Source organism: Chlorocebus sabaeus, chromosome 3 (assembly GCF_047675955.1).
Source record: "Chlorocebus sabaeus isolate Y175 chromosome 3, mChlSab1.0.hap1, whole genome shotgun sequence".
Taxonomy (NCBI): Eukaryota; Metazoa; Chordata; class Mammalia; order Primates; family Cercopithecidae; genus Chlorocebus; species Chlorocebus sabaeus.
In genome coordinates, this window is record NC_132906.1 from 37,576,170 (window position 1) to 38,639,417 (window position 1,063,248).

The window sequence follows — 1,063,248 nt, forward strand, 5'->3', positions numbered from 1 at the left end:
CCAAGCTCTAAAACAAACCTAGCTGTGTTGAGATGTCCCTAACTAGTTGCAACACTCAGAGACACCATCGTCCTAGGGAAAGAGTGAAGGTTTTAAATCAAATCATCCTGGGTACAATTCCTAGTTGTACATATCGCTAGCCATTGTCTTTGGATGACTTGCTGGGCCTCCCTTTCCTCTTATTCATAGTAGGGTTAATAACAGCTATCCTGTAGAGATAAATATGTGAGAAGCACCTCACACAGGGCCTGATATGTGGTTGGCCATCTATGGAGAAGAGCCAACAACAGTGATGTGAGTCCTCTGTTAGCAGCACAATCTCCATGCAATGACACTCTCCTGGCTCAGGACCAGATACTCCCAATGTGACCCCAAAGTAAGCTAAAGAAAACAGTCAGCAGAACAATTCCCAGGTTTCTCTCTGCTCCAAACAGGGCAATTCAAGTCTCAGCACTACCTAATAAACAGCACAAACTTATAATAGAGTCAGGAGTGTTTGAGCACATAGGGAATGATGGAAGGACATCATAGATTAGAACTGTTAGTGGATCATACCTGTAATCCTTATGCTTTGAGGGGCCAAGGTAGGAGGATTGCTTGAGCCCAAGAGTTCCAGACCAGAGTAGGCAAGCTGGCAAGGCCCAGACCCTACAAAAAAAAAAAAAAAATGTATTTTAATTAGCCAGGCATGGTGGCATGCACCTGTAGTTCTAGCTACTTGGGAGGGTGAAGCAGGGGATTCCTTGAGCCCAGCAGTTCAAGAAGATAGTGAGAGATGATTGCACCACTGCACTCCAGCCTGGGTGACAAATCAAGATTCCACATCTAAAAAGTAAAAGTTAAAAAAAAAAATTGGGGCGGAGCAAGATGGCCGAATAGGAACAGCTCCAGTCTCCAACTCCCAGCGCGAGCGACACAGAAGACCGGCGATTTCTGCATTTTCAACTGAGGTACTGGGTTCATCTCACTGGGGAGTGCCAGACGATCGGTGCTGGTCAGCTGCTGCAGCCCGACCAGCGAGAGCTGAAGCAGGGCGAGGCATTGCCTCACCTGGAAAGCGCAAGGGGGAAGGGAATCCCTTTTCCTAGCCAGGGGAACTGAGACACAACACCTGGAAAATCGGGTAACTCCCACCCCAATACTGCGCTTTAAGCAGACAGGCACACCAGGAGATCATATCCCACACCTGGCCGGGAGTGTCCCACACCCACGGAGCCTCCCTCATTGCTAGCACAGCAGTCTGTGATCTACCGGCAAGGCAGCAGCGAGGCTGGGGGAGGGGCGCCTGCCATTGCTGAGGCTTAAGTAGGTAAACAAAGCTGCTGGGAAGCTCGAACTGGGTGGAGCTCACAGCAGCTCAAGGAAACCTGCCTGTCTCTGTAGACTCCACCTCTGGGGACAGGGCACAGTAAATAATAACAAACGCAGCAGCTCTGCAGACGCAAACGACTCTGTCTGACAGCTTTGAAGAGAGCAGTGGATCTCCCAACACGGAGGTTGAGATCTGAGAAGGGACAGACTCCCTGCTCAAGTGGGTCCCTGACCCCTGAGTAGCCTAACTGGGAGACATCCCCTACTAGGGGCAGTCTGACACCCCACACCTCACAGGGTGGAGTACACCCCTGAGAGGAAGATTCCAAAGCAAGAATCAGACAGGTACACTCGCTGTTCAGAAATATTCTATCTTCTGCAGCCTCTGCTGCTGATACCCAGGCAAACAGGGTCTGGAGTGGACCTCAAGCAATCTCCTACAGCTACAACCTACAGCTGAGGATCCTGACTGTTAGAAGGAAAGCTATCAAACAGGAAGGACACCTACACCAAAACCCCATCAGTACATCACCATCATCAAAGACCAGAGGCAGATAAAACCACAAAGATGGGGAAAAAGCAGGGCAGAAAAGCTGGAAATTCAAAAAATAAGAGCGCATCTACCCCGGCAAAGGAGCGCAGCTCATCGCCAGCAACGGATCAAAGCTGGACGGAGAATGACTTCGACGAGATGAGAGAAGAAGGCTTCAGTCCATCAAATTTCTCAGAGCTAAAGGAGGAATTACGTACCCAGCGCAAAGAAACTAAAAATCTTGAAAAAAAAGTGGAAGAATTGATGGCTAGAGTAATTAATGCAGAGAAGCTCACAAACGAAATGAAAGAGACGAAAACCATGGCACGAGAAATACGTGACAAATGCACAAGCTTCAGTAACCGTCTCGATCAACTGGAAGAAAGAATGTCAGCGATGGAGGATCAAATGAATGAAATGAAGCGAGAAGAGAAACCAAAAGAAAAAAGAAGAAAAAGAAATGAACAAAGCCTGCAAGAAGTATGGGATTATGTAAAAAGACCAAATCTACGTCTGATTGGGGTGCCTGAAAGTGAGGGGGAACATGGAACCAAGTTGGAAAACACTCTTCAGGATATCATCCAGGAGAACTTCCCCAACCTAGTAGGGCAGGCCAACATTCAAATCCAGGAAATACAGAGAACGCCACAAAGATACTCCTCGAGAAGAGCAACTCCAAGACACATAATTGCCAGATTCACCAAAGTTGAAATGAAGGAAAAAATCTTAAGGGCAGCCAGAGAGAAAGGTCGGGTTACCCACAAAGGGAAGCCCATCAGACTAACAGCAGATCTCTCGGCAGAAACTCTTCAAGCCAGAAGAGAGTGGGGGCCAATATTCAACATTCTTAAAGAAAAGAATTTTAAACCCAGAATTTTATATCCAGCCAAACTAAGTTTCATAAGTGAAGGAGAAATAAAATCCTTTACAGATAAGCAAATGCTTAGAGACTTTGTCACCACTAGGCCTGCCTTACAAGAGACCCTGAAGGAAGCACTAAACATGGAAAGGAACAACCGGTACCAGCCATTGCAAAAACATGCCAAAATGTAAAGACCATCAAGGCTAGGAAGAAACTGCATCAACTAACGAGCAAAATAACCAGTTAATATCATAATGGCAGGATCAAGTTCACACATAACAATCTTAACCTTAAATGTAAATGGACTAAATGCTCCAATTAAAAGACACAGACTGGCAAACTGGATAAAGAGTCAAGACCCATCAGTCTGCTGTATTCAGGAGACCCATCTCACATGCAGAGACATACATAGGCTCAAAATAAAGGGATGGAGGAAGATTTACCAAGCAAATGGAGAACAAAAAAAAGCGGGGGTTGCAATACTAGTCTCTGATAAAACAGACTTTAAATCATCAAAGATCAAAAGAGACAAAGAAGGCCATTACATAATGGTAAAGGGATCAATTCAACAGGAAGAGCTAACTATCCTAAATATATATGCACCCAATACAGGAGCACCCAGATTCATAAAGCAAGTCCTTAGAGACTTACAAAGAGACTTAGACTCCCATACAATAATAATGGGAGACTTCAACACTCCACTGTCAACATTAGACAGATCAACGAGACAGAAAGTTAACAAGGATATCCAGGAATTGAACTCATCTCTGCAGCAAGCAGACCTAATAGACATCTATGGAACTCTCCACCCCAAATCAACAGAATATACATTCTTCTCAGCACCACATCGTACTTACTCCAAAATTGACCACGTAATTGGAAGTAAAGCACTCCTCAGCAAATGTACAAGAACAGAAATTATAACAAACTGTCTCTCAGACCACAGTGCAATCAAACTAGAACTCAGGACTAAGAAACTCAATCAAAACCGCTCAACTACATGGAAACTGAACAACCTGCTCCTGAATGACTACTGGGTACATAACGAAATGAAGGCAGAAATAAAGATGTTCTTTGAAACCAATGAGAACAAAGATACAACATACCAGAATCTCTGGGACACATTTAAAGCAGTGTGTAGAGGGAAATTTATAGCACTAAATGCCCACAAGAGAAAGCAGGAAAGATCTAAAATTGACACTCTAACATCGCAATTAAAAGAACTAGAGAAGCAAGAGCAAACACATTCGAAAACCAGCAGAAGGCAAGAAATAACTAAGATCAGAGCAGAACTGAAGGAGATAGAGACACAAAAAACCCTCCAAAAAATCAATGAATCCAGGAGTTGGTTTTTTGAAAAGATCAACAAAATTGACAGACCACTAGCAAGACTAATAAAGAAGAAAAGAGAGAAGAATCAAATCGACGCAATTAAAAATGATAAAGGGGATATCACCACCGACCCCACAGAAATACAAACTACCATCAGAGAATACTATAAACACCTCTACGCAAATAAACTGGAAAATCTAGAAGAAATGGATAATTTCCTGGACACTTACACTCTTCCAAGACTAAACCAGGAAGAAGTTGAATCCCTGAATAGACCAATAGTAGGCTCTGAAATTGAGGCAATAATTAATAGCCTACCAACCAAAAAAAGTCCAGGACCAGATGGATTCACAGCTGAATTCTACCAGAGGTACAAGGAGGAGCTGGTACCATTCCTTCTGAAACTATTCCAATCAATAGAAAAAGAGGGAATCCTCCCTAACTCATTTTATGAGGCCAACATCATCCTGATACCAAAGCCTGGCAGAGACACAACAAAAAAAGAGAATTTTAGACCAATATCCCTGATGAACATCGATGCAAAAATCCTCAATAAAATACTGGCAAACCGGATTCAGCAGCACATCAAAAAGCTTATCCACCATGATCAAGTGGGCTTCATCCCTGGGATGCAAGGCTGGTTCAACATTCGCAAATCAATAAACATAATCCAGCATATAAACAGAACCAAAGACAAGAACCACATCATTATCTCAATAGATGCAGAAAAGGCTTTTGACAAAATTCAACAGCCCTTCATGCTAAAAACGCTCAATAAATTCGGTATTGATGGAACGTACCTCAAAATAATAAGAGCTATTTATGACAAACCCACAGCCAATATCATACTGAATGGGCAAAAACTGGAAAAATTCCCTTTGAAAACTGGCACAAGACAGGGATGCCATCTCTCACCACTCCTATTCAACATAGTGTTGGAAGTTCTGGCTAGGGCAATCAGGCAAGAGAAAGAAATCAAGGGGATTCAGTTAGGAAAAGAAGAAGTCAAATTGTCCCTGTTTGCAGACGACATGATTGTATATTTAGAAAACCCCATTGTCTCAGCCCAAAATCTCCTTAAGCTGATCAGCAACTTCAGCAAAGTCTCAGGATACAAAATTAATGTGCAAAAATCACAAGCATTCTTACATAGGCATGGGCAAAGACTTCATGTCTAAAACACCAAAAGCAACGGCAGCAAAAGCCAAAATTGACAAATGGGATCTCATCAAACTAAAGAGCTTCTGCACAGCAAAAGAAACTACCATCAGAGTGAGCAGGCAACCTACAGAATGGGAGAAAATTTTTGCAATCTACTCATCTGACAAAGGGCTAATATCCAGAACCTACAAAGAACTCAAACAAATTTACAAGAAAAAAACAAACAACCCCATCCAAAAGTGGGCAAAGGATATGAACAGACATTTCTCAAAAGAAGACATTCAAACAGCCAACAGACACATGAAAAAATGCTCATCATCACTGGCCATCAGAGAAATGCAAATCAAAACCACAATGAGATACCATCTCACACCAGTTAGAATGGCGATCATTCAAAAGTCAGGAAACAACAGGTGCTGGAGAGGATGTGGAGAAATAGGAACACTTTTACACTGTTGGTGGGATTGTAAACTAGTTCAACCATTATGGAAAACAGTATGGCGATTCCTCAAGGATCTAGAACTAGATGTACCATATGACCCAGCCATCCCATTACTGGGTATATACCCAAAGGATTATAAATTATGCTGCTATAAGGACACATGCACACGTATGTTTATTGCAGCACTATTCACAATAGCAAAGACTTGGAATCAACCCAAATGTCCATCAGTGACAGACTGGATTAAGAAAATGTGGCACATATACACCATGGAATACTATGCAGCCATAAAAAAGGATGAGTTTGTGTCCTTTGTAGGGACATGGATGCAGCTGGAAACCATCATTCTTAGCAAACTATCACAAGAACAGAAAACCAAACACCGCATGTTCTCACTCGTAGGTGGGAACTGAACAATGAGATCACTTGGACTCGGGAAGGGGAACATCACACACCGGGGCCTATCATGGGGAGGGGGGAGGGGGGAGGGATTGCATTGGGAGTTATACCTGATGTAAATGACGAGTTGATGGGTGCAGCACACCAACATGGCACAAGTATACATATGTAGCAAACCTGCACGTTGTGCACATGTACCCTACAACTTGAAGTTTAATAATAATAAATAAATTTAAAAAAAAAAAAAAATTTTTTTAATGAACTGTTTAAATAATGGAAAGATGAAGGGGAGACATGAAAGAACATAAAAATGGAGTGATAAGGGAGGCATAATGTCAGAAAAATAATACACATATATATACGCACCAGAAGGATCAAATGCCCCATAATAAAAGGAGATGACATGCAAAAAAATTTTTAAAGACCTTTGAATTTCACAAGACCATAGTACACCCAATAGCAGATGGAACGGAATTCCCAGATTGTCATAAGCCAGATTGAGAATGCCTAGAAGGGTTAAGCAAGGTTTTGGAGGGATTATTTTAGAGCAGTTTCTCCACCTTGGTTCCATTGACATTTTGTGCCAGATAATTGCTGTGGGGGCTGTCCTGTGCTTTGTAGATGTCTAGCTGCATCCCCAACCTCTAACCACTGGATGCCAGTAGCTCCTCTAGTCCACAAGGCATGACAGTAAAAAAATATCTCCAGACATTGCCCAGTGTCCTGGAGGGTAGGGGGAAATGCAGCAATACCACCCTCAGTTGAAAACTACCACTTTAGAATGCAGAGACCTGTGTTTTAAACCACAAGGAAAGAAATACATAAATAGTTTCAGTGTCTTGTCACGTCGAACTTTTCTGTTTCATACCAATATAGAGGGAAAAGTGTCAAAATTTCAAATGGTAAACAGAAGAAGAAAAATAGCAATGACTATCAACTAAGGGGATGGAAATCAGTAGTTCTTTATTGTTTTTCTGTTCTGCAATAGTGCAAGTGAAGATAACTTTGGGAGAAAGTTTTGGACTGTAATTTTATTTAATTTCAGGGCATGGATGTAGGGTAGGCAAGTCCCAAAATTGAGGCTTAGATCAGGATGATTGGTTCTTACCTTCACCCTGGAAAGAATTCAAGGGTGAGCAGGAGGTGTTAGATAGCAACTTTTACTGAAGCAGCAGTGTCCAGTAGCAGCAGAGGCACTGCTCCCTATGGAGCGGGGCTACCCCAGAGGCAGTGTGCCCAGAGTGGCGGCTCAGAGGCAGTTCTACAATCATATTTATACCTACTTGTAATTACATGCAAATTAAAGGGTGGATTATACAGAAATTTCTAGCTAGGAAAAGGGGGGTAACTTCCAGGTTGTTAGGTTGTTGCCATGGAAAGGGGATGTAACTTCTGGGTGTTGCCATGGCAATGGTAAACTGACGTGGCACACTGGTGGGAGTGTCTTATGGAAAGCTGCCTCCACCTCATCCCTGTTTTAGCCAGTTCTCAATTTGTTCCAGTGTCCAAGCCCCGCCTTCAGAGTCAAGTCCTGCCTCCTAGCACCAAATTAAGAATATACACTCTCTATACAAAAAAAAAAAAAAAAATGTAATAATTTGAGAACAAATGTCCAGCCAGGAGTTTTGAAAGAAATCAAAAGCTTTATAGTACTCTTACTGTATAGATAGAAAGAAGAAATGAATATGATAAGAAATTTTTATAGCTTTTGCTTGTCTTTTGGCTTTTTTAGACATGATGCATTTGGAGTCTTTCAGTTGATCCGACCACCCAGCTTTCTTTCGAAATGAAAGCTTTAGCATTCACTCATGAAATACTGCACCCCAGTTGCTCCTATTTTTAAACAGATTCTGCAGAGTTGATATTAGTATAGTTTAATGTTTTAGGCAGAAGTTCCAAAAACAAATAATTCAATCCCATATATTTACTTAGTCACGTATTAAAAGAAATATAATTTATAACAAACATCTGCTTTCCAGTCCTAGCATAACAGAAGGCAAAGAAAATTGGGTGTGAGCAGTGACATACACTCATGTGTATATGTAATTAAACCTTTTTAAAAAAAAAGCTGATGGTTTTTTTTCATACCAGTCCAACAATAAATAATACCTAAGTCAAAGTCAGGTCTTATAAAAGTGCTTTCTTAAATATAATGGGCTAATTCAGAAGGACACACATGTTAAGGTCTTTCAGTTTAGAAAGAGCTGTCTGTGCCAGGTACAGTGGTTCATGCCTGTAATCCCAGCACTGTGGGAGGATGAGGTGGGAGAATCACCTGAGGTCAGGAGTTTGAGGCCAGCCTAGCCAACATGGTGAAACCTCACCTCTACAAAAATACAAAAATTAGCCAGGCATGATGGCACATGCCTGTAATCCCAGCTACTCGGGAGGCTGAGGCAGGAGAATTTGCTTGAACCCGAGAGGCAGTGGTTGCAGTGAGCCAAGATTGTGCCATTACACTACAGCGTGGGTAACAGAGTGAGACTCCATCTCAAAAAATACAAAATAAAATGAAAGAAAGAAAGAAGAAAGGAAGAAAGGAAGGAAGGAAGGGAGGGAGGGAGGGAGGAAGAAAGAAAGCTCTCTGGGATAGATGTAGGTGACACTGCTGGAAAGCAAAACAACTGGTCAGTTCTGAGGGGTGGAAATTCAATAAAATGGATTATTTGGCATTGTGAACACACTTCTCTAAGAAAGATGATCGCATTTAATTCTCACTTTCCAATTGTTTGCCTTAAATTGCTTTGATAAGAACTTACAGGAAAATACTACAGAGATTGCTGTAGTAATTTATATACACCAAAATATCTAATGCTTATATTTTCTTCTGCTTCTTATAAAATATGTCCCTGAAGAAATAATGGATATTTGAAAAAGTAATTGCTGGATTTTCTGGAAAAGCCCCCAAAGATAAAGACTTTAATTTTTAAAAGAGCCATTAGGTTAGTATCAGTGAACTCTGGTATAGAGCATGTTCCAAGTGAGGTCATACTCTTGAGTTAATTCTAAAATAAGCTGTTTATTTTGGTTTGTTCCATGACTATAGGTTGTAACTTCATCTCAGGCCAATCAGATCAAAACTGCAGCTGTTAATTCAACAGAGACTACTCTCTAGCCTGAAGAGGTCAACTCTAACTCATGGCCATTACTGGAAAGTAACTCAAAGTGTTATCTTTTGGCTGAGAGACTCAGCCAAAAGATAACCTATTAATGTGGGGGGAAAAATCAACCAATATGTATTGTTTTGTAGTTAATCAATAATTCTGCCTTCATTTAAGGGATACAAACAATATGTTTGCCATTCTGAATCACAATAAACAAAGAAAAATTCTACAACTAACTCAAACTTAACCTGAGTACTAGTTACAAAGTATCTGCACCTCTCTATAAATCAGCGAGGCAAATCAAATTCACAGTTAAATTACAGCCAGCTTCAGTTACTGTTTTAAAACTTTTGATAAACAGTATTTGAAATACTGTTTGTTTGAACCATGACTCAGATTCTACGGTTTCAACCGGAAAAAAAAAGTTACAGTAGAAAGGTAGAACATCCATCCTCTACAAAATAATGTTCCAAATGATCAATACGACCTTTGGTTACAAGAACAATAATCAACATTTTGTTCCATACCATAAACACTCTTACCCAAATATGTGGCACTGGGAAAGAGTCTTAAAGCTAACAAGAGAAGTTGAAGTGAGACATTGTTTTTCATGCGCAACAATACATGTTTTTGATGCTGCAAAAGGATAATGATAAAAACAGAAAAGAAGCTCTTAGTGTTGTTTGGAAAACATCTTGCAGATGACTGCATCTGTGTTCGTTAATTAATTTTGCAAAAAAAAGAAAAGGTAACCATATTATCTCACCTTTGAGGTCTTGCAGTTGCCCATTCTTCACACTCCTTTTATGAAAATAAGATTAAATAACAAGAACACAGGCTCCTATTAGGGATTCCTTTTGAAAAGCAATCTTAGCATCCATACAGTTTAACCCAATTCCCTAACTTACTACATTTACATCTTTAATGTTTACCATAATTGATGTTTAAAATATTTAACTCAAAGCACTATAAGAATCTGAAAAGTCAATTTGTGTTTTATATGCCTTGTTTATTAAAGCATAAAATTAGAAAACATATTTTCAAAAGATTATTCAAAAACTATGATTGAAGCAAAGAAACAGAAGTTGGGATGATGGATGGGTAGTCAGATGGCTTGTGCTCAGCCATGCCAGAAAACTGAGCTGTAACCAAATATTTATAGTTCTGTTACAGAGCTCTTTTTAGTCAAGCTGCCCAAATGTGCTCTCTGTCAGCAGTTCTCCACCTTTGTGTATGTGTGTGTGTGTGTGTGGTGGGAGTAGTGGGGAGAGCAGGGACTAATGGAGAGGACATGTCAAAATGCCAAACAGCAGAGTTCTCCTCATGCAGATTCTGACTCTACAAGTCAGAGGGGGATCCAGGATTGACCTTTGAAATAGGTAACCTAGGTGATTCTCATGCAAGTGGTCCATGAACAATACATTGAGAAATATTGTAGCCTCTGCCTTAACTCTTGAGAAACCTCACTTTACACTCTAACTATTCTCTTCCCAACCACTCTCAGGCATGCACACACCTCATAAAAGGATCCTCCTTGCTTCTTACTGTTTCCTGGGAGTCTCTTTCCGGTCTCTCCTCCCAAATGTTCTCTTTGCCTCTCTTCCTGAATCATTTTATTCCACTGGACTACTTGATGCTTTGGACTGTTCTTTGCTTCTTGATACTGAGCTTACCTGACACAGAGACTGTAGTTCCCCTGCAAATGCAATTTTCTGCAGAGTACAGACAGTTCTGTTCTTCTTTCAGCATATATGCTATCAAAAGTGTGTGACATTATTATTTTTAAAATGGCATAGTGGTTTGACATAAAGAACCTTTTTGTTACCATGGGGTACTTTGGCTTTGGGGTGTATTTCTTTTCTCTATGCTGTATTTAAATGATGCACAGAGGTTTTCCAGTTGAGGAGTGGTGGTGTTTCCTGGTGTTGAGTTGGGATGTAAAGTCAGACCTAAATCTGCGTCTTGATGCTGCTTAGTTCTAACTTTGGATAGTAAGAAAGTCATCTGAGGCTGTGACCCTCGACTCTTCACCTATAAAGTTAATAAGATAATACCTCCCTCTTAGGACTTTAGCTGGAATTCAATGAAATACTATCAGTGGAAAGTCCTTTGGAAACTGTAATTTCCTACAGGAGTATTAGACTATTAGGTAAAGTTTTGAACATTTTTTGCCCAGCAAGAAGAAAACCCTGCTAATAGTCATTTTTACATCCCGCCTTCTATAAAATAAAATATAGAACTTCTAGCTTCTTTCTCATGAGGGGTTAAAAAATATAATCCCTTTATAGTAATTATGTTATTTAGACACCAATAATGCTAACACTTTAGTGATCTGAAAACCAACTGTTATGGATATTTTCTACTTTTCATCCCCTTCCCCACTTCATCTGCCCAACTTTCAAGCTCAGAAAGTGCCCACTAAAATCTACACCATATGGACTCCCTCACTGGCTGCCTTCTGGGTGGCGTTGGCCAACAGAGGCACCAGTGAGAGATGGATGACAGGAGGAGCAGTGACAGGGCATTTCATCTCCACTCATTCTGTTTTCAAATCACTTCCCTGGAAGTAACTATGTCCATCCACTAAGACAGCCGCATGTCCTGCACAGTCCCAGGGCTCACTGGGTTCCAGTACACTATTTCCTCTGCTCAGCCGTAGGTCCTAGGTGTGGTGACAGCTTCCTGTTTTCAGTCCCTGGGTAGAGCACCCCACCATCCTCTGTTTGATTCCAGCCTATGTCCCTGTAACTCCTTTTATTAAAGTCTTATCTGAACCATCTGGAATAAATTCTGTTTCCTGCCGGGGCCCTGATTGATATACCAATACAGGAGGCCAACAACACGCCTGGCAGTTTTGAAACAGGACATGAATTTAAGTTCACTTTTATGATCAGGGTTTTGTGTTATTGTAGATTATATTTCATTCTCTTATACTTTATCAAAAGTAGGCATTAATGCTAATATTGAATCTTTTGCCTGCGGCAACATGGTTAAAAAGATCATTGCCCTAAAGCTAAATAGAAACAAACAAATTCTCTCTCCTGAAAAACCTCTCTGAAGTTTTTTTTGTCACCATGGGGTACTTTGGCTTTGGGGTGTTTTTCTTTTCTCTATGCCTTATTTAAATGATGCATAGAGGTTTTCCAGTTGAGGAGTGGTATTGTTTCCTGTTGCTGAGTTGGGATGTAAAGTAATTTCATTTTTTAAAATATATGTTTATAAGTTTTTAATGTGAATTAAACTCCCTGAATATTTTTATGGAGAAAAAAATTAATGAAGAACTTATTAACATTGGAAAATAGGCTATCTCAATTACACAGTAACTTTTCCCCAGTGGTTTTCTTAATATTTATATATTAACATCACAACAGCTCAATACAATTTATACAATATGGAACCATTTATTGTGAAAAACGATCCATTAAAATAATATCGCCATCCTACAGCCAGACTATGCCATAAAGGCTCAGAGGGAGCCAAATGCAGGATTACATGATAGGCCAGAAGCTGGGTCATGGTCTACCAGGCCAGGTAAGTAATACGCATTGTGTAAAAGAGCCAAGTAAATAGTTAGAGAAACACGAAAGTCTCTGTAGAGTAAATGTGCACTCAGGCAATTATTAAAATATGGATTATGGAAGATTCTCTTTTCTCCTATTCTCTAGGCTTACCCTTTTAATAAGAACAAAAGTAAATCAAACGTGTGTGCACAAAGACACAGAATACATTCTAATAACTTCAGGGACTCTGTTTTAATCGACTAAAGGGATATATTTTGAGTAGAGAAATGATATCTTGAGACCCCTTCATTCTATCTGGGTGTTACAACTGATATGGGCCTGTGTCAGGCAAGTTAAGAACAATGCGTGCTATTCTGATGCCTGGATATTATAGGTGCAGCAATAACTAGCTTGCAGAGCCTCAAAGAGCAGAAACGATTTCCACCTTAATAACCCCTGTGGCATTTTTCAATTTTCCAGGCTGCCAGTCAAATGAATGCATGTCTGGGAAGCAGAGGAGACAAGAAAGGGAAAAGATTAACCTCTGAGATCCATGATATGAACTCCATTGGCTAAAATTGGTCATGTGTTAGAAAACAAACATGGGTAGTGATAGCCCTGTCTGAACACTGAGCACAAATGTTGGAACAAAGATTCTAGGAGAGAAACTGGGATCTTAGGGTCACCTGGCTGAAATAATCTTGGAATGTTAATCATTCTTATTTTCTTCGTTCTCTAAATTGAAAGTAACCCGGCAGTCTCCACCTGATGATCTTCACACTAATTAGCCCAAGATATGGTTCTTAAAAACCAGCATTGTCTTTTCAAATGAGAAAGGCTTGCAGAAAACACACACCTGCTACTACCTAACTGCTGGATCTCAACTGAACTAAACAAGCAGAACTCTTGATACTGCCCTTCCCTCATCCTTACGCTGCAGCCTTTCCCCAGGTTTCCTTTATCCATCGAGAAATTAGAACACTTTCCCCCAGAAGGTGAAGAACCTCTAATTACAGATGCCTCTAAAAAAGCTAAGATTATCGCTATTGCCAAAAGGGCAAAATGCAAATGATATGCAGAATGAATTTGCTCTGAAGAAGAAGGCATGATGCAGATGGCTCACCACACTTTAACTTGCTTCTTCCATTTCCAGGTATTGAACACTTTCAAATTTTCTTTCCAAATGTCTTTTGAGCCTCTGTTTTTCACCCAGTGCTCCTCCCTGAACCCTTGTGCAAATAATGGTCATTCCAAAAATAAGACAAAGGATCACTCATTTCTGGAAAAAGGGTCCTTGGAAGCAGAGGGAAAAACTGAGGTAGTCTGTTGATTTCTATTTGAAATCACCAGTCCTGGTTCTAGAGTTTGGGACAAAGCCACCATAATACTGCCAAGAGGCTGCTGTCTTCAAGGACTGCTTAACCTGATCTAACCCTTTTTAAATTAATTCATCTATGTATCTATTCATTTATTTATCCAAAGAATATGTATTATGTAGATATTATCTAAAGAATTCTATGATAGGTATGTAAGTGAAAGAAAAATGGGCTGGGGCACGGTGGCTCATGCCTGTAATCCCAACACTTTGGGAGGCTGAGGCGGGTGAATCACCTGAGGTCAGGAGTTCAAGACCAGCCTGGTCAACATGGTGAAACCCTGTCTCTACTAAAAATACAAAAATTACCCAGGCGTGGTGGGGCATGGCTGTAATCTCAGCTACTTGGGAAGCTGAGGCACGAGAATCACTTGAACCCTGGAGGCGGAGGTTGCAGTGAGCCGAGATCGCACTACTATACTCTAGCCTGGGCGACAGGGCAAGAAAGAAAAGATAAATGCAGTTTGTAAACATGTATCTTGCTAAAGAGAGTCTGTCCCCACCTTAACTCAACATATCTAGTCTGGAAACCTTGAGAGTGTCTGACCTGGCCTCCTTTACCCACCTGTGTACCCCTCCAATCCACTCTGTACACTGCCCCTAGGTTAGTGATATTTTCAAATGGAGCTCCTGCTGTGTCATTCACTATGTAAAACCATCACACCTTACTCCAAGATTAATGTCAACCTTCTTAAGATAGTGCTCAAAGCCTCTGGAAGTCTTAGATTGGTCTTAATCTTCAACCTTATCTTGTGCCATTTTTCTTTTCTACAGTGAATTTCTTTCATTCTGACCTTATCTTTTAAACATAAATTTACATTTAGAAGAATTTTAGATTTACAGAAAAATTGCATAGATAGTTCCCATATACCCTTCACCTAGGTTCAGTTTCTCTTAATGTTATCATCTTCCATTACTGTGAAATGTTTGTGAAAACTTAGAAACCAACATTAGAACATTAATTAGTAACTAAGCTCTGTACATTATTCAGATTTCATCAATGCTTCCATTAGTGTCCTTTTTCTGTTTCTGGATCTAAACACCCTGGCCTTCTTTTAAATCTTTATCCCACCACAGGGTCATTGTGCATGCCACTGCAATGCTTAAAACACTGTCTTTTACCCTCACTCCTTCCTCCTAACCCTCTTTGCTGTGTGGTTTCTACTCATTGTTCAGATCTCAGTCCAAAGGGCACTTCCTCAGAGGAGCCTCTCTGAGGTCCAGGTCTAGAACTGCTTCCTTTATTATATGCCTTCATGCAACCATGTACTCTTCCTTCACAGCACTTTTCTCAATCTGTAATTACACTCTCAGATATGGTTTGGCTGTGTCTCCACAAAATTCTCATCTCAAATCGTAATTCCCACGTGTCGAGGGAGGGACCTGGTGGAAGGGGATTGGATCATGGATACTATTCTCATGACAGTGAGCGAGCTCTCATAAGATCTGTGGATACGTGTCTGGCACTTCCCCCTTCTCTTTCTCTCTCTCCTGCCACCAGGTAAGATGTCCCTGTTTCCTCTTGGCCTTCTGCCATTATTGTAAGTTTCCTGAGGCCTCCCCGGCCATGTGGAACTGTGAGTCAATTAAAACTTTTTTATTTATAGATTACCCAGTCTCAGGTAGTATCTTTATAGCAGTGTGAGACAAACTAATACACTCTCTTGATGTGATAATTTAATTGTTGTCTCTGTTTACAAGTAGACTCCAAGGGCCATAAAAGCAGAAATCTTATCTGTGTTTGCCAAGCGTTCTATTCTCCCAAGACCTAGCATAATCTGTGACATAAAGTAGCCCATAAAGACAGACGTTGAATAAATGAATGAACAAATACATGAATGAATGAAAGATAAGAGAAGAATTAAGTGATAATAGGAGGAAGCATATTATAGAACATCAAAATAAGTGATGCAGACAATAAGCATCATAGGACTTCAAACAAGGAAAAGATCAAAGTGAGAGGCAAAATCATGTTAAAATTTCATGGAAATGGGAGTGGGAGTTTGCCTGGACATTTTATTCATGCAATTAACAATTACTGAGTACCTACTAAGTGTCAAACTCTCAAAGTGTTTTGTTGTAAACAAAATTATACAATCAGTTTGACGTGTAAAAACAACAATGGAGAAATAGGGAGGATAAAGCAGAAGGAACCTGGGAATTGAAAAAGTCATTAAGATAACAATCCACCTAAGAAATACTGAGACCTTGCGCTAAGGCAGACGTGTTGAAGACATGTAAACACTGGGAAGGCTAGCTGAACAAGGACGTGGAGATGCCAAATAATAGAACAAGAAATTCCCAGAAGGGGATACAGCAACAAGAAAAAGTTAAGAGTTAAACATTAGCATGGACATTTGGGAAGCAGTGAGAATACTTCCAGGTTAAAGTAAAGGGCTCCTGATGGAAGCAATGGAATAGAGACTTGAATAGATGAATTGTGCTTTTAAAAAGTCAAGGTGATTGGATTTTATTCTATTAGTGATGAGTCATTAAACAATAATGACATGATGAAAGTGAGATATAGCATAAGAGAATCTAGACAAAGAGAAAGTACATTGAGAAGTTGCTGCAGAAATCTAAGCACTTGCTTTATTTAGAGTGTTAGCATTAGAAACATAGAGGAGATGACATAGCTATGACACTTTTTAAAAGAACATTGACTTAAAATACCCAAGTTAGCATCCACTACAGTATGCTGTACAATATATTTTGTCCTTTATGCTTGCAGCTGACCTACTCTTCTTTATGGAGAAAACAACTTGGAAGATAGTAGATTTTTGAATATCCGTAAAGATTTGCTGAGAACCCTTTATATGATGAGTAAATGGAGCATACAAAAAGAAAGTACACATGATCCTCCTTTGAATTACCTTTTTCACTCCTATCAACTTCATCTAATCAGGAAAAATTAATATAGGCCATATACTTCTGCAGTCATCCTCCTCCAGGATGGCCTCCAGTGATCTCCACTTCCCGGCATTCGCACAGCGGGGCATCCCCTCCCACGCTGCACTGGGGTTGATCGGTGAGATGCATAACACACAGCAGAAATGAGAGTTTATCATTTCCCAGAGTAGGCTATAACACACTGCAGCTTCCATCTCGGCTTTCTCTCTTTTTCTCAGATAAGCCACTCCAGGGAAAGCAGCTGCTGTGTCATGAGCATATTCAGCAGCCTGTAGAGAGTCACATGTGGCGGGAAGGGAGGCCTCTGGACATCAGCCAGCGAGGAACTGGAGCCTGCCAACAACCACATGAGCGAGCTTGGAAAGGGATTCTCCAGCCCCAGTCAAGCCTTGATGGGACTGCAGCTGTTGCCAACAGCTTGACTGCTACCTTGTGAGAGACAGTGAGCCATAGCCACCCAGCTAAGCTACTCCCCGTTTTCTGCCCCTCAGAAACTGTGAGAGATAAAACATGTTTGTTGTTTCAAGCAGCTAAATTGGGGGGTAATTTGTTACACAGCAACAGATAACTAAAACAACTTTGTACTACTGAAGATTAAAAATTATCTAGGAAATTATGTCTCCATGTTTGTCCAAGCTGCCAAGAAGCACAAACTAAATATGATTCTTGATTTCAGTTGCCTTTCTCAGTCTGAAATTGCTGGTTTTTCCTCTTCCCCACTCCCTTTATTTTTTGATTCTCATACTTCATTTTCTATCCACTGACTTTGGTTTTGTTTTATCCTATTTACTCATTTATTGCAAAGCTGTTAAAGATTTTTTCTTTTTTTTTCTTTTTTTTTTTTAAGACAGAGTTTTGCTCTTGTTGCCCAGGCTGGTGTTCAATGGTGTGATCTCAGCTCACCACAACCTCCGCCTCCCGAGTTCAAGCAATTCTCCTGCCTCAGCCTCCTGAGTAGCTGGGATTACAGGCATGCGCTAGCATGCCTGGCTAATTTTGTATTTTTAGTAGAGACGGGATTTCTCCATGTTGGTCAGGCTGGTCTCGAACTCCCGGCCTCAGGTGATCCGCCCACCTCGGCCTCTCAAAGTGCTGGGATTACAGACCTGAACCACCACCTCCGGCCTTAAAGACCTTTTTAAAAATTAGGTGAGCGATAAAACAACAAAATAAAAACAGTAAACATGAGATAGGATTCCAGCCACCATCAGAGAGATCACAATCTCGGAGGGAAAAAAGAGCAAGCAATATGGCAGAGCCTGTTACTAGTGTTCAACTAACTAGCAATTGCTCTTAGAATTCAAAGAAATGGTACAACAGAAAAGTTGCGTTTTAGGTCAATTTCCTGTGAAGCAGACCTTGAGATAGGATGTGCATTATGAAAGTACTCTTAAAATAAACTGCTAAGGGAATGGGGAAAGCCAGAACAGAAGGGGGAAGAAGTCAAGCCAGGGTAATATCTCAACATCTCACAGAAGATTGCTTCAGCCTGATCCTCCATAGGATGTTTGCAGAATAAGTTAACACCTCAGAGATTGTCCTGGGGCAAAGGAAATGAGCTTCCAAGCTTCGCACCAGTCACCCATTGGTCACGATCCTCTCTGGGAAGCGAGCTCTTAGGCACTACAGCTCTCTGTGGGAGCCTCTGGACATGTAGACTAAGTGGCTGCAGTAGCCTGGGCAGTCCTTCAAAGAAAGTTTCAGGTGCTTGTGGTCAGAGGGAAGAGCACACTGAGCCCAAGAAAACACACAGAAGTGGTAAAGGGAGCTGAGGGCATCTAAGTAGAGCATCAAGGTCTGCTCTGTTGGAGAAAGTTCCATTGAAGGAGCTGACTCTTCACCTGTACTGAGCCTTAAAGGACAGGCAGAATTGGTATAGACATGGAGGAGAAAGTATTTTATAGAATCTACAATTCTAAGACTAATTCTAAAAGTAGCAGAATCCTCCAGGTGCTCTAGAATGATGGGAAGCTATAACCTAGGCTCTTAATTCTATTTCCAGTCCCAAGGAGGAATCCCGAGTTCATCTCTTATTTAAGTTATTAAACACAATAATTTGTCTTTAGATAAGGAATGATAGGAGGTTAAAAAAAAAATCACATGCTTCTCCCGAATTTTAGCAATGCTATTATTCATCCATTCTGGTTCTAAAATACAGACACTACATAAAACCCTGGCCTCAATCCTAAATAAAAAGGAAGCCTGGTGGGAAGAGGATGAGACCCACCTAAGTGTTTTATACTCCCTATTCTATTATCATCCTCCCTAGGTTGCAAAATTTGGAAACCATTTCAAATAAAAGCTATTTAATACTGTCTCTCTTTTTCTCTTTTTTTTAGTAGAATTTATCACCAACAAGCAAAGTGCAGTAATAGCTTTTCCTCCTATGCACGCTTTAGGATGTAGTCTAACTTTATCTGGAGTTGGGCATAAAGGCATAAATCATTAAGCCCCTGCTGGCCTGATCAAGAGCCTATCTTTCAGAAAAATCAAGTGTCTAGGGGCTGCCATTCAGAGAAACTCTATTTTCTGGCTCTCTATCAGGGTTGCAGACACCTCTCCCCAAGGATTCATCAACCGCCAAACAAAGAGGAAGGCAGGTCAATGACACCAAAATCTGCAGCTTCAGCAGCTTCTGAAGTTCCTGACCAAAAAAACGAGAGAGAGAGAGAGAGAGAGAGAGAGACAGTGTGGAAAAAAAAAAAATCTCAAAGGAACTTTAACAAACCATCTCAGAATTCATACTTTACATTCTGGAAAGGAGACTTTCAGAGTCCTACAACATACAAGCTTCTGGTGCTAAAATAATGAGCTACGAAGCAGGCACTTATCTTTATTGTTTTATAGCTAGTGCCTAGTTATGTGTGCTTTAAAAAATCATCTTGACAAAAGGGTTTCTTCATGAGATATATATATATATATATTTTTTTTTTTTTTTTTTGAGATGGAGTTTCACTCTTGTTGCCCAGGCTGGAGTGCAATGGCATGATCTCAGCTCACTGCAACCTCCACCTCCCAGGTTCAAGCAGTTCTCCTGCCTCAGCCTCCTGAGTAGCTGGGATTACAGGCATGTGCCACCACGCTCATCTAATTTTGTATTTTTAGTAGAGATGAGGTTTCACTATGTTGGTCACACTGGTTGCGAATTCCCAACCTCAGCTGATCCACCTGCCTTGGCCTCCCAAAGGGCTGGGATTACAGGCGTGAGCCACCACACCCAGCCTCATGAGATCATAACTTATATGTGGATAAACCAAACTAACATATTCCCATTTATAGAATACAGGCACTGCCTTCCAGTTGAATACTCATGTTTCAATTTGTCCTCGGGTGCTCTTGTACTTTGGCACCACCAATTTATACCACAAAATTATGGAATTCCAATCCACATCAGGAACCATTGCTTTTAGGATTGTTGTTTATTTTATAGGAAGGAAGTTGAGATTCAGAGAGGTTGAATAAACCTCTACTGGGCCACGCAAAGCCTATTGTAGAAGAAACTCAGTTGCCTGTCTTCCTATCCAAAGCTTTTCTAGTTATACCACAGTTCAACTAAAAAGGTAAGAGACAAATTTAAACTCCAATGATTCTTTGGAGGGCAAAACACAACACGATGAATCTCAGATAGATAAAAAGCAGAACTCTTTATTACTCACAGCTCCTAAAGAGAGAAGGCTGCCGGGCAGGGCCACACAGGAAGTTAGGCAGAGGAAGCATAACAGCAAGCTGGGACTATGAGAGGCAACTTAAGAGAGCTTCCTGTGAATCGGCTAATTTGAATAATTCCTGGGACTCATGCTCCAGGGCAGAGGACCTGCCCTAGTTGTTTGGTATTTGGCCCAGAGGTAATTAAGGCAGGTGCATAGTAGCATATGTAGCCTTGTGAGACAAGAACTAACTAGCCTTTAGCCATGGCCTTAAAACTGGGTATAAAACATCTCCCAGATTTTTTTTACAAATAGTTATTAATAGTGTTAGCCCTGTGCCAAACCATAAATACTCAAAGAAACAACTGTGAAAAGACAAATCAAAATAAAAACAATAAACCAGTATGGTTAATCAAAAGACCGGGAGTTGAGTGCTTCTGCCACTCATTTGCTCTGTGATTTCAGCCAAGTTAGCCAACTTCCCCTATACTTCAGGCTGTTTAGCTGTGAATCAGGAATTCACATAATTTACAGGACTATTGTGGAAATTTAATGTAATAATGCATATTAACAAACACACATATTTCATATGTTTATATAAAATATAAAGTTGTAAACAAAAGAATTTTCATCCCAATGATAGATTTCATACAAATATAACGATATCAAGATACTTTTAAAGGACTGCATTCTTATCACTACAGATATACACAGCCTTCTAGCTCTCACAGAGTATCTTTTTACTACCAAATAGACAGAGCTATAAATTGTGGATTCTTGATATAATAGATCAAGATAGCTCCTTCCCATGTATTAGGTTCTACTGCCTTAAAATAATAAACTGCCAAGACAATATCATGCATCATATTAGAGGCAGATTATTCAGTGAAAGTCCCAAGGAGAGGAACTTGCAGCTCACAGACACTAGGTTTCATTTTTTGTTATCTGATCCTTCTTCACCATATCCTAAGTTTTACCGAATAAGAAAAAATCTTAACTTACAATAATCAGAAAAAATATGATTCATAAAAATATTTCCAAATTCTTAGAAACACAAAACTTTAAAATTATCAGTGGTAAAAGTAATATAAAAATAAATCATTCTGGACTTAGAAGAACTACTTTTTGGGCAAAGATTTATAAGGGAGATCAAGACATGGGAGTCTGAATATAAAACATTCAGAATTCTCTTCCAGACACTCAGAAGTTCTCATTTCTCAGTTCATGTTTCTCAGAAAGCACAGTTCTTTTGATGTCAATAAGAGAGACTCAAATTGGCCTCAGCACTGATTTTTAATCATTAAAGTTTCTTCCCTCATCAGAAATGGGTGGTCTAGAGAAGACTCCCCAAGGAAGGAAGGGACCTATCAGTTACAGCCCTTACTAGGTTCTCATATGGTCCAAAAAGAGCTGTTCAGAAAGAACTCAAAAGTTTCCAAGAGACGGAACTCTTCTCTTGTAATCTTTCTCTGTGGAAACAAGACACAGGTAGACACAGGTGAATTATTCAACTACATGTTTTTCAAAGCATTATAGACAGAGAGAGAGAGAGAGAGTGTTTCTTTTTCTTTTTACTGAGACAGAGTCTTACTCTGTCTACCAGGCTGCAGTGCAGTGCCATCTCAGCTCACTGCAACCTCTGCCTCCCAAGTTCAAGCAATTCTCCTACCTCAGCCTCCCCAGTAGCTGGTATTACAGGCACCCATCACCACGCCTGGCTAATTTTTCTATTTTTAGTGGAGACGGGGTTTGGCCAAGTTGGCCAGACTAGTCTCGAACTCCTGACCTCTAGTGATCCACCCACCTCGGCCTCCCAAAGTGCTGGAATTACTGGGGTGAGTCACTGTGCCCAGCCTCTTATATTGTATATTTTTATTTTTGTTTATTTATTTATTGAGATGGAGTCTCGCTCTGTCGCCCAGGCTGGAGTGCAGTGGTGCGATCTCCGCGCACTGCAAGCTCCGCCTCCCGGATTCACGCCATTCTCCTGCCTCAGCCTCCCGAGTAGCTGGGACTACAGGCACCCGCCACCACGCCTGGCTAATTTTCTGAATTTTTAGTAGAGATGGGTTTTCACCGTGTTAGCCAGGATAGTTTCAATCTCCTGACCTTCTGATCCGCCCACCTCGGCCTCCCAAAGTCCTGGGATTACAGGCATGAGCCACCACGCCCAGCCTATTGTATATTTTTAAATGCTTTGTACTTTTGAAATGCTATAGCCTGCATAGTCCACTTTCAGAAGAGTATCACATATAATGAAGCCCAGCCCACACAGAAATTTCTTATCATTACTCACCAATCTCAGATATTTAGAGGGTCCATTTGCAAGTGCATATAAACTCTCACAGTGTGTTTTCTTGGACACTCTGTTACCTTAACATTCCTTGGAGCCTCTTGCTATCCTACTCCAAGTGCATCTGATCTCTTAGCACTATTCTGTGTACTAAGACCTCCCCTCTATCTCAGTGGCCAAAACTAGGTTGCATGTCCATCATAAATCAGTCACAAGTGAAGGGACTTAGACCACCACACTGGACTTAGACAAGTTAGAATGTACTGCTGAATCACATGGAGAGTGCCAGACACTGAATGTATCCAATTTTTTTTTTTTTTTTTTTTGAGATAGAGTCTCCTTCTGTCGCCCAGGCTGCAGTGAAGTGGCGCGATCTCAGCTCAGTGCAAGCTCCACCTCCCAGGTTCACGCCATTCTCCTGCCTCAGCCTCCCAAGTAGCTGGGACTACAGGCACCCACCACCACGCCCAGCTAATTTTTTTTTTTTTTTGTAATTTTAGTAGAGATGGGGTTTCACCATGTTAGCCAGGATGGTCTCGATCTCCTGACCTTGTGATCTACCCACCTTGGCCTCCCAAAGTGCTGGGATTACAGGCATAAGCCACCGCACCTGGCAAATGCATCCAATTCTAAAATAGCCATGGTATAGGAACTCAACAGGGTATGTTAGCATTGCCATTTCTTGAGAAGTATGTGTGCTTATCATTTTAAATACATTATCTTAGTCAATCGTCAAATACCTGTGAGGTAGTTATCACTATGCTTGTTCTACATATGAGAAAAAAATTGCAGAAAGGATCAGTCATATGCCCGAATGGATCAGTAATACAACTGATGTCACACCTCTTTCATGGTGGAACCAGACACCATGGCCAAGTTTGTCTGATTCTAAGACATTTGCCATTACCCAGTGTGCTGAACTTTGAAATGAAAACTCCAATAGCTATCCTATCTGTTGGATCACCACAATAAGTTGCTGTTTAATCATCAATTTTCCTTCCTAGGAAATTATTGGCAAATAACAAGTAAAAGATGCTGAGCTTAGACCTTTTCAGTTATTCCAAAACTAACTTCGTTAGATTTACCTATGTTGGGATTGTTCAACAAAACAGCCATTCAGAAAACCAGAAAGAATGGGAGGCTTGCCATGAAGTGCTGAGAACAATAGTTATTAGGAGGAGATACCAAAATATCACTGATTCGCTGGAGAAAATGTTCCTGTTCTGATCCTCACATGCTGATACTACAGATGGACCCAGCTTAGCTGAGGCACACTCTGTGCTTCAGCTGTTTACTTAAGCAGCACCAGGGTTCTCAGAAATAGTTGCTATGCCAACCAGCCCCAGGACTATATATACATTCATGACCAGGGCTTATTCTTAGGGCTTTGTTACCTCTCTTTCAAAAGTTTGAATCTCTTATTGCCAAATTGCTTGCATTCACACATTACAGCCTCTGAGAGTTGGGCAGCTTCCTTTTCTCCAGCACGTGAAAACCCCAAGTGGAGATTTGCAGGCTATGCTGAGCAACCTTATGACGTCAGAATTTTATAGTCAGGAACAAGACTGTTCTGTTTGCCCACGTCTCTAAAGATCTGGTGTCCAGGTGATAAAGATCAAGGCTGTTTGTCACCTATTACTAACTGTCACATGTGCACATTACCACAGAAGTTCTCAGAGGAGGAAGTAAAGTAGGCTTCTGGGTGCCATGATTGTCATGCTTTTTAAATTCCTTTACCACATTTTTAACGGGACACATTTCAGAATAGCATCAGCCAACAAATTTGGCCAATCAATCTACCTCTGGTCTTCTGCTAGAGCTGCATTTAAATAAACCTGCAGTGTGGAAAGCTGAGGAGAGAAAGCTCTTTAATTACCTTTTCTCCTGTTTATGTTACTTTGATGGCTTTTGTTCAAATGCATCTGAATTTTCAGTGTGCTTATTTTATAATTATTGGATGACTACATGCTGCACTGCCATTTCAATTAGATTTTGATGGCTGATAAAACTATTGTTGACAGGGAGTACGCAAATGAATTTGGGGAAACCAGATTAGTGATGTTTGTGTTGTTGCATTTAAATAAAACTAAGTGTCCTGGCAGCAATGTGATCGAATCTGAAAAGTTTTTTTTTTTTTATAAAGAATAAGCAGCCCTATGAGAAATCAGGTTTTCAACAGAGAAGCCGTTTCCTGTTGAGACATCATTTTAAATCCTCAAGTGTGCAGCCACTTCTTCAAACAGATTATAAAACCAAAAAACAATCATATAATCTCTTCTAACAAGAGGTTTTCAGCTAGACAGATTGCTTTAAAGGAGAATGAAGTAGAAAGAAAATCAAGATCTAAATACCGATAATACATGCTAAATCCATTTGAATGGATAAGGTAGAGAAAGCATGGTGATAAAGCTTAAGGGGTTAAGGCTTATGTTCACCCAAAAGATCAATTCCTAGGGAAGAAGAAAACTTGGAAATATTTCCATCTCCAATTAACAACTAAAATATGGCAGATGAGGCAGAGTGGAAACAGACAGGCTATTTCCCCAGGAACAGACCTTGCTCAAGCAGGGCTCAGGCTTGCTTTGTTATCGATGTAACAACTGTGTGAATGACAATGTTTAAGTGCTAAAATATTTGCAAAAGGGAATAGAAATCTGCTGTTTCTTCCAAGTCGTTAAAGCAAAGCCGGAGAGTTGAAACAAAACAGAATCATGCGTAGTTGGCAAACTGAACAGAAACTAACATCCACACAGCATGCCCTTCTGCCATGTACTCATTGCTATTCACGCACTATCACATCGCAACCACAATGCAACCTCCCGGCCTGGGAGATGTAGTACATACAGCTGGCCACTGGCAGAGCTGGGATGAAGACCCAGAACTTAGCCACTGCCTGTTCCCTTGACCATTTGGCGATAGTAGACTTTCCAGTTTGATTTCCTCTCATCCAGCATTTGAATTAGTCTACCCTTTGTTGCTCTTGACCCTCCTCAGCTGAATCTGAGGTCTTCACCAGGAAACCTCAGTCAGGGTTAGAAGTCAACAACAACTTGATGTTAAATGCCTTAACGAACAAAAATGGGTATCCCTGGCTATATTTCACATCTTCCTTTAATTTTATTTTTTAATTGACAAGTAATATCTGTACATAGCCACCAAACACAGTGATGTTTTGATACATGTAATGTATAGTGATCAAATCAGGGTAATCAGCATCTCCATCATCTCAAACGTTTATCATTTGTTTGTCTCGGGAAACTTTAATATCCTCCTTCTCGCTATTTGAAACTATATAATATGTTATTGCTAACTAGAGTCATCCTATAATGGTGTAGAACACTAGAACTTACTCCTATTTAGCTGTAATTTTGTTTCCTTTAATAAATCTCTCCCTATACTTTTCATCTTTAATTCAGATGTTTGTTGTACTAGAATAATTCCATCTAACAATCATATGGTGTTTCAGTATGCTAAGCACTTTTGTGAGCACTTTATAGATAGTAAATCTAACTTACTTGTCACAACAACCCAAAAAAAGTAAGTACTCTTATTTCCATCATCTCCATCTTACAGACAATGAACAAGAGGGAGGAGGGATCCCTCAGCTGTTAGGAGAAGAGCCAGATTCAGACCTAGGTAATTTTGTCCAGAGTCCACACTCCGGCCTGACAGTATTTACTGAGCCTATGAGGGTAACTGCGTGTGCTTACGACTGTGCTTCATGCACATCTAAGTGCTTGCATCTAATTGCACATTTCTGGTATATGGAGCAATAAAACAAAATTGCTTTTCTATTACCTGTTGTTTTTCATGATTATTACTAGTGGTAGTTGCTCAGATAAAAATTTGCTTCTAATTGTAGAAATTACTGGTATTTCTACATATATACCAAATGTATGAATAATATATTTATAGCATTTCCCAAGTAAATTACCTATATTCTCTTTCACTCTAAAGTAATCAGCTCTGTAAAAATCACATCTAGTTGTAAAAATTTCCGCATTTACTTCCCAAATGTGCACAGCATTTCATTTGGTCCTCACAGCAAGTTCATGAAGCCACGTAGGTGCTATTTTCTCAGAGTGAAAGACCAAGCAACCAGGCATGGGAACATCGAAGACAACAGACAATAGGATCAACTCTGAAAAATACAGGAGGAAGAAGGAAAATGATGGAAGCAATGACTAAAGGAAATCAAGCTGGCTTGCCCACACCAATGAGTGAGCAAGACAGACACACTGCTCAAGATCCTAGAGAGGCTTAGCAGAGGCCTATCAGCCAAGAAATCACAATTACTGGGTTATGAAGACCATACCATAGGCTACAAGGAGATGCCAAACCCTCTAACCTTAAGGAACTTACCATCAGAAAAAGGGACAAATGGCTGGGTGTGTTGGCTCATGTCTATAATCCCAGCATTTTGGGAGGCCAAGGTGGGTGGATCAGGAGGTCGGGAGTTCAAGACCAGCCTGGCCAACATGGTAAAACCCTGTCTCTACTAAAAATGCAAAAATTAGCTGGGCATGGTGGAAGGCACCTGTAGTCCCAGGTACTCAAGATGCTGTGGCAGGAGAATTGCTTGAACCCAAGAGGCAGAGGTTGCAGTGAGCCGAGATCATGCCATTGCACTCCAGCCTATGTGACAGAGAGAGACTCCATCTCAAAAAAAAAAAAGAAAAGAAAAAAAAGAAAGAAAAAGAAAAGGAAAAAGAAAAAGGGACAGATGCACATAAGTCATTGTAAATAAGAACAAGAGTTCGTGTTGGTCTACCTTATCTCCCAAAAAAGATCCTTGGAAAAAGTAACTGTCTTCTGATTTTTTTTATATCCTTCTGCTCCAGAAGATGGCTACTGGTAAAGAAGATACAAAACAACAGTGATTACTGGTTGATAAGAAACTATCAATATTAAAATTATTCTTGAGAAAAAAGTAAATATAGTAAATAGTACAATGCAGTCATTAGATAAGATTCTTGAAATGAATCAAAGGACTTTGTTTTGATGAGTAGAACAATGCTAAGGTTTGAGGACTTGTAATCCAGTTGCTGCTGGAAGTTAGAAGTAATGTTAAAAGTTTCCATTGTTTTAACTCAGGCCCAAGGTCTGAAATAGGAAAATTAGTTATGAAGTTTGAGAGTAGCATGTATAAAGTATAAGGGTTATAGAACGCAGAAAATACAAGAAGTTATAGAACCCAGAAAGTATAAGAAGTTAGTAAGAGGAAAGGCTATGCTATTTTTGTCACTTGTTCTGTAGCAAGGCAGTTGGAGAAAAGGAGACTTTGATAATGGTAAAAATTCTATGTTGTATTTTGAATATAAAGAAAACTGACTCTACCTGTTATGTTCTTAGTCGCATGTTTTTATGTTGGTGGTAGATATGGCTTATTAATTGACTCTCTGGCTTGACTCTTCCCCCACCCCACCCTAGTCCTGAATAAACATCACACACTTACAATAACTGAACAATACAAACCCAGATGGATTGCGTTAGTGTGTATGTGTGAGAGCTATTTGGGGAAAATAAGAAAGCTGGCTCTGATCAACATGTTACAATGGCACTAGGAGACATACCACCAAAAGTACCCAGAAGCCAGGCCAAGGAGTTATTTTGAGGGTGGGGCTAAAGTAGCTGCTTTCTCTACTTTTCATTTCAATTACAATCTACATAGTCTGTAGATAAATTATAATTCAGAACCTGAGAAAATGCAGTTACACATCTTATCAGAATTTTGTTTAGCACAGATGAACTTTAAAGCTTTCCTATTAAGTAGGTGCATGGCCTAGAGACAGTATGCCAATTTCCCTGGATGTCAATTTCTTCACTGTAAAGGATTGGGTTGAATTGAGAAGAGGTATGGCCTCCAAGGAGATCAGCTAAAACTGTGACTCTAGGCACTGTGTCATGCGTAAGTGGTCTGTAACGCACTGCAATACATTGATGTAATTCACTCAAGCTGCTCTTTCATCGTGTGATAAAGGGAGTCTGTCCAGGAAACAGTAGTACTCTTCAATAAAACCTGATTTTGCTGTGCTATTACTAACATTTTATTTCTTTATTTCTTTTTAAAAATGCATGCTTTTTCCTTTCCACCAAATATAGTAGTTTCTTCCTTTAAGAAGGAAGAAAGATTAATTTTCAGAAGGAAGAAACACAGCTTGTATCCTACTTCAAGTCAGTTTCATTTTTTAAGACTTGCATTCATTTAGCATGACATATTGATAATCAAACTGCAAAATGTCTAGGAAATATTCAATTCACTCCCTTACTCACCTCTCCTATCTACCTCTTCTCTCAGAGGAGATGAGACAAGGGTGAAGAGGAGAGAAAAGAGGAAAGAAGAGGAAAATCTTTTCCAGGTTTCAAATGATCACAATCAAAATAAAAGGCATGACAAACATTCTTCCCTTAAGCAGTCAGAGTTTGTAGTCTAGCCCTTCTTGAGTGCATGTTTCTTGCCCCCTCCTCCTCTGCACTGATTGCTCTGTCCACAATTTCACCTCCTGCTCCTCTCTAATCTCTCCACTCAGTTCTGTTTTCTTAGTGCTCTCTCTGCCCTCAGCATCTCTTCTGTGATTGCTCTGGCCTCCTTGGCTTCTCCAAGCTACCTCTGCTCCTCTGTTATCCCTCTCTTCTATTTCCTAACCCTTTCTCTGCCCTCCTCTGCTCTCTCAGCCCTTGTGATCCTATGATCACTCTCCTCCATTTTTCTCTGTGATTCCTCTGCCCTCTCTGACTTTCTCAGCTTTCTTTAGAAGTCAGAAAACCTCAAAAAGTTCAGAGATTAATTTCGGATTAGATAAGCACCCAAACTTGTGAGGGCTTACGCCAATTTTTACTGAAACTCTTTGGATCTAAAATCTCACTGGGAAGGTCGGCCTTAGAAAACTTTAAGTACTTGGAATTTTATCAAGAGAATAACTTCCCTTCAAACATTGGCCTTTCTGCTCTTTATTTTCCTAAGATGAAAAGAAGATGGTCATTATTATGAATCGTTTATCTTTTTTCACATGATGTGAGTTATGTATGATTAGAGAGCCTGGTACACTTGACACTGAGAAGGAAACTCAAACATTCATTCATTCATTCATTCATTCATTCAGTAATAATTTATTCATGACTACTATGTGCTGGAAACGCAGGAAACTGGACTTTACTTCAATCTCCATAAAATAATTACGTATTTGCTTTCCATAAATATACCTTACAGACCACATATCTTTTGTGCAACCTTAAATTAGACAGAAAATGACAAAAATGTTACTGCATAAATCTCCCTACCACCCTTGTTTCAACGTGTAGAATTTAATTTAAATATTAGATACTGTTATTTACTTCCTACAACTTTAAAATATGTATTTCTATTATTCCTATTACAGAGCAGCTCAGGTGCTTTTAAGTAAAAAACTTTCACTAACTTCCCCTTTCCAAGCAAGTACAATCACCAGTGTTATGAGTTCATGCCATAAACAATAAAGACAAATAAGATAACAAAGGGAATTATTTTTGTTTAGTTTTTCCACCCAATGTTTGAGACATTTATTTGTTTAGCTTTTGTTTTTTACATTTCTTGGGGAAATTGGAAAACTCAATCTGTATGGTCAACCTCAGGCATAATTCCATAATCTGAAAATACTTGAAATGTTGAGCCAGATCTTAAGCTCTATCTGCTTTCCTACTATTTGGTCATTTAGGTCAGTCCTAAAATGGTATTGCATAGGCCATGTCAAAAGATGTATTTTATTTGTCTGCAAAATATTTTTCTCTGCTTTTATCAGAGATGGGGGTCTCACTGTGTTGCCCAAGCTGGAATGCAGTGGCTATTCATAAGTGCAATTATAATGCACTACAGCCCCTACCCTCTTAGCCTCAAGCAATGTTCCTGCCTCAGCCTCCTGAGTAGCAGGGACAATAGGTATGCACCACTGCACCTGACTACCTGAAAAATACTTTAAAAGTCTAAATATGAATGTTCTAGGCAGGCTGGCAATCTACACCTTGCAACACTCTCTAGTAATATCAGTTGTCACATACTTGTACCACTGCACACATTTATATTACTCACCTAGTTCCAGAAGTATTTCAGTATCTGATTCCTAAGCTGAGTGTATCTCACCCAAGTGGGAGGTGAGATATGGAGAAACATGAACTTCCAATGATAACTGAAAACATTCTAACAATAAGTTTGTTGGAAATGTAGTAAGAAAATGAGAACATTGATTAAATTTCACTTTTGCAAACCTTCTTCTTATAGATGGATGCATAAAGTAAACTAAAGGAAAAAAGTCATTCTGTTTCTTAATAATTCCTAAGAAAGCCTTCTGTAGTTGTTAGGGATGAGAGAGCTTGCATACTTAAAGGAATTCACTCCTCTAATAGATACTAGCAAGAATATGCACTTTCTTTCAAGGATGAGGATGTTGTTATCCAGTGCTAAATTTGGTTCAGGGATGAGGAAAATAATACTTATAAACCGTCCCTTAAACAAAATTACAAAATTATTAGGCCATATTTTATGGTGTGGTGAGGTCAGGCCTGAGTACAAAAGGGTGGTGGCATAACAACAATTTGTCCATTTCCTTAATTCTGGCAGGATCCTACCTACATACAGAGTGCTACCAATAATTGCAAGCTTCAGAAGATCAAGGGGCCAGGGATAAGTTGTACCTAAATTTGATATGTGTGGCCACCTCACTTAAATCTGTATCAGGATCTTAAATTGCATATCTGTGTTGAAAAAAGGCAGAGTGCTATGTAGTAAAGGATTAACCTTGTCCATATTGAGGTTTGGTCTTTGCCCTCAGATCCTGAGAGGTAACCTTTAAGGCCTTGGAATGTTTTGTTGATAAGAGTGTCCTTGCTTACCTGGGGGACTTGGGCCATGCCAAATAGTCTAAGTTTACAATATGACCTAGAGTGGGGAGCCTTGGTCCATGTGATATTAGCTCAACCTCTGACGGGGCTAGAGCCTAAGCTAGGCCATGCAGGGGTCAACCATGTCTACATGACTAAGTTCCAATAAACTCTGGACAGCAAGAATCAGGTATGCTTGTATGGTTGGCAGTACTCCATGTACATTGCCATACATGTTGTTGAAATAAATAGACACTATCCAACACAAATCCATTGGGAGAGCCAAAGTGGAAGCCCCATGACTTTTCCACTGGACCCTGCCCCATGCTCCTCTTTCCTCTCCGATTTTAATCTGCATCGTTTTGCTGTAATAAACAGTAACTGATGTGGTTTGGCTCTGTGTCCCCACCCAAATCCCATTTTGAATTGTAATCTCCATGTGTTGAGGGAGGACCTGGTGGGATGTGATTGGATCATGGGGGTGGTTTCCCTCATGCTGTTTTTATGATAGTGAGGGAGTTCTCATAAGGTCTGATGTTTAAAGTGGCAGTTTCTGCCGGGCACAGTGGCTCACCCCTGTAATCCCAGCACTTTGGGAGGCCCAGGTGGGTGGATCACCTGAGGTCAGGAATTTGAGACCAGCCTGGACAACATGGTGAAACCCTGTCTCTACTAAAAATACAAAAATTAGCTGGGCTTGGTGGTGCACGCCTGGAATCCCAGCTACTCGGGAGGCTGAGGCAGGAGAATGGCTTGAACTCAGGAGGCGGAGGTTGCAGTGAGCCAAGATCACACTATTGCAGTCCAGCCTGGGTGGCAAGAGTGAAACGCTGTCTAAAACAATAAAAATAAAATAAAAATAAATAAAAGTGGCAGTTTCCCCTGTGCTCTTTCTCTATCTTGCCACCATGAGAAGAGATGCCTTGCTTCTCCTTTGCCTTTCATCATGACTGGAAGTTTCCTGAGGCCTCCCTAGCCATGAAGAACTGTGAGTCAGTTAAACCTCCTTTCTTTATAAATTACCCAGTTGCAGGTAGTATCTTCATAGCAGTGTGAAAACAGACTGATACAGTAACCATGAATATAACAACTTTTCTAGGTTCTTCAAGTCCTTCTAGTGAATTATCAAGCCTGAACAATAGGGATCTCTCAATCGGGGTCTCCGTGCAGGTCTTGGGGGAATCTCTGAATATGCATGCGATTTCAGAAATGAGAGTGGTCTTGGAAACTCCTGAAATTGCAAGTGGAAGTGCATGGAGGGATGGGGGAGAAACTGCAACTCTCCAGAAGTTCTACAGTGACTTCCTGAGGGTTCTATGCCTAAAGAAACCAACAGTTGTCTAAAAATAGAGCCTCCTCAGACTTTAGCTCTTATGCAGTTCACAGAGAGTGGTTTAGGGTATACAGGAAGGGTAGCCTGAGTTTTCAAGCAACTTCGCATGGGTACATCCCCATCTCTTCAGCCTGGGCCCTATCAACAGAAAGAAAGGAAAGCCAATCAACTCATCTTTCTTTTATTCTCAGCATCTGATTCAGATTTTTTTTTCTAAAGTTGCTGCTCAATATTATCTCATTAAGGAAAAAGATAATTATGATATTAACATCTTGCTTCCAAACACTTAGCGAAGTCACTAGCATTTAGCTTCACACTTAAAAGAAATGGGGACCAAAGTATGTGACACCTATTTTTCAAATGCAAATCTCCCAGTGATGCTGAAAACTCAGTTTCTATTCATTTCCCACTGCAAAGAACAGATGGCATTTTCAATGAATTGATCTCAAATTGCCTGTGGGACTGGAGGAAAAACACAGGTATGTGTATAGATCCACCTTAGAAAGCAACAAATTATATTTGGAAAAATGTACATCTAGGCTAATTCCACCCATGTCACTAAATACATGCTGCCAAATACTGGAGAAGCTTTTCCAGCTCCTATGACTTTCTATCTTTTTATAAGGTTCCAAGCCCTGAAGCAGGAACATAGGCTGCCCGATGGCACACACCCAGGTTTTCCTCTGTCCCAGTACGTCTTCCATACAATAATCACAGGGCCACAAATGGGGAGCATCCACAGACTCCAGGGTAGCCTACTGCTCCTATTCCTACTGCTTGCTGAAGAATTGCCAAATCCCTGACACTGTGCTGAGCTCCCCACATAGTTTACCTCCTTTAATCTTAACAACAGCCCTGGAGGGTAGAGGTTATTTTAGGTCTTTCCATTTTACAGAGATGAGGAATCCAGAGCTTAGACAGGTTAAAGAACCTGCCCAAGATGACAAAGCTAGCAACAATCAAACCCGCTTTTCAACCCAGCTCTGTCCATGTAAAAACATATTTTATTGCTACACATTCGGCATTCTGATTAATTATAGACTCTGATTACAACAATGTATCCTACATATCTTTAATGAATTGCTAATTTTTAAAGAATTAAAGTAGAGTAAAATACCCTTAAGACCAAAAGTACTAAAATTCCACAGAATATAATCAAATTTTTCTTGGATGCTTCAGATGATACTTTAAGCCCTTGTAATGTCTCAGGTGCATCATCCTGTGGAAGAGTGATTGCGCTAATAAAGTGTAGGTCAGAAGAATAACAGATAAATCACCTTCCACTTACATATAATCACTATCCTAATTCTCATAAATACTTTTGCAGAGTTCATGATGTAGTGATCTACTAACTTTTTTTCAATCCAAGTTAACAAATCTTTATCTAGTGCCTTCTTTGCGCCAAGCCCTGTGGTAAGCTCTGGACAGTAGTAATAAGTGTGATATAATGCCTGTCCTTAAGGAGGATACATTTTGACTTTGGAACAGTACATTATTTCCCTTGCAATAGAATTACCTTGTCAATATTTAATTGGCTGTAAGTGGAATATTAACAGCAGCAGATCTACATTTTTTAAAATTACAATTGGTATGTCCACTGATTTTGTAAAGTGAGTACTACTTTTCTCCTCTCTTTTATATTCTAAAATGAGCAATGGCTACCTTCCATGTCACTTTTTAAAACTCTTCCCCCATATACACACACACACAACACACAGTAACATATGCACGTGCGCGTGCAAACACACACACACAGTGAATAAAAGGTTGTTGTGGTTGGAGTATTATCCAGCATCCATCACTGTGCATATATTCACAGGGATCTTACAAAAAATCTCTCTGATGACTCTTGGGAGGGAAAGGAAGCAGGGAACAAAGGCGGAAGGAAGCAAGGAAAGGAGCGTAACCTTCCCTTTGGCAGATGTCTGGGAAAAGGAGACTCTTTATGAAATCACTGGATCAAAGGGAAGTAAGAAGTTTCCAGGCTGCCAGTCACAAAGCCACCAAAAACTCACTTTTAATGAAAAAAGAAACTGTTAACTCCTGCACTGTTGTAAAATACTTACCAAAGACACCTTCCCTGCTAAGTGCCATTCATTTCAAGAGTGAAATGCTGTAACAGAGAAAAATGCCCAGGGCAACTGGGAACCGGAGAAGGAGGGAAGTATGTGGTTCAACTGTCCCTGTAGGGGAGGGAAAGTGTCTCTTTCCTTGACAGCTTCCCCACTTAACTACTGTGCAGTCAGCCCTATTTGGCGCCAGTGAAAATTCAGCCTTCCAGCAGATTCCCTGCCATCTGCCTTATGACTAACAGTCTACAGTCACACACCTTGAATGCTTAAAAATCTGCGGTGCTCCCAGGGGCCGCCTTTTTGGGGCAATTAGAAGATCCATGGAAAGGAAATCTTTACTTTGTCACCTGGCTTAGGTTTCCACATTTGGTTGAAATTCTGGAAGAGAATATTTGGATAAATATGATTTCCTGATTTTTCTTCACCTTGGTGCTTTTTTAGTACCCATAGCCAGAAGCCATGGAAGCTGAGAGAATGACAAATGGCCATCACGAAGGCTTGAGTCTCCACAAATCAGCAGAGATGTTATCCAACTGACAAGAAAGAAAAAGGAGAAAGGAAAACAGAAACAAAATAAGCTCCATTTTTGGCCCTAGGACTCCACCAGGTATCTGCCAATTTATTCACACTGAAATATGAAGAGATTCCAGATGGAAACATATTCATTTTTTTGGTTATCTCTTAACTTTATTTGGATTTTAATGGTTACTACTGGAAAGTTTCCTTGTACAGGACTAAGAAGGAAGCTAAGACCATTGCTCAAAATCTATGGAAGGAAGTAGGGGAAGAGCATTTAATCATTTAGATCACTGGAGTACATGATGCAAAAAGCCAAGACCAGCTCTTCCAAAATGTATCCATCTTTCACAAGGAAAAAAAAGGTAAACAATTTAATATTTTTTCCCACAAAAAATGTGTGACTGACATGGAGTACCAAACAATGCCTTCCTTATCCACTTGGGTCCTAACTATGACCAAAGCTAAATAACTTAGTTACCAGTCTACTCCAGACCCTTCAGTAGTCTGAAAATTTAGGTAATCTCTTAACATCTTTATAGCCAGAAAATCTTATCAACAATAGTATAGACATTATAAATAGCATTTTTTTTCTTTTTTTTTTTTTTCAACAGCATCTCACTCCATTACTCATGCTGGAGTGCAGTGGTGTGGTCATAGCTCACTGCAGCCCTCAACCTCCCAGGCTTACTTGATCCTTGCACCTCAGCCTTCCAGAGTAGCTGGGACTATAGATCATGTGCCATCATGCCAGGCTAGTTTATGTTTGTTTGTTTGCTTGTTTTTTATTTTTTAATTTTTTTTTTTTTTTTTTTTTTTTTTTTTTTTTTTTTTTTTGGAGATGGAGTATTGCTTCTTGGCAATACTGAGGTACCCAGCTCTTGTTGCCCAGGCAACAAGAGCAATGGTGCGATCTGGGCTCACTGCAACCTCTGCTTCCGGGTTCAAATGATTCTCCTGCCTCAGCCTCTTGAATAGCTGGGATTACAGGTGCATGCCACCATGCCCAGTTGATTTTTGTGTGTGTGTATTTTTAGTACAGATGGGGTTTCACCATGTTGGCCAGGCTGGTCTCAAACTCCTGACCTCAGATGATCCACCAGCCTTGGCCTCCTAAAATGCTGGGATTACAGGTATGAGGCATCGTGACCAGCCAGTTTTTAAATTTTTTATAGCAACAGGGTTTCATTATGTTCCCCAGTCTGGTCTCGAATGCCTAAACTCAAGCAATCCACCCACCTCAGCCTCTCAAAGTGCTGAGATTATAGGCCACCATGCCTGGGCTAGAAATAGCTTTTTAAGGTCAAGAGAGTGTTGTCCTCCCCATGTAGCCGAGTACAAAGCTCGTACCACTCAGTGCACAACAGCCAGTAAGGGGAGAGACAAGCTGTTGGGGCAATGAAGATGACTTTGTTTCTGGGAGTCAACAAACCAAGAAGATGGCAGACTAATGTCCTAAAGAACTATCTTATGCTAATATGGATGTGGGGCTCCTTTTATGTTAAGGAAAGTGGTAAGCAGAAGGGGGTTGAGGTCAAAAGGTGACTGATGATTACAGACATCCAAGCAGCATCAAAGATAACATCTGGAGGGACCTGGGCAAGATGATTGAATAGAAACAACTCTGGTCTGCAGCTCCTAGAGAGATCAATGCAGAATTTCCAACTGAGGCACCCAGCTCATCTCATTGGGGCAAGTTAGATAGTGGGTGCAGGCCACAGAGGGCGAGCAGAAGCAGGGTGGGGCATCCCTTCAACCAGGAAGCACAAGGGGTCAATGAACTCCCTCCCCTAGCCAAGGGAAGTCTTGAGGGACTGTGCCATGAGTAACGGGGCATTCTGGCCCAGATACTGCATATTTCCCATGGTCTTCACAACCTGCAGACCAGGAGATTCTCTCAGGTGCCTACACCACCAGGGTCCTGGGTTTCAAGCCCAAAACTGGGCAGCTGTTTGGACAGACACTGAGCTAGCTGCAGGAGTTTTTACTTCATACCCCAGTGGTGCCTGGAATGCCAGCGAGACAGAACCATTTACTCTCCTGGAAAGGGGGCTGAAGCCAGAGAGCCAAGTGGTCTAGCTCAGCAGATCCCACCCCCACAGAGCCCAGCAAGCTAAGATCCACTGGCTTGAAATCTTGTTGCCAGCACAGCAGTCTGAAGTTGATTTGGGACTCTTGAGCTTGGTGGGGGAAGGGGCGTTCACCATTACTGAAGATTCAGTAGGCAGTTTTCCCCTCACAGTGTAAACAAAGCCACCAGGAAGTTCGAACTGGGCGGAGCCCACTGCAGCTTGGCCACTGGAGCCAGACTGCCTCTCTAGATTCCTTCTTTCTGGGCAGGGCATCTCTGAAAGAAAGACAGCAGCCCCAGTCAGGGGCTTACAGATCAAACTCCCATCTCCCTGGAATAGAACACCTGGGGGAAGGAGCAGCTGTGGACGGAGATTCAACAGGCTTAAATGTTCCTGCCTGCTGGCTTTGAAGAGTGCAGTGGATCTCCCAGCACAGTGCTTGAGCTCTGCTAAGGGACAGACTGTCTCCTCAAGTGGGTCGCTGACCCCCATGCCTCCTGACTGAAAGAAATGTCCGAGCGGGGGGTTGACAGACGCCTCATACAAGAGAGTTCTGGCTGGCATCTGGCAGGTGACCCTCTGGAATGAACCTTCCAGAGGAAGGAACAGGCAGCAATCTTTGCTGTTCTGCAGCCTCTAATGGTGATACCCAGGCAAACAGGATCTGGAGTGGACCTCCAGCAAACTCCAGCAGACCTGCAGAAGAGGGGCCTGATTATAGAAGGAAAACTAACAAACAGAAAGGATTAGCATCAATATCAACAAAAAGGACATCCACGCAAAAACTCCATCCAAAGGTCACCAACATCAAAGACCATAGGTAGATAAACCCACAAAGATGAGGAAAAACTGGTGCAAAAAGACTGAAAATTCCAAAAACCAGAACACCTCTTCTCCTCAGAAGGGTCACAACTCCTCTCCAGCAAGGAAACAAAACTGGTTTGAGAATGAGTTTGACAAATTGACAGAAGTAGGCTTCAGAAGGTGGGTAATAACAAACCCCTCTGAGCTAAAGGAGCAGGTTCTCATCCAATGCAAGGAAGCTAAGAACCTTGATAAAAGGTTTGAGGAATTGCTAACTAGAATAACTAGTTGAAAGAAGAACATAAATGACCTGATGGAGCTGAAAAATATAGCATGAGAACTTTGTGAACCATACACAAGTATCAATAGCAAAATTGATCAAGCAGAAGAAAGGATATCAGAGATTGAAGATCAACTTAATGAAATAAAGCATGAAGACAAGATTAGAGAAAAAAGAATGAAAAGGAATGAACAAAGCCTCCAAGAAATATGGAACTATGTGAAAAGACCAAACCTACGTTTGATTGGTGTACCTGAAAGTGATGGGGAGAATGAAAACAAGTTGGAAAACCCCCTTCAGGAGAACTTCCCCAGCTTAGCAAGACAGGCCAACATTCAAATTCAGGAAATAAAGAGAGCAGCACAAAGACATTCCTCGAGAAGAGCAACCCCGAGACACATAATCATCAGATACACCAAGGTTGAAATGAAGGAAAAAATATTAAGGTCAAAGAGAAAGACCAGGTTACCCACAAAGGGAAGCCCATCAGACTAACAGCAGATCTCTCTGTGGAAACCCTACAAGCCAGAAGAGAGTGGGGGCCAATATTCAACATTCTTAAAGAAAAGACTTTTCAACCTAGAATTTCATATCTAGCCAAACTAAGCTTCATAAGCGAAGGAGAAATAAAATCCTCTACAGATAAGCAAATGATGAGGGATTTTGTCACCACCAAGCCTGCCTTACAAGAGTTCCTGAAGGAAGCACTAAATACAGAAAGGATAAACTGGTACGAGCCACTGCAAAAACATTCCAAATTGTAAAAAACATCAATGCTAAGAAGAAACTTCATCAACTAACAGGCAAAATTACCAGCTAGAATCATAATGACCAGATCAAATTTACTCATAACAATATTAACCTTAAATGTAAATGAGCTATATGCCCCAATTAAAAGACACAGACTGGCAAATTGGATAAAGAGTCAAGACCCTGGTGTGCTGTATTCAGGAGACCCATCTCACGTGCAGAGACACACGTAGGCTCAAAATAAAGGGATGGAGCAATATTTACCAAGAAAATGCAAAGAAAAAAGCAGGAGTTGCAATCCTACTCTCAGATAAAACAGACTTTAAACCAACAAAGATCAAAAAAGACAAAGAAGGGCATTACATAATGGTAAAGGGATCAATGCAACAAGAAGACCTAACTATCCTAAATATATATGCACCCAAAACAGGAGCACCCAGATTCATAAAGCAAGTTCTTAGAGACCTACAAAGAGACTTAGACTCCCACACAATAATAGTGGGAGACTTTAACACCCCACTGTCAATATTAGACAGATCAACGAGACAGAAAATTAACAAGAATATTCAGGACTTGAACTCAGCTCTGGATGAAGTAAACCTAATAGACATCTACAGAACTCTCCACCCAGTGTCAACACAATATACATTCTTCTCAGCACCACATCACACTTATTCTAAAATTCACCAATTAATTGGAAGTAAAACATTCCTCAGCAAATATAAAAGAAGGGAAATCATCACAAACAGTCTCTCAGACCACAGTGCAATCAAATTAGAACTCAGGATTAAGAAACTCACTCAAAATCGCACAACTACATGGAAACTGAACAACCTGCTCCTGTATGATTATTGGGTAAATAACAAAATTAAGGCAGAAATAAATAAGCTCTTTGAAGCCAATGTACAAGTATCTCGGAGACATAGCTAAAGCAGTGTTTAAAAGGAAATTTATAGCACTAAATGCCAACGGGAGAAAGCGGGAAAGATCTACAATTGACATCCTAAGATCACAATTAAAAGAACTAGAGAAGCAAGAGCAAAAAATTCAAAAGCTAGCAGAAGACAAGAAATAACTAAGAACAGGGCAGAATTGAGGGAGATAGAGGCACAAAAAAACCCTTCAAAAAATCAGTGAATCCAGAAGCTGGTTTTTTGAAATGATTAACAAAATAGATAGACTGCTAGCCAGACTAACAAAGAAGAAAATAAAGAAGAATCAAATAGAAACTATAAAAAATGATAAAGGGGATATCACCACTGATCCCACAGAAATACAAACTATCATCAGAGAATACTATAAACACCTCTACACAAACTAGAAAATCTAGAAGAAATTAATAAATTCCTGGACATATACACTTCCCCCAGTACTAAACCAGGAAGAAATCTAATCCCTGAATAGACCAATAACAAGTTCTGAAATTGAGACAGTAATTAACAGTCTACCAACCAAAAAAGGCCCAGGACCAGATGGATTCACAGCCAAATTCTACCAGAGGTACAAAGAGGAGTTGGTACCATTCCTTCTGAAACTATTCCAAACAACGGAAAAAGAGGGGCTCCTCCCTAACTCATTTTATAAGGCCACCATCATCCTGATGCCAAAACCTGGCAGAGACACAACGAAAAAAGAAAATTTCAGCCCAATATCCCTGATGAACATTGATACGAAAATCCTCAATAAAATACTGGCAAACTGAATCCAGGAGCACACCAAAAAACTTATCCACCACGATCAAGTTGAGTTCATCGCTGGGGTGCAAGCCTGGTTCAACATACACAAATCAATAAATGTAATCCATCACATAAACAGAACCAATGACAAAAAATACATGATTATCTCAATAGATGCAGAAAAGGCCTTTGATAAAATTCAACACCCATTCATGCTAAAAACTCTCAATAAACTAGGTATTGATGGACATATCTCAAAATAATAAGAGCTATTTGTGACAAACCCATAGCCTATATCACACTGAACGGGCAAAAGCTGGAATCATTCCCTTTGGAATCTGGCACAAGACAAGGATGCCCTCTCTCACCACTCCTATTCAACATAGTATTGGAAGTTCTGGCCAGGGCTATCAGGCAAGAGAAAGAAATGAAGCGTATTCTAATAGAAAGAGAGGAAGTCAAATAGTCTCTGTTTGCAGATGCCATGATTTTATATTCAGAAAACCCCATCATCTCAGCCCAAAATCTCCCTAAGCTGATAAGCAACTTTAGCAAAGTCTCAGAATACAAAATCAACATGCAAAAATCACAAGCTATTCCTATACACTAATAATAGACAGAGAGCCAAATCATGAGTGAACTCCCATTCACAATTGCTACAAAGAGAATAAAATACCTAGGAATTCAACTTACAAGAGATATGAAGGACTTCTTCAAGGAGAACTACAAACCACTGATCAAGGAAATAAGAGAGGACACAAGCAAATGGAAAACATTCCATGTTCATGGATAGAAAGAATCAATATCATGAAAATGGCCATACCATCCAAAGTAATTGATAGATTCAATGATATCCCCATCAAGCTACCATTGACTTTCTTCACAGAATTTGAAAAACACTACTTTAAATTTCATATGGAACTAAAAAAGAGCCTGTATAGCCAAGACAATCCTAAGCAAAGAGAACAAAGCTGGAGGCATCATGCTACCTGACTTCAAACTATACTAAAAGGTTACAGTAACCAAAACAGCATGGTACTGGTACTAAAACAGATATGTAGACCAGTGGAACAGAACAGAGGCCTCAGAAATAATGCCACACATCTACAACCATCTGATTTTTGATAGACCTGACAAAAACAAGCAGTGGGGAAAAGGATTCCCTTATTTAATAAATGATGTTGGCAAAACTGGCTAGCTATATGCAGAAAACTGAAACTGGACCCCTTCCTTACACCTTATACAAAAAATTAACTGAAGATTAATTAAAGACTTAAACATAAGACGTAAAACCATAAAAACCCTAGAAGAAAACCTAGGCAATACCATTCAGGACATAGACATGGGCAAAGACTTCATGTCTAAAACACCAAAAGCTATGGCAACAAAAGCCAAAATTGACAAATGGGATCTAATTAAATTAAAGAGCTTCTGCACAGCAAAAGAGACTATCATCAGAGTGAATAGGCAACCTACAGAATGGGAGAAAATTTTGGCAATCTGCGCATCTGACAAAGGGCTAATATCCAGAATCTACAAAAAACTGAAACAAATTTATAAGAAAAAAAAGCAACCCCATCAAAAAGTGGGCAAAGGATATGAACAGACACTTCTCAAAAGAGGACATTAGGCTGGGTGTGGTGGCTCACCCCTGTAATCCCAGCACTTTGGAAGGCTGAGGGTTGGATCACGAGGTCAGGAGATCAAGACCATCCTGGCTAACATGGTGAAACCCCATCTCTACTAAAAACACAAAAAATTAGCCAGGCGTGGTTGTGGGTACTTATAGTCCCAGCTACTCAGGAGGCTGAGGCAGGAGAATGGCGTCAACCCAGAAGGCGGAGCTTGCAGTGAGCCTAGATCACGCCACTGCACTCCAGCCTGGGTGACAGAGTGAGACTCTGTCTCAAAAAAAAAAAAAAAAGACATTTATGCAGCCAACAAAATACGAAAAAATGGTTATTATCACTGGTCATTAGAGAAATGCAAATCAAAACCACAATGAGATATTATCTCATGCCAGTTAGAATGGCAATTATTAAAACGTCAGGAAACAACAGATGCTGGAGAGGATGTGGAGAAATAGGAATGATTTTACACTGTTGGTGTAAGTGTAAATTAGTTCAACCATTGTGGAACACAGTGTGGTGATTCCTCAAAGATCTAGAACCAGAAATATAATTTGACCCAGCAATCCCATTACTGGGGATATACCCAAAGGATTATGAATCACCTTACTATAAAGACACAGGCACACGTATGTTTATTGCAGCACTATTCACAATAGCAAAGACTTGGAACCAACTCAAATGCCCATCAAGGATAGACTGGATAAAGATGTGGCACGTATACACCATGGAATACTATGCAGTGATTAAAAAAAAGGATGAGTTCATGTCCTTTGTGGGGACATGGTGAAACTGGAAACCATAATTGTCAGCAAACTAACACAGGAACAGAAAACAAAACACTGAATGTTCTCATGCATAATTGGGAGTTGAATAATGAGAACACATGGACACAGGGAGGGAAACATCACATACCAAAGCCTGTTGGTGGGTGTGGAACTAGGGGAGGAATAGCATTAGGAGAAATACCTAATATAGATGACGGGGTTGATGGGTGCAGCAAACCACCATGGCCCGTGTATACCTATGTAACAAACCTGCACGTTCTGCACATGTATCCCAGAACTTAAAGTATTAAAAAAAAAAAAAAAAAAAAGGTAAACATCATTGTCCTTGGTCACATCACCATGCTCTTATAAATTTTTAACAACATTGTTACTTGTGTGTACACCCTCCTTATATTCTTGGGGATTAGTTTTGGGAAGGGACTATTATTCTTCCTTTGAAGTTCAGAGATAAGCCAAAGCAGTTAACCTAAAAGGCATCATGCAGTGGGGGTTAGGAGCAACACGGAGTTAGTCATGCTAGGCCTCCTTTTCACTTTTACACCCACGGGTTTCATTTTCTTCCTTATGCCCTGGTATTTTTTGTCTAGTTCCCCTTGTTGAATGATTTCTCTAGATGTGGATTAATAAGCTCTTTAAATCTCTTCAATTGAGGTCCACATTAATTGGATTTGAAGCTCTACCCATTTTCCTAGGTACACATTTAAAGAGGTCATCAGCTGAGATATAAATAATGTCCCTGAACAACTGTACTTTTTCAATGTAATATTTAAAAATATACTAAAGCTAAAACAAGTTTCCTAGTTAGAATAGGAAGTGACCTACTTTCAACAAAAAACATTCTCACTGTATTACACCTATGTTCTGAAGGCAGTTTAAAATTTTCTTAAAGACATTTAAAAATGCAATATAAGTTATTGTGTAATGTCCTAACATGAATTTCAAGCATTTCCATTCAAAGTTAAACTTAGATTGACTTTACAATCCATTACTCATCTTTCTTTTTTTTCCTGAGTTTTTTGGAAACAAGAAGTATTTCTCTATGTTGTAAATGAGAATCTTAGTAATATTAAGAATTTCTACTCTGTCAGAAATCAGGACCAAAAAGACTAAGTGGGGTAACTACTTTTTTTTAACTGAAAACTGAGTAAAAGATCTCAAGTGTATGACTTGTATGGATCACGTCTCCATTCAGAGTCCTAGAATAGCAAAATGGTGTTTTCCTAGAGTCTAGTTCCCTGTTGCATTTGCTGGGATCCTCTCATCAGAAGCTGGAAGTGAGTTCTACAAACAGGACTGATGTTTGAACTGAATAGATTTCTTCAGGGTAAAATTTTGCACCAGGGTTCCAATTGGAACCTAAGGCTGATTACTTGAATTTATAGACTTCCTGGCTGAATCCTAGCTTTCCTTATCACTGGATCAATGCTTTTTTTTACTAGATAATTGACTGTGGGAGCATTTCAGTGGATCTTCCTCTGACATCATCTTTCTATTGCTTTTGGGGAATCTCCAACAGCTTTGCTTTAGCAAACAGATCAAATGGCTGTAAGCATGGGCTCTGGAGCTATGCTACTTTGATTTATACCAGCACCACCTCTTACCAATGTCACCTAAGCAAGTTGCTAACCCTCCCAAAGCCTCAGTTTCCTCATATATTAAATGTAAATAATTACAATACCATATTTAAAGGGGTGGTTTGAGGATTAAATTAAGCAGTATATAAAAAATACTGTAACAATGTAATTAGCACTCAAACTGTGGGCTATTATAAGCTGTTATTTTTACATAGATAACACATATATAAATGCGTAAAGGTGTATATATATAGATAGATAGGTGTGTGTGTGTGTGTGTGTATACATATATATATATACAGTTTCTGGTTCACTGGTGTCTCACTAGGATTTTTTATTTAAGAGAAGCACGGTCATGCTAAGTTGCCCAGGCTGGAGTGCTGTGCCTATTTACAGGCGTGATCACAGCAAATGTACTATGATCGTGTACTACAGTGTACTCTGGCTTAGCACTTCTGTTGTCAAGCAATCTTGCTGCCTCAGCCTCTAGTGTGCTGGGACTATAGGCATGCCATTGCACCTGGCTCATCAGGATTTAACACAAAAAAATTATAGTATAATATAACACACTCTTGAAAATCCCCCTAAAGTGGTATGTCTTCTCTTGGGTACATAGTCTGGCAAAGACATAGTATGTGTAGCAAACACTGCGGATGCCCTGTTGATATTTTGTGTATTGGAGACCACTTACTGCATACAAACATCTGCCACTCTCTGCCTAAGGAGTTTTCATTTGGCTGTAGGAGTACCCTCAATTCATGGGCAGGGTCAGCTGGAAGTCTGGAGAGCTAATGCCCTCCAGAACCCCAACCAATGAAAACAAAGAAATCAGTAGATAAATGTCATCACTACCTTAACCATCAGTTGAAAGAAGTGAAATGTGTGCTCACTGTCTCCCAGAGTTCCTTCCAAGGGCAGAGCTCCAGAGTTCCTCAGACATAACTATCTCAGAACACATATTTTGTTGTCTTCCTTCCCTTTCCCGACTGAATTCTCTCTCTTTTGGTGTTTCCTGGGATGATCTCCCAAATAATACATTACATACACTTGAATCCTTGTCCCAGAGTCAGCTTCTGGGGAATCCAAATCACGACACTACCTCTCAATAAATCTACTATAGCCACATTTTTGTTCAATAAATCTGGAAACAAATTGTTCCTTTTTTGTTAAGGATCTAGTAAAGTAACTGACTTAGTTTAGAGGCCACAGAGTATGTATACATGTATGTCTGTATATGTATCTCCTTAGAATTGAAATCATAGGGGGACTCAAAATTGTGGTTCTGCCTTCCCGCTTCTATTTCTAGAAGTTTCATCATTCCTGTGAGAGATTTATTTAGAATGCAGATACTAGATCTTCCTCTTCTCTTCCTTTCTCATGATTATTTTCAGGTTGTGTGTCTTCTGGAGGAATACCACAGCAGTAAAACTTACTGCATCCTATCATGTGATGGTGTACAATTTTTATTTGTCCCATTATTAATGACATCAAGTTCAACCACTTGAATAAGGAGTATTGTCCATGCTTTTCCACAGTAATGTTACTATAGCATGTGAGGGAGGTATGTCAAAAATTTTAAAATACCCTGCTTCTCATCCAATTAATTAATATCTATATAAATAGGTATCTGTATAAATTGCCATTTCTATTTTATTCCATTTTTATTAAAATTTTTAAAAATTTTAAATTTATAAAAATTTTATTCAATTTTCATTCTTGAAAAATTTACCTGAAAATCCTGCAGCTAAGCTCAAGCAGAGTCGCCATCTTTGCGGGAGAGGAATGGAGGGTCATGGCAGCACATGGCATGTCGGAGCCTAAGAAGGGTGAGGAGAGCTGAGGGCTTGAGCACCTAGAATGGGCTGTCAGGACTTAAGTAGAACATATCCAGTGTGCAGATTGTGGTCGCTAAATACTGTTTGTAAATCAAAGGAACCAGCACCGATTTGCAAGTTGGGAACTAGAAAACTTCAAGATGGGCCTGGAACAACTTGGTGTGTCAAGACAAAAGAAAATGCTCAAAGAATGATGGGGATGAGTCAAAGATCATTTTGAAGTGGTTCCCCTGGTCAAATCTTGACAATTTAAGCATCAAATAAATAAGAATAGAAACGAATGATAATCATTGAATAAAATAGAAATGGCAATTAATATAGATATCTATATTGATAAAGATATTAACTAATTGCATGAAAAGCAGGGTATTTTAAAAATCTTGAAGTACCTCACCCACAAACTATAGAAACTTTACTGTGGAAATGCATAGAAGATACCACCTAATTCAAGTGATTAAACTTGATGTCATCAATAATGGGTCAAATCACAATTGCACACCATCACTTGGTAGAGTGCAATAAGAAGTTTTACTGCTGTGATATTCCTTCAGAAGACACACAACCTGAAAATAATCATAAGAAAAAGAAATCTATAAAACACAAAACTGAGCGATCTTCAGAAACGTTAAGGTGATAAAATTTTAGGAAGAACTAAGAAGTTTTTCTAGAGTGAAGAAGACGAACAGATGTGACAGCAAAATGCAACATATGACTTTCTCCTGGATTCTTCTTATAAAAGACATTTTGGGAAAACTTAAATGAGGTCTGAAGATTTGATGGTAGCAATGAACATCAACATTAATTTCCTAATTTTCATGAATTTGGTTGTAAATGGGGAAGTACTTGTATACAGGAAATACACGCAAAATTATCATATAAAAAGGTAAGCCACTTATTTTCAAACAGTGCAGAAAAATAGGTATATTTGCAGTACCCTTAAACTTTTTCTGTAAATTTGAATTTTTCAAATCAAAAAGTTTAAAATATATATAGGAACTGGTATCAGAGAAAATGCCTACAGATATTGATAATTAGCAATTGCTCAGTCGGGTGTAGTGGCTCATGCCTGTAATCCCAGTACTTTGGGAGGCTGAGGTGGTTGGATCGCTTGAGGTCAGGAGTTTGAGACCTGTGTGCCTGATCAACATGGTGAAACCCTGTCTCTACTAAAAATATAAAAATTAGCCTGGCATGGTGGTGTAGCTGGGAACTGTAGTCCCAGCTACTTGGGAGACTGAGGCAGGAGAATCGCTTGAACCCAGGAGGTGGAGGTTGAAGTGAGCCAAGATAGCGCCACTGCACTTCAGCCTGGATGACAGAGCCAGACTCCATTGCAAAAAAAAAAAGGAATTGCCCAAGGAAAAATCAGATAGCTACCAGAACCCCAGTCGACAAACTCTTGCAGAAAACATAGGTTCCATCAAGTTTTTAGTGCCTCACACCAAGGTATGAATGGTCAACCAATGGTCATCAAATTCCTGAGCAAGGCTTTCAAGATGCCAAAACAAACAAGGAAAGGACAAAATGATCCAGAACAAAAATATGCAGAAGAAAAAGACAGCAGTGCTTTATTTATGCATGTTTTAATTCTTTATTTATTTCAATAGGTTTTTTTGGGAATAGATGGTGTTTGGTTACGTGAATAAGTTCTTTAGAGGTGATTTCTGAGACTTTGGTGCACCCATCACCCAAGCAGTATACACTGATACCGCATTTTCTTTATCCATTCATTGATTGATGGGCATTTGGGCTGGTTCCATATTTTTGCAATTGCAAATTGTGCTGCTATAAACATGTGTGTGTAAGTATCTTTTTCGTATAATGGCTTCTTTTCCTCTGAAAAGATACCTAGTAGTGAAATTACTGGATCGAATGGTAGATAAACTTTTAGTTCTTTTGGGAATTTCTGCAGTTTTCCACAGTGGTGGTCCTGGTTTAATTTCCCACCAACAGTGTAAAAGTATTCCCTTTTCACTGCATCCATGCCAATATCTTTTTTTTTTTTTTTTTTTTGGTGATTGCCATTTTTGTAGGAGTGAGGTGGTATCACATTTTGGTTTAGATATGCTTTTCCCTGATAATTAGTGATGTTGAACATTTTTCCATATGCTTGTTGGCCATTTGTATATCTTCTTTTGAGGATTTCTATTTATGTCCTTTGCCCACTTTTTGATGGGATTGTTTGTTTTGTTCTTGCTGATTTGTTTGAGTTCTTTGTAGATTCTGGATAATAGTCCTTTGTTGGATGCATAGATTGTTGGATGTATAGATTTTTTCTCACTCTGTGAGTTGTGTGTTTACTCTGCTGATTATTTCTTTTGCTGTGCCGGAACTTTTCAGTTTAATTAAGTCCCATCTATTCGTCTTTGTTTTCATTGCATTTGCTTTTGGGTTCTGGCTTGAGCCAATGTCTACAAGGGTTTTCTGAGGTTATCTTCTAGAATCTTTATAGTTTCAGGTCTTAAATTTAAGTCTTTGATCCACCTTGAGTTGATTTTGTATAGGGTGAGAGATGAAGATCCAATTTCATTCTTCTACATGTGGCTTGCCAATTATCCCAGCACCATTTGTTAAATAGAGGGTCCTTTCCCCCACTTTGTTTTTGTTTGCTTTGTCAAAGATCAATTGGTTCTAAGTATCTGGCTTTATTTCTGGGTTCTCTATTCTGTTCCATTGGTCTATGTGCCTTTTTTATGACAGTACCATGCTGTTTTGGTGAGTATGGCCTTCAAACTCAGGTAACATAATGCCTTGTTTTGTCCATGTGGGCTCTTTTTTTATTCCATATGAATTTTTGGTTTGTTTTTTCTAGTTTTGTGAAGGATGATGGTCATATTTTGATGGGAATTACATTGAATTTATAGATTGCTGTTGGCAGTGTGGTCACTTTCACAATATTGATTCTACCCATCTATGAGCATGGGATGTGTTTCCATTTGCTTATCTTGTCTATATTTGTAGTTTTCCTTGTAGAGGTCTTTCACATCCTTGGTTAGGTATATTTCTTAGTATTTTTTCTTTGCAGCTAGTGTAAAAGGGGTTAAGTGCTTGATTTGATTCTGTTTGGTCACTGTTGTTGTATAGCAGACCTAATGATTTGTGTACATTAATTTTGTATCCTGAAATTTTGCTGAATTGATTTACGAGTTCTTGGAACTTTTTGATGATGGATCTTTCTTTTTTTCTTGGTTAATCTTGCTAATGGTCTATCAATTTTATTTATCTTTTCAAAGAACCAGCTTCTCATTTCATTTATCTTTTGTATTTTGTTTGTTTCAATTTAATTTTGTTGCATTCTGATCTTTATCATTATTTTTCTTCTTTCGTTTGGGTTTGGATTGTTCTTGTTTCTCCATTTCTGTGAGGTGTGACCTTAAATTGTCTCTTTATGTTCTTTCAGACTTTTTAATGTAGGCATTTAATGCTATGAAGTTCCCTCTTAGCACCGCTTTTGCTCTATCCCAGAGGTTTCCATAGGTTGTGTCACTATTTTTGTTCAGTTCAAAGAATGTTTAAATTTCCATCTTGATTTCATTGTTGACACATTGATTATTCAGGAGGTTATTTAATTTCCACGTATTTGCATTGTTTTATTTCCTTTTGGAGTTGATTTCCAATTTTATTCTACTGTGATCTGAGAGAGTACTTGATATAATTTAATTTTCTTAAATTTACTGAGACTTGTTTTGTGGCCTATCGTATGGTCTATCTTGGAGAATGTTCCATGTACTGATCAATGTATATTCTGTAATTGTTGGGTAGAATGTTCTGTAAATATCTGTTAAGTTCATTTGTTGTAGGGTATAGTTTAAGTCCATTGTTTCTTAGTTGACTTTCTGTCTTGATGAGCTGTCTACTGTTGTCAATGGACTATTAAAGTCACCCACTATTATTGTGTTGCCATCTACAGCATGGCTCTTAAGATTATTTCCTTTGTCTTGACTTTAGATAACTTGATGACTATATGCCTAGGCCATGATCTTTTTGCAATGAATTTCCCAGGTGTTCTTTGAGTTTCTTATATTTGGACATCTAGATCTCTAGCAAGGCTGGGGAAGTTTTCCTCTATTATTCCCTCAAATATGTTTTCTGAACTTTTAGATTTCTCTTCTTCCTCAGGAGCACTAATTACTCTTGGGGTTGGACATTTAACATAGTCCCAAACTTCTTAGAGGCTTTATTTTTTTTAATAATTCTTTTTCTAATGAATTGGGTTAATTTAAAAGACTTGTCTTTGAGCTCTTAAGTTCCTTCTTCTTCCTGTTTGATTCTATTGCTGAGATCTTCCAGTGCCTTTTGCGTTTCTGTGTGTCCTTAATTTCCAGAAGTTGTGATTGTTTTTTATTCATGCTATTTCACTAAAGAATTTTCCATTCATATCCTGTATCATGTTTTTTATTTAAGTTAGACTTCACTTTTCTGTAGTGTTCCCTTGATTAGCATAATAATCAACCTTCTGAATTCTTTTTATTGGAAATTCAGTGATTTCACCGTGGTTTTGATCCATTGCTGGTGAACTGGTATGATTTTTGGGGGGTGTTGAGGAACCTTGTTTTGTCACATTAACAGAATTGTTTTTCTGGTTTCTTCTTATTTGGGTAGACTATGTCAGAGGGAAGATCTGAGATTCAAGAGTTGTTGTTCAGATTCTTTTGTCCCATGGGAGTGGTCCCTTGATGTGGTGTTCTCACCCTTTCCCTAGGAATGAGGTTTCCTGAGAACCAAACTGTTGTGATTGTTTTGCTCTTCTGGGTCTAGCCACCCAGCAGAGCTAACAGGCTCTAGGCTAGTGCTGGGGAGTGTCTGCAAGGAGTCCTGTGATGTGAACCATCTTCAGGTCTTGCAGTCATGGATATCAGCACTTGATCCAGTGGAGGTAGCAGGGAAGTGAAGTGGACTCTGTGAGGAACCTTGGCTGTGTTTTTGTTTCATGTGCTGGTTTTGCGTTGGTTGACCTCCAGCCAGGAGGTAGCACTTTCAAGATCACATCAGCTGTGGTCCTATAGGAAGGATGCAAACTTGCCCTAGGGACACCTGGTTAAGCATTCAGGCTTCTCAGGCAGTGGGCAGGGTCATAGAGTGCCCAAGAGATTATGACCTTTGTCTTCAACTACCAAGGTGGGTACAGAAAATCAGGTGGGGGCAGGGTTACCCATGTCTGAGCTCAGTCTCTCCTTGGGCAGGGCTTGCTGCAGCTGCTGTGGGTGATGGAGGTGTGGTTCTCAGGCCAATGGAGTTATATTTTCAGGGGTATTATGGCTGCCTCTGCTAAGTCATACAGTTTGCCAGGGAAAGGCAGCAGTCACAGGCCTCACCTTGTTCCCACACAGCCCACAGGCCTAAAGGCCGGTCTCACCCACACCGTGCCCCCACAACAGCACCAAGTCTACTTCCTGGCAGCAGGTGACCATGGCTGAGAACTTGCTCCAGACCACCAGTCTCTCTGCTGAGAAAGCAAGCAGACTCACAGTTTTTCAGCATCTCAGGGAGCCTGAAGCAGTTATGTAGTTCCCTCAAAGGGTCTGTGGATTCTTTCTGCTTTACTGGTATGTTCCTATGGTAGTTCTTAGAGCAAAATTCATGATTTCAGTCTCTGCACGCTGCTCTGTCCATCTGAGCAGGAGCTGCAAGCTAGTCCTGCCTCCTATCTTCCATCTTAACCTGTATCCAACATTGGTATATTTATTAGACAATATTTGTGGAGCATGCACAGGGTTGCTACAAAGTCCTCACATGTAATCGTAGATGTTTTTTGAATGGGCACTTCCATTCTCAACACAAATTTTAATTTTCCCCATGTTCTTCTATACGTACTCTCCCATGTTGATAGTCGAAATTTACTAAAGCAATCCCTGGTAGCGATTTTTAAGAATTTGATGAAGCTGAAAGTCATGAGTCAAACCCAAGTAGCACTTTTGTTCTTAGGCCACGGAATCAGAAAAACTTGGGTTTCAATCATGATCTATCAACCATGTTAGATGTTCTTCTGCCCGCCTCCTGTTTCCACATCTGCAAAATGGCTACAATAATATCTACCTACTGTTTTAGTACTGCTGTGGAGATTAAATAAGATGAACTGTAACTTTGTCTAGCTCATAGAAAGAACTCATGAAATGATGCTGTTGATAGCATTATTATTTTTCACTAGCTTCTAGATTATCTCAAGATGTAAGTCTTCCTTTGGGAAGAGACCCTGAGCTCATTATTTGTCTCAATTATGTTCTGTCCCACAATGTCCATGACTGAGTGTCTTCTGGTCACTTCACTCTAGTCATGACATTCATCCTACCAACTAGTGACTATGCATGTCTTCCCAGTTATTAGACTGTTGTCTTAGCATCAAACTCATTTTTCTATATTTCCTTTGGTAATGCTGGTGCTGAGACTTATTTTTGTTTTGCCAGCGGTTCTGTTAGGCATTGTCACTAGGGAGCACCAGAGGGAGACAGCTAGGCTAAAGGCAAAGACCACAAACACTTCCTGTTTGCGTCTTGCTCCTGTCTTGGTTTTCTGTTCTTAGTTTCCTTTTCCTATGCCACTCTAGCAACCCTTACACCTGGAAGCACTGGTTTGTTCCAGTAGAATAGCTGATACCAGTTTGCAATTTTTCCAACACTTAAAGACCAGCCTCATCTCACCTCTCTGGTTCACCAGCTCTGCAGAGCCTCTCTTCCAAGTCACTAAGTGTTAATAATTTCAACCTCTTCCCTCATCCTCCAGGTCTAGGGTTATAGTGTTCTCTTTTTGCCTTTTCATTTCCTTAATTCCTAGTTAACAATTCTTTATTTTAAACTCCTTCTATTAAAATAACAGGTGTGTATTTTATGTCCTGGCTGGACTCTGACGGACACAGATGAGCTGTACATCCTCCTTAGACTCTTCTTTAGACTCTATGCCAAGATCCCCTGGGGATAATCTTATATCCTAAGCTAAGTCAGTTCTTCACCATCCCATTAGAGATAAGCATTTCTCAAATATTTTCAGTCTCTGTGATTATTCAGACTAACTTAGCTCTCTAAGAAACTCTTGTCACCACATCTAGCATTTTCTATTCATGTCTGCTGGCCCCTTAGAGAACAGACAGGTTTGCTCTACCTGATTGCCTCCAGCCATTTCCCTTTAAATCTTACCTCCCAGTGAGATCACCTGTAAAAGGCTCTTGACTCAAGCTAGGAACATAGCCAATTGTTGAAACTGAAGGTAGTAGAGAAAGGTAGACAAACCTGTGCTTCTCATGCCTATATCACTTATTTTGCCTCTCTTCCATTTCTCCCATCTCCAGGCCATTATAAAGAATCCATCAGTATTTTTCTCAAACATAATTTTCATCTTATCTCTCCCTTCCTCTAGAATGTACAATGATTCCCTATTGCCCATCAGATCAAGTCTAACCACTGACTTAGACCCTGGGTATCATTAGGATGGCTTCAACCAATTAAACTGACTACATTTTATAGTCTTAGACTGATTTTTCCATTTTGTAGCTCTTGCTTTAGTAACAAACTCAAATTCTTCCAGTTTTATCTGTGTATGTGTGTGTAGAAGGAACTAGTGGAACTAGTAACAGCCTATAGAAATAGACCTACTGGGAGAATAAGATGCCTGGGAAGCTGGTCAACGGTTTGGCCAGTCTCACAGCTAACATGCAGGAGTACAGTACACTAGGGATAGGTGAATGGGGAGCCAGAGACTCCATAAAACTTGACAAAAGCAAGAAGGAATCCTTTTAGAAATGAAAAAGCTTCTTGGACAGGCTTGAAGCACTCCTTCCCCCCAGTTACATGCTGTCAGGTTCCACCAGGCATCCTCAGAGGGATTTGAAGTCCAGGAAATCATCATTCTTCAACCCTGAGGGTTGCTGTACCTCCACAATAAAGGCAATCTGTGTACAATAAATAGTTATCTTTTACCTGCATTAAAGCTACTTATGTAGTTTGTCTATTTACGTCAGCTGAATATTGTAACCCTTTGACAGCCACAAATACCTGCCAGGTAAATTTCCACAGAAGGATATCTTTAAAAACGTTTATTACATAAACAACTATCTACTAATAAATGATTATTTTTCATAATTAAACAGCTATCATCTTTAGTTGATTCTATGGTCATTCCTCTGGTTTTATTATATGTTACCTACAAGGAAAATGGTCTGTGCCTAATTTATAGGACTTGAAAAGATGGTTCATGCTGTGTGATTTTGTATATGATTTATATGATTTTATATGATTCTATATGATTTATATGATTCTAAATAGCCAGATAAAAATAGAAAATTGAGCCAAATGTCTGCATTTTTTGCATGGTATCAAACATCTAGATATTTAAAAATACCTGGATCATTGACATATCTTATAGATCAGCTTAAGAAGAAAAGTTAAAATGTATAAAGCATATGCTTTTCATGTTCTTACTGAATTTTTACTCGGCTAATAATGATTTTGCTTAAATGTTATATTTTATGTTTGAGGGTTTTTTCCTTATAAAGATGACTTAGTACTAAATTATCCTTATTTTGATGTGCCTGTCATGACTTTTAAATATATTTACTGTCATTCATTTCATTTCAATGTTTCTTCTAAGTTACACTCTTGCCATTTACTCTATTTTAGCTCTATCATGATTAGGATATGGCATGATGCCTTTTTTTTTTTTTTTCCATTCTTTCTTCAGGATTTATGCCATAGCTAGATTTCTCACTTAATGGTAACTTCTCTGATTTCAAGAATCTACAAAAAATACTGAGGGCAAATACAGAGATAATCAAAAGAAAGCTTATGTTACCTGATGTCAAACACACAAAAAATGAAAATTTGATGACCCGGGTGTGGGGAAATTGTACTGTCTAATGAATTCATCAGTGGCATACTTTCTGAGCTTCACATGTGGCACATAACAAGATATTTTAAAATTCTTCTTTCCATAAAATGAAATATGTTTACTATGCATATAGTACTGGAATAAGTATTGTATCCTTACTGGAATGTGAAGAATATACTTCGCTTGATTAATCATCTGGGGGCAGTAAGCATGAGTAGCAAGGTACTTATTTTTGTATAAATGTTCTTTAACTCACATTACTGGCCAAACTTCACATTCAGCCTCCTATTATACCCTGCCTTAAAAAAAAAACTTGTCTTAGTCAGTTCAGCTGCTATACATATTTAAAAATATCACAGACTGAGCAGCTTAAACAACAAACATTTATTTCTCACAGTTTTGGAGGCTAGGAATTCCAAGATCAAGGTGCTGGCACTTCCGGTGCCTGGTGAGGGCTTGCTTCCTGGTTTGGAGATGGTTGTCTTCTCATTTTACACAGCAGAGAGTAAAGAAAGCAAGCAAGCTCCCTTAGGTCTCTTATGCACTAATTCCATCCTGAGATCTTCATCCTCGTAACCTAATTACCTCTCAAAGGTCCCATCTCCAACTACCATTTTGCTAAAGATTAAAGTTCTAACATGAATTTCAGGTGAGGACAGAAACATCCAATCCATAGCATAACTCTTACTTAAATAAGTATATACAATCAATAGCAGTTATTTCTGTTCTTATCTCCTTAGAACTTATCATACCTCATAGAACTGAATTTAAATACATTTCCTGATGACTAAATTGCAACGCATTCCAGAAATCCATCAAAACTTGCCTCCCCCAGGCATGCTCAAATGTTCTTAGAATAAAGTCCAAATCGTTTTTTTGTTTTGAGACAAAGTCTCACTCTTGTTGCCCAGGCTGGAGTGCAATGGCACGATCTCCGCTCACTGCAACCTCCGCCTCCCAGGTTCAAGCAATTCTCCTGCCTCAGCTTCTTGAGTAGCTGGGATTACAGGCACCCACCACCATACCCGACTAATTTTTTGTATTTTTAGTAGAGAGGGGGTTTCACTATGTTAGCCAGGCTGGTCTCAAACTCCTACCTTGTGATTCACCCACCTCAGTCTCCCAAAGTGCTGGGATTACAGGCATGAGCCACAGCATCCAGCTCAAACTCTTTTACCTTTACCAACAAGGCCCCGCCTGATCTGTGCCTTTAACCTCCTCTTTAACCTAATCTATTCCAGCTGTACCAGGCTTTATGTAACTTATTTTTCCAGCCTCATTTTTCCCTCAGGACTTGCATTTGCTGTTCTCTTTTCCTGGAAGTTTGTTGCCCCCAAGTCTTTGGCCAACTCATTAATCATGTCTTACTTCAAAGGCCACCTTCTCAGAGAGATCTTCCCTAAACATCCTAACTCCTCTCTATTCTACTGTGCTGGACCATAGCATTTATTTGTATCTGAAAACATTTACCTCTTGTCTCTGTCATGGGAAAAGCTGACCCCCTAAGTCTGGTCCTAAGAGTCTCTCCAGGTTCCTGGTTTGTTTTACCAGTTCTCTGCTGGGACTGGAGCCTGCCCTAAATCCTGAACTGTTTACCTTGGTTTTGATTCCCTGTTTTCCTCCCAACAGCCTACTCTGCCTTAGAACTGGATCCAGCTCTCTGTACTCTCATGCCTTTTTCTGAGAAAAGGGCCTTCCTAAAACTTCTCCTCTTTCTTTTTTTTTTTTTTTTTTAATTTATTATTATTATACTTTAAGTTGTAGGGTACATGTGCATAACGTGCAGGTTTGTTACATATGTATACTTGTGCCATGTTGGTGTGCTGCACCCATCAACTCATCATTTACATCAGGTATAACTCCCAGTGCAATCCCTCCCCCCTCCCCCCTCCCCATGATAGGCCCCGGTGTGTGATGTTCCCCTTCCCGAGTCCAAGTGATCTCATTGTTCAGTTCCCACATATCAGTGAGAACATGCGGTGTTTGGTTTTCTGTTCTTGTGATAGTTTGCTAAGAATGATGGTTTCCAGCTGCATCCATGTCCCTACAAAGGACACAAACTCATCCTTTTTTATGGCTGCATAGTATTCCATGGTGTATATGTGCCACATTTGCTTAATCCAATCTGTCACTGATGGACATTTGGGTTGATTCCAAGTCTTTGCTATTGTGAATAGTGCCGCAATAAACATACGTGTGCATGTGTCTTTATAGCAGCATAATTTATAATCCTTTGGGTATACACCCAGTAATGGGATGGCTGGGTCATATGGTACATCTAGTTCTAGATCCTTGAGGAATCGCCATACTGTTTTCCATAATGGTTGAACTAGTTTACAATCCCACCAACAGTGTAAAAGTGTTCCTATTTCTCCACATCCTCTCCAGCACCTGTTGTTTCCTGACTTTTTAATGATCGCCATTCTAACTGGTATGAGATGGTATCTCATTGTGGTTTTGATTTGCATTTCTCTGATGGCCAGTGATGATGAGCATTTTTTCATGTGTCTGTTGGCTGTATGAATGTCTTCTTTTGAGAAATGTCTGTTCATATCCTTTGCCCACTTTTTGATGGGGTTGTTTGTTTTTTTCTTGTAAATTTGTTTGAGTTCTTTGTAGGTTCTAGATATTAGCCCTTTGTCAGATGAGTAGATTGCAAAAATTTTCTCCCATTCTGTAGGTTGCCTGTTCACTCTGATGGTAGTTTCTTTTGCTGTGCAGAAGCTCTTTAGTTTAATGAGATCCCATTTGTCAATTTTGGCTTTTGCTGCCGTTGCTTTTGATGTTTTAGACATGAAGTCTTTGCCCATGCCTATGTCCTGAATGGTACTACCTAGGTTTTCCTCTAGGATTTCTCCTCTTTCAAACACTCTTGCTGTCAAAACTAAACCTACCAGGTTAGAATCTCTGGGTGGGACCTAGGAACTTGGATTAAACACTCATCTCCTTAAGAAACAGGATGAACATGAAAGCTGTTCTCGTACTTCTCTGGCATTCCTTGAGGAAGTAAGTTCTTTTGATTCTCCAGAAGTCCTTGAGGTTTTCAGGAACATCCTCTCTGGGAATAGGAAATTTCCTATTAATCCTATCCAGACACCAAAAGTATGATTCAAGAAGGTTAATGTAAGGGGTATATGGTACAGTGAGGTGGTTAGTTGCATGAGTCTGGCATCAACATCTTGGTTCAAATCCTAGCTATGCCATCTACTTACCATATGACCCTGGAGACATTACTGAAGATCTCTGGGCCTTAATCTCCTAAGTATACAATAAGGGTCATAAAAGAAAGAAATAATGTCATAATAAGGAAAAGTTGTTGTGAGGATTCAGTGAGATAATGTAAAGTGTTCAGATTCATGCCAGATCCATTCACACATTGCTTGTGGACGTGAAGAATGATACAACCCTATGGAGGGCAATTTGCAATACATACTAAAATGATACATGCACTTACCTTTGATACAGCACGGCACCCATACCACAGTTGCCTCTCCACAAGTACAGCAAAGGCATAAGATCATTTGCTAAGGCTTTATTTGTAATAGTAAATATTGGGAAAAACTTAAATGTGCAGCCACAGAAGATATATAGATAGACTGATAAATAATATTTTATATATGTGTGTATATATATATTTCCCATAGGCAAGAAAATATATATGTATATAGACACACATATATATACACACATATATACCTATGCATATGTATATACACCCATATATATATACCTATGTGTATATATACATTCATGTATAACATTTTTGCTTATTTTTAAAAAATAAAATATAGGAAGAACAAATCAGAAACTAATGAAAATGGTTTATCATAAATGGTGGATGGAAATTGGGAGAAAGAAACAGGAGCAAAACTTCTGAACAGACATTTTAAATGTAGTTTTGCCTTTTGAACCATGTAAATGTTTCACAATTCTAAATTTAAATTTATATTAGAAAGGACTTATCAAAAGCAAACTCTTAAAATTGAAATCAAACAGAAACAAATGAAACTAACTACATATCAAGTTGATAATATAACCACACACGAAAAAAGAGAAATAATTAAGTAGGTTTTGAACACAGTTGTCTGACTAAACATTCTTGGTGGAATTGTATCAAACAAATTCAAACTGTGGAACTTTCTCTAGGACATCAAAATATGAATGTTGCAAACAACAAAATGGCCAGGAAGAGCTGTTCTAGATGGACAGAGACTAAAGAGACAAGAGAAGCAAACACAATGTGTTATCCTTCCTTGGATCTTGGATTTAACAGAAGAATGACTATAAAAAACATTATTGGGACAACTATGGGAAATTTGAAATTGGACTGCATGTTACAATATACTATTGTATCAATGTTAAATACCTTGGATATGATAATGATAGGGTAATATCTTTGTTCTTAGGAGATGTATGTTCAAATGTTTTGAGAGAAAGTATCATGACTCTGCATGAAACTTACTTTCAAACTTTCAGCCAAAAAAAAAAAAAAAGAAAAAACGAGAGAGAAAGCAAATGTGAAAAATGTTTATTATACTGTAGGTTTGAAATTTTTTTAAATAAAATGTTGGGGAGATAACTCCCAAAAACAAGCAAACTAAAAAAGATCAGTTCTTTTTAGCTATTATTATCTCTGACTCCCCCAATCTGGGAGCCTATGAGAAGAAAACCAGGAATAAATATATATGGTTGATAAATAAAAAGGAAATCATGTTCTGGGATCTATTTTCAGCCACTGAAGCATGTCAGTTGATAACTTTACTTATTCATTTCCCACGGGATTTACCCAAACAAATAAAACTGCCTCCAACTTTAAAAAAAGGAAGTGATACTGTCTCCAAGCTTCCCTGGAAAGAAGCAGTTAAATCTTATCCTTATTTTACCTCCTTCTTATTTAGTGATGTGCCTTGGCAGAAACTCAAGGGGAGTACCGTGCCAGCCAGCCTCTGGAAAAAAGGCAGACAACACTACCTCCCACTTTTGTGAGTGATGCTGGGGAGCACGCCGCTGCTTCCAACCTGCCCATCTCAATTGTGGTGACAAAGCACCAGGCCAAGAGGCAGCTCCCTGGGTAGTCGAGTCTATATTATTTCAGATTTTAAATACTGAAAGCAAGACAGAAAGCCCTTCTCTCAGATCAGAGAGTGGGAAGTATAATTTGAAATAGATTAAGCTCACTTATCTAGGGGACATTTAAAGATCCATAAGCCCTTCCTTTTATACTTCTGATACACAATTGACCTAACAAAGCACCTTTAGACACTCCTAAATTATATACTTTTAAAAAATCTTTTTCCCAGATATATAATATTTGCTTCACAAAACGATGAAACGACAATTTGCCCCGGCCTTCTATTTTCCTTTTTTTCAATCCTTAAAAGCCTGTTTCATTTCTATTGCAGGATTGTGTCCAGGTATAGACAGACGCCCTTTGTAACTGGTTAAAAGCTACAGAAAAGCTCTATTGAAACAAAATGCTGCTCGTATCCCCGTCCATGCCAGGAGGAATAAATCACACAAAAGCACCTAAAGAAAACTGTTTTATAGTTACTACTATGTTACATTAGCTGACAAGGGAGAAATGATTACATTTACGGATTTTTTTTTTTCCTTTTATAGAGACAGAATCTATATGTAGTTGAAGAATTGTGTATTATCACTACTGGAATTTGAATTCAGCTAACGAGAGCTAATGGCAAAAGGAGGACTTCTTGCAAAACTGCTTCATCTTGGTCCTTAGATGAGCCATAAAACTAGGTTGCTTTGCTTCCCTTTGGGGCCACAGCACTGATTCTGCAAATGTATTTCAAGATTCCATTATTGCATCAATAAAAATATTAAAACATGCGTCTCTTAAAACACGCATCCTAGGCTAGTTATGGAATTGGAAGCTATTAATACAAAACTATCATTATAAAATGAATACCTTATATTTGCCTAGTATAGGTACCTCTGTGCTCAGATCACAGTCACATGCATAATCCCATTTACTTCTGGGAACTCTAGGAGATGGACTGTGGTCAGTCTTTCCATCATGTAGCTAAAGCAACTAAACAAGACATAATCATTCTCAATGCTGAAATTTATGTCCACTATTGATCAAAACTGAAAACCCTGACTTGAGAGAGAGAGAGTGAGAGAGCACTATTCAATTCTATTACTTACTAGCTGTGTGGTCCTGGGCAAATGACCAAACTTCTCTAAACTTCAGTTGCCTCAGCTGAAAAATAAAGAAAAGAATACCTACCTCATAAGAATGATGTCACGGCTAAATAATTTTTTAACTTGACATTAAAAATGATGTATATTGATTGAATCACTCATTTAGCAAATATTTTAGTGTTTTAGTAGTTGAGAAGAATGATAAAGATCTAAAAACAGCAAGCAATGTAACTGTACTATTTAAGTGATCATGTTGGCCTTACAGACTAGAAGGATGGCAGACATTTAAGTAAACCATTACAATGTAATTTTATATTAAGGAAAGCAGGCCAAGGCAATCATGTATAATTATGAAGATTTTACACTGTACAATCCAGGAGGCAATATTTATGTCACAGTGTATGTGAGAGAAAACACAGTTGGAGTTGTATAATCCATGACCTTAGAAGACATGGACACCAGCCCTTCTGGTAACAAAGGTGAATAAAGGCTTCATACAGGTGACATTTAGTTTAGTTCATTCCAGAAAAGGGAAAAAGTCCACAAGAATGAATGAAATGAATATGGAATTGCAAGATTACCATTGCCATATTGGATGGAATGTATATATGATAGAAAAATTATATTCAAAAGATAAAATGATGGGAGGCTGAGACGGGCAGATTACTTCAGCTCAGGAGTTCAAGAGCAGCCTAGGCAACATGGCAGAACCCTGTCTCTACCAAAAAAATAAAAATACAAGAATTAGCCAGGCATGGTGCCATGTGCTTATGGTCCCAGGTACTCAGGAGGCTGAGGTGGGAGGATCACTTGAGCCCAGGTGGTCGAGGTTGCAGTGAACCAAGACTGTGCCACTGCACTCCAGCCCAGGTGACACAGTGACAGGGGTCTCAAAAAAAGAAAAAGAGAAGATAAAAAGAGACCCCATGGTAAAGGGCCTTATAAATCATGCTAAATAATTTGCACTTTATTCTCAAAATGATAAAGTGCTTCAGAGGAAATATGTGGTTGCTCCCTCAGCACACCTCCTCTGCTTCCCACCAGCCTCCATTTTCCACTGGGAGATTTACATGGTTCTAGGAAATCATAAACAGTATAAACCTAAACACCCCAAAATCAAGCCTTACCTTAAGTCCCCCTATATTGAGATCTTCAATTATGTGAATGTTAGGAGCTGAATTGTTTCTCAAAAAACTCATATGTTGAATCCTTAACCACCAGTAGCTCAGAATGTGACTGTATTTGGAGACAGGATCCTTAAATAAGTGATTAAGCTACAATGAGGCTGTTAGAGGCGGCCCTAGTCCATTTCAATTGGTGACCATGTGAGGATACCACCATCCACAAGTCAAAGAGAGAGACCTCAGTAAAAACCAAACCTGCTGACTCCTTGACTTCCAGCCTCCAGAACTGTGAGAAAACAAATTTCGGTTGTTTAAGCCACCCAATCTGTGGTATTCTGTTATGGCAGCCCTAACAAACTAGTAAGTAAGCCAGTACAATTCTATTTATTATTTAAGCCAGTTTGGGATTTATTTTTTGTTACTTCCTATCAAAATATTTTTAACTGATGCAGGTTTCAATAAAAGACTCTAAGCAAAGGAATGACATAATTGTACGTACAAGTTAGAAAAAATATTACTGACAACGAATGGCTGGAAGAGGCCAGAAATCAGCAGAATAGTCTTATTGAATTCTGTTTATAAATATTAACTAAGTATTTGTATTTCTGAAGCACTGTGGTCAGTGCTAAGAAGACAATAATAAACAAGATAAGCATGTTTCTTGCCCTCATGAAGTTTAAGCTCTAATGAAACATAAAGATAAGTAGTCTATGTAACTGACACGCCTGAAGTACATTTTCACAAACTACAATGTGAATGGTGCCCTGGATAAGAAATATAATGGAGAAAACCCTCATACATTGTTGATGGGAATGTAAATTAGTACAACAACTATGAAGAACAGTTTGGAGGTTCCTCAAAAAACTAAAAATAGCACTACCATATGATCCAGCAGTCCCACTGCTGGGTATATCCCCAAAAGAAAGGAAATCAGAATTTTGAAGAGATATTTGCACTTCCATGATTGTTACAGCACTGTTCACAATAGCTAAGATTTGGAAGCAACTTAAGTGTCCATCAACAGATGCATGGATCAAGAAAATGTGGTACATATACACAATGGAGTACTATTCAGCCATAAAAAAAGAATGAGATCCTGTCCATTGCAACAACATGGATGAAACTGGAGATCACGATGTTAAGTGGAAAAAGCTGCACACAGAAAGACAAACATCACATGATCTCACTTATTTGTGGGATCCAAAAATAAAAATGATTGAACTCATGTACATAGAATGGTTAGTAGAGGCTGGGAAAAATAGTGGGTGGGTGGGATGAGAGGTAAGGATGATTAATGAATAAAAAAAGTCAGAAAGAATGAATAAGACCTACTATTTGATAGCACAACAGGGTGACTATAGTCAGTAATAACTTAATTATACATTTAAAATAAACTGAAAGAGTGTATTGAATTACTTATAACACAAAGGATAAATGCACAAAGGGATGGATACTCCATTCTCCATGACGTGCTTATTTCACATTCCATGCCTGTACCAAACATATCACATACCCCATACATATATACACCTACTATGTACCCACAAAAATTAAAAATTTAAAAATTTAAAGAAATATATAATGGGTGTTATGAACTGAATGTTTATCTCTCCCCTCAAAATTCATATGTTTGAACCCCAACCCTTAATGTAATTGTACTTGAAGATAGAGTCATTATGGAGGTAATTAAGGTTAAATGAGATCATAAGGGTGGGACCTGATCTTATAGTATTAGTGTCTTTATAAGAGGCACTAGAGAACTTACTCTGTTTCCACCATGTAAGAACACTGCAAGAAAGTGGCCATCTACAAGCCAGGGAGAAAATCTTCATCAGAAACCATCCCTGTTGGACCTTGATCTGGCATTTCTAGCCTTCAGAACTGTGAGAAAATAAATTTCTGTTCTGTAAGCCACCTGGTCTATGGTATTTTTTAATGGCAGCCCAGGCAGACTAATACAATGGGAAAATTGCAGAGTGTTATAGGAGCACCTAATCCAATCTTAGGGGTTCATAGAAGGAGTCCTAAGAGAAAAATGAAATGTAGTATTAGCTACAAAAATGAGTAAGTGTTATCAGGACAAAGAGAGAATTGGTGAAGGGGGTAGGGAAAGTTGTTGAATGAAAATGGTTTCCCAGACAAAGAGAAGAGCTCGTGTGAAAGAGAGCAAGACACATTTACAGTCCATACTGAATGGGTCATAAAGCTGGGGGACACCGTCTATGAAAAGATTAGCAGAGGCAGACTCACAAAGAGTCTTTTATAAACCTTGGTAGAGAGTTTGTATTTTACCCTGACATCAATACAAGTGCTAAAATATTCCTAAAATATTAAAATTAATAACTGAAATTATTTGTTCCCTATAAAATAATTTGCAAACAGTCTGGAAAGAAATTTTCACTTTTGCAGCTTTTCAAACATTTGCTCAGCACCACATGGTTGGCACTCAGTGACATTTGTTTAATAAATGACTGGTTTAGGCCTTTTCTGAGGATATTATGATTCACATCTTACCATCACAGTGATTCCAAATCAGAGGTTTTTTAAATGATCTCTTATTGACATGTTAAGACAGACTTTCTCTGTAGCAATCCTGGTAGTAATTCTACCCTAGAACCTAGGTTTCCATCTAGGTTGCCTCTTAAGACTCAGTCCTTGCATCTATTACCCTCAGATTAGCTAACACAGAGCTGGACTTGTGAAGATTGGGTTTAAATCATCCACTCTGACTCAAGAACAATTCTGCGTATTCTGGTAGTTCCTACAAACTGCTGATCCTTGGATGGGTATCAGCACTGCAGTTTTACATTTTTCATCCTTCCGGAAAACAATAGCTAAACATCAGAGCATGAAACAATGTTTTGTTCAGGGGTCTGTCAAGCGTGTCAGGTCAAAATCTCTGTTTGGCCTTCAAATTGTTTTGTGAGATCCCATAATAGCATTGCACCACATTTGGTCCTCAGGAAAACAGACTTGGAAAACAAGAGTTGATGGACCCTGACAGCCAGCTTCTGAGGTTTGTCCTTCCAGGCAGCCAGTCATGGGAGAGCGTTACACTTTGATCTCAAGATCTTTGCCCTGCCTCCCAAGTCCTCCCACAGCACTATACATTCACATCTGTTTAGAGCCCACTGCTTGCTGGACATACTTTAGTCTCAGCTTTTGAGGAAGATGGCTAGCTCTTAGAAATCTTTTAGATCTCTTAGAAACACTTTTGTATACTCTTCATTTATTTTGTGTGTATCTAGTGCACAGGAAAAAATTTGGTGTGATAAAATTAAGAACTGCGGCTATGGAATGAGTAATACCGTAATCCAAACCTAAGACTGACAAAGTAAGCAAATCCCCAACCCCAATCTGGCACCATTACTGATTGCAGCTGGCAGCAAGAAGTCATTTGGAGGAGAGATGCTTTTGTGATCAATAACCTTTGAACATCTTATATAGAAATACCAGGCTTGGAACTAAATAAGAGGCTTTCTGAGAAAGCAACCCTTCCAAATTGCTTCAGCAATAGAACTGTGTTTGCTATAGTTTGAATGTGTCCTCCCCAAAGCAGCAGTGTTAGAAGGTGTGTTACCAAAACACCAGGGGTTTGGTCTACATCCTAATGCTTGCTGCACAGAAAGCCAATCACTGAGAGAAGGAGTATTACCGGGGAAGAAAGTTTTAATTGGGTGCTGCACCCAAGGAGATGGGAGATGAGTCTTAAATTCATCTCCTCATCTCCCTTACCAACTAAAATCAAGGGTTTATATAGCAGGAAATAAATTTAATTACATGCAGGAAAACAGGAATTAAGGAGGGATAAGAAAGAGGAGTTGGTCAACAGGAAGCAGGTGGTTGGTTAGGCAATCATGATGGGTGAGAGGTCTGGTGTCTCATTGTTTAGATGCATAATCTGGTAAGTTTCAGTTCTTTGATACTATGTTGGAGGACTGATGGTTAACCAATGAGTTTCCTGAGAAAGGAACTCAGATAAGACAAGTGTAACTTTCTCAAGTTTTAAGACTAGGAGGGTCAGTTCCTATGTTTATTCAAAAGAAATCATAAATATCAGTTCTATGGGAGTTCTAAGGGACAACTGGGCCAGTTTTACCTGGAGCCTAAAAGGTGGTGTTTAGATCATGAGGGCTCCAACTTCATGAATAGTTTAATTCCAATTATAAAAATAGCTTGTGGCTGTGAGTTTGAGCTTTCTCTCTATCTCATCCTCTTACCTTCTGCCATGGAATGACACAGAAAAAAAAAACAAACAAACAAACAAAAAAAACCCTTACCAGATGTTGGCATCTTAATATTGGACTTCCCAGTCTCCAAAACTGTGAGAGAGAAATTTATTTTCTTTATAAATTATGTAGTCTGTGGTATTCTGTTACAGCAATGCAAAATAAATGAAGACAGTGTTATTCAAGCTAAAACTCTGGAGGAAGATCAAGAGTTTAGGTCTTCCTGAGACTTGGCAGAGTTTGGGGGTTTGTTTGTTTTCAAAGAGAGTATAGTTCTAAAGGACCAATTCACTTGAATTATTTTTTTTTCCAACTTTTATTTTAGGTTCACGATTACATGTACAGGTATGTTATATAGGTTAACTTGTGTCATGGGGTTTGTTGTGCAGATTATTTCATCACTCAGGTACTTATACCCAATAATTATTTTTTCTGCTCCTCTCCCTCCTTCTACCCTCTGTCCTCAAGTAGGCCCTAGTGTTTGTTGTTCCCTTCTTTGTGTCCATGTGTTCTCATAATTTAGCTCCCACTTATAAGTGAGAACATGAAGTATTTGATTTTCTGTTTCTGTATTAGTTTGCTATGACCTCCAGCTCCATCCATGTTCCCACAAAAGACATAATCTTTCTTTTCTATGGTTGCATAGTATTCCATGCTGTGTATGTACCACATTTTCTTTTTCCAGTCTATCATTGATGGGCTTTTGGGTTGTTTCCATGTCTGTGCTATTGAACAGTGCTGCAATGAACATTCACGTGCATGTGTCTTTATGGTAGAATGATTTATAGTCCTCTGGGTATATACCCAGTAATGGGATTGCTGGGGTGAATGGTAGTTCTGTTTACAACTCTGAGAAATCGCCACACTGCTTTCCACAATGGTTGAACTAATTTATATTCCCATCAACAGTATGTAAGCATTCCCTTTTATTTGCAATCTTGCCAAGATCCACTATTTTCTCCCTTTTTAATAATAGCCATTCTGAGAGCAGTGTGAGATGGTATCTCATTGTGGTTTTCATTTGCATTTCTCTAATGATCAGTAATGTTGAACTTACTTCATATACTTGTTGGCCACATGTATGTCTTCTTTTGAACAACATTTATTTATGTCCCTTGCCCACTTTTTAATGGGATTATTTCTTGTAACCTTGTTTATTTATAGGTGCTGGATATTAGACCTTTGTCAAATATATAGCTTGCAAATATTTTCTCCCATTCTGTAGGTTGCCTGTTTTCAGACCTCTATTTGCATAAAAATTAGACATCTTTAGTGGCTTTGACTAAGTCATCGGATCTACTTCATACACAAGTAATCTTGAATGCCTACCCTGCCAGAATAGCTCTTATCATTTCTAGCATTCTCTCCACTAGTATCCTGGCTGGTACTCCTCTTTCCTGTAGATCAGCTTTCAGCCCTCTGCTACCAACTAATAATAATGAAGTCTTTACTAATGGCCTCTCCATTCCTACCCTTGTCTGCTTGTTTGTCTTGAGTTAGGTTCATGGGGAAACCGATTCTGAGAAAGATTTGCATGCAGAATTACTGGGGAATGTAGTTAGGATCCACACATCCAAGGGACTGAAGAAAGCAGGTTTGGAGTAGAAGAAATTGAACTGAGATGTAGTCACAACAGAGGCCAATTGTACAGGGCCTTCTGAAGCTAACATATTTATTCATTGTTTCCAAATTAAGGCAATGTGGCCAGGACTTTATATTCCCAAATCAACAGATTACTGGCAAATGCTGCTCTAGGAAAAGGTTATAACCTTGAGGACAAGGCAGCTCCAGCAGGCAGAGGGCAATTTCTGGAGAGAGGCTTAGCTGTGAGCCCTCAGCAGCAACACTCCCAGAATCTGGGGAATAGGGGTCTTGAACCAGAAGACGAATGTGAGCAGTGCCCCAGAGAACCTTTTATATCCTCTCACCCCAATAATGTCAGGAAGAGTTTAGGGTGATGTAACCACCTTTTCTCCGCTCTCCATTTGGTTCAACATCCTTCTGTCATTCCTCCTTGCTGGCAAATTCCAGCAATGCGTTAGGGTCATACCCTGAGGGGACTCCTGCTTCTGCTCCTCCAAAAGTGTCATGCAAAGGCAAGCAGCTTAGGCCTAGGGTCTGGTGGTTTTAAATTTTGTATGTTTTTGATAGACTTAAATACATTTTGTAGTATTTTTAAAGGGGATTTTTAATACTCATTTCTAATTTCTCTTGCTAGTTTTTAATTGCAAATGCACAGTATTTCAGTTACATTTGGGTGAGATCAATTTTTGTCCACCATCCAAGAAGGCTTACAGCCATTGTTTCTATGAGAAAATGTATATTGAGTTCCAAACACTAAGCTCAAAAGAAGTTCTGGAACAGTGCCCGGGTGAGGACTGCCACACAGGTAATGGCTAAAATGAGCACGTTACAATTGTCAAACTCTTCAAACACATACAGAGAGAGTAAAAGCCCATTAAGAGCTGAAGTTGCTTTTTAACTGTGCCTTGCTTAAACTGATGCCTTAAGGCCAAAATATTGTTCTCATCAATTTGTTCCCAACAAATAAATCCAGTACCGCATACTCCAAAACAAGGTAGGCTGTTTCAAAAGATCACACATTTTAATGGAATCACACTTCATTTCTGGAACAAGCACATCTTGCCAAGCAGCTCAGCTGTCATTACAAACAGGATCTAGTCACTGCTCCCTCTATCCCTAGCATTATCCCTGTTTTACTGAAAAGGAAGCTGGCACGAGGTGCTTAAGTGACTTTAGCCACAAACTAGGGATCAGGACTGCAGCAGCTGGTGAAGGCACAGTCTTCCATAGCCTTCACACAGGTTCCTGGCTCCTTGCCCCAGCCTGGATTTCCTCCCAGCTGCAGGGCCTGAAATGTCCCTTTAAGTCTCCTTGGCTCCCTTCACCTGTGAAACAAGCTGAAAACAGCCTTTCCCAGGAAGATTCAGTGTTCATTCACTAACCAAAGAAGCAAAACCCACCACCCCTCAAGGCAGACACAGAACTCAACACAGTTTCTGAGGAGGGCCTTATTTTCCACCCCAAAGGGGGTCAGAATTTCCCAGGTTTGAGCCTCTCTTATTCTTTTGACAGCAATATTAATAATCGCCCCAGCTCTCCCCTGGCATAGCTGTACCACAAAGTAAAGCCCAGCGTAGGGGATATGCCCAGTGCAATAATGCTGGCTAAATAAGCACAGTTCATTACCTCCCAACAGTCAAGGAGTTTAAAATCCGTCAATTCATCCCACGTGAGGGAGATTATGTGATTTACATGTTAAAGTGCCCCTGTGGTTTGATTTGCATAGCAAAGACTTTGGGGGCCTGGAAACAAAGCATCAGTGTGCATGACAAGAGTACTATTAGCATAGTGCGTTCAGATTTTCAGACAGCCTGGCCAGGCAAACAATCCCGCACCCTCACCACAAGCGTGGAGTTTATAGGATCTGACAATTTTTCATCCACAGTCAGGAAAGAGGTTAGGGAGTTGGGGTATGGAATGAGGTTTACTAGAAATGCTGTCTTCTTAAGTACAATAATTAATCTTTCCTTAAAAGATTTCCCTCCTCCTATCACTTTTTTTTTTTACTTCTTCTTATATTCATTTCAAGGCAGAAATATTCTACCTGATAATTCTGGAAGAGCCCAGCTACAGCCATTTCTGAATGCTGGAAACTCAGGCAGTAGCTCCATCATTATCAGCCCACCCTCTGTGTAACCACACACACCACTGTAACCTTACTAAAACCTCCTGGGACGCATTAAGATCTCCCAACTAGAGCACTTTGGGCTCAAACTATTGGGTGGCGTCTGGCAAAATTACAAAATTAGTTGAACCCGGCCGGGCGCGGTGGCTCATGCCTGTAATCCCAGCACTTTGGGAAGCCGGGGCAGGCGGATCACAAGGTCATAAGATTGAGACCATCCTGGCTAACACGGCAAAACCCCATCTCTACTAAAAATACAAAAAAAAAAAAAAAAATTAGCCAGGCATGGTGGGGGCGCCTGTAGTCCCAGCTACTTGGGAGGCCAAGGTAAGAGAATGGTGCAAACCCAGGAGGTGGAGCTTGCTGTGAGCCGAGATCGCGCCACTGCACTCCAGCCTGGGCGACAGAGGAAGACTCCATTAAAAAAAAAAAAAAAAAAAATTTAGTTGAGCCCTTCCAGCTCTCTTCTGAATGGTTCTTCTGGCTATTTCTCTCACTCCTCTTGATTAACTTACAGTGGGAGATGAACCTAACATGAGCCTCAAGGAGCTGATGAGGTTGCAGGTCTTGCTTCTTATTGTGGGAAGTCAGGTGTCCAGCCTCAGGTGTCCAGGCTAGAGAAGGGAGGTTAATGGATGAGCACAGAATCAGAGCAAATTGTGTCCTCAGGGGCCCTTCTATTAGTCTCTACTTGCAGGTTGAAAACCCAAGAGATGGTTGGTGAGAGAAAAAGCAGGTTTGATCAGAGAGCCAGCAAACAGAGAAGATGGTGAACAAGTGTTCTAAAGTACCATCTTAAATTTCTCAATTTACCACAGGGGTTTTAAAGGAAAACTTGATATGGGAGGCATGTGGGAGTGGGGAGGGTGCGGGGTCTGTGTGTCTTGTTCCAATGGCTATCTCGGGTGAGAGATAGACATAGTTGGCATTATGTTGACTATGGCCCAATGGTCATGTACTAATTGTTCATGAGTCCTGTTAAGCGGGAGGATTCTGCAATCTGGGCTCTGTGCCTGGTTTATTTCAAGATTAGCCTCTGGAATTTCTTAAGCAAGAACACAGTTAGATAATCCTGCATTGCCAGAGGGGAGTATCTAGAAAGAGAAGAAATAAAGGGGTGAGAGTGGAGGGAAGAAAGACAAATAGTGGTTGATTAAAATATGTTTTTAAAACTAAGGTCGCTGTTTACAAATCAAGGGCACTGGGATGAATTGCTCTTCCACCATCATCAACTCCCTTGATTCCTCAAATGCCTATGATTGCTGAGGGTCTATGGTTATAAAAATGAATGAAACAGTGTTCTTGCCATCAAGGAGCTCCCAGGCTAGTAGGGGAAACAAAGATGTAATGTAGTGTGTTTAGTGCTACAATAGTGATATGGTTTAGCTGTGTCCCCACCCAAATCTCACCTTGAATTGTAATAATCCCCATGTGTCAAGGGTGGGACCAGGTGGAGATAATTGAATCATGGGGATGGTTTCCCCCATACCAATAGTTCTCATGGTAGTGAATAAGTCTCACAAGATCTGATGGTTTTATAAATGGGAGTTTCCCTGCACAAGCTCTCTTGCCTGTTGCCATGTGAGACGTAGCTTTGCTCTTCCTTCCTCTTTCGCTAGGACTGTGAGGCCTCCTCAGCTATGTTGAACTGTGAGTCCATTAAACCTCTTTTCTTTGTAAATTACCCAATCTCAGGTATGTCTTTATTAGCAGCATGAGAACAGACTAATACAAACAGTGTGCTGAGAGAATAAAGAAGAAGCACTAAGCCAGCAACCAGCTGAATGGAGAGCGGGAGAGAGCATCTCAGGGGAGGAGATGCCTAAGCCAGGACCAAAGGATCTATAGGGGAAAAGATGAAGTTGAACATCCTTATGCTAAATAGGACTGCATAGGGCCACCTTAACCAATTCTTACACATTGGTTTTGACTCTTTAGAGATACTTACCATTTCCTCCTTCATCCCTACTCCTCCCCCACAACAATTAGTTACTTCAGTTGTTATAATTGACCAAGTAAAGGCTTTTTGAGGAACACAGTGGCTCTCAAACACATTCTGTTTTTTTCCTGATTATTTGGCCCCACTGATATGACTCTATTCTGAGATCACGTATTCCTCTCAATCCACTTTCCCCTAAAGCTACTCTCCCTGCAACACACATACATACATACACACACACACACCCCAAAATGTATTTAGTTTGTATCCATTTTATCATTCATTCTTGTAACACTTATGTAACAGCACTGGTTAGGAAGCTTGGAGAGCTGGATTTAAGTCAGAGTCTCCCCTTGACCAAACTAATCAGGCTCCTCTTAACTTTCTCTTCAATAGGACATTTTAGGCTTTGGTATTAGTCTCTGCATTGTTCAACTTTAACAAGAATCTTACTAAGTCACTTCAACCAGAAGCTCCCATCCTTAGTATCTGATCACCTTTGATGTCTGATCAGGTTCTTCCTCCTGCATCATCCCTCAGATGATGGATGATCACCCTGGCCTGCCTTCAGCAAGAATCCTATCAGGTCAATTTTGGTAGAATTCCCTCTCCCTTACATCTGTTATTTCCTCTTAGTAATTTTCCATCCACTGACCCCCACCTTGCTCCTCCTTGGCTATAAATTCCCATTTTTCCTTGTGTTTAAAGTTGAGCCCAGACTCTCTCCCCTCCCACAAAATCTTATTTCAGTGGTCCCCATACCTATCGTGGTGGTCCTGAATAAAGTCTGCCTTAGCATTCTTTATTAGACTTGGTTATCTGCCTTAGACTTGGTTATCTGGGCAAGTCACTTAATTCCTCTGCAATCCAGTTTTTTCTAAGAAGGAAGAGAAAACCTCTAAGATTTCTTCCAATCCTAATGTAAGAGAAATTAACAGGGCAGTCTAGTGCACAGTAATGTCAGACAAACTGAACCACAGGAATGAGGAAGCTGAAGGCCAAGGTGAAAGTCCCAGAAACCCCACTTTATGTGCTTAGTCACCTGTCACTTTAAGAGTTTGTCACTTAGAGAGCCAGTTTCTAAGTCTTTAGAAGAAGGATATCAACAAATGTATCTCAGGGCTGTTGTGAGAGTTAAATATAGTGCTCTATGTGAAAAGCTCTCTGCAAATTATAAATGCAACACACTGTTACTAATGTGTTAACTCAGATGAGATTGAAATTCCAAGTACTAACAGCACGATACTGCAGAACATTCCTTTAATCTATTGATTTTCACTGTGGAGGTGGGAGAGATTTTGCCACCAGGAGTTCTTTGGCAATGTCTGGGAACATTTTTGATTGTCACAACTGAGGGAAGGGGAGAGGTACTACTGGCATCTACTGGATGACAGCCAGAGATGCTGCTAAATATCCTACAAGGCTCAGGACAGCTCCTCATGACAAAGAATTATCCTACTCAATAGTAAACCTAATACCCAAAAACCATCCTATGTCATGGCTCTCTGTTTTCCTGGGGAAAAAGACAGGTCCAGACAGTATGGACCACCAATACTAAGACTCCATGAATACCTAGACTCCCAAGAAAGTCCTATGGCTCTGTGACAAAGCTCCAACCGAAAACATTTCCTTCAGAGATTTTACCACCAAGTTCTTGGCTACAGGGATTTGGATGGAGGCTGTCCTGTGACCAAAAATTTCCATAAATGGATGTGAAGAAAGATCACAGAGCATGCTAGTAACACTAGAAAATTTGTGCTCTTTTTTTTTTGTTAGGACTGGGGGAGGAAATCCAAATCACTAACATATTCATTGTGTATAATTAGGCAATGGGAGTTATAGTGTATGAAGAGTAACATGATGCATCATTCATACTGTGGAGTTGAACTCATTGATTCTGTATGTATGCCATTCTCAAGCACAGAGAAAGCATGTAGTTACAGAAATCATTCTTTCCGAAAATCTACTAATCTAAAGGTCTGCTAGTTGGACTAGGCATGGTGACTCACTCCTGTAACCCAATGTTTTAGGAGACTGAGGCAGGAAGATGGCTTGAGGCCAGGAGTTTGAGACCAGGCTAGGCAACATAGCAAGGTCCTGTCTCTACAAAAAATAAAAAAAAATTTGTTGGGCATGGTAGTGCACACCGCAGTCCTAGTCACTCGGGAGGCTGAGGCAGGTGGATCATTTGAGCCCAGGAGTTTGGGGTTGCAATTGGACCACTACACTCTAGCCTGGTCTACAGAAAGAGACCCAAAGGTCAACTAGGTCCCAATGTAAGGGTTAACCTTACACTGGGATGTCTGCTATATAGCAATGTCTGCTATATTGCTCTATGTCCTTTAGTTTTTGTTTTTCTGGATTTTGCTTATCTGTTTGTTTTTTAGAGACAGAGTCTTGCTCTGTCACCCAGGCTGAAGGGCAGTGCATGATCATGGCTTACTGCAGCCTCAAACTCCTAGGCTCAAGTGATCCTCCCACATCAGCCTCCCAAGTAGCTGAGAATACAGACATGTGCCACCACACTCGATTTTTTGTTTGAATTTTTTTGTAGGGACAGGATCTTGCTATATTTCCCAAGCTGGTTTCAAACTCCTGGACACAAGTGATCCTCCTACCTCGGCCTCCCAAAATGTTGGAATTACAGGTATGAGCCACACACCTGGCATGTAATAGAAATTCCTTTTAGTTACTGTTTTTAAAAATATTTGATCACAGGCCAGGCGCAGTGGCTCACGCCTGTAATCCCAGCCCTTTGGGAGGCTGAGGCGGGCAGATCACAAGGTCAGAAGATGGAGACCATCCTGGCTAACACGGTGAAACCCCGTCTCTACTAAAAAAATACAAAAAATCAGCCAGGTGTGGTGGCGGGTGCCTGTAGTACCAGTTACTCGGGAGGCTGAGGCAGGGGAATGCCATAAACCTGGGAGGCAGAGGTTGCAGTGAGCCGAGGCTGTGCCACTGTACTCCAGCCTGGATGACAGAGTGAGACTCCGTCTCAAAGAAAGAAAGAAAGAAAAAGCATATATATATATATTCAGTTTCCAACTTGTTCAACACCTCACATGGAGAAAAATAATTTCTGAAATAAAAAATAAATATTGCTTTTTAAAGAAAATTAAAAATGGAGAAAACCCCTTAAAACATATTATATTATTTATCACCATAATCCCATGAGGAGGATGTTATAACAAATGAGGGAACAAAATCACAAGGGATAAGAAAACTTTGAAGGTAGGATTAGAGTTCACGACCTTTAAACTGTTGAAATTCACGCCGTAAATTCTGACAATGCAACAGTTGCCCCCTCTACACTTTCTTCTTAAACCTGAAGTTTTCCTATTCCGTGTTATGCCAATTTGTTCTCTAAAGGGCCTTTTGAATAGCAGTGACTTAGTAGGTGATTATATTCCAATACTTGACCATTTTGTCTTGATTTGTCATGTTCGTATCAGATTTCCAGCCTTGAGCCTGGTGTTAAGGTCTGTGAATCCTGACATCTCTGACCCGAGCTGAGAGTTCTTTCCTTTACCCTCTTGAAATGTTAGTAGGGGCACTGGCACTGACTCTCTCCGCTGAGATAAGAGCCTGGCAGTGAAATAGCGCAGTGGAGGTGAAACCCTTGTAAAACACAGAGCTAAGGCATAATAGTTTTAAGGTGAACAGAGGTCACTGCTCCTGAGAGCTCAGCGAGGTGGCACTGATAACACCTACAGAAACCCTGGTTTTGTAGTGCACTGGTAATTGTAGTCTCTTTGTGAAGAAATCACTGATTAAGGTTTATGCAGATAACATTCCAGATTTTTCCTGTGTCTGAGTATAAGCTTGGTACTTTTGAAAATGGCATGAAATCTGTCAAGTCACCAGGGTGCCATTTTTGAAATTACTACTACAATGAACTAAGTGGCACCTCACAGGATTTACCCCATGTTCAAAAATTGTTCTTCTAATTAAAGGATAAAACCATTTGATAAACTCCTAGGAGTAATTTAGGTTTTAGGCGAACCCAACTATTTCGGGCTTGCTTTTGTCCAAGTCCTTCCCCCTAGGACCCTAAATGAACTCTGAAAATTTTTAATTAACAGGTTTTTTTGTAAGAAGTCCTTAAAAGGTATTATTCTCCTTCCATCTCTGAAAATGCATGCACACATGCACACTTTGTAGAGTTCACTTTAAAGCTTTCTGGTTAAGGACGATCCCAGCTTCAAAAAGGGCTTGAAAGGGGTTTGAGGCAGTGAGAGTAAAAGAAAGAGGAGCAACACAGGAGGTGCCATCTCAAAACCTATAGATCATTTGTATTTAGGATGTGATCTGTAGGTTTAGACAGGAGTGGCTAACGGCAGAAGGAAGAAATACTTATTTTCTAAAGACTTGTATATATTTAATATGGAGGACAGTTCTTTCAGTAGTTGCCTGGATTAGAGAATGTTAAGTAAATGACCAAAATAAGTGGCCAAGTTAGGGTCACCTAAATTGGGTGACATTGCTTGCATGCTTGGCCTAGAAGAGCCTCAAAGCTTTCTAGGATATCAATCCTCTAGAATAACAAAGGACTAAAGGGGAAAAAGTCATCTGACTGACAACTGTTTATTCAGATATATTCCCAGGGGCTATGCATGCTTCAAGAAGTATAGACTAAACATTTGTTCTTTCACATAATGAGGAAATTAAGCCAGTCACACTGTCAGAGCAGCTGTGACCAAGGAAGCTCACCAAGACCTGGGCAGGCACTTACAAGATCCTCAGGCAATGTGCGTGCTGTCTGTTAAAAAGCACGGAGTTTGGGAAGACAGATGCACACATCTCCACAGTGTTTGTCTCAGGATGGAAAGGACACAATGTCTCTGTGACAAACGCAGTCCAGAACACATTGCCTCACTCTTGCTTGGGTTTTGTTGACAATAATTGCCAATATGCCATTTGACACAAAAGCACTTTAAAATTGAATTAAACAAGGCTAATAAACATAAAAAAGGCAAGGAGGTGTATAATTACTTCTGTTCTCTTTACTAGTATCTTATTCTACATAGTTCCCTTTGTTTCTGAAACCTCAAATTTTCATATGGATCAGAACACAGTTTTTGTGGGTTTTTTTCTTTTTTTTATTGTTAACTAAAGAATCCATTTAGGGGGGTGTAGGGCAAGGAGAGGGAGAACATTAGAACAAATCCCTAATGCATGCGGAGCTTAAAACCTAGATGATGGGTTGATAGGTGCAGAAAACCACCATGGCACATGCATACCTATGTAACAAACCTGCATGTTCTGACATGTATCCTGGAACTTAAATTTTTTTTAAAAAGAGAATCCATTTAAAGATAAATATTCTGAGATATGCTTAGTTTCCCCAGTTTCCACCCTGAAATGAAGTCTACGTTACACTTAGAGTCTCCTGCTGAAATGTTTAAGGTCAAACAATGTTTAATAAATTGTCAGTCTTATCTGAGAAAAGTCACCCCTCTACCCGTCTTTCCATTTACTACATTTTTCTATATGAGGAATGCCATATCTGAACAATCTATTTTAAAAAGAAACAAAACTCTGTGGGTGGCTGATCTTAGATTGTGCCCAAGGTTCATCTTTGTATCTGCCCTAATCTGTGTTGTCTTCCAGTCACAATGCTTTGCCAGCCCTTGAATGTAAGTCACTCACGTGGGAAACAGAAAATCCATCTTTCAATTGTCCCAGAAGGTTCTTTCTCAACATGAATGTTTCTGTGAGTTATTTATATCCCGTTGACTGTAACCCTATTACCTCGATTGGGAACAGATGTTGGTATGTTGTGAAAAACTAATATTCATCTCAAAAATTTCATTTAGATCATTGTACATGAACACCCAGAGATAAATGCAGGGCTGAGGTAATAGGATATAAGACCATGAAAAAATTCAGAAATAGCTTACTTTTGCTATGTGCTTTATCTTCTGGAAGTAGAAGCAACACACATTGCCAAAAATTGATTGGGAATTCATTAGAAAATTCCATGACCTAAATCAAATGATAAATTATGAGAAAATAATTTTTTTCCATACCTTGCAAGATTGTACTTCCCTGTTAATATGTTTTATTATACAGTGTTGCTATGGTTTGCATGCTCCCCTGCAAAGTTCGAGAGGTGGAAACTTAATTCCCAGTGAAACAGGGTTGAATGGTACAACTTGTCAGAGGTGATTAGGTCATCAAGGCTCTGCCCCCACTGAATGGATTAACACCCTTATTAGGAGAGTAGTTTGTCATCACAAGTTGGTTGTTATAAAAGCAAGTTTGACCCTCTCTTGCTCTTTCTGGCCTGCATTTGCTCTTTTGCCCTTCCACCTGTGCTATAGGATGATGCAACAAGAAGGCCCTCTTCAGATGTGGGATCCTTGACCTTGGACTTTCCAGCCTCCAAAATTGTAAGGAAAAAAATCTCTTTTATTTATGAATTACCCAGTCTGTAATATTCTGTTATAGTAACACAAAACCGACGAATGTACTTGTTATATACTTTCTTAATGGCTCTCCAAACTAATCAACATCATTTATTTTATACGTATTTTTAGTTCAAGTCTACTTATAAAGACACATACAGTCTTTGATATACTGCCCAATAGTAACTAACAAAACCAAATGCTTTGTGAAGTTAACCAAATAAAGGATAGATTTTAAGGTTATGATTAAAATGAATAATAATGCCTACCACATTTTGGCCACCGTGCAGAGATTGTCGAAGGGTTCCAGGACCAGTGCTGTGCTATCGGACTGTGATATTAGTTGTTCACCAAAGGCCATTCATTATTCAAGGCCAGGAAAGATTAATGAGGCCACAAAAGGAGCAGGGTATGACCTTATCCAAAAAAGGTGTTTGAATCTAGTATCAAAAACGTGAATGGCATTAGTTGTAAGACATCTGACAAGAGGAATTTTAAAACAAGCTTTAGTGTGAAGGGTCCTCAGGAGAGGCCAAAGATGAGCACTGGTTATCCTGGACAGGAGCCATTTGCTCCCAGAAACTCAGCAATATACCTCCAACCAGCCACTGGTAAGACTCCAGCTGGTTTACTCCACCACCATCTTGATGTTTGAACTCTTAAAAAAAAAAAAAAAAAAAAAAAGAAAGATTCTGAAGGTCAAGCATGGTAGCACATGCCTGCAATCCCAGCTACTAGGGAGGCTGAGGCAGGAGGATCATTTGAGGTTAGGAGTTTGAGACCAGCCTAGGCAACATAGCCAGATCCTGTCTCAAATAAATAAATAAATAAGATTTTGATCTTAGACTAAGTATAAAATCATCAAAGAGAAACTATTTATTACCAGGATTGCCCCAGTTTCACCGTGCTGTAATCAGTATGAGGTAGTGATAATTCAAAGACTGAAGGTATTTTTCCTCACCTGCTGTTGGTAGGGACTTTTCCAGTAAAAATACCCATGAAGAACATAGGTATCAGAGCCATACTTTTGTGGCACAGAATTAAATCATAGAAGTTAATTTTTTTAGAATTAAAAAGGGACCTAAGATATCTGATACAACTTCCTTGTTTTACAGATAAAAAATAAACTTGGAGAAGCCGAATGTTTTCTCAAACGACACACAGCAAGTTAATGGGAGGTTGGTAAGTTTGAGGTGGGGAGCTCTGAAATTGTGTTATCTAAATATGTGTCCCATCTTCACTATTGGGTGACTGTGTTACCATACGCATGTTCCTTACTTTATCTGGGTTTCAATTTATCTGAAAAATAGCTGCGATAATGAAAACAAATGCAGTAAAACATTAGTGTAAGCAGAGACTCATTAAAACATACAAATACTATATTAGTCCATTTTCACACTTCTATAAAGACATACCCAAGAATGGGTAATTTATAAAGAAAAGAGATTTAATTGACCCAAAGTTCCACATGACTGGGGAGGCCTCAGGAAACTTACAATCATAGTGGAAGGGGAAACACACACATCTTACATGGCAGCAGACAAGACAGCATGTGTAAGACACAAAGAGGGAAGAACCCCTTAGAAAACCTCAGATCTCATGAGAATTCATTCACTATCATGAGAACAGCAAGGGGGACTGCCCCCATATCCAATCACTTCCCACCAGGTCGCTCCCTAAACACCTGGGGATTACAATTCAACATGAGATTTGGGTGGGGACAGAAAGCCTAAACATATCAAACACTAAATTATTTATTTTTAACCTAAGACGTATACAGTTGACCCTTGAACAATGTGAGGTTAGGGGCACTGATTCCCCGACTCAGTTGAAAATCTTCATATGACTTTTGACTCCCCAAAACATAACTATTAATAGCCTACTGTTGACTAGAAGTTTTGCTGATAACATAAACAATTAACATGCATTGTGTATGTTATGTTTATTATATACTGTATTATTAAAATTAAGTAAGCTAGAGAAAATCAAATATTAAGAAAATCATAAGGAAGAGAAATATATTTACTATTTATTAAGTGGAAATGGATCATCATAAAGGACTTCATCATCATTGTCTTCACATTGAATAGAAATGAGGAGGAGGAGTAAGAGGAAGGTTTGGTCTTGCTGTCTCAGGGGTGGCAGAAGCAGAGCTGATGGAGGTAGAAGGGGAAGCCAGAGAGGGAGTCATACTTGGTGTAATTTTTATTGAAAACAGCCCATGTATAAGTGAACCCTGTGCAGTTCAAATGCATGTTGTTCAAGGGTCAGCTGTGTGTTGGTGTGTGTGTGTATGTGCATATAATTTACCCATTTTCATGTAGAGTTAAGGCCCTTTCTTTGAGTATGGGTCCTCTGATGTTGTTTCCATTCATCTTTCCTTTTTTGTTTTTTTTGAGACAGAGTTTCACTCTTATTGCCCAGGCTGGAGTGAAATGGTGTAATCTCAGCTCACCTCAACCTCCGCCTCCTGGGTTCAAGGGATTCTCCTGCCTCAGCCTCCCAAGTAGCTGGAATTACAGGTATGCACCACCACGCCCAGCTAATTTTGTATTTTTTTAAAATAGAGACGGGGTTTCTCCATGTTGGTCAGGCTGGTCTCGAACTCCCGACCTTATCTACCTGCATTGACCTCTCAAAGTGCTGGGATTACAGATGTGAGCCACCATGCCCGGCCTCCATTCTTTTTTCTTCATATAAACCATATCCATAAGCTTCCATCCCTTGAATTTGGAGAAATAAATACAATTAGGAGTCACTCTAAATACAGCATTCTTTTAGATTTTTATAATTTCCCATTTTGGTGGTGTTGTTTCACATTGTCTTTGTCTATTGAGGCTACTATAACAAAATATCATAAACAAGGTAGCTTATAAATGACAGAGATTTAGTTCTCATAGTTCTAGAAGCTGAGAAATCTGAGACCAAGAAGGCAGCCCATCAGATTCTATGCCTAATGAGGGCCATTCCCTGGTTCATAGATGTTGCCTTCTAGCTTTGTCCTCATGTAGTATGAGAGGCTGGGCTGCTCTCTGGGGCCTCTTTTATAAGGGTGCTAATCCCATTCATGAGGATTCTCTTCCATGACATAAACACATCCCAAAGACCCCATATCCTAACACCAGCACATTGGTGATTAGGTTTCCATGTATGAATTTTGAAGGGACACAAACATTTGGACCAAAGCATACCTCTACCTAATTCAACAGCATTAAAAACACAAATTATATTAATTGAATCCTTCCAATATAGTTAACTTAGTTTTTACAAAAGCAATCTTTATTCTATTAAAGTTCTTATTACGTTGAATTTTGTTATATTTAATGAAAATATGCAATTGCATTCAGAAGTGCAACTGATATAATCAAATTGGGTCCAAACACCCCTGACTCTCTTGACAACATCCATCTCAACTTGCAGGAGCAAAAGTGATCAGCTTCCTGGAGGTGGGCCCACTCCCTGGAGCTGTCAGGGTGCTATAAGTATGTCAGTGTGCTTTACAGACAGAATGAAGAAAGCCAAGTCATCTTTTAAATTCAAGTGGTTAAGGAAGTTTCTACTGAAAGTTTATAGAACAATGCCAACATATATAAAGCACTGAACAAATGTTAGCTATTAATATACAAGTTTAGAACTCATTTCTCCTGGCTTCTTGTCAGGAAATAAATAGACATTTGTAGATTGATACTGTTCTTTGTTCTATGTTCTTTTTGTGCATTGATATTCACAATTAACTTCTACCTCCTGTTAACTACATTAATAAAAATTTATCAGTGATTAAATTATATACCCTATGTTTGCTGCAACAGTAAAGACTGGGAATCAATTCTGGAATCTTGCTGGTCTCCATGATATAAGAAAAAATATTTTTATTCTTTAAATAGTTGATTTCTTTTTTCTCAAAATTAAAATGCATGTGTTTAAAAGTAAAGTACCATATTACACTGATCCTAAGATGCACATTTTTTTTCACATTTTAGTATCTTTGAAATCTGAATGCCTTCTTACTGTCTATGACATCTTATAATTGCAGTGGACCAGGTGGCAATCATAACACAGTGACACTGTCTGCACATTTACACTTCTAAAAAGTACCAACATCAAAATTCAGAAGTGACAGCAACTTGGGAAAAAAAAAAAAACCCACAGAATCAATAGTGTATCACTCTTTGGAGGAATACTGGATCACCAATGATCTCAATAGCACAGAGAACACTATTGTATGGAAAAATACAAGCACCGACAACACTGAGTTGAAGTAATTCAGGAGAATTTGACATTTTAGAAATACTTTATCCAATTCATTTCACTTATATTTTTAGTTTTCATTTATGCACAGGAATTATGCATGATTAAAAAATACTAATCCAAATAAATAGAAAAGAGCCCTTTCATTAATATTATATAAAGACTGCAATGATTTCCGATAATAGTGGAGTAACTGGTACCAAAGTAGTGCTCCTGTCATAAACAAGCAGTAGGTCAAATATAGGAGGCAACTGTGTTGAGACAGTGGACCACAAGCAGTACAAGAATGTGATCTCTGAGAAGAGGAACTCAGGATGTGAGTCTCACAACTGCCCAGTTGTCTGACTCGGGACAAATTCCTGACTAGTGAGTAGTGAGTTGCTGTACAAGCAGATGGTGCTAGTCCATCCCAACTGAGGAGGCAGAGATCGCAGCAGGAGCAGATGAAGCAACTGGAATCTACAGGGCAGGACTGCAGAGGAGGAAGCTGCACAGAGAGGGGACTCCAAAAGTTTGGAATGGGTCTTCTGCTAATGGCTGTGCTATGCATGGTCAGAGTGAGATTAAGAAGCTGCTTCAGGATGCAACATTGGAAAGAGATTAGTGATCAAGCTCTGCTTGTAAAAATGTTGTTAACACCTCGGATATCCTCTAGAGACACAAAAAAGGCTGCATCTTAGAAGTAAGAGCTGTGCCCTATTCCATGCCCACCCAACAAAGTAGAAAACAAAACCCCAGCAAGATCTGTAGGAAGACAGAGTTCAGAGGCTTAGTCCCACCAGGTTAGAGAGGTCTGGAAAACACCTTGGCTTTTCCAAATATCTGCCCGAACAAAGTATATCACTAAGGCTACAGTTACACAATGCAAGACGATCAGACCATCATTGAACTGCAGACTGGCAGTTTAAAACAAAAGAAGCCTTCTCCAGATTTAAGGAGTTCCCAATCCCCAGGCCTCAGACTGGTACCAGGATCTGCTTGGACAACAGCTCACTGCACTCTAGTCAGGAATTTGTCCCCAGTCAGACAGCTGGGCTCACATCCTGAGTTCCTTTTTCAAGGCTCACATTCTTGCACTGCTTGTGGTACACAGTTTCATCCCAAAATCATCCCCCGCCACCCCTTGTCCATGGAAAAATTGTCTTCCACGAAACCAACCCCTGGTGCCAAAAAGCTTGGGGACTGCTGCCGATAACATGCAGCCAAAGCAATTTTGAAACCAAAAAACAAGCTAGAATAATTATACCATCTGATTTCGAGACTTACTACAAAGTGACAGTTATCACTTTCTGATACTGTGTCACATTGAGACAACGTGATAATGATGTAATGACAGACAAAATAGAGTCCAAAATACCTCCACACATATATAGTCAATTGATTTTTGACAAAAGCCCCAAGGTAATGTGATAAAGAAACACATTCAGTTCATCAGATGGTGCTGAAACCACTAGATATCTGATGTGGAAGAAAATGAACTGTGATCTCTTTCTCACACCATACACAAAAATTAATTTTATATTCATCATATCTAAATTTAGAAATGAAAACAGTAAAATTCCCAGGAGAAAATATAGGCAAAAATCTTTGTAAACTTGATATAGCCAAAGATTTCTGAAACAGGATTGAAGAGGCACTAATCACAAAAGAAAAAAATGAGAAGTTGGACTTTATCAAAATGAAAATTCTCAGACAGGGCTAGGATTAGGATAAGGCAAACAAAGCCAGATTTGTGAAAGTACAGACTCAGTCTTTATCTTTAACATTTGATATTTTTTCCATTGTAACTTTTTACATTAAATTTGATTTGTTAAAATATTGCATTAAATTATTATCTATACGTATCTCTACCCTAGAGTCTGTGAGACCTTCTGGCTCTGTTTCGGTTCTTTCTTCCTACACTGTAGCCTGAAAATGCTCTCTAATCAATAAACTGGAGCAGTCATAGGGCTCCCTTGTGTTCCTTTTCTCAGGAATCACTGTTACATTGTACCTCTGGCACAGTAGCTAAATAACATTATTTCATAGGTGTTGTCCAGTTTTCTAGTTGTTTCAGGAAGGAGGGCACTTCTGGTCCCTGAACTTTACTATAACTGGAAGCAGAAGTACTTCTAAGAGTTTTGAAATGTATTTTTAACTCTAATATTTATATCTTTAAAGCTTAGTGACTATGGCACACTTTGCCATGTAGTCAATTTATACTGGTTTAAAATACATGGCTATCAAAATTTTTCTAACAATACCTCTTTAATCTACATTAAACTTTTGCAGGTGGTCTAATGGCCATTTCTTTTATCATGCTGCTTTTTTTTTTTTTAAAAAAAAAAAAAAAGGTCCAAAATATTTGGCAATGACTTGTAAGTTTGCTATGTGAAATACATTGGAATGAAGTTATAAAATGTGCAAGCGTGTGACACATGACTATCTATAACATGATTCATGATTAAACACACTGGAAATGGCTAGCGTCCTTGAATGATAATGAAATTATTTCCATTCCATTGATTTGTGGAGGGAGGTATATTTTCTTTGAATGAAGGAAACTAGAGAACTTTTGAGAGATTCAGTTTACTTGTTTCTGTTGCTACAGAAACCTTGAAAGATATTTTACCTGTACTTCTCAAGCCAGGAAAAAACTGTAAGGTCAAAGAGCTTAACTAGGCTCAGAGAGGGGAGGACAGTTGCCCTCAGACTGCAGGTCACTGACTTAGGATCAGGAGAGGGGGTGACAAGGGGGAGCAAGATGAATGCAGTGTCAAGTGCGTAACTATGGAGTGCGGAACAAAGAAACCAGCCACAGTAAAAGTGTAACCCAGCACCTACTTCTCTCCCTTAGTAGGCACTTGAATACTCTGTCTAGGGGAAGAGATTGTTTTCATTCTGTTGTGATCAGCAGCATGCATTTACTAAGAGAGAGCAATAATTGTATAACAAAAAATAATTTGTATTCATAAACTGTGTCCCTGGAGACATAAGACATTATTTAGATTGGTTTAGATTAAGAAAATTATCTTCTTACTTCCCCTTACTGACCAAACATAGAACTATGTTGAGCATCCTGTAGCATTGCTGCAACACGTGTTTATGCGAAAGAAACTGCCTTTAGATGAGGTATAAAGAGGTCCACTCATTCTTAAAATGATTCTGTTCTCTTCTCCCTGCTGAAGCTGCCAGCCACCTGCCAATTGTGATGTACTTTATGACATGGGCACAGGGAGCGAGACAAAGACCACCAATTAATTTCCTTCCCAACAAATGACAAAACATATCATGAAACAGAATCACTTAAACCAGTGGCCACTGGGTGTTGGCTTCTACCCCAGAAGCAACAGTCTTTTTCCTTTCTGATGACTGATTTAAACTTGGAAGGACTCAACTCCTGCACCCATGGCCACAGCTGTTTAAACTTGGTCTTTACAATGGGTTCCATGATAGAATGTGGATTTAGAAGAAAGGGTAGAGCTCATCTGATACAAACTTCCCAGTTTACGGAAGAGCTCACCAACATCCACCAAGGATAAGTGACTTGCACAAAATCACTATAATGAGTTAAAGCCCTATTACTCCCAAATTTTTCTAGTTATTTTAGTCAGTGAGAACTTTTTTTACTTGCCTTAACCAGACTATACAATATTATGGAAAACATATTTTTACCCAAATTATGAAACTAGTTTGCAAACATGTGCTTGGGTTTCTTTATAACCAGATTAAGATATTAAAAATCAAGAAAAGAGGACAGTCGCAGTGGCTCATGCTTGTAATCCCAGCACTTTGGGAGGCTGAGGCAGGCAGATCATGAGGTCAGGAGATTGAGACCATCCTGGCAAACACGGTGAAACCCCGTCTCTACTAAAAATACAAAAAAATTAGCCAGGCGTGGTGGCAGGCACCTGTAGTCCCAGCTACTTGGGAGGCTGAGAGAGGAGATTGGTGTAAATCCAGGAGGCGGAGCTTACAGTGAACCGAGATTGTGCCACTGCACTCCAGCCTGGGTGACAGAGTGACACTCTGCCTCAAAAAAAAAAAAAAAAAAAATCAAGAAAAGAGTGGGGAATAATTCTATTAAAATATCTGAATGCTTATAATGTACAAGGCTCTAATCTATGTTTTAAGGAGGATGCAAAACCCAATTTAGGAGAGCCTCAGGTATCAGCCATGTACTACTGCAGGAGCAAAATAAAACGAAAACGAAACTGAGCAGGAGAAACAAGTGATTTGATCTCAAAATTTTGTGGACTGACTGGGTAGTTGTTCTGCTGGTCTCACCTGGACTCAGTGGCTTCAGTAAGGAGCCTGGTTGGTGCTGAACGCTCTAACGCTGGGGCTATCACATATCTGGGGCCTAAGATGGGGTGTCTAAAGTGACAGAGATAGCCAAGCCTCTGGCAATTTAGTCTTTTATCCCAGGTTTCTTAATGTTATGGCAGAAGCATTCCAAAAAAACAAGAGCTAAAGCCACGAGTCCCCCTTGAGAACCCACAGCATCCAATTTACTTTGGTCTTTTTAAAATTGTTTCAGTAAATTTTGGGGGAACAGGTAGTGTTTAGTAACATGAATTCGTTCTTTAGTGGTGATTCCTGAGATGTTGGTGCACCCATCACCTGAGCAACGTACACTATACCCAATGTGTAGTCTTTTTATCCCTCACTCCCCTCCCAATCTTTCCTCGAGCCCCCCAAGTCCATGATATTATTTGTATGCCTTTGCATCCTCATAGCTTAGCTCCCACTTATAAATGTGAACATACAATGTTTTCCATTCCTGAGTAACTTCACTTAGAATAATGGTCTCTACCAAACTGCCTAAAGCATTCTACAAATTCAATGCAATTCCCATCAAAATATCACTATCATTCTTCACAGAACTAGAAAAAACAACCCTAAAATACATATAGAACCAAAAAAGAACCTGCATAACCAAAGCAAGGCTAAGTAAAAAGAATAAATCTGGTGGCTTCACACTACCTGATTTCAAACTATACTATAAGGCCATAATCACCAAAACAGCATGGTACTGGTATAAATATAGGCACATAGACCAGTGGAACAGAATAGAGAACCCAGAAAGAAACCAAATACTTACAGCCAGCTGATCTTCAACAAAGCAAACAAAAACATACAGTAGAAAAAGGACACCCTTTTCAACAAGTGATGCTGGGATAACTGGCTAGCCACATGTAAGAGAATGAAACTGAATCCTCATCTCTCACAGTATGCAAAAATCAACTCAAGATGGAATAAGACTTAAATCTCAGACCTGAAGGTGTAAACATTCTGGAAGATAACATTTGGAAAACCCTTCTAGACATTGGCTTAGGCAAGGATTTCATGACCAAGAACCCAAAAGCAAATGCAATAAAAACAAAGATAAATAACTGGGACTTAATTAAACTAAAGAGCTTTTGCATGCAAAAGGAACTATCAGCAGAGTAAGCAAACAATCCACAGAGTAGGAGAAAATCTTCACAATCTGTGCATCTGAAAAAGGACTAATATGCAGAATCTACGACAACCTCAAACAACTCAGCAAAACAAACAAACAAACAAACAAACAATCCCATCAAAAAATGGGCTAAGGACATGGATAGACAATTTGCAAAAGATATACAAATGGCCAACAAGCGTATGAAAAAATGCTCAACATCAGTAATGACCAGGGAAATGCAAATCAAAACCACAATGCAATACCACCTTACTCCTGCATGAATGGCCATAATCAAAAAATCAAAAAGCAGTAGATGTTGGAATGGATGCGGTGATCAGGGAACACTTCTATACTGCTGATGGGAGTGTAAACTAGTACAGTCACTATGGAAAACAGTGTGGAGACTCCTTAAAGAATTAAAAGTAGATGTACCATTTGACAAAGCAATCCTACTCCTTAAAGAATTAAAAGTAGATGTACCATTTGACAAAGCAATCCTACAGGGTATCTACCCAGAGGAAAAGAAGTCATTATACTAAAAAGATACTTGCACACGCATGTTTATAGCAGCACAATTCGCAATTGCAAAATCGTGGAACCAATCCAAATGCCAATCAATCAACTAGTGGATAAATTGTGATATATACAAATACACACACACACACACACACACACACAATGGAATACTACTCAGCCATAAAAAGGAATGAATTTCCGGCATTCGCAGCAACCTTGATGAGATTAGAGACTATTATTCTAAGTGAAGTAACTCAGGAATGAAAAACCAAACATCGTATGTTCTCACTGATATGCGGGAGCTAAGCTACGAGGACTCAAAGGGATAGGAATGATACAATGGACTTTGGGGACTTGAGAGGAAGGGTGGGAGGGAGGCTAGGAATAAAAGACTACAAATAGGGTGCAGTGTATACTGCTTGGGTGATGGGTACACCAAAATCTCACAAATCACCACTGAAGAACTTATTCATGTAATCAAGCAACACTCGTACTCCAATAACTTATGAAAAATAAAAAATAAAAGAATAAGGGTTTCCAATTCCATCCAGGATGTCTGTGCATGCCATTAGTTTGTTCCTTTTTATGGCTGAGTAGTTTTATGTGAGAGAGAGAGAAAGAGGAAGAGATATACTATATTTTCTTTTTTTGAAATGTTATTTCACTCTGTCATGCAGGCTGGAGGGCAGTGGCACGATCTCATCTCGCTGCAGCCTCCACCTCCTGGGTTCAAGCGGTTCTCCTGCCTCAACCTCCTGAGTAGCTGGGATTACAGGCAGCCGCCACCACACCCAATTAATTTTTGTATTTTTAGTAGAGACGGGGTTTTGTCATGTTGGCCAGGCTGTTCTCGAACTCCTGACCTCAGGTGATCTGCCAGCCTCGGTCTCCCAAAGTGCTGGGATATAGGCATGAGCCACTGTGCCTGGCCAATATTATGTTTTCTTTATCCACTCCATGATTGATGGGCATTTGGACTGGTTCCATATTTTTGCAACTGCAAGTTGTGCTTCTATAAATATGTATGTGCAAGTATCTTTTTATTTAATGATGTCTTTTGCTCTGGGTAGATACCTAAGAGTGGGATTGCTGGATCAAATGGTAGATCTCTTAGTTCTTTAAGGAATCTCCACACTGTTTTCCATAATGGTTGTACCAGTTTACATTCCCACCAATAATGTAAAAGTGTTCCCTTTTCACCACATCCACACTAACATCTACTATTTTTGGATTTTTTGATTACGCCCATTCTTGCAAGAGTGAGGTGGTATTGCATTGTGGTTTTGATTTGTATTTCCCTGACAACTAGTAATGTTGAGCTTTTTTCATATGTTTATTGGCCTTTTGTATATCTTCTTCTGAGAATTGTCTATTCATATCCTTAGCCCACTTTTCGATGGGATTGTTTTATTCTTGCTGATTTGTTTGAGTTCCTTGGAGATTCTGGAGAATAGTCCTTTGTTGAATGCATAGATTGTGAACATTTTCTCCCACTCTGTGGGTTGTCTGCTTATTCTACTGACTATTTCTTTTGCTGTGCAGCTTTTTAGGTTAACTAAATCCCACCTATTCATCTTTGTTTTTGTTGTGTTTGCTTTTGGATTCTTGGTCATAAAATCTTTGCCTAAGCCAGTGTCTAGAAGGTTCCTTCCAATGTTATCTTCTAGAGTCTTTATAGTTTCAAGTCTGTAAGACTTTGATTCACCTTGAGTTGAATTTTGTATAGGGTGAGAGATGAAGATACAGTTTCATTCTTCTATGTGTGTCTTGCCAGTTATCTCAGTACCATTTGTTAAACAGGGTGTCCTTTTTGCACTTTCTGTTTTTGTTCGCTTTGTCAAAGATCAGTTAGCTGTAAGCACTGGCTTTACCTCTGAGTTCTCCATTCTGTTTCATTGCTCTATATGCCTATTTTTATACCAGTACTGGTATAAAATGCTGTTTTGGTGACTATGGCCTTATAGTTTAGTTTGAAGTCAGGTAATGTGATGCCTATGAATTTGTTCTTTTTGTTTAGTCTTGATTTGGTTATGTAGGCTCTTTTTGGTTCCATATACATTGTAGGGAGTTTCTTCTAGTTCTGTGAAGAATGATGGTAGTATTTTGATGCAAATTGCATTGAATTTATAGATTGCTGTTGGCAGTATGATCATTTTCACAATATTGATTCTACCCATCCATGAGCATGGGATGTGTTTGCATTTGTTGGGTCATCTATGATTTATTTCAGCAGTGTTTTGTAGTTTTCCTTGTAGAGGCCTTTCACATCCTTGGTTAGGTATAATCCTAAGTTTTTTGTTGTTGTTGTTTGGGGTTTTTTTTTTTTTTTTTTTTTTTTTTTTTTGGTATTGTGAAAGGGGTTGAGTTCTTGATTTGATTCTTGGCTTGGTCGCTATTGGTGTATAGCAGAGCTACTGATTTGTGTACATTAATTTTGTACTGTGTAACTTTGCTGAATTACCAGTTCTAGGAGCTTTTTGGATGAAGCTTTAGGGTTTTCTAGGTATACAATCATGTCATCAGCAAATAACGACACTTTGACTTCCTCATTACTACTTTGGGTGCCTTTTACTTCTTTCTCTTATCTGATTGCTCTGACTAGGACTCCCAGAGTACCATGTTGAATAGAAGTGATGAAAGTGGGCATCCTTATCCTGCTCCAGTTCTCAGGGGGAATGCTTTCAAGTTTTCCCTGTTAAATATAATGTTGGCTGTGGGTTTGTAATAGATGGCTTTTATTACCTTAAGATATATCCCTTCTATGCCAATTTTGCTGAGGGTTTTAATCATAAAGGATCCTGAATTTTGTCAAATGCTTTCTCTGTGTCTATTGAGATGAACATGTGACTTTCATTTTTACATCTGTTTATGTCATGTATTATATTTATTGACTTACGTACGTTAAACCATCCCTGCATCCTTGATTTGAAACTCACTTGATCATGGTGGATTATCTTTTTGATATGTTGTGGGATTCTGTTAGCTATTATTTTGTTGAGGATTTTTGCACCTGTGTTAATCAGGGATATTGGTCTGTAGTTTTCTTTTTGGGGTATATCCTTCCCTGTTTTGGTATTAGGGTGATACTGGCTTTATAGAATGATTTAGGGAGGATTATCTCTTTCTCTATCTTTTGGAAGAGTGTCAATAGGATTGGTACCAATTCCTCTTTGAATATCTTATAGAATCAGCTGTGAATTCATCTGGTCCTGGACATTTTTTGTTGTTGTTGGTAACTTTTGAATTGCCATTTAAATCTTGCTACTTGTTATTGCTCTGTTCGGAGTTCTTATTTCTTCCTGTTTTAATCTAGGAGGGTTGTATTTTTTCAGGAAGTTATCCATCCCCTCTAGATTTTCTTGTTTATGTGTGTAAAGGTGTTCCTAGTATTCTTGAATGATCTTTTGTATTTTTATGGTATCAGTTGTAATATCTCCTGTGTCATTTCTAATTGAGCTTATTTGGATCTTCTCTCTTCTTTTCGTGTTTAAATTCGCTAATGGTCTATCAATTTTATCATTTAAATGTATCAGCTTTTAAATTATTTTATCTTTTGTATTTTTTGTTTCAATTTTATTTGGTTCTGCTCTGATCTTGGTTATATGTTCTTTTCTTCTTCTGTATTTGGGTTTAGTTTGTTCTTGTTTATCTAATTCCTTGAGGCATGACCTTAGGTGATTCTTTTTTCTTTGGCTTTGTTGGATTAGGTTAATTCGAAAGCACAAATGTTTATTTGTGCTCTTTCAGGCTTTTTGATGTAAGCATTTAATGCTATGAACTTTCCTCTTACCACCACTTTTGCTGTATCCAGCAAAATTTTGATAAGTTGTGTCACTATTATTGTTCAGTTCAAAGAATGTTTTATTTCATTGTTAACCCAAAAATTGTTCAGGAGCAGGTTATTTAATTTTCATGGCTTTGAGGGTTCCTTTTGCAGTTGATTTCTAATTTTATTCCATTGTGGTCTGAGACTACATGCTATAATTTTGATTTTCTTAAATTTGTTGAGACTTGCTTTGTGGGCTATCATATGGCCTATCTTGGAGAATGTTCCATGTGCTGATGAATAGAATGTATGCTCTGCAGTTTTGGGGCAGAATGTTTTGTAAATATCTGTTAAGTCCATTTGTTGTAGAATATAGTGAAAGTCCGTTGTTTCTTTGTTGACTTTCTATCTTGATGACCTGTCTTGTGCTATCAGTGGAGTATTGAAGTCCCCCACTATTATTATGTTGCTGTCTATCTCATCTCTTAAATCTAGTAGCAATTGTTTCATATATTGGGGAGCTCCAGCATTAGGTACATATATTTTTGAGATTGTGATATTTTCCTGTTGGACTACTCCTTTTATCATTATATAATGTCCCTCTGTCTTTTTTAACTACTGTTACTTTAAAGTGTGTTTTATCTGATATAATAGCTACTCCTGCTTGCATTTGGTGTCCATTTGCACAGAATATCATTTTCCACCCCTTTACCTTAAGTTTATACAAGTCCTTATGTATTAGGTGACTCTTTTAAAGACAGCAGATACTTTGTTGGTGAATTTTTATCCATTCTGACATTCTGTATCTTTTAAGTGGAGCATTTAGCCATTAACATTCAATATTAATATTGAGATGTTAGGTACTATTTTATTCATCATGCTATTTGTTGCCTGAATACCTGGTTTTGTTTTTGTTTTTTCTTCATTGTGTTATTGTTTTATAGGTCCTGTGAGATTTATGCTTTAAAGAGATTCTATTTTGCATGTTTCAAGGCTTTGTTTCAAGATTTAGAGCTTCTTTTAGCAGTTCTAGTGGTGCTTGCTTGGTAGTGGCAAATTCTCTCAGCATTTGTTTGTTTGAGGATTGTTATCTTTCCTCTATTTATGAAGCTTAGTTTTGCTGGATACAGAATTCTTGGTTGATAATTGTTTTGTTTAAGGAGGCTAAAGATAGGATCCCAATCCCTTCTAGCTTGTAGGGTTTCTGCTGATAAATCTGCTGTTATTCTGATAGATTTTCCTTTATAGGTTACCTGATGCTTTTGCCTCACAGTTCTCAAGATTCTTTCCTTTATCTTGACTTAGATAATCTGATGACTATACACCTAGACAATTGTCTTTTTGCAGTGAAGTTCCCAGGTATTCTTTGAGCTTCTTGTATTTGAAAGTCTAGATCTCTAGCAAGGCCAGGGAAGTTTTCCTTGATTATTCCTTCAAATTTGTTTTCCAAATTTTGGATTTCCCTTCTTCCTTGGTAACACCAAGTATTCTTAGATTTGGTCATTTAACATAATCCTAAGCTTCTTAGAGGCTTTGTTCATTTTTTAAAATTCTTTTTTCTTTGGCTTTGTTGGATTAATTTGAAAGCCTTGCTTTTGAGCACTGAAGTCCTTTCTTCTACTTGTTCAATTTTATTGCTAAGACTTTCCAGTGCAGTTTTTATTTCTGTAAATGTGTCCTTGATTTACAGAAGTGGTGATTTTTTTAATGCTATCTATAGAGACTTTTTACTTTCATGTCCTGTATCATTTCTGTTTAAGTTGGACTTCACCTTTCTTGGTTCCTTTTTGTTTGACTTAATAATCAACATTACAAATTCTTTTTCTGGCAATTTAGAGATTTCATCTTAGCTTGAATCCATTGCTAGTGAGCTAGTGTGATCTTTTGTGGGTGTTAAGAAAACTTGTTTTGTCATACTAGAATTGTTTTTCTGGATTATTCTCATTTAGATGGACAATGTCAGAGGGACAATCTGGTACTCAAGGGCTGCTTTACAGATTTTTTTGTCCCATGGGAGTGCTGCTTTGATGTGGTGCTCTCCCTTTTCCCCTATGGATGAGGCTTCCTGAGAGCTGAACTGTAGTGATTGATATTTTTCTTCTGGATCTAGCAACCCAGCAGAGCTACTGGGCTCTGAGCTGGTACTGGGGACTGACTACAAAGAGTCCTGTAATATGATCCGTCTTCAGTTCTCTCAGCTGTAGATATCAGCACCTACTCTGGTGGAGGCAGCAGGGGAATGAAATGGACTCTGTGATGGTTCTTGGTTGTATTTTCATTAAGTGTGATGGTTTTGTGTTAACTGGCCTCCAGCCAAGAGGAGGTGCTTTCGAGAACACATCAGCTATGATTGTATAGGGAAGATACATGCTTGCCCTAGGGTTGCCTTTGGATAAGTATTCAGGTTTCTCAGGCATTGGGCAGGGTCACAGAGCTCCCAAGAGATTATGTTCTTTGTCTTTGGTTACCAGGGTAGGTAGAGAAAGACCATCAGGTGGGGGCATGATTATGCATGTCTGAGCTCAGACTCTCCTTGGGCAGGGTTTGTTGTGGCCACTGTGGGAGACGGGGGTGTGGTTCTCAGACCAATGGAGTTATATTCCCAGGGGGACTATGGCTGTCTCTGCTGCATCACAAAGGTTGCCAAGGAAGGGGGTAAAGCCAGCAACCATAGGCCTTACCCACAGCCAGAAAGACCAGTCTCACTCCCACTGTGTGCCCCCAGCGGCACTGAGTTTATTTCCAGGCAGCCCTTCAGCAGGGCTGAATACTTGTCCCAGGCTGCAAGCCTCCCAGCTGAGAAAGCAAGCACACTCACAGTTCTTCAGCTGTCCCATGGAGCCTGCAGTGGCAATCTACCTCCTTCAAAGGTCTGTAGATTCTCTCAGCTTTCCTCTCCAAGAACTATCCTGTGGTAGTTCTTGGAGAAAAAGTTCACTATATGGGTCTCCACACACTGCTCTCTCCCTCCTAGTGGGAGCTGCAGGTTAGTCCTGCCTCTTATCCACCATTTTCCTCTTCTCTCCCGATCTACTACGGTCAATGAAAGTCAAAGTCCACCCTAGATGCAAGTATTGGGGGAAAAAAAAAGGCATCATCTCCTCAAGGAAAGAGCTGTGAAGAGTTCATGAACATCTTTAATCCACTGCTTACATCATTAATACCATAAAGCAAAGCATTATTGAATGCCAGTATATGCCAGCTAATGCCTTATATGCAACATCTAAGCATTTATTATAATTCTATGAATGACTATGAGTGAATATAAATGTCATTATTAGAGATGATGAAACTGTACTACATAAAAGGTTAAGTAACTTGCCAAAGGTCATACAGTCTGTGATGCTGAAGCAGATTCAGGTCCAATCAAACTATAAATCCCAATCTCTTGATCACCATACTTTATAAAACATACAGTAAGGCTATCATACAAGCTTTCTTTTGCTGTCATAACACTTTGCCACAAACTTAGTGAATTAAAACAATACAAATGTATTATCTCACAGTACTGTAGGTCAGAAGTTTGAAGTGGCTTGGCTTGTTTCTCCATTTCAGGTTTCACAAAGACTAAATCAAGGCTGAGTTATTATCTCAGAAGCCTGGGAATAATCTATGGCAAGTTCATCCAGTTTGCTGGAAAAATTAAGTTCCTTGCAATCAAACGCCTGAGGATTCATTCTCTTGTTGGCTGTCAGCTGGAGTCCACCCTTCGCTCCTGGAGGCCTACACCTCCCACTTATATATATAGTATTATAAGATATATTATATATATTTAATACTATAAGATATAATACATATTATATATATCATATATTTATTTATATCTCCAACCCAGTAACTGTGCCTCAAATTCTTCTCACACTTAGAATCTGTAACCTTCTTTTCTGCTGCACCTCTCCTGCCTCCTTTTCTGCCACACCTCTCTGACTGCAGTCAGAGAAGTTTCTCTGCTTTTAGGGGCTCATGTGATTAATTGGGAACACCCAGATAATCCAGGGTAGCCTCTTTCTCTTAAAGTTCGTAACCCTCTCTCTTAAGGTTTGCAGGTTACGCCTGCACATTCCCTGTTACCCTGTAATGGAGTACATCATAGGACGCAGGGATTAGGATGTGGACATTTTTGTAGGCCAGGTGATTACTAAGTATCCATGGAGGTAAAATTGAGTTGGATTTTAAGAGATATGTAAGGTATTACAAGGTCCTCCTTGTGTTGGGGAGGAAAAAGTATGAGCCTATGGGAGAAGCTGTCCAGAAAAGCAACAAGAATCACACACGTAGAGACACAGGAAAGTGTAAGACATTTGTGATAAGTGATGATGATTAGAATGATGAATTTGTGAGAACAATTAGAGGAATAGTATGTTAGAGTGCAGATAAGGTCAGCCAGTGGAGAGCCATAAGTGCCACATAGAGGAATTTGGGTTTTATTCTACAGGCTACAGGAAATCATTAGGTTTTTGAGTGAAAGACTGAAAAATTAAAATGATCCGCGGAAGTGAATTCAATCAGTGTACAGGAAAGATGGGAGTGAGGTGGGTGGAAGATAGCCAAGTAAATTATAATCAACCAGTTATACAATAAGGTTGATAGAGAGGAAGGGATACTGGTGAGAGATTCCAGGAAGAAAGAAACAGCTGGAGTATGGCTTGATTGAAGGTTGCACATGAAAGAGAATAACTGTGATCTTGGAAAAAGAGGGGTCGGGAGGAATGGGGTAAAATCTTCTACAAAGAGGAAGCCTGAGTCAGGTAAAGCAGTAAATGCAATTCAGTCTAGAGAGAACAGCTCTTCCCTAAAAAGGAACAGCTGGGGTCTCCATCCTGCTCAGCCTTCACGTGCCACCATCTTCCCATTTAAAGGTAAGAAATGGACTCCTCCACAAAGCAGACTCCCTGCTGGAATCCCCCTGACTTCAAAAGCCACATCTCCAGGCAGAGAAAAGCAGAGGCATTTTTTCCTTCTGAAAAGTTCCCTTTAATATTTGGAGTTATTTTCCAAACAGTGGTTTAATTAGTGTTTTTAATTTCTAAACTTAATGAAAAATTTATAGCTCCATGGTTGCTCTGAAACTTCTGTGTGATTGTGTGTTATTTTTTCGTTCTTCCTATTTTTTAATGCAAGATTTTATAGACTCAAAATCTTCTGAACTTTGGGGACATCTCTGCATCTCAGAATTGTTATATAATAATAATAAAGTCCCCAACTATACAAAAGTTTGGATTAAAAGATCACCCTTTAAGACATTTCTTAAACATTCTTTGGCAGGCCTGAGATTTACAGGGGGCAATCATCAAAGCAGCCATGTAAATGGGGACATATTGACAACTTTCCCCCTTAAAGGCAGACACAAACAGGATTTATATGCTTCAATCACAGCTCCCTTGGGAACTCAACAAGGGACTTATTTTGTTTCTCTTTTAATAGCTTCTCTTGGGTACTTTATGGACCAGTTCTCTCATCTCTAGTGTCTGATCTCAAGACATAAATTAATTTTAGATGCACCTTTTATCCATCTTGTCTGCTAAGGCAATATTCACCATTTGTTTTGGTTGCCATGGAGATAATTGACTTCCTGCAGTGGCAGGAGTCTTGTTTGGGGGTTTTAAAGGGGTTTGGGTCCAGGGATTCTTTAATTTTCACATTGTGAGGAAAGCCATTTCATCAATGGAACATTCGTATACATCTCCCACTTATAATTGGAATGATATTTTTTATCACCTTGTGAAACTTCCCCTTTTATTTTTCATCACTTCCTTCTTTATGGTTTAACCTCTGCTCTCCAAGGTGTTGACTGAAACCACAGCAAAGGGCAAGCATTCTATTTATTACTATTTTGTAGAATGGTTGGACACAGCATCTCAGCGGAATACTATCTGAAAAAACAGCTGAAGAATCTGAAAAAAAAATGGTGGATTATAGAACCCTATTCAGGTAGAGGAAGAGGCTATATTTTATCAAGGCAAGAAACACTTTGAATACCAATTCATAAAATCAATCTCCCAGTTACCAACTCAGGCTGCTGAAGATTGGGTCCCTCTGGAGTTTAGGTACCAGTTCTGATATTTACAAAGGTGATTGTTGGATTCTGCTATAAATTGTTAGAACAGGCAACCTGAAAGTCCATCTAAAGTACAGTGAGAAAAATTAAGAAAGAAATGTCAGCTTTAAGAATATCCTCTTTAAGATATACAAATAAGCAAATAACAAAATAACAAATATGAGATTTTACACACATTCCCGCCTACCTTCCGAATTTTTACTACAAATACAGGTCATGAACATCTCCAAAACAAATTATCTGAAGACTTTTAATGGCATTTAAAAACCTAACTACCACAAATACATCCTTTTTGTTGCATTTGATTTTTGAGAATCATATGAGTTATGGTATTTCTCTACATATATTTTACAACACCAAAAAAATCTTATGCCACTTTTCCACAGGGCTAATATGTTTGCTAAAATAATTTTTTATTGTAGTTCAAAAGCTATTACCAAAAGAAAAAAATTAAATCAATGATCAGAATGAGAATTCTTAGGAGCAATAGTAGTGAACAAAACTCTAAGAACCTACTTCAGTTCTTTTAAGTGCACAGCACAAAATCAATTTGCAATGACCCTGAGAATCAGCCTTCTTCACCACATGACAACAAAAGAAATGGAGGATGAAAACAAATTAAAGTAAGTTCTTAAAAGTCTTTTTTGCCTTCTAAAGATTTAAGGGTATCTTTGAGCTATGAAACTTTTAAAGGCAGCTCTTTGAATGCTTATCAATATTGTTGTATATTCTTACAGTAATGGCTTTTAGGCTGACCCTAGAAGCTCACAATTCACTTTCTGATTCCTGTTTCATTCTTATTATTTGTTTATTTCATAGTGTTTTTTTGAAGATGCATTATGAACATAGCACTGTGCTAGGCAATGGAGGGAAAGAAAAATACTTGATGCAATCTAGACAGGCACCAACATCAGGATAACACAAAGCACATAATTGGATGTACATGTTCAGAAGACAACAAAATGCAAGGGAACACAAATTGGAGGGAACTGCTTCATTACATGCCTCCCACATGTTAGCTCATTTAACACTGACAATACCTCCAGTTCACCGACAACAAAATCTACACTTTAAAAAGATGCTGATACAGGGCGGAGCCCGGATTTGACACTAGGAGTCTCTGATTCCTAACCTAAACACTAAACTACTAACCTGTAATGCTTCCCTAGTTTCAGTATTATAGTTTACTTCAATGATGACATTTTAGCTGGACCAGGCAGGATTTGAACATGTTTCAGAGGGAGACAGGCATTCCAGAGGAAGAAAAGGATACATGGAGGCTACCGCATGAGTCCCTGAGACAGGGAAAATAATAGCTAAGTCTTATATCTCTGAGGAGGAGAAGTCCTATTATCATTCCCACTGTATAAATCAGGAAAACGAGGCTCAGAGAGATCAAGCAACCAGCCTAAATGCGAGCAGCAGCTAGTAAATGGTAGCGCGAACCCAAGTGATCTGGCTCCGAAGCCTGTGTTCCTAACTTCTCCTGACCCCTGCAAGCACCACCCCTGCAGAGACTGCAAATGAAATTCAGGAGCGATGGGTGGGGCAGGGCCACACAATCAACACCTGACAAAGGTGTCTTGGGGTCAGGCTGACAAGCGCTGCCAATTGTCTTCTCAGGCTTTGAAGAGCCATGTTTTGGGGTTTGCTTTTGTTTTGTAACAGGGATAAGCTAAGCTCGGCTTTGTGTTTTAGAAAGATAAGCCTGGAGCAAAGAGGAGCGTGGATTGGAAGGGATGAAAGCTGGAGCCACTTTTCTTTCAATAAAAATATATTTACAAGTAACCATCCACACACACGCACAAAACTCACACACATACACTACACATAAACACACATATACCACGCATACCCCAAATATACACATGTGAATTACAACTTACACACATAGACATCAAATATGCACTACATACATTCATATACCAGATACATACGCACATATACACACCACTCACACATACACCACACATACACATACCACATGCACTCACACTCCATATACATATACCACACACGCGTATGTATATGCATACTCAAACATACCACACAATGCCACACACACACATGCATACATACTACATATCAACCACCCACATAACACTGCATACATACACTATACATACATACACACATACACATACTCACATACACATGCATTCCCTTGCCCGAATCATGAGGTAAATGAACTCAGAAACATAATGTTCACTAAGATTTCTTTATATCATTTATTTTCTGCCTCGCTGAACACAGACTAGACATTATCCAGAAACTTGAGCCTGCAGAAAGGAATGTTACACGTCTTCGTCTTCCACTTCTAATGACCCAACATTAGAAAGACTTTTTCTTTTCCAGATTCATTTGGATATTTCTGAGCTCAATAAGCCTGCCAGGGGAGCTAGCTTGAAAGCCTAAAAAGGGGCCTTTGGCAGCATTGTCTTCAACTCTGCAGATGCTGTCCTTGTCACTTATGCCTTAAATTAAGAAAAACAATACATTTTGCTTTCCCTGGTTTCATCTGGAAATGGTATGTGTTAAGCCCGGACAATGTCAGTGTCCAGGCGAAGACAGTGACTCTCACCTACCAGAGGTTACCACACAGCTCTACGTGGGCTTAATTATGCATTTGCCTTTATACAAATGTCTAATTTTCTACTTTTACTTTTTTCGTATCATAAATACACAACTATAATATTCTCTATTTATAAGAATAATATGCCTGTATCTAAACAAAATGAAAACATTTATTCTTTAGTGAAAATAACTGCTACCTGGATTGTAAATTATGTTCACATTATGGTTCGTCCTTGAAAATTATTTTTAAAGCGTCATGAAATTCTTGAAAGCAAAACAACATTTTTGAGCACACACAATTTAAGTTTCACTTAGGGACCGTGAAAAAATACATCCTTTAGAACACACATAGGGCATTTACAGGAAATGTGCTCCACGAGATACAGAGCCTCTGTTTGGTCTGAATGGAAGATCACATTTCATATTGTAAGGTCAAATTACATCAGTTTCTTTCCAGTAAAAAAAAAAAAAAAAGCATCATATTAGAATGTTAATATCTTTAAAACCTCCGAGACTCGATGTTGTGTTCTCTTGGGATAATTTACTGAAGATGAGACTGATGAGCTTCAGCAGCCGTTTGATACCCGGAGTTGTGCTTAGGAGAAAAGGATTTCCAGGATAAACCATTTGCAAGGAAAATTCAATCTAAGCTTCTTTATTTTCAGAACCTATGTTCAGGGTGGAAGAAAAAACCTCTAACATATACAAACACGGAGTTTTCAATCCTTGTAAGACTGGCTATTTTAAAGTGTTGGCATAATTTGGGACCTTGAATTTAGGACCTAATTCTTGACTATATGTTATAAAATAATTTCAGTAAAAAAAAAAAAAAAAAAAAGTGATGTTTTTCCATTTCCTTTCCGTCATCCTTTATCCCACTCTCTCTGTTGCCTCTGTGTTATTGTGTTTACAGAATTGCATGCAAAATATATCCACTAAGCATTTACTGAGCCCCCACTCTGCTAGGTGCACAGGGAGACATAAAATCGTAGGAGATTTCATGTTTGCCTTCAGTGAGCCTGAAATCCAGCAGGAAAGGTAAGACACTTATGGGGATACCTAAAAAACAAAAGCACAGTTGTGAGGATGAACAGGATGGGGCAAACTACTTTAGGAACGCAGAGCTAGAGTGGAGAATCACCAGACTGCAGGCGAAAGAAGGCATGTGCATAATTTCAACAGTGGGATATGAAATTCCCATTTCAGGGACATAAAGTTTAAGTGTGTTGAGGGACATTTTGGCTGCAGCAGCAGATGTTTGAGACCCTGTGTTAGAAATAGGAAGTGTTAATGACTACAGGTGGTTATCATACCAAAATGACAAACAACAATAACAACAACAACAACAACAAAACCATAAAAACCAGAGTGGCTTCTGCTAGGTTTGTTGGCATATTTTCAAACTGAAGAAGGTTGCTCATAAATTATCTTTCAGGTTGATTTTCTTTTTCTCTATATGCTAATGAAATGCTTTAATGAACATCTACACCTCCTCAGTGGAATTGGGAGTGAGTTATTTGTGAAAAACAGGTGAGGTTGTTGCTGAAGGACACACTGTGTTTCTGTTTGAGTGATGCAGCAGTGGACTCATAGACCTCCCAGTAGGTTTTGGACAATCGTTAACAACTCTCAAAGAAAGAGGGTTGTGGTCACTGGGAAGTTTTCCAAGTGGAATTTTAAGAAGGTCTTGGTCAGAGAGTCCTCAAGGCTCTTTCTGAGCACTCACACACATCCCTCCTTTTCCCATTGACACCCGCAACCTGAATTTTCTGCAGGGAATCACATCCATGTCTACAATGTGCAAGAATCAAAGTGGATCAGAGGCATCCTGCACTGCCCACACTTGTGGGGAAAGGCTCCGCTGTTAATATTTCTGCTGAAATCTGAGCAGCCTGGAGTCCTTAAGTTAAGTAAATACTGAAACAAACATGCCAGCCTACAAGGGAAAATAGCAGTCTCTGCCATTTGCAGAACACCTATCATGTTCAAGAGCCTTACATTCATTTTGTTCTCTAAATAATAATTATGTAGGGTTAGCTATTGTTGTTTCTTTTTCATAGGCCTCAAAAGTCTAAATAATCTGCCCAAGGCCACAGGCACAGCAAGACTTTTTTTGATCCCAAAGCATCACTCTATTTTGCTCTGGGATTGGAACTAGAACACACAAGTAAATTGTAAATTTCGATTTCAGCAACATAAAAACATGGCCATCAACTAGGTAGTAACTATATATTGGGCTAATCCTAAAACAAACAAAAAACCTTTGGGAAGCCCAGAGCATACTATTCCAGGTTAGAAGAGACAAAGGAAGGGATCCAGCCTAGGACATCATAACCTCATACAAACAATAAGATGCCCAGCCCATAGGGGCCACTATTATGAAGTATTACTTGTTGTCTCCAGGGACAGTAATTTCACAGGCGTGAAAACCATCTCAGAACCTAAACATGGGGCTGATGATTCCTCCACTCATGCATAGTGCCTACTAAAGTATACTGGATGAAAATCTGAACCCAAGCATATTATAAATTCAGGGCTTTTCTCTATGAGTAGTTAATCTAAAATCAGAGATTTCAAGTAAAATATGGACATTCAAAATGCAGTGCCATCCTTTAGGAAATAAATGTTACTTATTCAAAAATTATTAAAATCCCATGGACTTGAAATGGGCTGACACAAAGGTATAGCGATGAATAGAAAGGAAAGATGAAAAGATCTATCCTAAAGAATAATAATCTTACTCTCCTACTACTTGCAACTTCAAATAAAATACATCTTAGATTAGGCGAATTTCCCGGGATCTTATACAGAACCCCTTTTCATTCCTTTTTTTCTTCCCCTTGCAGGGGTCTCTGTGGAGTGGCTGTGTTCAGAAGTAAGAGAGGTGTCGAGGATTATGTGGAATAAAATATGATGACAAAGAAGAGGAAGCAATTCATTCATTTCATGAATATCTGAGTATCGACGTTGTTTACTGCTGGGGAACATAAGCAAAAACGGTCAACAATCTGGCTCTGTGAAGCTCATATTTTGGTGAGAGGAAAAGCTGACAAAAAGATATAATATAGAATGTGCACTAACAATAAGTAAGGAGAAAAATACAATAGAGGGAGATAAAAAGTGTCTGGGAGTGCAATTTTAAATGAGGTGATCGTTTAACATGGGAGCCCATGTCATCCATACAAAGTCTACAAATGATTGGAAATACCCTTACCCTGGTAGAGTAGGCCTAATCAGTTGGTGCATTAGTTTCCTGGGGCTGCTGTCACACAGTTCCACAAACTGGCTCCTTCAAACAGCTATTTTATTGTCTCACAGCTCCGGAGACCAGAAGTTTGAAGTAAAAGTGTCAGCAGGGACTTTTGAGGAGCTGTGGGAGATAATCAGTTGCATCTCCTTCTCCCAGCATCTGGTGATCTCAGGCTTTCCTTGACTTACAGTGTTTTCCCTTTCTTCCCTCTGTGCATGTCTGTGTCTGTGTCCAAATTTCCCCTTTTTATAAGGTCCTGAGACATACCAAATTACACCACACCCAACCCATGACCTCATCTTAACGTGATCATTGTAAAGACTCTATTTCCAAATAAAGTCACATTCACAGGTACTGGAGATTAGGACTTCAACATCTTTGGGGTGGGGGGAGCATAATTCAATCCGTAACAGTCGGTAAATAGGAAACACCAAAAAAAAATTTTTTTTAAGTCCTGACAATTTCACTTGGAGAGAGAAATCGTTAAAGGGGTTGATTGCTCTCATTAGAGAATGGTGGTGATGTTTGCTTCTATATTTAATAAAGGCTAATTTCAGCCCTACAAACATCCATAATGAATTATTTAATGCAAGCTGGCAAAAATATACCTATTGAACACAGATGTTGTCATCCATTACCATTGGCTTTGGCTATAAAATAAGAAAGGAATTAGTAATCTCTTGGGAACCAGAGCAACAGAAAATTAGACAGGCCAAGGTATCCTTAGCCCACCCAGAACAGCTCTGCATTCACTGGGCTGGTACCTGTGCTAGTAGCAGCGCAGAATGGGCTCAGCTCCCTGGTTTCTTAATAACCATATTTTCTTTTCACAAAGGGTAGAAAATATTATTAAGCTAAATTTTTCCCTTTGCCAACAAGTTAGGGGTAATGTGCACCATGTGGATCAAGTCGATCACATAAATTAGGGCTTTAAAGCATAATATGTGAGCATTTCCCAACTGAACATTACTTTTCTGTATAAATTAAAAATGTCTAAAAGGGGGTTTATTAGAAGGAGACTATCAAAGCTTTTTATGAACATGCTTTCTCTTTTGATCTATATAATTTTCAAAAAGTGTTAGACATATCATGATTTCTAGCACAACTGGAATTTTAAATCTAAGAATCAGAAGAAAAAAATGCAAATAGGAAAGACATGATTTTGAAGCCATGTCTATTTTGCTGCAATTAGTCATTAAGCAGAGGAAATGAATTTCGGTAAAAAGCCTGCTTTATCTAGCACTTTATCAACCAGAAAGCTCCAGAAAAAAGCATTTCTGATATCTCCCAACACAAATTCTCAATCTATTAACCACAGGACTACAAGAAGGTTGTTATTTGCTTTCTTACTGGTTTGGGGAGGAGAAAGAAAATTACATCTTTGCATCAGTGAGCTTTTTCAAACAATGGTGATTTACATGTCAATCTCTTGATTATTAAATATTATCTATGTGATTTTCAACTGCATCCAATAGAAAAAAAATTTAAATCGCAGATAATATCTTCAAAACACTAACTAATTTGAATTTCTATAAAGCCTTAGAGAAGACCAAAGTCCTTTCAAGGTATGCTTGTGGATCACTGAGCCAGAACATATCTGAAGTGGTCATTTATTTCTGAGCACTCTCTTCAAGCATGTCAATATTAAAATATCAAATATTGGGAGACTTTTTGGGTTCTGCTCTTAAAGAATCTTAATCCGCAAAGTTAATAGAGCTCCTGTGGACTTGAGAGATGACCAAATAGTAAAGTATTCATAAGGTGTCCAATTTGGTGGCCATGGAAAGTGGTAGAGGAATAATCCAAGCACCTTTCCTTATCTGAATGTGAACTAGGAAAAGGTGAGGTTCCTCTCCTTTTGGAGATTAGTCCATCAACTTACCAAGCCACAGAATATCTGAAAGATGCAAAGGCATATGTGTTGGTTTGCTTGTGTTGCCAAAACAAAATAGCACACACTAAGTGGCTTAAACAGCAGAATTTTATTTCTCACAGTTCTGGAGGCCAGAAGTTCAATATCAAGGTGCTAGCAGAGTTGGTTTCCTCTGAAGGCCATAAGGAAATGATCTTTTCCAGGCCTCTCCTCTTGGCTTGCAGATGGCCACCTTCTTGCTGTGTCCTCGCATGGTCTTGCTCTGTGCATGAGCATCCGTTATGTCTGTTTCCAATGTGTACCAGTATTTCCTAATCTCTTCTTCTAACAAGGACACCAGTCAGATTGGATAGAGTTTACCCTAATGCCCTCATTTTAACCCAATGACTTTTTTAAAGTCCCTGTCTCCAAACACAATTACATTCTGTGGATTAGGGTGTTGACACAAGAACTGGAGGGGAGGGGAGGACAATTCTGCCCATACCAGCAAGCAATGTGGGAACCATCGGTTGGGCTCAGTGGTAATGACTCTTCCATTCCTAAAGTTTTTCACATTCTTCCTGCTCAAAGGATGAATGGAGGCTTTGTCTTATTCAGCTGTGAAAGCTGCAACTCTGTTATTTGCCTGAATGGAGGAAAAAATAGCAAAACAATGTGGACTGCTAAGGTAGCCTAACCCCTCCTAAGGTTTCCGGTCTCGCCCTTCTACCCTGGGAATAGAGAGGAAATGACTACATACATCAATGCAGTGTGGATTATAAGTGTCAACACTTTAGAAATCTCAAGTTAGAACACGGGATCTACTAGCAGATTTCAAAGCCCTGCCTAGTACAGGGTCTAGAACAATTAGGAGCTATCTGAGTAGTACATGTCTTGGTATATTGGCTGCCATCATACCCCTTCTTGTTTGCACCTCTCATCAGTGACTCCTATAAGGGCAGGGATTTGCCACATGCACATGGTTTCCCCAGCTCCCAGCATGGTAGCAGACACACAGAAATCACTCAGAACCTGCAGAGGGAGCTTACCTTCTCCTTTAGACAAGCTCTAGAGTGTCTGGGCATGGTGACTCACACGTGTAATCCCAGCACTTTGGGTGGCCAAGGCAGGAGGATCACAAGGTCAGGAGATTGAGACCATCCTGGCTAATACGGTGAAACCCCATCTCTACTAAAAATACAAAAAAATTAGCCGGGTGTGGTGGTGGGCACCTGCAGTCCCAGCTACCCAGGAGGCTAAGGCAGGAGAATCACTTGAGGCAGAGGTCGCAGTGAGCCGAGATCGCACCACTGCACTCCAATCTGGGTGACAGAGTGAGACTCTGTCTCAAAAAAAAAAAAAAAAAAAAAAAGAAGTTCTAGAGCTAGGGCTAGCACAGTCATAGGTAAGATAAGTTGTAATTTCAAAAATTACTGCCTTTGGGTTTTCTGAGTAATGTGATTCAGATTTTTCTGCCCATTCTAGCTAAGAGAAGATGTTATCATAAATCATGGGTATTTCACTTTTTTCCTACTGCTGTATACACTCTAGTTACAATACTATTTTATGTAGCTGAAGGAGATAACTCTGAATATGAACAACCTTCCCTTAATACCATTTACTTTTGGTTTGATTCACATGCAGCCCAATCAGAGAAGAGCCTTCACAAGATGGCATCTGTCAGCAACAGCACATGTACTGAAATCTTGGTGCTTTTTATATTTTCACATAGTGCGGAGTAATTTTTGTTTCCTCTAATCAAATATCTGACATTATCCATTGTATTACATTTCTCAATAAAGTGATCCAAACACAAAGTGTCCTCCTAGATGGTGAATGAACAAGTGCTCATTTCCATTGTGTGACTGAAAGGAGATTGTGTCCAGGGGTATCTTTATTGTGGTCTATGCAAATGTAAAGTCTGTCTACTTGCACGGTTCGATTTCCTAGTGCAAGGACTCCTCTATCCTCTCATTTGCCAAGATTCCCAGGAAGGAAGCATATAACAATCATTAGAGATAGCGCCCAACTACAAGTGGAATCTCCATATCAGCATCCTCTAATATTGTTTTTTCTCTTCCTTCCCTCCCCAGCTTCCTGCAACTGAAGGTCATTCCTCTTTGTTAGAAGACTAAGGGTCCCTGACCTGATCTGTAGAGCACCAGGGTGGAGAAAGTGGAATAAGCAGCAAAATGAAACACTGGATGCTGTTTTCAAAAATTTTGTTCTCGTTCTTGCATTATAGATTATCTAAAGGGAAAATTTAACTCGACCAAAAAATTTGTTCAGCTCCATGAAGCTAAAGATGTTATAAACTGAGTCTTTCCTAAAGAGCACCAAACCTGAAATTTTTCCTGCTAGAGAGGAACTAATCTTCAAGGATACCTGTCTATTGCTAGACATTAAGAAGGGAGGTGAACTCTGTTCTCTCTTCATAAAACACACTTTTGTCTTTCCCCCTCACTCCTCCACTGAACCCACTATGTTTACAAGTACAAGCTCTGACTCTGGAGATGGAAAATCTGATACTGTCAGCACAAGTGGAACAAAATGAAAAGAGAAAAAAATCTACACCCATCTGGACTTCCATATGCTCTGTAGCCCAGAGGCTAATATAATTCCTTGAATGTTGGTTATAAAGCAATGTGATATGGATGACTGCTATGCACTGAGCTTATTTAGACAAGTGTTCTTTCTACTCAATAAACCTTTGAAAGGATTAAAGTACAATCACTCCCAATTATCTGTTCTTCCCTTTCTGAGTTTTCACTATATCCTCCAACTGATCCCTGTTTCTACCCCATTCTGATTCCCCATCCATGGGACCAAGTGACAGTGTAGTGAGAAGACATGGCATTCAGGGAATATCGAAAAGTTTAATGTGACAAGAGTGTTGGCTGCATGGTCAGGCAGCGGCTGCTGAGAGATCTACCTAAAGAGATAGGAGGCAGAGTGTGAATGGCCTTGCATGCTATCGTATGAATTTTACCTTCTGAGCATCAGGAAGCCTTGAGAATAACGTGATGGATTTTGTTTTAAAGAAATAATTCTGGTGACAGTATGAACAGTATGTACAAGAAGAAAAAAAAAAAAAAAAGTGGATGAGAGGGAGACTAAGTTGGTGAGATTGCCAAGGTCTGGCAGAGAGGCGATGAAGGCCAGACTCCAGACTCCTAGAGGGGTAGAGAGCAAGGACCCAGTTCAATTTTGTGGTTAGATTTATACAATGGGAAAACTGACTCCCTTCACTTCGAGGAAACAATGCAAGAGAAAACTCCCTGAGAAATCCCGTTCTGGATTTTTGCAGCCCCTTCTATATGAGGAACAATATTAAGGAGACTTGGAATGTGCCTGTTGAAGATTACTCTTTTAAAAAGGTCTTAAAATTATACCCCTGACTTCTTTATCTTATAGTACAATAGTCTTTAATATTTTAATTTCTCATCTTTACATAGAGGTTGCTTCCCTATTATTTTAAAAAGCCATAGTTATCTGCATCCTAATGTATTCCTATATGCTGAACATAAAAATGCCCCAATTTTTTTACTTTATTTTCCTAATGATGCCTCAGATTTCTGCCTCTGAAAGCTCCAGTAACAGACTTGACCCCCAGCCCTTTAGTACATCTCATAATGAAATTAAAACTAAGTGGATTTCAATGATTGAGTTTATATGTTTCCCAGTCCTCTTGCATAGACATCCTTTAAACTGCACAATGGTCTTTGTGCCAGTTATGGGAGAAAAAAAAAAAAAAAAAAGGAGGAGGGAGATTTTGCAAGATACTTTTTTCCCTAAAAATGTAGCTCTAATGTTAAAATCCAGTCAAAACTATTGTCATGTGCAAGAACTTAAAGGATCCATGCAGCATGCAGGATTAACAAATGAACACTATCATCATAATTTACAAAGATTGCACTGTGCTAACAAAAACTCTCCATTGATCCGTGCTCAAGATAATTGTGTGTTCCACAGATTTTTACCTGTAGAAAGGATGAGGTAGCTCAGTGGAGCACTGTTTTGTAGGTCAGCAGGTTCAAGGTCATCCTTTAGAAGTGGCTTCAGAAGAGCCCCAAGGTGTGATGTGAATTAGATATGTGTACCGACCTCAGTACAGCTTGGTGCCCTGGTGCTCTGGGACCCAAAGCCAGGGATACAGGAGAGTCAAGATGCTATGTATTTCAGATAGGTAGGAAGAGGAAATTGTGAAACTGTGAGACATGTTTGAAAGAATTAACAGTTCCTAAAGAGTGAGGGAAATAATCTAATATTCTCACTGAAGTTTCTTGGGAAGCTTGAACACAAATTTCCTTCACCAGAAAAGCAGATGTTTACGATTTGTGTTTTTCTCTTCGTTATGAAAATGATCAGAGGTTAAAAGAGAACTGCATGTGTTGGGCCACAATTTGGAGCATGCATGCCAGTGTAATGGGAGAGACGGCATCAGAAGCCCTCACCTGTTTTCATGATGGGCTGCGCAGACAGACAAGCTCTTGGGAAGCAAACAAGCTTGTCAGCTCACTAAGGAAGCGGCAGACCAGCTATCACTCTATTGCACAACACTTAGTTTTTAATTTTATTCCAAAGACAGGAAAGCAGAAGACCAATACCACCTCTCATTTCTCTCAAGTAGCGTAATAGAACTGAGATTCTCCTAGTCACAGAGAAAATGTAATCAGAGTAGCTGAAATAGGAGGAAAGAAAATATATCAGGGAGAAGTATATATATACCAGCCACTCACTCAGGGCCAGGTTTTCAATGGGCCTTCTTAATTGTGTCTGCAGTTTTTAACAGCAGCTTCCATTTTCACCAGTATGAACCCACATTTCAAAAGCAAATTGGATACCTGCATGAACAAGCAGGCAGTTAGGCAGCTAATTACTGTTTGCAATTCAATTACCTAATTACTGTGGGCAAGTGTAGGGTGTTTGTGCAAGCAAACAGTCCCACCCACAAATATTGCAGATTTGATTAAGAAGGCTTAGGTGCAAAGATCCATGTTCATTGCTAGTGCCTAATAGGCTCAATAATCTTCCCTCTGGGCCCAGGAAGGTCCTGGTTAAACACTTTTCTAGGATTGGAGTGGAGAAAGCCTTGCCTGAGCCAAACTCACGAGCCTCCCCCATGCCAGGCTGAAGGCTAATCTGGAACTTTGCCTTGCTACTAGAAGTGTGGTCTGTGGACCAGCAGCATGGGTTTCCTCTGGGAGTTTGTTTGGAAGGCAGAATCTTGGGCCCTACCCCAGACCTACTAAATTAGAATTTGCATCATGATAAGGTACCCAAGTGATTCATATGCACCTTTGTATTCAAAGACAAGCCTGGTCAAGATAGAAGGCTGCTCTTGGTGCCAACTTACACTAAGTAAGCTAAGTCCGTGTGGGGACTGCCCTTGGAAGCTGTCCTTGAAAATGAGAGCAAAGTTGGTATCCAAAAGATGACCACCAGTTACTCAGCCATAATGAGCAAACTGGATGCTTTAAAAGAAATCCCAAACAGTCAACCCTTCAGGAACAAATCCTAAAATGTTAATACTCAAAGTACCCAGCATGTGCCCTGAGAGAGAGCAGAGATGATGTGGCTGGGTACCTCCACAATCACATCTTTCACACATCATTCCAGGAACATTCTCCATCCACTTAGGATCTGTTTGATTTGTGATATTTATCTTTATCCGTGACTACATGTTCAGCGTCAAATTATTGTGTGAAAGTCCTCAACCAGAACTTTGAGTCCTATTAATCAGTTCAATCCGCCTCCACGGAATAACGGTATGCAAGGACTCTATTTTGTGGTCTCTGCCAATCTCTGCAGAGACAGACCACACTGATCCATTTACTCAAACATTACCAAGGGGATGGCTGAGCAGCCTTAGGGATAGGCATTATCTACTCCCAAATAGACTGCTTCAAGCACTTCATCAATCTTGTTCACTTTGCGTGGTGCCGGAACCTGAGAGGAGTGCCATTTTAGGCAAAATTGTGTCGTTTGTCTTCATGATGTAGAGGAAAAGTACTGTACAGGAAATGGAGCTCTGACCCCACCACTAACCAGCTATGTGACCTGGGGCAAGGCACTTAAGCCTCAATCTCCTCATCCCTAAAATGAGGGGACTGAATTGGACTCTTTCCTAATTCCCTTCCAGTTCCTACAATAATTTGTCATCATCCTTCCACACTTGGGCTCTTCGCTTCTAAGTCCATGTCCAGCAGCGAGGTACCTCCATAAAGTATATTTTTAGAACTTCTGATTTCAGGCAGTTCCCCAGTGTGGGACTTCTCAGCTCTCTCCTACCTACAGTTTTCTACTGTGAATCCCATCAGATTCAGAGCCTGCTTCAGCGAGCCATCCCTGCGGCAACCTTCCAGAAAGAAATGCCCTAAAGTACTAGCAGCTAATTTAAATGCATTAACCCTCCTGTGGAGTTTTTGGATTTGAATGGGAAAGTCTTTCCTTAGCACAGAGGACTCAATTTCGTTTTTTCTTTCTTTCAAGATGGAGTCTCACTCTGTCACCCAGGCTGTAGTGCAGTGGCACGATCTTAGCTCACTGCAACCCCTGCTTCCTGCGCTCCAGTGATTATCATGCTTCAGCCTCCCAAGTAGCTGGGACTACAGGTGCATGCCACCATGCCTGGCTAATTTTTGCATTTTTGGTAGAGATGGGGTTTCATCATGTTGGCCAGGATGGTCTCAAACTCCTGACCTCAAGTGATCCAACCGCCTTGGCCTCTTAAAATGCTGGGATTACAGGTGTGAGCCACCGTGCCCAGCCTCAATCTCTAATGATGAAATTTTAAGCTTGTTTTCCTAATGAGGGAACTATGGCATTTCTATAAATAGCCCACAAAGCACAATCCCACTCTTTTCATTTCAGCAACTGAGGCCCAGAGAGATTAACTCACTTGCCCAAGAAGATGCTGCTAGAATTAGAACTAATATTTCTCAAATCTCAACATTGCAAGCAGCTTCATCTCTTTTTATTCTTCTTATTTTGAAGGCTGCTGCAGTTTGAGGTAAGTGCTGACCAATCAACATGATGATTAACTTTGTCTCCCAAAAAGAGGCAAGGGCAGACCAGATCTCAGACAGCGGATGGATAGCACTTCAAGGTTTCTTCCATAAAGGAAAAGAGAAAGTATATTCCACAATAATGCTTTATAGCAGTTATCTAAACTAAAGTTAATGGGCTTTTTTTCCCTTTTCTTCTGAGACAAGGTTGGGCTCTGTTGCCCAGGCTAGAGTGTAGTGGCGTGATCATGGCTCACTGTAGCCTCAGTCTCCCGGGCTCAAGCAATCCTCACACCCCAACCTCCCAAGTAGCTGGACTACAGGCACGCACCACCATGACCAGTTAATTTTTGTATTTTTTGTAGGATGGGGTTTCATCATGTTGTCTGGGCTGGTCTAGAATTCCTAAGCTTGAGTGATCTGCCTGCCTCATCCTCCTAAAGTGCTGGGATTACAGGCATGAGCCACCATGCCTGGCCAAAAGTAAATGGGCTCTTAAATGCAACAACCCAAAGGGGAAAGACAATATTGCTGAAAGCACAGAGTTTACTGCAAGGGAAGAAGGACCAAGAGATACTATAAAGGAGATGCAATAAAACCTCAGGAGATCTAACTCAGTTTCTCACTGGGGTCAACAAGTCTTTGCCTTTGACTCAGATTGAACTAGATGATCTCTAGTTTCTCTCATATTCTGAAAGTTATTTGAAAAACTATGATAGGTGGGAATAATGAATCAAACCTAAAACAAAGGAATAAATTAAAAGTCCAACATGTGGATTCATATAAACTGAGCAAGAACAGGATGAGGTGAAGATAAGACTTAGCAACTGTATGATTAAATAACAATCACTGACTCCAATTAAAGTCTTATATGACTTGAAAGGGTTAATTTCAGTTCGAGCAGTATTTATATATGTTGACTTTAGCACAGAGCAAGGACAATTATTGTCCTGTCCTGTTTGGTTAGAACACACCTGGAGTGTTGCATTCCATTTTGAAGCCGTATTTAAGATGCATGTGGACAACGAGAAATATGCTTAGAAGAAAGTGACCAGAAGAATGAAGGGGATTTTGAACCTTGCCATGTGAGGAATGATAGGATGTGGAAGTTTAACCTAAGAAAAAAAAAAAAGCCCTCGAGTGACCTATGACTGTGTCATTTTTGGGAGCAGTTGGCACTATTCTGTGTAGTTCCAGAGAGCAGAGTCAGGGCCAGTGCGAAGGAGACACACAGAGGAGAGACTTCTGAGCAGTTAGGGGCATCCAAAGGCAGAACAGGTGACCTCAGGAGGTCACTCACTAGAGCAGTTCAAGCCCTTCTGTTTGTTCTTCTTTGGAAAAGATCCAAGCATCAGATGAGTGGATGAACAAGGTGACTTTTCCTATTTCTTCTATGAAATGGAGAGAAAAGCTGGACAAAAAGAGAAGACAGAGATGAGCAAATGCCAGGTATTTATTACTGCTCTAAATGAAACCATTCCTGTCTCAGGAACAGCAATAAATCATTCATTTTCACAGGGGATATTTTTAGTATACGTTGCTAACATGCATAGAAGGCAGTTCTTCAGAATTACAACTATTAAGGCACTCTCAATGTCCCTGATACAACAAGGCTATCACCTATTCAATTTATTTTTTGCTAATGAGATACAAATATCTTATGTTTACAACTAGGAAATTCTTTTTTTTCTATACCTAATATGTAAATCCTTTCTCTGTGCCTTATTTAAGGCTATCGCATCTCATTAACAAATTTTATTTTTACCTGACCAGTAAACACACATCACATTAATGACAATTCTTATCACTAAACTTCATTAGGACATGTGGTATCTTCACTTTGTATTCATTGCTGGTGTCTTTGCTGCTGGTGGTGTAACTATAATTTATTAAGATGTGATTGTCTTTAGTGTGACCATCTGTGTTATTAATACAAAAGCAAAATAAAATCTGCTCCTTTTATTCTTACTTCCACTGTCTTACCCCTCCAAAATCTAATCTTATTGTGACTTCCCTAAACAGTGTGAACAGTTTGCTGATTTTAAAAATCCCCATTTTGAAAGCATTTGAAACTCATCTTTCATTTATAGACATGGGGAAAATCACTAAAACTCTGACAACGCACATCATAATCAAATGTGCAGATGTCCACAACTATTAATTAGCAAAGGTGCTGAGTTTATCAGAGAAAAATGTCCCTCAGTAGTTTGTATCACTATATTCTGTTTTGAAATTGTACTATATTACCCCCAACAAAAGTCTGAAGACACAGGGAAAAAAGATATATCAATCTATAAAGGAAGAACTCTTTTTAATAATTAGAATAAGCTACTAAATCTTTTTCTACTTTTTGGGGAAAGGCAAAAAGGAAGCAGTGATTTTTGGACAGCTAAGGGACAAAATGAGGCCCCTGCACCCTTAGAGGTAAGGAAAAGAGCTGGTTAGGAAGTTGGAATGAGTACATAAGGGAGATGTGAAGACACCAGATGCTATTTTTACTTGACTTTTGGTTTTGTCCAGGTTATCGCGAACCTAACTGCCAAAGAAAAGAGTTAGGTCAGCTCATACCTGAGAAGGAAGTAGAAAGAACCTCAAATAAGAGAAGCCCTGGTCCATCCCAGACCAATGAGAATCTCTTTCCTTGTAAAGATCTCTGAAAAATCTGTAATGTCCCTCAACAGCTCTTTCCATAGCTGCCTAAGAAATATTTATTGATTGAATGACTGTTCCCAGGGAAGTCAGCCCATTCACTAACTTGCGATTTCAAACTTGTGTCTTCCAAGCGATCACTAGTATTTTTACCATGTATATCACCTGTTAGGAGCCTGGGGAGGCAGGCAGAAAGCCCACAACAAACAAGCCACATAACAAAGTTCATTCTCCTAAATCTCAGAAGCCAATGGCCTTCATTGGGACTCCTCCCACCAATCACAGGTCAGAGAAACAAGTCCTTAGTCCAGGTCAGCCTGTTCTAACAGCCCAGCAGCAGAGAGAAGAGCCCTAGGTTACAAAGAGCATGTCCATCCCTGAACCTTTGAAGATATTATAAAAGCATCAACAAAAGTAACTGGCATTGCTCTATGCTCTACTGATGGGGGGAACAGGGACATTCTTATATTTTGTATCTCATTTGATTCTTAAGACCAACCCATGAGTTAGCAAGGGTGATTATCATATCCACCAATTAGCAAATGAAGTCATCAAGGCAAAAGAAATTGAGACTTGCTTCACCGGTCAGTGTCATTCAACCCTGACCAGCCATTTAAAACCTTTAAGGTCATATGGATAGTAACAGAACTGGGATTACAATCCAGGTACTCAAAATGCTAATTTAATGTTCTTCAGCCAAGCCAATCACTCTCTTCTCAGTATTATCCAATTCTCTTGAAAAAAGAAAAGCTATTAGTTCCACATTAGTTCCAGGAACTGTTCTAGGTTCTGATGAATCAGTCAAGCCCACAAGAAATTTAGATACTAGACAGGTAAGTAAATAATTATATTATTTGTACTGTGGATTATAATAAAGGTTCTTAAAAGATGCTATGGGAACACAGTAGAAAAAATTTCGTTTCTCTGAAGATGTCAATGATAGGAATGTTTCAGCTAGTTCTCAAAACATGAGCAGGAGTTCTTCAAGTACAGAAAAGGCAAGAAATATCCTTGCAGAAAGAATAGGGCAAATCAAGTCACAGAAATATGACAAGTTAGAGACACTGAGTTGGGGCTGGGTTGTGAGGCAACTGGAGCTGTGAAAGAGTCCTCTAAAAACAAATAAAGACTGTTATCAATAACCTATTAAGAGCAGCCAGGTTACAGACACCATTCTACTGGCATGCTGACTAGAAATGAGAACAGCAAGCCCCCTTTTTGCTTATTCTAACCTGTGTTCGCCCAAGCTGACAACACTGTTCACCTCCCCTTCTACACTATCCAGGCGACATCAAATGTAATTGAACATCCATAGCAAGTTCTATGTTTGCAGTGAATGGAGTCATTCATTCTGGCTACAGGATCTTCATTACAATTGCATGAAGCTTTCACTGTGGGCCATATTGTGAGAGTATACACGGTGCTGGCACAAGGAGAACCGCCTGGTAGAGCCAGCTGCAAATGTCATGTCCAGCTTTTACGCACAAAGGAAATGAGAGCTTTAAAAAAATATATATCCAACGCCCATTACATTGTGATTCATCTTCTTCCCATCAGCACCAGGATGTCTCAGATTACATTGTCTGGCTCTCAGGAAAGAGAACTAGGACAAGGTTGAAGGGAAGAGTTGCCACTGTGGAGTCAGGGCCTCTCCTCTGAGGCTCCAGCTGCAGATAGCCACGTTTCCTGCTGACAGTCGAGCCAAGGTCTTCCCGAACGATGGCTGAAAAAGCCTTTATAAAACAGAATGTGAACCCTGGAGCCTACAGCTCCTGGTGGGAGTCGAAGAAGGGAACAGTAGGAGCTGCCTGTAATTTTCTTTCTCTGTGGCAGCAGAACAAGGGAAAGAAGTGTCACAAACATGAGGGAGAGGAAATGAGAGATCTTTATGCTGAGCCACTAAATTCACTGGAGGCTGAAAACCACAAAAGTAAGTTCACATAAAACACCACTTGGCATTTCACCTGGTATGTTTGAGAACTTTGGGTGCAAGGATTTTTAAATTATAACTGTCTCATCTGTAGACAGGAAGAAATGATCTTGTCTGAAAACTTGGGACGAAGCTATGGGACCCTGAGTGCCTACATCTTTGAGGGTCTAATTAGAGAAGCAATTCATCATAGAGATTTGACGTTAGAAAATTGATGGAGCTGGTAAAACAGTGTCTGCAAGGCCGTTGTATTTGCATTTGATGCTGGAGCTTGATGTCTGCTGGGCAGGCAGTCTGGAAGGAATGGGTGGATGTAAATCAAGTAGGGAGAACAAGGATAAGCTCAAACCGTGTCAGTTTCTCACTGTCTCCTGCAGGAGAAGATGGACTCTTCTTCACAGAGGTAAAATACACACCTGGGCCAGGAGTCAGAGAAGCTGAAAAAGGATGCAGGGGAAGGCACAGCAATTGCAGGTGTGGCCGCTGCCTTAAACACCAATGAAGTGAGCAAGCAGATATAAGGTATATGAGCCACAAAAGCACTTGGTGGCCCTGCCCCAATAGTCTAAGCATAAAAACAATATGACTGGCCGGGCGCGGTGGCTCAAGCCTGTAACCCCAGCACTTTGGGAGGCCAAGATGGGCGGATCACGAGGTCAGGAGATCAAGACCAGCCTGGCTAATACGGTGAAACCACGTCTCTACTAAAAAATACAAAAATTAGCCGGGCGTGGTGGTGGCGCCTGTAGTCCCAGCTACTCGGGAGGCTGAGGCAGGAGAATGGCAGGAACCCGGGAGGCGGAGCTTGCAGTGAGCCGAGATCCGGCCACTGCACTCCAGCCTTGGCGACAGAGCAAGACTCCGTCTCAAAAAAAAAAAATATGACTGCTGTTAACGTTTGTGCCCTCAAACCTTGCACAAAAATGTATCCTGTGGCACAGCTTAATTAGAAACAGATAGATAAGGGGGTTCTAGGAAATGCAACACAGCCCTGCCAGTTCAACATGTTACGAAGCCACCACATGCCTTCAGAATTAACTCATGACTTTAAATGGAAGGTAGATGGCATATAGATGTTATATTAGTTTCCAAGGGCTGCTATATCAAAGTAACAAAAACTGGGTAGCCTAAAACAAAAGAAATTTATTCTCTTATAGCATTAGAGGCTAGAAATCCAAAATCAAAGCATCAGCAAGGGCATGCTTCCTCCAAAGGCCCTTCAGAGCCTAAGGAAGAGTCCTTCCTTGCCTCTTCAAGTTTCTGGTGGTTGCCAGCAATCCTTGGCATTCTGTGACTTGTGGCAGCCTGGTCCACTCTCTGCCACTCTCTTTATATGGCCTTCTCCCCTATGACCCTGTGTATCTTCCCCTCTCTTATAAGTGCACAAGTCATACTAGATTTAGAGTCCACACTAATTCTGTATGACCTCATCATAATATAATTAATTATATCTGCAAAGACACTATTTCTGAAGTAAGTTATATTCTGAGGTTCTATATGGACATGAATTTTGTGGGGGACAGAATTCAATCCAATACAAGTGTTATAAGGGAAAATCTAGAACAGAAAATGAACAAAAATCTTAGAACAGAGGGTTCAAGCAAAGAATGTGGGCACTTATAAAAGGAGCGGCTTTGTTCCAAATAACTATGTGTTCAGGAGTGTAGTTATGATATCAGTTAGACCCTAAATTTGTTGACATTAGGTACAGAAATATCTATAAGACTCAAAGGCATGCGTTTACTGTTTTCTCATTTATCTCATTTATTTTTTCATGCAGCATACCATGTTGTTATTCAAAAGAGAAAATATAGGCTGAGAGAGAGATTAAATAATATGCCCAAACTATGCCATCAGAAAGTCGGCCGAGCATGGTGTCTCACGCCTGTAATCCCAGCACCCGGGGAAGCTGAGGCAGGTGGATCACATGAGCTCAGGAGTTCGAGAGCAACCTGATCAACATGGTAAAACCACGTCTCTACCAAAAAAAATACAAAAATTAGCCAGACATGGTGGTGCATGCCTGTAATCCCAGCTACTCTGCAGGTTGAGGCATGAGAATCGCTTGAACGCTGGAGGTGGTGGTTTCAGTGAGCCAAGATAATGCCACTGCACTCCAGCCTGGGCAACCCTGTCTCAAGGGGGAAAAAAAAAAAAAAAAAAGAAGAAAGTGGTGGAGCAAGGAACTGAACTCAGGAGTGTTAGATTCCACAGGGCATGTCCTTTTATTACCCTTATCATGTAACAATATAACACTTGCTAAAGTGAGTGTTAGCAAACTTCTTCAGGCCATCTCTTACTCATCCTTCAATGCTTATATTAAGTCTTCTCTGAAGACTCCCCTAACTGCCCAGGACAAAGTGAATTCCTCTGACTTCCCACATTGAGATCACAATTTCACTCTTGTCCTCATTCCATTGTATTATGTTATCTATTTGTACATCTGTTTCCTGTCTTATGTGTAGCTACTGTATCTTGTCACTGCAGCAGCCCCAGTACCTAGCCCAGTGCCTGGAACATAATAGGAACTCAAACCTTGACTGATTAAAGTCCTCCAAAGAAGGTGCTTCATTTTATAAAAATCTCTAGAGATGTTATGTCTGTATCCTTCCCCCATATACTATTCTCTGACTTTAGAGAATCCAAACTCTTCTTTATACCAAATAAAATACTGCTACTTCAATGCAAATTCTTATTTCTTTTCTCTTTTCTGAGGATGTATACAACTGGTTTTGAAAATTTCCAAAAAATATCAGGTAATTGTATGTGTCCATTTTTCTTTTCCTGGTTAAATAACTCAATTGATAATCTAACTTTATTTTTTTTTATTTTTTATTTTTGAGACAGGGTTTTGCTCTGTCACCCAGGCTAGAGTGCAGTGGTGTGATCTGGGCTCACTGCAACCTCCGCCTCCCAGACACACGTGATTGTTGTGCCTCTGCTTCTCGAGTAGCTAGAACTACAGGTGCCAGCCATCATGCCCAGCTAATTTTTGTCTTTGTAGTAGAAACGGGGTTTCACCATGTTGGCCAGGCTGATTTCGAACTCCTGACCTCAAGTGATCCACGTGCCTCAGCCTCCCAAAGTGCTGGGATTACAGGCGTAAGCCACCACGCCCAGCAATTTTATGCTATTTTTAAAAACCCTGTTAACTGTACTAATGAACACACTTAAATGTTTATCATTTTATTTTTGGTTTCAGGTCATCTCATAAACTAAAAAATCCACATGAACCCTAGCCATGCTTTCGATTCTATTTTTTTCCGTGTGTCTTCTCCATTTCCTGCTACCTTGTCTATAACTCTAGGAACCAGCATTTGCCTTCATTAGACTATCTCAGTACTCCAAGGAAACAGATCACCATGAAAACTATACCAAAGAGGAAAAACAGTCAAGGCAAGAGTAATTTGAGACCACCACCTGATTTGGGGCTCACTTACTCCCACAGGACTTTCAACAGCTAAGTTTTATTCCTGTTTTTCTAATAGTCTTTCATGTGCTCAGTCCTGTGTTACCCACAGTAGAGGCTACAACATCACAAAAGGCCAATGTATTTGAGTTCCATGGCCAGCTCTTGTTCCCTTAAATGTTTTAATCCATGCCCAGTGATGTCCTAGATTCTGGTTATTCAAAATGCAGTCCACAGACCAGCAGCAGCATTACCTAGGAGACTGTTCAAAATGCAGAATCTCTGGCCCGTCCTTAGACTTAGTGTCGCAGAATCCACATTATGACAAGTCTTATGGCTAATTCACATGTACATTAATTGTTGAGATGCACATCTCCAGATAATTGGAAACAGCTGTGAGACAGAGGAAATAGCCTTGGATTGGCATCAAAAGACCTAGGCTGGTTCTGTTCTATTTCTACTTGAGTGACCTTTGGAAAATCACTTTGCATTTCTGACCCTCAATTCCCTCAACAGTATATGAAAAGTGTAAAGTGATCCAAGAGTCACTTGCATCACATTCTTAAGTCCTACCCTGTAATTACTGAATCAGAATTTCTCAGAGGTTTACATTTTTAACAAGCTTCCCAGGTGATGCTTAGGCACATTTTCATTTGAATCACTATAGTCAATAAATATAAGGAACAGTCTTTTCTATGTCAACATCAGTGCTAGTGATGTGTGCATCAGTTCCAGTAATGCCAAAAAGAGGAGCAGTAATTGGAATAATCTCTAAGTTGACATCTGTATTATACTTTGTCTTCTCTCTTTAACCTCCATCATAGATGAAGAAGTTATAGCCTTTCCTTAAACTGAATCATAACAAGAGGATTGCTTTATAGGAGAACTACCAAGACTGGCAATCATTCTAAACTATTCATCCAAAACAAAGGAGCATGGTGCCTAGTGGGTTATTGTACTATCAGTGGCTATTCATTGCTCTTCTGATTTGTCTAAGAATACCAAAAAGGTTTCCAGGGAGATGTGGCTTTCCACTTCTCCTTCACAAGATGTTTCTACACCTGGCAGTTAAATGAAATGCTGAAAACCAAATGCTTTCTTCTTACTGCTGTGCAAGCTTTCTAGATCAAAGAAATCCCTTCAGCAGTCCTATAAAATTAAGTTAGGGAGCAAAATGATGGAATTCAACATTTAGTGAGCCTCTCCTCATGCTGGTCACTGTTCTAGTTATTCTATTGCTACTGATTCAGAAAGTTTCCACTGCAGTTCTAGCAGGCAAAGTTTATTTGTTGCATTTTCCAGATGATGAGAATTACTGTTGGACACATTACTTACTGTTTTATGCATAGGTTTTATTCTGGGGTCCATTTTGCTCATTAGAGTCTCAAAAAAAAAAAAAAATAAAAACCCTAAAAACTAATACGCTAAGAGTACCTAAGTTACAATTCACTTACCATTGAATCTCATTTATTATTCTTAACCTTATAGTATCGTGCAACTTAACTCATGAAATATTATTTAGTGTTTGTTTTGCTATTTTGGCTATTGATAGGTAGGGTGAGGGAAGACTATATATCACTAAATGATAATAGCCTGGGAAGACCGTCTCACATTTTTCATAGGCTATTAATAATAAGGTGAGTACAAATGTGTTCATATCATGTGAGATGGAATAAAAAATATGCTGTTAGGAAAGAGCCTGCAGAGTTTCCAAAGAAGGAAGCACTAGTGTCTGGCTGAAGGGACAGGCAAGGTATAGGAAAGAATCTCATTGTGCTGTGATGGAAAGTTGAGCACTGCAGGAAAAAGCTCACATAAGCAAAGGTAAGGAGGTTGGGAAGTTCAGGGTCTATTCAAACAAACAGTTAAGCCCCATTTGGTTGGTTTTGGTTGGTTGTGGCCAAAAAAATATGCAGGAGAAACCTGCAAAGGGGAGATGATATTATGGAGAGCCTTGAATGTGAAGCCGGGAAGCATGTCATATGTTCAGAAGGTTTGGGAACTAAAGAGTGTTTAGTTAGAGCTGCACTTTAAACTCACTCTAGCAGCACCATGTAGGGTGTTTGGAAGAGAAAAAGAGTCTGTGGACAGGGAAGAAAGCAATAGTCAAACCATTTTTTCCTTTTAAGTGCAAAGGGGTAGGGGTTGCCCCTCCAAAGCCAAGGCTCATTGTTCCCCACTTAGGACCTGAATATTCAGAATTATGGAGATTAATCATAGCTGTGACTGGTATGAGAGTTTGGGCTGGAGAAAGTGTTATAAGTAAACCCACCTTGTCACCTCGAAAACCAAGACAATAGATTGATTTACACTACTATTTCCACGCAGCCAAAAATATCACTATGGCAATCACCAAAAAGTCAATTCAAAGATGGGACAGTAAAGATTATGTGGACTTATGCCCTTCCCCTTGTTGCTAATGTTCCCCAACCACCTCTCATACAACCTATTGTTCCCCACTCCACATTCACAAAAAAAGAGTACCATCCCAAAATATGTATACTATCTATATGGAGTCCAACAAAATGGGTAACATCTTTGGGAGGATCCACTATTATTAATTTTGTTCTGTGTATAATTTGTGCTATTGGTTTATTGTTCATGTGTAAAATTGGAAAAAATATTCTTCAATCCAATTGTGATCAGTGCCAAGTTATGATTGCTATGGTTCATTTAAATTAGAGAAAAGGCGGAGATGTAGGGAGACACCCTGAAACTATTGCTATGGAATAAAAGATGAAATATTCCTAATTATTGTAAGTACGAAGTTGCATGCAGGATTGTGTAAAGACAATGCCAGGTTGGACTGCCCGAATGAGCCAATGGTGCATGATGTGCTTTCCCCTGCAGAAAGCCTATGAATGGATGTGCAGCCAGGGAGATTTCGCATCACCAAGATCCTATCCCAGAAAAGCAGATGTTCATAGCTCTGGGAATGGAATGTGACCCTTGTGGAGAGCCTGTAAATGGACACGAGGGGCGCCTGTTCATATGGATAAGATAGGGCTATAAATGCCCTCATCTTGCCACGGCTCTTCTAGGCCTCTTTAGGGTTAACGCATACTCATTTATGAGAATTTCTGGTCTAACCGGTTGTCTAGCTTCATGTCCTGTTTCTGTGGATTGTTTGTAACCAGCTCTTGCTGCGACTCTTACTGCTGATTAATATCTTGCTAATCATAGGTTATGGAAAGACTGTGTTTCTGTTTTAAGGCTCTATTAGAAATTACTGATGCACACACTATATTGTAAATTCTTCACTCTGTATACTGTACTTCTGCATACAGATGTTATATTAAAAGAATTACTTCATCCCCATGTGACCATCTCCCCTCATAGTCAAATGACCATAAATCCCTCACTAACCTACCCCCGCCATTACTAAACTTAATAATAAATGCTGGTGTATCCAGTGCATTGGCGGCACCGTGGGACCAGAAGGCAGTGAACCCCCTGGGCCTAGCTTTCACTATCTTGTGTGTGTCTATTATTTCTCGACCTGCCAATCCACTTGGGAACAAAGAAAGAGCCCCATTGCATTGTGAGCTGCTGGCCAGATCCCACAATAAGTCAAACCAAAGACCCTGAACAAGTGCAAGTGGAAAGGGGCAGTTGCCGTGAGAAACGTCCCTGGAGCAGAATGTATGCACCTTGCCAGGACACTGAGCAACAGCAGGAAGGAGGGAAGCACTCATATCAAGAAGGAATGCAGAGAGGAAGCCACCTGTGGCCCCTGATGTCACCCCAAACCGCATTTATACTCCAGCTTGGTTCCATTTCCTTAACCTCTCTAAATCTGTAAACTTATTTGTAACACAGGAAGAATAATCTTACAGGGCTGTTTTGAGATGTGACTGAGCAAACTTGTAAAATGCCTCATTCAGAGTGCTCCTGATACCTTGACTTCCTCCTCCTCCCTAAGTCTTCTTACTCAAATCGTGGTGGATGGATCAGCAGTGGCATCATGACCTGAAAACATGTTGGAAATGTAGATTCCCGGGCCCCACCCCAGACCCACTGAATCTGAATCTGCATTTGGATATTATCCCCCCAAATTTCTATACATTAAAACCTGAAAAGTATTACCCTATGTAATCATTCTAGAATGCTCCCCATCCAGGTCCCCTGGCTTCTCCCTGACTTCTAGCCCTAACACTACTTTTCCTTACCCCACTTCTCACCTTCAAGAAAAAAAGAAAGAAAGAGGAAAAAATGAAGGGAAAAAATGTAGTACAGCCTGGAAGAATGCCTTATGAGTATAATATAGAAAAACTAATTTTTTCTTTCAGTAAAATTGTCACAAGAAGGCATTTTTAAAATAGTTCTAAAATGTGAGTTACAGAAATGTTTGAAGAAAAATGATTTCCAAAGACACATTTAGTTGGCAGTTTCTTTGCTATGTTTGTGGGAGGTGGGGATAGCTCATTATTTTATCAGCACACCCATAGTCAAGCTTTTAAAATGATGGATAAAAGGAAAATGCAGTGCTCTAGTGACAGTAGTAATCCAATTTTATAAGGCAACAATCAGGACCTGTGGCTGAGAGAGAAGAACCTTTGATTTTGTGGATTAAGGATCAAACTCGGTTCTGAATGCCTTTGCATTTGGCCACCATTCAAACCAAAGCTTTTAGGCTCTTGACATTATGAAGCAACAACATAGTCACAGATCAAAGGATGGAGAATTCTCTGCATGTCGAGGTTAGCTTGGCCTCTGCCAACACAGGTATTCTCTGCATAACATCAGCAAGCACAGCACAGAGAAACTACTAAGTTTGTGAGCTGGCGGCTCAAGGCAGCAAAAACAGACATTCTGATTCCAAGCACAGAGAGGACAGCAGGATGATCTCTAAGGCCTATGCCTGCGAAGGGGCATTCATAAGGAAGGGAGAGCCACAAAACAAACAGCCCTGGATCAACATCTCAAAAGTTTATCCAACATAGACCTAGGTCTACCCACAACAGTCCTCAAAATACTTTTCAAAATCTTGCTGGGAATATCCTACTGAATCCACTAACCCTGATAAGAATCAGCAACTGACAGAATATCCTCTGATTTTATTTCAGTATAAATAAGTGAGAAATATGTAGATTAAAAAGTATATGCAGTTGATTGAATAGTACAAGTAACATAATTTTAGATTATTAGCGATAGCACCACTGTAACAGAGAATAAATAATAAGAATGGTGACAGTCTTAATAACTTCCCAGTGATACAGATAGGAGACAAGGAAATACCGGGTAGAAGAGGGAAGTTCTCCGTTAAAGACCCTACCTTCAGTCCTAGAAATATATGACCCTAGATGGGAATAGACATTCCTGTTTTCATGCCCAAATGTTGCCTTTTGGTTTGCCATGCCCCCACATTCTAAACCCATACAAACCCCAAATTCCAGGCTGCACAAGCAGATGAGTAGACAAACAGAGAAGCAGGAGAGCAGTAGAGAAGGAGAAAAGAGAAGGAGCATCTGAATGTCAAGAGGAGTTCGGCTGGGGATGTCAAAGAAAAAACTTACGGCTGGATGGCCAAACTCCAGGGGAGATCAACTTCCCACTCCACCTGCCTTTCAGCTTTCCATCCATCCCACTGAGAGCCACCTCCAACACTCAACAAAATCCTCATATTCATCCTTCAAGTCCATGTGTGACCTGATTCTTCCTGGACACCTGGACAAGGACCCAGGTACCAAGAGGGCACTGAGCTGGTTAACACTTAAGTTGTCCATGGATGGCAAGGCTAAAATAGCACTGTAACACATGCCCACTTGGGCTTCAGGAGTCGCAGGCTCCCACCCCTAGATGCTCCTGTGGGGCCGGAACCCAGGGGTGCCCACTCCAGTTCCTACACGTGCCTGTCCACATGCTCCCCGGCCTGTAGGGGGTTTGAGTGCCAACAGCAGCTGAACAGAGGAGCCACACCCCTGTCTCACACCCTCTGCAAGGGGGGTAAGGGAACTCTCCCATTTTACCAGTGAGTTCTTGAGTGAGTTACAAGCTACATTTTAAGTGCCCATAATGTTGTCAATGATGATAATGTAATAACTAATTTCCATTTATTGAGTAATTACTCTCTATGAGAGATTGTTATTACAAAATTTTGCCATAAGGGTGGTATATAAAATTTCCATCCTACAGATGAAACAGAGGCACAGAGAGGTTAAGTATCTTATCTGAAAATTGATGGGTGATAAAAGATGTACCTAGCCATCATATTTATATCTTTCAAACCACAAAGTCCTTTTCACTAATTAACGCTGCCTCTGCTAAGTCATCCTGCCTAACTGCATCTCAGCCATCTCATTTGTAAAATAAAGACGTTAGCTAGATCATCTCCCATGTCCTTTCTAGCCCTGATAATCTTTGATTCTCTGTGAGCTTAGGTTAGTTGTATAGAGTAATGTGATGATAAATGTTATGTGTCAATTTGACTAAGCTAAACTATGGTGCCCAGTTATTTAGTCAAATAGTAGTCTAGATGACGTGATCAAGGTATTTCTTTTTTTTTTTTTTTTTTTTTTTTTTTTTTTGAGACAGAGTCTTGCTGTGTCACCCAGGCTGGAGTGCAGTGGCGCAATCTCGGCTCACTGCAACCTCCACCTCCCGGGTTGAAGCCATTCTCCTGCCTCAGCCTCCAGAGTAGCTGGGACTACAAGCGTCCGCCACCACACCTGGCTAATTTTTTGTATTTTTTAAGTAGAGATGGGGTTTCACTGTGTTAGCCAGGATGGTCTCGATCTCCTGACCTCGTGATCCACCCACCTTGGCCTCCCAAAGTGCTGGGATTACAAGCATGAGTCACTGCACCCGGCTGTGATAAAGATATTTGTTAGATGTGATTCACATTTATATTCAGTTGACCTTAAGTAAAGGAGAATATCCTTGTTAATATGGGTGGGCCTCAGTCAAAGGACTTAAGAGCAAAAACTGAGGTTTCACAGAGAAAAAGCAATTTTGCCTCAGCTCTTAACTGAGATTCCAGTATGCCAACCCTACAGATGTTAGACTTACCAGCAGCAATTCCTTTAAATGTAGATATATATACATACTATTTGTACTGTTTCTCCAGAGAACCCTGACTGATAGAAGTATGAAGTGAAGTAAAATCATTTATAGATTTTGAGTATGGTGAATATGGTGTTTTGCAATCATTAGGCCTATATCAGAGCACTAAACACAATCAAAAGTAGGTATATTGAAGCAACCTCATTAAGATGGTGGAATAGGAAGACCCAGAGCCTCCTTTTTCCCATAAAAACACTTATTCCACAATACCTGACAAATTTTCTCTATGTAAAATCCAGAAATGAGCTAAGAGGCTCTTGCAACCCAGGTGAGTGTTAAACCAGCCCATATTGAAGGAAGAACTAAAAATGGTGGCATTATCTCACTATAGTTCCTCTCCTTTGATGGTGAAACTCCTATCTCCTGGCTTCTTCCTGAGGAGAGAAACAAAAGGCTGAACCATACCCTCCAATGTTGTGACTTTTGTCAGGGGACTTCAGAAGAGTCCGGTTTTGCTTTTGCTTGTCTGGAAGCACTGATGAAACCCAGCATGTTCTAGATGCCTGGGAAACACTGATAACAAAAGAGCTGTGTGGTGAGCTGTTGCTCCAGAAAACCCACAGTATAGCAGACAGTGGTTGATACAGCTCTGTGACCTCTCCTTTAGGGAGAAAGGGAAGAGTGAAACGTAAGTCTCATGTTCCAGCTTTTCAAGGAACTGGTTTCTGTCTAGCCTGCCTTGGGGTACTTAGGGGACCCAACATAGTCTTGATGCCACTGAGGACAAGAAAGAGTGAGGAGGCGTGTTTCAGTTTCAAAGAACACATGCTACAGCAGACAGTTATCAGAGGAAGCCAGAAAATATGAGCTTCCGAAAAGAAGAAGGAAGAAAGAAGACAACAAAGGAGTAGAAAAAGAAGAAACCACCAGCTGATCTCTCTGATTGGGAATCTACATGTACAAGTTCGGAGAAGACAAAAATGCAAAAAAAGATTTGAGAGGGTCCCAAAATCTCTAGCCAGGCTGATTGGTGAAGGTTGTTCCCTTTATGAAGCCAGTCCATAAAGAATGGAAGAGTTGCTATTTTTCAAATGTGGGATAACCACACAAAGTTATAAAACCAATGAAGAAACAAGGTGAAAAGTCCCAATTAAAGGAACAAAATAAATCTCCAGACACCAACCCTAAAGAAGTGGAGATATATAAATTACCTGACAGGAATTCAAAATAACTGTCAATAAAATGTTCAATAAGATTAAACAAAATGAGAATTTCAACAAAAATATACATTTGTTAAAGAGAGAAGCAAATAGAAAACTTGCAGCAGAAGAATGCAGTTACTGAAGAGAAAAATGTACTAGAAGAGTTCAACAGCAGTCTTGATCAGGTACAAAAAAAAATCAGTAAACTAAAAGACAGGTGATTTGAAATTATTCAGTAAGAGATTCAAAAAGAAAAAAGAATGACAAAGATTTAAAAGCCTAAGGAACTTATGAGATACCACCAAGCAGACCAACGAATACATTATAGGAGTTCCATAAGGAGAACAGAGAGAGATAAAGGAGCAGAAAACTTATGTAAAGAAACAATGGTTGGCAACTTCCTGAATCTGGAGAAGGAAATGGACATCCAGGTTTAAACATTACAATGAATTTCAAATAAGATGAATTCAAAGAAGTTAACACTGAGATACCTTATAATCAAATCGTCCAAATTCAGAAACAGAGAGAATTTCAAAAGCAGAAAGAGAAAAACAACTCATCACACAAAAATACACTCCATGAGACTATCAGCAGATTTTTCAGCAAAAACATCATAGGCCAGAAGGAAGTAGGGTTATATATTCAAAGTGCGGAAAGAAAACAAACTGACAATAAAATACACTATATACTGCAAAACTGTCCTTCAAAAATGGAGAGATGAAGACTTTCCCAGATAAGCAAAAGTTGTGGAAGTTCACACCACGAGACTTGCCTAATAAGAAACACTAAAGGGAATCCTTCAAATTTAAACAAAAAGATGCTAAACAACACCACAAATGTATATGAAAATATAAAGCATGCTGGTAAAGGCCAATATATAAACAAATATTGAATGTTGTAATACTGTAATAGTGGTGCATAAATGACTTTTGATTCTGGTGGAAGTTATAAGACAAAAGTATAAAAAATAACCATAACTATTAAAATATGCTAATGAGGACATAATATAAAAAAATTTGTTATATCAATATCACAAGTTTGGGGGGAAAGAGTGAAGTGCAGAGTTTTTGTATGTGATTAAACTTAATTTGTATCAGCTTTAACTAGATCATTGTAACTATGTTTTATGTAAGCCCTATGGTAACCACACAGAAAATACCTAGAAAAATACAGAAAACAAAATGAAAAACGTTATTACAAAAATATCAACAAAACACAAAATATTGTGAGAGGAAAAGAAAGACAAAAGAGCTATCAGACACATACAACGTAATAAAATGAGGTAGTATGTCTTTCTTTATAATTAATTACTTCACATGTAAATGCATCAAATTCCCCAATCAGAAAACATAAGGTGGCTTAATGAATAAAAATTAAACAAGATCCAACTATATGCTGTCTACAAAATACTCACTTTAGATTTAAAGACACAAATAGGCTGAAAGTAAAAGGATTTTTAAAACATTTTTTAAAAGGACATTTCATGCGAATTGTAACCAAAAGAGAGCACAGCTGGCCATATTTATCTAGGCAAAATATACTGTAAGTTGAAAGCTGTCACAAGAGACAAAGACATTATATAATGGCAAATTGTCAATTTACCAGGAAAATTTAAAAAAATTATAAATATGTAATGCAGCCAACATTACAGCACCTAAAATATGAAGCAAACATTGACATAATTGAAGGGAGAAATATACAATACCACAATAATAAGAGATGTCAATACCCCAATTTAGATAACAAATAGAACATCAAAACAGAAAAATCAATAAAGAAACACAGGACTTGAATAACACTAAGGAACAAATTGACCAAACATACATATACAGAACATTTCGCCCAACAGCAGTAGAATACACATCCTTCTCAAGCACACACAGAACATTCTCCAAGACAGAATCACACATTAGGTCAAGAAAGAAGTCTTAGCAAATGTAAGAACACTGAAATCATACCAAGTTTATTTTCCCGTCACAATGTAATGAAACTAGAAATCAAAAGCCGAAGTAAAACTGGAAAATTCACAAATATGTGGAAGTTAAACAACGCACTATTGAACAACCCACAGGTCGAAGAACAAAGTCAAAGGGGAAATTAGAAAATATCAAACAAATGAAAATGGAAACATAGCATTCCCAACACTTATGAGATGCAGCTAAAGCAAGACTAAGAGGGAAGTTTATAATAAATGTCTACACTAGAAATGAAGAAATAATTCAAATGAACAACATAATTCTATATCTCAAAGAAATAAAAAAAGAAAAACAAGCTAAGCACAAAGTTACCAGATGGAAGAAAACAATAAAGATCAGTGCAGAAATAAATAAAATAACAATAGAAACATAATAGAAAAAAAATCAATGAAACTAAGAGTTGTTTTTTGAAAAGACCAACAAAAGCAAGACAAACTTGAAGAGATGACCCGAATAAAATCAGAAGCCAAAAAGGGGACATAACAACTGATACCACAGACATCATTAGACTATTACAAACTACTATAGTCTAACAAATGGATAAATTCCTGGACACATACAACTTACCAAGATTGAATCATGAAGAAACAGAAAGCTTCAATAAACCAATAATAAATCATGAGATTAAAGCCTTAATAAAAAGTTGCTCGTCAAAGAAAAGCCCCGGTGGCTTTACTGTTGAATTCTCCCAAACATGTAAAGAACTAATACCGATTCTACTCACAGCCTTCAAAAACATTAAAGAGAAGGAACACTCTCAAACTCAATTTACGAGGCCAGCATTACTCAGATAAAGACATTACAAGAAAATAAAACTACAGGCCAATACTCTGATAAATGTTTATGCGAAAATCCTCCACAAAACACCAGCAAACAGAATTCAACAGCGCATTAAAGGCATCATATGCCATGACCAACTGGGATTTGTTCCAAGGATGCGAGGATGATTCAACTTACACAGATCAATAAATGTGATACATCGTAGCAACAGAATGAAGGACAAAAACCATATAATCATCTCAATAGACTCAGAAAAAACACTGATAAAATTCCATATTCCTTCATGAAAAAAAGCTCTTAACAAATTAGCCATAGAAGGAATATATTTCAACATAATGAAGACCATATATGACAAACCGTCAGTTAACATCATACTCAATGGTGAAAAACTGAAATTTTTCCCTCTACGATTAAGAACACAGCCAGGATAAGAAGAACACAGCCAGGATTCCTACTCTTGCCACTTCTTTTTAACAGAATAATTTGGCTAGTACTGGAAGTCCTGGCCAGAGCAATTAGGCAAAAGAGAGAAAAGGCAACCAAATCCAAAAGGAAGAAGTAAAATTATCTGTTTACAAGTGACATGATCTTATATATAGAAAATGCTAAGGATCCCACAAAATCTATTAAATAAATTAATTCATTAAGATTGCAGCTGGGCGCGGTGGCTCATGCATGTAATCCCAGCACTTTGGGAGGCCGAGACAGGCGGATCAGGAAGTCAGGAGATGGAGATCATCCTGGCTAACACACGGTGAAACCCTGTCTCTACTAAAAATACAAAAAAATTAGCTTGGCGTAGTGGCAGGCGCCTGTAATCCCAGCTACTCAGGAGGCTGGGACAGGAGAATGGCGTGAACCCGGGAGGCGGAGCTAGGAGTGAGCGGGAGCTAGGAGTGAGCCGACATCCCGCTACTGCACTCCAGCCTGGGTGACTAAGCGAGACTCTGTCTCAAAAAAAAAAAAAAAAAAAAAAAAAAAGATTCAACATCAACAGCTATGTTACTATATACTAACAATGTCCAACTCAAAAAGGAAATTAAGAAAATACTGTTTATAAAAGCATCAGAGAATAAAATATTTAGAAAGAAGCTTAACCAAGGAGAGAAAAAAACCTATATATTGAAAACTATAAAACATTGCTGAAAGAACTTAAAAAGATACAAATAGGGGGCCAGGCGCGGTGGCTCACGCCTGTAATCCCAGCACTTTGGGAGGCCGAGACGGGTGGATCATGAGGTCAGGAGATCGAGACCATCCTGGCTAACACAGTGAAACCCCGTCTCTACTAAAAATACGAAAAACTAGCCGGGCGAGGTGGCGGCGCCTGTAGTCCCAGCTACTCGGGAGGCTGAGGCAGGAGAATGGCAGGAACCCGGGGGCGGAGCTTGCAGTGAGCTGAGATCCGGCCACTGCACTCCAGCCTGGGCGACAGAGCGAGACTCTGTCTCAAAAAAAAAAAAAAAAAAAAAAAAAAAAACCAAAAAGATACAAATAAATTGGAAGACATCCCATGTTCATGAGTTAAAAGACAATATTGTTAAAATGTCCATACTACCCAAAGCTATCTGCAGATTCAGTGCAATGTGTATCAAAATCCCACTGGTACTTTTTACAGAAATAGAAACAATATTCCTAAAATTTATATGAAACCACAAACAATCCTGAAGAGCCAAAACAATCTTGAGGAAAAAAAAAAATAGCTAAAGGCCCCACACTTCCTTAATTTCAAAGCATTTTGCAAGTTACAGAAATTTAAATGATATAGTACTAGCACAAAGACAGACGTATAGACCAATGGAACAGAACAGAGCACAGAAATAGGACCACACTCACGTGGTCAACTGATCTTCAATAAGAACACAAAGAATTTACAATGGGGAAACGATTATTTCTTCTGTAAATGATGTCGGGAAAACTGGATATCCACATGCAAAAATAAACTGTACCTGTATCTTACACCATACACAAAACCAACTCAAAATGGTTTAAAGACTTAATGTAACACCTGCAACTATAAACTCCTAAAAGAAAACACAGAGAAGAAGATTTGTGACATTAGTCTTGGCAATGGTTTCTCGCAGGTGACACCAACACCACATGTGACGAAAGCAAAAATTGACAAGTGAGACCACATCAAATTTACAAAGCTTCTGTAAACTACGAAGCGAAGGAAACAATCAATAGAGTGAAATGGAAGCTTACGGAATAGGAGAAAATATTTGCAAACCACATATCTAACAAAGGGTTAATGTCCAAAATATATAAGGAACGCCAACAACTCAATAGCAAAAACCAGTCCTATTGTGTCCTTAATTGGTGGGTTCTTGGTCTCCCTAACTTCAAGAATAAAGCAGTGGACCCTCGTGGTGAGTGTTACAGTTCTTAAAGACAGTGCGTCCAGAGTTTGTTCCTTCGGACGTTCAGATGTGTCTGGAGCTTCTGCCTTGTGGTGGGTTCGTGATCTCACTGTCAGGAGCTAGGCCGCAGACCTTCGTGGTGAATGTTACAGATCTTAAAAGCAGCACGTCTGGAGTTGTTTGTTCTTCCCAGTGGGTTCGTGGTCTCAGTGGCTTCAAGAGTGAAACTGCAAACCTTCATGGTGACTGTTACAGCTCATAAAAGCAGTGTGGACCCAAAGAGTGTGCAGCAGCAAGATTTACTGCAAAGAACCAAAAAACAAACCTTCCACAGTGTGTAAGGTGACCCGAGCCAGTTGCCACTGCTTGCTCGAGCAGCCAGCTTTTATTCCCTTATCTGGCCCCACCCACATCCTGCTGATTGGTCCACTTTACAGAGAGCTGACTGGTCCGTTTTCACAGAGTGCTGATTGGTGCATTTACAATTCTTGAGCTAGACACAGAGTCACAGAGTACTAGTTAGCTAGATACAGAGTTAGCTAGATACAGAGTACCAATTGGTGTATTCACAAACCTTGAGCTAGACACAGAGTACTGATTGGTGTATTTACAAACCCTGAGCTAGACACAGAGTGCTGATTGGTGCGTTTACAATCCTTGAGCCAGACAGAGTGCTAGACGGAAAAGTTCTCCAAGTGGCCACTAGGTTAGCTAGATATGGAGTGCTGATTGGTGCACATAGGATCCTCTGGCTAGATATAAAAGTTCTCCAAGTCACCATCCAATTCAGGAGCCCAGCTGGCTTCACCCAGGGATCCTGCACTAGGGTTGCAGGCGGAGCTGCCTTTCAGTCCCCAGCTGCGCCTGCACTCCTTAGCCCTTGGGCTGTCCACGGGACCAGGCCCCACAGAGCAGGGGGCTGCGCCCCTCGGGGAGGCTCAGGCCTGCCAGGGAGCCCACCGCATGGGGAAGAGCTCAGATATGGTGGGCTGCAGGTCCCTAGCCCTGCCCTGCGGGGAGGGAGAATTTGAGTACAGCCCCAGCAGGCAGCACTGCTGGGGTACCCAGGGCAACCTCCCCAGCTGCTAGCCCGGGTGCTAAGCCCCTCACTGCTCTGGGCTGGTGGGCGCCTGCCAGCCGCTCTGTGGAGCCCGCGCCTGCCGGAACTCACACCAGCCCGTGAGCGCAGCCCCGGTTCCCGCCCGCGCTTCTCCCTCCACACCTCCCGGCAAGCAGAGGGAGGCGGCTGCAGTCTCAGCCATCCCAGAGAGGCGCTCCCACGATGCCGTGGCAGGCTGAAGGGCTCCTCAAGCGCCGCCAGAGTGGACTGCCGAGGAGGTGCTGAGAGTGAGGGCTACTAGCACATTGTCACCTCTCACTATTACAAAATAAGCAAAATAGTTGAATAGACGTTTCTCCAAAGACGACATACAAATAGCCAACAGGAATATGAAAAGGTGCTCAGCATCACCAGTCATCAAAGAAATGCAAAACTACAATGATATATCATCTCGCACCTATAAAAAAAATAAAATTTAGAAAAGAATATAGGCCGAGATAGGCAGATCACCTGAGGTGAGGAGTTCGATACCAGCCTAGCCAATGTGGTAAAACCCCATTTCTACCAAAAACGCAAAAATTAGCTGGGCGTGGCGGTGTGTGCCTGTAATCTCAGCTATGCAGGAGGCTGAGGCAGGAGAATCACTTGAACTCAGGAAGCGGAGGTTGCAGTGAGCCAAGATTGTGCCACTGCACTCCAGCCTGGGTGACAGAGCAAGGCTCTGTCTCAAAAATAATAATAAAAAAATAAAAAATTATATATATATATAAAATTGTGTGTATGTGTATATATATACGTGTGTATATATACGTGTGTATATATGTGTGTGTATATATATGGGTAAACAAGGATGTGGAAAAATTAATTGGAACCCTTATGCACTGTCAGGAATGTAAAATGGTGGAAGCCACTATGATGAAAATCTAAAAATAGAATTACTATATGATCTAGCTTTCTGAGTTTTAATCCCAAAGAACTGAAATCAGGATCTCAAAGAGATACCTGCAGTCCCATATTCCTTGCAGCGTTGTTCACAATAGCCAAGACGTACAAACAACCTAAATATTCATCAATGAATAAATGGACAAAAAAGTGACATATACATATAACTGAATTTTATTTGGCCTTAAGGAAAGAAATCTTGTCATGTACTACAACATGGATGAACCTTCAGGACATTATGCTAAGCAAAATAAGCCAGTCACAAAAAGACAAATACTGTATCATTCCACTTATATGAGGAGTCTAATTCATCAAAGCAGAAAATAGAATGGTGACTGTCAGGAGTTGGGGTGACAAGAAATGGGGAGCTGCTTTTCAATGGGCATAAAATTTCAATCATGCAAGATGAAAAATGTTCTAGAAGTCTGCTGAACAACATTGTGCTTATAATTAACAATATTGCCATGTATGCTTAAATATTTGCTAAGACAGATCTCATGTTATGTATTTTGTATCAAAATTAAGAGAAAGTACATATGTTAAAATTGAAAGTAAAAACCAAATAAGTGGAAATAATTACAGTAGTATAAATTTTGCTTCTAGACCTATGGCCAGCCACAGTTCAAAACTGCTTTTGGTTTTGTTTTTCAAAGTATATTCCATAATTTTCCATGGCAACTTCCTCCATTACCCTTAGGAAGTTTTTCTTTAAATGTGTCCTAACTCTGTCATTAAATACGGCATTTGTTTAAGTTTAATTTTTGTTTGTTTGTTTTTTGAGACAGTCTCACTCTGTCACCCAGGCTGGAGTGCAGTGGCTCCATCTCGGCTCACTGCAAGCTCCGCCTGCCAGGTTCACGCCATTCTCCTGTCTCAGCCTCCAGAGTAGCTGGGATTATAGGCACGCACCACCACCCCCGGCTACTTTTTTGTATTTTTAGTAGAGACGGAGTTTCACTGTGTTGACCAGGATGGTCCCAATCTCCTGACCTCGTGATCCACCCACCTCAGCCTCCCAAAGTGCTGGGATTACAGGCGTGACCTACCCTACCCGGCCAAGTTTAAATATTTTATTTGGTACTTGTCCATACCCCTGGGATTTGTGTGTGTGTGCTTTTCCTTCCTTATACCATAAATATTTTTTTAAAATGACTCTGAGACTTTCCATGGTATTGTCCAGCAGATTGATGATCTTTAAACTTCATTATGCACTTGAGGCTAGAAGTTCAAGACCAGCCTGGGAAACATGGCAAAATCCCATCTCTACTAAAAATACAAAAGTTAGCCCAGCATGGTGGTTTATGCCTATAATCCCAGGTATTCAGGAGGCTGAGGCAGGAGGATCACTTGAACCTAGGAGGGGAAGGTCACTGAGCCAAGGTCATACCACTGCTCTCCAGCCTGGACAACAGAGTGAGACCCTGTCTAAAACAAACAAACAAACAAACTTCATTTTAAAATAACCAATGCAGCCAGCAAGGTAGTTATCTCGTCTGATTTTATTTTCTTGGTTATACTTTTCACTTTGTTACATAGGCCTTGCCTTTCAAATGCCAGGAATGATATTCAATTTACCTCTTCTCTCCACATGTAACTATATATATTTAAATTTAAATTATTTAGAAGTACATAAAATCTAAATTTTAGTATCCTAGTCACATTAGCCATATTTGAAGCACTCAACAGCCACATGTGACTAGATTACTGTATTGGATAGCACAGATACAGAATATTTTTATCATTGCAGAAAGTTCTATTGGATGGCTCTGTTCTAGATCCTATCCTTACCCTCCAAAATCCCTACTCATAATTAGAATATTAGCAGAACACAGCCTCTAAAGAAATCTCACTTGTCTCATCTGAAAAGTGAGGATAACACTTTGTTGACTCAGGAAAGAGGACTGACCCACATTTCCCTTGAGGTTCCTTACCAGTATGATAGCCTCATTTCTGTGAATCCACTAAAACTTGACCCTTTGTCAGGAAGATGATAACTCCATTATAATAATGTTTCTCTGGAAAAAATCAAATTTGAATGACATCATCTCAATTCACAGCTTCTTTGCCAAGAATATAACCCACTTAAGTGTAGGAACTGCATTCTAGCTCCACAAATTCCTTATTAGGTCCAAAATGGCAGGTGGTACTTAAACCGTATCAGTTTTTTCACACCCCAGCAGGCCTTGAAATCACTGTGATAAGAGAATCAGCCTCTCTAAGAAGGGTCACAGCATGCCTATAAGAAGACATCTGGGAAGCAGAACATTTATTTTAAAATGCAAACTATGTAGTCCTGCAAGTAATTAATTGGGAACATAAGTTGTATTTGAACTAAAACGGAACCTTTGATTACACTTAATGTCAGCTGGATGATTAATGTATAAAGTGTTTGCTGTTTACTAAACAAAGGATTTGTCTTTTTTTACCATCTGAAAAATTTTGTCTAAAACACTTATTTTCAGAGATGTGATCATTTCTTTGGCACTTACTGGACTGTTAAATTGAATTCATGCTGTCCTTCCATGTTTCCCAGCCTACTCGGGAAGTATGAAAATGGGAACTGATGAGCAAGGCCTGGACATGTTTCCACATCTACTGTGTTCATGTTTGTTAATGCAAGTCAGCCCTGCACAGAGATCTACCACCTGGACCAAGAAAAATGGTGAGCAGTATACTTTGCTGCCTGGGCAGCTTTCACTCCATGTCTAAAACAGTTTCCTAAATTGGGATATTACTCATTTTTATCATAACCCTTGTGGAGATTAATGTATTATATCAGAAACCATCTAAAATACACAGATATAATTAAATGACCATAATTCCCAATGCAAAATGTAACAGGAAAGATTATCAAACCACTCTCCCCCTACCCTTCAAGTCTTAATCTTGGCTCTAGGTTTTCCTGAGCAGGAAAAATGAATTGGGGGAGAAGTGAGTGATTCTCTCCATCCTTGCACTAACTTTCCTAATCTTTAATTGTGCCAAGTCAACTTCGTTGTGTTATTCTTGGCTTCTTGCCTCATGAGGAACCAGAAGTTTGTAAGCCCATAGAGGAAGCAGTGTTTTTTACCCTGGGGCTCATCAACCTCCAGAAAATAAAAGCAAAATTATGTAAAAACCTGCATTTTTTTTTTCTTGGGAGAAGGCTAATAGTTTTCATTAGATTTTGAAAGAAGTCCATGATCCAGAAAAGACTAAAAAGTCTCAATTTTGATGGATTTGGAATAGAATCAAGTCACTGATGAAGTTACTGCCTCTGCCACTAGTCGGGGCAGTGAGTGGGTACAACACAGCAGCCAGAGTTCTGTAAAAAAGAACAGAACCTGTGTGCTGAAGTCAAGAGCCCTTCTCTCATTCCAGCTTTTAATAGTTGAGATGCGATCAATAAACACTGGTGATAGACTTTAAGTCCCGTGATATTGTGATTTATAATGAGAAATACATATTTGGTCTGTAATCTCATTTCTGACACACTGCTCCTAAAATCCTAGTAATTTCCTAAGTGATAAGAGCTTTGGGAGTATCTTTGGTTATAATATTTGGTCTTTTGTCCTGGGTTCCTAAACTAGCTCCAGAGTATCTCTTGTTATTCATACCAAGCCCGTTTCAACCACACCCAAGTTTATATTAATGAGGTGATTTTTCAAAAGCCCCTAGAAAATCACTGGATGGGGCTAGATGCTGGAGGAATTACTCATGTGATTAGAAGTTGGAACTTGACCCCCAACCTCCAAGGGGCAAGGAGTTGAAGCCTGAATTGATCATCATTGGTCAGTGATTTAATCAGTCATGCCTACAGAATGAAATGTCCATGAAAACTCAAAAGGACAGGGTTTAGAGAGCTTCTGGGTTGGTGATTAAGGAGGATGACATGCCCAGAGCGGGCATGGAAGCTCTGTGTCCCTTCCTTCATGCCTTGTCCTTTGCATCACTTCCATTTAGCTGTTCTTGAGTTAACTGGTAGATGTAAATAAATGTTTTCCTGAGTTTTGTGAGCCATTCTAGCAAATTGTCAAACCCAAGGAGGACATCACAGGAACCTCTGATTTACAGCCAGCCAGTCAGAAACACAGGTGAAAGGTGGCAACCTGGACCTGTCAGTGACCTGAAGTAGAAGCCGTCTTTTTTTTTTTTTTTTTTTTTTTTTGGAGACAGAGTCTCGCTGTGATGCCCAGGCTGGAGTGCAGTGGGATGATCTTCACTCACTGCAAGCTCTGCCTCCCAGGTTCACGCCATTCTCCTGCCTCAGCCTCCCAAGTAGCTGGGACTACAGGCGCACACCGCCGTGCCCAGCTAATATTTTGTATTTTTAGTAGAGATGGGGTTTCACCATGTTAGTCAGGATGGTCTCAATCACCTGACCTCGTGATCTGCCCACCTTGGCCTCCCAAAGTACTGGGATTACAGGTGTGAGCTACCACGCCCAGCCAGTCTTATGGGACTGATCCCTTAACCTGTGGGATTTGATGCTATCTCCAAGTAGATCGTGTGAGAATTGACTTGTAGGATACACAGTTGGTGTCCACAGAGAATTGGAGAATTGCCTGGTGTGGAAAACCCACACATCTGGTGTCAGAAGTAAAGTATTGAGGGTAGTAGAGAGTAGAGGAAAAAAACATTTTTCCTTTAGTTGGTGGAGAAAAGGAAATAGTTTTCTCTTACAGCCCTGAAAGATTGGCTGGTGACATGCCAGAGCTCTAATTGCAATAACATTCACCATTATTTGTTGATACACATTCTTCCATTTAATCTTAATAATCCTTCAAAGTGGTATGATTACCCCATTAAAAGATGAGAAAACCAAGGATCAAACTGGCTAACTTATTTGTTCAAGATGACAAAGTTACCACATTGCAGAATGAAAATTAGAGCCCAGGTCACTCTGATTCAAAAGCTTATTCATTAATGATGCCCAGCTCTATAGGAATATCTGTCCAGATTCCCGGAATGCACCTTCAATTCTATCATCCCACCTAAATCTGAAAAGGTGGCACATCTCATGATTCTTCCAGCTGGGCAAAGCAAGGCTAATTTTAGAAGTCTAATGAGAAAGGATTAAGGTACTTCCCGTTAGACAGTCAACACGAGTGGCTCTCATTAGCAACAATAAAAACCCAGCTTGTACGGTCCGCAAAAGTAGCAGCCTCCGCTTTCTTTTGTGATTCTCAGCTGGGTTGCCCCTTTAAGAAGCTTAGCCCACATAGTCACATTCATAGATCCTCTAAGTCAAAATCTTTTTTAAAAACACCCAGGAGCGATCCCTAACTACCAAGGAGTAAGACATCCTTTCAGGAAAGAACATTGAAGAGGTTTATCTGAATGTCAGCAAGTTTCACCTAGTCAAAAGAAATCCATCTAGAAAAGCGATTTTATACAATTTGTGAATTTTATTCAATTCAACTTTTATTTACAGTTGCTCTATGTAGGAATTGTGTAGAACACAGCAGAAGAGGGTAAGATGTACAGAATGAGATGTTCTCCACCGGAGGTTCACAGTTCATTGGTAGAGACAGATACACACCCAATATGTATAGTCCGGCAGACAGTACTAAGTTGGAAAATTGATTTCCAACAAAGTGCAAGAGGAGAACAAGAGAGGGAGACAGTGATTCTAATTGTTGGTCAGGGTAGAGACAAATGTGAGAAGAGCTTGTGGGGAGTGTGGGCTCTGTGGATAAAGGCAAGTAAGATGTGAATGAATACTAGCATCCCAAAAGCATAGAAGCAGAGGTTGTGCAGGTATCTGGAAAAACAATAATGTCCTGGGAAGGCCAGAGAGTAGAGTGACAGGCCCACCCTGTAGACCCATGCCACTCAAAGTGAGGTCAAAGCCAGAGCATCCTTGGAAACACTTAGAAACTTCAACATACAAAAAGCCTAGGTGCCACCCTGGACCAAATGCATCAGAATCTGCATTTTTACAAGATCCCTAGGTGACTCATATGCACATGAAGGTTTGAGAAACATTCCTGTGGACAATGGGGAGCCATTGGAGGTCCCTGGGAGAGAGAAGTAATCTGTTCTTAGATGTGCTTGGGAAATGCAACTTTAGGAAGCAGAGTAGAGGGCACACAGAATTACCAAATGAATGAGCAGTTATTCAACCAACAAAATCTTTTGAAAATATGAATGTTAAGTGTTACAGCTCTTTTAGAATTGGTCTAGCAGGTTTTCTGGTTTGTACTAGAAAAACCATAGAAAGTGAAAATTGAAAATAATATGAACAGTCATCTATTGGAATGATGATTAATAAATGATACTCCTGTACTCATCACTCCATCATATTTGACTGTAAGGTAATTAGGATATTAATTTTTAAGTGCAATTTATTCATCAGATGGGAGGATAAGGCAGTAAAGTCAGGTTGTGGCCAAAAATAACATATTTTTCACTTTAGTTCACTATCTGGAATCTATGTAACCATACTATTTTAGATTATTCAGATTTTTAAATACTCTCTGAAATCTGATGGCCAAGGACCCTGTAATCCCAGATAAGATTGATCAGGCAGGCCCACCGCCCTAATTCCAAAATACTCTCTAGCAACTCATACACCCTCCCCCATTCCCCCAAACACCCATTTTGAGATAGCCAGGATAATTTTCTTCATTTCCTGCCCAGACAGCTGTGGAATGTTGTAATTCATTGTTAGGCAGCTGCAGCAATCCTCCTTAGAAAAGAATACATCTTGTCAAGGATATGGTTATTCTCAAATTTTGAGTTTATTTTTTAAACAGTGATGTACCCACCAGATGTAGAAATAGTCAAGCCTGAGAAACCTCAAAGGGAGGCTGGATCTAACACACACATCCCTGCTGAGAGGTCAGTGCTACAAATACCCTCACCAGGTTGTCTGTAATCTCACTGCTTCAACAAACAGTCCAACCCACTCCTGTTGGAAAATCCTCTGGACTCCTGAAAATAACTCCTTCGAAACTGAGTAAACCTTAACCCTCTCCTACAAGCTGATAAGAAAATGCAGCATATCTAGAAGGTGAAAAGTAGCAGATTTTCATCCTCAATTATCTCCTCCCTCCACATCCATAAAAACAGCCCTGCTATCTTCTGATCTTTACTACAAAACTAGGAAGAAGAGAGCAAAACGAGATTAAAATCTCTCCACACTGTGTGAGTGCGAGTGCGTGTGCATGTGTGTGAGAGAGAGAGCGAGCGTGTGTGTGTGCGTGTGTAGCTATGTGGGAGGGAGACAGAGACAATCACATAAAAATTGAAAATTACCCCAGATGACAATAAAATAGACAAGACAGAAAACTCCAGGGAACAGCGATGATTAGAGTGAGTAGGAGTGTCGTGTGAAGGCTAAGAGGTTAGACTATTCAGATTACTTGGGAAATGTGGGATATTAGATCAAGGAAGATCCGTTACTATACCACATCCTATAATTTAGATACTGCAAATCACAAACAGGACAAATATGAAGGAAGCTTTCCTACTCTTAACATGGCTGCTTCTGCTTTCATAATAACCTCTCATTAGGTACAATTTTAATTTTTTGAGGCACCTTAGAGTTGACAAAATGGATCCAGAGGCAATTAAAGTCCCTCTAGTTTCTTTTGTGAAATTGGTGTTTAACAGCTATTTGGGGAGTTTCTCCCAATAAAAATCCCATTTTTTCCCCATTTCTATTTCAGAATTTCCAATAATCATTAAATTTTGTTTGACAAGTTCAAGTAAAGCTATTTTATCACTTCATAAAATCAGTCACAAAACTCTCTTCCAAGGTAGAGAGGAGACAGAGTCTTTGTCCATCAGCACAGCCTGGAGATCTACAGAAAGTAGGCAGCAAAGGTCAACTGGCCTCACTCAATCAACAAACCTCTCTGAGTACCTTTGCATAGCTACTACCTATCATGCACTTTGCTAGGCAGAGGCTACAAGAGGACAAATAAGGCATAAACTCTATCTCACAGAGCTGATGTATTTACGAGGGAGACAATTAAAGAAAGAATAATCATAACACAGATTTATTAATATAACAGGGGCAGCTACCTACTGAGGGTCAGGAATGGATTCCTGACCAATTAGAGGAAAATGTCCCTCCAAGAGTTCATTCTTAGAAGTTAATTCTGATGCAGGTTTTGGTAGACCAGGATATGCTTAGTCAGGGTTAACCAGCTCTAAGAGTTTATAGTTTGACTAAGGAATTTAAGTAGAACAATGATGGACACACACAAAACAAGTTATTATGGAACCACATTACCAAATTCAAAGGAGTTTGAAATCTGACATGAAGATGAACTCGTTGGCCCCCTTAGAAAATCCTCATGTACTAAGTACATTGTAGGCAATCTGTAGTTGGTTTACTGGGGAAGTCTTGCTAGTCAGGAATGCATCACCATCAAGCAGCTTAGAACAAGCAAGGACTCCAGAGCTGGACTGACTGCGTTTGAAGCCTGGTTCTCCCATTTACTAGATATTTGACTTTCAGCTCAACCTCTCTATATTACAGTTTCCTTATCTGAAAAATGGGGATAATAATCATATCTACCTCATAGGGTTGTTATGAGAAAGAAATAAGTTTATATTTCTATAGTATGTAGAATAGTGCTTGAACCTTCGTGCTTTGAACGGGTTAAGTAAATGTCAGTGTCACCAGGCCCCTAATTCAAAGTCTCTCAAGACAGGGTGGCTGAAGCATTTATTCTAGGTAATACCTACTTTTTCTAAGGATGAGATGACCTTCCTATGGGGGAAAAAAATGTCTGATGTAGCCTCCATCTCAACCAAAAAGACCTACAGTGACTGTTAGTTAATACTGAGTGTCAACCTGATTGGATCGAAAGATGCGAAGTATTGATCCTGGGTGTGTCTGTGAGGGTATTGCCACACAGACAGGCGGGAAAGGTGGGAAAGGCAGACCCACCCTTAATCTGGGTGGGCACAATCTAATCAGCTGTCAGTGCAGTTAGAAAGCAGGCAGAAAAATGTGAAGAGACCGGTCTAGCCTCCCAGCCTACATCTTTCCCCCATGCTGGATGTTTCCTGACCTCGAACATCAGACTCCAAATTCTTCAGCTCTGGGACTTGGACTGGTTTCCTTGCTCCTAAGCTTGCAGATGGCTTATTGTGGGACCTTGTGATTGTGTGAATTAATACAACTTAATAAACTCCTCTATATATATATCTCCTATTAGTTCTGTCCCTCTATAGAACCCTGACTAATACACTGACCATATTCAAATAAAAAATAGTTCTAGGGTCCCCTTCCCTCCAGATATGAATGGAATATGTTTTCCCAAAAGACTCTTGGCATAGTGGTACCCATCATCTCTTCTCCTGAATTAACAATAGATGTTCAAAAAACACAAGAGGCTCTCTCATATTAAAGGAGCAGAGATCCCAGGATGTGATAACAAATTAGCATTATAACTGACATATATCTTTTCATATGTCTCTTTTCGTAAATTCAGCCTCAAATTTAATTACACTGATTGGATTTTTTGTCTTATCTCAGATTATAAAATTAATTTTCGGAAATCTTCAGCTTTCCCTATTGTCCACAAAAGTTAGCAAACAACCCTCCTTCTCTAGAACATTAAAAAAAAAATTCCACTTAGGCATACACATTACGCCTAGACTGACAGACTTCTACAAAACTAATTTCCCCATCCTCTTATCAGAGGTCTGTACTGGAGCAGCAACCACATGGAAACTATTTGTAAGCTGCACAAGGCAAGTAAATGCCAGGAAGCAAAATTGCTGCCTTTAAGATTTTACACAGACATTCCAAGTCCCAGAGCAATTTATTTTCCAAACTTTTAATAATTAGTCATTTTCTTAAGCTTTAACAATAACAAGAAGAGATAGAGGACAAAATCTCCTTAGGAGGACATTAGGATAGTATTACCCTACTTCGTCAGGCAGCTTAGTAAGTGTCCCACTGAGAGGGTCAGGAGCTGCAGCCCCTCCCAGCCTCATTGCAGATAAAAACTCCACTGATAGGCACTTAAGTCCCTGACCTGCAAGTTAACACTCCCTGTTTTTCCAGAAGGCCGTTCTCCAAGTGCAGGCTGACAATTATGTCAAATGGGGCTAGGATCTGACCACCAGCCTCATTTTCAATTGTGAGTAAAATCAGGATTTGAAGCCAGGTCTCTGAAGATCAGACACAGTGACATGAACTTGGTCCCCTAATAAATCACAGCTGAAGTTAGCGTTCAGGAGAGCAAATGTTGTATGATGCTGCTGGCAAGATGAATTCCATTGCAGTTTCACTTGTCCCCCTCTGCCTTGGCTTAAAACTTTCAAAGAAGTTTAATCAGAGTTACCAGAACTCCATGTTTATCCCTCGTTTAAAAGCAATTTTTCGTTCTTTTAGGAAGTCATCTTACAGATGGTCTCAGGGGAAAAATTATATATTTTATATTTATTCTGAGGTCTGTGGGTTCTCAGAGGAGCAAAGTTTAGAGCAAAAGCCGTATGTGCATCTAAGAATTCTGAGTGAAGAAAGAATAAAAATGACATGCCAAGCCATTTTTGAAAGAACAAGAATTACATATCAAGTCACTTTTGAGGTATTTTTAACATTTTATGTTTTCTATCTAGAAATGCTGAAAATAAACAATAATGTCTGAAAATTATGATTTACCTTCTGAATTCAGCTTCAGTGGAGCAGGTGGTATTTAAGAAACCATCACCAGTAAGAATCAAAACATCACAGAAATATTGATGTTTTACCTCTATGCTCGTCTTAGCAATTTTTTAATGGGCCAAATGGTATAAATTCAGCATTTAAACCTGCGAAGTACAAATATTTTTTTTTTCTGATTCTTAATGCAAAGATGTGTACTCACAAAGAAAAATCAACTTATCAACCTTGTGTGTACATGACATTTTTCATTACCCCACTTGCTGAGGAGAAACACAATGTAATATTGCTGAATGAAGTGACATTTAGAGAATTGTTGATTTTTTTCATTTACCACCTTATTCACATTTTAAATTTTTATTTCAAATATTATAAGAACAAGACTTCCCTACATATTTAAAATCAAACTAGCAAAATTTCTTGCAAGGAAGCAAAATTGTCAGACTTAAATCATCCTTTTATGCCTGTTGTCAAAATGATGCATATAATGGCATCAAAAGCCTGAATAGTGGAAAACTTGGGCTCTCTGGGCAATATTTTACAAAGTTATTCAGGTTTTCACTTGCCATAAACTGATTTATTTGAACACAGAACTCATGCCTTCAGGACCTAGCCTATTCTTTGTTTCCTGACCACATTATTGTAACTGCAGAACCGGAAGTAGATAGTTTACAGTTTCTTATCAAAGAATCAGGTTTACTTCTAGAAAGGAATAGTTGGTCATTGATGGTTACATCTTCTATATTTAGAGTGTTCTCTTAGTCACATTCCGACAGGTGACAAGTGGGTTTTGTGGAAATAGACTGCCTTCCCTGCTGTTTTGCAGGGTGAGCACTTTCTCCTAAAGCAGCTTCATTATACTGAGTAAACCCATTGCTCAGCTTCCCTGAAGTGGGAAGACAACCAACACTCAACCCATTCCGACCTCAAGTGTTTTATGCTGTGGGAAAAATAACATCAGATCCAGTTAGCAGCAATGCCAGCCCCTGGCCGTTACTTAATTCTTTTTGTTGTTTTGTTTTTTTGAGATTGAGTCTTGCTCTGTCGCCCAGGCTGGTGTGCAGTGGCGAGATCTCGGCTCACTGCAAGCTCTGCCTCCCAGATTCACGCTATTCTCCTGCCTCAGCCTCCCGAGTAGCTGGGACTACAAGCGCCTGCCACAATGCCTGGCTAATTTTTTATATTTTTAGTAGAGACGGGGTTTTACCTGTGTCAGCCAGGATGGTCTCAATCTCCTGATCTCATGATCCACCCTCCTTGACCTCCCAAAATGCTGGGATTACAGGCGTAAGCCACCGCACTGGCCAATTTGTTTCTTAAAAAAAGTGTTGGTCATCGTCTTGCCATTTTCTAGTGGAAGAAACTAGAATCAGAGATACAGAGGATTAAGCGAACTTAGCATTCCGGAATTTGAATCTTAACGGTCTCCATCCAAAACCTGGAATCTTGTCACTGAGTCTTCCTGCTTCTGTTTCTGGCCACAAGCAAAATGTAGTGGGTAAGCTCTGAAGCCTGGGTTCACATCCCACCTCTGTTCCTTCCCAGCTGCAGAACTTGGTAAAAGGGTTGAACCACTGAATGAGATGAGTCTAGAGATGTGTGTGCCTCATAAGGTGTTTGTGAATATTAAAAAGTATGTGGAAAGTACTTCACTGCATCCCATGCTGTAAAGTGTTCAATAAATGTTGGCTGCTGCCATTATGTTATTATATTTTCATGGAAACTTCTAATCATCTTGGGTTTTAGTATCCAATTTCTTACTTAGGGATATGTCCTTACCCAGTTGGCCTTCGTGTATGGAAACTTCTATTTGTTTCTGGTAGTGAGTCAAAGCAAGATGGAAAACCTTTACATTAGAAACTTAGTGCAGATGGGTTTAAAACAGTATCATTCAGAACAACGAACACTCAAATAATAATAGTGGTCTTCATAATTGTAATAATAATAACAAAATTCCCATACCACTGTAAGGATTCACAGGCTAGAAACGGAAAAAATGCCTTCCACTGAAGGAGTGTTAAATTTTTCTTCAAAGTGCTACTATTCTGGATATGAGCAGAAGCAGCTTTGGGAATTTATTTAAATACAGAGTGCAAGGGAATTCATTAGCTGAACAAGGCCCTTCCAGCCTACACCTCCAAAGGCCACTAAGAACTTGCCTGTACATAAGAGATGTTTCCAAACATCATAGGTGTTGTTCCAAATGGTTGTTTTCTCATTTTCACTTGGATTCATGTTGTACAGTAAGACAGATTGAGATATATTTGAGGCCAAATTCACTAAGCATTTATTGACTGCCTTCTCTGTGGAAGGTACTTTTTGGGTAAAGAACTTGGGACTTCCATGATTTTGAATTATAAATGGCTCCAAGGAAAACTCACAATGATATCTCCAGTGTTTGCTCACTGAAATAGAATTGAATTTGCAAGGTGTGTTACTCCATTTTGCATTGCTATAAAGGAATAACTGAGGCTGGGTAATTTATAAAGAAGAGAGATTTATTTGGTGCATGGTTCTACAGGCTGTACAAGAAGCATAGTGCTGGTATCTGCTTCTGGTGCAACCTCAGGAAGCTTACAATCCTAGCAGAAGGCAAAGGGGGAGCAGATGTGTCACACAGTGAGAGAGGGAGCAAGAGGGAAGGGAGGAGGTGACAAGCTATTTAAACAACCAGCTCTCCCCTAATCTAATAGAGCAAGAACTCACTTATTGCCAAGAGGAGGGCACCAAGTCATTCATGAGGGATCTACCCCCATGACTCAGATACCTCCCACTAGGCCCACCTCCAACACTTGGGATCATATTTTAACATAAGACCTGGAGGGGACAAACATCCAAACTATATCACAAAGTACGTTGTATCAGCCAACTATTGCCATGTAATATGCCACTCCAAGCCAATATTCATGGATTCTCACACATGCATCAGTTGGCTAGCTTGGAATCAGTTGATCTGGGTGGTACTAAGCTGGACTTACCTCTGTGAAGGCTGGTATAGGGTTAATCCTTGTGTCTTTTATGCCTTAGAACTGGCTCTTCTTTTGTCAAACAGCAGATGTGCAAGCAGTCAAGGCCAACATCTGAGCACAGTTCAAGCAATTGTGCCAAAATCCAATGCAAACTACCTGGCTGAGACCAAGATCAAGTAATCAAGTAGCACTCCCCACTAGGGGGACAGGCCACAAAGTCCCACAGCAAGCGATGTGGATACCAGGCAGGATACAGTATTAGAGCCCATAAGTCAATTTTCATATATACTTTCTAGAAAATGGTTAAATCCTCATAACCACTTTGTGCCTAAAATTAGAGTGTCTATCATTAGGCATGGGCCTATCCCTCAGAAACTTTAGCAAAGTGTATTTCTCTAAGATTTCAAAAATTATCACACATAATTTAAGTACTACAAATTTCCCTATTAAAAATATGGCGATTACTTTTATATAACAATGAATCTTAACTGAAAATTAGACTTGTGTCTACATATTAGGCTTATGGAAAATTCCGTTTAAAGCAAGATTGGCAGAAACTAACTTGCCTGCTCTCTGCGGTTAGGGATTATTCTGAAATCTTTATTATGATTTGTCCAGTGCTTGACATAGGATAGATGCCTGAGAAAGATTTGTTTACTGAAAGACTGAAAACAGAATTACTGAACATCTCAGAGGCTGGCTCTTTGTTTATAATCCTTGCTTTTTATTAGTTGCCACTTGATCTGTTCTTAGCTTGTAGGTTTCCTCTGACTCATAGGGTCAAGACTTCCTACCCTATGTGCTTGGTTATTGCCCATGTCTGGGAAGATATTTTATCTGTGAAATGAGAATTTGCCACTCTTCCCAATATAGTTGGTCAGATATGGAATCTGTGTCTGTATTATTTTAAGGCTCCTTGGACCAGCATTTATATGCCTGTGCCGCTAACATGTTTGTGTGTTTGCTTGTTTTGTGTCTTTGTTTCAAAAAGAAAACAATGTACAGAGCATTACCTCCTCTCCTGTTCAGAACAGTCAACTCAGTTCCCTCTCTTTACCCTTTCTTCCTGTTACTATCTTACTTGAAAAGATGCACAACTAGAAATTGGGGTGGTCTTTTGTCTGGCATCAAACCATGACCTTACTTTCAAATTTTGCTATTTTCGATCTAAATGGCTGAGTTGTTAATTCAATTTATCAACCTCTCTTCTCCTCATTCCCCTTTCTACATATTTGACTCTTTATATATTTGACTTCTTATATATTTTCTTTTTATTTTTAATATTATTATTAATTTTTTTTGAGATGGAATCTCGCTCTGTCGCCCAGGCTGGAGTGCAATGGCATTATCTCAGCTCACTGCAACCTCTGCCTCCTGGGTTCAAGCGATTCTCCTGCCTCAGCTTCCCGAGTAGCTGGGATTACAGGCGCCTGCCACCATGCCCGGCTAATTCTTTGTATTTTTAGTAGAGACGGGGTTTCACTATGTTGGCCAGGCTGGTCTCTAACTCCTGACCTTGTGATCCACCTACCTTGGCCTCCCACAGTGCTGGGATTACAGGCGTGAGCCACCATGCCCAGCCTTATATATTATCAAGGAATTTTTAATAATCTTACTTCTGGAAAATAATTCATTCTTTCTGAATCTTTTAAAAATACACTGAAAATAATATAATTGCTTTTGAAAACAGCTTTATAAAAGTCTCCTCCCAGCCTCTCATAACAGATCTTGAGTGAAATCTGAAATTAGGTGAGGCCACCTTAACATGTTATAAGGAGCCATCAGAATATGGCAAGTCCCACATTGATTTAAGAGTCCCAGTCACAAGGAGTGTCTTCCATGCATTTGCAGAGTTAAAATGCAATAACCTTAGCCAGTTCATTAGTCATCCAGGGCTGTAATAATTATCATCATCACAACTAATGAAAATATCTGTTGTTAAAAGCTTGTAGCTACCAGGTATAGTGATGAGCACTTTCTACACACCATTTCCATTGATTCTGATAGCCACTCAGCGAACTAGAAAGTAAAGCTGATTTACAGGGGACATACCAAGGATTTGCACTGGTTATATATTCAGCCAGCTAGTTATGTAGAATGGAATAGTGGAGACATAAACCCAGGCTGACATCAGAGCCTAAGATGCTACAGTAGTTTTATGAACTACCCTTTTCAGCTGTTTTGTTGTTTTTTGCTTTGCTACATTAAAAGGATGGAATGCTAACATTTCTACTCACCTCCTAGAACATCTGAGGATTGAGACTTCAATTTGGATGCCAAGGGTTCTAAGTGTAATGGGCCATCCACTCTGCAAGAACAAAGAAAAAAACAATTTCAAGAGAGCTGAAGTTCCTCTAAGAGAGAAAGATTTCCCCAGAATGAAAGTAAGTCAGAAGAAAGCAACTGAGAAGGAGGAGGTGAACAGGGACAGAAGCCTTATCCCAGAAAGTCAGCTTAACAAAGGACAATTCTGAAGGGAATGGGTTAAAGGCAGTAAGTAAAAGTTTTAAACAGCAGTGACTCTGAAGCCAGCCTCCCTTGGATCAGACCCCAGTTTCACTATTTACTAGTTTTGTGACCCTTGACAAGTTACTTAATCTCTGTGCTACTCAACCGCTACCTCAGTTTTCCCTTCTATAAAGTAAGAATAATATTAACATCTACCTTATCTGGTTCTGAGGGTTAAATGAATTGATACCCATTAAGTCATTAGGATAGTGCCTGGTTCAGAGTGTTTAGTAGGTGTCAGTCCTTATTACACATATGGTATTTGACCTCTTTTGAATTGGGTGGGGCCATATCATTATCTGCCCAAAGCAGAAATATGTCCCATGACCTGCTCTCACATCTTGTGCTTGCTCCAGCAAATCATCCTATTGAGACTCAGAAAGGACTCATTCCAGAAGAATCCAACTGCGCCCCTGTAGCCTCCCAGCAGGAACAGCTTATGGCCATACTGCAAGAGTTCTGCTGTGCCCCTTTCATAATTCCAAGAACAGAAAGTCTATTTAACTCAGAAGCCAAATGATTTAACAACTGAAACCCCAGAGCCCCTTTCTTCTGGCCCCCACTTCTATTTCACTCAGTTCCCTCATCTGAAAAATAAAACCACCACCCACCTCACAGTATCATGATGAGCTCCTTTTTATTAAATGACAGAACAAATAAAAAGGAGCTAGCACAGTGCCTGACATACAGTAGATAGTTTAAAAATACAATTGTCTCTCGATATCTGTATGGATTGGTTCCAGAACCTCCCTCAGATCCCAAAATCAGCAATGCTAGAGTCCTTGATGTAAAAGGTGTAGGATTTGTAGGTGTCATCCTATGCATATCCTCCTATATAGTTCACATCATCTCTAGATTACTTATAATACCTAATACAATGTAAATGCTATATAAATAGTTGTATAGCGAATAATGACAAAAAATCTGTACATGGTCACTACTGATACATTTCTTTTCAAATATTTTTGACCTGCAGTTTCTTGAATCCATGGTGTGGAACCCATGGGTACAGAGGGCCGATTATATTCATTTCTTTCCTTCTTTCCTTAAGCTACAGACAGCCCTTACTAAACACTCTTAAGGGACTAATGGCTTAAGGTAAAAAGCCTAGTGGGAAGTGGGGAATTAGTTCTGTCATTAAGCCACTGCTGCCTATACCATATCTACTGATTTATTCTTTCCCCAAATGCGTGTTTTTCTTAATGTAGGTAGGTCAGAAAGAATGACTTCAATATAGGAATTAAATGAGTATAATAATAGTAATAATCACTAATAATATCTAGCTTCAGAAGTGTAGGAAAATTGGCCTCTGTTTCTTTAATAGAAAAGTCTATGGTTTTCTTTTTTGGTCCCTAGAAAACTGAATCATAATTTATTCCTGTGTGTTAAGAGGGGATCTGTTCTGCTAAAATCATTAGATTTATTTCAGTTCACACAACAGAAGGAGACATTCTGGAGGCTCTTTTTCATTGTTAAATGAGCACCTACGTGGTATTGTCACAGATGAAGGAGATAAAGGCACTTTGAGGAATAAAAGAGAAAAGGCACTAGCATAAAAATTAATCAGATTAAGTGCATTAGTAGATAGAGACCTGCAATCTGTTTTCTACACCCCCTGTGTGACAACATGATAAAGGTAATCAGGGAAACTCGTGGAGAGGGCCCACAGTTTAAAGACCACTATGCTAGAAACAAAGGCTTCCTTGAAGTACTCTTTATGATGCTACACCTAACTCTCAGCAGGACAGCTAATTTCTCACACCAATCAGTCCATTGCAAGAAATGCTGAGGTGGAAAAAAAATCCCTGCTGCACACTTTCCTGTCTTTCCCCAGATTCTAAATCTTCACACTGAAAATAATTTGCAAGCACAGGCATCTCTGGGATTCAGTAGGTTTTCCCTACCACCCCTCTTTGTTCTTTTAATCCTAGAGGGATGCTCCAAGCAGACAGGAAATGTGACCCAGAAGTGTGGCGACACATTTGTGTCTTGTTTTAGGAAGATGAGTGTTTCTCAGTCTCCTCTAGTTGAACTCACACATTCCATCTTTGGAGAAAGTTTTAAACATTTCTGGCTTATTCAGAGTCCTTTGTTCTTAGGACCAGTTTAGGAAGCTGCCTGCAGGGACACAATGGCCGTGGTGGGCACAGCACTTTGAATACATACCCCCAGGGATGGGAGTATGCTACTGATTTTCTTTTTCCTTTTTTTTTTTTTTTTTTTTTTGAGATGGAGTTTGGCTCTTGTTGCCCAGGTTGGATTGCAATGGCACAATCTCAGCTCACCACAACCTCTGCCTCCTGGGTGTCATGCGATTCTCCACCTCAGCCTCCCGAGTAGCTGAGATTACAGGCACCCGCTACCATGCCCGGCTAATTATATATTTTTAGTAGAGACAGGGTTTCTTCATGTTGATCAGGCTGGTCTTGAACTCCCAACTTCAGGTGATCCACCCGCCTTGACCTCTCAAAGTGCTGGGATTACAGGCATGAGCCACTGCACCCGGCCAGCTATGATATTTTCTTATCATGACTTCCCGGGCAGGATTTTTTGTTACCAGTCAGTAATATCAGTCCTAATCCAGGTCACACTTCAAGAATCCATTTAAATGATCCTACACTGACCAATAGCCCAATAGAATATAATCACATCAACTTCAAATTAGTTCTAATTTTTCCCTTTGAATATAAAATGTCATTTAAAGTCTTCCTAAGGAAATAAATGAAAAATATGTGGATATTCCACAAAAATATCTATATCTAGGCAGGCTTTACCTAAATGAAACCAGTCATAGAAAATGTACCCATATTAACCAATAATTATTGATTTACTTTTATTTATTAATAAATCATTTATTTCCTTATTGAAACAGGACTTACGGGTAAGGAAACCAGGGATGATTAAAGTAAAATGTCTTGGGTTCAAACTTACACCAAGAAGCCTAAACATGCTCAGAGATGCCATTAGTCAATATGGAAAATGTAGGCAATCCAGGAAAAACTTGTTGTCTTCCCACTCCAACCCTGAGCAGCCCTGTGGGCCAAGAGTTTGTTGAACAGAAGTAGGGGGAACTAAATTTCAGACCCCTTGTTCTACCTCAGCCAGGTGCATTTTTACATTTCACAAACAGTACAGTCACCGAAAGCAGCCCAAGCTGCATTCCACAACAGAGTGAGACAGCGGATCAGTAATGAGTCCTTGCTTAATAACAGAGACTGTCTTGCAGGAGGATCTTTGAAAAGGTGGCCTCTCCTTCATCCTTGTGCTTATTCAAGTGAAAGTGAAAGGTTTCCCTGTCATGACATAAAACTGAGCAAAAAATAATCACCATATCTCTTGCCAACTTTGTCTCCTTGACTCGGGGAGATTTTAAATATAGAACAAATGCTCTTGCATCAGTAGCAAACCAGCCCCTATGTCACTATTGGATTAATAATGCTTTAGGATACATATCTCTGATACTAAAGGCTCTAGCACACCAAATGCCCTGATACAAGAACACTTCCTACTGTAGGCATGGATATAGTAGTACATACTTAGTGTAATAGATGAGCAGTTATATTCTTTAGATATATAGAATAAATTTTATCTTTTCAAATGAAAATTCCAACACATTACTCTTCACAAGAAAAAAAAAAAAAGTCATGATCAGTTAAGACGTTAGAACCCACCCAAATAATTTCTTCTGAATCATCTCTCTATCTGCTCGACTTCTCCCCTGCCCCCATGCTCCCATTGTCTGTAGTTACCAACAAGTAAATATGAATGCTGAATCAAGAACGAAAGAAAAACAGAAACATATATTTATGTAAACTTGTATTGATTCAACCAGGAAGAAACCCCACAGCTTTCATGGCCTGAGTCGCAAATCATTGTGATCAGAAATGCTGATGTGCTAGGAATGCACAAGTATTTTTGCTTATTATCATGGCCCAGGCCTGTTGCAGAGCAAGAATTAAGCTGAAAAACAGTAAATATGGCTTTAAGCTTCCATTTATCAGGCAATATTTTGGGAAAGGGAGGACGCAGTGGCGATGAGTCCAGGCTTACATATTCAGCTATACACTCAGTCACTGAAAGATCCGCATTTGGGAAAATCAGAGGGAGGTCACACCACCTTTCCAAACAAGAGAAAACTCTGTTCTTCCCAAGATGACCGAAAATGTTCTAATTATTGGTTATTCCCTCTGGTCGGTGATGCAGCCAACAAGCACGTAGAGTTCAGTGAACCCACAAGCGCACAGCTGTTATCTTTGACTTATGGCCAAAACAAAAATTGGAATGGAATTTACTCAGACAAGTGTAAAGGCTTCTGTTTAAAACAGCTATTTTCCAAGCCAGATAAACAGCTTTGAAATGGAGAAGAAATGAATCCTTTTCTAGAATGTCTGAATCAAAGTGAGGTCAGCATCTTGAAGACAAGATGTTAACATAGATTACCCACACGGCTGCACCAGTCTCCCAAAGCATGAGACAGCCTCCACACCTCCAAGTTATCTGTACTTCTACCTTTTTTTTTTTTTTTTTTTTTTTTTTTGGGTCAAGTTGTTTTCGTGTTTTGGAAACAACTTTCTGCATTTGTGAAAGGTGGCTATGTTTAGTTAGTTAGTGATATAAAACATTAAGAACAGAGAATTGCTGTGCTGGAAGCTTCTGTGAGTGAGCAATTGCATAGGCAAGTGGCCTCTTTGGCCAGTAGCATCAGAGGCTCTTATGTGGCAGTTCGAGGGTGGAAAGAAACAGAGTGGTATTACTGTGGGCTTGAGTTAGTGATTCCGGCCTTTGAATTTCCACTAAGAAACATTAGCCAATACCCAATTTTTTATAGGTGGCAAAGGGACTGGTAAGAAATAGCTGGTAGGAGAAGCAGGGAAAAATCACCCTCCCTGTTCCCTACACAAATACTGTGTGCCTGTGCTAATCTGGCAATCCATCTTACAATCACCAAACAGTGCAGAGCAAGGAAGCAATTCGCACTGCAATAGTGCTCCTCAGAGCTTTTCATAGCTTGATGCCTATTGCAGCTGCTTATATTGTACCAGCAGGTGGGTATAAAATAGCAAATTCCGGAGCCTACAGAAGCCATGTCCCAGGGTAGGAGAGGAGATGATTTTTTTTCCAGTAGAGTGAATATGCATATCAATGTACCTGAATGGAGAGTTGGGTCCTGGTGAGCTGTCATCAGCAGCAAATCTGTCTGTACTTCCATCTCAAGTGGTCTATTTCAGCGATAACAAGGCTTATGTAGCGAGGGTTTGAAAAGCCTGCTTCTCTTGATTCCAGGGGGGTTACAGACTATGTCTGCAGTGCGGACAGCCTTGAGCCCATTATCAACATTCATTCATTCCCAAATTCTCTCTGCACTCATCATTTGCAGCAATAATAAAATCTCACCAGTTTGGAAGTCCTGGGTTTTCTAAAATAGTAAGCGCCAAGTATCTAGACAAGGTAAGAACAATTATAACTACGTGGCATTGTGGCCTGTTCTAAAATACTCTATCATGAAGGCAGTCAGCTGCTTAATTGGTGTCAACTTCATACCCAATGGGCAGGGATAGTTATCAGAAGCCCACTGAACAAATGGATGGGACGTTTCAAACCTACGAGCATCAAGCTTCTCCAAAAATAACAAGAAGTGACAGCTGAAGTCATGCTTAACAGAATTGGTTTAAAAATGTGAAATGGGTTTTTAAAACAGCACTGCCTTCATATTGGGTGAGAATGAGGCTTTGTATGAAATATTACAGGAGGGGAAACCCCTATTAAAGCTGAGACTCAGGCTTTGTTCTCAGTGTCTGACAACTGGATCTCTCTAGATAATACTTGAAAGGACTGAGAGGTGTGGCAGCGGATGGGTGGGAGGCCAAGGCTGTGTAAAACAACCCTCTAAGAAAGAGTTTCAGCGAGCTTCATAAGTGGCACCATTAGGACCCGTCTGTGTAACAATTCCTGGACTGTTGCTTATCTGGTCATTTGTTTTCATAAAATGAGCAAGGAGAATCATGCCTGCCGCCTTCCTTCCCTCCCTTAGACCATATGTTTCCTGCTGGTAGTTGTCTGGTTATTTTATTTTACCCTTTCACCACCTGATTCATAGCTTTCTTATAATCCTCTAACGCTGGGGTCAGAAAAATTTTTCTGTAAAAGGACAGATAGTAAATAGATTAAAAGTTTGCAGACCATACAGTTTCCGTCACAACTACTTAACACTGAGGTTATAGCATGACAGCAGCCACAGACAATACACAAATAAATAGGCATGGCTGAGCCCCAAGAAACGTTATCTACAAATATAGGTTGGGTGTCACATTTAGCCCATAGCCATAATTTGGGGATCTTTTCTCTAAGACACTGTATCTTAAACAAAGTCAGCTCTGGGAAATACTGTGGGTTTTATTTACTTTTCTACACTTTGATAACTCTCTGGTAGATTATTAGAGCCGGAGCTCCCTCATTTGTTCATATCTCCCACTCTCCGGGCCCCGGGAGAGTCTCCTCCCATACTGACTGTTATGGGCTGAATTGCATCCTCCCAAAATTCATATGCTGAAGGCCTAACGCTTAGTACTTCAGAATGTAACCATATTTGCAAATAAAGTCTTTAGAGGGATGATTAAGTTAAAAATAAGGCCATGACCCCTAATCCAACATAACCAGTGTCCTTATAAGAGGAGGAAGAGACATCAGAGATGCAAACATAGAGAAAAGACCATGTGAAGAGGCAGCAAGAGGGCAGCCATATGCGAGCCAAGGAGCTGGGCTTCAGAGGAAACCAACCCCATACACCTTGATCTTGGAGTTTCAGATGCTAGAACCGTGAGTAAACACATTTCTGTTGTTTAAGCCACCTAACCTGGGGTATTTTGTTATGGCAGCCCAGGGAAACTAATATACTGACACTGGGCCAATCATGTGACTTTCTTTGGCCAAGGGGCAGTAGCAAACATGATATAAGCAAAGACTTGGAAAGTATCTCTTGCTGCTCTTGAGAGCCCTGCCAGCAACTAAGTCTGGACTAATCTGCTAGATGGGGTGATAACATGGACAGTCAGCTCATCAAGTCAAACCTCAGATGCAGCTGCTTAGCTGACTGCCAGTCACCGCACATGCATGAGAGACTCCAACAGAGATCAGCAGAAGAGCCACACAGCTGAGACCAGTCCCAACTGCGGATCCACAGAACATTGCTATTGTTTTAAGCCACTAAGTTTTGAGGTAGTTTGTTACATACATGAGGCAACTGGTACACCACCTACCCACTTCCCATGTCTTCTCTACCCTAATACTCAGACTATCTTCTTTGTCTCTTGCTTACTTGGGCTGCTTCAAAGCCTCACTCCTTTATTCAACTCTCGCCTACCCTCTCCAACTAGCCGGTAGTTCAGTCTGGTGCCTCATCCACTCAAGACACCACTCTCTGCTGGGTGAGCGTATTCATTTTCTCTTGCTATGATAACAAATTATCATAAACTTTGCAACTTAAAACAGCATGCACATTTATTATCTCCAAGGTCTGTAGGTCAGAAGTTTGATATGGATCTCACCAGGTTAAAATCAAGGTGTCGGCAGAACTGTGTTCCTTCCTGGAGGCTCTGAATCAGTTTCCTTGCTATTCAGATTGTTGGTAGAATTTATTTTCTTTCTGCTGTAGGATGGAGAGCTCTGTTTTCTTGCTGGCTGTGAGCTAAGGGGTATTCCCAGCCTCCAAGGGCCACCCACATGTTTCAGCTGTTAGTTCCTTTCCTTGATCTTCAAAGCCAGCAAGGTAGGTCAAGTCCCTCTCATGTTTTGAATCTCTCCTGCCTCTTCATTTATCACATTTCTCTGACTCCAGTGAGGAAATTTCTCGCTTTTAAGTGTTTATGTGATTAGACTGGGCCCACCCTGATAATCCAGGATGATCTCCCCATCTCCAGATCCATAACTTTGATCACATCTGTAAAAAGCCCCTTTTGCCACATAACATAGCACATTCATAGGATCTGGGGATGAGGATGTGGATATTTTCAAAAAAGAAGGGATACATTATTCTGACTACAATAGTTGGCAACTTATGGCAATGAAATCAGAGACAGTCTGGCAGTGATGGCTCACTTCTGTAATCCCAGCATTTTGGGAGGCTGAGGCAAGAGGATCACTTGAGTTGAGGAATTTGAGACCAGCCTGGGTAACACAGACCCCTTGCTTTCAAAAGATTTTTTGAAAATAGCCAGGTGTGGTGGCATGTACCTGTAGTCCCAGCTGCTCAGGTAGCTGAGGCAGGAAGATCTCTTGAGCCCAAGTGGTCGAGGCTACAGTGAGTCGTGATCATGCCACTGTATTCCAGCCTGGGCAACAGAGTGAGATCCTATCTCAAAAAAAAAAAAAAAAGAAAGAAAAAAAAAAGGAAGAAATCAGAGATTCTAGTTCTCACCCACTCTCCATTACAATGGGGATTTTTAAAAAGCTAACTACAACCTCGATGTGGCCCAATCCCCTCCACAACCACTATACAGCAGCCCCAATAGTCTAAAATTGTTGCTCTTATTTACTGTGAAGTAGTCGTCACCCATCTGTCCCTGCATCTGTACAGCTCTTCTCCATACATAGTTGTAAATTAGGACATGTGGACTATGAGCACCTGAATATGAGGTTTTCAAGAATAGTGTCTAGAATCCTGTATGTCATTGTCTTGGGAAAATAAGCTCTAACAGGTAGTCATTTTTCTATCCCCGCCGCTTCAAGCTCTAAGAAGTTGCTAACATCTAATAGTGTGTACAGGGGAAGTGCCGGTGTTATAACGAGTATCATAAGTTTCTACTCCTATCTACATAGAATTTTGCAAACTGGTTTACTGTAGCCTATTAAAGCTACCAAGACCCATTCTATATCAGTTAGGATGCCTTCAGCTATAAGAAAAAGAAATTGATTTAAACTGGCATACACAATATGAAAAATTACTATTTCACATTACAAGAAGCACAGACATGGATCAGACTTCAGGGTTAGTTAACTCTGTGGCTCAGAAAAATAATCAAGGTCCCAGTTTCATTCTCTCTCTCCACGCTGACATTCTTGTGTCTCAAGTTGGGAGCAAAGTGTCTGTGGCTCTTTCTGGCATCACATCCAATTAAAACAACATCCAGAGGAAGAAGAGCGATTGTCTCTTCCTGTGCCTCTATCTTTGTTGTGAGGAAACGTTTTCCCACAAGTTCCCCTGGTAGACTTCCCTCTAGTTTCATTGGCAGAATTGACCTAATTTTAAAACAAGGCAAGGGAATGAGAACATGTCACTTCATCAAGGCCTTCCTTGATCCCTTGATCACCCTTTTAAAACGGCAAGTGCTCCTGACAACATCTCCCAGCATTCCCTTCTGCCCCTGCTGAGGCCGGGTTTTTCTCCTTAGTTTTTATCATCACACGATTTGCTTTGTTATTTGTACTTTTTCTTCCACACACACGAGAGTGTCAGTTTCATTGTGTTAGGGATCCAGGGTTGTTTTATTCACTTAAAACAGTATCTGTCACATAATAAGGGTCTCCTGATATTGTTACATAATTGAAAGAGTTATAACCCTCGAACTAATCAAGCCCTTGGTGCAAAAAGTAAGATCCAAAAAGTAAGTCATATGGCTGTGGTGGGGAGGATGAATTACAGAACAATATTGAGTTAATGTTATGAGAAGGTGTGGTGAGCAAATGCTAGATAGGCAACCTACATCCTCACACTTCACTTCATTTCCCACCATGACCATCACCAACATTGACAGATGGGCATGTCAAATCTTAGAGGGGCTTACAGGTCTCAGGTCATCTTTTCTTCCAAGGAGTCCTGGTCCAAACTAGATAGGTAGAAACTTCTTTTCAGAGATTCATTTATGCTATCATCATTTACGGTAGAAGGAATGATTACTAATCAAGTCCAGTAGTTTTATTTAATCTTTGCTATTCCAACAGTTTGTAATACTTTATATAATTTACTCTTAGAATTCTGAGGAAACAATTTACCTGAAGTTTACATGCTAACAAGAAGGGGGTTTCTCAGCCAGGCAGAGTGGCTCATGCCTGTAATCCCAACACTTTGGGAGGCTGAGGCTAGAAGATCACTTGAGGCCAGGAGTTCAAGACCAGCCTGGGAAACATAGACAGACCCCCATCTCTAAGAAAAATTTAAAAAATTAGCTGGGTGCGGAGGCATATACTTGTAGTCCCAGCTACTCAGAGGCTTAGACAGGAGGATTACCTCAGCCTCTGAGTAGCTGGAAGAAGGAAGGAAGGAAGGAAGGAAGGAAGGAAGGAAGGAAGGAAGGAAGGAAGGAAGGAAGGGAGGGAGGGAGGGAGGGAGGGAGGGAGGGAGGAAGGGAAGGAAGGAAAGGAAGGAAAAGGAAAGAAAGGAGAGGAGAGGAGAGGAGAGGAAAGGAAAGGAAGGGGTTTCTCCTGGTAATAACCAACTAAAGAAATTAATGGAAGCAGTAAAAGGGGCTAAGGAAAGCCATTAGACTGATATCAGGCTATTCAAAGCACCCCAGCTGGTTGGGAAAGGCAGCAAGCTTCATAATGAACATCAGACATTTATGGCATAACCCATAATATTTCCCAGCATATTCTGCTCTCAAGGTTTTTGAGAGCCTGAAGGTAGGGGATCATCATGTCTTTTAAGATCTCCTCCTAGACCCCTCCCTCAGAGAAGAACCAGTATGTTCACTGCAGAGAGACGTAGATCGGCTACCCCGTTGCTGTCAATCCTAGAAATCTCTTTCCATTCTCCTTCCAAAGACCTTTCCTTACCTTTGAGAAGAAAACAAGGGGAACATTTGGTCTGTTTATCCTGAATGCTTAGCATGGGAGGGTCTTGTTGCACACGTATTAGGTTGCTGCAAAAGTAATTGCAGTTTTGGGCATTACTTTCAATGGCAAAAACAACAATTACTTTTGCACCAACCTAATATGACCCAAACTGACCCAGGCTCCAGGGTCCTCTTCCCCTTGGAACCCACTTTGCCTAAGTAAGGCTTGCTTCCTTCAGAAGCCTCACTTCACTTAGTCATTGCCCTCACCATCCCCTACAGGCTTTGTTCCCCTGGGGGACTGATTCTGCTCCAACAAGCAACCAAAGAACAGCCTGAATGACTCCTGCCAGTTTCCATCTCTAGACCTCCAAACTCCTTCTTGGAATTCCTTATAGCCTCTGGGGTCTGCTCCTCTCAAAGAAGCTAACCCTCTTTAGGCACTCCCTGAGGAAACCCTCGTTATCATCTAATATTTCTATCATTTATTTTCTTGCTCAAGTTGTTCCAACTTTGGCACTCTTAAAAGTTACTCTGGGTTGGGGCTCGGCGGCTCACACCTTTAATCCCAGCACTTTGGGAGCCCGAGGAGGGTGGATCACAAGGTCAGGAGATTGAGACCATTCTGGCCAACATGTTGAAACCCCGTATCTACTAAAAATACAAAACTTATCTGGGCATGGTGGTGCATGCCTGTAATCCCAGCTACTCAGGAGGCTGAGGCAGGAGAATTGCTTGAACCAGGGAGGCGGAGCTTGCAGTGAGCTGAGATGGCGCCACCGCACTCCAGCCTGGTGACAGAGGGAGACTCAGTCTCAACAGAAACGACAAAAAAAGTTACTCTAGGTTGACACTTGTGTCTTTCCAGAAAGAGATCTTTCTTTTTTACACACTTCCTTACTCCATGAGATGATCCAGATTAATTTTGTATTTTCCCAGCCTACCCAGGAATTTATCACTTCTTTATGAAGCTCTGGTTTCCTTTATTGAAAAACAATGTTGAGAAACCAAGATCTGGGCATCAGGTGTATTCGTTGCTGTCGCAGTGTCATTGCTCGTAGGCCCTTTCAGCAGAGAGAGGTGGGAATGCGTATCTGTAGACTAACCTATGCGTACCCACATATCTATATTTTTGTACCTATCTATCTATATATAGATCAAAGTCCATGAGTTTATGCTGATACCTCTGATTCTAGTCCAGCACCATAGGTTTCATTTTAGCCTTACCCCTTTCCTTATCTGTAACATCTTTCTTCAATAGTGAAAGATCTGGCTTATTATCTACTTTCTGATTCTATTTATTATATAAGTAGATATATTTACTTGTTTATTCAACTCCAGTATATGCATAAAGTATTTCAGGATTTCTAACCCATGACCCCGTGAGAAACACATTTACTAACTAAAATACATTACTTGTATACAGTTATTTTTGTCGTCACAATATTTAGTCAAAATACCTTTTTCCAGAGTTTCCTAGGTTGTTCATTCTTAGGGCAGACACAACTAAACATACTTTTAAGGTCATACTTTTAGGTCCTGCTTTTAAATGTGCAGTCTAATTGAGTGGCAATTATATATTGTACCAGATCTTTGTCTTCCTTATCAGGTTAAAGCTCTTCATTAAATAAGAATAGGCTTGACTCTTGTGCATATTGTATTTATGCTATATTATTTTTCTATATACTACTTCGGATGCCTGAGATGAACATTATAAATTTCTTTTTATTATTCTAAATTTGTATTATCCCCTTAAGTGGTATATTGAATTGCTATAGTTCACAACCTCCAGCCATAAAATACAAAGCAATAAAATCTTCTAATTAATGCACACATATGCAAAGTTTATAATTAAATGCAAAGCTATAATTGGACCCAGTGCCCCATCTAACACAAAACAGCAATAGCAATGAACTAGAGGGAAAAAATAATAGCTGGAATACTCAGTCATTGAAGTTGAAATGGTTATTTACAATAACTTAAAGAAAAAACATTATTCCAGATTGTAGGGAGAAGAAATATCCATAAAACCAATAAGGAGAAAATCTCTCTCAATTTATCATTACACAGGCGGATAAGGTCTACTATGCTTGTAACACACTAAGGTGGGAGAAGACCATAGCAAATTTATGGATGTGGTAGCTGTGGAAATAAGCTCATCTGTTGACTATAATCTACCCACATGTACCCCTTTATACAGCCTCCCAAAGATATATATATATACACACATACACACACACGCACACACACATACACACATATACACACATACACATACATATCTCCATCGCTGGGAGCCTTAAATTCCCACTTCTACTTGATTTTTTCTTTTACAAATTTCCATATAAATATTATGACTCTTGCTGCAAATGGAGTTATTCTGTCTTTGACTACAAAGTATTTCTGATGATATCAACTGACCTGCAAATACACTTTTCATGAAAAACTTGTTTTTAAATTTTAAGATACTAATAATAATTTAGGAGTTCTGAATTTCATATGGAATGGAAAAAATCTGCATTATTGTGTTCTATTAGTTTTAGGACCTAATTAACCAAAGTTGCCCCTCCCCTAGTCTTCTTTTTTTTTTTTTTTTTTTTTTAATTTATTTATTATTATTAAACTTCAAGTTGTAGGGTACATGTGCACAACGTGCAGGTTTGCTACATATGTATACTTGTGCCATGTTGGTGTGCTGCACCCATCAACTCGTCATTTACATCAGGTATAACTCCCAATGCAATCCCTCCCCCCTCCCCCCTCCCCATGATAGGCCCCGGTGTGTGATGTTCCCCTTCCCGAGTCCAAGTGATCTCATTGTTCAGTTCCCACCTACGAGTGAGAACATGCAGTGTTTGGTTTTCTGTTCTTGTGATAGTTTGCTAAGAATGATGGTTTCCAGCTGCATCCATGTCCCTACAAAGGACACAAACTCATCCTTTTTTATGGCTGCATAGTATTCCATGGTGTATATGTGCCACATTTTCTTAATCCAATCTGTCACTGATGGACATTTGGGTTGATTCCAAGTCTTTGCTATTGTGAATAGTGCTGCAATAAACATACGTGTGCATGTGTCCTTATAGCAGCATAATTTATAATCCTTTGGGTATATACCCAGAAATGGGATGGCTGGGTCATATGGTACATCTAGTTCTAGATCCTTGAGGAATCGCCATACTGTTTTCCATAATGGTTGAACTAGTTTACAATCCCACCAACAGTGTAAAAGTGTTCCTATTTCTCCACATCCTCTCCAGCACCTGTTGTTTCCTGACTTTTGAATGATCGCCATTCTAACTGGTGTGAGATGGTATCTCATTGTGGTTTTGATTTGCATTTCTCTGATGGCCAGTGATGATGAGCATTTTTTCATGTGTCTGTTGGCTGTATGAATGTCTTCTTTTGAGAAATGTCTGTTCATATCCTTTGCCCACTTTTTGATGGGGTTGTTTGTTTTTTTCTTGTAAATTTGTTTGAGTTCTTTGTAGGTTCTGGATATTAGCCCTTTGTCAGATGAGTAGATTGCAAACATTTTCTCCCATTCTGTAGGTTGCCTGTTCACTCTGATGGTAGTTTCTTTTGCTGTGCAGAAGCTCTTTAGTTTGATGAGATCCCATTTGTCAATTTTGGCTTTTGCTGCCGTTGCTTTTGGTGTTTTAGACATGAAGTCTTTGCCCATGCCTATGTCCTGAATGGTACTACCTAGGTTTTCCTCTAGGATTTTTATGGTATTAGGTCTAACATTTAAGTCTCTAATCCATCTTGAATTAATTTTCGTATAAGGAGTAAGGAAAGGATCCAGTTTCAGCTTTCTACTTATGGCTAGTCAGTTTTCCCAGCACCATTTATTAAATAGGGAATCCTTTCCCCATTTCTTGTTTCTCTCAGGTTTGTCAAAGATCAGATGGCTGTAGATGTGTGGTATTATTTCTGAGGACTCTGTTCTGTTCCATTGGTCTATATCTCTGTTTTGGTACCAGTACCATGCTGTTTTGCTTACTGTAGCCTTGTAGTATAGTTTGAAGTCAGGTAGTGTGATGCCTCCAGCTTTGTTCTTTTGACTTAGAATTGTCTTGGAGATGCGGGCTCTTTTTTGGTTCCATATGAACTTTAAAGTAGTTTTTTCCAATTCTGTGAAGAAGCTCATTGGTAGCTTGATGGGGATGGCATTGAATCTATAAATTACCTTGGGCAGTATGGCCATTTTCATGATATTGATTCTTCCTATCCATGAGCATGGTATGTTCTTCCATTTGTTTGTGTCCTCTTTGATTTCACTGAGCAGTGGTTTGTAGTTCTCCTCGAAGAGGTCCTTTACATCCCTTGTAAGTTGGATTCCTAGGTATTTTATTCTCTTTGAAGCAATTGTGAATGGAAGTTCATTCCTGATTTGGCTCTCTGTTTGACTGTCACTGGTGTATAAGAATGCTTGTGATTTTTGCACATTAATTTTGTATCCTGAGACTTTGCTGAAGTTGCTGATCAGCTTAAGGAGATTTTGGGCTGAGACAATGGGGTTTTCTAAATATACAATCATGTCGTCTGCAAACAGGGACAATTTGACTTCTTCTTTTCCTAACTGAATCCCCTTGATCCAGATTCATAAAGCAAGTCCTTAGAGACTTACAAAGAGACTTAGACTCCCATACAATAATAATGGGAGACTTCAACACTCCACTGTCAACATTAGACAGATCAACGAGACAGAAAGTTAACAAGGATATCCAGGAATTGAACTCATCTCTGCAGCAAGCAGACCTAATAGACATCTATAGAACTCTCCATCCCAAATCAACAGAATATACATTCTTCTCAGCACCACATCGTACTTACTCCAAAATTGACCATGTAATTGGAAGTAAAGCACTCCTCAGCAAATGTGCAAGAACAGAAATTATAACAAACTGTCTCTCAGACCACAGTGCAATCAAATTAGAACTCAGGACTAAGAAACTCAATCAAAACCGCTCAACTACATGGAAACTGAACAACCTGCTCCTGAATGACTACTGGGTACATAACGAAATGAAGGCAGAAATAAAGATGTTCTTTGAAACCAATGAGAACAAAGATACAACATACCAGAATCTCTGGGACACATTTAAAGCAGTGTGTAGAGGGAAATTTATAGCACTAAATGCCCACAAGAGAAAGCAGGAAAGATCTAAAATTGACACTAACATCGCAATTAAAAGAACTAGAGAAGCAAGAGCAAACACATTCGAAAGCTAGCAGAAGGCAAGAAATAACTAAGATCAGAGCAGAACTGAAGGAGATAGAGACACAAAAAACCCTCCAAAAAATCAATGAATCCAGGAGTTGGTTTTTTGAAAAGATCAACAAAATTGACAGACCACTAGCAAGACTAATAAAGAAGAAAAGAGAGAAGAATCAAATCGACGCAATTAAAAATGATAAAGGGGATATCACCACCGACCCCACAGAAATACAAACTACCATCAGAGAATACTATAAACACCTCTACGCAAATAAACTGGAAAATCTAGAAGAAATGGATAATTTCCTGGACACTTACACTCTTCCAAGACTAAACCAGGAAGAAGTTGAATCCCTGAATAGACCAATAGTAGGCTCTGAAATTGAGGCAATAATTAATAGCCTACCAACCAAAAAAAGTCCAGGACCAGATGGATTCACAGCTGAATTCTACCAGAGGTACAAGGAGGAGCTGGTACCATTCCTTCTGAAACTATTCCAATCAATAGAAAAAGAGGGAATCCTCCCTAACTCATTTTATGAGGCCAACATCATCCTGATACCAAAGCCTGGCAGAGACACAACAAAAAAAGAGAATTTTAGACCAATATCCCTGATGAACATCGATGCAAAAATCCTCAATAAAATACTGGCAAACCGGATTCAGCAGCACATCAAAAAGCTTATCCACCATGATCAAGTGGGCTTCATCCCTGGGATGCAAGGCTGGTTCAACATTCGCAAATCAATAAACATAATCCAGCATATAAACAGAACCAAAGACAAGAACCACATCATTATCTCAATAGATGCAGAAAAGGCTTTTGACAAAATTCAACAGCCCTTCATGCTAAAAACGCTCAATAAATTCGGTATTGATGGAACGTACCTCAAAATAATAAGAGCTATTTATGACAAACCCACAGCCAATATCATACTGAATGGGCAAAAACTGGAAAAATTCCCTTTGAAAACTGGCACAAGACAGGGATGCCCTCTCTCACCACTCCTATTCAACATAGTGTTGGAAGTTCTGGCTAGGGCAATCAGGCAAGAGAAAGAAATCAAGGGGATTCAGTTAGGAAAAGAAGAAGTCAAATTGTCCCTGTTTGCAGACGACATGATTGTATATCTAGTCTTCTAATTGAGCACTAAATGTCACCAATATCCACACAGCATCTCCTCAAGGCAGAGCATAGCAATCATTCATCATTCCTCTATTTCTCTCTACCCTGGGACACGTTCAATCCATCAATAAATCCTATTAGTCCTAGCTCCAAAATGCAGCATGAGTTCATCTCCATTTTTCCGTCTCTACAGTCACAGCTCTAATCCAGCCCACTATACACTATTAGTGGACCACTGAGGTAGCCCCTAAACTCCTCTCCCAATATTCACTTTTCCTACTTTGCATCCATCCTCTGTGACTGCAGCCACTCAGTCATTTTTCACAAATATAAATTGAATCATCATACTGCTTTGTTTAAAGAATATTCGGCCGGGCACGGTGGCTCGCGCCTGTAATTCCAGCACTTTGGGAGGCCGAGGCAGGCGGATCACAAGGTCAGGAGATCGAGACCATCTGGCTAACATGGTGAAATCCTGTCTCTACTGAAAAATACAAAAAATTAGCCAGCTGTAGTGGTGAGCGCCTGTAGTCCTGGTTACTCGGGAGGCTGAGGCAGGAGAATGGCTTGAACCCGGAAGGCAGAGCTTGCAGTGAGCCTAGATCATGCCACTGCACTCCAGCCTGGGCGACAGAGCAAGACTCTGTCTCAAAAAAAAAAAAAAAAAAAAAAAAAAAAAGGTGTTCAAGGCCTCCCATTTTCTTGTTGGTAAAAGACCATGCTTGTTCTGGTCCCTTTTGGGGACTCATCTTGACCCACTCTGAACTCTGAACTCAAGCCCACAGCCATCCTTCAGCTCCTGGATCATTTCCTTTCTCCTCAGGGACTTTGCCTATTCCTCCCTCTTTGCTATACTGGCTTAATTCCTCACCATTGTTCATAACTCAATACAAAAGTCACCTCCACTAAGAAATCCTCCCTAGCCCCCATGTAAAAAGTCAGAGTACCTCTCATATATTCTGTAAATACAATGGACTTTTTCTTCACAGCACTAATTATAGTTGAAATTCTACATGTGTCTGGAAAATTATTTAATTACTATTTTTCTACCTCCACTAGACTACATGTGGGTTCTCTATAATGTCCTTTGCTCCTAAGAGCATCGGAGTTTGGCACTTAGTAGGTAATCAATATGTGTTTATTGAATGAATACTGGATAGAGAAAAGAAATAGCCTGAATATACGGAATTTTCACTTTTGCTTTCTTCATCAACCATCAACAGCAGGTGGAATAAAAATCCTGTCAGGGCACGTGAATCTCCTATTGTGATCCCTGAAGTTCTGCTGTGCTCAAGACAGATGGAAACCCTGCAGCAGCCTCGCAGAATGGCTCTCAGATATGACCCGCATATAAAGCAGAGAGCAGGATGATGCTCCAGAGCCGAGTGCCGGCAGCCTGTTGACATCCATAAAATACAAGGTTAGCTCCGGCTTTGGCCCTCTCAGGTCCAGTAAAACATGGCAAAAATGTAGAGAAGGGGTGAGCTGCTGTCTTGGAATTATTCCAGACAATTTGAATATATGACCAATGTTTAAATATATGACCGTTTTTCAGCTGCTCTGTATTATCTGCAAATGTGCTATCATCTTTTTAACCTCCAAGAGCAAGAGACTAAATGCTTTGACAGTGATTTTTCTTCTTTCTGGCATTTCCAGGTGACATATTTTAGTGAGACAAAAATAAGGGTAATGCTTTCTGACCCTCTCTTTTGTAGCTCCCACAAAGATATCACGTCTTGACCATATGGGATGTGGAAGGCAGAGAAGTGACCAACCTAGGGAGGAGAGATGGCCACCTCTGGGAAGGAGCCAAGAGGCCAAACGCTGGGCCCAGTGTATGCAGTGAATGCTCACCTACTCCAGAAAGGAGTCAGTATGCATGTGTCCAATCCCCAGGTGCTGGCTGAGCACCACAAAGGACTTACAGATGGCAGGAGTTCTGGGCATCAGCCATGGGCTGTGAAAGATGATAGAAGCAGCATCCAACTCTAAGAAAGGGGCCAGTAGTAAGCACGCAAGAAGAATCACTGTCCTTGGCCAAGTAAACCTGGTTTATGGAAAGGAGCAGGGGTAATTGAGAAACAGAGAGGACAAAAAGCCACCAGACTGACTCCCTGTCACTCATCACGCTCGTCTTTGAATTTTATTGAGATTCCATAAGTGTGTACGCTCTTAATGGGCTCATTTTTTGATCTTTGTCCCTGTGATGAATCTGCTAGGGACATCCCCAACCCTGGATCAATTCAACCACCTACATCTCTATTCACATACCTGGTCAGCTAATCAGGTAACTCAGGAGAAAATTATCCTAACTGAGCAGGATGGTCTAATTACTAAAATTAATGACCTACTTCGCCTCCATCTGAGTGTGCCCAGTGTACCCAGTCATCTTCCTCAAGATTCCATTTAAAAATACTGACATCTCAGTGGGTTCTTTCAACCTCTCCACTCCCATTATATTCCATTCTCACCACGACTCTCTGCCAACTGGACCTTCTATTTTGTGAAGAGAACCAAAATCTTAGGGTAAAAATAACTCAATCTCCTGCCCCTACCCTTTGACTTGAAAAGGTATCTGGACCTTTGCTTTCTTCCTTTTTTATTTTTATTTTTTTTAAGACAGAGTCTCACTCTGTCTCCCAGGCTGGAGTGCAGTGGCATGATCTCAGTTCACTGCACGTCCCACCTCCCAGGTTCACACCATTCTCCTGTCTCAGCCTCCTGGGTAGCTGGGACTACAGGCGCCCACCACCATGCCTGGCTAATTTTGTTTTTGCATTTTTAGTAGAGATGGGGTTTTACCATGTTAGCCAGGTTGGTCTCGATCTCCTGATCTCGCGATCCACCCGCCTCGGCCTCCCAAAGCACTAGGATTACAGGCATAAGTCACTGCACCTGACCTTCTTCCTTTCAACCTCAGAAAAAGTGGTGACTCTTCTGCTCCTCAAAGTTAAGCCCTCCACGTGCACTCTGAATTATACCCTGTCCAAGTCCTCAGCAAACTTGCTCCATCAATTACATCCTCCTTTCCTTTCCTCTATCTTCAACTTCTTTCTTGCACCAACTCTTAGCTACTCTTTCCACATTAAAAAAAGAAAAAAGTCGTACCTTTACTTTTTTCCTTCCCTATTTTCCCAGGTGACTTAAAAGGCTCTTCTATAACTCAAAAATGTCTCCTTTGTCACCTCCTATTCACCTGGCACAACTGAAACAGCCCTCACCAAGTCAACAACCACCTGCTCATGATGGAAACCAATGGACACTTTATGTCTCACTCACTGCATTTAACACCGTTGTCCACTTTTTCTTTCACTGGATCTTGTGACACCAGTCTCTTCTATCTTATTCTCTCTCTATTGCTTCATAGACTCTTTAACTGATATCTCTTCTTCTCTTCTTACAGTACCCTTATTACTTATAAAATCTCACCGACACCAGCTTTCACCAACCACATATATACAGAGGACTTTCAAGGAGCCAACCCTGATCTCCTTAGCTCCAGGCTACTCTGTGCAAAGAGTCTATTAATCATTTCTATGTGGGCATTCCAGAACGATCTCCAACTCATCACATCCCAAATTGAACTCATGCGCTTCCTCACAAAAATTCCTTATTTTATTGTTTTCGGTCTCTGATGATTACTCAATTCCCCCAAAGTCACCCAAACCCAGAGCTTAAGAATCAGTCTAGAATCTTGCCTATCCTTTGCCCTTCACACACAGTTGTTCACCAAATACGATTGATTTGTCCTCTTAAATAAGTCTTAACAGCTCGACTCAAGTCTATCTTCACTTTCACTGCTACAGTTAGGGCGCTCATCATTACTTTCCGAAACTGTAGTAAGGGACTCCACTCCTAATTTATCTCATCACCTCTGCTATACTCTTAAATTTGTCCTCCAGAGTTCTATGCTTTTATTTTTTAAAAGACAAATTTTGGGGAAAATAACAAAACTTCTACCATGTCACATAAGTTATTCCCAATCTGAAGAACATCATTACTTCCCCTCATAATCAGTACATTATAGGTAAGTTGATAATACTTATTGCATAATATTTCATGAGTTCATTATATGTAAAAGGTTTAGAAGAGGGTTCCATACAAAAGAGTACTCAAAAAATTATGTAATCGTCTAGTAAAAACTCAATAAATGTTCAATAAATAAATAACTGAGGTGCTCAGCAGAGGATTTGGTGATTTGCATCCCAGAGTTAAGGTGCCCAGAAAACCAAGTGTGGGCCCAGCAGACTTCAGATTCCAGTTTACTTGGGAAGAAATGTTTGACATGATATCAGTTAAGGCCTTCAGTGGCTTGAAGATTGAATTTCTGATTTCTACAACCCACATGAAAGTAGGCAGAGCAATTTGGGATAAAGAGTACATTAACCATGAGATCTTTCTTTCTTTCTTATTTTTACTTCTATTGGGAATGATTTGTTAGCATTTTCTTGTTTGCTTTTTCATTTTTTGAAATCTTTTAGAATAGACACATACAGGGTAAGATGAACTATATTTCACTCAGTGGAAACATGTTCTAACTGATGCTGCTGGTTAATGGATAAGATCTTTGCTTTTTCTGTCTGAAATCTTTAAGTATCGACACATATAGGATAAGAACTGTATTGCACTCAGTGGAAACTCAAGTTATAACTGATGTTCCCCAGGTAATTAATGATGAAAAAAATGATCAAATGATGACAATGAAGATGCTGATCAACAGTGTCTCTTCTCTAACCCACCTATATGACATACGTTTGACAAGAGAAATTTCCAGAACCTGGTAACCTTAAGGAGGGTTTACATGAAAATACAGTCATCTTGCAGAATCACAGGTGGCAGACCTTGTCTCTGTCAGAGGCACTGAAATTTATGCTGCAAAAGGATGTCTCTGTGCTCTTTCACAGCAACCTCTAAGACACGCCTGAACTTCCCTTAATGATCTGTCATTGTTATTTATCTAAACCAGGTTGACAAGCTATTTACGTTATTAGCCTCCTCTAACATTTGTGGACAGTGAGTTTCTCACATTCCAAACTTATTTCTTTCAGATCTAAAGGGGTCACTCCGATATACCTAGATTTGAGGGAGAAAAACAATAAAGGGCTAAAGGAGAAAACATTTGAGTAAAACCATGAGATAAAATGGCAAAATACTGTTCCCCCAAATCTTTCACTGGGGCAGGATACAGCCACTACTTTCATTCAACACAAAGACCACAAACCACTGCCAATAATGAAAGGCAAAAGAAAAGCCCCCCCCCTTTTTTTTTTTTAGACGGAGTCTCGCTCTGTCGCGCAGGCTGGAGTGCAGTGTCGCGATCTCGGCTCACTGCAGGCTCCGCCTCCCGGGTTCACGCCATTCTCCTGCCTCAGCCTCCCGAGTAGCTGGGACTACAGGCGCCCGCCACCACGCCCGGCTAATTTTTTGTATTTTTAGTAGAGACGGGGTTTCACCGTGTTAGCCAGGATGGTCTCGATCTCCTGACCTCGTGATCCGCCCATCTCGGCCTCCCAAAGTGCTGGGATTACGGGCCTGAGCCACTGCACCTAGCCAAAAGCACATTATTTTTTAAAAGAGATACTAGCTATTACATTTTAGACATTTTTATTCTTCTTACTACTTATCATTCTAGGATTCAGAAAAGATTTTCATAAAATTTACTTGTGTATGTAAACATGGTGCTAGTGCCTAGCACAGGGTAAGTATAACAAACATCATCATTGCTGTTGTTATTATTGTCATTATGATTATCAACTCCCATACTCCAGTGGGGATATGACCAGAGGACAGAGGCAACTGTTAGTATGTATTAGTATGTCTTCTATTTAGGGAGATTAGATAGATAGTTATGTATGTATGTTCACATATATATACATATACATGAATGACTTTTGCATTTATCACATCACCTTCACTTAGGATCCCTGTGACATGGGTAAGGTAATATAATTTTCTTTTTTTTTTTTTTTTTGAGATGGTGTCTCACTCTGTCACCCAGGCTGGAGTGCAGTGGTGCTATCTTGGCTCACTGCAACCTCCGCCTCCCAGGTTCAAGCGATTCTCCTGCCTTAGCCCCCCGAATAGCTGGGATTGCAGGCGCCCACCACCACGCCCAGCTAATTTTTGTATTTTTAGTAGAGACAGGGTTTTGCCATGTTGGCCAGGCTGATCTTGAACTCCTGACCTCGCGATCCACCCACTTTGGACTCCCAAAGTGCTGGGATAACAGGCATGAGCCACCATGCCTGGCCTCAGTGATATAATTATCTTAATTTTACATACAGAAAAGCTACACCAAATGAAGCAGATCAACTGTGCCACAGCAATCAATGGAAGATTTGTGCCTGAATTTCTGCCTTTCAGTCTCCTAGCTTTTTGCTCTTTCCTTTTGAGGTTGAGGGATTGAGATGCAAGGGAGGTCGGGGATGAAAGATAGTATTACAAGAAGATGTTCTCCAGGTTATCTGTGTCCCACAACATATGCAAGATATAGAGTTGTCCAGCAATTGATTTTGTTTGTGGCTGTGGCTTATAAAATTTGTCCCTTTAGTTTATTATCTTTGATAAATTAATTGTAAATAGGCATTAGCCTACATTCATGATTTATTGTTTGTTGCAGCAGCATGAAAAGTCAGAAAACTGCACTACAAGGGATCAAATTTTTCTTTGAATTTATAATACTTGTTCTAAAGGAGAAGAAGTGGGATTCTGACAAGCATGGGTTGATTTCCCATTATGTTTCCTAGCTTCTTGGCTCAATAAACTAGACCTTCAACAGTGCCAAACATACGTTGACTGCCCTGGATCACCCAAGGTATGCTGGAGGCCTTAGGAGACCATATGTTAGGCATCTGACATATGTTAAAAAAGAGCTGGTCATATTTCTGAAGCGGATTTCCATAATGGAACTTCAGCAGTGCTAGAATTAGCCCTGTAGCTCATCATGTTTAATTCATGCTTAATTACATTTGAATCCGTGAACTTTCCATGAAGTCTTTACAATTGCACTTCCATTGCAGTAGTCGTACTTGCTGAATTTTTCTGCTTTAAAGACAAATGTCAGTGCCTTGTGAAATTTCACAATTATGCTATTCACTGTCATTTTTCATCCAGCTATAAATCAACATAATTTGATGATAGCTGTACAATTATGAAAATACTATCAAGTAGACATCACCTATGTGAACCTAATGGTAACCATTTTTGTAATGAAGTCAGTTAAAGTTATGAAATTCCCAGCCAGCCTGAACTTAACAGAATATGAAGTCATTTAACTTAATTGAAAGTGTTAGTTGAGTTTTTCTATTTTGGCTATAGAAGTTCCACACAAATTGGAGCTGTTTAGGGAAGTACTGCCTCCATAGTTGTCTTTAACACAGAGCAGGCAAGATTACCAGATTTACAGTGGTATTCCATTCTCAGTCAACCTTCCTTTCTAAGTACCATTTGATTATCTCCTACTGCCATGTTTACATCAAGTGCTATAAAGCCGGGTATCAGAAAGTCATAGAATCATAGCTGAAAAGAATTTTACAGATTCTCTAATCCCTACATTCATTTAACAAATGAGAAACTCAGACTCAGACTGTCCAAAAAAATCACAGTTTTAGGGCAGCAGACTGGAACTGAAGCTCAGATTTCCTGACACCAAAGCCAGGGATAGTTTGGGGCAGGTACTGGAGCACATGTCAGTAAGGGTTATTGAGAGTCACAAGTAAAGCCTGAAGCTTTGCTCCTGCCTGAGAAATGCAATACCAAAGAGTAGAACTTTGTTTCCTTCTCCACCCAAATAGGTCATCGCCTCTAGTCTGGCTTTATGTCTGAAAACCTCACCATTGTAGGTCTTTCTCTAAATTTACACCATTGCATTCCTAGGAGAATACTGTTAAAATGGAAATCATATATTCTACAACAGGGGCTATCCCCTGAAATTGTCCAAGGAATCCTTCAGCATGATTACCAGGCTGGAAATCAGGGCCTAAATTGGTGGGACAGGGGACAGATCATATTTGATGGAGGTAACTGACAGAATGCATTGACAAGAAGGGACATTGGACATGGTTGAGAACAATGGTGAGTACCTGGAATCTGAAGGTCTGGATAGGAAACAAGCTTTGGAGGGGCAGAAGTGAGTGCTTATAATAGACTGGGAAATAAAAGAGACAAGGCTCTGACGAAGAGCACTGGAGTGGATGAGTAATACCCACACACTGGAAACCATGAATGACCAATCACCAGCGTTACCATCTCTGGAGAATTATATCTCCATTGAGTGTTTTCCTTTTTTAACCCCTTCTCACTCAGAAAAGGCAAGAAAACTTCTGTGTCTATCTTAAACACTCTTGCCTAAGGTTTTCTCTGGGTATGTATGGCCAAAAGGTGGTCGATCCTTTAACCAGAAAGTCCAGTTTAGAAAAGTCTCCCTGAGTTCAGACAGCAAGGAAAAACCTCCCAAACAAGTCATCATCTTCCCATCATTTTGCTACAAAGCTTCCTCAAGAATGTAGTAAGTTCTGAAGCCCACGAAGTATAGGAGAAGACGTACAGTGACCATCTGGCAACACTTCTGCCTTCTTCCCCTTTTCCCACCTTCAAACCTTGTGTGTGCTGTGCTGGACAAGGTGATTATGGTGACACTTAGGGGTTCTAAGCTAAGCAGGTCCCACTCTGCTTTAAACTGAGTAAATACATAATGGGGTGGGCAGTTCCCACTGAGAGGTAATGCCCTTTTGGGATAAGAAGATGTTATAGTTACAAGACACTTTCTGGTGTGTTTAAGTCAATCCACAGCAAGCCCCTATGCTGCATAAGTCAATAAGAGTAGAAAGAACATAGAAACACAAACCCTACTCTCACAAGCTTAGAGCTCCATGGAAGAGAGACAGCATCTCTGTAGAAAGATGGCCAACAATATCAAGATCAGAGGAAGGGAAGGGACGGGAAGAGAGAAATGGGTGGAAAAGGAAAATGTAAATGGGTGAAGGGCAAAGGATAGCACATACACCTTTAAGTAGACTGTAACAACAGTTATGTGAGCACTGTGTTCTCAGCACCATGCTATGATTTATATACCTTATCTTATTCGATGGCATTTATGACTTTAGATCTCCCGGAACAAACTGTAATAATTAGTGGATTCATACCTGTCTCCAAATACTTACCTATAGGAGAAGTAACTGAGCAAATGTACATCATTTATGGATGACAAAATTGGTGCCTGTGGTTTGATAACAGAAAGTCAGTGGCAGAAGCTCTGCCTTATAGGCCTTCCTTGAGAAACATTATCTGCTATTTTATCAGCTTTGCTTTGAGTGTCCCCTAATAACTGTCACAGCATCCTGGGTAGAGCAGATACCCAATATTCACTTCTTGGTTTGCTTCGGGTTATAATTTTTGGTGTCCTGAGGGACTCCCCATTTTTGTCATTAGTGAGTGTCCAAATCCTTACCCCTCAGTTTATCAGCAATTCAAATTTCCAAAATGCTTGAACAAACATAGCCAGAGAATACCTACTGTGAAACTTTGGCTGATGTATTCCCAACATGTAAACCGTGAACCTCTCCCTTCTTTACCTCCACACACCCACAAGCTCTTCCAAGTGCAAAGTCACCCAGAAGTACAAAAGGCACAAATGGAATTGAGAGATTCATGATGCAAAGACACAACGTGGCCCGGAAAGTGCTAGAGGGTGAGGGAACAACAGTGCTTGTCATGCTAAAGATATTTTCACCCAGGGCAGGCCAAACCTTTGTCTGCCAGCTTTGAAAATGCTGGCCACAATATGACTTCGGTTTGCCAGGATAAAAGAGATTCTATTGTGAAACACCCTCTGGGTTCAGGGAAATAATTATTAACTGTGGCTTCCATAGGCTAGGATTATGCCAGGTGGAAAAAACCACGTGCTTTGATCTGCTTGATCTGAAATGTGAAATTGGGCTTAAACACTTCCTAGTGCTCTAAATGCTTCTGGGAGAACTAAGATCTTATTGCCTTAGACCTTATGTTCTAAGCCCAGGCTTTTCTTTTACATTTCCACATTAATTAGAATTCTTTACAAGGGAGAGAATAATTGTTCTGGCTATTATGTACTATCAACAGGCCGTTTTTAAGCTTTTACCCAAAAATCAGTGATTAGACCTCAGTCGGCATGCCTTCTGGTTACCCTCACTTAGCCCTTCACACTTGCTGAGCAGGCAATAGTCGATCCTGTGGTTCTGAGATTGGAAAAGTATTAGGCCTCCTTCCACCTTTAATCTCTGTGCCTACAGAGCACTGAGGGGAGAAGACCATAGATGAGTGCTCCTCCTGGGACTAAAGCAGAGTATAACTCACTTATAGAAAAGAGACAGAGAAAGCCCTTCAGAGGCATACGGGAGGCAGGCCTGAAGCAACACAAGGTCACATTCAAAAACTAGGGCACAACCAGGCTGGCAACGTGGACTCTCAAGAATGAGGTGGGTTGGTTTGCACAAAGCAATAAAATGAGACCAGAGCCAGAAGAGCGAGAGGGCATCGGCCTCTCCAGATGGAGACTCTGGATGGTGCTGGATGCTGCTGTGTGTGCCGGCTTGACGGTGGCTTGTCACTGCCATTTATTTGCCATCAGGAGCACAGCCATCATGCATGGGAGGTTACTAAACCAAAGAGAAACACACATTCACTGCCTTAGTATGTCACTCTGCTTTGTCCAGTTTTTTTTTAAATTGTAAGGATTATTTTCCAAAAGTAAAGAGGATCTGTGTAACTCAGCACTCAAGGAATAGCAAACACTGTGTAATGAAGAGTCAGACTCCATTTTTGATGTTTGAATGCTGACAGCTTTTAAGCCCCACCACTCCTTCTTCCTCTCTGCCCCATGTCTGAGCACTATCTTAAGAAAGCCCAGGTGGTCCCTCTTTTGGCATCAAAAACAAGTCCAAATAACAGAAGCCACTGTCCATGCACAGAACTCTCACCCTGGCCACACCTCACTAATCACTGTAAAAATCTCCTTTCTCTGCCGCCTTAAGCTGTTTTCAGACCAGCTTTGGAGCTTTCCTTGCTCTCCATAGAGAGTCTCATTCTATGACTAATAAACCTTTGCACATTCTTGGTGCATGTATGTCATCTCAACCAAATTTGAGTTAGAGGTCCACCCCACCTCTGTGGATTGACCACAACACATTGTTTAAAATGCATACTGGCAATACTTGACCAGGAGACATCGAAGACATATTATTATTATTATTTGGTTTTAAGAAGCCTATATAGAAATAACCATTCTTGCTGCACTTTGTGCAAATAATCAGGCCAAGCATAAAGTTTATTCATAATTGGTTTTTACCAAAAATGAAAAATGGAGAGAAAAATTTTGCTCCAAAGCTTATCATATATTTGTCATTAATTCCTAGTCTCACGAATTGTTTTTAGGCTTTTTGCCTACATTTTAGACTAACCCTGCTTATTTCTGTGAAATCAAGCAGTGATCTCCTGCAGCTTGGATTTAAAAAAGGGGGGATGGGTGATGTAAAAATTTAAATCAATATGCTAGTTCTGGGCAATTATCCTGCAAATTCTGCCAGGTAATGAAAGTAAGTAGGATGCCCATAACCCAGAAATTTGTTTGGGAAAATAAAACCAAGGAACTTCAAAACCCCCAAAGGGAAATTTTATATCTTGGCAAGTAAAATTTTAGATGGAAATTATCTATATACTACACTTGTGGGAATTGCTATTCTCACTCTACTATTTGCAACAGAGTTATACACGGTAGCACCTTCTAACTGAAATATTGAACAGAGAGCATTCATTGCTGTATATTTTGCTTAATTATTATCCGTATAGCAGGGATAATAGTCACTAACAAAAAGGAAACACGAAAGTTTTGCTATCACTAAGTCTGCTGGAACTTTTTATTGGGTTTAGTAATGCACTTTTAAGTGAAACATGCTGCTTTTGGATCAACACTTCTAGGAAAGTAAAGGAAAATCTACAGGTACTTAAAACTCAAATCAAAATTATTAACAGGCTCAGGGAAAATGCCAGCTTGAGCCCCGGGTGGCTACAATCCCAAGACATATTCTTAAGCATAGAAAGCAATTTGCAAAATGACATGGGTTGTAAAATTTCATTTATGTAAAAATAAGTATTTTTTATATATGTATATATATAATGATCTGAAACCTGTTAACCAGGGCCACTCCTAGGGGAGTGCAGAATATGGAGGAGTTGAACATGTTTTAAACTAATTGAAAAACAGTTTTTACTCATCAAACAAGCAAAGACTTTTTTAAAAAATTATACTTTAAGTTCTAGGGTACATGTGCACAATGTGCAGGTTTGTTGCATATGTATACATGTGCCATGTTGGTGTGCTGCACCCATTCACTTGTCATTTACATTAGGTATAGCTCCTAATGCTATCTATCCCTCGCCCATCCCCCCCCCCACCCCACGATAGGCCCCAGCATGTGGTGTTCCCCACTCTGTTTCCAAGTGTTCTCATTGTTCAATTCCCACCTATGAGTGAAAACATGCAGTATTTGGTTTTCTGTCCTTGCGATAGTTTGCTCAGAATGGTTTTCAGCTTCATCCATGTTGCTACAAAGGACATGAACTCATCCTTTTTTATGGCTGCATAGTATTCCATGGTGTATAAGTGCCACATTTTCTTAATCCAGTCTATCATTGATGGACATTTGGGTTGGTTCCAAGTCTTTGCTATTGTGAATAGTGTTGCAATAAACATACATGTGCATATGTCTTTATAGTAACGTGATTTATAATCCTTTGGGTATATACCCAGTAATGGGATCGCTGGGTCAAATGGTATTTCTACTTCTAGATCCTTGAGGAATTGCCACACTGTCTTCCACAATGGTTGAACTAGTTTACACTCCCACCAACAGTGTGAAAGTTTTCCTATTTCTCCACATCCTCTCCAGAGCCTGTTGTTTCCTGACTTTTAATGATCGCCATTCTAACTGGTGTGAGATAGTATCTCATTGTGGTTTTGATCTGCATTTCTCTGATGACCAGTGATGATGAGTATTTTTTCATGTGTCTGTTGGTTGCATAAATGTCTTCTTTTGAAAAGTGTCTGTTCATATCCTTTGCCCACTTTTTGATAGGGTTGTTTGATTTTTTCTTGTAAATTTGTTTGAGTTCTTTGTAGATTCTGGATATTAGCCCTTTGTCAGATGGGTAGATTGCAAAAATTTCCTCCCATTCTGTAGGTTGCCCAAACAGGCAAAAACTTTTTAAAAGTGGATACCCCATATTGATGGGGATGTGAGGAAATGGGCATTCTCTGTACTACCAGTGAGCTTTGGAGAAAACTGAGTTATATATATAAATGGCTGCAAAAATGATCAAATCCTTTGACCCAGTAATTCCATTTCCAGTAATTAATCCTAAGAGAAAAAATTAGAGCTATGCTTAGCAATTTATATATAAGAATTACATTATTTTAAAGTTAATTTTTATTTCTATGAATGGAATACAAGTGCATGTTTGAAACACAAATTAGGTTATAAGGCTTACAACATAGCATAAGCCTCTAGTGAACGTAGCAGCCTTGACTCAAGGCTCCCCATTCCCATAAGCCCATTCCTCAGTTTCTACCTCCCTCCACTCTTTGATGTTTCTTCTAATATGTAACTCTATATTTTTAAATAATATGCTTACCTTGCTGCTTTTTGTTTTTCCAGTTTTAGATAAACTATCTTGATATTGTTGGGGCCGAGAGGTCCACTCTCCCCTCATCATCAACAGCACTCATCTTTACTTTCTGTCCTTTCCTGCTCCCAATTTTGTTGTATCACAACCTTCATTTAATTTTATTGTAGCAGTGTAAATATTGTATTAAGCCAAGAACTGTGCTATGATTACATGATTTCCTTTCCTGTACAATTTTTAAGTTAATAATTGTTATTTCTATGTAATTATCTCTCATATTTTCCTAATGTTTCCAGATGTTTAAATAGATCCTATAGTCAGTCCTCCCTCCCAAGAACTTCCTAGGACTTCCCTTTCTTCTTTCTCCTGTGTTAGATGAATATCCATTTTTCTTGGTCTTTATCTTTGCTCACTCCCTAGTTTGCTTAAGCACAACTTCCAGCAGCTTCCTAAAAAGAGGAACAAGGGAGATCCTTCTCTTTTTTTCCTTCACTATTTGCATGTCCGGGAAAACCTGTATTTCTTTTATAATTTCCTCATCTTTGTTTTTGATTTATCTCTCATTAACCTGATGTTGAACTTTTTAGATTGCTCTAATATCTTTCTCTTTCCTCGGTATTCTTTTTGTTCTATTTTCTCAGAGTTCCTCAACTTCATCCTCCAATCTTTGTATTGAATTGTTTATGTTACTACCATATTTCTCATTCTTCAGGGCTCTAATCCCTTGATTATTTCTTTTCATGGCACCTGTGTTTGTTTTATAGATGTAGTATCTTTTATTGTTCTGAAGATATTAAATATAGATTTTTGTTTTCTTCTTCACCTCTGTTTTTTATGGGTCCTTTTTTATTTGTTTGTTTGTTTTTTCCTTTAATGGTGGATGACTTGCTGAAATATATAGTGTTCCTTGGCTGTACATTCACATTTAAGGCTGGCAATTCCAAAGTTGATGATTGGAAGCTCAGTGTTCATGATTCTGACTCATCCATCAGTGGAAGTGTGGTGTGCAAGGCCATGATTTGTCCACCGATGAATGAATTTGGAAGATGTTTAGCTCTGAAGTAAACAAGGCTTGGTGAGAGAGCAAATGTTAGAATCTGGGGATCCCAACTCTAGAAGTGTTATATTTCTCCAAAAATTACCTAATTCCCTGCTGGAAGTGAGGGAACTTTGTGAATACACATCATACATCTGGCAATCAAAATTCCAAAAGTGGGATAGTGGGAGATCACTGATGATTTTAAAGATTGATGCGTATAGTTTCATTTAGTAGCCTGCTTTCAGCTCTGTGCCCTCCCTACTCCCTGCCTTCTACAGTACCATTGTAAGTACTATGATACCTAGTGTGACTAGGGGAAGGAAGACAGACAAATTGACACCAGGAACAGATGAAGTGTAGAAACTAAAGGAACTGTTAGATTACTGGAATGAAGTGTCGTACTCTTTAGAATAGATGGGGCTGGAGTCTTCTGCCAAGACCAGTATAGCTTATTGACACTTAAAGTTTCCTAAAGATGAATCCTACTCTTAGGACTAACTCTAGCCAACGTAAGGAGATAAAATGCTGTAAGCTGGATAAAAAGTACCAGGCAGCAGCCTCACATAGAGTGATATTGCTAAAATAAATCTTGCTGGTAGCTGGTCTGAAGCTCACTGTTCCTATGTATTGAATTTTAGCCTATTTTTATAGTCATACATTCCTATGAAGACACTTATTACAGACTGCAAAGACCTGATTATGAAAAGTAGCTACAGAAAATGAATTATGCAAAGGAAAGATCTTACATTCCTAATACAAATACTTGTTAACAAATATGCAGCAAAGAAACAATAGGCTAAAAACCAGCTACTATCTTAAAAATAAATGCTTATTATTCTAAGAAATGTATTGTTTACAAATAACCTGTATCATCTGGTAAATTTATGTGAACTTCAAGCAGATGAAAAGGGTTTAGTCCATGAGAGCTTTACCTTGTGTCATCACTGGGAGGGAATGAAGAAATGTCTCTCTACATTCTTTCTAGACTCTCAGTTCAAGTTAGGCTCATGTCAGAATTAAGAAAATTTCACTTCTCAAGCTACTTTGGTATAGTGCTGAAAGAAATAAAGTCAGTTGTCCATAAGGTGAGTTCAGAAATGGCTTTGACATGACCTAAAGGATTTGGGGTACCTATTACTAGTCATTCCTAGTTTAAGGATAGTGCTTTATTGCTGCAGATAGCTGAAAAACTGTTCTACTGAATTTCCCTTGCAATAGTCAGGGTTCTCCAGAGAAACAGAACCAATAGGAGATACACACACACATACACACACACACGGGAATGTATTACAAGAATTGTCTCACACGATTATGGTGGCTGAGCATCCCACAACTTGCCAACTGGAGAACTAGCAAAGCTGGTGAAGTAATTCAGTCCAAGTCTGGGGATGACGGTGCTAAGTCCCCAGTCCAATTAGCTTAAACAGAGAGAGAAAATGCACTCTTATTCTTCCTTTTTATTCTGTTTAGGCCCTCAGTGGATAGGATTATGCCCATCCACATTGGTAGGGGCAATCTTTACTCAGTCTACTGATACAAATTCTCCTTTCTTCTGAAAACATACTTATGGACATACCACAGAAATTATGTTTTACTATCTGGGCATCTCTTAGTCCAGTCAAGTTGACACATAAAATTTACCATCATATCTCTGTACATGTGAGAAGTTCTATAATGTACAACTCCAGGGAGGCAGACTTAGTACAAACTCCAATAGATACTACATAACAATTCAAATATTGATTAGATGTAATGCCACACATCTACTTATGCATATACCTATCCATATCTAACCATGCCTATATATTATAGTTAGAATAAGTGGTTAAATTATCTTATGGAATGCCTTTCAATCCTCAAGGTTATAAATAGGTACTCCTCCTGTGTGCCAACATGGTATCCTATACTTACTTTAAACTGTTAGTAATTATTTACCTATTTACACATCTGTCTTTCAATCTCTTAGTTCTGAAGGCAGGTATGAGTTGTGATAAATCATTATATACCCTATCTAATGCCTAGCACAGTGCTAGGTACATAGCAGATGCTCAATAAATATTTACTACATGAAGGAGTAGCTTACAATGTCTTTACTAAAAGCTCCTTAAAAATTTTTCCTCACTTCTGATTCCTGCTTCTAAACCACCTGGGGTAAATATAAAAGTGCAAAGGGAGTAGAAGAGTAGATGAGGGTCAAATTGTCAAAATAAATGAACTCTTTTCATGTACCTAAACCTATTTTTGGAACTCAAATATTGAAAACTATAACTATTTATTAAAATGTTTTGAAAGAAGTTGATACAATCACCTTAGCAAACAGTTTTTACACTTTTTTTTTTTTTATTATGTTTTCTGAGACAGAGTCTCGCTCTTTCCCCCAGGCTGGAGTGCAGTGGCATGATCTTGGCTCACTACAACCTCCACCTCCCGGGTTGGAGCAGTTCTCCTGCCTCAGCCTCCTGAGTAGCTGGGACTACAGGTGCACGCCACCACCCCTGGCTAATTTTTTGTATTTTTAGTAGAGACAGGGTTTCACTGTGTTGCTCAGACTGGTCTTGAACTCCTGAGCTCAGGCAATCCGCCCACCTTGGCCTCCCAAAGTGCTGGGATTACAGGTGAGCCACCGCGCCCAGCCTACAGTCTCTTAAAGTTTAATTAACGTAGCCTATGCACTAGCAATTCCATTCCTAAACTCTTGCATATGTGCACAAGTGACATGTACAAGAATATTTATTGCTGCTTGGTCCACAACACCAGATAAATGAAAACATCTAAGTGTCAACTGAGAAGAGAATGCTAAAATAATGGAATGGTAAGTGTTCTAAAATAAACTAGAGCTACACACAACAATAAGTCACTCTTAGAAACATGGGATGGTTCATTTTATGTGTCATCATGACTAAGCTATAAAGCCCAGATCTTTGGTCAAAACCTAGTCTAGATATTTCTGTGAAGCTATTTTTATATGAGATTAACATTTACAATCAGTAGACACTATGTAAAGCAGAGTCTCCCCACTCCATAATGTGGTTGGGCCTCATTTAATTAGTCGATAGTCTTAAGAGCAAAGATTGAGGTATCTCACAAAAGAAGAAATTCTTCCTCAAGACTGCAACATAGAAACACTGCCTGAATATGACTCCAAAAGCATAAACAACAAAAGCAATACTAGACAAGCGAGATTATATCAAGCTAAAAAACTCCTGTACTACAAAGGAAACATTCAACAGAGTAAAGAGACAACCTCTGCAATGGGAGAAATATTTGCAAACTACACATGAGATAAGGGGTTAATATCCAAAACATTTAAGGAGCTCAAATAACTAAATAGCAAGAAATCAAATAATGAGATTTTTTAAATGGGCAAAAGACCTGGATAAAAATTTCTCAAAAAAAGACACACAAATGGCCAATAGGTATATGAAAAATATTCAGTGGTATCTGTAATCATCAGGGAAATGCAAATTAAAACCACAATGAGATATAACCTTACACCTGTCAGAATAGCTATTATCAAAAAGATGAAAAAAGAAAGGTGTCGCTGAGGATGTAGAGAAAAAAGAAACCTGTATACTGTTGGTGGGAAGGTAAATGAGTGTGGCCATTAAAGCAGTTTGGAGGCTTCTCAAAAAATTGAAAATAGAACTACCACATAATCCAGCAATCCCACTAATGGATATGTATCCAAAGGAGATGAGATCAATATATCAAAGAGATTATCTTCACTCCCATGTTCATTGCCCCATTATTCAAAATAGCTTATTGAATCAACCTAACTATCCATCAATAGATGAATGAATAAACAAAATGTGGTATATGAACAGAATAGAATACTAGTCAGCCTTAAAAAAGAAGGAAATCTTGTCATTTGTGACAACATTGATGAAACTGGAGAACATTGGCCTGAGAGAAATAAACCAGGCACAGAAAGACAGATACCACATGATCTCACTTATATATGGAATTTTAAAAAGTCAAATACATAGAAGCAGAGAATGGAATGGTAGTTACTAGTGCCTGGTGGCGGAGGGCAGTGAATTGTGTGGATGTTGGTCAAAGAACACAAAATTTCAGTCAGACAGGAGGAATGAGTTCATGAGACCTATTGTACAACATGGACTATAGTTCATAATATTACGTGAAAATTGCTGGGCAAGTAGATTTTGAGTTTTCTCATTACAAATAAATAAGTGTGTGTGGTGATATATATATTAACTCAATTTAGCCATTTCACAATGTATACATATTTCAGAACATTGTGTTGTACACCATGAATATATATAATATTTGTTAATTTAAAACAAATAAAAAAGAAGAAAAAAGAAATCCAACCCTGCCTGAGTCCTCATTTCCAGCCTGCTGGCCTGGCCTAGACATTTCAGACTTGCCAGTTCTCACAACTGCATAAGCCAATTCCTTAAAATTTGTGTCTCTCTCTTTCTCTGCCCCCCCCCCCCACCCCCGCTTTCTCCTATTGACTCTGTCTGTGGAGTCTTGACAAAGACAAAACATAAACATTGGTGCAAAAAAGCATATAAAACTGAGTATAGTGGTACTGCTCTACCATAATTAGAAAGGTCAAAAAGGAGGGAAAACTAAATAATCTAATGTTAGGAATATATACATATGTGGAAAAATTATCTTAGGAAAGGATAAGCACAAATGCATAAATGCATATTATTGCTGTGCATGGAGTCAGGAGAAGAGGCTTCCATTTTACATGTGTTTGGTAAAGTTCTGCTTGTTAGGGTGATAGGTTCATGAGTAGTTTATTATTATGCTTTATATTCTACATGCATATTAAACATAGACTTTTTATAAAGCAAATATTTTATGGTTACAACTTTCTTTAATAAGAAATCTTATAGGCACCTATAAAGGAACATTGTACTGGGCTTTTTTTTTTTTTTTTTTGGCTTAGTGATGGCTTTTAACATAAAATATTTCTTCCTGGAAGTCTCTCTCTCTGTTCCTTTTTCTTTAGTAACACTCTTTCCTCTTTTATCCTTGTCCCACATGTATTTTTCACAGCTGCTAATCCATTAACCACTCTGACATATGGATTTAAATGCCCTTCTTATTACACTCTATAGGATCTAATTTCTCTGGGTCCAATTTTCCTAACTCTGTCTCATAACTGGTAGCTTTTTCTATAACCTTTATTTTCAACCCCCTCATCTGGTTGTAATGCCGTTCTCCTTTCTCTCATCTTGCCCAAACACTGAACTATGTCCCGGGAGAGTGCTGTATCCCCTGTTGTCTCCTTTGGCTTTGATTACTTCTCCTCTTAACCTTATTCTTTTGGTTAAGCAATTCTTCTGGCCAGTAGTTTGCATCTGTGCCCTTAAATTTCTTTCCTTCAATTCTCTCTTTGACCTTCTCTAATCTGGCTTTTACCCACTTCACTCCATTGAAATACAGAACTACCAATTACCTCCTCCTCAGGGGCTAAGCCTCCTGGCCTCTGTGCCAGCCTTAGCCTCCTTGACCTTACAGCTGCCTTTGATCTTGTCAAACACTCTCTCTGGGTCAACTGATGGCTCCCACAAGGGCCAGCTGAAGCAGCTGGCTGTCCAGGGCATATTGCATGCAGTAAGGTAGCTCCCAGCTAAAGGGGGGAGCCTTGAGATGAGAATCAGTTTTATCATTTGAATGCTGAATGAAGGATTGATCGAGTACGCTGAAGTACCTTGAGGAAAGAAAGAGCTGCCAATGATTAGAAAATGCAGACCTTCTTTCAAATAATTTTACAGCAATTTAACAAATAGCAGTATAAAATAAAAATTCTGTAGGAATTTGAATTGAGTCCAAAGTTCACTGTAAAAACTTGTCCCTTTTTTTTCTGAGTAGCACACTTGAGTTTTAGTTTTATAAGTAAATATATGAGCAGCGTATTTGGGGTTTCTGTTTGGTTGGTTTTTTTACTTAGATTTAGAAAGAGCTAGAAATAATATTTTCTTCTCTAAAATCACACTTAAAATTTTTTTCTCTCGACCCTTAAGGTATGTTATCACTTATTAAGACTGGATGTATTATTTATAGTACAATCTGAGTATCCATTATCTAAAATGATTGAGACCAGAAGCATTTCAAATTTTGAATTTTTTCAATTTTGGAATATTGCATATACATAATGAGATATTATGGGGATGGAAACCCAGTTTAAACATAAAATTCATTTATGTTTCATATATACCATATACACATAGCCTGAAGGTAATTTTATATCTTTTATTTTTATTTTTTCATTTTTTTTTGAGAGAATCTCACTCTGTCACCCAGGTTAGAGTGCAGTGGCACGATCTTGGCTCACTGCAACCTCTGCCGCCCAGGTTCAAGCGATTCTCCTGCCTCAGCCTCCTGAGTAGCTGGGATTACAGGCACCTGCCACCATGCCTGGCTAATTTTTGTATTTTTAGTAGAGATGGGGTTTCACCATATTGGTCAGGCTGGTCTTGAACTCCTGACCTCGTGATCCACCTGCCTCAGGCTCCCAAAGTGCTGGGATTACAGGTGTGAGCCACTGAGCCTGGCCTTTTTTTTCTTCTTCTTCTTTTTTTGGTAAAGATGGGATTTCACCAAGTTACTCAGGCAGGTCTTGAACTCCTGAGCTCAAGGGATCCACCAGCCTTGGCCTCCTAAAGGGCTGGGATTCCAGGTGTGAGCCACTGTGGCCAGTCTATATAATATTTTTAATAATTTTGTGCATGAAACAAAATTTTGACTGCATTTTGTCTGTGACCCATCACGTGAGGTCATGTGTGAAATTTTGCACTTGTAGCATAAAGTCGGTGTTCAAAAAGTTTTGGATTTTGGAGGATTTCAGATTTTAGATTTTTGGATTAGGGATGCTCAACCTCAGTGGTGGTTTGAATTTGCATGCATTGATAGTCTGCCCTTGGACTTTCAAGATAGCTTCTCACAACGTATCTCCAAATCACAACTGCTGATTTATTTCTTTTTCTTTTTCCTTTTTTTGAGATAGAGTCTCACTCTGTTGCCAGGTGGGAGTGCCGTGGCACAATCTCGGCTCACTGCAACCTCGCCTTCAGGGTTCAAGTAATTCTCCTGCCTCAGCCTCCTGAGTAGTTGGAACCACAGGCACACGCCACCATGCCCAGCTAATTTTTGTATTTTTAGTAGAGATGGGGTTTCACCATGTTGACCAGGATGGTCTCGATTTCTTGACCTCGTGATCCACCTGCCTCAGCCTCCCAAAGTGCTGGGATTATAGGCGTGAGCCACCATGCCCGGCCGATTTATCTTTCTAACTTTATACAGTTTACTTTAACAGGACCCTTTGCTCTCCCTTATGCCTTTGTTTTCCCTCTTTGGTAGCTCAGTTCCTACAGTTTTTGTCTGCATTTTTTTTTTCCCTCTGACTGAAAGACTTCTTCACCCTCTAATTTCCACTGGTCAAAATTCCTCTCATTATTTGACTAGCATTAGTACTCAGTTTGTACTTTCCCTGACCTTATTTTGTTTTATGTACTTGTCATATTAGTTTTTTAACTTTGTATTTCGAAATACTTTCAAACTCACAGAAAAGTTACAAAAATTATAGTGAACATAAATACCCCTTGCACAGATACATTCACATTTGCAATATTTGTTGTACCTTTTCTTTTCTCTGTGTATTACGTATATTTCCTTCCTGAACTTCTTTTGAATAAGTTGCATATGTCACGCCCTTTTATTCCTTAATATTTTAGTGTGTATTTCCTAAGAATAAGGCTATTCATTAATGTAACTGTGGAGATTTAACAATGACATATACCTTTTAAGAAAGCAGTCTATATTCTAACTTTGTTCATTGTTCTACTAAAGTCCTTTATGATATTTACTTTTACTTCCAATGCAGAATCCAGTCTAAGATCACATGTTGTATATAGATTGCATTTATTCTAAGTAATGTCATGTATCACTGCAACTAGTAGGCTATCTGGGATTAGTCATCTTAAGAACATATAAATATCCTGCTCTTCATCACACCCTTCTCCATAGATTTAGTGTCCATTGATGATTCTTGCCTGAACCAATGTTTACTACGATAATTGCAAAATGGTGAATTTCCAACTTCACTATCCTATCCATATTTATGTGTCTAAAATAACCTATAAGGAAGGGCCCTCTTGTTTCCCATTTTTATTTACTATCTAATTCTTTTCAGTATAGACTCATAGATTTCTATTTTTTTTTTTTTCTTTTCTTTGAGACAGAGTCTTGCTCTGTTGCCCAGGCTGGAGTGCAGTGGTGCAATCTTAGCTCACTGCAAGCTCCCCTTCCGGATTCATGCCATTCTCCTGCCTCAGCGTCCCGAGTAGCTGGGACTACAGGTGCCTGCCACCACGCCCAGCTAATTTTTTTGTATTTTTAGTAGAGACGGGGTTTCACTGTGTTAGCCAGGACAGTCTCGATCTTCTGACCTCGTGATCTGCCTGCTTCAGCCTCCCAAAGTGCTGGGATTAGAGGCGTGAGCCACCGCGCCCAGCCAATTTCTATTTTCTTTAATGAGTTATGTCCTTATTTACATTTATAATTAAAATCGTTCTGTATTTGGCCAGTGAAAACCTCTTCAAACTGGCTTCTAGATCCTTTCAATATGTCCACAAATTTTTTAATTACTTCCTTACTTTCTGGTATAACAGAATGGACCTTCCCTGCCCCAGTCCTGAAAGTAGCCATTTATTTATTTGCATCACACACATTATTATAAAACCTGCCATATGCCAGGCACTCTGCTGGGCTCCACAAACATGGTGATGGGCCATAGTAGACACTGTGCTTTTCCTAATGGAAGTAGATGAGACAGACATTAATCTCTTTCTTTCTCCATGCCTCACACTCATTTACCCTGTTGTTGTGAAGTACACAAATTTCTCACCAATTGAATTGAAAAGTATTGGAATGAGTCTTAAGTTACCTTCTAATAATCTCTAAATTTCTCTCTTGTCTAAATCTAGGGCACTGTGACCTTGCATTCTATAAGAAATAACTCTCAGTCAAAGGCCATCTTTGGCCAGCAGAGAAGGTTGTTGTAGAGAGCTTCTGTCCTAGGATTGGAGCCCACTTCTGTGTCTCCTGCTCACCTGCTCCAGGGCCCACTGCAAGGCACGATGCTAGGTAGAAGAAGACACATAATGTTGGCTATCAGGAACACAGGGCATTGAATCGAAACTTTGAGGAGGAGAAAATAATGCTCAAGTCAGCGATCTGGGTTACTCAAGACTAGTATTGTTGAAAACGACAGGTTCCCCAGGTCCCATATTGCATGATTCTCCATCTTGCTACATGTGCTACAGTCACATAGACTTTCTTTCCACCCCTTGAAAAAGCCAAGCTCCACCCCACTCCACCACAGCCAAGAGTCTCTGCGCTCTCGTCCACACTGTGCTCATCTTTCACATTTATAACAGCTATTTCTGACCATTCCAACAAGACCCTTGCTCACCTTGTTCATTCCTTTAACATTACCTTTAGAGTCAGCAATACAGAACCTTGAAGAACATAACAGGGAGCTTGGATTTTTATTCAAAGGCAATAGACTTTGAAAAAACAGAACCATCATAACATTTAAGATAATCGACTATAGATGTACCCTCTCACTTGAGCTGAGAAACTTAACAACCTAGAAGAAAATGTTAGTACTCTCACCTCTATAATCTAGAAGGCTTGCTTGCAATCTGAAAAACTAGAAATGAACAAATCATTGCACACACATTCAAAATAAATGAAATGTCCCATGGTGAGGCTTTAAGCAGAACCTCCTGTCTTATTTAGGGATGCTACTTCCTGCTTTGGTCATGCTGTTTGAAAGTTATTAGTGCGACTGGTAGGTACACCTCAGGGACTTTTGAGAATGTAATTTACAACATTTAATATAGATGAAATGTGAATGCTTTTCATACCCAGTTGTGCATAGCTGAATGCATAAGGGTGGAGTGCTGAAAAAGTGTATTTGTGCTAGCAGTGCTATATCATAAAGACCTTTCTTTATCTCCAAAACCCCACCATCTTCTCTTATTATCTGGAAAGTAGTGGGGGACAGCAAAATGTTCCAGAAGAAATGGTATCTTTGGAGACTTTTAATCATCTAAAATTTGGGAGTTTGAGATCTTTAAAAATTGTTATCAATTAATCTGGAAATTGAACAGTAAAATAATCAAATTGTGATTGCTTTAGTCACCTACAGATAAAAACATCTATTGCTAAGATTTGAGGGATTTGCTCTTTAAAACATTAGATGAAAAAAAGACTTACATAGAATTTTGCATTATTTCAATTATAAAAGCAATACACAAAATAAGCTGATATCTTAAATTGCAAAAATAATGAAATAAGATACATTTGCTATAACCTCACCATCCAAATGTACTAGCAACTATTATCATTTTGATATGTGAATGGAGAATTAGGGTCAGACCGTAAAGAGAATTCTACAGTCTGACTTTTGTCCTTAATTTCTATTCTGAGCATTTCACCTTGTCATTAAATAATCTTCAAAGTCATAATTTTTAGTGCCCACATGTAATTTCAGCCTGGGCATACACCTGATTTATTTAACAACTTCCTTGTCTTTGCAAATGTACTTTGTTTCCAATTTTTACTTATAATGAATAAGGTTGTAGATTTCTGGTTTTAAAAATGTCAGACTGATCACACACACTTTAGCCCTCTGCTTCCACAAACCCTGCTAAAATACCAGAAAGGGGGCATTAATCCATAAGGAAAAAAGATAGTGTAAAGGAGATCTCAGCAAATTAAAGATTTCAGTGTATATTTGGAAGATAAAAATAGAGGAGACCTCAGCAAGTTAGAGATTTTAACACATGTTTTGGAAGACAAAGAATAGAGAGGAGTAACTGACTTAGCAGAAGGCTGCAGAGGGGTTCCAATGAGAAGCCAACAAATTGGTACTAATGAACACTGAGAGGCACAGCTCTTCAAAATATGTTGCTATTTCTTCCCTATAAACAACCCTTCTAAATATCTCTCTGCAATACCTAGTCAGGAGTGACAATGCATTTCTAACCTTGATCAAATTACGAATCCATAAGCTCTCACAGGGCCATGTGTGAAGTCAAGTAGTCAGAAGAAGGGACTGAGTCAAGTAGTCAGAAGAAGGAAGACAGTTGTTGGTCACTGGTGGTTTGGGGAGGACGTTTATTTACAATGCACGGTTGAAAACAGGGAGTAGGTGCATCTTGCACTTTCATCTTCTCCCACTCCTTATCCCTCACTATGCAATTTCTGATGAGTTCTCACTTTGATTTATAAGGCCACAACTTGCCTTTTCAGAATAAACACATATTCCAGTCTACAACTCTCTGGAATTTCATTCACTAGACCCCAGCTGTAAGCCCATTGCCCTTTTTATTGTGTGCAATGTAGATTCTATATATCTCATGTTATTCAGTGCATATATTGAAAATGTTTGAACATATAATTTATTAAGTCACGGCAGGAACTGTAAGTCTTTTTATATGACTTCCAAAGTAGCCCACCTTATACCAGCAAGTTTAATAAAAACTTCTGATGGACAAAATAAGTAGCTCTTATTATATTCAAATCTGGGTGCTTTGGTTTTTTGTTTTTTTTGGTTTTTTTGGTTTTTTTTTTTTGACACTTTTCCCTGGTGTAGGTAACACCAGACTTGAAGACTTCCTACCTCCATGCTATCATAGCTCTTCTATTACTGCATTTATCACTTCACATTGTAACTATTTGTTCACAGAACTGTCTCATACACTATCCTATGAGATCGCTGGGGTCAAAAACCATATTTTTATTCCTTCAACACACATTTTTTGCACCTGCTACATATCACACAGTATAATAGGAAGAAGAAATACAATGATGACCAAGATAAAGTAAACATGGCTTATTTAGGCAAATGCAGTGTGGTCTGAGCCCCAGACTCATGTGTTAGTTGGCTGTTGCCACAGTAATGCTATATAACCATCCCAAAGGTCAGCATTCATTCTCATGCCCATGGGTCTGCAGGTTCTCTATACTTTGCTTGATCTAGGCTAGGCTCCAGTGGGAGGTTCTACTTCAGACTGAAGTTTGTCTGGGCATGGTTCCTCACTGTGAGTTGGGTTCAGGTCGAAGACACTTTTGTGTTAATTCTGGGGCACAGGCTTCTCAGAGCATGTTCTCTGCCTGGTGAATCACTAGAGCACAAAATGTCAAATACATTATAAGCCTCTGCCCCATGATGTCCATTAACTTTCCATTGGCCAAAGCAAGTCCCACGTGCTCAATGTCAATAGTGCAGGAAAGGCCCATTGTAGGAAAGTACTGCAAAGTCATATGATAAAAGATATAGATGTATAATTCTAATACATCTATATTGTATTGTCAATATAGATAGGTTAGTGTCAAGAATTGCAAAAGATAGGCCAGGCACAGTGGTTGACACCTATAATCCCAGCACTTTGGGAGGCTGAAGCGGGCAGATTGCTCGAGCTCAGAAGTGCGAGACCAGCCTGGGCAACATAGTGAAACCCCATTTCTACTAAAAACACAAAAATTAGCCAGGCATGGTGTGCATGCCTGTAGTCCCAGCTACTCAGGAGGCTCAAAAGGTCAAGGTTGCAGTGAGCCAAGATCACTCTACTGTACTCCAACAGAGTGAGATCCTAAGAAAAAAAAAAAATTGCAAAAGATGATTCAACCTGCTGCAGATTACTTTTTTTGGTTACAAAATACAGAGTACATTGTACTCTGTAATGTTCCTCTTTAAATACTCTTTGCATTTACAAAGAACTGGCTCAGTATTCATTGCGCTAGTCTTCTGTAAGCTTTATAAACATAGTGATCCTGTATATTTTATTCACTAATTATTCACCAAGTTATCCTTGACACATAGCAGATGCTCAATAAATTAATATTGCATTAAATTGAATTGGTGTTATGACAGGGAAATGCAGAGATCTCATAGATAATACAGAATAGAGTTTCTTAGTATCACCTGCTCCTTAGAATCAGCTGGGTCCAGTGTGCTGGCTCTGAAAACTAAAAATTAAAGGAAAAAGAATCACCTGGAGAACTTTCACAACTCTCTACGCCTGTGCCTCACCCAGGACAATTAAAGCAGAACTTCCTGGTCTAAGTTACGAAAAGTGGAGCCTAGGCCTTGTGTATTGCAAATGCATACCAGGCGATACTGATATACAGCCAGGCATGAGAATCACTGACCTGGGGAAAACTTACTCAGATTTAGGCAGTCAGGGAAGACTTCCTGAAGGAAGTAGTAGCTAAGCAGAGGCTATATGTGAACTGATAAGTAGCTACTGGGCCCAGCAGGGGCTGAGGATAGGTGGGAGAGGTTTGTAACTGAGGAAGTTGACTGTGCAGATGCACTGAGATAAGAGCGAGCTCCTTGCCCTGATGTCAAGATCACAGTATGCTAAGCGGGGTAGAACCTAACAAATGTTACTCTAGGCAGAATTCTTAGATAAAACGACCAGAAAAGCTTAGGATTTGAGGGGAAAACTTCCCGACCAGGAGGCAGAGATTTCTCAGGAAAGGCTCTGCCTAGCCTAACTTCCCCTGGCAGCTTGCCAGAGTGAAGCTTTTGTTTAGCACAGCTTTTGCCCGAGTTTATTTTTGTAGCTGCTGCTGTTATGCTGAACTCTTTCCAGCTATTCTTTGTTTATGTAACTCTCTAGGCAGCCATCTAATTTCTAGGATATGACAATCTTTCCACATAACATTTTTGTTCATGACTGCTGACTTATATTTTAATATTAAGCAGGCAGAGCTTTTTTTTTTTTTTCAAATATCAATATAAGAAATATTTATACCAAAAACATTTCCGCTTTTTAAATATCTGGTCTTCAAGCTGCACTTCATGTAACTCAATATTCTCCTCATACAGTTCCATATGAATTCATTTCAGATTCTTTTATCAGCAAAAGTTTGTTGTTCTTGTCAAAATGACTTACTTTCTTACATTTGATAATGACAAATATTTATCCATCATGTTTTACTTCTTGTCTAATTTTCCAGGAAACTCAGAGCTAAAATTGCAGAATTCAATATTAGCCCAGGTTGGAGAGCGTCATTCTCTTTCCTAACAGATTTTAATTCTTTTGTCTTTTGCACCTCTATGTGTGGCTTCTACAGTACTCTACCTTAAATACTTTGTTGAAGCAAGATTGCAGATTACCAGGTAAATTACTCAGGCTTCTTATTAGTTGCTACGGCAAATACAAAGGCATATGACTCATTCACTGCCCAGGAATTTTCAATCCACTATATATTCAGAGACAAATTTTCTCTACAAATAAATGTGTTAATGAAAGGCTTACGATTTTTAGGCCTCAAATTATCTCTGCAATAGGCCTAAAACTAAATGTGTGTTTTCTTGTAGTCTATCTTAGATAACTATTTATTAAAATTTCTCCATGTGCTGAATATTCTTTTCTAGAAAGACGTATGTACAGATATACACACATGTGCAAAGGTAGACCCAGTTAATATTACCAACATAACATTGTGAAGGCTGACAAATATGAAATTTTTATTTGTAGCAGTTCCATTTGGAAGGTACATGGCACTAACAATAAAATAGTAAATCCATAAATAATTGCTGTCTGATGACTTTTTGCAGCTTTCCAGAGAAAATGGCATCAATTGAAATTAAGTAATTTTGAACCCTCTCATTTTGCAAGAGAGAACAAAATCTAAGAAAACTAAGTATTCTAAGGAAGATATGACTACAGAATTAAATAAAACAGGGACTTTCCAAAGATAATTAGGCCATTCCAGATCCCAACATAAGGAGTATCTTCCCATCCACCTCCTTCCAATAAGAATCACAATTTTTAAAAACCCTTTAAAAAGTATTTCTTGTCACAGTTCTACCTTCTGAATCCAATTAGTAATTTTATCACTTCATTTTATTAACATCTATTAATCTTGAAAAACATAGTACTGGCATTCTATTAATCTCTTTCTGGTCTCTACAAGGGAGAAAGCTTCTTATTTCTATTTACTAGTGTGAAAGAAAAAGATTTAAAGCAAGACACTTAGCATAGAAAACTCATAAACTTCCACCTAAATAAGCAGTTACAGAAGAGCAGATGCATCTAGATTGCATTGGTAAACAGTGTTCTGTTATAGACCAATCAATACAGTTAATGCTAATTGTAATGTACTTTTGTCAAAATAGCACTTTGTCTTAATTTCTGATTTATGGCATTTTCCATAAAGTACTTCTGAAAATCTAGAGCTTATTGCAATCAGTACCTACTAATGGGAGACTGACAGGATTGAAATAACATTCTAACCTGAGTATTCAGATATCAGGTTCAATATTCCTGTTGATTCAGAAAGAGCTAATATTTACTAAGCCATCCCCCACCTGCCCCAGACTTCCTGTAACAGCATAAAATACCAGTTAGTCAAGACCAACAGGTCTTGACCCCAGCCACATTTATAGAAAATACCAGAAGCACTTTTCTCAAGAGATAATATCCTTTACAACTGCCTATAGAAATATTTACAATGCATTGTGGAGTGCATTGATCATTTTGTTCAATAAATTGTGCATTTATAAAATAGAACAAAAATTAAAATTCAGTTTTACTATTACAAGTGAATGGTTCTGTGGTTGTTCCTTATATGTCAGGTCCAGTCCTTGGGACAACAGAAGAACTATAGGATCTATCTCATATTGTTCTAAAGAAATTGGAAAGTTTCAGAGCTTCCTGCTTCACCTATAGTAGAAGAATCCTGCTAGATCCTTCTACTACCCAGTATCATGTCAGACTACTGCAAGGCACCAGCTTGTGCTGGGCAGATTTTTCTTTCTCCAGTCTTTTCCTTCTCTCACTCCCTCGCACTCTCTCTCTTCTTCTCCTGATCCTTTCCCACTCCCCTTCCCTTCTTCCTTCCCTCGCTGGCTCCCTTTCTTATTCTATTTATAAAGTATCTGGTTCTCATTTACCTCTATAAACATTTTTGGCTAGATAATTCACATCCTTTGAGGGGATTTAAAAAAACTTAGCAAAATGCCAGGTTCTGTACTAAGACATTTATGGAGGAGAATCTAATAATTCTCTATAGCTGTCCTTCCCAGCATGGTATGAAAATGCATTCAGTAGTTTAATTTTCTTTTCTTTTCCTTCTTGTTGCCAGAATTATTTATTGCTGAAAATTGAGGAATTGTATTATAGTTATTATTTCTTTTGATTGGTTTAAAATTTTAGTTTGATAGAAATCTTAAAGAAAAAAAAAACTCACAAAGTTGAAATGTGGTTTGGAAAAGCAGCAGAGGGATTTGAAGAGAACAGATCTGATGAAAAAGAAAAATGTTTTAGCATTTTCAACCATCCAGAGTCGAATCATTGAAAATCAGGAAGTCTCAGAAGGAAACTGCAACAAAGTAAAAAGGTTTATGAAAGAATACATAGCTATTTTGAGAGTTGTGTTGGAAAGGATAAGGTGATATTTTTTATCTGAGGCTATAATGAAAAGACCAGAATTACAGGTGCAATGCCTCTGTGGGAATCAAATTTTTTCCATGACAACAAACGAGATTTCCATCTTGGCTAAACATCTTGAAAAGATGTGGAAATACAGAACTGATCATACAGAGTTGATTCCATCACCATTTGTGGATAAACAATATGTAACAAAGGACCAGTGTTACAATGTTAATTGAAAACAGTCCCCACAAAATAATCTGAATGATGACTAGAGCTGAAAGTTTCCCAGGCTATGACTATAGACAAATGACAACTGACATGAAATAAGCAGAATACAGCACAACCTTTTTTTTTTTTTTTTCCTCCGATACAGAGTCTCACTCTGTTTTCCAGGCTAGAGTGCAGTGGTACAATCTCGACTCACTGCAACCTCCCCCTTCCGAGTTCAAGTGATTCTCCTGCCTTAGCCTCCTTAGTAGCTGGGACTACAGGCGTGGGCCACCACTCCAAAATTTTTGTATATTTAGGAGAGATGGGGTTTCACCACGTTGGCCATGGTTGATCTCGAACTGCTGGTCTCAAGTGATCCACCCACCTTGGCCTCCCAAAGTGCTGGGATTACAGACATGAGTCACCGCACCTGATCATTTACAGCACAATCTATTAATCCTTACTATCTGTGGAGATTGTTCTACCATCCATTCTATAGCCATGAGTACTGTCAACAGCCAAAGTGAATATGAACAGACAGTATCTTCTGTTGAGGGAAACACACAGGGACTACAGGTGAGCTTTACCTCCTCTGCTCTTCCACTAACTAGTCAGTTGATGTTGAGGAAGCCTGATAAGCTCCCTGTCTCTTTGCTTCTTGTTTTCAAGTAGGAATAACAATTCTGCCTTCTCTACTGCCTTACTGGGGTGTTATTGAATATCAAATGATATGAAAGAAGTAGAAAGAACTTTAGAAATATTGGAAGCACTTATAAACATACAGCATTATTAGTATTTGTTGATCAAAGTTGCCAGAGTTTATTCTCACATTTGCTCAAGGCTCAGCTTTTATAGCAAAATATGCCATTGATAGTAGGTTTATTGTCTTCCAAACTTTATATCAACACATTCTTACTTTAAAAAGAGCAAATTGAGACAGTTGTTGCAAAGGGGTACTTCTCTTTTGTTCTTTTCTTACCGTAAGTGCAAAAGTCCTATGTAGAGTTTAATTGTGAATTTTTGTGGGTACATAGTAGGTGTATGTATTTATGGGGTACATGAGATACTTTAACACAGCCATGCAGCACATAATAATCATATCAGGGGAAATGGGGTAAACATCCCATCAAGCATTTTTCTTTTCTGTTACAATCCAATTATACTGTTTTAGCTATTTTAAAATATACAATTAAATTATTATCCACAAGTCACCCTGTTGTGCTATCAAATACTAGGTTTTACTCATTCTATGTTTTTGTACTCATTAACCATCCCTACTTCCCCCCAGCCAACTGCCAATAACCCTTCCCAGCCTCTGGTAATCATTCTTCTACTCTATATCTCCATGAGTTCAATCGCTTTTATTTTGATGTTCCCACAAATAAATGGGAGTTTGATTATATATATACATATATATATATATATATATATATATATATGTATATATTTTTTTTTTTTTGGAGACAGAGTCTGGCTCTATCGCCCAGGCTGCAGTACAATGACACAATCTCAGCTCACTGCAACCTCCGCCTCCTGGGTTCAAGTGATTCTCCTGCCTCAGAGTCCCGAATAGCTGGGGACTACAGATGTGTGTTACCACACCTGGATAATTTTTGTATTTTTAGTAGAGACGGGGTTTCACCATTTTGGTCAGGATGGTTTCAATCTCTTGACCTCGTGATCCTCCAGCCTCGGCCTCCCAAACTGCTAGGATTACAGGTGTGAGCCACAGTGCCCAGCCTATAAAATGCTTTCAGGTAGTCTTCTTAGGGTATAATCTTCTTAGTATTCTACAACCTTCTTGTACTTAAATACGGATATCTTTCTCTAGGTTTGGAAAGTCCTCTACTATCTAACGTTTGACCCCTATCTCTTTCTCTACCTCTTTTTAAAGTCCAATAACTCTTAAATTTGCCCTTTCAAGTCTATTTTCTAGACCCAGTAGGCATGCTTTATTGTTTTTTCTTTTTTCTTTTGTCCCCTCTGTGTATTTTTAAATGGCCTGTCTTCAAGTTCACTAGTTCTTCTGCTTGATCAATTTTGCTCTTAAGAGACTAATGCATTCTTCAGAATGTCAATTGCATTTTATGAACTTTAGAATTTCTGCTTCTTTTTAATTATTTCAATCTATTTGTTAAAATTATCTGCTAGAAATCTGAATTCTCTTTCTGTGTTATGTTAAATTTGAGTTTCTTCAATACAACTATTTTGAATTATCTGTCTGAAAAGTCACATATTTCTGTTTCTCCATAACTGGTCCCTGGTGCCTTGTTTAGTTCTTTTGGTGAGGTCATCTGGATAGTCTGGATACTTACAGATGTTCATAGGTGTCTTAGCAAGAAACAATTAGGTATTTATTGTAGTCTTTGCAGTCTGGGCTTGTTCGTGCCCATCCTTCTTGAGGAGACTTTGTAAATATTCAAGGGAACTTTGGCCCCAAGACCAATAATGCTATAGTTCTTGCAGACTCATAGAGGTACTATGTGGTCTTGGATAAGATTCAGAATAATTCTCTGGATTACTAGAGACTCTGGTTCTTTTCCCTTTCTCCCAAACAACTGAAGTCTCTTTCTCTGTGCTAAGCCACCTGGAACTGGGAATGGGGACACAAGCACCACTGTGGCCACCACCACTGGAACTTCAGTGGTTCAGACCTGAAGCCAGCACAGCACTGGGTCTCGTCCAAGACCTACTGTAACCACTACCTCGCTACTACCTATGTCTACTCAAGTCCTGAGGGCTCTACGATCAGCAGGTGGTAAAGCCAACCAGGTTTGTTTCCCTCCATTCAGAGTAGTGAGTTCCCCTTGGCCCAGGGAAGGTCCAGAAATGCTGTTCGGAGCCAGGGATTGAAGTCAAAAACCTTAGAAATGCATTTGATGTTCTATTCTACTGTGGCTAAGCCAGCACTCAGAACACAGTACAAAGTCCTTTCCCCTCTTCTCTCCCTTTTCTACAGGCCAAGGATCCTCTCCCTGTGGCGACCACTGCCACCGGCCCACAGGGGAGGTTCACCAGACCACCACTGATACTCACTTATGGCCTAAGAGCTCTTCAGCTTGTAGTGAATGCTGCCAGACCTGGGACTCACCCTTCAGAGCAGTGGGCTTCCCTCTGGTCAAGGGTGGGTCCAGAAATGCTGTCGAGGGGCCTAGACCTAGACTTGGGAACCCCAACAGCCTGTTTGGTGCTCTATCCAACTGTGGTTGAGCTGGTACTTAAAGTGTAAGACAAAGTCTCCTTTATCTTTCCCTCTGCTTTTCTCAAACAGAAGGGGCCTTTCACCCTAGCCACCACAGCTGGGAACGTGCTGGGTCACATCTGAAGCCAGCACATCTCAGAGTCTCACTTAAGGCCCACGGCACACTCCCTGGGTATTGCTGATTATTTAGGGCCCAAGAGCTCTTTAGGCAGCAGGCTCCCTTTTGGTCGAGGGAGTGTTTCAAAATGTTGTTCATGAGCTAAGGTCTGGAATGGGGACCTCATGACGCAGTGCCCTATGGTGGCTGAGCTGGAATCTAACATCCGAGACAAAGTCCTCTTCACTATTTGCTCTCCTCTCCTAAAGCAGAAGGGAGGAGTCACTTTCATTTGCTGCAAGCTGCACTGCCTAGAGTTGGGGGAGGGGTGGCACAAGAACTTCCTTAGCCTCCTCATCTGGTATCTCCCTAGGTCACATGCCACATGGCTAGGTCACATGCCACTAGGTGTTGCCTAGGAATCAGTGTGTCCTAGACTGCCTTTCAAGTTTACCTGGGACCCAAGGCCACTTTGGCCCATGGTAGTGAGGCTTGCTAAGAAACTCAAGTTCCAGCCACTGGGATAGGGGATTCCCCTCTGGCTAGATCTGGTCCAAATGCTCCCTCCGTGTGTGGGCACCAGCTGAGCATAGTAGGGCTCTGTTCTCTGCTGTGACAGGGCAGCACTGTGTTCAACGCAAAGTGCCCCAGTCACTGTGCTTTCCCTCCCCCAAGTGCACAGACTCTGTCTCCACACCACATGGCCACTGCCAGAGGATGGCAGAGGCATGACATTATTGATTCAAGACTTTCCTACCCTCTTTAATGCCTCTTTCAGCAAGAAGAGTTAAAACCAGGTACTGTGATTGCTCACCTGATTTTTGGTTCTTGTGATGGTGCTTTTTTATGCCTAGTTGTTAAAATTTAGTGTTCCTGCTGCGGGGGATGAAGAGCAAAGGCTTCTATTCAGCCATTTTGCTCCACCATCTCCTATTGGACAGATGTTTATTTTCAGTATTCAGCAGACTTTGGAAAGAAGTTCAAATTCAGAGGCAACTTTTAAATCCCCTTCGCAAGTATTTCATTGGTGATGTTAACACAATGTTAATACGACCTGCATCGATAAAGTCTTGATATTTCGTTATATTCATGTCATATGCACATTGCAGTTTGAGAAAGAGAAAGCAATACTTCCTGGGAAAAGCCAGCTGGTGTGGCTTCCTGAAAAAAGTCACCTTGGAGTAGTTACCAAGGGTATGGTCTTAAATATGGAGATTGGAAAGTCAATAGTCAATACATCTAGAGTTAATCAGGCACAAGGAAATAACTCACACACCAACCCAACTCACAAGTCTGACATTAAGGAATCTAGAATGCCAATGTATTCACTTATGATAAAAAAAAAATATATAATGCTCCATTGATGGATCTGGGCAGGCCAAGGCTCACTGGAAAGTTGCTTGATGGATATAGAATTAGAAGCTTATTGCCTGAGCCAAATGGCTGCTGTGGTCAAGTCACCAGAGACCTGAGGAATATGTGTGCCGCACAGGCCAGGTCCTTGGGCCCACAGCTCAGGAAAGCCAGTCTTCTGGACATAGCTAGAGATGGAAAGTTTATATTTTTCCACTGTGCCCTGCCATACTGTTGATCAATCAGCTTTAAGACTTTATTTCCTTTTTCCTTTTGCCATAAAAATACTTTTCCTTCAAGTTTGAGCCTGGATGGAAGATATTCTGCCTTTTTAAGATAATCATATATCTTTGCTCTGATATATTGTTTGTTTTATAGAAACACTTGGTGGATAATTGATTTTTTATGTCCAGATTATTGGGCTGCCCCTCATTGTTGGCCCAGGTAACATCGGCAACAATTCTTCCTCACATCTCCTGAACTTTTTCTACACTCTTAAACTTCTGGGTCTTTGAGCATGGTTTGGGTTGGAATGTTCACCATAATCAATAAACTCCTGTGATACTTCAGTGCACCTCTAAAAGTTCATTCCTCTGTGCATAATGGGTAGGCACAGGCTGGTGTTCACAGAAAAAGAGCTAATTCGCCAAACTCAGTTACACTGTAGGGCTTAAGTCACTTTGCTTGGGTAGCCTTTCTCTCCGATGGAGAAAAAGAGAGTAGAGCATCCTGTTTATTTTGCAAGAGAGACAACATTGATATAAATTCCCAAGGAACCATTCTAGTTCCCTGGTACCACAGTAGCCGAGGGGCCTCCTCTTGGCTAGGAGGATTTAATTACACCAAATTTTAAAAGTTGCATTTTATCAAATAAAAATGTTATGTCGGGGCCGGGCGCGGTGGCTCAAGCCTATAATCCCAGCACTTTGGGAGGCCGAGACGGGCAGATCACGAGGTCAGGAGATCGAGACCATCCTGGCTAACACGGTGAAACCCGTCTCTACTGAAAAATACAAAACAACTAGCCGGGCGAGGTGGCGGGCGCCTGTAGTCCCAGCTACTCGGGAGGCTGAGGCAGGAGAATGGCATAAACCCGGGAGGCAGAGCTTGCAGTGAGCTGAGATCTGGCCACTGCACTCCAGCCTGGGCAACAGAGTAAGACTCAAAAAAAAAAAAGTTATGTCACTGATTATTGTAACACCTTGAGATTCAAGAAGCTACTCCAACCCAGCCACAGTGAGCTACATTTGTAATTGCAGCTGGCATTTACTGAGAGCTTTCTATGTGCAAAGAAGTGTATTAAGCATTTTGCATGCATTTTTTCATTTATTCCTCACAATGAACTTACGATGTAGGTGGTTTTAATTATCCCCATTTTATAGTTGAGGAGACTCATGATAAGAACAGACACATGCTGGCCGGGAACGTTGGCTCACGCCTGTAATCCCAGCACTTTGGGAAACTGAGGCAGGCAGATCATGAGGTCAGGAGATCAAGACCATCCTGCCTAACATGGTGAAACCCCATCTCTACTAAAAATACAAAAAAAAATTAGCCAGGTGCGGTGGCAGGCACCTGTAGTCCCAGCTACTCAGGAGGTTGAGGCAGGAGAATGGTGTAAACCCAGGAAGGTGGAGCTTGCCATGAGCAAGATCGCACCACTGCACTCCAGCCTGGGTGACAGAACGAGACTCCAACTCAAAAAAAAAAAAAAAAAAAAAGAACAGACGCATGCTAAGAGGCAGAGCCAGGACGTAAACCTACTGGTGAAATCTGAAACAGTATAGTGACAAAGGAGTCTTCCATGACCAACAGGTTTTGTTTTTCACATGGTACTGGTCTCTACAGTATACCTAATCCTCATTGCAAAGATGGGTCTAGATGTTCTACAATTGCTAAGCATTTTGGCAAGATCTGTGTAAATAAAAAGTTAGGAAACATAGAAACGTAGACTGTTGATACAGAAATTGTGCCAGGCACTCCCTGGATCTGCTGTGGTTCCCAATAGATGGCTTTCTCAGCTGCCGCAGAACCATAAATGAAGCGCTGGGATCTACTGTTCAATGCTTTGAGCCCTGTGAGGATAGTGTTACACAACTGGAAAGTAGTAAGATTTGAACTGTAAAAAAACAAAGCCATAATTTAAATGTCTTATGTTTTTAGAAAACTCATAGTTTCCTCATAATTTCCAGAATATTAGATGTTTGCTGGTTGTATATACAGTGATGCATCACTTGACTAGGGGTGTATGTTCTGAGAAATGAATCATTAGGTGGTTTTGTCATTGTGTGAACATTATAGAGTGTACTTACACAAGCCTAAATGATATGGTCTACTATATACCTAGGTTATATGGCATAGCCTATTGTTCCTAGGCTACAAACCTGTACAGCATGTAGTGTACTAAATACTGTAGGCAATTGTACACAATGGTATTTGTGTATCTAAGCATATCTAAATATAAAAAAAAAAACAATAAAATACAGTTGTCTTATGGGATCATCACGGTATATGTGGCCTGTCATTGTCCAAAACATCATTATACAGTGTATGACTATATTCATATTTTAGCCCATGTAGGGCTCATGTAGCAACACAGTTGTACCCCTGAGAGCCCCAAAGAGAGAAACTTCTACCTAACCCAATCTCAGAGTTAGAGACAGCAAAATTTTTTTTCTTTCTAGAAAACAAATAGTTTCCATCATAAATGGACCATAATCCCTGGAGGTATTACCATATCTTCATTCACACTATTTGATGAGCCAGAGGAAGGTATTGTGTAGGCTATCACTAGCTCCCACTGGGGGACTCAGCCAGCTGTAATATCTAAACACAACTACTGTTCACAGTGTCCTTCTGTCTACTCAAAAACATGTATTTGGCACCTACCATATGCTGGCTACTTTGCTATCAACCCTCAGTGTTTTATGTTTTACAAATATATCCAAGCACTAAAAATCATTTGTCCAGTGTAAAAATTTTAGACCTATGTTTTAATATGTATATGACTTGTCACTTAGTCAAATGAGTGCTCTGATATGTAATTTGAACAGGGGAAGTATGCCTTTTAGAATCAGAGGACACTCAATCTTTGAAACTGGTTGTTTTTTCTCTCCCTTCCTTGTCTGTCCTTTCCCCAAATCTATCTCCAAGACACCTTCTCTCATCCCCTACACACAAACACACACTTAATCATAAACAAATCTGTAGTGTAGCTACTCACATGGCTACTTCATCATGAAGATCGATCACTTCACAGCACCTTATGGTGATAATAGGATCTTACCCCCTCACCCTTTGATTAATACTTGTTCAACATCTTTCACACATGCCTACCCAAGAAACTCTTTCCAGGGGAGGAAACAAAATTACACCCTCTTTAACAATGATCCAGCAGAGAAAATGAGATTGCCCAACACATTATAACTTCCATTCAGCAGAGCCACATGCTCCCTCTTGAGAAAGGATGGAAAATGAGCTGCCAGCTAAAAACTCCTAAAGAATGTCACAATTACAACTTTTCACTGGTGCTCCCAGTGACAGTACTTCTGACCTAAGACAACTGAGACACACAGATGTACTCCTAAGTCTGCTCATTAGCCTAATGAGGATGGAGTCAGGCAAAGAGTTAATTTGACTAGTTTAATCAGCATGCCCTTCGATGTGTCTACTGGGAGAACACCAAAGTGACGGAGACAAACACAGAAACAGAGGAAAGGGGATTTACTGAGCTGTACTTGTGATTAGGCAGAGTCACAGTTTGAAAACATAATGGAATCAAAGCTGGAAAGAACCTTAATGATTACTTAAGCCAATCACATCATTTTATAAGGTCTAGGGGAGGTTAAAAAAATCATTATAAACATAAAATGTATTGTAAAATGAGTAATAAATGAAAAATCATTTATAAATTGTAAACCGCTACTATGTATGCACATTGTTTCCCCAAAACAACATAGAATTTAAACAGTAGATACATTGTTATGTATTTTCATAAAACAAATATTATACATAAGTCTCTTCTCCTCCCAAACCTCTGATTCTTTAGCTGTGTCAACACACTTCAGATTAACTCACCTGATACAGGTATAATTTAAAATTATTATTTAAAAAATTATTCAAACTTTTTCTGCACTTGCAGACTCTAGAAAAATAAAGCATTAATGGGTGCTATTTGAGGATGAATATAAATTTTGGTTTTACCAAAATTAAGGATTTTTAGTTAATACTTATGTGAATGATTTATGTTTTGGATAAATGGTTTTTGATTTCTTAGAAATTCCACCTTAAAATGAGTAACATAAAATATCTATTTAATATTGGCAGTACTTCTGACAGCATGCCTTGATCTTACAATTAGAGATTAGGGCACAATTACCCCCTCAGATTCAGTAATTCTAAGAGAGTTGATTGAGGGGTTTTCTGGACAACGGTATGTCATTTGCATTGATTATTTCATTATATTAATTTTCTCATCACTTTTCCTTTTCTTTTTATTTTTTTTTCATTTGAACATTATTAAGGAAGTTTTTTCAACAGGCTCAAGCCTAAGGGGATATAATAGAAAATGAATGGGGTTTTTCCTGTTAAAGACAAGCAAGCAAGCAAGGAAGGAAGGGAGGGAGAGTGGGGGGAGGAAGGAAGGCAGGGAGGGAGGGAGGGAGGTAGAGGAAGAAAGAGAGAGAGAGATAGAGAGAAAGAGAGAGAGAAAGAGAAAGAAAGAAAAGAAAAGAAAAGGCTTATGGGGATACTAAGCCTTATAGCTATAAATTGATCCTGTTCTTTTTTCCTTGATGGTAGTTTGTAGAATTAAAGCAGTATGTGAAAACTTATAGTTTGAGATTGAGTCTTTTAAGAAATGGATCTTTTGTAATGTCCCTTCTATTTGAATGATATTGCCAGTATTGCAACACTCAGACCAGACAGGGCATAATATTTCCTTTCTGTAAGTTTCCTTAAAAATAATTCTTCTCTATTTTCAATTACTAACGGAGATCTAATTATGTCTACTAGGTCTAAAGTTTATGCTCTTGCAGGAGACAGACATTAAATAAATTAACAAATAAATATGAGTATAAAATACAAGTGCAATAACGGAGAAGAATGGTGTTCTAGGATAGAGAAAAAAAAAAAAAGATAAACCAGTTTGTACATGTCATCAGGGAAGGCCTCTCTGAGAATTGCAAAGAGCAGAGACAAGTTAGGTGAGAAGAGAGACCAGACAAGAGTAACAGTATGCAAAAGATCCTGAAGCAGGAAAGACCCTGATGAGTTCGAGGACTATCAGTCAAGGTCAGCATAGCTGGAATAAAGGAAAACACGGCCCAGGATGAGGCTGGAGAGGTGGCCAGTGTCCATATGGGAGAAGGTTGAAGAGTGAATGGGGAACTTGATACAGAATGGTAATGGATGGAAAGCAGGATTGAATTCCTCTGCCCCCTTCCAAATACCCATTATAAAATAACAGAGTAATTTTTTATGAAAGGCATAAATCTCCAAGAACAAAGAGAGATGCAGGTGAAACAAAAGAATCCTTAGAGTTTGAAAAGCTTGTCAAAAGTGGTTTTATCCAATCCGACAAAAACCACAGTGCACAAAGCTAAGAAGTTACCCAGTTTACCGATTTACCTGGTGAAATAGGGGAAGGACGAGGCTAAAAACAAAAGGACTGGTTAAAAACACCATTCAAGAAGCACTTAAACTGTACCAGTCAGGAAGGAACGTAATACAGAGAATTAGCCGCCTAATTACAAAGACTGGAGAAGCACAGGTCAGGGAAAGCCATGGCTACTCCTGAGATTTGTCAGCTATCAGAGAGTCAGGAAGTTGCAAGAGCTTCAGAAAGTGTCAGAGATGGCTATAGCTATCTGAAGCATCAGAGCAGGGGATTTGCAAAGAAACACCCTGAGGCTGCTGTAAAATTTCATTTTTGCTGAAATCTGCAAAATTGCCTACTGCTGCTGATGGCAATAATATAGTTTGTGCCTTTCTTATGCTTTCCAAATCTTGAGGTGTACCTCTCATTGTCAGACTTCAATCCAGAATATGACAGGCAAATGACTCTGGGAACACAGTTCCTGGTCTTCCAGCCCCTGAAATATGAGAGGAGACAGAAGAGGCATGATGGCAGGGGAGCAGGGGGATTCATGGAGCTGTGTTGCCATCTGTCAGTCCAGCAGAGAGCACTTCCTGGACCCCATTCCTCATCTGTCCAACTGCGTAATTGCCCCTCCCTGGTGCAGGATGATGAGGTATAAAACAGATGATCTCTAGACTAGAACACTAAACTCAGTTGATGGTGGGGGATACAGTTCTTAAAACAGGGCAGTTAAGAGAAAATAAACATATTAAATGTTTGGACCTTCTAGCTCTCTTCCCCCATCAACTCCTGCAGGTATTAGCCAGGTTTTTACCTTCTGGGCCAGATACTGGAAGAGCTTTCCCTAGAGAATCTGACCAACCCAAGAGAAAAGACCTGAGAAATACTGATATCTTTCTCCAAAAAAGACCATGTCAAATCACTATATAGAGAAGCTCACAGTGGCAAACAAACTCATGGATATACATCTTTAAACAACTAGTTATTGCCGCATGTTAGATATAAACCAACTATCACCAACATTTGAGAAAGGCAACAGATATGAATATCAGAGCCCTAAACAAACAAACAAGCAAAACTCATGGAATACAGACGCTATACGGGAAAGAGGAAAAACTCAAAAAGGAAAACTACTATTAACTATCCTCAGAGAGGAAAAGGAATATATTAAAACACAAATAGGATGCTGTTTAGGGGCTAGTGTAGGGGGGAATTAAATGTGACAGCAGAACCAGAAATCTTAATAGAAACTTTAGAACATAGTTACAAAAATATTTCAGAAATTAAAGTAAAAAGACAAGTTAAAAAAGTATTTTGAGAGAATAAAATAGAAGATGTTTCAAATAATAGAAACCATAAAAAGAAAGAAATGAGGAAAGTATAAGAGGAGGAGGAGAAAGTATAGTGGAAATAATTCAAGATAATATACCAGAAATGAAGGATATTGCACTCAACACAATACAAAAACATAGACCCATATCAAGCTACATTAAAACAGTGAGGACAAAAAGAAAATCTCACAAACTTCTAAGAAAACAAACCCAGCATTTACGTAAGAGATTGAAAACCTTTTATGTATCAAAAAAAAAAAAAAAAAAGACGACAACAGATTATAACTATTTTAGGCTTTTGGGGCCAGTCTGTCAAAACTACCCAGCTCTGCTCGTGTAGCATGAAAGACAACAATAGAAAGCATGCAAATAAATGAGCTTGGTTGTGTTCCAATAAAGCTTTATTAACAAAAAGAGACATTGTGCTAGATTTGTCCTGTGGGCAGTAGTTCGCTAACCTCTGACTTATATAAAGAATCAAGAATCAGAATGGCGCCAGACTTTAAATAAACTGAAGACTAGATGACTTGCTCAATGTTGATAAAATTCTGAAGGAAACTTATCTTATCATTCTATCCCCAGCCATATTATCAAATAAACATGAGGGGTGACTATCTCCCTTTATCTCCCATTGGCCTTTTCTAAGGAAGCTAACCAAGAGTGGTCTTCATCAAAATCAGAAAATAAAATAAAATAAAAACATGGGATCATAAAACTAGGAATTACTTTTAATTTCCTGGATCTACAGATTATTTCAAAGCAAAAGACAAAGTCTACAAGTCACTCAGTATAGGCCAGGCGCGGTGGCTCATGCCTGTAATCCCAGCACTTCAGGAGGCCAAGGCGTGCAGATCACAAGGTCAGGAGATCGAGACCATCCCGGCTAACTCAGTGAAACCCCATCTCTACTAAAAATACAAAAAACTGGCTGGACGTGGTGGCACGCACCTGTAGTCCTAGCTACTCAGGAGGCTGAGGCAGGAAAACCACTTGAACCCAGGAGGTGGTGGTTGCAGTGAGCTGAGATTGCGCCACTGCACTCCAGCCTGGGCGACAGAGTGAGGCTCCGTCTCAAAAAAACAAACAAAAAATCCCTAGGAATTAGGTTCCGTTTCTTGGATCTACAGATTATGTCGAAGCAAAATACAAAGTCTACAAGTCACTCAGTACAGAGGACAAGTGCTCTAGATTGAAGCAGATCATTTGGCTCTGGTAGAAACTGCTTCAAGAAGATAAAATTGTAGCAACATCAGCAAGATGGCCATGTAGAATTCCCTAGAGTTTGTCCTTCTAGCAAAGATAGCCAAAAACAGCAAATAAGCAACTAGATTTTAATGAAAATAGCAAAAGGAAAGTGCCACAGTACACCAAAGTAGTAACAGAAACTCTGATGAGCACAGAAACTCAGAATAACCACACAGAGAACAAAAGAAAACACCTGGGCCTCCACCATCCCATCCCCCAGCTGGGAACCAGAAGGAACTTCTCCCTGCAGGAAAAAGGTAAGCAAGCGAGTCCCAGCAGTCCCATCAATACCGGGAACACCTGCAGTCCTCTCCACTGGCGTTCCCTGCAGTCCTCACAAACACTAAGCCCAGCTAAGAGAGTTACCTGGAGTCTACATAGCTGTGTTCCTTCAGAGAAGGAGCCAGCACTGTGCCCCACTCCCTGTGACCACCCACCTGGCTACTCTGCTATGCCATCTTGGAACTGAAACTGCTACTGGAGTATGTCCTGCTCTGGGGGCAAGTGCTCACGGCACCCCTTAATCCCTGAGGCTAAGCTGCCATTGAACCAGCCCCACTCAGTGGCCCAACAATTCCAAACTGAGCTACAAGCAGCTGTTACACCCATCCCTGTGTGACAGCTAGGGGTGGAGCCACTCTACCTACCTCTCTCAGAGTGCCCAGGTGCAGCCTGCCCACTCAGGCTAAAGCTGAAGCTGCACACTCCTTCCTAGGGAAATGGTGCCTTGGCAGAGCTACTCCATCTACCCATCTCAGTTGCTGCTGCACCTTGCTCTTGGGAACTGGTGCTAAAGCTGCCCACTCTCTCTGAAAGAAACAGTGCCTTGGCAGAACAACTCCATCTACCTCTCCCACTTGCCCCTAGGGTGCTAAGCTGAAGCTGCACATTGCCTCCTGGAGATATGGTGCCTTGGCAGAGCTGCTTCAAATACCTCTCCTAGTCACTGCTGCACCCTGCACTCCTGTGCTGGGGCTGAAACAATATCAGTCATCCTGGGGAAATGGTGCCTTGGCTACCCAGAGCACAGAAACTCAGAATAATCACACAGAGAATGCAAGGACCTTTCTGTGCCTGAGCTGAAGCAACACCCTGCCCTCCTGAGAAAGCAGCGCCTTCACTGCCCAGAGCAGTCACACCTTCCCAGTGCCTAAATTGATGCAGTGTCTTAAATCCCAGAGAAACAGTGCCCGGGCCATTTAGAATAGTCATGCCTTCTGGGCCTGAGCTGAAGAGGCACATTTTCCCCTGGGGAGGCAGTGCTTTGACCAAACTGAGCAGCTGCACATCCACGGCTGAACTGACATAGTACTGTGTGTTCTAAGGAAACAGATGTAGCTAAGCCAAGACACCCCACCCTACAGGTCAAACAGCTCTAATATCCTGCTCCCCTGGAGCTGGACTAGTTCTCTAGAGTCTGAACTGCTGAGACACCCCTCTCCCCAGAGTGGACTCATCACTATGTTATTCCATGCCACCCAGCACCCAAACAAGAGGTGGGTTCCACCATTCTAGGATACTTATACCTGGATGCACAGTCTGAAATACAGCCAAGGCCTGCCATCCCAAGGGCTAAAGGCATGACTACACAGTGTTTCGTCCTCTGGGACACAAATTGCCACTGAGCCCTATTGGCTCATGTTCCCAAATTGCAGCTATACTCTGGTCTCTGAGCTCAAACATCCAGAGCACCCCTTCTTACTCAGAGTTAGACCAGTCCTGTGCTCCGTCTCCCAAGGGTAGAATCACAAATGGGCCCCTGGGCCCAAGCTGCTAGGGGGTGCCTCAGAGTCACAGGTCCTGGCTGTGGGCAACCTATATCCAACACTGCCACAGAGAGAAAAACTATGCCCCAAGACTCTGGTGCCACAGTATGTGAGACCCTAAGCCTAGGACCCCAGTCCCACAGATGCTCTGGACATATGCACCCAGAGCCCAGAACCACTGCAGCTGCCTGTAGGACATGTCAGACTTGACATCAAGAAGGAAAGTTTCAGCTTATCGTAGAGAAAATGAGAATAGGAAGACCCCAGAAACCCTTGCTCCTGAGGACCTTAACAACCTATACCATTCTACAGCTTCCAAATTCTACAGCCTAGGCCAAGTACCTAAAGTTACTGCTGATGTCAAACACAACTAAAGAAGCTGCATGGAGATTGTACCGCTATATATCTGGAAGCAGATTTAACACATCCTTTTCAAACAGCACACTAACACCCATCTGCAGGTGGAAGTCTTTCCTTATGAAAGCCACTCTAGAAGTTTGAAAAAGGTAATTATTCTTTTGTTTGTTTTTTGAGACGGAGTCTCACTCTGTCACCCAGGCAGGGGTGCAGTGGCGTGATCTCGGCTCACTGCAAGTTCCAATTCCCAGGTTCACACCATTCTCCTGCCTTAGCCTCCTGAGCAGCTGGGACTACAGGCACGTGCCACCACGCCTGGTTAATTTTTTGGTATTTTTAGTAGAGATGGAGTTTCACCGTGTTAGCCAGGATGGTCTCGATTTCCTGACCTCGTGATCCGTCTTACTTAATAGTAAGACACAAAACTATAAAACGATAAAACTACTAGAAGAAAACATAGGGAAAACACTTTAGAGCATTGGTCTGGGCAAAGGTTTTTTGGATAAAATCTCAAAAACACAGGCAACAAAGGTAAAAATAGATAAATGAGATTATATCAAACTTTAAAACTTCTGCGCAGCAAAGGAAACAGTCAACAGAGTGAAGAGACAACCAGCAAAATGGGAGAAAATATCTGCAAACTATTCATCCCACAAGGAATTAATGTCCAGAATATACAAGGAACTAAAACAATTCAATAGCAAAAAACAAACAAAAAACCCACGAATAATTAAATTTTAAAATGGGCAAACGAGCTAAATAGACATCTCTCAAAAGAAGACATACAAATGGCCTACAGGTATATGAAGGAAATGTTTAATATTACTAATCATCAAGGAAATGCAAATCAAAACCACAATGAGATAGCATCTGGCTCCAGTTAGAATGGCTATTATCAAAAAGACCAAAAAAATAATAACAACAACAAATGCTGGCAAGGATGTGGAGAAAGGGAAACTCTTATTTGCTGTTGGTGGGAAGGTACATTAATGCAGCTGTTAAGGAAAACAGCATGGAGATTCCTTCCTCAAAAACTAAAAATAGGACTATCATATGATCCAATAATCCTACTATTGGATATGCATCCAAAGGAAAGGAAATCTGTATGTTGAAGAGATATCTGCACTCCCATGTTTATTGCAGCACTATTCATCATAGCCAAGATATGGAAACAACCTAACTGTCCCTCAAAAAAATGAGTGGATAAAGAAAATGTGGTATATTGTGTTAAGGGAAATAAGCCATGCATAGAAAGACAATATCACATGTTCTCATTCATATGTGGATGCTAAAGAAAGTTGATCTCATAGAAGTAGAGCGTAGAATAGTAGTTATGAGAGGATGGGAAGGGTAATGAGGAGGAGGAGACAGCCAGAGGTTAGTTAGTAAATACAGGATTACAACTGGAGAAGTTGTTTTTGTTTTTTGTTTTGAGACAGAATCTTACTCTGTCACCCAAGCTGGAATGCAGTGGTACAATCTCAGCTCACTGCAACCTCCACCTCTCGGGTTCAAGCAATTCTTCTGCCTCAACCTCCCTGGTACCTGGGATTAGAGGTGCCTGCCACCACGCCCAGCTGGTTTTTGTATTTTTAGTAGAGATGGGGTTTCACCATGTTGGCCAGGCTGATCTTGAACTCCTGACCTCAGGTGATCTGCCCTCCTCGGCCTCCAAAAGTGCTGGGATTACAAGCGTGAGCCACCATGCCTGGCCTACAGCTGGATAAGTTTTAATATTCTATAGCACTGTAGAGTGACTCTAATGAACAATTTATTATATATTTTCAAATAGCTAGAAGAGCAGAGTTTGAATGTTCTGAACCTACAAAAAAAGATAAATATTTGAGGTGATAGATAAGGTAATTGCCCTGATTTGATCATTGCCCATTTTATACATGTATCAAAACATCACACTGTACCCCATAAATATCTATAATTATGTGTCACTTAAAGATAATCATAAAAGCTTTTTAAGTCTTGTAAAAAATAAAAAGATAAAAATGAGAATATCAGTTGTGTTTATATGGATCAGAGAATACTTACACAACTAGGGAAGGTTCTTCGTGTGTAGTAATTTTAAGCATATGAAAAAACTATGGAAATTTTAAAAAGCAGTTATTAACTTCAGCAATAGCAAAAAGTTGTGTATGAAAAAATAGGCTGGGCACAGTGGCTCACACCTGTAATCCCAGCACTTTGGGAGGCCAAGGTGGGCAGATCATGAGGTAAGGAGATTGAGACCATCCCGGCTAACATGGTGAAACCCCATCTCTACTAAAAAATACAAAAAATTAGCCGGATGTGGTGGCAGGCGCCTGTAGTCCCAGCTACTGGGGAGGCTAAGGCAGGAGAATGGTGTGAACCCGGGAGGCAGAGCTTGCAGTGAGCTGAGATCATGCCACTGCACTCCAACCTGGGTGACAGAGCGAGACTCCACCTCAAAAAGAAAAAAAAGATAATAATCATTGATCTTTGTATGACTCAAATCTGATAGTGTTCTCAGAGTCTTAATAAAACTACATATTGATCTAATCAAAATTATAATAAACTTATATTGAAAAGGTGGAAAGAAGAATGACAGTGCTGGCCTGTGGTGGTGAAGAGTATTTGTGAGAAAGACAGCTAAAGCTTTGTTTTCCATATGATAATAGATAAAGCCTAAATGTAAACATAAATGATTGCTATATGTATTTAGAGCTTTAGAGGCAAATTGCAAAGTCAGCTACAAAAGTTGAATATGATTATTCTGGAGGTTGTGAGGTGGTTTTAACAAGCCTTGTACAAAAGGCATGAACAGACACTTCTCAAAAGAAGACATACAGGTGGCCAACAAACATATGAAAAAATGCACAACATCACTAGTCAGCAAGAGAAGCAAATCAAAACCACAATATGACACCATCTCACACCAGTTAAAATGGCCATTATTAAAAAGTCAGAAAACAAGAGATGCTGGCAAGGTTGTAGAATAAAGGGAGTGCACTGTTGCTGAGAATGCAAACTAGTTCAGCCACTGTGAAAAGCAGTTTGGAGATTTCTCAAAAACTAAAAATAGAACTATCATTTGACCCAGAAATCCCATTACTGGGTATGTACCCAAAGGAAAATAAATCATTTTACCAAAAACACACATGCACTCATATGTTCATTGCCACATTATTCACAATAGCAAAGACACAGAATCAACCTATGTGCCCATCAATAGTGAATTGCATACAGAAAATGTGGTACATATACACCATGGAACACTACACAGTCATAAAAAAGAAAGAAATCATGTCCTTTGCAATAGCATGGATGCAGCTAGAGGCCATTATCCTAAGGGAACTAATGCAAAAACAGAAACCCAAATATTGCATGTTTTCACTTATAAGTGAGACATAAATCTTGGGTTCACATGGACATAAAGATGTGAATAATAGACACTGAGGACTCCAAAAGGAGGGAAGAAAGGAGGGAAGAAAGGAGGAAGACAAGGGCTGAAAAACTTTCTATTGGGTACTATGTTTACTACCTGCATGACGGGATCAATAGAATCCAAAACCTCAGCACCATGCAATGTACCCTTGTTTTTTGTTTGTTTAATTCAGGGAACCTTTTATTTTTTCCATAAGTTATTGGGGTACAAGTGGTATTTGGTTACATGAGTAAGTTCTTTAGTGGTGATTTGTGAGATTTTGGTGCACCATCACCCGAGCAATATACACTGCACCATATTTGTAGTCTTTTATCCCTCGCCCCACTCCCAGTCTTCCCCACAAATCCCCAAAATCCATTGTATCATTCTTGTGGCTTTGTGTCCTTACAGCTTAGCTCCCTTTGTGTCCTTATAGCTCAGCAAGAACATACAATGTTTGGTTTTCCATTCCTGAATTACTTCATTTAGAATAATAGTGTCCAATCTCATCCAGATCACTGCAAATGCTGTTAATTCATTTCGTTTTACAGTTGACCAGTATTCCATTGTATATATATATCACAGTTTCTTTATCCACTCACTGATTGATGGGCATTTGTGTTGGTTCCATGATTTTGCAGTTATGAATTGTGCTGCTATATAAATGCATGTGCAAGTGTCTTTTTCAAATAACTACTTTTCCTCTGGGTAGATACCCAGTAGTGGGATTCCTATATCAAATGATAGATCTATTTTTAGTTCTTTAAGGAATCTCCACACTTTTCCATAGTGGTTGTACTGGTTTACATTCCCACCAGTGTAAAAGTGTCCCCTGATCACCACATCCACGCCAACATCTACTGTTTTTTGGTTTTTTGATTATGGCCATTCTTGCTGGAGTAATGTGGTATCGCATGGTGGTTTTGATTTGCATTTCCCTGATCATTAGTGATGTTGAGCATTTTTTCATATGCTTGTTGGCCATTTGTATATCTTCTTTTGAGAATTGTCTATTCATGTCCTTAGCCCACTTTTTGATGGGATTGGTTTTTTCTTACTGATTTGAGTTTATCGTAGATTCTGGATATTAGTCCTTTGTCAGATGTATAGATTGTGAAGATTTTCTCCCACTCTGTGGATTGTCTGTTTACCCTGCTGTTTCTTTTGCCATGCAAAAGCTTTTCAGTTTAATTAAGTCCCCAGCTATTTATTCTTGTTTTTATTGCATTTGCTTTTGGGTTCTTGGTCATGAAATCCTTGCATAAGCCAATGTCTGAAAGGGTTTTTCCAGTGTTACCTTCCAGAATTTTTATAGTTTCAGGTCTTAGGTTTAAGTCCTTAATCCATCTTGAGTTGATTTCTGTATAAGGTGAGAGATGAGGATCCAGTTTCATTCTCCTACATGTGGCTAGCCAATTATCCCAGCACCGTTTGTTGAAAAGCATGTTCTTTCCCCTGCTTTATGTTTTTGTTTGCTTTGTTGAAGATCAGTTGGCTATAAGTATTTGGGTTTATTTCTAGGTTCTCTATTCTGTTCCATTAGTCTATGTGTCTATTTTTATACCAGTCTCATGCTCTTTTGGTGACTTTGAAATCAGGTAGTGGGATGCCTCCAGATTTTTTTATTTTTGCTTAGTCTTGCTTTGGCTACGCTGACTCTTTTTTAGTTCCACATAAATTTTAGAATTGTTTTTTCTAATTCTGTGAAGAATGATGGTGGCATTTTGATGGGGATTGCATTGAATTTGTAGATTGCTTTTGCCAGTACGGTCATTTTCACAGTATTGATTCTACCCATCCATGAGCATGGGATGTGTTTCCATTTTGACTCCGTGATTAAGTATATTCCTAAGTTTTGTTTTGTCACAGCTATTGTAAAAGAGGTTGAGTTCTTGATTTGATTCTCTGCTTTGTCACTGTTGGTGTATAGAAGAGATACTGATTTGTGTACATTAATCTGTATCCAGAAACTTTGCTGAATTATTTTATTAGTTCTAGGACCTTTCGGAGAAGTCTTTAGGGTTTTCAAGATAAACAATCATATCATCAGCAAACAGTGACCATTTGACTTCCTCTTTGCCAGTCTGGATGCCCTTTCTTTCTTTCTCTTGTCTGATTGCTCTGGCTAGGACTTTCAGCACTATGTTGAAGAGGACTGGTGAGAGTGGGTGTCCTTGTCTTGTTCCAGTTCTCAGAGGGAATGCTTTCAACTTTTCCCCATTTAGTATTATGTTGGCTCTGAATTTGTCATAGATGGCTTTTATTACATTGAGGTATGTCCCTTGTATGCTAATTTTGCTGAGAGTTTTAATCATAAATGATGCTGGATTTTGTCAAATGCTTTTCCTGCATCTTCTGAGATGATCATGTGATTTTTGTTTTTAATTCTGTTTATGTGGTGTATCATATTTATTGACTTGCATATGTTAAACCATCCCTGCATCCCTGGTATGAAACTTACTTCATCATGGTGGATTATCTTTTCGATATGTTGTTGGATTCGGTTAGCTGGTATTTTGTTAAGGATTTTAGCATCTATATTCATCAAGGATATTGGTCCGTAGTTTTCTTTCTTGGTCATGTCCTTTCCTTGTTTTGGTATTAGGGTCATGCTGGCTTCATAGAATAAATTAGGGAGGATTCCTTCTTTCTCTGTCTTGTGGTATAGTGTCAACAGGATTGGTACCAATTCTTATTTGAATGTCTGGTAGAATTCTGCTGTGAATCTATCTGGTCCTGGACTTCTTTTATTGGTAATTTTTAAGTTACTATTTGAATCTCACTGCTTATTATTGGTCTGTTCAGGTTATCTAATTCTTCCTGATTTAAGCTAGGAGGATTGTACTTTTCCAGGAATTTATCCATGTCTTCTAGGTTTTCTAGTTTATTTGCATAAAGGTGTTCATAGTAGTCTTGAATGGTCTTTTGTATTTCAGTGGTGTCAGTTGTAATATCTCCTCTTTCTTGTCTTAGTGAGGTCATTTTGATTTTCTCTCTTCCTTTTTTGGTTAATCTTGCTAATGGTCTATCAATTTCATCTTTTCAAGGAACCAGCTTTTTGTTTCATTTATCTTTTGTATATTTTTGTTTCAATTTTATTTAGTTCTACTCTGATCTTGGTTATTTTCTTTCTTCTGCTGGGTTTGGGTTTGGTTTGTTCTTGTTTCTCTACTTCTTTGAGGTGTGACCTTAGAGAATGTGTTTGTGCCCTTTCAGTCTTTTTGACGTAGGCATTTAGGGCTATGAACTTTCCTCTTAGCACTGCCTTTGCTGTATCCCAGAGGTTTTGGTGGGTTGTATCATTATTGTCATTCTGTTCAAAGAATTTTTTAATATTCATCTTGATTTTGTTTTTGACTCAATGTTCTTTCAGGAGCAGGTCACTTAATTTTTATGTATTTGCATTGTTTTGAGGGTTCCTTTTGGATTTGATTTCCAGTTTTATTCCAGTGGCCTGAGAGAGTGCTTGATACAATTTCAATTTTCTTAAATTTACTGAGACTCATTTTATGGCCTATAATATAGCCTATCTTGACACAGTTCCATGCATTGTTGAATAGAATGTGTGCTCTGTGGTTGTTGGATGAAATGGTCTCTATATATCTGTTAAATCCATTTGATCCAAGGTATAAGTTTAAATTCATTCCTTCTTTGTTGACTTTCTGTCTTGATGACCTATCTAGTGCTGTCGGTGCAATAGTGAAGGCCTCCGCTATTATTGTGTCACTGTCTATATAAGTTCTTAGGTCTATCAGTAATTGTTTTATAAATTTAGGAGCTTGAGTGTTAGGTGCATGTATGTTTAGGAGTGTGATATTTTCCTGTTGGACAAGGCCTTTTACCATTATATAATGTCCCCCTTTGTGTCTTTTAACTGCCGTTGTTTTAAAGTTTGTTTTGTCTGATATAAGAATAGCTACCCCTGCTCGTGTTTGGTGTCCATTTGCATGAAATGCCTTTTTCTATCCCTTTAAGTTTATGTGAGTGCTTACGTCCTAGGTAAATCTCCTGAAGGCAGCAGATGGTTGGTGAGTTCTCATCCATTCTGTGGTTCTGTATCTTTTCAGTGGAGCATTTAGGCCATTTACATTCAATGTTCACATTGAGATGTGAGGTACAGTTGCATTCATCATGCTACTTGTTGCCTGAGACCTTTGGTTTTTTGTTATTTGTTTTTACTTTTTAACTTGCATTTTTGTTTTTTAGGTCTTGTGTGATTTATGCTTTAAAGAGGTTCTGTTTTTATGTGTTTCCAGGATTTGTTTCAAGATTTAGAGCTCATTTTAGCAGTTCTTATAGTGGTGGTTTGGTAGTGGCGAATTCTCTCGGCATTTGTTTATCTGAGAAAGACTATCTTTCCTTCATATATGATGCTTAGTTTTGCTGGATACAAAATTCTTGGCTGATAATTGCTTTGTTTGAGGAGGCTGAAGGTATGACCCCAATCCCTTCTAGCTTATAGGGTTTCTGCTGAGAAATCTGCTGTTAATCTGATTGGTTTCCCTTTATAGGTTACCTGGTGCTTCTGTTTCACAGCTTTTAAAATTCTTTCCTTTGTCTTAACTTTGGAAAACCTGATGACAATGTGCCTAGGCAATGATTGTTTTGTGATTAATTTCCCAGGTGTTCTTCATGCTTCTTGTATCTGGATTATCTAGGTCTATAGCAAGGCTGGGAATTTTTCCTAGACTATTCCCCCAAATATACTTTCCAAACTTTTAGAATTCTCTTCTTCCTCAGGAACACCAATTATTCTTAGGTTTGGTTGTTTAACATAATCCCAGATTTCTTGGAGACTTTGTTCATATTTTCTTGTTCTTTTTTGTCTTTGTTGGATTGGGTTAATTAGAAGACCTTGTCTTCAAGATCTGAATTTCTTTCTTCTACTTATTCAATTCTATTGCTGGGACTTTCCAGAGCATTTTGCATTTCTCTAAGTATGTCCAATGTTTCCTGAATTTTTGATTTTTTTTAAGATATGTTTCCTTGAATATTTCTCCCTTCACTTCTTGCATCATTTTTTGGATTTCCTAGCATTGGACTTTGCCTTTCTCTGGTGCCTCCCTGATTAGCTTAATAACCACCCTCCTGAATTCTTTTTCAGGTAAATCAGGGATTTCTTGGTTTGGATCCATTGCTGGTAAAATTAGTGTAATTCTTTGGGGGGTGTTAAAGAATCTTGTTTTTTCATATTACCAGGGTTGGTTTTCTGGTTCCTTCTCGTTTGGGTAGACTCTGTCAGAGGGAAGGTCTAGGGCTGAAGGCTGTTGTTAAGATTCTTTTGTCCCCCAGAGTGTTCCCTTGATATAGTACTCTCTTCCCTTTTCCTATGGATGTGGCTTCCAGTCAGCTGAATTGCAGTGATTGTTGTCTCTCTCTTGAGTCTAGCCACCCAGCAAGTCTACCCAGCTCCAGGCTGGTACTAGGGGTTGTCTGCACAGAGTCCTGTGATGTGAACCATCTATGGGTCTCTCAGCCATGGATGCCAGCACCTGTTCCGGCGGAGGCTGCAGGGGTGTGCAATGGACTCGGTGAGGGTTCTTAGCTTTGGTGGTTTAATGGTCAATTTTTGTGCTGGTTGGCCTCCTGCCGGGAGGTGGCGCTTTCCAGAGAGCATCAGTTATGATAGTTTGAATAGGGACCACTGGTGGGCAGGGCCCTAGAACTCCCAAGATTATATGTCCTTTGTCTTCCACAATGAGGGTGGGTAGTGAAGGACCATCAGCTGGGGGCAGGGCTAGGCGTGTCTGAGCTCAGACTCTCCTTGGGCAGGTCTTGCTGCGGCTGCTGTCGGGGACACGGGTGAGAGTCACAGGTTGCTGGAGCTGTATATGTGGAAGGATTATGGCTGCCTCTGCTGAGTCATGCAGGTTGTCAGGGAAGCGGGGGAAAGCCAGCAGTCACAGGCCTCAGCCAGCTCCCATGCAAACTGAAGGGCTGCTCTCACTCCCTCCGTACACCTGCCCCCAAAAGTCCCAAGTCTGTTTCCAAGCTGGGGGTTAGCTGGGCTTGAAAACTTGCCCCAGACTACCCACCTTCCAGCTGTGAAAGAAAAGGTCTTGGGTTCTTCCCCTGCCTGTGGAGTCTGCACACTGGATTTGCGCCCTCCCCCGAGTTCTAGCCAGGAGGCTTCTTACTCTGTTCAAATTGTTACACAGTTCAACTAGAGATTTCCGTCTCCTGTGGATTTTTATCCCTCACTCCTCTGGTCACCTTCTCAATTGATCCCTGTGGTGCCAGGCAGGAATGGCCTCCTTGGGGACCCAGTGAGCTCCAAGGGCTTTTCTGCTGCTTCATGTACCCCTGTATTTTGCTCAGCTCTCTAAATTGACTCAGTTCCAGATAAGGTCAGAAACTTCTCCTGCAAACAGACCTTCAGTTTCTCCAGTGGGGGTGTGTGTTTGGAAAAGGAGGCTGTCCCTTTCCCACTTCTGCAGTTGTGGTACTCACAGTATTTGGGTGTCTCCCGGGTCCTGCAGGAGCAGACCGCTTCCTTAAGAGGGTCTGTGAGTCCTCTCGGGATTGCTGGTTTGTTCTTGCAGTTGATCTGGAGCCAAAATTCACAGTGCAAGCCTCTGTATGCTGCTCTGTCCAGAGCTGCAATCTAGTCCTGCCTCCCATTCACCATGATTCAATATACCCTTGCAACAAACAAACCTGCACATGTGCCCCTTAAATCTCATAAATTTTTTTAAAGAAAACAAGCCTTGTAGAACAACTTGACTTTTTAAACTATGTGCATATATAAAACTTTGATTTTTAAAAACACTTCAAGAGTAACAAATAGTTTTCCATCACCATGAAAATAACCACTGGCATATTTAATCAATGGATTGTGTGTGTAGCTTTTTTTTTTTTTTTTTTTTTTTTTTGGTGAGACAGTCTTCCTCTGTCACCCAGGCTGGAGTGCAGTGGCACAGTCTCAGCTCACTGCAATCTTCACTCTGGGTTCAAGTGATTCTCCTGCCTCAGCCTTCTGAGTAGCTGAGATTACAGGCACGTGCCACCACGCCCAGCTAATTTTTTTATTTTTAGTAGAGACAGGGTTTCACCATGTTGGTCAGGTTGGTCTCAAACTCCTGACCTTGTGATCCGCCCACCTCAGCCTCCCAAAGTGCTGGGATTACAGGTGTGAGCCACCATGCCTGGCTGATTGTATAGCTCTTAAAGTAATAAAATGGAGCTTTCATGTTTCAAGATGGAAAAATCCCAATAACAATGCTGAACAAAACAACAAAACAAGCAAATTGAAAAAGATATGTAGAGTATGGCTGACTCTATTAAAAAAACATGAAATACAATATTATATTTCTACGAAAATATGTACTAAATAATAAAATCTTGCATGGGAAAAATAACCAATTCAGAATGTAGTTGCCTCTTGGAGAGAGGACAATGAGTAGGCTCTGAAGTGTTTCCATGATAGAATGTTTTATTTCTCTAAATATGATTTCTCCTAAGCAAATGAGGTGAAGTAATACAGTTACATAAAGCAGGAAGGAAAAGTTAAAGAGGCAAGAAAGAGAAAAATAAACATGAAAAACAATAAAAACTTTTAAATCAAAGATATCTTCTGGCCAGGCATGGTGGCTCATGCCTGTAATCCCAGTACTTTGGGAAGCCGAGGTAGGAGGATCATGAGGTCAGGAGATCGAGACCATCCTGGCTAACATGGTGAAACCCCGTCTCTATAAAAAAATACAAAAAAAAAAAATTAGCCAGGTGTAGTGGCATGGCACCTGTAATTCCATCTACTCAGGAGGCTGAGGCAGGAGAATTGCTTGAATCCAGCAGGTGGAGGTTGCAGTTAACTGAGATCATGCCACTGCACTCCAGCCTGGGCAACAGAGCAAGACTCTGTCTCAAAAAAAAAAAAAAAAAAAAGATATTTTCCTTTTTTTCAATCTATCCATGTAGGCTCTTTTTTTCACTTCTCCCTCTCTGTTTTGTTTTTTCCATCAGCATTCATGTTCTTGCAGTGACTGTTCCTACCTGCAGTTAAAGTCCTGTTCAGTCAAACTGCCTGGAAGGGTTTGTTATACATGAGGCCTCCATTTTCTTGCCTCCCATCCACTTTTTCTTTTAAAGATTTTTTTTAAAACTAACAAAGCTTCAATAGGATAAATTCAGAGTCAAATATGATGTTATCAATTATAATTATTTCCTACCTCCACCCACCATGCAGTCACGTCTTCGGAGAGGCGAAGCTATAATTAACTGCACTGTGAGATTTGAAGGACAATTTTATATTGAACATAATGAAAAGTCAGGAAGTAACTATTTCCAAGATTGGTTTAGTCATGCAACGCAATACCATCAGGAGCCAGGCTGCTTCTACACTAGCATCCTCAGATCACTGACTTGGTCCTCACATTTGCCCCCGTGAAGTAGTCCCACGGAAGTTGCCACAGCCCCCAATATCTACGTGAAGAAAAGAGTTGTTTCCTGCCATGCATCTCTCTTTTATTATAGAGGAGCTTTCTTCTGGGTTGCAGACTACTGATTTCTTTTATGCTCATATGGCAGAGAGAGCGAGAGAGAGAGAGAGAGAGAGAGAGAACTAGCTCTCTGGGTTCTCTTTTTTAAGGGCACCAATCCCATTCACAGGGCTCGGCCTTCATGACCTAATTCCCTCCCAGAGACACATCTCTTAATGCCATTACACTGGGGGTTAGAATTGTAACATATGAGTTTGGGGATGACGCAAACATTCCATCCATTGCATGTATGGAGTGCAGGTATGCACTCCTCCAGGTCACATTCACCAGGCTGGGTCACGTACTCATGCTATCAATGCAAGGGAGAATAGAACAAGGAAAGGTGGGATTTTCCATCTCTAGACTGGGAGGCAGGTTCTGCTAGTAAGTTTAAGTGGGGGTGTGGAATGGCTGTTGGATAGGCAAACTTATTAACAGTGCCTACCACTCACCTTGTGTACCACAGAATATCCACTACAATACCTAGAAGAAGGCACAGCAGTGACCAGTAGACAGAACCATACTCCACAGAAGTGGCTTCAATGCCTACCAGAGGTAGCATTGCCCAGAAGGAAAGGCAGTACCAAATGGAAGCATCAGTGGTTCCTGGTAGACACAGTGGTGCCCAACAGACAGCAGAGTCAAGCACAGGGAGGAACTATAGCTGCACTGTCCAATACGGTAGCCATTGTCCACAGGTGGCTATTTAAACTAAAACTAAAATTAAACAAAATTTAACATTCAGTTCTTTGGTCACACTAACCACATTTCAAGTGAGCCACTTGTGGCTAATGGCTGCCCTCTTGGACAAGAACAGTTCCATTTTTACAGAAAGTTTAGTAGACAGCACTGGGCTATAGCAAGGGAAGAACTTCTTAAATGACAAATCCACATGTGTAAAAATAAGATTAAATTATAGCTTATCTGCAGCATCTTCAAGGAAGCCTGGAGCTATGGTACAAACCCTGGGCCAAAATAGGGATGAAATGTACTAGCTAATGATTTATAATGTACTGTTTAAAGCCTGGAATTCCCCCACTAGGTACCAGCTTGTCTACATTTTTTGGTGAAAATGTATGGATTGATGGTCCTCACCTGATTTACCTGGTCACTGAGCCCAATGTTAGCTGTTTGATCAGAAAAATCAAAGACAACCCAGTAAAGTTGTTCCTCACCTTGCTTGAGACAGATATCTCTTTCTCATATTGGTGGATCACGATCCTGAGATAGAGCATAGTCTGTGCAACTGAGAGAGGACCAATACCGGGCTCAGGTGTTCCTGGCTGTCATAATGTTGCTATATGCTTTCTTGCTCCTGGTTTTGTGTATACTTTGCCTGTAATAAATCTTTCATAAGTATACCTTGTTAGAGTCCTGTGAGTTCTTTCAATTACCTGACCTCAAGTAATTGCAGCACACCATGGTGGCCAATCAGGACTGGTCATTAACACATATGAAACACCTGCAGGCACTGCTAGGCCTAACTAGGCTGAACTTGACAAAGCTCTGAACGTCCTGCTCTATCAGGTAGAAGCAAAAACACCATGAGACACTTATGAGTTTGTTGTTCCTGTTCACTCTTACATGTTGAAAGAGAGTTTTAAATGAAGTGATACAGTTTGACATGAATATAAGAGATTATCTGTATTCAATCCATGGAAAAATGAGATGATTGCTTAAACTTCAATTTTCTCTTTTGTAAAAGGGAAAATATTACAGTTCATATTATAGGTCTGTTTAAGGGTTAATTTAGTACATGCAAAAAGCAATCAAGCAAGTATTAAGTTATCCATAAATGTGAACTCTTGTTGTTACTATCCCCAAATAAAGATTTCTGTTAAATATGAATGCTTATAACAAAGCTTGGTAGTGTATTGCCTTAAAGATCTTATTGTCTGTCTTAGATTTTTAAATTTTTCTTCAGTAACAATGTCTCAAGTACCTTTCAATTTTACATTTATTTTATTTTCCCTTAAATGATATTTTATATAAATACACACTGTATCTAAATAGAGTACTGCACCTTCCAACCCTAAATATAGTAAATATTTTCATTTGCTCTATTGATGAGCTTAGTTTTATTGAAAATTCTATATTTTTATTCTATGCACAGCATTTGCTCAGTGGGAAAATTATGAATATAATTGTTAGGCCACTAACTCAAATTTATTTCCCTGGTGGATCATGGTTTCCAACCCCAACAGAAAGAGCTTTCCAGGAGTTTTCTGGTAAAGACCTCTCTCTTTAGTGAGATCTCTCAGCTAGTAAATGATAGAATTGGGCTCAAATCCAATCAGACCCAGAAATAAATGTTGAAGTTGTGATAATATATAGAATGAGGGGTTCCCTCTCTTGGCTTTGGAGTCCCCCTCCCTCTTTCTCTGTACAGGGGAACTTCTTCCTTCTCCCTTCATTCATGCCCCTTCTTGCCTATTAAACTCTCTGCTTGCCTATTAAACTCTCTGCTCCTTAAAACAAAAAACAGAACAACAAAGGAGTATTCAGAATGATACAGTACGTTTTTGGAGAACATGTCCTTTTTGATGGAATAACAGATTGTGAAGAGATATAGAAAATTTTGTAATTAAACTAATTTATAGGACAATGCTTCAAGAGAGGCAAAAGAGTATAAGATATTCTTCCTACCATTGCAGAACTTAGACATTGTATTCAAGGTTCTTTTAAGTCACATGAACAAAAACCCATTCAAGATAACTCAGATGCTTTATTGTAAGACTGTTTCAAAGAAAGAAAAGGAAGTATTCCTGAGCCAAGTAAACTAGAATTGCAAAGTGAAACAGTGTTAGGGATTGAGGCAGGCACTTAATCTTTCCTGCTCAGGACGAATTCTCTCATCTCAACCTTCCATGGATTATTTGCTCTGAATTCCTTTCTGCTTCACCCAGTTTCCTCTGCTGGCATATCTGAAAATAGCCCAACGCAGCCTGACTCTTAACTCTGGAGTCCATCACTTTATGCTACCCGCATATATCTCTCTCTTTTCTGTCAGGCAGTGTCCCCCTCATCATTGCAGTCAGCTGCATTGTTTGCCCTTGGCCAAGAAATTTATCAGTTGTCAATTGGCTTGGCAGGAGGTTTGTGAGCACATGGAGTCTAGATTTGACCCCTATAAAACCGTGATATTAGGAGGTAGAGATTTATGGGATGTAATTAGGTCATGAGGGTAGAACCCTCAAAAACGGGATTAGCCAGGTGCGGTGGCTCACGCCTGTAATCCCAGCACTTTGGGAGGCCGAGAAGGGCGGATCACGAGGTCAGGAGATCAAAACCATCCTGGTAACATGGTGAAACCCCGTCTCTACTGAAAATACAAAAAAAAAAAAAAAAAAAAGCCGGGCGTGGTGGTGGGCGCCTGTAGTCCCAGCTATTTGGGAGGCTGAGACAGGAGAATGGCGTGAACCCGGGAGGCAGAGCTTGCAGTGAGCCAAGATCGCGTCACTGTACTCCAGCCTGGGCGACAGAGCAAGACTCCGTCTAAAAAAAAAAAAAAATGGGATTAGTGCCCTTATAAAAGGAAGCCGGAGAACTCCTTTACCCTCTCTCTACCATGTGAGGATGCAACCAGAAGTTGGCAGTCTGCAACTAGGAAGAGGGTTCTCACCAGAACCCACCATGCTAGCACTCTGCTCTCGGACTTCTAGTCCCCAGAACAGTGATACATTTCTGTTGTTTATGAGCCACCCAGTCGATGGCACTTTGTTATAGCCACCTGTATGGACTAAGACAATACATGTGTAAAAGTTCAAGCACCATGCAAAGGTAGTCATTCACAGCTATTCTAAGGTATCACATGAGATATATTGTATGTTGCCCAATGCACATAGTAAAAACAGAAGTCCTCCCACAATTCCATGGTATCAGATATCTAAGTGAACTGTAAGCACTGGGAAGTCTAAATAGAGAAAGAGACTGTTAAGCGGTATCTTTGAGAATGACACAGTTTGACTATGTGACAAAATGTTAAAGAACATGAAGATAAGCAATGTTTAGATACGGTTAAAAAGTAGAATAGGGTATTTCAACTCCAGCAGTGTTCATATACAGGTGTGATAAAAAATACTGTTGTGAAAGGTACATTGTGGGCTAATTGAGGAGGGCCCTGAAGTGCATATTAGAGAAGACAAATTTGATTCTAGAAGCAAGTTTAGATAAAACTTGATTTTAAAATATTTTCTTTTTGGAGTACATGTGGGAAAGTTTTGTTATTAGAGCTCTTTGAAGATGGGTCTTGGGTGGTCCACGGTTAGAAAAAAAGAGTAGAGTGATACAGCATATTCTCCATCTAAGATGCCATCCCTAGAAAAATATAAAAAATGAAGACCAATATTTATGTACCAAATATTTATGGTAGCACTACAAATAAAATGAAAATGTGAAAGTGATTTAAATGCCTCACAACATGAGATTTATTAATAAATTATGTATACCCAGATATCATACCATTCAAAAAAATGTTTCCAAAGAATACTCAGTGATGTGGGGAGAAAAAGGGGAGGTGGAGCTGCTCATTATATTTTAAATGCAAAATTCAAGCATAAAGCTATATGTTCACGTATATGGTATTGCTTAAAACTTGAACATCAAATCTTTCTTTTGAAACTTTTGGATTCAATCCCTGCACTTCTTAAACAGAATATACTAACATCATTATTTATATTTTTGAGAAAGATTTATTATAACAAAGATTGGTATTTGTGTTATATGCTAAGGCAAATGCTAAGCTGCTGTAACAAAGAGACAAAAAAAAGACAACAGCTTAAATAAGACAAGATTTAGTTCTCTCTCATTTAATCATTTGGCTAATCTAGGCTCACTGAGTAGCTCTATCTCACAAGGTCATTCAGGGAACCATGTTTCTTTTATCTTGGTGCCTGACCTTTCTCTGCGTTTTTGTTTTGGTTTTTGGTTTTTGTTTTTTTTAATCTATGATCAAAGCTAAGTTGGTGCCATGCCCATGTTCTAGCCCACAGGAAGTGGAAAAGAGAGCAGCAAATTCAAGCACTTTTATTTTTAAGGATGTGTAGCAAACGTTGCTCACATCACTCTGCTCATATCTCATTAGCCAAAATTTGGTCACATTGTCATACAACTGTATGGCAGGCAAGAAATATAGTAGGCAGAGGGGCAGTGTGCTCTATGACTTAAAGGAAGAAGGAGAGAAGGGATGGCTGGGGACAATAATCTCTTCGACACCTACTAGAACATAATTGGTCCTCAAAGATCCTTTATTAACTGTTCCCAAAATATCTAAGTATGCTTTTTGTCCTTATGTTAGTATTGGAAACACTGGTGATTAGTAAACCAGTCACTGCTTTAGTTTACTAGTAATTGAGCAACCAGATAGTCAAATTACAGCAGAATAAATCTCAGACCAGAATAAATACAGATAAATAAATACAGAATAAATCTCAGACCACAAACTTAGGTGGAAATAAATAATTACATTCTTTTTTATCTTCAAATATTTTCAATCTGACCCCAAGCCCTGTGTCATCTGGATGGCAAGAAAGTCAATCTTTGGAATTACTGGACAATTTTATCGTAAGGTTGCTTTTTTTTTTTTTTTTTTTAAGAAAATTAATTTCAACACACAGTGAAAACATGACAAGAGGCAGCATGTAGCCAAGTCTCTGCTAAAGAGATGGGCTGTCTCTCAGAAGACGCTTATGAGGGCCTGAAACTCAAACAAACAGGAGAAGATCTCAATAGTTTAGATCAGAGTAAACTTTCTCTACATCTTTGTCTTTTTCTTGAAGATGAAGAAATATTGTAGCAACTTTCTAAAATGCTCTGGTTGACATCTTTATTAAGGATCTTGCAGAGACAGCAAATGGTACCTAAATGAGTTTGCAGATGATGCTAAATTCAGAGCTGTTGCTAATATCAGTAAAGACAACAGAGTAATAAACTCATGATCGTTAAAAATACAAGGAAAAAAGGGGGAAAGATAGGACATGTCTGAAAGTGGCACAGAACATGTACATTTCGTGATGTTATATGAAAGCTATCATCCCACCCTTAACCCACTCCCCAAAAAAGAGACCTATTTTAGGGTAAATATGAAGATACTGCTTCATGGGAGAGAAGAAATTTTTCCTTCCTCCTGACTCTGTGGAACAGCATGTGTAACTTGGCACCGAGTATTCAACCTGGAAAAGTCTGAGACTACAGAACAGATCTGAACTGAGAATCACCAAGGGTGATGCAAATAAAAAGGTTAATAGGGATAAATATTTATAATTTCAATACAAAAGAAACATCTGCAATTATTTAATAGGTACAAACACTATGAAGAAGAGCAATTATTTAGCTTCAGAAAAAGCTCACACCTAGAAATAATGTTATGTATGACATTATTTCAAAAATATCAGGAATTTTCTCTCCAGCCACAAAAGCTATTAGCTCTAAGCAGTAGATGCAAATAACATTTTTCCAGAACCTTCCTTTCTGTGGGGAAGAGGAAAAGTAGTGAAAAGAATTGTAAAGTAATTTAAGAGAAAGGATTAGCCCACCAGGGAGCAAAAAGCCAGGGGTAGCAGAGATCTGGAGCTTAGTAGCACCAACAGATTCCTCTGAGAGCCTTGATTTGAGGAGCTGTGTCTCCAAGCTTACAAAGCCAAGGAAACATATTTATTAGAAGCATAAAGGGGAGGGACTCTGAGTTCCTAAATATCAGTATAGAAGCAAGCTAGCTTCGCCCCACACATAGAAAATTAAAAACAAATATACAGTGCTGAGATTATCCCCAGCAATATCTTAGAATTCAAATTATGAGGATTAGGCAGTTCATGGGGTCACAGAGAAGTGAAAATTGGACTTCCATATTTAAGATGCTCCTTCCCTTAATCTGCACAGCACCAAGTATGTTGAAAATTTATCCCCAGCTTATGGTTTGTATACTAGAAAAAGTGAGATTGAGTTGGACAACAAGCTTCCCCACCATCCTGGGTTCCCTGCCAGAAGCCCTGTCCCTGTCTCGACCCACGAGAAGCATCCAGAATGCCTGGAGAGAGATACCCCTGAAGACAGCCAGAGACTAAGGAGGGAGGGTGGAGTGACGTTCCTAGTCCTAGAAACTCTACTGTGTAACTCAGCCAAAGGAGACACCAAATCAAAGTTGCTGTTCAGCAGCAGCATGCTAGAAGAGCTTTGTTCCACAGGTATCCTGGACACAAACTCCCAACCAGCCCTCTTACACTACCAAGATATCCCCTTTGGGATCTTCCTCACTCAGGATAGGCAGCACTCTGATTGTTTGCTAGAATAGAGGCAAACCTTTGTTGAAGGTGCCATCTAGTACTGAAAAAGAGGCAGTGACATAGCAGGAAAAAAAAAAAAAAAGAAAACAGGACAACCAGGTAGATTACAAAGGAAATCCAGGCAAATATATCTAATTTAAAAAAAAAAAAAAAAAAAACAAGCTAGACAGAGAAGACTGGAATAAATAACCAATCTTTCAATGCAAAGACATAGACATACATCCACAAGAAACAACAACAAACAGGGAATCATGACCTTCCAACGGACATAGCAAGGACCCTGTGACTGACCTCAATATGTGAGCTCTCCAACCAAAAATTCATAATAGTAGTTTTAAGGAAATTCAACGTTCTCCAGAATAACCCAAAAAACCAATTCAGAAATTCATCAGAGAAATTTAACAAAGATGCTGAGATAATTCTTAAAAACCAAACAGAAACGTAAAAACTGAGAAATACGTGTGCTGAACTAAATTCATTAGAGGCTCTCAATGACAGAATGCATCAAGCAGAGGAAAGAATCAATGAGTTCAAAGACAGATTATTTGAAAATACGTAGTCATAGGAGTAAAAGAAAGAAGGAATAAAAAGGAACAAAGATGACCTACGAGATATAGAAAATTACCTCAAAAGACCAAATCTAAGAATTATTGGTGTTTAAGAGATTTGAGCAAGAGCAAGGAGTAGAAAGTCTGTTCAAAGTAGTAACAAAAAAACTTTCCAAAAGTTGAGAAGGATATAAATATTCAGATACAAAGAAGTCAGATTATACCAAACAAATTCAACCCAAATAAGACCAGCCCAAAGTACTTAATAATCAAACTCTTAAAGGCCAAAGACAAAGAGAGGATGCTAAAAGCAGCAAGAGAAAAGACATAAATAACAATAAAAAAGCAGCAATTTGTCTGGCACACTTTTAAACAGAAACCATACAGCCCAGGAGAGAGTGGGACAACATTTTCGAAGTGCTGAAAGAAAACTGCCATCCAAGAATACTACATTTAGCAAAGCTATTCTTCAAATCTGAAGGAGAAATAGTCTTTTCTAGACAAACAAAAACAGAATTCACTACCAGACTTGACTTACAAAAAATGCTAAAGAAAGTTCTTCAACCTGAAATAAGAAAACACTAATGTGCACACACACACACAAATTGAAGATATAAAACCCACTGGTAAAATTAAGTACATGGACAAACCTAGAATACTCAAATACTGTAATTATGATGTGTAATCCACTCATAATTCTAGTATGAAGCTGCCAAAAGACAAATCTATCAAAAATAATAGCTACAGCAATCTGTTAAGAGATAGGCAACAAAAAATATATATATAATGAGACAAAAAATATATATATAAAATGAGAATCAATAGTCAAACTGTGTGGGGACAGATTTGAAATGTAGAATTTTTCTTTTTTTTGTTTCTGTTCTTTGCTTTATGGTCTAAGATAAGCTGTCATCTCTTTAAAATAATAGATATATGTAGATATGTATATTATATATACACATACACACATATTTATTTTTATTTATGCACACATATATGTTGTTTGGGGGAAGACTTGTGGTAACCACAATGCAAAAACCTATAATAGATTTGCTAAAAATAAAGGGCAACAAATTGAAACATACTACCAGAGAAAATCAGCCACAAAGAAAGAGTAAGAAAGGAAGGAGGAGTTACAAAACAACCAGAAAACAAGCAAAAAAATGGCAATAGTAAATCATTACTTATCAGCAATAATACTGAATGTAAATGAACTCAGTTCTCCAATTAAAAAGACAGAGTGGCTGAATGGATAAAAAATAAGAGCCAACTACATGCTGCCTACAAGAAACCCACTTCACCTGTAAAGACACATATAAACTGAAAGGGAAGAGGTGGAAAAAGATATTTCATACAACTGGAAACCAAAAAAGAGCGGGAATAGTTATACTTATCAGATCAAAGAGACTACAAATCAAAGACTGTAAAAACAGATAAAAAAGGTTACTATATAATGATAAAAAGGTCTATTCAGCAAAAGGATGTAACAATTATAAATATCTAAGCACCAAACACCAAAGCTTCCAAGTGTAAAACACAAACATTAATATATTTAAAGGGAGAGAGACACTGCAATACAATAATGGGTAGGGGACTTCAACCCCCACTCTCAGTAATGGACAGATCATCCAGACAGAAAATCAACAAAGAAGTATTTGAGTTAAGCTACACACTAGACCAAATAGTCCTAAATGACATTTACAGAACATTTACCCAACTGCTGCAGAATACACATTCTTTTCAACAGCACATGGAGTATTTTCCAGAATAGACCATATCTTAGCCCACAAAACAAGTCTCAACAAATTCAAGAAAATAGAAATCGTATCAAGTTTTCTGACCACAAAAGAATAACACTAGAAATCAATAACAAGAGAACCTTGGAAACTATACAAACACATAGAAATTAACATGTGTTAATTTCCCCTGAACAAACAATGGGTCATGAAGAAATTAAGAAGAAAATTTTGTCTTTTTTCCTTTTTTTTAAAAAGTAGAAACAAGGTCTCACATTGTTGCCCAGCTTATTCTTGAAATCCTGGGTTCAAGTTATCCTCCTGCCTCAGCCTCCCAAAGTGCTGGGATTATGAGAAAGAGCCACCATGCCCAACTGAGAAGAAAATTTAAAAATTTATTGAAACAAATGGAAATGGAAATAAAATATATCAAAACATATGGGATACAACAAAAGCAGTACTAACAGGAAAGTTTATAGCAATAAACATCTCTATAAAAAAGTAGGAATACTCCAAATAAACAACCTAACAATGTATACACCTCAAGGAACTAGAAAAGCAAGGAAAAATAAATTAGTAAAAGGAAAGAAATAATAAAGACTAGAGCAGAAATAAATGAAATTGAGACTAAAAACACAATAAAGAATATCAACAAAACAAAAATTTGGATTTTTGAAAAGATAAACAGAATGAACAAACCTATAGTTAGCCTAAGGAAAAAAGAAAGAAGACCCAACTAAACAAAATTAAAATGAAAGGAGACATAACAACTGAGACCACAGAAATATGAAGAATTTTAAGAGACTACTATGAAAAAATATACACCAACAAATGGAAAATAAATGGATAAGTTCCTGGACACATACATTGAAGACTGAACCTTGAAGAAATGGAAAACCTCAACAAACCAACAATGAGTAATGAGATTAAGCAGTAATAAAAAGTCTCCCATTGAAGAAAACTCCAGGACCTGATGGCTTCACTGCTGAATTCTACTAAATATTTAAAGAAGAACTAATACCAATTGTACTCAAACTCTTCAAAAGAATTAAAGAGGAGAGAATAATTTTAAACCCATTCTTTGAGGCCAGCATTACTCTTCTAGCAAACCAAGGAAGGACATAACACAAAAAGAAAACTGCAAGAGAATATCCTTGATGAAAATGGATGCAAAAAATCCTCGATAAAATAGTGGTAAGTTGAATTCATAAACACATTAAAAAGACAATCAAGTGGGATTCCTCCAAGGGATGCAAAGATGGTTTGATACATGAAAATCAATAAATGTGATACATCACATTAACAAAATCAAGAACAAAAATCACATGGTTATTCTAATAGATACTGGAAAAGTATTCAATAAAATTTAACACCCTTTATGGTTAAAAAAAAAAATACTCATCAAACTGGGTATAGAAAAAGCATACCTCAAAATAATAATAACCACATGTAACAAACCAAAAGCTAACATTGTCTGATTGGGGAAAAACGTAAAACCTTTTATCTAAGAACAAGACAAAGGTGCCTACTTTCACCAGTTTTATTCAACGTGATACTAGAAATCCTGGCCAAAGCAATTAGGCAAATGAAAGAAAGAAAAGGTATCCAAATTGGAAAAGAAGAAGTCAAATTAGCCTTGTTCACACAAAACATAATCTTAGAAAAATCTAAAACCTCTATCCAAAAAATTGTTTTAACTCATAATCAAATTCAGTAAAGTTGCAGGATACAAAATCAACATACAAAAACCAGTAGCATTTTTATACGCCAATAGTGAACAATCTGAAGAGAAATCAAGGAAGCAATCCCATGTACAATAACTACACAGAAAATAAAATATGTAGGAATCAGTTAGCCAAAAAATGAAAGATTTTATACAAAAATACCTACAAAACACTGATGAAAGAAATTAAATAGTACACAAAAAAATGGAAAGATATTCCATGTTCGTGGACTGTTAAAATGGCAATACTACCCAAAGCAATTCACAGATTTAATGCAATTCCTATCAAAATATAATTTCTTCATAGAATTAGAAAAAAGAAAATCCTAACATTCATGTGGAACCACAAAAGATCCCAAATAGCCAAAGCAACCCTGAGCAAAAAGAACAAAGTTAAAGGTATCATAATATCTAATTTCAAAGTATTATTACAACATTATAGTAACCAAATCAGCATGCTACTGGCATAAAAACAGACACACAGACCTCTGCCAGCATAGAGAACCCAATATAAGTCCACGCATTTATAGCCAACTCATTTTTGACAAAGGCTCCAAGAACATACATTAGGGGAAGGACTGTCTCTTCAATAAATGGTGCTGGAAAAACTGGATATCTCTATGCAGAAGAATGAAACTATATGTGTGTCTCTCACCATATATAAAAATTAAATCAAAATGGATTAAGGACATATCTAAGACCTGAAACTATGAAAGTACTAGAAGAAAACATCTGGAAATCACTGCAAGACATTGATCTGGGCAGAGATTTTTTTGTGTGTAAAAGACCTCAAAAGCACAGGCAACCAAAGCAAAGATAGACACGTAGGATTATATCAAGCTAAAAAGCTTCTGAAGAGCAAAGGAAATAATAAAGAGGCAACCCATGGAATGGGAGAAAATATTTGTAAACTATTCATCTGACAAGAGATTAATAACCAGAATAAACAAGGAGTTTAAACTCAATAGCAAACACACACACACACACACACACACACACACACACACACAGAGAGAGAGAGAGAGAGAGAGAGAGAGAGAGAGAAATATTCTGGTTTTAAAATAGGTTAAAAAAACCTGAATAGACATTTCTTGAAAGAAAGCATACAAATGGCCAGCAGGCACATGGGGAAAAAAATGTTCAACATCACTAATTATCAGAGAAATGTAAATCAAAACCACAATGAGATGTTATCTCACTCCAGGTAATATGACTTTAAAAAAAAAAAAAAAAAAAGAATTGATGCTGGCCAGGACGTAGAGAAAAGGGAATCCTTGTATACTGTTAGTAGGAATTTAAATTAGTACAGCCACTATGGAAAACAGTATAGGGATTTTTCCAAAAACTAAAAGTAGAACTACTATATGATTACTACGGAATATTTACTCAAAAAAAAGAAATCAGTGTATCAAAAGGGCATCTGCACTCACATGTCTATTGCAGCACTATTAATAATTGCAAAGATATAGAATCAACCTAAATGTCTATCAATGGATGAAAAGATACAGAAAGTGTGTGTGTGTGTGTATATATATATGTGTGTGTGTATATATATGAATATATATATAAAAATATATACTCAGTGTAATACTATTTGGTGATAAAAAGAAGGAAATCATGCCATTTGCAACAACATGGGTGGAACTGGAGGTCATTCTATTAAGTGAAATAAGCCAGGAACAGAAAAACAAATGTTACACGTTCTCACTCATATGTGAGAGCTAAAAAAGAAAGAAAAAAATGGATCTCATGAAAATAGACAGTAAATTAGTGGTTACCAGAGGCCAAGAAGAGTAGGAGGAGATGAAAAAGAAAGGAAATAAAGGTTTTTTAATTAAATAAATAAATAAAAGAAGGAAAAAAGCAAGAAAGAGAAATAATGCTTTTCAGAATTCGTCCCTCCAGTCTTGGAAAGGATGAGCAGAAAAGACTCCAGTCATATATTATAGGAAATACTTAGAAGATATCTCGATGTCCTCTAAGATTTAATGCTCCTGTGACAATAAGTAGCTGATCCATCACAGTAGCAGGTGTACTGGGGATAAACCAATTTGTCTAGTGAATATTGATACATTCTGACAACAATGAACTTATGCTGTTGCAACATACTCTCAATTGTGACAAGTTCTCCTCCCATCCCTTCTGGGTAGTTAAAATAATTACATGATAGAAGTGCTAAAGGAAAAAACTGTTTCTCTACTCACAACACTTCTGACACCAAATGTGTAGATTTTCTGCGCCAAGAAATTCTCCAGTTGTCTGTGGACACAAAATGGTGTCCTACAATGTAATTCGATTCTGACATTAAAACCAATTTAGCACAAACCCCATACATCAAGAGCTCAGTCCCTTAAGATTGCTCCCCACCTTAAGATGTCAGTCACAAATAGTTGATCCACAGGTTACTCACGCTTCTGTATGACTTGGTTACAAATCTGGGGTTCCCACATCCTGTTGTGAGGTTCAATAATTTGCTATAATGGTTCACAGAACTCACAGAAACACTTTGATTACATTTACCAAGCATTATATTGGTATCCTTTATAAAGGATATTATAAAGCTTACAAATGAGCAGCCAGATGAAGAGGTCCATCGGGCAAGGTCCAGAGGGATCCTGAGTGCATGAGCTTCTATCCCCTTGGAATGCAGGGTGAGTACTCCAACATCTATGTGTCCACCAACCCAGAGGCTCTCTTAACCTTGTCATTTAGGACTTTTATGGAGGAGTTATTACTTAGGCATGATTAATTAAATTATTGTCCTTTGGTGATTAACTCAATCTCCCAGGAGGTTGCAGGATGGGGCTAAAAGTTCCAGCCCTCTATTACATGGTTGGTACCTCTGGCAACCAGCCCCCATCCTGAAGCTATCTAGGGGCCCATCCAGAGCCACTTGATTCACGTAAACTCAGGTATGGCTGAGAGGGGCTTATTATGAATAACATAACAAATGTCCACTCGAGGACTTGGCTGCCACTCACATACACATACTTCTTCCATGCTTATAATTAAGCAGCAACAGATTTAGCAACTATGCAATGCAAAATACTGCCACCAAATATACCCCTTATAGAAGACATCTGTAAAAGGGAGATAAATCGTTAACTGCCACTGCCTCCAGGCCCAAATCCAAGAGCTCTGAAAGGTCTATTCCTCCTCTACATCTTTCACAATTCCATCTGGACAGTCTTTCAGTTTTGCACTATTTTGTAAACTTTACTCACTGTAAATAAAATTTGAAAGGCAACAGGAAAGCAGGGAAAGTTAATATACGTAAATTTATACATGAAACAGTAAGTAAGAAAATATGAATAAGAACAATAGTACTTGTCTCTGAATTAGTGACAAAGTTACAGTATTTTAAATTTTCTTTCTCTTCTATCCATTCCATGTTCCCAATCTAAGCAGCCAGTACCTCAGCTGGTCAAGGTTCTTTACATGGTGGGATTCTCCAAATCTTACTCATAGGATATACAGTCCTTGGTAATCTTGCCTGTAGATGGTTACTGTAGTTTTATCTTTATCGCTGAATAAGGAAAAACTAGGAGACATCACTGAGATTCCCTGGGTTACATGAAGAATTCTTCCTGTCTGTCTCCATGTATAAAAGTATTATCAATTTTTCATTGATAATAAGGATCCATCACTTCAGTTAACATGGAATTCTAAACGTTGCCTGTTTTCCAGAAGCAAGAGGAATGCTAGATGGTGTTCTCAACTCATCTCAATCTCAACTTCCATCATTGTTGCGTTTATTGACAGAAACACTTTTCTCTTCGTTACTAACGCACTTAAACAAGGAGATTCCAAAGACATAGAGAAAACAAAGGCTATTGGAGTAATTTGGTTATAGAGCTAGCTTGAGCTTCTACCTCCACGGGAAGATTTATTTTAAGTCAGCTGTTTTCAACCCGGAAGTGGGCCCTCACCAGAACTGGACCATGCTGGCACCATGATCTCAGACTTCCAGCCCCCAGAACTGTGAGAAACAAATTTCCGTTCTTGATAAGCCACCCAGTTTCTAATATTTTGTTCTAGCTGCTGGAGCCAAGACTTATGACAGTGAGATGCACCACTCTCACTTCCGCATCTTAGTTTCATTAAACCCTGTGTTGTGGCTATCAAAGAAACAGCACCAGGTATTGGTCACTGGCTCACATCAAACCTACATCTTAAACAGTACATGGGCTGCACAAGGAGCTGTCTCCCAGCCAGAAGTGTAACTGAGTCTTAAATGGACCATTCCACTGTGCTATTAGTCCAGCTGCTTCTAGACGGTGGGGTACACAGTAAGACCAGTGAATCCCATGGCATGAGCACATTGGCTCATGTATTTTGCTTTGAAATAAATCCTTTGCTCCATAAACTCTGGCCCCAGCTCAGACCTTACGAAAGGCAATTATCCTTCATTTTCCAACTGAGTAGTATCCCCTGGGATATTGCCTCCATACAGTCCTTCTTTACCCTTTTCCAGACATGTTGGTGTCAAAGGACATGATTTTTTTTTCAATTAATTAATTTATATTTATTTATTTTGGAGATGGAGTCTCGCTCTGTCACCCAGGCTGGAGTGAAGTGGTGCAATCTCAGCTCACTGCAAGCTCTGCCTTCCGGGTTCATGCTATTCTCCTGCCTCAGCCTCCCGAGTAGCTGGGACTACAGGCACCCCCCAATATGCCTGGCTAATTTTTTTGTATTTTTAGTAGAGACGGGGTTTCTCTGTGTTAGCCAGGATGGTCTTGATCTCCTGACCTTGTGATCCGCCCCTCTCAGCCTCCCAAAGTGCTGAGACTACAGGCGTGAGCCACTGCACCCGGCCCAAAGGACATAATTCTTAAACTTCTTCAGAATCACGTAACAATCACAAGCAAGACATTGCATCCCACCAACTTTGGTTCTGAGAGACCAAAGTTATATAGCAGTCTCTAATTCATTCATTCATTCATTCATTCATTCACTCTCTCTCTCTCTCCTTTTAGCCCTTTTCTTCTCATGTTCTTTTTTATTCTTTTCTTCTTTTTCTTCTAATTCTTTCTTCTCCTTCTTCATCTTGCACTCTTCATTTTTGTAGTTCTAACCTCTATTTCCTTCTCCAAATGGAATGAAGCCCAATCCCTACTTAAGTTTCCCAAAGCAACCTTTTTCCTGATTAACTTTCAGGCCTACTATGTCATAGAAAACTTGGCACATGCAAGAAAAAAATAACCTTGAGAATATTACATTAAGCTATTCTTTCTAGCATAAAAAAATCAATCTTTGTCATTTGTCTTTAAGAGTTCAAGCTTTGATCTTTCGCTGCAAAGATGTATGAAGTATCAGGGGAAGTATTTGCAAATTTCCCCATACAATCTTTATAAACTTTCTCAGTTTCAGCCTCTTTCTAAGATCATTTATCTTTCAAAATAAAAATCTTCTTTCAGAGCCATAGCCTTATTAGGTAGTTGTATTTTAACCAAGCATTTGATAGGCTTTTTGTCTGTCTGCATACCTCTTTATTTGCTTTATTTTGTTAAACTGTTTATTTTCAAGAACAGATTTAAGTGTACATTTTAACCCCTTTGTATATTTTCTTATATCTATTGTGATGATTATTCTTGGTTTACCCTTATTTAGCTTCTGTTGACAACTCATATTTTATGACATTAAGCTTTAGTAATAAATTTGTGATAAAAGTAATCATTTCTATAATCTGACATGTTTCAAAAACTTTGAAGCAGAGGCTTAAATGTTTCTATGGACTGTCAAAGATCTGTTTTTACTAATAACATGGTTTCATTGAAAAAATAAAGAATGGCTTTAAATGTCAGCAAAGATTTTTTGAGTCATAAATGGAAATGCACAAAAGAGAAACAATTTATTGCAAATAGTATGTGATGAGAAATGATCAAAAATGGAAGAAAATTTTAATAAAAAAAGAATGTTTTGAATATACTTTCACACACACGTACTTTTCTCTAAGGTAATGGTTCTTAATATCTTTAGGGTCTTGGACTCCTTTGATAATCTAAATAAAGCTATAGACTTTCTTCCTAAAATGAAACATAGTGACATACAGAGCCCATGGACCCCAAGGTAAGAACCCATCTCTAAGGAATAATATTAGACAATTAATCCAAGACAAAATGCCTTCTTACTCCTTTTCTGCCCACAGTTCAAAATTCCACTTGTTGCAAGTTAGTGTTTGTCCTGAAGTAGAAGTAAGGCCAGTATCCCCTGGGGTTTGACCTTCTATCCATTACAACACAGCAGAGAAAGAAAGAATAAGTAATGAATGAATGCATGGAAGCCCAATTCACCATTGGTGGGACTATATCAAACACTGTGTGGGCCTGATTAAAGTCATTCTGGGCAGAAGAGACAGCCTGAGGCGAGGGAAGAGGTGTGAAGTGCGATGCAGTCTGTGGCAAATTACAAGTGTGAAGGGGCAGTGCAAGAGACTGGACCCTTCCACAGGTGGCGAGGCAGGGTGATGAACGTAATGATGGCCCGACTGTGGAGAAAGTGTTTTTGAACAGTAACTGGTCAGCTTCGAATGCCTGGCCCTCCTAGAGGCAGATCACCTTGGCCCCCCTAGAGGCAGAAACACCATCAGGAGGTGGTTGCAGAAGTAAAAGACAAAGGTGACGAGAGACTGAAATGAGGTAGTGGGGGTTGACATAGCAAAAAGAGAAACAAAACAAAAATTTAAAACCTTGAAAAACATTAGGATATAAAAAGAAAATAGAAATGAAAACAGCAATCTATCACCCTCGCTAGGAGTATTTATATTTCACAGAGGAGGGCCTTGGGTGGTTTTGTGGTGCTGCGGACATAGCACATAGCAGTGTGAGGGGAAAACATCTTTTCTTTCCACTAAGGAACTATAGCTCAGGTTGACATCCAAGACTGAAGCTTGGAGGCAGGATTTTTTTTTTTTTGGTGGTGTTTTATTTTGTTTTAGAGATGAAGTCTCACTCTGTCACTCAGGCTGGAGTGCAGTGGTGCAATCTCAGCTCACTGCAAACTCCACCTCCTGGGTTCACACCATTCTACTGCCTAAGCCTCCCGAGTACCTGGGACTACAGGCTCCTGCCACCATGCCTGTCTAAATTGTTTGTATTTTTAGTAGAGACGGGGTTTCACCGTGTTAGCCAGGATGGTCTCGATCTCCTGACCTCGTAATCCACCCACCTCGGCCTCCCAAAGTGCGGGATTACAGGTGTGAGCCACCCCCCCAACTGCAAAGAGGTTTTTATACCAATAAACTTTCTTATAATCTAAATCATACACACACACACACACACACACAAATTGAGCCCCAGAAACAAAGTGGCTAGAGAAAGTCTCGTGAGTGGTCAAAGAATCCTATTCGTGCCGTGCACACAACGTCTGTTTGGATGGGATTCTTGCACTTCATGGAATAGACATACTCTTGCATCGAGTACATTTTCTTTGATTTTCAAAATACATCTTTTTATATTGAAAAAAGTACTCCTGTAAGTGCTTACACTAGTAAAATCACAGCTTATGATTCATATGCCTGATTCAGCTTCACTGAATTTTGACTATTTATAGCTGATATATTTTAGGGGCATTTTCTAATTCTTGGTGAATTCTCTCTTCCCATCTTCCTCAGGTCACTGGCAAATAAAATAAAGAACCAAAAAGAAAAAGGAAGAAAACAGACTATGTATATAAAAGTAATCTAAACTGGTGTTAATTTTTGATGCTTCTATCAGGGTTATTCCTCACTTGCCTTTTCTCATCAAGCCCAGAAGAGGTGATGTCAAGGAGTGGCTACAGACAGGGTTTTTGCTCCACCGCCCACCCCCAATAATTTCTGTTAGTGCTTCCCTGAAGTAATCCATCTACAAGTACAGTGTAAAAATGCAAGTAAAATCAGGTGATTTTTTTTTTTTTTTTTTTTTTTTTTTTTTTTTTTTTTTTTTTTTTTGCAAACCCAATTACAAGTCTTCCTGGTCCCCACCTCTGACTAGCTTCTATTCCTAAGCCCCTTCTACTAGGTTGAACCATATTGAACAACCCTTTTTATATGTCAAGCACAGTTGACTGTCCCCAATTTCACATGGTTCAAGTTAATATGCAGAAATTCTGGATTCACTGTTACACAGAATGTGTCCCTTCTGAGATCATAGGGAAGAAAAACATTCTAAGCCATTCTTTCAGCCTATGCCACCTGTTATACACCTCTGTGACTCCCCAACTTTTTCTACTCTGCTTGAGGATTCTCCCTCCTATAAAGCTTGTGTTGGCTTTGGTGAGAAGTAACAAGGAATTCTGAAAAAGGTAGGGGCTTTCGTGGACAAAAAACAAAAGAAAGCCACCTAGAGTCTAGCTTGTATCAGAATTAGTGCAGGGATGTGGGCTCCTCCTATAGCATCCTAGGACCCCCTACCAAGGGCTGCTGTGGTCTTGCTTTGCTGAGGACACAATGCCACCACATGCGAGTGTGAGAAGATAAGGCATTTTTCTCATACTAGACCTTGGGTTGATATCCAAGACACTGTTCTGGCCCCTAGAGAAAGATTCCCTCCCTCCTGCATAGAGGAGAGACGAGGAAGAATATGGATTTTACAAAATGTGGCCAACAAGAGAAAACTAAAGAGTACAAACTCTGGAGACACTGCTGGAAAAATTCATGTCTGTCTTTAATAATCGATAGCTTATGCTGGCTATCATCACAAGCACTGTACGCCTGCAGACTGTGATACAATCAAGCTTTCATTTATATTTATGTGGCCAGGAGGACTCTGTATTCAATGATTTTAAAAGATGCATGGACTCTGTGCCGTTTAATTCTGATATATTGGTCTATTATCTATAAGAGGCCATTGGCTAAATTGTACTATTCACATGAGGGTCCATGATGAAAATTTATCAGAATAATAGAGAAATATTCAGATTTAGTTTTTCCTCAATAGTAAAATTTGAAGACTATAAGCACATCGTGCTTCCAAATGACCATCAGAACTAGATTTAGGAGGACCTCATTCTACAACAAATGCATTATTAAAATAGTTTGTTATGCTGCATTAAAAGGGAAGCAGCTTGACAATTAACAGAGCAGGAAAGATTGGATCCTCAGAATTGCAGCCAATAAAACTGTTGTCTTAGGGAGTCAAATTCAGCAAGGTTGGAGGAAGCCTCTAACAGCGAAGGAAACTGGCATTTCTAGGTGGCCTGTCACTAGCAGAGTCATCTAAGGTTTTATTTTGTTTCAATAACAAAATGTTTATTTAACTTCTGTCACTGCTAACTCAATCTAGACAGGTCACCTCAGTTTCTAAGCCCTTTCATTCATTCAGCATCTATGGGTGAGTTTCCCAGTGTGATAGGTACTCTGATAGGTATGGATTGTCAGAAAGGATACTCACGGTCACTGGCCTGAGGAACCTGACAGTCTGGAGAGAAAATACATAGATCTACTGATTGGTACAACACAATCATTTAGCGATCCTCTTGAAGGAGGCAAGGACAGGCAGGAAATCCCTAATTCTCAGTGGGAATTTCAATAGTATTGAACAAAGGTGTTCTATGGACTGTAAGTCACGCCCTCATCTCAACATCATCACTGTAATGGTGTTCTGTTAAGGAGCAGGGTATGTATCTGCCATTATCTCAAGTAACAGGTTTGCAGTAAATCATTCTTGTGTGATCAGTGGTATGGATTTTCAGGATGCTGGTCTTGCTCAGCAAATATTATTGACGTATTGGAAGCAACAAAGAGGGGTTTAAAATGCATTAGACTTGGGGTCAGAAGACCTGGGACCTAGTTCCAGCTCTGCCACTCCCTGCCAGTGGGATGCTGGAAAAAATCATTCCACTTCCAAGGATCTCAGATATCCTCAGCTGTGCAATGTCAATAGAATATTAAAAGTGACTAGACGTATACATTTCTATGTCTCAATGTGGAACTGAGCCTTTTCCCACTCCCTCTAACTAAATAACTTTAAACGAAGGCAGTTATGGAGAATGTTGACTTTGTCTCAGAGCCAGATTTAGAATTGTGCCCTTAAAACCACATGATAATGCTGATGGAGATTTGTTGTGTTTGTACGTTGGTTTTGGGAACTACATATCCATCCATTTGATAGTTATGTATGGAGCACATATTTTGGGGGCTCAGAAACAATGGAAAAAAGACAGAGTCCTTTCTTTCCCCTTCAGCAATAAGCATAAAAATGTTCCCAGAATTTAGGTCAAGAAGGTCAAGTATCTTCTAGCAGGATGCATAGCTTGCAGCCAGTATCACAAAATACCGTATCTGAAATGATCTTAGAGATCATTTACAAAAAACTCATTTTTCATTAGGGGAAAGTGAGACCTAGAGGCATCTTGCTTCCCCAAGTCACTCAGGCTGCTAGTGATATTCTTCCTTTATTCAACAAATATTTGAGCTCCAGACATCTTTGCTAGGTAATAAAAAATCAGTAAACAAAGTACTTACAAATCTCACAGTCTAATGCTTGCCACGGATAAACATGACTTGGTAGGTGTTATGATCTGGAAACCCATTTTAGAGGAATGTCACAGAAGGTTTTCTTGAAGGAATCAAATCTAGGCTAAGCTCTAAAGGATAAGTAGAAGGCATAGAGCTAGGACTGTGAAGCCTAATTTAGACTTCAACCCTTTTCTACAAGCCAAGACTATAGGAACTACTTTGGGGTTTGCTGCTCAGTAGAAAGTAGAGGATATTCCTGGAGGAGACTTATCGGCTCTCACCTTGTTTGACACAAACTGTCAGCTAGCTCCTAAGAACCTTCTGTCTGTGTTCACTCTGACCCTTTGATTTGATGGTTGGGGTGAGAATAATACAGTGGAAAGGGTATGTCCTGCGGAGCTGAGTAGATCTGGGTCAATCTCAGCTTCAACAGTGACTACAGCTGTGGCCCATGGGCAGCGCACTGCCCTCTCTGAACCTCCCGGCTGCAAAGCGAGAGAGATACCTCCTTAATAAAGTTGTTGAGTCTTTAATCAAATAATGAATATAAAACAGCCACAGTCTCAGCAGCCAGGCCAGATAAAGAGCCCACAGAGAGTAGCTCTGAAGGGTCAGGAAACTGCAAACACCTGAAATTACAGGCTTCTTGTCAGGGGTGACTAATAGATTTTGCAAAGGAAACAATAAATTCAAGGTCTCTAAACACTGAGAAACTATCTTCTGTTCTGCTCCTCTGCTTCCTCATTATCAATTAAAATTATTATAAACTTTCTTAGTGCTTTATCAAAAGTCTATTAAAAGATATCTCTATAAAGCCTCCATCCCAAGCTCATCACTCCATTGGACTTACTGAGAAAAGATCCAGGAAATAAAACTCAAATGTACAGATTCACTGGTTAGAATCAATTCCTTCAGCCATAACCTGTGAAAAGCAGCACAATTTCTGCTGCTTTGTTCTGGCATAAATTAATTATGGTTTATTCAAATAAATTTTTAATAAAGAACCTAACAAAATTGTAAATATAGGCCCCAGGCATGTTTTAAACAAAAGTACAAGTATTCCATCCTACCTCCTGCTTCAGGGGGGTTCATCCAGAGTGTACAGACACACTGCTCCCCAAAGCAATCCTCTTTGACAAGACACAGAACAAAGCAGGTAAAGATGACATCCGGGCACACAGATCATGCATACTCAATACGTAGTTTCTCTTCAGGAAGCAGAGTTCTGTCTATCACAGTTTCCATCTTCAGAGGACCACCAAAAGCTCTTGGTTGCCTGGTTTGTGCTGCATGTAACTTCCTTTTCACAGCTCCTTCAAATGTTTTGTTAACCATCTCATAAAACTTTGCACAGGAGGGAAGTGTTAATTTGCAAACTAAACACATTGGACCTGATTGGCAATAGCAAGTAGGTATTTGTAAGTCTGGAAGGCTGATAAAATGCCTGTGATTTCTGACATATGAAATTATTTCCACTCTGGCTTTTCAGAAACACGTATATTAATGGTAATATCAATTCAGTCTTTCCTACTCAGGGATGTTGCATCATCAGCTTTCAGGCTCAGATTTTTACAGTCTTAATGATTCCTAACAAATAGGTCTTAATTTCAATTGCAAAAATCCTATAGGGTTTCTTTAACTGCTAGAAAAGCAACCTGAAAGTTGTTTTGCCTCCTATCTTCACAAATGCTAATGTGATCAACAAAAGTTGAAGTAGTCACACGAGAAAGAGAGTGTAGCGCAGTATTTTTCACCCTGAGAAAGCTTCATTGTTTGATTTAATTAATCCGGTTAGTGTACCCTTACAGCTAATGTAAAAACCTATCTTGATGGGTGATTACCCCCATGTAACTTTAATGAAGAGAGTCACAATTTCAGAAATCAACAAGAGTGCACAGAAAGGGAATATTTGGTTATTCTAACCAATGTGGAAAATGGCAACTCTAAGTTTTCAAGCTCAGCTGGTATTCTGGTATAATTCACAACTTGCATGTTAGTGCTATCACTGAGCACATATCACCTCAGTGCTCCTAAGTGTTCTTTTGTTCCCTCTCATTGCTCTAGCATGTGGACCCCAGGGTCCACATGCTAGAGCAATAATCGGTACAGTGATGATCAAACTGCGGTACTCACAGCCCTGGCATTACAGAATGATTTCCCAAGGGGTAAAAGAATTCCTATAATTGTCAGAAAATCAATTTCCAGATTCCCAAATTCCATTTACACCTTCTCTTAAATAAGATTTACCTGAGTATACAATGTGTTCACCAATAGCCCTTTTTTCCAACTTTACCAAAAATGAGCCATTGCTTCACTCTCAGTGAAAAATTATCAGGTGCCAAAAAAAAAAAAACAAATGGTGGAGTCTTCCTTTCATGGCTACGCAAGACAGTGTAAGGTCTTAGGGCTTCCCATCATTCCTTGTCTTTTATGTACACTTTCCTGAAAAGGATGAAGCTGAGCATTAAAGAGAAATTAGCCCTTTGGGCAAAAACTAAAGAGAAATTTGGATCCCTGTTTGGATGTTCTAAATTCAGGTATACAATAAAGTGGGGTTAATGATAATAAAAATAAAAATGAAATAAAGTGGGAGTGATGACAATTTTTGTTTAATGACGTTACCTCTTCTATTCTCCTATTTCAAAGAATTCATTATTCACAAGGACAAATCTGTTGACAGCAAGGTAAAAAGGGCATCTGTGGGAAATATTGAACACTAAAAAATAGTTCTTTTTCATATACTTAAATGTAAGCACTTCTTTTACAGCTATTCTTAATGCTCATTCCTAAGACACGTTATTAGCTGGAGAAAAAGCAGTTTCCATCATCCAAAGAAAAGCACCTTCCGTTAGCCAAAACAGTACGGGTTAGTGATGCAGATCTTTTAAATGTAAGTGGAATGTTTTCTGGGACTCCAAATTGTTTAAGATAGATTTGATAAAACTCACAGATAAACTTCTATGTAATTACTTTTCAGATTTGGTGTGTGTTATACGTTAAAGTGTTTATTTTAAACTTCATCTTATGAAAAGTTTAACATGTCCCCCTCTTATTAATAAAATATAAAATTATGCTAACTGCCAGGCCAATTCATTTTTAGCAGTTTACATACCTTTCTCTTTTGTTTCATCTGTGGAACTTTTATTATAGTGTCAAACTAAAAAAAATGGTGTTATGTATTCTGTTTATACCCGAATTTTTTTTAATTATATGTAAAAACCAAACACCAAAATATGAAACGCACATACCACATATGCACACACTGCGAAAGGACTACCCGAGACTGGGTAATTTACAAAGGAAAGAGGTTTAATTGACTCACAGTTCCACATGGCTGGGGAGGCCTCAGAAACCTTACAGTAATGGCAGAAGGGGAAACAAACCCATCCTTCTTCACATGGTAACAAGGAAGAAGTGCCAAACAAAAAGGGGAAAAGCCCCTTATAAAACCATCAGGTTTCTGTATTTTTAAGTAGAGCTAGGGTTTCACCATATTGGCCAGGCTGGTCTCAAACTCCTGACCTCAAGTGATCCACCTGCCTTGGCCACCCAAATTGCTGGGATTACAGCCACACATCTGTAATCCCAGCTACTCAGGAGGCTGAGGCAGGAGACTGGGAAACCAAGGTTGCAGTGAGCCGAGATCGCACCACTGCACTCCGGCCTGGGTGACAGAGTGAGACTCTGACTCAAAGAAAGAAAAGAGAGGGGACATTCCAAGATGGCCAATAGGAACAGCCCCAGTCTGCAGCTCCCAGCATGATCAGCACAGAAGATGGTGATTTCTGCATTTCCACCTGAGGTACCTGGTTCATCTCATTGGGACTGGTTGGACAGTGGGTGCAGCCCACAGAGAGTGAGCTAAAGCAGGGTGGGGCATTGCTTGCACCGGGAGGTGCAAGGGGTTGGGATTTCCGTTTCCTACCCAAGAGAAGCCGTGACAGACTACCTGGAAAAATGGGGCACTCCCGCCCAAATACTGTGCTTTTCCCAAGGTCTTAGCAACCGGCAGACAACGTGATTCTCTCCTGTGCCTGGCTCAGCGGGTCCCACACCCGTGGAGCCTTGCTCACTGCTAGCACAGCAGTCTGAGATTGATCTGCAAGGTGGCAGCCTGGCTGGGGGAGAGGCGTCCACCATTGCTGAGGCTTGACTAGGTGAACAAAGCAGCCAGGAAGCTCAAACTGGGCAGAGCCCATCGCAGGTCAACAAGGCCTACTGCCTCTAGACTCCACCTCTGTGGGCAAGGCAAACCTGAACAAAAGGCAGCAACTTCTACAGACTTAAACATCCCTGACTGACAGCTCTGAAGAGAGCAATGGTTCTCCCAGCACAGAGTTCGAGTGGGTCCCTCCTCAAGTGGGTCCCTGACCCCCGTGTAGCCTAACTGGGAGACACCTCCCAGTAGGGGCAACAGACACCTCATATAGGCAGCTGCCTCTCTGGGACAAAGCTTCCAAAGGAAGGATCAGGCAGTAATATTTACTGTTCTGCAGTATTTGTTGTTCTGCAGTCACCGCTGGTGATACCCAGGCAAACAGAGTCTGGAGTGGACCTCCAGCAAACTCCAACAAACCTGGAGCTGAGGGACCTGACTGTTAGAAGGAAAACTAATAAAGAGAAAGGAATAGCATCAACATCAACAAAAAGGTCATCTACACCAAAACCCCATCTGTAGGTCACCAACATCAGAGACCAAAAGTAGATAAAATCACAAAGATGGGGAGAAACCAGAGCAGAAAAGCTGAAAATTCTAAAAATCAGAGCACCTGTCCTCCTCCAAAGTATCATAGCTCCTCACCAGCAATGGAACAAAGCTGGACAGAGAATGACTTTGACAAGTTGACAGAAGTAGGCTTCAGAAGGTGGGTAATAACAAACTTCTCTGAGCTAAAGGAGGATGTTCAAACCCATCGCAAGGAAGCTAAAAACCTTGAAAAAAGATTAGATGAATGGCTAACTAGAATAAACAGGGTAGAGAAGACCTTAAAGGACCTGATGGAGCTGAAAACCATGGCACAAGAACTTCATGACACATGCACAAGCTTCAAATAGCCAATTCGATCAAGTGGAAGAAAGGGTATCAGTGATTAAAGATCAAATTAATGAAAAAGTGAGAAGAGAAGTTTAGAGAAAAAGAGTAAAAAGAAATGAACAAAGCCTCCAAGAAATATGGGATTATGTGAAAAGACCAAATCCACATTTCACTGGTGTACCTGAAAGTGATGGGGAGAATGGAACCAAGTTAGAAAACACTCTACAGGATATTATCCAGGAGAACTTCCCCAACCTAGCAAGGCAGGCTAACATTCAAATTCAGGAATTACAGAGAACACCACAAAGATACTCCTTGAGAAGAGCAACCCCAAGACACATAACGGTCAGATGCACCAAGGTTGAAATGGAGGAAAAAATGTTAATGGCAGCCAGAGAAAAGTCGAGTTACCCACAAAGGGAAGCCCATCAGACTAACAGTAGATCTCTCAGCAGAAACTCTACAAGCCAGAAGAGAGTGGGGGCCAATATTCAACATTCTTAAAAAAAATAATTTTCAACACAGAATTTCACATCCAGCCAAACTAAGCTTCATAAGTGAAGGAGAAATAAAATCCTTTATAGACAAGCAAATGATGAGAGTTGTTGTCACCACCAGGCCTGCCTTACAAGAACTCCTGAAGGAAGTACTAAACATGGAAAGAAACAACCGTTACCACTCATGGCAAAAACACACCAAACTGTAAAGACCATCGATGTTATGAAGAAACTGCATCAATTAACAGGCAAAATTACCAGCTAACATCATAATGACAGGATCAAATTCACACATAATATTAACCTTAAATGTAAATGGACTAAATACCCCAGTTAAAAGACACAGACTGGCAAATTGGATAAAGAGTCAAGATCCATCAGTGTGCTGTATTCAGGAGACCCATCTCACATGCAAAGACGCACATAGGCTCAAAATAAAGGGAAGATCTACCAAGCAAATGGAAAGCAGAAAAAAGCAGGGGTTGCAATCCCTGCACTCAGAGACTACTCTGATAAAACAGATTTTAAACCAACAAAGATCAAAAGAGACAAGGCCATTACATAATTGTAAAGGGATCAATTCAACAAGAAGACCTAACTATCCTAAATATATATGCACCCAATACAGGAGCACCCAGATTCATAAAGCAAGTCCTTAGATACCTACAAAGACACTTAGACTCCCACAGAATAATAATGGGAGACTTTAGCACGTCACTGTCAATATTAGATCAATGAGACAGAAGGTTAACAAGGATATCCAGGACCTGAACCCAGCTCTGCACCAAGCAGACCTAATATACATCTACAGAACTCTGCACCCTAAATCAACAGAATATACATTCTTCTCAGCGCCATGTCACACTTATTCTAAAATTGACCACATACATGGAAATAAAGCACTCTTCAGGCAATGTAAAATAATAGAAAGTATAACAAACTGTCTCTCAGACCACAGTGCAATCAAATTAGAACTCAGGATTAAGAAACTCACTCAAAACCACACAACTGCATGGAAACTGAACAACTTGCTCCTGAATGACTACTAGGTAAATAACAAAATGAAAGCAGAAATAAAGATGTTCTTTGAAACCAATGAGAACAAAGACACAACGTACTAGAATCTCTGGGACGCATTTAAAGTAGTGTGTAGCGGGAAATTTACAGCACTAAATGCCCACGAGAGAAAGCAGGGAAGATCTAATATCTACACCCTAACATCACCATTAAAAGAACTAGAGAAGCAAGAGCAAACATATTCAAAAGCTAGTGGAAGGCAAGAAAGAACTAAGATCAGAGCAGAACTGAAAGAGATAGAGACACAAAGTGCTCCAAAAAAATCAATGAATCCAGGAACTGGTTTTTGGGGAAAAAAAAAAAAAGAAGAATCAACAAAGTTGATACACTGCTAGTAAGACTAATAAAGAAGAGAGAAGAATCAAATAGATGCAATAAAAAGTGAAACAGGGGATATCACCACCGACCCCACAGAAACACAAACTACGATCAGAGAATACTATAAACACCTCTACGCAAATAAACCAGAAAATCTAGAAGAAATGGATAAATTCCTGGACACATACACCCTCCCAAGACTAAACCAGGAAGAAGTTGAATCTCCGAATAGATCAATAACAGGCTCTGAAATTGAGGCAATAATTAATAGCTTACCAACCAAAAAAAGTACAGGACCAGATGGATTCACAGCCAAATTCTACCAGAGGCACAAAATGGAGCTGGTACCATTCCTTCTGAAACTGTTCCAAACAATAGAAAAAGAGGGAATCCTCCCTAACTCATTTTATGAGGCCAACATCGTCCTGTTACCAAAGCCTGGCAGAGACACAACAAAAAAAGAGAATTTTAGACCAATATCTCCGATGGACATTGATGCAAAAATCCTCAATAAAATACTGGCAAACTGAATCCAGCAGCACATCAAAAAGTTTATCCACTGCAATCAAGTTGGCTTCATCCCTGGGATACAAGGCTGGTTCAACATATGCAAATCAATAAATGTAATCCATCACATAAACAGAACCACAACAAAAACCACATGATTATCTCAATAGATGCAGAAAAGGCCTTTGACAAAATTCAACAGCCTTCCATGCTAAACACTCTCAATAAACTAGGTATTGATGGAATGTATCTCAAAACAATAAGAGCTATTTATGACGAGCCCATAGCCAATATCATACTGAATGGGCAAAAACTGGAAGCATTCCCTTTGAAAACAGTCGCAAGACAAAGATGCCTTCTCTCACCACTCCTATTCAACATAGTGTTGGAAGTTCTGGCTAGGGCAATCAGGCAAGAGAAAGAAATAAAGGGTATTCAATTAGGAAAAGAGGAAGTCAAATTGTCCCTGCTTGCAGATGACATGATTGTATGTTTAGAAAACCACATCATCTCAGCCCAAAATCTCCTTAAACTGATAAGCAACTTCAGCAAAGTTTCAGGTTACAAAATCAATGTGTAAAAATCACAAGCATTCCTATACACCAATGACAGACAAACAGAGCCAAATCATGAGTGAAGTCCCATTCACAATTGCTACAAAGAGAATAAAATACCTAAGAATCCAACTTACAAGGGATGTGAAGGACCTCTTCAAGGAGATCTACAAACCACTGCTCAATGAAATAAAAAGCACACAAACAAATGGAAGAATATTCCGTGCTCATGGATAGGAAGAATCAATATCATGAAAATGGCCATACTGCCCAAAGTAATTTATAGATTCAATGCCATCCCCATCAAGCTACCAATGGCTTTCTTCACAGAATTGGGAAAAATTACTTTAAAGTTCATATGGAACCAAAAAAGAGTCTACATTGCTAAGACAATCCTAAGCAAAAAGAACAAAGCTCGAGGCATCATGCTACCTGACTTCAAACTATATTACAAGGTTACAGTAACTAAAAGAGCATGGTACTGGTACCAAAACAGAGATATAGACCAATGGAACAAAACAGAGGCCTCAGAAATAACACCATACACCTACAACCATCTGATCTTTGAAAAAAGATCAAGAAATGACAAAAACAAGAAATGAGGAAAGCATTCCCTATTTAACAAATGGTGCTGGGAAGACTGGCTAGCCATATGTAGAAAGCTGAAAGTGGATCCCTTCCTTATACCTTATACAAAAATTAATTCAAGATGGATTCAAGACTTAAATGTTTGACCCAAAACCATAAAAACCCTAAAAGAAAACCTAGGCAATACAATTCAGGACATAGGCATGGGCAAGGACTTCATGACTAAAACACCAAAAGCAATGGCAACAAAAGCCCAAGTAGACAAATGGTATCTAATTAAACTAAAGAGCTTCTTCACAGCAAAAGAAACTACCATCAGAGTGAACAGGCAACCTACAGAATGGGAGAAAAATTTTGCAATCTACCCATCTGACAAAGGGCTAATATCCAGAATTTACAAAGAACTCAAACAAATTTAAAAGAAAAAAAAAACAACCCCATCAAAAAGTGGGCAAAGGATATGAACAGACACTTCTCAAAAGAAGAAGTTTATGCAACCAACAGACACACGAAAAAATGCTCATCATCACTGGTCATCAGAGAAATGCAAATCAAAACCACAATGAGATACTATCTCACACCTGTTAGAATGGCAATCATTAAGAAGTCAGGAAACAACAGATGCTTGAGAGGATGTGGAGAAATAGGAACACTTTTATGCTGTTGGTGGGAGTGTACATTAGTTCAACCATTGTGGAAGACAGTGTGGCGATTCCTCAAGGATCTAGAACTAGAATTACCATTTGACCCAGCGATCCCATTACTGGGTATATACCCAAAGGATTATAAATCATGCTACTATAAAGACATATGCACACGTATGTTTATTGCAACACTATTCACAATAGCAAAGACTTGGAACCAACCCAAATGTCCATCAATGATAGACTAAAAAAATGTGGCACATATACACCATGGAATACTATGCAGCTATAAAAAAGGATGAGTTCATGTCCTTTGCAGGGACATAGATGAAGCTGGAAACCATCATTCTCAGCAAACTATCACAAGGACAGAAAACCAACCACTGCATGTTCTCACTCATAGGTGGGAATTGAACAATGAGATCACTTGGACACAGGGCAGGGAACATTACACATGGGGGCCTGTCATCGGGTGGGGGACTGGGGGAGGGATAGCATTAGGAGAAACACCTAATGTAAATGATGAGTTGATGGGTGCGGCAAACCAACATGGCACATGTATACCTATGCAGTGAATGTGTACTTTGTGCACATATACCCTAGAACTTTAAGTATAATTAAAAAAAAAAGAAGAAGAAGAAGAAAAAGAAAAAGAAAAAAACCATCAGATTTCATAAGAACTCACTCACTATCATAAGAACACCAGCATGGGGATGACTGCCCCCATGATTCAATTACCTCCCACCAGGTCCCTCCCATGACACATGGAGGTTACAGAAACTACAATTCAAGATGAGATTTGGGTGGGGACATAGAAAAACCATATCAAACCCATTTGGTAACTTATAATTTTACCTACATATTACATTACATTTTTAGAAAATTAAGTAATGAGAAAGTATGTATTGAATTATCTTGTTTTTATATCATTGTACGAAAGGGATAAATTAGTTATATTAGATCTGAAGCATTTTAATCTTGATTTAAGTTTCTTTCTTTCTCGCTTTCTCTCTTTTTTTTTTTTTTTTTTTGAGACGGAGTCTCGCTCTGTTGCCCAGGCTGGAGTACAGTGGCATGATCTCAGCTCACTGCATCCTTCGACTCCCTGGTTCAAGCTATTGTACTGCCTCAGCCTCCTGAGTAGCTGGGACTACAGGCACACGCCACCAGGCCCATCTAATTGTTGTATTTTTTAGTTGAGACAGAGTTTCACCATGTTGGCCAGGATGGTCTCAATCTCCTGACCTCATGATCCACCTGCCTTGGCCTCCCAAAGTGTTGGGATTACAAGCATGAGCCACCACGCCCAGCCATGGTAACCATTTTATAAGATGCACTCTATAATTTCTTTCTTTAGAGTTTCTATTGTATACCTTAAAACATGCTTATTGACACATGCTTGTTTAATTTAATTCAAAAACTAAGTCAGAGTTATTTTTGCTTCTAGGACAAGAGTAAACATACATATCTATCTTCCACCTGCTAAGTACAGCTGTAAACTCTGGACACTATATAAAAATAAGCAAGAAGACTGAAAGGTGGAGAGAAGAAGGCAGGCTAGTGTGGGACCCTGGGCTCCAAGAAACACCTAGCAAAGAGTTTCCTGGTTTTTCTGTTTGCTTTGTATACATACCCTATACAGGGTGATAGAGGATCTAGTAATCCAGAAACATCAATGGTGGAGATTTACAAAGTCTCCCTAATAGTCTGCTCTCTGTAGCCAAAAAACCAGGAAAGGGCTGCCCAGTAAGACAAAAACTTTTGGATAATGACTTCCTTACTCTGGCCATACAAAGTGGAAAAAGCTAAGGCCATGCTTCCATCAGGTACAAAGGCCAAATAGGAAGATCAGAAATCCATCTCATCAGAAGTCTATAACAAAGTGTGCCTCTTTACTGCTGGGATGGTGTCAGAGAAGCACGAGTGGGGAGCCAGAGCTTCCACCAACAGCTAGTGGTAACTAGAGCTCCCTCTACCACCCATGGTGTCAGAGGAGGCCACATGGGGAGCCTGACCTCCCAGCCCTGCCCAGCAGTAATGAGGTACCCTCCCCCCCAGGGTATTAATGGAACTTAGACATCTGCCCCAACCTGACATCAACTGGGTGGCACGACCATCATGGTGTCAAAAGATATCTGCTTTTGACAAGATTTAAATAAAATCCAGAGTCCCATGATTCTCAAAATGTCCAGGAAAAATTTAAAAATCATACCAAGAGCTTAACTTGAATGAATGAATGAATGAAGATCATCAACACTCCTCCCACATAAGTGGTAGAGATGGTGACAGTATCTGACAAAAATTCTAAAGTAGCTGTGAGAAAAAATGTTTCAATGAGCAATTATGAACATGGTTTAAACAAAGTAAAAAAAGTTTCAGCTAAGAAAAAGAAGATAAAAAGAACAAAATGGAAATTTTAAGACTAAAAATACAGTAGCTGAAATAAAGAGCTCAGTTGGTGAGCTCAACTGCACAGTTCACAGTCAGTGAACTGAAAGACAGAGCAATAGAAATTACCCAATCAGAACAATAGACGAAAAAAAAAATAAACTGAAAAAATAAAGAGAGCCTTAGGAGTTTATCAGGCTATAATTAAAAATCTAACATTTATGTATTAGTCCATTTTCACACTACTGATAAAGACATATCTGAGACTGGCTAATTTACAAAGAAAAAGAGGTTTAATGGACTCATAGCTCCATGTGGCTGGGGAGGCCTCACAATTATGGTGGAAGGTGAAAGACACATCTTACTCAGTGGCAGACAAGAGAGAATGAAGCCAAACAAAAAGGGAAACCCCTTAGAAAACATATTCACTACCACGAGAACAGTATGGGGGAAACCACTCCCATGATTCAATTATCTTCCACCAGGTCCCTCCCATAATCTGTGGAAATTATGGGAACTACAATTCAAGATGAGATTTGGGTTGGGACACAGCCAAACCATATCAATTTATATCATTAGGATCCCAAGATGAGAGAAGAGAGCAGTACTAAAAAGATATTTAAAGAAAATAATGGCTGAAAATTTTCCAAATCTAGAAAATAATGTAAGCCTACAGACACAAAAAACTGAGCAAATCTCAAACAGATTAAACCCAAAGACACCCATGCCAAGACATTATAATTAAGCTTCTGAAAACCAATGAAAGAAAAAAATTGAAAGCAGTGAGAAAGAAACATCTTACCTATAAAGGAAAAAAAATTGATAGCACATTTTATTATCAGAAAACCTGGAGGCAGAAAGAAATGGTAAAACATTTTTCATGTGCTTAAAGAAAATTGCTGTCAACCCAGAATCTTATATCCAGCAAAAATATCATTCAGAATGAAAGGGAAATTAAGACATTTTTAAAAGAAGGGAAACTAAGAAGTTTTCATCAGGAGTTCTACCTTAAAAGAATAGTTAATGTCATTTCCTAAGAAGGAATGAAGAAAAAACAATGGACGGAATCAAAATATGAGTAAATACGATAGATCTTAGCTCCTCTAAGTTTTCTAAATTAAGTTTGATGTTTCAAGCCATACTAATAACATTCTCTTTAGTTTTCAGTGTACCTAGAGGAAATGTTTAAGATGATTATATTAGAAATGTGGAAGGATAAAAGGGAAGTAAGGTTTCTATATTTCATGCAAACTGGTAAAATGTCAATACCAATAGACTGTGATAAGTTACATAACATCTAGAATAACCACACACACACACATAAACTACACAAAGATATATACTCAAAATCACTTTAGATAAATCAAAATAAAATTCTAAAATGTTTCAGTAATGCACAGGGAGGCAATAAAGAAAAAGAGACAAAAATGAGAAAAGGAAAAGAAAACAGAGGAAATAAACGGAAAACAAAAATAAAATGACAGACTTAAGCCAGAGATGATTGTTAGGGAGAATTTTGGGTGTGACCACAAAAGGGTATCATAAGGAAGATCTCTGAGTCTTCTGTGCCCTCAATAACATTGTGGTGATAGAACAGTTCTGTATCTTAATTGTGGTATGGTCACAGGAATATATACATATAATAAAAATGTGTGGAACTATACACCACATTATGCCCATGTCAATTTCCTGGTTTTGATATGTAAGGTGTAACTATTGGAGGAAACTCAGTGAGTGATGTGTGTATGAGACCTTGCTCTATTGTTTTTGCAGTTTTCTGTGAATCTATCATTATCTCAAAATAAGTTTTAAAATTTCTTTCCAAAAAATGAAGTCAGACATTTGGTTGGCTGGCTTAACAACATGTCCTTGCTTTCTAATTAGGCTCTGTATTGATCATTAATGAGCTAAATTTTCTACTCTAGGTAAAAAACTGTTTAAGCCACATGATAAAATGAAAGTATTATATCAAACATACTATCCTGGCAAAAGTATAATAAAATCAACAATGTTTTATTTTCCCTGTCTTTTCTGAATGTATATAGGGCTTGGGTAAATAGGATGCCCCTAAATTTTAAAAATATGTAAAATTGTTTATCGTTTTATAAGTCTTGATAGCATCTTTTTAGTATACTATACTTTCCTGAAATTGGAAACTCAAGTCCAAGCAGACAAAAGTAAGTTATATAATTTTTCAAGTTTAATGAATAACTTAATTATATATTTTTAAATGAATGATAGTATTAAATTATTGTCATATTTGGATATTGTTGGATACTTTAAGAAAATGATGTAGCAGTTTTATATTTAAATGTCAGCATTTATAAAACACCAGAAACTACGTCTTTCCCAATTAAAGTTACGAAGAATCCTCGAGGTCAATTAAAATATGTGTGGTTGGGCAAATTTAAAAAAAAAAGTTTGAAGACCATATACATAAGCCCAGCATCTTTCAGAACTACTCCCTTCGTCTTTCCAGCTGGTCCGAAACTACTCTGGGTCAGACCATTTATCACTCACACATGGCTACATAGCCACTCACACTAGGTTCCTAGGTTCGGCTCCTCTCCTATTTGTACTTCTGTCACAGTCATTATGAACCCTCCCCAGAGCCAGTCTCAGGTATTCTGAGTGTGAGGAAAGTAGACTCTATGCTAATCTCAACAAAGACTGAATGAGTGGGGGTTAGCCACAGAGGTTTTGTGTCTGGAGCACCATTTATCTGGGACTCTTTGATTCATCTGATCTTTTAAATGCTGGTTTTGCCAGCTTCTGATCTCCTTTACATATTTTGTTTAGCTCACTTTGAAAAAGACTTATAAAAGTCTTTTACATACAGATACTGATTTGTGCAAGATTATATATCTATCTATATCTACAGATACAGATATATGATATCACCTGGCTTTTAAGAAGCTTACAACTAATAGATTTCAAATAAGTAACATACTGAAGGAAAGATACAAAATAGAATATGCAGAATTACTGTATTTTATCAAATCTAAGATACCATAGATGCCGCATAATTCTATGTACCATTAAGAAAGAAAAGCCACTGTTCCTTAAACACAATACATTTTTATAACAGGATCTTTATGTTATACTTATTGAAAGAACTTATAAAATTTATTCGGATGTAGATTTTTATATTATATATACATTAAAAGGAAAATAAATTGGCTAACATGTTCCTGAAACTTCATATTCAGAGTTTTATTTTTTAACATCACTTTTTGAGTCAGAGCTCTTCATGTCTATGTCTTTCCACAAAGTATAGTTTTCTGTGCCCTCAACAATAATGGTGAGGCAACAATTCTTGAAAGAGTGCTCTACTTATGTTTCTAGGACTTACTTTCAAGTTGCTGATACTCTTTCTACGAGTATCTGCAAGTTATGATGACAACTCTTTCTTGACTTTATGGAGAAGTTGTCAACAAAAGACTTTCAAATAATTAAGACTCATAATCCTTCTTTGAATGGCTCTCTTAAAGTTTGTTGACAATGAGAGTTTGCAGTTTTTCAGTCATGCTTCCATGAATAATAACCAGCTTTGAGTATGTGCATGAAACAACAACCATGTTGTAACTGCTTCCCGGCTACCAGTGATCATAAAATATCAGTAATGATAAAGACATCCTGATTTCAGAACTAAGATGTGGAGAAAAAAATCGTGTGTGTTTTGGATTTGATATGATAGTATAAAGGAAAGAATGGTTACGTTTTTCTGGGATTATTGGGCATGGTTTCTGAGAAAAAGTCACACCTGACCACATTTGGTTTTCTGTTTGTGTATTTAATTGTTGAACAAGCATTCAACAGGTATAAAAGGGGAATACATGGAGACATAAAGCAACAGGGTAAACTGGGGATTGAAGCAGTGGTGAGAACTTAAGATGAGTCTGGATATCTAGACAAATATCAAAAGGGTCTATATGTTAAAACAAGAAGCGTAGACTCTGTTGGGCAAGCTACTATTGAGCTACCAAGATGTTAAATGAGTGTTAGGATCTGATTCAGAGAGGCTTAAGATGGATGACTAGAAGCATTTCATACCCACCTCCTTCACTTAGAAAAAACAAAAATAGATAGCCACATTTTGAATACATTATCTAAGAGAATGCTAGAATTGAACAGAGCAGTGACAGGGCACACCAAAAGTGGGGAAGGAGAAGGAAGAGGCAATCTGCTGGGACAGAACTGGCTGGGAGCAGGGAGTAACTTCTTCCCAATGCAGGGAAGGATGAGTGAGGGACTTCCACTAGCCCACAGTCCCACTGTGGGATTGTGCAATCCATGCCACAGGAGAACCCCTTGACCCTCCCAAGCCCTGAAACTAACATGGGAAGCTGCTGGAAGATGATGGGGGAGAACTGCTCTGAGATGGAGCTCCTGCTGGCTCCTACACCCTTTCTGTGAGCTAAGTAGCTACAGCGAGGTGACATTTTCAAACCTCACAGGCTGAATGCTGTCCTGGGCCCAGTGGCAGTGGGACTGAAGTGTTATGAAGTCAGGCTGTCACTGCTGGGACTGGGAAGCCAGCTGGGAATACTGCCATGGCCAGGGCTAAGAAGCAAGCATGGCACAGGCTACAGCTGCCAGTGCTAGAAAGGGAACACTGCCAGGACTGCTACCGGAATGCGAACATAGAGGTGCTACTGGGACTTGGTCACAAGCTGGGTGTTTGCTCCTGCAGCCAGGGCAGGAACATGAGCTAGGCTTGAGCTATGGCCATCAGGGCCAGAGGGTGAGCCCTACCAAAAATGGGGTACAGGAAGGACATATATTTTTAACCCACCAGCTTATGCTGTGAGCGATGATGATGGCACAACCTATTCCAGTGGTAAAGTCTCACCATAGTTGCTACTGCCCCTCACCTGAGCACTCCACCTGGAACCCAAGGATCACCCCACTCTGTCCACCACGGCTAGTGCTGGTTCTCACCATTGGGTAACCTGAACACTAGCCAACCTAGCCCAGCTTCACCCCCTAGCTCTAAGAAAGAGCACATAGCCCAGGTTCCCAGGGATTGCTCAACACAATCCACCACCTTAGGCAACTGAGCATGCAACCAAACCATAACAAACAATAAGAGAAAAATAAAGAAACAACAAATATATAAAACAAATTTATGATATGACAGAAACAAAGCCTTACATATTAATAATAACCTTGAATGTAAATGGATTAAATTCTCTACTAGAAAGATATAGGATGGCTGAATGGATTTTTAAAAAATGATCCAACTATATACTATTTACAAGAAACTCCCCTTATGAGTAAAGTCACATAAACTGAAAGGAAAGAAATGAAAAAAGATATTCTACACAATCAAAAGCAAAAAGTGGGCAGGAGTCACTATACTATATCAGATAAAACAGACTTTAGGTCAAGAAAAGTAGGAAAAGAAAAAAAAGGTCATTATATAATCATTTTAAAAATCTATCCAGCAAGAGGATACACAATTTTAAATATATATGCATCCAACACTGCAATACCCAGATTCATAAAGCAAATATTCTTAGATCTAAAGAGAGAGATAGATTGCAATACAATAATGGTGGGGAACTTCATCTGGGCCCAGTGTTTCACGCCAGCAACCCCAGCCACTTGGAAGGCTAAAAGTGTTCATCAGTAGTTGAATGGATAAAGAAAATGTGGTAAAGGAATGAAATCACATGATTGCAGCAACATGGATGGAACCGGAGGTCATTATCTTAAGTGAAAGAAGCCAGACAGAAAAAGACAAATATCGCATGTCTCACTTATGTGTGGGAGTTAAAATATTTGATCACATGGAAGTAGAAAGGAGAAATATACATAATAGAAACTAGAAAGAGAGTATGGGAGAAGAGGGAAGATGAAGACAAGCAGACTAAAAGGTATAAACATTAAGTAAGATTTAATAAATAAATTCAATATTTGATAGTAGAAAACATATTGTACTTGGCCTGGCGTGGTGGCTCACGCCTGTAATCCCAGCACTTTGGGAGGCTGAGGTGGGCAGATCACGAGGTCAGGAGATACAGACCATCCTGGCTAACATGGTGAAACCCCGTCTCTACTAAAAATACAAAAAAGTTAGCCGGGCGTGGTGGCAGGCGCCTATAGTCCCAGCTACTCAGGAGGCTCAGGCAGGAGAATGGCATGAACCCAGAAGGCAGAGCTTGCAGTGAGCTGAGATCGCTCCACTGCACTCCTGCCTGGGTGACAGAGCGAGACTTCGCTTCAAAATTTAAAAAAAAAAATGTATATTACTCATATGATGGACACTCTAAATACCCTGACGTGATCACCACACATTATATACATGTAGTAAAATTACTCATGTACACTAGAAGTTTGTACAAATAAAAAAAAATTTATTCAAGAAAAATTACTCTCATCCAGCAAAAGAGAAGTTTAAGGAATGTAAACCTGCAAGGAAGCTACTAGCAGCAATAGTACAGAGATTACGTAAGTAAATACTCTCAGAAGTCCTCAAGAGAATGAAAGCAGCATCTATAGCATCCACATCCATGGTGCCATGAAGACCAGGCTTCCACTGTGTTCTTACTAGATGATAGTTGTGGCTTTTTGCCTCTGACCTTTCACACCTCAACCAAATCTATAACACAAGGGGTAAAAAAATCCTGCAGATTCAGATTCCTTCAATTCACCCTAGGCATGCATTGAACCCTTTTAACCAAGTAGAGAGTTTTATCAGTACTCTCAGGTGGGACTGTAACACAAAGGAACTAGATAAAATAATTGTTCTTCACAAAATATAGTGGAAAGACATTAAGCAGAAGGAAAGGAAAAGTTTGGAAAGGGAGGGAAAGGAAGGGAAAGGAAGGGAAAAAGAAAGACAAGGAAAGGAAAGGAGAGGAGAGGACAGAAGACGAGGGAGGGAGGAAGGAAGGAGAATCATCACTTGAAATAGGAGAGCCCATTTTCACTTTGAAAGTCTACAAAGTATACACAATAGTATAGCATTCAGCCCTAAGCAAGAGTGAAATCATGTATTTTGCAACAACGTGGATGGAATTGAAGGCCATTACCTTCAGTGAAACAACTCAGACGCAGAAAAACAAGTTCCACAAACTCTCACTTATAAGTGGGAGCTAAATGTAGACACGTGGACGTAGAGTGTGGAATGCTAGCCAATGGAGACCTGGAGAGGTGAGGGGATGAGAGGTAGGTAGATGATGAAAAACTACTTAATAGGTACAATGTATGTTATTCTGTTGATAGATATACTAAAATCCCTGACTTCACCACTATGCAATCTATCCATGTAACAAAATTACACATGTAACTTGTAAATTTATATAAAAATAGATTCTTTTTTCTTTTTTAAAAAAGAAAGCTTAAAAGGGCTTCCATAGATGAAACACAAAAACATCTAAAAGAACTTGTTCCCACAGGGTGAAGTTCTGTTAAATTTCTTATGCTTCCTCCTACCTCTTTATCTCATCTTTAGTCACTTATTTGGATTAGAATTAAGATATATTGGCTGGGCATGGTGGCTCAAGCCTGTAATCCCAGCACATTGGGAGGTTGAGGAGGGTGGATCACGAGGTCAGGAGTTTAAGACCAGCCTGGCCAGCATGGTGAAACTCCATCTCTACTAAAAATACAAAAAATTATCTGGGCATGGTGGCGCATGCCTGTAGCCCCAGCTATTTGGGAGGCTGAGGCAGGAGAATTGCTTGAACCCAGCAGGCGGAGGTTGCAGTGAGTCGAGATCACGCCACTGCACTCCAGCCTGGGAGAGAGAGTGAAAAAGAAGAAAAAAAAAATTAATGGTTTATTTCATTATCTCCCCCACCTTTATGCTACATACAATTTTACATGTTATACTCTTATATTATTTCATATGTTCCTGAGGCACCATTCAATTTTTTCAATCTATTTTCTATTATTCTGATTGGATTATTCTTAATCAGTCTTCCAGGAAGTCTTACTTTCTACTGTCATCTACATTCTGCTGTTAAGTTCATTCAGTGATTTTTAATTTCAGATATTTTATATATTTCAGTTCTAGAATGTCTAAATGTTTCTTCTACATTGCTGCTATTTTCTGCTGAATTTTTAAAAATATTTTCATTCGTTGCAAATATATTTTTCTTTGTGTCCTCAAGGATAGTTAAATAAGTTGCTTTAAATCTTTACTCACTATTTTTAACATCTCACTTATCTCAGTGTTTGTCTTTTCTCTTAAGAATGGCTTTTTCTGGTTCTTTGAATGTCAAATAAGTTGAGATTTTTATCTCAGACATTGTGAATATTGAGAGACTGGGTTCTTTTACATTCTTCTGAAAATTGTACATTTGCTGTTTTAGCAAGCATTGATTTGGTTGGATTCAAACTGCAAACACAGACTCTTGGGAAGCACCTTCAAGTTCAGTTCAGTTCTTTAACCTGTAGCTGGAGTCTATCACACATGTTGATGGTTTGGCAGCTAGACAAAGATGTGGGCAGAGTTTGTAACAGAACTTGGGTGCTTTCTCTGTCCCTAGCTCTCCAGAATTTCCCTTTCACTTGCCCTAACTCTGTTATTTGGTTCTTCAGACCAGAAAAACCGAGAATTTCCTTTCAGAGTTATAGTGACATCTTGGTATCAACTTTGACCGACCCTCAGACAGAATGTTGTTAAAAAAAAAAACAAAAAAAACAAAAAAAAAACTGGTAACTCATATCTTTTTAAGTGTCAGCTCTTCTCCAGAATCAACCTGCTTTTGTTCTCTCCCCAGTGAGTTTAGGTCATTGGTGTTTTATCTTGTCCAGAATTTGCGGTTTTTATTAGCAGGAGGGTGAGATTTAGTGGGAGCTACTCAGTCATACAGGAAGGGAAAATTCAACATTCCTGATTATGATTTATAATCACTTACTGAGTCTTTGCTCTGCACAGGAACTGTGCTTTTTATACATTATCTCATTTAGTCCTGCAGGAGTCCCAGTGAGAAGTAACTGTTATTATTTACATTTTACAGATAAGGAAATAGAAGCGAAGAAAGGCCCCAGGTTACATTCCAATAACAAAATCAAACCTAGTGTTTTAAAGTCCAAAGTCCATACTCTTAACTTACTGCTTTAAGACATAAAATTAGCTCTGACTTCCAAAAGGTGCCCTAAGGCACCAAAAACTGCCCTAGGCAGGCTTCTTAATCAGAAGCCAACTTTAAACTAGTTGATGTAGGCTTAGAAATTCATTTCCTTATTACTTAAAGTAGTGTTTCCCTAACTTGCCTTATAATACAGATCACCTGAGGGGAATCTCTGGCTACAGATAACAGACTTTGTGAATCAGTCCCCAGGGGCAGGGGCTGAAAATCTGAATATTTAACAGGTTCTCCAGCTGACTCTAATGTTTCTCCAGTTTGAAAATACTTAGTTTAAAAAAAAAAAAAATGAGCACCTGGCACCCACACACTATTTGCAACTCTGTGTTTCCTGGGATAAATAATGATAGTAATAAGAAATGCTAATTATCACCTAGAGCTTACCTCAGGCCAGGCAGGCACTATTCTAAGTATTTTGTATGTATTATCTCCTTTAATCCAACAAACCTACAAGTAGTTACTGTTTTTATAAGGAGACTAAGGTACCAGCTGCCTACAATCATACCAGTAAGTAGTGAACCACAGTTTAATTCTGCTATTTAATTCCATGACCACTCTTTCTATCACAACACTATTCTATCTACACTTGTCCAATCTGCCACAACCACACCTGAAGAGAAGTTTGGGTAAACATATGGCCATGATATAAAACTTCCAAAAGGCCCAAGAATAAAATTAACTTAGCCTGGAAAGAGCATCTCTTCACTGCCAGAACCCACTGAAGCTTTGGATTATGCTCTGGGCAGTTCAAAAGATCCTGCTACTTTGATTACTTTCAGCGGGAAGATTGGAGAAGCGTGGGAAAGAGCCCTGGAGAGCTCAGCCAACATATTCACAACATGCACCTAATCATTTTCATATCTCTTCCATAGCCGTCCACGTGCTAGCCTCCCATGTATAAACATATGAGTTTATAGTCTAAGAAAGGAGGAAGACAATCAACAATAATGCAAACCATTCCAGACTGACCTAGTGACTGTATGCACAACTCTTAAGGTCTTTTATCGTGTCTGCCAAAGAAGTTTGAAGTGGAGAGGATCAGCTGGTTCCTTACAATAGGTTAGACTAAAAGCAATCTGAGTTGCTAATTAGATGTTTATCAATTAAAATTTTATTAGCAAAGACGATATCAAATAAACTATTTATATGACTTCCGTGGACTGGAGAAGGCTTCTGTTGTCTTTCTTTTCAGATGATCTGACCACCAATTTTGTATGAAAGGCTCATTCTAGAACAATGCAAGATTCCAGAGGTAGGATTCTGCCACCTTTATCTGAAAGAATCTAGAGTTCTAGAAACCAAGCCCTTGAAGTGCAGCCCCTAAGGATGCATATAGTTACAGAACCTGTTGAATTCTTATATCCTATTCATGTTATTTTAAAAACAATCAACGTATATTTAATATATTTCACAATTGACAGGTCATTTCGAATATTACTCACATTAAGCAACAGGCTGTTTTACACTAATAAAAGCCTATTTCTGACAGGTTGTGTGCTAATTAGAAAGCATCTGTTGTTGATGGAGATACGGATAACAGGAAGACCTGTGATAGCTGCCTCTGGAGTGTGGTCCTTGCTGATAGAATGTTATTTGACACCCTGGGCTACACTTTCTTAATTGGTAGACTAACTGACTGACCACTTCTTGACTGTGCTTTCTAGATAATGCTAAAGAACTTTGAAAGTAATTACAGATATTGTAACAACAGCAGCTAAAAAAGTAGCAACCATGGTAAGTGCTATATGGGAAGCCCATGACAGGGTTTTTGATAGAGAGGAAACAGTTTTCTGTTTCCAGAGACCCAAGACTGGTTGTGGGAGTCATGAGTCAGGAATCACCTTTCCTACTTTTCCTTTTCCTGCAGTCCTCCTGCCTCAGTTGTCTGGAAGTATAACTAGGGAAGAATGGAAAACATTTAGGGAGGCATTAGCCAGGAGTAGAGAATTAGAATTGTCTAGTGCATTTCGGCTGCTACAAAATACCTTAGTCTGGTTAATTTATAAATAGCAAAATTTATTTCTTACAGTTGTAGAGGCTGGGAAGTCCAAGATATAGCCACCAGCAGATTCAGGGTCCAGTGAGGGCTTGCTCTCCACTTCAAAGACGGTGCCTTGTTGCTGCCTTTCACTTCACCAATGGTCTTTTCTCCTAAGAGTGGGTTTTATTTTAATAAATAAATGGTGAAGTGAAAGGCAACTCCAACCTCTTTTATAAGGGCATTAATACCATATATCTAATTCTTCAGGACTTAACATCCTCCTGATGGCCCACCCCCATCACCGCCACTCTTCATACTATCACATTGGGGATTAAGTTTCAACATGAGTTTTGCAGGACACCAACATTTCATAGCAGAAATCATGATAGTTAGAGGGGACAGATAGCATCAGTGCCAGAGAGTAACATGAAAGCGTCCTATGAACACTCAACTTGTAACTTCCCCAATCACCAGCAGAGCTGGTACAGTAGCCTCAGCAGTCCTTAGACACATGGATTTGTTCTTCACAGAATACACACCATTCTGAGTCCATTTCCCACCAACCAACTCTAAACTGTTGAAACTACTGTCTCCACCATTTCTCCTTAACAACTTCCTTTCTACTCAGCCTGATCTAACACTTTTCTAGAGACTGTTAGATCTCTGGAAAGGCAAAAACTGGTCATTTATATTTTTCAACACACCCTTTCCTCTGCTTCCTAGTTCCAAAATGATGTCAACTAGTGATTCTGTTCATTTTTACGTTTCTGCTATATTTTTCTTTTTTTCAGATGGGGTCTCACTTGTTGCCCAGGCTGGAGTACAGTGGCACAATCTTGGCCTCACTGCAACCTCGATCTCCCGGACACAAGTGATCTCCCACCTCAGTCTCCTGAGTAACTGGGACTACAGGCACACTGCACCACACCTGGCTGGTTTTTGTTGTTGTTTTTTCTTTAGTAGACATGAGGTCTCACCATGTTGCCAGGCTGGTCTCAAATTCCTGAGCTCAAGCAATCCTCCCGCCTCAGCCTTCCTAAGTGTCAGGATTACAAGCATGAGCCACTGCACTCGGCCTCTATTTTTCTTTTTATAATTAAAAAAAGCTCTGTTTTATTCTACTTGCCTATTATAAAAAGAGCTCAAGTGACATGTAAAAAAATAAGTAAAAATCACCTTAACTCCTACAATCCAGAGTGCCACTGTTAGCAAACTAACTTTTATATGTCTTATTAATACAAATACATGTAAATTTGTATAATTTTACATAAATGGGACCATCTTATCCATGTTACTTTTATCATATCATGGTTCTTTAACACATTTTTAAATTTTAACACAATTAAAAAAATTTTTTAACATATTTAACAACTTTTAAATCGTGGCTTACTTCCACAGTCATGCATTCTAGTAGAATCATAAACATCTGTACACACACACGGGGGATTTGTTGTCATTGTTTTGAATGAAAACTTGTATATATTCTTCACTTTATCTTGCTTTTATCACTTAGTAATAAACATTGTAAATTTCTCCAAGCCAATGGTTCACATTTCATTCATTTTTTAATGTCAGCATAATGTTCCATAATACAGATAGCTGGAGTTTATTCATTCTCTGCATAATAGGGATTCATTTTTTTTTTTTTTTTTTTTTTTTTTTTTTTGTCCCTACAAACCAGGTATGAGTACTTATCTTCTTACATATATTCTCAATATGCCAGGCACTTTTATCCCTTTGACTATTTCTAGGAGTAGGATTGCTATGTTGAACACTGTGTATATTTTTTATCCTAATGAATTTTGCCAAATCATGTGCCAAAAAACCTTTCAGAATTTGCACATCTGTTTGCCAAGTGGAAGAGTGCTCTTTTCCTCAGATTTTTACCAGTGGGAGGTGTGATCACTCTTTAATTTTTTGTCATTCTAATGGGAGAAATCCTCTCTCTCATTGCTAGTTCAATGAGTCTTTTCATGACCACTAGTAAAGTTTAATCCTTTTATATGTTTATTTTCCACTTGGATTCCCTTTTCTGTAAAACGTCTATTTATATCTTTCGTCTATTTAACAAGATCTTTTTATTTTGCTTTGTAGGCGGTTATTGCATATTGTAAGTTTAGTCTATCATATATGTGTTGCACTTATTTTTCCTAATAAATCATTTGTGTCTTGATTTTGTATTTGCTATCAGCAATTGTTTAAATGTTTGATTTGTATATAGTCAAGCATGCCTATCTTTTTCTTTGTGGCTTCTGGGTTTCTTCTATTTGCTTTAAGAATGATCACTATTACAAATGAAACTGCAACGAACATTTTAGACTACACCTCCAATTGTTTCCTTGGACTGAATTCCTAAAAGTTAAACTAGCAAATTAATGAGTTAGAACATTTTTAAGATTCTTAATGATGTTGCCAAATTTTTCTCAAGATAGACTGTGGTTGTGTAGCAGAGTGTATTAGTCCAATTTCACACCGCTATAAAGATACTACCCGAGACCGGGTAATTTATAAAGGAGAGAGGTTTAATTGACTCACAGTTCCACATGGCTGGGGAGGTCTCAGGAAAGTTACAATCACAGCCGAAGGTGAAGCGGAAGGGAAAGCAAGGCACCTTCTTCACGGGGTGGCAGGAGAGAGAAGAGTACATGGAGGAACTTGCCAAACACTTATAAAACCATCAGATCTCCTGAGAATTCACTATCACGAGAACAACACGGGGGAACCGCCCCCACAACTCAGCTGCTTCCCACCAGGTCACTTCCTAAACACCTGGGGATTACAGTTCAAGATGAGACTTGGGTGGAGACACAAAGCCTAACCATATCACAGAGTGTATGAGGGCCTATTGTACAGCACCCTCCCCAGTTTTCAGTATTCTTATACTTATCTCTTCACTGACTCTACTTGATAAGACGATCTCTAATCATCATCATCCCTCCATGTGCTCACATCACTTGCTAGATCCTGAACGTCTTGACATCAGACTGGTGGTTCACATTTTTTCTAAGGTAGCACTCTTTGTGGAATATCTTTAATAACTCTTGGAGCAAAACGAATTTCGTTTTTCTTTGGGGCAGGTTTTACTACTATTGATTACAAACTATACCTCACTATAGCCGCTAACTTTATCTTCCAAGACAGACAGCTTTTATCCCTTATAGTTTAGAATACAGATGGATATAAACTACATTGATAAGGGTGTCTTCTTCACAAAAGATGACAACAGTAAGCTGGAAGAAGCTTAAAGTCTTCATTGCTTCTGAAACCCTGCTTTCCAAGGACATCTGAAAGCACAGTGTCCACAAGAGTTTATCTATCCCAATGATTCTCAAACTTCACATCTACCAGAATCACCTGAGGGCTTGTTAAAAGACCTAGTGCTGAGTTCCAATCCCAGAGTATCTTATTCAGCAGGTCTGGGGCAAGGTTCAAGGATTTGCATTTCTAACAAGTTTCCAGGTGATATTAATGATGCTGGTTCATTGGCAACACTTGAGACCCTCTCATCTGCCCAAAGCCCACCTACTTTGGTAATAGAGACAAGTATTAAATAGGCCTCACGATGAAGTTCTATTACCTCTCCGTGAAGTATCCCTCTTGTCTTGGTTCTGTCCTCTGTGACAGCAAAGAACATCTGATCAGCAGCTTCTTCATTATAACCTCTCATATCCTTGAAAACAAATGTTGTTCTCCTTATTCTCCTCTTCACCTATCTGAAGTCCTGATTCCCTTAGCCTTTCCTGATGATAACATATCCAACCTGCTCATCATTTTTTTTGAGATGGAGTCTCTCCCTCGCCCAGGTTGGAGTACAGTGGCGCAATCTCGGCTCACTGCAACCTCTGCCTCCCAGGTTCAAGCAATTTTCCTGCCTCAGCCTCCCAAGTAGCTGGGACTACAGGCGCCCGCCACGCCTGGCTAATTTTTTGTATTTTTTTTTTTTCTTTCTTTCTTTCTTTTGAGACAGAGTCTGGCTCTGTCGCCCAGGCTGGAGTGCAGTGGTGCGATCTCGGCTCACTGCAAGCTCCGCCTCCCGGGTTCACGCCATTCTCCTGCCTCAGCCTCCTGAGTATCTGGAACTACAGGCACGTCCGGCCACGCCCGGCTAATTTTTTGTATTTTTAGTAGAGACGGGGTTTCACCGTGTTAGCCAGGATGGTCTCGATCTCCTGACCTCATGATCTGTCTGCCTCGGCCTCCCAAAGTGCTGGGATTACAGGCGTGAGCAACAGCGCCCTGCCCGTGCTCATTTTTATTGCTCTTAGGTGAAGTCCATTTTGAGTTTCTAGTCCATTTTGAGTTTCTACCCCACCCCATCCCCATCTCCGTTAATTTGAACATATATGAGGGAAAAAGAATATGCTCAGATAAATCTTACATGCATAACTTTCTGAGCTACCCAGTGTCTCTGGCAAAGATATTTTAAGTAGCTTCATGCAAGTTGGTGCTCTGTTTTTTTTTTTTTTTAAGTTGTGTATTTCAAGATGATAGTGTTCTTATGTCAAAGATTATAATGTTACACAAAGGGTGGAAAATATTGACCACTTTCTTCATATTTATTAAAACATAACAGCTGCATCTTTAGGTACAAAAATAGCCATTCATAGACTTATTCCACAAATATTTATTAAACATTTAGAATGTACAGGTACTGTGAATACCATATCTAGTGGATCTGGCATTGACTTTAGGTCAAGTCAACTTACCTAGGTGCCTCTTCACAGTCTGAGAATATCAGGAATGTTTCCATAACTCCACCTACAGTATGGGTGAAGAAATACAGTTTAACAACCCAAACATGATTTTGGCCTCTTCCAAATCCACCGTGTTCACCTAGAAATAGAGTCAACTTTACATTCTGCAAAGAAGCAATAATATTCTCTATAATTCAAATTGGCACATTAAAGATAATCATTTCTGTTTGTCTTTGGGGGTTTTCTAAAGCAGGCATATTCTGTTTAATGCTGTCATAAGTAGCACTGATGAGTCCAAAAAGTTTGTGTCTGAAGCATTTCCTCCCCACCAAAAAAAGCTACTTGATGATATTCCCCATGACCAGAGTACACCATTATGTACTCTGAGAGACAAAAATACGCATGGGAGACTGCGCTGTGCATTCTTGGTGCTATGTTAAGAGTTGTTCCTGCTGGTGACCAGTCAGGTAGCACTCAGGTTATTCTGTGTTGTTGTGCTCTGCCTGTGTATTGTTTAATCCTTTTTACTAGTTATTCTGAGATGAATTGGGCTTGAACTTCTGATATCCAACAAAGTGTGTGCAAATAACAGTACTGGACCTGTCTCAAATAAATGACAACAATAAAACCATCCCAAAAGATGGGAAAATGCAAATTTTATGATAACTCTAGTCTCGTTCAAGGAAACAACAATGGAAAAGAGAGTACAAATCTTCAGGTAATTAGGGATTGGTGGAAGGTCTTTGGCTTAACAATAGGAATCAGACATCACTAGCTAAGGTCAGTCAGTGGCTTCAGAAGATTTGAAGGAAAAGAGGATTGATTTCCAAGTAGCCACTGTATCTCTCCAGCCCTGGGGGTCCATCTTCATTCCTCCAAGCCCACATGGGTGCCACAACCCTGGCTACACAGAGCCTGGGTGCAAGATCAGCTAATTATCTTAGAGGCTGTGTTAATACTGTCCATTCTGGTATCAGTTCCATTCCTTTCAGGAACACATGGGATACACTCCATGAGGAAGTGAGGCAGGAAGTGAACTTAGTGGCATGTGGTTGAACTTCATACCCTCCAAGCTACTTTGGAAACTTGTTGCAAAAATTCCAAATCAGGTACCAGTGCATTTAATTCAACAGTATGTTAAAATAATAATCCACTATCATCAAGCATAATTTGTTACAGAAAATTTGCTAAGGTACATAAAAAGGTTAAGGTACATAAAAACATAAAAAGTCAATTAAGTAGGAAATATTATAGGATAGTCTCAGTATATGCTGAAAAGGAATTTGATAAAAATTTATTTCCATTCTTAATTTTAAGGTCTCTAACAATTAGGAATAGAAGACTGTTTTTCTATAATGATGAATGTCTATCTCAACCCAAAAGGTCATATCATATTTATATTAGGCTGTTCTTGCATTGCTTTAAAGAAACACGTGAGACTGTAATTTATAAAGGTAATTTGTAAAGAAAAGAGGTTTAATTGACTCACAGTTCTGCAGGCTTTACAGGAAGCATGGTGCTGGCATCAGCTTGGCTTCTAGGGAGGCCTTAGGAAGCTTACGATCATGGCAGAGGGTGACAGGGGAGCAGGCCTGTCACATGGCAAAAGAGGGAGCAATGGAGGGAAGGGGGCCACACATTTTAAACAACCAGATCTCGTGTGAACTCAGAGCAAAAGCTCACTCATCACCAAGGAGATGGTCCCAAGCCACTCATGAGGGATCTGCCCCCGTGATTCAAACGTCCCACCAGACCCCATCTCCAATCCTGGGGATTACAATTCAACGTGAGATCTGAGTGGGAATAAATGTACAAACTATATCAACATTTAGTGGTAAAATACCATAAGCATTTCTATTGAGCTCTAAATAAAAAGGATGCCTACTACAACAATTATGCAAAGTCCATTTCTTCTTTAAAAATATATATTAAGATGACATTGGCAAGACAGTTGACCAGAGGCACCTGGCACTCATCCCCTCTACAAGAAAGGATCAAGATAACACATAAGCAGCTGAGATTTGGCTAGAGTATTGAAGGGAGAGCACTGGAGTTCAGCAGGGAAATAGAGAGGAATCTGTGCTAATTGCAAGCCCATTGCAAGAACCTGGCCCCTGTAGCCCTAGCTCTCATGCCTGGGTTGACCTAGAGTCAGAAGGGACATCCGTTTGTGGGGAAAGTAAGCAGAAGTACCCTATCAGTCCCCATTGCCACCACAAACCCTGTAGTCTTTACTACAGGAGAATCCAAGAATGCTCACAAGCTCTGAGCCCAGTTTGGAGAATTTCCAAGAATTCGAGCAGCTGTATTGTTCCACATTAGGAGTACAAGGTGTGTACTCTCTATCCCCTACCAAACCCCTGTGAGCCAAGCTGCCACAGCATGGCCCCATCTAGAGACCAGAGCCACTTCTGGAGTGCACCCTGCTCCAGGGGCCAGTAGCCACTGTACATCTCCAGCACTGGGGTTCCATCTTCATTATACCAAGCTCACATGAGTGACTGAACTCCACAACCCCAGCTGTGTGAAGCCTGGGCCCAGGATCAGCTGTGTCTTTGGTCCTGCACAACCAGGATACCAACTCCCACTGCCTGCACTTCCAGTCTCAGAAACAGTCTGGCAGTCCTACCCAGAACAAATCCAACCTTGGGCTGGCCAAACTGCTGCACACCCTCCCTTAAGAGAGAGGTCCACAACCACCAAGCAGTTGACACCCTCCCAGGCCAGCATAGTGGATATGCTTTGACACCTAGGTCTGAGAAACAGACCTGGGGCACTCTCCTCTTGCAGACATACCTCTGACCTGACCAATGGCTTATGCCGGCCTTCCATGCCTGAGAAATAGCCCCACGTCTTCCACTGCCATGAACAGGTCCCTAGCTTACCCAACAGCCCTGTGCCTACACTCGGGGTCTGAGAAACAGTCTTGTGGGCCACCTTTGGCAAACACACCCCTAGGCTGCCCATGCAGGCTTGTGGATCTGAGAAAGAGCCCAGCACACCCACTCCTAGTGGAAACACCCCTAGCCCTGAAGGAGACACACACGCCTACTCTGGGTTTGAGAAAAAAACTCAGGAGCCATCCCCAGTGAAAACACCCCAGGCCAGCCAAGCAGCTGCACACTGGCACCTAAGTTCCGAGAAAAAGACATAATGGGCCCACCCCCAACAGACACACCTTTAGGTTGGGTGAGCAGATGAACAGCAGTACCCAAGGCCAGAGAAACAGCCAGGCAGTCCCACCCCAGGCAGTCATGCCTCCAAGCTGGCTGAGGAGTTGCATGCCTGAGCCTCTGGCCAGAGTAATAGCCCTGTGACCCCAACCTAAGCAAGCCAGACTTCAAGTTGGCTGACCCATCATGTGTGCACAAATGCCTTTGACTGGAGAAACACTTTAGGAAACCAACCCCCAGCAAAGCTATGCCTCCACTGCCACAATACACCGCCTATGCCACTAAGACACTCACAAATATTACTAGCATGGATTATAGCTGAAAAAATTGCACAAAGACTATACTACTGCATCTACCTATAATGAAACTACCCTGCCCAACTGGCATGCCAAAATCCACCCATAAAAATAAGTGTTTCCCTAGAAAACCTATCCCATAAAATTATTTTTATGTATTTATTTATTTATTTTTTGAGAGAATGTCACTCTGTCACCCAGGCTGGAGTGCAATGAAAAAATCTCAGCTCACTGCAGCCTCCACCTCCCAGGTTTAGGTGATTCTTCTGCCTCAGCCTCTCAAGTAACTGGGATTACAGGTGTGCACCACCATACCTGGCTAATTTTGTATTTTTAGTAGAGATGGGGTTTCACCATGTTGCCCAGGCTAGTCTTGAACTCCTGACCTCAAGTGATTCATCTGTCTCGGCCTCCCAAAGTGCTGAGATTACAGGCATGAGCCACCACACCTGGTCCTACCCCATAAAATTAGAAGAGGTGACTCTTCTATCAGATGCATAGAAATCAACATATTAACACATCAAACATAAAAAATCAAGAAAACATGACCCCTCTCCAAAGGAACACAATAATTCTTTAGTAATAGACCTCAATCATAAGAAATTATATAAAATGTCAGGAAAATAATTTAAAATAATGATCTTAAGGAGACTCACGGAGATATAAGCGAATACAGACAGACATTTAATGACATCAGAAAAATAACTTATTGAGTGAGACATTCAACAGAGATAGATATCATTAAAAAAGAATGAATCAGATATTTTAGAACTGAGAATTCTTGAAGGAAATAAAAAATACAATCAAGAGCTTCAACAACAGACTAGAACAAGCAGAACAAAGACTTTCTGAACTCAAAGGCATCCTTTGAAATAACAGGCAGAGAAAGAAGAAGAAGAGAAGAAGAAGAAGAAGTATTTTAAAAATTTAAAAAATAAAGCCTACAGGATTTATGGGACACCATTAAGTGAACAAATATTTGCATTATGGGTGTTCCAGAAGAAGAAGAAAAGGAAAACATGTATAAAATATATTTAATTTAAAAATAGCTGAAAACTTCCTAAGTCTTGGGAGAGAGATGGACATCCGATTCAGGAAGCTCAAATGTCCCCACATAGATTTAACTCACAAAGGTCCTCTCCAAGACACACTTTAGTCAAATTGTCAAAAGTCAAAGACAAAGAATTCTAAAAACAACAAAAGAAAGGCATCAAGTCACATATATGGGACTCTCCACCAGACCAACACCAGATTTTTCAGAAGAAACCTTACAGACCAGGAGAGAATAGAATGACATATTCAAGGCACTGAAAGAAAAATACTGCCAGCCAGGAATATACTCAGAAAAGGTATTCTTCAGAGACGAAGAGAAACAAAGTCTTTCAGAGAAGCATAAACTAAGCATTAGACTGGTGTTACAAAAATGCTCAAGGGAAATCTTACGTCTGGAGGTGAAAAGACAATAACCACCATCATGAAAACATGCAAAGTTATAAAAATCAATGGCAGAGCTGATACCTAAAGGAGAAAGAGAAAGGAATCAAACATTTTAACTAAAGAAAAATACCCAACAGCCAACACAAACATTAAGAAAGTAGATAAGGAACAAAGGGTATGCAAAGTAACCAGAACACAATCAATAAAATAAAATAGAACAATCAAAATGAGTAAGCTCCCACCTATCAATAATTACCTTGGATATATATGGACTAAATTCTCCAATTAAAAGGTAAAGACTGGCTGAATAAAAATAAAATAAAATAAAATAAAAAACCTAACTATATACTGCCTAAGGAAACTCACCTCACCTGTAAAGATAGACATACACTGACAGTGAAAGGATGGAAAAAAAAAAATTCCACAAAAACAGGAACTGAAAGCAAGCAGGAGTAGCTATACTTAGATAAAACAGATTTCAGGTCAAAGCTGTTAAAAGAGACAAAGAAGGACATTATGTAATAGTAAAGAGATCAATTCATCAAGAAGATATAACAACTGTAAATTCATGCATCTAACACTGGAACACACAGATATATAAAGCAAATGTTAGATCTGAAGGGAGAGATAGGCCCCCAATGTAATAAGAGTTGAGGACTTCAACACCCTACTGTCAGCATTAGACAGAGATCATGTGGACAGAAAATGAACAAAGAAACATAAGTTTTAAACTGCACCATAGAACAAATGGACCTAACAGACATTTATAGAATATTTCATCCAACAGTTGCAGAACGTTTTATAAGCACCTGGAACATTCTCCAGGATTGGCCATAGGTTAGTACACAAAACAAGTCCCAACAAATTTTAAAATCAAAATCATATCAGGTATCTTACCTGACCACAATGAAATAAAACTAGAAATAAATAATAGAGAAACTTTGGAAATTATACCAACAAAAAAATTAAATGACATGCTCCTGAATAACCAGTGGGTAAAGGAAGAAATTAAGGAGAAAATTGCAAAATTCCTTGAAGCAAATAAAAATTGAAACACAACATACCAAATGCTTTGGAAAAGAGAAGAAGCATTTTTTGTTTGTTTTTGAAACACAGTTTCGCTCTTGCCACCCAGGCTGGAGTGCAGTGGCGCCATCTTCCCTCACTGCAAACTCTGCCTCCTGGGTTCAAGTCATTCTCCTACCTCAACCTCCTGAGTAGCTGGGATTACAGGCACGTGCCACTATGCCCAGCTAATTTGTGTATTTTTAGTAGAGACAGGATTTCACCATGTTAGCCAGGATGGTCTCAATCTCTTGGCTTTGTGATCCACACGCTTCAGCCTCCCGATGGGCTGGGATTACAGGCGTGAGCCACCGCGCCCGGCTGAAAAAGCAGTTTTAAGAAGCAAGTTTACAGAAATAAATTCCTATACTAAAAAAGTAAAAGATTTCAAATAAACAAACTAATGATCGATCTCAAGGAACTAAAAAAGCAGAAACAAATCAAACGCCAAATTAGGAAAAGCAAAGGAATAATGAAGATTAAAGCAAAAATAAATGAATTTGAGGTTCCCCCAAAATAAAAAAGATCAAGTAAATAAAAAGTTAGCTTTTCAAAAGATAAACAAAATTGGCAAACCACTCAGTGGACTGTAAAAAAAAGAAAGAAGACCCAAATAAATAAAATCATAAGTCAAAAAGGAGACATCACAATGGATACTACATAAATACAAAGGATCATTAGAAATTATTGTAAACAACCATATGCCAATAAATAAAAAGCCTAGAGGAAATGGAAACATCCCTGGAAATATATAAACTACCAAGATGGATTCAAGAAGAAATAGAAAGCCTGAACAGACCAATAACAAATACCAAGATTGAATCAGTAATAAAAGTCTATCACCAAAAAAAAAAAAAAAAAAAAGTCCAGGACCAGATGACTTTACTGTTTAATTCTAACAAACTTTTAAAGAATTAATATCAATTATTCTCAAAGTATTTCAAAAAAGTGAAGAGGATTAAATTCTTCCTAACTTATTCTATGAGGTCAGTATCATCATGGTACCAACACTAGACAAAGACACAACAAAATCTATAGAACAATATCCCAGGTCAATATAGACACAAAAATTCTCAGCAAAATACCAGCAAAAAACACATCAAAAATATTATTCACCATAATCAAATGGAATTTATTCCAGGGATGCAAAAATGATTCAACATACCCAAATCAATAAATGTGACACATCACATGAACAGAATCAAGGACAAAAGCCATATAATCATCTCAATCGATGCTGAAAGCATTTCATACAATGTAACCTTCCTTCATCATAAAATCTCTCAATAAGTTAGGTATAGAAGGAAAGTACAGCAACACAATAAAGGCACAACTAATGTCTGAGCAAATAGGGGAAGGCTAAAAGCTTTTTCTCTAAGAATTGGAACAAGCAAGACAAAGATGCCCACTATGACCACTCTTACTCAACATAGTACTAAAAGTCCTAACTAGACCAATTAGACAAGAGAAAGAAATAAGGAGCATCCATATTGGAAAAGAGGAAATCAAATCATCTCTGTTTGCTGGCAACATGATCATATATAGATAAACCTAAAGACTCTCCCAAAACTCTCAGAACTGCTAAATTAATTCAGTAAAGTTGCAGGATACAAAATCAACATACAAAAATCAGTAGCATTTCCACACATAATGAACTAGTTGAAAATAAACCAGGAGGGTAATCCTATTTTTTATGATCACTATAACATAAAATACCTAGTGGCCGGGTACAGTGGCTCATGCCTATAATCCCAGCACTTTGGGAGGCCGAGGCAGGTGGGTCATGAGGTCAGGAGATCGAGACCATCCTGGCTAACATGGTGAAACCCCATCTCTACTAAAAACACAAAAAATTAGCTGGGCGTGGTGGCGGGCGCCTGTAGTCCCAGCTACTTGGGAGGCTGAGGCAGGAGAATGGCATGAACCTGGGAGATGGAGGTTGCAGTGAGCCGAGATCGCACCATTGCACTCCAGCCTGGGCAACAGAGCAAGACTCCACCTCAAAAAAAACAAACAAAACAAAAAAACAAACAAAAAAATCCAAAAAACCTAGGAACAAATTTAACCGAGGAGATGAAAGACCTCTATAAGGAAAACTACAAAACATGGATAACATGGATGAAATAAATTGAGAGGATACAAACAAATGAAAATACATCCGATGTTCATGGATCTGAAGAATTAATATTGTCAAAATAACTGGCCAGACATGGTGGCTCATGCCTGTAATCCCAGCACTTTGGGAGGCTGAGGTGGGTGGATCACCTGAGGTCAGGAGTTCGAGACCAGTCTGACCAATATGGAGAAACCTCATCCCTACTAAAAACACAAAATTAGCCAGGTGTGGTGGCACATGCCTGTAATCCCAGCTACTGGGGAGACTGAGGCAGGAGAATCACTTGAACCCAGGAGGCAGAGGTTGTGGTGAGCCGAGATGGCGCCATTGCACTACAGCCTGCGCAAGAAGAGTGAAACTCTGTCTCAAAAAAAAAAACACCATACTACCTCTATTAGTCTGTTTTAACGCTGCTCATACAGACATACCCGAGACTGGAAAGAAAAGGAGGTTTAATTGAGATTTGGGTGAGGACACAGCCAAACCATATCACTACCCAAAGTAGTCTACATATTCAATGCACTTCCTATTTTTTTTTTTTTTTTTTTGAGGCGGAGTTTCGCTCTGTCGCCCAGGCTGGAGTGCAGTGGCCGGATCTCAGCTCACTGCAAGCTCCGCCTCCCGGGTTCACGCCATTCTCCTGCCTCAGCCTCCCGAGTAGCTGGGACTACAGGCGCCCGCCACCTCGCCCGGCTAGATTTTTGTATTTTTTTAGTAGAGACGGGGTTTCACCGGGTTAGCCAGGATGGTCTCGATCTCCTGACCTCGTGATCCGCCCGTCTCGGCCTCCCTATTAAAATATCAATGACATTCTTCACATAAATAGAAAAAATAACCCTAAATAATCCTAAAATTTGTATGGAACCATATAAAAACTCAAATAGTCAAAGTAATCATGAGCAAAAAAATCAAAGCTGGAGATATTACACTACCAGCCTTCAAAAGATAATATTAAGTGAGGTAATACAACAGCATGGTACTGGCACAAAAACAGACACACAGATCAGTGGAATGGAATAGAGAACTCAGAAATTAGCCCTCATAGATACAGCCAACTGATTTTTCACAAAGATGCCAATAACATACACTGGGGAAAGGATGGTCTTTTCAATAATGGTGCTGGAGAAACGAGATATTCATATGCAGAAGAATAAAACTACATTCCTGCCTCTCACCCTAAACAAAAATAAACTCAAATGGATTAAAAACCTAAATGTAAGACCCAAAACAACAAAACTACTAGATGACAACATAGGGGAAAAGTTTCAGGACATTATTCTGGAAAAAGACTTCCTGAATATGACCTCAAAAGCACAGGCAAAAAAAGCAAAAATAATCAAATGGTATTATATCAAACTTAAAAGCTTCTACAAAGTAAAGGATAAACAATTAACAGAGTGAATGGACAATCTGCAATGGGAGAAAAGATTTGTAAACTATTTATCCAACAGGAGATTAATATCCTGAATATACAAGGAAATCAAACATTTCAACAGCAAAAAAAAAAAAAAAAAAAAAAAAAAAAAGTCTGATTGAAAATTGGGCAGATAGTCTGAACACACATTTCTTGAAAGAAGCCATACAAATGGCCAATAAATATATGAAAATATACTCAACATTACTAATTATCAGGAAAATGCAAATCAAAACCACAATGAGGTATTACCTGACTCAAGTTAGGATGGCTACTATCAAAAAGTCAAAAAAATCACAAGTGCTGGTGAAGATGTGGAGAAAAGAGAACACTTACACACTGTATCTGGGAATGTAAACTAGTACAACCACTATAGAAAATAGTATGAAGCTTTCTCAAAAAAAAAAAAACTACAAACAGAACTACCATATTATCCAGCAATCTCACTACTAAGCATTTATTCTAAAGACAGGAAATTAGTGAGTATATTGAAGAGACATCAGCACCTCTATGTTTTTGCCAGTACAATTCACATAGCCAAGATATGAAATCAACCCAAATGTTCAACAACAGATGAATGGAAAAGGAAAATGTGGTATATGTACACAACAGGATACTATTCTGCAATAAAAAAGAAAGAAATCATGTCATTTGTACAACCTAGATGGAACTGGAGGACATTATGTTAAGTGATACTAGCAAGGAACAGAAAGTTAAACACTGCATGTTTTCACTTTTATGTGGAAGCTGAAAAAAAGTTTTGAACTCATAGAAGTAAAAAGTAGAATAGAGGCTGGACAGAGTAGGGGGAAGTGGAGGATTGGGAGATGTTTGTTAAAAAAGACAAAATTGCAACTAGATAGGATGAAGTTCTAGCCTTCTGTAGCACTGCAAGATGACTGTAGTTAACAATAAATATGATATGTAGTTTCAAATAGCTGCAAGGATGATAACGAATGTACCCAACACAAATAAATGATGAGATGATGATATGCTAATTACCTTGATCTGATCATTATATATTATACATTACACATTGTATGTATTGAAACATCACTATCATAAATATGTACAACTATTATGTGAGACATATATATATATAAAGTTCACACACATTTTCATAGGCACTGGGAGTATAATAAACAAAATAAAGTTTATTGTTGTGAAAGTTCTGACTAAACAAAAATACATAAAAATATAACCACTTGTTTAGGGTGAGAGGCCAGGAGCGGTGGCTCACGCCTGTAATCCCAGCACTTTGGGAGGCCGAGGCGGGAGGATCACGAGGTCAGGAGATCAAGACCATCCTGGCTAACACGGTGAAACCCCATCTCTACTAAAAATACAAAAATTAGCCGGGCGCGGTAGCGGGCGCCTGTAGTCTCAGCTACTCGGGAGGCTGAGGCGGGAGAATGGCGTGAACCAGGGAGGCGGAGCTTGCAGGGAGCTGAGATCGCGCCAATGCACTCCAGCCTGGGCGACAAAGGGAGGCTCTGTCTCAAAAAAAAAAATACATATATATATATATGAAAGAGAAAGAAAATAATCACTACTTACAAATAATGTTATTGTTTATGCAGAAAATATCAGATAATAAACTGAAAATATTCTAGAATTAATGAGATTAAAAATATAAATGTTCCTGTCTTAGTCTTTTTAGGTTCAATAATAAACAGCCATAGGTTGGGTGACTAATAAACTAACCATAGGAATTTATTTCTCATAGTTCTGGAGGCTGGAAGTCTGAGGTCTGGAAGACCATGCCAGCACAGTCAAGTTGTGATGATGGTCAGTGTCTTTGTTCGTAGATAGCAATCTTCTCACTGTGTCCTCACACGACAGAAAGCAGAAAGGCCAGAGAGCTCCCCGGGGCCTCTAGCATAAGGGCACTAATTTTAAAAGGGTTTCCTTCTGGTGACCCAGTCATCTCCCAACAGCCCCATCTCCTAATACCATTCCCTTGGGGGTTCGACTTCAACATAGAAATTTTGAGGGGACTCAAACATTCAGTTTATAGCAGTCTCCAAATTAAAGTTAGGAGGAAATATTATTCATGAAGGCAGTAAAATGATAAAATAGCCAGACACCTTACCAAGGAATATGCAATACCAAACTGAAATAAATTATAAGAAAGATCCTAAAGAATATATAACAAAATGCAGAGTCATACTAACTAAAAAGTATACAATGTCAATTCCTCCCAAAATAACATATAAAACTTGAATGCAATTTCAATTAAAATAGCAATGAAATGTTTTTAACTTTACAGAAATGATTCTAAATTTAATCTGAAAAGTAATAAAAGGAAAGAAACCAAGAAAATTTTGAAAAAGATAAATAATAAAGGTCTTTCTTTACAACATATTTGAAAATCTTCAGAGCCATAGTAATAATTTTTTTTTAAGTATCTGATGCTAGAAAATGTCTCAGGTAGAGCAACAGAATCACAAATTTAAAGAATAAGAAATGAATTATTCAATAAATAGCTTAGGTAAAATGGGTAATTCGGAAATAATCCATTCAGAACCTAACTTTACAGATGGATTTTAAAAATTAAACACAAAAATAAAAACATGCTTCTCAAAATGTTAAATAAAGAATTATCCTAAGACCCAACGACTCTACTTCTAGGTATATACTCAAAATAATTAAAAGAAGGGATTCAAACCAGTATTTATACACACATGTTTACAGCAGCACTGTTCATAATAGCCAAAAGGTGGAACTACCCCTTTTCCACCCCATTTCCACAAAGGTGGAAACGTCTGTCAATGGATGAATGAGTAAACAAAATGCGGTATGTCATACAATGGAATATTATTCACTTAAAAGATTGGAGTACTTGTGTCAGCTACAATGCGGATGAACCTCAAAAACATACTAAGTGAAAGAAATTATACCAAAAAGTCACATATCATGTGACTCCATTTATATAAAATATCCAGAATAACTAAATCCAAAAAGATAGAAAGCAGATTATTGGTTGCTGGGGTTTGCGGGGAATAGGTAATAGGGAATGAATGCTTTATGAATTTTTGTTCTCCCTTGGAGGTGATTAAATGTTTTGAAACTAAGTAAAGGTGATGGTTGTGCAACATTGTCAATATACTAAATGCCACTTTAAAATGGTTAATTTATGTTATATGAATTTGACATCAGTAAAAATATAAATAAATACAATTACAAAAGAGAATGCAGGTGTACATTTCCCTAAAATCTGGATTTGGAGGAGCTTTCAAAATATAAACTCATGAAAGTAACCAGAGGAAAGGATGCATACAGTTGATGGGTGAATGTATTTAAAATTTGGTGAGTCAAATAAAACAGAAAAACTGTGCTATATAGACATGATTCTCGAGAAATACAAGAGTTATCATGTTCCCTAGCCTGCCCTTTACCATTCATAACTCTTTCCTGCTTCCCTAACCACTCGGGAAAAATCAGCACCTCTTGTTAGTCTGATCTAGAATACCAGCTTAAAGAATATCAGCCATATTTATAAAATTGCTGTTTCACACCTTACCAACAGCATGAAATAAACTTCAGTACAGGGTTTATGAAGACACGATTTATGCCCACAAAGTGTTAGATTTTTAAAAGGAGCAGATCATAGTAAGATTTGTCCTAAATTTCAGTTTGGCTAAACTATAAACAGATTTTATTAGATATTTATTTAGATGCTCTGTACAGATTGCTTTGTTTAATTTTGAAATTAAGTTTCCAGGTTTGCTGTGGAGCTTTAAATACCTGAATTCTAGAAAGGCAGCAGCTTTGAACCTTTGTACTTCTCTTTAAAAAAGCTAATTAGGAAATTAAATCCAAAAGGACTGAATCCTTAAAATGTTGGCTTTGTAATGCTGATGGGAACAATTCAGCTCACCTGCTATTTTGGTGCCATCTCCCGATTAGTCATTGGAAGGAGATATTCAAAGAAATGTAAGAAGATTAAAAAAATAATTTAGGAGCTCCACCACCTTTGTTAATATTAGAAACTTTATTGCTTGGAAAATTAAATCTGAACAGAGAAGTATTTTAGATTTTCTTATCACTCCTGGCTAAACGTTTCCTTAATTTATTATGCGCTTGATCAGTCGGTAAACTTTTGGGATAATTCCCATCATGTTGTCAGCTGGAGCTTGAGAGCCTGACCATTTTCTCTGTGGGTGCCCTGGCGCCCTGTGGGCTCAAACCACAGCTGGAGTCCACTGAGAAAAAAAACACTAAAGCTTTTTCTACCTGCAAAGGTGTTTCCAGCTTACCAGGAGTTGTAAGGCTCAGCGACATTCAAAATTTTTCTTTTCTTCAGTAGAAAGTTTCATTTACTGCTGTAACCCTCGACCTCTTCAAATGAGTTTAAAATACCTTCTTACACTGAGGTAATTTTTTGTCTTTTGCCTTAAATGTACCCAGGATCCTGTGAAATCCTACCAATACACAGACAGAACATGGTTTGTATGGCTCAGATGACAGCTTCCTGAAACTCACCTGTCAGCCTTTCCATTTAGACTTCCTTTTATCAAATATCAATTGTGTGAAGCATGTTTCTGGCTAATTTAATCTTCAAAAACAAAGAAACTGATTTTTTTTTTTTTTTTTTTTTTTTTCCTTCAAGACATGTTTTTACGGGCCTACCTTGTACCCAACCCTTTCCTGGGCACAGATAAGAAAACACAGACTCAGATCCCAATGTGCTTACAGTTTAGCAGGAGAGACAGTTGTGTAAACAAGGAATTTAAATTATATATTGTAGATGCCGTAGGAAAGAACAGTATTTTTTTCCCTCATCCCTCTCTAGATTTATGGCTGATACACCAACAGCAAAAGACAGGTTAACTAGAGAAAAACCTACAAATGTATTTAATACAAATTTTACATGACACATGAGCCTTCAGAAATGAAGATCTAAAGAAAAGGGAAGATCTATGTATTTTTGTACTAAGTTTGAGGAAGAGTAGACAGTCATGGAAAAGTATGATTGAACACAGTGGGTGTGAGCTCATGGTAGTAAACTGGGGGAAACTTAGCAAAGCCTGTTTGTTCAGATTCTTCTTGGCATCTCTCTTTCTCTCTCTCTGAGGATAAGCATATTTCTTTCCTGTGGGTCTACAGATAGTACTTCTCCAGTGAGGGTCTTAAGCCATGTCAGAGGCAAGTCAGAGAACTCTTTCACTGCCTGCTTCAGGGGAGAAGGGCAGAGAGACCTTCCTGCTTCTGCTGTTTTCTCCAATGCCAACGTGTCATATTTTGGGATAGTGTGTCCTGAACCCCATCAATGCCAAGAGAGAAGCAAACCAGGGGAAGAACAAGGCCCCTGAAAGAGAGAGGCTGAATTCTGCCTCAAGGTGTGGGAGTCAGGGACAAGCCTGGTCTTGAAATGTGAATGGCATGTCTGCTAGTGGATGAAGATAGAAGAATGGAAGAGAAGAATGCGCTCCTGACCACTGTTGCTAGTCTCCAAAGACTGTCACCGTCAATTCCTGCCGCTCGTGTACGTGCACGATGCTGTTCACATCAAGTGTCAGAGGATTTCCCCTGCCCTTGAATATGGGCTGATCTTACTGACTCACTTTTAATAGTAGAATGTGACAGAAATATGCCATGTGATTTCCAAGGTTAGGTTAGAAAACGCTGTGCCACTTTTACCTAGTCTGTCTGGAATGCCTGCTCTTAGAATCTAGACTCCATGTTATGAGGAAGTCCAGGTCACATGGAGAGGCCCTTGTGAGCCCCCAGCTCCCAGACCATGGACAGCAACAATTGCCAGACATATGAATGAGGAAACCTTTGAGATGCCTCCAGCCCCAGCCACCAGCCGACTGCAACCTCATGAGAGAATACAAGCAAGAACCACGTAGATGCATCAAATGTCTAACACCATGAAGATAGGAAGAATAAATCACCACAAAACATTGTGACTGTTGTTCTAAGCTGCAATGTTTTGGAATGATTTACCATACAGTAACAGACAACTAGAACGCAGACACAGGAGGAAGCCTATGTAACAGCACAGAGATGCTAAGCAACAGCTAGACCTTGGATGTTGCAGGTTCACTGAGATTGAGGAAAGCAATAGAAGGAAAGAATGGCCAAGCAGCAGGATCAGGGGCAGGATGTGACTGATCACTGAGGCCATACCCAGGAGTGAGGATCCCACCCTATAGTCAATAGGGAAACGATAGAAGACGTCTTGTGGGGAGGGGAGGCTAAAATAATCAGATCTGAGAAAACCCCCCTGACCGCAGAGGGTAGAAGGTTTGGGAATGTAGAGAATACTGCCTTCATCTCAGTGTCCTCATGGGAACCCTGAACTAAGGCGAAGTGCAGTAAAGGTAAGAGGTGGGGAATAGAGAATAGATTTAAACATGCTAAGAAAAGCAATCTGTTGGATTTGGTGACTGTCTGGATTTGGGATTGAGAGGAAGGAGGAACCAAAGAAATCTCATTCACTCACTAAACTCTGATGGAGGGCCTACTATTAATAAGTACCAATGTGCTTCTAGGCTTTGAGGACAAAGCAGTAAATAAGACATTCTGGGCCATCATGAGCTTATATTCTAGTGAGAGAGAAAGATAATGAATGGATTTAAGGGAATTTAAGGCTTAATTAATTTCTAGTTGGTGCCCTTCCTATTAATCTGTCCCCTCATTTATCATGCAGAATACAGGAGACATGGACAACTTCCCATAAGGTAAAACAAATTCCTTAGTTTTGTATTCTGAAAATGATGGACTGAGGCAGATTATCTAGCCCGAGAGTTCAGTTTTTAAAGGCTTGCTTTTCAATACTGTTAGACTGAACAGGAAATGCAGACGTATGGGGTAAAAGGAGGGCCTCGGGCTATGTATTGTGTCTTTGGTACCACAGACTAGTGGCAGAGAGTAAAAAGAAGAATAAAAAAATATATTTCAGTCAAGGAGGAAGTGGTTCTCATTCATTTTTCTACAAACATTTGTTAATTCAACAAATATCCACTGTACTGACCACTAGGAACGTTACAGTGAAAAAGAGAAAAAAAAACCCTCAGTTTATGAGGCCTACATTGCACTAGTTAAAACAGATAATAAACAGGTAAAGAAACAAATTAATACCAGTACATTAACTTCCTATTGCTGCTGTCACAGATGACCATAAGCTGAGTGACTTAAAATACCGTAAGTATATTTTCTTACAGTTCTGGAGGTCAGAAGTCTAAAAGAGAATGTAATGGGTTAAGTCAAGGTGTCAGTGGCACAGTGTTCCTTCTGAGAATCCATTTCCTTGCCTCTTCCAGTTTCCAGAGGCCATGTGCCTTCATGGGCTCCTGGCTCCCTTCCTGCCATGGCCCTACTCTGACCTGTGCTTCTGTAGGTATAGCTCCTTCTAGGACTCTGATCTTCCTACCTTCCTCTTGCAAGGGCTCCTGTTCCACTCAGATAATCTAGGACAATCTTCACATCTCAATATCCTTAATTTAAACACATCTGCAAAATCTCTTTTGCCATGATGGGTTCTGGCGATTAGAATATGGACATTTAGTGGTGGGGGTGGGGTGGGGTTGGCATTATCCGGCTGATGGCAATGAGGAAAGTAAAGCTGGGTAAGCAGATAGAAGGTGTCCCTAGAGAGAAAAGAAATAAAAAATGAGGTCAAGGAGGGGGTCTATAAGACATGGTAGGGACTTGGGATTTTATTCTCAGTTTATTGGGAAAATTTCAGAGAATCTACAGCCCAAGTTGTAGCATGATTTAATTTATAGCTTTGAAGGTTCACTTTTGATGCAGTGTGGAGAATATTTTCAAAAAATTGTATTCCAAAGAGGAACAGAAAAAAGGGGCTGAAGGGCAATGTGTGGTCAAAGGAGGTGTTTTTGTTGCTGCGTTTTTGTTTTATTTTTTACATTGGAGATATTTCAGCAAGTCTGTCTGCTGATGGGAATAGAGCATACAGCGAAGAGGATAACACAGGAATAAAAGGGGTTAGAAGTAGAAGTACAGCGCTTGGCTAAGCCAGAGCACAACAGGATCCAGTGTACACATGGAGGGGTTGATCTTGACAGGAACAGAAATCACTCTGCCTTTGTTAACAAGGGTGAAGGTGGAACAAAAGAGAAGGGACAGACAGAGAGACCAGCGTGTTCTACCTATTCCCCTGATGGAATACAAAGCAAGGGTATTGCTGTGTATGTGTGTGGTTGTGGGGTGTTGATGATTACAAGAGAGAGGAATAAGTGTGAAATATTTATTTAAGAGAGTGGGAGAATGTGTTGACACGGGAAATGTTGAAGATTTCCTGAGCAATGTGGAAAGCCCCTTGAGGACTGTAGTCGTTAGTTTAAAACCAGCAGGGTTGTGTGCCTGTTTTTCTCAGCCATGATCAGCTGCTTGGGAGCAGTAATGGAGAGTGTGAAATGGTAGATTTAATAGGGATTGGGATTTTAAATGTGAACATGATGGAGAGAGAAGGGGAGAAGTGATTCATGGGTCAATGCAAGGGAGCAATTATAAATATGGACCACAGAGTCTAAGCTGGGTAAAGAATGGAAGTGAGAACATGGACCGTGATAGAAAGTAAAAAGCGGTAGAGCCAATGGATAGAAAATTCCAATGTGGTAAAACGAAACAAAACAAAACCATTGGTACGAAAGTATTAGAGCAAGTGAGCTAGAAAAATAGGAGGAGGTGATCAAAGTGGGGTGCTTTAGACTGAGATTTTGGAGACGTCTGTGTTGGTAACAAAGCATACCATGGGTTTGGATAACTAAGGTGCAATGGAAGACAAAGTCATTGAAGGCAAGGACAAGGTGGACAAATTATCTACATAGATATTAAAGACACAAAGAATGATAACAGAGTGATAGGGAAATTTCCAGCAAGCCAAGCCTAAGTTCTTCAACTAATAAAGGTAGAAAACTGGAAGGATAGTAAGTGATTATTAAAAGGAGGAGTATCAAGTATGACAGTCAGAGACATTTGTAGGGGAGAGAAGCAGGAAGAATAATAGTCTAGAAGTGATGATGAACATGTGGTACATGGGATGGTGGGAGAAAAACAGGCATCACTGGAGAGAGTTGACATGGGAAGCATTGTCTCAAGGGAAAGTCAGGTATCTGCAAGAGCAAAATGGAAGGAATATTGAGGTTGAGGATTTAAGAATTTTTGCTCATGGCATTCTGTGAGTTCCAGAGAACCCAGCTGCAAGGTCTAGGGACTCAGGGAGGAGTAGGGGCTTGGGTCAGAAGAGGGCTGCATGGAGCCATTACAGAGATAGTTCCTTGGATGGGGTGTGGGCTTTTTTATGTGTGGAAACTGAGGTAGGAAGTAATATAGTGTATCAGGGATTAATCCTGATGTCCTCTTAAGGCACAACCAGCAAACATTTTCTGTAAAGAGCCTGATTATAAACACTTTAGCTTTGTGATCATACGGTCCCTGTTATGAACACTCAGTTCTGCCACTGTAGAGCAAAAGCAGCCATAGATAAGACATCAATAAATGGGTGTGACTGAGTCCCAATAAAACTGTATTTGGAAAATTAAGCAGTTTACTGACCCCGCCTTAGATGAAACTGGCTGATCAGTTCTGGGGACTGTTATCTTAGGGAATTGCAGGGATAAAGCGAGTGAAGTAGTTTGGAGCAGGATGGCTAAAGTACTCATCAGGAGTACCTGTCATGCCAGGGCCCCTCATCCTGCAGTTGAGTGGGCCCTCAGTGCTGCTCTCAGTAGCATTTGGATCTCTGTGGGTCACTCACATCCTGTTGTGGCCTCCTGGGTTTCAGCTAGAACAACTGGTGAATGGTGGGGTCATTCTGCAAGACAAAAATGAGGAGGGAGGGCCATTGAGGGTCAGGAGATAGAGGATTAATTTCATTTATAACATTGATTTTGAAGTGTCTGTGAGACATCCAAGTAGGAACGACCAGGAACGAGTTGGATTGGGATTTTGAGATGGGAAGGTGTCTAGACATGTCTAGGTATCTAGGTGTCTTGGTGCCTAGATGTCTAGGTGGGACATAGGTTGCTGTCTAGATGTCTAGATGCCTAGGTGGGTGAAGGTGTTGTCCATCGATAGGGGAATTGAAGCCTCACTCTGGTTCCAGTTGGAGCTGATCTCCCTGGGAACAACATTTAATAGGTAGGCAGAGAGATTCAGATACAGAAATCTTCACTGAGTCCTTCGGTTTTAAATCAAACTTATGTTTTCCAAATTCCAGCCCTCTCTTATGCTGGGTGAGTCCTGAGATTCTGGAGAGTATGAGACAGAAAGTTTCCAGCGTGCACATATCAGATAAATGCACTATTTGCTTGAGGCTGTATTACCACAAATCAAGTGCATGAAGAAAATCTTGAGTTTTCGTCTGAAAGTTTTCAGTAAAGCAAGACTGATTCATGAGTCATGCATTGATCCTCCTTCTCCTTTTTTGATGGTTCATTTTTCTGCCCATCTTCACCTCTATAAAAGAAAAAAAGATGAAATAAAGAGGTGATACATACATTATTTGACATTACTACCAATTAACAGCTTCCATCCAGGGAAGGACTAGAAGCTGTTGTGTAGATGGATGTTTTCAGGTTTTCTCCTAACGTGCTTTGGGAAGTCAGAAAGTCAGAATTAGGTAGTGGAAAAGTGATTTGCTCTTGGAATCAGAAGACTTGCATTTGAGAGGTGGTTTTGGCCTGAACAGAAAGCATGACCTTGGGCACCTCACTTAACTTCTCTGCATTCCAATGGTCTCACTTGTAAAACACCAACCATGAGCCAAGCGTAGGCCAGAGACCTTACATACTCCTTATTTCACTTAATAATTCCTACCTAAAACAGGATGCTGTGAGAGTCAAATGAGAAGATGGATATAAAAGCACTGCGAAAACCACAAAGCAATATATCAGCGTAGGTCATTGTATACCACTAGTCATTGTTTTCAGTGGCCCTAACTGCCTTAAAAATGGACTAGATTTGCCCATGCCCAAAAGTCTAATTTTTGGCTCAGTTTTCTTTGTGTGCTGCTGTTTTTGTGTGAGTTAAGAAACCAAATCAGCAACTTGTCCTTTATATTTTATAGTAAAATTGCCAAACTCAGAAAAGGGAAGATAAAATTCTAAAATGCTTAGATGACACGAGTTGCAATCCTCTTATAAAATTTTAGTGACTTTCTTAAACTCACAGTCTGCTGCTCTTTCTAAAGCTCCCCTAGCAAAGTAAAGGGTTTGGAAGAGGAATCCATGGGGGTGCTCTTTTCTGGACAGAGGAGGCACTGCCATTAGACGATGATGGCATTCTTGCGTTATAATTTACACCTGCATTTCATGCACTTTATTCACTGCCAATAATTATTGAATAATTACTGTGTTCTCCTACTGAGGCCTCTCTTTGTACTCCCACTTCTTCCTAGGGTTTCAGCTAGATTGTTGCCTTTTGAAAGCTTCTTTCTTTCTGAAATGAAGGCAGGTGGTTTATAATTCTTATTTTTGAGCCAAGCATTTAAATCAGAAAGCTGTGTACCCAGTAGCCTGTCCTGTCTCCCTGGTTTCTGCGTGCACTGTTTGCTGGAAGGAGAGCAGGAAGTGGTTTGTCCTAGAAAGTCACTTTTGCTTAAAGACCTTAAAATTCATGTGTTTGTGACTCCCATGTTACCTATTTTCATGTAGCATCTTCCAAATTTGCTAAGCTGATTTGAATTGAGATAAATTAGATCATTTGCAGCCCAACTTGCCTGCCAAATTCAAATTGGCACTTGAACCACTTTATCTATGTTTAGGGGTTTATTGGAAGACAAAATCATCAAGACTTAGCTACATTGAAGGAGTTTGTTTTATTTTCCTATATGAGAAAACAAGTTAATTCCTGCCTTTTTTTCCTCTTCTCTGAAAAAAAAAAAAAATCCTCAATTACCTAGTCTATCTTAGTATCCATCTCTAGGTCAGAAGAATAAACCTAAAGTACAAGACATAATCTGATTGCTTTACCTAGGTGCTCTTCTGACTATAAGATCATGCTGGTGCCACAGCGCCCAAGGAAAATTTTGTTAAGACTGGAATCTTTACTCATTATTGCTTTCCATTAAAAACTTACAATTAATCATGGAAGAAACTTAAATTTCTGTCACTCCTGGAAGAGTGCTTATTCTGAATCCCAAAGTGTTTATTTTGTCACATACTTTATAACCATGACAAACCTCAATAAATGATGGTTGAATAACCAAGCCTTCTTTAAGCCTGATTATTGAAATAGAGACAAAAGCCATTCTGGAGTCCAGACCTTGCAAATAGTATCAGCCTGCTTTGTGTTTTTACTCAACCTTAGAACTTGCACCCAAAATGACCATAGCCCTAGTATTACAGAACAATTAAATATGTATTATTATAAGGCAAGCGCCATGGAATAAATGCGGATGTTGCTGAAATTGGCGGTGTAATGTAACACACAGCACTGGCTTGAGAAAAGTGTTTTACACCCATTTCTTAGTCCTCAAACAAGTTATCCATGAAGTTGGTGGGCAGAAGGCAGGAAATAATATGATCCTTTGCATTATAGCAAAGGAACTGAGCGACTTGAAATTGGTTTGGAGATCTAAACTAGACATTCAGAACATCATTTCGTTCCCAGGGGCCTCCTCAGTATGAGAAGTTTCCAAATGATTTTCTCATAAGAAAATGGATGATGATAAATAAAGTCATAGGAATGTTTGAAACTTCATTTTGTTGTGTTGTAAATAACATATTCCTTGAATTATATCTCTTCATAGTACATAGGTCACCTCACCCAGCTATGTCTATTGTGAAAAACTCAGATTTGGGAGAGGACAGATTGGCATTCCCTGATGTCCCTATTGTTATAAAATGTTTGATAAAGCTGAAGTCTGACTCCAAGTATTTTTTAGACATTGGTCTATTTATTCATGTAATAAATTATTACTGAACATCTGCCACCTGCTACACACTGCACTAGGTCCTGATAATAAAACAAAGCACAGTCTCTGCCCTCCTTTGACACCTCTGCAGCTGCTGAAAGTAAAATTAGAATCAAAAGCCAAGAGATGAGATTCATTAGATATAGAAATGACTGACCTCAAGAAATAATCTGTGCAGGTTGGCTGAGAAAATGTTAAGACACATAACTGATAAACAATTATGCATGTGTTAAATTGGAGCTATTATCTAATCCAGATAAAATGAATAGACATGTAGAGATAATGAACTGAATTCACTCCCTCATATATCACACGTATTGTATGTGTACCTTTCCCTGCCCTCACAGAACATATAGTACCGATTTACCAGTTTCAGTCTGTCTTTCCCAGCTGTAAAAATGTCACCACATCGATTCAATTGCATAAACCAAATTGTAGGAGTCATCTTTGATTCTTCTCCTTCCCTCAACCTCAAACCCCTACCCTCACTCTCAGTCCTCTCAGACCTACACACAATCCAGTAACAAATTTTGCCCACTCCAAAACACACCGTGAATCTTCCCTTTTTTCACAGTCTCTACAGTTACTTCTCTGGTGTAGCACTGTCATTTATCATGTGGCCCACGGGGAAGAAGTCCTGACAGGTCCCCCTGCTTCCGTTCTTCTTGTCCAAGCCCAACACACACACATCCCTTCCTGACTCAGCATCCAGAGTGTAATTCTCGTAAAAGCTAAACCAGACTGTGCCACTTACCAGCATCAAGTGGCTTCCCGTGCATGTGGAATCAAATCCAAGCTCCTCTTCCTGACCTATAAAGGCGTATGTGATGTAGCCCCTGTTTCTCTCTCCCGCCTCAACTCCCACTATTGTTGCCTTCGTCCAGACATGCTGACCTTTCTGTGCCTCCCATTCACCAACTTCCTTCCCAGCTCTGGGCCTTTGATCTTCCAGAAGACTGGTCCTTCTGATCTTCACAGAGCTGGTTTCCTCATCATTCGGATCACAAAGAAGGGTCACCTGCTCAGACATCTTCTTTGACCTTCCACTCAATTTCACATCACTACCACTGTAATTTTCAGCATACCACTTATCAACGTCTGTGATTGACCCTCTTTTTTTGGCTTATTTGATTCTTGTTTCTCTACCACCACTAGAACAGAAACTCTTTGTCATCTTGTCTGCTACTGTATCCCTGGGGCCTAGAATTTTGCCTGATACGCATTTGATGCGCAATAAATATACGTGGAATGAATGGATGAATGATGATAGTAGAAGAGGAGGGGGTAATGAGCACTGGAGGGAGAGGAGGTGAGGAGAAAAGGAGAGACTGGGGAATGAAAAGATATGGAGAAGTGTTGGCAGAGTGAGAGCCAGAGAGACAGTAAGGGAAATTAACTGGCTTTGAGATTGAGACTTCAAGGACGGAAAAAGTTAAATGCAGCAGGAGTATAAAGTGGGGTGAGGAAGAGGGTGGAGAGGTGAGGTTGGAGAGGCCGGCAGCGGGCAGATTATCAAGAACTTCGAAATCCAAGAAAAACAGTTTGTGCTTTATTCTACGGAAACCAATTAAAGGTTTTAAGCAGGGGAGTGACAGGATCAGATTTGTGTTTTAGAAAGATCACTGTGGCTGGGATGTAAAGAATGAATTAGAAGACAGAAGACAGAAGAAAAATTATGTTAACAGAAAGGAATGGTCAATGTGGCAGCTTAAACAAAGGGGAGTCGGAAAGCAGGGATTTGGCAGTGTTTTTCCAACACTGTCAGGGAAGAGGCAGTAAATCTGAGAATCTGAGCATCCCAGTGACTACAGAGGAAGTATATAATGGCCGGTAAGAGTCTGGGCTTGGAGTCAGACAGACCTGGGTGTAACCTCAAATCTATCACTCTGTAGCTTATGTGATCTAGAACAAGCGATCAATTCTAAGCCACAATGTCCTCTGCTGTAAAATAGGAGTAATAATTGCCAGACTGTAAACTACTTAGTTCTCTGCTTGCTATGTTTGAGTGCTAAATAAATATTAGTTTTATTGTGATACTCCTAGGTTGCCCTGTGATGGGCTTAGAAAACTCTAACAGGTCACTCCATGACCTGGACAAACTAGACCTCACAGCATCTACCTTCTTTTGATATATGTCTCTACAAATCAGGAAACTCTGATTATTAACTTGGCCTCTTAGAGAGCTGCTTTATGAGTATCTTGGCCACCAAGCATATTTCTAAATGAATAGTAAGGAGATAACACTGTGTTTACATATAGTTTCTGTTGAGTTAGGTTAGCTTGAGTCAGGGCCCTAAACTTATATTCATTTCTAAGAAGAACCAAACTCTGAGATGTGCTTTGTGTTCTGAGGACAAAGTTCACGCCCTGGATCAGTGACTGCACCAAGAAGACCCACCCCTCGGAGAGTGAGCAACGGACTGTCCTGACAATGGGATTTTGTCTCTCAACATCAGCCATTCCACTTGTGTCACGTAGAAGCACATGCCTTAAATCTGATCACTCTTCTACATGATAACATTTTCATACTTGAAAATTTCCTGTTTTTCTTTTACTTTCCTACTTCCAATCTTTCCTTGAGCACAGATATCCAGATGGAATAAGAAATAACTAGGGTTGTTTTTCAGTTCCCAGCTTCAAATGGATCAGGAGTGATGCCCGCTTATACATTTGATGTGTTTTTCTTTGAATCTGCCTTTGTGGAAAAGGGTTGTATCTGTTAGAGACTTAATATTTTTAGAAATTTAATAGGCTCATTTAGAGGTAAATATTTTAAACAGGCCACCCATGCATTGCATTAACTGCACCTTGCTGTGACATTATCACAAAGGCTTCAAACCTCAGGGACTGAGAAACCTTTTAACACTCTGTTTAGTAAACGTTAAACCCTCAGTTGATGATCTGAGTTCACTCTCCCTTAGTATAGATCAGGCTGCTGAGGCGGGTGATATTTCAGTCATTTGAATGTCAGTCTAAAAGCACGCACATCACTGCTGCACATCATCAGAGCCTCGGGTCATTTACACTTGTGGTTGTTTTACTTCAGAGTCCAGAGCCTTCCCCGAGCTGCTGTCATTCTGACCCTGAGGCCGCCCTTCACAGCCTCCTGACTCCACTCCCAACATCCCCTTTCAAGCTGACACAGAGCAAAGGCTGACCTTGTCCCATCAACCACTTACCCACACAGACCCAATTAATCTTTGGTTGCCAGTAAATCCAGCACACTTCCCTCCTTGCATACTACAGAATTTCACAGAGGGGATGCTTTGGGCTTCGTTTGCTTCCCTATGAGATGAGCTGTGGCTGAAACACAGACAGCTGCCCTATAGAATGATCTGAGGGCCCTGACGACCAAAGGTGTCTCCTTGTCAGAGTGTCAGGGTGTGAGAACTCACTCCTAGCCCCTTTCCATTACTCCTGAGGACTTCTTTCCAAGAATAAAGAATTCCTAGAAAAATTAACCAATTGCCTCTCACAAGGCAGTGGTGTTCTAAGACAGAGTTCATACAGAGATAAGGGGAAAGGAAAGGAAAAGGGAACTGATGATGAGATTCTGGGTGTTTTGAGACATTTGAGGGCACTGGGTCCCTGCAAGTAGTAAGACTCTAAGTGAGGATGTAACATGACCCTAGAGTCAAACAAACCATCTGGGTTTGTTCAAGGTCATTAAACTATATGACCCACCATGTAGATGCATTGTAATAAATACAAATACCACTCACTGCCAAATTTACTTTGGCCAGACTTGGCTTCAGTCAAGAACACAAAAACACAAATCAGTGGCTACTTCAACAGATGGAGGGTGGGGGTCTAGGGTGAGACTCATAACCTCCACTTTGGGCATTTAGAATAATCAAGATGCATCCAGATCACTGTAGGAAGGTAACTGCTGTCTACATGGGATACTTGGGTCAGCAGTGGCCTCAGTTTGATGGGCTTCTTATCTGTGAATAGAGTGCAGACTGGAATTTGGAGTGTGGGGTTTGATAAGGAAGAGGGCATTCACTGCCTGTGGAGTGAGAAACTTGAGGGGTGGGGAAAGTTAGTGGTCCAGCATACTTTCTGACACTGGTAACAGCTTCCTATTACACCATCTCGGTAGCTCAGGCGACTGCTGTCCACTTTAGCGAAAGTTTGGAAATATATTTGGGTCCTGTGGTAGGCAGAATAATGCTCCCTCCGTAGATGTCTGTGTCCTAATCCTATGAATATGTTAAGTTATGTGGTAAAGGAGAGTAAAGGTTGCAGATAAAATTAAGGTTGCTGATCAGCTCACCTGGAGGTGGGTGAGGTTGTCCTGGATCATCTCGTTTGGCCAAATGTAATCACAAAAATCTTTAAAAGTGGAGGAGGGAAGCAGTACAGAAGGCCGGAGTGATGACATAAGAAAGTCTTGACCCTCTCTTGCTGACTCTGAAGATGGAGGAAGAGAGTTACCTCCCAGCAAGGGATGCAGGTGGCCTCTAGAAGCTGAAAAAGGCAAGGAAACGGAGTGACCCCTGGAGACTACAGAGGGAACGCAGCCCCGCCGATACCTTGACTTTGGTCCAGTGAGACCCATGTTGGATTTGTAACCTACGGAACTGTCAGATAACAAATCTGTGTTGTTTTAAGCCACAAAGTTTGTGAGAATGTGTTATAGCAGCCATCGGAAACTAATACAGGTCCCTTCTGAGAGGAGATGCAGGATTCGTTCCACCAGCCGATTTGTCCAAAGCCGCCAATCATATTCTCAGTCCCTGAAGAGAGCAACTTCTCATCTTTAACCACAGCCTAAAAGCTTCCTAAGTTCCACTTCTTCCCGTGGCATAGAGAGTTTAAGCCAGATCCCCTGTGACCACAGGCATTCAGAAGTTCTAGATGGGCAGAGTGCGAAATGAAGGACATCCATTATTGGAAGTCAACGTGAAACTTACCTCAGAACTTTTCAGACTACTGCTTCAAAAGAAGAAATCCACATTAAGGAGGCTGTTAAGGATCTGACTAGGCAGCTTTAGAAAAAAAGATTCAGAGACAAAATGTGTCCTGTATCTCAAGTTTACCTTTATTGTTCCAAAGAATAGCAGGGATCTTAGAAGACTGTCATCTTAAAGCACAATGTGTCGAGTTAAAGATGGAGTGGCAATATTAATGGAATTGCCTTGCTTTAGTAGGTTTAAGGCAAATCCTTAACATTATTTTCCTGCCGTTTTCTAAATTAAATTTATAAGAAATATTATGTATCCTGCTGTGCAAAGTGAAAGCTGTATTCTTGTAAAGGGCTTATAATCATATTAAAAAGCTGGAGGGTGAAGTTTGTTCATGCCATCAAAGTCACAAAGTAAAAATAGAGTCTTATATTGTGCATTTTTATAATGGTAATACCTTTTGGGGTATATAACACCACAAAGTGCTTCACTGATATTGTTTCGTTAATCCTCAGAACATCCCCGGTAGGGAGACATATTTTTATCTCCACTTTGCATGTGGGAAAACTGAGGCACAGTGAGTGTCAGCAATGTGCCTCGGTCTGCCAGTAGGTGGGCAGCATAGCTTGCACAGAAACTCCAGGATCGTAGCCCGAAGACTATCCACACCATTCATCAGATGGCAGTCATCTTTCTAATCTACCTTTCTGCAGGTACAGAAATAGCTCCAGGAGGACTTTGGCATCTCTCAAATTTTATCTTCACGTTCCTCAAGAAAAATATCCTATAAATAGATTTTCTGTTAATTCCACTACATCTGCTTAAAATACTTATCAACAGTCGGTAGGAGGTAACAGCACAAGGCTCAGAGTGGGGGCATTTTTGTGAAGTTAGAGGGAAATGTGGATGATCTGGGGAAAGCCAAGGGAGACAGTTTGGGGAGCTGGAGTGGGACTGTGTATTTGGTAAACCAGAAGCTCCCCACAGGAGCCTGCTCACCAAAAGCACACGGTTCCCCTCTGACCAGGGAATTCCAGGACTTTCAGGAAGTTCTATTCCTGGGCGCAGAGATTATTTCTCTTTTTCTGTAGACTTAGATTTTACTTTGGTTCTTAAGCTTCTGCTTTATGTGCTTTAAACCAGCTGGTGCACGCCAGGTTTGAGCATCTTGATAGGAACACTCAGTAACTGAACTTAGTGTTTAGTTCCCTTGCTCTGGGCCATGGAGAGCAGGTGGTCCAAATTCTCCTCCTCTGCTGTTTTCCTCAGTGATGTTTCCCTGAGTGACACAGAAACCAGAGGCTTGAGCACCTTGCAAATAATATAGGTAAACACAGGAATGTATTGAGAACCTGCTAGGTATAGGCATGAGACCCATGTCTAGGTCTCAATGTGTCACTCCTCGGGCCTCATTGGAATTGTGCTGTCCCTTTTCACAGCACAGGAGAAAAAGTCATTTGCTTAAGGTCGTATCATGAGTAAGTTGGTGTGGTGCAGCTGGGATTTAGCCCCAAGTCTGATGGGACTTGACCATCTGCTTTTAACTACTACCCTAAGATCCCAATCCTGTGACAAATGGACTTTGCCAACCAGAAATTATCCTTCCAGCACAGTGATGAGCTCAGGGTTGTTTGCTGTTTGCATGTATCTTTGGTATCCCGTTATCTAACATGATAAGCACACCCATATTCCTTAGTTTTAGGGCTTCTTACCCTCAACACCTTTCAATAAAAATATTAGTGACAAGGTTTCTAATTTTTCTTCCTGAGAACTGATTTTAAAACAGACAGTGGGCCGGGTGCAGTGGCTCACGCCTGTAATCTCAGCACTTTAGGAGGCCAAGGCAGGAGCATCACCTGAGGTCAGGAGTTTGAGACCAGCCTGGTCAACATGGTGAAACCCCCTGTCTACCAGAAATACAAAAATTAGCTGGGTGTGGTGGCACACACCTGTAATCCCAGCTAATCGGGAGGCTGAGGCAGGAGAATCACTTGAACCCAGGAGGCAGAGGTTGCAGTGAGCCGAGATCATGCCATTGCACTCCAGCCTGGGCAACAGAGTGAGACTATGTCTCAAAAAAATGAACAAACAAAAAACTGATAGTGAAGTTATTTGGATAGCTAGTATTTTCTGTTCCTTTCCTTCCTATACCTATACTCTGTATTTGTGTAACTAGCGTGTTTCAAAAGCTCAGTCGTTGAATGGTTTATTTACATAACTATTCAATTGACTAATGATATTGTTTGGATCTTTGTCCACAATCAAAATCTCATGTTCATTTATAATCCCCATTGTTGGAGGTGGGGTGTAGTAGAAGGTGATTGGATCATGGGTGCAGATTTTGCCCTTTGGTGAGGTTCTCACGATAGGGTTCTCATGAGATCTGGTTGTCTAAAAGTGTATGGCACCCCACCACCCACCCCTGCTCTTTTCTTCCTGCTCCAGCCATGTAAGACATGCCTGGTTCCTTTTCACATTCTTCCATGATTGTAAGCTTCCTGAGGCCTCCCCAGAAGCCAAGCAGAAGCTGCTATGCTTCATGTACAGCCTGCAGAACCATGAGCCAATTAAACCTCTTTATTAATTACTCAGTGTCAGGTATTTCTTTACAGCAGTATGAGGATGAACTAATACAACTAACTACACAAAAGCTGGTCCTAAAGAAAAGATTCCATTCCCAGGTTAAGAGACACAGTGGAGAGATAAAGGGCTTATTCTGTCTGTCCTCACCTGGACAGCATAGATGATCTTACATATTGTTGGTGTTACACAGAGTATCTGGAACCAACTTCTTTAACATCTTCTCCATTTCTGGGTTGAGTTTTTTTTCCCAGACCTGCCAGCATGCCCACTATGCAGAGCCCCAGCCATACCCCTTACTTCAGTTGGATACTCTAGGGTAATATCATCTTGAGATTCTTAACCTAATTATACCTGCAAAAATAGTCTTTCCAAATAAGGCCACATTCACAAGTTCCTGGTGTTAGAACATGGTCGTATCTTTTTGGGAGCCATCATTCTACAAATTACATTAGCCATAGCATCTCTGACCAACAGTGTATGATCACAGCTCAAATTTGTAATGACTGGCAATTTCTTCTCTCACGTGACAGTTGATTCCATTTTTTGCTAAACTCTAATTTCATAAATGATAATCTTCATGTTATGCCCAAATCAGCATGTATGTAATTTTCCCCCATCAGTCCTACTTCTGCCTATGGAAATACTGAGGGATAAATTCAGTTCTTTTGCAATAAGACTAATGAATAGAGCTGAAAATAAAACGTTAAGGGTCAGAGAAATGTGGAGGTTTGTGAAAGCAGGGTAATCTGGACAACTAATTCAACATAATTCATCAATTCTTTATTGTGTGTTTACTTTGTGCAATATACTGTGGTGAATGGTGTAGAAGACTTTCAGATGGAGAAGAGAGTTCAGGACCTCCACATAGCAGGGCAACAGGACATGTTCACATATAACTACAATGCACAATATTATGCAAATAACTATAATACAAGGTAGAAGGTGGTGAAGGTCATGAAAGAGGGTTAACAAAGTGCAGTGAGAGTTAGATGAGAGGATATTCTTTGTCATTCCTTCTATTCTGTCTCCACAGAGAAGCCAAAATGAGTTAAAAATAAACTGCACAGGCTCAAAGCAGGCTCTTCCAGGCTCAAAACTATACAATAGATCTATGTGGGGAAAAGAAAAGAAAAGAAAAGAAAAAATCCCACTCCTGGTATGACCTTCAAAACCCCTACTCACCTTTCAGCCTTGCCTGGTCCACACTTCTTCTTGCTCTCCACACAGGAACCAGCCACAGGGGCCCCTGTGTTCAGGTCCTCAGAATTGCCATGTTCTGTTTTGCCCCAGGGCCTTCTCCCAGCCACTCCCTGAGACTGGAATACTGTCACCCCAATCCTTTGCTCTTAGCCTTAAGGAGGACTCTCTTGATTGCTGATTTAAATTAGATTCTCTGTCATATTATCTAATAGCACCTTGACTTTATCTTCATACCACTGATCACAGTTTGCAATCACACACTTAGGTATGTGACTATTCATTTGATGTGAATCTTTACCATTGGATGGTAAGCTTCAGTAGGCCACTATTTCACACAACATCCATATGGTGTATCAGAGTACCTGGAAAATAGATGTACAAGTGGGTTTAGCTGAGTTCTAATAAAATCTTATTTGTAAGAACATGTGCTGGGCTGGATTTGGCTCTTGGGTTGTAGGTTGCTGACGCCTGGTCTAGGGAATACTGAGAGGGCTATAAGTGGAGGCCGGTGTAGTACCCTTACTCCTAAGCTGTGGAGTTTTAATAATTCACTAGCTAGTTCATAGGAAGTCACAGCAGATTGAAAGGTATGTGAGTAAAGACGTAAAAGAAGGTGTGTGAGTAAAATTATTTTTAGTATTTCTATTAGTTCTTTTTCACACTGCTATAATGAACTGCCTGGGACTGGGTAATTTATAAAGGAAATAGGTTTAATCGACTCAGAGTTACGCATGACTGGGGAGGCCTCAGGAAACTTACAATCATGGCAGAAGGCAAAAAGGAAGCAAACTTGGACCTCCTCACATGGTGGCAAGAGACAGAAGAGCAAGCAGGGAAATGACTAGACCCTTATAAAACCATCATATGTCATGAGGACTCACTATTATGAGAACAGCATGGGGAAAATCACCCCTGAGATTCAGTCACCTCCCATCAGGTTCCTCCCTCAACACGTGGGGAGTATGGGATTATAACTCAAGATGAGATTTGGGTGGGGACACAGCCAAACCATGTCAGTATTCTTAATCTAGGAACACCTCTGATGAACAGAATCAGAAGAGATTAGAGGCACAGAGAGGAACAGTTAGGAGCCTCTTCCAACACTCAAGATAAGAGACGACGAATTTCACCTTAAAAGACTGAAAGTGGGCAGATGAGGAATACTGCAAAATTATCTCCAAGGTTTTATCTTGAGTATTAGATAATGGCACACGGCTAATAGGAGAGAAACAAGGATGTTAGGAGAAAGATTGCTTTGGTGTTGAGGGGAAATGGCCAACTGAGCTTATGTGTCCAGTTTAAGGTGTTAGGAGGACATGCAGTGGGGTAGCTAACAGACTAGAGCAAATGTGGGACTTAAGCAAGGGACAGGTGCTGTAGATGCAGATTCGGGTGAAGGGTTGAGAGACAGGAGAGAGGGAAGGTGTGGTGCCCAAGGACAGACCCTGGTGATAATCTTCAGGTAGACACTGAGTGAAGAAAGGAAAAGGTACTAAGTGACCCAGGACTGCAGAAAGCCATAGAAGGCAGACAAGGAAGGTTTTAAGAAGGAAAAGTGAAATCAGCCCCAAGCAAATCCATCTCCAGAAAGCAAACAAAGTACATATCTGTTTCTGAAATTATCAAAATACATCAACAGCCTGGTGCACTAACCAGAAATTATGTAATAAAATCAGCCAGGGTGAGTCTAGCCTTAGGGTTGGCGCTGCCCCCTTCTATTCAAGAGCCTGCATCATGAAGAACGTGACACAGAAGAGACAGACCTATTTGCTTTCTTTATCCAAGACAGGCTTGCATACTTCGAATGACCTGAACAAATTCAATAATCTGTTCATTTGCTAGAGTCTCTTCTCGAGACTCCATTGATGGGTGATTTATCAGAGCAGCCAGGGCAGGCGAGGGGCATTCTCTGCGTTTGCTTTGAAGCCCCGATGCCAAAGCACATTATCAGGTCTGAAGGTCATTGTTTCCATAGAAAACAATGACTTGTGGTTAATACCACCCTGTTGGCATATAACAAGGGAGATGACTAGTGATAATATGAGGACTGAGAGTTCACTGCAGCCTACATCTGTCCTTCAGCTGCATACTACATCTGGCCTTCCATAGCATCCTGTCTGCTTGCCTGATATTCTCACGCTGCCCTTCCGTCCTGGGAAGGATGGGATGTGTCTGTTCTTTAGAGTGAAGGCTCTGAATCCTCCTTGACTCTAGGTATAACCTGGAGGGAAAATGCCCACCCAGCAGAGGATGGACAAAGGCTGATTTCACTGGGTTTTTATTTGCCACTGTTTGGGTCAAAGGCATTTGACCGCAGCTGCTTGTGGTTAGGCTGCTGGAGAAATTAGCAGAAGGAGGAGAGTGATGATCCCAGACAACCTTTCCTGGAAAAAGCCCAGTTTGTTCTCACCTGCTGAGTTCTGCATTCCTGTCAGGTGCTCTGGAATTTAAACTACTGTTTATTAGTTTCTGTGGATTCTCTTTGTGGAAAGATTTATTGTTCTTGCATTTCTTGGGTGCAAAATGTCTATAAAAACTTCTGAGGCATCTTTGGGGATTTTACAATCAGGAAGTAGAAAATTATATTTCAAAGCTGAAGCTAATGAGAGATCATCCTGTAATAGGTGAGATATAAGGCTCTGTGTCTGTGGAGGGAAGGGATGAAGGAAACAGGCAATTTGACGGCTGCTGTTCTCTGTTACCAGAAAAAATTTCAACTTTACAACCTGACAAGGAAGGTTTGCAGCCTAGAACACATCAAACCTCAAATGAAAAACAAGTGTTACCCATGCAGGTAACCAAGCATTTTCACAAAGTCATCTGGCTTCAGGATAATGAGTCCATTATTTCTCTGGAATGACTTTCAATAGAATTTCTCTGAATACCTTTCAAATTTTAACAGCACTCAGGGTTGCACGCGGAAAAGCTACCAGGCTGTAAGTGGAGCTGTGCCAGTCATTCTCCATTTGCACCTCAGGTCTGTTTTCTGGCCTTCTCTATGTGGCAGGAGGTTGCTCTCTAGAAAGAGCTTCACTAATCTCCCCATTCTCTGGATTCTGGTTGGGTTTGTGTAATGGGGGCACCACTAGGAGACCACAGGGCAAGATGTAAAAGCACTCAGGGTACCAATTTCCTCAGTCCCCTTGCTAGTCCCTACCTGCCCTGCGGAGGTTCCTGCCAGATGGCCCCTCTGGCCTCCAGGAGCAGGGACTCTACCTTTGCCCCTTCAGGTTCAGGGGTGCTCAGGGCTTCCCCAACCCTTGTTGGTGCTACCATACCTGCCCATACCCCTGTAAGTCATCCCTTTATTAGCCTCTTTTCAGTGAAACCCTTTAAGGGTGTCATGTGTTTCCTGTGCCCTCTCTGATGGAGACAACAGTCATATTTTCATAAGGTACTATTTGTAAAATAATATAAAAGTGAGTATGGGAACAACTGTGTCCAACAAGCAAACATTTTGATAGCTGTATTAGGAAACTTGATAGAATAATTCTAAATTTCTTATAGAAGAAAAATTTCTATGAATATAGTCAGGAAAAATCTGGCATTTTTTTTTTTAAATTTTCTGAGCTGTTTTTTGTTTGGTTTGTTTGTTTGGAGACAGGATCTTTTTCTGTTGCCCAGGCTAGGGTGCAGTGGTGCACTCATAGCTCACCGTAACTTCAAACTCCTGGGCTAAAACTTACTGTAACCTCAAACCCCTGACTCAGTCTCCCCAGTGCTAGGAATCAAGAACACACCACCAGACTTGGCTAATTTTTTTTTATTATTATTTGTAGAGAAAAGATCTTGCTGTGTTGACCAGGCTGGTCTTAAATTCCTGACCTCAAATGATCATCCTGCCTTGGCCTCCCAAAGTGCTGGGATTACAGGCTTGAGCCATCATGCCTAGCCTAAAGCTTTTAACTTAGCAGATATTAAAATTGACTACAAATCTTCCCTAACTGAAACAAAGTAACACTAGTACAGGAATAGAAGATAGGTCAGTTAAAGAAAATAGAGGGCTGATATGGTTTAGCTGTGTCCCCACCCAAATCTCAACTTGAATTGTGTCTCCCAGAATTCCCACAAGTTGTGGGAGGGACCCAGGGGGAGGTAATTGAATCATGGGGGCAAATCTTTCCTGTGCTATTCTTGTGATAGTGAATAAGTCTCAGGTGATCTGATGGGTTTATCAGGGGTTTCCACTTTTGCTTCCTCCTCATTCTCTCTTGCCCCTGCCATGTAAGAAGTTCCTTTCACTGTCTGCCATGATTCTGAGGCCTCCCCAGCCATGTGGAAATGTAAGTCCAATGAAACCTCTTTTTCTTCCCAGTCTTTGGTATGTCTTTGTCAGCAGCGTGCATATGGACTAATACAGTAAATTGGTACCAGCAGAGTGGGGCATTGCTGAAAAGATACCCGAAAATGTGGGATTGCCTTTGGAATTGGGTAACAGGTAGAGGTTGGAACAGTTTGGAGGGCTCAGAAGAAGACAGGAAAATGTGGGAAAGTTTGGAACCTCCTAGAAACTTGTTGAATGGCTTTGACAAACATGCTGATAGTGATATGAACAATGAGGTCCAGGTTGAGGTGGTCTCAGATGGAGATGAGGAACTTGTTAGGAACTGGAGCAAAGGTGATTCTTGTTATGCTTTTGCAAAGAGACTGGCAACATTTTCTCCCTGCCATAGAGATATGTGGAACTTTGAACTTGGGGGAGATGATTTAGGGTATTTGGTAGAAGAAATTTCTAAGCAGCAAAGCATTCAAAAGTTGACTTGGGTGCTGTTAAAAGCATTCCATTTTTAAAGTGAAACAGAGCATGAAAGTTCAGAAAATTTGCAGCCTGATGATGCAGTAAAAAAGAAAAACCCATTTTTTGAGGAGAAATTCAAGCCAGCTGCAGAAACTTGTATAAGTAGCAAGGAGCCTAATGTTAATCCCTAAGACCATGGGGAAGATATCTCCAGGCCATGTCAGAGACCTTCACAGCAGCTCCTCCCATCACAGGCCCTGAGACCCAGGAGAAAACACTGGTTTTGTGGGTCAGGCACAGGGTCCTCGTGCTGTGAGCAGCCTGGGGACTTGGTGCCCTGTGTCTCAGCTGCTCTAGCCATGGCTGAAAGGGGCCAATGTACAGTTCGGGCTGTGGCTTCAGAGGGTGGAAGCCCAAGCCTTGGCAGCTTCCATGTGGTGTTGAGCCTGTGGGAGCATAGAAGTCAATAATTGAGGTTTGGGAACCTCTGCTTAGATTTTGGATATGTGGAAATGACTGGATGCCCAGGCAGAAGTTTGCTGCAGGGATGGGACCCTCATGGAGAACCTCTGCTAGGGCAGTACAGAAGTGAAATGTGGGGTCACAGCCCCCACACAGAGTCCCTAATGGAGCACCGCCTAGTGGAGCTATGAGAAGAGGGCCACCATCCTCCAGACTCCCCAATGGTAGATTCACCAACAGCTTGTATTGTGCACCTGGAAAAGTTGTAGACACTCAACGCCACTCCATGAAAGCAGCTGGAAGAGAGGTTGTACCCTGCAAAGCCACAGGGACAGAGCTGCTCAAGACCATGGGAACCCAACTCTTTGATCAGCTGACCTGGATGTGAGACCTGGTATCAAAGGAGACCATCTTGGAGCCCTAAAACTTGACTGCCCTGCTGGATTTCAGACTTGCATGGCCTTGTAACCCCCTTTTTTTTAGCCAATTTCTCCCATTTGGAATGGCAGTATTTACCTAGTACCTGTACCCCCATTGTCTCTAGGAAGTAACTAACTTGCTTTTGATATTACAGGCTCATAGGCGGAAGAGACTCGGCTTGTCTCAGATGAGACTTTGTACTGTGGACTTTTGCGTTAATGCTGAAATTAATTATGACTTTGGGTGGGCATGATTGGTTTTGAAATGTGAGGACATGAGATTTTGAGGAGCCAGCGGCAGAATGATATGGTTTGGCTGTGTCCCCACCCAAATCTCAACTTGAATTGTATCTCCCAGAATTCCCACATGTTGTGGGAGGGACCCAGGGGGAGGTAATTGAATCATGGGGGCCAGTCTTTCCTGTGCTATTCTCATAATAGTAAATAAGTCTCATGAGATCTGATGGGTTTATCAGGGGTTTCCACTTTTGTTTCCTCCTCATTCTCTGTTGCCACCACCACGTAAGAAGCATCTTTTACTGTCTACCATGATTCTGAGGCCTACCCAGCCATATGGAACAGTAAGCCCAATGAAACCTCTTTTTCTTCCCAGTCTTAGGTATGTCTTTCTCAGCAACATGAAGTGGACTAATACAAGGACCTAGAAATCCACACCAGAATAGATGGGTGTACTATATAGGAATATAGTTCATAAAAATCATAGTATTTCTAACCATTAGGGAAAATAATGATCATTTAATAAAGTACATTAGGGAACTGGCCAGCCATTTGTAAAAAATAAGTTGGATCCACAACCTCATTACTTATATCACAATAAGTAGCCAAGGAATCAAATATTTTAATGGGAAAAAAGCCAAACTAGAAAAACACATACTTAAATATTTTTATAATCTTGGAATAAGTGTGTATAATTCTAAGTATATGAAAATAAATAATACAGAACATTATTAATTTTTCTTTTAGAAAATACAAAATTCTATATATTTTTTAGAAGATGACATTATGAGGAAAAAAACTGACAAAACTAGTTATTGGCTTTATTGTGATAAAATAGCCTGAACAATTTTCCTGCTGAAAACAACTAAAAGTTAAGCTAAAAAAATAAAATAAAATTAAGTTATTTAAATACATTGCTGAGCTGGACAGAAATAAAGGAATCTGCAGAGGTCAAAAGTGAAATTAAAGCAGGAGCCTGTGAGCTGAGTGAGCACGGAAACAGTTTCCATTCTCAGGGCATTGCCACCACACCTGCTCTTTATGGTGGTTGCTCAGGGAGAAGGGGACACAATGAAGCAAGGGCCTGGCCCTTTACTGTTGGGGCAAATGAGAAACACACCTTGTTGGATAGAAGGGGAAAGCTAGGAAAAGTGTCTAAGACCACCTTGGCACTGAGCAGACAGAAGGGAAACCTTCTCTGAGGATGTGTCAGGCCTCATGGGGCCAGAGTTCTCATTATCTGATGCAGTTAGTACAAGAAACTTTAAGCTAGCAGTGGCCCCAGGTAACCGGCAGAAACAAGTGCAGATCTTCTCTGAGGACATGCAAATTCAACCCAGGCCTAAAGAACTCTCAGAAATAATGGTGCCAAAGAAAATGAGCATGCAGTCAAAAAGGAAAGAAACAAGGTACTAGATGCAAGAGCCAGCAGATATAAGCTGGCAATATCTTTAGATACTAGAGTTATCAGACACAAAGTATAAAATAACACATTTAGTATGTGTAAGTAAATGTGTGTATGAGAAACAGAAAGATGAGAAAGGAATGCGAGACTATCAGAAGCAAACAAGCAGATTTGGAAAAGAAGTAAGTAGAGTTCTAAAATTGAACCATATAATAATTAATATCAAATATTCAGTGGGTGGGTTAAACGGATGATTAAACACAGATGGAAAGAAGTTAGTATCCTGAAAGATAGTTTAGAAGACATTATCCAGAGTACCACATAGAACATCAAATATAATTTTTTTTTTTTTTTGAGATGGCATCTCACTCTGTTTCCCAGACTGAAGTGCAGCGGCACTGAGAGGTGACAACGTGCTAGTAACCCTTGCTCTCGGCACCTCCTTGGCCTTGATGTCTACTCTGGTGGTGCTTGAGGAGCCCTTCAGCCCGCCATGGCACTGTGGGAGCCCCTCTCTGGGCTGACCAAGGCTGGAGCTTGCTCCCTCTGCTTGTGGGAGATGTGGAGGGAAGGCGCAGGCGGGAACTGGGGCTGTGCATGGTGCTCACAGGCCAGCATGAGTTCTGGGTGGGTGTAGGTTCCGGGGGCCCTGCACATGGAGCAGCCAGCCAGCACTGCTGGCCCCAGGCAGTGAGGGGCTTAGCACTCGGACCAACAGCTGCGGAGGGTGCGCCAGGTCCCCCAGCACTGCAGGCCTTCCCCTGCTATGCTCAAATTCTTGCCAGGCCTCAGCCACCTCCCTGCAGGGCAGGGCTTGGGAGCTGCAGCCCGCCATGCCTGAGAACCCCCCCACCCGGGGGGACTCCTGCAGGGCCGGCTGGAGCCCCCTGGATGGGCAGTGCCCCCTGCTCCACAGTGCCCAGTCCCATCGACCACCCAAGGGCTGAGAAGTGTGGGCATGTGGTGTGGGACTGACGGGCAGCTCCACCCACAGCCCCTCAGCAGCATCCACTAGGCCAAGCCAGCTGGGCTCCTGAGTCGGGTGGGGACTTGGAGAACTTTTATGTCTAGCTGGAGGATTGTATATGCACCAATCAGCACTCTGTGTCTAGCTCGGGGTTTGTGGATGCACCAATCAGCAGTCTGTATCTAGCTAATCTGGTGGGGACTTGGAGAACTTTTATGTCTAGCTGGAGGATTCTAAATGCACCAATCAGCACCCTGTGTCTATCTCAAGGCTTGTAAATGTACCCATCAGTGCTCTGTGTCTAGCTAATCTAGTGGGGACTTCCAGAACTTTTGTGTCTAGCTAAAGGATTGTAAATGCACCAATCAGCACTCTGTGTCTAGCTCAGGGATTGTAAACACACCAATCAGCACCCTGTCAAAACGGACCAATCAACTCTCTGTAAAATGGACCAATCAGCAGAATGTGGGCAGGGCCAGATAAGCGACCAAAAGCAGGCTGCTGGTGCTAGCAGTGGCAACCCACTAGGGTTCTGTTCCACCCTGTGGAAGCTTTGTTCTTTCGCTCTTCTCAATAAATCTTGTGCCTGCTCACCCTTTGGGTCTGCCTCGCCTGTAAGAGCTGTAGCACTCAGCGGAAAGGTCTGCAGCTTCATTTCTGAAGCCAGAAAGACCCTAACCCACTGGAAGGAACGAACAATTCCAGATGCACCGCCTGTAAGAGCTGTAACACTCACCACAAAGGTCTGCAGCGTCACTCCTGAAGCCAGTGAGACTACGAACCCACCAGAAGAAAGAAACTCCAGACACATCTGGACATCTGAAGGAACAAACTCTGGACACACTGTCTTTAAGAACTGTAACACTCACCATGAGGGTCTGCGGCTTCATTCTTGAGGTCAGCGAGATCAAGAACTCACCAATTCCGGGCACAGCACAACTTTGGCTAACTGCAACCTCTGAATCCCAGGTTCAAGTGATCCTCCTGCCTCAGCCAACTGAGTAGCTGGGATTATAAGCATGCGCCACCACTCTCAGATAATTTTTGTATTTTTAGTAGAGGTGGGGTTTTGTCATGTGGCCCAAGCTGGTTTCAAATTCCTGACCTCAAATGATCTGCCCGCCTCTGTCTCCCAAATTATTTGGATTACTGACGTGAGCCCCTGCACCTGGCTCACATAGAATATTTTAAAGCAGAGTTACGAGACATAGAAGATAGGCAAACTCTTATATGTATCTAATAGAAGTGCCAAAGGTTATAGAACAGAAAAGCAATATTTGATGAGATAATAGCCAGAATTTTTCAGAATTATGGAGATACATCAGAGCTCAAATTCAGGAAATTCAATCAATCTTAGGAAGAATAAATAGAAACAAAACATACCTAGATATGTCATGGTGAAGCTGCAGAATCCGAAAGATAATGATATTTGAAAGCAGTTAGAGAGAAAAGGGAGATTACTTTTAAAGAACAGCAGTTAGACTGACAACTGATGTCTCAACAGCCATAGTGCAACGCATGGAATAATATCATCATTGTGGTGAAAGAAAATCTGCAAACATAAAATCTTTCAAGAATGAGAGCGAAATAAAGAAAATCTCTCAGTCAAACAAAAACCGAGAGAGTTTACCACCAATAGAGTTTTACTAAGGCAATTTTTGAAAGTAGGTGCAAGATAGTTCCAGAAAGGTTTGGGATGAAGAAAAAAATGTGTAAAACAGCAGTAAGAATGTCAAATATATTGAGCTAAAGAGAGATTGAAGTAAAATATTGGACAATTTAAGCATATAGTTTTGGAGGGCCTAATTGGTGTTATTTATTTAGAGCTTGCATTATTTGGAAGAATAGTAATAAAAACAGTTAACGTTAGATTTTTTAAAGCTAGACTATCAAAATAGCTAGGGAAACCACTAAAAGAAAAATGCATAATTTCTAAACTTCTAGAGGAAAGTAATGCAGTGAGAATAGTTGGAAGAGAGACCAAAACGCATTGTTTGAGAGTGTGTGTATATATACACATACACACATACATATGTATACATACATATATATAACACACACATATATATGGAAATATTACAAAAGTAAGACACAGTGAACACAAAATTGAGAAAGTCTGTGGAGGCAGAACACAAACTGTGGCACTCTACATGGTCTCCCTTAGTCTGGGGTCAGCGAAGTTGGCCACAGGATACACTCAAGGGTGCCTCTAAATGCCAAGAGTGGAGTGCACAGAGGGAACCCGAGAACGAGTTCTCAGCAGCACCTTTGGTAGCCGAAGGGTCTATGGTGAAGATGGAGAAAAACATAGATTAAGATCCCACATTCCCTTCCTGATTTCTCTGGCACGATTTCAGCTTGGGAGAATTGTACGATCCCGTGAAGGAGAGGATGGGGTCCCAGATGTGATGAGGGGGATTTTCCCCTGGCCAATGAGGTGACAGCTCAGGTCACAACATCTGACTTACGTGAATTAAGGAATCAGATATTTCATTGTCTGAGAACAAAACAAAACAAAACACCTCACTCACTAAATGTGGTGATGATCTTTGGTGAAATTTCAGGTGACTTTTAGTTTCTTTATATTTTCATTTATAATGTTAACATAAAATACCCCAGATATGTATAACACTAAACTCATCTGATTGTAAGATGTAACAAGGGGACTTTTCTGTGTCTTGAAAAGACCAGTGTTTGTAATTCCCTAGAAGTTGCCCTGAAAACATTATTTTGGTTGTAGTTTTTAATGTTCTAATTGAATTTCCTACGGCGGCTGTGCTTTAGAAACTGTAAAGCCCATATCTGCTCTCATTGTCATCATCTTCTCCCATGTGGAAGTTAGTATTTTGGCAATCATTCTGCCCTCAAGAGATCATTTTATCAAAACAGAAATCTGTAACTCATGCTGTTGCGTAAGACTAAGTCACCTTCTAACAGAGGATTTCCACATTGTCGGACTTCTATAATTATTAATATGTGTAAATAATATATTTAAAGGCAGAAAATCAGATCAGAGAAATGGCTGTGGTAGAGACTGTTGTTTTGCCCAATGGTTTCCCCTCCTTTGGGCACACAGCTAGATTAGCATTCTCAGCCTTCCCTATCATGAGGTGATGACTAAGTTCTCTTCAATGGAATGTGAGCACAAGTGCTGTCTGCTACTCCTAGGCCTGGCCATCAAAAACTCCCACATCCCCTCCTCCAAACTCTTTTTTCCTTCAGGCTGGCTACCCCTCACCTGACTCACCTCCCCAGCGACGGCAACCACAAAGCCACATGCTGAAATGGCAAAGTTACCATCAGCCTGGGGCTCTGAATGACTGTGTGGAGCATGCTACTCCCACCCCCGCTGCCACCTCAAACCTCTCTAGACCACGTGAGCTCAGGAGATTAGCTGCTGTCAGGCTTTGAGTCTTTGGGTCTGCTTGTTTTCACTATCTTGCCTACCCTAAAGAAAACAGTGGGACATTCTCGAGAGTGGCTCGTAATGGCTTGAGAATGAAATTTTTTTCTCTAATGACTTTATTTGTAACAGTGCTCTTCAGAGGATTCCTCAAACACTGTGTGGTGTTTCACCCATGAATGTCAGATTTACTTCATTAGTTAATTTGACCTCCTGGGTACAAAACTGTTCATCTTTTCACTCAGTGTGAAACAGAGGCACACTCTGTGGGGTACATCTCAGATGCCAAAAGTTACACAGAGCAGTGTTTTCCACTACATCTATTTGGTTTGTTACAATTACGGGTGGGAATGTGATGTGGAAGCTGAAACTGCAGTTTTCAAAGTGGAAAAATAGCAGAAGCCTCCTATTTAGAGAAAACCAAAGGTTTAAAGTGATGTTTATAACTAAAACTCAATACTCCAGTAGTCCTCCCTGATCCTCAGTTTCCTTTCCACTGTTCAGTTACCTGCAGTACAGCACAATAAGATATTTTCAGAGAGAAAGACCACATTCACATAATTTTATTACAGTTTACTGTTATAATCATTCTATTTTCTTAGTTATTGCTGTTACTCTTTTACTGTACCTAATTTATAAACTAGACTTTATCATAGATGGGTATGTATAGGAAAGACATTTTTTATATAGGGCTTGGTACCATCCTTGGTCTCAGGCATCCACTGGAGGTCTTGGAATGTATGCCTGCGGATAAGGGGAGGCTCCTGTAACGTGTGCTGTTCTGGAAGAGGCTGCAGACATTTCAGGAGAGTTGTCTCCTCCAGAATGAGCCTGCTGTTTTGACTGTTCTTCATTAGCCTATCTCAGATGGCACTCAAATGTAGCGGAGTCATTTACACATATCCCACAAATCTGACTCTAGAAGCCTTGAGAAATTATATGAATATTGACTAAAGATTTCTGCAAGGAGTGCTGTGAGACTTTATACCCGGGACACACAGAAAAATGTTTTAAAGTTCCACTTCACCCGTCCATCTCTACCAGTTCCCTACAGTGGTTGCTCAAACATCTCTCCCATGGCCGTCTCTTTGCTTTCCTCCACTTTCCTCTCCCTCTTCTTTTGCTAGCTCCTCTGTTCTTTTCAAGGCAAATCCTGCTACAGTTCCTTCAGATACTCCACGCCTTGTTCAATACACTGAGATAGAAGGAAAGGTCCAGGGAAAGGAACAGAGGTTGGAAAAAGGTTGTGAATTCCTAAGTATGAGTCTTTTTGTTTCTGTCATAATGATATTGAAGTTTTATGAGATTGTATTAATCATAAGATTCTTTTCTATGCTCTTTCCACTTTTCAAGGAAAAGCTGTTAGTTCCCCCAACAGCACTGTAGCTCTTCACTGAATGAACTGGGAAAGTGTGCGGAAGGGCAAGGCCCAGAAATTGGGGGTGCGGCTTTGATCTCTACAGATATCAGTTGTAATTCTTGGTTACCATTTTTTTGGGAGCAGATGCTTCAGTCCACTGACAAACACTTGAGAAATGACTGAAGAGCCTTTAGGGATGCAAAGATTTACTATTAAATGTTCTGTTTGTTTCCATTTTTACCCAGGATTCTAATGCTATGGAATTCATAAAAGAGCAGTTCTGGAAGGCTTGCTTGTCCTTTAGATAATGCTGGAGGACAAGTACTTCTTCAGGTTGTTCGCTTGGAGCTTTCCCTGAAGCAACCAAACTGGAGCACCCACCCTGTGCCCTGCAGTCACTGTAGCTGTCCCTCAGCCTTGCTTCACAAAGAGGAATGATGGTGATTACCTGGCACTGCCATTTTGTCGTGTCATTGGACGGGGAGGCCTGTGTTAGGAGCTGCCAGGAGCCATTGTGAGCAGGCGAGTTTGAGATATCTGACCACAATGAGGGCCCTAAGTTCTCCAAGAGGGTGGCTGAGACTCCTAGTCCTGGATGATCTGCTTCCTGTCTCTTACTGGGGATGAGAACCCTGAACTAGAACTGAGAATTCTAGGGACACGCATTTCCTTTGGCCTGAACCCTCTGATGGCCAACACCCACCTGGCACCTCACTCCTGGGGCCTCTGCCTCACACTTCTGTGTAGGGGTCTCTGACAGCTTCACGTTACCTACCATCATTTCCTCTGTGACCTTTACAGTTGTCAAATGAGCTTATGGTCTTTTTTTTTTTTTTTCTTCCTCTAGTCCTTTGCCCCTGGAGTGAAATAAAGCTGCACATTAATCAACTTGGGTCTAGACACTTCGCTTTGAGAGTCTTTTGTAGTTCTTTGCTGTCTAATATAACACACATTTAGAAGCATGGCCACCCTGCCCTTTCGGAATCCATTGTATTCTGAAAGCCGGCATGACATAAGCTTGTTTAGATGAAAGGGCCAAGCCTGTTTTGGTAGCTTCTGTTTGTCTTGCTTGACTTTGGTGAGATCATATTAAAGTTTCATGCTTTCTGGGTGTGTAAAATTGATGTAGCATAAATTAGTTGGCTGATCTATGCATTTTTCCTCTATTGTTTGAAAATTACTGTCTCCGGGAAGCTCCCTAGTGGATACAACCTTGCCTGCATGGATCTTAGACAAAACACCACTGTTCATAGTTGTCATAAAAGTATGTATCTATGAAGGAAAAAAGGGATCTCTGAAAAATCAGACAAAATGGCTATTTTTACATATTCTTTTTTTTCTTCCCATCATTTCTAAAGAATGTACGTCCCATGGTGATGTGGATGATCTAATGGCATTTTGTACCAGCAATGTTAAAAATTGGTGTGACAGACTTCATCTCAAACTGTATGGTAACATTCTAAAATCACACATGAAAGCATATATTGAAATGTATACTTGAAAAAAATATACTTGTATCATGTAGGAAGGTGATGTGCTTGCCTTAAATACCAAGATAATTTAGTGTAGAGAAATCTTTGGAATAATTAATATAACAGATGTTCACCTTGTAATACCTTAAAAATAGAAATCTTAATGCATTTAAAATTAATTAAAGGTTGAAGCCTTCTAACTTAATTATATATATTTTTATGAAGATGAAACAAAATTTAAGGAAGTTTGATACCATAAGTAATTATTAGTTGTTTTCATTTTGTAGTTGGCTTGGTAAAATTTATACAGCCCTTTCTCCCAAAAATAAATTCTAATGACTTTTTTAAAAAGTATGAACTTTTATGCTATAGAAGATGCAATATGCTTAGCTTACCCTCAATCTCAGACCTATTTTGTGCCCCAAATGAAAATTTCATGCTGTTTCCCTCTTACAAACTGTTATACATGTTGTTCCTTCTACCTGGAACTCTTCCACTCCTTCCCACCTCTGTCTAGTCCTGCACATCCTCTTAACTTCAACTTAAGTCGCTACACAGGAGGGCTTCCCTGATCCCCCTTTCAGCTCTGTTAGCCTTCCATTATATTCTCCCCCTAAACCTATACTTCTTATACCAAACACAGTTATCCTATGTTTGTCTTTTCTGTTAGATTATGCACCCCTCTAGGGCAGGGACCATATAGTTAATTCTTGAACAATACGGGTTTGAACTATGTGGGTCCACTTACACACACAGATTTTCTTCTGCCTCTGCTGCCCCTGAGACAGCAAGGCCAACCCCTCTTCTTCCTCCTTCTTAGCCTACTCTAGGTGAAGACAATGAAGATGAAGACCTTTATGATGATCCACTTCCATTTAATGAATAGTAAATTTAGTTTCTCTTCCTTATGATTTTCTTTTCTTTTCTTTTTTTCTTTTTTTTGAGACAGAGTCTCGCTCTGTCACACAGGCTGGAGTACAGTGGCGCGATCTTGGTTCACTGCAACCTCCGCCTTCCGGGTTCATGCCGTTCTCCTGCCTCAGCCTCCCGAGTAGCTGGGACTACAGGTGCCCACCACCACGCCTCGCTAATTTTTTGTATTTTTAGTAGAGATGGGGTTTCACCACGTTGGCCAGGATGGTCTCAATCTCTTGACCTCGTGATCCACTCACCTCGGCCTCCCAAAGTGCTGGGATTACAGGCGTGAGCCATTTGCCCGGCCTCCTTATGATTTTCTTAATACAGTTTTCTTTTCTCAGCTTTCGTTAAGAACACAGTATGTAGGCAGGGCGGAGTGGCTCACCTCTGTAACCCCAGCACTTTGGGAGGCTGAGGTGGGTGGATCACTTGAGGTCAGGAGTTCGAGACCAGTCTGACTAACATGGTGAAACCTTGTCTCTACTAAAAATACAAAAATTAGCTGGGCATGGTTGTGCATGCCTGTAATCCCAGCTACTTGGGAGGCTGAGGTAGGAGAATTGTTTGAACCCAGGAGGCGGAGGTTTCAGTGAGCTGAGATTGAGCTGTTGCACTCCAGCCTGGGCCACAAGAGTGAAACTCTGTCTCAAAAAAAAAAAAAAAAAAAAAACCAAAAAAAACCCAAAAACACCCCCAGTATATAATACATATAACACACAAAATACTGTTAATTGATTATTAATGTTTCCAGCAAGCATTCCAGTCAATAGTAGGCTATTAGTAGTTAAGTTTTTAGGGAGTCAAAAATTATCTGTGGATTTTTGACAGCATAGGGGGTCAGTGGCCCTAACCCCTGCATTGTTCAAAGGTCAGCTGTATTTGCTTGTTGCACTTTACATTCCCGGTATTTAGCACAGTCCCTGGCATTACTGAATGAATGGGTCTATGTTAGGGATAGACATCTGAACAGCTTATGACAGACTCTTGCTTCTAATTGCTATTGTGTATACATACATGTGATTTAATAAAAGGATGAGTTTTTAAAGAATAAACCAAGAAAATTCCCTAATGAATCCCTTGGTCTTCTTTGATTCAACAAATAGTTGATTAGTTTTTTTTTTTTTTTTTTTTTTTTTTTACAGATGAAGTAAATTTTATTGAGCTTTATGTCAGGTGTCATACAGGACCATGAATACTCTTGTTCTTAGTAAGCAAATCAGATAATGGGTACATACGGTACTAGATCAGTGTGCAAAGGATGTCAGGAACTTTTAACTTTTAACTTTGTTTCCATATAATTATGACAAAAATATAATATAAGGATTAAACTGTGGAAACAAATAGGATGAACAGATAGAAGACTTACACGGGAATGCTTTAGCAATAGCAGGAGCATATTTGCTTTTTAAGTTGTCTTTAAAGACTCAATTATTTGTTTGTCAGTATTGCTGGTTATGGACTAGAAAAGGCATTATCTATAGGAGGACCACACCAACTTTAGTTCATCTACAATAAATCTCTTACCTTCAGTATGAATGGAATATAAATTGCCTGTTATCCAATGTTCAGTATGAATGGAACAAAAATTGCCTCTTATCCAAATGATGAAAGTCAGAAATTTCTCAAAATATGATATTCCAAAACACACAGCTTACTACTGATCCAAGGTGTGAGAAATGCTGTCATGAGTGGACTTGTCTCCTTAGAACTTCACACATTTGGAATTTTAAAAACCCCACTTGAAAGTACTCTATTTTTTAGATACTATTAAAAGGCCTATCTTAAACAAAGTGATTGTTTTGGCAAAAAACCAGGCTTGTGAAAGTTTCTATTTATGTATTGTGCTTCTATTTCTCCCTAAATTCAGAAAAAAAAAGGAAGAAAAGGAAAAAGGAAGCAAAAAATGATGAGCATTGGTACTTTGCAGAGAGGCTAACGGTTTGGGAAGCACTCACGTCCTGTACAAACCAGACTCGCAGAAATCTCCAAGTCTTCCAAACGCAAAGGGTCTGACCAGCTGTTCGTCTGTGCAGAAGCAGCACTCCTGGGGGAGCAGTGCACGGGAGGGCGCCACTCTCAGAGGACCCAGAATTCCTGTCAGCTGATGGTAGTTTGAACAACTCTGGCAGCAAACATTCACGTTTAAACTTACCTTAAGTTTATATATGTGATTATCTCACAACACTACACTAAAAGATAAACAGAGATGACAGAAACTCAAATGAGAAATTTCTCCGTTGTCGTCTTTGGTACATAGGTTTTCTGAAGATTCCTAGCACTCTGGAACAATGAAGCTGAAGGGAGAGTTGTCCACAAGGGCAGCCGCACAACTGCGTGCAAGGCATGGCAGAGGCAGCGTGTTCAGTGCTAACTGCCAGTGTTGTTCCATGGGGCAGTTCAGAGAAGGGCAGGGAAACAGTGATGTTCTAAGATCACAGAGTCTAGAGTTTGGGAACGCTGACATTTTTACCCTGTTCGCTTCGTACTAGCTGTGTGACCATGGGTTAGTTACTTAACTTCTTTACACATGAGTTTCCTCATTGTTAAAATGCAGCCCCAATAGCAATTTCTTCCCATAAGGTTGTAATATACATAAAGTAAGATAATATGCATAACATGTTTAGAACAGTGCCTGGCGTGTGAGTGCACAAGCTGCATCAGTGAGTGGTTGGATTCCTCACTGCATTTCCGCATGCTGGGAGTGAGCTGCTTTACCGCTCAGACTGAGCAGTGTGGCAGCCCAGGTCCTTGGCAGGTGCTCCTTCCCACTAGGCTTTTTGCCTGTACAGACCACTCCTTTCGAGGGCAGTGCTGATTTATTTTACAGGACCTGGTGCAGGCACATGAATAAACCAAGACAGTTATTATGTCCCTCAAGGAGATAAGCAAACGGAATATGTGATGGCATGAGGAAGGTGATAAGCCCCAAGGCTAGGGTGCCCACTTATGATTCCATAAAATCACAGAACACTGATTCCAAGCAAGATAAAGTCCTTCAGAGCTCATATATGCCAGCCTCCTCCCTGAGTAATAGATTCCTTTATTATCTCCCAACCAAACCGAGACTAGCCTCTGCTTGCTGAGGTAGCTTGTTGAGAGGCTGTGTGATGAAGGAGGGAGTGGGAAGAGCCAGGAGACAGGCGCTCCAGCTGGGGCAGGTCACTCCCCCCTCAGGAGAAGACCAAGGGGTTCCAACGAGATGACATCCAATGTTCCTTCTAAGAACTTGCTCAAATTCTAAGACTCAATGACTTTATAACTGGAGAGCAGCCTCTGTCATCATTGGGCAGCTCTACAGTTAAAATGCTTTCGCATACACACTATACTCTATTTTTATCTGTTGGCTTTAGCTCTGTCCTCTGGAGACACAGAAAGTCAGTTCATTATCTTCTCCATGTGAGTTCCTGAAGGATTTGCCGGCAGCTCTCCTGTCTTCTTTGAGTCCTGCCTCCCTCTGAACTTGTGATGTGTATAGCATCCAGCCCTCACTGCCGAGGACTCCTGCTTCATGTCCCCTTCAGCAAACTCCTCTTAACTCATGCTTCTTATTCTGCCCTTCTCTTCACTCTCCATATGTGTGCATGGTCTCTGTCCTCACCCGCACCCTCCAGTCAGTGCACCTGTCAGCCAGTTGGTGAGTGTGACTTCTGAAGGCAGTTGCTGTTTAGCATTATGCAGCTTATAGCAAAGGAACCACATGTCCACATCAAACCCAAGGTCCAACTCACTCTAGTAGAGCTGACAACACTGTACAGTTCAGGTAAGGCCTCTTGTCTCGTTTCTGAGGTTTAGGAAAGGCCAAAATGCCCATGCAATCCTCCTAGGTGTGTGGGATATAATTCTAGGACTGAATCGATGGTTGTTATTCTGCAAGATACCTGAAGATGAAAGGTGGCTGCATTGTTCCTCAGGAATGAACCTTGGTCCCCTTCATTATCTGCTGTCCTATCAGAGGACACACTCAATGGCTTTTTCTCAAAATGAGAGGCACGTGGTAGCTGTGGAGGATGAAAACTGTTGTCTGTTAGCTTGGATATCTATTTCTTGCTGCCTTTTTCTAACTCTCCACTTCTCCACTCAGAGCAAGCTTTTTGAAAGACCCATCTTGTCTCAACTCCACAAAGAATGGAGGAACTTTTGTCTGTGCTTTGGCCTCATCATTAAGGGGAAGTAACTTCCTTTGAAGCCCAGGGTGGTGGTAACAAGGATATCCGGACCGAAAGAACGCCAAGAGGTAGGTGCGATTCAGGGCTCAGTTAAATAAGTGAGCATAGGTTGCCTTGGTTTGTTGCTTCCCAATTCTCCATTAGTAGACTTTTAACCCTTATAGGTCAGATGTAAGTTAAAATGCAAATATTCCCTTGGAAGGGTAACATTTTGCTGTTACCATCCACCTAAAGAACAGAAAGGAGGCTCAGTTAACAGAGAAAGAGAAGCCATAAGAGTAGCAAAGGTGTAGCTTCTCAGGAAGACGGGAGCTGATCAAAATCTAACTTTGCCTTCCTTGTGCTGTATCTGGGCCAGGCCTAGAGAACGGTCACCCTGAGTGACTCTCTGTGAACAGGGCATTTGGTCTCTGCAGGCTTGCCATCCCCGTGTGCTTCTAACATCCTCATGCTTAATAGTGTCCTTGAAGTGTGCCTGTTCTTCTTATATAAGTGTGCTTTCTTTGGCTAATCAGACAGAAGTTGTTAAGCATCTCTAGAGAGTATGAGAAAAGCTATTACAATATCAAAAAAAACCTCCTTTTCCAGGTGGATTCACAAGGAAGTGCCTGAGAGGCAGCTTTCCCCATTGACTGCCAGCATAAAGGAACTAATCCCTGAGAAGCTGGGTGGCGAATTGGTGGACTTGGTGAATAGACAATGTTTCCTCTAAGATCCCAGGCCCCAGAAGTTATTAAGGGATGAGGCTGGACACTTCTTGATGAGGTACCTTAATCTCGAAGAGACCTTCAGTATTCATTTCATAATGGGAGATACAACATTTAATCTAAGGGAGGCAGTAAATATTTTGCAGAAAATGTATGGCATGATTTCCAGAACATTTTAACCAACGTCCTTATAAAGATTTAAAAAAAAAAAAAAAAAAAGATTTGTTTTCTTCCGGTCAGCAATTCTTTATTTTGGGGAGAGGCTGTGGAAGGAGGAGAGGGTAACGGATACAAGCTATAACTCAGGAAGGTGACACAAGGAAGGTCAGGCTGGACAGAATGATGTGTGAGATCATGTTAGAAATATCACCAGATTCCTTGGGGAGTTGTAAAGGTGCCTTAATTCTTGTCCTTGCCAAACATCCTATAACAGTACTACAAGATTTTATTTATGATCACAGTCAAATTGGACTCTTATGCCTGGGTAGGCCACAGGTGTGGAATGTCAGTCATGGCTCTTACACTCATCAGAATGGCTCTCGTTAGGTCATTAAGGAAAGGAAAGGTTTCAAGATGAGGCCCTCCAGAGAAAATGTCATTTTCTTCAGGCTGGAGAGATACCTGTTTGCTTTTATTAGGCACCTAGTTGGTTTTGCATAGAAAGAGCCATGTGTTTGTGCCTGAAATAAGGGAAGGAAAGAAATATCCCATTTTAAAATCAAAATTGATTTTGATTTCATCCCTGATGAATTGGGTACTTTAGTTATGAAGTCTAAGCTTTTGTTGCCTAATTTTGTAGTCTTTTAATAGAGAATACTTCACACAGATTAAGCCTTGAAAGGAAATAATTACCAAATATGTAAATAGACATTTCTATATACTAATATCTGCACCTAACTATATTTGCCTTTATGGCTATTAAGTGTATTAAATTAGATACACATTAAATATTTATAGTCAATCTTCTATTTTTTTGATGCATAGATGAATATTCTCCACCAGAACCAGTCATGTCTGTGAGAAAGCAGATACTTTAGGTAGAACTCCACTGGAATATACATATCTGAAGACTAAGTCCCACTCTCAAGAAACCAGAACATTTGTTTTAATCTGTTTAATCTAATTATTTTATTATAGCCTCCTATAATAGGCCTTATGTTTGACCTTCAATCACACAAACTCAGATTATACATAAAATATTAAGATTAGATAGATTCTGATTGGACATTCATCTTTAAAATAAATGCTAGTAACCCTGAGTTAGAAAATAAGGAGAAAAAATAAATTTTTGCTAATGAGGTTATAGTCCAAATATAACATGAGATAAAAATGTCAAGATAAAAATAGAAAATCTTAATCTTTAAATACTGTTAAAAAGTAGCTAAGTAACACAACAGAAACTTACTAAAATACTTTAAAAAGCTGTTGTAAATGAAAATGAGTAATTTGTCCTGAAGAGATAATCCAGATATTTGGTTTCCAATTCTGTCATTAGAATGCCTTTTCAACAATTAGATTTCAAATAAGAAATCTATAATAATGTAGATCCATAGGAACACGGTGAATGTTGATAATATCAATTGCAAGAAGGCAATATCTGGAGCTTTTAAAACACTTTTTGTCCAATGGTGGGGTTTCAAAATGGATAGAAGAATAACATCTATCATTTTAGAGGTTTTCTGAAAGAAACCAAGGTTCCTTTTAAATTCTTCCTTCTTGGAGATGCCTAAAGGGAGCCTATTGTTGAAGTAAAATACGACACTCAAATATAACTAGCCGAATAGGAGACAAAGAGGCCTCTATAGTTGAATCCTAATTAGAGGACATTTTGTTCTACTTCAAGCCCTATCCCCCATTCTAGCTTTAACCTTCTTCTTAGATCCAATTTAAAAGGCAAAGGTCTGCTTAGGAATAATGAACTTTCATGGATCAAGGTTCCATTATTTTCATTTTATGGAAGATCTGGATTCAGTTCTGAAATACTATCCGGTCTCTGTGGGTCTTTGGGAACTCCACGTGTTTTGCTAAACAGCAGCTCTTCGGCAAAACGATTGAACAATAGGGCCCTAGGACATATTTTAAGAACACTCATGCCTGGTTACCATTTAAGAATTCACCAGACAAAAATGATTACCAGGTCACTGCCAGCTATAATTCTTACATTTCAACATTTTAAATAATTTATATGAAAGGCAAAGAAAGTACATGTCACTTTTTTGGTTTTCAATCAAACTAGCAGTTTACATATTCGGACCTATTACTTTCCAAAAGTCACACAGTCCCTACAAGTTTGCCACACAGCTTATCACCAAAAATATTTCCAGTCTACATGTGTTTACATATCAAAGAAAGCTTAATTAATCAGAGGAAATCTAGCACAAATGTATGTTATAGCCTAAATAATTTAGTTTCTAGCTAAATGCAGATCTATTTCAGATTATCATATTTTAAAATAAAAATGAATCACCCAGGAAATGATCACTTATGGGTAAACTAGTAGTTTAATGTCATTAATAGTTCTTGTTTTTGAATAAATAGTATGTTAACAATTAAAAGACTTTTGGAGCAACTTGTTGTAAATTGTGTTTTTTAGATTTACCAGAAAATTTTGATATGAATTATTGAAATACCCACTTCCACATATAAAAACTAGGTGTCTTTGATATATTTTGTTTAAATATGCAAATAGGTTAATAATAAAAGAGATACAAGCTCATGTAATGAGATTACTTCCATTATTTTTAAGTTACTTTAAATATTTGTTGGGGAAAACTTGTTAGCAGTGGGTCATTGATCTAGGACAACACAATGACCACCCAGTTGTCTGTGTTCTAGCCAAATTCTCTATACTAACATGAGAAAGGGCACAATCATCTTTCTGGGATCAGGGGTTTATTACTCTGTTCTCATGCTGTTAATAAAGATATAACCAAAACTGGGTAATTTATAAAGGAAAGAGGTTTAATGGACTCACAGTTCCACATGGCCTCACAATCATGGCAGAAGAGCAAGGGATGTCTTACATGGCGACAGGCAAGAGAGAGCTTGTGCAGGGGAACTCCCCTTTATAAACCATCAGATCTCATGAGACTTATTCACTATCACGAGAACAGCATGGGAAAGACCTCCCACCAGGTCCCTCCCATGACACATGGGAATTATGGGAGCTACAATTCAAGATGAGATTTGGGTGGGGACACAGCCAAACCATATCATGGGGTTTGTCACTGGCCTGGATGGAACATCCTTGTCAAGACACACACACACACACACACACACACACACACACACACACACACACACAACTTAGAGAAAGAGAGACAGTCAAAATAAAGAGCGAGAAGAAGGAGAGCACAAGGTTTATTATGAGGGATTGGACCAGGTGATTTTGGAAGCTGAGATGTCCCACCATCTGCCACCTGCCAGCTGAAGGTGTAATGCCAGTCCAGGCGCAAAGGCCTGAGAAGCAGAAAAGCCCGTGATGTAAATCCTAGTCTGAGTTCAAAGGTCCAAGAACCAGGAAGGCCGATGAGCAAGGGCAGGAGATGATATCCCAACTCAAGTAGAGTGTGCAAAGTTGCCCTTCCTCTACTTTCTGTTCTATTCTGGCCCTCAGGAGACTGGATGATGCCCACCTACAGTGGTAGGGCTATCTTCTTTATTCAGTCTATGGATGCAAATGCACATCTCTTCCAGAAACACCCTTACAGGTACACCCAGAAATAAAGCCGTACTGCTTGTTTGGAGCATCCTTTGGCCCAGTCAAGTTGACACATAAAATTAATCATTGGCCGGGCACGGTGGCTCATGTCTGTAATCCCAGCACTTTGGGAGGCTGAGGCGGGCAGAACACAAGGTTAGGAGATTGAGACCATTCTGGCTAACAAGGTGAAACCCCATCTCTACTAAAAATACAAAAAAATTAGCTGGATGTGGCGGCAGGCGCCTGTAGTCCCAGATGCTCGGGAGGCTGAGGGAGGAGAATGGTGTGAACCCAGGAGGTGGAGCTTGCAGTGAGCAGAGATGGCACCACTGCACTCCAGCCTGGGCGACAGACTCCATCTCAAAAAAAAAAAAAAAAAAAAAATCATACTGGCTCATTCAAATGAAGAAACTGCTTATTCAAAAAAATAAACTTGTACCTTAATGCCTGCCCTCAAATTTAATGTCATTGCTATGGTTTGGCTAAGGAAATATTATGCATTTAAAAACCCTAATCATACCTCTAGCCCATTGCTGAAGGAGCATCTACCAAGTAAAGTAACTCCAAATGATCTGTTCCTTGAGTTGGTACTCACCTTTATCAGTGGTTTAGAGGTTTCCTTTCCATAGCTATGGTCCCTTTTGGAGCCAGCTGCTGTCATCAAGGGAGAGGGAGTGTTGGCTGCTCACCTGTGGGTGGCCAGCTGCTTCTGATACTCTGCTAGCCTTGGGCTCCTGGCCCTCTTGCTTGAAAGTTGTCCTCAGCCCCTGCAGACAGATGCTCTGGAGCTTGACTGCTCCTTTACTGGACTTTCCTGCCTTCCTCTGCCCCGGGAGTCTCTGTCATCTTTACTTTCCTTTACTTGCCAAGCTTCTTCTTCCCTGTGGCTGCTCCCTGGTCCTAAGTTTCCAGAATGTTTACCTGCTTCCTGGTGTGTCCAAACTATCCAGTTGAATTTAAGTTTTCTTTCTGAAAAACCCAAGTCTGCAAAATCACATTAAGAACTGATAGAGTTCTTTCATTTAAATTCTTTCCTAAACAAAACAATCCTGCCTTGCTGTTAGGGGTGCTGTCAGCTTAAATGTGTAAATGTCCTTCACCTTTCTTGATTTTTAAGGTTTGTTTTCAGAAAAACAGGAATTGCAACTGGAGGGCAAAATGCAGACTTTAGCAATACATACAGCTTCACGTTTACTCCTACACGGGCTATAGAGAATACTCTATTCTCCAATGTCTATAAACAGGGCCTGGTTCATAGTTCTAATTAATTAACTTTATTAACTTGGAGCTGAAAGGAGGTGGCAACTTAAGGAAATAAAAAGCAATAGACCTTGCCTGACTAGTTCCATATAACTGCTTTTTAACTGAAGGTAAAAGAACAGTCACTTACTTATTACATGTAATAAAGCAAAATAGATGCTTAGACAGACTGCATAGCACAGGCTATTCCCAGCTTATCCACAGAATATGTTTTCAAAAAAAGAGACAAAAGAAAGCATTTTTTTTCATTTAGTGCAAGTAGCAAGTTTATTTTCTTTGATATAGAATTAACAGAGCAATGATGCCCAAATGAGGTAATATTACATTTGCATAGGAAAACTTTCCTTGACACACTTATTTAGATCTTTGTTAAAGTTATTGATTGTCAGATCAGAGAAATTGCAATTCCAAGTTTATTCATAAAATAAAAAAATGTTGTTACTTTGGAAATTTCAAAATGGCAATTTTATCTCAGAGTCATAATTACAAGGGGAAAATACTCTCTTAGCTAAGACCAAGAGTTTCGGCAGCACTGCAATACTGTTTATATCCACGTTACACAAAAGCACATGCATTTGGCAAAGAGAGTGCATATGTTCTTATTGCATCTTTTTTTGTTATGTGCTGTATTGCTTTATGGTCCCCTAGAGGGTCTACTTAACACAAATTCAACAATGATGATAATGAGGTCACCAGTCATTTCCTTACATATATAGCCCTAATGTATTCAATTACATGTTTTTGATGTTGTGCTGGTAGTATATAGATCCCAATTAGGGAGAAACCTGGGCCTATATAAACAATATATGTGGAATATACATGGATATGTAAAGACTTGAGGTTGATGACCTGACATCCGTTAATGGATTAAAAATAGTAAAGTAAAAATTCCAGTGGCTTAGAAAGATGGTATTTTCTTAAGGACACACTGCTGAACACATGGCCACCTACCTGCTCTCTAAAGCAATATGTATAATTTAACCACCAAATATAGAACAGAGGAATACCAGGAGACAAAAAAAAAAAAAAAGCATTAAAGCCCATTACAATCTTGAATAAACCAAAACCTCCAGTACACAGAAAAAGCATTGCAATCATATATTTAGCTTTATTTTTCTAATATATGTCATAATTTAAAACTATATAAAGTCACTTACATAAAAGCAATTTTTTCAAGTGTTATAGTTTAGAGCATGGCTTTATATTTGGCTTAATCATTTTTTTTAAACCAGTTTAACTTATAAAGCTCGTAATCTTGCCAGCAGGGCTTCAACTTCGGGAACTGATTCATTTTTAGAAAAAGAGCCAAGAAGTTCTGTTTCCTTTTTTCTGTTGCTTTCTACATTACAGGCTTCCTTCTTCTCAACTGCCTTGATCCTCCCGGTAGACGTATGAGTGTCTAGATTATAATTAAGCTCCTTGGCGACTGGAGTCCTTGTTGAGTTGCAATTGATATTGTAGTGTGAACGTGACCCTTCTGTCAACTGCACTTTCTGATTTTCTACAGTAAGGAAAAAAGAAACATAAAACTTATCACCATGAAAACCAAGGACTGTGCACATTATAAAACACATTTAAAGTAATTATTCTCAATAAATAAGTAGTCTTCTTACATAGACTGAACAAAGAAACATTTAACAGAGTAAGACAGGTTTAAAGTAATCACACAGGGTTTTAAGAATAAACTAAAATATAACAGCCAACCATTTCATTAGCACTAATGCCCATTTCCTTCTTCCTTTATGCTTGACATGCCTGTCACGTGGTTATTATCAGGGCCTGGTCCCATATTCTTTCAGGTCTCTGTTCAAACACTACCTAAAAAGAGAGGCCTTCTCTAGCCACCCATCCAAAATAGCATTTGCCCTTTGCAATGCTCTATCCTTCCCTGTCATGTTTTCCTTCACAGGACTGATGATGGCTGGACACATCATATATTTGCTCACTTGTCCATTGTCTGTCTTACTAGAATGTGTGCTCCAAGACAGTAGGGACATTATTTTAACTACTGCTGTAACTTTAGGGCCTAAAATGGCCCTGGTGCAAACTAGGTCCTCAATAAATATTTGTTGGATAAATAATTTCCACACTCTGTGACACAAGATAAACATTAGCTTGAACAATAATGAGATTAATTTCCTTTTTGAAAGAAATCAAGAAGAAAAGTTTCTATTAAGAATTTAAGGGTCAGGTGTGGTGGCTCACGCCTGTAATCCCAGCATTTTGGGAGGCCGAGATGGGTGGATCACAAGGTCAGGAAATCGAGACCATCCTGGCTAACACGGTGAAACCCCATCTCTAACTAAAAATACAAAAAAAATTATCCAGGCATGGTGGCAGGCACTTATAGTCCCAGCTACTCAGGAGGCTGATACAGGATACTGGCATGAACCCAGGAGGTGGAGCTCGCAGTGAGCCAAGATCGCGCCACTGCACTCCAGCTTGGGCCACAGAGTGAGACTCCGTCTAAAAAAAAAAAAAGAATTTAAAAAGTCAATTATTTTCCTTTAAAGAAATAATGAACTTGGCTAGGCGCAGTGGCTCACACCTGTAATCCCATCACTTTGGGAGGCCAAGGCAGGTGGATCACCTTTAGATCAGGAGTTCAAGACCAGCCTGACCAACATGGAGAAACCCCATCTCTACTAAAAATACAAAATTAGCTGGACGTGGTGGCGCATGCCTGTAATACCAGCTACTCGAGAGGCTGAGGCAGGAGAATCACTTGAACCTGGGAGGTGGAGGTTGTGGTGAGCCAAGATCGTGTCATTATACTCCAGCCTGGGCAACGAGAGAACAAGAGTGAAACTCCGTCTCAAAAAAGAAAAAAAAAAAAGAAATAATGAACTTGGCAAGCAAACAAATAAAACTTCCTAGCAAACCAGAATGTTATATGTAATTGTCAAGTATATACACATCTATACATATATGCATGTACATATATACATATACACATACATCCTTTTATTGGTAAGTGATGATAATGGTGACTTATAAAAAACAGACAACCTCAATATTCATGTAACCTTGAACGGGACTTGAAAATGGCTTCAACAAACCTGACATGACATTTAAAGTTTTTTGGTTATTCTCTGAGAGATGTTCCATTGTCCCAATAGTAATGACTTTGGAGCACAAGCAGTCACTCATGACAGTGTGTTTTATGTGAGTGCTGAAAATTCCAACTGAAAACAGCTTGTACATTAAAAGGTGGCTGCTGAAGATATTTACTGCACTGTCATTTCCTGACCGGGGGCTTCCAGTGATGGATGAGGATTTTACACACTTTCTTGGACAATCTCAACAAATTTTAGAAGTATGATCACCTTTTAGCTGCTGGAAGAAAATAAATACACTTTTTCTTTCACCTTCTATATCAGGTGGGCAATTGTTACTCAAAAATCAAAATCTAATAGAGCAGTGATTTTCTCTTAAAGGAGTGTATGCTCTGTAGCTTATAATGTACATATTGTGTTTGCTGGAAAGAGCACAGTAGATGTGGTATTCCTGCAGTTCCTATGACCACATCCTTTTCTTTTCTAGCACCCACACTTCTGTCCCAAAGAATGCTTGAAAACTGCATTTGTAGCTAAATGTAGAATGTTGGCCAGCTTACTGCTCCTTCCCCAAAATGTTCCTATCTTTGCTTATTTGATTTCTTGCAAACCACTCCATCATGATGGTATCTCCAACAAACCAGTTTATTCTGCTATTGGACAACTCTAGTTAAATGTCTAATGGCAAAGAAATTAAATTAGCCAAAATATGGGTCTGGAATATGAAATGTGTATGTGTGTATGTGCGTGCGCATATATGCACTCCAAGAAAGTAGAAACATTGTTTTAAATATTGCTATAGCTTTAGTGCCTACAATGTCGCTGGTGCACAGTAGGTGCTCAATAAATATGTGTTGGGTAAAGAAATTATTTCCACAATCTATGACACAAGATAAGCATTAGTTTGAATAGTAATGCCATTAATTTCTTTCTTGAATGAAAGCAAGAAGGAAAGTTTATAATCAGAATTTTTAAAGTCAGTGGTTTTCCTTCAGAGAAATACTGAACTTGGTAGGCAAATTATTACAACTTTATATATATATATATACATGCACACACGCACAAACACACATACACACAAAACTCATACACACATACCATCTTATGAATAGCCTGTATTTATATAGTACTTTTATATATAAAGCATTTGTTGAACTTCAAACATTACCACCCTCAGCATATAGATTGAGGGGTAAAAGCGAAAGAAGGTTAAGTCATTTGCTTAGACTTAGTTACTGAGTAAATCAGTGGTTGATGCCAAATGCTGTCTCTAGAGATACCGAGGCTGTCTTCAAGAAATCCGAAAACCTTTTTGTCAAAGGAAAGTGCTAAGTAATTCAAAGCTAAGTTTCATAATAATGGTGTCCTGTACTTATACTTCAAAATGCCTTCTGACACACTGAATTCTCGCAACAGTTTTGTAAAGCAGATAGTACACCCATGTAAACTACCTTAACACAGTATGTGCAAGGTCACACACATCCTCCATTTCTTTCCTGGTCTCACTTAGATTCATGACTATGAACTTCAAAAGCACGACCTTTAACCCACTACAATTCCCTAGTCCATTCACTCTTCCATTCTCCTGGACAACTATTTCACACCTTCCCCACTCTTCCAAACTTCCAACACGTCCTCCCTCTTTCTCATTTAACTCATTCATAGAGGCGATCAGAAGGAGCCCCTGCACGTGTCTCACCTCTTCCCCAACACCTATTATCTGCCTACTGTACACACTTACATCTGCCCCTCCTCTTAGGATGAATCAACCTTCCAAGCTCCCCTCTGAGGACAGCCCTCAAGGTGAGTGATGGATGTGATTTTTGCTTGTCTATTCAAGGACATCCCTCTGGCTGCTTTGCCCTCTCTCTGCTGCATTGTAAAGGTTTCTTTCTCCAGGTGCTCATTCCCCTCAGCAGAGAAGCTCTAATAATCATAAATTTAGGAGGTGGGGGGGATCTCTATTTGTCTCCACATCCTGCTCCAGCTATCTAAATTCTTGGCTCCCTTTATAGCAAAATACCTTGAAAGAATTGTCCATACTTACTCTCTCAATTTCTCTCTCCCTATTTTTCTCTTGAACCCACTCCAATCATGCTTTTGACCCTTTACTCTTCTCAAACAGTTCTTGTCAAGGTCGCTAATGAACTGCATGCTGCCAAAAACAAGGACTGCATATCTATTTGAATGTCTTAGTACTCCTTGATCTATACCAGATCCAAGCATTGCCTGAGTTTTTCTTTTAGTGTTTGGTCTTTGAACTTCTTTGGAGACTTAGGTAAATAATATTGGACAGGCCAAGGCAGGCAAAACCATTTCTATCCTTCTGAGAAAACTCAAAATAGCTGTGGGCTTGCTTTAGGGACAAAATGATAAGAGAAAAACTACGATGGTATTTATCTCCTCTGTGGTTTCAGGTGAGGAATGTTTCATGAGAAGCAACAGACAAAACAGTATAAAAAGGACAGGCCATTCCTAAGACCACTGAAGAAATAGAAAAGTGCACAAGAGTTTTTTAAAGGATGTTTATAGCTTTGTTAGAAATTCCTAGTTAGCAACTCTTCACTCCCAGCCCTCACATTCGCTCTCAGCACCCCAACAGCCCCCATTCTGGTCCTCACCTTCTTTTTGCTTTGTCTCCAGCCATGGGAGACCAAAACTGTAGAACTGAGCAAGTCAGATCTTAAACTGCAAAGCAGGTAAACGAAGCTGGACAGAAGGTTGCCTATCCCACTATAATTAGAGATAGTGCAGGAAGAGGAAGTGCTCAAGTTGGAAGTTCACTTTGTTTAAGCCTGGCTTTGTTGCCAGGCTGGGGATAAGCTATCTACCCGCCTCAGCCTCACAAAGTGCTGGGATTACAGGTGTGAGCCACTGTGCCCGCTGACCCCAGAAATTCACTTTTACACAGAAATCTTATTATAATGTGTCAAGGCCAGGTGTCTTCTGTTATTACCATTATTTTAGAAGTTTGTTGTTGGTAGCTTTGTGTGGGCTGGAGACCTAAATTCCATGCAAAAACATGTGCTGTTTCTAAATGGTTGATGTGCAAACAACAGAGTGATCCCACAACCCTGTAAGTTGGAGAAAAATCTATACTCGATCTAGGTGCTCAGAAGCATAAATAAATTGTAATTTGAGGCAGGTGGGCCCATTCTTCTCATATGAAGTTAGTTACAAATGCAAGATGATACCTAGGACATATGGACTCAATGAATGGTAAGGCTGGGGTATCAATAAAAAGACAAGCATTTCTTTTTTTCAACTCAAACCTTCACCATACACACTTTTAAATGGAAACTAAAAATATTAAGGCAAAGTGGGATGATTAATTCTTCAAGGCGAGGAGTTTCTTTTATTATTTTACAAATTGAATCATAGGCCTTTTTTTTTTTTTTTTTTTCTGTTTAAGATACTACAATTGATCTCTATGTACAATATATCTAGGACTACTGCCAATATTCAGGGCCACTGTTGATTGTAGTACTGATAGGCAAAGAACCAGCTGCTATTCTTAGTACCAATTCACTATGAAAATGCAATCCACACATCTTGTATTTGTGTTTCTGTGGAAATAAACACGATGAGAATACATGCTATTTTCCTTTAAGATAGGAATACTTACTCATTTCAATGCAATTCTTCATAGGATTCTTACTATAAGAATTAAATCTATAGACCACCACAGGTTTTTCTTTGAAACAGAACTAAAAGTTGAACGTTGTTGGAGAGTTGAATGCCTCTTAAATACTGATACCCACTGGACTTAAAAATGAGAATAAAGGCCTTAAGCTATATCTAGTGTTGGGTCCCACATGACCTTTGGCAGAGCATAGATTTGGATGACAAAGAAAGCTTAAAAAAACTCAATCATCCTGTGCTAACATTTCCACTGTTTCTCGAGAAACACAAAAGACACAGGAAACTAGGAAAGTTGCTGACAAAAAAATTATATATATATATATTTTTTCATATATATATGAATATATGCAACTTGGCATCTAAATGAGGAAATATTTCAACCAATAGTTGTTATGCTTCTTGAGCTAAGAAGGTAAGGCTAACTAAGACCCTGGCAGATGGCCCTTGGGGAAGACTTCTCTGCTGCAGGAAATATCAGTTATGGTTCAGAAAGAGGCATTATTCCTTTTAAGTCAGTATTGATCCCCCCTCACATTGTGGTTCTAATGGGCACTGGCTTCTTTGGAGTGCCAACTCTCAGATGAAATATAAAATTGAGCTCCTGTCTTTTGTGGTCAATGGTGAGTCTGTGGCAGCTTTGACAGGAAGAAGAATGTAGAACTCTGGTGTCTATAAATTGACTGCATCTATTCTGTGTTCCTGAAATTTGGTCTCTCCTCACAATTCTTTACCTTTTGCTTCTAACTATTACTTTGACCTACTAAGTAGCTGTTTTGTTTCACCCCAGCAATGGCTTTACTTTGGTGAAGGAAAAAGAATCACCCATAAATACAATTTTAAAGCACCACTGGGTCTACATGATAGTAAAGTGTGTGACAAATATATGTTTTTAATCTATGCAGTAACGGAAGTTAGTGGTGGCCGCCAGCAGCCCATATCCCTGTGGTTTTCCTTACTGTTGATTTACTGATGCTATAAATAATTGTCTTTCCTTGCTTTCATTTTGCTGTTTATCTTATGTATTGAAAATATATAAAAGTAATTCAAAGAGCAAAAGGTTATTTTGCATATAGTTAAAATCTTTTAGGGGTGCCAGAAACACTTATTAAAACCAATTAAGTAAAAACAAACAACTAAACAAAACAATACTCTCCCTACCTAAACACAGTAGGCAAAGCAGAAGATAATGATATCTTTGAATAGAGGAGACAATTGATGAAGAACATTCTTTGCAGAAACTCATATGTAAACTTCTATTCATTCTTGTTCTGTATCACTATCCTTTAAATAAAATTCAAAGACAGCACTGCCATTTCACAGTTTTCTATGCTGAGTTTTTCTAATTGAGTGTAGGGCTAGAAGGAAGTTCAAGATGACACAGGCTCTGTGCACACGACACCCAGGATAGGTTCAGCCTTTTAGGAGAACAGTAAAGTAAACTCTTCTGTTTGACTGCTTATCTTCCTGATTTGTAATATGCTACCTGAGTTGGATACTTTTCTCCATATCTGCTTTCTTCTTTTTCATCTCTCCCCTCGATTCTTAGCAATTCTAATTTGGCTTCCCTCCATACCTGTCCATTGAAATTGCTTCTTACAATATTACCCAAAGCATCAAAATTCCTAAACTCAATTGCATTTACTCATGCCTCTTTTTCCTCTTACATTTGCAATGTTTTGGAATGTGTGTAATAAAGAATTCAGCTGGTCTTTGTCCCAGTCCCTGGGAAGTGGCCTCTAAAGCCTTGGAATTTTTAAATCATGTTGGGCCCCTAGATAGTTTATAGTAATGAATGACTCAGGATGGGGGTTACCCAAGTCAGAAAGACCAATCATGTGATTAGAGGGTTGGGGTTTTGAGCCAAATGATTATCAGCCTGATTTCTGTGCAGGAGATGGGTACAGGAGCTTCAGCTCAATCATGTGGGTGATGATTCAACTAATTGTGCCTAAGTAACAAAGCCTCAGTGCAAACTCAAGACACTGATATTCAGGTGAGTTTTTTGGTTGGTAATCCCCTGTGCATCCTTACACATCAATGTGCAGGGAGGGTGATGCATCTCTGAGGACAATAGGGGCTTCATGTGTCTCTCCTTTGGCTACTTCTGATTTGTATTCTTTTGCTATAATAAAGCTGTAACAGTAAGTATAGTACTTTCCTGAATTCTGTCATTCTAGCAGATTATTGAATTTGAGAGGGTAGTAGGAAGCACTGAATTTGTAGTCAAGTGATCAAAGTGAGGATAACCTAGGGACCCTCAAATCTGCAGCTGGTACTGAAGTGAAGGCAATCTTTTAGAGGACTGTTACCTGTGAAATCTGGCTTAACTTCATGTAGCTGGTGTTAGAAGTCAATGTAGATGTTATTTGTGACTTTGAACATTATTATGGAATAATATAGATATGATCATATTATCTTTATATATGGTTATTCTATAGTTTGCAAACACTTTCCCTGTATATCCACTTATGTGATTCTTATAACAGCCCTGTGAGATAGGTAATATGGGTATATTTACCTTGTTTGACATAAAATTGAGAAAGCAGAGATAACTTTCAGGCAGAGCCAGAGATAAAACTAAGTCCTCAGACTCCTGGTTAATGTGCTCTATCATGATATGGCCCTTGACTGTGCTTGCTCTTCTACTTTTTGATGATTCATTTTAAATCTTTTTTTGGTAATTTGTTCTACCTTCCCAACCTCTACCAAACAATCATAACTCTCAATGTGGCCATTTCTCACAGTTACATCCTTGGCCCACTTTTCTGCCCTTTCTACCTTCTCTCCATCAAGATCTCACAGCTTCAATCATTTCCTCTAGGAAGAAGACTCATATCTGCATTTCCAGCCCTGACAACAGAGCTCCAATACTGTATCCACCATGGCCTCCCTAAACATTCCTACATATGCCCTACTACTACTTCAAATAACACATTCTCAAACCATGCTTTCATGCTCTTCATTCTAACAGACTGAAACCAACCATAGCATCTGTTTATCAGTCATGCTCTCAGTTATTGACAGCTGTCTCAGACTACTATACACTTGTGGTCACCTGGAGGTGGCTTGGCAGATATTAAATAAATATTTCTAAAGTATGTAGTGGCTTGTCAGCTAATAGATGCCAGGTCGGAAGTAATTTCGTCAGTTGATCTGGTGGTTCATGAGGGAGACGGAAGAGAAATAATACAGGGGTATGGTTTGACAGTATACTTATTAAACACATATGACATACCTGATAAACCTTTTACATGCTATCTTTTTTTGTTTTGTTTTTAGAGACAGGGTCTGGCTCTGTCGCTTGCTTAGGCTGGAGTGCCGTGGTGCCATGATGGCTCCTTGTAGCCTTGAACTCATGGGCTCAAGGTATCCTCCTGTCTTGGCCTTCGGAGTAGCTAGGGGTACAGGCAAGCATCACCATGTCTGGCAACTTAAAAAGTTTAAAAATTGAGGCGGGGTCTTGCTATGTTCACCTAGAACTCCTAGTCCCAAGTGAGTCTCCTGCCTCAGTTTCCCAAAGTGCTGGAATTACAGGTGTGAGCCACTGTGCCTGCGCTGTACATGCTATTTTAAAACTTTTACAACAATCCCAAAGTGCAGGTATCAACAAGCCCATTTTATAGATAAGGAAATTGAGGTTTAGAGAAGTCCATGAACTGCCAAGGCCACATAGGCTTTGCTATTTGCCTCTGGCAAATTGAGTCCAGATCATTGGCCCTCATGGCTTCAGGGACACATGATTAGGCCATGGCAAACAGACATGCTGTGAAATGGAAAGAACACTTCCCCAGGATGAGGAGGCTGGGGAGAGGTTGATTCCGAGTGCTAATAACTTGGGAGCTGTGTTAGAAACTAACTAGCTAACTATTTTAAAATGCTTTAGGACTAGAACATATTTCTGAAGCCATTTCTAAGTCTCATCACATAGTGTGCTTTTAAGTGTATTCCTTTATTTCTTATACTTCTTCAACATTTATTAGACATTTTGAATGTACAGGTATTTCTTCTGAATAACTTATGCTATTTCTGTTTCATTTCATTTTGATTCGCAGAGTCATGCAAAGTAGAATCAAATGGAAAGACCCCTTGTTACTTGGTGGAACCACCTAGCCAATGCTTGAATTACATTTAGTTAGCATCCTATCGCCTCAGTTTGAAGACCTTGAGTCATTGCCTCACAATCTCATCAGGCAATATATTCTACCTTTGGTCAGCTCTAATAATTACATGTTTTACCTTAGATTTATCCAGTGTTTGTTTCTCTGAAATCTTAGTCACTGGCTCTGTTGATGTCTTCCATTAGAGCTGTATTAAATCCAATTCCTCTTCCACCCACCAGCTCTTCAGATACTATATTTTCTCAATCTTTTCTTCTCCAAGCCAAACAGCTATAGTTTCTTCAACTGTTCCTTCAGTGATCATGAGTTGAAATTATGGTTAAATCAGTTTATTAGTTAATTTAATGAGGGTGTAGCCCACCATCCTAGGTGCGAAGTTTTTGAAACATTTAAGATCCTGTCATTTCTATAATGAACATGCAAAACAATATTCGCTTAGTAATTCAAAATTCTGGGGAAAACCTGAAGCCAATTAGGGTGTCCAGTACTGTAAAACAATACGATTATATGTTCATAGACTCTTAAAAAATTTCCATGTAGACTTAATACTTCAGGTTGATTTTTGGTATGCATTTAATAAGAATCTGCTTAAAATAATGTTTTTATTCATTAGAAAATTCAATCCTGGGATACATTTGTGTTTATAACCATTTTATAATAAAATAATTTTATGTATGACTATATACATAGAAACGTTCCTTTACGGCTGGGCATGGTGGCTCATGCCTGTAATTCTAGCACTTTGGGAGGCCAAGGTGGGCGGATCACCTGAGGTCATGAGTTCGAGACCAGCCTTAATATGGAGAAACCCTGTCTCTACTAAAAATACAAGATTAGCTGGGCGTGGTAGTGCATGCCTGTAATCCCAGCTACTCGGGTGGCTGAGGCAGGAGAATTGCTTGAACCTGGGAGGTGGAGGTTGCAGCGAGCCGAGATAGTGCTATTGCACTCTAGCCTGGGCAAGAAGAGCGAAACTCTGTCTCAAAAAAAAAAAAAAAGAAAAGAAATGTTCCTTTACTTCTCTCTGGCCTATTACTACATATATACTACATTAGCCATGTCTAAACATATGTTCAAGTAGTAAGAAATCTAATTCATATCCATCTAACTGTGACCTAACTTGCTAGAACATAAGCTCCATGAAGGCAGGTATCTTTGTTTTATTCACTGGTGTATTCCCAAGCCCTAGCACAGTGCCTATCTCATAACAAGGGCTTGATAATTTATTTATTGAGTGACTAAACCTAAGCATGGCATGATTTTATCATTTTGTTTCACTTAATGTTTTAAACTAAACCTTAAAAAAAAAAAAAAACAAAACACTTTGGGGTAATACTACCCAGATACAGCTGATGACATATCATTTTTGGTTTATTGTACATTTTTTATGCTTTTGGGTCCCTTGAGGACTCCACATTGAGTCTAGAATGGAACTGTCCAATAGAAATTTAATGAGAATGACAAAAATGGGCTATACATGCAAGGTAAAAATGTCTAGAAGCCACATTAAACATTGAAAAAAAATCAGGTGAAATTAGTTTTAATAATGTGTTGTATTTAACCCAATGTCAAATATTCTCACTTTGACATAGATATAGCAAAAATATATTAATGATATCTTTGGCATTTTTTTGTACTAAGTCTTCACAATCAAATGTGTATTTCATACTTATAGCAGATCTCTATCCAGACCAGCTACATTTCAGGAGCTTAAGAGCCACACCTGGGCCAGGCGCGGTGGCTCAGGCCTGAAATCCCAGCACTTTGGGAGGCTGAGGAGGGTGGATCATGAGGTCAGGAGATCGAGACCATCCTAGCTAACATGGTGAAACCCCGTCTCTACTGAAAAAAAAAATACAAAAAAAATTAGCCGGGTGTGGTGGCTGGTGCCTGTAGTCCCAGCTACTTGGGAGGCTGAGGCAGGAGAATGGCGTGAACCCGGGAGGCGGAGCTTGCAGTGAGCCGAGATTGCGCCACTGCACTCCAGCCTGGGTGACAGAGCGAGACTCCATCTCAAGAAAAAAAAAAAAACAAAAAAAACAAGGGAGCCACACTTGGCTATTGTCTACCATATTAGACAGCACAGATCTAGAACCTGGAGTTTTTCACAGTGCTATTACCTATACATTATTTTGAGTTGAATATGTATATATTATAAACAATCAAGTGAAAATGAATTGTTCCAATATTTAGCACTTCATTGTGATTTTGTTTCATATAAAGAGGAAGGAGCAGTTATACATTTCTAGGTAATTTTGATTTAGGTAGCTTCTGTGAATGGCAAAATAGACAAAGGCTAAAGATTAAAAATATACTCACAAAATTTGAATGCTAATAATGACAAGCCTACTGTTGCTACCGTCTATGTTTTGGCATCTGTTTATCCAGCCATCTAGGCATGGGGAGACTGGGTTACCGTTCAGAGACTCTTCTACTTTTACTTACTAGTTCTGTACATGTTTTAGTAAATAAATGAAAATTAGGAGGATCTAATTTATTAAATCTAATTCTCCTTCCTTTCAAAATGAGATTGACCTTTATTCCATGCTATTCTCCTATTCATATTGGATCAAGACCTATGTGGGGGTTAGGTTCAAGTGTTGCCACTATGAGAAACTGATAGACTGGCCTCTTTTTATTGTTCTATTCATAGCATAGCAGCATTATCTTGTACTAGATTGACGGTACCAAGCTTCATTATGAAATCTGAAATGATTTCTAAGATTTTAGTTTCATGTATTTCTAGAAAATGAGTGAAAAAGAGAAATCTGGCATGAGTCATAGACATTACCCTTAAAAGAGTACTCAGGCTAGTACACTACTGCCTCCTACTGTCAGTTTGAGGAAAGTGAGAGAGCCCTACTCATCCTTATTTCTATTTACAGATTTACAGACAAGTGGCCTTCTTCCTTCAAAGGACAATTTTGTGCAGATAACCTAGGAAGAAATATTGATGTTCTCTGAATTTCTCTGAAGTCTTCCCTGCTTAGACTGCTAGATCTGTGAAAAAATGTCCAGCAAACACCGTGAGCATGGATCTTTTCCCATTCCAAAAAAGAAATTGGTTTTAAAGGTAATTCAGAAAACATCTGTTCGTTTAAATTCTATTTCACATTATTTTGTTGTTAAATTTTTCATTTTTCTCTTCTTCCCACTTCCCCTACAGGACCTCACATCACGTCTCTAAGAAAAAGACAAGAGAAACAAAAATCTATATTATTTTTAAATCTTTCAGAAGCCTCCTCCTAAATAAAAATATTAAAAAGTATGACGTGAGTTAACATAGTAGGAAACATAACAATTCATTAAATACAGAGAAACGTTTAAAAGCTGTAAGTTATCTAAAATATGAAGGGAGTACATGACTACATGACAACTTAGGATAAATAGAAACTACTTATTTCTATAACTAGCATATTTGGATCAATGATTTGGGTGCTGGTTGTAGAGTCTCCTGCACTCAAACGGCAAGTTCAATTCTGATGGTTTTTGCCGAGTCGAAGAATATGAACCTTTATTTTAAAGGTGAGATTTTTGATCAGCAAAATAAGTCAGTCAAAGAGGACCTTTCTCAGAAGCTGCTCCCTTTTAATGAGGAAAATAGTAAAAGGAATAGGTCAATGTCACTTCAGTTATTTTTTTGCAAATAAAACACCAAGTTTGATTCCTATGAAATCCCAGGCTGCACTGAGGTCTCTGTAAAATTGATTTCAGTAAACAACTCATTTTTAACACAGCATTGGCAGAGCTTGTGCTTTCTGAGACTGTGGACACACAATCAGATTGGGCCACACAATCCCCCTCTTCCCGTTTACTGCCGTAGATTCTTGCCTCAGGCTTCTCTTGTCCACAGGGACTGTTTCCTCAAAGACCTGCTTCCAGTCTGCTTTCTCGGGGTTTTGGGCTTTGGAGCACCTCCTGTCTCTATGGTAACACAAAACACAAAGACTAGAAATGTACCATACAGAGGGCAGAAAAGAAAGAAATTAGAGTACAGTACCCTTGGTAAGCTAAAGAAGGTGCTGACGGCAGGTAAATGGACAAGGAGGACAAGATACAGTAACTGTTAGTTGTTCCATTTCACAAACATCCTCTTAAACAAGCTACAAGTGTTAGCATAGAAGCCTTAAAGTATGTGGAACTTTATAATCCATATGGTATTTGAAATTTAAAAAAATATTGGAGACCCATATTGGCCATAACTACTTGGCAATTCATTAAGTTACTGAGAGAAATAAGAATTCTCAGTGGAGACACAATGCACAAAAAGAATAAATTACATCAAGTATTACGGTATGGTTTATGTTAAAGACAAATATGTTACTATCGCATGGCAGAATGTTCTCTTTTTTATTTTGCAACTCTGAATACAAATTTTTCTACTTTCTTTCAATTTGGGGCATCATAGTAAATGTAGCATCTATAAGTTCAATGGTTCAAAATAATCAGGTTTATGTCCTCAAATTGTTGGTCAATTCCGTTTGGTTTCTTGGTCATAAGCAGCACCCTGAACTCAGAAGGGTTGTCTCAAAAACATGGTGGAGTATATGAGGAACAGTAATGCTGTAAATTTAAACCCCCAAATATTTGAGAAACACATACCTACACATTAGGAAAGATATATTATTCATATAGATATCTAATAAAAACATACATTGTCATACATAGGTATCCTATCAGGATTTTAAAAATATTTCATGCAAGCCTGTGACATGTTGTTGAATATCAACATTGAGAGCTTGTTATGAACTTTACAATGTCTATTAAAAAAAAGCTGTAGAGATTGCTTGGCTGCTGGGCCTCAGGGCAGGATCTGCTAACACATTGCAAGCATTTAAACTCATAGATTAACGAAGTTGGTTTTGACCTCTGTTCCTTGAGGTAGTACCCCAACAATTAGACCAGCAGAACTTCAGGGACACTAATCGTACACTTACTTGTAGAATTCTATTATTAGGATCTAAGAAGACTTATTTCCTTAGTCTTTTTTTTTTTTTTTTTTAACTCAATCAACAAAAATGCAGCTATAAGCTATAGCCACTAGAGGTCAGACATCTACACCTGTCACCAATCATTAAATTTGATGGGGCGTTGTAGTACCCTGTGTAACTTTCGTTGACTTAAAAAATATAGAACACAGTACACTCATTTAAAACTATTATGGTATAATAATAATAATATGTTTACTAATTAATTATTCTATTTCTAAAGGTCTTAGATTTTGCAATGGTACTACTTTTCTCTATTGGCTTTCATTTTATTTGGAAGAGGAAGGAAAACATCGCAATAATGGAATCTAGAAACCTTTGCAATTAATGGAATCTCATGATATGAAAAGACCGCTCTCTGGAGTAGAACACGGAAGCAATGTGCTCTGTAGTTTTACCAAACCCATTTGGTAGTACAACTTTTACGAACTCTCCAATCTGAATAATTTTATTTATCTAATGTAGTCTCTTGCTTATTTTCTCCTGGTTTTTACAAACCTTATTGTACACAGTTATAGCTTTACTTATTAAAGATTATTATAATGGGGGGTGTTATTCCTTATCTTTCCAATGAGGTTTATTAAGTGACATATCACAAATACTTTGTTAAAAAAACAATAAAATGCCGGGCTCAGTGGCTCATGCCTGTAATCCCAACCCTTTCTTTGGGAGGCAGAGATGGTAGGATTGCTTGAGCCCAGGACTTGAAGATCAGCCTGGGCAACATAGTAAGACTCCATCTCTACAAAAAATTAAGAGAAATAATTAGCCAGGGCATGGTGGCACACACCTGTAGTCCTAGCTACTTGGAAGGCTGAGGTGGGAGGATCACTCAAGTCTGGGAGGTTGAGGCTGCAGTGAGCCATGACTGCACCACTGCAGTCCAGTCTGGGCAACAGAGTGAGAGCCTCTCTCAAAAACAAAGATTTAAAAAATAGTAAAATTTTCCACTATAACACAATCCACAAATAAGGAACTCAAATTTAGTTATAATAAAATTATGTTCACTTTCTCCCCAACTTATTAAGAAAATAACTGTTTTAAGGTTTTTTTCCCCCCCCATTTCAGGCTATGTGTTACAAGACTCATTATAACAACAATACTAGTATGTTACAGCACTTATTAAGTGCCAGGTTTGCACAAGCTGCTTTACAAAAATCATTATATAGCCTTAGAAAGTATAATTTTTATACTCTCCAATTCACAATGAGGAAGGAGGCTTTGTGGGATTAAGAAACCTGTCCCAGTTAAGAGGCAAGTTAGGGTGGAGCTGATTCAAGCTCAAGTAATCCAATTCAGCTCCTGGCTCCAAACTATAGCACTTTAATAACATTTTTAAACTATAAATGCTGTAAAAGAAGCAGGAACTATTTATATATCAGTACAACAAACCAAAAAGAAACTATGAGACACTTCATTTTTACTGATATTGCTTCAGAGAAATATCCTAAAAATCTAGTTAGCTCTCTAAAGAGAACCAGGAATATTAATTTCCAGGTTTTCTGCTTATATGGTACAGAGTACTGTCCATACTTACCTTTGATGTATATCTACTTACAAAAGCAGCAAAATCTATGGCCCAGGTTCACTAGTACATTAGAAAATATTAGAATGTAGTTATTTTGATGTTGTTATACATAAATTCTCACATTTAAACAAATACTACCCAATTTATACGAAGGGTCTAGAGTCATAAAATTATTTTCCAGTTGTTTTGTTTTTTTTTTAACAAAAATGAACTAACCACAAAAATCTGGCTCTATTATTTATTTAATAATTATTTATTGACAGGGTCTTGTCTGTCACCCAGGTTGGGGTACAGTGGCACCATTATAGCTAACTGTAGCCTCAAAATCCTGGGCTCAAGTGATTCTCCCCCCTCATCCTTCTGAGTAGCTGGGATTACAGGTGTGAGCCTCCATGCCTGGCTTCAATCTATTTTAAAGGTTAAAGTTTTAACACATAGTTTTCTCTCACTAGCAATCTATGCTTTAGGACACTATTCTTCTATTAGGAAATAGTATAATTTCTTAAAATGCCTTTAAATTTTTTAGCTGTACTTATGCAGCAAACTCTATATAAAATACTGCATTAAACTCTGTATATAACACTGCATAAACACTCTATATAATAGGGAATACTCTATTCCCTAGTCTGAATCATTGTCTATAATAATCTTTGATCCCTCAAATCTCAATCAAATATGACCTCCTGATTTTCCAAAACATAGAGATGCCAACTTGTATTTCTCTCCGTTTTGTATCCTAGTTAGCCTGGTGTTGTAGTTTTTTGTGCCCCTGCCACATACTCAAGTCTAGTGATAAAACCAAAAACTATTCGAAGTAGAGTCTATGTACTTCCCATTCTTTATGTTAAAAGCAGTACTTTAATGCAGATGTGTCAATTTCATCATAAGATCCTACATTCAAGAGGACAATGTTTCATAATTCTTTGGTGTACTGCAAAACACAAGATAAAGAATATGCTTTCTTTCATTTAGTCAAAAGTATGAACAGTGGGCCATGCTGTTTCACGTTTCAGGAATATAGCAGAGAATAAACAGACACAGTCCCTGCCTTCAGGAAGCCTACAATCTAACCACATTCATATAGCTATATTAACAGAGATTTGCGTATTACCTTCCCTATGTAACAAGTAGAAACAGTAAGAACACAGCTTGGATTGTATTGAGTAGTGAGTCAAACCTCTCATTTTTTTTCAAAGCAGTATTGAATCTGGAATCTGTTACGACTTTTAGCAAAATTAGGGTCCATTTTGTCTTAAATACTAAATACAAACATTTAAGTCCTGTGGTTGTGTTAGATTCCAAAAGAAAATACACAGAGCTGGGGGTGGGGTATCATCTGTAGCAGTAGATGATGAATGAAGGGAACATAAGCCATGTGAAGGTACTAGACACTAATTAGAGGAAATCTTCTAATCCGAACAAACGAACTAGGATGTTTAGGGGACTCATTGAAAGACAAGAGGCAGGAAATAAAAAGGAAGCTACATAGAAATGCAGGCATGAAGTGATCAAATCTGGAACAGTTTATAAAGGGTGCATTGGGAAGAATCTGAAGAGCAACATATGAAAAAGGAAATGGATTTATAAACAGAAGTCTGAGTTTGAGACACGTCTGTCCCAGATGTCAATAAAAATGGTGGCTTCCTCTAACGTTCTTTCACTGAGGTTAACCTCTTTTTACTCTCCTTGTTGTCAATGCTATACTAAAAAGGGAGAATAAAATGAATTCATCATTCCACCTGGGCCTCTCCTAAGAGATTAGTATTCCAGTTTCCCATTCTCTTCACAGTCAGTCTGAAAGTAGGTCTTAATCCAAATGGTGATGATGGTAATGCTACCACTTACATAATGTGCCTGCGTGTGTGCCAGACATGAGGAGGAACTTGAATAACATTTCTCCTGTGAATTCTGACATACTCAGTGAAGTTGTTAATATTCCCATCCTGCAGGGGGCGGGGGAAAAACAAGGCCAAGGGGCCAGCTGTTACCTGTGAGACTCTGACAATGTTCTTGGTTTGCTGCTGTCGCTTTCTTCTGGGCCTTCTGAAAAGAACTCTGAATATCTCAGGCAAATTAAAAACCCATTTGTGGGAAGCAAGGTTGGGAAGCATCTGTTGTTTCCACAGATTTGGAGCTTACTGCCTGAGCTTTCTGCCACGGAAAAACCTTTTTGTTTATCAAGCTGTACGCTTATTGATTTGTTTGTTCTATGGATTTACATGAAAGAGAACCAAAACAATTTTCCCCGGCTCATCTGGTTAGCTGCAAACTGTACATTTGTGACAGCTTAGATCAGAGGGTGTTGTATTATGGGGTTAGTTTATATATAAAAGGAAAAATTGCAAAGGTTTCTTCTTGGCTCCATCATTTACTTTTTATATCTTGGAACAATGCTCTTCATCTCTTTAGATTTCAGCACGTTTCTTTGTTTACTGGGGATGATTAAACAAGCTAAACCTACAAAGGATTTTTATGACAAAAACAACATATGCAAAAGCTCTTTGAAAAGTACAGATCATCATACTCATCACAAGTCTTGAAAGTGGCTGGGTTTGGGCCTCTTTTCTGATGGTTACAGCAGATAGATTAGTAACAGACACTAACTAAAGATAGATAACTCTGGGTTAAAATAGTCATAGAAGCTTTGGGAATAATTGATCAACATATGTCTTTCAATGTTGTATAAAGAAAGAACTTTCATATCTAAGACTTTCAATGTAATCTATCTCATCAGCAAACTGGTTTATGCTTACACGTAGTATCATTAAATTCATGGTTACAATGATAAATCCTATGATGTGGATTTATGTGCTAACTTGCTGGGGATAAGGTGGGTGGATATCCAAATTCAGAATAATATATCCTATAAGAATGGCAGCTGTAATACATATGAATTACAGCTCTTTGTCATTAAAATAACCTGACAGCTTTCTCTTGCAGCATGGTAACAGTAATACACTTAATATCAAGTTTGAGGATTTCAGGGCACCTAGAGTTATCAAGGTAAGAAAGAATTTATGGAAAGTTTATTGGGGAGTGTAGGGGTGAAGGGTAGGAAGGAGGTTTTCTTAGAGAAACATTTCACATTTTCTTAAATATTGGTGCTTTTTAAACTGACTTCCTTCTACTCTTACCTTCAAATATCTTGAAATATACTTTCAAATATATTGAAATATCTGTGACATTTGTTCTGAGTAGTAACGAATGCATTATGCTCATGAATAAATAAGAATGAGAAACAGACTAAGAAAAACAATTGACATCTCTTATTTAATTACACTGAAGACCTCTCATTCTTATATTCTTGCCTTTTCCAAGTTCTTGCTGGCTATTAAATATAGGTCTCAAAGAAGCAGGTATGTGGACACATTAGCCCACAGAGCATCCACTGAATCCTCCTTTGAGGTGGTTATTGCTTATCTCCATTCACCAACAAAAACATTGGGCCCAGAAGTTAAGTGGATCACTTTAGTGACAGAGCAAGGAAAAGACAGAACCAGAATGAAAACCTGAAAGTCTCAGTTTCAAGGGGTACTCTGTCATCTTCTAGATCATGGATTAGTTGTTCTGTTGAAAGGGTGGACTCTCTTGTAATACAAAGAGATGGTAAATAGAGATGGAAAAGTGGTATCACTGTTGGTTGTGTGGGAAAAAAATAATACACTGGAGCTGCAGGAGATCTAAGCAGCTACAGGCTTAAAGATTTTGTAGTAACAGTTTGAGTAAGAAAAAATAAAGTTCTATTGATCATAAATTTTGTTTTTATGTGGAAGATATGTGGGGACTGCTAGAATTATTTTGAAATTCCTGTGTTTCTCTTTTATTTGGTTTTAATCTGAGATCAACTAAAATCTATAGTCCAAGTTAACACTGCAGTAGTTAAAAGTTGGCAATCCCCAAACTAAATGTGCCACTGCATGTGACTCTGTGTATCTAGACTCAGCTTCATCAGTCACAAAATACTTTGTGATCTCTAAGATCCTTTTTGATTTGAAAGGTATTTGATTCTATAAGCACATAAAATGACATTGAAAATAATGTTATAAATATTTGTTAGTGGAATCTGCTATAGGAGAAAGAAGTAGATAAATCCCAGAAAATGTGGCGCTCAGTCATTCATCTCTTTTTCTGAAACAAAGGGAACTGGAAGAATTCTAGCTTCAGATAATATGATTACAGGCTAGTTCTAAGCTGTAAATTTGCCAGTTACTACAGGCATTATTTAGTACCTTAGAGATGTCACGTACACCTTTTATCTTATACTGTAAGAATAAAATCACAAAGGATATCTATTCACATCAATGTTCTACTCAAAAGAGTAAAAAAATTCAGCTCACAGGTGGCTGTCAGGCAAGAGTACTCAGAGGTTTGAAAAGAACAAATAAGAAAGCACTTTGGGCTCTTCAGGAAAAAAAAGTACTGCTCTTTAATAAACTCAAGGATCTTTTCCCATTGAGATAATGTATAAAATGTGTTCACTGACAAAAACAAGGTATTCATTTTTAACATACTTATGTTTTATACACATTTACTTTGTTGTAGCAAATATAATCTCTGAGTTATTTTGGCCTAGAGGTATAGAAAGTTTTGCCGGAGAATAGGTAGCCTTTTGCCTGGCTTGAGTCAGAGGTTTATCAATTTACACAACCAGGGTAAGCACATTCTAAAGCAGACCCTATCATCACACATCCTCAGGCAAAACCATGTGCACCAAAGCATTATAGAAATAGCCTTTTGAAGTAAAACAGAGCACTAGGACAACAATGAAAAACATTGCAAAGACCAGAACCTTTCATGATCTTTGACAAGTCATGGTATATAAAACAGTAACGACTTCACAGCCATGGAGGTGCTGGGGGTTCATGTAAAAGCACCATTCATTTCTCTTTGTCTGCTCTTAGTTGAGCTTCCCTGTAAAGACTGAGTCTAGACCAAGAGGCAATATTAAAAACAAAAGGTTAGAGATCATCATGGGACATTAATTATGCAAAAGAAGGCAAACTGAATTTAATCAGAAGCAGTAGACTCGGTGCAGGAAGAATTTTCTCTTTTTGACAGAAGCAGTTAGGAAAACATTTATGGTAATACCACAGCATCTGCTGATTACAGTCAAAGCTGCAGGACACCAGCGTTAAATCACTGAGCCATCCTGACAGCTCCTGGGTACTCCAGTCACATCCAACAGCAATTTACAGTGAAATTCATCCAAGTCTAAAAATCAGCCAACATGCCTCAACCAGAGCAAAATAACTTAGTTTGGACTTTTAAAAAACAATTATAAGAGGGAATTATAGCTGATAAAACTTTTGATGGAGTATAAGTATTTGTCTCCAACAAATACAGTTTTAAAGAAAACATACCCATTTTTAGATCTATGAATATGCTTTGTGATCAGTCAGATTTTGGAATTTATAGGAAGAAAGGATTTTATGAGGCTAAGAATACAGGAAGTAGAGTTTTAACCCATTTGACAAGAAGTCAGGACAAATCTGATATCCCCTCTTAGTGTCTTAAAATGATATATTGAAAAAACTCAGAGAATGTTAGGATAAATTTTAAACAATTATAACTTGGTGGCTAAGCAAATATGGATAAAATAAAAAGTTCAGAGAGACAATGAACCACAATGTAGTGTAACATAAGGATGATTATTCCATGAACTGCCCATAGAAGTACAGGCAGGACAACCACATGCCATTATTACCCACTGGGAATTGCTGAGATAGTAATTAAAATAATGAAATCCTATAGATATTAACAACTAAAACTTTCATACTTAGGTGTTTCAGAGGGTTTTCTTGTGGTCAAAAACATATTGGTGTTTAAATTTAAATCTTTGAACAACACAAGAACCCAGAGAACAAAAGATTGCACCGAAGCCTTCAGAGATTAGCATTCACAAAAGTAAATGTCTCATATTTTATCCAAAATCAACACCAAAGATTTTCTTCCCCCAGTTGCTTTGGGAGTTCAGCTAAATATTATTCATAACATGAGAGATTAAAAGAAGAAGGAAACAAAAACTTTAAAATGGCTATTTTTGAAGGAAGTCATTGAAATTGTGGTCAGAAGGGATGGCTCTATTGTTGTCTTTTTCTCAGCTTGATAAATTGCTTCAAAATAAGTTGGTCAAGCTAATCACTAGCACAATATTCATCTGCAATTTTAAAACCTGAATTTCTTTATTCTTTTCCCAAACACATTAAAATGTCTCTAGACTTCTATTTATAGATATGACCTATTGATGGTAAAAGTGCACCTGAATAATCAAAACCACTGACAAAAAAAAATGATAACTGAAAAGGTCAAAAAGTAGATCAATTGAACATTTCAACCTCACAAATAAGTCCAAACATAAATGAATAATGAACCCATAAATGTTTATTGAGCACCTATATGCATAAGACACAGAGCCAGGAACCACCAAGAAGTTTAAGATACTGTCATTGGTCTGAAAGGGACCAGGGACAAAAGAGGAGCTTCTGTTGACTCATTTTTAGTGTCATTCAAGTGTCAAATGAATTGTGCACATAATAAACACAACAGAATTTTGGTGGCATGAGGTCCACCTAGAGATAGTTTAAGTGATACCATGCTTCCTAAGGGCAGGGTCTCATTTCAGTTTGGAAGTAACAATGGGATTAGATACATTAGAAGCAACTTGCAGGGAACTTTACCTAAAGCAAAAATCTATTAAAAATGCTACCAAGTACCCATTTAGTAGATGGTTAGGATTCAAGACAGGCCATGTTCATGCAGATGAATATATGAAGACAATGGAAAAACCTAACATGGGTTACCTAATACTAACATTTTTAGTATCAAATTATGTTGGAAATTTCACATAGAAGATGTTTATGTAATAGTTTCACCAAAAAGCAATCAACTACATAGACTTAGACTGGGTTTCATCTTTATTATGTACTAGTCAACCCCCAGGCACAGAAAGAAAGCAATGATTGAGGGAGAGATAACTGTGAATCTCTCGTTATAGAAAGTTAAAGATTGCAAGAATTTAGCACCTTCTTTCTTCTGCTGCAGGAAAGTCTCTTGAAAGGCCACAAGATTTCTGAGGAAGCTTAAATACAGGGCAGAAAGTAAAGAAGGCCTGGACTACATGGAGAGAGAGGCATTCTAATCAGTCAGAGAGAAGAGTTTGAGCCTCAAGTATTTTGTTTGGAGTACAGCGGCCTCCTGCTGTCCACACCCTGTCTCTTTCTTCACCCACACAAGAGGAAGGAAGGAATGAGCTGGGAAAATGGGAAGTGCAGGTGGTATGATAAAACAGATGAAGGATTGAAAATGCATTGCACTAAAATAAAAAACAAACAGAGTCGTCATCAGCAAACAGATGGCTCCTAATAGAGAATAAAATTTGATTAGACAGTTTGCTGGAGTATATATCTGCTGCACCAGAATCAAGGAGAAATTTTTAGGCAAATCATGAAGGAAAACTTTCTTCTTCATGGAAGAAAGCAAAAATCTGAGTAAGAAATGAGAAGATTGCTATTCTGCAGGTTTGGATGGAGATATTATTTGATGGAAGTTGGTTTCCATGCTGATTTTGATGGCAGACGTCGGAGAACAAACTGGTTTTAGGGTGGAAAGATTCGGCAGACGCTGGGGGACAAGTTGGTTTTAGGGTGGACAGATTTGGCAGATTAAGAAAAAAACTGTATTAAGCAGTGTGTGTGTGTGTGTGTGTGTGTGTGTGTGTATGCTATGCAAGTGATGCTTTAAGTAAGCTGATCACAGAAGAGAAAACTGAAGAAATTCAGACCCTATAATTATGACCCTTCCAGGACATTTTTTTATGCCATGAAAGTTGCTACTCTATCCAAATAATGTTAAATACAGATATTCAGATTAAAAGAACTGGAAGGTCATCTAATTTGCACAATGTCACTTTACCCAAGAGGAAACCAAGGCCCAGAGATATTAACTCATGTGTTTTCAATTTGGTCATGGCAGAGAAAGGACAACATGGTGGTTACCCAGCTCCCAGGTAATGGGGTTGGGCAATTGAAGTTGAAACATCAACTCTGCTTCTTTATTTTTCACTCCATTAAAAGTCCAAAATTCAATATAATTTCATTTGTCTGTGAGCACTTTATGTGATGATACACTTTGCATTTTTATAGGGCTTTATGTGTTTCAATGCATTCTTATATACATTACTTTACCTTTTCTTCAGGGTGAGCAGGCAAGAACTACCAAGTTGGCTGGACAGATGCAGAAACTCAGGCATAGTAAAGTTAAACAATTTATAAGGCAAATTAGTGAAAGAGCTTGGCCTATGTTCAGCTGTCCTGCTCTTGTCACTAGATCATATTACACTTGCTGGTTGGTATAATTTGCCCTAGATTGCATTTTCTATACAGAAGAGGAACAGTATTTACTTAATGTAATGAAAACATTGCACATTTGTAACAGTGTTGTTTTCTGCTATTTTTCATTACAATTGCATAGTGTTACAGCTACATTAAGGGTTAAATAGACTCTTGAGGGCTAGCCTGGGAACCTAACCACCATTTAGAACATTCTTTCTATGGGAAATTGCTTTGTGAATTCCAAAACTACTGATTTAAAAATTAACTTTGGGAATATACCGGTTTCAAAGTAGAAGGTTGTTGGTCGGACATTTCATGTAATCGGTTGCTTAATTCATGCAATTGTAGCCAACAATAATGGATTGCCTACTATGCATCTACCAGTCGCTGTGTTGAGGCCAGGAATGCCAGGATGAATAAGATCTTAGGCCTTGAGGCACTCATATCTATCAGAGTGAAACAAATTATTAAAACAAATAAATTATAAATAAGTGCTAAAATAGAGCTATGAAGAAAAACACTGCAGAAGCAGAGAGGACAGAGGAACTAAGCCTCCAAGGGATTTACTATGAAAGTACATTTGTGTTGGGTCTTGACATGTAAGTAGGAGTCTGTCAAATAAAGAATAGTAGGGCATTGCAGGTAGAGAAAGGAGTAAATACAAAATGCTGGGAGGTAAAAGGGTTTGGTGTTTAGGGAAAATGATGGCAGCAACACACAGGAAGGCAGGATGGTTGTTAATTATCAGTTGCTTTTTAGTCATTAAAAATTTAAGTAATTTCTGGAGAAAAAACTAATAGGAATCAAAATTAGTATATAAGCAAGGTTAGTCCATATCGGGACCTCTTCAATTATCTTATCTTTCTGGATTTTCCAAAGGAAAGGGGATGACTAGATTGAGAAAATTACACAGACCCTGCCCTGCATAAAAGATAAGAATTTTTGCTTACTTATTTCATTAGTCTTGTTTTTTATTCCCATGGGTCATACTGTCAACCTTCAGCAACGTTTTGCTCAACTATGAGACCAGATCAAAGATTATAAAAGCTTACTTAATGATATCTAAGTGTTTTAGGAAATATGGTAAAAGATCAGTGGTTAAAATAAAACCTGGCACATTTGAATCATTTCCTTATGCTTGCTTCTGTTAAATTAATATACTTTATATCAGCAAAATTAAAATCTTTTTGACCATAAGAAAAGGTCTCACTGTGAAAAAATGATTAAGGAATATTCAGAATAAAACTCAACCTGAAATTGCAGTCTGTATATTAATCAATTTTAGTTAAAGCATGTAGAATGAATAAAATAAGCAAAAGACAGGAAGCAAAGCTAGAGAAAGGGAAAGAAGTAAACAAGGAGGAAAGAATGTTTTAACTCAAGTATATTTAAAATGTGTGAGAAACTTTTTTATATTCAAGTACATAATCCATTTGCAGAGGGCTGACTGAGGGTGTTTATGACTATGTAAACTGTATTTCTTTCATGTACAACATAAACAAAAGGATACAGTCCACTGATCCTTTGTAAACATTAGTTAAAAATAATTCTGACTCTTCAGTGTGAAGCTTATGCAATGTACATGTTAGGACTCAAATACTTCATTCAGTCTAAGACAAGTCAAAAGGATTTTAAAAAGCCAAGTACAGAATTTAGAATGTAGAAGACCCCATGTATAGTTCACAGTATTCTCTGTTCTATGGTTTTGATAAAAATAATACAATAAAACTTATTTTTTTTTCAATTACTTGGTACAGATTACTCATAGTTTTGAGAAATTCTTGTTTTTTTTTCTTTTAGAAAAGAATACAAACTTTTACTCCTGATAGCTTTGCTATTTTTCTGAGTACCTAAGAATATATCTATGAAATCTGATGAGGCAAAAGGAAGGTTGAGGTTTAAAATTTGAGGGCTAATAAGAGGTATGAATGGTAAATAAATAATTATGAATTTTGAGCCAAAGAGGTCATGTAAATCATTTCTAGTTGTATCCCCTTTTCCAGACCTTTTACATCCCCCTACTTCCCCAACTGACACCCCCCCACCAAATAAGGTCTATATTCTTGGCTGTGTCTGGAATTCTTGGTAAGGCTCACCACTATAATCTATCTTCTGGACACTAAAGAATGCTGAAGCCCAAGCCTTCCTCCATTTTCCTGTTTGAAGGTGACAATGTTATAGTCATAGAACTTTAGTTTTCCTTTTAATGACAAGGAAACAGGCTCAGAATGGTCAAAGACATGCCCCAAATGACACAGTGAAATAGTCAGGGTACACTCTTTTGCCATGCAGAAATTGACCGACTACCACCACTTCCATCAGCCACAACCTACTCTATTAGGCCTCTGAAAATTCAGCCTGGTGCTCCTCCTTTATTACACCAAACAGCCTCTCCTTGATTTCATGTTTTCCAGGCTGTGTATTGCTCCCTGGGAGTTATTTTGGGTCTAATTTACCTGTCAAAAGTGTGAAATACTGATTATAATAAAATCTTTCCTCTGACTCCAACTCTTTCTTTAATCACAGAGCTTACATTCTATTGGGAGAGGCAGGCATTAAACAAATAATCAAACAAATATGTAATTATAACTTGTAAGTACAATGAAGGAAAAGTAAAGGGTGCAATTATGAAGTGTAACAAGGGACCTGATTTAAGTTTTAGAGGGAAGGCAGTCACAGGAAAATTACTATGAGAAAATTATATTTGAGACCAGAACAAGAAAGAGTTAGCAAGACAGGTTTACTGGAAGAATGGCATTCCAGGTAGAGGGAACAGCTTGAAGGACTCCAGTGGAAGGCACTTATGACTGGAATGTAGTGACCAAAGAGAAGAGTGACTGGACTGAGATGGGAGAGGTAGCCTGGGCCTGTGGGTGAGGGTGTTCTGGGACATTGTGTGAACTGAGATTTTATTCAAAGAACTACGGGAAGCCACTAAAAGATGTTAGGCAGGAGTATGTGCTGGCCAGATGTGCTTTTATAAGCTCTCTGATGTCATGGAACTCAGTTCTTTGTCTGATTCTGATTGTCAAAACTCAGGCTTAAAAGTGTGTGACATTATTCCAAGGAATTAGGAAAATTATCAGTGCAAATCCCTCTCTGTTACTTGCAAAGACAATTTAAAGCAAATGCTCCTTGGATGGTCTTTATATAGTATCAGAATTATCTGCAACCTCACATGAAAACTCACTGCAGAACAAAAACAGCATATTTCCCAATCTTAGAAAAAAGTAACAAAGTTTATGCAAAATTCATGAAGCACGTGATGGAGTATCTCAAAAATAGTAAAAATGATAATGTTTTTAATAAAAAGAAAAAGAAAATTATTGTAAAATTATATGACAAATTTGAGTTTCTTACTTGCAGAATAAACTTGAAATTTTCCTTTATATAGGGAATTATATATTTAAATCTGAATTTTAAATGATCCTTATAATCCTCATTTAGAAAGCAAGGCCAAAAGTGAATTTTCCAGGAAATAGTTTCTGAAATAAATTATGAAATGATGACATGTTTAGTATCCAACCTTCTAAATTCAACATAAAGAAAAATCCTTAGCAATATCCTAAAATGTGATTCTTAAATAAGTGACTTCATTCCTGTGATTTCTAATTGTTCTTATGGTGCTATATATAAACCAAAGTCACCAAATACTACCCCTTCAATTTGTCTACCATTATAAGAAAGGACAGATATGAAAGATATTAAATACTTTTGTCTTTGAAATATTAAGAACCAATAGTTAGCCTCAGTGACACCAAGAAAAATAATTGTAGAATGGACTTAGTCAAGGTAAAATGAAATAGGAGACTGGCAAAAACTCAGATAATTGTGTATGACTCCAACCATCACAGGATACTCAAGATTTATTTGCTAAAGAATAAAAATCTTGTCTCAGGCCAAGGTTTATTCCAAGAGTAAGTGTATGAGGTTTATACACTGATTTTGGTCTAGTTTACTATAAAATAAGTTATTTTACTCTTCATTTGTTGCACAGTTGTTGAAAAATTTAAAGCTTTTCATTCAAAGGTTAGATAATACATTACAGGAAAGCATAATTTCATGGTTTCTAAAATTAAATTTGTGTATTAGTTGGGTACTTCAACAACTTAAGAAAAGTCACTGAAAATGTTATAAACTAGCTAATTTTTATAGCTTCTAAAATGCTTGATTGTTAAAATAAACAACGCTCTTGGGATGCCTACATTTCTGCTTAATAAAGTAAATTAGCCTTTATACAGTTTCTTAGTGAACATATGACTTTAGTAAATGCTTCCTTTGTTCCTGGTTCTTGGGAAAATATTATTGAAAACACAAACAAAGTAAAAAAAATGTTACAGTTGTAGAATGAAACAAAGTTGTTCAGTCATCGGAAACATCTGGTACTGAAAGTGGATTTCTTAATTATTGAGAGGGCCCTAAAATATAAATATTCACAGGTTCAAAAGAGTGCTGCCAAATAGGTTATCAAGCAAAAAATACGCAACCACCTGGAGAACAAAATCCATCTGTCTGACTGAACCTAGTTGAAAATAATTTTTTAGACTTGTTAGTAAAACCCTCATGTAAAATTTATTTGATTGAATAATTTACTAAGAATATTTCCATAAGCATCATAAAGTGCTACAGTCTATAAAAATGAATATACTAATCATCTTTCTCACTTTGAACCACTGCCATAGCTTCTAGTGCATATATTTTGTAGGTTACTAGTTAGGCTTCATTTGTACCTGTGATCTCAACTTGAACAAAGGATTCCCATCAATAAAGTGTGGCCATCGCATTAAAGGCCCACTTTACAGGGAAAAAGGAGAGAGTCTAACATTCCTGGTTGTAGCTGATATTTACTTGAAGGCAAGCAGCATAAATGTCTTTAAAGATGTGCACCCTGGTGCTCTTATCTTCCCCAATGCTGGAACTCAGGTGATGGGGAAAGTTAGAATGAGGAATGCCAGGAGGAATAATACTAAATCTATATTCTCTCTCCTGGAACTTTTGTGCTTGAAAAGAACCTGCTCTTACAATCCAGATGGTTCCCCCCTTCAAATAGAAGTAAAAAGGAGAATGCATTAAATGAGATAACACAACGCATGAAAGCACAAAGCACAGTACCTCACATTGAAAAGTCACTAGACAAATATTAGTACTATTAAATGGCCATTGGTCTCCTCTCCTAAGTATCAGAAAACTGTAAAAGCAACATTCTTAACAAAGAAGAGAGATCTGCAGTCAGGTAAATGATCTGCTAATAAGTGAAATGTCAATATACAACAAAGCTGGATTAATGGTTTTAATACTGAAACGTGCATTCTACCCTTTCTGAAGACTAAAACATGTACTTAAGAAGTTAGTACTAAAACTTTTACCAGCATAAGAGTATTCCAACAAAAAAAATTAAGTACCAGAATAAAATGACCCTTATCTAAATAAGAATGACAATTTAAGCTGAGTCAAGCAATTAAAAAGATATGCACTGGTACCCTTTCTTCTAATCTAATAATATAAAAAAAGGTCTTTACAAAATTATTTGTTCTACCACCAAAACCTCTTATGTGGTCATCTTTAAAAATAAAACAGTAGAATTAGAACTAGAATTAAGTTAACATACACCCTTATATTGCAAACAAAGGAAAATAACAACTTACTAAATCCTCAAATGAAAGGACTGAAAGGTTGAGAGGTAAGGATGCAGCTCTTATATTTCATTAAAAAGGATTTCCATTTTACTGCACCCAATTCCATTCACTAGCTTCTATTCAGATAAGATGGTTCTGTTGATGTTACGCTTTTAGGCAGAGATCAATCAAGATAATCCACTGAAAATCAAAATGGCATGTTATTGAAATTAACAATCACTTTTTAGAAATAGCTCAATGGATTTCATATTATCTGGATTGATTTTTGAACATTAAACAACAGATGGTTATTAATAGTACAATATTAGAATATAAAATTTAGGGCAATATGAAAACCCATCAGTTGCTATGATTACAGTATAAGAACATGTGGAGTTATTTCTTTGAGACAATGCCATGTTCTCTTACATCACAAACCTGTTACCATGACAGGGAGGATGAATGCCTGCTATATAGCGCTACGCATCCCATTACGGTGGGTTCATTCATATTTATACAGTCTGTGATGTTCATGCAATCACTTTAGATCTCACTGTTATTTCAAACAAATCCATAACTGAGCAAAAGGCAGGATGTTGACAGGCATTAATGTGGGTTTTACGCTGTTTACAATTGCTTTCTAATCTACTAAATGGCTGTGAAAATGGATGCACTGTTAAAAGTGTTTTTATACGCTAGTACAGACAAAGTTGGTTTGCAGTAATTTCTGTAATGCTAAACTGAATTTTCTATGGTGCTTTTTGTTTCCTTATTTGTATGTGTTAAGTAGGTTCCCGATTTTATGTAAATCATTAATAAAGAAACCAAAAACATCTTCTCATTTTATTGACATGTATTTGCTTCTGCTTGCAGAAAGTAAAAGTAAACTTGTAATTCTATCCTAGTTAGTTGTAAAATAAACTTTTAATTGCATTTCAAATGAATTAGCGAATCATATTCCCAATAGATTTGGATTATCCAATTCTAAAACTCTGAATCATTTAACTTGAGTAGGAACTTGACTAACACGTGGTATATTGAGGGCTATATACCCTAATGATTGTAAAAATTCAGAAATTCCAATTTGAAATATTAGTAATAACACTTCCTCAAACTACTCCACATGCTGACAATTGGATAGGTAAGAGAGTAGAAAGGTTTTTAGAAGAGGGGATTCAACTCATATACCAACATCTGTGATTATTTCATGAAATTTATTTAAATATCACTACAAATATACTCTATGTGAATGATCATTAGTCATCACAGCTACCAGGAAACTGCACTGCCTCTTCAGCTCTGACAGAAGTATTATTAGAGATATGTGACAGATCTAAGAATCATTACTCCCTGTGAAGACCACCATTGTAACAAACTGGAATCTGAGGATGAGAGGTTGGGTTTTCACTTCAACACAAGCTATGAGAAAAAGATTACCTACTGATAAAAGGAAAGGATCAATGTTCAGGATGTTTAAAAACAACTTTAAATCATTCAACTAATTATCAGCTACTTGATTATTGTGCTAATGTCTTATATTTCCCAGAAAAGGGTTAGATATAGTGAATAATTATGCTTTTATTTTAAGATGTTAATCGTGTTTGAAAATAATAGTTGCTTTTACAAACAATTTTGTTCAGAAGTAAATAATGCTCCTGGCATTTTTTTACATTATCTTAAATTATGGTAGTTAAAGAAAGTTATGTATTGGTAAAAATAAAACACTCAAGAAAGTCCAATAAAGTGCATATGCCCAAATGTGCGTAAACTAAAGAATGCTTATTGTTCAACAAAAATACGGGTAGCATCCTTCCAATGATCTGTCTTCCTTCTCCTCATACTTACCAATACATTTCATGCTTTTGTCATTTTTCTCTCAACAAGTTATCACACTGACATTTATAAAGTACACCATGAAGAAAATTAAATAATTGCTTGTCTGACTACAATTTCACTCTGAGCTTAAAATGAGATTTTAAGTCTTTTCCTTGTGGTAAACTGATCTTCTCAAGGACTTAAAATAACTTAAAATGATGTCTTTGTAGTTGAGGGAACACAAGCCTATTTTATAGACTCAAACAACTAATGAAAGAAAAAAAATAAATGAAGTAACAATAGACCTTGCATGACAACCTGCTACATTTGAAAATCAGAGCTAGCAAACACAACAGTTGCTGAAGCAACCTGAATATAGAAATCCTATTTAACAATACTTAACAAAGCAAAAATCCCTTTCATCTATCTTTTTAAAATCTCTCTTGCATAAATATTAGAGCAAATGTGCAAAAAGAGTTGCTAAATTAGTGCATGAAAAAGTATTATCAAAAGGAATAGCACAATAAGCCATATTCCTGCTTCCTTAAAAAATAGGAAGTAAGCAATATTCTTATTTCCTTAAATCAGCTTGAAGTAATTATTTCCTGTGAAGAACACAAATACTGGATGGCAAGGATTAACAGACCTAAAAGAATTAGGATGGCATGGTGCAGTGGTCTCCAACGGCAGCTTACATGTGTTCACTGAGGCAAAAAGAGAAAATAATGATTCTGGAAGTTAAATTTATACAAATTTAAAATTATGTCCTCTCTCCTTTTTGGTATTAAAACATGCTCACTAAGAGTAAAATATTAGTGATTGCAAAGGATAATCTTTAATACCCATTTATTAATTCAACAGATACTGAACTACTAATATGGGTCAAGCTCTGTTCTAGGAATAGTAGACAACAAAGTTGAAAAGGTCCCTGGCTCTCATGGAGCTTATATTCTAGGAGTAAGGCAGGAGGCAGCTCGCAAGAGACACACAGGTAAACACATATGTTATAGGGTGGTCAGTATATTGGAGAAAAAGGAAGGGTCAACATGCTGAGGTTTGTGGTTGCTATTTTACAAAGAATGCTCCGTGTAGGCCTCTCTCATAAAGGGATAATGGAGCAGAGATCTGTACGAATAGATGGAGTGAGCATACATGTATTTTGAAGATGTTCCAGACAGGAGCAGCAAGTACAAAGACTGATGTGTTCTGGGAATAGCAAGATGGCTGGAACAGCTGAAGGGGAGTGAGCCAGGGCCAGAGTAGCAGAAATGAGGTCAGAGAGATGATGGGGACAGATGGTTTGGCCCTTGGTCTCTTACTTCACTGGACGGTTTTGAGAAGAGTTATCTCATCCAACCTGCATTTAAGCAAGCTCACCCTGGCTGTTGTGTTCAGAACAGACTGGTGGAGGACAGGATGGAAGCAAGGAGGCCAGTGAAGGGGGCAAGTCCAATAATCCAGGTGAGAGTGATGTAATTAATTTGTTCTCCTATTTAAGAGATCCAGAGAAAATGGGATATGTCAATTCAATAACAATTATTTTAATGACTTACTAATTTATTTCTCTGTGTCCCACTCTTTTCAGAAACACTTTGAGGCACAGAATGGTCTTAAATCCAGGTTTTATCAGAAAGTGATTTCAGTAATTCACTCCATCTTCATTTATAGCTGGATTTTCTCCAGGGCTTCCTTACGGGACTTTGAACAGTTTGGAATCAGAGCCCACTGGGGAAAGTCCGTGCAGTGACCTCCTATGGGCTGTTGGAGCTGAATTAGAATGATAGGCTTACTTGGATTTTCTAATCTTTAAGTCAGGTGGAAAGAGCTATTATTTTTCTTCCAAACTTGAGTATACAGCTCATTCACTTCTCTTACCCTGGTGACACCCACCCTTGCTGCTCCAACTGCACACACACTCTCCTTTGGTCAGCCTTAAATGTGAACACTTCCCTGAGGGAGAGAGCTGGAGGTCATCTGTCTCCGTGGCTTAAACACAGGCTTCAGCTTCAAATTTTATACGTCTGTGCTAAATATATTTCTGAACTGCAAATCTCGGTTTCTATTTGTGTATAGTGTATCTCACTCTTGTTCAAATTCCTCACATCTGAATGGACATTGTTTTTCTTCTGAAAGAAAAAACTTGCTTCTCTTTACATTCCCCATTTTAGTTACTGGTACCACCATTTTCCCATTTAGCCCATTATTTCTACCATGGAGAAAGATGAATGGGGAGGAAAGAGCAATTCTAATAATAGTGCATCTCCCTATAGTATAGCACCTAATTGCCCCCTCTCCTTTTATCTAGCAATTACTCAGCTGGAAACCTTTGTAATAGTAGCCAAATATTTCTCTGGTGGAGACTTCCTGTTTGGAGAACTCTGGAATAGAGGGATGAATGTGTGCTTGCAGGGTGAATACACAGACACACACAAATTCCTTTATTAGGCCACAATGATATTTTTTTCTGACAAGTGTCCCGAAGAATGTAACATTGTAGGATGCGGCAGAGAGAGAGAGCTCACCAAATATTCTATGTACTTTCCTTCCTTTCCTGTATCTTTCTGCAATTAGGTTGAGGCCGTGTGACAATCTGTGGTTCATGAGTATGACGTAACTTGTGGTATATTTAGGGTGAGGAAGTTAAGAGTCAAAGTATCTCCTTCATCCCTCTTTCCATGGTGCAAAGACCATGATCTTCCAGAGGATAAAGCCAGTTGATGGGGAGAAGTTGTCTGACCCACACTGGACTTCATATGGGAAAGAAATAAACCTTTATTGTGTTAAGCCCTTGAGATTCTAGAGTTCATCTGCTATAACAGTCTTCATGTTGAAAAATAAAGATTGCTCGGTTATCCTTGTTAAATCAACCATAAATGTTAAAGAGTAGATTATTTTAGTACTTCTGGCATTTGGAAATTTATCAAAAATCATTTTCGTTAATAGTTCCTTTTACTATTTTCTTTGAGATAATTAGTTCAGCAGTTTATTTACTTAGTAAAATAAGTTACTCAGATCGAGTTTCAAGGATATTCATTTTTTATTTTAGTATTTGAAGATGTGGTATATCAGCCTTTACTAACACCATTTTTCTCTTTCTGTACGTATATATACATTGCATGTATGTATATTTTATAATGTTCTCTCCCAGTCTTTGCCTCCAAGTCTAAAAAATTACACATTTAGAAACTGATCTTATCCTTCTGTTAATTTTAGTTGCATGCATTTCATTGTACCTACCTTGAGGTACATCAAAATCACAGATACTGAATGTTCACAACATGATATAACAAAGATCTTGGCCTTTGACATTTTTGGTAATTTTGATGGAAGGTAATCATTGTATGTTAATTAGATGCTCTCTCATAAGCCATCTCTGAAATCCTTGGTTCCCTCCACAGTCTGAATCCAGTGCCTCTCTAGAGACATACACAGCATTTTGGCATAGAGGTGGTAAACAGTGATCACATTGCTGCATAAATGCTTGCTTATCTAGCTCCTTCCAAATTGTAACCTAGGTCAGTTTGAGGTCAGAGGCCAAGTGTGTCTTTATCTCTCTGTATTCCCAGCACTTCACGTAGGTCATAGTTCATAGCTGAAGCTCAATAAATATTTGTTTGTTCACTGAATAAATGAACTGAGGAAAATTATTTCTGAAATGTTTAGCTCATTCAAGACCATGGCTTCCTATTGTGGGAGTTGTGAGCTTTTTTCCCTAGGGAAAAAGTTCTTAACTATTCTCAAAGGAACTAGGAAATCTTTCAAAAAGGCTAAAAGCCATTGCTTGAAGATCACATACACACATACATAAACATACTAACTTAATGGCCATACACACATCACTGCATTCTTACCACTCCATATTCATCTGCCCACCCGCACAGATCTGCAAGGTCTTCCCTGGGAAGCTCTCCAACTTATTGATTCTTTCCTACTAGAAAGTTTAGCGTTCCTTAAAACCTCTGATATTTGACTGAGTACTGCCTTTCTCCAGATTATTTGTAAAAGTGTTAAGTAAGCCTAGAGCTAATATCAATCCCTAAAGAAACCTATTCCTTAAACTTCTCAACCTTTTCTTCTTACTGTTTGTTTTCCTTTCCTAAGATAGTTCCTTTACCAAAAGTAAACCTCTCATCCAACCTCAACGAATAAAGATTTGTTGTTATTTATTTTACCATCTTGGCCATAGTAATTGTATTTTTCTTACCTTTAATTAGGAAGATGATATATAACAGCCAGGCATACTCAGTATTAAAATCTGCATTTGTGAGATGAAGAAATGCCCTAGCTTTCTAACTAGATGCCTTCTCATTACCTAACTTATAATGAAGACTGAGCCACTTGTCATAAAAAAAATTATGCTTAACTTACAAATTGAATGTGGTTATTTTCAGTCTTTAAAGAAGAAAACAAAATGTGAGAAATCTGAAAATGAAGCATTATATTGGTCTTGCTAGATATTATATTCACAATGTAGAAAAGCTGTTTATTTAAAATACTTTATGCTGACAGAGCTTGATTAGGGTAAAAGGACTTCTGAAAATCAGCTTTAGAACACACGCACAGAAACCTTCCCTGACCTTTCACACTGCACTTACAAAGGCATTACATGACTTTACCATTCAGTCTCTCTTAGGAAGTATTTTTATTTTCTTATTAACAGCGGTAGAAAAACCAAAGCTAATATTTAAGTCTTGAGATCCCCCCTCCTTAAGATGAAGTGAGTACACAAAACATGAAAATATACAGATATATTCTTTATCTGTATATCTGTATATCAAGAAGTGTATCAAGGCTTTATGGCCTCCTTTTGCTTCTCTGACCTAATCTCCTAGTTAATCCCTCTACAATATACCTACCTTCTTGCTGCATACCAGCACACTTCTGCCTTGAGTCTGTCTTTAAACTCCTTCCTGCACTCATGTGCAAAGCTCATTCACTTCCTCATCTCCTTTATGTCTATCCTCAAACACTACCCTGTGGGGAAGCCTGCCTAACATCAGGCCTTATTCCATTTAAATGGAATCTCTCCATTTAAAACTGTATGCCCTCATGCTTGCCACTACCAATATTTGGCACTCTCTATCCCTTTTCCTAATCTTTTAAAAAAATTAAATATGGCTCTCCTTTCTTTTCTCTTTCTTTCTGGGAGTCTCCTTACATACATGTAAATCTGAGCTGTCCAATATAGCCATAGTCAATTGTGACGACAGAGCACTTGAAATGGCTAGCCCAACTTGAGATGTGGTGAAGTGAAAATGCACACTGGGGGGGGCGGAGCAAGATGGCCGAATAGGAACAGCTCCAGTCGCCAACTCCCAGCGCAAGCGACACAGAAGACCGGTGATTTCTGCATTTTCAACTGAGGTACTGGGTTCATCTCACTAGGGAGTGCTGGACAATCAGTGCTGATCAGCTGCTGCAGCCCGACCAGCTAGAGCTGAAGCAGGGCGAGGCATTGCCTCACCTGGGAAGCACAAGGGGAAAGGGAATCCCTTTTCCTAGCCAGGGGAACTGAGACACACAACACCTGGAAAATCGGGTAACTCCCACCCCAATACTGCGCTTTAAGCAAACAGGCACACCAGGAGATTATATCCCACACCTGGATGGGAGGGTCCCACGTCCACGGAGCCTCCCTCATTGCTAGCACAGCAGTTTGTGATCTCGCTGCAAGGCAGCAGCGAGGCTGGGGGAGGGGCGCCTGCCATTGCTGAGGCTTAAGTAGGTAAACAAAGCTGCTGGGAAGCTCCAACTGGGTGGAGCTCACAGCAGCTCAAGAAAACCTGCCTGTCTATGTAGACTCCACCTCTGGGGACAGGGCATAGTAAACAAAAGCAGCAGAAACCTCTGCAGACGCAAACGACTCTGTCTGACAGCTTTGAAGAGAGCAGTGGATCTCCCAACACGGAGGTTGAGATCTGAGAAGGGACAGACTGCCTGCTCAAGTGGGTCCCTGACCCCTGAGTAGCCTAACTGGGAGACATCCCCCACTAGGGGCAGTCTGACACCCCACACCTCACAGGGTGGAGTACACCCCTGAGAGGAAGCCTCCAAAGCAAGAATCAGACAGGTACACTCACGGTTCAGCAATATTCTATCTTCTGCAGCCTCTGCTGCTGACACCCAGGCAAAAAGGGTCTGGAGTGGACCTCAAGCAATCTCCAACAGACCTACAGCTGAGGGTCCTCACTGTTAGAAGGAAAACTATCAAACAGGAAGGACACCTACACCAAAACCCCATCAGTACGTCACCATCATCATCAAAGACCAGAGGCAGATAAAACCACAAAGATGGGGAAAAAGCAGGGCAGAAAAGCTGGAAATTCAAAAAATAAGAGCGCATCTCCCCCGGCAAAGGAGCGCAGCTCATCGCCAGCAACGGATCAAAGCTGGACGGAGAATGACTTTGACGAGATGAGAGAAGAAGGCTTCAGTCCATCAAACTTCTCAGAGCTAAAGGAGGAATTACGTACCCAGCGCAAAGAAACTAAAAATCTTGAAAAAAAAGTGGAAGAATTGATGGCTAGAGTAATTAATGCAGAGAAGGTCATAAACAAAATGAAAGAGATGAAAACCATGACACGAGAAATACGTGACAAATGCACAAGCTTCAGTAACCGACTCGATCAACTGGAAGAAAGAGTATCAGCGATTGAGGATCAAATGAACGAAATGAAGTGAGAAGAGAAACCAAAAGGAAAAAGAAGAAAAGGAAATGAACAAAGCCTGCAAGAAGTATGGGATTATGTAAAAAGACCAAATCTACGTCTGATTGGGGTGCCTGAAAGTGAGGGGGAAAATGGAACCAAGTTGGAAAACACTCTTCAGGATATCATCCAGGAGAACTTCCCCAACCTAGTAGGGCAGGCCAACATTCAAATCCAGGAAATACAGAGAACGCCACAAAGATACTCCTCGAGAAGAGCAACTCCAAGACACATAATTGCCAGATTCACCAAAGTTGAAATGAAGGAAAAAATCTTAAGGGCAGCCAGAGAGAAAGGTCGGGTTACCCACAAAGGGAAGACCATCAGACTAACAGCAGATCTCTCGGCAGAAACTCTACAAGCCAGAAGAGAGTGGGGGCCAATATTCAACATTCTTAAAGAAAAGAATTTTAAACCCAGAATTTCATATCCAGCCAAATTAAGTTTCATAAGTGAAGGAGAAATAAAATCCTTTACAGATATGCAAATGCTTAGAGATTTTGTCACCACCAGGCCTGCCCTACGAGAGACCCTGAAGGAAGCGCTAAACATGGAAAGGAACAACCGGTACCAGCCATTGCAAAAACATGCCAAAATGTAAAGACCATCGAGGCTAGGAAGAAACTGCATCAACTAACGAGTAAAATAACCAGTTAATATCATAATGGCAGGATCAAGTTCACACATAACAATATTAACCTTAAGTGTAAATGGACTAAATGCTCCAATTAAAAGACAAAGACTGGCAAACTGGATAAAGAGTCAAGACCCATCAGTCTGCTGTATTCAGGAGACCCATCTCACACACAGAGACATACATAGGCTCAAAATAAAGGGATGGAGGAAGATCTACCAAGCAAATGGAGAACAAAAAAAAGCAGGGGTTGCAATACTAGTCTCTGATAAAACAGACTTTAAACCATCAAAGATCAAAAGAGACAAAGAAGGCCATTACATAATGGTAAAAGGATCAATTCAACAGGAAGAGCTAACTATCCTAAATATATATGCACCCAATACAGGAGCACCCAGATTCATAAAGCAAGTCCTTAGAGACTTACAAAGAGACTTAGACTCCCATACAATAATAATGGGAGACTTCAACACTCCACTGTCAACATTAGACAGATCAACGAGACAGAAAGTTAACAAGGATATCCAGGAATTGAACTCATCTCTGCAGCAAGCAGACCTAATAGACATCTATAGAACTCTCCACCCCAAATCAACAGAATATACATTCTTCTCAGCACCACATCGCACTTATTCCAAAATTGACCACTTAATTGGAAGTAAAGCACTCCTCAGCAAATGTACAAGAACAGAAATTGTAACAGTCTCTCAGACCACAGTGCAATCAAACTAGAACTCAGGACTAAGAAACTCAATCAAAACCGCTCAACTACATGGAAACTGAACAACCTGCTCCTGAATGACTACTGGGTACATAACGAAATGAAGGCAGAAATAAAGATGTTCTTTGAAACCAATGAGAACAAAGATACAACATACCAGAATCTCTGGGACACATTTAAAGCAGTGTGTAGAGGGAAATTTATAGCACTAAATGCCCACAAGAGAAAGCAGGAAAGATCTAAAATTGACACTCTAACATCACAATTAAAACAACTAGAGAAGCAAGAGCAAACGCATTCAAAAGCTAGCAGAAGGCAAGAAATAACTAAGATCAGAGCAGAACTGAAGGAGATAGAGACACAAAAAACCCTCCAAAAAATCAATGAATCCAGGAGTTGGTTTTTTGAAAAGATCAACAAAATTGACAGACCGCTAGCAAGACTAATAAAGAAGAAAAGAGAGAAGAATCAAATAGACGCAATAAAAAAATGAGAAAGGGGATATCACCACCGACCCCACAGAAATACAAACTACCATCAGAGAATACTATAAACACCTCTATGCAAATAAACTAGAAAATCTAGAAGAAATGGATAATTTCCTGGACACTTACACTCTTCCAAGACTAAACCAGGAAGAAGTTGAATCCCTGAATAGACCAATAGCAGGCTCTGAAATTGAGGCAATAATTAATAGCCTACCAACCAAAAAAAGTCCAGGACCAGATGGATTCACAGCTGAATTCTACCAGAGGTACAAGGAGGAGCTGGTACCATTCTTTCTGAAACTATTCCAATCAATAGAAAAAGAGGGAATCCTCTCTAACTCATTTTATGAGGCCAACATCATCCTGATACCAAAGCCTGGCAGAGACACAACAAAAAAAGAGAATTTTAGACCAATATCCCTGATGAACATCGCTGCAAAAATCCTCAATAAAATACTGGCAAACCGGATTCAGCAACACATCAAAAAGCTTATTCACCATGATGAAGTGGGCTTCATCCCTGGGATGCAAGGCTGGTTCAACATTCGCAAATCAATAAACATAATCCAGCATATAAACAGAACCAAAGACAAGAACCACATCATTATCTCAATAGATGCAGAAAAGGCTTTTGACAAAATTCAACAGCCCTTCATGCTAAAAACGCTCAATAAATTCGGTATTGATGGAACGTACCTCAAAATAATAAGACCTATTTATGACAAACCCACAGCCAATATCATACTGAATGGGCAAAAACTGGAAAAATTCCCTTTGAAAACTGGCACAAGACAGGGATGCCCTCTCTCACCACTCCTATTCAACATAGTGTTGGAAGTTCTGGCTAGGGCAATCAGGCAAGAGAAAGAAATCAAGGGGATTCAGTTAGGAAAAGAAGAAGTCAAATTGTCCCTCTTTGCAGATGACATGATTGTATATTTAGAAAATCCCATTGTCTCAGTCCAAAATCTCCTTAAGCTGATAAGCAACTTCAGCAAAGTCTCAGGATACAAAATTAATGTGCAAAAATCACAAGCATTCTTATATACCAGTAACAGACAAACAGAGAGCCAAATCAGGAATGAACTTCCATTCACAATTGCTTCAAAGAGAATAAAATACCTAGGAATCCAACTTACAAGGGATGTAAAGGACCTCTTCAAGGAGAACTACAAACCACTGCTCAGTGAAATAAAAGAGGACACAAACAAATGGAAGAACATACCATGCTCATGGATAGGAAGAATCAATATCGTGAAAATGGCCATACTACCCAAGGTTATTTATAGATTCAATGCCATCCCCATCAAGCTACCAACGAGTTTCTTCACAGAATTGGAAAAAACTGCTTTAAAGTTCATATGGAACCAAAAAAGAGCCCGCATCTCCAAGACAATTCTAAGTCAAAAGAACAAAGCTGGAGGCATCATGCTACCTGACTTCAAACTATACTACAAAGCTACAGTAACCAGAACAGCATGGTACTGGTACCAAAACAGAGATATAGACCAATGGAACAGAACAGAGTCCTCAGAAATGATACCACACATCTACAGCCATCTGATCTTTGACAAACCTGAGAGAAACAAGAAATGGGGAAAGGATTCCCTATTTAATAAATGGTGCTGGGAAAATTGGCTAGCCATAAGTAGAAAGCTGAAACTGGATCCTTTCCTTACTCCTTATACGAAAATTAATTCAAGATGGATTAGAGACTTAAATGTTAGACCTAATACCATAAAAACCCTAGAGGAAAACCTAGGTAGTACCATTCAGGACATAGGCATGGGGAAAGACTTCATGTCTAAAACACCAAAAGCAACGGCAGCAAAAGCCAAAATTGACAAATGGGATCTCATTAAACTAAAGAGCTTCTGCACAGCAAAAGAAACTACCATCAGAGTGAACAGGCAACCTACAGAATGGGAGAAAATGTTTGCAATCTACTCATCTGACAAAGGGCTAATATCCAGAACCTACAAAGAACTCAAACAAATGTACAAGAAAAAAACAAACAACCCCATCAAAAAGTGGGCAAAGGGTATGAACAGACATTTCTCAAAAGAAGACATTCATACAGCCAACAGACACATGAAAAAATGCTCATCATCACTGGCCATCAGAGAAATGCAAATCAAAACCACAATGAGATACCATCTCACACCAGTTAGAATGGCGATCATTCAAAAGTCAGGAAACAACAGGTGCTGGAGAGGATGTGGAGAAATAGGAACACTTTTACACTGTTGGTGGGATTGTAAACTAGTTCAACCATTACGGAAAACAGTATGGCGATTCCTCAAGGATCTAGAACTAGATGTACCATATGACCCAGCCATCCCATTACTGGGTATATACCCAAAGGATTCTAAATCATGCTGCTATAAAGACACATGCACACGTATGTTTATTGCGGCACTATTCACAATAGCAAAGACTTGGAATCAACCCAAATGTCCATCAGTGACAGACTGGATTAAGAAAATGTGGCACATATACACCATGGAATACTATGCAGCCATAAAAAAGGATGAGTTTGTGTCCTTTGTAGGGACATGGATGCAGCTGGAAACCATCATTCTTAGCAAACTATCGCAAGAACAGAAAACCAAACACCGCATGTTCTCACTCATAGGTGGGAACTGAACAATGAGATCAGTTGGACTCGGGAAGGGGAACATCACACACCGGGGCCTATCATGGGGAGGGGGGAGGGGGGAGGGATTGCACTGGGAGTTATACCTGATGTAAATGACGAGTTGATGGGTGCAGCACAGCAACAGGGCACAAGTATACATATGTAACAAACCTGCACGTTATGCACATGTACCCTAGAACTTAAAGTATAATAATAAAAAATTAAAAAATTAAAAAAAAAATAAGTAAAATGCACATTGATTTTGAAGACTTTGCATGACTAAAAGAAAGCAGAGTATCTGATTAAAATTTTCATATTAATTACATGTTGAAATAATACTTTGAATATATTGGGTAAAATAAATTATTAAAATTAACTTCATCTGTTTAACATATGTGTTCCACCCTAGGAGTCGATTGGAGAATGCAGTATTAGACTTTTTTGCTGTATTGCATGTTCATTATCCTTTTTTCTATATACAGCATCTTTTTTCGCTCTCTGCTTCTGCTGGATAATTTCTGAGAGTCTTCTCGTTCGCCTATCCTGTTTTCCGCTTGTCTAAACTGCTATTTCACCCAGCACTAAGTTCTTAATTTTACATTTTGTATTTTTCGGTTCTAGAAATTCCATTAGATTCTTTTGATAGATTCTTATTATCGGGTGAAGCACTCCCTCTTTTTATGTATTTTCTCTTCCTCTAGTTTCTGAAATATATTCATTTCAAAGTTCCTGTCTAGTAACTCCAGTACTTGGATCTTCTAAATAACTGTTTCTTATATGCATGTTTATGTGTGTGTGTGTCCAAATGTCCTATCTCTTAGCATGTCTAGCAGTGTTTTATTGAAATCTGGACATTGTGTATATATTAAAAAAACAAAATATAAAAAGAAAACAAAAACCTAGGAGGCCCCAGATGATGTTGTCTTCTGAGGATTCACTTTCTTCTCCTGGAAAGAAAAGGTAAATGTCTTACTAACCTCCATCTAGTCAGGGACTGAGCTAACCCCAGGCTAAGTTGCAGTTTTACTAAGATTGGGCCTATTTTGATTTGCTCTGTTTCCTAGGGCATAGGCTTCCAGGGTTTTCGACTGATTGTCTGGCAGGTTATCATTTCCTCATTGTCTGGCAGGTTATCATTTCCTCAGCAAAAAGAGGTCTTCTTAGACTTTGTCTCTTGTGCAACCCCTCACCATCCACAGCTTCAGAATTCAGTAAATCTTATGAGGGGGAAATGGACTCTGTGCTGAGGCCCTTCAAGTTTCCATTTTGCCAGTCCAGCCTCACACAACTGCCAAAACGTGGTTGGATTCTTGGCCCAAAGCAGAAGCCCTCTGCCTGGGGCCAAACCCAGATTGTCAATCTCTCGCCTTGGCAGCTGCAAGTATCTTCCTACAGGCAGGTAGTCTTTGCTCCAAAATTTAAGTAGCTGTGGTCCTCACTGTTTCCACAGCTCTTGGATGATCTTTGTTTCCTCTGGTATGCTGGTTGCTCTTGGCTGGAATGTTGATCTGCCACCATCTTCACTCCCACACAGAAGCAGAAGCTTGCTGTGCTATTTTTTTTCTTAGTACTCTTTACCATCGAAAAAGCTATGTACAGTCATGTGCTGCAGAATGACACTTCAGTCAATGAAGGACTGCATGTATGATGGTGATCCCATAAGATGATACTGCATTTTTACTGTATCTTTTTTTATGTGTAGATATGGTTAGATACAAAAATACTTACCATTGTGTTATAATCGGCTACAGTATTCAGCATAGTAACATGTTGTGTAGGTTTGCAGCCTAGGAGCAACAGGTTATACCAACAGTCTAGGTGTGTAATAGGCTATCCCTTCTAGGTCTGTGTAGGTACACTCTATTATGTTCGCATAACAATGAAATCGCCTGACAATGTATTTCATCATTAAGTGCCGTCTGACTATATTTTATTTATGTAGTTTATCATCATCTTCCTTCAGCAGAATGTAACTTCCAGGAGGGCTAGGGTTTGACTATTCTTTTCACAGCTGCACCCTCAAAAATGTGAAAAGAATTAATTCCATAGCCATTACAATGGTAAGATAGGAGAAACCTGAATGAAAGTGATTATTAAATAAAAATGAACTGATTTGTCTTCCCAGTCTGACAGCCAAGAAAACAGAATTTTTTTTTTTACCATAATTTACTAAGTTCTTACTGTGTGCCAAACAGTGTGTGAGAGGTTTGCATTCAAAAATGATTATAGTATAATCCTCACTCCAAAGAAACAGACCAGCAAAAAAAAATAGGGATTAAAAACAAAATAACCACCTACTTTCTTGACTCATGACAAGAGAGCAGCCATGAAATTTTAAACACATGAAGACCCTAATTAACCACAAACTCCTTCGAAAATTTCTGTGGGAAGTTATACTCTTATTACTCCCACAGTACCACTCGGATTCTACTCAGAACAATCTGCCAATTTTTCTATAATTGCCTTCAGGGTCTGCAGCATCTTTGTTTTCAATGGTGGCAAACATTTTTCCCCTTGAAAGTAGATTTGACTTTAGAAAGAGTCAGAAGCCCTTTGGAGTGAGGCCTGATAAAAAAGGAACCTCATAAAATCACTTCAGATCAGTGAGGGACAACTATAAAGTAAGCGGGACTTCTTGTGTTTTTTATAAACTGGCTCTGAAGTCAACTTCAAGAAACTTGAAAATACAGAAGCATGAAAATATTGTTGAAGTAAGTACTTTAGTGTTTTCTTTCATTATTTTAGTCCTGTGGTTGAACATACAATTTTTAAAGTATACAATACCCACTGAAAGTTGCTAAGAATGAAAGAATGCAGGGATGAACAATTAGTATATCGGGAATATAGGGAAGTATATTATTAATTGTTATGGTAAATGAGACTATTGAGATTTCTCAAATCCTGTATTTCATGGCTTAAAATGCACAACTTTCCTGTGCTAATATTACTAAGCAGGTTTTTAATAATGAGTAGTTCTATTTTGTGTTTCATGATGTTTGAACTATGTATATAATACTTCGGTTTTCCTTATTTACTGTTGTTATCCACTAGGACTATGTAGACGTTTCTCAGTATCCACGGGGGATTGTTCTAGGACCTCCCAAGGATAATAAAATCCAAAGATGCTCCAGTCCTTGATATAAAATGGCACAGTACTTGCAAATAACTTATGCACATCCTCCTGTATACTTTAAATCACCTCTAGATTTACTTCTAATACCTAATGCAATGTAAATGCTATATAAATAGTTGTTATATTTTTTAAGGAATAATAGCAAGAAAAAAAGTCTGCACATGTTTAGTACAGATGCAATTTTTGAGTATTTCTTATCTGTGGTTGGTTGCAGCCATGGATGTTGAACCCCTGGATACGGAGGGTCAACTGTATATCTTTTACATCATATAATTTTTGAATCACCCTCTAACATGAATTTGAGAACACGTAAAATAACAAACAACTGTGAAGAGAAAAGTAACTTGTTCCCATTTTCAGTTGAGGAGCTAGTAGGTCAAACAGGGAAGAAGAAAGAAAGGAGAAATATTAAGAATACAAAATAAAATACAAACTAATACAAACTACGAAATTGAAAGCTGGCTGCTCGTAATGGTGATTAAGTTACTCTAATATATTGCTTAATGTATACTTCGTAAAAGTTCTGACATTTTAATTTACAAACTACTATAGAACTCCAAATGATAAGACACTTTAAAGTGTCCATAACCCATACATAAGCTACCACTTTAAGAGACTATTTCTTTTATCTAGCTCCTGAACGAAACAAGCTTTGACTGTGAATGGTCTGCTATTAATAAGAGGAAATAAAGTAGCCTCTGAGAGGCCAACTTTCTTTTGTCTCCTTTTTTTTCTCTCCTGTTAGTCATTCTCAGATTACTATTAATAATTCTGATTGGCTATATTTGCATTTGTGGACAATCAAGATAGCCAAATTGATTTCTTCAAATGGAAAGTACTAACAAAAATATGTTGCTATTTTATAGTAATAACACATATTTTCCATGGAAATAGTTTGATTGGGTAGAATTGACACATGCATATAAATGCAAGGAAATAATTATGATTATATTATTAGCAGTTATTGTGGCAATAATTTCAGAAAATGGTTATATCCATCTGTCTGAGAAAACAGACTTTAACAAAATGAAGTCATATTCATTACATGAAAGAAGTGATTAGAACCTAGTAGTAAAGCCAGCTAAATGTGTTTCTACTAAGCTCCAAGTTTAAGTTTTAATGCATTTTTAAATGTTTCTGGTCTCAAAACATTGAACAGCTGACAATTTCCCCCAAGAGAACAATACCTTGAGGTGAAAAGCAATTAGAATATGGATTGACCAGCAATCAGTAATCATTACTTGGTACATTGAATGTAGTACGCTGGCACCTGGTAAAGTAATTTAGAAACTAGTTAAGTATCTGGAAAACAGAGGTTTCTCAAGTTAAATGTGAAAGCTCACAGAAATAAAATGGACTTTCTCACAGTTACAATGTATCAGGAAGAAAACTGCAGAATAAGGTTTTAGAAAGTTAAATGGGTGAACATATTAAAGGGAATTGGAATCAAAGGGATTGAAGTAGAAAATCTGGTATTTCTGGGAGTTTAAATTCCCCAAAGTTTATAACTTCGAAGAGCTGATGATACATTTCATATCAAGGTTTAATATTTCTATGAAGGTGGTTTAAATATACTGTATGATTCAAAAAAAGCTTTTATTAAATTATTAAACTGCAAGGTAAGAGATGAAAATAAATTACTAAGTCAGTGAAACAAGAACTTCTACAAACTCCCTTCACTGCTGACATCTTTCCACCTACATCACTTTGCCAGTAGGCTCTACCTTCCCTCCCATTTCTACCGATGAACTGTCCATGCTCCAATAAGGTTAACTCCTCCACTTGCAACCTAGACTTCATAATCTCTCATTCAAGGACAATGCTCCAACAATTTACTCATCTTTTTCTAACATACCAATTTCTCCCTACTTAATTTGATTATTCTAACAAACAAACATACTATTTCTTTCATCTTAAAAAAAAAAAACCTTCCCTTGATCCTAATTCCTCTTCAAACTACTAATTCATTTCTTTCCTTCCTTTCATTTGATTACTTTTTTAGAGACAGCGTCTGGCTCTGCCACCCAAGCTGGTGTGCAGCAGCATCACCATAGCTCACTGTAGTCTTGAACTCTGGGGCTCAAGTGATCCTCCTGCCTCAGCCTCCCAAGTAGCTGAGACAACAGGTGAGAGCCATCATGCCTAGCTAACTTAAAAAAAAAAAGTTTTAGAGATGGAGTCTCACTGTATTGCCCAGGTTAGTCTTGAACTCCTCCAACCTCATCCTCTCTTTCCTTTTACAGCAAACTCCCTTGAAAGGGTCACCTATAATCGCAGTTTCTAATTTCTCTTATTCTCTCTTGAACTCATTCCAATCAGATATTTGTCCCTACCACAGCACTAAAATTCCGCTTCTTCTTGAGGTCACAGTAGCCTCCACATTACCAAAACCAATCATCGTTTTACAATTTTGACCTTACTTGACTTTTCAGCAGACTGGACACAGTTGTCATTCTCTGCTACTTGAAATTCTTTCTTCCTTTGGCTTCCAGGACTTCACCCTTGCTTGGTTTTCCTTCTCAGTGTTTTGTGTTTCCTCCTCCTCCTCCTGAGCCCCAATGTCAGTATGTTCCAGGGCTGTCCTTGAATATTAACTCTCTTATATCTACACTTAATTTCAAAGCAATCTACTCCAGTCATATTGTTTAAATACCATTTACCTACTGGCAATCCCCCAGTTTATATTTCCACAGCTCTGACCTATCTCTGGAATGCATTTTCTGAATGCTTTAAATAAGACATACTGCTTTTATGGTACTAATAAATATTTTTAAAAAACATCCTATTTATTCTGGATTTTAAAAAGACCATATAGACTAAAAATCCTTTACTAAAAGACCTTTATTCCCATGTATAATTTTTAAAAAAGTTACCAGGTATGAGGACTACAAAGATGAATAAAGAAACTTAAAAATCATCTGTCCTCTCAACACGTAGAGATAACTACTTTCATACACACATAAACTCTTTAAAAAGCAGATCTATGCCCATTTGGAACAAAATCATACCTGAGAAAAAGTTTTTAAATGAATACATAATCTTTTGTATTCTTTCAGATGAATAACTTTTATTTCTGGGTGAGCCTATAATTTTATAGAATCATTAGTTTAACATGATTTACTTTTATTAAGTTGGTCCTCTTTCAAAACAACAGATTGACTACAGCTAAGATAGAAAAGTGCTAAAAAGTAATACTATGGTGTATCTGCAAAGATCTTTAAAAAAACCCAACTTCATTTTGATTATTTCAAATGTACTCTCTACATTTAAAGTTAGTTAAAAAATGGCACAACAAATTATAAAGCTGAAAAAGACATACCATTTAAAATATGGGAGTAGATTAGGGATATATTAATAAAATGGTGACTCATCTCTCTTATTGTTAAGCAATCATGGGAGAAGGAATAATAAAGAACTTGTTCAATTAACAATCTGGTTTAAAATGGCTCTGCCAACAGAATGGCTTGCCAGTTGTGTGAGCATGGGAAAATCTGAGTCTTCATTTATTTGTAAACAGAAGATAATGCTGTACTGGCTCTCATCTTAACATTGTTGTGATTAAGTGAGATAATATACATAAATATCCTAGCAGAGTATCAGGCCTTTTCAACAAAAGTTGGCTATTACTGCCTTTGTATTAATTTCTTAAACTGATTTACTACCTTCTTTTTCAAAACAGGTTTACTCACAAAAGCTATTCAAATAAACAAGTAAAAAATAATTAAAGAGAAAATTCACAGAGCTCTGAATTCAGCTTGAAAGTTTTTAAGCTACACAATTTATTATACAGAACAAAACTATACTTTGAGATGAGTTTCTTCTGTCAAAAAGACAAAATACTCAGAGGATTTAACTGAATGACTATAATGCACCCTGGCCAAGAAGCGAGGCTTTATCTTGCTCTTTAAAGTACATGCAAGTGAGCACTGTTCTTGTCATTTTAATATAGACTTTCCACCCTTAAATTGACTTTATGAAATAGTTAGATAATTGTTGTGTACTTTTAAGTCACTTTGCCAGTGTTCTTGAACTGTGAAAGTAATTCAGTACTAAACTCATGAAATATACTCCCCAAGGTCCAAGTTTAAGCGAGCATAGTGATTTGTTTCCTAACAATGGAGCCCAACCACATTTAAAAACTCCTTTGTACTGGACAGTCCTTGAAGCTTTGAGTGACTTTCTTATCCACAGCCCTTCTGAGCATCCTGCAGCTAACAGCAGGTTTTTTTTTTCCTATAATCTACTACCGCCATCCCCACAACTGTCATGATCAAGAACTATTTACTTTCATTTCTACCACACCATTCTCACTGACTCAATGACTTCTTTTGTTACTACCACAACAAATGCTATTGCTCTTACTACCATCACCATTACCACACCACCACCACCTCTCTTACTAACACCGCCAGTACCATCGTTGCCACCACCGCCATCACCACCACTACCCTATCTCACCAACACCACTAATGATAAGCTAGAAGTAAACTAAGTCCTTTACTTGAATTACTTCATTTAGTCCTCAGAACAATTCAAGATATGCTGTATTCATTATGTTGATGAGGAAGTCAAGGCACAGAGAACTTAATAATTTTTGGCATATGTTCCTATATTAGGTGAATGGGAAAGCCAGAATTCAGATCGAAGTTTGAATAACTCCAAGGCTTAGCATATCATTTGGCACAGAGTTAACACTAAGAAAAATGTGTTGCACAAATAAATAAAATTTGTCATGCTTTGGGTAACAGGGCTCAATGGACAAAGGATGGTATCTGATCCATAGGCAGCGTGAACTTGGCATGAGGCAACCTGGCAGAAGAATGCCTTATGAGACATTCTATACTAGATATCCAACTCACCCTGTAAGCTCCTCTTTTTGGGACAATAAAACACAAAGAGAAAGTTACAAATAGAATAGGATCACTGAAATCAAGGACCAGAGAGAAGACAATATGTTAGAACCACAAAGTCAAGAAAACCATGTAAATATTAGCCAAAAAGGTAACAGCATTATATCCAGCTGGTAATGACAAGAGAAACAGAGGCAGACAGAGGCAGAAGATACATCATTAAGATGACACTGCACTCTTTGGGCAACGGCAATATCCTGAACAACTTTCCAGTTTTCCAAGTGGTTGGTTAGGTAGCTGCTGACATGGTCTTTTAAACTTTTTGTCTGGCTTCTCTTTCTCTAATAAAGCAGTGGTCCTTTTCTCTGAAACAAGAGACTCATCTGTCTGTTCAAGTCAGTAACTCAATAGCCATATGTTTTATTCCCCATATACAATCACATACAATGTTGTGTATTTTCTCTCTATTCCCACTGGTTGAACTCTGGCCCAAGCCACCACTATCTCTTATCTGGATTATAGCAATTCCCTCTGACCTAGTCTCCAGTCATCGACTCTGGCCCCTCAATCTGTTCTCCATATAGCTGGCTCTCACACATATCTTCTGCACCTAGCTCAGACGTATTCAGCTCTCACTTAAACACTACTTCTTTTGGGGAGGCTCACCTTCCGAGTAGGTTGATCTTCCTGTTATTGACTTGTCATTCTCCATTTTCCTTTCTTAACACTACCACACTTACAGTTACTTGTTCACTTTAATAAGTCTTCCCTTCTAGATGGCAGTTTCCATGAAAACAATCCTGTGTCTATTTTCTTTAATGCTATGCACCAGAGGCAACCTTTTTGGCGCCAGGGACTGGTTTCATGGAAGACAATTTTTCCACAGGAGTGAGGGGGAAGGATAGTTTCAGGATGAAACCATTCCACCTCATATCATCAGGCATTAGTTAGATTTTCATAAGGAGTACACAAATACATACCTCGCATGTGCAGTTCACAGTAGGGTTCATGCTCCTATGAGAATCTAATGCTGCCGCTGATCTGACAGGAGGCGGAGCTCAGTGGGTAATGCTCACTTGCCTGCTGCTCACCTCCTGAGGTGCGGCCCAGTTCCTAACATGCCGCTAACCAGGTCTTATCTGTGGCCTGGGGGTTGGGGACCCCTGTACACCAAATACAGTGCTACAGTACCTGGCACATAAGAAGTGAAACATATTTTCTCAAAAAATACATCATTTGTAGTAATCTGAAGGTCTCTCTCTCTCTCTCTCTTTTTTTTTTTTTTAGATGGGGTTTCACTATTTTCCCCAGGCTGGTATTAAGCAATCCTCCCACTTTGGCCTCTGGAGTAGCTGGGACTACAAGCATGTGCTGCTGCATCTGGCACAGTCTGTTTTCTGAAACCTAAAAAAAACTCTCAATAAATGATCTCAAATGTGTTTGTAAACATCTTACAATTAAAAGAACTAAAATTCAGTCCACCTCCACTGAGGACTGACATTATACAGGTACCATGCAGAGTGATCTGGGATGGGGAAGTAGTATTCAAAGGGAAGTTCTCAACAATTTAAGCAGTGGAGTGACAGGATCAGATCTGTGTTTTAGGAAGAAAAATTTGGCAGCAGTGTGGGGGACTAAAGTGTGTTAATACTTGAGGAAGGGGAGCTGTTAGGGAGCTATTAAATTACTATAGGAAAGAGGTTTTTTTGATGGCAGAGCCAGCCACCTACATGGCCATGTAACCTAGTTCTGGCTACTAAAGCTTAAAAAAGAAAGTCTGTTAAAGGACTTCCAAGAACAATTCTCCCTCATAAAAACAGAGACTCAAAAGAAGACGGCCTGTCCCAAGATCCATATATCTTTGGGCACAGCTTTGTGTGGATCTGATGCCAGTTATTCTGTAAGCATGAGTTGCTGAGCCACGGATAACAGCCATGGAGAGCAAAAAGGAAAGTTAAGAGTCTGAATCAGGGCTGGCATCATGGCTCATGCCTGTAATTCCAGTGTTTTGGGAGGCTGAGGCAGGAGGGTTCCTTAATGACAGGAGTTAGAGACCAGCCTGGGTAATACAAAACCTGTTTTCAAAAATTAGCTAGGCATGGTGGTGCACACCTGTAGTCCCAGCTACTTGGGAGGTGAAGGTGGAAGGATCTTATGAGCTCAGGAGCTTGAGGCTGCAATGGGCTATGATCACACCACTGCCTGCTAGCCTGGGCAACAGAGTGAGACCTTGTCTAAATTAGAAATAAGTTTTAATGATAAGGAAACAAACTTCAGGTGTTAAACCTCAGTTTATAACTTTACCTTTTTCCTGTCCCCCTTCCTCTAATAAGATGCCACATCCTCAACTTTACCTTCCCAATGCTTCTTCCATCCATCCTGTCTGTATCAGTTAGGATGTTCCCAAAAGTGGCAGATTGCTTATTACAAGGTGTATTTATTGTCTCACTTAACAAGAAATCCTAAGTTTTGACGTTTTGGTGCTGCTAACTGGGGCCTCAGGGAGCTGGCTGGTGGTGTGAAGACTGTGCAACTCCATTTTCTAGTGTGAATCATACAGCTCAATTTTATAAGAAAATTGTTTTTGAGAACAAAAATAAGTATTCTACCTGTACAAACAAACAAACAAAAAATCACCAATCCATATTCTCCCTCTCCCAAGAACAAGAAGGGAGAGGGAGAAGAATGAAGAGGGGCAGTACTGACATAGTTTTTCTCTTTTAACCAGCTTCTCATAAATTGAGATGCTTATTATAAGCTAGCAAGTAGGATAGACCCTGTTTTCCCCACTTATCTATCTAGATGCAGCATACGGTTGTACTCCTCTCTTTCATTCATTTAATATTTGTTACCATTTATGATGTAACCATCTATTATCTAGATGGTAATGAGAACACATCATTATCTCTGCCCTCCAAGAATAATTCAGAATTCACCTCAAGAAGACATCACAAATTATCTGCTTAGCAAAGTTCCCAGCACATGGTAGATGATCAAATATTTGCTTAATGCATCTGTTCTGTAGCATTACACTTTTTAGAGGGTTCTAAAGAAAACTTGTGAAGATAAAAGCTTCAGGATATGGCATCTGATTAGAGGAGGGGATGAGGAAAGAGATGACTAGAAGGCATAATTTTAAGCTTTGAAAGTTCCTTATAGACACATAACACGCATGCCTCTATTTCTTCCATAACATCCTTGACAAGCAACAATCCTTATTTTGCTTGAATATTACAACTTGTAAGGAAGTCATGCTGTCCTAAGAGAGGTCAGTGTATCACTGTACAGTCCTGACCATTAAAATGTTCTTTGAAGTTAAAAAAAAAAAAATCTGTTCCCCCGTTCAGAGGGGAGAGGAAATTTCCATCGTTTGTCCCAATTATAGCACTTGAAGAAAGTGGTTGTGGTTTAATGGAATTAACAGTGACCTGGTGACACAAGACCAGGTATAACTTTGAACAAGGCGCACAATCTTGCTGAGATTCATTTTTTTCTTTCTCTAAGATGAGGATAATCTTCACCTGCCACACTTATTGTCAGAAATAAGTGAGATTATGTAAGTGAAAGTACACAGTGCCTGCTTGCAGATAAAACATTTTTTTAAGGTATGCAAGAAGATAATGATACCACTGAGCACTTCTAAGGATAACCCTTTACAGAAAGATGAAAGTTAAAAAAAATTTTTAAGTGGACATACCACATTAATGTTAAATATATTTAAAGTCTTAATGCACAAAAATGTCACTTAATAGACAACTGCAGCTACATATTATAAGCAGTTGGCTATGGACATGCTAATCTTTTGATGACTATTTTTAAGTTAAAATGCATTAATATTCATGATTCTGCCTTTCTTACATTCACAGGAATAATGCTGGGCTTGTATATCCAGGAAACATTTTTTTAAAAAGAGATGACAAAGAAGAGGTATCGGCAACAAAAATACAGGTACCTCTCATGGAGACGTGCTCTGTGCCAGGCAATACACTAAACCCTTTATATGCTGAATAGAAACTCTTTTGAAGTAGACATTATTATCACCTCCATTTTACAAATATGAAAGTGAATGTAACATTGCTTAAATAATTCAAAGATCACATTATAAGCAGCTGAGGCTGGATTTGAAATCTGTTCTTTGGTGTTAGACTCCCTTTATTTGCTTCCTTAATACATATAATGGGTGGGTCTGACACAATTACTGTGTTTAAAGTATATCACTCACTAAATTCTGCTTTAAATGAGATTATCAACAGGGTAATACCTGACTCTTTGGTAGCATACATTATTACATCAGCTCTCTTTTGTGATGATTCTGTAACTACAATGGCAGATGGACCTATTAAAAAAATAAAAGTAGTAAGAATAAAAAAACTCACTTAATTTTTTAAAAATTTCATGTACTGTGTTAAGTATCACAAAATGCAACAGAAACAAAGAACAGTATAGTGTCAAGCATGTACATACTGTCTTAAAAACACTGACAAAATATATTCAAAAGATCTGCAATGCAGCAGTCCAGGAGGGTTGACATTAGAAAAAAAATATTAAGCCCAGTAAGTTAATGATACCTTAGAACTACTCTGAGTTTGTAAAGGAATTAAAAAAATCATTAAAATGTTAAGAATTTATAATACGTCAGTTAAATTTTTAATTAAGAATGGTATCTATACATACTGATTAAGCTTTAGGTACTTTTTCCATACTTCAAGTATTTTGAAGTATCTTCTCGGGGCCTACTTAACAGTGTGCAGATGGAGTAGCCATCAGCCAACTAGTTACCTTCAGTGCCATCCAGTGATCCATGGTGGCAGGAACTTCTGGTCCCTGTTGCTTCCTCTACTTTCAAGTCTTGCATTAATTTGCCACCCAACAGCCCACTCTTCCTGGTCCAACCAAGGCCAGTTAGTACAGTCTGACCACTCACTCAGACCATTTGGGATAAATCTTACTTTCTAGCCACTTGCCTCCTATTCGGTTACAAATGATTTTACAACACAAATACTGTATTTAAAGAACTTTTAAAAACTCCATAAATGATTAGATTTTGTTTTCAGTTATCTGTGCAAAATACTGGTTGGCTTTCCCACATAACTGTAAATCCACCTCAGCATTGTTAGGTGGCAACCAAGAAAATTATAGGTATAGGAGGATAAATCTTCTGAAATGCTACCCTTGGAGTTCCATTCTACCCCACTCAAAAAACAAACAAAAAAACCCCAAACCAAACCAAACCAAACCAAACAAACAAACAAACGAAAAAAAACAAAAACAAAACAAAAAAAAAACAAAGAAAAAGAAAAAAGAGACAGACTGTTAAAATGGACAATCTTATTTGTCATCAATTGTACTGAACTTTTTATTTCTAATCACCTATACAGAAATCACTAAACATACAACCTGTAATTTTAACAATACAATGACAGAAAAATTCAAATTACTGAGCTGGTACTGTATATATTAGGCACTAGCCAAGTCCTTTTACATTATTTATTCCGTTTCAGACTTATCACAGCCTCTCATGGTTGGAATTGTTATTCCAGTTTTACAGGTGAGAAAACAGTCTTAAAGGCACAAGGTCAGACCCTTGGCCACCTCCCTGATACCATGCTGCTGGTGGTGAGGAAAAAGCTCACACTTAACTTTCCTTTCTTTAAAAAGAATATCACAGAACATAAGCCACCCTAATAAGGTCCTAAGTATTTAGAGGAATTACTATGGACAGTTCTTGTCATTACAAAGCTAAATTCTTGTTCTGAAGTCTCCTTGAATAGCTCAAAAAGAAAACCAGATGTTTAGCACTTGACAATTCGTTCAAATTTTCAGAAACAGCAATAGTGTTTTACTCAAGGCAAATCATTCTAAATTATAAACACCAAAATGTCACTGGACTAAATGAAACACACTCTCTGATCCTATTCATAGCTACTGAATATAAAGAACTTAATGAATTAGGTTAATGTGCCTGTTAAGATGATACAAAGTAGAAAGGGGATCACCAAAAGCAAGTTTCCAAAGTCAAATTGTAATGTCGTCTAATAATAGATCTTGTAAAGAAACATTAATATTAACACATGTACTATACAACATATATAATTGAGACATTTTCAATGGTGGAATGTTGAAATAGAAAAATGTAATACTTCTTTTTTTAAAGTAATTGTTATTTGTTGAATCCTTTTGGTAGGTTGTATTCCAAGAAAGTAATATCTTGAACTAGTTTTCAATCATCACAAAGGTTGGAGAATATCTTTCTGTATATTTTATTATTTCTCAGAGATGTAACAGATACTTCAAATTAATATATTTTAATGACAATGCCACCTCAAAATGTACCCCCCCCCCACCTAACTGATAACTTGAAGAAAATATATTCAGAATATAACCTGAAAACAAACACAGTATAATGATGATGGATAGTCCATTTCTTTCCTTGAGATTTAGCTCATGGTATGCCTCTGATAAGGAAATGCATGTTTCTAAAAAGCACTCAGTTTTCTTTAGAAACAAACCAAAACAAAACAAAACAGTAGACTGCTCTTTTTCTTCTCACATACCATATAAAGCCTTCCTTCCAGAATATTTTTCCCTTTGAAATTAAGCCATAAAATAAAATGTCTTGCTTGAAAATCAATATATTAGTGAATGGGGACAGACATATTTGTGTGATTTGAGTTCAACTGTAGAACATATAATGAAGACAGCCACATTTTTACTTAGAGAAGATATCTATCAAATACAATACTAGCATTAGTTCTGTTTCCTATTTCTAGGTAAAATTTTACATAAGAAATAAAACACTGATTTAATGAAGAATGGATTAATTTGAAAGCTATGATACTTAAAACTTATGGAGAGAGGTTGGCTCTAAGCAAAAAGGTGAATTAAATGAAGCCTGCTTTGGATGTTGTTTTCCTTGGTTAGGCCATGAGCAGCTACTGGAGAAACATTCCAGGCAATGGGTTCTCTCATGTTGCTCATGGCCTATCTACTAAAGACATTCCTTCATGTGAAGTACCCTGCGACCTGAATTTGTGTCTATACCTCTCCTTCTTGGTGTTGGAGAAAGCTCTTTAAAGAGCTATGCTTACTGGCTGTTACTGTCTTCTTTTTCCTCTCTGAATAAGGAAATGATAGATGGCACTCTAGTGGTGAAATTGGACTGAGAGGCAGACTTGGGAATTAGAAGCTAAAGGATAAAGAGGGTAGGCTTTAAGACAGAGGGAGCCCAAGTCCATACAAGCATCAGACTACCTTTGAATTTCTCCGTTTAAATGAAGTATAAAAGTCAATGATAATTTGAGGATTCTCTCCTATGCACTTGAACTTAATCCTAAACAATTGAGGAGGAGAAACTGGATAGTTGCGAAGGGGAAACTGTACACTTGGAGAACAATGGGCTATGTTCTGAAGAAATGTGTCCTTGCGATTTTGCTGTCATGGGAACATTATAGTCTATACTTACATAATTGATATAGCCTACTATACCCCTAGGCTATAATGTAACACGATTATAAGTATTTGTGTATCTAAGTGTATCTAAACACAGAAAAGGTACAGTAAAAAAAAAAATAAAGATAAAAATGGTACACCTGTATAGGACAGCTCCATTATAATCTTATTGGGCCACCACTGTATATTGGGTCTGTCATTGACCTAAATGTCATTATGCGGTATATGACTATATTTTCTTTTCAAAACTTGAATTTTGAACCATATTTATTACTTAGTCCAAAACTAAATTCTAAAAACCGTAAAAACATTATGCTCAAAATATTAGAAATTATTAAAATATTTTTATTTTGTGAAAAAGTTCTAAAAAATTGAACATAAAATATTTATTTTAATAAACATGGGCAATGTGATATAAGTTATAATCATTTCTTTTGCAAAACTGAGAATTTTATCAGGACGGGAAACATCGTGTTCATCTTTGCAACTAGAACTTCCAGTCGGTATTCTGCATGTGGCTGGTGCTTGTAAACGACGGTTGAGCAAATAAAATGCTGTAAAATATATCCCCATTGCAGAGAGCTGTCCTCTGTGTGTGCCTGACAGTTATCTATAAAACTGAATATATGAGGAAGATTTTAGGCAAACACAGAAAAAAAAAAAGATTAGAATTTTTGAGAAGAAGCTTAGCAGAACACAGTTATTGGCAGTCATTTAAGCTAGTAAGCAAACATTATAAGCCCATTTATTTATCTGCCCCAATAACTCATTTTCCTCTGCAAGTATTCACTGACTATCTGGCATATGTAATAATCCCCAAGTGAAAGTTTAAAAGTATATATGTAGGGTGGGGTGGAGAGCTGCCGTTAAAGGAGCACTGTAGGAATTTAGCCTAATTTCCATGATTTTTGTTTTTCTAATATTTGTATTCTATTAAAACAACCCAAAGAATACAACTAAATGCACACTTGGCTAAATTTTCATACTGTAAAATTCCGCAAATAACTCGCTAACCATTACACAAATCAAGAATTTTGATTGATAGTTTACATATATAACACATATTTTTTTGGGTAGTTCTATTACAAAAATCACCCATCTTCCCAAAAGGGATTGTTAACAATTATAACCAGCTTATATGAAAATTTGATTAGAACAGCTCAAATGGAATTGGCAAGTAAGGACTTTTCACTGAGCAAATGCATAAAATTTTCAAAAGATTGATAGGGATATGTAACTTAATTTGTCGGTTTCATTTTTCATGTCTTGGTAATAAATGTTATTTTGATAAATAAAGATGATTTTGTTGCATTTATTGCATGGTGATTTTTATACAAGCATGGTTCTTCAAGTAACATAAGAGGAAGAACCATATTTCAGTACTCAAGCTGTTAACTCATGTTTCTTTTAAAGTTATTTGTCAATGTCTCTTCATCTGCATAAGAACTAGGTGAATTGACAGCATGAGTTTCTCTATGTTCTAAATCATAAAAAATCCCAAGGAAAAGCAATGAGTGTAATAGCCCTCTAAATATTTGTGGATTGTCACTAATTCTACTCTATTTGCCTTTCACCACTGACTTAGGATCCTTTTCATTTTATGTTCATCTGACAAAATAACGGTAACGACAGTGGGCAAGAGGTTGTACCATACACAGAACAAAATGTGGGTGGATTTGACTTTGTCCCATTTGACACCAATCCAGACATGACAGTAGGCGAAAGAGGGAAGGAATTCCAGTCCCATTGGGTTGCTTGTGTCCAGAGGAACAAGAGCAAAACTAATCAAGGACAATAATAGGGAGTTTTGAAAGCAGCTTCTGGGCACCACCAAAGTAATGGTCAGAATGGTACTGGCTGCTTGTGCTCTTTCAGAAGCAGGGCTTTACCTGGCAGCAAAAGCAAGATAAAAGCTTTTGAATAAAGATATAACCATATGAAGCAGCTTTTACACTTTATATAAAGCTGCTGTCAAAATATTGTCCATAAAACATCTAATTATCCCTGTCAAAGGTTCTGCATTCAGAGCCCTTAGGAATTCAAAGCCACAAAAAAAGCTTGCCACTCTTCAAGAATTGGTATACGTCCTTATAGAAGGAAATAATGATGATTTAACCTACAGAGGTCCTTCGGAAACATTTTTCAAAAGGAGTCTGAGAGCCTTATGACATGGCCTTTATTGATTTTTCCCTTTTGTAGGGTTCAAAGGAATTAATAAAATGTGATTATTACTTGTGAACAGGTAATGGGTCCTAGTTATGGTGGACTGACATTCAACATCCATTTTTAACCATCTACTAGAGTGTCTTCCTGTACTGCAGTGGCTGAAAGCTAAAAACCACATCAGAGATCCCATGAAGTTTGGATGTGATTTGGTTTGGCCAGTCTTCAAACTGTTCAAAATTAGGATGTTGGAAGTAAGGTAGAGGCCACGTTTTTGTGGGTTTTGCTTGCAAGTGTGACTGTGGAAGCATTTGGTTTTCTCTCATAGCACCAGCAGCATTCCCTGTATCTAGTCACTAGCTGTGTAGTACTAAAAGGCAGAAAGACAACTCTCTGTTATGCTGGTGTGGATTGTAACAGGCACCGCAAGGTTCTGTATCTGGCAGTAACAGTGGTGGCTTCCTGATCATGGGGACTTCCTGTTAGGGAGTGGCAGTGAGGTTCTGGAGCCAGCAACTACCCAATTCAGCAGGCAGTTTCTGTATCATAGAGCAGGGAGCAAATGCCATGGTAGCCTGTGTTAGGGCTTTACATGTAGCTCATCAAAGCTTGATCTAAATTGTTTCTTCAGTCCTCTTAATAACCCCGAATCCACTTACAATATCATGATTAAATACTTCACTGCTTAAACTGGATTCTAGTCTCTGAGCCAGAATCCTGACCTATACGGTATGCCAGCACATATATACCCCTTACAAGAAATGGATTTCCTATTTTGGAGTGATGAGGAAGAGGTTCTAAAAGTCTATAGGAAAAATAACTCTCCAGAATGTTCAGGGACTAATGGGTGTGAACTCCTTCCCCCACTCTGAATGAAGATGTGTTCTTGGTGACACTGAGATATATTCCAGGACCAGGAGAGCTCAATGTTTAAAGTATTTGCTTGAGCTGAGGTGTCCAGATTGTTAGTGTACTTCTAGAATGTAAACCCCAAGTATAAAAGGACAGTAGTACAGTAAGAACTAAGCTTCTTAGAGTCAGTGAGACCCTATTTTCTAGCAACAGTGTCCTGGTAGCTGCAGGTGCCCATTCATTTCTAGAGGCAATGGGTTCTGAGACATGCTACATCTGTTCCTGTTATGCAGTCATCCAACTTTCCATAAGATGTTATACCACTGGCTAATGAAAGTGGAAACCTAATTTAACTATATCCTGTGTGTGTGTGTGTGCGCGCGCACGCGCGCGCGTGTGTGTGTGTGGTCTTTCCCCACCAATCCACAGCTCACTTGAAGTATTCAAGTCTCCTGGTAAAAGTTTTTTTGTTTTATTGTACTCTGTCTAGATTCTTCGTTAAGTGTCACTGATAGAAAATGATAGTCTTTCTTTTCTTTTTTTTGAGACAAAGTCTCACACTGTTGCCTGGGCTGGTGTACAGTGGCGCGATCTCGGCTCGCTGTAATCTCCGCCTCCTGGGTTCAAGCAATTCTCCTGCCTCAGCCTCCCTAGTAGCTGGGATTACAGGTGCGCACCACCATGCCCCGCTAATTTTTTTGTGTATTTTTAGTAGAGATGGGGTTTCACTATGTTGGTCAGGCTGGTCTCGAACTCCTGACCTTGTGATCTGCCTGCCTCTGCCTCTCAAAGTGCTGGGATTACAGGTGTGAGCCACCGCATCCAGCCAGAAAATTAGATGGTCTTTCTATCTGTTCACCTCAATGTGTTAAAAGTTAAAGAAAAAAAAAAGAATATGATTGGCTGTTACTATGAGTCCTCAGTTTTTGTGATAAAGGAATAGTTCTCTATTAGACACTGTGAGGGGCTTCAACAGCAAGTGTGGGTAGGGTTGCGAGATTTAGCAAAATAAAACAATATAAAAAATGAGTACACTTAGTGAAATATGAATTTTAGATAAACAATGAACAACTTTCTAGTATATGTATACCCTATGCAATATTTAGGACATATTTATATTAAAAATTATTCATTGTTTACCTGAAATTCAAATTTAACTGACATTTCTGTGTTTTACCTGGTCCCTAGTTGTAGAAAAACTCTCGCGTGAACTATCACTGCAGAATGATCTTATTCCACACCAGCTTGGGAGCCTGAGACTGTCTAAAGAATTTAAGACACGCATTTTCAGACAGAAAGAATGAGCTCAGTATGGGTAATCTATGGCCTTATAAATCATGAGGAACAAATGGTACATGAAACTCTTGGTTGGCCTTACTCTTGGCATTTCTTGGGTTTTATTTCCTTGAGCCTAAATTCAAGTATGCATTTGCCTAGAGGATGCAGCCCAAGTTTCGGCACTCTATAACCAGCTCTATTTCCTCTTTTTCCCCTGGCTGGTAGGAAGCTCAAAAATGAATCACAGTATTAACTTTTCACTTCTTCATCCTTAAAAAGATAAGCTACCTGAAATCCTTTCAAAAGGGGATGGGCCATAAATTGCTGATTGAGTCAAATGAGCTGGCTTTCCTATATGGTAGTCACAGATAGTGAAATAAATAGTTCTGAAAATTACACATAATATAAATCACCTTTCTAATTTTTACATCTTTGGGGAATAGAAAATACTTTGTTTACTTTAATTCTCCTATAAGTTCAAAATTTGGCTATACGAATTGAAAATAGGATTGTATCTTGCACTGTTGTTGCTGTGATGAATATGCCCCAGAACAGAAAAGTTATTCTAGAGTTTCAACTTTTATTTACCAAGGCCTGTATTCTATAATACATAGAACAGAGCTGTATCAAGCAATTCAGTTTTTAGTTGTTAAAATTGTTCTACTGCTAAAATCTGAGAAGTGAAAATGTGGCTAAACTTTGAAATGTAATATATGTCTGGGAAATAAAATAATTTGCAGCATAGCTAAGTTTTGCTCAAGTCTGGAGAGAGAACATGAAAAATTTTCAGACTAGCAATTTGCTGACTAGAAAATGACTATATTTTCAATCAGCCTAATATGGCAGTAGTTTTTCATAGGCAAAGAAAAGCTAAGGAAGACTTACAGTCTGTAGATATTCAGCATAGCTTGGCAAAATTTAGCTGCTAGTTTCTTATCCTTGTTATATGTTTCCATATGGGACTTCTTATTATCAAGAAGAAATAATAGAAGTAAACAGAAGCAAGAGGAAAAGTCCAGACTGGCATGCATTAACTGCTTGTCAACTATGGTTTTCCTAATGAATTGTCCTGTTGCTCTGTATCTCAATGATTATAGTACAACAGCTTTCATTAGTCACTGCAAATAAGACTTAGTGCCACCTTATTTACATTCTATTGCAAATAATTAGCATTTCATATTGGATTCGTCCAAGTCACTTCTGAACTTGCAGCAAGACTATTTGACATCATCCAATACTTGATTCCATACTGAACAGGCTTGAAAACAGATTCTGTGCTTTTTAGTTACAACAGTGTCACCAATGAATTCTACCATAGCTTAAATTCCTGCCAATATTGTAGCTAGGGATATCAAAATGCTGCAGTAATTAGACCTTGCAAGCCTGACTTCCCTAGTGGTAGAACTGTCACAGAAGGGGAGGAATTGATATTCAAAGTTTATAATAACCCAAACCTCTACAATTATTGCTAGAACACGAATGCTACCGTTTTAAACAGCAGAAAGCAACTTAAGAAAAAAGCCTTATTACAAAGGTAAAAGAGACAGGGGAAAAATAGCATCATATGCTTTGATGACCAATGCCTTTCCTCTGCTAAAAATTTATAATTACTTATTAAAATTCAAACCTGATTATTAACTTGGTGGGGAAATACTTCTCTTGAAAACATAGCTGCCATATTTAACAGAATATAAAAAGCCTATTCCATTCTATGAATTAAAATTTCACTTTACAAGTACATTATTCTAGAACTATATAGATTTGCATATATTATTTCATATAACCAAATTTATAGAAAGCATTTTATATAAAACCACTTATTTCTATTTCTATATAATTAATATGTTCATATGTCTGTGTATGTCCATGTGTGTTTTTGTGTGTGTCTGGACCTACATATGTCATCTTTTTTAGGTAACTGATGTATTCTCTGGAATGCACATACAATAAAACAAGGATCACTGAATCAAATAATGCTGAATTTGTGTGAATGTGTTATTCACAGATAGAACCAGTTAATCTGAATATAAAACTTTGGGAAAGGGCAGTCATCAGTCCCAAGCAATGGGTAAGTCTATTTGCCTGCTCTTATCTGATTTTCCCAGGCTATGTTCCATACAATGTATACCTCCTGTTATCTACCTCAGGACCTTATTTTCATGGGATAATTGAGCATCTTGGTCCAGTTAACCAACTCAAGAATCCCCCAATCCTTTATGTATTTCTTCCATTTGTACTTAGTCATGGATCCAGCCTGAAAGTCTCAGTCCTCAATGCTTGGCCAAGAGGGGTTCAGATGGCTGATGTAGTGACCCTTCACTCATAAAAGAAGTGATCTGTGGGACCATTCTGTCTCAACATTTTAGTTTTCAACTGATAGCTTAACTGTCCTCATTAGACATTTAAGAAAAACGAGTAATTGAGTGTGAAAATGCAATATAATAAAACATTAGCCTTAGGATCAAAGATGTAAATACAAACATATTAAAAATAAAACTGTATAAGATTATTGATTAAGAGGTCCTGGTGAATGGAGTAGAAATTAGATGTTAGAAATCAAGAATAATAATAAAATGTACTCATTTATAAAGCCTTTTCATATAAATTATCTTTTCTGTTTATAGAGATTTAAAAACTTCAAAGAAATAGAAATGGCTCTCTTTTTACATTAATGTTTTGTTCCTTATCATGTCTTTCAATGGGGCAGTGAATTAGTTCTATCTGAAGAAACCCCTTCAAAAACAAAGCAACCCTCTGAGGATTTCTTGCAAGGTTACTGTGACCTACAGTTAACAAAGTAGGTGTTTACTCTCCCCTGACAACAGCTGGTGGTCAAATCCAGGCTATAGTTCCTTAGTGGTACAGGTGGTTGTTTAGGAAACTGGGATGATAATTAGGTCCAATATCCCTGAGGTCACACAGAGCAAAAGAAAACAATTGTTTGTTATTCAGGGAAGAAGACTTAGAACTTCTCTGGGCTGATCCACAATCTGTCTTCTTCCCAAATGTCTGCCTAAAATGAAACTGGGAATTTGGAAACTTTTCCATAGGAGTCATTATCAGCATCCATCCTTCTTTCTCAAATAAAAAATATGGATAAATGTATGGGCTTGAATCCCACCTCTGCCATTTACTAGTTATTTAACTTTGAGCAAGTTTACTTAACCTCTCTGTGTCTAAAGTTCCTCGCCTATGTGCATGGTATGTGTATACATATATATAAGCCCTGGGCGTTATGGGATTTTGGGGATGAAGTTGGCACATATAATGGCAAAACACTGCCTACCTAGAGTAGGAGCTATATAAGCATTGGCTCTTATTTCTATGGTTAGGAATATGTGATGTAGAGAAAATAAATAAACCATCATGAACTTGTGAACTTGAAAAGGAAATTTCTTGTCTAGTCTGTTATTAAAAAGGCCAGGCTGCGGCTTCATACAGCAGGTCTACCACCATACACAATTTGACATGCAGCCCTAATACCCCTATTTTGGTTTCAGATACTCTCTTCCACTAAAGAAGGTGAGTGTGGAGAGTAATTGATTCTAAGTCCTGCAGCAGAGTTAAAAAAAAAAAAAAAAAAAAAAAAAAAAAAAAAAAAAAAAGTCAAATGGGCCTGGGACATCTTGTTGTCAACTTTTAAAGATAAATGTAAAAATGCCTAGGGTAGTCTTAAAAGTACACTGAAACTTAAAGAAAGTCCTTACTAGACCAGTCTGACAGGGCATCAAAAAGAAAATAAAGGAGAAAGTCCTACATGAGTTGAAATATATTCTCCTGGTTTCTTGTTTGTTGCTTCATGTTTTAGTATCTGGTAAGGCTAGACACCCCCACTGGTTACTCTTTTTATTTTTAATTCTTACTTTCTCTAGTTTTTGCTTATTTGCTTTTCCATTTGAATTTAAGAATTAACTTATCTGTTCCTAAGAAAACTTCTATAGATAATTTTTATTATAAATGATGTAATGTTGACTGATATCTATATGAATTAATACATAAAGAATTCCTGGAATTAAGAAAAAGAACTAATAACCCAATAAAAATGGGAAAAGATATTTAAGGTATAAGGATATAAAGAGATTTAAATTACATAAAAAAGAAAAGATAGAAGAGATAGTGGTTACATTGACACTGTAGAAAGAAGTTGTGTGTATAAAGGACACAGGAGTAAAATTTTTGTAAATTTTCCATTTTTAGGTATAATGATGTATTACCTATTAAAAATAAAGTTATAAAATGAATATAATCATGGTTAACTGGAACAAGTTGAATTATTCATAAACACTAATCATGGCACGTAGAAAAGGAAAATTAATATGTAGAATGTGAAGTAATATAAAAACAGGTGACTATAATAGGATATATTTAACTTTTACCAATACACAGGAAAGTATTGATATTTAATGGAAAAAAATGTACTTATGTAGACGAATTTTTCTCTATGTATGAAGTAGAAAAGTGTATACACGGGGAACTCTAAGTAAGAAACATGGTTTTACAAAGGTAGGATATATTATAAGAAGAAGTAGGAAGCTCCAAAGAAGGGCTATGAAAGGATGGATAAATCAGTCTCTTGAGAGGACAGCTGACTGTGCACCACTAACCCTCCTAGCTACTGGGAGCTGATATCTCTGAATAACTTCACTAATTACAATGGGATGCTCAGAAGGCACAAGAATGTTCCTGGTGAAGTACACTGGAACTGCCTGTGACCAAGACATTCATGTGGCAAAGAAGAGAGGCATCAGAATTCCTGGCAAGGTGTGAAAATGTCCACCAGTGGAATGTATATAAAAAGCTTGACTATAGTCAGTGGACTGGCTCAAAGAAACCACAGAGCCAGCACTCATCTTGGCAGAAGCAAGATCCTAGGTATGTATCAGTCAGGCAGTTACTTATGACATTTCCCCTTGGCTGGTCTGAAATCATATTCTGTCTCTTTTTTAGTCCAGTAAGATTACAGTAACTGTGAGCAGGCATGGAGATAAGTTGGAATAATGACCAGAAAGAACTCTAATACAGAAGCAAACAGTAATTAAATAGATTAGAAAGATATCATTCAATAATTTGTACTACAGTTACTCCTGGCAGTTGTGTGTGGGGGTGAGGAGGGGTGCGGGTGGGGCATGGGGTAGGGAGGAGAACAAAAAACAATTTACCATAATGCGGTAGCGTGAGATCTTTGTGGTAGTGAAATCTGTATCTTGATTGTGATGTTAGTTATTTATACATGTGATAAATTGCAAAGACCTATATACAAATATACAACACACATACAAAAACAAATGCATGTAAAACTTGTAAAGTCTGAATAAGGCCTGTAGAATGTACCAATGTCAATTTGCCAATTTCCTGGTTATGTACCAGATATTATTATTGGGGGAAAACTGGGTCCAGGGAATCTTTCTCTACTATTTTTGTGACTTCCAGTGAATATATCATTATTATTATTATTATTATTATTTTTTGAGACAGGGTCTTGTTCTGTTGACCAGGCTGGAGTGTGGTGGTGTGATCTTGGCTCACTGTAGCTGTGACTTCTGGGGCTCAAGTGATCTTCCCACTTCAGCAAATTGAAATTTATACAAAATACTATGAATCAAAATAAAATTCAGATGGATCACAGAATTAAGTATAGTTCTAAAAAAATCAGAGGACAACAGTTTAGTTAGGCTCTTGAGTTGAAAGCTATTACAGTATTTGGTTTTATCTGGTCAGCTACTTAAAAAAGCAGGGAGCCCTAAATCTTAAATGTGACATTTCACATAAAAATGTAGATTTCTGATTTTTCTGTGAGAAATAGCAAAACTAGTCTTAGACATCATGTGGCTGAGCTGGGCAGCAACTGACCTCTTCAGACAGGACACGCTCTTCAATCCGCCTCAGGCGTCTGCCTGGCATGCCTATTTCCATTATATGCCTGGTTTCTGGCAATCTTTTTTAGCTTTTATTTCTACTCTACCAGTAGAATAATTTTACACCTTTATGTTTCATAAATCCGGAAGTGCCTGAAAAAAATCATAAAGGAAAAGTGTAGCATTTGACTACACAAGGGCAAACAAAACAAAAGGAAATACAATAAACTGAGAAGAGTCTATAGCTGTTCAGTTATTTTCATTAAAAAAGGAGAGACTGTAGGGTGGAAATGCATCACAGAAAAGTAAGTCTGCTATTTTTTTGTTGCTCGTACATTTAGCTATTCCAAAAAAAAAAAATAACTTAACAACAACAACAACAACAGGAAAGTAAATATAGGCTTAGTTAAAGGTAAAATGAAATTGGTATAAAAACTATAGTAGTAGTTGAGAATGTGAGCTCTGGAACCTGACATTTGAGATTTGAGGCCACTCTGCCTTGCCCTCAAAACACTCTGCTTTTGTTATATTGGCAAGTTAATTCCCTTCCTTGCATCTTCCATTTGCCACCTATGAAGCAGAGATAGTATTACCGTCTACTTCATAGGATGTTGAGATGATCACATAAGTGTGCATGTGAAACATTTAGCATAGTTCCCGGCACCTATCAGTGCCTAATAAAAATGAGAGAGTATTATTGCTGTCAGCATATAATCCCAAATCCTTACCTTACCTGTATGGTCCCAGCCTACCTCGCTAATTTCTCTAACTGCTTGCCATTCCCCATTATTCCCTTCTTGTCAACATCACTCTTCTACTGGTTCTTCTAAAAAGCTCAGATGTTTCCTGCCTCCTTCCATTCACTGTTGCTCCTTACCTGCAAACTTCTGGGACCTCCCTTCACTGTAGCTTGAATGTGATTAAGAAAGGCTTCTGCTGCTTATCATATATTCTCATTTGTTTCACTGACAGCGTAATAAGCTGCTACTTTATTTATTTACTTGCTGTTGCAGAAGAAGGTGGACCCTGTAAAGTCTACAAGGGCATGAACAGCTAGAGCAATCCAGCATCTAAAACAGATGCTCCCTGGAGCTGCACAATGAACCTCTATGGAATGAATTTCTTAGCATTAAACTATAAGACATTGGGGAAAAAACTGTCGATTTTATGTCCAACAGCAAATAAAACTTCAAGCTTAAATGTTTAATTCTGATTAATGTTCTATAAAGTTCACAGAAAATCCAATTATATAATTATATTAAGAAAGAATATTTGAGACTCAGAGTCAAGCAATAGCACAACAAAAAAGAATGCCATTCTGATAAATATTAAGCAATCTAATTAGACAGATACCATACCTACTTCTCTATAACATTTTGACCTGTAAATTGTGCCTTCTCACCATAAAGGTAGTTCTGTAATTACACTGATCACCACAGTTAAAAAGCTTAGAAACAGAATGAGTGAGTAAATCAACGTTAAGAGACATAATTGCCATATTCAAAGATCATACGAGTTTGCTTGTTATCTACAGTTCAATATAGTTATTAAAAAATAAAAAAGGAATATAGCAAGAAGAACCAAAAAGTAAAGTTGCTTAGCTTTTCACAGCTGAAAAATGTTTGTACCTAAAGTTAGAAAGATTTCTTGTTTATTTTCTGCTGGTTTCACTTGAATTTGAAGATTTTTAACATCTAGATGTCTTTACTGACCATCTTTCTCTACCCTGGTGTCTTATGTCACTGAAAATACTTAAAAGCCTATTATTATGAGAATTGATCCACTGTGCTAAACTATGCTGAATCTTTGTGGGATATTAGTTTAGGGATTAGATTAGAACAACATCAGCATAGTATTCTTAATATAGCCAAAGCGAATTAATCTCTTATTCTGACCCTCATTGTTCCATAAGATTTGGTTTGTCATGTTTTCTTATTTGTACAAAATGCTATTTTTTAACATCTTCCTAAAAAAGTCCTCTTGTGAAAAAAAAAGTTTATTGTTTTCCATTCCTTCAAGATTTAGCTCAAATTATATTTAGTATCTCAAGTCTTTTTTTGAGTCTATCTATATTCTTCTCACTAGTGTTATAACCCCCTTAATACCAACTTAAAACAAATAGAATTGCAAATAACAAATATAATTTACAGACTGAATTATAAATAGGACAAAACAATTAAATATGCTTAATTGTTTTGTCCTATTTATAATTCAGTCTGTAAATTCCTTGAGGGCCTGGAGCTTAATTTTTGGTACTTTTTTTTTTTTTGAGACAGAGTCTCACTCCCATTGCCCAGGTTGGAGTGCAGTGGCGATCACAGCTTACTGCAGCCTCGAATTCCCGGGCTAAGGTGATCCTCCCACCTCAGTCTCTCATGTAGCTGGGACTACAGGTGCATTCCACCCCGGCCTGCTAGTTTTTTGTATTTTTAGTAGAGACAGGGTTTCACCACATTGCCCAAGCTAGTCTCAAACTCCTGGGCTCAAGAACTCTGCCCACTTACGCCTCCCAAAGTGCTGGGATTATGGGTGTGAGTCACTGTGCTGGCCTGAAATATATATATTTTAAATATAACTATTAAGCAAGATTAATACCAAAAGTTTATTTCTTGAAGTATCTAACATTACCTGTAAGTAATCCCATAATACAGAATCTCTAAACAAAAATTTAACAACACAGAAGACTCCTATTATTTAATTCAATTTCTAAAGCGAGTCACTAAAACTTTGAAAGAGAAAATTTTACATTCTGAAATCTGTGACTTTTATATTTAGTAAGAAAAATGACATTTTCTTTCAGGTTATTCCAGATATGATGTCATGTTTTAAATAGAGTGTTTATAAAATATTTTAATAAAACTTCTTGAAAAACAGAATTTTTTTTACTATTAAGCAATGTCATCACAAAAATGAAATAAAAACTTAATGCAGTATTATAAGCAAATATTAGTAGCACTGAATATTAATTACATATAGAAGACTGGCTTTACAGATATAAAAATAAAAAATTATTGGAAAAGTTATTAGTTGTAGACTAAAACCACTACACTTTAGATATTTTGTGAAGTTAAATAAACACCTGGCATTTGAAGGAAAAGAAAACAACACTGATCTAATCTGAAGAACATTTTGAAAATCTGTTAACACTTTACTATGCAATCTTCAATGTCAAAAAATATTTAATAAAAAATCCAGATACATTTGACATCATATTAGGTGGCATGCTAAATTAAATGGGAAAGAATGATTTTGCAGGTATCTCGCACAGTATGAGCAGAACAAAGGTAATTCAAAAGACCATAAGGCATTTATATGAGGGGGAGAAGAGAAGGGAATGAAAGTAACATATATCAAGTGTCTATTTTCTATAAGATGATAACAGATGCTTTACAGACATGATTTCATTGGCTCCTCAAATCCATAAGGTAGATATACATATGTCTGATGAAAAGTACCTCTCAAGTTTTAGGTTTACTTAATCAGTAAAATCAGACAATTAGAACATTATTTTTAAACTTCAGTTCTCCATCCACCAAAACTGGCATTATATATTCCATTTTTTTAGTGGAAAAAGTAGAAAATAATGGATTAGAAAAGAAAATAGAATACATCACCTGTAGTACAAGTAAGAGTTGTGAAATTTTTGTTTTCAGTTTTTAGTAGAGGTGTGTGTGTGTATGTGTATTTGTATGTAGTGGGTCTTAGTATATTATGTTTTTCTAAACGTGAGTTTCAGTTAAAAAAGTTTGAAAGCCACTAGGATAGATGATGTTAAGGTTTCTTCATTATCTACATTCTTTAATTTCTAAGGCACTCATTTAGATGTTAACTTTTCTTCTTACATCATCGCTCACTAAGAACTATCACTGAATTATAGACAATTTTATCCAAAGGAGACTATTAAAAAGTGTTTAATAGATAAGCACATTAATGAATATGAAAATGTTCACAATTGAGTAAAACTTGCAAGAAATATATATCTAACCATTTCTTTTCCTCAAAACAAGCAACAAAGTCAGAACTGAATTTCCACAAAATCTTTCAATCTAAAACACCCATAATCTGAGTATAAAGACTGAAAACAAAATAACGAAAAGTGATATTGAAAAACTAGTGTGTAACTTGTGTCCTATCATCTTATCCTGAAGTTTAAAATAAAATGAGTGTGTAACTTGTGTCCTATCATCTTATCCTGAAGTTTAAAATAAAACTACCAAATTTCAGATTTCTGGAAAAAGTCCTGATAAAAGAAAAATATATAACTTTGAAGCATTCTCTACAAGTAAAATTTGCAGAATAATATCTAAGATATGAAGGTTTAGTTGTACTAAAGTCTTCTGTACCGCCAGTACTATCGCCCTTTAGGTTTCTGATCCATGCTTGTGTAGGAAACAAAAATCCCAAGGAAATAGTCACTCCCAATCTCTTTCCACTATCAGCCTCGACAGTTCAAGCACTGTTCAGTGAGGACAGACATGTGGTATGGAATACGACACTTCCCTCTTCAGCACCCATCACCACAGACATCACTAAATGAGCACCATGTTCTTTCCAGTTCCAACCCAGTGCTCAAAGAAGTGAATACCAACCAATGAGTTGTTGAGAGGAGACAGTTTCTGATTTGGCCCAGGCCAGAATCTATGGCAAGATTAGTATGGAAACCAACTTGTCATCACATATACACACCCTATACATTCCCAGTGTTCATGCCCAATTGGCTAATACATACATGCCTTCAGAAATCTGGTTGATTTAAGATTGTAATTAGGCATGATATCATCAGGAATTCTAACCTTTTATTGTGTTTAGTTCCTAAAGTTACCTGACTTGATGAAACTCTTTATTTACATTCTTCAAACTGAGGAGTAAGGTCATATATAAAAGGTAGATATTTGGTTCTTATTATCTTCCTTTTTTGGCTCCCCTTTTAAACTCATGTTCCCATCAAACAGCTTAGTAGGAATGATACATAATATGTGACATTCTGCATTATAACATATGAGTAACATTTATGGATAACAGAGTATTGAGGGTGAAAAAAGATATGAAAAGTTGGTTTCACCCAACAAAAAGCACCTAAAGCCTAACTATGAAAAATAAAAGCTTATTTTTTCCTTTTTTCTCATCAATTTCATCTCATATCAAAAGTTAAAATTTATGAATTATTGAATTGATGAGTAGATTTGCCCCTTTAAATCATTTAACTTTGCCTCTGAGGAGTCATGTCACTTCCTCTTCATGTCAATGTCATGCATGGCTGAGTTGCTACAATCCGCTTTGGCCACTAAAGCTCAAGTCATTCGGAGCCATCAAATCAATTATAACAGCCGCTGCTGTCTTACACCGACAACCAGTGATTGATAACAAAACCTGTCTGCTTTCAGTTCTCATCTGACAGCAACAACCCAGTCCCTGCCTTCTCTTCCTGGCATTTGTCATAAATCAATAGCAATTCCACCACGCAGAAAGGTGCGGGCGGCTCTCTCTTCAGTCCATCTGGTCTCATTTCATTTTCAAATAAAAAAATATATATAACTATTAAGCAAGATTAATGCAAAAAGTTTATTTCTTGAAGTATCTAACATTACCTGTAAGTAATCCCATAATACAGAAACTCTAAACAAAAATTTAACAACACAGAAGACTCCTATTATTTAATTCAATTTCTAAAGCGAGTCACTAAAACTTTGAAAAAGAAAATTTTACATTCTGAAATCTGTGACTTTTATATTTAGTAAGGAAAATGACATTTTCTTTCAGGTTATTCCAGATATGATGCCATGTTTTAAATAGAATGTTTATAAAATATTTTAATAAAGCTTCTTGAAAAACAGAATTTTTTTTTTTACTATTAAGCAATGTCATTACAAAAATGAAATAAAAACTTAATGCAGTATTATAAGCAAATATTAGGTAGCACTGAATATTAATTGCATATAGAAGACTGGCTTTACAGATGTAAAAATAAAAAATTATTGGAAAAGTTATTAGTTGCAGACTAAACCACTACACTTTAGATACTTTGTGAAGTTAAATAAATACCTGGTCATTTGAAGGAAAAGAAAACAACACTGATCTAATTTGCAGAATTTGAAGAACATTTGGAAAATCTGTTAACACTTTATTATGCAATCTTCAATGTCAAAAAATATTTAATAAAAAATCCGGATACATTCGACATCATATTAGGTGGCATGCTAAATTAAATGGGAAAGAATGATTTTGCAGGTATCTCGCACAGTACGAGCAGAACAAAGGTAACTCAAAAGACCATAAGGCATTTATATGGGGAGGAGAAGAGAAGGGAATGAAAGTAACATATATCAAGTGTCTATCTATAAGATGATAACAGATGCCTTACAGACATGATTTCATTGGCTCCTCAAACCCATAAGTTAGATATTTTTTTTCCCAACTTACAAAAATAAAGGCATAGGATCCTGTCAAAGAGACTGAATTTGAATTCAGTTCTGCCTAATTTCTTTTGTTGTTGTTGTTGTTTGTTTTAATTTCTATTTTAAGTTCAGGGGTACATGTGCAGATGTGCAAGTTTGTTACATAGGTAAATATTTGTGATGGGGTTTGTTGCACAGATTATTTCATTACCCAGGCATTAACCCTAGTATCCATTAGTTATTTTTCCTGATCCTCTCTCCTGCCACCCTAAACCCTCCGACAGGCCCCAGTTTGTGTTGTTCCACCCTATGCGCCCATGTGTTCTCATCATTTAGATCTCGCTTATAAGTGAGAACATGCAGTATTGGGTTTTCTGTTCCTGTGTTAGTTTGCTAAGGATAATGGCCTCAAGCTCCATTCATGTCCCTGCAAAGGACATGCTTGTGTTCTTTTTTTATGGCTGCATAGTATTCCCTGGTGTACATGTTCCACATTTTGTTTATCCAATCTATCATTGACGGCCACGGGTTAATTCCATGTTTTTGTTATTGTGATTTAGTGCTGCAGTGAACATACCTGTGCATGTGTCTTTACAACAGAATGATTTATATTTCCTTGGATATATACCCAGTAATGGGATTGCTGGATCGAATGGCATTTCTGTTTTGAGGTCTTTGAGGAGTCGCCACGCTGTCTTCCACACGGTTGAACTAATTTACACTCCCACCAACTGTGTATAAGTGCTCCTTTTTCTCCACAACTTCACCAGCATCTGTTATTTTTTGGCTTTTTAATAATAGCTATTCTGACTGGCATGAGGAAGTACCTCACCATCATTTTGAGACTTACATGCTTGTTGGCTGCATGTATGTACTTCTTTTGAGAAATGTCATTAAAATGGCCATACTACCCAAAGCAAAAAATAGATTCAATGCTATTCGCATTAAACTACCATTGACATTCTTCACAGAACCAGAAAAAAAAATTTTAATTCATGTGGAACCCAAAAAGAGCTCCAATAGCCAAGGCAATCCTAAGCAAACACAACAAAGCTGGAGGCATCATGCTAGCCAACTTCAAACTATACAACAGGGCCACAGTAACCAAAACAGCATGGTACTGGTACAAAAACAGAAACACAGTCTGAAGCAACAGAAGAGAGAAGTAAGACTGCACACTTACAACTATCTGATCTTTGATAAACCTGACAAAACAAGCAATAGGAAAAGAATTCCCTATTCAATAAATGGTGCTGGGATAACTGGCTCACCACATGCAGAAAATTGAAACTGGACCCCTTCCTTACACTATACAAAAAAAATTAACACAAGATGGATTAAAGACTTAAGTGTAAAACCAAAAACCATAAAAACCCTAGAAGACAACCTAGGCAATACCATTCAGGACGTAGGCACGGGCAAAGATTTCATGATGAAGACGCCAAAAGCAATTGCAACAAAAACAATTGACAAATGGAATCTAATTAAACTAAAGAGCTTCTGCACAGCCAAAGAAACTACCAACAGAGTAAACAGACAACCTACAAAATGGGAGAAAATATTTGCAAACTATGCATTTGAAAAAGGTCTAATATCCAGCATCTATAAGGAAATTAAATTTACAAAAGAAAAAATAAACAACGCCATTAAAAAGTGGGCAAAGGACATGAACAGTTCTGCTTAATTGTAATGCCTATATTCTTTGCATACTCATCTCTCATTTTATTCACCTCTTATTGAGAATCTACTGTATATTCTATGTTAAGCTAAGCATCAGACATAGAAAAATGAACAAAACTTAGGTATTGGGACTATTGTTAAACAAAATCAGTATAAAACCAGGGAAGTTTTATGTTGGCCACAGAGCATAAAAAAGATAGTATCATAGTGAGTAAGGCAGCAATAGTTTTACTAGCTCCAAACCCCAACATACGTGGACTTACAAAGCCTGATTTAAATCTTGATTTAGGCCAAGAGCTGTAAGGCCTGGAGTAACTTATTCTCTTAACCTCACCTTTTTCTCATCTGTAAAAAATGGATTTACCGCAAAAAGGTTATTCTGAATTCCAAATGAATGAACCTATACAACAGAACACTGGCCATCATAGTAGTTGCTCATTATACACAAACTCTTACTTTCAAATACATTCTATGCTTAGTTGCCATCATCAGAAATATACAAGGCCTATCTTCTTCATTTAAAATATAAAATTAGGCCAGCCACAGTGGTTCATGGCTATAATCCCAGCATTTTGCGATTATAAAGCTGGTAGATCACTTGAGGTCCGGAGTTCGAGACCAGCCTGGCCAACATGGTGAAAACTTGTCTTTACTAAAAATACAAAAATTAGCCGGGCGTGATGGTGGGCACCTGTAATCCCAGCTACTTGAGAGGCTGAGGCAGGAGAATTGTGTGAACCTGGCAGGGGAGGTTGCAGTCAGCTGAGATCACGCCACTGCACTCCAGCCTGGGCAACAGAGAGAGAATCCATCTCAAAAAATAAATAAAATAAAATAAAATATAAAATTACCTGATGTATAGAATTATCTGACCAGAACTGGTGTCCATGACAACAATGGCCTGGGGTCATCTTAGGAGAGATCCTGCTCAAGAAGGTGGCCTGCCAAAGCAAGGGGACCACAGAGGCAAGAGGGTGGGGGTGAATGGGGAATGGGTGGGATCAGAAGTGGCTGGCTGAAGGAGTAGAAAAGACTCAGCACAGGAGCCTCCAGGGACACAGTGAGCTCTGTGGACTGACCAGACCCAAAGCATGCCAACTTGCTAAAGCAGTACCTAAATTGCTTAAGAATTGTCTTACTCCTTTAATTTTCTTCTCCCTCCTTGTACTGGGGAAGAGAGGGGCTGTTATGACAGGCAGGCCCCCACCAAGATGGATTTACCCTACTGTCAAATACTAAGACTACTAAGAAGAGGATATGCACAAGGGAATATATTCCTCAACTGATGAAAACCTATAATCCCACTAATCCATGAAGGTATCTTTAAGTGGCACCACTTTAAAAATCTACTCCTTCACATAACAGCTTGCAACACCCATAAGGGAATTCTTTAGATCAAGTCAGTTCTGAATCTGTTCCAGTAACAGTTACAGACTGACTTGAAATGTATCTTTTCAAATTTTGGAAAGTCAGTTTGACCACTGTACATATTTACCTATATGGCTCCTTGTATACTGAGATATTTTCCCTAACACATCATCTGCCCATAACTTGACTATGTTTACAACCAATGGCTTTCTCACTTTTGGAAGCTTTGCTTTCTTTTATCCCCCTTTTTGAATTTTTCCTTTTACAGAATAGTAGCAATACAATTACGTGTATTAAGAACATTTCAGGGCTGACATTTAAACGCTCTCCTTACTGGCCTCCCATCTCTCCTGATCATGTTTCTAAAGAACTATCCCTCATGCTTAGGTCCAAAGTATCAAAATTAACAACTGTTAGTAGAGGGATTAGTACAGGGATTTGAAGGTTTGAATTTGCATTTTGTTAAGAATGTGATCCTTTAAAATAATGTGCTGTATAAAATAAACTGACTACGTTTCATCTATTGAATTGCAATTCGAATCTTGAATGTATTTGGCATCCTAATACTGAACTGTTGGAGCTTGCATGGTATAATACAAAAACCGTATCAAATATAAGAGTCAGAAATTTTTAACTCCATATGTAACACTGTGAGCTGGTGCCTTAACTCCTCTAAGTATTCATTTGTCAATTGGGAACACTAATATTAACATGTGCCCTTACAATACCCTTTTGAGTATCAATGATTACAACACCAGTACTAGTAGCATCAGAAGTACAATGGTCTCTGTGGTCTTTCAGGTCTACTTGAGTATTACTCAGGAACAGGCATTCTGTGAACTGCTTTTACATACAGAACTTATTTAGTAACCACGGACATCTACTAAATATGTTTATTTTATTGATTTTAAATAGAGAAAACTGAGACAGAGAGAGGTTAAACATCAAGTAAATATCAAAACTGAGATTTGAATCCAAATCTGCTTATCCCAACGTACATCCTCTTTATCACAGCGCTACAGAGACTCCTGCAAAGCACTACACAAATATAATGGAGGACCCTGAAAAATACACAAGAGTATAAAGTCAACCCTCCGAATCCACAAATTCAACCAACTGTGATTAAAAAATATTCAGAAAAAAAAGTTCTAGAAAGTTCCAACAAGCAAAATTTGGATTTGCTGTGCACCGACAACTTGAATCCACATGAAGTGACGTGTAGGCACTGTATTTGGTATGATAAATAATCTAGAGGATGTGCCTAGGTTATATGTAGATACTATGCCATGTTTGTAGGAGATTTGAACCACTCTCCTATAAACACTAAAGGATGACTATACTTGCATGCCAATAATGAAACTTCAGCAGACATACACCATTCACATTTTTGATGTGTATACATCCATTTACCTACTTATTCGAGGTTATGGTACAGAATCATTTCAGACTATTCTTTGTTTTCTTAAAAATACACCCCATCTAAGAACCATTAAGGAATATTTTAAGCACAGCATTTAAGAAATACCTATTTTCGAGTCAGAAAGATCTGAGTTCCAATTCACCTCTACCATATTATACCTATGAGACTGTATACTAATGATTTCATCTCTTTCTCTTTACCTTGGAGATGAGAATAATGTGACTTGTTTTCCAGAACTGTTGTGAGAGTTAAATAAGATAATAGATAGTACCTGTCACATACAGAGTGCTCAGTAAGTGATGTCTGAGAATATTAATTACAGTGATAGCACTGGTGACATTTAATTAGCCTGTTTGCAGGGATTTCTCAGATGTTAAGTCTAACACCAAGCACGAAGCTCTTCTATAGTTTGTAAAATTAGCAAACAATGTACTTTTAAGCAATAAATAAAAATGCCACAGAAGGAAGCAAAAGCAAACTTAATTTTAACTTAGGTATCCTGAGAAAAATTTCAACAAGTTATATATAAAGGGTCAAGTAACATACAGCAAGCTGGAATTAGGTAACTTATCTACCTTTCTGTAACAAGTTAGAATCACTTGATCTATATTAGAGAAAAAATATATTTACTTCCCCCTTCATATTTTTCACACTTTTATAAAGGAATAGGGGTCAGGAAATGAGGAAATAAATAAGAAGAGATGAACAAAGAAGGTGTAGCCCCAAAGCATGAAGGCCATTTTCTCAAAGATGGTTGGTGAACAGCTCAAGGAATCTATACCCAAGGCTGGGAAGAGAAAAGAAACAATAAGGATGATGAGCACATAGAGGTGAGGGTAAGTGGTGACCTGGAATTGTAGGAAAGCAGGGTGACTAGTTATTTGTTGTGCCTCACTCTAGCTGTTAACGGGTTATTTTTATAGCTTGACCCACTGTTACTCCTGACAAGACAAACATGATCAACTAAAAGAAAACTTTAAAATAAAGCAGGTGTTTTCTGAAAGAAAATGAATGAGTATAAGGGATGGAGTAGTTAGGAAAGAAGAAATACAAAGGGAAGCTTTTTTCTTGAATTTCCTTTCATTATACGGATACTTTGAAAAGTGTATCTATAGAGAACAAACACATAAACAAAAAAATCTGAGTGAATATCTATAGAGGGGAAAGAAAAATTATACTATTATATAATTGTATAATTGTATAATAGTACTATTGTACTACATATGTGAGTTTCTCATATTCCACCTAATGAAAATATTACAGATTTAAGTGTATTTCAGAGAGACAAAAAAAGAAGACAAAACTAAAGTATTGTTAGCAATAAGAAAGTTGGGGGGCAGGCGCAGTGGCTCATGCCTGTGATCCTAGCACTTTGGGAGGCTGAGAAGGTGGAATCACTTGAGCCTAGGAGTTCATGACCAGCCTGGGCAACATAGTGAGATCCTGTTTCAAAAAAAAAAAAAAAATTAGGCAGGAGCTGAGGTGGAAGGACTGCTTGAGCCTAGGAGGTAGGGGCTGCAGTAAGCCGTGATTGCACCACTGACTTCCAGGCTGGGCAACAAAGCAAGAAAAAAAAGAAAAGAAAAGAAAAGAAAAGAGAAAAAAGAGGGTTACAAAATACAACTTTTAATGAGATATTCCACTCTATAATTCTAAACAACTGATATCATCTTAAATAAATTCAAAATGATGTAGGGGGTAAAATATTTCCTAACCATTGCATGGTTCATGACTGAGACCCCTATAACAAAAGACAGACTAACAAGAGAAAAGCATATTGTATTAGTCTTTTCTCATGCTGCTAATAAAGACATACTCAAGACTGGGTAATTTATAAAGGAAAGAGGTTTAATGGACTCACAGTTCCACATGGCTGGGGAGGCCTCCCAATCATGGCAGAAGAAGAAGGAAGAGCAAAGGGGCTTCTTACATGGCCCCTTAAGAGAGCTTGTGCAGGGGAACTCCCATTCATAAAACCATCAGATCTCATGAGACTTATTCACTATCATGAGAACAGTATGAGGGAAATCACCCCCATGATTCAATTATCTCTACCTGGCCCCACCCTAGACACGTGGGGATTATTACAATTCAAGGTGAGATTTGGGAGACATAGCCAAATCACATCACATACATATTTATTTAATATAAGTTTTACATGACAGGTGAAACTTCAGAAATGAAGACCCAAAGAAACAGGAAAATTTGCATATTTTTATATTTAGGTTTGACAAAAAGCAGACAGTCATGCAGATAAACTGTGGGGAACTTATGAAGGACTGTTTGTTTATATTCTTCCTGATGTATCTGTGCATCCTTCTGGGTAATAGGGAAGATTTTTCTGGTTCTTATGACTAACTTTAGAGTCAATCCACAGATGAGTAGTAATCTAAAAGGGCTGGTTTCTGATGTAACCATGGATGCTGCTAAAAGAAGAAAAGAGAAAAGAAAGAAAAGAAGGAAAGAAAAAAGAAAAAAGAGAAAAAAGAAGAAGGAAGGAAGGAAAAAGGAAAGGAAAGGAAGAAAGGAAGGAAGAAAGGGAGAAAGAATGAAAAGAAATAAAAGGAAAAGAAAAGAAGCAGATCAAGACATGTCTCTTCTACAGAGTAGGTCCTGTTTTTACTTTTTATGCTTATATTTTATGTTGATATTTAAGTAGCTTTGATAATTCATCCTTCATAAGTTGACATGACTCAACAGAAATAAAGAAATGGTAGACTTTGGGGTACGCATTTTCAAAGAGAACATCACATTTTGAATCTTAATGAAATGTTGGAAAATGAAATAAAGAGGTAACATTCCTAGAAGGTGAAATAATTGTACAGAGTTGAAAAGTGTGGATCACACTGGGAACTATCAGTGGCTCAAGTATAGCCAGGCAGTGGAATCTGGTGATGGAGAGGGATGAAATCAGCCTAGGAGGCACGAACAAAATCACGTGGGGAATTCACATTCTAAACTACTGGAACTTACACAGAGAGTCCAAGAAAATATTTGTATTTTTTGATGATCTCTTTGGCAGTGATAGTATGAAGGAATGAAATGGATAAGAGGACAACTGGAGGAAGGGAGAATGATTGGGATGTTACCACAACAAAGCAGTCTGGAAATGAAGATGGCCTGAGATGAAGCAGTGGCACTTAAAGAGATGGAAGGCCAGACTTTAGCAACCTTAAGGAGATACAATAAATTGTGCTTGGTGACAAATGTGGCGTGTATGTAGTAGTGGTCGTGAGTAAGGCAAAGGAGGAAGTTTCCAGCATGGGGGAGCAAGTTGGGTTGGAGTTTGGGAGGTGAGATAAGAGGACAGAGATGTACCTTGTTGGGGGTGGATGAGAACACCCAAGAAGAGAGTGCTCTCACCCTGGTCTCATCCCTTACAGGTCTGTGTGAGAGCCCAAACTAAGAACTGCCAAGCAAAAGTGCAAATATTCCTTTTCTGAACATTTTAAAGAAAAAGTGGCATATTATCTTTCTCTAATGACCCTTCACAGATCTACTGAAGGGTCTCTTCTAGCCCTTTTGATTCTATGACAACTGCCTTTTTCAGAGTTACATGGGATGCTTGGGGAATTGATGGGATATTTGTAAAGCATTTTCATTTCCTTTAAAGTTTTTATTTACAATCCATTTACATACATTTAAATGCAGCAAGAAAAGCATATTTAAATTCAGTTTCCTTTGAAATTGCCAAGGGACCGCAACAGGGAGAATAAAAAAAGCACTTTAATAGAGGAAAAAAGTCTACACCCCACAGGCATCACTGTCCCTTTCTTGTCTCAAAATACACACATATACACACATAATCAAGTAAAATGTTGGCAAATCATGCTATTCTTACATTAAATTTGTTAGGATCAACTTTTTATTTTGGGGGTTAAGTTTCTATATTTCTAAACAACTATATGGGTACTGGTCATATACATTCATTTTGAGAAAAATATATTGAACTGTGCCCTATGACTTGTGCATTTTCTGCATGTATATAATATTTCAGTAAAATAATAACAATAACAATCACTAAAAATAAAACCCCAAATTTTAATGATAGTTATGAATTAATCTGATACCAGATGATGACATGATATGCAATTATTGCACAGATAATATTGGTTAATTATCTGAAAACTGTGACTCAAGGACAGATGACATTATGAGTAGAAATAATGTCCACCAAGTTCAGTTAATATGTACTATGTGTTGGGGTGCTGGGTATTCTTTTAGGCATTAGGGAATCAGTGATGAAGAAGATGGCCTCTGCCCTCCAGAAGGGCACACTCTATTATAAGCTTGTCCAACTCGCGGTCCAGGATGGCTTTGAATGCGGCCCAACACAAATTTGTAAACTTTCTTAAAACATTATGAGAGTTTTGTGTGTGATTTTTTTTTTTTTTTTTTTTTTTTTTTTTTTTTTTAAGCTCATCAGCTATCGTTAGTGTTAGTGTATTTTATGTATGGGCCAAGACAATTCTTCTTCCAATGCGGCCCAGGGAAGCCAAAATATTGGAGACTCCTTCTCTATTAGGAAAGACAACTATAACCACCACTAACCAAGTTTAAACAGAGGTATAACTTATTACTGTAGCACAGAGCAGCCCTGGTTAGCTTTCTTTGGTCAGGTGTGGAGCAAGAGTGGGCCTTGAAGGTGACATCTGAAAGAGTTTTGGAACCAACAGTGCACCTGGACAAGGGAGAAAAAAATTCCAATCAGGGTGACTGACCAAAGATGTGAAGGCAAAAGCACTTTAAGAGGATAGAGATGTACCATGTTGGGGATGCCTGAGGGAAGAGTCCCCGAGTAGATGAGAACACTCAGGGAGAGAATGCTCTCACCCTGGACGCACCCCTTATAGGTCTGCATGACAGTACAAATAGCTAGAGTAGAGTTTACGGATAACCTTAAGACTTGGAGACTTTTTGTTTCAAGAAGGTTTCTTGCTATAGTTGCTTTCATAGGAACAACTTTCGCCTGCCAGAAAGGAAGAATTAAAAAACTTGGTTATTTGTTTGCTTTGCTTTTTCCTCTAGCTTTAACACACAGCCTGAGGTTTGTCAGCACGTTTAACAAGAACCAAGCAAGAACGTGAAAGAGAAGGCAAAAGAGAAGGGAGATGGGACTAAAAAACAACACAGCAGGGGCCAGTACTATTTCGAGTGTGAATACTGAATTGTTTAACCTAGAGGTTAATTATCTTTTAAAAACAGAATACTAAAGTTTTAGTAATTTCTTCTGGTATATCTGGAGAATGACATTTCCAGTAGGGGATCAGCAAAATATCTTGGAAGAGGTATTTCAGACAAGTGTACCAAGGTTGTTGAGTTTTCTCATGATTTTAGTGGGTAGAGAAAGACAATTGACTAAAAAAAAAAATGACTAGTGTGTGTAATAGAGATATTCCTTGCACAACTGAGAATTACCTGAAAGCCAATGGTTGCCAGTTCTCAAGAATATGTAACATATGAGGTAAGGTTGCACATGCAAACACAGATTAAGTTAAACAGTCATTCATAATGCTCTGGTTAATCAGAAGCCCAGAGTTCACTGAAAAAATGTATTGCTATTAGCTAGAGAAGGCAGGCTGGAGAGGAGCAGCCTACCCAGCATTGTTCTCAGCTCCAGTGAACTGTCACTAGCAAACTGATTAAAAAAAAAAAAAAAAAAAAAAAAAGAATGCATATACAATCAATGCATACTTTGGGGATATGTAAAAATTATTTCTTAAACAAAGAAATATTCTAATAGTTTCACCCAACTACTCTGCTCTGCTTGTTTGGCAGTTTTCACTAATGTTAAAAATACGTTTCAAGCTCTGAGTAAATATTCTGGAATGATACGGATTGAAAGTGAATATTTCTAATCACTAAGTTCATGCAATAATTGTTTTCTTTTTGCACTCTCAGGCTGTTCTTTTTAAACATTGTTTACATCTTAAAAACAGCAATGCTGTCCATGTTGTATATTACATTTATTTGATGTTTATTTTCAGTCAGTAATAATATTACTTATTTCGCATGATTTTATTGTATATATCTTTTATATTCAGGTAGCTTTAAAAATATTTTATTTTTAGTGAAAAACAAAACATCAAACAAGGACCAACAAGAAAAATATAAGCCAGCAGGGTTTTTGTTTGTTTGTTTTGAGACAGAGTCTTGCTCTGTTGCCCAGGCTGGAATGTAGTGGTAGGATCTTAGCTCACAGCAACCTCTGCCTCCCAGGTTCAACCGATTCTTGAGATTACAGGTGTGTGCCACCACATCTGGCTTTTATTTTTATTTTTTATTTTTTTTTAGTAGAGATTGGGTTTCACCATGTTGGCCAGGTTGGTCTTGAAACTCCTGACCTCAAGTGATCTGCCCACCTCGGCCTCCCAAAGTGCTGAGATTACAGATGTGAGCCACTGCAACCAGCACCAGCTGGGTTTTGAATAGTCACCCTCAAGATTTTAACCCTGTTTTCACATTGGAACTTGACGTTGAAAGGTGAGAGTTATTCCAGATCATTATCTCCAAAATCCTCCCTTTCTGATCAGAGACCTTTCAGCTACACAACAAGTTTTTGAGGAATTTGTTTAAAAACAGTTCCTAGGCACCCATGCCCAGAAATTCTGATTCAGTAAGTCTGGAATGAAGTTCATAAAACTATTTTTTAAAGAAGCTGCCCAGTTGCTTATGACACATAGCAAGGTTTGGAACCACTGACAGCATATTTCTCATTATGTATAATTTATAATTTAAATAGTGATAGTTTCTGGCTTGACTCATCATTTTCCTACAATGATTGACAAAGAGAAAAAAGAATTTAAGTCTTAAAAAGTAAAAACTTGAACTACTATTACCCACAAGTTATAAAATCATAATGAGATGCAAAAAATTATGAATATATAATTACTCAGAAACATTCATTTTTGACTAGTTATCTTAGAAGCAAATTGCTTAATGCTGCATACAATAAAAATAATTCAGATAACATCACTAAGCTGCAAAGAAGGCATATTTGGCTGAAAATGATTGAGAAAATAACCATAATAGCAAACCAAACTACAAAATACAAATATACTAAAAAATAACTGATTGCCAAGTACCAATATGAAAAAAAAAATCAGTATTATTCGGGATGATCACTGAAACATGTGCACTTAGGGAAGGATTTTCCAGACAATGTCCTAGTAAGGCTTGACTCTGGCATAAATCAAGAGGGAATGAATATTTAATAAATATTTATGTGATTTACAGATTTTGCATCTAGGTATTTTAAATCAGCCTGTTTACACCCATATGTTGCTAGAATGGCTCATCAGCCTTCCTGGGAGGAAGGTGAGTGGATCTTCAGGAGATGTAGCTCCTTCAAGTTTCCTTTATTTAAAAGGAGGGACAAGGCATGAGTGGTTTAAGTAAGGGTTAAAAAATGAATTTTAAAATTCAGGCCACTCATTCCCCCATTCTCCCATTGGAGTGTATTTTCAAGCCATCAGGTCCTGCCTTGGCCACTGGGACCTAAGAAATGTCAAGCTGGAAAGAGAGGGCCATCTAACCTTATGAGCACTCAGGCAAGATCTCCTCTTGGGCTTGAGTTACATCCTACTATAGAGGCACTGTCTCCTCAAGATGGCAATGTGTCAAATTTTAATGACATCTATGACTGCATTCTTCTCACTTCAGGAAGTGACTGTCCTGTTGTCCACACAAGAATGAGGGGAGAGCCATTTTGGTTCCTGGATTTCTTTTCCACCTAGTCAACTCTTCCTTCCTAGGTAATAGTTATAAATGCCACTACAATCAAGTGGCCTGATTCTAAACGCCTGCAGACTCTATGCCTTCTACTGTAAGTTATTTGAGAATGCTATGTCTTGGCCCAAATGAGCTTAGCTAGCCAGAGCATGCTGCACCACTAAAAGCAAAGGTCTACAAACCATGCAATAAGATAAGTGGCTGCAGGTTTTTACACTGGAAGACTATGGAACAGAGTGTCAGCAGTGGCTCTGATTCTGCCCCCAGAACAACATTGGTAGAGTTCCCAGTACCAAAAGAGCTGCTTTCCTGATAAGTTTAAATATTATATACTTGTAGAAAACTTCTTGATATTAGAGCACTCCTCAACCTACATTCCAGTTTTAGGCCCTTCAGATCTTTGGTCATTAGGGAAAAGAACTTTGGCAGAGTGAGGGTGGAATATCTACTCTTATTTCTCCAGAAGGCTGCTGTGGCTTGATCATTACGGAAATCTTTCCTACCAGTTCTCATGCAATACGTTGCAAGGTTTTGTGAAAACACAAATATTCTCTGTCAAGAAAAAAATGGATGTGCAGCCTCATTATAAAGACCTTTTAGACTTCACTTGTTCGCAGAATCCTATAGGAGACCTATCCACGTTTCTGGTTGTTAATAGTCTGAAACAAAGTATCATGATTGATCCACTCCTTTAAAATTCCAGTAAAATAATAAATCATTAAATTAGAATCCTCCTAACTTGATTTTTCTATTTGTAAACACCTTAAGAGGCAGGCTTTACTTTCATTGCTGCAAGTGTTATTTACAAATCCATTTTTCTTCAATCAGTTGCTATGATATAAATGTATGCAACCTGTAAAAAATTAAATTGCTTCCTTACACCTGAATATTCAACCAACCTCTAGATGTCTGTAATTGTATGAAAGAAGGTATAACCATATCTAAGCATTTTATATTAGAAGGGGCCAGAAGCTAGAAGCCACGGTTGGTGGTAATCTGACAGCATCTCAATCTCTGTTGACTGAGGAATTAAGAGTATTTCTGACATTTTAGAGCTCTTTTATCACACTGAGCACGCAGTGTTTCAACATTAAAGCCAGGTCAGGTGCGGTGGCTCACGCCTACAATCCCAGCACTTTGGGAGGCTGAGGTTTGTGGATTACTTGAGGTCAGGAGTTCGAGACCAGTCTGGCCAACATGGTGAAGCCCCTTCTCTACTGAGAGTGAGACAGTTAGCCAGGTGTGGTGGCATGCACCTATAGTCCCAGCTACTTGGGAGGCTGAGGCAGCAGAATCGCTTGTGCCTAGGAGGCAGAGGTTGAAGTGAGTCGAGATAGTGCCACTGCACTCCAGCCTGGGTGACTGAGTGAGACTCTGTCTCAAAAAAAAAAAAAAAAAAAAAAAAAAACAAAAGTAAAGACAAATATTTTAAAGTAGATGATTTAATAAAATAACCTTTTATTATATCCAATAGGGCTTATTAAAGAGTATCTCACATATATAATTTACAATTTTATATGCAAGATACCTTGCATACACAATTCACAAACAAGAAGTATATAATATTTTTAAAATAGTATTTGTTACACAGTTCATAGGTATTTCTTCAAAGAAAAAACAGGTCTTAGAAAATTTCAAAAAATAAATTTCAAATTTTTTCTCCTTAGAATTTATGGATTGGTATCTGTTTTAATGAAACTAATTTGTCAAGGGTTTGATGCACATGAATGACATATTAGGATCACCATCATCAGAAACTAATTTATTTCAGGGCCCTTCATGATACTCTGTTAGCTATCTCCCTGGAAAGAGCAGGACAAGTGATACAAACATTAAACATACATGGAGTTCTTTCAAGGAAAAGAAAACCACATTGAGTTGAAACCTTTCTTCCCTCCTGGTCAATAAAAAGAGGAATCTGTGGTAATGACTGGGTCATTGTTATTACTGATTTTGACTCTCTCAATACAAAAAACCATAAAGCAATAGTAAGAAATAGCTTGATATAACGAGCCTACAGTATTAGTTCTCCTGAATTTTAAGAACATTTCAGCTAGGATGCACTATCAGTCTACTCAATTAAGAGGCACATACGTTAAATTTATACCTAAAAAACTACTTTGAAATTTATTGCTGTTTACACAATAGCTGGTTTTAAAAACTTCATGAACTTAACCATTTTTATGGGTCAATACACTTTCAAAGGGAGGATATAATAACATAAATAGTACCTCACATGTTTCTTCTTACCATGATAATACGTTTTTTCATCTCCAAGTACCTATAGCAATTAGGTTTTACAACAATTACTACTTTCCAGGTTTAAGAACATTTTATCAAATTAAACTAGCATGAAAGATCATGCAATTGGTAGGTATCACTCTGCCTTTTATTTTTCAAAAGGGGTCTGCTCTCGTTTATGTTGAGTTGATTTTCAGCTTCAAGTCACTTTTGGCAGTTAAATCATAAGTCTCTAAAAATAAGGGATTATAAAGAGAGGAGGGAGCTACCAGTACAAACCGAATCTAATACCTGTGTGAATTACAATTGGTTGGTTCCAACCAAATGAATATTTTTGCCGTAGGCCACGGTAATGCAGTTTCAGATTGAAATAAAAGGAATAACCACTGATCTGTCTCCTACAGCCTCTGGGCATTCCAATACTGAGCTCAGGTCTGTATAAACAGTTGTTATGATATGCCTAGCACCTACCTCTGAGGGACTGGTGTCAAATTAATCTCCATGTCATCAGTACCTTCTCAACAGGTTTTAAACAGTCTTCTCTTTCCCTCTAAGTCCCAGATCAACAGTTGTCAGGGTCTGAGTCAAGCTGTGCTTCTGCCCACATAGTGGCACTGTCAGCACTGTCGGCTGCTCAAATGATTTTTTAAGCAGAGCAGCCGGTTGCCTTCAGCAGCAATGCTTTTGGGGGCACTGCGTGCTGTTCACCCAGAGTCTCTGGCTGCTCTACAACTGTGCTAGTTAAGGGATCGACAGAAGGAACAACAAATGGCTACAATTAGCATTCGCCCTGCTCCCGCAAAAGAATTTCATTGCTATGGCAACGGGAGTTGCCCAGACAACATAGGGCTTTGGCTGAGAACAGTGTACTGCGTTATACCAAGTATGGAACAAAATAGCCATAGATCAGGCTCCCGCTTCACGGCGCAAAGATCTCTGCCATCATCTTTAAGTTTAATTAACAAGAACTGATTTCTTTTCTTAATTCTGGGAGCCAAGGTTCTGGCTGTTAATAGCCTGAAACAAATATCATTATCGATCCATTCCTTTAAAATACCAGTAAAATAATTAATCATTAAATTAAAATCCTCCTAATTTGATTTTTCTATTTGTAAACACCTTAAGAGTCAGCGTTTACTTTCATTGCTACAAGTGTTATTTACAAATCCATTTTTTCTTCAATCAACTGCTATGACACAAATGTATACAATCTGTAAAAAATTAACTTGTTTCTTTACACCTGGATATTCAACCTCTAGATGTCTGTAATTGTATGAAGGAAGGAGTAACCATATCTAAGCATTTTATATTAGGAGCTACAACCTTGCATGTCTTCTAAATAATTTTACATCAAACAGGAGAATATCTATTACACTGTTTTTGAAGTAAACTTTTAAAGCAGGACACTGAAAACATCTTGAAATTGGTGTGATAACAGTACTATAAGTAAAATGGAAAAATTAATCAAATGACATAAAAGTGGGTTACCTCAGCCACTATTAAATACCTCTGCAGTCAAGCTTCATAAATTGGATCAGTGCCACTCATAGTCATGTAAAACATTCTATGGATCTTATCCAGTAACACTTCTTAATGAGCCAAGAAGCAGAATATATTCAAGCAACACAGGACAATGGGGCTAGTTGGTATAACCTGGCAGATGACAGTGGTCTAAAATTTTCAAAACTCAAATATTTCCAGAATACAGTCTCTTTCCCAGCCAACATCCTTGTTAGTACAGAACTAAATATTATCATCAGTAATAACAGTTAACATTTTATTGAGTGCATAGTGCTTTGCATGGCTTGTTTAATTTAGTTTTCACAAATACTCTATAAGGTAGGAATAATTTAGATAAGGAAACCGAGGTGCAAAGAGATTCAGTAACTACCAGCATATAAACAGCAAAGCTAGGATTCAAAACTAAGTAGACCTCTATAGGGTTTTCTTTACTTCAGGTACATTATTAGTATTGTACCACAATAAGCAATAATGTAGTCAATTTTTTTTTTTTTTTTTTTGGAGACACAGTCTTCCTCTATCACCTAGGCTGGAGAGCAGTGGTGCTATCACGGCTCACTGCAACCTCAACCTCCCAGGCTCAAGCAATCCTCCCATCTCAACCTTCCCAGTAGCTGGGACTACAGGCGCACACCACCACACCCAGATAATTTTTGTATTTAGAGATGGGGTTTTGTCATGTTGCGTAGGGCTGGTCTCCAACTCCTGGGCTCAAGAATCCCCACGTCTTGGCCTCCCAAAGTGCTGGGATTACAGACGTAAGCCACTGCACCTAGCTAATGTAGTCATTTTAAAGGTTCAGTCTCTTTTAGAACAAGGGTAAGTACAAATTCTATAATGGGAAAGGTCTAAACAAAAAACTCTTAGCATGTAAGAATAATACTTAATTTAACCATTCAAATTTCTTAAATAATTATCTGGGGATGTGGGTAAGTGGGGAATGGAGAGAATGAAACACATTAGCTAGTTCTGGTTTTGGTATAAAATGTCTGAATATATACATGTAAAGTGTCTGAACAGAAATTATCTCCCTTAAGAACACATTTAGACATTTATTTTCATTTTATAAAAGATTATTTTTAAAAGTAAACTCTTTATTAGCAGTAAGTAGCTACTAATGAAAATTACAAATATTTTACTGTCTGGCAGAAATGATTCTGCTTTCTAGCTTTTTAAATACTATCTGGATAGTTCAGATCATACTGTATTATTTAGTTCTGAGGTTAATACCAAACAAGTTGGGTTAAAGAACAAAAACAGAAATAATTTCAAGGTTAAAAATGATTTTTATAATAGACAAACTGGACGAAGCCTAACTTTTGTCCAATCTGTTAGTAAAGGGCAAATATTAGAAAACTTTTCAAGAAATTCGATACCTGAGGCTTCTACTCTCTCATGAACCACAGATATTTATGTAATTCTAATTTATGAGATTAAGAGTGTTTATAAATCACTAAACTTCAGACAAAATGCAGTTGAAAGATTTTCGTGACTCCAAATAATACAGTAATACAAATCTGAAAATATAAGTTTTTGTTATACTGATATTTTTTGGACTCAAAACTATTGCATGGGGGAAAACTACTTTGCTTTGAACATGTTTGAGCAGTAGCAGTATTGAGATTTTTGAGAAAGAAAAGCAAAGATCCTCTGGTGACACTGCCTAATGGCTGGTATTTTCTGAGCAATATCTATATTTTAATTATTGATCATAATTATACTTGTCACTTACAATGAAATAAACACATTTAAACAGGTATATTCAAAGAAACTCCAGAATAGGTGTGTCTTCCATCCAATTTGTTATAAATATATTTCTTATGCTTATGGATGTTTTAGGATAACAGAAACAAAATTGTAAAAGTGCCAGCACTATATTAAGATCAAACAAAGTATGGTATCTGAAAGCACTCTGAAAACTGTAAAGTGCTATAAAAATGTGTGTTTCACAAAAACAGCATTAGCTTTTATGGGCTCAAAGAGATCACCCTTGGCATTTACTTATTTTAAGGAAATCAAAGAACAAAAGAAGATAAAGTATATAAATTCTATGCCCTTCTAACCCACGCCTTCTAATCTATCTCTATTTCTAAAACCCTCATCTAGGCCATCTCCAGCCTCCTCCTTCTGAGACACCTTCACGTTTTAGCTATTTAACTAATTTAAATACATGCTAAACTGAAGAGAAATCCCTCAGCTGATTTTTCCCATTTAATATGTCACAAAACAGGGAGTAAATACAACATCTGTATCCAACTTATCTTTCTGCTCTCTCCTTCTGATATTTTTGAGTGCATCTTCTGTTCCAGAAAAAGTAATCTCCTGATTCCATTCAAAGAAAGGCAATTTATTGAAGTGATTTAGAGAATGGAATTTGCTGTCACAGATCTGGGTTTAATTCTTGCCTCTGTCATTTATCAGCTTTATGATTTTGGGCAAGTTACTTAACCTTTCTAAGCCTCAGTTTGAGACAATGCAAATAATACACTCAATAGTTTCTGACATGTAGTAAGTGGTCAAACACTAGCTACTTTATTCTTTTTGGAATCTTATCTTTCTAAAATAGATTCTCACTTCTCTCACCTCTTGTGTCTGGGGCAATCTATTCCCTCCGCTCTGCCATTTAGCAGTAACCAACCTGTAGACAGAATTTCTGAGTTTGTATCTTGACTCTGCCACTTAATAGCTATAATGAGCTGCAAAAGCACCCTTTCCAATTATAAATATAGCAAATTGAGAATGAAAATCGAAACTGTTTGCTTACAGAAAAAGAAGCTCTAGTTTGTAAAAATGGAAGGTTCCACATTAGCTTAATTAGTCACTGAAGAAGGTAGATCTGAGACTAATCATCCTTTTGTCACTTGGATTATTATCAGTCTTGTCAAACCTAACCTAAAATACTTTCTACTATCAATTTCTCATTTGGCTCTTAATTTACTTGAACTCTTGCTATGTGCTAGGTTGTGTTGTACTGAGAAGTTTTCAGGCATTACTGGATTTTAAGCCTCACAAAGAACCAAGGCTAGAATGATTATAATCCCATTTTACTGACCAAAAAACCTGAGGCACAAGAAGCAAGTGACTTGCTAAAGGTTACACAGCTAGTAAAGTGGCAGCCTACATACTTAATCTCTCTTCCATACAGGTATAGTAAAGATCATTACAGACTTATGAACAGACCTATGAACTATTCGTTCCATGTTTAGTTTTTCTGTTTAAATGCTTATATGTTCTGTATTGCTCATACAGCTTATGTTATACACATATTCTCCTTAGAGTTCAAACTACATGGTGTCAGATTCAGTACTTATTTTCAATTATTTAGAAGTCACAGAACTTGTTTCAATACCACACAACTTCTAAGCACTAAATAAACGTTCATTGATAATGAAGAAAATGTGCACAGCCAGGGCAAGGTCAAGGTAGCATCACCCACATGCTGGAAATAATTTGCAATAAAATTATAAAATATTAAAACTTAATGAGCACAGTCTCAATTAGGAAATTGAAAATCTGCTCATTAAACTTGCAGATGATACTTAGTTGGGCAGGGGTTAAATGCTTTAGAAGACATAGAATTTAAAATGACCTTGATAGATTAGAGAAATAGTTCATCAAAAACAGGATGAAGTTCAATTAAGGGAAGAACAAAATGGTATACTCAAGAACCAAAAACATACCACACAGATTAAAGAAAGAGAATGAGTGGCTAGCCACATCAATGAGTGGTAGCCACAAAAGAAGCCACAAATGATACAATCTGCTACTTGTTGACAAAAGGGGCTATTTTTTTATCTTTACCTATCAGTGGCTTACAATTTTGTTTTGTACATTGAAATCACAAAGATAGTTTCAAAAAAATACAGTGCTCAGACCCTATCTTAGACCAATTAAATCAGAATATGTGGAGATAAGGCTCCATATTGGAGCCAACAGAAAAATTCTCTAGGTATTTCTAATGTGGCCAAGGTTCAGAATACATATGAATATACAGGATAATATACAGGATATGATATAGAATTAATCATATCCTGTATAGCCATATAATGAGCCTTATAAAAAATAATAGCTATTATTATGTATGATCAGACACTGAAATATATGGCTCACAAAAAGACTAATAAAAATATAATATTAATCAATGATGATTCCAAATACTCAAAATGTATAAAGGTGATCTAGATCTTGTGGTTCTCAAAGTGTGGTTCTTAAAGGAGTAGCATTTGGGAATTGAGAAATGCAAATTCTCATGCCTACCATAAACCTACTGAATTAGTAACTCTGGGTTGAGCCCAGAAACCTGTATTTTGACAAGACCACAGGTAATTCTGGTGCATGCTGAAATTTGAGAACCAAAGCTATAAGCTAAGAAGCCAACTTTCTTTTCTTATAGCATCTGTTTTCTCTTATAATTACATAATTATTATGTGCCTTTTTTTTGTAAGCCATTTCAAATTCTTCCTAGAAATAAGTAGGGTATATAAACTAACTTTTTAAAAGTTATAATCTACTAATACTTTCACTATTGATATACCTTTTATTAAACAGATACATGTGGTAAATTTAGTAAAAAGGAAGGAAGGGAGGAAGAAAGGAAAGAAGGAAGGAAGGAAGGAAGGAGGGAAGGAAGGCAGGCAGGCAGGCAGGCAGGCAGGCAGGCAGTGGGGGAAATCTGCTAAAGTTGCTGTTAAAATTGCATGGAAGAGAACTTAATTCATTGGTTGGCTCAGTTGGCATTATGTAGACTAAGGTTAGTCACAGTTATTTTTATAGATCCATTAATCTGCTACCTAATTACCCAAAACCCTTGGGGAAGGAGGTGTGAACCCATCTGAGGTTCCAGCTATTTCTTGCCACTGGGATTTAGGTCTGTCTGATTTTCATTCACCTATTTCCAACCCATTACTCCAGTACATCAGAGTTAATAGTATTTATTATCAGTAATGATAAAAACGTACAAATAAAACCTACTCAATGGCAGCACTGAAAAATCATCACAAACAGTAATGATAATAATTTATCCTAATAGAGAAATAACACAGAGGACAGACTTGAATAAGCACTTCACATAACAGGATATCCACAAAAGCAAATAAGCCTATGAAAAGGTACTCATATTACTCATAGAAGAAATGCAAATCAAAACCACACCGAGATACCCTACCGGAATTACTAAAACTCTTATACCTGGCTTATGGAAGTATAAACTGGTGCAACTATTTTGGAAAACTGTTGGACAGTATTTACTAAAGCTGAATATATGCATATCCAACAAAACATCAATTACACTCTTAGGTGTATGTCTGATAGAAGCAAAAGACATACACAATAAGAACATTCTTAGCCATGTTATTTGTAATAGTTCAAATCTAGATACAACATAAATATCCACTGATAAAAGGGAAAAAAGTCATGATATGCCCTTATAGTGGAATACTAAACAATTGTAAGAATAAATGAATTACAGCTTCATACAACAACATGGATACAAAGTGTACAATGCTATTTTTGGAAAGAACAAGGTAAAGCTAGTTTATGCTCAGAGTCAGGACATGTATGGAATGTGAGGTAATGACTGGCCACGGGGCTACTGTGTTTCTAATTAAATTCTGTTTCTTGATCTGGGTGCTAGTTATAGAGACAAGCTCATTTAATCAACATTCATCAAGCCATATACTTAGGATGGTTTACTTTTCCATATGTATGTGATTCTACCATATAAAGTTTACATTTAAAATGAAGGAAGAAGCTAGGGAGTATATGGTAAGTTTAAATAAAATTTAAAAAACCTTCCTAAATCTCAATACACAATGCCAAGCAATTTAGTGAAGAGGGGGCTTCAGCTTCACAGAGGTAATAATTTTCTCTCTCTCTCTCTCTCTCTTTTTTTTTTAAGAGACAGGGTCTGCTCTGTCCCCTACGTTGGAGTGCAGTGGTGGGATCATGGCTCACTGCAGCCTCAACCTTTTGGGCTTGACTGATCCACCTCCCAGGCTCCTGAGTAGGTGGGACCATGGATGCATGCCACCAGAACTGGCTAATTTTGAATTTTTTTTTTTTTTGTAGAAACAGTATCTCACTAGTTGCTCAGGCTAGTCTCGAACTCCTGGGCTCAAGCTATCCTCCTGCCTCAGCCTCCCAAAGTGCTAGGTTACAGGCATGAGATACCACATCTGGATCAGTTATAGTCTTTTATTTCTGATTTTGAAATAGTGCTTGGCATTTTTTGAAAGAAAAATACCTTTTTAACATGGTTAAAGAAGACCTTAGTGCAAAAATACAAAGAGATTATAGATAGAACTGGAGATTTGTTTAGAAGGGTGTGTGGTGAACCATACAGGCCTACAACACAAAAAAGCAAACTTTGGAAAACACATAAGGATGGGCCTGGGGCACAGAAACTACCACAAGGAGAGTGGTATCAGCAGGATATGAAAACTAATCACAAATAACTTAATTATTCTCAAAACCCCTTTTCTAGTTATGAAAACAGTATGTAGAAGACAGAGTTAATTTCTAGGAAATATCACATTTCTACAACATAGTACCTAGAGTTACTAACTTGTATTATTTCATCCCATCACTAAATACATTTCTTTCTCACCCTCAGCAGATCCAGACTTCTTATATTTAGGCAAGGAAAGGGAACAGGGATCAGTAAATGAAGAGAAAGTAAGTTAACAGAATGAAAAGTAATAGGCGGTGTTCAGCTTCCAGTAAGTGAGTAGCAGAGAGACCAGTGTTTAAAAAGTGATGAAAGTGGCTGGGCGCTGTGGCTTTGGGAGGCAGAGGTGGGTGGATCATGAGGTCAGGAGTTCGAGACCAGCCTGGCCAACATGGTGAAACCCCATTTCTACTAAAAATACAAAAAAAGTAGCCAGGTGTGGTGGTGTGTGCCTGTAATCCCAGCTACTTGGGAGGCTGAGGCAAGGAGAATTGCTTGAACCTGGGAGGTGGAGGTTGTAGTGAGCCGAGATCACGCCACTGCACTCCAGTCCAGGAGACAGTGCAAGACTCCGTCTCAAAACAAACCAAATAAACAAACAAACAAAAAACAAAAAGTGATGAAAGCCTTGAGACTTATTAGAGAGGCTGCTATTGTCAAAGGCTGCAAGTGTAGAAACAGGTCCTGGGAGATGTCTCAGGCAAGACTTTTCTCTGCCCTATAAGACTGTCAGAGATTTTCCTTAATCCACTATGCCCTTCACATTTTTCTTCTGGCATATTAAAAAATACAGCATACATCATCACTCTCATTTGAGAAGCTGCTTGATAACAGATAACAAAGAATTTTAAAAGATCTTTTACTTTCTATTTTCTCCTCCTTTAGTGCATGGGGAAAACTAAGAAAAAGTTATGACATATTCTTTCCATCCAGTGATAAAATAGCACTTTGGATTTAATAAAACTCTGTTCATGGTTTATCAAATATCAACTTAAAAACTCTTCAGAGTAACTATATTAACAAGATGTGAGTAATAAAAGAGCTGATAATAAAAGTTTTTTAGTTGTCTCTTATATTTGTAGACTTGAAGTTATATAGATTGAGTTACTGGCTCGTCAGAGCTAAAATACAACAAGATGTTTTAACATTTTTAAATGCTAAATCCTAAGAGTATTTACTAGTTCATTTTTCAGTATGAATATGTTGGTAAATGTGTACTTTGTTGTTATTTGCATATCATATTAGCATTGTTATGCTGCATACATGCTTTAACGGAGGAAAGTATGCAAATGTAATTTAATAGGCCTAATTATCTTATCTGAAAATAAAAAAGGTTGTCAGACTTTTCTTAACCTTAAGGTGGCAATACGAACTAGGTGAGGGTACATAAAGTCAATATATGAGGTAAATGAGTGATGCTCTATTGTTTTCTTTGATATATCTCAGTGTTCCTTTGTTTCATTATTCTTCTAGAAATTGGAATAAGACAGCTCTTCTGACTAATTAACCCAAAGAGGTTTGACTAATAGAAGGAGACGGCAAGCATGATTACTTAAATGATCATGTACATAGCACTTAATGATCATTCTCATTTATTCCAATATTAGTGCTAATAAATGGTAAAACTGTTTAGGCCAAATGCCGTCACATCACAATAATGTACATCATGGCTAACACTAATAATTTCTAATTTGCTTGGGAATCAATAACACATTATAGCATTTTTAATGCATGTCAATTCCTGCTTCAAAAAATTCATAAACCCTTTAAAAGTAGAAAAATATTTAGTATTTATCTCTTTACCTAGACGAAATAACAAGCTGACCAACCATCATTTCCCCTCCAAACCACAGTTCCAGCTATGCTAACTATATCCCTGGCTTTCATGAGATCAGTGTAATATATGAAAAGTCACTTCTTTACAAAAAAGCCAATGATTATAACTAACATCAGTGTTTCAAAATGCTAATTTCATCCTACCCTCTTGCTTACTAAGGAGTCAGTGCATACACATTATCTACCAGAGTTTTACACACTACCAGAAGGGTACCTTTGCTCTAAAAAGCAAAAAAAAAAAAAAAAAAAAAAAAAAGTACAGTGGTACTTGATTTTTCTCTATTGCTCATTTCTATCATTTTTTGTTTTTCTTTTTTTGCACATTAAGAATGACAAGGGAAGAAAATAATTCAGAAATGTACTGCAAAATCACTGGCCAATGTTATCTATAGAACACAAAAGAAAAGGTTGGAAGGGTGTTCATTTTATATGCAAAAGCACATTTATTATCCTGAGCTAGTGGCACCACCATTATTGACTCCTATCATCCCTGTCACTCCTTAGGAATGCATATTGAAGAGCACTTTAATTTCTGGATCACATAAAAATGATAAGCTGAGAGTTAGAACAGAGAAAATTCCCCTTTAGGTTTATATACAGTATTGGAAGAGAGAAAGTGAAGGGGAATAATGCAAAATAAAAGTACAACCAGTGTATTTTAGGAGAAAAGGAGATAGATAACTAAATGAAAGAAGAGATTTCGGCTTCTGGTTATGTCTTAATAGAGATAAACTTAGAAGCTCAAACAGCTGCTAGATGGAAGCTCCAGTTCCTTACAATTTAGGTTTCTCCAAAGGGCTGCTCACAACATGGTGTCTCCCATAGCCAAAGAAGAGAGAGAGAGAACAGAGCACCCAAGATGAAAGCTTCAGCATCTTTTTTTTTTTTTTTTGAGATGGAGTCTTGCTCTGTTGCCCGACTGGAGTGCAGTGGCACAATCTCAACTCACTGCAACCTCCGCCTCCTGAGTTCAAGCGATTTCCCTGCCTCAGCCTCCCGAGTAGCTGGGACTACAGGCGCATGTGACCATGCCCGGCTAATTTTTTGTATTTTAGTAGAGACGGGGTTTCACCATGTTGGCCAGGATGGTCTCAATCTCCTGACCCGCCTTAGCCTCCGAAAGTGCTGGGATTACAGGCGTGAGTCACTGTGCCTGGCCGCATCTTTTATAATCCAAGCTTGTTAGTGAGATATCATTTCTGCCATATTTAATTGGAACAATGTTTGAGGGGGGAGTGGATTATATAAAGGTGTGAAAACAAAGAGGCAGAGATCACTGGGTACCATTTTAAAGTCTGGTTACAATGTTTCTATTATTATGGCAAAGTAAAATAGTATCTAGGACTATGCCAAACAGTGTACCATAATCATATATCATGTCTTTTTTTCTAAAATTAATAATTATCTTTTTTTTTTAGTGTCTATCATTAAGGTTTTCTAAAATTATCCCCAAAGCTTTTGAATACAATTGTACAAATGATCATTCAGATTAACTGTAAGTTTCACATTTTCCCCTGATCTTCCCTGCTATGCTTTGAATGGCTGTCCCCTCCCAAACTCATGTTGAAATTTAATTGCCATTGCAGTAGTATTGTGACATGAGAACTTTACAAAGTAATTAGGCCATGAGGCGTCTCTTAATTAATGGATTGATGCCATTATTGTGAGAATAGGTTCCTTACAAAGGATGATGAGTCCAGACCTGTTTGGTCTCCCTTAGCCCATCACCACGGGAAGATGCAGTAAGAAGGCCCTCACTAGATGCCACAGCCTCAATCTTGAACTTCCCAGCCTCCAGAGCTGTGAGCCAATAAACTTCTGTTCATAATAACTTACCCAGTCTGTGTAATCCGTTAAAACATTAATAAATAGACAAAACAATCTCCAAGAACCTTCTATCTTTATGCTTTTTCAAATATTGTACTAATTTTTTTCTGCTACCTTGTTTTCCATATCCAAGAGATCCTTGTTTCCTAATTCTTTTTCATACATACATCTTTATATATGTGTATACACATGCGTATAGATACATACACACAAGTGTATACACATATGTATATATACATATATGTGAATATATGTATATATGTGTACACATGTATATACATATATGTGTGTACACACACACATATGTGTATGCATGTATCCTCTTCCTTTCATCATTGAAATAGTCTTTTAGGCTGTGCACGGTGGCTCATACCTGAATCCCAGCACTTTGGGAGGCTCAGGAGGGAGAATCATTTGAACTTAGGAGTTTAAGACCAACCTGGGCATCACAGTGAGATTCTGTCTTCACAAAAAATAAAACAATTAGCTGGGCATGGTGGTACATTCCTGTAGTCCCAGCTACTCAGGAGGCTGATGTGGAAGGATGGCTTGAGTCTGGGAGATCAAGGCTGCAGTGAGTTATGATCATGCCACTGCACTTCAGCCTAGGCAACAGAGAGAAACCGTCACCAAAAAAAAAAAAAAAAAAAAATTGTCTTTGATATGTCTGAAATTATAATTGTGGTGTTTTGCTTGAAATTTTTCTTTTGTTCTTCGTATTTTCTCTTTTTATTAAGAGCTCCTTTGTTTTTCCTTTTTTCTCCATGTTAAATGTTTTCCTCAAATGTTAGCTAATGAATTCCTGGCCCAAATTAATATTTAAGAGTAAACATTTTGTGTGAATAAGTAAGTTGGTCAGCTAATGGGTTTCTCTGTGTAATTCTCTTGCTCTGAGCTAGTACTGTGGGGAGGAGCAGACTAGTATCAGAAAGCCTGTTCTCTAGACTGTTTATTATATCCAGAGATGTATTCTGTCATCTGCTTGGAACATAAACTTGGCTTCTGTATGCTAAGAACTAAGTGGCAGAAGGGAGTCAGAAGAGGCTTTTTCCATTCATTTCCACTTTTTTCTCTTTAGGTCATCTTGTGTTTACATAATCTCTGTTTGCAGTAGAAATCTCACTCCTGTTTCATATTCCCATTCTAGATTCCTGAGTGCAATTGTTTGAAATGATAAATCTCTGATCTCCTGGAAGGGTGGGGGAAAGGGAAGTGAGTTGATGCAGTACAGCATAATGGTTAAAATTCTGGACTTCGGAGTCAGACTGTCTAGATGGTGGCTGAACTGCTCCTTTTCCAGTCCCATTTTTCAGTTGTATGGCTCACTAGTTCTGTCAGCAGTTCCTGGCTCCAACAATTCCTGAGCTCTCAGAGCACTGGGAGGGATGGATCAGTCCATTTGCCACTGAGGCCCTGTGGTGTTGTGGGTTGAACTGTGTCCCCTCAAAAAGAAATGTTGAAATCTTAACCCCTAGCACCTGTGAATGTCAACTGTATTTGGAAATAGGATCTTTAAGATGTTATCAGGCAAACTCAGGGTCATACTAGATTAGGTTGAGTCCTCATCCAATGACTGGTGTCCCTATAAGGCGGCCACATGACAAGTTAAAGGACACATGAGGAGAACACTATGTGATGATGGAGACACACACTGGAGTGATGCAGCAACAAACCAAGGAACACCAAGGACCGCCAGCAACGCCCAGGGCTAGGAGACAGGCATGGAACAGATTCTCCCACAGAACTGCCAGAAGGAACCAGCATTGCCAACATCTTATTTCAGACTTCCAGCCTCCAGAATTGTAAGGCAATAAATTTTTGTTTTCAGCCTTCCAATTTGTGAAAATTTGCTATGGTAGCCCTAGGAAAATAATACGTCAGGATTCCAGCTTTACCCTCACATCATCATCTTTTCCATCTTTCCTGTCTCTATATATTGTTGTTCCAGATTAAAGATATCTTGATGCTACAGGTACTGGAAATTGTTTTTGTGACTCTTTCTCTTGGTGGCTCTGTGGTGACTGACTCCCAAGGACAAAAGGAGGTAAAAAATATCTTTATTATTCTATTTTAAAAGCAAAATTTTCCACAGTCTTAATTTTCAACTTTTTTCTGCTAAACTAGTTCATATTACTTCATGTATTTTAAGTACAGTCCAAGACATAGTCACAGCAAGAAAATTAATTTCAATGTCTCCAATTACTAAACCCATTCTATGTACCATTCTCGCTGAAGGATTTACAATAACTTTCTATTGGCAAATGTATCACGGAAGGAAAGTGAAGAAGGGGAAGGAATGAGGAAGTGCCAGCATAGTTTGAATTTATTGAGTAGCTACTCAATTCCAGGCACTACATCACAAATCTGGGCACCTTCACACACTTTCATTTAGTCTTCCTAACAGCCTATGAAACACATAGTGTAATTTCTCTTCTTATAGCTGAGGAAAAGAAAATGTAAAGACAAACAACCTGCCACAGTCACCCTGATAGTAAGTCAAGAATTTAAACCAAGACCTGTTTGAACTCAAAGCCCAAACCTGACTCTGAACTGTTTTTCAAGGTCAAACTCCTCTGCCAGACCATTCACTTGTAGAAACAGTGTTTGAAAATCTGGCTAGTTTTATGCGTTCACAAATAGTTACTGAATAAGAATGACTACTGCTATTTTTTTTTAAAGTGCCTACTATGTGTAAGATATTTTGCAAATTATTTATTTTTAATACTGACAGCAATTTTAAAAGGTGGTTTCTGTATCTGTGGCTACTTGGAACTGACCTTTAAGGAGGGCAAATAAAGTAAAATATAAATCCAATGGTATCTTATAAATAAATACCAAGTGTTGTTTTCTTAGAAAAGATTTCAGACACAAAATGCAGTTGGCACATGCCTGGAAGAAATTCAGCTACAGTATGGTCCCCCATCCCTGCCCTAACGCCTGCTACAGATGGAATACAACAGCAAAAACACTGGTGAACCACACATGGTTATAATCCAAAAGAGTTTTCATTATTTTCCTATAACTACTACACTTTTCAAAACACAAAATATCTCATCCTCTCAGAAAATCTGATGACTGCTTGGCTGGTGCTCTATAGCACACCCAGTCTGCCTACTGCCTAACTGAGCATTGTGGTCACACGAAGAGATTACTTTTTAGAACCTTTAGGCTACTGGGGACAATCTGCCCTTTTTCACAGGGCCTGGGAGGCACTTTGGCTACTTTTCTTCCCGTGGATTTCACACACTGTACTATCACTACGTAAGTAATCATCTCCCTCTGCAATTAATGTAAAACTTATTTTGTGTCTCCCTGATCACTTTCCTCTGACATTCCTTAGAGGAGATGCATCATCCCCCATTGACCTTGCCTCCTTCCCCCAGCCAGAGACTATGACTTTAAGGAAGAGACCTTATCTCCTAATTCTCAGAGAAAACAGGTGTTATCAGGTAGGAGTTCCGAATTTTCCCTCAATTGCTGTCTGCCACCACTTCTGTTCAAACATCCTTCCTTTGTAACTGTCCGGGTGCTCTGCACCTATGCTCTCACATCCCATTCCCCAGGAACCTAACCTAAGCTACTGCTCCCCTAAGTCTTAACCCCACACCTCCAGAGCTATTAACACTTCCTTTCAGAATACAAAGACAGGAAAGCCTTTGTCATATGAATGGCAAATAAACATAATACGCTCATTCAATCACAAGCCATTTGGTCCAGCTATTTCCCTACTTTTTCTTTTCTTCATATCTAGGCTTTAAAAAAAAAAAGAAAGAAAGAAAGAAGAAAGAAAGAAAGAAAAAACAGCTCCACTCCTCCTCCAGCCAAGGCTACCTGGCTTCAGTTTCTACCAATACCGCGTTTCTCAAGGTAAGCAGTGATACCTGGGTCCTTCGAACCAATCTGTGCTCAGGTGTTAATCCATCCTTTTTCTACCTGGTCTTTCTGAACATGTGGCTTTGGTGACTATTCTTTTTTTTTTCCACACTAATTTTTTTTTTATATACTTTAAAATCTAGGGTACATGTGCACAATGTGCAGGTTTGTTACACAATGTGCAGGTTTGTTACACAGGTTTGTTACATGTGCCGTGTTGGTGTGCAGCACCCATTAACTTGTCATTTACATTAGGTATATCTCCTAACACTATCCCTTTCCCAACTTCTGTGTCACTGGTGGCTCCTAGGGGAGAACGCTCCTCCTCTGGCTCCTCTTTTTCTTTCTTGCTCCTTCCAAATTGTATGACCCAGATAAGCCCTGCACTCCTTCCAGCTTGGGAGATCCAGTAAGACCAAAGACTATCCCAAGTACAGATGATGTCATTTCTTCTGTATGCTCAGTGAACCTCCACAGTAGCACCACCTCGTTGGACTGTAATTGTTTAGGCTAAACAATTTATTTGTCTCTAAAACTATAGATTCACCAAGCATTTGATATGCCCATGAAAGTTTAGTTCTCAAATGGCAAACAAGTATTAATATCATAGAAATGGCTTTCCTTTTAAGTAATGCAAAATTACACAACACATAGAAACAGAGACAATGTATAACAAATCAGTAATCAAATGACAAAATCAGTAATTCTTTAATTCTCTTTTAAAAGGGATTTTTATTTTGGGAGAAATTTGATGAAATCAATATATCCTTTCACCAGTTTTTTTTAAAAGTCCAAGCACAAAATTTAAAACAAAAGTTCAGAGTTCAAGGAGCTTCTAAAGTCTGTCCATTGATTCCTTATAAACTTAGTCTCTGAACTTCTGCTACGAGGAAAGGGAGAGATTCAGAATGGGCAAACAATTTAAAAAGATCATAATAATTAGAGTCCACTATGGAACACAAGCAGAACAAGAGACATATTAATCATAACAACCATTTCAGGGAAGTCAAGGACATTACTTTCCTTATACAATACAGTTCTTTATCTCCTTCTCACTAAATTTATTCCAGCCTTCAGCATACATTTGTGAATGCTCATTAAATGAAAGACATTTGCTATTTCTTGCATAAATGTCCCTTTAAAACAACTTGAAGTCTTCACTACTTGAGACTTTTCTAACCTGTTCATGCTTAAGAGTCTGTTTGATAATGACTATGCCAAAAGGTTGTCCTGCCCTGACTATAAATTAGATAAGAAGAGCCTTTCCTGTCTACCCACAGGGCATCCTTACCTAGGCGGGAGCCCTGCTGAGTCTGTTCTGCCTTTTGCTTGACTACATGGTAAATATTAGAGACTGATGTTTGAATAAGTTGTGAAATCATCCAAATTATTTTACATTCCTGGCCTAGAAAAATCTCCTTAAAAAATATTTAAGTCTTTTGACAGCTACAGGTAGCATGTGATTCTGCATGAAAGCCCAAGTGTAAGGGTGTCAAAAACAATTAGTATTTTAATAGCTCCCTTTCTTAGGTTATTTGGCAGGCATAAGTTCATCAAGAAAAGAACAAAAAATACTCTCAAGAAAATAGGCCAATGACATTTAGAAAATCAAGTAATTTTAATATATTGTTCCTTATGCTCTTTCTACTTCAAAATAAGATACAGTGAAAATAAATGAAAATGGTAGTTGTCAACATTTACTACTTTGATAGAGTTGTCAACATTCACTCATTCACTACTTCGATAGAGTTGTCCTCATTGTTTCCAAAGAAGATTTAAGGCAGTTAGTGCTCAGTAGACACCAATGGAAACCTTAGAAATTTCCTAATTCTGCCACAAGACAAACTCTTGCTGTTTGAGAAAAGGCAGGTCAAGAAACAAGGCGACCCAAGATAGAGTGGATTGGGGATGGGGGAGAGGTGGCTCTATATGGAGTTTTGATATATCAACAATGAAGCCTGTCTTGTGTGCCTCCCTTAGAAAAATATGCTAATTTAAAGATATCTAACCAGCTTCACATTTAACTCTGACTTCAAATCTTAGAGTGGCAGAGCAGCTGTGCCTGGAGGCAATACAATCTTATTTCTATAAAAATCTCTCAAAGTGCCATATATAAGTGGAAGAGTAAAAATAGATAATCAAATCCAAATTAAGGCTATTAAGAATTGATTTAGTGTAAAGATAATATAGCAAGATTTTGTTTAGGTTATGGATGCTCTCTAAAAATGCATAATACTTGTTTGCCTAAAATTTTGATTATGTTTTATCTTATTTTGTCACAGTTAAATAGTTTTATCATTAGGGGTTTTAATTGCATATAGTTTATAGAATTCTTTCTGATTACTCTCTATCCATTTAACTGGAAAAAAAATCCCACTGTACCACTTATGAAAAGACAACCACCTAATGAGGATGCAAACAAACTGCAGGCAGATGCAGCATAAGGTGTGGTTCAACAATTCACATCTGTGGAGCCTTTGTCACAGAAGTTTTACAGAGAGTTTACGGAGCGTACAGAGGAAGGGAAGTCCCTAGGAGAGTAGGAATAAATGTATCCTGAAAAACACTAGTCACTCAGTGGTATACCAGAGGTTACAAAGAAAACAATCAAGAAAAGAAAAACAAATGAGAAAATCAAAGTCTTCTTTCAACCTTCATTGTATAGGCTCCACCACTGCATAATTCCTCCCAACTTCTTGATCTCTTTTCTGCTTCTCCTTCACTTCATTACTCACCTGACACCATTCCTAAGGTTCAGGCCTTAACTTGCCATTCTTTTGTTTTAAAGATTCTCCTTTAGATAACTCACTTGCTTATGAATTATTAGCAATTATCTGTGAAGGTGTCTTAACCTAGAGCTCTAGGCTGGGCTTCTTTCCTTTTGACTTTTTTTGTCTTCCCCTCTTTGACTTTTCCACCATCCCTAGCAGCTGATTCATATTGGCACAGAGTTTGCCATGAAGTCCTTTCAATCCCTCCTTCTCACTTACACTTTAGTTCCATACAAACTATGGGGACCTATCATTTTCATGCTCAAAAACCTCAACAGTCCAAATTTCTTGGCATGGTGTCAGACTCGCAATATACTTCTTCCCCATCTGGTACTTTATTTTAAACTGGCCAGCTGATTTCTCAACACTCAAACCCCATAGTATGATATTTATTAAAATGCAGTAACAAATATTTTAATTATCTTGATTTAAAAGAAGGAATTTTACTATTTTCTGTAGACTACAGAAAATCTTTAAGTTTGGACTGTGTTGAATAAAGAAAATAGATAATGCCCTGTACTCATCAACAAATACGTTCTTTTGTTTTAATGTTGCCACACTTTGCTTGACTACGTGACAGATATTTAATAAGTAGCCCTCCACTTCTAAGAAGTGAGTAACCCAATCAAAATCGAACCTCCCCTACATCTGATCCAACAACTCTTTGAAGCTATGCATAGACCAAACAATCAAATATCTCCTTTTGATGATAGATAACTTAAAGGGAGGAGATGGGAAGTGGTTAACTGTCTTCACAGCTGGAACTTTAGCAACTGGCACATCAAATTCCACTTATTTGGGTGACATTAAGAGATTTGATTTTTCTCCTTAATATATACATTAATAGTTCCATTCAAGTATAAACATAAACATGTCTGTTCATTCAACACATTCTTATAAACACTTATATGCCTGATACCAATCCAGCTAAGTATTGGGGTTACAGCAGTCAACAAGACAGATATGCTCCTTTATGCCTTATTTCCACTCTGATGAAACTCATGAGTAGTGTGACAGACATTGAATAAAAACATCTTCAGGACAGTATGTATTATAAAATGGGAAGACTAGGGTGTCACCAGAATGTACAGTTCTACAAGGTTCAGACTGGGGTTCAGAAAGGACCTCCTGAAAAAGTGCATACATGCTACTGCTGCTGCTGCTGCTGCTAGGCTCACTCTTGTCCTTGGGTTTTGGCCTCATTTCTATTCATCCTTCAAGTCTCAGCTTGCATTTCAGATCCTTTCTAGAAGCCAACTCTAAACTGTCCTCATGAAGTCTGGATCAGTCTTTCTGACTTTCTTGCCAAAATTTTTTGTGTTACCTCTAACCTGGCATTTACCACAAGTAGGGCAATTATTACTAGTCTGTCTTTCAACTAGATAGTGCATTCTTAGAAGGTATCTATAAATCTTAAGTGCCTAGCAACTGCTTAATAAATTTTGCTTAATAAATAAAGATTAGCACATACTTAATTTCTGCCTGTGGCTTTACAGCCAAAGCAAAAGAGAACAGGTACAACTTGTAACTAAAGTGTTTTTGGTAGATGTTTGGACCACATCACAAAGGCTGGATGATTCAGTGCATGAGACGTCTGCTTCTGAAGTTCACTGAAGTTAGAATGATTGAGGTCAGTTTGCTAAAATACATATAGGGACATTTTAGCCCCAACAACCAGGAGGATACTTCAGCAGATTTTTTTTTTTTTTCTATTCTGAGATAAAAGATGCTCTCTATATATAAAAAGAAACCTAAGAAGTCTGAGACTATAGCTTTGATTTAAGAAAGCACAGACAATACACAGACAGCAAAAGATATACAGACAATAAAAAATTAAAACTGCAGCTAATAAACTCAAATTTGGGCTTTGGATATCTATTTTTTACCCAAGTCTTCTACAATATTTCTAACAGAGCATAGGTTTATTAAAATTAACATAAATGTTTTAATACTGACTTTATTAAAAGAAATAAAAAGTGGTCATAATTAATTCTAGATTATTTTCATAATCTAAACCTCAGACTAGGAAAACAGTGCTATCTAGTGGTTAAATTTGGGAAGAAGAGATGAGGCACACCAGAGGCTGGAGAACATCTGAGAGGCTGTGTCTCAATTGATCAACTTTATGTTACAAGCTAAAAGAAGTACGCACATAAGTCATTAGCTCATGGATGGGAAGTGAATTAGACATGGATTCAAGCAGTTATGTTAAGAGTATGGCATGGCAAAGAAATTAACAACTTAGACTCTGAAGTCAGACAGGCATGCATTCAAAATTTGACTACATGCCCTTAAACAAGTTATTAGACCTGCTTAATATTTGACTGGTTTCAACTATGAAATGGAGATAAAAATATTGACTCTCTGAGAGAAATATTTGAGAAGGTTAAAAGGGTAATATGCATAAGACATTCATCATAGTGCTTGGCATTTAGTAAGCCAAATATCTCAGTCAACATTAGCTTATTAATAATATTATTATTATTTTACATAGCCTATAAATGAATTTCAAATAGCTGTAGAAAATCTTTTATATCTTTAAAAATAAGTTATGAGATCAATATCAACAATATATACTTGTAGAAAATATAAATATTATACATCAATTTTCTTTTCAGTATATAAAAGCAAATTTAAAAATAAGTTCAATCTTACATTTCAATCACATAGTTCAGTCGTAGGGTTAGTATTTTCAATGAAAACAAAGTAGTTTTTAGAAATAGATTACACAATGAACTCCAAAATGTCATCCCATAGTAAAAACAATCACTAGACTTTTTTCAATGAAGACATTTTCCTTAACCAAATCCTGCATTTTTCAACATCTAGTCCAATAAATCTACATACACACAATTCTTAAGATAAATTTGGTCATTTGGATTTCTTTCTACTTGGTTAGAAATATGAAGGGAAAACACAACAGAAATATGAATAGAAAATAATTTCTAAAAATGTAGGAACCCATCACATTTATATTAGAACAGAGAGTTTGATCTTTTTGATATATCTTGTTTGGCTTGCTGTATAATCTACTAGCTTAATTATCACAACAGCCTTAGAACTTAAGCCAGTACATATTAGCTTTATAAAAATGCAATGCTCATCTGCTATATATATAATAAACAGAAACATCACAATTTATAAGTAATTGCATCTGAGACATTATATCCCAGACATTTTACTAATATTATAGTCACAAGGCTGAGTTCTCCAAGACCAGTGTACAAAGTTATCTGAACTAATTTTGCCCCAAATAGTATCTAAAAATATATATTTTAAGTTAACTGTAGAATGGTATATGCATATCATTAATCATATCACAATCATTGTGTTTGGCTGTGGCTCTTTGTTAATGACTTAAAATGGGGGCTGAGTTGATTATCTTGTTAATAATAATAAAAAATAACTGAAGTACATATACAAAATCAAGAAAGAAATACAATAGGAATTGGAACTATATTCTGGTCACAGCTGTGTCACTAACCAGCTCTGTACTCTTAGGAAGTTTTCAGCCTCTCTGGGTTTCCATTTATTCATAGATAATACAAAATAATCCTAAGATCAGGATAGTTCTCCTCTCTACAGGTTTTGCCATTGTAAAATATGTCACAATGGCTCTAAATCATAACCCTAAATTTAGGAATTACTTAATTATTCACAGTGAACTTCTCTGACTTATTCCAACTCTTCCTGTTTGTATTGCTATACAAGAGAAAGGCAAGACAAAACACAAAAAAGATCTATTTAAGAGACTGCAGTATATTTTTACCTTTACTGTCATTTTTTAAGCACCTACTATATATACTTTACCTTAAGCAGTAAGGATCCACATACCTATTAAAAGATAATTACATCCATGTCTTTTTCTTATTTACCTCATAATTATTTTAGGCTTCCCTAGAAATTGGCACAGGTTTTTCTCTCAGTCACATGTTAATAATTCTACTTAACTCATCTGCAGCCATCGTACAAAATCTGTCAAGTTTTTTTACATTTATAAATCTGGCAAACATTAGTGACAATCTCATTCTGAAAAACAGCACTCACAATCAATGAATGTGTTTTGACTGTGGAAGGTAGGCAGGACCCAAGGACATAACACAGAGGGAAAAGAACCAAAGCAAATAAAACCCAATCAACATGAAATGGTACCCTGAACAGAGCAGAGAGTTCTATGAGGTTGGGCATGGAGGACTGGTTAGAGATTTTTGAGAGGAGTCCATCTTAGATGAATATCAGAGACTAAGTTAATTCACCTTCTCTAGTGATTTTATCACATCCTTCCACAATAATACCACATGAAGCTCATCTACGTTTATGATTTTGCCAAAATGCCAGTTAAGGTATTTCTAACTACACTGGTGAATGTGGGAGATTAAAACAGATGACAGATTCAATACTTCAAATTGTATCTTGACTTATAGTAAGTCCACTATTTTAAAAAGTGTTATGAAAAAGAGTGCCTTGGATAACACTGATGAGCAATGATTGAACGTTAACTTCAGATAATTATAATAATAAAAAATTCACTAAAGACCTGATAGAAGAACTTAAGACACAACCTCAAGGCAATAATATAAGGATGAAAAATACGAGTACACAATCTCATAGCAAATATGTACATGCACACATTTTTACTATTTTAGTTATATTGAAACTTGAGAATTTCACAGCAGTCTACTAAAATCACAGATCAATAGGATAAAAGTAGATAAGAAGAACGTGCAATTTATAAATACGGTTTATTACCATGGTTACAAACTTTCAGAACAGGCCTCTGAGACATTGGACTGAGACTCTGCCGAACATCTGTTAAAAAATATATAAAATAAACTTAATATAGAGGTCTACGCATCTCAAGAAGGAAAACAGTATTAGATATACTTTTTTCCAAGGTTAAGTATTTCTGGCAGCAAAGTAATGCTTCAATACCCTGAAATACTTGAAGCAATAATGTTATGACTTTTACTTCCCATTTAATTATGCTACTGTAAACTCCACTGGGATAAGGTACATATGGTTCTTTAGATGAGACTTGTCACACTAATCAGGATTTTCTAGGTTCAGTGCATTGATTTGTTAATGTGCTACTGACATCGGCCAACTGGAATGCATCTCTCTCTGACATTTGTCTGTGCAAGGGATTAAGCAAACTTAGGAAACTTCTGAACAGTTGTTGCCCACGGCACTGCATTCTTGACACATGACTTTAAAAGAATGAGAAAAACAGGTTCTTTCTCTGTGATAGCTCCCTAGAAAGTAGCATGAAACAAATATAGGGTTCACCTTTCGGCATCGGTGTCCTTTTTCTTCTGTCGCGGAAGGCAGCCCCGGACTGCAAGGCCTCCAGCAGATTATCCATCACTCCTGTCTCATCACCCTCTGTGAAAAGAGATGCAGGGAATTCCATCAGCCCTCAGGGTTACCATAGCAATGTCAAAGCTCCACAGAAACTGGTGATGGTGATGGTAGGGAGAAAAAAGATCAGATGCCGGGACTAAGCTAGCAATTTCAAAATAAGACAGGACTTTAACTCTCTCATAAATCAACTATCTTTTAATGAGAAGGGCCTCATTAGTCCTATGTTACTGTGCACTAAAGAGGACCGAGTTCCACTGATTCACTTCAGAGCACTGCTTTTATAGTCCAACAGCATAATTACCTTAAATGGAATGTGGTTCTAGTCATGTTTGAGTCTTCAGTTATCATAAATCACATTTCCTTTGTAGAAATGAGCTATTTTCAAGGCATCATCCTATATTCTAAAGTCAACTAGGTATAGGAGAGTGTTTTTTTTTTCTTTTTTCTTTTTTTTTTGAGACGCAGTCTCGCTCTGTTGCCCAGGCTGGAGTGCAGTGGTGCAATCTCTGCTCACTGTAAGCTCCACCTCCCAGGTTCACACTGTTCTCCTGCTCAGCCTCCTGAGTAGCTAGGACTACAGGTGCCCGCCACCACGCCCAGATAATTTTTCAAATTTTTAGTAGAGATGAGGTTTCACCATGTTAGTCAGAATGGTCTCAATCTCCTGACCCCATGATCTGCCTGCCTCAGACTCCCAAAGTGCTGGGATTACAGGCGTGAGTCACCACGCAAGGCCCGGAGAGCGTTTTTGTTGTTACTGATATTCTGCTGTCTAAACTTATCAAATTATATTTCCATGCTAACTTTTGTGAACATGCTTCCAACAATTGATTTTTCATATCAGAAGATAATCATCCCCTGACTTGAGGTGACACAGAACAATCACTACAAAATTTTACAGAATGTATAAATTTATCTTCTATAATGAAAAATAAATCAAAAGAGGCTCTCTAAAAAGGACTGCATTCCATTAAGATTACTTTAAATTGATATCTTGTATATAATTAACGAAAGACATGGATATAGAGCCAATTATCTCTACAAAGAACAGATTATGCCTGTAATATTTTTAAGTATTTATAGTTATCAGTGTTAAATAGTATTCAAAGAAAGCAGGAGAAAAAGTTTCAAAGGAACTACTGGCCCAAACCAAATTCAAGGGAACACTAAGGATTTTTTGTCTGACCAGACAAGGTAACTTGCAGGTATTCTTTATGAAATTGTATGGCCGGTATACTGCTACATTTAAAATAATGGAAAGCTATTTTCCTTCGAACTTTTTATTTATTTTTTCCATTTTCATACACAATTCCTTTACAAAGATGAAAAGTGAATGCAGTAGAATACAAATAACATACTCATTTACAGTTTATAAACAGATATATAAATATAAATATGTATCAGCCACTTTTCCATCTGCTGCTGTTTCATATTTTTAGAACAGTACTAAACCTTGTAGGTGTTATCAAAAAAGGTGGGTGATAAATAGAATATTTGGAAGTTGTTAATTTACAGTAAATGTAATTCTAAGTGATTTGATGGCTATTTTAACTAAAATACATTAAATATTTCAGACAGTTAAATAAGTAGCTATTTGAAAATTTATATTCAAATTCAACTATATTTTTTCCTTAAAAACTGCAGGCAATGTCAAATATTTACGGTAGTAAAAGAAAAAGAAAACATTTCTAAATCTAAAATTAAAATTTTAAATCTTTTTCAAGCAGTCATGAGATTGAAAAAAAATCCTAGTACTGAAATCAAATAGAAACAAATAAACATGTTTTCAAATTGATAGCATTAATTATAAAGGAGGGGAAAAAAGAATAAACCCAAGTAACTTTTGAATACTTTAACAGCATAAAGTTTAAGGGGAAAATCTATAAAGAAAATGTGAACTTTCTTCTTAAATTTGTTGTTGGTAGTGGTATTGATGTAGTGATTCTGAGACTATTGTGTGTGTATAAAGGGTAGAGCAGATGTGTAAATGTGCTGATGTGCTCACTGTGGGAAAGAAAATGGAAATATGGAATTGGAGAAAAAGAACCATGAAGGGTTGGATTGGATTTATAGGTATTAATGTAAACTCAAGGCTTAAAAAAACAAAACAAACAAACAAAACCCTTTTCCTGTAACACTATAGTAGTATCAATGAACATTTGGATCTTGGTTTCTAGCTACCATTACTAGCCCTAAAATCTTGGTTTCCAATTACCTCTCTCTCCCTCAGATCTTGGTTTCTACATACCATTACTCCCTAAAAGGAATGACAATGCTTACAGAAATGGCTGATTCTAGAACTGAGGCCAAGAAAAGTGTGAAATGAGTCAGAAACATATTGTTGTGACAGAAAATAAGAAAGTGCTCAAAAATAGATAGTGATATGTTGAAAAGACAGAGAAGCCAGATTGAAACATTGCCTTGGCCAAATTTAGGACAACTGAATATCAAATAAATAATGATGGGAATGGGATTCTTGCACATTGGGGAAAAAAGAATCATGCATCCATAGTGATACTAAAAATTACATAGTAATAAAAATGTAGGAAGGAGAGTTCCTCTTTAAAGAAAAGCATCAACTAATAGATGTCAAAGACATGAGGGGAAATACAAAATTCACCACAATTCACGTAGTAAGAAATGATTCAGGCAGGAGTCATCAATGGCTTCAAAAACTATTGTGTGTAAGGATGTGGAGGAACAGGATATAGAGAAATTTGGTAGATACCACCTTATCCAAATAATCAAATTTGACATTACCAATAATGTGGAATATGCTGATAGCAATTGCCTCCTGAAGTGATGCACAACTTATCTCTGTGTAGCACTTTGCACAAAAATATTGAACTTGAATCTGAATGTGAGGCAACAATCATACAAATCCAAAGTGAGGGACATTCTGTGACACAATTGGCCTAGGATCTAAAAATGTATCAATATCATGAAAGATAAAGAGAGGAAGAAACAGAGAAAGAGAGAAGAAAAGGCTAGAGAACTATTCTGGATTAAAGGAGACTAAAGAGACATGACAACTAAGTATAGAGGAGTCCCTGATTAGCTCCTGAATTGGAAGAAGTTATACATGACGTTATTGGGATAACTGGAGAAATTTTAATATAACTGGATATCAGATAATTACATTGTACCAATGTTAAGTTATCAGAGTGTGATAATTGTATTATGGTTCACTAGAATAATCTCATTGTTCTTAGACTCACAGCTTTAGGCTCACAAAGCAACTTACACAGTCTCATGTTTATTACTTCATGCCTTTGAATATGCTATTGTATCTACACAGAACATCTGACTCACTGTCTTCACCAAGCTAGCTCTTACCCTTCCTTCAAAACAGAGAACTGAGAATCCTTTCCTAACCCATGTGACCTAACTAGGTGCCCCTCTGTGTCCCAGTGGTCTGTAATACATATAACAATAAATTTTTTACAATGTTATATTGTTTATGTGACTGTTTCTACCACTAAATCGTGAGCTCACTGAGGGCAGGGATTATAGATTTCATTTATCTTCAACACCTGGCAAAATGCAACTATTACATAGAGAGTGTTCAACAAATATATGCTGGCTAAATTAGCTAAATATATGTTGACTAACTTAACTAAGATGGTCAGCTGGAAGGGTTGGTTATGCAGGAGAATAAAGGTCATAGATGGACAGGGGTCTAGGGAAGAGATGGGAGTACATTCCCGCCACCATTCTAAACAACACAGCTTTCTTTCTTCCTTTTCCCTTGTCTCATACATCTATGTAGTTGTCAAATATTATAGATTGAAACTCCCCATTATCTCCTGAACTAATCTGCTGTTCCTTTTCTAACTACACTTTATGTTGGTAGAACAGAATTGAATTATTTTTTACCTGGAATACTGCATGAGGTGCCTAGTCACCTTGCTTCCAGTTTATCCCTAATTCAGCCCATGCATTGCTGACAAGGAAGTCCAACAGCAGAAATGATCTTCAGTTCCCCCAGTCACAAAGTTTCAGTATATCTCAGTTCTTACAATATAAAGTCCCAACTCTTTTTTTCATTTTTATTTTTAATTTTCTTTTTTTCACTCAAATGGATTCTGACAAAGTCCAAACTCTTATTCTTACCCCAACAATGACTTCAATTGTGTTTCTAATCTTACCTCTTACTTCCAACCATCACAACCTATTATTTGGCTAAAGGCAACTGCCTGTGATTCTCTACAAACATTCTTTCTCTTGTCCATCACTGTCCACCTGGAACCTCTACCCCTGCTGTCATCCCCCAAAGCAGATGGCTATTTTTGGCCTTCACTCTCACATGCATAAGGGGAAGAATATAATAATGAAGTAAAACAACCTGCATTCTAGTCTAAGCTTTCAACTAACTACCTGTGAGACACTAGACTATTATTTACATAATCATTCCTGACATATGCAATACAGACAATACCTGTCTAGGGTTAATGAGGGAATCAAATGAGAAAATACAAATGAAAGCACTTGGTAAATTGCTAAGTGTTATAAAAATATAGGGAAACAAATTCACAGATAAAATCCATAGTAAATTATAGGACATGTATGAAATGCCCGCTTATTATTAAATGTTTCAAGAACTGCTTTAGATATATTACAAATGAAGGAAGTCTTTTTTTTTTTTTTGAGATGGAGTCTTGCTTGTCACCCAGACTGCAGTGCAGTGGTATGACCTCAGCTCACTGCAACCTCTGCCTCCTGGGTTCAAGTGATTCTCCAGTCTCAGCCTCCCAAGTAGCTGGGATTACAGGTGTGCACCACCACGCCCAGCTAATTTTTGCATTTTTACTAGAGACAGGGTTTCACCATGTTGGCCAGGCTGGTCTCGAACTCCTGACCTCAGGTGATCTGCCATTTTTCAAACATGTGAGTGTCTATACATGCCGTCTTAGAAAGAGACTGCAAGATGTGCTTTTGCAAAACCAAAACAAGAGGGGTAGAAGAGTAAGAAAGAGGAAAACATGGCATCCAGAAAAGGACAAGGGACAAGAAAGCAAAGTGGCAAAAGGAATTCCCAGGATGTCCCAGTCTCAGAGCAGCCAGTTCAGATCACACGGATCACATGGGAAGCACTAGGCTTCCCAAAGTGCTGGGATTACAGGCATAAGTCAACACGCACGGCCGAAGGAAGTCTTTTAGAGTGTATTCTATTATGTTCTTCATTAGGTATAACATCATTTCTAAGAAAAACTCTGACTTGAAGTACAAACAGACTCTTGAAATAAACCAAAGTGTAATATGGGGACATATGAAGAAGATGTTCTTCCAAATGTTAAAAATGCATTTAGAACATTCAACCAACACATGTTCACCTGGCATATGGTACTGTGTGCCAGGATGTTACTAGGCACTAAAGATACCTAAGACCGATGCATATGGTACTGTGTGCCAGGATGTTACTAGGCACCAAGATACCTAGGCCCCAAGGGTAAACACGAAAGCATTTCTGCTCTCATAAGCAAAAAAAGTGTATATATGAGTTACTGGAGATGTACAGCTTCCTAGTGAATGATGACTTGAAGAATAAGCAGGAGTTACTCATGTTAGGGATTGGGGAGGGAATAGCATTCTTGGCAAAAGGAATAACAGGTACGAAGGCAAAAAGTATGAATAAAAACAAAAAATGAGGTGTGGTAAGGTGTTTAAATGATTTATATTTACAATATTCTAACACAGACCAGAGAAGTTAAAATTAGTCAGTTTTTCTTGTGGAGCAGAATTCAATTTCTCCAGCTATAATTTATATTAAAAATATTTATAGTTTCTCCCCTGCTGAGAAAACTCTTAAATAGACTAACTGCAAAAGTCAAAGCTTTCTATATCTGAATAATGTATCATCTTAATTTGTAAATGATATTTTTAAAAACTGCACAGTGTCAAAGGAAATGGAGAAGGGAGAGTTAAGGACATTTCTAAAGTGGAATCAATAGGTCTTAGGAACCGAAAGAGGGCGGAGCTGCTAAGGACATGTCTGAGATCTCTGCAGCCTATGGCTGGTGGAAAAGAAAATATGAAATTTAAATATTTTTGATTTTGATGGCGAACAAAGATTGGAAAATATAATGAGTTTCCTTTTGTACATGTTAATGGAAGGTGCTAGCAAGGACCTCCAGATAACTTCTGGAAGACAGCTGGAAATTGTGGCCTCAAATTCAGACAAAAACGTGGGTAGTATTTTTGGAAGTAATTTCCATATTGTAAAAAATACTCATTCAGCACTTTGGAAAAGTAAATGCCTGAATAAAGAGAGGTGGCATCTTGGAAACCACCTAAATTTAAAGGACAGGAGAAAAAAGTCAGTGATCCAGTAGGAACTCTCTTTCCTTATTCTATTTTCTTCAGCCAAGGTACAGCACTGAAATTTTAGATAACTAAGGATGCAAAGAAGATCCTAAAAGTTCTAGAATGCTGAAAGCAAGTAAACAAATGAAAACAGGTCAAATACATAGGAAGGAAATAAGACTAGGACTGGATTTCTCAATGGTAACCTTGAATTGCAAAAGATAGGCAAGAAACGGTTCCCAAATTCTGAAGTGAAATTATTTCCAGTGAAGAAACGATTATGTTGTTAATTGGACGAGGATAGGAAATGGACATTTTTCAAACATGCGAGTGTCTATACATGCCGTCTTAGAAAGAGACTGCAAGATGTGCTTTTGCAAAACCAAAACAAGAGGGATAAAAGAGTAAGAAAGAGGAAAACATGGCATCCAGAAAAGGACAAGGGACAAGAAAGCAAAGTGGCAAAAGGAATTCCCAGGATGTCCCAGTCTCAGAGCAGCCAGTTCAGATCACACGGATCACATGGGAGGAAACTGGGCCATGGGACAGAGTAATGGCCATGGAACTGATAGCAAATCTATTGTGTCAGACCATTTGCAAAACCTAGATTGTCCCATAGGAAATGCTGCAGTCTGAATATGTTAGACTTGATCTCCAACGTAATTGTATTAAAAGGTAGGATCTTTATGGGGTGATTAGGTCATGAGGGCAGAAATCTCATGAATGGGATTAGTGGCCTTATAAAAGAGTTCGAGGAAGCTGTTAGTTCTTCCCACCACGTGAGGACACAGCAGCAAGACATCATGTATGGAGCAGAGAGTGAGCCATCACCAGGCGTAGAATTTGCTGGCCTCATGATCTTGTATTTTCCAGCCTTCAGAACTGCAAGAAATAAATTTCTGTTGTTTATAAATTACGCAGTCTAGGGTGTTTTTGTTATAACAGCAGGAACAAACTAAGACAGAAAACAAGGATTACTAAAATGTAGGGTAAAGAAAAAAAAAAAACTTAAAAGTTAAAAAAAAGAAGAAAAATAAAGAAAATGAGGTATATTTACATACTGCCAATATTATAAACACTGGCCATTCTGTTGACCATCAACTGCGATATAATTATAATGAAAGACAATGGGGTAAAGGAAGAGGGGTACACAAGGTGGATTAGTGGTGAGAGGGCATTAGGGAACTAAATCAGGAACTCAGTAATGTCTAAAATAAAAAATTGATACATAACAGTTTATGTTATTATCTAGAAATAGGGAACATATAAATATCAGAAGAAATAACTAAGAATTAAAAGTGATTGCCTCTGGGAAGTTGGGAGAAGGTTGAGAGGAGTGAGGGAGAAAATATTTTATCACGCTATGAGCCTATTATATTTAATTGAGGAATTTGCAGACATTGATAATACAAGAAAGTTAAAAATTTTCTTGAAAGGGAAAGAAGATGACTGAGGAAGAGAATGTGAAGGAAGAGGCTGATTCCTGACCTAAAGGTGCTTACCTCTGAGAAGGGGAGGAAGACAGGTAAAAATGGTACAACACGATAGGATGAATATTACGACAGAGATATTCAGCATGTGGTACAGGGTGGTGGGCATGTAGCATGGGACAGAGAGAGAAGGAATAGCAGTCACAGAAGACTCAGAATACCTGAGACTTAAAGAACCGATTTAAGAGTGCCAGAGCTGCCAAAAGAGACAAGACACAGCTAAAGCTGTCAGTAAAGCTGTACAAGGCCGGGATTCTTGAAGAATGTGCAAGGGATATGAGTAGGAAGAGATAACAGGGGTAATGCTGCGAGGTGAAGGTGAAGAGAGAGCCAGGGCCGACTCACCAAGGTCTGAATATACCATGCTATGGAGTTTAGACTTTAAAGGAGTCATGAAGTCATTTTAAGCTAGGAAGTAACATGGTCAAATTTCTACTTCAGAAAGAATATTTTGACAAGAGACAAGACTAAAGGCAAAAAACAAACAAAAAACAAACCTGAGAGGCATGTTTAGTGATTTAAATCTAGACAAAATGTGACTGATTGCAGGGCCCAAGTAAGTTACAGAAGTGGTGAAAATAGAAAAGAGAAAGGAGGAGACATAGAGAAATCTTGGTCTGTGTGGATGTGAATATTATAAAGAAATAAAGTTAAGGTTGATTTCCAGGAATTTGGCTCAGCCGGTTGTATATATATTGATATCATTTGCCAAGTACAGAACTGTCTTTGTTTGGTGGTAGAATTAGTTGGATCTAGTTGAATTTTGGATATGTTAAGTTGAAATGTTCATGAGATATACAAATACAAAGTGATTCAAGGTGTCTAGAGGGCTGATAGAGTCACAGGTTTAAAACTTGGTAAAGAGGAATTGGTTATACTAATACATTCAACTTAGAAGCATAGGTCATACCTGAAACTATAGAAAACAGTACAAGCATGGTAAAGTGGTAGAGAACAGAAGTTTTGAATTCATCCATTTGGATTCAAACCAATGGCTCCCCAACTAACAATCAGTGTTACTGGGCATATTACTTAGTCTCTAAAACCCTCATCTATTCCCCCTCAATGTTGAAAGGGCAAGAAAAACAGCACCTATTTCACAAAATATTGGGAGGATTAAAAGAGATAAATCACGTACAATGCTCAGTAGAGTGCCTGGCACATATTAAGAGCTTACGAACAGCGAATCTTTGTTATTTTACTTACTTATATTATGGTGAGCTTGAGCTCTCTTAGGGAGACAGTGTGTAGTGACAAGAAAGGAGAGCTGAGGGTAATGCACAAGGCAAACTAATAAGAAAAGGTGCTTTTAAGAGGAAATGACTATTATCAACCTGTGACCATTTTCCATTGTGTTTACTTTGTGTGTGCTTTTATATCTCCTCCTTTTACTCCCCATTGTCTCCTGACATACTTTCCTAAAGTCAAACAACTATATATATAATAATTATTATTATTTATTTAGAGGCGAAGTCTTGCTCTGTTGCCCAGGCTGGAGTGCAGTGGTACAATCTCAACTCACTACAAACTCCGCCTCCCGGGTTCAAGCGATTCTTCTGTCTCAGCCTCTTGAGTAGCTGGGACTATAGGCGCACGCCACCGCAGCAGGCCAATTTTTTGTATTTTTAGTAGACATGGGGTTTCATCATGTTAGCCAGGATGGTCTCAATCTCCTGACCTCATGATCTGCCTGCCTGAGACTCCCAGAGTGCTGGGATTACAAGCGTGAGCCACCGCTCCTAGCCTATATTACTATTATTTTTTGCAGACCGCTCTGTCACCCAGGCTGGAGTGAAGTGGTGCGATCTCAGCTCATGGCAACCTCTGCCTCCCAGGTTCAAGTGATTCTCATGCTTCAGCCTCCAGAGTAGTGGGATTATAGGCATGTGCCACAATGCCTGGCTAATTTTTTGTATTTTTAGTAGAGATGGGGTTTCACCATGTTGCCCAGGCTGGTCTTGAACTCCTGAGCTCAGGCAATCTGCCTGCTTTGGCCTCCCAAAGTGTTGGGATTACAGGCATGAGCCACCACACCCAGAGACATTTTCTAATACTTCAGTAGTCGTAAGTGACATAAAGATTACAACCTGGAATTTGGAATGGGACTAGGGAAGGAAAGCTCAGTTTCCCCAAAGGCTGAAAGTGTGCAGTTGATATACAAAATTCACAGGCTTATAGTTTAACCCAATTCTAGAAGAAAAAACACACATGCACACACACACACACACATAGCTGCCCTAACATTATTATATGAATTATTCCTCTATGATTCTGGTTATAGAGATTTTTGGGAAAAAGATTATACGGCTTCTCTTGGTAACCCAGTTCAGTCTTTAACCAGCTAGAACAAAACTCAAAATACTACTTAAACCAGACAGCAAAAAGACAGGAATAACTTCAAACAAAGTCTTTGAACTTGTCTTAATCCAGATGTGAAACTGAAAATTTATTTGAGTCAAGGGAGTTAGAAAGCCAATTTTCACTGGGATTTAACTGATAAAATGATAATCAGAACAGTTCTCTTTCATACTGTAATTAAGTGACTGGCTCAACCATAAGAAGTGGAATTTTACGGGAAAAAACTCCAATAGGTTAATATTTCTGGGTTTTTTTTTCCCCCCTTATTCTTCATGATTTGTACGAATTTCATTAAATATATTTCTAAGTTAGAAGAAAAAATTAGAATATTTCACAAAAAAGGAAGTTTTTTTTTTTTTTTTTTTTCCTTAAAATAGAGCACCTAAGAGCAAAGTTAAAGAGTGAAACTCCTGGACTTGAATCTTGCTTCTTACTTTTATCAGCTGTGTGCTCCTTAAAGACCACCCCATCTCCTTGTGCCTCCTCATACCTATAAGATGAGGATAATAATAGTATTTATCCTCAAAAACTACTGGAAGATTAAGCAAGGTATAAAGACCTCAGCAAAGTGTCCCCCATATGTAAGGCCTAAAAAATATCAGCTATTCATATTTTTAATATTTTGGTGGCTGGGCTCGGTGGCTCAAGCCTGTAATCCCAGCACTTTGGGAGGCCGAGACGGGTGGATCACGAGGTCAAGAGATCGAGACCATCCTGGATAATACGGTGAAACCCCGTCTCTACTAAAAAATACAAAAAAAACCTAGCCGGGCAAGGTGGCGGGCGCCTGTAGTCCCAGCTACTTGGGAGGCTGAGGCTGGAGAATGGCGTAAGCCCGGGAGGCGGAGCTTGCAGTGAGCTGAGATCCGGCCACCGCACTCCAGCCTGGGCTACAGAGCGAGACTCCGTCTAAAAAAAAAAAAAAAAAAAAAAAAAAAAAAAAAATTATATATATATATATATATATTTTGGTGACTATTCTTGTACACTAATATAGCAAATATTGCTGATTAGTCAGTGCAACACATTCATTCCCTACCTTCTCCTTCCTTCCTACAGAGGCTAGGAAAGCTATAATTTCTCTCTGTGGCTCCCTTGCAGCTAAGCTGGAGGTGGCCATGTGATGCATTTCTGTCTAATAAGGCATAGGTGTACATAAAGTATAGTATTTCTAGAAATAAAAGATGTATATGTTAATAATCACTCTTTCTCTTCCTATCTTAAATATGGCCTGGAATTATGGCAGCTATGACTGCTATCATATGTTACCACTTCCTTCTTCGTATCTTGAATAGGCTTGGATCTGTAGCATCCATCTTATGAGTACAGACCATAAGATTATTCTTTTAGTTGTTCTGGATAAAACATACGGCTTGCTAGAGCCCAGGAGGCAGAGGTTACGGTGAGCCGAGATCACGTCACTGCACTACAGCCTGGGTGACATAGTAAGACCCTCTCTAAAAGAAATCCCATGACCAACAACAAAAAATAAGGCTACATTTTCAAAGTTTAAGTGAAAAATATTTTGCAGCTACATTAGAATGTGTAAACTATAATTACTATACAATTTATTACATTGTATCCAAATTTGAATCTAAATAATTTCATGTCTTACACTAAACAGCATTATAGAGACGAGATTTATGAAATAAAGGATTATTATTATACAAACTCTCCAGCTTACAAAAAACCTATCCTTGGATGTCATGAATAAACTATGATTGAATTTTAACTATATACACAACCAGCAAAAATGGTAATATAAATATACTATAACATATTGTATCATATTGTTATTAAGTCTTAATTTCCAAATTTCTTATGATTTAGATTCGGTTGTAAGAAAGTAATTCAGAATAAAAAAGTTACTTATCTGCTCATTGTCTACCCAAATAAAAAGGGTACAATCATTTTTGGAATATAAACATACTAAGGCACAAGATTTAAGAGTAACCATATAATGGATGAATTTGTCATTACAAAATAAGGAGATATATCACATTTAAAAAAAAAAACAAAAAACTTCAATACATAAGACAGCATTTCCCAAAGTGTGCACCACAGAACACTAGTCCTATAAGAAGCTCTGTGTATATGTGTTTAGGGAGAGGAGGCAGAGAAGGTGGCTCTGTGGTCAAATAAGTTTGGATAATAATGTGCAACAGAGGCTGGGTGCTGTGGCTCATGCCTGTAATCCCAGCAATTTGGGAGACTAAGGCAGGAGGATTGCTTGAACCCAAAAGTTCAAGACTAGCCTGGGCAACATAGTGAGACCTTGTCCCTTAAAAAAAAAGCCAGTATGGTGGTGCATGCCTGTAGTCCCAGCTACTCGAGGGGCTGATGTGAGGGGATCACTCAAGCCCAGGAAGTTGAGGCTGCAGTGACCATAGTTGAGCCACTGCATTGCAGCCTGGGTGACAAAGTGAGACCTTGTCTCAATAATAATAATAATAATGCGTAACATGTACTACTCTTGGTAATTTATATCAAATACACATGACAAGTCAATTCATGATAAAGGTGGCATTTCAAATCAGTAGAAGATTTAAAAAATTGTGTTCAATAACTACTGTGGTAGCAACAGCCTATTTGGATCTCACCTTGTTATTTATACCAAAAAAAATTCCAAGTGGATCAAACATTTCAACATTAAAAGATTAAAGTGTAAAACTATAGCAGAGAATATGGAAAAGTATAAAATTTCAATAGCTCTGGAATGGGAAGATATTCCTAAGAAAATCCAAAAGTTATATAAATATGTAAAAATCAAATAGGACAGGTACAGTGGCTCATGCCTGTACCCTCAGCACTTTGTGAGGCCAAGAAGAGAGAATCACTTGAGCCTAGGAATTTGAAACCAGACTGGACAACATAGTGAGACTTTGTTTCTATTAAAAATAATAAAAAATCAAATAACAAAGTGTACACATAAACAATGAAAGGATAAGCTGGAAAAAAAAAAACATTTGAAACATGGGCATTCCCCAGGTCTGATTTTCTTAAAATAAAGAATGCTTATAACTCAGTAAGAAACAGACCAAGAAATGGGCAAATACTATTCAGGGAACCCATCTTCTATGATCTGAATCTTTGTGTCCCTACCAACCACAAATTTATATGTTGAAATCCTAATCCCAAGGTGATGGTATTAGGAGAAAGGGCTTTGGGAGGTGAGGAGATCATAAGGGCAGAGCCTTTGTTAAGATTAGAGCTTTTATAGAAGGGATTCTAGAGAGCTGCCTTTGTCCCTTCCACAACGTGAGGACACAGTTAGGAGGTTACAGGCCCTCAGTGAACACCGAATCTGCTAGCATCTTGATTTAGGATTTTCCAGCCTCCACAACTGTGATAAATAAACTTCTGTTCATCCTAAGCTACTCAGTTTGTGATATTTTTTATAGTGGACTGAATGGACTAAGACACCATAACAAAAATAAACTATGTTTTAGATTTGATATAATCCTCAACCTTATTCATAATTAAAGATATTCCAAATACATCAGTGAGAGATTATTTTCATCTAACAGCATAGCAACAATAAAAAATTACGATAAATCAGTATTGGTGAAGGGTTGGGCAACAGGTCACTTCACACATTTGTTGCTGAAAATATAAAACTAATACAATCACTTCAGAATATAATTTAGTAATTTTTATTAGAAATAAAATTGTGGCCATCTGTGGTGGCTCATGCCTGTAATTCTAGCACTGTGGAAGGTCAAGCTGGGTGAATCGCTTGAGGCCAGGAGTTTGAGATCAGCCTGGGCAACACAGTGAGACCTCTCCTCTAAAAAAATTTGTTTTAAAAGAAAAAAGATTGCACATATCACATAATGAAATAATTTTTCTCTGAGAAAGTTATTCTACATGTATAACTTACATGTGTGGAAAAACATATGTAAAAGGATGTCTGTTATACTGTTGTTTATTGTAACAGGAGACTAGAAACAAACCAAAGGTCCATCTACAAGAGACTGACTAAATAAACTATGACATCCATATACCAGAATATTTTGTACTGTGAAAAAATGAGGCATATCTAAATTATTGATATGGACCATCTCCAAAATATAGTAAGTGAAATAAGCCAAGTCCTTATTTTATCAATGAGGACATTGAATGAAGACCTTTCTATGACCGCTTATGGCTATTAGCTGCAGAGCCAGCAATAGGTTTTATGACTTCCAGCAGCTTAGCAATTATTCCACCACATGGTGCTGAAGAAAGGCACTACTTAATCATTCTTCCAGTAGCAAATGATTGTTAAAATATATTGCATGTAAGTATTCAAGTGACCCACTCTGGTAAGCTTGTTCACTCTGACCTATTCTAAAATTACTAAAGAAAGCAAAATTTAAAAACTGGCATTGACTCCCTGGCAAAAAAAAGAATGCTACCACAGTCGACCTTGTGTGTTACTTAGGATCTAGGGGGCTGAACAGATGCCTTCAGTTGCAAAAGCACAGAATGTCAGGGGGAAAAAAATGTATCTATTTAAATACATATGTAGATGTGAGGCGATAATGACATTTAACAAAATGTGACTATCACACAGAGCGAACACCCACGATCTTTTAATCACAGAGTAACCCAGGGAGGAAAAGGTTAATTACATGGCACACCACCTCCACTTCTGGGTAGAAGTTTCACTTGTCACCCACGAGAGCTTCACTTTATTCTGAGTTAAGTGTGACAAGCTTAAGCTTGACAAATGCTTACTTCTCATTGAAAATATATTAGGATTTGTTTTAGTATTTTCTTATTAGTGAAGAATTGACTTTTCAATGGCTTTTTTCCTTATGAAGTTTTTGAATAAAGAATGAAATGATTTCAGATAATGAAAATGCTTAATTCAACAAGAATTTTAAAAAGAAGGGGAATAATATCGGTAATCTCACAGGAATTTTCTTTCAGGAGAAGCCAGGATAAATGGACTTGAGACCATGAGGAGCCAGTAAGTGGTGCCTGGAACACCGTACGATGCCCAGAGGGGCCCAGCAGTCATGCTCTGACAGCAGCATATGGTGCACACTGGAAGAAGGGGAAAATAAGGTCAGGAAGGCAGGCTGTGGGAGCTTGGATTTGAGGCTGAAGAACTGCCATCAAATGTTTCTGAAAGGTGTGAAATAATCAAAACTGTACTCCATGATGATTAAAGCTGGCATAGTGTGAAGGTGTCAAGCCTGGGTGACTGGGAAAATGGTGGTATCATTAACCCAAAATAAGAACATGAAAATCAGGTTTTATGTAGAACATGACAAGTTAGGTTTTAGATGAATTGATTTTAAGGTACTGGCAGAATATTCTGTTTTGTTCAGGAAGTAGAATATAAAACTATAAAGTCTATAATTTAATTCAATTCTACAAAGATACACTAAGGACTAAGTGTCAGGCACTGAACTAGCCCCAGCCCCTGTTCCCATGAGACTTAAACATAAGAGCAAGTTCAACACATAATTAGTGACTACCTATATGACGAACGTTACACAAAATAAATCAGGGTGCTATGAAATTGCTTAGTACTGAGGCGGTGGAGGTGAAGACTTATAGCTATGGTTGCCTAGTGATGATTTCAGGGGTTATTCTTTGATACCTGGATTTGTACTTAAATTTCTGAAGATATATTTTATTTGTACCTTAAAGCACAGAACCATATAGATATCACAGTAAACTGTGGAAATCTGTGTATTCTCATTTTGAGCTTTAAGGGTTAAAGCCCACCTCACTGCTGCCAACCTTGCACAAAGTAATTTTTACCAGACTCAAGTTCTTGGTTCATTTCTAACATAAACTTTGTGTTCAAAGTACTGTAGGTATTCATTAACTTTCTGTTTCATTTTAAAGGAGAAATGCAGATTTATTCTGCCCAAATATAATGTCCTTCCTTATTTCTTCCACAATGAGATGTAGAAATCATCCCATTAGTGTTAAATACAGAGGAAATTTCAAAATCCTATTCAGAATAACAGCAACATAGTTATGAAAAAGAGGAAGTCAGCAAGGAGAATAAGGCAAATCTGAATGAGTGAAAATTGGGGGAGAAAAAGAATTGACATATGCTTTCAGAAGAAAGCAAGTAAGAGAAAAATGAAAAGAGGAGACAACTGAACTTTCAATGAACTCATTAACAATTGTAAAAAAACTGAAGGCAAAAATGTGCTATAGTCTCAAGAGAACAATGAAAGACTCCCTCCCCCTGCCCCACAACTATAAAAAGCTGACACAATGAATACACCAGCCTCACCATAAAAGCTGATATTAGGTAACTTTGAGAACATTTTATTTTACTTTTATTTATTTATTTTTTTGAAAGAGATGAGGTCTGTCTCTGTTGCCCCAGGCTAGAGAGTGCAGTGGCACAGTCATAGCTCACCATAATAATCTCAAATTCCTGGGCTCAAAGGATCCTCCTGCTACAGCCTCCTGAGTACCTGGAACCAATGCCCAAGTAATTTAAAAAAATTTTTGTTTTATAAAGACAGGGTCTCACTATATTGCTCGGGATGGTCTCAAGCTCCTGGCCTCATGCAATCCTCCCACCTCAGCCTACCAAAGTGTTGGGATTACGGGTGTGAGTCATCATTACTGGCCAAGAACAGTTTTATTTAGGAAATAAGAGATACATAAAATAAAGAATAAAAAACTTAAACATGAATTAAGATACACTAGGAACTATCACTTTGATTGAATGTCTCTGTGCTAGGGTCTGTGTGGAACATTTTACCTAGATTTTCTAATTTAATTCTCACTCCCCTCTTTCAAAGTAGCTATTACCTGATCCATTTTAAAGTTACGGAACTTGGAACTCATAAAGGTAAAGTAAGGTGCCCAAAGCCCTGCCACAGGGTGGTAGCAGAGGGGAGATTTGATATCTTTCTGATTCTAAAGCTCATTCTTTCCACTACAGACTTTTCTTGAAAGAGGTGTTACATGAAAATTTGTAACTATTCAGATCCTTGGGTTTACTGACTTATATTTAAAGGTGTTTTAGGAAATGCCTTAAGGCACAAAGGGATAGTAGCTTTCAGAGCAGGAAACTGGAATAGGTAAGCACAAACTCGTTTCCCCAAATTCAATGGGAGCCTTTTCCCAGAACCTGACAATGAGAGAGATGCAGGTCATTCACAGATGCTCCTTCCTCACAGAGACAGACCAGAAACACTCCTCCTCCTGAGACCAGGAGTATCTGAAAATATTAAAATTACTTCAGTCTGCCATGGCCTCCTGACTCCTCCTTACAACCTAGCCACTGGGGATTGCTGTAGTTGGGCTAAAACTTTGAAGGCAGCTAAACCACCATCACCATCATTCTTAGACAACAATGTCCTTCTGATCTTTATTTCTTCCAGCATTATTAACATGAACAACCTCTCTACTACCTCAATTTCTTCAGCATACACTCCTTTCACCTTGTTCTCTTAATTGAAAATGGGTTCCACTTGGAAACTGGACAGATGATCTCCGCTGACCCCTTCTGGTAGATGTTGCTTGTTCCCCTCCTATCTTACATGCTTAAAGTCTGCAGGGCACAGGTGGAGGACATGGGAATGTCTGCTTTCTCCTTGATCAAAGCTATGTCAGGCTGTCACTTCTTTTCCTACATGTAAAAAGCACCCGCCTTTGAGACACATGTCATTCAGTTACACTGCTGCCATCCCTCTGGGTCACTGTCATCTAATCATGCACAAGTCTACCCTCTCATTCAGAATAAACTGTCAGTCTTCTTCATCAAGCCAGGCTCTGCCATTATCTTGTGAGAATTCAGTTTAATGTTAATATCTAATCCAACACCAGGTCCCAAGAGTTCCTTGACCTCCTTCTCTCCAGGGAGCAATCCCTTTTACTTCCCATCACCAACTTCCTTGGCCATAATCAAAATCTTGTCACTACCCAGAGCTGTTTTACTTCTAATAAGTTAAATTCATACAACCATTTTCTGACCTATGTCCTTTTCCTTTTCCTCTCTCTCTTTTCCTGTCATCTATCCATGAAAATCTCCAATGCCCTGGCCCCATTGTCTTCATAGCCTTGACTATCTAGCTTAGACTCTGTGGTGCATCACTTTGACCATGGTTCACATGCTGGTATCTTACTTCCCTCCTTCATTCTCCTACTTTTTCAGACTCCCACTAAAATGTAAATAAGCCTCAAAGTCCATCTTCTTGGCATTACTCCAGATGCTGAGTAGTCCTGGTGAGAAACAATATGACAGGATCCAGACTAGTACATACGCCCAACTGCTACCTCAACTAGATTCTTACTGCTATTCAGCACTCCTCTGTGTTTCATCAGGAGGATCTCCCACTCCCTGAGAGAGTTTACATGCTTACACACTTCACTCAAGCCTCACAACCAACCACTGCCCTTCCTCTGCAAAGGCCTTCCTTTTAGATAGAAAACAGGAACCACTTGATGAAAGCCTCCTTAACTTCCCTCCATCAAACCTACAAATGTATCCGCACTTAGGCCCAACCTTTCCTCCTTTCTACCTATCACAATGGCAGAGCATGTGGATTTCCAAGACAATTTCCTCCACCTGTGCTAGTATCTTGTTGCTCTCCACCGCTCCTGCCGCCCTCAGAAGTTTACTCCATTGATTATCATTCTCTTCCAATTGCCCTCCTTTCTCATTCCTTACAGTCTGCATTTAAACAAATTAAAACACCTGCTTTGCCCTCCCCTTTGACTTCCAAATCCCGTGTAGTTACTATCCTTTCTTACTCATATTTCAGTCTCATCTCCCATATTCATTCATTAACTCTTTACGCTCTTCTTTGAGCAAAAGTCAATGGGATGGCTGTTAGTTCATTACATGATTTTTTAGCAGCATTTGATTGTGTGGACTACCCCTTCCTTTTTAAAACAGTCTCTTCCTTGGGCTTCATGATACCAGACTTTCTTGGTCTTCCTACCTCCATGGTGACTCCCTTTTCAAGGTCCCCTTCTGGATCTTCTTGTTCTGCTCATTCTTACACCATTCCTCGAATTTTCCATTGGTGTTTTATTCATTCCATGGCTTCATTTACTGGAAACTTCCAAGTTTTTATCACCAGCAACAAGCGCTATTCCTGAGTTCCAACTAGGGTGACCAACCATCCCGACTTGCAAGACTAAGGGGTTTCCTGGAACACAGGACTTTCAGGGATAAAACTGGGAGAATTACGCAATCTGGGATGAGTTGGTCATACTAGCCCCTTCCTGCTCACTAGACATGGTAACCTGGATGTCCCACAGATACCTCAAATATAATACAGACTGTTCCCAACTTACAATTTTTTGACTTTATAATGATACAAAGCAATACACATTCAATAGAAACTGTACTTGACTACCCATACAACCATTGTTTTTCACATTCTGTATTCAACAAATTACATGAGATATTCAAAACTTAATTATAAAATAGGTTCTGTGTTATATGATTTTGCCCAACTGTGGGCTACTGTAAGTGTTCTGGAATGTTTTAGGTAGGCTAGGCTAAGCTATGATGTTTGGTAGGCTTAGGTGTATTAAATGCAGTTTTGACTTTCTGAATTATGATGGGTTTATCTGGACATAAGCCCATCATAAGTCGAGGTGCATCGGTATATACAAACTTGAATTACCATTTTCCCCAAACCTCTACCTCTTATTGTGTCCCTTATCTCAGTGAATGGCGCCACCTACTCATGTCAAAACACTATGAGTGCTTTTTGACAACTGTTGAAAGTAAATATAATAGAAGGGTTTCTGTATCTCCAAGCACTGAGTTTCCAGTCACATTTCTTATTAGGGCAATATTCAATAGGATTTTTTATTTTTTATTTTATTTTTTTTTTTGAGACGGAGTCTCGCTCTGTCGCCCAGGCTGGAGTGCAGTGGCATGACCTTGGCTCACTGCAAGCTCTGCCTCCTGGGTTCACGCCATTCTCCTGACTCAGTCCCCCAACAATAGGATTCTTATATAGCCTGTCAGCAATTTTAAATCTTTAGTGAAAAAAAAAAAAAAAAAAAAAAAACAATTAAAAAACATACCATTTATTTGAAAAGTTACAGATCTGTTGCATAGTGCCAGTGGTGCAAGATTTTTTTTCTTCAATGCTACATTCTTCTGTTCAAGTGCTTGATGCTAATTTTGATCACTATCTAATCCACTATAAATATCATTTATTGATTTATTTTTATAGAGGCAGGGTCTCATTGTATTGCCCAGACGGGTCTCAAACTCCTGGCCTCAAGAGATCCTCCCACTTCAGCCTCCCAAAGTGCTGGGATTACAGGCACGAGCTACCACACCTAGCCTAGTATAAGTATTCTTCTTTAAACATTTTAGAATATTTCTAACATGCTGTTTAGGAATGATTAATTTTTTTCCCAATAAGCTGAAAGACAGACATGTTCCTCAAGTAATGAAACTCTGGAAAACAATTTGTATTAACCTGTGAATGCCTCAGTCTGCAAGACACAGTACATGCTTTGTAGGTCTTTAGGAAACAAAATGGTTGTCCTTCATAGTTCATTCTGTAAATGGCCTGTGGGCTGCAGTTAGCTCCACACGTCTCCTCACTCTGTGTGGGCTCCATCAAATATTGCCTTTAAATTTGCCTGGACAACTGCACAAGGGAGAATGAATGAAAGCTTCAGATTAAGAATGTACGAGAAGCACAAGACCCAAGACTTCAGGCCAAAGGAAGTAAGACAAAAAAGTGACTTCATGGTGCTCTGGGTTATTATGTTTATATTTATTCATCCTCATTCAGCATGAGACAGTAGATGGGCTGATGATATAATGAAAAATTAAGACTAAATTTCAGGAAGAACTATCTGAAAAGAAATTATTATTACTACAGGGCCTGGCCACCAAGGAAAATGGCATCCTGTCCCTTCTCTTGAATTTAAGGAGATGCTTCTGTCCCAGGGAATTTAGGTATATCATTCTCTTTTTTTTTCGAGCAGAGTCTCACTCTGTCGTCTAGGCTGGTATGCAGTGGGCTGATCTCGGCTCACTGCAAGCTCCGCCTCCAGGGTTCACACCATTCTCCTGCCTCAGCCTCCCGAGCAGCTGGGACTACAGGTGCCCGCCACCACGCCCAGCTAATTTTTCATATTTTTAGTAGAGACAGGGTTTCATTGTGCTAGCCAGGATGGTCTCGATCTCCTGACCTCGTGATCTGCCTGCCTCAGTCTCCCAAAGTGTTGGGATTACAGGCATGAGCCACTGCACCCGGCCAGGTATATCACTCTTGAACTGGGTGGCTTGCTGTGGTTTCACAACTTAGTTTGTTACTAGACAGACAGTTACAAACATATTCTCCATTGTTCAATGTATTTATCTAAGCTCATGCTTACCATTTCCACCCTCTTACCAGCCATCTTGTGACCACATTTGTACATATTAGTGCTTTCATCAGGGGGTAAGTGCATCAATAAGAGGAGAAGTTGAAATTAGATTAGTTAATTTGCTACTTCATTAACAGCTGTGGTAAAAAGTCCAAGGAGAAAAAAGATTGAAACTAGCTAAAATGAGAGGTTTGTATTATAAGTGAATGTAAATTATCTATGTCCCCTATTCCTGCGGATAACTGAGAGTCAGCTGTGCACACATCTGTGGGTGTTTATAAACATTTACCATCTGTGAGAAGCTTATGGGGTGTAAATGGTGGGCTAATTAGGGAAATGCTAGTCATTTCTAATGACAATTGTTATGGATAAAAATTTTATCCAGGTTAAATTGATCTCAGAACCTTGAGCACTAGAAGCCACTCTACCTTTTATGACAAGACTAAGCAGTTACACTATGCTGAACATGTCACACATTAAGGATGCATCATAACTAGATCAGACTGCTAGTTTATGCATGTTAATTAGGTCTGTTCTTAATAGATTGAAGTGTGGATTATTTGTCAGAGAAAATGAGAAAGTGTCAATCTGTTGAAAGGTCAACCATTTCTATAATATATGACATTTTTATTTCTATTCTACACACATAGTAAGTACCTTCCATTCAGAAAATTAAGAGCATAGACAGAAAACTACAGATTCTAGTTTTCTAGAGACAGGAAACCAGATAAATGAAGAGTTGTCCATATACACACACATATGTGCATACAGATATATTTCCCTAACTTCCCCATATCAGTAACTTTTTCTAAGCATATCTTTTACTGATCCATATTGTGGACAAACATTCTAAATAGGTAATTTTAAACTAAATTCATCCTATAACCAAAGGGAAAAAAACCATACTGTATAAGAAGAGAGTCATCTTTACTGTGTAATAAAAAGTGTCTTAAAGTAGAGTTTATGTTGTAAAAGAGGACAGTGTCATAGAACAAGTGAGTGGAAGAGTAGGCAAAACTTGATTCCTTGGTTTCTAATAAAGTTTGTTATTAATTTACAGAATACAGATGGAATTGTCCAAATTAGAAGGAATCTTATTTTGCAGATAAAGAGAATTATGGTCTGAAGATAACCGGCCTGCTATTACTTAGCCACTGGTGGAGCAGGGACTAGAATACTGGTAACCGAACTCCTAAGTTTGAGCACGAAACATTTCATGACACCACTATTCACAGAGAATAGCAATATTGTATATAATGTCAATAATTTTGTAAATGAAAAAAAAAAACACCCTATGTAAAATGTCACTCCTTCCCACACTTCCTATCCCCCCATCCCTACTTTATTTTGTTCTCTTCATAAGTTGTGGACTCCTAATGCTGTATTTATCTTAAATGTTGTCTGTCTCCTGCCAGAATACATATCCATGAGGGTCGGGACACTTGCTTGTTTTATTTTCTGCTGTAACCCTAGTGCCTAGGATAGTATCATGACATAATATGTGATAAATAAATATTTGTTGAAGAAAAGTTTTGATAGAAATAGTTTTTTTTTTCACCATCACACTAATAATTCTACCAATGATCGAAGTATTTCTTTTTTTTTTTTTTTTTTTGAGACGGAGTCTCGCTCTGTCGCCCAGGCTGGAGTGCAGTGGCCGGATCTCAGCTCACTGCAAGCTCCACCTCCCGGGTTTACGCCATTCTCCTGCCTCAGCCTCCCGAGTAGCTGGGACTACAGACGCTCGCCACCTCGCCCGGCTATTTTTTTGTATTTTTTACTAGAGACGGGGTTTCACCGGGTTAGCCAGGATGGTCTCGATCTCCTGACCTCGTGATCCGCCCGTCTCGGCCTCCCAAAGCGCTGGGATTACAGGCTTGAGCCACCGCGCCCGGCCATGATCGAAGTATTTCAATGCCCATTTTTATAATTCCTTTTGTCAGAAATTTAATGGTCACAAAAGCAAATCATACAGGAGCCTTGGGAATGTCTTTCAGAATGTTAGATAAGGTGTAATTAGTACCTAACAAAAAAACAATGACTAAAGACTGACTACAACAATATCACATGCCAGCAAAATAAATGAATGCAAACTTCAATAATGAGAATCCTAGAGCCTTGGAACTGAATGTCTGGGCTATTTTTAGATGAAGGGGAAGGAGTGGGACTGACCTGTTTTCCTTCAAGGGGATAATGGGACACATTCTCTCCCTGACCCTACCTGAACCCCATGCCTCAGATTCTCCAGAAAAGGGCCACCTCCAGCTTATCCTCGTGAGCTAAACACGATTTATTTTCACAGGTTCTTGGTTAATCTAGTTATAAAAACTTGCACAGTTGTCTTTATTAGCAAATTTGTTTTTATTCTCCTCTATGAAAGAAGTTAATAGTTACGTGCAGATGTTGTTTCTTACCCTATGCCAGGCCCATTCAGGTAAAAAACATTCCCAAGATTAAAAAGCCTTTAAATTGGAGATGTAAAATCTATGTGTTCTAAAGCTGGTACGAGCAGCATCATCTACCTGTTCATGAAGTATTTTCCCTGTCTTCTCACACTCAATCCACTAGAAAGCCCTACTGATTCTGCCTCTAAACTGCCTTTCAAATCCATCTTGTCTTCTCTTTCTTAGTGCATCCCAGTTAAGGTCTTCTGCATTTATCTCTTGCAAAATTGCAACAGAGTCCTAATTGGTCTCATTCCTCCTAGTCCCAACACCCTCTGATCCATCTGTGTTTTTGCTACAGAGCCATTTCTCTAAAAGCAAATCATATCACTGCTCTGTTTAATGCTCTTGAAATATGCCTACGAAAAAAACCAAGAAGAAAAAAAAAAAAGCATAGCATGCTCTCTTGACTTCCAATTTAGCCTCCTTTCTGCCCACAGTTCTACCCAAAGATCATTCAGGTCTGCTACGTTACTTGCTAGTCGATATATAAATGTCACACCTCTGTATCTGAATTTACTTAGCCCACTGGATGCCCAGGCACAGAAACTCTGGCCCTTTATTTCACTGTGTTCATTTGGTATCCACCTAATTCAAGATTCCACATTTCAAAGGAACAACAAAGGTAGTCTTTTCTGCATTTATTGCTCAGATGTCAATCCTTTCTCCCACCCCAATATGCGAGCCAAAGGATAATTCTTAGTACAGGAACTAACCATGTAGCAGAAAATGCACACCTTCTCAGGCTATGAACAGAAAAGATGTCCCCATCTGGTGGAAGAGAAATTGGAAGTGAGATTACATGCAGTGCAGTAGCCCTGCGCATTCATTCCGGGAGGAAGTGGTGCATGTTGGGCAGACTTTCCTAGGAAATCACAGGGCGTTGAGTCCAAAAGTGGAGGTGTCTTGAGTCCAACATGCAGAATTGTTGAGAATGGGCTAAGGAAACAAGACTAGGGTACAAGAAGGCTGCAGAAGAACCACAAGAAGCTGAGTACTGTGGTTGAAGCACAGTAATTTCCTATGCGCCCTGCCTGGGAAGGAAAAAAATGTTCACAAAGAAAGAGTGCAAGCGCAAGAGAAGAATGTTTCCAAGAATCATTAACATAAGGAAGCCAAGGAGGGAACTATTTGGTTACCATTCAAAGGCAAACCAGTCATCACCTTTACCACAAGCAGACAGGAGGAATGATGCCAAAGCAGGAAGGCTGTTATGGACCTAGATGCCAACTGAACCAGAAAGAGGGCACATGCACAGAAGGGTGCCCCAACTGGCTTCCTTCATCCAAGGAAGAAGGGAGATAAGAAGAGATCATGGAAGGGAATTTCAAACACAAATAACAACTCTCTACTGAAATTACTGGAAATATGCACGCGTGCGCGCGCGCGCACACACACACACGCAGAGACAGAGAATTGACTACATTGTTAACCATCAGGTAGGTTGATGGCTCAGTCATAAATTAAACTGCATTTATAGAAATAGTTATATCTTTGCATATCTGAACTTGCTGTCATAACTATGAAATTCCCCGTTTGTTACCAAAACTGTAAGAGCACATAAAACAAACTTGACATATGTCATATCTTGTCCTAGGATTGTGCCAATCTATTTTATGTGGGTCTGCATAAATAGAACATGTACAGTTGAGGAGTTTTTGTCCCACAAATATGAATTCCATAAATATTTTTAAAGTGCTTATTAAACACCTGCTATGAAAAGAAATTAGAAGCAACAGCTCACTGTAAAAGATTTTTTTAAAAACATGGCTAATTTTGTATAAAAGTGTTATTTTTGAAAGATTTATTATTTGAGAAATAATGGCATGTTTGATCTTTATAAAAAAGCAAATTTTTCATAGCAAAATCAAAATATTAACTGAAGTATCATTTAAAATAACTATAGTAAATGTTTCATATCATGTCCCTCCTTTCTTATACTTCATTAAAGATTAATACTGAGTATCTAATTAACGAAATGAGATAAACCCTTACTTCAAAAAGACTTCTTTTTGAAGAAGTTTCTAGGAGGAATACACCAAATTGTCAAAACTTCTGTTTCAGAATCAGGTGACCTCAAATTGGAGCAGGCTAAAAACATGCACACAAATGCATGTGTAAACATACACATGCATCCTCCCCCATATAGAAACCCCCATTAGTTAAGTTGTAATACATCCAGATGGAAAATTTTATTTCTAAGGGTTCCTCAGTTTCTAAAAATGGTAAACACCATGAGATATATTTTCCCCTTCTTTTCTTACCTTTCCCTTTTTATAGCTGATAAAAGATGACCGAGTTCACATCCTACTTATATCAAAGTGCAATGTTTTAGGAATAGGACAGTATCAAGCATAAAATGGAAATTATCTCATAGGAAGATACGAACAACAACACTTCTTCCCAAGATTTCCCCATCACATGAGTGTAACAATTCTGAACAAAGCTTGACATCATTTGGGTTCTTCTAATATTTTCTAGGCAGAGAAGAACGTTTCTTTAATTTCTCACAATGCCTCCAAATGTAACATTATGACATTTTATGCTTGATCTCAGCAGATATCATGACTTAGGAAACAGCATTTCCTCAGATTGCAATGCTATTTACCTTAATGGTAGAATCAATTATCATACAGTATAATCCAAACCACATGTTTCCTCATACCAAATTCCTTCAGAATCCCATGGAAAGGGTCTCTGAAAGTTTGTCTATGGGTAGTGGGAGCAGAACTAGCATCTTTGCTCAAGGGTGGAAGGTATTTCCAATGATCATAAACAATATTTTTGTCTACCAAAGCCAAAATCACAGAGTACAATTAACAGTCACAGCAAAATGATAAAATAAGCTGTTTATAGTTAATAAATTTACTTTTTATTTAATAAAAATATCCCATGCATTCAAGAAATAATGAATGACTACTAATAAAAGGCACTGTCCCTTTTTTGAGAGAAGTACAGAGCATTACTGTTCCATATCAAACCTTAAAATAAATAATAAAGGATAAAGGTTTTAAAAAAGTACTTTTCTTCACACGTGAATCCAGCAGAAAGTACAATCTAATTAGCATTGAGAACATCCACTGCAAATCAGAGATCATAATTGCAATTCAGCACTAACAGAATCATCACTTCTGAAATATATCTGAAATGCAGCAGAAAGACTGCCTTTTTCTTAGTTCTTGGCCTTTGAATTAAAATAATCTTTTGTTCCCCAAGCAAACAATCTTCTTGACTTTGTAACACTTGAAGGCTACTTTGCAGTTAAAAAGAGGGACTGTCACACATTTAGAATCTTCAAACTAATTGCCAGTCACAGAATCAGAGTTGGAATGACTTTGGAGGGAATCTATCCAGTTTCCTAAAGCAGTGATCCTTTACACAACACTCATGAAAGCTAGTAATAGAACCTCAGATTCAGCACTAATTTTACAAGAGTTCCTGCCTGAATAGCACTAATAGTTTAAAAATAAACATTCAAAGGATTCTATTGAACTGAAATTACTGTCACTTATACCCATTAATGATAATTATTATTGGAAGTTCTATGATGGCAATTCACTCTAGTCAGGCAATGGTCTCCAAGAATTGTTTGCTCTAAAAACAGTCAGTCATCTATTTTCTGTTACTACGCTAGTCTGTCATATTCTTTCCGCCCTGGGGCATTCTAGTCTGTGTTAAGGCTGCCCTCAATGTTAACTCTGTTACTATCATATTACTTATAGTTCTCTTGAAAAACATTGGATATATGAGGAAGGAAGCTATCCAGGAAACAATATTTTAAAATCCTATTACAAAATAAAGTCTAATTTCATCTAAACACTAATGCCTATTTATACCATTTACAAGTAACATATCAATATTCAATTTCTTTGCTTAATTTTCCCAGTCTGCCCTAACGTATATTTATTCATCATCAAATGCCAAATACTACTGAATTTTTTTTTTTCCTCTCTTTGAGATAATCACTTTAGACTTTGAGCAACCTTCATGACCAAGTTCAACACCAATGAATAGATTTCCTTCAACTTTAAGGATTTAATGTCAGAATGACCAAAAATACAAAGAAGAGAGCCTATTAATAAAAAAAGAAAAACCTGGCTCCACCTATGACCTTTTGACACACTGATATTTTCCTCTTGAAAGATATACAAACAATACCATAGAAATATTGGGGTCTATAAGCTGGGCTAAAAGGATAAGAAGCACAATGGTTGTGCTAGATCAGTTACTGAAACAATCAGCAGCCCAGATGCTTGCTAGCATTTCAAAAGTTCAACTGCATGACTTTTCACTTCAAATAGATCTAAAAATCACACAATTCTCTGCAGCGAGAGATATGCTTAACGATGACGTTTTCCCTGACAATTATCATTAATTTTATCAATATATCAATTTTAATTTATCAATTATTTATAAATTTATAAATATATCAATTTTATCAAAATAACAATAACTCATTATTTTTTTCAACACAGACTGGTCATTTTGCAAATGCATGCTTTTGGCTATAGGAAGACAAGAAAAAAGTTTTTTTTTTACTTTATGGTTTTTTTTTTACTCTGTCTCTTAAAATAAAAAAATAGAGTCTACGAATTATTGATCTATATTATGAATCAGCAAAATTTTTCTGTAAAGGGCCAGCTAGCAAATATTTTAGGTTTTGTGGGATATATGGTTTATGTTGATTAGTGGAGACAGCTAAGGAGTATTGAATGTTACAGACACAGAAGATGCAATGCTGTGATTGAGTTCTCAATTATAATACAATAAATGTGGCTGATATTATCAAAGTTACAGTTTTCCACATTGTGATAAGGACTGATTGGTATGATTTTTTTGTCCTAGAATATGAACAGGGTGAAGTTATGAATAAGCGATGTTAATATAAAGATTTCTTGGGTAAAATTCTTAGAGGTAGACCATGCTACACCTTAAAAACTTAAATTATTTTGCCTCAGATAAAGTTTATGAAAATCGGCATTTAATCTTTTATTCCCAAAAAAGTTAAACAACAAAAAGTTGAGAATATAGTAAATATCATATTATAATAATATGAAAAACATTTTGAAAATGATTTTAAAATATTGGATGAGCAATAAACTAATTAGTATGATGATGTGCCACAAAAATATTTAACAAGAGTGGCACTAATAACCCTCAAGAAAGTTTAAAAAGAAAGAAAGAAAAAGACAAAAGAAAAAAATAATCACTTTCAAATTAAGTTATGCTGGAAGTCTGAGAACCTCCTCCTCTTTTCCGGGTCTTGTTGGAAGGGGACAGAGGATGGTGTGTGAGCCTTGTATAGCTGCATGGAGAAGACGGAAATTAGTGCACAAAATGGTTGAACTCTGAATGAGTTTTCATAATTTAAGCTATGTTATTCCAGTGAAAGAGATGTCCGCACATAAGTGAAAAGCTGCATAGCTAACTGACAGAGAGACTCTTGGAAAAATTTCCCACCAGACATTGCTTGATACTATGTATGGAACAGAATTTCAGTTTCTTAATACCATCAGGAGGAAAAAATTGTAACATGGTGCAGTTGGTGGACATGGAAGAATGTCTCAGGGCACACATCCTGAGTAAAGCACATAAAATGTTTGTGCTACTTCTAAAACCTACTATATTATAAATTCTCTGTTTCCTTAACTTCTATTCTGAGTCAAACAATGAAAGTACTGGACACATTTCTACCTTCCTCAGAAAAGTTGACCTCTGGCAACTATGTTGGGTCAGAACTATTCAGAATATTGAAGAATCCCTCCTTTGACTGTGACAATCCTCCCAGAAGTTCCAAACACAAAGGGAGAGACCACCTGGCTTAAAACCACTAATTGATTATGTTACCAAAGACACAGCTGACCCTCTCACAGATTTCCATAGAAAATAATTCTCAATCTTCTTATATAGGTATAGTCTAGTGACAGTTAGCATTACTAATAATCATTTTGGGCCCTTTTCTTCTGTACCACGGTTAAATCAACAGTGGTAAAATACAATAGCACAATAGTTAAAAACATGACCTCATGAGAAGACTTCAATACTGGCTTCATGGCTTGCTAAATCTGTGATCATGTGCAAGTAAATTAAACTTTTTGATATATAAAATAGTCTCATGATTTATAAGTATTACATGTAATAATAAATATAGGCTGGCAAATAATATCTGATCAATAAATGCTAGCAGCAGTAGTAGTAGTAGTAGTTGTTGTTGTTATTACAATGTCTGTTCTATAAATGATGGAGTAAAGAAAAGATAAATACATCCAAGCCAATGCAATTCCATTTATTCTACCCTTCTATATTGAGAAAGTATTAAAACTATTGGCTTATTTATATGCACCAATTGCCAATAACACTAGAAAACTGAAAGCATTACTGCACAAAACTAGAATATGGGCAATGATGGAAAGTAATCTAAGTTTTATGATATCTGTAGAAGACAGGGTAATTGTTAAAGCCTTTATGAAAGCAAGTACAAACATTAATTGCATATCTGTTGAGATTGGCAGAGACATTCCCAAGTAGTATTTATGTAATATGCATTTCCTCGAAAATAGAGGCCTAATTGCTTAGTTATTCTAAATTGCAGAATGGAAAACAAAGGAGCAGTTTTGGCCATGTGGGTAAACAACAGATTTCTAAAAGCTAATTATCTCTTTATTTAATAGACTGAAGTTGCACCAAATGAGACATTTACGTCTAATAAATAATAGACAAATTGTAACCTAAAGGCTAAAATATAGGAGCTGCTCATACAGTTTTTATTGCTCCATTAAATAAGCTCTTATTTACTTCCCCCACAAAACGTAATTACACAACACTGGGTCCATTTCAAGGCCATTTTGATCTGCTATTTAAAAATGATGTGAATCAACTTGCATACTCAGGAAGTCTTAGAGTATAATGTTTGAATTCTATTCTCAAATGCCCTATTTGTGTCCATGATTAAGAAACAGAAATGGAATTTAGAGAAAGTTGTGCATAATCACATAAAATTATTACTACTACTTGCCTTACTAGAAATGATTACACATAAGAACAGTTATGCATTTTAAATTAATAAACACTAGTGTCTACGCTTGGTAGTCTTCATGTCAGATGAATACTGTAGGTATTTCTTAAATTAAAATAGTTCAAACTCAAGGATCAACCTTAGACGCTTATTCAAAATTCATATATTGATTAAAAAAAGACATTGTGAAAATGTAACTTGCTTGTTTATGTAATACCAAAACATTCAACAGAAATAACCAAAACTGTGTATGTGAATATTTAAGAGACCTTCACGCTCATCATTTAAAAAAAAATGAGAAAACAGAAACGAAAAACATCATGTTTCAACATCATAATAGACTGCTTTCTTAGTTTTGAGGCTCAAAAGGATTTTTAATGCTTCATTTTTCTTCTTGGAGAAATTTAGTCCACTATTTTTACCTTTATTTTCATTCTATTAACAAAAATCACATTCTGAAATGATAGTGATAATAAATAATAGTAGATTTGGAAATAGTTGCCTGTTCTCTTGCCAACGGCAAGTAATGATTTACTGTGAGTAAGAAAGAACAGGAATTTAATTTACTCTGCTACCTCAGATAGTGATATAAGAATTTCAACACCTGTGAAAAAATTCAGTTCTTATTTGCATGGAGGAAATACTAAAGCCACGAAAATATATGGAAGGAAGCTCTCTGTGGGTTTATGGCAGAGTTATGTGAAGATTTTTCTCTTCTTCTACCATCCAGGGATATGTGTCTTACATACGAAAATAAACTAAAACAAAAAGTTCTTGGCTCAGTGAGGTAACAAAACTAAATTCAATAATTCACCCTTCCACATTCTTTCAAGGCTGAGAAAGTCAGGCTAAAAATTTTTACAAAGATTTGAGCAGTACCACGTTCTGTACTAAAATATAACACCTGTGGAGAAAAATTACATAAAGTTTCAACTGATCCTCACAATGTTTAAAATATACACCATATTAGCACATATAGAATAGCTTATAAGCTTGGTTATCCGAAAACCACATACACTGATTATATAAATCTTAATCAACTTCTGAGGATTTTTATTAAACAATATTTAAATTAGAAAGTTTGATATATACTAATAGTCTCCTTAGTTCTCTGAGACCAAATTTTGTTACTGCCACCAGCCTAAGCAGTCTCCATCTCATTATCGTTCTTATTTTAGTTCCTATAAATTATTATCTGATATTATTTTGTATTTGGTTATTTGAAGCATTCATTAGAATTTTAAACTTCATTACAACAGGAACCTTTTTATTCTTATTTATCACTGTAATCTCAACATATAGAAAAAAACTTGATGAATAAAAGAACAATAAAAAGTGGCCTTGCTGTATTTCATTTTTTACCAATAAAATAATAATAGAAATGATAACATATTTTTATAATAGTATAGTGTCTTTATTGAAGATCATATTTGTCAAATATCACATAAGGATAAAATTCAATGTATCAATTTAAAAGTATAAAAAACTGATATTTTACATGTTTTCAGTAATTAAGTGCTAAATTAGATACACTACTTTAGTAACCTCCATTTCATAAAGCCTTCAAATGTTATAAAAATCATGACTTGACAAAAAGCATATTCCACATATAATATGGAAAAAAGGTGATTGTATATTTGTGATGTTTTTAAAAATGAAAAAGTTATCAATAAGTAAGCATGTAATAATATATTTGTTATATGATTATACGACTCACTTGGTAATAACAGTTACTTTAAGAAATCAAATACTTGGTTCTTCTACGTTAATAATTGCGTTGATTTTAAAGGAAAACTAAGGACCATTCAGAATCATCATAATTTATTGGGATTTTAGAAGAGGTCTTTCACTTTGGTGAGAAAATTATGTGTTTACAAATATTATGAAATTTGGGCTATTATCCCTAGATTATTTTAAATCCCGCAGTCTAAAAAAAAAAAAAGTCAAAGTTGACTTGCAAAAATTTCAAATGTTTTTAAAAGACAAAGTCTCACAGTAGCTTCTTAAATCATAGCTGTTTCAGCATCTTGTATCAAATGAGTTTTATTACATCTATAGCATATTCATAGGTATGATATAGATACAGCATATATCTGTATTTTACAAATATATTTAAAATTATTTTAATATCATTTATATAAATCAAAGTTACTCAGACTATGCTCTGCAGAGGGCACTCCTGAAAAATGTTAAAATGTATGATGCATATGCACCTCAGCAAATTAGAGGTTTGGAAAGTCCTATTGGGTGAGGATTTTACATTTACTTGAGGCCCACCTATGACAATTTGCAGACCATGTTTAGGAAGAGATAGTACAGAAAAAGTCTAATAAAATAATCCAACAGGTCAAATAAGATGGGCTCTATGATTAACGAAAGATATAATAAAATCTTTCTGTAAATCTATTGTTAAAATTAAAAACATTCAAGCCTATTTTAAAATTAAGAAAAGAAGGTAATGTCATCAACATAAAGTTACCGATTTTAAAGCAACATAAAACAGCTATTAAACACAATTGATAGCTAAATATTAGAATGGTTTTGGTAAAATTCAGAAACAGATCCTAGTATATTAAAACCTATCTATCAAATATATGAATAATTAAGGAAGAATTATAAATAAGTGGAGTAGAGTCATATTATAAATAATCAAAACTAGAAAAGAAATGAAGTTGATATGAAATCACTGAAAGGATGATTTTATAAACTTAAAGGTGATAGAAAAAAATAACAAAGGCAAATATTAAAACATCATAGAATGAAAATAAAATAGTTTTATATATGTCAAGATATAGAAATAAAAAAGCCACATTGGAAAGAGATATTTAAAATGTAAATATGAATACATACTGAGCTAACTTGTACAAATCAATAAAAGAAAGATAACAATTCACGACAGAGGAACGAAAACTGAACTATAAACCCTTTTAAAAGTCCAACTTTAGTAATACTCAAAGAAATGCAAATTAAGATAATAAAACATAAATTTAAAATCTATAAATTTGGAAAAATCTTTAAAAAATAAGAATATTCAACCAAGGCACAATCATAACTCAATGTTGAAAGTTGAGAAAATTAAAGTTATGCTTCTGAAAATCAATTTGTAAGTATGCATCAAAAGTCTTAAAAATATCCTTTTCTATTCTATGTCCAATAAAATAATTATTTTCTATTTATGAATAAAAAGATTAATCACATTGAAAAATCAGCAATAACTATTGTTCCATGACTTCATTACTGACTAATGCAAGTTAAATTATATATGGCACATCCAGTGGAATCAATCATATAGATATTAAAAATTATAAGGATTACAAGTTATTAATAACATGAAACATTCAAAAGTTCAGCAATATAAAGTGTGACACTGAACTGCATAGCTACTATTAGAAAGCAGAAAAATTTAAAACTGAAAGAACAGTGTGTAGAAATGTTTACAGTGATTCTTTGGATAGGAAGATTATGGGTAACAGTCTTTTGATCTACTTTTTTTTTTAGGTGTTTTCTATAATGTAAATAAATTTGAAAAATAAACTCATTCTTAAAAATGAAAATTTCCTTACGGAGACACAAATTTAAATTAAAACATTACTGAGATTACACTGGAAGTTTTATTAGAATTTCTGTGCCCTATCAAGTTTCAATCTTTCAAACTGGTATAAGAGAGAATGACTGAGACACTCTGTGTGATCAGACTCTGGGCAAAATCCACAAACAATGCATCCAATCTGCCATCTAGCAACTCATCTAGATAACTTTAGCCAATGCTAAAAGAGCTAATGTTCAGGCTGGGAGTGGTGGTTCATGCCTGTAATCCCAGCACTTTGGGAGGCTGAGGCAGGTAGATCACCTGAGGTCAGGAGTTAAAGACCAGCCTGGCCAACATCGTGAAACTCTGTCTCTACTAAAAATACAAAATTAGCTGGGCATGGTGGCAGGCCCCTGTAATCCCAGTCACTCGGGAGGCTGAGGCAAGAGAATCCCTTGAACCCAGGAGGTGGAAGTTGCAGTGAGCCAAGAACGCGCCATTGCACTCAAGGCTGGGCAAGAAGAGCAAAACTCCATCTCAAAAACAAATAAATAAATAAATAAAGGGTTAATGTTCAAACACCATAATCTTCTGTAAGTTAGGAAATAATATATTAATTTAAAATTCTTTCCAGAAGCATATTTTAAAAATAAATACTAAATCTTTCTGATCTCCATTTTCATTCATACTTAAAAATAATTCTGAGAATATTCCCTGAATTTCAAATATAAACAAGAAATTGTGCTTAGATGATGTTTCTTCCCAGGAAGAAACAAGTGCAATACATTAAGGTACTCCGTTCACTTTAGTAAGCACAAAATATACCTGTTAAGTGAAAGTAAAGAAGGCAAAGTAGGCATCTCTGTCTATTCCTGGGGAAACCTGAGGTGAATTTGCAACCCTGAATTGTAAACTATGGTGATTTAGCAGTGAAGCGGATGGATTTTAATTAAAGCCTTGTTCAATCCTTACTGACTTGGAAGTAGAAAAGCCAAATTTTTCAGGGAATGAAAATATAACTACATTTTACATAATTCTTTTGCTTCTAAATAAGTGGTATCTTTTAGCTTCTTGAAATACATATATACATATGTTTCTGTAAAATTTCAGTACCAGACTCTAAAAGATACTTTGAAACATATTGACAACAATTTTGTCATGTTTACAGGGGGAAAAAAAGTATCCCAAATGTTCAGACTGCTTTTTTCTTTTTGTTGTTTTTTTGAAACAAAATCTCACTGTCTCCCAGACTGCAGTGCAGTGGCAAGATCAAGGCATACTGCAGCCTCAACCTTCCAGACTCAGGCGATCCTCCTACCTCAACCTCCTGAGTGGCTGGGACCACAGATTGGAATACACATAAATTCCATACATTGCAGTTGGCTAATATTTCACTTAAGTCTCTTTCTTTTAAACAATGTTTATCCTCCATCACTTTTTTTCCCTCCCTTGGGATATTCTGTTGAAGAAATCAGGTTACATGTCCTATAGAATTCTCCACAGTCATTTTCTGATAGTTACTTTATTAACTGACATACATTATTAAAGATTGCTCATTGAGTTAGTAATGAAAGAAACGTGAATACGCTGGAAGCAAAACAGCATAACAGAGGACCAAATCACCTATGACCATTAGAATGAAGACACTACACTACTTGTTAGTAAATGGAAGGGAGAAAAGACCAAAAAGAAACAATTGTTCTGCGGTTTAATTACAGAAACAAGTGATTGTATTTTCCTTTTTCACTAAGTTCATTAATATGCTAATAAAGCAGCCAGTATAAATCTTAAGTATACATAGAATAAATAGCAAATGTGATAGTACTCACCAGTCTTCACTTCTAACAAACGCTTTTTCTTTTGTTGGCGTTCAAGTCTTTCTCTCTCTGCTAATTCTTTAGCTATTCTGGCACGTTTTTCTTTTTCCTCTGCTTCTCTTTTTTTGATGTTCTCCTTTATTGCTTGCTATTACAAAAATTTTTGAAAAATGATCAATTTTAACCAGTGATTCACCCCACAAAATGGAAAATTATCTATTTGAAAATATACTTAAGGTAGAGACATGATTATCTTTTAGATAATGGTGAGTTATGTTAGTAATACATTCTTCTAAAAGGTATGCACAGAAACCCTTGTTAAATATGTTATGTATCTATAAATACGACTGTTATTAAACTTAAACCTGCATCTTTAAAACATCTACATCTTGATGGAATTAACTAACTAAAAGGGAGATGGGAGACAGAAACTGAAAATAAAACAAGCATTTAATTCACAAATCAAAACTTTTCCCATATACATTTCCAAAAGTGTCTAGTAACTGAATTAGGGTTTTCCATATCTTCTTTGCAAAGCAAATTATCAAGTACAAGACAAATTATCAAATTAGAGACATGATAAAAGAAGTGAAATCTTGTAGTGGCTACTTTTTATTATAATCATATATGAATTTTTCTCATATAGAGAGAAATATCGTAAAGATAACTAAAGAAATGTTTGTCATTTCTAAGCCAGGTCCTCTGGCTATTGATCAAAACTAATAATAACATGCTAATCATAAGAAGATCTCAATAGATATGTGATTATTTGTTTAATTTCTTATTTCTTAAGTGTTACACACATCAAGAAATGCCCCTCATGTGGCATTAAGGGGAATTAGCAGGTAAATATGGGGTTTTCAAGTGCCAACAAAGAGAGTAACATTATATTAAACACCAATGAAACCAAACAGGTTAACACACTGGAAGTTTATCACCACTGGTACTAAATAGAAAAGTGTGTAATTAAACTATAACAAGTAGGTGGTTTATGTTGTTTTGGGGGAAGGCTTTTATTTCTTTACTGTGGCATTCTTTATTTTAACCCTAGAGTTAGCACAAGTTCTTCATTAAAAATCAAATAATAAAGTTTAATATTTTTGACCAACAACAAAAAGAAACAAAAAGCATAGAGTAGAGGGGATAGTAGCTCATGTATGCATGCATCCATCCATCCATCCATCCATCCAATTAATACTTACTGAGAAACTACTAAATAGTATTGTTGTAAAGTGGAGGAGAAAGAAAAAGAGAGAGGAAAGGAAGGTAGAGAGGGGAGAAGGAAGAGTGCATAAGAGAGGACACTAAAATAAGTTTACATTCTATATTGTAGGGTATCGTAGGAGGCAGAGATAAACAATAAATAACAACAACAAAATAAGAGTGCTGTGATAGCATTCCTGAGAGGTTACTTTACATTAGGTAGAGAGATAAGGTCTCACTCTGACTTGATTCAAGTTGAATCTTGAATGTCAAGGAGCTAGGTAAGTGACGATCTAGAACACATCAAGCAGAGGGAACTGCTAATGTAAAGGCTGCTGGTGGGTTTAGGAGACAGAAAGAAAGCCAGTATAAAGGTATAAGATGAGGTCAGGGAGGTATGCTGAGGCTTGATCCCTCAGGTCTTCTAGGCCAAGATAGAGAGGCTGGATTTTCTTTTAATGCTTCTGGAAAATGACTAGAGATTTTCAAGCAGACAAGTGCAAAACTACATACACTGAGATACAAGCACCAACAAAGCACCTTTGTTTTGAACTGTCTTTTCAAAGATATTTGCATAATGAACAGTATTTGAAGACAGATGTAGTATCTCCCTCCTAAGCTAAGGGGTTTGTTACTGCCCAGAATGATAAACTGGAGCAAAGGCTGGACAGTCTACTACCTATTATAAAAGACTGCATTCCCTAAATTCAGGATTTCCCTCCAATGACACAAACCACTATGGATGCAAGTGTCATCTGTCCGTTTCACATAGCCCTGTGGGAGTACGGGTTCAGAAACCTAAAAAAAAAAATTGTTTAATCTGGCTATTGTTATTGTGTGAGTGGCAAAGAATTCTTTGTCTCTGACCCCAAATGAATGAAATGGTGTCAAGTTAACTTGTTAGCCTGTTAGTAGGTAAACTCTCAAACTCTTCACAGTTCTTGACATATATAAATGATAGTTATTATTGCTAAGCTATAAAATACCAGCTGCAATACTAGATACTTTATTATGTGATCCCTTTAATTCTCAAATTGGATTCTGCATTCTCTAATTTGGCCCAGAGTGGTTAAATACTTGTTTACTGCAATAAAAGTAGTAAGAGGCAGTAAGTTGCAAGATTTGAAAGCTAGCTACAGTCAGTGGTTTTCTACCATATTGCTTCGTATTATGGTCATGTATATTAAGAAGCAGCTAATGAGACAAAAGTTGTAATAAAAATCAACATAAGAGGCTGGGCATGGTGGCTCATGCCTGTAATCCCAGCTCTTTGGGAGGCCAAGGCAGGTGGATCACGAGGTCAGGAGATTGAGACCATACTGGGCAACATGGTGAAACCCCACCTCTACTAAAAATACAAAAATTAGCTGGGCATGGTGGCACACACCTGTAGTCCTAGCTACTTGGGAGGCTGAAGCAGGAGAATCACTTGAACCTGGGAGGCGGGAGGCGGAGGTTTCAGTGAGCCAAGATCACACCACCACACTCTAGCCTGGCAACAGAGCAAGACTCCATCACACACGTGCGCGCACACACACACACACACACACACATCAATATGAGAATGGTAGGAGAAGACAATCATGGGTTCAAAGACAAGTGTGTATATTTGTATGTGTGTGTGCATGTATACTCATGTATCTATGTATCTATAAGGGAGATGGGATAAGAAGATAGGTTGTGATAGAGAAAGGATAAGCAAATATTCAGGAATCAAAATTGTATTTCTTGCTTGAGAGAAATTAACAAGAGGAACCTACAATAAATAAATAATATATCATGTAGCTTATTTATGAGTCTAATTAAGGTATAACATTTTCTGATGTGAATTTTCTACTCTAACGACTGAATACATTTAAATGTGAGTACATAATAGGCCATCTGCTATCAGATACAATTGCCACACCCTTTTAGCATTCCCATGGGTAATAAAAAGTCAAAATTACTTTTCTAAGACCTATAAAAACAATGTTTACATTTAGAAATAAGGTCTGAAGAGGTACTTAAACCTATTTTGTTTTATGAAAAATGCACTATTGATTTTCATTTAAAAACCTACTTCATTTAAAACATAGCATATTCTGATATTATAACTATTAGAAGAATTTTAGCTGAAAAAAATACCAATAGAGAACACAGAAATAGGTGTTCAGTCTGAGCCTAATATCCCAGTTCAAACAGTAATTTGAGATTTTCTTTTATTCTAAATGTTAAGAAGTAAAAGTAGCTTAAAACAGAAAAGCTTAATAATTAAAAGAGAACAATATCATTTTGGATGTGACTGCCTCTCAGTGACTTCCATCCTAAATTTGAATTAAGAAAGAAAAGTTAAGGGTTAGCCAGACATAAAGATAATTGGCTATAAGACAAAAATTTTTTAAAAATATCAATCATCTTTTCTTGACCTTGTTTATTTAGTCAACTGGCAAATAAACTGCACTGCCACCAACTACTTTCAGCTACACTTTGCCTAAAGAAATTCTTTGAGTGTTACTTGCCAGATAGAGTTTGGTGCAACCCCCTTACCCTCGATGTAGAATGATAATCACCATTCTATTCTCCATTTCTGTAAGTTGGACTTTTTCATATACCACACGTAAGCGAGATGATATTATGGTATTTGTTTCTCAGTGAATGGCTTATTTCACTTAACATAATGTCTTCTGGTTTCATCTATGTTGTTGCAAATGACAGAATTTCCATTTTTTCGTTTAAGGCTGAATAGTATTCCATTGTGTATATAAACCACATTTTAAAAATCCAATCATTCATTGTTGGAATCAACATTTTTGAACAGTATGAGGTGGAGATCCAATTCATTTTTGCCCATCCTTTATCCATTAATAAGCAAAGTCACTTCTTTTGGATTTCAATTGGCACATGTGTGTTGATTTACGGCTCTTTTAGTCCATTTGATCAATATATCCATGTCTTCAAGAATAATACTCTATTTTAATTATTATGGCTTACATCTTATTTTTCTTACTAAGGAATGTCTTCTATGTCCTTGGGCCTTTGCTCTTCCATCTATATTTTAGAATAGACTTGTTAAGTTTTGTTGAAAAGGACTATAAGGATTTTTAACTGGTATCTTCACAATTTTGAGTCTTATATCTGTGAACAGCATGTGGCTTTTTATTAACTTGGATCTTTAAAAAAGCCTTTAGAAAAAAAACTCATTTTCTCCATTCAGGTCTTGGACATTTTTGTTAGATTTACTCTCTACACCTTACATTTCTTTTGCTATTGCAAATGGTGCCTTCTTTAAAAATTATGATTTCTATTGTTTTATAACATATAAAAAGGTAATTTTTACTTTATGTAGAGATGGGGGTCTTGATAATATTGTCTAAGCTGGTCTTGAACTCCTGGGTTCAAGTGATCCTCTCACCTTAGCCTCCCAATGTGCTGGGATTACAGGGATAAGCCACCTCACCCAGCCTAAAAAATGTAATTTTTATATATACTACTGATAATTTTTATTATTTCTGATAAGTTTTTCTATAGGATTTGTTTTTGCTATTCTTAGAGTGCTATAATGTCAGCTTGATTTTCTCCCTTTTCAATCTTTACATTTTCAACTCCTACTTGTCTTATCTTACTATACTGACTAGGAGTTAGATTCCAAGTATTAGGTTAAAGGGTTTCCTTTGACTCCTTTTCGACTTCGGAGTAGGGTGAAGGGTTAAATTAGTTCATGGTTCTTGTTTTGAAATCTGAGTAGGATTTTCTGACTTGACTGAGAGAAATTTCACAATTTTTTTTTCCATTAGACTCAATATAGTGAATTATATTTATGAATATTCTAATATTAAGCCATAATTTCACTTCTGGGATAAACTCAACTTGGACAGGAAGAATTTATCATTTCGAACATTTAGTCATAAAATACATTTTTGTATTCCATCTGTTTGAGATAATCATTTCATTAAAATTTGGTAACATGTATCTGAAAAACTTCTAAGTCAAGTATTTATTTTGAAGATTAAAAGTCATTAAAATAAAAATTAGTTATAGAACTATTCGTGCTTTCTATTTCTTTTAAAGTAATTTCAGTAAGTTATTTTTTTCTAGGAACTTACCCATTTCATTCACCTTTTCCAATACTATCCTACAAATTTTTATAGAAAGCTCTTCTCTTTTTACTATTTTCTGTATCTTTAGTTACATTCCTTTTTACATTCTCAATATTATTTCTTTTCTCTTTTTTCGTGATCAATCTTTTTAGCAATATATCGAATTAACTTGTCTTTTCAGAATAACCTCATTTTTGCCTGTTAAGTTTATGTTACTTTTTCTTTCATTTAATCTTTCATATCCCTCCTTCTGTATTCTCTAGGATCATATAAATCCTTTTTAAATTTCTAAAGTCAGATGCTTATATCTTTAAGTCTTTCTGATAAAAGCTTTTTTATTGACACATAATACATGTACATATTTCGGGGGTGCATATGATAATCTGATATATTTATATAATGTGCAAAGATCAAATTAGGGTAAATGGAACATCCATAACCTTAAATATTTATCTTTTCTTTATGTAGGAACATTTGACTTGTTCTCTTAAGCACATATGGTACAAATTTCTTTATACTACTTTTACTGCATCCAGAAAATTCTAAAGTGGGGTGTTTTCAATATTGTTCAAGTATAATTGTTTTCCATAATTTCATTTTGACATATGGCTTTTTAAATGTGTTTTTAGAATTTTCAAAATAGAGGTTTTAAAATTTCATCCTTTTAATTGTATTTCTAATTTCATGTCATTGTGGTCAGTAAATAAATAAAAAGGACACTGAAAAATGTATTGAGATTTATTTCATGGTCTCTGTACATAACCAATTTTATAAAAGTTCAACTTGTACATGAAAAAATGTGTATTCTTTAATTATCGAGTTTGAATTCTATATACACTAATCAAATCAAGTCTGTTAATTGTTTAACCCTTGTCTTTAATGATACTTTTCTGCTTATCAGTTAAGTTAGAGAACTTCGTTGAAATTTCCTAACATAATCCTAAATCTGTCAACTTATCCATACAGTTTATTAATTTTTACAATGTCATTTTGAGGCTATGTTATTAAGCACATGCCATTTTTAAATTGTTGTATCTTTCAGGTGAATTAAGCTTTTTGTTGTCATGAAGTAATTAATGTCTTGAGTCAACTGTACCTATTAACATAGTTTTCCTCTTTCTTTTGATTAATATTTGTCTTATATTTCATTAACTGTCCTGTTACTTCAAACATTTCTATATCCATAGGTTACAGGGGGGTCTCTTATAAAGAGCATAAAACTAGATTTTATTTTTATATGATATTACAGTCCTTTAAAAAAATTATTGTGATTTATAAAATGTTTGTTTCCATCTATTTGTCTAGCTTTAGCTATGCAATTACTTTTATTTTTTCTGATTTTTTTTTTTTTTTGGTGTGTCTTTCATAGTCTATTTCTCTCACTACAGTTTAGAATTTATACTTGATATTTCTATCCTTTCACTGGTTATCCTTGTATTTTTATTACACAAATTAGCAACTTAACTAGACCTAAAGTTAATTAATATCTGTATCTCCCTTTCTCCCTTGAATAAAATAAAGAAAACCCAAATTTTAAATCTCTCTCACTCAATTTATAAATTTATATAACATTGTTTTATTGTGTACTTTCTTTACATTTGTTTTCATAATAGCTATGGCTTCTTATCTTTCAAATCTTTTTCTTCTTCTTCTTTTTTTTTTTTTTTAATTTGTTGCTTCTTAAAATACAACCTTTAAAGCAGAAGCTAGCAAACTACAGTCCTTAGATTGACCATGTATTTTGTAAATAAAGTTTTACTGGTACATAGCCACAGCTATTTATTTATGTATTGGGCATAGCTGCTTTTGCACTGTTACACGAGAGTTGCAACAGAGACTGTATTGCCTGCAAACCTGAAATATTTACTATCTGGCTACTTAAGAAAATGTTTGCAAGTCTCTTAAAAAAAATCTTTTAACATAAAGATGTTGATGAAAAACACTCTTGTTTTCTGTTTATCTACAAATAGTAGATAATTCCACCTGTGCTCTATAAAGATCTTTTGCTGTATACCCTAATTAGAAGAACATTTATGTTTGTGCATCACTTAAAGATCTCACTCTCCTTAGCCTTCCATTTTTGCAGAAAAGTAATCTGTATCTAATTGTTGTTGCGTTGGGGGTCATATCTTTTCTCTCTGGCTGCAAATCTTTTTGACTTTAGTGTTCTGCAGCTTCATTATTTATTTGAAGTGAGTCTCATTTTATTTATCTGGCTTTGTATAAGTTGTATTTCCTATTCTATGGATTCCTGATCTGGAAAATTCTTAGCCACCATTTTGAATATCGTCTTTCATTCTTTTTGAGTCTATTCTTCTGGGACTTTATACAAGTGGTAGGCCTTCTCATCCTGTTCTCCATGTTTCTTAAGAAGTATTTTACACTTCTAATTATACCGTCTCCCTGGTTTGCACTCTGGACAATTTATTCAGAGGTATTGTGCAATTCACCATTTCTATCCTTAAGTGAACACAACCTGCTCTTTAATCCACTGAATGTTTAATTTCAACCATCACACTTTCATTTCCATACATTCTATTTGTTTTTGTCAAAATTGCTCATTTTTAGTGTTCTCCTGTTGCTTTTTCTCTTTTTAAAACTTTAATGTTAAATTTCCTTAAATATTTCATATATTGATACTAAATATCTGGCGTCTTGGAGGCCTATATGTATTAACGTTTTCTGATCATTTCACCACACAATCCCTTGTTTCTTTGTATGTTTGGTGGTTACGATTGAGTGTTCTCACTTAATTGAACTTAATTTGTGAGAATCTTGAGGATCTAAATTGTAATGGTCCTCTGGCACAGATTTGAATTTGCTTCTGTAAATAGCCAGGGATCATTTCTAACCTGAATAACTTTAATTCGCTTTTGTCACAGGCTTATTGTAAACGTTTTATTCATTGTATTCACCGAGTTGTAGTCTTGTTTTTCACTCCCCAGGGCAAGCCTAGTTTTCCCCTTTGCTCACCTGTGCTTATTGTTCAGGTTTCAACTTCATGCTTTCTCTTTAACTACTTTTGCCTTGGAGATTTCCCTAATTTTCTCACAGGACAGCCACGTTTTTAAAATAGTTTGTTGTATTTTGGTGGCATGGATTTTTAAGAGTCCCTAGTAAATTGTATTGTGATAAGCAAAGTCCTCAAAAGTATACTGTTTTATAGGGTTGAACAACACAGAGATCTTATTTTTTAAAAATGTTCATATAATGCAGCAGCTCTTATTCACTATGTATTTTGGGGGATACTTTATACATGTGTATCTCATGACCCAAAGGTTATAAACCAAAAAAAAAGGGTAATTGTACAGCCATATCATATGAGTCCTGAACAAGCACTCAAAAAAAAAGACTGTGGAACTGAAGATCAAGAATGTCTTCAAGAATACATTAAGTATGACATTTCACCACTTTTAGAAGTTGTAAAAAAAAAAAATCGATCTGAGCTTATTGCTGCATATTATAAAGACAGTATAATGATAAGGGGGTAGAAATTGAAATTATATTGTTTGGTTTAAATAAGCACCTAGCACTAAATAGCTGTGTGACTATGTCTCAGTTTCCTCTACTGTAACATGGACAAAATAGTACCGGCAATATAAGGATATTTTAAGAAATAAATGAGATAAAACATGTAAATAGCTTATATCATTGCTTCACACATAAATTTTAGCCCTATATAAATGTTAACAAGTATTATTTCTTTATAATAACATCAATAATTTTTTTATTATTACAATATCATTAATGAAATGCCTCAAACACATTTATCTAGCAACAATTCAAGAAAAAACATTTTCTGGCTTATATCAATTATATATGCTTCCATCAAACATATGGGGGAGTGCCAATTTTCATAGTTCCTATGAGAATATGAATGCTTTCTATTCAGAGATGTTGGAATACGATGGTACACTGAGTTGATCAGGAGTAAAATGGTTGCATCCAATACAAGCTGTATCACTTGGCAGGGAAGCTATAGTGGCGAATTAAATATGGAAGGCAAGATGTAGTTCTCAACCTCAAGTCTGGCTATTATACCTCTAAAGACTTAAGTTACATATATATGCACATTGTTTTTAATATTCTAAATCTAATGTTCATTATGATATTTCATTCTGGAAAATAAGAGTTAGCTCTCCTGTGTTTTCTCCACAAAAGTACTGCTTTCACTTGAAATTAGACATTCCTAAAAAATTAACTTAAAACACTTCCCAATAATACAATTAACATTTGTTTTATATTTTTCCCTAAAAGTACAATTTAAAATATCAATGTGTATTTTCCCCTCCTTCCAAAAAAAGCATCATAAACAGCCTATATTCCAAATATGCCTTTACTTGACAGGTATATCAGTCTAATTTTATGTTATAAAATAAAATTTTAATAAAACATGAAATATAAAAATGATAGCATTAAATACAAGTAGGCTGCCATAGATTCTGACTTTTTGATCGTACTTCATCTCTATTTGAGTCTTAGTCCATTTAAATAGATTCACCTATCCAACTCAACATTTTTCAACATGATATCCTGTATATTTTTGTGACATACAAAACTAGGAGATTTAATTATTTGAAAAAAAAGTTGAAAAGCTTATGAATGTCTTCTTGTTCAGAGTTCTATTTCATTCAACATTAATGGATACTCAAGCTACACAAGTCAGGGATCTCTTTAGCACAGATTTCACTCAACTCAAAAATCTTTACTTTTTCCTAAGTATTCAACTAAATGAGATTAGATTAGACAAATCTAACTTAAATCTCCATGTTTTCCAGGGGAGTGACTGTTAGGTACTATGAAAACAAGACTAATTTTCTCAAGGTAAACAAGCACATGCAGGTCTCACACATTCCCACTAAACACCTTGCTTAGGGTTATTTAACTTTAAGAAAAGGCAATGCTTCACCATACTTAATTACTACTTTCTAGAAACTCCAGATGACTTCAGCTTTAGGAATAAGTGGAAAATATTTTAATTTGGAAAAAAATCCTTAAAAATACATTTCTGTATTCTCATACATATTCCTGTAGAGGAACAGGAAAAAAATTTAAAACATTAATACTAGTCACCAAAGTCTGTAAGAATATAGAAATTATGTGATCTACTTTTCAGTTTTCCATTAAAATTATTTTCTTTGGTAACTAAATGTAAAACTGTAAAAATTTTCCCAAAGTGCCAAAAACAAACAATAAATTATAGCTACTTTGTGGAAAATAAGTTTATTGTAATAATTACAAGGTAGATGTTTTAGAAAAAAATCTTGAATGACAGTAAAATTAATCAAATAATTCTTCTAGTATTACCAAATCCAATTAAAAAACTGCTATCAATGAAAACAGGAGAACATGATATACTGTGCTCTGGCACAAACAATTCATCATCTTAACATTCAATATGCGTTGCTATTAGTTGAACTTTTATGACCGTGAAACTTATGAAAATGGGAAACTATCCTTTGAGGAACAAACTAGAATATCCCAAAGGATGTGCAGGTGCTGATTATTAAACTGTCTCAGCTTAAGTTGCTATTTATTGTGAAATTGGTCTCAGGCAAAAACAACAAATTACTTATTAACCCATCAGGGATGTAACATTACTGGTCCTTCTTCATTTTGCTATGAGTTTCTTTGCAATTCCTTCCACACTTCTCAAAATTTTCAAGTAAATGAGATACTTCAACCTATTCACATTTCTTTAATAGATAAAGTATAAGATGTTTGTAATAAGGTTTTTCCCAGAGTATAATTTGATTTCCCATTGTGTGTTCTGTTCCCTTTTGTTCGGAAGTACTATACAATAAAAATATTATTTCTATCTCCCAATTACGAGGCTAAATACAAGCACAGCTAGCTATGCACAAGATGGCAGCCATAGTGTGCTTAAAGGTAGGCTTGCTGATAAGGCAGCAGTTTTTTGAGTTGCTGCTAATCACCTATTCAAGACAAACATCCAACTAAAGTCCCACTAGTCTCATGTGAACCTAATTTATTTATCTATTTATTTATTTTATTTTTATTGATTTTATTTTTTTTGAGACAAAGTCTCGCACTGTCGCCAGGCTAGAGTGCAGTGGTGCAATCTCGGCTCACTGAAATCTCTGCCTCCTGGGTTCAAGTGATTCCCCTGCCTCAGCCTCCCGAGTAGCTGGGATTACAGGAGCGCACCACCATGCCTGGCAAATTTTTCTGTGTGTATTTTAGTAGAGACGGGGTTTCACCATGTTGTCCAGGATGGTCTCTATCTCCTGACCTCATGATCCACACACTTGGCCTCCCAAAGTGCTGGGATTAGGGGCCTGAGCCACGACGCCCGGCCACATAAACCTAATTATGTTTAAAATATAACATAAAAAATAGCCTTAAGTTAACATGTATCCTCTCTATCTCTCCCTCTCCTCTTGTCTCTATGTGAGGGTGTATGAGAATAATCTAGAAAAGGCCACTGCATCTGATGTACAAAGAACATACCATTTTATTCAATTTTGTTTGTGGTATTCTAGGTTAATGTCACCTTTTTAATTACATGAGTTAATATATCTTATTATTAGGTATTAGTTATTAAGTTGATTTCTTTTCCCTACACTATCAATCTATTTTTATTCTCACTACCGTGTTAGAATAATCTAGGCATTACCTTTTGCTACATTATTTCAGGGAACAAACAAAATACTTAAAATGTGGAAAAGAAATAAAAATTAGCAGTCACTTACTCATACAGAACCTGGCAGTCAAATCCAGTTATTATCCCATTTAGCAACGCATAGTAAGAATAAATCTTACCAAGAAAGAAAGAAAAGTAAGCCAATTAGTAAGGTCTGTTTTTATTGTGAAGAACTTAAAGATTAGGAGAACCTATCAGAATTAAATTATTTTTCAAAGTTGCAAACTCAAAATATTCAGCACCTGAAATTGATCTAATTCCTTAATAAACAGATACTAAAGGATAATAAGAAAAACAGTCTTATAGTTAGCATATTTATTTTGTTCTAGGTTTGGAGCATTATAGCTCCAAGTTTGATCTCAGAATAACAAAGGTGCTAATGAAGACATAAGTCTTATGTGAAAAGACTCCAAATACAATTTTCAAGTTGTAAGCCCACCAAATTAAGCAAGGATAGAAGATGCTTCCTATTATAATTGCACAAGCTGGCTCAACACTCAACCACAGGACTTGTACATGATTTTCCTTCCTCTAACACATATAATAAGTCAATCTACAAGATTTAGGAGCACACAGGAAATGCTTAGTGCTTTGACATTCCTTTTGATGATCTAGTTGGTCCACACAGTAGTCAGCACAAATGGCATTTAGAGTTGACAAGGATCAAATTTGTGTAATCTAAATGATTTGGCAAAATGAGTTTTGTTCTGGCTGTCCTCCTTATCAAAAACAATTTTACACTAAAAATATCCTCTGACTGGATGATTTCATTTTTGTTTGGCACTTCACTACTTTAGTCTGAGAATTCAGTAGAATAATAAATTATACTTGATCAACAGATGCAGCAAGATTAACTGAGTTATAATTGATTTTATATTTGTTCACAAGATAGATTTCAATTTTATAAGCTAAAAATTGACTTAAAGTCGGCAAACAGCACGAATGACAAATTTTTACCTAAATGAAACATAACTTTAACAAAACTGTAGAAATACTCTAAAGCCAGAGCTATACATGCAAAATAGGTGCTATTTATTTCACAGTATTCTATATGGGAGCATAAAAATAAAAAAGGATAAAATACAGTATTGATCCTGTTATAATGAGATTGAAAATGTAAAATTACTAGACTTCTATTATTTGTACATGGCTAACTTGTTTTGAAGGTATATGTATGTTATGTGATTTGATCTTCAAAAAGTAACATCCCTAAGAGATGCATGCTGTTATTATCAGAAAACTGAGGCTCAGTAAGGTTAAGTAATTTGCCTACACTCATATCACTAATAATCTACAGAGATGGGACTCAACTCCAATGTGCTCTGATGCCAGGACTTGCATCTCAACCACTGCTGTATTCCCACTAGAATGGCAAACAGCAAAACATCACTATTAATAACAAATGAATTGGCTGAGGCCTATCATAGGCGGGTTTCATCAATCATGCAAGATTTGAAGAAAACAGGACTAACCATGTCTCTTTTTGATTGTCATCACAGGCAATTCAGATGGGAGTTATATATAGGAAATTAAGTTACGGGAGAAAGACACTGGATTTTATGAACTGGAAAATAATAACTATAAAGTTTGGCACATATGTCTATACCCATATACAAAAAAAGAGAATACCAATATAATGCTTCTCCATTTTTTGTATGCAAAAATGATCTTTTTTTAAGGCAGGGATTTTTTTTGTTGCCCTCTAAATCCTAAACTCAAGGTGGGGTTTCCAGATATTCAACGTCTTAGAAACTAGGATTAAGAAAGGAGTGTAGTGGCCTTTTTCAGTACTTTAAAATCCCAACAGGAAATGTTCATGTGCTCAAAAATAAGTCACAGAAATAAAAAAAAAGTATTCTCTATGAGAATAGGTGATACTGCAAACTCAGAGAGTCCACATAATAGCTACATATGTCTAACTAAAACAGAAAAACGACACATTTTTAAGAAGTATAATTTGGTAGAAAAATTATTTTGAAATAGGTTACCTGTAAGGAGATCTGTAACAAAGGAGTGTGAAGAGGATGAAAGCATTAGGAAGAATTTCTTTAAGATGAGATGTTAAGCAAAACAAATAAGATGTCAGATGAAATTTGCTTAAGTAGCTAAGAGCGCTGTACCGTGCTAATAATTCTGGATAAAGAAAGAGAATAGTAAAAGAACTTTCAGTAAAGTTGGGTTAATGGATTAATTACTACGGGCTTCCACTCGTACTAATTAGGAGAAGCATCACCTGGATAACAGAGCACTAAGGAAGAGACCTTGTAGTTTGGGGTATGTGAGAAAAAGCAATTAGATCAAAATCCTCTAATACGAATGGAAAGTGGGAACAGTACATACATTATGCTTCAAAGCCACAGTGACCAATGAAAGGCAGAAAAACTAGGTTTAAACTCCAAGGACAAACATGAACATGCTACAGCTGTTGGACAGATTAAGGAGGATGAGGCTGCTCACAAGATTCAACAAAAATTCCATGAGCTCAATTCATCCTGTAGAAGCATGATATCATTTGCTAATAACAAATAGATTGGTTAATAGCATGTAATGAATCTAAAACCAGTCACAAATAGAAAACAATGATTATTACTATACAACACTACATGAATAAAGGTATGAACTTCACTTGGTATAAAGCTTGATGCCTGACACACTATCGATTTACTCAGCATATAGTATGAGGTCAGATATTTCCACCTAGTACCTCCAATCTGAACTTTTATCTTCACTCAAGTCTTACAGTAAATAAAAATCTATTACGGAAAGATGCTGACCCTCTACCCTTCACCTATCCTTCATCCCAGCAACCTGGCTTTACATTAATAGTCCTCTAATTTTAAGAGAACACATTTCATGCTTTGAAATAGAAGCAGATCTGAAAACATTCTTCTATCATGAACCCATCAGTGTAAATAGACAATTATTATGCCCAAGAAGTATGAAAATAAAGTATGCCCCTGTGCTGATTCTCTCTAGTAAGTTATCAAAAACACTCTTAAAAATTACAACCTTGGCTTTTCTTGCAAACTCTCTGAGCAGCAATGTACCTGAAGCTGTTAAAGAACAGGCCTTGGAGTCAGGCAGGCTTTCATTCAGTCTTAGCCCTACCAAGTCTGAAGCTTCTCTGCAAAGACATGGAGCTTCTCCACCCTGCAGTTCTCTCACCTGTCACATTCTGGACCTCAAAAAACACTGTAAAGATGAGGTGAGACGCTTCATGCAAAGCACCGGACACTGGATCTAGTAAGAAGCAACTATTCAAACCATGGTAGTTGTTTTGGTTTTGTTCTGTTGATCATGGTAACAAACACAAAGCTAAACAAAATTACAATGCAAACTTACTCCCTATTTCTTGGGAAATTGATCAGTAGTTCGAAACAGAACCATTCCCAATAAGCATATTATCTATAGTAGACTGTTTAAAAAAATTAATTCCCAGTTGAGAATTCTTAAGTAGAAGAGGAGTGACTGAAACTGCTGTCAAAGTAAACAGCTGTTCCTCAGAGAAGCTACAAGATTTTGAAACTTTTCCCCCTTGGTCTACATGACTTGAGGCAGCAGTCTGGAACAGATGTTCCTTCTTTAGCTATTGTAACAAGGCTCTCATAGAGCAAACAAAAAAAATGAACCCGAAGGGCTGTATCTATACAAATTAGTCATAAGATCCCAGAAACACTGAGGAGAGACTGTATGAGTTAGTCAAATGTATAGCAGAAAGCTTTTAAACCCAGCCTTTAACTGCTTAAGTTTAAATCCCAAGACAATCTTAAATTATACATATTTTAGATCAATTATTCACAAACCAAATGATTGTTCCAAAAAATGGCCACTTTTTCTTTTTTTTTTTCTATTGGGAGAGGGGTTAGGTTTCAAGTTAGTTCTGTTTGACACAGCAATAGCAGTTATGCATTTTATAGATGTTAACACAGGTCAGTCATATATAGTATAGACGCTGGAGTCAGACAGCCTGGGGAAGCATCTTAGCTCCTTGCCAGCTATGTAATGATGGACAAGTCAGGATCTCTCTATACCTGTTTCCTCATCTGAAAAATGGGAATAATAACAGTACACATGCTACATCTGTTTGCTACCATAAGGATTAAATGAGTAAATATAGCTTCAGATGCATGGTTAGCTCTATATATGTTAGCTATTAAATCACCCATTGATCATCTGTTACTCAACAAATTTATCTATTATATGCCATGAATTGCACTAGAGATACAAAGATAAATATGACAGACACAGATCTTATTAAAGGAAGAAATGTCTGAACAGAGATTAGAGGGATGGGTATGATAATTTAGCCAGGCAGAGTATGGAAAAAGTGCTCCAGGCGTAGGAAACACTTAAGTACAGTGGCCTGAACTTGAGAGAAAACATTCCATGGAAAACTGCCAATGTGGGGAGTAGGTATGAAGTGAAGACAGTGGTTCCAACCCCTGATATGTAATACAAAAATAAGCCTTCACCTTATAATAAAACTTGCTCATTCATGACCAGAAGTATAACTAAATGCCAGAGGATAAACAATGGAAACATTTTAACAGTACTTTTTAAGAATAAAATTTTTGCCTATGATTGTGGAGTTCCAGAACAAGATCTTCAACAAATAAAACTCTACATCTTTCTTTAGCTACAGATCTAATATTTCCATACTGACTCACTCATATTAACCTGGTTTTCAAAGTTGAATAATACGGAATTAAAGAGCAACCCAAGAGCTCAGAAGACTCTGACAAAATGAGACATTTATTTGTCAGGAGTTTTTGCCAATATTACCACTCCAGACTTCAAAGAGATATATTTTGTTTAAAATTTAAGCAGTATAATCATATTTATCCCAAAAAAAGAAAGAAAAATAGAAGAGAATGAAGTACCTGTAGAAAATCTCACCACCTTGTTACAATCACTTCCCTTCCAGCCTTCATGCTTATTTATCTCCTAAATAAAATTTCTTCTATATACTATTGTTTAGATTTAATAATTTTTTATTAAATCTAGTGTTAACAATTTTAATTTAGTGCAGTGTACACATGAATGTGTGTGTGGTAGTAGTGACTTCTAGGACCCATAAGAACTCTGAAACAAAGTATAGCTGTCACTCTGTTACCCACTTTTTGGAACCCTTTTCTCATTCAAACACTTTCTCTCTCTGCCCACTACTTGCCCACATGAAATGCCAAGTAACCCATAGAATGCCAAAACCCTCTAATCCTTTTAGATCTATGAACATCTATTAAATGCATGACTGCTATTGCTGTGTCAAACTGGACTAGCTTGAAACCTAACCCCTCTCCCAATAGAAAAAAAGAAAAAGTGGTCATTTTTTTGGAACAATAATTCGGTTTGTAAATAATCGATCTAAAATATGTATACTTTACATAGTTGGGATCTGGATTCAAATCCCAACTGGATCCCTTACAATCAATATGGCATTGATCTCATTAGGAAACCCTCCAAACGTCAGTGTTATAATTTGTGAAATGGAACATAAACTGTAGAATACAAGAGGCAGCGTGACATAATGTTTAAGAGTTAGGGCCCTTAAAGAAGGCTTTAAAGAAGATTTTATGGGTTTAAATTCTAGTTCGACCATTTTATAGCAGTATAACACTGAGCTGGATATGTTCCATCTCTGTGCCTCAGCTCCTTTATCTGCCATAGAAGAACTGTGTGGCTTGTCTGACATACTATATGTAAGGCATTTAGAAGAACACCTGGCTTACAGAAAATACTCAGAATAGAAGTATATTATTACTTCATATATCCATTTTATACTTGATGCACAATTGTGTCAGAGGTCCCCAAGACACCCTCATGTTTGATAATTTGCTGGAAAGGCTCATAGAACTCAGAAAAGCCATTATATTAACTGTGATGGTTTATTACAAACACTATTAAAAGAAAAAATGTGCAAAGGGCAGACTTCAGGAGAAACCAGGTCCAAGTTTCCCATTGCCCTCTCTCAGTGGAGTCCAACAGACAATGCTTCATCTTCCCCAAAACAATATGTGACAATATGTACAAAGTATTGCAAACCTGGGAAGCTTCCGTGAGTCTTGGTGTCAAGGATTTTATTATTGAGAGTCAGTCACTTAAGCATAGACTGCCTGGAAGACTAATCTTAGTTATTCTATCTCCAGCTCAGTAAGAGTTCAAATGGAGACAGTGTGGCCCAGGGTCCCAGGTAAACAAAACAGGTGTTCACCATAAATCACATTGTTAGCATATCTACATAGGTTGGCCCAAGATCCCAGCTATATAAAATGCCCTTATCAGGCAGGATATTTCTAGGTCTCTTAGTAGTCAGTCAGGGGCCAGTGTTCTCTGGAATATAAAGGTTTTGAGCACTCCAAGCCTACTGAATTAACCGTTTACTGCATAATTTATTGAGCAACTACCATGTGCCAGGACCTATGATAAACATTAACTATATATTATATCATTTAATACTTAAAACATTTTCATGGGGAAGGAATTCACATTACTTTTTTAAAACAAATGGGGACACTGAAGGTCAAGGTTAAATAAGTCTTCATAGACACATAACTCATATAAAATTCAAATCTAGCTCTCTTAGACAGCAAAGTCTTTACTAGTCCCACTAAGCCATATTGCTTCACAAAACATTGCAAAATTTAAAATAATATATTGCAAAGTATGTGACACATACAGGTATATCATAAATATATTTATTAACCAAATTCATTTCTGACAGTGAAAACTAATTTACAGATTGCTTTGAATTTGTGGAGAAAATAAATTAGAACTGTGACCAAATGTGTATTTCTTGTAAACTAGTTTTTCTTTAACATACTATTTTTATTAAAAGGTTATCTAATCCTAACTAAATAATTATAACCAAGTCCAACAACCTCAGCAATAAAGTTTTCCTGAGATTAAAAAGAACCAGTTCTTTAAATTCAACCTTCTTTTGCTTCACACCTCAAAACTTTTTAATCGCCACAAACAATTGCTAAAATACAGAAATGACTTACCCATCTATTAAGAATAACCATTTTTCACTGTAGAAATATATCACCAGTTTCCCTAGGGAGGCAAAAATGCCTCCTCACTTTAATATATGTGTAGTTCTTTTCTTCCCCCCATCTAATCAGCTAATATTTTTGAAAAGATATTTTTAATGCCTAAATGAAAGGATTCCACATCAAAGGCCTGACCTCCCTATTAAAGTATCGAAAGGAAGCCCTATGAATGTAAAACCTATTCAAAGGCAAATTGCGTGTAGCTTATTGTACAATGCATTAAGAAAAGGAAAAAAAGCCTTATAAAAGCTGCATGGAATTTGGTAAAATTATATCACAAAAATACAAATTGATCTTAAGTATAAAGAAACAAATTCATAGCCAAAAACTTATTACAGAATTGCTCTGTAATCAGTCAGCAAGGGAGTCTTTATGAAGAACTTGAGAATTTGTCACTTTTTCAATCAAAATGTCTGATTACAGCTTAATGTTGGAAAGGTCAAAAGGAGAACAAACCGTACATTTTTCAATAGATTTTTAAATCTGAAATTTTATAGTTGACTTTGAAAATCAGAAAAGATAGGTTTTCCTACAGCAACAAGAGTAGAACGACGTAATGAGATAATAAATAGCACAGTATAAATAAAAAAAACTTTTTAAAAAACAATTTTTTTTTACCATACCATGAATGTGGTTCTGAAGTTATTCAGGTCAGTAAGAAAGTCTTCCACGGACACCTTCTTCACATCAATGGCATAGTATTCCATTATACTCTGGTATAACTTTTCCATGTTTTCGTGTAACTTCGAAACTGTCTCATATTGTTCTTTTGCACTGATAACAAATCTGTATACTATAGTTAAGGTATTCTGAAATTTACAAAGTAATGCTTTGGGGGGTGAGAACTCTGTAAATCCAATGCTTTAGTCTAATAGCCACCATTATTACATTTCCAAAATTCTAAAATTACTTCTAATAGTTTACCATTCTTAAAGTCAGTCTATACTGCATAGCAACAAAATCTTAAATTCAATTGCCAATTAACTTTGGGAAATCATTAGAAAATATTTATGTATTTAATATTTCTCTTTAACATATTTAAAAATTTTTTCTTCCAACTTACCATAATAATATATAATATGCAGATCATACAATATGATTTAAAATTATAGTTCAGTAGTTGGCAGCTGAGTAATTGCAATGATACTGAAATCAACAGTACAAGCATTCAGCACAACAGTTAAATTGGACAACTTGGGATCAATTTCTAGCTCCTATACTTGGTGGTAGTGTGCCTGTGGGCAAGTGCCTTCATGTCGCTGTGCTTCAGTTTCCTCATCTGTAAAATGGGAATAATAATATCACCAACTGACAGGGCTACTGAGAGGACTCAATGAGTTAACACATGCAAAGTTCTCAGAAAAGTGGGCATTTAGTAGCACACAAAAATACTTGTTATTATTATCCCTCATTTATTTTAAACTTTAAGGTTCTAAAAGCAAACAAAATACAATTTTAAGAGTTAAACTGAAAACTTCTTCCATTATGTAAGCAAATTAGTGTTCTAACTTCTCTTAGAAAACTGGTATATAATTTCCTTTATGCATTAGATTATTAAAAATTATTATTACATACATAGGCACACACATATAGAAATGTTCTTCTCTCACTCATGCCAATATAGTTCAAAACACACTGAAATTAAGAAGATGAATTTAATGTGAATGTGACAGTCACTGATATTAGAAAACATTTTCTAAATAAACAATGAAATTTTCTTTCTTGTGTGGCAAACTGCTAATGCAGTGAGATATAATATGACTATACCACATCCAGAAAAAATGATTCTTTTAGAGAAAGCATCACTCATAATTGCCCATGGCTCCTTTAAATAGGGACATTTAAAGAAATGGAACACAGCTAAATTTGCCGAAGTCCTTTTATTAACTTCGACTAGCCATTAGCAAAATGTAAAACAAATAAAAAACAGTATTCAGGCAGGCCAAGAGAAAGAAGCTAAAAATGGGATTTTTATGTCTACAATTTATTTTGGCCCACAATTTCAAAAATATATGGTTCTTCTGGCCAGAACTTTCATCAGTAGAGGATGAAATAAGGAAACTGATGCAGGCCCTTTACTTTGAGAAAAATAATGAAAGACCAAGGAAAAAAGAGACAGCACTACTGCCAGGTAGGGAGTAAATGTAGACTAGCATATGATAGAATTCTAATTCTTCATGATCATGATCATCATCATCATCAAAAAGAAAACACAAATGTAGTTAGCTGTCCTTGGGCAAACTGTTAAATTCCAACTTCTGTATTTGTCAAGAGCTTTGGAAAAATATGTGGGATACTCAACAAAATAAACATTTCATAAAATTCATTATAAAATATTAATATAAGCCCAATTACTTGATGTTTTGAGAAATCTATTTTGTTTTCCTTTACCAACACTGAGGCCAAATTCTCATGAATTTCTACTAGAATCACTGTCATCCTCCAATTTGAGAGGCAGATACAATAACCAAATCTGTGTTTACATGCATTGAAACACAAGCATTAAGTGTTGGCCAACTAAGACTTGGAATTCTTCTCCTGGTCTGCCACCTACCACAAACATATCCTGCATTTATTCTTAGGTCATACTGCCATTATTAGGGTTCTGTCACCGAGGATGCCCACAACTTCCATTAACACTTTACAAGGATCAGCATCATTCAGTCCTATGTGTCTAATATATTTCATAGACTTTCTTAAGTACACAGGATCCAGCAAGCCATTCAGTAAGTGTTCACTGAGTTCCACTGTATTCTAGGCACCAGGAAAAACAGTAGCTAACAAGTCAGGCAAAGTCCTTGCTGTCATGAAACATTTTAGAGTATGGAGACAGATAATAAATAATGAATCAGATTTTCAACATAGTATAAGTATGATGTAGGAAAAAAATTGGTATTACATAGAGTGACAGAGGTTAGGTAGTTAAAGTCTTGGCTAAGAAAGTCAGATTAACTAAAACAACAGAGGCTTGACTGTTAAAGAGCAGTGAGCCCTCCATTGGGTAGTACTCCCCTGCAAGTATAATACGACTTCAGAGAAAGAAAAGATTATTATAAATTTGGGGACTCCGAGAGAATTAAGAGCAGCACATTTAATGCTAGCTTTAAAAGTTGGCTAAGAAGGAATTAAGTGGAAGACAGGCAAGAAAGAAAGAACGGAAGAAAAAAAGGAGAAGAAAGGGAGAAGACTAATTCAAGAGAAGAAAAATCTGCTACAATAAATCACCCAATTGCCCCATTTCCCACTCTTACAACTGGACTGTGTATTACACAAGTTTACACTTCATCCATTCCAACCTTCTATTTTACTTCCTAGTCGCCACAGTTCAAAGTTCAACATACTAAATTCCTTTATTTGAAAAATGCTGTACATTATGCAGTGTAGAATATAGATATAAGTAAATCTTTCTCTCAATGAATTTACTGGGCTGGCTTTAGCATCCACCCAGTGATTTCAGAAGTTTCTAAAGCATTGCTATACAGAATAACACACACGAAAGTGTGAAAATAAAGTGGGATTTCAATGAACAAATTTAAAGAATATAACATGGAAAGGAGTCAAGTAACTTGTCACATAAGTTGTAATAAATACAGAAATATATAAATGTCTAGCAAAATAAGTTTTTCTGAAAGAGACAGGAGAGGGAGTAGGAAGAAAATAGAAAGGCAAGTGCTCATGCAAGAAGAATTTCAAGTGCAATGCTCTAAATTCTATTTGTTATTCTCCTTAAAATAGGACATATCACAGAATTTAAAGATCATGAGAAAGGAACAAGCACTACAAGACACAAATCCTGGCATATTGTTAATTTTCTCACCGATAAAAATTTAGTAAGTACATACACCTCACATACAATAGTTTGCATGTAACAATACTGATATACGTTGAATTTGGTTTCACATTTTTCAAGCAAGTAGTTACTGTGGAAATGGTCAACTCTAATTAAGGCTCTGACTAGACTTAGCAAGTGGGAGGTAATAATTATTACCAAAAAGTCAATGATATTTGAAATGATAGTGCATGCTTTTTAAAGGATGCACTAAATTCAACTCTTTTAATATTAAGCCGTATAAGTAAAGAGTGAGCATACATTGAAAGAATAAAAATACAATATACTATCATCAAATGCTATTAGTAAAATTTCACATTACAATAAAATTGTATCTCAATAATTTGAAACAATTAAATTAATTGATTTAACAGTTCACTAAATCATAATTGTTTAAGTACATACTTGTAAGATACATTGTTAACAATTTAAAAAATACACATATTCTTCCAGAATTGGTGAATGAACCAAACGTTTGATATGTACCTCGATTAACAAGCATTTAAATGAAAAACATGAACAAAGTTTAAGTGGTTAATAACAAACTTTAAGTATATTTTATTCATTGTGCACTTTAGATTCCAAATTCTTCAATTTTTTAACATCTAAGGAGCTCACAATTTGCCATTTTAATAAGATCTGTATAAATGCATTTAATATGCAAAATCTGACTTGTCAGTCCTAATTAAAGTAAACAAAGACTTGCAATGAATGAATTTAATTACTTCAAAACTAGTATGTCTAACTAAGATGAAAAGCAAACGAGTGCAATCTAATCTCAGCAAAGAATATTTATGATTATAAGCTTTGTCAATAGCAAAGTGCACCAACTGTTCATATATCTGACTTCCAAGAGATACATGAATGCTAATCAGTTCATTAGAGGCTTCTAGGTTGTGATATTTAGCGACAGGATGTAGTAGCTTTCTTGTCCATGGAGTATAATTGTACTCAGAATGAAAAATTGTTTCCAACAAAGCATCATCCTTCCTGTTTCTGATTTCCTGCTGGTTGCTTTTTATGAGCCACATACCTTTCAAGAAGCCGACATCATTCAGTTTCTTGTGTCATATAAATACAAGTATAGATATGTCCTGAGATCGTCTGCTAAGCAAGATTCTACAACTTTTACTCCAAGCTCAGGAATGCATCTTGGTTCTATAAACCTGAGCTTCATAATTAGTGCACTCACAGTGTACTACCAGAAGCTACATGCAAGCAAAATCTTTTCTGAACTGCTTTATATCTACAGGGAACAATAATAAGTAGTTCAATTAACAGTACTTAGCTATTAATAAACTGTCACATATGAACATTTTAACATGATAAAATTAAGAAAAAAGCTAAGAATGATGAAACATATAATGGCAATAATACATTTATTTTAAAAAGCATACTTTGTCATATGAGAAGGTAGCACAAAAATTTTTTGATGAATACAGATTTCACCTTTACTTTAAAAAAAAAAAAAAAAGCCTTCCTCAGTATGGTGATAAAAGCAGCCTTCCTAATGAAATAAGAAACTGGATGGGTGGGAAGATACAAAAGGAAACAAACACATTAGCCTGAATTGATTGTTACTGGAGCATATTTTTATGATATTTCCCGACAGAGACAGTGAAGGAAGCTAAAATTCAACTAGTTCACAATTAAGCTGAAAGCATATACAATAAAATCTATGACAAGCCAAATATTAATTTTGTGATTCACTAAATCTCAGGAGAGAAGAGGTAGAAAGAGGGAAAATAGTCATTTTATTTCAAGTACCTCAGTTTAAGATATAAGGAGTGTCTATTTATAAGATCTCATTTTAGAAGTGAGTTATCTTTCACACAGAATTCATTTGTCCATATGGGATTTTAATAATGCATTGTAGTAATATTTTATTACAACACAAAAGATATCAGTCTGCAATTTCACAAAATGGTTTGCAAAGCAACTCAACATTAGTTTCAAGAAATAAAAAAGTTTATTACTTCAGTTACTCATTAGAGATTAAGCTACAAAGTTAGTGATAATAAATATAATTGAACACAAAGGAAACCTTAAACAGGACACAAGCCTCATGCTATTTATTATGTGTGTGTGTGTGTGTGTGTGTGTGTGTGTGTATGAACATACACACATATATTTATCAATTTATTTAGTTTAGGAAAATATCAATACAAGTAGTGACTATAATAAACTCCACTTTGACTTTGTAAGAATATAGTATTTCTAAAGGAAATATTAAATTTTATGGAGCAAAAACTAATTTACAATACATGCCAATTCTTGAAGTTAAGCTGACTAGTTAAACTCGTTTATGAAGTCTTGTACCTGCTTCTTCAAACATTTCAAAGGTATCTAAATCACATCATGACTTTAGAGTCAAACTTTCTCAAACTAAGTTTTAATGTCTTTTCAATTCTTAATGAACATCAGAAGGAAATAAGGCAAATGACAGGGAAAAGATGAGAGAACATACTATTATCCAAGCTGATAAAAAGGAAAAAAGAATAGAAATTAATGGGTATACATCTGTGGGCGGGCATGGTGGCTCATGCCTCTAATCCCAGCACTTTGGGAGGCTGAGGTGGGCAGATCACTTGAGGTCAGGAGTTCGATACCAGTCTGGCCAATATGATGAAACCCTGTTGCTACTAAAAATACAAAAATATTTGCTGGACGTGGTGGTGAGAGCCTGAGGCCCAGCTACTCAGGAGATTGAGGCAGGAGAATTGCTTGAACCTGGGAAGCAGAGGTTGCAGTGAGCCAAGATCATGCCACTGCACTCCAGCCTAGGTGACAGAGTGAGACTCCGTCTCAAAAAACAAACAAACAAACAAACAAACAGACAGACAGACAGACATTTGTGTATTATTCATGATAGACAGACGCTTTGATAAATTTCCCTGCAAGAAGGCAAAGGTTAAATTTTCTGTAATTTGGCACTACAGAATGATCTCTGGATACACAAAGACACCTAAAATATTAAATAAACTGTATCTCCAGTTGACTAGTGACTTAAGTTATTTAGATATCAAAAGGATATGGACATCTTTGTCACAAACTTGTCATGCAAGTCCTCAGGAGGGGGAAAGGTTTCCAATTCCTTCTCAAGCTGTTGAAGCTGCCTTCCCATCTGCCTCAAATTCTTTTCCAGCATTTCTACAGAGACTAAAAGAGAGTATATTAAATGCCTTGAAGGGACAAAATTATAATATATAAAAGGTAAGACACCCTAGAAACAAAACATCCATGAAAAAAATTCATAATAATGTAAGAAAATTCATTATAAAATAGGAAAAATAAATTTCACTAATTTTAACCTTTCAATTTAAAATCTAGTTATAAAAGAAATTCAATAAGAGTCTTTAAAACATAAGACAAAATTTAAGAAGTGCTCACATACACAAATAATCACGCCACGCTTAAGAAATAAGTTTTATTAGAATTCTTGACCATTGGAAATACTACAAAATCATCAGTCTATTCACAGACAAAAATAAAACATTTTTTAAAGTTCAATTGATTTAAATATAATTTTAACATTTTTCAAAATCATCTCTTGACAGGGAACAGTGAGTAGACGGGAAAGATGGGGAAAAATGCTTTCTATTGTCCAAGCTTATCGACAATGGGAAAGAAAAAGTAGCAGAGGCCATTTATAATGACAAACGTCAAGCTTTCTTTACTGATATCCTGAACACTTTATTATCTAATAATATTTTTCCTTCTTTGACTTAAAGCGGCTCTCACAGTACACATGAAGAAGAAATAGTAAACCAGGACACTGTGTCACTAAAAGAATATACTGGTCACCCAGCAGAACAGACATTAAGGATCATTTCTGAAAATCTTTTCATAGTCAATTTTATATGACACTAGGAAAAAGATTTAGTAGTGCAAAAAAAAGATAGAGTGACCTAAACCAACTTTTAAACTATTTGTTTTAGGTACAAACGAATTCTAGGTTAAAAAAAATCTATTGTTATTGATCAGTGTGAACTATATAAAATGATGTTTAAAGAATGAATATAGAAATTCAAGTAATCTGCCATTCTTAGGATTTGAATTAATCCTAAAGAATGGGTACAATTCAAGTTTTATCTGTAAGGACAGGAATATCCTCTAAACGCCCAACAAAATGAAGCTGAGTTTCTTTTTTTAAAATTTTAAGCTTGGTTCAAAAGAATAAAATAGTAAGGAGATATTAAAAATAATGTATAAGAATATGAAATGGTGTTTTATTGTTTTTTTTTTAAACCTAGTTGTACAGAAAATAACATTTGGTATTCTGACATTAACATCTTTTAATACAACCTAAATGTATTTTCTTATTTTTAAAAATTAGCAATCTAATTCTTAGATGCAACGTTTCAGGAGTTCAATGATTAAACTATTCTGAAAACCACATATAATACTTAGTTTGTGCTTGAAGAGTGATGGTACTTTAACTTTTTGCTCCCACCATGATGAAGCTAGTGTAGATTTATACTCATGCATATTTTCTCAATAGGTTTTTTTGTTTGTTTGTTTTACTTCTCATGTATTCCCTTTCTGTGATTCTTTGAATTTACACAACAAATGCTATAATACACTCCATTATCTGAGTCATGGTCTCAATATTAAGAATCACAGATTCTTACCTTTTTAACTATTTAACTCATTTCCCCAATACCTTGCTGTACACTGCTTATAGTGGTAACACATATTTCCTATGTTATGCTCTTTCATTTTTATGTCTGCTTGTCAATTATCCACAACCAAGATTCTATTTGATTAAGCCAATGGTGTTTCATTTACTCTTCCCATTTGCAATTTTTTTTCTTTGCTTCTTTCAAAGTTCTCTATCGGCATTACAGAAGAGATTTCTTTCGCTCTCCTAGTCTATTTGATCTCTGCCTTAAAGTCTCATTAGCATTTCCTCTATCATTTTTCAAGAACTCTTACAGGTGGTTCAGTCACTTTTTATACTTCCAAAAACTCTGCAACTTCTCATTAAATAAAGGTTCAAAAGCAAGCTGGACATGGTGATGCATATCTGTAACCCCAGCACTTTAGGAGCTGAATCAGGAGGATCAACTTGAAGCCAGGAGTTCAAGACCAGCCTGGACAACAAAGTAAGACTCTGTCTCTCCAAAAACTAAAAAAAAAAAAAAAAAAAATTAGCCAGGCATGGTGGCATGTGCCTGTAGTCCCATCTAGTGCGGAGGCTGAGGTGGGAAAATTTCTTGAGCCCAGAAGTTTGAAGCTACAGTGACCAGTGATGGCACCAGTGCACTACAGCCTGAATGATAGAGCAAGACCCTGTCTCTTTTATTAAGTAAATTCATGCTCAGAAATGTTTATAAGCCATACATCCACTTTGTGCTATAAATTAGGTCCAAAAAAGTAGTGTATTAGTAGTATAATGGTAGTAGTAATTGTTACAATAGTAGCAGTAACAGTAAAAACAACAGTAATGGTAATAACAACATCTAAAATGTAGTAAGTGTTTACGTATGTCAGGTACTGTCTTAAGTGTTTTCTATTAATTAACTCATTAAAACCCACAAGAACATCATGAAGTAGGCATTATTATTATTTCTGTTTTACAGATGAGGAAACTGGAGATCAGTAACTAAGTAAAAAGGTCAAACAACTACAAATTGGTGAAGCTAGAATTTGAATTCAAGCAGTTTCATTCTAGACCTTATTTTTAACTACTGTGTTATATATAAATTACTATAGAAATCACCATTTTATTTTCATAACCCCCGTCAGTAACATTTCAATAAACAGATATAATTTTCACATAATAAGGGGTTTCTTGTACATTCTTGCCCATTGCAATCACAAGCAATCCATATTCCCTTCCTAAACCCAGGGAATGTATGCCTAAGCATTCTGGATGGATGGGTGAGTGTGCAGTTATATATATAACTTTTTATATATGTATTTATTTTTAAGTAGTCTATATATTAAAGTAGTATCTCATCTTGAATAAAACCATGTACTTAAAATACTTAGTCTGCTTAACCAATTTTATTATGCACACATGTCAAATTAGCAAAAGATCTAGAGAACAGACCAATAGGTCTGAGGGACTCCCATATGAGAAAATGCACAGGGCAAATGTTGTGAGAGAACATAGATTGTTTGATTTTTTTTTCTGACACCAAATACATTTTTCCAACACCAATCAATTGTCTAATTCTCCAATACCAACTGGGTGTCCTACAATTGGAGTTAGTGCAGACTCCATAAATTAAGGGCAAAATCCTTCAATTCCGATACTAAATACCCAGATTTAGTGTCAGGCTGTACAGGTAGAAGAGCTCACTCCCACAAAACTACCCTCATCTCAGATGCCAGTTGCCAGTTGAGAAGACCACTCTAGACTGACTCACTATAAATTTGGGGATTCCCAAAACTCCCTTCCTTGAAGTTCCACAATTCACTAGAATGACTCACAGAAAGCAGGAAAGCACTATACTTACGATCATAGCTTTATTATAAACGATACAATTCATGAACAACCAAACGGAAGAGATGTACAGGACAAGGAATGGAGGGACGGGGGTGGTGGACAGTTTCATTGCCCTTCCAGCACATCCACTCTCCAAGAACATCCATGTGTTACCAACCTAGAAGCTCCCCTATCCTCTTTCAGAGTCTTTATTGAAGCCTCATTACAAAGGCACTATTGATTAAATCACTGGCATTTGTGATTGAGCTCAATCTTCAGCCCCTCTCGCACCCATACATTGGGTATAAGCCGATAGTTCTAACCCTTTAATCATATGTTTAGTACTTCTACAGACCAGTCTTCATCCTGAAGCTATACCCCTACCTACTTTTAGTCACCACATTAACATACAAAAGACGCATCACTCAAGAAATTCCAAAACTTCTAGGAGCTTTATGTCAGGAACCAGGGGGCAAAGACAAAATATTTACTTTTTATTGTACTATATGGATATACAAGTACATGTCTGGTCAGAGGGCTGAACTCCAGTGGGGAAGTGTAAGAGAAGCACATTTTTGGCTCATTCTTGGAGGTGCCTAACAGTCTGGGCTGCCCTCAGAGGAAGCCAGCTACTGGTAATTGAAGATAGAGCCACCCCAATGAGTGAGTGCTTCTCCACTAGGTGGGAGAGGGACTTACTTCACTGGATAAGAGGCTTGTGCCTTTTCCAATTCTGTGGTTGTCAGTGGGTCAGGAACCATGCTCTTTATGATTGGAAGCAACTTCTCCTGGGCTTGATTTCCACATTAGTGAAATGGGAAGGATCTCACTGCATATGTTTACCTCACAGACATTTCATAAAAGTTTGCATGTCATAATATAGGATGAAATTTTTAAAAAGAATAGCTCTATGTTATTATTAGAACTAAATAAGACATGAAAATCTTAAAGATTGAAATAAGTGATATTAGAATCAAAGAAAAAGTAAAGTCATCATATCTTCAACATCATCATCACCAGACCAGGGACAGTCAGTCTAAGAAGAAGGGTTGTTATTTTAAAGAGTAAAATAGTAGGAATGTTTGGGGGCATATTCAAATATTTCAGGTCAACATCATGAAAAATAAGCAAGCTATCTTCAGAAAGATAAAATAGTTCTTGAGGCTACTCTACAGATACAAATCTCACTAAGTCATTTCTTATGCTTCATCAGAAGTCTCTGATTATATTACTTGTACATTATGGTTAAGCGGATTTAAATGTAATTGACCAACCTCTCACTTGGTATTTAAATAAGGACCAACACACACTTGGAAGAAAGAAAGGAGTGTGAGAATTCTGGGCTAAGCAAATGTATGCCATCTGATGGGTAAAACTAAAGAGCATTTTAAGAATTTCCTGGGTATATTTATAAGTGGGATCCGAATAACGGGAACACATGGACACAGGGAGGGGAACAACATACAGTGGAGCCTGTGGTGGTGGCAGGCAGGAGGAGGAAGAGCATCAGGAAAAATAGTTAATGCATGGCATGCTTAACACCTAAGTAATGAGTTGATAGGGGCAGGAAACCACCATGGCACACATTTACCTATGTAACAAACCTGCACATCCTACATATATACCCAAGAACTTAAAAAAAGAAAAGAAAAAAACTCTCTTGGTGTTTTTATTTTTTCAGCAATTATTCAATTTCTACAGACAATTCTTGTATGTATCTTCAAACATAATTTTATCCACATTTTTCACATGTGTCAAGTTCTTTGAGTCAGGAACTATATTTTATGTCTTAAAATTCTGAACTATATCAGGGAGTATTAAACTGTACACTCTCAAAGAAGTGTTAATTTACTGGTGTCTCTGTATGTGACCTATGTGTGAATTTTATCTTTCAATCTTCTCACCAAGAAATTAATCATATTTTTTGTATTCCTGTTCATTCTTTGGAAGAAAACTAGCAAAACAGAGCCATCATCAAACAGAGCTAGCTACACAATTTTGACTTTTGCATTTTCCTCAGTTAACATTCCACCAGATGACATCTCTCATCACTTCAGATATCATGTGTCTCTACCTCCAACCAGCTCCCTATCTGTAATCTCCACACCCCAGAAGGCAAAAGGACCATACATTCCATTTCTCGTGCTAGAAACCTGCTGGTCTGGACCCTTTCCTCTCTTGCAATTCTCAGATTCAAACAATCATGACACCTCAGGTATTTTACTCGACAAGCAGTACTTAATTTATTCCTGACTTAACACCTTTTTTTTTCTTTCCTCTTTCTTTCTTTCTTTCTTTCTTTCTTTCTTTCTTTCTTTCTTTCTTTCTTTCTTTCAGACAGAGTCTCACTCTGTTGCCAAGGCTGGAGTGCACTGGCACGATCTTGGCTCACTGCAACCTCCGCCTCCCAGGTTCAAGAGATTCTCCTGCCTCAGCCTCTTGAGTAGCTGGGACCACAGGCGCCCGCCACCACGACCAGCAATTTTTGTATTTTTAGTAGAGATGGGGTTTCACCCTGTTAGTGAGGCTGGTCTTGAACTCCTGACCTCATGATCTGCCTCCCTCGGCCTCCCAAAGTGCTGGAATTACAGGAGTGAGCCACCTCACCTGGCCAACTTAACACTTTTAAAGTCATCGGGAACCCTTTTCTATTCTCTGATCTCTGGTCTCCTACTGTTTTTCTCCAGTGTTGTTTACACTGTGCATAGGGGTTTCCAGACAATCGGTAAAGCTGCCCCTTTCCTGTGTAATGCATGTCAGTAAACTGCTTACGTAACATCTGAGTTCCTAAACAAGGGACCACCTACAACCTGGGGTGCTCTACTTCAGATCCTGCCAAATACTCATCTAAAAAATACATACTGCTTATAGTTCCCCTGTCCATATCACTCCTCATCTAATCTGTCACTGACCCTTGAAACAATGTATGTCTATCTGCCTTGTGCACTTCACCCGTGGGTCATAACCATTCATAATTTACAAGGAGTCAAAAACTACAGCAAGTACACAGGTAAAGTGCCCTTTCTCCCCATCACAACTGGTAATTATCTCTATCTTTGCAATTACTACTCTGCATTTACATTTATCTTTTTATCTGTCTTCCTCTCCCAAATGGCTGGGAATTCCTTAAGAGAAGACACCATTCATCTTTGTATCAGTTACAAAACGTATTACAGATACTCAAATGTTTGCTGAAGGAATGGGTTTTGGATTTAACTTTAACCTCTTCAGATACAAGCATTAAAAATGAAATAGGAAAATACAACAGATTAAATATCCCAGACATTAAAAACTAAGATACAGACTTTTTTCCAAGTGTCTTATTATTATGATAATTATACACCAGAGGTGTTAAAGAAGCTTTAGAGTAAAAGTTAAAATCGAAACTATAAATATTTAAGTTTAAAGCAATTATGAATACATGCTTTTTATAACACCATGGCCTCTGTGATTTACTAGATTAAGATTTCAAGTAATAAAGGAGAGGAGAGGTTACATAAAGTAATCTTTGTAATTTAAAAAAATCCTCTATGAATATCTCCTGGAGGTGTTGGTCATTATTTCATAACAAGCTTACTAAAAAATGCCACACTCTTACATATCATGATACAACCCAGGGAAACTGATTTCTTTAAGGAAAGCTTAAAGAACAACTTATTACCACAGACAATTTAAACATGCAAACTAAATCAACCTTCCTACACTCATAGAATCAATTGTTTCATGTGTGAATTATTTAGTTTCAGGCTCCAAGCAATACATTTCTTCCTAGACAATTGTAATAATAAAAGCATTGTATAAAGCTATAACAACATTTTATAAATGCAAGTTAAAATAATAAAATTGTATGGACAAGATGGTCCAAAACAAACCTCAGTAGTATAAAAAAAAATCTTGACTATTAAGTAGGTCTACAACAAAACCTAAATTCTAGAATATCATTATAAAATCCATTACATGACAAAAAGAAACTAAAACAACACTGCAAAAAAAAAAAAAAATTCAAGGTAAAAATAAATTGTAGTTCGTAACAGGAAAACTTGGTTCGTAACAGGCAAACTTGGTTCGTAACAGGCAAAGATAAATTGAAGGAAACTGTGCTGCCAGGTGCAGTGGTTCACTCCTATAATCCCAGCACTTTGGGAAGCTAAGGTGAGAGGATCACTTGAGGCCAGCGGTTTGAGATCAGACTGGGCAACGTAGTGAAACACCATCTCTATAAAAACTTTAAAAAAAATTAGCCAGGGGTAGTGATGCCTGCCTATAGTCCTAGCTACTCAGGAGCCTAAGGGAGGAGGACAGCTTGAGCCCAGGAATTTGAGGTTATAGTAAGCAGTGATTACATCACTGCACTCCAAACTGGGTGACAGAGGAAGAACTTGTCTCAAAAAAAAAAAGAAAGACAAAGGAGCAATGCTAAGTGAACAGCCAGTCATCCTCATCAAGTAGTTGTACCTTCCTTGACTCACTTGACTCAGATCTTTCTTCCCATTGTTCTGATTCTTGATGGAACCTCATGTAATAACAAATGGAATTTGCATTCCTTAATTAATTTACTATAATGTATGCAATGATGGTTTGATTTTTGTTGTTTTTACATAATACTGTAAGAGAAATGCCTTCATTTGCTATGGAACATGGAAAGAGGAAAGGGAGAAGGCAAGTGGAGGAAATGAATACAACCAATTAAAGGCCACCAGTCAATTCTGTTGAGCTATTTCATCCCCTGAGAGAAAGAGCCAGCCTGTCCTCTACAAGTACAAAGAGGGTATTAAAGGCAGGCAGTTTTTTAGAAGAGAAAGTGTATTAGTGGGAGAAGCCCATCTCAAAGGAAATCATGTTTACTTATAAGATTTGAGAATTCCCTTAGAGAAGTTGTTCAAAATCATGGTATAAATATTAAATAAAAAGAGGTGCATAACAGAAATGTTTAATAACAATATTCAAAATGTTCCGTTAGTATAATGGTTCTGTGTACATGTACATGGGAGGGCAATTTTACTGCTTTTTACTTTGTCACAGGGGAAATGTTAAGTGCAGACTAACTCACTTTCAAATGAGACTAGTTTTCACTTGCTGCTACTGGAGACCAGGTCAGCCCCAGAAGTCCAAGACTACATGTTAGCAGGACTTCAAAAATGTTCAAATTTTTTCTCATGCCTAGATCCTTCCCCTGAACTCCAATGGCCTATTTGGACATGTTTCCTTAATGTTTAGTAGGCACCTTAAACTCGCATTTACAATTAGAATTTATCTTCCTCCTTGACTTGCCCCTACATCTCAGTAAATCATTAGTTTTTATAACTCTTTTCTCTTTCATGCCCCACACATCTAACCAGAGAGCACATCTTGTTGGTTCTAACCTCAAAATGCATTGATTTTCTAAATACTTCTTACCACCCTCACTACTCTTCCCGATCCAAGTCAACATTATTACTCCTCTGGATTATTTTAACAGCATCAGAGTGGTTTCACTAATTCTACCATTATTCATCTACACTTTTTCCTAAACAGAGCAGCCAAAATAATCCTTTGAAAATTTAAGTCAGATGTTACTCTTCTGCTCAAAACCTTCCAGTGGCTCCTCATCTCAGAGTAAAGTCAAATCCTTACAATGGACAGTAATGCCCTACAGGATCTATTACTTTACTGACCTTATCTCCTATTATGTTCCCCCTCCCTCCCTCTGCTCCAGTCTTACTTCCATACCTTGAGACCTTTACACTTGCTTTTCCCTCTGCCTGGAATAGGCTTCTCTCAAATACCAACATAAATGGCCTCTCCACAACTCTTTTAGGTTTTCCTCCAAGACCACTTTCTCTACAGGACCTTCTGTGACCACTCAATCTAAAACTTCAAAAAACCCTGCCTCGGCATGCCAGAGCCAGATATAAGACATACATTGACTTCTTTAATTGGCTGGGTTCTATATCTGCCACCTAAAATGTAAACTTCAAGAAAGCAGAGGCTTTTGTGTTCACAGCTCTTTGGTGCCTTAGAATGGATGAGGTATTCACTAAATGACTGATTAGACAATGAATAGACGAATCTTTTTTTTTTTTTTTTTTTGAGACAAAGTTTCTCTCTTTGCGCAGGTTGGAGTGCAATGGCACAACCTCTGCCTCCCAGGTTCAAGTGATTCTCCTACCTCAGCCTCCTGAGTAGCTGATATTACACACATGTGCCACCATGCCTAGCTAATTTTTGTATTTTTAGTGGAGACGGGGTTTCACCATGTTGCTTAGGATGGTCTCAATCTCTTGACCTTGTGATCCACCCGCCTTAGTCTCCCAAAGTGCTGGGATTACAGGCGTGAGAAGCCAAATAGATGAATCTTATTTAAACTAACTTTTTTTTCTGTCACTCACTGTCAAGCCTAATCCTTGCTAATACAAGTGCCTAGCACAATGCCTACCAAACAGGAGTTCGATAAGCTGTTTTGAGAGTCCTTTCCTTATAGAGTCAAAACATATCAAAAACTACTAAAAACACTAGTTCTTTTTTTCCATAAAATATGTAGTTTGAAAGATAGCTGCCGAGAAACCACCATCACAGTGATAGACATTTATATGACAAAAGGGTTTCACTGCTGATCAATTTTAAATCTGTGCTTAAGGGTGATCGCTTCTGAGGGGAGAAAGGACGATTACCCAAGATCTTATTTTCTTTAGGTTTTCCTATGAGTGTGAATAAATATCATTTTAGATTTTCCTATCACTTATATCATTTCTCACAAGTTACTTTATATTTCCATATGGCAGTCCTTCATAATTCTTGGCTGAAATGAAAAAAATTTCTTTTTTAAATTCATGCATACACCTCCAGAAAAATAAACTCAGAGTTGAAGAGTTGCTGGAGACCAGTTGTTTTCAAAGGTTGTTTAGGTCTAGAACTCCGTATTCAAAAGAAATCTTATGCCAAAGTTCAAAATACAAAAGAAAGTGTTGTGGGCTGAAGCAGAGGAAGAAAAATAGAACCCATTTTCCAAATTCCATTCCCTATGTTAGCATGTCCAACTCATGAAAATGCATTGAGCTGTACACTTATGATCCTGTACACTTACATACACTTATGTAACTGTATGTGTATTATTCTTTAATTTTTAGAAAAGTATCAACATTTTTAGAAAAGTACCAACATAAGCCTATAAAATTTGTGGCTGTTATGTTCTAAAGTTTGAATAAGCCTCAGGCAACACACAACAAACTAAAATGAAGTTTACATTTTAGGTGGCAGATATAGAACCCAGTCAATTAAAGAAGTCAATGTATGTCTTATGTCTGGCTCTGGAATGCCAAGGCAGGGTTTTTTGCAGTTTTAGATTGAGTGATCACAGAAGGTCCTGTAGAGAAAGTGGTCTTTGAGGAAAACCTAAAAGAGTTGTGGAGAGATTCAATTATTTGAATCTGTTCAAATAATTTCTGACAATACATATTAAAATTCTATAACATATTATTCACATAGACTCATGTTTACCTGCACTGTTAATGACAGATAGGCAGATGTGTGTCAACAATAAATAATCACAGAAAAATAAAAGCAACAACTATAACAAACATAGAGAATATTTATACAATGATTAATAGGTACTTTTCAAACTTTATAAACATTTATACATATTAACCTATTTAATCCTCACAACAAACCTCTGGGTTAAGTACTAATATTGCACCTATTTTATAGGTAGGAAAAGGGAAGCTCAGACAGAATAAGATACTTGTCTAAGATTATACTTGTAACAAGCTGGGGTTTCAACTCCAGGTGAACCAGTTACCTAACCTCAGAGTCCATGGTCCAAATAACAGTTTCTCTACGTATAATGTTTCTATAATCTAATTGCAAACATATTTTTAATTTTGCCCACTAAAATCCCTTATTATAGTTATTGTTGTTATCATAGCCTATCAATAAAAAAATTCCTTAAATTCACAGGCTGATATGGTTTGGATTTGTGTCCCCTCCTAAATCTCACGTTGAATTGTGACCCCCAGTGTTGGAGAAGGGCACTGATTGGAGGTGATTGGATCACGGTGCTGAATTTTCCTCTTACTGTTCTCATGATAGTGAGCGAGTTTGCTTGGGATCTGGTTGTTTAAAAGTGTGCAGCACCTCCCCCTGCATTCTCTTCCTCCTTCTCCAGTCATGTAAGATGTGTGTGCTGCTCCTTTGCCCTCTGCCATGATTGTAAGTTTTCTGAGTCCTCCCCAGCCATGCTTCTGGTATAGCCTGTGGAACTGTGAGCCACTTAAACCACTTTCTTTATAAATTACTCAGTCTCAGGTAGCTCTTTATAGCTATGTGAGAACGGACTAATACAAAGGCATACAATAATTTCAGTTTTAACTGGCTTAGTATTTTCACACAATGACAAAGAAAAGGGTATTTTGGAAGCATGTTAACAATAACCCTTAAAAACCAAACTATTTCACAATTTAATGATAAATGCTTTCCAGATATACTTGTTAGTATAATTTCCCTGAACTGTTTCATAATACTCAAAGATGGGTGCTATCTCCATGCAGTTATAGGACTTATGCCAAAGAAGACTGTAGTGGGTGAATAGTGCCCCCCAAAAATGCCTATCCACCCAGAACCTCAGAATGTGACTTATTTGGAAATAGGAACTTTGCAGATGAAATTAGTTAAGGATCTTGAGATGAAATCATCCTATGACTGACATCATCCAATGACTAGTGTCCATAAGCAGAGGACCCCAAGAGACATGGAGAAGATGGTAAGAAGATGCAGGCAGAGAGTGGAGTGATGCATCTACAAGCCAAGGAACACGAAGGACTCCAGGTAGCCACTAGAAGCTGGAAGAGAAGCATGGGATGCTTCCTTCCCTGGAGCCTTCGGAAGATGCCAATTCTACTAATACGGTGATTTCAGGGACTTTAGTGAGAGACTAATTTCTGTTGTTTACGGGCACTCAGTTTGTGGTAATTGGTTATGGCAGCCCTAACAAACCAATACAACTACTAATTCAAGATTCTGTAAGATACATAAATACAATCTGGTTTCTGGAGAGCAGCTGACAATTCTACCTGCAGCATCTGATTATCTCCATACCTCTTCCCCCAACTGCTTACATGTCAACCTTGTCTCCAACAAGATTCATAAGATTGCCATTAATGTGTCCACTCCATCCACTGCTTAGGTTTCTTTGCAATAAACAGATTTGTTACGTTAAACTGTCCTTCAGAAAACACTATTCGGAAATTTTCTTTCACCTACTTTGTTTGTAATTTCCTACTTCATATTGCAAAACTAAGGTGCAGTAAATATTGCTTTACAACCACGAGTGTAAGAGAGTTCTAAAACTTTGGTCGTCACTGGTGGTTCTGTCCTGTTACTTGATGTTCGCTATGATTCATAGGTGACACTGACAGAACTGCTTAAGTAGCTACTTCAAATCCGTAGCTGGCCCAAAATCTGCAAACACTGTAAACTGTTAGTTTCTCGAAAAGATTAATGACGTATTGATGCCACTTTCAGCCTGTTAACCTCCAAAAAGATATAGAGGTCTTCCTGATGTGGTTTTCTTCTTCATCATCATCTATCAGCCCAAGCCACAGCAGATTCAGGAAATGTTCCTAGCTCAGTATCTCAAAAAGCAATCTTTCGCTGCAAGTAGTTCCTCCATGCCCAGTGTTCTTCAGTGTCAATCTACAGAATCCTTAATCCTTCTAGTGATTTGGGGACATGCTCTTTCTATTCCACTCTGTGGCTTTCCAAAACAGTTTATATTCGCACTACAAAATGATCACTCTTACAATCTTATATCCAAGTCTACAACTTAAACTTTTGATGCCAACTCTATACAGATAATCCCTGGAAATAAACTGGCAGGATTTAAACATGTGGTCTCTTACCAGTATACCACACTTGCAATATACTCTAAATATTTTTCACAAATCCTATAATTACCTTGGGAATGGCCCAGTTATATCTCATCATACCTTTTTGTGAAAAAAGTATTAATTTGTGGAACATAAAATTTTACATATTCTAACATTTTGATAAGTATATGCAAACATACATAAATTACATTTTAAAAATAAATTTAACTTTCATAATATTTGGCTTATATTAACATTAAAATTATTTTAGAATTCTTAAGTATACTTACTAAATATATATAAATATATTCATAAAGTATACTAATGTATGCTTTAAAATTCCTAAGTAAATTCCTAAGTATATTTACTAGATGACTGCAGATAGTCAAATTAGTTCCCTGAGACATAAAACCATTAGGAATCATAAGCTGGCTTTACGAACATAGTTTTTACTCCACAATCTATCTGTATAACCAGCAGTACACAACTTGGATATACTAAATATTTTCATTATTCCCAAAGGAAAATGAAAAAAAAAAAAAAAGTAACATCATCCACCTATGCCTTACTTTTGGAAAGGTCTCAAGAAATAATGCAAAGTGTTACTAATTTTTATCAGTTACCTGCTTATATGAAAATTACAACTATTATAGTAGCAAAACAAAGAGAAATGGAAAATAAATATATATATTTATGGATATATATATATTTATGGATATATATAAAAAACATATATATGGATATAGTGAGTAAAAGAAAAAGACAAAACAAAAACTTAGTATAGTACAGCATGATTAAGTGTATTCTAAAACAAAATCTAGGAAATGTCATAGATCTAATCCTGAAATTAAATGAGAATTTTCATGAATATATTTATTTAAAATGCCTTAACATAACCTTATATATGTACTAATTTATGTTTCATGTCTACTCAAAAGAGGAATTGAAGCATACTTGCAATTAATTCAAATCATGTGATAATTCATAGTTTGTAGAAGAACCTTTGATATTTCTAAATTGATTACTAGTGCACATCCAACACAGCAGGTCTACAACTGCTACTTCAACTGATTTGATAAAGTGAAAAGTCATTCAGTATAGGCTACTCTATTCTATAGCCAAAGACCTCTAAGCAAATGAGAAAAATGTCTTAACTTAGTATATCAGTTTGCTAGGGCTGCCTTCACAAAATACCCCAGGCTGAGTGGCTTAAACAACAGAAATTCATTTCCTCAATTCTGGAGGCCAGAAGTCCAAGATCAAGGTGTCAGCAGAGTTGGTTTCCTCTGAGGGCCATAAGGAAATGATTTGCTCCAGGCCCCTCCCCATGGCTTGCAGATGGCCACCTCCTCACTGTGTCTTCACATGGTCTATCCTATGTACATGTACATCCCTGAATGGCTGTGACTCTAAATTTCCTCTTCTTATAAAGACACAAGTCAGATTGGATTAGGGATATCCTAAAGATCTCATTTTAACTCTCCTCTTTTTAAAGGCCCTATCTCCAAACATAATTAAGTTCTGACATACTGAGGTTTAGGGCTTTAACATAGGAATTTTGAGGGACACAGTACAGCCTGTAACAGTTAGAAAACATTTTTGTTCCCTTGACCATTCAATAAAAGCAATATCCCGCATGGTTGTCTTCTATAACTAAACTATTTTATTATAAATATTTCCACCACCAACAACGTATCCTATTAACTACATCATATAGGCAGATAACGTTCTAATATTCTACACCTGATTTGAAAGACCAAATGAATTAATAGATCATACACAAATTATGAGGCCCCAACCTACAACTTCCACGACATAATGATTCCAACCAATACAATGTTAGCTGTGTTGACTCTGCTTCAGGGGATATAAAATGCAATTAAACTAATAACTAATACTGATTATTCAAAATATGTATCAAACTCACTGACAAATTTTAACTGGCATTTTTAGAAGGCTATAGCAATGAAGAGATTAATATATCTGCCTGTGATAGTAGATGAATTTGAAATTTTCAAACACTATAAATTTTCCAGGTGGTTGCCAACTGGAAATTAAGTGTTCTAAGTGCTCATAGTAGGTGAATAAAAGATAAACATTTGGTATTTAGTAAGACATTTATCATAAAATGATGGAAACTCATGAGGAACTGGAAACCAGGAGACATATTTAAGCAGACAAATATTAGGGTCAAATCAAGGAATTGCTAGCTAAGAACATACAAACAGAGTCTTAAAAGCAGAAAGGGTAGTATTAAATGGAAAGGATGTAAAAATCAAATACATCAATGAATGCTCTTAATGCTAAAATATGGAAACACAGAAATATGGCAAAAATTAAAAATGACTTATCATTGAATCTACTCTGATAATACACTGAATATTGATCTCTTCTAGAAGCTTAATTCTATTCCCAGCTGTCCCAGGAATAAACCCTGGTCTAGAGTAGCAGTTCGTAAATAGTAGTATAAGAATTCCTGGAAAACCTATGAATTTATCCTTAAAGAAACAGTAGAACACACAAATTTAGGTGAGGTTCCCAGCAAAAGCACCAAAGGGAAGGTGACATTTACTTTTAAGTTTCTTGATGAAGGAGAAAACTAGACAACATTCTTGGTCACAGCTGCGGCTTCCCACGGATTTAACTTAGGCAAAACCCACCATGCAGCTCTGTATTGAGATGCTGAAGGCTATATAGAGATATGATAAATGAGAGAAAAGATATCCAAAGAAGGGGTGGGGGTAAGCAGGATTTTCTCAAGTAAATAAAATTTGGAAGGAGAGGTTAAGGGTGTAGGAATCAAGAGTCCCATTTTGTGGCATAATATGATTCTGATACCTTTTTGAGGTGCAATGGAAATGGCAAAAGCTGTTGTCTATACAAGTGTGGATCTTAGAAGGAAAGTCTGGGATATAAATTTGTAAGTCATTAACATAATGGTGGTATTATAGGAATTGAAAGCATCACCTAAAGAGAAGATCTAGGGAGAAAAAAAGAGAAGGGTTCACCACTAGGTTAGTGAAAATCACTTTTAAAAAAGCAATGCATAGGCCAGGCGCAGTGGCTCAAGCCTGTAATCCCAGTACTTTGCGAGGCCGAGACGGGCGGATCACAAGGTCAGGAGATTGAGACCATCCTGGCTAACATGGTGAAACCCCGTCTCTACTAAAAAATACAAAAAACTGGCCGGGCGAGGTGGCGGGCGCCTGTGGTCCCAGCTGCTCGGGAGGCTGAGGCAGGAGAATGGTGTGAACCCGGGAGGCGGAGCTTGCAGTGAGCTGAGATCCAGCCACTGCACTCCAGCCTGGGCGACAGAGGAGACTCCGTCTCAAAAAAAAAAAAAAAAAAAAAAGGCAATGCATAGACACTGCACAGAAGAAGAAGAGAAAGTAAAGAAAATTGACTGTAAGAGAGAAGAGCCAGCTGAGAAAGAGATAGATGGGAGTGAGACAGATTGGGTTTCACTAAGACACAGACATTACACCTGAACCAAGAGGAAGACAACAGCACAGTTTCTGACACAGTGTAATCACCCAATAAAGGCTTGTTAAATTAATGACTTGGATGAATGAGTTACAGACTGAACTAGCATGGCATTTCTAGAATTAAGAGTTGACTAGGAAAGGATGGAAATACATGGTAAAATTATGATAACTCTAAGAAGTTCAGACCAAGGTGATGCTGTAAACTTACCTTAGTTTTATTTTAATATACTCACCAACCAAAAAAGAGTAAGTTCTGTAGTATTTTCTACTCTTTAATAAAATTTAACAATGAAATAGATTATTGGGAAGTAATCAGTAAAACTTTTGTAGATTAATTTTAACTGCTTAGACAAGGAAAAATGTATTGAACCTTAGAAGTACAAAAAGAAATATTACAACGGTATACAGAAATACAATAATGACTCAAAATACTTCCACTGAAATGCAACAGAAAAACTGTAAGCCATTATATCTTAGAAAAGAAGCAGTCCTAATGAAGTAGATTTTTGAAAACCATCATACAGGTAAGCTCATTAGTTGGAATGAAAGTTCTCCCTGCTGATCTAGGAGTACTTAATGATCAGGATTTGTTATGTCTCAAAAACAAAGGTACGTTTTAATTCATGTGATAGCTCTCTGAGGAGGTTTCAAATCTGGAAACTTTTAAATGATGATACATAATACATGTATAAGAGCACAAAAACACTCCAAAGCAAACACAGACTTACTTAATTCAAAACATTACATTTTCTCCTCAAGTCTCATTCATTAATAAAGTAATATAATAATAAAAAAGTTATGCTCAACAATCACCTATACTATAAAAAGTGTTTCAGTGATGGCTTTTCTGTGTTAAAGATGAAGCTGGCTGCTCCCTGTGAAACATATTAACGGTATCTGTGGACCCATCCACAGACACTAGACTCCACTCTTAACAGATGGAAACTGAAAAGCCCTCAAACCCCAGCACGCCCCGCTGAAACACCAAAGCAACAAACTGAAAAATACCCAGAAGAACCAAACCAAGTTACAGTTCTGGAAGTCCTTATCAAAGGTAAATATTTTTAAAGAACAAATTAGAATATTAATAAAGAATTTTAAGTATAAGTCAACATAAATATTTTAAAAATTTCATTTACAGCAAAACCTGCTAAACAATAAATTCTACAATAAAAAATACATCTACTCAACCATATTTTTCTCCAGGAAAAAAAACTCCCTGTGTATTTCAAGGTACTTTGTACCATGTTTTCGTCCACTACTGTGTTATCTATCAAACTGCTTAATGTCCATCAAGAACACTCATTTCCAATTTTTTTCATCCCATTTGGTCAAAAATTCCAAAATATCAGAATTCTCTCTTTAGAAGAGTTGATTTCCCTGAGTTAACGGACCAATCAGTAAGAGTTATTCTGAATATCACTGAGTAATTTTGAATGTTTCCAACCCATTCAGATCAATGCCCTTTTGCCCTATCTCAGGTGGTTTAACACAAGAAAATAATTTCAATTATTTTCCCTTCTTGAATCCTATTAAAACATCTATAACTATATATATGGAAAGATTCTTCTTATAGCAAGGACTTTTTTTGGTAGCAGAGGGGTAAAGTAAGTAATTCAATCATTCATTATAACACTAGGATTTATTAGTAAAAATTTAAGTGAAAAGCTTATTTTTTGTCTTACAAATCAAGACAGGCCATATGAAATATTTACTTCAAAGAAACACACATCTCAGAACAAACTTTCAAAGAATATCTCATCCAATCACATGTTTCTTTGTCAATAAAGTTCTATAAGCTTCATTTTATAGAAGAAGAACAATTTAAAGGGAGTAGGAAAAGATAAAATTGATTTTTTTTAAAGAAGAAATATTCATTCTAACATGGAAAACAATAAAATATCCTTCTTTAAGTTGAATTCCAATATTAAAAAGAAAATAAAGAGATTATAAAGACAATTTCATATTACTAATGACTAGTAGTCAACAAAAAAAGAATACAGATATTCCAGCATTCCAGATGAGTTGTTTTCCAAAATGTATTCATAAATTGGTTGTTTGACACCAAGTACAGTTGACAGAATCCATGTGAAATATAAATGAAAATTGAGGCCAGGTGCAGTGGCTCACGCCTGTCATCCCAGCACTTTGGGAGGCTAAGGCAGGCGGATCATGAGGTCAGGAGATCAAGACCATCCTGGCAAACATGGTGAAACCCTGTCTCTACAAAAATACAATAAATCAGCTGGGTATGGTGGCGGGTGCCTGTAGTCCCAGCTACTTGAGAGGCTGAGGCAGAAAAATGATGTGAACCTGGGAGGCGGAGCTTGCAATGAACCGATATCAGGCCATAGCACTCCAGCCTGGGCAACAAAGCGAGACTCTGTCTCATAAAAAAAAAAAAAAAAAAAAAAAAAAAAAAGGAAAATTGAATTATTAAGGTAGTCAAAAAATTATATTTAAATCATATTATAACTAAGTATTAATAATAGGTCTATCTGTTCTATGACCCTTTACGGCCTGATCTAAGCCCACAATTGAGACTAGAATCAGGTTAGAAATTTGGGCATTATTTTTTGTCTTACAAATCAAGACAGGCCGAGGGTGAAAATGAAACTCTGGCAGGTATGGTGTCTTCTATAACAAAAAAAGAGAGCACCAACAAGTTGGGCAGAGATAGACTTGGTACTCAGGCAAGTGGGGACACTGATTGCTGGTTCTGGTCTCAGGTACATAATAAGCTATCAGTGCCTATGAATGACATTGAATCAAGAGAGCATCGCCCTGGCCAAAGTGGAGATTTAGCAGTAGAAGGTAGGGCTAGCAGGTATCCATAAGGTTTAAACTGCAAAACAAAGTAATTTATAATATAAGACCTCATCATCTAACTAAACAAATTAAACTCATACCTGCATTCATTACAACTCACAATATTCTACAACTCTCTATTTTTAAAATGAGATACTGGGTATGAAAACACTGTGATAAAGTGGAAAGTATATACAAATAAAAGGTACAATTTTCAGTCTTTTAGCACTGAAGACCAGAGCCATGAAATGTTTCTTAAAAAGGTACAAACCTTTACTAGCTTTGTCTAAAGGTTCCAAATCACCCACAAAATTCAGTATATCAGGGTACTTCTCTTCACATACTTCCACCAGGAAATGAAGTAGCGTTGTTTTCTGATCTGCTGACTTTGTGTCCTTTAGCTAAATAGAATAGGAGGGAGAAAAAACACAGAGTCATAAGTATGTTGATATTCTGTCTACTTAAATAATGTTAATACTGTACTTTGTAGATAAGGACTCAAAGTTGTAAAATTAGTTGATTTCGTTTTTGAAAAACAACTATTTAAATACTTGACAAACTACTTTTGACTTGCTGCTGCTTGGTGAAAATCATTATTTGTTGCAAAAAAGGAGTAAGTTTAATCTAGTATGCAATGTTTTATAGAAAAAAAAATATGTGGCAAAATGTCTAGGAAAACAGAGTAACCTATGAGTCTATTTAATAGGAGTATTTAAACATCCCTGGGCATTCATCCATTTATCACTTGCACACACTCATAGAATGCCTACTAGACACTGTAGTAGTTGAAGATCTAACAACAAATAAATCACAGACTTTCCTCAAGAAGCTGTTTAGTTAAAAAATATACATATTTTCCTTGGTGTGACAAATAGTATAGTAAAAATAATCACAAAGTTCATCTAGGAGGACATGGCATCAGAACTGAAACTTCAAAGACAGGAAGTTGTATGGGCTTAGGGAAGAGAAGGAAAAAATACAAAAGTGCAATAACACAGGTTCATGTGGCAGCATTTACAAGGACTATAGATGAGGAAGGATATGACACATCTGAGGTGGCTGAGTGCCTCCAGAATTAAAGTGTATCTGTATTAAGGAAGGCAAGTAGGGACATGGCAAAGATATAAATCTGAAAAGACCAGAAAATAAAAGGAAAGGTAATGTCATGCAATGGAAATAGGATTTTGATTTTGAAGTAATGCCAGTTTTCCATCTAGATGAGAGATAATCAGATATACAGTTTAGAAAGCTCCCTCCAGTGAGTGTGGCTAAAAAGATTAGGGCAAGAGTACTAAGAGAAGCATGAATAGTAATTAAAAAACCCGTGGCAATAATCAGGCAGGGAAAGAGGGCAGTCTGAACGGAGGTTGTGCCTGGGAAATGGGGACAATGAGACCATGTGGGTGTGGAAACCCAGATGCTGTAAACTAACACAGGTCAGAAAAGATGAGAAACAGATTTGTGTGAGGTGGCCAAAGAAAATTGTTTGCTTTGGACAAGGCAAATTTGAAGCTTTTCGGCAGTATCCAGGTGGACATGTCTTGAAAGAACATAAATTTATCTATCTATGTATAGAACACGTTTTCATTATTTTTTTTCATGATTGCCCCCTAAGGAGTTTTTAGGCAGTTTTTTCCTAATTGCACCTATAAAATTTTAAAACCACAAAGGTGATGCATTTGTTTATATATTGTATGCATTTCTGTGTTTTACACCGAAAAACTAGTTAAACAAGTAAAACATTTTTGCTCTCCAAGAACCAATTTTTTATCCCTGAAAAATACCTATTGAAGATACATAGTTAGACCTCAGAGGAATAAACTGGGGCACCAGCTTGTGACCAGTTGATCAAATTAACATAAACAGGCATGTAGAATGAATGAAAAGAGGATACGGGCTTGACATGACCAGGGTGGACCAATCCTAATCTGAAATGGCTAAGGAGTACAATCACAGGGAGAGGTAGTAAAGCAAAAACTTGAACAATGATAGAAGTTATCTTGGGTTTTGTGTAGTGTTGGGGTAGCAAGTATTGGCAAGGAGGAGTGGTATGAACACAGGACTAATAGGTAATCTAGTAGCATTCCCTACCATCAAGTAATCATTTAGAGCAGAGATACAAATAAAAAGTTAAAAAAAATGAGTCTTTTCCACCAGAATTTAATTTAGAGCTGGAAATTCAAGGCATACCTAATTAGGCACAGCCCTATTTACTTGCTTCCTTTCCAAGAATTTCCCACTTTAAAATTGGTTCCTAAATAAATTCCCATAAGTAATATTTTTAAAAATACAACCTCACTAAATATTCTATCACTATCAGAAAAATACCACATAACTGTGAATGTCCAGTAGTGGAAGAATGAGAGATTTCTGTGCCATCAGACATATTAACATACTGACTACTTATTGATTCAAAAACTATCATAGCCCTGAGAACAGTGAGTTACCCACCTAGACAGCCTTACTTTCACAACATGACACATGTAATAGGTTTAAATGCTATGCTGACCTACACAAGATGCAAGTTATACAGTGGTTCCCAGTACTTTAAAAACAGACTGAATATGAACACTTAGTCCATTATTTGGTACCTTGTTTAAAAGAAATACAGATTTCACAACATAGAGCTGAGTGTTTTATAAAAGGATGCTTCAAAAATATGACTCCATTGACTACCTAGACAAATTGTCACTAACATATGTGGATGATTTGGCAATGTTAAAGCATGCCCTTGACTAATTAATAGTCTTGAGCAAGTTACTGGACCTTAGCTTTCACACAGGTAAAATAAGAAAATGAAACAACATAGAAACTCTAAACTCACCTTTTACTCTAAAAATGTTAAGTATATATTATAGTGGAACTAAGAGTTAGTAGACACAGTATAATCTAATTTTAAAAAACTAGAAGAATGGAGAAATGTATTAATAATCTCATTTCAGAGTTATTTCTGTATGTTTGGGTCACTTGGAATCATTCTATAGGCTTCTGTTTTACATATAGACTCATGAATGTCAAACACAATTTTTAAAAGTTTCCTTACAATCCTATAATTTCATTCATACTATCATTTTAAATAGGTAAGGCCAGATTAAAAGCAGCAAACTCTTACAAATAGTTTTCTCTTTGTACAGCCACCAAAAGTTAACATGAAAGTTGTATTCTGTTTTGTTAAAAACCACCCTAGTAGCAAAGATCCTTTTTCTCACCTACCCTCATTTACAGCAAGGACTACTTGGGGAACATCCTTCCTACTCTGAACTCTCAGCAATCCATTGTTACCAGTCTACACCCTTGTAGTCTGTGTGGAATGTTAAGACAATCACCATCTACTTCCATAATTTGTAAAGTCTAGAGAGAGTATTCCAATAGTATTTGTGATATAGCTAAACAGCCAGCAACTGCTAGGATTAACGTATCAAGAAATCTCAATGATGGAAGAACAACCAATTGGATCAATCTTGGTCTTTATTTATAAGCAATGAGAATTCAGAATTTAGAATCATGGAACACAATGTAGTTTGTAGCAACTACTAGTTTAATAAATGTTAAGTACTCAAGTCAAACACAGATTTGAGTTATTCAGAGACAATTATAAAGCTTAACACTGATTTAGGCGGAGGGTGCTACCATGGGTTGTCTTGTTGAAAACATCAACTGAGTAGCGAGCAGCATACTGGGAACAGTCTAATATTAAAAAGTACACTCACTGAATAGTAAAGGGTAGCACATTACTCCTATCATTTAAAAATGGGTATTTAACAATTGAAAGACACCATTCAAACTTTCAAGTAAATAAATTTGAAACTAAGCCTAATAAATAAGAGGTTCAGAAAAGAAGCATGTTGTTGATAATGCATGGTGTTTCATTTAGAAATTACTATGCAACTCTAAACTCCAGGGTAGAGATTTTTCATTTATGTTCTAACATTCTTTAGAAAAATGTCACAATGCTGCCAAGACACTCTTCCTGCCTCAACTACTCTATTCTCTCCTTCCCCTCTCTCTAATCATTTTTCAAAAAGTCTTCCAAAAGCATGAAAGCATAAAATGTATAAGGTCCTTATCCATTTGCTCAATATTTTTTTGTTTCATTAATGAACATTACCAACTAAAAAGGCACATTCTACTTCTACTCCTATCATATTCATTCATATCATAATCAGTTTCTGAGTTAGAACAAGTAAAGCTTGGAAGACAGTGTTAATTTTGTTGAAGATGAGTAACAACTTAAGTACACTTTGCAATGCTAAATCTTGGAAAGAAAATAAAATATTGGCTTTAAAAATATGTTCAGGTTAAAAGTATGCTTTATTTAAACTTTAACAGTCAGTGCTTGACAGGATTTCTTTTGTATTATTGTCAAGAGATTTATCTTACTGATGAGTAATCATCACTGTTAAATAGAATTTCCTATTTATGTATTGTTTCTTTAAGGTACATTTAATGTGGCATAAATGTCAAATAAACAAAAGATGGATGGAGTTTCTCCAACCACTCTGTTCATTCCAGACAAAATAATGTTAAAAGTGGATCCTGTAATAAATCATGGCCTAGTTGTCAGTCTGAAGTAAAACTCCCCTGTAGTTACAGTGTAAGGTTTGGGGATATTTTTGAGGTATTCAGCACAAATTTGGATGACATTTAAAGAATATTCCATTATCTTAGTTACATAGAAATAATTTAAATTTAAACCCTAAAATAAAAACTAAGCATCTTGATGATCTTCAGAAGTCAAGGAACTAGAATCCCTTCCTGTTTGAAATAATGAAACTTACATCTTAAGAATATTATCACATTAATAACTCTATTCCGCATCATTATGTTCCTATAATCTAGGTATGTATCAAAGCAGCATTGAATATTTAGATGTTTAGATGCTGTGGACATTAGTGACCACCAGAAACATGACAAAGTTCTGAAAAATCTTGTCATGGCACCATTAACAGTTTAGAAGAATACAACCTTTGAATAATATTAATGCTGAGGATGACAGTAGCAATTCTTGTTTGGTACTTACTATGAGACAGACACTAGTCAAATAATATAACACATGTTAACTGCTTAAAACATACAACCCCCAACTAGTATTATATCCATTATTTAAAAAGGAAAAAGGAAATTTAGAGAGATCATATAGCTTACGCTGGATCACATGGAGCCAACGATTGGAATGCATGTTTGTGTGAATACAAAGCTCTTATCCACTATAAAATATAGTTCCTTTATAGAAGTCTTTAGCCTAGCTTATTATTAACAAAAGAAAGCAAATTCTCAAAAAATGGTAGTAAAACAACAAAAGAGCACTAATGCAATTTAAAATATTAGCACCCTTTAACCTGCTAATTCTAGCATGGAAAGCATCTAAAAACAGACACCATGCTCCCTTGAGGTCATTTCTAGCTCTAAGAGCACAAAATTCTATTGTTTTATCTGTAAAATAAATGAAATGCCATCTGAATCATATCAATCAAATAGCAACTCTTTATATATTTCTAATGGATAACTGCTGACAAAATATAATATCATGATTGAAGAAAAAAGTATCTATAAAGTTTAACCTTCAATGGATTTATACAACTATATTTTAATAGCATCATATCCCATTTCAAATCTTTTGCAAAATAAAGTGGATTGCGTATGCATAAAATAGCATAAAGGTATCCATGTGAAAATGAATGTATGAAGACACACTGACAAAGACTATATCACAGTTGCTCAGATAGAAAGCTCAAAAAGTCAATGTGGTAGTACAAATTCACTAATAAAACCAACCACCATTATAGAATGGATATTGTTTTCTGGTATGTGTGTGTGTTTGTGTGTGTGCCTGGTATGTGTTTGTGTGTGTGTGTGTGTGTATTTGAGATGGGCTCTTGCTATATTTACATATATATATGTAATTATATATATATAAATGTTTATATATAATATATATATAATATTATATAATTATATATATAAATGTTTAAAAATATATATATTTTAAATAATCATTGTGCTAATGAAATTTTTCAAAACAAAACAGTATCATTCCAAGACAAATGGCAATGAAAATCTTGAAATAAGTAAAACAAGATGGTTGAGGCAGGAGAATTGCATGAGCCTAGGAGTTCAAGACTGCAGTGAGCTATATAAACTCACCACTGTACCCCGGCATAGGTGACAGAGTGAGGCCTGGCTCTTAAAACAAACAACAAAACAAAACAAGCCCGAGGTGCTTATGCCACTGCCATAACCATAACCATTAATACTAAAATACAACTTTCTTAATAATTTTAAAGATAGAAACTAATTGATATTAGGTAAATTAGATATTAAAGCATATAAATATTAAATTACTTATGGCACTCGTATATAAAAACAATTTATATTAATTTTCATTTTAAAATGATGAGAATTAAAACATGAAGAGGCCAAGAAAGTGCTTTAAATAATGTGGACTTCCATAATTATAATATGCTACCATATCCCCACACACTTTCTCTGAATTATATTTTTAACACATTTCTCTTGAATTACAGTGAGTGTAGAAACTTCTATATAAAAAGCATTTTTGTTTTTTAGTAAAAGTTTAGCATATTACATTGTCTATTATATTGCACTGTTCTGTTCATACGGCCCCCTTTTTCCCGCAAAAGTTATAAAACAGCTCAATGTTCTTTATAAAAAAGGACTATTTTCAGTTCTTTTAGTACTGAGAGATCAGAAAACACACATTCATAAAGGCAAATGGGAAAAACTACTAGAATAAACAATCTGCAAGGGAACAAATATGATTAGAATACAAATATATTTTTAAAATGCTAAACTCAGATGATCAAAGACATAAAAATATACAAGATACTGCTTCGCCAACTATATCAGCACTCTCTACCCTAACAAAAACACTCTCACCAAGAACAACGAATCATGGCAGGGTTGCAGTGAGACCGGCACTTTCATAGTACCAGTCTATTAAAGCCACTGTAGGCATGTGCAAACCAGTAAAACCTCCAGGCAAATAATTTAGTAACATATGTCAAAAATTTTAAAAATATTCTTGTTTGGAGTAGTTTCAGAAAACTCACTGGAGTCCAATACTGTCCAGCCAAAGCTATATAACTAAACTGCTATTTTAGAGCACGGATTTCTTAATCTAATAATAAGAATTTCTCATGGGAACAATTAACAAAAATTGGAGAAAGTGCTTAGAAAGTGAACATGTTTAGATTGTTTATACAACTGAACCAAATACATTAATTTTAAATTAAAGCTTTTTTAACCCTTAAAATTTTATTAATAATTAGCAGACTTTATATTTTAGAGCAATTTTAGCTTTACAGGAAAAACGAACAGAAAACAGAGTTCCTATATATCCTTCCCTATGCGAACACACAAATTATCCTGTGGTAAACATTTTACATTTGTGTGGTACATTCGTGACAAGTAATGTATCAGTATTGACACGTTATTGTTAACCAGTTTCCACATTAAGGTTCGCTCTTTGTGTTCTGCAGTTCTATGTGTTTTGATAAACTCAGTGTTATTCATCCATCACTACAGTGTTATACAGAATAGCTTTACCACCTTAAAAAATTCTGTGTCTCACCTATTCATTCCTTCCTTCTTCCCTCTCCCCAGAACCCCTGGCAACTACTGATGTTTTACTGTCTCTAGACTTTCGTCACTTACAGAACATCACATAGGTGGAATCATACAGTACATAGCCCTTCCAGTCTGGTTTCTTTCACTTAGCAATAGGAATTTAATGTTCTTCCATGTCTTTCCTTGGCTTAAGGAGATCATTTATTTTTAATATTGAATAATATTCCAAATGAATATACCATAGTTTATCCATTCACCTACTGAAGGACATGTTGCTTGCTTCCAAGTTCAGGCAATTACGAATAAAATGGCTGTGAACATTTGTATGCAGGTTTTTGTGTGTTGTTTTCAATTCATTTGGGTAAATATCCAGGAGTGTGATTACTGGACGATTTGTTCTACATATAGCTTTGTAACTGCCAGTTATCTAAAGTTGATGTGCCATATTTTGCTTTCCCACTAGCAATGAATGAAGGTTGTACTATATACTAACCAGCACTTGGTGCTGTCAGCGTTAGTATTTTAGCAATGCCAGTACATATGCAGTAGCGTCTCATTGTTTTAGTTTGCAATTCCTTAATGACATATGCTGCTGACTATTATAGGGTCAGAAAAATTACAGCTCCATCCTCTTAGGGTCCTTGCTGGTCTGATAATTTAATTTGACGTGAGATAGATTAACAGGAGAAACGTGTAATGCAAGTTTTCCGTAGCACAAAGGCCATCAAAGGGATGAAGATTGAAAGAAATAGAGTCAGTTACCCATATACTGGGTTGAGCAAAGAATAGTTGTTAAGAAGCAACTACATTAGGTGGGAAATTATTTTTAACAAGGCCTCTACAAAATTCTCTTTGTTGAGACTTTTTATTGTTGAAGATTAAAGATACTGCATCTTTCTGGTATAGGAAGGCCATCTTTTGCATCAAAATTTTATCTTCTGCTTTTAAGAAATAGCAAGGAGGTCAAAGTGATCTTTCTATACCTACTATTTTTCAAGTATCTTTAAATTAAATAGTCAATATACCAGAATAGCATATTTTAATCCCTTCAATATTTACTTAACACCTATACGTTTTGATGGGTATCTGTTCACATCTTTTGATCATTTCTTTAAACTGGTTTGTTTATTTTCTTAGTTTTAAGAGTTTTTGTACATTTTAGATAAAAGTCCTTTATCAGATATGTGTTCTGGAAAAATTTTCTTACAGCCTGTTGTCTTTTCATTGTCTTAACTGTTTGCCACAGTTTTAAATTTTAATAAAGTTCAATTTATCAATTTTTTTCTTTCATAGATCATGCTTTTAGTGTTATATCTAAAACATCCTAATCAAAACAAAGGTCATATAGATTTTCTCTTATCTTCTATAAAATGTATAGTCTTACATTTTATATTTAGGTCTATGATAAATTTTTAGTTAATTTTTGTGAAAGATATTAAGTCTGGTAACTTTTTTTTTTTAAATGTAGATGTTCTAGCACCTTTTCTTTAAAAGAAAGACTATTATTTCACTATTGAATTACCTTCGTTCCTCTGTCAAATATCAACTAACTATATTTATACGAATCTATTTCTGAGGACTATATTCCGGTCCATTATTTTAAAATTATTATTATTTTTTTTTCCTGTGGCTAATACCACAATCTTTTCCTTACTGCAGTTTTATACTAAGTCTGGAAGTCAGAGTGTCAGATTTCCAACTTAGTTCTTCTTCTTCAGTATTGTGTTAGCTATTCTGGATCTTTTGCCTCCCCATACAAACTTCGAAATCATTTTGTTAACATCCATAAAACAACTTGCTGGAACTCTCACTGGGGCTCTATTGAACCTATAGATCAAGTTGGGAAGAAATGACACCTTAACCATACTGAGACATGCTTTCTATGAACATGAAATATCTATTACTTTATTAGATCTTCTTTGATTTCTTTCAAAGTTTTGTAGTTTTCCTCATACAGATCTTATATGTATTTTGTTAGATTAATACCTATGTTTTAAATTTCCAATTCCAATTGTTCATTGCTGGTATACAGGAAACCAATTGCTTTTTAAAATAGGGGACCTCATAATTTAAAACTTTGATATCGTTGCTTAACAGTTCCAGGAGGTTTATTTTTGTCAATTTGGTGGCGGGGCGGGGGAGGGGTTTCTACATAGACAATCATTTCATCTGTGAAGAAAGAGTTGTGTTTATTCTACCCCAATTTTTATAGCTTTTATTTTTCTTGTCTTACTGTATTAGCTAGGACTTCCAACACAATGTTCAAGAGGAGTAGTGAGAGAAGACACACCTGCATTGTTTCCAATTTTAGGGAAAAAACATCTAGTTTCTTACTATTAAGTATGATGCTAGCGGTCGGTTTTATGTAGATGTTCTTTATCACAACTTGAGGAAGTTCCCCATCATCCCTAATTTGGTGAGAATTTTTCTCATTAATGAATGTTGGATTTTGTCAAATGCATTTTCTGCATCTGTTGGTGAGTTTTCTTCTTTAGTTCATTGATGGTGATAGATTACATTAACGGATTTTCAAATGTTGCACCCAGCTTGGATGCAAATAATTAAAAAGTGTTCCCTCTGCTTTTATTTACTTGAACAGATTTAGAGACTTGAAATTATTTCTTCCTTACAAGTTTGATAGAATTTACTGGTGAAACCATCTGAGTCTTGTTCTTTCTGTTTTTGAAGGTTATTCATTATTGATTCAAGTACTTTAATAGATTCAGATTATCCATTTCCTCTGGTGTGACTTTTGGTAGATGGCATCTATCAAGGTCCATTTCATCTAGGTTATCACATTTGTAGGCTTGGTCGTGTTAATAATATTCTTCCGCTATCTTTTTAACATCCATAGGATCAGTAATGATAGTCTCTCTTTCATTTTTGATATGGGTAATTTGTATCTACTTTTTCTCTTGGTTAGCTTGGCTATTGATCTTTTTAAAGACTCAATCAGATACTGGTGGGTTCGACTTTATTAATTTTCTGTATCAATTTCATTGATATCTGCTCTAGTATATATTAGTGCTTTGTCTTACCTTCTTCAGAGTCCATTTGCTCTTCTTTTCTTGTTTCCTAAGGTTAAAAATTATTATTTTTAGATCTTTCTTATTTTCTAATGTATGTACTTGATGCTATAAATTTCCCTGTAAGCATTGCTTTCATTGCCTCCAACAAAATTTTATAAGTTGTATTTTCATTTTCATGTTTCATATAAGCAGATCAAACAGAACAATTTTAAATGAGATGTTTTTGTTTTTTTAAATATAAATACAGAAACTTGTGAACTTTACATTAAAGGACTTAACAAAACACATACCTGATATATCTCAAGTGATATTTTTCAGTTTCTTCTGGTGGTGGTGGATTATGTACCTCCCAATGCTGGAACCACAGTTCAAAGCCACCTATGACACATTTCATCATCATCCTCCCCCCATCCCCCAAGAACAAATGTTCATAGGTACCAATGGCTAAGTATTACTATGTGGATAATAATGTTGCATGTTTTGTCTCTGATTCCAAAAATGTAGAAACGATGCAGACCCTTGATAAAGGAGAGGTAAGACACTTGTTAGAGTATCAGGAATGGAGTGTCTTGTTTCCGTTTATTATTTTTCACTTATAAAATATATAAAAGAGAAATCTCAATTAAACAGGGATGGTAATATTCACTTTAGGTGCTATCTCTGAGGAGGCAGTTGTCTATAAGCATGATGCTGAGGAGGATTCGGAGGCTGGGTGTTTGGGGGAAAGCGTAGTGTGATAGAGAAGCTATGTTTGCTACGAGAGCAGGAAGATGAAGGCACACAAGTAGCCTATTTGCTGAGCCTGAGCAAAATCACTCTTATATTTTATAATTCTATTAAAAGAATCATTCTCATTTACAACATTTAATAGCAATTGAAAAACAAAGGTGACGTGAAAACAATTTACCAAAATGCTATTTAGAAAAGCCAATTAAATATTTCTTAGAAAATGTCATAGATTAAATGTGTTAATGAATGAGTCAAAGGGGGTTGAGCATTCTAAATAGTTTTACATTGCTTTGGAAATCAGTATTTCTGTGATTTAATTGGCTGCATGTAAAATAAGAATGGCATTTGTTATTTGCAAGTCTTTGGCCCATACTGCTTTATTTTAAAATGTTGCCAAAATTTACTGGTATAATTTTGCCAATCTAATAAAGAATAAAAATCCTTCCCAAAATAACCTGAATGCAAATGGAACAATGGATTTGCTTGGCAGAGATCTTTCTTAAAAATAAATTCATAGAGTAAAGGAAAAAGTGATATATAGGGATCAAAATTTCACAAAAACGACTCACAGTATTAACTTGTGTGAGTGTGACAGGTATGCAAAATACAAACTGCCTGAAATAGGCAAAGGTATCCTGTCTCACGCTTTTATAGTCACTGAAACTCTTCTTGTACAAGGTAGAGACTTGCGAAATGACTCGAGAAACAGGCCTTCAACTTATTTCAATTCCACTACATGCCTGAAATTCACACTCCTTTTCAAAGTTTTCATTTTCAGAGTAATGTTTAGCTTGGCATGAGAGGAAAGCAGCAATTTTTGAAAATATTTTCACTACTCATTCTTTTTTTTTTTTTTGAGACGGAGTCTCACTCTTTTCACCCAGGCTGGAGTGCAGTGGCACCATCTCGACTCACTGCAACCTCTGCCTCCCGGGTTCAAGTGATTCTCCTGCCTCAGTCTCCTGAATAGAATAGCTGGGATTACAGGCGCCCGTCACTACGCCCGGATAATTTTTGTAGTTTAGTAGAGACAGGGTTTCTCCATGTTGGCCAGGCTGGTCTCGAACTCTTGACCTCAGGTGACAGGCCCGCCTTAGCCTCGCAAAGTGCTGGGATTACAGGTGTGAGCCATGGCGCCTGGCCTCACCACTCATTCTTAAGTGAAGAAGTCAAGTTGTTTCTTTTTTGTTTTGGCTTTGGTGTTGGTTAATTTTCATTTTTTCATGTTTGCTTTTGGTTCCAGACCACCAGTCAGGGATTTTCCATTCTGGGATATGAAAGCAGGGCAGAAGAGCAAGTGATTCACACTTCAAGTTGAGTATTAAAATCACCTAGGAAGTGGTTTTAAAAATGCCACCAGTCAGGATCCATAACCATTCTTTTTCTAAGTTAATTGAATTGTGTGGGGACTGCGGCATCAGTATTTCTTAAAGGGTACTCCAGGTTGCTAATCAATGTCATCCGAAAGAGATTTGTCACAATTTTGGAAAGAGTCTCATTAGGCTTGGTGGAAACATTAAAGAACATGAGAATTCAATGTTTGTTGTTGTTTATGTTGTTTTAATTATCCCCATCACAACTCTGGTGGAGTTATTCTACTGTTTCCACTTTTTGCTTATAAAAGGAATATCCAGAATCAGATAAAAAATTCATGCATTAGAAAAGAGAATTTAGGAAAAAGTAATTTTGTCTGTCACCCCCTCACCGTCTTAGCACCTAATCCTCAACACCCATAGCCCCATTGCCATGTATTCTTCGATGACTTCAACTTTGAGATGAACTCATTAGATATTCTACTGCCACAGAAAACAGAAGGCTTCCTACAAAGTGACAGTATGGATAAATTTAAAGTGGGATCAATAGTTATTTGTTTCTGCAATTTTCCCAAAGAATAACAGCATAAATACTAATAAAAATTAGTTATTACATGTGGTAAACTCCTTCAAAATTTGTATCTATTACCCCAATATAGGAAGTCAGTTGATTTAATCACCTGGAACAAAGAGCTGCATCACCCTGTTGTACTGATCAGAATGATCTGTTACTCAGAAATTATACATCTTATTAGACATTAGTAAACATTATTAAAAACATGTTATAGCTATTATATGTGGATTAGTAACATCTGCTTCTTAAATTTACCAGTCAAAATTATCTCATATATTTTAATATGGTGTTGAACTTTGATGGTGGGGTCAATTCACTCTTTACCTAAAATCCTTTGAAAAAAACGAACTCAGCCCTATCAACACGTCTCTTGGAGAAATATCTTGGACACTAACCAGATACAAACTTTTCTAGGTCGGCATTTTGGTCAGATAAACATCTACCATCTGCCAATTTAATTTCTAAAGATATGTTTTCCACTTAATCAACAGTAGTCCCCCCACTCTCAAAATTAATATAATCTCAAAATGCCTATTATACATTTTTTTAATCTAAAGTTCAGTACTACGTTTGGAGGATTTTTTAATGACAAGCAGTTCTCCATTATTTCTACAAGGTTTATCCTTTTAAAAAGTCAAGCCATCAGAAAACAAGGTACTTACACTATTTTAGCTAAACTAGAAGTGGCTTTACTGTGACCGAAACGTACATCTTGTTTCTCATCATGAGGGTTCGCGTGGGGTGCCAGGCCCTTAAGAGGCCCAGAATACATATTTTAGGGGAGAGGGGAAGAGAGGAGGAGAGAGGGAGATGGTTCTAAAAAAAAAAGATTCTGATGAAACTGACTCATTTGTTGTTTATAACACTATTCAACACGTTTTCCTTTTGTAAAGATACATATGCAAAATTTCTTATGAAGGTTTAATCAGGGAAAACACTGTTTTTGCTCATGAAGTGAAGTCTTCGCATCACTTTGATCACCAAAAAGTCAAGCACCTATACAGCAACTTTAATTTTTATTTAGATCTTAATCATAAATTCAGTTATATTTACCTTATATGTCATATTTTACTTTTTTGTCATATGCCACATCAAATCTTTGGGATATAAGAAAGTAAATCTTTTTCTCTCTGAATCCAGAGATATTATAGTTACTCCTGACTACAAATGTCTACAAAGCTACGATACAGCTCCCCAAACTAAAGTATAATGGGCATGAAACTCAAGTATTCATGCTCTTATTTCTAAACAATGCAAAGTTAATTTAATATGAATTTTCATGAATTTTTCATACTTGAGTTAAATTCGTAAAGGGCATTTAAAAGTAAGGATTTGGGATATAAAATGTTAAATGTCATATAATTACCCAGCATGTTTTAACAGATTAAAATACTTCCCTGTCTTTCTACTGTCAAATATATATGGAATTCCTTGTGTAGGAGCTTATCATCAAACCAAATGCTTTATACTCAGTGTGAAAATTCAATCACAATTGTCAAAGATCAAGCTGCTACTTCTGATAACAAATATGATGAGATATCATCTTGTTCAATATATGCTTTCAACTTGACATGTAGGCTAATAAAAAACATGAAGTTGTAGTATTTATTTTGTTTCTTCCACAACAGAAGGCTCCTAAGAGGGATGATCAAAATACTTAGTATCATTGCATGAAAATAAAGTCAACTCTTTATCTGCAGACAGATTAACTGGTTTGCCAACTAACTGTAGTAAAATAATAACAGCTATGGTACATTTGTAAAAGATTTAAAAATTACTATGCATCAGTGATTGTATCTCAATGAGAGGATATCTATTTATTTTCAACTACAAAATAAACATAAGACACTACTTTTTGTCTTATGACAATAAATTTCATTCATTCAAGCTATTTATTGAGTACTTACTATATACTAACCACTGCAGTAGGCTATCTTACCTCAGTAATCAGACCTAGTCTCCTGTCAACAGCTTTCCTTAGAAGAAGGCATAAGGACATGAGGAAGAGCATGCAGCCAGTTTTTTTGTGAGTCAACTATATAGTTCTGAGATGTAAAACTTAAAGAGGATCACAGACACTTCTGCACGAGGAAACAGACTGTAGTACACGTGTGGCTGTGGACTTAGCTTTCCCCTATCTTGCCCCCCACCCTGTTTTTCTTACTTTGCCTTCCTTTTCAGGGAAAGCCTGAATCTGCCATTCTTGCTTGCCTCCTTCTCCTTCAGCTTCCAAGTTCATAACCAGCACACCCTGACAATTCCTCATATGTCCCTGAATTTGTATACTTCCCTATATCCCCACTACATTCTACCTCAAACCCCTCTGCCGTTACCTTAGCTTGGAACTCCATCATCTCAAAGCACAATGATAGTTAACTTAGTGGACACTCAAACCTTTGCCAAATAATTAAAAAAGGAAGCTTCAATCATATGCCCTTTAAGATACTGAGGTAAACAAGAGTAGAATAACAACAAAAAACCCCTGATCTTATTCTCCTTTGAGCAATCACTTCAAACATGCCAGTAGCAATATCTCCCATTAGTTGCCTAAGGTAGACAATTAGGAATTATCTTTGACCTTTCTCTCTTCTCTGCCATCTCCCATACCATCCTTCCTATTACCTTCTCAGTTTGGTTTCCTCTGTTGCTCTCTTAGGTCTCACACTACATGTCAGCCAAACACCAAATACCTCCTCACTGTAACCCTCTAACCCAGCGCTGTCCAGTAGAACTTTATGCAATGATGGTAATGTGCCATATATATGCTGCCAATGGGTATGGACACTGAACACTTGACATGTGGTGAGTGTGACTGAGAAACTATGTTTTTAATTTTATTTACATTTCAACTAATTTGAATTTAAGTAGCCATATATGTTTAATGGCAACAGTACTAAACAGTGCAGCTTAATCTTTTTCTATACTGCTGACAGACATATCTTGCCACAAAACATCTGATCATATTACTTGCCTTACAGAATGTGTCTCCATAAAATCCCCATCATTAGGCAGGATATTCAAAGCTCTTTACAATCTAGACCAACTTCCACCTCAGTCTCATTAGCCCCAATCCTTTCCCATCTAGTTTGCACAGGTAGTAGGCCACTCACTGTACTCACACATGCCGTGCTATAACCCTAATGGAAGCTGCTGACTCTTGCTTAGAATGCCTTTTCCTCTCACAGAACATCTGCTCATCCTTGAAGATCCAGCTTAAATTCTCATTTCTCTCTGAATACCTAACTACCCTCTCATGGCTGAGCTAGGCTCTCTGTCTAAACTCTGCTGCCATACTTTTTATATATGGCTTCATTAAAGTATTTAATCATAATTAATGGTTTACATGTGGAAAATATGAGTATCATATATGCCAGGTAAATATTAATCACATACATTAAAGAGAGAATCTGGCAAAGCATCTGGCACAGGACTTCACTCTGAGTAAGCCCAGGATAGATGTGCCAGGTCTTCAGGATGTGTTTTAGGAATTGTATCGCCCATGGTAGCGATCTTCACCAAATACAGCTGCCTAAGAAAACAGAGAGGAAAATAAAAGAATGGAGATGGGGCAAGGGCAACACTCACAAGGCACTGACAGAAATGAGAGGCTTAGGCCAGGGAAATTGTACAAGAAATTTCATGCAGTAAACCTATAGGTAAAGCTGAACTTGTTTTTCACCTTCCCTACCTAACTGGCAATAGCAATAATCAAATTCCTTAATCAGAGAGTGTAGTTGTTACGAGGTCAAGAACAAGAAAACGGTTTTCTTGTGATGTGTAACTGAGAAGAATTTGTTGCAAGCAGATCAATAAAGCCCTATTACTATGGCCCACTCCTCAGGAAAGAGCTCTGTTTTACAAAACATTGAATATATTTGCTGTAAGGAAATTCAACCTATGAAAAACACAGAAGGAAAAAAAGGCTCTAAACTTACTCTATTTTCATGTCCTCTACAATTATATTTAGATAGAAACACTTCAAAATCAATGATATCTGAGTTGCATGTATTTCCAAAATAATAATTTCCCCTTTATATAAAGGGGTCTCAGTTTTCTCTCCTTTTAGTCTGCTTTTGAAAGCAATGCAGAGAAATATTTAAATAGTTAAAAGGTAAAAATGTTAATGGCAATCCTAAGCAATATTCAATATATATACAGGTATCTGAACTGAGTAAGTATGAGTCAGTATTAATAATATTTTGATGTTCCATTTCATTGGTTTGAGAAAGTATAGGTTTACGATACAATTTTGTTATTAAATAAAATCCTTGAGTTGGATTTACAGATTTAAGAAAATTAGTATTTGGATTTAGTTCAGAGGTTGAGTAAATTAGCTCAGTTCACTCTGGGTTTGAGTTCATGGTTCAGTTCAAGTTCTTGATAATGAGCACATCAAAATAAAAAATATTTAAATAATGTAATCAGGGCTGACATTTAAGAGCAAGTGTTCAGGCAAATATGTGGTTTTAAAAAACAAACTCACTTTACAGAGAGAGCTAAGGTTAAATCCGAAGGTTTGAGCATTCCGAGAGCCAGCATTCATGTAGTTTCCCATTAGCAAAACAAGTTCCAGCAACTTGCTAAAGCTTTTGCTCTTCTTTATCTCTTCGCAGGCAGTACTGACAGCCATGATGTCAGGTTTGATGTTGTTCACCTGCTCTTCAAACTGAAGCTTAAAGAGAATAGCACTGAGCCGTGGCCGTAGTCTCTTCACATTGCTCATCTGATTGAAAAGAAAACAGCAGATTTCCTTTAAAATGCATGGTATACTTTAGTACTGTACGACTGCAAGTAATCTGGGATGATTTATTGGTATGACAGTACCGAAGAAGCAATATGTCTCCCAAAACTGATAGCAGGAAGAGAGAAAAGCCCTGCTTGTTTGTGTAAGGAATCCAGAGTCATCCCTCAAAACCCAAATTAACAATTTGGATGCTCAATGAAAAGAAAGCTTTAATTAAATGATAATGTTTAATTAAGCAATAAAGTAAGCATTTTTTAAACTAAATTCTAAAAAGGTAACACGATACATAGGCCACAAATTACAAGGCATTCATGTCATTATTTTGAATAATTTTTGTTCAATACTGCAATATACTGGGTCATATTTAAAACATATTCAGAAAAGTCTAAAGAGGGTTTGTTTTTTTCAAATAGCAACTGCTGTCCTCAGAAACCCTGCTGACTAACAGTATGTGTTAGATAGAGGGAGAGTAAATAGGTCCCAATTTGTACTAAATTGACTTTCTTTAGAAACACAGGAAAGTAGAATGACTCCTGACACATACTAAATTAGCAGAATCAGAGTTAGGAAACATGGGAGTAGCAGAACCGCAGAAGCAGTGCAAACCCACAAATCTATCACATACCAAGTTAACCCTGTCTGGGACTCTGGGTTTCTCTATTGGGAATGTGGGGGACTGGAGATGTCTAAAAGAACAAAGGGGCAAGTTCCTGCCTTTATCCTTACTCCTGTGTTATATCAACACACATGCAAGAAATAATCAATTAGGTGTAGGCTGAAGATATACCACATATTAAGCTAGATACGAATTCCTTGACCAAACATATTAGGGATTCAGGACTTAAAATGCACTGAAGGGGCAGTAATAGTAAAATTGTTGACCTTCGACTATTGTAAATATCAAAAGCAGGTTAAGACAAGGTCAGAAAAAAAGGAGAGACAGGTTAAAATAGGGACTGTTTCTCTTAGTCACAGACTGTAAAGGAAAGGCTAAAAAACAATGCTATATGAAGCCTGTAGGGTGCCAAATATAATGAAAATCATGATTGTTTGGGACACAGAAAGCTATCAGTTCATAATATAATAATGACTGTTACTTAAAGTATACTAGACAAAGGCTTATTAGACTCCAGTATTTTATAGACACTGCCTTAATGACTTAACATAACTCAGCTTACTCACCTGACAAAAATTGAGCAATTAGTTCTTTGTACACAACTCTGAGAGAGTATTTTCATATAGACCAAAGCCTTATAGTGAATGAAGAGTTCCATTTTCAAATAATATAAATATCTAATTTATACTTAGCTTTCTCCCCAGCCCCTTGCCAAATTAAGTGGTTATGTGTATACAATCAAGATTCTAAGAGCTCAATTAATGTAGTTATTAATAAGAAGTTTACTTTACAAGGCACTTTAAGGAACGTCTTCATATTCCACTGTCTAGGAAAAAGAAAGAATGTAAGCTCAACAAGGACCAAAAAAAAAAAAAAAAAAGAAGAAGAAGAAACATCATTAAAAGCTTATAGAGTAAGTGTAAGCGATATAAAAGTTATAAAGAGACAAAGAGATGCACTATTAGAATATTGATTCTTACTGGGCATGAATTGTTCTTTTAAAGCACTGATCACTTATCACAAAGACTTTTGTCGTAAAATATATGTCTCCAGATGGGCTCACTTGCCTGGATTTTTTTTATCCTTAACCATTGCAAAAGGAAGATGTTCATATGACATTGGTAACATGAATAATGCCTTGTTACACGTAATATGTCCTTTAGAGCAGTCAGACGTACAAAAGAGCACTCACATGTAGCAACTGTAGTTATGGCCATTCTAAAGGTGTCTAACGGGCTCATAGCATCTCTGTTTTCAGTAACTGCCATTACTCATGATTATGAAGCCAGATACTTGCAATAAATATGAGAAGAAATTATCCAGTATTCTATGCAAAACATTTGTATTACAAAATATATTAATTCTAATATACATTAATGTACTACTATTTTCATGCACAGAAGAAAAAAGAGACTGCTTAAATGCCTACATTATACCACCCCAAAATATGTTAAAGCTTTCCTGCTGACAAGCTAACCATATGTAGCCAGCATAAAGTAATTAATTCTCCTAGAAAAATATAACCTAGATTTGTATGAATAATGAGTGTATCTGGCACTAGGGACAGGTACCTTGAAAAGACAGAGTAAGTCTATGATGTAATGCAGAACAAAGTGCTACGAGTTCATGAAAATCCCTGACAAGGCAAAGTCAGGAAAGTAACCTAAAAACAAAGCTTTGAACGACACTTTAAAAACAATTAGATATCCTCTTCCTAATGTTCTTTCTTCCAAGTTTAGATAAATCAGTATTTGACTATTATTGAGTAAATGTATTTTAATGAACAAAATTATTGAGTGGGAAAGGAACTTGAAAGGTCACCTGGAGATGGTGCCTGTCTTTAGTTCACTATTTAGCCATATGATGACCCCTAGGCCAAATGGTTGCCCTTTTTATTTAACAACAAAATATCATTTAAGGTTAATGCTCCAAGATCTAAATCTTGGAATCTATGATAATAACAGAAGGGTTATTTTTCTTTTTTTAAGGCAGAGTCTCACTCTGTCGCCCAGGTCGGAGTGCAGAGGCACAATCTCCACTCAATGCAACCTCTGCCTCCCGGGATCAAGCAATTCTCCTGCCTCGGCCTCTTGAGTGGCTGGGATTACAGCCGTGACCTACCACGTCTGGCTAATTTTTTTGTATTTTCAGTAGAGACAAGGTTTCACCATGTTGATCAGGCTGGTCTCTAACTTCTGACCTCAAGTGATCCGCCCACCTAGGTTTCCCCAAGTGCTGGGATTACAAGCATGAGCCACTGCACCCAGCCCTTTTCCTCTTTATTTGATCAAACTATTTCTTCAGGTGGAATCAAATAAAAAAGGTTCAGAGGGGGGAAAATATATGTATATGTAAAAACCCTGACCAATGTTTCCCCATCCTCACCACTTCTCATATTCTATCAACATTGGAGGTTTGCATTCTGTTTTCCTGCTAAGAAAACTAAACTTCTGACTTGTCTAAGACTAAGTGGAATGCAGAAATGGAGAACTATGATGCTCAAATAATATTCTGAATGGCAACAGAAAGTCATTTTTAAAAACGAGAAGAAGGAAAGGATAAAAAATCTATAAACATAAAATGTAAGCTAGTTAATAATTAGAATGTTAGAAGAAATTAGAATTTCATTTTTACAATTATCCTTTAAATCTATTGTTATGAAGTCTTAGCAATACAAATTCACGAAACTCAAATCTATGACAATAGTGAGATGTAATCTGAAGATCAATCCAAAAAAGTAAAAATACATTGATTTCACTCCTGTTTTTCTTGAAGGCAAGGAGCAGTACTCCTGTAACCTCCCCACCCACAGATGTCACATGTCAGAATGAAGAGATCTTAAAAGCAATGACTGGTAAAAATGAAGAAGCAATATCCAGAACCCTAAGGGTAATTTTATTTCAAAATTTTGTTTGTTGGCAATATATGTTGTTGGAGAAGGAACAACGTAAAAAGACCTTTAGAAAAATCAGTGAACCAACAAGTATTGAATGGGCCCCATTCAGTGCTGTGAGGGGCACAGGAGCCATAGCAGCTGCCCCTGCAGCCCTTATCATTGAATTCTTTCTGCCTGTCTTAAGGAGTAGAAAATTGGAAAGGTTCCCAAGAAGACGTAATCTCTCGTAATCTCATTATGGTTATATTTTTGACATATAATTTTAATTTTATCCATTATTCTATATGGAAAAAAATTATTTTTACAACAACTTTGTTTAACACCATATCTAGTTTTCTTTACACATTTTCTTTTATAAATACAGGTTGTCTGATGTTTTTTTCCCCCTGTCCTACTATGCAGACTTACATGGCACCCCTCAAAAGGATTTATTTTTTATTCTTTTTTATTCTTCCCTGAAGTCATTATGAAACTAACTGTTCACTTAACTTTCTAACAGTACAATAACCTGCTCACTAGGAATTTACTGGCCTCAGTCTTAATTTATAATACTCTAAAAGCATTAGTTCATATACTTGGTAGATATCACATTATAAGGAATAATAGAAAAGCATTTCAGGAAGGTGAAATGACTCTTTCAAGTCACCTGGCGAGTAGGACCCAGGCCTAGAGCTAACTTGCTGCTAATCAACTGTCCTTAGCACTCAGAGCATCACAATGTGGGAATTAATAACTACAATTTACAAATCATCTGGAACTCAAACTTCCTCTCCTATGTTTTCTTGTAAGAATGAACTTTAATTTCTTCACAGTAGTTATCAAGTAACACACTACAGAAAATGACCCTGCAATGAGCTCTGCCTGCCACCTGTACGATCTCAATATTTCTTACCTTTCTCCTTAGTATACCCAACTACCTCCTATTGTGCTGAATCTTTAATACTTTTTCAGATCTACTTTTGTTGTCCCTCCACATCAGGGATCCCACACCAGTAACTGTTAGGAAACAGGCTGCACAGCAGGAGGTGAGCAGCTGGCCTGAGCAAGCAGGAGCAGGTGAAGCTTCATCTGTATTTATAGCTGCTCCCTATTTCTTACATTACCACCTGAGCTCGATCTCCTGTGAGATCAGTAGTGACATTAGATTCTCACAGGAGCGAGAACCCTATTGTGAACTGCACACACAAAAGATCTAGGTTGCATGCTCCTTATGAGAATCTAATGCCTGATGATCTGTCACTGTCTCCCATCACCCCCAGATGGGTCCATTTAGTTGCAGGAAAACAAGCTCAGGGCTCCCACTGATTCTACATTATGGTGAGTTGTAAAATTATTTCATTATATAGTATAATATAATAATAGAAATAAAATGCACAATAAATGTAATGTGGTTGAATCATCTCAAAACCATCCCCCTGCCATCTGTGGAAAAAGTGTCTTCCATGAAACCATTTACTGGTGCCAAAACGGTTGGGGACTGCTGCTCCACACTACACTCTCCACTTACACTCTCCTATTAGCTAATTCTTCAGTTCTCTATGGGAGAGGTATAATAAGCAAGAAGAATGTGAAAAAACAAATGCATTTTTATGAAAGACAAGAGAAAGTAGTGTGATCTAATACTTACATCACAGAGAATTAAGACATTAGGGAAACAATTTTTGAACTTGATTTTTCTAATGATATAAAAAATATCTTTCATTGTTAACAGACCAATATGTTCATGATCTCCAGAATTCTCAGAAAAAAATACAGGTTCATTTCACTTGGAGAAAGGCTTAAAAAAAAAAAAAAAAAAAAAAAAAGGCTATTCAAGTGACTTATGCTTGAGGTAATACTCAGAATATCAAAAACGTTTTTAAAATAAATGTACTCATGATATTAAAGCTGCTATGCTAAAGTTATTTAAGAAAACTACACAAAAACAAAGTACATATGGTATAATTTTTACATATTTCATAGGAGAAAGGTAAAGCCAAGGCTTGTATAAAAATATTAAAAGGCTAAAATGTATATTCCTCCACTTAGTCAAGAAATAAACAATCGGCTATAGACATCATAGAGTGCTGCACCTTTGTTTATAAATCCCTATCAATTCTGGTTCACTAAGGATTTCACAGGAGGGCCAAATGAGTTTTGAAGATTCTCAGGATCATCAACTAGTAAAGTTATGAATGGTAAAGCTAAAGAACAAAGAGACTTCCTATTTAATTTGGCAATCTCAGCACACAGTCTTAACACATAAGTTCCATATCTCTTGAATTAAAAAGCTGGCATAAACCCCAGAATCATATTAGTGTCTTAAATTCATTCATGCCCGCTTCCAGACAATCCCCATCCCATCATAGAAAACCAGTGTTTTCATTTCAATCACTATAGCTTAGTTTTGCCTGTTCTTGAAATTTATATTAATGAAACTATATGGTAAACAGTTTATATAGCTGGCTTCTTTCACTCAAAAAAAATTGACTTCGAGATTTATACACATGTATAATTCGGTACTTTGCTCCCTTTTATTAACAGATTTCCATGCAAGAACACACCAAAATTTGTGTATCTACTTTCCTGCTGATGGACTTCCCCCCTACCCCACCCCAGTTTGGAGCTATGTAGTGGGTTGAGCTGAACAGAGACCCACAAAAGGTATGTCTAAATCCTAACCTCTGGTACCTTGAATGTGATCATATTTGGAAACAGTTTTAGCACACGTAATTAAATTAAGAATCTCAAGATGAAATCATTCTGGATTTAGGGTGAGCCCTAGACTGGAGTGATGCATCTACCCAGAAACGCCAAGGATTGCGCATGGCTTAGTGAAGCTAGCAGAGAGGCATGGACCAGATTCTCACTCAGAGCCTCTGGAAGAAAGGAACCCTGCTAACACCTTCATTTATGACTTCTGGACCCCAGAAATGTGAAAGCATAAATCTCCGTTGTTTTAAGCCACTAAGATCATAGACATTTGTGGGGGCAGCCCTAAGAAACTAACACAGGCTATTATTAACACTTTTGTATGAGTGTTTTCTTTTCTATTAAATTAGTAAAAAATATAGTACAAATGTATACCTAACCTAAAACATTGCCAAACTGTTTTTACAAAGTAGATTAAATGATTCTATATTCCCTTCACAAATTTATGTTTTATTCTAGCTATCTTTTTTCTTTTCATGTATAGGTCCGTACTCCATTCCTCTAATTATTCAGTGAGGTCTGATGCAGGAGTTGAGATACATTTTGGTCCCTAAGATGTTCAGACTTTACAAAACCATTTGATACAAAGAACATCACTGAACATCAAATGATGGTATGTTTGTGGGTCTGTTTCTAACCTTCTAGAAAGCTTATTTCTATATCCTTAAGCAAAAACTTTTACCTTGATGCTATATCAGTAGTTTAGGTCCACCAAGACTGTTCTTCTTTAAAATTGGTTTTCTACATTCTATGTCCTTTGCATGCCATATGAGTTTTAGAAACCATCTGTCAATTTCTATAATAAAACCTGCTGGGATTTTGACTGGGAATGTGTGACATTCCTAGGTCATGTGTGGGAGAAACGATATCTTAACAATACCAACTCTTCCAGTCTATAAGCATAATATGTATCACCATTTCTTTACAACTTCTTTAATTTTTCTCAGCAGTATCTTACAGTTTTCAGTGGAAAATCTGCACATATTTAGTGAAATATATCCCAAGGTATTTTTAGTTTTTCTATGACATTGTAAATAATACTGTTTTAATTCATTTAAATTTTTGCTGTTTCTAGAAAAAAATAACTATTTTTGGTACATTGACTGTACTCTATGACCTGCTGAATTCACATGGACAATTAGGTCAGCTGACAAAAAGAAAAAGATGGTATACTTTCTTTCCTCTCATATACTCATCTTTTATGTCTTCTTGTTACACAGATGAGTACATTATAATGCTGAAAGAAAGTAATGCAAATAGACACTTTTACCAGGTTCTCTACCATAAAAGACAAGGTATCTAATCATTCACCATTAAGTTGAGTATAACTCCAGGTTTTTCATGGACATCCTTTATCAAAATGAGGAAGTTTGCTTCTATTTCTAGTTTGCTGAGTGTTTTTTCATAAAAAAAATGACTGAAATCTGTCAAATGCTTCTTATTTTGCACATATTTAGGTGATTATGATTTTTCTCATAATTACCTGGTTTTTTTTATCTGATAATATGGCTAACTAATTAATTTTGAAATGTAAAACCAACCTTGCATTCCTGGGATTAATTCCATGTGGTCATAACACACTCTCCTTACTAAGTTCAGCAATGTTTGATACAGAAATATTTTGTTGACAACTTTTGCATCTATGTTCATATATGATATGAGTTTCTAATTTTGCTGTACTAGATTCCCTTCTTTGATTCCTGATACCAGCAATTTGAGAACTTGGTTTTCTTTTTCAGTGCTTCATTTTCATTTGGCTCAAAATAATTCTTTCTTTGGCCCACCAGTAATTTTAAATTATGTTATGCAATTTTTAGACTGTGGTAGATGTTCTATCATTGTTGTTGTCTAACTTAATTCTGTTATACAGAGAAAACATATCTTGCAAGATATCTGTATTTTGAAAATTACTGAGGCTTATTTTATATTCCCATATGGTCCACCTTGGTAAACATTTGACATGCGTTTAAAAATAATGTGTATTTTGCAGTTGTTGTAGATAGTGTTCTATAAATATCAGAACAAGTTTGATGATAGAAGTATTTTGACTTTCCAAATATTTTACTGATTTTTTGGTATACTTTTTCTAGAATTTTTTCAAAGACGAGTGTTAAAGTCTCATTATGAGTGAGAATTTGTATATTTTTCCATTTATTTCTGCCAGGTTTTGCTTCATAAATTCTGATGCTCAATTTTTAGGCATACATATTTAAGATGATTATCTCTTCCTGGCAAGTTACTATTTTTGTTATTGTATACTGATACTTTATTTCTTATAATATAGTTTGCTTGAAAGATACCTTCTTAGAAACACACATACCCATGATACTTTTCATGTGCTTATTTTATTACTATTTGTTTTCCATGTGTCCTTTCTGCTTTTTTCCCCACTGATATGGTTTGAGTGTTTGTGTCCCATCAAACATAAATGTTGAAAACCTACTCACCAGTGTGATAGGATTATGACATGGGGCCTTTGGGGGTAATTGGATCATGAGGGCAGAGTCCTCATGAATAGGATTAGCACCCTCATAAAAGAGGGTACAGAGAGCTGCCTTGTCCCTCCACCATCTGAGAACACAGATAGAAGGCAATATAAATGAATCAGAAATCAGTGGTCCCTCACCAAACATGGAGTCTACCAGTGCCCTGATCATGGAAGTCCCGGCTTCCAGAACTGTGAGAAATAAATTTCAGTTGTTTATAATCCATTCAGTTTATAGTATTTTGTTACAGCAGCTAAAATAGACCAAGACAACCTCTTTTATCCCTTTTCTGCTTTGTGTTAGTCAAGCAATTTTTAGTATTCTATTTCGTCTACTGGCTTAACTATACCTCTTTTTATATTTTCTCTGGTTTGTCTAGGATTAATATATCTTAATGTATCAATCTAATTAGAATTATTATTAAGTCAGAATTGTACCTCTTCATATTTCTCATTTTCTACCTTACCCTTCCAGATTTCATATTTCACCCTTTCTGTACAATTCTATTTGTTCTATACCATCATTTGTGCAATTATATCATATATTTTACACTATGTACATTATAAACCCTGTTTGCAGTATCTTTTTTATTACAAATTTTCTTTCAAAAAAATCATAAGAAAAAAGGTTTCATTTACTATTTCAGGTACTCTTCATTACCTTTTGTAGATCTGAGTTTCCATCTGGCATATTTCCCTGTTACCTGAAGGACAACCTTTAGCATTGTAGGGTAGGTATGACTGTCACAAACTCTTTCAGATTTTATAATACTGAAAATGTCTTCAAGTCACCTTCTGTTTTTTAAAGATATCCATAAAGATAGAGAAGTCTGAGTTTACAGGATATTTTTTAACACCTTTCTGTTGAGCTTCTTGCATTTTAAACACTCTTCTGTTACTTCTGCTGTCTATCACTTCTGTGAAGCCAGCAAAATCTTTTATCTTTGTTTTCCTATATGTACTGTGCCTTTTATCTTTTTCCTCCCCTCAAGATACTTTTATCACTTTCTTTTTCTTTGGTTTTCAGCAATTTTACTAGGCTATGCCATGATATCTTTTTCTTTTTATATTAATCCTGGTTGGGATCTGCTGAGCCTCTTAAACCCTGTTTATGTTTTTCACTGAATGAGATTTTTTTGGCCATTATTTCTTCAAATATTTTGTCAGCCACAATCTCACTCTTTTCTCCTTTGGGGACTCCAATTACAGGTATTTTAGACTGAATGATATCTACCCAACAATACCTGTTATTTATTATTTTATTCAGTCTTCCTTCCTACATAACTAAGAGAAACTAATCACTATAAAACTGCCTTCAAATTTCACTGACTCCTCTGCCTTCTCCAATATACTATTAAACCCACACACTAAAATTTTTAATTTAGTTATTGAGTTTTTCAAGAATTTCTACATAGCAATTTTTCTGAAAGTTTTCATTTCCCTGCAAATATTCCTAATTATGACCATGTTTTTCTTTAATTCTTTGAAGATCATTTGTTTTAGTTCTTTGAACATATTTATAGTATCCATATTTTGTCTTTGCAAGTGAAATCCAAAACCTGGGCCATTTTGGACTTTTTTTTTCTTGACAATACATCCCATTTTATTATTCTTTAATTTTTATTCAATATTGCTTTCAATATTGAATACTTACTTACATATAATCACTCTCAGTTCTGTAATACCCATTGAAAACTATTTGTTCTTATTTTAGCCATCAAATCAATCACTGGGTGATCACCTTAAGTTGTACAGTTCACTATAAACTTTGTTAGTGTAGCTCTGTGGAAAGTAAGATTTGTTTTCCTAGCCCCTCTTAGTGAAACTCAATCGCCAAACTGTTTTCCCTGGGGAGTTCATCAAGCTATGATGTAGGTTTTATTAGGGTGGCTCTAGAGTAGGTCTTTCTTTAGGATGTGGCCCTACTTCCTAAAGCACCAGCTTTTCCTTATTTGACTGAATGCCAAATATGCTAATGAAGTGTTAAGGTAATCTCTGTAATTTGGCAGAGCCAGAAGTCCAAAGCTGAACCTCTAGTATCTCTGTTCCACTCTCACCCTGTAGCAGCTGCTATCTGACTAGTCTTGCTCAGTGTATGAACACTCCAGCTCCCAGCACAGACACAAGGGAGATACCCACATGGACTACTGGAGTTTCTTTCTGCACAATTCCTTCTCCATTAGTGCTCTGCCTTGTAGATACCAGCTGTTTCACTGTCATAAATTCTGATCTTTGCCTCCTCAGCTCAGAGAACTATATTCTCTGCTAGAACTCAAATCTCTGAGATCTAACTGGAAAACTGTCACCAAGCCATAGGCTGAGTATTCACGAAACTTGTACGTTTCTGTTCTCTCAAGAACTGCAGCTTTTCTCTACTGCTTGTCCACTGTCTGAAAACGGTTGACCTGGATATTTTGTCCAGTTTTATCATTGTTAGCAGTTTATATATTTTTTAATATGTATTCCTAAGCATTTTTAAAGTTTTCTGATGATGTCAACATAATTTTTTTTTACAACTTTTTACTATAATTTCAGTTTTTAAAATACAAAAAAAAAATCGTGTACCCAAATTAAACATGCTGTCCACATATTGCTCCACTTAATTTATCATATTCTTTCTCTCTCTTCCTCTCCACATATATACATATATGTATGTATGTATGTATAAGGTGCTCTCCACAAGTTTTTCCAATGTTAAATTACTATTTATTTCCTTTATAATTAATAATTTATGGGAGCTGCATTAAGGCTATGTAAATAGTATGTATATAACCTGTTTTCACCAAATTTTCACATTTGTATCAACAGAGATAGCATACTAACTAGAAAAATACAGAATCTACTCAACTTTATTAAAACTGAACTTTATAGACCCTTTCAGAAACAACAGTACCTTCAAGAGCATGACATAAAAGTGCAAATGAACCAGAATATATCTACAATAATTATCCTTTAAGCCACAACTGCAACAAAATTGCCTAACTCTTCAGTAATTTAGTTCCATAAGTCCAGCCTCCCCTTTTCCATTATGTTTCCAAAATAGTCTTACAAGAGTATAGGTAAAGCAAATCTCAAACCTCATAATGAGATTTGAAGAGTACAGAAAAATGATTCTTAGGCACTAGATGAAAGTCAGATCTAAAAGCAACCTTAAAACAATGTTGTTTGCAAAGTGATGAATCATAAGAGACCTTTTTGCTTATAACTACAAAATGCTTTAGGCTGTATTTCAAATGAATGATGCATGGCTAGTATTTAGTATGTGACTATAATGATGTTTTGCTTTGTTTTTCCAAATGAAAGAAATTAAGCAGATTGTGCCATAAAATTTCAACACTACATAGATGGTCTAACTAGAAAGCATCATGTTTCCATATCCAAAAAAACCCAAAAATTATCATCCAAAAAATAAAAACAATCCACAATTCTATGATGAAATAAAATGCCCCCACTTTTTAGCAGGAATTTAGTGGTGCAGTGGGGATTTTAGATTTTAAATCACAAATTAGAAAAAGCAGAAACTAAGAAAAGTTCCCAAGACATACTTTGAATTAGCCATCAATTCAAGTTCCTGCTTAAATATTCTAGGTAATTTTTTACCTCAAAGTTAATCTTCAGCCATTAAAAATAAATTGTGAAAGCACTGAAACAGAGAAACCACTGCTCAAAGCAACTTTAAGTACAGTAGGCACCTACAGCAAACAGAAACACAACAGTGAGTGCCACCATAAGAAATGAAGCATGGCCTTAGTGTCAAAGAAACCATGTTTCATAGCTGAGCTGTAATAGTTACCGGTTGAGAACACAGGTTAAAAAGTTGCCTCATCTATGTAATGGTAATGCCTATTTCTGGGGCTATATGAAAATGAGATTTAACTTTACTCATTCATTTGTGTATCAAATATTTATTGAACCCTTATTTATGTGTCAAACACTGATTTAGGCCCTGAAGATTCATATTAAACAAACAAGCAAGCAACAACAACAAAAAAACAAGAACCTGGTACACATGGAATATACCATAAGCAAGCAGAGGGAGAAGGGGAGAAAAAGAGATAGAAAAACCACAAACAAATCAGATCATTTTAAACAAAAATAAATGCTATAAATAAATGACAAATAGGGTAACATAGATAGAGAATGATGGGTGCAGCATCTTTATAATGATAACTTCTATAAGGAAGTGGCATTTGGGCCCTAGAGGAAACAGCAAGAAAAAACCTAAAACGAGAACAAGAAAATGTACATAGCTGAAACAGTGGAAAAGGACAAGGGTAGCAAAAGTTGGGATTACAGAGACAGAGACTACATTATCTTAGAAATTATCATGAAACTGGAAACCATTAGAAGGGTCAAAGAAAAAAACTGAAAGAATTCATTGGCACCTAAAGAAATGTTAAAGGCATTTCTTCAGGAAGAAAGGAAGTGATTTAGGATAGAAGTCTAGATTTATACAATGATATGAATAACACTGGAAATGGCATATAGGGAAGTAGATATAAAAGACTTTTTTTAAATAAAAAGACTTAAAAATTTCTTTCAAAAATAAATACTCCAAGTCCTAAAGCACCAATAATATAGCAAAACAAAGAATAAGAGTGAATAAGTCAAAAAAGATAACATAGACTCATTGAAAATACTCAATCCAAAAGAAGGTAGAAAAATAGTAGCAAAGAATAGATGAGATAAATAGAAAAGAAATAGTAAGATGCTAGATTTAAACCCTGCCATATGAATAACCAGATTAAATTAAAATGGTCTAAACATTTCAATTAAAAGGCAGAAATGGTCAGATTGGATTACAAAGCAAAACTCAATAGACTGTCTATAAAAACTGTAGGTTAAAAGGAAAAGGACTGAAAAAGACATAGCATGCTATCAGTAATCAAAATAAAGCTGAAGTGGCTATATTAAGATAACACAAAGTAAGTTTCAGAAACCATTAGAGTATTTGAAGCTTGTGAATGACATAAAATCTCATTTAATTTTATAACAAGAGTCAGTAGCTGCTATGTGAAAACAGTATATTCAAAACATGAAGCACAGGTCCTGAAACACAGTAAATAATAAATGGCAAATACAAAAATACATATGGCATGATGAACCGCCATAGCATCATCAACTCTAACATTACATCTTTTCTCAACAATATTGTTCTAAGATTAATAACTAGATTTTATTCTACTTTAAATTTGGCTTTCCATTGCCATTTCATTAACATTTACGAAACAAACACACTATAAGCATGGCAACCCCTGCCGTACTTTCAGAATTTTATTTAACAAAAGAGGGATTATGAGAATTCATTAAAATACTACAAATGTGATACTTACATTCTACAGTCATTTGGCTAAATCCTCTGAACTTGCAAGTGGTTAATTAACTACATGTTCAAGATTGATCATGGACCAGGTAAAGGTCAGTTAGTCACAGAGTAAAAGGGAAAGCTGGAGCTGGGGAGGTAGGATCCAAACAAAAAACAATGCAGTCAGATCCCTGAATGCAATTCTAGCCAGCTAATGGTTTTATATCTATCTTTAAAAGCGGACATCACCAGTAGACATTCAAATTTTTGATGGTCTTTTACGGAGGCAGGGTCAGGGGTAGAGATACACACAGTGTGACATAGGAAAAGCCCTCTATGTTGCAGATTAGTTTATTAAAAAATAATGAACAAGAGAAACTTTTTCTATGATATTTGCTAACCAGCTCATATTTTGAACAATAACTCTGCCCACATACTCTTAAATGACTAATTCCTTGCCTTAAGTTTAATCTATGCGACTTTACAAATTCTTGTTTTTCACTGATGCCAGAATACTAATGACAAAAGTATTTCTCTATATTCCAAACATAAACCCATTAAGAACTACAGCTTTCTGTGTTAGTATTGATTGTATGCAGTTTTTATTCTTTGTTTCCATGTTAGGACAAGTAAAATTCATTCAGGGACTTCTAAAAATAAATTGGTGGCCTTTCAATAATTCATCTGGTATTTGGGTTATGCTTTACTTCAAGCCTTTGATTTGGTGGGTGCATTTTGGGAGCATTCAGATCAAATCACTGTGATACATTTTTTTTTTCCAGGCAACTCCTCTGCCCTTCAGTAATAAAGTATGCCTGTTGTTATTGTCTGAGGATGTCAGAAGGGCCAGGTCTGTGATCTGCAATTTAAGCAGAATGGGAGATACTAAAATGTGGGAAGACAAAGGAAAACCTATTGAAGATGAGACATCAGGTGGCATTCAGGTGATGGACATAATAAAGGATGAGGCTATAATTAAGACTCGTGGGCATAAAAAAATAGGCAGAAACCTGCATTTTAGGAAGTACAGGTTGAGGAAACAGTGGTCTCTAACTGCTACGAGAGATCATTAGTGAGGCCAGCAGTCAAAATCACGGATAATTCCAAAGGAAGTGGTAATAAGAATTCAGTAAGAAGTAAGGAGCTAACCATAGCAGACACAGTCCCTCCCAAGGGGAAAAAAAAAGGAAAAAAAGGGAGAGAGAGAGAGAAGAAAAGAAGCCCCCCCGACCCACCCAAAAGCACACAAAGTAATAGAATTATAATAGAACAGACAATTGAGCAGTAAAGAACTCCTGTAAATGAACTGCAAATCACTAAATAAAGATTGTCATGAAGCTAACTGAACTAGTTCTCTCTTAATTACATTAAAAATATAAAATGCTTTTGGAAATTCTGGGTCAGAACTTAGGAAAAACAAATACAGTGTCAAGGAAACTTATAATAATATAAAGCTGCTGGAACCTTAAATCTTTTCAGAACACACTAGCATTCAAGTGATCAGAATGATTTAGGCACTTTACTGTGGCTAGTGATTCCAAGGGGAGCTACTTAAAAAGGAAACATTGATAAAATAGGGTAGAAAGACTCCATTTGTCCACAACATAAAACTTCAGTAATGCCACATAGTTTACTATAAGAAGATGACACATAATGCTACAACAAGGAACAAAATATTGACAGAATAAAAACTGACCTAATGACAATTTCAGCATAAAGCCACAAACTGAGAACCCTTAAACAAATTAAAATTTATATTACTAAGTCTTGACTATTTAATGCATAAATGTAAGTCAATATACTGTAAGTGGGACAGTATAAATACAAAAAAAGGATTTTCCTAACATATAACAATTTTAACAAATTCCTAGATTTTCCCTGCAGAAGGAATTTGGACAAACATAGTAAGTCAAATGATTTGGTAGTGGTGATGCTGGTGGCATATAAGTTAGTGCTAGTGTTTCACTAAACGGGAAAAAATCACTTTGGCTATTTGGTATCTGCTCTTCTAAATAACTGTAATATCTGGACATGGATATAAAATTGGCATCCTTGGAAAACAAAGAAAAATAGCAGTAATGGAAAATAGCAGACTTGCAGGATAGGAAACTTGACCCAATGTTAAGGGAAAAAAAACAAAACAAAATGACAAAACACATTTATCTTGTAGAAAGAGCCAAGTCGGGTACGGAAGACAACGACGTCTAATGATGCATATAATTTAATACAAAATAAAAATATAAGAAAAGCAAAAAAGGGAAGAAAAATCAATTCAGACAAAGATTATAATTAACCAAATATACATGGGGCCAAAACACCACCACCCTTTGTCCCAGTAGCCACAACGTGAACGAAGTTAAATAAAACTTCTAAAAGTTGATTCTGAGTATCTCAGAGAAATTTTCAAGTGCTTGGCCTCGGAGTGCCAGTTTCCTTGTTAAGCTGGGGATAGAAAATGGAGAAAGTCAGTGGTCAGGGAAGAGAAGTCGGTGGTCAGGCCACAAGAATAATGAGCCAGACGAGGTAGTCGACATTCTAGAAGAGTACACACTCACTGGGCTCTTTTAGGATGGGCAGGGCATTCCTCTCCCATTTGGGTCTTTTATTTCTGAAGACAGAAAATAGGGACAAGACCAATCCTAAACAAAAACATAAGTAAGTTAAACTCTATTTTTAAAAACCTTTCCCTTTGCATTCATTTACCTTTTGCCCACCTCCTGTGTACCTAATCCTTTACCAAATATATCAAGAACTCTGTGCCTAAAAACAACACAGGTGGTAGAAACAAAATGAAATATGGAAATGTAAGTTTAGAAATCCTCAGTTTCAATTTTTCTCTTTTGCTTATGGCATGTGGAGGGAGTCTTGGATAAGTAGTCTATTCTATACGAGTTTCTGTTCTTGTAACCCTGAGGAGCTATTATAAAGAATATATAATATACATGTATATAGCATACTTTGTGAACTGTAAATCACTAAATAAACTTCATATAACTGCTATGTAATTTCTTGTCTGCTCTATAGTGGCTCATTTGATGCGATATTATGCCATTAACCTGAAACCCCAAAATTGACCTCTCTCCCCGCTCCCTTTATCCAAACCATCATCTTTTGAGTATCATAAGTCACCGATACCATATTTTAAAAATTAATCAGACTAAAGGAATGTAGAGTAAGATTGTAATCTCCTCTAGGTATCCTAAAGCATTATATGATTTACAAACAGAAGGCTGACCTGATGTTTTATAGTATCTCAGATAGTTACATGAACTGCAGTATTTTTGGTGGGGGAGGCGGGGTCGGGGAGGAGGGCAGTCCTTGAACATACTTACATAACAACTACCAGGCTGTTATTATATACAACTCATTGATTTTAATTTCAGGGGATTCCGAGAAATCCAGGATACCTAGTCAGAGAGTTAGAGGTAAAATGCATTTAAAGGCTCATATTTCTAGCCCCAAAATGTGCAACTAATATCAGAAGAGAAGCTTATTCTAATTACTGTTTTTGTAATTTAGATTATACTCTTGAAACCCATTCTGTTGAAAAGCAAATAAATAACCCAGCACCGTGTCTCAATATGAGATCTGGAAGTCACAATAATTGATCACACTGAAATGCTCATCAGTTAGTATCTACCTTTATGTCAACCCCTATATGGCATCCCCTTTGCTACTTTTCACTGAAATCAATTGTGTCTGCTTGAAAGCCAAAGTACAGAAAGTCTGGAAGGTAAAAATTGCTCAAAAAGAGTTATTAAAAAAATTATATGTGTTTCATAAAATCATTGAGAAAGAAGAGGGTATCAAAAGAAGACAGAGTAGAGGAGAGCATCTGAGTAAGACTCTTATTCAAGCGTTAGAAGATAAGGGAAAAGAGCCAGGGAGGAGTCAGACATTAAAAGCACAAGGGAGCCAGAAGAGAGAACAAAAAGTAGATAAAACTAATAGGGTGAAATGCTGACCAGAGGTCAAGAGCACACAAAATGAGAAATGAAAGGACCTAAGCTGAATCTGGAATTATGAGGTTGTCTATATCACAAAGAGAATAACTCTACAACAGTGATGGGAACAAAAGCATATATATATAACATGCTAAAGAATCGTAGAATAGTGAGAGAGAAAATTCTAACTCTAAAGTGGAATATAGTTCTTAAAGAAAGTGGGTGCTGGCCGGGCACAGTGGCTCATGCCTGTAATCCCAGCACTTTGGGAGGCTGAGGCAGGTGGATCACGAGGTCAGGAGTTCAAGATCAGCCTGGCTAACATGGTGAAACCCTGTCTCTACTAAAAATGCAAAAATTAGCTGGGCATGGTTGTGTGCACCATAATTGCAGCTGCTCGTGAGGTTGAGGCAGGAGAATCGTTTGGACCCAAGAGGCGGAGGCTACAGTGAGCCAAGACCATGTCATTGCATTCCAGCCTGGGCAACAGGGCAAGACTCCATCTCAAAAAAAAAGAGAAATAAAAATAAAAATAAACGAAAGTGGGTGCTGAACTAGATCACAACAGATGAGAAGAAAAACCTGCAAAATAAAAATAAGAGAATGAAGGCTGGGCATAGTGGCTCACGCCTATGATCCCAGCACTTTGGGAGGCCGAGGCAGGTAGATCACTTGAGGTCAGGAGTTCGAGACCAGCCTGGACAACATGGTGAAACTCCGTCTCTATTAAAAATAGAAAAAAATTAGCCAGGCATGGTGGCACACGCCTGTAATCCTAGTTACTCAGGAGGCTGAGGCAGGAGAATCATTTGAACCTGGGGAGGTGGAGGTTGCAGTGAGCTGAGATTGCGCCACTGCACTCCAGCCTGGGTGACAGAGTGAGACTCCACCTCCAAAAAAAAAAAAAAAAGAAAAAGAAAAAGAGAATGATGATAGCAGCTAACATAATTGGGCATTTGCTATTCACCATACATGACGCACATGCATGCTCTCCTAATTGCACCACGACTCTGAGACAGGTTCTGTATTCATGCATATTTTATAAATAAAGGAAACGAAATTGAGAGGTAGTATGAAACTTGTACAAAGTTTCATAACTAGATGTGGTAAATTCAGAATACAAACCCAGGTCTTCATAATCAGATTAGAAACACAAAGAAGGACAGTTGAAGGTATCTGGAATACTAAGACAAAGTTGTTTTAACTCAGATTCAAGTCTCAATACTAAGAACATATTGCCAGGCAAGCCTCAATAAGCCAAGAGCTAAATGATTTTAGTTTTTCATATTTAAAATAAATAAAGCATCTGAGGGAAATTTACTTATTCATTCATCAATATTTATTGTATAATACCAGATATTGTTTGAGGCATTAGGAATTTACCAGTGATTACCAGAGAGAATATTCCTACCACCATAGATACTTATGGCAGGCTAACTAGGTTAGTGGACAGAGCATAATACAGTAAATGATAAGCTGATGAGTACTAGTGAGAAAAATAATGCAGTGAAGAGGTGTAATGGTTAATACTGATTGGATTGAATGACATAAAGCATTGTTCCTGGGTATATCTTGAGAGTGTTGCCAAAGGAGAATATTAACATGTGAGTAGCTGGACTAGGAGAGGCAGACCCACCCTCAATCTGGGACACAATCTAATCAGCTGCTAGCATGGCTAGGATAAAAGTAGGCAGAGGAACATTCAAAGACTAGACTGACTAAGTCTTCTGGTCTCCATCTTTCTCCCGTGCTGGATGCTTCCTGCCCTCGAACATCAGACTCCAAGTTCTTCAGCTATTGGACTCTTGCACCTGCACCAGAGGTTTGCCAGGGGCTCTCGGGCTTTGGTCACAGACTAAAGGCTGCAGTGCCAGCTTCCCTATTTTTGAGGCTTTGGGACTCCCACTGGCTTCCTTGCTCCTCAGCCTGCAGATAGCCTATTGTGGGACTTCACCTTGTGATCTGGTGAGTCAAAACTCCTTAATAAACTCCCTTTCATATATACATCTGTTCTATTACTCCTGTGCCTGTAGAGAACCCTGACTAATACAAGAGGAAAAGAAGTATTCTGAGCAACTGATTATGTAATTTCAGAGAAGGTGCTTTGAGAAGACTTCCACAAAGGACCTATGAAAAAAGACCAGAAAGAAATGAGAGAACAAGCCATTTGAATAACTGGAGGAGGCAAGGTATAAGCCAGAAATTCTCAAGAATGTGACTGGCATGTTTAGGAAACAGTATAGAAGCCATATGATTAAAGTTGCCTTAGCCAGGGGGAATGGTAGAAGGTGAAGTAAGAAATACCAAGTCAGGGACAAATTATGTAGAGCCTTGTAGACTACTACAAGAATTTTGGACTTTCCTCTGAGATGGGAAGCCATTGTAGGGTAATAGGTAAAACAGAACATTATGTGACTGAAGTCGTTGGCTGTTGTGTTAATAATAGACCGTGTTAAATATAACTTGAGATGCTATATCAAATTCTTTCACAAATTTTACATGCATGTGATACAAAACACAAGCAAAATTTTGTACCTTTTACCATCAATTAAAAAGAACAGAGATCAATATAAGTCACAGTTGAAATTTCAAACTTTTTGAGAAACTTACCGGTATTAGCAGCTCAAGGGAATAGCATATTATTCTGATCATGCTGTGTTTTTATTAGTTCTAATAAATTAAAGAATTGCAGAGTTATTTAATATAGCTGACATTCTACTAATTTCAAGGGAACAAGAGTAACAAAAGCTCATAAGAGAATTCATTCAGAGCTCAATTCCACTTATCCTCCCACTCTACAGAGAACACAATTGGCAGCATGTGAGTGATTTTTCCCTGTAACGTCAGGATTTGATATTACTATTTTGATGGAGATTTGAACTAAATGAACTCAATCCCTTGATTAAATGAGAGTTATTTTATCAAGGAATATGCCTGCACACTTCTGGCATTTTAACTTTGTCTTAGTTCATAATATAGGAACTCTATATTTATTATCATGATGTATTAGAGATTATTCCATTTTCTTTCATATGAGAGCAAGGTCTGGAGGCAAAAGCAGTTTTTTTTTTTTTCTTTCACTGCACAGACACACATTCTCATGACCACTAGCTTCTTTCTAAATGTCCCTGATGAATTATATACCCTACAAATGCCAAATATCGCTCTCACCCCAACTTATGGTTAGTTTTTGAAACAAACTGCAATAGTGTCATATTATAAAATCAACTTGTAGAAGTCCCTAGATAAGGGCTTGCAATTGTCCTTTGAGAGGTGGTAACCAGCAGCAAAAGCAAACAAAACCTTGCTGATGGTGTGCCCCTCTCCAGAGAGAAGACTGAGAAAAACAGTAAGGTTTGCATATTTCACCTTGCCTTTCACTGCCTCTTGCGTTACATTTCTAATTCACTCCCTCAGTGATCTCATCCACTCCTATAGCTTTGTATGTGACCCGTATGCTACCAGCTTCCAAATTTATACCTTCATCCCTGAACTCCCAGCTTATACCCCCAAATGCATACTTCATATGTCCACTTAGAGGTCAACAGTTATTTTCCCTTCCATAATCTGCTTCTCTTTCAAGACTTTCCTTCATCTCTATAAAACTCTTATCTAATTCTACAGCCTAAGAACCGTGAAGTTATTCATGATTCCTCCTATATCCCAAATCCAATCTGTTGGAAACTCTACTTCCCTCTTTCAAAATCATCCAGAATCTACTTCTCACCAATGACACTGCTGCCAAGTCTGTCAAGCTACCACTAATTCACACATTAATAATGAGATCATTGAAATAGCATGTTAACCAGTCACTGGCTTTAATTATATTCCTCACCTAACCCTACTATCTGCTTCTCCATATAGTTACAAGCATAACACTTCTATGGCATCAGTCTGATCATTTCACCCCTTTGTTTATAACTCACTAACAGCTTCCTTAGAATAAAAGCTTTCTTAGAATAAAATCCATGATTCTCACACTATGGCTGCAAGGTCATGCATGATCAAGGCCCTGGTGGCCTCTGTATACCATCTCCCATCATCTCCCTAGTTTCCTCTGCCACAGCCACTGGCCTCACATAGCCAAACTCACTTATCCCTCAAGGCCTTGGTGTTTGTGGTCTCTTCTGTCTATAACATGCTTCCTTGAGATATCCACACCTCTAACTAAAGCCACTCAGCCTTCTGCTCAACTCTTACCTCTTCCCAAAGTCCTTCCTAACCACGCAAATTGCACACACAAACACACTCATCCTACCACTTCCTGCAGAGCATTCACTACTATCTGATATTACATTATTATTTATGCATATATTATTACCATCTCCAATGAAAATATAAGACAAATAAGGTCTAAGAGAAGGATCTTCGCATTAAACTCAGAGTCTGCAGCAATACCTAGCACACAGTAGGTGTTCAATATGTATTTGTCAAAAGATGAACAAATTATTGCTGAATCAAGGAGACAAAGTAATCAAAGAAAATTTATCAGACAATGGTACAGTCTACCAGTACATACTCAAAGTTTAAGTTCATCCAACAAAATCCAAGTCCCTGAAACATCCTAAGACCGAAACATACACTACTGGAATAGTTGCTATCAGGAGGCATTTCCCCAGAATCACCTAATGAGAGTGCAAATAAAAATGTACAAAGTTCTTAAGTATACCCAACCTATCAGCAGTAAAAGCAATGTTAAGTTTCACCATTAAAAAGCCTCTAATTTTCCATGAATGTCAGTATATTTGGTTAAATCAATGAATGGATTACACATTATTTTGGATTGTTAAACACGTAAAGAAAAAATGTGTATGGCTGATATGGTTTGGATTTGAGCCTCCACCCAAATCCCAAGTCAAATTGTAATTCCTAATGAGGTGAGGCCTAGTGGGAGGTGACTGGATCATGGGGGCAGATTTCACCCTTTGGTGCTGTTCTTATGATAAGAGTCTCAGGAGATCCAGCTGTTTAAAAGTGTGTTGCACCTCCCTCCCACCATCCTCCTGCTCTGGCCATGTAACACATGCCTGCTTCCCCTACACCTTCCACCACGATCATAAGTTTCCTGAGGCTTTCCCAGAAGCTGATGTTGCCATACTTCCTGTACAGCTTGCAGAACTGTAAACCAATTAAACTATTTTATTTATAAATTACCCAGTGCCAGGTATTTCTTTATAGTCCTAGCACTTTGGGAGGCCAAGGCAGGCAGATCCCTTGAGGTCAGGAGTTCAAGACAAGCCTGGCCAACTTGGTAAAACCCCATCGCTACTAAAAATTCAATAAATTTAGCCAAGCACGGTGGCACACACCTGTAATCCTAGCTACTCGGGTGGCTGAGGCATGGGAATCGCTTGAACCAGGGAGGCGCAGGTTGCAGTGAGCCAAGATCGTGCCACTGCACTCCAGCCCGGGCAATGAAGTGAAATTGTCTTCAAAAAATAAAAGTAAAAATAAAGTGACAAAAATAACTGAAAACAATGACTGAATGCTTATGATTTCAAGAGATGCATACCTCTAAGATTTAAAATAGCTAAAAATATAGTTATGAAATAATGGTCTATTATTTCAAACAAATGTTCTCACTGTGTAATGAAAGATTCCCAGACGAGATTACCAAATGGCTGTCTAAAGCATCATGGAACTTGAGGGACCTTGGACAACTGGACAAAGCAGTAGCAGTGGATGAAAGGAACTTCTCTTTTCCAGGAAGAGAAGACGGTAGATTCTGCCAACTTCAGACTGGCACAATTTATGTAATTGACAGACAAGATCAAAGATGAATTATTAGAGAAAAGGCAGTAGTAATTACAAGAAACTAAAATGGGTTCTTGAAAAAAATTATATCAGAGTAACTGTTTGCCTTTTGTTAGGAGATTGAACTCTGGGAAACATGACTGATTTTGTATCTGGACATTTGCAAAGCCTTGAAATATTCAACACCTAAGGAATGCAAGAAAGACCTGGAGATATTTAGTCTGGGAAAGCGTTGGTTTGGTGGAGATATCCTTTCACCTATCTTGGTTAATGTTTTTTATAAGTGTTTCAGTAAGCCATGATTCTTACACCAAATCACAATTTCCTCAACATCTTTTATGAAATAAAAGCACTAAGTACTAAAACAAGTATTTGTATAGAGTGCCATGAGTAGTCACACTCAAAACAACATGGCTTTCTGAGGCAAAGATCAGGAACACGCTCCATCTAAGGTGTTGTACTAGACAAACCTACAAGTTAAATGGCAAGATCACTTAGGGTTTAAGTTCTGTTCTTTAAAACAAAAAAAAAGGTGAATTATGCACCAAGTTATTGATTTCTTGGTCTACTTTTGAATTAACCCATTTTCACTCATAGAGAAATCATCTACAGATTCATTTTTAACAAAAATATCAAAAATATTCAACATGATTTTTAAAAACACTGTTTTCATTTTATTGTTCTTGCTATATTTTTTCCATCCTTTCTGTTCAACACTTCCTTATTTCTTACATTCACTTAACCTATATGTATATAGGTTAAGACCATCCTGGCTAACACGGTGAAACCCCATCTCTACTAAAAATACAAAAAATTAGTTGGGCATGGTGCTGGGCGCCTGTAGTTCCAGCTACTCAGGAGGTTGAGGCAGGAGAATGGCGTGAACCCGGAAGGCGGAGCTTGCAGTGAGCCAAAATCGCACTACTGCACTCCAGCCTGGGTGACAGAGTGAGACTCCATCTCAAAAAAAAAAAAAAAAAAAAGTCACCAAAAGAAGTATAAGTTCACATGCCTTATTGAAAGACAATTTGACAGTAACTAGCAAGATTAAAAAGGTCTTTCAATTTAGCAATTCAAAGACTAAGTATGATTGTGAGATGATTTACACGAATTCACTCTCAATTTATTTAATACTCAGAACGATACAAAGTAGGTAGGCACTATTATTGTCCCTGTTACAGGCAAAATAATGTCCCTCAAAGATATCCATGTCCTAATACCCGAAACTTTTGAATGTGTTACCTTACCTAGCAAAAGGGAATTTGCAGAGGTCATTAAGGATCCTAAGATGGGGAAGATTATCTTGGATTATCTGGGAAGGCCCAATATAATCACAGGTCCTTATAAGGGAAGCAGGAGGGTAAGAGAAGGGGTTGTGACGACAAAAATAGAAGTCAGAGCATGCTGAACCATGAGCCAAGGAATGCAAACAGCTTCTCAAAGCTGAAAAAAGCAAGGAAATAAATTTTTCCCCTATAGTCCTCAGAAGGAATGTACCCAAGTTAAACCATTTTGGACTACTGATGTCCAGAATTGTAAGATCATAAACTTGTGTTGTTTTAAGTCACTAAGTTTGTGGTTAATTGGTTATAGCAGCAACAGGAAACTAAAATAGTCCTACTTCATAAATAAGAAAACGGAGGTACGAAAAAATGAGTAACTTCCAAAGACTGTATAGCTAGGAAGAGGTACGGCTAGGATTTAAACCCAGACCATGTGCAATACTAATGCACTGCCTTCAAATACATATATAAAGATGCACACAGAATTATTTTTTTAAAAACCTGAGGCAGGGAGGGAAACTACAACTAAGTGTCCTTCATTAAGAGAATGATTAAAAGGAAAAATCATAATATGGGCTATGAAATACAATGCAAGAATTTAAAAACAGTACAACATGAAAAACATACTCAAAACATATGACACAGCCAAAAAGTTTCAGAACAATGGATTTTTTTAATGTTCATATGAACATGCACACATTGGTAAATACATAGAAATGGAATTAGAAGTCCAACAGATTGTTAAAAATGATCATTTGTGTGGAATGAAATGAGGCAGTGGGATACAGTGGATATCTACGTTGTATTCGATATTTTTATGTTATTTGAATGTTTTACAACAAGAATATATGATGTATTTTAAAGTGAGGGATTTTTAATGCAGGGAGATACACATGAACTTCCTACAATATTTTTCATTAAAAAGGCCTCAGCTGCACAAAGTTTAAAAGCCCTGCCCTACAGTGACACCAAATGGTGGTAGATCAAAATACAGCACACAAACAAGACATCTGTTCGATTCAATCTTCCTATGTTTGATTTCTTTGAAGAACAGGAAGCTTAACAGAATTAAATAACGCAGAGACAAATATTCAAAAACCTAGAATTTTTAATCAAAGAAAGTCTAGTACACCAAGCTTCAATTGCAAATTTTTAGGCCTCTTTCCAAACTTCAGCTAATCTTCTGATCCCACTGTATATTTACATAAATCATTTCTCACAGTTAAATCATGCCACTGTGAGCACAGTGATTTTACCTAATAGCTTATTGATCAAAGAAAGCCTACAAATACAAGAAATGCAGTCATACAACTAAAGTCAGGCTCTACTCCACCGGAACCAACCTTTGGTAAGTAGGTAATATTTTGGAAAGATGGACGAGAAGGTGTTGGGTATAAACAGGGATGGAAAGAATCCAAGAAGAGACACAAGCAATGACTCCAATTAATGACGAAGTATATTTTCATTTGTTAATCTAGTGATAGAAAATAAAGCTGAGTAAAAGAGAAGGCTATTGCCTCTCAAATATAAATCAATTTCTCCATAAGAAAATTTTGTCCTGGACTGTCCAGGAAAAAGAATACTTCAAATTAAGCACATTAGTCAGTATTCACTGTCCTCTGCCCAGAACCTAAACAAACAAAAACAGCATGTAAATGGTCTTATTCATTCATTACAAGCCACTACATGAGATAGACCACCTCTTAGTGCACTCCTCTAAAACACCATTTGGCCAGGATCCTTAGTCTTTTAGCATTAAATGAGAGTTATTGGATTTTTGATGTGTTACTTTTCATATACCAAAATCTCCTAGAAAACATAGGACAAATAAATATATGATCATATACAAAAAAAAAAAAAAGTCAATAATATAATTAAGCTCTAAGGCCTTGAAATCATATAACTGGATTTCAATCCTAACAGGTACAAGTCAACCTACGACCACATGTCACCAGCACTACTTCACCCCACACATGGATGATCAGTCCTAGAACACCTTGAGAGCTATCCTGATCAAATGAGTGCACGGCCAGTCACAAGAACCACAAGGAGATCAGTTTTAGAAGGTAACTTAAGTTTCTGAATTACTATATAAGTGACAGATGAACGACTAAGAACTGAGTACCACAAAAAGTATCCAAGTCTACTACATATACATTTAAGACTCTTAACCAGAAAGAGAGGTAATATCAGCATTAAATAATTTTGCTTCCAATTTCAACAGAGACATAAATATGAACATAAAGTCTATATTACAGAAAACATGAAAAAAAAGAATATTACATGGTTTAGTGGTCAGAAGTTTCAAAGATATACAAGTTAATAGAAATTGACATAATAGTTCCCATAGTAAATTTGTATACCATACTCTATAGGATATAGAGCCCTGGAAAACTGTATCTAAGTAATACATGATAAAAGTAAGACATATGGCCGGGCACAGTGGTTCACACCTGTAATCCCAGCACCTTGGGAGACCGAGGTGGGCGGATCACAAGGTCAAGAGATTAAGGTCATCCTGGCCAACATAGTGAAACCCCATGTCTACTAAAAATACAAAAAAAAAATTAGCTGGGCTTGGTGGTGTACATCTGTAGTTCCAGCTACTAGGGTAGCTGAGGCAGGAGAATCACTTGAACCCAGGAGGCAGAGGTTGCAGTGAGCCAAGATCACACCACTGCACTCCAGCCTGATGACAGAGCTAGACTCCGTATCACAAAAAAAAAAAAAAAAAAAGTAAGACATTTCCAGTATACAAACTATATATGCTAATTGACCTTAATTGACATTGGTTACTAATATTTTAGATGTGTTACTTTTACATCCTGCCTATCAAAAAGAAAATAACATAAATAAACATCAATGTCCCGGTGGAGGTACACCTTATGTTTTTTAACTAATTCTTACGGAGAATTAAAGTTGATTATATAATGCAAGCAACTTGACTGAATTTAATCTACTGTCTCAAGTTTGGGTGACAGTTTAAATAAACACAACCTTTCAGAAAAATTTGTAATTAATGTGAATCAAATTAATGAATTCACATAACTGGATAAAAGAAAACAAACTTAGTGGCAAGTAAAAATTGTAGAATTTTAACTAATTTTTGTTCAAATGAAATTGCTAGAAATCACAACATCAGTCTATGGAACTTAAACATGAAAGAGTTAAGAGCTAATTTTTATTCAGTGAAAAACAAATGAAAAGTCAAGCTTTGGTCCTATTTGGAGCTGGGAAAGCACTAACGTTAACCCAAACTCTTGACTTTTTCTTATTTCTAACTGTGTGATGACTTCTGAGGTAAAAATGATTAGTACATTTCTAACGTACTTTAAATCTAGGCTAAATCAAGAAGTAAACATGTTTTTAAGGCAAGGATGTCTTGTAGATATCGGGAGTTTAGTTCACTTCAAGTTAATTGCCCATTTTTTATACAAACACTTCAAAAAGTTTATTACTTTAAAAATGAAATAATATTATGGAAGACTTTCAGAAATATACATGATAATTATAATCAATTTCTTAAAATCATCAAATTACTGTATTACTGATACAATGTTGATAAACTGAAAACACATCATTGTTTAGTAAGTTAGCAAAAGTTTTTAATCTAGAAAGGAGTACAGAAAATTTCAGACATTCCAGACTGTCTAACACTCTTTGTCCAGTTTTTTTTTTTTGACGGGGGCGGGGGGGTAGTTAATTATCAAGGATTGTTTGGATCTTTAAGCAGGTTTCCAACTTCTTTTTGGAGAGCAGAAGTTGAGAAGTAGTGGGAGCCAGACTGGAAATGGTGAAAAATAGAAATGGAAAAAGGTAAAATCTAAGAACATTACTACTTGACAAAAAATAGAACAAAACAAAAATATTTCATTTTGTTCCTCAACTTTCAGTCTGATTTTTCCACCAATACAATTACCTTTTAAAATATTAGTACCACAGAAACCAGAACTTAAAACAATTTGTTCAAGAGTATATTGTCATAATCAATAGGTGACTAAAGCATTGTTCATACTGCTTATAGAGGATGTTTTTCAACACCATTACTCTTTCCAAATTATATTCCAATGGCACTCAGGTATGACCCAGCATGGAATGTATAGATTCCAGATAAAGTTTGAGTTGACATGTCCTGAAAGGGAAGTGGTCCATTCCCATCTTAAAATCAAAACTATTACCTTTAGCATTGGTATCTGGGAATACATTTGTTTTAACTGCTGATCCCTAAAAGTACACTCTTCGTAAATCAAAGCTCTTTGATGTGAACTCTTAACAAGGCATAATATGGCGATTTTAAGTAAATTGAAAATATCTGCAAATTTGAGCAGTCTTCTTGAATCACTAGAACACAGTAGTTTTAAATCTTTACTATAATGATAGGCAACATAAAAAGCTACTTGTGGCCGGGTGCGGTGGCTCAAGCCTGAAATCCCAGCACTTTGGGAGGCCGAGACGGGCGGATCACAAGGTCAGGAGATCGAGAGCATCCTGGTTAACATGGTGAAACCCCATCTCTACTAAAAAATACAAAAAACTAGCCGAGCGAGGTGGCGGATGCCTGTAGTCCAAGCTACTCGGGAGGCTGAGGCAGGAGAATGGCGTGAACCCGGGAGGCGGAGCTTGCAGTGAGCTGAGATCCCGCTACTGCACTCCAGCCTGGGTGACAGAGCCAGACTCCGTCTCAAAAAACAAACAAACAAAAAAAGCTACTTGTTAGATAGACATTTTCATATAACCCTGCATGGTATCAGATTTAATGTATATGGGAAATATTTCAAAATTGTTCAAGTGTCAAAACATAGGTAAAAACAAACACTCTAAATAGTCTGTGGTTAAAATGTAATGCAAATTCTCCCTTAACCACCTATTCTCATATGGAAGACGTGGCAAATAGAGTGTCAAATAGACAAACTGACCAGATAATAGAAAAGAAAGCAAGTAAGGAAATACAGAAAAAAGGAGACAGAAAAAGGGCAGGCAGGGAAGAGAATACCCTGAAGAATTGGATTAAAAAGCAAAAACTTTTTTTGTTTTCTTAAAGACAATGAGTTTAAAAGTTTTAGAACAGGCCCGGCAGGGTGGCACACATCTGTAATCCCAGAACTTTGGGAGGCAGAGGCAGGTGAATCACCTGAGGTCAGGTGTTCGAGACCAGCCTGGCCAATGTGTTGAAACCCTGTCTCTACTAAAAACACAAAAAAATAGCTGCGTGTAGTGGTTGGCGCCTGTAGTCCCAGCTACTCAGGAGGCTGAGGCAGGAGAATCACTTGAACTTGGGATGCGCAGGTTGTGGTGAGTCGAGATCGCATCACTTGCACTCCAGCCTGGGTGACAGAGCAAGATTCTCTCTCAAGTATAAAAAAAAAAAAAATAGACTGTGAATAAGGAAAATCATGCTTTTTCCTTTTGTGTTCTATTTAGAGTTTTTTTTTTTTTTTTAACTTTGGTGGTAGCAAGGAGTAGAGTGTGTTTATGAAGAGATAGGAAGGAATTTAAAAGCAAATGTCTACAACATGCCAAATATGAGGTGCAGGCACAGCTATTAAGTAAATCAACCTGAATTTTTAAAATTCTGTCAAACAAAATTCCTGGAGATTATTAATATAACTGACGATGAAAGGGGAAAAATAATCTTACTAGAGAAACAACACTATAATATTGTTATAATGACAAAGTGTAACCAACCTAAAAATAATAATTTGACGGTAGGATAAAAAAGCACAGAAAAGAAATCTTGATAAAAATCTTAAAATTTTAAGTTGCAATACAGCTAATATATGCCATTGGAAATTCTTTTTCACCTCTTTAGACCCCAGCTTCTGTAAATGAAAGGCTGGAACAAGATGATTATCAAGGTACCTCAAAGATTTTCTAAAGTGAATTCATTTTTCATCTTCATTGCTAAGAAAGAGACTATATTTATAATTTCAGTCTACTATGAGTTGAATTCAAGTAAGTGATCAGAAAGAGAAACTGAAGCTACTCTTGCAATATGTTGGAATGCACAGCTCTAGAATAAATCACAAATATACCTCTCTATTCATAAGAAGTACAGTTTTATTTTACATTTTGACATTAAATAGAGAGCAAAAAAAATTATACATATACTTCTCAAAAGCCCTTTGGACTTCACTTAATGCCAGAGTTTCAATGTATATTTTAAATCAAGATAATTTCACATGAATAACCTTAAGTTAAAAAAAAGTAAGATGGATATGAAATGTAGGTGATTGCTTACATGCTTTTTTACATTTGGCGATATAAAAACACTTGACAGGTTCTCTTGTTTGGCACAGTATAAAAATCCTCTCTGAGACTCGGTACTTACCACGACAGCAAACTGCTCAGGTTCACATAAGTTGTTATATTCACTCTTGAACTGTGACAATGAATTTAATTGCTCTTGATCAGGAAGATGCTTTATTAAGTTCTAAAAATTAAAACCAGAAGGAAAGATCTTCACTAAATGTACTTCTTGAATGTTAAAAATATAATTTAAAAACTACTGAAAGAAAACCAGTGAAGTTAATCTTCAGTTTTATTTCTAGGTAACCTCCCTCCTAATAAGCCTTAAGGAAAATTCCCTGCATCTTGAAAACAGTCAATTTTCCATTTCTCTATCCTGGAGTTATTATATATTCAAATCAAGCACTACTGAAACTGAATGTTTATTTGATTAGCTATATAATTGAGAAAGAGAACTCAACCTATACCAAAGGAACAGCTTTCTCACCTGGATGAATGTGGTCCATTACATTTCAGTTTTAGGGAATTAAATGTCAGAAATTTCAGGCAAAGCCAAACATATTTTAACACTTCACTCAGGGGTATAAAAGAAATCATCATATTGTTACAAAAAGGCATGGGAAGGGACAGAATAGAAATCAAGGGAATTTTAATGGCAGTGCTTGCAAGATTTACTAATAGGATTACAGTTTTAATATTAAAAACTGAAGATGTCTCTAAAACAAAGTAACTTTTCTGATGTGAAAGAAATTTTAAAAGGTGTTGAAGACACATGATGATTGATATACCTTGCAGATAAAAGGCATGTAGAGGTCCTTTAGAAACTTAAGTAAGCCACACACTTAAACAACAGAACTACTTGAAGAAAGATTAAAGGAATACACAAGACTATGTCTTCCTGATAGAACTTAAATGATTAAACAATCCCTTGGACAAAGTCTATATAGATCCTCTGTATCAAAATACAGTCAACTATAATAGTGTTACAAGAAGTTAGTGCATTAAAGATAAAAAAGAGTGGTTGGTGCTCACAATTCCAAATTACAGCATAAGTAAATTCTGTACAAACCCAAAGTCGAATACAAACTATAATTAAGCCTAAATCATGCTATATAGATTTATGGGGGGAAATTCCCCAAAGGTGTTATTAGTTAAAAATACTGTTAGAGAATGTTATACATCAAAAGCAATTAGATCAAAGAGTAAGTTATTGACTCACTGTGTACCTTTGGACAAAAACTTGGTTAACTGGCCAAAAACAAAACAAAACAAAACAAAACAAAAATGGCATTTTAAGATCATCCCTAGACAAGTATTCACTATTAATAATATCAAATTGAATAAAAATAAAAGTATATGATTTCCCCACATAAACAGAAATTTCTCTTAGTGGAATTGCTTGAGACCAAAAGACATGATTATTTATATTTTCTTTTGACCCATTCTAGTTGACAGCTGGATTGTGAGTTAGATTTTATTACTTCAGGCTTCTGAATTTCTTTAGCATCCTTTTAGATGACAATCAAATCCCCCTAAATATCTCATATATAATTAGACTTTCATCTTTAATCCAAATTTTTTTAATTTTTTCACTTCATTAATTTTACATTCTAACATAAAAATACCATTGTGATTTTAAGTGCATGGTCGCAATCTCCCTTTGTTTCTCCCCTTACAAATTCCCCATACCCTTTGCAAATCTTAAGCTCCTGTTCAGCTAAATTCTGCACAGATATGCACACATGCCCAGCTTCCCTCACAGCCCACAGTATTATTACTGCCAAAACAATTGCCTCTCACTACATTTTTCATGCAACTCCTCTGCTCTATTCTACATCTATACTTATTCAACCTTTACGTACCCTTGCCTCCACACGTACACTCACAAAGCATACGCCCTCAACATATTCTATAGGTCTAAACCAATCTTAAAACTTTGCTTTCCTTGCTTTACAATTATGTATGTAAATATCATTTCCCTTGCCAAATCATAAATTCCAAGAAGATCAAGTCTAATTCTTATTGAGCCTAACATACAGCCGGGTGCTGCGGCTCACGCCTGTAATCCAGCACTTTGAGAGGCCAAGGCGGGCAGATCACTTGAGATCAAGAGTTCAAAACCAGCCTGGCCAACCTGGTAAAACCCCATTTCTACTAAAAATACAAAAATTAGCTGCGCATGGTGGCGGACGCCTGAAATCCCAGCTACTCAGGAGGCTGAGGCAGAAGAAGAGCTTGAACCCAGGAGGCGGAGGTTGCACTGAGCTGAGATCACACCATTGCACTCCAGCCTGGAGTGCACAGAGTCTCACTCTGTCTCAAAAAGAAAACAAAGGTAATAAAAAAATAAAAATTATTGAGCCTAATACAATGTCCTGGATATGGTGCATAAAATAAACTATTTGCAAAATGAATTAATAAATGACTGGTGTGACAAACAAAGGTAAATGGGTAAGAAATGATGTGGAAAAGCGGCATGAAAAATGGCAAAACAATGACATACTGCTGACCTGTACATATATACGATTAAGCAACTAAATATGTCAAAATATAACCATCACAGTGAACACAAAGAACCAAAATCATGATTATTACAACATAAAGCTCTGTTTCCATGCCCTGGTCAAATAGGAAGTTCTTCACATTAAAATGAGGACTATACTTTTAAAATTAAGAGTTAAAATAGCAAGAAATTTTTACTTTTTAATGAATATATTAAAACCTTATATATGTTCAAAATAAATTTTTACATTTTAGAAATACCCAAGGCTGGTTTTATATTTAGAAAGTATGATAGGCACAATAATGACATCCATTCCTAAAGATGTACATGACTAATCACCAAAACCTATGAAAATATTAAGTTACATGGCAAAGGGAATTTAGGTTATAGATGGAATTAAAGTTGCTATCAGCTGACCTTAGAGTGGTTATCCTGAATTATTTGGATGTATCCAATGTAATCAAAAAGTTCTTAAAAGTAGAAGAGAGAAAAACAATAGAGCTGGAGGGAGATGTGACTGTGAGACAAAGGAATCGAAGAATGCAAGATTGCTGGCTTGGAAGATGCAGGAATGGTTCTATTAGCTATGGAGTATGAACAACCATGAGAAGCTGGAAATACAAACAGATTCTTCCCTAGAGCCTACAAAAAGAAACACAGGCCATTCTGCCAGTACTTTGATGTTAGCATAGTAAGACCAATACCAGACTTCTGTTTTACAGGAATGTAAGATAATAAATTTGTATTATTTTAAGCAAATAAGTTTTTGGTGAATTGTTACAGTACCAATAAAAAACTAATACGTTACAAAATATATGGAGCTGAATGTACTTTGGACATGAATTTTAAAAAGCAAATCATCTCTTTTCTATTATATAACAAAACGACGTGTTCATTTAAAACATTCATGTAATCAAGCTAAAAGCTACTCTGTAAATATTTAACTAATTCATTATAAGAAATACAAACAAGTATTAAGTAGAAAAATTTTATTTAAGGAAGTTGGAATCTATTCCCAGCAAGAAGGCACACACATAATCAACATGAATGAAGATGAAAATCCAGTAAAAAGAAAGTGAAAGAGAAAAAAATGCTTAAATAAGAGCAGCTGAATCAAGTAGTTTATGAGTCTCAGAGACTCACAGCACAAATCACTAGTGAAATTATGACCACTACATTTAGAAGACAAGATAGGAAAGGCAAAACTTAGAACAACTTCCAAAGATATAATTTATTGATTAGTTAAAATGTTCAAAATAATTTTAATTGCTTGTTGGCACTAACAAGTATTTGGTTTCTTTTTATTGCTAAGTAATCATTTTCCTAAATATCTCCACTATCAGAACAAAAGATGGTAAGCTGAAGATAATCTCTCACTATATAATTTGTGTTTTGATTCTCCAACTTTAAATTTTATCAAGATATACATTATTGATTTCTTATGTGGAACTCAGCAATAACTTCAACATGATGCTAGCATTCATTTGAAAATACTATGAATAAAAATCATTAACAAAAATCTTCTAGCCTTCTGAATAAATTCAGAATACTATGTAAACAATCTCTAATACTCATAGGAGCCCAAATGACTCAAACAAGAATTGTTAGTAAAAGTAACTATAAATGAAAACTCCCTCGATCTTCTAAACCATATAATAATATCTTCATAAGCCAAAGAAAAACACATTCTAAAAGGGCTATAGAAACAAATATTAAGTAACACATTAATAATCTAAAGTATAACAAAAATAAAAACATAAAATTAAACAATTTTCCTTTCAGAAACAATAACTTAAAATACTTAAAATGCAATCATTTGATAGCACTATATTTCATGAGCAGTTAAGAGAAGATGCAGCTTCCTCTCCTGGCAATGCAGAAGTTATGCTAAAACTAATTATGCAGCAATGATTTTCCAGTTGAATGATTTGGGTGAAGAATTTTGCTTCACTTACAGATTTCTATTTAATGAGAAGCTTGCAATGAAATATTGAAATTTAAGCTGTGCCTGTTTGTTTACCTGAATCATAGACTCTGCCAACCGTGTTTCATCTACCTCCAATATCATCATTCTGATTTCCTCATATGGCACCCGAAAAGAGCTCAGGAAGATTGCTAAGAGGGAGAAAGAGAGAAAGGTTTATAATGAATAAGGTTTAAAAAAGTATTTCAGATGTAGTTCTATTTATAAAATCAAAAATAAATTCAGAAAACAAGAGAATTCAAACATTTAATATAATTATTATGGGGGAAACTTCCATTACCACATTTTATACTCTTCTCCAGTTTTAAAACTAGTGTTTAAACAACAGTCTTGTATTATTGCACTGGATCCAAGGTTGATTTTTAAATGCTCAGTTATTTATCTACCATAAGAATGATGCCAGTTTTCATGTGATAACAAAAAATGAAATAAGGTACACAATAAAAACAACACATTGTAATGAAAATAATGAGAAAACCACAATAGGTGCATGTAATATTTGTCTAAACATACGTGTTATTTGCTTGTATCTCTTCTAGCCTTAGAAAACACTTCAGCAAAAAGTATTTTAAGAAAACTGCTAAGCAGTACATTAACACTTTTACAAGTAATAGTAGCACTTCACTATTCAGAAACATTGTAAACAGTATGCTAGAGAAATCTTACATGTAACCAAAGCTTAAAATATCCAATTTTAGAAAACAAATTCTCATTGAAAACTATCCAAATGTAATAGATAGTGTAATATGTTATTACTGAGAATTCTAAACATTATTTATATCTTTCTTGATGCCTCTTATATTAACTATTATAATGATTTTCTCAAAAGTTACTGAAGTAGAAGGATATTTTCACAGCAACAGATACAATGCTTTTGCTAGTTCACCCCTTATTCTACTATTATGTTTCTACATTCAAGATGTCACTTCTTAACCATACTCAGCACCTGCAAATCAACAGCCTATTATTTTTCTTTTTTATTTAATGAATGTCTATGTCATCTAGGATGTGTATTTCTAGATAAAGACACTATGTTCAACACCTCATATCTGTGGGTTCCACATTCACAAATCTGACCAACTGTGGATCAAATTCAATCCACAGTAGGTTAAATCTAAAGATACAGAAACCACAAATGTAAAAGCTGACTATAAGGAACTTGAGCATCTGTGGATTTTGGTATTCATCAGGAGTCCTGGAACCAATCCCTCTGATATCAAAGGATGACTATTTTTTATAAAACTCAGAAAACAGGATCAGCTTCTTTTCTGTATTGAGGTTGTATTCCTGACTTGTGAGACTATCATGTACTACCTACAGGTTAACAAGGGCACCATCTGTGTTCATATCACCAATACACACAGTTCTGAACCCAAGAAGTCTTAAATATGAAATAATTATGATAAAACTCACAGATGTCTGTAATCCTTAATATCCCAAGAACAACATAAAATATATAAATGGTATAAGAGTAAATAGAGATTTGGCCAGGCGTGGTGGCTCACGCCTGTAATCCCAGCACTTTGGGAGGCAGAGGCAGGCGGATCACGAGGTCAGGAGATCAAGACCATCTTGGCTAACACAGGGAAACTCTGTCTTTACTAAAAATACAAAAAATTAGCCAGGCGTGGTGGCATGCACCTGTAGTCCCAGCTACTCGGGAGGCTGAGGCAGGAGTATCGCTTGAACCCAAGAAGTAGAGGTTGCAGTGAACCAAGATTGAGCCACTGCACTCCAGCCTGGGCGATACAGTTAGTCTCTGTCTCAAAAAAAAAAAAAAAAAAAAAAAAAAAAAAGTAGTAGAGATTTGTAAAACTACAAAAGATAACTCCATAGCAGACAATAGAACATGCAAAAAATATAATCACTGAAGATGGTGAAGTAGGGCTCTCCAGTAATTCTCCACCCTCACAGAAACATCAATTTGAACTAGCCATATGTGAAAGAAAATACGTTCAAAAGAGAGAAAACAAGTAAAAAATCATAGTAGCTGCTATAGACTAATACTAAAAAAGAAACATTGATGATGTAAAGAATGTTTTACATTACCCATATCAATCCCTCCCCCAATGTCAGGCAGTAGAGCAAAAAAAAAAAAAAAAAAAAAAAGAGACTGTCTACTTGAAAAATAGAGAGGGAAGTGAACATATAAATTTCCCTTTGTGCTTAACAACAAATCTACCACTATAAAACGCTCATGGACTCTGATTCCTGACAGGTACCTGCAATCTAAGCATCTAAACTGACACTGGTACCAGACAGGAATCCAATGGTCCTTTGAGAAAAACTCAAGTTCTGGCCCACATCACTGACAGATGACTGCAGCGACCTTCCTTTACAGAAAATACTTAGCGGCAAGCAGACAACAGCAGCCGTGGGATTCAGGAACCACCCAGGACTGTAACAGCATTAGGAACCAAGAAAGTAAGCCTGATGCTGGGTTAGCTGTGGGAGCCAAAAATTTTCCAGCCTGGGCTGCACCACCCAAAGCACTTCTAGGCTTAGGGCACTCCCTAGCACTGCACCAACAACAGCAATCCATACCAGATGGTCTACTCAGAAAACCTAGACAGACTTACTGTTGAACGATGACCTAAAATAAAGTCAAACTGAGAAGAATGGAATACATATCTACTTCTTCAACATGTAGACAGCAACACTTGACCACAATGCAAAAAGACAATCAGGGAAACATGGCATCACCAAAGGGAAAAAATAAGCTGCCAGTGATGCACACTAGAGATGGACATGTATGAACTATCTGGCAAGGAATTCAAAGCTGTAGTTTAAGAAAGTTCAGTAAACTTCAAGAAAATACAAAAAAAAAAAAAAAAAAAATGTTAAATGTTAGACCTAATACTATAAAAACCCTAGAAGAAAACCTAGGTAATACCATTCAGGACATATGCATGGGCAAGTACTTCATGTTAAAACATCAAAAGCAGCAGCAACAAAAGCCAAAATTCACAAATGGGATCTAATTAAACTAAAGAGCTTCTGCACAGCAAAAGAAACTACCATCAGAGTGAACAGGCAACCTACAGAATGGGAGAAAATTTTTGCAATCTACTCATCTGACAAAGGGCTAATATCCAGAACCTACAAAGAACTCAAACAAATTTACAAGAAAAAAAACCAAACAATCCCATCAAAAAGTGGGCAAGGGATATGAACAAACATTTCTCAAAAGAAGACATGCATACAGCCAACAGACACATGGAAAAAATGCTCATCATCACTGACCATCAGAGAAATGCAAATCAAAACCACAATGAGATACAATCTCACTCCAGTTAGAATGGCAATCATTAAAAAGTCAGGAAACAACAGGTGCTGGAGAGGATGTGGAGAAATAAGAACACTTTTACACTGTTGGTGGGATTGTAAACTAGTTCAACCATTATGGAAAACAGTATGGCGATTCCTCAAGGATCTAGAACCAGAAGTACCATAGGACCCAGACATCCCATTACTGGGTATATACCCAAAGGATTATAAATCATGCTGCTATAAAGACACACGCACACGTATGTTCATTGCGGCACTATTCACAATAGCAAAGACTTAGAATCAACTCAAATGTCCATCAGTGACAGACTGGATTAAGAAAATGTGGCACATATACACCATGGAATACTATGCAGCCATAAAAAAGGATGAGTTTGTGTCCTTTGTAGGGACATGGATGCAGCTGGAAATCATCATTCTCAGCAAACTATCGCAAGAACAGAAAATCAAACACCACATGTTCTCACTCATAGGTGGGAACTGAACAATGAGATTACTTGGACTTGGGAAGGGGAACATCACACACTGGGGCCTATTGTGGGAAGGTGGGGGGGAGGGATTGCATTGGGAGTTATACTTGATATAAATGACAAGTTGATGGGTGCTGATGAGTTGATCGGTGCAGCACACCAACATGGCACAAGTATTCATATGTAACAAACCTGCACGTTATGCACATGTACCCTAGAACTTAAAGTATAATAATAATTTAAAAAACCAAAAAAAAAAAAAGTTCTGTGAACTTCAAGAAAAAAAAAAAAAACAGTAATTTTTAACAAAGAAAATAGTTTTTAAAAATTAAACAGAAATACTAGAGCTAAAATACACAAGGTACAAAATGAGAAATTCAATAGAGAATATCAACTGTAGAAGTGATCAAGCAGAAGAAAAAAAATCTGTAAACTTAAAGACAATTCATTTAAACGTATACAGTAAGAGAATAAGAAAAATGAATGAAAAGGAATGAAGAAAACGTAAAATTTATGGGACAGCATTAAAGAGCAAAAACGTGTCATTGAGGTTTGAGAGATAACACTGTAGAAAATTTATTTTAAAAAGTAACAGCAGAAAACTTTCCAAACCTGGAAAAAGATATAAATATCCAGATATGAGAAGGTAAAAGGTATCCAGTATGATTGAATCCATTACTACCATTACATTATAATCAAACTGTCAAAGATCAAAGACAAAGAGGGGATCCAGAAAGCAACAAGAGAAAATAATAAAAAAGCAAACAAGAGAGTTCCAGTATACCTAACAGCAGACTTCTCAACAGAAACCTTACATGCCAGGAGAAAATATGATGACATATTAAAAGTACTGAAGAAAAACAACTTCTAACTAAGAATACTGTACCATAAAAATTTATTTTTCAGAAATCAAGGATAGAGTTTCCCAGACAAACACAAGCTAAGGAAGTTCACAATCAACAGCACTGTCTTATAAAAATTGCTAAATGAAATTCTTCCAGTTGAAAGGAAAGGATGATAATGAGAAATACAAAAATATCTGAAAGTATAACTCACCAGTAAAAGTAAGTATATAGTCAAATTTTGAATATTCTAATAATGTAATGGTGGTATGTAAAATCACTTATATCTTTAAAAGAGAGAATACAGGACAAAACTATTGAAATTTACAGTAACTACAATAAATTGTTAAGGAATATTCAATATGGAAAGATGTAAATTGTGACATCAAAAATTCAAAATTGAAGGAGAGAGTACAATTAACACATAGTCTTATTTTTTTATAAGTGATCAAGGTTATCAGTTTCAAATAAACTGTTTTAACTATTAAAAATATTTTAGTTAGCCTCATGATAACCACAAAAAATCTACACTAAATGCACTACAAATCAAAAGCAAAAAATCAAAACATACTATTAGAGAATAATCACTTATCCAGAAAGGAAACAGTAACAAAGGAAGAAAGTAAAAAGAATCTACAAAACAAGTAGAAAACAATCAACAAAATGGTAGTTATAAGTCCTTCACTATCAATAATTATCTAGAATCTAAATGGATTGAATTCTCAAATTAAAAGACAGTGGCTGAATGAAAACAAAACAAAACTACAACAATATGCTGACTACTGAAGACTCATTTTACCCGTAAAGACACATATAAACCAAGTGTAAAGATAGAAAAAGATATTCCATGCACATGAAAACCAAGAGAGAACAGGAGTAGCTATATTAACATCAGATAAAATATACTTTAAACCAAAAACTGTAAAAGGAAACAAAGAAGGATATTACATAATAAAGTGATCAACTCAGCAAAAGGATGTAACACTTGTAAAATATGTATATATATATATGTGTGTGTATGTGTACATATATATATTATGTATCCAACACCAAAGAATCTAAATATACAAAGCAAATAGATCTACAGGGAGACATACATTTCAATACAATAATATTAGGAGACTTCAACACCTCATTTTCAGCAATAAAACAATCATCTAGACAGAAAATCAAAAAACATTAAATAGAATATGAACTCTAGGTCAAAAGGACCAAACAAATATTTACAGAACATTTCATATAACAAAATCAGAAGCAACATCCTTCTCTCAACTGCACGTGGAACATTCTCCAGGAGAGATCATATGTTACGCCACAAAACAAGTCTCAACAAAGTTAAGGAGACTAGAATCATATCAAGTATATTTTCTGACCACAATGGAATAAAACTAGAAATCAATAACAGAAGAAAATTCAAAAACTTTTCAAATACATGAAAACTAAAACACATGTTTCTAAATAACCAATGGGTCAATGAAGAAATTAAAAGTCTTCAATTTTAAAATTTATTTAGAAAAATGAAAAGGGAAACACAACATACCAAAATATATGGGATATAGCAAAAGCAGATCTAAGTGAGAAGCTTACAGAAATAAACGTCTACATTTAAAAAACAAAAAAATCTCAATCTAACATTGCACCTGGAGGAATTAGAAAAACAAGACAAACTCAACCCAAAATTATTAGAAGCAAGAAAGTATTAAAGATCCAATCAGAAATAAATGAAATGGAGACTAGAAAATACTAAAAAAGAAAAAATAAAGAAAGAAAAAAGAAAACAAAAAACAAAACGTTGATTTTTGGAAAATAAACAAAATAATCAAATGTTTATTTAGACTAAGAAGACTCAAATAAATATAGTCATAAATGAAACGATATTACAACTGATACCACAAACATAAAAAGAATTACATGAGACTATTTTGAATGATTTCTTATACATCAATAAATTGGATAACCTAGAAAAAAAATTGATAAAATCTTAGAAAATTATAACTTATCAAGATTTAATTATAAAACAATAGAATACCTGAATAAACCAATAACCAGTAAGGAAACTGAAATCAGTAATAAGTAGTTTCTCACCAAAGAAAAGCTGAGGATCTAATATATTCGCTGCTTAATTCTATCAAACATGTAAGTAAAAACTATTACCAATTCTTATGAAAATATTCAAAACAACAATAAAAGAGTAGAGAATACTGCCAAACTCACTCCACAAGGCTGGCATTCCCCCGACACCAAAACTTGCAAGGATGCAACAGAAGAAAACTACTTGTCACTAACCCTGAAGCAAAAATTCTCAACAAACTGAATTTAAAGATCAATCACCATGATCAAATAGGATTCATTCCGGAGATGCAAGGATGGTTCAAAATATGTAAATCAATAAATGTGACACATCCTATTAACAGTAGGAAGGACAAAATCATATAATCATTTCAATAGATAGAAAAATAATTTGACAGAATTCATCACTCTTTTATGATAAAAAATTTTAACAAATTAGGAATAGAAGAAATTTGTCACAACACAATAAATATACGTGTTATATATAACAAACACACAGCTATCATCATAATAGAGAAAAGTTAAAAGCTTTTCCTATAAAATCTGGAAGATGAGGATCTCTACTGTCACCACTTCTGTTCAACATATTACTTGAAGTCCTAACCAGGACGATTCGGCAAGAGAAAAAAAAAAAGGCAGAAATAAGTTAAACTGTACTTGCTTGCAGAAAACAAGCTTAAATTAAAAAAATCATAAAGACTCCACCAACAAACTGTTAGATCAAATAAATTCAGTAAAATTTCAGGACACAAAATCAACATAAAAATCAGTACCATTTCTACACACTAATAGCAAACTATCTGAAAAAGTAATCAAGAAAATTCCATGTACAACAGCTACCAACTATTAGAGATCATTATGTTAAGTGAAATAAGTCAGACAGAGAAAGGTAAATATCACAATTTCTCACTTATTTGTAGGATCTAAAAATCAGAACAATTTAACTCAGGGAGATAGAGAAGAAGGAATGATTACCACAGGCTGGGAAGGGTAGTAGGGGAGTGGGGAGAGATGCAGATGGATGGTTAATGGATTCCAAAAAAAAAACTCAAAATGAAAAAGAGACTAAGAAACTACTACACGTAAGAACCAAAACTAAGAAACTACTAGAAGAAAAGAGGGGGGAAGTTCCAGGACATTGGTCTCTATAATAAAATTTTGACTATCACCTCAAAAGCACAGGCAAAAATAGACAAACAGTATTACACCAAGCTTAAAAAACTTCTGCATAAAATATATAATCCACAGAGTGAAGAGACAAACTACAGAATAGGAGGAAATATTTGTAAACAATATACCTAATAAGGGATTAATATCTAAAACATATAAAGAACTGAAACAATTTAAGGAAAAGAAAACAATTAACCAAAATAAAAAGTGGGTAAAAGACCTAAACACATTTCTCAAAAGAAGACATACAAACGTTCAACAGGTATATTTAAAACAGGTTCAACGTCTCTAATTATCAATGACAGGCAAAACAAAACCACAATGAGATACCACCTAAACCCCTGTTAGAATGGTTATTATCAAAAAGACAAAAATGGATAAAAAACTGTGGGACATACTATGCAATGGAGTATTATTTAGCCATAAAAAAGAATGAGATCCTCTCATTTGCAACAACATAGACGGAACTGAAGATCATCATATTAAGTAAAATAAGCCAAGCAGAGAGAGACAAACATCACATGTTCTTACTTCTTTGTGGGATCTAAAACTCAAAATAATTTAACTCAGGGAGATAGGAGTAGAAGTACAGTTACCACAGGCTGGGAAATGTTGTAGGGGAGTCGGGGTGGTGGGATGTAGGTGAGGGTGGTTAATGGGTACAAAAAATTTGAAAGAATGAATAAGACCTATTAATTGATAGCACAACAGAGTGATTATAGTCAATAATAATTTAATCATGCATTTAAAAATAACTAAAAGAATTTAATTGGATCGTTTGTAACACAAAGGGTAAATGCTTGGGGATAGATATCCCATTCTCCATGATGCTATTGTTATGCCCAAATCCAAACATCTCATGTACCCCATAAATATATAAAACTACTATGTACCCACAAAAATGTTTTTAAAAAGACAAAAGATAACAAGTGTTAGAAAAGATGTTGAGAAAAAGGAATTCTTATACACTTTTGGTATGAATGTAAAGTAGTAAACCATTATTAAAAAACAGTATGGAGTCTCCTTAAAATATTCAAAATGGAATTACCATATAACCAAGCAATTCCATTATTGGATATATATCCACAAGAAATAAAATCAGTATCACAAAGAGATCTGCATTCTCATGTTCACTGGAATACTATTTACAATAGGCAGGATATGAAATCAGCGTAAGTGACCATCAATGAAGGACTGGATAAAGTAAATGTGGTATATATACAAAATGGAATACTATTCAGACATAAAAAAGAAAACAGGCCAGGTGTGGTGGTTCATGCCTATAATCTCAGCACTTTGGGTGGCCGAGGCAGGTGCATTGCTTTAGGTCAGGAGTTCAAGACCAGCCTGGCCAATACGGCAAAACCCTGTCTCTACTAAAAAAAAACAAAAATTAGCCAGGTGTGGTGGTGTACACCTGTACAGCTACTCAGGAGACTGAGGCATGAGAGTGAACTCAAGAGGTGAAGGCTGCAGTAAGCTGAGGTCATGCCACTGCACTCCAGCCTGTGTGACAGAGTAGAGCCAGATTCTGTCTCAAAAAAATAAATAAACAAACAAATACATAAGATAAACAAATAGCATAACATAATGATAAATATAATAGCAAATAATAAATACAAGAAAAAGCAGAAAAGATAAAATGGTGATAGTAGAATTTGCTTTACATATGGAATATTCTTTTACTGTCTCCTATAGTTGTCATTTGTTCACTCCTTTGAGATATTCTATAATTAAACTAGTACCTAGCACATATATAAAGATCAAACTAGGGTTTAAAAAATAGTTTATGAATAAACTGTCTTTTGGAAAGCATTTGTTATAACAACTAAGGACAAAAAAAAATACAAGGGTTGAAAATGACCTGATGACTAAGAGACAATTCAGAAGACAAATATACATTTTCTAAATACTTCAAGTTACTGAAAATGAGAGATATTCAGTTAATGTGTCCAAGAGATCGATCAAAAGGAATCTTTTTACTAACATACATCTTTATCTTTCAGAAGATGACTATTCAGATCCAATAGGAAGCTTTGGATTCAGCTTGAAAGCGTAAAGTGTACAGATTTTAGAGCCAGTCATGCTTGTTTTTTGCTAGGAAATTTATAAATATTTAAACCTTGATGATAATTTGTACATTCCAGGGTTCCTCCTTTTACAGCTCTTACTGCCAATGTAAACAAATCTGGTAAAACAAATGAATCTCACAAAACTCCTGAGCCTTCTCTTGATCCTAGAGTGCCTGGAATTCTATCCTTCATGATGGGCCCAAAATCTTGGCCAAAACCTTTATGAACTCAAAAATATAGGAAACCAAAAACATTCTTAAATAAACAAGTAGACAAATGAATGACTTTTAGATTCTTTCTCCCAAATTCTAATCTAGTACACAACCATAATATTTCTCTTCAATCAACTTTAGAAATGAACCTCTCCATTTCAGTATCAGTATTCTATTACTGACCACTGTTTTATTTCAATTTATCTCAATCTAAAACAGTTTTAAGACTCTTCTCAGAATTCAGACTCTCAAAACTCTAAATTTCATGACAAAAACCAGCTGTGAATCAAACTATAATTACAATAAAGATTATAGGCTCCTAAATCTTCTTAAAGCTTAAATCATAATGCCTGCTACCATCAGAGAGGGCAAGAATAATCTTAAAATGGATTACATCATAACATGACACGGTATAAATTCTGTATCTTTTCATCTTACACTTTAAAACATGTTTCTCAATTAAATGAACAGGATATATATACTCTAGCTAAATGAAACAAGGCAAACAGGATCCTTTTCCATAAAAACGTTATTCTGTTATCTGTAAAAAGGAACAGATATACATTAAACTATATAAACATTAAAATATTTTCAAAATGAGCAATCTTATTGAAATCACTTAACTGCTACACCCACCAGATTCCCTATCTATACTGTCAATGCTAATACCCACCTGGTGGGATTGTAGTGAAGATTAAAGGGCCAAATACAGAACTAATAAACAAAGGTAATCAGTATTTATTGGCTGTTTTAACTATATTTGAAAGCCCATGTAGAACATGTTCTGTAATACATAAATAAATAACCTTGTTCAAAAAGTTATTTAACTTTGAGATGGACATTTAGGCTAACTTATCACAGCTGACCCATCCAGAAAGAATTCTATTAAACATTATATTTCTTCAGAAACTACTACAAGACTATTTAGAATCAACACTACTAAATAGTAATGCAGTTCATGAACATTTTTCAAAACAAAATCATCTCTTTAGATCACAGACACAGAACTTTTTGACATTATCTGACATAGTTCAAAACACAGTGCTTTGAACTGAGACCAAATTCTTTTGGGAGGGAAATTCCCTAAAGTATGTATATCACACAAAAAACAAACAAAATCTCTGTGGTCTAAGCAACACACACAAATTATTTCTCATGAAGATGACATGTTCATCAAACCAGAAATGCAGAGCTCTATTAATTATGATCCCTACATCAGCATGATGGACACCGCTCTGAATGCCATTCTGGGTGCCAGGGGGAACTTCTTCAACCACCAATGAAATGCTTCCACTCAAAAAGTGACATTATCTCCACTCCCATCTTCACTGGTCCAAGCACATCACTTGGTGACTCCTAACTTGACAGGGGCAGAGATGTGCAAACAGCAGTGCCCAGAAATAGAGAATTGACTACTAAACAATACATCAATGCCACCATACTATCCATGGGGATCTTGGCAGGCCTGCATTGTAGAAAAGGGATGAGTTTAGATCAAAGTGATTATGAAGGAGAGGAGGTTCTGAAATTTTCATAAAAGGAATGCCAACTCTACCATTTGGATACATTGCCTCTAACGTAACTCCCTCTTTAATCAGTAGCATAGATCTTTATCCTCTTGCTGAAGAACTGTTTTATTCCAGTATTTGCTAAAGGCTCAGCTGAGGCATGTAATAATTGAGGGACAGACTAAAAACCATGTTAATTCGTCATCACTCTAGATTTTCCACATTATTTATATCCCTCTTGCACCATCAGAAAGTGATATTACAGACCACAGTACATCATCTCTAAGCATAACTACCTTTGATGAACTTAGAGTAGCTAGAAATGAGTTAAGAGCAAAACTATTTGCCTTCTTCTTTCACAGTAATTTGGTCAAGAAGATAATTCAACACTCCGTATTTAGCTCCTGTAACAGTAATTAAATCTAAAATATTTCTACTCAGAACTTTTGAGAAAAGGCTTTGAACTGCTCAGATGGGATAACTGAATTCACTTTACCCACCATCCTTAGTTCCGTTAATATTCTAACCTCCTTTATGTGTAGCCAAGTATCACAAATATTAAATTCAGAGTTATAAAAGAAGCAATACATTACCAATTTTTTTCAAATATGATGTCATTGGCTAAATTCCTTAAGTCTTTATTTTTATATTTTAAAAAAGGGACTTTAAAGAATAGTTTTTCTTCAGTTATGAAAGGTAGAATTTCATTTTAAAACCTTTTCTTATTTATATTTTCTAATATGCACTTATCTTTTGAAGCATTTAATCCCATAATTTACCTAAAGGAGTTATTTGTGAATTTATCATGCATATAATAACAAAATGAAAATAGCAAATAATGAATAATCGGTCTTAAAGAAAATGAAATCATTTAAAGAAATATTTCCACTGTCTTTCAATGGTATTGTATAATATGATACTTACAAAGGTTCTGGGCAATTTTAGAATCTAGAAACCTAAGTTCTTTAATTTTTTTCTTAATTGATTTATTCTCTTCAGTATCTTCCTCTTCTCTTCTCTCTGTAAAACCAAGAGTAGGTCCATGTTAGGGTCAGTAATTCATTCAAATACAAAAGTGTAAAAAGTGAACTTCTATCATTAAATAAGCTAAAAAGGATGTAACTCTTCTAAATAAAAGTTATAAAAATAAATAAAACAATAGATATCCCAAGACCTGAACTGTTGAAGATAGAAACTGGGAGCTTTTATGTCAGAGAAACTATGGAAAGTAAGTATTTGAAAGTCTAACAGGAAAAGCAACAAAAAAACATGTATACTACGGAAACCAATACCATTGGGTTTAAGAATAACTACAATTAGCTCATTTGAATAGCATACAGGACACAGTTATAAAAATTAATATACCTGCACTCAAGTTGCAAGTATATTAATTGGATTATATTTTTAAATTGGATTATGAAGCTAGCTCTAAGAATGCTAACTAAAACACAGTCATTTTATGTCTAATGTACAATATCATTCTTATTTAAAAACATGGCTTATGGAAAATTAAAATAATAGATTTTATTGATTGTGAATGTCGAATCATCTATGCATCCTTGAAATAAATCCCATTTGATCATAGTGTATTATCTTCTTGAGGTACTGTTGGATTTGTTTTGCTGCTATTTTGTTGAGGATTTCTGCATCTAAATTCATCAGGAATATTGGTCTAAGTTTTCTTTTTATGTTGGGTCCTTGTCTTGTCTTGGTATCAGTGTCAAGCTGGCCTTGTAGTATGAGTTAGGAAGAATTCTCTCCTCTTCATATTTTTGTAATATTTTGAAAGGAATTGGTGTTAGTTCTTCCTTAAAACCTTGGTAGAATTCAGCAGTGAAGCCATCCAGTCTTGGGCCCTTCTTTGTTGGAAGATTGTTTACTACTGATTCAATTTCCTTACTCATTATTGGTCTGTTCAGGTTTCCTATTGTTTCTGATTCAATCTTGGTAGCTAAGTGTCCAGAAATTTCTTCATTTCTTCTAGGTTTTCCAATGTGTTGGCAAACATTTGTTCATAATTAGCCTCTAACAATCCTTTTTATTTCTGTGGTATCAGTTGTAGTATCTCCTTTTGTGATTCCGATTTTATTTATTTGGGTTTTCTCTATTTTTTCTTCTAACGGTTTATCAATTTAATCTTTTTTTAAAAAAACAACTTTTTATTTCTTAATCTCATATTGTTTGTTTTTTGTTTGTTTGTTTGATTTGAGACAGGGTCTCATTCTGTCACCCAGGCTGGAGTGCAGCAGCATGATCAGAGTTCACTGTAACCTTGACTTCTCAGGCTCAATTGATCCTCCCACCTCCGCCTCCTGTGTAGCTGGGACTACAGATGTGTGCCACCACATTCAACTAATTTCTTTTTATTTTTCATAGAGACAGAGTCCCACTATGTTGCCCAGGCCAGTCTTGAACTCCTATCCTCAAGTGCTCCTGCCCTCAAGTGATCCTCCCACCTCAGCCTCCCAAAGTGCTGAGATTACAGGTGTGAGCCACCTCACCCAGCAATGTGTCTTCTTTTTTGTCTCTATTTCATTTAGTTCTGCTCTGAACTTTATTATTTGTTTCCTTCTACTAACTTTGGGTTTGGTTTGTTCTTTTCCTAGTTCCTTAAAATACATCACTAAGTTCTTGAATTGCAATCTATTTTTTTATGTAGGCATTTTTTGCTACAAACTTCCCTCCTAGTACTGTTTGTGCTATATTCCAAAGGTTTTGGTATATTTTGTTTCTACTTTAACTCATTTCAGAAATATTTTTTATTTTCTTAATTTCTTTGTGACTTATTGTACATTACAGAAGCAAGCTGTTTAATTTCCATATTATTTGAAAAGTTCCCAAAGTTCCTGTTATTGATTTCTAGTGTTACTCCATTGTGAGCTACAAAAGTACTTAATATAATTTTGATTTTTGAAAATTTGTTGAAACTTGTTTTCTGGCCTAACAAATGGTCTATTCTGGAGAGTGTTCCATGCACTGAAGAGAAGATGTGTGTTGTGCACCTACTGGATGCTATGTTCTATAAATGTCTATTAGATCCATTTGGTCTACAGTGCAGTTTCAGATTGATATTTATTTGACAATTTTCTAGCTAGATGGTCTGACAAATGCTGAAAGTTAAATTCTCCAACTACAACTATATTGGAGTGTCTCTCTCCTTGTAGACATCTGCTTTAAACATCTGGGTGTTCTGGCATTGGGCATGTATACATTTAAAACTGCTATATTCTCATGCTGAATTGGTCCCTTTATTATTATATAATGATCTTGTCTCTTTTTATCTTTTTTGACAAAATCCATTTTGACTGATACAAGTGTAGTTTATTCCTGCACACTTTTGCTTTTCATTTATATACAATACATTTTTTTCAATCCCTTTGCTTTCAGTCACTGTGTATCTTTACAGGTGAAGTGAGTTGTTGTAGGCAGCATATTTTTTAATCCATTCAGACAGTCTATAACTTTTAATTAGATAATTTATACTACTTATAATCAAGGTCATTACTAATGGGTGAGCACTTACGCCTGTCATTTTGTTGATCATTTTCTGATTGTTTTGTATATGCTTTGTTCCTCTCTTCCTCTCTGTTTATCTTTGCAGTTTGGTGGGTTTCTGTAGTAACAATATTTGCGTCCTTTCTCATTTGTGTATCTGCTCTATAGGGAGTTTTACACTTTTATGTGTTTTAACAGTGGTAGATACAGCTTTCTTTGCTTCCAGATATATGACTCCCTTAAGCAAGGAGTCTAGTGGTGATGAATTCCCTCAGTGTTTGCTTGACTGGGAAAGACTATTTCTCCCTCATCTCTGAAGAATAGCTATACTGAGTAAAGTATTCTTATCTTACAGTTCTTTTCTTTAAGCATTTTGTATGTATCATCCAATTCTCTCCCAGCCAGTAAGTTTTCTGCTAAAAAAACTGATGTTAGTCTGATGGGGATTCCCTTACATGTGACTTGACACTTTTCTTTTGCTATTTTTATAATGCATTCTTTGCCATTGACTTTTGAAAATTTGAATATAATATGTCTCACAGAAGACTTTTTGAGTTGAATCTATTTGGGAATCTTTGAGCTTCGTGTATCTGGATGTCTATTTCTTTCCCAAGACTTAGAAAGTTTTCAGCTATTACTTCATTAAATAGGTTGTCTATGCCTTTTTCCATCTCTTCTCCTTCCAGTAATCCCAAAACACAAATATATATTTGCTTAATTGTGTCCCACATGTCACACAGACTTTCTTAAATCTTTTTCTCTATTTTTCTTTTTTCTTTTTTTTTTTTGGTTTGTCTGGGTTATTTCAAAAGACCTATTTCCAAAATCAGAAATTACTTCTTTTCGTTGCCTAGTCTACTGATAAAGATCTTGGTTGTATTTTTTATTTCCTTTATTGAATTCTTCAATTCAAGAATTTCTATTTGGCTCTTTTTTTATATCTATCTCTTTGTTGAATTTCTCATTCTAATCAATTGTTTTCCTGATTTCTTTATATTGTCTACTTGTGTTCTCTGTGTTTCATGGAGTTCTGTAACGATCATTATTTTGAATTCCCTTTCAGGTCTTTTATAAATTTCTTGTTATTTGGGGTGTGCTGCAGGAGAATTACTATGTTCCTTTGAGGTATCATGTTTCTTTTCTTTTTCATGTTTTTTTTTTGTGTGTGTCCCTATAGTGATATCCATGCACCTCCTGTAATAATGACTTCTAATTTTATAGAGTAGATTTACAGCATCAATTTAGTAGAGTGTTTGGAGTTTTGGGTGGGAGCAGCCACATAGTCTCTGTGTGATTTATTCAGCTATAATCACCAGCTGTGTCTGAGATTTCCTCAGTGGCTTAGGCTGCAGTTGTTTGTGGAGGCTTTGGTATGATTTTCCTAGTGATGAAGATGAAGAGCCAGACCCAAAGTGGGTCTGTCCTTGAGCCCAGGTGGCATGTATATGGATACCAGCAGGCTCTAGCCACATCAGTCCTTAATTCCCTGGGCAGCAAACATAGGTTCTGGGAAGACCAGTCCTTGGGTCCCTGGGGGTTGTACTTGGGCACTGGCAATAACAGTCAGGTGGCACATGTGATCGTATGGCAGTCCCACAGTGGAGGTGGCAAGGTCACTATTGGACAAAATTGGGAACTTGATAAGAAAAAAGAATGTAGCAATGTGTTTTGGTAGATATGTAAACCACTAAAGGTAAAGTTCAAAATCTAAAATGCTCCAAAATCTGAAACTTTGAGCATCAAGATGGCACTCAAAGGTTATGTTCAAAGGAAAGGTTCATTGGAGCATTTCAGATTAGAGAGATTTGGATTACAGGTGCTCAATCAGTAAGTATTATACAAACATTCCAAAATCTAAAATACAAAACACTTCTGGTCTGAAGCATTTCAGATAGGGGATATTCAACCTGTATATTACAATTACATATTTTGGTACATAGCATAAGAATCAAATTTTCCATTTTCCAATCATTTGATATTTCTGTGTCATTTTATGTAACTAACCATCTTTCTCAACTGATTTTAAGTTACACTTTGACCATATACTTAGTGTCTAGATATGTTATTTCTATTTTTCTGGGCTACTAGTTCTGCTCCATTATTCCCTGTGCTACTGTTAACACTGCTATCACCCTGTCTTACGTACTATAGATTTATGATACATTTTATTCATTGGCTGTTCAAATTATTTTTCTCCATATCTAAATTTTGTGCATTTTTTTGTTTGCTTTTTTGAGATGGAGTCTTGCTCTGTCGCCCACGCCACAGTGCAGTGGTGCGATCTCGGCTCACTGCAACCTCCTCCTCCCGGGTTCAGGCGATTCTCCTGCCTCAGCCTCCTGAGTAGCTGGGACTAAAGGCGCATGCCACTATGCCCAGCTAATTTTTGTATTTTTTTTTAAAATAGAGACGGGGTTTCACCAGTTGGCCAGGTTAGTCTCGAACTCCAGGCCTCAAGTGATCCACCTGCCTTGGCCTCCCAAAGTGTTGGGATTACAGGTGTGAGCCACCGCGCCCGGCCCTCATTTATTTATCCACACGAACTTTAGAGCAACCCAAAAGATCTAAAAATAAAATCCATTTAAATTGTATTTGAATTGCAAGGCAATTGTAAATAGATTCTGAGAGATTTGATATCTTGACAATTTCCGAACTTCCTTATCATAAACATGGCATGTGTTTATAATTATTCAACTTAGCACACTGTTCTTCATGCATGACCTGTATATTTTTTGTTAAGTGTTAAGTATCAAAAGGACATTTAATTTATAGTCCTAGGTATTATGTAGAAACTTTGCCTAATTTTGCATACACATTTTATAATCAGGATTTTACTTATTTTGTCTTTCATTCAGATAAAAAAAAATGTATTAGGCAACTAAAAGAGACTGTGTTAGGCAACAAAGATACAATGCTAGACAAGATAGAGAAATTCCTTGCTTCAAAGAATTTAAGGTCTAATTGAAGTGACTACAAAATAAATGACAATTATAATACGTAGATGTATTAGTGATGTTATAGTGAGAACTACACAAGAATAAAGAAGAGCACCCTAAACATACTTGTCAAAAATAGTCCTTTTAGGTTAAATACCTAAGCAAAGCTTGAAAGGAAAAAGGAGTCAGCCAGGTAAGAAGGTGGGGATATGTGGCAAAGACACAATAATAGAAGGATAGTATTTGACGGTGTAAAGGTGCAAAAACTCTAAAGGCACTGAAAGATGTGAGGATAAGAAGAACAGAAAATATAAACAGAAATAAATGACACCAGAAATGAGTCAGGTACCAGATCACACAAGATATTTTAAGACAGAATAAGACATTTGGATTTTATTCTCACAGTAATGAGGAGCCACTGAAGATTTAAGCACATGATACAGCAGGAGAACTACATTTTAGGAAAAACTCAGGCTAAAGAAGGTAGTTTAGAAGAATGGCGGCCGGGCGCGGTGGCTCAAGCCTGTAATCCCAGCACTTTGGGAGGCCGAGACGGGCGGATCACGAGGTCAGGAGATCGAGACCATCCTGGCTAACACAGTGAAACCCCGTCTCTACTAAAAAATACAAAAAACTAGCCGGGCGCGGTGGCGGGCGCCTGTAGTCCCAACTACTCGGGAGGCTGAGGCAGGAGAATGGCGGGAACCCGGCAGGCGGAGCTTGCAGTGAGCTGAGATCCGGCCACTGCACTCCAGCCTGGGCGGCAGAGCGAGACTCCGTCTCAAAAAAAAAAAAAAAAAAAAAAAAAGAAGAAGAATGGCGAAAATAACAATAGACGGGCAGGACTGAAGGAAGTTGACAGTAATCCAAAAGAAAGTAAAGGGTACCTTCACCAAGGGCAGTAACAACAGGGGGAGTGTGGATGAGTTCCAAAAGTAGACTCTATAGTGGGAAATAGACTAATTATTGATCTAGCCCAAATTTGTCTCTTGAACTCCAGACTTGAACAACCAACTACTCTCTCTCAATATCTTTATTTGGATGTCTAATGAGCAACTGTACTTAACATGCCCAAAAGCAAACTCCTGACATATACGTGCCTACCTCCATACCTGCTCTCCTATTTTCTTCAGCTTAAAAAAATGGGAATGTTCTTTTTGCTATTTTCAAGTCAAACACTTGAATTTTTGCTACTATTCCCCTCACAATAATATCCAATCCATCAGTGAATCTAGTCGATTCTAACTCCAAAATATTCACTAAAGTAATCACTCCTCACCATCGCCCTGGTACAATTTCTTTTTGTGGCTAACATCTTTTTTCATCTGGACCACAACTTGTTTCTAACTAATCTCCTTGCTTTCAGGCTTAACCAGCTGTAGTCTCTCCACTACAGTGCAGCAAATGAATCCTGCTAAAACTTATTGGTAAAGCCTTCCCTTACTGCCTTATATAGAAAGCAAACTCTTCACCTGGTGTTCCGTATCAACATTGCTCTGCCTTTTTTCTCCTTCAAAGCACTTACTCCTTACATATCATAAATTTGATATTGTCCCACTTCCTCCATTAGAAAATAAGACCCTTAGAGGCAGAAACTTTGATTGCCACTATATTCTTAGCACCAAGATTAAAGCCTGGAACACATCAGGTACTCAACAAATATCTTTTGGATGGACATATATATGGTCACTTGTGTGTGTGTATGTATGAATCGGCAGAGTAAAAGAGAATAAAAAGAGGATACTCAGGCTTAAGCTATCAGATAGATGATAATGATGATGTTTATTTAGATAAACGATGGTGATGTTTATTTAATTCAGCAACAAATGAGGAACAGGTTTGGACACTAGTCCAGTTTAAAACATGTCCAGTTACAGAAGCTCTTCTGTATCCACATAGTCATGTACAAGAGGCAGCTGGACATACAGATGAGAAGAGAAAATGGGAATGATGATACAGGTATCAGTCCTAGTAACTACTCCATTGACTGTCACAGGTTTTCCAGGTACCATATAACGACACTTTCATCTCCTTATTCCCAGAATTTAAACTTTGTTTCTGGTCTTATTGTATTAGTTAAAATTTTCAGATGAAGGCTAATAAAAAAGTTAGTAGGATTCCCTTCCTTAACCTGACCAAATAGCAATCCTCAACTTCTCAGAAAATATATACGTTTTATTTTCTTGTCTTTATTCTTAAGAGTAGACTGTAACTTTTTTTTTTTTTTTTGAGACGGAGTCTCGCTCTGTCGCCCAGGCTGGAGTGCTGTGGCCGGATCTCAGCTCACTGCAAGCTCCGCCTCCCTGGTTCCCGCCATTCTCCTGCCTCAGCCTCCCGAGTAGCTGGGACTACAGGCGCCCGCCACCTCGCCCGGCTAGTTTTTTGTATTTTTTAGTGGAGACGGGGTTTCACCGTGTTAGCCAGGATGGTCTCGATCTCCTGACCTCGTGATCCGCCCGTCTCGGCCTCCCAAAGTGCTGGGATTACAGGCTTGAGCCACCGCGCCCGGCCTGTAACTTTTTTAAATGTTTATTTTTCTCATCATTATCAGTATCCTTTTACATTCTGAAACATTTCATAGTCTACCTAAAGAAAAATGTTAAAGACACAGTAACTGTAAATTTTAAATCACATTTTTTGAACACCTATTAAGTACTGCACCGAATGCTTTCTGTTTCTGTTTCCTATATAATTCTCATTATAGTCATCCTAATACTACTACTACTATCATTGTCATCATCATCATCACAATAAGAAAAAATAATGCTTAGGTTAATTTTAAGCAACAAATCTGATAAAAGAATGATGACCACCTGACTTGGACTCCAATATTCTTTTCACTATCTATGAAGTACATTAGGTGTCACAGTTTTAAAAAAAACAAATACAAGCAACCTTCACCGCTTCAACCTCCAAATAAGACACTGACATAATTTAACCAATTCTACCTTTTGAAAATAAAAATGACAAATTAGACTCTTATTGAATTTAATGTATCAGGATACTCAGGATAGTGAGTATATACCCAGTAAAATAATGCTCTTCTCCCATCTTCGCTGCTATCATATAGTCATAGGATTGTTGGGACAAAGGATCAATGGAACTTAGAGAGTGAGAATATGGACAAAGGGATACAAAGCAGCAGAATTGCCTAAGAGAGAAGACAATAGAAATTTTAAAACCAAAAGAGAAATACTTTTTTGTTGATATGAAGCCAGATAATGAGTCTATTATCCAAAAAGATTGATTTGGAAAAATCTTTCATATTAAGAGATAACAAGAGGGTTTTTGTTTTGTTTTGTTTTGTTTTTTTATTTTTTAATGCAATCAGGGCTGCATCAGTGGAAAACCAGCAAAAATGTTTTATGCAAAGATCACTGATAACCTAATGTTGGCAACAATAAGGATGAATTAACAACGAATGAGAATAAAGGAGGACATTTAGTGAGAATAAAGTTTTTATACAGAATACTATTTCCGTTAGTCATGCTGGCAAAACCTCTGGTAAAATACTAGCATGTCTGGAGGAAGGGCAGGGTCCTCCTTCAGAGAACTCAGTCCTGGTATCCTGCAGCAGGTTCTACATCCCAGCCCGCCACATACTAGTCACTAAACCTCATTATGGCTGTGATTCCTCATCTATGATATAGGGACACTGTCCCTCTACGAGTAGTTATGAACATGAAGTGAGATAATAAATACCTTCATGTAACCCTCCCCCTGTGGTGACAAAGAAGAGTACAATCAGAGTCCATAAACACAATTTAGCATTCAAGAGTAAAGCACACTTTAGGCTCAAACCCATGAATCGGTGGAGCTATTCTTCTAAAGCCAGTTCAAAATACATTTACTCTGAAATACTAGATTTTCTCAAATATAACATGAAACTCTGAATCATAAAGTCAGATTATTAGTGCCATCTATACTTGTGATCTAGCTTTGTTGCCATTAGAGTTCTGTGTTTAATCTTACTTCCTAGAGATGCTGTGTAAGGCTCCATTTTTCCAAGAGAAGATTAATACTGTTCAAAAACTGTTCTGATCACTAACATAGCATATGCCGCATTTTATAAGGGTTTTATGTCAGAATGAAGTCAAAGATGACAAAAGTTTCTATGTTGCCAAGAGCCATGAACTGAAAAAGTCTCTTTTAATTACATTTTCACTTCATTCTTTTTCTATTTTCAAAGTTTCAAAAATAGTCACAAAATTATATAAAGAATATCCTTTCAAAATCTTTTCTTTCATACTAAACTTTCCATTTAAAAAATCATAATTCCATGTCACATGGTTATACATATTAGTACATAATCAGATTGATTAATCTATTAATCAGATTGATTAAAAATATAGCTTTCTAGGAGTTAGACTCCATATAAATGTTACCATACATTATTTCACCATTGCAAAAGAAAAAACACCTTAGAATATGCAGTTTTAAATGTTTTAGTAGTCAGTATAGGCATAAAAGGTAATAAAAAAAACACCTTTCTCTTTCTATAACTGAGTATTTTAAATCAGCAAATGTTACTAATAAGTGTTTATTCTGCTTTTCTTGGTGCTCCCTGGTTAAATGTATCTTATGACAATATGCATTTAAAATATTAAGCATTTTAAGCTTTTTTTCTGGTATGTCTTTAGCACAGATATTATTAAATTTTACATGTTAATGTTTATAATAAATTACCTTTTTAAATAGACTGTAATTACACTAGCCTTAAGAGGATGAAAATAAGTATGTCTGATTAAATAAGCAAGCATTCTTCTCTATGACATAGAGAGAAGTCAATAAATTCAACTCAACTAAAAAAATAAAGTAAGCAAAATAATTTGTCTAGAAAATGAAAAACACCAGTCCCTAACAGTCTTCAAATGAGGAGACATCTATGAAATATTTGCATAATTGCTGTTATTTTTCTTTGCTTTCTAACTCATAAGATTCTAAGAGGCTGATAAAGAGTATCAAAATTTAAAAGATACAAATTTTTGAACCAGAACAGCCCTTCAGTACGGACTTTAATCACTTCATTCTATAAATCAGGAAACCTAAGCACAGAGAATATAAGTTACTTGCTGAAGGTGGCACAAGGCTTGGCTATGAGCAGTCCTGAGACCAGGAACTGACCACCACACAGCAAGCCTAGAGTATCCTCTAGGACAGGGAATCTGCATGAGGAAAGCAGTCTGCAACCAAGCACATTAGTAAGGATAACTCCCTACACTTTGCATTTACACTTGATCCAAATTTTCCCTTCCTGTACATGTTCACCAGAACAGTTAGTGGGAAACTGAATAGGCCTGAGGGAGGGAAGAGAAATGTTTAGTCTCCAGAACACACTGAACAGGATTTAAAGCTTTGGGAAATAACTATATAGTTGACTCTTGAACAACACATGCTTGCACTGCACAGGTACACTTATAAGCAGATATTTTTCAATAAATGTAGTCAGCTTTCCATACTGGCAGATTCCCATTTGCAATCAAGCACAGACTGAAACTACAGTATTCTCAAGAAGCAAAGCCCATGGATATTGAAGGTCAACTGCAGGCTGGGCAGAATCAACTTTAGGACTTGAGTATGTGTGGATTTTAGTATTTGTTGGGTTCCTGGAAATAATCCCCTGCAAATACAGAAGGAAGATTCTACTTCCAAAGGAAAAGTCAAGAATTTGCCTATCACTGCCTCTCAAGTAGTAGGTAACTTTGGATAGGGTTCAGTTATTCAGCCATATAGTAAATGGAATATACCTGATAATCTGAAACTTGAAGGTCAGAAATGGAGAATAGGCAAATGACTGAGAAAAAAACTAAATTTCTGAGAGTTAACAACATTGGTGGTTGATAGGACAATATGGTTTCAAAGAAGGTTTAAGTAGCTCAAAAGCAAATGATTCAGAATACATAGGGAAAAAAGTGAAAAAATTTGGAATGTTTTTGTGAGTTGGCAATAGACCCTTGGGAAAACATCGAAGTAAATGCTTTGGTATTGAAAACCACATTGTATAAATCACTTTAGTCATATCTGGCCTCTCAAACCAAGTTTTAATATTTCTAGGCACATAAATAAATGGGTATGTACCTAAAAACATATAAAATAATCAGTGGAGAAACAGGCTATTTTTCTATTCAAATACTAATATATGACTGCCATAACGAATCAGCATATTTTACTAGCAAAAAGAAGTCTGTTTGACAATTCAAGGCTAATAATTATATAATATATAGAAAGAGTAGCTGAAACCCTAAATAAAATTTTGTGAAACAGAGTATTTCAACTGTAGCAATCATCAAAAATGTAGCAGATAAATGCATATTTCTCTTTCTGTGACATTCTGTTTCACCAGACAAAGTCACAAAGCAAATAGTCTTTTCTCTACAACTCAAGTCCTATATGCACAGGAATAAGAACCTCACTACTTAATAAACCCTTCATTATGGGTATATCTAGATTTTTTTAACCACAGTTATATGTACAAAAGAACTGTTAAAGTATTGGGAAATATTCTGTTAAAAAAACTTAAAGTATACACCTCAAAACAAAAACGATTTTTACAAAGATGACCTAAAGAATGCTTCCCCTACCTCTTTATTCCTATAAGAAATTAAAAATCAAAATATTTCATAAAAACTGTTTAATATCCAAGGATCGTCTAAATTAGCAACTTTGCTCATCTCAAAAGTATGAACCCTACAAAAAGAACCATTTTATTGACGTTTCCTTGGGTATAATCGTCCCCTCATAACGAAAGATTTAACTAGCAGAAAAACAAGAGTTCAAATCAAATAAAATATTAACACCATTCAAATTTGCAGATGAAACAACTTTTTAAATTCACAAGCTGTAGATTAGGGAGAAAAATAATCCTGAAAAGTTAAGCCTATTTATCACATATATCTTAGTGTTAATTGGGTTCATTGCAATTTGAGATGAGCTCTGACCGAATGGATCTAAGGACTAAGAGAAGTAAAAGATATCAGGAAAGAGAGTTAAAAACCCGACTGAAAGAAAACTGAATCCTGTTCTAACATGATCTCTCTTGGCTCATCACAACTTCTCAAGAAAACATCCCTAAATTTTCATGTGTCCTCAAAATCTCCCCACCATAAGAAATACTTCTAGTATCTGGCCCCTGTGAATTCTTCTTGAATGCTGGTGTTTCCCAATCGTGGAACAACACATGTACATTCATAAAAAATAATTTTTTCAGCTGGGTGCAACGGTTCATGCCTGTAATCCCAGCACTTTGGGAGGCTGAGGCGGGCAGATCACGAGGTCAGGAGATTGAGACCATCCTGGCTAACACGGTGAAACCCCGTCTCTACTAAAAATACAAAAAATTAGCTGGGCATGGTGGCGGGCGCCTGTAGTCTCAGCTACTTCGGAGGCTGAGGCAGGAGAATGGCGTGAACCCAGAAGGAGGAGCTTGCAGTGAGCCGAGATCATGCCAATGCACTCCAGCCTGGGCAACAGAGAGAGACTCCATCTCAAAATAAATAAATAAATAAATAAATAAATAAATAAATAAATAATATTTTTTCCACTATTTTTACGTATAACATCCTCTCATATGTTCTCTGATGGCATCAGAAGGTAGAAATATATCTCTGCTAAAATAAATTACAAAGCCAACTCTGAAAGTTAATGTATGACATCCAAAGGCATATACAAGAGAAAGTACAAGAGAGGAGAACAGTCATGAATGAGAACTCAGTGTACATTCCTAATTTAGAAGAATTAAATCCAAATGATAACACAGGTAATTCAAGATTTCTAGCATGGTGTTGAATGGAAAGAGTTGATAAACCAACTTACTAGTATTTGTACAAACAATGCTAAGCAACTTGAGAATAGAAAAAGTAACAGCACATTATATTAACCAACAGATAAAAAGGAATGCCATATTAAATCATGGGCAGACCATCCTGGTGTATTCCTGGGGAAAACAGAACACAATCATCAAAACAGCCAGAGTGGCCAGGTGCAGTGGTCTGTAATGCCAGCACTTTGGGAGGCCGAGGCGGGCGGATCACGAGGTCAGGAGATCGAGGCCATCCTGGCTAACATGGTGAAACTCCGTCTCTACTAAAAATACAAAAACAATTAGCCAGGCGTGGTGGCGGGCACCTGTACTCCCAGCTACTCGGGAGGCTGAGGCAGGAGAACGGTGTGAACCTGGGAGACCGAGCTTGCAGTGAGCTGAGATCGCGCCACTGCACTCCAGCCTGGGAAACACAGCAAGACTCCATCTCAAAAAAAATAAAAAAAAAATTTTAAAAACCACCCAGAGTGATTATCCAAAACTTGATAGAAGAGAAGTGATCTGACACAAAAATGACCATTATTCCAAAATACTGAAAAAAAATTACACCCATAGCAAAATGGTCAAGCTTAAGTAGTAGAATTTTACAATAAACTTACTTCTATATTTGATGACGGCCTGCCCATAATTTTGTGATCCTGTATTGGGAGAGAGGGAAGGTTGGGGAGAGGAGGGGAAGCAAAAAAAGAAAGAAAATGCTTTATTCTGTGGGGCATGGGGTGTGAATGTGCCAGGGTAGAAAAAAGGCGGACAAGGTAGAGACAATACCTAGGTATTTGTTCAACTGAACTCAACTTTTATTATCTAGACTTTCTGATATGTAGTTATCCTCTCTCTGTTTTTATGTTCTTGTTTTTGATAGCTCAGTTGGGAATTCAAGTCACTTGCCCAGTTTCTCAGTTATTGAATCGTTATTCCTGTGCTCTAAGAATAATGCTCCAGTTAGCATTCCAGATTATTCTGGTCTCCAATTAGTCTAGCTACTTGGAGTTCCATTATTTGCCCAATCTGTGCTCTAGAATCAACTATTCTGTGCTAGTTTCTGTCCCCACAATCTCCTGAATTTGGAATTTCTGTTAATCTGGGCTGTTAAAATTTGTAGTTCTATGTTATCTTACCTTCTGGCTGGAGCTTGTGTTGTGTACATCCTATATAGCTACTTATAACACCCGGCTTACAGTGGCACAAGCCTGTAATCCCAGCACCTTAGGAGGCCAAGGCTGGATTACTATTTGAGGCCAGGATTTCAAGACCAGCCTGGACAACAAAATGAGTACCCATCTCTACAAAAAACATAAAAATTAGCTGGGCATAGTGGTATGCGCCTGTAGTGCTGGCTACTCAGGAGGATGAAGTGGGAGGATCACTTGCGCCCAGGAGTTTGAGGCTGCAGTGAGCTAAGATCATGCCACTGCATTCCAGCCTGGGCAACAGTGGCAGATCTTGTTTTGAAAAACAAAACAAAAAAATTTTTTATAAAATGTTCAGCTCACATACAGACCTCTTTTCCACCGTACCATTGAACTGCAACCCAAATGTTCCATTTACACTTCCCTAGTAGTATAAGGAGGAGAGGTTAAAGGAAGACTAGCAGGATTCATTTTATATTGTGATTAGAAAATGATATTTTAAAAAATAATCTTCCTATGAGAGAGTAGAGAATGGGGAGTCAGTATTCAATGGGTACAGAGTATCAGCTGGAGAAGGTGAGAAGTTCTAAAGACGGATGGTACTGATGGATACACAACATTAGTGTTGCTAATGCCACAGAACTGTGCACTTACACATGGTTAAAATGGTAATATTTTGTTATGTATACTTAACCACAACATTTAAAAATAGAAAAAAAATCTTTATGAGGCTTGATTTCAAATCACTCATTTTAATTTGACCTCTTGATTTGAAAATTTATGTAGGAATGATGTAGTCAATATTTTGCTTTGTCAAATGAAGAACAAAATCTAAGTGGTTGTAAAATTAATCAGACCAAACTGGGATCATTTAAAATGTATACGTTCTTTCTCAAGAGCTGTTCAAAGGCAAAGTTAGTCCTTATTCACTGAACACCTCAAACTTATACACTGGTTTGACTATTTACATGATGGTATAGATACTGCTGTTACAAAATAATGATTCCTCTTCTACCTTTCACCCGGATTTCCTCTCCAAATTGTACAAAGAATTTCATTCTTGGGCAATTCCATGTTTCAAGAACTTAATCACATTCCTATTTCATTGAATACCCAGCTCTTAGATTTCTAAGCTTGTAGTAGCCCATATCAATTACTCTGTCATTAAAGGTGCATAGTGATAAAGCCAGGGCAGACTTTTACACGAAAGGAAGATCTTCATCTTTTCCTACACAGAAACTGACTCTCTTCAGCTTCTTGTTCTTTGTCGCATAAAGATAGGTGGTATATGGATAATGTATAGAATTAGATTTTGGAAAGAAAACCCCAGCCATCCTTATGCTTCAAAGCCTCAAAACATTTACCCAGGACCAGAGACCAGCAAGATGTATCTGGAATATTCAGACAAAAGTCAAGTTAACAATGAAATGGCTCTTTATCTAGGTTTGTTGTGGATCCCTGTATATACATATTGACTTATATTGACTAAGGCAAAGTCACCTTTTTATTTTCTAGTTAAACAATACATATGTATATGTATGTACAGACAGAATGAGGTGTGGGTGTGTGTGTGTGTGTGTGTGTGTGTGTGTGTGTGTATCTCACCAAGGAATCCCACAAGAAAAATGGAGAGCTAAGCTAAGTCAGGACTCAGAAATCCCTGGATGGTTTATAATCCTCCAAGCCCCAACAAAAACTCCAAAGAATATAAAATAAGCAATACTTTCATCCCCTTGCCAATGTCCATATTTGAAGTTAGGCTACTTATAAAATCAAAATCTCCCAATATTTTCGAGCCTGCCCCAGCCCCCTAAACAATCTTACTTTCAGCGTAACAACCAAATCTGCTATTAAGAAGAACGTGCTTAACAGAGCTGTATTGTGAAATGGGGAGCGAGGTAATTTTTCATTAACAGGAATGCAATGGCTTAAATTGTATTAGAAATCTCACTTTAAACTCAATTACTTCACAATTACGTTTGGCCACCTGACACTTGGGCAGAGAAAAATTAACATCTTAGTGAAGAAGAATCTTTACAAGAACTGAAATATCCCTCACTGTAAACTTCCCAACCTAACTAATTAAAAACTATCTTTAACTTTAAATGCCTCATGAAAATGTCAGACAGTAAAAGTTATTGTTCGAAAGACATACACCAAAAAGCCAACGAGAACAGAAACACAATACTAAACAGAACACCTCTGACATCCAGGAACACCTATTAATTGGGACTCTCTGGCTCATGTCAAAATTTCTAATCTCTAAAATGTTTTAATAAATCATATTCATATTCTTAAGACTATTTTACTTTATCTTGGAAACATCAAATCTGTATTTCATATAATTTCTTGAATTTCTGAAAGATTCAAATCCTTTTTTTCCCAACTAAAATGGACCGTGGAATATCATCTAATAAAAAAAAAAAAAAATCTCATTTTCCAATAAGAAAACTAACCCATAAGAGGCTAAGGGTCTGGCAAACGAAAATGAGGACTCTGGATACTCATTCTTGTGCTTATGCCATCCTGGCCATTCAAAGCCTATCTAGCCCATCAGTAGAAACTGCAAATGTGATGACAAAAGAACTAAATGGAATTAAAAGCAGAATGACTAAGATTCATTCTACCCTGCAGAGAAAGTGGAGCCAGATAATAATTGGAGATGATAACTGGAGATTAATATTTTTCTTTTCTGAAATTTGTCCCATAGCCTTGCCATTTCAGGATCAATGGCATTTATTTCCTCTGGGGAGAAAAGATAAACCTTAGAATAAGAGGTCATTCTTCAGCACTGAGTGTAAAATTAGATTTCTGTTAATATCTACAGTGAGACAATAGTCTTGAAAGCTATGTGGTTCAATTGCAAAAGCTGGGTGCTTACAGGAAAAAAAAACTTAATGCAATCACAAAACATTCCTTTAACTATATAAAACTGAGAACAGGGCGCTACTATAAGCAGTGGCTATGAAGGATGCAGCATATGAGAAAAGACAGAGTGTCAGACATAGGGAAGACACAAAAGCCCTTCCTAGACCAAGGGAGAACTTGCAGGGGATCAGAAGAGCAAAATCAGAATTCAGATACACCTCTGGAGGGTGTGCTCTCTTCCTCCTCCCTTATGGTGCAGGGCTGGAGGAGAGTCACCTGGGGAGTAACAGACAACTAAAGAGATATTGGAGACCCCAGAGTAGAGGGTATTTGTGGCCACCTTCCTGTCTGGACCTCCACAGGAAGACCATCTCACAGTAGCCTCTACCAATATGGGGCAAGCGCTAGAGAACAAAAATAGTGCATAGTATGTTTAGACAAGTGTGCTTGTGACAACATCTTGCTTTGTAAGTGGTTAATGGGAGATGTAAAAGCACTAAAAGAGTCAGCAGACATGTTTTCAAAAAATATTTACTACATCTCACTAGATTCTTCAAGTAACAACTGAAAAATTCTCATTGGATATAAAATCCCCTGCAACTCAATTAGGAAAAAAATCTATACTAGAAGCAAATATTAGATTTCAAATTTCAAAAAATAAGGCAGTGAGAAGGACAGTAGAAAAATAGCTATTTCTTCCCAATATGTACATGCAAAGGCCCAAAGGGATTATAACACATAAAACACGTATTTCTATTGACTTATATAATACCTTATCTCAAATTATCAAATTTAACATCTTACCCCCAAACTTAGTTCTTTTGGCTTAGTTTCTCAAATACTCATAATGATTTCTCAGCTTTTCATAAGCTGCTCCTTCTAAGCCTGAAGAAGATATATATGATTTTTCACTTCATCAATTACTTCCATCCTCACATTGGAGCAAATATTCTTCAGGATAACCATTACACAGATTTCCTTCATTACAAACAAGTATCCCCTTTGATCACAGGCACCATTTGGAATAATTAACTATCAAATATATTGCTTTCTGAACGGAGTTTATTGAATTAATGGAACCCTGTGTATGTAATATACTTGACAAAAATTTCTTTCACTTTGAAAAGCTAAGGTCATTTCTAAGTTGTAACTTCAAAAATAAAACAAATGATTCAGATCTTGCAACAATTTTTTTAGATTCATTTATATTGACTAAGGCAAAGCTGCCTTTTTATTTTCTAGTTAAACAATACACATCAAAATATATAAGGATTTTTAAAAAACTAAACATGCTATTCCAGCTAATTGCCATATTATTCTAGATTTGTCCTCTAGGAAGATACTGATTTCTTAAAGTTCATTGCAAAACAATTCAAACAATATAGAAGTACAATTTTTAAAAAGTAAAGTTTGCCCACACATTAATACAAGTATTCCCCAAAGGAAACTATTGAAATCATAGTTATTATTAACAAAAGCTTATAAGTGTATAAGAGTGTACATAAACAAAAAAGATGGATACACATGTATACAAATAAACAATTTAAGAGTTTTTCCCTTAATTAAAAGAGCTCATACAATATACATTATTTTGCATTTTACTTGTTTCACAAAGCAATAAACCCAGGGTAATTTTTCATGTTCATATGTCTAGATCAACAACATTTAACAGCTTCATAGCATATCACCTGGTACCATAATTTGGCTACATATCATACATAATTTAGCTATTTTCCTTGTTAATGAGCATTTAAGTTGTTTATAAATCTTTCCTATCACTATTACTAAAATAAATATTCTTGCATATTTTTTCATATAAGCATTTGTTGCATCTACTTTTCTTTTTAATTTATTTATTATTATTATTATACTTTAAGTCCTAGGGTACATGTGCATAACATGCAAGTTTGTTACATATGTACACTTGTGCCATGCTGGTGTGCTGCACCCATCAACTCATCATTTACATCAGGTATAACTCCCAATGCAATCCCTCCCCCTCCCCCCTCCCCCCTCCCCATGATAGGCCCCGGTGTGTGATGTTCCCCTTCCCAAGTCCAAGTGATCTCATTGTTCAGTTCCCACCTATGAGTGAGAATATGCGGTGTTTGGTTTTCTGTTCTTGTGATAGAATGCTAAGAATGATGGTTTCCAGCGGCAACTATGTCCCTACAAAGGACACAAACTCATCCTTTTTTATGGCTGCATAGTATTCCATGGTGTATATGTGCCACATTTTCTTAATCCAGTCTGTCACTGATGGACATTTGGGTTGATTCCAAGTCTTTGCTATTGTGAATAGTGCCACAATAAACATACGTGTGCATGTGTCTTTATAGCAGCATGATTTATAATCCTTTGGGTATATACCCAGTAATGGGATGGCTGGGTCATATGGTACATCTAGTTCTAGATCCTTGAGGAATCGCCATACTGTTTTCCATAGTGGTTGAACTAGTTTACAATCCCACCAACAGTGTAAAAGTGTTCCTATTTCTCCACATCCTCTCCAGCACCTGTTGTTTCCTGACTTTTGAATGATCGCCATTCTAACTGGTGTGAGATGGTATCTCATTGTGGTTTTGATTTGCATTTCTCTGATGGCCAGTGATGATGAGCATTTTTTCATGTGTCTGTTGGCTGTATGAATATCTTCTTTTGAGAAATGTCTGTTCATATCCTTTGCCCACTTTTTGATGGGGTTGTTTGTTTTTTTCTTGTAAATTTGTTTGAGTTCTTTGTGGGTTCTGGATACTAGCCCTTTGTCAGATGAGTAGATTGCAAAAATTTTCTCCCATTCTGTAGGTTGTCTGTTCACTCTGATGGTAATTTCTTTTGCAGTGCAGAAGCTCTTTAGTTTGATGAGATCCCATTTGTCAATTTTGGCTTTTGCTGCCGTTGCTTTTGGTGTTTTAGACATGAAGTCTTTGCCCATGCCTATGTCCTGAATGGTACCACCTAGGTTTTCCTCTAGGGTTTTTATGGTATTAGGTCTAACATTTAAGTCTCTAATCCATCTTGAATTAATTTTCGTATAAGGAGTAAGGAAAGGATCCAGTTTCAGCTTTCTACTTATGGCTAGCCAGTTTTCCCAGCACCATTTATTAAATAGGGAATCCTTTCCCCATTTCTTGTTTCTCTCAAGTTTGTCAAAGATCAGAAGGCTGTAGATGTGTGGTATTATTTCTAAGAACTCTGTTCTGTTCCATTGGTCTATATCTCTGTTTTGGTACCAGTACCATGCTGTTTTGGTTACTGTAGCTTTGTAGTATAGTTTGAAGTCAGGTAGCGTGATGCCTCTAGCTTTGCTCTTTTGACTTAGGATTGTCTTAGAGATGTGGGCTCTTTTTTGGTTTCATATGAACTTTAAAGCAGTTTTTTCCAACTCTGTGAAGAAGCTCATTGGTAGCTTGATGGGGATGGCATTGAATCTATAAATAACCTTGGGCAGTATGGCCATTTTCACGATGTTGATTCTTCCTATCCATGAGCATGGTATGTTCTTCCATTTGTTTGTGTCCTCTTTTATTTCACTGAGCAGTGGTTTGTAGTTCTCCTTGAAGAGGTCCTTTACATCCCTTGTAAGTTGGATTCCTAGGTATTTTATTCTCTTTGAAGCAATTGTGAATGGAAGTTCATTCATGATTTGGCTCTCTGTTTGTTTGTTACTGGTGTATAAGAATGCTTGTGATTTTTGCACATTAATTTTGTATCCTAAGACTTTGCTTAAGTTGCTTATCAGCTTAAGGAGATTTTGGGCTGAGACAATGGGGTTTTCTAAATATACAATCATGTCATCTGCAAAGAGGGACAATTTGACTTCTTCTTTTCCTAACTGAATACCCTTGATTTCTTTTTCTTGCCTGATTGCCCTAGCCAGAACTTCCAACACTATGTTGAATAGGAGTGGTGAGAGAGGGCATCCCTGTCTTGTGCCAGTTTTCAAAGGGAATTTTTCCAGTTTTTGCCCATTCAGTATGATATTGGCTGTGGGTTTGTCATAAATAGCTCTTATTATTTTGAGGTACGTTCCATCAATACCGAATTTATTGAGCGTTTTTAGCATGAAGGGCTGTTGAATTTTGTCAAAAGCCTTTTCTGTATCTATTGAGATTATCATGTGGTTCTTGTCTTTGGTTCTGTTTATATGCTGGATTATGTTTATTGATTTGCGAATATTGAACCAGCCTTGCATCCCAGGGATGAAGCCCACTTGATCATGGTGGATAAGCTTTTTGATGTGCTGCTGAATCCGGTTTGCCAGTATTTTATTGAGGATTATTGCATCGATGTTCATCAGGGATATTGGTCTAAAATTCTCTTTTTTTGTTGTGTCTCTGCCAGGCTTTGGTATCAGGATGATGTTGGCCTCATAAAATGAGTTAGGGAGGATTCCCTCTTTTTCTATTGATTGGAATAGTTTCAAAAGGAATGGTACCAGCTCCTCCTTGTACCTCTGGTAGAATTCAGCTGTGAATCCATCTGGTCCTGGACTTTTTTTGGTTGGTAGGCTATTAATTATTGTCTCAATTTCAGAGCCTGCTATTGGTCTATTCAGGGATTCAACTTCTTCCTGGTTTAGTCTTGGAAGATTGTAAGTGTCCAGGAAATTATCCATTTCTTCTAGATTTTCTAGTTTATTTGCGTAGAGGTGTTTATAGTATTCTCTGATGGTAGTTTGTATTTCTGTGGGGTCGGTGGTGATATCCCCTTTATCATTTTTTATTGCGTCTATTTGATTCTTCTCTCTTTTCTTCTTTATTGGTCTTGCTAGCGGTCTGTCAATTTTGTTGATCTTTTCAAAAAACCAACTCCTGGATTCATTGATTTTTTGGAGGGTTTTTTGTGTCTCTATCTCCTTCAGTTCTGCTCTGATCTTAGTCATTTCTTGCCTTCTGCTAGCTTTCGAATGTGTTTGCTCTTGCTTCTCGAGTTCTTTTAATTGTGATGTTAGAGTGTCAATTTTGGATCTTTCCTGCTTTCTCTTGTGGGCATTTAGTGCTATAAATTTTCCTCTACGCACTGCTTTCAATGTGTCCCAGAGATTCTGGTATGTTGTATCTTTGTTCTCATTGGTTTCAAAGAACATCTTTATTTCTGCCTTCATTTCGTTATGTACCCAGTAGTCATTCAGGAGCAGGTTGTTCAGTTTCCATGTAGTTGAGCGGTTTTGATTGCGTTTCTTAGTCCTGAGTTCTAGTTTAATTGCACTGTGGTCTGAGAGACAGTTTGTTATAATTTCTGTTCTTGTACATTTGCTGAGGAGTGCTTTACTTCCAATTATGTGGTCAATTTTGAAATAAATGTGATGTGGTGCTGAGAAGAATGTATATTCTGTTGATTTGGGGTGGAGAGTTCTATAGATGTCTATTAGATCTGCTTGCTGCAGAGATGAGTTCAATTCCTGGATATCCTTGTTAACTTTCTGTCTCGTTGATCTGTCTAACGTTGACAGTGGAGTGTTGAAGTCTCCCATTATTATTGTATGGGAGTCTAAGTCTCTTTGTAAGTCTCTAAGGACTTGCTTTATGAATCTGGGTGCTCCTGTATTGGGTGCATATATATTTAGGATAGTTAGCTCTTCCTGTTGAAGTGATCCCTTTACCATTATGTAATGGCCTTCTTTGTCTCTTTTGATCTTTGATGGTTTAAAGTCTGTTTTATCAGAGACTAGTATTGCAACCCCTGCTTTTTTTTTATTCTCCATTTGCTTGGTAAATCTTCCTCCATCCCTTTATTTTGAGCCTATGTATGTCTCTGCGTGTGAGATGGGTCTCCTGAATACAGCAGACTGATGGGTCTTAACTCTTTATCCAGTTTGCCAGTCTGTGTCTTTTAATTGGAGCATTTAGTCCATTTACATTTAAGGTTAATATTGCTATGTGTGAACTTGATCCTGCCATTATGATATTAACTGGTTATTTTGCTCGTTGGTTGATGCAGTTTCTTCCTAGCCTCGATGGTCTTTACATTTTGGCATGTTTTTGCAATGGCTGCTACCGGTTGTTCCTTTCCATGTTTAGTGCTTCCTTCAGGGTCTCTTGTAAGGCAGGCCTGGTGGTGACAAAATCTCTAAGCATTTGCTTATCTGTAAAGAATTTTATTTCTCCTTCACTTATGAAACTTAGTTTGGCTGGATATGAAATTCTGGGTTTAAAATTCTTTTCTTTAAGAATGTTGAATATTAGCCCCCACTCTCTTCTGGCTTGTAGAGTTTCTGCGGAGAGATCTGCTGTTAGTCTGATGGGCTTCCCTTTGTGGGTAACCCGACCTTTCTCTCTGGCTGCCCTTAAGATTTTTTCCTTCATTTCAACTTTGGTGAATCTGGCAATTATGTGTCTTGGAGTTGCTCTTCTCGAGGAGTATCTTTGTGGCGTTCTCTGTATTTCCTGGATTTGAATGTTGGCCTGCCCTACTAGGTTGGGGAAGTTCTCCTGGATGATATCCTGAAGGAAAACCAAGTTTTCCAACTTGGTTCCACTTTCCCCCTCACTTTCAGGCACCCCAATCAGACGTAGATTTGGTCTTTTTACATAATCCCATACTTCTTGCAGGCTTTGTTCATTTCCTTTTCTTCTTTTTTCTTTTCGTTTCTCTTCTCACTTCATTTCGTTCATTTGATCCTCAATCGCTGATACTCTTTCTTCCAGTTGATCGAGTCGGTTACTGAAGCTTGTGCATTTGTCACGTATTTCTCGTGTCATGGTTTTCATCTCTTTCATTTCGTTTATGACCTTCTCTGCATTAATTACTCTAGCCATCAATTCTTCCACTTTTTTTTCAAGATTTTTAGTTTCTTTGCACTGGGTATGTAATTCCTCCTTTAGCTCTGAGAAGTTTGATGGACTGAAGCTTTCTTCTCTCATCTCGTCAAAGTCATTCTCCATCAAGCTTTGATCCGTTGCTGGCGATGAGCTGCTCTCCTTTGCCGGGGGAGATGCGATCTTATTTTTTGAATTTCCAGCTTTTCTGCCCGATTTTTCCCCATCTTTGTGGTTTTATCTGCCTCTGGTCTTTGATGATGATGGTGACGTACTGATGGGGTTTTGGTGTAGGTGTCCTTCCTGTTTGATAGTTTTCCTTCTAACAGTCAGGACCCTCAGCTGTAGGTCTGTTGGAGATTGCGTGAGGTCCACTCCATACCCTGTTTGCCTGGGTGTCAGCAGCAGAGGCTGCAGAAGATAGAATATTGCTAAACAGCGAGTGTACCTGTCTGATTCTTGCTTTGGAGGCTTCCTCTCAGGGGTGTACTCCACCCTGTGAGGTGTGGGGTGTCAGACTGCCCCTAGTGGGGGATGTCTCCCAGTTAGGCTACTTGAGCAGGCAGTCTGTCCCTTCTCAGATCTCAACCTCCTTGTTGGGAGATCCACTGCTCTCTTCAAAGCTGTCAGACAGAGTCGTTTGCGTCTGCAGAGGTTTCTGCTGCTTTTGTTGTTGTTTAGCTGTGCTCTGTCCCCAGAGGTGCAGTCTACAGACACAGGCAGGTTTCCTTGAGCTTCTGTAAGCTCCACCCAGTTCGAGCTTCCCAGAGGCTTTGTTTACCTACTTAAGCCTCAGCAATGGCGGGCACCCCTCCCCCAGCCTCGCTGCTGCCTTGCGGTTAGATCGCAGACTGCTGTGCTAGCAATGAGGGAGGCTCCGTGGGCGTGGGACCCTCCAGGCCAGGTGTGGGATATAATCTCCTGGTGTGCCTGTTTGCTTAAAGTGCAGTATTGGGGTGGGAGTTACCCGATTTTCCAGGTGTTGTGTGTCTCAGTTCCCCTGGCTAGGAAAAGGGATTCCCTTTCCCCTTGCGCTTCCCAGGTGAGGCGATGCCTCGCCCTGCTTCAGCTCTCGCTGGTCGGGCTGCAGCAGCTGACCAGCACCCATTGTCCGGCACTCCCTAGTGAGATGAACCCAGTACCTCAGTTGAAAATGCAGAAATCACCAGTCTTCTGTGTCGCTCACACTGGGAGTTGGAGACTGGAGCTGTTCCTATTTGGCCATCTTGCTCCACCCCAAGATATGCTGTTGCATCTACTTTTAACTGTGCCTCTGTAATAATCTCATTCTCTTATGAGAAAAGAAATATGATCAATTTAACACCATTAGCACATCTCCTCTTCTATTAAGTCTGAAAAAAATGGGCTTTTTGGTGTTTTGAAAAAGTTTATTTTGGCAGTTTATTTCTTAATGTTAACAAAGATCAGCAGTTTCTAAGAATCCTAGAATGCTAAGCTACCAAGAACTCTTATTTTATAGATACGTAACTAAGGCCTGGAGAACTGATTTCTCCAAGGCCACACAGCTACCTAGTGGTAGATTCAAGACAAGAAATCGGCTCCCTGGTTCTAGGGCCAATTACTGTACCACACTCCATTTCCTGGGGAAGGACGAACACAGACACACGGGACCAAGAAAGCCCCATTAGAACAATAACAGCAACTGGAAATGTAATAGTTCTCAATATGGAGCTCCTCTGAGGGCTTCCCTGTCATGAAAAAGAAAATCTTAATCTATTTCATTCATTCATTCATTCATTCATTCATTCACTCACTCACTCACTCCCAAGTCATTGAATTAGGCTCTCTATTGAAGAATACAGAAAAGTCAAATGTAAGGCTTGCTCATAAAGAACCTCAGTTGAAATTGGAACAATAAGATGTGAAGATATAATATTAAACAATAACAGAATCATTTATATAAAGTGAAGAGCATTACAGAGTTCAAGCAAATTCTGATATTTATTCTATCAGAAGTCCAGTAAAAGTTTATTAAAAGGTTAGTAAATTTTTCAATGACCAAAGGCTTTCATTGGCCTCAATTTTTTGAGGTCTCACTAATACTCATTAATAATAACAATTACTACTATTTCCTTGGGGCCAACCAAGGGAAAAAATGATGGAGGCTGGGCACAGTGGCTCATGCCTGCAAACCCAACACTTTGACAGGTCAAGGTGGAAGGATCACTTCAGGCCAGGAGTTCAAGACCAGCCTAGGCAACATGGCAAGACCATGTCTCTACAAGAAAAATTGTAAAATTAGCTGGGCATACAAACACATATTGGTAGTCCTAGCTACTTGAAAGGCTGAGGCAGGAGGATCCCTTAAGCCCAGGAATTCAAGGCTGCAGTGCATGATCATCATGTCACTGCACTCCAGCCTGGGTGACTGAGCATGACGCTGTCTCAAAAAAAAAAAAAGGTGGAGCACTTAGAGAGTTAAAAGAGAGGCAATAACATCTCAGTAGATGGACCAGGAAAATCTTCACAAAGTAAACGGTATTACATGTAGGCCATGAATGATTAACAGGGGACAGAACTGGAATGCATTCCTTTCCTCTCTTCTCTATGAAGAGTTATTTTCTAAATATAAATATATGCATTTGTATACATATAAAGAAGTAAACTATAGTTCTGAATAAGTTTTCCACAGAGTGTAGAAGAAAAGTTGACTAAAAAATAGATGAATCCAAAAGCTTTACGCATTTCCAATTTTATTTTCTGGACAGCAACTGAAGAATAAGAACACTTATTTCAAAAATTATCACACATAAACTCCTAGTGCATCTCTGGGACACAAGACAAACCAATCCTCACAAGGAAGCAGAATCATAAGGACCCAAATTTGGAAAGAAAAATTGATAGATCTGACTTCTACTGCTACCCATACCTTGTATACAATGGGATTTTTTTGATAGTTTGTTTAAATATATACATTTATTATTAATGCATAGTTGAATAAAAAACTACTATGTTTAACACTAACTTTTTTCTGGCAACTTTTCTGTGTGTTAGAAAAAAAAAGGCCTATTATCCTTTACACCTCCTTCTAGAAAGGAGAGAAGCAAAACATCTGGAAAGAACTTGCCCTTAGTAATCAATCTTTCCAGGCTCATATCTGGCCACTAACTGACTTGTAACCCCACCACCCCCTCTTGCTGGCCAGCGACACCATCATCAACATCTACATAACTATGCCCTAAGCTATGGGTATTTCACTACTGCACCAAGGCTTCCATTGCCTCCACCACTCCTACTGCTGGATTGGCTTTCTCCTTCCTCCCTGCTTTCAAAAATCATATACTCATGCTTCAAAACAACTCAAATGTTTCTTTGAAGCTTTTCCAAACAATCCACACCTCAAATCTCATCTCTTGCCCTTGTCTCCAGTCACACTGAACTTCTGATGGATCCTAGATCACAGATTCTTTCCAACCTGAGGATCTTCCATGACTATCCTCTCTAAACACACCCCTCATCATTCCTTGCTCATTTACTTTCATAGTACATTAAAAAACTAGTCATTTTTGTTGGCCTATTTATTTTCTATCTTCTCCATTAGATTATATGCTACAGGAAAGCAAGAAGTTATCTGCTCAGCACTGTATCGCAGGAGCTAGGACAGTGCCATTCTTAGGAGAGGCATCCAATATTATTTGTTACTTGGCCGAATAACTCGTCAGCCAGCTGCATGATTTGCCATGATGGACCCAGTAACCAAAATGAGAGCCCTGCTTACTGATGGCAGATAGCTGCAATCCTAGGCATAGTACTAAGTAGCAGCTAGCCTTGAGAGAATATGACTTGTATATCCAATTTCACTCGCTGACAGAAAAAAAAAAAAAAAAGCCACACTAACACTTAAGCACTTAATACAATAGGAATTACAGAGCTCTGAGAAGAAATAGTCCTTAAGCACAAAGCTGCTGGGCTAGGAAATAGGAAGGCTCTCTTCCACAGAGGAATATCGACATACGAACCAGGGTCAAGAGGTACAGGTGAGTTTTTCTGTTCTGTTTCTTTTACGACTCAAGGTTAATTTACAAGTATTTTCTATAACAATTATAAATGAATTTTACCAAAAAAGATTAAAAACTTATGAATTAAAATTTAAAAGCAAGTTTCACATATTAAAAATATGCTTATAAAGAAAAAATGAAGAACACTCTGGATTATTACTGAAAGCTTATACATTAAGTAGGCAGTGAGTTACAGGGAGCTGTCTCCATAGGGGACATAAAAAATAAGAAAATATTTCTCAATGATCAACAAATAACCCAAATATATCAAACGATATTTCTATTGGCAACACTTTTATGGCTTCCACACTTAGCTCTCAAATTTTTCATCTATTAAATGAGAAAATGATAGCTATGATCTAGTAACTTTACAATCCTATGATGACTGAACAATCTTTCACTTTTTTGTACTTCTGTTACATGTTGAAAAGCATTGTGTTCCTAATATGTTGTCCTTTCAGCTAAAATAGTTTAGTAAAAACAAATATTTGCACAACATTTTACAGTTTACAAAGCACAAAATCCAGTTTGCACACCAAGTTCAGGATTATTAATAATGGGGAAAATTATGAGAGAAAAAAACCTCCCGAACACTACCTGATACTATTCCTTACATTGTTCATTTCTTCCAAAAAAAAAAGTATTTCAAGTTTATGCTCAATAGATAGCATATGAAACACAATGTTCACAACAATAAATTTTAAAAGTTCCTAAAGAGTACATAGACAGCTAATTTGAAGTAGCATACAAATAAACAAATGCTAAAAAAGCACCTGAGTCATTTAAAATACATGCAAACACACAAAGAGAAACAAACACGTTGCTGATGAGTTCTTGCCCATTCTTACCTACATAGATAGCTATTGTGTACAATATTTTAATTGAATCATACTTAAAATTGTAAAGTTATTATTCTAAAAATGTAAGTACATAATGGATATGTTAATTTATTTATTTATTTTTTTAACTCTACCACCACTGCCAGGCACAACTTTAAAATAAAATGTAATACAAAAATGAGAATATTTGAAAATCTGGTACGATTGGGGAAAAAAACTCTTAAAATAAAATGGATGCTGAAGTGTTGAGTTGCACCCAGGGGTCAACAACATTGTGTCTATTATTCAGCTGAAACACAGAATTTGCCTTTAGATACCATTTTAATGTTAAATCAAGAACTGTCAATCAGCACCATTTGTTTGTAATCCCTCATCAGAACCCATTGCCTCAGTCTGAACATTCATAGGAAAGAATGAAGAGGGCATATCTGCAACCACTTAACCTTCATCAACCAACATTCATGCGTGCTCATTAACATTTTTTCCATCACGCTTTCGAGCATGACACAGCTCATACCGGAATCATAACTCGCTGATAATTGTTCAAGACAACAGCTGGACAGGCAGAGTGCAGAGGTGAACACTCTCATAGATTATGGGGTACTGTAATGCATTACAATTAGTAAAAGAGTCACATGTTCGTGTTGAATAGCTTTCAATAGAAGTAAAGGAAATGTCATTATCACAAACAGCAATCTCTGCTAACTTTAACTCTGCATGGTCCACCACCTGATTCTCTTAATACTTTCCTATTTTGAAATAAACCAATAAAAAACATTGACCCTGGTTACTGTACTATTTCATGAATAGAAGTAATATTTTTGATGTGGTACAATCAGACATGATCTAAATTTGTGATGTCATTTAAAGACAGAAAAGCAGGAGGAAGTAGAGGAGGAGGAAGAGAAAAGTTTCACATTTTACTAATAACAATTGTTTTGAGCCTGATGGTGTACACCTGTAGACTCAGCTACTCAGGAGGCTGAGGTGAGAGGATCATCACTTGAGCCCCAGATGCAGAGGATGCAGTGAGCTGAGATCGTGCCACTGCACTCCAGCCTAGGCAACAGAGCAAGGCTCTGTATTTAAAAAAAAAAAAAAAAACCACCAAAACAATCGTTTGTATAAAGTCCCATAAAATCATTATTTATTATTTTTGCTTTGAATTGTCAATTCAGAAAAATAAGTTAATATCACTGAAGAAATCTGGAATATCAATTAAAAAGGAGTCCTACATATGGAAAGGAATTTAGAATACAGTCCAACATCCTATTCATAACAGCTGAGACAGCTACTTCTTTGCCATAAGGCAATAAAAATAAAATGGAATTAATATGATAATGATAATACTAGTGCCATCTTTAGAGTAATGTGAATCAGGTATCATGCCAGGCACTCAATAGACACAGTCTCTTAATAATCCTAAAAGTAGTATTAACTCTCTTTTTCAGATAAGAAAATTAAAGCTAATCTGAAAGAGACTGAAAATTCATCCCAAGTCAAAACATTACGGAGACAGGATTCCAACCAGGTAGTCTGATTCCAAAGCCGATGCTTTTCACCTGGCTTCATTGTTAATTTCTACATTAGAATCTTGTTTATTTTCCACTATTTCACCCCAATTCCTCAGCTGTACAATTCTTTGACTCTGTAGAATTAGACCTATTTCTAGGTCTTTATTCCAAGACGTAGCATTTATAATTCCACATTTTCGACTCTCCTTGTGTCCAAGAAGCTTGCTCTTAACACTTAGATAATCTCTAGTCCCTGTACTTCTACCTAGTTTCCCTTTGACACTTCCATCACACGTAGTTTTTGTTGTTGTTGTTTTTAGAGATGAAGTCTCACTTGGTCACCAAGGCTGAAGTGCAGTGATGCAATCATAGCTTACTGCAGATCAAAACTCCTGGCCTCAAGTTATCGTCCTGCCTTGGCCTCCTGTGTAGCTAGAGCTACAGGCATGTGTTTATCACGACCACTGTGTTTTTTTGTATATATATCAGGTTTTTGTTATATTGCCCAAGCTAGTCTTAAACTCCTGGTCTCAAGTGATCCTCCCACCTTGGCCTCCCAAAGCACTGGATTGTAGGTGTGAACTACCTCACCAGCCCATGCTTAGATTTTCTAATCAAACTTCTTAATGTCGTTTGTTCTACACCCTTTCTCTGTCTTGCTTGACATTAAAAAAAAAAAAAAAAAAAAAAAAGGAAAGAAATCAACAAATTTCATTTAAAGATCTAATTGGCTTTCATAAGTGATTCACAAATCAGGTAGCATCTCATCTAAAAACGTAGAAAAGTACCACAATAAACTGAGCAGAAATGGTTGATTTTACAGCTAGAGAAGGGGTAAACAAAGCAGGAAAAACAAACAAAAAACAGACTGGTCATTTTAGAGTTACTTTCTTTATCGGGTTAGAACAGGGGACTTCTTTATCATACAGGCTCAGGTAAAAGAGGCCCCTTCTGACTGGCTGCTGTGAATCTCCTATTTTTTGAAAACTGGCCCATGTCAAAGTTCAGTTGGATTAAATGGCACCTAGCACAAGTTACTCCATTCTGGTTTGATCTGGTCTGTTAAGGCCAAGTGCAAAAGCTTAGTTGAAAACAATGGTCTATGAATACTGTTTAGCAACATTTAGTCACAAATATCTGGGAGACAGGAATCAACAAAGCTAATAGATACAACAGTCTACATCTCTAGTCCTACTTGTGATTAGTGCTCCTTGTTGAAGGAAATCACATCACCTACGATGGGATCTACTATAATTTAATAATATAATCTGAAATAAAACCTCAGTAATATAACCAGAGTCAGTAAACTATAGCCCCATGGGCCAAGACCAGTTTGCTACCTGTTTTAATAAATGAAGTGTAAGAGGGCCACAGATATGACCATTAGTTTTATAGAGTCTGTGGCTGCTTTCACACTGCAATAGCACAGCTGAGTAGCTGTGACAGAGACCATATGACCTACAAAAACATTTACTATTCAGTCTTGTATAAAAAAATGTTGCCAACTTATAATCTATAGTGGAGATCCATAACAGTATCTTGAGTCAAGCAGATAAAAATAAAACCCATTTATCTTTAGCCTAAAATCTACAGACACCAGCTTGATTCACTCTATAATCCTAAATCATCCCATGCTCTGCTTTCTTCCCAAAATCTACCAGCTAACGATTGTCTAAACCTTGTGGATTGTACTTCCTCAAAGAGCTTTTATATCTAATGTACTCCCATGGAAATAACCTAGTTTCATAAATTCATCACCAATGCCGTTGGTAATAAAAGTAGTCTCTTAATTGATATTTCAGCTTCTGGACTTTACCTACTGCAACCCAGAGCTGTGTGATACTAACGTGTCATGCTAAAACAAGATTATAATGTTATGTCTCTATTCAAAACATTTAAAACTTTGTGACAATATAATTTAATATTTTAAATTATTTACAAACATAAGTGACAGAAGAAAGTATAAATGCCTAGATTTTGCATATAAAGACCTCTCTAATGTAAACACAACTCTTTCTAGGTTCATCTTCCAGTGACATTGTCCCATATATATCTTCTCATTTTCAAACACAGTGCAATATACTTCATTGTTGATCTTTAGCTCCCAAGTCTACATATTTCCCCATGCATCCCAGCAGCACATGTCTCAGTGCCTTTGTTCACACTCTTGACTTCCTCTCCTTATTTGTACATTCACTCGTCCATCCAACAAGCTTATTAAGCAATGATAAATATCAGACACTGCCCTAAGTAAAAGGAGTAGAGTAAGCAGAAGACATAGTTCCTAACTACTCACACAACTAAGAATTTTATTAGAATTACAAACCAGTGCTATAAATGAAAAATAAAAGGCACTGTGGGGTTGAATCACAAAATCTATGCCAAGCTGAGAAGTAACAGAAGCCATTTCCCCAAGAAGATGACACATAAGCCAAGAAATGAAGTACATGGGGTGAGCAAGGTGAAGCTATCTCCTTCATGATACTTTTCTAATTATCCCAATTAAAATCAACAGGTTTTTAAATATACTTATAGCTGTTATATAATGACTAAATGTAATACTATATGATCAGTCAAGATATTACAAAGGCTATTTAACAGCATGAGAAATATGTGGAAATAACTATGTACATATATTGTTATTTATTCTAGCAGTATAAACACTACTAGAAAACAAAAGTTTTGAAGAGCTTAAAGGAAATTTATCCAAATTCTACAATGAAACTGAATAGAGTATTGGAGTTTAGGGTGGTATTTTTTTCTTTCATCAATTTTCTAAATTTTCTGTAACATAATTATTTTATAATGAATAAATTATAGCAGCTTAGTTAGGTGAACAATCTTTATATAATCTCAGTGAAATACATAAGTAATGGTTTATGTGTACTTAACTATTAAGACACTGATGTGGTGTGGTTGTGTCCCCACCCAAATCTCCTACTGTAGTTCCCATAATCCTCACATGTCATGGGAGGGACCCAGTGGGAGGTAACTGAATCATGGGGGCAGTTACCCTCATGCTGTTCTTGCCATAGTGAGTGAGTTCTCAGAAGGTCTGATGGTTTTATAAAAGGCATTTTCCCCACTTTGCTCAGCACTTCCTGACATCATGAGAAGAAGGACGTATTTGCTTCCCCTTCCGCCATGATTGTAAGTTTCCTGAGACCTCCTAAGCCATGCTGAACTGTGAGTCAATTAAACCTTTCCTTTGTAAATTACCCTGTCTCAGGTATGTCTTTATCAGCAGCGTGAGAATGAACTAATACAGACATACATAATACTGTATACTCTATTACCTATAAAACATCTATCTTTCATGTAAAATTGCAAGCTTCTCAGTCACATTTATGAATCTTCTGCCACCATTTACTCAACAAACTTCACAATTAAATACTATTTTGATCTTCATATTTCCCTACTTAAAGACTTTATTAGTTTCTATAAGAATAGGAGTCAATATACTTGATTTTCTGTTATGCCCCATCAAAGTTTTATAAAAGCATCATTTTCAGTAAAATTTTGAGGTTTTTAAAGCTTAAAATCAACACCTATAAAAAATGAAAAATAACAAGTGTGCGCAAGGATGTGGAGAAACTAGAACTCTTATACATTGCTAATAGGAATGTAAAATGATTCAGCTACAGTGCTAACAGCTTAGCAGTTCCTCAAATAGTTAAACATAGAATTATCAAATAATACAGCAATTCCAATCCAAAGTATTTATCCAAAAGAACTGAAAAGAGGCATTCAAATACATGTACACCAAGGTTCACAGAAACACTATTCACAATAGCCAGAAGGCAGAATCACCAGTGAATGAATGGATAAACAAATCATGGTATAAAAATACAATGGAATATTATTCAATCACTAAAAGAAATACAGTACTGACATATGCTACAATGCATCCTTAAAAATATTATGTAAAGTGAAAGCCAGATACAGTAAGTCATATACTGTGTGATTCCACTGATATGAAACATCCAGAACACATAAATTCATAGGCAGAAAATAGAGTGATGATTGCCAGGGGCTAGGGGAAGTGGATAATGGGGACAGACTGCTTAAGGGGTCCAGGGTTTTACTTTGGAATGATGAAAATATTTTAGAACCAGATAGAGGCCATGACTGCACAAGACTGTGACTGTACTAAAGGCCACAATTATTCATAGTTAATTTTATGTGATATAAATTTTATCACAATTTAACAAAAATCAACACCAAACAAAGGAGCAATTTTCAGGAAAAATACCTACAAAATGTGTTAAAGTATGTTTGCTATTAGTTGCTCCTGGTTTGTAGACAGCAATCAGGCTGCATCCAACAATAATACAGAATTTACCTTTAATTTTTACTTTCCTCCTTCTTACTTTTTGCTGCTAAAACAGAAGGAAAAAAAAAAGGTGAATCATTTTAGCATCTAGGTCCTGAACTTATTCCACTCTCAACCACCGTCATTACTCTCTGAATTTTTTTAACCTAATTTACAAAAGAGTCTGCTATTCACTCAGAGCTAAAGTCATCAGTGGCAGAGTTAATTGGAATCTAGATCATTTAAATATTTCTACTCTCCTTCCAAAATTCCCATTTGCTTAAAATGAAAAAAGACAGTTTGCTTGAGGAGGCTGAAATTATTGCATTTCTGCTTTAAAGAAATGAAAAAGCATTCATTTATCCAGCAAACATTCAGTGCCCATATGTGCCAAGCATACTTCTAGGTGCTTGCGATACATCAGTAAATGAAACAAAGAGCTCTTTAGTAAAAGAGCTTAAATTCCAGTGGGAGTAGGGAGAGAATAAGATAACATACTGAATAAATAAGTAACTAACAATATGTTAGAAGGAGATAAATAATATGAAAACTAAACACGGTAGAGAAAATGGGGATGGGGTGAGGACAAAGGAAAAACATGGCAGGATTAATCTGGGAGTTGAATGTAGGAGCCTCATTGAGAAAGCGACATTTGAATCAAGACTTGAAGGCAGGAAGGGGCTTATGGAGCAGATATCTGGAGCATGAATGTTCCTGGCAGGGAAAAGCCCAAGGCAGGAGTAAACCTGGCATGTCTGGGGTACATCATGAAGGTTGCCTAGTATGGTTGAAGTGAAAGAACTGAAAGAGAGGTAATAGGAAAAGAAGTTGGCGAGCCATGGAGCGGGAGAATAAAATGTTTCCAAAAACTTCAGCATTTTCCAGGTACTGAGAAAAAAGGGCTCAATTGTTTGAAAGTAGAAAGAGAACTACATGGAATGTGGAGGACAGGGGCAGAATCCAGGTGGGCTCTCCAATGCCTGATGAAAGATGTACTCTAAGTCAGTCAGCAACAGCTCCCAATAGGAATTTTGGTGGAGATAAAGAATGGGTAAGGATTACAAATTAAAACACTCAAGCATAAATGTCAAGGACAAAAGGAAGGGGCAATGAAATGCAAAGCCCAATTTAGAGAAAAAGTTGACCAGTGTTACTGGAGTATAGGATGTGGAGAGCAGAAAAGTAACAAGGAGAAAATAGCTAGATACACAAGTTAGACCTGATTATAGAAGGCTACAAATGCCGGACTGAGAAGTCCCTTTTCTTTTTAATCTTTTTGTATGTGTGCATACACAGGATATGATAAATGTGATATTTCTCATGACCACAAATCTGAAGATAGTTTGCATCATTGTCTTTAAAAAAGAATATGAAAAGAAAGAGCAATTTGGAATCTATTTTTTTTAAAAAAAAGCATTTGAAGAAAGTATGTAATAAATGAAAGGTTATCACTGTTTCTAAGTGTCAAGAAACAAAATACGGCAAAATAGGAGATGTAACTGTGCTGTACAAGTAGTCAGGGTTCCCGACACCAAGGTCAATTCCATACCAATGCATAAGGTCCTTCAAGATGCACCCACAGTATGCTCTCATGCCTTTCCCTCCCTCCTGTTCTCTAATGTCTGTGAACAGGATAGAGAGCAAAGAACAAAAGTTATGGAGTCAAAAAGTAAATTCTCGATTTTCAACTAATGTAACCTTGACGGCCAGAGTTTTAATTTCTGAGTCTCAGCCTCTTACAATAAAACAAGGCAAAAGCCTAAATTACAAATGTGAGGACTGGGAACCATCCCTGGGGTTATGCAAAGCACTCATTTTTCCTTTAACTTGTAAGTCACTTCCTTTATCTCATTCCCTTTCGCTTCCAACAGTTGCTCTGGCCTTATAACCCTAATATAATCATAAATAATGGTAAAATTTGGGTTATTATGGTTGTAAGACAGGCTTATTCATCAAGAACACATTCACAAAACAACTGTCTTAATAATGGATACCACAGAGATACAAAAGTGGACAGGGGATGATCATGTCAGGTGGTTAGTTGACTTCTCTGCATTTGACTATCTTATTAAATAATATAGGTGTATATTAGTCCATACTCACACTGCTATAAAGAACCACCTGAGACTGGTAATTTGTAAAGAAAGGGGGTTTAATTGACTCACAGTTCCATAGTCTGTAGAGAGGGCAGGAAACTTACAATCATAGCAGAAGGGCAAAGGGGAAGCCAGTACATCCTATATGACTAAAGCAGGAGGAAAAGGGAGCAAAGGGGAAGTTGCTACACACTTTTAAACAACCAGATCTCATGAGAACTCAATCATGAGGCAGCACTAAGGGGATGATGTGGAACCATTAGTAACCACTTACACAATCCAATCACCTCCCACTAGGCCCCACCTCCAACACCAGGAATTACAATTCAAAATGAGATTTGGGTGAGGACACAGAGACAAACCATATCAAGGTAATAACAAATGAAACAATCCAATGATTACTCAACTTCAGATTTTCTGGTTTATGGAATATTCTTTCATATATATATACATACACTTTTATATATATTTGCATTTGTATGTGTACATATGTATTTTTATATATGAAAAATTATATTATGAAACTATTATTACTGATGTGGTTTGGCTGTGTCCCCACCAAAATCTCATCTTGAATTCTAGCTCCCATAATCCCATCATGGGAGGAAGCCAGTTGGAGGTAACTGAATCATGGGGGTGTGTTTCTCACATGCTATTGTCATGATAGTGAATACGTTTCATGAGAGCCGATATTTTTATAAAGGGCAGTTTCTCTGCACACACTCTCCTGTCTGCCACCATGTAAGACCTGCCTTTGCTCTTCCTTTGCATTCCTACATGATTGTGAGGCCTCCCCAGCCATGTGGAACTGTAAGCTAATTAAACCTCTTTTTCTTTATAAATTACCCAGTCTCGGGTATATCTTTATTAGCAGCATGAGAAGCGACTAATACAGTAAATTGGCACTGCAGGGAGCGGCTGCTGCTGTAAAGATATCCAAAAATGTGGACGCGACTTCAGAATTGGATAACAGGCAGAGGTTGAAATCGTTTGGAGGGCTCAGTAGAAGACAGAAAAATGTGGGAAAGTTTGGAACTTCCTAGAGACTTGGAGGGCTCAGAAGACAGGAAGATGTGGGAAAGTTTGGAACTTCCTAGAGACTTGTTGAATGGTTTTAACCAAAATGCTGATTGTAATATGGACAATAAACTCCAGGCTGAGGTGGTCTCACATGGAAATGAGGAACTTGTTGGGAACTAGAATAAAGGTGAATCTTTCTATGTTTTATCAAAGAGACTGGGAACATTTTGCCCCTGCCCTCGAGATCTGTGGAACTTTGAACATGAGAGAGATGATTTAGAGTATCTGGTAGAAGAAATTTCCAAGCAGCAAAGCATTCAAGAGGTTACCTGGGTGCTGTTAAAAGCATTCAGTTTTATTCATTTACAAAGATATGGTTTCAAACTGGAACTTATGTTTAACATGAAAGCAGAGCATAAAAGTTCAAAAAATTTGCAGCCTGATGATGCAATAGAAAAGAAAACCCATTTTCGGAGGAGAAATTCAAATCAGCTGCAGAAATTTGCATAAGTAATGAGGAGTCAAATGTTAATCACCAAGACAATGGGGAAAATGTCTCCAAGGCATGTCAGAAGTCTTCATGGCAGCCACTCCTATCATAGGCCTGGAGACCTAGAAGGGAAAAATGGTTTCGTGGGCTGGGCCCAGGGCCTTGCTGCTTCGTGCAGTCTCAGGACTTGGTGCCCTGTGTCCCAGCTATAGCTAAAAGGGGCAAAGGTACAGCTCAGGCTGTTGCATCAGAGGGTGCAAGCCCCAAGCCTGGGCGGCTTACACATGGTGTCAGGACTGTGGGTGCAAAGAAGTCAAGAACTGAGGTTTGGAAACCTCCACCTCGATTTCAGAGGATGTATAGAAATGCCAGGATACCCAGGCAGAGGCATGCTGCAGGGATGACGCTCTCATGGAGAGTCTCTGCTAGGGCAGTGTGGAAGGGAAATGTGGAGTGGGAGCCCCCACAAAAAGTCCCCACTCGGGCACTGCTGGGTGGAGCTATGAGAAGGGAGCCACTGTCCTCCAGACCCCCGAATGGTAGATCCACTGACAGTTTGCACCATGCACCTGGAAAACTCACAGACACTCAACACCACCCCATGAAAGCAGCCAGGAGTGGGGATGTACCCTGCAAAACCACAGAGGCAGAGCTGCCCAAGACCATGGGAACACACCTCTTGCATTAGTGTGACCTGGATGTGAGATATGGAGTCAAAGGAGATCATTTTGGAGCTTTATGATTTGACCGCCTGCTGGATTTCAGAGTTGCATGGGGCCTGTAGACCTTTTGGTTTGGCCAGTTTCTCCCACTTGGAATGTGTGTATTTACCCAATGCCTGTACCCCCATTGTATCTAGGAAGTAACTAACTTGCTTTTGATTTTACAGGCTCATAGGTGGAAGGAACTTGCCTTGTCTCAGATGAGATTTTGGACTGTGGTCTTTCGGGTTAATGCTTTTGAGTTAAGACTTTGGGGGACTGTTGGGAAGGCATAATTGGTTTTGAAATATGAAGACATGATATTTGGGAGGGACCAGGGGTGGAATGACATGGTTTGGCTACGTCCCCATCCAAATCTTATCTTGAATTTAACTCCCATAATCCCCATGTGTTGTGGGAGTGACCCAGTGGGAGGTAATTGAATCATGGGGGTGGGTTTTACCCACGTTATTCTCATAATAGTGAATAAGTCTCACGAGATCTGATGGTTTTATAAAGGTCAGTTCCCCTGCACATGCTCTCTTGCCTGCCACCATGTAAGATGGGCTTTTGCTCCTCCATTGCCTATGCCATGACTGTGGGTCCTCCTCAGTCATGTGGAACTGTGAGGCCATTAAACCTCCTTTTCTTTATAAATTACGCAGTCTCAGGCATGTCTTTATTAGCAGCGTGAAAACAGACAATTACAGTTACCATGCTGAAGTTGACACAAACTGCAGTTTTTCTTGCTATTAGTACTGAAAAACTGCTGAATCTGCAAAACTATTTAATGAAAATACAAATAATTGGTCAATTTTAAAATGTCATTTATGTATATACAAATACAGAAGATACAAAATGAAGTAAAATAAAACTTGGGAAAGTAAAATATTCAGAAAAAGCCTAATTTTAAAATGGAAAAAGATAAAAGCTCTAAAGACTAATACCCCTCATTTAAAAACAAACACAATTATCCCATTGGTTATTTTAGCTTCCCTGGGTTGAATCTTATGCTAGGGGAACAGAAAGCCAAACTGTCCCACTGTGACCTGTGAAACCCTGAAAAATAATTGGCTCTCTAATGAAAAAGAAAAGAAGATTAAACGAGAAAGAAGAGCCCTGCTTCAGGAAGAATGAGTCTAAGGTAATATGATGATAGAAGAGTGGACTGGAAAATGACTAAGAGCCAACAATTAAATTAAAATAAATGGTTTATTTTGTGTGAAATGTCGCAGCTAGAGATCTTTTGATAAATGTGATTTCCCTCAGTGATGAAGTTTTTCCAATTAAAATAAACTTTATATACTGTATTTTAAATTATCCATTGAAATATGTAATTATAATAACATATATTTTCCATATTATGATAAAATTATATATATTCATATCCATTATTAGGTCTCAGTAACATTTGAACGAGGAAAAGGTCTCTATTCCCAGAGTCTCTATCACATGAACAGAAATATTGAAGTAAAAATATGTTGTGAAACATCATAAAACAAGAGTAACAATCTGTGTTTTAAAATATAAACTTTAAGATAAGGAAATTTAGTTTATCAACAGGCAATGTAGACATTGTTATCTTTTAAAAGTTAATGAATATTTTTCTAGATTAGAAATAGTTTCTCTTTCAATCTTAAATATTAGTGAGAGTCACAAAAAATGTTTTTAAATGCCAGTGGCTCTTTACTCTAGGTTTATAGAAAGTATTTCTAGGTTTAAAAAGATATATGAAATAAAAATATATATAATTTATTTATTTCCCAGAAAAAAATTAAATTAGTAGTATATATTACAAACTGCAAAATACACACTATGATACTTGATGCACATTAATTAAATATAACATTTTGACAAAGAAGGGAAAAAATGTTTCCTGGTACTTAAGAAAACACAATATAAGAATTTTTCCTAAAATCTAGAAAGGCATATTTGGCTATGGGGACAAAAACATATGTTAATGTGATTGATATAGATTTAAACATCAATAAACTTTTTTTTTGAGACAGAGTCTCACTCCTGTTTCCCAGGCTGGAGAGCAATGGCACGATCTCGGCTCACCGCAACCTCCGCCTCCCAGGTTCAAGCGATTATCCTGCCTCAGCCTCCCAAATACTTGGGATTACAGGCGCCCGCCATCACACTCAGCTAATTTTTGTATTTTTAGTAGAGATGGGGTTTTACCATGTTGGTCAGGCTGGTTTCAAATTCCTGACCTCAGGTGCTCCACCCACCTAAGCCTCCCAAAGTGCGGGGATTACAGGTGTGAACCACTGTACCCAGTCTTCAATAAACATTTTGTGAATAGAATAAATGATTTAAAAAGTTGAGTCAAAATGCCCCAGGACTCCTAAAATGGCATTCCTATAAAAGGAATGCAAGCTAAAAGAAAGTGACATAACATAAATAGTGTTCGTTTCACACCCAAGTATCCTGTGAAATACTGCAATTTTACGTCATAGAGTTGTTCCACAGCCCTCGTTGCCAAAGATATCCATGTCCTCATTTCGGGACCCAGTGAATAATTTACCTCACATGGAAAAAGGAACTTTGCACATGTGATCAAGGTTAAGGATTCTGAGATGGGGAAGAGCAGAATGGATTATCCAGGTGGGCCTGATTTAATCCCATGTGAGTCTTTAAAAGAACCTTTCGTAGGTTAGGTCAGAGTTAGAGAAGGAGATGGAATCATGGAAGCCAGGCGAGAGAGATGTAACAAGATGACTTGCTCTGCTGTTGCTGGCTTTGATGATACAGGAAGGAGACCACAAGCTGAGGAATGTGGGTGGCCTCTAGCCACTGGAAAAGGCAAGGAAACATATTCTCCTCCAGAGCATCCAGAAAAGAACACAGTCCTGTTGATTTTAGACTAGTGAAACCCATACTGGACTTCTATAGAATTGGAAGATAATAAATTTGCATTTTTAAAGCTGCTAAATCTATAGTAATGTGTTATAGCAGCAATAGAAAACTAATACAAACCCCATTTGTGAGTATGATTCTTCCAGTCTCTGTTAGCTAAGCTAAGCTGAAATTGAAGGGAAAGCTAAGAAAAATAGATGAGAAGTTAACCTAGAGTTCTGGCATCACTGGGATGTTGAATTAACCAACTCTAGGACCACCAACCACCAGACTTCTTGTTTTAATCATTCCCTGCAGGCAAATTTCCTCACTGATTCACAAGAAAGGATGGATTTATATGCACTAATACAGAATGTAAAATTCTAAGGTTTTTTTTTCCAATCACAGATTTGGGGGCTGTAAGTCATATTCTGAGTTGAATAATTTTCACTTCAAGAGTTCTGTCCTCCTCATCTATTACCTGTCAAGCTAGTAGGGAAGTATAAATACTCACTTTCATTTAAGCTAAAAACGAAAGACATTTCTTTATGTATTTCCTTAATAATTTGTCAGCAGTTTAGGAAATGAATAGTTGAATCATGTGAAGGTTTCTATTGTCAAAATGGTATAATGACATATGGTTCACCCAACTAATTTCTATTAGCTTGTACCACACAAATGGAGGAGAAAAAAAGGAGTAATCCATTCCTAAAAAATTATCACTCTTCCGAACCTTCTGCTAGCAATCTATGAAACTAAAAACACTAAAAGTTATCATGCCTCCTGCAAACCCTTCAGAGAATTTAGCCATACACTTTATCTGGCATTCTTATTTGCCTATCAAATAAAGGTTCTCTATGCCTTAATTCAACCCAGGTCCATAATTATATTGAGCCATCTCTACCATCCTCACTAATCTCTGAAAATGTAAATCACTGTCAAAAATAATGAATTATTAGCAACAAGTAACATTTTACAAGAGAGTGAATGAGTTTTTCAAGATCACCCCCTAAGTCACCAGTTCAATGCTCTAAAACTGAAATCACAACAAGAAAAGCAAAGTTTAGAATTTCAGCTTTCAAATCTCATAAAATTTCAAATATTATTAGGCCCCAGTTCCATGAATGAGTCATCAACTGAAAGGAAAGAAGTCATGGGGAAAAAAAAAATCAGGAAATAAAAAAGAGCTTTATATTTATTCCTGATTCAACAAATCCCTGTCTCAAGAAACTTAATGAAGCACTTGACATTTAAGACATACATAAAAATGAAACTAAATATACAGAATAATCTATTATTATTTTCTAAAGTTAATGGTATGAACTAGTGTTACAGTAGTCTCCATAAGTGGCTATTAACATAGGTCAGTTAACACAGTAGTTTCATGATTTAGAAAGTTTCACTTGAAAGCAAGGCTACAGTGAATATAGGCCATTTAACCTGTTACAGTGTGGAAGATTCAGAGGTGATACACAAAACTTTATAAGTTGAAATGAGTTCTGTATTCTCAACATTTAAGTTCAGCTAACATTTCCTGAGCAACTACAATGAGCTGGGCACTGCAAAAGATGCTTTACAATATGCATTATATAATCCTCACAATAACCTCATGAGATGGGTATTATGTCCCCCATTTTATAGAGGAAAGAAACTACAGCTGTAAAAGCCAGGGTCACACACTTGTAGGGTGGGCTCTACAACATCCCTCACTTCGCGTGTATATTACACAGCATGGTGTTAGTATTTACAGCTCAAATACTTACAGAAGTGAATAGAGGTACCAAATGATGAAAGATGGTCTTAATAAAAAACGGCAAGTTTTTAAAGCCTTTAATATAAATTGTGGAATGAGGGTGAACTGCTGTGGGGCAGTGGTAAGGTGGCAGGAGATGAGAGGAAAATTATTTTAAATCAAAGCAGAGCACTTTAAATAAAACATAATAGGATTTCTTTTAATCAGAGAAGCAGCATGGCATAGCACAAAGACCAATGGCTTTAGACTTGGATCTGTATTCCCTTCAGAGTGGCTGATTCTTTTAGCTGAAATTCACCAAAGAATGTAACTTTCTTACATATAAATGAATACAACATCTGTCTTGGTTCTTTCACATAAATGTTTCTGGGAGCAAATAAAGTAACATAAGCAAACATTTAACTAGTAAAAAATACATTATTAATATGTTGTTTTATTATCATCTAATTAATGAGTTTCATATTTTGTCCAGATTTGATCTAAGTATACTTTTATTAATAAATGCATTATAGTAGTCTGTTAAAGTGAGATTCAAAAATGGACAGTCTGATGTTAAAATTGCCTTAAAACATTATTCTAAGTTAGATGAAATGTTTCATTACATGTATTGGTTCCTTGAATTAAAAAAAAAAAAAAAAAAGGCAACATAAATTTAAATAGGCAGCAGTTAAGCCCAGGCTCAGGCCCAGGTCTTTGACGTTACTTCACTTTCACTACTGCATAAATGAGAGAGTCTGAATTAATTCTTGACCTTTTTTTTTACCAAAGACCCCATTGATAGTCAAAGAAGTGGACCCTTTCTCAAAATAGTATTTTTAAATGCATAAACAAAAATATATAGGATTTCAAAGGAAGCAAATTATACTTGAAAGGAGCTATCAAAACGCATTAAACACCAGTTTATGAAATAGTAATACACATGTGAGGAAGCAATGTAGATGTGCTGCTCAGATCTCCATTTAGGAAGAACTTTCCATTCAGTCTCAAGGAGTGCATTTAGCTGACAGGCTTCAAGGTGTTAGCAACTTTAGAATCCTCCTTAACTTTTGAGTCCAGGCCACACTCCTCCTGGGCAGTCCTCAGCCTATGGCTGAGCCTGGGACAAGTAGTAAGGACTGCCACTAGGGCCCAGTGAGGGACTCCTCTCACAGGCATCATTTGTTCCAGAGCTCCTTCCTAGCTAGACTGGCTGAGAATTTGTCAGGTTTGCACCATGGTCTAAGGTTTTACCTGCCCAGTCTTGCATCCTGACCCTTAAAAAAAACCCACACTCCAGTATCTCTGTGTCTGCTTCCAGATGGAACCAATCAACAAAATCTGCTTTATTAATGAATTAAATAACAAGATCTAGTTGCAGGTCTAATAACTACTCTAATTTTGAAATACTGATCATTTTAAATGATATTTCAACTTAACTAAAATAATTCTAATGTATTTTGAAAGTATATATGAACTGTACTCATGGAAATTTAATAGGTACTGCTATGTTTGTTGCCTATAATTGAAGAAAAAGCTAAATTTCAATTAGAGGTTAAAGTATGTGATTGTTTTTCTTACCCAAGTTCAGACCCCATAATTCTATCTGCAGACCCCAAGTTAAGAATTCTGGGATAAAGTGTCTGACTTTGAAACATCCATTCTTTTAAGATACAGAGATGAACTTCGACAAGTGAAAGTTGTGCTAACAAAAGGTCTCTAACCTGGCTTACCTACTCAGATGCCAACAAACATGTGAAAGCTTCTATTAAATGCACAGAATACATTATAAGATCATATGCCCAAATGATTTAACCTTGAGGGACAAGAATAGCTTACCTAAACACATGAATGCATAATCACCTAAAAATCTAAATTGTGAAATTCAAGGTTCTAAAATATATAATAAAGTTATTTTTATACATATTTTTCTAAGAATATGTATAACTTATTCTGTTTAACATCAAAATGCTATATAGAATTTACTATTTACTATATTTATACCATTTATTTGCTATACTATTTATTTAATACCAAATTGCTATATAGCATTTAATCCAGCAAGAAGTACCCTGTATCTACTTCTGACTCTCCTATCTTGACCCTATTCTCTTCCTGTGTTCCAAGGATGGTATCAGGTTACCATTTTAACTCTAGATGATTCCATCTCCTAGTCAGGCAAACAGTATGTGTAAGGATGGGGGGAGGGGAAGGAGGAGATAGGTATGTGAATAGCTACATTTACAAATTTTTCTTTTTAAATAGAGACAGGGTCTCACTCTATCACCCAATGTCTACTTTTGTAGAGACAGGTCTCATTACATTGCCCACGCTGGTCATGAATTCCTGGCCTCAAGCAATCCTCCTGTCTTGGCCTCCCAAAGTGCTGAGATTAGAGGCACGAGTCATTGTGCCCAGCCTCAAAATGTTATTAATGCTTTAAGATTACAATAGAGCATTCAGAAGGATAAGCCTCATTTAAATTTCCAGGTGGTTAATAACAAGCACTAATTTGAGTGGGAGTCCTGAATGACAGAACATGATGCAGACAAGGCAAAGAACTGCCTAAAATAGGGAAGTGCACTTTAAACAATAGGAGGGCAACTAGAATTGCCCTGATGAAATGGAGAGTAAGGCAGAAGATAGAGAAAATGTAAGATAAATTTTGAGACAAAAGGTGTGAGATAACAACAATGAAATGTAACAATTTTATAATTTTGTTAAGGGATGATAGCTATAGACACACCACTAAGAACTTACTACCAATATTAAAATATCAAGGTTAACTTGTAAAATGGAAAAGAAACAGTATCCTCCAATCTACCATTAGTCAAGTGACTCCAGTCAAATCCATTACCCTAATATCATTCCTTTCTCCAGTAGAAGTAGGGAAGTAGAAAAAAGAAAGAAAAAGCTATGTGTATGTACGTACACACCCCAATATACCTACACCCTAGTTTCTTCTCTTTCTGTTTGTAACATCTGTACAGCATGCAAGAAACATGTCTATTTATAGGGATTCAAACTAGACATGTTTCTTGCATACTGTACAGATGTTACAATGCATAAATTTCTACCGCACTCTACCAAAGATATGCTGTAACCAAGCATTTAACCAAAGCACTTGGTGGACTTGCAAGTCTTCTGTGGCTCCAAGCTAAATAAATCCACTTTCTTTAGCCTCTCTCTTTAGTTCCCATTTCTCTAAAGCTTTCAAAATAAATTCTCATTTCTTCAGCACCTCAACAGAGAAAGTACTGTAACTGGTAACAATGAGATCCTTTAATGGGAAGATAAGATATTCTTGACCCATTTCATAATTTCCTTAATTCTTTAGTACTTTTGAGATTCAGCCACAGACAAGAACCAAATGATATGTCCCTAGAGAAATATTTCATTCTCTACTGACTTTCTCCCCAATCTTCCAAATTAGCATTTGTGAAATATTCTGTTCTTTTCAGAAAACTTTACTATGTATAAAACATGTTCCATTTATTTTGGCATCATCTCTTTATTAGCATGCATTCCAAAAAAAAACAAAACCATATTTCTATGTGTTCACCTTAATGTAGCCTTGTGAGGTAGTTTCAAAATTTTTATACACATTTGTTTGTACAGAGGAATAAATTATGTTTCAAATACAATGCAACATCTTGAACACAGCCAAGTTGCTGGGATAATCCATGTTTATCACTTACTACCTCAATTCTTTGTCCACTGAACTATGATGTCAGAAATCTAAGCTTGATTTGTTTTTAAGTGGATAATCCATTAACTTTTTCCATATGCCATAACTATTCAGTTGAGAAATAATTTATAAACCAATTTATGGGCCCTATCTGGCACGTATGACGTACCTGTTATAAAATATGATTACTTCAGAAAGCTAACAATTGTGGAACCACATTTTCATAATAAATTAGTCTAAGTGAATTAGACTATTCATATACTTTCAGAAAGTCCTTTAATCCCTATTAAGTTAACAGTTTGTGAATAATGAAAGTAATTAATATTAATTTTACTTGACAAATCCAACACCAATAACCTGTTAGTATACTCTAATCCATTTTCCAACAGCCTGTAAAAATTAACCAACAGATGCTTCCAATCTGGTTTAAAAAAAGAAAAAAAAAACCACACACACAGGTCATTAGCATTATTTTGATGATACCAAATGTTCAATATGTGAATATTATGATTAAATTTCAGAGAGAAATATAAACAATGTTCTTTTATAACCTTGTTAAGTCTTAACAGAAGCTGAATTTCGTAAAATATGTCAGTCTTTCCTAAAATCAAAATTAGCATTTGTTATTCCACTCCTCGTTATTATGCTTCAACTAAGAGCTTGACTGACTTCATCAGGAATGTAAAAGCAACAGGAGTAAGGGAAGCACGCCTACCTTACTCATGCTGGCATCCCCAGTGTCAAGCACGAGGCGCAACATGCAATATGCACCCAATAAATATTTGTTGAGTGGGGCAGTGGTAGCCAATAAGAAAAAGTGGAAGATATGAAAGAGGAGGTATGAGAAAAAGAAAAAAAGATAATCTGGAAAAGTATCTATATATATTTCCAGAATAATTTAAAATATAGAAAGCTGAGATGTATCCCAAAAACTTACAAGAGAGAATCAAGAAAACCAAAGTGAGTTACTTAACAGCAAAATAAAGTATAAAAGAAAATGATGTAAGTGAATCAGGAAAAAATTACTGATTTTTCACAGGAAATGGATTACAGAGGATTCCTATTCCTCTACAGATATGGCACAAGGTACTTTCCCACAGAAGCGTTATAAAATGGTCACAAAGATTAATTTAAAAAGCAGAATAGGTAAGATCTATTTGGAACAAAAAAACAAAAAAAAAAGTAGGAATGTAATAAAAGGCAACAGGAATTAAGAGGAAATATCCAAGCCCTTATCAAGAATATCTTGGTAGTGTAAACAGGATAGTATAGCAAGAAGTCAGAATTGTTTTGCCATCAGCAGACCAAAAGAAAAGATCTCAGCTGAGATACAGTAAAGATTAAACAAGATAATATGAAGACAACCCAGCTCAGGCACTGATATATCACGTATATGCAATAGATATTAGCTCCTTTTCCAGCTCTCAATATATTAGACTTGTAAATCCCAGTGGTCTAAACAGTAAAAGTCCTGAAAACCTAAAGTAGTGTCTACCGTAAGAAAAAAAAACCCACTTATTTGACAACAAATAAAGGCTACATGAGAGAAATCTTCAAGGATCTCTTTAAATGATTGGATTCGGTTCCTTTGTTCTTACTACCTTTTTTTTTTTTTTTTTTTTTTTTTGAATGCTTGGGAAGCACAAAGGATTGGCATCTATCATTTAAATGCCTAGGATGGAATGTCCTTCTTTATAATCAAAGAAATAGCCTTGATTCTCAGTCCAAACAGTTACTACTGCAATAAAAAACAGAGATACGCCATTTCTCTAAAAACCCCACTATTCTTCAGTAATTACCATCCTTTCCCGCCTAGTTGTGATGAAAATCAGCCAGCAGCCAATGCCTCTATCTCCCACACTGGCTTGCTAAAGGGTGGAAAGACAAATGGATTTTCACCTTGGAATGAACAATATATAAGTGACCAGGTTTACTTTTGTTTTGGGTTTTTTTTTTTCTTTTTTTTGAGACAGAGTCTTACTCTGTTGCCCAGGCTGGAGTGCAGTGGCATGATCCTGGCTCGCTGCAACCTCTGCCTCCCAGGTTCAAGCAATTCTCATGCCTCAGCCTCCGGAGTAGCTAGAACTACAGGTGTGCACCACCATGCCTGGCTGTTTTTGTTGTTGTTAGTTTTTGTTTTAATTTTTTTAGTGGAAATGGGGGTCTCATCATGTCGGCCAGGTTGGTCTCAAACTCCCGGCCTCAAGTGATTCACCCACCTCGGCCTTCCAAAGTGCTGAGATTATAGGCGGGAGCTACTGCACCCGGTCATAATTTTGAATTATGCATCAATTACAAAATTGATTCAAACGAAGTATGTTGGAGTCAGGGGGACAGGTGAATGTAACATTTGGACTCAATGCCTCAGCAGCCAGGTCACGAATAGAGACCACAAAGAGCAACCTGTCTACTTAACCAGTCTTGTCTAAGTTCTCTGGACCTCTTTCTCTTTCCTTCCTTTCTGATCTTTCCTATTAAATGGCAATATAAAATACCATTTCTCTGAATGCAGCAATGACTGACCTTTCCTATAAAATACTCTAAAATGTTTTGCATGTAAATACGCATTTTAACTGCAATGTATTTTCCTTGATTGCCAGACGACCAGTAATGCCAAAAAGCATTCTTAGGACTCCTCAAATAATGCTTCCTAGGAATTATTCTTTAAAATGAAGTCTCAAAAAAATAGCCACCTTTACAGCTCATCTCTGCTTACCACTGACAAATGTTAGCACTGCTCGAAGTCACAACCCTGGGCTTCCCCACCTTTTGTGTTCCCTTGGAAATGTCATCTACTGTCACAGAAAAAAAGAAAGCAGCATTTGAGTTGAGTTGAGACAGAAGGTATCATAGTCCTCTGCCAGCCTCTAAGTCAAGTAAAGATTTCAGGCCAAAGGACCAGCAGTACAAAGGCAGAGAGAGATGGAAATAAGGAGTATGCAAAAACTGATCACCTTTTCACCTTAATCTTTCTAACTACTATTAGATTCAGCAAATATATCATTTTTTTTTTCAACCTTGAATCTCAAGGCTAAAGTTAGATGACTTAAGAATTTTTTAAAGGTCCAATTATTTCATTTAGGGCTAACACTACAGCTAAATTAAAGGCATGCTAACAAGTTTCCCTTTTGAGCCTCATTAATTAAGAAAGTAATCAGAGTAAGGAGAAAAAAAGAGAGAGTAGCTCTATGGCAGCATTACTTAAATAGTTTTTAGGAACCACCATTTGTACCTACTAGGAAAGCAAAAGGAAAACTAATCAATTCCAGATAATGAAATCTGAAATTCTGAAGTGTTTTACATGTAAATACAAATTTTAACTGCCATATATTTTCCTTGATTGCCAGAAGAGTACACTAATCTTATTCAAAGAAAATTTTGATCCTCCATAATCAAAAGGTAAAATTAAAATCTTATTCAAGTTTACTAGGGTGAGCTTGCTGAGAAAATTCTCCCTGTGTTCAAAGACCAAAAATATACCATTTTTAATATTTTAGTCAGGATAAATGGTACTCAAAAATATCTGTTAACGGTTTTTGATTTACCAAATTCTAGAAAACTACCTTAATTTACAATTACCTTTTAGAAAGAGTTTCTAATTTACATTAAGAATTTCTTAATTTACAATTACCTTTTAGAAAGAGTTTCTAATCTTTCAGAAAGTCATTCAAAGGAATACAAATACATTTTAAAAATATCTGCCAACATTCTTTGGCTGCTGTGCTCAAGTTAAATCAGATGTATAAGGCATCTAGCATGGTGCCTGGCTAACAGTCAACATTTAAGAAGAAGTCAACTCAACCCTCTACACAAAAGTCTCTGACCTGTATCCATCCAGTACAATCTCTCCCTGCCACCTCTTCCTTTGTTCTACGAGCCCAGGGATATAGGTGGCATAAGTCTACAGTGAAAAAGTTCTTTTGGAAAATTAAAAGGTAATGATTGATCTAAGTGTTTTGCACTACAGACCTAAAATGTAAGTTTTATATAATACTTAAAAATTCTGTGTGGAGATCAGTCTTGAAATGTAAGTAGCAGGCCCACGAAACTGGATGAAATAAGTTCAATTTTCAGACTTAACGTAGTACCTAAACAATTTTTTAAAAATCATACTGCATAGGTAAAACCTATCACAAAACATTCTGGAAAATGAATGCCATTGCTTTTAATGAAAAGATCATATAATCTACTCAGATACTTCTCTTTCAAGCTAACTCTTAAGACACTATAAATTTGATATTTCTATCCCATGTGACTCATAGCAATTAATTAAATTATGTGATAGTCACTGTAATTTTTTTTGGATTATACTTTAAGTTCTGGGATACATGTGCAGAACATGCAGGTTTGTTACATAGTTATACATGTACCATGGTGGTTTGTTGTACCCATCAACCCGTCATCTACATTGGGTATTTCTCCTAATGCTATACCTCTCCTAGCCCCCCAAGTCACTATAATACTAAAGGGTAGTAAAATTCTAACTGAAAGAAAGCACACATTTTGTTTTTCTATTTTTCAAACTAAAGGACATTCTCATGCCAAAACTATCTCTGAAAATGTCTTCTTTAACAAAAGTCTAATTTATCCCAATGGAATATCTTCGAAAATAATATTATATAGAAAATTTAATAATCAAAATTTTATATTAACCTTTTGTATTTTTAAAACAGAATTTACTTTTTAAGCACTTTATTTCATTATACCATTTATTTGCCCATTAGGAATGTAAAAATATCATGTACAGGATTCAAAAACCAATGTTTTCTAAAAATTGGTATGTAAAAAGCATCATGTTAAAATTCTAAAATTAAATTAATTAAATAATAATTTATAATCAATAAATTATAAGTTAATAAATAATCAAAAACTTACCTTTTTGTTGGCAACAAAATGTATTCTCAAGTTTACAAAGCAAATCCACATTTTCATACTTATTTTCATTTACTTTTATCCAGAAACAGTTTTCAGTCATTTCATGAGGTCTGATCTACAATCAGAGAGAAGACTGATTCATAAACAGGTGAGTGTTCACCTGTCCGAGGCCAAGCACTATGCATAGACTATCATAGCTACCAGCAGAAATTTATAAAGTCGCATCTGTAAGATTTTTCCCCAAAGTGTGTTCAATGAGATACAAGTTCTGCAGGATGTTAACGTCTTATTAGGAAGAAAACGCTTCCATGATCCAATAGTTGAGGATTTGAAATATGATTTAATTAGCTTCTTCTCAATTGCATTTCTCATAGTCTCTAACAATCCTCACCTGCACTATATACATCTTGAAGGGCAGGATACATTATACAGCATTTTCCATGTTTCTGTTACTATAAAACCATTTTTCTGCAGGAGTCTGAATTCTTAAGATCTGATTAGACATTAGCTTCTGACAACTAGTTAACACTTTCCCAACATCTATCAACAGAGAAAATTTCCTAGGAACACCATCATTTTTTTTTGAGAAACGCTTCATAAACATAGGATTCACTGCAATAATATTTAATTATCAATTTAATTACAAATCACATTCCACTGGAACAACATCAACTCTCACCATATTTATAAACCAGAAAGTCTTAGTCAATATCAAAGGGCTTTATCCTAATACTTTAAGAAAAAAAAAAAAAAACCGCTATTTTATTGTCACTTTGATTAGTGACATTTGAAATTACATATATATAAATTAAATTATGTATAAATTAAATTCCATTAGAAATTATGTATATATAAATCCAAAATTAGATTTAGATCTAGGTAAAAATATTTTCCTCTATTAATTTGTTTTACCTTTAACCAATTCAATCTTCTCATGCTAATTTCAGGTTTAAATTCTTTCTTTGGTTTCAACCCAAATGGCAGGGTTGGTAGAGGAGGAGAATTTTGTCCTCCAAGGAATCCCAGGGGAGGTGGTGGAGGCACAGGACCACCGAATGGCATCCGCATTCCTGGAAGTGGAGGAGGTGGTGGGGGAGGGGGTGGAGGCGGCACCCCTCCACCAGAAGGCAATGGAGGCGGAGGAGGAAGTGCTGAGTGGCCAGTTCCACCTTCTTTAGAGGGAGGCAAAGGAATATTACAATCAGCTGGTAAGGCACCAAACTGGAGGAAAAAAACAATGAGACATAACTAAGAACATGTCTAAAAAACTTGTAAATATGCACTTTACTCAAAAATAAGGTATTCATTTAAACCAAAATAATTAAACATCAGTAATTTCATATGGTTAAACCAAAATTCAAAGTTCCAACAATTTTTCTTCTAATTTAAGATTGCAGGGTTTTTTCCCTCATAAAAACATAATTGCCAGAAGTATAATTCCCTGTTTTGAGGCAGTTATGACCATCTAGGTAGAAATGTCCAGGAGGGAAATGGGTATGTGGATCTAGAAGATTTGAAAATCAGTAGTCTCTGGAGAACAGTTGAAGTCAGGGAAGCAGAGAAGTTCACTCACAGTATGGAGAGAATATGTAGCATGACAAAGGGTCTATGCACAGAGTTCTATGGAATGCAAGCATTTAAGTGATAAGTAAAAAATAAGATTTCCAAAAAAGGACTTAAATGATATTGCCACATCATGCCTTTGCTCAGATCTTCTCAATGGTGTCCTAATGCACTTGAGAAAACAACAACAACAACAAATTAAAATTTTTCATAGGGTCTATATAAGTATGTCATGATCTGGTCCCTGCCATCTGGTCTTGCAGGTGACTTTCTTCCAATTCCGTGTATGTGCCAACCTCATGCTAATTTCAGGGCCCTTGGACATGCTGCTCCCTCTCTGCCTGGAACATTCTCTTCACCTGACCATCTCCTACTAGCCTCTTCAGTCTGAGCTACCAGGTCCCTTCCTTGGGAAAGCCTTATCTGACCACTTATTATACACTCATAGCACCTTATACCTTTCAATAGCTCTTATCAAAAGTGTTAATTTATTTAAGGAATCATTAGCATTTATCTCTTTGACAGATTATAAGCTTGATGAGGTAAGTGACTATCTTGTATTATTTACTGCTCTTTCCCCAGCACCTAAAGCAGTGAATGGTACATGATAGCTATGGAAGAAATGCATAGGATAAATGCATGAAAGACAAGAAGAGAAAAAGCCAAGCACAGGGTCAAAAACCATGAATGAAGAGAGCACCACCTAAAAGACTGCTTTGCAGAATCAAACGCCACAGAGAAGCAAGGTAAAATCAGGGGTGAAAAAGAACCGCCTGTGTCCACTGGTCACTTTTGTCCTCATGTTTCCATGGCATAATAAGAATTTAACAGACGCATTTCGATGGATACAAAGAAGATATTCTGGGTTAATAAATAACTTTTGTAATATGATTAGCTTCTTGAATTACAAACTTCAATTCTAACTGCCTTTCACATGGTGGGCCTTTAATAAATGTTACATAATTTTAAATTTTCATTGCACAATTATGAAAAATAGACCATGTATAAAAGCTTGAAATCAATGACATCTGAAATCATGACAAAGAAAACAGTGTTATAAAAGAAGTTGAGGCCACAAATCAAAAGCACGCCTTATCAAAACCAGTAAGTATAAAGAAAAACCAGTTCAGTGGTAATCTGGGTTGCTGTGTTCAAAGATGGTACCACCCTTTGAATGTATTTGATAATTAACTATCAGTGTCCTAAAGATATGGCTGAATTTCTGCTCTAGAACAGTTCATTTGATAAAGTGTGAAGACTGACTTGAAGATATGGTTTAGGAGGCCAGACACTGTGACTATCGGCACATCACTATGTCTCTCCAGCACCTAAAGTACCTGGTTGTGAAGAGACTACAGGAGCAAAGGAATTAAATCACAGATAACAGAACATATTTTACTCATACTCTTCATAGTCAGCATAGCTTTGAACAAAAAGAAAGATCTTAAATGTCCTCATTTCATAAGAAATAAACCAGCATCCAAAGAAAGAATTTGCCAGTTGTTCCAACATGAACATATGGTGGCCAATATTAAGTATCTAATTCTAGTTTTTCTTCTCATAGCCATAAACATGGGTCATCACTGCATACAATTTAAAACAATTTAGGAGATTCCTGGATTTAATCTCACTTTCAAAACATATACTTATTCCTATTTCATATAAAAGCACTATGCAGCAATAACTTATCCAAAAATGGTGGATACATTTTTTATAAACTGGAATTTTCTGGAGAAGATTTACAAATAAACCTTCAACGGAATATAATTAAAAAGAAAAGAAAGTTCTTAAATTTACATTAGCCCAGACCAAGAAAAACTTGTCATAAATATTTCAGCCATTGTCTACAACTCAGTCTGAAGTACAGACACAATCAAATGTTTCTTTCAATATGAGAGACAAGGAGCCATATGGGAAAGATAAAAAAAAAAATTCAATAAAATGTGATATTTCCCTCTTGCAGCACTAAAGAACGAAGATGAATGAGAATAATTTTCTTGTAGATAGGAGATTTTAATTTTTTTCTCAAATTGAATACTAACAGATAGCTATCTCTTAAGGTATCTACAGACAGCCTCAGTAACAAAACTATCACTAAGCATTTAAAAGAAAACAAAATTGCCAATAAGAGAGGATACCTGAGACTATTTCAACATAACCATAAATTAAGATGAAAGCAAAATAGCAAAACTATACTTATTGCTCATCATCCTGTACGTAAATCTACATGAAGAAATTTAGCTATGAATATTCTACCTCCTTACTTACATCAACATAGAGCATGCAGATGATGTATTTCTTGCTACCTAAATGTTTTATGTGTGAGGGTGCATGGGAGCTATCTACTTCATAATCCAGATTTACTCTCTTTTTTGTCATGTTTTAAATCTGTTTACTTTGGAAATTGAAAAATTATCAGAAAATGTTCTCATTCAGCTAGAGGTTATCTTTTACTGCAAGGGACCCCTAGGCTGAAGGTTTTGAAAAATAAATAGCTTGAGCAATAATTTCTTGTAGTGGGATAAAGATCAGTGCAAATCTGAGAGTAAAAGATTTTCTTACTCTTTATGCTTAATTACTTAGGAAATATGTGACATTAGGAACAAAACCCAAACAAACATAAGAAAGCAGAATAATTAGTAAAAGCTTAGATATATATACATATAGAAAAAAAAGACCAAAAAAAGCAAAACACAAGTACATATAAATAATGCTATAAAAATATACAAGCAAAATTAAAGTTTAAACATTTTGATGCTATGAAGATAACCTTTGCTCCCTCACTGTGTTTTTAATACCCAAATTCACTCGGAGTGGAATTTTACCTGAGATTTAAAAGCTTGTAGCTCTGCTTGAAGCTCATTAATCTTTGCCTCTTTTTTCTGCAATTCAGCCTGAGTTTCTTGGTGGTCGGTAAACTCTTTTTCAAACTGAAACAAATTAAAAATAATAACAAAAACAGGAAGATGAAAATGAAAAGCACTATTCTTCTTACAGAAATATGACTCGAATGATCTGCCAGTAGAACACAAATTCCTGAATTGGTTTTATGAAAGGAGTGGTAGAGTTTTGAAAAGTCACTGAGAGTCTTTCTCTAGGCCCCTCCAGGTCCCAACCAAAATCATTCATTCACAAGGGGGCAGAAAAAAGCCGCAGACAAAAGCTGTGACCTCTCTGCAGAGCAAACTGGCCACAGTTATCTGTAACCTTGGCATTTTCTTCAAAGTCTCTAAATATTATTGTGACTTTGTGTAAAATAATAGAGAGCAAAGCATTGTACGAATTCCTTGCACCCCCCACTTGCAAAAACTTATCCTTGAAACTTATCTGAAGTATATCAACATGATTTAGGGGATTCCATTTTCATATTTTTTATTACTAAACAACTCCATTCTATTCAGTTTCTAACTTTTTTTCCTATAACAACATAATATCTCCAAATATCTTTGGGAAAGTAATGATAAATTAATTTTTCAAAGTCCCTAGTGAAATACCTTCTGGAAAAAAAAAGTGAACAATAAAATTTGGTGAATCCGGTGAGTTTTCTATAAGAATTTATATATCCACTCATCACCAGTTCTCATCTTGCATTCAAATAGATTCAACTTTGTCATTATTATAACTAAAAATCTCCTTTTTGTCTCACAATCAAACACGAGTATTTGACTTACTTTTAAAAAAAAATGGAAAAAAAATCATTCAAAAAAATGCAACTATCTCACAAATGTGGCCTCTACATTTTAAATATACTCAAACCTCAATTAGGAAAATAACAACAATGTAGAACTCCGCCGTTTACAAAGGGTTTTTATTTTTACTTAGTTTATAAAGGGAATCTTATTTTGTCCTTAATGACACAGAGGCAGTTGCTAGTCCTTCATAGCTAGTAAAAGATGTGAGATTAAAAAGCCAGATTTCCTGCCTTCAGAGTCTGAGTTCAAATGAAACTATGCCACCTCCCTGCAATTAACATGTAGATAATGCTTTACAGTTTTACTTAACAGACGAATTTTTGGAGCAGTTTTTAGGTTCACGGCAAAACTGAACAGAAAATAGAGATTCCACATACCCCCTAACCCTACACATGTATTATCTCCCCCCATACTTTATAGTTTTTAAAGCACAAAAAGAGGCATTCTTAGATTTCATTACAAAAACTCTGTGAAATAAGAAATATCGCTTTAATTCCCATTTTACAGGGAAGGAAGGTAAATTTCAGCCTACTGATCCTCTCAGTCTCAACCCTGTGTTCCTTTATTAAGATAACAAAAACTAATAGGTAAAAACTGTTCAAGTGTCCTTCAGTTGACCTAAGCCACAGCAACATTACCATTCCTCACTACTACTACAGCTCCTACAAACCACTCTTACCGTTAAATAATTTAAAAGATTCTAAGCCTAAATCTAATCAAATTACTAATCTACTAAACAAGCCATGCATGAGTCTCAGAGGTCCGCCCATCTTCTCCCGTCACCCAGTGCTTCCCCCTAAGGACTTGCTAAATCAATTGCCTTCACACTGTCCTTGCATAGTTAACCCCTCTGTAGTTTCATCCCTCATTTTACTCCTTAAACCCCTCTTACCATAATCTCTCTTTAGCTTAAAAGTCAACTTTTTCAAAGAGTATTCTTAAACCATACTCACTTTTCTGACCTGTTGAACTCCATTCATGTCATTATCTGTCACAACTTAGCTATAATTCATTCTAAAAACCCTGACTTACCAAATTCCAATTCCAGAAGTCCAAATTCCCTGGACTTCTCTCAGTCTCATCTTAGGTGGTCTCTCTAGGGCCATGCTATTTCAATATCATAGCCACTGACCACAAATGATTATTTAAATGTAAACATAAATTATCAAAAATAAAGTTTAAAAATTCAGTTCCTCTGTCACACCAGCCATTTTAAAAAGTACACTATAGGTACATATGGCTGATGACTACCATGTAGAACAATATAGATTATAAAACATTTCCACCATCCCATATTAGACAGGCCAGTTCTATAGCATAAATACCTACCAATAGGCCTTCATATTCAACCTCTTTTCTGTATGTTCCATTACAACACACACTTCTGGTTCTCCTGCTACTCCTTGAGTGCTCCTACCAATTCCTGTCATGGGTTTCTACAAAATCCAACCCACTAATGTTGGCACTCTATAGGACTCTTTCCTCATCCCCCTTCTACTTGTCTCATCTCCCACACCCATGTTTAAATCACCATGCGTACACTGATGGCTTACAAATCCCTATCAATATCTCAGCTTCTCATCTGAATTCCAGGCTACAAATCAGTCCATGAATATATTTCCAACCACTTAATGAAAACTTATCAAGACAAACAAAAAAACATATTTTCAAAACCAAACATGTTTCCCCCTATAAGATTTGTTTTTTGAATGTTGCTATTCTTTATAAAAGGCAGCTCAAATAACATGACTCATTTGTTCTTAAACTATCAGTGACTTCATTACAATCATTACTATCTAAGAACCCTCTAGGATCTGGCCCTAATCTACCTATTTCCCATTACACGATAAATATTTAACAACACACCCGAGATATGCCCCCTCAGAGTGGTAGGTTCTGGAGACACAGTTAAACAGAATATGATCAGTGTACTTTTTAGTAAGCACAGTGGCTGGTGGAGAAGTAAAAGCAAACTAACAACCCTAAATCCATTAAAAATACCAGCAATAAAGAGAGAGGCAGAGAGAGAGAGAGACTGAAAGCTGGGGAATGATTCCTGAAGGAATGATGCTTGACCTCAAAGTCTGAAAAACTCACTAGCATTTCAACGTGTGGATGAATGACAAGCAATACTTTGTAAGGGGCACAAAAAGAGATATGAGAACAAACTGAAGGGGATAAAGCCAGGGATGTACACAGAAATAAAATTGCTGAAAGGAATTTTGCAGTAAGCCAAAGAGTTAATCCTTTTTTCTTAAAAATCCTGGAGAGTTATTAGGGTGTGTATAATAAGTAAATAACACAATCAAAATTTTACTTTCAAAAACTCAACCAGCAGCAGTGTGAAAGATGGGCTGAAAAAGACATACTAGAGGCATGGAAATTGGTTTGGAGGCTATTGCAGTTATCCAAGAGAGAACTGAAGGCCTTCTGAATTGAGGTGGAGGAGACGGTAATGACAAAGAAATGAAAAAAGACTACAGAATCCAAAAATGTTAGTATCTGACAGAATGAAGGAAATGAGAGAGAGGAGTATATCTAAGATGACTACAGGGTTTTGTTGTTTTACAGGCTGGAAAAAAAAAGTGTTGTTATTTGGGGAAAATAAATAAGGTTATAAATTGCAGGAGAAAAAGATATTTTTAGGGAGAAGAAAGATAAATTTGGTTTTGGATATGCTCAGCTTGAGATATGTAGAGGACATTCAAAAGAAATTTAGATACACATCCTTTCTTGACTATCTCGCATTGTTCTTCATAGTGATTCCTCAAGGCTCAGATTAGACATCACTTCCTTGGAGAAGGCTTCCCTGGCCACCCATGACTAGGTAAGGGACCTTTCCTCTGGGCTTACATACTACATAGGGTTTGTCTACCACACCAACTGCACACTGTAACAAAAAATCGCCAACATACATACACCTCAATAACACCAACCTGAAAGCTCATAAATGTGAGAAACTTTTCTACTTTATTCATCACCTTTCCAGTGTCATACATTTATAATTAAAGTCAAATAAATATTTGTTGAACGAATATTGAACGAAGTGATGAGCCAACCCTATCAAATCTTCCTTTATATGTTGAATGACTGTGTCAACATAGTCACTCTCCCAGCATCAGAAATCTTTGAGAGGTCATTTTCTCTTTTTGACAACTAAGACAAAGTTCACTGCTACACAGCAAGAAAAAAAATTATGTTCTTCTTATAAGAGTAAGAATGAAAAAGCCTTACTACAATATCAATATGTGCACTATCCTATCTCATAAACCCTAGACTAAAATTCATAATTAAAAAGAATTATTTCGGGACTTAAGATAAAAATTATAAAAACAACCACAGTCATAATTGGTAAACTCTAAGAACACTTATTAAATTAACTCACTTATACTGAAAGTGATAGTATTACTTATGAAAAAATAAATTTACACATCTTCCCCTATAAAAAGATAGCTGAAATATAAACTTTGCTTTAGAATTTTTGTAATATCTACAGTCAAATCACTGTAACCTTGAGGACAAAATGAATCTCCATTAAAAGCACACCTTATAAAAACTGATATGATAGCCTTCTTCTCCAAAAAGGGTTACTAGAGCAATATTACACTTACAAAATTACACGCAAAAAATGTTGAAAAACACAGTTAAGGTTGAGGTTCTGCTTAATTTCATTCCCTAGGGTGAATGTATTAGTGCATCTGTACAAGAAGGTTGGTAATTCAATATTCTCTATATACTTTCTGACATTTCTGGTCTTCATTTTTCAAATTTATGCACCAAAATAAAGAATGTATCTAGCAACCATGATAGCTTCCTGCCTAAAGCAAAGTATTTACATGTGTCCTTATAAAGCTATCAGAACAAAGTTTTTGCTGATATATACAAAATGATATGGCAATAGAAATATTTTATGGAGCAAATAGTATTTTCTGAATACACCTAAGACATATAATTTCTGACTAAAAGGAGACAACTAACCTTGAACAAGGTCTTTCTTCTATTCATATTTAAAGCCTACAATTTTTAAAAAAAATTTGTTGAGAAACTTTAACTCCATTCATGTTTAACTCCATTCATATATACTATATACCTAAAAATGGTAATAAAATCAAATTTATACTATCTGGGATGTATCCAAATCAAGCACTTGAAAGTCTACTACTACTTTCCTATAAAGAGTTAAAGTGCTTATCGAGCTCAGAATGCAATGTTGGCTGGGTGAAAGGTCACCCCACAACATGAACATCTATCCACTGTAACACTATGAGACTAAATTTAAACGATCCATTAATTTGTTTCCCCCACTAAACTAAGTCACTTCAGAGCAACGACAATATCATATTCACAACTGCAATCCTAACCTGCAGCCGAAGGCCTGGGAAATAACAACCTCTCATTTAGCGTTTGGTGAAGTCAGAACCTTAAGGCCCCTGAGGACATTTATAATGTTTTTCTTAAGTTAGTCTTAACTTCCGATATAGTGCCTATAATTTATGTTTTATCTTCAAAGTTTATAGAAATGTGTGACTGCCTCAAGATACATTTAGTATCTGCCACATCAAAAACGTATACTCCTTGGCATGATGCCTAACACACAGTAAATATTCACTTAGTAAATGTTTGCTGTGGGTTCATCATGGGGGCAATAGTAGTAATAATTATTATCACTCCTTCAATGTGAAAAACCATCTGAATAATTCAAATCAGATTGACTATTTAAAATGCAAAGAATTGAAACAACAAATTAAAAGTCGAATAGGTACTTGTTAAGCCAGAGATAAAAGGACAAAACAGTACCTTAAATTTATGCCTACTGTTCCATTACGGGAACGCTGAGCATGTGGGAGTTATTTATATCCTACTGCTCAAGGTCATTGCCAATGTCTGATTTTTCAAAACTCAAAAAAATTGCAATCTCAGGCATAAATGGGTTAAAGAAAAGTAAGGAATTGGCTGGACAGTTAGAAATACTACTGGGTTGAAACAAAACTGATAATATCCAATAGCTATGACCCATGAACATGGCAATTTTATAAAGTTCGACTAATACAATGAAGCAACTTTAATCAAAACTAAAAGCAAGTTAACTTTTCTCTTAAAATTTTTATATATGATTTCATTCTTAAGGGCCTAAATAATATGATTTCTTGAGAATTACCACAATCTTAAAATTTTGATTACATACATTTTGCTCAATCATCTACTCATTCAAAAAGTATCTTTTTAGTTCTTACAAAGGGCCGGGAAAAGTTCTTGGTGCAAGGATAGTAAATAAAGCAACAAAATGCCTCAAAGTTTACTCTTAGGGTGAAATAGATAAGTCATTCACATGTAAATACTAAACTATGTAGCATGTCAGATGATGATAAATATATTGAAAGAAAACAAATAAGGAAAGAAGAATAGGGAAGGTCAAGGTTGAGAGTGGGAAATTAAGATTTTTTAGATACAATGGTCTATAAAGTCCTCCTTGGTGGATGGCATCTGTGCACACACCTGAAGCAGATAAAGAAGAAGGAATAACAAGCAAATTCCCTGAGGCAGAAGCATGCCTGCAGTGGTTCCCCAGAGAGTACTACAAAGTTAGTCAAAACTACTTACTTTCTTATAAAGTTCTGATGCTTTCTCTTCAAACTCTTCTAGTTTTGCTTGATCTACGCAAATGTCTAAAATTGCAATGACAGGAAATTTTTAATGTGATAGTTCTTAAACTCATTATGACTTCAAAAGTTTAGAAAGAAAAAATATCATAGAAAATAATACTGATACTACCAGTAATAAATAAAATGGAAAAAAAATTATAATGTTGGAATGAAAAAGGCTTTTTCTAAGCATGATACCAGAAAACAGAAAACAGGAAAAGCCAAACTCAGTAACAGTTTTAAACTTCTAGCAGGCAAAAGGAGAATGTTCAATTGTAATAACACTCAAGTATTTCTATCACCAATTGGAACATATTTTAAAGAAAAAAGATGATGTCTAACCAAGCTAAAGAAAAAAAAAAAAAAAGGCAACAGTAACAAACAGAAAGTGAGAAAAATTGATACTAAAAAAAAATCACTAAAGCAGATGAATAATGTTTATTATTCCCTATAAATATGAAAATTAGCAATATGAATGTGAAGATTAAATGACTGATAATGCCAAGTGTTGGAGTTGATATGAGGAAACCAAGAGTGAAAGTTAAGAACTTTGCTGATGAAAAACTAGGCAATATGTACTAAAATTGTAAATATGGATTTTCTTTTAACCTAGCAATTCCATTTCTAAGACTTGTCCATTAGGCCAGAATAATCATTAAAATATTTTCTGATGTTAGCAAAAAAAAACAAAAAACCTGAAGATAACTTAAATGCCCATCAATAATGAACTGCTTAAATAAGTTACGATATATATACACGACAGAACACAATGTAGGACAAGTAATTCATATGGATTTCCCATAATATATGCTATCCCTTCTTTTTTATTGAATGAAAGTGATACATGAACAAGGTTTATAAAAATATATTACAGAAGAATTTATAATAAAAAATAAGTCAACAAAGTTACTGCATCCAAATCTCAATCACACTTCCTAAATGCAACCTCTTACGGCCATTTCTATACCAGATTATTTTGGTGGTTAGTTTCTTAACTCTAAATAAAATGTACATAACTATTATTTCTTGATTTATCTATTTAAGACATTATAGATAACTTTCTGGTATAAAAGATTAAAACAGTGTTTGTTCTCTATCTAATCCTAATTTTTGATATTTACTAAATTGGATTACTCCAGAGCATGAAATATTTAATTTTGATTCCCATTACCTTAACAATAACTTAAAATTCTTGCTATAGTATGTCAAATTATCTGTGCCTTATGCTTTCCAACACCTTTTTCCCCCTATTGTCCAACTTTGGTTCTTCTCTCACCTATTCATAGAAATACAATGACATTCTCTTCTGTATTTAAATCTTTTGTATTTACTTATGAGTTTATTCTAAATATTTAAAAATCAGTAAATACAATTAATTTATTAAAACTATGTAAGCATGCATCACTTATACAGGCAAATGGTGTTCAAATATTTTATTTCCTTCTCAAGAGCTCAGTGAAAAAAACCTCTCAGCTGCCATTCCTAAATGACTCAGTGGAATAAATTTTTTCAGATACTATTCAAAATCATTCCACATTTTAGTGTGCTGCATATTTACAGCACCATTTCCTTAATTTCTGCGTCCTCTTCCCACTCCCCCCACCACAGGAACTTCTCATTGTTTATCTCTTATAGAGAGAAACAAGCATTTTCATTATTATCTAGTTCTTCACTAATTATATTTCATTCTTCTCCCTGGACTCAGATAATATATGAAAAGAAACACAACTCTGCACAGATACATAGCTGAAAATGAGAGGTGTATTTTAATAGCTTTTTCAAATCATTGTGGATAATCTTCTTTGATGTTACATCAAAATCTGACAAATGGTGACTTCTTAAACACATATGATATGTGGAATCACGTATCATATCAATTAATTTTACCCGGTTACCCTAAAATCTCTTGATAAATGTTGCACTTTTAAACATATATGATATGTGGAATCCCATATCATATCAATTAACTTGTACTCTGCTACCCTAAAATCTCTTGATAAATGTTGCACTTGTAATAGATCTTTTGCCTATGAAGAATTTGTAACATCAGGCACTGGTCATATGGAAAAGAATGGTGTGCTGAGTCATGCAAATGTTCCAAATGTTAACATGTCTTTCTACAATATCACAATGAATAATCAGGTTAATAACACCAGTGACATCAGGAAATAATTTTAGTATTGAGAACCTGTCAGCCTAAAAGCAGCAAATACAAATTTTCCAAAATTCAAATTTCCACTTAAAAACTCAAATTTTCTCATTGGCAGCATATTTATCGGCCATTTTCTTTGAAGTTATAGGCTCATTTTATTTCATTTTTAAGAAAGCAAGTGCCTGACGAAAACTTAAATAAAAACTCAAATGTTACAACACTAAGTAATAATGCTCTGATTATCTTAAAAAACAAAACAACAACAACAAAAAAAACAACTCTCAAGTTACAGAAGCTGTCGTCTGTATGAGTCATTCCAAGTTTAAAAAAAAAAAGGCTTTGGCGGCGGGGCAGGCAATTCTGCTTGCAACTCAATTACACAAATATTTTCTTATTGAACTCTTTTAATAGATCTTTTGCCTATGGAGAATTTGTAACATCAGGCACTGGTCATATGCAGCAGAAGTACTGTATGTATAAATCCCATTTGTTAACACAGAATATTAAAACAATGTGAATGCAAGGGTCCATCTTTAATAAAGTTAACATTTTTAGGACCTTATCAAAGGCATTCTTAGGTAAAAAATGGCAGTTTTTTTTGTTGTTTTATTGACAGTAAAGATGACAATGACTACTCCCACAGTTTAGTGCCACTGCCTTGATTCATAACAAAGTGTCAGGAGTTTTACTCACCATTGTTCTGCACCACCAGTGCAAAATACCAACCCAATAAAAAAGGCAAATAATGTTTTTGTGCTATTATGAAAACAGTTTTGACAATTAGGGCCCTCAGGAGTCCAGATACACAACCCGAGAACCAATACCCTAGAGCTCATTCACAGAATAAGAGACAATAAGATATTTCCATTTAAATAATAGAGAAATACTCACCTACAAACTGGGTTAAATCTAAATCTAGTCTTTTTCGATATGTGAAGTCTGGATCCATTCCATCTCTATGCAATACAATCTGGGATACACACTCATCAATTAATTTGAAGTACTGTTGCCTAAAACCAAAGAAAAGAGTAAATGTACAATCAATCATTAGTGTAACTTTACATCAAAACAAAACTTTTTTGCTAAGATTGATTTTAAGTTCAACAATTTATTAGTAATATAGTTTCAACAGTTGACATAACAGATTTTACATGGAAGTGAGCGTAAATACAATTGTCATCACTTTGCTTTTAATGAATTCAAAACATCATATTTTTATAGTCTTTTAGGAAATATAGTGTCCCTTCATTTTCTTAATAAAAGTCAAAACCTTGAATTAAGTAAATTAGCTGAAAGTGAAGTGATAAGTGCTTAAAATTAGTGCTCAGAGGTCATCAACTTTCCACTGTACCACACTGAAATAGCTACCATTAACTCACTTCATAATATAATCAAAATAAACAAAAATCTTTGCTAAAAAGTTTTATGGCAGTATATGGTATACTGTTTTCCAAGTGTTTGTGAAATCAAATTTAAAACTCATACTGTAAGCTATATACAATATCAAATTCACATTTCTTACTCAAAGGGAAATGAAAAATTCAGTATAATAATATTTGTCTAAAAATTGAAGTTTAACTAAAATCTCCAAGTAGATTTTATGTTGTCATTACAGTTAAGTCTAGTCCATCTACTTTGGCAATAAGCAAAACATCCCTTAAGATTTAATAAACGTGAAACAGATAAAAGATTTTATAAGTAAAACCAAACTAAAGTGATAAACAGGTTGGGTACTATTCTAATGAAGCACAGTCCTCCATACCAAATCATCCCCTAGAACTTCTTTCCTTAATGACTTTTAGCATACTTCTCCTCTGTAAATCCTCCTCATCACCTAAGTGTTGGTCCCTCAAGCCAGTTAGGCTTTCCTTTCCATAAACTATGACCCACTGCTCTTGACCTACTTACCTTACACCTAATAAACCATGTATTATGGTGAAGAAAATCTACTACAGCTTAACACTAGCAAAGATGACTAATGATCATTAACTGTCATAGAGTAAAAATGTTTAAGAAACGGTTCCTGGGCACAAATCAAAAGTGTTATCTATGCCTCTATTTGTTCAAGTTCTTTCAAGACATTATCTCCCATTCCCAAATATTTCTGCCGTAATTACCACATTTATATGTGGTATATACATTTAAACACATTTATATCTATCACATTTAAAAATCTCGATAATGTATTTCTTTTTTACACTTAATATTATTCTAATGTTTTTAAAATGAAAATGTTTTAAATTAACAACACAAGCTATTTCATGTCATTTTTTTAAGAAATCATAATTTTAGTAAGTTTTTCCTCAACTCCATAATGTCCAATTATGAGTTCATCTATAATGTAGCTGAAATTTCATGCAAAAACTCTTTGGGGAGGCAATACTAGCAAAGAATAATATACAACATTTCTGGATTCCAAAAATGTAAATCTAGAAAATAATCTCCATGAGCAATATTGGTGAGGTAGTAAACATGTCTGAGGAATATGCAAATAACTTAATTAAGGGATGAACATTAAGTTGTCATTACTGATAAAATGTTATTTTTGTTGGAGTTTTTGAAATCTTCATTTTTCTCTGTAGTATTGTTAACAAATGTCAGAAATTATCTCCCATGCTCATTTAACTACCATAGTATTTTAGTCATGGTAAGCCTTAATTATTCGATGCAAAACTGAATTTGATCTTCTCCACCCAATTATCTTGCTTTATTTCAGCCCCCTCCCTTTTTCCTGGGGAAAAGGGGCTGCCTTTGACATATATTCTCCAATCGAATTCCATTTCTGTCAAACTTTCTTTTGTTCCAAAAGTAGAAATGAAAAAAGATTCTAATTTTTCCATCCATCAATTGTTTCAAATGAGAACATTTAACATTCTGCAATGGAACAACCTATTGTTTGTAAAAAGAAAAAGAAAAATTATGTATGTTCATATCAAAAGTAGTTTAAAGAGCTCATTAAACAAAAAATGTTACAGGCTATCTAAGATTGCTGAAACAGTAAAATAGAGGTCCTTCTGAGGTAGATGAAACCAAAAAATGAAGGTAAAAAGCAAACAAACAAACAAAAAAAACACTCATAGATGTGTACACCAACAAGAGTAAGTTTTACTGTATTTAAATAAATAAAACTTTAAAAAAATAAATGTACGACAAAAATATATGTGAATTATCACAATTCTGACACAATCTTGGGATAAAAACATAACATATTTTTAAGAAATATTAACAATCACGATAATAAATAGGAGAGTTTGGAAACATGAGGACAAAATTGATGGAGTTGTCTAGAGTATAGCAGTCACAGGAAGAACACTGCCTTTGTGGCAACCATATCTGGAACCAAGATACCTGGAGTTTAAAGAGCCAAAGGAGGAATTAACATAGATGAGCATCAAATGTAGAAGTTCATACTCAAAAGATGGCCAAACATCTAAATTTCTATGCCTTAATGTCATTTTGGTAATGCCACAAGTTAATCTTTCTCCAAGACTCTTGAGTTAACTCAAATGATAGGATCACCTGAATACAACCTAAAACAATTGTGTTTTTCAATCTGTTTTGAAGCTAGATACAACCACATGCCCTCTCAGGGCACAGGTGAAGGGATCAAAGTCATAAGCATGATAAACCCCTGCAGGACTACAGGCACGTTCAAACCATTGAAAAAAAAAAAAACAGTCTTAAATTCCTGGGTACTCAAACAGTGTCAAATATCCGAAAGACGACAGGACCGACCATACACAGATCAAAAAATGTATGGAGTTTACTTTAGAGTAAGTAGAAGTTTCAGTTTCATTTTTAAGTAAATTTGGAGTAGTTAGTATCATAAACAGCGTGATACAAATGATATTTTAAAATCTAAATTAGCAATTCTTAATCTAGCATTTATCAAGTATGTAAATATTTAAACTGGTTTATTTATTTTTGTGTTTGTTTTTGTTTTGTTTTTGAGTCGGAATCTCGCTCAGTCGCCCAGGCTGGAGTGCAGTGGCCCGATCTCGGCTCACTGTAAGCTCCGCCTCCTGGGTTCACACCATTCTCCTGCCTCAGCCTCCCAAGTAGCTGGGACTACAGGCACCTGCCGCCACGCCCGGCTAATTTTTTGCATTTTCAGTAGAGACGGGGTTTCACCATATTAGCCAGGATGGTCTTGATCTCCTGACCTCGTGATTCACCCGTCTCGGCCTCTCAAAGTGCTGGGATTACAGGCGTGATAAACTGGTTTATTTTTAATAAAATATCAGAAAGAAGCAAATTTTAAAAAATCAGTTACTAAACTCATATTTTAGAATATCCATGGGATTTCTGGCTACAAAGAGTAATTTTGATGTATGTCCTATCCACATCCGGAAAACCTAAAGTTTTAACATTTTGGGTCTCCTCCTTGCTTGTTAGGTACATCAAAAAATCATTGAGTCATACCCTCTGACATTACCCAGAGGACATAGCCTGAATGAAGTTTGTCTAAAAAATTATTCTACTTGAAATTAAGTAGAAAAGAAAAAACCACCCAAAGTATAAGAGAATGAAATTTCAGCAAACCTAAATTGGTGGCAACAAAATGATTTTATATTCAAAGAGCTCAGCTTCCACCATAAAAGAGTAATAGAAATGGAAAGTAGATATAGAGAACATTTACTAAGCATACACCATATGCCAAGGGTTTGGCTAGAACTTTTACCCACTTTTCCATATTTCACCTACCTAACAACCCAATGAGTTAGGCGCTAACATCCATATTTAGTCACATTATAATGCAGATGAGGTAAAAAAAAAAAAAAAAAAGATAAATAATTTGTTAAATTCAGATGGCTAGGACATAATCAATCTTTAAAAGCCATTTGTCTGGCTTTTTGATATATTGGCAACATTAAACACAACTGTATTATTAAGGCTTGCCAGCTATTTAAACATGAATAAAGGCAATGTTTAGTGTCCTTCGTGTAACTTATAAGAAGAAACTTATCAACATCATTTCTACTGCCTAAGGAATAACCAGAAAATATTATCTATCACATGATAAACTAGTAATTTGTTGCTTGTTTGTATTTTTATTCAGATGAAAGGTTGTAACCAGGAATCCACAGGAGCTTAAAAAGTAATAGTAATATCATTTTACCATCATCTACCTAAATATGTGCCCAGAGGAAACAACACATTCTAGGAATCAGTGTTATGACAAAAATAAAAATCATTTGCTTGTCAAAGGCAAATATGATGTGAATTTCACAATTAATAGATTTTTATTAGTGAAAGAAAACATTAGAATATAACTTCTTCTTACCTTATAAAATAATCATTTCGAATCAGCAAAAGATGCTGAAGAATAGAAATAAAATATCCCTCTGCTCTAGTTTCTTTAACTGTGCTCCACACCATGTTGTAAACATCATATGCTTCAGTGAGTTGATTAAGGAATATATGGATTTATTTATACTCTACACCAAACAACTACAATAATATGACAGAATTTGTTCTGTAAGGTTTTAAAACTCTAATACAGGCATCTTATATATTCAACATAAAATACAGATATTTAGCATTGAGGGTAGTGGAAAAACTCTGGAAATGGTAACTTAACCTGACACTTCCTGACTTCCCTTCTACAATCAGCTCAAACTATCTGTCTCGCCTAAGCACAGAGGCTGTTGAGAACAAAGATAGTAGAGAAGCTATCTATGAATACTGTGTTGAATTCTAAAGGTTGCCTGACCAACAGAGCTGGTGGTCAGGCATAATCTATCATGAAGAAGCCCCAGGTGAGGATAGGAACCTGGTGGGTCTCATGAGGAGCACAGACATCTGCAGACCCACAGATTAACATGCAACTCATGAGTATGCACCCAAGGTGCAGGGAAAGAGCAGCCAGTGACTAAGACTGCCCTTTTCCTAAAGCTGAAAAGCGGCCGGGCGCGGTGGCTCAAGCCTGTAATCCCAGCACTTTGGGAGGCCGAGACGGGCGGATCACAAGGTCAGGAGATCGAGACCAACCTGGCTAACACGGTGAAACCCTGTCTCTACTAAAAAATACAAAAAATTAGCCGGGCGTGGTGGCGGGCGCTTGTAGTCCCAGTCACTTAGGAGGCTGAGGCAGGAGAATGGCGTAAACCCGGGAGGCGGAGTTTGCAGTGAGCTGAGATCCGGCCATTGCACTCCAGCCCGGGCGACAGAGCAAGACTCCGTCTCAAAAAAAAAAAAAAAAAAAAAAAAAAAAACTGAAAAGCCCGGAGTAGAAGAAGTGTCAAATATAAAAAGAAAACAGAACAGAGTGCACACGTACATATAAGTTAATCTACAGCATCCATTTGTTAGTTGCAGCATGCACTTACATATAGGTGTATTCATAAAAACACACAAACTAATAAAATAATAACATTCTTCTGACGCATGAAGGTTTGATTTCATGTTGTTTACACAGAAATGAGCTAAATATTTGTGGTTGAGTATTTCGGATTTAGCAATAATTTTATATATGATTTGACTAGACTTTAGAACAAAAGGATATTCAAGTTCAGCTCTAATATCTTCGAGGCGATGGGATAACTCAATCAAATCTTCCTCTTTATGCTCATCAAAGACTTTAAGTTGGATATTCAGGCCATCATTCTTAATGCATTTTAAATTCTAGAGATAGAAATAAAAATTATGATGAATGATTGTTTTTAATTATGCAAAAGAATAAAAAACATATAAACAATAAACCAACCATTCAACTTGATTTATAGCATTCAAACATTTAAAGTGTTAAATAACACTCAAATCTTATCATCTATATTTCAAAAATGGATTTTTAAACTCAAGCCTTTTCCTACAGACAAATTATTCTTCAAGGTAATTTATCTAAATTTCCCCCTACTGAAGTACTCTTTTAATTTAAATATTAATAAGGAGACTGCAGGGCACTTACTGGCAATATCTCTTTCAATCCACAACGCATAAATTCATTTCTGATGTGAAGCCTAAAGTCCAAATCATCAGGAGATGTAACCAGGGCATTGATGAGTTGCATACAAGCTACCTACAAGAGATCAAACAGTGAGACAGACTGGGTTTCCAACATTAAAGAAAGAGTAACAAAACTAAACTTCAATGTTTTGTTCCAGCATTATTAAATATCTTTTCTATTAAAACAATTTGTAAGCAAAATATTTTAGTCAGTTATAAACTACAGAAGAAATAAAGTTTCAGTGGAGTTATTTATTTCTTATTTATTTGAGGGTTACTGAGGTGAAAGGAAGATGGAAAAACATTAGCCATCACTACTGCTCCATTAAAAAAAAAAAAAAAAAACAAAAACACTTGTAACCAACAGCTAAGTTTCTGTCCAATAATATTACTCTACACACATACAAGAGAAATTTAACATATCTTAGTTGAAAATGATAAACACCTATTGCATAGATAACACTTACCTAAAATAGGATAATAAAATAATTTTCCATTCATCAAGAGAGACTCAAGGTCCCAAAGACTTCAAGGTCAACAAAGGTCTTAACTCTGGTTAACAACGTTATAAATAAACACTGTATAATTAATTTCTAGAAGTTAATTTATCAGGCAATGGTTCTCACACTTTGGCAAAAATTCAAAATTACCCTATGTTTTAACTAGAAATAAATAACAGAGCTCAGTAAATCCTTTAATATAGAACTTAAATGATAAAAATTTTTAAATCACAAAATTTTTCAGCTCATGTTTAACACTTCAACTTTCAACTTCTCCACTTTTTTTATCTCTGGCTAAAATATCTTTCATCCTCCAAAATCCATAAAATGCAAACAAAAGACAGTCTCTCTAGAGAAGCATTCTTTGTTGTTGTTGATAATACTATTTTTCTAAAGTCTACATTCTATCCAAGTCTAGCAAGAACTACTGGACTACTGATCAATATGTTTAACCTCATGCTGTTCCCTAAATTGTCTTTTCTCCATCCCTTAAGGCAAGGTTTATATGAATTTAAAATGCTGTTTTGGAGTAAGACACCAACAGGAGTCTCAATTCCCGCTGTTTGAAATATATAGTAATTGTTATATTTGATATCTAAGCATTAAAATCTGACCAGCATGCCTCTACTGTCAAAACTTAAGGTTGTTTAAAGTGGGAATGGGAAATATGTCAGAAGAGAGAGGAAGAAGAAAAACATACTTTAAAAAAAAAAAAAAAAAAAAAACCTTAACAGAATCTACCTTTCCGGTACATGTTCGTTCAGCTGTAACCAGTTCATGTCAAAAAGTCAAGTTTAAAATTTTTTCCTTCCACCCCCTTGCCAGTCATTACCCAGGACCCAAAATGTTTTTTTCAGCAATGCCATATAATTTTCAAAGATCTCAAAGAGCAAATAAATAATTTTTCTCTACAATCAGAGAAACTAAATCAAACTCAGTCACCTGGCTTATAGAAAAACACAAATTACAGACAACTCAAAGAAAGTAGCAAAAACAAGGAACACAAAAACTAGCAGTAAATATCACCGAAATGGAAAATAAATATATGTAGACAATAGTAGCATGAAATTGAGAAATAAGGGAAAGGATAATCCAAATTATTTCCAGGAAATATTCAAAAAGGTAATTCTCCATAGAAGAAGAAATAGGAAATTAAATTGAAATAATGAATTCAAGTTAAATTTATAAAATTGCTTCCCAATTCTAATCATAATTTTCCATTAGCATGGCTTACAATCTATTTAATTTAAATCATGCAAACATGTCTGTGAATATATATAGGTATGCACTAAAATGTATTGTTCTTTATGGATAAATAATTCTATAATCAAGGTAAAGACCAAGGAGTTCCTTCCAGGTTTTATACATAATGAGATACATACCTGTGGTATCACAAAATTTCACAATAATTTAGTATACCAGCAGAAGGGAGTGTCAATCAGCATTTATGCCATATCAATCAACTCCTAGAAACACCGAGAAAGGTTAAAAAACTACAAAGGCTAACAGGACGTTTTGCCTGTCCAATGAAGAAATATCAGTAAAATGATTAAAATATACTATACACTATAAGAAATATGTTTGGTAAATAATGGGAATATGGAGATGCTAAATGAGAACTAGGACAGTTGAATAAAATACCGACTCAAGGATTAATAAAATGGCATGATGCAGAAGTGAAGAAGGAAGTTCTAAGCACAGGAATTAACATGTTCAAAGACATGGAACCTTTAAATTACAAGTAATTCAAATTTTGTGAGTACTTTGTCAAGGTAGAAAGGGAAGTAATGGGAAGAAGTCAAGAAATGAGGCTGAACAAGGAGACAGGAGATGGATAAGGCATAGCCTTGTGTGTCAAGTCACAAAATTCAGATTCAACCAGAAATAGTGAAAATCATAAGGAATTTTACGCAAAGGGGGACAATAACAGAGGCAATAGATTCAAGTTCAGAAGCTACTGTAGAAGTAAATTTTTGAGCAAGGAGGAAGGTTTGAACAACATTTGAAATATAAACTGATAGAATGAGGTATAAGAAAAGCATTTACAAGAGGCTTCCCACTTTTGTTGTTTAATTAGATAGAAAGTGGTACCATTAGCAGACATACAAAATGTAAGAAGAGCAACAGGTTTTAGAGAATAGGATAAATCCTACTTCCAAAATTCTGATCAAGATGTATATTAGAATCATTCATTCACTAAAAAAATAATTACTGAGTACCTACAACTTCTGTCAACTGGAGATATTAATACTCAAAAAATGAGAAACAAAAGTGAGATATTTGTCATAAGGAAGTAATCTCTGTGCTCTACTTAATGTTCCAAAAATGTAGCATATGATCTCTCTTAATTTGCATGTTATAGAAATCATTGTGATATATTACAAAACCAACCTCCCTCTGAGCTAATAAGGGTAAGAAAATAAGGAGCTTCTATCTTCTTGAGAGCACCTAGTTAACTAAAGTTTCCATCTTTGGGCAATATCAGGCAGTTTACCCTGATATTGGCTCACATACTTCATTCCTTCAAAGCCTATTTATTGATGCCTACTATACACCAGGCACCGTTCGTGGTACTAGATATACAGATGTGAAAAAAGATGGAAATTTCTTTGAGAGAAAGAGGAATCAAGACTGACTCCAAGGTTTTGGGCCTGAGCAACTTCAAGGATGAAATTGTAATTTATTGAAACAGAAATGACCATGGAAGAAACAGGCTTGGGAAGAGAGAAGGATTCAGTTTTGGAGATGATAAGTTGGAAATGTCTATTAGTGATCTAAATTTTAAAAGCTGACAAGGAAATTGAAGATAGAAGACTCCAGTTCAAAATAAAGCAATTACTATAGCAATAATATGTAAAAACCAAGATCTCAGATGGAATCACCCAGGGGACAGTACAGAGGAAAAAGGAGGAGTAAGAACTGTTTAGGGCATTTTTCAACTGTAGGTTTCAACATGGAGATTAGAGAAATAAGTTAAAGAAAAAAAAAAGTTAAAAACCATAAGTGAGGTAGAAGGAAAACAAGGAGACTGTGGTGTCCTGTAAGTATGGAAAGTGGTCTCAACAGTGAGAGAGTGATCAACTGTGTCAAATGTGGTCAAATAAAACAAGGACTAACCAAATACCACCGCATTTGGCAAAATGAAAACACTGGTGACTTGACAAGAATAGCTTCTACAAAGGGATAAAGTTACTGTTCCAAGTGGAAACCACTTGCCTCCCCACAGATGCCATATGCAGCCAGTAAACAAAGCAATTGGCTCTAAAATATTCTCCTCTTTGCCCTAAATGCAACTTTATATGTTAGAAGTAACTGCTCTTTTATCTTTGTTTTTAAAAAGTCTGTTTAAAGACACTTATCTCTAGGTTTTACGGATTACAAACTCAATTCTAATGGTTTGGAAAGCCAATACTGTAAGCTCACTTTATTACTCTTGTGTCAATTATCAAAAAGGATCTTATGTGAGAAAAGGTATTTTAAATGTAACTTCTAGCTGGAGGGGTGTGTGTCCATCTATGATTCAGGATAGTTGAAGATTTCCTTAGGGAAGCAGTAAACTAAAAGTATAGTACAAGGACTGACACCAGCAAACTCCAGACAGCCTAAGACAGGAAAGTGAGCGGCCAAAAAGGTAATGACAAAGAGTGGGACAAAAGTAGCAATATAAACTGGGAAGGTAAAGACATAACAGGGGCCAATAAAGTAGATAAACTGTAAATAGAAATCTCAAAGATATTCAATATGTGGGACAGAGCCAGTCAAAGGCAATCTTAAGAACAGGGCAAATGATCAAAGGAAAATCATTAGAAGCCGAAAGAGGTTAACAACAAAATAGAGGAACATGCCGCTATCTACATCACTGAATCAGCAAAGTGGCTTTCTGCCCTTGAAAATAAAGTGAGAAGTTTTCTTCATGTGTGAATACATAGTACCTAAATTTCCTCTGGTACATAATTTACTGCAATTACTATGTTCAACACAAATATGAGAAAAGACAAATGTGTTTGTTTATACAAATTTATTGTACATGAGAAATCTTGTTACATGCATATAAGGTGCAGTGATCAAGTCAAGGTATTTACGGTGTCTATTTTCTGAGTACAGTACATTTATTTGGTCAGATACAGTCACTCTATTCTGCTATCAAACATTAAACTTACCCCTTCTACCATATGTTTGCACCCTTTACACACTTCTCTTCATCCTTCCTTCTCTGCCCCAACTTCACTCTTCCCAGCCTGTTATCTATCTTTCCACTTTCTACATCCATGTGATCACAATTTTTAGCTCCCACATATAAGTGAGAACATGTGATATTTGTCTGTCTGTGCTTGGTTGATTTCACTTAAGATAATAGCCTCCAGTTCCATCTATGTTGCTGCAAATGACAGGATTTCATTCCTTTTTATGGTTGAATAGTATTCCACAGTGTATATGTACCACATTTTCTTTATCCATTCATCCACTGATAAACACTTAGGTTTATTCCATATCTTTGCTACTGTGAATACTGCTGTAATAAACATGCGAGTACTAGCATCCCTTTGAAATATTTACTTCTTTTCTTTTGGGTGGATACTCAGAAATGAGACTGTTTTTTCTAACCTTTGGTTCCCTGACCTTTTTTGGACAACAAACTTAAGCACAAAATTCAAGGTTCACTAACAGGCACTATCCCTGAGCCCCATCCACAAGGACCATCCAGTTTTTCCAAAGGCCACCAGAGCAGATGCTTTCAACCTGATTGTGCTGACAAGATTTAGAAAGTTGTCTAACAGCAAAAGTAAGTAGTTCTTAGAAAGTTTACCCGAGTCAACATGTTCATCCTGGATATAAGTAGATGTTTTTACAATTAAATGACGGCTCTACACTGCAACAACATATCAGCTTCAGGAGCTAAATCCAGATTGAAAACAAGAACCAGTAAAATACTTAAATAAAAATTCCATCAGAGTCCACAAAAACTTATTATCTGGGCCTGGAAGATACAGTTTAGACTGCTATTCATCTTTCCTACCCCATAGCAGAAATTATTTCTCTCTTTGTACAATTAAATTTCACATTTATCAAGTTAAAATGAGTAAATGATGCTTATGGAGAAATATTTTGCCTCCAGTGTAAATAGAGAAATTCCAAACATTTTAAAATTTTGCACACATGCATTGAAGTATCTGCATGTACCCCATATAGACTCAGAGAAATAAACTGCAGGACTCAAGAAGCTATCATTTATGCCAGGAATACAAAAGAACAAACTTGAATTCTTAAAATATTTATTCAGAAACTCCCCCAAGACATCATTAATTTCTTCTATGTCCTCCCATGCCTTTTTCTAAAACTGCATTTATTGCAGTTTTCAAATGAAATGTTAGATGGCTTTAAATTCTTGAGTATAAGCTTCTTAAGGGCAGAGGTGTATTTCTTTCAACTTTGTAGTTCCAATACCTAGTAGAGCCCAGTACGTAGCAGTCACTGAATAAGTAATTGATCAGTGAAATATGAAACGTTTTAGTTACCTTCAAGACATTAATTATCTTTCTAGTTGTCCAATGTAGAATAAATGAAGAAATGTATTATATAGACTTATAATGTAGATTCAGAAAACTGCCAGTAAACTCAAGATAATGGTAACCATTAGTTTATATGTGGGTATGCTCCATATGACAATATGAGTTCACATAAGAATATTATCTGTTTCTTTAATGTCTACTAACATAATGGCTTATTATTTACTGACCCATTTTAATATAGTTGATGTTTTGACTGGTACTTAAATATCAATCCTATTCATGCAAACCCCAATAAAAGTAGTAATCAGAAGAGAAAGGAATTAAATTAACTTTTGCATCCTTCTGGGATAGCTCAACAATGATCCTAAAAATTAGCCTTTTACTAATAGTCTGTATTCTTCATTTAGTCCTTCATTAAATGTGAGAAAAAATTATTTAAAATAGAAAATTAATTAATAGTGATTTGATGGGACAGAAGAGATACTTAAAACAAAAAACAGTAAATCAAGATATAACTATTCATTATAAGAAGACTTTTACTTGGTCTTGGGCATAATAAAACCTGGGTAAACTTTGAAGATAAAAGTCGTAGGGGGAACAAAATCAACCAAAGCAAATACACTTGGCTAAATCCAGAAAGGCATTTAACCTCTGATTTGTTTTAATGTGAGTATTCAATGTCATGTCTGATTATTGTCCAATGACAAGTTTCAAAATATAGTGATTATCACTCAATTAAGAAAGGTTTTTGGTACTATTTTTAAAACTTTAATGAAACTATATAATGATAAAAAGTTATCCTTTTTTCATTTATAAAAATATTGCTTTTTCTACTTTTTCAGACATGGAAAAATGAGATCCCATCAAACTTTCAAAGATCTATCTTCTAATTAAACTTAATGAAATCCACAGATTGAAGAGATTTTTTTTTTAAGTTAAGGAAAAATTTAACTATCTTTGCAGCAGCCATAACAAGGCAACTCTCAATCTTTGACTGCAGGAAACATAAATGGCCTACAGCCCCCGCTGCTACCTTCTGAAACCTATCACAGTATTTGAGTTGAAGTCACAGTTCCCTGCTCCCAGCCAAGGCTTGAGTGTAGCAAGTACACTAAAATAGACCTGTTCCTGGGACACATGGGACTTTGGCTCAAGGATTCCCCAACAGGCTTGCCAAGCTCTCCTAGAATTGCAGGGCAGCCTGAGACACTTTCACCCAATCTCCACTCCTTCCCTTTCTCCTTCACCTAGGGTCAGGTCTGCATTGAGTTTGACAGCTCTCCCAGCCTCCCCCAGCTCCTCCTCCAGCGTCCCTCACAGGCATTTCCTCTAGTCCCTTAAACATCAAACCTCTTGCTTCTCAGAGAACCAAGACTAATAGCCTCATTTCACAAAGCAAGTTTCAAAAAGGGCTGTCATTTTCAAATTGTTAGACTCATAAGTAATATACCTGAAGCTTAATCAAATTTCTTATTTTTTAGGTATTTAACAGAACACTTCTACTTTTTCTTATTTTTCTTTATATATGACCACCTGCTGTATTTTCATATGTTATCATGAGATATGTGTTAAGACCATGTGCAAAGTACATGCCAGACACTGAAATACATTTGGAACACAGTTTTTCTCTAGTAATATTTCCAGAGACACCAATAGCCTGGATTATATCCCTTGCTTTTGCTTCCTTGAAAAATATATCCTAGGATAAAGAAATATCTACCACAGGAATCCTAGAAAGACATACCAACCATCAACCACCCCTGGCCAGTACTGCATCAGTGCTATCGCTATAGCTTAAGAAGCCTGAAGATAGATATAAGGGTTGCACAACAATGTGAATGTGTTTAATGTCACTGAACTAACTATACTCTCAAAGATGGTTCAAACGGTAAATTTTATGTTATATATCTTACTACAATAGGAAAAAAAAAACTAAAGTGAACAATGGCTATGTATTTCAATGGTGGGTAAAGAAATGACAAGATCTGGGTTATCTTTACTAGATAATCATAAAAAGTAGAGATCCACAGAAGGACAATGTAAACCCAGCTATTGGTATTATATCTAAAGAGTATACTAAAATCATATTTAGAAACCTGAATGAAATTAAGTAAAAGGATATAAGTATATATTTTAAGTGAGCAAGCTCAGAACTAAAGATGCTACAGATTCACATCAAACTATCAAAGACAACAAAACAATTTTTTCTCCCAGAAACAAGCTTTCCATCTTTTCCTTTATTTGCTCTCTGACATAATTATTTCTCCTCTCTGGACTCAGAAACTGTGGAAATCATGTTTTCCCTTTATTCAGTAACTAATGTAGGGAAAATATTCTTGAGGTATCCCTAGAATCAAAATTAATGAGGGTTTCCTTCCATTTAATCTACATCCAAGATATAACAAATGTATAGGAACAACATTAGAAGCACCGGGCTTAAGGAAAAGTAGCCAAGGTGACACTAGGAGGTTTGTGGTCTTCTGTCTGTTGCAAGACAACTCTCCCTGGGTCTCTCATATTTCATTTCCACTGGTATTGTAAGTAAAGACATTGATGGTCTTTTATCTAGATGCTCTTTAAGGATGTGTGTATACCAAACAATCTTGGAAACCAGCATCTCTTTCCAGAGCAAAGAGGAGGCTCACTTCATGTCTAGTATAATAAAGATAATGTCTCCTTTTACAGCAAAGTGCAGGCAGGTTCAAAGTTCCTCTCCTACAGCACATCCTCTCATCCACCACCGAAAGTTCTGACCATGATTTGATTACCATTACCTACACTTTACTAAGAGGTCAATCAGAATAGATCGAGCTCCTGCATCTCCCATGCAAAACATCTTCCCTTCTCTCTGGATGTCTACCCCATTCCAAGTCCCATAACTGTAGCCCAGTCATTCTGTGGGGTGGGTGAATGGCACTGACAAAAAGGATAAGTTGGACTGACTGATTTCAGACAGTCCATCCAAAAATGTTTAGACTTATTTCCTGAACCAAGAACTGTAATATTTATCAGCCAGCTGGAAGCCAAGTTGAAAGCTCTGCCACTCTGTAGTCCCTCAACCAATAAAGGTCCTATTTTGGTCACCCAACAACTATAAACAACACTTCCTTCCAGGAGCACCATGTACACCTTTTAAGACTACTTATCTTGTGTGAAAGACAGGCATTAACTTGCCTCTCTCTTCAAAAACACCATGACTTGAACCCTACAGGTATGATCACAAGAAATGTTCAAGTGTTTAAAGAAATGTCACCAGTATATCATGCAACCCTTAGGCAAATATGGAGATCTCTCCAAACTGAAGCTATCCTTAGTTACTCTGGGGAGCTTCCTGGAGAAAAAAACTGGCTTACTATGTGCACTCTGCAGGCCGTTATCCCTACAGTGGGAAGTGGTAAAAAATCTATGCTTGATTTTAGCTAAAGTGATCAGTGACACCACATCAGCCCTGGGAGACAATCAGGTCAGCTTCAACTCATTGACCAGGATTGTTATGAATGAAAGAATTGTCCTAGACTTCTTTGCTGAACAAGGGGAAGTTTGCATAATCACTAACACATCATACTGTATCTGAATTAATACCTCAGGCCAAGTGGAAAGATGAATCAAAAAATTTAAAAAGGAAGTTCATGTTCTTTGTAGGGACGTGGATGAAGCTAGAAACCATCATTCTGAGCAAACTATCACGAGGGCAGAAAACCAAACACTGCGTGTTCTCACGCTCAAGGTGTTCTCAAGGTGGGAATTGAACAATGAGAACACTTGGACACAGGGTGAGGAACATCACACACCAGGGCCTGTCATGGAGTGGGGGCAGGGGCGAGGGATAGCATTAGGAGATACACCTGATGTAAATGACGGGTTAATGGGTGCAGCAAACCAACATGGCACATGTATACATATGTAACAAACCTGCACATTGTGCACATGTACCCTAGAACTTAAAATATAATTAAAAAATAATAAAAATAAAAAGGTAGATCTGTATGTATTGATTGAAAGATTTAAAGTACAATAAACACGATGTAAAACAAACAAACAAAAAAGCCACTTGATGTTCTAAGGTAGACTCTGATGATTTATTAGATTATGGGATTTGTTCAGCTGACTAGATCTGGGACCTGGAAAGCAGGACTGAGGCCAATACTCCAGACAGGCCTCTTTCTGCTACCCACAGTCCTACTGACCAGCATCCTTAATTAAGTATGCTATGAAACAAATTGAACAGATTTCATCATAGCCTGTATCACTCAGATCAATCACAGTCATTGCTGCCCATAATATAAAAGTAATATTCCCTATGCTCAAGGTTTCTTTCCTAAAATACAACCTACTGCAACTGGCAGTATTCACATTACACTATGAGTGTCATAATACGGGCTTTGGAACTGACACAAAGCCGAGTCAGCCTGCTGCCAATGCTGTGAGCAATAAAATCCTTTGTTTTTAACCTAGGAGTTCATGTCTTTTGACAGCACCAATAGAACTGTGGCAGACTAACATGTCAGTTTATAAGTGGCAGATCCTCTAAGACCCTTCATGTTCCTGACCCTCCCATCTGTAACTCCATGGGTACTGGATCAGGGAGAAACCACAGGAAAAGGAAGTTACAGCATTCTATCACTGTAGGCTTGAGGACATATACACTGAAGAAGAACCAAATATCTACCCCAAAAGCTCTAGGATTCCCATGTTTTGAATCCCTTCAAAAAATATATCACAATTCAATCAGTCCTATGACCAACAGCAAGATTTCAACAAACTCTTTGAAATCTAGAAAATACTCTTGATAACCCAGGAAAGCACGACTCTGACAAAAGAAGACAGAAGACACAGAAAGGAAAAGAAAAAGAGGATAGAAATAAAAATAACAGAAAATTAAAGGGTGGCAGAAACTAGAGATTGGTTAACCAATATTATCCCAGTCCTTTTCTACTAAGGAAAAACTGGCCAACATGAGGGACAACCACACACATGAATACTGGACTCTGTGATGAAGAGTTTGGTTCTCCTGGGGCAACTGTGGCAGAAGGCTGTCTGTCCCTGGTGTCACAAATGCTGACCACAGCAGAGAGTTGGGAGTGTCATTTTCATCAGAGCATTGCTGTGATATGGTACGGCATTTCTTCTGTATTGCTTCTAGCTATGTACTACTCACATGACTCCCTGGGCCTACCAGAAATCTTGTAAGGTAGGTACAAAATTTGTAAAGTAACTGATTGATATAGGTTATGATGAAATCTGTTCAATTTGTTTCATAGCGTATTTAATTATGTAATACCATTTTCTGCTTAAAATACCTAGAGTGATTATGTTGCTTGCAGCTATATATATACACACACACACACACACACACACACACACACATATATATATTCTGCTTGTTTGTTTTTGAGACAGAGTTTTGCTCTGTCACCCAGGCTATAGTGCAGTGGCACGATTTTGGCTCACTGCAAGCTCCGCCTCCCGGGTTCACGCCATTCTCCTGCCTCCTGAGTAGCTGGGACTACAGGTGCCCACGACCACGCACAGCTAATTTTTTTTTTTTTTTTGTATTTTTAGTAGAGACAGGGTTTCACCACGTTAGCCAGGATGGTCTCGATCTCCTGACCTCATGATTTGCCCACCTCGGACTCCCAAACTGCTGAGATTATAGGCGTGAGCCACCACACGCAGCCCCTGATAATAATATTCTGATAATAATAATGAGAATTATAATAATAATGAGAATAAAGTTATTCTAGGTACAAAGTTTATCATTTTCTTACTATATAATATGAAATGGGGGAAGTCTGCTCAATTCTATCATAATCACAAATTATCATTATTAGGATCAGACTAACAAAAAAAGTAACAATTCTTCTTATTCTCCTTTAAAAAAAGACTTTGTCATAAATATACCTTGCAGTAAAAGAACAATGAAGAATGTTTTTATTTTGCTATCTCATTTTCTCCAATTTAAGAGCAAATAATTGGTTCCTATTTTATTCACCAATAAAAAAGTTTTATTTTTAATTGGTGATTTGCTAATGTCATCTAGTTTAGCACATTTTAGTAATGCAATTTATTAAAATGGAATAAAATGGGTACATAGTTTTATGGGAAAATTGATAGCCAGACACCTCAAAAATATACTTTATTTGTGGAAAATTCAGAAAGACAGAGAGAAACAAGTATTTTTAGATATTACTACAATGTTTTTTGATAATTTTAAAGAATATAGAAAGAGCATAATCTGCAATATGCAGAAAACAGAATCTATGTTACTTTTTTTGTTCGTTTGTTTGGCCTAAGTTAGAACTCTAGAAAATGGTACCTTTTACTCTGAAGCCTGTTACCTGCTACCTATTTCACACATTAGGCTTAAAAACAATGAAAAACCTTTACTAAGGAGTAAAAACCTTCAACAAAATATTTGAATAGAAAAAAAAAGAATGTAGAACAATTCTTTCCATTTTCTATTCCCAATTAAGAGCATGAAAATTTAACCTGAGCATATCAGAAAAATGAGAAAGAAATAAATTTGAATGATGCGAAAATAACCTTTCACTTCTTAAAAATTATGCTCTGAGAACTACACCAAGAAATTTATTTTACTGTTTATAGGATATCAAATAATTAACACTACTACTAACTGTAACAGAAAATATAATTACAACTAAGTCAATTAGTTTCTTAAAAAGCAAATATAATCAGCTACATATATAGGCAAAAATTTTTTTAAAATTGAATCATCACCTACTATGTCCCACAAAAGTTAAAAATTAAAAAGAAACTATATTATACCCGTGACTTCCACAATTGTGGAAGGAAAACATTGCTCTAAGCTCTCCTCCTCCCTGGCTGTATTCACTCAATACTAAATATGGCAAATAAGCAGCAGTTTAAAAAGAAATCAGCTCTACAAATGTTCACAGCAACATTTTTCATAACAGCCGAAGAGCAGAAACAACCCAAATGTCTGTCAACTGACAGCTGATAAAATGTGTGACACCCATATGAAGAATATGTGGCAATTTTTTAAAATGCAGTACTCCAGCATGAATGAACCTCAAAAATATTTTGCTATTAATAAATAAAAGAAGCCAATCACAAAGATCCACATAATGCATGATTACATTTACGTAAAATGTCTGGAATATGCAACTCTATAAAGACAGAAAGTAGATCAATAGTTGTCTCAGGCTACAGAGAATAAAGGATTGTGGAGTTATAGCTAAGGGATGAGGACTTTGTTTTGGTGTGGCAATGAAAATCTTCTAAAATTGATTATGGTAAAGATTCCACAAATCTGTTAATATACAAAAAAAACTGAATCACACTTTTTGTTTTTTGGTTTCCTTTGAGACAGACAGTCTCGCTCTGTTGCCTAGGCTAGAGTGCAGTGGTGCAATCTCAGCTCACTGCAAACTCCACCTCCCAGGTTCACACCATTCTCCTGCCTCAGCCTCCCGAGTAGGTGGGACTACAGGCGCCTGCCACCACACATGGCTAATTTTTTTGTATTTTTAGTAGAGATGGGGTTTCACCGTGTTAGCCAGGATGGTCTCAATCTCCTGACCTCATGATCTGCCCACCTTGGGCTCCCAAAATGCTGGGATTACAGGCATGAGCCACCACACCTGACCTGAATCACACATTTTAAATGGGTAAATGTTATGATATGTTAATTTAGTCTGACTAGAGTTGTTAATAAAAGAAATTAAACCTGTATTAAAACTTTATATAAACAGAATTCTCAATATTTATTTAAGTCTTAATATTTTCTATAGAATAGTAACCCATAAAATTCCAAACTTTTAACCGATAGTTCTCTTTCTAGATATTTACTAGCTAAACATAAATTTATCATGACTATAGAAATGTTATTTTTCCACAGAAGAGCACCTTCAATAAAATTAGAACTACCCATAAAAGAAATTACTTAATTTATCCCCTAAATTTTTTAAATCAACATGGTTTGCCTTCAAGTTCATACTCATCAATTTAATTTGTAGCTAATTAAAATAAAGGTCAGACAGATTTACCTTTATGTCTGACAGCCAAAACAAACATTCCAAATAACCAAGAATTAGACTGCAATAGTCAAAACTTTCCAATAAATGAGGAGATCATGTCACTTACCAGGACAATAATGGCTTGTTAAAGCCATTATTCCCTCACAGTTTAAAACCTCATGTAATGTAATACTGTTGTAAACAAAAGGATGGGACCCCAGTTTTACCAACATTTTTATAAACCTTTTATTCTCAAATAATTACAAACTCATAGATAGTTGCAAAAAAATCAGATAAAGTAATTGTTCGACTTTCCTCTACAAACTTTTCTTTAGGGTTACTCTTCATTAATCTTCAGATGAATAAAAAGCCTGGGATCAGATGACAGAGAAACTTGTTAAAAGCACCAGATTACAACAGACCAATCAGACAAGGAAAGACACAAAAATAGAAAGGAAAAAGAAAAGCAATAGGAAGGAAAAGGAGAGAAGGGAAGGGGGAGCTCAGAGACAAGATGGGAGAGAAGAGACGGAAGAAAGCAAAGAGAAAAGAGAGGAGGAGGAGAAGGGAAATGAGGCTAGTAGTATATGAATTAAAAGACTCTGGTCCCTCAAGCAACTAAATGGGCAAGGTCTATGTCAGTGATGGGGAACATATCCCAGACCTCCACGCCAATGTCATCTAACAAGCCCAGAATGCATGAAAAGGGGTTCTCTTCCAAAGGTTCCTACCGGACCCATGCCATAGAGACCCTCTACTCAGGTCTTCAATTCTGCCTATTCCAAGAGAAACAAATCACAACATAGGGTTCCTCACTAGCTATTCACTAACACTGTCATCTGAAATGTCCATACTAAATTATTAGTTTCACAGCTCCTATCATATTCTCATTTTGTTTTTTCTTGAGTCGGAGTCTCGCTCAGTCACCCAGGCTGGAATGCAGTGGCATGATCTTGGCTCACTGCAACCACCGTCTTCGGGGTTCAAGCAATTTTCCTGTCTCAGCCTCCTGAGTAGCTGGGACAGGTACCCGCCATCATGCCCAGCTAATTTTTGTATTTTAGTAGGCTGGTCTTGAACTCCTGACCTCAGGTGATCCGCCTGCCTCAGCCTCCCAAAGTGCTAGGATTACAGGCATGAGCCACCGCACCTGGCCTATTATTTTTCAAACACCGTTTGTTTACTTTTAATTTTTAACTTTGTTTTTTTTTATTTCAGATTTGGCTTTTCTATTCCTATCATATCAAGAAAATATAAAATGGCCAAGCTGCCCAGAACTTTAAAAGAAAATGCATAATTTTTACTTTTATTAAGTGTGAAACAGATTTACTTCGTATCTATTAACACACTGGCTTCTAAACTTTGCTGCGCATTAGGATCATCTGAGGATCATTTTAAATTTCCCAATGTCCAGGTCACACCATGCCAATTAAGTTTTAAAAGTATGGAGGTGAGAATCAGGTATTAGTATTTTTTAAGACGATCACTCTTGAACAATTATACCAATAAAAGCCTCTTTTCCTTTTTTAAGAAAAGAAAGAGAAATTAAACGAATATTAGTTATTCAGCTTGAATATTAAAATGTTTAAGTCTAAATGTGTCTTTTTAGCAGTATTTTTGGAAACATCTATAACCTTGGGTTTCCTTATTATTCATGTAAGCTCAACTTTTCAGTTATTAACATTAAAACAATGAAAAGACCTAATTTACCTAATTGGCAAAACATCTCAAAAGTTAAAGTAATTTATGAGACTAACATAGAATAAACAGTTCATATAATTATATCTTATACAAGGTAATCTAATAATTCTACTACAGGAAAAGCAACCTAGGAAATGGTTACATTGTTGTGTGCCAAGATGTATCTGTAAGATAAATTATGACATAGTACAAATAGGAATTCTATATGTTAAAAATAATGCTAGGCCAGATGCAGTGGCTCATGCCTGTAATCTCAGCATTTTGGGAGCCCAAGGTGGGCAGATCATGAGGTCAGAGGAGATCGAGACCATCTTGGCTAACACAGTGAAACCCCGTCTCTACCAAAAATGCAAAAAAATTAGCCGGGCATGGTGGCAGGCGCCTGTAGTCCCAGCTACTTGGGAGGCTGAGGCAGGAGAATGGTATGAACCTGGGAGGCAGAGCTTGCAGTGAGCTGAGAACGCGCCACCACTACAGCCTGGGAGACAATGCAAGACTCCGCCTCAAAATAAATAAATAAATAATGCTATAAAAGAATATTAAAAGGCATGCAGAGCTTCATATCAACATTTTCATATAAACCAATCACAAAACAATTAAAAGAAATATATGTCATTTAAGAATAGATTTTATATACACACAAAACTTACTTGCAGTTGAACTGAATTGTGGCGGAGGCCTTCCACAATACAAAAAAATCTGTCAATTTTTTTCTCTTCACCAGCTGAAGTTAAAGCTTCTAAAACTTCTTCAAGGCTATTAGAAAATTTGAGTCAATTAAATTGCAAGTAGCAAACACAAATGCCATAATACAATTGCTTTATCCTACTAAAGTCAATATCCTAAGCAGCCAATATATTTTACAAGCAGTTTACCAAGTACATACCATGTATCAAGCACAGTTCTAAGCATATTACATTTTAATCAGTTATGCCTGACAATAACCTTGTGAAGATGTTTATCAAGCATTTATATAATGCTTACTAACATCAGGCACCATTTAAACCACTTTACAAATATCAACTCATTTTAAAGTATATAACAACTGTTTGGGGTGGGTACTATAATTAACCCATATTATAGGTTAGGAGACTAAGGCAGAAAAAGGTTAAGCATTCTGTCCAAGGTCTCACATCTGTGAAATGGTGGAGCAAGAATCTGAAATCAGACAGTTTATGTGGTGGGCACCATATAAATGCTCTCAACCACTGCACCCTTATGCCTCAAAAGTTTAAGTAAACGAAGTTGTATGATAGTCGAAAATATATAATAGTATGGTATTATAAATATTCAATTATAAAATATAATAATTATGCAAAAACTATACTTCCACTTCTTTTAAATAGTTAACAGCATCCAGCACACTGGAGAAGCTCACAGTTCGTGGACATGGGCATGCAGTCGTAAATGTTATTTACAGGATATTGACACCCATTCTGAAACAAGGAAAGGGAAGGATAACAGAATAGGGAAGGGAAAAGAAAAGCAAGGGCGAGTCCAAGAGGAAAGAGGAGGAAGAAAAGGGAAAAAGAGGAGGTTAAGAGAGAATTAAAAAATGATGGGGGAAAGGGGAAAGGAAGAAAGTGGGAAGGGAAGCTCAGAAAGTATATGTCCACATAAAGTCACTCTTAGATTTGTACACCAACATTTATACAGTCTTAAGTACTGAAGTTGTAAGCCTGGCTTTGCAAGCTTGGGACTGCTGCTAGGTGTGGCTACACCTCTTCTATAGATAAACACTGTAGGCACACTTTGCGGGCAGACTGCCAGGCCAAGGCCGAGTGGTGTCTTTGACTATCCAACCATCAAGCTGAACCTGCTCAATCCCTCCAACTCCAGCAGGACCTCCACAAGGCTGACTTTCAAATGAACACAGGAGGCTGCCCTTTTAGGGTTCTGCCAACCCCTACATGTGTGGGATATTTCTGTTAGTTCTTTTGGCTGTTTAGTTTTTATATTTTTATCTTTTTTAAAAGGCATTTTAAATAATTTTTAAATGCTTCCTTATAATTAGAACCCTAATTTTTAAAAATCTTTATCTTTATAATTATCTTTAATATGTATGTAACAGTATTTAATTACACTCCTAACACATGTGGTTAAGTTCTTTACAGCACTAGTATGTGCTTTATGCTCAAGGACTTTGTACCCTCAACCAGTAAACCACAATTACATAAATCATTTTCTAGTCTGCCTTACATATAGATTTCCAAATCATAATATGTTTGCTTTTACAAGGGGATAGAGAAGACCTACAGTTTGAAATAATTCTATCTGGGGGAAAAAAAAAATCACATAAGAAACAGAACCGTTTGTATATTTCCAAAGCCTTCATTTAGAATGTTTTAAATTTAGGGTTTCAGTTAAAACAAAAGTTTAAATATGATAAAGAAATCAGTTTTTCATAGAAGTATTTTAGCCCATAACTAACAAATCAATTAAGATAAACAATTATTACTCAAAAATTTCCGGCCAATAAGAATCTAACTTAGCTACTTAAATATTTAAACATTTATTTAAATTCTAGTAAATTCTAGCCTAGAGTAGATAATGAAACATTAAATGAATCAATCTGTATTAAATTATTATATGATTAGAGAAAAAGGTTGATAACACTTACATGCTTTCCTCCCCTACAATGCATACCGCAGAGAGAAGTTTAACCACATCTGTCATCATATTGGGGTGTCTGGGATCCATGGCTTTGGCCAATAAGGAAAGACTCCTCTCCTCACTCATAATTCTTTCCAAGCCATACTGTGATATTTTGAAAATAAGATGTCAAATGTTAGAAATTAATTAGAAAAATAATGCCCTGAAGGAAATGTAATTACTAAAAAATTATTATAGGATAATATATTTTTACACTTACCAAAGCTAAAAAATATAGACTGTGTAACACTCTAAAAAGTTCATGGCCAGGCACCATGGTTCACACCTATAATCCCAGCACTTTGGGAGGCAAAGGTGGGAGGATCACCTGAGGTCAGGAGTTCGAGACTAGCCTGAGCAACATGGAGAAAACCTGTCTCTACTAAAAATACAAAATTAGCCGGGCATGGTGGCACATGCCTGTAATCCCAGCTACTTGGGAGGAGGCTGAGGCAGGAGAATTGCTTAGACCTGGGAGGCAGAGATTGCAGTGAGCCGAGATCGTGCCATTGCACTCCAGCCTGGGCAACAAGAGCAAAACTCCGTCTCAAAAAAAAAAACAAAAATTCATAAGGGTATTCACTTTATGTCAAGAACCACAAAACTAAACCAAATAAAGATAACTCAAGGTGATTTTACAACAATACAGCTGATAATTATTAAGACAGGTTAATTAGCCAAATGGAGAAAGAGGGAAGCAGTAAGAAATATGGGATTAGCCAACAGAAACATATGAAACAAACAGCCAGATACGGAACCAGACACTGAGGTCATGAAAATCTTTTTCCTGGGAAGGAAGGTTGGTAAGAGATATATTATCATAAGCAAACACACAGATCAGCACTGTCCAAGAGAAATGTAAAGTAAACCACACGAGTAATTTAGAAATTTCAAGCAAGCAAAACTATTTTCAATAAAATTAATCCAATATATCCCAAATATTATCATTTCAACATATAACCAATATAAAACATTTATTGATGACATTTCACTTTTTTCTTCCTAAACAGTTGAAATCCAGTGTGTATTTTACACTGTAGCACATCTCAATTCAGACTAGCCACATTTCAAATGCTCAGAAGCCACATGTAGCTACCATATTACAAAATATAGGCCTAGATATTAGCATTTAGTTCATAAATAAGCAAAAACTGAAGTATGATTTGGGCAATTACCATGTAGAAACTGCCATAATGGACACAGGTATTCTAATCACAAAGGTATTTATTATAAGGAAAACAATGTGGTTGTAAACTCATTCTATAAATGGGACGATTGGGATTAAGAGAAAGTTTATTTACTACTGCCAAGAAGTCAAATCCAATTAGAAGATAAGAAATTATGTTAATGACATATCTATGAAAGATAACTGTCAAAATACAGAGGATGAATAGAAACAATAAAACAGTACTATTTACCTAGCATGCATCTCAGAGGATCCATCTCAGAGGATTAGTCATGAGAAATTGACTAATCAGAGTTGCTACCAAACACTAAAAAAGGGCCTTATTCTCAATTACAGGCCTATGAACTAAACTCAAGATCAGCACTACATGTAAGCATCAAAGTTGAATCTATAACCAGCTTAGACCCAAGTACTTTGATTGTTATAAAATCCTGTTTATAACTTTCCTATCTTGTATATGGCCATTTGTACTGGACTGAAATATTGCATTTACTTTAAACCACTATCTAAGAAACACAGGAACAATGGGGAAAGTGCAAGGAAAGGCCAAGGGCCCCAGAATATGAATTTTGGAGAGATTACTCTGTCTTGTTTTGGAGAGATTACTCTGTCTTGTTAGTAATAGGGAAAAGTTTACAACAAGACAGCTAAACAGTCAGGAAATACTTACTTTTATGATAGCCTGGGCTATTACCTAACTGGAAAAAGAATGAAAAGGCAGGCATAGGACCAGAAACTACAATATGCCTTGATAATCATTCCAGGGAATTGTCAGGTTTATAAAGTACCACTTAGATTCAATTCAGAAAGTCAGTCAATGATTACCAAGTACAGAAGAGCTGGCTCTGTCCTAATAAACCTGGGAATTGAGTAAAGCTTGCCTCTAGTATTCCCTTTCCCTTTCCCATCTACCTGGCTAACACCTGCCCTTCTAGAATCAGAATCCTGTGACTCCTCCAGCCACCCAAGGTGACTCATGCTGACTTCCTCCAAGTGATACTACCTACCTTCTCTGTCAAGCCCTCTGTCCCTAAACCATCATGTATAAAAGGTGAAATAGGAGCATACTCTGATTTCACAGTTTTAACTGTCATCCTGTGACCCCAAAAGTCCATCCCAGGTAACATTCTCTGATTTTGGTAATGCAAAAATGTGTCACACTCATTTTAAGACTGGAATGAGGCCAATTACCACTACTCAGTATATGTAAATACAGAATTGCTACTTGTATAAAATTACTCTCAATTATTTAAAACACACAGTAAAACAAAACAAAAACTGTTGACTCTCTGTGAGAAGTTGTCAACTTACCAGTGCTAGGATTAAAGTATATTTAATGAGGGCTGTTTTAGGTTAGAGAGGCATGACAAATTTTGAAAGGTCTAAGGATGTATCTTTCTTGAATGTCAAGGACACACTCCAGACAATATGATAACTGGCCTGTTCTAAACTGAGGATCAATGCCAGGTTCCACCTGCATTCCACATGAGGCCTATTATTAGCTAACAGATGGAATTTCAGGCACTGAAGATGATGTTTTAGGTAGAAGAAAGTTAATGCCCTAAATCCTCATGTAGGATGCCCAACATCTGGACCCACACAGCATGACTACTGGTGCTGAGCAGCCACCCACAGTGAGTTAATCCCAGTAGCAGAAATAATGTGGGTAAAGTTGCTGGCTTCAGGAGCAAAGCACCCTCACTTTGGGTGCACTCTTCAAAGCAACACACACAAAGTTAACTGACCAAACTGAAGCCTCTGTTCTAATTACCTTTCAATTTGAATATACTAACTTTTCATCCTTATTATCTTTTATTTTCTTTCCCCTAGGCAATTAAAATTCTCTTCTATTTAAAAAATACTCTTAGTCCAATTTAATGTTATAAGAAATTCACTTTCATGTAATGTTATCAAATTTGCTCATTAATTGTATAATTAATTACTAGTACCAAATAAGGCACATTTTTTTCCTCTTAAAACTTAAATTTTCATCATTCAATGAATGCTAACAAATACTGTATAAGTGAGGTTTAACAAATTTTGTACTTACAGATGTGATCAAATAAAGATTAAGAAAACCATTAACCAATCTTGAAGGGAAAAAAACTTTACCAAAAATTTCACATATTGCTAGGTTTAGAGTTCAGACACTATAATACTAAGTACCAATAACTTAACTTTTTATTCTTAATAACACAGATAAAAGCACCAGATAAAATGACAATATTTTATAGGTCCACGTATATAAACTACAAGTAACAAAAATCTCTTAAGAGGATAATAGTATATTAATTAGAAAATAAATAAAGTTCAATCTTCCTCAGATTCATTCTGAAACAAAGAAAGAATATTATCTTCTATTTACCACCTTACTTTAACCATGATATTCTTCTAAATTCAAATTATGATCCAAATGCCCCTTTGGTTTAAAAAAAGTTCCTAGATTTTTTCTACTTTCGGCCTTTCCATCACCAACAAAATTTCCAATTGCTATATTCTCACTCTAGAAAGGGCTTTCTAAACCAGTTCTATGTACTTAGTGGGAAAACACCTTTCCCTATCAGCAATTTGATTCTTTCATTCATTTACTCTTAAAACAGATACGTAAAAAGCTATCTTATATATCTAATATCTGATTTTCAAAGAACCATGAATTCAGCATAAAAGGAGTTGTGATTCCTCCATCATATATTTTCTTTGAAAATAATATCTGATTAGAGTAGGAAAGGAAGAAAAAACATTTCATTAATTAAAAATAGAAAGCTTACCTCCATAAAATGCTTAAAAATACATTGTTTAATAAGACAAAAATAATTAGAAAATATAAATATTTGCTAATACATTTAGTAAAAGAAATACAAAATAAATCTTAATAATTTATGTACTAGTACTTAAGTGTGTAGCCCTATAAAAGTTTATTTTTAAATGAGAATAAGGTAAAATATTATAAATTAAAATTAATCAGAAATATACAGATGGTTTTGATATAAAACAAAAATAATCATACCACCACAGGTAAAATTTCCTCCCATGCTGTCTAACAGCAACTTAAACACCTATCATTACTTCACACATCATGAGGTAGATGTGTTTAGATGCTGGAGCTTAAAGAAACGGCATAAGATAATGCTAATTTCTGCAGTTAACAGTATAAAAGCAAAAAAGAAACATTGCTAGATAAATCTAAAATCTAACTTCAGTAAAGAGCTTAAGAATTCTTCTTTTTTTCTAGTATTTTGTTTTGTTTTGCTTTGTTTTGTTTTGTTTTAGAGACAGGGATTTACTCTGTCTCCCAGGCTGGAGTGCAAGGATTCAATCACAGTTCACTATAACCTCAAACTCCTGGGCTCAAGCCACCCTTTCACCTCAACCTCCTGAGTAGCTGGGACTACAGGCACATGCCACCATGCCCAGCTATTTGTTTTATTTTTTGTAGAGACGGCGTCTCACTATGTTGCCCAGGCTGGTCTCAAACTCCTAGCCTCAAGCAATCCCTCCTGCCTCGATATCCCAAAGTGGTAAGATTATAGGTGAGAGCCACAAGCAGGTTTCTCCCTTCTAATGTAAACTCTTTATGCAAATTCCTCCATATTACATTTGTTCCCAATATTACATCATTGCTCCATTTCTGAGACCTGCTTGTATCTGTTTACATTAATTTCATTGTAGATTTTAAATTCCTAGAATATAAGAAATCTTCCCAACTTGAACCTTTGGTAATAAGTATTATTGCAGCTCACATTTAATAATCATGATCTTAAAGCTGACTCATGCCATACTTTTGAGAGTTAAGAGAGAGAGGAAATTAAGGAAGGAAGAAAAGAAGAAGACGAGGACAAAAAAGTGGAGAAAAGGTGGTGGAGGGAGAGAAAAAAAGAAAGAAGATGGGATTGGGGGTGGGCAGGGTTGAGGGGGAGGAAAGGGTGGGGAGAGAGAATTAACCTACACATGAGGAGTTCAGCATCAGAAGAAACTTCACTATCAAGTTTCTCCTATTGCAAGACAGTTGAAACTAGAATTCAAGAAAATTCAATATTTTTCCATCATGACTGAAAAACACATCAGAAGGATATATCCTCACTTTACTGCAACTGAAAATCATATATTACAAAACTGGTCATGGACAAATACTAATTACCTATGTACATACCTGCGTATTCATCAGGGCTTTTAGACACTGTATGACTTTATGTTGATTTTTCTTTACAACTTTTTCTTGGCTGTATTGACATAAAAATAGCAGTGTTGGAATTATAATTGGACACATGAATGATGCTTACTTGAAAATAATTATTAGCAATACTTACATTTTTCCACTAATCAGTTTTTCCAAAATGTCTAGTAATAATCCAAGCCCCTCATGTCCAAAGTTTTCCACCCAACTGAAAAACAGAAAAAAGATAGTCACACATTGTCAGTAATGCAGCTTGTGTTATCATAATGTTATATACCTACAAGTATTTTATATTTGCTATATTCCTAATTGTAACTAAAACATAAGAATAACACCACACATAAAAATTATTCATGACTCACAATCTTGGTTGCAAAAGAAGCAAAGATGGGATATGCCAATAGTGTGCTAAACTCTGCTTGCACAAGTTTGTAAGAGCAGACTGTGCACATCTCTTACATGCTTCATGTTTAGGGACATCACATGGGTAGCTTGAAATCAGCCACAGTGAAAGTATTCACACCAAAGAAACTGGCAAACCAATCAGAGCCATCCCTGCCCACGCACCCAGAGCTGGCTCTAAACATTTACCAGCACACCACTAATTACTGCCTATTTGGGGCTATGCCAAAGAAGACAAATTGTACAAGTGAGTAAAGATCTATGGAGGAAAGATGTAGATCAACATAAAGAAAAAGATTATTGGCAAAAATTAATCAAAAAAAGGAGATGCTTTAGCAGAATTTCCCAAACCACTGAACTACATTCCTATAAATGTTAAGAATTTCCTAAGTTTCAAAGTTCAGTCGATTAAAAAAAAAAAAAAAAAATGCATTGCTGGTTTTTAAATGAGTATCTCCATCTTCAGCAAATGAAACCTGTCCCATAAACCCACTGACCCAATCACAGGACTTTACATAACTAGAACATTACTGTCACTAAACAACAGCTTGCCTGGATCACAGGAAAACTACCTTAGTAGAAATGAATACCTTTTTTCAGTGGAGATTAGTAAACCTAGGCCAATAAATAATACAATGATAATAATCTGTTGCCAAAAGAATGAAGGAAAGAAAAGATATACATGTGTATATTTATTTGGATGCATGTGCTTATATATGTGATTATATGTATGAATATATATAGTGTTTGAACAATAAGATGTTAAAAACAAAATTTCAGCCAGGCACAGTGCTCCTGCCTGTAATCCCAGCACTTTGGGAGGCAGAGGTAGGTAGATCACCTGAGATCAGGAGTTTAAGACTAGCCTGACCAACATGGTGAAACCTTATCTCTACTAAAAATACGAAATTAGCCAGGTGTGGTGGTGCATGCCTATAATCCCAGCTACTTGGAGAGGCTAAGGCAGGAAAATAGCTTGAACCCAGGAGGCAGAGGTTGCAGTGAGCCAAGATCACGCCATTGTACTCCAGCCTGGGCAACAAGAGCAAAACTCCATCTCAAAAAAAATTTCAAGGAATGAAAAACAGAACATTATAAAGAATAAAAACAAGCTTAAGTCATACATCAAAAAATACCAAAATATCATTTTTTCCTTAAGATACAATATAACATTTCTAGTGAAAACAAGACAATAAAAACCAAATGCAATATATTTATATAAAAAATACAAATATTATTTAAAATCCAGCTTCTTCATTTGCACATTTCTGTAAACACAACTTGACACCTATCAATGTTGAGGATTTCTGATTTTACAAAAAAGAAAAAGAAATTTGCCATTTAGATTGGCAATCTCTTGTCAGACAATATTTTACTCATATCTCGCCAGTGAAAGCCATGAAATAACTAATTTTTAAAACGTACTTAAACAGGAAAGATACTCTCTTGTGAAAGACTGAAGATTGCTATTATAGTTAAGGTAAGGAAAAATGTTAAACAGAGGTTGCTGTTTTCAAACCAGGATGCTACTTCAAAAGTGAAGGGTTTACTCTTTACTGTTAGCGACAGACAGATTACCAATAGGCATTTTGAATCTTGTTTTCATGATTCATGAAAACAACACAGCATCTCACTTAACTGTTTGCCTTGTTGACATCCTATTCTGAATTTATTCCTATTTCACATGCAGCAGGGAAGTGAGAAGTAATCTGAGAGTTTTACTTGGGCTGACATTGAGATGCATGGAGAGAGACTGTTCATAAGGCACTCCTCTTTAATATTTCACAGAGGGCCTTCAGTATTTTGTTTGAAGTAAATTTTCAACAATCTGCATATTGAAAAGTACAGCCACAAAGATATTCTAGAGCCAATATAAATGGTTTCAGATTATTCATACTGCTATCACCTTTAATCATTGTGAAGAATAAAATCACTGTTCATCAAACTGCCTCACACCAAAATAGGCAAAGTAATTTTAAATTATGTGAATATAACGAAAAGACCTAGTTACACTTAATATGCTTATATTATGACCCATTATAAAATTTAAGAAGCACAAATCCATGTAAATCAGTAAGTTCTTTGATCTACATAATTAATTTAAAAAATAGCTATTTAAAATTTATTACCCTTAACATAATTATAACTAGAATAGTGGGACTCATAGATGGTCTAAAGTCAACTATTTCTAGACCCACTGTATAACTCTCTCCTAAACTACAGAATATGAACTATTCAAATACAATTTATGCCTACTCACTCATTTTATATATAAACTAATTCTCTATAAAACAAAACTTATTAAAGTTCCATGTAAAGAGGCATTAAACCAAATCACTTCATCTATTACAATCTTTTAAGTCACTGAGGGAATTTCTCAACAACAATAAAATGAGAGTTGGGCAATGGCCTTCTGAAAACCAGATTACACATTATATTTCATAAAACATGTCAAAAACAAGAAAAGTGGGACAGGGTACAGGGAAAGAAAACTGAGACACTTGACAACCAAAGAAACAATATAAGAATTAAAAGAAAGCTAACAAAAGTACTTATTAATAAGATCAAAATTAAATATGCATAAAACGTCTCCCTGTTTTCTTAAAAATTTGCAAACTCAACATACTGTTGTATTAACAAGTGTCACTCATAAAGCAATAATCTCAAGTGTTTCACTCTCACCCCTACTATTTTCAGCAATATTATTTTTAAGGACGGGGTACGAAATCACTTCCTATTTCCACTGGAAAAGATGTTCAAGATAAAAAGTGATATTGAGTAGGTAGGTCTGCTGTCTTGACAGAGGTTTATTGAGATCCATAGCTTTCTACAAAAATGAAAAATTTCTCATCATCAGTGTAAGAAGCAACCTAGAAAAAAATTATCAACTGATCTATAAATGATCAATCTCCAGGAACTAAAATCTGCACTATTTCTTCTGTGCCTATCAGCACAGTACCATCAGGCATTATGTGGTTTAACTATAAACTGCATTCATGGATAAATATGCACATGTTTCTTTTTCATGAATAGAAATGACATAGAGATCAGTATGACATTTGTATCAGAAAAAACTGTTTTAAAAGAGCAACCGTAGTGTGCTAAATACTAATTTAACACAAAATCTACCTCTTAAAATTCTGTAACAGGAAATATCAAACTCCTCTAATTGCCTCAAGGAAAACTTCTAAGTATATTACCCTTTAGCACTCCTAGTAGGGGTCTCAATATAGGAGAAAAGAAGAGATGAATTTTAATAAAAATTAAACAAACAAACAAAAAAAAAAAAACAGTGGGAGAGGGAGAACAGATTCCCAGAATTACAATGTTTAACCCGCCTTTAAATGGTCAAAAGCAGCTTAGGCTTTGAAATTCAGTTACTACTTCCAGAAATACAGGATGAAGAAAGTGTATAAAGTGCTTTCTGACATGTTGTTGGCTTTAGGAAGCAAATACACTCAGTCACCTCATTGAGCAATACAGGCAACAATCAGGTCTCAGATTTATCTCCTGGCCAAAAGGAACAAAGCACTCTCAAGTATTTTTCCCCAAAGATTGACCCTCCTACCTTCCTTCGTTTTGTTTAAAGTACTACCTTTCTTCCCCGATGTGCTGTAGAAAGGGAAAGACAAATGCATCACGAATTATAATGGAATTAATCTTGGAATTATTACCCTTATGATCTGGAATAAACATACCAGATCATAAGAGCAATCTCAGATCATAAGAGCAATCTTACCTGATGCATACTCCTTGAGTATAGGGACCATTTCTTATATATCATATTTATTCAAGCATGGGATAGACTGAGCACTCAATAAATCATTTTATAATGAAACTAAGTCCCTTCTATTGTTATATATAAGAGGTTACAGTAACTTAGAAATAACATCTAGGTCTGCTGATAACCAGGCTTGTGGCCTTTATGTATGCAGAAATAAACACAGAGATGACAGATCTCCACACCATGACTGAACCTGTCTCAACCTTCAAGCTAGAAATTTCAATTGCAATTTCAGAACTGTTATTTATTCATACTGAATCAAAGATGATAAATCCAAAGACAGGGTCTCACTCTGTCACACAGGCTGGAGTACAGTGGCACAATCATGTCTCATTCCCCCCTCAACCTCTTGGGGTCAAGCGATCCTCCTGCCTCAGCCCTCCTAGTAACTGGGACTACAAGCATGTGTCACCACATTCATCTAATTTTAATTTTTGTAGAGATAGGGTCTCACTATGTTGCCCAGGCCAGTCCAAACTCCTGACCTCAAGTAAATCCTCTCACCTTAGCTTCCAAAAGTTCTGGGATTACGGGTGTAAGCCACTACGCCTGGCCAAGTCAGCCTTTATTAAAGGGAACACCGTGTTCTTGATACTGCACTAGATACGAAAAATACAAAACTGAATAAAGTATGTTCTCTGCATGTTCTCTGCCCTTGAAAAGATCACAGACTAGTGGTTAAAACAAATATCGAACAAAATTATTTCCATAATGTAATAAATGCTATAGTCATGGCTCTCTGGGAACAGAACGTACAATATCTACCTCTCTTGGGAACTTCAAAGCATCTGCTGTCTGACTTGAGTCTTTCTAAGCAGGAGGGTATACACATGAAGACATTAAACATAAAAGAAATGGCCTGTGCTGAGCAACAGAGAAAGCTGTATCAGAGATAAAACCAAACAGGTAAGAAAGGACTTGATCTTGAAAAACCACATATATAATGCCATGGGCAATGGAAGGGCATAAAAGGACTAGGCATATGTAGTAAAGAAAGTAATTCTACCCTTGCCCAACAAAAGATCTGCACATCTTAAACTCAGAACCTATAAATATATTAGCTCATGTAGCAAAGCAGAAACTCAGGTTGCAGATGGAATTAAGGTTGCTAATCAGATGATTTTAAAATAGGAAAATTAACCTAGTTTATCCAGGTGGTTACAATCTAATCATATAATTCTTAATTTCCCAGTTTAGTTAGACAGATGAGATGAAAGAAAGCGAGTCAAAGCATAAAAAGGGATGGGCACCCTGGCTCACACTTGTAATCCCAGCACTTTGGGCGGCTAAGGTAGGTGGATCACTTGAGGCCAGGAGTTCGAGATCAGCCTGGTCAACATGGAAAAACCTCGTCTCTACTAAAAAACAAAAATAGCCGGGTGTGGTGGTGAGTGCCTGTAATCCCAGCTACTTGGGAGGCAGAGGCAGGAGAAACCCTTGAACCCAGGAGGCGGAGGCTGCAGTGAGCCAAGATGGTGCTACTGCACTCCAGCCTGGGCAACAGAGCAAGGCTCTGTCTCAAAAAAAAATAAAATAAAAATAAAAGGGACTCAACTTACCTTTACTGGTTTTGAAAATGAAGGAGGCCAAAGAAGAGCCAAAAAATGTAGGTAGACTGAAAAACCTGGGAATGGCCCTCAACTGACAGCTAGAAAAGAAATGAGTCTTAAGCCCACAATCACAAGAAACTGGATTCTGCCAATAACCCAAATAGACAAACAAATTGAGTCTCTTATTCATAAACACTAGATGTCTCCATTTATTTGGATCTTCTTTAACTCCTTTCATCATTATTTTGTAGTTTTCAGCATAAAAGTCTATGGCTAATTCATTAAAATTACAATTATTTTTTGAGCAATTATGAATAGTATTGTGTTTTTAATTTCATTTTCCACAAGTTCATTGCTAGTACATAGAAATACAATTTTATATTTTTATCTTGAATCCTGCAACCTTGCTGAACTCAGTGATAAGTTCTAGCAGTTTTTGGTAGATTTCTTGAGATTCTCTATGTAAACAATCATATCATTTGCAAATAGGGACAGTTTTATTTCTACCTTTCTGACCTGCATGCCTTTATTTCCTTTTCTTGCTTCAGTGTTCTACCTAGAACTTCCCCATGGTGTAAAATAAGCATCCTGAAAGCAGGCATCCTTGCCTTGTTCTCAATCTGTCTTAGAGGGAAAGCATTTAGTCTTTCATCACTAAATAGAATATTAACTACAGGATTTTTTTAGATCTCTTTACCAAGTTAAGAAATTTCCCCTCTGTATTAGTTTCCTGGGGCTGCAGCAACAAAGTACCACAAACTGAGGAGTTTAAAACAACAAATATATTCTCTTGTAGTTCTGGAAGCAAGGTGTTCAAAATCAAAGTGTCAGCAGGGCTGCTGCCTGGCACTCTGGGTAGAATGCTTCACTGCCTCTTCCTAGCTTCTGATGGAAGCTGCCAATCCTTCCAGTCATCACATGAGACTCTTTCTGTATCTCTGCTTTCTTTTTTTAAGGACACAAGTCATGTTGGATCAAGACTTTACCCTACTCCCTTATGACCTCATCTTAAGTAATTACACTGCAATGACTCTGTTTCCAAAAAGGGCCACATTCTGCAGAGAGAGGGTGTTAAGAATTTACATATATCTTTCTAGGTTTACAACTGAACTCACCCTCTATTCCTACTTTTCTCAGAGTTTTCATTATGCACAAGTGTTGAATTTTGTCAAATGCTATTTCTGTATCGATTCAAATGATCAAGTGACTTTTCCTCTTTTGCTTGTCAATACAATGCATTATATAAGGATTTTTGTAACTATATTCATGATGAACGTGGGTTTGTAAGTTTGAGGGTTTTGGTTTTGTTTTGTTCTATCTTGGTACTGTATTGGTCTGGTTTTGCTATCAGGTAATTCAAGCCTCATTTAAAAGAAAATTAATTTTTCTCTGCTCTGTTATTTTCTGGAAGAGACTATGGAGAATCGGCATTAATTCTTCTTTAAGTTTGTGGTAAAATTCTCCAGTGAAATCACCTGCACCTGAAGATCTTTTGCTGGGGAGGAGGAACTTAATTCTCTTAATAGTCAGAGGGCCATCCAAATTATCGATTTCATATTGGGTGTGTTTTAGTAGTTTGTGTTTTTCAAAGAACTGATCTAGTTCATCTAAGTTGTTGAGCTGTGTATGTAAAGTTGTTCAAAGTATTTCCTTATTACCCTGTTGATATCTTGGTAATATTTCCCATTTAGTTCATGAAATTGGCAATCTGGCCACTGCTTTCAAGATGTTTTTTTTTATCTTTAGTTTTCAGATTTTTTTTTTTTTTTTTTTTTTTTTCCAGACAGTCTTACTCTGTCTCCCAAACTGGAGAGCAGTGGTGCAATCTCAGCTCACTGCAACCTCCGCCTCCTGGGTTCAAGCAATTATCCTGCCTTAGCCTCCCAAGTAGCTGGGACTACAGATACACACCACCATACTCGGCTAATTTTTGTATTTTTAGTAGAGACGAGGTTTCACCATCTTGGCCAGGCTAGTCTCAAACTCCTGACCTCAAGACACCCACCTACCTCAGCCTCCCAAAGTGCTGGGATTACAAGCGTGGGCCACCGTACCCAGTCTAGTTCTCAGGAATTTGACTTTGATATGTTTGTGTGTGAATTTCTTTGAGTTTATCCTGTTTGTGATTCAGTTTACGTAAGTTTATATCTTTTGCCAAATTTGAGAACTATTCAGCCACATATATATATATACACACATATATATATATATATGTATATATTATTTATTTATTTATTTATTTTGAGACAGAGTCTCACTCTGTCACCCAGGCTGGAATGCAATGCGCGATCTCGGCTCACTGCAACCTCCTCCTCCTGGGTTCTAAGCGATTCTCCTGCCTCAGCCTTCCGAGTAGCTGGGACTACAGGCACATGCCACCACACCCGGCTAATTTTGTATTATTAGTAGAGATTGAGTTTCACCATGTTGACCAGGCTGTTCTCAAACTCCTGACCTCAGGTGATCCAGCTGCCTTGGCCTCCCAAAGTGCTGGGATTACAGGCATGAGCCACCGTGCCCACTCTATTCAGCCATTATTTCTTCATGTACTTTTTTATCCTGTCCTCTTTCTCCTCTCAAGACTCCAATGACAAGAATGTTAGATCTTTGGTTATAGACCCATAATTCCCTATGACTCTGTATGTATTTTTTTTCCCAATCTATTTTTTCCTGGTTGTCCAGATTGTATACTTTCTATCATTCTATAATCTAGTTCACTAATTCTTTCCTTTCAGCCTCATGTTTTGCTTTTGAAGCCCTCCAATAAGCTTTTTACTTCAGTTTTTGTATTTTTCACTTCTAAGATTTCCATTTGGTTCTTTAAAAGAAGAAATAAAGCTTCCTCTATTTCTTTGCTGAGACTTTCTATTTTTTTTCTTTTGTTTCAGCACATTCCTATTTGCCTATTGTAACACTTTTATGATGGCTGCTTTTCAAAAGATTCTTGTCAGATAATTCTACCATCTCTGTCATATCAGTGTTGTCATCTATTGTCTTTTTTCACTCAGTTTGTGATTTTCTCACTTCTTGGTATGACATATTTTTTATACTGAAGCTTGAAAATTTGGGATATCATGTTAGAAGATTATATAAATCTTATATAAACCTCTTATTTCAGTAAGCTTCCTGTGGCACAGTTCCAGTGGAAGAAGAGAAAGCATCACCTTGTTACTGCAAGGTGGAAACAGAAGTCCAAGAGAGATTCTTTGTTACCACCTGGCATGGATGGGAATCTAGGCACTCCCTGATGGAGAGAAGGACTGCCTCATTATGCTCACCATGTAACCTACAATAGCACTATAGAAGGGGGATGTGGACGTCTGTTATCACTGGGTAGTGGTGAAAGCCCTGACTCTATTGGCCTCTTTGGACACAATGCCAGTGGGGAGGGGGAAGAATGCCTCGTTACTGCCATCTGTAGGTAGAAATCCAGGCTACCCACTTTGCTTTTTGATAGTGGGGACAGGCGGTGGGGGGGGGTGGGGATGGGGCCACAGATTTCTTTCTGTGGTATTCAGCAGAAATATAGAGCAGTTATTGCCAACATGTTCTGTCTTGTTTGCTGCCATTTTTGTAGTCCTTTGGTTTAAGAGAGAAGGCTTCTGTTGGGACTTCTTTGTTCTGTGCCCACTGTCATTTCTGGGTTACTCACTTCTTCACCTCCAAATCTGACAAAAAGGCAGAAAGACAACCCAGCAAACTCACAGGCATATTGTTCCTTAAGTCCCAAGGTTCCTAGCCCGTCTTCTTCTATTTGTTTCACATATAATGTCCAGTATTTCTAGTTGTGCTTAGCAAAAAAATTAAAAAAAAATAAGAGTGTATTTAGTCTATCTTTCAAACACAAGTCTGAAACATCCACTGCTAGAGTGTGAGAATAGGCAAAAACTCCCACCAAGAAAATCAGAAAAAGGCAGTGACAGTGGTAAGAGGAGAACCAAGTAAACCTGACATAACAAATCCAAAGGAAAGAAGTTTCAAAAGACAGAAGAGTCAAGAGTCAAGTGCTAAAATGAGGTCAAATAAAATAAGGGCTAAAAAGAACTATAAATAAATGAATTCAAGAGCAGTTTGTAAATAATTCTGTGGAAGTGAAATCCTGATTGCAAAAGAATTAAAAGACAAAAGGGGTAGTAAGAAGAAAGAAAAACACATAATTTGGGATTAAAGAGTTGATGGAAGAAATTTGTAGGAGGACTGAGATGAGGATAATGAAAAAAAAAACCGTGTGCAATAAACGCTATTACAAAAATAAACAGAGAATATTAGAGGAGCAAAGAAGATGCCTACCTCACTTAGCTAGGGCCTAGGAACAAAACCAAACTTAAAAAACTATGCCTACAATCTTGAAGTGGAATGATGCTCATGTATCTTAAGTTTACAAAGTAGAAATAGTATATAAGGTGTTTTCTATTATTATTCTTCAATGTTTTGGTTCACATATAAGAAATGTATTACATATGTGTAGCTATACAAACACATTCTTAATCATCCTCCACCTAGTCAGCTAATTCAAGGCTTGTGTTCTACTCTCTTATACATCCCCACACACTGCTCCCACCAGAACCAGTTGGGTTTGTTTCCAAATCCATTCTTGACAGTTGTACTTACTATTGTATTTATATAATTAATATTATATAAACAGATAACACACAATTGGGGAAAGAGGTACTTCTGTGAAAACTAAGCCTAATGATTTGGAAAGTTAAAAATAGATTACTTTTTAAATTGCTGTAAAAGTAAATGTGGGAACCACTATATATTAAACGGAAATCGTAGTACCAAAAAAAAAGTTGTTTTTTTTTAGCAGAAGTATAGTTCTGCATTCAGATTGCTTTGCCAGAGCCTTTATGATCCTGTTCTACTTTAAAACACCAACATCAGGAAGACAATGCATTATGGGTATGCTTTATGCAATCAGCCTTTGCCCACTCCAAGAAAAGGTCTGGGCTCCACATGAAATGTCTAGAGAAAAAATGTTTATCCTTTAGATTGAAAAAAAAAAATGTTTGGGGTATATTTGAATCATTTATTTGATGATTACATGCTTTAAGCAAATTTTTAACCAATCAACCAACAGTATTAGACAGGAAGACTTCCTCTGTAGACAGAGTGTCTGTCTGTCTGTCTCTCTCTCTCTCTTCCTCCAAGAAGTTAGTGTCTATTTAAGTAGATAATATTACACATTTTTCTTGATTTTGCTTTTGTGTATTTTCTTATTGTCCTATAATGAACTTATATTTTTTGTAATAAGAAAAATATTTTTAATTACCCAAAAGAATAATCTTACATGAATGCCTAGGGAAACACAAACTTAGATGGTTTAAAATCAATACACAAAGCTTCTTAAAAAGAGAAAAAAATACATTACTGCTCACATGTGACAAACTAACAAATTTCGTACCTTAAACTTGGAAGGTCAGCTTTAATACTGTATAATATCTAGATCCAATTTACATTCCTCTGTCGGAGTAATAGATCACCAATGCTGAATATAATTATAGCTTATTTTAAGCTTTCATTTTCACCTACCTTTACCAAGGTGACTAAATACTTAAAATGAACAGTTCTAGGAGGGAGTACAAAGTACTTAGCATGCCCTGGGGGCAAGACAAACATACACCTACATGCCATTCAATGGTGCATCCACCCAAATTACACTAAATTACACAGCCAGGGTGGGAATTCAGGAACTATTATAAATAATGTTCAGATTGTCAAATCTACTAACCTTCAAAATACAACAATGAATATGTATATTTTCTTGAAATATACTTCTTAAAGAAACTGTATATTTAAAAACAATCATTTATTCCCACTTTTCATATCAGATAAGATAACACAGTAATAAATGTAGTATTCTCCTAGTTTCTTTTTGCCTATAACATACTGAAAGGCATAAAATATCTAGAGAAAGCATTCCAAATAAAATGAAAACAAAACCAGGTTAACAGGAATGATAAAAAACAAAGCACAAGAAACAAGAGTTCTTGACCTTTAGATGAAAAAACAGTAAAAGAACTATAGATTTTAAAACATAGATACTGGTATGTGCTCTAATCAAAACTTAAGTCCACTATTAAAAGGAACATATTATAGAAAAGAAAATACCTTGTTTGGATACTAAGTAGTTTCTTAGTATCAAATTTAACATCGTTAGTTCAAAAAAAACACTAAATTATTCATTTTAAATATAGACTAATTTGCCAACAATATATGTGGAAAAGACATTATGGTCACGTTTCAGGCCTTTCACCACTTGTTGCCACCCTAAATACTTGTCACTACTACCCAATGCTAGTCAGAGCAGTCCTAATTATTAAATCCATGATCTTCCCTTGATTCTATACATTTCACTGCTACCTTTGTGTAGCAATGCACTCACAATGCTGCCCTCCACAGAAATGCCTTTGTAACAACTGAAATAATTTCATCTTTCAAGGCCAATTCACAGTTCCATCTTCTTTGAACTCTCACTGATTTGATTTCTCCATGTGCTCACCAAGTTCCATTCACTTGACCTCAGATACCCCTCCAGTTAGTTCCCATTTCTCTCCTCTCTTTTATAGCAAAAGGTCTCAAAAAATTTCTCACAAGCATGGTCAGCACTTTTTGCCATCCATTCACTCAATCTCACTTCAGTCTAGCTTCTACCACCAAGACTCCAAAAAAATCTATTTTCTCAAAGGATGCAACAACCTTCCTCTTGCCAATTCCAATAATACCATCTTGCCCCACCTCACAGCAGCGCGCTATGCTGCTTGTCCCTCCCTTATTTTGAAACACTTTTCCTTTAGGTCTAGAAATCAGCATTTGGCGTTCTCCTCCCCACTGGCTACTCCTCAGTCTGTGTTTCTGCCTCCTCTTCCCTTCCTGGATCATCTGTTTCTGAACTTTCTGAACCCGGAGTCCCTCAGAACTTGTTCTGACCACTCGCCTACATCTTTAGCTTCCTTCTCCACACGACCTGCCCACACTGAGATTCAATCCATTCTCAGGGCTTAAATATCTCCACTCCACATATGTAAGCTCTAGACCCACATATCTAGGGGCTTGCCTAATGTCTCAAATTGTGATACTCTATTTTAAACATGTCAAACTTAACATGTTAAAAAGGGATATTTTGGGCCGGGCACGGTGCCTTACACCTGTAATCCCAGCACTTTGGGAGGCCGAGGTGGGCGGATCACGAGGTCAGGAGATCAAGACCATCCTGGCCAACAAGGTGAAACCCCATCCCTACTAAAACTACAAAAATTAGCTAGGTGTGGCGGCAGGTGCCTGTAGTCCCAGCTACTCAGGAGGTTGAGGCAGGAGAATCACTTGAACCTGGGAAGCGGAGGTTGCAGTGAGCTGAGATAGTGTCACTACACTCCAGTCTGGTGACAGAGCAAGACTCTGTCTCAAAAAAAAAGGGGGGGGGAGATTTTTTTACTTCTCCAAAATTCACGGAACAAGTAACAACCTCCTCCACCCCAGTTAACAGCACTACTATCTGCCTATTTGCTCAAGTAAAAAAAAAAACTTATTCTCGATTCCTCCTTTTCATTCACATCCTACATCCAATTCATCAACAGGTCCTACAGTTTCCACCTCCCATTTATCTGCAAGATTCACCCACCCCTTGGCCCACCACTGCTACAATCCTCATACAAGCCACCCTCCTAATTCATGTGACTACTGCCAGAGCCTCCTATCTCACACTTCCTTGTCTGCTCTCTCCTCCCTTCAATCAATTCTCCCTGATATGGTTTGGGTTTTTGTCCCCATCCATATCTCACCTCAAATTGTAATCCCCATAATCCCCACATGTCAAGGGCAGGACCAGGTGGAGGTAATGGGATCATGGGAGTGGTTTCCCACATGCTATTCTCTTGAAAGCGAGTGAGTTCTCACAAGATCTGATGGCTTTATAAGGGGAATTTGTCATTTCCCCTGCTTCCACTCACTCTATCCAGCCACCCTGTGAAGAAGGTGCCTGATTCTCCTTTGCCTTCTGCCATGATTGTAAGTTTCCTGAGGCCTCTCCAGTAAAGCAGAACTGTGGGTCAATTAAACCTCTTTCTTTTATATATTACCCAGTCTCAGGCAGTTCTTTATAGCAGCCTGAGAACACATTAACACACTCCCTGTAGCAGTTAAAGTGATCTTTTTAGAAAGCCAGAATAGTTCATCTCCTGCTTGAAACTCTTCAACAGACTCCAACTTCCATAGAATGAAAATCCAGTATCCTTACCACGATCTTTATGACCATGACCCCCCGCATGGCCTGGCCACTGCCCACCTTCTCTGACAGCATTTTGGATTTCTCCATCCCTCTGCCACACAGTTTCTCCACCTCATGTTCAGTACTACTGTCCACTCTTCTCTAAACTAGTTCCTTGTCCTTTGGTGTCAAACTTCACCACCTCGGAAAGACTTTCTATAATCAGCTACATCAAAAAAAAACCCCTCCATTAATCACTCTCAGTCCCCATTTTTTCTTTACTGAACTGATTACACCTTTTTATTTTATTTCTTTGTGTTCTAGGTTTCTCTGTCCTATATGCTTCTCATTTACTGTGGCACCTAGCATAGCCCTTGGAATACCTGTTGCACGTACAGATTACAAAATCCTGTGCTATATTTTAGTGACATGTTATCCATGTCACATACTTAGGAGCTTAAGAGTTTTATTCTTTCACGTGTTAGATGTTTCTCTCTAAAAGGAATCTCAGCAATTTAAGAAAAGAAATCCCTGCACCTCATCTAGTATACCAAACAGAGAATGCATAAAAACACTTTAAATACCTGCTCTCCTGTCTTGCAAAATGAGCAGTACAGGCTCACGTATTTTACTTTATTTCAAGCATTAATCTCCTTATTCTCTTTTTACTATTCAAATCCATTTAACATGTACTCTGATCTTCTCTCCTGAGTCCCATATTAAGGCTTCACAATGACACAACACTTCGTCCCCCTCCTCAGAAATTCATAGCATGCTGGAAAGGGCAGCCACATATACAGACTCAAGAGTACAAAGGCTCAAAACAAGTGCACGAGAAATATGTTTTTCTGATCTCTAAGGATGTGTTGTCCAATAGGGTAGCCGCTAGACACATGTGGCTATTTAAATTTTAACTAAAATTTAAATCCTAATCACACTAGCAATATTTCAAGTGCTCAACAGCCACATGTGGTAAGCAGCTTCTGTAATGAACAAGACAGACATAGGCCATTTTTGTCATTGTAGAAAGTTCTATCAGACTTCTGTTCAAATGGGCTAAACTTCTACTTAGCCCTGCAGAGGGTGTTTCTTTCGGGTGTTTCTTTCATATTATTGTATTAGCCCATTCTTGCATTGCTATAAAGAAATGCCTGAGGCGTGGTAATTTATAAAGAAAAGAGGTTTAACTGGCTCGCAGTTCTGCAGGTTGTACAGGGGGTATAGCACCAGCATCTACTCTGCTTCTGGGAAGGCCTTAAGAAGCTTCTAATCATGGCAGAAGGTGAAGGGGTAGCAGGCATGTCACATGGCCAGAGCCAAAGTGTGTGTGTTGGCTGGAGAGGGGACGAGGGAGGCACACTTGTAAATGATGAGATCTTACAAAAACTCACTCACTATCACAAAGACAGCACCAAGCCACGAGGGATCTGACCCATGATCCAAACACCTCCCACCAGGCCCCACCTCCAGCACTAGAGATGACAATTCACCATGAGATTTGGGTGGGGACAAATATCCAATCTGTATCAGTCTGCCCTTAGCCCCTTCCAAATATCATATCCTTTTCAAATTGCAAAATATGATCATGCCTTCCTAATAGTCCCCCAAAGTCTTAATTCATTCTAGCATTAACTCAGAAGTCCAAAGTGCAAAGTCTCATCTGAGACAAGGCAAGTCCCTTCTACCAACAAGCCTGTAGAATCAAAAACAAGTCATTCACTTCCAAGATACAATGGGGGTACAGATATTAGGTAAACATTCCCATTCTAAATAGGAGAAATCAGCCAAAACAAAGGGGCTGTAGGCCATAGGCAAGTTTGAAACCCAGTAGGGCAGTCATTAAATCTTTTTTTTTTTTTTTTTAATTGAGATGGAGTCTCTCGCTCTGTCACCAGGCTGGAGTACAGTGGCACAATCTCGGCTCACTGCAACCTCTGCCTCCCAGGTTCAAGTGATTCTCCTACCTCCACCTCCCGAGTAGCTGGCACACGCCACTATGTCCAGCTAATTTTTGTATTTTTAGTAGAGACAGAATTTCACCACATTGACAAGGATGGTCTCAATCTCTTGACCTCGTGATCCGCCCACCTCGGCCTCCCAAAGTGCTGGGATTACAGGTGTGAACCACCGCGCCTGGCCTGCAGTCATTAAATCTTAAAATTCCAAAATAATCTTCTTAACTCTGTGTCCCAATCCAGGCCACATTGGTACAAGGGGTGGGCTCCCAAGGCCTTAGGTAGCTCTGCCCCTGTGGCTTTGCAGGGTGCACCACCCACAGCGGCTCTCAGGTGCCAGCACTGAGTGTCTGTGGCTTTTCCAGGTATAGGGTGCAAGATGCTGGTGGATATACCATTCCTGGGTGTGAAGAGCAACGACCCCCTTCTCACAGCTCCACTGGGTAGTGTCCCATTGGGGACTCGGTGTAGGGGGTCCAACCCCACATTGCCCCTTGGCACTACCTTAGCAGAGGTTCTATGTGAGGATTCTGCCAGCCGCTACAGTAGTCTTCTACCTGGACACCCAGGCTTTCTCCATATATCCTCTGAAATCTAGGCAGTGGCTACCAAACCTCAACTCTTGCACTCTGTGCACCCACAGGCTTAACACCACATGGAAGTCACCAAGACTTACAGCTTACACTCTCTGGAGCTGTGGCCCAAGCTGGACCAGGGCCCCTTTGAGCTGAGGCTGGAGCCACAGTGGCAGGGAAGCAAGGAGCAGTGTCTCAAGGCTACAAAGAACAGCAGGGCCCCAGGCCTGGCCCTCAAAAGTATTCTTCCCCACTAGGCCTCTGGGCCTGTGATGGGAGGGGCTGCCAAAGGTCTCTGAAATGCCTTCAAGGTTTTTCCCTTATTGTCTTGGACATTAACTCTCCGCTCCTTTTTAGTTATGCAAATTTGTCTAGCAAGTTGTCACTCCACAGCCTTCTTGAGTTACTCTCTGAAAAAAGCTTTTTCTTTACCATGTGGGCAGGCTGCAAATTTTCCAAACCTTTATGCTTTTCTTCCTGTTCAAATATAAATTTCTTTGCTCCAACACTGGAACATAGGCAATTAGAAGAAACCAGGCCACATCTTGAATGCTTTCGTGCTTAGAAATTTCTTCCACCAGATACCCTATATCACTCTGAAGTTCAACCTTCCACAAATCCCAAGGGCAGAAGCAAAATGCAGCCAAATTCTTTGCTAAGGCATAGCATGCATGACCTTTGCTCCCGGTTCTCAATAAGTTCCTCATTTACATGAGACCTCCTCAGCATGGATTTCACTGTCCATATTACTATCAGCACTTTGGTCACAATTATTTAACCAGTCTCATGGAGGTTTCAAACTTTTCCTTATTTCCCATATTCTTCTGAGCTCTCCAAATTCTTCCAACCTCTGCCCATCACCTAGTACCAAAGTTCCTTCCACATTTTCAGATATTTTTACAGCAAATGCCCCACTCTTTATTACCAATTTTCTGTATTAAGCAATTCTGGCATTTCTATAAAGAAATATCTGCATCTGGGTAATTTCTAAGGAAAAAAGGTTTAATTGGCTCATGGTTCTGCAGGCTGCACAAGAAGCATGACACCAGCATCTGCTTGCCTTCTGGGTTGGCCTTAGGAAGCTTGGCAGAAGGTGAAGGGGCAACAGGCACATCACATGGTGAGACCAGGAGCAAGAAAGAGAATGTGGGCAGAGGTGACATATACTTTTAAATGACCAGATCTCATGAAAATTCACTCACTATTGCAAAGACAGCACCAAATTCATTGGGATCTACTCCCGTGAGCCAAACACCTCCCACCAGGCCCCACCTTCAGCATTCAATTCAACAGGAGATCTGAGCAAGAACAAATACCCAAACTATGTCAATTATTATTTATAAAATTTAATATACAAAGAGGCTGAAATAAACTGCACCTGTTCCTTTCAGACATATACCGCCCCCTCTAATAAAATAACTAGAAATCCATCACCAATCTAAATGATAAAATTGAGTTTTACTCTTAAAAAGCTTTCTGAATCATAAAAATTAAAACTTCCGCCTACTGTCAATGTGATGCCTTCCTTTGTATTAAGGCCTTTCTTCATGTATAGCTATGTAAGGGAATACCAAGATAAACATCATCATTTTAAAAATCTTTTACTTAACCAACCTGGCAATACTCTAAGATATAATAACAAGCCCAGAAAATTAATCTAAGGAATAAACTATACTGATTCTTTTTATGCAAAATACTAATAGAGGCTTTAGTATCTGCAGTTCAATAATTTCTCTCATTTAAAATATTTATCTTTCAACAGAAACAAAAATATTCAGTTAATAGCTTCATACTGATAGCTGTAAAGCCATAAACACATAAGGTTTGCATTCTCAGAAAACAGGCAATAACAATTAAAAAGAAAGAAAGTTTATTATATTCCACCTTTATATCCATAAGAAACTGTAAAGTTTAACAGTATTTTTTTCCAAATTGTTTTGGCTTAACACTTTACCTTTTGTTGTTGTCTTTTAAACAGTAAAATGATAGTTTCAAAAAATTATGTTTCTTTTATTTTGCTCTGTTTTAAGAGGCAGGACTCACTGTGTTGCCCATGCTAGAGTACAGTGGCTATTCACAAGCACAATCCCACTACTGTTCAGCATGCGAGTTTAACCTACTCTGTTTCTGACCTGGGCCGGTTCATCCCTCACTGGGCAATCTGGTGGTCTGCTGCTCTCAGGAGGTCACCATATTGATGCTGAACTTAGTGTGGACACCTGATTGGCACAGTGCACCACAGTCCAGAATTTCTGGACTCAAGAGATCCTCCTGCCTCAGCCTCCCAAGTAACCGGGACTACAGACATGTGCCACCATGCCCAGCTCAAATAATGAGGTTTTAGTTACATTTTCTCCCTGTTGTACTTAAATATCAGTAACGCAGGGTCCAAAATCTACTTTTTAATAGAGTAGTAGAATATAACTACTCTAGAAATATATGAGCTCTCGTAGTCATATGAAATTGCATTAAAAATGAAGATTTTGGATTCTGTGTCACATTGTGACTTACTTTACATGTTAACATAATTTTTTTTAAAAAGATAGTCAATCTTGGCCGTTTAAACAGAAATGTATATTTTAAATAAACTGGGAGATATATATGGCAAATATATTTACCATGTATATGTATATATGCTGTGTGTGTGTGTGTATATATGGCATATATAGATATAGATATTTAAAAAATAGATTTGGAGCACTTTACAATTCCAGGCCCTCTCAGGTCAACTATAAATTAAGCTGAGCAGCTCTTATTTACCATCTATAGAAGATACGTGTCTGTTAAAAGCAATTAATACATTTTCCATGTGTTCTTTGTTTACTGTTAACCCTGTATTCAAAGCCAAAGCTTTTAAGATACAGATACACTTTTAAACCAAATATTTATACAACATTTTGCTACATCTATAAACAAAAAAAAAAGCTATAGAATGAATGACAACATACAAAAGAGGCAGTCTCCTACCCCTAGGGAACATTCAGTCTTCTAGAGGTCTCTTAGAGAAATGGTGCTAGATTTGGAAGGACTGCGAAAGCATGAGAAAGTAATGGCTTGTCCTTTGAAAATATAAAGTTAGTACTTATTTGAAAACATTAATAGTTACTTTCTTCCAGGACATTTTTTCATTAATATTTCATCAATCTGACATGCTTTTAGAAAGGACAGTCACATGACCTAAAATTAGAAATTTCAACAAATATTTATTTAATAAGCAATGCTACTCTGAATGGCAATTAAGAAATAATAGAAGGCATATTCAAAGATAGATGGCAGTGTCAAAATAAACAGGTAAAGAAGTATATTAATATCCTACCTAATACTTTTTGACTTCTTACTGGAAAGTACTCTTGAAAAAATGCCTTTAAGAGGTACACGTAGGCACATCTCTCTAACAAAAACTCTGTTTAAAAAAATGCATCCCACTAATGTTTTTAATTTACCAAAGGAGATGTTTCTACGACTTCTATGATGCACTATATCGCTGATTCCCTCATCCCAGCTACAGGCAGTTACACCAATGACTGCCAGGGACCATAACTATAGCACTTCCTGTCAGACATATTTCACCTCTCCTTTTTATTCCTTAATACCTGGTATAAAGCCCACTTGCTCCCTTAGCCTCATCCTGTTAAGACAGCACTCCCTGCTGAAGGGAACCTTCCTTAGATCACTCTTTTATTCCCTTGGGATTCTCTTGAGATTAATGTCCAATCATTCTTGCAGATTTTAAAATAATCTTCAATCTGTCAGAGTTTATTTTCTTTATAATAGTCTCACCATCTGGAATATAACATTGAGAATGTAATAATAATATAGTTAATATATCAAAGAAGCGGATATGCAGAACCAAGGCCCCTTAGGCAGCACTGTCTAATAGAATTGCTTACAATGACAGAAATGGCCTATATATATTGTCCAAAATGGTAGCCATTAACTACATGTGGCTCTCAAGCAAATATGTTGTGGGGTTTCTTTCTATTCATTTTTAGTTAACTAAATTTAAATAGCCACAGGCAACTAGTGGCTACCATATTGAATAACAGGAAAGAAAACAGAGCTGCCTGCATTACTTACCTCCATGTATCAATATCAAAGAGAAAGGAAGAAGAGAGAGAAAGAAAAAAAAAAAGGAAAGGAAAAAGAGAAAAGAAATACACCCAGGAAAACCTTACTCTACCTGCCCATTTCAGAAATTATCACTACTAGTATCAAAATGAATCTGAATATATTGTTAATTCTCAAACTCTTTTTCACCTAAGGTGAATTTTTAATAAGTTTTTATAACTTGTTAATCTAAAATACTAAAACATGCCAGGCAAATCTAAAAAAATATATTCAGAATGTAATAGACAGAGACAAATAAATGGAAAGTATTAATGATAGAATAGGAAATAATACAGCATAGAACAAGAAGTTCTAACATATACATAATTAGAAGGGAAAAGGCAATACTTGACAAAACAATGGCAAAATTTTCACAGAAAGATACCCATCATATTAAAAAAGCCAAAAAAAAAAAATCCCTATCAGAAGAAAAAAGAAAGAAATCTCACGCAGACACGTAAAAGAAACTCTAGAACACCAAAGATAAAGAAAACATTATAGAACCAGACAAAAGAGAAAAGGCAGATTACATAGAAAGGAATTAGTTTTACTAAACGCCAAGTTCTCAAAAATAGCAGTGAAAGTCAGAAGAGAAAATAATATCTTCAATGTGTTAAGCATAGATATCTAAAACCCTCAATTGCATCTCAATTGCATGCCCTAGGAAGACTATCCTTCCAAAGCAAAGGCAGATAGATACTTTGAGACATTAAGTATAACAACAACAACAAAAAATTGTGAGTCAACTTGACTAAACATCATATTTTAAAAAGACACTTTCAAACAGAATTTTGCAATTACACTCTCACTAAGGGATCTTAACAATATACTTAAAGCAAAAGTAAAATAATCAGGGGCAGCAAACAGAAATAAAAAAGAATGATGTATGTAGAAATATATATACATATACACATATTTATAATGACTCAATAATAGTAAAATCTAACTTATTAAAAGAAAACAGATACACTGAAATTTCACTCAAAACTAGCAGATAAGTAAAAAAGATATTAAAATTTTCTTTGGTTCAAGAGAAGAGATATTGCTTACTTTTGTACCTTTTAAGTACATGCAAGTTAAATTTCTTCTTAAAGTGTGTTCATTTTAAATTTCTTTTCTAAGATTAGAAAATGATCATTTGTCTTCCAAATCAGTAAATGAGGAAAAATAAAATAAGAAATTAAATATCAATCCAAAAGAAGTTAAGGATAATAAACAGAAAAGATGAATATAGAAAAGGAAGAAGCAGAAAGAGATGAGGAGGAGCAGGAACAGTTTGGATGATGAACCTGGAAAAAGCAGTGTAAATTAAAAATTCAAAATGAAACATCAGACATAAATTCCAACATATTTTCACAATTGATACAAAAAGTTAAAACTACCAGGTAAAGACAAAGATTATCAGATGAGATAAAAAATTATTCATATGCTATTTATAATAGATATTCCTAAAATACAAGGTATGAAAATGATTAGTTGGGAAAAATGTGAAAAGCTGCACACGTCAAGGTGGATAAATCTGTGAAACAATATTGAGAGGAAATACAACTCTCAGAATAATGCATGGAAGATGATCCATTAACATACACTTCAAAAACATATAAAACTAAACAGTAGGTTAATTAGGAATACGTATATGCTAAAACTATAACGGAAAGGAACAATAAACCCAAAACTCAAGATAGTGGTTACCACAGAATAGTGTAGGGAAGGGGTATTTAGGAATGAATGACGGTATAGGATTAAGAAGGGATGAAAGGAAGCTTCAAAGCTATAGGCAATATTATGTCTCAGCCTCATTAATAGGCAAGGAGATGCATGTTTTACTGGTATGACAAATTGTCTTTTGGAAATGTTTAATATTTTATTTGAAAATTTAAAGTAAGTCAAAGTATTAGCAACTTCCAATTTCTGATCTTGAAAGACTTCCTCAGATCATGTTCATAAAAATGAGTACAATGATCTCACTGCTTGTCATAGGTTTTTCTGTTTCTATCTTTACACATGAACTAGATCAACTCCAAAGTCAAGATCTTCCACCTGCTTTGTGTTTTTAAATTCCAGAAATGAAGAAAAAATAGATTCTAAAAATGACGTTATTAAATGGAATAATGACATTCAAAGGCCATTTATTTGTTTTCATGTAAACACACACATTTCTGCAAAATTTTCCAAAATGATTTTCCCAAAATTATAGTTATCAACTTAAGAATCTCTTTAGAAATCTAACAAAAATAGAACTTTATGATAAAATTATTCTTGTTAATTTGAAAATGAAAATTTTAACTATGATTAATGGAAAATAATGCCTAAAATCTCAAAACACAAAAACCTGATAAGCCTAGATTTTGAGACAAAGAATCTTGCCCTTGACAAGCACGTCAAATTGAGAAAATAAAGACACCTTTACTATATGCATAGATGAGTATGATCTATAATGTTGCTATCTACCTTTTTATGTTTCTAACCAAATGTATTCCATAATTCAAACATAATTATTGACTATGTCAAGATCCACTAAAAGCAATATTTGATAATTTGAAGAAATTGGTCTTTTCCCTGGTGTTCAGAACTAGCTCAAAACTGTCACCAAGAATACTAGATAATCAATAAACAACAAATAAAAGATGTTTGTGATCTCTACATCAAATCTTCATAAAGCAAGGCAAATAATCTAGTATTTAGCCTACTGGTTTTCACATAATTCATAGAGAGTAAAAGGCTGACATGGCTCACAATTGCTAAGCAGTTTCAGAAGTTGAAGAGTGGCTCTAAAAATATTACATATCCAGAGACGAGAGGGGAGAGGTAATTGGGAGTACGGAGGAGTCTACTTTTTCCTTGATTTTTTTTTTTTTTTTTTTTTTTTTTTGAGATAGAGTCTCACTCTATTGCCCAGGCTGGAGTGCAGTGGCATGATCTCAGGTCACTGCAACCTCTGCCTCCCAGGTTCAAGGGATTCTTGTGCTTCAGCCTCCCAAGTGGCACGGAGTACAGGCATGCACCACCAAGTCCAGATAATTTTTGTATTTTTAGTAGAGACGGGGTTTCGCCATGTTGACCAGACTGGTCTCAAACTCCTGGCCTCAAGTGATCTGCCCGTCTCAGCCTCCCAAAGTGCCAGGACTACAGGCATGAGCCACCGTACTCGGCCTTCCTTCATTTTTTATTTAAAAAAATCCTGAACCTACACCAGCACCGGAAAACCATTAATCAGTTCAATTTTCTTTTTTGTTTTATTCAGACATTTTTAAAACTTTAATTTACTTAATGATATGACAGGTCTAACAGGATCTCAAAACTTGACAAAAATTAGAAATCCTTTTTCGTCACATACTGTATGAAAATTAAAAACTGATTTAAAGAGCAGGCACATCATAACTAACAGGAAAGTCCAAAAATTTGATCACAGGCATAAGTTCCCAGTTTTACATGTCCACCTAAGTCATTTATCTAATAGGAACACTGGACAAAGAAATATTCAACAAGTATCATCTTGGGCCAGGCACAGTGGCTCATACCTATAATCCCAGTACTTTGGGAGGCTGAGGCACGTGGATCCTTAGAGGTCAGGAGTTCAAGACCAGGCTGGCCAACATGCTGCGGCCTGCCTCTACTAAAAATACAAAAATTAGCCAGGCATGCACGTGTAATCCCATCTACTAGGGAGGCTGAGGCAGGAGAATCACTTGAACCCGGGAGATGGAGGCCACAGTGATCCGAGATTGCACCACTGCCCTCCAGCCTGGGCAACAGAGTGAGACTCCATCTCCAAAAAAAAAAAGGATCTTCTCAATTTTCTCTCTAAAAATAAAGTGGCATGATTTCAGAAAAAATTCTCCAATGATAATATTTTCTATTCTTTTCAATTAAAAAAAAAAAAACTACTTCATGGATAACATCATGGATTCCTAATAACATATTCTAGAATTGTGAATCCTTAGAGAAACAATTCCACCAGATTCTAGTTTTTCTTCTTTAAATAAGGTTCAAATGAACCAGACATAGCATAATTTCCCAGTGTTTTTAGGTAAAATCACAATAATAATCCATTGTAAGATGCATGAATTCATATATACCTTCTATTTTGTTTTCCTTTGTTAGCAGAGACATCTACTTTTGAGTAGATAAAGAAGAGGAGAATAATAATGGTAGTAAATAAAGGGTCTAATTCTCATTATATTGAAAAACTATGAATATTTCCTGTGCCCACTGGCAGACAGATAAATTGAGAAATGAGTGTGAATTGTCTCCCCAGTCAACCCCCAAATACCCTCTTCCTATGTTTAAATTCCACAGAAATACGGTGTGAATCTGCTTTGTTTCCTCAAGCCCTACACCTACACATACTAATGGAAAACAGCAGGTGCTCAGTAATTTTTTTTTCCACTCTCGTCACCCAAGCCTGGAATGCAATGGCATGATCCCAGCTCACTGCAACCTCCGCCTCCCAGGTTCAAGAAATTCTCCTGACTCAGCCTCCCAAATAGCTGGGATTACAGGTGCCCGCCACTATGCCCGGCTAAGTTTTGTAATTTTAGTACAGATGGGATTTCGCCATGTTGGCCAGGCTGGTCTGGAATGCCTGACCTCAAGTGATCCACCCGCCTCGGCCTCCCAAAGTGCTGGGATTACAGGCTTGAGCTACCACGTCTGGCCAAATATTTTTTTAAATGAACATATTTTATAGGCAAAGATTAGGCTGGACACCAAAGCTCTTCATTTATGAATATACCTGTCAAATAAATTCCCTAATCCATTCTCAGTTTCTAATACTAGCCAAGGTAAGATTAAAGAAGGCTAAAATTAAAACCTCATTGTTTCAATCCACAAATCTTTATGGAGCATTTCCTGCATGCTAAACAGTGTGTCTGGTAACAAGAGGCAAATTACACACATGAAGCCCTAGTTTCATGCCTACCATTAGTTTGCAGTCTATAGGACAGACTGGAAATGGCAAAATATGGAAAAATAAAGTTGAAATACAATAAAGTTTCTTTGTTTACTCATCATACTCTTTAGTTAAATGTCACTCAGTCTCACATCTCAGCAGTTAAGGTTGTTTTCTTTTAAATACTTGTATGGTCAAGGATTTCTGCATACTATAATCCAGCCACAGAAATCTCCAAAAAAGTAATAATCAGAGCAAATTCTTCTCCATATCATGAACCTCCAATTATAGTATGCAATTCTAGCTTTCAGAACACACACACACACACACACACACATACATACATGACTACATATACATATATTCTTATGCAGAAATAATCATTCATTTCTTACACAGTAAAAACCCAAAACTGATCTACAATCCTTGCAGCTCTGAAATTCTCTGATTCTGACTGTTTAGGTATTTCATAACAGCTTCTGCTTGAATTTTTTCAAGAATACTCTTGTTTAGCCACTTAATTCAGAGTTAGCATATGGCCTCCGAATAGACTGAAATCTCTCTTTTTAGACACCACAATTAACATACGTGATATATTTCAGGTATATCTTCCTGGTTTTTGTTTTTTTAACAAGTCTGTCTCCCACCACGCAATAATCTGACAAGTTTAAATATGCCCAGTTTATAAAAATATATTTACATTGATTGTTAAATTTTGTTCACAATTATTTCTTAGAGGCAACAAAAATTAGCCGCATTTCAAAACTGACTTATGGAAACACCTATGGTACTGTTTGCATATAAAGTACAGGATACTCACTTAAATTTGAACTTCAGATAAATTTTTTTTTAGTGTGTGTCTAGAATTGAATATTTCTGGTTGTTCTGTACTTTTATTTGGTAAATATAGCAAAACTAACCTATAGGGTCCTACAATGACATTTCCAACAACAGAAAAACTGAATTAGTGGTATTTCTTACTGTATCAAATAACATTAGCAAGTAAATAGATAATGACAAAATTCAGGGTGAAACTCAGTCATATTAAATTAATAGTTTCTCGCATGACAGTTCTCTTTCAGAAAACACCTTAGGTTTCTAAAAATTCTATGGGGAAAAAAGCTTTTCTAAAGTCCCTGAGCAATGTACCACTCAGTAATAAATGCAAAAGGTACTATTGAGACTATATTTCTTCCTGCTTATAAATATCAGGTATTCAGTTTGTACTTTAAGAAACTGTTGAGGTTTACCAGGCACAATGAAAAAAAATATTAAACTAAAAGAACACATTAATGACATCTGCCCTGTTGGTGTTCAAATAGATGAATTACCTCACAGGATTGCTGGTCAAAGACACTCGGAGAGACTCCAGGCATGTGACAAGTCTCTCATCTGCAGACCCCATTTTCAGCTCATGAATGAATTCCTGAGGTGAGATCTGTCGGCTTCTCTTAAGACTCCCCTATAAAATAAGTCAAAAAAATTTTTGATTAATACTGCATGGAGATTACCCATTAAAAAATAACAAGTTAATCCCCCTAACAGCATCACATAACTACTATAATTAGCACTATTTGGGCAGGGGTGGTAGATAATTTCCTTACTTCTGCCCAAAAAACTATAAATTCATAATCTGTGATATCCACAAAAGATATTAATATAACATCAGAAGGTGTGCAAATTGAAATAATTGCTTTCTCAAATGTAAAATGTCATGGAGAACAATTGTGTAATATAGAAAATATCTTAAATTACAGTAATATTTTTAGGCACACACAAAATAAAACTCAATATAAGAACTATCCTATTAAAATTAGTATTCTAAGCAGCATAGAAAAGGCTATTAGGTATTAATTCATTCAACTACCATTATAAGCCTAGTTCTAGGCACTATAGACACATGGATTAACAAAAAGTGAAGTCTGGAAGAAATGCAAGCAAGAAAATAATAATTTTCAGTACAATCTAGTTCCTGTAACACAGCACAAAGAGACTCAAAGAAAGAACATCAAACTTGGCAGAACAGATCAGGGAAGCCTACATAACAGGGGTACATCTTCCTGGTTTTTCTTTTGTAAGTAGGCATTAGGCAGGCAAAGAATGAGAAAGGAATTAACTTCCAGACCAAAACATAATATACACGTACACATGGAGAGAAAAACAAAAACATATGCAACTGAAGACAGAGGCCAGATCATGGAGTGATAAAGCACTACTATGCAACTAGCTCTCCTGGGGAGTTTTGGAAGGATCACTCCAGTGTGAAATATGAATTAGAAGAGTTAGAGTTCACTCATTATTCAACAAACATTAAGTACCTACTAAATACTGGGCACTGTTTTAAGTACTGAGAATAGAGCAAGGATGAAAGAAGAATAAAAGATTGAACTTCCTACCTACATGTAGCTTTACTACATATGGGGAGAAATAATAACTAAAATGCATTGCACTGTAAATAATACACACTGTAGAGAAGAACAAAAGCAGGAAAGAGAATAAGTAGCATCATATGAGACATGCAATTTTAAACAGGATGGTCAAAGAAAGCCTCACAGAGAAGACTTCAAAGGACTCAAACTTGAGTGTTTAAATAAAAAGTCTAAAGGAGATAAAACAGCTAACCATGCAGATATAGGAAAAAAACGCTATGATGGAGGGGACTGTAGGTTTTACAGTCCACTCAAAGAACTTGGACTTTTACTCTGAGATCAGAAGCAGAGAGATCTGTTGAGAAGGTATCTATACAGCCTAGATAGGAAATGATGAGGATGGCGAACTAACAATAAAGTTCTGAATTATATTATTTAAATTACAGATTCACCATCCAATGGCAGGAAATGAATTGTGTAAGTTCAAAAGAAGATCAGTGAAGTGGCAGGAAATTAGGTGTTTTTCATGTTTTTTGTTTTTATTAATTTAATATAATGTTATTCAAGAAAACATTCCCAATAAAGCAAAACAAATTAGCACTGTAAAGAAGGGTTATTTTTATTCATGTCAATATCAAAGTAGTAATTTAATAAAGAATTCAATGGTACAATCTCAGAAAATAAAAGGGGAAATGGTGAGAGCTATGAAAATGAACATCCAATTATTTTTATCACAGTCACTGATATCATTCAAAGAACATATTCAACTTGCACCAACACAGCACTTATCGATGTCTCTTTTTGCTCTGAATTATCAAAAGATTGATTGTTCAACAGAGAAAATTTGGAAAACACAGAAAAGCAACAAGAACAAAGGTGCCTCAAAATAAGTACTACTAATATATTTCTACATAAAGCATTTTTCTCATAGAGTATTAATATATTTGCATATATTTATATTTTAAAACATATATGATATGGTTTGGCTGTGTCCCAACCCAAATCTCATCTTGAATAGTAGTTCCCATAATCCCTACAGGAGGTAACTGAATCATGAGAGCGTTTACCTCCATGCTGTTCTCATGATACTCAGTGAGTTCTCACGAGATCTGATGGTTTTATAAGAAGCTTTTCCCCCACCTTTGCTGTCACTTCTTGCCTGCTGCCATATAAGATGTGACTTTGCTCCTCCTTTGCCTTCTGCCATGATTGTGAGGCCTCCCTAGCCATGTGAAACCGTGAGTACATTAAACCTTTTTAACCTAGTCTCGGCCAGGCACAGTGGCTCATGCCTGTAATCCCAGCACTTTGGGAGGTCAAGGTGGGCGGATCACCTGAGGTCGGGAGTTCGAGACCAGCCTGACCAACATGGAGAAACCCTGTCTCTGCCAGGCATCGTGACACATGCCTATAATCCCAGCTACTCAGGAGGCTGAGGCAGGAGAATCGCTTGAACCTGGGAGGCAGAGGTTGCGGTGAGTTGAGATCGTGCCATTGCACTCCAGCCTGGGCAACAAGAGTGAAACTCCATCTCAAAAAATAAAAATAAAAATAAGAGTAAAAATAAATAAATTACCCAGTCTCAGGTACATCTTATTAGCAGTGTGAGAACAAACTAATACAATATACTTTACTTATTTAAAACATCATTTGATACCTATTGTTCTATAGGCTACTGTTATCTTTAGGCAACACTTCATGAACATATTCCAATGTCAATACATAAGCCATAAAAAATATGACCTCTTCCTGCCTACAGACTATTGCATTACTTACTTAATTAGTCCCTGGCTCTTGGGCAAGTAGGTTGTTTACAATTTCTTGATATCATAAACTTTTCAAGTTTCCTGTGCATGCTGTCAGGCCAATATTTTTATCCAAAAATATAGCAGTAGAGGTTAACTAGATGATCTCTTGTAGCCCATTCCAAATTTATTTCCAAAAAACTTGCAATTCGGGTAGGATCAAAATAAACTACAACTGAATAAATAGATTTTTTTCTTCAACAATAAGTAAGCTCCATGTAGCAAATACTTTTTAAGTATGAGAATAACCAATAAGTGCACGTGGATAAGAATAAAAGTGGTATTAAAAGATAAAAAACAAAAACCACTTATCCTACATCTTAGCCCTGTCTCACAAAGACAGTAATTCCTAATTCCTTTAACAGTTTCTTCTGATAGTTACTTAATATGTCTAAATAATGTGCCTGATATTTTTAGATTTCTAAATATTCATTATTACCTTTGATTTGTATTATGAAAAATAAGGATTTTAATTATCTTAAAACATTGGAACCTCTTCTCTTCCATCTCCTGAATAGCAATAAACTCAATTGAATCAAAAGATACCATTCCATGAAATGAGAGCTAACTGAATCCACATTTTATAAAGTCCTTACAGCTACATCCCTACAGAGATGAGTTCAGGTATCCAAAAATCTTTTTGCTTTAGTTCATTTTATCATCACTCAACAGGATATTATATGTATGTCCCAATCATAAAATCACCCAATTACTGTAAGGATATGAACAGACACTTTTCAACAGAAGACATTCATGTGGCCAAAAAACATTTAAAAAGCTCATTATCACCGGTCATTAGAGAAATGCAAATCAAAACCAAAATGAGATATCATCTCATGCCAGTTAGAATGGCGATCATTAAAAAGTCAGGAAACAACAGATGCTGGAGAGGATGTGGAGAAATAGGAACACTTTTACACTGTTGGTGGAAGTGTAAATAGTTCAACCATTGTGGAAGACAGTGTGGTGATTCCTCAAGGATCTAGAACTAGAAATATCATTTGACCCAGCCATCCCATTACTGGGTATATACCCAAAGGATTATAAGTCATTCTAATATAAAGACACATGCACACATATGTTTATTGCAGCACTGTTCACAATAGCAAAGACTTGGAGCCAACCCAAATGCCCATCAATGATAGACTGGATAAAGAAAATGTGGCACATATACACCATGGAATACTATGCAGCCATAAAAAAGAATGAGAAAACCAAACACCCCATGTTCTCACTCGTAAGTTGGAGTTGAACAATGAGAACACATGGACACAGGGAGGGGAACCTCACATATCGGGGCTTTTCTGGGGTTGGGGGCTAGGAGAGGGATAGCATTAGGACAAATACCTAACGTAAATGATGGGTTGATGGGTGCAGGAAATCACCATGCCATGTGTATACCTATGTAACAAACCTGCATGTTCTACACATGTATCCCAGAAATTTACATATTTTTTTTAAAAAAAAAGAAAAAAGGAAATACCTATAGATAAAACTACAATACATTTGTGGAGAGAAACTGAGGACAACCTATAAAAAAAAACATGTCATACCATATTCATAGATCAGAAGACATAATTTTATTAAGAAATCCATTAAGTATATTTTCTGGAAAAAAAAAAAAACCATAGATTCAATCAATGATTGCTGTCAAAATCCCATCAAGTGTTTTGTAGAAATTGAGAAGTACATCCTAAAATTTATATGAAAATAAAGGAGAACTAAAATAGGAAAAACAATTGTGATAAAGAACAAAGTTGGGGGGCTTACATTATCTGATTTCAAGATTAACTATAAATCTATAGTAATCAAATTAGAGTGGTACATGCATCAATGGAATAGAGAGTCCAGAAATATAACATATCATCAACGATTTTCACAAGTTTCCAATGTAATTCAATGGCGGGAAGAAGAATCTCTTCAACAAATGGTACTAGAACAATTGGACTTTCATATGAAAGAAAGAGAACCTGGATCCTAGACCTAAAAGTAAAAGCTAAAACTATAAAACATCTAGAAGAAAACAGGTAAAAATCCTCCCTGCCTTGGAGAAGAAAAAGATTTCTTAAATAGGACACAAAGAGTACTAGCTATAAAACCAAAATATTGTACCTCATTAAATTCAAAAGTCTCTTATTAAATTAGTTTCAGTAAGGAAATGAAAGGTAAGCACAAACCAGGAGAAAATATTTGCAATACAGTTAAGAACTGTATAGAGTCTGAGATTTCAACTTACATACAAGCTAAGTTAGCCTGTTATTATTTCACAGATGTTAGCAGAAAACACAAGACTCCTGGATTAGAGACAAAGGACTTTATTATGAATGTATTGGGTCCCTAACCCACCAAATCACACGGGGACAATGCAGGGCCCATGGTGAATGCCTGCACATGCAGTGGATTGCATCATAAGAGAAGAACACTGAGCTTGGGGTACTCACCATTTTTATAATGAGCAGTAATAGGCATGCTCATTGTGCAGAGGGAGGGAAAACCTCGCCTTTCCAGGCTACTCACTGCAAATGCAACTCTGAAAATGGGATGAGTAAAGAGCAATCAAACTTTGCATTCTTGGAATAGCCAGCAAGATGTAGGGAAACTCAGGACCCATGCAACACTGCCTCTCCCAATGATACATTTCATAAAGGACTAGTATTCAGAATAAAGAACTCCTATAACTCAATAGTAATAAGACAAAGAAATTAACAAACAGATTAAAAGTTTCATAACAGAAGATATGTGAATGGCCAATAATCACATGAGGACATGTTCAAGATCACCTGTCAGCAGGGACGTTCAAATTGGAACCACAAATGAGGGAGTGCTACGTAGTCCCTATAGTAGTCTCCTAGAGTAGTGAGAATTTGATACTCCTGGAACTCTTCTGCACTACTGGTGGACACATAAAATGAAACACCCTGGAAAATGTTTGTTTCTTTTAAGTTAAATATACATTGCCCATATTACTCAGCAATTGCACAGTTAGGTGTTAAGTAGGAGGAAAAAAATGAAAAAATCTACAATGTATGGAATACCTTTATTCTTAACAGTCAAAATCTGAGAACAACCCAAGGATTCATCAACAAATTATAGTACAACCACACAATGAAATACTATGCAGCAATAAAAAGAATTCACTACTGATAAATGCAACAAGACAAAGGAATCAAAAAATTATGCTAGGTTGAAGTAGCCCAAACAAAATGTACACAGTAGATGGTTCTATTTATATGAAAAACCAAAACTAACCTGTCAATCTTTTCTCTGGGGCCATTACAATTCAGGCACAGAAGCAGAGCTATTAAATTTGGTGTATTTGGCTGAAGGATGGGATAAAAAGGAGGCAACATTTTAAATAGGGCAGCAAGTAGATTTAACCAATAAACTAGGAAAGACAGACTAAATCCACTAGCTAACGATAATTACTTCAGCAATATTGAACTGTCCAACTTGAACAGTTTGTTGCCTCAAGGATTCTGCATTCCCACCTGAGAATTCTGCCTCTAACACACTCCCCCCTTACCCAAACCCTCACCACCACTACTACAAGCCTTACCCAGTCCTACTCCTAAACATTGGTTAGACCTGGGCTGAGAGTGACTTCCCACAGAAGGCCTCTCGTGAGCACACAAGTCCCTTCCCCCAATCTATGGATTCATTTTTCATAACTCTTATTCTGTATTAAAATAACTCTCATTATTACTTATTATTTAAAGGATATATTGAACACCTATTGTGTGCCAAGTACTGTTTACATGATGTAGACACAGAAGTGAAATAAAAGTCAAAGATGAGTCCTAGGACTTTGGTCTATGCCAAAACATCGTACCATCTACTCAGATGGGGGAGATAGAATAAAGACAGTGAGTGATGGCGAAGTAGCTATTTAAGAACCTCTAGAGAAAATATTATCTTTTGCTCTAAGAAAATAACGCTTGTGAGGCTAAGCGTGGTGGCTCATGCCTGTAATTCCAGCACTTTGGGAGGCTGGGGCAGGAAGATTGCTAGAGGCTAGGAGTTTAAAAATATACTGGGCAACATAGTGAGACTCTATCTCTACAAAAAACACTTTTCTTAATTAACCCAGCATGGTGGTGCATGCCTGTAGATCTAGATACTCAGGAGACTGAGGTTGGAAGATCACTTGAGCCCAGGAGTTTGAGGTTGCCATGAGCCATGATCGCACCACTGCACTCCAGCCTAGGCAACACAGCAAAACTGTGTCTCAAAAAAAGAAAAGACAGAAACAAAGAAAATATCACTTGTGCCGAGACTAGAATGAAGAGGAGAGGACATGGGAAACCTGAGAAAAAGCACTTCTAGCCAACAGAAGAGAAAATACACATTCCTTGTGGCAGGAATGAACTTGGCATATTTAGAAGACAGTAAGAAGACTCAGTGAACATGATAAGAGTTACAGATGACAAGGACTGATCCTGTAGGCAGGCAGCTGAAAAACTAGCCTGAGTGTCAAATGTTTTTTTATGATCTTTGGGCTGAGAATGATTTTTACATTTTTCAAATGCTTATTAAAAAGAAGAGGAAAAGAATGACGAGGAGGAGGAGGAAGTAGTGAGGAAATCAGAAGTAACAGCAACAGCAGATGCAACTGAGACCATATGTGACAAAGTCTAAAATATCTACTGTATGGCCATTTAAGAAAAAGTATGCCATCCCCTGATAGGATCTTATAAACTATGGTAGGGACTTTAGGTTTTATTCTGAGTGGGATGGATAAGTATTGGAGAGCTCTGAGCATGGAAAGTATAAGATGAAATACACATTTTTTAAGGATTTTTCTAACTACTATATGGCAGCAGACTATACATGGCAAAACATGAAACAAGGTCAGTTAGAAGACTACGGTATTGTCTGGTCAAGAGTTGTTGGTAGCCTGGCATAAGATGCAGTGATACAAAACATTAGATGTCCTCAATATGAAAGTAAATTTTCAATGTACAGCAGACAGGAGGCTAATAGTTTATATGTAAGAGTGAAAAAAGGAAAATTTGAAGATGATGTCCAGGTTTTTGTTCTCAGCAAGTAAATGAATGCTGTCTACTGATCACTGTGACCTTGAAAAGACCAGTTTTAGCGGTGGATTATGGATAAGCCTGATCATAAATTCAAGAAGAAAAGCAACAAGAATGGACAACTCTTAGATTTTCTGTAAAGGGGAGAAAAGAACTGGGTGCAGTGGCTAGAGGGAATGCTGGGGTATGATTTTGGGGGAGTGGGAAAAAATACATATATATATGGTACTGTTTGCATGCTGATGAGAATGACCAAGTAAAGGAAACAAAACTGATGCAGGGAGGTAGGTACAGGCTCAGAAAAACAAACAAGTGGTCAGGCAAGGTGGCTCACGCCTGTAATCCCAACACTTTGGGAGGCTAAGACGGGTGGATCACCTGAAGTCAGGAGTTCGAGGCCAACCTGGCCAACATGGCAAAACCCTGTCTCTACTAAAAATACAAAAATTAGCCGGGCATGGTGGCACATGCCTGCAATCCCAGCTACTCGGGAGGCTGAGGCAGGACAATTTCTTGAACCTGGGAAGCAGAGGGTGCAGTAAGCTGAGATCACACCATTGCACTCCAGCCTGGGCAACAAGAGAGAAACTCTGTCTCAAAAAAAAAAAAAAAAAAAAAAAAAAAAAACCAAGCAAACAAAAACCACTTGAGTAGATGACAGAGGATGTGCCCTACTACACAAGGGGAGAGACTGACCTTATACAGCTGCAAGGAAAGTTTATCACTGTAAAAAAAAGCAAACGCAGAGTTTAAGGAAACAGATTCTGGTACACTGTCAGATCTGATGATTAGAAAGTGAGGTATGGCAGTTCTATTCTGATTACATCAACATTCTCAGTGAAAAAAGCAGCAATATAATCAACTAAAAGTGAAAACGCCAAGCTGAAGGTAGGAAATTGTTTTCAGGAAGTAAAGAAGTGCAATAAAAAGGGTCATGTGGTAGGATATCTGAGCACTGTTAAGGGCTTGCTTATTAACTGTGGTCATTCAAAAAAGACTAGTCAGTGTAGCAGCTACCTGCTTCCTCCCAGATGCATGCTGTGCTGAGGTGCAGATGCAGAGGAGAGGGGGCAATTTAGTTTAACCAAGGGCAGGATTTATATGAACAATGAGGCAAACAAACTGATGGTTTGTGTGAGAGTGAAGATCTGAGGGTGTTAAGTATATAAGGAGAGAAGTAAGGGCATGGCAGGAACAGAGAGGTGACGAACATGAAAAATGTAAAGTCAATGGGTCAGAATTGCCGATGGGGTTGCACAATTCTAAAAGTGAGGATACCAAGTAAATAGGAAAGATAGTGCTCAGGAAAGCAAGTCTGTAAATCATATTTAGAAGTAGTATTTTACTGTCCCAGGTGGTTGAGACTGGGTGAAAAAACAAAGTTCACTAGGAGTGATAAAGTCAAGTAAACGAGAAAGTGGAATCTTGGACAGATCACCAACGTGAATAATGAACTCATTAGGGATGACAGAAGTGGTAGTAGCATAAGGAAAAGCAATCAACTAGGTAGCCCAGTCGTCAAGGTATAAGAAGTCTGTCATACATGCCAGCATCTCTGTGTGATGCCATCTTCTCCACTAGAACAGGGCAGTGTCTGCTTCTGCCTAATTCATCACTGTATCACCAGTCCTTTGCAAAGTGAATGGCGTTCAGTGAATGAATAAGGTTATAATAAAATGGAAGGTACACATAGACTAAGGGTTAAAATAAGAAAAGAGCCAAGGCGGGAGGATCACCTGAGGTCAGGAGTTCGAGACCAGCCTGGCCAACACAGTGAAACCCTATCTCTACTAAAAATACAAAAATTAGCCAGATTTGGTAGGATCCATCTGTAGGCCCAGCTACTTGGGAAGCTGAGGCAGGAGAATCACTTGAACCTGGGAGGCAGAGGTTGTAGAGAGCTGAGATCATGCCACTGCACTCCAGCCTGGCGACAGAGCCAGAATCCATCTCAAAAGAAAAAAAAAGAAATAATAATAAGAAAGAAGAAGATAAGTCACACACAACCCTCAAATTAAACAAATAGGAAATAGACCAGAGAGACTATTTTTCAACACAATTAACTACCTTTTATTATATTACTATCCAAACACAGGTATAAAAGAAAGGAAATTGAGGGGAAAAATATTATATTACAAGAATAATCAGAAATACTCCTTTTAACAACAGCTCTTGTATTTCATTTCACATAACTTCAAAGGAAGAGGGAAGTACAGGGAGGGGGGAAAGGATACTCACGGCTGCATATCTTTAAGTCCATTAGCCATGAAGATGAAAATACTTAGAAAGCTTTATCCCCTGTGGTATCAAAACACATTAGTGAGATAAGGATGTCTGCCTGACATCACAAAAATTAGAAGGATATTTATCCAACATAATTTTTAAATCTTTTTAAATCCCTTAGCAAATTTTATTCTAAAATACCAAATGCAGGATAGAAAGAAAAGTACATAGATTCCTCTTATCATATTCTTTATTAAATGTATTCTAAGGTAGAAAAAGTAATATACCCTTTCCCATACTTATTTCCCTTACCGTTTCTGTTTGTCTAAAACTAAACACTCTTTCTTTTGCTAGGTAACTATTACAGGTAATAGTAACCCTCACCTTTGACCTGTCTTGAAAAGATTATTTTGTCCCTATCTAAATGATTACATTTCATCTCAGTTCAGGTGTAACATTTATTCAGTATATGTTCACTCACTATTCTATCTCATTGGTTTGCTTGCATAGAAATGGTATTTGGAATACCATTTCTATGACAAAATAAAAATACATTGAATTTCTAGTTACCAGTTGATTTTTGAAATAACCGAATGGTATTTATACAACCATGAAGAATCTACCATTTATTAATGATCAGATTTTTAAAATAAAAAAATGTTAAAAAAAAAAAAAAACTAAATCTAAAATATCTACACACTCTGAAAGAAGATGATACAGCATAATGCCAATATCGATCAGGACAATGACCTTTTTTATCTGCCTAATAAAGTATCTAACATATGGTAGTTGCTTAAAGCAAAAGTTTGCCTAGAATATCTGTGATATCAAAGGAGTCAGAAATTATATTCTTAAACACTACTCCAATCACGGTAGACTGTTTTCCAACTCACTAAATTATACCTTATTTCTCCCAGATAATAGCCTATACCAAAATTCACTATGCAACATCTTCAACTGCTGGTGTTAGCTTAATCTTTAAATCACACTTAAACCTATAAAAAAAAAAAAGCCAGTATTTTTTTTTAACAGGAAGGCCTATAATATATAGCCTCTAGAGATTAAAATATTAAAATATCAGAGAATTATAATAGGTTGAACTTTAATTTTTATGTGAAGTTAGTTACTAGATTCTAGATCCTTCTCCATAACATTTACTTTGTAATTTTAAGCGAGTAAATTAAAGAAAACAGAAAAATGTTATCTACATAAAGCCTAAATAGTGAAAAAGCTTACGTTCTCATAGTGATAAGAAAGTTATATGCACACTTGCATGGGTATATGTATCTATCTCTATGCCTGTAGGTTTCTATTTAAGTCAATAAACATTAATTAACTGCCTCGGTTTTTCTTTGGTTTTGCAACTGCTGAATTCCCAGTACCTACTCAGGTGATGAGACTTGTGAAGAAGAATGAGATGATATGAAATGTCAAGATTATTTAAAGAAATAGTTTGCACTGATAGGGACAATATTTTAAGAAAAGAGCAGAGTCAGCACAGTACAAAACAAGGGTAAGCACACTTGCCGCCAAGAGGATAATTATAATCTAAATTACTACCATGCATATTACTATTAAAATGCATTGCGACTATTTCCTTGCATTTTACAAATGATTTCAAGCATCTCTAATGTAACTGATCAACAGAAACTCTAAGCTGTCACTGCTGTGTGAATAACTCATTTTCAGAACATATACAAACAGATCTCCAGTGCCAATAAAATCTGTTATTCACAGATAATTTTATGCAAATACATAGTAGAAACTGTGAAAGTTGAAGAATATTGCAGAAAGGTGCATTCACCAACAAAATTAAGTTTAGCAAGGAATTCACTTAAAGAGTGACTTGGCTTTTAAAACAAACATTTAATGAGTATCATTATGTGCCAAAGACTCTGCCTATAATTTGGAAGCTGGTTATAGGGTACATTAAAAAGCTTAAAATTACCAACTCTATTTTACCCAAAAAAAAAAGATAAAGTACAGAAAATATGCTACTTCCCTCCCTTTTCACTTCTAAAATATCTCTATAAAGAATAATTATAATGATCTAATACCAACTTTAGACCCTTAGAAACTAACTTGAAATAACAGAAGAAATTTGACACACAACATTCTCTTATTATCCATCAATATTTAACCAGCATGACCTCCATTCTAATGGAAAAGCTTTCCTGCATTGGCCCATTGCCTTCAATAAGACAGGTGATTATTTAGACTATTTTACATATTTAAGAAGTGTTGCTTCAACTGCTGAATGCAGTACTCCAGTGTTCTAACACTTTTACCTGCTTACCGTGACCAGAACTGAAGTATTGTTTTAGCTCTTAAGCCTCAAAAAGGATATACTATACAGGTAATAGTCAACTGTTTCTTCTATAGCCAGAGAATACTAGTTTAAATAAACCATGATGAACCACATAATGGAGTAGCATGCAATTATAAGATAAACCGACAATATCTCTATGAGCTGATAAAATCACATCCTAGAAATCATGTGTAATGGTAAAACATGCCAAAGAATATCTACAGTATATTACCTTAAGTTTATGAAAGAAAAAAATGAAAAAATACATGTATCTCTTCATTTGTGCAAAAAGACACAGGAAGGAACAAGGAACTAATACAATCATATAGCTTCGGGGTGGATGGGAATATGGTAGAAAAGATGGGGAGAGAAAATTTCCAGAGAAAAAAGGGGGATGAGAGACTAAGCGACAATTTTTTTGCATAGTTATTTTTTGTGAAGTTCTGACTTTTTTAGAATAGTCCTCTTTGTATAGTTCTGACTTTTGGAACTATGTTAACGTTTCACATACTTGAAATGAGAAATATTAATATCAGAAAGACAGGAAGGAAATCCTAAAAATCCAAACACAAGAAACCTAATTGTATTTCAAAGGAATAATAATGTCAGAGAAATAAGAATATAAAAATATGGAAGGCTAGAATGAACCCTGTAATGTTAGACTCTAACTGAAGATTATCAACATGAACTTCGGGTCTTTGAATATATATATATAATATACCTATATTATCTATTGTCTATTTTATATATGTGATATATATTATCTGCTATAATATCTATATATACAGAGAAAAGAGAGGAGAGAGAAGGAGAAATAGAGACAGAGAAAGGAGAGAGTTGGAGGGATAGAGATACATAGATATATATAGATGAAAAGAAAAATAAAGATGGGTATGTGTATACAAATATGTTTTTTCTATACATGGATCTACACATATTTCATATACACACATATACTCATGTACATATACACATATCACATACATGTAAATACACACCCATATGTATTTGTGTGTATGTGCATTTATTTTATTTTATTTTATTTTTCCTAGCTCTGTCTATAAGGGCCCAGAAGATATACCATTAAAAGACCTAGCATCCAGATCTTGAATTCTAAATAACATTCTCCACTAAAAGGAACTAGGGGTCCTTGGAGAAATGCCTGACTCCAAGGCTGGGTGTAGAACAGTACCAAATGATCCTGGAAGACAGTGTGCAAGATAATGCGGAAGTATTCAAAGAATGATAGGGACAAAAAAGGAGAAAGGAATTAGCTTGAAGAGACTTCTACTGGCCAAATCTATTTGGGGGAGTGGGAAGAGATAGGGAGTTACTACTTAAACCATATGAAATTTCCTTTTGGGTCGACAACAATGTGCTGGAACTAGATGGTAGTGCTATTGCATAACATTGTAAAGATATTAAATGCCACTGAACTATGCAATTTAAATAATAAATTTTATATTATTTAAATTTTGCCCAATTAAAACAAGTTTTTCCTTCCTCCTAAGAACTTGAACAAAGCAAGGATGCTCACTTTCACCACTTCTATTCAACACTGTACCAGAAGTCCTAGCCAGAGCAATCGGGCAAGAGAAAGAAATGAAGGGCATTAAGAAGAAGTTGAATTATCTCTGTTTGTTGATGATGTGATCTTATACCTAGAAAACCCTAAAAACTACTCCAAAAGATTCCTCGATCTGATCAATGAATTCAGGTTACAAAATCACTGTTCACAAATCAGTAGCACTGCCATATGCCAACAACAACCAAGCTGAGAATCAAATCAAGAACTCAATCCCTTTTAAAACTGCTACAAAAAAATAAAGTACCAAGGAATATACTTAACCAAGGAGGTGAAAGATCTCTACAAAGAGAACAACAAAACACTGCTTAAAGAAATCACAGACGACACAAATGGAAATAACATCTCATGTTCCTGAATTGGAAGAATCAACATCATGAAAATGACCATACTGCCTAAAGCAATCTACAGATTCAGTGCAAATTCCTATCAACATAACAACCCCATTCTTCACAGAATTAGAAAAAGCATTCCTAAAATTTATATGGAACCAAAAAAGACCCTGAAGGGGATACCCAAAGCAATACTGGGCAAAAACAACAAATCTGCAGGCATCACATTCCAATTATACAACAGGGATATAGTAACCAAAACAGCATGGTACTAGTATAAAAGGAGATACATAGACCAAGGGAACAGCATATAGAATGCAGGAATAAAGCCAAATACTTACAACCACTGATCATCAACAAAGCATACAAAAACATAAATTGGGGAAAGGACACCCTATTCAATAAATAGTGCTAAGAAAATTTGATAGCCACATGTAGAAGAATAAAACTGGATCCCTATCGCTCACCACATATAAAAATTAACTTAAAATAAATTAAAGACTTAATCTAAGACCTGAAATCATTAAAATTCTAAATGAAAACCTAGGAAAAACTCTTCTGGACACCGGCCCTGGCAAATAATTTATGAGTGAGACCCCAAAAGCAAATGCAACAAAAAACAAAAAATAAATGGAACCTAATTAAACTTAAAAGCTTCTACATAACAAAAGAAATCATCAGTGTAAAGAGCCAACCTACAAAATGGGAGAAAATATATGCAAATTATGCATCTGACAAAGAAGTAATATCCAGAATTTAAAAGGAACTCAAATCAGCAAGAAAAAACAGGTAATTCCATTAAAAAGTGGGCAAATGACAAGAATAGACACTTCTGACAAAAGAAGTCTCAAAAGAAGACATAAAAATGGACAAAAAAAAATGAAAAATTGCTCATCACTAATCATCATGGAAATGCAAATTAAAACTATAATGAGATACTGCCTTACTCAGCTAGAATGATCGTTATTAAAAAGCCAAATATAACAGATGTTGGTATGGATGTGGTGAAAAGGGAACATTTATACACTGCTGGTGGGGATTTAAATTAGTACAACATTTATGGGAAAACAGTAGGGAGATTTCTCAAAGAACTAAAAGTAGATGTACCATTCAATGTGGCAGTTACACAAATCACTTTATCAAAAAGACACCAGGACTCATATGTTTATCACAGCACAATCCACAATTGCAAAGACATGGAACCAGTCTAACTGCCTAACAACTGGTGAGTGGATAAAGAAAATGCGGTGTGTATAGGTGTGTTGGGGTGTGTGTGTGTGTGTATACACACACACATATATGCATACATATACATATACTGTAATACCACTTGGCCATAGAAAAAGAAGAAAATCATATCTTGCAGCAACTTGGATGGACCTGGAGGCCATGATTCTATGTAAGTAACTCAGGAACTGAAAACCAAATATTGCATGTTCTCATTTATAAGTTGGAGCTACGCTATGTGTACACAAAGGCAAACAGAGTGGTATAATAAACCCTGGAGGATGAAAAATTACCTATTGAGTACAATGTACACTATCCAGGTGACAAGTACACCAAATCCCAGACTTCACCACTATGCAATTCATACATGTAACCAAAAACCACTTGTACCCCTAAAGCTGTTGAAATAAAATTAAAATTAAAAATATGAATTAGATTAAAAACTATTAATATATGTGTAAAAAGTATGATTTACATGTTCTATATATGTATTATATGTTCAGTAAAAATTTTTTAATGGTTAAAAAATTTAAAAATAAAGTTTTAAAAAACATTTATAAAATAGAAAAAAACTAATGTGTAGTGTTAGAAGCCAAGAGAGAAGCTGTCTTGAAGAGGAGAAAGGGTAATGACTGAAACATTTGAGTTTATGGGCATTATTCTATTTCCCCAGTTAGATACTGATTACATGGGTGTGTTTACTCATTGATAATTTATCAAGTGGTATCCTTAAGATTTATAGATTTTACTGTATAAACATAATCTAAAAGTACTAGACAACTATTTTTAAATTTACAAATGTTTCATGCTTTATGCTATTGATAAGGTACACTCAAATCAAATTCTTCTGAAATCCTTAATTCAGGTTTTTAAACACGCCATTTAAAATACTTTACATAGATTATCATTATTATGTTTCCTTCTGAACAATAAAATGAAATAAAAAGGTCATATGGTGTCATACAGGACCACTTGTTTTTATTTAGCATCTTCAGTATACCTCTGGTACTGGAAAATGTTTAATCCCACCTAAAAAACAAATTGTGATTTAAAGATTTAAAGGCAGCTCAAAGTTGGGGGGTGGGTGAGCTGATTAAATAAACATGGATGTTCTAATTTGCCAGCCTCTATTTGATGGTTCACTGAAGGATGAAGATGTGTTCAGCACATCTGAACAGATAGAAAAAATCCACTGATGTTCTTAGTCATTGGTTCATTATCATCTTTATTGCATTGATTATGTCTATGTAAAAAGAGAAGCCACAACAGAACTTCATTGGCCATTTACCAACAAAAGGGGAGGAGGGACAAGAAAATACCAGCTGTTCCAGTCTTTAAAATTAGGCAATTTATTTTTCAATCCCTCAGGTAATTGCACAATTATTTGTCTCCACAATTCAGAGTACTACTTTCAAGTGTCACTGTTACATTTACACTTTAAGTCTGTCTTTCTTTTTTTTATTTTCTTGATTTTTGGAAGAACACCACCTTGCCTCTTCATATGTACAGGCTAGTTTATAAATGTAATCGTTTATATTAGTAAAAAGCTCAAAAACATAAACAGAATAAAATCTAATTCACTTTCTAGATTATTCTTCATATAAATAACAGTACCAGCTAAATACAGGTAAAAAATAAACAGTAGAGAGGATAAAACAAAATATTTGGATCATTGGATCACACCCTACTACAATCCGTTATGGGACTTTGGCCTCCGGTCTCCTCAGTATAAAATGCTCACCGTGGTTATCCAGTGGAAGAAGTTGCAAAATTGAAATATACTGGGAAAATGCCTGCATTGTTGTCACAATAAGCAAATACTCTCTTTTATGATTAACAGTTTTTAAAGCTATGCAGTTTATAGAGTAAAGCAAAAGAAGAAAGTACTGACCCATAGTTTGCGGGATAGGGAAAGGGAACAACTTGAACAAATGAATAGATCAAAATGAGAAGCAACTAAAGTCCAACCAAAAGAGTTGTGTTGTTCATTTGTTTATACTTCATCCTCCTTGTAACTAACTGAACAGATTGTCTCACATGCCTTTTATATTTCCCAGAATCCTGGGTACTATTATGTTCTAAACAGATAATGTATAAATACTTCTTAAATAAAAGAGAGGGTAAAAAGGATAATAGACCTAAATTTACTGAACTACCATGCTCCTAAGAAAATTCACAAACATGAAAATTTAAAATTTTAATAACATATAAAATTATATATAGTGATTTTATAAATTCATAATTTCTAGGATGTTCTGTAAAAACCCAGCTATCCACCTAAAAGATACATTCAAATAACCATGTAAGTATATATTATATACTGTTATAATAACTACTGAAACTCTAAAAGAAATAAGAAAATTCTGCCCATGAGGTTCTCATTATCAGCTGAGTAAGAACATCTAAGCAGTTAAAAAGTAAGGGAGCCTGTACATGAACCTAGTCTCTGGGAGCAGAAGGGAAGATGTCCCAATTGTTGGGACATCAACTAATGTCAGGAAGCTTTCCTGACATCAATCAAGGTCAGGAAAGCTTCCCAGCAGAGATCCTACAAGAACCAGGTCTTAAAAGACCAGGATTGGAAAGCAGAATAACAAAAGCAATATGGGCCACGGCAGAGTCAGGTGGAAGAGCTGGTGTGTTTTACGAGCTATACGCCCAATTACAGGTTTTATAGGAAGGGAGAGAATAGAAGCACAAAACACACAGAAACAAGAAAGTGAAATGTGCCTACCTCATACTAAGGAAAGGAGACTTTAACCCACAGACAACAGGATGGAACTGCAAAATTGATCGGAAATGAAGTTACAAAAAGCTGTATGTTAGAAATATATTCAAGCAACAGTGAGCAAGACTGAGACATAAGCCTCTCCAGAGGCTTAGAAGGTTACACAAAGAGGCATGTTCAGGTAGACATGAATAAATACATCTTCTGAATTCTACGGTAACATTAAAAAAAAAAAATCAAGAAAGAAACAGCTGGAAAAAATTGCTGCATTTAATCACAAAACATGCCCCTCCCCTAGATACACCTACCACCCCCACACATAAGAAGGAAACTAAACATGTCTGACTTCAAGGAATTTAAAAGACAAAATACAGGGAGAATTGCTTTTCCTGTTAATAGACACAAAGGAGCATCTCTCAAACAATCTCACTCTTCTCAAAAATATTCAATTTTCTACTATCTACAAAAGGTAAAAATTCTCCAAAACCTACCTTTCCAACCTTGTATCCCACTATTCTCTTTCATAAGAGCCTTAACTCCGGGAGGTGGGGAGAACAACTTTCCGATCCAGCTATGCATACCATGGTTTTCCCTATACAAACATCTTTACTGCCTACAGCCTCCTTTACAACCCCACCTCCAAATGTTCAAATCCTATCTGTTCCTTCCCAACAAAACCTCTTCTACCCCTCTCCGCAGGAGATAGTGCTGACCCTCAAATTCCCACCTTAGGTTTATTTCCTCTATTTTATCTTAATTACTTCTACCTTGTTTCAGTGACATATTTAGACATTTTATGACTACAAGATTAAAGATTCCTTGAGAGTAAGATAAATGTTGGGTTTATCTTTATATCATCTCAGAAAACAGGAACTCAAAAAACATTAAAAAAAAATGTGTAATCCTTCCTTGATTAAAACCATATTGGGGCTACTGGTTAAAACAAGATACTTATACTCATTTATTCATTCTACCTTTGCTGAACATCTATTATATACAAGTAGTGTTTTACATGTTAAAAATATAAAAATTAACAAAACCTGCAAAATTCCTGTTGTGCTCTAGAAATACATGCTTGGGAATTTTACCAATTTGCTGGGTAATTCTTTCCAGAGTAGTTTTTTTTATGATTACTACTTAAACCAGTGTTTCTGTATACTATTTCCTTCCAATTACCTTTAAACCTTTACATTCTGACATATACCAAGCACAGCCCCTCATGAACATCATGAATAAATAAGGATATCTGTGCCAGTAGAAAAGGTAAACATGCCAGATTCTCAAGTTCTGTGGTACTGTGAAGGAACTTGAACAAAAATACAGGCATACCTCAGAGATATTGCAGGATCAGTTACAGACCATGATAATAAAACATATAGATACTACAAAAAGTGAGTCATGTGAACTTTTTGGTTTCCCAGTACACAGAAAAGTTATGTTTACACTACATTGCAGTCTATCAAGTGAGCAACAGCATTAGGTCTTAAAACAACATACATAATTTAAAAATATTTTGCTTGCCTAAAAATGGTAACGGTCCTCTGAGCCTTCAGTAAGTTCTATTTTTGCTGGTGAAGGGTCTTGCCCTCAATGTTGATGGCAGCTGACTAATCAGTGTGGTGGTTGCTGACAATTAAGGTAGCTGTGGCAATTTCTTAAAATCAGACAACAATTAAGTCAACTGACTCTTCCTTTCATGAAAGATTTTTCTGTAGCATGCAATGCTACTTGATAGCATTTTACTTTCAAACTTCTTTCAAAATTGGAATCATCACAAATGCTACTTTATCAACTAAACTTATGGAAGATTCTGAATCCTTTATTGCCATTTGAACAATGTTTATAACATCTTCACCAGGAGTAGTTTCCATCTCAATAAACCATTTTCTTTGCTCACCCATAAGAAGCAACTCCTCATTTGTTGAGCTTTATCATAACATTGCAGAAATTGTCACATCTTCAGGCTCCACTTCTAATTCTAGTTCTCTTGCTATTTACACCACATCTGCAGTTTTTCCTCCACTAAAGTGTTGAACCCCTCAAAGTCATCAACGAGGGTTGAAGTCAGCTTCTTCAAAACTCATGTTAATGTTCATAGATAGCCTTCCCCTCATGAATCACAAATGCTCTCAACAGCCTCTAGAATGGTGAATCCTATCCAGAAGGTTTTCCATGAGAGGAATCGCTATCTATGGCAGCTCCAGCCTTGAGAAATGTATTTCTTACTTAAGACTTGAAAGTTGAAATGACTCTTTGATCCATGGGATGCAGAATGGACGTTGTGTTCACATGCATAAAAACATTACTCTCCTAGCCAGGCACAGTGGCTAACACCTGTAATACCAACATTTTGGGAGGCCGAGACGAGTGGATCACCTGAGGTCAGGAGTTCGAGACCAGCCTGGCCAACAAGGTGAAACCCTGTCTCTACTAAAAAATACACAAAATTAGCCGGGCATGGTGGCACGCACCTGTAATCCAGCTGCTCTAGAGGCTGAGGCAGGATAACTGCTTAAACCCGGGAGGTGGAGGTTGCAGTGAGCCAAGATCGCACCATTGCACTCCAGCCTGGGCAACAAGAGCAAAACTCCATCTTAAAAAAAAAAAAAAAAAAGACACTACTCTCCTTATACCTCTCCATCAGAACTCTTATGTAACTAAGTGCATTGTCAATAAACAGAAATATTTTTAAAAGAATCTTTTTTCTGAATAGTAGGTCTCAACAAGTGGGCTTAAAATTTTCAGTAAACCATGCTATAAACAGATGTGCTGCCATCCGGCATTTGTTGTTCCATTTCTGGAGTGCAGGTAGAGAAGATTTAGCATCATTCCTAGGGGCCCTAGGATTTTTGGAATGGTAATTGAGCACTGGTTTCAACTTCAAGTTATCAGCTGCATTAGCCCCAACAAAGGAGTCAGCCTGTCTTTTGAAGCATTAAAGCCAGACATTGACTTATCTGTAGCTGTGAAAGTCCTAGACAGCATCTTTTTCAAATATAAGGCTTTTTCATCTATATTGAAAATCTGTTATTTAGTGTAGCCACCCTCATCAATGATATTAGCTACACCTTCTGGATAACTTGCTGCAACAGATACATCAGCATTTGCTTCTTGCTTCACCTTGTACTTTTACGTTGTGAAGGTAGTTTCTTTCCTTAAATCTCATGAACCAACCTCTGCTAGGTTCCAACTTTTCTTCTGTAACTTCCTCACCTCTCTCAGCCTTCAAAAAACTGAAGAGAGTTAGGTCCTTGCTCTGGAATAGGCTCTGGATTAACAGAATGTTGTAGCTAGCTTGATCTTCTAACTGAACCATTCAAAACTTTCTCTATGTCGACAATAAGATTGCTTTGCTTTCTTATCATTCACATGTTCACTGGAGTGCACTTTTAATTCCCTTTAGAATTTTTGCTTTGCATTCACAGCGTGGCTGTTTGGCACAAGAGGCTTAGCTTTTGGCCTATCTCACCTTCCTCTAAGCTTAATCATTTTTAGCTTTTGATTTAAAATGAGAGACTTGGGATTCTTCCTTTTACCTGAACACTTAGAAGTCATTGTAGGGTTATAAACTGCCTTAATTTTAACATTGCTGTGCCTCAGGGAACAGGGAGGCCCAAGGAGAGGAAGAGAAACAGAAAAGAGCTGGTCAATGGAGTAGTCACAACACACATAACACTTACTAACTTTACTTTCTAACATGGGTGTGGTTTGTGGCACCTTAAAGCAATTACAAAAGTAACATCAAAGATCACTAATCACAGATCAGCATAACAGATATACAAACAAATAATATGAAAGTTTGAAATATTGCAAGAATTACCAAATACCAAAACATGACACAGAAATATGAAGTAAACACATGCTGTTGGAAAAATGGCATTAATAGGTTTGCTCAATGCAGGGTTTCCAGTCCTTTATTTAAAAAAAAAAAAAAAAAAAAAAGGCAGCATGTGCAAAGACCAATAAAGCAAGGCACAATAAAACAAGTTATATCTATATTAATAATAGTAAAAACACAATTATTAAACTATTATAATACAACTATTACAATTTCTTCTGTTCCCAAATCTGATCTTACGTTGCACTTACTGATGGTTTGACTCCCCTAATAAAATGTAAGCTACATTAGGGTAGGGCCATGATCAACGTTGTTCATCATAGTATTCCTGCTGCCTAGCAACAGTGCCTGACACACAGCAATATTTGTCAAAAGAAAAATGAATGAACAAGGGAGAGATGAAACAATTCCACTAATCTAAGAGATACACTGCTGTTACAGTATCTCAAACTAAAGGTCATGACCTGGAGACATGATCCATGTCAACTCATCAACAAGTTTTCATTTCTGGAGTTGATCTTTAAAAAATTTTCACAAGTTCCCAGAATACTTTATTAATATGCTATCTTCCAGGCCAACTACTAAAATAACTACTAACAGGAGAGAAAAGCACAACAATCATAGCTTTGAGCAACAAAAAACTGGTGGGGGTGGGTAAGTAATTAAGTATCTTTCTAATTTTGAATGGAAAACCAAGGAGAAAATACAGTGGTCCTGAAAAGTCATTTTTTAATCATTGCTTTGGTATTTCAGAATAATTAATATTCACGATGATCTGCAGAAACCTACACATTTCCTACAAATCATATATATCAAAATAAAATGTCATTTTAAATAAATCATTTCTTTAGAAACAAGCTAAGAAAATTCAAGAAAATAGTAAACTTTCATAGAAGTATAATTTTTCAGTGCCATTTGCACTCAATAACATGTATCATAAGCAATAAGCCACTCATTAAACATGAAAGTAAATTGGTTTATCCTTGAAATACTACCACCCTCAAATCTAGTAGTGGACGTGGAGTAATTCACACTTGGATTAACAGATTAACTTTTTTAATAATAATCAATAAAACAATAATAAAATTTCTAAGTGAGAAAAATATCTTATACGTTATAAATGCTATATCTAATTTCTGATGAAGACAATTACATCACAAATTACAGAATGTAACATTCACTTTCATGAATTAATTTGTATAGTCACCATACCACAGGTCATGATTCATACATAAATACAGTGGTGCTGCTGGTAAATGTTTAACAACCATTTCTCAGTAACAGAAAAACGATCTAATATTGTTTGCCAATCTATGTGATGTAAATACTCCCAGATGGCTGATTACAAGCAACCAGTGCAATGTCACTGAATGCAAAGGAGAAAGTGAATCTAGATCACCACTGAAGGATATATTGTGCTAGACTAATTTGTGTTTGAGATATACTATAGTTATAAATCACTTTTATTCATCAATAACTTATTGTTCATATGCTACATTACAGGCTGAGGAGATTAAAAATTACATAATCCCTGCCCTCAATGAAATTAGAGTTCTTGTGAAAATCAGAAATGGCACAATGCCATATGAATTTTAAACTGCTTAAAAATCTAAAACAGATATTTATTTTTTCCTTCTTAAATTGGCAACAGCTTACATTCATTTTAGATTGCTCAATCATCAATCTGATTTCATACATATCGCAATATCATCAAGTTAATCAAAATGTATCAAAGTGACAATGAATTACAGATCTTTCCTAAAAGGAACTATGTTTATTGAGGTATATAATTCGTATTCTAAATTGCATTTTTTTTTAATTATTTTCTTGGCTGGGTGAGGTGGCTCATGCCTATAATCCCAGCACTTTGGGAGGCTGAGACCAGAGCATCGCTTGAGTCCAGGAGTTCAAGACCAGCCGAGGCAATACAATGAGACCCCCATCTCTACAAAAAATAAAAATAAAACATTAGGCAGGCATGGTGGCATAAGTCTGTAGTCCCAGATACTCTGGAGGCTAAGGTGAGAGGATTGCTTGAGCACGAGGAATTGAGTCTGCAGTAAGCCATGATCACACCACTGCACTCCAGCCTGAGCTACAGTGTGAGACCCTATCTCAAAAAAAAAAAAATTACTTTCTTACTGAAAGTCACACTGTTTACATCTTCCAGTGCATTTACTCAACCAACATTTACAGGCCTGGTAGGTATACATATTGGATAAATAGGCATAAACATCTCTCTTTATCCAACCAACATCTATTAAATGCCAAATACAGCCATGGATATGTACAGATAGCTGACCCCTTGCTAGGATGAGGAGATACAATTAGACTTATATATGCCATTACCTCAAGCTATTTTCCTTCACAGTAAGTCTATCTGCCATCTTCAAACTATGTCCGGAGACTCATTTTCATGTTTCTCAACTTCTTTGGTTTGAAAAATGGACTCTAAATATGGCATTCTGAAATCCTTTAGTCATAATTCCTGAAAGTAACCAAATCTATATTACCCTTTTAATATAGTTTTCTAAAAAATTTTTAAACTCTTCTTTATTAATTTGAGTGTATATTTATCTGATTTTTTTTTTTATAAATCCATAGTGGCATAATTTTTTGCCTAGCTTTTCTATCTCCTTCCCATCATAAAGTAAACCATGTAAAAAGCCTGGTATATATACTTTTCTGTATTTTAATCCCTACAGATAAAATCCTATATAGGTGTGTGCATGCAAACACACACATATACACATAGAGAATAATTCCATTATTTCTTAATAGAATCATCTTATATGATTTTCTGCAGATTGCTTTTCTCATTTTTCACCTCATGGAAGCTCCTCAAGTTATCTGATATTATTCAAATTCATTCTTTTTAATATGGGCATATTACTCCATAACATGAATAGTCCTTTTTTTTTTCTTTTTTTTTTTTTTTTATTATACTTTAAGTTCTAGGGTATATGTGCATAACCTGCAGGTTTGTTACATACGTATACTTGTGCCATGTTGGTGTGCTGCACCCATCAACTCGTCAGAACCCATCAACTCGTCATTTACATCAGGTATAACTCCCAATGCAATCCCTTCCCGCTCCCCCATCCCCGTGATAGGCCCCGGTGTGTGATGTTCCCCTTCCCGAGTCCAAGTGATCTCATTGTTCAGTTCCCACATATGAGTGAGAACATGCGGTGTTTGGTTTTCTGTTTTTGCGATAGTTTGCTAAGAATGATGGTTTCCAGCTGCATCCATGTCCCTACAAAGGACACAAACTCATCCTTTTTGATGGCTGCATAATATTCCATGGTGTATATGTTCCACATTTTCTTAATCCAGTCTGTCACTGATGGACATTTGGGTTGATTCCAAGTCTTTGCTATTGTGAATAGTGCCGCAATAAACATACGTGTGCATGTGTCTTTATAGCAGCATGATTTATAATCCTTTGGGTATATACCCAGTAATGGGATGGCTGGGTCATATGGTACTTCTAGTTCTAGATCCTTGAGGAATCGCCATACTGTTTTCCATAGTGGTTGAACTAGTTTACAATCCCACCAACAGTGTAAAAGTGTTCCTATTTGTCCACATCCTCTCCAGCACCTGTTGTTTCCTGACTTTTTAATGATTGCCATTCTAACTGGTGTGAGATGGTATCTCATTTCACTTCACCATCTCCTTTTGTTTCCAACTGTTTAACAGCAATGAATAAAACTGTAGAAAACACATCTTTGTGCATATGTGCTCATCTATTGGTGCTTTCATTTCTATACCATAGAGTTCCAGGAGTGGACTCGGGTCAATGAGCATGCATATTTTCTTTTTTCATAGACATTTCAGATAACTCTACCAAAAATGTTATATTACATCACAATTCCACCAGCCATGTATGAAGGTAATTTTTCTCCACTAGAAAAGTAAAGATACTTGGTAGGTATAAGGTTACTTTAATTTGGATATCCACACTGTAAGTTTTGTTATTTTTTTTTTTTGAGACAGAGTCTCGCTCTGTCGCCCAGGCTGGAGTGCAGTGGCCGGATCTCAGCTCACTGCAAGCTCCGCCTCCCAGGTTTATGCAATTCTCCTGCCTCAGCCTCCCGAGTATCTGGGACTGCAGGCGCCCGCCACCTCGCCCGGCTAGCTTTTTGTATTTTTTAGTAGAAACGAGGTTTCACGGTGTTAGCCAGGATGGTCTCGATCTCCTGACCTCGTGATCGGCCCGTCTCGGCCTCCCAAAGTGCTGGGATTACAGGCTTGAGCCACCGCACACGGCCATATTGTCCTTACAGATGTATTTACTTATTTCAATTTGTTCTTCCTGAATTGACTTTTCAGATCGTTAGCCCATTTTTATTTTTATTTTTTTTTTATTCCAACATTTATTTTAGGTTCAAGGGATACATGTGCAGGTTTGTTACATGGATAAACTGCATATTACGGTGTTTGATGTACAGATTATTTTGCCACCCAGGCAATGAGCACAGTACCTGATAGTCTTTCAATCGTCACCCTCCTCCCATCCACCACCCTCAAGCGGGCTCCAGTGTCTCTTGTTCCCTTTTGCATGTCCATGTGTACTCAATGTTTAGCTTCCGCTTATAAATGCAGTATTTAGTTTTCTGCTCCTGCATCACTTTGCTTAGGATAATGACCTCTAGCTCCATCCATGTTGCTGCAAAGATCGTGATTTCATTCTTTTGTGTGCCTGTGTAGTATTCCATGGTGTATACGTACCACATTTTCCTTATGTAGTCCACTGTAGATGGGTATTTAGGTTGATTCTATGTCTTTGCTATTGTGAAAAGTGCTGCAATGAACATGTGCATGCATGTGTCTTTATGGGAGAATGATTTATATTCCTTTGGGTATATACCCAGTAATGGGATTGCTGGACTGAATGGTGGTTGTTTTTAGGTCTTTAAGGAAACACCATACTGTTTTCAACAATGGTTGAACTAATTCACACTCTAACCAACAGTGTATAAGCATTCATTTTTCTTCACAGCCTCGCCAGCACCTGTTATTTTTTGACTTTTTAATAACAGCCATTCTGACTGGTGTAAGATGGTATCTCATTATGGTTTAGGTTTGTATTTCTCTAATGATTCGTGATATTGAGCACTTTTCATATGCTTGTTGGCTATTTGTATGCCTTCTTTGAAAAAGGGTCTGTTCGTGTCCATTGCCCATTTTTTAACGGGGTTGTTTTTTGCTTGTTGATTCAAGTTCCTTATGGATTCTGGTTATCAGACCTTTGTTGGATGCATAGTTTGCAAATATTTTCTCTCATTCTGTAGGTTGTCTGTTTACTCTCTTGATGGTATCTTTTGCTGTGAAGGTGCTCTTTGGTTAATTAGGTCGCATTTGTCAATTTTTGGTTTTGTTGCAATTGCCTTTGGAGTCTTCATCATGAAATATTTGCCAGGTCCTATGTCCAAAATGGTGTTTCCTAGGTTTTCTTCTAAGGGTTTTTGTAGTTTTAGATTTCACATTTAAGTCTTCAATCCATCTTGAGTTAATTTTTGTATATGGTGTACAGAAGGGGTCAGTTTCAATCTTCTGCATATGGCTAGCCAGTTATCCCAGCACCATTAATTAAATAGGGGGTCCTTTCCCTATGGTTCGTTATTGTCAACCTTGTCAAAGATCAGATGGTTACAGGTGTATGGCTTTACTTCTCATTTCTCTAATCTGTTCCACTGGTCTCTATGTCTGTTTTTGTACCAATACCATGCTGTTTTGGTTACTGTAGGCTTGTTGTATAGTTTGAAGTTGGGTAGTGAAATGCCTCTGGCTTTGTTCTTTTTGCTTAGGATTGCCTTGGCTATTCAAGCTCCTTTTTTGGCTCACAGAAATTATAGAATACATTTTTTTTTTCTAATTCTGTGAAAAATATTGTTGGTAGCTTGATAGGAATAGCACTGAATCTGCAAATTGCTTTGGGCAGTATGGCCATTTAAACAATATTGATTCTTCCTATTCATGAGCACAGGATATTTTTCCATTTGTGTTCTCTCCAATTAATCTCAGCAATGTTTTGTAATTTTCATTGTAGAGATCGTTCATGTCTCAGCTGCATTACTAAGTATTTTATTCCTTTTGTGGTTACTGTAAATGGGATTACATTCTTGATCTGGCTTTTCTGTTGGATTGTTTTTGTTGTTTTGTTTTTTTTTTTTTTTTTTTTTTTTGGTCTTTTTTTCTAGCCAAGTCCTAAAAGCCCACTGCAGGGTATTGGTCGTAGCTCTCTGTAAAAATCATCAGAAATGTTTTTTACCAGATCTATTATTTGTCTTTTGCCTGTGCTTAATTTGACCAAAAAAACAGTTGATTATGCCTATGTTTTATTTTAGTTTCAAGTTTTCAATTTTTGGAGAAAACTGCTCTGCAGTCTGCAAAAAGGACATCAACATTCAGAAAGAGGACAAGTGAAGAAAGGAGAAAATGTCCTGGCATCAGACTTCATTCTGGTCATCCCAGCTCAAATTATCTCAAGTTAGGTTTCTGTCACCGACAACCCAAAGAAATCTAACACTGCCATATACTTACCCAACTGAATTATTGAGTTTGATACACTGCAGTTTTTATGTCAGTACTAGAAAATTGGTATTATACAAATTATTTTCCATTCTCACCACCCATGTCAGCGTTCCTAAGTCTCCACATGTTTATACAAAGAACATATCATTACATGGTTTATTTTGAGAGAAATGGAATTGAATTATTTCTTGATGCACAATAGCTAAAGTTTTTGAAATTGATGTATAATTGACATTATTATTTAAATTATTCCTAAGAACCACAGTAATAATACACTTAGAATTTCCATTTGACAAATGTTTCTTTTTCTTAAATACACAAAATTTTTATTCCCACTTCCATTCACCCAAAAGTTATGGATACAATGACTAATACTTAACGTCAGAAAATACTTCCCATTTTATATGTTTGTTCTCTAGCCTTAACCTCAGAATCACTATTGTGTTATTTACAGATTGAGATTGTTCTGACCTATTTGTAGCCAAGGAGAAGCTGTCCCCAAAGTTTCCATTTCTCTTTTATCATCTTCCTTTTCTGATCACTTTACTCCTCTCCCATCAGGACAGACAATACCAGTCTGCATTGAGTTCCTCAGAGTTCTAGGATTCAGAACTGACTGTAAGAGAGTTGACCGTGGCTTCTAAGTCCCACTATCCTCCTTCAAACAGAATAGCTCCACATTTATCTTTCAGATATAGGGAGGAGGGAGGACTGTGTAAGACTCCATTTTTACAGAAAGGTTTCCTGCACTAAACAGAATTTAAGAACCATTATTCTGCATTATTATTTGTTTATATTTTCCAATCTCACATGGGCCCTCAAGATAGCTTTCAGATATTGTTATCATATCCCATTTCCTTCAATGCCTCTTCAAAACCTATGAGCTCTTCTCAAAACTATCCTCAAATCTGCTCCACTCTGAACACATAACTTTGCCCCTTACTTTACTGAGAATAGTGAAGCTACACAGTGTGAACTGGTTCAAATTTCCTCTGTCAAGGAAACAAGTTTTCTTCTATCTATACTTGATCTCTCTGCCCAGAAAAATATGTGTGACTTCTTATTTTTAAAACTTTTAACCCTAAACCATCAATCTAATCCCAATACCTATTTGCTTCTTTTATCTTCAGTCTCTTTCTCCCTAGTGACTCCTTTTCTACAAACCTTTCAATCACTCATCCTCTCACCCAAACCTCCCTCAATTCTGCTTCCCATTAGGCTACTAATTCATCCCTCATTGCTAACCACCAAACATCTGAGCAGTGTTGGGTACATTCACCAACCCCCTTCCTCACTAGACACTCAATTCAGAAGGCTCCATAGATTTGGTTACCTTCCCCCATGGGTCCTCTCCCATGGTAGCTCTTACAAATGACCATCAGGAACCTCATAATCTACAAGTCTCTTCTCAATGTGCATCTGCCAGTCTCCTGAAGGAAGATACTATGTGTTTTCCTACCTGAACTGCCCTCTTCCTGTACTATCTCATCTAATTCTTCTCTACCTCTTTCCACCGTACCTATAGATATAGATATGCTTGTAGCAGCTGGTCATTGACCTTTCATGCGTTTCTCCTCCTCTATCCACTTAACAGAGGCTTTCACTATCACTCTGTCTTTTCTCTCTTCTTGCTGAGTTAACTTCATTGATAAGTTTTCATAGATGCATTTACACACATGAACAAGAAAACCAATCTATAGCAGGTCATAACTAATTTTATTAATTTCAGGGGAAAATGTGTATTCCTTGTGCTTCTCTACAGATAAGTACTCTATCAGACTTAACTTTCATATATATGAACATTAAAATTTTCCTTGAAATGGAAAATTGGATAGCACCAAGAAACACTAGATTATAAATGTATCTTCATCAAAATGTACCTTATAGTGCTTACTATGAGTTATAGTTATAAAGGTCTCTAACAAACCTCAGAATAAAAAGTTGAAGCGTAATCTGGACATCACTGAAATAAAAGAGAAATAATATCAGAAATAAGGCTGACACTTAAAAGATAACTAAAGAATGCACCTACATTTAGTACTGCTAGATGCTTTAACAAACATATATGCCAGCCAACACACATAAAATAATATTCATTTATTCTTCACAACAACCTTTTGAGGTTGGTGTCTTCAATCTCATTTTCAGGGACTGAAAATAAAGTAACCAAAAATGTTAACAACAGTTATCTCTGGTAGAAAAATTATGAATGGCTTGCATTTTGTTTTGTGTATTTTCTACAATGATAATACATCACTTTCGAAAAGTTGTGTTATGATGAAAATATAGGCTGGGCACAGTGGCTCACACCTGTAATCCCAACAATTCGGGAGGCCAAGGCGGGCAGATCACCTGAAGTCAGGAGTTCAAGACCAGGCTGGTCAACATGGCAAAACCCCATCTCTACTATAAATACAAAAATTAGCCAGGCATGGTGGCAGGTGCCTGTAATCTCAGCTACTCAGGAGGCTGAGGCAGAAGAATCACTTGAACCCAGCAGGTAGAGGTTGCAGTGAGACAAGGTGGCACCACTGTACTCCAGCCTGGGCAACAGAGTGGGACGTTGTCTCAAAAAAAAAAAAGGATGAAAATATCAAGTTTTCAACTGAATCGTTTTGGAAGCAAGAATTATAATTGGGTGGCATTTCCTGGTAAATGAAGGAATGAAAGATTTGCAAAATGGAAAGTAACTTAGATGTTATCAAATCTAGTCCTCTAAATTTTTAGATTTAAAGAAATCCGTTTATGTAACATTAAATAAACTCTCAGATGGATAATACATGAATTCTTCAAATATAAAATCATACTTTTCATATATTTTAATGTAGTAATATACCTCCTTTATGAGATAAATATCCAAGCTGCCTCTATTCTTCATTTATGGTGATATTTATGGCATCCAGCATTGTAACACATAGGTAAATGCTTAATAAACACTATTTGGCAATGATCACAAACTGAACACTTAAATTATTCATAGATTTACCCAGATGTTTCCAAAACTTTAAATTCTGTAAATAAAAGTGATTAAATGAGTGCCAATTTACTACAAGAACATAAAATGAATTTGTGTGCTATTCCAAGTCACATTTAAAAGCTTTGCAAACAGCATACTATTAGCTCTGCTGATTTGTTTTTATTTTTCCTAATTGAAATGTGGTCCATGCTATCAGGCCATCTGCACTGTGGCACAATGACCTGGTAAACAAGACAAAAATGGTGTTCTCTGTTAGGAACAACATCAGATTTTGTCTCTGCTAAGAAAACATTATTCTAAAGGGATATTTTCTGGTACCAATGCTGAAAACTTTGATAAAGAAAGCCACAGTAGGAGATGCTTGTTGCAGTGCTTAGGTTGCCAGCTAAGATGCTGATGACAATCCAGGGTCTCTCCCATTAAATCCAATAAGTCAGAGTACTGCATTTTCAACACTGTGCTCCTGCCAATATTTCAGCACTTTAGCACATACTTAGGGCCCATATATCACATTGTACTCCTCTTACCTGCTTATACATTTTCTCTCTACTAAACTGTGAGCTCTCTGAAGTGCTACAGACCTTATCTTATTCACATTAACTACGCCAAGTTTCTTGCACTTAACAGAAGAAAGACTGGATTATTTTAACCTAAAATCAAGGAGCAGTCATTTATGCAACGGTTTATATCTCACCACTCCAGAAGACTGATGTGATCCGAGGGATGGATGCCCTTCCTATTCCCCTAGCTCTTTATACCACATTCTCCTTTGTGTGTGTATGTCAAAAAATACTATCCTGAGATACACAAAAACACTCACAATAAAAAGTCAACCATAATCTCACTACTCTTTTTGAAGTACACAAGGAAATGAAAGTTATTGCCCCAGTCTCTCCAACCCTAGTGAAAGATAATCACTGCAAATGCTTTTACACGTTTGGTTAGAATCCATCAAGGGTTTTCCTTTACATGGGCAGATACACACAGACATCTACTCATTCACAGTATAAACTCACACACTGTCTTTAAACAAAAATTGGTTCATACTATATATATGCTTTTATTTTTTTTAAATATTGGGTAATTTTCTAAGTCAGATCTAAGTCATTGGTTTTAATAGCTGTATTATCCATCAACTGTACTATAAATTACTTAATCATGTCTCTATTGATAAATACTTTAGTTTTAAATTTCCTGACATTTCACACAATTGAAATGTGCTGCAAGAACATCCTGATACATAGATCTTTATATGTTCAAGCTATTCTTACAAAATAGGTTCAAAATAGTGGGACTATTACATCAGTAGGGTTTACAAGTTTTTATTTTGATAGATACTGCCAAATTATACTAGCAATAGTTTGCATTGATATATATTTCTATACTCTCACCAAACATTTACTGTCAAAAATCTTTAGTTTTTCTATTATGACAGACAAAACATGCTCTCCATACTTATTTTAATTTACATATTAAAACTGAACATCTTTTCATATGGATGTATGACATTCATAATTTTTCTTGGGATGTATGACATTCATAATTTTTCTTGGGAACTGCCTATTTACATGATATTTACATGAAATAAATTTCTTCCTGTTGGTTTGTTCATCTTTTTCTTAATGATGTGTAAGTGTTCTTTACATATTATTGATATACAGCAAACATTTTCTTCCAGCTTTTTATTTCTTCTAACTTTGCTTACTCCCTCTGTCTGTCTCCTTCACTACCCATACAAAAGTTTTTAGTTGTATTAGCAAATGTAGCCATCTTTTTTCTCTTATGACTTCTGGATTTTAACCTGCTCAATAACACTCTCTCACTTCAAGTTTAATTTTGCTAATATCTCAGGATGATAATTTTCAGCTAACTTATCTAGCCTCATAAAGTTTTTCTTTCTGAAGAGACAGTCTTAACTATGTTAAAGTTTCTCCCCTTTCTCAGTGTGAACCTCACTCAAAGAAATCTATAGTGATGAACAGGGCTGCAGATCTTCACCATTTTCCCACCTTGTACTTCCATTCCACCATGCCTCTTATCAGGTTTCCTCCATTACCTTCAGGGCTGGACACAGTGGGGAGGAAAGGAAGACAGATGCAGAAAACTGTGATAATCAAGCATCACTGTTATACTCTGGTGCCATGGTCCTCCAGATGTAGCTGAAATCCAAGTGTTGACTACATCTTCCATGGAATGCATATGTGCATTACTCAAACAGTAAAGAAATACTACTAAAGAAATAGCAGTCCACCCTACATAAACTGCCCCTATTGGGGTCACTGCACATTCAGGGCATCCCCTTGGGACAAAATTCCTCCTAAGACAAGTCAAAGTCAACGGCTTCTGAAAGATCCACATCTGGCCAATGTTTTGGCACAAGTCCAGCTTGTTCCAACCATAAATCTAATCCTGTTTCTTTGCTCTGCCACCAAAGCAGTTCGAATAGCTTCTTGCCTTTAGGACCTACCAGAGTGAATAGAGTAAGGTTCCAACCTGTCTCTCCAAACTGGAAGGGATACACATCAACCTCTGAGTACTTCTGTCAAATGCCCACTCATTTGGCTCCAGTCCCTCACAAGGGGTCAGAAATAATATCACAGCACTCTGACACCTCTCTCTCCAAAGAAACCCCCTCTGTCAACCTTTCATTTCTTAAATTACTGTGAACCTTATCTTGTATAGTTTCAAAGTAGATGATAGGCTAATGGTAGCACAATAGGCTTCGCAGTCTGTTTTCATGGCTGTGTTGTTTCAGCACCTGATAGCCTCAGCCTCTGGGCTTCTGTCAAAATGCTGACATAACAGGAAAAGTCATATTTAACTTTTTTCTGTTATAGAAATCTTAGTTTTACTGTTATAATATTCCTATATAGGCTTTTCAAAAATCAAAACAACCTTAATATTATATAAAAATGCCTCATCTTTGGTAGGATTTTTATTTCTTTCCGCATAATGTCTTACATTTTCTAAATTTTCTGTAACAATGAATTACTTTTGAAAGAAGAAAAAAGACTGTTAAAACTGTTATATTTTAAATACCTTTACTTAGCACATTACCCACTGGTCACAATCTTAACTTGGATTTTGCTATTAATCTTAAATAAGCATTATACAAAAGTAATTATTTAAAGACTTTTATTCACTCATTTATCTTGTTACTTATTTATTGAGCATAAAAATGACATCTGAATTCTGATCATATATCAGAAGAAAAGCATTACTTCTATAGCACTGTTAACGTGAGAAGTATATATAAATCATACACCTTTTTCACATAAGTAGACAAAACAAAGCAATAAAATAGTAACAAATTATTTCACACTAGTTAAAGACTGCTTCATTAAGAGATACTCTATTCTTTTAAGTTGTATCTTTGATTTTAATAATTTTAAATTTGAGCATATGAATAAATGAATGATACTTGGAATGTTACTTGATTACTAAACACGTTGATCTTAGAATTTCTAATCATTTTATTTTGATTACTGAAACAACCTTTGTGTCCTAAAAAAAAAAATCCTCAAAAATGACAGGGGGAAATGTGTAAAGATCATGAGCTATAAAATCTAAATAGTGAAAAAATAAAATGAGAACAGTAGTTCTCATCTAACTCTTCTCTAAAACATAACCAGACAAGTATACTTTAGGAGAGATACATTTTGCCAACTATAAGATACTCCCAAATCTTAAATTATAATTAACTTCAGATTAAATTAAGGAAAATCAAAATATGAGATAAAATGAGCCTCCCAGTAAAATGACCCAGGAGATTACACACACACGTGCACAGTTGCACCAATATCAAAATAAAATTAATTTGTGACCTCAAAATAAAATAAATTTATTTTAGTTGCCATAAGAAAGCATAATGACTTTATCAATTTCAGAGTACTCTAAGAGAGGTGAGCATGTGTTACAGGAGGAGGCAGTCTGCGTGGTACCTGCAAACATGTCCAGAGACCTAAAGTGCTGCAAAATACCATTGCAACCCCCCAGGAAAGGGAGTGCTCAGACACATAAACATAATTATCTAGTTTTTGCTGCAGCAAGATTTCTCTGCCTTTGTGGAGCTTCTAGTTTATCACATTAAAGGAAAGCACATGATGCTGGGTGCAAGCACAGTGGCAGGATCTTAGTCTAAATATATGCCCGATTATCTCCATAGTGGGTCATCCAACAAACCAAGTAAGCAACTCTCTATCATTTGGCTTCCTGTGTAGACTAGCCTATAAGGAGAGAAGAGACTACAAGAGTCTTAAGAACAATATTTCTGATTGTAAATTACTAAAGTGACATTTGGATTTTTATACACTAGTCTCCATTAAAACAGATTGTATGCCTGCTCATGAAATGCAGACTGAGTCTTTGTATGTTGACCAGTCAAGTTTGTGAGCCTCCAAGATCCCCATCAAAGTGAATAATGAAGAATTCACAAAAGTAATACTCTTTTAAGGATTTATTTTGCCTGAATGACATATTACCTCAGTACATGTCTTTTCCTCCAAGTGCAACACAAAAAGGCAGAACCAAAGCGTATTATATCTCACTCAGTGCCCTCAACTACTAACTCAATAGGCAAAAAGAGTGGCAATGCTGAAGTCCAAACAGCAAACTCAAACTGAATAATTAAATGTGGCTAAAGAGAGAACAGGAGCTGGTTTGTGGCATAAGAAGGGCAGAATTAGTATAGGCAAGGCAAGAACGAAAAAAGACTTGAAGTGGGCAAGGTGGAGGTCAGCATGAACTTTGGAGAAGTATAATGGTTACTGCATGTTTGCACATGATCCCAGAACATCCCTGAGTGAATACAGTTAAGTTCAGTTATACGGGATAGAATAGAATGGGTCTTTTAAAGTTAAAATTCAGGAGTGGAAAAGGGAATAATTTTTAGAAGAAAACTAATAAAAGGAATTATGTCATGAATCTAACATACCTAAAATATGATAAAAATTAAAGCGAGACCAAACCGATTTAAGAGGCAAAGTTTGCAAATGAAATAGTAATACATTGTTTTACTTATATTTTCAATTCACATATATTTGAAATAAAATCTATATTACATATAAAATGAATATAACAAATATGAGGTATAGACATGTTCATAATACATATATATTAGCTTAGTAACGTATAATCAACTTTTAAAAAAATCAATGGGGTCAGTGACCTAAAATTTTTGGAGACTAATAGACCTAAAATATAGGTGTTAAACTGGGAGGTTCTACTAACCTTCTAGATATAGAAAGAACTTACATGAATGAAGCCAAGATTAGAAAAGCGGGGCTAAGAGATACGGAAAGAACCGATCCTTAGGTCATTTGAGAACCCAGATCTACGCCTGCCGGAAGCCAATACCAGGCTTCTCAGATGCAAGAGCCAATATGCTCTGTTTTTGAGTCAGTTTGAATTCAGTAGCTCATTTCTGACAGAAAAAAAGGGTAGAAAAGTTAACTGGAGGAAAAATAAAACAAGTTATAGAAAAATATATTGCTATGACTCTTCCGTTGGGGAAGGGGTAGAAAACAAAGTTCACCAATAAAGAATGATTTATTTAAGATTCCAGAGATAGATGTTCAATATTGGGCTTTCCATTATTCTATAACATAGTAAGTAATAGATGTTCAAAGCATACTGAAGGCTACACATCTACTTCCATAAATTGAATTCTGGGAATACCAAGAGTTGACTTTTTGTACCCCTGTTTATGTACTGTTCTGTGTTCATTAATGTAATCATATATGAGAATTAAAAGAAAGAGTATTATTAGGGCTTAAGAAAGACAAGATTAGGATAAGTTCTTTAAAAAAATTATCTTAAAAATTACATATAGGTTTAAGATAACAAAAAAAGTCACATTATAAAAACCATATACATCTCCTATAAATCTAAACTTAGATTGCTTTACAAGTATAAATTATTGGTCTACTCAAAACATACACAAAAATGATCACCGATGATGTCTTATGGGCATGTCTTACGTGGGAAAAAACAAAGTGAGAGCCATTCCTACTCAAAGAAAAGGGTTTGACTCAGTATCTAAAGATTGGCTGTGAATACAATACTTGTATATTTCATGTGTGGGAAAAATACTATATGTGTTATTTTTTCTTATACCCAGTTTTATTAACTTTTTATTCAACTTTTGATTACAGATATCAATCAGATTTAAGAAGGCTTCAACTGTAACATTCACTTACTCAGGCTCATTTTACACTTTACTTGAACTTGTATTACAAGACTTGAACTGTTAAGACTTTAAACCTAGCCCCTATTCCATACTTTCCCACACAAAACCCCTAAATTTTGTAATTTAGTAAACTGAGTCCTAGAGAAAAATAATGAATTTTCTGAAATCACAAAGTTAGAAGCAACAAAGCTAGATTCTTAACTCCAGGAAACAAAGTATAGTCTTAAAAGCTAAATAAGTTATTATAAAATAGTACAGAATACAGCTTTAATTTTTACCATCTAGAAAAAATATATTGTATTCTTTGTCCCTATTTAAAAATCATTAATGTCATCACCCTTCAAACAATATTTCAGTGATTTTCTTAGTATTTAAAAACAGTAGCAAAATACAATTATTCACCATTCTTCTACTTTATTTTACTACTGTATATATAATAAAGCCCTAATGTCCATAACATTCTACAATGTGCTATAGAAATTGATGAGTTTAATTACTTAATGTGCACAGATCAATTTGAAATAAATTGAAAATGAACATACCGTACACTCTACTTAATCTTGTTATAGTTTGGTTTCAGAATTCACTTTCTAATTTGAAACCAGTACGTTGTATTTTAAAATAATAACTAGAAAGCTTTCACATTTCAGCTAAAATAAAGCAAAAAAATTAAGGTAGGTAAAGTTCAATTAGTCAAGAGATCTGAACTCAAGAGTAAAATTGTAATCTAAGCCAACACATTTGACTTGTTTATCATACTCAATTTTTTGTCTTAAAAATGCAACAAAATAACATTATACTTTCTGTCTATAGGATAATTTTTAAATGAATTATAGACATGAAAGATAGACAAACTAATCAGTAGACAAATGAATTAACAAAGGAAATAATCATTCAGTGTCACCTCTATATACTTAAGACAAATAATACACATTTATCCAAAGTAATACAAGTATCTGCACAATGGGTCACGCATCACTTTTCACATTGCTCAGCCATTTTAAAACAGAAGGTGATAAAAACTCTTAGATGCCTATGAACTCCATTTACATGGAGTACATCACTATAATTTTTTTAAATGAATTCATATTCAAATCTGAGAAACATGATTCTGAGCTCATCAGGCCTGCTTAATTGCACTAACATCTGCAATCAATTTAAATTCTTTAAGATAGTCTTTCACAGCGCTTGAAGTGATTTCATGCTGTGATAGATTTAACACACTCACTAATTTATAGACATACACAAGCAGATGAGACCTATTTTTCTAGGGGTGGGGTATAGTACTGAAGGGCAGTCTGAATTTCCCAACTATCAATGGGATTCAGAAAGGGATGCATCCTGCATAATTTACTGAAACTACATAAGGAAATGATAACACTGCATAAGCATAGCGTAGAAATTAAGCTTAAAACTATTTGTAGGTCATGGACCATTAAGAGATTTAATGAAAGTTTATGGATGAAATAACAGCAAAAACAAGAGCTAACAGCTAAAAGTTACATAGAAAAAATGTCATCATTTTCTACCCTAATAGTTAGGGCAGGGGGGTGCTAATAACCCTGAATTGTTTTTTAACCAAAGACATAAATTGGCATAGAATAAAGAAAAGAATATGAGATTCAAAATCAGACTAGAGGATCTAGGCAGATGGCAGCAGCAATACAATTTTGAAAACTCCCTGATCTCCCACACAAAAAAAGACAAAATAACTAAGTAGCAAAATCAAATACTCAACAGTACTGAGTGACAAAATACCTTCTCAACAATCCTCAAACTAAAGGAAGTTGAAGACAAACCACCAACACCCACAAGATCCCCACAGTAGCAATATCCCTATGGAAAGAACCAAAGGGAGGCAACAGAGTAGTTAAAGAACATGAAAACAAGGTAACTCCAAAGTGGCCCAGAGATATCCATTGGACATTTTAGTAGGCCAATTTGAAAGCAGCAACTGAAACTAGAAGGAGTGTGGGTGACTACAAGAGGCCCAGAAAAGATCTGAAGGGGCTGGAGGACTCTATGTCCCATGAGTTGCCACAGCTCCTTCCAGAACAGGATCCTACACTGAAGAGAAAGTGCTGAAAGTTAAATCAAAATTGAGCAGAAAATTCCTGTAAAAGATGAAAGACACCTCAAAGACAAATCCATAAATCAAATTGTAATTTACAATTTCAAAGTGAACTAACAGACATTAAAAGAATATATAAGACATGAAAAAATATTTAAAGTAGACTAAGGCACACTCAAAAATGCAGTGAGGGAATTCAAGAAAAAATAGAAATTAAAAAATCATTTCAGAAATAAAAACTAACAAGGAACACAAGAATAAACATGATGTCATAAGAGAATGCAGACATGAATTAAATAAAATTTTTAAAACTTAAAAAGAAATAAAGAATAAGATAAAAACCATTTGAGAGAAGATGGCATATTAAAGATAGACAAAAATCCAACATACAGATAACAGAATCCATGAAAAAGAAAACCAAAGCAAAAAACTAGAACACATCAATGAAAGAAAGAGAAATTTAAGAAAAAAAGAAAAACACAATAAAAGAGCATACTGTGTACTTGATAATCCTAAGTCAGATATCCCAAAGAAAGACAATAACTAAAAATTAGTTACCAGCTGACCTTTTGAAAACAATGCCATTAAGCTTTACGCTAGAAAAAAAAAAATAGTATTATTCAAGATCCTAAGCAAAAAAACATGTGAGCCAAGGATTTTATATCCAACAAAGCTGACTAAACAATAAAGGGCATACACTATTACTAACATGCAAAACTCAGGAAATACTGTTTCCATGAGTCCTTCAGAGGAATCTACTAAAGAACAAACTTCAGACGAACAAAATGTCTGCAGAAATAATGTAAGGACAGTGGTGAGCATTCACATATAGTTACTAAATGAGGTTAAAACTAAATGAGAACTAAAAGGAAGAGTGTGAAATGTAATGGCTATATGCTTAGTCAATGTTGACATAGTAGGACAAAAATAGCAGGTGGAGGCAGAACATATGCAAAATAAAAACTTTTTAAATACACATCCACACATGCTTTTTTATTCTTCTATCTCTCCACTAAAAACAGCAATTAAACAAAAAGAACAGTAAGTATCCTTGGCCCTCAGCTTGTAAACTTTGAAATATCATTCCCCACACTAAAGGAAAGAGTCAACTGATACCAGGTTTAGCAGTATAAATATTCTAGAGGAGGAGCTTGATCATCAGACCAAAATGACTAGGAGTCAACTAGACAAGTCCCAATGGCCAAAGATGGGACAATTTGATTTTCACTAAAAATAATTGTAATGCATAAATTTTTGATGATATTAAAAATGATTGATCATCTTCAGAGAATGATAGAGAATGAAATCAATATATTGAAAGCTGGCAAATAAAGGAAAAGAATAAAGCATTTATCCTAAATTTCCTATATCACTGGCTAACCAAACAGTATTTAGGAGATGTCTCTTTGTAAAAGTATTCCAATAAATAAAAATGAAATTATAGAATTCTAATTGCAAACTAGATATTAATGAAAGAATATAATACTCCTTATGATCTTGTTAAAGAGATGAAACCTGAGTCTGATCATGCCTCTAGATCTACCTTGTCTCTGTGCAGGAAATACAGAGGATAGGATGTTCACTTTACCACAAACATACAAATCAGCAAAATTCAGAATGTCCTGGATAAAATAACTGAAGATAAAACAAGACATAGAGATATTCCAAATTTTAAAATATAAGCAACAGTAGCACATGTGTTGACCCCATGAATCTATCACTTGCTTCAACAGTGATTGGACAGAATAGACCCAGAGACTCCCTCTCAAAAAATTTTTTTAAATAAAGAAAGCCCACAGTGGTGCATGCCTATAATCCCAGCACTCTGGAAGGCTGAGGTGGGAGGATCACTTGAGCCCAGGAGTTCAGTATTACAGTGAGCTATGATCACTACTGTACTCTAGCTATGTACGGTGAGCTATGATCACTACGTAATTCAGTATTACGGTGAGCTATGATCACTACTGTACTCTAGCCTGGGTGACAGAGCAAGACCCTATGGATGGATGGATGGATGGATGGATGGATGGATGGACAGATGGATGGAAGAATAAACTATAGTCTGATGATATACTTTTGAGTGATAGATAGATAGATAGATAGATAGATAGATAGATAGATAGAAAGAGAGAGAGAGAGATAGAATATACTATAGCCCGCGGATGCACTTTTGAGTGATAAAACTAGAAAGAAACTCAAGGAAGTGATTCCCATAAAAGTCAAGATGGTGATTACTTTTAGGCTAAAATATACATAAAACTGAAGAGAGGTTTTAGCATGGGACAGGGCAGATGGAGTACTTTGCAGGATGACTGGCAAGGTTCTATTCTATTTACTTATCTGTGTGGTGTTCTCCTTATGATAATTCATTAAGCTACAGATTTGTTTTTTGATGTTTTCTGTAACTATTTTTATTTGACAAAGGGTTTTTTTTTCTTTAAGTCAAAAACCCTAGTTTCTAGTCCTAGCCATGGCATTAATGTGGGAATGTCACACACTCCCTTGAACCATTCCCTCACGTGCAAAATTTAAAGATGGTGTAAGATATCTTCCAGACCTAAACAAAAAAATTTTAAAAACTACTACTAAATATATCTACTAAATAAGAGAGTATAACAAAGTCATCCTTAACAAAAATGCAGGAAAAGGGTTTTAAACTCACCAAAGTAGTACAAAGCAGTTTCCCAAGAAAATTAAAAAAAAAAAAATCCAAAAATAAAATCTACCATAACAGTAATATACAAGGAAAAACCTAAGATTAAATTTACTGTTGGACTATTTGGTTTCCACACCTCAACAAATCCTAAGGACAGATCCTTAATTTACTTAATCTACTCTGGAAGGCCTTCTGGTAATAAAAGCATTTGAAAAATTTTTGCATCACATTGATAGTAAGAGGCTATACCAACCATATTTATTGTCTTGAGAGTTGTGGGGGAAACCACTACACTGAGCTGGTGAGGAAATGCTAACAAGTCAGGAAACCATTAAATTGGGAACAAATGCCTTTTGGGCATCAAGGTGATTGATTAGCCTATTAAGGATTTTTTTAAAGTATGTATGGAATTTATGCCCTTTAGGAATAACTAAGAAATCAAAGGATATCCCTTAAGTACAAAATAGCTTAGGTGTTTAAGTTTAATGCCACCAACTAGGAAGGTGAATAAGTTCACTGAAGCTTTAAAACCAGGCATACTCTTCTCCTTACTGATACCTGTTCTATTGGGCATCTTTTTCCAAAATAAAGCAGGTTCTTCTCTGTTACAATAGTTAACCTTCTCCTTTGATTATTTCTACTAGTAACCAAATGTCATACAGAATTTCTTGGCAGCTACCAGTATTTATGCTACTTGAACACTCATTTTGATGTTATGCATATGGCAAACTATCCTTGAAGCCACTGTGACTAGATAATAGTTTTAATAGTTAAATGGTCCATGCTTAGCCTTTAAATTCTGTCAATTCCTGATCTCTTGTTAAATTAATGTTATACTAAGAGACATCTGGTGATAAGGCTCATCTTCTACAGCCCAGTGGTTTTCATTCTTGGCTGTACCCTAGAATCACCAGGAGGGCTTTACTCAATATTGATGCCTGGGTCCCATCCACAGGAACTGTTTTATGGAAGTGTTAAGTGGTAAGGCCTGGACATTTAAATACTTAAAGTTCCCCCAGATGATTCTACTGGCTATCAAGATCAAGAGCTATTACTCCTGGACACTTTTTCCTCATTTCATCAATTACTTAATCCCTTTGCTCACTGAAAGACACCTGCACATATATAGCATTTATTTTCTTAAATTTTCACTTTTTCCTTTAGAAGTGTTCCTTGTTTTAAAAGGTTCTTTATAATTGTATATACAGATGTCACATGCCTCTTGTGGCACTTTCAGAGTTATCACTACATTCATGGTTACTTGACATAAGTTTAATTATGTTCATAAAAATCTAAAAAGTAAGTACGAGCATAGCAAAATGTCTTAGGCCAAGAAACAACTCAGTGACAAGATGAAAACAATTCAGTGACAAGATGAAAACAACCTTGGATGACCTCTAATGCCAACAAGTGGTATAAACATCATTAATCAACTCAGGAGCTAATAAAATTCAACTAGTAAATAGCAGTTTTTCTATATCTGATGAAACCTTTTTTAAAAAATGCTATAATAAAAGAAAAGCTGTCTTAACTACCCATAAGATTTTTTAAAGATCAAAAGTATACAATTCTAATGTGAGCAATATAATTTACTCCTATAAAAAAAGAAAAGATGATCTGTTTCTTCATTATCATCTCCTACCTAAACAAAAACACAATGCAGTAATACTAGACAACATGAAACACCACTGGTGCTGCCCAGAAACAACTCACAAGGAATCTGGATGAATTTTAGCTGTTGGAAGATCATTTTAACTGTGCATACATAAAACCTATCCTATATAGGGACAAATGAAAACTAAAGTGCCAGCTAGATTATTAGAAAATAGTCTTAACAAGAAATCAGTTCATTGTGCTGAGGCTCTGAAATTTTCTGCTAGTCAGCAAGTAAGACCTGGAAACAAGCAGGCAAAGCATCATAAGGGCATTGTGTTTATTAGATACATCTAATGTCAATCACAAACTTTTTACGAAGCTTTTGTGTTACGGGGTGTTTTTATCAAATCTGTAATCTGAAATAGAAGCAAAGAAAAAAAAAATCCATGTTAATGTTAACAAGAATGTGTGCAACTTTGGTTCTTCTAAGTTTCTAGTGGTTAAAATGTAAGCCTCCTTTAAGTAACAACAACCAAAAAGTGAGAGAAAATAAAAAGAACTTAATTTACTTGTACCTGACAATGTTTTACAAAGTTAACATTGGAAACTGTAACTGAAAGCAAGAAAAACTGACACTGAAATGCATTAAAATGCCCTACTAATATTACAATATTAACAAATCAATGCTAAAAGTAACAAATCAATTCCAGATTTTCCATCTAGAGAAAATGCAGTCACCCCTCAGTATCCATGGGAGATTGGTTCCAGGACCTCCCACAGACACCAGAATCCAGAGATGCTCCAGTCTCTGATATAAAATGGCATAGTATTTGCATATAACATTCACATCCTCCCATATATTTTAAATCATCTCTAGATGACTTATGATACCTAATACAAAGTAAATGCTATGTAAATAGTCATTATATTGTTTAGGAAATAACAATAAAAGAAAGCTGTGCATGTCCAGCGTAGACACAATTGTTTTTCCAAATATTTTCAACCTGCAGTTAGTTGAATTCATGGATGAAAAACCCATGAATACAGAGGGTCGACTGTGCACATAAACCCAAATATATGACTGATATTTTCTCAAACAGTTCTTTTCTGATCAAGATACGCCTAGAAGAATAATATTGCAGAATACAAGGTCTTCCATCCTTGAGAACATCATGGCCTATTGAGCTAGAACAACAGTACTATGACAAGACCTTTCAAAATACTTTTAAACACCGTATTATACATATATCCATACACACAAATATATACATATACACACAAGAAACTATAATTCTACACTTATGAACTCAATTTAGACTCAGTTGTTTCATTGTGTTGCTTAAAAAACTTTTGTTATGGTCTTTATGCCTCATAAAGTTATGATCATTAATATTTGATATTTAACTTTCAAGTTTAAAAAGTCTGAGGAAGAACTACTACAATAATACTTAAGGAAGCGTTCAAAGAATTAAAACTGTATCCAAAACTTTTCTAATAAATATCTCAGAATAGCCCTTACATTCACTTGGAAACCAGCTTGACAGGGAAAAAGAAGGAGCTAGCAAACTTTCAGGAGCATTTATAAAAGAGGAATTCTGCTTCTTGATCCAAAAAAATCAAAAAAGATAAAACAAAAACATACATATAAAATAAAGAATGTATGTTCTGATTAAGAATCTTAGAAATGTGAGATTAGGCTATCCTTAGATATCAGCTCACCTAAACTGGACATGTTAATGCAGCTGTAATACAGATGCCAATGATATGTGGATAAGGGAGATGAAGGAGTCTATCACAACTTCTGATTCCAAGCTAGTGCATTCAGAAGAGCTTTTAAGCAGAAGTACAAAGTTCAAAGAGAAATGTTTAAAGCATTTACCTAAACCTAATGGTACAGCCAAAAAGTGGGGGCGGGGGGACGGGGCGATGCAATATGCTAACAGGTAGCAGTCCAGTTGTAACCTATAGGTAATTAAACTGTCTGGACAGTTTAATCATCTTGAACTACGAAAATTAATTGTGGGGAAAAGATAACTCCCAAAGCACTGATATGCAAATGTTCATCTCTACTGAAGTATTCTTGGAGACACAATAAACACACTGCACTACATAACATAAACCAAAATTTCCCTCAAAATCTCTTTAAATATCTCTCCAAATCTCTCCCGGAAACCCCGCCTCCCCACAAAGGACCAGACATCTTTTTGGTTCTCCTTTCTAATCTATCTCTCAAACTTGGCCTCCTTCCCTCTATCCTTACTCTGCCCCTCTGAGTCTCTGCCTCCTTCAAGAATCTTCTCCTCCTTTCAAGGGCCTGCTTTCACTTGTCTGGAATATAGGTTTTGGCCTCTCAGGACTTCCCTAGTTTCATATTGCTGCAGATTACCCTGACAAACCTAAAAGTAGAACGGCAAATAGAAGACTCCTTCCTCTCAATAGACAGGAAAGGTATAATGTATATTTATTTTAGGGGGGCAAAGAGGGGGACAGGGTCGCACTCTGTCACCCAGACTGTACTGCAGTGGCACAATCTCGGCTCACCACAACCTCTGCCTCCCGGGTTCAAGTGGTTCTCCTGCCTCAGCCTCCTGAATAGCTGGGATTACAGGTGCGTGTCACCACATCCAGCTAATTTTTGTATTTTTAGTAGAGACGGGGTTTCACCATGTTGGCCAGGCTGGTCTAGAACTCCTGACCTCAAATGATCCACCCGCCTTGGCCTCCCAAAGTGCTGGGATTACAGGCGTAAACCACCAAGCCCAGCCATATATTTTATTTTTACTAACCCTTTGTGATTGATAGAGAAAAAAATACATACATCTTGTTCAGAATGGATTTAGATCAATAAGAATCCTTTTTAACACATACTTTAATTGTATATAAATTAATCCATAGTCTCCCATGACCCCCATCATGAGATTTTTCTCACATTATCCAGAAATAGCTCACCTTTAATATAACTCAAGCACCTACAAGAAAATAAGCATTAATAAACATTTCTATCACAGACATAGGGTATGATGCACCATCCCAAAAAGAAGGAGGAAAAAGAAAACTAAGTGAAGGCAGCAATTCTATTAGGATATATCTTCTATGCTTGGTTTGTGCACTCGAACATAAGAAGCTTAACCACAGAAATCATCTTTTAACAGTATCTGATGGAGTACTTTAAGTATTCTAAGGGAAGATAAGATTAAAAATAGTCAAACTCTAATAAAGAATGAGAACTATACTCAAGCTTAAGCATTACTATTAAATACATCTATATGTATATAATAGATTTGTATATTAATTTCTAATTCTTTTCTATTTTAAAAAATAGTGAAAATCCTCAGGCAGTTGTGGTTTACAAGAGCATTCTCTGTTCTGGTCCAGAATTTTTTGTTCTTACATTTATTGGAAACTATGGATCCTCTTTCATTTGGCCTATTCACATCACATCCTGCTATCAAGGTCTTTACCACTAACTGCATCACAGTCTTACCCTCCAGTTACATGATCAAACAAGTCAAGTCTGGATTCTTCCTAAAAGACATTTTCTCCAATAAACTTGCTGTTAAACATCTGAGTTGAGTCATTTACCACGGAATGGGCACAGTGCCTTGTAGCACCTCTCTCATCTATGCTATGAGTGAGTCCACACTGAGTGAGGGGAGTGTCTTAAGGATGCTCCTTTGAATGGAAACAGTAATTTCCAGAATGAATTAGAATTAAAGATCCAGCACAGGCAAAAATGCATGTGGATGGTATATCAGGACTCTTAACGGTAGCAAAGAAAAAACTCGGAGCAGCTTCCATGAGAACTTGCATCACTTCACATAATGAAGAGTCTAGGGGCAGGAACTCATTAAGCCAGAGAGGCAGCTCCGTGACATCAAGCACTGTACAACCTCTCACAACCACATCCAATGGCAGAACAAAGTGGCTCTCCAACTCTAGATCCTTTCATGAGGGAGGGAAACCTTTCTCAAAAACCCCCAAGTGGAACTGTCCATGAGAGTGTACATAAAAAAAAACCTGGATCACGTTCCCATGACCTAGAAGTTAGAAAAATGTAAATCTGATATTTTCTGCTTCTAAATACAACACTTGCTTAATAAAATTGTAATAATCCTTCCTAACAGCACAAATTCAGTTTTATTCTTGTGCCATCTAAATTCAAATTTACTAAGGTTTAGAAATAATCTAGTTTGATTGGTGGCATTTTTTTTTTATTTTAAAAACCAACCTTATCTATGTTAGGCCTACTTCGAGGGTTAATATTTTGAGGGTTAAATATTTTCAAACCATATACACTGTTAGACATCAGTACTAATTTCCAAAAAAATAATATTAATGCTTACCCAAAAAAGAGAATCTTGAAGCAATTGTAAGCCTAAAACCATAACAAAAGTATATCTTTTTTATCCTCTATCCTTTTCATATCCTTTGTAGAACAATGTATCTATGAACTTTGATTCTGTTCTTTTCAGCATAACTTTTTCAACAGTCATTAATGTAAATAAAGTGGCATGACAAAGTCAGTACCCTAGAGTTAATAAAATGTGTTTCTACTTCCAGAGCAAAAATAAATGACTGGTCAGCTTGAACTTTCTAGAATGTTAACCATCTGCCAAATTATTCAGAACCTTCCTAGGAAGAGCCATGATCCTCCACACACTAATTAAATGAGTCAATGCTGTAATCACACTTTAGATAACTAATCTATTTCAATCCTGATAATTTAATTACCTAATTCTGGTCAACAAATTTCAACCTTAGTCCAAAATGATTAGAGGATTAAAGTTGAAAATCAGTGAATGCAAACTGAAATAGATCCACACAACAACATTCAAAACAGTTTATTTCTTTAAAGTATGTTTATTATCTCAAATTCAAGAATTAATATGAACTATCATGCCAAGGTTTTCTAAACCAGTTCTAACTGATGTCATATCTCTTATAATTATATTAAATGAATTCCTACTTGTTAGATTTACAATTCCTTAACAGGGTAGTCTTCACTGACATGAACACTACACAAAACATGAACACTATCTACACTCACCCGTCTGTTATTTTTTTTCCATATCACATTTCACCTCCTATTACATATATGTTTATGTGTTTCTGTTACGTACGTCCAGTGCTGCTCCAGAGGACACAGTGATAGATTATCTTCACGCACCATCTCTAGCGCCTAAAATGCTGCCTGACCTGCAGTGGTGCTATCTCGGCTTTCTGCCTTGTGGGCTCAAGCAATCCTCCCACCTCAGCTTCCTGAGTAGCTGGGACTACAGGCACAAGACACCACATCCAGCTAATTTTTGAATCTTTTGTTGAGACAGGGCCTTACTATGTTGCCCAGGCTGGTCTCAAACTCCTGGGCTCAAGTGATCTGCCTGCCTAGGCCTCCCAAGGTGCTGGAATTACAGGCATGAGTCACCACACCTGGCCTTATAGACACTTAAAAAACAACAACAAAAAAAAAACCTTAGAAATGTGAACTTACAAATAGTAAATCTGTATTTTTACTGATGTACTTTTCCCTATATTTTAAATTATGGTATAATGATTACGATAACAAGAACAATAAACAAATTACAAAGAAAAACAAATGATTGCTACCACCACCACTGCTACCACAAAAGGCAGTCACTAGTCATAAAATATGTTGTGTTCTAATCATGGAATAAACAATTTAATTTTGTTTTTATTATTATTTTAGAGACAGGGTCTCACTCTGTCACCCAGGCTGGAGTACAGTGATGTGATCGAAGCTCACTGCAGCCTTGAACTCCTGGGTTCAAGCAATCCTCCCACCTCAGTCTCCCAAGTAGCCAGGACTACGGGATCTCATCACCACATCCAGCTAATTTCTTTTTCTGGTTGAGACAAAGTTTTGCTATGTTGTCCAGGCTGCTTTCAAACTCCTAGCCTCAAGAGGTCCTTCCACCTTGACATCTCAAACCACCATGCCTGCCCATTTAACTCTGATAATGAGTCCACTATGTAGGTATTCCCATTTTATGGTAAGGAAATTGAGAATCAAAGAGGTAAAATAAGATTTCCAAGGTCAGGCAGAGATACATAAGCAGATCCAAAACACCAGAGCTCTGACTCTTAACCGACCAATACCAATTTGTGATATATAAGTATCATTAAAGGACAAAGGCTATTAGTATCAGTATCATAGTAGCAGGGATACAAAGTCCACCTATACAAAGAGCTAAAAAAAGCACAGTACTCATCGTGATTTCTTTTTTTTTTTTATTTATTTATTATTATTAAACTTCAAGTTGTAGGGTACATGTGCACAACGTGCAGGTTTGCTACATATGTATACTTGTGCCATGTTGGTGTGCTGCACCCATCAACTCGTCATTTACATCAGGTATAACTCCCAATGCAATCCCTCCCCCCTCCCCCCTCCCCATGATAGGCCCCGGTGTGTGATGTTCCCCTTCCCGAGTCCAAGTGATCTCATTGTTCAGTTCCCGCCTAACTCATCGTGATTTCTATACCTGAAGAGCAAGTTGCCAAAACATGAGACATGTTTAAAAATTAAACATCACTTGTGTCTTTCTTCCAAAAGAAATACCTCAGAGTCACTGGTCTAGCAGATAAATGTAGTTAAAGTATAAATAACTTATGTTCTCATAACCTGAACTTAGGTTAAAATACTCAAGGAAAACTAGTGTGTTAAGCTACTTTTTCCTAATCCAATTCGGTTGTAAATTGAGCCAAAATCATTTTCTACTGTCTTTCTACTGATTGCTTCTTCATTGGCTTCCATTTTATATTTTTCATCCAATCCATTTATTCACAATTTGTATATGACTAGTCAAGCTCATTTGTTTTCCCATGAAATAAATGCAATTGATTCTGTGTGCCAGTCATGGTTTCTTAGACATTTAGTCGTTACTTCCGCCCACATATTTCATGTGTCCCTAGAAAATTGGCAGCCACATAGAGGCCTAATGCTCCTTTTAATATCAACATTTATAATTTGTTACAAGATAATTTTATTCATAGGGAGATTCACATTACTAAGATACACTTCTAAGCCACTATTATGTACCTCGATGTAGACAGTAAAATCAGTCTCACTTTTCTATAACGCAAATATCACTCTGATTTATAAGTGACATTAAAAATCAATGACTATATTAATTCACTAACAAGGAAAGGTGACAGAGTAGTCCCCCCACAGTGTTTCTTAACAATGTAACTAGCTAAAAAGCACAAGCAGCTTAAAAGTTATAAGATGAGAAACATTTTTAATTTAAACAAATGTATAATACTTGTGCCCTTAATTATACATTCAGAAGCCCTCTGATTACAGTTGCCCACAAACTTAAGCACTTCATTAAACAAATGTGTTGTTTTCCATATGAAAACATGTTCAGCAGTATTTTTCAACTTGACAGTTTTACTTACTGTCTTAGAAGCAGTATTAATGTACTGCATCACCATTTCTTTTTTGATACTGAAGTCCTTTTCCCGCAATGGTGCCTTTTTATCTTCATTTAAATTCATATCTTCCTGGAAAACACAATTAAAATGCCTCAGTTTGGAATCTAAGTAGAGCAGCAATTCTACATGCACTACGAATGGAAAAATCAATAATTTGTGACTAAAGCAGCATTAATTGTTTTGGAATGATTTACGTGTAGTTCTGCCTGAAGGAAGGAGAGAAAAAAGAGCTGGAGAGGGAGAGAAAAAAGTATTCTAGATCATTTTAACAGGTAAAATACTTACCAAAAGAACTTTTAAAATTCACAGCAGGCAAATAAAATTATATTCACATCACTATAGATAATTAGACAGTTGCAGATTTCTGCCATTCATAAGGTCATTAGGATTCACAATTTCAATATATTTATGTATTTTTACAACAGCTGCACCTGAAGCTATCTTGCACTTGCTTTGAAAGAGCTGCGTGTGAGTCATAAAAATTAAAAAGTAAATAAACCAACCAAGTTTCAGATTCTGATAGCCGCAAGCACATATCAAATATCCAGTACTGATTCCAGCAAAGGACAAAGCACTTTATAGTTTTGTCTTTTCCCTACTCTTATCAAAAATGTTAACTAGTTAACTTATTGAATGTTCTAAGTTACATAAAAGTGGTACTTATAAAAACAGCTACCACCTAAAATCGAACATTTCTCAACAGCACCAACAAAAATAAGGGTTTAAGTAACCAAGATCTTGCTACAAACTTAATTTTAACTACAAATTCAAGTCAGGTATATATCCACATAAATATATGAATTGCTCTTAATTAAGCTGCTGAAGTAAGAGGCTGTTCTGGCAAAGGAAAGGGCGTCTGAGGTAAGACAGAAATGGCTAAAGGAGAAGGGCAGCTCAAATGAATGTCCTCGTGAACCTAGCCCTGAGTCATTTGTGATGTGCAATGTAAAATATCTAAATGTATATAAACTTCATATCTACTCAGAATGGATCATAAAATTCAGGACTTTGGATCACCTATGGAGCCTAGCAAATTAAATTTCTTACAGATTTTATAAGGGTGCTACATTCATCAAACACTGTAGTTTATGCCTTTAGCTGACTCAATTCTTGGCTACCAAACCCTTCAAGCACTTAAAAGTCAAAATTCCCTTCATTTTACCTTGATAGAAATATTTAAGATCTTAGAAGCCATTCCATTTGACACTACAATAAAAGGTAGTAATTAGTAATGTCACTTTTGCTGTTTTAGTTAGAAACACCCAATTATGTGAATAAAGGTTTGTTTTGTTTCGTTTTTCTTGTCTAAGCTAGTGAGGGAAGGCTCAGTAGGCCTTAATACGACATAGGAAGCATTTTGGAAATTTTGGAAACTTCTTGAGGCATATTAGTTGTCACAATAATTGAGGTGATGCTACCAGCATTTACAGGGGTAGCATCACAGTTTGACCTGTACAGTAAAAACTACCTTGTGCCCCACAGAGAGATTCGCATACCTTAAAAAAAGAGAGAGAAAGAATCATCCTTAATTAAGCCTAATTCAATGGAACTGTTGCAGGACAGGTGAGCCCCAAATTTGGGGCTTAGCCCAGCGGGGCTCATGGCTTCATCATAGAAAGAATTCAAAGGCAAGGTGGTGTTACACAGCAATCTTTTATCGAATGGTGCTGCTCCTTGCGGAGCAGGGCTAACTCACAGGCAGTGTGCCCAGAGTCAGCAATGTATGGGCTCTTGGCAACTGTAATTATACTCACTTAAACCCATTTAGCTATATGCAAATTAGGGGGTGGGTCACTGTAAATTATTACTTAGAATTTTCTAGGAAAGGGGTGGTAACTTCTGGGCCATTGCCATGGCATTTGTAAATTGTCATGACGCTTGTGGGAGTGTCTTATGCTAATGAGTAATTAGGGCCGCTAGGGATTGCTTTTGCCCCATCTGCCAGTTTTTGCTGTTTTTTTTTTTTTATACTTTGTCTGGACCAGTTTCTGTTTTGATCAGCAGTGTTGTGACTAGAAAACACGTTCTGCCAGTCTCCTATTCCAGAAATAGATGTAAAATGTAAAATTATTACGTATTAAATACTTTATATTGCATGGTTTTACTTTACTGAATTTTCCAAGAATCAAACTATTCTGTAAATTATAGTTACATTGTGCTTTTTTTAAGCTTTACCAATACTTGTGCTTCATCTCTGAAATGTAGATGTCCCAGGGAAATACTGTTTGTGGTATCTGAATCCCCAAAACAGCACAACTATATCAATCTACCAATCTACAATGCCACTGCTATATACTCAGAGAGGTATGAAGCAGAGATTCAAGAGTGTGAATTTACTATACTTTCTTGAGTAGTCATGGCCAATTGTTTAAATTGAAATACATATTTTTATTATATAGTACAGTAAGACATATTGATTTTCTTAATTTATGAACATAGGTAACCTTATCCACAAAGAATTTCACTGGAAGAAAGTAATGAGATAGTTAGGAGATAATTGTTAGAAAACGTGGGGGAACCTGAGAGCACTGGGAAATTCTGTTTTAAGTTATTCACTGTATTTTTATTTTCAGGCTAATGGCTAAACATTATCCAGTCTCTTTAGTAAATTAAAATATTTAATATATACAGAATACCAAAAAACAGAAAGTCCTTTAGTTATGGCTGAAACTGAAATAAAACTTCAAGGTGAGTAGTAGAAAGAATTTTTTACAAAGGCCTCTGCTTTCTTTTTGGAAACACATCTTGATGATAACACCAGTTCATACACAAAAGTGGTTGTGCTTTCTTTTTGGAAACACATCTTGATGATAACACCAGTTCATACACAAAAGTGGTTGTGATGGTTAATTTTGGGGGTTGGTTAATTTTAGATGTGATGGTTAATTTTAGGTTAGTCTTCTGGCTTAAAGTACACCCAGATAGCTGGTAAAGCATTATCTCTAGGTATGTCTTTCAGAAGAGATTGGCACTTGAATCACTGGACTGAGTAAGGAAGATCCGCCCTCATTGTGGGCAGGCACCATCTAATCAGCTGAAAGCTTGGATAGAACAAAAAGGCAGAAGAAAGGCTAAGTCTCCTCTCTTCTGGAAATGGGACAAACTTCTTCTGCCCTTGGACATCAGAACTACAGGTTCTTCAACCTTTGGGCCCTGGGACTTCCACCAGTGGCACTCTCCCTGGAGTTCTCAGGCCTTAAGCCACCTCCTCAGCCTCCAACTGAGTTACGCCAACAACTTCCCTGGTTTTGAAAATTTGGAACCTGAACTGAGCCACGCTGCTGACTTTCCTGGTTCTCCAGTTTGCACACAGCATACTATAGGACTTCTCACCCTTTATAATCATGTGAGCCGGTCCTCCTAATAAATCCCCTCTCATAGACAGGCAGACATCCTATTGGTTCTGTTTCTCTGGAGAACTCTGACTAGTACAGTGATACATCTGGAATTAAGGGAGAAACCCGAAGTTCCCCCAGCTGCTTCCAATGGTTTATCCCACCTCTTTTGCCTAAATATGGCACTCACCTTCCTGACAAAAGTATGATGACAGTCATAGTGTAAAAAACAAAAAGGAGACAAATAATACTTGCTCCAATTTGGATGATGTCCCATGCAAATCTCATGTTTAAAGTTGATCCCCAGTGTTGGAAGTAGGGCCTAGTGGGCGGTGTCTGGGTCATGGATGCAGTTCCCTCATTAATAGATTAATGACCTTCCTGGGGTGGGGGCGATTGAGTTCTTGCCCTATTAATTCTCATGAGAGTAGGCTGTTAATAAGAGTTTGGAACCTCCCCACCACCTTCTCTCTTGCCTCCTCTCGCACCATCTGATCTCTGCACACACCAGCTCCTTCTTGCCTTTCATCATGAGTGGAAGCTCCCTAAGGCCCTCACCAAAAGCAGATGCTGGTCCCATGTTTCTTGTATAGCTTGCAGAATTGAGAGTCAAATAAACCTCTTTTTTAAATTACTTAGTCTCAGGTATTCCTTTATAGCAACATAAAAATGAATTAAGACAATACTACAAAAAAAGTTTGGAATCAATTACATAACACCCTAAACCTTTGTGGGATACCCACTAGGCATGTAACTTCATCTAACAGGTCATTCTCCATATGTCCAGGAGGAAATGGCACTTGAAAGAGTAAGAAAAGCTCTGCCCTTTAAAAAAGGGGAAAAATTACAGAGAGAGAAAAAGAAATAAGGGGGCAGTAGAGAGAAAATATGAGTGAAAGCATTAGGGGTACGGTATTTTTAGAATATATTTTGAATTTCTATTTATGGAAAACAAGGTTGAAAGAAGAAAACTCCACGAGGCAGTGGCACTTAACTTCAGGGAGTCACAAAGTCCTTAGAAAATTTATTGGGAGTTTTTTTTCCTAAAAAACGCATATCCATATTTTATGTTGCAATTCCAGAAGGGTTAAGCATCTCCCAAGGCTATCTAAGAAACTAGACTTGGGAAAGGTCAGTGGGGGAGAAGTGAGCAAGTCATCATTTTTTATGCTTCTTAGTTTATATTTCCTCAAAATTATCATGTTGTATCTCCATTATCTAAGGTCAGTTTCCCTTAAAAGCAAAGCCTGAAACAGGGATTCAGGTGCAGGTGGGGCTGCTCTCAGGATAGAGTAAAGAAGGTAAGACAAAAGAGGAAAAAAGACATACTAAAGGTGGCCTCTGGTGGATTCTCACTTCACCCTGAAATGCACCACAGTCAAGATAACCTGGTAGCAGAAACCAGCCTCAACAACCTCAAGTTAGTCATTCGCTGCAGAATCCTAGTTCTGATGAGGGCAAATCTCTGGAGAAAGGGGCATCTATGAGCCATTAGAAGCCAATGCTCATCACCTGGGGCATGGGTGCACCAACCTGGTAAAAAGGGGCTGGGAGGGGGTACCCACAGTACTCACTATACCATCTGAACATAATTTACTTGATATTAAAATAAGACTTCTTTCAAATTGAACTGAATAAATATAGAAACACATATAGATGACCTTAAAAAAAAAAGGCAATATAAACTATTGTGTATTAACTGATCCTTCCATTCAAACACAGGTCAGTAAAACATGCTGTTTTACTGTGTTACCACACTGCATAGGTACAAAATGACACTGAAGACACAGATTGTAAAACAGCTCTAAAATGGCCATTTACCTCAATATATCAGTATGCCGATACATGTACGTATCTCGTTAAATATCTATTACAGGTAAAATACTGAACAGGAAATACAAAGAAAACATAAATACATAAGGCTCAGTGAGTAATCTGAATGAGGTTAAAATTTCCATGTATATATGAAATAAATCTCTACCCTTTAAATGGAAAAATCTTATCAACTGGCTATTGGGCTGAATATATCTCATTCAAAAACATTATTTGACAAGTCACCTCTTCAAAATTTTAATCTGTCTGAAGAGCATATTATTGTTTTTGATGTTAAAGTTCTATTAACATGTTAGCAATATACATTATGAATTATCTCATTTATAGTACTTCCTAATATACAGATGCTCAACTTACAATGGGATTATGTCCCAAAAAAGCCATTAAAAATTGAAATGCAGAAATGCATTTAATACACCTAACCTACTGCATGTCACAGCTCAGCCTAGCCTCCCTTAAACGTGCTCAGAACACTTATATTGGCCTACAGGTGGACAAAATCATCTAACACAAATGCTATTTTATAATATTTTGAATACAGAGATGCACATTTTGTAGACACGGTGGAATGCGAACACACAAAGCACAATATCCAAAAAATGCTGGGGACACAGTATAGTCAGCCGTTCAGCCTAATGATTGCATGGCTGACAGGGGAGCTGCAGCTCTCAGTTTCTGCCCCACATTACAAGACAGTGTCAGACTGCATATAGCTAGCCTAGGAAAAGATCAAAATTCAAAATTTGAAGTACAGTCTCTACCAAATCCATGTTGCTTTCACCACTGTAAAGTCGAAAAATTGTTAAGTCAAACTGCTATATGTTGGGGACCACCTGTAAATGTATAGACACAGTTTTGACAGGGGAAACTGAGAGTTGCAACATCAAAAAAATAGTTTTCCTTTGGCCAATTACTTTCTAATTAAAATCTATAGCTAAACGGAATCACTGTGCTGTTTTACTGTGCTAATCTGACTAGCAGTAAGAATAGATTTCAGAAGTAGAATAGTTGGAAAACTTCTTTTTTCATTCAATACATGGGAACACAGCTATGTCATCCAAAAAGACCAGAATTAGGAAGACCAAATTAGTGCGGGTACCAGAAAATAAGAAAAAGGAAGGAAGGAAGGAAGGAAGGAAGGAAGGAAGGAAGGAAGGAAGGAAGGAAGGAAGGAAGGAAGGAAGGAAGGAGGGAGGGAGGGAGGGAGGGAGGGAGGGAGGGAGGGAGGGAGGGAAGTCAAAAGGACATGAGCCAAACTGCAAAAACTGTTAAGTGGCCAAAACTAGAAAAATTTGAAAAATAAAATGATATTATTAGATTATAACCTAAATAGCAAAATAAACTGAGAAGATACTTTAAGACTGTGCAGATATCCTTTTTCTCCTTAATTATAGAGGGAAAATACTAACTTTACAAGGGAGGAAGCTGGCAGACACCACCTTAACAAAGTTGTCCAGGCTAACACCATCAATAATAGGACATACTGATATTTCAAACCTCCAGCTACGACCTAATGAGAAGGGTGACCACCTCTGTGGTATTCATACCAAAATATACCTCAATCTAATCACAAGGAAAAAAAGAAATCAGGCAAACCCAAATTAAGAGCACCCTACAAAATAACTAATCCTAATTCTTCAGAAGTATCAAGGTCATAAAAGATAAGAAACTGTCATTGACCGAAGGAGATATGACAAATAAATGCAAGATGTGATCCTGGATTAGATTCTGAAAGGAAAAAAAAAGGACATGGGTGGGAAAACTGGCAAAATCTGAAGCAAGTCTATAGTTTAGTTAGTAATATTATCTCAGTATTCAATTCTTAGTTTTAATAATTGTACTAATGTTATATAAGATGTAAACATTAGGATTAGCTGGGTGAAAGGTATACAAGAATTTTCTATACTATTTTTGCAATTCTTTTGTAAGTCTAAAATTATTTCAAAATAAAAAGTTATTTTAAAAGACTAAATTAAAATATTTTAATAGCAGAACTTTTTATAAATAATTTGGGGTAAAAAAAGAAAAACAGAATATCATTATTTAAAAAAAAAGAAGACTTTTTTTTATATTCCCTAAATAAAAAGAAGAGGTTTATAGAATATTCGGCTATAGTAAATACACACTGAATTGAAGGAGGAAAGGAGACTAACAAAACCACAATCAAGACAAATCCAAGGGTCCTGAGAGGAAGGGTTAAGCAGGTCAGACACAGGTAACAGAATTCCATTCAAAACACAAACTTCTCCAACTGTTTACATTTCCTCCTATTTTCATTCCAAACCTGCTCTGTGCACTGACCTTCTCACCCATTCTCCCAGAACCATTTTACAAAGACCTCTAGTACTCCTGTAATCTTAAAACATGGTCAAATTCTTGAGCCAGGCACTGTGCTAAACATTTATAAGCATTAATTAATCCTCAGTAACTTGAGGTATGTCCTCTTTATTGAGGAGAGAGCTGAGGTTTAGGAAAATTCTGGAAGTTGACCATGTTCTTTAATTTAGATTTAAACTCTGTTCTATCTTATCTCCCTCATTCTTATTTCCATATTATTTATGTTATCATCTAAAATCCGATTTCCCTGGGGCTAGTACCATCTAACTGAACATGTCCACTGCCATCAACTTGGGTTGATTCCTCTGTCACTCCACACCTTGCTATCACCCACAATGGACCTAGAGCAAGCTTGTCCAGCTCGCACCCAGGAGTTTTGAATGTGGCCCTACACAAATTTTTTGCGGTTTTTTTTTTTTTTTTAGTTCATCAGCTATCAAAAGTGTTAGTGTATTTTAGTTGTGGTCCAAGACAAGTCTTCTTCTTCCAATGTGGCTCAGGGAAGCCAAAAGACTGGGCACCCCTGCCCTAGAGTGTCCTTGGTTTCCTCGCCAATGCAACCTCCACTTCCACTGTCCTCAACTACAGTCCTAATGACCACACCTGTACCTTTTCATTATCTGAAATCTGCTCTGCCACAGGCACCATCAGAATCTCCATAATCCTTATCTCTGACCTCAATCTTCCATCTTGCCACTTCTCCCACTCCCAAACCACCTTTTTCTTGGCCCCAATAAAAACCTCCAGTTTTTTTATCCTTCCATTTTCTTCCAATGCAGGCCACTGTTGATTCATCAATTCTTACAACATTTATGGAAAATCCTACTAGTCTCTCTTTTCACATTTCATATGGTACTTATTTCAAACCTTAGCTATTTTCCAGGAACTATGAAACTACTACTTCTGCCTATCATTCTCAATAAATAAATTTCAATTCCCTTTATGAAAAGAAAGCTATAATTCCATTTCCTGCTGTTTTACCATTTTATTTGCACACTAATCTCTCCCTACCCAACCAATGCATCTATCCAAAGACATTCCTGTTCATTTATGCTCGAGATCCCCTTTCCTCCCACCTCCAAAAAGGGCATTACACGTCTATTATCCTCTTCTATTTTATTTCACTAAATTCTCTCAGTTGGTTGAGTATCAATATATAAGCAAGTTAATCTTTAATGGATTAAAATTAAACAAAAAAACTTCCCTCAACTCTGGCTCTTTACATGTAACTCTCTGTTTTCTCCCTCACAGATAACATTCAAAAGAAATATTTCTATATATGCTGACTCCTTCACTGTGCATGGAACACAATGGTCACTTTTTAAATATTTCCTAAATAAAGAAGATAACAGAAAAGTTCTCAAATAGAATTTGCTCATCCTATTTTAGGACAAACCTATGAGATGCAGGTAATCTTCTGGGAGATGGAACTGAAGCTGGAGATGATACAGCCCCAGACTAGAACACTGAGCAATTGCTGCTCCTAAGATTCTCAAGAATCTTCAGATAACACTGATGGGAATAAGTTCCAACTCTGGAGGTAGAAATCTTCAGGTTGTGGCACTGACACAGAGATGGCCAAGCTAAAATCCACCACTTTTCTAGGGAACACTAGCAGAACCACACTAAACCTCAGTGACCTAGAACAGAGTCAATATAACGACTGACCCCTGCCAAGCAGTACCTGGTCGAGGAATGAATGGGGTCGAGGTCTCTTCCAGGCTCACTCCATCATCCCTTCCAAACTTCCAAACTTGTGGCCTTGTGTGGTGCTGTGTCCATCCAGAATGAAAGCACGCACCTCTTTTGTAACTTGCGCAAGGACACCAAATTAGTCAGCAGCAGCCCTGACCTGGAAACCAGGTCAAGCAAGCAACTTTTAAGACATTCCCAAAGAGTCTTCCTACAAGTTGCAAGGGGTCAGAAGTTCCCACACACCAGCAAATTGCCAGTTTGCTACTGCTTTTAGGGACCCTAAGCCCCTACTAGACTGACTTTTTAAAAATAGTACCAAATAAATATTTTTCACATTTTATTGGAAAAACAGAGGGGGGAAATATGTAATTTAGTACCTGTGCACATACATGCAACTTGTTGGAGCACTAAGGCACAATCAAGCAGAGAACAGCAAGGAGAGAGCAGACATTTTTCCAACTGAATTACACACGTTAGACTCAATATTTTCATTCATGGCTGTGGATTTTACAAGACAGCATGCTCATTAAATTTACATACATCAAGTTGAGCAGGACAGTTAACACCATGGAGAGTCAGATTAAATTTAAAATGATTGACTATTTGCAGAATTAAGTGAATATATACAAGCAGCAAGTTGCTGAAGATGGTCAGGTGGAAGGATATTCAACCAAAAAGGAAAAACACTACAGACAGGCAGAGCATGACTAGCATTACAAAATGGATACGCGAAATACAGTATTATAATGGAACAATAAGAATAATGTTGGAAGATAAAAATTGGAAGCACTGCCATAGCAAAACCAAACATTTATTCATACTAAGTCAACAGCAATCATCTAATTTCAATAACATTATGTTTTGTTTTAGGGGTTAAAGCCAACATAATTATTCTTGGTAGCAGTCTCTGTTTTGCTAGCATTATATTATTAAAGCCACAAATTGGTTAAGCATCTTAAGAGGTCCACAATGATCCCCTAATTTCCCCTCTTGTGACAGAGCTCAACATCATATAAGCACAATTTTATCCAGAGTTCTGCTAAAAGTGTAGTTCTGTTCTTAACTACATTTGAATTCATCTTTGACATCACACAATATCAAATGGTCAAGCTTTTCATTACACTAAGGTTTTTACTACCATGAAAGGCTTAGTGCCAAACTAAAAAAATAGAAGATTTCATGACCTCATTCAGGGTCATTATACACTGTTGAATAGGGCAGACTAAATGAATCTTATCTAGTTCTGCAATTTAATAAATTTTATTCTTAGATTGGGTTTAGACGTAATTAGAAAACTAAAAGATAAATACTACCAAGAACCTGGAACTTAGAATTAACTTTATTACTACTTTTCTATATTCAAGCTGTCTATAAATACATTGAGGCTATAAAATAGCTTAAAACAGCTATAAAATCTTTTGCCTATGACCTTTACTATGTCCTTATAGTAAACCTTTAAATAATCATTTTTAACATAAATGTGATTATTAAAAAGTTATATTTTTTGGTTTTACCAATAGCGGGGTTGAAATTCCACCGTATTATCCAGTAGACACTGGATTACTCAATTCCCATTAAAATTAAAAGAAAGTCAGATGGCTAGCTCATTAATAGAACAGCAGCCAAAGAATGACATTTACCCAGAGATTGATAATGAACTCATAAACACTATTTTTTGGCCAAATATTCTAACTGGAGAATATGGGAAGAGTGTAAACTATCTTAATTGAAAAACAAATTTCAGTTTATCATAATGCAGTATCAAGGAACACACACACACAATGAGATAATAAGAAATTTAAATATCACTTTTCTGTCATATACTGTAAATTTTAGCAGAACACACAAGAAGTGAGCTGAATATTCAGAAAGCTGCACAACTCTAATTTATTTTGGAATGTAACCTTGCCAGAATTGTTCAAGTGTTTGCATAAGCACCTACAATCACAGACAACTGTTGTGTAATCCTACAGATAAGAACACTGCCAGTGATTGGCCAGGCGTGGTGGCTCATGCCTGTAATCCCAGCACTTTGGGAGGCCGAGGCAGGTGGATCACGAGGTCAGGAGATCGAGACCATCCTGGCTAACACAGTGAAACCCCGTCTCTACTAAAAATACAAAAAAAATCAGCCAGGAGTGGTGGCGGGCACCTGTAGTCCCAGCTACTTGGGAGGCTGAGGCAGGAGAATGGCATGAATCCAGGAGGTGGAGCTTGCAGTGAGCTGAGATCGCACCACAGTACTCCATCCAGCCTGGACAGAGCGAGACTCCATCTCAAAAAAAAAAAAAAAACACTACCAGTGATGAAAAAGGATCTTCATTCATATATTTGTTTTTCAACTTTTCTAAGTAAATGACAATTTCTTCATAAATTACATAAAGGATAAAATGGTCATTTGACTTAAGATACAACTTTTTTCTTAAGGCCAACTTTTTTACAGAAGAAAACATGACTGAGAAAAGGCCTTCACAGGTATACACAAATAATTGCCTGCACAGCTCCTAATTGGTGAAACAGCATGCTAAAATATTACCATAACATTTATCCCTTTAAAATTCCTCCCTCTAACCATTTTAGTGGTGCTAAAAAATCCCACCAGGCAAAAGCCAATACACCTAAATCATTTATTTTCTCATTTATCTGGATCTAGAAGAAACAACTAAACATTGACATTATCCCCCTGACAAACACAACCCATGAATCAACTTGATAATTGCCTTGAACTACTATACTCTCTCCCTCTTCCTCTTCATACTTGGGTTATTATTTGGATTGCTTTTAAACCACCTTTCCCTGAATTTTTCAATTTCTACTCAATGGAGAGGGAAAAGAGTGACAAGTAATAAATCAGAACAAAGCATTCCCACAGAACCTCTCTCATTTTATCTAGTCAAGCCTTAATATACGTTTTTAGTTTGTAAGAAATAGAAAATGTTCATGATATAGGAAAGTAGATTTGTAAAGAATACTAATACTTGAAATAAGCTGCTGGTAGAAATCTACAGCTGTCAATAAACACTTAAGAGAATTAACACAAAGGGGTCTTTGTTGGTTTTTCTTTTCATTCAGACTCTTGGTCCTTAAGATATTCCTTGCACACTCAACACAATAGGTATTCATTTATTTGACCAACATAATAGCTATGCGTAAATTTTTAACACCAAGAATTAAAGAGAATAAAGAAAGAAAGAAAAATTGTCATTAGTATTTACCCTAAGAGTAGCAATATGGAATAAGCTTAGCAAGATGAACCTTCCCCACCTCTATACCAAAAATATCAAAAGAACATGGTCATATCTGATTTTTATCGGTTCACCTGAGCTCTTCTTTTCTCCTCTGGAAAAAGGGCTCTTAGATATTAAGGTTTATTATACAGTTGCAGTGACTAAGACAACAGACATAAATGCAGAATTAGACAAACCAACTGATGGACAAAAATCGAACCTCAGAAACAAACCCACATGTGCAAAAACTTGATCTGTAACACTAGAGATATTACAAATCATAAAAGAGAATGAACTATTCAAATAAATGCTGCCGGGAAAACTATGTGGAAAAAAATTGGATCCACATCTCACATCAGGCAGAGATACATATTTCTAATAATTTTAAATGAAAATATAGGAGAATGGATTTATGATGTCAGGATAGATTTCTTCAATAATATACAAAAAGGACAAACCATAAAAAGCTTGATAAATTTGACCACAATTTTACATTTTTGTACTTCAGCTCCCCTTTCCCACTAACAAAAGTAAAAAGACAAGATTCGGACTAAGACAAGATATTTGCAACACATAAAAACTGAACACATGAGTATTATTCTGGCTATATGGGAAATTCTACAAATCAATATGAAAAAGATGGAAATCTCAAACAACAAAATGGGCAAAAATATAAACAGGAAATTCACAGAAGAGTAAACCAAAGGGCCAATAAGCATGTGAAAAGATGTTTGGATACATTTATATCCAGAAAAATATAAATCTTTAAAGTATGAGATATCCTGTTTACATTTGTTTACTTGCAAAACTTAAAAAGTCTAATACTAATGCAAACCGGGGTGTTCTACAAATCAACCAGCCTGCAATCTTCAAAATTGTCAAATTCATAAAATACAAGGAAACATAGGAAATATTCCAGACTGAAGAAGATTTTAAAAACGTAACTGAATGCAACATATGATTCTGAACTAGGTTCTTTTGCTATAAAGAGCATATTGATACTATTGATAAAACTTTAATAGTGTCTGAGGTAGAAATTGATTAGTGTTAACTTTCTGATTTTGGTGGTTGTATTGTGGCTATATAGAAGGAAGTCCTTACTTGTAGAAAATATACACTAAAGTATTAGAGGATTGTGGGGCATTGAATCAGCAATTTACCATCAAATATCTCAGAAGAAAAAAGGTTTTGTTCCATACAACTGTATTCTTATACAGAAAAAAAAAAGGAAAGTTTCTTTAATGTATGGGACCAAAACGATTGGATTCAAGGTACTGTTCACCTCAGGGAAGAAAAGAAGATAAAAGCGGGAATTAGAAGAATTACAAAAGGGAGTTCAATTATACCTGTGGTTGTATTTTTAATATTATGTTCTACATTTTTTGTATGCCTGAAATACTGTATAATTTAAAAAAAACACTGCAGGACAAAATTAGATTCCACTCTATGTTATACACGGAAAATTGTTTCAAAGTCAAATATGAATGTCTTTGGTATTATCCAAACCAGGTTTCCCACACTGAAAAGCCAATATATGTATTAGACAGTAGGTCATCTAAGTTCTTACTACCAGGACATACTTCAAACATATGCTTAAGAGATGATGAAGGCATTTTATAAATGTGCTTTCTCCTACATTACAAAAAAGCCCGATAAACATCTTCCCAATAAAAAAATACAACATCACTATTCATACTTAAGTACTTTGTGCAATTTTATCAGGTCATTTTTTCTACACTTACAACAATTCTAGACAGGAAGTCCAGAATTAAAATGATTTTTGTCAGAATGATTTTGATATCACTGGCACTCATTTAATGCCTGTTAATGATAGCATCCTGATAGATGAGCTTTCTTGCACAGCTTTCATTCTCTCAACTGATAATGAAAATAAGAAAAGGTAGAATGCATGAAAAAAGCTATCTTCCTTTCATTATTTTAATATTTTTTTGTTATTGGGCTGACTAGCAATTAAAGCTAATCTCCATCTAAGTATAGTGTCTAAGGTGAAGAGAAATATAGTATCCTAGAAATCTAAGTTAGGAAGCTGCACAGACATTTGTTTGGTATGATAAACCAATGGATGATGCTGCATGGATTTAATCTAATGGGAAGACAGATATCTAAAAAACGAAAAGTAAAAAAAGAATGTATTTCACAATGGACTCATACACAAGCAGTTCTGAGAAGCAGATTTAAGGGATCCGTAACTCAGAGAGCACATGCGAAGATAACTAGAGTAATGCTTGAACTAAGACTTAAAGTATGTATAAGGCCAGGCGCGGTGGCTCACATCTATAATCCCAGCACTTTGGGAGGCCAAGGCGAGTGGATCACGTGAGGTCAGGAGTTCGAGACCAGCCTGGCCAACATGGTGAAACCCCATCTCGACCAAAAATACAAAAATTAGCTGGCATGGTGGTGTGTGCCTGTAGTCCCCGCTACTCAGGAGGCTGAAGCAGGGATTGCTTGAACCCAGGCGGCAGAGGTTGCAATAAGCCAAGATTGTGCCACTGCACTCCAGCCTGGGTGACACTGCAAGATTCCATCTCAAAAAAAAAAAAAAATACAAAAATGAAGTATAAGAATTCTCTAACAGAGGCAGAAAGGGAGATAAATGGCAGAGAAGACTGCAATATCCTAGATAAGAGGACATGAAAGCTTGAACTAAAGCAGGGGGGAAATAAAATTAAGAGCTAAAGAGGATAGAGAAGTAAATGGATGTGACCGATGCCTTAATGAGATCAAGTATGACTCCCAAGTATGACTTCAGTGGGGACTTTTGAGATAGGAAATTAAGAGTGAAGCAGAAATTTTGGTGAGTGGGTGGGTGGGTGTGTCGGGGGGGTGTATTTAATATGATGAGTTCACTTTCTGATGTGTTGAGGTTCAGCATCTTTTAGAAAGCTGGATTATAACTGCTCTTCTGAAGAAGACATACCAAGGTGTCACAATATAAAAGATATTCTACAACATGAAAGGGCTCCAGTCCCCCAAAAGGAGTGCACAGAAAACTCAAGTGTATAAAGATAAGACTGAGAGGCAGAGGCAACACTCAGAGGAAGTAAAAGAACATATAGAAGAGGGGATATGGAGAGTAAACTGGAAAAAACTGACCAGAGAGAAGGAAAATTAGGAAAAGTAAAGTAAACAAGTGTGTGGCACAGTGACACACACTTCTTTCACATGGTGTGTGACTGCCACAGAACCAGTCAAGCTGACCAGGATTTCTCACTTACAGAACTATAATAAATGTGTGTTGCTTTAAACAAAAAGTCCATGGCAATTTGTTAGAGCAGCAATAGGAAACTAATACAACACTCTAGGGTACCAATAGATACCTTAGCCCAGCAAGTGCTCATTCCTTCCCTCCCCCTACCCCAATCTAATCTTAGAAGAGACAGATTCAGCCCAGAGAATAGGGAAGAATGGAAAAGCAAGATGGAGAAACAGAAGAGGCCAACCACATCCCCAACAATTGCCCCTACTGGAGACTAGAAATGGAACAAACTTGAACAGGGGAAAAGGAGCAGCTTTCTTTGGGTGAAAATTAATTTATATTAAGCTAGGATTTTTATTATCTGAAACCAACAGGAAATATCTGGAACCCACCTGGGACTTTTAACCAGGGTCAGAAGAAAAATAAGCTGAGAGGGCTGATTTAAAGGTTGTTCAACAGCTGGAATAAACTAGCCACTTCCAACTTATACCGATTATGTTCACCTCATTCAAAAAAAACTACTTATAAGTATCTAAGAGTTCTGGAGTAATCACTGAAATTGACTTTAGAAATGTAAGTTATAAATGCAGTGACGAACACAACTATTTCACATATCTAATAGTCATACAGAAACCAATATGGGCTTTGAGGTAGAATTTCAGCTTTCACCTAAAGACAAACAGGAGAAAAAGCCTTTAGTTATAACTAAAAATTCAACACCACTTTTAAGAATGCACACGGAAACTAAACTATTACCCAGAGATGAAGTAAATCAATTTCCCAAGTGAAATGAGTACAAATGTTGAAGTTATTACACTGTACTTCACATTCATTAAGTAATCAAGTCAGCACAGTCTTTCAAAGGACTGTCTTGAGGAGGGAAAAGAGGTGTTCTTCAAAACAAAGTTGTTACTTCATGTAAAAATTACTAAATACCTTTGATAATGATAAATAAGAACAATCATTTTAAAAATTGCACAATGCCAAAGCAAAGAACCTAGATGCAAACTTGAAATGGTATAAAGCTTCTGTAGGTACAAATGCCAAAAGGTTACCATGTCTGATTATTCAATGTTGCTTTCTCAAGAGAATTCTTACTAATAAAAATGTAACAGATATGTATAAGCCACAAATCAAGCCAGTTTAAATCTAGCATTCTCCAGACATAGAAATAGCTCTAAATTTGTCAAAAATATGGTACGCTGAGAAGTTTGAAAAATATCCTAATCCACATTTAAAGAAGGCAAAAATACCCTTCAAAAGCCTTTCAGCTTCAGAATCAACAGCAAGTTTTCCCTACAGAGTATTGTAATATACTCAAGGAATCAGTAAGGGAAAGAAAGAATCTGTTCCTTATTTTTTAAAAAGGCCTTCGTTGTAACTATCTTGTCCCTTAGCAAACTGGACAGTCCTGAGAAGGCAACAATTTCATTTTATTTCTGCTGAGTTACTCCAGTGAGGATTTGATCACCGAAATCTAATGCCAATAGGTAGACCTGCTTAAGGATGAGAAAGTGATGTGGCCCAGTTATTTTAAAAAGTATTCTGTAAATATTTCAAAAATGCTGATATTCATCTGACCTCTAAATAATATTAAAATTTATAGTATTAGCCCCCTCCCAGCTAAGAGTAACAGAAAACTAGCATAAACTATATTCGGTACTTCCTAGGTAGTTGTACTTCTAACTTCTGGAAATAAAATGTGGCCTCCATAAATATTTAACATCACAGGGCTACTTAGTCCACTTACTCAGATGGCAGCAACAATTATGATGAAATTTTTTAACCTAGTAGCCACAAGTGAACAATAAAAGTGCCATCCTGGAATCTCATGGATGGATAACTTACGTGAGTGGTTCGATATATAGCACGTGGATGGGAGAAAACAGCACTTGACGATCTTGAGTCCTCAAAGATAGTACTGAAGAGAGTTATCTTCATATAAGCCTCATTAACAGAGACAAAGGCTAACCAGAAAAAGGTTAGGCACCCAGAAAAAGACTTAAAGGTGAGTTCAAGTCTCTACAGATATAAATGTTGCATAAAGACCCTGGTTATCCTAAAAACTAAGGAAAGAATAGAACAAGTCAGGTCTAAGATCCAGCCCATAACAAAGAAAACAGTAGAGCACAGTGACTATCATTTTAACATGGACTGGACTCAGACCACTTAGGTCAGGGATCCCCAACCCCATTAGGAACTGGGCCACACAGCAGGAGGTGAGCGGCAGGCCAGCCAGTATTACCGGCTGAGCTCCGCCTCCTGTCAAATCAGCAGTGGCATTAGATTCTCATAGGAACACAAACTCCATGGTGAATTGTGCATGCTCCTTATGAGAATCTAACTAATGCCTGATGATGTGAGGTGGAACAGTTTCATCCCAAAATCATCTCCACCACCCCCGAAACGCTCATGGAAAAATTGTCTTCCATAAAATCAGTCCCTGGTGCCAAAAAGGATGGGGACCGCTGACTTAGATAATCTACTCAAGACAAAAATATACCATTCGATACTTTGGAGTATTTGTTTTTACATACTCTCTGCGAAACCAAAACCTGGTAGGTTGTTTTTCTTCAGATTTTGTATTTTTGTAATCCAAAAACTCTTTGTGGCCAAAGTGCTATCTTAAGTGACATCAGAAATTAGCCCATGGAATATGACTACCAAAAATGCTTAGAGTTCCATTAACATGAGCAAAAGCTAAGGCTTTTTCCTCAAACATTTCCTAAAGAATCAAATTCTTACCATCATTTTTTCAAAAAGTTCTAAGAGTTCACTCTCTGACAATGGCTTTGGAAAGTTCTCCATCATCTCTAAAGGTGCCGCTGAGCAATCACTGCTTGCAAATGTCATCTTCAGGTTGGGAAGTGGAGGTCTCTCTTTCTTGCTCCCTGGAATTCTTATGCTGGCAAATTTGTCCAGCTACAAAGAAAGACAGAATGACACATGTTAAGTATTTCCTTTCCCAACATTTATCTCATCTCAAAAATGAAAAAAACAAAGAGGGCCAATCGCGTTATCATTGTGATTTCATCAGGAGGCATTCAGCATTGGAATATTTAAAATTAAAAATAATAATAAAGAGTGGGGAAAATTTTTCAGTAACCGTTCTATCTAAGATTGAAGAGAGCTCAGACAACATTGAAAGAGTCCTTCTAATCTTAAAACCTCACATAGATTTGAGATTCTAATGACAGGTGACCTTTGCTTTATATATTAGTAAATTAAGCAGTTTAGAAAGATTACTTAATTTAGGGTTGGTCCCAAACTAGTACTCAGTGTCCCATCTCCCACCCCTTCCTGGCCCCTTTGCCTATTGCCCTTTCCATAATGCATACTGTCTCTTGGAGTGGGGGTGGGAGGGGAACATGATTTAGAAATTTTTAGGAATTGAATTATCTTCATAGTTTATTGGCCTGATAAACTATTTATCTTTGTTCAGGTTGGTCAGTATGTAAACTTCTTGAATATCTACACGGCAGAATGGTTAAGGCCTTAAGAAATAAGCTAGATTTTTGTTGCAATTAGATTTCTTCTATAACTAGATAATCAAATAGCTTGCTGACATTTCAAAAAAGCATAGATATTCGTTTACAAAGCTAATAATTCATTTATTCAAAATTGTTTGAATTTCACAAGTTCTATTGCTCACAAAGAACCCAGACTCATACATTTCATGAGTCATACAATGTTTCAACAATCAAAAATGCAAAAAAGTCTTAAGCTGAACCAGGCATCAAGAACAGAAGTATACTCAAACAGCACAGTGATTCCATGAGTTTTTCATCATTGCTGTATACATTTTAAGCTACTGTTCTCACCACATATACTGTATATAAACCTGTACTATTCATTATGGTAGCCACTAGCTATGTATGATTATTAAATTAAATTGAATGATATTAAAAATTCAGTTCCTTCATTGAACTAGCCTACATTTCAAGTGCTGAAGAGCCACATGTGGCTTGTGGCCAGCATACTAATGCATATAGAACATTTCCATCATTGCAAAAAGTTTTAATGGACAGAGCTAGTATAGCCATTAAAAACACCTGATACCTCAAAGTCTCAATTTAAAAGGACAATTAAGTCACAGTATTGTTTACTCAATTCACTAAAGAAATAGGATTTCTTCAAATAATGAGACGTAAAGGTAAGTATTATCTTTTGAAACAGGTTTCTAAATTTACTGTGAAGATAATGTCTACGAAAAATACTATGTACTGCACTCACCCATGGTCCACCTAACATCACTTAAACATTAAAGTACTAAGAATACGACAGCTTCCTGTAGGATTTAGAAAGTTGTCAAAAAACACCACTGCTCTCATTCTAACGACCAAAACAAACCAGAAAACATATAAAGTTATACTTGCTGCTGTTGTCAACCCAACAGAAAATTGAGGACCCAAAGAAACTTACAAGGATCAAATACCAGAAAACAACAAGATGTTCTTATCCCTGACAAACAGTTGAGGAAGAAGAATAAGTTAAGCAAGGGTAAAGAAAAGCCAGCCAAATTTTTAAGGAAATATTGATAGCTGCATGGGTGCTGGCATTAGAATTTCAAGGAGCCCCACATGAAGCTCAAGCCATTTGGCAAGTCTATACCCGCCTACCAATTCTTTCCCCTAGTCTTCACCAACTGAATGGGGTAGTAAGTCAACAGTTCGGAGCAGAACAGGAAAGCTGTATGAATACTCCATAAGGCATATGCAAACAGGTGCCCTGCAAAGGCCATAGACTAGGCAAAAGAATGGAGAGAAATCCCCATGACACATTCTGGACTTTCAAAGAGCATGTCATAATGCCATCTAAAGGCTGGGGCAAAGCCTGGTCAAAGAGATTTCCTGAAGAAATAGCCAGAAGTAGAACTGAAAACAAAAAGAGAACTCTACATTAACCCTAAAATTGGCATTTTTTTCCTGAAAGGATATAATGAAGAGTAGACTTTACACATGAGATGAATAATTTCAGCAGCAAAGTCACAGAAACTATTTTTAAAAAAAAAAAAAAAAGGATGAATTAGAAATAAAAAATAGATCAGAAATGAAGATTTTCTTAGATGAGCTTAACAGTAACCTGGAAAGCTGAGGAAGAATCAGTGAACCTAAACCCAGATTGATAGCAAGTTCCAAACTCAAACACAAACAAAATAATGAGATAGAAAAAAAAATGAGTATGATCTATGATACAACATCAGATATTGTAACACAAGTGTAACTGGGGTCCAGAAGCAGAAGAGAGAGTGGAAATGGTACAGAAGAAATATTTCAGAAGATATAACTAAGAATTTTCCAAAATTCATTAAACATATATATATGTATAACTCAATTCACAGATCCAAGCTCAGCAAAACCCAAAAAGAATACAAAAGACACACACACACATACCCCTACATACCCCTAAGCACTTCATGGTCAAACTGCTGAAAGTTAAAAATAAACAGCAAACCATAAAAGTACAGCCAGAGAAATAAAAATACATTATATACACAAGAAAAAAAATGATATGACAGCTAATTTCTCACCAGAAACAATGGTGGCAAAAGATAATGGAATGGCATCTTTAAAGTGCTGAAAGAAAGGTAGGGTTGACTCTTGAACAACACAGGGATTAGGGCAGTCAAAGTCCACATATAACTTTCGACTCCCCAGAAACTTAACTACTTATATTCTCCTGTTAACTGGAAACCTTGCCTATAACATAAACAGTCAATTAATACATTGTTGTATGTTAAATGTATTTACTGTATTCTAATAATAAGTTAGAGAAAACAAAATTTTATTAAAAAGAAAGAAAATACATTCACAATACTGTACTATATTTATCAATACTGTAAGTTTACATCATATGTTTACAAGATGAATTGTCTCCTGAAATGGTGACCAACACAGCTACAGACCTCAATCTATACAATTCACGTATCGAGCAATTCACCTTTTTCTTGTAATGTTATAAGTTTTCTCTGATTCTTGGAAGCACTTCAAGCATCACTAGTGGCACTTTGTATGGGTCCCATGGTGTTACTCAGGGTTTACGGTATTGCCCTAAACACGATGAAAAATACTCAAGAACTGCAAGAGATCAGTTTTTACTGAAATACGCAATTTACTGGAGAGATTAACTGCTCAAGTGGAGATGATTAGTGTCACATGACATTTTAAGTAGATACTCAACACACTTAAGCTCACCGGAATAGCAACCAGAGGTGACTACAACATTAACAGAGTAATATAGTGTGCGGTACAGTTAATTTCATAAAGTTATAGTTCAATACTGCATCTTTACATTTGTTCAAATTTCTCTTGACTGCAAATGGCACCATCTTTAGTTCATGTTTGTGCGTATAAGTTTTGATTAATTTTAACTTTTTTATAATAGATTTGTAAATGTTTTATGGTATTGAGAAAATAGACTACTATTTAAATATATTCAAGACATACAGAACTTTTTCTTTTTTCGATATTTCTAATCAGTTTGTCTGCAAGTTTTTTCAAATTATTGAAAATCTCGAAATATCTCCAATATATTTCTTTGAAAAAAACCTGTGTGTAAGGGGAGCTGTGCAGTTCAAATCAATGCTGTTCCAGGATCAACTGTAGTGTTATCCTGGGATTCCATATACAGTGAAACTACTTTTCATAAGTAGAAACAAAAGAAACACACTTTCAGACAAAAACGGAGACAATCTGTCTCCAGCAGACCTGTACTACAAAAAGTGTAAAAGAAGTTTTTCAGGCTGTAGGGAAGTGATACATATATAACTTTTTCTTAACTTGTTCTGGGATGAAATCCCAGATCTACAAAAAGAAATGAAGAGCAATCAACAGTTGTCTATTAGACGTTGGTGATACAAAGATAAATAAGCCTTTATAAGACTTACCTTAAATAATTATCAAGTGGAGGAGACAAGCACATAAACAGGTAATTATATAGCTATACAGAAAATGTAGGAGGTATGTGAAATGTATTATAATAGCAAAAAAGAGTGGCATCTAACCCACCACCATAAGCATTTCCTACTCTGGAATAACTCAGAAAAATAAAACTGTCTCCGCATGAATATATGTCCAGAAGATACTATCCCTGTGTACATTTGTACCCTCATTATTGATGTTTAAAAAAAAAAAAAAAAACTGAGAGAAACCAAAAAACTGTTTTAGGAAATGGGACTGGTTACTTATCTCCCAAGTCACTACTTCATTGCCATCATTTCTGTGCAGATAATATCAATTCCTAAGCACAGAAACTATCCTGGCTCTTTACATACACACACCCCCCAAAAAAATCCAGCGTAGCTTAATTAATAGGCCAAACTCATAATGAAGTGAAATTAAGCAAAACTTCATTAATGCAACATCAATATTATAAATGTAAACATGTCAATAAATGGGAATAATAAGCTTAAGCACTTCACAAGCTAATTTGAAAATGCATAACCTAATGGTTCTAACAGTGATAGAAGACATAAAATCTTAATTTTCACCAAAAACCAAAACTTTTTTTAAAAAGAATCCTTAAAAGTCATAAAAATTAACAAGATTTTTACTAATATTTACTAAGCCTTTTCTATATGAAGAGCACCAGACTAAGAGCTTGAAATGCAGCATTAGGTTGAATACATTTGTTTAATCTTTACAGTAATTATAATAAAAGAACAAGTTCCAAAACACTTTTGTACCTAACAATTTCATAGTATTGAGTGCAAAAATAGGACAAAGGAAAAAAATCAGCCCCTAATGTTTTCAAGAGTAAAGCTAATAAAACCATACTTGTACCAATAACATAATTTGTAAAGGTAATAATATTAATAATAAAATATAATTATCACACCTATCCTATAAGCTTAGCACCTAAAACTCTGGGGAAAAGATAAATTTTACCCAAATGGAAAAATAAATTTGTACACTACCACTAGTATAGATGGATGAAGGCAAGACAGGAAAAAAATAGCACTCCCTTCTTCTAGCATCTAAATCCACAATGGGCAAAATAGTAATATGAGATACAAAAGGATCAACCAGTATTTCACATTTTCAATATAATGCTTTTATTCCTTTTCCTAGAAGAGAAGGGATAAAAGAAAAAAATAAGGAAAGAAACATAAAAGAAAAGTAAGTACAATCCTTCTTCCTATACTGGAATAGCAACTTGAATGGCAACTTGAAACTTCCTCCTATACTGGAATAGCAACTAGTGAATATCTCAGGCTAAAAGTAAAAGCATTCCATGCACTATTGAGCACTCCAGGCAGATTCTACAAAATCTGGGCACTATTACAAAGCTAGGTGCAAAGTAAGCTTTACTATCAAATCATTTTACATGTTTTAAAAGAAGTTTCATTTTTAAAAAGAGAGGTTACTATGACTCCATTCACACATGGAAAAATCACTCTTAATCTATCTTTGATTAAATTGCACACACAATTTGCTTAAACCAAGGCACAATAGAACACTTGAGCAAACTTTAAAAATATTTTTTACATAAAAATATGACAGGAATCCCCCTAATATTGACCGTAAGTTGGTTATCTTGTATTTGGCAATTTGGCTGAGGGTTGTGTATGTGTGTGTATTACAGTTTGTGCACTTCCTATTTCATGTAAAATTTTCATAATTTTATACAAAATTCTTCTCTTAAAGTTGAGCAAGAAACACAAGCCAGAGAGGTGAAGTATACAAACAATTTGCCGTTGTTGAAGAATTAAACACATGCAAGACTGAGGAGATTCTGTTATAATGCCAATTTGGAGATGGTACACCACACTTAATTAATATGGCTTTGACTGTGTCTGGGGTATACTAAGTTTTATAAATTAATATCACTTATCTTCAGGGGAAGCTAAATGAGCACCCTACTGAGTATTATCTCATACTGAGTAATCACACTGATAATCAGTAATGACAGTTTAAAAAAAATTAAACAAAAAAAAGGTTCAAAAAATCTATCTGAATTTTTAGCTATAGTATATCACTGTAAAAGTGAAAACTCGGTGTTTGAGGTTTTCAGTATTACAACACTTTAAACAATAAGGGAAGTGATTTTTTTATTTAAAATAAAAGGAAAATATTATAATTAGTCATCTTACAATTTCACAAGTATGAAAAAACTACATATGATCATAAATATACTTCATTAGAACCCAGAAGGGAGTAGAAATTTTCACGAAATCCAGGAGAATTATTAAGGAAACAAAAATTCCTTTTCATTATAGAATCAATTCTATTCAAATACATACCTGAAATACAGAATAAAATATATTGCTTGAAATTCTCTATTTTCATGCAGTCTTACACTATGCTTAAAGAGGGGGCAAAAACCTAACAGCTAACATAGCTTGGCTCTTTAGTTAACTTTATTACTAACCTGGGAACTTGCTGATTAAAAACAAGCAAGGCTCTTGGAGTCTGACTTCAGAATCTTGCCCAGCCACTTGCTTACTGTGTTACCATAACTAAGCTACTGAAACCTCCCATTTTAGTACCTATTACAGAGAGGTGTTAACAGGAAATAAAAGTGCTATTCACTCTCATCTTTGGATTTAAAAGGCTGAAATGCCTTCCCTGACTACTTTATCTAAAGTAGCGCATGTAACCACCCCTTCTCCATCACAACACACAGTACATTCTCTTCCTATGTCCTTTCACATGACTTACGAAAATCTATAATTATCTCATTTATTTTGTAATTTTAACTCTGTCTCTTTCCAACTAAAATGTAAGAGCCATGCTAGACAAACCATCAACTGTTTTAATCACTGTGGCAGCCCGTCTCTAAGATGGCGCCAGTGATCCTGATTTATGTAATCAATAGATATTGTGGAAATTATGGAGTGCAATTTTCAAGACTAGATCATAAAAGACTTTACAGCTTTTGTTTTGCTCCTTCTTGGATCACTCACTCTGGAATATGCCAGCTGCCAGATCATGAGAACACTCAAGAACTCCTGAAGGGAGGCAAAGAACGTGACAAAGAATTGAGGGCTTCCACCAAAAGATAAACAGGTTTCTTGCTAACAGTCATGTGAGTGAGCCATCTTGAAAGTCCCAGTCAAGCCTTCACATGACCGTAGCTCCAGCCAACATTTTTGCTGCAAACTCAAGGCAGACCCCAACCCAGAACCACCCAGCTAAGCAACTACCAAATTCCTGACACACAGAAGTGGTATGAAATGACAAATGTTTGCTATTTTAAGTCACTAAGTTTGGGGTCAACTTGTTACATACCAACAGATAACCATTATAGTGATGTTGTATATGCAGTCTATAGCACAGTACCTGATAGTTAGCAGTCAGTCAATTAATACTTGCTGAAGGTATGAATGAATGAGCAATTACTAGATGATAAAATATATAAAACATAGCTACCATCCCTGTAGACGCTTACCATTTGAGAGAAAAATATACAATAAAGGATCATAATTTAAGGTACAATATTTTAAATGCCCCCAAGAAAATAAGCCAAGTGAACTAGCAACAGGAATGAACGATTCATTCTAGAGTGGGGAAAAGTACCTTAAAAGGGGCTTTGGAATGGGAGTACAACAGGGAACTTGTGATGCTGATATGAAAATTATAGTACATGTTAACTGCTAAGCAGTATGTCTGCCTATTCCATGGTCTTTACATTTAAACACTAGTGACATCACTGGTACAAAGATGTATTATTGTGGAGAGAAAAATCAACCATTCAATCTTTCAGGTATGATAAGCCGAGGCCGGTTTTAGGCCATAGACTTATCATCCAGGAACAATTCCTACCATCCCATCAATTGCATTCTGACTTCAATATTCCTCAATGTTACAAATGGGCTTTTTTGGCTCTTAATTTGTATTTTGGTGAAATTTATAAGAAGTTCTTTAGCCAGAGGCTTCTTTGAAAAGACGAAAACTTACTGTTCCCTCCCTACCAAAAAATACTTGATTATCTACTTATAATATTTTGTCCACATTTAGGTTTCACATAGTATTTTATTATTAAATGAAAAACACATTTATGATCTTAAAATTTCTTCAATTGCTTGAAAATAAGTTACAACATGCAATATGTGTTCTAAGACCAGCTGTCATGCCATGGAGCAATGTTTGGAGATGCCCGCACAAGGAAGAACCAAGGCCTCCCCGCACCAATTAGCACCCACTTGCCAGTCATGAGTGAGCCACTTTGGAAATGGATATTTCAGCCCCATCAAGGCTACAGATGATTATAATCTCATGAAAGACCTCAAAACAGAACCATCCAAGAACGGCTTGGAAACCAAGTGTTTATTATTGTTTGAAGCCACCAAGTTTTGAGAAATGTTATATAGCAATAGATAATTACAGAGTTCCTCATAGAATACTTTTAAATGTCTAAAATATATATGAAGAACTAAAGTAAAATGAGGTTATCAAAATATTAATAAATTTTAATGTATCAGTAAATGTTCTTCACTATTGCATTAAATAACAAAGGTAATGACAAGTCTAATTTCAACGTAGTGCCAAATGTAAACCACATTTTGAAATATCTTCAGTAACTACTGTGCTTTGAAAATATCTGATTTCTGTTGGTGATAAAGTCACAGGCCAAATACTATTATGGGTTTTTCTGGTATGCTGATAGGTTTTTTTTCCTATATGTATAATTGAAAGAAATACTAAATTTCATTTACAGATTAAAGAAAATAAAGATTTAATTTTTTCTTCAAGGACACCACGAATTCCACCAAGACCCCTTGGTGGTCCATGGACCACAAACTAAGAACCTCTGGTAGGTGGACACGGAATGATAGCAGAAATTGTGGTGGAAAAGAAGAAAGTAACTCAAGTTCCAATGCCTTCAGTGAATCAGTGGGAGGGACTAAAAGACCTACAGTTGAGACCACCAACAAGGAGGAACCAACAGGTTGTATACTCTGATGGTTTATGCTTCAAAGAGAGCTGGAAGCTTTTGAAGTAAGAAGCCACCAGGAAAATAAAGCCATCAAAGAACATGCAGGTTTCAACTACAGCAAGGAGGAAAGAGAACATTCAAAGAAGATGACAGACTTTGAGTTCCAAAGGGCAAAGTAGGAGGGTTTGGAAAGTCTGAAGGACTTGAGAGATAATATCAGATTAGAAGAATGAATGGACCTCAATAGTGAGAGAAGCAAAGGGGTGCTTACTGATGATATGAATTGATTATGACTCAGCTCTGCTGAAAGGTGATTTGAATTGTGATAACTGTAATGAAAATTAATAAAGATATAAAGCATGTGGACTGCACCTCCTTAATTCATCTTCTCTCTGTCCCTACTGTCGCTAGCTCGGGCCACTTCTAACCTGCCTCCTAGCCTTCTAACCTGCCTCCATCTCTTCACTGCCCTCTCTCCCTACCATGCTATAGCAATTCTGTACCCCAATACCATTCAAACTCCTGAAAATGCAAATTCAATCATGCTCCTCACTTCTGTGGTTAAACTCTTTCGATACCCTCTCCTTACTTAAAGGATAACACTCTTGGCTCAAAGGTCCATCTTGATCTGAACCTATTTCCTCTCTAGACAATCTCTTCACCACTCCACCACCTTACACTGAACGATCTAGAGGCAATGAACAACCTAGAGCCTCCTAAACATGCACAGGCTGTTCCTTGTGCCTAAAACCTACCCACATCTCATACCCCAACCCCTGACCTGGCTAATTTCAACTCAATCTTCAGCTCCCAACTTAAACTACAGCTCATGTAAGAGTCTATTTTGATTCCTCAAGACTGAGTTAGATGCTCAAAGACTTAGTGCTTGCATCATATAATATGTATACAATTCTCTTTTTTTTTTTTTTTTTTTTTTTTGGAGATGGAGTCTCACTCTGTCGCCCAGGCTGGAGTGCAGTGGCAGGATCTCAGCTCACTGCAAGCTCCGCCTCCCAGGTTCACGCCATTGTCCTGCCTCAGCCTCCCAAGTAGCTGGGACTACAGGCGCCCGCCACCACGCCCGGCTAATTTTTTTTTGTATTTTTAGTAGAGACGGGGTTTTGCCGTGTTAGCCAGGATGGTCTCGATCTCCTGACCTCATGATCCGCCCGCCTTGACCTCCCAAAGTGGTGGGATTACAGGCGTGAGCCACAGCACCCAGTCAATTTGTATACAATTCTTTAACTACCTGTGAACTAGGCTTTAAGTCCTTGAGAACAGATACTGTTATTTTATTCACTAAATCACCTCTGAACTTACCACAGTTCTAAACATGTAGTGGATGTTATATTAATATTGGTTAAGTGAATAAATTAATAATTTCTTCTAGGCCTGGAACACCCCAGCCATTGCTTCTTGCCTTGGCTAAATTTTTCTCAACAATATTTTGAATAAAAAATAATTAACATAGCATATCAAGGGAGAATGCCAGGTGTTATGCCTTTTATATATTCAATAGGAAAATCCAGACTCTTCCTAACACTGATAATTTACAGTAGTCCCCTACATTAAAAACAAGGATAAATTTATGTTACTTAATACCATGAGATAAGGTAATAAGAAAAACATTCATTCAAAAAGGAGCACACACATCATTGAAAAAAATTTAACATTCAAGAAACCCCAAAGTTCTATCTACCCATCTACTCAAAGTACAATTCTAATTGCATATATTTAAATATGAATACTGTATACTTGAGAAGTAATATAAATTAGCTCTGTATATATTACATTTTATTTTAAAAAGCATAGACCTATATTACTTATACACAAAAAGTCATCTGAAGACATCAGTAATCGCTTTCTACTTGCCAACCTGACATGCTTCCACTACGAATCCATTTCATTGGTATGCCAGAAGTAAAATTATTAAGAAGTAAAAATTACACCAACTCCTGCCAGCCCAGATTTCAACCTATCCTTCAAAACTCAGCTGAAAAGTCACCCTCACATGAAGTCTTCCAAGATTAAGTTGACCTTCCAGCTCCTATCATACCACCCCAAAACTACTGATGTCTATACATTCATTTCTCTACTGCACCCAGACGACAGAGACCTTCTTTCTCCATATTTGTATTTCTGAAATAGTACTAGGCACTCAACAAATTATTAATGAACGAGTGGACAAAAGAATGAATAAACAAGTCTGTACACCCTACTACATATTAGTATATTCAACTCTGAGAGCTCTTGATCTTATTCCCAAGTTTGTGCTGATTTGAGGAAGAGCTCTCTAAACTAGCCTATAAATATTTAAAGATTCTAAGATAGTACTTAAGTATTACTGAAATTTTAAGTACAGGAAGTCCTAATTAACGCATTAATGGGCTAAGAAAGGCCCACCTGACTAAGTGAATAGTTTAAGTTCTTTAAAACAGAACTTGTTTTGATGTATTTTACATTCAGTCACCCCAGTCCATGCTGGTATTTCTACTTTACACAGAAGAGTATAATATGCATATATGGCTTTACTGAAAAACTGTGGTGGGGCAGATGGGAGGTCACACTTCTAATCACTCATTGTTATTAACTTACCAAGGAAAATATAAAAAGCTAATGAAAATAGAAAGCAAATTATAGTACAGAAAGCCTTATATCCTACTACAATAAGATAAAACTATTTTAATTCTAGGTTGAGTTTTTATTTTTAAAAGCTACTGACTTATGTTCTATTGCTTGACTTTAAAGTTAGGCACGAATTCAGGTAATTAAAGTCATTTTCCTTTCTTTCATAAATATGATGTCTAATTTAGCATATATCTCACAAGACACATCACATCTAGGTAAGTACAGGTAAACAAAGCTCAGTCCTATTAGGCCGCATTCATCTTTGAGTGAAGTCTCACAGAAATCACACAGGAATGTACTAGAGTTGTCTGGTAACAGTTAGTTATACTGAGTAAGAAGGCCCAGAGAACAGTCAGGAGGTAAGTGAATAGTGAGATGAAGGCTTCCACTCACTCACTAGAACCTACATCCACAGCAGGTGATTTCTGCAGTGGCTCTATGACCCCATTACCCCGGGAACTTTGAGGAGAACGAGGAAAGCCTGTATCTGTATCTGGGTGCAGGCTGCAGTTGTTCTGAGATATGTGAAGCGCTTTCTATACAGATAAGTTTTTCCATGTCCTTTACAATTAAAAGAATCTCATATCCTTTAACAGATGACCTCTCAGTCCAACACCTCACTATTTCTTTGGGGTGGACTTTTTTCAGTTTTGTTTACTTGAGATATTCAAAACATTTCTCATCTTAGAAAACATCTAAGATATAGTATGTCTTTATAATTATAATGATTTTCTCAGGATTAAGGTCAATGGCTGTGATACAATTTCTCCTTTCCATTTAAAAGTCTCATATAGATAGCATCAAGGGAAAAGCAGAAAATACAGTCTTGGTAACATGGAGAAACCTCATTGCTACAAAAAAATACAAAAATTAGCCAGTCAAGGTGGTGTATGTCTGTATTCCCAGCTACTTGGGGGTCTGAGCTGGAGGGTGGGGGCTACAGTGAGCTGTGTTCACACCACTGCCCTGGGTGACAAAGCGAGACCCTGTCTCAAAAAAAAAAAAGGAAAAAATGAGATATACGTCTAGATTTTACACTTGGTGCTCTCAGTGGAGAAAAGGATAGTACTTAAATGGCATTGTAATGCTTTTGATAAAGATCATGTTATCTGGAGCCAACCTGCCAGAGTTTTCCTGGCTGCCCCCTATGACTCTGAACAAGATACCTAAGCTCTCTCTTCCTTGCCACCCGCCTCCCCCCGACCCCCGTTTCCCCATCTTTAAAGATGGGAGCAATAACAGTGCTTACTCAGAGGCTTGGTGTTACAATTAAATGTGTTTATACAGTAAACGTTTGGAACACTCTTTAGCACATAGCTAACAATTATAGTCCTTACTGTAACTTAGCACACCGTTCTTCTAATTAGCAAGAACAATTCCCTAGCTATATTGTTTTGTTTCATTTTTTTAAGTCAGGGTTTCCCTCTGTCACCCAGACTGGAGTATAGTGGTGTAATCATGGCTCACTGTAGCCTCAAACTCCTGGGTTCAAGTGGTTCTCCTGCATCAGTCTCCCAAGTAGCTAGAACTAGGACTATAGGTTCACGTCTTCATACCATCACATCCAGCTATTTATTTAATTTTTTTTTTTTTTTTTTCTGTAGAGACGGGGTCTCCCTATCTTGCCCAGGCTAATCTCGAACTTCTGGGCTCACGCAATCCTCCCACTTCAGCCTCCCAAACAAAGTGCTATGATTACAGGCATGAGCCATTACACCTAGCCCCCTAATTATGTTTTTATACTCCCTAAGTAAATTCTCCAGCAACTTATATCTTTCTATTCCCTAGAAGATTTCTGCATGCTAATGAGAGATACATCATCAAGTTAGAGAGGCAGGGTCCTGCCATGAAGACCTTATCTGCCATGTTAGACTTGACCTATATAAAACAGGTGCAATTAAGCAGTTTCAAACAGCATAAAACATGAACAGATAGGCAATGTAGACAGATCAGTCTGATAGCTGTGTGGGAAGGCAGCATTTTAGGTAGCAACAGGAAGCTGCCAGAGTCCAGTGAGGAAAAAATGAGAAGACTAGGACTCTGATAGAAGGAACTGAGAGAAGAAGAGATTCAAGAAATAATCAGAAAGAAACATTGGAAAGGTAGAATTACTTTCTAAGAGACTATAAGAAATAAACAAGTTTACGAGGAAAGTAAAGGGTTTAACTTAGAGGACACAGTGCTTCTAGAATAGATGAGATATCCATTGAGGTTATTCAGTAGGCCAATGAATTATTTCTCAACTGGAGGAAAAGGTCCTAAACAGAGATATACATGGTTAGTTGAAAACTTCAGAGGTGATTACCCAAGTAAAACACTACATACTGAAGAAAAGAACAGTAGAATCAGGAAAAGTAACTGAGAAAAAAACAATAATTTAAGGCAAAAAGGAAAAATTATGCTATCAGATAGATAATGAAAGGTCAAAGGGGTATGAAATTGAGAAAATTTGATGTCACAGAAGTCAAGAAATCTTTGTTCTCCAAAGAAGCAGCATACGATTATATCGAGTAGGTAAATCCAATAAATTTCCAAGAACTAAAAACTAATGAAAATTACTTGTGATTTTAAAACGTCATTTATTAAAGATTAAAGAAGGCCAACAATCTTAAATACATATGCGCTTCACTGCAAAGCTTCGAAATACATGAAGCAAAAACTGATCAAACGGGAAAAATAAAATCTAAAATCACAGTTGGTGACTTTGACACTTCTCTCAGTAACTGTTAAACAGACAGAAAATTAACAAGAATACAGAAGATGTGAACAGCACTATCAGCCATCCAGAATACACACAAACACTGACCAAGATAGACCACGTTCTGGGACATAAAGTAAGACTTAAAAAATCAGAAAGGACAGAATTCATGCAAAGTACAGGTCTCTGACCATGAGGGAATTAAATTACAAATCAGACACAGTCAGATATCAGTAAAACCCCTAAATATTTGGAAGTTAAATAACACATACCAAAATAACCCATGGGTCAAAGAAAATAAGAAGTTTAAAAATATCCAATTCAATGAAACTTTGTGGAATGCAGCTAAAGCAGCTGTCAGAGGGAAATTTATAGCATAAAAAATCTAATATGCTAGCAAACAAAGGTCTTAAATCAATGACTTAGAGTTCTACCTTAAGAAATCAGAGAAAAAAATAATAAAACAAAAGAAAGTAAATAATAAAGGTAAAACAAACAAAAACAAAAGAACTATAAAGAAAATTCGTGAAAACAGAAGCTAGTTTTTCAAAAGATCAGTAAAACTGGCAAACCTCTAGTCAAACTAGTCACAGAGAAAAACACAGAAAACACATTGTCGATATGAGGCTTGCGAAGTGGTAATTAATACAGATCCCGCATTAAAAGGATAAGAAAATATCACAAACAACTTTACGCCCATAGATTCAACAACATAGGTAAAATTTTAAATATAGGTAAAAACTTAAATTTAACAATATAGGTAAAATTTATGACCTTGAAAGGCATAAACTACCACGGCTCACTTAGGAAAAAATAGATTACTTGAATAGTCCTATGTCTAGTAACAGACATTTAAACAAGAAAATAATGTCAAATAAGCACATAAAAAAATGTTCAACGTTAGTAATTGTGGGAAACAATTTGTCAGTTTCTTATCAAGTTAAACATACCCTTACTATATGACTCCCACCAAAGATAAAAACATATACACAAAAAAAAAAAAAACACTGTACTCAAAGGCTTATAGTAACTTTACTAATAATAGCCGAAAACTGGAAACAACCCAAACTGTTAAATAGTTAAACCAATTGTAGTATTACCAAACAAAGAGCCAGACACAAAGGCAACACACTTTATGACTCCATTTATATGAAATTCTAAAACCTGAACTATAGTTCAGAATGCTGATAAGTGTTTGTCAAAAGTCAGGATGGGAGAAGAGAATTGACTGCAAGGGGACACAGAGGGAACCTTTTGGGGTGATGGAAATATTTCATATCACAACTAGTGCACACATTATTGTATATACTTCTGAAAATTCATCAGATTATACTCACTACTGGTGCATTATATTGTAAGTAAATCATACCTCAATTTTTTTTTTAACTTTTAGGTTCAGAGGTACATGTGCAGGTTTGTTATATAGATAAACTCAAGTCACATAGGTTTGTTGTACAGAGTGTTTCAGCCAGGTACTGGTCCTAGTACTAGTACTTAATAGATACTTTTTCCACTATTCTCCCTCCTCCCACCCATCACCCTCAAGCATGCCCCAGTGTCTGTTTTTCCCCTCTTTGTGTCCATGTGTTCCCATCGTTTAGCTTTCACTTTACAAGTGAGAACATGTAGTATTCGGTTTTCTGTTCCTGTGTTATTTTGCTAAGGATAAAGGCCTCCAGCTCCATCCATGTTCCTGCAAAGGACATGATCTTGTTCTTTTTTATGGCTGCATAGTATTCCATGGTGTATTTGTACCACACTTACTTTATCCAATCTGCCATTGATGGGCATTTAGATTGATTCCATGTCTTTGCTATTGTAAATGGTGCTTCAATGACCATATGTGTACATATGTCTTTATGGTAGAAAAACTTATATTCCTTTGGGTCTATACCCAGCAATCAGATTGCTGGATCATACCTCAGTTTTTAAAAGTGTATGTTACTAATCATAGCACTAAATTATAAATGCATGGTTTACCAAGCATCTTACTTAATTTGTCCCTTAAACTATCTCTATACCAAGGCTCAAAAGCTACATAACTTACACAAAGTCATACAGCTAGTAAATGGCAGAGGCGGCACTCTAACCTGGCTTTCCTACATGCAACTACATATAATAAACAATAGACAGTAATGAAAAGACCTCATGACTTCCTCTAGTTTCTGTGCAGGCCAATGTTTGGTTTTCTAGCTATAGATGTTAACCATTTGTGGGTCATGAAATCAATTTAGTAGATTCATCACCCTTCTTTTTGTTTTTTGGGTTTTTTTTAAGGAATGGAGAGGAGTGAAGAAAATGAGAAAGGAATGGAAATAAAAAGATGAGTTCATTTTGCTTAGAAATGTTAAATATTGGTTTTTAAACTTCTGTTTCAACTGAGAAGCAGAGTTTAGGAGTTTATACATGCCAGGCTACAAAACGAAATGTATTTCTTACTGTAGTACCTAGTCAAAAAGATTTGAAAACCATTGCTGCAGGCCAAACAAGGGATTACAACAGTAAAACAGGCTGCAGTCAGAAGAACAAAGAGATGAGGATCATAGAAGTACTATACTGTAGACAAATGGCTGTGAAGGACAGGGGAGAAAAGAGCAAGTCAAAAACAACTCCTAGACTCCAAAAACACTCAGTGGACACACTGATGGATAATTCAGCATTGTCACATCCACATTCAACGTGTCCCAACTTACCTTTTCAAACCTGTCTCCCCTCACTCTCCCTCCTCCCAACTTTTTTCCTCTATGAGGAAAACCTTCTTCAAAACCCAGGTATAAACAATGGAAGTTATAAGCTAAACAATTATTTATTCACCTTTATTTATTACCCTAGCACCTAAGCTGCACTTTATACAACGAGAATGCTCATATTTATAGAACAAACACTGCTAATAGTCTATTTACTCTGCCTAGGGAACCCAGCACTATAGTAATCCATTATTCCTTTAACAAGACAGTGCAATTCAATTCTGATAGTAACTCAAGAAATAACCTTATAACATGAAGTACTTTTGCAGACACTTAACAAAACAACTAAAGAGATAGGTTTTTAACATTAATGCTTCCCGCGATGTTTCCATTTAATGTTTCTAAAATACTGTTATTCAAATGCATGACTACAGCACAATGCTATTTTTATATGCCTCTCTCAAGTTCTGCCCAAAAAAGGGGTTATTCACATTAAGAATTTCTACGTTGAAAGCATACATGCAATGTATATGTTGTAAGGGGGCAAACTTCAATCAGAAAACATATTGCCAGCACATATCAAAGTATCATTGGCAAATGCTGCCCTGAGCTCTAACACACCAGAAATAGTTTAAAGAGCCCTCAAAATATCCAGCTACCCTTTCCCTTCTCACAACTCTGCATTGATCTGTAACACATATACCCTGGAAGGCTCAGCTGCAAATGTGTCACACCACTTCTCCGTCCATATATCAGGAAATATTTTTTAAAGGAGTAAAAAGGGACAGAACTGAATACAGCAGGTCAACTTACTTAAATTTAAGAAACTCACCAAAACTCTATGAGAAAGGAAGAAATGGTTTAATTAGTCCCAACTTACAAATAAGTGAAAAATCAAATAATTGATTTGCCAAGGTAACAGAGCTAAGAAGTAGTAAAATTCTGTCTTTCAATAAGAATCTTCTGATTCCAAATCCAACAATGCTCTTTCTACACTGCATCAGTCAACAATGAATAAGAAAGAATTTACTCGTTGGTGTCTCCTGTTGAAGATAGCTATGCTTATTCTCAAATCTGTAAAGCAACAGATACAGATGCCTAAACTAGGCTACCTGCCTGATCCTTCCCTGGACTAACTCTGGGCCTACTCAAGAGAGAAGCTAAAGCACAAGATCAAAAGAGAACAGTGAGAGTGAAGAGACAGTAGTTCTGTCAGCAAGTCCATGTGAAGAGGGTCAATGAGGAATCCAGGAGAGACAGACATGTGTACACTTAAGAAGAAAGGAGGGGCAAGGCAACATTCAGCAATCCAGGCAAGCGGTCAGAAAGACTGACAGAAGGTCCTCATTACAGCTCCCATACCTTGTGCAAAAAAAGCAAGACTGTCTCTGGGAAGCCTGAGTAGCGCTAAGTCAGGCTGAGATCCAATACCAGGCAGGTTATGAGAGCAGTGACTCTCTCACTTGTTCAACAAAAAATTTATTAAAATACTCACTATGTACCAGAAAGCATGCTAGGTACTAGAAGTATTCATTACATAGCGTCCCTGCCTTCAAAAGGTTTAAACTATTGAGAAAGACAGATAATAAATGATGTATTGTTGAAGATATGCACTAGGCATTATGGTAACAACTCAAAAGTTTTTACCATACCAAGGCCAACTGCAAGGATAAGGGGAGAGGTGAGGAATGGTGGAAGGTCAGAGACAGAACTAAGAAAGTCCTCAATGAGGAATCCAATTATTAATATAAGATAGAGCAATGTGGCTTCTGGAATGGCATTCCAAAGCCACCCCATGACTCTAGTTTCTAAAACTAAAGGTAAAGATTGTGGGTTGGCAGTGCACAGCACAACGACAGTCATATAATGAAAGTAAGGGCAGTGCTAAAAGAGAAAAAAATGCAATGTCCATGAAATATGAATAAACCTCAAAAATGTCATCATACAGAATATTACCCAGCAATAAAAGTGAATAAGGCTGGTGCAGTGGCTCAACACCTACAATCCCAAAACTTTTGGAGGCCAAGGCAGGAGGATTGCTTGAGCCCAGGAGTTCAAACCCAACCTAGGCAACACAAGGAGACCTTGTCTCTCCAAAAAATTAAAAACTTAAAAATTAGCTAGGTGAGGTGGTGCATGTCTGTAATCCCGCTACTCAGGAGGCTGAAGTGGGAAGATGGCTTGAGTCCAGGAGGTCAAGACTGCAGTAAGTCGTGGTCATATCATTGCACTTCAGCATGGACAACAGAGCGAGACCTGTCAAGAAAGAAAAAGAAAGAAAGAAAGAAAGAAAGAAAGAAAGAAAGAAAGAAAGAAAGAAAGAAAGAAAGAAAGAAAGAAAGAAAGAAAGAGAAAGCAAGCAAGCAAATGAAGTACTGATACATGCAACAGTAAGAATCAACCTTGAACACCTTATGGTAAGTGAAATAAGTCAGTCACGAAAGACTACATATGATATGAGTCAATTTATATGAAATGTCCAGAACAGACAAATCTATAGTCAGAAAGTAGACTGGTGGTTGCCTAGAACTGAGGGAGTTGAGGGAAAACAGAGAGGGACTATTTATGAACATGACGTTTCTTTTAAGGGTGACAAAAATGTTCTAAAAATGACTGTAGTAATGGTTGTACAATTCTTCTGAATATACTGAACACCACTAAATTACACACTTTTAATGGGTGAATTGTATGCTCCATGAATTATAGATCAAAGCTGTTACAAATATACCATTGAATATCATAAAAATACAAACATAAAAATTGCAGATGGTTTATCAGCCTTAAGAAGCCATTTTGCAAGCTGGGTTAACTTAGCATAGTAAGTATAAGACTTGAAGCAATGTGGAACAAAATTCAAGCTATGACTGTACCACTTGCCAGCTGGGCACACTTGGGCAAACTACTTAATCTGTCTGAGCCTCAATACTGTCAACTGCAAAATAAAGACATCTACCTTGCAAGGTGAGAAATCTGTACTGTTACCAATTTCTATGTGTTAGTATATGAAAATGTCATCCAGAAAATTATATGTAAATATGCTTTTCTTAGGTACTATTCAAAGGAATAAAACATATCAACATTCTAATACAATTTTTTAAATCATTCATGTCAAGATCTACGTTTCATTCATCTTTGTATTCTGCCTTACCAGGTGCATAAGACAGTACTTTGGATATTAGAGGTGCTATTTTCTAAGTGCTTACTATGGTCTAGGCATTCTTCATGCTTCATATATGGTGAAGTTGAATGCAAAGCCTGGTCAACGGGGGGCCATGTTTTTTCCTCTATAACACACTTACATATTTTTGGTGTCATTGTTTATTTGTGTTTTGTTGTTGTTCTTCTGGTTATTCTTTTACTATTAACCACAAGTTACATTTAAAAATATATTTCTCAGAAAAACTTACTTGACTATGCAAGAATCTATAATGGTGCTTTAAAGTGTTCCTATGAGAAGCCCTATTATTTTCAACATAAAAAACATAGTAAAGCATGCCCAGTTCTCTCATTTTTAAGCAAAATTTTAAAAATATACACGCATAATATTTTAGTCTGGCTTACTTTAATTAGCAACTACGTATTTCTGAAAAGCTGACAAGTCTTTAGCTATTTTTACCTGTTTTTTGAAGTGTGCAACTCATTCCTAAAGAATGAGAGTTGATTTGAATGATTCAAAGTTGACTAACAATTTGTAATTAAATAAATTTTTTAAATTAACATATCCACCATTCACTTTACAACTTAAAACCAACAATTTAGTGTATTTTACCATTTCTACCTCTTATTTCAGCACTATAAGAACAGTATGTTTCCAATATTTGTGACTTTTAGCAATTTCAAAGATGTTAGCACAGCACACCATCAATGTTATATGGTTAGTTACGATTCATAACAAAGGAAAAGTTGAGGATAATCTTACCATATCATCCGTCAGTGTCCTAATATTTAAATGCTGCAAATTAAAAAAAAGGAAATCATATCAGTAATTTATAACAGCTTTTTTATTTTAGTTAATAGGGTACATTCAAAATTCTTACAATCCTAACTTGGATGTAATTAAATTTTTGATAGTCCAATAAAAACACATTATATATAATAGTTTTAATCTCTTTCTCAAAAAGATGGACAAAAGTTACCCTGCATGCGGTAGTTCCAAACACTTACTAAAATTTTTTTACTTTGTAAACCTCACAAACTAAAAAATTAATTATGGTACAATAAACACATTACCCCAATTAACAGTATTAATTACCATTAAGTATATGAACTTAGAACACAATGGATCTGTCTGAGAATGAGGGCACATAGAAAAAATAAAACAAAAAAGAACACTGGATATAAAAGATTTTAATGTGATGATTTTTCAGAAAATTTTTCATATTATAAAACAGTGACACTTTAAATTTACCATTAGTATGCAGCATAATAGATGATGAAGTACTTTGCTGGCTTAATTAACTTAAACAATTCTAGTAACGGAGAAGAATGTACTAAAATGACTATTTGCATCTTTAACATCAGTTTGATTTATCACCAGTGGTGACAGTAGACATTTTCAATTGCATTGCTAGCTTCAAGAACCCTTTTGCTGATTTCCTTGCTAGACAAATATAAGACCATTCTAGAGAGTGAATAGTTTCCTGCAAAATACAACTCAAAAGAAAAACAATTATTTAGAGAAAAAACACAGAAATCTAAGTTGTATAAGTCCCAGTGTTGGGCAAGATATTGTATTCAAGTAACTAGAATCAATTACCAATTCTCCCTTCTCTAATTCACTGGAGCATTCAATTTTTAAAGGGGCAGGGAAAGAGTAAAACACATTTTCTAAATAGGAAACAAGGTCTACTCTTTTATAAGGACAGGTGTTAACAACCATTATCTAACAGACTAAGTGGTACACAGTTAAATTCAACATTTACTTAATAGAATGAAATTTATCTTTCATGTTGGTATACTCAAGTACACCTTCATGCTCATGAATCTACCTCAGTGATGATCCAGATTAAAAATCCGTACAATGTAAATCACCATCCCAGATTCTCTTCTCCCTTTCTTTCACCAAGATGTTCCTTCTTCTAGTACAAAGGAAAGAAGGTAACTGGGATCTAAAATGAATGTTGTGTATACCAAAGAAAATGTAGCCAAATGAAAGACCATTAGCCACACCACTAGGCTCCAGATTGAACGGCCTTGTTGAATTAGAATCACCTACACTGACTTGGGAATAAGGAAGTAATAATAGTGGATTAACTAAGGATTAGTGTCTAATACCAGGCTATAGAATTTGCTTTTTTAATCAATACTATCTTCAGCCTTTGAAATTAACAAGTAGGCACAGTGGTCCTTAAAAGTGGTTGGGATCCGGAGCGGGACCGTAAAGTATGTAAGGAACTTAGGGCCAGAGTATCACCCCAGAGACAATTACTAAAATTAAACCCAAATGTAGAGGGCTCTTGAGTTTGCAGAGAAAGGAGCTGGGGCAATGCCTGTGTGGGGCGCCCTTCCTCTAACAGTTGTATGTGTGCCTTCCCGCCAGTAAAGGCTTCCAGCCTATTGCATTTGGTTAACCACATTTCACTCTTGTTATTCTACAATCAGAGGTATCGCTCCAATCACATCTCGTTTCACTCTCAAAAGGGTTCAAGTTCCTGTGACAAAGAAACAAAAAGTGACATGTAGTGAACTTCTGGCACAATGGCATGCCAAGTGGGCTAATGCTTAAAAAGTAAAGCCAAAGAAATACAGTATAAAGCTGAAATCCTATTTAGGATGGTATGCCGCAATAAAGAGAAAACATCTATTTAAACAAATAAAATATTCCCAAAAACCAGCTTGAGTTGCTTCAGGAAAATGCCACAAAAGTGATATTTTAAAAAGTAAAAGACAATAAAAATAGATAAGTAATTTTAAGATAAAGACGACTAGGGTCCAGGCAAGATTTATGATCTAAAAACTACATAAAAGATACAGAAAGTAAAAGGAAAATAACACTAGGTAGGAAAATAGGAAATGCAAGTTACATGATGCAAAATCCAGTTGTAAACATCCAAGAGAAACACTTTTATATACTGTCAAAGGTCTAAAATTAGACCATCTTTTTACAATTTCAGCTGGGCTCACAATGTTCAGGAAAAAGAACAGACACTGTTATGTAAAAACAAGGCAACACAAGAATCCATTTTTGGTCATGGTTTTGTTTTTTTTAATATATACATTCTGAAACTATCTCATTGAGGGTATAGCTTTTTAAAAGATTTAATTTCCTAAAGGCTTGGTCTGTTTTCAAACTATATAGGTATGTACATAAGCCCAGTTATAACCTATATTATTATATTTCCCAAAGAACATGTGATGAATCACAACAGAATTAAGATGCAGGTGTATCTTGCAGGGAGAAGTTAAGAAAACTCAAAGGGATGTAGATGTGGAGAGTATAACCGAGTCTGAGAGAAAAGAAGGTCAAATTCATTATTCCTTCTCTTCCAGAGAACACTTACCTATCAATTCTCATTGTCAGCAAGAGAAGTCAATAGGGCAGGAAATCACAGCAAATTCAAGGGTCCAGACAGGACTGGAGAAACTGACTGTGTTAACAGAGTAAGGAGCTGGAAAACTGATCTGAGAATTGTGTTTGTCTACATCAAAACAATGAAGTCAGAATAGGTTTCATTTCAAGATTTAGTTTGCTGAAGAATAGAGATTACATAGTTAAGTACACACATGCAATCTTAAACCACTAAAGATAGGTTAGCATTAAAAAATCTAAATAAATCTAAGCACTAATAATTTCCCTTAAAAACTGGAATGTCTCATCATAGTTTACTTTAAATGTTAAATGTGAATTAAAGAAAAAATAAACACTCAATACTTAGTGAAAAAATGTAAACACTATATCAAGTGGTACTCTTTTGTAGGATGTTGGAATATTAATACTAAATGTAAGTTTATCATTAGAAAGTTTACATGATCTCAAGGCCCTGCCTGTTTGTATTACACACATAAAATAGGGACTCTCCATGAAGTAGAAATTGCCAAGAAGAGGGAGAAAGGAAGAGAATGACTGACTAAATCCTCAGATAACTCTGAGGCTTTTAAGCCTTACTTTTGTAAACACAAAACTTAATATTAAGGGTAATATCCTTAATTAAAACAAGAAAAAACTTTGTAACACAAAAAATATTGATTTTATGGTGTAACTTGAGGTATTGTTTAAAATGAAGTATTTCTGTTTTATAGCCACCAGCAATGCTCTTTACTATCTTCTAGTTCAGGAAAATAGGAACTGCAAACATCAATCCAGTTCATCAGTAGCCATTGTGGACATCTACTCCAAAAAGGAAATAGAAACATAAAATTGACTATTAAATGGAAGCAACTAGGAACACCTTTAAAACTGATAATAACCTGATAGCAAATTTTTAGGGTTATATTTACCAAAAAAAAAAAGTTAGAAGCATACAGTTTTAGACATTATTAAGACTTTCATATCTAAATGTAACTTTGTGACCTCTATGTATATTACCTACCCGGCCTATGACTCTATAGGTGTTATTAATGTTTTATGGCACTGAAATCAAATAAAACTCATGATATTAAATTATAAACAGTTCTATCCAGAGGACTACTGGTTATTGGTTAAGGTGTGATATTAAAGAACATGAGGACTCTTTTCCTAAGCTAAAAACTCATCTTTCTTCCTATGGTCCTATGTTTCTCAACTTACTATTTCTATTTTCTCCCTAAAAAGTAAGGAGAACCACATACAGATGGGTAACAATGTTTTCTGTTAATGACAGTTCCTAGGATGAATGGTCAAGAGGGTCACTCTGGAATTGAAAGAGGAAAAAAAGCCTTTATAGATTTTTCTTCAAAAGAACATAGGAGTCGGGGGGAAAAAAAGTAGAAACACAGAACATCGGTCTCTATATTCCCATTTAAGCAATGCATCAAAACTTTTATTGAAGATAGTGCATGCTGTCAAAAAATGGATTTAGAGCTTTCAGAGAACTGTGCTAAATGCTGTGAATATCAAGAGGCATATGAAATAGTTTCCCCACTAACTTAGTTTACAAGTAACAAAGACAGATAAATTGTAGTACACAAAGCAATAGACAAACCCAGGAGGTCCACACAGTGAAAAAGATTCCAAGCTGTAGCCCAAGACGTTTCGCAAATTTTATGTTTTCTTTCATTGGTTAGCACATCCGAACTACAGACCAATGGAGCAAAGGATCTGTCCAATGATATCATTAGGAACATGACAGCCACCATCAGATTCAAGCCAGTAGGCTTGCATCAATTTATTATTATAAGAACCAAATATGTGGTAGTATTTTTAAATAATCTTTGGCTGACACAGTTTAATTCCATTTAAATTGACTTTTTTTTTTTTTTTTTTAGACACAGTCTCACTCGGTCGCCCAGGCTGGAGTGCAGTGGTGCACTTGATCTCAGGTTCAAGTGATGCTCCTGCCTCAGCCTCTCGAGTAGCTGGTACCACAGGCGTGTGCTACCATGTCCGGCTAATTTTTGTATTTTTAGTGGAAACAGGGTTTCACCATATTGGCCAGGCTAGTCTCGAAATCCTGACCTCAGGCGATCCTCCAACCTCGGCCTCCCAAAGTGCTGGGATTACAGGAGTGAGCCACCACACTTGGCCAAAAATTTACATCATTTAAGTGGGTTATGAGGGATTACCAACAAGAGGAAAACTTGTAAGATTACAGACTGAGACACAATTTTCATAAGCTAGATCCTCTGGACCAGCTGGTTTTTCCAGGTTTTTGTTCATTTGGCATGCACAAGAAGCACACCAAGACTTTCTTTGAAAAGCTAGATTACAGGGCCTCAGTCTACCAATATTCTTATTCAGTAAGTCTAAGGTGGGACCTGGGAACCCACATGTTTAAGGAGTCATGCCTGTAATGAAGTGGCAGCATGCCCAGGACCACATGAGAAACTCTACTCCATACTCCACCACTATCAGCCATTAAACATTCCCTCAGCCTGCACACATATGAATTTCTCATCACGTAGCTCACTTTAAAAACTGGACATACCTGAAACAAGCCACATGAAGAGTACAGATAAGAAGTACAAGAGGATTTCAAAGAAGTGAAGACAGGGAGCTGATAGAGTTGGGATAGGCCTTACTGCCATGAAGTGAAAAGCATCGATTAGTACTGTTTTAAGATAATTCAACAATCTCTGGTATGTAGGATTAATTACCAATTGCATCATTTATTTAAATGCTTAGTCTAAGGTACAAATCATTCAGTCTCAAACATAAACTTAGTACCTAAGTATTAAAAATTGTTCATTATATCAGACTATGACATGACACCATTTGCTTGACAAAATGAATAAATCACAGGTTACTAACAGGAAGGAAGGAAGGAAGGGAGGGAGGGAGGGAGGGGAGGGGAGGGGAGGGGAGGATATCTCAAGGGAAAAAAGGAAAGATCAGTCTTCTCTTAATCATAATCTATGGCTGATAATAGATTGAGATGTTGCTCCCATTTTTGTTTTGAAGTCCAGATTATTCCTTTCCATCAACAATTTATGAATATGTACTTCAATCTAATAACATTTCTAGTCCACACACCTGTGTTTATCTTAACGTCAACACCAATTATAAAGACTATGAAAATTTAAAGTAATATTCCTACCAGCCATGACACTGAACACATCTACAGAGTCTATCTATGGATCATCTCCCTGGCAACTACACAACACACATAGATGTGAAAATATTATTCTTCAAGGGCTCCAGATTTAACATCTAAGAAAGGTCCAAAAATAACACTGAAGCTTTCATAGCACTGAGGACAAGAGTAGAGCTGGCTCTTTGATACTACAAAGAAAAACTTTTAAGTTCACATGTTTTTTCAGTCCAAGGTGGAAAAAAGTGAAAGGGGAGATGTTAGGAACAGGTGAGAATTAGGAAACGCTCTCCAGCCTCTTTTAATCTGCTCATTTATTCAAAACTGCAATTCTGCCAACCTCAGAAAGACAAACATACCATGTATTACTCATTATCCAAGGCTTTTCTACTGTCATGCACTCAAGTATCCAGAACTCCCTGCCCCTCAATTTCTCCATCGTGAAAGGAGTGCCAACAAGAGAGATCAGCTTTCAAGAGGAGGCATGATTCAAGTGTCCATAGAAGTGAAAAGATTCATTTCTCTGAGAACACAAGGTTTAAGGAGGCAACATACCTGCTAGGAAAGAACTGTCTCTCTAGAAAAAAACAGTTCTCATATTGTGGCTTGGAACTCTGAACTAGATTGCACCCTACAGAGGCTAGGTACCTAACAAGTCATTTTTCATTCTAACATAACTCCAATATTCTTTTCCCTTGAAACTCATTCAATGTTGGGGTAAAAGGAAAAATATAATGGCTAATTTAGTAACACAGCTTTTGTACTTATTTTAAGATGTCTCTTCATCTATTCCAGTTCTTTTCACCTATACTACCAGATCAAAAACTCTTTTGCAACATGTCCAGGGAAAAGCAAATCGAACCTCTGAACCACTTTACAGGTAGGTTCAGTTCTAGGTTATGGGAATCCAAGACCTTTTTCACTGTCTGGAGAAGGCTGAAAAGCATTTACAGTATTGGCTATACCGAGAATTTAGACTGATCGCAGAACTCCCAGAATTACATTGAAGCTTATCCCAACTACTAAATTACTTCTGAGAGTGGCTTAGCATCCTAGACATCTTGTCCACAACACAAATTTAGATTGGATGTTCCTGAGACTAACAGAGCATCACCGATTCTTTCACATATATTTGAGAAAGATTTTGTTTATATTTCAGCATCACCATAAAGAAAGGAAATTTGGTTAAATCATTTTAGGAAACAATTTGGTAAAACAAATTCCATGTTCACACTTTAACCTAATAATTCTACTTCTAGAATCTATACTTGGGAATTAAGAAATGGAATCAAAAGTTTATATACAAATATGTATCATTACAGCATTACTTTAAATAGCTAGAACTGTAATCAGCCTGACATTTCCCCAAACATAGGAAAGATTAAATAAATCACAGTCCTACCAATATGGACTGTAATGACATGGAAAAATGTTTACAATATAATGGTACCTGAAAAAAAGTGCATTTAAAATTGCATATGTAACATAATTCCGACTTCATTAATATACATATATATGGAAAACATAAAACACGAATCACAGGTAATTTTATACATCTGGATTATGGGATTTGTGGGGGTTTTTTCATATCTTCATGTATTTTCCCAGCTATCTACAATAAGCATATTTATTTTCAATACAGAAAGTTTTTTTTAAGTTACTATGGATAATATTTTTCAGATTGAGCAGAAAATATAGATTGTTCCTTTTCAAATAAAAATGTATGTATTAGAAAAAGAAAAAATGAAAATCTAAAAAACATCTAATAAATATTATGTGCACAGACTTTTTAATAGGCTAGTTTTTAATGCATATTTTCAAGTATGTCAGAATATATTGTTCATTATTCATTTGTTTTCTAATTCACATATATAAATTAACCAATCTCAAAAAGCTCCTTGGTTCTGTGAATTATTGATGTTGTCACCTGCTACAGACTTAATTCCAAGAAAAATATACGAATAACTACATCACAAGCACAAATCCTTTTGACACAAATTCAATTTCTGTGGCAACAATAATATATTGACTTTGCTTTATTTTTCTACTTTATGACACTTATTAATGGCAGAGTTAAAAGAAATCTATCATTTTTCTTTATTGTAAATGTAAATGATATCATGCCACCTTGAGAAAGTTAAGGTAAATACCACTTACTAGATAATTCCTTAATGTAAATAAGGTCAAGATGCTGAAATAAGAAATAAAATAAAAGATTAAGATTTTAAGCAAGACATAGTCTCATAATTCTAATTTTTTTCTACTAGACAATATAATTAGGCCAACAACATGTGTGAGACACATTAAATAGGAAGACCCAGTCTCTCCCCGTATGAGCTTATAACTAAAAGAACAAGATAAACCAATAACCAAAATGCATCATAACAAGGTATTCAATGGTGATTGGAAGAAAAGGCGGAGTCTCCACCTGCTAATCACATATGCTTAAATGCATGCTAATTAAGAGGCAAGCATTATAGCAATGATCTAAAACTAAAGGCAAATAAAATTTTAGCCATAATTCAGGTAAAACTTGGAATGTAGAATTTGCTCTTCTAACAGAATGAGAGATTCCTGAAACAATCATTCATGCAACAACTGTTAATTAAATATTGCTATATTCTTGACAAGGGAGAGATCAATAAATAAAACAAAAATTTTTGCCCTAAAGGAACTTATCTTTATTGGGGAAACAGACAATAAGCAAATTACTTATTTAAGATGTTAGAAGGTGATGAATGCTCTGATAAAAATAAAAAGTAGCGTAAGCCAAGAGGGTTTGCAGGTTGCAATTTTAAACATGGGGAACTGAGGTAGGCATAGGCCTCATTGACAAAGTGGTGTTTGAGCAAAGTTGCCAGTGGGCTAAGGTGTCATCTATGTGGATGGGCAGGGTAGTGTTTCCAACAGAAAGAACAGCCATAACAAGGCTGTCAGGAGGAGTATGCCTGATGTTCAAGAAACAAGAGAGCTTGCTGGCTCCAACAGCACAAAATGAAGTCAGTGAGAGGGAAGGAGGCAGATCAGTCCCAGACCATTTCAAAGACATGGGCTTTTACTTTTCTAACTGAATAATCACAAATATTTTTAAAGTATACAAATATAAGTAATCAACTTACACAGTAAATAATAATCAGATCAGCATATTATACAAATTACTGAAGGCAGAGAGGAAGGTCTGTACTCAAATAATCATTATTTACTTGAGGGCCCTTTAAGTGGCTTGGTTATACTTCCACAAGTCATTTACCAGAAGGTATTAGAAATACTCTCAAAGCACTGTAAAGCCAATACAGGCAATTTTTGGAAAAACTCAGTTAATTCTATCAACTATTTTTTTAATATGGAATTAGTCCAGGGGGTAGAGGGACCAGTTAAGCATGTCTAGAGAAAAGAGGGTAAGAAAAACAGTATTTGCAACCATTTAAACATAAATCTGAGGACCCTTCGGAAGTTTGAGCGCCAACCCGAAGGAGTCCCCCCAAGAGGTCTAAACTCAGATGGTAATGTGGTCCATACGTGTGTGAGTCCACGCAACAGGAACCCTTGCAGACAGCCCAGCACCAGCCATGGTTGCCCCTCCTACAGCACCTAGGATCAGGGACTCTTTTCCTTCTTGCAGTTAATAATCTCTGATTTACCTCAGCATCTCCAATATGCCCTTTTCCTTTTTTTTTTTTTTTTTTAAAGAGACAGGGTCTTGCTGTGTCGCCCAAGCTGGAATGCAATGGAGTGATCATAGCTCACTGCAGTCTTGAACTAGTGAGCTCAAGCAATCAGTCTCCCAAGTAGCTAGGATTACAGGAGCACACCACCATGCTCCACATTTTTTTTTTTTTTTTTTTTGGTACAGACGGTGGTCCCACTATGTTGCCCAGACTGGTCTTGAACTCCTAGCCTCAAGTGATCCTTCTGCCTCAGCCTTCCAAAATGCTGGGATTACAGGTGTGAGCCATCTCATCCGGCCAGACTTTCTCTTTTAATACTTTCCTAAATAATCCCCACCTTAAACCAACCTACCTTGGTTTCTGTTTATTTCCGGGCCTTGACCAAGACACTACTGCAGTCCTCTCCCTCTCAATACCTGGCTCACCTTTCAAATGCTGCCTGATTCAGGAAGGTTCTCTAAGTTTACCCACATCAAGCATGCCTCTGGTGGGACTTTTACGTCCTGCCTTGCGCTGTGGCACAATAGAGCAGTACTGAGCAGAGGTGAACAGCCTGGGCCCTGGGATAAGACTCACCTGGATTAGACTCCAGCTCTGATACCAATCATCTGTGTGATCTTGGGCACTTAAACCCTCTGAGCCTGAATTTCTTAACTGTGCCATGAGGCAAACAAGCATCTTCCCCATAGGGTTGGTAGGAGACTTAATAGAAAAGGCCATAGTACACAAAATACTACACCGGAGGTTCAGAAACTTTGACCTATGTTATTCCGCTCCCTTCACAGTAAGATCCATATAGGCATCACCTGGGTTCAGCTCTTAATCATTCTCCCCAAGGATACTCCCAACAGTCTTCTCCTCTAGGGCCCTGTAACCAGTCTGTAATCCATCTGAATCCATTTTAAATGTGAACTGCCTCTCCTGTCGGCTTGATTTTTGTCATGGTCACTTTACCAGCAGCTCTGTTTTACTGGCTGTCAGTTATGTTGGACTGCCCTCTGGGGCCTTTCACGTGTTGTCATATTTCTTTGGGGCTCAAATATGGGGGTTGAGAAATCTACGCAGTGGCGGTTTCCTAATGCCATCCCCAGAGCCAGCATGTTGCCAGGGCCTCAGGAGACTCACAGTCAGCTGGATGAATGAGATGTGAGGTAAACAGATCGAGTAGGTACTGCAGATAAAAATTTAGAGTAAGGGTGGATCAACTTTCATTATTATGGAGAAATTATCTCATTTCCATCCTCCCAAGGCCCTTTTGTTTACAATTCCATCGGGTCCCTGATCATGGTCTGTCTTGCAGTTTGTGTTTATACCTCCTCTTCTGTTTGTATGTGGCAGGGGATGCAGTTTGTGTTTATACCTCCTCTTCTGTTTGCATGTGGCAGGTACTATGTTCCCCTCAACTTTGAATCCCCAGCCCTACCATGGTGCAGGGAACATTTTAGGCAGTGGTTATCAACCTGACTACATATGAGAATCACCTGAAAGTTTGTTTTCTTTTCCCAATACAGATGCCTATGTAATATCCCAGGCCAAATGAATCAATACCCAAAGATGGAGCTGTGGGAGGATGGAAATGAGATCATTTCTCTATAATAATGAAGGTTGATCCACCCTTACTCTAAATTTTTATCTGCAGTACCTACTCGATCTGTCTACCTCACATCTCATTCATCCAGCTGACTGTGAGTCTCCTGAGGCCCTGGCAACATGCTGGCTCTGGGGATGGCATTAGGAAACTGCCACTGTGTAGATTTCTCAACCCCCATATTTGAGCCCCAAAGAAATATGACAACACGTGAAAGGCTGCCTGCCACGGATAATTTTAAAGATCCCCCAGGTAACTCTAATGTGCAAGCAGGATACAAACGACTAAAACTAGGCAAACTATTTTAGACTCAGTCTTTCAGTATCAAGACTGTCATCAAGGAATCTCCAAAGATCCCCACATGTAAACAAGGTAGACGCATATGAGTGTATCTGCCTCCTGCACACCATCTCTTCTCTGAGAATGCCTGTGCCATAGAGGTAGGCTCACCAGTCTTCACTGTTCCTTGTAAACCAGCCCTGGCCACAGCTAAACACAAGACAGAATATAAACCCAAGCAGAGCCAATCAAATCTCCATTTTCCCAGAATTCTGGAATTGGAATTCAGAGATGAAAATCAGGCTCTACTCTTGCATGCACCAAGGACATATATGTCTATCTGGAATTATGAGGTTCTAGGCTTGGCTGTGTGGAGATCAAAGCAGTGGAAGCCACACAATGCAGAGAACCAACAGTGGAGCCATGCCTAGTGAGAAGCAAAGAGACGCTGGATGGCCTGAGAAAGGGAGAGAGAATGAGAAAAGCTGTCAGCTTTTAGTTCCTGGTTCCAGTCCTTCATGAGGGCCAGCTTGATTCCAGGTGCTAGTCTTACGTATCTTTACAATTCCTCCTTTCAGGATTAAAGTAGATATTGTATAGGGATCTGTTCCTTTAGACCTTTAACTGAGCCTTTGAGACAGAACCCAAAATTGCTAAATGGGTCCCCTAAGTACCCATATGATATAGCCCACTTTATCACTACTACTACAACTTACTGGGCACTTCGCAATTACTAGTATACCCAGCAACCCTAAACATTTGCTATTATCCCCATATTAGCAAACAGGAAATTGAATAGCACAGAAGTGACTTATAAGGGTTGGTGAGTGCCTAGGCTGGGAATGAGTCAAAAATCCAGCCTCATTCTCCTTCCTTTCCCTCAGTCCCCAGAACTATGATGGGACAGCCAGCTGCTGAAGCAGTTTCTGAATTATTTATGAAGCAAAGAATTCAAAAATGAAATCTCAACAAGAAAAAAGAGCATAATTTCAATTGGATGATTACTAAATGATAACAACAACACTGACTACAAAACCATATCTTAAAACCTCAGAGATAAATGGGCATGGAGGGGGGTTGCAATTCTGTCAATCGACTAACACTAATAAGAACACATGATTTGCTAGGGTGTTTCCTCTCTTTTTTTTTAAGTTGCTCTCAAATATATAATAGAAATGAAAAGCTTTTTTATTTCTCATTTATAGATTTTTAAAGCTGTGGTATATATCACAAACCTTATAAACCATACCCTCCCAATTCAGACTGAAGCATAAGCCAAAACTATCCACGTTCCAACATGTCGCTAAAAAATGCTTGTGAGGAATTATAATACAACAGCTAAAGAAAATTTAATTTCTTAAATCATTGATAACGGTGGAACTTTTTCTAAATAACTGAATTACCATTAAGTTTTCTTGCATAATTTAATACTACTTTTTATTATACCCTATAAATTGTTTTATCTCTTAAAAGGAATCAAAAAGATGATTACATATTTATAAAATTAGCATCTGAAAAATGAAGAGCACAATTCCAGATTTTACACGCAGTTCCAGTACTATGCATAAGATGTAGGTTACATTTTACATTTCTTTCAGAAATATTAACTGAACAGGATATAGTTACTGCACATCTAAGTTACCAGGCCACCAGGTGAGGGCTGGGTCATAAAGATCTATAAAATATGGTACCTGCCCTGAAAACGTTTACCATCCAAGAAGTTCTGGAGGAAAAAGAAATAAGCTGGGTCACTTATTTTCCCTTTTTGGTGATTCAAAAAATAATATAACATTAGTAACTGCCTGCCAGAGCTAAACATACTGAAAAACACAGATTCATCTCCTTAATGCTTTCCTTTGCACTTGTCATCCAAAGCAATGTGGGGAATTTGGAGAGATAAATTCTAGAATGGGATTTGACACAGAGCGGCCCAATACTGTACCTAATTTGCACTGTGCCATATGCAATACAGTGAAATCCTAACACATTACATTCTATATTGCACTTTGGTTATGAACACACCAATTTCTGTAGTCCAGCCACAAGCTCAAGCAACTGCAGTCTAACTGTCCTTGGAAATCTTCCAACAATGCCAAAGGAGACTTCAGCAATGATTCAAGCATATTTGTATAGGACTTTAAAAAGTACAATAGTTTTAGGTTGATTATCGCACCGTTCAAACACACTAATTAAAAAAGGCAACAAAGGTTGCAGGAAGTCAGCAGCTGACAGCCACAGGTAAGGGAAGGCACCCAATGATCCTAATAATCTAGTGAAAATTACTAAGGACTGCAGATCTCGCAAGGATGTGAAGATAATTCTCACATGCCTGTTTCTGTCATCACTGATATTGTTTCACTCATAAACTTATTGAGGGTAGCTCCATAGGCTATAAAGGTGCATCATCTTTGCCAGAATAAAATGTCCATGATATCGCGAAAAGTTAAATCACATTACTGGAAGGTAGTCTATAAGAAACACCTGACTCACAGGTGAAGCCTCCAAGGCCATAGGTAGTCCCTTTAAACTTGAATGTAGGCCAATGTCTGTCAGTTGAAAAAGAACTAGAAAAAAAAAAAAAAAAAATGCGGCCAAGAATACCATAGGAAAATTCTCAGCATGTGTCTTCAACATGTGCAAATTTCTGTTTACAGAGAAAAGGTAATTTGGAAAATATAGCCATTTTTGGAAGACTGAGCAGCCAAGGTTCTTAAGTATAGGAGATTGGGACCAAAAAAAAAAGGTAAATGTGTTCATCAGTCTACTTAGTACATGTTTGGAACTAGAGACTCAAATAGGGAAAATTTTCTCTTAGGCCTCCCCTTCCCCTCTCCAGCACATCTATCAGATAAGTAAGGCTAACAGAAACTTCAATCAGTAAGGTACAGAACAGTGAGATTAGTGCTATAACCGATACTGATCTAAGCATTCCAGAAGAGCTGCTTACAGATACCAGGGAACACCTCAGGGTCCAGATTTGCTTCAAGCATATACAGAGGACACTGGAATGGACCAAACCAGCAGAGAGCAAAAGCTTTCCAGACAGGAGGTCTAGCTTGTAGAAATACATTGCAATCATGCAGGGACCTACAAGTAAATTGTGTGGAAGAGGAACTGGAATTTCAGGTGGAAATTGGGGGATCCAACCTAGAAATGTGGGCAACGACAACGTCATTAAAGGACAAGATCATGCTACTTGGTCTTTAAGTTGTGGATGATGTAGGAGAAAAACTGAAAGGTTTTAAGCAGGTTCCATAATCACACTTGGGTTCCAAAGAAAACTATTATAGCAGCAACATGGTGGATGAAACAGGGTAGACCCAAGAACCAGAGCCAAGGAAATCAGTTAGGAAGCTATTGCAATAACCCAGCAGAGAGATAGAAGGTAAGATAAATGAGGTCAGGGACAGTAGAAGAGAAGAGGCAACTGCTATAAGTATCCAGGAAGCATAATCAAGGTTACTGAATAACCAATGCATATGGAAGTTAAAGATCAAGAAGTTGAAAATAAATTCAAGAATAAAATGATGGCACTGACTAAAATAAAACAAAAGAAAGAAGTTTATAAGAAAGCAGATAAATTCGAGTTGAGATACGGTGAGTTTGAGGTACCTCTAAGCCATCCATGTAAAATAAGGTTGAATATTTTGGACAGAAGCTCAAAAGAGCATCCTAAAATAAAGATGGAGTTTAGGAAGTCATCAGCTTCTAAATCTGAGCTGTCCAATATGCCAGCCATTAGCCACATGTAGCTATTTAAACACAACTTAATTCAAATTACACAAATTAAAAATTCAGCTCTTTGGTAGCAGTAGCCACATTCAAGTGCTCAAAAGCCACATATAACTAGTGACTATCAAATTGAACATGGCAGGACACAACATTTCCATCATCTCAGAAAGCACTAATCTAAGTGGTAGTAAAAGCAAAAAAAAAAAAAAAAAAAAAAAAAAAAATGGATGAGTTCACACTAGAAGCATGCATAAAGTCAAAAGAGAAAAAGAGATTACTTGGAAACACTCATTTTAAAGGGTAGGGAAAGGAGTAACCAAAGATCAGAAGAGAAGAACATGTTAGACCATGGTTTCAAGGAGGGCAAGGTTAGTACAAATACAAAGAAGAAGTCATATAGGGTGAGGCTTAAAACAAAAATCAGCACTGGGTTTGGCAGTTGATCTGCCTGGACAACAGAGCAAGACCCTGACTCAAAAAAAAAGACCACAGCTTTAAGAACTCCACAGCCTGAGTTCTTACAGATTATGCTACATGAACGCCCCAGTAACACTGAAGCGTATGTATTGATTCACACCTCTCTTTCCCCATACCAGACTGAATATAAACCTCTTGAAATCAAGGACCAAATTGCATCTACCTGTGTGCTATGCTCAGTATAACTGGCATTCAAAACTTTACTGAATAAATGAAAACAAGTGATTCACAAAAAGTGGCTAAAAAGGAAGGAAGCAGAGCATGGTATTCAGAGAGACAAAGGGTCAAGGGAAAGTTGAAGAAAGGGGTTGTTTGGTTTTCCTTCTGCTTTTTCTTTCACAATGGTAAACATTTCAGCATCGTTACAGGATGGAGCGTGTAAAGAGCAAAACTTTCCTGACAGAATGTGGATGGGTCAAAAACAGCAGTAAAGAGATTAACCTTGAACAGGAAAAATTCCTTGTGTGGATATTGGAAGAGAAACAATGAAGAATGGTTGCAGATATAGACAATTACAGCAAGCTCTAGGAAAACTTTCTCTGAAACAGGTATCAAGGGGCATGCTAAGAGACAGAAGTAATCATTTGTAAGACCTTAAGTGAATGCTGTGGTATGTTCCCATGTGGGAAAAAAGTGGGTGCTTGACACATACACAGAATATCATTGGAATGATACAAAAGAGCCAGGTGCAGTGGCTCACATCGGCAATCCCAGCACTTCGAGAGGTTGAGGTAGAAGAAGTACTTTAACCCAAGAGTTCAAGACAAGCCACAACATGATGAGTCCCTGTCTCTACAAAAAATAAATAAATTAGCTAAGCAGTGCAGCGTGCCTGTGGTCCCAGCTACTCCAGAAGCTGAGGTGGGAGGATGGCTTGAGCCCAAGAGGTGGAGGCTGCAGTGAGTCATGATTGTACCACTGCACACCAGCCTGGGTAACAGAGTGAGACACTGTCTCAAAAAAAAAAGGATATAAAAGAAAATAATAAGCTAACCAGCAGCCCTTGGGGCTGCTCTCCCTCCGGAGTAGCCATCTTTTGTTTCTTTACTTCTCTGGTACTTTCTTTCACATTAAAAAAGAAAAAATAATAAATGTCATCATGGCGGGTGGTGGGGGGTACCTTAATTGGTGGTCTAGGATGGAAGGGAGGCTTAGGGAATTTCCCTTTGTACTCCTACATTGTTGGACTTTTTAAGAAGTACAGACGTTGTTTTTCAGTTTATTCATTTTTTAAGACAGGATCCCGCTCTGTTTCCCAGACTGAAGTGCAGTGACACAATCATGGCTCACTGCAACCACAGCTTTCCGGGTTCAAGCAATCCTCCCACCTCAGACTCCCAAGCAGCTGGGACTACAGAAATGCACCACCATGCCAGGCTAATTTTTTTGTATTTTTTTGTACAGACGGGGTTTCACCATGTTGCCCAGGGTGGTCTTGAACTCCTGGACTCAAGCAATCCACATACTTCAGCCTCACAAAGTGCTGGGATTATAGACATGAACCACCATGCCCGGCCGCTTTTTCAATTGAAAAAAACTATTTGGGACAAAAAAGAATCAGGCCCATAGATAAGGTAAAGACAGTGATAAAGGTTTAGCATAAATGCTATGAGAAATAGAAAAGGAGATGACCAAAGAGCGAGTTAAAAGCCAGGACCCATCATACCCCATTCCCAGTTAACCTCTCTCTGTGTCAACCCCATCATGTGCAAAATAACAGTAGGGAGAGTGCCCATTTCAAAGCACTGTGTGAGGGATAAGAGATTAAAACACTGCCCAGCTCATTGTACGAGCTGAACAAATGCAGTTATTGTGATGATGATTGTTATCTAGCAGCACTGAGGACACATAGATACCCAATGTCTAAGGGCATCAGTTCACAAAGCTGGGCGTGGTTTCCACCAAGATGCAGGAACCCAGTTCAGCCACAGAAGCCTGCCGGGTTGCTCCAGGTTTGGAGATCTGAGGCAACTGAACAAGGAGGCCAAAGGTTCTATTATTTATTGATATTCTACCTTATGTGAGGTGTGAGGAAGCGAGGAGTTTGAAGGCATCCCAGTTCAAAGGGAGCTCCATGGTTACTTTTGTGGAGTGTGGGTTTAGTGTGGAGCAAATGTTGACAGCAGGAGGCAGACAGAGAAAGAGAGGCAATGTCAAGAGGCTGTAGGTCTACATGAAACAGAAAGGAAGGGAATATATCCAGGCACCAAACCAACCTCCGGTGTGTGTCCCACCGAAATGAATGGCTGAGTCCCTGGACACAATGCCAGTGTCCCCCAGAAAAAAAAAAAAAAAATGCTATGAGGAGAAAGGAAGTAGGAAACAAGAAGAAGAGGTTAAAATGTTGTCAACAACTGGAAATTTAACACTACAGTGATGAGATCTTCCCTATTAATAATAGCTGTCACATATTAATTGTGCTGTGCCTAAGCTAACATGTTGAGTTAACATGTGTTAACTCAACTAATCTTCACAACAATCTATAAGCATAGAGACTAATTACTTCCATTTTACAGAAGGGAAAACAGAGGCACAAAGATTGATAATTTGCCCAAGGATATACAGCCATGTCTGAGTGTCTCTCAAGTCTTTTTATCACAGTTTAAGGGTGGGACTTCAGAGCCACAACACCAGGCCCAAGTTCTTCAATAACCCACATGTTTCTGGTAGTCTTTACATACCCTTGCCCACCACCACTAGGATCTTTTATAAAAAGAAATGAATAATTAGGGTATATTAATAACATTTAAACAAATTCATCATGAATGGGTTAATGAACCAGGAAATATAAAGTTACAAGAGTACTTTGTTTCGATTTTCAATTAGCCAAATATTCAGATTCCTACTGTAAGCACAAGTCTATACCAGGCACCACAGAGAAAGTGACTTCTAAAAGCTTATAAACACATGCATAAAGTAACTACAAGCAGGTTCAATATAACATAACAATTAAGAGCAAAATTATACCCTCAAAAGAGACCGAGTGGAGTTAGAACATGGTTTTAATTGGAGACCGTCACCTTTTATAAAGAAGTGAAATCGTCACATTGAATTTCTCAATGCAGATTATACGCACTCCATTTTTCATGTTCATTGCCCAGGCTGTCAATTTTTTCATTAAAAAAGAATTGTAATTGTCATTATGCAATGAATTCAATCAAACGTTTTAATAAACAAAAACAGTTTAATTCTATAGTAAAGTCCATAACTAATGTCACCAATTTGCAAATCGTTTATTTAAAAACTGAATGTTACAAAGTTTCATTTTATGACACCCAAATAAACAGCCAGCCTCAGAAAAATGCAGCAATTACGGGATAAACTCTCCATATCTTGGGAAGATACTTCATAATAAAATTAACCAAATAAATGCAGCATTATGGATCTCACAATTAATCCACTAAGGGCTTTTACTAAGGGCTTCAAGAAATTCTACACCATAACTCCTTTGAGAGAACTATAGTACTCTGAACAGGTATTCAGTCATCTTCAACTCAAGAGGGTGCATACTTAAGACCACAGCTGCTTGGTTATATCCCAAATCCCTCAGCACAAAGAATGAACTCACATTTGATACATTAAATGATAGTCTCCCCCTTCCTTTCCAATATTTAAGATCTGCCATGATCCTCAAAGATGGAGAGATCAGAAAGCTACGGAGTATTAATTCCATTCACAGATTTACTTTTAGGGAAAGATACATATATCTACCTAGCTATCTAGCTATCTATATATATATTTGGATTGTAGATGTAAATCTGTTTTAGTTTTATAGCTGTAAAAAGTGATAGGCATAAAGAGTTATACTTAGTTTTATATCTGTACATATATTAGCAACATATATATACACACATATATGTGTATATATGCGTATATGTATATATGTGCATTTATATGTGTGTGTGTGTATATATATATATATAAACTGGAACCCTAAAAAATCAAAATTGAATTTAAAAAAATCAAAATTGAATTTAAAAAAAAAAAGCCCTATAAACCAGGAAATGAAGAGTAAAGATTAAAAGGAGATAAAGATAGGAAGGGAGAAAATAAACATTTCAATGGAATTTATGATATTTCATTTTTTTAAGCTTATTGGTGAGTATACAATGTTTTACACCTCTTTTGTATGACACATACATAAAATATATTTTTTAAAGATTGCCAAGTTTCTTGTTTACCCAAAAAAACTATTAGAAGCAAACTGTTTTGAAACACATTGTATACATCCTTCACTACTGATAAATACTTACTAATCACTTTTATCTCATCACTAAACAAAGGACTAAGGTGAAAAACATTTGCCTGGTTCAGGTACACATCTAATTTCTTGACTCAAGTCATCTCTGGGTACCCCAAACTGGTCTACAGATGCTTTCCATAAATTCTACTTAAGTCTTACGTTTTTTCAAGATCATCTTAAACATTAGAACTAAAGTAAGCATATTCTGGACATTGTGAGTGACCCACTCTACAACCATGTTCTGTCAGGAACTTTTGGTTTTACTTTTGTAAATACTTTTGTATTTACTACCAATATGGTACCCAATGAGGGCCAAGCAACATCATGACACAACAGATTTTCACAAGCTCTTCCACATAGGAAGAATTCAGTTCCAAAACCCTATTTATAATTCCAAAATCACCCTATTCTGGGAACTATGCACCCACAGGTATGGAAAATTAGATTTCAAGAGAAAAATGAATATAGAAGCGGGTAGTATAAGAGTTTTGATTTTTTCTGCTGCTTCAACAGTTTCATAACATTTACTAAAAAATGTTTATATATGACTATTTTCTTTTTAAAAACAGGTGTATAACAGTTCACAACTTCATCTACAGCCTCAAGCCAAGAACTATGAAAAAGATAATGGTGTCTGATGACAGGCCCCTACTAACAGTGTAAGGCTATCTGTGAACTCCTCAGTCTACACATATCTTCCTCAGCCTCTGGGATTCCATTTCCACCCAACACTCAAATTGATAGGAAGAAAAACAGCAAAATATACACATATTTTTCCACTATTAAATCCAATAATGATGACTTAATTTCAGCAAAACATCATCAATCGCATTAAATTAATGTTGCCGTTAATTTGAATTTTAAGGGTTTTATAGTTTTGTTTTGGATTGTAGATGTAAATCTGTTTTAGTTTTATAGCTGTAAAAAGTGATAGGCATAAAGAGTTATACTTAGTTTTTTATCTGTACATATATAGTAACATTATTTTTATTATCATTCAAGTCCATATTGGAGTATCACAAGAATTTTTTTTCCTAAGTTTGAAGTTGTTTCCTTTATAGGTTTTTTTGTAAGTTACATTTGCACCCCAAGTTTCATCATCATATTACCCCCATTTTAGAAATAAAGAACAGTCCCCTAAGAAAGCTTCAGAAACTTGCTCTGACCATTCAGCCATCAGATCAGAACCCTGCATCAATCCAAATGTCACCTGGTACGCCAGGATAAGAACTAAGAACAGAATGCCTCTGCCTCCACCACACCAAGAGGAAAAAGCCTGGTTCAATTAAGTTTTCCAGCATTAGAAAGCTATTCAAATATCCAATGTATTCCTAATGCCTTAAGGTATAGGCAAAAATTGTACTATGATTACTGTTACTACTAATGATAACAAAAACAACAATCCTGTAAATGGTAAATATTTACATAGAGGTTACAATGAGCCAGGTACTATTCCAGGCCCAAAACATAACTTTTAATCTTCATGACAACCCCATGTTACACATGAGAAAGGGGAGGCACAGAGAAAAGTTAAGTAATTGCTCAGTTCACACAGCTAATAAGTGATATTGCTGGGATTCAACCCCTGAGAATGGTTCAAGTCACTGCTCATAAATGTTACTCATAATGCTTCTTCTACAAAAAACTGTAAGAAAAGATAGCAGTGGGTCTTTTGAAGAATAAAATCTATGGTAAGCATTTCCAAATAGTTTTCACTAAGTAACTAGTAACATGAATGTTTCAGGACCAAAGCTTATTTAAACTCCTAAATTCTCCCCTAAGTTAATAAAGACTATTCAATTTGCTATTTGAGAAAAATTACTCCCAATGGTAAGGTATTTCAATGCCATCCTGCTGCTACTGAGAGAAAAGTTACCTTTGTAGATCCTGTTCAAAGAAAGCCCAGGCTTTGATCCTTAATATCCCATGAAGTAAAAGGTTATGCTTAATCTATATTTTATAGATCTAAAAGTCAAATTAGTTTCTGAGATAAACAAGCAAGAGTGTAAGGATAAGCATATTCTTTAGCATTCATCTGATTCCTAGTTTAGAGGATACTATGTGCTGAGTTAAAGACAATTACATTAGTGTAACACGTAGCAGTTTTTTCCTGTATTATTCTGCAAGCATAAACAAGTTATACACATGTTAATTTACATTCTATATAAAAAGCCAATTTTAAATCCAATTTATAAGGCAATAAATATATAAAGATTCTAGGACACAGCAATAAAGTTATGTCATAAAGTAGAGTTAATTCAAGACAACAATAATAAAAGCATGACAAATTTTAGCATTCCACCAACTGCACAAAGGTGTTTCAGGTAACATCTGTTCAGAAGCAATTGCTACAAGATAGACTAGATGAGATGCAAGATTTCACCATGTAATAAATGTATGCCAGTTTGCTTGCTTCATAATTAAAGACATGAGTCTTTGAAAAAAGCAATTAAGCCTTGCTCTAAATCTGAGACAATCATCCCTATCCCTACCTCTACCCCTTTTTACCCTCAAAGAAAAGACAAAGAGTGGTCCAGGAGTATTAAACACCATATGTTATCTACTTTCAGCAACTAAATATATCCCCCAAAAAGCCACTTAACATATATGGTTTCTTTTGCTAAATCATTTATTAAAAAAAAAAAAACTAGGTTTTTCTGTTTTGTTAAGAAGGATAGAAAGGAAAGAAAGGCTGGTATAATTGAGAGCAATTTCTTAGAGGAGCAGCCTGAATAAAATGATTTTACCTCCTTCTGAAGGTTACAATGTCTGGTGTATGTTAGGTAGAATTCTGACATGAATAAAATTTAGGTGCCTAAAGCTTTCAACTAAAAACAGTATCTAAATTCTTGACAGTTTAACCCTAGGACAACTGAGAGCATCACTTAAGCTGAGAATTCAATGAAGGAACAAGTTCAAAAAACCAAAAAGAGCATTCAGAAATCACCTCTATCTTTTCCCAGCTTTACAGAAACCATAAATATCATAGAGTAGACAAAACATGAATGGAGGTTTTGGTTGTTATTCCAGTTAGTTTATTTTTCTTTTGTAATTTGGTTATCTTCTGCCCTCCCAAATTACAAACCCTTTGAAATAAAGTGAAAGGAGAGATTTAAATGAATCTGATGGTCCTCCTTGTAACTATACCTAGCTTCATTTCCTATGGCAGGTGTTAACACATTACCACAAATCGGCAGCTTAAAACAACAGAAATTCATTCTCTCAGTTCTAGAGGCCAGAAGTCCCAAATCAGTTTTACTGCACCAAAATGAAGGTGGGCTGCTCTCCTTCTAGAAGTTCTAGGGGAGTAGCATTCCTTGACTCTTCCAGCTTCAGATGGCTGCATTATCAATCTCTGCCCCTGCAGTCGCAACACCTTCTCCTCTTCTGTGGTCAAATAACAATACATGTGTTTGCATTTAGGGGCCACTGTGATAATCCAGAATAATCTCCTCATTTTAAAATCCTTAATCATCTGTGTAAAGTCCTTTAAAAAAGAAAACAGGAGAAAAGGCATACAGAGGTATTATGTGCCAGTGTGGCAAGTGTAGAGTCAAACAAAGTATGAAACTCAAAGAAGGGCCAGATGGCTAAAGCTTAAATACTCTCTTCATAGGGAAGAGGGAAGTGGGGGATGTAAGGCAATTTACAGGATGAGTAAATAATCTTTAGGGGGGATGTATGGGCCCAAAGAAGAGACAACAGTCTGAGACAAAGTTTGTCTGGGCTCAGTGTGGTGTCAACTCTAGTCTTCCTTCCTTCAGGATGCAACTATTTGAGTTGAGATGTCTGAGAAAGGGATTCACAACGGTTGAGTATCTTCTGGAGGATACAACCTTTAGGTAGATAGGGGCAGAGAAGACCCTTTCTTGCATTTCCGGCTCCCCAGGTTCTCTCAATTTGAAGTCCAGAGTGGCATATTTTGGGATATAACTTTCTGAGCCCTAACAATGCTTTCTTTCTCATATTAGTATCATAAGCTCCAAACAGAAGTTGCTTGAATAAGTGCATTTTCTTTTTCTACCAGTACAAGATGTCTGCTGGCAGGTAAGTTCCTAGGTTAACCTAATGTATAGTGGCTCAGAGACCCAAATCCTTCATATATATATATTTTTTGTGTTGTTTTGTTTTGTTTTGAGACAGAAGAGTCTCACTCTGTCACCCAGGCTGGAGGGCAGTGGCGCAATCTCGTCTTACTGCAACCTTTGCCTCCCAGATTCAAGCAATTCTCCTGCCTCAGCCTCCCGAGTAGGTGGGATTACAGGTGCCCACCACCACGCCTGACTAATTTTGGTATTTTTAGTAGAGATGGGGTTTCACTATGTTGGCCAGGCTGGCATCAAATTCCTGGCCTCAAGTGATCCACCTGCCTTGGCCTCCCAAAGTGCTGGGATTACAGGCATGTGCCACCATACCCAGTCCCTTCCTATATTCTTGCTCTTCCATATGTAGCACAGCATATGGGCCTTGTCCTCAGCTAACTATCCTCATGACCAGAAGAAGACTATGGCAAAATAAGCATCACATCCTGACTATGGCCAAAGGCAAAAAAAAATGGGCTATTGCTTCTTGTTAGCCTTTTTCTTTTAGATGTTGTATTTTTCAATGCTAGAATTTCCACTGTGGTCTTTTTAAAGTTTCTGTTTCTCTGCTAAGGTTTCCTATCTTTTCATTCATTGTGAGCATATTTCATTTATATTCTTAAATATGGTTATACAACTGCTTTAAAATCCTTGTCTATTAATGTTTACAACTGAGTTATCTTGAGGTTGGTCTCCACTGATTCCTTTTTCTTGTTTGTGTGGGTCACATTTTCCTGTTTTTTCCTAATGTCAAGTACCTTTGCACTGTATCCTGAACATTGTGAATGTATGGTGTCGGGACTCTGAATTCCTTCTATTCTTCTGAGAAGTATTGCTTTTTGTGTTTGTTTTAGCAGGCAGTTAACTTGGCTGAACTCTCAAACTGCACATACTGTCCCATCTGCTGGATGGGACCTGAAATCTTAGTTCAGATATGTTAGCCCTACCTGTGCTGCTTGGAGTCTGTCCCATACATATGGGGTTCAGAAATTTGAGGAGTCTACACACAGAATCTGGGGCTACCCATTTGTGGCTCCTTCTCCTTTCTAGGACTTCCTCCTCATTTATCAGCTATATGGTCACCAGAACTCTGCCCTCTGGTTTCTTACGCCAGTACAACTGTGGGCTTATATTCTAGTTTCAACCACCCATCATGACCCTGATTAGGGGCTTCCCCTATGCAAAAAGCTGCAAAAAATGACAAACTTATCCAGTGCTAGTCCGTTCTTCCAAGTATTGACTCCAATAGCCATGTCTTTTGAACACTCTCCAGTGTTTTAATAGTTGCTTTTTATAATTTTGTCATGTGAGAGGTCTGTGGTCCAATGAGAGCCACTCAGCCAATACAGGATGCAAAATTTTTGTTAGTCCCTTTTTACAGAGCAAAGACATCTTTCTCAGAATTCCCCAGATTTCTCCTTTAGCTTACTGGCTAGAATTGTTTTCATCTGCTCTTTGTTAATCCCCTTTGTTCTGGGGCCTGCATGCCTTGAAGGATTTGGCTGCCACACACTGGCTGGTATACATTAATGAGTTGGGTTACAGTTTATTTATTAAGCTTGTGAGCTAAGTTAATGTGTATCCACCTCAGACATAGATTCAATCTCCATGTGCTGACCCTATCACTGTCCAAGGCCCCAGATGTCCAGATGTGTGGAACTTTGGGGCTGCCTCCTGGTGGAGTTCAACAGGCCCAGGTGGAGGTTGCTTGAATCACCTGTGGTTGCCCCAGCCAACGGGGTAGAAGCAGCCACATTCCACAATCTGGGCTGGCTGGGAAGCTGAGCAGGGAGTTCCAAAGAGTGGCAGCCCAAACTCAGGCAGGCAAGCACTGAAGGATGGTTCCTCATCCTCCTGGCAGGAGGCTGGAGGCTATGAGATACCCTATCTCTCAGGGGCTGGAAGAGAAAGAGCGGTATCTCTTTCAGACATCCTGCTGTCAGAAGTTACACCACAGCACAGTCATACATTGGGTTTAATTGTTGCTCCTGCCTGGCCCCTTTTTTTAAAAAAAAAAAAAAAACCTGTAAAGTCATGTTTTGCCATATAAGGTAACATTCACGGGTTCCAGGGATTAAGGAGTGTCTATCTTTTGGAAGATCATTGTTCAGCCTACTACACCTGCTTCCAAATAACCCAAAGTAATTGGCAAACATGCACTAATCTCATCAAGCTTACTGGGATTTCATCTCTACTCAAATTCCTACTACCCGTACAATCAACAAAAATTCTCCAACCTTGTAAATCTTCCCACCTCGCAGCCTGCCTATAATCAGAAAATCAATTCTATACTCATATTATATATTCATTAAAGGCATCACTAATTATTGCTAATGGTTCCTGGATGAGAAAAGAAGCAGTAAAGTTCCCAACAGCTACTGGAGAGAATTCAGGACAGTGATGAAGCCAGGGGCAGTGGCTCACACCCGTAATCCCAGCACTTTGGGAGGCCGAAGCAGGTGGATCACTTGAGGTCGGGAGTTCAAAACTAGCCTGGCCAACATGGTGAAGCCCCTTCTCTACTAAATATACAAAATTAGCCAGGCATGGTGACGCATGCCTGTAATCCTAGTTACTAGAAGGCTGAGGCAGGAGAATCGCTTGAACCCAGGAGGTGGAGGTTGCAATGAGCCAAGATTGTGCCACTGCACTCCTGTCTGGGTGAGACTCCATCTCAAAAAAAAAAAAAAGGAATGTATACTCTGAAGCCAGCATGCCTAGGTTCAACTCTCAGCCTCATGAACTGGCAGCTGTGTGATTTTAGGCAGCTTAATCTCTGTATACCTTGGTTTACTCCTATGGCAAACCAGGTTAATAATACTACCTACCTCATAAGATTCTTCTAAGAATTAAAGGAGTTGATAATTATAACATACCTAGAACAGTGCTTGGCTCACTCGGAAAAGTTAACTGGTAAATATACAGAAATTAAAGGACAAGATGAAAAATCTCAAAACCTGCCGGGCGCGATGGCTCACACCTGTAATCCCAGCACTTTGGGAGGCCAAGGCCGGCGGATCACGAAGTCAGGAGATGAAGACCATCCTGGCTAACACGCTGAAACCCCGTCTCTACTAAAAATATATTTAAAAAAAAAATTAGCCGGGTGTGGTAGGGGGCGCCTGTATTCCCAGCTACTCGGAAGGCTACTAGAGAGGCTGAGGCAGGAGAATGGCGTGAACCCGGTAGGCGGAGCTTGCAGTGAGCCGAGATCGCTCCACTGCACTCCAGCATAGGCGACAGAGCCAGACTCCGTCTCAAAAAAAAAAAAAAAAAAAAAGAAAAGGAAAAAGAAAAATCTCAAAACCAAAACTGAAAGTACTACAATGACATAATCAATCAATAATTACCAATCTATTCGATGGAAACGATTAGATGATTTAAACTGAAGTCTGTAAGAACTTTTAGAGGACTCTCCTAATTAAAACCAATTCCTTCATCAACTTGGACCACCAATTTACAGGCTCCCTTTGAATGGACTGACCTACATCCTGGAGATGGACCCTTCTCCTAAAAGCCACATGTCCTGCTCTGCCACCACTACCTGTGTGTTGCTAAGAGCAATGAGAAACAGGTATTACTGAAAGGCTTTCCACAATCTGTAGGCCAACTGTTCTGTTCTACAAAGGATATAGGCCTCGGGTCCAGGTATTAAGAGGGTGGCCTAGGGCAGGTTCCAAGTTTAATTCCTACGGAATTTTATCTGCTTTCACAAAGTCTCCACCCAGATACTTGTCCTGTCCTCTCAGCCTCCTCCATCTCTCTTCTATGCCCCAGTAGCTATCCCTACCATCTCAATGCTCACGGCTTAAGATATTTTCAAATGAGACCATGTTGGTTAATTCACAAGCAGCCCAAAGTCAATTGACTCATGGCACAGCCAAAGTATCATACAATTACAATAGACTAATTTCTACTATTTATACCTATTTATGGGAACAGATATCTATGCTACAAACTCTTTTACCCAACTCGCAAGTGACGTGAAGCCCGCAACTATACATTTAGTAGAAAACAAGAATTTGCCTACTTTATCAGGACTCAAAGTAAAACAAGATTTCAGCGAGTACCAGAGCTCCTGCTTTCTTACACTAAGACAGAAGGGAGTGACCAGTTTACCACTCCATTCCACTACTTGCTTGCTGCTTTGCAGAAGTGTGCAAAACACTAGCCACCTAAATTATTCCTATCCATCACATCACCAACCTATATGACTTGTTCCAATCAAAAGTAGCTGTCCCAGGCTCGGATAATGACTGGGTGACCTGAAAAGATTTAGGATAATGTCACTTCATCCCATCAAGAAAAAGCCAAGAACTGACATGAGATCTGCAAGAACAGTGACTGACTTGACACCTGCAAGTACAATTACTTTCTGAGGCATTGCTGGGACCTTTGATGGTCTCAAAGATCCCTCTCCATCCAAAAAACAAGAGTTCCTGGTATGCAATCCAGAGCAGTGAAAGGTAGGCAAACTGGGAAGAGCTGCTCAGGAAGCAGCCTTGAGACTGGGATACTGAGCTTTAGGACAGGAACAGAGTAGAGCTGTGCCTGGAACTTCTGTCCATCTTAAGATTTCCAGTTCAACAGGAAGGTGGTCCAAAATCAGTAGCATGCCCAGGCTCCTGGTAGACAAACTCAAACTCTCTCCAAAGAAAAGCACCCCCGGAATCTTATAGGTGAAGATAAAGCTATAATCTTACAAAGATAAACAAGCACACGAAAGAGAGCAAGGCATCATGAATTTGAGTCAATGTAGACTGCCCAGATTGCAAATAGCAGAACTGTCAAATAAAGAATAAGAACAACCAAGTAGGAAATGTCTAAAGAAATAAATGAATAAGAAACAAACGACTATCAAGAATGCCCAGACAGATTTGAAAAATAAGCAAATGGAACTTATTAAAATAAAAAATAATTGCTAAAATCAAATATTCAGAAAAGCAGCAGATTAGACATAGCTGACAACAAAATTAATGAACTGGAAGATATAACTAAAGAAGTTACCATATAAGCAAGAATCTAAATTAGCTTCAAAGAAGAGTCCAAATTACTTCTAAATTAATTGGAAGTCATGATTCAAATCAGACTCCTGCCCCAAAACACAGTGTTTTAGATGTGTTTTTTACCTTTACAGCTTAAGAGTGCTATCTTTTAGATGTCATTTCATCTTTATGAGAACCCTTTTAACAAATGGCATGCTGAGATGGTCAATGTGACATACATAAGAATGAAAAACAGCACAGAGACTAGAAACTAAATGATCAAATCCTTCAATGAAACTTAACATAAATATTAATTTAGATCCTGTTTTCATGACCTCCTTGCTGGGAATGAGTCACAGAAAATAACACCTTGTATTCTGGACCACAGAAGTTAAAACAAAATAAAATATGATTATTAACCCAGAGAGTAGACTATAAAAGGAAGAAAAGTCATTGCCTTAGAGGATTCTTCTCACGAGGCAAAAATCTTTCATTGGGAAGTTAACTCTGTCCTATTCATTCTTCAGATCTGTCAGGATAATGATCAAGTCCGTATTTGATCCTTTTGCAAAATGTCACTATTCCTATGACCATTTTGATACTTAATTTGGCATAACTAATCTACGCTGTTCCTCATTTTCAGTATTCTGATATATCTCATGTATCAGAATATGGGCTCTCAGTCTTATTCAACTATTATTTTTAACTAAATGTTATAGTTAGCAACTGGTTCACAAACCATTATTCCCTTAATTTGCGAATCATGAATTAAATTTCTCACAATTTTTACTTGCCCACATAAGACAAATACTGTACTATCACACACACACACACACACACACACACACACGTAGTTTTTCCATATTCCTAAGGAAAATGGTGGAGCGGTAAATGTGAAATTTCAATTCTGTTGGACTCATCCCAAATCTATCAATCCTCTATGTGATTTATTTACACACACACCCCCCAAAATAATCATCACTGCCTATACTTTCACTAGTTGACACCAACTAAAAGACAAGGAGCTAATCATGACACTTTCCTTAAGTGTTAAAGACAAGCAAACCAGAATAGCAAGTTTCAAATATTTAGAATTCTTTCCAAGCTAAGCAAAACATTCTTTAGTAGTGACCACATCACCCGCCAAGTTTTAAAACGAGCTGTTTCAACTTGGAAAATTATATCCACCTTAAAATTTCTTATATGTAATTAAAAGTTCTTATTAGATTAAAATAATAAGCAGAAAAAAAAAATGCTGTCACCTAAAAGTTCACTTTGATATATCTTATACCTTCTTACACTAGGGAAGAAGGGAGAAGTTCGACTTAAAAAATGCATTGTCCACCTAGATGACATCAATGCATATAGACATTTGAACTGCTTTTCACATCAGCCCTAAGAAATTTGGGGGCAACACAAAGATCTGGGCATTTGTCACAGGATCCAGCTACAACTAGACCCGGTCGTTGTCAATCTATGATGATTGGCACCTCGGATCTCTAGAATAAAATTTGGTCCCCAAGTTCTTGTGGGCCCACCCTCGGCAGTCAGCCCTACGGCGAGGCGGGAGCGGCCCCACCCTAGCTCCAGGCGATACTTACAAATTTGGGGCGCTTCTCCCCAGGCTCCTCGGGGCCACCGGGCGGCGGAGGGCGTTGGGGGCCCTTCCTGCCCGGCATCTTGCTTTCCCGGCAGCCGCGGAGTGAGGCTGAGGAAGGGTAGGGAGTCCCAGTGGCTGAGCCTTGGGTAGGGTGGTGCAGCCGCGGCCGGTGCCGTTCCATCTTTCCCTGCAGCTCTGGGGACCGGAAAGAAGGTGGCCACTCAGCAAGCTGCAAGTGGGGAGCTGAGGGATCGGCAATGGGTTTGTCTCCCGGGGTCCGTCTCCCAGTCACCACAGCCTAGTCCAACCGCTGAAGTCGGGGCCGCAGCCAACACATCTGAAAACTCCCGCCACCCGTGTTGGCCCGGACTGGCCAATCCCGCGCCGCCGGATCAATGACACGCTGAGGTACCGCCCCTTCCGGGCGTCGCGAAACATGATTGGCCATGCCGCCTGTCAATGCTGCCACTCAACCGTTCTGGCGGTTCAGGCCGCTCACCTTAAGGGCATAGAGTGGCGTCAGATTTGGAGAAAGGCGGGGGACCGTGGAGGAAGTCATCGGCCTGGATTTCTTTGGATTTGGAAATAGGGTTCCAGCAGAACTGGAAGGCGGGCGAGACAGGCCCTGCGCCACCATTTGAGCAGCGCTGGAATATAAAACCATCTGCTGGCCCTCTCCTTGCACGTCTGGGGCTGGAAAAAGTAGTTCTGGGACTGGGTACGGTGCTGGAAGGGGTACTAGGCAGGACAAAACGACGGGGCCCACGACGCTCCAAAAGGAAGCCTTCTGGACATATTTCCTGCCTAAGTGCTCGCTCTGAGGTGGCAGAGGGGTCACCCAAAATCAGACAGAGCTAGGCTAAGCTGAGCCCTTCAGGAGCTCACAGTCTCATCTGGTTCGCAAACCCTAACACAATTAACTAAGGAATGTAAATGTCTATAGCAGTTGTTTTAGAAGTTCCATGAGAGCAAAAAGGGGAGTTATTAAATCTGAAGGAGTGGATCTGGAAAGGTAAAAGGAAGGCTGCATAGGTTTTCACTAGGCAGGAAACAGTGGTGGGGCATTCATTTAAAAAAGGCATTCCATTCCAGGCAGGAGCAAGGCCAAGAGAGCATAGAGGTGAAGAAACTTTAAGGTCACATAACAAAGGGCCTTGAACTGAAACCATGCAAAAGAGTTTGTTGTGTAAACCCAAGGTCAAGCTACAAGGCCAATACTGTTTTCTCAACACATCAATATAGCCCCTTTAAAAATGAGCTTTTCCTGGGAACTATTCCTTTAAGATATCTGTCTTCTGATTATATGGAGGTGGTGTAGGCCAAGACTCTGAGAAACATGCAGTATTGATTTTGGTAAAAGAAGCAACTCTAGGTACTCTGAGGAGATTGGCACAGAGGTTCAAAAAATCAGCCTTAGTTCTCAGTAAGTCTTCACACTACAGTTTTTTTTTTTTTTTTTTTAATATTTGTTTTACTGTGCCAGACTCTACAGCTCTGTCCTCAAAGAGCACATAATCTTTAGGAAAATTTACAGGAGAGCAGCAAGGTCAGGAGAACTACAAGTAGTTCCTTATGTCTTGATGACAGACCCAGATACAGATTTTATTCCTGCCATTTACTAGCTATTTGGTACTGGAGATGATGTTTAACTTACGTTGCTGCTTCATCTACAAAAGGGGGCTAATTATACTAATACCTATGAAAGAGGGACATTTTCAGGCCTAAATAACAGCATATGTAAAGCCCTTAGAGTTTCGTAAATGTTCCTACAGGAATATTGTAGTTGAACAAGTTGGGATTATTACTCAGGGAGGGAGAACATGCATTATGGGGAGCCATGGAATGTCTTAGGTAAATGGTATTAGAAAGCACTTAAAGGATCTGGGCTTTGATTAGGTGATTTGGTGAAGATTCCATGGAAAGAGGTGGGAAGGGTTGCTCAAGATTAGGTGCCTTCAGGAAGTGCAGACAGTTCATATCTAGGAGGATGGCAGGCTAAAAGACAAGCCTAAAGCTGTAACTGACAAAGCAGCATTAGTCATCCATATCATGGAGAGAACGGAATGTTTGATTTCAAAAGACAAAACAAATTTACTTTAAAGATCTAATTGGCTTTTATTTGCAATTCCAGAATAGGCAAAACTTCATTCTCTAAAACAGAATCAGTGTTCCAGTGAGCTAAGCAGAGGAAGTTGGCTTTATAGGCAGAAAAAAGCTAGAGAACAGAAATAAGGAATGAGAAGCAGATGAGTTGTTTCAAAGTTACTTTCCTTATAGGGTTAAAACAGAGGGGAACTTTCTTAACATACCAGCTCAGATAAACTTGGCCCCTTCTGATTGGGTGCTATGAATTTCCTGGTTTTGGAAAACTGGCCAATTTCGGAGGTGAGTTGGATTATGTGGCAATAAGCATGAGGGACCATTCTGCTTAGGTCTGGTCTGCCGGAGCCTAGTGCAGCAGATTAGTCCAAAACTGAGGTTAGTCTATAATCGTTTCCCATGAATGTATTTAACATTGATATTTTGTGATTTGCACACTGACCTTGTTATTGTCTGTGCTTAGAAAAAGCATGGAAGTGGTCTTGTTTTGTCTAACTTCATCATGGTCACAGAGTGACCCTGTCTGATACTGTTGTTCTGTGAGATGCTGTTCATCAGAACAACATGGCCTAGCTGTGAGTGTCAGGCCAGTTTCTAAAAACATTGAGGCTTAGCTGTAAGTGTCAAACTAGCGCCCTGATGTCAAGGGCTGCTCCTTTCTTTATCATGTCCTTGCCACATAGAAGGTACTAAATGTAAGTAAACAGGAGCCATGATAATTAATTTTCAAGTTTATGTACAGCAGTCTGAATTTTTTCTCATAGAAATGTACTGGAACTTCAGTGTACTAGTGAAAATATCTTTGTATAAGTTTTATGTATTTTTAAGTTCAGTTTACATGTGTGCCCACAACATATATAAACCTCGTAACAGCATGCACTGACCCTCATTTTGATCACCCAGCAAGATGATACACTCCACTGAGTCAATAGTCATGGAAATGCTACCTGGTGCCAGGCCTAGTATGCAGGGCTGGTAAAAAGTTGAAGGTGAAAAAAAAGACAAAACAAGTTTACTTTAAAGATCTAATTGGCTTTTATTTGCAATTTTAGAATAGGCAAAATTTCATTCTCTAAAATAGAATCAGTGTTCCAATGAGCTAAGCAGAGGAGGTTGGCTTTATAGGCAAAAAAAAAAGCTGGAGAACAGAAATAAGGAATGAGAAGCAGATGAGTTGTTTTGTCTTTCCTTTATCATTTCTGTTCAGTGTCAACATCCAGAAAATTATTAATGCCATTCTTTTGATGGCTCATTCTTACGGACCATATGAGAAAGTTGTTGAAAGCTGAGGGAAGGAATTGATTATCCATAATCAATTTTTTTTAAATGAGATGTCATTTACCCTCATTAAATTGGCAAATATTACAAAGTTCCATGTCTCCAAGTTCTGGCCAAGTTGGGAATTCCTAGATAGATAGTGTAATTGCAAAACAGGTATGGACACTTTGGACAATAACTTGGTAATACCCAGTAAAGGTGAAGGTATGTGTACCTATAACCCTGCAATTCCATGTCTAGATGTCTCCCTGGAAAAGCCCAAACATACACTTACAAAGATACTCCTTGAACACTTCTGCCATATTATGATTATCTATGTATGTATAGATAGATATATAGAGATTTTCCCCCATGGTTCCTACTTCATAAGTCTCGTAACCCTTGTTACAGCCTTTTGTTATAATGTGAGAGTGCTTTAGGCCTCAGAAGTAGGCCTCAGGGAACAGAATCTCTCTCTGGGACCTTCTCCTGCTCTCCTTTCACCTGCCCAAGACAGGAATCTAATCTGATTGTGGGTCATAAGACCCTCAGGCCAGAGAGAGTCCTGCCCTACACTCTGGAGGAAGGAATGTTGCACAGAAAGACCAGGAAGAATCTGAACAGCACAGACAGGCTTTGCTGGGTTTAGAGCACACCCTTTTATGCAATCACATTTCGACATAATTGTCCATACTTCAACCATGGACAACCAATGAAGTCTCCATAAAAGGCCCAAAGAGCAGGGTTCAGAGAGCTGAACACCTGGAGGCTGACCGGAAGGTGAACAAGAACTCATCCACATTGTGGGAGGGTGGTGCACTCCAACTCCACCGGGATAGAAGCTCATTCGGGACCCTTCCAGATCTCATCCTAGGTATCTTGTCATCTGGCTATTTGTCTATATCCCTTAAAATTTCCTTCATAATAAACCAGAAAATGTGTTTCCTGAGTTCTTTGTACCTCTCTAGCAAATTAATGCAACCCAAAGAAGGTATAATGGAAACCCCCGCTTGAAGCCAGTGGAACAGAAGTTCTAGAGGCCCAGACTTGTGACCGATGGGAAGGAGGACGCAATCTTGTAGGACTGAGCCCTCAACCTGTGGGATCTGACACTATCTCTGCATACGTAGTATCAGAACTGAATTGGAAGACACTCAACTGGTGTCCACAGCAGAACTGATTGCTTGCTTGCTGGTGGGGAGAAATGCATACATATTTTGGGGTCACAGAAGTCTTCTGTGTTGATTGTTGATGTGTAAGAGCAGAAGAAAAACAGTTTGAGAGTTTTTTCTTTTTTTTTTTTTTTTTTTTTTTTTTTTTGAGACGGAGTCTCACTCTGTCGCCAGGCTGGAGTGCAATGGCACAATCTCGGCTCACTGCAATCTCCACCTCCTGGGTTCAAGTGATTCTCCTGCCTCAGCCTCCCAAGTAGCTGGGACTACAGGCGCCCGCTACCATGCCCAGCTAATTTTTGTATTTGTAGTAGAGACAGGGTTTCACCATGTTGGCCAGGATGATCTCGATCTCTTGACCTCGTGATCTGCCCACCTCGGCCTCCCAAAGTGCTGGGATTACAGGCATGAGCCACTGTGCCCAGCCGACAGTTTATTCTGAATACTGCATAGTAGCAAAAATGGGTAACCTAACTGTTCTGTAGTCAGGGAAAGAGCAAGAGATTACAGTGTGAAAGAGCTGTTACAGTGGAATTCTACACTACATATAAAATAAATAAATAAACCTACATATGGATACATCTCAAAAACAGAAAAATCAAGTCACAGAATATAAATGGCATATAAACAAAATTGTGTGTATATATATGTGCATATATGTATATATAATATGTTAGATGTAAGTGCACGTCGTAACACAGCAAAAACACAAAGGAATTATACACAACAGCTTCACCTACTTCGAGAGAAAAAAAGAAGGGGAAGGAACTAAAGCTGAAACTTTATAGCTAAAATATCTGTAAATGTTTTATTTATTAATAGGGAAAGATCTGAAGTAAATCTAGCAAAATATTAACATGTATTTAATCTCATTGGTGGGATATTGGTGTCTGTATTATTATTTTCTGTTTGTTGGAAATGCTTCATATTAAATTTTTAACACAATACACAAATTAACAGAAAAATAGAAACTTTAGAAGTAGGTCCCTTAACTTTGTTCCTCCACAAATTCTTGGTTTATTGGCATTGAGCCCACAATGAGATATTAAGTCTATATAAGAAAGTGTAAAATAATTTCCTTTTAGGATGATTTTAAGTTGATTTTTAATTCTGGGTAATAAAATATATTCTTTCCTCTCCACCTTACCTTTCCACTTTCTTCTATTTGCTCTTCTCATATCCCTTTTTCTTCTCTCCCTTAAAGTAGTGCAGAGACAGAGAGTCAAAAGACAGGAAAACATTTCACTCTTCCAGTTTCAGGTTAGACTAAAAATTCAGTTCTTTACCATTCATGCTTTCCAAGTGGTCGGTATATTAAAAGAAGAACCATTCAGTTACCTACTTCAATGCCTAATTGATTTAATTTCACAACTTTCATTATTATTTCACCATCTGACTACAGCAGAAATATACCTCACTGTACACAAATCTTACAGCATTTTGTGCTTAATGACCAGGTATTAGAATAATTACCTTGCCAACAGCACTGACTTTGCACCTTCCATTTCAAACCCTCGGTGGTAAGATATAACGCTGTTACTTGCCTTACAGGATTTGTGGCATGGCACTTTCCACACTCTCCACATGCTTTTGTGTCTTAAGATTGCTGCTGTTTAACAATATAAGGTTACATGGGAAAGAAGCAAAATAGGTACAAAGAATGACCACTGATATAGTCACATAACGTGTGTGTCTACACTAAGGCTTCTCAACCTCAGCACCATTGACATTTGGGGCTGGATAATTGTTTGTATGGGAGCTGTCCTGTGCATTGCAGGATGTTTAGCAGTATTCCCAGCCTTTACCTAATAGATGCCAGTAGCAGACCCATGGTTGTGACAACTAAAAATTTCCCCAGACAGCGCCAGATATCCCTGAGGGGCTGAGTAATATTCCATTATATGGACATAACACTTCCATTTGGACCTTTGGGACATTTCCACCTTGTGGCTATATTGAATAATGCTGCTACAAATACTCATGTACAACTTCTTGTGTGGACCTAAGTGTTTACTTCTCTCAGGTATACACTGTTAAGGAAAAAATTATCCATGACACTTGTTAAAGAAAGTAAGGAGGACTTTATTCAAAAAGCTACCATCAAGGTAAGTATAGGGACCAATGCAATGGGGTTTTGCAGGGCAGGAGAAAGATTGGGCTTGACTTCCAATACAAGAAGGTCAAGTGGGAATTTATAGCCAAGGAGCTGGGTTGGAGGGTCAGTGGATGAAAAATTACCAAGAGGAAACATCAGGGGTAAGGGGATTCCTGCTAAACCGACTCAACAGAATTATTGTTGAAGACAGACTCGAGTGATAAAAACAGTCAGGCCGGGCGTGGTGGCTCACGCCTGTAATCCCAGCACTTTGAGAGACCAAGGTGGGTAGATCGCCCGAGGTCAGGAGTTCAAGACCAGCCTGGCCAACATAGTGAAAACCCATCTCTACTAAAAATACAAAAAATTAGCTGGGTGTGGTGGCAAGTGCCTGTAATCCCAGCTACTCAGGAGGCTGAGGCAGGGAGAATCACTTGAATCTGGGAGGCAGAGGTTGCAGTGAGCTGAGATCGTGCCATTGCACTCCAGCCTGGGCAACAGAGCAAGACTCTGCCCAAAAAAAAAAAAAAAAAAAAAAAAAAACCAGTCAGATACCAGTGGTGGAGGATACACTGACTTAGGATTCTTGCTTACTATGGATTCTACAAGGACAGAGAGGGAGGCTCAAGGTCAAGCCTAGTCAGAAGGAACTCAGAGGAGGCTCACTGAAGTTTGGTCAAAGGAAAGAATCTTTGTCAATATGCAGTGGAGGAATTTCTGGGTCATACAGTAATCCTGTATTTGAGGAATTGGGCCATTTTGCATTCTCACCAGCAGTGCGTGAAGGTTCTAATTTCACCACATCCTCATCAACAATATTTTAATATCTGACTTTTTGAATTTAGCTATCCTAGTGGGTGTGAAGTGGTTTTGATTTGCTATTTTCTGTTAAAAAAAGTTATTGGAATATAGCTACACCCATTCCTTTATATATTGTCTATAGCCGCCTTTGCTCTACAATAGTAGAGGTAAGAAGTTTTAACAGAGATCACATAGCCTACAAAGCCTAAAGAATTTGCTATCAAACCCTTCACAGAAAATGTTTTCCAAGCCCTGCTAAAGGATGTTTTTTCCCTTATTGTATCACAATTACTTTTGTTTGGTTATTTCTTTTTCTTCAGTGAGAGTAGTATTCTAGTAAAAAGTAAATGCTAATTTTGGACAAGTGTTCACAATGGAGCCAAGTACTTGCCTTTGCCATATTATACACCCACACAGGCTTTAATCCTTTTTTTTTCTTTAACCTATTTAACAAGGTCAAAAAGATCTTGCCATCATAATGAATTACTGTGGAGAACCAAGTTGATTTCAGGTACATGAGAAAAGCAAAATGATAGCAGGAAGAGATGGCAAAAAAAGCCAAATTATTAAAATTAATAAAATTATTATATGGATATGTAATTCTTCTTAAAATACATTAAAGCAATTTGTGCTCTGATAAGTTTTCTCCAGGGTCTTATGCTCTAAGTTCAGAGAGAAATTCTTCATAGGGAATGTAATTAGTATAACACAGTTTAATGTCATGCTTAATAGTTTCCCAGAATGTTTTGATTAGAAAATTAATCTGCCCCTGTTTGTAGATGATAGAGCTGTTTAAAGGAGAACAGAAATATTCCTATTAGTGTGAGATACTTAACTAAGGTTCAGTTGAAAGTGTTAGATTTCACTACCAGATCGTATTCCTAGTATTAAATAAGTAGAAAAAAGGAATTAGGTAATTATTAAGACTGTTGTAAGATTAGAGTCTAATTCCTTTAAAGTACGACTACTAAAACCTAAATATAATTTGTTGAGTCACTTGGAAAATAATTTGTCTGACAATAGCAAATAGAAATTATGTCACCCAGAGCTAAATAGAAGTGTAAAATAAACAATAAGAATTCTGTGGTGCCCAATAGAGATTTTCAAATTGTCTGTTTCTTTCATCTGTATCTCTGTCTCATCACCACATATGCTTTTCTTTTTATCCTCAGGTGAATTGCTGTGTTGTGGACATTCCTTAAGATCAAATGTACATAAAACCTGTCTGTATCTACGTCTCTCCTTAGAGTGTCCATTTATGTGCATTATTTGCTTTCTATTTTGTTCTTTGAACCCATTGTAACAAAATAGACTTAAAAGTATTTACTAAATCTGCTTTGATTAAGGTATTGGTGTTTATATTTGGGTCATGAAAGAGTAATGTGTAATTAGTTGCAACAGTTACAAGGACAAGTTAGCGTCCTTACCTTTTTGCTGAGATGTCTGAAATATTTACAGTTTCTCGTGAAATCAAGCTGTGCCTGCACACTGTCCTGACACTGCAGTCACAAGTCGCCAGAGAATTTTATACTGCCAGAGCTTCATTCTCAGTCTTTGATCCCTCCTTATTTGCTGCTGTTGATCACAGTATCCTTCTTGAGACTCTTTTGTCACTTATTTCTCTCATCATCTCTCTAAAAATTATCTCCCTGACCTCTGCTTGGGCTTTTCTTTCTTTCCCCATCTTCTAGTGGAATGGTGTGCCTCCTTGTGTAGAATGCTTTGAGACAGAAAGCCCGATTTAGTTCCACTATGTGGGCAACTTCCAAATAATAAAACAACTGGAGGAGTGAATGCTTACACAGGACAAATCTGCCTCAATTTACTCACCTGCAAAATGAAGAGTTTAAATTGTATCCCCCAGACAGTCAAACTGGGATGCTCAGAGCTCTAAGTTTTCACACCAGTACTTCAGGGACCACTACAGAAGGTGAGAGAAAAAGCATCCACATGGTATGATTCTAGACCCTCCCTGTAGGGACATTTAAACTGACATTGCTTTTACCTGTTTGTTTTATTATTCAACATGAGGTACCATGTGAAACAAAAAAAGAAGTCAGCAAAAAAGAATAAAAAGTTTATTAAATGAAATGGGTTATAAATCAGTGTTTCTTCCTTTTTTTCTTTCAGTTTTAGAGATAAGGGTCTCGCCGTGTTGCCCAGGCTGGTCTGGAACTCCTGAGCTCAAGTGATCCTCCCACCTTGGCCTCCCAAAGTACTGGGATCACATGCATGAGCCAGCACACCCAGCCGAATCAGTGTTTCTTAACCTTTTTTCAAAATCGTCCTTTTAGGCTGGACACGGTGGCTCATGCCTATAATCTCAGCACTTTGGGTGGCCAAGGCAGGCGGATCACCTGAGGACAGGAGTTTGAGACCAGCCTAGCCAACATGGCAAAACCCGGTCCCTACTAAAAAAAGTACAAAAATTTGCCAGGCGTAGTGGCGCGTGCCTGTAATCCCAGCTGCTCTGGAGGCTGAGGCAGGAGAACTGCTTGAACCCTGGAGGCATAGGTTGCAGTGAGCTGAGATAGCACCATTGCACTCCAGCCTGGGCAACAAGAGAAACATTCCATCTCAAAGTAAATAAATAAACAAACAAATAAATAAATAAATCATCTTTTTAAAAAATCTTTTAGACATTTTTTCCTAATTGTCCTCCTCTATGAAATGTTAATACTTTAGATATACTGTATATGTTTATGTACTGTATGTATATCACTGCTTTATATCTAAAAAGAACATTTCTTTGCCCCCTAATTTTCATAAGAACCAATTTTCATAACTTCAAAATGTAAATTTTCATAATAAATTTTCAAGGGTAATAGTCCCCTCTGTACTCTACGTCCCCTAAATAACTCACTAGATAAATAACTGGGTAACTTCGAGCTACTTTCTTATTCTTGAGAATCTCTATTTCCATTTACAAAACAGGAAAAAGCACTTGGTACATATTACATACTCAATAAAGGTTAATTTTTTTTCACCTTGAAAGTCTCATGCAGTCTGACATTCTATGAAATTACAATTCTACTTGGATCTTCCCAATTTAAACATATAAAAAGCCATCTCTCACAGTCCTACTGCTATCACCTTCCCCTCCCGATTGCCAGTGTCTGCCGGCGTTAGCACTGTTCTTTAGTATTCCAGGCAGAAATCCTGAACATTCTCTTTGATTTTTCCCTCTCTTTGACAAATTACACCTAATTCAAGGTGGCACAGGGTGAACAAAGAGTACTATCCCAAAACTCTGGGAAAGAGGAATGAAATAGGTTGTCTTGCTGAGAATTAAACCAATTACATTAACATATAATAGGAAGGAGATTATTTTTTGTTTGTTTTCTGAGTTAAAGAACTGGTAACTTTGATTTCAAGAGTATATTAATCTATCAGCAAAGAAGAATATTAACCAGAAGTTTGGCCGTCAGAATTGGAAAGGAGAAAAAAAATGAGCCTATCCCATGGACATCTAGAAATCCAACGCATTGCAAATGTAAACTCAGCATTTTTACCCCAACACCTGCCTCACCCAATAAACTCATCTCACTCAATAGCAACACAGCCTAGCCAATTACCTAAGCAGAAACCTGGTGCATTTCACATCCAGCCTCTAAATCCTGTCAATTCTTCATCCTTAATATAGTTCAAATCCATTCTCTCCACATCATTGCTCCACCTGAGAACAGGCTCTGGCCCTGCTCCCCGAGACAGGTGACCCAGTCCAGCTTTCTCAGGCTATGTCTTGGATCCCTCCAACGCATTCTGCAGGCTGTTGCCACGGTGCTTTCTGCAAAAAGGATATCTGATCATCTACATAACTCCCACAGTTTAAAATCCAGCTACTCCACTTCACACCCCTCCAATACCTCAAAAGAATGTGAGGAGGGGAAACCTCTCCAGGAGAAACTGCTACAAAGCTATATAGCAATATTGCCTTGACTAGAAAACTGGCAGAAGAAAAACCTTTTAACTAGTTGCTTTATGTCATGAAACATACCTTCTGTTGACCTTAAAAGAAACAAACTTGGGCCTAGCCTAGGTAAAGGAGTAATCCCTGAGTTTAGCAAAGTTTTACTCAGTTTATTTTCAGTGTCAAAATGTTTTTTATTTGCTCTCATAAATAATTTCTTTGGGAACTCTTTAATTTGTCAGGAACAAAACTATATATGTCATGGTCCCCCGCAGTTATAATGTAATCCTGGATTCAGAAACACAGAATTGCTAATTGTATAGGTCAGGTGAGTCTCAACCTTCTCATTCTAAAAATTAATATACAGAATATGTTGTAACACAATATTCTACTATTCTTACAATTAGGCCTGATTCATAGTTCTGTATTGTTTAAATTACTACATATGGTCATGCGCCACATAACATTTTGGTCAATGACAGACCACAAATACGATGGTGGTCCCATAAGATTATAATGCTGTATTTTTACTGTACTTTTCCTACGTTTAGGTATGTTTGGATACACACGTTTGCCACTGTGTTGTAATTGTATGTCCCTCAAATTCTAAAATATTAGAATGACATCCTGTGTTCTGAAATCCCAGTTTAGAAAGTTAGGTCAAAGTAGAAGTACCATTTACTTTTAAAAAGCATTTGGCTAAAATCATAAGTGAACTCCCATTCACAACTGCTTCAAAGAGAATAAAGTACCTGGGAATCCAGCTTACAAGGGATGTGAAGGACCTCTTCAAGGAGAACTACAAACCACTGCTCAATGAAATAAAAGAGGACACAAACAAATGGAAGAACGTTCCATGTCATGGATAAGAAGAATCAATTTTGTGAAAATGGCCATACTGCCCAAGTAATTTATAGATTCAATGCAATCCCCATCAAGTTACCAATGACTTTCTTCACAGAATTGGTAAAAACTACTTTAAAGTTCATATGGAACCAAAAAAGAGCCCGCATTGCCAAGACAATCCTAAGCCAAAAGAACAAAGTTGGAGGCATCATGCTACCTGACTTCAAACTATACTACAAGGCTACAGTAACCAAAACAGCATAGTACTGGTACCAAACCAGAGATATAAACCAATGGAACAGAACAGAGCCCTCAGAAATAATACCACACATCTACAACCATCTGATCTTTGACAAACCTGACAACAACAAGAAATGGGGAAAAGATTCCCTGTTTAATAAATGGTGCTGAGGAAACTGGCCAGCCATATGTAGGAAGTTGAAACTGGATTCCTTCCTTATATCTTATACAAAAATTAATTCAAGATGGATTAAAGACTTAAATGTTAGACCTAAAACCATAAAAACCCTAGAAGAAAACCGAGGCAATACCATTCAGGCCGTAGGCATGGGCAAGGACTTCATGACTAAAACACCAAAAGCAATGGTAACAAAAGCCGAAATAGACAAATGGATCTAATTAAACTAAAGAGCTTCTGTACAGCAAAAGAAACTACCATAAGAGTGAACAGGCAACCTACAGAACGGGAGAAAATTTTTGCAATCTACCCATCTAACAAAGGGCTAATATCCAGAATCTACAAAAAACTTAACCAAATGTACAAGAAAAAATCAAACAACCCCGTCAAAAAGTAGGTGAAGGATATGAACAGACACTTCTCAAAAGAAGACATTTATGCAACCAATAGACACATGAAAAAATGCTCATCATCACTGGCCATCAGAGAAATGAAAATCAAAACCACAATGAGATACCATCTCACACCAGTTAGAATGGCAATCATTAAAAAGTCAGGAAGCAACAGGTGCTGGAGAGGATGTGGAGAAATACGAAGACTTTTACACTGTTGGTAGGATTGCAAACTAGTTCAACCATTGTGGAAGACAGTGTGGCAATTCCTCAAGGATCTAGAACTAGAAATACCATTTGGTCCAGCCATCTCATTACTGTGTATATACTCAAAGGATTATAAATCATGCTGCTGTAAAGACACATGCACACGTATGTTTATTGAGGCACTATTCACAAAAGCAAAGACTTGGAACCAACCCAAATGTCCATCAATGATAGACTGGATTAAGAAAATGTGGCACATATACACCATGGAATACTATGCAGCCATAAAAAAGGATGAGTTCATGTCCTTTGTACGGACGTGGATGAAGCTGGAAACCATCATTCTGAGCAAACTATTGCAAGGACAGAAAACCAAACACGGCATGTTCTCACTCATAGGTGGGAATTGAACAATGAGAACACTTGGACACAGGAAGGGGAACATCACACACTGGGGCCTGTCGTGGGGTGGGGGAGTGGGGAGGGATAGCATTAGGGGAAATACCTAATGTAAAAGACAAGTTAATGGGTGCAGCACACCAACATGGCACATGTATACATATATAACAAACCTGCACGCTGTGTACATGTACCCTAGAACTTATAATAATAATAATAAAGTATAATAATAATAATAAAAGCATTTGGCTAAATTTACTAAAGACAGAGAAATAAGTGGTTACTAAAAGAAAACAGACTATGCCTAAACATTAGGGTTTAACATATATTTGAAAGAGGATAATACATGTTTCCACAGTCTTGTGGTTTTTAGGGGGAACTTTGACAGGTGACTAGGACATGAAGGCAGAATGTCTGTGAATGGGGTTAGTGTCCTTATAATAGGGACCTCAGATAACTTTCTTGTCCCTCCACCCTGTGGGGATCCTGCAAGAAGACAAACAAAATAAAATAAATGTATTAACACAGTATATAAACAAAATGAAATTATTTACACGGTATTCACAGTATATTATACTGAATACTGTACAGTATTCAGTATAGTAACATGCTGTACATGTTTCCACCTAGGAGTAATAGGCTATACTACATAGTCTAGCTGTGTAGTAGGCTGTAGGACCTAGGTTTGTGTAAGTGCACTCTATGATGTTTGCACAATGACTAAATCACCTATGATGCATTTTGCAGGATATACCCCTGCCATTAAGCAATGTATAACTGTATTTCCTTCCTCTATTTTCCTAGCTTTAATTTTACTGCAAAATCTCTCCAAAACTCTTTAGTTTAGACCTATATCACCGTCTCTCCTTCTTCTCTTTTCCGGTAATTCTTTTCCTTTACCTCAGGTTGTGTCTTCATAAATACGTCTCCAATATTTTTTCTTTTCTTAAAGACAAATACTTGAGCCTAATTATCATCTCACCATATGGTTTCTCTTCTCTTCTTTATTCCTCAAAACTATCACGCAGTTCTTCTGCAATTGCTATCGAAATTCACCTGACCTCTTCCCATTATATTTGTACACCCCTAAACTTACCATCTGTTATTGTCCTTCAGGTGGCTACTAAATCCTGAATTCATTTTAAGGTCTTGCCATTCTATAACTGTTTCTCACCTCTTCAGTTCTATGATTCCCTAAACCTAATTTCCACTTCTTACTGACAGGAGAGAGTGAACCGTCATAAACAAAATAAAACATTCACTATGACAAGAAAGAATTGCAACTTACCTGTTTCCTGAAAGTGGTCTTGAGCAAGGACAAACCATGCTGGCAAAGGAAGAAAGGAGGAGCGCTACCAAAGATGCTGAAAAGACAATTCTGGTGCACCATGGCCCTGCTGAAGTACTTCTGAGATATGAACACCTAGGAGATTTGTCTGAGTCCATATGGGCTGTTATAGTAAAATACCATAAGCTGGGCAGCTTATAACCAAAGAAACTTCTCACGGTTTTGCAGGCTGGAAACTCCAAGATGAAGGTGCCAGCAGACTCAGTGTCTGGTGAGATCCAGCTCCCTGGTTCACAGGCGCATGTCTTCTTGCCACAGCCCCACATACTGGAGGGGCAAGAAAGTTCTCTGCGGTCTCTTTCATAAGGACACCAACCCCATTCATGAGCACTCTGCCTTCATGTCCTAGTCACCTCCCAAAGGTCCCACCTGAAAACCACAAGACTGTGCAAATGTAAAAGCCTCCTTCAAATGTATGTTAACCCCTAATGTTCAGTCTGTTTTCTTTTGGTAACCACTTATTCCTGTGTCTTTAGTAAATTTGACCAAATGTTTTTTAAAAGTAAATGGTACTTCTAGTTTGACCCAACTTTCTAAACAGGTATTTCAGAACACAAGACTTCATTCTAATAATTCAGAATTTGAAGTACATGTTCTTTTCCATCGAATTAACACATATGATTTTAGGCCTTTCGAGAATGTCCTCCCCCAGTCTCATTCTTTTGGTGGAAAGCATTCCCATCTTTGAGTTCTACCTCAATATAGCAGCACTCAGCCCCTTCAGATGTTTTGGTTGATTTTAGATGAATTTTTCTCTACTTCTCTGTGTCTTTACTAACATGTGATAAACAGAACCACAGACTGAATTTCATATGTAAATGAACCATGCTTTTATATGGCAATGAGATACAATTTCCATTCATTTTCAAAAGATTAGAATGTGAAAATGTACCCATTTCAAAATAGTTTACCTAACAATGACCCATGAGTTCATTTCAAAACAGAAAACTTCTTTTTTTTTTTTTTTTTCCTGAGACTGAGTCTGGCTCTGTCGCCCAGGCTGGAGTTCAGTGGCAAGATCTCAGCTCACTGCAACCTCCGCCCCCTTGGTTCAAGCAATTCGCCTGCCTCAGCCTCCCGAGTAGCTGGGATTACAGGCCCGGGCCACCACGCCTGGCTAACTTTTGTATTTTTAGTAGAGTCGGGGTTTCACCATGTTGGCCAGGCTGGTCTCGAACTCCTGACCTTGTGATCCACCTGCCTCGAACTTCTTATAGTAATATGTTGTAAGTAAAAGCATTTTATAAACTGGAAATCACTCTAAAATTACAAATTATGGGCTGGGCATGGGGCTCATGCCTGTAATCTCAGCATTTTGGGTGACTGAAGAGGGAAGCTCTCTGGAGCCCAGGAGTTCGAGACCAGCTTGTGCAACATAGTGAGACCCTATCTCCACAAAAAAAATTTAAAATTACCCAAGCATGGTAGCATGCACCTGTACTCCCAACTACTTGTGGGGCTGAGGTAGGAGGATTACTTGAGCCCAGGAGGTTGAGGCTGCAGTGAGCTGTGATTGCACACCACTGAACTCTAGCCTGAGTGACAGAGCAAGACCCTGTCTCCAAATATATATACATATATACAAGATCCTGTCTCCAAATATATGTATGTGTATATATACATAAAAAAATTATACATATATATACACACATATAAAATTACAACTTTTTCTCTGTGTTGTAAATTTCTCCAGTATGTTTTTCTCTGGTACGCTATATAGGTATCGGAATATATAAATATATATATGATATATAGTTACATATATATGAGATATATAGTTATATATACACAAATATATAGAATGTATATTTTCAAATGTGTTATATTTTAAATATTTACATTATTCTTATACATTAAAATATACTTCATGTATACAAGAAATAGATATATTTTAACATGTTGTTAACATTAGTTTTCATTCCATGGACTACCTAACTGATGTTATAAAGTTAGCTGAAAGCATGACAGATGGCAAGAAAATAACATTTAGTATTAGAACTGTGTCATAAATCACTCATAAGTGAATAATTTATCCTTCACAGATAATCAGGGGTTGATAGTACCACAATCTGAGGGCTGATAGAAAGTGCAGGTTCAGAGATATATTTGTCAGAACCGCTTCACTGCAAGTCACAAATTCTCAACTCAAACTAGTTTAAGCACATAGGGCATTTTATTTTCTCACAACACTGACAAAAATACCTGGGAAGTTCACATGATAGAAGCAACTAGATCTGGAGGTAGTGATGAGGCCTGCCTACATACTTTGCAAAATTAAAAAGCAAAATGTCTTATTTAAAAATTATTAAGAATTTCTAGATGGTAGAGCATGAAACCAAGTGTGGGGGCCCTTCCAGGATCAGAATTGCATGTGACTATATATGTGACATGCCCATAAACCTGGTCCTGCTGGAGATTCAAGTCAACCAGGACTTCCCTTCTTATACTCTGAAATGTCTTATATCTACTTTTTGATTTTTGTTTGTTTGTTTTTTCCCTTCTCTGTTTTCCTCATTGTCTCCTACTGCAGAGGGGTTGAGTCAGTCTTCTTTGCTAATTCAAGCACGTAAGGTCTCAGAGAGGGCTCTGATTGGTCAGGCCTAAGTGAAAAGCCTCTCTGTTGAGGTGATCTACAGGGGAGAGGTGGAGTTATACCTGTAAAATAATGGTATGGACCCATACATCCAAATCACAAGGAACTGGGGAAGGGCTCCTAAAGGAAACTGGAATGCTCTTACCAGTAAACATGAGATGGAACAGTATCCTAAACAAGCAAAACTGAAATTACCACATAAAACCCATTGGGTTTGATTTGCCACCCTACTGGTTGTAGTTTTTTAATCTTTTCAATTCACAGTTGTGAAGATTAAATGAAGTGGTTAATACTACCTTATGGGCATTCAACAAATATTCATTTGTTCTATATTTTATCCCTTTTTTTTTTTCCGAGGCAGAGTCTCACTCTGTCGCCCAGACTGGAGTGCAGTGGTGCAATTTTGGCTCACTGCAACCTCCACCTCCTGAATAGCTGGGATTACAGGCATGTGCCACCACACCCAGCTAATTTTTGTGCTTTTAGTGGAGATGTGGTTTCACCATGTTGGTCAGACTAGTCTCGAACTCCTGACCTCAGGTGATCCACCAGCCTCGGCCTCCCAAAGTGCTGGGATTATAGACATGAACCACTGCACCCGGCCTGTTTTATATTTTCTAATGATAGTGTGGGCCCCAGATAAAGAATTGTATCATTAATTTGGGGTAGACGTACGGTTTTCAAATCTGTATGTAAAGATGAACTGCACAGTGATTCTGGCTGGTTCTAAATCTCTTCTGCAAAACCCACTAATATAATGGTTGAGAGAAAGCTGAAGGACAAATGGCAGGACAGGTGACAAGAAACTTGTGTTTGCAATATAAAGACTATAACTTTTTTCCAGAACAGGTTTTCCTAAATAGAGATGGTATACATTATTTGTAAAAACTCGATCATCTGTCTTTTAATTCCCCTCAGTACAGATGGACAATTTGTAATGATAAACAAATTGTCTTTTGGAGATAACAAGATGGAATTTTAAAAATTTTGAAATTTTGGAGATAACAAGATGGAATTTTTAAAATTTACCAAATATAACTTTTCCAAGAGTCTTAGGGCAAGCCCTTTTCTAAAGGTTCCCTACTATTCATTACCTATTCAGGTATACAAGCTGTATTATTTCTGTGTCTTTCTCATTCAACTTTATGAAGTATATTCCAGAGCTTCCTTTCTTTTACACATGGGTATACTGGTTAAACCTTAGCCCATGCATTACTGAAAGTTCATTGAAGACGATAAAGCAGCTCTCTACATCCTCAAAGAGAAAGGACTAAAGTTAAATTTCTAGGAAGAGTTAAATAGAGATTTATTACAAACAAGAGAACTGGTAAAAGATAAAAGTATAATCAACATTTTGTTTTTATTACACTGGCAGAGTAACACAGAGAATTGACTCATAACTGATATAAATAACCAGTTTTCTTAAAAGCTAAACATTTTGAAAATTTTCTATTTCACTACCTTGAGTTTTTTAATGTACTTCACTTACGTTAATATGGATCATACCTTCAGAACTACATGGAGGACTAAAAACATTTTTAATCATGCAAGATGGTTGATAGGTCTTTTTCTGTATGTATGTTTGTAAAATGTAATACATAACTAAAAGGTTGTAAACCTTTTAATGTGCACTCATTTATGGAACCTCTGTAAATACTGAATATTTTCTTCAAGAAAGCATGCTAAATGTTAAATACATGCCCTATGTTTTTTTCTCTCTCTCTCTTTTTTTAACATAAAGTCAAAATCTTGGAAAAGCAATAGTCATTGCTACAAAATGGATTTTCCCATGCATTCAGAAATAGCTGGTACCAAAAAATAGGCAAATAAATAAATCTATTTGCCTTAATCACCATGTACGAGATTGGACAACAGATGTTCTCCTCCTTGTGGTTTGCTAATTTATTTTATTCTTTCTGTCCATTTACATGAGCCATTCTGAAAATTAGTATTGAGAAGGTACAATCGAATTTTCTCTTCTTGATAAGCAAAATCTAATCTCTCCCATTAATATGTCATCCTTTCATTACCAAAATTTAGGGAGAAGAATGCCTGTTACCAACCACAGTCTTGTGTCATGCACAAATAAAAACCCACACCAATCTTCAGCTTAATACCAAAATACAACTTCATTTTTCTAATAACAGCAGCAGGAAAACAAACAGAACTACTACCACACTATCATGCTCTCAAAGGGTTTTAACATCTTTAAAATATTATTAGATCTTCACTCATACATTCTGGCAAATTCAATCATTGCCCCTTCCGATACTGGTGTACACACACATGTTCTCTGAAAGTCTGGAAATTTGCCCACAATTATATCTACAGCCATGATTTAAATATGGCTAACTTTAAAAGAAATGAATAACTTCTACTTAAATTACTCAATATCAAGGATGTTCTAGAAAACCTTTTAAATCGGGATCCATTTTTCTATTATGTCTGCCTCATACAAGTAATGCTAAAGTGCCTTGGCTCACTTAAGGAGGAAACTGACATGCTTATCCATTATATGGTATAGCTGACCAAAGACTATTTAAATTGGTTTCAAATTTTAGGTTAATGTTCTTACTGCTGTCCTGCTACTTACCTTAATCCATCATAGTATTTTATGGTGTTAGATATTACTGTCTGCATAATGATCACAGAAGTTTTAAATGTAGTACTTCCTTTCTCCTTATTAATGCTGCTACTAAGCTTCACTTCTTAAGGAAAAATGATCATATTAATATATGTATTTCGAAACAGATAATTATGCTGTCGAATGATACTGCCCTATATGGTACTTTAATTAATTATGTGATGTATAACTTGATTGTAAGCATTTAGAGAATATGTACTAAGTTTACTATTTCTTAAAATTATAAAAATAAGATAAATATGATAATTTAAAAATTCAACATTATAAAAGATTATAAAATACCAAGTAAAAATCTCCCATTCTCTACTCCCAATTCTATTCAGCAGAGATAACCACATTTAACTGTTTCTAGTTCAAATTCTTCTGGTCATTAGCTCCAAAATGCTGAATTTTTTGCTTAGGTATCATTTTCTCAATTTATTGGTGCTTAGTGGTATCAACTGGCTATTATGAAAAAATGAAAAAGTTCACTTATTTCTACCTTCTGCCATCTCTTCCTCTCCTCCCAATTTTTGCTAATGTTTATTTCTATCCAATTAGCTACCTTTATTTTTATTCACAAGTATACACACAAATATATTTACATTTATTATTATAAGCACATAAATATAATATTTTTGTTTAAATGCAGTCTTTTTTCTTTTTTGTTTAACCTAATTCTCCCTCCCTCAATTCAGAAATAGTCTCTTCCCATTAACACGTTTGCAACCTACTAAGAATGCTTCAATATTTCTTCATGATTACATAATTATATAAAACTTACACTTTGTGTAATGGATATACAGTTTCAGTTTTGCAAGATGAAAATTTTTGGACATCTGCTTGTTTGGTTTTTGTTCTGTTGGGTTTTTTAAATTGAGACAGGGTCTCACTCTGTCACCCAGGCTGGAGTACAGTGACTTGATCTCAGCTCACTGCAGTCTCAACCTTCCAGGCTCATGCGATCCTCCCAACTCAGCCCCACAAGTAGCTGGGACTACCAGCACACACCATTATGCCCAGCTAATTTTTGTATTTTTTGGTACATACGGGGTTTCACCATGTTGCCCAGGCTGGTCTTGAACTCCTGAGCTCAAGGGATCCACCCGCTTTGATCTCCCAAGGTGCTAGGATTACAGGTGTGAGCCACAACACCTGTCCTGGACATCTGTTCCACGATAATGTGAACATACTTAACACTACCAGAGAGTACACTTAAAAATGATTAAGATGACTGGACACGGTGGCTCATACTGGTAATCCTAGCATTTTGGGAGGCCAAAGCTGGGGGATCACTTGAGTCCAGGAGTTAAGAGATTATTCAGGGCAACATAGTGAGATCCTGTCTCTACAAATAACTTTTAAAAATTTTCAGGCATGGTAATGCATGCTTGTAGTCTCATCTACTTGGGAAGCTGAGGAAGAAGGGTCACCCGAGGCCAGGAGGTCAAGGCTCCAATGAGCCATTGATTGCACCACTGCACTCCAGTCTGGATGACAGAGTGAGATCTTGTCTCAAAAAACAAAATAAAAAAAGGTTAAGATGTTACATTTTATGTTTCGTGTTTTTTCACCACAATTACAAATTTAAAAATACTTAATTATATAATTGTACACTTATGCATGTGTATACTTGTTTATAATCATACACATATGTATCCATATACATGTATATAATCATACACATACAGGAAGTCTTCACTTTGTACTATTCCTATACATAAATTTCAGTTACCACCATTCAATTAAATACCACCACTCCGCCAACAACATGGGTCAAATCAGTTGCCATGGTATATTAATGTGAATGACTCCATAAAAGTATAAACTCAATGCTACCTTGTCAGTCTACAAATCACCACAGACACAAATGTACTTCATGGTTGGTGACCAATCATGTCACTTCTCTCAAAATTTGTTGGGGATTGGTCACTGCACATTTTTTACTTAGTTCATGCACAGACAGCAAAGCATATAGTTGTGTTGCTTCCCTATCTCCCTGAGATAAACGCACATGACATTGTACAAAAATGAATAACCAAAAGAGGGAAATGGTCAGCAAAGTTGAAAATGCTGCAAATAAGTGAAAATAATGCTGAAAGAGAAATTCAAATTGATCATATATAGAGTTATAGAAGAAAATAGGTGGGTACAATGTACCCAATTCAGGTGATGGGTACACTAAAATTTAACACTTCACCACTATACAATTCATCCATGTAATCAAAAACCACTTGCACCCTAAAAGCCATTGAAATAAAATTACCTATATATATGTTTTAAAAAATAGCTGGCCACAGAAATGTTGACACTGCCAATGTTCAGAAGATTAGCTATTGTGGCTAGAGGAACTTAGTGAAGGTGAACTTACTGACATAAATGAGGAAAACAATTGTGACAAAAAGGACAGTGTCCCAGAGGAAGCAACACCAACAAAAACTTCACATTAAGGAAATTTCTGGAGATACTTGACAACATTGAAAGTACAATGAATAAAATGTCAGAGGTGATCTAAACTTAGAAAGAAGTATGACAATTTGCCAAGGCATAGAAAATATGCTTGCTCTATGTTGTAAGTTATACAATAAGAAGGCAGCACTATTGCAACTACACTTAAAAAGTTTGTTTTAATACAATTTTACAAAAAGGATGCTTTAATTTTTAATGCTTCTAATATTTTCATGTACAGCATACTAAATAAATACTAGATTTAACATTTTTAATTTCCCTACATATTTATGACTTACAGTAAAAAAAACTTAATGTTTGGACTAAATTTTTAAAGGTCTCAAAACAGTTATAGTTTTCTCCATTTACTACTAAGATCACTTTGCTGCCTGGTGTGGTGGCTCGTGCCTGTAATTTCAACACTTTTGGAGGCCAAGGAAGGAGGATCCCTTGAGTCCAGGAGTTTGAGACTAGCCTGAGTAACACAGTAAGACCTTGTCTCTACAAAAAAAAAAAAAAAAAAAAAAATTAAATTAACTGGGGTTGGTGGCATACACCTGTAGTCCCAGCTACTTAGGAGACTGAGGTGGGAGGATCACTTGAGCCCAGGAGATTGAGGCTGCAGTGAGCCATTACAGTGTCACTGCACTCCAGCATGGGCTACAGAGTAAGACCCTATATCCAAACAACAGCAACAACAACAACAACAACAACAACAACAAAAACCAGTCTCAATGACCAACAGACTATAAACTATGTTCAAATTCTCTAATAGTCAATGATAGCCAATTAACAATGAGATATAATCTTATCCTATCAGTCTGGCAACAATTTAATAGCTCTAATTCTTTCTGGTGAGGAACTTTTTAACTTTACTTTCCTTACTTTAACTTACTTACAGTTAATAGAGTGTATAACATCACAACCTTTTGGAAAATCTGTCTGATGACATCTAAAATAATTTTTAAAGACCACATATTTTCAACCTAGCGATCTCACTCCTAGGAATTTAATTCACATAAATATATCAAGCAATACTTAAGAACATTTGTACAGAATGTTTACTGAAGTGATTACCACTGTGGTACAAAAAAAAAATTTTTTTTTTTTGCAAGCTCCACCTCCCCCAGGTTCACGCCATTCTCCTGTCTCAGTCTCCTGAGTAGCTGGGACTACAGGCGCCCGCCACCCTAAAAAAGCATTTTAATGCCCATTAGAAGTGAATAGTTCAATAAATTGTAGTACATATATATCACAAAATTTGCAATGATTATTTAAAAATCCCTTAACGCTGTATCAGTTGATTTAGAAAGATTTCCACAAAGAACTGTCAAGTGAGAAAAGCAAAATGCAGAAAAGTACAAGTGACATGATCTCAACATTAAACAATAGCCAAAAAAATCTACAGAGGCAGTCAATCTCTTTGCATGTAGGACAGCACTATTGGAATGGCCATGCAAGTTAAAACCATGCAAAGTGATTTTTTTTTTTTTTGAGACAGGTCTTTGTCTCCCAGGCTGGAGAGCAATGGTGCAATCAAGGCTCACTGTAGCCTTGTCTTGCTGACTTGTAGCCTTGTAGTCTTGTAGCCTTGTAGCCTTGTAGTCTTGTAGCCTTGTAGCCTTGTAGTCTTCCTGACTACTCAGCCTCCTGAGTGACTGGGACTGCAGGTGTGTGCCACCATGCCCTGCTGATTTTAAAAAAATTTTTTAATAGGGACAAGGTCTTGCTATGTTGCCCAGGCTGGTCTCGAACACCTAAGTTCAAGTGATCTGTCCTTACCTCAAGCAATTCGTGCTCCTGGGCCTCCCAAATAGCTGGGATTACATGCATGAGCCACCACACTCAGCCAGATTTGCTATTTTGTAATTACTGTTGTGTTCTTTGCCCATTTAAAAATTGAGCTGTCTTTTTCTTACCCGTCTTGAGCTCTTTGTATGTTATAGGTTGAATAGTCAATAAATGTGAAAAGAAAAGCATTTGGGATGGGGTCAGACCTTGCTTTACTATTAGGTTGGTGCAAAAGTAAATGCGGTTTCTTTTTCTTTTCAAAAACCGTAATTACTTTTGCACCACCATATGTAGCAGAGTGTACATTTATCAAATCAGTGATATTTGTACAGGAAGAGGCAAATGGATCTGCAGAAAAGAATAGTCTCCAGAAACAAATCCAAGTGTATATAATAACTCATTAAACTTACTATATTCATTCATTTAGGTGGGAAAATGATCGATTATTTAATAAATGTTGCTGGCAAAACTGACTGGTCATATAAGTACATTACTCCATTTTGGACGAAAAACAAATTTTATATGGATCAAGAATACAAATGTAAAATGAAAAAAACATTCTTACCCAAATACCTGGGATACTATATGTACAATCTATGAATAGGAAAACTAAAATTTCTGTAAGAAATGAGACATATTTGATTACACAAAAATTCAAATTTTACAAAGTCAACAGACAAATTATATATTTGTGTGTGCAAATACACATATAAATATGTATATTCATTATTGCTGCATAATAAATTACCTTCATAATAATGTAAATAACACAATAATAATACATAACAAATTAATACAAAAATAAATAGAGCACAATTTACTATCTCATTGTTTCTTTGGGTCAAGAGTCTGGATGTGGCTTAGCTAGGTGCCTCTTGTTCAAAATTCTCATGAAGCTGCAGTCAAATTCTGAGCCAGGAGCTCAGTCTCAATGAAAGGCTCACCTCTGGAAGAAGGCCTTTCCATAGGATTGTCCCATAACCTGAGGACTAAGCAATCCAAGAGAGAGCAGGAGAAAGCACTTAAGGTGGAAGTCACAATCTTTTTTATAACCTAGTCTCAAGTGACATCCTGCTTGTGTTCTATTCTGTTTTTTTAGAAGTTAGTAAATCCAACCCACAGGCAAGGTGTGGGGATTACACAAAATGTGAATAACAATAGGCAGGGACCCATAGGGATGATCCTAGGGGCTACCTACTACAATAGATCACACTTATAATTTTAAACAATATACATAACTAAATCTTGTTTCTTATTTCAACATCTTTAGATAATATCTCTCAACCACCATAAAATGAGGGAATTCTTTCTTTCTACCTCCCTGGTGGCAGCTCCCCCTGTCATTTCTATCAACTATTTATATTTACATTATCAAAGTTTATATCACTTACCCAAAAGTATAATTAAGTCTATTGACTCTTTCCCCTTAAGTACAAGACCCAGGAACAGGCAGGAAGTCTTCATTCCCACCTTTCACTCTGAAGAGGGCTTACACCAGTGGACAACCCCTACTCTGGAAACCTTACTCCTCTGCAAGATTATTCCACTAATATTTTTACCTGGGGATGGGAATGAAGAAACTTGCACAGCTGATCTATAGATATTTCTTCTCATAGTCACTGTGATTTCTGTCTCACTTCTCACTCCCTAATTTTAACCTGCCAGTCTTCCAGGACTTGGCAGAAAATGGCCATGCTCGCTTCCACCACAGGCCTGTCTGTGCAGGTTTGGGTCTCTAATTCTTCCACTTCAGCTTACTCATCAATATGTTCCCAACTATTTTCTATCTTCTACAACTCATTAAATATTTGTGGATGTTCCTTCTCTTGGTTTTGATTTCTTTTAAGCCAGTCAAATTTAGCAGTGAGGGGTTGTAGACTAACTTTAGTGACACTAATGTTATGTTTTGATAACCCACTACCATCAGACCAGCCTTGTTTTTTAGTCTTTTATGAATAAATTCTTCTATTTACTAATATTTCAACGGAATTCTGGGAAAAGTGGGTGGTAAAAGCCTTTGGCTCAGTTTTCCACAGTGGGACAGACCCAACCCTCTCTATAGGCTTAAAGCAACAGAAATGTATTATCTTACAGTTCTGGAGTTCAGAACTTTGAAAATGGGTCTCATTGGGCTAAAATCAATGTGTCCAGTAAGGCTGCATTTCTTTCTGGAGGCTCTAGGGGAGAATTCATGTCTATAATCATCCAGATTATTGACAGAATTTATTTCCCTGCTGTTGTAGCCTGAGCATCCGTTACTTTTCTGGTTGTCAGTTGAGGGCTGGTCCTAGCCTCTAGAGACCACTCAGATGCCTTTACTAAATCTCTCTTCCTCCATCTTCAAATCCAGCAACTGAGGGTCAAGATGTCTCAAATTTTAAACTTCATCTGTTTCTTCATCTATCATTGCATCTCTAACTGACTCAATCTTCTGCTTCCGTTTTTAAGACTCTATAATTATATTGGGTCCACTGCAATAATAATTTCCCTATTTTAAGATTAGCTCATTAACAACCTTCATTCCATCTGCACCCTTTACTTTCTTTTCCTATGTAAGATAACATATTCACCAGTTTCAGGGGTTTAGGATATGGACATCTTTGGTGGGCCATTATTCTCCCTACCAGAGCAGTCAACATCCGTTGCCATTTACTCTAAAAGGCAACCGTCCCATTTTAGTTATTTGAAAAAGTTTTTAAAAGGTAGGACTTCAGAGAGACTATGAAGAAGGTGAGGAGGTTTAGTTGAAAGAGAAGAGAAAGGCATTTTAAACATAAGTGACAATGAGAAAGAAAACATGAAACATTAATTCTTAATCATAGAAACGGAATAAATAGCTGGGCAAGAATATTCTATGTCTTAGATCATTCTACTCATAAGAACTGAAATATTTTTATAGCAGAACTGTTAATTGCAAATTAAGACAGATAATTAAATAAATGTATATTACTGGGACTAAAAATAGGTGTGGAAAATAACAATTTGGTACAACCAGCAAAGATTTTTCTGGTTAAAATGAAGATGTTTCCAGTGGAACTACAATAAACCCCGAGATTTCAAAATGTTTTCTTAGAGAGTCAACATACATAATAAAGATAGTGAAAAATATCAGTTTACTGGAGTATATAAAAATGATAATTTGCTATTCAAGATTTAACTATCCCCTAAAATCTGAAAACAAACCCATTCATAAAATTCTTGTTTCCACATTTGCAATATGATAAAGCCAAAAGTCTGCTCTGTAAAGTAGCAAATATCATTTCCTCCATCATAAAGAAAAACAGTGTACTTTTTTGTTTTTTCATGGCACAGAGAAAAATATACTTTTTCAATGACCCTTTATTGTTATTATAAAGTCATTTGTGTGATTAAATGTATTTGTAATAAATTTGCAGGTACCTTGTATATTCCTAACATTGTACAAACTGGATCATTAACTGATACTTGCTTCTAATCCCAGGTGAAATAAAGCTAAGGGATAGGTTCTGATTTCCATTTAAAGGTTGACTATCTGTCAATGTCACTTTACTATGCAGACAAAAATAAATAAGCATGTTCTATATTTTATTGATGAATGTATAGGTGAATACAATTCATCCACAGTGCTAAGTTGACTATGTACGGTGCCTAATAAGCTATCACATTGCTGAGAAATGTATCTTTAACATGTTTAAATGTGCATATAAAAATTGAAAGCTGTTCTAAATATAAATTTGCTAGTATTTCTTACAAACTGGAGAACTAAATATGTGACAAAAATAAAAAGTTAATGTAACTCACCAGGTTTAAATATGCACTTAATGCTCGTATTTACTGTTCACAAATGCAAAAGTTACCCAAAGTAGATTTCAAACATCTTTAGGTATAGTAATTTAATAAAATTCCTCTATCTAATTTCTTTGTTCAAAGTGCAATTTCTAGGTAATATTATTTTTTAATGACTATAATATCATCCTGACATCAAATGATGGTTATGGGTTTATGAGCATTTTTATAATGTCAGAATTTTAATATTTTAATTGTTAATTCTTAATAACGTGAATTCATTCTTCTGTGCTAACTCTGACATCTTTTCTTTTACGAGGGAATATGTAATTTTATTTTAAGCAGAACGGAGTCAGTATTTGTGCTCTTAAAAATTACCATTTGTTTCATTTTGCACCTCTTCTAAAGAGTGTTAGACAAATTGAGAAAACTTTTAGTTTGTGACAGGACTTTATCAGAAAGAGAATAATGACTAAGCCTCTTTCCTTTTTTCTTTCTGACTGCATTTATTGAAGACTTCTCTCTTGTGGCATCTAAAAGACAACAAAACTAAAATCCTATGAGAAATATCATTCTCTTATGTTTTATACGTTTAGTTTTTCAACTATAGTGAACTTTTACCATACATTTTCATATTCCTCTTTTTCTAAATACTATCCTAATGCATAATGTCTGGCATTAAGTGACCATATGAGCCACTAAACACAAAGTTTTTAGCTGCTCTGTGATGGCCATGAAAGTTGCTAAACACAAAGCTCATTTGAATGTTCACGCAGGATGGGTGACCAGTCTTACTCACTAGCTAAGGGACAGCTACCATGTAACTAAAATCAGCATCCCCAGCAAAATTACAAATCGTAGTCATGTGTGCATAAGACCTTTCAGTCAAAGAAAGACTGCATGTACAAGATGGTCTCATAAGATTATCATGGAACTGAAAAATTCCTATTGCCTGGTGACATTGTAATTGTCATAAAGTTGCAGCACAATGGGTTACCTTTTCTGTTGACACGTTTACATACACAAAAACTTCCACTGTGTTACAACTGCCTACAGTATTCAGTACAGTAGCATGCTGTGCAGATTTGTAGCCTAAGAACAATAGGTTATACTGACATTGCCTAGATGTGTAGTAGGCTATACCGTCTAGATTTGTGTAAGTGCACTCTATGATGTTCCTGCAACAAAACTGCTCTAACGAAGCATTTGTTAGAACATATGCCCATTGCCGCTTGATAGATGACTGTGTTATATGACATGAAAATCTGGGATTATTTATGAATCAAAAGTGGAAAAATCAACTATGTGAATGCTCAAAAACAATTTATTAGGTATGATTTTTATAACTATTTATAACTGTTAATACTACTTGTGAAATTTTAAGAGAAGGAAAGTGGAGTCTTTCTCTTAACATTTTACAAGTAGTATTAATAGTTATAAACTGGACACTTTCAGGAAAGAGCTGGAAAATTTGGGTCAGCAAGAGAAATGTAGTGACACAATGTGGTACACCAGGAAAGCCCTGGAGTATATTAGAGATTTAAACAGAAGTTCTAATTTTTTCCAATCACTTCTCTTGGGCCTCATTTATTCTTTTAAATGAAATCTTTTATTCAACGCTTTTGGGCCACACCCCTGGCAGAACCTAATTTAACTAAGGAAATCCATCAAGACACCCACAGTAGAGTATCATCAATCCTGGCACTAGGTTTGAGGACTCCTGCCTTGAAGATTTGGGAAGAAGACCTAGGTGTTGAATTGGCCTAGCCCTCCTATTTGTTTTGTGTGTTGTATTCAGCTCTCTCTTTATTGCTCTGATTTCCTGTCTGCTCTGTCTCCTCTAGAGCATCAACAAATCTGACTTTTGACTTTGCCTATTCTCAAAACCAACCCACATAGGTTGAATGCATTTCATGGCTATTGGCTTACTGTCTGTGTTAATATCTTCTGTTCACCCATCCAGACCCACTCTTCACCCTTCTTCTTTCATCTCTGTGTCCTAGGAGTCTGATCTGTACAGACTATGACTGTGAACACTTTTGCCTCCTGGCTTTCTGCTATGTTTAGCTGAGGGGAGCCTTATTACAAGAGTGGACAGGAAGAGGAGGATGAACTTGGAAGAATTAATTCTACTGTCTCTCCATCATAGCACAAATTTTCTTTTTTTTTTTTTTTTTTTTGAGACGGAGTCTGGCTCTGTCACCCAGGCTGGAGTGCAGTGGCCGGATCTCTGCTCACCGCAAGCTCCGCCTCCCGGGTTTACGCCATTCTCCTGCCTCAGCCTCCGGAGTAGCTGGGACTACAGGCGCCCACCACCTCGCCCGGCTAGTTTTTTGTACTTTTTAGTAGAGACGGGGTTTCACCGTGTTAGCCAGGATGGTCTCGATCTCCTGACCTCGTGATCCACCCGTCTCGGCCTCCCAAAGTGCTGGGATTACAGGCTTGAGCCACTGCGCCCGGCAGCACAAATTTTCAATAAGGGCCATATTACCTCTAAGAGGGTAAAAATTATTACATAGGGTCAAAAAAATGAGCTATTACAATGATTTGCAGCTTTCTGAAGGGCCACACTATGAAAACACATATACACTAAATCTACGGTATTAAACTTTCATGGGGGAGAGGTGATTAGGTATAAAATATCTATAAAGGCTCCATCAGGCAATAGAGACCTACCATCCTCCAGAGTTAGTATGACCTGGCTGCATCCTCCAAATCAAAGTCAATGTTGTCCTGAGATGATGGGGTAAGTGGAAATGTAGAAAAGAGCAGTAGCGAGAGAGAGAAAAGGCACTCTCTTAATTAACTTTAACCACTGAAAACCGAAAAAAGAGAATTAAATCCATCAAGAGAAGAATGAGAAGGCCTCTCCTCCTCCTTTCTCCAGCCTTGATTCTTTTAATTTATATGCTTTCCCTGATCAAATCTTTATATATAAATCAATTCACATCACATTTTCTGAACCCATACATAAACAAAGAGGGAATTTTAACAGAAATTGATGTCTAGAGAGTCTGTTACATTTTATGTAGCTCTTTCAATTATATGCTCTTATTTTATTCTCAAAGTGCTTTTGTATTATTTTATAGACAAAGATGCCAGACATAGATTGCTTACGTAATCCATCCAAGATCATAGCTGGTAAACAGCAGTGTTAAAACTCAAATATTTTATAAAAATATAGATTTTGTGCTTTCTTTTTCAATTTCAACAAGTTGCCTCGAGTTACTTGCTAATAAGTAAGTAGAAGGTAGTCACTCCAAATAAGGGTGAGGTGTGGTGGCTCACATCTGTAATCTCAACATTTTGGGAAGCTGAGAAAGGTGGATTGCTTGAGGACAGGCGTTTCAGACCAGCCTGGGCAACACAGCAAGACCTCATCTCTTCAAAAATCAAACAAACAAAAAAAGAACCAAACGTGGTGGCACGCATCTGGCATCTGTAGTCCCAGCTACACAGGAGTCTGAGGTGGGAGGATAACTTGAGCCCAGGAGTTTGAGGCTGCAGTGAGCTATGATTGTACCACTGCACTCCAGCCTGGGAAACAGAGTAAAGACCCTGTCTCAAAAAAAAAAAAAAAAAAAAAAAAAAAAAAAAAAAAAAAAAAAAAGGAAAAGAAAAGAAAAATCCAAAGAATTCTAGTATTTATCTATCTATCTATCTATCTATCTATCTATCTATCTATCTATCTATCTTTTTTTTTTTTTTTTTTTTGGAGACAGAGTCTCACTGTGTTATCTAGGCTTAAATGCAGTGGCACGATTTTGGTTCACTGCAACCTGTCTTCTCTGGGGTTCAAGCAATTCTCCTGCCTCAGCCTCCTGAGAAGCTAGGACTACAGGCATGTGCCACCATGCCCGGCTAATTTTTCTGTATTTTTAGTAAAGATGGGGTTTCACCATGCTGGCCAGGCTGGTCTCGAACTCCTACCCTCAGGTGATCCACCCGCCTTGGCCTCCCAAAGTGCTGGGATTACAGGAGTGAGCCACCACACCCAGCCCACTATATTCTTAAATTAGTTCTTTGTCTTAAATGTTAGGTGATGCAAAAAAGGTAGAGTACTATGACTAAGTCTTTTTAGAAATTCTTAAAAGATGTTTTGTTGATTAAACGTAAATACATGTTTTGTCGAACACTATAGATATAAAAACAGGTAGGAGTGCAGAAGATTGTTAGCTCCAGAATAATAGAAGAGACTTAACTATATAATAACTTTTGAAAATTGCTCAGAGGAAAAAAAATGTACTAAAATCAAGAAGTGTGAAGGAAGTATTCAGTCTAAGAGATATTAATTAAAACCCAGCGCATCTTTTCACCCTTTAAGAATGAGAACTCTATAGAAAAGTGACTTGAGTACATACCACTAAAAGAATTTTTGACAAAATCTGTGTGGCAAAGGACAAGATGACAAGGAAGCAAAGCAAACACATCAGATAAGGAGAAGGTACTTTAGATGAAAAGATATGTGTTTGTAAGTAAGCAAAATATTCTAATAATAAAAAAGGATTAACACTAATCAGTAGGATGTTAACAAATATATCACTCAAAGAAGATCACCTGAAGGAAATAAATATGCTAATAAATGAGGACAAGCATAAAACTATGACTGTACCACTGAAGTCATTTTTAAAAAATCTTTATTTAAAAAAAAATGAAAAGACATTTTTACCATTTAGAAATAAGAAAGATCTTGCCAAAGTAACAGTTGATAACATGATAGCAAGGTAAGGATGTTAGGGATTCTGGATATACATGAATCAGCAGCCAATGACAAGTTAGTCAGAGATGAAAAGCAATTAGACAGAGGACCTACTGGGTTCCTTGCCAATTTAATTGTTAAAAGCTAGTGGATATCTTTAAAAAGTATTTGTTGAAAAGAATTTTACACTGCTGAAGGAAAAGGTCAAGGAACCAAAGCAGAGGGAGTGACCATCTGGGAGATATATTGTTAACTATTAGCAAAACAGTGGCTTCACCACCACAGGAGAAAAACTATATATATCAGGAAAAAATAGTTCCAAGAAAAATGAATAGCAACACATTATCAAGATAAAAATCCCATTCAAAATTATCTTTTTGTAGAATTATCTGGAAAACGTTTGGTATTTCAACATTAATAATATTTCTGTGACGTCTTCCTGAACTTTTTGTTGAAGAAAAATGAATTTGATTTAGATAGACCGTGGTCAAGAGGAATCAAAGCTTTCTTTATGTCTGTAGTAAAGATTATAAGATGAAAATATATCAGATTTTTTCATGCAAGCCACTTGAATTTATCAGGGGAAAAACATAGCACCTATGGTCTCAACTTTTAACCAAGCTGTTTTAACAAAACCAAATTAAAGATTTCTAACATTCCAGCTATCTAACATTTAGAAATAGTCAACAAAAAATTTTTTGAGCCAGAAGTTATTATTTTAAGAAATAAGTACATTGGTTTTGCTTCCATTCATAGCTTAACAATTCTTGAATGTATGTATCAGTTAGAAAAAGTAAGTTTCAACTGATAAAAGTACATTAGAGGGAAAGAGCCAGCAAATATAATTTTTAATTTATGTTAACTCTTTTTGATGGCTCTGTGCTATTCCACAGTATCTTTTATGTAACTATTTTAAGTAGGAATATTAAAGTTATCTGGTACATAATTATAATAGTACTTTTTTAGATAATTGTTTATTAATCAGTTAATCCACTCATCAAGAATGTCTTTGAAAGAGTCATTGATGTTTTAAAAAATTCCATGTTAAAACAGTTTTATCTATAAACAATTACATGGCATGAATTACTCTCTTTGCCACCCGCTTTCACACACACAAACACACACACGCGCGCACACTTTAGAGCACCAACGGCAACAAGGTGTTGAAATAAAAAATCAATTCTGGGGATATAAGGTACAGCATGGTGACTATAGTTCACAATACTGTATTATTTACTTGAAATTTGATGAGAGCAGAATTTTAAGTGTCCTCACCACCCTCCTCTCTCACACACACACACAGACACACAAACACACACACACACACGAATGGTAACTATGAGTGGTGATGGATGCATTAACTAAGTTGATGTGGTCGTCAGTACAATCTATACATAAATCATCATATTTTACACTTTGAATATATATGTTTCAATTGTCAATTAAATATTTAAAATTTTTAAGAAGAATGTAAAAAAGAAATAAAATATCAAGACTATGACAATGATTTCAGTTTTATAGAATCCAAAATATAGTTTGGTATTTACAAAATACCAAATCACTTACTGATTTCATTAATTTATACAAACAACTGCTTGCTTAACAGTCAGTTTAGTTGCCTAACTGAATTGACTGTTCATTTTAGTTCAAATGTTTAATCTGGTAGTTTAGTATAAATACTGTCCCAGTGTTTCCCCCTGGTTACTTTCAAGGTTGCATTACCCTCACAGACTGAAGACATGCACCTACTGAACAAAGTACGCTAACCTTTCAGCAGACACAGAGGTAATTCTGGTGTGTTCGACAGTGATTTGACTCCTGTCACATAAGTCTGAAGAGCAAAGGGCTACATTGAAAGAAACTGTCTAGAGACTAAGTGTTTCAAATTCTCTTGAAAATTCAAACAATCCTGCAAAGGACAGGCATGGTAGAAAAAGAAATCTCAGGTGAATAGGTTCTGGAGAGTCTATTAGTTTGTAGAAGAAAAAGATGCCAAATGTGAAATAAAAATCATTAGTTGAACCAGAAACATTAAATGAGTGTGTTTTGTGGGGACGTGCTGCTATGAACATTACTGTAAAATTTCAGAAAGCCATTCAATTATGCCTGACAGCTTTTAAAGACCCTGAATCTTTAGTTAAATCAAAGTGTATTTATTTATTTATTATGAAATAAACTCTGTTGACATGTGTCATTGAAAAGATTTTTTAAAACTTTCCTACTTAACCCCATTATTCAGATATCACACTCTGCAAATCATCCACAGCACCAAAATTAAAAGCTGGAGTAATATCTAAATCAGAAAATTCAAAGGAATGATTGACATACTTGAAAACCTCCTAGGGCAAAGAAACCATGAAAGTAAAATAAAAAGTAAAAATTTTTAAAAAGGCAAGCAAAAAGGATGCTGGAAATTTTTATAGTGACATGTAAAGCTAATATAAAGCAGAAAAACATAGAAAAATGGTCTGAAAGCTGGGTGTGTGGCACACACCTGTAGTCCTAGCTACTTGGGAAGCTGAAGTGGGAGGATCATTTGAGCCCAAGTGGTTGAGGCTGCAGTGAGCTATGATCATACCATTGCACTCCAGTCTGGGTGACAGAGCGAGACCTTGAATCTAAAAAGATATTCAAACATTTTAAAAAGGGCTGTAAATACGGTTGAAGAATCTAGAGAAAAAAATAGAAATTGTCAATAAATGTAGGAAAACATGATTAATCTGACTTTACAGATGTAAAAGGTAAAATATCACTTCGATATTATTTTGATTATTAAGACAACACAGAAAAAAAGAATAATATCTGTAATTGGCAGAGTGTAGATAAACTAGGACTTTCACACATTGGGGTATATATGAAAGCAAAAATGTGTACAAGCAATGGAATGATTCCTCTTTTACGTCAACAATAAAAGTAATTTGATATATACCTCTAATATAAACTTCCCTCTTAGTACTGTTTTTGTTGTATCCCATAGGTTTTAGTATGTTTTCTGTTTTCATTCATCTCAAGAAAATTTTTCGTTTTCTTCTCAATTTCTTCAATGACCCCATTGTTCATTCAAAACCATGCTATTTAATTTCCATGTACAGGCATGTCTCAGAAAAGCATGGATTCAGTTCCTGACCACTGTAGCAAATATCGCAATGAAGTCTAGAGACTAACTGTTCTGAATTCTTTCCAAAATTCAAACAATCCTGCAAAGGACAGACGTGGCAGAAAAAGTATTAATTATTCTTTTAGATAGAGTGAGTTGCAATTTTTTGATTTCTCAGTACATATAAAAGGTATGTTTACACTATGCCATAGTCTATGAAGGGTGCAATAGCATTATGTCTAAAAAAAAGTATGTACCTTAATTAAAAATACTTTATTGCTGAAAAAAAAATGCTAACAACCAGCTAAGTCATCAGCCAAGTCCTAATCTTTTTTCTGGTGGAGGATCTTGCCTCAATGTTGATGACTGCTGACTGAATAGAGTGGTGGCTGCTAAAGGTTGGGGTGGCTGTGTCTATTTCTTAAAATAAGACAATGAAGCTTGCTGAATCGACTGACTTTTCCTTTCATGAAAGATTTCTCTGTAGCATTTGATGCTGTTTGATAGCATATTACCCCAGTCAAACTACTTTCAAAATTGGAGCCAATCCTCTCAAATCCTGCCACTTCATTATCAACTAAGCTTATATAATATTTAAAATTATTTGTTGTCATTTCAACAATGTTCATAGCATCTTGACCAGGAGTGGATTCCATCTCAAGAAGCCACTTTCTTGGCTCATCCATAACAAGCAACTCCTCATCTGTTAAAGTTTTATCATGAGATTGCAACAATTCAGGCATATCTTCAGGCTCCTATTCTAATTCTAGTTCTCTTGCTGTTTCTATCACATCTGTAGTTGTCTCCTCCACTGAAGACTTGAACCCCTCAAAGTCATCCATGAAGGCTGAAATCAACTTCTTCCAAACGCATGTTAATATTGGTTGATATTTTGACCTGCTGTCATGAATCACAAATGTTCTCAATGGAATCTAGAATGGTGAATCCTTTCCAGAAGGTTTGCAATGTACATTGTCCAGATCCATCAGAAGAATCACTATTTATAGCAGCTATAGGTTTGTGAAATGTATTTCTTATATAAGACTTGAAAGTTAAAATAACTCCATGATCCATAAGATGCAGAATGGATGTTGTGTTAGCATGCATAAAAACAACATTACGCTGGGCACGGTGACTCATGCCTGTAATCCTAGCTCTTTGGGAGGACGAGGCAGGCGGATCACGGGGTCAGGAGATGGAGACCATCCTGGCCTACATGGTGAAAGCCCGTCTCTACTAAAAATATAAAGAATTAGCTGGGTGTGGTGGCGCGTGCCTATAATCCCAGCTACTTGGGAGGCTGAGGCACAGGAATCACTTGAGCCCAGGAGGCAGAGGTTGCAGTGAGCTGAGATGGCACCACTGCACTCCAGCCTGGCGATAGAGTGAGACTCCATCTCAAAAACAAACAAACAAAAAAACAAACAAAAAACCATTAATCTCCTTGTGCATTTCTATCAGCACTCTTGGGTGATTAGGTACATTGTCAACAAGCAGTCATATTTTGAAATGAACCACTTTTCTCTGAGCAGGTCTCAGCAGTGGGCTTAAAATATTCAGTAAAGCATTCTTAAACAGATGTGCTGCCCTCCAAGATTTGTTTTTCCATTTCTGGAACACAGGTAGAGAGGATTTAGCATAATTCTTAAGGTCCCTAGGATTTTTAGAATGGTAAATGGGCATTGGCTTCAGCTTTAAGTCACCAGCTCCATTAGCCCCTAACAAGAGAGTCAGTCTGTCCTTTGTAGTTTTGAAGTTAGGCATTGGCTTCTCCTATCAAGCTGTGAAAGTCCTAGATGGCGTCTTCTTCCAAGATAAGGCTGTTTTGTCTACATTGAAAATCTGTTGTTTAGTGTAGCCACCCTCATCAATGATCTTGGTTAGATCTTCTGGATAACTCGCTGCAGCTTCTACATCAGCATTTGCGGCTTGCTTCACCTTGCACTTTTATATTATGGAGATGACTTCTTTCCTTAAATTTCAAGAACCAACCTGTGCTAGGTTCCAACTTTTCTTCTGCAGCTTCCTCACTTCTCTCGGCCTTCATATAATTGAAGAGGGTTAGGGTCTTGCTCTGGATTAGGCTTTGGTTTAAGAGAATGTTGTGGTAGGTTTGATCTTTTATCCAGACCACCCAAACTTTCTCCATATCAGCAATAAGGCTGTTTTGCTTTTTTATCATTTGTGTGTTTACTTGGAGTAGCACTTGTAGCACTTTTAACTTCCTTAAGAACTTTTCCTTTGCATTCATCACTTAGCTGATTGGCACAAGAAGTCTAGCTTTCAGCCTGTCTCAGTTTTGGACATGCCTTCCTCACTAAACTTAATCATTTCTGGATTTCGCTCTTGTTATTATTATTATAATTATTTGAGACAGAGGGTCCCTCTGTCATCAAGCTAGAACTCCTAGGCTCAAGCAATCTTTTCACTCCAGCCTCCTAAGTAGCCAGGACTATAGGTGTGCATCACCGTGCCCAGCTAACTTTTTCATTTTTTGTAGAGATAGCATCTCACTGTGTTGCTCAAGCTGGCCCATGTCTAGTTTTTGATTTAAAGTGTGAGACATGTGACTTTTCATTTCACTTGAACACTGAGAGGCCATTGTAGGGTTATTAATTGGCCTAACTTTAATATTGCTGTTCTCAGGGATTGGGGAGGTCCAAGAAGAGAGGGAGATGGGAAATGGCCCATAAACGGAGCAGTTAGAATGCATGCAACATTTACTGATTAAGGTCACTGTCTTATATGGGTGTGTGTGGCTTGTGGTGCCCCAAAACAATGACAGTAGTAACATCAAAGATCACTGATCACAGATCACCATAATAGATAATGAAACAATATTAATAATATAAAATGGAAAAGTCTGAAGGATTATGAGAATTCCCGAAATGTGACACAGAGACACAAAGGGAGCACCTGCTGTTGGAAAGATGGTGCTGATAGACTTGTTTGACACAGAGTTGCCACAAACCTTCAATCTAGAAAACTTGCAGTACCTATGAAGTGCAATAAAGTGAAGCACAATAAAAAGAGGTATGTCTGCGTTTGTAGTTTCCAAAGTTCCTCTTGTGTTGATTTCTAGTTTTATTTCATTGTGGTCAGAAAGATATTTATCCTCAGTTGATCAGTATACATTGTATACATGCATTGAAATAGATGTGCCCCATAAATATGTACAATTATTATTTACCAATGTAAAAAAAAGAAAAAAAGAAAAGCAGTTTGGCTATAAGATTACAAATCAAACATGTCTACACACTTTAACCTAAAAAATCTGTTCCTAGGGTTTTCTCCTTAAAAAACTGATTATATAGTTGACCAAAATGTATATACAGGAATGTTCTATTCTGCATTATCTATATTAGTAAAAGCTTGGCTATAATAGAAATGTTCATCAAAAAGGAATTAGGTAAATAGATAAGAGCAGTCATATAATAGAATATTCTGCAGTTATTAAAGTGTTGTTGGAGTCCTATATGTACAGAGTTAAATTGCAGTGATATTAACCCACATTCTCTCTCCACTTATTGTTAAATTAATGCATTCTTGACTCAAGAAGAGGACAAATATAACTGAGAAAATGTATGTTTGGGAATAAAATTTTAAACTTAATAAGCTTTAGGTTTGTAAGAGCTGAACTTATTATCTTTTATTGTTTTATTTTTTTGAGATGGAGTCTCACTCTGTTGCCCAGGCTGGAGTGCAATGGCCCGATCTTGGCTCACTGTAACCTCTGACTCCTGGATTCAAGCGATTCTCTGCCCAAGCCTCCCGAGTAACTGGGACTACAGGTGTGCCCCGTCACACCTGGCTAATTGACGGGGTTTCACCATGTTGGCCAGGCTGGTTTTGAACTCCCAAACTCAGGTGAGCTGCCCACCTCAGGCTCCCAAAGTGCTGGGATTAAAGGTGTGAGCCACCATGCCTGGCCAGAGATGAACTTTTTAAGAGAAAGATGTTTAGTTTGAAAAGTTTGTCTTTGCATGTTAAAAGCCAAAGTCCTAAGATACTAAAAATAAATGGTAGATTTGGAAGCATAATATCTGACCAGTTTTTTTCCCCTTACTGGACAGAGAAACAGGTTTATTTTTCACAGAGAATAGAGTAATGGAGTTGGCTGTGGGTGGTGGTCTCTGAGAAGAAATACAGTTCTCTGCTGCCTTTTTGGCCAAGCTTTGAAGGTGGGATGAGTAGGAACAACAGAAATCCAATGAGTTTGAGTGGTGAGCATTCATGGAGACGGCACCTGTGTTTTACTTTTCTAGGTATAGCCCAGGAATACTGCATGAATTTTAAAGAAACTTCCTGTTCAGTATGTATTAATATATTAGTTTCCTTTGGCTGCTTTAACAAACTACCACAAACTTGGTTGTTTAAAACAACACACATTAGTTATCTTATAATTCTAGAGGTCAGAAGTCCAAAATCAGTCTCAGTGGGCTAAACATCGAGACAGGTGAGAGAGCTGCATTCCTTTTGAAGGCTTGAAGGGAGGATCTGTTCTTCTGCTGAGTAGCTGGGACTACAGGTGTGCACCATCATACCCGGCTACTTTTTGTATTTTCAGTAGAGATGGGGTTTCGCCATGTTGGCCAAGCTGGTTTTGAACTCCCAACCTCAGGTGATCTGCCCACCTCAGGCTCCCAAAGTGCTGGGAATAAAGGCATGAGCCACCATGCCCGGCCAGAGATGAACTTTTGAAGAGAAAGATGGCTTCTAGAGGCTGTCTCCATTCTTGGCTCCAGAGTCCTTCCTCCATCTCTAAAGCCAGCAGCACAGCACCTGCGAATCTTTCTATCTCTGCTTCCATCATCACACCTCCTTTTCTGCTTCTGACTCTCCTGCTTCCCTCTTATAAGGGCTCTTGTGGTTACACTTGGCCCACCAGGATAATCAGTATAATCTCTCCATATCAAGATCTTTAATTTAATCACATCTGCGAAGTCTCTTTTACCATGTAAGATAGTACATTCACAGGTTCTGCAAACGAAATTTTGAACATCTTTGAGAGTCATTACTCTGCATACTACCACATGGTACCCCTAACATTAGAATAGCAATGACTGTGTTAAATGTGTCAGCAAATGGTCCCAAGGGCAACCTCAGTTTAGTGTTGGCTGAGGGAGCACAGACTGATGGGCAGACTTGAAGAGGCCTTGTATTTGGAATAAGGAGAATGAAGAATGAGGAATCTGACAGACAGACAGATGTCAAGGAATGATTCCAGCTTCTTCACAGATGTAGCAAGTGGAGAGGCCACTGTCCAAAGGACAGATGCAACTTTAGCCTCTCTGCTGTCCAGATGATTTTTAGCTCTTGTGTGATTACTGAAAATTCATCCCAGGTGGGCCGGGCATGGTGGCTCACGCCTGTAATTCCAGCACTTTCAGAGGCTGAGGTGGGTGGATTACCTGAGGTCAGGAGTTCGAGACCAGCCTGGCCAACATGGCAAAACCCTGTCTCTACTAAAAATACCAAAAATTAGCCAGGCGTGGTGGTGCATGCCTGTAATCTCAGCTGTTTGGGAGGCTGAGGCAGGAGAATTGCTTGAACACGGGAGGCAAAAGTTGCAGTGAGCCGAGACTGCACCACTGCACTCCAGCCTGGGCAACGGAGTGAGACTGTGTCTCAAAAAAAAGCAAACAAACAAACAGAAAACAAAAATCATTCCAGGTGAAGGTACGGAGAAGTGAGAGAGAAAAAAATCCTGAAGTGGTGAGATTAGGTCAAACGGGAGTAACCAAGAAAACAATGGAGTTATTGAGTTGATCATGAATTGGCCAGATTGACTTTTCAACTAGTCATGGATCTTAAGAATAAATTAAGTAGCATTTTAGAAAGGTACTCTTTTGTGCATCTTAGTAACTACTTGGAAATGCATAAACAAAATCTATATGTATTGATAGAGAAAGTTGTCTACAATATATTATTACATGAAAGAACCACATTATAAGACATGTTATTATATTCAAATTGTTATATTGTATTTACATGTGTTTAAGCATAGAAAAGTGCCTTATTTATTTATTTATAGGTAAAATCTCACTAAGTTGTTCAGGCTGGCCTTGAATTCCTGAGCTTAAGTGATCCTCCTGCCTCAGTGTCTCAAGTAGCTGGGACTACAGGCCCAGGCCACCATGCCCAGCTAGAGAAATGTCTTAAAGTTTATATTCCTATTCAGACATGGCTCTCTCTGGGTGATTGAATAAAAGATTTCTCTGTGTACTTTTTTTTAATACTGATTCAATTTTAGATCTGTGCTATTGTCCTTACACTAAGCATGTACTATTTGAATAATCAGTAAAAACAGCAGAATCATTTCCATCTTACAAAAAGCTATGGTAAAAGATACCATCATTTATTTTAGATGGTGAAATAGTATATAAAGAACACTGCACAACAATTGTTGACAGCAAAATGAGATCAAGTGTCAGTTTTCCAACTTACTAGTCATGTAACCTTGGGCAAGTGACCAACAATTTCTGGGCCCATCTGAAAACTGGGGATAATAATGCACGGTGATACCAAATGGAATGCAGTAGGCTTGACATTTAATGTGTTATTTAATTCTCAAAACAACTCTTGATATGACTATTATCATCCCATTATGTAAAATCAAATATAGAGACTATATACTGCAGCTCTTTGAAAAACCATAATAGAAACCTAAGATACTCCTGCAACACAATCAAGAAATGCTTACACTGCTCTGCATAGATATACATGTCACATATAAGCTCTTTAAACAATATTTTGATAAATTAATTTTCAGTATGAATATTAGGCTCCTCTAAAACTTTCAGCAATTGGAAGAATGATCCATGAGTTCTCTGCCTAGAGATAGCCTCTTTAAAACCAAACAATATTTCAATGGTTCACTTTCCTACCTGCTGGCAGCCTGGGCTCTTGGTGAAAACTTTCCTGTTGAGAAAGTGTTGTTGTTGAGAACTGAGTGAAAGTATCCATTATCAATTGTGTTCACTAAATTCAAGGTATTTGTTGTAGCAGCTATGTGTGTGTTTGTATACACATGAATATATATTTGATAATACACGTATTATCATTTTAAATGGTTAGCTATTATTAATTACCTAGTACTCTGATTAAGATGAGATACATTAAGGATACAAAATAAGAAACTAGGATTGGCCAGGCATGATGGCTCATGCCTGTAATCCCAACACTTTGGGAGGCCGAGGTGGGTAGATCACCTGAGGTAGGGAGTTCAACACCAGCCTGACCAACATGGAGAAATCCTGTCTTTACTAAAAATACAAAAAAAAAAAAAAAAAAAAAAAAACATTAGCCAGGTGTGGTGGCGCATGGCTGTAATCCCAGCTACTCGGGAGGCTGAGGTAGGAGAATCCCTTGAACCCAGGAGACGGAGGTTGTGGTGAGCCAAGATCGCACCATTGCACTCTAGCCTGGGCAACGAGAGCGAAACTCTGTCTCATAGAAAGAAAGAAAGAAAGAAAGAAAGAAAGAAAGAAAGAAAGAAAGAAAGAAAGAAAGAAAGAAAGAAAGAAAGAAAGAGAAAGAAACAAACAATCAAACAAACAAACAAACTAGGATCAGGACTATGGGCCAAGTATAAGGCTATACGAAGTAAAAGTGTCTAGAAATACTCCATATAACCTAAATAGGAAAAACTAGTATAGATTCATCCTTTCTTCTTAAAAACCTTGAAGGCTAGAAATATTTTAGAATTCAGAATTGTTGGCTTTCAGAAAGGTACTTGAATGCATATACCTTCTGTAATGTACTGATATATATTATATAACATCACCAACAGGTCTGTGCCCTGTAATCAAGCACATTGTTACTTCTGCAGAGAAAGGAATGAATATTCATACTAAGTCGTATAAATAAAGTCTTTAAACAGCCTTATATCAGCTCAGGTTTTGCTGCCAAATGAGTTTGTACCAAACTCAGGGGAAAACTTTTCAGTTAATTAAACTCCATAATGAGAAAGGAGGTGCTTCCATTTTCTTCAAGTTGTTTTCAGGTTTTCATTTTCCTGCTCTTGATGATATGCTGAGAAAGGCTTATGGCTGTAGAAAGAGATAATGTGAACGCATAGCATTGACTCTTATCAAGAGCTTTATAGCTTAGTGGTGATGAGAAAGTTGTTATAGGGAGGGAATTTCTTCCTTCACAGCATCAATGTTCACTCCCTAGATGAATAAAACTTACCCATGTCATTGGATGCAAAGGGCTAATCAATACTTTCCTGTGTTAAGCTTTTAGAAGCCTTTAGTTTGCATGAAAACCTAACTCTTGACCTCTGCTCTCTGGGCTTCTGCTAATAGTAATGCTTATTGTCCATTTCAAGTTCCAATGACCTAGTTACAATTACTAGTGTTGATACACTTAGGACTGTAGATATTTTCATAATTTGAGTTATTATGTGAGTAAGGTGAGTAAAGGGTACATTTTTCCTGGACATCGGATAAAATATTTCCATTAGCAATAGGTCAAACGTAAATAGTGATAAGGTTGGAGAAAAGTTTTCAAGGGGTAGCTTAACAATCTTGCTTCAAAAGGAAGCAGAAGTGAACATGGTGGCTCACACTTGTAATCCCAGCACTTTGGAAGGCCAAGGCGGGTGACTCTCTTGAGCTCAGGAGTTCAAGACCAGCCTTGGTCAACATGGCAAAATACTGCCTCTATATACAAAAATTAGCTGGGCATGGTGGTATCCATCTGTAGTCCCAGCTACTTGGGAGGTTAAGGTGGGAGGACACTTGAGATCAGGTGGCTGAGGCTGCAATGTGCTGACATTGCACCACTGTGTTTCAGCCTGGGCAAAAGAGTGAGACTCCATCTCAAACAACCACAACAACAGCAACAGAAAGGAAGCAGATATCTAAGTATTTATGTCAACACTTAGGATAGAATAAGGAATGGAATATCCATGGAAGATATAACAATGAGAAAGGATACAGAAACAGTTTTAAACTTCTTCCCACTCCTCAATCTTTCAGCAATTCTGTCAACATGGATCCAGCTGTGATGGAAGAGAATAGGCATGTTATATTCATCAAACTGAGTAAGGAGCCTTACAATCTAAGCTTCATGAGAACAAAAGTTTGGCACACCCTCAAAAGGAAACAATCTCAAAAGGAAAGGATTATCCTACTAAAAATGGGAAATCTGAGACCCAGAGAGGTTAGGTGACTTGTACTAGGATTATGTAGATATAAATGATAGCGCCTGCGGGCTTGTCTAGTTCAAACAATGAAATGAAAATGATAACTTGGGGGGAAAGAGAATTGTATTCAATATACTCTCTAGCAAGCTTCTGGTGATAGCTATACTTTTATTAAGTTATACATATGGAAACATATTGTGTGGGGATGATTTGTAAAGCACAGGATCGGTGTCAATTTATGATCAGGAGAAATGGACTAAAATAGAAGGGAAAACCTAAAGAATTATGAAAACAAAGTAAACTTTTCTCTCTGCTCTCCACATAGTCTGTGTGGACATTATAGTTCTGGAATGGGAAGAAGTTGTATAACTGTGTGCAATACCCATCCAATGTGACAACAGAATAGGAGATAAAAATCTCCTAACCCAAACAGCAGTTTTTGTTTCTGGTGACAGTGCAAACAGCCAACAAAACTCTTGTTTACCAGCCAGTTTAAATTACTTTCTTGAGACAGACTTTAAGAGTAATTTGATTCCTAATCTGTGCTACCAAAGTACACCATTGTGCCTCTGTGTGTTTTATTTACTTTTCTTGCATTTCAAATCACATACCCACATTCACCCTCACACACACACACAATAACTCACGCAAAATATATCTGGAATAGGACTTTTCCAGATCTAATCACAAATGGTATATTTTTAATGGCAGAGGTACAGGCATTGTGATAGGACTGTGGGGAATAATAGCTTATGCCAACTTGTCTTCTTAAATAGATCCTTGACCCTAGAGTGAGCTCATCAAGCATTTTCTTATACAATTGACTCTTTATTAGCATAGTGGACAAAATTAATTTTTGAATATATATCTTTGTTAAATTTTTGATTCTTATTGTGTTATATTCCTGAAATGAAAAAGAGGAAGTTGAATTAGATGTTGAACTAAATGTTCAGGCATGATACACAGTAAGTCAAACTCACTGACAGGAACTCACAGCAGGAAGTCACAGGAAGAGTAAAACTTGATGGATTTGATTATCCCTATCATATATACCTAGTTTGATGAGTAACAATGATAAAATATTCAATAAAATAAATTTTAAAAATTTGTCTGGGCATCAAGAGACATAAATATATTTTAATTAGATTTGTGATTTCCTGTTTTTCCCTCTCCAGATATGGAATAATTTTGTATGCCAACAGGATGAAAGTTGTGAGAAAAACAGTGTTTTTTTTTTTTTTTTTTTTTGAGACAGAGTCTTGCTTTGTTGCCCAGGCTGCAGCGCAATGGCGTGATCTCAGCTCACTGCAACCTCCACCCCTTCTCCCCCACCGAGTTCAAACAATTCTCCCACCCCCCTCTCCCAAGTAGCTGGGATTACAGATGTGTGCCACAACACCCTGCTAATTATTTTGTATTTTTAGTAGAGACGGGGTTTCACCATGTTGACCAGGCTGGTCTTGAACTCCTGATGTCAAATGATCCATCCCCCTCGGCCTCCCAAAGTGCTGGGATTACAGGTGTGAGCCACTGTGCCTGGTCGAGAAAATTATAAACAGAGGTGTCTTTAAAACATGACTTGTCCTCTGTATGCCTATAGTACATTAATACTTCTGGACAGTGAAAAATTACTACATTAGAACATAATGGTCTGAGGGTTACTATTCTAAAGAACTCATTAAAATTGATAAGAAAAACACTGAGACCCCAATATGAAAATGAGCAAAAGACATGAATAAACAATACATACCAGTGAAGATAATTAGCAAGCAAACATATGGGAAAATGTTTAACCTTGCTAGTTATCAAAGAAAAACAAGCTAAAATAATTGTGTTAATATCCTACACCACTTTAATGTGTAAGAGAAATGATATTCTGGTGAATTCTACCAAATGTTTAAGAATAATTAACATTAATCCTTCACAAACTCCTCCAAAAAAAATAGAAGAGGGGGAAATAATTCCCAACTCATTTTATGAGGCCAGTATTACCCTAATACCAAAATCAGACAAAAACATCATAAGAAAAGAAAACTACAGATCAATGTCTCTTATGAATACAGATGCAAAAATCCTCAACAAAATACTAGCAAACCAAATCTAGTAACATATAAAAAAGATTACAGGCTGGGCGTGGTGGCTTATGCCTGTAATCTTAGCACTTTGGGAGGCTAAGGCAGGAGGATTGCTTAAGCCTAGAAGTTGGAGACCAGCCTGGGGAGCATAGCAAGACCTTGTCTCTACTAAAAATAAAAAAAAAAAATTAGCCAGACGCAGTGGCATGTGCCTACAGTCCTAGCCACTTGGGAGGCTGAAACAGAAGGATCATTTGAGCCCAGGAGTAGAGGCTGTAGTGAGCTATAATTGTGTCACTACACTCTAGCCTGGGTAACAGAAAGAGACCTTGTCTCTAAAAACAACAACAAAAACCAAAGAACAACAAAAACCAAACCAAACCAAACCAAACCAAAAAATAACAACAGATTATACATCATGACCAAACAGGCTTTATCCCAGGTAACCAATGTCACAGACCACATTAACAGAATGAAGGGGGTCGGGCGTGGTAGCTCATGCCTGTAATCCCAGCACTCTGGGAAGCCAAGGCAGGTGGATCACTTGGGGTCAAGAGTTCGAGACCAGCCAACATGGTGAAACCCTGTTTCCACTAAAAATATAAAAAAGTTAGCTGGGCATGGTGGCATGTACCTGTAGTCCCAGCTACTTGGGAGACTGAGGCAGAGGAACTGCTTGAACCTGGGAGATAGAGGTTGCAGTGAGCCAAGATCACGCCACTGCACTTCAGCCTAGATGACAGAGCGAGATTTCATCTTGAAAAAAAAAGAAACACACACACACACACACACACACAGAATGAAGGGGGGAAAAAATCCACACACTCTCTCAGTAAATTAGAAAAGCATTAAGAAAATACAACATCCTTTCATGAAAGAAAAAAATGCTTAGTAAACTAAAAGTAGAAGGGAATCATCTCAACCTAAAAAAGGCTATCTACAAAAACCCATAGCTAACATCAAAGCTAATGGTGAAAGATGGAATTACTTCTTCCTAAGATCAAGAATAAGAATATCTGCTCTCATCAGCTCTATTTGATATTGTACTAGTGATACTAGTTACAGCCAGTAGGCAAGAAAATGAAATAAAAGACATTCAGATTGGAAATGAAAAAGTAAAACTATTTCTACTGCAGATGATATAAGTCTAAAGAAAGCCACAAAATCTATGGTAACTAATAAATGAGTTTAGCAAGGTTACTGGCTATAAGAGCCACATTGTATTTATATAGACTATAAATGAGCAATGTATAAATGAAATTAAAGCAATTACATTTATGAAAGCATCAAAAAGAATGAAATGCGTAAGAATAAATTTAACAAAATATGTGCAAGACTTGTACACTGAAAACCAGAAAACATCACTGAAAAATCTTTAAACAGATCTTAATAAATGGAAAGACAACCCATGCTTCTGAATTGGAATACTCAGTATCACTGAGAAGACAATACACTTCACATTAATCTGCAGATGCAACACAATACTTATCAAAACCTCAAGCTGCCTTTTTAGAGGCAAAAACGGACAAGTTGATTGTAAAATTCCTACGGAAATTCAAAGAACCCAGAATAGCCAAAACATTCTTGAAAAAGAACCAATTTGGAGGACACACACTTTTTGATTTCAAGGTTTACTACAAAGATACAGTAATAAAGACAATGTGATAGATTGCATTAGGATAGAAACATAGAACAAAGGAATTACATTGAGAACCCAGAAATAAATCCTCTACTTTCGGCAACTGATTTTTGACAAGAATCCCAAAGCAGTTCAATGAAGAATACTCTTTTCAACAAATGGTGTTGGTTAGCTACATGAAAAAAAATAAAGTTGGACTCTACCTCACACAAAAATTAACTCAAAATGGTCAAAATGGTTCATAGATCTAAGTGTAACAGCTAAAATTATAAGAGTATTAGAGAAAACATAGACATAAATCTTTGTGACCTAGGAGTAGAAAATGGTTTCTTAGATATGACATCAGAAGATGACAAAAAGAAAAAAATAAATAAATTGAACTCCATCAAGATTTAAAACTTTTGTGCTTCAAAAGATATCATTAAGTAAGTGAGAAGACAATGCCAGAAATGGGAGCAAATACTTACATATCATACATCAAGTCCCTGACAAAGGACTTGCATATAGAATATGTAAAGAACTCTTACAACTTAGCAATAAAAATACAAATAGCTCAGTTAAACATGGACAAGAATTTGGGTAGACATTTTGTCAAGAAAGATATACAAATGGCCAATAAACACATGGAAAAATGCTCAACATCATGAATCATTAAGGAAATGTAAATTAAACCATAATCAATTTAAATACTACTTCACATGTATGAGGATGGTTACAACCAAAAAGGACAGACAAATGTCAACAAGGATAAGGAGAAACTGGAGCTCTCATACATTGCTGCTAGTAATACAAAAAGTGAAACTGTTTTAGAAAACAGTTTAGCAATTTTTCATGAAGTTAACCCAGAGTTATAGTTACTGAGTTATAGTTAACCCAGAAAGAGTTTTAGTTACTAAGTCATAGTTAACCCAGAAATAGTTATAGTTATCTGAGTAACTATAACCCAGAAATTCCACTCCTGGTTATATACCCAAAATAATTTGAAACATTTCCATATAAAAACTGCACACAAATGTTCATAGCAGATAATAGCCAAAAGTGGAAGCATCTCAAATGTCCATCAACTGACGAATCAATGAACCAAATGTATCTCCATACAATGCAGTATTATTTGGCCATGGAAATTAATGAAGTATTAACTCATGCTACAACATGGATGAACTTAAAATACATTAGGCTCAATGAAAGAAGCCAGTCATAAAAGGTCACATATTACATGATTTCATTTCTGTAAACAAGCAGATCCATGGAGACGGAAAGTAAATAGAGGTCGTCAAGATTTGGGAGGAAAGGAAAATGGGAAGTGGCTCCTAATGGATATGGGTGATATATGAACAATATCTCAATAATCTATTCTTTGAGTAAATTGTATCATTCAATGTTGTCAGGACTGATGAAATTGGTACAATTACATATTACTAGCAGCTTAGAAATCAGTACAATTCTTTTCTAAAGCTTAGAAATCAGTACAATTCTTTTCTGAAGCAAATTTGACTATACTTTCCGTGAGCTGTACAAGTCTTTCCATCCAGTAATCCTGCCCCTGGGAATTTAAACCACGCTCAGTGCTGAAACTATGAAGAAAGTTATATGCCTGAAGATTTACTCTTTACAATACTAAAAAACTGACAACCTCAAATGTTGTATAAAATGAGGATACTTAACTTTATCAATTCAACTAATTTTTCAAAAAATGGTCAATTGTTAAGTAAAAATGTTTTATATTACATATTTTAAATTATTTATACCTACAGGCAAGGACTGATAAACAACATGAACCCAGGAAAATAAATGGCCTGTTAGCTTGCTATAATCATTGGGATCCCTGTCCTGTATTTTTAATATTATTTTTGTGGTGATTGTGAATGTACCACAGTATTCTTTGCAATTATGATGCTGTTATATTTAAAATGTTTTCAAAATGTTTTAAAGATGATTTCGGAGTGCTTTCAAAAATTATGCTTGTGGGTGAAAGATGTGTGGGTACCCTGGATATCTGGACGATGATTCCAACCAGGAGAAAACACCAAGAGATCACAGTCACATTGGAAGATCCAGCTGACTCCAGTGAAGAAGTGTGAGGCGTCTACCTTCCCCGAAGAGCAGCTTGGCAGGATTTTCCCCCTGGTGGAGCAACCAGGCTGGTAGAGACAGGTGAGCCCCTCCATCAACAAAGAGTAGGACTACAGATCTGCGAAACCTTAGAAGGAAATCTGTGATGATAGGAATGGTAACCCCAAGGAATGTTTCTTATGTGAATCAATGACTGGAGCACAACACTGGATCTTTAAAAAAAAAAAAAAAAAGAAAGATTATATTTCTAAGTAGTGATATAACATGTTTTTATAATTTTTCAAATTAAAGCATGACTATTGGCCAGGCACAGTTGCTCACATCTGTAATCCTAGCACTTTGGGAAGCCAAGGTAGGCAGATCACCTGAGGTCAGGAGTTCAAGACCAGCCTGGCCAACCCCATCTCTACTAAAAACCACAAAAATTACCTGGGTGTGGTGGTGGGCACCTGTAATCCCAGCTACTCGGGAGTCTGAGGCAGGAGAATTGCTTGAACCTGGGAGGCGGAGACTGCAGTGAGCCAAGATCGTATCACTGCACTCTAACCTGGGGGACACAGCAAGACTCCGTCTCAAAAAATTAAATTAAATTAAATTAAATTAAATTAAATTAAATTAAATTAAAGCATGACTATATATACATTTATATATGGTAAAGTACAAAAATCTAAAGTGTACAACTAGGTGAATATTTATTTAACTGTAAATTCATTTCACCACTATTCAGGTCAAGAGAGATCTTTTGGTGTCACCAGCAGCCTGCTCATGCCCACTTGCAGTTGATACCACTGCTGAAGGCAACTGGTATCTGATCTGTGTCTCCACAGATTAGGTTTGCTGCTTTTGAGTTTCACAAATATGGAATTACTCAGTACGTACTCTTTTGCATCTCCCTTTTCTTGCTCAACGTTATGTCTGGGGAATTCATCCATGATGCGCGTGAGGATGGAATTGTTTTTCATTGTCACTGGACTTACGATTTCTGTAATCTGCCTCCTGCAGAATATAGAACAGTGCATTTCCTTTTGTTTAAATTTCACTGTGATGTAAAATAAATGCATGGTTAAATAAACTGTTTTAAGAGGAGAAAGTTGAAAAAAAAGTCATTTAAGAGCATATTTGGGAAAATCAGTAAGATTGTGTGGTAATGCTGTGAAGGGTGTTGGCAGAGCTAGAAAGCGGAGAGTTGGCTAAAATGGTAAACAAAGGAAGCTTGCACTCCTGCGAGGGTTTGCAGGAAACACACAGCAATCCCAAAGCCCTTTGGACTCCTGGGTTTGAGGCAGATGCAGTGCAATTCCAGTGGTCTCTTCTGTTCTACTGTAAGCCCATCTCACCTGTTTCAGATCAGTTTAGGTTCCAGTGGGAATGAAGAGGAAAAACTTTCTTTACAATTTCAGCTGTCAGCAAGCTGTTGTCTGCAAATTCCAGGCTTCCAGACAACAGCACAAATGGTTTGCTTAGGAAAAAAAAAAAAAAGTTTCCTAAGTGCTGTAACCCATGTTTTAGAGCTTGCTCTGGGAGGACATCAGAGGTTAGATTAAATGGAATAAAACTAGTAATAGTAATAATAATACTAACAGTGTAAGTCTGTTTTTATCTAATGGGGGAGACTGGGGCAGGTGTTTTCTGCATCCACAGCTGGTGACCTTCTCAGTGGTTTCTCTCCCTCTCTGCACTGACTTTTCCCTCTGAGTTTTTTGTACTGAATCTTTACGTCATAGAAAGGTAAGGTAATTACTAACGTTTAAATCTACAGAAGCTAGTAGATAAGCTTGCTGGCTGCTTGCCAAGCCAGCTTTCATTGACATACAAAAATTCTTTGTCATAACTAAACACACTAAAATATATAGAAAATATTTTGAAGTTAAATGGTTTCACTTTCTTCATAATTAAGGTAAAACAAAGTTATCTTCTAGTAAAACTGTAAGCCTAAATTAAGAAATCTTTAAAGTGCATTTTAAAATATTAATATAATTTCTAAATACTTTAAATATTAATATAATTTCTAAATCATGTAGAGAACCTAAAAAAATAAATTCTCCTTTGACATTAGACTTAGCCTTACATTAACATTAATTCCAAGAAGGAAACATTCGATTTGACTGGGAATTATATTCTGTTTGAGTTTGGGTGCTACGTTTGGAGATCATGATGTACCCTACTGAAGCAGCATGTGAACACCAGGAAGAAAAATAACAATTACTTCTTGAAAAAGAGTGATGAGACCATGATCAAAGACTGGTCTTTTTGGTTGAGATAGAGAAAGTGCCAAATGTCTGATAACATTAGATTAATTTGAGACCCAGAGAACGTTTGGGTCAAGCCAACAAACTTATCTTTATTTGAGCTCTTAGCAACCTGTATGGCAGGTGTTTATTACTCTTGGACAAGTGCCTTCTGTTTATCTGGAAAGCGTTCATTGAGACATGAGTCTCCATTATATAGGTGTGACATGAAGTGGTAAGAAGTTGTCATGCAAACCCATGTTGTAAGGAACCATGTTTTATTAGGAGAAGATGTTCATGATGAAGAATTTCTTAGACAAAATGCAGATTAGACTCATGTTTACATCATCCCCAATTATAAGATCCCCAGAGAAAATGTGTCATTGTCCTCCATGGAGTTGTGCTTATTTCAGGCAAAATTATTTTTGATGCGTATCCCTCCTTTCTTGGTGCCTGGTAAACAATAACTCCAGCTGTCAAGTGCTAATGCAAGAGATGGAAATTCCATTTTTCTTTTCTTCTACAGGAAACACAAAGATCCTCCATGCAATCTCCTGGGCTATTGTCATATAGTATGATTTATGTATTTCTTGTATGTTTCTTTCTTTTTAAATCTGGAAGTATATTCTTTTGTTTTATTGGGCTATTTATTCTCTTGACATCCTTGGATGTGAGTTAATGGAACCATGATAAAAGGATAGAGAAGTGGAACAAAGAAGCCTGATGGTATAGATTCAGGATTGCCTGACAGATTAGGGATAGCAAGGAGAGGAACAAAAGATAAAATCACCTGATTCATGTGCACTGGGATGGTCCAAAACAAACTAGTGCTTGAAGTTTCACTATGCTGTAACTCTGGAAAAGAAACACAGAAAATATTAGGTTATTATTATAGGAATTGAGAAAAAAAATTTTTTTTAAAAATTAATTTTGATATACAAAATCTAAAAGCTTAAACTAAGAGCCTAGAACAATGTTTTGTGCTCAATGAGCATTTTATAAACATTTGTTATTTAAAGTCAGGGAAAGAGTTTACGGATGTGAGAACAATGGAATGGAGTGGACACACAACTATTATTTTATCTGCAGAGAAGAGCATCCACTCCCCTTCTGGCCATGCCCAACTCATATGGCTGAGATTGGAAGCTGCCATCCTCCTACAGATTCCGCTGTGGTGATTGATGTAGAAATGGAAAGCTAAATTAAAATAATCCTAGCGCCTTCCCTCCACAGTAATTGGCCCAAAGAAGAACACTTAACACAAGCTGAGCCAATTGGAGGACTTCTCCCAATTTTTCAAGTTGGAACCATGGAAAGTGATAAAACTGGAATAATGTAAGCTTGAAAACTGCTGTTGCCTAGTGTCCCAAACTCCATACTCAGGCGGAAATGAGTCTGAGATGGTGAAGTCAACCTGTGGATGGAGACAAGAGGGGAAAGGGTCCTGACCACATTTGACCCTGGTTCCAGCCGTCCCCTAGGTCCAGTTTTATCTCTGCCCTTTATAATATTTGTCCACTTGAGCCAACACTGCCCCATGAAAGAGTTTTGACTAATACAAGGAAAAGTTAAACTTGAACAAGATAGATTTGGGAGTAATCTAGGCTCTAAGCAATAGGAGGTAAAGGATTATATCATTCATCTTTATAATCACAGTGCATAAAATAGTGCTTGGTACACAGTTGGCAGTCAATAACTCTACAGTTTTTAAAAATATATTTATCAAGTGTCTGGAGAACATGCTAATTACTGAGAATAAAATAGTGAGCAAGACAAGTGCAGTCCTTGCCCTTAAGAAGCTTTCAAGTGGAAAGCACAGAGAAAATGATAACTGGCAATGATAGCATAATAAAAAGTAATACTTTTTTTTAGGAGACTGGGTCTCACTCTGTCTCCCACACCAGAGTACCAAGGTATGATCATAGCTCACCGTAGCCTCAAACTCCTGGGCTCAAGCCATCCCCCCGCCTCAACCTTCTGAGTAGCTGAGACTACAGGCACGTGCCACCGCCCTTAGCTAATTATTTTTTTATTTTTTATAAAGACGGTATTTCAGTATGTTGCCCAGGCTGGACTTGAACTCCTGGCCTCAAGAGATCCTTTCTGTCTCAACCCCCAAAATGTTAGGATTACAGACATGAGCCACCACCCCTGGCCAAGTAATACTTTTTTGATAGGGGGAATATATGATTAGTTATAGTTTTGGTATGACAAGTAGATAGCCTAGCTAATCCAAGTTAAAAAGGGAATTATTAGTTAATGGGATGTCTCACAGAACACAAAAGGAGGAACACAGCCTGACTTTTGGGAGGACAGGGACTGGGAGTTGCAGAGTCATTGTCTCCCTAGGAAATGTTCTTTCTGACTCTCCTCTCTGCTTCTCCTTTTCTTTTCCCAAAAACTGTCTTATGTGCTTCCCAGTCCAAGTGCTGTTGTAAAACTGGTCACAGCTTTTAAGTACAGACCTGTCCAGAGAAGACAATTATATTGACCAGAATTCCCCTAAGGAGGAATATCTACTCTTGAAAGTAATGCTTCAATAAGCTCTTCGATTAGCTGATTGGCTTAGTAGGTGAGCCCTCAGGGCATGCTCACGTCTGAAAAGATGCTTGCTATAAATTACTATGCACCAAACGTGGAGGAGAATTAGTGTGGCCCAGGAGAGAGACAGAGTTAGGAAGGAGAGGGAGAGGGGAGGGACTGAATGAACTCTCCCACCTCCATTCCATTTACAGTAAAGACTATTAAAATTATAAGATACTGGGGATGATGGATATTTTACTGGAAACTAACAAAAGAGCTGAGTTGTCTGGGTTGCAGCAAAATAAGACAGTGCCGGGAGCAGGAACAACCAAGTCACCCAAGCTAAAGGTTTAGCCACCTAGAGAGGTTGACTCATTCTCTTTGTTCAATTTCAGATGACCAGGAAAGAATTCTGGTTGGCTTATCTTGGGACAAGTGGGGCTGATAGAAGAGTGGGATTATGTACAAAATGACAGTTGGATCCACATTTATGTTGGGGTCGGCTGGGGTGTTACCAGTGGAATGTATCACAGTTACCGGCTGTGAATCTGTATGGGTTTACAACAACCTCAATTCTTGCTTCCTCAGAAGAAAGAATTCCACTGAGGGGCATAAGGCAGAAAAACAGACCAAGGCAAGGTTCAGAGCAGCAGTGGAAGTTTCTTTAAAAAGGCTTTAGAATAGGAAAGAAAGGAAAGTACACTTGGAAGAGACCCAAGCAGGCAACTTGAAGGACAAGTGCGTCATTTAACCTTGATCCTAGGACTTTAAAGGCTGGCCCACTTCTGGTGTCTTGCATCCCTTTTCCACGATTCTTCCCTTAGCATGGGCTGCCCGCATGCACAGTGTCCTCCTTACCTTTGGGAAGTGAACACTCCTACTGTGTTTAGGAAGTTGTAAGCTTAGCCATCTGAGGCGTTCTTCCCTTTTCTGATGGAGTGCCACAGAAAGGTCATGCACCACCATTTTGTCTCATAATGCGCATGCCCAGGAAGTTGATTTTTCTCACATCTGCATTCGGTCAACACTTTGGTGCAACAGGTGTAGACCATCAGGAAATGGCCTCTCCCTGGCACTAGCTGCCAATTTATCACTTTTAGAGAGGCGATGTGATAATTGCCAAACCACAACTCAACATTCCTGATGGAGGGGAGGGCGCCCTCTCCTGTCCTGTTCATGCTTAACTACCCCTAACAGAGGGGCAGTTAAGGGAATTTCTTGTGAATTGGTCAGAGCTTTCAAAAGGTCTTCAATACAGGACAGAAATGGGTGTCTAGAATATATGTGTGAGAGACATCTCGTCCAAGCTAAATATTCTTTGAGTGAAAGAATTAATACACAGAACTTTCTTGGATGGCTTGGCAAACGCTGTAATATAAACAGAAGAAAGACAAAGCTATGGGTCATCAGAAGTCTAGAGTGAGAAAAAGATATGAGGTGAACAGAGGGTCAGGAGAATCTGCGGTGTCAAGAAAAGTAGAAGCCAAGACAGAGAGAAACACTAGGAGCCTGTGGATGAAGAGGGTGAAATAATGAAACACAACCATGTGATAGCTGAAGGGTGTTCCAGTTCTCCTTGAGGTCTGACTTGATGAGCAAAGGGCTATTATCCTGAAGACCTGGTTGTTTTGTTTAACTCCTGGAAGTTTCTCTGTGTGTGTGTGTGTGTGTGTGTGTGTGTGTGTATGTGCGTGTTTACCTTACCTACCTTCCTTCCTTATTTTTTAACATATCCTTACAAATAACTCTTATTACCTGAGATGCCCTAGGCATGTTTGTGACCCTGAAAATCTGAGAGAGTTTAATAACAAAACCACCAAGGAAGAAAGGAAGGAAGAAAAGAAAAAGAGAGATCATTCTTCTTATCAAGTAGGAGCTAACTTCTCTCCTCCAATTGCTGTTTTATTCTTATTTCAGTTTTCCTGCCCATCTCCACTTCTTTATTCTTTGTGATCCTTTCTCTCCTAGCCTTCAAAAAAAAAAAAACCCAACACCAAACCTAAACCTAATCCTACCTGTCTTTCTCCTTTGCTGTTCTATTTAGTTACAGTATAATGATGTACAGATGCTCACCAGGTTACTCAACACTTGACTTATGCAAATTTGACCTTATACAAATTATTATATAAGGAACACCGTAAAGTTTTAGAAATGTAGAAAATTTGCACTTTGTATGAAAACAAAAAGTAGCCTAGTGCATAGATGAATGTTAAGAAACCAATTGCCCTCCATCTTCTGTTGTTTTGATGCATCATGTCACATTGCCATGTGTTAGAATCACAGCCCTCCATCCTTGACTCTACCGTAGTACAGGATGCAGTGAAGCGCTGAGACCCTGGGATCTGGCTGCTTGGATTTGTATCCTTTTTCTACCATTTTCTAGCTGAATGACCTTAAGTAAGTCACTTAAATCCTCTAAGCCTCAATTTTTTCTTTCTTTCTTTCTTTCTTTCTTTCTTTCTTTCTTTCTTTCTTTCTTTCTTTCTTTCTTTCTTTCTTTCTTTCTTTCTCTCTCTCTCTCTCTTTCCTTCCTTCCTTCCTTCCTTCCTTCCTTCCTTCCTTCCTTCCTTCCTCCCTCCCTCCCTCCCTCCCTCCCTCCCTCCCTCCCTCCCTTCCCTCTCTCTCTCTCTTTCTTTCTTTCTTTTGTTTTGATGGCGTTTCACTCTTCTTGCCCAGGCTGGAGTGCAATGCTGCAATCTCGGCTCACCGCAACCTCTGCCTCCAGGATCCAGCGATTCTCCTGCCTCAGCCTCCCAAGTAGCTAGGACTACAGGCATGTGCCACCATGCCTGGCTAATTTTGTATTTTTAGTAGAGACGGGTTTCTCCATGTTTGTTAGGCTGGTCTCCAGCTCCCAACCTCAGGTGATCACCTGCCTCAGCCTCCCAAAGTGCTGGGATTACAGGCGTGAGCCTCCCTGTGCCTGGCCTAAGCCTCAATATTCTAATCAATGAAGTAGGGGTAATGTTTTCTTTCTCAGAGTTGTTATAAGAGATAGATCAGGTATGGAGCTTCAGTGGCACAATCAGTTGGTGCATGGTACTCATACAGAAATAGATCAGGTACTCTTAGCATAATAGCAGTCTGTAGTAAATACCCTTGCTAGTAAATTCAGAGTTTGATGTTGACCCCAATGGCAAGGCTTCTTCTTTTCCTGACCGATATATTAAATCTTTTTCTACTTTTAAGTTATGACAAAAACCGAAAAGAACAACTGCATAAACTAGAGAATCTGTCATAGCAAATCTAGCACTGTGGGGGTTCAGATCTAAGATTAGTCTTTTTTTTTTTTTTTCCTTAGGGGAGTTGAACTGAGCTACTATAGTGATGAAGCGAATTGATATTCCTCCAAAATGCTTTTCCAGATGTTTAGCAAAGCTCTCAATTCCTTCTGTTCCAATCATGGTCTTTCATTCTAAGTTCTCCCGAATTATTAAGTGAAAGGGGTGGGTGAGAGGCGGGTGAATGGGGTGGGAATACTTAAACCTGGTTTGGAGAAAGTGAAAGTAAAGGGAGGAGAGCAATATTGAAGATTGTAACCTAAATATTCTCCCTATAAATACAACTTCCTGCAGAAACTCAGGTCAGATGTCTTTAAGCTGCAATACAGTAGAATAAAACATTCTCCATCTCTCATTGAATGGAGAATTTATCAGGCTGCATTTTTAAAAATCTCCTTTTGTGGAACTAGTGAGAGTCTCTGGGAACCAAGTTCATATCCATAATAATGAAGCTAGATAAGGGTACATGACTCAGATTCTGCCCATCAAAACAAACCATGAAGCACCATGTGAAAGGCTTTGATAAGGCCCTGTGAAGACAGTTTATGCAGTTCATTTGTCATTGAATATGGTTTCATCCTTAGCACTACATTTTTAAACAGCTTGATTTTTAAAAAATCAATAGTCCTTGAGTAAGAATGATATCAGGACAACAATCTTCAATTTAATATTGAGGGCCTTTTTTTGCATCTTTTTTAGCTTTAAATTGACTTGTATCATAGTCTAAATTCCAACAGTGACTTTCAAATGCTTCCAGATTAATTCTTTCTTACTTTTTTCATGTAGCACACGTACAGTCTCTTTTTTACTAGTGGTTTTCAAACTTGCATTTTGATCTGAGAAATCTCTTATCAAATAAAATCTGACTCAGAACCCAACAGCATAGTGGAACTGCTCAGGAAGTATTTCCTATATGGAAAATCTTTGCCCTATACCAAAAATACTTTCACTGACAGGTTTCCTAACCAGAATAGAGGAACATTAAAAATCTAAGTTGCTCAAAGAATAGAAATTTGTTAAGTAACATATGTAGAAAATAATATATAGTAACTATGGTCTTGAAAAAGTTGAATTCCAGGATTAGGCTTTGTGACCAGAAATAGAAATGGCTACACAGGTTCAAGACTGAATTTCCCAGTCTGCATTCCCCATCTCCTGCAGGTGGGAAGGGCTGAGGCTCTGGAGCAGCACATTAGCAGTTAGCTCTCTTGCCTCTCTCCTGGATGGATATCCTCCCAATAATTCAACGTTGCACATGTCCTAAGCCTAGGACTTTCAAACTGGGTAACTGATCCAAACACTGGGAATGTGGGTTCAGAATATGACCCATTTGGGAGAAAACCTAAATGGGTCATATTCTGGACCCACATTCCCAGTTGAGACAGTACAAATGATAGCGGCGGGAGGTGATTGCCTAGGCAGATAGGGGCAGGCTGCTGGTGAACCCCACCTTGAAACCAAAGATTAAACTAAAGCCTGAAAACCAAGCCACAAGTCTCGAATAAATTCATGGATTGGATTGGAAACATCTCTTCCTGTTTGGCATGCTTTCCTCTGATTGATCGCCTCCCTTCACCTATTTAACATATACCTACCCTTCCCTAATTTTTTTTTACACTGTCATGCCCACCTTTTGTGATGCCTTTGTTTTAGCCTCTTTTGCATACTCACAAACCAATCAGCATGCACTCTCCCATTCTGAGCCTATAAAAGCCCTGGACCCCGACACACTGAGACAGAGACCACCCAACTTTGGGTGGGGGACTACCCTTCCCTCCCCCCGCATTGAGAACTGTTCATTCACTCAATAAAATTCTCCATCCTCCTTACCCTTTGATTGTGAGTGTAACCTCATTCTTCTTGGACATGGGATAAGAACTCAAGAACCACCAAATGTGGGTGCAAGCTGTAATGCAGGCAGGCAGGGACACAGCTGTGGGCTAAGCTGGTGCACGAGCTAGGTGTGGCCTGGTGGGCCAAGTGGGTGAAGTGCCTCCTGCAGCAGGCCTGGGGCCAAGTGAGGCCCAGGTGGGTGCATCGCTGGCCATGGAGGGCCCCAACTGGCAAAGTAGCAGACAAAAATCCTGCACCATAAAGATATACTCCTAAGTTGCTTAGACTTTGACATAAGACTGGAGAGAAAGAATTTTTCTTCCAACACAAGCATGCCAAACCTTATTTTGCTAAAGGCAGCTTTGATCCCAGAGGCACTATTCTACAAACAGCAATCCCCTGCATTATATTTGAGAAGACTAACCATCTTTAAGATGAGTCCCCATTTTCCAGTTCTAGAGTGGAACCCTTGGTTTTTATAAATCTACCAGGGAAAAACATTTCCATATCCTAAACAAAGCTACCTGGCAGAGTAGCAGAGTTGGGCATTCAGTAGTAAGGCCCTACTTGCATAGCACAAAGCTAGATGTGTCAAAGTGTTATGAATTGTTCATGGTATGTGACAATCATGATTATATATTTCAGTGTTGTACCTTTGCATTGAAAAGCTTCTTTGCCTGAGTTTTCAGTTTCTCTGTTGTTCCTTCAAAGCAGGCAGCCACCATCTCTGAGAGCTGCTGCTATTAGAGTAAATAAGAAGTTATGTGCTTCCTATCTGTCTCCTCATAACTAACTCTCTTCATTAAAGTTGGAAGGAACAGTGGTATGCTGAAGCTGGACAATAAAGGCTCATTAGAGCTGACTGTTACATTTTCAGGAATTTTATTTTATTAGGTTGGTGCAAAAGTAATCAAAAGTCATGGCAAAAATTGAAGTTACTTTTGCACCAAACTAATACATATAACTATTAAAAATTAAATGGTATAACCTTAGAATTAAATAAATTTCTTTTTAAAAAGGTAACAAATAATCCAAACCCTTCACATCTTAGTAATTTTACTACATTTTACAACAATCTATACTCATTATTTATGGTCATATTATCTATATGGTAGAAATATCATATAAAACTGTGCAACTCTTTTCCACTCCACATTCAGTGATGTCACATGGGTAGCTTGAAATGAACTATAAGCATTTACACCATGGAAATTGGTAAACACAAAAAAATAGGGCTATTTATTTATTTCAAGATAACTAGTTGTTAAATGTTTACCATCACACCATTGACAATGAGAGTATGAATAGATGTCAATTCCTTTGCCAATACTTGACAAAACAATTACTTAGGTTTGCATGACTGGCTAGTGAGATATTTTGCCATCAACTATCTATTTTTATAATATTGTGAGCCTTGATACCCACAACTGAATTCCTTCATTCTCTCTTTATCACCAGTGAAAATTGTAAATCAGCAGCAATAAAGAATTAAATTGGGTTTCATCAAGAAATAAAAATGATGCCAATCAACTATGTGGGTAGCATTTTATGCTGTTAGAAAAGAAGTAAATATATGAAACTCATAAGTCTATTGCATGAATGTATCAGTCAGAGATGGAGAAAAAGCTGTCACAAGGAGAGGGACATACATTGTGTTTTGTGAAAACAATGTGCTAATATAAGGAAATGCACTGCATGGGTTCATAATTTGGTAATTATATGAGTTCATTAGTTGCTATGTATTTGCTGTGCAGTAGTTTGTCCCTGATAGAAAGCTTTACTGAAGATCCTGGGATTAGGTCACAGAAGAATGATTTAGTAAACATCTAATGGCTATTGTCAATGTGGCTCACATTCAAAGCCAGACCCATCTGTAGAGGGGGATCCCTTGTGTGGTGCCTTTCTGTTTCATTTCCTTCACCAGGGAAGTCACAGTATTTCTACTTCCTGGGAGTCCAGGCCCTGAGCCCCAGAGAGTATTCACCTCCACGTTATGTCCTACATCCCTAGTCCTTAATGTTTGTCTGAGGATTAACCTTATTCCTGAATAATTAATCCTAATAACATTTTAATTAGTGAGTAAAGGATATATATGTGTGTGTGTGTGTGTGTGTGTGTGAGAGAGAGTTCTGCTGTAAAATTTCAGAGGACCAAAAACTCTGTGATAAAGATAAATAGTATTTTAATACAATATATTTTAAAAATTAAACTTAATGCAAAAAACCCATGATTCATAGAATATCAAAATCTGAAATAAAGACAGGATTAGACTTTAGGATAAGGGTGCTGTTCCCACTAGTGCACCAGGCTTCCAAGTGGAATGTGTTTATTCCCATTTTCATTTGTTTCCTGTGAGTTTGCTCAATTAACTGTTTCTTTTCTCTCCTAAATTTTCAGCTTCTATATAGGCATTCATTTCCCAAAGCCTACAAACTTGCTAAGTTCCAACCACCTTTGAAACGAAAACAAAAGCAAGAATTGCCTCATTTCAATTCCCTTGATTTTTCTCCTGTTAATATCCCACGCATTTTCCTTTATACCAAAGTTCCTTGAAAAAGTAACCTGTGCTCAGTGTCTTTATATTTTTACCTCCCATTTGGCATTTCCTCACCGCACAATGTTCATTATTCCTGTCTTTTGTGTGTTGGGGGGAGACAGGGTCTTGCTCTGTCACCTAGGCTGGGGTGCAGTGGGATGAATTCGGCCCACTGCAACCTCTGCCTCCTGGGTTCAAGCAATTCTCTTGCCTCACCCTCCCAAGTAGCTGGGATTACAGGCGTACACCCCCACGCCCAGCAAATTTTTGTATTTTTTATTAGAGATGGGGTTTCACCATGTTTGCCAGGCTGGTCTTGAACTCCTGGCCTCTAGTGATCCACCCACTGTGGCCTCCCAAAATGCAGGGATTGCAGGCATGAGCCACCGCGCTTGGCCATTCCTGTCTTTTTGAGAAATCTCCTCTTTTTGAGTTCTATGATATCACATTTTTATTATTCCTTTTTCTACCTCCAAATATTCCTTCTCAGTCTTACTTGCAATATCATTTATTTCTTCCCTTTCTTAAAATGTTGGCAATCATCAGGTGCTAGCATCATCCTCTGCTTCCCTCACCCCTCCTTCAGTGACTACATCAACTCCCATGGGAGAACTATGAAAAACAAGCGTACAACACTTATTTCCAGCTCTGAACTCTCTCCTGGGATACAGATTTTTATATAGACAGCCTACTAGACAGCCCCTCTGGCCACTCATAGACACCTCAACCTCAACATATCCTAACATGCTCATTACGTATCTCATTCACCACCACTCTGGTTGACTTTACCTCTACTATTTATCTGGTTGAATGGCATAGCAATTCAACAAGAAAGCATGAAGCCACTCCAGAGCACTCCCTTTCCTCAAAGGCTAGAGCCCTGAGTACTCCTAAAGACACCACCTCCAGCATCCGTGGAGCTGCCAAGAGAAGCCCTCAGAATTTCACTTAGTGTTCGCACACAGGACTTGCGGGACAACCTGTGATCCTGGAAAGACCATCCCACATTATCACATTGTATTCCTCTTCTGTGCCCTCACCTTCTGCTTCTCTTCTTCCTGCTTCCTCTGTGCCAGAAATGCTAGCCTTCCTGCTTCTGCCTGGACCTTTCTTCCTCCAGATACACAGCTCCCCACCTTCCTTTGCTCATCTGTCTACTGATAGAAATATCTGCCCTTGAGGCCTTTCCTAACCAGCCCACATAAGATTAGCAACCTACTCCCCTACTGTTCTCTTGTCTTCCTATCCAGCTTCATTTCCCTTCATAGCACTTACACACACCTGACTTATTTTGTTTGTTTATTTTTCTTCTCTGTTAAAATGTGCATCCCCTGAAACCAGGGTCTAGCTTACTAACTATATTTTCATCACCTAGAACAGTGTTCAATCTTTAGTAGAAACACAACATACATTTGTTAAATGACTGTATGATTAATTACTATCATACCTACTCCTTCAACATTTATTGTCTCTATCAGTTTCCTTGGATATTCCTCACATATTCAATAAATATTCACTCAGCTCCTCATACGGGGCCTACAGAGTGCTGGCTGCTGCCATTGTCACTGCTGCAGGACTCATTGGCTCCAGCCTGGACTCTTGGAATTGTCTTGTAATTGGTTTCCTTGCTTATAGTCAGTTCTCCTTTTTATCTGTTCTTCATGCCGTTGCTAGGCTGTCTTTCCAACTTAGTTCAAATTGATAGCTTCTCTGTGAAGCGTTTCTCAATAATTTCAATAGAATGTCTTGCCCTTCCTTGTGCCTCAATGTGTCTTGTACAGATGGTTGTAATAGCACACATACTATGGCACTTTGCTGAACATATTTATACATCTGTCATGTATTATTAGACTATAAACTCACTGAGGTCAGATGCTATAGTCTTTTATTTGTCTTGAGTTTTATTTATCCTCACTATTTAACACAAATGTTGTTTAATACCAGGGCTATCATGAATGCTTGATAAATATTTGTTGAATAAGTAATATCATAGTGTTATCAACAAATTAACTGTCTTTATGCCAGAGAGTCTAAAGCACTTACACACAAATCATAGTATGTTTTTCTAACTTTTTAAAAAGTGATGTGAACATACATCTTTGTATGATAGGTAAAAAACAGGTATTATTATCTCCCTCTAACAGAAGGAGGATTGGATTTATATCTGCTTCCTAAGAGTAGTCTGCACCCATAACTGGATTGATAGCATCAAGTCTAGTGTGCAGATTATTAAATTGGATGCTGAGGGATCAGCAAAGAAAAGTAGAAACATTCTCTGCCTTCAAGGATCATATTACCTGAAGGAGAAGACAATACCCATAGAAAATAGGTAGGAAAATAGGTCCATTGAAGCTCTTCTAAACAATCCTAAAACTGGACCACTCAAATATTGAGAGAAAGGAAAAAATGCTGAAATGACATCTGTAATCAAACTGGAACTTCTATTGGAGATCAGCATCCATATTCAGATGACAGCTGCTCTACCCAGAGGGCTGTACACAGGGAGACAAGTCACCTCTTCCAAGCCTGTAGTGCTCCCTAATGGTCAGCTGTCCGGAGCATGCAGCAGAATCGCAGCATCCTGACAGTTTAATTCTGAGCATCACTTCCGCAATTTACCTGGAGGGAAGAAACTGAAGGCAGAATGCATAGGGAGATGATGAGGAATTCCTAACAACTATTCTAGGTTAAATAGCACTGACAAGTCAATGGGTAGAAGGCTTCAGTTTGAAAGAGGCAGTTAAAAAGTGACTAACTCCGTATTTCTAAAACTAAATCAAAACTCTACCAGGGATTCAGCTTCAAAATTGTGATAGTTTGGTTTTCTGGGAAAATGACTGTGTACAAAGAGAACAAGGCAGGGAAGTCAATTAACATTTCTAGGCACTTTTCATGGGTTTTAAATAGTTCTTTCAAACCCTCTCCCAAATGAATCCTCACAACAATATTGTGAGATAAATATTACTAATTCCATTATTATCGATGGGGATATTGTAGAAAATAAAGGCCCACATGAAAACAGTATGTCTTTTTATCAGTGTTGATATACTCATGAATACTTACTGTAATCAGCAGGTTATAATCTATTAGTCTCATTTATTTTGTTACCGTTACCAGCTTTGACCATGGGGAGTTCCCTCAAGTGGACTCTGGTATCCTTTTCACATGACTCCTCAATTTTTTATTGTTTCCTTACTTTCTGGCATCACAAGATATTTCAGGCTCCCCTTGTATTTCTTTTTCGTCAACTCTGGAATCAGCCAAGAAGCCCTGGTTCCTTTTATTTGAGAATGGTTTTAAAATGAAAATGCGATCTGAGTGCTGGGTGGGCTCATTTGCCAAGGTGTTATTGTTTCCAGGGGCTCACAGAGAAAACAGGCAAGAAAGATATGCATGTATACACATACGTAAGTTCCATGTACTTCCATCTACATCTTTTTCTATCTCTAGCTATCTCAAATATATCAAAAACACCAGTTCACACTGATATCTCAGATTCCAAACCACCAACTCAGGGTTCATTCTAGCCTGTCCCATCTCTGTCTCCAACAGTGAGGAACCAGACTCTCATTACCCCCCAATATATTCATTTATTTGAGCAGTCCTAGAATATATACAAAGTAGTTATTGAATTGCTAACTCATACACTGGTGAAAAACAAATTCAGTAACAATATTTGTGAACAGTTTTTTTTTTTTTTTTTTTTGTCTTTAGCCTTACAAAATATAGTCAAAACATTGTTTTTCAAATTTGTTACTGTATTTCATTTTGGATGTTCTCTACTTCCTAATTCATTTTGACTATTTATTCAGTATGACTAACACGATCATGATACCAAAAGTCAAAGCACGTATGTGTGTGTGTACATATATATATATATGCACACATATATATCTAAAGATATAATCAGAGAAATGTCACCTCCCTTTAATCCTTCTCCTTTGTTCCTGCTCTCCCATTCTTTCTATTGAGTCTCTACCCATCTCTTTTGGGTAACCAATCTCATTAGTTCAGGTTTATTCTTCCTGTGTTTCTATTTGCACAAACAAGAAGATACATGTATATTTTCTTTTCCTTTTTTTGTTTTCTTTCTTTCTTCTTCTTCTTTTTTTTTTTTTTTTTTTTTGTTTTTTTTTTTGTTTGTTTGTTTTTTAAAGACTCTCACTCTTTTTCACAGGCTGGAATACAGTGGCATGATCACGACTTACTGCAGCCTCGACCTCCTGGGCTTAGGTGATTCTCCCACCTCAGCTTCCAGAGTAGCTGGGACCATAGGCTCATGCCATCATACCCTGGTAACTATTGTATTTTTTGTAGAGACAGGGTTTCACCATGTTGCCCAGACTGGTCTCGAACTCCTAGGCTCAAGATATACACCCACCTCAGCTTCCCAAAGTGCTGGGGTTACAGGCATGAGCCACCACACCTGGCCTTATGTGTGTACTTTTTAATACTATGTTATACACACTAGGATGTACATAACATCCTAGGATTGCATTTGGCTTTTTCACTTAAAACTATATCCTGGGGCTGGGCACGGTGGCTCATGCCTGTAATCCCAGCACTTTCGGAGGCCAAGGTGGTCGGATCACCTGAGGTCAGGAGTTCAAAACCAGCCTGACCAACATGGAGAAACCCCGTCTCTACTAAAAATACAAAATTAGCCAGCATGGTGGCACATGCCTGTAATCCCAGCTACTCAGGAGGCTGAGGCAGGAGAATCACTTGAACCCAGGAGGCGGAGGTTGCAGTGAGCCGAGGTCATGCCATTGCACTCCAGCCTGGGCAACAAAAGCGAAACTGTCTCAAAAAAAAAAAAAAAAGTATATCCTGGAAATTAATCCATATCACTAGTTTCTTGCTGAATGTTCCTGGTCTTTTAGGTAACAAGCCTCTGCTTTGTCCCCCAGTTCTGCCAGGGGTTCAATTGTCCAGAGAGCCTTTCTCCTCCTCCAGATCCCAAATTTGGCTGAGGAAATGTTTGTCTCCCTTTTATTTTTGTTCTTTGAGGGGACCTTTAGTCTATGTCTCTCTTGGAATTTAGATAACACCATCCCTGGGGCATGGCCACATCTGGACTCATCTTTGAACCCTGTCACTGAAGGGATTCAGTGCTGCTTCAGAGACCAGGTGACTAGGGGAACGTGTGTAAAAATGGAATAGAATGCATCAGATAAAGGTATGGACTTAAAAACAATATGGAAACATGAGGGCATCCATCTGGGACTGGCTTTACCTTATCTTACCCTCCTCCCTCCCCATCACACTGTCTGTTGCTTCTTTGAACCATCTCTACTTCTTTTCCTTTTCAAAGCAACTCTGATGTTTACTTCATCTGCTCTCCTCTGTGTGTCGGTAGAAAGGGGATTATTTCTTTTCTCCAAGGTTTCCCCTGTTGAATGAGGTCCCTTGATAACAAACTTTCCAAATCAGTTGTTTCCTAAACATATTTTCAAATATTCAACCAGCTTTGGTCTTTGCTAGATCCTCTTTTGGGAGTGCCTTTCTACTCCTTCTCTACCTGGAGAACTCCGGCTCAGCAGATAAATATATCATTATCTTTGTCACATAGTCCCAGTCTCCCTTTTCCTGGAAACCCTGTGGAATGAGTTCATCCCTCCTTTATGCTCCTACAGCTCCCTGTGTACTCCTTATTACAGCATTTTCCGCATTATGTCATTATGTTGTAATTAGATGTTTGCAGATCTGTCTCCCCCCCACTAGACCATGACTGCTTGAGGCCTGGGATAATTATGTTATATTCTTCTTTGTGTCTCCAGTGTCTTGCAGTATCTGCCACATAGTGGGTGCTGAGTAATGTTTAAATGATTTCATTAACTATACTTCTTTGTTACACATGCACAGTCATTTAGCACAGATACAGAAAGGGAGCAACTCTAAAGAGATTTCACGCATTCTGCTAACAAGGAGGAAACTAAAGCACTATGGTTAAGTCAGAAGTTTCTGTTTTTTAGCTGATGATTAGGTCTTGCCTGACCCTTAAATTGGGAGAGACACTGAATAAAATGGTCAGATTTTCCACAAACTCAACCCAGGCCAACTGGAGAAGTTTCACTCTTTCCTGGACCAAAAAGTGTTAGAATACAGTGAAGGATGGGCTTATGGAATGGTTCTTCCTCTTCTGGAAGCAAATGTCTATAATAATTTAGGTCGCATTGGCTTGTATCTCACCCATGTAACTGGACTTATTAATTTGAACTTTTAATTACTAACAACCTGCTGACCTGAAACTTCTTAGGATCCTCAGAGCAAGGAAATAACCTTCTCCAGGAGAGAGAATAAAAATAAAATAAAACAAAAGCACGTCTGGCACCCAACTATGTTGGTGTCTTCCAAAGTATGAACACCATAATAAAGGCTTTCTGCTTCTGTTTCATTATGTGACAGTCAGAGACTGTAAACACTGTCGGTGGCAGAGAAAACAGTGTCTAGAAACAAATAAGAGAAACTAAAGATGAAACTGGGAATATGTGCACAGCTTATGCTTTGGTATTCTGTGGTCATGACAGCTTTTGCTCTTATGAACGTACTGAGTGTGGTGTTCTTTTTCCCTGTAATGATTTCTGAAACTGTGTGACTTGTGGAATTTGCCTTAAAAAATGCAGTGAGTGTTTAATCGCTCAGGGTGTAAGTAACCACATTCTGTTCGACTGTGCTTCCAGCCCTCACTTTCCTCCTTATCAGTGACAGTATTCCAAACACTTGTCTCAATTTTCAGATCAAAGCTGATGAAAAACAGACCTCTAAAGGGTTGAATTGCCTTCTGCATTTTTGTTCATTGGAATAAAATACCTATACCACTTGAAAGGGCTGAGTTTTTTTTAGTGCCTCATCTGTAGATTGTAAATTCTGTTTTGCCTTCCTGCTTTACTTATTTCTTAATCTGTCAATGTCATCTGCTTCATGAAATGTATCTTTTAATTAATTATTCTTGTCTCAAGTTGTCTGCTGTGGCTCACTGTCAGGGCAAGAATTCATATCAGCAAAATAGATATGTTGCTCAATGGAAATATCTTGGCTTATTTCAACATGAGATTAACTTCATTTACCCAATAAGCACCTTAACTGATTTTTCAGATAAATATTTTTGTTGTTTATATTTTATTTGAAGTTGCATACAACATTGCTTTTCTAAAAGAGCAGAAATTCAGAAGCATGAGAACGTTAAACTAGAGAAGACCCTAGAAGTCTGATTGAAAAAACATTTAGAGAGAATTCTAAAGCTAGAAGCCAAGTTCAACGACACAATAACAATTCTATTCGTATTCTGATCCATGGGAAATCTCCAGAAAAGGCCTCCCAGAAATGCATAATAAAATATGGATAGTTTGAAGAGGTGACACATGATTTGCCTGAGTTTATTAAAACAATGGAATCAGTTATAAATAATGCAGAAAAGATTTATAAAATAAGTGAAGGTAAATAGATTTAAAACAAATAGAAACAAGATGGGTGACAAAATAAGCAAACCTCTATGACTTTTTCAAAGGCAACCTTTAAAAACAATGGTAGATTTTCAAAGCTATTTACTAAAGTGAACAGAAACAAACTTTGTATTTTTTGGAGAACCATAATTTAGTCCTGTTGGGATGAAATTGAGTTTCAAGGATTTACAGGTACTGGTAGAGTATTTCTGAAATGATAGGATCAGAAGTATTATTGAATTTAGAATTTTTTTTTTAAATTTTGGAATATTTGCATATACACAATGAGATATCTTAGGAATGGGACCTAAGTCTAAACATGAAATTCACTTGTGTTTCATACACACTTTATACACATCGCCTGAACATAATTTTATGCAATATTTTAAAATAATTTTGTGTAAGAAAGTTTTGACTGCAGTCAGGTGGGGAATTTTCCAGTTGGGGCATCATGTTGGTACTCCACAAGTTTCCTATTTTGAAGCATTTTTTTTTTCTTTTTTTTGAGATGGAGTTTCACTCTTGCCACCCAGGCTGGAGTGCCATGGCATGATCTTGGCTCACTGCAACCTCTGCCTCCCAGGTTCAAGCGATTCTCCTGCATCAGCCTCCCAAGTAATTGGGATTACAGGAATGCTCCACCACGCCTGGCTAATTTTTGTATTGTTAGTAGAGACAGGGTTTCGCCATGTCGGCTAGGCTGGTCTCGAACTCTTGACCTCAGGTGATCAGCCCACCTCAGTCTTGCATAGTACTGGGATTACAGGCGTGAGCCCTCGTGCTCGGCTTTGAGGCATTTTTGATTGGGGGTTTTTGGACTACGAATGCTCAACCTGTATTTCTGAAAGGAGGATATTCTTTTCAGTGTAATCCTTCAGGACCGAATTTGTACTCTTTTCCTAAGGAGAATGAAGGGTCATCCTTCTTTTAATCCAGATATTAGGAGCACTATAGTAATGTGATATTTGGTTATTATGACTAACTGCATGGTGTGGAAAGGTCACTGGACTAAAAAGGAAGAACTGTAGGTTCTCATCCCAGATTCATCATTAACTGGTTTTGTGACCTTGGGAAAAATCAATGAATTTGACAAATATTCCTTAATTACCTAGGTACTATGCAAGATGTCGGAGCTAAAATGGCAATAGGAAAAGTTGCTCGGCTTTCCCCTGAGAAAGACTGGCAGCAAAAAAATAATAATAAAGAGCTACGCTTGCCACAGTAAGAAATAGATGGGATGGGTCTAGGGACAGAAATAGGCCTTCCAGGAATTTCAAGCCCTTTAGCCTTGCTAGATTCGAGGGTGCTTGACAAGGTGGGCCGAAGATAAGGCTGGACTCATAGACAGGCACCAAATTGTGCAGTGTCTTTTGCATTACAGTAAGAATTTGGACCTTAATGATGTATTCAGTAATACTCAAATTTTTGTATGCAATCGAATTACTTGGGGGAGTTTATTAAAACACAAGCATCTGCCCTTGAGTGACAACATCTGAATCTCCAGTGGCAGGATCAGGACACATGTATTTGATAAGCCCCTCAGGTGCTTCTGGTGTACACAAAAGTTTGAGAGCCACTGGTATAGTCAGTGGGGAACCACTGAAGACCCTGGCATAAGGGAGTAACAACAGATTTGTATTTTAGAAAGATCACTGTGCAAAGAGCGTAGAGAACAGACTTGAGGGGTATGATCCTGGGGACAGGGAGACTGATTAAAAGACGATTTTCTTTGTAACTCGGGACCCAGCCTCCTCTCCTGGGTATATGTCTGAGGAAAAAAATCCGATATATGTACCTTAGGAAACAGTAGAAAAGTGTTCATGTGATGTGTGGAGTAGCAAAAAAAATAAGACTGTCCCAAATATCTATGAATAGGAGAATAAATTGTGGTATTTTCCCATAAAAGAATATGCTACAACAGTGAAAATGAATGATTCAAATCTATATGCAATTAAATAGATGAATCTTACAAACATAGGGGTCCCCCTATCCTCAGGGGACATATTCCAAGACCTCCAGTGGATGCCCGAAACCTTGGATAGTACTGAACCCTATATAGCCTTTGTTTTTTCCTATACATACCTAAGATAAAGTTTATAATTTATAAATTAGGCACAGTAAGAGATTAACAATGAATAATAAATTGGATAATGATTATAATATACTGTAATAAAAGTTATGTGAATATGATCTCTCTCTTTCCCTCTCAAAATATATTATTGTACTGTACTTAGCCTTCTTCTTCTTGTGATCTGTTGATTTGATAACTGAGACAGCTACTAAGTGACTTACACGTGGGCAACATGGATGTGTGGATATGGTGGACAAAGGTATGATTCGTGTCCAGCTGGGAAGAAGTGGGACAGTGCAAGATTTCATCATGCTACTCGGAATGGCCTGTGATTTAAAACTTATGAATTGTTTATTTCTGGAATTTTCTATTTAATATTTTTGGGCCACAGTTGACCATGGGTAACTGAAACCATGGAAAACAAAACTGTGGGTAAATGGGGACTACTACAGAGTTTTGAGAGTAAAAAAAGCAGTAATGAACGACCATATACTGTGAAAGTTGTTGGGATCAAAATGGAGTGACTTATGTCAGATGCTGGCAAAATGGAGTTAGGCAGTCATGAAGTGGGGGGATTCTTACACATATTTGCCAGAAACTATCACAAGATTCTGCCAAACCCATAATATTGCATAAAACCACCACAACCTTGCACACTGTGCTCCTCCCCCCAACAAAAAAAAAAAAAAAGAGAGAGAAAAAGAAAAAGAAAAAGATACTTTTGTATGGACATCTGCCTAGCAAATGCCTCTCCAGTCTTGGACTGATGCTACCCTTATTATTGGTCCTTGTAACCAAGGATAATTGTCTCACAACAACTTATGTAACCCTCCTCATTTTACCTTTAAAAATGCTTGTCTTTCTTTGCTTTCCTGGATGTGCCTATGATTTGTCATAGCATATGTGTCCCATGTTGCAATGCCCTATTTTTCCTGATTAAACTAAATATTTTTAGATAGCCTCTCTCTGTTTGCTATTTAGGTTGACAATACTATATGATACCATTCAAATATGGTTTTAAAGTGAACAAAATTAAACAGTTATATACACACATTGTTTTTCAACAAAGCAAGGGAATAAAACCACACAATTTAGGACAGCATTACCACTTGTTGAGGTCAGTGGATTTGGCTAAGGATAAAATACACAATATCTTCAATGGTGATGATAACATTTTATTTCAGTAGTTGAATGGTGGATTGATGGCTGTTTGTGTTTTGATTATGCTTCATAACTTATATTTGGTAACTTGTCTGCAAAGATGGCTCTCCAAAGCACGGTGCCTCCCAGTGTTCATGCTTTTGTATAGTCCTCTCCCACATTGAACCTGGGGCCTTAATCAAGAGGATGCAGCAGAAGTGACACGTGTGACTTCTAAGCCTAGGTCATAAGAAGCCTTCTATCTGTCTCCTGGGCCTCTTGGAACACGTGTTCTGAGAAAGCAAGCCACCATGCAGGAAGTCCAAATATCCAGACACCACCATGTGAGAAAGCCCAAGTGAGTCACATAGAGAGCTGCCTGGAGACAAGGGATGTCTGGCTAGCTATTCCCAGCTGAGTTGCTGGTTATATCAGTGAAGAAGCCATCATGGGTGTCCAGCACAGTTGAGTCTGCAGATGACTCCAGCCCCAGCCACTACCTGCAACTGCATGAGAAACCCCAAGAGATAACTGCCCAACTGAGCCCAGTAAACCCTCAGAACTGTGAGAGAGTAGTACATCATTGTTCTAAGCCACAAAGTTGGAAATAGTTGGTCATGCAAGAGATAGTCAGAACATGATGTCACATATATTCTTTTTTATGCATCAAATACTGCAATTTTTTTTCAGAAATGAGATTATTAACACACGTTGGAATCAGACTGTCTGGCTTCAAATCCTGGTTCTGCCACTCCTAGCTTCTGTCACTTATCCTGAATAAGTCACTTAACCTCTCTAAGAATCAGTTTTATCATCTGAGAAATGGGGAAAATAATAGTTCCTACCTCATAGGTAAGTTGGGAGGCTTAAGAAATACTGACTTTGTATATTCTTATCTAGCCAGAAAGTAAGGACATTACAACTTGTAGGGACCAAGCAGTACTACACAAACTTGCCTCTTCTATGGATGAAAGAGGAAAGAAAAAAGCCTTTATAAATGAAATGTAGGGTATAGCTCAAGAACTCCTATGAGTATTCATGGTAAACTGGATTCAGCTGGAACAAGTGGCTATAAAATCTGTTCCCACTCTGTGGTTTTATGAAGATTCATTGATTTCCTGCAGTTTATTTCAGGTATAAAACATGTGAACTCGGATTTCTCAGAGATAGATTTCCCTAATTTCAGCATTATCTCTGTCCATGTCTTCCCTCTCCTGTGGAACTCTCCACTTTGGGCCCAGTCATCTCATGTTAGGTGAAAGCAAAAAATAAAGGGGTCATTCAGTCAATCCACTTGATGGCTGGTTAATACATCACATAGAAGGAAGGGGCAAGGAATGAGGAACAGGAGACTGATAGTGCTGTTCTTTCTGCAGGGCATTTGAAGTCTGGGAACAGAAACTGTACAAGTGATTCTAGGAAGCAATCTTGTTTGAAAGATGATTATACTCTAGGAAGGGGTGAAATATGACCATTGTGCATCCCAGAGATATCCTCAGAATATGATGAAAGCCAATTTCCACCTTTTCCCATTTAGCTTTGTCCACAAGCTACATGGTTCAGGAGCATTAGGAAAATGCCAGCCAGGAGGTAAGCATTGTCTGAAAAGCCTGTTGCCCATGGAGCTTGTGAACCACAAAATATCAACATTGACATCAGCTGGAGGGGATCTGACGGGAATCAGGCACGGCATAACCGCAGGCTGTGTAGGGGCTAGGCACTCTATCTGCAGACCCTGGAGCTCACCCAGATCAGAGGATGACTTCCATCTGTTCTCCACACCCACCGGAGCAGAACAAAAAGTATGGGGTTATAATCCAGCAGGAGGTATATGGGTTGGATGAGCTCCAGAGGTCTCTTTAAGCTCTAATTCAATGAACACTGTCTTTCTTATCTCTGAGAAGAGGTAGCATTTTAAAAAACTGAGTTTGCTTTTGAAAAAAATTGTACTTGTGAAGTATTTGTTGAAACTTCATAAATATCTGTACTTTAAAAAATATTTTAACTGCAGTTAAATGTTCAGATTTGCTAGAGAGCTGCCGCAAAACTTCAGAGCTTTATTTACATAATCTTTCTCTTTACAGATTCCTTCTTTCTTCCACTGAATTTTGAGGGGGAAAATAAGTCATTTCTCCTCCAAGAAGTCCCTCTGCTTCCAGCAGTCTGTTATGGTTTTTAGTGGCAATCCTAAATGTCTGGAGTGCAGTGGTGTGATCTCGGCTCACTGCAAGCTCCACCTCCCGGGTTCACGCCATTCTCCTGCCTCAGCCTCCCAAGTAGCTGGGACTATAGGCGCCTCCCACCACACCCCACTAATTTTTTTTGTATTTTTAGTAGAGACGGGTTTCACCGTGTTAGCCAGGATGGTCTTGATCTCCTGACCTCGTGATTCGCCCGTCTTGGCCTCCCAAAGTGCTGGGATTACAGGTGTGAGCCACCACGCCTGGCCCAAAATTGATATTTTACTACCATCTAGCTCTCAGATTCCATTCAAGATGTGCCAACTGTCACAACGATATCCTTCACAGAAAAAAAACATCTGGTTTGGAATCAAGTGTTTCACTTAGTTGTTAATTAAGTTGCCTTCACTTTGGAATGGGTTTCTGTGCTTCCTTGACTTTCGTTACTTTGACAATTTTGAAGATTACAGATTAGTTTTTTGTTAGTTTGTTTTTTTAATAGAATGACTGTCATTTTGTTACCTCATGATTAGAATCACAGTATGAATTTTGGCAGGAATATCACCAAAGAGATGTTGGTTCTCATTGTATCCTATCAGATGGAATGTGATTTTGATTTGTCTGATGAGCTGATGTTAACTTGATCACGCTATTAAAGTCACACCTACCAGTCTTATCTGTATTTACCTCTTCCCTTCTTAAATCAGTAAATGCTCTATGGGGAGAAACTTGTAAGCTACATAAATATCTTGTTCCATATCTGACTTTCTATTTGTTTCACTGTGGACTCTTGGATTCCTACTTCATTCAATGGATTATAATGTTACTATGTTTATTTTGGTACTCAAATGACAGTGGCATCCCCTTGAAGGTGGTTCCCATGTCCTTTTCACATGTTCTTACCTTTTTTTAGTACTTTCTTACTTCCTGGCACAAGAAGATGTTCTGGGTTCGTCTGGTCCTTTTTCTGCCCCAGCCCTGGAATCAGCCATTTCTCTAAGGACCCCAGTTCCTTTTAATGGTGAATGGTACTTAGAAACTAAACTTTGATTGCTAGGTGTGCATATTGCTATTGGGGTGTTGCTGCTGCAATTCTCTCGGGCCTTTCAAGCCCTTTTTTTATAGTTGAAGAAAATTACCCATTTGTCACATGTGTTGCAAGTAGCTTTTCTCAGTGTGAAGTTTTTGTTTTGACTTTATGATTATTTTTTCCTGTTCAGAAATAATTGATCATTTTGCAGCCCAATTTGCCCACCATTCTTGTTTTGCTTCTGGGATTAATTTATTAGCCATTCCACACTTCAGAGTTAAAAACGTTTTCCCAATGTCTTCTTCAAATTCTTTCATAGAAAAATACATTTTAAAAAGTCTTAAAGTGCACATATTTTTATGTTGGTGAAGAAAAAAATGTGTTTCATTTAGAGAGCAAGCTCAGTGCCACAGACTGATTCACTGTCTGAGGAAAACCAAAGATGGATCCAATTTTTTGGATATGTAAGCATTTTGTGAACAGTTCTAGGAGCTCCTTATCCACATTAGTGGTTTTCTTACTCTGGTTGACAATTACCACGACCTTAGGAAATTTTTTCAAACATGCTCTACCCAGTATCCACCACAAAAAGCAATTGAATCAGAACCTCTAGGGATTGCTGAGTAAGAACTTTTTAAAGTGCTACAGGTGATCTTAATGTGCTGCCAAGACTGAGAACCACTCATCTAATTACATATCCTCACACTTGTCTAAAATTCTGTCATGAGTAACCGTTTCCTTCAGACTAAGCAATTCCTTTTTGGTTATTTTCTTTCTTGGTTATCTTCTTTTAAAACATAATTTTTTTCAAAGATTTAACACATCAAGTTTCTAATAATTTAGACTAATGAGTTTAGCAGACTTTGGAAATGAAGACACAAGCATTAAAGTTATAGTTATACCTGTGTGGAAACGACATATGCAGCACACCCACTGTCCTGTGCTGGTTTACACAGAAGGCAGCAGCTACCTGGGGAAAGGTGATATGGGTGGAAATGTTAATAGGAAGAAGCTTTGTCTTCAGAATAATCTCAAGGGGAACCCTTAACAATACATTTGGAATTTTTGAAAACAAGAGCAAGCTGCAAGGTACTTGATGTTAAAAATATGACCCATTATCTGTGTGATTATGATCAAGTGACTTTACTTTGAAGAGCCTCAGTTTCCTTATTCACAAAATGAAGCTGATATTAATACCTCTTTCATGAGATTGTTGTGAGAATTACATCAGATCATAAAGGTAAAGCCCTTTACATGTACCTCACATAGCAAATACTCAGGAAGTGTTTGCCTTTAAATAACAAATAGCTACTTTCACTCCTAGCCAGTATCACTTCTAACAGATAACTTTTTCTGCATAAATGAAATTGCAAATTGACTTAAATTTGCTTCTTGAGTGTCCTGTGTATAATATTCAGTAGTATCACTATTTAATATTAATCTTAGATTAAGAGTTTTGAGCTGAGACCTTTTTTTTTTTTTTTTTTTTTTTGGTAACGAGTATGCATTTGTGATTTCTAAGAAAAATTCAGTAAAGGGAAAAAATACACTTAAAATAGGTTGAATAGTTGAATTTTTTATCCTAATTGTTGGAATTATATGGGGGTAATGAATGAGTTCAAAATTGTAAATAATGCTAAAATTGTTTATTGCATTAAAATTCTAGTGCTGTAACTCTTGCATTATCATGTGTATGTATCATATTCTGGAAAAAGTAATGTCAGAACATGAGGCAATCATGGATGTTACTGAACATGGATATTTATTATGGCATTTAAATTAATATTACACATAAAATATTAAGTGACCTTATTTCACCTGATGTATTTTAAGAGTCAACTGAGCTTGTGACAGTTTGAAATAATAGACAAAGGATCTCAGAAATACACTCAGAATTATGTAGCCTGAGGCATGCACAATTTCCTGTGGTGTCAAGTAAAATGAATATGAAGTACATCCTTAATAAGTAGAAACAAAAACTGATAGCCCTTACAAAGGGGGAACTCTCTTAAGCTATATATATATATATGAAAAATCTATCAACATAGTTCTTTTATTTAAAGGAAATTGATGGTTTAAGTAAACTGTATTTATATAGCCATCAATTCTCCTTATAAAGATCTTCCACAGGGAAATTTTTGCACCTGTGAATCGGTTCCAAGACACAGTCAGTTGACAGAGTTTATATTGATGCCTAAACCAGGCCATAGGTTGAAGGGGTTGGGAGAATACTTGTTTCCAGCTAGTAAGTTTTTATTAAGCCTCCAGAATGAATTAGCTCTATATTAGGGACTGAGATAACTATGGGCTTATGTAATATAATAAAGGATATGTGAAATATTAGATAATAACTTTTTTTTTTTTTTTTTTACTAAACTGAAAAGAGATATTTATTTGGATTGAAGTAGTCAAGGAAAGCTTTGTAAGATAGGACTGACTTGGAACCTAAAGTGTCTGGACAGATGGAAGTGGAGGAAAGAGAAAGAAAGCATTCCAGGAAGATCAATGTGTAGATGTAAGCTTAGAGGTGAGGATAAGCAAGTAGTATGTGGGGGCTACATTCATTCATTTTTGCTATGTAACAAATCATCTCCCAACATAGTGACTGAAAACAAAGGTCATTTGCCATTGTCCATTATTGTAAGACTGGATGGGTGATTCTGCTGATCTGGGCCAGGCTCTGTGGATGTCAGCTGGACTTTCTATCAGTTGGGATGCAGTTAGCTGGAAGGTCAGGCAGTGGTGGGCTGGTCTGTAGTAACTCACACGTTAGGCTCACTGGCTGGTTGTTGGTTGATTGTTGGCCAAAGTGCCTCAGCTCACCTCTGTTTATTCTCTCATCCTCCAATTGCCTGGTCTGTGCTTGTTCTCCTCACATGGTAGGGATACAAGGGAGCAAGAGCAGAAGTGTTCCAAAGTCTCTTGAGGCATCAACCTGAACCTGGCACACTATCGCTTTTTGCTGAATTCTATTAGTGAAAGCATATCACAAGGCCAGCCTGGATTCCAGCAGTAGAGACTTAAATGGGAGGAGCTGCAAAGTCACATAATAAAGGATACAGGTAAGGCTACTTTTGCAATCTTCCACATGGGCCATCTCACTGCAGTATGAAGGATATGAAAAAAATAGAGCAATTCTCTAGGAAGATTAGTTTGGCAATAGTCCACATAGATATGAGAATTCATGGAAGAGACTGAAATTAAGGAGATATCAGGGGCTGCATCAGTAAACCTGCTGAGAGGTATTAGGACCATGACAAGGATGGAGGCAGTACTGTAAGAATTTTTGTTGTTTTGTTAAAAGTAACTGCCATATAAATTGTTTCATCCCTTTGGAAATATTTGGGGGCATTTTTGAATTGATCTTAGCTCACAGTCATATGTTTCTGAATTGTGCATTTTCCTATCTGTATCTTTGGGCTGTAGCCTGTCTGGGGTCTTTGGTTGACCATGAGCACACAACATCGTGCTGACTCCCCCAAACAGTACCATATATCCAGCAAATCTGCTGGTGTGAGCACTTTGGGTACACATTCATCAGCGTTCAGCTGTTCAACAACCAAAAGATTTTTTTATGGTGTTTGCACTCTCCTGAGTGGAAACAGTTTCCCAGGAGATTTGAAAGAATATTCCAGTCTTGGTTTCTTGGATCCTGTCTACAACTTCAAGAATTCTTTTTCAAATACTGAACCTGTTATGTAACTTGTTTCATTCCTTTGTTGGTGGGACTGTCCCAACAAAATGTTATCAGCTATGAGGTGCTAGATATCATCCTGAATTAACCTTAACTCTACTTAGAGCAATAAATGATGGTGTTACTGCTTTTGGCAATTAACAGATATCACATCAGGTTAAAAAGTGGAAGTGTATTTATAAAAATCCTAAGACTTATGGAACAAGTAACTTTCACAAGAATTAAACAAAATAAAGACTGTACTGATTTTTTAAAGTATTTTATATTTCTTTAGGAAGTCTGAAGAAAAATGTAATAATGGAGTTAGGTCTTGAAGAGATCTTAAGAGGTCACTCTGAGAATACTTGTCTTAGAATAGAAAAATTAGCTAATACCAACTAAAGATTTCAGATACTCATCATACTTTCCAAATTGATTAAAAAATTTATTGCTTTAATAACTCAAAGTTCAATTGTTATTACCTACCCTGATACTCTTTTCAAATGGCCACATTGTTTTGTTCTAATGATTTAGCTTTTCCAAAGACTGTAAATCTTATATGCAAAATTTAATTGCTTCCTATGAAGGAAAGAGGAGATGATGGAAATGCCTAGTGTGGGGCTCCAGAAAAACAATGCATTTATCTCTATTTCTGTCTGTTGAGATGTTTTAAGGTTAATAATTGGGAATTGCTCATTTTAAAGCCACATTGCGTTAAAAAAAAGACACATGCTTCCTGCTGATAGGATTTTCAGACTGCCTAGGATTTATTATAATTTTGTAAGAGAAAAATCTTAATAGCTCAGTGATCAAATACATTATAAAATAATTTTAGAAAACCCAAATATTTATAATTTTTCTAATTGTTCCTTGTAAATTTCACTTTCCCCTCTTGTACAGTTATGCTATCAGGATTCAGAATTTTAAATTGCAGCTTTCATTCATTTTACAACAGTATGATGAACATTTTATCTTCCCTGGGAATTATTATTTCCAGAGGTAATAAGAACAGTCATCTGTTATATGGTCTGCATTTCTTGAGTTGTTTTCTGTGCTTTTTGTTGTCAGCTTAGCAAAATTAATTAGATTAATTCCCTAAATTCTAGAGAATATTATTAGATATCAATTAAGCATTTATAAATGGTAATTTTAGATAGTAGTTTTATAGACTAATATTAAAAGAAAGTAAACTTACCTAGATTCGTATATTTTAATGCTTAGTCTTTATCATAACCACAAATTTTATGAGTATTTTCATTGTTTTTTGTAAGAATCTAGTAAAAAGTTGTTTGTATGTGTTTTGAATAAAATTTTAGCTGACTTTCCTGTTTGTTTATCTACATTTTCAAATAGATCTAGGTACTGGTATAGCTTCCAAAAATTTTTTTAAAAATACCACACACACACATACCTAAAACAGATTGGTTGCTGATCCTAAATGCCTTGCTAGATGTCCACTTATTTTATGTTTTTATGATTTTTAAAAAGTTATTCTTCAAAATAATGTTTAAAAACCAACATACACACAGTTTAACCAGTAAGTAAAATGATATACCCTGCCCCACTACTCAGCATCCAGTCTTACTCAACAGGGATACCAACTCAGCTCTTTTTAAGTCTTTGGTAGATAAAATTTCCCAGGCTCCTTTGCAATTATTTGCAGCCAAGTTATTGAGTGTAGGCCTGTGGAATATGAGCAAAAGTGATGCAAGCCACTTCCAGGCCTATCAAAAATTTCCCTGATAGTATTCCCAATTTCCCGCTGAATGGAGGGGATTCAGGACCTAAAACAATGGGTCCTTGAATCACTGTTTGGAGGAGAGTTGGTCTCAAGAATTGCTGTTGGACTGATGCATAAATGATAAACTTATTGTGCCAAAACACAGAGATTTAGGGGTTTTTAAAATAGCAGTTAACCCAGTCTGACTAATAGACATTTCTTGATCTACTGCCTCTTTTTGTTTGTTTGTTTACTGTATATCCTCTAGTAGCTTGCCAAAAAAATAGAAAGATACATGGTAGGTAACATTTCTAAATAATTACATTTTTGAAAATGTCTTTTTAAAATTCTTACACTTAATGCAATAATTTGACTGAATTTGAAATATTGTTTTCCTCAAAATTTAGAAGACATTTCTTTAAGCTTTCAATATTGCTTTTTTCTTTCCCTTCGTTTTCTCTGTAATCTCTTTCTAGAAATCCTTTTACTCATATCTGGAACCTCTGGGCCTAATCAGCTTGTCTTATCTTTCTTGTTTTTAATCTATTTGTCTTTTGGTTCAACTTTCCTTATCTCCCTATCATCTTTAGCTCCCAACTCTTCTACAGAATTATTTCTACTGTGTTGTTTTTAATTTTCAAGAACTATTTTTATCTGCTGATTATTTCCGTTCATCTTTTTCATGGATACCATACACAATATCTTTTCTCTCCTCTCTCAAAGTGTAAGTGGTAATTTTTTTAAAAACTTTTTTTTTTCTCCTTTCTTTATGTGCTCTAGATTTAGTTTTTGTTTCTTTTTCTCACATTGGAGAATTTCCTCATCTACCTAGTGGCCCTTGGATGTTTCTTCATATTTAAGAGTGGAACTGTGAAAAGCTGACTAGTTTTTAATCAGCTTTTGTTTCTTAAATATTTGGCATCTTTTTCTAAGGGACTTACATACTGGCAGATTTTTCTATGGGTCTTCAAACAGTATTGGTGATCAGTGTATATTCAACATGCTTGGATGCCAGACTGTTTTCCCTGTAATGTTTCAGCCATTTTTATTCCACCAGAAAGAGCAAATTGTTCCTAGTATGTGACTTTTTTGCCTCTGCTATTATGCAAGAAAATTTGAAAACAGTTTCTAAAAATTTATCATCAAATTTAAAACAATGTTGTCCCAGGTTGAGTATTGCATGTCTTTAAATGTAGCCAAAAAAGAGTAGAGGTTTGCTTCATGGTGATGCTTTGTTTTAAAAAGTCTTGCCAATCATGATGGCTTCACTAATATCCCAAGAAACAAAACACATTCATGTGGAAACAAGATACAGGTAATTTTAAAATATCATAACCAGCTTCATTGCTAATATTACTAGATGTAAATTCATAGTTCACAAAGTCTTATTCATAATTTTGATTTGTTTTGACCAATTTGGAGTCAGATCTTGGAATCACCGTTTTGACTTCCCTATGTGAAGGGAGTAGTGGAAATGTTTTCACTGCTACTTTATTGTTCACTTGTATTTATATCCCTAGTATTACTTTTGATCAGTGGTTTGTTTGTAGGATCCTTTTAAGCTAATTGTTCATTTTATAAATGTTAGTTAATGCTAGATAATATAATATCCATTGAACAATATGTTATAACTGCAATATGTGGCTATAAGTTGAAATTCAATGGCAGAAAAAGTGCCACTGTCAATGCCTCCAAGTTCCAGAATGTCACACTGCCTTCAAAATTCCTTTCATATTATGCTTCTCAAGTATCCACCAGACAGAGTGGGTGAAGGTACCAGCATTGATCTCTACATTATGTTAGCGAAGTTTAATTTCCTACATGTTTTATAAAACAGTTTTTACAAAAATTGTAAGTTCTAATATTTTCTTCCTTCACTCCCATGCAATGTTTTCATGTTTGCTCTGGAGATGAGTCCACTCTAAACCATTGCTGTTCATGGTATGGTCCACGTACCAACTAAGTGAGCATCCTTCAGAAGACTCTTAGAAATGCAATATTCAGGCCCCTCCCCAAACCCACTGCATCAGAATCTGCAAAGCAAGATACCCAGGATAATCATACATACGTTAAAGTGTCAGAAACACTGAACTAGAATAAACTTCTGCCCCAGGTGGTAGCAGCTTGGATGCTGGCATTCTGAACATAGGGTCGGGGCTTGAAGATTCACCTTTCTTGTGCAGTCTTCCTTTTAATGCCCTTGCTTTCAGCTCTATGGCTCACTCTCAGCAGAGGCTCTGTCCAGTGTTTCCCAAACCACCACCTTTTCCTGGTCAATTTCTTCAGAAATGGAATTTGTATAGAGGCATCATGGTTTTTTGAACCTCAGTGCCTTCACACAGACTTTTTCTGCTTTCCTCTGCCTGGCATTTTTTCTCCTTCCTTCTCTCCTTCACATTGCCAACCCCTGTTTGTCCTTTCAAGACCCAGTTCAAGTGACAGGTCTCAGGAACATTATCTCTGGCCTGACACCCTCACCATCCCTTACCAACACAAACTCGTGAATAGCAGAAATGCCTCTTTGGGGGCACTTATATTACCCCATGTTTACCTCTATCTTTTCATAGGACTTGGTAATTGCTACCTTATCTCTATCTTCAACTAAACTTTAAGGATTTAATGGCCTTTACTTCCCCAATACTCTGCACAAGGCCTGGCACATATAGGAAGTTCTTGCTAAATATCTGTCAAATAAAAGGGTGTGTCTGGAGCCCAGTGCAGTGGCTCATACCTGTAATTGCAGCACTTTGGGAGGCCAAGGCAAGCAGATCACTTTAGGTCAAGAGTTCAAGACCAGTCTGACCAACATGGTGAGACCCCATGTCTACTAAAAATACAAAAATTAACCAGGTGTGGTGGCACACACCTATAGTCCCAGCTACTCAGGAGGCTGAGGCAGGAGAATCACTTGAATCCGGGAAATGGAGGTTGCAGTGAACCAAGATTGTGATGACACTGCATTCCAGCCTGGGCGACAGAGCCAAAAAAGACAAAAAAGAAATGTATCCGAACCAACGTGGAACAGCTCTCTTCATCTATAGTTGAAGCACAGATACCCTATAAAAGTGTCTTCATGTATGCCCCAGCAGTATGGAGAATTTATCCAGGCCTCTTTTGCTCTGGGCGGCATTTCTACCATCTCTGGTTTCTGATTTGCTATCTCATACCTGCAGTTGCTCTCTTAGCTTGAACCTTTTGGATTGAAGCCAATTAAAGGTTGGGCACAGTGGCTCACACTTGTAATCCCAGCACTTTGGGAGGCCGAGGCGGGCAGATCACGAGGTCAAGAGATTGAGACCATCCTGGCCAACATGCTGAAATCCCGTCTCTACTAAAAATACTAAGAATTGGCCAGGAGTGCTGGCAGGTGCCTGTAATCCCAGCTACTCGGGAGGCTGATGCAGGAGAATCACTTGAACCCAGGAGGCGGAGGTTGCAGTGAGCTGAGATCACATCATTGCACTCCAGCCTGGGCAAAAAGATCAAAATTCCATCTCAAAAAAAAAAAAAAAAAAAAAGTCATATGTAGAAAGCTGAAACTGGATCCCTTCCTTACACCTTACACCTTATATAAAACTTAATTGAGATGGATTAAAGACCTAAATGTTAGACCTAAAACCATAAAAACTCTGGAAGAAAACTGAGGCAATACCATTCAGGAGATAGGCATGGGCAAAGACTTCATGACTAAAACACCAAAAGCAATGGGAACAAAAGCCAAAATAGGCAAATGGGATCTAATTAAACTAAAGAGTTTCTGCACAGCAAAAGAAACTATCATCAGAGTGAACAGGCAACCTACGGAATGGGAGAAAATTTTTGCAATCTACCCACCTGACAAAGGGCTAATATCCAGAATCTACAAAGAATTTAAACAAATGTACAAGGAAAAAACCCCATCAAAAAGTGGGCAAAGGATATGAACACACACTTCTCAAAAGAAGACATTTACGCAGCCAACAGACATATGAAGAAATGCTCATCACTCGCCATCAGAGTAAATCAAAACCACAATGAGATACCATCTCACACCAGTTAGAATGGCGATCATTAAAAAGTCAGGAAACAACAGATGCTGGAGAGGATGTGGAGAAATAGGAATGCTTTTACGCTGTTGGTGGGAGTGTAAACTAGTTCCACCATTGTGGAAGACAGTGTGGTGATTCCTCAAGGATCTAGAGCTAGAAATACCATTTGACCCAGCGACCCCATTACTGTATGTATACCCAAAGGATTATAAATCTGCTATAAAGACAAATGTACACATATGTTTATTGTGGCACTATTCACAATAGCAGAGATTTGGAACCAACGCAAATGTCTATTAATGATAGACTGGATTAAGAAAATGTGGCACATATACATCATGGAATACTGTGCAGCCATAAGAGAGGATGAGTTCATGTCCTTTGCAGGGACATGGATGAAACTGAAAACCATCATTCTGAGCAAACTATCACAAGGACAGAAAACCAAACACTGCATGTTCTCACTCATAGGTGGGAATTGAAAAATGAGAACAGTTGGACACAGGATGGGGAACATCACACACGGGGGCCTGTTGTGGGGTCGGGTGGGGGAGGGATAGCATTGGGAGAAATACCTAATGTAAATGACGGGTTGATGGGTGCAGCAGGCCAACATGGCACATGTATACCTATGTAACGAGCCTGCACGTTGTGCACATGTACCCTAGAACTTAAAATATAGTAATAAAAAAGAATAAAAACCAAAAGAAATGACAATAGCAAAAAGAAGCCAGTTAAGCTGCCTACCTTTCTTTTCCACATTGACCTTATATGCTAATTCTTGACGTAATTTCAGCACCAAAGAGCATACTTTTGTCATTTTAAGGATGTAGCAGAAATGAAATCATAAATATTACCTTTCAGAACTGGCTTTTTTACTCAGCATAATTCTCTAGAGGTTCATCTAGTTATTACTAGATGAACAATAGCTTGTTCCTTTTTGTTGCTGAGTAGTAGTCTTTGGTATGAATGCACCATATGTTTGTCTCTTATCCATTGAAGGACATCCCCTCCCCTCCTCTCCTCTCCCCTCCCTTCCCCTCCCCTCTGCATAATTGTGGGAATTTATTTCTGGATTCTCTATTCTGTTCCATTGATCTATTTTCTATCCTTGCATTAAGACCACAGAGTCTTGATTAATGTAGCTACTTAATAAGTCTTAAAACAGAACTGATTCTTCCTGTTCTATTCTTTTTTTAAGATTACTTTAGCTATTCTAATTCCTTTGCCTTTTCATATGAAATTTAGACTGATCTTATGCTGTTTATCTACCAAAAACCTTGCTGAATTCCAACCTGCATATGCATTTGTGGAGAAGCAATATATTTGCTATTTTGACTCTTCCAATCCATGAACATTGTATGTCTCTTCATTTATTTATATCATTGATATCTTACATCAGCATTGTGTGGTTTTTAGTGTACAAATCATGTACATGTCTTTTTAGATTTACACCTGAATAATTTTTAAAAGCTATTGTAGAAGTATCATGTTTTTAATTTCAGTAGCCATTACTAGTATATAGAAATATAATTAATATTTACATGTAGATCTTGTATCCTCCCACATTGCTAATTTCACTTATTAGTTCTAGAAGATTTTTTTTCTTTTGTAGAATTTGAAATTGTCTTTCTTCTGTAATAAAGACCATTTTATTTCTTCTTTTCAGATCTGTATGCCTTTAATTTCCTTTTCTTGCCTTATTACACTGGCTTAAAATTCCAGTTTTATGTCAAATAAGAGTAGTAAAAGTAGACCCTTGCAATTTAACATTAAGTATAATGTTAGTTGTAGGTTTCTTTTGTAGATGCTCTTTATGAAGTTGAGTAAATTCCCCTCTATTTCTATTTTTCTGAGAGTTTTAATCATGAATGGGCATTGAATTTTGTCAAATAAGTTGGTCTGCACTGATTTATTTCATTGTGTTGTATTTTTTTCCCTTTGATTGATATAGTGGATTATGTCAAATTTATTACATTGAATGATTTTCAAATATTGAACCAGTCTTGCATCCCTGGAATAAATCTCATTTACTTATCACGTATAATTCTCTTTTGTATGTTGCTAAATTTTACTTGCTAATATTTTTTCTTAAATTTTTTTTGCATCTGTGTTCATGAGGGATATTGGTCTTCAGTTTTCTTATTCTGCACTGTCTTTGCTTGGTTTTGATATACAGAGTAATACTAGCTTCATAAAATGAACTGGGAATTCTTCTCTTCTAGATTTTGGAAGACATATAGAATAGGTGTTAATTCTTTAAATGTTCAGTAGAATTCTCCAGTAGAACCAACCATCTGGGACTGAAGAATTCTTGTTTGGTAATGTTTAAAATTATGAATTTAATTTCTTTAACATTTATAGGTCTATTTCAAATTATCTATTTCATATTGGATGGATTGTGGTAGTCTTCTCAAGGAAACTACCTTGAGAAAGGGTGAGCATCCCTCATCTGAAAATTTGTAATCTGAAATACCCCAAAATCTGAAACTTTTTGAGTACCAACTTGACACCGCAGTGAAAAATTTCATGTCTGACACCTTAGCTTTGTGATAGTTCAATGTATACAACTTTGTTTCATGCAAAAATTACTTAAAATGTTGTATAAAATTACCTTTAGGTTATGTGTATAAGGTTTATATAAAAATGAATAAATTTTGTGTTTAGTCTGGGGTCTCATCCCCAAGATATTTCATTATGTATATGCAAATCTTCCAAAATTGGAAAAAGAAAATCTGAAACCCAAGTTTCTGGTCTCAAGTATTTCAGTTAAGGTATACTCAATCCATATTCCCTTATTATCTTTTGTTATGACTGGAGAGTTTTTGGTGATATCATTTGTTTCATTTCTGATATTGGTAATTTGTCTTCTCTCTCTTTTTCTTTGTTAATAATACTATATATATATATATATATTTTTTTTTTTTTTTTTTTTTTTTTTTTTCATGCCCCAGTGGCACCTGGAACACCAGTGAAACAGAGCCGTTCACTTCCCTGGAAAGGGGGCTGAAGCCACGGAGCCAAGTGGTCTGGCTCAGCGGGTCCCAACCCCACGGAGCCCAGCAAGCTAAGATCCACTGGCTTGAAATTCTCGCTGCCAGCACAGCAGTCTGGGGTCGACCTGGGACCCTGGAGCTTGGTGTAGGGAGGGGCGTCCGCCATTGCTGAGACTTGAGTACGTGGTTTTACCCTTGCGGTGTAAAGGTTTGTCAATGTTCTTGATCTTTCCAAAGAAGCAGCTCTTTGTTCTGTTGATTTTCTATGTTGTTTTTCTGTTTTTAATTCCATTGACTTCTGCTTTTTATCATTTCCTTTCTTCCACCTGTTTTGGGTTTATTCTGTTCTTCTTTTATCAGGTCGATGAGATGGAATGTTAGAGTATTGATTTGAGAATTTTCTCTTTTTTCACTTGTGCGTTTAGTGTTATAGATTTCCCTCTCATCACTGCTTTAGCTGTGCCACACAAATTTTGGCATGGTCTTTTTTCATTTTTATTCAGTCCAGTATATTTTGTGATTTTTTTTTTTTTTTTTTTTTTTTTGAGACAGAGTCTCGCTCTGTCGCCCGGGTTGGAGTGCAGTGGCCGGATCTCAGCTCACTGCAAGCTCCGCCTCCCGGGTTTACGCCATTCTCCTGCCTCAGCCTCCCGAGTAGCTGGGACTACAGGCGCCCGCCACCTCGCCCAGCTAGTTTTTTGTATTTTTTTTTTTTAGTAGAGACGGGGTTTCACCATGTTGCCAGGATGGTCTCGATCTCCTGACCTCGTGATCCGCCCGTCTCGGCCTCCCAAAGTGCTGGGATTACAGGCTTGAGCCACCGCGCCCGGCCATTTTGTGATTTCTTAATGCTTCTGACTTTTATGATTTCTGATGGGCAATCTACTGTCATTTGAATTATTTTTCCCCCATTGGTGAGGTGTCATTTTTTCCTAGCTGCTTTCAAGATATTTTCTTTGTCTGTAGTTTTCAGAAGCTTAATCTTTTAATGTGTCTTTATCGTGCATTTCTTTGGGTTTTATCCTGTCTGGGCTTTCCCCAGCCTTTTGAATCTATAGACTTACATTTTCTGCCAAATTTGGGCAGTATTTACTCATTATGTCTTCGAGTACTTTTTAAAGTATAAATTATTACTTTTTAAAGTACTTAGAGAAATCTTATTTTTCTTCTCCTCCAGAACTGGGATGACACAAATGTGAGATCTTTTGTTACAGTTCACCATGTCTTTCAGGCTCTTTTCATTTTATTTTTTAGTTTGTTTTCTCTCTGTTGTTTAGATTGGGTAATTTCTTTTATTTGTTTATTTATTTATTTATTTATTGGTTTTGAGATGGAGTCTCGCTCTGTTGCCCAGGCTGGAGTGCAGTGGCGTGATCTCTGCTCACTGCAACCTCTGCCTCCTGGGTTCAAGCGATTCTCCTGCCTCAGCTTCCCGAGCAGCTGGGATTACAGGTGCCTGCTGCCATGCCCGGCTAATTTTTTGTATTTTTAGTAGAGACGGGATTTCACCATGTTGGTCAGGCTGGTCTCAAACTCCTGAGCCCGTGGTCCACCCGCCTTGGCCTCCCAAAGTGCTGGGATTACAGGCGTGAGCCACTGTACCCGACCAGATTAGGTAATTTCTTTTGCTCTGTCTTCCAGTTCACCGATTCTTTCTTTTTCTCCATTCTACTATTGTACTCATTTTATTTCAGTTATTATATTTTTACGTTATAAAGTTCCCCTTTGGTTCCTTTTTACATTTTCTATTTCTTTTCTGGAACTTTCTATTTTTCATTTATTTCGAATGAAACTTTATACTGTTTCATTGAAGTGTTTATACTGTTCATTGAAGTGTTTTTATGATGGCTACTTTAATATCTTTGTCAGGTAATATTTAACATCTCTGTCATCTCACTGTTGGCATTATTGTTAGTGTTTTTAATTCAGTTTAAGGTCTTATTTTTGTTTTTCATTTTTTTATGCAATGAGCTCTTCTACTGTCACCTAGACTGGAGTGCAGTGGTACAATCATGGCTCACTGTAGCCTCAATCACCGGGCTCAAGCTATCCTCTTGTGTCAGCCTCCCAAGTAGCTAGGACTACAGGTGCATGCCACCACACCTAATTTTTTTATTTTTATTTTTTGTAGAGATAGGTTCTTGCTACGTTGCTCAGGTCTTTGTGTTATGATGAGTGATTTTCAAATAAAATCTTAACCTTTTTCTGTTTTCTAAATGAGACTCTGGATCTTATCTAAGCATTTTACTTTAACTATCTTTCTCTATCAGGAAAAGGGAAGGGAATCTCTTTGTTACTGCCAGGTGGAGGTAGAAGTCAAAGTTTCCCACCACCCTCATTTGACACCTGGGGAAAAGAGGTGCTTCACATTACTGCTGAAACTGTGGGACTTATGGATCCCCCTGTGGTCCCTATTGACACTGCAGTGGAGATGGCCTTATTGTTACTAGTTAATGGTGAAAGCCCCCACTATCCTCTGGGCCTCTTCTGGTACCATTCCAGCAGGGACAGGGAGTGGTGCCTCATTACCACTGAATGGGGGTGGAACTACAGACTTTCAAATGGTTTCCAGTGTTACTATGAGGAGAGGGGATTTATAACCAGTCAGCAGGAATGGATGTCCTGGCTTGTTACTTGGCCTTCTCAAACAGCCCTCTGGTGGGGGTTTTGGGGCACCTAGCTATAGTGATGTGTGATTGAAAGTCTCAGCTCCTAAATCAGCCTTTGCAGGCACGAGTGAGGTTGGGACCACAGTCTTAACTGTGGTGCTTCGCTCTTATTGTCTAAAAGCTTTCTGCCTTGCTAGACTGTCTTTTTTCTGTCTTTGGCTAGAGAGAGCAGGGTTTTTTGTGGCTTTTTTGTTTGTTTGAGCCCACTGGCATTCCAATATTATCGGCTGCTTCAGCTGTAAGTCTGGGATATATGAGGCTAAAAGAAAATTTAGGAAACTCATCTCCATTTCTTTTCCCATGTCCCAAAATCTCTTGTTTGTCTGTCTTTTCTCTACCTTTCAGTGTCTTCTTGTATTTGTTTTATGTGTAATTCTCAGGGTTTTAAAGTTGTGTTTAACAGGACAAACAGGAAAAATACATCTAGTCTATTTTCCCAGAAGCAAAATTCAACACATTCCATTTTAAGATGAGGAAACTAAGACCTTGGGTAAGGATCTGCAGCTACTAGTGGCATAACAGAATTACTACTTTTTCAGCACTTCATTTAGTGCTCTCACCATTGTAACAGTGAAATTTGGGTATCTTCTTGATACTGAAAGGATGTGTACCTGTGATGATGTAACAAGAGACAATGTCATAAGAACACTTTAGGGGCTGCCACTGACTCCTAGCAACTCTTTTTCTTTACTCTGTGAAGCAATGTCATTCATCTGGGGTAATACCCAAGGTTTGTTGCCTGACACCAAGGAAATCAAGGACATCGACACACCATAGTGAGGTCAAGAGTGGAAGTTTAATAGGCAAAAGAAAGAACTCTCTGTGCAGAGCGGGGTCCTGGAGAAAAATGGGTTGCCAGTTCCCGGATGAAATGCATGGAGTTTTATAGATGAGCTTGAGGAGGCAGTGTCTAATTTACATAGAGCCCAAAAGATTAGTCAGACCAGGTGTGCCATTTACATAGCACATAAAGAAGCTGGCTGCTCCACCCTAATCTTTTATTATGCAGGTGGCTTCTCTGCCTGGTTGGTGCCATGTTGCCTGTTCCTTTACTGTACAGGTGGTTGACAAAAGGAAAGATGGAGCCTCCATGTTGAACATGCCTGGCCCCCAGGTAGCCTTTTCCTATTGACACAGCTGCTGCCATTCACTCGTGCAAGCTTCCAGCTTGTTTATCTGTGTCTGCAGCTCAATTTTACAGCTGTTCTTTGTTAGAAAAGAAAATATTTGGGGGCTGCTTTTTGTTAAAAGAGAAGCCTTACCGAGGACTCTCTTACCCTAACTGCCTAAATAATTTCTTTTTACTTCGTGTATCATCTGTACTCTTTAAGAACCTCTGCACAATTTCAGCAGCCTCACCATGTTGCCTGTCTCCAATGATGGGTCCAGAGTTTCCATATATGAGCAGTTTGGAGGCAGGAATGTGAATTTAAGGGAGGGCTGTAGACTTATAGCTATAGCCTAGCAAATGTTCTGTTTTTACTTAATTATGTATTTATAAGAGGTAGAATGGGAGATGGCTGATGGAAATAGGAAGTGTTAAATTGCCTCAAGTCATCCAACCACCTGCCTTATGTATTTTTAAAATTTTATTTTATTATGGTGAGAACACTTAATATGAAATCACCCTCTTAAAGTTTTAAGATGTATAATACAGTATTGTTGACTATAAGTACAATGTTATGCAGCAAATTTCTAAAAATTCATCTTGCTTAACTGAAACGTTGTTTGTTGATTACTAATTTTCCATTCCCCTCTTCCCCTAGTCCCTGGAAACCACTGTTATACTCTTTGATTCTATGAATTTAACTATTTTAGATGCCTCATATAAGTGGAATCATGCAGTATTTGTTTTTTTGTGCCCGAAATATTTCACTTAACATAACGTCTTCCAGGTTCATTGATGTTGTTGCAAGTGACAGGATATCCTTCTTTTTAAAGGCCAAATAATACTCCGTTGTATGTATATACCACATTTTCTTCATTCAGACAGATTTGTTTTCACATCTTGGCTGTTGTAAATAGTGTGTCAATTAACATGGAAGTACTAATAGATCTTTGAGATCCTGATTTCAGTTATTTGGGACAAATGTTTCAATGTGAAATTGCTAGATGATATAATAAATGTGTTTTTAATTTTTTGAGGGACATCCATAGTGTTTTCCATTGCAGTTGTAGCATTCTGCATTCCCAACAACAGTATGCAAGGGTTTCAACTTCCCCACATCCTTACCAACTCGTCTGCATTTTCCAATCTATATGGAACTACAAAAGACTAATCAATCTTGAGAAAGACTGAAAGAAAAACTAAATCAATCTTGAGAAAGAGGAACCAAGTTGGAGTCTTCACACTTTCTCATTTTAAATATATTACAAAGCTAAAGTAATCAAAACAGTATAGTACTAATGTAAAAGCAGACATATAAAGCAATGGAACAAAATAGAGACTCCAGAAATAAATCCATATATATATGGTCAACTCTTCTTTGAAAAGGGTACCAAGAAGACACAGAAGGGAAAGAATAGTCTCTTTGAGACTAGTAAATGTTGTGGGAAAACAAGATATCTGCATGCAAAACAATGAAATAGGACCTTTATTTTATGCCATCCACAAAAATCAATGGAAATGGATTAAAGACTTAAGTGTAAGACCCGAAGCTGTAAAACTCCTAGAAGGACACATAGGAGAAAAGCTTCTTGACATTGGTCTTAGCAATGCTTTAATGGAAATTATAGGCTGAATGTTTGTATTCCCAAATTTGTATGTTGAGACCTAATACCCCCATGTGAGAGTCTTTGGAGATGGGGCTTTTGGGAGGTGATTAGGTCATAAAGATGGAGCTCTCCTGATTGGGAATAGTGCCCCTATGAAAGAGACCAGAAAGAGCTCTTACCCCTGTTGGTGAAGTGGAACACATGGAAGTAACAGTGGAAGATGGCCATGTATGAGGAAGTGGACTCTACTAGATATTGAATCTGCTGGTGCCTTCATGTAAGACTTCCTAATCTCCAGAACTGTTGGAAATAAATTACTGTGGTTTATAAGTGACTCAGACTGTAGGTTTTTGTTTGTTTGTTTTTTGAGACAGAATCTTGCTCTGTCACCAGGCTGGAGTGCAGTGGCGCCATCTCTGCTCACTGCAACCTCTGCCTCCTGTGTTCAAGCAATTCTCCTGCCTCAGCCTCCCTAGTAGCTGGGACTACGGGCACATACCACCATGCCAAGCTAATTTTTGTATTTTTAGTAGAGACGGGGTTTCACAATGTTGGCCAGGATGGTCTTGATCTCTTGACCTCGTGTTCCACCTGCCTCGGCCGCCCGAAGTGCTGGGATTACAGGCACAAGCCACCATGCCCAGCTTGTCGTATTTTATTATAGCAGTCTGAGCAGACTAAGACAATGGATAGGACACCAAAAAGCAAAGGTAACAAAAACAAAAATAAACAAGTAGGACTACATGGAACTAAAAAGCTTCTGCACAGCAAAGGAATCAACAGAGTGAAAAGCCAACTGATAGAATGGGAGAAAATAATTGCAAACCATGTATCTGACAAGGGGCTAATCTCCAAAATATTAAGAAACTCCTACAACTTAGTAGCAAAGAAACTAATAACAGGATTAAAAAATTGGTTAAGGACTTGAATAGACATTTCTCCAAAGAGTACATACAAATGTCCAAAAGGCATATGAAAAAATGCTCCTCATCACTAATCAAGAAGTGCAAATCAAAACCTCAGTGAGATATCACTTGTTTTAAGCTATAATTATAAAAATATGCTGATATGATAGCCTTTGTTAGTTTTAAGGAGGAAGATGGGATATTTAGTTTAACATAAACTGGAGCTTATGTTTGACATCTGAAGATTAAAGAACACCTTAATGAGTAAATTTGCTTATTTTGCCCCTACTATTGGCATCAGGTACACATCTATATCCACATAAAAGCAGAATCTGTCACTTCTGAGTTCCGCTTATCCTTGTATAAGTCTCAAGTATCAAAATTGATTTTTTAAAATGTTAATTTGAAAAACAGCAGAGGTAAGATTGAAGGATGCTTGCTCTTAGAAAAGGATTATTTATTAAGGGAAAGACTTGTCTTTTGAAAATTATTATCATAATTATCACTAAGAACCCAATTCTATATTTCTTGTTAAGGCAAAATCCCTATTAGGCTAACGCGAGAAGGATGTTGATTCTAGTGGGATATCTGTCTGAGTGGGGCTAAGTAATCAGCTTTGAAATGTCACTCAGAGGGAATTAGTAGTGCAGAGGCTATTTTCTGGCAGATCTCAATACACTTTTTTTTTTTGAAATTGTCAAGGATTTGACATTGGCCTTGCATAGGTTATTATTCTGTATAACCCCAGAAGCAATATTTAGGTCTTGAAAAATTATATCAGAACAAAGAAAATAGCATTGAAGTCCAAGGAACCACATCAACTCATTGACTATGTTGAGAGTCATTGAATCATGTCCTCTTAAAGTCATTTGGTCCCAGCCCACACTGGTGAGTAATTCTCTTCTGCAGTCACCTTGCTATGATATTTTTCCATCTCATGCCAGGAAAATTGGAGACCTGTAATGACAGCCCATGTCAGTCTCTGTGTGCTGACTTCCTCTGTGTGCTTGTAGGCCTTGACTCTATTCCTTAGGGCCATGCAAAGGTTTTGTGAGTAAATAATGAGAATGCAGTTTAGCTTAAGTCATTTAAAAACATTAAAAACCTTAATACAATAGGCACTTGACATTTTGAAAGGTTACATGACAAAACTTTTAATATTCTCCAGACATGAAAATATTGCTATAGAACATAATTTCTTCCCTAAAGTGTATCAAGTTCTCAAGTAGCAAACTTTGGCCACCCACCACTGAGTTTCCAGATGCTAAGAAGTTGACTAGTTTGATTCACTCCCTAAGAATTTGGTAAAACACTTTATCGCTGTAATTGCCACAGCTTCTTCATTTCTTCATTCCTTTACTCATTCTATAGAAATGTTTGAAGGCCTATTGTGTGACAGCTACTGTACTAAGCCCTGGGTACTTTAGGGAATAAAACAAATTTAATCCTTGCCCTTAGAGTGTTAACAGTCTAGAAAGAGTATCAAAACAAGAACAGAATAGACAAGTAAATAAATATAAATTATACTAAGTGCATTAAAGGAAACAAACACATAATACATGGTGTTACATATTGCAGAGGAAGACCTCTATTTTTATTTATTTATTTAGAGATGAGGATCTCACTATATTGTCCAGGCTACAGTGCAGTGGCTATTCACAGGCACAGTCATCACGTGATATAGCTCAGCTCTCCTGGACTCAAGCAATCCTACTGCCTCCGCCTCCTGAGTAGCCGGACTACAGGCATGTGCCACTGTAATGCCTAAGGTTCTTGCCTAGCCATGCCAAAGAATTGGTGTGGTGGCTGATCATGGCGAGTGATAGAGACACGGACTGAGGAGAGTGGGGCTAAGGGAAGAGGGCCTGAGTATGGGGGCAATTGTGGGCCTCTGTCATTTGGGCAAAGCTTGCAGGTTTGGCACAGGGCAGTATTGTCACAAAGGGCAAAGAAAGCCTGTACATAAGGAACTTCACTCCATTTACCTTCCTGTTTACAGAAAAGATCAGTTGTAGAATGGTGTTATAATTAATACTTCCCTCAGGGGGCAAGATTCTCCATTCTGTAAGGGGTACTGTGGCCAGGCATTGGTACAGAAGAAAATCAGCTACTTCTTTTTAAAGTTTCAGGGTTGAATTTGTCCCAGTTATTCAGGATACATCTTAAGGGAGTGTCTGGTTTTGAAGGTGTGGTGCCCATCCGGAATTTTAAACACAGGGATGCCCGCAGCCCTGGTTAGTCCTGGGACTCATCTTCCCTTAGGGCATCCCTTAAGGGTCTGGCCCAGTTGTGCTCAAAGCTCATGGCCACTTTTCCTGAGCTCTGTATCTACTGGATTTAACCATGGTTACCGGCAGGATGGAAACTTCCCTTGCCCCTGCCATGCGCCCATTGACCACTAAATGGGGCACAAGGACTGTTGGATTTATTGTGGTCCTTCTGCCAATGCATGCTACCTGTTCCAGGATGGCAAGGCCTGGGTCGGGGGCACCAATGATGCTTGCATGCTAAGGCCCAATTTTCGTGGGCCTGGCCTTAAAACTGTTTTCAAGGAGAAATCTCTGAATTAGCGACAGGAGGCTTAGTAAGCTTAAAGGGGGTGGTGGATGTCCTCTAGGCCAGGGCCAAGAGAACAGCTGCTGTACTTTAGCCTTCTGTCCCCACTTGCCATCAAAGGAGTAAGTCCCTCTCTCAAGGCAGTACCAGCATCCTGTGTCCCAACTGACTGTATTTTCTTCCATCCAATACCAATTATTGAATGGTTGAAACAACAAATCAATGGCTCTAAGACCTGTGCCTCTGTACCACAGATTGTACTTGAGAGGCACCAAGGAAGGGGAAAGTTTATCTGGGGAGCAATGGAGGAAATGCCTAAGGCTTCTATCCACATGAAAATTACAGACCTCTTTAAATTGTCCTGATGTGGGGAACCATACACTATGGTGGGGAACTGGCCCTGCAAAATAGCCATCAAATGGCGACACCTGCCTAAACCCTGGAGGGAACTATGAACAGGGATCTTCTGGGCACCACCCCAAGAATTTAAGACTTCTAAATAGGGAATCTTGATCCTGCCTAGCGGGAATAAGCTTGCTTATGAGATGAAGAAAAAAGTCTAACTGGTGGACATTAGGACCCAGGAGGCAGGAGTCAGAAGATGTGGCTGTCTTATGCTTAGCAGCACGTGCTGGGGGAGCCTCTGGCGGGGCCATGGTCTCAACCAGGATATCTGGGAGACTAAGACATCTGCTGAGCACTCCCGGGTGTACTTTGGGAGCACAACAGAAAGCAAAAGAGTTGTAACTGGTTCCAGGCCAACCGACGCTCCCAACCCCAAAGGGTTGGGGATTGTTAGAGAGCCGTTTTCCAGACAGCCTGACACCTGTGTCTTTAGTCAGGTGGCTGCACTAATCGCCTTTAAGCGGCCAACAGGTGCCCGGTTTAGCCTCTGAATTCTAAGGAAGGACAGGACAGAATAGCGAGCGGAAGAGGTCCGATCATACTCGCCACGTGATGATCTAGATGCCTTTCCTGGAGACTCTTGGCTGGCTTGCCAAAATGTAACACTTAAGGTTCTTGCCTAGCCTTGCCAAAGAATTGGTGTGGCAGCTGACTGCGGTGAATGATAGAGACAAGGACCCATAAAGAGAAAAGTTGTAGACTTTATTGAGCAGAATGAAAGTACAAAGCTTCCACAGCATGGAAGGGGTCCTGAACAGGTAGCCAGAGTTAGATTATACAATTGCCTTTTAAACTCTTTAAGGTGGGAAATACATGCAGTGGGAAGATATTACCAGAGGTAGAAACAAAGACAACCATTTGTGACATGTCTTAGATCTTGAGGAAAACCGGAACTGCAACTTACGTTTTATCTATTTTATGACCTTGCAGTGGCATGGCAAAGGAGACAGCATCATACAGGACTTTACAAAGTATGTTCACAAGGAATTGGGATTGGGAGTATAGATAAGGTCCGCTGGTCACAGAAAAATGGGCAGTTAACATTCTTTTTACTTTAGTTTCGGGGAGGGGGGTGGGGAAGGGAGAGAGGGAGAGAAGGACACAGGGAAACTTAACAGCAAAATTTTCACTGTTTATAGCTTTCTTGGGGAAGAAAACACATGCACAAATCCTGGTGTTAGGAATAGTTTAAGCATCTATCTTAAATATTATCCATCCAGGACCAAAGTAAGTCCTGATGCAGGAAATGAGTGAGTTTATTGTATAACTTCACAGCTTTCTGAGCCCCTACTCGACCCAGGAAGCCCAGCTGGCCCTTTCTCTCACCACTGCACTGGGCTGTAGAGGAAGGCAATAGAGGAACAGCGTATGTAAAGTTCCTGAGAATGGAAAAAGCATGGGGCATTTGAGGATTGAAAGAGGTCAGTGTGGCTGCAGAGTAGTGAGAAAGGGGAAGGGGCCAGGAGATTGTTGAGTTTTGTCAGACAGGAAAGAGCCAACTCATGTGGAGGTCTTTGTAGACCATGGTAAGGAGTTTGGATTTTATTCTTAAGCAGTAGGAAGCCAGTGAATGGGTTTTAATAGAAAAGTGACATGTTTACAGATCATGGCAATCCAGAGTAGCCATTTTGCAGTAGGGTATAGAATTTGCTTGTTAACTTGAAGGAAAGGCAGCCAGTAGCAATCTGTGACATAAGAAGATGACTGTAGTTGTTGTGGAGAAAACTAGTTGCTGGAGTTATGTCAGTACCCAGTAGAGAAGCCTGCAAAATAGTCAATGTGAGATGGTGGCTTAGACTAGAGTGGCAGTGGTGGAAGTGAAGAACAGTGGAAGGATTCGATGTACATTTTCAATGTAGAAATGACAGAGATATTGTGTTGATACGGTGTAACCAGAATGAGTGTCATTGCTAAAGTGGAGGAGTTTAGGGAGATAGAAGTGGTGGGCTGCCTTGACTATGTGGTTTGGGACTGCCTTGTTGCTTTTGAGATGCTGGGAGACATCTGAAAGGAGATAGCTAACAGGAACCTGCAAACCCAAACTCTGAGGAGAGGTTCTGGGTGTAAATTTGGTATTTGAGAGCATATAAATGGAATTTAAAGTCATGGGAACTGAAGAGATCCCCTAGAAAGAGGGCAATAAGGAAGAAAAGAGGGCTCAGGACTATATCCTAGGGAAAGGCAACAATTAGAAGTCAAAAGGAGATGGGATCCACAAGGAATGTTTGGCAAAGAGATAGAAGGAAACCCAAGAGAGGATGGTGTCAATTAAGGAAAGAGTTAAGGGAAGAAGGGGAGAAAGATAAAGTGTCTACTGTATTGAATACTGGTAAGGAAGAGACTGGTTCCTGATTTCAAAGAGCGTAAACATCAAATCAAATTTAGAAGTATTTATCATACTTATTTCATGTGTATTACACCTACTATCGTGTTTCTCCTGCAGGAGTGATGACTACTATCTGATTCAAGAGCACTGTCAAATCTCATACTTAACAAAAATACTTTAATCTTTTTTTCTTTATAAATTTTGATTCTCCCTGAATTCCCTGGATAATTTCCACAAGTCTCTTCATTTTGCTAACATATGCAGAATCTATAATCTTCAAAAGTCTCCACTTTTCAAATGCAAAACTATTTTAGATGCAGTTTATTGTCTTTTGAAAATTATCCATGTTCATTTAAAAACAGATTAGCTCTTCACCTTCAATGTATTTGAATTGTCACGTTACAGGAGACTTGGAATATTAAGCTTATCAGAAAGTTAGGACAAGTTTTCCCTAGAGGGTGGAGAGTAGTTTTAAATTCGAAGTGGAAAAAAGTTCCATATCTTAAAATAGAAGCAAATTTTTTCTCTGTTTCACATTCTCTCAAGATATCCGCAATCCTTTTTAAACTCTCTATTTATTATTAAATACAAGCAATTTAGCTGCTTTGTAAGGTTATGCAAATAACTCATCCAGAATTAGCATTTAACATGCAGTTCTTATATCCACACAAATGTTTTGTATAAAGTTGTTTTAAAAAGATTCGAATCTTTATAATTAGGAAGGGAAAATATATTAATAGGAATAAAGGGATACTCTGCTAATCTCCCATATGTAAATTAGCTTATAATTTCCATCATTTACTTTAGAAGCAACAGAACAATGGAACTTTTATTCTTCAATATTGCTGTCTCTCTCCTTCTCCAGCCAGAAAGTCTGTGCTTATACATGTATATCTAAAGAAAAATAACTAGGAATGTTAAATATTTTAGTTTTGTGGGAGAGAGATGATTGGGTAACTTGTGAGTGGGATTGAAGTTGATACTCTGTGTTTCGGCAGCCTAAGGGATAAAATGCAGTGTAGACCCTCTTGGGTTCTCGTTTCAACTGCTTGCATTTGCTTTTGTTCTTTGTTATTGGGGCTGGATTCACTCCTGCCTACCTGGAACCTTCCTCCACAGCTTCTCACTCCTTCCGCAATCTTTGCACAGAGGACATTCTCATAGAATATATGACAAAACTGGTCATTTCCTTGAAGTGCTTTCTCTTTGCTTTAGTCTTTAGCTTGGTCTTTGGAAAAGAAGATCATGCAAACTGCAGATAGACGTTGGTTAACAGCATAGGCTAGGTTCTTCCATCTCACTTGTCTTCTGGAGCTTGGCTTGTATCTTCCAAGATGCCAGAAATCAACTGTCCTGGGAGTTTGGTATAAGTAGGTAAACTGGAAGTAGGATTATGAAGGATTCAAAACCAAGTCAGACAAAGAACTGTTGAAAGGATTAAGTTGTTGACCCTGGAAGTGGAAAGGGTAGCTCTGAAGAGACTTTAAACAGAAAGTAGGGGCTGAGGCCAGGCACGGTGGCTCACGCCTATAATCCCAGCACTTTGGGATACCAAGCCGGGTGGATCACTTGAGATCCGGAGTTTGAGAACAGCCTGGTCAACATGGTGAAACCTTGTCTCTACTGAAAATACAAAATTAGCTGGGCATGGTGATGGGGCCTGTATCCCAGCTATTCGGGAGGCTGAGGCAGGAGAATCACTTGAATCTGGGAGGCGGAGGTTGCAGTGAGCCGAGATAGTGCCACTCGACTCCAGCCTGGATAACAGAGTGAGACTCTGTCTCAAAAAAACAAAATAAAATAAATAGAAAGTGGGTTTAAATATGTGCCTTGTGGTTGCCAAGTGGTAGAACTAGGAAAATGGGTGGAACGTATAAGGGATGCATGTTTCTCCTTCAACAAACATTGAAGAAACTGCCAGGTATCGGTTAGAGCTCTGGGAAACTAGATTCAAGATGGAAATCAGCATTTATTCACTTAAAGGAAGTTACTGTCCAGTGGGAAAGACATGCAAGCAAACAATTATAATAGATCATGATAAATGCAAACAATATGCATTGTATTCGGTGAGAGAATAGAAGAGGGCAGCCTATACCTGCATTGGGGGCAGATCTGCTTGGACTATCTGCTTGCGGGTGCCAAGGGCAGCTCCTCCATCCTCACTGATTCCACTTCATTCAAAATTCCATTATCTTTCATCTGAGTTTCTGCAACTGTCTCAAGCTGGTCTTCCTGACTTCAGCTTTGCTGCTTCAATTCTTTCATCCACATTGCAGACAAAGTAGTATTTCCAAAAAGGAAAACTGATTCCCCCACTAAAAGCCTTCAATAACTTTTGATTACCACAAAAACAAAATCCAAATGCTTAAGGGCCCCTGCTTCAATGTCTAACCTTTTCTTGCTCCGCACGTTTAAGCTCTATTTACAAAGAACTACTTGTCACTTTCGTAAGAGTCACCATTTCTTCCTAACTCCTGGGCTTCTGCACATGTCGCTCTTTGCCTGAAACCAGCTGCCCTCAAAATCCACACATGTAGAGGTACAAAAAGAGAGCATGTGTACTTACGCACACATACTGTGTGTACATTCATGTGCACCCACCCCCACACACTTCCCATTTCTACCCTTGCCTTACTAACTCGTTCTTTCTTCCTCTGGTCCACAACACCCCAAGACTCAGTGCTATTCCTCCTTGTGGGTACACTCCTGTGTAGCACCCTCTGTGCGTACCTAATCAACTAACTCATCACACTGCATTGTACTTGGCTGTTTACTTTTCCATCTGTTTTTTTTTTTTTTTTTTTTTTTTTTTGATACAGAGTCTCACTTTGCTGCCCAGGCTGGAGTGCAGTGGCATGATCTTGGCTCACTGCAGCCACTGCCTCCCGGGTTCAAGCGATTCTCTTGCCTCAGCCTCCTGTAGCTGGAATTACAGGCGTGTGCCACCATCGGCTAATTTTGTATTTTTAGTAGAGACGGGGTTTCACCGTGTTGGCCAAACTAGTCTTGAACTCCTGACCTCAGGAGTTCTGCCTGCCTTGGTATCCCAAAGTGCTGGGATTATAGGAGTGAGCCACTACGCCCAACCCCATCTTTCTTACTGGAGGAAAATCTGCTTGAGTGTGAGGACCACATCTTATTCCTCATTATATTCCCAGCGGCTACCATAGTTCCAAGTACATCGTAGAATGTGACTATGTATTTGTTTAATAGATGAGTAAACGAATAAACTTTTGAAGAATGCTATAGTATACAAATATATGTTACACATCTCAGTTGAGTGACTGTTCTAAAAACTTTGGAAGGTTCTTCAAACCAAAAAACTATGATTATATAAATCTGTCTTAGATCGTTTTTAGAAAGAGGTAATAAATAAGTAAATAATCCATGAACTATTTCTTACCTATGGGCAGTGTGATGATTAATTATATGTTGACTTGACTGGGGTATGAGATACTCAGATATCTGGTTAAACATGATTTCTTGGCATGTCTGTGAGGGTGTTTCTGGAGGAAATCAGCATTGGAATTGGTGGACTAAGCAAAGCAGGTTGTTCTTCCCAACGTGAGTGGGCATTATCTAACCTGTTGAGGGCCCAAATAGAACAAAAAGGTGAAGTGAGGTTGAATTCTTTCTCTGTACCTGACTACTTAAGCTGAGGCATTGATCTTCTCCTGCCCTTAAACTAGGACTTACCCCATTAATGCTCTCAGTTCTTAGGCCTTTGGGCTCACAGTGGGATTGATATCACCAGCTTTCCTGGGTCTTTAGCTTGCAGGTAGCAGAGGGCATGAAGAAACTAAGGCCCAGAGGTATGAAGTGAGATGCTATTAGTCACAGATAGGCTCTAAATTCTTACCCCAGTACTTTCTACCACAGTCCACCATTTCACAAATAAGACTGCTTGGATTATCTGGAATTTCACTCCCCATCTTATTTCTAATTTTTTTAGACCAGATTTTCCCTGAGAGAATGAGTTCCTAATGGGAACCCAACACTAGTTAGAGCAAGTCTGTTCTGTCAAGGACTCTAAGAGACTCTTTCCTTCTGGTGTCTTTCTTCTAGACTCAGTTAACCAAGGGAAGGAACTCAAGTTGTACATTTGTCTTGAAAGCGAGGCCTTACAGCATCAACTAGGGGAAAGCACTAAGAGTAAGTCTAAGGCTGACTTTCTTCGCTCAGGCTCTCAGGGTGGCAGTTTTTCTGGATCCACCTGGATTCCTCATGTTGGTGTTACCAGGCACATCCACGCCAACCTCCAGGTGTCTCCTTTCCACCAAAAAGGTGGTGCTATTTAGACAGGACTTTCCTCAGGAATGCCATGATTATTGTGAATCTGTATAATTTCACCTTTTGTCAGTTATGAGACAGGAGGAGGCCTCCATCAGATGATAAGAGTGCCTGAGTTACTTTCTCAGCCTTACAGGCAGCTCCATAAGTGACCATCCCGCTCCTCTTTGTTGGTTCTGTGAAAAGAACTCAGATTATGTCAATCAACAAGACATTTATGGTGAAAAAAACATATGGGAATGAGGAGAGCGAGTGCCTCAGGGTATTAGAAAAAGGCCTACCTCAAGGCCTCACGGAGAAGGTCTGTATTCTGGTATTTTGTGATTAACATGACTTAACTTCTCTCTCCTGTTTCTGAGGAATTTCTTTCTACATGTGCATTTTATGCTTTATGACTATGGCATTATTAGAGTGTCTGCTCATTTGTAACCTTTACTGCCTAATGGCCTCTGCAAATGGCCTTCTCTGCGAGTCCTTTCACCTTCAACCCCTCTGCTAATTGCTCAACTCTGTTTTTTATTTCACTTTCAAATTCCTGAGAGAAAAATCTCATTGCCCTGCCTAATCAACATCATCCCTTGCTAGACAAAGCTGTTCTGTCAAACCACCTAATAAACCTCTGGATAGCCTGTATATTGGCTGGCCTTTTCTCACTTGGTCTAGGAAATGTGTTATATAAAATGTTATATAAAATGCTTCAAAGTGGGGGCAAAACGGTCGCTGCCTTGGTATCCCTGTGGAGCTTCCCAGCAGTGGCCTAGCAGAAAAGTAAAAGATGTCTGAATATATTCGGGTAACCAAAGATGAGAGCGGTTGAGCCCGTTGAAATACCATCGGAAGATGATGGGACAGTGCTGCTGTCCACGGTTACAGCCCAGTTTCCAGGGGCATGTGGGCTTCGCGACAGGAATCCAGTGTCTCAATGTATGAGGAGTGCCCTGCTGGTGGAAGGAATTCCTCATGCCCCTGATGCTGGCTGGGGAAATCTGGTGTATGTTGTCAACTACCCTAAAGATAACAAAAGAAACATGGATGAGACAGATGCTTCATCAGTAGTGAATGTGAAAAGAGCAGTTCAGAAAACATCTGATATAATAGTGTTGGGTCTCCCATGGACAACAACTGAGCAGGACCTGGAAGAATATTTTAGTACCTTTGGAGAAGCTCTTATGGTGCAGATCAAGAAAGATACTAAGACTGGTCATTCAAAGGGGTTTGGCTTCGTTTGTTTTATGGAATATGAAACACAGGTGAAAGTAATGTCACAGCAGCATATGATAGATGAACAATGGTGTGACCGTAAGCTTCCCAGTTCTAAGCAAAGCCCAGATAAGCCTTTGAGAAGCAGAAAAGTGTTTGTGGGGCACTGAACAGAGGACATGAATGCGGATGAGCTGTGGCAGTTCTGTCAGTACGGGGAAGTGGTGGTTGTCTTCATCCTCAAGCCATTCAGGGTCTTTGCCTTTGTTACATTTGCAGATGATCAGGTGCTACCGTCTTTGTGTGGAGAGGACTTGATCATTAAAGGAATCAGCATTCATATATCCTATGCTGAACCTACGCATAATAGTAATAGAAAGAAAGAAGTGGAAGATTTGGCGGTAATCCAGGTGGCTTTGGGAATCGGGTGGATTTGGTAATAGTAGAGGGGGTGGAGCTGGTTTGGGAAACAATCAAGGTAGTAATATTGGTGGTGGGATAAACTTTGGTGCATTCGGCGTTAATCCAACCATGATGGCTGCAGCCCAGGCAGTGCTACAGAGCAGTTGGGGTATGAGGGCATGTTAGCCAGCCAGCAGAACCAGTCACGCCCATCGGGTAATAACCAAAGCCAAAGCAACATGCAGAGGGAGCCAAACCAGGCCTTTGGTTCTGGAAATAACTCTTATAGTGGTTCTAATTCTGGTGCAGCAATTGGTTGGGGATCAGCATCAAATGCAGCATCGGGCAGTGGTTTTAATGGAGGCTTTGGCTCAAGCATGGATTCTAAGTCTTCTGGCTGGGGAATGTAGACAGTGGGGTTGTGGTTGGTTAGTATAGAATGGTGGGAAATTCAAAATTTTCTAAACTCATGATAAGTATATTGTAAAATACATGTGTACTAAGAATTTTCAAAATTGGTTTGTTCAGTATGGAGTGTAGTCAGCAATAAGGAGATACACCTAATGTAAATGACAAGTTAATGAGTACAGCACACCAACATGGCACATGTATACATATGTAACAAACCTGCATGTTGTGCACATGTACCCTAGAACTTAAAGTATATATATATATATATGAAGAGCTAAAGGAAATTTATAAGTTTTGTTACATGCGCTGGGCAAGGTGGCTCACACCTGTAATCCCAGAACTTTTGCTGAGGTAGGTGGATCACAAGGTCAGGAGTTCAAGACCAGCCTGGCCAAGATGGTGAAACCCCGTCTCTACTAAAAATACAAAAATTAATTGGGTGCAGTGGCAGACTCCTGCAATTCCAGCTACTCGGTAGGCTGAGACAGGAGAAGCGCTTGAACGTGGGGGGCGGAGGTTGCAGTGAGCCGAGATCATGCCACTGCACTCCAGTCTGAGTGACAGAGTGAGACTCCATCTCAAAAAATAAAAAAATATATAAATAAATAAAAATAAGTTTTGTTACATGAAAGGTTGAGTGGTTGAAAGTGAGCTGCTATTTGCCTTATTGGTAAATTAACACACAATTGATATCAAAGTGTTTCTCCTGTAATATTTTATCCCTGGACTTGTCAAATGAATTCTTTGCATGTTCAAAATGGAAACCATGGACTAGAACTACATTCTTTACTCCTTGTTTTAATTTGAACCCCACCATATGGATTTTTTTCCTTAAGAAAATCTCCTTTTGGGAGATCATGGTGTCACAGTGTTTGGTTCTTTTGTTTTGTTTTTTAACACTTGTCTCCCCTCATAAACAAAAGCACAATATGAAGCCTTCATTTAATCTCTGCAGTTCATCTCATTTCAAATGTTTATGGAACAGGTACTTCATTGAAAGTAGTGCTGTAAATATTCTGCCATAGGAATACTTCTGTCTACATGCTTTCTCATTCAAGAATTCGTCATCATACATCATACATCACAGGCCATGTCTTTGACGATGAGTGTCCCATTTTTATCTGCTGTTCTTTGTTTCATGGAGTCATATCAATGCTATGAACGCAAGGCTGTGATATGGAACCAGAATCCTGTTTGAACTTTTGAAACCTTGTGTGAGATTGATGGTGGTGCTGAGGCACGAAAGGCTAGTATGAGGGAGAAAAGGAGAGAGTGTGTGCAGAGACTTGGTGGTCCCTATGGATATTTTTAAATTTGGCGAGCCATGTCTCTCAATCCTGCGGCTTTGGTGAGAGAGTGTGCAGAGAGCAATTACAGCAAATAATGTGCAAATGTTTTTTGCATTCAAAGGACATCCACATCTGTTGGAAGACTTTAAGTGAGTTTTTGTTCTTAGATAACCTGTATTAGTTGAATGTGTTAAGTGAAACGATACTTGTATTCCCCCTACCCCTTTTTCAACTGCTGTGAATGCTGTATGTTGTGTGTTCTCTTCTGTTACTGATATGTAAGTGTGGTGATGTGAACTGAAGCTGATGAGTTGAGAACATGGACTGAGCTTGTAATGTGCTTTGCAGGAGTACTTGGAAGCAGAGTTCACAGTGAACTCAGATGTCTCAAAGAAGGGTGGAAGTTCTAATGTCTGTTAGCTACCCATAAGAATGCTGTTTGCTGCGGTTCTGTGTCCTGTGCTTGGATGCTTTTTATAAGAGTTGTCAATGTTGGAAATTCTTAAATAAAACTGATTTAAATAAAAAAACAAAACAAAACAGAAACGCTTAAAAGACTGTCTAAATTTGCTTTCCTTGACCAGTGGCTGCGGATGGGGGATTCTTAGGAGAGTCAATAAACTTCGGCCTAACTGACTCCATACCCCAGAAAGAAGTTTGAATATGGTGATGCTATTTCGTCTCTCCTTGTGAGACTTCACTGTCAGCACCTCACGTTCATGCATGAAATGAAGTGACTCCATAGCTTCCAGGCAAATAATAAACCAGGCTGCTCTTTCTGATTTCCCCAGAAGGTTCCAGATCCCTGTTGAAAGAAACATTGGTAGCCTGAAGATGGAGAGCAAGTTTAGATTCCTGTGTGATCAAATTTATTCCATACGGTAATTTAGACAACAGAGAAAACTGGACTGTGGGCCCTTTTGAACCAAACCTTAAATGCACTTTGAAATGTGATTTAGTTTCAGAAAAAGTGATTATTGGCTAAAAATCCAACCTTGTGATAATTTGGATATTGTGAATGATGCAGCTGTGCTTTGGCCGTCTTTATGGACGAAGGTGCTCCTGAGTTATGGATGATTCATTCCTCACTGTACAAAGCATTTGGCATCACTAAATGCAGTTGAAATTGGAGAGACACTATACATTACACATGGAAAAAATTTGCATTTTAACATCTCCAGAATGCTATTAAATATCTCAGAAAGATCCATAAAGGAAAGTGTGTCCTAGAGCTTGAAATAGACAGTGATTGGAAAAGGTAGAAATAGAGTTCCTATGTTTCAGAAAGGAGCCATATCATCCCATAAATCTTTGAAAAGAAGTTTTCTTGGGCTCTGCTCTAAGCATTCAAATGCTTCCCAGGAGCACCTTGACCTTAAATTAACATTTATAGAGTTTAGCTGACATCAAGCTTTGCAGTTTAATGGAAGGCTTAAAGTTGAAGAAGGTAAGTAGTCTAAATTGGTAGTGTATATTAAGTCCTGAATAAGGATGCATTTCCACAACTACCACCATTTTCATTTATTTCCCCCTCTAGAACAATAATAACAATTGGTAAAATATATGAAATGCATTTTCATTCATGAATAATACATTTTTATATGTTAACCTCATGGAAACAGGAGCAGTTCAACAGTAACAGCAGCATTAATGCTGTCGTCTTAAGAAAGGGTATATAGGTGGCAATGTTTGCACTATATGGCCTTGATAGTGCTGTTTTCTGTAGAACCTGTGATTTAAATGTGGGTTGTAAGAAATATTAACCAAGTGTTAAAATAATAAAGCAGCACCTTTAAACAGGCAGAAAAGACGAAAATATACAGTGTTGCCTACAGATTCTATTACAGATCAAATGAAAATGAGGTAAGTTCCATTCTGCTTAAACCAGGAGTGTATTCTAAGTAGAATATGAATGTCTGGGGAGTAATATATAAAGCATGAAGATGGTTTTTTAATACTGCTAATGAGTTGCCCCTTGGTTGTATTACAGATAAAAACAGGTTTCCAATATACATACACATTTCTACGCTGCTTAAAGCCTGATTTATAAACGTTCAGCATTAGCGCACAAAGGAAAAGTCCATTTCTCCAGGTGTTTAGTCTGTCAGAATGACAGTGACTTGGCCTCAAGGAAAGATGTTTTCAAAACAGGAGTCAACTAGGAGAGTTAGTTCTACTCTCAGATCTAGGCAGAAAGGATCCAACTCTGGGCCCTGGGTTTAGCTGGGAGCAGGGTAGCAGGGACCCGATCCTGTCCTCCTCTCCCCGTGTGTGTTGGAGCAACTTCCTCAAAAGTTTCTAAGCCCTCCTTATGTGGCTGAGACCAGCCAGAGCAGCAGTGCCATCCCAGCAGGATGCCCTGAGCTGGACCAACACCTGTGGGGGCCCTGGACCCCATGGCTACCCATTAGGGTACTCTCCAATCCTCTCTCCCCATGCCCAAAGTGTGAAGTCACCCAGATTCCCTTAGGAATCCCAGTACTCGAATCTGTGGAGCTGTCCTAGGGTCCTGTAGCCAGTTGCCAGTTCCCAGAGGACAGTTTGGTGAGCAAGTGATTCTGGCTGGAGGCTCAGTATTTCTTTTGCTGGATTGCATGAGATGAACCATCAGAATGTGGCTAATAAGCTGATTTGGGGTGACTCAAACTGTTTATGTGGACAGTAGCTCTTTAAAAATATATTAACAGTCTGGGCGTGATGGCTCATGCCTGTAATCCCAGCACATTGGGAGGCTGAGGCAGGCGGATCACTTAAGGTCAGGAGTTTGAAACCAGCCTGGCCAACATGGTGAAACCTCTTCTCTACTAAAAATACCAAAATTAGCCAGACACAGTGTTGTACACCTGTAATCCCAGCTACTCAGGAGGCTGAGGCACAAAAATTGCTTGAACCTGGCAGGGTGGAGGTTTCAGTGAGCCGAGATCACATCACTGCACTCCAGCCTGGGCAAGAGAGCAAAACTCCATCTCAAAAAGTAATAATAATAAGTAAAAATATGTTTACCTTCCTCCTTCCACCCCAAGGTAAGGGTGGCCCTGTAGTTAGTTACAGTAAGCAATAAAGATTACAATCTAGGCAGATTAAAGTAAGACAAGAAAGTTTCCCTTCAAAGTTGATGACATACATATCACTTATATAAGAGCCAGGAAATAAATTAGTTTTTTATTAGTGGAATGTCTGGGAAAATGAGGTGCTTCATAAGTAAAAGAAGGCTGGGTGTGGTGGCTCATGCCTATAATCCCAGCACTTTGGGAGGCTGAAGCAGGAGAATTGCTTGAGTTCAGGAGTCTGAGACCAGCCTGGGCAACACAGTGAGACCTTTGTACAAAAAATAAGCAAAATTAGCTGATTGTGGTAGTGTGCACCTATAGTCCCAGCTACTAGGGAGGCTGAGGCAGGAGGATCACTTAAGCCTGGGAGGTCAAGGCTGCAGTGAGCCAAGACTGGGCCACTGCACTCCAGCCTGGGCAACAGAATGAGGCCCTCTCTCAAAAACAAAAACAAAAGCAGCAGCAGCAGCAGCAGCATGAGGAGGAGGAGCAAGAAGAAGAAAAAGACAAGGAAGAGGAGAGGAGGAAAGGAAGGAAGGAAGGAGGAAGAAGAAGAAGAAAGAAAGAAAAATAAAATATAAACTAGGACATATTGACAGGTACTTCCTTATGAAAATATTTATTGTAGCAGAGAAGGCCAAATATCTTTTCTAGAAGACTTCCTTGCTTAAACTCCATTTTGGACCTATTGGACTCCTCTTGGACACTGCCTCATACCATTTTAATCTTGCTTCCTGTTGTAGTTGCAGCTTCTATAAACAAGCTTGCACAAGCTTTGGCCCATTTTATGCTGAAAGCACTGCTTCTCTCATAACCTGCCCTGTGCTCTTCATGCTGTGGTATGGGACCCCTATGACTCTGGAAGTGGGTGCCAATGGGCAGTGCTAAACCCCCAAAGGAGATCCAAGGGACATCCTAGAGCCAATGGATAAATACTTTTCCCCATGATCCTTTGGGAGGACTATCTATTTGGCCACTCAAGCTACCAGCATGGTAGAGCCCCAGTAAACTCACAGAGGTGACCAACTCAAGAATGTATCTTTGATTTGGCTTTTCCTTCTTCCTTGTTTCATAATCCTTAATCCTTCACTCCTCTTCCCTGGGATTCCTTTCCAAAATAAACTACATGTACAAAAGCCTGAATCTCAGGCTTTGTTTTCCCAGGGGGAAGTCAGGCTAAGACAGCAGACTCATACCACAGGTCACAGTAATCATTCCCCTGATTTCAAATGGCCTCTCCATGAATTATCTATCACTTAAGCATGTCTCAGTGCATCACAAAGAGCCCTCCATATGTACATGTATTTATAAAGTTTATCACGCTGCAGTAAAGACACACATGATTATCCCATCACTTCCTGCTAAAGACTATAAAGCAGGGCCCATGTCTCATGATCCCTTGGTTTTCCCTATTAGCATCCAGGATGTTGTTCCAAATTCACTGGATAATTCATGGTGTTGTGCCACTGGTAACCTGCAGACAGTGGCTGTAAAAATATCTCTATTAACTGTAGATCTCACTCAGTACAATCACATGAGTGAGGGTAAGGAAAATATTTTCCTCTAACATGAATATTATGAACAACAAGGCACTATATAAGATATGTAACTGGCTTTATAAAGACACAGACATTCATTTATCTTCTCCTTACCTACCAAATGTCATTGAAATTGGCATAAAATCATTAACTGCTGTGTTTGTGTAGAATAAAATGATTGTCAGAAGATTCAGAAATTGTCATCATTCCTAAGATTCTGTTTTTTAGGGAAAACATTCACAGTTATGCAGAGTATAATTTCGATGACTGAAGCCAGGCTGCCAAAATAGTCAAGTTTCTTTAAGATTTAAGAACATCCAGGATCCACAGAAAAAATTGAGACGTCTTTGTTTAAAATGAACAGGCAAATCAAAAGTTATACACAGGCATACAGATATACTCTCACATGATCAACTAGGCCTGCAAGATTTGCAGGTAGCAATTTTCCACAGTCTCAAAGGAAGAGTGGGATGATTAAGTGTTTCTCTTGGACAGGCTTCATTGCTCTTAAAAAGGAGAAAGCTCTAGATAACATCTGGTAGTGATACATTATTGAAATACATTCTGGACACTTCTTCTTTTGGTCAAACAGCTGGAATCCTTTTTTTTTTTTTTTAAATAACATTTTGATCTGCTTAATCTTCAACTTCCTCCAGTTTGGAAACAAAGAAAGCATGAATGACAAAGAAATGTGCCCTCTTTATAATTACCTATTCTGTTCCAGGCATACAATGCAATGTTCTACACATGTTATTCATTCCTAGCACAGTCACAGAGAAACACACAACTGATAAGTTGTATATGAAAAGTTGTAATCAGCACATTTACATGCATTTTATTGCTGTATATCTCCTATATTTTTGTTGTGAGTATCCTACATCAGCGAAGTTCTAGTTCAGAAAATAGAAGGAGGATAGATATTTCAAGCAGAAGGACTTCATACAGAGAATTATTTACTCAGGTGTTTGAAGGTTGAAAGAGCAGAAAGGGAATGCTGAGGTAGCCCTGTATTAGTCAGGGGTTCTCTAGGAAAACAATAAGATCTCTCTCTGCCTCTCTCTCTCTCTCTCTGTTTCTCTCTCTCTCTCCCCCCCTCCCTCTCCCTCCCTCCCTCCAACCTTCTCCCTCCCTCCATCCCTCTCCCTCCTCCCTCCATCCCTCTCCTGCCTCCCTCAATCCCTCTCCCTCCCACCATCCCTCTACCTCCTTCCATCCCTCTCCCTCCCTTCTTAATTCTCCCTCCCTGTTTCTCCCTCTCTGCCTCTCCCTCTCCCCCTCCTCCCCTCCCTCTCTCTCCATCTGTCTAGCCTATATAGGTAGATAGATATGGATAGGTACATACAAAGAGATTTATTATGAGGGATTGGCTCCTGTAATTGTTGGGCCTGAGAAGTTTCATGATCTGCCATCTGCAAGCTGGAGGTCCAGGAAATCTTTTGGTGTGGTCACAGGCCAAATACAAAGCCCGAGAAATAGGAATACTGATGTCCACAGGCAGGGAGACAGGCTTATCTCAGCTCAAGAAGAGAAAAAAAAAAGTGCCCTTCTTCAGGCTTTTTCTCCTATTCAGGCCCTTAATGGATCGAGTGATGCTCACTCACATTGGTGAGGATATCCTTCCTTACTCAGCCATGGAGTCTCTTTCAGAAACACCCTCATAGACACACCCAGAAGGAATATTTTACCAGCTATCTGGGCATGCCTTAGCTCAGTCAGGTTGACACATAAAAGTAACCATCACAAACCCTGATGTTAGTAACTGCTGAGAGCAGGTACTACCCCTAGGCCTAGGGATACAAAAGAGAAGAGAAGAGGAGCTTGGAGGAGGCCTCCACCCCACCCTACTGCTGATGTTGGTCCCTGGGTTGGGGGCATGTCTGCTGCTGGGAGTGCCAAAAGAACTTGGAGGCTGTAGCAGTGGCTGTCCAGAAATTGGAGAACATGACAGAAATATCTTCTCCATTCTTTCCGCCTTCCAATCTCCTGTCTGTGCCTTCTGTTAGCCGAAGAGAAGGTAGAAGTCAAGGAAGCCTTGGAAATGTTTTGTAAAATAGCAGGCCCAGCATCACACAGCAGATAATAGAAAAGTGGCTTTAGTGCTGAAAGACAATATGCAAATCAACAATCCATAGCTCTGCAATAATTATTAGTTGATGTGGTACTTTTTTATCTAAATTTTTGTACAAGCAGGCACATTTTACTTTTCCTTAAGACTCTTTGAAACCATTTATAGTTGTTTTATACCTTGGGACTTTGTGATCACAAGGGGTACAGAGTAAGGTTAGATCCTATCATTTTTAATACCCCTAAAATAATATTGCAAGGTGAAAATATTATATTGATGTTTTATTAATTCATATACTCACACATTTTAAATTATGTTCTTATACATTTTTTATTTTGGCATTTGATATTATGATTCAACTGACAGATAAACAATTTTGGAAAGCTAGATGAATTTTCTACTGGCTTCAAATCTGAAGTCCTACAAAACTTCAGGGTAAGTTCAGCTTTCCAAATTCAATGCCAGAGAATGTGGTTTGAGATCTACTTTCATTAAACATTGTCGCAGCCAATTTTCCACAGAATCACAGTGGGCTTGCATCCTTAATTGGCTTTAAATTAGAAACATGGAACCACTATTCCTAACCTTTTCAATTTGACACCTAATGGCCTTTCACGAAGATTTCCAGAATATTAATTTCTTTATATATTATATCTTTATACATGAAGAGGTATTATTTATTGACTGTTACTAAGTCATGCCCAAAGTTAGAAGTAAAAATGCTTTATTCATAGTGAGAGAGGATGGTGAATAGGAAAGATTAAAAACTCAAGAATACTTGAGATCAAACTCAGTTATGACAACCTTGGTTGTCTATGGTATACTTCTGTGCCGTATACTGTTTTTATAGCAGAATTTCTCAATCTTGACACTGTTAACATTTTAGGCCAGATAATTATTTGTTGTGGGGAGCTGTCTTGTGCATTGTATGATATTTAGTAGCATCCTGACATCTAACCACATGATTCCAGTAGACTCCTTCGATCTGTGACAACAAAAATGCCTTGAGGCATTGCTAAACCTCCCTAGGGGCACAAAAATGACTCCTCCCTCCAGTTGAGAATGTAAGTTTCTTCAGCTAATTTTAATTCCCTCCCATGATGAACCAGGCATGGTGGCTCACGCCTGTAATCCCAGCACTTTGGGAGGCCGAGGCGGGTGGATCACGAGGTCAGGAGATCGAGACCATCCTGGCTAACACGGTGAAACACCGTCTCTACTAAAAACACAAAAAATTATCCTGGTGTGGTGGCGGGCGCCTGTTGTCCCAGCTACTCGGGAGGCTGAAGCAGGAGAATGGGGTGAACACAGGAGGTGGAGCTTGCTGTGAGATGAGATTGCGCCACTGGACTCCAGCCTGGGCGAAAGTGCGAGACTCCACCTCAATAACAATAATAATAATTCCTTACCATGATGATGTAAGTATAAGATGAGATGCCTGTATGTGTATGTGTGTGTGTGTGTGTGTGTGTGTGTGTATATAGTCCTAGCATACGCTCAACTCAGCAGATGAGTGCATAACTGGTAAAAATAAGTGGCATAACCCCCTGGAGTAAATTAATTTCTTTTTTTGGCTATAGAAACTTGCTGCTCGAAATGTGGTCTGATTAACATCAATTGGGATCTTTAATCCTGTATTTAAAATTTGGGTATTCTGTTCATCATGAATTTTTTTGGTATTCATTTTGATTTTTCAAAATATTGCATTAAAATATTATTATCTTGATTACTGAATTTCTTGTCACCCCTTAAATTTTGTGCCTAGTCCTGGCCATGTTAAAAGCAGAAGGTCAGACTCCAGGCCAGTCTTACTAAATCAGAATTTGCATTTTAGCAAGATCCTCAGGTGATTGAGATGCATTCAAGAAGCACTGCTGAAGTGCTGTTGGGATGGGGTGCAGGGGGAGGTAGGATTGGAGAGGACAGCGTGGGGCACATTTCAGATATCTGTTCCTCAGGTCTTCCTCATGAGCCTTGTGGAACAGTGGCTACAGAACAAGCTGAAACTACCAGGACAAGCTGCTTTCATGAGGGGACAGATGGGACATCTTTCTTTTCCATGCCTCGTTGATAAAGTGTGGCACAAAGTGAGAAAGGGGAGCATTCATCCCCATTCTGTGACAACCATGGTGAAACTTGCATGAGAAGTCATCAGGGAATGCGACCATCCTCTAAAACGACCAGTTTTCTGCTTTGGAAGCCCTGGGAGACCATGCCTTTGTGAGAAGGGTGCTGGCACCCTCAAGTGGATCCGTGGGCCATGGCAGGAGTAAGGAATAGGAAAGGAGGGCAGTGTGAGACACGTAGAGAAGACAAGACGGGAAAAGTCCTAGCTGCTGTTCCCCATTCAATGCCCCTTTTCATCCGGAAGTAGCCGGAGTCGTCGCCCAGAGCCCCCTAACAGCAGTTAGGGTGAGGGTGATATCTCCACAGTGGGAAATGAGGTAGGAATTATAAAGACATTATTTTAGGCACACAGAGAGGAAAAAGGGGTCCTTGGAAAATTTTTCACAGCTCTTGTCTAGCATGAAAGCCCTGACTCTTAGTCCCGGGCCAGCGATCTTTGATATGCAAATACAAGTCGTTTAGAAACTGGGTCCACCCAACACGGCAATTCCCACCGTTGTCCTCTTGCCCTTGCCCGCACATGTGCCTGGCAGCATGGCCACCCCCACATATCCCCATGCGTGTGGAACATCATGCCGCCCTGCATTTGCATATTAAAAGCTAGGGTGGGAGGGCCAGTTTTTTGGCGGGCTACGTGAATTACATGCCTGGTCAAACCAATCCCCTGAGCCCTATGCAAATCAGACACAGCCTCCTCCAGCCATCAAATATAGCTGGCTGGTATTACCTAAGTGTGGGGTTCCATCTCTAGGCTTTGGAGCCCCCCTCCCTCTGTCTCTGTACAGGGGAACTGCTTTCTTTTTTCCCCTCTTCTTGCCTATTAAACCCTCCGCTCCTTAAAACCAAAAAAAAAAAAAAAAAAGAAAAAAGAAAAAAATAGAAAAAAAAAAATACAGTCCCTGGGTGGGGTTTTCGGGGGCCAAAGGCCTGCAGTATTCTGGTGAGGGCAGAAGCCAGTGACGCTATCTGTAAATCAGGTAACTGCACTAGAAGCTATAAACTGGAGAGAGGGAGGACAACTTAGGTGACACAGATTTATTTATTTATTTTTATTTGAAATGTTGACGGTCTCCTCTGCCTCCAGCAATGGCTAGGTAAACAGGGGTGACATGCATGTGGTTAGGCTCCAACAAATACTAATTACATAAATGCATGGATCCTGGGGTTGAACATTTGATTTGGGCCATATTAACACTCTTCCCTACATGCATAAATTATAGACCCAGAAATAGTTATTGCACATTATGCCAACACTAGTTGGTTCTTAAATCTGTTGCATCCCCTAGAACTCAGTTATTCTGAAGAACAGACACATTTTTATGCATACAGAAATTGCATTAGTAATTGATACATCTCACATGTGTTTGTACTGTCCTGTTAAAAGGTATGTAGAGTTGCTGTTGCATATGCTTTATATGGCTGTATATTATATGCTTAATAACATATAAATTTGCTTAAAATTTTATTACATTTATGTCATTTGGTATATTCCTCTTTAAGGTATACTAAATGTATAATTAATTCCACACAGGAGTCTCTGTGTGTATGTGTGTGTACCCCATTATGTTAAAAATATGTTAAATGTGTGAGTACCGTATACATGTATTTTTAAAAGGGTTCCTATGCTTAAAAAGTCAAAAACCCTAAATAGTAGATTATACGTTTATACTTCTCTTTCACTGATGAGGACAGTCTCAGAAATTAGAGTTTTGCTTGGATGATTAAAAAATGTGCAGCGTTAAAAGTCGGTATTAGAATTTTGTGCTTCAGACTCTCATGTCCTCGGGCTCAATTCTCTCTGCCACTTTAACTCAGCAGACAAAAAGTAAACTATAAGAAAGCAAACTATTTTAACTATGAAAGGTGACCTAAAGAAAAATCATTTCAAGACCAAGTTGGTTGCAGCAAAATTCATTAGCCTCGTCCAGGATGAAAGCTGGTGTCTGGGTGACATTCCAAGGTTACTAATGCTTGTCAGTCCAACAACTTGCAGACTGTACATGATGGGGAATCTTTGGGGTTTGGCATCAAAGGAGAAAGGATGTAAAAATGGCCCTGATGGATGTTCTGAGGTTGTTTGATCTAAATCCAGAGAAAATAGCAGCTATCACAGCTGATGGAGTACCCGCTATGACTGGGAAGATGAATAGAATGGAGGAAAAAAATTAAAGTCAGAAAAGCTTGTGCTAGACATTTTATCGTATCTTTTTATTTTATTTTTTACAAACTAAGCTTGACAACTTGGAAATCCCTTTGTGCAGTTTATAAAATAATGAATTCTAAATCAGGGCCTAGATTCACCAACAGACCAAGCAATTATGTAAACAATTTCTGTTCCCCAATATGGCTCCCTGTCATTGCATTTTCAAGTCAAATCACTTGCACGAGGTGAAACAGTAATATATATAATGCATATCTTTGAAGCATTAGCTATCAGACATGGTGAGATGCCAGTTCCCCGACGTCCCAATGACAAGAAAGGTATCCTGTGTTATGTTTCCACTTCTGATTTACACTCAGAGAAGAGTCAACTGAAAGACAAAAGTGCTGCAGGATAATTTGTATTCTCATATCATTTCTCCTATGTTTGGTGGCATTTATTTTCTGATTTCATTACCATGGCTATTTCTTACTTTCAGGCCCCTTTTAAACACACACACACACATGCACACACACACACGCGCACACACACACACTTCTTAGAAGTTACAATTAGTCATGTGGTTTCTTATGAGTCTGCTTTGAAAGTGTTTACTCGTGTTAATGCTGGTCCTTTCTATAGCTTACTCGCTCCCGGAGAACGAGTACCAAGTGTATTATGCCCTTTGTGTTCTCCCCACCCAGTGAGTGTTCAATAAATACTATTGACCGACTGACACATCTCCCTCCTTTTCTCTGTCTCTGACACCTCTGCTTTCTTTCAGAAATGATATTTTTAAAAGTGGCAATGTTCCCTACTTTGGACTTAAAAAAAGAAAAAGCTCTTCTTAGCCTCAAACTTTTTCCTTATGTAAGATTTTCAACAATAGACAAAATATAGGTAGAAAGAAACCGATATTCTCCTACCCCTTAACAATAAATTCTGTTTTTAATTGGAGTGTGACAAGTATCTCACAGAATAAAAGCTTTCTCTCCAAGAACAATGTTAGCGTGCACATCTCCATTGAAGTAGCCATTAAAAAGTAATAATACCTGCTGCCCATCCTACCCACTCCAACAACTCCTGACTTCAGGGCAGGGCATTAATGGGCAGCCTCCGCTTTATTTTTCTTCTGTCACACGATGGGTCAGAGACAGTGTCTATAGTCAGTGTCTCTGTTGTTCTCTCACAGAACTTAAATAACAGTTTGTTCTCCTTTTGAAACAGAAGCCCAAATCACAATTATTTTTTTAACCTTCCCTTAGGAAAAGTCTTGGTAGTTCACTGATATCCAGAAATATGGACTTTTCAGGAGACATAAAAGTGTCCCCTCCATCCACCTGAGCATTGTTTGATCTCATAGAGGCAAGGTAGCATGCCTTTATTATTGTTTGCTTTCTCTATTAAAGCTATGATGGGCTGTACAGTTGTGGGAGATGATTGTTCCAGGGACTTTGCCCTCATGTCACATCCTTCCATTTGTGTCAGCCTCCTGGAAAACGTGCAGGTGAGAAAATCTCAACCTAATGTGGCACCTGCTCTTCACAGTCTGTCTCTACACTCACAGCAATTAGAGGAAGCAGTGCTCTCTTCGGGCCTGTTTCTGTGTCCTGTTTCTTTTCTTCTAAAATTCCTATTTTAAAGCCTCTTGAAAGAAAAAGAATATTCAGGAAAAGAGAAGGCCATAAATAAAAGAAGGATTAGCATGATATGCAAATGTTTATGGACATTTCTCCCTTTGTTCACTTGCTTGCAGGTGTCTACCTGGTTGCTGCTGCTGACACTGTAATTCTAACATCCAAAGCAATGTAACTACTGCAGTTCCCTAACCTATTTCAAGCCCTAGGGACGCCACCAGGAAAAAACGACCACTGAATGTCTTAGTTTGGGTTTCTCCAGAAGCAGAACCCAAGATAAGGATTCTAGTGCAAATTGTTTACTTAGGAGTTGGTCCTGGGAAATCAGGGGAGAGGGTGCCATCTGGCATCAGAGGTCTGGTGCTTTACATAGTTATGGAGGATGTCAGAGACAGGTGTCTGGAGTGGGATGGCTCCATTTCCTCATAGTGCTTGATCTATCTCCCTGGGCCTAGAAGCAGAACAACTTGTGGGAAGACAGTACAAAGAAAGACAGTGGGGGTAAGAGGTGCTGTGACCCCAGCCTATGGCCCAGGGCTCTTCCTCAGGTGGAGAAGGGACCTGGGGAGTGACATCCCTGTTGGGCCCAGGTTCAGCAGGGGAAGCAGCCCAGGTTGTGGTTTCTTCAGTGAAGCCAGGACAGACACAGACAAAGCGAGTTATGACAGTAACTCAAAATCCTCCTTCTCACTTTTTGAACCAAAGAGAGCAAACGGGATGAACTGGGGCCAGGACAACTGTTGAACTCTTAATTTGCTCCCTAAACATGTCTCTAGACTGTTCTAGGGCCAGGAAGACAAAAATAAGAGACAGTATCCATAGAATGTATACCATGCCCTGACCTGTGGGGTAGCCACATTTGACACAGGAAGCCAAAGCCAGATAAATAACCAAGGCCACACAGCTGGCAAATAGCAGAGCAGGGATTTAAACTCCTGCCACCAGACTCCAGAGTCTGCATTTGTGACCACTGCACATAGGGCCACAGGGAAATAACATTTATTCACATCTGTGCTCATCTTCACTCCTGTCGTTTTCCCAACATGCAGTAAGAAATGATGGTGCAGTGTCTTAGGAACTGCTTAGCTTTCCTCATAGAGATTCTTGGATTTGGACATCATGTCTGGGGCTACCTTCTTTACACACTCTCTATTATTGGTTTCTGTAAGTCAAAACAGGGTTTACTAATGGATGCAGGCCCAGAACAGTATTCTCACCATATGACAAAGGGCACTGTGCTGGCATCATAAACTCTTCATTGATTCACCTTTCACCTCTTCTATAACTTTGTATTCTTATTCCCACTTTAACACACCTATGTTCCCCATCCAAATGATACGAGTAAAGTGGAAACTATTCCTCTTTCCAAGGCAATGAGTACAATATGTAAGGGAAATCCAGCCAGCGCAACTCTTTGATAGTTCTATCTGGAGAATATGCTTGGCATGATAATTATTCAGGTAAGCTTTTCCTCCCAGGAGGACAGGCAGTTATTTTGACAGCTTATTTCACTGTCACAGATAAGTTTACATTGTCAATTAATGGGAATACACCAGGTAATAGTCATGAGCTCTCAGGGGATAATCTCGAAGCCATTTCCAAATGTCCTTTATGGAAGCATATGGTCATATCCTCCACTTCATCACCAGGTCAATCAGCAGTTGCTCTTTAATATGGTATGTTCTTCATGCACCAGTGCAATTTCCAAGCTCTATCCCATTTGTTTTCCCCCCATGGTGCTTGAAAGTTGCTTAAGCCACTGATTATTGCCTTGCCATGAGCTCTGATCGCTCTTCTGGATAGTAGGCATTCAGATGTCATCTTTAATTTGTGATATTAATATTAAACTCCATCACCGTTCAGTGGTTTTAGTGAAGTATTTACATATAGACTAGCAAAGTGTTTGAGCCGTGCACTGAAAACTGTCCATTCCTAATTGGAACCGTAAAGTTTACCACAGCATCTGCATGATGTGGATATGATTTCTGGTTATAAAGGAGCCTTGGAGGTTTGCTTTCAAAAACAAATGAGATGTGTCTTTGCAGCTCGGTATTTCCTCGCCCATTCTGACTGTTCATGATTGGTGGTGACTGTGCTCTAAGAACTGTTTTTTACAACCTCACATGCTTTTGGGAAAGATTAACTTAAAGAGTTTTTACTGGGAATCACATCTAAAATTAATGAACTAATTAGTTAAGAAATGTATTACTTTATTATGGAAAGAGAAACCTGGCACCCTAATGAGAGGATGAAATGTCCTTTTATTTTATGACATTAGAGGAAGGTGGACTTGTTAAGAACTTTTGGACTGCTACTATCAATTACATGATTTAAAGATCACCTCATCCTGTGAGAAAGATGGATTATCAATCAGTATTTGAGAGGCTCAAGAGGATGAAAGACAGAAAAAGAGAAAAGAAAAAGGGAACATCTTCCTAGTTGTGTTGTTAGATGACCTTGTGCCCTGGTATGTTTAAATTGCTTACTTCCTATAACTCTATAAACTTCTGTGTTTTCATTTGCCGGATTAGATTGAAGTGTCAGCCATATTTGATGAATGGCATTGGTAATATATGTTCATGTTCATCTTTGCTCTTTCTGCTTTTATTTATATAGTCAGTATAATTTATTTCTCCTGAAAAAGCTTTCAGCAGAAAAGATTTTTTAACGTACAAATACTTTTTAACAGGGCCCTGGGGTCTGTGATGATCAAATCACTCATCTTTCCTCCTTCGTTCTAGGTTTTTTATCCTCTCTTGCTTACTTTTAAAACTAGAGACTAAAAAAGAACATAAGAAAGCTCAGTGGTTGCACCATTGGGCATTGAAGTTAGCACTGTCGGCAAGTCTCTAGCACAGTCTATGCATATATTAGTGGAATGACATGAAGAATTGCATAATTATCTGGATAATTTAATTACAAAATACCAGTCTGCAACCTTTCCTATGCAAACACTGTGTTCACTTATAAAGCAGGCCAAGCATAAGACTGAGAATTTATTGTGGTTCTAGCTGAATAGAGGGAATTTGTTTCTTTCTAAGGTGGTATTGAGAAGGAATCTGTGGTGATCTTGAGGTAAAAATGGAGCACCTTGTTAACTGTGTAACCAGTTACTCACTCTGGTTTTTTTCACTTGAATCAAAATATCCTGTTTACGTTAGTAGGCACGCCTACCTGTTTCAAAGCTCTTAGAGGGATAATAGGTAAAAAGCGAGGTGGATAAGGATTCGAGGACTGAAATCATAGTCAGCCCAGTTCAAGTCTGAAAACTACAAAACGGGAGATAGAGAATATAATAAACACAAGGCTATAATATAATAAACACAAGGCTGAATTTTGGGGAGTGCCTTGTTTGTTCTTTCCTTTCTTTCTTCCTTAAAAAAAAATACAAATGGCCCAGGCTTACTATGGTTTGCCTTACTATTTTGTAACTTTACAGTGGTGCAAAAGTAATACATATTTAGTAGAAACCATACTTTGAGTACCCATACAACCATTCTAATTTTCACTTTCAGTATTTAATAAATTACATGAGATATTCAACACTTTAGTATAAAATCGGCTTTGTGTTGGATGATTTTGTCCAACTGTAGGCTAATGTAAGTTAAACACGTTAAAGGCGGGCCAGGCTGCATTTTTGACTTAATTTTTTTTCAGCTTATGATGGGTTTATTGGGACGTAACCCCATCATAAGTCAAGGAACATGTATATTCCATCCTTATCCTGAACTGCGTCTTTTCCCTCATTTCTTTTTTCATCTTTTTTTGCCATCCAAGAATTTATCCTGCTGGTTGAATCCAAGGTCTTTGTATTGTTTACCTAAAGGTTATTGAAACATTGATAGTTACAGTAAAAATGCCCAAGTTAAACCAGTTCAATCACAGAATAACAGCATGCACATAGCTGGATTTTTGCTTTGCATTTGTCTCTGATCCACAGAAATGACGATTACCATGACCCACTTACACACAACCTGTGTTCTGACTGCCCCGGGCTTAGATCCTGACTTGTCTAGGACTCTGTGAAACAAAAAGAGATGATGTATATGCTTTTGGAAGACTCTGGATACATTTGTTCTGACACTAGAGAGTCAAAGAAGTTGAACTTAAAAAAAAATAAAGCGAACATAAGAGTAGCAAATTACAGTCCTGCATGACTGAGCACCAGATATAAGCTCATGAATTTTAAAAATTAGAATTAAGTCAAATTTTATTTCTCGTGTACATGTGGATAAAGTGAAGAATGTGTTTATCATTTTTCAATGCAAAAGTTTCTCAGTTGTGTGATTAACATGCAAAATGCGGATCAAATTCTACCTTTGCCTATTCTTTTGTACAACACTTTACAGTCAGTTGTTATAATTCCTGTTCATTTGAGAAAAGAGTATGTTAACATTTGGGCTAACATAAAAATAAGGTTAATTTTAAAGAACTAGGTGTTTCTATAACGGCACAAGCAATCGTTTGAGGCTGCTTAAAATTATAAATATATGAAAATGTTTATAGCTTTAGCTCTGGAATAAATGTCGTATTATGATCCTTAGATGTCTAAGAGACATCTCAAATTTAACACAATCTAAACTGAACTCTTCATATTATATTTCCCTACATCTTGCTCATAACCACTTCTGCTACAGTTTTTCCTTTTTTTTTTTTTTTTTTTTTTTTTAGTTTTTGTTTGTTTGCATTTTGTTTATAAGAGAAGAGGTCTTGCTATGTTGCCCAGGCTGGCCTCTAACCCCTGGGCTCAAGTGAACCTTCTGCCTTAGCGTCCCAAGTAGCTGGGACTACAAGAATGCGCCACCATGTCCAGCTCATATTCTTTTAGGTTTTTATTCTTCCAGTTGTTCAGTCCAAAAACTTCAGAGTCTTCTTGACCTTTCTGTTTCTCTGTCACATGCCATAGCCAATCTTTCAGCAAACCCTATTTATTCTACCCTCAAAATACTCCTCAAATCTCACTACTTCTCCTCATCTCTATCACTACCACTCTCTTTCTCCTCTGAATTAACATAAGAGTTGTCTAACTTGCTGCCTGCTTCTATCTTTGCTCTTTTAGAGTGCATTCTCAACAGAAAAGCCAGATTAATTATTTACATCAGGGCACAGTTCTCATCTGCTCAAACCCCTCCAATGGCTTCCTTGCCCACCCACCCCAGGGTAAAAGCCAAAACTTGACAATGCCCAATATAATATGGCTCACATTGCTTGTTTGACTTCATCCGTTGTGCTCTCCTTTGCTCATTCCATTTCTGTCACCTTGTTTTTGCTGTTTCCCCTTCCTGGAGCATTCTTCCAGATATCCTAATAGTTTACTCCATTATAACCTTTAGGTCTTTGCTGAAAGGTCAACTTACCAATAAAAACTTTCTTTATTACCTTATTTACAATTGTACATTACACCGCCTGCGCTACCTGTCTTCCTTTCCTTCTTATTTCTCTTCATAGTACATATTACTATGTATATACATGCACACACTATACATACACACACACACATTCATTATGTATATAATGTTAGACTGATGTAGATAGTAATACTAAGATAAACATACTGTGTGTGCATGCATATTACTAACATACTATATATATAGTCAATGTTTTTGTGTGTGGATGTCTCTCTATGTACACATATACACACTAATTTTTCTTTTTTGTAGAGACAGGATCTTACTTTGTTGCCCAGCTGGTCTCAAACTCCCAGACTCAAGTGATCTTTCTGCTTTGGCCTCCCAAAATGCTGGAATTACAAGAGTGAGCCACAGCACCAAGCCTGATATTCTATTTTTTATCTATACAAATGACTATTTCATATGATTCGACTTAGTATTGTGTCTACATTTCCCCTCTGTTTCTTACCTTTTGCCCCCTCGGTCTTCTCACCTCTTGGCTCAGTTCTGGTTTGTGTTCCTTACACTCATCCAACACCTCTCAATACCAGTGCCTAAGTGAAGAACTGGTAAGTCCAGGGTATTTCATGATCCTTTCTTCTTCCAATGCTTTCTTCATAAGCCCATCTGAAGTCTCTTCCACATCAGCCATAGGAGGTAGCAGTAGAAACATTGTGGGAGTCAGATGCATATGAGATGAGGACCCTTACTTCTCCCATTAATCTCCCTTGCATATTTCGACCAATGCCTAAATTGGCCAACATACATAGCTGGCTAACAAGCGTGGTGCTAATGCTGTCTTCTACATACCTTTGATGAAATGATCATGTATAACAGGTGATCCAAGCAGATATGGTATAGTAATTTAAAATGGATTAATCATAAACAGAATAGGCCAAATTAAAGGTGAAGTTGGACACTGTGTAAAAACTGGGCCTTGCTTTGGCCTTGTGGAAAATCAGAGAATGAGCTTTGGAGAAAGACTTGGCCATAGGGTAAGGGTAGGGCTGGAGAGCTGAGCAGTAGGGATTACTTGGGAGTGTGATCAGTCTGCATTACCCAGTTCAGAGGAGGACACTTTTAGTCAGCTTCTGGGTAGACAGGTGAGCCAAGGAGGCCTTGACTGGTTTTATCTAGCCAGCAGGGGTGGAAATGGGGAACAGGGGCATAAATGGAGGAAGTAGGACTGGCAAGTTGGCCTTCCCACTTTCTTTGACCTTGGAGAGAGATGTGGTCCCTGGGGCTATCCAGGAGCCCACATCCAGAATGGGACATAAATTGTGTGCTCAGGCATTCTCGGCCCTGGCCCAGCTACACCAGCTCCTCATAAACCACATGGACTTTCTGGACTTTATTTCCCCATGGAAGACACAAAAGCCCTCATACAACATGTCTTCCCTATTCTGCTGCTCCCCAGTCTGGGCCCACTCCTCACACCATCTTACTGCCACCTTGAACCTATGAGTAACATGGAAATCTCCTGGAACAAAGACAGAAAGGAAACCACTTCCTCTACTGATAATGCAGATCCTGTTTTTTTGACCAATAGATCACTGGAGAGAGATTGAGACAAATTTGTATGCAGAAGGACCTTTATGTTTTGTTTTGGTTGATTTTTAAAAATATTTTAAATTGCCAGAGTTCCTGTGTATACTCCACCTGGCTTTCCCTGATGATAGCCTCTTACATAATCATAACATATTATTAAAAATATATTATTGACACTGATATCCTATTTTTTTATTTTTTTCCTTTCTTTTTTTTTTAGTAATGTCTCTACAATGGGATACCCTATTATTAACAGACAGATGGATCTTGTTTTATATTGACAAAGGAAGAGCTTCCATCTTTGATTACATTGACTTTTGTCTGGGTTAACGCAAAGTGACTCAGAGTGGCATCCTCTTTTCTGCATCTTCTGTCAGATTGATAAAATATGATTGTTAAGAATTGGATGGATGGGGCCAGGCACAATGGCTTATGCCTGTAATCCTAGCACTTTGGGAGGCTGAAGCAGGAGGATCATTTGAGGTCAGGAGTTCAAAACCAGACTGGTCAACAGGGTGAAACCCCATATTTATTAAAAATACAAAAACGGTGGCTCACGCCTGTAAGCCCAGCACTTTGGGAGGCCGAGACAGGCGGATCACGAGGTCAGGAGATCGAGACCATCCTGGCTAACACGGTGAAACCCCGTCTCTACTAAAAATGCAAAAAAATTAGCTGGGCATGGCGGCGGGCACCTGTAGTCTCAGCTACTAGGGAGGCTGAGGCAGGAGAATGGCGTGAACCTGGGAGGCGGAGCTTGCAGTGAGCTGAGATCACGCCACTGCACTCCAGCCTGGGCAACTGAGCTAGACTCCATCTCAAAAAAACAAAAACAAAAACAAAACAAAACAAAAATTAGCCAGGCATGGTGGTGCCTGTAATCCCAGCTTCTCGGGAGGCTAAGGCAGGAGAATCACTTGAGCCCAGGAAGTGGAGGCTGCAGTGAGCACAGATGGCGCCACAGAACTCCAGCCTGGGTGACAGAGTGAGACTCTGTCTCAAAACAAACAAACAAACAAACACAGCGAAAGAACTGGATGGTTGGATAGTGAGTTAGCAAATGTGCTTAAATCTAATAATGACATCCCATTTTGCCTCTCCTTGGGTGCTGGCATTTGGTTGGGTTGTGGGTCTTCACTGATCTCTAAGATACGTGACTTTCAAGTCAATGCACACTATCAAACCACAGGTTCCCAGTGCTCAAATATGTGGGGCGCCAGCCAAAACACAGCCTTTGGGCTGTGGAGTGTTTGTTAGTAAGAAGACAGGCTGTGCTCTAGCTAATCGAACTTCCATCTCTTTGAATCAATCCCGCCTCTTGCTAGGACATCTTGCAGCTTCATCATTTCGTCTCTCCTAATCACTCATCTAAGGCTGTATTATTGTAGTCTATACTATCCAGAAATTTGATTTTCCATGTGAATTGGCTGTTGATGGAAGTGGGTGATGAAACTGTGCTTTCAGTATGGGTCAGGTTCCAATGGTATATGTTCTCCTGTCTCCTTCACCTATGTATAGTATTTAAGTTTAATAGTTTCACATATACTCAAGCCCCAGGAGTCCAAATTCCTTCCTACACCAACTGTTTTGAAAAACTCTTCCAGGACTTCATGAAGATTAATCAGACACAAGGGGGCTTGCCAATAGAAATATCAGCAGATTTCTTTTGTGGTTTCAACATCTTATTTGCCTGGAACTTAAATATAAATTGATACAATCATTTTGGATACACCTAAAGGACTTATCCAACAGTAAGACAACTGTTTCACGAGATGCCACTATATTATGGGTTCCACTAGGCTGTGGTTTGACAAATTGATGTTACCTGGGCTGAGGTAAGTCCTTTCTTTCTAAGTCCACATCTAACTGTTGATTAGTGAGGAGTGAAAAGATGCTTATTATTGCCAATTAGACAGCTACGTTTTGTTGACAAGATGCTCAAAACTTTTCTTTATCTGACTTTTTCTGGGGCAAAAATGGAAGAGATAAGATCATGAAGTTGTTTCCTGGCTAATGGAAGGAGTAGGCAAATTGACCTCACCGTCAAACAGAGTTTCCTTTAGAGTACTGTAGTAATTAGAGTAGAAATTACAGGCATATCCTCGGGATATTATCTTCAGAGACTAAGATATTCTGTAGGAACCAAGATTTCATAGTGACGTTATTGTTGAGACAGACTCGTGCAAATATAAAGCCCTAGAAATGACTTCTCTTATCAATCTGAGATGAACCAATTTTTGCAAGCATGGATAACCTGGAAGCATCGGAGACTGATGCATTGGTTTTTCAGCCAGAGCAAAACATACGTGTATCTCTGGCAGTTGAGTGAAGAATATGTATAAGGAAAAGTGTGAAAGCTACATGGAAGATGAAAGGATAGTCTGATGCCATGTAAAAAATTTAGAATATGAGATTATAATCTTTTACTTCTTTAGGAAAATATGTAAAATGAAAAAAAAAGTTTCACGTCTCTTAGGGCTAATCCCAGTCCTGGAGTCTGTGACAATAACTAATGCTTCATTTGGTTTTGCTTTTAATTTTAGCTCCCTCAGTCTGCCCCTGCCCCTGCTGGCCCCACTCTCAGCAGACAATCTTGCCTCCCAATTAGTAAAGAAAATTGAGGCCATTGGGTATAATCTTTCTTAAATCCTGCCCCTCGACCTATAAACTGTTTTCATTCATGCCTGCACTGAGTTTCTCTCACCCTGTCTCAGAGGCTGAGGTGTTTCCTTTTCCTGCTTAAGGCCAAACCCTTTACCTGTCCCTTGAGCCAGTTACCTTTGGCCTCTTTGAGGACGTTGTTCTGTCTTTACATACCCTTCCTAGAGCTCAAAACTTTATGCAGAAATGTCTATGCTAAACTCAAGACCCTGAAAGAAATATTTTCCTTTCATTGTAGTTAGCATTTTCCCAACTAATATTCTATAACAGATTGATATTTAAATATCTTTTATTGGGGCCAAAGATACATTGAGAAGGGATAAAATGAATACAAATGTCCACATCACATTGACAACTTCTTTTTGAAACATTTTTATAAAATGTAAAAACTTGGTACCTATGGAAAAGCAATTAGAAACAATCTTTTCTACATTTACAATGCATAACTCAAATCCCCTATTAATTCAGGAGGCAGTTTTATCTTATTTAAACACCTGGTTTTTATAACAGGACACATATACTCTTATATGCCAGTATTTTGATAATTCACACTAATTACATTGGACTAATTTTGGTTTGAAGCATTTTTTAATGTGCACATTTCTTCTTTTCTGACAAAATATGGTTATTAATAAAATATAACATTTAATTTTTTAAAAATATGTAGGAAAGAAGTAAGCTTGTCATTTTCTCTTGCATCATGGTAAGTTGTTACCAAATAAGCTCTATATTGTTTGTGACCAAAACATTTTCTTCTCCCTTTCCATGTTATTTGTCAGAGTCATACTGACAATAATAATAATAATGACAACAAAATTAACATCAGTATAGTGTGTCACAAATTGCAGGGCATGTCACAACATTATCTCATGTTTCTTTTGATGTCAACAGTGTGTGGCACACAGCATATACTGATAGTGTCAGTGGCTCCTTTCCACAGATAAGAAAATTGAGAGGTAGGAATCTTAAGTGACACAACTAGAAAGAGACAAAGTTGCATATAAAACTATAACATCTGTCATTTAAAACAGTAATTAAAGACAACACACTTGGCTTGACATCATATTTACACGTAAACATTTTTGAGGGGGATATGAAGTGGCAGAACTGTTTGTGGTATAATTGGAGTAATCAAATATGCTTCTCAATTTTCACATTTTTGTATAGATATAGATAGAGGATAAGGAACTGTTTCTTGTATCATTTTTATTATTTTTTCCCAATATTTAGTTCGTGGTATTTGTTCAGTATTCTCTAAACCCACAGTCAGTGTTTGGGAAAGGCTCTAAGTTCACTGTTTTGCACCTCCTTGAAACTTCTAGAAGGGAGAATCTGGCCTCAGTGCATTCCTGATTGCTAAGGACTCATTTTCTGTTTTTCAGTTTAGGTGGACTTGGTTTTCCAAAATTGTTTCTTCTGAGAGTTATATTCCTGACTGCAGCACCTATTCATCTTGCCTATCTACACATTTGAACATGAAGGCTGAAAATTCATTTATGCTTTTCATAATGTCACTGCATTTTGCACATCATTCCTGGGTTTTCCCTCACCCGCCCTTACTGCCTCCTTCAGTGAGCTTGTATTCCATCATCTTACATTTTCATAATATTTGTGAGCAGACCCTTCATTTAATTTTCAGCTTTCACTTGCTTTCTCATTGTGTAATGTCTTTGAAGTTCAGGCTGTAAACTTTGTCACCCTTTCTCTCTATTCTGTATTTTGTGCCTCTAATACTCGTTTTTCTTATCTCTGATTACTTCTTCCAGGTCCTATTCTCTTGTAGTCGCCCCTTTCCACTCCAGGGGCACCTACCGTTAGATCATTCACAGAACCCTGGGAGAGCGAGTAATTGCTTCCTGAACACTTTCCATTTCTTTTCCTATTTCCTCGCTTATCCCTCAGTATTGTACTCAATATGGTCTCCGTGTTTTCAAATTGCTTTTCTCTTTTCTTCAGATTAACGTACCCTAATCATTAAAATGATTTGAAATAACTATCGTACCATTGCTATAACTCAGACTCAACATGTGGACTTTTATAGTCCCCTTTTTGTATTTAGAAGTTGCTCCACATCCCTTATTCTGATATGGTTCTTTGTTTTGTGTGCTAAAACTAATTAAACCTAACTTACATAGAATTCTTCTGATAACAGACCAAAGATAGACTAAAATTTTCCTTTGCATTACTTTCTGAAAGTGGGGCATATGGAGCAAAACTATAAGTAAGATTGAGGAAATAACATTTAGTTCCTTGTATGATGCCATACATTTGAAAATAATTATATAATTTCATAAGCTAAGTATAAATGAATTACCTATTATCAATGACAAAACTGAATTAGAACTTTTATTGGGAAATTGGGTCAATAATATAACATTTTAAAATGCGTCTACGTTTATATTTCATTTATTTAAAAACAGCTCCAAAGTTTACTTTAAGGAAGATTTGCTTTTGTCAGGTGTGCCTTTCTATGGAAGTCGGTTTTTTAAAACTTGCCTTGAGCTCAGTTTTCTTCTCTGTATTCTGATCTTAACACACGTTCATTTACATAAAATTCTGACTGTCCAATGCCTTTCTTACACATATTTTTTTGAGCCATATTTTAAGCTGCAGTGGCTTTGAGGCTTCATTTGTAAACATTTTTGTTTACTGGGAAGTTTTTTTTTTAGATGAAATTCATAAAACATAGCATTAACCATTTTTAAGTAAATAATTCAGCGGCATGGTGTACACTCCCAGTGCTGTGAAACCAGCACTTCTACATAGTTTCAAAACTTTTCATAACCTTGTGCCCATTAAGCAGTTGCTTTCCATTCCCAGGCCTTGGCAACCATCAGTCTGCATCCATCTCTCTGGATGTACTTGTTCTTCATATTTCATATAAATGGAATCATACTACATATGACCTTTTGTGTTTGCCTTCCTTTACTTAGTACAGTGTTTTCAAGGTTCATGCACACTGTAGCATGTAACAGTATTTCATTCCTTTTTATGGCTGAATAATATTCCATTATATCTATATACTACAATTTGGGGGTTTGTTCCATTAATGGAAATTTGAACTGTCCACCTTCTGGCTATTTTGAATAATGCTGCTACCAGCATGCATGTGTATGTGTTTGCGTGCCTGTTTTTAGTTCTCTTGGGTATACATCTAGAAATGGAATCACTGTGTGATATGTAATTCTGTGTTTAATTTTTTTGAGGAACTGCAAATGTGTTTTTCTCAACTTTTAAAGTTTATCTTTAACGCAAAAACTAAAGTTTTAGGTGAAATATCTCTGAAAGTCAGTTTTCCTTGAATTGCACCCAGAGTCTTAAAATCAAAATCATCAGCCGGGTGCAGTGGCTCACGCCTGTAACCCTAGCACTTTGGGAGGCTGAGGCGAGTAGATCACCTGAAGTCAGGAGTTCAAGACCAGCCTGACCAACATGGTGAAACTCCATCTCCACAAAAATACAAAAACTAGCCAAGCATGGTGGCATGTGCCTGTTATCCTAGCTACTCGGGAAGCTGAGGTAGAAGAATCGCTTGAACCTGGGAGGTGGTGGTTGCAGTGATCTGAGATTGTGCCACTGTACTCGAACCTGGGTGACAGAGCGAAACTCTATCTCAAAAAATAATAATAATAATAATAATCAAAATAATCAATTACTTGATTATTCTTGGTTGACCCTTGAACAACATGGAGGTTAGGGGTCCTGACCCTCTGTGCAGTGGAAAAGTCTTGTATAACTTTTGATTCCCTAGAAAGCTTAATCACTAATAGCTTACTGTTAAACAGAAGCCTTGCCAATCATAGTTGATTAACACATATTTTGTATGTTATATGTATTATATACTGTATTCTTATGAATAAGCTAGAGAAAAGGCCATTAAAAAATTGTAAGGAAGGGAAAATATATTACTGTATTAGTTTGTTCTCACACTGCTAATGAAGACATACCCATGACTGGGTAATTTAAAAAGAAAAGAGGTTTAATTGACTCACAGTTCAACATGGCTGAGGAGGCCTCAGGAAACTTACACTCATGGTGGGAGGTGAACTCCTCACAGGGTGGCAGGAAGGAGAAGTATGAGCAAAAGGGTGAAAAGTCCCTTATAAAACCATCAGATGTTATAAGAACTCTCTCAGTATTATGAGAATGGCATGAGGGTAACTGCCCCCATGATTAAATTACCTCCCACCAGATCCCTCTCATGACGCGTGGGGATAATGGGAACTATAATTCAAGATGGGATTTGGATGGGGACACAGTCAAAACCATATCAATTACTATGCATTCAATGGAAGTGGATCATCACACGTTCTTCATTCTCATCTTCTTGTTGAGTAGGCTGAGGAGGAGGTAGAGAAGAGGTTTGTTTTGCTGTCTCAGGGTTGGTGGAGACAGAAAATCCATGTATAAGTAGACCCATGCAGTTCAAATCCATATTGTTCAAGGGTCAACTGTATATATATATATATATATATATATATATATACATTAATATTATGATATGAGTTTCAGGAAAAACATCCTTATGTTAAATCATTGAATACAGTTATGTACTAGAAACTAAAAGTTTCTCTGGTATGTTAGGTAATGGAGGAGGTTAAGTAACTGGTGACTCGTCACTGAGAGAAGGCCTAACATCTCCCTCCCTGAGTCCATAAAACTCACTCAGCTGCATTCTCAGGGACACAGGAAGATTCTACAATCTTCATAGAGCATTATAGTAAAGTTATTAGTTTCAAGTAATTTTCATTTTTTATTTTCTTTACCTTCTTATTTATGTGTTCTTTAATATAACTAACTTAAGTCTGGCTTTGAAAGCAACAGCAAAGAAGAATGCAGGAAAGAAAGTATGGAAGAGGAAAAGAGAAAAAGAGAGAAAAACAGGTGAGGTAAAAACCTAATGCAACATTAAGAAAAACATTGTAAACAAACAGCTTTGGCCATCATTTGGTTTCAGGACTGCAAAGAATCCCATCGATTATTCATATTGAGGACTATTTTCAATAAAATGCTCCTATATTGACTCCATTCTCTTTATTTTTCACAATTAATATTTATGTCTTTCCTTTGAGTTACCTTCTTTTTAGGAAGTTTAAATATCCAAAGAAGAGACTAATTTTAAGGATAAAAAAATAACCATCTCTTCTCCTTTCATTTGTCAATTTAGGTATTTAAGCTTATTAAATAGATCAACCATAGATGAACCTTTACATTTGAGTATTCTACTATTATTTCTCAGTGTTAGGTGAGAAGATTTATTTTCATCAAACCCCTTGCGGTTTCCTGTAATGTTTTAAGGAAAATTAAATAATCCCTGAGAATTGAAATGCAAGGATGAAGTTACATATTATGGTGGCAATGTGATACCACGTTTACTTGTATTAAAAATGAATATAACGGTTTAGATTTATTGGACAATAGTTTATGTCTTCAGAGTCCAAGCTTTAAAGGTTCATTCTGTACAGTAATACTTCAGTAAGATACATCTCCCTCGTCTGCAGGATCTCATTTATAAGCTAGGTTCACCTTCTGCTTCCTGCAGTAATAAATGTTTTTGCCTGCAAAATTTTAGATGAGATATTGTATTCCTCTTCTTCTCCCCTTTGCAACCTATTGCCCCATAGGAAGGGTGTTCCTTTTTTGTGACCTTTGAAGGAAAAAAACTCACTAGATTCATTTTTCCAAAGCAGCTCTCTTAATGTGTTTGGAATTACTTTCTGAATACTGTCTCTCATGTTACTGTTGAGGTATTCTGTTATACGTGAGATAGAAAATAGGAAAAACCACTTACATTGACTTCTTTTTTCATTAAAAAAATATAGCTTCAATTCAATACAAACTGTGTTTCTCAGATTTCTATGTTTTTGAGGCTTTTGATGTTTAAATATGTGACAACTGAGGAAAAGATGCACTTAAATATGCATAGAAAGCAATGTAAAACATCTATCATCCAATTGCCTGAAAACTCACTTTACCTGAGTAATTTTTTAACAGAAGATGATAAGTATATGCTCTTGGAGCGTGCTCACTTGTGTGTGCAGGGCAGAATATCTTTTTGTCCTTCCACAGATTCTTGTCCTGGCATATTGACAGGTTCACTTCCTTGCCATCGTGGGTGTGGAAGGCACAGGAAGCCCCATCAGCTGCCATAATGCACCACAATGCACTGAAACATTGATGGAAAATGAAGCAGGCAGTATGTACCCAGGTGCACCACTCTGGGGGCACCCTGTCTGGTTCATTTTCCAGCATTTTTCTGGCCAGTTCATTTTTTTCTTTAGCTCCTGTTCATCTCTCCTTCCTGAGAGAAGGGCCTTCTGGGGCAGTGTTTCAGTGGGTTATAGAATATTTGCAGCATCCACAGAGGATGGCCAAGCAAATGTGCACTCACAACAGTGATACCATCAGGAGGAGATATGCTTATTAGCTAAAAACATGAGCCTGAGACCAAAGAAGAGCAGTCATCCAAAAACTGGGCCCCAGAATAGAGCAATTAACATCTTCAGCTTCTGTTTCCTCATCTATGAAATGGGGCAATATTATCTGCACTGGAGTGGATTATAACATTAAAAGAGTTATTGGGTGATGAATAAATGGTGGTAATTACTGTGTTGTTTTAAATATATCTTAAAAATAGAGAAACTACCACTTAAAACCAGATTCAATTTCACAGAACACATTTAACTGAGAAGTCTTTTAGGAGTTAAAATTTTCAAATTTGTCATCTTCCAACGTTTTCAAACCAAACATTAGATATAATAAAACCCTCCTAAAGGAGAACTTTTAGACATCCCAATTTGGAGTGTGGAACAGGAAGCTGGGGAAACATATTTTTATTTTCCTCCCAATTAATCTGTCTATGTCTCATTTCTACTTCTCCAGCTCTATGCAGCTATATGGTATCTGGAGGCCCTTAAAAGATTTTTATTTTATTTTTCCTGAGACGATAAATATTTTGGCATGACTGATTCTCAAATGTGAAAAGACTGGAAATAGAGGAATAAAATCAGACCTACCAAGATTTAACTGCAGAAAATATTCTTAGCTCTATTTCTCCTAGTTATATTGGGCTTACCTGTACAATTTAATTACGTTGCAATAAAACACCACATAATGAAAGTAACCATGCCAAGGACCCGTACAGAGAGAGCACACTAACGTTTTCATTTATTTTGTTGTATAAGGGAATAACTTTAGAATGATTTTCTACAACAGAGAAGATAAAATAGGCATCAGTCAATATAAAAGCCAGAGTGTTCCTACTACGTGCTGGGCACTGTATTAGATGTTGCAGACTTTCCAGAGACAAACTAGCCCCTGCCTGCTCAGAGCTAATGGTCATGGGAGAGAAATAAGACATTTTCACAAATATCAAAACTATAAAGCATGTAGGAAGTGCAACAAAGGTTAAAAAAAAGTATTTATGAGAACAAAAAATAATGGAAGCAAGGACTTCCTGCGGAGACCTTTAGGAAGGCTTTGCAGAGCGTGGCATTGAAACTGGATTGGATTTCAGCAGAGGGTGCGGGTGAGGTTAGGGAGATCCAGGGCAAGAAAACAGAGTGAACAAAGGCATGGGAACAGTGAGTGGTCTAGTGTGGCTGAATTTCTAGGAGCAGGGAGAGACGAGGCAACTGCTGATCAAAGGTAGGTCGTATGGGGAGGGATTGTACATATTTGATAGACACTGACAGGAAATGAAAGATCTGGGAGGAAGAGTGAGAAGGAAAGGTCTCAGAGGACAAAAAGACCAATGAAGAGGGGCTTTAAAGCCAAAAAAAAAACAAAAAGAAAAGAAAAAGAAAGTGTTTACTGCTGCTTGTGGGAGATCAGTGGAAGAAAGATAAATAAAAGAACAATGACGAACTATGCCAATATTCTCCACTTGACAGAGATGTTTCTAGGCTAGAATGGAGGAAAAGAGGAGGTGTGAGGAGGACTGACAAGGAAAGCAATCCTTCAGCGTGCAGCTTAAATATAACTCTGTCAAGGAGATCGTCTTTGATGCTGCCTCCTCAGTTTAAGCTAAGTCGGATCCCCCCAGCTATCTGGTCTGAGTTAGTCAGGATCCCAACAGAAAATGGGCGGCACACACAAACTGGGAAACTGATGAGTTCAGCAAGGAGATAATCCACAAAGGTGTATGCAGGGTTAAGGGAGACCAATAATGCCAGCCTGGCCCATGGGAGCTGTGACCACGCCCACACCTGAATGGCAAAGAGAGGAAGTGGTTCCCAGAAACTGCAGAGGAATGCAACTACTGTCATACTATGGCCAGGCTGGGAGGGAGCCGGGACAATAATTACCCTGACCTTGATACATTTTGGCCTTCCTTTCTCCTGCTGAACCCAAAGGGAAGCCAGTGTGCAAGGGACCTCACTGATGCTGCCCAGTGAAGCCAGTCTCCCATGGCACAGAGCAGAGAAGGGAGAGGATGCATTTGGAGGAGGAAATAAAGATTATCTATCCCATCTATTCTCATAGTTACTATTTGTAGCACTTGTCACAATTTTAACTAAAAAAGAGATTGCATAATTAGTTGTTTAGTATCTGTCTTCCTATTAGAATGTAAGCTCCCTGAAGGCAGATACATTTTGCGTCTTTTTCTCTGCTGAATTTCTGGTACCTGGACCAATGCCTTATATATAGAATGTCTCAAGAAATATTTGTTAAATGAATGAATGAATTAATTAAAAAACAAACTTTATCTTTAATATTTGTCGTAGGTTTTTTTTTTTCTTTTCTTTTCTTTTTTTTTTTTTTTTTTTTTTTTTTTTTTTTTTGAGACAGATTCTTGCTCTGTCACCCAGGCTGGAGTGCAGTGACACGATCTCAGCTCACTGCAACCTCCACCTCCCAGGTTGAAGCCATTTTCCTGCCTCAGCCTCCAGCGTAGCTGGGATTACAGGTACCCCACTACCATGCCCGGCTAATTTTTTAAAAAATTATTTTTAGTGGAAACAGGGTTTCACCATGTTGGCCAGGCTGGTCTCAAAGTCCTGACCTGAAATGATCTGCCTGCCTCTGCCTCCCAAAGTGTTAGGATTACAGGTGTGAGCCACTACACCCGGCCTGTCGTAGGCGTTTTGAAAGAAACTGCAAAAACAACAACAAAACAAAACAAAACGAACTCAAATGAAGTATACTTTGTAATTAGCTTTGAATTCATTTTAAGCTATGCTTGGAAGAAACTGCTAAGCTGAAAGTTTCTACTCCTAGTTGTGGCCATAATTTTTTTTTCTCACTGATTATCTTGCCTGAAGTTAGGCCCTTGGGATAGATCTTTGTGTAATTAGCAAGAGAAGGCTGAAGGTCCTGAATATCTGTCACCATTCCACATGTAATTCTGGCAGCTGGAACTGGAGAAAATACACTCACAGAGCACTTTCATATCTCTGAATCTTCTAGAGACTGCAAAAATTGCTTGCTTATTTTATTTGCCTTGTGTTCATCAAATAAAGGTCAAAAACCTGTATTGACTAAAAAATTCACTTAAATCAGTAACAAGATTCTTCATCAGTTACACATAGGGAGAAAGCTCTACCAGAATGACGTGAAGTGTGAACTGTGGTGAATACAGGGGAGAGTTACATAGTAGGGAGGGTCATTCATCTATTCATAATTGTTTGTCTTCTAGACTCTGTGCTCAGTTCCTGGGATATAATAATAACAGCATAGGCATATTCCTTGCTCTAAAAGAATTTCCAGCATAATAAGAGAGGCAGACAACAAGAAATATAGTGGGATAGAGTTGCAGGGGAAGCACTGTAGGGGAAGAGCTGTGAAGGAAGGGTAGACTGTTCCGCAGCTCTGGGAAGGCCAATGATTCATCTTGTGGGTGCAGTCAAAGAATAGAAGGGCGGGAGAAAGTGACATCTGGGCTAGGGCCTGAGGGAGGAGTAGGAGGTAAGGAGATTTGGAGTATATTCTATGTATAACAGGATGCCAGTAAAGTGTATGCTAAAAGATCAATTTGCATTTAAACAGATTACTCTTCCTGCAAAACGGATTGAAGAGGGGCAGGAGTGGAAGCTAAGCCTGTTCAAGGGAATATTCCAAGTGTCCTGGAATAGTGGCAACTGTAGATAAGAAGAGAAATGGGGCCAGTCATGGTGGCTCACACCTATAATCCCAGCACTTTGGGAGGCTGAGACAGGTAGATCACATGAGGCCAGGAGTTCAGGATCAGTCTGGCCAACATGGCAAAACCCCATCTCTACTAAAAATACCAAAATTAGCCAGGCATAGCAGCATGTGCCTGAGTCCCAGTTACTCAGGAGGCTGAGGCACGAGAATTGTTTGAACCCGGGAGGTGGAGGTTGTAGTAAACTGAGATCATGCCGCTGCACTCTAGCCTGGGCAACAGCGTGAGACTATCTCAAAAACAAAAGAAATGGGCATATTCTGGATATATTCTAATGTGTTGGAGTGAGAAGGAGGGAATGAGATGAAGCAAAATATCACTTAGATTTTTGACTTGAGCATCTGGGTGCAGAGTGGTTCCATTATTCAAACTGTGAAGCCTGGCAGACAGACAATTTTGAGGGGTAGGGAATGATTTGGACAATTCCATTTTTAGATGCACACTAGACATTGAAGTGGAGATATATAGGCAGTTAGATGTATGAGTCTGGAACTCAGGGGAAAGAGAAGAGTGCCCAAGATTACGTTTGAGAGTAAGCAGCATCGAGGTGATGCTCAAAGCCATGGAGGAGGAGGAGGTTGCTGTCGGAGGGAGGGAGGTTGCTTGTAGATGAAACAAGGGAAAAGGAGGGAGTACAGGAGCCCTCCAATATTTGGGGTGGAAGAAAGAGAAGAAGGAACCAGCCAAGGGTTCTGAGGGAGTAGAAGAGAACCCCTAGAGTGGGAAGTATTTCTAGAAACAGAAAGTTATCGAGTTTGTCGAAAATTGCTAAAAGGTAAAAATGAGGACAGGAAAGTGTCCATTTTATGTGGCGACCTGGGGATCATTAGCGGCCTTGAGAGGAGCATTTCATTGGAATGGTGGAGGCAGAAGCCAGGCTGAAGTTATTGGAAGAGAGAATGGGAGTGAAGAAGTGAAAACAGTAAGTATAGAACCAGTTAGGGAACATCTGGCAGCAAAAAGCAAAAGAGAAATAAGGAAAAAGCTGGTAGGAAATGTGAGGCCAAGAAAAATTGTTTTTTTAAACAGGACACAGCAGAGTCTATCTGTTGTACTGATCAGATGAGCCAATAGACAGGGAAAACAGATGATACTGGAGAGAGGAAATAATCAAATGAATGAAGTCCTTGAGGAGAGGGGAGATGGTATTCAAGTCACAAGATGGGGGTGGTAACAAGAGGAAGAAGTAACACAGGGGAACCTGAAAAATATGTAGTTTTTCTATTTGGTAGCAGGAATAAGAGAGTTCTTAATTCTTTTCCATCAATCAACAGCAAGGAAAGGTCATCAGCTGGAGTGAGGAAATAAGAAAGTATGGGAAATGAGACTTGTGAAAGAGTGATTTCAGCCTGGGCACAGTGGTTCATAACTGTAATCCCAGCACTTTGGGAGGCCGAGGCGGGTGGATGACTTGAGGTAACGAGTTCAAGCCACATGGTGAAATCCCATCTCCACTAATACAAAAATTAGCCGGGTGTGGTGGTGCATGCTTGTAATCCCAGCTATTTGGGAGCCTGAGGCGGGAGGATTGCTTGAGCCCGGGTGGTGGAGGTTGCAGAGAGCTGAGATCGTGCCACTGCACTCTAGCCTGGACTACAGGGTGAGACTCTGTTCAAAAAAAAAAAAAAAAAGAAGCGATTTCAGAGAGTGGGAAAGCAAAACAAAACCACTAGAAATGAGCAGGATAGTTGGGCACTGTTGGATGTTCATTTGGGGTTTGTGATCATGAATTTGGATGCAACCAGTCACCCCATAGGTCCTATGTATCATTTTCCTAGCAAAGGTTAGCAACTTTGGTGGAGATATGTGTTCAAAGAGCTTGGGGTTTTGATAGATGAATATGATGTAAGAAAAGAGGGGAAAGTTCATTGAGGATGGTTGCATGGAAGTGCTGGACCAGGAAATCTAGACTGGGAAGCAAGGACGTGAAAACAGAAGAGAAATGATGAATAGTCAGAAGTGGTCAGTTAAATAAGCTGGGAACAGGAGTTAGGCCATTCTTGCATTGCTATAGAGAAATACTTGAGACAGGGTAATTTATAAAGAAAAGGGGTTTAATTTGATTCATAGTTCTGCAGGTTGTACAGGAAGCACAGTGCTGACATCTGCTCCTGATGAGGCCTCAGGAAGTTTTCAATCATGGCAGAAAGTAAAGGGGGAGCAGATGTATCACATGGTGGGAAAGGGAGTGGGAGAGAGGCAGGAAGTCCCATGCTCTTTTAAACAATCACCACAGGAACTCAGAGCAAGAACACACTCATTACCATGAGAACAGCACCAAACGGTTCATGAAGAATCTTTCCTCAGAATCTAAACACCTCTCACCATGCCCCACCCCGGACACTGGGGATTGCAGTTCAACATGATATTTGGAGGGACAAACATCCAAACTATATCAGCACAGAAAGACAAATATTGCAATTTCTCATCTCACTCATATACGGGAGCTAAAAAAGTGGATCTCATGAAGGTAGAGAGTAGAATGATGGTTACCAGAGGCTGGGAACGGAAGGGTTGGGAGGATGAAGAGAAGGAGAACAAAAATACAATTCAATAGAAGAAATAAGTTCCAGTGTTTAATAGTACAGTAGGAGACTGGGCGCGGTGGCTCACACTGTAATCCCAGCAGTTTGTGAGGCCGAGGTGGGTGGATCACCTGAGGTCAGGAGTTCGAGACCAGCCTGGTCAACTTGGTGAAACCCCATCTCTACTTAAACACAAAAATTAACCAGGCGTGGCGATGCGCACCTGTAATCCCAGCTACTCAGGAGGCTGAGGCAGGAGAATTGCTTGAACCCGGGAGGTGGAAGTTGGAGTGAGCCGAGATTGTGCCACTACACTCTAGCCTGGGCAACAGAGTGAGACTCCATCTCAAAAAAAAAAAAAAAAAAAAAAAAAAAAGGAAAAGAATGATAGTGTAGTAGGAAAATTATAGTTAAACATAACTTGTTGTGTATGTCAAAACAGCTAGAAGAAAAGATTTGGAATGTTTCCAACACAAGTAAAAGATAAATCTTTGAGGTGATAGATATCCCAGTTACCCTGATTTGATCATTGCACATTGTATACAGAAATCCGAATATCACATGTACACCCAAAATATGTACAACAATATACATTAATAAAAATAAATAAGTAAAAGAAAAGTAATTTAGAATTCTAAGAGAATTCTAAGGAATTCTTCAGAATTATTATTTCAGAATGTTGTTGAAAGACTTAGAAACACAAACACTTTTATATCAGCCTCAATTATGTTATCTAATTCAGGGTGAACACAGAGTGACTGCTTTTCTTAGGAAATCAAGTCTCCTCTCACCTTTCTTTAAAAAACAAAGTGGTCATTTAAACATGTCAAGGGGGCCAGAGAGTTATTACAGTGTCTACAGAGGAGTAAGGAGGCTAGAAAGATAGGAGTCTGTATTTAAAAGGCAGCTTATTAGCCAGGCATGGTGTCTCATACCTATAATCCCAGTGCTTCAGAAGGCTGAGGCAGGAGTACTGCTTGAGTCCAGGAGTTCAAATCCAGCCTGGGAAACATAGTGAGACCTTGTCTCTTTAAAAAAAAAAAAAAGACAGCTTATTGAAAGTGTGATTTCAGAGGAGTGCTGTTAGTGGTGATTAGGATGACTAGGCTATGACTATAGGTGTGGGTGGCTGGAGTAGGAGGAAGGAAAAGCTGACTGAAGTTGAGGGGGCCAAGACCAGAGGGACTGGGATGTTTGACATCTTGTGATGTCAAAAGTCACTAAGAATGGTGCCAACTGCAGGGTTGGAGAGGAAGACAGGGAGCAAAACTCTTCAAAGGAAAGAGTCTCGGAAGGGGGTCAGTAGATGACAACTAAACAGGGGACAAAAATATATCTAAAAAGAAGTTAGGAGACTCAGAAGATCTGGGGCTTCGAAGGAAGAGAAATGGCTTGGGGATGGAAATGAACATTCCACTCTTTACTTCTAGCCCAAGATAAATGGAGCGCATGGCGTGCATGAAGGCTGTAAGGGAGCCGTATCCTCAGGGAACAGCCTGGTTTCAGTTGTAAGCAGAAGTACAAGGTACATTCAGGAAGTCAGAGTTACAGGTGAGTTTGCTGATCATAGATCCAGAATTCTATAAGACAAAAGAAGTGCTAAGATAAGAGAGGAAAGGGTGAGGGATTGGGTACGATTAGGCACTGTATGAGGAAGAGTCTGAAGAGGGACCGGGAATAAGACCAAGGTGTGAGGGATAGAAATGGAGTCTTGTGAACAGACAGAAATCGGGTCCCCGGGAACTGGGCTAAGAGGGAAAAACAGTTTCTTTTGAGGTCTACAAAATAAATCTGTTTTCCCCCCTATTGCTCTGAAATTGATACCGGCTTTCCTTCAAGGAATGAAACGGGTGCTAGGAAAGGTAAAAGAGAAAAGATACTGAAGAGAACAAAAAAAATTATTTCGGTTATTTGCAAAATATAGGGTTTTTTTCTGATCAAAACATTATTAACTATTTTTTCTGACAATTTGCAGTGGATAGAATTTTTAAGAAGCAAGCAGCAATCCCTTAAAATTCTCCTACTGGAGAATGCTACTGCCAGTGTTTTTTGCAAACCTATTGGTTGCCTCCGCCAACACACATTTTAATCTTCATTGAGCTTATATAGATGTGGAGAATCACCGTGGAGAGAAGGCAAGCTGAGAAAGCAAAAGCTCACATTCTATGGCTCTGATTGCCTCAAAAAGAAGAGGAAGTGATATTAATGACTGTGATTGGCTGGAGTAGGGAAGCTTGGAAGTGTTAAGGAGAGTAGGAAATGTCCACGTGGCTGCTATGGTGATATCTACAGGAAATCAACATGGGAGGATGAATAGTTACTGAGCACGTCAATAACAGAATTCTGCTGATATCCCCCGGAGATTCAAAAAGTGGACATTCTACCAGCTCCACCAATACTAGAAAAAAGGTCATTAGAGTGCATCATTTATTTAATAAAATCCATAGCAATTTTTAAAACATCACATCAGCCAAACTGAGTTTCAAATTCTCCCCTGTAACTGCTACAGATATCATTGGTAGATACCATAGGATGATTCTCCTTTTTGCTCCAGCTGATGACTTAAGAAATGAAAAAGAAAGAAAAAAAAATAAAAGAAAAAAACTTTAATTTGGATCTTGATAAATATACAGAAATGAGAAAATAACTTTTAAAATAATGGTGGTCAACATATTTTGTCAGATGCCACATGCTTAGGTGAGAGGAAGCTTGATTTCCTAAGAAAAGCAGTCACTCTGTGTTCACCCTGAATTAGATAATGTAATTGAGACTTATGTAAAAGTGTTTGTGTTTCTAAGTCTTTCAAAAACATTCTGAAATAATTCTAAAAGAACTCCTTAGAATTATTTTCCTAAACAAAACTTCCACATTTTAAGACATTTATGTACTCTTAAAAAAGTTTTTTTTTTAACCTACTTTCTCCCTTTCTTGCCTGTGCAACTCTCAATAAGTCTGCTGCTAAGAATCTTAATCTCCAAGGTCATATTTTTTTTCTCTTTCTGTCTCTTGACAGCACCAAGGCATGAGGTGGCTTCAGGTTCATGAAACTGTGAACTGGAAGAGTAGAGAGGTGGACAGCACCAAGCCAGGAGGGCAGCCGGGCCTGAGCCTTGGACGAGCAGGAGCAGAAGATGAGGAAATCAAGATCTCACACCAGGGCTCCATCATCAGGGGGTCTGAGGCTCCTGACTAGAGATAGAGGCTGGGGAGAATCTGTAGCAGGGACAAGATCAGGCAGCTGCAGATAGAGAAGGGGGCACTCGCAATGTCAAAGAAACTTTATCTTTGGAAAAAACTCTCTGCCTGCCCCTGCTTCTGGTCTTTCTAAGGCCATGGTAGCTATGGGCTAAATAAGCAACACCAGACAGGTGACTAGCGTGAGGGCATTTTCCTCAGATGCAACCTGAGAAAGAAATGCATATGAAATCCGTGAATCTTGTCCCCCTGAGGTTCTGAATTTGAGACAAAAATTCTCCTGGGTTTGTCCCTAGTGAATGGGTAAGTGTTCCCAGTGCATAGGTTTTTAATCGTTTTTTGTTGTTGTTAACCGGGCAATTATGTTCTTATCCATTATAAAAAGGATATCCTCAAAGTATATCTTCTGCCCATAGGGTCTTATGTCCTTCAAGAACCAAGTTTCAACTCTTAAGTATCTGGAAATTTCCCCTTTTGTTCAGGTTTCTGTGTATTTACAGTTAACAGTCAAATCTAGGAATAAGAATAGCTACCTTTAGAGCGGTGACCCATGTAGAGTAGGTACTCAGTAAATTATCGATTGGATTAATTTATAAATGATTGTCATTATTAGCATGAGTAAGCACGTATTACATGCCAGACTACATTTTTTTATGTTCCTTATTTTATTATATCTTCATAATAGTTTGAGATTTCCTTTTATCCCCACTTTATAGAAAAGGAAACCAAATCACAGAAAGGTCATACTGCCTCTTTCAGGATATACCAATTATGTGTGCTAGTAAGTAGTGGAGCCAGAATGTGAACTCACGCAGTCTGGACCAGACCACACTCTCAGTCACTATTGTTCTAAGTCCAGTATGGTAAGAACCTAAGATGGAGTTGGGAGAAACCAAACAGGTATATAGAATCTGGGAGGTTTTAAAATTACATTGTAAGGATCCTTTTACATTTTTTATTATTAAAAATGTCAAACAAATTAAAATAGAATAGTATAACAAACATGTGTGTGTCATCGCTTAGCTCCAAAAATTATCAATCTTGCTTCATCTAAACCTGTGGCTCCCACCAATGCCCAAAATTATTTGAAGTAATTTCCCAATAATATATCATTTCATCTGTAAGTATTGCATATATCTCTAAAATACAGGCTCCATAAAAAATTCGTCAATATTATTATTTCAGATATAAAAGAAAATATAAAATAACCAAATAATGAGACTATTCTGAGTCTTTAAGTGCTTAACTTAAAAAAAGTATCAAAAATTCTCGTAAGATGGAATGAAATAGAGAGAAAGCTGTTCCCTGATGGACATAGGTATTCCTGAAACAGAGAAAGTGTAGGTGCCTCTTTTTTTTTGAGACAGAGTTTCACTCTTGTTGCCCAGACTGGAGTGCAATGGCATGATCTCGGCTCATTACAACCTCCGCCTCCTGAGTTCAAGCAATTCTCCTGCCTCAGCCTCCTGAATAGCTGGGATTACAGGTGCCCCGCCACCACGCCCAACTAATTTTTGTATTTTTAGTAGAGACAAGATTTCACCATGTTGGTCATACTGGTCTGGAACTCCTGACATTAGGAGTTCGTTTGGCCTGGGCCTCCCAAAGTGCTGGAATTACAGGCATGAGCCACCACGCCTGGCCAGATGCCTCTTTTAACAGAGAATAGAATGTTGAAAGTAGGGTGAGGTATTATAAGTAAGGAGAGAAGTGTAGTGTTAGGGTATGCTGTAATTCAAGTTTTGAGGTTTCTCCCCTTTCTCCTTTATTTCCTACCTAACAGTATGTATAAGATATTGTGTTAGTCTAAAATATAATGTGGTGAATAAAACATACAGTCTTTGTTTGTTCAGAAGAGACAGAAATTAAACATATAATTCCCTCAAAATATAAAGTTAGAAACTGTGAACGAGAGAGAGAGAGCACAAGATACTACGAGAGATAATGATGGCAAAGCCCCATTTGAATTGAAAGAGGAAGGTGCTGAAAGTCCATACTGAGTGACTGGTACTGTGACCCGAAGAATGACTGGAGTCAGGTAGAGGAAGTGTCTGAGTAAGAGGGTTTCGGGCAGAGAAAACAGAATGTGCAAAGTCCCCATGGCAGGCAAGAACTTATCAAGTCCAAGGGCCCAAAAGAAAGTTGGTGTGGCCAGTATAAAGGGCAAGGTGAGTTGGGAGAAAATGAGGTTGGAAAGATAGACAGAGCCATGTAGACCAGATTAAAATACTTGGATTTCATATAAAATGCCAAGCCATTGAAAAGTGTTAAATCTGGAGAGTGCTTTGGTCTTTTAAGATACTGTAAAGATCACCTTGGTTGCCATATGAAGGCTTCAGTGGAGGTCCTTCAGGAGAGGAATTAGGGAGACCAGTTAGGAGGGCATTGCTGTCATGCAGGTGACAGAAAGTGTCCGAGGAACAAGGAAGAAAGCTGTAAATTGAAAGTATATTTTGGAGGTAAAATCCACAGGATATAATGATGAATTGTTGATATGGCTGCTATAAGAGCTCTTATTGAGATCATCCACATCATCCCAGGTCTTGGGTTTTTCACATAAGAATCCTTTCTAGGCCAGGCGTGGTGGCTCATGCCTATAATCCCGGCATTTTGGGAGGCTGAGGCAGGCCGATCACCTGAGGTAAGGAGTTTGAGACCAGCCTGACCAACATGGCGAAACCCTGTCTCTACCAAAAATACAAAAATTAGCTGGGCGTGGTGGCACTTGCCTATAATCCCAGCTACTTGGGAGACCGAGGCATGAGAATTGCTTGAACCTGAGAGGTGCAGGTTGCAGTGAGCCACGATCGCACCACTACAATCCAGCCTAGGCGACAGAGTGAGACTCTGTCTCAAAAAAAATTTTTTTTTTTTAAAAGAGTCCTTTCTAAATATTGATGTCCCCTTGTCAAGCATCCTGAGAATCTCTCTGAAAAGGCCATCATGGAGCTGAACCTGTTGACTGGTATTCCCATTGTTTAAGTATTGGACAAGATCTGGAAGCCCATTAATCCCATGCAGTTCTTGGAGGATTAACTTCCATAGGTAAAGCTAAGGAGGCCGTGGCTGCCAGGGCTAGGCCAAGAAGTGAAGGCCAACAGGCAGGCTATATCCCCAGGGACACCCTCCCTGCCCAGCCCATTGCTGGTGCCACACCAAACACATCTGCAGGTTTCTCAAGTTGTAGCTGCAGATGGGGACTGATGCCCCCCATTTTTATTTTAGCCATTTTGTCTCCTGCACCTGTTTCCTTCACACAGTCTAGTCAGAACAGCATCTCTGGGGTCTGGGTTCTCAGTCCAAGCTGAGGGAAGACTCCTCTCATTCAAGGTAGTATTGAGGTAGTAACTCAGATTTTTGCTAGTCCTTTGTTTACTAAGAACCTGCTTAAGTAGGGGTTAGGGAGGGAACCATGCTAAGGCATGACCAATGAAGAGAAGCAAGAGAGCCTATTGTCCCCCAGGAGCCAGTCCTGTGCTCTCCTGTAGCCGGGTCACTGCCTTAGGGGGCTTTAGTCATTCCAGTGGAAGATAAATGTAACCTGCATGATGATGTAAAAAAAATAACTAGTTCTTTCCTTCCTGACTCTAAAGGAGCTGGCTCCAGAAGGTTGAGATCAATCCTAAATGATGTGCTACATTTACTCTCTCTCTATATATATACATATATGTATATATACACATACATGTATATATAATGGTACATAGATGTGTGTATGTATATAATGATACATATATGCATATATACATATATAAAATGATACATATTTGTGTGTATATATACACATATACATATATATCTATATCTATATATATATAAAATTATACAAAACAAAAGGCCTTCTGGGATTTCTAGTGGTAGTTGAAATAGTCCCACACAAAATCATCAGAAAGTAAGCCATTCTTCACATCAATATGACCAATATGGGATAAGCTCCTTGACTTCTAAGGGGTAGGAATACGTCCTGCTGTGTGTTTTAGAATGCCTTCTCCACTTTGTTTTGTGGCAGAGAAATACCCCTTGATCATGTCCAAGTGTGTTTTTCACTGTCTTATTTCTGAATCATGTTCTAGTTGCTTAGCCCTGCCATATGGGCCCAGTATTCATTTTGAGTATAATATACTAAATATTATTTTTTCCAGACCAGTATAATAAAGGAGTGATGTGCAATTTTAAAAAAAAGCATTAACGGCCCCATCACTTGTCTGGTCTCATATCAGACCTATAATAATTGGCAATGTTAATTGAGTATTTACTATGTGCCAAGTTCTGTACTAAATGCTTGACTTTGATGATTGATTGATTGATTGATTTTTTAAATGGAATCTCACTCCGTCACCTAGGCTGGAGTGAAGTGGCACAATCTTGGCTCACTGCAACCTCTGCCTCCTGGGTTCAAACAATTCTCCTGCCTCAGCCTCCTGAGTAGCTGGGATTACAGGTGCCCACCACCATGCCTGGCTAATTTTTTTTTTTTTTTTAAGTAGAGACAGAGTCTTATCTGTTGGTCAGGCTGGTCTTGAACCCCTGATCTCAAGTGATCAGCCCACCTCGGCCTCCAAAATTGCTAGGATTACAGATGTGAGCCACCATGCCTGACCTGATGTCTTATTTAATCATTCCTATGACTCTGTGGAGTACACATGATTTTTAGAGACTAGGCAATGGAAACTTACAAAGGTTAAGTGACTTGTCCAGTCACATGTTAATAAATAACAGTTCTGGGACTCAATCTCCTCTGTCTTCAAAGCCTGTGCTCTTAAGTACAATATGACATTGCCTCAGTATGTCTGAAGTCATAATGAGATAGTAGACTGCTTCCAAAAAGGTCTCCAATGATCCCTGCCTCCTAATATTCGGTCTCTCACGTAATCCCCTCCCTGTGTGTAGTACGGATCTAGTGACTAGCTTTTAACAAATAGAATGTGGCAGTGGTGATGGGATGCCACTCTAACATTAGATGAGAAAAGACTGTGACTTCCATCTTAACAGCACTCTCACTTGCCTTATTGCTCACTTGCTCTTATAAAGCAAATTGCTATGCTGTGAGCTGCCCTATGGAGAGGCCCATAATGCAAGGAACTGAGGGTGGCCTCCAGCAAAAAGCCCATGTAGAAATGAGTACTGCCAACAGCCACATGTGTGCGCATGAAAGGGGATCCTTCTTCACTTGAGCCTTGAGATTTCTGCCAACCAACTGGCACTTTGATTGCAGCCTGTGAGATTCTGAGCAGAGGACCTAGTTAAGCCATGGCCAGATTCCTACTTTACAAAAACTGTTGTTTCAAGCTACCCAGTTTGGGGGGTAATGTGTTACACAGCAATAGATAACTAATACAAATGATAATGTCAATATTAATAATATTAATAACTGTCCTAGTATCTTGCATTTATGTAGTGTTTCAAACTTTTCCAAAGAAAAATCAAGTTTCAGAAAAATGAAATTAGAAAAATATATTCCTAGTATCTTCCCCTAAAACATAGCAGCTGCTCTTGAAAGAACCACCTGTATTTTCAACAAGAAAAGCTAGTATTTATTCACCTGTTTTCATTACCTTAATTCCCATCTCTAAAACCATTTGAAATATGGTACCTAGCAAGGGACTCTTTTTCTTCTTTGTACTAAGCTATTAGCAAAGAGATATGTTTAAGCATCTGGCCTGGGTGTTCTTTAGGACCTCACATTTGTAGCAGCCAGTTGGATTTCTTAGCCCGTGCTGGGGTTTCCTAATCCCTGTATCAATTCCTGCTCCAAGAGAGGGACATGGATTTTAACCTGTCAATCAATACTTTTACCAGTTGAGACGAAATATAAGAGGTAAAAGTAAAAAAGTTAACATAAGACCAGAGCTCAAATTGGGCAAGACTACAAAGAATTTTTCCAGAAAGCTTTCCCAGAAGGAGCTAATTACTGTGGGAGAAAGTAATCTTCATGTTTGGCTTGAATAACCACAGAAACAACAAAATGCAAGTATTTAAAAAATAATGGGAAAATAGAAGAAAAACTTCTGATTATACTCTTGGTGGGCTTACTTTAAAAACAAAAAACCACTGAGTGTATGTGTAAATGTGTGTATACCTACACATACACATTAACAGAAAGAGAAACATAGGAAATAGACTAAAAATGTACTTATTTTGCACATAGTTATAGAGCAAGGAAGTCCTGGATGTAACTGTAAAGGTTATACCACAGAATAAGATAAACACAGTCTCTACCCTAATATAGCCTACATTTTAGTGAGATAAACAGATAAGTAAAAGCTAACGTAATAAATCGATAAACAACTACAAGTTGTGATCATGATTGAAAGTAAAAACGAGGAATTGTTTACACTGGACATTCAGAAAAGGCTTGTCTGAGAAAGAAAGAAAGCGGGGTCAGCTATGTTGGGAGCTGGGAGAGAGGTTTCCAGATAAAGGGAATAGCAAATACAATGGCCCTAAAATAGAAAGAGAGTAGACTGTTCTAGAACTGTCAAACGTCAGTGAGCCTGGTGAAGAATGATATGAAATGAGGAAGTGGTGGTCATAGGCCAGATCATTTAGGACCTTATAGGCCCTGCAAAGGAGTGGGATTTTACTCTAAATTCAAAAGGAACTTATGTTTTCAAAAGATCACCCTTGTGGCTATGTGAGGAATAGATATAAACAAGCTAAAGTGGATGTCAGAAGCTGAGTAGAAAAAAAAAGCCTACTGCACTGTTCCAGGCTAGAGATGAGAGTGGCTTAGAGCAGAGGTTGGCAAAAGACATAAAGAATAACGGACAGATTTTGGTGGTAGAATGAAAAGAACTTAAAGCTGAATTGGATGTGGAGGCTGAAGGATTGGATGAATCAAGGAAACCTCTTGGGTTGAGTGATATGTGAACATAGTGCCATGTATTGAACTGAGAAACCCTACAGAGATCTGTGTGTTGAGAGAATCCGCAGGTTGGTTTTGAACATGTAGTCTGAGATGTCTCTAAGAAATTCAAGTAAATATGTAATTTAGAAAATTAGATCTATGAGCTTGAGCTAATATTATATTTTATATATATTATGAATATAAAGTCAATCACATTCTGTAGCTAGCCTAAATATATCAATATATACAACATGAAGGATTATGCTTACTAATGTAATTCTTTGATTTTACAGAGCTGAAATAAATCTCAGACTTTTTCAAGTCATTTTTCACTTTTAATTGTCCAAACACAACACCATTTAATTTTTTTCAGCTTCATGCTTTCTAATTTTTGAATATTTGAATTTTCCATTATAAAAATATTTCTAATTTTTTTTAGAATATTAGAAAGCTACAGAAAGGGGGAGAGGTCTAAAATTTATGGAGCACTTACCACAAAACAAGCAGAAACAACATAACATTATTTCACTTAAATTCATAACAATCCTCTAAGATTACCTCCTTTGGGCAGGTGAAGAAGCTGAGGTTCAAAGCATCTGAGTTAACTTGTCCAGTGACATGTGATCAAGATTCAAAGCCAAGTTGTCTTTTGGCACTAAAGGCCACATCCCATCTTTACAGAAGATGCAAAGCCCACAGCGTCTCCTTTTGTTTCTCTTTTAGTTTCCATATTTTTCCCCCCGTGCTTACATCTCTTTTACCGTTCAACCCAACTGAATTCAACGAACACTTGGAGCATCCCCTACATTTGTATTGCTGCTAACTGCATTTCTGCTGGGTTTTGGACATGTTCCGTTCTTCACCTCCACCATTTGATGGTCTTCTGCCATTGTCTCAGCTGCTTAATAACAAGAAATTCCCCATATCCCTTCCTCTCAAAATGTCATAAATAGCTGCTATTGCCTTGGCAATTTCCTGGACTTACATATGCAGTGAGGATTGGCTGTTACCTAAACTGTTAATTTTCTCCTGGCCATAATCCACAGGAAACTATATTCATTAACTCTGAAGCTTGCTTCCTGGAATAAACAACTTGATTTTCTGCCTCTTTGCTTTTTGTTCTTCTATGTTTTCTTACCATATTTCCCATTCTCTTATTTCACTTTTAATTTCATTATTTTCTTTTTATGTTGTTTAAAAAATAATCTAATGCCCGTTTCTAGTCTCAGTTTTTTCCCCTGCATTTCTATTTTTTTTTTTTTTTTTTGCTAGTTGGAAGTGCACTATTTGAACCAGTTAGTATTTATTTATTCATTTGTTTAAATAGGCTAACAGCCCCAGCACAGGACTTGATCGTTCCATATCAGAAAAAAATTGGTAGTTGTCCTTGAGAGAGATATACCTATCTTAATTAGATACATTAGTCAAAGGAACGTCACATGATTTTTTTAAAAACAAACTCCTCTGTAGCTATTTCTATGTGCCTGTCACTGTTACAAGACATGAGCTATTACTTAATCTTCCTATTCACTCTGAGATAGCTACTATTATTATCTTGTTACAGATGAAGAAGCCACAGGAACAGAAACTCAGAATAGAAAATCTATATCAATTTTTACACATGAAAATAGAAACTGACCCTTATCACCTGACAGAAGTTTTATATTTGGGGTATTGTATGATGGGAAAAAAACCCAGAAGATGGGGTCTCTTACTGTGTAAAGAAGTGTAATGCTCCCAGAAGAAGAGAGTTCCACAGGGAGAGAACTGAGGAAGGAGACCTGACTTCCTCTGTGTGCAGGAAAGGGAGCTATGAAGGAAGACTGACCTTGTGAAGGCAGAAGTCTCTGGTGTCTTTCCTTTTGATAACAAAATAAAAATTTTATGTTAGCCAGAAATTTATCCTTTACTCTGCTAGTGCTGCACTAGAGCAATCTGCATTTACCTGTACGCTGTGATGTGCTGGTTTGAAGAGACTAAAGGCACACGGTGCCCTCAGGGAAGACAGCATCAGCTTCTTGAGTGGACCGTGGGTCACAGTTCCACAAAGTAATTAGCAATGTGTTTGGCAGTCTTAGAGGAGTATTCCAAAGAAATGTAAGACCAAACCTGGCAACCCTTATAGAATGGAGAATGCTTCCCTGAAAGGGGACAAGAGGAAATTAGAAAACATTTGCACTTCATAATACACATGAATTGTTCATAACATATAAGCATGATTTCACAGATTATCTTAAAAATAATCCAGTAATAATATGACATCCTGATAGCATTGTAATTAAAAAAAAAAAAAAATCACAAATCCACTGGTAGCCTAACACCAACAAAACACGTACAAACAACTTTTTGTTAAGAGTTACTCCTTTATCAGTAGCAACATGGTTGAGTTCTATTTGGAACCACAATGTATTCATGAACCAAATTCTATTATTTGGAAAATTATCGCTCAAATGAAAATAAGCCAACACTATAAGTTTAACCAAAGAATGCAAAATAAACTAGATTAATAATAATGAACTGAACAGTCCTATATAATTAAAGAGTAAGACTAGTAGTGAAGAAAATTATGACTAACACAACATAATACTGTTGATACACTGATGATAAAGGGTACTTTCAAACACAGGAAGAATTTCAAGTATCTGCAAAGCATAAATAGTAAACAGTTTGCAAATTTGCTTAAAAGCCAGTAGAATGTTAATTTAGAGTCCCTAGTAAATTCCAAAATAAGTTTAATTTAGTTTATGAATACCACATTGTAGTAATTCTTAATAACTACTTACAAATTATTAACTCGCTTAGAAATGTTTTGGCCAGCATGTAATAGAAAACTCCAGCTGATACTGACCTAAGCCATAAGAATTTTCACTGTTGATATAACAAAAGCCTGGAGGCATATGATTTGAGGATTAGATCAGCAGCTCCAGATTTTAGGGTACTTGGTTGATGTCTTTGTGATTATCTTGGACATCCCTGCAGCACCAAGCACCACGTTCTCAGGCCTCAAAATTTAAAGACAAGAAGCAAGAGTGAGGCCAGAGTGGTGAGAGAGCTCCTCCCACAGGCCTGTTCCTGTTTATCAGGTAGAGAAAAATCTTTTCTAGACCTCTCAGGTCACGTTGGCCAGAACTGGGTCCATGGCCGTGCAAGCTACAAGGGAGACCAGGAAAATAAATATATAGGTTTTGTTTTGCTGGTTTTTGTGTTTTGTTTTTTTTCCTGCTTCCAGAGAGGTAGAGATGAGCAAGGAAGAAGGAAGTTGGAAATGGGTGTTGGGCATCATTAATAAATGTTGGCCATGTTTTCTGTTTTAGTCTATTTGGGCTGCTATAACAAAATACTTTAGACTGGGTAATTTATAAACAATAGAAATGTATTGCTCACCGTTCTGGAGAATGAGAAGTTCAAGATTAAGGTGCCAGCTGATCTGGCATCTGGTGAGTACCCATTCCTCATAGGTGGTGCCTTCTATGTGTCCTCACATGGTAGAAGGGGAAATGAGTTCCCTTAGGCCTCTTTTATAAGGGCACTAATCCCACTCATGAGGGTGAAGCCCTCTTGAAATAATCACCTCCTACAGGATGCACATTTTAATTTTATTGCATTGGGGATTACGTTTCAACAAATGAATCATCAAAGGATGGAAACATTTAGACCATAGGATTTTCCATGTTTAGAAGCTCTTACTTTATCTGAATTTCTTACAAAATGAAGTCAAGACTTCTTATATGGCAGGCCTTTCATGTGCCTACTGTCTAGCCTTTTCCCCACCTTCTCCCATAGGCAACTGAGGTTCTGACTATTGTAAACTAAGTACAGTTCCTACACCTCAGCATCCAGACCGATACATTTACATCTTAGCTTTTCTATTCACCCTTAAAAGAAACAGTCTGTGAAGTATGTTCCAGCCTGCTCTATAACCCCAGGAAAACTCTGTGCTTTCCACGTCATCCCGTATTCTGCTGTATCACTTGATCACATTGTTTTGTGTCTGTTTATTTGTCAGTCTTCCTCACCAAACTCCGAAGGGGATTTTATTATGCTCACTTTGGGGCAGCACCTTGCACATTGTCAGGCATGTAATAATGGCTTCCTAAAGGCTCCTTGAATGAAGGAATGGATGGATGAAAATATAAATATTTGGCCAGGCGCAGTGGCTTACGCCTATAATCCCAACACTTTGGGAGGCTGAGTCAGGCAGATCACTTGAGGTCAGGAGTTCAAGACCAGCCTGGCCAACGTGGAGAAACCCCATCTCTACTAAAAATACGAAAAGTAACTGGGTGTGGTGGCATGTGCCTGTAATCCCAGCTACTTGGGAGGCTGAGGCAGGGGAATTGCTTGAACCTGGGAGTTAAGAGGTTGCAGTGAGTCAAGATTGTACCACCGCACTGCAGCCTGGGCAACAGAGCGAGACTCCGTCTCAAAAAAAAAAAAAAAAAAAAAAAAAAGGAAGGAAAGAAGAAAGATATAAATCTTTGGATTAGTCCTTGCTGTCCTATGTGTGAATGTCCTGGATGTAAGCATAATTTTCTTTCCTTTCTCTTTTCTCCCGCACATTTTCCCTTGGATGCCCATCTTACCTGTGGAGCACAGCACCAACAGGCTGCTCCTTCTCTGGGCTGCTGATTTGTCCATTGTCTGTCCTCTGCAGGCTGCCACCTAAGCCTCAGGTGCAGTCTGACACCTTGCTGCATTTCCTCTCTGCATTTACAGAAGATCTCCTCTGTGTTGTCTGCCTGTGATACTACAGGGCTGCCCAATCTCAAAAAGGCCCTGTCCGCAGCCTCCAAAAAGCCCTGTCCACTAGAGTAAGCCCATTTCTTACCTCATCACTTGGTTACCAACTGTCTTTACTGATCACATTTTTCTCATTATATCCTCTAGTAGGAGAGAATATTTTTCTTTATCAGAAAACTTTGTGTTATAAAAGAATAGAAGTGATTTCCTATTTGAAGATTTTCACCACACACAAAAGAGAAAACAAGAGAACACACAGTTTCTAAGGTTCTCCCTGGTTTCCTTACTTGCCTGGTCCTGTTATGCCTGAGGAGGAGGGATGGAAGGAAAGAGCTCAGCAGGAAACATTTCACTCTTTCCTGCCTCTTGTTTATTTATAATTTTGAGAGTGCTCTGTCTCCAGGAGGGAAGTAATGCTTCCCTTCTCAAATTGCTCACTGGTTTCCAAATGGGGTTAAATACTGATTTCTTTAGACTTCTGACCTAATATATTCCACACAATATGAATTTGAGGCTTGATTTCTAGGTGGGTGGGTAAGAGGTGGAAGGAGTTTGTACTCAGAGCTCAGAACTGAGAACAAGTTGAAAGATTTGCCGAAGTACAGGGGAACAAAAAATGTGCAGAGGTCTCAGGATTGCAGGCTTCTCTGCTAAAACATGAGTTTTCATAACTTGAACTGACTTTAATATGATTGATTCATTAGGGAACATTGTATTTTGTAGATTGCATTGGCCATAATTGGATAGAGATCGGGAATTAGCACCAATCAGAGCAAAACTGCCGTTTGGTTGCAGCCAAGTTTGTTTAAATGGCTGGGTGATAAGAAGATGGCTGATGAAGGTGATAAGTGCTGTCTATAGATAAGCACTGAGCTAATTGATAGTTCTGGGGGTTACTGGAAAAGAAACGCAATTAGTTCTGCAGTGACACAGAACTGGTCTTCCAAAAATATGGGGAAATTTTTAGTTATTAAAATAGTGTGGGTGGGAGATTTATTGGCAATAAGTGGATAGAGACCAGAGATGCTAAACTCCTTGCAACGCGCAGGATAGACCTACACAAGGAGGAATTGGCTTGCCACAAATCTAAAATGCCAAAAGTTGCATGTCCCTAATCTCCTCCTACCCCAAGGATGGGTATACCAGCTGGAGAGAAAGCAATGTTTTGGGTTTATAGCTGTACATGAAATTATTAAAGGAAAGCCTTTATTCTGGACATCTTGAAGTCAAAATTCTATGGTTCCTTTACCATCTTTCTCACTGAAACAAAAGTTGTTGTTTTTCAAAGCTATTTTTTCTTTTATGTAACAGGAATTTTCTTAAGAAGACAACTAAAAATCTCTTTTAGCAGGGCAGGTAGTAAAAGAGGAAGTACTTCCCAGTACTTGAAATATTACAGATTCCCTTTCCTAGAAAGTTTACTGTAGTTGTCAGTTTTGTTCTCCACTTTGGGTAATATTTGAATTCAAAAGAAAACTGCTGTGTGAAAGGGAAAGGTTAACCAACTTATGCTTCTTTTAGATGGTATCAGTAAATCTGAAGTATCTTCAATCTGCCTTCACTTTAAAATAAAATTTAGCTTACTATACTTTCCCTTAGCACTTTAAAAAATCATCTCTTTCTGATGAAAACTCAATGCTCATGTTGATAGTCCATTTTAAAAGTTAATCTGTTTTTTCTCTGGTTATTTCTAAGATTTTTCTCATGACTTGTAAGTTTGATTACTTTATCCCACAATTTCACTATATGTCTAAGAATGGATTTGTTTCATTTATCTAGCTCAGAATAATGTATGTTTCTTTAGTCTGAGGTCTCATGTTTTTGTTTCATTCTGGAATTCTCTTAGCCATTTATCTTCTTATCCCAATATTTTCATTCTATTTTCTATTTCTCTTAACTCCTCTTTCACATTTTCTATCTTATTATTTCTCTGTGCTACGTTCTGGGTTATTTTCAAAGATTTATCTTCAATTCACTAATTTTTTCTTCTGCTGTATCTAAGCCGTTATTTAACAAGTCTATTGAAGGTTTATTTTTAAGTGACTGCTATTTCCTTTCTATTGTTCTTAAATGGTCCAAATTCCTTCAGCTTTAAAGTTTTACTCATTAAAAAAACAATCTCCTTGAACACCTTAAATATGTTTATATCAAAGTCCTCTTTGGATTGCTGTATTATCATAGTTGTGAAATTTCCACTTTGTTGGGTTTCTTATTTACCACTAAACTCTCTCATATATTATAATCTCTTTTTATGTGTTAACCTTCTATAAGTTATCTTTGCTAGCAGTATCATATGAGTCCTAGAGGTTTCCTTTAGGGAAACTTTCCCATAGACTCTATTGAGGTTCTGAACTATCATGTTTTCCAGTTAGAGATTTCTGCATAATGTGAGTAATGTAAATTTAGATACTTTCACCTGAGCATAGATTTGACTTTTCCATGTAGACTCCTCCATATTCCCAACCAGATGGGCTGTTTCTGGGCTCTGTTTAAAGTTTATTGGCCTCGTGGCAGGAAAATTCTTCCTTGGCTTCTCACTTTAGGCAATGAATCTAGTTCTTACTGTGTGCAGGCTCTGCACTTTGAGTCTTATCTCCACAAAGTATTAAAGCCTTGATTATGGTATCCTGGTACCTCACAGGCAATGAAGCTTTAATTCCTCTTTACTTGGAGATTTCTTCATTTATGCCATCTGGATTTTTTCTTTTTTAGTGTTTAGATACATACTATTAAAATATTTTAAATATTCTATCTAGATTTTTATGTTTTGTGATTTTTTGCTTTTCTGGAGGAGTGAAAATAATTTCCCCTTCTGCTTAGTCCACCATTTGGACTGGATGTCATTCCAGGTCTTCTTGTCTTTATGACAAAAGTAATATTCACTCTAGTACAGATTAGGTGCTCAAGAAATAGTTGCTAAATTGTTATATAATTAAAGTTTATAGCATACTTTGGCTGAGTTGAACCTTGTGTAAAGGAGCTTTAAAACAATCTTAAGGAAAATACATAAAGCAAGAGACGAATACTGTTTTTGATAATGTGTCAATTTGCTTATTCATTTTATAGTGGATGTTTCTGTTTTTCACTATGGAATTGCCTGTTAGACTTATCTGAGAAATTTATTCTTTATAGTTCTATAATTAACCAGAAGAGTTTGGGGCTTTGGTTTCAGCAGATTCTGGGTTTAAATTTCAACTGCGCCCCACTCAGATGTTCATGTCACATTGCAGGGACTCAACAATTACTTGTTGAAGGAATAAATGAATGAATGGATAATTTAGCTAAGGATCAGTTCCTCCTATGTGAAATGTGGCCAATAATAGTAACCGCCCCAGGGCTTTAGAATTAAGTGAACTCACCTCTGCAAAGAACCCAGCATAGCGTTTATCATAGAGTAAGAGCTCAGTGAGTGTTAACTTTTATTATTATTCCATATAGTTACTTGAAATGCATATCTCAGGGCCTAGAAATAGAAGAATTAAATAATTATGCATTCCCTTAACTTTTCCTCTTACTTTCATTCTTTATATCTTCTTTTGAAAAATGTCTACTCTTGGCTGGGCATGGTGGCTCATGCCTGTAATCCTAGCACTCTGGGAGGTCGAGGCAGGAGGATCACTTGAGGGCAGGAGTTCAAGACCAGCCTGGGGAACACAGTGAGACCCTGTCTCTATTTAAATTTAAAAAGAAAAGAAAAAAATCTGCTCTTTATAGGGCCATTCTCATAGATGTCATTAAGAATCCAATTTGAATTCATAGTTCTATGGTTCCCCCCATATTTCTGAAAAAAAATCTGATTTTTTAATATATTACTAATATTGGAATAGTTGTTCTCCAAGTAAGTATTTATTACATTGTTAGAAAAATTAAATCAAGAAAGTAGAGCCAAGTAGAGTTCTGGCATCACTGCATCAGTGAAAATACCATATCAGATTTTCCTAAAGGAGGAAATGTTTCCCTGACTTAATAGATATTAAACACCAGGAAGAAATCAAAATACGAATTTCCTTGAGGTCATTCTAATCTTCACTGATTACTTTTTAAAAGGGAGTTAAAATATCTTAAAGAAAATTAGATCATCCTATAGTTTTGTGCTATTATTTTCCCTTTAATAGTCAACTACAATTTATGCAATTTAAACTATAAATTTTTAGAATTCTGTTGTTTCCTTGCTTGATAATAAATACAGAAACGTATAGTGCCATCTTGTGAAAAAGATGCAGAACTGCATTACACTAATTTATTTGTGTAAGTTGAAATATAGCAGAGGAAAGGGATATAGAGCTAAAAGTTGTGCATAATAAAGATTAATCAACATATTTCTGCTCACTTAGCTAGATTTAATGTTAAAAAATAGAATTTAGATGGGTTTTCCACCCGTCCAAATATTTCTGTAGCCTGGATAATAACCAGAAAGGCAAGGGTAACATATTGAGTTGAAACTGTGCAAGGGGAACTACCAAATTTCAGAACATTTTTATTCTGAAGGGAAAAAGGAGAAGAGAAAAACATGCCTGATGCTCTGAATTGCAAAGCTGTGTATATGATTGAACCAAAGATGTTGCTAACCGCTATGGAGAGGAGAGATGAAGCACATTACAGGTAAATTTGAGGCCCTTGGAATGATCTGATTAAATAGACAAAAGTGGCTACTTGCCTACTGACTCAGGAGCACTGTCCTTGACTGCTTTTCTTATTGAAACACCCCATACATGTGTATGTTGGAAATTGTTACACATTTTTATCAGGATAGTACAGAGATCCGGTGAAGGCACTAATATAGGAAATGAATTTGTATTTGAGGTGTTTTTTGTTTGTTTGTTTTTGTTTTTGTTTTTTTGAGACAGGATCTCACTCTGTCACTCAGACTGGACTGCAGTGGCATGATCTCGGCTCACTGCAACCTCTACCTCCTGGGTGGAAGCCTTTCTCATTCCCTCAGCCTCCCAAGTAGCTGGGACTACAGGCACGCACCACCACACCCAGCTAATTTTTATATTTTTAGTAAAGATGGGGTTTCACTATGTTGGCCAGGCTGGTCTTGAACTCCTGACCTCAAGTGATCTGCCTGCCTCAGCTTCCCAAAATGCTGGGATTACAGGCGTGAGCCACCATGCTACCCTTGTATTTGAGGTTTTATAGAGGGCCAAATGAAAAGAACAAAGAAAGATTGTTTTTGTTAGGATGGGCTGATAAAAAATGAAGATGAGGAGACAGAATCAGGGAAATAGTGATAGTTGAGGGTAGGAGGTGATTAAGTGAGGTAAAGAGATGGCAATAGCATTTGAAACAGAATCTCATTTTTTGTGATATCGTTCTGATGGCCAAAATGGTAGCTTCCAGGAAGTATACTGAAGAAAATACTAAGGACAAAGAAAAGATGGGAGAACAGTAATAATGAAAGGCTTCATTTGAAAAAAACAGTTGATAATTCCCTTATGATCCTGCTCCTATTACCAGTATTTTGTTTCTTGATTATGTAATGGCCCATAGGAGTTGTCATCAGCAAAATAATTTAACTCCCTCTCCTCCTTGCTATATGTCTGCAGAAGTGGTCATGTACATGCGGTGAGGCATGAAACTGAAGGAATTTTACTCCTAAAACCTTGCTTTGAATTTTCTTGCCTTCATGGATTTAACTTAGATCCTTTAATGCCATAATAATTTGGTTTCATATTGAATGTCCTTTGGGCTTTCATTGTCATTTTTTTTTTTAAGAAGTTTTCTATGAGTTCAAAATAATCCTTTTGGTGAAAAAGCAATTCAATTATAGTCACAGCATAAAAGAAACCAAATGTGATACAATTCTCTATCAAGATCAGATTTACTGCTAAACCCAGATGATTTTATAAAACCAAAATTTGTGTTTGCATTTTGAGACACTTGACTGAGAGGCTTGATCAGAACACAAAAGTGTCAAATAAAAGTGAGTCTCTCATCTAAATAAGGCAGAGCTGAATTAAGAGTTTAAGTGACTCTTAGGGAAATAAGTTACCTTGGCATGCCATTTATGCAGGTTTGAAAGGTGATTCTTAGATACTGGATCTCCCCTCATACCCGTTCTTTCCATATCATGGAGGTTTCCCATGCCACAGGAATGCTTAACACACACATTCCCAACCTTACCAGGACAGCAAATAGATAGTATTGCAATTTGTTTTAAGAAGCACCATTCTTTGAAGACCTGTTTATATTCAAATTGGTGATGGCACTTAGTGGCAATGTGATCTTAACCTCTATGTCTCAGTTATATTTAATCTGCAAAATGGGGTATTAGTATTGATCCCATAGGCTATTATGAGATAGCAGTGCTTGGCATAATTTAAGCTTCCCCTAATGTGAGCTATTATTATTATTATTAGATACAAATAATCAAAATATAAATGAATAGGTTTACATGTATATGTTTAGACACTGCTAGTGATCATAAAGATGAGATAAAATTTGGCATTGTATGCCTAGAAAAGGGAATTTTCTGAAGAGTGACTGATGACCAAGGATGAGATATTTTAGGATGAAGGATTTCTGTAAAGGTTTAAGTGAAACAAAGAAGGGAAATAGCGGAGCAGAGAGATGCTTTTGTAGACATGAAAAGCCTCTTGAATAACATGGCTTTGAGCTGCACGAATCCATTTACATGTGAAAATTTTTCAATAAAAGTTACACAGAGTATGCCTGCCTGTCCTGCCTTCCCTTTTATCTCCTCCACCACTTCTGTCTCCCTCCCTCCCACAGCAAAACCAACCCATCCTCTTCCTCCTCCTCTTCAGCCTGCTTAACATGAAGATGATGAGGACAAAGACCCTTCTGATGATCCACTTCCACTTAATTGAATAGTAAATACATTTTCTCTTCCTTATGATTTTCTTAATACTTTTTTCTTTCCTCTAATGTACTTTATTGTAAGAATAAAGTATGTAATACATATGACATACAAAATATGTGTTCATTGACTGTTTATGTTATTGGTAAGGCTTCTGGTTAACAGTAGGCTATTAGTAGTTAAGTTTGGGGGAAGTCAAAAATGACATTCAGATTTTCGAATACATGGGTAATGGCAGGGTATCAGCTCCCCAAACTCCCATATTGTTCAAGGACCAACTGTAGTTGTTAGTAGGTGCTTAGTAAATTTTTAGGGTGGGAATTGATGGCAGAGGTTCAGAATAGGAATAGGACCATTTAAATACTTAAATGAATCAAGAGCAGCAGAGGGGAGGTTAGAAGTGGTTACTCAGAAATTGGCACAGACCAGAGAGAGACGGGACCCCTATACCTTCCATTCTCAGTTTCTCACATATTTATCATAGCATCTGTAACTATTTTGTTGAACTTCATTGTTTATATTCCCATTGTCCTCTATTGCTATTCAAAATGTGTTCCTAGGACTAGCAGCATGGGCCTCAACTGGGAGCCTGTTAGAAATGCAGGCACTCAAGCCCTATCTCAGAACTAAGCATTCACAAGTGCATTTTTAACAAGATGCCCTGATGCTTCCTATGCATGTTACAGATTGAGAATCACCACCTTCATAGATCTTAAGCTTCTAGCATGGCGCCTGGCCATTCGTCAATTCTTCAAGGAATTTTATTGAATGAATTAAGTTGAATTCCTAGAGGCTACCAAATTGAGCTACAGGTGGAGATGAAGAAAGCAATTTAAACCCAAAATCAATGCCTTGAGCTGGAGCTAAACTTTTAGTGACTATAGAAACTAAGTAAAATCATCTCGGCTGGGCACAGTGGCTCATGTCTATAATCAAGCACTTTGGGAGGCTGTGGTGGGCAGATCGCTTGAGTTCACGAGTTTGAGACTAGCCTGGGCAACATGGCAAGCCCTGTCTCTACAAAAAAATAAAAAATAAAAAAATAAACAAAGAAAAATCTAGTTGGGCATGATGGCGCACGCTTCTAGTCCCAGCTACTCAGGAGGGTGAGGCGAAAGGATCACTTGAGCTGGGGAGGTGGAGGCTGCAGTGAGAGAAGATGGCGCCACTTCACTCTAGCCTGGGCACCAGAGCGAGGCTCTGTCTCAAAACAAACAAACAAAATCTGCCTTGGCTCAGAGATAAAAAGTATGGTGAGGAATGAGGAACAAACAGAGTGATTAAGGATTGGAGCTAGAGGGCAAAGGGACCCTGAGAAGGAAGGGCAGGAAATAGCACACCAAAACCCTGGAAATATATATAAGAATCCTTCCACAGCAGTACAATATGTCAAGTTCTTAAACTATTACTTGTGTCCTACACTGAGGACGATTGTGCATGGCAGTGGGAAAGGCCTGGGTGGGAGGGACCGGCAATTTAATCATACCCTACTTCTAGGGGAGGTGAATTATCAGGGAACTTTGTTTAGACAATTGCCTCAAGGATTTAAATTGCAAAAGCATTATGTAGAAGAGGCCCCTACCCACTCTTACAGGGCTACATTTTTAGATGCACAAAGAAATTGCCACTTAAATAATAGTTAATCATAATACCCACTTTTTGAGTTGACCCTAACTTACTGGATATGCTGACAATGACTTTGAAGTATTCACTTAAAATATACATTTAAAATATTCATTTTATAGGCTTCCTTTAAAATAAAGTATCCCTGTGTTTTAACTTAGCTTTGAAAAGACAGAATCATCTTTTATCTCTTTACTTTGCATATAACCTAACCATAATTCTTATCTAACCTTTGTTCACAATCTGTCTCAAATAGATTTCTTCCCTTACATTTCTGAAGCCACTGCCTTGATTCAGGTCCCCGAAAGGAGCTAGCAAGATGATTTTCTCCTTTCTACCTTTAAAAAGTCTATCTTTCTCTTTGAAAAATGTTTTTCTTTGTTTTGTTTTCTCCAGAAGCATGCCTAAAACAGTTTTCTAACTAGGAATTTGGTATCATGCTTGAATTTTGGAGTTAGGTAGAACTGGACTTGACTTTCTGCTCCATCTCTTGTTACATGTGTCACCGTAAATTACTTCTCTGTTTCAGTTTTCTCATTTGTAAAATGGCAATAGCCATGGTATTTTTCCTCATAGAATTGTTATGTAGAAGCGAGATAGTACATGTTTGTAAAATAAATGCACACTAGTGGTTAGGGGCACAGACTCTAAAGCCAGACTGCTTGCTTTAATGTTTGGCTACCTACTAGCTCTGTGTCTTTCAGCAAATTGTATCATCTGTCTATGACTCATCTGAAAAATGGGGATAATAATAGTACTTACCTCATAGAAGTTTTTTTTTTTACCTTAATTTACTTTTTATTTTTATTTTTTATTATACTTTAAGTTCTAGGGTACATGTGTACAACATGCAGGTTCGTTACATATGTATACATGTACCATGTTGGTGTGCTGTACCCCTTAACTCGTCATTTACATTAGGTATTTCTCCTAACGCCATCCCTCCCCCATCTCCCCCACCCCACGACAGGCCTCACTGTGTGATGTTACCCACCCTGTGTCCAAGTGATCTCATTGTTCAATTCCCACCTGTGAGTGAGAATATGTGGTGTTTGGTTTTCTGCCTTTGCAATAGTTTGCTCAGAATGATGGTTTCCAGCTTCATCCATGTCCCTACAAAGCACGTGAACTCATCCTCTTTTATAGCTGCATAGTATTCCAACCTCATGGAAGTTTTATGAGGAATAGATGAGCAAATGCTTCATTGTGTCCAGTACATAGTAAGTGCTATACACGTTTCTTAATTTAACGATTGCACACAAGATGCGTTCAATAGTTGTTTTTCTATCTCCTGCCTTTAGTTTCATCACTGTATCAATGCATCCCCATTGATTCCTTACAGATCTTTCTAAAATATCCTTGTCCGCATCAGTTAGAATGTTGTGATCAACATGAGACCCTTCCTTATGGAGCTAAGATTGCTGCTGAAGCTCATAAGTACCATATCCTTAAACAACAGAATTCACAAGGGGAACAAGATGGATTTGGAGAATGTGGTAGCCAGATGATTTTCTCGTTCTGCCTTTAAAAAGGTATGTCTTTCTCTTATAAGGCATGTCTTTCTCTTTGAGAAATGTTTTTTTCCCCCAGACGCATTCAGTGGATTTATTTTACAGCTTATTGCTCAGACTTATATTGCCAGAGCTAGTGGTCACCATCCATTAAAGCGAGGCAGGCCAAAAGAAAGAATGGCTATTGGAGAGCCAATTGACAGTGTCTGGTATGCTTTGATCGCGTCACTTCCTTGCCCTTTCATGTCTCCCCATCGCCTGTTCAAAGTGCTCTCACCTTTCTCAGCAGTTATCAAGACTCCTCCATGAGGTGGCCCTTCCACTTTCCCAGTCTCATCGCCATGGGCTTCCTCTGTATAGTTCTACTGGTGCCAAAACATTCTATCAGCTATTACATAACCATGACTTGTACTTTGCTGCTGTTATGGTCTGAATGTGTTCCTCCAAATTCATATGTTGAAACTTAACTGCCAATGTGGCAGTATTAAGCAGTGGCTTTTTGGAGATGACAAAATCAAGAAGGTAGCGTCCCATGAATGGGGTTGGTGAACTTTTACAAAAGAAGTTTGAGAGAGCACCCCAACCCTTTTTGCCCACCTCTCTGCAATGTGAGGATGCAGTGTTCCTCCCCATCAGAAAAAGACAGGATTCAAGGTGCCACCTTGGAAGCAGAGATCGGGCCCTCACCAGACACTGAACCTGCCAGCACCCTGATCTTGGACTTTTCCATCTCCAGAACTATGAGGAATTGATTTCTATTACTTATAAATTACCCAGTCTGCAGTGTTTTGTTATAGCCGTGGGAATAAACTAAGACACCTGTCCTCCTTTCCCCATACTTTATTGTCTGTAACACATTTATCTTTTCTCCCTCTTCCAGCCACCACAACACACATGCTTCTTGCTCATCTCTGTGTATTAAATTGAACCTCTCTTTAAAGGTCCAGATTAAATGTCTTCTCTTTTCCTGAAACATTTTTTGATCTTCCATGACAGAAAGACCTTTCCTTCCTTCATGTTTCTCATGTTAATTGTATTACTTAAATGTTCTTTGGTATTTTAGTTATGGAATGGGCTATGCATTTTTCACCTTTATGTCCCATTTCTCCCAACTATGCTTAATCATAATAATAATTATAATACTCTTTATTGTTTACCATAGATGGGTATATTTACATTGAGCACTTTACATGTATTATCTCACTTATTCATCACACTAACTCTTAAAGGCATAAATATTTCCTTTTTAAAGATAAGTAAACTGAAGTCAGGGACAGATAGTGACTTGCCTTAAATAAAAACTCAAATCCTGTATTTTCAAATAGTGTGCTATATGCTTCTTCAGTTACTTACTTTTCAAAGTAGTCTTTATTATGTTTAAAAGAAGGAAAGAGTATTTGTATGATTTTCTAATGAAAATAGCCAGTCTGTATAATATGTACCCTGTGCTCACTTCTCTTTCCCTCAAATTTAACCCTAAGAAACAAAATTATGTTTTTAGCTTTTTTAAAGTATCTGAATAGCTATGTATTCTTCTTCTATTTTCTTGTTCTTGTTTTTGTTTTTTTAAGATGGAGTCTCACTCTGTCGCCCAGGCTGGAGTGCAGTGGCCCGATCTCAACTCACTGCAACCTCCATCTCCCGGGTTCAAGAGATTCTCCTGCTTCAGCCTCCCAAGTAGCTGAGATTACAGGCATGTTCCACCATGCCCTACTAATTATTTTTATATTTTTAGTAGAAACGGGAGAGTGGGGGTTCACCATGTTTGCCAGGCCGTTCTCGAACTCCTGACCTCAAATGATCTTCCTGCCTCGGTCTCCCAAAGTGCTGTGATTACAGATGAGAGTCACTGTGCCCAGCTAGCTATGTATTCTTCTATTCATTCAACAACAACAAATTCCTGAATAAGTTGAACGTATACTGCTTGTATGTACCAAGCAACATGCTAAGTCACAATACTTTGGCTCCATACAACTATTCAACAGAAATTGGCTTAAACATATAGTGTTTTTATTATCTCCCTTAACAATTGGTAGGAAGTTGCTAGGTGGGTGCAGTGGCTTAATGATGTTAGGTCTTAGGATTCACATCTCTACAATTCTCCTGACCTAATAGTTGTAGTATGGATGCTGCAACTCCAGAAATCACACCCTCGCATAACTGCATTCAGAAGCAGGAAACAGGGACATGCAGGGCAAAGTTCTGTTTCACCATCTCTTTATTATCAGGGAAGAAAAGCTGTCCTACTTTTCCCAGATTTCTCATTACTTTCCACTGGCCAGAGTTGGATTACACGCTTGTCCCTGGAACACTAGTCCCGTATTGCCTGAGATGAATCTTCTGATACTTAAACTAAATTGAGATTATGTTAGTAAGAAAGAAAGGGAAATGAATTTTGAGCCAACAACAGAAATGGTCTTGTTAGACGAATAATGTACACGTGAGTAAAAGGGGCACAGTTTCTTGTCCTGATGAAGCTAACAATAAAATCTCCTAGCAAGGGTGATAGATATTGTATTTAAAAATAAAACTATGCATTGTGATGAGTAATAAAAAGGAGATAAACAAGGAGCTGGGAAGATAGACTGATGTCTACTTAGGACAGGGTATCTCTGGAAAGACCTCTCTGTGAAGGTGACATTTAAACTGAAACCAAAGAAACAGAACGAGTCAACCATAAGCAGAGCAGAGAGGAGTGGGTAGAAGCAAGTATAAAGACCCTTGGTTAAAATAAAAGAAAGCAAGTGTGACTGCTGATTCGTTGGTAGTATAAGATTAGAGAGGGGTGGAGACCTAGCTCCTCACAAAAACCCATTCTCTTCTTCTTTTGTAGCACTTAAATGCAGCCAGGTGAATGGAGGTACAACTGCATTATACTTCCCAGGCTCCCCTCATTTAGGAGGGGAGTCGCACGTCAGTGGGAGTGATGCGAAATACTTTTGGGCCAGTAATGCACGCAACGGGTGACCTCCTTATCCTCTCTTCCCTGGCCCCCGCCCCCCGTCCCCCCCCCCCCCCCCCACTGGCCGCATCCTCTTTGTAGCAGCTTCTTTGGATGTTTAACTGCACCCTCTTTGTGGCAATTTAAACTTTGGATGTTTAGATGTGGAGAAGACTCTAAAATACTTGTTCTTAAAGCGTTGTCCCAGATCAGCAGTAGTAACATCACCCAAAAACTTGCTAGAAAGGCAGACTCTTGAACCCCAACTCCAATCTACTGAATCAGAAACTCTGAGGATGGGGCTGATATCATTTGTATGTTTGTCCCCTCCAAATCTCATGTTGAAACATAACCTCGAATGTTTTAGGTGGGACCAAATTGGAGGTATTGGATCACAAGGTGGATCCCTCATGAATGGCTTAACACCATCCCCTTGGTTTGAAGCGAGTTCTCAGTTCATGGAACATCTGGTTGTTTAAAAGAGTCTGGGATCTCCACTTTCGGTCTCTTGCTCCCTCTCTTGCTTCCTCTCTCACCCTGTAAAGTGCCCTCTCCCACTTTGCCTTCCAGTATGAGTAAAGTTCCTTGGAGCCCCACCAGAAACTGAGCAGGCACCAGCACCATGCTACCTGCTCAGCCTGCAGAACTGTGAGAAAATTAAATCTCTCTTTATCTTTTTTTAATTAATTACCCAGCCTCAGGTATTTCTTTACAGCAGTAGAAGAACGGACTAACACAGGGCCTAGCAATGTGTGTTTTAACAAGCCCTCCAAGTGCTTCTGATGCATGCTGGAGTTTGAGAGCCACTGTTCTAAGAGAAGGAGAAAACACAAAATGAGAGAAACCCAAGTCCCTGAATATTACGTGGAATAAGGCTGGATATATGAATCTGGAGCTTAGGGGATAGTTTTGGGTGGGAGACGATCAGCTTAGTATGATATTTAAAGCCACAAGAGTGGGTAAGATAACCTAGGGAGAGGGTTAGAGAAAAAAAAGAAGAGGACCTAGGATCGAGGCATCCGTAATTTTGACATTCAGAGGGAGGGAAGAGGTAGAGTAGCTTATGAAGGAATCTGAGAAGTTGTGGCTAGAGAGGTAGAAGGCAAACCAAGAGCTAAGAATGTGATGTTATGCAATTCAAGAGGTTAAAATGCTTCAGGGAGGAAGTTGGAGTCCCCTCTGCTTAACTCAGAAATTCTCTCCTCCTCACTGAGTAGTGCCATCACGTATTTTGGAGAAGGGACTCTGACTCAACAGTGAATCTGAAAGAGTAAAAAGCAATCCTATGCTCCCTTGCCAATGTTTGATACAAGAATGAACCTGAGGCCCAATTCTGGCAAGAAGTATATTAAAGACTTCTGAGAAAATCCTTTATTTCTCTTACTAGACAGCCACAGGAAGCTAGTGACTTTCTCTCCCATTGGATGTAAATAATAGCACTGGCTGTAATTGGCAGCCATTTTACAACCACGAAGTGATCATGAGGGTACCATTTTAAGACCATAAGTTTCCTCATCTGTAAAATGGGGATAATGCTAGCATCTACATCATAAAGGATGAAGCTGGCACTTTAGACTCCAATACAGAGATTATAGTAACCAAAGTCCTTGACGACATGGTTGAGCTGCCAAATCTAGCAAACCAAACTTTCTGTTAGGCAAGTTAATACATTTCCTCGTTATTGAGTCAGTTTAATTTAGGGTTTCTGTTACTTGTAGCTGGAAGCAGCTTATCTGATACAATGATATATGAAGGCTGCTTCTATTTTTAATTGTCAGAGAGTCACTGATTTATTTCAAATTCTCAAGAAAGATTATTTGTATGAAGTATTGTTCAATGAGTTTTGTAAAGCACTTTTCTAATAAAATGGAATCAGCAACCTAATCTTATAAGACAACAAAAAAATCAGCTTAGGAATAATGGATTAAGCATTTTACTTATCTGAAAATGAATATATATTTCCTATTAATGCATTCTACAATTCAAGTCATATTTTGAACTCTCATTTGGCATAAAAGATGCAAATATTGAAAGTCTATGTCTTATCCTTCCCTCAACCTTGAGCAATTGTAGGGATTGAAAATTAGGTGTATGGAAAGAACATCTTGAATATTAAATATGCAAAATACTATAAACATGAAAGTATATCCACACAAAGTCAATGGTTTGACTGGTTGAAATATTGATATCTTAATTTCATTTAGAAAATTGATTTATTAAAATACAATGAAGCTTAATACTTCAAATTAATTTTACTACTGGAACACTGAGGTCGTAGAAAGAATGTTAATTTAGAAATCAGGAGCTTTGTTTATTAGTTCCATCCCTGCCACCAGCTGTGTGGTCTCAGGGACACAATTAACCTCTTGTTACCTTCTCTAGCAAAGTGAGGAGAGGTTGGTAACCTGTAGAGTTCTTCTAGTTTTCTAATTCTATAACTTAAAGTGTGTCTTAAATTTCTAAAGTAAAAATAACTACAGACACATTTTTATAAGCATGTTATATGTTTTCTACTCTGTTTCCGATTCCAAATTGGTAATTGCTTCTAATTCATAACTTGGTCTCTTTTCAAACATTTCTATTTGTAATTATTTACTATGAGCAGGTAGGAAGCTTCCATATAGATGAGTTTTAATTAAAGTACTTGCATACTATGCACTGGCAAGATGCATTTTAATGAGAGGTGCAAATAGATTGTCACAATGAAAAGGGAAAATTTCCTCTTTGTGTTGGTTGGAAACAATTAAAATTAAGAATGATTCTTAAACCAGCAGCGTATTTCATAAACCATGAGGTTATCATTAACAATATTCTTATTGCAAATGCCACTGTTGACATTCTCACTTATAGTGCAGTACATGCCACATCAGCAGGATTAGTTTTGGGTGTGAAGTTTACAGTGTTTGATTTGTGCTACAGTGTCTACAATGACAAACATGTTTCAATGGTCCAATGACCTAAGTTAGCTTGTGCAAATGTGAACAGCAATGATGATTTTCTGTGAACCTTCTCAGATGTTGGTAGACAAATGTCATATTTGTTTCTTTTGGTCTACTATTCCTTGTATTTCTCCCTTCACACCTTCCCAACAAAAGATATGTATATTATACATGATTATTAGTTTGGGGCATTTTCTTAGTAATTCACTGCTTTCTCTAATTTTAAAAGACTGTGTAGAACTTAACCTTTGGCTTGATAAATATGATTCAATTGAGTTAAACTGCTGTTCTTTTGGAACTTAAAAGGTAAAATGCCAATATAAATACATGGTAATTATCACCAGAACTGTTCATTTTTAACTATTAAATTTAAACAAAGAGCAATTGCTGTTTGTTCATGCAAAACAAACAGTGCCTGCTTAAGATCTTTTTGATTAATCTGCTTCCCTGCATGCAGATTCCAGAGAAAACACAGCCTCAGGCTCAGTACACACATCTATGAAACAAAAAAAGCTTTGCTGTCCCAGTTGATTGTTAGAGTGTTCCCAAAAAAGGGGTTTAGTGGTAAATAATGCAGGATCAGCTCCGCGAAGGGAGACCAAACCTCAGGAACAGGCCAGTACATCCAAGGCTTGGCAGATGTAGCCCAGTTCTAGAACAGACCTTGAAAACAGAAGGGGTGCTTTGTTGTTGGGAGAGTGTGGTTGAATAGTTGAAGTATAGGGATTTACAGAGAAGGTAGCTATTAACAGGCATAGTGCCAGGTCATACTAGAAACTGCATCCAAAACAAGATAATAAGGAAAAAACTTTTAAAACCAAAACTCCTGGCAGAGTTGGTGCTGTGAGTGTGACAGTCAGACACAAGTCCCAGGCACTGTGCTCAGCTGGACAGGTCACCTGGGTGGATGCCAAGGGCGGGACAGGCTGATAGGGCCAGATAGGAAGTAGAAGGCTCCGTTGAAACCTCCCCCATGCCCTTCAAGCCTCCCAACTTGAATGAAGATCCATAGAAAATTACAAAACACCAAGTTTGGTTGGATTTCTTGTAGAAATGGGGAAAGGTGGAGATGGATGTTGAGGACATAATGAAGAAAAGGGAAAGCATTCCCTTCTCAGAGAGCTATAGGAAATCACAGGGAGGACTCTAGATGGGCACCAGCTGGGACAAGCATTTCTGTCAGCTCTGATGGAGAGGGGAGCCTAGGAGATCCCTAGGTTACGTGAGAGAAATGAACTGATGACTGCATACCGCATTTTAGGCACTACTGTCACCAGATCAAGGAAGGCAGGAACTGGGTTCAATCTTCTGGGAGCAGGGCTGGCAGGGACAAGGTAATGAGCAGATCCCAGCTGCTGGCAAGAGACATTGGCTGAGCTCCTACAGGGAGCCAGGGCTCTGACCAGTGTGGTTAAGGTCTGCATGTGAGTGGTGGTGGGAGTTGTGAGTCTGTGGATGGGCAATGTCGACCAGGGGAGAGGAATCTTAAACATCCAGGTGGAAGAAGTCAGTTAGGCAGCATGCCCCTCATTGTAGTTATTAAAAGGGTTCTTCTAGGTGGATTCATAGGCTCCCCTAGCAATCTTGTCTCAGGCTTGAATATTTCACACCCTATTGCTTCCTTGGATGAAAAAGTTGATATGCAGATTCAATATCTTCTGATTTAATTTTGAGGCAGAGCAGAGTAGACTGCAGCTGCAGGGGGTCATCTGGACCATCTGGAAGGGGGCTAAGATAGGGACAGGAATTGCCATCAGTATGGACAGAGTTTGATTTCTGAGGGGGCAGAAGAGACTTGTGAATAACTTATTATAGAACAAGTCAAGATAGTATGTGATCATTTGTCATTATATGACACAGATTGGATAAAAACTAGGGCATTACACTGCATTGATTCACGTATTAAATAATTGTTGAGAAAGTGCTATGGGACAAGAACCATACTAGGTACTGAGGACACAAAGATGTATGATATCGTCACTGTTCTCAGGAAGCTCCTTGTCTAGTAGAGAAGCACATGAGTTAAACTGAAAAAAGCCTAATTTGCTATATCACATACAAGCAACAAGTCTTATGGAAGGCCAAGGAAGAATACCCTACTCAGCCTGGGAGCTAAAAACAGCCTCCCAGACAAAGAAAGTCATGTCAACTAGGATGTAAATCTTACACTGAGAGAGAGAGAGAAAGGGAGGAAGGAAGGAGAAGAGAGCCGGGAGGGGAGGGGGAGAGAGAGAGAGACAGACAGACAGACAGACTAACTTGGGACAGGGAGCACTGGGCTATAAAATCCTTTGTTAACCAGTAGTTCCTCTTTCAAACTTCCACAGGGAAATGTGTGCACAGGAACTAATGATCAGCTCTGGCCCTAAGTCAGTGAAATAAGCAGGTGAGGACAGATCATGGGGATTGTGCAGAGCAAGTTGCCTACAACAAAGGTAATCCCACAATCCTTTGCCTCCTTCTGTTTTGTCCATCACCCTGATTTCAACCCAAAAGCAGACCAACTACCTCCAACCCCGTCAGGTTGAGACTGCAGGGATACTCCCTGAGCCCATTGCACCTCTCCAGCAACGGATAAGGGAACCACGAAGACTGTCCATGCACGGGTTTACCTTGTGATATCTTTTCTCAGCCCAAAGAAAAGCTCTTTTCCTCTCATGGCACTCAGTAAAATGCCTTTAAGATGACCAAATATAACAATAGTCCTCTACTTTGGGAGAAGTGTATGGTGAAGGGACTAGGTGAGAGGAGCTCTCCAGAGAGGTCAAGAGTCCTGTATGCATAAAGTTTTGAAGCATGAAGAAACCTAGAAATGGGTATTCTTAACAGAGGGAACCATATGCCAAAGATCTCAGGCATGAGAGATCCCAACGAGTCTAGGAAATGCCAGAGAATGCAGCATGGTTGGACCCTAGGATGTGAGGAAGGATTGGGGGTGACAGAAGAGGGGAAAGGCTACATATCTTGGACATTATTCTCTAGAGATTCATAGGGCATCAGATGACTGAAAGTAGTAGGGATATGATCAGATTCTTATTGTAGAACCATTGCCTGCTCATATAAAAAACCCACTTAAACCTATTCTGAAATTTACTTACTACTATCCTGATTCTCATTCAGTCTCAGAATTTAGTAAAATGAGATTCCTATAGTGGATGATTAACTGTATGCTCACTGCAAATTGGAACGTGTCAGAGAGTGTCCAGGAGGAATGAAGTTCTATTAGTGTGAAAGCAGCATTGTAGTCTCAGAATAAGAAACTACTGGGCACATTAGGTTGAAACTCTAGGATCAAGATAAGAAAGGACATGAACGGCATCTTCCTATTCAGTAACATCCCCAGACAGCATACGGAAATGAAGCAGCAGCTCACTGAAAGGAAGGGAGGTGAGGTGAACCTGCTTGGTTTAGGACCGTGACTAAGCTATGAGTAAGGATAGATCTTTTTCCCCCCCCCCCTCCAAGACAGAGTTTCGCTCTTGTTACACAGGCCCAAGTGCAATGGCACGATCTCAGCTCACTACAACCTCTGCCTCCCAGGTTCAAGTGATTCTCCTGCTTCAGCCTCCCAAGTAGCTGGGATTACAGGCATGCACCACCACGCCAGGGTGATTTTTTTTTGTGTTTTTAGTAGAGATAGTATTTCACCATGTTGGCCAGGCTGGTCTTGAACTCCTCACCTCAGGTAATCTGCCCACCTCAGCCTCCCAAAGTGCTGGGATTACAGGCGCGAGCCACTGCACACAGCCTAGGATAGATCATTTTTAAGAGCAGTTTAGAACAAAGTTTACATAATGATTCCCAACCCAGATCTAAAAAGAGACTCTGCCAAGAGATTTTTGGAAGGGGCACTGCATTGATAACCAATTGTTATGTAATTGCTGCATAACAAATTAACCCAAAACTTAGTGATTTAAAACAACAATACTTATTATCTCACAGTTTGTATTGTGTCAGGAATCTGGCCATGACTTAGCTGGATGCTCTGCTTTAAGGTCTCTCACAGACTACAATCAAGGTGTCAGCTGGGCTGCAGAAATCTCAAGGTTCATCTAGAGGAGTATCTACTTCCATGGTCATTCCTGTGGTTGTTGGCAGGGCTTAGTTTTCTTGCAGATTGTTGGCCAGAGTCCACCCGCAGTTCCCTGCAGTGTGAGCCTCTCCATGGAGCAGCTAACAACGTGGCATCTGGTGTCCACCAGAGGACAAGCACATCAGAAATCAGAACATCTTTGTAACTTAATCTTGGAAGTGCGTATGCTCTATTTGCTAGCAGTTACGTCCAGCCCATTCTCAAGAGGAGGAGATTACAAGCCATCTTAGGAGGTGTTTAATACAGGCAGGAAAATATGGGAAGAATAAGCCCCATTGAAAATCTCTCAATCTAAGGATAACATTGGAGATGGAGCCTAAGATTGTAAATAAGGGGAACATGAGAGGCTGAGAAGGGGGATCTTCCCATTAAAGCATTGGAAAGAGTATGGGGAAGAGAGGAGAGTCTAGAAAGTGGCAAGAAGAAATACTGTCAGGATTTCTTAGGAGATAATGTGAGACATCTGCTGGGCAAAGAGTTATGAGATTGGAATTCCATTTTGCTGCTAATGACTTACTAAGCAAAGTTCTTCTGCCTCTTGAAAATCTCGAGGTTGAACAGTCACAGCTGGATGCAGGCTCTCTCCATAAGGCTGATAAGATGGCTTCTGACAAGTCCCAGTCTCCCATCCTCCTACTCAGTAATCACAAGATGTTTCTGCCTGTAACATACATTCATTCCATAAAAGGGCTCGTCGGTCTGCTTATGTTACATGACCACTAGTGGACCAATCATTGTATGCAGGAGGGTGTAAGATCACAGTTGGCCTGTTCTGAGACTCACACCCTCGTAAAGGCCCAGGGCCTTGTAGTCATTAGCACTGTTCAACAAATGTTTTCATTTCCCTTCTAAGCACATGGAAGGAAGGATTGCACTTCCTTGGCCTGTTGGAGTAACTTGTGGCTTTCTTTGACTAATGAAACTAAACAGAAGTGATGGGTGTTACTTTTAAAAAGTATAACAGTTTTATTGAGCTATGGTTTACATACCATAAAAGCCAGTCATTGGTTTTTAGTATACTTAAATTATAACAGTCAGTGGTTTTTAGTATACTCACAGAGCTGCTCAACCATCACCACTAATTCCAGAATATTTTAATCACCCCAAAAAGAAACTCCATACTCATTAGTAATCACTGCTCATTTTCTCCCCCGCCATTCACTGGCTATTACTAATCTATATTCTGCCTCTATGGATTTGCCTATTCTGAACATTTCATACAATATGTGGCCCTGTTGTAACTGGCTTATTTCATTTAGCTTTAGCTTCTTTCATAATGTTTTAAAGGTTCTTGCATGTTGTAACTTATATCAGTACTTCATTCCTTATTATGGTTGAATAGTATTCCATTTATGGATACACCACATTGTGTCCATTCATTCATCAATTCATGGACATTTGGGTTATTCCCATTTGGGGGCTATTACAACTAATGCGGTTATGAACATTTGTGTAGAAGTTTTTGTGTGAACATGTTTTCGGTTCTCTTGGTTATATACCTACGAGTGGAATTGCTGGGTCATAGGGTAACTCAATGTTTTCTTAAAAAAAAAAAAAAAATTCTAAATGGTTTTCCAAAGCACCTATACCATTTAACATGCTCACTAGCGATGCTCAAGGGTTCTAATCTCTTTGCTAATGCTATTTATTTTCTTTCTTTTTAACTGGGGTATCTCATTGTGATTTTGGTTTGCATTTCCCTAGTGATTAATGATGTTGAACATCTTTTTACCTCCTTATTAAGCAATTGTATATCTTCTTTGGAGAAATGTCTACTCAGCGCCTTTGTTCATTTTTAAATTGGGTTGCTTTTTTTTTTTTAAATTGTAAGAGTTCTTTGTACACTCTGAATACAAGTTTCTTATCAGATATATTATTTGCAAATATAGTTTCATATTCCTTGGGTTGTAATCTCACTTTCTTGATAGTGTTCTTTGAAGCCAAAAGTTTAATTTTGATGAAGTTTGTTTTTTGTTGTTGTTGTTGTTTCTGTCATAAAAAAGAAACACAAGGTCATAAAGATTTTTGCTATGTTTAGTTTTTACATTTAGCTTTACATTTAGATTTTACATTGAACTTTTACATTTAGGTCTATGATCCATTATGAATTAATTTTTGTATATGATGTGAGGCTCAACTTCATTCTTTTTAATGTGAGTATCTGGTTATCCCAACATCATTTGTTGGAAAGACTATTCTTTCCCTCATTGAACAGTCTTGGCACCTTTTTAAAAATCAATTGCCCATAAATATAAAGGTGTAATTCTGGGCTTTCAATTCTGTATCATTGATCTATATGTCTAGTTTTCTACCAAGACATGTGTGTCTCTTCTATGTGAAGGCTTTAAGAGCAAGTGAATGATTTACCACACTTTATTCCTCTGCCTCTTCATTGGCAATGCTCCCAAAAGAGGCTGGAGTCTTAGTTTGGGTTTCAGAGTGATAGTAACATGAAGAGCTCTGAGCCAAAGCACACAGACATCATCACACATAGTGTGAGTGAAAAGTAAGCTTTTACTTGAACTATCTAATATCCAGAGGTTCTTTGTTTACTGGTCTGTCCGGACAAATACAGAACTATAATTGACAATTCTACATACAGTAGGGGTCAAGTCCACAAGAAAGCCAGAAGAAGAGAAATGAGAAAGCATGCAGGACGAGCAAAACTAGCTATAATTTTAAACCCCAAGTGTTATGAGCTAGCCCTTATTGTAAATCTTGGTTACCTTACCAACATCAACACATATGACTGACTATTGCATCTTGGGTACTGAGATGCAAGTAATTCAGTGTACAAATGGTATCCCTACCCTTAGGATCTTACATTTTAATTAAGGAAACAGGATGTATACATGGAAAATAAAGAACAATGCAAGGTGCCATGTAATAAGTGGTGCTAGAGAGGATTAAAGGAGAAGGAATGAGAATGAGATGAGGGGCTAGGAGAAGCTAGGAGGGCTTCTTGGCATTGTGACTTCAGCTGTGCCTTCTGGGAAAAGAAGGACTTGGATACTCAAAGAGGAGAAGGAAAATGCATTGGTACAGGTGAGCAGAGGGTTAGGCAAAGAAATACCAACCTGCTTGGGAGAGAATAATAAATAGACCATTTTACCAGGGCCAAGAACGTTTGTTCAAAAATAGATGTAAAAAGAGTTTGGGGGTTAAATTGAAGAAGGCTGTGAATAATGAGCCTAAGTTTTATTAAGTAGGTAGTGAAAAAATATGAAAATTTATGTAAAGGGAAAATGATGTTTTTGTGAAATTAATCTCATTGCAGTGACATTAGAAGCAGCACAGGAAATTCTACTTTCTCTCCTCTGCAAGGGCCAGTAAAGGTGGCTCTTTAGACTTTCCTTAGCTCATCATTACAGTCCTGTAGGGACCTGGAAGTGCCAATTACTTTACTGGCATTCTCTAAACTAGAAGCAGACTAGCTGAATATTATCATCTGGTATTGGAGTTTTCTAAATTGGGTAGTATACTGTCAGTATACGAAATGATAGTGTGTATTGAAATGGTCAAAAAACATACTGAATGTGGGCTTCAAATTTTTGGATCCATCAAGGCCTTGCAAACAGACTCCAGAGACAAATGGTAGACTTTAATAGTGAGGAAAATTGAAGACTCAACCATCTGAATGTGGCAATTATCAGCCATTTTGAGTGAGAGTTAGCAAATATTTTCCCAACTGTCAATTCTAAGAAACATGCAAACAGAATCTGTATAAGTGAATGCAGCAGTGAACCTGTGTCTCTGTTAAACCACAGAGAAATGAAATAAGCTGATTTTAAATTTCTAAAGGGAACTTAAACCACCTGCTAAGTTGTAGAATTTAATTTGCAAGATGAATACTTGGCAATGTGACACTTCTTTCATAGCTTCATTTGCTGTTTTAATAAAAATGTTCACAATGCTTTGGTTCCATCTGTTAGAGAGAGTGAAAACAGCTAACTGCTATTCAAACAACAAAAAATACAGCTTTCTAGAAAACTATATCGAGTGCCACCAAAATGTAAAGAGGTTTTTACAAATTTTAAACTTCTGCCTCACTTCTAAAAAATGTTATTGTAATTGCACTGCATCTTGGACTCAACATATAAATAATTTATGCAAAAATTTTAAATTTAAATTATTCCCCCACACTCTAAATGCAAACAAATGCTTTCAAAGTTATCATGACCATGAATCTTACTGCAGCAAGCTACAGATTTTCATTATAACAATTTGTAAGCAAATATTTGGTTATTTTTATAAGCCACAAATCTGGCTGAAGGAGAAAATGATGTATAATAAACAAAAACTCTGCAAACCACAAAGTATGTTTGTTGCTATATTTCCAGATCAGAGATAACAATAAGCTATAGTAAGGTAGCCTCCCTACATTGTTAATTGGTTTTCCATGGCTTTTTCCTTAGAATAGATCAAGATTTTACAACTTTCAATAAGAATTATTTATCAAGCACTAATTCCAGTATTTAATACAATGCTGGCAATATGGTAGACACAACCTATGTGTTTGTTGAGTCAGAGAAGTACAATAGTAGTCATGTTACATCAAGAAGAGACAATGAAGGGAGAGACACAGAGATGGGAACAAAATGTAGGGAAAAAAAGAAGAACTTTTTCAGGCCAGGTGCGGTAACTCACGCCTGTAATCCCAGCATTTTGGAAGGCCGAGGTGGGCAGATCACTTGAGGTCAGGAGTTTGAGACCAGCCTGGCCAACGTGGTGAAACCCTGTCTCTACTAAAAGTACAAAATATAGCCGGGTGTGGTGACGTGTGCCTGTAATCCCAGTTACTTGGGAGGCTGAGGCAGAAGAATTGCTTGAGCCTGGGATGCGGAGTTTGCACTGAGCCGAAATCACGCCACTGTACTCCAGCCTGGGTAACAGAGCAAGACTCCGTCTCAGAAAAGAGAGAGAGAGAGAGAGAGAAAGGAAGGAAGGAGAGAAAGAAAGAAAGAGAAAGAAAGAAAGAAAAAAGAAAGAAGGAAGGAAGGAAGGAAGGAAGGAAGGAAGGAAGGAAGGAAGGAAGGAAGGAAGGAAGGCAGGCAGGCAGGAGAAGGAAGGAAGGAAGGAAGGAAGGAAGGAAGGAAGGAAGGAAGGAAGGAAGGAAGGAAGGAAGGAAGGAGAAGGAAGGAGAAGGAAGGAGAAGGAAGGAGAAGGAAGGAAGGAAGGAAGGAAGGAAGGAAGAGAAGGAAAGAAAGAGAAAGAAAGAAGGAAGGAAAGTAGAGCCTTTTCAACTCTCTGTCCCCTGGAATTATCTAAAACATTAGTTTCAGCTTGTCTTAACCTTGAGGTACTGGCTAGTTGTACAGTGAGGAAAGCTAAGGCTAGCAATGACATATAAGGGGGTCTGCAGAATGTCCTGTTGTCTTTCCTGTGCTCATTCCTATAAGAAAATTGTGTATTTACCTTTCCTGCCGAAAGGTAGGGTTATCAGACACATCTTCTTGCTGTGTCCTCACTTGGTGGAAGGAGAGCTAGGTTGCTTTCTGGCCTCTTCTTATATTAGGGCACTGATGCCATTCGTAAGGACTCCACCCTCATCACCTAACTACCTCAAAAAGGGTCTACCTCCAAGTACCATCAAGTTGGGCTTACGGTTTTAACCTTTGAATTTTAAGGAAACACAAACATTCAGTTAATTGCAACACATATGTTTTAAATGGTAAATGAAACAATTGTCTCCGCATAAAGAGACCACGAAGCAGGGCTATATATAACAATTTTGTAAAATAACAGAAAGAAATTAAATATGAGGTGCAGAACTGAAAGTTGAAGAAAAAGGTAAAGCAATTACAGAAAAAGAGGAACTGGTTAGAGAACAAGGGAAAATAGACACTGTGGAAATTCAAGGGGATGTAAAAGATAGAGGAAATAGAAATTGGGGAAGTAGAAAAAACTTGAGGAGATAAAAAGAATTAGAGGGAAAACAATAGAAAAATCAGGCAAAGAAGCTTCAGTGTATGCATATTGAAATCCTTAAAGAAGATGAAATTTTAAAAAATCTGAAAGTTAAAGATACTTTTTGATTCAGCCTATTGAAAGGGTATATACTAGTTTAAGGAAAATTGACGTAAAATGGTGAATCTGAAGATATATCCTAGCAAAGTTACTAAGCTAACAATTTTTTATATTAATTTTAATTTTTAAAATTTACTCTAAGTTCTGGGATACACGTGGAGAACGTGCAGGTTTGTTACATAGGCATACATGTGCCATGGTGGTTTGCTGCACCTATCAACCCATCATCGAGATTTTAAGCCCCACAAGCATTGTTGTCCTAATGCTCTTCCCCTCTTTGCCCTTCACCCCCCAACAGGCCTCGGTGTGTGATGTTCCCGTCCCTGTGTCCATGTGTTCTTATTGTTCAACTCCCACTTATGAGTGAGAACATGTGGTGTTTGGTTTTCTGTTCCTGTACGCTATCAATTTTTTTTTTTTATTTTTTTAGATGGAGACTTGCTCTGTCACCCAGGCTGGAGTGCAATGGTGGGATCTTGGCTTACCGCAACCTCTGCCTCCTGGATTCAAGCGATTCTCCTGCCTCAGCCTCCCTAGTAGCTGGGATTACAGGCGTGCACTATCACACTCAGCTGTTTTTGTATTTTTAGAAGAGACAGGGTTTCTCCATGTTGGTCAGGCTGGTCTTGAACTCGCTACCTCAGGTGATCCACCCACTTCAGCCTCCCAAAGTGCTGGGATTACAGGCGTGAGCCACTGCACCCGGCCTCTCAAGCTAACAATTTTGTATCTACCCAAGTTGTCCTTCAAGGCCTTGAAGTAAATTTTGAAAACATTTTGAACACATAAGAACTTGAGGAATAGAATGCCCATGAGCCCTTATTGAGGAAATTATTGAAGGATAAACTTCATTAACAAAGAGTGACTAAGGAAACAATAGCAAAGAACTTACAGTGAGAATTAAGTTCATTTAGCAATAAAACCAAGACAGACAAATTAATTAGCTAATTAATTTCAAAATTGTGTACATGTATACAGAGTTTACTTTCTACCACTCTATTCTAGAAAGCAAACTTTGTATACATGGTCACAATTTTGAAATTAATTAGCTAATTAATTTGGAGAGTAAGGGGGAGAAAAAGGAAGATTGTCTCATCTGTAATATCTGAAAGTCACAAGATATTATTCGGAGTAGGCAGTTAAATACTGGAAGTAAAAGAAAATGAATAAACACGAGTAAATATAATTGTATTGACTCATACTGGGGACAAAGGCAAAAAGGAAAGCAAAGAAGAAAACATTCTGATATTATCTCATAGGATTGCATCATAGAAACTAACAGTATCTAAAGAAATAAGGGTAAATCAAAAAATAAAAATATAGACCTTCCTAAATATAAAAAACTACATACAATGCAAACAAATTACATTAAAAGTACTTTAAAAAATTATCATCAGATAACATAGCATAAACAATAAGGCCAGATATACCTATCATATCCATAAGTGTAAATGAGTTTAACTCACTTCTGAAAAAAATTTTATTGGAGAATAAATAAAAACTGAGTTTTGTTCTATATGCAGGAGACTCATATAAAACTTTCAGAAGAGTTGAAATTGAAGTAGTTCTTGGCCAGGTGTGATGGCTCATGTCTGTAATCCCAACATTTTGGGAAGCTGAGGAAAGGAGGATTACTTGAGGCCCAGAGTTTGAGAACAGCCTGGGCCACATAGCAAGACTCCATCTCTACAAAAATTAAAAAATTAGTTGGATGTGGTGGTATGCATTTGTAGTCATAGCTACTCAGGAGGCTAAGGTGGGAGAATCGTTTAAGCCCAGGAGCTCAAGGCTCTGGTAAGCTATGATTGTACCACTGCACTCCACACTGGGTGAAAGAGAGAGACCCTGTCTCTAAAACTACAAAATTAAATAGTTCTTGAATTGTCAATATCAGATAAGGTAAAATTTAGAATAGAAAGCATTTTATAACAAATATTTTTGTAATGCCAAAGCAGACAATTGACAGTGAAGATATGAAAGTCATGAAAATCTATGCACCAGTCAAAATAGCAGTCATACCCATAAGGCAGAAATGATAGAAATTACAAGAAGAAATGGACAAGAATACACCAGTATAGAAGATTAATGTCTTAAAAGACCTAAACAGTATTAAATCCAGTTGATGCATGTTGAACTTTGTTCCTGAAAATTAAAAATACACCTTGTTTTCACATTCCCACGGAGAAAGTCATGAAAATTAGTCATCTTTTAGATCATAGATTACTCCTCAAATAGTATATTTGATCACAATCAAATAACTTTGTGATTACAAATAAAACTGTGAGTAATGAGAAAATAAAAGGGTCCTTTCACCTGATAATTTAAAAATTCTTAAGCAACTTGGGGCATGGGTCAAAAAGAGCTATAAACTTAAATTGCAGAATTTCTAAAAATAATAAGAAGAAAAATACTATAAAACTCAGCTCAAAAAAGATTATAGCCCTAAATATTTATATTACTTAACAAAGAATAAAAATAAATGAATTATGCTATCAACTGAAAATGTTTTAAAAAGGAAATCAAAATAAACTGAAGGAAATAAGGAAGTAGTAATAAAGATAAAATGTTAACAAATTAAAAATAGAAAAATAAAATGGATAAATCCAAAACCTGATTATTTGAGGGGGAAAAAACAAAAGAGTACACAAACTAGCTGGCTTAATAAAGAAAAAAAAAAACACAAGGAAAGTGTAACTACACAAATTAATAAATGACAGTAGGGAAGTAACCTGTGAAGGAGGACATTCAAAGAATTTTGAGATTACTCTGCTCAACTCTATGCAAATAAATGAAAAACCTAGATGAAATGAATAAATTACCATAAAAAGATAGAAAATATAAACAAACCAATTTCTAAGAAGAAATAGCAATTGTCAAGGAGTGATCTTCTTTGAAAAATTACCAGACCCAGACAATTTTATAGGAATTTCTGCATAACCTTTAAAAAAATGACTCCAACGCTATTGGAACTCTTCCAAGTATGGAGAAAAACTAAATTCTAAATCTATTTTTTTCAAAAGTTTGCAAGACCCACACACAAAAATATTAAAACACAAAGGAAGGACACATAGAGAACAATTGAAATAATGGAAAGACATATCATGTGCTTGATTAGGATTCAAATCAGTTTCCTCCATGTTAATTTGCTAATTAAATGTGGTCTCAGTAAAAATACAACAGATTTATTTTCCCTAGACAGTTGTTCCTAAATTTCACATAGAAAAATTTAAAAGCAAGAATAAAACATAATGACTCTAAAACAAAAAAGGAAATGAATTTTTAGTGAGGTAGAACTAACCTTACCAAGTATTAAAATATTACAAGGCCTTCAGACAACCAAATAGGTAAGAATCAAACTTTCAGAAATAGAGCCAAGTATATAGTACAAATTAGTATATGATAAATGAGGCATCTGAAAGCTGTTGAGAAAAAAACTAATCAAAAAGTGGTGTTGAAATAACTGTTGTGCATTCTGAAAAATACTTTAAAAAGATACTTAACACCTTTTGATAGTCATAATTCCAAGATGACCCCAAGATTCCCGCTTCCTAGTGTACATGGCCTGTACAATCCCTTCTACCGGATTATAAGCAGGATTTATGAATATGTGTCACTCTTGTGATTAGATTATGTTACTGGGAAAAAGTGGAGATTTAACAGATGTGAGTAAGGTCTCTAATCAGCTGACTTTAAATTAATCAAAAAGGAAATTTTATTGAGTGAGCCTGACCTAATCAGGTGAGCCCTCTAATGAAAAGTTTTGATGTCAGAGATTCTCCTGCTGGCCTCAAAGCAGCAAACATCCAGATGTAAGGGGATCACATAGCCAGGAACTGTGGGGCACTCTCAGAGTTATAATACCTCTTGGCAGATAGCCTGCAAGAAAGAGGGCCCTATAATCATAAGAAGTGAATTCTACCCACAACCACGTAGGCTTGGAAGAGAATTCCAAACTCCACAAGGGATCACAGCCCGGTCAACATGCGATTTCAGCCTGTGAGACCCTGAGCAGAGGACCCATCTAAGCCATGCCTGGCCTCCTGATCCACAGAAACTGAGGGGTAATAAATATAAGTGGTATTAAGTCACCCAGTTGTAGTAGTTTGCTACACAGCAATAAATAAATACACATCAAAACATGAGTTCCAAAAAAAAAAAATGAGAGAATTAAACATAAAGGTTGAAACCACTAAATAGGACAGCACATTAATAAATAGATGTAGGATGTCAATAGTTTATTCAATAAAGTAGCCGGGCACAGTGGCTTTCACCTGTAGTTTCTGTTACCAGGGAGGCTGAACCAAAAGGATTGCTTGAGCCTGGGAGCTTCAGGTTGCAGTGAGCTATGATCATGCCAGCCTGGGTGACAGAGTGAGACCTGGACTCAAAACAAACAAACAAACAAACAAACAAAAAAGAGAGACAGAGACAGAGAGACAGAAAGAATGCCATGGGAGAAAATTTTTTATGGGATATAGTTAAAGCTATAAAGCTATATTTTTAAACGAATAATGCACAACACAACTAAAATGTTGGGCGGGGGGGACAAAAAAATAAACAGAAAGCAGGAAAAATTAACTAGTAAATCCAGAATTGAGTATGTTAAAAGCAATAAAATAGACAAAGACAGAAATAGAATTGATATGTGAAAATCTTTAAAAGGCTAGTAAGACAAACATCAGACAAATCTGACCAATGAGGAAAGAGAAATGTACATTACATTCAGAGAAAAATTTTTAAATAATGATAGAATTCTAAGTACAACTCACCATTTATTAAACATAATGAAAAAAGCAATCCCATTCAAAATAGCAATAAAAACATATAAATTACCTAGTAGTAATCTTAATAAGAATAGAAAGAAAGAACAACTTTTTAATATAAGCTCCAAAAAGACTTGAAAAATCAGAGACATGCCGTGCTCTTGTATGCAAAGACTGCATATTATAAATACGTAATTCTAGGCTGGGTGTCTCTAAAAAAGTTTTAAACATTAGCCAGATATGGTGGTATGTACCTATAATCCCAGCACTTGAGAGGTTGAGGCAGGAGGATTGCTTGACCTCAGCTCAGGAATTTGAGGTTGCAGTTAGCCATGATTTCACCACTGCACTCCAAATTGGGCATCAGTGTGAGATCCCTGTCACAAAAACAAAAACTGCAATTCTATAATTTAATCTATATATTTCGTACAAGTCCAATCAAAACTCCATTTGAAGTTGAAAATCTAGATTAAGAAATTTTTTAAAAGGTCATGAAAAGTTACACTACCAGAGACTAGATAAATAGAAGTATAGTAATGCTAATATTAACAAGATTAATAATGATGTTCACCATGTGGCAGGAATCATGTTAAGTATTTCACAACTATTTTATTTTTGGCATGCTCTTTGAGGTAGATACTACTATTATTCCACTTTTACAGATGAAGCAATTCAGCATCAAAAACAGTAGACTGCATTGAGGCCATCCTTTTAACCACTGTCAATATAGTCTCAAGGTGACACTGCTGGCAAAAGTTTGGACTAGTGAATAGCTGATGTTGGGGCAATTAATATATTATTTGGAAGAGAATAAAGTTGGATCCTTCCCATCTGAGTGAAGCAATTTCCAGAGGGATTAAATGGAAACAATTTACATTAAAATAAGCCAGAGAACAATAGATATAATTATGTATAATTCATATGCTCTCTGGGAAGGAAAAAATTTTCTAAGCACAACACTGAAGAGAGGAATGTAAAAATTTAAACTTCTATATAGGAATAAAAAAATCAGCAAACAAATATTAAAGCTTATTAATACATTTAAAGTATCAATGACAAAATGGTAAAAAAAAAAAAAAAAAACTTGGTAATTTGCTAGGCAAAGGTAATATCTTAATGTATAAAGCACCTTTCAAATCAATAAGTAAAAGACAAAGACCTCAGTTTTGTAAACTTGGGTGCTCCTTAGGGACAACTCAGTAAGACCATGGTGGGGGTAACGTTGACAACTTGGCATGGAAGTATAGAGAACTACTGTGAAATACAAGGAGGTTTCTTGGTTGGAAGGAGATTTAAAATTATGCCGAGACGCTCCAGGGAGTATAATTAACTCCTTTAATTAGTCATTCAATAAATGTTTATCTAGTCTGTACTCTCCACTAGGTGCCAGGGGCACAGTGGGGAACAAGACATGGAGCATATCTTCCCGTTGTGAAAGAATGTAGATTAAGGAGATCAAGGCAGAGTGAGAGAGTGAAGAGCTATCCCGAGAATTAAAACAAGGTGGGGGGACTGCTTCAGAATGATTGGCCATGGAAGACTCCTGTATGGTAAAATTTAAGCTGAATCCGATTGACAAGAAGCCCGATGATGCTGTAGCAAGAAGTCATCGTACATAAGAGTGGAAACAAGGTGACCAGGTGGCAAGGTCTGGCAGTAGTCTAGGTAAGAGATGATAGTGTTCGGACTAAGGTGGTAATAATGGAGACAGAGAGAACTCAGCGTACTTGGAGCATGTTTTGGACGAGGTAGATCAACAAGATTTGTTGATTTGGAGGCTAAGGGAATGAAAGGAATCGGGGATGTCAATTTTTTTAATGCTACAAATTGGGTCTGGGTTGATGGTGGTGCTATTTACTCAGATGGAAAAAGTTTAAAGGGAAGCAGATAGCTTACGATGGAGGGTAAGTGGGTAGAATGTGAGAATCATGAATTATGTTCTACCATTGTAGGTTTGAGATTTCAAAGACATTAAGAGAGATGTCCAATAGGCAGAAGTGAGTGGATGGACTTGGAGAACAGAGATTTGTGTGTCATTTTCATATAGATAGCATGAAGGGAAGAAAAGGATATAAATGTATCTATTACCACTAAGCTGTACACTTAAAATGATTAAGATGGTAAATTATATATGTGTATTTTACCTCAATAAAAAAACAGATATAAAAAAGTCCTAGGGGCTGGGTGTGGAGCCTCATACCTGTAATCCCAGCACTTTGGGAGGCCGAGGCAGGTGGATCACATGAAACCAGGAGTTCGAGACCAGCCATGACCAACATGGTGAAACCCTGTCTCTACTAAGAATATAAAAATTAGAGGGGGTGTGGTGGTGCACACCTGTTGTCCCAACTACTCAGGAAGCTGAGTCTCAAGAATCACTTGAACCTGGGAGGTGGAGGTTGCAGTGAGCCAAGATTGTGCCAATGCACTCCAGCCTGGGCAACAGAGTAAGACCCTTTCTCAAAAGTAAAATAAAATAATAAATAAGTAAATAAATAAAATAATTTTTAAAAATCCTAAGATCTAGATAGGAATCTCTAGGGCAAGAGTGTAAATAGAAAAGAGAAGGATGTCCAGAGTACTCCAACATTTAGAGCCGCTGAAAACAGGAGCCAGCCAGAAGCCTAAGAAGAACTGGTCAGTGAATGAGGAGCAATGCAAGAGGGTGTGGTGTCATAGAAACCAAGAGAAGAGTTTCAAAGAGGACAATGTGGCCAACTGGAAGACAAAGTGGTCAACTGCTTTGAATGCTGCTGAGAGGTCAAGTAAGAGGTCAAAGTGATGACTAGCTTTGGCAACCTGAAGCTATTGGTGATCTTGATGAGGACAGTTTTGGGGTCGGGTTGTAGAGGGAGCAAACACTAGCCCTAAGTTTAGTTCCTCTCAGTTTTGCTATCATGAAGTAAGGAAACTTTAGCTACTGGAGCAGGTTTCCATAGGCTTATCTTGAGTCGCCTGCCCATTCCCAGATTCATAGTAATATAAAGAGCTCACTTTAGACTGAGTCCTTCTACCTGTATCCATTGCTGTGCCCAGGGAAGTCAATTCATGGAGCAGGAGTCTATAACCAGGAAACCTCCCTTGTGCCCGTGTTTGTCTGCAAAATGGTATACAAACATTTATCTATTCTTAAAATAAGTCAGGGGGAGCAAACATTTTGTAAAAAATATCTGGATCCAAGGTCAAGGCTTAATATAGGCCTTACTTATGTGGTACAAATATTCTCTAAGAGACAAACCAAAACGTATTAAGTACTTAACATTCTTGACTCATCATCTCTTTGTAAGAATAGTGTTTCTCCTATTATCTTTAATCTAGAGTCAAGTTAATTTGATTTAATGATTGTATTGTAAGCTTATCTAATTCTTATTTTTGGGTATCATCCTTTAATATATTGTGAACTATGTGTTTAACTAAGTGTAGAGAATTGTAAAATGAAGATAATAGGGTAATTAATTTGAGCACAAGTACAAGTTAGTTTTAACAGTACTATAGTGTATACAAGTATTTCTCTGAATTATTTCTGAAAGTATAGTTAGATTTATCCCATTTAATCATAACATATTTAACCTGATTTTAAGTGAGTTAAGACCACTAACTTTTTCAATTTTCTTTTAGAAGTTAGGTAAATTTGTTTTAAAAGTCAAGAAAGTGAAATAGAAATGATTGTATTAGTCAGTCTATATGAAATGTCACTCATGTTTATACTTTTAAAATGTTAATTCTGTTTTACCAATGAATTGTAATTCTACTTAGCAACACTCCTTTCCATTTTTAGTTTCTAAGAGAAGATATGTTTAAGTGATTACTAATAAATTGCTGGAAAGTGAACACAATTTTTGGAACTGTGCTGATGGTTGTATTGACATTATGGCCATAGTGAGGATCAATTATTCTTATATTGTGGACCTGACTGAGAAAAGTCTACTTGCTTTTAGCAGCTAAAGAATAAAATCACTAATCAAGCAAATCACCATGGCCATTCTAGTTGTTTGGGGAAGTCCTAATGACTTCATTCTTTCCCACTGATGCAGAGGCAGGTGCAGGATTCCTCCTCACCCACAAGTTCCCTTCTATTGTGCACTCCATTGAATCAGGGCTTTTCTCCACGCTCTGCTTCCAGAAACAATCTCTTATCCTTTATGGCCTCATGGCAGACCAATGAATTTCCATCCTGCTCTTGCTTTCTGCTTACCTTATGGCCCTGGATCAAATCACCTGGGACTCAGACCTTGATTGACACCCCAGCCTAGGTCAGTAAATATTTGTTTAATCCAATTTAATTTTAATAACAACTTTCTACTTTCTACAAGATAATTATTCAATGTTTACAAATTTGCTTGCTGATATAATTAGTTTTGTTTATTTTCTCCTCTTGTTATAACAGCATTGGATTTTGTGGATAAACCTCTTGCTTATAGTAAAACCTTTATTTATTGTGTTACATTATCTCTAGGTTTTGCTAATATCAATGCATCTGTTCTCCTATTTACAATATTCAAAAACTGAAAGCACAGCATTTTTGTTAGTTTTCTATCACTATTGTAAAAAAATTGCCACAGATTTAGAGACATAAAACAACACAAATTTGTGATCTTGCAGTTCTAGTGGTCAGAAGTTTGCAATGGGTCTCCCAGGGCTAAAATCAATGTGTTGGCAAGACTTCATTCCTTCTGGAGGCTCTAGATGAGAATATGCTCTGTGCTTTTTCCAGCTTCTAGAAGTTGCTTGTATTCCTTGGCTCTTGGGCTGCATCGCTCTTCCCTCTGCTTCTGTCCTTACATCTCCTTCTCTCACTATCCCTCCTTTCTATCATAAGGACTGTTGTGATTACATGAGGTCCACCTAGATAATCCAGGAGACTCCTCTCAAGATTCTCCCTTTAATCACAACTGCAAAATCCCTTTGCCATGTAAGGTAGCATATTCACAGTTTCTGGGGCTTAGTCATAGACAACTTTGGAAGGACTATCATTCAGCCTACCACAGCGTTCCTTACTGCTATACCAGACAAACAAGGAAATACATAAAATTGAGACCAGACTTTAAAAATGTTAATTAAACCCTAATACTAAAAGACTGAAGTTGTGTAGAAGAAAAGTTATTAAGCCAGGTGGTAATATTCTGTGAAATCAAAAGTTAACATTGGGTATTTAACTACATTTAAATTTAAGAGAAAATATAAATGGCATATTGTTTGAAGCCAACATCTATCTACTCTAGTAAATACCCAGGGATGACTTGTTTAAGACTTCAGCTTTTTATAGCATCAAACTAGATACTTAGTGATATGGTTTGGCTCTGTGTCCCCGCCCAAATCTCATGTTGAATTGTAATTCCCAATATTGGGGGAGGGACCTGGTGGGAGTAGATTGGATCATGGGGGCAGATTTCCCCCTTGCTGTTCTCATGATAGTGAGTGAGTTATCATGAGATCTGGTTATTTAAAAGCATATGGTACTTTCCCCTTCACTCTCTGTCTCTCTCCTGCCACCATGTGAAGATGTGCTTGCCTCGCCTTTGCACTTCTCCCATGATTGTAGATTTCCTGAGGCCTCCTCAGTCATGCCTCCCCTACAGCCTGTGGAACTGTGAGTCAGTTAAATCTCTTTATAAGTTACCCAGTCCCAGGTTATTCTTTATAACAGTATGTGAATGAACTAATACAGTTAGCCCTCATCATTTTATTTTTCAGTCATTTGTTTTTGTAAATAATACATGGAAAACAAAAAATTAGAAGTAAAAGTATGTAAATGATTTTATATATATTGTGTGTATATATATATATTCCTCAATCCCTCTGTCTTCTAGTTGCTCAGGTTCATTCAGATGCAACAGGTCACCAGTTTTCTCTTCAACAGCTTTTGTTTATTTTTCCAGAAATTACTTGATCATTTTAGAAGCTTCTCTACAAAATCATTGAGGCATTCAAAAGTTAATCTATACATACTTTTTTATTTATAAAACTGTCTCAATATGAGTTAGATATCTGTTAGAAATAATTTCTGGCTGGGTGCAGTGGCTCACGCCTGTGGTCCCAGCACTTTGGGAGGCTGAGGTGGGTGGATCACAAGGTGAGGAGATCAAGACCATCCTCGCTAATATGGTGAAACCCCATCTCTACTAAAAATAAAAAAAAATAGCCGGGCATGGTGTCACATGCCTGTAGTCCCAGCTACTCAGCAGGCTGAGGCAGGAGAATCGTTCAAAACCAGGAGGTGGGTGAGCCAGGATCATGCCACTGAACTCCAGCCTGGGCGACAGAGTAAGACTCTGTCTCAAGAAAGAAAGAAAAAGAGAGAGAGAGAGAGAAGGAAATAAAGAGAAAGAAAGAAAGAGAAAGGAAGGAAGGAAGGAAGGAAGGAAGGAAAGGAAAGGAAAGGAAAGGAAAGGAAAGGAAAGGAAAGGAAAGGAAAGGAAAGGAAAGGAAAGGAAAGGAAAGGAAAGGAGGAAGGAATAAAGAAAAAAGAAAGAATTTCTATTGGCACTAGAGACCTTTTTTTCCTGCAATTTTTGGTGTTTAATATCTCATAAAGTATGCACCGCCTGAGAATCTACAGTAAGTACTTTAGTATCAATATTTAGGTCCTTGATCATGCTTTAAATTTTATCTTTAATTATCTCCACAAAAAGACCAACTGTCATGTGAACATCAAAGTAATGGCCCTGGAGGTAATACCTCAGCTCAAAGTTTGGCTCTTTGAGCTTCAAGTTGTTTGGCTTTGAGCAAGTTAGTTTACCTCTTTTTCTTCGCATTGTTGAGGAGTAAAATGGGCAAAATAATGGTACCTACCTCCTAGGGTTGTTAGGAGAGTTAACTACTGCATAAAGTAGCTGGTATTTACTTAGTATTTAATAAACAATTGTATTTATGCATAACTCCAGTCATTGTGTGAGGATTATCCTCTTGTATTTGCTCTACATAGCTTAGTTGCTAGTGATTACAATTATTCTACATTTAACAAATTCACCCTATATGGGAGAAAGATTACTGGCCTGCAATTCTCAGTGTTACGACTGGGATTATTTTATGGACAGTAACAACTAATGATCATTAGTGTTTATTGTCTTCTAAGCTCTGTGCTAGTGTGCTTTAGTTGCATTGTTTTTTTAAGCTTCACAAAAACCTTTGAAGTAGGTCATGTTATTGTCATCATCCTCATTTCAAGGGTGGGAACATAAGCATTAGAGAGGTTGAATAACTTGTCCAGCTAGTTAGGAACAAAGCCAGGATCTGGACCCAGGCGGACTAAGTTCAATATTCATACACTTAATTATTGGGTTATACTACCTCCTGAAGAAAGTGCTTACTCTGGTATTTCTTCAATCATTAGGCCATCAGTTCCTTATTCTTTCATTTTTAAAAAAATAAAAATAAAACATTTATTGAATGTCTATTATACGCCAGCTACTCTCATAGGTAATAGATAGCAGTGTGCCTACCCTCAGGCTGACAGTGGCTAATAGCAACAAGTTAAAGATTCCGAAAACTAGTACCATAACTTAACTACTACTAACTTGAAGCTGGGACATGTAGTTTTTAATACTTGCTACAGCACCAGCTACCTTTCTCTTTCAAAACAACAATATGGAAATGAGAAGTTCTCTCATATGTTTCTCTGACTGAAGAAAGCAACTAATTTTTTCTCTCTCTAGTCTCCTCTGTCCTTCTTTTACACTGTGATTATTAAGTGCCTATCTAGCAAGATCCATACCTTTTAATATTTTTAAAACTTATTAATCTTTTATGTTTTTATTTTTGAATTTAAACTTTTTATTTTGAGATAATTATAGATTCACATACAGTTGTAAGAAATAATATGAGAGGATCCAGGTGCCCTTTACCCAGTTACCCCAATAGTAATGTCTTGTGGAACAATAATACAGTATCACAATGAGGATATTGACATTGACAGAATTCATCAATCATATTAAGATTTTCCAAGTTTTCCTGGTGTGTGTGTGTGTGTGTGTGTGTGTTTGTGTGTGTGTGTGTGTTTGGTTCTTTATATCAGCAATCCCTAACCTTTTTGGCAACAGGGATGGGCTTCGTCAGGGGGAGGGGTGAATGGTTTTGGGATGAAACACTTACACCTCAGATTATTAGGCATTATATTCTCATACTGAGCGTGCAACCTAGATTTCTTGTATGTGCAGTTCATTATAGGGTTCATGGTCCTATGAGAACCTAATGCTGCCACTGATCTGACAGGAGGTAGATCTCAGTTTCAGTTGCTCACCTGCCACTCACTTCCTGTTGTGTGGCCCGGTTCCTAACAGGCCACAGACTGGTACTGTTCCATGGCCCAAAGGTTGGGGACCTCTGTTTTATATCATTGATATTTTAATTCAAGATAAGCCCTTAATTTTTTTCCTCACATAATTTAATTTTCAAATGGCCTTCAGCTTGAGCAATCTTTACATTTTGATTTTATTTTTGCTTTTTACTTTTTTTTTAGAGACAGCATCTTGCTCTGTTGTCCAGGCTGGAGTATAGTAGTGCAATCATAGCTCACTGCAGCCTTGAACTCCTGGGCTTAAGCAATCCTCCCCCCTTAGCCTCCCACATTTTTAGAGAGAATCTCTATCCTTTTTGACGTTGATTTATTTATTTATTTATTTATTTATTTATTTTTGAGACACTTTCTCTTTTGTCACCCAAGTTGGAGTGCAATGGCGTGATCTTGGCTCACGGCAACCCCCACCTCCTGGGTTCAAGCAATTCTCCTGCCTCAACCTCACAAGTAGCTGGTATGACAGGTATGTGCCACCACACCTGGCTAATTTTTGTATTTTAAGTAGAGACAGGGATTTGCCATGTTGGCCAGGCTGGTCTCAAACTCCTAACCTCAGGTGATCCGCCCACCTCAGCCTCCCAAAGTGCTGGGATTACAGGTGTGAGCCACTGCACTGGGCCGATGTTGCCTTTTTTTAAAGACATTTTAGTCAACCATAAAGGATCCTTGTCGTTTTTGTTCATGTCACATATTTTTTATGTATTTATTTTCTTTAGCTCCCAGTGTGTAGTATTTAAATTATCTGCAGAGAGCCTGTGGCTTATTTACTTTAAATTAATTTATGATTATTTTCCTTATAAATGCACTTATCTTATTGTATTGGTAAAATAAGGTAAATGTGCTATAGTATTTTTTTATTTTCCCTTAAGTGTAATCATATTGAGATAGATCATATATTAATGGTATACTATCAGATTTTCCATAGATAGGACTTCCTATTTTTACTTTCATCCACATCTAACATAATGTATTTCTTTTTTGTATGCTAAAATTACTTATTCTAAAAACCATCGAATTGAGTTATTTATCCTACATTAAAGCTTATCCTCAAGATGTCATCTGCATTGGTTATTGTCAACATGTGTTTTATAGCACTGCAATCTTCCTGCATTTTCTATGGTTTGTAGCTTGGCCTATAGCCCATTGGTTTTTCTCTATCCAGCTTTTGAAATTAAAATGAATGCAAAATTATCATCTTCAATTCCAATTAAATGCAATATAATAGTCACATTACTTTGAATTTTTGAATTTTAATCGTTGCTTTTTGTTTTTAGAATTTATTATTTATTAAGTAGGTAGTCTTAGTTCCACCATCTGATATAAAGAGATAGGAACTCCAGATCTCTTGACTCTTTAAACAACTATCTACTGCCCCGCAGTCGCTAAGACATGAAGATCACGTAACACAGGGGACACACCACACAGAAACTACAAATTGATGGCCCATAAACCACATTCAGTTTGCAGATGTTTTGCTTAGCCTGGATGGTGTTGGCCAGCATTGTGTTTTTAAAAAAGTTTTAGTTGATTGACAGAACCTTAAAAATCAGGAGATTTCATATTAAAAACCCAGATTTCCAATTTCCCTTGAAAAATTTGAATGTTTGGTAGCAATGAGCCAGAGTAGAGGAGCAGCTGCCCAGTTTGGACAGGGCGGGTACTCTAGTTGGCCACAGCCCCTACTGCTTACTCCTGTCTCTGACCCTGAAGGCAAGTGGCACTGATCCTTTATCATGGCACTCATGCCATTGTTTTCCTTAGAGTTGGTCTACCTGGCTCAGTCATGTTAACTGCCTGATCCTACAGGCATTATATTATTCAGGGCTGATGCCTGGACTTTGGTCAGAACTGCTATCTGGTTTTCTGCTTGGTGCTGTCATTCAACACAAGATCAGGAGACTTCCTTCAAATTACACCAGAGACAAGTTGGAGGCTTCCTCCTTGGCTTCCTTCAAGAGGCTTGTACCACTCTCCCTGGTACCCTGGAATTTCACCTCTGAAGCTAGGTAGAGAAAAAGAGAGCCTTCTCTGTAAGGACTGGAGAAGATCTTTCATGTCTTTTTCCCTGCTGTCACCCAGCTGTCCATTTAAATCTTCCAAATTTAAGGCATTCCCAGTAAGAATTCTGCTGGTAAACAGCCTTCTGTTTGCTCTTTGATATCCCAGTATTCCAAAGAACTACACAGTTTAAGTTGGAGTAGGGTGGAGTTCCCCTACGGGAAATACCCCCAGGCTCTGCCTTGAGGTATAGTCACACTGAGGGGAAGAGAAGGAAGAAAGTCCGTTCAGTGGCTTAGGAAGGAAAGAGGCTGATGGTCTTATTATAATTCTATTAATTATATCTTTGCAATTTCCACTAACATGTCCTTCCCTAATACAAAGACCTAAATCTGGTATACTTTGGACTCCATTTTGTCCTTGATTCTTTCACTAGTTTGAGTGAGTAGGGGTAGGGAAGAGCTTTGGTCTCCCATAGAAGTTGGATGCCACTAACACTTTAGGGTATTAAAATTTCAGAGTGTCAATTGCTGTTCTCCACATCACACTGCTTGTGTATGCACAACTTTAAAACCTTAGGTTTTTGGCCCATTAAATACAGCAAACTTTGATTTTTGAACTGTCCTCAGGGTTTTGAGAATCATTTGTTAGTCTCACTATTTTGATACCCACCAGGGAAAATATCCAACCTGCTATGGAACAGGATCGTTAACTGAAGCAGCCACTATGAGAAGGAAAGTGCATAATGTTATAAATGAAGTCACCGCCATGAAATAATACAGATGTATTCTTTTCAGTGAATTCTGTGCAAACACCCAGTCAAGCTGAGACTTCCCTGATTATGTATAGGGAATGTGTTCAGAAAATCACCAGCTGGGTTTTTCAGTGGTTTAAAAGCTGCTGTGCTGTAGCATTCTAGAATAAAAAAAGTAAATACCACCTACCAACCAGTAAAGTTTTTTGATGCCACATCCCTTTACTTCAAAGCTTATAATGAAATTGATTTTCAGTGCTTTTTCATTTCAACTTGCAAGCCCCATGAATAACTACTCTAAAATAATTTCAACTTAGAAATGTTCAGGAACTGGTGAGAAATTGATAGTGACTGTTTTATGCTTAGCTAAAAGATATTGAATAAAAATGTAAAGGAAGAACTTGCTGTGTTTAGATGAGAAGAACTATATGATAAGGAGGCAAGAAGCCAGAAATAACTTTCCATGATAAAGAGAGTAATTTAAAACTTTCTTTAATTTTTAGTAGGACTGAATCCTCAAACAAATGACGTTTCACTGCCTGGAGAATTGGCAGAGGCTGTAAATCAGATTCTAATGCATTTGTTCCTGCAATGTCATCCATTGATTATGGGCATCTGATGCTAAACATTTTGATGAGTTTTATTTTTTTAATTCAGCAAATCATCTAGATATTTGGAAACTCTGGGATGAGAGACACACATTTTTTACTTTGCATTCATGTAGATATAATTTTGCTGATATTTATTTTGAAGGACTCTGTGGATCCATATTTTATGTGTCCTCAAGTTTATACAATTTGGGAGGGGTGGCACTTCTTTAAGAAATAGAATACAAAATTATGCACAAATATTTGGCAAGAAAGTGAGTATTTACTTAGAAATATAGTGAAAAGCACAACAAATTATAAATCTCAAAAAGCTAAAAAATACCACAAAGATCATAATATCCAGAAATTTAACAAAATGCTTTTAAATGATGAACTTTCTGATATGTCTCTATAAAAACTTTTTTCTTTACACTTTTTATCCTCAAACTTACTGATTGTCCCTTCATATGACAATAATTTCAGAATATAATTTTTTATCCAAGGAATAGAAAAATAATTCCGGCTTCTCTCTAGCATTGTTGATGTAAACTTGGTTTTCCTTTTGAAAGTTTAGAAAAGTTTTAGCTTCCAACTCCTTCTTGATAAGGTTGATGTACAATTTTAATGTTGTTGCTAAATTTGGGAAACCTCTGTAAAGTCTCTTTCATATATGAGCTGTAGGATTTCAGGGCATTTCAGGATCTTTTGATCTGATAGCAGATCAAAAAATTTGTAATTGAGACCTTTGTGTTAAGATGTTCAGTGGTTCTGCACAGTGTGGTGACAGAGGATTGCTGGAAGTCATTCCTACACTGGAACAGCCAGCATTTAAAACTATGTAAGACTTTGGGAGGCTAAGGCAAGGCAGATCACCTGAGGTGAGGAATTCAAGACCAGCCTGGCCAACATGGTGAAATGCTGTCTATACTAAAAGTACAAAAATTAGCTGGGCATGGTAGTGGGTGCCTCTAATCCCAGCTACTCAGGAGGCTGAGGCAGGAGAATTGCTTGAACCTGGGAGGCGGAGGTTGTAGTGAGCCAAGATTGGGCCACTGCACTCCAGCCTGGGTGACAAGAGCAAGACTCTGTCTCAAAAAGACACAAAACAAAACAAAACAAAACAAACTATGTAAGAAAAGTACCACTGACTTTCTTCACAGAGTTGGAAAAAACTAAACTTCATATGGAACCAAAAAAAGAGCCCACATAGCCAAGGCAATCCTGGGCAAGAAGTAAAAAACTGGAGGCATCACACTAACTGACTTCAAACTATACTACAAGGCTATAGTAACCAAAACAGCATGGTACTGGTACCAAAACAGATATATAGACTGATGGAACAGAACAGAGGCCTCAGAAATAACACCACACATCTACAACCATCTGATCTTTGACAGACCTGACACAAACAAGCAATGGGGAAAAGATTCTCTATTTAATAAATGGTGTTGGGAAAACTGGCTAGCCATTTGCAGATAACTGAAACTGGACCACTTCCTTACAACTTATACAAAAATCAACTCAAGATGGACCAAAGACTTAAATGTAAGAGTAAAAATCCTAGAAGAAAACCTGAGCGATACCTTTCAGGATGTAGGCATGGGCAAAGACTTCATGACTAAAACACCAAAAACAATGGCAACAAAAGCCAAAATTGACAAATGAGATCTAATTAAACCGAAGAACTTCTGCACAGCAAAAGAAATAATCAGAGTGAACAGGCAACCTACAGAATGGGAGAAAATTTTTGCAATCTATCCATCTGACAAAGGGCTAATATCCAGAATCTACAAAGAACTTAAACAAATTTACAAGAAGAAAACAACCCCATCAAAAAATGGGCAAAGGATATGAACAGACACTTCTCAAAAGAAGACATTTATGCAGCCAACAGACATATGAAAAAATGCTTATCATCACTAGTCATTAGAGAAATGCAAATCAAAACCACAATGAGATATCATCTCATGCCAGTTAGAATGGTGATCATCAAAAAGTCAGGAAACAACAGATGCTGGAGAGGATGTGGAGAAATAGGAATGCTTTTACACTGTTGGTGGGAGTGTAAATTAGTTCAACCATTGTGGAAGACTGTGTGGTGATTCCTCAAGGATCTAGAGCTAGAAATACCATTCGATCCAGCAATCCCATTATGACTGGTTATATACCCAAAGGATTATAAATCATTCTACTATAAAGACACATGCACACGTATGTTCATTGTGGTACTATTCACAATAGCAAATACTTGGAACCAACCCAAATGTCCATCAATAATAGACTGGATAAAAAAATTGTGGCACACATGTACCATGGAATACTATGCAGCCATAAAAAAGGATGAGTTCATGTCCTTTACAGGGACATGTACGAAGCTGGAAACCATCATTCTCAGCAAAGTATCACAAGAACAGAAAACCAAACACTGTATGTTCTCACTCATAAGTGGGAATTGAACAATAAGAACACATGGACACAGGGAGGGGAACATCACACAGCAGAGCCTGTTGTGGGGTGGGGGGCTAGGGGAGGGATAACATTAGGAGAAATACCTAATGTAGGTGACAAGTTGATGGGTACAGCAAACCACCATGGCATGTGTATACCTATGTAACAAAACTGCACATTTTGCACATGTACCCCAGAACTTAAAGTATAATAGTCATAAAAGAAGAATAATCCCTAGGCATTTGCAGAAATGCCTTTAATTAAAAAGATGTTTTAATATTTATCTTCAAATTGTGACTCTTCAATATGTCTGACCTAAACAACATGCATATATAGCAATGTGCCCCCACTTTGAAAATTAATGTATTTTCTGCAACAATGCACATTTTCTTTATTTTGTAAGTTTTTCTGTTGGTGATGAAGAACAATAAAGAGGGGGGTGCTATAAAACATCAAAAAATGAAAAAAAAAGAAAAGCACTTACAAACCACATAAATACATGCCACCAAACCCAAACTAAATGTAACCCATCACAGTTCCCCTTAGGCAAACCTGGAAAATGCCTGCAACGATGACAATGCAGAGTAGAAAGAGACAGTGACTTTAGCTAAGTGAGTAAAGTATCCTTCTTTTGCAAATTTTATAAAACAGGCACAGTGAACATGCCTCTGTCTTGAGGAAAAAAAGAATATGAAGCCAGAGGACTAGATTCAGCATTTTGCTTAATTTTATTATTCACCGAGAAGTACCCTCTGAACTCTGACTGAGTGCTGGTCTAGCCCCAGCCCAGCAAATCAAGAGCAATTGTCCCCTGAATGTTTGTGTCCCATTAAGTGTCTAAATATTTTTCTTCAGATACAAATTTGGTGCCTAATTTCTTTCCTTCTTGCGTTGAACAAATTCTTCGCTTTCTTCTGTTCAAACTCTAGACTTTCTGAGACTACCAACTGAGATCTGGTCTTTACGATTCAGCCTTAAAAGTTACCTGACCATCATGTAATAGAGAGAAATCATTCCTTATGAATATAAGAATGAGAAGATGAAATATGTTTTAAACATAAAGCACCATATTATTTAAGAAATGAGAAAAAGAAAATGTGGCATCTTTGTTCAATTGAAGGGCAAATATATTATTTTATTTTATACATTATTAGGGCCGGGCATGGTGGCTCACACCGTAATCCCAGAAGTCTGGGAGGGCAAGGCAGGTGGATCACCTGAGGTCGGGAGTTTGAGACCAGCCTGCCCAGCACAGTGAAACTCTGTCTCTGCTAAAAATAGAATAAAATTAGCTAGGCATGGTGGCTCACGCTTGTAATCCCAGCTACTTGGGAGGCTGTGGCATGAGAATCCCTTGAACCCAGGAGGTAGAGGTTGCAATGAGATGAGATGGTGCCACTGCACTCCAGCCTGGGTGACAGAGAGAGAATCTGTCTCAAAAAAAAAAAAAAAAGAAAAGGAAAGATTGTTAAATGTAAGGAGAGCAGATAGATTAATTTATGTCTGGATTGCAATTTTCCTGTATCAGATGATACTTAATCATGTTGAATGTAAGTAAAGCTTTGCTATGTTCAAAGTCCCCTGCTCTTTCAAGAAAGAATTCAGTTTAACTTATGACTTAAAAAGAAGTCTCACTAGCATTGTTGGAATAATTTGGTGAAGTGGTAGTTTCCAGTACAACTTTTATTTGGAGGACACCGAAAGGTCAGTTTGTTCCAAAATATTTCTGTATGTCATGGCAAAAAGGGATGTTTTAGTAGAGCACGCCCATCTCCTATTGTGATTATATAAATTATTTAATTACATGAGCTATTTATCATCTTGATTTCTGTAGAGACAAAAAATCTGACAGGTCTGTGGGTCAATAAAATTGAATGAAACACAGCAGAGACAAGATCTCGATGGCAGTAGAATTTTTGATCATAAGATGACACAGTTGGGGTAATGTCACAGAAACCAGCTACTGTGGAAATCACAAATTTTCAATTTTATTTGGTAAACATAAAATATGCCAGTGTTTGTTTTATGCATTAATTTTCTGGAGTTTTTGAAAAGTTTCAGACAGGGAATAAAATAATCAGTATTCTAGCTTTCCAAATGTTATTTGATTTCTTTTTGAAATGGTAGCATTCCATGTAATTAAAGAAGTAGATTGTGGTTAAGGGAATCAGATGAAGCACGCATATTAAATATACAACTTCTATAATCTCGTGTAAATTTTTTCCCTTCAATTTGAAATACACCGGGGAAGTGCTTGAAATGGTTGTAAGAGAGAAAATCCAATTCGAACAGGCTGAATAATGTATTGGCCTACACAACCTAATTTCTTCAGGTATGGCTCGATTCAAGGGCTAAAATAAATCAAGTTATCTTTTTCAGCCATGCTCTCCACTGTGGGGCATCATTTTAAGGCCTCAAGCAGTGGATTCTTGTATCTCCAGGCTTGTATCATCCAAGATTTAAACCTATGTAAAAAGGGAACATGTCTCTTACCGGTAACTCCAGCAGAATCTTAGATGCTATTTTTACAGGACCAACTAGGGTCACATTCCTATTCCAAATCAAATCATTCCTAGGGGAAACTAGTAGTCTGATTGGCCAGGCCTGAGTCATATGCTTCATCCCTGGAACAAGAGATGAAATTGTACCTGAACCACATGGATGCAAGAGTTGCAAAGAAATGGGAACCCAAAAGAAATTCAAATACAACACTGCTAGCAAAAGCAGAGTAATGACTTAAGAAAATAATTTGGAACCTACCCTTTGATTAACTTAACATCACTACACATCTTTCTTCATGTATATAAGCTTCCAAACATGTCTTAATTTGTCACGTAATGACACATCTTCATGTGTACTCGTGCCTTCCTGCAAGGGAGACAACTCAGCATTTGGTACAATTACTGCATCTAACTCTAAATCTACAATATCTGGGTTACGCATGTGTATTAGTTCATTCTTACACTGCTATAAAGAAATACCTGAGACTGGGTAATTTGTAAAGAAAAGAGGTTTAATTGGCTGACGGTTCTGCAGACTGTACAGGAAGCATGGCAGCATCTGCTTCTAGGGAGGCCTCAGGGAACTTACAGTCATGGGAAGGCAAAGGGGAAGCAGGCTCATCTTATGTGGCCAGAGCAGGAAGAAGAGAGTGGGGGGAGGTGCTACACACTTTTAAACAGCCAGATCTCACAAAAATTCACTCACTGTCACAAAAACAGCACCAGAGGGGAAACCTTCCCCCATGATCCAATCACTTCTCACCAGGCCCCATGTACAACACTGGGGATCACAATTTAACATGAGATTTGGGCAGGGACCAGATCCAAACCACATCAGCATGTTTAGGTCTTAATATAATTCTCATGGTCTAAGAATTTATAGATAAATGATAAATCTAATCCCTCCCAATAGACTCAAAATGCAATTGTAGATAGAAATAGGCTAATATCAACTTAGAACTCTTTTAGAGAGGAAGATAGAATAGGAAACAACTTTAAGTAGTAACTGACTCAATAGTATATATCATGTCCTGCAGATGAGGAACTTTTTGACTGGGCGGTAAAAGAAAATTTTGGGGCAGTGAATTTAGCTGCCTCGTTTCTTCCCTCTGGAAAGCTCTCCCAAGTCTGGTATCCTCCATAGATAGTGAATAATAGGAAGGAAGCTCCTTGTGGTGGATGTACATCTTTACACTCCACTTCCTGGTACAGAGGAGACAGGAGTGTGAGAGCCAATTGTGTACATCCCTTCCCAACTCTGTATCCAGTGACACACTTTGATAGCTTGAAATGGCCATGAAGGGAGTATTTATACCATAGAAATCAGCAACTATGAATCAAATGCTCCCCATAGCCAGTTTTACCATTCTACCAGGACATCACTGAGAGGAAGTGACGGGATTACTTATGACTTAGGGATTTAGTAATTATCAACTTTTGTTTATTAATCTTGGAATTTCTTTGGCAGTTCAGTTTTTAAAAGAATTTAGTTAGCTCTGAGTCTGTAAATTCCATGGGTTAATCACCAAATCTGTTGATCTAAAGTTAGAGTGTTTCAACATAGAATCTGGGCAGGGGGTTTGTACTTCTTAGCAACTACCTTCAGTTCCTTCTTTATTTGCCTAGACCTCAGTTTCAGGACCTTTATCTTGGCCTTTGTCTCCCAGCACAGTGAACATATGGTCTGCCAGTGAAGAGGCAATGGCTAATCGACTTTTGGCCCCCAAGCTGCAAGCCCAATGAACATTTGCAATTAAAATAATTATCCCCTTTTGCAGGAAGAGAATTTATAACAAGTGATGCTAGGTAGGAGCCTGACCATCAGACTTCTTTTAAGTGCCAGTTTCATCTCATGCTAGGTTTCCCACCTCCTGCTTTGTTTATATTTCTCTAGTTTAGTGCAGATAGTTTTATTTTTATAATATTGCAAACCTTCAGATCACTGAACCCTCAGCCATCTTGGATTATAGGGCATTGACAATGTCTTTCTGAGAATATTTTAAAAATCTTTCAAATGGGTCAATTTCTATGAAGTTGTCCTTCTTGTAGGAGGAAAATCAAGAGACTATGGTATCTTGCAAGCCAAATGAAGAATATGTATCAGAGTGGAAGAAATGCTTAACTGTGTCCATTGTCAAGACTGATTGGCCACAAAAGGGTAAAGAAAGACTGAGTACTGGATTTGGCAATCTGCAGACCTATGATGACCTTGAGCAGTTTCAGAGGAGTAATGGGGACAAAGTGAGATGGGTTTAACTGAAAATGGAGGAGAGAAATTGGAGAAAGTACGTAAGTTTTGACAAGGTTTTCGTGTGAAGAACAGCTTCCAATATTATTTCTACCCCGATAAGCTTTTGACTGCATGTCCCTCAATATACTTCTTTCAACGAGAAGGGTATTTTTCTACTGGGTCTGTCACATTCCTGTAACTACTCTAATGAGCCTAACTTATTACCACCTTATGGAATCTATAGGTATTACAAAAATGAGTGGTTTTTTTTTTTTAACCCTTTAATCTTTTTGCAGTTAGTCAATAGTATAACAAGGGTCACAGTTAGGATATTTGTTGAGAATTTATGACAGCTAATATATGTAGTGACTTAAATTACTCAGGATCCATGAGTTCTTTTTACTTATTTTAAATGATCAAGAAACAGCTTCATATGTATAATTTTAGATTTTTTCATTAATAAAATGAAGATTAAAAAAATACAGATACGATGCTGCAAAAATTAGACTTAAAAAGTAGTTTGAGGTATAATGAACAAAACTATACACATTCCAGGCACTATTAATCTATTTACATTTTTATCCACTATATTTAATTCCACTTATTAATACTTCCTGGGAAATCTCATTTTACTTTGTTAAAGTTAGAATAATCAATTTTAAAGCTATCATCTGCTGGAAAGTCTAAATTTGAGAATGAATGAATTTACGCAGGCTTTTCTAAGAGCCTTGAATTTTAAAAAGCCTTACAGTTTATATATAATAAAGATCAAACCTCTCCCCCACTGCTCATTTGTAAATAGAATGTGCATTTGGAGGTAATACTATACTGGCTATTTGCTTGACATTTCTGAACACAGCTTAAGTACAGGAAGTAATGAAGAGCAGTGATAATGGAAGGAAATGCTGAACAGTATTATCATTCAGCTCAGTTCCTACCTTCTGCCTCCCACATGCTGTTTTTCAGCAGTAGGGGCTGTCTTTGGCGGGGTATTTTTGTTTTTTGGTTTTTTTGCATTTTCATGTGGGGAGGAGGAAAATATCTCCAGTCCTTAGAAGACAAAGAGGTTGGCATGTTTGGGAGAGACAGGATTCATTTTTGTTGTGTTTCAGGAACACACTCCAGTCCCCTGACTTCTGACTTTACTCCCCACAGGCACTTGTCCTTCATTCAGCCACTGTCTTGTATTCAGGACTATGGCTTCAGGAAATTGGCACCTGATTATTATTACTGTCCAAGGCTATAAATAAGGTTAATCTATAGCCAATCAGTTATCCAGACTAAATTTTTCCTTGTAGCCTAGTTTGAAACTGCAAAATGTTTCAAGTTCCTTGTCCTGTAGCAGGAGACAAGTCTGATTCTACACAGAGTTCCTTTGCCCTATGTGAGCCTGCAGATACATATTTTAGAATATGTGTGTGTGTATATATATAAAAATATTTTTAAGAAAACAGAAAACTATTTTGCCATGATTCCTATTTCTGCCATTAATCACCATCTCTAAAGATATTAAGTAATATATTTTGAATTTTTTATATATAATAAAATAATATTGGTTAGAATAGTAATAATGGGTCCATTTTCACATATAAATGTAAACATATTAATTTAAATGCATTCAATTAATTTAAATACACTTCATATTAACAGAGAAAAATTATGGGGGAATACATTTAGTGTAATTGATAACTATTATGATGATGGTGGTGATCATTTTGTAGTTTTGAGGATGTCCTGGGACAGATAAAGGTATTGACTCAAATGATGCCTCTAGGGACTTTTTTCATCGCTTCTTACGATGCATTGGTGATTTGTTTGGTAACATTCGAATATGTAAATGAAAAATTACATGAAGTTCTTTTAATCTAGAAAGGATGAATGCTATCACTACACTAATTTCAGTCTGATCTAACCTGGCATAAACATTTCAAGTTACCTAGATAATGACATACATTTATCACATTCAGTGATCAGTGTTTATTGAGTACTTGCTGTGTAACGGACACTGTATGTGTATTTTATCTCATTTAATCCTCAAAGCAATCCTACCAAGACGGTCCATGAACAGATAATGAGGGTTTAGAGAAGTTAAGTAGCTCTTCTGGTATCACACTGCCAATAAAAAGTGGGGCCAAAATTCAAAACTGCGTGTCAAACTTTCAAGCTCTGTGACCAGGCGGAGTAGTAAAAGGATGAAATAATGGTTGCTGACATTAAGCACCTCACACCTCAGAACTGAATGCATAAATACATAAATGATATCAGTGTGGTACAGCGAGAGCTGTAGAAAATGGATATACAAAATGGCATGTGACCATAGAAGTGGCAGGCAGCAATTGCATCTGGGTAAATCAGGTAAGGGTTCGCAGAAGTGATAGCTGAGGCACAAATGAGAAGAGCAGCATTCAAGACTAAGGGCACAATCAGTAAAAAGCCACCAAAGAGGAAAAGGCATTAGCACATTATGGAAATCATGCAAAGTTCGATATTGGGATAGAGGTGGTTGTGGCAGGAACATTGGAATTAAATACAGCGATGCTCTGAATTTACTCTATTGAATAACTGAATATTAAAATAGTCTGCGAGGATTAGAGAGCGTAAGTTAGAGGTTAAGTGACTAAGACAGGACTTATGACTTACTGAGTTTTTAGCTAGGTCTATTTCTCTAGTTATTTTAATTACTTTATCAGCATCCTTCAGAACACATCCTTTCTGTGGATTTTTTTGTTTTAGGTCAACAATTCCATGTGCATTTCAGCTAATGCCTCATTATTATGCGAACTGTATTTTCTTTGTTGAAACTCTATATTACAGTGTGTTACTATATATGGCAGGGTATGATTTGGCCTTGCCGAACTTTGGGCCATTACCAGTGGCTTCAGATTGAACAGGGTTATTTTGAGGTCATTCACTGATGCTATAAAGGATTGAATTATTTATGACTTTAATATTCACCAGTGTTTCTAGCTCAAGATCCAATATACCGCTGAATATTATCTGTCAACAAAATGCTGCATCTGTTCCATTTGTTGATGACTGATAAAACAAAGCAGTTGAATTCTGCTTTGAACTAAATATGGGTAGAATTTTCACCCCAAGCATTTCAATAAAATAATATTTATAATTAATATGTCTGATACTAATTGGCACCAATCATAATGCATAAAAGTAAACATATATATCACTATAATATATTGCTTTATTACTATATTTAGTATATTTAGTATTTTTACTTTTGCAAAAGACAGACTGGTTGGGGGAAATAGGCATCTTGCTCAAATACTAGCCATAAAACAGCTGTATTTCTGTAACAAAAGTCTGGCATAAACAATTATTTTTTAAGAATTAAAAAAGCAAACACCTCTATCTCATTTGACCACATTTTCCTTATATTTATTACCTTCAGCAAAGTAAGAAAGATAGATATTAGTTAATATGAGAGAAGAGGTAGAAGAAATATTTTAGAGTAGTGACATTCCCTCTTTTTTAAAGGCATCTGAAAAATAAATATATTGATAATTTTATAGAATTAAACCTTAGAGATGGAAGGCAGTTTAGAGTTCAATTTTAATCATTTTAAAAACAGGTTTTTAAAAATTGTCATTGTCAAAACATTTCTCTGTAAGCATCAACCCTGAAGTGGGTCTTCATTACCTCATGGTAGTTTTTCCTCTGTACTAACCAGACAGTGCCGGGCATTTCTGGGAACAGCACTAGGAAATTTTCCCAAGGGACAATGATATATTTGGGAGTTGCATTACTGCATTACTGACCAAAAACATGGCACATAATAAATCAAGGTATGTCTAATAACACAGCATAAAAGCAAATGTTGAGGCATAGCGCCGACTAAGGGAAATGATGCAAATAAAGGTCCAGCAAGAGAGCCTGGCATATGGGAACCAAACCAAACGTGTTTCTCATATCCCAGACTAACGTTATTTTGGCTGCCTAACAAATTATCCCAAAACTTAATGGCTTTAAATAGTAATAATCACTTATTCTCTTTCACGGTTCCTGTGGGCCAGGAAATCAGACAGGGCACACAGACTCAGCTTTCCTCTGCTCCACGACATCCGAAGCCTCAGCTGGAATACTCAAAGGCTGATGGCTGCATCATGTGAAGGCTCCTTCATGCACACGTCTGGCAGGTGATGGTGATTTTTGATTGGGGACCTAACTAGGCTGCCAGCTGAAACACCTACAGGCAGCCTCTCTGTGTCACCTGAGATTCTTTACAACATAGTGGTTGGAGTCTAAGGACAAGCATCAAGATAGCTTAATAGATGACAGATAAGAGAGAGAGACAGAAAGACAGACAGACACACTACACAGGAGTTGTTTTGCCTTTTATGATCTAGCCTCAGAAATCAAGCAGCCTTACATCTGCCACATTCTTACGGTCAAGGAAATTACAAAGATCCAAAAGGAGGAAATAGAAGTTACCCCTTGCACTGGAGGCATGCGGATGCCACACTGTAAGAAGAGCATGGGAGGAGATATATATTGGTGCAACCATCTTCAGAAAATGCAATTTGCTAACCTATCAATAATATGAAATAATAAAGTTACACTTTTATTATTTAAAATCATAGAAAGTAGAAGGGTCTAGAGGATTTTTATTATTCACCTCTTCAAGCAATTTAACCCCCTGAATGAAAAATAGAGTCTAAGAGAAATAGATTATCTGAGTGGAACCATTCACCTGCTTATTTCAGTGTCAAGAGTTAAACCCAGGTTTGCTGAATCTCAATTTTATAGTGATTTACCTTATAAATATCCTATAAAATGTGTCTGAGTTTGTTCATTGATTTTAAAAGTGGCTTAATGTATTTTAAACTATCCATTTGCATAAAAACACAATCTTTATATGAGAAATCTGAATTATTAAAACTAATATTAGAGGAGGATACTCCCTAGTTGGGATTTTTAAAGATGTAGGTGTGATCCACAACCATCTGATCTTCAACAAGGTTGACAAAAACAAACAATGGGGAAAGGACTCCCTATTCTGTAAGTGGTACTGGGATAACTAGCTAGCCATATGCAGAAGAATAAAACTGGACCCTTATCTCTCACCACGTACAAAAATTAACTCGAGATGGTTTAAATATTTAAATGTAAGACCTCAAACTATAAAAATCCTAGAAGAAAACCTAGGAAATACCCTTCTCATGACTGGCCTTGGCAAATAAATTTTTGGTTAACATTCCAAAAGCATTTGCAACAAAAACAAAAATTGACAAGTGGAACCTAATTGAACTAAAAAGCTTCTGCACAGCAAAGGAAGCTATCAACAGAGTAAACAGATAACCTACAGAATGGGAGAAAATATTCACAAAGTATGCATCTGATGAAAGTGTAACTTAAAGGAACTTAAATCAACAAGCAAAAACAACTTTATTAAAAAATACACAAAGGAGGGCCCGGTGTGGTGGCTCACGCCTGTAATCCTAGCACTTTGGGAGGCCGAGGCGGGTGGATCACGAGGTCAGGAGATTGAGACCATCCTGGCTAACACGGTGAAACCCCGTCTTTACTAAAAATACAAAAAAAATTAGCTGGGTGTGGTGGCAGGGGCCTGTAGTCCTAGCTACTCAGGAGGCTGAGGCAGGAGAATGGCTTGATCCTGGGAGGTGGAGCTTGCAGTGAGCTGAGATTGTACCACTGCACTCCAGTCTGTGCGACAGAGCAAGACGCCGTCTCAAAATAAATAAATAAATAAATAAACAAAGGATATGAACAGACACTTCTCAAAAGAAGACACACAAGTGACCAAGAAACATACAAAAAAATGCTCAATATCACTAATTGTCAGAGAAATGCAAATCAAAACCACGATAAGATACCATCTCGCACCAATCAGAATGGCTATTATTTAAAAGTCAAAAACAACAGATGTTGATGAGGTTGAAAGAAAAGGAAATGCTTATTCACTGTTGGTAGAAATGTAAATTAGTTCATTTTACTAATGAAATGTACACAGTTTGGAGATCTCTCAAAGAACTTAAAATATATTTACCATTTGGCCCAGCAATTCCATTACTGGGTATTTACCCAAAGGAAAATAGATTATTATACCAAAAAGGCACATGTACTTATATGTTCGGCACTATTCACAATAGCAAAGACATGGAATCAACCTAGGTGCCCATCAATGGTGGACTGGATAAAGAAAATGTGGTACATATACACCATGGAATACTAACTACATAGCCATAAACAAGAATGAAATAATGTCTTTATTATTAATGCAGGAAGAGAAAAGCAAATACCACAGGTTCTTACTTATAAGTGGGAGCTAAACATTGAGCACACACGGGCATAAATATGGCAACAACAGACACTGTGGATTACTGGAGAAGGGAGGTGGGGAGGTGGGTATGGGTTGAAAAACTACCTATTGGGTACCATGCTCACTACCTAGGTGCAATATACAAAGGTAACAAACCTGCCCATGTACCCCTTGTATCTAAAATAAAAGTTGAAATTTAAAATAAATAAATTAAAAATCCAGACAACTTGAAAACAAAAATGTAGATGTGTCTGATAAACAGCCTAGCTTGTGATCTCCCTGAGATCTACTTGTATGAGCTGGATGTATGGGTCAATTTCAGCAAGACTGAGGAGTGGAGAGGACTGTGTAGTGTCTGTTCCTCAACGCTTTTCCATGCAGTTTCTTGTTTGGGTTGTAGGGAACCGGAGGGCTGAAGCAAAAGCTGTTCCAAAAGGAACTTGTGAGACCACAGAGTAAGCTGAGCTGCCCTGGGTCCCAGGTGACTCAAATGCAACTGGGAGTTGGAGAGGGGCAGTCCTCATTCCATGCACAGAAACAGGAGAGAACACAATGCTGCTTGACATATTGAGATTGTGCAGGTTTGGGGTCAGTAACAGACCATCTTCTATGCAGAGAAACAGCATTTTCAAAGAAGTCACTGCAGCATGATAATATCCAGTTACTTCTCTTTCTCTCTCTCTCTTATTTTTATTTTTTTGAGACAGGGTCTCACTCTGTTGCCCAGGCTGTAGTACAATGGTGGGATCACAGATTACTGCAGCCTTGACCTCTTGGGCTCAAGCAATCCTTCCATCTCAGCCCCCAGAGTAGCTGAGACTACAGGCATGCACCACGGCTGGCTAATTTTTGTACTTTTTGTAGAGATAGGATTCTGCCATATTGCCCAGGCTGATCTTGAACTCCTGGACTTAAGTGATCCACCCACCTCGGCCTCCCAAAGTGTTGGGATTACAGGCGTGAGTCACTGTGCCTGGCCCAGTTACTTTTCTCTAGTGGGTTTTGAACAGTGGATAGAAGCAAGGGGTCGCAACAGAAGACAGTGGAGAACTGTTACTGTCCATGTTTACACAGCCCCTGAGGAATCCTTGCAAAACTATGACGAATTATTGTCTGAGAGAGCAGGGGTTAGGGGGATGATATTTAAATCCTGTAGTTATGTTGTGAAGAGTGACAATAAAATTGAATGTAAATGCTTATGTAGCCTCAGTTGAACTTGCGGGCAGATACAGTCTGTGAATATTTGTATCACACTAATAACTTATAGTTAACATTTAATTAGCAATGATTTTATTTGACTTAGAGTTCTGAAGGGTATTTGAAGGAATCATTTGGGTAACTTTTGTCCAAAAATACCCGAACTGTTACCTTTTCCTCCTTTCATTCTGAGAAGAGCTGAAGCATTATGAAATTACCCAATTTATCACCCTTTAGAAGAACATTTACTGAAGAATCTATTTGAAATCATTATAGGTTTTTTGTTGTTGTTGTAATTTAGAGATCCTCAGCCTCTGTAATCTGGATGTCTTGTTTACTGTCTCAGTCTTTGCTGTTCCCAGAATCCTAATTTTCCCTAAGTTCCAAGTCTCCTCATGCCACCTAAAATCCAGGGTGGTTTGGAAATGTACAAAAATCACAAAAGCGCTGTTGGGATGGTTTATGGAAGTGGAGACAGGGTTGAGTAGGTGGTTGGAGGTAGATAATGTGTTATCCAAAGTTTAGGCTCAAACCCCAGCTCTGCCACTGACCAACTATGCATGCAAATTTGGGCCTTAGTTTCCTGATCTGCAAAATGAGGATTTTAGACACACATACACACACATAAACACACACACACACCCCTATCTCTAATAGCTTTGCTAAGATTAAATGATCTAATACATAAAAAAGTGTGGCTCTCATTGCAGGAACTTTCCTTATTTAGGTCATAGAAGAGATATGCGCCAAGTTTTTTCAAAAAGTGCTAACTGGATAAAGCGATCTCCACCAAACACCTCCCTTAATCCCTGCTTACATGATACTCCTCTACATGAGCTGATTTGTTTCTAAAGATCGTTCTCAAGAAGTGGAGGATAGATGTTAATTGGACAGTTTTGAATGTGCAGAAAGGTTTTTTTAAAAAACAAGCTTTGAAAAGTAATAATAGCATTTATTTATTACTGAAACATTTTAGGCATAAAAGTGAATGTAAAGCTGCTTTATTTCCTCTGTGCTTAGAAAATTTGCCCTAAGTCCTTTATAGCAAAAATGAGCAGAGGTGACTCCTTGCTGGTGATTCAGAGGTCTCATATTTTTAGCCCTAGAAAGTCAGTGAAGAGAGTTGGACTGCGAGAGCAGGGTTTCAAAGCTCAGCTCTACTTTTTGGCCTACAAAGATCCCATCGAAGCTCAGTATGACAGCTAGTGCTCTGACAGCTGGTGAACAGGGATTTTAAAAAAAGACTGAAAGAGAGAGAGAGAGAAAAATCTACTATGTGAGAGGGATAATCACCTGGAAGGTATTACTTGGATCAGTGCTATAGTGAGTTACAGGAATGGAGGGTGGAAAATAAATAACTGATCTTTGGCACCAAGTCTATGATTAAGGATTTCACAGAAAGAAGGAAGATAGTTAAGATAGTGCAGTATTCCCTAAATTTTAATTATCCACAAGCCTCCCTTACAATTTTACCACATCCACACACTTCCTGTATTATTGTTTGCTTAATATAAGTTTTTGAACAGTCACTTTAAAAAATCTTATGTATATTTATTATTATTATTGCTATTTTAATTTAGAGACAGGGTCTCACTCTGTCACCCAGACTGGACTGTCACCCAGTTTACTGTAGCTTTGAACTCCTGGGCTCAAGTGAGCCTCCTGCCTTAGCCTCCTGAGTAGCTAGAACTACAGGCATACAACACATGCCTGACTAATTTTCAATTTTTTGAAAACGCTGGTCTTGAACTTCTGGTCTCAAGTGATCCTTCTACCTCAGGCTCCCAAAATGCTAGGATTACAGATGTGAGCCGCTGCACCTGGCCTTGTGTGTATTTAAACAGAAAACTTTATTGGCTACTGTTAATGAAATGTCAGAATAATGTGTCATAAGTATGAAACATAAATATAATAAAAATAAAATAATGGTATTAAATTATAGCTAGATATTGTGGTCTACAGAAGATTCTGACCTTGAGGCCTGCTATCTTTTTGTTAAAAATGGAGTTTGGCAAGTGTTAAAGGGATGTTAACTCACTCCAAACTGACACCTTCTCTTTGAGGCTGTTGGACACATGGAAAGGGAAATAGCTTTCTCATTATGGGATCGATCCAGCAATATTTATTGAGTTAATGTTATTTAATGTCATGTTACAAACACCTAGAAATGCTGTTTATCTCTACTTGTCCCACATTTTGGGAATAGTGTACTTGTTAAGAGGGTGGTATGACTGTTGGACATACATGAATTTAAATCCCAGCTTTGTCACTTAACGACAAAGCTACCTTAAGAGGATCATTTTACCGCTATCCTCTTTCTTCATTTTTTATTTAGAAAATATTTAGCACATTGAATAAATTTTGTTGCAATGATGATGTTAATAATGTGAATACTGATGTGCAGGATGGGCTGAGGAGGCTTGGCTGTATACATAAATTGCCCTTTTATTAAAGTTTTGTCTATAGGTTGTCAAGCAAATACGTTTTAACTTAATTCAGCTTATTTGTTTTAAAAATCCAGTCATATTATTTGTCCTTCTAGCATTCTAGTTCTCTTCCTCGAAATCTGAGTATGGCTTTTCTATCTTTTTGTGGCTGCTTCTTCCTCCTACTGTTTACTGTGGTTGTTCCTTAGGCTGCATCTTTGAGACTCTTCTCCATTTTTATACAACTCTCCAGAAGCCTATTCATTTTCAAAACTTTCACAATGTCTTATAAAGTGACTCCTAAAATCAGTATCTCCAAATATGCCCTTACCTCTTTCCAGCCAAAATCTCTATTTGATAATAGCCATGTCTTGTCACTTTAGATTCAGATTTAAAATCAGCACATTCATTTCATTCTCTGTTCCTTGTTGATGATCCTATCATATTTCCAGTTCCTTATGAATATAGGCGCTAAGTGCATGTGTTTTGGAGTCAGAATATTCTGGAGTCCTGTTTCTACCTTTTACCAATTTTAACAGAAAATTATTCATCAGCAAGATGCCATTAAACATATGAGATAAAAAACTTCCTCATACTTCAAGAGAAGTGGAGAGTGGCATAAATAGTCTGTAAAGAAATAGAGCTAACATATTTTTTAACCTTGAATTTCATTACTTTATTGACCACTCTACAGAAAAGTGTTAACATTAGTTGAAAAAAGGTGCATAATAAAGCGTATATATTTTTTCTTTTACATAGTTTCTCGTGAAGTGTTCTAAAATTAATTCAAATTAGTTAGATAAGAGTCCTTTCAGTGTGCTGAAAAGTGGCTATGTACTAAAGACGCCGGATAAGTGACAGTGGTTGAGCTCTTCAGGAGATCTGAAGAGGGGACTGCATGTTAGGCCAAGTGTTTATGGTAAGCTTTAAAGAGAGTATATTATTTGTAGCATATTTAGAATACAGTAATTTTGAGTGTGAGAAATAAAGTCACCTGTCCAAACCCAAAGAATGGACTTACAGACCTGGAAAAGAGTGAAAGTGAGATTTTTAATGATAGTCTTGCAAGATTGGGTGTCTGATGAAGAGGCACACCCAGCACAGTTTTAATAAGCAATTTATCCCCTAGTGCACAGGTCCTTCCCCCAGTTCCTCATAGGCTGAGTACTATGGAGTCACAATTTTCCTGGACATTGCCTATTGATTGTTGGGTAGGGGCTTTAGGTTTTTTTTTTTTTTTATCTTTTAGATTTGTCTTGCTGCATTTTATTGCAGCCCATAATGCATTGCAATCTAGTTAGCTCAGAGGCTCTTCAAGTATTTGACTTATGACTTAAGTAACTGGGCAGGCTGATAAGAACAGACAAAACGAGCTATTTTGCAGGCTAGTAAACTTTTATCTTAAACTTCTTTGGTTCAGGTGAGGGCAACTAAGTAGAGGCCGGGAAGAGGGGTAGGGAGGCTGACAAGCAGGCATCAGCTATCCAAACAGGGGCCCAGTACATCCTGTTTCTTCTATAGTTTGTTGACCTAGGCTGACTTAAGGCACTTTGTCTTGGAAATGGACCACTGCATATATTACTCCCTTCATGAGGAAGGTGAGAAAATATGGGACATAACCTTGCAAATTTCGTTAAGTATGAAAATTACAGCAAAAGTTTACAAAGTTTTTTTGGGGGCCATTTTCCACTTTTCTTTAAAAAACAGATCTTCCTGTACACTGTATAATGCTGTAAACACAAAATAGATGTAGTCTTTGTCCTAAATAGCTAAAATGGTCAGTTTAATGGTTTTAAGTAATATGGCAAAGTTTAGTGCTTGAAATGAATTAAATGAGATAACTAAAATATATACAGCTATATCTTGTGATATGAAAGCAAAAGAGGCCAATTCCTCTTGTATATACTTATTAAAAGTCACATGGTAAAACTGTTGGAAAATGACTGATTTTTATTGAAATCAAAGTGAATATGGGCAACTAAAATGTATCCAGAAGATACATTAAATTGTGATATTTCATTTTATAAGTGAGTGCAACTAGCATTCTTTTAAATTATAGGTTCTTCAGGTGATTTTAAATATAATAGGGCCCCCTGGCACTGGCTCATCTGTCATTCATAGGTTATTTTAGTATTCCGTAGGATGCAAATGGCTTACAGTCACAAGATGTAATTTGCCTCAGAGGGCCAGGCACTCTTACCATCTCACTTTTTATTGTAGCTTCTATTCGTACTTATCCATATTCTCTTACCCTTTTCAGTCTGAGAACCTTTTCCTTTACTGAAATGATAGAGGCGAAACAGAGGTGAATGGATTTTCAGTCTTTCTCTTCTGTTAATTTATACCACAGACTCCAAATAGATTTAATTCCTCGTTTTTGTTTTCTTGGACCTAACAATTTTTTTTTTTTGCCACTCTTAGAGTTTCCCCCAACTTCAACTCATTATAGACTTTCTATTTTCTGTAAATCAATGATTTATCTAATTAAAAATGGAAATTCATTTTATCTAGTCACCTATTACCATTTTTCATGGCACTAAATTACCTATACAGAATATAATTCCAATTTAAAATTTTTGATGTGAAATTAGTGTAATCCACATTTCTTTTTATTTTGGAAAATTTCAAACCCAGAGAAAAAAAACATAAACATTTGGACGCTTCTCCAACTGATTCACCCATTTTTAATATTTTGCCATATTTACCTCTTTTCTCTCTTTTTTCTCTTTCTTTCTTTCTTTTTTTTTTTGGAGACGGAGTCCCGCTCTGTCGCCAGGCTGGAGTGCAGTGGCGCGATCTGGGCTCACTGCAACTTCCGCCTCCCAGGTTCAAGCAACTCTCCTGCCTCAGCCTCCTTTCTCTTTCTTACCTGTATATATGTATCTATGTTTATATGTTTTATATATTTTACAAATGTTTTTCTCTGAATCATTTGCAAATAACTTGTAGATCCAATTCTTCTTCGTCCATAAATGGTTTGACATAAAATTCTCAATTGAAGGACAATAACATTATCACACTTAAGAAAACCATAATTCCATTATACTATCCAATATCTAGTCCAGATTCAAATTTCTGCAACTGGCCACCAGTAATTATTTTTTCATTTATTTTTTAGATCCAGGATTGAATTTTGTTTTCATGTCTCTTGCATCTCTTAAATTTGAAATAATTCTTTTTTTTTCTTTTTTTTTTTGAGATGGAGTCTCACTCTGTCTCCCAGGCTGGAGTGCAGTGGTGCAATCTCGGCTCACTGCCAGCTCCGCCTCCCGGGTTCACGCCATTCTCCTGCCTCAGCCTCCCGAGTAGCTGGGACTACAGGTGCCCGCCACCGCGCCGGCTAATGTGTGTGTGTGTGTGTGTGTGTGTGTGTGTGTGTGTGTGTGTGTGTGTGCTTTTAATAGAGACGGGGTTTCACCGTGTTAGCCAAGATTGTCTCGATCTCCTGATCTCGTGATCCGCCCGCCTCGGCCTCCCAAAGTGCTGGGATTACAGGCGTGAGCCACCGCGCCCGACCTTATTTTTTTTTTTTAAAGAATTATTTCTGGCCAGGTGCGGTGGCTCACGCCTGTAATCCCAGCACTTTGGGAGGCCGAGGCGGGTGGATCATGAGGTCGGATCACGAGGTCAGGAGATGGAGACCATCCTGGCTAACACGGTGAAACCTAGTCTCGGCGACAGAGTGAAACACCCCTCTCAATTAAAAAAAAAAAAAAAATCTTAAATTACATTTTAACAGTCTAGGCCAGAGGAGAATATGCCTCATTGTGGATTTATGTGCCTGCGTCTTCATGTTTAACTTGCTCAAATATCACCTATACGTCCTTTACATTTCTTCTTACATCTAGACCTTAGCATTACTGACATTCTGGGTCAGATCATTCTTTGGAGTTCAGGGATGTCCTGTGCTTTGTAGGATATTTAGCAGTATTCCTGCTGCATCCCATGAGATGCATAACAACACTCCTACCTCCTCAGATTGTGACAACCCAGACATTGCTAAATGGATTTGGGGATGTGGGGGTTAGTTTAGGATCCACTGTCCAGAAGCTTGGTTAAATTCCGGTTAAACAATTTTGGCAAGAATACTTCTTAAGTGATGTGTATGCCTAATTGCATTACATCAGTAGGCAGATTACATTAGAGTGTCCCATTATTAGTGATTCTAGCTTTGATCTCTTAAGGCAGGGTTTTTTTTTTTTTTTTTTTTTTCAAGATAAGGTACATTTTCCCTTCTGTAATAAGTTATGGCTTGATACTTTGAGACCATGTGAAGATCCTGTACTCCTAGTCTTTTACCCTGTGACTTTTAGTATCTTCTGATAAATTTTCCTGAAACAATCGTGGTTGACTTGGAAAACTGTGATTTTTCTATCATTTGTTCTGCATTTACTATCTTGTATTCCGCTGAAAGAAAAGGTTTTGTCCTCCTTCCCTTTTATTTTTCGTGGCACTCCGAAGAAATTCAATGTGTTTCATCAATTATTGTCACCATTTTTTTGATGCTCATGTTGTCCCACATTTCTCCAGTAAAAACCCCATTCTTGAAGGGAATTTAGTATTTTGTGGAGTATTTTATTATTGTAAGGACCATGCAGTGGTAAATCCTTATTGAATCACATGGCATGTGAGAACAAATGGCTTTATAACCAGTGAGCAATTCTGATGATTGGGACAACTTATCATTTTCATAGTTAACAGGTTACACTAACTGCAAAATGTAAATAATTGGTAAGAGAAAATTCTAACCGCCAATAAAAATTATTGGCAATTTATTTTTGAGTCATCTACTTACATTTAAAATGGCATATC

At 37.6% G+C, this 1,063,248-nt stretch overlaps 1 protein-coding gene, 5 long non-coding RNA genes, 1 other non-coding gene and 1 pseudogene across 9 annotated transcripts; 4 read left to right on the top strand and 4 right to left on the bottom strand.

Moving 5' to 3' along the window:
- Positions 1–319: 319 nt before the first annotated feature.
- Positions 320–251,704, bottom strand: LOC140711453 (uncharacterized). Of its 2 annotated transcripts, none has more exons than XR_012092667.1 (3): positions 251,608–251,704; positions 153,261–153,331; positions 320–648 (listed from the first exon to the last, which is right to left on the bottom strand). It is a non-coding gene; the product is annotated as an uncharacterized lncRNA (long non-coding RNA). The 2 variants fall into 2 exon arrangements; XR_012092668.1 differs by lacking the exon at positions 251,608–251,704 and adding an exon at positions 161,761–161,870.
- LOC119620133 (U7 small nuclear RNA) lies at positions 143,580–143,642 on the top strand. Its single transcript, XR_005236597.2, has one exon. It is a non-coding gene; the product is annotated as a U7 small nuclear RNA (small nuclear RNA).
- Positions 251,705–334,456: 82,752 nt separating the features above from the next.
- On the bottom strand, positions 334,457–840,981 carry DIAPH3 (diaphanous related formin 3). Of its 2 annotated transcripts, XM_073014377.1 has the most exons (28): positions 840,628–840,981; positions 810,227–810,259; positions 789,163–789,339; positions 770,735–770,839; positions 719,172–719,302; positions 692,504–692,578; positions 692,347–692,416; positions 686,979–687,115; positions 685,009–685,114; positions 668,613–668,723; positions 668,211–668,329; positions 666,990–667,106; positions 662,597–662,715; positions 659,513–659,577; positions 653,045–653,149; positions 649,569–649,877; positions 648,657–648,771; positions 596,448–596,543; positions 583,928–584,022; positions 579,487–579,588; positions 547,924–548,163; positions 530,480–530,609; positions 510,677–510,802; positions 504,438–504,601; positions 484,835–484,970; positions 448,473–448,568; positions 447,936–447,995; positions 334,457–335,719 (listed from the first exon to the last, which is right to left on the bottom strand). In XM_073014377.1, the coding sequence occupies exons 1-28, from the start codon at positions 840,805–840,807 to the stop codon at positions 335,457–335,459; spliced, it is 3,582 nt and encodes a 1,193-aa protein (XP_072870478.1). In that variant the 5' UTR covers positions 840,808–840,981; the 3' UTR covers positions 334,457–335,456. The 2 variants fall into 2 exon arrangements, with proteins under 2 accessions (XP_072870478.1, XP_072870479.1); XM_073014378.1 differs by lacking the exon at positions 810,227–810,259.
- LOC119620061 (uncharacterized) lies at positions 688,910–720,816 on the top strand. Its single transcript, XR_012092593.1, has 5 exons — positions 688,910–689,316; positions 697,375–697,462; positions 701,225–701,343; positions 719,163–719,271; positions 720,656–720,816. It is a non-coding gene; the product is annotated as an uncharacterized lncRNA (long non-coding RNA).
- LOC140711454 (uncharacterized) lies at positions 821,882–830,638 on the top strand. Its single transcript, XR_012092669.1, has 3 exons — positions 821,882–822,047; positions 824,162–824,250; positions 830,529–830,638. It is a non-coding gene; the product is annotated as an uncharacterized lncRNA (long non-coding RNA).
- A 53,029-nt stretch (positions 840,982–894,010) lies between the features above and the next one.
- LOC140711455 (uncharacterized) lies at positions 894,011–940,151 on the bottom strand. Its single transcript, XR_012092670.1, has 3 exons — positions 940,006–940,151; positions 906,346–906,559; positions 894,011–894,608 (listed from the first exon to the last, which is right to left on the bottom strand). It is a non-coding gene; the product is annotated as an uncharacterized lncRNA (long non-coding RNA).
- A 6,699-nt stretch (positions 940,152–946,850) lies between these two features.
- LOC103214512 (TAR DNA-binding protein 43 pseudogene) lies at positions 946,851–948,195 on the top strand (annotated as a pseudogene).
- A 12,101-nt stretch (positions 948,196–960,296) lies between these two features.
- LOC140711414 (uncharacterized) lies at positions 960,297–995,275 on the bottom strand. The gene is made up of 4 exons (XR_012092594.1): positions 994,803–995,275; positions 985,138–985,230; positions 967,794–975,872; positions 960,297–960,688 (listed from the first exon to the last, which is right to left on the bottom strand). It is a non-coding gene; the product is annotated as an uncharacterized lncRNA (long non-coding RNA).
- Positions 995,276–1,063,248: the final 67,973 nt, after the last annotated feature.

Bases quoted from the DNA above. Each gene is read 5' to 3' on its own strand.
- DIAPH3 (XM_073014377.1), bottom strand. From the start codon at position 840,807: ATGGAACGGCACCGGCCGCGGCTGCACCACCCTACCCAAGGCTCAGCC. The intron at 685,115-686,978 runs GTAAGTGTTATC...ATTTTCTAATAG, and splicing joins ATTGTAGGGGAGGAAAGCAT to CCTTGAAGAAGTTTTAGAAG. The intron at 579,589-583,927 runs GTAAACAAACAG...TTTAATTTTTAG, and splicing joins TGGCAGAGTCTATGATTCAG to AACTTAATAAAGCATCTTCC.